Source organism: Caretta caretta, chromosome 7 (assembly GCF_965140235.1).
Source record: "Caretta caretta isolate rCarCar2 chromosome 7, rCarCar1.hap1, whole genome shotgun sequence".
In the NCBI taxonomy this organism is placed as follows: domain Eukaryota; kingdom Metazoa; phylum Chordata; order Testudines; family Cheloniidae; genus Caretta; species Caretta caretta.
This window is the reverse complement of record NC_134212.1, coordinates 102,685,168-103,743,613: the sequence shown is the minus strand read 5'-3', so window position 1 is coordinate 103,743,613 and position 1,058,446 is coordinate 102,685,168. Positions and strand designations below refer to the sequence as shown.

The window sequence follows — 1,058,446 nt, the reverse complement described above, 5'->3', positions numbered from 1 at the left end:
TTTCCAGTTTCTCTACATCCTTTCTGTACATTAGTGACCAAAATTGGACACAGTACTCCAGCTGAGGCCTAACGGGTGCTGAATAGAGCAGTACTATCACCTCCCGTGACTTGCATGCAATGCCTCTGTTAATGCAACCTAAAATTGCATTTGCTTTTTTTGCAACAGCATTGCTTTGCTGACTCATGTTGAGGCTGTGATCCACCACAACTCCCAGATCCTTCTCAGCAGTGCTGCTGCCAAGCCAGTTTTCCACCATTCTGTATTTGTGCATTTGGTTTTTCTTCCTTAAGTGTAGCTCCTTACATTTGTCTTTGTTGAATTTAATTTTGTTGTCTATAGCCCAGTTCTCCAATTTATCAAGATTCCTCTAAATTTTAGCTCTATTCTCCACAGTATTGGCAACCCTACCCTAGTTTTATCTCATTTGAAAACTTGATCAGTATCCTCTCTATACCTATATCCAGGTCATTAATAAAGATGTTAAACAACACCAGACATAGAACAGCTCCCTGTGGAACCCCACTTGAGACCTCCCTCCAATCCGACATCATTCCATTAATAGTTACTCTTTGTTTGCAGTTGTTTAACCAATTATGTATCCGCTCATTGGTAGCTCTGTCAAGCCCGCATTTCTCCAGCTTACTTATCAGAATGGCCAATGGGACTGTGTCAAAAGCCTTGGTGAAGTCCAGGTATACTATGTCTACTGCATTCCCCCATCCACCAAATCAGTTACCCCATCAAAGAAGGAAATCAAGCTGGTTTGGCATGATTTGTTCTTGGTAAATCCATGCTGGCTGCTAGCAATCACCCCTTCATCCTCCAGGTATTCACAAATTGAATGTTTTATTCATTGCTCTAGTAGCTTTCCAGGTATGGAAGTCAGGCTGACTAGTCTATAGTTCCCCAGCTCCTCCTTTCCCCCCTTTTTAAAGATGGGCACTATGGTAGCTCTTTTCCAGTCTTTTGGGACCTCTCATATCATCCATGAGTTTGTAAATATTATTGCCAGAGTCTCTGAGATTTCTTCAGCTAATTCCTTCAGTACCCTTAGGGGAATAGCATCCAGTCCCGCTGATTTGAATTCATTCAAATTGGTCAGAAGATCTCTGACATGTTTTTTACTTATCCCAATCTGCATCCCTTCCCCTTTATTGTCGATGGTAACTTCACTAGTCATCCAGTTATATGTTATTTTTTGTGAGAAGACTGAAACAAAGAAGAATTGAGCAGTTCTGCTTTCCTACCATCCTCTGTTACCAGTTCACCTTCTCCCTTGAGCAGCAGACCCACAACATCCTTGATCTTTCTTTTTGTCTGACATATTTGAAGAACCTAGGGTTGCCAACCTCGTTTTGCCGGGAGTCTCCCGGAATCAGCCTTATTTCCTGGAGGCTACTGCAGCCAAACCAGGAGATTTTGGGCGCTAACAGTCTAGCAGCCCAGCGGAGCTAAGGCAGACTTCCTGCCTGCCCTTGCCCGTGCCACTCCCATAAGTAGCCGGCACCATCCCTGCAGCCCCTGTGGGGGGACCAAGGAATCTCCGTGTGCTTCCCCCGCCCCGAGCGCCACCTCCACAGCTCCCATTAGCCAGGAACTGCAGCCAATGGGAGCTGCGAAGGCTGTGCCTGCGGGCAGGGGCAATGTGCGGCGCTCCCTCGCCCCTCCCGCCCACCTAGGAACCGGTGCCAGTCGCTTTTGGGAGCCACCCAAGGTAAGCACCACCCACCCTCACCCTCTTCTGCACCCCAACCCCCTGCACCCAAACTCCCTCCCAGATCCCACACCCCCTCCTGCACTCCAACCACCTGCCCCAGGCTCAACCCGGAGCCCCCTCCCACATTCAAACTCCATCCCAAAGCCCAGAGCCCCTCCTGAACCCCAACCCCCTTCCCTGGGCTTATTCCAGAGCCACCTTCTACACTCCGAATCCCTCAGCCCCACCCTCCAGCCCACACCGCAACCTCCTACCCCAGTCTGGTTAAAGTGTATGAGGGTAGGGGAGAGCGAGAGGTGGAGGGAGGGGAACTGGAGTGAGCGGAGACAGGGCCTGGGAGAAGGGGCAGGGCAGGGGCAGGGCTAGGGTGTTTGGGTTTGTGCCATTAGAAAGTTGGCAACCCTAGAGGAACCCCTTCATCTTGTCTCTAACATTTCTTGCCAGCTGTAACTCATTCCATGCCATGGCTTTCCTGATTTTGTCCCCACACACTCACGCTATTCCCATGTATACTTCCTTGGTGACATACTCCTCCTTTCATTTCCTGTATGTATCCCTTTTGTTTTTTAGATAGCTAAAAAGCTCTTTGTGCAGACACATTGGCCTCCTGTGGCTCTTCTTATCTTTCCTCTATGTCGAAATAGCATGATTTAGAGCCTATAGCATTACATCTTTTAAGAACTGCCAGTCCCCTTCTACGCCTTTTTTCCCTAATTGGTCTTTCCGTGGGCCGTTGCCTACTATTTCTCTGAGCCATTTGAAATCTGCCTTTCTGAAGTGAGGTGTCCTTGTTTTGCTGTTCTCATGTCCTCCTTTCCATTGGATCTTTAATTCTATCATATTATGATGATTTCCTCCCAAGTTCCCAACTACCTTTATATTTGCAACTAATTCATCCCTGTTGATCAAAGCCAGATCCAAAATGGATGACCCTATAGTTGTTTCCTCAACTTTCTCAATCAGCTCCCAGTAATTTTAATGATAGTTGCATATTTATGTCAAAGGGCAGAATTTGGCTTCTTAGTTTTTGCTTGTCCATAAATAGGAATATAGCTGACAGAGTTTGCATGTCTAATTTTATGTTGATTTTTTCCCTTGTACCAAACACTAAAGCATAGCTCTTGCATCTTATTTTGTCAGTTTTCAAACTGAAGAATGCCAAATGTGACAATAGCATTTAATATTTAAACCAATCACTTCTAAGGGTGGCTGCTATCTGAGAAACCTCCTGGTCTGTTTATCAATCACAAACAAGTCAAGACAGAGAGCAACAGAGGAAAAAACCCACCTCAAAAGCATTCAATCTGCCTGAAGAGAAGTCAACAAAAAGCTTATTGAGTAGTGAACGATGCAGGCTTATTTGCAGTGTTGTTGTAGCCGTGTTGGTCGCAGGATATGAGAGGGACAAGGTGAATGAGGCAATATCTTTTAACGGACCAATCTTGTCTCTCTCATATAGACTCATGTCACATAACTTGATACATTACATGAGAAATGACGTATTGTACATTGAGATACGTGTGTAACTATCTATTCTACCAGTGAACAAGTAGGTGGGAAATCCCTTTGAACACACGATTACCCACTCTATCAGAATAAGTGGAAGGTTTTATTTGTTATTGAAGTCATAGAGGTCAAACATCTTTATGCAAGCTTGCTGATCTTCAGCCCTGGTGTTCCTGTGACTACTGATGATGTAGCATGGAACAGCTTGCTATGAACAGAGTCACCAGAAAGATTCTCCCCCTTTGCCATTTTGTTTTGCTTGTAAATTGATTCCATAGCAGAATTCATTAGACTAATGTAACCAAATCGCAGATACTCAAGTAAGCAACAAAATTAATAGCAAGTCCTTTTATGCAGAGAGTCTACTGGTATATCAGACCAGCTAAGTAAATTCTAGTAAGTAACTATTGTCTTGCACAGACACATACAAGAAATTATTAGTTTAAAATACATGCCCAGAATACCATAACCCTTGGTGTCCTGTGGTGTCATGATTTTGGCCCTTACTGATGTATTCTTTTCAGATAAAACTGTTGGTGCCAGCATCATTGAGAGCCTTTATATCCTGCAAACCTAAAACATTGTGCAGCCTTAATTTTGTCCCCTTTCTGAATAACGTGAAAATTAAAAACCAGTGGAAAGTGGTCTGTTAAGACTCTGAGCTTCCTATTGAATAGGTAAGACCTTACATGCCTGATGGACCACACGAGTGCATAGCATTCTCTTTCTATTGTAGAGTAATGTTGTTCAGTGGGAATCACTTTTTTTTACTTCAGAAAGCAATAGGATGCTTTTTATTGCCTTTGCCTGCTTGCATTAACATGGCCCCCAGGCCTGCTTTAGAGGCACTAGTACAGAGTTCAAATACCTTATCAAAGTTTGGACTGCCTAGGACCAGTTTCTCTGACAGAATTCTTTTCACTTTATTAAAGCCCCCCCAACAGGCTGTAGACCAAACCATCTGTCAGGATTCCCTTCCCACTCTGAACTCTAGGGTACAGATGTGGGGACCTGCATGAAAGACGCACTAAGCTTATTTCTACCAGATTAGGTTAAAAACTTCCCCAAGGCATAAATCCTTCCTTATCCTTGGATGGGTACTGTTGCCACCACCAAGTGAGTTAGACAAAGATTCAGGAAAAGGACCACTTGGAGTTCCTGTTCCCTAAAATATCCTCCCCCAAGCCCCTTCACCCCCTTTCCTGGGGAGGCTTGAGAATAATATACCAACCAGTTAGGTAAACCAGATTCTTAAAAAAAAACAGAACTTTATTATAAAGAAAAAAAATTAAAAGAAGCACCTCTGTAAAATCAGGATGGAAGGTAACTTTATAGGGTAATCAGATTCAAAACACAGAGGATTCCCCTCTAGACAAAACTTTAAAGTTACAAAAAACAGGGATAAACTTGCCTCTTAGCACAGGGAAAATTCACAAGCTAAAAACAAAAGATAATCTAACATGCCTTGCCTTATTTACTTACTCTTTTTGCAATATTCAGACTCATTTTAGAATGATTTTAGAAGAAGGAGTTTTCTGCTCTGATGCTTCTCTGCTTCCCCAGAGAACACACAAAGAGCACAAACAAAGCCTTCCCTCTGCCCAGATTTGAAAGTATCTTCTTTCCCCATTGGTCCTTTTGGTCAGGTGCCAACCAGGTTATTTGAGCTTCTTAACCCCTTACAGGTAAGAAGGAATTCTAGGCTACCCTTAGCTGTACAGTTATGACACCACCTTTGTCAGAAGATCTTTTTGAAGAGGGCTTCTAATGGTGTCTACAAACCCCAAACTGAGCATAGACAGAAGGGGGAGGAAAGCCTCTCCTGTTTACAGACCACACCTCCATACAGCTGCCAAGCAAGGAGGCAGGCACCCACAGCTGCAGCCAATAGAGGAAAGGAGGCCTGCTCTAAAGGAGAGAGTTCAGCAAAGGAAGAGAAGGCAGAAATGCTCAGGATAGCAAAGACTGGATTTGCACTTTGGTTGGGGGTACAGACTAGTTAACAGTGGATTCTACTTTCAGTGGATCTGGGCAAATCTAGCTTCTTCCTACCCAGTGACATAGATTAAGGAGTTTTCCCTCCTGTTTACACTTACTCTATTTCTGAGTCTCGTTGGTTCCATCTCCACATGATCCTTCTGATCTTGCCAGGCACTGCTAAAGATTACAATATCATCAATGCTGGCCTGAGCAAAGTCCTATAACCTGACTAATATTTGATTAACCAGCCTCTGAAATGTATCTCCTGCATTAATTAATCCAAAAGGTAACACTTTAAACTCAAAGCATTGAATTAGTAATGAAGGTGGATTATTTTTTTGTGCTTCACTGTCTAAGGGGATTTCTAATACCCTTTTATTAAATCCAGGGTGCTTAGGAACTTTGCCCTGCCTAAAGCATCTAGCACATAATTGATTCTGGACATAAGGTATGCATCAGGAACTGTGCCAATGTTAAGCTTTCTGTAATTAATACAAAATCTTATGGTCCTGTCCTTTTTGGGGACCACAGCTACTGGAGAAACCCTGGGATTGTTTTGACTCCGTAATTATTCTCATGTCCAGCATGCTTGCTATTTCCTTACAAACTTGCTGCATCATTTTATCAGTTGTTTGGTGTGCTTTTCTGCGTGCAAAGGCTGTAAGCCGGAAATGTTATGGACCATTTAGGATTATTTTGTGAGCCTGACCTGCTGGAAAATATCTAAGGGTGACTTTTCAGCACAGCCATCATCTCACTCCTCAGTCCAGGTTAACATTTCATATAAATCCATGCTCTCTACGGGGGTATCATTATGACATTCAGTCATCAAATCAATAGAAGGGGCTGACTCTGTCCTCTGCTCAGCATATCCTGTTTAAATGGCTTTCCCCTCTGCTTCAGTGCCACCCTCCCAGGAGTCCCTTAAGCAATTCAGGAGACTTCTGACCTTTCTCCCATAGAGGATGCGAAATGGGGCAAAACTGGTGGACTCTTGGAGCACCTCCCAGTAAGCAAACAACAGATAGGGTAACATTATATCCCAGTCACTTCCCCTCTTGCTTGCATGCATTCTCAGCAGAAATGTTAGGGTCCAATTGAACATCTCAACTAATCTATTTCTTTCTGGGTGATATAGGACAGATTTTACCCTCCACAACTCACCAAATAGCTGAAATGTGAAATTTGACCCACAATCCGATAAGATCTCCTTTGGAAAACCTACTGTGCTGAATATAGAAAAAGGTGCTTTAACAACTGTTTCTGCTTCCACGTTTGACAGAGAAACAGCCTCTGGATACCTGTTGGAAAAATCCACCACCTCTAATATAAATCTTTTTCCTCTTTGGGCTGGCCTGGGTAATGGCCTATGATATCCATAGCAACCCTGATAAATGCTTCCTTGACTAATAATAAAGGATGCAAAGGAGCCTTGCAGAGACCTATATACTTTTTTTGCTTTTGACATAAGTTACAAGGCTTGCAGTATTCCTTTACCTCATTTTGAATATTGGGCCAACATACATCTTTCTTTAGCCTTTCATATGCCCTCTTCATCCCCAAGTGACCAGCAAAAGGGCTAGCATCATTAACTCAGCATGAAGCTTCTGTTCTTCCAAACCAGGAGCTCCATGTAAATCCTTCCCTCATCTGTAAAGAATCTCCCCTTGTGGTATCTTTCTCCGAGGCATTGCTGGGGTAGCCTCCCTTATGCTCTCCAAGGAGGTGTCTGCACTTTGTTCTGAAGCAAACTCCATTTGGCTTTTGCTTGCGCTGAGAGCTGTCTCAAGTAAGGGGGCCACCGCCTCCTTCGTCTCTTATTGCCGCTTTCTGTTGATAAAGTTGCAGAGGACTCCTCTCCTCTTGCAGCTGCCTCTTTCTCCCCAGACCTTACTTCTGGGAAGTTTTGGACATATTCCCTCTTGCTATGGGTCACAATGCTAACAGCTCTGGGGACTGAAGTCATTTCCCATCAATATATCACATGATAAATTCTTAAGACTCTCCACATTCAAAGTACCCCTTAAATCTTCCGACTCTAATTCAATGCTGCCTGAAAGCACCATGGTTCAAAATTGCCCCACGCAAAGGAGTTTTACCTCTTCCCTTGGGAGCATATCAATCTCATTAATCACCTCTCTCGACTAGAGATCTGCGCATCAGTGTGTCTCCACCCCAGGCACACTTTACCATTTACCTTGGCTTCTTTGATAAATTCTACCTCCACGAGGTCAACTAAGCCCTCTCTGCCATCACTGAAGTCTTTGACTCAAGGTTAGCTACATTAACCTCAATGGATAGGGCATTGTATTTGCATACCCCATACCTAGGACATTGTTTCTTCATGTGGTCAAGGGACCCACATAATAAGCACTTTCTTGGGCCCTCCCCGGCGACTGCAGTCTGATAATTAGGGTTACCAGTAAGGAATTGGTATTGGAGTGGTGTGCTCTTAGTCCCCTCCCCTTCCTCCTTTTCCCCAAGAACAGACCAGGGACACCCTTTTCTGCCAAGGTTTTTCTCTTCCCTTTGGGACCTGCACTCTATGAATGGTCTCACTTGCAGGTATAAGTCAGTGGTATCAACTGCCTCTTCCACAGTTGTGAGGACTTTCCCTACACTGTTGTTCTCACCTCATCAGAGCAGACATCAAAGAACTGCTCCTGGAGCAAACAGATCGACCAACTTGTCAAAATTTTCTGCTTCTTTACTTTTTATCTCTTTTCTCAAATAATCCCCCATTTTATAAACCTATTTTCCTGTGACTAATCAAGTGGTTTTTTTAAGTTTCTAAATGTCAGGCAATATGTCTCTGAAATAATTTGAAACCTTTTTAACACAGACCCCTTAAACAGATCACACAACATAGCATAATTTATATCCATGTCATGAAACACTTGTAAAGTTTTACCAGTCAGTTTTGAAGTAAGACAGTCATTCTCTGGTCATCAGGGATTGTGTATATCCTGCATACGCTTTTAAAGGTGGTCAGATATTCATTGATGCAATACATCTCCCTTTCTTGGGCTTCTGCCACCACATTCACTCCTCTGATTCAAGATTTCATTTTTCTTCAGGCTTTGCGCTTTCAGTCTTCCAGTTCCACTAATCCTTGATAGGCCTCCTCTTGCACTGCTTTCTCTGCCTCCCACTTTTTACTTCTCCGCTAGCATCTCCCTTTTCTGGGCTTTCTCTTTTGCTTCCTGCTCTCTACCTCTCTCCACAATTTCCAGATTTTGGAGCTGAATTCTGCCCAACTCTAACCGCATGGCTGCAGCATTGGAATCTATACGAGGCTAGTTTCCTGAGCCTGCATCCTCTTCGGCCTCCAATACTATCAGTAGATTAAACAGGTTTTTTCCTGATGCTCATCATAGTCTATGAGTAATGCTCTGATCCCCTCTCCCATTTCCCCTGAAGTTTCCAAGCCACAGTCTATATAGTTTTTCCAAATGCAATTTGGTATATATTTAGCACAGGTCTCCAGCTTACTCATCCTGTCCTTTCCTTGTTTTATTTCCCTTACCCAAAATAAACAGAAAATAACAAATCATCATCTTTTTCTTTTCCTGTTTCCAGCCTTCTCACATTTGAATCTATATCTACCTTATTGGGTAGATAAGTTCCTGGAGCGTGACCCTTGGTTAACCGGCAAATGGGGTTCAGGTACTGCAAACGTCACCGTGACACTTCCTAGGGGTACCCACTCTTGTGAGGCACTGCACTACCACCTGCCCTTAGTGTGAGGAAGCCTTGTCCGTATCTCCTGGGGGTCAACTCCCCAACTCCACCAGCCATGGGCAACGCAAGCCCTTCCCTCTAGGTCTGTGCAGGCGCCACTGTCTCGCTACAGGTTAGCAATAGGTACACACCAACTCCCAAGCCCTCTGAGGGTCTCCCTGGAACGTCCAGCCCCTGGTCCACTGGACACTAACAGTATTGACAGATTCACTCTTTCCAAAGAAAAGGTACACCGTAGCTTACCAGTTCCACCTCAGCTCACCACTTCGCTTACCGCGCTGCACTTAATAAAATCAAACATAGGGTTATTTAACAAAGCATAGAGATTCAAGTAATAGCAAGCAGAAGTAATGGAAACAGTTACATATAAAATCATAACATGCATTCTGGACCCTTGACTTAATTAACAAGGTACAGTCATGTCAAATAAAGTAGTGCTCACCAGTGCTTTACAGCCACTGTGACCCTCTTTTCATGAGACAACCATGCTATCAGCATGCTTCCTCAGTAGAGTTGCCAGGTGTCCAGTGTTTGACCAGAACACCCAGTTGAAAACCAACCCTGGCGGCTCTAGTCAGCACCGCTGACAGGGCTGTTAAAGGTCCAGTCGGCGGTGCAGCGGGATTAAGGCAGGCTGTCTGCCTGCCATGGTTCCGCAAGGCTCCTGGAAGCAGCGGCATGTCGTCCCTCCAGTTCCTACGTGTGGGGCATCCAAAGGGGCTTCGCGCGCTGCTCCCACCCCAAGCACCAGCTCTGCAGCTCCCATTGCCCAAACCACAGCCAATGGGAGCTGCGGGGGTGGCGCCTGCGGACAAGGCAGCACACAGAACCGCCTGGACGTGCCTTCCTGTAGGAACAAGAGGGGGGACATGCCCCTACTTCCTGGAGCAGCCTGAGGTAAGCACTGCATGGAACCTGCACTCCTTACCCCCTGCCTCAGCCCTGATTTCCCCCTCCTGCCCTCCGAACACACCAGCCCAGAGCACCCTCCTTCACCCCAAACTCCCCATCCCAAACCCCCTCCTGAGCCCAAACCCCCAGCAGGAGCACTCTCACACCCCAGCACCCTAACCCCCTTCCCCAGCCCGGAGCCACCTCCCAGACTCCAAACCCCTCAATCCCAGCATGGAGCACCCTCCTAAACCCTCATCCCCAGCTGGCACCCTCATCCCTCCCCCACACCACAACCCCCTACCCCAGCCCGGAGCTCCCTCCTGCACTCCAAATCCCGCACCCACAGCTGGAGCCCACACCCCAACTCTCTGCCCCATCCCAGAACCTACACCCACTGCCCATACCCCTTGCCTCAGCCCAGAGCCCCCTCCCATGCTCCAAAATGCTTCAGATCCACCCTCCAGCCCAGAACCCCCTCCTACACCCCAAATTCTTCATTCTTGGCTGTGCCCCCAGCCGGAGCCCTCACCCCCCCACACACACCCCAAGCCCCTGAGTCAGCCCAGTGAAAATCAGTGAGTGAGGGTGGGGAGAGCAAGCGACAGAGGGAGGGGGGATAGAGTGAGCAGGGGTGGGGCCTCGGAGAAGAGGGGGGCAGATCCAGGACAAGGGTGTTCATTTTTGTGTGAGTAGGAAGTTGACAACCCTATTTAATCCTCAGTGAAGGATAAAATCTTGTCCTCCCTCTTTTTTAAAAATAAAAAATAAAAAAAAAAATGCAGTTACATACTATTGTTTCTTACCTCAGGAGGTCCGCTCTTCAAAGACTTACCCTTGTGGTTCCTTTGTCTCTGTAAATCCTCTGGCCCATACTTGTCCCAGCCTATAAGCATAGCCTGTCTCCACAGATGTCCATTGTTCTGTGTGCTGACTGAGTTAGCCCTCATGCTTGCCTCAATTTAGGTGACAAACTTTACTTCAACAGTTTTGGAACATAATATTTTGCATATCTCAAACTATTTCTTGTACAAACATCTTGCAATAATTATGATGACCAGTGGAACTCTGGCTTGTGGTAGGAACATCACATGCCACCCTTTGGTGAACTATTAGGTAGATATCAGACCCTGGGGATCCCTGTAAAACTCTATGCATCAACTGTGAACCAGGGACTTCTATCTGCCAACTGGCAGAGGGCACAATATTGTTCTGCTGGAGCTCACATATTAGGACTAAAAAGATGGATTAAGTTATACACAGAAATTGGTCTGGCCTAGTCAAAACTGAGGAACAAATCGTAATATCTAATATTCAGCGATAAAATGAGTGTCCTTACTTAAGTTATAAGGGTTTGGGCATACAGACTTAGGCACCGGTGTGACTGAGTTAATTCTATTTAAGTCAGTGGAACTATAGTAGTATAGAACTACTGAAATCAGAATCAGGCCTGTGAATTTTCCATGTTGAATAATATCAAATGGCAAAATTTCTCTTTTATTGTAAAGCAGGTGCAAATTTAAAATGGAATTGTGCAAACTTTGGCAGTAATTCTAAACTTTATTCTTTGGTTACAAAGACTCTAAACCTATACAGCTTTTTCAGGTGGTTTGAAATTTTATCAAGTAGCATTTTTCCATGAAGGCCTATGACTTATTACAATAACCTGACTGTAAAACTGAAATGAGTGTCAGAACTGTTTGGATATAATGTAGGATATTCTGTTCTCACAAGATTAGAATGAGAAATTAGGTCTGCCACAGAGAGAATTTTTGTTGTCTTAAAGCACGGCTTCATATCATAGAATCATAGAATATCAGGGTTGGAAGGGACCTCAGGAGGTCATCTCGTCCAACCCCCTGCTCAAAGCAGGACCAATCCCCAACTAAATCATCCCAGCCAGGGCTTTGTCAAGCCTGACCTTAAAAATATCTAAGGAAGGAGATTCCACCACCTCCTTAGGTAACACATTCCAGTGTTTCACCACCCTCCTAGTGAAAAGTTTTTCCTAATATCCAACCTAAACCTCCCCCACTGCAACTTGAGACCATTACTCCTTGTTCTGTCATCAGCTACCACTGAGAACAGTCTAGATCCATCCTCTTTGGAACCCCCTTTCAGGTAGTTGAAAGCAGCTATCAAATCCCCCCTCATTCTTCTCTTCCGCAGACTAAAAAATCCCAGTTCCCTCAGCCTCCCCTCATAAGTCATGTGTTCCAGTCCCCTAATCATTTTTGTTGCCCTCCACTGGACTCTTTCCAATTTTTCCACATCCTTCTTGTAGTGTGGGGCCCAAAACTGGACACAGTACTCCAGATGAGGCCTCACCAATGACGAATAGAGGGGAATGATCAAGTCCCTCGATCTGCTGGCAATGCCCCTACTTATACACCCCAAAATGCCATTGGCCTTCTTGGCAACAAGGGCACACTGTTGACTCATATCCAGCTTCTCGTCCACTGTCACCCCTAGGTCCTTCTCTGCAGAACTGCTGCCGAGCCATTCAGTCCCTAGTCTGTAGCGGTGCATAGGATTCTTCCGTCCTAAGTACAGGACTCTGCACTTGTCCTTGTTGAACCTCATCAGATTTCTTTTGGCCCAATCCTCTAATTTGTCTAGGCCCTCTGCATCCTATCCCTACCCTCCAGCGTATCTATCTCTCCTCCCAGTTTAGTGTCATCTGCAAACTTGCTGAGGCTGCAATCCACACCATCCTCCAAATCATTTATGAAGATATTGAACAAAACGGGCCCGAGGACCGACCCTTGGGCACTCCACTTGATACCGGCTGCCAACTAGACATGGAGCCATTGATCACTACCCGTTGAGTCCGACAATCTAGCCAACTTTCTACCCACCTTATCGTCCATTCATCCAGCCCATACTTCTTTAACTTGCTGGCAAGAATACTGTGGGAGACCGTGTCAAAAACTTTGCTAAAGTCAAGGAACAACACGTCCACTGCTTTCCCCTCATCCACAGAGCCAGTTATCTCATCATAGAAGGTAATTAGATTAGTCAGGTATGACTTGCCCTTGGTGAATCCATGCTGACTGTTCCTGATCACTTTCCTCTCCTCTAAGTGCTTCAGAATTGATTCCTTGAGGACCTGCTCCATGATTTTTCTAGGGACTGAGATGAGGCTGACTGGCCTGTAATTCCCAGGATCCTCCTTCTTCCCTTTTTTAAAGATGGGCACTACATTAGCCTTTTTCCAGTCGTCCGGAACTTCCCCCGATCGCCATGAGTTTTCAGAGATAATGGCCAATGGCTCTGCAATCACATCCTCCAACTCCTTTAGCACTCTCGGCAGCATCCTTTAGCACACTGCAGCGCATCCGGCCCCATGGACTTGTGCTCGTCCAGCTTTTCTAAATAGTCCCGAACCACTTCTTTCTCCACAGAGGGCTGGTCACCTCCTCCCTATGCTGTGCTGCCGAGTGCAGTAGTCTGGGAGCTGACCTTGTTCGTGAAGACAGAGGCAAAAAAAGCATTGAGTACATTAGCTTTTTCCACATCCTCTGTCACTAAGTTGCCTCCCTCATTCAGTAAGGGGCCCACACTTTCCTTGGCTTTCTTCTTGTTGCTAACATACCTGAAGAAACCCTTCTTGTTACTCTTAAGATATCTTGCTAGCTGCAACTCCAGGTGTGATTTGGCCTTCCTGATTTCACTCCTGCATGCCCGAGCAATATTTTTATACTCTTCCCTGGTCATTTGTCCAATCTTCCACTTCTTGTAAGCTTCTTTTTTGAGTTCAAGATCAGCAAGGATTTCACTGTTAAGCCAAGCTGGTCGCCTGCCATATTTACTATTCTTTCTACACATCGGGATGGTTTGTCCCTGTAACCTCAATAAGGATTCTTTAAAATACAGCCAGCTCTCCTGGACTCCTTTCCCCCTCATGTTATTCTCCCAGGGGATCCTGCCCATCAGTTCCCTGAGGGAGTCAAAGTCTGCTTTTCTGAAGTCCAGGGTCTGTATTCTGCTGCTCTCCTTTCTTCCCTGTGTCAGGATCCTGAACTCGACCATCTCATGGTCACTGCCTCCCAGGTTCCCATCCACTTTAGCTTCCCCTACTAATTCTTCCCTGTTTGGGAGCAGCAGGGCGAGAACAGCTCTGCCCCTAGTTGGTTCCTCCAGCACTTGCACCAGGAAATTGTCCCCTAAACTTTCCAAAAACTTCCTGGATTGTCTGTGCACCGCTGTATTGCTCTCCCAGCGGATATCAGGGTGATAGAAGTCTCCCATGAGAACCAGGGCAAATATAACTCCATGGTGGGGGGGCACAAAGTCAAACCAAGAAATCACAGAGCAGTGTATTTAAGACTGTATGATCATAAGGGTGAAAAATAATAGGATCGGAATTTCAAACCTAAAAAGTTAATGGAAATTTTGCCATTGACTTCAATACGATTAGGATTTCATCCTTGGAAACTCCCTGAATGGAATTGACCTGAGAAAACTAGGAAAGAACAATTTTGAAAGATATTTTATGTGGGATTCAGTCAGTGGGAGACCAAGCACATGGGTGCATTGAAGACTAGATTCCTTTACCCTTTCTCACAATGAGTAGTAACTTACTTCAGTTAGTTCCATAGATTGCAATGAGACTGCTTGTGAACTAAGTTACTATTGTTCCACATGAGCAAGGCTGGAGGATATCTAAATGGCCTATACAAATAAATGCTCTTGCGAAAAGGGAGGATGCTTTTTAAAAAAATCTAGTCCTAAATCTCAATCTAAATTAGGAGTTTAGAAGCTAAGGGTCAAATTCTGATCTCCTTCACATGAATACAAATCAGCAATTTACTCCACTGAGGTTAATGGAGTTACTTCTGATTTACATTGGTATACATAAAATGAGAATTTTGCCCAATGTATAATAATCCTATTATATAGTTTGTTCTCACAGTAGAATTTATGGCACAATGAAGACTTCTTTATTAATACTAAGCCATGATTTTATAAATGCTCTGAAATAAGAATATAAAAATCGCATTTGGATTATTATATTTGTTTATTCCATTTGATTTGAAAATTGGTAGATTTGACTTCCAAAATGTACAAATAAAGATTTAAATATTGTTGGAGGAAACATTACAGATGTTTTTAATTATGTAATCTTTACACACACTTATTTCTTGGTGGAAAACATTGCCTGGGTCTGCGCCACTTCTTAATATGCTATTTCTTTAAATACTTTATGCTCATATAAGCAAGCAGAATTATATGTAATAGTGAAGAACATGTAAAAAGTATTATTACTGAGGTTCTAAATATTGCTTTCTACAAGGTAACCCTGCTATTTGGGTTCACTACATAAACAGGAATGAACTCCCTTCAGAGCACTAAAATATTGGTCCCTTTTGGTATGTTAACCATTAATTTAAAACTGCTGCTCATATGACTGTGGTAACGCCATTTCAGCTAGTTTCTACGCATAACAAATAATGATATTCATTTTTCTAGGATTTTACTCCCAGAAAATCAATGAGTAGAATACTTTGGAAACATAATTTTCCTAGGTCTTGTAAACCCAGTTCTATTGCTAAAAGGGGGTATATATATTTAAAAGGTGAAAATAAATACCATTGTAATCCAATGTTTGCATAAAAGTTTCTTAAAATTATTTTCCCTGGGTAAACCAACTATAAGATGATAGTCCTAAAGCAGTTTTCTCATTTATAGGTTCTCTCTTGGTTATTTGGAACTTTCATTCAAATCCTACTGAAGAACAAATTATCTTCCTTTACATAGAGAGTTAAAGGTAAGAAAGATGTTTCCAGGTAATTAAGATAATGCTAAATTTTATGTCTTATCTAATAGTCAAAGACATTCAAGATCCAATGGCCTCCTTTGTCACTCCGTATTTCTTTGAAGAAGCTGGTCCAGTAGTTGCTAGAGGGTAAAAATAAGAACAAACCCTTAGGTCACAATTTGGATGCATGGTTGGGACGCATAGCAGAAGCCACAGTCACCACTATAATTAAGGGTTGCATTAACAGTTTCCATTCTAACCTACTGACCTCAGTCACTCAAAACTTTCTGAAACTTTCACCCTTCAGCCACATATGTTCCTGGTTTGGTCTCTCCTCAACAGGGGTGTGTGTGTGTGTGTGTGTAAAACTGTTGATATTTGAGTATGACAGCAGTGAATAAACAATACCTTCCTATTATAAAAAAAATTATTGTGACTCCATGTTTGAAAAGTTCTAGTGTCAAAATAGTTAGGGGTAGAGAACTGAAAGATACAACTGTGCACATCATCTGTACGAACCATCTCATCTCTGGTTCTCCCATTGCACCATGTCCACATGCAGCAGTGCTCACAAACATTTTAGGGCTTTCGGAGTGTTGCATCTATCTATCCCACAGTTCCCAGCAAAGCTCCCTGGAACAGGTTGGGATGTCTATGGCATATAATCTCTATTTGCACCTGCTGATATTTTTTCATTTCTTCCATTGGATACTTGATCTCTCTGCAGGACAGAGGCATCACACGAACCATGAGGCTATACCCTGCTAAATCCTTGGTTTTGCAAATTCATGGCAGAGAGTCACCAGTTTCCCCATAAACACCTGCCAGAGCAACTCTGGATCTGGAGGTTTGGGGATCATGAACTCTGACATCTTTGACTAGTGGCTCTTGAGGAGGTAAGGAATTTGGATTCATTATTTCATAAATTTACTCATTTTATTATCATTTAACATGTATATTGCACTGTTTTAGTTTTGTTTTTTCTTCCTCTTTTTCTTTGTTTTGTAACCTCACTAATTTTTCCTCCTCTCTTGCATTTCCTTCTACTAGCCAGAGATGGGAGCCAGATGCTCTGGACCTGGGTGTAGAGACAGGGTTTCCCTTTGAGCCCACCATCCAGGGGAGAAAAGGGTGTGACCAGTAGTATTGGAATACAATGGTGAAATGGAATGGTCCAGTGGTTAGGGAACTGGCATGGGACTCAGACCCAGATTCACGTCCATGTGTGACCTTGGGCAAGTCACTTAAACCCAGGTCTTCAAAATGTATTTAGAAGCCTAACTCCCATTGATTTCTCCTTTGAGGATCTGGGTCTTAGTCTCTCTGGCAATGTTTACCTACACTGCAATAAAACACCTGTGACTGTCCTTTGTCAGCTGACTCGGGTTTGGGCTGCAAGGTTATAAAACCACAATGTAAATGTTCAGGCTCAGGGTGGAGCCTGGGCTCCTGGACTCACCCCTCACAGAGTCCCTGAGCCCAAACGTCTACACTACAATTTTATAGGCCTGTAGCCTGAGCCGTACAAGCCTGAGGCAAGTGACATGGTCCTGCCATGTGTGTTTTGTTGCAGTGTCGACATAACCACTGTGCTTCCATTCCCTGTCCATATAATGGAAATAATAGCACTTCCCTACCTCACAAAGGTGTTATGAGGATAAATACATTAAAGACTGTGAGGTGCTTACTATAGAAATGCAGAAGATAGATAGGTGAGTGGGGTTTCTTGGAGGTTATGGGACCATTTTAATGCAGTAGGGCACATTTATAACCAAATTATGCCTATTCACAATGGAACCATTACCTTTTTGAAGACCTCCACACGTAGTCTGTTGCTTTGTATGATTATTCGTTTCTGTTTTTCTTCTTCTTTCTTTTTCACTTCAGGCAAGTTGTTATAAATCCTGGCATAAATTCAGAATATAAAGTTATAATCATTCTACAGTGTCACCACTAACTTAATTTTTCAAAGTGGAAAAAATTCTTCTAGGTGATCACTGGTGGTATTATGCATTTGTAAATATCTGAATTTGATTTCATACAGGTATATGTTAGCAATAACACTGGTATCACAATGAAAGATTTTGAACTGAGAAACTTGAGAAATGGTCTTTATTCTGAAATGATTAACCGTAAGTAGAGGGCTAGGTTATCTCAGTTATGTCTGTGCAATTCTGGAGTAATTTCACTGAGCTCAGTGGAGATAATCTAGATTTATAGCAGTGTAACTGAGACAAGAATCTGTCCCATAAGCTTCTTGTAAGTATATCACAATACAGATTCCAAGCAATAACCTTCAGTGATTGCTCAAAAATGTGTAAGAAAAATAAAATGATAATTATATTAACTGATAAGATTTTTCTCACTGTCACTGTGACCCTTTCACCAGAAAACAAAATAGTCAATTCTTAATGTAATTGCAGTTCTTGGTTACAATCATAAAAGTAACTTTGGGTCTGATCTTTTTACCATTGCAGTCAATAGCAAAATTCCCACTGACTCAAGTGGGAGCAGGATTAGGCTCTCTGTAACAAATATCTTCCTACTCAACAGTTCTGCTCTTTGTGTATATTCTGATCTAAATCACAAGTATTCAGACTTAATTAGTTTAGTGGACTATAAAACTTTCCTTTCCCCCCAACCTATTTTGCACTACAGAGTCCATATAGCAGTCTATTCTGACTTATACATTATGAGAAGTGTTTTATTTTTAAGGACAGTGGGACAGATTCTGATCTCTGTGACATTAGGTTACATTCAGAAAAACTCCTTGACATAACTTTTTGCATTTTTTGTAGTTGTAAATGACTATATAAGGTGCAAGGCAATGGAGGATCAGACCCCGAAGTATCTAATAAATTGCAGTCTTTGCTGGGATATGTGCTGTGGTCAAGATTTTAAAAAATTAGTGACTCTGCCTTCAACTTTTGGGTGCACAACTTAATACACCTTAAAGAGGCCTAGTTTTCACAGGATGAATAAGTGAAAATCAGGTACTTCTAAGGTGCCTCAAATTGGGCCTCCAAAATCACTAGTCACTATTAAATCTTGACCTATACTCCTCTGCAGAAAGACAGTTCTCACTACTGGAGAAAAAAGATTCCTTATTCACATTCAATGCTTATCTAAGAAGTTAACTTCTGCTGTTAACAAGAAAATGCACTGGATTTTTTATGGTAGATGAATAACAACAAGTATGGCAGAAGATGGAGAAAACAGCCTGCAGAATAAGAGCCCTCAAAGGAATATTCGGAAGGATGTGGTGCAAACTTCATTGTGATTTTGGACTTTCCACATAGGTGGGATTGTGAGAAGTGAAATTATGTATTACAGAGCTGAAACTTCTGGTATATTTTGAGAGCTACAATTAATGCACAATATTATCACAAATCTCTAAAATGTTGTTAATGAATAGATTTGAAGAAATAACATTTAGTAAATTACTAAAGATCGATACATGTAAGAGCAAGTGGAGCATTATGGGCCACAAAACGAAGACAGAAGCCTCCCAAATTATACCCCTCCACAGAGGCCAGCCATAAATGCACCCCCTGTGCTCTCTGAGTGCAGGGATGCTCCCTGCCATCACCCCCAGGGCACTAGATACCCCAAAAAGGGGTGTGAGGAGGCAGAACCAAGACCTACACACACTGGGCAGAAGAACTGGTGTCCATCCAAGGCAATGTAAGCTGCACTCCATAAAGGGGGCTAGTAGGGGGTGTGTTCTCTCTTCCCTCTCCCTCAGTGCTCATAACAGCCCCCAGAAGCATTGTTTCTCCCTGCAGGGGAGAGCCTCCTGTTGCTTCTGCTAGGACAGTACAGCTCCAGACCATTCACTAAGTAGGGCTACAGCCCCTATTCACTCAAGTCATTTTAGGGGGAAGAACATTGTCCATGTTTGTGCATATTGCACAAGGCATGATGTACCACAAACTCAATATTATGATGCTAATTAGGAAGTGCAAAGTCTTGGCACTGGATCCCAGGGAATCAGTGAATTCTAAACTGAAATGTGTTGTACCTTTTAGATCTCATGTGCATCTCCTTCTCCGAAATGAACCTTTCCTTTGGTTTGAACAGGTTATCTCAATAAAAGAAACATATAGTTAATTTCTGAGGAATCTTTATTTAGCATGTTTTAATGAAACAATAACAGCACTGCTTTCCCTAAATTAATTCACATGGTGGTATTTCTGATTAAATCATTGCTGACCTACTGCCTGATCCAGCTTGCATTGAAGTCTAAGGAAAGACTCCTGATGACTTCACCTGGAGTTGAATCAGACCCTTAAGCTGCCCTTTAGAGTGGGAAGGATGGATAAGACCTCTTGCCACCAGTCTCATTACATGGTTCATTTATTTTAAATGCATATAACTTTTGTCACTGTCACAAGCAGCAGTGCATACCTCCAATTCAAGCCATGAACCAGCTGATGATTACTCTGGCATAAGATGACCTATTTTTCTGTCATTCTTTCCTGCCATTGGAGAGCACAAGTGACTGATTCTCCACTGCCTTGCATCTTCTGTAGTAAATAACTTTTTTGCAAAGTGGGTGAGATCCTCTGCCAGTGTCAACTGATTTACACCTGCAGAAACTTGGCCCAGTGGGTGCAATTCTGATTTGAGAGAATTTTACACCCACTTTGCACAGATGTAAATAACTGCACAAGGCAGTGGAGAATCAGGCTCAGTAGTCTTTGCCGACAAGATATGAAGACACTCTCACAACAACCTCAGCCAGCACTTCCTTGGCCAAGGGGAAATAATTATGGATCAAAATGGTTAGTTTGATTCCTAAGATAGGTAATTTTTATATTCTTCTTTCATAAACTCTTATTAATGCAAAGTAAAGGTAGACAATTTAACCCAGACACCTTCCCTGCTCCTGAGTCCTGCCGGTTGACAGCAACTTTAAATTCTGCCCTGTTGTACATATGTGTTACAATTTTATAATAACTCTGCTATCACCTAGGCTTTTAGTAGCAGGGTGGATGAGTAGTCATCCCACTTGTATCAGGAATTGGTTCATGATTTGAGGGTGAAGACCTTACACCTGTTGCAGGAGTGTGAATGTGTTTACAGGGGAATGAGAGGAAGGACTGCAGTGGGAATGCATTTTAAGGATTGTATTGGAAGAGTGGATGGGTCAGGAGAAAAGGCAAACATTACACAAGACTATTATAAAAGTACAGGACACAGTAAACAAAGCAGAGTATAATCCAAATAATTGGTTAAAATTGAAAACCCAATATTTTACAAATTATCATCAGAAAACATTGCTACATATCACTGAAAAGCTGGGTCCTCATATCATGAGTTTCTAGATCCTCACTGGGCCTTAGACCTATGTATTTTTTTGTTTGTTTTTTTAAAAAAAGACCATCACAGGGTATTTACTAGCAAGGTCATGGCAGGTGGATTTGATTTAAATCACTAGTCAGGAAGACTCAATTAATCATGGTTTTCTACACAAAAGTGCATTCTTGTTGGTTGTTATAGCCTTTAATACATATTCTTCACAACTCAGAGACAGATGTAGGTTTCATTTTTAGAAGGTGTACACTATACATTTTTAAACAGTGATTCATTTTGAAAACTTTTTTCAGATTAGTTTTACAGCTATATCAGAAAATGAATGATTGTTTGGTTATTTCATTTACCAAAGGTAATTGAAGCAGATATTTATGAAGTCATTGGGAAGTGAACTATCTCCCTCCAATTAAACAGGTTAAAAATTAATATTTGGAGGATTTTCTTGCCATGCTGTATTAGAAGGAGAACATCAGCAGACATTTAAATTGTTTTATTTAACTAAAACAACAGTGTTAAGTATTCTGGATTTTTTTTCTTCAACAGCAAACATATAATATTTTAACAAAACAAGCATATGTCCCTCGCTTCTCACATTTATCTCCAGATTTCTTCTCCTTGTCCAGATCTATTCCATCCCCAACAATCTTCTACTCATTTAACTTTTTGAAACTTTGCATTTTTAGAGAGAGGTAAGGGATTGACTCTCTGTACACAAATTTGCAGAGGGACAATAGAGTTGAGGTCTGTTATTTCTCACCGCTCTATTATTTTAAAACATTTTTGCTGTTAACAAGCACGTTACCTCTGGAGCCACACATCCACAGTCTGACAACTGCAAAACTAAGCATCTCTGATGGTATCTTCTTGACTGAGCACTGAGTCCCAGTGGTTAGATAGAAAGATTAACCTAAATAATCTATACAGAAGCCTGTGGACCCCCATAAGATTGAGTCCCTAATCCATGAACTATTGGAACTCATTTACAAAACTTTTCTTAAACATTACATGAATATATTGTCTCATACTGTAGAATTGGAATTTATAATCCATATTCCATGATGAGATATCTTTGAGCAATAATGTATCTTAATTAAAACTATCTTTAGGTTTTTTCCTCAAAAAGCATTTTATCAAAAAAATCCAATATAAATAAAAAAAATCACTGATTTTTATCCACCCTGGGTCAGAGTGGTTTCAGTAATGCAAGTTTACTGGACCACTTAGAGGGATACGGATCAAGGGCCCTATGTTCTCAGTGTTTTGTCATCAAAGCTAGCTTTATTTTTTATGATAAACACATGCATATTACTTAATACCACTGCATATCAAAGGAATGTAGAAGACATTATATTTCACAGTAAGTGACAAATGTGCCTCTCTTTTGTCTCACTACAAATAAGAGAAAATAATATTGAAGATGAAGAAATAAATATTAAGTTCCAGAACTACTTGACACACAGGTCAGCTCAGAGCTGAGCCTGTATCCACTGCCCGGAGTACAGACCTTCCCCCTTCACATTCTGCTCCTAGCTTTTTAAGACACCACATATGTTTCACTGGTATTTATGGAGGTTGCCCCTGGCAACCAAACAGCCTAGAGCCATTTAAAGGGGCCACACCCAGCATCTCAATTACACTCAGTTTACTGAGGAAAAAAGGAACTTGTCTTTAAGAACACTGTCATTCACATATTTGAGTTACAATGGATGGAACCGTTCAGCAATTTCCCTCCTGAGCTGATACAGTTTTCAGAATGAAAGCTGTGCAAAAAGAAACTCCTCTATGCTTGAGGATTAACCCTTTTTCAAATGCTTTATAACTGGCAAAGAAACCTATAATTTAGCCAAATTTTAACTAAACTTAATCATATTGTATTACAAATTTTAAACAAACAATATCCCCCCATACATATGAGGACACATTGTCTGGTATGACCAAGCAAAGCTTGGCACAGGATGGAGGCTGCAAAGTTAAGTGGGGCCACTTCGGCTCCTCATGTACCTTAGAGCTGCCTCACTGATGCTCTAAAATGCATCCAGCTGCCTAAAGTCACAAGAGGCCAGTTCTGGCAGCCAGGGATCCCTAAAGCTGCCTCTCCTCCTTTCCCTAAGCCACATCCTCTAACCTGCAGAAGGTCACATGAATCCTCTGGGGTCTTGTTAAGTCAGCTTAACAGCCCCTTTGCAATGGAAGGGTGCAAAGGAACACAGCAGAACTAAGAATTTGGCTGATCAGATATTTAAAAATAAAGGACAAACTCCCCTCCTCTGTGGTTGCACAGAACTAAGATGTGGGGATCCAGTATATAGGAATCATACCCCTGCCCAGCACAGAGTCCAGCTCCAGGAGTATTCCTTCCACATTCCTGTGCAGAGCAGGAGACAGCCGGGGAGGAGTGAGGGTGAGCCAGTAGCCCCTGCAGTGGCCTTGATTGTCCTACACTGAGCCTTCCTGAACTCAAATTCGGCTTGGGGCAAGCAGTGGATTTGGACGGATAAGATGAATAATGTAATTTGTGTGCACAGAGCATTTGCTCACATAACTCCCTATACATCAAGATTAACATTTGCGGAAACCTCTAATTTTTTGTCTGGAGAGCAGTGATTTTTTCACAGCTGGGACAAAAATAATCTCTTAAAAGGTTTTACTTTTTTAATAAAAAGCTATGTTGGTGACATTTCCAGCCAGCAAGCTGGAAGGGCTTCCCTCCAGATTCCCACTCATGGAACACAGTGAAGAAACGTCAACTGGCTTCAGACTAATCAGACTCCTGCCACAAGCTTTGGGCTCCCCGCCCTGGAGTGCAGTGAAGACAACAGCAGCTGGCTTCATCTCTTCCGAAAGCAGTTAATCTCCAGGTAGGTTTCACTTGAGGACTAGCTAATTTCCAAGGGGTGGTTGGTCAATAATTGCAAGAAGAGGAAGGAGAATTTCCTGCAGCTGGGAAATGGGGTTAGGCTGGGACTCATATTTATGTGTCTAGTCCAGCCACACATGTCCCCCAGCCTACATAAGATTTCTCCGCAAATGCTATTTACATACTATTCCCTCCGGTTATGAAATGGCAGAAGAGCTGCAGCTTGAACTGGGAGGTCAAGCCAGCACCAAGCTGCTTCTTTGCAGAGAAGCAGGGCCACCAGCAGGGCAGAGATGGACATGGAGAATAAGGCTGCCCACCTGCTCAAGTAGTGGGGGATAAGACATCTTCTTCAGGGACTCTTGAGGAAAGGAGTAAACTGTTCCTCAGTGCCTCAGCACATAATGCTGGGAATAAACAGGGTACAAGAGGGTGTGCTCTGAAATGCAGGGCCATGACTTTTCTGTGACTTCTTAATAATAGGTTGAGACTATTCTCTAATTTTACCACAAGTCAATGTGACAAAATGGCCTCCATGTTTGAATTACAGAGAATTACCACAGAGGCAGGAAGCAGGACGCATATGCCTTCTATTGCTCTAGAGCAATAATTCCAGCTGACCTAGGAGCTGTCTTGAAGGGCACTGGAACAAGACACAGCCAGCACACCTTGGCAGGAAAGAGAGGTTGCCATGGTAGAGGCTTCTAGAGGAAAAATAAAAGGGTGAATCCTGAAAAATCTTCCCTGGAAATTAAAAAAAAAAATATCTTGCTTATAAAAAATATCTGCTGTATAAGACAACAGCCGTAAGACTTATAATTCAATGTCATAGGCAAACCATGCAATACCCAGTCACATAGCATCTCTCAACTAACTCTCAGGGCAATACTCAAGATAAAACAATAACTTAAAATATGGCTTTACAAAAAGGTGAAACCTTGGGGGATTGCACCAGGAGAAAATCTTAAAATCGTTTAAAAAGGAAATGAAAAGCCAATGCAAATTATAGAGTAAAAATAATATGTGCATAGTACTTAATTATTGTTAACATCCAAGCAGCAAAATACAGTTCCAAGTGGAAGTCTGCCATGCTGGCTCTTCAAAAGGGCCACCATGCTAAGAATTATAATAGCGGACCAAATGCATAATCAAAACCTGAATTAACATCCCTATTGAGCGAAGATCAGACTAAGGCATAAAGTAGACAATGCACCAAGATGACAATAGCCCAACTTCTAAATTACATTTGTTAGATTATTACAATTCAGCATCAAATTCATAGCTTTGATTTTTAATGTGAAAAATATTCGAAGCAGGGAAAAGTACTGAGTTCTAAGATTGACAGCTACTCAGGGTTTTTGCTGAGAAATTCCACAGAAAAAAAAGTTACTATGAGATGTTTCATCCATGTTTTATTCAAATCCTGTAAGGCTGCTGAGATACTGGTATTTATAACAATACCATGCATAGCAGTGATTTATTTGTGACATTCCTTTAATGGGGTGAGGAAGCCACACCAAGGTCTTGAAGTTGCTAACCAAGATAAATAGCTCATCATCATCAATATATTTTTAACACATGCTAATGCTAACCCCAGAGATGGTTTAGAAGAAAAATACATTTCCTGGCTGGAAAGCTATTAAATGTTTAGACAGAGGACAGATAGCTTAGGAATGAGAAGAGAAGGAATAGGTTCCTTGGCTTCCGACGTAGAAATAAATCACGGAGCCACTGAAATAAAGAGAGACAAAATGTACGGTGGGCTAGTTTCTGCCAACTGGTACATGGATGTGCCTTCCACTTATGAGTGGGAGCCCTAAAAATGGGAACACAGCTAGAACGTGACCCTGCATTGTATCTTGCCAGCCACGAGAAAGAGAAGCACTTGCACTTTTGGTGTTGCACTTGCAGGTAGTTATACTCATGGGCTTCTCTCCCGTTCAACTAAAACAGGAATCCACCAAAAGCACAAACTGACTGACAAATTAGCCAATTACTTCCCCCAGTTCAGTGGTTTGACTTTCTTTAAAACTTCAGCAGCAAACATGCACTGCAGAATATTTGTTTTAATGTCTGGCACTGCACTATGCTGTCTATTGCAGAGATGCCGTTGAGTACATACAGACTTCATGGCTACTGCATTTTTAAATCATTAGTCTGTGTGTCCATTTTAAAAAGAAAATTAACCCTGAACATAAACTGAATACATGGGCCAAATTCTGCTTAGTGACACCCATGCCACGCTGCTAACTGAGGGAAGAATTTTTCCCTGTGGTGTTTTCAGAGTAGCCAAATTCAGATGTGCTGTATGTTATATGCCGGTCAGCTGTACAAGGGAGTTAAAGGGTTTTTTCTTGACCAGGATTTAAAGGAGTGTTGTTAGTTAATGCATGCTAACTAACACATTCTAAAGGTCTAGTGTGGACAACATGGTGGATACATTAACACGAGCTCCTGCTTAAGTTTCAACTCAACCAGCTACCTCATGTTTAAGTCTACACTGCCTAGTGTATACTACACCCTTAGAACACATTCTACCAGCACACTTTTTATCCTAGTCAAAACAAACCCTAAAGAAGTAGAAGAGAGTCTAAGGGCCTGATTATCCTCTGTTGTGCAGCCTGTGTGGTCATTTACATCAGTGCAGAATGGATGAAGTGTAGGAGTAACATGCTACCATTTTGATCTGGTGACAGTGGAGAATCTGTCCTAAATTGGTGTAACTTATATGGCAAAGGGCCAGAAGAAGGTGTAAGTTAAAGTGTGTAAGCCTGATTCTCTGCTTCTTCACCCCTTGTTAATCATTTCCCCCTGTACAAATTTGATCTGTGCTCTGGATATCCATCCTCACGGGCCTTTCTTAACATGACAGGTCCAACAATGGGAGACTTCACCAGTTATCCCATAAAACCTAAAAAGAAAAGGAGTACTAGTGGCACCTTAGCGACTAACCAATTTATTTGAGCATAAGCTTTCGTGATGCATCCGATAAAGTGAGCTGTAGCTCATGAAACCTTATGCTCAAATAAATTGGTTAGTCTCTAAGGTGCCACTTGTACTCCTTTTCTTTTTGCGAATACAGACTAACGCGGCTGCTACTCTGAAACCTATAAAACCTGACAAGTTTGTTTATGAAATCCAGATAGTGCCAGTGTAAGGCTAAAAGCTTCTGGACCAAATTCATCCCTAGTGTAACTTCAGTGAAGTCACACCAGGGATGAATTCAGTCCCTTGTCCAAATTTACTTTTCTGTCATTCAAGATCTTCTGGAGGGCTTAGCCCATAGGTCAGAAAACTTTGGAATAACAATTGTCTTGTACAGTATAGCACTCTGGGGCACTAGGACCCAAGCATGTCTCTCTCCTCCTCCCCCCATGTGGGGCTGAGGAGAAACTGCAGAGAGGAACAAGCCAGAAGGAGCCAAAGCAGGGATCTTTGGACATTCAGAGAACTTTCTACAGTTTTGACTGGACTTTCTCTGACCTGTGCTGATTGGCTGTTTGCTCCAACCCTCTCCCTTCCCCTCCCTCACAGCCTTTTCACCTTAGCCCATCTGCCCCTCTTACTCTCATCTCCCCTGCCCTGTCCCTCTCACCCACTCCCTTCAATCCCCTCTACCTTCACTTGTCTTTTCATGTAGCTTATCCCCTCTTCCCTCCCCTAAATGTGGAACTAACGTGTGTCACCATCCCATTGTTCACTCTGCTTGTGTGTTCTACCCCCTCCCGTACTCTGTGTCTGCCTTGTCTATTTACATTGTTAGCTCTTGGGGGCTGTGTTTGTACAGTGCCTAGCACAATGGAGCCCTAGTCTTGCTTGGCCCACAGGCATTACCATAATAAACATGGTTAATAAAATAATAACAGAAATAGGTGGCTGCTGTTCTCAATTAGATTTTCCTGAGCATACCCTCATCTGTATTCATCACTTTTGGCTCCAAACTACTAGCAAGGTGCCAACAGTGTGAGTGATGCTGTTGCTAGCAATGAATAATGTCTGGGGGGAAAAAATCAGAGTCTTGTCAAAATGAGAGTAATATACAACTTGCAATGGAAATGTGGCTGCAAACATTTAATCAACCACCAAGGCCACCTGAAGGCAGGCAGACTGCATTATAACAGCTGTGTAATTGCTTGGTTGTGGGTTTGTTTGTTTTTTGGTCCATATTCTCTGATTGCCATTGTCCACATTCCCTATTAAACCTATAATCTAAACGAGAATCAGGTCTACACAGTTCTTCTCAGGACAGCCCAAAGGAAAAAGCCTGTTTTCTACAGTCACTTTGAGCACAGTTCAGGAGGTGTTCCATGCATTTGCTTCCAAAATACTTTTGAAGATAGAGAATTTGAGGCTGACTGCTGGATATTAATATACATCAGGAGAAATCAGCAGACATCTATTGAGGGGGTGGATGGTAACTTTATGATTTCCTATATTGCTGTTTCCAGTAAACAGTCTCCCAAAAGGAAAGGAAAATAGAGGGTATACAAATATGTTCTTGTGAATTAAAAAAAAAAAACCTCTAAAAGTGCTTATGTACACTATGATCACAAAGCTGTTCATTAGGAGGATTTAAAGGCCTATAAACAGCTGGTCGTCTAGTCACTAAAGTAATTACATCATGGTTTTTGAGATTTAAATCCAGTTATTTGAACATTGTTTCCATTCAGTTCGTCACAGTGGGATCTCTAATTTGTTTGACATAGTCAACAGCAGAATAGTGTTTCTTGGAATAATTAGCACTCTAGAAATTTAACAGTACACAGTGCACAGTACAAAGGCTAGTAAAAGAGTTGTAGGTTGTTTGCCTCAGAAATGTGCTTGTAATGATAAAATCTTCTGATGGATAAACAGTCACATTTTTGTAACATTACTTCGGGCATTTTGTGAAATTCTGTTCATGAATTACAATTCGAAATCGGAAACAACTTGTTTTTGAAGATGAGAAGGTACAGGGAAGCTGCACAGATGTTAGTATTTATATGGAAATGATATTGGATACCAATTATCTTTCTCCTTTGCGAGAAACAGTAAAGTTATAACAACATGGGCAAAATGGTTTGAAGATTATGTGGGATCTAACAATCCGATATTCTCAATAAACACACTTCATTCTGTTAAAGTGATGTTAAAGAGCGGTCTCTAAATGCCCATGTTTCTTTTTCACAGTAACATTAAGATAAAAAGTATGTGTTCTTCATGATGAAATAGGTGTAGACCCTGCTTATCTAGGAGCAATTTCAGTGCAACAGCATACAGATTTGTTCAAGCCAACAGGACAAACAGCATCTCAATCACAGTTTTTAAAACCTTTCTGATAAAATCATCTGTCAAATTACTAGAAGCTAGATGTGAATTAGAAGGAGAAAAAAAGATTGATGAAGTAGTGGCTGCTGGGATTTGCAGTGGATAGACTAAAGAGACTCACAGACTTTAGGGACAGAATGGACCATCATGATCATCTAGTCTGACCTCCAGTAACACAGTATTCCACACAAGGTCTCACTAGTGCCTTGTATAATATTACTAACCCTGGAAATATCTCTCCTGATGCACCCTACGTTTGCATTAGCCTTTTTCATGGCGCCTCACCTTGGCAGCTCGTAGTTATCCTGTGATCAGCCAATACACCCAGGTCTTTTTCCTCCTCTGTCACTTCCGACTGATAAGTTCCCAGCTTAGAGCAAAAATTCTTGTTGTTGGTCCTTAAGTGCAAGACTTTGCACTATTACATTTCATCCCATTTCTATTACTCCAGTTTACAAGGTCACCCAGATCTTCTTCTATGATATTCCAGTCCTCCTCTGTACTGGCTATACCTCCCAACTTTGTGCCATCCTCAAATTTTATTAGCACACTCCCACTTTTTGTGCCAAGGTCATTAATAAAAATGTTAAATAAGGTTGATCCCAAGACAAATCCTTGTGGAATTCTACTACAGCATGACAGTTCACCTCTCAGTATGACCTGTTGTAGTCCCCCCTTTAACCAGTTCCTTATCCACCTTTCAATTCTCCTATTAATCCCCATCTTCTCCAATTTCACTAATAATTTCCCATGCAGAACTGTATCAAATGCCTTACTGAAATCCAGGTAGATTAGACCTACTGCATTTCCTTTGTCTAAAAAAAAATCAGTTATCTCAAAGGAGGTGGTTAGGTTGGTCTGGCATCATCTACCTTTTGTAAAACGATGATGTATTTTTTCCCAATTACCTCTATGTCCTTAACTACTTTCTCTTTCAAAATTTGTTCCAAAACCTTGCATACAACCGAGAGCAAACTAACAGGCCTGTAATTTCCCGCATCACTTTTCCCCCTTTCTTAAAAATAGGAACTATGCTAACAATTCTCCAGTCATAGGGTAACACCTGCAAGTTTACTCACTGTAAGTAGCCCAGGAGTATAATAAGGATGCTGTGCTGCCCAGCCAGAGAGAGTTTCAGAACCTATCCCCGGGGTCACTTATGTCCTGGCCAGTGGAAGTCATGCCTGGTAGTCAAGTTGCCCTTACAAAAACTGTTGCTGGCAAATGCATGAATTACCATTGATGATATGCTGAAAAGGAGCTGTGTGTTTGACATGGTTACAAAGACCCCAGGAAAGGAGGAAAGAGTGTAAATCATCATTCTCAGACTAAAGAGGCAATCAAAAGACCATACTCTGAAGCCTATGGACCCTATTAAAAAAATACAGTATATGCTTTAACCTGGTTTCCATCTCATCATTCTATTCTCTAGGGTTCTCTGTTTTTCTAATGCTGTTTTTATGTCTATTGTTTTGAAAGAACATACTGTTCCCCAGAGACCAAGAAACGTGCGGACAAGCTGGATTTGGCAGAGTCCCTGCAGTTTTCCCTCAGCTGTTGCGAAAATGGCCCCAGAAGATGCTAGTTTAGAGGTTAAGAATTAGCTGTTTAACCCTTGCCATGTTATTTTCTTTATTCCAATAGTTCTTAGTGTTTGATAATGGCACTGCCCTTGCTAAGTGCCCTGTGGACTTCAGGGTAATGAACACTTGCATGGATACTAATTTAACCTGTTTCACAGTTCAGGTATATCAAGGTATGGAATTTTTGCAGCAGGATATTCATTCTCATCTCCGGTGATACGGGGAGAAGAAGCTTAAAGGCTGTAGCATTCCTTTTAGATCAGCAGAGAGAATGGAAGTGAGGTTACAAGGCTACTGGCCTTTGCTAACCTAATGGAGCAGCCAGTGCTAATATAAAAGAACGGAGCAGCCGTCCAAAGGACTTGTGCACTAAAAAGGAAATTCAGTGCATTTGTTAAAAAAAAAAAAAAAAAAAAGACAAACAAAAAAACACTTTAACGTCCCAGCTTTTTAACAGAATATATCGGATTAGACTAAGAAATTTTTGAAGTCAAAATCTCAGTTAAGTGCACAATTCTCATTAACTTTTAATGACCATTGGGCACATAATTGTCATTTTTGCCTTTTAAAATCTCTCCCACAGAATCAGACTTTCAAAGAACTTAGCACTTTTGAAAATATGGCCCATAAATAACAAGTAATAATAATAAATAATAAACTAACAGTTATATTGTGATAGTGCAGAGAGGCCTCAAAGCAGGTTAGGTTCCTATGGTGACGGGGGCCATACAAAGATGCAACAACGAGGAGTCCTTGTGGCACCGAATGAAGTGGGTTCTAGCCCACGAAAGCTTATGCCCAAATAAATTTGTTAGTCTCTAAGGTACCACAAGGACTCCTCATTGTTTTTGCTGATACAGACTAACAGAGCTACCACTCTGAAACCATACAAAGATATAGTAAATGACCATCCTTGCCCCCAATGAGCTTACAACCCTAAAATGAGTTTACAATCTGAAACAAGCACACTTACATTTTAATACAAAATAATTGGAAAATTTTTCTTCCCTTACTTACCTGTCAAGACCTAAGTTCACAATAAATATTCCCATTGCTAGGGTATATTATTCTTTACGTAGGATCAGATTTCTGCATGATGCTTTGCAGGTAACTAAGATGACTTAGTGTTATCTGAGCAGCTTGCATTTTGGGTTGGCCTCAGGCTCATGAGCACGTAAAGGGGAAAGCCAGCTTTATGTATTAGTCATACGATGTCACCTTTTCTGAACTGACTGACTTCCAGGCATTCTGTTGCAAAGTGACATCATTTGAGCACACTGTACTAGTAGCATGAGAGAACTGTGTTGGAGACTACAGCTGGGATTTCTGAAGCTACCTAGGGGATACAGATGCCATTTCCCACTAAAATGAATGTGAATTGGTTGAAATCCCCAAAGCAGCCTATGGATCCATCTCCATTCTATTTTAATATTCTATTAAATATCTTTAAAAAGCCTCAAATTGTTTTAAAAGCAAACCTTTAAACTTTCATATACATCTGCTAGATTATATAGTATTAATGCAGGACAATAACTCTTCCACAACCTTCTAAATAAGGATCCTGCACTCAAAGGCTACTCAAGACAAGCTGATGCACTATGCAAAACTTCAGTGTGCTGCTCCTCTGCCTACCGCAGACTATCAAATCTTATTGCAGCACAGCCATGGAACAGAAGTGTGGAATGGAACCAGGCATGCACGCGTGCGCACACACACACACAAATGCACTCCGACAGGCTGCTGGAATCTGGGGCCATTTGTTACCAATGCAGCCTGCACTCCGTAGTCATTTGTTACCAATGCGGTCTCACTGAGAGGCTCCTCCCTCATGCTCGGGAGTGTACAGCTGGCTTAGCCCTTCAGCACAAGTGTACTTAATTCTGAGTCAAGTTGTTCTATAATTTATCAGCAGGGATACGCACCGCAGGCTGCTCCCACATAGAACAATTGGCCCATGCTCCTGTGCGGGGTACAAAGAGGCAGCCATTTTTGCCCAACACTGGACCTAGGACTGAGTGGAGGGCTGGAGCGATCAGAATTTGGGGGCTCTGCCAAATGACAGTGGAGCTGAAGACTTTGAGCCAGGCTGACCCCCTTATTGCCTGCTTTGAGGAACAGTTCACCAGCAGGGATCACACTCCCGCCCTCTGGTGGTTTAGGCTCAGTGCGGTCAGGATTCAGCACTGGGGACGCACTGCCCTGCACAGCCCCTCCACCCAACTCCTGGACCACCCGCCTTCCCCTGGTAGCCCTAGGTCTTTCCCTCCCAACCCCCCAGATAGCCTGCTTTGCCCTGCCCTTTGTCTCTGCCAGCTATATATACCCTGTGTAGTTGGGCAGGTCCTGGAGATGCCTTACCTGCCCCAGTCACCCACTCCAGTCAGCTCAGCTGGTCACCAATTCACACTCGGGCTGAGGGCAGGGACAGACTAGCCCTCAACACACTGGTGGCCATGCCCACACTTCCAGGCTCTGATGACAGGCATGCATCAGCCTTAACTTTCTGCTTGTTCCACAGTTGGCCCTTGGCAGCCTGGGCTCCATGCCTTGGGAACACTGGCCTGCCTGGTTGGCAGTACGTTTGATTCTAGGGGGTATGAGGTGCTGTGCAAGCATTTGCCTGCTGCGGAGCTGGCAGCACCAGCCAACTGGGATGAATGGGTGAGCAAGGAATGATCACAAGGTGAGGAACGAGGGGCTGGAGGTGACAGGAGAGAGGCAGGGGAAGAAAGAGAAGTATAGGGAAGTTGCAAGGCAAAAGGGGTAGGTGGAAAAGCTGGAAGGGGAGCTGGCGGGTTCCTAGCTGGCGGGCTCTGTCTCATGCAGCATTCAGTGCTCAGCCATAGTCACCAGGAATTAAAATATTTATTTTTAAATAAAATATTCATTGGTGGGGCCCTGGCAGTATGGAGTCAGCAAGAGTCCCAAGTCCACATGGGGGACAGTTCCCCACCTCCCCTGGCCACCTGCCCAGGGCATTTGCCTTTGGATGGATTTGGTGCTACCATTTCAATTTACTTTTACACACACACACACGTGCCTGAACACAAACAAACTTGCACACACATTCATCTTCATTTTCAGACACACATCCCACTACCCTCCAGGCAATGAATCACTCCTGAGTAACAGGTGTCACCACCTCAGGGTTTAGTCTTTTGCATCTGCGGCCATTGGTGGGAACCCTGCTCCCTGTTACTCCCCTCCACTGGGACCCGCTGTCCCTCCCAGCCAGTGGTATGAGGAGCTTGGTGCTTACAAACAGGTAGCAAACTGTGGAGCTTAAACTGAGCTCAGGGGTTTCAGAGTAGCAGCCGTGTTAGTCTGTATCCGCAAAAAGAAAAGGAGGACTTGTGGCACCTTAGAGACTAACCAATTTATTTGAGCATAAGCTTTCGTGAGCTACAGCTCACTTCATCGAAAGCTTACAAGTACTCCTTTTCTTTTTGAGCTAAGGGGGTTAGTCAGCAGCTCTCTCCTCTCCTGCCAATAGGAGCAAGATTGGGTCTCCTATGATATCCCAGAGTCAGACTGCTGCAGGACTCCCCTTTTCCTCTCTGCTCCAGGTCACCCCAGCTCCGGGGGGGCATGTTTTGTCATTTTAGCCTATCATTTAAAGGCCTGGTCCCAGGCTCCCCCGTTTGACTCGAGCACATCAGAACCTCCCTTTCTTCCCATCCCCAGATGGATGGTAATTTACAGCTCCAGACAGCTGCCTGCTTTTTTCAACATTTGAGTACAGAACAGTACTCAGATTTGTGTCCAGAAGCAAAAAGGGGAAAGGGGAGATGATAGGATCAGGGAGAGGTGAGAGACACAGTGCCACACTGGCCGCTTTGTGCTACAGTTCTCCAGCCCCTGTACTTCTCACCCAGAGGCCCCTCTTGCTATAGGCAAACTAAGTAGCTATTTCCTAAGGAGGCAACTGCCTAGAGGCAGGGTCTGTGGGGGTGTGAATTGCAAAGCACTCTAATGTGTAGTGCTCTAACTGGCCTATGTGTACCCTGCTGCAGTGAACTAAAAGGTATCTAGTACACATTGATATAGTCCTGTGGACTATATGAGCAGGCAGTAGGTACCTTTTAGTTAGTGCCAGCCAGGTCCACACAGACCAGTTAGATCGTTCTGCAATTCACTCCACCCTAATCTATCTCCTCCAATAAACCAGTCTGCTGTGCTGCTTCTACCAGAAATCTGCTGCCCCTGGACAGCTGCAAAGTTTGCCTGTTACTAGAAAGGCCTCTGCCTGCACTGCTAATACTATTAACGACAGGAGGCTCTGCCTAATAGCCGCCATCAGTAGAAGGTTCAAAATGCCTATGGTCACAACTCAGTACAGATTAAGTATGCTCAGTGTATTTGTATACTTCCCAATTTCTCTTTTTTGTTGTGGCTGTGTTTAATTGAATAAGTAAACAGAGTCATTTTTTAAAAGTTTTACTTAGTCATTACCAATTTAGTAAACCATTTCTTATCTGTAGCCTACATATTTATGCTTAGTCAGACACCTAAAATTTACTATTTATCCATACGCTAATTTACTATGGTAGATATGTGACTATTTCTGTCATGATAAGAATGACAAGATATCACAAATAGAAAATCCAATGAGACTTTCTATGAGTAACAAGTTGTGGCAGATGAGTTATGGGAACAAAAGCTCCTCTTTAGACACATTTATCTTTAATAACTAACCAATAAGAGATGGAAACAGCCATTTACTTGAGCCATTAATGAATGTTTTTCAATATTCCGTTTTTCTCATTGAACAAGCATATAAATTAATATTTAATAATCATTCAAGGAGAAAGAGGTTAAATTTTTCATTTTTATTTCAGAAAATCTTTGTATAGTTGGACTTGGGGACCTTTAACATGACCTAAAAAAAGGAAAAAAAGTTGTGTCTTTTTTTTTTTTTTGCTTATTCTCCAAGATGTATGACAAAAACCTGATATCCCACATCCTATGTTCCCCTCCAATACCATCCAAATACTGCCTCCCCAAACAAATACAACCAACCAAACAAAAACCCATACAGCCACAACCATGTAATTGATTCTTGTTTTTTACATTACAAATCCAGGTCTTGCCTTCCTGCCTTCCTTGGACTGGGAAACCAGTAGGTTTATGGCATAACAATCTCCAAGGGTGAATTTCTGGGAGTTTTGCCATTGACTTCAATGGGGTCAGGATTTTGCAACAAGTAAATACATGAACCTGATTAATTGGATCGGGGAATTAATTTTATTCACCTTTTTAAAGTATTCTTTGGCTTTTGTTTTTACATCTATTGAACTGTGAAGCAATAATCTATATACCAGTTTTACAGCCAAGGTAGAATGGACTGTATTATACTATACATTAAATAGCACCAGGAATTAGGATTCCCCAAAGCAATGATCCAAAATGCATTAGCACTAACAATGTCACTTGGGGTTGAGGATAGAATAGCTGTAACCTTGAAAACTACAGACACCCTAAATTTTGTTTTAAAGCTTTATTGTTGTGCATTTAAGGCATCAGGAGTCTGAGAACAGGTTCAATACTCCAACTACCAAGAGACGGCGGGAGAAGAGGAGAAAAAGCTGAGCCATGGAAATCTACTAATTTCTACTTGGCCTGCAAAGTGAAAACTTTAGTGGCAGCTGTGTTCAGATGAAAGTCAACTCCCCCTAAGGCTTCTGCCAATCTGGGACTGAACGAGTGAGCACCTTGCAACTATCTTTCTGGGAATTTCATCTCGCCACTACTCCATCAAAACTTGAATTAAACCTCCTGCTAATTCTCAGTGCAGGATTTTGCCTCTTTTTGGAGAACCAGAACTTGCCATCTCTTCCAAGGCCTCTCATTCATAAGCAATTGGGAGGAAACATCTAATTTCCTCCCTGTCACACCATTTGAGTATCAAGCATGTCATTCCTGGAATGAGTTTGGTATTCAGTAGCTGGGGAGCAGAGGACTGGAGGTTACATACCTGAGCCTCTGCTGGCCCAGCGCAGAGCACTGCTGCCAACATACTGGTCCAACTATAACTTTAAAAGAAAACAGAGTCCCTTTCAAAACAGTGGCATGAACACTACAGTAAGAGATCATTCAAGCATGTGGTCTACTAGCTAATTTAGCATGTAAGAAAAACAACTGCATTTTTGCTTTTTAATGCTTTGTCAGCAGAATAGCTGAGGACAAGCTTCTTATGGTGTACTTGTTTAATGAGGCCTTCCATTGTTTTGGTTTTTTGGTACAAACCTGTGGTTTCAGAAGCCTGCAGATTTAACTGAACTTAAAAATGTAAAGAGGAATGCTATCCATGTAAATAAATCTGAAATTTAAGCACACACTTTTCTTTTGTGAATGGTATTAATAAAGAAAAACATGGATGATGAAGCTAAGAAAGTCCAAAAGTAAAAGTTTTACGTAATGTGGTTTGGTGTCATTTATCTGGACACCTCTGTGATCTGAGCAATGAGGTCTATCAGGCGTACAGCTACTGCACACACCAAAACAATTCAGTATGTTACTCACTAGGGCTAAGAACCTCTCCACTTCTCTTGCATATCCAGGTTTATTCTTAGGAAAGTGGCCAGTTTTAAGGTGTATTGATCCACCAGTCTGTCTCCCATGTGCTCATCTCTGTAGCATCTGAGTAGCACCATGGTATAACCTCATAACTGGTTAATTTCCAAGGTTTTGATAAGGCCACGGGTGATTTCAATGGGAGTCAGGTGCCTAAATAATCTGTGTAACTGTCCCTAAAACTGTTCTCTCTCTCCCTCTGCATCCTAGCACAGCTTCTGATTAGAACATTAGAATAGAGGTTGGCGTGTTGACAGTTGTGTCTGATTCTCACCAAAGTAAATGTAGAAATACTGCATTCATGCTGAGATTTCAAATCCAGTTACAAACCTGATGTTGATGCAACAATCACAATTCATCTTACCACTGAGAGGGTGAGGAACGGTATATTGCTTCTTTTTGTTAGAAATGGATGCTGAGGAAAGTTTGCGAGGAAGAAGAGCTCCTTCTTGCTTTTCTGGAGTGTCACTCTGCTGGGTTTTCCTCAGTTGTGCCATGTGTTCAAGTTTTTTCAACCGTTCTTGTGAACGAGAAATAAACTGAGGTTTATGGACTTCCAGAGCCTCCTAAATAAAACAGTCAAAACATTTCATTTTAGAATATGGAATACAAAACATTGAGATGCTCATCAAATATGATTTAGTAAAGGATTATCATGGAGAAGTCAATGCATCTCAACAGTTAAGGTAACAACATTGTATTTGCTCCCCTCTAACTTTAGTTTGGAAAACTGATTTGGCTTGAATATTGCCAGATTTATTCTAAAGGCAAAGGGGAATATTGCTGCCAAATTTGAAGTAAGTGTATTAAACTGTTTTTGAGTTTCAGATTTTTATGAAATTATCCTGATTTAAGATTCTGACTTTTTGTTCAATATTTCTCAAAAAAAACAACAGCTCAGAAACAGCTTGTCACTAGCAGCTCACAAACTTTCCTTATATTTAAATCTTCTTGAAAACTCATTCACAGATGGAAAAGGAGTACTTCCTTTTCTTTTTGCGAATACAGACTAACACGGCTGTTACTCTGAAACCATTCACAGATGATACACGAAGAAAATAAACTGCTGTCAGTGACATGTTTAGGAAGCACCATAGCCTAAGCAGCCCTGCTCAACCAATAAGACTGAGTCATGGGGGAGAAAGGGGGCTGGTGTAGCTTATTGCAATAGATGAGACAGTTTTCAGGGCCTGGTGGGAGTCTGGGCAGGAGTTCACTCCCTGTTACCCTTCCTGACATGGCTGCTGCCTCTGCCCAAGCACTGCATCTTCCTGAATGCCAATAAGAATTTACATTACAGCTAGCATGTACTAATAATTACTGCTAAGAGTTGTGCTTGAGTAGTGTCATTATAGGATTTGTGTAAATTATGCCCAGGCTCATTGAGGGTTGAGGAGCAGATCTAGAGCATATGGAAACTGTCTCTTTATGAACACTGAGCTCCCAGCTCTTATCATCACTCCATTGGCTTCTGAAGCAGTGGAGATGGCATTTGTTCTAGATGCAAACAGTTGTACTGCGTATCTTTTGCAGTCAGACAAGATGGTCCTGTGAATAATTCAACAGCAGATGCAAGTGACAAACACTTGAGTGAAAAAGGAACACAGAACAAATGGTGAACTTCTGCCCTTGGTGAGTTCCCAGGAAGGAACCAGCATTCATGAAAAATCAGTCCCAGAATTAACAGTAGAGAAACATTTGATATTTTACCCTTAGAGACAGTAGGCTGGATGGAATTTTCTCAGGCACAGCACAGATTTCTGGCTGTGTGAATGCTTCTTGTTTCTCATGAGTAACATCTGGTGAGTGAGCTGCAGAGGTTGTTACCCTGCTGGCCGTCTCTTGTTTGTCGCTCTTCTTACAATCCTTTATTTTGTCAACTGAACCACAGAATTTGTAATCACCTTAGAGAGATTTAAAAGTTCATTAAGGGTGCGTGGTTAATTTTTGATTGGATTCCGTACATCATTAGAAATGGAGGACAATTTCTGAAATAAGAATGCCAAGGTGTTAATAATAGGCCTCATTAATCATAGGTGCTAGTCACTGCCCTGTGACACAGAAGTATCTTTCATATTAAGCAAGTCTTCACAATTAAGTGTAAATATACCATTTTGATATTTAGATCCGTTTGGTGTTTGCTTCCTGAAAAGCAAGATACCTCCATAACACACTGACTTTATATGAAGCAATATTATTGCACTGCAATTCACAGACTTTGAGATCGTTTAAAATTATTGCACTGACAATGGAAAATAATAAACTGCTATGGAACTTAATCACATATCACTTCTCTCTGACCAAACTGAGGTTTTAATGAGAATTGGTATTGTTTTTTAATTTCGAATATATTGGTTTTCCTTCTTTGTATTGTTCCTGGGCATTCATTAGGCCTATTTTGGTGTGATTATATGAAATGCTAATAAAGAAAAGGTAAAACACATTACAGCAATTCATTATAACTGGACTTAATCCAATAGGTCATGTAATCAGACTTTTAAAAAGATTTTCCTCATTTATGATCATGCTCTATTGCTCTTTTATAATCAATATTTCCTGCATAATGTAGATCCAAAAGAAGACCTGTGCCCAAAATGTAAAAGACACCTTTTCAAAATAGTTCACATGCCTCTGATTTAAAATGTAAATTAGTCCAGACTAACAAATTAACTTCTGAACAATCCCCATATGCACTGCTCTAAAACAGCAACACTAACTGCATCTCTCATGCCAAACAGTACGATTTCTGAGATTTTTATATCTGGAAATAAAGTCCATTGCTGTTTGCTTCAATTGGGCTATTACCAGCAGGAGAGTGAGTTTGTGTGTTGGGGGGCGGAGGGTGAGAAAACCTGGATTTGTGCTGGAAATGGCCCAACTTGATGATCACTTTAGATAAGCTATTACCAGCAGGAGAGTGGGGTGGGAGGAGGTATTGTTTCATGGTCTCTGTGTATATAATGTCTTCTGCCGTTTCCACAGTATGCATCCGATGAAGTGAGCTGTAGCTCACGAAAGCTCATGCTCAAATAAATTGGTTAGTCTTTAAGGTGCCACAAGTACTCCTTTTCTTTTTGCAAATTCAACTCTGGTGTCTCTCCCAGGGTGATTTTGGCCCCTTGGGGTAATCTCAGTTATAGATATATGAATGTGTATGGAGGTAAAACCTTTGTGCGGGAACTGAACCCTAAGAAAATATGTGTTTTAATATAATGACATGAAAAGGATGTATTTACATTTTGAAAAACAGAAAATACATAGATATATTCTGTAAGATGGCAGTATTTTAGGCATGGCATGTAGTGCTGCATATCGTTAAGGTTGCCCATCACTTCCCACTATAAAACCCTGTTTTCAGTTTCTTATACCTTTTGCCAGACTTAGAAACATAGAATATTAGGACTGGAAGAGTCTCAGGAGGTCATCTTGTCCAATCCCCTGCTCAAAGCAGGACCAACACCAACTAAATCATCCCAGCCTGGGCCTTAAAAACCTCTAAGGATGGAGATTCCACCACCTCCTTAGGTAACCCATTCCAGTGCTTTACCTCCCTCCCAGCGAAATAGTGCTTCCTAATATCCAACCTAGACCTCCCCCACAGCAACGTGAGACCATTGCTCCTTGTTCTGTCATCTGCCACCACTGTGAACAGCCGAGCTCCATCCTCTTTGGAACCCCCGCTTCAGGTAGTTGAAGGCTGCTATCAAATCCCCCCTCACTCTTCTCTTCTGCAGACTAAATAACCCCAGTTCCCTCAACCTCGTCTTGTAAGTCATATGCCCAGCCCCCTAATCATTTTCGTTGCCCTCCGCTAGACTCTCTCCAGTTTGTCCACATCCTTTCTGTAGCGGGGGGTCCAAAACTGGATGCAATACACCAGATGTGGCCTCACCAGTGCCGAATAGAGGGGACTAATCACTTCCCTCGATCTCCTGGCAATGCTCCTACTAATGCAGCCCAATATGCCATTAGCCTTCTTGGCAACAAGGGCACATCCCTGACTCATATCCAGCTTCTGGTCCACTGTAATCCCCAGGTCCTTTTCTGCAGAACTGCTGCTTAGCCAGTCGGTCCCCAGCCTGTAGCGGTGCATGGGATTCTTCTGTCCTAAGTGCAGGACTTTGCACTCGTCCTTGTTGAACCTCATCAGATTTCTTTTGGCCCAATCCTCCAATTTGTCTAGGTCACTCTGGACCCTATCCCTACCCTCCAGCATATCTATCTCTTCCACCAGCTTAGTGTCATCTGTGAACTTGCTGAGGGTGCAATCCATCGCATCATCCAGATCATTAAAAAAAGATGTTGAACAAAAGTGGCCCCAGGACTGACCCTTGTGGCACTCCGCTTGATACCGGCCTAGCTTGAGAACAGTCTAGCTCCATCCTCTTTGGAACCCCCCTTCAGGTAGTTGAAGGTGGCTATCAAATCCCCCCCTCACTCTTCTCTTCTGCAGACTAAATAACCCAAGTTCCCTCAGCCTCTCCTCCTAAATCGTGTGCCCCAGCCCCCTAATCATTTTCGTTGCCCTCCGCTGGACTCTCTCCAATTTGTCCACATCTCTTCTGTACTGTGGGGACCAAACTGGACACAGTACTCCAGGTATGGCCTCACCAGTGCCAAATGCAGGGAAATAATCACTTCCCTTGATCTGCTGGCAATGTTCCTACTTCAGCTACTTGGGCTGAAATTTTCTAGGCAGTGTTTCCATGCTGAGATTGCATACTGAATGAGGCCAGGGTCCTGTGGAAAAAACAGTATGTGACCATGTAATTAAAACAAGGGGGCCAAATCAAGATTGCAAGGACAACCTGAATTCTGGCATTTCCTTTTCAGTGCTTGACTCTACGATTGTAACATTTTTAAGGTAGTTATTTGTGTGTGTAATCTATTTATAAAGGCACTGGCTTTTCCTTTTCCTTTTTGGTCTCTGTAGACCTCAGCAATGTACAGTGTTTATACAGATCAATTATGTGAAGTGACCTGTCACCAAATAACTCTTATACAGTTTTGAAAACTAGACAACTATGGATAGACTTTGTATTATTTCACTTATACCTTTAAGTCTCACCTGGTTTGAACACTGAAATTGCATTCCTAAGATCCAAGACGAGATTTACAGCTTACCTTTTGGGAACTGATTTTTCCTGTGGATATCATTTTCTTCCAGTGCAGTTTTTGATAAGGCCTTTATATCACATACACAATCAGACACAGAGATTTTTGGTTTCAGAAAGCTTTGTGCTCGACTCTCTTTGGACTTTGAAGTGCCTTTGGATGGATCTCTGTCTTTCAAAGAGCCATCAACATCAGCCCTGAATTCATCTTTGGGAGCTCGCTCCATAAGGGAAGCAGGAGCAGTTGCATTGTACTTGTCTTTAGTGTACTGCCTCCTGTGGTTTCCAGAAAAAGTTTGCATTCCTATAAAAAAATGAAATAAAAGCAAATGGAAGAAGCACCTGGGGAAAAGAGCCCATTTCACACTAACAGCTACTGAAAACAATATTTTTGCGAGCTTCTTTTTAATGCAGTTTGCTGCTTCACAAGTAATGTTTTCATCAAATTAATAATTCATTAATTAATAATATAATAATTAACATCACCATATAACTTTGCAACAGGGATGATGTACCATGGCCATAAGAAAGCAGTGTGTAAGATCATTAGCTTCCTCAGTTCCCTGTTCCATAAATTGCATTTCAGCATGTTATCCTTATTCCTAATACAACTGCCTGCAATTATAAATTAGAAACTTCAGATCTGATACAAATACCAATGCATTACTGCCACTGGGATGCAGATTGTTTGGAATGCAATGTTATCTGTGTCTTAAAAAAAACTGTGAAGAAAAATTATTGCAAAGGCTATTCTCCATAACAGATAGACTGTTGATCTAAATCACACATATATTCTACTGAGATATTTTGGAAGGGGTCAGTGTAAGGCTACTCCACACACACAGCTGCTATTTGACTTTTTCCTGCTTCTTTCTCTCACTGCTAATGGATTTTTGGGCTGGGCAGAACTGTTCAAGAGAGATTGTTGAATGCATAGTCATAGTAAGGACCACAGCAGCAATGGTAGTGATAATGAGATGTGAGATCCATGATGACTGGCATAGCCTAAGTAGTTAGGAGTTTAGGACCAGAACTTTAATTGCCTCAGTACTGCCCTATATAGTTGGGCTATTACCTTGGAAGTCCCAGAATTAAAGGGAAATTGCCATGTTCCATCACCACACAAAGCTGCAGCAGGACCAGTAGCAGAGAGCGTAACTTGTATACGGTGCATTTTCCATTTTGACGCTCTCCAACCTCAAACTGCTGCTGCCAGAAGCACAGCCATTGCAGTAGCAGAAGCCTGTTGCAGCAGCAGTAGAAGCATGAGTCAGTCCAGCATTATTATTTATTGACTACTAACAATGTGTTCTGTCTTGTACAAAATTGCAGGGATGTAATGGTCCCTGACACCGAGATCTTACAGTATAAGCAGACAAACAATATATGTGTATAGAAACACACACTTTACAGAACAACAGTGTAAATCTCACATGAGAAGAGTGCTCTGAGGAGAAATTTGAATGAGGAGAGAGAAGAATTCCAAGCATTAGCAGCAGCATGGAAAAAGGGCATCAAGATCAGAGGGAGAGAGAGAAAGAAAGATATAAAGGGGATCAGTTAGGTGAGATTTATTTTAAGTCCCCATGAACCGGTCCCTATATTCCTGTGAGGTGTGCAGTTGCACCGCCGTGCACCCATCAGCATGGTTCTGGCCTTATATTGTTAGTGATGTGCATATATTGCCTGCTGGTGATCCGTAACAGGAAGTTGGCCCAGGACCTGAGGATTTGAGGGGGATGAAAATTACCTGGATTCATCTAGTATTTGGAGAACAAATCTGAGAGAGAAGGAAGACTGGAGACTTAGGTGGTGTGGGGGCAGGAACGGGAGAGAAAAACCTGACTCAGGCCAAAAGTAAGAGACAGGAATTTTATTGTCTTCTATCTGCAACAAATAGAAGTACATTTAACAAGCTACTGATGTGTCATGGAAATCACATTTAGAAATACTGGCCATGTGACCCTCTGTCTTTCCAGCCCCAATACTTCCCTGAAGAGGAGACACAAATGACAGGATTAATTTTCCCCCTCCACTCCATCCCTGAATAAAATCTGCCACGAAGTAAGAGATGACTGATCAGGGACATGTTTGGCTCTCCCCCACCTCTGACAGATTACGGATAAGTGAAGGTTTGGGGTGAGGTGGTAGTCTTAGGTTTCCAAACCACGCACTGCCCCGGCCCAGCCCCCACTCCACCCCCATTCCAACCCCCTCCCTGCCCCTATTCCAACTCCTTCCCCAAATCCCCGCCCCAGCCTCACCTCTTCCCTGCCTCTTCCCCTGAGCGTGCCACGTTCCCGGTCCTACCCCCCGCCTCCCTGGAGCATGCTAACCCTGCCAAACAGCTGTTTGGTGGCAGCCAGGCGGGAAACGCTGGAAGGTAGGCGGAGGAGCGGGGATGTGGCGCTCTCAGAGGAGGAGAAGGTGGAGCTAGCGGTGAGGGGAGCTTGGCTGCCGGTGGGTACAGCGCACCCACTAATTTTTCCAACCCCAGAGCACCCACATGCTGCAAACTCCCCTTCCCTCTGCTTTCTGAACCCACTGCTTCTCAGCTGCATGGGGAGGGATCCCTGTACAGGGAGCTGCACCTCCATTTGCTCAACCCCCATGCATCCAGACATCCTGATATCCAGACCCTTCTGCCGAGCCTCACCCCCCCACACTCGGAACCCCCTGATAAGCCCCACTCCCCCTGCATCTGGACCACCCTAGTGAGCCCCCCACTCAGACCCCCCTGCCGAGCTCTATCTCCCCTAGACCCCCCCCAAACTGAGCCCCAACCACCTTCACCTGGACCCCCCTGCAGAGTCCCATTACCGTTGCACCCAGAACCCCCAACAGCCCCTGTAAATCCATATTCCCTTGCACCCAGATTTTTTCTCAGTACTTGTATAAATGTAAATATCTAAATATGATAACTCACAGTGAGACTCACAGTGGGCATTTCTGTAATTCAGGACAATGGACCTTGATGTACCTTGTTCTTGGCTCACACATAAAGCCAAGGTTAAGAACAGAGCCAATCTGGCAAATCCCTCTCCCCACCTTATGAATTAGCTAGTCTTTCAATTCAAAAGATGCAGCCAAACCCAGCCCTTCCCTAGAAAAAAAGCAGACACAGACTCAGAAGTTGGAAAAAAAAACTCAAACAAGCTGTCAATAATTTTAGCTAATGTATGCAGATGAAATAATGCATTAAAAAAAGAAAAAGGCAAAGATGCTTAAAACTGAAATCACAGAGTCTCACTCTTCACATTCTGGGTACATTTTCCACGTACTGTGTGGGGAATTAAGCATGTAACTCTCATTAAGTCTATCTGGAGTTGTATATCTAACTCCCCAAGCAACAAACTGGAGATATATATACCCCTCTGAGAACAGCTAGAATCGCCACTGGCTGAGTAGAGGGATGTTTTTTCTATTATCCCAGCTGAAGAAAGACTTTAAAACCAATGAACAAAGACATGAAAGTGTAATGCTTTGGGAAACACAGGAGAACAAAGCCCACAGAAAGAGAAAGCAGAATGACTGCCGTTAATAAAATTTGCTAAAAATATTTATCCTAGTTGTAAAAAGTTGAACTAAAAAAGAAAAAGCAAGAGCAATTAATTAAACTGGAAGAAAAGTTATTTCTGCCTCCTGATGCACGAAGCAGAATACAGCAGATCATTTTCCAAATAAGCACTTGATGAAAGTACCACTCCAAAACCCAGCCTTGTAACAAAAAGAGGGAAAAGGTTAGAACAGTTCTGTAAAATTGATGGTAGGTTTTCAAATGTGACTAGTTTCTTGATGACAGCAAAATGCAAATATTTTTCACTGTCATGTGTGCTTTTTAATTTTATTTGCTGAGTATTTGCTTGGAACTAAAAGAAAGTGACTTTGTCCTGCACTAGAATAGATTAAACTGCATCATCCCAAAAATATTGTCCAGTCTATGCAAAAATATACTTCTTTTGCCATTGTCTCTAAATATTCCTCCTTGCTTTACTGCATTATAAGGAGGCTTTTAGGCTGCTTCCTCTTATTTCATTTCAGGGATTTTTACAACTCATGACAAAATAACTCTGAAATTGATCAAAGATCATTTTAACAGCTGTATGGAACTATGAATTAGCAATGATCAGCAAACAAGCTTGACAGGATAAGATCAGAGAAAGAGATGCATAGGTTGTTTCTCTCTGTGTCATCACTGAAGTCAGACGATCACACCACTGATCTTCTTTCTAGGCCACCGGCCATTTTATATAATGGTCCAATCCAGCTAGGTGCTGAACACTTCCTGCAAGATAGTGGGAACTGATGGTGCTCAACAACTCAAGCTCTGACAGAACCATAGGGGTAGCAATTAAAAACTTACGTTTTGAGAAATATTACTGGTTCCAATAGTTTGTCCCATTTTAAGTAGAGGCACTCTCAGGCTGTGTCTACACTATGAGTGCTTTACTAGTACAGGAGTACCAATATACTACAAAGGCAAATCTCTCCTAGGGCAGATCTACACTTAACATGCTGCAGCTGGGTTGCTGTAGCACTTCAGTGAAGATGCTACTACGCTAACGGGAAAGTTTCTCTCATCGGCATAGTTAATCCTCTTTCTCCATCGCTGGGAAGAGTCTTGCTAGAATCTTACTGAATTACCTGCTCCCTCTTGCAAAGGAATACTTCCAGAGGCCCAGTGCGGCTTCAGACCATCACAAGGCACCACCGACATGATTTTCGCAGCCAGGCAGATCCAGCAAAAATGTCAAGAACAACATCAGGAGCTCTATATGGTCTTTATCAATCTGACCAAAGCCTTCGACTCTGTCAACCATGAGGCTCTGTGGAAAATCATGTTAAAGTTTGGCTGCCCAAGCAAATTTATCACCATTGTAAGACTCCGCCACGACCAGATGACTGCCTCCATCCTGGGCAGTGGCTCTACCGGTGAGCCCTTTGTCATCCCAACTGGCGTAAAACAAGGTTCTGTGCTGGCACCCAGCCTTTTCTCCATTTTCTTAGCAGCTATGAAAACATTAACCCAAGACTGTCTCCCACAGGGCATTGGCATCCAATATCGGACTGACAGCCACCTCTTCAACCTTTCTCGTCTCCATGCCAGAACTAAAGTAATATTGGCAACAATAACCAAACTCCAGTACGCAGATGATTGTGCTGTAGTTGCACACTCAAAGGAGGATCTACAAACAGCCCTTCATTGCTTCTCTGAAGATAACAAAAGCCTACGGCTAACTCTGAACTTCAGCAGAACAAAAAATTCTCCACCAGCCAGTGCCCGGTCATTCAGCAGATCCAGCAAGGAAGATCTACATCGACAAAGAAGAGCTGGAAAATGTAGAATACTTTGCCTATCTTGGCAGCCATCTTTCACAGAGGGCAGACACAGACGTCGAGATTCAGCACAGACTCTGCTGTGCCAGCCTTGCCTTTGGCAGACTGTCTTGCCAGGTGTTCAACAATCACAACATCAGACCACATACTAGACTTTTAGTTTATAAAGCAGTGGTCATCCCAACTCTCCTCTACAGCTGTGAGACTTGGGTGACCTATAGAAAACACCCAAAAAACCTGGAACGCCAGCACCAGCATGTTCTTCGGAAGATTCTCAACATACAGTGGGAGGATCGTTGCACTAATGTCAGTGTCCTCACAGAGGCCAACATCTTCAGTGTAGAGGCCCTGATAATCCAGCACCAGCAGAGCTGGAGCGATCACTGTGTGCGCATGCCTGATGTACACTTACCAAAACAACTGCCGTATGCCCAACCCCACAAAGGAGAAAGGAAACGGGGAGGCCAAAAGAAACTCTTTAAAGACACCCTCAAGGTAAACATCAAGACATGTGGCATCGAAACCACACACTGGGAGACAGCAGCCCAGGATAGGGATAACTGGCAAAGACTTGTCAGAGAGGGAACGTCCACTTTTGAGGAAAATCACTTTGCCCTGGTCGCAGAAAAACACCAGAAAAGAAAGGAAAGACAACTGTCATGCAGCAATCGGGGCCCAACCCTGACTTCCAACACCACCTGCAACATATGCCAATGAGCCTGTGGCTCAAGGATTGGACTCCTCAGTCACCAAAGGACCCATACAAAATAAAACCTGTGACAAAGATCATCCTCAACCTCGAGGGATCGCCGACAAATCCACCTTTGTGAGAGGCAGTAGCTATGTCAATGGGAGAAATCCTTTTGTCAATATAGTGCTGTCTACCCCAGGGATTAGGTCGATATCACTGTGTCACTCAGGGGTGTGGATTTTTCACACCCCTGTGCGCCAGTTATATCCATGTACGTTTGTAGTATAGACCTGACCCTAGCGTGGACACAGGTATACCAGCAAAGCTCCTCTTTGTACCAGTATAGTAAAACCACCAATGCCTGTCCCCTGAAATGAAGCAAGCTAGACTGGTAAAAAGACAGCTTTGCTCACATAGCTGCATCTACACTAGGGACTTCTTCCAATTAGGGATCACACCTCTTCATGTACCTGACCAACATAGCTATGGTGGCAGAAGTCTACTGTAGACATAGTCTCTTTCTCAAACCCACATGGTCTCTCAAACTGGAAAGGAACCATTTAAGTGCAGTCACTGTATATAATAACACAGTGTTTTAAAAATCCTAAAACATTCTGGATAGTTTATATTTTGTACAAAGCTCAAATTGGGGCCATATGCGCTTATATGCTGTATAACCTCTTCCCCCAAGCTGGCAACTTCTGCTCCAGAATCAAAGCTTTCATTTAAAGCAAAAACATAAGTCTCAAACTCTTATGATTGAAAACAAAACCTTCAAAACATGAATCTAGCAGTACACAAAGAGCTTGAAACAATAGTTCTGAAAGGTGGGAACTGCCCCAGAGGTGATCTTAATGGGGTGTTAATTCAGATGCCCAGTTATGTTACTATAAATGTCAATATTGTTAACTATTTCACTGTTATTCAAAGCATGTAAAAGAATAGTGGCAAACATATTGTGAAGATCTGTACAATCTACTGCGGGTGATCCTTGGAACAATATCATCACTTTTTTTTACCCAGTCAAGAAGAAATCAAGCCCAAGTTGTTTAGCAGAGACTAGCCGGACATTTGAGTCCCACTGCCTGGCACTCAAGCCAAAATATCTCGTTAGCTGCCTTTCAGAGTTAATTTTTCAATATAAATGAATGAATGGGTTGTGGGGTGGCAGGGTATGCCATTTAGAATTTTCACCTCTGGAAACCTACTACAGATTCAACAAAGCCTCGTTTGACTTCCAGTCAAAGATGTATTTTGTGACCCCCATCCATCTCACTCCTCATTTATACACATCAAAAACCACCACAAAATTCATCCAAACTGGCCAGTTTTGCTCAAGGCCTAGAACAAGTTTAATAAGAGCATTTTAGGTCACAAATAAAGAGGAATACTTGAGAGGCATCATGGTCCAGTGGGCAGAGCACTGGATAGAGTGTCAGGAAACCTCTGTTCTGTTCCCAGCTTTCTGACCTGCTGTGACATCTTGGCCAAGTCACTACAGCCCTGTCTGTCTTTGTTTCCTCTCTCACATTTTTCTGGCTTGTTTAATTAGAGTTTAGCTCTTCAGGCAAGGGACTGACTCTTACTACATGTACATATAATGCTTAGTACAATGGGACCCAGATCTTGGTTGGGCTCTCTAGACACTACTATAATACCAATAATAAATAATAGCAACAATAATAAAAGGCACGAGTAGAACTCTGCATAAAGCTTGTGGCACATCTGCCTGAACTATTAGCTTACAAATAATCACACCACTTTGTGTGGGTGTACACGATCCTTCTTACTCTGAAAATAAATGGTTTTTCAAAAAATGCTTTAGAAGCTGAATCTATTGCATTGCTTATTTTGTAGTTAAAATGGAAAAATGACAGTGGTGCTCTAGGAATCACATATTTTCAGTTTCTAGGATAAAAATGGCTTGCTTTTGTGAAAACTAACATTTGATTATGAAAAGCTGTATTTGCGAAACAGCAAAACAAAGGTTGACGTAGGCATTGTCCCTTGAGGTTCCAGCCCTGAAACTGGAGCTGAATGGATGGAGGCCCATTGATTTCAGTGCACAGCAGAGGTAGAGGGCTCCACCTGCAAACAGCTTATTGCAGGTTTGGGGTTTAAGCAATACCTGATGTTTCATAGGAAGGTGAAAATAATCCCATAATGTATCTAAACAACTGGCTAATAATGCTTCACATAGTAATAAGCACTCCATAGTGCCTTCCAATTTAAGATTTCAAAAGCACTTAATTAATGAAGCCTCTCATCACTATTTTGTGATAGATAAAGGAATCACACTCAACACTAGTGTAATTATACAGATACTATATAAGAGCACTGCAGTTTAGGAAGGACATGATGTACTGATCTAGCCCAATGCTGCTCAATTGAGAGATTTGATGAAATAAGAGCACAATGTGGAACAACTGCATCAGAATGAAGGGGAATAAATTCTGCCTAACACCTGCACCTGCTGGAGATCATCTTATGCCTTTAATCATTAGATTTGACCATAAGGTATCTTATGTTGAACAGCTACAGAATATTTTAGTGGCTATGAAGTAATCCACTAATATTATTTGATTCATCCTCTTGCATCAATGAGTTCTGCAATTAATTCTCACTGCATAAACCAGATTTCTTTAATTTAGTCTATATTTACTGTGGTTATAGTTTTGAGTCCTCCCCCTTCTTCTTGTAATTAGGGGCAGGATAAAAGGGGAAACTGTTCAGTTTTCATTAACCCCTTCATAATTCTAAATACCTCAATCAAGCCCCTGTTAATTATTCTTCTTTCCATCATAATTAATCCTAAAACCATACCTCCACCCATCTTTGTTGCCTTTCTTGTGGTGTCCTTTTGGTCATGCTGTAGCAAAGCAATATCTTTTACAAACCAAACATTTCCAGGTAGCTGGTCCTTAGGCTGAGTGGGTCTCTGTTGATATTTTTAAGAAGAATTATGAAAATTGTTATTATTAAGAAAATTATTCAAATTGGCTGATGCATTTGTGAGCCTTTTTCATAACATTTTAATATGCTCTCTAGATTAGACATTCATATTCACATCATAATGATGTCCTACTAAAAGATGTTACACTATATCGTAGTGGCTGAGAAGGTATTTTTTGTGCTAATTTTTATTAAAAAAATGTCAGTGTGACTCAATACAGTGAAATGGCTCTTGGGATTTTAAAGTGACAAGAGAGATACCCTTAATATGCTTTGATTAGAATACCATGTGGCCAGTGTATCTTGTTATTCATCAACTATTTTTGGTAACTTGCTATAGACAGACTGAGTCAGATTCTCATCTCATTTCCAATAGTGTGGCTCTGTTAGGGAGATTTTGACAGCCCAACAAAATTCCTAGGTCAGTACAGGAATATTGATTATTATGCTTATTGACAAACACATCTAAGTTAGTAGGCCTTTGTAGCAGCCTTAGCATAACTAGGCAAGCCAGAGGGGAGCAGTTTGAGTGACCATGAGAAGTGAGCATGACCCTGCTGCCTTCCTAGTTAGGCTCTCTTTTGAAATTGCTGAAGTCTGTCTCTTTAAAAAAACCAGGAAGTCTAGTTATATCTTTGGACTGTTCTTGTATGGAAATACAGTTGCTGGACTAACAGATTAAAAGTGCTTGCTTAATGGTTTTTGTTTTGTTTTGTTTTGTTTTTGATTGACATGTTGTTGATGTAATTTTAGCAGTTACTAACATAAAAGGGGTAGACAGGTCTGAGGAATTTGGATTTGACCTTCGGGACAGCTCTTGGAATCCCCAGTGACAGGCGGATAGCTGGCCACTTGAATCTTGTCGTTTGACCACTCAAGACCCTTCCAGACCATGGGTAACTATTGCTTGGGGGCACTCTAACACTTTTGCATATGTGTGTGTGTTGAAGAGCTAATAAAACAGTAATTTTGGATAAAAGCAATTTGGGTTTGTGCCAATCTTTAACCAGATGGACAGGCTGTGTCCCCAGTGATTTATCTCCTGACACCATCTCACAAAAAGTAAAGTTACCAAGAGCTTTGGTTAGAGAGAACCCCAGGTAACAGCTCCATTGACTTCAGTGAAGTTACTATTGATTTACACTAGTGTAAGTGAGAGGAGAATTGGGTCCACTGACTCCATCAAAGAAGCATACAGTTAGCGATGCCACATAGCTCACTTCAAAACATTATTCTAATTACCTAAAAATGCTATCTTGTCCTCCACTATTTGTCCTGAAAGTGTCAATGAATGCCTGAGGTTACCTTAGCATCATCCACAGCTTTGCATAGCATTTTACATCTGTACAAAGTGTAGGCAGATCAGAACCATGGTATTTTTCACACACTTTGAACAAGTGCAAATGAATGAAAAAGTAGGAAGACAGGAAACAATCAGGCCCTCGATTTTCACATGCCAAAATGAGAACAGTCTATATTTTAACTTTTGTCCCTACCAGACAAGTTGTTCTCCTTTTGAATAAAAGATCAATTAGCACAAGCAGTTTCATTTATGGAAAATTAAAAGAGGCTCCTTGGAAAATTCCAGGAACTTAGAATACAATCTTGTACTGGATTAATGCCTAGAATAGCATAAATGGGGCAGAAAGGAATTCCAGACACAAATGAATGTGATTTTTCTTTCATCATCAAGAGAAAATAATGGAGCCTGCATCATGCATGTTAATGGGAGTTTTTTCATTCACTCCAGTGAGTGTAGGACTGGGCCTAATGTTTGTTGCAGGATAAAAGCTTGATAGTACAAGGTGCTTCCCAGTCAATTTACAAGTTACTGCAGGATTGGGCCCTAAAATGAGTGGGATGAGAGGGACTCCATGGCTAATGTGAAGGGCTCTGTATAGTCTTATACAGTGGAGAAATTGTTTGTGAACAATTAGTTCCATGTGAAAATATTATGGTTGTGATTACAGCCAAGGTCACAGAAGCATCTAATGACCTGCTGCTGAAGTACCAATCATGTAACTGAAAGCAGGTCTAGGGGCTGCTTTGGTTTATGCAATTGAGAGTATATTCTCCCCTTCATGTATATGTTTATCTCCCATGACCTCTAATGTGAGCTATATATCAACAAGGAATGGGGTTGGGGCAAGACAAGATGTTCTTTGATTCCCACATTTTCTCCAAATAAATAATTAACCAAATTAAATTCATGCAAGTTCTGTTAAAAAAAAACAACTTGAGCTATTCCCTCATTTTCCTTTTAGACATGATGAGCCTCATCCTCTCACTTCACCCCACCAGATTCTGGGATGACAGGGAAATTGATAATCATAGTTTCAATGAGAGAGCAAAACTATAGGGTTTAATACTCTGGCTATTTAAAGCAATTAAAAGGATTGCCCTGAGATTAGGGGACATTCTATATTGAAAAGCATAAGGGGAGAGAAGAGGGAACCAAGAATAAGGGATTTCTTGACCTTGCTGACTACAAGTTATACAGCTAGGCCTCCATCTTGCAAGTGGTAAGTGACTCCTAGAGTCAATGGAAATTGAGGGTGCTTAGTACTTACAAAAGTTACTCAGTAGATTACAGGATTAGGACATTTTCCTAAAATTGTTAAACTAAAATAATCTAATGTGAAATATACACAATGACACGAAACATTTAGATCTAGAGAAAACTGACAAGCTCCCTCTTTTTAAATGTATAATGGCTGAAGTAAAACATCAAAGTACTCCTTTTAATATGTTTTTGGGCATGTGATCCTCAGCTCTGAACAAGTCAGCACCAGTCACTACTTCCATAAAGCCCCATTATGAACATTTTGGGCCAGATCCTCAGCTCGGATAAATCAGCATAGCTCCACTGAAGTCAACAGATATATGCTGATTTGCACCATGTGGGGATCTGGTCCCTCATGTTTAGCAAGTGTACACTAAAGTGAAATCTTCTGCATCATACTTCACATTCTGCTGTCTTCACCGCCACTACCGCTACACTCATAGTAATACTTGAGAACAAATTGGCACCAGCTGCAGCTACTCGAGTAGCTGAACAATAAATTCCATATTGTAATTAATGGTTCTCATGTAATATTTTAAACACCAAATCATTTTTTCTTCTAATCTTAAATTCTAGGCCTTTGTGTGGTGACTTCCTCAAGGGCAGATGATCAAAAAAACCTTCAGAAGCTCACTTTTTTTTTTTCACTGTAACCTTTCCAACGTATTCAGTAACTGAAAATAAATACAATGCGAACAGTACTTTCCACTCCTATGCCTTAGTAACAGACTAGGTTAGCCTGCTAACCATGAGCTCCCTTTAGTTTAAAGGTGACAAATACATATTTCAATAAAAATGAAGAAATTTTATCTTTATGTGCTGAATGCTCCAATATCCAGGAGAGTTCAATGTATAACTATTTTTAAACAGACTTTTTTTGCATTTCAGGTACCCCAAAGATACGTCAGCTCAGCATTTTTACCACACTCACCGAATGTGGTAGTTGAGTGCACATAACATCCCAGAATTATGCATTCTGGGATGTCACAGGTGTTTGTCCTTTAATGGTCTATGAGACCAGGACACGGGAGTTCAGGCAAATGACAAGCTTTTTTTTTGTTATACGGTGAAGTTTTAAATAACATTTTAATAATTATTTTATAGCCCAAATACAAATATTAAATTTTTTTAAACAAATAACAAGACACATACTTAAGTATGGGATCTTGAAATAAAATAATTGAAAACCAGTTCTCTTCCCCTTTAACTAAGAAGACTTGTGATCCGATATCTATGTTGTCCACGCAAGAGCTGTTGGAACTCTTCAAGTTCAAGTACTAGTTGATAGGACTCTTTTTGCTCCAGCATTTGCTGAAGGAACTCTTTTGCTCAAGAATGAAGCAAGTTTACAGTGTGTTGGGAGACATTTAGCTTTCCACAAGATCAGCTCCTTTCCTAGCTTTCCTCATCCAGTTTCTTAGGCTGCCTTGATCAAGTAAACTTGTGCTTTCATTTCAACAGTCCTTCAACTAAATGACTGACAGTCAGAAACACTCCTCTTAGGTCTATGACACCATCTCTCTGCTCTGTACCCTTCATTAATTCACACCTTCCATTTACTATCTCCATGTGTAACATGGGTGTCATCCTTGATCCTGAACACTCCTCTCCCAACCCTTGTCTGCCTATCCCCAATTCTGCAGAGTTGTTTATGCATGTGCCACCTCACTTGACTTAGCTCTATTGAAGCTTCATCTGCAGAATGCCTTTGCCACATCCCGTCTCCATTATCGCTGCTTCCTTCTCTGTGCTCTTCACCAGTCTCAACTCCCTAGATTCCAGCATGTACAGAATTCTGATGCCTACCTTTTTGCCCACACTAATAAGGGTGACCATAACACCTCCATCTTCAAACATCACCAATGGCTCCCTATTCATTCCATAACCCTATTCAAAATTGCTTCTCCTGTTTCAAGTGTCTTTCATGGATTAGTTCCAACCTTCATCACAACAGAACTTGCCCATCTCCACTTTCCTCTCTGCTCTCCTCACTTATCTAGCACTGGCTCTTTCTCTGGCTTCACTTAGCCTCATGACTGGGGTTGCCAACCCTCCAGGATTGTCCTGGAGTCTCCAGGAATTAAATATTAATCTTTAATTAAAGATTATGTTATGTGATGAAACCTCCAGGAGTATGTCCAGCCAAAATTGGTAACCCTACTCACCACTCTTAGTGTGAGAGCATTCTCTGCTGCTTCTACCATCTGAATTAGATTTCCTGTATCCCTGTGTCTTATTGAACTTACATTGCATATCACAGTTTGCGCTCTGTATTCCTTTCCCACACCTCAGTTTCTGTTCTGCTCAAATTAACCCAGTTTAAATTATAGATGTGACCACCAGAGACTCATGAAGTCACCCTACAGGACCAAGATTGATATATCAGTATTAATAATCTGCATTAGTTTAAAAAAGACTTTTATTTAATTCAAAGGTTAAAAAGAACTTTTAAAACAGTTTAATTTATTTCTCTTTGCTCCTTTTAAAGATTCAGTCTGCACAACCAAATAGGACATGTAAAATTTATATATTATTGTGAGCCAAGGATGACAACTGACAGAGGGCACAAGGGGCATACAGGTTACAGGAATCCTGGGGGTGTGGTATTTACATTCTAGTTCACCAAAGAGAGTCATGTAGGGTTTCTACTGAAAGCCTGTGTGACACTGATCATCATAGTCTTTGCGAAATATGTGTGTAGACAATATACAGTGAGATATACGTATTGGAAAATACGTTCTTAAGGCCTTGACGTTAAAGGTGGGTCACTCAGAAGTAGCACCTTGAAACAGACTTCTCCATTCAGGAGATGGGAGAAACTCAACTCCCTGGCTGACCACTGTGTTATGTGTCTTACCTCAGAAGTCTATTCACATACTGAGTCCAATGCTAATTAAGAGCTCCAAGGGACTTCAGAAGGAAATTACCAGGAAAGGGTAAACAGCTGGGGGAGAGGGGAAAGGTGGGAGCGGGGGCACCCTGTTTTAGAGGTGAACACCAAAGGACTAGTCTGGTATATCTGGAGGTGAAGAGAGACACTCTGGCATCCTTCACCTAGGTAAGGCAATCTGCCAGCAGTCTTGACCTCATGAAAGAAGGATCTCAGCAATCCTGGTTGACAAATGCTGTGAGAAAGACTTTGGGGTATGTAGTGTCTTATCAGATAAGAGTGCATCTTTTTAGTTGAGTGTAGATTCTACAATGCATGTTATGATTTTATTGTATACATAGCAAACAGAAATATTGGAAACAAAGGGTTATCATACAAATCCCTATGCTTTGCTAAACTTAGATTGGTTTATAGTGAAAGCAAGTATAAGTGCTATCTGTTAAGTGGAGCTGTGTACCAAAGTGTGACTAGTAAGCTGCCATGTACTGTTCCTTTGGGAACAGGAGGCCTGGAAATTCTGTGAGTATCTAGTGGATAAGGGGAGAGATATTGGATACTAGATATGACATGGACACTCAGGGGACTTGAGGATTGGAGCACCTGTTGCTAGCCTGCAAGAGGGGCAATAAAGCCCACATGGGCTGAGAGGGGAACGCTTGTGTGGCTTGTGGCAGGTGGCGCAGGGACCTGACACCTAGCAGGCACAGACAAGGCTCCCTCATGTTAAGGGCACGTGGTAGTGAGATGGCTCATAACCATGTGTAAACCCCGGAAGCGTCAGAATTACACACACACACACAACCTGCAAGATCCCATGTTATTCTTCTTGCAAGCTAGGGTATGAAATTAAGACTTAAAAAGATCTTTATACTCCTGTCTTGAGTTGAAATAAGACAAATTATTTTTGTATTTTTAAACTTACCTTGTATTTATGAGACATCAGGTAAGATACATGATACCACACAGCTTGCAATGAAAAAGGTTAAGGCAATATCTCATTAAAAGTTATGACGAGACTCAGACTAGCAAACATTTAATTGCTGAGGGCTCAGATTATGACCTCAAATGGTCCTGATGTCAACATGATCACTATGAGAATGAAGCTGACGTGGTTTGTGATATCATCAGGAACTTGAGGTGTGTATGTAGCGTCAGTTAGGCTTAGTCTGTGTTGTAGTTTATGTATGGGGATGGAGTCTACCGATTTTAACAAGAAAACTATTTTGTATTAAATGCACATACAGACTGAGACTTTGAAAGCTGCCTAAAAGATTTAGATGTCCAATTCTCATTAAAATTAATAAGAATTAGGTGCCCAAAGGCCTTTAGGAAGCTTCAGAAATCCCACCTCTGATGTTCTAGCTTGTTTTTACATGTAACACATGGATTTGAGGCACTTACAGTACAGCTCTTTGATGGATACAGGAGCTGCAGCTTCAGAAGTGACTAAGCCCCTATAGACACCATTTATTTTCATTTATTTAAATTCTACAATGCGATTAATTAAAATACAAAGTCAACTGAGGTGAAACCACAGCTCTAAAACAAGGCTTTTGAATGTCACAACCATGAAACATGTCTTTGTGCACTAGCTGATAATGAGCTTTGGTTTACTAGGGAGAATTAGCATCTATAAACATATTCCAGATTTTCACCCCAAAATATGCTATAGAAAAAATACATTCATGGTATGATATACACAAAAAAATTCAATAACTTGAGATCAGTCATTTCACATTTACATCAAAAGCAAACAGGCCTATTGCTAGCTGACAGTTCTTTAGATGCCACCCACTATTAAACTCAGCTGTTGAAATCCAAGTCAAACTCTATTTGCAACATGAACAACTTACTGTCAGGAAGCCTGACAATAAAATTTAAATGTAAAACACTGAATGAGATGAAGCTGTGTGAATACTGGGCTAGATCCTCTCTGTTGCCCTGCATCTTCTATAGTCACCTGTGCCATTGCAAAGTGAGTGTAACACATTACCAATTCAGAATGTTAATGATTTACCCCATTTCAAGCACTTTGCACTGGTGTAAATTTTAATACACAAGGCAAGGAACAGTGGATCAGGATCAGGTCACCTGCCTATGGAAAAGGAAGATACCTTCCCATTCCACAAGATGGATGTTCCTGATGCACAATTCACTTGCCCAATCCAAACTGTGATCTAGGCACCCTGGGTGGTCCATGGAGACCTGTCTGGTGATGTGGTACTGGCTCTCCTGCTGGTTTACAGCTTCCAAATTGCATTACAAGGCAGCTAAACACACATCAAATAATTTTCTAATTTTTTTTCCCATGTAAGCAATTGCTGTAGTTGAACAGGTGACTGTGATATGTGATCACAAATTGGAAGAGGCTCACCAGACATTTTATTAACATGAGGCCCACACTAACATAAACATTTTAGCACTTCTGAATTAGATTATGTTTTTAGAATGATTTAAACATAAAAAGTGCTAAGGGGGTTGTTAACTATTGCTTGATGAATATACGCGATCAGGTCACATGAAAACTGAATTTGTTTTAATATGCCAAAATTTTAGAAGCCAAAATAAAAGTTCACTTATTGACTTTCTCTTTCCTTTTCCTGGTAAGGATATTATCCACCTACTGCCCTTCCCACATTCCCCAGAAAGCTATTGGCTAACTATGTAGTGCTCCAAATTGATATAAGTTCAAATGTTTTAAGTTGCTGTGAACTCAGCTGGCAAGCCAGCTAATGTTGTAATGCACTGTATGGTGGCATGGGTTGCTTGTCAAATGGTTTGATCCTACATTCCTTGCACAGCCCTAACTGAAGCATGGGATGAAATGCAGTTTGACATGGCCATCTTCAAACCAAACCAGTCAATATTATAAGAGGGGACGAAGAAAATGAGTGTTGGCCTTGGAAATTTTAACTCTGTAATTTAGGTATTTTAGTGGGTGCAGTTAAAAAGGCTTTCCATTTTAATCAGGAAGGGCAAAAATAAATAAAACTTTATCTACTGTATAGAGTATCAGTCACTGTAATAGATAGGCACTACATATGGTAGAATAAAAGTGGTATACGAGTATAAAACGAAGGAACTCCACTTGTATTTCTTGGGCTCAGTCATTTATACTGGGAATATTACTAATTCTTCCTCTTCATCATTCCTTTTCTTTCTTTGTTTCTCTCATCCTCCTCTTCTCTTGTTCCTTCCTTCTACATATTACCCTCATACTCAAATGTTATTCTCAGCTACCATAATGTGAGTAGGCTTGTTACATACCCCATGACCCAACACTGAAGAAACACTGACACCAGCTCTCAGTAGTTTCACCCCAGGCTTAGATAGTTTCTATCTCTCCAATGGTCTCAGAGCGTCAAGACAGAAAGGCTATCATTAAGGTAGCCCAGTTCAAGCCCATTAAAAGTTGTAGAAATCAGGATCAGGTTCCTGATTTGGACCCAGTAACATATCAATAATAACATATCATATCATAACATAATGGATACTGCATTTGGAAGACTGTGAATAAAATGGAAACTAATAGTTCTGAATGACATCAAGCACCTCAACATAAAATGGGAAGATTTGGAGAGAAGGGCAGTTGACAGGCCAGGATGGCAAATGTGGGTAGCCCAATGTGCAACAAAGCACAGGATGGACTAAGGTCTAAGGTAAGTATATGGTGAGCCAATGGAAAACTGGGTATGGGACAATATGCTTCCTGCAGCTAGTCATCCTCAAGAGGCAGGCTGCCACATATTACACCACCTGGAGTCTCTTGTTAACCTTGACTGATAGCACTAGATAAAGAAAGTTGTCATAGTCTAGGCCTGAAATGAAGAATGTATGAATCACAGTTGCTAGTCCTCTTCAGACGTATAGGCAGAATCTTCTAGTTAGCGTTAGCTGTAAGAAGACATTTCTTGTAACTGGATCTATCTGGGTCTAGGAGACACATCTAGTAGTACTCAGACTCCAACATAGACAAATTCAAGCTAGTACATTTTGGGAGAAAGACACTTGGAAAGAAGTAATTGTGAAAAATACTTAGAGATGACAGTGGATAGTTGATTAGTTTTACTTACAACGTGATATGGCATCTAAAAAGGCTCCTGCAATTTTGGCTACATACACAGAGGTGTCACATCATGAAACAGGAAGGTATGGCTTCATCACTTGAGATATTTAAAACTAGTTTAGACAAAAGCCTAGATAAATGGCACGAACATACTGCACTTGCGGTGGAATGGACTAGTCAACCTAATAGATCTTCTCCATCTCTCATTGTGATGATTCTATGAACTCAAAAGAGCTCTATTTTTCATTTTCTCACAAGTGAAAAAAATCAAACCAATTTCCTTTCATTTTAATGAGCAGTTTACATGACTCATGACTTTTGCTAGGTTTCCTAAGATTTGTCACAGTTAAAGTCTGACAATATTTGAGTGCTCATTAATTTTTGGATCCTAACAAGAAAGACCATGCCCTTTTGGAGGCATTATATCAGTTGTATTTAAAAATCTCACATAGGAAAGCTGTAGTAAGGTGATAAAACATCTTGTTATGTATTATACAGAAACATATACATTTGCATATTACATTGTCATGTGTATAAACAGTGTAAGCTATTTAAAAAGACAACACTTCCCACCTGGTTACCACAGTTATTTCCTCTTAAAGTATAGGTGGATAAATTGTGATAATCTCACACCTCATTTTCTAATAACTTCTGGCAAATGCTGACTTTTTTAATGGAAACCACTGTTTCTCTTGACCCCTGAGTAGTCTCAAAAAGTATTCTAGATAACCACTTCTAGCGTAAATCACATGCAGCATCTAAACTATGTGCAGCAGAGCCTTGCATGCATAGCATTTGCCTGTCAAAATACCAACAGAACATTTGTTCTTCAAAGTAAACTTGCAAATGCCTCAGATATACAGGTATCACGGCTAAGCAGAGAAGTGAAAGAGTCAATAGCATCAGTCAGAGAGGATGCTCCTCCTATGTTCTTCTTGCCCCTCCCCATTTCCCTTATCCTCCTTACTATGGTTTGTCATTTCTGTGACTTCCAATGGCAAGAGGTTTGTGTCTAATAACTATTCGTGTTCACATTGTGTTAAACACTCTGCCACTGGGAACCTAGCACCTTTGCAAATCCAGCTACTGATTTAGTGCCTAAATATGGATTTAGAAACCAAACCTTGTCCTCTGTTTTGAAAATCTTGTCCTCACTGATCCATCGTGCAGAAAGTTCCCATTGATAAATTACCTGGGATGTACAGCAGCAGCTTTTCTGTATAGAATATCTGCTATTTAATCATTTTGCCTTAATAAATAAAATGAAATAAATAATAAATAATAATACTAATTATAACAGTAAAGGTTACTGTTACACATTTCAGAGATGGGCAGCTACTGAGTCTAGTGGCAATGACAGGGGACGAGGAAACATGTCCACCGGGATTCTATGCCTTGCTCTGCCACTGAGCCAGTGTGTGACTTTGAACAAAATCCTTTTGTGTCTCATTTTTCCCCTCATCCGTAAATGGAAAAAACGCAATGGTTGCTGTGAGGTTTAATTAATTAATGTTCATACTGTGATCAAAGGCAAAGTACTTCAGATGGGATGTAATCAAGGTTCTGCACACCTACGATCACTACTACATCGGATGGTATTGTTCACAAGAGAAAGTGTGCTAGCTTTGGTGGCTTTGCCAAATTCCAACTCATCTGAATATGTTTGCCTCTCTGCATTCTCTCCCTGCATGGTCAATATTTTTCTTGCCCTAAACTGATCCATAGCTTTTGCTTGTGCACTGTAAAACAGCTGCTGTGTTCCACTCCAGTGGAGGTTACGCTTCAGCGGTGACTAAAGCAATCCCTACAACATCTACTTCTCACCTAACTCACAGATGTGAGGATTAATTTTATATTTGTCAAATGCTTTGAGATATTTGGAAGAAATATTTTAAAGCCTTGCAAAACATTGCTGGGGATGAAGCCGCAGCCTTTACACATGGAAAATTGCCATCTATTTTAGTTGCCAGATCACTGGTCTTATTATTTTATTTTATTATGGCCTTCCAAATTAAAGCTAGAAACAATCTTTTTTTTAATCATAAAGAGCACAAACCAGGCTGAATCCATTCATTTCTTATTTTCCACAATCTCTATTTTAAAAGTGAATCCTTAAGAACAAAGACTTTGTTGAAATTCTCTTTTGGGCTTAGAGCTTATATGGTATTTGGAACAAATATATCAGAGTTACAGACGCTTAAAGATAGGGGCTTTATGCTGTAAACATAGGTACCACTTTATCTTATATTATGGCAGGTGGCATCCATCACTGGTATGGTAAACATTATATCCACAGCAATCCTAGAATTTAAAATGTCCAGTTTGCACTCAGACTCATCATGGATTTATTCTTGCAGAAGCAAAGATTTGTATTACCTGCTTACATAATAATGCTATGATGGGTCTGTTCCAGTCTGAATCTCTGAAACAGACTCAAGTTTATGCAAATTACTCACCTGCCTCATAACTCCACTTAGGAACTTGAATGGACAATTTGATGTCATTGCCAGTACACTGTTTATCAGAATTATCTTCTTTTTGCTTTGTGACTATTAAAGTATTAATTCCTTTGGCTGTATCCACAAATGCTGGACATTCAGAGGGAGATGTACCTTTCCAAGGGCATGTGGTACCCAAATATTCCTTTTCTGCTGTCTGTTTTTTATCTACATTATTTTCTTTTAAATCTGCATTTGAATTTGCTCTGAGTGGAGTCTTGTTTTCTCCTGGGAGCTTTGTTTTAAGTATCTCTGCTATTGACTCTCCATTAGCTATGCCATCTGCTCCATCTGGTGTTAATCTGGGTGAACTGCAATTTATATTGAAGGACAATATTGATCTATGAATTTTTTGGCTTTTAATTTGAAGTTGGTCAATACATACAGAAAGTGACTTGTTGAAGTAATAGATTGTATTTGGACAATCCTGGGAAATTTTGAAGTGAACAGATGAAGTGAATGAAACTGGTGCTTTTTTCCTGTGATTGCTGCCTGGAGGAAATATTCTGTTTTCTTTGTTTTCAATGTTAAAAATCCAGTCTCCGTGCCCTTCACATACTTGTGAATAAGATTCAGAAACCTTTAATCTGGTGGCATATCGGTTTATATAAGATTCTTGATTATGCAAAGGTTTGCAGTGCTGAGCTCGTCCTGCATTGTTTGAAGTAGCAGTAGTGTTCATTAGTACATCACCTCCCCAGCATTTCAAATACAGAGAATCAGTAACAGCTATTTGCACTGGGTTGTTAAAAGGTGGAACAACCCGTCTAGTGGTAACTGTTATGGATGTGAATCCTTTTTTACGAGAGTTTGTTCTAGATACGTTGTCATCGAAAGATGCCTGAATTCCTAATCTGCTGGAAAGTAACATGAATGCTCTATTAATGTTGACTGAACTATGATTAGCCAGAGATTGCTTCGTATGATAAGCATTAGGCTGAGTGATCACAGACTGCATCGGCAAAGCAGACCCATTTTCTTTTGATTTAGTCTCATCAATCAACTGTGAAATGACTATGGATGAAATCATTTTTGTGTTTTGTGATGCCACAGACTCCTGCAAATGAAAAAGACCCATATTATTAAAATATTCTATTGTCAAACATACAACTATTTCTCCTTCAGAGTCTATAATAGGGTTTGGTCAAGGTTTCTTGTTAAATTTCTTTTTAACAAAATTTCAGTTTGCTTTCTGTCATTTCAAAGACATGTTCGTAAAATCAATTCAGAATTGTCTAGAAAAGTTCAGCAAAAATTGGATCCATTTTACGCAAAAATTAAACATTCGGAAACCATTAGTGTGAATGATTAACTAATTCTCTCAGTTGGAGTATCTGGTCCTATGTTTGTCTAACAATATATGTGTCAATGGTGATTGTCAATTTCAGATAATAACCTGCTCTTTCATGCTGATCTACTGAAATATTAAAAGTGCTTTAAGCACTTACTACCTGTACAAAATGAACAACGTAGGTGTATTGTGATTTTCTGTGGAGTGTTTATGTGGGAGTTGGGTCAGTGCTGCTGCACAAAAGCATCAAATATGACCAAGGGGGAAACTCCTCCATGTTCTCTCCAATAAAAGATATGCACAGATTTCTGTAAGTGCTTTGGATACCATTTAATTCACGAGCTTAACATTTGCTGGATGCACAAAATGACAGGGTAAGGAGGCATTTGCCCAAGATTGATTGACAGCAGTCCAGACTCATTTTTCTAACCACAACAATCACCATCTATCTTAACATAATGTACCTGATGTCCTTAGATGTGACAAAGAGTGTGGTATTGTATTAAGATTTATCTGATAAATGTAAGCATGAAGTTTAACTCTACCTACAATTATTATCTAGATGACTGGTTACACAATGTTTATTTCATGCAGCGTATATGGCCCAAATTCTCTGCTGCTGTGAATTGTTACATCTCCACTGAGGTCAATATTAGCTGCATCAATTTATACCAGCAGGGAATTTGGCCGTATGATCTGAGCATCCTCAGTCCTCACTTAGTCAAAGTTCACACTGAGTCACAAAGTAAATTCTACATGATTGGGACCATGGTGAATTCTCATCTGAATGACTCATTTTTTTATTTAAGTGGTTTATGGGAGATATTTTATTGCTCATGAAGTTAGCCAGATTGATAGCCCTGGAAACTCAACTGAAAGTGATACCACTGTCAACCACCATCCAAACTTCTCTAAAACAGTTTCACTAGTACACCTCAACCTTGTTCTTGAGGGACAATCTTTTGGGGTAAGCAGGATTTCTTTATTTCCCTTCTGTCCTTAATTTTTCTGCGGTGTGTGCTATTCAGGCAGCCAACTGAGGTGATGGGTTGTGTGATGTAAACACATGTCTACCAGGAACTATGCTGAAGTATAAATCCATGGCATGTATGGCACCAAACAATTGGTCAAAATCACTGATCATTACAAATATGGCTAACGGCAATCCTGTGACCATTAAGTCAAAGGCTCCATAGCCCATTACCCAATCCCCTCATCTTACCCAAGCCAGCCATCATCTCAGAGTTACAAACACCAGAGTTTTACAAACTGACCGGTCAACCACACACCTCATTTGGAACCAGAAATATACAAACAGGCAACAGCTGAGATGCCCCCCACCAAAAAAGGCAAATACAGTCAGGTACTGTGTTCAAGTTAAACTACTAAAGAAATGAAGGGAAATATTAAGAAAAAATATTTGACAAGGTTTGACAGAAAACTATTTCTGTGCTTGTTTAATTTAAATTAAGAGGGTTAAAAGCAGCATTTTTTTCTTCTGCATAGTAAAGTTTCAAAGCTGTATTAAGTCAATGTTCAGTTATAAACTTTTGAAAGAACAACCATTACATTTTGTTCAGAGTTATGAACAACCTCCATTCCTGAGGTGTTCATAACTCTGAAGCTCTACTGCAATTGTATATTCAGAGACACACAGCTATTATCTGACTTGAACATGAGAGTATTCAGGATGTACATTTGCACATAGTTAGATAAATATATATTCAGATATACACACCAAAATGTTCAATTTAGATAACCACAGTTATGAATATCTGGAGTAAAGTACAGGACATCTTTATATATTAGAAAATGCACAGTCGTTTAATACACATTTTGTTTATATTACAAAAATAAAACACCCATATAGTTTGACTTCATAGCCACAAAATGCTACTCTAATTTCCCTCAATTTATGAGAACCATCCCTGTGTATTTGTAATTGTACCAGGTATTAGATGACACATTACACACAGAAGGTCACAAGGTTCTGCTAAATCATAAGTAGGGACAGGACTATGGCAGAAATTTATGGCCTTCTTAAAGTCTTTGCTGAGGCTACTTGCTCTTATCAGATTGGTCATAACAAGAAAGGGGAAAGGTGGCTTGCTCACCTGCTTACAAAGATCATCTGCCCCCATCCCTCCCATCATAGCCAAGCTGCAAGTAACAACAAGTGTAGTAAGCTTTGGTATCCAGTTAATTATGCAAAGCTTTGGAATTTGTTAGGTAGATGAGGAGAATATGAATATAAAGGGGATGATGAAAGATGGAAGAATGTTTTATTTTTTTAGAAGGACTGTGTGTTTGCATGAGTTTAGGTGGTATTCAATACTCTATTCTTATACCACACCTGTCACAATGGTATTTGAGCACCCAAGACTTCAATGATAAAACAATCATTTTATATAAATATTGACTAATTTGGACAGCAACCACTGTAAAATATAGCCTGAGAGGGAGAAAATATTCTCCTGAGGTTTAATATTTTTCTTGAAGGCTGACAGCAATCTATTCCATCCAAGTGAACTATGTTCACTTCAGAAATTTGTTTATTTCTCTTGTTTCTGGCCCTGGAGTCAAGTTGTACTTGCTTTGCTATTTCTGTTGAAATTTTCCCTGTGTCATCTCAGACCCTCCACACTTCTAAACTCTTTCTCTCCTGTCTCTCTCCCTCCACACTTCTAAACTCCTTCTCTTGACATTATTATTTATTTCTACGACAGTAGCACCAGCTCCAGAGCCTCATACCAGAGCACTGAAATCTCAGGTGATCACAGGGCCTCCTGCTGTTAGTGTTCTGAGATGGGAGGCTCAGAGTGATAAGTCTGAGGTCCATGGGGTATCTCCTGTGGAGGAATCCATGTTGAAGACCATCACACTCTGTGCAAACTACTCCCCTGTTTACTCTGGTATTGCCATAACAGGAAAATAGCACAGAATACTGTCTTTTAAATAATCCTCAGATTAAGGTTTCAGGAAAGTAGATTTTTGGGACTTAAACAGCAGATCAAATCCAGAGAAATTTTCCCTGTCTTCTAAACTAACTGTTTGTGACTCTGACAATTCAATATCTTCCCAGCTCCAGGGAATGTGTTTTTTCCCTTCCCTAATTTTTTTCCATGGCTTGAATAATATTTTCTTCATATTGTATTGTACTACATTTACCTCAACCTGCATCTTTAAGACCTTTGCATGGCTTCCAATCTTCTCAATCTCCCTTCGATTTTTACAGATCAATAAGGATAAATGTTCTTTGAAATGCATTATTTTGTATATCTCTCATGTGCTCCAGCAATTAACATGAAAATTACTTAATTTCTTTTGTTAAGTACAAAACTGATGGAAATCGCACATAATGGTCCAAATGCAAGTCAGAAATGCTTCTGATTAGTTTCAGCTCATGTAACAGTATTTTGAATGAGTAAATTATAAAAATAAATAGCAAATAATGTCTCCTCCCAATGTTCTGAAATGGTAATGAGTCTCTCTGAGCTGGCCCTACATTCTTTTGGGAGTTTCCAAGCTTCATAGTCTTAATGCAAAAGGAAAGAGAATTCTGGTGAATTGCAAATCCATGGCTTTATTTTCAGGGGATCAGAGGATGGGAGTATCCCACACATTGCTTAGCTCACTTGTATCGTTGGTTGAGCCTGCCTGGGATATTTCTCAAAAACTTACTTTTCTCCAAAATATGCCTTTTATTTTTCTTCAGCAAGAATATAGATAAAAAGATGAATTACATCTACTGCAAACAGAATCATGACCACTTAGCCATCACTTTATTTGGTGTTTCTGTTGCCTAAGTTGAGTGTGACTAAAAAAAAACAACTGTAAACACACTATATGGAGACAGGGTGATCATTTTTTAAACCTGAATGAATTCTGCTGACTACTATGAAAGCTCAATGGTGGGATTTTTTTTGTTTTTACCTTAGTGGAGTCCGAATCTCTCTCTGCAGCATTGTCGTGCTGATGGCTTTTGAATTCTTTTGGATCGTTAGCACCACACTGTTTTTCTCTGATTCCTGGGGGGAGGAAAGAAGGTAGAAACGTTACTGTCAACTACATGATGGTAGAGCTAAAATGGGGTATAAAACCGAGTATAAATATAAGGCAAAAGGGTATTACTAACTGATTCTGAATGGTCTGGGATCCACTTATCTGAGAGATCACATTTCCCTGTTTCCAGTGGTTGCACTTTAAACCACACTGTGAGGCTGCTCCCAGGATTGGTTCCAGGACAGTCTCACACTGTACTGAGGCCTGATCAAAAGTCCATGGAAGACAATGGAAGGTTTCCCATTGTTTTGGAGTACAGGCCTTCACAAATTGACTGTCTTTTGCAGCCTACAGAGTCTGAGACTAGTGTCTGATACAAGACATTATGGACCTTGTTTTTATTTCAACTAAGAACATTATAAACTACCCTGGCAGTGCAAAGGGGCCTTAAACTGGTCATAAATCACATTAGTAAATATCAGTATATTTATCTGGTCTAACTTTTGTTTATTTTGTTTGGTTGTTGGTTTGAGGGGTTTTTTAGTTTTCTGGGTAGCATGGTGTCTGGGATTGCTGTAACTGGGCATTCTTTAACACCACACCTTGTGATTCATTTTACATAAATTACGTTTCTTTGCTTCTCAGTGCTCATTTGAAAATGTAATCTGTAAAGTAATAAAATAAGTATTTAAATGGCATAAAATTCCTTCACTCCTCTGCCCAACCAACTCTACAGTAAAAATTTGTCGGAACATAGACTTTAGTTTTCGCAACACACTGCACAAGGCTGCAGTTTTTACTACATGTAATTTCATTTTACATACATTGTTGTATTAGCAGAGGAATAGAAGTCAGATCCTCTTACTGTAGAAACTGCTTATTAAACCTCATCTGCAATAGCAGGTTTGATTCCTTCCCACTGGTGCAGAGTTCAGGGGTGGGGGTACTGTTTGACTCCATCTGCTTCAGTGAGACCTGCTCTTCTGAGAGTTCCATTGTGGAAAGGCAGCTGCAAGTTGCAGCTGGGGCTCTAGGCCCTAGGAGGCCTGCTAGCAGAGGGATTCAGTGATAAAGAATATCTCTTGGAGTGCCCCTAGTTCACTTTGAGAGCAGTGCTGACTGGCTGCAGACCTCTTCGCACTGCTTCTTATGGGCACAGTTTCCACCACGGGGGCTCGGCTGACATCACTCTGTGGTGGATCAATCTCACTATGTACAGAACTAGTCACCATATTAAAAGAAGTCTGTTGTTGCCATGGAAAGTGCACAGTCATGGAGCCACAGAGAAGATACCAAGGCTGAAGAATCCAGCAATGAGGAGGGGGATGAAGGGAGTCAGGAAGGAGTGGGTTTGATGGGAGCCAACGGAAGTTCTTGCAAAGGTGAAAGACAGAGGTCATGGAGTCATGTTTTACACCAGTAAAAGCTCCAAGAAGTAGGGTATAAATAGGCAGAGAACTGAGGATTGATGTTTGGAATAAGATTCTTTCAGAATTACTTAGCAACACAGGATTCCTGGTGACAAATTAACCCTTCTCAGGTGCCACATAAATAGTAATAACGGCTTCATTCCACCACTAATGAATGCTCTGGAGCTGCCACTTCCTTGGTGTAAAACACCCAGAGCTGCTGGCGCGGAAGTGACTAGGAGGGGTCCTCAGCTTTGAAACTCCCCTTTGTCTGAAAGAGGCCAAACAAATCTGCTGACCTGCAGAGGAAGCTGCAAAACCTACAGATGTCCACAACTGTTTGGGAAAGGGGTAGTACAATGTGGGTTGGTGTTTATAGGGAGAAAGGGGTGCTTCCAGTGATAAATTAAATGTGGATATTTCAATGAAGAGAGACTGTTGCATGTGTTCATTTACTTGTATTATTTGTCAAATGTGACTCTCCTCTGTGCTTTTTAAATATTAATTTTAATAAATAAATGTGGGATAAGTGGCCAAGGTAGGTCATGAAAGCAAAATGTAAGAATTAGTTCAGGAGAAAATCAGAGGTTTGCCAAATGCAATGGTAGTAACTGAAAAGTCATTAACCTACAGTTTTCAGTTGTTTCCTATTATAAGTAAAGTGGGAAAACTGCAGTTCTCTCAGATAGCTCTGTGAGGCAACTGTGGGTAAATACTGACTTTTTAATGCTAATCACAGCGTATAAGGAAAGCTGGAAGGCTGGATAAAGATAAACCAAAACTGAGCAAGCATGCTGTACCAGATGTTTTTTTTCCCCTGTGTTTCTCTCAGATGACTTGTATTCAAAGTCCAAGAGAAAGAAGAAACACTACAAGGTCAAACAAGGATAAGATGTCAAAGTCTACAGAGAAATATGTAAGATGTAAATTACTGCTTTCAAGGTAACCTCTCCTAGCGTATGTTTTCACAGCAAAAAAACATGTGTCCTCAACTTAACTTAGCTAATTCAAGTCCAGCCCTAGGCTCACTTGCAGGCTTTAACTTGAGCTGCTAACCCAAGTTCCCATGTCTTCCCTGATATTTTAACTTGAGTCAGCTAACCTGAATTAAATACACCCCTTTTTTTCCACAGTGAAAACATATCCATAGACAGCTGTGGCTACAGTCCACAGATTCAACCTCTTCACTCCACACAGATCTCCTTGGTGTAAGTTTGTTCAGCCATTTTGTAGTCGGAGAAAGTTAGAAGAGAAGTGGGAAGTGAATGTTTCTCCTGTCTGCTAAAACATTCAGTTTGTTTTTTTGCATAGTATCCTGGGTAATGACAGTCATATGCTACCATGGAAATCCCAGTGTTGGCAGATATTTTTGGCAAACAATTTAACAATTGCTGTAATGGATTAATAAAAGTAGTGAATAAACCTCCACCAACTTCCCTGCTATTATTCAAATACCTATTCTTGGAAGCCTCACGTTTGTTAATTCATGTGAACAGTAAAAACACCAATACTGACCTTATGAAAAGAGCTTGAAGCTCCTCATTTAAAATGAGGACACTGCATGAAATAATAGCAGCTTAGATTAGAAGTAAATGTCAGGCTCAGAGCACCCATACAGGTTCTTGTTGCTGACAAAGTGCTTTGTGCTATAACAATTATCTTTCAACAAAATATAAAGTTCAATATTTCCCTGACACACAGCTATGGGAGTCATGGCATTTCAAGTACTTCCTATCAGTGTGGGGAGAAAAGAAAGCTTGTTCCTGCCTGATATGAAGTCCTGAGGAGTTCTGTTTTATCCTATTCCATTTGTAACCCATTTTCACAGACCCTGTCTTTAAGGCTGAGGAAGACTTTTCTGGTCCCTCAGTACTTCCAACAGTATCCTCAGGCTCTGTAGATGGCTGCATGCTGAATGTACAGTCCAGTTCGTGAAAATGGGGGAGGCAGCTGTTGGCATCCTATCCCTTGCTATCTAAATTGCACCTTTAGCCCTTTTATTTTCTCACAGCCCTGTTTGTGGGCCAAATGATACACTCCTTGGTATCTGGACACCAGAGCACACACAGCCTGTGGTGTTCATAATTACAGAGTGGAGCTGGAACTGAATCTTCAACTCACAAATGCCTGGATATCTGCCTTGGGCCAACTGGCAGCACACTCAGGTGATGTCTGAAACTGGCTTGTTAAAACACAGAGATTACAAAGATGGGTATGCTGGTGAGAAACAGTATGTTATGAACCTAAGGTGTACACAGCACAATTTGTATAGGAAGGGACTCTGTAGAAAGCTTGATAGAAACTCAACCAGACAGGCCACCGTTGCAACTATGCCACCAGAACTTCTGGTCTTGGCTCGCACTACACTTGTGTAAATGGGCATGCTGCAGAATGACATGGTGTCATAAATATAAAGGGAAGGGTAACCACCTTTCTGTATACAGTGCATAAAATCCCTCCTGGCCAGAGGCAAAATCCTTTCACCTGTAAAGGGTTAAGAAGCTAAGGTAACCCTTCTGGCACCTGACCCAAAATGGTTAATGAGAAGACAAGATTCTTTCAAATCTGGATGGGGGGTGGGGGACAAAGGGTTTGGTCTGTCTGTGTGACGCTTTTGCCAGGAACAGATCAGGAATGCAGCCTTACAACTCCTGTAAAGTTAGTAAGTAATCTAGCTAGAAAATGCGTTAGATTTTCTTTTGTTTAATGGCTGGTAAAATAAGCTGTGCTGGATGGAATGTATATTCCTGTTTTTGTGTCTTTTGTAACTGAAGGTTTTGCCTAGACGGATTCTCTATATTTTGAATCTGATTATCCTGTAAGGTATTTACCATCCTGATTTTACAGAGGTGATTCTTTTACCTTTTCTTTAATTAAAATTCTTCTTTTAGGAACTTGATTGATTTTTCATTGTTCTTAGGATCCAAGGGTTTGGGTCTGTGTTCACCTGTACAAATTGGTGAGGATTCTTATCAAGCCTTTCCCAGGAAAAGGGGTGTAGGGCTTGGGGGGATATTTTGGGGGAAGACGTCTCCAAGTGGGCTCTTTCCCTGTTCTTTGTTTAAAACGCTTGGTGGTGGCAGCATACAGTTCAAGGACAAGGCAAAGTTTGTACCTTGGGGAAGTTTTTAACCTAAGCTGGTAAGAATAAGCTTAGGGGGTCTTTCATGCAGGTCCCCACATCTGTACCCTAGAATTCAGAGTGGAGAAGGAACCTTGACACATGGTATACCTCGCTCAGAGCAAGTGCAGTCAAAGCAGTGGGGTGAATGCCTGTCATTGGAAGAAATTGTGTGTGGGGGCACCAAAAGGCATTTAGCACCCTATTTTTAGTAGTGCAAGTTGCACACTTTCATTCAGGTGACAACATTAATCTCTTTTGACAACTTTCAAACTTACTTCCCCACTACCCTCTGATCTCTTCCTCTCTCTTCAAACTCCCATCCATGCTATCACTCTGTGGGCACCTCTTCATGTCATGACACAGTGTTGCATGGGTTCTTCCTCTCTAGCTCCCCACTGTAGGTAGTTTGCCTTTACGTGCCACTCAGCCCTCCGGCTGACAAGCGATTAGTTAACAAAATGTTCAATGTAGTCCAAAGTCCCAGAGAATCAACCGGTCTTCTGAGCTTAATCCCCTCCTGGGATTAATCCACTGTATTTTCCTGCCTCTGGTACTGAGCACTGTGCTGCCCAGTCAAAGTATTTCTGAGGCCTCTAGCCTCCCACAGTCTTTGGCATTTCAGCTCTTCACAGAGGGAGCAAGTGAACAAGCAAGCAAGCAACCCTGCCTGCTCCCTGTGGCTCCTTCCCTCTTTACTGAACTCTCAGCCTATTTATAAGTCCCAGGGGTCTGCTGAGTTTTCACCTGATCCTTTCAGTCCCACCTTGTCTGGCTGACAAGTAACTACGTAATGACCACTGTGGTGAAGTGAATTTGTCTAACTGGGCCTTTAGCTCTTTCTTGCTTGTTCAGCCTATCCCATATACTTTATGCCCTGACTTGACCTGTGTTGCCTTCATCTGACCTCCATCTTTAAGTCTCTCCTCAGAACAAACTTCTCAGAGTCCTTCAACTGTAGTTCTCTCTTAAATAAGAGTTTAGTAGAGAAATGTTGGAACACACACAAGTTGGAACTAACAAGAAAGCTGATAAACATCTCCACTCAATCATCTACTTTTTGTTGATCCTCGAGCCTTATCCTATATCTCCAAATTGTCTGTTTAAAAGTAAGTATTCAAGGACAGGGACTTTTTTTTGGCTGTCTGTAAAATACTTAGCACTATACAAATAATTTCTAGCACTATATAAATAATATTAGAAAGAGAAAATTCACCTTCATTGATCATATTTAACTAAAGATTTAGAAACCATACAAGGTCTTTTATCAGCTGATAAATGTTATGTTCAAGTAGCACAAAACCGACAGTTTAAGATCCAAAAATATCTCAGAGGCAAGTCAGGCTCCCAGCATTCCACTTCTGTGGCTAAAGAGTTTCACAAAGTTCTAAATTGTACCCAAGTCACTGGAATGTTTATACTGTTTGTTACTAGGACAGTTATATTAGGATTCCATCTTCAAAACTTTTGTGGTAATTAACAGAAGTTGTTTTGATTTGACATTGATGTTTGAAGATGCTTGTAACTTATACATTAAAAACCAAAATGAGCTCAGGTATAATTTAAAACTTTTGTTTAAGGCATTTTATCTATAGATAAGAGAGCCATGCAACTCTCCCATCCCAAGCTATATGCATATATTTATATATAGCATCATTCAAAGACATGTAAGGAGTTTTATTTATACTGTTTAAAACAGTTTGGGTTTTTGTTGTTTTTCTTAATACTATTTAACTCAAAAACCTGAAAAATACTTGGGGGAAAAGATGCAATCATCAAAGATTCAGTACCCCAGCCTCCACAATGAAAGGCTAAGAAAGCTCCCAGTGCACATCTCAGATCTGCAGTGAGTCATCCAGCAAAACCAGGGAAGACCAGGGAAGACCAGATTTGACATTCCTGATATTTCTAAGCCCTGTTCTATGCTGAAAATTGTGAAGTTCTGCCAGCATAGCTATGTCAGTTAAGAATGTGAAACAAGTCAGTAACTAACCAACATTGCTGTGCCAGCAAAAGCCCTAGCATAAAGGCTGTTATACTGGCAAAAAGTTCTTTAGCGAGTACAGCTTATTTTATATGTTGAACTGGTATAAGCTATACCAGCCATCACCTGCAGGGGTCAAGAAGGGATTCCCTTCCTCCTCCTAGCTCAGCAAATCCCTTCTAATGTAGAAAAAGGCCGAAGGTAAAAGCCAAACTTACTCAGCACTTTTCAGGTTTCTTTATATTTCATTAAGAAGCAAATAAAATTGCATTTTTCTTCAATTGCAGGACATCTTTATTAACACAAAAATGTACAACCAAGCTGAGGTCAACATTTAAAATGGGAATAGAGGTAGGCAAATGGTGAATATTTTTGAAAATCCCATCCTGCATATATAAACCCTGTATTCCCCACCTGGGGTTTACCCCAAGCAACTACATTGAGTTGAAAACCACCTGTGCCGTATCTCCACTAAACAAAAAAAACACACCTATTTTTTACAGTTAGTCATAGTGTTAATGAGCATTAAGAGAGCTTTTCAATTGAATTAACAGGGCCAGAGAGAGAGAGAAGGCATCAGCACTGCTATTGTATCTCTTTCAGCATCTCTACACAGAGCAACAGACAAGTTTGTAATGTGGGTCAGAGTGAAGTATTGGTTTAACTGGGGAATATAATAACAGCCATCTCCTTCCTTTGATTCCTTTTTGCAAACTGATCCACTCTTTGCCGAGAAAAGAAATTAAAAATCAAAACCAAAACCCAACCACCCCAAAATGAAGTGCTTCAAGTCTGTGCTAAAGAAGTATCAACACTTTAATACAGCTTCATTGGGGAAGTTTTTCAAAACAGAGTAAACAAAACAAGCTGAAGTCAGTCCTCTCCACAAGAGGATTCATTGTGTAAACAACGTAGAAAATTATTTTCTTAAGATGTCAGGATAAATTTACTTTTATTACAAGGAGCATCATGAGATTTGTTAACTGAATTATCTTTCACTGCTTGCACATCTTGAAGCAGTAGTTGACTGCCTGCAGAGATGATTACAGGATCTGCCATGAAACGGACGAATGAGTTCTGGTCTGCTACCAGAAAGCCAAAAGTCGTAAATCTCTCATTATATGTGCTATTAGAAGCAAGGCTCTCATCAGGGGGCTAGCAAGAGTGCCATTGGCATAGGACCTATATTGTGAAGTCTGCTTTCATTCTACATTGCTATTATTTTGTATCCCTACTTAACAAAATAAAGTGCCCTCTTTATGGAATTACCTGCAGCTTATCAGCCATCCAGAGTTATTTTAACAAGGTAGTCCCTTTTTAAAAAATTTCTATTTGTGTAGGGAAGAACCCAAGCATGTGCTTCACTTTGCAGTACTGGGATATGCTAACAGATCTTCTCAGCTCCCTCAAGTAGTGACGAACTCTCCTCACCTGCTGAGCCCATCTACTCTCTGAGTATAATGCAGGACAATGATTCCAACCGAGGGATGCAAAGAAGATATTACAGCAAGATTTTAAATAGTATGGAAAAGATGTCTTTAGCTCTTATAACATTGTCCATCACAGCTCCCTCAGGCCGCTTTTCTGACATGCTTAATTTACAATCATGAAAGCTAGATAGGCATGCAGCAGAGGCTTGCTTAGGTCTAAAAGATAAAATACCTGAGACACATGCAGAGGTGGGAGGTTCAGTCTGGATAGTGTTATATAGTCAGTTCATTTGGCATTGTTATTTTTCCTCAGTGCTTGAATTGTAGGGCTCGGATAAAAGGTGATTATGTCACACACATCCAGTTCTGACTGCGGCTGTCAGAGAGCTGAGATAAAGTGGGAGCGCTTCACAACTACACTCTTACTTTTTTCTTCAGTTCAAGTTCCACCCATTGTCATCCATATACCCCCTTCCTTCCATCAGTTGAGCTGTACCCAGCCTACAGCAACAGTGAGGGGAACCAGAAGAATGGAGCATGCTAATCTCCACCCTTCTGAATGAAACATCCTACCCACCACAGTCTCTTCTGAGCCAAGGGGCTTAAAGCCACTCCGCTTTTCCCACTCAGTAACTCACAGACCTAAGTAACATGCAACTGATGTGTCTGGTCTTGGAAATCTATTTTTCCAATTCCACTGCAACAGGTTAAGAAACACAGATGATTGCCAAGATTAAAACAAAATGCAATCATATAAAAATAAAACAGAACATAAGCGGATTTTGTGCTTATCTCTAGTTTCAACAAAAGATAGCTGGTAATTGGTTTTTTTTTATCACTGAAACTTTAAATTTAAAAGTGGTAGTGAGTGTAGAAAAGCTTGATATTATGGCTTAAATATTAAGGCCCCAGCTCTTTAATTTTCTATTCTTTTAGAAAATACTAGTAGTTAAATAACCCCTGTAGAATTTAACTTAAAAAAAAATCACAAGCAGCAGAGGAAATCACAAAGAATGACATCTGAGTTACCAAAGAATTATATTTCATTTTGGAGCTGTTACCAGAATTAAAATGAGTAAAAGTTCTCAATTGTTAGCAGTTCTACCTGTTACCTCTATCTAAGCAGGGTAGTTCATACCAGGCAATGACTCTGTAGCATTTTCAAGAAGCAAGAAGCTAGTTGCCTAGCAACAAACCAAAATCTCATGCAAACCTAAAACCTCAGACCCCAAATTGACACGTTCAACAGCAAAATAAGCAGCAAAGAAAATGAGATTATACTTTTTATCTCCTAAAGGACTTTCCTATTCTGCAATGTGACATCTTCTCATGAGCATTAAAACATATGGATTTGAGGCCAATACTGCCAACATTTACATATGCAAGTAACTTGACTCACAACTGGCCAGAAGTCATTCCCATGCATAAGTATTTTCATGACTGGTCTTTTAAAGAGTGACTGTTGGGTTAAACATCACGGGCTACATTCTCTGCTGGCATCAGTGCACTGAAACCAGTAGAGTTATGCTAGCAGAGAATTTGTCACTGTGTATTTTAAAAAAAGATGATTTTTTCCTCCTTATTACCGATGCACTATTCAAACTGAAAGAATTTTACAAATCTAATTTACCATTTACACTGTGCTTTCTCCGTTGGCTTTTTGCATTTCTTTCTGCCTGGGTACATTTTTTCTTGTCAGCTTATTCTTCATCCTTTATGTTCTCATGTAATAATATTTTCATGCTAAGGCTGAAAACACTGCAATGCATACTTTTAAAAATATCTGTATCTATTAGGACATTAAAAATCATGGTAATATTTGTATTGATGTTACAAATGTCAAATTTTGTCTTGTACAATTTTAAGGGAGGATTTTCAAAACACAAAAGTGAGTTAGGTGCTTAAGTTTGACTCAATAGCATCTCTCTAGTAGTTTGCCCTCACTGTTGTTTTACCTTTGTTTTGATTAATTATGCTGAATTAGGGTGACCAGCTGTTCTTTTTAGGGGGGACTTTTTCTTATATAGGCGCCTATTACCCCCCACCCCCATCCCGTTTTTTCACAGTTGCTATCTTGTCACCCTATGCTGAATACATGTCACATGTACAATCACTTATTAAGTGACTACTGTAGTGGTCACTCTTAAAAACTTGTCAGCTATTCTTTACAATGCATTGGAGAATGAATTTTTTTTTACCTCAGGTTGCATTATTTTAAGTATTTCCTATAGCAACTAGTGCACAGTTTAGATAATGTTAATCCTGTAAGTGCTAAGGTAACCATATATATTCGTCTAAGAAAGCAAAAACAGAACGTTTTTAAGGGTGGCCATTGTACAGTTAGCCCACTGGTTCCTATTTTAAGTACATGTATTAATCAAAGCTTGGAAGTTTCACTGATTCTCTCTACGGAGAATTATGGACTAAGCACCCACAGAGCCTAAGTGTATCACAATCTGAAAAGTGATTTGTATTCTGTCAATCCCAACTTCCACTCAAAGTCAAATTCTGGTCCCATTCAATTCAATGACAGTTTTCCACTGGCTTCAATGGGACCAGAATTTAGCTGAGAGTCTCAAGCCATAACATAACTTTATGACAACTAGTTAAAGCAGGTATACTCTGCTTAGGAAATTTCTTAAGTCATTATGGTGGTTTTCTGAAATGATAACTAGTGGCAAACTCACTGATTAAGAACCATGGAAAGTCTTCAGGCCAATATACAGTATTTAAAAGATTGACATGGAGTACAAGTACTGTAGGCTGATGACCCAGTCTTGGAAATACTTACTGCTGAGTATAATGCTTACATGGGATTGTAATCATTAGCAGATATGCTGGAGAATCAGGCCCTCGGGTATTGGTGAGGGAGTGACTTCTGCAGCAGTTAAGCTGAGCCTAAAGGCTGGAATAATTTTAGAACATGAATAGTTTCTATGATCACAAGGTGAAGATTTTCAGGCTCATATGAGCCAAAGGGATAGCTGATTGATATGCTCCTTTATATGAAGCCTCTCAGATGTATTTAAAGATAAAAAAGAGAAAAGAGGAGAGAAAAAGGGTTCGTTCTGCCTACCATTTTTCAAAAAAAATTATTGCTGTGTGTGAAGTCAAGACCTATGAATTTTGCACTGTGGGAAAAAAAATCACCCCTGTTTAGAGAGCCAGCACAAGGTTTATGCACTGAATCCTACTTAAGTCTCTTTTCAACAGCCAAAATTTGATTTTGGTGCTATTTTCTGTCAGGAAAATCTGACTGCAACACTTCAGTTTGGCTTGGCATTAATCTCTACGTCTACTTGAGCTGTTGTGCTTCTCATGGGAGCTGTAGTTCTGGGTCCCTCATGTCCTCATTCTACATCCATGATGTATCACATTCGGTCCTTGTGGCTGAGCTGCCAGGTTTCCTCGTGGGAAACATGCGCCATGGGAGATCAAGCAGATGCAGAGATGAATGTCAACTTGAAACAAACCATTTCAAATGGGGAAGGTTGAAACATTTTGTTTTGATCCAAAATGTCAATACAAAGCATTGCAACATTTCCAAATAAAAATTCTTCTGAACTTTTTGTTTTGTGAAAAATTTCAATATTTTGACTTCTTGTCCCAATTCAGGAAGAAAATAAATGTCAAAATATCAGAATTTTGCACAGGATAGTATTCTGACTTTTGATCAGCTCTCGTGACTACATCTTGGATTTGTCCCCATAGACATGGGAGTATCACCCTATAGGCGGTGCACAGAGCCTCAGATCAATTGGGAATAACTGCAAGTGCCTTTACACAACGTCAGGTTACTTAGAAAACTAAACACCATCCTTGGGTTAACAGAGCATTTTGTTTGAGATATTATAAAAGCCTGAATGATTGATGGGCTTTGCTGCAGTTCAGTAACATTATATCAGAGGAAGAGAAAGTTTTAAAATGGAGAGTCTTCTAATGAGAGTGAAGTATATTTGAAAGACAAATCTACAACAATAATTTTGCAATGACAGTATTAATTGAGTACGGCATTGAAAATCTGTAACAAACAGAACACATGTAGAAGGTATTCATTACATTTTGTGTGTGTCATGTATGTATCAGCCTATGCTGCTGCATAACAAAACAATTATTTTTCATAATTTCAAAAACCTGGAAAGATCTGCTGTTCTTTCCATTAGTTTGCATAGTTGACATATTTTCCACACAGTCAAAAAGCTTATCTGTGGATAATCTCACAGACCTCCCATACAGCAGGAAAAAAATGGAGAACAACACGATCCCAGCTGGTGAAGTTATAAGCATGGGCTCAGAGCACCCTCTGATGGCCAGCCCATAGAGAAGATAAAATACATCAAGTGACAACCAACATTATTTTAGGTCAAAGTGACATGTAGAGGCCTGTTTTTTCCTTTTAGAGCTCAAAGTTCTTGTTTTCTTTTCTCCATGCCACAAGTCTGCTGTTTGGCTGGCAAGGATGGTGTTGGTACATATGCAGACTGTCATAAATATAAAGGGAAGGGTAAACCCCTTTGAAATCCCTCCTGGCCAGGGGAAAGCTCCTCTCACCTGTAAAGGGTTAAGAAGCTAAAGGTAACCTCGCTGGCACCTGACCAAAATGACCAATGAGGAGACAAGATACTTTCAAGAGCTGGGAGGAGGGAGACAAACAAAGGGTTTGTGTCTGTCTGTGTGCTGCTCTTTGCCAGGGACAGACCAGGAATGGAGTCTTAGAACTTTTAGTAAGTAATCTAGCTAGGTATGTGTTAGATTATGATTTCTTTAAATGGCTGAGAAAAGCATTGTGCTGAATAGAATAACTATTTCTGTCTGTGTATCTTTTTTGTAACTTAAGGTTTTGCCTAGAGGGGTTCTCTATGTTTTTGAATCTAATTACCCTGTAAGATATCTACCATCCTGATTTCACAGGGGGGATTTCTTTATTTCTATTTACTTCTATTTTTTATTAAGTCTTCTTGTAAAAACTGAATGCTTTTTCATTGTTCTCAGATCCAAGGGTTTGGGTCTGTGGTCACCTATGCAAATTGGTGAGGCTTTTTATCCAACATTTCCCAGGAAAGGGGGGGTGCAAGTGTTGGGAGGATTGTTCATTGTTCTTAAGATCCAAGGGTCTGGGTCTGTAGTCACCTAGGCAAATTGGTGAGGCTTTTTACCAAACCTTGTCCAGGAAGTGGGGTGCAAGGTTTTGGGAAGTATTTTGGGGGGACAGACGCGTCCAAACAGCTCTTCCCCAGTAACCAGTAATTGTTTGGTGGTGGTAGCGGCCATTCCAAGGATAACGGGTGTAATATTTTGTACCTTGGGGAAGTTTTGACCTAAGCTGGTAAAGATAAGCTTAGGAGGTTTTTTCATGCAGGTCCCCACATCTGTACCCTAGAGTTCAGAGTGGGGGAGGAACCTTGACACAGACACTGATTCATTACAAATTATTGCAATACTAGAAGAGCTGAGGATATAGTGCTGACTTTTACTATGGTAGAATTTATTGTAAATTAGAATTTTACTAATTAAAATAATCTTTAATAGATTAACCTGAGGTTCATACATTACTTTAACTTTAATTAATCACAAAGACTAAGTTCAAATAATGTCAAGGATCTGAGAAACCAAGGAGTATAAGAAAATACTCTCTTGCACAATTCTTTATACGTTCTGTTGTTCCCAGTCTTTACAGCACGTACTGAAGTTATGTAAGGTCACACACTGTTCAAAGCCAACTATAATAATAGACATAACTGGGTGAATTAAGTGCTGTATCTTAGTCATAATGGAATTGCTTGGTTTCTGGAGGTTGTTACCTCATTTAACAGATTGAAATATAGGGTTTTTATGGATCTGTTTCATTTTTTTAAAACAGTCTTATTTTACAACACCTGTGAAATAAGCGAAAATGTAATTAATGTGAATAAGTATTTGGTCAATTTTAAAATTGGGTATTATACATCTATCGTGTAAGGTCAAACCATTCTTAAGCACTTTGATTTTAAAGGGTTAATTTTTTGACACCCAAGTGCATAAATGCTTCTTTGGAGGAACAATATAGATCCGTAACTTGTTACCACATTTATTCAGTATCACATTACTGCATAGGATGCATTACTGCATTAGCGATAGTACGTTTGATACAGACACTTGACCAGTATTTTTAAAGCTGAATAGGCACCTAAACACAGACTAATCCACCTCGTTTGGTATATATGGACAATCTATGCACCTATGGCATTTTTAAATAGGTGACTGAGGACCAGGTGTGGCTGTGCCTTGGGAGTAGGTGCAGGTTTTTTAGATATGGTGTGTGGGTTTAGGAGCTTTACAGAGATTTTCAGACTATCAGTTTATTTCAAAGAGAATTGCCTTTTTTAGTTATGCCATTTCTTTTAAAAGGTAATGGCCCTGATCCTCAGCTAGGGTAAATCAGTACAGCTATATTAACTTCAGTGGAGCTACACTGATTTCAGCAGCTGAGGATAAGACCCAATATCATAAAATAATAATACCTAGCTCTCATAGAGCTCCTCTCATCTGTAGAGCTGAACATATTTTACAAATGAGGTCAGCATCATTATCCCCATTTTGCAGATGTGGAGACTGAGATACAGAAAGAAGAAGTGACTTATCTGAGGTCACCCAAAAGGCCAGTGGCAGAGTGGAGAATACAGCCCAGGTCTCCTGAGTGCCAGTCCAGTGCTCTACCTACGAGGCCATGCTTCCTTCTGAATTGTCCTACCTTATTACTGGAGCCCTTTTGAAAGTAATGGGAATTACTTGTATCATACTGACAGGGCTGGATTAAAGTAGAAACTAGGGCTGTCAAGCAATTAAAAAAATTTATTGTGATTAATTGCACTGTTAAGCAATAATAGAATACCATTTATTTAAATATTTTGGATGCTTTCTACAGTTTCAAATATATCGATTTCAATTACAACACAGAATACAAAGTATACAGTGTTCACTTTATATTTATTTTTATTACAAATATTTGCACTGTAAAAAACAAAAGAAATAGTATTTTTCAATTCATCTAATACAGGTACTTTAGTGCAACCTATTTATCATGAAAGTTGAAATTACAAATGTAGAATTATGTACAACCCTCCTCCCCCCGCATTCAAAAATAAAACAATGTAAAAATTTAGAGCCTACAAGTCCACTCAGTACTATTTCTTGTTCAGCAAACGCTAAGACAAACAAGTTTGGCTAGAATTTACAGGAGATCATGCTGATCACTTCTTATTTAAAATGTCACCTGAAAGTGAGAACAGGCGTTCGCATGGCACTGTTGTAGCCGGCGTCGCAAGATATTTATGTGCCAGATGCGCTAAAGAGATATGTTAAACATGTGTATGCCCCTTCATGCTTCCACCACCATTCCAGAGGACATGCATCCATGCTGATGATCTTAAAATCATATATTTTAAAATGTAGAAAAGCATCCAAAAATATTTAATACATTTCAATTGGCATTCTTTTGTTTAACAGTGCAATTAATCGTGATTAATTTTTTTGAGTTAATCGTGTGAGTTAACTGCGATTAATCAACAGCCCTAGTAGAAACGCTAGAGGCTAATGCTTACTTCCCAAGTTCCTAGAGCCAGATGATTACTTCTGAGTTTAATCAGAAATTAAAATTCATTTAAAAGAAAAAGTAAGTTCCTGCCCTCTGGCTAGGGAGAAGATCTTGGAAATGTGACCTGAATGTAACCGATACAGTATCAGACAGCCTGAAGAAACAGCCCTTAGATGTCTGTACTGCCCCAGGTATCTCAGTGAAGTGGTAAGGATCTGGAGGATGGGACCATGTGGAAGATGTCACAAAGGCAGGGCCGCAGTGCAGGAGTGGGACTCTGAAGGCACAGCAATTGTGAGGGAAGCATGTCACTGTGTGACTAGGGCAGTCGTGCCCAAACTTTTTCTCTCTCACTCCCCCACACCAGCAACAGAACATGTCCTCACCCCCTGGGCTGAGAGTGGAGTCGTGGCTGGGCCTGGGGCTGGGGCCAGAGCTGAGTCCAGGGAGACATGGACGGGGTGGGGGGTCAGAAGCAGAGCTATGGCCGGAGACCAGGAGTGGGGGCTGAGCCATGACCAGGAGCAGGGGCCAGGGGCCAAGAGTGGGGGGCCAAGGGCCAGCAGCTGAGCTACAGCCAGGAGAGGGAACAGGAGAGGAGCCGGGGCACAGCTGCGGCTGGGGGCTGAGGCTGGGGTAGAGCAGGGCTGGGTGGCGCTATCTGCCCACACCCTGTGGGAGCTGGCGTAGGCCCTGCTGAAGCCCCATAAAGTTCTTCCATGCCTCCCTAGGGAGTCATGCCCCACAGTTTGGGGACCACTGGCCTTGGGCCATGGATTGCTTTCAGTTCAGCTCTGGATGCTGAGGGGAAGAGGATGTTCCCTTAAATGAAATTGGGCCCAGCTCTCCTGTTCCAGTCCAGGTGCTCCCAAGGCTGGTGTAATGAGAATGTCGGAGCTTCCCCTGGGAGTTGTAAATGAGAGACAGCCCAAAAGCAAAGAAGTTCAAAACCCAAAAGAAAAGATGCCAGAGGGATCAGAGAGTTCAGCACCCAAAGCCCCAAAAGAAGTAGAGAGACTTCAGAAGAAGAGCAGAGGCTGGGGTCAGATCTTCATGGAGGGAACACTCCTCAGAGAGTGTTTATAATTCCCTAAAAAGAAAAGGAGTACTTGTGGCACCTTAGAGACTAACAAATTTATTTGAGCATAAGCTTTCGTGAGCTACAGCTCACTTCATTGGATGCATTCAGTGGAAAATACAGTGGGGAGATTTATATACATAGAGAACATTAAACAGTGGGTGTTACCATACACACTGTAACCAATTCCCTAGTGAGCAGTGGAGCCAGATCAGACTGCTGAAAGCTGAAGGCAGGGAGGCATTGGGGGTGGGGGGAGAGAGGGGGAAAGGGCTGGTCACCTACAAATTTCCCCAGGCCAGACAACCATGGCTAGAAAAGGCTGGAGAGAGCTGAAGGCTGAGAGGCTGGCTCTCTGAGCTGGAGAGCTGAAACCAGAGGTTCAGAAAGGACTGAAGGCTGGGGAATGATGGAACGGTGAGCCTGCTGATGTCTTCAAACAAGAGCTAGAACCATACATGTTAAGAAAAACAGGGCAGAGAAGCACCCCAGATACAAGGGCGGGTGGGGTATGGTGAGAGACACCAGAGCCATACTGGAATGCCAAGCCCTTGTGAGAGATGCCAAAACTGTACTTGGTGTGATGACTGATATAATATTTGAACTGTGCTGGGGAACTCTGGATTATGGTTTTTGGACTTTTGTTATGATTTTCATGCATGGCACTCTTGTAATAAATTTACCCAGCAAAGGGCTTTATATTTGGAAAGACTGTGTGAAGTTCTAAGGGGCTCTGAAGAGGGGAAACAGAGTGTAGCTAACTATATCATGTTAGCGATTTTGTAGGAGTAGGAGGTAGAGGAATACAGGCTTCAGGCCTGAAAGATACTTAGCTTAGCCAAACTGATCAAGGCCAAGGCCTGGATTTAGCTTGACATAAAAGGCTAATCTATAGTGACCCTGTGTCACAAGATAAAATTCTGCAGTGAACAAGTAGGCTAAAGTGGGCTGATGCGTGTTCTATCAGCAACCAGAAAGCACAGGTTTTTGATATTTGGGCAATTCTAAGAAATGGGTGTAATCCAAATTTGTAGATATTTAACCTCAGAAATGCCACAGCAAGTAATTGACATATATGCTGATAAGTAAAACAAAACTGATTAAGTAGCTTACAGGAGATGGGAACCCCAATATTAGTAGGGTACAGAAACTCAGATAAGGAAAAGGGGATGAATAAGCATGTATCAAAGGCTGGAATCAGCATAACTTATTATAGAAGTTGTCACTTGGCCTGCGTGCCATGTGAGATGCATTGGGACATTCCAGACTGATGTACACCTGATGATCACCCCACCTATTCTGGGTTTCTACCACCAGAAGACATAAGTGATGAATATACAAGTGCTGGACATGTTGTACTATCTCTCTCTCTATAGGGTACGTCTGCTGCTTGCCGGGGGCTAAGATTCGCGATGTGACGGAGAGACTGCCGAAACTCATCAAGCCCTCGGATCGCTACCCCTTCCTGCTTCTCCACGTGGGCACCAATGATACTGCCAAGAATGACCTTGAGCGGATCACTGCGGACTATGTGGCTCTAGGAAGAAGGATAAAGGAGTTGGAGGCGCAAGTGGTGCTCTCGTCCATCCTCCCCGTGGAAGGAAAAGGCCTAGGTAGGGAGCGTCGAATCGTGGAAGTCAACGAATGGCTACGCAGGTGGTGTCGGAGAGAAGGCTTTGGATTCTTCGACCATGGGATGGTGTTCCAAGAAGGAGTGCTAGGCAGAGACGGGCTCCACTTAACGAAGAGAGGGAAGAGCATCTTTGCGAGCAGGCTGGCTAACCTAGTGAGGAGGGCTTTAAACTAGGTTCACCGGGGGAAGGAGACCAAAGCCCTGAGGTAAGTGGGAAAGCGGGATACCGGGAGGAAGCACAGGCAGGAATGTCTGTGAGGGGAGGGCTCCTGCCTCATACTGGGAATGAGGGGCGATCAACAGGTTATCTCAAGTGCTTATATACAAATGCACAAAGCCTTGGAAACAAGCAGGGAGAACTGGAGGTCCTGGTGATGTCAAAGAACTATGACGTGATCGGAATAACAGAGACTTGGTGGGATAACTCACATGACTGGAGTACTGTCATGGATGGTTATAAACTGTTCAGGAAGGACAGGCAGGGCAGAAAAGGTGGGGGAGTAGCACTGTATGTAAGGGAGCAGTATGACTGCTCAGAGCTCCGGTACGAAACTGCAGAAAAACCTGAGTGTCTCTGGATTAAGTTTAGAAGTGTGTGCAACAAGAGTGATGTAGTGGTGGGAGTCTGCTATAGACCACCGGACCAGGGGGATGAGGTAGATGAGGCTTTCTTCCGGCAGCTCACGGAAGCTACTAGATCACATGCCCTGATTCTCATGGGTGACTTTAATTTTCCTGATATCTGCTGGGAGAGCAATACAGCGGTGCATAGACAATCCAGGAAGTTTTTGGAAAGCGTAGGGGACAATTTCCTGGCGCAAGTGCTAGAGGAGCCAACTAGGGGGGGCGCTTTTCTTGACCTGCTGCTCACAAACCGGGTAGAATTAGTGGGGGAAGCAAAAGTGGATAGGAATCTGGGAGGCAGTGACCATGAGTTGGTTGAGTTCAGGATCCTGACACAGGGAAGAAAGGTAAGCAGCACGATACGGACCCTGGACTTCAGGAAAGCAGACTTTGACTCCCTCAGGGAACGGATGGCCAGGATCCCCTGGGGGACTAACTTGAAGGGGAAAGGAGTCCAGGAGAGCTGGCTGTATTTCAAGGAATCCCTGTTGAGGTTACAGGGACAAACCATCCCAATGAGTCGAAAGAATAGTAAATATGGCAGGCGACCAGCTTGGCTTAATGGTGAAATCTTAGCGGATCTTAAACATAAAAAAGAAGCTTACAAGAAGTGGAAGGTTGGACATATGACCAGGGAAGAGTATAAAAATATTGCTCGGGCATGTAGGAATGTTATCAGGAGGGCCAAATCGCACCTGGAGCTGCAGCTAGCCAGAGATGTCATGAGTAACAAGAAGGGTTTCTTCAGGTATGTTGGCAACAAGAAGAAAGCCAAGGAAAGTGTGGGCCCCTTACTGAATGAGGGAGGCAAACTAGTGACAGAGGATGTGGAAAAAGCTAATGTACTCAATACTTTTTTTGCCTCTGTTTTCACTAACAAGGTCAGCTCCCAGACTGCTACGCTGGGCATCACAAAATGGGGAAGAGATGGACAGCCCTCTGTGGAGATAGAGGTGGTTAGGGACTATTTAGAAAAGCTGGACGTGCACAAGTCCATGGGGCCGGACGAGTTGCATCCGAGAGTGCTGAAGGAACTGGCGGCTGTGATTGCAGAGCCATTGGCCATTATCTTTGAAAACTCGTGGCGAACCGGGGAAGTCCCGGATGACTGGAAAAAGGCTAATGTAGTGCCAATCTTTAAAAAAGGGAAGAAGGAGGATCCTGGGAACTACAGGCCAGTCAGCCTCACCTCAGTCCCTGGAAAAATCATGGAGCAGGTCCTCAAAGAATCAATCCTGAAGCACTTGCATGAGAGGAAAGTGATCAGGAACAGCCAGCATGGCTTCACCAAGGGAAGGTCATGCCTGACTAATCTAATCGCCTTTTATGATGAGATTACTGGTTCTGTGGATGAAGGGAAAGCAGTGGATGTATTGTTTCTTGACTTTAGCAAAGCTTTTGACACGGTCTCCCACAGTATTCCTGTCAGCAAGTTAAGGAAGTATGGGCTGGATGAATGCACTATAAGGTGGGTAGAAAGCTGGCTAGATTGTCGGGCTCAACGGGTAGTTATCAATGGCTCCATGTCTAGTTGGCAGCCGGTATCAAGTGGAGTGCCCCAAGGGTCGGTCCTGGGGCCGGTTTTGTTCAATATCTTCATAAATGATCTGGAGGATGGTGTGGATTGCAGATTTAGTATCATCTCAGCAAATTTGCGGATGATACTAAACTGGGAGGAGTGGTAGATACGCTGGAGGGGAGGGATAGGATACAGAAGGACCTAGACAAATTGGAGGATTGGGCCAAAAGAAATCTGATGAGGTTCAATAAGGATAAGTGCAGGGTCCTGCACTTAGGACGGAAGAACCCAATGCACAGCTACAGACTAGGGACCGAATGGCTAGGCAGCAGTTCTGCGGAAAAGGACCTACGGGTGACAGTGGACGAGAAGCTGGATATGAGTCAGCAGTGTGCCCTTGTTGCCAAGAAGGCCAATGGCAATTTGGGATGTATAAGTAGGGGCATAGCGAGCAGATCGAGGGACGTGATCGTTCCCCTCTATTCGACATTGGTGAGGCCTCATCTGGAGTACTGTGTCCAGTTTTGGGCCCCACACTTCAAGAAGGATGTGGATAAATTGGAGAGAGTCCAGCGAAGGGCAACAAAAATGATTAGGGGTCTGGAACACATGACTTATGAGGAGAGGCTGAGGGAGCTGGGATTGTTTAGCCTGCAGAAGAGAAGAATGAGGGGGGATTTGATAGCTGCTTTCAACTACCTGAAAGGGGGTTCCAAAGAGGATGGCTCTAGACTGTTCTCAATGGTAGCAGATGACAGAACGAGGAGTAATGGTCTCAAGCTGCAGTGGGGGAGGTTTAGATTGGATATTAGGAAAAACTTTTTCACTAAGAGGGTAGTGAAACACTGGAATGCGTTACCTAGGGAGGTGGTAGAATCTCCTTCCTTAGAGGTTTTTAAGGTCAGGCTCGACAAAGCCCTGGCTGGGATGATTTAACTGGGAATTGGTCCTGCTTCGAGCAGGGGGTTGGACTAGATGACCTTCTGGGGTCCCTTCCAACCCTTATATTCTATGATTCTATGATTCTATGATCTCTTATATTATAGGGAGATGAAAAAACCAGTGGGCACTGAGTTTCAGGCTATGTCTACACTACATTATTTTCAGTGGCACAGCTGAACTGATGCAGCTATGCCGCTGTAGCGCTTCTGGTGAAGCCACTCTAAGCCGACAGGAGAGAGCTCTCCCACTGGCTTAATAACTCCTGCTTCCACGATAGGCAGTAGCTGTGTCAGCGGGAGAAACAGTGTAGACACAGCCTCAGAGCTCACTAGGCTCAGGCTTTGGGGCAAAAAACTGCAGTGTAGACATTCAGACTATAGCCCAGGCTCTGAGACCCTCCCCTGTCATGGAGCCTCAGAGCCCAGACTCCAGCCCAACCCTGAATGTCTACCTTCAGAGCCCCACAGCCCGAGCCCCACGAGCCTCAGTCAGCTGACCCAGGCTAGCCGCAGCCATGTGGTGGGTAGTTCGTAGCAGTGAAGACGTACCCAGAGTATTCTTGGCAGTAGCTATTTGGAAAATAAACATATTAATAAACACAAGTATAATTACTTCAAGTTATTTCTCTTGTGCTCATCAAGTCTCTCACTCTGATGATAATCAGAATACTGTAGCTGACTTAATGGCTGAACCCCTTGACATCACTGTGCTCTAAAAGGTTAATCAATAATATACCAATCACTCAATTAGGATATGAGGCAGACTGCTGCAGAGCCACCCCTGGCCACAGGGGGTGCTTGTGTGGCGTCCGCTCTTCCACAAGCCTCTATGGTAGCCTCAGTGTGGCTAAGTACTGATGAGCTAGAGAAAGAAAATTGGTGGAAGGGAAAGAAACCTACATAATATCAAGCAGTGTTATAATAAAATTGATTTCTGTCAACGAACAACCTGCCAGTAACTCAGCCTAGAGTGTTTCTGGTTAAGGCCATTTCTCTGTGTGAGGAAATAAATGGCTAATACTACTGACTTCCACCATGTATGGCACTGCAATCACAAATGTAGTTATTTGGTCCGTTTTAGATATTCACTCCTTCTCAGTGCTTGAAAGAGCTGACTCAACGGCGGGCTAATACTAGATTAGACTTCCAACACCTTCAGGAATTAAAGACTCCAAAATACAATATTCCTTTTGGGAGGGGAAAATGCTGAGTCATTCATTTTAAAGAACGATGAAGGTCATTGCACATGAAAGACAGAATGATGGTTCAAGCCAGGGCTAAATATAATGGAGCCAACCTACTGTTGTCACCTAACTCCCTGAGTAAAGGCTTGAGTCACTAAGAAATATTTACACTTCTGCTATGTCAATTTGCACTCACTCCGTTCTTTACTTACATCATTTTTACCAGACACACAATACCTGCTCATTTGATATAATAATGCAGATTAATAAAGACTCATCTGATGGAAATGTGAGCCAGAAATAATTATGATTTAAAATGCAAATGATTGGCAGAAAGGGCATGTCATTTGTAAAATTCAGTCCATTTTACGGTGAAGTGTCCTATATATTACAGTAGAGGATAATTTGGCAGCTACAAATTCATAAAATACAACCTCATCAATGAGTAAGACCATCACATAGGGGCTAATCTCTTCTAAAATCATCAGTTAAGCAGTAGACTCCATCTGGGAACATTTTGTAATGATGCCTCAGAGAGAGGTAGGATGGGACCTGTTTCTTGACTTTAGCAAAGCTTTTGACATGGTCTCCCACAGTATTCTTGTCAGCAAGTTAAGGAAGTATGGGCTGGATGAATGCACTATAAGGTGGGTAGAAAGCTGGCTAGATTGTCGGGCTCAACGGGTAGTGATCAATGGCTCCATGTCTAGTTGGCAGCCGGTATCAAGTGGAGTGCCCCAAGGGTCGGTCCTGGGGCAGGTTTTGTTCAATATCTTCATAAATGATCTGGAGGATGGTGTGGATTGCAGCCTCAGCAAATTTGCGGATGATACTAAACTGGGAGGAGTGGTAGATACACTGGAGGGGAGGGATAGGATACAGAAGGACCTAGACAAATTGGAGGATTGGGCCAAAAGAAATCTGATGAGGTTCAATAAGGATAAGTGCAGGGTCCTGCACTTAGGACGGAAGAACCCAATGCACCGCTACAGACTAGGGACCGAATGGCTAGGCAGCAGTTCTGCGGAAAAGGACCCAGGGGTGACAGTGGACGAGAAGCTGGATATGAGTCAGCAGTGTGCCCTTGTTGCCAAGAAGGCCAATGGCATTTTGGGATGTATAAGTAGGGGCATAGCGAGCAGATTGAGGGACGTGATCGTTCCCCTCTATTCGACATTGGTGAGGCCTCACCTGGAGTACTGTGTCCAGTTTTGGGCCCCACACTACAAGAAGGATGTGGATAAATTGGAGAGAATCCAGCGAAGGGCAACAAAAATGATTAGGGGTCTGGAACACATGACTTATGAGGAGAGGCTGAGGGAGCTGGGATTGTTTAGCCTGCAGAAGAGAAGAATGAGGGGGGATTTGATAGCTGCTTTCAACTACCTGAAAGGGGGTTCCAAAGAGGATGGCTCTAGACTGTTCTCAATGATAGCAGATGACAGAACGAGGAGTAATGGTCTCAAGTTGCAGTGGGGGAGGTTTAGATTGGATATTAGGAAAAACTTTTTCATTAAGAGGGTGGTGAAACACTGGAATGCGTTACCTAGGGAGGTGGTAGAATCTCCTTCCTTAGAAGTTTTTAAGGTCAGGCTTGACAAAGCCCTGGCTGGGATGATTTAGTTGGGGATTGGTCCTGCTTTGAGCAGGGGGTTGGACTAGATAACCTCCTGAGGTCCCTTCCAACCCTGATATTCTATGATTCTATGATTCTATGACCTTTAACTTATGTGATTTGGAAAGGACTAAGACATAATTAAATTTGAAAAGATGCAATAACTATTGTAAAAGAAATCTTAAATAAAGGACACATTTCTTTTTTCTAAACCAGGTGCATTACACTTCTGGAATAGTAAAATAATGTATGAAAATACAGTAAGGAAATGGCTACTCTAAAATGTATGGTTGCCAAATACCAGATGATAAAATTATCCAAGAATGTTAAGGAGTTTCTCTGGGACAAATTATTTTTCATGACTCAAATATGCAAAAGATGCCATCATTTTTCATCTTTTACAAAAGAGCTGATGTACTGCTGCCTGTGTAGATATTATAGCAGACACTAATTACCTTACAGAAAACAAATGCTAATTTTTTTGCCAAAAAGGTAATGTAAAATTTAGCTCCTTTCTCTTTAAATGTTATTCATTACAAAAAGCAGTCTGACAGCTCTTTGAAAGTGGAGCTTACAGAGCCATTACATTTTGCCATTTAATTCCAAAAAGTACTTCCCATATTTCAGCATCTTTAAAAGTGTTAGGGGCATTTCCCTTCATCATACATTTCTGTATTAGAGACAACACAATCTAAATAAATTACCTTCTCAGCAGTGATTTGTCTTGTTTACATTATTGCACCTTCCCACTAAATGACTTAAGAGGGAAATGATACCATATGGTCCAGTCTCTCTAATCTGCACTTCATTTCTTAACAGATAGTTTGACCTGAGGTTGACGAAATTTTGCAGGTGAAATGGAGCAGATTTTGAAGGCAAAAAATAAACAAAGCAATTTTCATTGACAGCAACATAAAGCTCAGAGAAAAACAGTACCAATGTAACATGTTTAAAATTACACATCTTCATCACAAAGTTTAAAAGAAGCTAATTAAACTGCACCAAACTCGTATTTAGGTCAGTGTGAAATGAAATTAGCATTAACCAGAAACGCAGATCTCTCTCTCTCTGTCTCACTCTGTCTCTCTCTCTCTCTCTACTTGAATAGTTAATAAGGTTTAGGAAGTTACCCAATCCTCATAAATATGAGAAACAAATAATTTTTTTCAATAAAGTTCATCTCCACCTGCGTCAATTTAACATATTAATCTATCATAAAAACTTGTGAAATATTTCTGAATGCCTGTAAAATTGTGAACTGAGTAATCCATATTATAGCCAGAACTGGTGAAGGGATGTCAAGATCACCCTATAGCCATAAATAAATATCTACTAATATTATATCCGTTGCAATATACCCACAACAAATTGTGCAGCAGCGAACGACACATTGCCAATATGGTGACCAAAGTGACCCAGACTTCTTACTTGCTCAAGTGCACAAACCAACCAATATACCATCACATTGTATTAATTGCAGTGTACAGATCAACCACAGTTAAAGTGACACCACATTACTTATCTTATATAGATAACTGCAAAGTATTCAGCATAAAGTCTATCAGAAACTGTCACTCAACTATTTCTTTTTATATACTTTTAATACATTATATTAATTAAGTTCTTCTGCGCATTAGTTCCCTACACTGTCTAGTCCAATCCATGAGCCATTTTTGTGGACATCTACCTGTACAAAATGCACCTGCAACAACATATAGCTATGATTCTCTCTTTACAGAGATAGGCAAATATAACCGCTTATTTTGTTTAGATTACACTCTCTTCTAATGAGCTTGTTCATTGATTTCAGATATGCAGTCAATATTAGCGGGCATCTAGATGCTCAAGTATTTCAAGCCTGCAGGTGACCTTTCAAAGAGATACAAAAGGACCCGAGGTGGGAAATCTATTAGGAAGAAAAGCTATGGATTTTGGTAATGCACCTTATATCTCAATACCTTGCTAAAATGAATCAATATGAAAGAGCATTACTAGGACAAGTATCAGGGGGTAGCTGTGTTAGTCTGTGTCCACAAAAACAATGAGGAGTCTGGTGGCACCTTAAAGACTAACAGATTTATTTGGGCATAAGCTTTTGTGGGTAAAAAACCCACTTTTTCAGATGCATGGAGTGAAAATTACAGATGCAGGCATTATGTAAGGTAACTCCCTTCTCTTCATGTGTCAGTATAATAATGCCTGCATCTGTAATTTTCACTCCATGCATCTCAAGAAGTGGGTTTTTTACACACAAAAGCTTATGCCCAAATAAATCTAATAGTCTTTAAGGTGCCACCTGACTCCTCGTTGTTATTACTAAGACAGTGGCCTGAAGATATGTGGATGCTAAGAAAATACCACATCCTATGTGCAATATACACTGTGGCCATTGTATAAATCTTCTTTGAGCTATGGGCTCGAAGACAAGAAAACATGAGAATATAACATGAAGGATTTATATATTAACTGACTGAGTAGCTGCTGTCAATGATACTATGCAAAGCCTGTATCCACTAATAAATTCCTCTTCAGAGGCAAGCACTACACTGCAAATATTTACTGTATAGGGAACCACAAACCTTTGTTCCTATTAGCCCTGGTCTACACTAGGACTTTAGGTCAAATTTAGCAGCATTAAATTGATGTAAACCTGCATCCATCCACACGATAAAGCCCTTTATTTCGACTTAAAGGGCTCTTAAAATCCATTTCCTTACTCCACCCCTGACAAGTGGATTAGCGCTTAAATCGGCCTTGCCAGCTCGAATTTGGGGTACTGTGGACACAATTCAATGGTATTGGCCTCCGGGAGCTATCCCAGAGTGCTCCATTGTGACCGCTCTGGACAGCACTCTCAACTCAGATGCACTGGCCAGGTAGACAGGAAAAGAACCGTGAACTTTCAAATCTCATTTCCTGTTAGGCCAGCGTGGCAAGCTGCAGGTGACCATGCAGAGCTCATCAGCAGAGGTGACCATGATGGAGTCCCAGAATCGCAAAAGAGCTCCAGCATGGACCGAACGGGAGGTACGGGATCTGATCGCTGTATGGGGAGAGGAATCCGTGCTATCAGAACTCCGTTCCAGTTTTCGAAATGCCAAAACCTTTGTCAAAATCTCCCAGGGCATGAAGGACAGAGGCCATAATAGGGACCCGAAGTAGTGCTGCGTGAAACTGAAGGAGCTGAGGCAAGCCTACCAGAAAACCAGAGAGGCGAACGGCCGCTCCGGGTCAGAGCCCCAAACATGCCGCTTCTATGATGAGCTGCATGCCATTTTAGGGGGTTCAGCCACCACTACCCCAGCCGTGTTGTTTGACTCCTTCAATGGAGATGGAGGCAATACGGAAGCAGGTTTTGGGGACGAAGAAGATGATGATGATAATGAGGTTGTAGATAGCTCACAGCAAGCAAGCGGAGAAACCGGTTTTCCCGACAGCCAGGAACTGTTTCTCACCCTGGACCTGGAGCCAGTACCCCCCGAACCCACCCAAGGCTGCCTCCTGGACCCAGCAGGTGGACAAGGGACCTCCGGTGAGTGTACCTTTTAAAATACTATACGTGGTTTAAAAGCAAGCATGTGAAAGGATTACTTTGCCCTGGTATTCGCGGCTCTCCTGGATATACTCCCAAAGCCTTTGCAAAAGGTTTCTGGGGAGGGCAGCCTTATTGCGTCCTTCATGGTAGGACACTTTACCACTCCAGGCCAGTAACATGTACTCGGGAATCATTGTACAACAAAGCATTGCAGTGTATGTTTGCTGGCATTCAAACAACATCCGTTCTTTATCTCTCTGTGTTATCCTCAGGAGAGTGAGATATAATTCATGGTCACCTGGTTGAAATAGAGTGCTTTTCTTCAGGGGACACTCAGAGGAGCCCATTCCTGCTTGGCTGTTTGCCTGTGGCTAAACAGAAATGTTCCCCGCTGTTCGCCACAGGGAGGCGGGAGGGTTGAGGGGGTAGCCACGCGGTGGGGGGAGGCAAAATGCGACCTTGTAACGAAAGCACATGTGCTATGTATGTAATGTTAACAGCAAGGTTTACCCTGAAAGAGTGTAGCCACTGTTTTATAAAATGTGTCTTTTTAAATACCGCTGTCCCTTTTTTTTTCTCCACCAGCTGCATGTGTTTCAATGATCACAGGATCTTCTCCTTCCCAGAGGCTAGTGAAGATTAGAAAGAAAAAAAAACGCACTCGAGATGAAATGTTCTCCGAGCTCATGCTGTCCTCCCACACTGACAGAGCACAGACGAATGCGTGGAGGCAAATAATGTCAGAGTGCAGGAAAGCACAAAATGACCGGGAGGAGAGGTGGCGGGCTGAAGAGAGTAAGTGGCGGGCTGAAGACAGGGCTGAAGCTCAAATGTGGCGGCAGCGTGATGAGAGGAGGCAGGATTCAATGCTGAGGCTGCTGGAGGACCAAACCAGTATGCTCCAGTGTATGGCTGAGCTGCAGCAAAGGCAGCTGGAGCACAGACTACCACTACAGCCCCTGTGTAACCAACCGCCCTCCTCCCCAAGTTCCATAGCCTCCACACCCAGACGCCCAAGAACGCAGTGGGGGGGCCACCGGCCAACCAGCCACTCCGCCACAGAGGATTGCCCAAAAAAAAGAAGGTTGGCATTCAATAAATTTTAAAGTTGTAAAGTTTTAAAGTGCTGTGTGGCATTTTCCTTCCCTCCTCCACCACCCCTCCTGGGCTACCTTGGTAGTCATCCCCCTATTTGTGTGATGAATGAATAAAGAATGCATGAATGTGAAGCAACAATGACTTTATTGCCTCTGCAAGCGGTGATCGAAGGGAGGAGGGGAGGATGGTTAGTTTACAGGGAAGTAGAGTGAACCAAGGGGCGGGGGGTTTCATCAAGGAGAAACAAACAGAACTTTCACACCGTAGCCTGGCCAGTCATGAAACCGGTTTTCAAAGCTTCTCTGATGCGTACCGCGCCCTCCTGTGCTCTTCTAACTGCCCTGGTGTCTGGCTGCGCGTAACCAGCAGCCAGGCGATTTGCCTCAACCTCCCACCCCGCCATAAATGTCTCCCCCTTACTCTTACAGATATTGTGGAGCACACAGCAAGCAGTAATAACAGTGGGAATATTGGTTTCGCTGAGGTCTAAGCGAGTCAGTAAACTGCGCCAGCGTGCCTTTAAACGTCCAAATGCACATTCTACCACCATTCTGCACTTGCTCAGCCTGTAGTTGAACAGCTCCTGACTACTGTCCAGGCTGCCTGTGTACGGCTTCATGAGCCATGGCATTAAGGGGTAGGCTGGGTCCCCAAGGATACATATAGGCATTTCAACATCCCCAACAGTTATTTTCTGGTCTGGGAATAAAGTCCCTTCCTGCAGCTTTTGAAACAGACCAGAGTTCCTGAAGATGAGAGCATCATGTACCTTTCCCGGCCATCCCACGTTGATGTTGGTGAAACGTCCCTTGTGATCGACCAGAGCTTGCAGCACTATCGAAAAGTACCCCTTGCGGTTTATGTACTCGGCAGCTTGGTGCTCCGGTGCCAAGATAGGGATAGGGGTTCCGTCTATGGCCCCACCACAGTTAGGGAATCCCATTGCAGCAAAGCCATCCACTATGATCTGCACATTTCCCAGGGTCACTACCCTTGATATCAGCAGATCTTTGATTGCGTGGGCTACTTGCATCACAGCAGCCCCAACAGTGGATTTACCCACTCCAAATTGATTCCCAACTGACCGGTAGCTGTCTGGCGTTGTAAGCTTCCACAGGGCTATCACCACTCGCTTCTCAACTGTGAGGGCTGGTCTCATCTTGGTATTCATGCGCTACACGGCAGGCGAAACCAAGTCACAAAGTTCATGAAAGTGCCCTTACGCATGCGAAAGTTTCGCAGCCACTGGGAATCGTCCCAGACCTGCAACACTATGCGGTCCCACCAGTCTGTGCTTGTTTCCCGAGCCCAGAATCGGCTTTCAACAGCATGAACCTGCCCCATTAGCACCATGATGCATGCATTGGCAGGGCCCATGCTTTCAGAGAAATCTGTGTCCATGTCCTGATCACTCACGTGACCGCGCTGACGTCGCCTCCTCGCCCGGTATCGCTTTGCCAGGTTCTGGTGCTGCATATACTGCTGGATAATGCGTGTGGTGTTTAATGTGCTCCTAATTGCCAAAGTGAACTGAGCGGCCTCCATGCTTGCCTTGGTATGGCGTCCGCACAGAAAAAAGGCGCGGAACGATTGTCTGCCGTTGCTCTGATGGAGGGAGGGGCGACTGACGACACGGCTTACAGGGTTGGCGAAGAAGGGACGAAGCTAACATCAGGGAGCTAAAATCAACAAAGGGGGTGGCTTTACATCAAGGAGTATTTCAGGCAGGACTTCAAGGAGGGTTCCAATAAGAAATGGTGCACCTAAGTTATCGTTCTTATTGGAACAAGGAGGTTAGTCTGGCCTCTGATTGATACATGGCTAGATTTACCTCACTGTACCTTCTCTGTGAGTGACTGCAGTGTGACCTAGAGGAATGAGTCCCCTAGACGGGGGAGGAGGCAAATGAGTATAAAACAAATCTGGTCTATTTCTTGTTTTGATCCACTCCATCTATCTTTTACATCTTTGGCTGGCAGCAGACGGTGCAGAAGGACTGCATGCCATCCAAATCTCATGGCTGCAGCAGAAGATGGTGCAGTAGGACTGCTAGCCATCCTCATCTCTTGTCTGCCCGGCAGAAGATGATGCAATAGGACGGCTAGCAATCCGTATCGCCTGCCTGCTCACCATAAGACAGTTCAATAGGACTGACTGCAGGACTAAAGAGAATGACCTGGTCAAGTCACTCCAAATTTAGTCCCTGCGCCCATGTCTGCCCAGGCGCTCCCAGCCGACGTGGCCAGGAGCACCTCGGACACGACAAGGACGGCTACCAGTCGTACTGTACCATCTGCTGCCACAAGGCAATGGGTTGCTGCTACTGTGTAGCAATGCCATACCGCGTCTGCCAGCACCCAGGAGACATACAGTGACGGTTACCTGAGCGGGCTCCATGCTTGCCGTGGTATGGCGTCTGCACCGGTAACTCAGGAAAAAAGGTGCAAACCGATTGTCTGCCCTTGCTTTCATGGAGGGAGGGAGGAAACGGGGGCCTGACAATATGTACCCAGAACCACCCGCGACAATGTTTTAGCCCCATCAGAGTGCTCCATTGTGACTGCTCTGGACAGCACTCTCAACTCAGATGCATGATTGTTTGCCGTTGCTCTGACGCAGGGAGGGGCAACTGAGGACACGGCTTACAGGGTTGGCTTCAGGGAGCTAAAATCAACAAAGGGGGTGGCTTTACATCAAGGAGTATTTCAGGCAGGACTTCATGGAGGGTTCCAATAAGAAATGGTGCACCTAAGTAATTGTTCTTATTGGAACAATGAGGTTAGCCTGGCCTCTGATTGATACATGGCTAGATTTACCTCGCTGCACCTTCTCTGTGAGTGACTGCAATGTGACCTAGAGGAATGAGTCCCCTAGACAGGGGAGGGGGGGGAGCAAATGAGTACAAAACAAATCTGGTCTACTTCTTGTTTTGATCCACTCCATCTATCTTTTACATCTTTGGCTGGCAGCAGACGGTGCAGAAGGACTGCATGCCATCCACATCTCATGGCTGCTCGGCAGAAGATGGTACAGTACGACTGCTAGCCATCCTCATCTCTTGCCTGCCCGGCAGAAGATGGTACAATACAACTGCTAGCCATCCTCATCTCTTGCCTGCCCGGCAGAAGATGGTACAGTACGACTGCTAGCAATCCGTATCGCCTGCCTGCTCACCATAAGACGGTTCAATAGGACTGACTGCAGGACTAAAGAGAATGACCTGGTCAAGTCACTCCAAATTTAGTCTCTGCGTCCATGTCTGCCCAGGCGCTCCCAGCTGACGTGGCCAGGAGCACCTCGGACACAACGAGGACGGCTACCAGTCGTACTGCACCGTCTGCTGCCACAAGGCAATGGGTTGCTGCTACTGTGTTGCAATGCCGTACTGCGTCTGCCAGCACCCAGGAGACATACGGTGACGGTTACCTGAGCGGGCTCCATGCTTGCCGTGGTATGGCGTCTGCACAGGTAACTCAGGAAAAAAGGCGCGAAATGATTGTCTGCCCTTGCTTTCACGGAGGGAGGGAGGGAAGGGGGGCCTGACGATATGTACCCAGAACCACCCGCGACAATGTTTTAGCCCCATCAGGCATTGGGATCTCAACCCAGAATTCCAATGGGCAGCGTAGACTGCTGGAACTGTGGGATAGCTATCCACAGTGCAACTCTCCGGAAGTTGACTCTAGCACTCCGCCGAGTTAATGCACTTAGAGCATTTTCTGTGGGGACACACACACTCGAATATATAAAACCGATTTCTAAAAAACTGACTTCTATAAATTCAACCTTATTCCGTAGTGTAGACATACCCTTAGAAATCTCTACAATGCCAAGTGGTTTACACCCATTATCCCCTGAAAGACACCTTGTAGGAAACCCCTATACAGTCTCAATATAGCTATTTCACAATTACACTGCCGAATTAAGAGCTTCATATTTTAGTTATTTTACTCTCCAACACACTGTAAAAGAAACAATTGATGTAATTTATAATAGCTATTCTCTTTTGTCTCTACTTGCTATAATATGAGCATTCAATAAATTCATATTAATTATGAAACAGATACTGGCTTGGAAATTCCACTTTCTTTTAGTATCAGCTAAATGCAGGTACATTGAGCCTACCAGGAGTTCCCTGTTTTATAAATAAGAGGTAAACTGCTTACTGTAAAGTGAAGGGATACTGAACCTATTCCCATGCCTTTGTCCGCCCTCATATTTATGGGATGACATTTTAGAAAATGTGGTCATAAATTATGTTTTCTGTACTGTGGTCAGAAATCCAGAGAGATTTATTGTAAACATAAAATGTGTGAATAATATCAATGAAATTAGTATGCACTGATACATAGCAAGTGACTACTTACATCCATTTATTACAATGGTGCAGGCTAGACATTTCCCTATCCAATTCTTTAGCTGGAAAAAGCACGTATTTACCTTGTAAATTTGTAAATCAGCATCAACATTCAGCTAATTGGAGGTTTACTGTCATTAATTTAGCTAATGTACTTCTTCGTACAAGAATAACTTCCAGTTGCCTCTCTAACTTAACCTTTCTTTCAGCCCTCTTTTTTTGCTGTCACACAACCAGCAATTCAGAGCTCACAAATGACCTTCAGTGCCCCAATCATGGCAGAGGCATCTGTGGTAGAAACTTCATAGACTAGATTAAATACTGCAGTGTTCTCTTTGATGAGTTTGCAGGATTCTCTGCTTTTAGTTACTGACAAGCTTAAGCTTTGTTTTTTAGCTTTATGCACTTTATGTTACTTTGTGTTACAGAAAGAATAAGCGACACACATGAAGATTAGTAGATTTCTTCATACATAGACATACAGTAGAAAGAGCCACACTGACAACTGTAGTAGGGCATACTGGCTTTTTAAGATTCAAGAGAGGAACTGTCTTGTGCCAGTGCTCCCCATTGTTTCATTAGTGAAGAGCAAAGCTGAATGCAGGTTAAGTTGAACAAGTGGAATTTTATTAAATCCTGTGGACTGCTCTGACCATGTGGCTGAGTTGCTTCCAGCCTAACTCCTATCTCCATCAGTTCCCAGAGTCCATAACACTCCCTTCAGGGAGCATGGGCCCTTTGACTCCAGTTCCACTACTCGCACAATCATAGAAATTGTAGGTATGGAAGGAACCTTGAGAAGCCATCACATCCAGTCCCCTGCACCCGGGCAGGACCAAGTAAAACAGGTTGGACAATCTCCAATTATGGAGATTCCACAACCTCCCTGGGAAGCCTGTTCCACAGCTTAAATACCTTTATAGTTTGAAGGTTTCTAACCTAAACCTCCTTTGTTGCAGATTAAGACCATTACTTCTTATGCTACCTTCAGTGGACATGGAGAATAACTGATTGCTGTCCTCTTTGTAACAACAGCCCTTAACATAGTTGAAGACGGTTAGTAGGTTCCCCGACAACCCCCACCCCCCGCTAGCTGTCTTCTCTCAAGACTAAACTTGCTCAGTTTTTTTAACCTTTCCTCATAGGTCAGGTTTTCTAAACCTTTTTTCATTTTTGTTGCTTTCCTCTGGACTCTCCAATTTTTCAACATCTTTCCTAACATGTGGCGACCAGAATTGTACACGGTACTCCAGCAGAAGCCTCATCAGTGATGACTACAGTAGGACAATTACCTCCTGTGTTTTACATACAATATTTTTGTTAATACACCCCAGAACGATATTAGCATTTTTGCAACTGCATCACATTGTTGACTCATATTCAATTTGTGATCCACTATAATCCCTAGATCCTTTTCAGCAGTACTATGACGTAGCCAGTTATTCCCCAGTTTGAGCTGTGCGTTCAACTTTTCCTTCCTAACTGAAGTACTTTGTACTTGTCTTCATTGAATTTCATCTTGTTGATTTCGGACCAATTTTCCAGTTTATCATGGTCATTTTGAATTCTAATCCTGTCCTCCAAGGTGCCTGCAACCCTTCCCAGTGTGGTATCATCCACAAATGTTATAAGCATATGCTACTACATTATCATGATACACCCATTACTTGAACAATATGGAGTGGCAGTGGGGCACTGAGATAGAGGACGTGGTCTTGGGGCAACAGTTCAGCTGTTGGGAAAAATCAAACTACTAACAGAGTTATTTGGGATTGAGACTGATCTGCTAAAAACAAAGTAGGCTCCCCTTTCTCCTGTCTGGTCAGAGATAAAGCGGACCCATTGTGGCTCCAGCCTGCACCTCTCTCCCACACCTCCCAAAGAGCAGGGCAGGCTTAGAATCGCAGTTCCCAAAACAGCAATTACTATCATTGCAAAGGGGCAAGGTTATGGGTCTTTAACCCTGCTCTCCTTTGCACCAACAAGCTCACATGGGCCAGCACAAGGTGGTGAACTCTCCGTGGTATCATGCTTTCTTCCGAGCCTCAAGAAGAATTCTGGAGGAGTCAGCTGGAGTTCCTCCTCAGGTTCCAGTTACAGTGTGGCTCCTTCTCCTCCAATTCAGGTTGTGGCTTAAAGTAATAATCCAGCCCAGAGCAAGAAATTTGCAAGTAAAGTTTAGGGTTGTTGCCTTTATGACAACATGATTATACCTGTGACAGAGTATATAAACCCCACACTGGAACTGAAGGGGTTAAAGAACAAGTCTGGCCACAGGAGACCCCGCCCAGCCACACCTGCAGAGCAAGCTGCAGCTGGAGGTGATGCTTAAAAAGGGAGCTAGGCAGTGCAGAAGGGCCTGACAGGACAGGGAGAGAGACCTTTCCTAAGAGCTCCTCGGGAAGGGTGCTGCAGAAACCTTTTACCAGAGATCAAGAACTTGCCTGCTGAGCTCATAGTTTGCTGAAGGTTCAGCTATTATCTTTTCCTTTACTACCGTGAGGCAAACTATAAGACTTTGGCAAGACAGTGGGTGGTAGGAAGAGGGCCAGGGAGGCAGCTACAAAGCTGGGTGCTGGACATTGGTACCTCTTACCTCTGGGCTTGAGCCTGGTGGAGTGGGATGAAAAGAGTGGCATGAAAACTCTTGATTCTAAACCAGGGATCAGCAACCTTTGGCCCGTTAGGGTAAGCCCCCTGGCAGGCTAGACTGGTTTGTTTACCTGCCGCGTCTGCAGGTTTGGCCAATCGTGGCTCTCACCACCTGCGGTTCGTCACTCCAGGCCAGTGGAGGCTGTGGGAAGTGGTGGCCAGCACATCCCTCGGTCCTCACCTCTTCCCGCAGCCCCTATTGGCCTGGAGCGGCGAACTGTGGCCAGTGGGAGCCACGATTGGCCGAACCTGCGGACGTGGCAGGTAAACAAATTGGCCTGCTCCGCCAGGGGGCTTACCCTGGCGGGCCATGTGCCAAAGGTTGCCAATTGCTGTTCTAAACTCTCCTTCCCTGCAGGAAGGAAGGGAAAGGTATAAACCCTTGGAAACCCCTGGCTTGAACTGGACACCCACATGGGTCAATAGATGAACCCATATCTTCTTGGGAACCCAATCATCGTGGGGAGAAATAAGACTGATTGATGACCTGACTGGAGGGTATGGTCATCTTCCATCAAAAGACAGACAACTACAGGGCAGGATGATAGCCTAGGGGAAAGATGAGAGTCATGGCAAACAGAGGCCTAACCTCTTAACCAGTATGCAATGCCACCAGCAAACACCGTCCATCACAACATCATGTTGCACTTCATTGACTTTGTGTTATACTATTATACTTTGCCAAGCCCAAAGAGATTTGGAGTCTGTTTTAAAATAAAAGGAGTACTTGTGGCACCTTAGAGACTAACCAATTTATTTGAGCATGAGCTTTCGTGGCTCACGAAAGCTCATGCTCAAATAAATTGGTTAGTCTCTAAGGTGCCACAAGTACTCCTTTTCTTTTTGCGAATACAGACTAACACGGCTGTTCCTCTGAAACCTGTTTTAAAATAGAGTTTGTAGGATGGCAGATACCCAGACAACAGTTCTGCCCAGGTACAAAGTGCAGAAAAATAGGCCGGGAAAATAAACACTGTAGACAAAACCCCAAGACATCCTGTTTAATTGTGTTTTTAGGAAGGGAAGGGAAAACTAATTTACCAAACTGAAACTACACTCTAAGAACTTTTAAACATATAGAACAGCAAGAATATTTGGAAACCTTGACAGTGTGTATGTTACATGATACTTTGCTAAACTTACACTATGTAAATCGTGTACGCATGGGTTGATGTCATCTTCCATGCATATCTGATTTCTCATCTTAAAGATCTCCACAGTGTTTTACAAACAAACAGATATAGAAATTATACAGAAGGGTCACATTATCCACCACCAAACGCCTCAAACATGGCAGCTGCAAATCTACCCTACACAACAATTTGTGGCCGAATATTATACCAAACGGAAAACACTGGAGGAATTCAAGAAAATAGACTGTAATGGCTTGAGTTGATCTTTGGCCAGGACAGCAGCATTAGCACTCTTATTTACTGCAAAATAAATAAATAAATAAATAAAAATTAAAGAAAAAAAACCAGATTCTTTAATTGTGTACATGTGGTCAGGACCTTAATTTTATATGTCCTCCAGAAACAGCACCTATAGCTTTAATGAGCACCCTGAATACAATGCTGAAGCAATGGCTCAGCTATGACTATGAGGAATAAGCACCAGCAACATGTCCTGAAGCACCCACTGCAAGTGCATTTTGGTGGTCTCCCCATCCATATATGAATCCAGCCCGACTGTGTTTAGTTTACCAGAGCTGAAGGAATCATATCACAAGGTATTGTGGCTGTAGGCCAAGCACGAATTTTTGACTTAGGTAGGCCCTGCAGGATAAGTCATTTAGGGTATGTGAGTCATTTTGAAAATGTATAATGCATATTAGGTTACAAGTTCTCCACAGATTTGGTTCTAGACTTTTTTTTAAAAAATCTTCAAAGCAACTGCTACTCTTGGGGAAGTCATCTGCCATCTGATCAGTATAAGAAACCAGATATAACTGGGGAAGTACCGGAAATTTCTGCCTTTTATAGAATAACAAATATATTTCAATTTTGTATCAAACCCACATGCTACAGTAATCGGTGCTCTAGAAAGGCATAAATACCAGAAGCTGCCATTGACTTCAGTGCAGCTGCTTAGGTGCTTAACACGTTTAAAAATCAGGCCAAATATTCAGGTGTGTAAATATGGATTTAGGAGCCTAACCTGAAGTACCTACTCTTGAAAATATTTAATGTACCCCTGATCACCATAGTATCTGAGCACCTTACAGTATTTAATGTATTTATTCTCACAACTCCCCAGTGAAGTAGGGAAGTTCTGTTTTCTCCAGACGTTGAAGAGAGGCACAGAGAGAACAAGTGACTTGCCCAAGGTCACAGAGGAAGTCTGCAATAGAGGAGGGAACTGAATCCAGGTCTTTTTATGCTCCAGTTAGCACCCTAACTATTGATCATCCTTCCCCTCCTTGTCTTGCCTAAGAAAACATAATACCAAAACCAGGTGACAATGTGTTTAGTATTCAATAGGTCATTGTTTGGTGGACCATTTCTTGTACAGGGGAATGGATTCTATCTCCTAACAGGTGTTTATCTCCAACTACTGTACTATTGTCCTTTCTGGTAAATCATAGGGAAAGTATTTGTGGTATGTGCTAATCAGGAGACTCCCTCTGTCAGGTCAAATATTTCAAATTACTTTGTAAAAGTAACCTGTTACAGCTGAATGCTGCATATCCCTCCAAGAATACCATCCCTGTACCCCACCAACTACAGTATAAAATCAAATTTCCCCAAACAGTTACATATGACAAATAATACTCTGATCATATTACCCCACTCTTTTCTGATGACAAAATCACAAGCTTGCAGGGTGAACAAAGCCACTGTCTGTCAGATCAGTACAGACTTTGACTGTCAGTGGGCTACCTTTTTAAGTCCACGGGACCACCAGCTCCTGCAGCTAGACTAGAAGAACTCTATTAGCACTGTACTCCTGGCGCCAGTAGATTCCTAGTCAGTTTCACTCTGCAGGTGGCTCTGATGGGAAAGCACTTGTTCTTAGAAGCCCAGCACTAACAGAATTCTGTTGCAGTTGCCAGCTGGTTCAAAGGCAAACTTAAAAGAAGCAACAGAGAGCTAAAAAAGAGAAATAAACAGAGGACAGTCATCAAAAAGTGAGTGAGGGGGAAACAAAGCAGAGGGTAGATGTAGAAATGAAAGGAAAAACAAATAAAGAGGAGGAAAAAGACAAACTTGGAGAACAGTAAGTAGATACAAATAAGGAGAAAAACTATAAATGGTCAGGTGAGAGGTATACAGAAGAAGGGTACAGGAGTAGACAATGGTACTTGGACAAGAACTTTTTTCTTCTTTACTTATCTTAGTACCCAACAAAATATTTATTCTGAAAATTATATGGGCTACCAAAGAATATTGGAGATCAACTAAATTTTCACTTTTGGCAGCCATTAGGCTCTCAAGTGCTGGTAACTTTACACAGAAAATTCTTCTGTGTAAGGGAGGGGAGAAAAATAAGAATGGAGGAAGGGGAATAGGCTGGTGAAAAGATAAAATAAAATAAAAACCAGGGGAAGGGAAATTTGGAAGGATGAAGGGCAACCAGAACTTGAATATTTTCTATTCATTCCCAAATTCTGGACTCTAAAAAATTATGAAAAAGAGGACAGGAGAAAAATATGGAGAGGAGGAAGTAGGGGACCCCGCCCCCCAACAATCAATTGAAATCCTGATAAATAAACAAGTAGGGTGGCCATGAATCTTTCACCTCTCTGGAATTCAAGTTCTTCCTTGACTGTGAACAAAGGGAAAATAATGACATGAGCAATCCACACAAACTAGAGCCAAGATTTTAACTCCAGGATTCTGAATAGCTTAGTAAGAATGAACCAAAGCTACCATGCCCCAACAGAAGCGTGATGACTCATTATGATTCATGCTGGCAGCATAAAACAACAAATAAAACAAAAAAGGATGAGGAAATAAAAGAGGAATGGTCTTTTAAAAGCCTCAAAATTATGGAGCAAATTTTTTGTTGACTTCAAGTATGCTGTCTTTTGATTGAAGTAGTTCTCCATTCATTATAGTTATCCTCACGACTTCTCTGACGTTTCCTTTTGGTTTGGCTGGCCAAATACATACAGAGATGTGGTGGCATGCTGCTTAGAGCTGGAACTAAGAATTTCAGATGACAATTTAAATTGATACCAGCTTGGTTTCCTGTGCTGTTTGCTGTTAATTTATAAACCCTTCAATACTGCTGCATAATCAATAAAAATATAACAAATGCAAAGTTGGATGCTTCATGCAGAACTGACCTGGTTATGAATTTGGTGCTATTAGCAGTGATCTTTCCATGATGCACAGTTTAAGTCTATCCTACTGGACACACAGATATTTTCAGGCTTTTGTTTTGTTTTTTGTATCTTTGACAACCAAGGGTGAAATCCTGGCCCCAGTGAAGACACTGGAAATGTTGCCACTGATTTCAAAGATGACAGTATTTCACTCAAAGTCTCGACAACACCTATCTACCAAGCCACAGTTTTATTATTTTTTTCTCCATCCAAAATTTATTCTGTACTTTGAAATTGTAGAACTATCCCATTCCCCAGCTCTGATCTCAAGCATCCATTTTGCTTTGGGATTTGTTTCCTTGCAGTTTCACTCTGTTTGAGCTTGCTAAAGGAGACTTCAGTTATAACAGCCCACAGTTACATTTTGTTCTGTTTTAACTGAGCATAAAAGAGAACCCAGGATGTTTCTTACAGACATATAGCTTTTTTTCTCTTCTCTGAACTTCCAGTACTTATATTTCCCTGCACCACTTTCTCCTATATACAAGCACTGCTTACAAAATGCATTCCATTTAAAAAGACTTTTTATACTGTCCATGAATGTTACACTTCCAACAATTAATGGAACCTGAATATTACAGATGGATCCAAACCTCAACATTTGGATCTGAAACTTCCTCAAAGTTTATAGGTGTTCAGAACGAGGGCTTTTGGTTCAGCAAGCAGAGATACAAGATCAATTTTTGATTTCAGCTCTGCTTGCATAACCAAACTGCTCCAAACTTTGGAATGGTATTAGAGTAGAGCAAGTCAGATGTGGGGAGAAAGAAAATTACATAATGAATGATGAAAAATAATCAGGTGTCAATGTAAACAGCTCAGTGGAAGACTTTGCTCAGGATGCAACAGCAGTAAAAAAAGCAAACCACATATTAGAGTGCATAAACAATGGGATGGAAAATGCTAAAAATGTAATCGTGTCTATATATAAACTGATAGTATGTTAGAATACTGTGTCCAGTCCTGGTCCTCTAGGTAAAATTTTCACAAGTGCCTAAAACACCTAGGTGCTTTTGAAATGTTTACCTTATATCTCTAAAGGGATTTCAATAGAGATAGTTCAGAGATGGACAGTTATTAGGAACATGGAAAGACGTCCATATGGAGAGAGAATGTAAAGAGTAGGCCTATTTACTTTAGAGAGATGGGGAACAATAAGGGGCATGACAGGGTTATACAAAACAATGAATTCAGGAGAGAAGGAGAATCATGTGCACCTCTTCACCCCTCCTAATAATCCAATAACAATAGGATAATCACTGAAACTGAAAGGTAGTAAATTTGATGAAAGGAGATGCTATTTTTTTACATAATGCAGCATTCTCCTATCAAACTCATTCCCACAAGATATCATTGAGGCCAAGAGCACAGTAGGATTCACAAAAGGATTAGACACTTCTATGGGTAATGGGAACATCCACAGTTACATAAGGAAAAGGAACACAAATAAACCCTTGTGCTTTAGGGCATAAGCCTACCTCTAACTTAGAAGAGATAGGAAGAAACTTCCCCTTCATTGTCTACTAAGAGTTTTCTTGCACTTTCCTCTTGAGCTTCTGACCGTGGTCACTGTCTGAGCAAAAACACTGGATTACGTGGATCACCATTCTAACCCACTATGTAAATTCCTCTATTCCTACGAATAACGGTGACGTTTGTTAAATAACATATTTGATAAAATCTCAACCAACTCCACATCTGAGCTTTGGGTTCTGTTCTATTTCTACTGTTATTAATCATTTTAAGTGTTAGCAGTTTGGATTTCCCCAGATCTTTTCCCTACTATATTAAGACGTGGACAAGAAACTAGGTTCCAAGTTCTATTAACAACAATGGTAGGTTTGGAAGAAGCACTTGAATTCAGGATTCCAATCACAAATAGAAGTGTAGGTGGCAGAGGTCTCATGTAAAACTCATTGTTCGAACTCCAGCTGATGCTCCATAGGCGGAGGTAAGATTCAGAATATTTGGATGATTGTCTATATTATACTTGAGGCCGCTGAGCCTCTTGAGATTTGCTGTCATAAATATAAAGGGAAGGGTAAACCCCTTTGAAATCCCTCCTGGCCAGGGGAAAGCTCCTCTCACCTGTAAAGGGTTAAGAAGCTAAAGGTAACCTTGCTGGCACCTGACCAAAATGACCAATGAGGAGTCAAGATACTTTCAAAAGCTGGGAGGAGGGAGAGAAACAAAGGGTCTGTGTCTGACTGTAGTTTTCTTTACCGGGGATAGACCAGGAATGGAGTCTTAGAACTTTTAGTAAGTAATCTAGCTAGGTATGTGTTAGATTATGATTTCTTTAAATGGCTGAGAAAAGAATTGTGCTGAATAGAATAACTATTTCTGTCTGTGTATCTTTTTTGTAACTTAAGGTTTTGCCTAGAGGGGTTCTCTATGTTTTTGAATCTAATTACCCTGTAAGATATCTACCATCCTGATTTTACAGGGGGGATTTCTTCATTTCTATTTACTTCTGTTTTTATTAAAAGTCTTCTTGTAAGAAACGGAATGCTTTTTCATTGTTCTCAGATCCAAGGGTTTGGGTCTGTGGTCACCTATGCAAATTGGTGAGGCTTTTTATCCAACATTTCCCAGGAAAGGGGGGGTGCAAGTGTTGGGAGGATTGTTCATTGTTCTTAAGATCCAAGGGTCTGGGTCTGTAGTCACCTAGGCAAATTGGTGAGGCTTTTTACCAAACCTTGTCCAGGAAGTGGGGTGCAAGGTTTTGGGAAGTATTTTGGGGGGAAGGACGCGTCCAAACAGCTCTTCCCCAGTAACCAGTATTAGTTTGGTGGTGGTAGCGGCCAGTCCAAGGACAACGGGTGGAATATTTTGTACCTTGGGGAAGTTTTGACCTAAGCTGGTAAAGATAAGCTTCGGAGGTTTTTCATGCAGGTCCCCACATCTGTACCCTAGAGTTCAGAGTGGGGGAGGAACCTTGACATGGAGGCATAGTGGTGGGATTAACCTGAAATCATTTTGAGATCCAGTTGAGATTTTTTGAACTAGAAATACAGATTTTAAAAAGGAAATTTTTTTTTCCTTTGGAAAGGAAGTCCAGAAAGCAGCTGAAACTGAAAGCAGCTTGTTTTTTCTCTGCTTTGTGGCTAAGCAGAGACAAAAGGGGATTATCTTTGTGAATTGCAGGTTTTCTTTGCCTGGAGGCAGGGTACTTAACTCCTGCAGGGAAATTCACAGTCTTCCAACCCAGAGTTTTTTTTTTCTCTCTTCTTCCTAAAAGTAAATAGGGGGTGTGTGTTCTACCCATTTGCTTTTTCTTTGGGCTGGATAAGCAGGTTTCCAAGTAGTTGGAGGTTTTTTGCTTTAATTTGGGCCCAGAGCAGAGACAAGGGAATTGTCTTTTTCTGTAGGCTGACAATCACTATCAGAGAATAGATATTCTATTCCAGCACAGCAAAATTTTTCAGCCAAGTTTTGTTTGTTTATTTCTAAACCTCGGGTGTAAAGTTAGTTAAAAACAGAGAGGTTAGAATGACCAAATCTGCAGCTCGACTACAGCTGGAATTAGCCAAATTTCAGGCTGAGGAAAAACAAAGGGAACATGAAAGACAGATAGAACTCATGCGGCTGGAGAAGGAGGTACAGGAGGCTGCCCACAAGAGGGAAATGGAGACAAGGAAGCATTTGGAGGAGGAGAAGGAAAAAGAGAGGAAGCATGTGGAGGAGGTGGAGAGGATAAAGGCCCGGCAGAATATACCAACAAACCCTAGCAATCCTTCTCCAGGTACCACTTCCCATCCCAGAAAGTTCCCCACCTACAAGGCAAGTGATGATACTGAGGCCTTCTTAGAAAACTTCGAAAGGGCCTGCCTTGGGTACAACATCTCTACTGACCAATACTTGGTAGAGCTGAGGCCGCAGCTCAGTGGACCCTTAGCTGAGGTGGCGGCTGAAATGCCTAAAGAACACATGAACAAGTATGAACTGTTTAAATCCAAGGCGAGAGTCAGAATGGGGATAACACCTGAGCAGTCTCGTCAGAGGTTCAGAGCCCTAAGGTGGAAACCAGACATGTCATTTACCCGACATGCCTACCACATTGTGAAACTTTGGGATGCCTGGATATCAGGAGCAAGTGTTGAATCTCCAGAAAATTTGCCCTTCCTAATGCAAATGGAACAATTCTTAGAGGGTGTTCCTGAGGAAATAGAAAGATACATCCTAGATGGGAAACCCAAAACTGTAATCGAGGCAGGAGAGATTGGAGCCAGATGGGTGGAGGTGGCAGAGAAGAAGAAAACTGGTCGCAGTTGGAGCTGAGACCAGAAGGGACCACCCCAGACCACACCCTATTACCGGGGGCCGCCCAAAGCCCCACCTACCTCCCAAAGAACCCTCCAGACCCCTTACCGTCCCACCACCCCGTTCTCCAGCAACCCTCCTCGCCCCAGTGACCCGTCAGCTGGATGATGTTTTAAATGTAACGAGCTGGGGCATGTAAAGGCCAACTGCCCCAAGAACCCCAACAGATTACAGTTCATTGCACCAGAATCACACCAGAGGTCCACAGGCCCAGATACCTCCCAGATACCCTTGGAGTGGAGGGAAACTGTGAGTGTGGGCGGGAAGAAGGTCACCGCGTGGAGGGACACCAGAGCACAAGTGTCAGCTATCCATGCTTCCTTAGTGGACCCCAATTTAATCAACCCAGAGATCCAAGTGACGATTCAACCCTTCAAGTCCAACTCTTTCGATTTGCCTACAGCCAAGTTGCCTGTCCAGTACAAGGGCTGGTCAGGAATGTGGACTTTTGCAGTCTATGATGATTATCCCATCCCCATGCTGTTGGGGGAAGATTTGGCCAATCATGTGAAGCAGGCCAAGAGGGTGGGAACGGTCACCCGCAGCCAGGCTAAATGCGCCGTGAGGCCTAGCTCTGTTCCGGAAACTTCTATCAGGACCCGGTCAGAGGTGATGGACCCGGACCCCAGGCCAATGTCTGCAACAGCAGTAGTGGATCCAGTCCCAGAGACCCAGACGGAACCAGTCCCAGAACCGGAACCAGCCGAACAACCAACACCAGACCCCGTGTCAGCACTGAATCCAGTACTTGCAACCTCAACACCAGAGGGCCCCACCGAACCTGAACTGGCAGCAGCCGATAACCCTACACAAGAGGCTCAGCCGGAGCCTGAATCCCAACATAGTGCACCAGCGGAAAGCGGTTCACAGTCAACAGAAACAGCTCCATCCCCTAAATCGCTTCCCGAGGGACCAAGCCTAGGTCCCCAATCCAATGAGGAACTGATGTCTCCAGCATCAAGGGAACTGTTCCAGACCGAACAGGAAGCAGATGAAAGCCTCCAGAGAGCTTGGACGGCGGCACGGAGCAACCCACCACCTCTCAGCTCTTCTAATCGATCCAGGTTTGTTGTAGAAAGAGGACTTTTATACAAGGAAACTCTTTCTGGGGGACACCAGGAAGACTGGCATCCTCAGAGACAGTTGGTAGTTCCAACTAAATACCGGGCCAAGCTCTTGAGCTTAGCCCACGATCACCCTAGTGGCCATGCTGGGGTGAACAGGACCAAAGACCATTTGGGGGGGTCATTCCACTGGGAGGGAATGGGCAAGGATGTTTCTACCTATGTCCAGTCTTGTGAGGTGTGCCAAAGAGTGGGAAAACCCCAAGACCAGGTCAAAGCCCCTCTCCAGCCACTCCCCATCATTGAAGTTCCATTTCAGTGAGTAGCTGTGGATATTCTGGGTCCTTTTCCGAAAAAGACACCCAGAGGAAAGCAGTACATACTGACTTTCATGGATTTTGCCACCCGATGGCCGGAAGCAGTAGCTCTAAGCAACACCAGGGCTAAAAGTGTGTGCCAGGCACTAGCAGACATTTTTGCCAGGGTAGGTTGGCCCTCCGACATCCTCACAGATGCAGGGACTAATTTCCTGGCAGGAACTATGAAAAACCTTTGGGAAGCTCATGGGGTAAATCACTTGGTTGCCACTCCTTACCACCATCAAACAAATGGCATGGTGGAGAAGTTTAATGGAACTTTGGGGGCCATGATACGTAAATTCGTAAATGAGCACTCCAATGATTGGGACCTAGTGTTGCAGCAGTTGCTCTTTGCCTACAGAGCTGTACCACATCCCAGTTTAGGGTTTTCCCCATTTGAATTTGTATATGGCCGTGAGGTTAAGGGGCCATTGCAGTTGGTGAAGCAGCAATGGGAGGGATTTACACCTTCTCCAGGAGCTAACATTCTGGACTTTGTAACCAACCTACAAAACACCCTCTGAACCTCTTTAGCCCTTGCTAGAGAAAACTTACAGGATGCTCAAAAAGAGCAAAAAGCCTGGTATGATAAACATGCCAGAGAGCGTTCCTTCAAAGTAGGAGACCAGGTCATGGTCTTAAAGGCGCTCCAGGCCCATAAAATGGAAGCATCGTGGGAAGGGCCATTCACGGTCCAGGAGTGCCTGGGAGCTGTTAATTATCTCATAGCATTCCCCACCTCCAACCAAAAGCCTAAGGTGTATCATATTAATTCTCTAAAGCCCTTTTATTCCAGAGAATTAAAGGTTTGTCAGTTTACAGCCCAGGGAGGAGACGACGCTGAGTGGCCTGAAGGTGTCTACTATGAAGGGAAATGTGCTGGTGGTGTGGAAGAGGTGAACCTCTCCATGACCCTTGGGCGTATGCAGCGACAGCAGATCCAGGAGCTGTGCACTAGCTACGCGCCAACGTTCTCAGCCACCCCAGGACTGACTGAACGGACATACCACTCCATTGACACAGGTAATGCTCACCCAATTAGGGTCCAACCTTACTGGGTGTCTCCTCAAGCTAAAACTGTTATAGAACGGGAGATCCAGGATATGTTACAGATGGGTGTAATCTGCCCCTCTGAAAGTGCATGGGCATCTCCAGTGGTTCTAGTTCCCAAACCAGATGGGGAAATACGTTTTTGCGTGGACTACCGTAAGCTAAATGCTGTAACTCGCCCAGACAACTATCCAATGCCACGCACAGATGAACTATTAGAGAAACTGGGACGGGCCCAGTTCATCTCTACCTTGGACTTAACCAAGGGGTACTGGCAGGTACCGCTAGATGAATCTGCCAAGGAAAGGTCAGCCTTCATCACACATCTTGGGCTGTATGAATTTAATGTACTCCCTTTCGGGCTGCGAAATGCACCCGCCACTTTCCAAAGACTTGTAGATGGTCTCCTAGCGGGATTAGGAGAATATGCAGTCGCCTACCTTGACGATGTGGCCATATTTTCGGATTCCTGGGCAGACCACCTGGAACATCTACAAAAAGTCCTTGAGCGCATAAGAGAGGCAGGACTAACTGTTAAGGCTAAGAAGTGTCAAATAGGCCTAAACAGAGTGACTTACCTTGGACACCAGGTGGGTCAAGGAACTATCAGCCCCCTACAGGCCAAAGTGGATGCTATCCAAAAGTGGCCTGTCCCAAAGTCAAAGAAACAGGTTCAATCCTTCTTAGGCTTGGCCGGTTATTACAGACGATTTGTACCGCACTACAGCCAAATCGATGCCCCAATGACAGACCTAACCAAAAAGAAACAGCCAAATGCTGTTCAGTGGACCGGAAAGTGTCAGAAGGCCTTTAACAAGCTTAAAGCGACACTCATGTCTGACCCTGTACTAAGGGCCCCAGACTTTGACAAACCGTTCCTAGTAACCACAGATGCGTCCGAGCGTGGTGTGGGAGCAGTTTTAATGCAGAAAGGCCCTGATCAAGAATTCCACCCTGTAGTGTTTCTCAGCAAAAAACTGTCTGAGAGGGAAAGCAACTGGTCAGTCACTGAAAAAGAATGTTATGCCATTGTCTACGCTCTGGAAAAGCTACGCCCATATGTTTGGGGACGGCGTTTCCACCTGCAAACCGACCATGCTGCACTGAAGTGGCTTCACACCGTCAAGGAAACTAACAAAATACTTCTTCGGTGGAGTTTAGCTCTCCAAGATTTTGATTTCGACATCCAACACATCTCAGGAGCTTCTAACAAAGGGGCTGATGCACTCTCCCGTGAAAGTTTCCCAGAATCAACTGGTTAAAATCGTCCTTGAGATGTGGAAAATATTGTTAGTCTTTATGTACTTGGTAGTATATTTAGAGATGCATGTGTCTTATTAACTCTGTTTTTCCTCGAGCTCCAGGAAGAAATCCCAGCCAGTGTTTCACCCTAGCTGAGATTTGGGGGGGCGTGTCATAAATATAAAGGGAAGGGTAAACCCCTTTGAAATCCCTCCTGGCCAGGGGAAAGCTCCTCTCACCTGTAAAGGGTTAAGAAGCTAAAGGTAACCTTGCTGGCACCTGACCAAAATGACCAATGAGGAGACAAGATACTTTCAAAAGCTGGGAGGAGGGAGAGAAACAAAGGGTCTGTGTCTGACTGTAGTTTTCTTTACCGGGGATAGACCAGGAATGGAGTCTTAGAACTTTTAGTAAGTAATCTAGCTAGGTATGTGTTAGATTATGATTTCTTTAAATGGCTGAGAAAAGAATTGTGCTGAATAGAATAACTATTTCTGTCTGTGTATCTTTTTTGTAACTTAAGGTTTTGCCTAGAGGGGTTCTCTATGTTTTTGAATCTAATTACCCTGTAAGATATCTACCATCCTGATTTTACAGGGGGGATTTCTTCATTTCTATTTACTTCTGTTTTTATTAAAAGTCTTCTTGTAAGAAACGGAATGCTTTTTCATTGTTCTCAGATCCAAGGGTTTGGGTCTGTGGTCACCTATGCAAATTGGTGAGGCTTTTTATCCAACATTTCCCAGGAAAGGGGGGGTGCAAGTGTTGGGAGGATTGTTCATTGTTCTTAAGATCCAAGGGTCTGGGTCTGTAGTCACCTAGGCAAATTGGTGAGGCTTTTTACCAAACCTTGTCCAGGAAGTGGGGTGCAAGGTTTTGGGAAGTATTTTGGGGGGAAGGACGCGTCCAAACAGCTCTTCCCCAGTAACCAGTATTAGTTTGGTGGTGGTAGCGGCCAGTCCAAGGACAACGGGTGGAATATTTTGTACCTTGGGGAAGTTTTGACCTAAGCTGGTAAAGATAAGCTTAGGAGGTTTTTCATGCAGGTCCCCACATCTGTACCCTAAAGTTCAGAGTGGGGGAGGAACCTTGACATTTGCAAATCACTATTTTTTTATCCTTCCATCTCTGTTACTCTAATAAACAGTAACAGAAGTGTTGCATAGCTAATTGCCCATGTCATGCTGAAAATTCATCCCACAATTTATATTCAAGGTATTAAAAAGTCTTGAATTCCTCAGCAAGTGAGTGATTCCATGGTGATGAAATTGTGAAAAGCTGAGGTTCCGGGAATTTTGTAGTCAACCAAGTATCCTGTGTGTGTGTGTGAAATTGTAGGCAATTATATTTGATCATGGCTGCAAAAGTTGTTGCTGAACATATTCGAATTTGCTGTAGAAATTGGCCTGAAGTATTACAAAATTCCAAGGGCCCTGATTAAAGCAAATTGTGTCTACAATCTGTAGCACTGCAGAAAGAGTCTTGAGTCCAGTGAGAGTTGTGCATGATTAGGAAACGTCAAACACCAGAACAACAAGCAACAACAAATTAAAGAAATAAAATGTCTCAGAAAATATTACTTTTGAATTCCAAAACAATCCAAAAGGGAGTAGCTAACAGGAGGGCAGAAAGGAAAAGAAAAACATTAGAACTAATAAAGCAGAACCCAATGTGACTAGCAGGCAAGCTAGCACATTCAAAATCCAGACAGGTAGAAAACATCCAGGATCAAACCTTAATGATTTTGCAATGTTGATAACCTGCCAAGCTCAACTGCAATCTACCTGGAACAGGGTTCCCATCCTTTCCTAGCACAGCACACACATGATAAGCTTTTGTCCAAACTCCCTCCTTTTCCTTTGAGACAAATCTTGAGTAGTGAAGCGCTGAGGCAGTACTGTATTTACAGACAGCTCAACCTAGACTGCAACATGAACTTTGTCCCACGTTAGTTATTCCTTGGCTTTCTCCCTGCAGGAATTCACTCTGGCTCTTTCTTACCTACTTCTCTCTCTGAGTTGGAGGTCTCTTCCTTACCTTTTTAATCTCCCTGAGCTGGAGATAATGAGACCTACTCTGGTTTAACTGCCAGGATAAGTCAGCAAAATAGTTCTTCACTTCCACAAAGGTGCCAAAAGCTTGACATTCGCAGTACTCTTTCCATAGACTGTATTTGCCTGAATACTCTATGCACACACACTTATTGAAGAGGAGTTTCTTGTGGCATAGAGTAATTTATATGTTGTAGCCTTGCCAATAAATCCAGAATCAGCCAAATTCTGGAATCTGGAGTCACAGAGAACAGAGTACCTCTCACAGGATCATTCCAAGCAGAGTGGATAGAGTGCAGCAAAAGAACAGGGGATATGGGAGCTTCTGGGTCCTCTTTCACATGAAGATGAGAAGGAGCGCAACATAGACTCTCCCTACAACTGACAGAGCCTATGAAAGATATATGGGAAGGAAAGAGTGATGATGATGACTAAATCTTCCTTTGTGGTATCATGTTGCTAGTATAGGTGTGACTATGGTATTGATAAGATGATGTAATCATAGAGGCACCAGTCATAAATCCATATTAAGGTTGAGTTTTGCCCTTGAAGAAAGGATTCAACCTCTCTGTTATGGATGAAGAATATAGTGTCTTCTCCCCAAATATACACGACTTACTCTTTGAGTAGAGAATTAATTTTCTAAGATTTTACAGGTAAATCTGTTTCTGAGTTAAAATGACCGGTTTCAGAGTAACAGCCGTGTTAGTCTGTATTCGCAAAAAGAAAAGGAGTACTTGTGGCACCGTAGAGACTAACCAATTTATTTGAGCATAAGCTTTCGTGAGCTACAGCTAGAGTTGCATCCGATGAAGTGAGCTGTAGCTCACGAAAGCTTATGCTCAAATAAATTGGTTAGTCTCTAAGGTGCCACAAGTACTCCTTTTCTTTTTGAGTTAAAATGAAAATTTAAATGGATCCTGTAAGAAATTTAGCACTTCTTGGGGCTTTTACTGTCCCTAATAATCTCAGTAATTGAAGTTATGGTACCCAGATGATTTTACCTCTCTTCTGTGATGGTGCCATGAAGTAAATAATAAACTAGTCTAATCAGTTTAGCCTAATCTGGATCAACAAACACTGAACTATTGTACTTGTATAGTTATTACAGAGTGTCTCCAATGAAGTGAGTTGTAGCTCACAAAAGCTTATGCTCAAATAAATTTGTTAGTATCTAAGGTGCCACAAGTCCTCCTTTTCTTTTTGCGGATACAGACTAACACGGTTGCTACTCTGAAATCTACAGGGTAGAGTTAAGTTTGTTTGGATGCCCTAACTGTGCATTTCCATATGTTTACATAAGTTTAACCTTAACTTTGAATGATCTGTTGTAGAAATGCTTATAGCTGGAATAATTAAAACATTACTGTGATTTTTTTAACCCTTAAATTGCTTATATGTACTCTCAACTTTAACTCCAGTTTACTGTAGGGTTTGGTTTCGGGTTTTTTTGGTCTGACATATTAGCATGAGAGTATCTGTATTAAGTTTATATGGCCTCTTCCCTGTATTACTAGAGTACCTTTAGCCCACCATGCTATGAGATCATTTCTCTAGGTATATTATTTCAGTATTTACCCATCCTGGAACAAAATGGCATTTTATTTACTAACAAAATACAACTGGATAGTACACCAAATCTGACTTTGATAAAATAAGACAGTGGTAATATGACTACTCTGCGAATAACATGTGGCACTATCTACAGTAAATTTAATGAAGGATAATAAATAACATTTTTAAGTATGTACATATCTCTTGCCTTTTCTCCCAAAGGCTTAAAAGTGCTTTACAAACTGTGTACACACAGCACCTCTGAAGTGCATCCCCCTTTGGGGTGACTGGAGGCAACCACAAAAGTAACCAGCCCATTTCACCATGGGGAGCAAGGGGTGGGGGAGATATTAGTTTAGGAGAACAAGACAAACCTCTGCTCATAGGAGAAGTCCTGTGGGATAGTTAGAACACATTGCTTGCAGGCAGACTGGTTTGTAAGCAGAAAGCTGCTGAAGAGAATGTTTTGGTTCAGATTACATTTTCTGTTTGGAGCCCATCTCTGTATTTAAGGTCCCATCTGATAGGCCAGCGTGTCAAACTGCACAATACAGTACTTACCATATCTATCTGGGGAAGATGAAGTGCTGTTTATAATGCCAGAGTCTGAACTTGTGACTCCAAGAAATATCTCACATAATCCAAACCTGATGCCTTGATTACTAAGCTACAATCTCCACCTAGTGCACACATGCCTATAGGTGCTGAGTATCTTCAACTCCTGTTGACTCCAATGGGAATTGCATACATTATTTAATATTCTTTCTGTGGTAGTAGCTAGAGGACAAAGCCAGGTTTTAGGCACTGTACAAATTTATAGTAAATTGCAGTTCCTACCCCAAAGAGCTCACCGCTGAGAGGACAAACAAGAAATAAAGGATGGATGAGACAAACAAGCAGAAGAGGACAGAGTACCAAAACAATAGGGGTTTAGCACAGAGGAGTTGTGTGCTCAACTCTTAACCAGTCAGTAGCAATAATCTCAGCTCACCACCTGCCTATTTATAATCAGATGGCAGTTTTCTGTATGTGCTAATGGCAGAGTTGAGTTTTAAGGCAGGATTTGAAGGAGGGGAAGACGATGGCTGCATCAAACTTAGGACATGCAGCACATAGCAGGAGTGCTCAGCACCTCATAGGATCAGCCTCAACATAAAAGCCTCACACACACCCACCAACTTATGCTGTATGTGTTAAATACTTCCATACACCTACATATGTAAACTGTCTGCAGGAGGCCAGAAACTGGAGGCATTTCTAAGGCTGGAGGAGTTTCATAAAAGAAACTATAGCAACCCTCCTAAGTCTACTGGAGAAGCAGTCAGCAGTCTGATGTATCCACTCTGGCACTTAGTTTTTCCTTTTTCCTTGCTTTGTTCTGCCTCATGCTAACCATTTGATTTCATATGGAAGGAGATGTATGAGAGAGATACCCCCATACCCTCCACCAAATACCAAATTAAATACTATAGTGCATGTTGCATTGTGCTGATTCAGTTCTGACTGTAGGAAGGTAAAGCGAGCTGCCTTGCCAGCGGTTTCCCTAATTTTTTATTCCTTTTAAACAATTTTGCACTCAGAAAACATGTACTTTTTGTCCTGTTGTCAGTAAATTATTGCTATGTATTTTCAGTGAAGACTGCTCTCTGGGGCACATTTTAAATATTACATTAGGTTAATAAGTAACAGTATAGTAGGTCAGAAACCATTTGCCAATACTTAATTATTGTTTGCTTAAAGGTGTATAGTGCTTATAGGTGCTCAATTTCCTGGGTGCATCATGAGAATAAAAACAAATCAATAACTGTGGCCGTCATGAACAACAAGTCAGTCTAATCCTGCCTACCTTTACCTGACAACAGAACTAATAGCCCCAGCTACATGCCCCAAACAAGGAAATCCATCAGACACACCTATGGCACTATACACAACTATTATATAATATTGTAATAAAGTAGAGCTGTCAAGCTATTAAAAAATTAATCGTGATTAATCACGCGATCAAAAAAAATAATCATGATTAATCGCACTGTTAAACATAATAGAATGCCATTTATTTAAATATTTTTGGGTGTGTCAAGGTTCCTTTCCCACTCTGAATGCTAGGGCACAGATGTGGGGACCTTCATGAAAACCTCCTAAGCTTATCTTTACCAGCTTAGGTCAAAACTTCCCCAAGGTACAAAATATTCCACCCTTTGTCCTTGGATTGGCCGCTACCACCACCAAACAAATACTGGTTACTGGGGAAGAGCTGTTTGGAAACGTCTTTCCCCCCAAATACTTCCCAAAATCTTGCACCCCACTTCCTGGACAAGGTTTGGTAAAAAGCCTCACCAATTTGCCTAGGTGACTACAGACCCAGACCCTTGGATCTTAAGAACAATGAACAATCCTCCCAACACTTGCACCCCCCCTTTCCTGGGAAATGTTGGATAAAAAGCCTCACCAATTTGCATAGGTGACCACAGACCCAAACCCTTGGATCTGAGAACAATGAAAAAGCATTCCGTTTCTTACAAGAAGACTTTTAATAAAAACAGAAGTAAATAGAAATGAAGAAATCCCCCCTGTAAAATCAGGATGGTAGATATCTTACAGGGTAATTAGATTCAAAAACATAGAGAACCCCTCTAGGCAAAACCTTAAGTTACAAAAAAGATACACAGACAGAAATAGTTATTCTATTCAGCACAATTCTTTTCTCAGCCATTTAAAGAAATCATAATCTAACACGTACCTAGCTAGATTACTTACTAAAAGTTCTAAGACTCCATTCCTGGTCTATCCCCAGCAAAGGCAGCATAAAGACAGACCCACAGACCTTTTGTTTCTCTCCCTCCTCCCAGCTTTTGAAAGTATCTTGTCTCCTCATTGGTCATTTTGGTCAGGTGCCAGCGAGGTTACCTTTAGCTTCTTAACCCTTTACAGGTGAGAGGAGTTTTCCTCTGGCCAGGAGGGATTTTAAAGGGGTTTACCCTTCCCTTTATATTTATGACAGGGTGCTTTCTACATTTTCAAATATATTGATTTAAATTACAACACAGAATACAAAGTGCACAGTGCTCACGTTATATTTATTTTTATTACAAATATTTGTGCTGTAAAAAACAAAAGAAATAGTATTTTTCAATTCACCTCATACAAGTACTATAATTCAATCTCTTTATTATGAAAGTTGAACTTACAAATGTAGAATTATGTACAAAAAATAACTGCATTCAAAAATAAAAAAATATAAAACTTTAGAGCCCAAGTCCACTCAGTCCTACTTCTTGTTCAGCCAGTCACTCAGACAAACAAGCTTGTTTACATTTGCAGGAGATAACGCTGCCTGCTTTTTCTTTACAATGTCACCTGAAAGTGAGAACAGGCGTTCACACGGCCCTGTTGTAGCCAACATTGCAAGATAATTATGTGCCAGATGCACTAAAGAGTCATATGTCCCTTCGTCTTCAACCATCATTCCAGAGGACATGCATCCATGCTGACGACTGGTTCTGCTCAATAATGATCCAAAGCAGTGCAGACCGACGCATGTTCATTTTCATCATCTGAGTCAGATGCCAAGCAAAAAAGTCAGATGCCAAGCAAAAGGTTGATTTTCTTTTCTTTTTTTTTTTTTTTTTTTTTGTGGTTTAGGTTCTGTAGTTCCTGCATCAGAGTGTTGCTCTCTTAAGATTTCTGAAAGGATGCTCCACACCTCGTTCCTCTCAGATTTTGGAAGGCATTTCAGATTCTTAAACCTTGGTTCAAGTGCTGTAGCTATCTTTAGAAATTTCATATTGATACCTGCTTTGTGTTTTGTCAAATCTGCAGCGAAAGTGTTCTTAAAGCGAACAACAACATTTGCTGGGTCATCATCCGAGACCGCTATAATATGAAATACATGGCAGAATTCGAGCAAAACAGAGCAAGAGACATACTATTCTCCCCCAAGGAGTTCAGTCAAAATTTAATTAATGCATTTTTTTTAACTAGCATCATCAGCATGGAAGCATGTCCTTTGGAATGGTGGCTGAAGCATGAAGGAGCATATGAATGTTTAGCATATCTAGCATGTAAATACCTTGCAACGCCAGCTACAAAAGTGCCATGCGAACACGTGTTCTCACTTTCAGGTGTCCCTGTAAATAAGAAGCGGGCAGCATTATCTCCCATAAATGTAAGCAAACTTGTTTGTCTTAGCGATTGGCTGAATAAGAAATAGGACTGAGTGGACTTGTAGGCTCTAAAGTTTTACATTGTTTTGTTTTTGAATGCAGTTATGTAACAAAAAAAACTACATTTGTAAGTTGCACTTTCACGATAAAGAGATTGCACTACAGTACTTGTATGAGGTGAACTGAAAAATACTATTTCTTTTATCATTTTTACAGTGCAAATATTTGTAATAAAAATATAAAGTGAGCACTGTATACTTTGTACTTTGTTTTGTAATTGAAATCAATATATTTGAAAATATAGAAAAACATCCAAAATATTTAATAAATTTCAATTGGTATTCTATTGTTTAACAGTACGATTAAAACTGCAATTGATTATGATTTGTTAATCGCAGTTAATTTTTTTGAATTAATCGAGTGAGTTAACTGCGATTAATCAACAACCCTATAATAAAGTCTAAGCATCCAATTCCCATTCAAGTACCTGTCTTGGTCAGGGAGTGAAAGGAGACTAAAGAATCCTCCATAAAATGGATATACTGTAGTGAGAATCATCAGCAGCATACTAATTATAGGTATACTATGGGGTATTCTGGGCTATCATACACAATTAAATCTCCACAAGCATAGTTCTTGATGCAAGATGAGCAACTGGCACTGCACCTCTCTGAGCGAGCAGAGACTTTCTAGAGCAGCCTCATTCTCTTTTGCCTGGTCCCATAGGCATTTAAATAAAACCTCATGTTCAGTCATATCAAAGACTACTGAAATGGCTAATAAAATCAGCATGGATACTTGATACTGTCTATCACCAGAAGGAGACCAGTAAACAAAGATCTGAATGAAATCTCTCTGTTTCAACTAAAAATAGGATGAACCCCACAGGTTCAGAGCTGTGGATTCTACACATAATTCTGGTGACCTATAGTGGGAGAGCTGCAGGATTGAACTACAGCAGGATTGAACCCTATAGCAATTGAGGAAATATTTGATATCAAATTCCCCTGATAAACTTCTTTAGTCACATTATTATCCTTACTGAGTTATTGCAAAAATTTAAAACTATTGATTTGTTTTATTTTAAAAATTTTAAACAAACAGAAGCAAAGAGAAATGAGGAACACTAGAAGACAAGGATGCAACAAATCTGCATGAGTGGGTAAAAATAATATAACAAAACTCAGCACTTAGCAAACAAGAGAATTATTTTCATGTAACAGATCAAAAATTAGAGAATTAGTCAAGCTGTTGTTTTCTATCTAATGCAAACACCATTACAAAAGGCAACAGGTGTTTCATATCATCTGCAAATGATACATTATCATCCAGAACTATGATTTTATGATATTCATAGTATTGCTCTTCCATTTTGTTCTTGTCCTTCCAAAGTACACAGGAGAATGTTTCCACAACGTGAATGTTTTATCACTGCAGCTATTGGCATGTTTACATTTCAACAGCAACAGCTCTATTATCACAGCTACCATATAGGTTGAGGGTACCAAGAGCGTCTAAGGACTGTTTGTTCTTATTGTTATCATCATACAGAGTTTCTCAATGATGAATTTTCACAATCTCCCACTGTAATGTTTACTGGTTAATGCACAGAGGGTGTATGTGTTCCCTGCCCTCTGCTGGATGGAATGGCACACCTCCTCGAGTGTATGTGATCACATCTGCTCAAGTTACCTACCTGCAGTGTATATAAGCACCAATACACCATGCGATAGGTTACAAGTGCATATGGAAACTTGCATTTCTTTGCGCATCCAGGTCTGAGAGACAGAACAATCTTAGCACCAGTCTACACCTAAAACTTACGTTGACTTAGCTATATTGCTCAGTGGGGTATGAAAAATTCACACCCCATGAGACGTAGCTAAGCCAGCCTCAGCTCTCATCTAGACACTGCTAGGCTGACAGAAGAATTCTTCCATTGACCTAGCTACCACTTCTGGAGTGAGCAGATCTACTACAGTGAGAGAAAAACCTCTTCCATCGCTATAGCAAGAGTCTACGCTACAGCAGCAAAGCTGCAGGTGTGCCGCTGTAGTGCAACTATACCCTTAGTCACCATGCACCCCTGGGGGGCTTATTCACCCCCAAAGGGAAGGCTGTAGGCCTCCTCTCTGTATTGTTTCATGGACAAAGAAGCAAGTTTGTTTCAGAGGGAAGGTGCAGTGTTACCACACCTCTGGGACCCGGGAGAGATCAGTGAGCGGCTGCGCCCCCAAAGGCACCACTTTTCCCTGAGCTCCCCACGGGTCAACATGGTTCCACATCATCACTAAGGCAGGCCAACAGCTCCAGTTCACAATTTGATGTAAGCCCTAGTACTAATACAGCTAATAGACCCTTTCCTTTAGCCCAAGCGATAGGAACTTCGGTGCCAGAAACACAGGTTCCAGAGTTCTATTTCCACTAATAACTATGAAGTCTTGGCAGGCATGGAGTCATTACATTTCACGAGGGAGAGACACCAATTCTACTTGTGTTATAGTCCAGTGCTTAAAGTAGCTTGAGATGGTGTCATTGTGTTCTCTATGCTAAATGATGCACCCTCACCAGTGTAAAGCAAGGTAAAGTTTGCATGCTTCATGTACTGAAAATTAATCTCTTTTACAAATAAAATAAATTGAGGTGAGTAGTGCTGTTCCACTGGTAGTACATCTCTCCAATAAATCATGTGCTTCTTGTATTTTGTTACTGACACATCTAATATATGGTTCCATTTTTATTTTTTGTACTTTTAAAAACAAAAAAAGACATTCTGTAAACTCTAATTTAATCATAATACTTTAAGGCATTTAAACACATCACTAAAAAACCATGCCGCTCAAATTACATTGCACAACAGCCACATAAGACAGTCAGTTATTTCCTGGTAAAACATGGGCCCTCTGCTACAATCCTTACTGATGTGAGTAACTCTGTTGAAGACAATAGTGTCTACTTATTTGCATACTCCTGTGAGTAAGAGTTGCAAGGTCACACCCCATATTTGTGTAGCCCTGTCTACATATCCTTATTTTCCCCACTTTTTGCATAAAATTTACCTAGCAATTTGCCTTAGTACATTGCCTTAATACATGCTCTTTTCAACTCTTATAAATATGATTCTTCTGGACATGAAATAAAAAGATTGTTTTCTTCACTTTGACAGTTATCGCAATGTACATCAAAAGCAGAATATACACCAAAACAATCAATATTTTCACAAGACAGTTAACAACATTTTGGCCTCATATCTTAGACACTGATTATTTATTTCCAATTCTTTTTATGATGAAAAATTCTACTTAGTCAGTTGACTTGTGAATTCTATTGGAATCGTGTAAATACTAAGATTTTTTTCATTGCTCAATCAAGACTATGGAAAATTTTACAGTTGTAGTGGTGTTGACTAACAAATAAAAACTTTCAGATGCTTTTCTTCCTTACGCTAATGGAAACAGACACCAAACACTGCTTCCCCACTGTTATGTGTTTTACATGCACAGCATCTGTCATTTCTTTATTTAGAAAAATAAGATTCATTACTAACTTTGCTTTCAACTAATTTATGCTACATCAGTATAGTTTATGTAACCTATAAGAATGTTACACTGTTCTCTATTTCTATGCCCAGATCAATCAAAAATGTGTTTTACTGCACAAAGCAGCAACAATACAAAGTGTACATAAATATGCAACTTAAAGCAGAGAACCAAAATACCTTCTGCAGAGTACTATTCAGATTCCTTTTGGCCTCTCTAGTTTGATACTATGTTGCATTAGTCTTTCTTTTGCTTGCAAGAAACCAGATATTGGATCAAAGATTTATTTCTTTGTTTAAATCTTATTAGGATTTGATTGTCAGGGAATATTTATTTAATAATGCAGACCAATTTTTAGAAGTTTTGATTTTAACTTTTAAAGGCAATTGCTGTTACATCTTTTCTAGGGTTAAAACAATGTGCAGAATTGTGTCATCACTATTATCATTTGTATGCTTTTTAAAATCTATTTTGAAATTTAAAAAAGGCAAGCTATTCAATATTCCTTTGCAAGACACAGAAAAACATTGCACGTTACATTTGCCATGAAATATAAAACAGTTTCCAACTAATTTGGAAAAGCTCAACTTGTACAAACTTACCAAAGCAACATTCTTTCTCCAAAGAAGAGTTGTTTATGGTAAAGTAAATTTGAGACACAAAAGGCTTCATTTCCTGGGTCCATTTTGCATAAGGTTTAGCTTTTAAATCCATCTGAATGTGTTCTGTACAGTTCAGGAACATGGGTTTCCTTTCTCCAGAAGGCATACTTGGGATCTCTAGTCTGTTTCAGTTGAAATGTTTTATGGCCTTGTTCTGACTAGGCCAGCGGCCACTTGTTGCAATGGCAACAGGAAAAGCCAGGATCTGCCTTCTCAGTCCTGACAGGCATGAATAATTAATGTATTTTCACCTCCCATCATTAGCATTCCATTCAAGCAACACAAATGAAGCGATTCATTTCTTCTTTTGTCTTCAGAGAAAGCTCACTGGATTAATGAGGGTTATCTGTGAAGATAAAACCTGGATCTGCTGATTTATTTAGTCTGATTAGTTCGTATTTGTGTCTCTAAATGCAGGCTTTATTGACAATAATACATTGTCAATGCTTTTCCAACCTTATTCAGGAAGGCACTGTTACATGCAGCTACAGCAACAATATCTGGCTGCAGCACATGAATGTTTCATTTTCTTGATGTTAATATTTAAACTGGTGTTCTTTGTTTCTGAGTGCCTTCTTGAGCAAAATTAAGAACAGATCTAGAGGCATAATGCTTGCACATGTTTCTCTAATGATCTCTTGGTTTGTTAGATAACACTTCTTTTCAAAATCTTCCCGTTATCAATAGAAATGAGTGAAAAAAATTGCAAAGAAAAAATATCAGCTTTCAACAAGTGATGTTTTGGAGGTCATTTATTCCATTTTGACAATTTCATTTTCATCTAAAATTTCAATGATAAAATAATACTAACATTGATGTTTGTCAATCATTCCAGTAAACAAGAGAAGTTACCTATCACTGCTCTCTGGGTCCTGTTCAAGAGATTGATTAGGGAAATTGCAATGTAATCCATCTACTTCACCTATATAATATTTGTGGGTCAGCAGCAGCTTCTGCATTATTGTGTTTGAAAGCTGCAGAGATGCTGAGTAGCATCAGCATTAAGATATGACCCCTATACCCATTGCTGTGAGGACGTCATCTTTTACGGCCACTAGTGCTGTTGACAGTTCAATAGCTAATTCTTTACATTGCAACTATTGTATTATTGTCAATACATTATTCATTCAGACTGGTACCTTCTCTACAAAATCAAAGCAAAACACACACATAGCCTTCCTGATACTTTAAACAACAAGGATGACACAGGATTAACCTATGGTATATTCACAAATGTTTTCCTTCCTATCAGACGTATTGGAGCATGAGCTTTCGTGGGTGGATACCCACTTCGTCGGATGCATGTAGCCTACATGCATCCGACAAAGTGGGTATTCACCCACGAAAGCTCATGCTCCAATTCGTCTGTTAGTCTATAAGGTGCCACAGGACTCTTTGCCGCTTTTACAGATCCAGACAAACACAGCTACCCCTCTGAAGCTTCCTTCCTATCAGAAATCATATTAGCAATCTAAAGGAGTTTGTAGGTAAAATCTCATGGGAAGCAAGTCTAAGGGGGAAAACAGTTCAAGAGAGTTAGCAGTTTTTCAAAGAGACATTATTAAGGGCACAAGAGCAAACTATCCCACTGTGTAGGAAAGATGGACAGTATGGCAAGAGACCACCCTGTCTTAGCAAGGAGATCTTCAATGGTCTGAAACTCAAAAAGGAGCTCTACAAAAAGTGGAAACTAGGTCAAATTTCACAGGATGAATATACACAATTAACATAAGTACGTAGGAATAAAATTTGAAAGGCCAAGGCAAAAAATGAGATTCAACTAGAGACATAAAGGGTAACAAGAAAATATTCTATAATTACACTGGAAACAAGAGGAAGACCAAGGACAGAGCGGGCCCATTATTTAATGAGGGGGAACAATAACAGAAAATGTGGAAATGGCAGAAGTGGTAAATGACTTTTTGTTCTAGTTTTCACCAAAAAGGTGAATAGCAATTGGACATCTAACATAGTGAATGCTAGTGAAAATGAGGTCTGATCAGCGGCTAAAATAGGGAAAGAACAAATTAAAAATTACTTAGACAAGTTAGATGTCTTCAAGGCACCAGTGCCTGATGGAATACATCCTAGAATACTCCAGGAGCTGACTGAGGAGGTATCTGAGCCATTAGCGATTATCTTCGAAAAGTTATGGAAGATGGGAGAGATTCCATAGGACTGGAAATGGGCAAATATAGTGCCCGTCTATAAAAAGGAAAATAAGGACAATGTAGGGAATTACAGACCAATCAGTTTAACTTCAGAACCCGGAAAGATAATGGAGTAAATAATTAAGCAATCAATTTGCAAACTCTTAGAAAATAATAAGGTGATAAGTAACAGTCAGCATGGATTTGTCATGAACAAATCACATCAAACCAACTTAATAGCTTTCTTCAACAGGATAACAAGCCTTATGGATAGGTATGAAGGTTTGGTAGATTTGGTATATCTTGACTTGAGTGAGGCTTTTGATACTATCTCAGATGACCTGGTCATAAACAAACTAGAGAAATACAACCTACATGGAGCTACTATAAGGTGGGTGCATAAATGAGTGGAAAACCATTCCCAGAGAGTAGTTATCAGTGGTTCACAGTCATGCTGGAAGGGCATTACGAGTGGGGTCCCACAGGGATCAGTTCTGGGTCTGATTCGGTTCAATATCTTCATCAGCGATTTAGAAAATGGCAGAAAGAGTACAATTATAAAGTGTGCGGACAATACCAAGCTGGGAGGGGTTGGAGGTGCTATGGAGGATAGAATTAAAATTCAAAATGATCTGGACAAACTGGAGAAATGGTCTGAAGTAAATAGGATGAAATTCAATATGGACAAATGCAAAGTACTCCACTTAGGAAGGAACAATCAGTTGCACACATACAAAATGGGAAATGACTGCCTAGGAAGGAGTACTGCGGAAAGGGATCTGGGGGTCAATAGTGGATCACAAGCTAAATATGAGTGAACAGTGTAACACTATTGCAAAAAAAGCAAACATCATTCTGGGATATATTGTGTTGTAAGCAAGACATGAGATGTAATTCTTCTGCTCTACTCCGTGTTGATTAGGCCGCAACTGGAATATTGTTTCCAGTTCTGGGTGCCACGTTTCAGGAAAGATGTGGACAAACCGGAGAAAGTCCAGAGAAGAACAACAAAAATGATTAAAGGTCTAGAAAACATGACCTATGAGGGAAGATTGAAAAAACTGGATTTGTTTAGTCTGGAGAAGAGAAGACTGAGGGGCGACATGATAACAGTTTTCAAGTACATAAAAGATTGTTACACGGAGGAGAGAGAAAAATGATTCTCCTTATCCTCTGAAGACAGGACAAGAAGCAATGGACTTAAATTTCAGCAAGACCGTTTAGGTTGGACATTAGGAAAAACTTCTTAACTGTCAGGGTGGTTAAGCACTGGAATAAATTGCCTAGGAGGTTGTGGAATCTCCATGACTGGAGATTTTTAAAAGCAGGTTAGACAAACATCTGTCAGGCATGATCTAGATCCCCTACCACGAGTGCAGGGGACTGGACTGGATGACCTCTCGGGGTCCCTGCCAGTCCTACAGTTCTACGATTCTATACTGAAAAGATCACAAAAATGCTACCCCCTCCAAGGATTTCGCTAAGATCAAAGAGATAGTATTCAGTACAAAACAAAGATATGTACTGTTATACTGTATAGTTCATAAATTGTATTTGTACAAATGTATCAATCACCAAAATTCACATACTTCAGTTTTACCATATTAAAATTGTAACCCATATAGATATTTATTTCTAGAGTATATCTAGAACATATTAAGTGTGACGGGGCAAGGCCAGATGGCTACAGAAAAGTAGTGGGAGATAGAATATTAGCTCCAGGCTAAACAAATCCCTGGGACCAGGATAAGTGAAATGGCAGCTGCTCCAGGTCAATTAAGACACCTAGGGCCAATTACGAACTTTCCAGAAGGCAGGGAGAATGCTAGGTTGATTGGGACACCTGAAGCCAATCAGGGGCTGGCTGAAACTAGTTAAAAGCCTCTCAGTTAGTGAGGTGGGTGTGCATGTCAGGAGCTGTGGGAGGAAGTTGCGCTGTTGGAGAGACTGAGTAGTACACACCATATCAGGCACAAGGAAGGAGGCCCTGAGGTCAGGGTGAAGAGGAGCTTGAGGAAGTGAGGGCTGCTGTGGGGGAAGTAGCCCAGGGAATTGTACATGTCATGTTTCTAAAAGGTCAGCTACCACAGCTGATACTATTAGGGTCCCTGGGCTGGAGCCCGGAGTAGGGGGTGGGCCCAGGTTCCCTCCCACTTTGCCCCCTGATTAATCACTGAGACTGGGAGACAATAGAGACTGTGCAAGGAAGGATAACTTCTCCTCACCTCCCTTACTGGCTTATGATGAAAATGGCTCAGTAGACTGTGACCCTTGTCTCTAGAGAGAGAAGGGTTACGTGGAGGGTCACAGCGAGCCTCTGAGGCTAGTGAAATCTGCCAGGAAACGTGGGACCCACGGAGGCGAGGATGGAGCTTTGTCACATAAGTTATAGCATAGAATTTGAAATGGTTTGTACATGTTCCAGATTTTTCATAGTTGAATATATATTTTATATAATAGTACCTAGAGAAAATATATTTTGTGTTTATGGAGAGAAAGGGTGATCATTTAACTACAGAACAGGTTTGGGAGTGAGGAGATCTGGGACCAAATGTCTACTGGTATCTCCAAAGTAGCTATCACTATAGTATCTAGTTGCTGCAGTTCAATTGCAGAAAATCAGTGAGTCAGTCAGTCAATCAATCAATTCTCCATCCTACCCTCTGGTTTACCCATCATTGCTATCTGTCTTTCAACGTGTGGCCTGTTTTTTATCCCTTCCTTCGCTGGTTCTGTGACAAAGCCATAGACTTCATTGTTGAAAAAGCCCTACCAACAGTTCCCTCAGGTCTCTGACTAAGTGAGCTTCAGCATAACAAACTAGCTGATTATAGATATTGCGATGAGTTGTGGTAGTGAGATAGTACAGGCGTATCCCTTTAAGGCTTTGTCGATCAGTAGCAGTGCAAAGCCTTGATTTACAATGGAGTTATTCATTCTACTCGGAAAGCAACCGATGAAGTGAGCTGTAGCTCACGAAAGCTCATGCTCAAATAAATTGGTTAGTCTCTAAGGTGCCACAAGTCCTCCTTTCCTTTTTGCGAATACAGACTAATACGGTTGCTACTCTGAAACCTGTCATTCTACTGTGACACTGTTTCCCCTTTGTATTTTTAAAATTCCAGAAAAAACAAAGTATTTTTAAAGTGTCAAGCTGTGGAACAAATGACAAAAGCTAGAAAATTCAAAGATAATGCTGATTCCTTAACTCGAGCCATTAACTCAGGAGCAGGTCTTAAGCCTAGAATGGCAGCATTTAATGGAACTTCCAAGCTTTTGTTGGTTTGTATCTTGCCTAAACATTCTGAACATTTAGGAGGCACACATCGATACATTATTTTGTAAGCTGGTGGGCACATACACCACCCAAGGAAGGTAAAATAAAGCCCAAACTGTAGTTCAGGCCAAGGCTCTTTGCTCAGATCTGGTTTACTACAAAAGGATTCAAAGAAAGAGCAAAGAAACTCAGAATACTTGATTCTAGCCAGCAGAGGTATTTCCATCTTTTTCCAGACTAGGAAAGGAGAGGACACACCCTCCCGGGGTGTCCTACCTGGTCCCCATGGAGGGGCTTCCTTCAGGGTCTTACCTGAACACTCAACTTCACAAGACCGAGTCAACAGTATTCCTTTATAGAGTTTCCATCAGGCAGACACATGACTCAGTCAGCTCACTGCCATCATCCTGTGCCTATTCTGGAGACTACAGTTCCCACTGACCCCCATGCTTAAAGGGGCTGTTTTCCCACAACAAACTCACTGACTGTGCCTAGACTTACATATATAGATACACAAATTTTGCAGCAACAAGTTATTTACCCCTTAGAGTGAAAAGCCTCTTTTGGTTAGATGATAGATGGGTTTAGTAGCATCACCTTGGGGACTTGTACGATACTTCCTATTATAAGACTCTGTTTTCAATTGCTTCTAACTTTGCCAAACTTTAAGCCTTTGAGCTGAAGTTTTCCATGTCACGTGGCTGCCTCAGGTTGAATTTTTTGGGGGGAAATTTCAGCAAAACTGGCTCAGCTGTTTCTAAGAATGAGTTTAACAAAAGATCCATCATTATGCCCAAGTTAAAAAATTCTGGAAACTATTTCCTTCAGAAGCTCTAGCGCCCCCCATGCTCTGGAGCAAGTACTTGAAATTGGCATGGAGTCACTGTTGTGCCAGGTATGTGCCTTTTGCTCTCCATGGCAAAAGTCAGCCAAACTTTAGCCAAGTCATAAGCCTTTGAAAAAGTCAGTTCACATGTAGCCAGTAGAAACTTGCTGCAGATTTACAGCTAAAGTCCCTGAAGATTCCATCTGCAGAAGCAACCTTAATTCTGGAATTTCTTAACTTTTCAGTGATTGATTTTACAGACTTAATAATGTTCTTTTAACATGTGTTTTTCTGTGTAATATGTTTATAGGCACTTTCAAAAGAGCCATGAAGCAAGTAGCTTTGCCTACACATTAATACAATAAAACCCTTTGCATAGTAGTTTTTTGTGAAGAAAAAGATCGTATGAATACACAAAATGCATTTGTCTTATTTCTGCTCCATTGTTTGAGACATATAATCACTGCATTGTATAAATCAGTACAATGAGAAAAAAATAACCTTAAGATAGGTTGCAAAGACAGACACAGATAGTTGCAGCAGTATAGATATTTGGGCTACAGATATAGTATGCTGGCTTATTTCTTCTATGCATTAAATAAAGCAACTAAATATTCACTTGGAGTATAATTAACCTTCTATCTTTCCTTTTTAGGAGAAGATTTTACAAGGTGCTGAGCATTTTCAGTTGCAATAGAAGTCAATGGGAGATGAGAGGACCCAGCACTTTCTACGCCACACTCATTTAGGCCACAGTCTGGTAACTGACTTTATGAGCACAGAGCCCTGCATCCATATCAAACCTCTTCGATTTCAGATGGTCTCTGCATGGATCCAGACTCGCTGTTTGTGGATCTGATTGTAGGAGTGGGGCACAAATTTCCATTTCCTATAAGTATCTAAAAGATGGTGCAGTTTCTCAAGTTGTCAACAGTTGAGCCAAAATTTTAGTAATTTTTCTGGCTTTACAATTTGGCATTTCTTTTGCTGAAAAGTCATCAGCAACAATTTTACAGTAAAACATAAGTGGAAAGCTTTCACACACAAAAAGGGAGTTGAACCAAATGCCATTTGCCCTCAACAATTTAACTGCTATTGTCCCACAATATTCTCTCTGATTCTCCATGAAAACTACTTTTCTAAACTTCATTTAGATGTTTTCCCCCAAATTTCTTGGCTTTTTTCCCATTAGAGGAGTGCAAAAAAATCTGAAATTACAAAATATCTTTCTTTCATAATCTTGTAATTTAAAAATTGGCAGATTAGTTCATTTCAGTTTTGACTACCAATGATGTTCCCCTAGATCTTGCATAATACCGGTGAAATCCTGGCCCTACTGAAATCAGTCAGCATTTTGCCATTGACGTCATTGAGGACAGGATTTCACTCTAAATCTTTCTTGTTTGTTTCACCCACTTATTGCATCTGGTCTGTCATTTAGATTTTGAGGCCTCTGGGACAGGGACTGTCTCTCTGTTACATATATCTACAGTGCGTAGCTAGTACTATGGGGCGCTGATCCTTGTTTGAGGTTCCTAGATGCTACCTTAATACAAATAAATAATCATCTTAGCTGACAGACTTCACTGGAAAAAATAATATAACCTTAAGTATACTGCAGCATGAATGCTAATGTTATAACACAGCATTTGATATTAAAGGTTTGCAACCAGATTCACCAACATAGATCCCTATGGTCATGGAAAGTCCCATTGTTTCAATTGCAGGACTGGGACCTAAAAAGACATAAAAGCACCCTGGAAAGGTTCATATCAAAATTACAATAAATTATGTTAACAGAGAATCTCTTTATTCAGGCAGGGCCCTGGTGCAAAGGGTATTTAAAACTTAGACCTGTATCCTTCCTAATTTTGAGGAATTAAAAATAGATGCAGTCTGTAAATTCTTCACCTTAATTTAGCAGAAAAGGGTATTTATGAATCATTTTCTGTATTACCAGGAATCTGTGACATAGAGATCAAGCTAAACAGAACAACTATTTCTATAAACAGACACGCCTACTGCTTAATGATTATGTTCAAGAGCAATTTGTACAAAGGAGAAGCATTTGCTTTTTGCATCATCTTAGTTCCCATAATAAACAGAAAAATACATTGAGTCAATTTTATTGTTTAAACTGACAATGCACTTGAAATGGCCTGTACTTATTAAATTAGTTCTCTCCTGAAGACCTTACAATTTAACACGAGCTATTTCATTGCCTAGTAAATATTTGTTTTTAATTGTGCTCATAGCACTTAAATAAATATATACGGTAGCTGACAACACTGTACACCTAGCATAAATACTACAACCTCTGGACATGGGACACAGGTTGATCTTTGCAGCATCCCTGTGTTTATTAACAAACAATATTTGTTTACCCTCAACTTAAATTTTTTAGTTTGCATTTACAGTGGAAACATGTCAACCAAGGAATGTTACCATAAAAAATCTTAAACATGTAAATGAAAATTATGGGAATGGATATAAATGTACAATCTCTTCAATAAATGATCTTGTCTAATATATTGCCTGCCAAAGACCCCTGCTTCACAGTAACACTAAGAGCAGAGTTTGTGAAGAGAGGGGCCATGTCATCAAATGGCATAATTTGGTGTAGCTCCATAGAATTTAGTCCATAATCTTGCTCCTTCTTCCTGCACATCTCCTCTAAGATAGATCTCATCTTTCCTCTCCATCCACACAGCTAAAACCCTTGCCAGGCCCTCATAATCTTTTGTCTTGGCTACCACAACCTCCTCCTCTCTGACCTTGAGAAATCTCTTCCTGCCCCATTTATATCCTTGCGGCTACAATGGTTGTTTTTCTAGCTCCTCACTTAAACCACATCACTTCTCCATTGGTTCCCCCTTGTCTGCAGCATCAAACAAACTACTGGTCTTCACTTTAAAGGCCCTTCATGGACTATTTCCATCTTTTCTATCATCTCTCCTATGCTACTGAAGTGTTGATTCCTCCATCCAGTCTGCCAACAGTGCCAGCGTTCATTGCCATATTTTCTAACAAACACCTTTGTTCTGTGTCTGAGGCCAGCCATTATGGCTGCATGGAACATTTGGCAAAGCCACCTAATTTTCTTCTTTCAAATCCTTCCTTAAAACTCACCTCTGCCATGACTCCTAAAATACACTTGACAATGGTAAGGCAACTAGTATCCTGTGACTGTTGCTTATCCCACTCATAGACTTTAAGGTCAGAAGGGACCATCGTGATCATCTAGTCTGACCTCCTGCATAGTGTTAAACACTGATCATCATAGTCTCACTGTTATCTTGTGCTCTCCTTGTCATATGGTTGTAGTCACCTGTTGTCTCCGTATTTACTTAGATTGTAAATTCTTTGGGTCAGGCACCATCTTATTATGCGTTTGTACAGTACCTAGCACAACAAAGCTGCTAAGTGCTACTACAATACAAAGAATATTAATCATCTGTCCCAGGAACTTCACAGAACCACAAGTAGTAGCATTAGCAAGCTGTCTTTTAGTAATGTTCATACACTGTTCAATAAAACCAATTAGCTCTGGAGTACTAGGTCATCTCCTTGTCACTGCGTAACAAGGAGAGTGTATAATTTGATGCTGAAATGTGAAGTTTTTCCATTTAAAATCCACCTTTGGCATAATTCCACTCTAAAGCAGAGTTGGCTATTTTGGATGTCCCTGTTGAAATGCTGTGTGGCCAATACATCTAGTGTATATTCCAGGATATACGACGAGTGAGTGAGAGAGAGAAGCCATTCATGGCCTATTTCAAATACCTGGAATAGAGCCTCATTAAGGTTCTCTTCTTTATTTATAATTTCCCATGACATAGCACCACAGTCAAGAATGAGACAATAGGAATCCTCTATGAGAGACCCTCAGGTTTAGAACTCACTGCTAGGCCCCTGGTCTGTCAGAGCCCAGTATGCCTTCTAGGAATGGTGAAAAGCACATCTTCCCCCACCCGACCAGCCCTATCTTTTTTATAAAGCTATTGTTTATGGACCATTTTTCTGAATTATTGTGATTTAGTTTATAGACTAAGCACCCAGATCACGAGGTGGTCATCTCTAGTTACATTTTAGAAATCGGAAGAAATAAATATGATTTGTGTTAAAGAACTCAGAAAATGAAAGTGTGCTAATAGAGTAGATCACTGAAATGTGATGCCACATTTTTAGGGCTAGATTCAGTTCTCATATATCAATATAAGTCAAGAGTAACTGACATCAGTGGAATTAAACTGGTGTATTTGAGATCAGAATCAGGTCTTAAAATGTTTGTAAAATTTGCCAGTTGATTCTAAGGAAACTGGCCTTTCCACAGCACTGATCAATAAATCTAGCTCATTCATTCAGAAACAGATGTACGTACACACACACCAACACGCAACTCCTCAGCCTGTGAAAGTCTGCCATTACTTCTGAAAAAATAACTATGTGGCAGCAAGCAAGACAGAGCAAGAGGAAAGTACCATGGGTGTCTTTTAAAATTTTCAATTGTCTTTGATAATTAAATAACCTTACCTCAGCATTTTCAGTTCTTCCTGTTCTTAGTTAATCATTAGATCTTCTAATAAATTTAAAAGAACAAAAAACAAAAACAAAAACTCAGTAAGCTAACATGATGTGCCTGAGCAACCTATTATGTTATTCTGTGGTTCTCAACTGGTTTACCATTGTGGGCCGCATCCAATACTACCTGTATGGCCCTGAGGATGTCACATGGGCTGCAGCTCTGTGCTGACTGGGCCGCAAGCGGCCAACGGGCCACAGGTTGAGAATCACTGTTCCATTTATCTTTCTCTGTTGCATTTCCCCCAGTCAGTTTGGATTGTAAACTCTTCAAGATCCTGGAAGAAATCTTGGCCACATTGAAGCCAATGGCAAAATTCCCACAGACTTTAATGGGACCAGTATTTCATCCTGTCTTTGCTTGCCTTGTAAAGTACTATACATCTCTTTGGTGCATACTTAGATTGCTTTGTTATTTGCTGATATTGTGCTTTATGTTAAGTGAAATGTACAGGCATGACAACCTATATGACCAAGAACAATTGGCTACAAGGAGTAACTCCATCATTCACTGTATGAAGTTTCACAGTTCCCTTTGGCCATGATCCTATTTCCTAACTCTACTAATTACATTATTACCCTGATGCAAACTTATGAAAACTAATCTTCACTAAAAATGTATAGCCCTTTTGTCTGGTCAGCTGAGAAACCACTGACCTCTTCAAATAATTCAAAGGGGGGAATGCAACTAGGAGATAAAGGTTTGTCTGGTATTTCAAAGGATGCTAGGCAGGATGTAGCTTCCCAGGGAGTTCAAATGAATGAGAGGTCTGAGGTAAATTAAAACCTAAAACAGGTCACTTAGGCTGACTGACAAGATTATGTGCTAAGATTTAGGAAAACAATTAGAGGATAATGCAAATGCTATTCCCACTCCTATATGACTAATTTAGATGTCTGCATGGAGTGTGAGTGGAGGGTTCCACGTAATAAAAATAAAGCATGTGCAAATAATGCGGACGTCTCTCTATATTTTTCAAAGTCAAAGAAATTAGAGGTGCAAAAGACAGTTAGATCAAGCAGCCCCATCACCCAATACATATTACAATTTCAGTAGGTGTAATCAAGAACAGAATTTTGTCCCAGGTCAGAAAATTAGATGTGATTGAACTGAATTTCTTGCCTGAACAATAATGGGGAGTGCGAATGGGGTACATTAGGCTTTCATCTCGTAGTGGGATGATAAGTGGCAGCAGTGACAGTGTGCCAAGTGTAAGATGTGAGCTGCTGCCCATAATAGGAGAGCAAGGAGTGGAAGGGTCTCTAGTCACTAAGTAGTAGGCGCAGTAACAAGCAAATTTTTTCTGTGGGATAGAGGTGATTTATGGTAGATGGGGCTATGTGGTTAAGGATAGTGAGGCAGACTTAAGGAGGATGTAGGAAAGTTAGAAGAAGTTCATTGGGGGTGGCTGAACTATACAGAGCACAGGTCAGAAAATTGTGTACAAAGGTGGATGTATAATTATACTATGAAATATTAACATGTGGCTCAGGAGTGGTCATACTTAAACTTAGTAGACTGGTGGTTATATTACAAAGCTTAGAAGCTTTGTTGCACTGCATTGGAGATTAATAACACCATAGTGCTGAATACAGAATTTAGGAGCTCTGTAACTTCTAATGGCTGCATCTTTGTCCACAGTCATTAAACTCTACAGTAGTCAACATAGAGCTCATAAAGCCCACAGACTGCACTTGTGGGCCGTGCAAATTCAGCAGGAATAAACACAGAATTAATGATCTACACAAACACTGACTAGAATTTAAAATATTGGTGGAAAATTAAGAAAGCAACAAATGAAAAAGGAACTCCAAAAAATAGTAAAATTAGGTATAGGCACTGGTTTACTTTGAGAATAAAAGTGTAAAATATGTTTGAAGTCTTTTGACCAATCTCTTCATGAGTTGTGCTGGGACACACACACACACACACACACACACACAGACCTAGACCAGTCATCAAAAAGTTAAAAACTTGAGGCCTGATTCCCCTTTCACATTACTTTTGTCCCAGTGTAATTCCATTATGTTCAATGGTGTTACTCTTGATTTACACCAAAGAAAGTGAGAGGAGAATTGAGCCCTTTCATTTTTTTCTAAAAACAAGCAATCTAAAAACATCCTTCTTAACTAACCTGACATTTCCCACTCCCACTGTCAAAACAAATTTCTATTGGAACATGACTAAGGCCCTAATCTTGTAAACAGATAAACACACGATTAAGTTTACACATATGGGCAATCCCTAACTGTTTGCAAAATTAGGACCTAGAGTATGTAAATATTAAGGATGAACCAATATTTTTGCGAAAATTAAAGGTGTGATCAAGTTTGGGCGAGAACAGAATCTGTTTTACAACCTTAACTATTGAATCACAGCCATGCTCCTTAAAATATATAAGTGAAAAACCCCTTCGTTTTATTATTTTTAAAAATATCATCAGGAATGTTACACATTTTGCCATTGCCTGCTTTTATAACAGTTATTTAATTAAGTGGTTCTTTTCAGTGTGCTGTTTCAGTTGCTGTTGGCATGTGACCAAGTCCCTCAAAAGGAAGCAATCATAAACTTTTAGATGGGTTTATTCAGCTGTGGCATTTCTAAGCTGATTTAAGCAGTATGTCAAAATTGAGTAAAATTAATTAGCTTACTAGAGCTTTACCATTCCCGATATTCAGTAAAAAGTAATACAAACTAGTGGGAATCAGATCTACATCATTCAATTTTTTTTAAGACAAACTACAGAGGAATTACATAAAAACAAAACCAAACTATTGTTACTTATCACCATTTTAGAATATTGAAAATCATCTGCTGATGTAAATTGTCATAGACCCATTGATGAGCTGCTCCCAGTATATTATATTCATGCATGCATTTGTGTATTGATAGATATACATGTATATCTAATATAATCTATAACTAAAAACAAAAAAGAGAATATGCTTTTTGCCGGAAAAAATACACACCTGCTTAATTTGTGCCTGATTCTGTTCCCATTGGAGCAAAACTCCCATTGGCCTCAATGGTACAAGAGAAGGCCCTTACACTCCAATTTCAGCTGTCTCCTTGTAAGAGCTCCCACAAAAACTATACAGTGGATTTTATGAGCCTTAGTAGCTAGCCAAATTATCACGTTTTGGAAGTCAAAATTATAAGATTGTCAAGTTGTCCAAGGGATGGAAGAAATATTGGAAGGAAAGAGTAAGAGACAGCAGTTGGATTATGTCCACATCCACTCCTCTGAGATGCTAGAGCAGACAATTGCCTTCTGGTTCTTACTAAAGCTTTTTAAGGTTTAAGTGCTTCAGTGGTAGCTTGGTACACAATTATAGGTGGATTAGAGAAACTGGTAATAGGAGATTTTTGCTATAATCTTTCAATTGTTAATATTAATTACTGTACTTTTTTCTTGTCATTATGCAATAAACATGAACCACATCTTTAAAGGAGCATTTTATCTTACTAGCTAACTTGTGCTGCCTTTTTCTTTATAAGAGTTATACAGAATACAGATTTCAGAGTAGCAGCCGTGTTAGTCTATATCCGCAAAAAAAAAAGGAGGACTTGTGGCACCTTAGAGACTAACAAATTTATTTGAGCATAAGCTTTCGTGAGCTAAAGTGAGCTGTAGCTCACGGAAGTTAATGCTCAAATAAATTTGTTAGTCTCTAAGGTGCCACAAGTCCTCCTTTTCTTTTTACAGAATACAGAGAGGCTTGTGAGCGCAGGAGACAAAACACCGACAGGAACTGCACTAAGACAACAAAACTCAGTACCAGAACAGATAAGAATGACCAATGACCTAATCACATTAATAATTTAATGCAAAACCCATCTCTGATGTAGCTTTCCCCCAATAAATTTGTCAAACTCACACATGACAGACAGAAAACACACCCACACACAAAAACTGCAAACTGATCAGGCTACTTTGCCCAGGCTGGAAAGATGGGAGAGATTGTTATTTGTCCTTCTATTTTTAAACACTTTGGGAAGTGCTCAAATACTCTCTGATGGAGGCCATAAGTACCTAGAGGAGTCAGAGAAAGTTAAGTATTATTGTGGATACAGTGTGTATTGATAAAAACCAATTAGCTTTCACCACCAAAATTTTCCAACCACTTTGCATAATAACAGATCTGATTATTTATTATGTGAAACAAAGTTTTGACTATGCTTTCTAAGTTCTTGGCACAGAGTAGGTAACTTCAGTAAATTCTTTCAAAGATATGCTTGTGTTGGGGGGGGAAGTACAAACAGATAATATCCAGAATCACCTATCTACTCATACTGGCTGAGAAAAACATAAAGTAACTCCAGCAACAAGCAAACAAGAATCTTTTTAGATCATATTAGTAAAATAAAACATCTTATTGCATTTATAAAGAAGGCACTTATCTTTATGCCGGATCCTACAAACACTTATTACTGAGCATGAGCTTGCTACCAGAAGTAATTCCATTGGAAGCACTGAACTCTGATATGAGAATTTGTAGGACAAGGCCCTTCAGCAGCTAATTTTTAATCAAATAATTATATTTGTACACTCTTATATGTGGGTCTATGTTATGTCCATGGCATATATAGAGACAAGTGAGATAAAAATCATGCTGGAAGGTTACAGAGAAACTCTATTTTATTCTTGGACTCCAGAACAATAATACACAGTAATCAAAAACAGAAAGACACAAAGCAGGCTGCTCCTGAAGGCATCTTTAGGCTGATTCTTTCCAGAGTCCAGACTAACTGCTGATCACACACTTCACTACAGAGTCCCCTAGCCTGCAAGCAGGACAAGGACCTTCCCTTCTCTCCTTCCGCAAACAAACCCTGTTGAAGTGATAGCTTGCAATTCCAACAAAGTCTTCAGTATTTCACTGTCTATGTGCCAGGGAATGTGTAGAGGCCAACTATAGTGCATGGCTGGGGATACAAAACTATGCAACTAATACAACTGCTAGCATTCCATTTGAAGCATCAGTCTTCCATATTCGTTTCTTTTTCTGCTATTCAAGTACCACCAGAGATTTTTAAATCATTAATTCCTTCTCATCTGATCATAAATTGTTGCTGTCTTTTAGCAGGAAGATATGTTGCACTCTGTTACACCACTATCCGCAGGGGCCCAACATTCTGAGGAGTGAGTATTGTTATAAGGAGCTTAATTATAACAGGATTTATCGAGAATTAAAGTACTGTAGTTAGATAACAGGAAACTTATCCTGAGCACGTGAAGTATATTTGCAATGGATTCCCTTCCAACAGTAACATTTTTGGTTCATGTTGCGACAAATTAACTGTAGAAGATTCATGTCCCTCCAAACATGGACTCAGGACCACTCTTAAATTTAATCATTTATATATGCCCCAGGAGAGACCATCTATGTAATACCTGTAAAAACTGTAATTTGTATAAAGCTAGAGCCACAGTTTTCACCGGCAGCTAGGCAACAGTGTCAAGTCTACAGGGTTTGATGATCCATGATGAGTTTCTTCTGATGATATATTGCTTTAATAGACAGATGCAGCAGTTTTAGTGGATGGAGCTTTTATGGAACCAGAAGAAACTAGAAATTTCCCTCTTTAGCCTGCTTGTGAAGTTTCATTTAAATTAATGTCTTCCTCTTAATAAAATCAGTTATTTTCCAAAATAGCCATTAGGAAATTTTGCTTCTTTAACAGCTGTTACTCCAAATTTTTTCAGCTCTGCCCAAATAATCATCCCATCATCACAGGAATAGTCCTTCTGATGAAAGTCAGGGGTATTGCATCGCATTATGTTCTCTGGCCTTCCTTTTCCAGTATTACTGCATAGGAATTCCCATAGAGCATATATTGCTGCATGAATAAGTCACAGCAAATAATTTTCTTAATGAATTCAGCCTCTTTCTGCTTCCAGACATTCTCTGAGTAGATCGCTATTTACTCCTAGTTATTTATTATTCAAATGCACTTGATAGATTGATTCATGGATATTTGTGTATGTGGAGGTAGGGGTTGTGCTTTGTTTGTGTTTTTACAAACTTGCCTCTCCACAGGCAAGTGCTGAGAGGCTAACCTTCATTAAAACAAAACACACCTGCATCCATGCAATTACAGAACATTCTTGCCAGCTGTTTCATTTTGGCCTGGACTGCCCAGGGTTTTCAAATACACTCCTGAATCTCTTCAGTCCCAGTCCAATTCCAGACAGCTGTCACAGCAAGTAAGTATATTTCCCTGCCACTAGAAGGTGCAGTGCAAAGCAGAAGCAAAGCATCCTGCAGCAATGTTCCTTCCACCTCAGCTTCTCTGGGCACTTAGACATCAGCTAGCAAAGGCTCAAGCAGGTACCAGAGGAGCACTCAGCTCTCAGCCTTCACCTCACTGCTGCTCAAGGCCATGAAAGCATCAGCTCCCTTTTCCGTATGCTGTAGTGAAGGGAAGGAAGGAAAGAGACACAGAAAGGGCAAAGGCACATACAAGGGGGCCAAAACAGAGAGAACACAAAGAAAGGGAGAACTCAGAAAAGGAAACGGGAGACAAATATGAGATAGGCAAAGTAAGGGAAGACAAGGGGCACAAATGAGAGGAAGGACTGACAAATAACATGCAGGGGACAGAGACAGATACAGCCATAGACATAGATAGTTGGAAAAAATAGGATTGTATGGTGGGGGGAATGAGGAAGAGAGGCACATAAGTTCTCCCCTCCAAGGTGGGAGGAAGAGAGCAGAAAATGTCAGGAGATAGAGAGTGAATTGAGCCCTATAGCTCATTCCAAACAGAAAGACTGAGTGGGGGGAAGAGAACAGCTCAGTCATTCAGAAGTTGTCAAACCCAATGATTTCTAAAATATATAGGATGTGGCTATCCCCTGTCTATGAAGGTGAGGAGCAGAGACAGTCCTGGAGTACAAGACAGGGATCAGAATATGGATCCTGGATACCATATCTCTTTATTTCTGGGGGTTTTGAGCAGACTTAAATGAGTTATTAGTAAAGCAGAATCTGAACTTTCTCAAAGTGAAAGGTGTCTGGTCCTGGCCTGGCTCCATTTTATAAAGTTGGGATTGTACCATGCAGGTTATGTTAGTCCCAAAATTTCCCCACATTCATCCACTGTTAGGGTTTGGGCTCTCTCTACAGTTAGGAAAGTCTCAAAGGATTTTAGAGTGGTAGCCATGTTAATCTGTATCAGCAAAAACAACGAGGAGTCCTTGTGGCACCTTAGAGACTAACAAATGTATTTAGTCTCTAAGGTGTCACAAGGACTCCTCGTTGTTTTTTCAAAGGATTTTGCCTATTAAAAGGTTATCTACCAAATTGGAATATTTATCTTTAGAGAGTAAACATCCATCTCCTCTTCCTCATCCTCCTTTTCTCTTCACTCATCTTCATTGTCTCTGCAGTTCAGTGTCAATCCCACCTCTAATCTCCTATCCTTTTTGTACATCTTAATTTCTGAAGGCCTCTAACCTTGCCCATTAGGTTCCATCTGTCTGCAGCATGACCTCATTTTACTGCTGGCCTGCCACAAGATCATCTAATATTGCCTGTATGCTGTCCAAACACCTGATGTGTGTTCCCATTCCACTGAATCTGCATTTTGCTTCCCTTCTGTTATTCTCTGCCGCTCCAGCCTTATGTGCTAACACTTTCTTCCTAATTTTTTTAATTCCCTCTGCTCTATTTCCACTCTCCCTCACCCCCACCTTAATGAAGGCACTCTGCCACTGATTCCCAGGCTCAAACTCATTTAAATTTGTGTGTCTGGATTTTGCATCAGTGCCCATTTGTGCACGCCAGTTGGGTAGTTAGATATATTACCTGATTTGTGTATGTTAATGCTTCTTTGTATAGCCAGAGGTGGGTGTTGCAATTTCAGTTAAACGCAGAATTATCCATTCCTGAAAAACTGGCAGTTGAGAAGGAAACAGATCTTGAGAAAACAAAGAAGTTAATGAAATTGAGTCATGTGAGCCTATGCTTCACAAAAACCATATAGAAAAAAATCAGTGTCTGCCAAACCAAGAGGCTACTTGGGTGTTTTGACTTGCTCAGGTATTAGATGTAGACTTGGCAATGGGGTGTGAGGGAGGGAGAGTCACACATTGTTCCATTTCCAGCCACAAGGAAACTACTTCCAGACACATGGAAATTAGTCAGGAAAGACAGCCTTGCCTAGGGCTGTATTATCTTTTCTGTGGACCTCCATTTAAGGGGAAAGGGAGGTACTAGGAAATTTGCTGCCAGGAAGCTAGGGCTGGTGTTGAGGCACAGGGCATCCATGAGTTTCCCAGGATATTTGTCAAATTTGGGGTTAGATTATTTTCTTTAGGGGGCACAAATCTCAATTCTCTGACAAGTGTGTGTGTGTTTCTGTCCATTTTCATGAAGGGATACTCAGAGGTTTCCAAGCCTCTTCTATGGAATATTTGAGAGCAAGACCTTGTGGGCTGAATATTTAAAGCTCTAGAAAAAATACTGTAGAGCAATGCCTACGGTAGCAGGCATTTTGACAAGATGGCTTAATTGGTCTTTGCCAAATCCAGTTCCTGTTATGTCTTTCAAAAGATGTAGCACAGTTTTGTGATGACATGTTCATTCTCTTTCATCTTCAATTCCAGCTGAATACTAGAAGGGCTTTAAAAATAAAAAAGCTTAAGTTCAAATCAGACCTATAATTACAAACGTTCCAGAATCCATCAGCACACTGGGTCACCCCTGAATGTCAAAACAAAGAGTTTGAGTCTGCGCTTAATAATTTTCCTAGAGTTCCATTGTCCAGGAGAGAAAGCTGCCTTCCATATTTCAAATACTTCTAAGTGAAAGGTGAAGTATTTACTGAATGGCTTGGTGTAATAGCTTAAACTAAGCTCAGCATCACTGGCTGCTTAATTTCAAGTCAGATCTTAGGTTTAGATTTTCCTTTAGATCTGCATATCAGAGTCTTACTGCTTTTATCATATAATTTTGCCCTGGCTTTAAAGATATCTTCTAACCTAAGTAAGGATTACTCCATCTTTGATATCAGAATTAAAATGGATCAGGAGGGAGAAATAATGACTGATCATGAACCATTAACTGATCCGTTAAACGTGCTGACTTATGCCTCTGAGCAAAAATACTGAATCACAAGGATCAATGATCAGAGCTAAAGTGGTACAACTCCTGCAGGCTGCACGGTTAGACGGCACTGGCAATTAAAGAAACGGGGCTGAGTTGACAACCACTTCAAGAGAAGCCCTGTAACCTTGGTTCTTCTTATGTGAAAGCGTAACTGTCCTTGGCATTGCAAAAAGAGGCGAAACTAGTCTGTGGCCATCTGCAAGCATAGGGCAAAAATACCTTTTATGTTTAGTAACTGCTTAGATCTGTGACATATGCACCTTCACTTTAATTTAATGTATGTAAAGAAACTTCTCTCTGAATTTAACAGCTTATATCTATTGTTTAGAGGTGGTTTTACTACCACTGAGAAATTACTCTGCATGTTTGATGTAGCATGTCAACAATTTAAAATACATATGAATCTAATAGTTCTGGTAGTTCAAAAGATGTGAGTGTGCCTATTAGCAATCACAACAGATTTTGTGAGAACTTCCTAAGTCTCCTCTTCTGCACTAGCCTGTGCCCTAAATAATGCTGATTTTGGGTTACCATATATGGTAAATGCTTAGTTTTTTGTTTATTTTGGTTTTTTTTTAACTCAGTGCTCACCCACTTGGAGTTCTTGAAGTACAATTAAATGCTTGGCTGACCTACTACTAAAAAGACTAGTCATGATCTAAAGAGACTCATCCTAGAGAGATTAAAGAAACCTACTACTAAAGAGACTAAAGAGAGTAGTCATGGCTAAAAGGAAGCAACTGAGGAGAGAGGGGGCAAATGCATTTCAATGGAGGGAGTTACACATGCAAAACTAGTCAGAAAAGTCTGGTGTGCTGACCCCAACCAGATTATCTTGCATGACTAGCATTACAGAGAAGAAGTTCAGAGTTCCCATGAGTCAGACCAAGTGCTTTTCAGTCATTTCTGATACAGTTCAATATTTAATTGCAGCTCTATTTAATTGACTTGACAGTTCTGCTAACCTAGCTTTCCTATGAAGAAAATTATTAGTTTAGACTTATCATCTCAGAACTAGTTATTCCTTTCCATAGATAGGGCAATAACCAGAGTCCTCTTGGAAGACCTTTAATAAGACTTACTTTACAAATGAATATAAAGGCAAAGTATCTGCAACTCAAATAGCTCTGGCTGGACTTTACCTTAGGGCTAAAGCACAGAGCTAGGAGTCAGGGGATGTGGATTCTGTGGTTGGATATGCCATGGATATATATACTCTGTGATGCAGAGCAAGCTGCCTAACTTCTCTTTGATTCATTTCTCCCCTATGAAACATGAGAACACCACTTCCCTACTGGACATGGACATTAATATTTGTACAGCTCTCTGAGACCCTTGTGTAGCAATATGAAAGCGCACGGTATTTGTATTATATTGAAAATGGCCATTCAGGATAATACAGTATTTTATCCCTTTTCAAAATGTACTTAGTAGAAGCCTAGTAAAAGCCAGTGGGTTTTAGCATCTGCTGGTTGTGGGTTGAGTTGCTGCCTTCCTCTCAGAATTTCTATTGGATGGAGTTTCTATCTCTCTGCTTATATATCATCTTACTGGTGATTATAATAATAATTGGTTTTAAATCTGTTTTGTATCTGAAATGAAGATTTCCCCCAAACAATCCATCATTTAAAAAATAAAGACTTCCAATTTTCTGCTAATACAGTGAACTATTTATCATGGTAGTTGAAGATGCTGTATATAAATGTACATCTGTAAGGCTATGTCTACACTGAAAACACTACAGTGATACAATTGCAGCCTTCCTCTTCAGTGTACACATTTAAATCAATGGGAGAACCTCTCCCATCTCTCTAATAGGTAAATCACCTCCCCGAGAGACAGTAACTAGGTTGAGAGATTTCTTCTGTCAACATAGCGCTGTCTATATGGGTGGTTAGGTCCATTTAACTATGTCTCCTAGTGTGTGAATTTTTCGCACCCCTGATATGTGAGGCTACGCTAATGTAACTTTTTCAAAAAGATCAGCCCTAACCCATTAGTTCTCTCTCATTGGTATTTTTGCATGATTACCCATTCTGCATGTCAGAATTTATTTCATTATAATAGCTGGAAAACAGATCATCCTTCTGGCTGTGACATAGAGCTATGTGTTCCTGGAGAAGCGCACCAATTTCAGGGCACAGACTCATCTGATTCAATAATCATAATTCCATTAAGTTCAACTGAGTTATGACATTTTAAACCAGCTGAGGCTTTGTGCCCAATCCCCTTTGTGCCCAATCCTACTCTCATTACCGTCAATGGAAAGAGTCTCATTGACTTCAATAGAAGTTGGACCAGGACCTTACATTTTACTGTCTCATTCTCTGGCCCAGCGTCAGTTGAGAATACAGCTTAAAAATTTTGGGGCTGATTCTGCTACAACAGCAACCCCAAACCCACTCAAGAGCGTATCATTAAAAGCATGGGTCTGGCAAAAGCTGCCTTTCCTTGTCCTGTATCTGGAAGAGATAGGGAAATTCTGGGAAAGGTGAAACTGTCTTGGGTGAAGGGCAAATACTCTGATCCATTAATGGGTGTAAGAAAGAAAACGGAACTCCTTTATATGGAGTTTGGTGAGAACCCAGTGACTGCCCCAATCTGAGCCTATTTATTGCCTCAGTTAGTAGTAGGAAATATAACCATGTGCAGCTGGACTTTGTCAGGCACAGGGAAAACTGAACCCGGGGCATCAGAAGCCAGTTCTAACTCATTGCATTTGAAAGGCTGGTCCTTAAGAATTTTAAGATTTCCAGGCATGGATGACAGAGTCCACGGTTCACTGCCAATGAGAGAAATCTTTTAGAGGAATATTAAAACCACTTCATTTAATCTGGGCTCAGATGGTTTTCAGTCCTGATTTTAGACTCTATTTAATCTGAGGCTGTGTGGGTGGAGCTGCTCAGGGGAAACTAGCAGATGAGTTTGCAACTGTCAAACCAGCCATTATGATGAGGGGTGTGGATTCCTAGGTAGCAGTAGCAGCAAGGGTACAAGGGGCTACCAGGACTCCCCTCCCCTCTACCAGAGGTGAAATCAGTCTTGGGAGCCCACAGACTGAGTGGGCAGCATGAGTTGAGAAGTACGAAAGGCCCCAAACACCTCTGACATGAGCGGTGAACTACTACTATTTCCCATCTATCTTTTTAGGTGATCTAAAAAGGGACAGGGACTGTGTCTTCCTCAGTTTTTGCAAAGCACCTGTGAATTTGAACACTGCCACAATCTACATAATAGATGCAATCCCTTACAGTTTTTTATTTGAAAAAGCCATTCATTGTCACTGAGACACATTTTCAAAATGACAGGTTTCAGAGGAACAGCCGTGTTAGTCTGTATTCGCAAAAAGAAAAGGAGTACTTGTGGCACCTTAGAGACTAACCAATTTATTTGAGCATGAGCTTTCGGAGTGAGCTGTAGCTCACGAAAGCTCATGCTCAAATAAATTGGTTAGTCTCTAAGGTGCCACAAGTACTCCTTTTCTATTTTCAAAATGGGCTCCAAATGGCACATAAAATTCTACAAACTTGTCCCTTATTGCATGTTTCTGCAAATTCACAGCTGGGGTTTGCACAAGTAAATTGATTTGTCAGGTATTTCCCTATTTTGCATGTGCAAATCACTTTTACCCATCCAAAATTCAAGCCTGTCAAAAATGTAGGTGTGAGAGACTGTGTGTTCAACATTACATGCTGCTTTTGAACTTTTCTCCCATTATAGCCTTCATAAAGACTTTAAATAATATAACAAAAATGATTCTATAGATCCTTCATATTACCAAAGGTTTTATACAGTTCATTACTATTACAGATATATTAATTGCTAAGCAGAACCTGTTGCTACTAAGCATTAACTATTCTGAAATGGGAACATATACAACTCCTCGTAATAGAATGGATATTTTAATATTGTAGATTCATCTGAGGAAAACATTTTCCAGCTGACCCAAGAGCCAATTCAGTTTAGTGGCTTCTATCATATTACCCTTGGCAGGCTTTCCTTTTTGTATCAGGAGGACAATATAGAATTGTTGGTGCGTTAAATAAAAACAAATAGCTGATGAATAATTATCATCTATCACCACAAGTTAACATATCGTTTTGTTCCATGGTTGTTTCAATCCACACACTATTTATTTTAAAATAATAATATGCTAAATGATCATTTTGGCATAAGTGTCACAAAAATACACAAACATTACCTCGTTATCAACTCTTTCCATCCACTGCTGTATTAATAACATTTCACTAAGACAAGCAATCAAGCAGCAAACAGCAGGATTTGGTAATGACTCATGTACAGTAATTGCCTGAAAATTTTTTTGTATGAATGAATCAGTTACTTTTGAAGCTTAGTCACCATAAATATTTTTTTCCAGAGCATTCTTCACATATACGCAGTATTAAACCAGATAGGGGAACCCAGGGGAATTGTATTTTTCACCCACAGATATCAGAATTATGCTTAAAATTAAATGGTACCTTTCATCCAAGGATTTCAAGTCACTTTACGAACACTAATGTTTGCAATAGCCCTTGGTAAGCCATGGCAGAGTTTGGAAATTCTACAGAAGGGTAAACTGAGCTACATAGTAATTGGGATACTTGGTTAATAGCAGAGCTGGGAACAGATCTCAAGAGTTCAAATGACCAGACCCCTACTCAAACCAAACAGACAAATCTGCCAACAGGAAGTCTATCATTAGCAAAAAAAAAAAAAAACGAACAAAAAATACTCTGAGGATGACTTACTGCTTTGGAAGAGTAACAGATGATGCAGTGCATGGGGATAGCCTAGAAGAGGAAGATTATTTCACCTTCAAAACTACTGCCCTCAATCCTGCAAATCCAATGCCTACAATGCTGCTTTGGCTCACAAAAGTGAGAAAAAGGACCCCAAATGATCAGAATTCTTCCTTATACTTATTCTGTTTGGAGCACCACTATGGACTGTAGTCTATGGAAAATATAGCGTCATTTCTATGTAACATAACACAGTAAGTTTGCAGATCACAGAAAGATTGGGGGAGTGATGAAAAATGAAGAGAAGAGGTCACTGATATAGAATGATCTGGATCGTTTGGTAAGCTGGATGCAAACAAGCAATGTGTTTTTATATGGCTAAATGTGAATATATACATCTAGGAACAAAATGCAGGCCATACTTTTAGGATGGGGGGATTATCTTGGGAAGCAGTTAATCCAAAAGAGATTTGGGGGTCAGGGTGAATATATCATCAGCCCCAGTGTGATGTACATGAGCTCCCAGTGTGATGCGGTGACTAAAAAGGCTAATATAATCCTTGGATGCATAAAAAGGAGACTCTCAAGTAGGAATAGAGAGATTATTTTACCTCTGTATTTAGCACTGGTGCCACTGCTGCCATCCAGTTCTGGTGTCTACAATTCAAGAAGGGTGTTGAGAAACAGGAGAGGGTTCAGAGCCACGAAAATGATTGAAGGATTTAAAAACTTGCCTCATAGTGGTAGATTCAAGGAGCAAAATCTATTTAAATGATCAAAAAGAAAGTTAAGGGGTGATTTGATTACATCCTTTAAGTACCTACATGGGAATAAATATTTAATAGTGGGCTCTTCAGGCTAGCAGAGAAAGGGATAACATGATCCAATGGCTGGAAATTGAAACTAGACACATTGAGACTGCGAATAAGGAATACAAAAAAATAACCCCTAAGAGTAAGTGTAATTAATCAAGGGTTTCAATGCATTCTCCATCAATGGCAATTTTTCAATTGAGATTGGATGTTCTTCTAGAAGATATGCTTTAGGAATTTTTTCATGTAGGTTCTATGGCCTATGCTATACAGGAGGCCAGACTACATGATCACTCTTCCCATAAAGAGTTGTCTACTTGGGGCTGCAAGGGAAACTTGTCAAGAGTTTGAGCGCTGCATCTAATTTGCATTAATTTTGGAGTAAATTTACATCAGTTTTGAAGTAATAAGGCAAAACAACAGAAGCCCTTGAATATTCGTTGCTGTCTGAAAAATTGCTTGTCTAGCTGTCAAATAAAAAGCTGAAACTGATCAGCATTAGCATCAGCCAGTACCAGTGTTAGACTACATTTTGGGCCATAGCAAATCACTAGACACAAGTATATGATAAAATGGAATACCATTCCTTAGCTCATCGCCACAGACACAACCTCCTCCTAAAAACACAGTCAAGGGGAGAAACCCAACCATCCAAAATCTTAACCTCTGGCTTTGGAAAAAAGTAGAAGAAACAAGAAGCTAAACAGATACATGAATTACTGAGGAAAGCATGATGTTTATACAGTACATTATTTCATGATACACTGTTTACAATATGTAACACCTCTCTTGGTATTTGAATGTCCTTGCATGATTAGTTTGAGACAAACCAAGAAGACGGCAAGGAAAAATTCTTTTTCACCTAAGCTGAGAGTATGACACACAGGGAATTGTACATGTATCTCCCATTATTGCTAAGGGAAACTAATGGCATAAACCTCTCCCAAATCCTCCACACACAACTCACGTACCTGGGCAGATGCAATAGGAGGAAAACTAATCTTCCGAGCAGGCCACAAAGCAACAATAAAGCAGATGCAGATTTCAGCTCAAAGACTGAAGCAGCACTTCTTGGACCCTTCTTTCCTTCCCTCCAGTGGGAGACTGGCCATATCATCCCCTCAGTAACACCTCTCTTTGGGAAGCAGAACTGCACCAGGTCTACTGACAAGGGATCTTTTGAGGCACCAAAGAAGAGGGCAGGATTTGCTTCCAAGTGAACAGAACTCTGGGTTTTCCTTGAAGGTCCTATTTCCAGCTACTAGCCAGTCCCTTTGTTAATGAGACCCTAACCCAAGATGATCACACAAAGTTGTTTATATTGGAGATTCTACAAAAACAAGGTGCCAGGTATATATGTCCAGATAGACAAGAGAAACTGGAGGTTCCGTGAACAGCGCCAACTAATAAGCTATAATTTAGATACCTTCAAAGGCCATTCTAGCATGAGAAAAATGGTTTTAGAATATGTTTATTGATATTGCCATTAAACTATATAAGTGAAGGAGACAGGCAGCCAATCTATATGAGCAGTCTGCACAGCTGAGTCAGGCAGCATATGTATTAAAAAGCACCACACCCCTGATCCTACTCTCTGGCATCAGGAGGCACATGCAATGAGAACTCTGCTGGTTGATAGCTGTGTCCCACAGTTCTCCTTCCATTCAACTCATTTCTTACATATACAGAAGAGGCAGCCTGAAATTGGTCCATAGTGTGTTTTTTTTCACCCCAACTCTGTGGATGGAATGCCCTTTTCATCCTGGTTTGCCAAGCCACTAATGGCCGAGAACTCTTGGGAATTCACTAGGCTTTGGTTTGCTTTCCCTTCAGATGGCAGTTGGAATTCAGTGACTAAGGGAATTTCTGACATCCTCCAAGACTATTATTTGGATGTTGTTCATTCCTGCCCTCAACCTCAGATATTTTGCATCAGACTTTTGGAATTCTGAGCTTGGATCCCCCTCACAGCAATCCTACCTGATAGTAGCAGACAGCCTTTGCTAAGTTCTGTGACAACTGGACATGGAGAACATGGAATTGGTCACTTTCCACTTCTAACAGCACTTACCATATCTGATTTTTCCCCTAGCAGCACCCATCGAGTTGGCTCTGGAGGCTTCCCCTGGAGTTGCACCTTCATGGCGGTGTATATAGGTCCATGCTGACCCACCGCGTCTGAAATTTCTTCTTGCCAGAATACTCTGACAGAAGGACAGGTGGGTGGGTCTTGGAATGGACATGAAAAATATATCTCAAAGAACAAAGGTTAAGAGGAGGTAGATAACCGGTTTTTCTTCTTTGAAATGCTGCATCATCTTTGGCCTGCTGTGTAATGGAGTAGTGTGATGTAAACGTATGAATTGATACCCATGTTGCTGCCCTGCAGATGTCTTGGATGAGACTTGTGCCAGAAACACCGTCAAGGACGTCTGCACCCTTGTGGAGTGTGCTGTCAGTGTGGGGGCAGGTAAATTTGCCAGGTCGTAGCATGTCCTAATACAGGCCATGATCCAGGAGGAGATTCTTTGGGATGACACGGGGAGTCCCTTCATTCATTCCACAACTGAAACAAAGAGTTGAGTTGATTTCCAAAATGACTTTGTTCATTTAATGTAAAAACCAATGCTCATCTGACATCCAGGGGGTGGAGCATTTGTTCCCAGTTGCTAGCGTGCAGCTTAGGGCAGAACACTGAAAGAAATATGTCCTGGTTCGCATGGAATTGCGAAACTACCTTTGGGAGAAAAGCCAGGTGTGGCCACAACTGTATCTTCTCCTTATAAAAAATGGTATGGAGGCCTCAGAAGTCAAGGCCACAAGCTCAGACACCCTCCTGGCTGAAGTTATAGCCACCAAAAACGTTACTTTCCAGGAGAGGTAGAGGAGAGAGCATGTTGCTAGGGGCTCAAAGGGAGGGTCCATCAGCCTTGAGAGCACCAGGTTGAGATCCCGTGCGGGGATTGGTTGTCTTATTTGAGGGTACAGTCTATCTAGTCCTTTGAGGAATCGGCCAATCATGGGGATAGCGAAAACTGACTGGCTAGCTGACCCTGGATGGAAAGCTGAGATGGCAGCCAGGTGCACCTTTATTGATGACACTGACAAGCCTTGCTGTTTCAGGTGTAATAGATAGTCCAGGATAAGAGGAATTGACGTCTGTAAAGGCTGAGTGACCTTTTGTAATGACCAAATTGAGAATCTCTTCCACTTAGCCAAATAAGTGGCCCTGGTAGATGGTTTCCTGCTGCCAAGGAGAACCTCCCTAACAGAATTTGAGCATGAGAGCTCTGAAGTGTTTAGCCATGGAGCTTCCATGCTGTGAGATGGTGAGACTCCAGATTGGGGTGCTAGAGGCTGCCGTGGTCCTGAGTGATCAAGTCTGGGACCAGCGGCAGTGTTATAGGCATGTCCACCGAAAGGTCAAAAAGTGTGGTGAACCAGTGTTGACATGGCCACTCTGGTGCTATTAAGATCATTGATACTCCCTCTCTTCTGACCTTCAGCAGGACCTTGTGTATGAGCAGGAAGGACAGGAATGCATACACCAGGTGCCCCTTCCAAGGGAGGAGAAAGGGATCTGCGAGCGAACCCGGGCTGTGATTCAGGAAGGAACAGAACTGGTGACACTTCCTGTTGTTCCATGTTGCAAAGAAGTCTATCTGGGAAATCCTCCACCTTTGGAAGAGGTTGATCACGACATCCAGGTGGAGGGACCATTCATGGTTGTGAAAGGACCTGCTGAGATGATCAGCCAGCTCGTTTCGAGAGCCTGGAAGGTATGATGCCTCTAGATGTATTGAGTGGGCAATGCAGAAGTCCCACAGCTTGAGGGCTTCCCAGACTAGGGGAGAGGAGCAAGCACCACCCTGTCTGTTTATACAGAACATCACTGTTGTGTTGTCGGTCAATACCAATAAACATCTGCCCTCCAGATGGGCTTGAAACATCTGCCAAACGAGGCGAATCGCTCTCAGCTCCCAGACGCTGATGTGCAGCGAAAGTTCTGTCTGGGACCAGAGACCCTGAGTCTGCTTAGGTGCACTTGCAGTAGCAAGAGAAGAGAGCAGCTCCTACTGTCCTTGGCGGTAAGAAGAGGTGGCGGGTTGGCAGGGAACTATATACACCGCCATGAAGGCGTGACGCCAGGGGGCTCCACAGTCAACCCAACAGGTACCGCTAGGGGAAAACCTTCCGACGACTGTGCACATGGAGCGCGCACACCTACTTGGAATCAACATGAGCAAGCATTCCAAAAAGAAGAAACTTTCTCAGCTGAGAGTGGGGTACAAAAGTCTCATCTGAAATACCAACTTTGATCCCACGCCCCAGTTGATCATAGGTATCATTTTTATGCATGAAAGAGAAATTCCTTTTCTGAGCTAGGCCACCAATCTGTTACTTAGGAGAATTGGAAATGAAACTGGGACTGCTATTTTAATAAATCCTACTTTCCTGCCCTACAGTATTCTTTCTGTATTTATTCTTGCTGCAGTCTCTGAACTGAAACATTCCATTAACCTAACAGCAATAAGTGAATACACATTAGACAGTTTGGCCCCCACATAGAGAACAGATCTCATCAAAGAAATAAAGCTTGATTTGCAAACAATTTACATTGACACACTCACTTGTGTGGTTGCAATTTAGTGATCACCACATTAGGGGTACCATTATTACATTAAACATGATTTATAAAAAAGGGGTTTTTATCTACATTTAAAATGCATCATGCATGAAAAAATGTGCTGTATGTTCCATTAATCATGCTATACGGCATACTGCAATATGGCTGGTACAAACCTGGCCTAATGAGCAATCTTCTCATAATCCCAAAAGTCAAATCAACAAGTTTTCTTTTGCATTTCTTTTCCTTTCAGTGGCTTTTATTCTGAAAGCTTTTGTTTTTATTTAGAAATTCAAATCTGCCTCACATCTTGTCCTTACCATTGCACTGTATTTTTATATTTGTGGCTAGCCTGTACTTCAAAGATAATGTATCACTATTTATTACTAGTTAGTAAATGAAGTGGTAAATAAATGCTCCACCGAATATTCCTATAGCCTGAAAACAGTTTTCTTTGTCTGTATAAGAAAGACTTTAATTTCTGATCCATAGACAGTGATCTTTTTGAGATGAGAACAATCTGTACTGATCAAATAAAAACAAAACTCTCACTCTTGCACATACTTGTGTTACAAGATATATAATCTTAAAATCGTTAATACCAGTATAAAAATAAGCAAAAACAGTATCCTAGAGCATTTTAGCATTTTCGGACTAAGGGTAGGAATTTTGCTTGATTAAGGACTCCAAAGAGGCAGTTAGCTGTGGAATCATACTCATGTATTTCTTCTTTTCCCCCTGAGCTAATTCTAACAGAAAACGAAGCTGGGATATGGATGACTTCAAAGAAACAGCAAAGACTAAACAACAAGCCATGATCAACCTACACACTTAAATACCCTCTGATGAAGATTATGCTATGTTATAGAGGAGAGAAAAACATATTTTAAGTCTCTGGTATTTTTCTATAGGGTATAATGAGTTAGTAATGGTGTGTACATATATAATACTGAAGACAACAACGTTGGAGAGGTGGGGCCATGTTATTTCCATTTTTCTTGATGTAATTATCAGCTATTTAGAAGATGTTCTGTTTAATTTAGAATCCAGTTCACTGTGGGTGGTGGCTGCAGGATTGTCAGAGTGAACTATTGACTTAAACAGCCCCCAGTGGTTACCGGACTTCTGTTTATTATTTGTATTACAGTAGCACCTAGAGGGCCCCAGCCATGAATTGTTCTCTTGTGCTATGGCTGTACAAACATGTAGTAAGATACCTTTTATCAGACTGAATTCCCTTATGCCATTTGCATCAATTCAGTAATATTTAATTAATATATTTTATGAGGATCTGTCTATTATCTAGTTAGAAATTAAATGGAAAGATCTAATCAAATGATAAATTCTATTTAGTGACTCTGTAACTGTTCCCTTAAAGAAGTTTAACACCAGCAGGTGTCTGAAACCACAGGACATTTGCTTAGCTGTGTGTCTTTATATGAATTGTATGCAATTTTGTTTTCTACTTAATTAAGAACATCTTCAAAGGAATCCTTTAAAAAAGAAAGTAGGGTTATCTGGTTAGGAATATAAAATGGAACAGTGTTTTGAGCAATACAATTGAACTGGAGAGATCTGAAGCCCACTCCAAGCTGTGTTCTTTTTCCCAGACATTTACAAACCATGTGTGAGGAGAGATTGAGCCCTGCTATAGCCACACAACATTCTATCGCCATTCAGCCAGTCAGTGTTAGAATGGGGCCAAAACTCCTAAAATAATCTTCAGACTCCCTCACTGTTGTTGTAAGTGAGGCCGAACTGCTTTGGGATGTCATGGAAGAGCTGGCAGCTCATCTAGAAGAAGGGGTCATGTGGATGACAATACATCATCTCTTGTGGCATCAGCCTGACAGATGTTCTGGGATTGGGTTTCTCAAACTTTTTTTCCTGGACAACTTACCCTCGTATTCCGAAGGAGGCAACTAGTTGCCCTCCCATTGACCATCTGTGGCAACTGTAGCAATTGCTCACCAGAAAAAGTAATTAGGTATGAAGTGTAATTAGGTATTGATGGTGCCAATTGTCACCATCAATATATACAGTAAGTTAATGAACCAAGGATAATCTTAAATAGGTCATTACAAGGCAACTGTTTCAATCTTTTCCTGTCGTAAATGATGTGTGATATATGTAAGTAAGTTAATATCAACTATAGAAGTAACTCACATTTGAGATTAGCACTTGATGTACATCTAGAGACAAGCACCAAATATAAATTGCCTGTTTTGCTCCCACTGTAAAGACAGAGTGAGTTGTGTTGCACAAACATGAAATACAAAATATTCTAGCCACTGCATCTGATTTTTAATAAAACATTATCACTAAAAATGTAAGTATATTAAATATATGGAGAAAGTGCCCCAAGACACTACCAGATGAGAGGAAGCAACGTTTTTTGCCTCACCAACTATATTCCCAAGTGAATTTCTTACAGATAAACTGCAACATGGTAAGCCCCACTCTATCAACAATACACTCTCTTGTCCTGGAAAAGAAGTCACTTTCTATCAACATTGGCTGCTCCTAGTTATGCCCACTGTGACCAGTGGACTGTTGGTTGTTGTGAGGTTCTCCTCAGGCTGCCCAGAACCAGGAACCACTGTGTTACCCCTCTCCCTCAGCAAGACAGAGCTTTGCAGGAGCTTAAATTGTGTCTCAACTGCCTACCACACGAGGTTCTGACTCCCTGGGTAGGGCAGAGCAACAAGCAATCTTTAGCCTGAGCCTTCCCGCTGAGGCAGGCAGTAACTACAGTCTGGGCTCTAACCCTCTGGGCAAGGCAGAGCAGTAAGCAATTAAGCAGTCTTTAGCCTAGCCTCTTGGCTAAGGCAGACACCAAACATAGTCTAAGGGCCTGCAGTCTTCTGGTTGAGGCAAGCCACAAGCAAAGCACAGGCCTTCTGCTTACAGTGAGTAGACTGCCACCCCAGGGTTGGGGTTGGTGGCAGGGGAATAGGGAGACCCAGGCCCATCCTACACTACTGGGTCCCAGCCCAGGGCCCTAAGAGTGGCAGGGAGTCCTGCCACTGGGTCAGCAGGATCCTGCTGAAACACACTGGCTTGTATTGCAACTGCACAACATGACTAATGTCTGGTTCCCCTGAGCTACTTCCTACCCCAGTCCATTGGTGCGACTCCATAGTCTTCAGGTCCTCGGTCTCCTTGGGGGTAAGTGGCAGACAGTGCCTAGGGAGGTGGTGGAATCTCCTTCCTTAGAAGTTTTTAAGGTCAGGCTTGACAAAGCCCTGGCTGGGATGATTTAATTGGGTATGGGTCCTGCTTTTGAGCAGGGGGTTGGACTAGATGACCTCCTGAGGTCCCTTCCAACCCTGATATTCTATGCTTCTATGGTTCTATGACAGCAGCTCTTCCCCACTCTCAGTCTCCCCTGGGAGCAGAGTGTCACATGGCTCAGAGGCTAGTCCAGAGTCCTGCAGCAGGCTGGATACATCTGCCTCCTTCACTGGCTCCAGCTTCCACTGAGCTGAAGGGCCCACCTCTTATACTTCCTGTCCCGCCCCTCTGCTTCCGGCACAGGGGGCAAGGCTGGCTTGGCTCCACCCACCAGGGAGAGCATAGTGGTCCCTCTGCCTCACGTCCAGAGGGAGGCCACTCTGCCTCACTACAAGACCACAGACTTAAATGATTATAAGCAGAGGTAACAGAAACGGGTATGGGTACAAACAAAACACACTTTCTAGTGCCAAAACTTAACTTTAGCAAGCTACAATCTTAACCTAAACAGCTTTCTCATTTACATCAAGCTACAAGCATCTCCAGTCTTTCTGGCAGGAGGATTCAACATTCACAGCATCGGAGGGTGCTGTCCTCTTTAGCCCTTAAGAGATGAATAATTAAGGGGTTCTCTTCTCTTATTTTTAAAGTCCAGTAAACCTTAGAAATGTATTCTTTTGAATTGTATGCCCCAGATAAAGTTTTTCCTCCCTTGTTGTTTGTCTTTTTCCACTGACTTCCCATCTCCCTGCTGACTTGTATGTCTGGCATCAACTTGCTCAATTTACACTGGAGACACACATAACCAGGAAAAACCACATACCTTTGTCTAGGATAAATGTTTATCAGGAATGCCCCCAAAAACATATTTTAGGAACATATTTCCAGCACACACACATAACTCTTTACATACTAACTGTATATACATCACACAATAATATTAATGACCAGAGGGTCACCATCTTTCATAAAAAACCTTACTAATGCACTTTTATAATACAATAATGTTGTATAGAATCAGTTGATTCAATTACTTAGTCTTTGGGGTTCAGACCCTATATTCTCCTATACGGTGTATGGATGCTCTTTAACACAGTTGTCCAGAGAGAAATGGCTGGTTATAGGGAGTTGGTTTTTCCTTTCCTTAGCTGCCGAATTGCAGCTAAAAACACACTACTTATCTAATCACTTTTTCGTGTGCCTCTCATTCATTTCAACACGATATGCAAACATGCACAGATGAAGACAGAATTGGGTGTTCTTAAGCACATACTGCCTGCATTACCAAGCTCTGTGGGTGAAGTTTACCCATTTGTCATACATCCATCTATGGGTGTAAGTGGTTCTGATGGCTCTTTGTGGACAGCCTGCATAGAACTGAATTTTTTGTTCCATCACAATAGTCATTTCACCCTTCTGCTGATAGCATAAATCTTTGATGGTTAACCTAGACCAAACTGATCTATGTTAGCATATCATGTTGACAATTGATCTCTTACATTTTCTTCTGCAGCAGTAATTAAGTATTGGAGAAGCTTATGGATCAACTTATTTTAGTTAATGCAAATCTGAACCTATACCATGAAACAGAAATTTATCACTCTGCAGTTATTCTCTTTTCATGCTTCATCAATTCATGTTTACAGCTGGTTTAACTTTTTCTAATCTAAAATAAATCAGCATGAAAAAGCATTAGATTTTTCATTTAGATTCTCAATTGCCTTTTATTACAGAGATAATATCCCTTGTCTGATTTTAAATGGTAGATTATTCCCTTGTTTGGATATGAATAAAAATGCTATGGTTCCACAATCCAAATGAGCCTCATTTTTATTTTGCCCTAAAAAATGTTGTACTAGACTGAGATGAATTGGCTTAGTTGTGCACGGACATCTCTGAACCTACCCCAAATTGACACAGAATACTCATTTATTATAGGTGAGTGCTTTTATAACAATAAACTAACAATGGTTTGACATCTTTTATGAACAAAATTCACCTTGGTGTAGACACCCTATGGATCACGTAAGCCATTTAAATAGGATTTTACTGCATAGGCGCTTTTATGGGATGTATACAGTGGGCTGAATTTCACCCAGCATGGCTGTACTCATGTTTAATTTCCCTGTTGGCCTAACACCACTGACTTCTGTAGAGTTAGGCCAGCAGAGAATTGGGACGTAGGAATTTAAAAGGCGTAGTAAAAAACTTTTGATATGACTTTAGAGGTCTGTACTTCCCCTACAAATGTGATAACGTTACCAACACCTGCAGCAGAGCAGGGAGCTGCATTCTGTATACTACTTCAGGACTTTGCAACATCTTCAACAGTAGATGGAGAAACACTGTGCTGGGTCTAACCAAGTTAATAAATGTGGTACCAATTTTCAAATATTTTGTTTTAAAAATTAGAAATCAATGTGTTTTCAGTCTGCACAGATTCCATTAATGAATTTCTACCTTAAATAGTTTTGTGAATTTAAAAAATATTTGTATAAATAGATTACTTAAATTCATCTGTATCAACCTGATCTGGCAATAAACTACCCCTGTGCTTGTGTTTTGCAGGTGTGATCTGTGGCTACTCACAATTGTTCTGTTGTGTTAGTGGGTGTCTCATTGCAATTACACTCTTTTTCATATAAACTAATTTACAATATTCCCCTGCATGGTAGGCAGTCCAAAATGCTCATTGTATGATGCACCAACCTCTTTACAGAGGAATTGTTTCCTGCCACTGCCTTCTTTTCCTTGGTTGTGTTTCTGAGCAGTCTGAAATATATCCAGATCTAATATGGTTGCCATGACTTTGAGCATGGAAGTATTCAGAATGCATTCATTCACTAGACCACTATGACTAAAGATAAGATTCTGTCATGGATATCACAGATTCCGGGACTTTTTGGGACCTCTGGGACTTCTTCTGGGGCCGCCGGAGCAGCTGTTATCCCTGGCGTGCCAAATATAGAGGTAAAATAATCTCTCTATTCCTACTCAAGGTTCCCCTGTTTATGCATCCCAGGATTGCATTAGCCCTTTTGGCCACAGCATTGCATTGGAAGCTCATGTTCAGTTGATTATCCACCAAAACCACATTTTTTTCCAGAGTCATTGCTTCCCAAGATGATGTTCCCATCGTATAAGTATGGCCTACATTATTTGTTCCCAGATGTATACAATTAGAATCATAGAAGATTAGGGATGGAAGAGATCTCAGGAGGTCATCACGTCCAACCCCCTGCTCAAAGCAGGACCAACTCCAACTAAATCATCCTAGTCAGGGCTTTTCAAGCTGGGCCTTAAAAACCTCTAAGGATGTAGATTCTGCCACATCCCCAGGTAACCCATTCCAGTGCTTCACCACCCTCCTAGTGAAATAGCTTTTCCTAAAATCCAATCTAGACCTCCCACACTGTAAATTGAGACCATTGCTCCTTGTTCTGTCATCTGCCACCCCTGAGAGCAGCCAAGCAACATCCTCTTTGGAACCCCCCTTCAGGTAGCTGAAGGCTGCTAACAAATCCCCCCTCACTCTTCTCTTTTGCAGACTAAATAAGCCACGTTCCCTCGGCCTCTCCTCATAAGTCATATGCCCCAGCTCCCTAATCATTTTCATTGCCCTCCGCTGTACTCTCTCCAATTTGTTCACATCCAAATATTGGCGGGCCCAAAACCGGATGCAGTATTCCATATTTGGCCTCACCAGTGCCGAATAGAGGGGAATAATCACTTCCCATCGATCTGCTGGCAATGCTTCTGATAATGCAGCCCAATACGGTGTTAGCCTTCTTGGCAACAAGGGCACACTGTTGACTCATATCCAGTTTCTGGTCTACTGTGATCCCCAAGTCCTTTTCTGCAGAACTGCTGCTTAGCCAGTCGGTCCCCAACCTGCAGCAATGCATGGGCTTCTTCTGTCCTAAGTGCAAGACTCTGCACTTGTCCTTGTTGAACCTCATCAAATTTCTTTTGGCCCAATCCTCCAATTTGTCTAGGTCACTCTGGACCTTATCCCTACCCTCCAGCATATCTACCTCTCCCCCCAGCTTAGTGTCATCTGCAAACTTGCTGAGTGTGCAATCCATCCCATCATCCAGATCATTAATGGAGATCTTTAGCCACATTAAATCTCCCCCCTAAAAGTTGCTGTTTGATGGTGAAGGACCTCTCTATTTGATTTTGGAGAGGCCTACTTTTTGGTGCTGGGCCAGTATGATGTTGACAAAGAGTCTGTGAAGTTCTTTAAGATTATTTGTGGCACACATTACTTTATAAGCATTATTTTGCAGTACTGAGTTTTCAGTGTGGGAGGCTGCATTCTAGCATACAGGGTGGTTTTATAAAATATTTCACATACACATGTGAAAAATAAGCTGATCTAGGTATACTTAATTCTCCCTCAGTACGGGGGGTGAGGGATAGATTAGATGACATCTTAAGTTCCCTTCCAGCCCTAAATTATATGAAATCAGAATTTTCTCCAAATATGTCATTTTTGGCACAACTCTAAGGGCTGGATTCTAATTTCCAGTGTTCAGCAAGGATCATGGAGCATCTCTCCAAGAGGCAGGGCAGTCAAGCAGATTGCATAATGTCACCAGGTGCCAAGAAAACCGAAGTCTAATCTGAGAGCTGCCTCTGACTCACTGTGTGGGCCTACGCAAACCACTTCACCTCTGAGTGTCTCAGCCTTTCCACCCATAAAGTGACAATAATTCTCAGTTCCCTCTTCTCCTGGGACTGGTATGAAACTTGTTTTGTATAGAATTTTGGAAAAATGAAGTTCTACATAAGTGGTAAATGCTATTATCTAGAATATCCTGCACCTTTGCATACTGAATACACAGATCTCAACCTGAAATTTCTGTATTCCTAGTCAATACTGCAGTCACCAGGTAAATATAAAGACATGAAGAGCATTCTCCTATGGAAACTGGTGAATTTGCTATTTGAGTCCTTTCTTTCCTTTGACCTTATCTGAACAGTTTGTAGGGTTTTTTTTATAACCTATTCATCCAAAACCCAGTGTAAATCCTACATTGTATTGATTTTATTCTTTTCAGAAAGTGCTGACTGAAGAGACAGAATAAAACTCTTCTCCCATGTGATTTTTTTTTGGTTTCTGAAGGTTCATAAAGGTCAGATTAAAATGCTGGTTCACATTCTTCAAGTGCATGATTGCTTGGGAGCTATGTGAATGATTTTTAGATTGTTTGGTACATCAACAACTACAGTTTAAGTAGTTTAAAGATTTTTAAAGGAGAGAGAATGGCAGGACTAGTGAATGCAGGTCTTGGTCTTTGATTTTACCGTTTTCCCGTGAAATATTTTTATCCCAATTCAATAGCACATCCTCTGCATCAGTCTTCACTACTACTACCTCCTGATCTATGCAGGTCAATTTCCAAGAGGAAATTTTAATTTAAGACCATCTACTGGATGACATATGCAGTGTGCATAACCACAATGAAATCAATGAGAGTTTTGTAAGTAGAAGAACTGTAGGAATGGGTGAGACGGTAGGGTATACTATGAAGTACTAATTATTGTGTACATAAATAATTATATAACTACCATAATGACATTATCGTAATCAAAGTTTGGGCTGTAAGTTAGCACATTCTGGGGTGCAGTCCAAACTAGTGAGGACTTGCATCCCCACCTGCCCTGCAATCTTGGGTGCCTCGCAATGCTTTGCTGCTGTATCTCCCAACTTGGGCCCCTCACAAACAATCAAACAGCATGCAGGTCACACCCTGATTGCCTGTGTATAGCTGCAGCCTGCCAGCAACATTCCAGTCACACTCCAGTTTCCAACAGTTTTGGATGACACTTGCAGGGCAACCCCAACACACTGCCAAGCCTTCAAATTTCCCCCCAAAAACTTGTGTTCTGCACTGTCCACCCCTCTCCTGGACAGTTGAGATATTATAGGCCTGTTGCCCATGTAAGGGGTCAGTATCCAACAGTTTGCCACTTCAACTGGAGTTACCCAAACAGTACAGTTTAAACACAACAGTGGATTAGTTTTGATTAAAAATAAGATAAATGTATAACTACAAAGTGCTATACTTGCACTCACTTAAAATCTAAGGTATTAAAGTCAGAAATGGTTACAAGAGAAATAAATATAAAATGCATTCTAGTAACTAAAACTTAAAAAGACAGAGTTGGTTCAAGGTAAAATCCTTACCATCCATTCTCAGAAATAGGGCTGACCAAATTCTCAGGTCATAACCCTTCACAAAGTCCAAAGACTGGTTCCTTTGTCATCTTAGGTGAAAGAGAAAGAAAAAAGAGGGAGAGAAAGAAAGAGAACCTGAGGTGTTTTGCCCCTCACTTTTATAGTCCAGTCCCCCTGTGAAATGCATTTTCCCGAGGTAGATAAAGTTTTCCTAGATAAAGTTCCTTCCTGCTGTGAGGATGGAGACAGTCTCATGGTGAAAGAGGTTCTATGTTGTTGTTTGTTAAAATGCAGATTGACCTGTTCCTGCCCCCCCCCCCCCGATGCCAAAGAATGGCCACCTGACTGGTAATTGCCAATCAATTTTGATGACACATAGCTAGAAGCATCAGCTTGTCCTTTGTCTTTGAGAAACATGTTTACCTGCTCCTCAGACTTATATGGGCAACACATTTCAGTCAATTTCAGCTTATGTTCAGAACTTTACATATAACGTTGCTACACACATTTAACCAAGATATTATTGACCGGCAACTTATTTTTTTTCAAATGATACCTCACAAGGCATATTTTGTATAAACATTATTATAATGGTGTGTAGGGTGTGAATACAGGGAAGCATTCAGTCACAGTTGTATTCTGAGAGTTATCCTAGACCAAGGCACATTAATGACAATTCCTTATTTATTTCAGTACACTTACCAATCTCAAAAATGGACTATTAAAATCACAAGAGAACTGAAAACAGAAACTTCATCTCAGCTTCCTCCAGCTAAAAATCTAAGACAAGAGCCACTTTGGGGGAAAGAGAGCTTTCTCAATACAGTTCTGAGAACCATACTGTGCCATTTAAGCACTATCCACTGGAGCTCAGTTGCTCCCTATTGTGTGGCGGGAACATGCACAATGTACCATTGTTTCAATCCCGTTGCATATCCAACCAATCCCAATGTACTGTACAGAGGAAACAAGGGCCTGTGTTCCTGTCTGTTCTCCACATCTTGGGGATGATCTGCTCCTCCCCAGAACCTGCTGTTGTAAATGACCCTTTCTTCCTTGCCTATATCTTCTAACTCCTCTTGATTTGTTAAACTCTAGAGTGCTACTGGTTAACTCTACAAAGTGTACTGACTTACATTTTTCATGGAAGAAGCTATAAAATTTATTCTATTCTATTTTTTTCATAAATCAATACATGCTGACAATTTTAGTCTGGAGGCAAGGGCTAAATTTAGAGACACCTTTAAAAGTTGTGGAAAACTGACAGCCCATTCTGCTTTAGTTTACTCAATTTCTGTAGTACTGAATAATTTCTAATGAAGTAGGCCACAGATTTACAGAGCTGTGCAAGTACATGATCTGACTTCCTTTTTTTTAAATATGAAGTTGTTCATACTGATTTGATGGGTTTTTGACCCCCCTCCCAAAATGGCTTAAGGAACACATTTGCTATTATACCACATTTACAATGTTAATATTCGCAAAAAGAAAAGGAGGACTTGTGGCACCTTAGAGACTAACTAATTTATTTGAGCATAAGCTTTCGTGAGCTACAGCTTCGTAGCTCACGAAAGCTTATGCTCAAATAAATTGGTTAGTCTCTAAGGTGCCACAAGTCCTCCTTTTCTTTTTGCGAATACAGACGAACACAGCTGCTACTCTGAAAAATGTTAATATTGTGGGTGAAGCCAACTCACACAGGTTCTCTAACTGCATGCCTGATTTTCACATCCTGACAGTCATTGCTGACATTCATGTTCTTCAAGAGTTTTGATGATCAGAATTGTAGTGATAGCTGCCGTGGAGGAGGCAGTAAGTTCCTGTAAGTCAGATTGGACTGATGACCCAGAAGAACCTGCAGAGCCTATGAGAGCTCTGCCAATTACGATCCTTCTTTTTGATTTCACTATGTTGATTTTGTTTGAGATTATCTGAAACTTGATTTCATTAAAACTAGTAGCCTTTGGCTTGTGGGAGATTTCAGAGTCGTGAGCTCTGGAGAGGAAGGATGGTCCAGTGCTTAGAGCACTACCATGAGACTCTAAAAGATCTGGATTCAGCTTCTTGTTCTGCCAGTTTCCCTGGACAAGTCACGTGGTGCCTAAAGATGCAGACAGGTGGTTAGTGTGGAATGTTAAAAAGCACATAAGTCCCACTGAAATATATTTAAAACTCTGAGCCCGTCTTTCTGTGCCTCAGTTCCCCATCTGTAAAATGGACTAATAGCACTTCCCCAACTCACAGGAGTGTTGCAAGGATAAACACACTAGACAGATTATGAAGGTCTCAGATACTTTGATAACCAGGACCGTATAAGTACCGCAGACAGACAATGGGCTCAGCAGCTGACACTTCATGCCCAAGGTAGGGAAACACAGAGACACTTTTCCATCCCAGCAGCCAGCAAATAATTTCACTAATGAGCAATTTTTCACTATCACACAAGTCCTAAACCCATCAAATAAACTGTAAATTTAACTGAAAATATTTAGTTTTCAAATGTTTTACCAAGTCAAGGGTTTATTAGGATGATTTTGCTAATTAGTCTAAAATTTGGCACAAAGATTCCAGAAAAATAGCAAGTCTGTTTAATTGTTCTTTACTCTCAGATCCCTTTTTGGCCCAACTTCTTGCATGGATAATAAAATTCTTTAAAAATTTCTCAGACAGAGATTGACAGACACCAGGAATTAATCCCGCTGGCTGCAATCTTTTGGCACTATTAAACAGCGTTGCCATGTCTCACCAGTTTATAGGTTTTTCTTAAAGCCCTAGCTCCTAGAGGTAAAGACTTATGGATCATATTTTAAAAGTGAAAGTATGTTCCTCAGTCTCCGAGTTTGCAAAAAAGCCAGAAAATGTCAACTAAATCTACCTTACATGTTCAAAAATCAGAAGGCAAATAAAATTCCATTTTTTTAAAAGTCTCATGTTTTGAATGTTTAGTTTGACAATACTGCTATTAGCCTGCACACTGAGCATACAGTCCACTAACTACAATTGTACTGTGATGTGAGGGAAGTGAGAGAACAACCTTTCATCATTAATCCAATGCTCTGGAGCAGATGATGCCTGTCACGCAATCACTGACCATCAGGTATGCCTGAAAAATGAGAACAAGAATTTTATGTGGGCAGTAGCTTACAAGACCTTTCAGCAATCATATGTGCTGAATTATTTCTATTCCAGTTTGGGCACAGAGGCACTGAGCAGCTCACCTGGATGGGGTTTACCCTTGCTGCTGTCTCAGTTTCCCCTCTTGGGCTCCTCAGTAACTCATAAAGGCTTTCATGTGGCCTTTTAGAACACCTTTTCTTGGGGGCTGTTTTTGAACTTTAAAAAAACAACTCTCTGGCTGAAGCTTTTCATTCAGCTCACATGTTCCCGTTCTCCAGCCCTGCTGCTGGTACTACCTCCTGTCCAGGACCCTAGGAGCTAAGAATAATCTGTGTGGGGGACTGATCATGCCAACTTTCTCCCTATCAAGGAGCAACTCCCAAACTTCTTATCTGGAGTCTCCTTTTCAAAAGGACACAGGACATTCTCTGTCTTATAGTCTCCACAGGCCTCTCTTATCTATCCCCAGAGACCTGATTTATCTACATGACTCACATGTCACATGACATTACTCATTCTCTCCACCTTGGCAAGGGAGTTGGGTGTACCACAGGCTGGGCTGGGACCCATCTTCCCTTGAAGAGGCCAGCCACCTTGCAAAAGGTAGCCAGGTGGAAAGTATACCAGAGTGGTGGCAGGTAAGATGGTGCTCTCTCTTTCACAAATTATAGAGAAATGCACAGACCTTCAAATCTAAAGTATTTGTTATTTAGACTGGAAGGTCTCTGGGGGCAGGGATTCTCTCTTACTATGTGTGTACATTGCTTAGCCCAGTCATCATCATCAAATATGCATAGTTTACTGAGGACCATTGGACCAGCCAGAATGTCCACAGTTGATGGTGTCACACCAGGCATTGTGGAGTGAAGTTCCCAGATCTGGCTCAATCCTGCAACTCTATGAATCTCTTGGGCAGCTCCACAGGCAATGCCAGGAAGGGTCAGGTCAGGTACCCTTTGGGCATCAGTGAAGCATCTGAGTGCATGGTGTGCTGGGGTGTGGTGGGGTCTGCGTGAAAGAGAATCCAGGTTCTGAACCATATAGCAATACAGGTAATACACAGGTTTGGCAGATCCTGAGCTTTGTCTGAGTGAAGATGTTTTTGTGTCCATAAACAAGACATGACCTTTATGCAGGGAGTGAGGAGACTTATTTATCAAAGAATGTCTGGTTTGCCGCAACCATTTGGACTCTGCTTGCAGCCCAGGTTGACAACCTGTCAACACTGCATTGTACTTGACCCCACCTCTTGGCTGCCTCTTGGCCTTAAAATATGATTTCTTTCACTTTTTCCTTAGTATTTCTCTAGTAAGGATTTTGAACTTACCAAAATAAAAAACCTATAATATGCCTCTGATGCAGTTTCCTGGCTCTTTTTTCTCTTTGCAGGAAAAAATAACTTTTGCAAACTTATTTCCACAATCAGACCATCACACAAAATGTAGAAATTCACTGTCATTTATCAGCAAGCTTTCTATAACCATTTCTCAAAGTTCTCGAGACACAGCTGCATAGGTCCTCTAATATATCAAACCAAGGGTTTTAAAAGAAACAACCTATGGTTACATACTCTCTTGTAGGACACATATGTAACAATCACTTTTGACAAGATCTTCAAAAGTGACTACTGATTTTAGTTGTTTGAGTTTTTGAGTGCCTAACTTGAGAGACACTTGAAGGGAACTGATTTTCTGAGAGTGGGCTCATCACTTTCTCAAATGTCAGGCTCATTTAAGGTGTCTCAAATGGGGCATCCAAAAATTGGGGCATCCAAAATCACTAGTCACTCTTGAAGATCTTGACCATTCTCTCAATCAGATCTGAATGAACTGTATTATCTTGCAACACCAAAAGAACTATTAAATGGTTCCTGTTAATTACTGGTGAATAAGCAGTACCTTCCCATCAAGCACCAATTGGTTGTATTCTAATTGCCCATCTTCCACACTGGATAATTGCAAAATTGTGAATAACACTTTGCTGTGTTACTATTATTGCAATTATTTGATCTCCTTAAATCTTTGATATTTAGATGGGAATTCACATAAGACACTGGACTCTGAAGAAACTACATTTGTAGAATACTGAGCAAGTCGTTCCTGTGTAGGAGACTTGCTTTCTTCCACAGGGTGAAAGAAAGGTCTTTGACTGCCCGTCAGATTTCAGAACAGCAGCATCAATATGCAAGAAGGTTAATGTCTCACAAAGTACTGGGAAGCTGCATATTACATTTATCAAAAGATGTGTAAATGAGCTATATAGGAGTCTATTACAATGTCTTGCCTAATTTATTCCATGTACAATAAAAAGCTGATCAGATTTCATGCATGTTTACTTTCTGAAAGATAAATTGCCTGCGTGTTTGAACTAGCTGGAGAATACAAATATGTTTCAAAGTAATGTGTTTATCTCCCTGACATTTTAATCTTTAAAACTTTCTTATCCTTGTTATTTTCACATAGCAGTTCTCTTTTATAAGAGAATAATCTCTCCCGAACATGAGATGAGTTATATTGTTTGAAACATTCAGTATATATAAAGACCATTCAGGTGTATTACATATGCCTAAATTAAACAATAGAAACATATCAAAAAAACTAACCAGATTTTTTTCCCCTAGAATTTTAAAGGCTAAGAAAATAAATTACTTTCAACAGACTCTTAAATTGATACTATTATAAGTTTGTGTAATTTAGAGTTGGTCATCTTATATCTAAATTTATAATGTAAAAGACCTGATGGTACAATCACTTACTCGAGCAAGTAATTCTTACTTGAACAAGCAATCCGATTGCAAGATCAGACCCTTATTCATCAGCCTTTTCTGTATTAAGAACATTTTAATAGCCAGTAATGCACATTGTAAGGGCATATGTATGGCTTCTGTTCTAAACTGAAAAATCAGATAAATAAATTAAACATGTAGTTTAATGTATACATCCATTTTTGGCATTTCCATGACATCCATCACCATATTATCTTAAAAGTTTTTATTACTATGTAATAATTTCCACTAAATATACAGATGGACATTTTCCTATAGTTAAGTAGTCTTGTACAAACCTCGTGCTCTCTATTTTGTCAGAAAGTGTAGATGAAACACATTTGAGCTTTGCTTTGTCTGGAAAACCAGTTACTTTCACCAAAATCCATTGTTATTGCATTTTTTTTTTTAGTTTTGTACATTAGGTTTTTATTGGACATTTCCTGGCCACACTTTCTATGTCCCTTGAAGAATATTTCTTGCAACAGTTGTGAATACAGATTCCAGAATACTGCATGTTATTGACAATATTGTTGCTGTTGTTAAGAAGTCTGGTAGATGAACGGGACTTTTTGTTTAGAGTTCAGGTACTGAAAATCTCTTGAAAAGGCACTGCTATTAAACTAACTTGTTACACTTCCAAAAAATGTACAAACTGAGTAGTTAAATTTTCAAGCTTGTTATTTCCAAAGATCAAGAAAGAGAATTTGAATGCAGAAGTCTCACCTGTGGCCTTACACTGTTCTAGTAAGCCCCTTCACACCATTTGATATTTTATATTTCATCTGCTTGCTTGCAGGGTAGCTCCACTGCTCCATGATTATCACTTAACTTCAAGTTCTTCTCTGATTTCAAAGGAGCAGTTTTATTTCACATTATGGTAAAGTATTCTGAACCAATGATTTTATCCACTTGCAAAGCAAGATGCTGTATTTTTCAGACCAAAACCCCTGGATCCAAATAATTTTAAAAGGCCTTCATAAGAGAGTCTCCAGCAATTATATGAATTCTGCAAAAGCTTTTTTTTTTTTAAATGTGACTGGTAATTGAGCATATACTATATAATAGGTATAGTGAATGTCCTCGGTAAGGAAAGAGACAAAATACACGTTTGAGTAGGAAACAAAACTTCCTACATAGAGAAAATAATTCCAGCAATCATTCTGTAATGAAAGAACTTCATTTATAATGAAGCTGCAGTGACAAATTATGCACTGATTTGCACAAAATTAGGCCAGTTATGTCTTTACAAATCTACAACTCTAGATTATTAGATATATTTTGCAAACTCCTTACTTTAAAAAAACCTCTTATATTATGTTTATTATGGTATTTCCTAGCGGCCCCACTCCCATTGTGCAAGGCACTGTATAAACACATAACAAAGGGATGGTCCCAGTATGGAAGAGTTTACTTAAAATGAACCCATTACCAAAGTCTATTGGCCCCAGTACAGAATGGAAAGCTGTAAGTAAGTCGGTGGAGCTTTTTACAATCGTCTTCCAGCAACTTTTTGTCTAGGATGAAATTAAAAAAGCCATGCACTTCATCAGATTCTGCCACATATAGAGACCCATTGACCTGAACCATAATTCCATCATAAACAAATTATTGATTGGAAGGAGATCATGGGACTTTGCTCTAGCTCATCAGGGAACTGAGGTTCTAAAGCTCCCTCTACAAGGGCAGCCTAAGGCTACAGTGTTATGTACCAACGAAAGGGAGGGACACAACAAAAAGGAAAAACAAAACATTGGGTGAAATCCGGCCCCTATTGATGTCAATGACAAAAAACTCTCTAACGTCAGTGGGGCCAGAATTTCACCCATTGTCTCTTTGGGTGAGTCTACACTTCAAGTTATTCCCAGCTCAAGGAGACCTACTTGCACTAACTCTCATTGAGCTAGTGTGCTAAAAATAGCATACATGTGCCTAGGATCTCAGATAATGTGTGTAGGCATGGGGCAGCTAGCTGCAGCTACATTCTATTTTTAGCACACTAGCTGGCTTTAAGCATGGAGCCCCTCTGCCCTGGACAACTTCCACAGTGAGGCCAAGGCTTTCCTCAGCTTGGCCCAAAGGGGAGAGTCCATTGTCTAATGTAGGCAGCCTTGCTTCAGCCAGGGGAAACCAAAATAAAGATGAAATAAACAGCCATACCTTAAATTGTCTGGCAAAAAATGCAGTCCCCCTACTGTGAATAAGTTAGTCAGTTTCTCAAGTTCTCCTTGCTTTGTGGCTAGGGCTTGGTCTGGAATCTCCTGACCCAATTACATCCCCGAACTAGGAGTTGTGACAAAGTTCCTCCTCTACCTCGGTGGGTCTTGTGCTTATTGGCGGACTTGCTCGCCTTGGAGCTTCACGGTAGCCCGCAGTTTGGCCGTTTTCGTGAACCCACAGCAGCCAAACCCGTTTTCGTGAACCCACAGCAGCCAAATGGTAATGGTTGGGGGGGAGGCTAGCACAGCCAAAATAGAAATATGAAAACTCATATACCCCCAGGGGAAGTGGAGGTGAGAACAGGACCCAGAGGGGCTGAAGCAGCCATAGCAGCAACCAGGATACGATGGGGGAGCAGGGAATGGGAACCAGAGGGGCTGAAATGGGCCTAGGACCAGATAGAATCCCCAGACTCTCTTTTGCAGCCAGCTCTACTCCCCCTTCCATTGAGTCTTCGTGCCTCCCCTCACTCGCCCCTCTACCCTCCCATTTGCAGAGAACTTCCATCCCTCCTTTGACTCTGTAGCCTCATGTGTAGAGCACTCACTTGAGAGATGGCAGATCCCTGTTCAAATTCCTTCTCCTCAGGCAGAGTGGGGACTTGAACCAGTGGTCTCCCACATCCTGGTTCAGTGCTCTAATCGTTGGACTAAACATTATGAGGGAGATCCTCTTTCCCCAGCTGTTTTGTGCTGAGCTAGGCAGCCTCTGACCTCTACATTTGGTTTGTTTAGGATTTCTGAGGGGAAAAAATTAAAAACCCCACAAAATATTTCACAACATTGCAACAAGTAAAAATACAATATTTTATCCATCTCTGATTAGGGAGCCATTCATGGCTGGTGTTTCCAGGGTGAGTCCTCTTCTCTCTAGTCTCTGAAGAAACCAGCCAAGTCCTAATACCAAATAAAAGCCAGGTGTATAAATCAAACTATGAATTTCTTCAGCTTCCTACACTAGGGGACAGATTGTGCCTTTAAGACACAGCCCTATGCCAGAAGGCTATCAAGGGAGTGACACTGTAGTGGCAGTCCTAGGAGGAGGACTCCACCAGCATTCCTCCTGGAGCTCAGCAGGACCATGGTGTAGACAGGAGATAGCTGTCCTTTGCTGGGTATAGTATGCATTCCTCTCTGTGCTCACCAAGCTCTAAGTAAGGTATAGAAGGGGATAGGAACATGCCTCAGCCTTTCCTCTGACCTTTTCTCTTTGGGAGGCTGCTGTTACCAATGATGCTAGTGCAGGGACTACACTCCTTTGCTACATAATGGCTGCCAACTGTACAGAGATAGAGGTGATAGGGAAGCCTCATTGTACTAACCCCTACTCCTGCATTTGCACAAGACCAAAGTCACCCTACTCCTAAATTTCTTCTAAACTGAATCCTTAGTGCTATCTGTAAAAGAATAGCAGTGCTACCAATTGTATTTCATTGGCAGGACAAATGGAAAGTACTCTACTCAGGAAGGAACAGTTGTACACATACAAAATGAGAAATGACTGCCTAGAAAGGAGTATTGAGGAAAGAGATATGGGGGTCATAGTGGACAACAAGCTAAATATGAGTCAAGAGTGTAACACTGTTGCAAAAAAAGTGAACATCATTCAGGATGTATTAGCGGGAGTGTGGTAAGCAAGACACGAGAAAAGAAAAGGAGTACTTGTGGCACCTTAGAGACTTACCAATTTACTTGAGCATAAGCTCATACGAAAGCTTATGCTCAAATAAATTGGTTAGTCTCTAAGGTGCCACAAGTACTCCTTTTCTTTTTGCGAATACAGACTAACACGGCTGTTACTCTGAGACACGAGAAGTAATTCTTACACTCTAATCTGTGCTGATTAGGTCTCAACTAGAGTATTGTATCCAGCTCTGGGTGCCACATTTCAGGAAAGATGTGGACAAATTGGAGAATGTCCAGAGAAGAACAACAAAAATGATTAAAGGTCTAGAAAACATGACCTATGAGGGAAGATTGAAAAAATTGGGTTTGTTTAGTCTGGAAAAGAGAAGACTGAGAGGAGACATGATAACAGTTTTCAAGTACATAAAAGGTTGTTACAAGGAGGAGGGAGAAAAATTGTTCTTCTTAACCGCTGAGGATAGGGCTAGAAGCAATGGGCTTAAATTGCAGCAAGGGAGGTTTAGGTTGGACATTAGGAAAACCTTCCTAACTGTCAGGGTGTGTAAGCACTGGAATAAATTGCCTAGGGAGGTTATGGAATCTCTAGGGAGATTTTTAAGAGCAGGTTAGACAAACACCTGTCAGGGATGGTCTAGATAATACTTAGTCCTGCCATGAGTGCAGGGGATTGGACTACATGACCTCTCGAGATCCCTTCCAGTCCTATGATTCTATGATAAATGAGCTCCAATGACTGTTTTAACACATATGGGATTAATCTGTTCTTCCTTGCTTGTAATGAAAAGGGATATGCAGAATCTGACACGAATTTAAGTATTTTAAAATTCTTCAAAAAGAAAAGAAACCACAGGTATAGCATGCCAGAAATTCATGTCTGTGGATTCTTAATATGTTTTACAGTGAGATCAGCATTTACAGCTATGAAAGATGTTCCAATGTAGGTAGCATTTCTGAGCTTATCTGGAGAGGGCTGAACAGATCCAACAAGCCATTAAGTAGCAATAAAAACAGATTACCATGAATTCATGAATGGGTAATTTAGTTTCTTTTGAGGGGATATGGTGTTATTTTTTTACTTCTGGGCATTTCATTGACTACTCAGCTCAGTGGATTCATGTTCCTGCCTTCTTCATGAAACAAGAGCCCTTATTAAAAGAATTCAAACAAATGCCCTCTTTACATTGAGCCCATATACCATGGATGGTCTCCACCCATCATAGTTAGTTTGGTGTTGCATCAAGTAAAAGTAAATCAGGTTCAGAACAATTATTCAGTTTATTTAAAATAGTCACAACATGAATGCCTTGCACCAACATGCCACATCCCTAGACTATATAGTGACTGGTACAGAGAGAGAAAATATATCCAGGCAGAGGACATGACAAAATTCTTCCTTACCTGATGAGACTTATGCATGAATGAAATCCCCATGCAGCATGTAAATAATGGATCCTTGTCAGATAGCAGAAGTATGAACATCATAGTGTATGGTGACTGTAAAATGAGAACCAGTTCTATGTTTACTGGTGTGCACTTTCCTCTTAAGGAAACAAATATTTCTATACTTTTGATGCCCTTGGCATTTTGAATAAAACATGTGGGGATTTTATTCTCCAGAGAAGATCAGTTGTAAACATTCAAGCTACTTATCAATTTTTTTTTAAAGGAACATCACTCTTGCTTATCTATCACTAACTCTTCAGTGAATTCAGTGAAAATAATTATTATATTTAAGAGCTTTTCTGTCTTCTTGTAATTGAAAACTTTTTGTAACCCTGATCGGTGTTTTGCCTGAAAAGCTTTGTAAAACTATTTGCCTGATTTAGATCCCGTCACAATGTTTACCCTTTTCTAAAAGAATTTACAGAATATTATTAACCCTAATATGAACAGTGACTGTGTTCTTCCTTCAGCGAACAAAGGACAGCTCTGTTGCAGTGTAAGAGAGAGCTGTGCAGATGGAATTAGCAGAGGACTATTGTTTCTTTACCAAAACAAAAAAGTGCTGATATCATTAGTATCTTGTTCTATTTTTGATCTTTGGGGAAAACACTGGATACAGAAATTCAAATACAACTTCTCCCACTTACGTTAGCTTGCTCTGAACTAATGTGGTTTCTTCTTGATTTTAAAATTGAATTTAGTGCTCATGAAATGTACCAAATTGCGCAGCCTTGGAGATTCAAGTCAAGTCAATTCACAGAACAAGCAACAATTGGATTTAATGATGCAAATTGCCCTGAAAAAATGTTTTAACCTAATTCACTTAACTTTATGAAGGATGTCAGAGTTCAGTTGTCATCACCCCATTCAGTCTTTAGCCTCTTTACTAATAAGGGTGCAAATTACTCTGATAATTTTAGTGGTGTGGACACCTACCCAGTAGAAACTGTATTGCTTGTGCATAATCCAAGTAATTATCAAAGGATAATAAGTGGTGGTGTATAGAAACAGATAAACCTCTGACCTGTAGAGGTGAAAGACTCCAAATCCCATAACTTGTGATACCAGCTCACTGAGTCACATCACATTAAATACGGATAATTAAAAGAGCACTGTTCAAATATTTACATCCCCAAATTTTATTAATCATTAAAGGTATGTCGAGTATTGTACAGTAACTGAAAGTGTGCATCTCAATTAAAAAATCCAGCATCTAAACCAAGAAGTTATAACATAAGAACATGCATGTTTTCAACAGATGGAATGAAATTCACTCCATGCAGCGGACCAGTACATGTCCTAGACTTCATTTTAGTCTTACGTAAACCCACAAAATGGCACTTAAGTGGTACCTATGCCTTCTTCTAGCCCCTGCATATGACAGACTGCACCTAGGCAAATTTCTTACATGTAAGAGGATTTATCTCAAATTCCATGTTTAAACACATCAAACCGGCAACAATTTGTTTACTGTAATAAAACACTAGTATAGAACATGTAACACATCTTTATACTAAACTAATCATTTTAAATGTGGGGCAAGTGGTTCATTCTGTTGAAAATATATACTCATGACACCATATTTTGACTTAAACTAGAGTCCTGCGTGACACCATCTTTTTAATCCTGCTCCCATCCTGCCCCCCAATATGCACTCCCTCATTGTTATCCGACTCCCACCTGCAAAAACCTTAGTTTTGTATTGTCCCACAAGTCCTGCAAGAGAGACAGATTCCCCTAGATTACTAAAAAAAAAAAAGCTGTTATATATAAAATTTTATATATACAAAATATAACAAATATATATACACACATACACACAAACTGGAATTCAGACTTTAGATCAGGTGCACTGGTCATATGTATTCTAGGACTGGATGGGGAGGGTTGGGATTGGGAGGAGTCTTGGCTCCAGCTATCAGTGCACCAGACCATGCAGACCCACCAACACAGGGGTGGGTTGTAATTTGCTGCTTGTGTAGACTAGCCACCCGCAAAGCAAAGGGGAAGAAGGATGGGAATGATGCCTCAGCCTCTTCTGGGGCTACTCTAGGGATGGCTCAGTTTCCGCTTCATCTCTACATATGAACTGTGCATAATGGTATAAATTAGCCCTTAGCATGTTGAAAGTAATGGCGATTCTATCAGCAGCAAACCAGATCCCAAGTTTTTCATTACTCATTAATTTAATTTTGTAAATTTCTTTAAATGTTACTGGATTTCTGACTTTATTATGAAATAGAAATGTTCACTGAGTCAAAGACTTGCTGCAGTGAACAACAATGTATATTATTATAGGTGAAAAGTAAGTAATATAGGTTTTGCTGGAGGCCTAGGCTTAACTAGCAGTGTGAACCAAAGGCTGTGAACCAAAAAGGCCTGGCTTGGCAGAACAGTAACACACTGGTTATCAGCTAACCAGGTAAGCACATTCCTGACCAGAGAGTTATGGTACAAAAACACACAGATCTCTCAAGTAACTACATAAACGCATTCCTAAGAGATGGTACAAGACCATACCAACCCCTCACAAAGACAAGGAGGGCATGACAGGATAATGGATAAGGATGTTTTGTTTGAACTAGCAGGTATGAGGACTAGGGTGGTAACTAACAACATCTGGAGCGTAATACCTAACTTGTTGGTATCAATGTATTAAAGGAGAAGTCATAGGAGAGGCATCTTTGAGCTGGTCTAGTGCAGTGATTCTCAACCAGGGGTCGGGGGTCCCCTGGCAGGCCACGAGCAGGTTTCAAGGGGGCTGCAAAGCAGGGCCAGTGTTAGCCTTGCTGGGGCCCAGGGCAGAAAGCAAAGTCCCATCGCATGGGACTGAAGCCTGGGGCTCTGAGTCCCACCACCCAGAGCTGAAGCCGAAGCCTGGGCAATGTAGCTTCGCCGGGGCCCCTATGGCGTGGGGCCACAGGCAATTGCCCTGCTTGCTACCCCATAACACTGGCCCTGCCTTTTATAAGCAGAAAACCAATTGTTGTGGCACAGGTGGGCTGTGGAGTTTTTATAGCATGTCGGGGGCGGGGCCTCAGAAAGAAAAAGGTTGAGAACCCCTGCTATAGGGTACTAGTATCATGCTTTGTCAGCAATAAACCTGGCCAAGCACCTTCGCCGCCAAACCAAACCTGTGGTCTGGCTTTATGAATAATATTGAGGTCTGTTGAATCAGCATGCTGCACTCCCTGCTCAAGCAGCTAACACCAGAGATCCAAGAAAAGCAGCATGAGCAGCATTAACAACTTAGCAGCCTTAACAACACTCCTCAGCACTAAAAAGTTCCAGCAAGCAAGGGTCAAAAAGGCTGGATTCTTCCCCTTCCCCTTCCCCTCCTCCCCGACTTTATATATGTTGTTCAGTCTTTGCACTAAATGTGCACTGCCTTCTCCAATCAGTCTGGGGGAAGAGGGTCATGTATCTTGCCTACCTCAAGAGCAAGGAATAGTTATTAAAGTTAACAACTGGTGATAGTCCTATAATTAAAACATAGAAAATAATAGCTCTCACGATAGAAGAGGAACGCAGAACAAAATCAGAGATGTAAAGACTGTGGGGCAGGTGCATAAAGCACGTCTGCATACTTAGCTGCCACTTTCAGAATGGTTTGAGCATGTTAGTCTAAGGGCCAGTGAACAACTGCATGATAAAAGAGGGTAGGAAGTAATCAGCAATATTGTGTAGGAGGATGAGGGACTGCACATTAATCCTAATCTATTTCTGGTGTAAATCAGGACCTACCTAAAGACTGCACTTTTCTCCTTTTACAAATATTTTTAATAGGTACATGAGTGGGATCACTTGACTTAGGGAATCTTTTTTCCCCACCAAAAATGACAAACAAATGCCTCAGAATGTTCTGTGGTAATAAAATAGGACATTGCAAACTGGGTTGAGTTTCAGGTTCATAAACCAAAAAACCCAGCTCATGACAGTTTTGTCTGATTTCAAGTTCTGTTACAAATGCTATGCACAGCTATACCACAGATCTGCATTTAGCTTGTACCCTATGTTATTTGTGGTCTCATATGTCTCTAACACTGCAACACAACAATGTTTTGGCTCAGAAAGAATCTTTCTAAGCTGAAGTTATCATTGAACAAAGTAAGCCCTGTCATGTTCATCTCCGTTCAGAACAGGCCCAGAAAAGTCAATGGGCCGTCACTTTTTAAGTGAAACTCTCTATTGGTCCAATGACATTGACTAAACATTAAAAGGCAAAAGTGGCCAGGAAAAAAAATGTTCCTTTTTCTAGGATCCAAAGGAAGAGTTACAATGGTTAAAAAAAAACAGAAAACAAATACATTAAGCACTGGCTACACAAACATAAAAGGTGGATCATAGAATCATAGAATATCAGGGTTGGAAGGGACCTCAGGAGGTTATCTAGTCCAACCCCCTGCTCAAAGCAGGACCAATCCCCAACTAAATCATCCCAGCCAGGGCTTTGTCAAGCCTGACCTTAAAAACTTCTAAGGAAGGAGATTCCACCACCTCCCTAGGTAACGCATTCCAGTGTTTCACCACGCTCCTAGTGAAAAAGCTTTTCCTAATATCCAACTTAAACCTCCCCCACTGCAACTTGAGACCATTACTCCTTGTTCTGTCATCTGCTACCACTGAGAACAGTCTAGATCCATGCTCTTTGGAACCCCCTTTCAGGTAGTTGAAAGCAGCTATCAAATCCCCCCTCATTCTTCTCTTCCGCAGACTAAACAATCCCAGCTCCCTCAGCCTCTCCTCATAAGTCATGTGCTCCAGCCCCCTAATGATTTTTGTTGCCCTCCGCTGGACGTTTTCCAATTTTTCCACATCCTTCTTGTAGTGTGGGGCCCAAAACTGGACACAGTACTCCAGATGAGGCCTCACCAATGTCAAATAGAGGGGAACGATCACGTCCCTCGATCTGCTGGCAATGCCCCTACTGATACATCCCAAAATGCCATTGGCCTTCTTGGCAACAATGGCACACTGTTGACTCATATCCAGCTTCTCGTCCACTGTAACCCCTAGGTCCTTTTCTGTAGAAATGCTGCCTAGCCATTCGGTCCCTAGTCTGTAGCGGTGCATGGGATTCTTCCATCCTAAGTGCAGGACTCTGCACTTGTCCTTGTTGAACCTCATCAGATTTCTTTTGGCCCAATCCTCTAATTTGTCTAGGGCCCTCTGTATCCTATCCCTACCCTCTAGCGTATCTACCTCTCCTCCCAGTTTAGTGTCATCTGAAAACTTGCTGAGGGTGCAATCCACACCATCCTCCAGATCATTTATGAAGATATTGAACAAAACCGGCCTGAAGACCGACCCTTGGGGCACTCCACTTGATACTGGCTGCCAACTAGACATGGACACATTGATCACTACCCGCTGAGCCCGACAATCTAGCCAGCTTTCTATCCACCTTATAGTCCATTCATCCAGCCCACACTTCTTTAACTTGCTGGCAAGAATACTGTGGAAGACCGTGTCAAAAGCTTTGCTAAAGTCAAGGAACAACACGTCCACTGCTTTCCCCTCATCCACAGAGCCAGTTATCTCATCACAGAAGGCAATTAGATTAGTCAGGCATGACTTGCCCTTGGTGAATCCATGCTGACTGTTCCTGATCACTTTCCTCTCCTCTAAGTGCTTCAGAATTGATTCCTTGAGGACCTGCTCCATGATTTTTCCAGGGACTGAGGTGAGGCTGACTAGCCTGTAGTTCCCAGGATCCTCCTTCTTCCCTTTTTAAAAGATGGGCACTACATTAGCCTTTTTCCAGTCATCCGGGACTTCCCATAATTGCCATGAGTTTTCAAAGATAATGGTCAATGGCTCTGCAATCACAGCCGCCAACTCCTTTAGCACTCTCGGATGCAGTGCATCCGGCCCCATGGACTTGTGCTCGCCCAGCTTCTAAATAGTCCCGAACCACTTCTTTCTCCACAGAGGGCTGGTCACCTCCTCCCCATGCTGTGCTGCCCAGTGCAGTAGTCTGGGAGCTGACCTTGTTCGTGAAGACAGAGGCAAAAAAAGTATTGAGTACATTAGCTTTTCCACATCCTCTGTCACTAGGTTGCCTCCCTCATTCAGTAAGGGGCCCACACTTTCCTTGACTTTCTTCTTGTTGCTAACATACCTAAAGAAACCCTTCTTGTTACTCTTAACATCTCTTGCTAGCTGCAACTCCAGGTGTGATTTGGCCTTTCTGATTTCACTTCTGCATGCCCGAGCAATATTTTTATACTCTTCCCTGGTCATTTGTCCAATCTTCCACTTCTTGTAAGCTTCTTTTTTGTGTTTAAGATCAGCAAGGATTTCACTGTTAAGCCAAGCTGGTCGCCTGCCATATTTACTATTCTTTCTACACATCGGGATGGTTTGTCCCTGTAACCTCAATAAGGATTCTTTAAAATACAGCCAGCTCTCCTGGACTCCTTTCCCCCTCATGTTATTCTCCCAGGGGATCCTGCCCATCAGTTACCTGAGGGAGTCAAAGTCTGCTTTTCTGAAGTCCAGGGTCCGTATTCTGCTGCTCTCCTTTCTTCCTTGTGTCAGGATCCTGAACTCGACCATCTCATGGTCACTGCCTCCCAGGTTCCCATCCACTTTAGCTTCCCCTACTGATTCTTCCCAGTTTGTGAGCAGCAGGTCAAGAAGAGCTCTGCCCCTAGTTGGTTCCTCCAGCACTTGCACCAGGAAATTGTCCCCTAAACTTTCCAAGAACTTCCTGGATTGTCTGTGCACCGCTGTATTGCTCTCCCAGCAGATATCAGGGTGATTGAAGTCTCCCATGAGAACTAGGGCCTGCGATCTGGTAACTTCCATGAGTTGCTGGAAGAAAGCCTCATCCACCTCATCCCCCTGGCCCGGTGGTCTATAGCAGACTCACACCACGACATCACCATACATTATCTCTTATGTATGACAAATTATAAACACAGTGTAATAAAAACATAAGAGGTTAAGTAAAAGATAGATTACCTTAGTCTCAGGTCTGCAATGACGCCCTTGTGCCACTCTGTATATTCCAGGGGCTGTAAAGCTGGTTTAAATAGCCAAATGATGATTGTCCTGATGTGGGGGAACCGCAGGTGTCCATTAAGCCAGGTGTACTGGCTCTGTACCAACTCCACCTCCTAATCCCCAGCATATTATTGCCTTAATTATTATTAATTATTTATATTGTGTTTGCCCCTAGAAGGCAGGACACCATTGTGCTAGGTGCTGTACACACATAATGAAAAGATGGTCCCTGCCTCAAAGAAGTTGCAGTCTCTGGCTGGAATGCAGCTATAATCCAACTATTCCCCAGCTGACAGAATGACCTGTTAGGGTTGTTGCCAGGCAGATGCAATTTAGAACCACTGTAAACTGCTCTAAAATGTGGGGGGAGCCCAGCTGGCCCCCAGCCAATCCCAGAATTGAGGGAATGAGAAGGTAAGAGGGCATAAAACTACCTTTATTCCTCCTCTTCCTCAGGTCCTGCACCAAGTACAGATCAATGGAATCTGAGAATTGGTCCCAGAGTGTGTAAGTGGTGACAAAGAAAAGGGGACGCGATACCAAGAAGGGCTTAAAAAATATCTACCCCTGCAGCTGAACAGGGAGAATGTTCTGTATTACTGAAAAATGAATGGCTGGTGTAATCTATATTAAATATAATATAGGATGAACTTTTAGTTGGCATATTGAACTAGAAAGGGCTGCCAGGTCTGGTTATAGACATTTAGCTTGATCTTGCAAGAGCAATTTAATTAAAAATTAATTTGGTTTTTCTTGTCGTAACATTAATCATGACAACTTTATTTAGTATAAAGCTGGATGTGAATATTAAATCCATTTTAGTTTCATTGTAATTTAACAATGAAATAAAACACCAATATTTAAAACTTTTTTGTATTTATGATTGTGCATTAATATAAAATTATACATGACATATTTAAATAAAGAGAAAATGAAACATACAACCTGTCAAGGTTCCTTCCTCACTCTGAACTCTAGGGTACAGATGTGGGGACCTGCATGAAAGACCCCCAAGCTCATTCTTACTAGCTTAGGTTAGAAACTTCCCCAAGGTACAAACTGTGCCTTGTCCTTGAACTGTATACTGCCACCACCAAGCTTTTTAAACAAAGAATAGGGAAAGAGCCCACTTGGAGATGTCTTCCCCCAAAATATCCCCCCCAATCTCTATACCCCCTTTCCTGGAGAAGGCTTGATAATAATCCTCACCAATTTGTACAGGTGAACACAGACCCAAACCCTTGGATCTTAAGAACAATGAAAAATCAATCAGGTTCTTAAAAGAAGAATATTAATTAAAGAAAAGGTAAAAGAATCACCTCTGTAAAATCAGGATGTTAAATACCTCACAGGGTAATCAGATTCAAAACATAGAGAATCCCTCTAGGCAAAACCTTCAGTTAAAAAAGACACAAAAACAGGAATATACATTCCATCCAGCACAGCTTATTTTACCAGCCATTAAACAAAAGGAAATCTAATGCATTTCTGGCTAGATTACTTACTAACTTAACAGGAGTTGGAAGGCTGCATTCCTGATGTATTCCCGGCAAAAGCATCACACAGACAGACGAACCCTTTGTTCCCCCCGCTCCAGATTTGAAAGTATCTTGTCCCCTCTTTGGTCATTTTGGGTCAGGTGCCAGTGAAATTATTTTAGCTTCTTAACCCTTTACAGGTGTTTTGCCTCTGGCCAGGAAGGATTTTATAGCACTGTATACAGAAAGGTGGTTACCCCTCTCTTATTTTTATGACACAGCCATTAGAGCATGCACCCTGATTTGACATCTCCAATGTATATTTTACCATCATAAGACACTATTTAAAGTTATGATTTAACCATTGTCATCTAAGACCCAGTTTATGCTTCTGTGTGTCCATTTTATACTAAGAAAGCTTGATACAAATGCTTCTACAAAAAGCTTTTATACTCTTCATTGACAAGACTCAAATTTTCTGTCATGTCTACTATAGGACACATAGTTGGCCTAAGTGTGCATTATGGAGCAACTGCATTTGCACATATGGGGTTACTCAGACACAAATGAAGGGAGAATTAGCCCACTGTGTTTATGAATGTATTTTTGAAATATGCTGCTGATATCTTGTTTAAATAGTTTTAAAAACATTTGGATATCCACTTAATCCTTAAAAGAAAATAAGATGCAAAGAGGAGTCGGAATAACAAATGACAGAAGGAAGTAATGTGGAGAGGGATAAGCTATTGTATGTTAAGCTATCTTACTTTAAGTTACTCAATTGATAGAAGGAAAGCAGGAGTTAGACAAGATAATATAAATGTGATGCTTGAACCCATTAATCAGTTTAAATAACATGAGGAGCACCAAAGACCCTAAGGCTGAAAGAGTAAAACATCAAACATGTAGCTGGAAATTGGACTACAACAGTGGGTAGTTATGGGGGGGGCAGAATCAATGATTCAAGAACATATTGTAGAAATCACATAAGGCACTGGCAGTGGCAGCTTTAGAGACCCAAGAGAGCAATGACCCTAGGGGTAAACATGCTTCACCCCTTCAGAACATATGGTACTTGTTCAAAATTCAAGCTGCATTTCCCAACTGATAGGCAGTGAATAACCCCACTTTCCATTCAGGTTTGTGATGCCGGGGGCACCACACCCCACTTTGGAGACACGCAGGTTCAAAGTGTGCTATCCATGCTTACATTGGCATTTTGTGTGATGCAACAGGTTAGATCTCAATCCTTTAGTTGATAGATGATGAGATTACTGCTGAGCCTGCACAGGATCCCACTGAGTTCAGGGTGGCTCCCCGCAGGACCAGCAGTCTGCTCAACACACTCTCAGTTACAGGATTGGGACATTAGTATGCCTCACTCCAGGAAACACATTTAGCTGCTGGGGTAAGTCCTGCACCATGACTAACTTAAACAAGCATCAGAAAGGATTTTTCTATTTGAACACAATAATAAAAGTAGCCTCTGTAGAGATGGATCCAAGTCACACACTTGGCTTCTAGATCCCAAATGCCCAAAATCTAGGGGGGCATTTGGAACCATTATTGTAGTTCAGGCCCATCTCCAATTGTCTGGGGAGTCGCACACTTGCAAACAACCTCTTTTTAAAAAATTTGATTTCATTCACTGCTGGGTTGCATTATACTATTATTAGCTCACAGCTAAGGATGTGCTTATGTCATAATATATTTTACAATGTAATTCATATACTGCATGTAGGTTTTTTTAAATCTCTAAAGACATTTACAGTTGGAGTTTGTGTGTGGGTGGGTAACTGGCTGAGGAAATAAGAATGATTAGACTTCACCTATCTCTGAGACAAAACCCAATTCATATGTTTAACAGTTTGAAAATTAGGTTAATATTTTTGGTTTTAATGTTCAGCTCCTGCACGTGTTTCTGCTTTTTTACTTCTACCTCTGAGTGAGCCAGAACTCTGAAGTGTTTGGAATGGGTTGAAATGATGATGAAGATAAAATTATTTTCTATCATTTTTAAAAACAGTGGCACTCATTGCCACATGATATCATCTTGAAGCCAAGAGTTTTCTAAAATCTAGATTATAGCTGATACCTTGATTAGCTCTATATCAAATTATTAAGAATAATGGGGGATATTTAAAAAGGCACAAAGGGGAGTTAATTTCCTATTATGCCTTTTGCTCTTTATACAAACATAATATTAGGAACCATATTGGCATGCTGGGGTTCAAACAACTGTGTTTACTGAATATAAACAACACTGCTGCTCTGGTTGGGTTCACTTCTAGCAATGAGCTAAACACAGAACACAGTGAACACCGCTAGCAGACTCAACTATTTAAAGGGATACTACCCTATTCCTATACAGTATATTCAACTCCCCTTTAGGGTATGTCTACACTACAGCTGCCTGAGCTAGTGTGCTAAAAACAGCAGTGCTGCTCTGGTGGTATGGACAGTGGTTTGTGCTAGATGATGGAGTATAATCTTGCCTGGCTGGGTACGTACTTAGGTGGCTAGCCTGAGCTGCAGTGGCCATACTGCTATTTTGCTATTTTTAGTGCTCGAACTCAGTTAGCACATGTCTGTCTACCCATGCTGGGAATCATCATCACAGCTGCAGTGTCAACATACCCTGAATTAATGTAAAGGACAAAAAAGTTACAAATGCCTCACTCTCAAAATTACTATTACTAACCATACAACATGCTACAAATTAAGCCTGAGAAGTGCTTTACTACCCTATACACTACACTACAGCACCTGACTCCCACTGGCATACAGTTAGGCACCTAACTTCCATTGACATCACTCTCCTTCGAGCCCTTGAAAATCTCCCCCATATCAAAATCACATATCTGAAATACTGCACAGTAGTAAGGCTCCAGTCCCGCAACTTGATCCACACAGACAGATCTGTGCACATGCAGGGAGCCCCATTGACTTCAATGCAGGCAGAATTGGAGCCTAAATTTGTACTAGGAAAAATAAAAGGGAAGGTAAGCATGAGCTGGTCATTATCATTGGTATGTTTCAAATGCCAAACTGTTTTTTACTGTCCTGGATCCCAAGTGGCTTGTTATTATAGATATTATTGTCCACAGATTTCATTTTCATACAAAATTCATTCTTTATCTACAGCACAGCGATATGACTCCACCACCAAACTAGTGCTAGCTAATGAGGACCATCCAGCAGAGCTCATATATACGGGGCAGAAGAGAGGCCTATGATAGCGGCAGTGAGCACTTCACTCCCAGAGCAATGCTGCACATGTGTAAACAGCCCTGACAGAATAATGTTCATAAGAAGATCTGTGATATAAATCATTTCCACTTTTGAAATGTATGTTCCACACTCTGGAAGGAATCATAAAAACTCATTATGAAAAATTCACCCACTTAATTACATGCATTCCCAAATTAAGCTACACACTGTCAGGGAAAATACACACATACTAACATTACAGCTTTGCAGTATTATTGTGAAGAATCCACAATCAAAAAGATCAAGCAGCAATGGGATAAATATTTGCTATCTCTTTTTAAGAAGTGAAATGCAAAAAATTAAAAACAAAAAATAAAATCAAGAAGTGATCTGACTTATAAAACAGAAGCCCTTAAATATGCATGACAGTTTTGTCCTATTTCCTTGAAGCTGCATTAGAAAGGTGGAATGTACATATAACTGCAATCAGTATTTCCACTTAACTGTAACATGCTAATGTTTTAATTGGAAAGACTATGATTATACATCTAATTTTCTTCTATAGAATGAGCAAAGTAATTACCTCTGCCAACATCACTTCCGTCATACCCTCTGAGAACGAGCTCTCCATGCGACCTTCAAGTGCCAAAAATGGCCTTTAGCCACAATCCAGTTATTCCACTTCTCTTAACATTTTTAGAGCAGTCTCATTTCTGCATAGTGTCTCTTAAAAGTATATCTTACATAAAATTGACCTACTGTCTTCCTTGTCCTGGAAAAAAAATTAAAGTAAATTATTTTCGTTCAGAAGAAGAGCAGCTCAGGTTATCTAAATAAACTCAAAAAGGAAATACGGTTAATCAGATTAATGCACAAAAGCCAGTCATGCAGCCAAAATGTTCATGAGTTGTTTAATAATTAACTGGATTTTTAAAAGCTGGCTGATGTTTTTAGATCAAGAGCTTGTGCTTATTATGAGGAGTACAGTTTAGTCAGTTAGTTTATTTAGAAGTGTTTTACCAGATGGAAAGCAAACAAGGATACAATCTTTCACTATTTCATTTTATTCTTCTCTCAAAACTAAGTATTCAAATACTTCATGGTCCTATAGTGCTTCACAATTAAATACAGAAATAAAGACTCTGTGCCTCATTCTCCATTGTCTTGTACTTTGTGTAGTCATTTCCACCTGGACAAAGGGAGGGTAAAATGGCTGTAAAATCATTCTGGTTTGGTGACGTCTCATGTTGCACTCACATTGCACTGGTGTAAACAATGACAGCACAAGTGAAGAATCAGGATCAAAGGGTTAAGTTTTGAAACCATAGGGACATCTTACTGATTACCCAGAACAATACTATTACTTCACCCTACCGACCTCCTTACTCCATCACCACAACTTCCCTCTCCAACTAAAAACAAACGAGCCTCATATATTACATTCTCTCTCTCTCTCTCTCTCTCTCTCTGTCACACACACACACACACACACACGGACAATGCAGTAGTTTACTATAACTGAAATTAACTTCTTTAGGTTTCAGAGTAGCAGCTGTGTTAGTCTGTATCCGCAAAAAGAAAAGGAGTACTTGTGGCACCTTAGAGACTAACAAATTTATTTGAGCATAAGCTTTTGTGAGCTACAGCTCACTTAATCGGATGCATACAGTGGAAAATATAGTGGGGAGATTTTATATACACAGAGAACATGAAACAATGGGTGTTACCATACAGACTGTAACAAGAGTGATCAGGAAAGGTGAGCTATTAACTTCTTTAGCTCAAGGATGTACTCTACGGAGATTACCATTGACATTAAGGCAAGCAGCATTTGGACTATGTACTTGTTTAAAAGTTTCAGTGTTACTGGTTAATCTGAAATTCTGATTATAGAATATCGGATTTCCTTTCAATTCCCCATTTTAACTAGGATTTATTTCCTTGAAATCTTTTTAACCTTCTGTGAGCTTCTAGCACTTCAAGAAAAGTGCAGTACTCAACCTAACCTCCTGACTGGATTCCAGTGCTCTGAGAGTGAAATTCACCCATATGCAGATGGCCAGCAAGACGACTGTATACCATTTAAAGTAAGGCTTAAGTGGGATTTAAGAATTTAAGTAGGATTTATGAAGACTTGCAATTAAAGCTGGTCAAAAAAATTCTTTTTAAACTATTTTTGGATGGAAAATTGAGTTTCCAACTAAATGAATTTTTCATGAAGAAGTATCTGCTTTTTGGCAAAAACCAAAAACACTCTGATGCCTTCAGCCAAAATATTTTGATTTGGAAATGCTGCCATGGTGCCTCATGGGAGTTGTGGTTTAGTTGCCTCATGTCCTCTATGAGCTGAAGTCCCTGGCTAGATCACGCTCTCCTTCAAATCTCTTCTTAAAATTCTATTCTTCCACAAAGACTACCAATGCTAGTCCTTCATTTCAAGATGATTCACTCATTTATATATTTATGCAAATATGTATAAAAATTAATAGAGTAACTAGAGAAAAAAATCTGTGATGCAACTTTTATTTGTCCATGGGGAAATGTGCTTCTTAAACACCCAGTTTTTTTCTCTCACCTTTCTGTGTCGGTTTGCCTTTCATTGTGTTTTCAGTTTAACTTTAGCTGTTGGGTCAGGGATTTGGGTCTTGATTATTCCATAGCCTGTATCTCTCCCTGTGGGATACTTCAGTAACTGAGATCAGCTGGGGTGCCTGAATTAACAGCCCCCTGATTTAATTACCAGGGACTGGAGGCAGGTGGTTTTCAGTGAAAAGTCTTGGAATGTAGAATTTATTTCTCTCATTAGCTACCAGACGCTGAACTTGATTCACTTTCAGGTCATCTTCCAAGACCCATATGTTGTCCTGGGCTTTTGCAGGCTGGGCAACAAGTAGATAACCAGGGTGGTGAGAAAGAGTGAGGTTTTCATTAGAAGAAGAGTTCAAGCCAAGACTGGGTGTTTCTGAAAATCCACCTTTAAGTTTTAAATTATGGAGACCTAACAGGGTGTTGGTTTCTGGGAAACTGGATCCTTTTTGTTATCTGTATTTTTATAAAGATTTTACATGTTTTCTGAGCATTGGATGAGGACATTTTCAGAAGCTGAGATAAATGAACAAGCATTTGCCAATTTAGCAGCATGCACACCTGTGGTGCTATTTAAAAAATTAAAAATAAATGATGAGAAAAACAACATTCCATGCTCTGATGGCATTGGCCTCATGCTAACAGAAAGCAGATTCATTATAATGGAGTTTTACCCACTTATGCCATTAGCAAAGTTGGCCCAAATCTCTACCCAGAGCTTTATCCATCTTCCCAATTATATTTTTAATATATGAAAACAAAAATACACTTTGAATTAAGAACCATACAAATGAAAATAAGAGCCATGTTGATCTAGATTAATATGAACATTTTAAAAACTGAACAGCTAGAAGGAGGTCTTATTTTTTTTAAATTAAGAATGTTCTTGGTGGAATAATTCATTCATAAAACACCTTAAAGGAAGCAAAGAAACTAAAGAAAATGTTTCGCTAACTGTTGAATGAGATTTCAAAAGCTTAATTCAGAGTGAATTGTACTTATGATCAGTGTGACTCATTAAACCTTTGACAGGGAAGGTTTCCATCTTCTGTAAAAAATATTGTTAGAGATGAAAAGAGAGTGTTGAATGTTCATACACAAAGACACTATTCAAAAAGTGTCTGAGCACTGAGCCTTATCCTTAGAAGTGCAACTGATGTGGGACATCAGAATGCTGACATCTGCAAAAAGGAATGGATTCACAGCCACTCTGATATATTTAGGACAGCTGCTATGTGTAGGGAAATTAGCATGCTCTTGTGGATAGGGCACTGGACTGAGTCAGGAGACCTGAAGTGAAATACTGGTCCCATTGAAGTCAATGGCAATGCTTCCACTGACTTCGGTGGGGCCAGGATTTCACGCCTAGTTTTTATTTCTGGCTTTCCAACTGACCTGCCATCCTTCATCTGCTGCCCTTGATCTTGGAGTAATCACTTCACTTCTCCATGTCTTAGATTTCTGTCTGTAAAATGAGTCTAATGATACTTTGTAAAGTGCTTTGAAATGTCTGGATGAAAGTTATTATAGAAGATTATCATATCTTATAGAGTTCCTTATTGGGATTCTAATTTCTAAAAGGAAATACCTCCAAATTTCAACACTGTTTTACGGAATAAGAAGTTGGAGTTGAATTATTCCAGTCATAACAGCCTTGCTTATCTCAGGTCCTTTTTAAACAGGTTTGGCAGAATTCAATTTTAATTTTTTTTATAGTTTTGACAGATAAAAAAGTATTTTAAAATAAACATTAATATTGATTTAAGTTTTCACAGTCCTGGGAAATTATGGAGTAGGGTGGTGTTTCAGGCAATTATTTAATGATAGCGGACTGAGATTCAGGAAGTTAAAACCTTAACTGTTAAAACATGAATACTCTTCATCTCATGTCCAAATATACAAAGTATCCTTAAGCTCTAAAGTTCTCAAGCAGCATTTTTCGTACTTTATCTGTCTGTAAACTTCTATTATCATCAATGGAAATATTTTTTCATTGGTTTTTGTGTGGGTATGGTGAAATAGATGTTTACTGACAATAAAAATCTAATCCTTCCAAGCATCTTTTTAAATTTTTTGCTATTTTTCCTTTATTTAACCATCTAAAATTTTTATAAATCTCAATAACTGTGTTTAATCAAGATAGTAGACTTGATTTAATAAAGTAACATTATATTTATATATAGGGCCAATACTTTACAATGGCAAAAGAAATAAAGCTTGTGAGAAGAAAGATTATTTTATTACTCTAAAGAGGAAGTGATTTGTAGGATTTGATAGAGATGGCCCAAACTGGAACCTCACCCAAACTCAATCATACTTTGGAGGAATTTGAATCTAAATCTGGTCAGAATTTTGCAGCTTACCTACATATCTATTTGAGGAAACATTTTCTTACAGATCAATCAGAGGAGGTGGAAGAATGTCAATACTTGTAGAGACAATGACCATTTGCAAAATTATGAACTGAATCTGGATTTTAATCACTTAAAAGTTCAGGAATATTCAGGTCAAGGACTGTAGTTTGGATCCAACCTTGATTTTCAGCTCACCTGATAATGCTGTTTGCAGTCAATGACAAGTATCCCAGTTTGAATCTTGGCTCCAGTCAGCTAATGGGGACTACACCAACTGATTAACTAGTCTCTAGTGTTGGAGACCATTTGACTCAATTTTAGCCTAACTGGAGCTGGCAAAAGTTAAACTATCACGTCATAAAGCTATTTTCTGAAAGTCTTCCCAAAACTTGGATGGAGGCTGAAAACCAGACAAACACTGTGCTATTAAGTCATTCCAGGACTTCTTGGGTGATAGGACAAAGTCTGCCAATCCATGACAATGTGTGATATCAGTGTGACTGTGACTTTTTCATCTGTTGTGGCTGTAATGTTTGATATTGACTGTTTGTTGAAAGAAGGAAGGAAATAAATTGCTGTCAAAACTAGTCTGGAATGTGTTATTCTGAAATGCACAGAGTGAAGTGTGATTTGAAAGTGTCAGGGGTGATATGAAATGATAGAATGAATGTGTGTTCTTTCAAGAGAGTGTGCCATGGGGACAGAGAGGAAAATTATGAATCTGCTGCTTCAAGAATTTTCTTGAATACCACTTTGCATTTACAAAAGAATCCATGTGGAGGGGGGCAAAGGCAAGTGGAATTTTTGTCCTGGCAGTACTTTTTCTTTTAGTTTAAACAAGGAGAGAACGGTGCAATGTGTATCCTGCAGAAATTATATAAGTATTTTTCATAATGAAAAAGATGCCTTCAAAAGCTCAAAATTGAATCTCACACATAATTGCATGCTCACTGAACCTCATACTTATGTACTGTTGACACACATCTGCATAAGAATTCAATTTCTTACTCACATGTGGGAGATCCACAGCAACAATGTACTCAACTTACATACATACAAATGTAAAAACCTCTGTGAAACTGCAAACAAAACCATTGCCAAATGATCTGTAGCATTACTCAGGTTCCTCACCTTCTCTCAAGGGTGTCATGGCAGCTTCTCATGCCAGCTGCGAAATTCATTGCAGCTGTCCTTTTTTAATTTCATTTACAGTACATTGTGCATATGAGGAAGAGTTGAAAATATAAACTATGTGTGAAAAGCTATGGACTCTACAATAAATGATGGGAATGGCAGCTAATTGAACTGTGATTTTTAAAGTACTGTAATGGGAGTTTCTGAAACATTGGAATATTCATCTCCGGAAAAAAAAGAAAAGGCTTTAGCTAAATAAATTAGACCTAGAAACAGATTTGGGACTAGTGGTGTTCAAGAATTCAGTGGGTCATACAGGCATACATGCTGATCCACTGAGTCACTTCCTCTCTTCGTGTGCCTCGTTGCCAAGAAGGCTAACAGCATATTGGGCTGCATTAGTAGAAGCATTGCCAGAAGATTGAGGGGAGTGATTATTCCCCTCTATTCAGCACTGGTAAGGCCACATCTGGAGTATTGCATCCAGTTTTGGGCCCCCCACTATAGAAAAAATGTGGACAAATTGGAGAGAGTCCAACGGAGGGCAACAAAAATGATTAGGGGGCTGTGGCACATGATGTACAAGGAGCGGCTGAGGGAACTGGGGTTATTTAGTCTGCAGACGAGAAGAGTGAGGGGGGATTTGATAGCAGCCTTCAACTACCTGAAGCTGGGGTTCCAAAGAAGATGGAGCTCATCTGTTCTCAGTGGTGGCAGATGACAGAACAAGGAGCAATAGTCTCAAGTTGCAGTGGGGGAGGTTTAGGTTGGATATTAGGAAAAACTATTTCACTAGGAGGGAGGTGAAGCACTGGAATGGGTTCCCTAGGGAGGTGGTGGAATGTCCATCCTTAGAGATTTTTAAGGCCCGGCTTGACAATGCCCTGGCTGGGATGATTTAGTTGGGGTTGGTCCTGCTTTGGGCAGGAGGTTGGACTAGATGACCTCCTGAGGTCTCTTCCAATCCTAATCTTCTATGATTCTATGTCTCACCTTAAAGCTATCCTGTTCAGTTTAGCCTATGTCCGATACTAAATTTCCCTCATATTTCCCTTCCTCCAGCAATACCTACTTCTATTCTCCTGTCTCTGTAGCTTGCCTCCAGAAATAATTACAGCTGCTGTGTTTCTCCACCTACATGCCAGACACAATGCCCCCTGGAGCACTTGCTGGGGCAATCCTTTTCTGCACCACAGCCAACATGCAGAAGTGCCTGTGAGGCACAATCCATCTCTTAAAAGTAAACTCTCTCTCTCCCTTCTTTATATAACTATTTCACATCTCTTTCTGCTTGTACAAGTTACTTTATCCTGGTCTGAAAGATACCCAGCCTGATTCTGTAAAACATTTCTAAATACTTTAGGTGAAGGACATTATATAAAAATAAATTGTGTTGTTATATTATTATATTCTGACTCTTTTCTTTTCAAAGAAAGAAAGCTCAGTTAAAAAGACAGAGTCCCCATCTTCAGACTTGAAAAGAAGAATAATTTTTAAAGTAAGGTAAATGAATACTAGGGCCTTACAACTTGACCATGTCCTTTTAAACCTCGGATAGTCTTGCAGTGAAGTATTTTAAATGTCAAAAGGGTAGAATGTTTGGCAAAGACTTGACACTCCATGTACAAGAGACCCCTAATCAGAGGCTCCATAATGGAATACAACAAATAGCACATTATGAAACTGCTCATGTTTGCTGTCCTTTTAAAAAAAAAATTATCTGCTGCATTTTAAGCCCAGGTGAACAAGATCTGGGTTTTACCTGAGCTGTACAATTAACACTTGTTCAGTGGTCATCTTCTATATTATTTAAATCTCCTGAACTTATTATACCACTGCTTTGCCTTCACTGATTGCTAGTGCAGGTAAGCAAAGGTTCTCTATAAGTTAACTAGCCTCCAGTCTTGATTATTATTAGATAGTCAGTAACTTAGCACTAATTATACCCAATGGGTAAAGCATTGCCTGCGTTATTCTAATATTTATCCCCATTTCACAAGGCATTCTTAAGACAGCAATTGAGTATACCATGGAAAAACATGCACTCCTCTGTATGCTCATCCATCATGGATGAATGAATGCGCCTTAGGCCTACCTCTTTTTCCTTTGAGGTACAATACTCCAGCAAAGCATGTAAGAATCCTGTAAAATTAAGTGACTAATGGTTCTGAATTTTATTCAGCAGGCTTTTGCCTTCATGACAGAGCATATAAGTGTCTTGACACAAGTCACTGCTCAGGAACAGTATTAAAAACATACTCTATGGTGCCAATTGCCCATCAGCTTTTGTTCATTAAGATGTTAGTGCCCTCTGGTGGTAGTTATTTTTCTGCATTTAGATCATTTTAAGATCAGCTGTTTTACCCCAAGAAGGGTTTATTGCTACAAATTCTTGTAATTTATCAAAAAAGCTGTTTACACAAAGTTTTTGCCATGCACTTATAAGAGCATTTTCTATTACAAATGAAAATAATGCAACCACCAGAAAAAAAAAGAAAAATCACAGATCAGATCTGAGAGTCTGAATACTAACATATAACAACTTAATAGTAGAAAAAAACAGGTTTTTAGTGTCCCTATTTTCTTTTCTTCCTCTCAGATCTGGAAAAATATTATGGTGTTTTACTGCAAATGTAGGTGAGATTCAACTAGGAAAAAATTTGTATTGATATGTTATGTTTCTCCAGTTAGAGACATTACATGACAGAAAATACTTTTTTTGAAAACAAATTTGTGGATCTGATTTACCAAAATATTTTGTACCATTTGCTTTAAAAATAAATACATAAATGAAAGAAATGTGTACCCAGAGATGTTCTGCAACTTTCCTGCTTCTGATTTTTTACTGTAGATCAGCTGTGTCCTCTAAAATGTAAGGGGTCTAAACTTATATGTAGCCTGCTTTAATGAGTGGTTTAGACTTTTGAAAAAGCAAAAGCTCTAGAATGTTCTCCCACTGCAGAAATTTCAGGAGTGTTGGCTGACTAAACATTTGACAAACAACTAAGGTCTTCCTCTCCTAATCCTTTAAAGTGAGAAGAAATCTTCACAGTAAAGGGAGACATTGCTCACAATGTGATACTTGGAAACATCTGCCATCTCCTGAGGGCTTGAGAAGAAATAGAAAAGAAGCTTATGAAATACAAAATCACCATGGAATACATATTAATGAATACAGCTTGTTTTGCAGTAGAGTCCACTGTGTTGCTTCACAGATACACTGCTGCTTGCTCCTCTTCTTTGGACTCAGAAAGCGAAGAAAAGCCAAGAAAACATGGAGTAGCACAATTGCTTGTCTTTTACAAGAGTAAGGTCAGTAGCCTGGGAACCTCTGAAAAAAATATTGAGTTTATTGCATGGAGTTTGTATAGCACATGGCAGCCTCTGACCGCTATATAAACATCACTATGTAAATATCACAATGCAAAATACTAAAGAGAGCAAAGATAGGAAGACCCTGGTTGTTTTCAAATACTTAGACTATATCTGTCCCCTAGCAACTTTCACATCTGAAGCTTTCCAGTGGGAGTGCACTGTCAGTGTTTCTCAAGCTGGAGGCTCATTTTCTCATATTGCGTGGCATCTTTGGGAGAGTTCCTACCTCTCTCACAGGAGACTCAAAGAAGCTCAGGAGAAATGAAAAAGCTAATACATTTTCTTCTTGTTTTATCTTTTTTCTTGAAAGAATCCACAGAAATGGAGCGGTATGTCCTAGACAGAACATCTAGGATTCTGCTTTTCCTAGGCCAAATTCTTCCCCAGGAGATGTCTGTGCAACCCTAGTTAAAGTTGTATAAATGCAAAGGAGGTAGAAACTGGCCTTTGAGCCATAAGTGAAAATGAGTGATAAAAATCAGCAGGCTATCCCAATTTATTTGTTCAAATGATGACTAAATTTAGGAACAGATTTTAGGTCCAGCTATACTTGGTGAAACTCAGAATAGAGAAGATGCAAAAGGTGGGATACAGCTCACTTTTACACTCCCCCAAACTTGAGCCTGTGTTGCTGCTTGTCTAGACCCCAGACATAAATCAGAACAGCCTTATGGTGGCTGTCAAAATCTCGGTCACAGGATGAGCTGGCCATTTTAAGAGGGCCCTGGGCCCAACTGCATCTGTAACAGACCTGGCAAGCCTTCCCCCAGGTGCAGGAGATGCTGAATAGTCTGGTGACTAAATCAGGTAATAGGCTGAGGCGCACCTGTGCTCATAAAAAGTCATGAAGAGCTTAAATGAGTGGAAGAACTCAGCTAGCTTTTCACAGAAACCCCTGGGTTAGGGGAGAGGATTGGGGGTGGGCTCAAGAACAGCTGTAAGAGTCAGTGCTCTATTAAAGAGTGGGAGAAACTGAGTCGAGCCCTTATAATATGTGTGTTTGTTCAGACTCTAATGCCCTAGAAGGTTAGGACTTGTACATAACTCTGCTGGAGGACTAAGTCACTTCAGCAACTGAAAGCTGGTAATTGAATGTGCTGAAAGCTGAGAGAGTTGGTGGTGAAGATTCAGGAAAGAAATTGAGGTAGGGTGGCTCTGGTAGCATGCCATACCACACGGGGATGTGTTCATAGCAGCCTGCTACATGCTCTAATGGCTGATCAGTGGATTAGGAATCCACCCATACCCCCTTCACGCTGGCTAAACCACCTACACTAGTAGCAAGGAAGGTGGTGATGTAGGTGCTGCTATGCTGGCTGAATGCCGTCAGTAGCTTCCCCTGTACTGGGGTAACACTCCTGCAGCTGGTTATGCCAGCTCCACAGCCAGGTTTTGTCAGTGGGTGATGCAGAGTGATTGCATGGCACTTTGGGATCCAGCCCACTATTTCCTTCTATCCTAGCCCCTCTTCTCCAAAAGTGAAAAGCATTCTGGGAAGAAGATATTCCCATCAACCAGTTTTCAGTTTACAGATTAAGTTTTTGTGATTGAGGCACTAGAGTGGGTCCCAGGAGACCGATGTTAAATTCTTAGCACTCAGACTTCCTGTGCGACTTGGGGCAAGTCACTTTAGACCAGGATTTTCAGAAATAGCTAAAGATATGTGGGTGCTCAAATTGAAATACCATAAAATAACTTGATTTGCAGAGGGTGCTTACCATCTGCCCTATGAGAATCAGGACCCTTAAAGGTGTTGTAAGGTGAGCACTCAAACAACCCCTCCCGCAAAAAAAATACAAAGCATCCAAAAATGACTGGGCATTTTTGCCAGTCTTTTCCTCTCTTTCTGGCTCAATTCCTCATCTGCAAAATGGGGATGATAGTGTTCGTCTCACATTCCTTGTAATCCAGAAGAGGCTCAGCTTCCTAAACTAGATGAACCGAATCCCAAATCAAAACTTTATCAGCACCGCAATGATGGAATGACTGGGGTAAGAGAGAGGTTGGCAAAGGAAAATTCCTCCTGCTTCCCATTCTCCAGGGCCAGACTCAAGAAACACTTGGCTGTCAGCCAGTGCTTGGCATCTGTACTCCAGCTGAGACCCTGCTATATGTGTTTGGCCCTGCATAGTCTAGTTCAAACAGGAATTAATTCAGGGAAGCGTTATTGCCTGTGTTATATAGGAGGACAGACTAAATTATCACAATGGTCCCTTCTGCCTTTATAATTATGACTTAAAAATTTCTCATTCAAATAAACTGCAGAACACACTTAGTTTCATTCAATTAGGGGCAAATCCTATCACTGCTTGCAAGTCACAGAATGCCCCAAGTAGTAAAACCAGTTCCCCTCTGTGTGAGGTGTATTAACTTGGATGCCATGCCCTGGCATACTCAATCACTGCTCTCTACGCTGTTGTATACAGAGTTAGCGCAGAGACACTTTTGCTGGTGGCTCTCCTGTGCATCACCACTGTAAGGCTTAAGTGGTGAGGAGACCCTCGCACTGGCCTGTGCACCATGGGAGAATCCTAAAAGAATTTTGGCTCCTGAATCTAACATCAAAGTTGCCCTGCATCATTTTTTCCTCTATAAACTACTAACTATTTATTTTAGAATGAACAGCAATAAAGAGCTTACTCACATCAAAATTAGCAAAAATTCATTTTGGAAAATTATCCCCATATGCCAATGCACTATGGGTTTACTTGGAGAATACAAATTCCCTTATTTCACATCTCATCAATAATTGACAAGTGTTCTATTTCCCTGGTAAAGACTGGGAAAGCATGAAATCCACCAGCTTCTTTAAAAAAAAAAAATCCCATGGGGGGAGTCCAAATTATTTTTTCTGTGACTTTAGTGTGAAAACTCTGCAGTAAAATTCAAAAAACACTCTTCTAGATCCTTTCGCTTGGCTTAAGTACCTAGCTGACTGATGGGAGATGTGATTTTCATGTTTTAAAATGGCTGCTGAAGACTCAGTTATAGGATAATTGAAACAGAATGTTAAACTAATAGATTCTTTCCAAAAGCAATGGCTGCACGAAGAGAAACTATCATGTAATAATCATAAATTATCAGACAAATAAATATAATTTACTCATTGCTGTACTAATTATGTAGTATTCCCTCCCTATCACCACCAGTTTTTAGCTATCTTTTCTTTGGTTTCCTGGATCCAGACTAATCAACAGAACCCCCTCAATAAATTGGCACCTCCTGCCCTGAAGCAAAAGGGCAAGTGACTCATGCAAATCCTAGCTGATTCTGGATGTAAGCTCTCTTATACTTCACTGAAGACTAAAAAATTATTCCTTTAAAAAAGTGTCCTGGGACACGGCAGTTTAAAACAAAATTATTTTTCATTTTCAGACAAACCAGTCCTCACAACATATTGCACACAAACATGGGACCAGCGTGCAAACCTTTGGATGTTGTTATACCCAAGTTAAAGCTGTGATGGAGTCACTTTCAAATTCTTCTGCTGTATTTTTTTCAATGGTCAATGAATAAATCCTTTACTTAAATCCTATTTCTGTATGAATATCTCATAGTAGGTGATTGGGAAGAAAGTTTCAACAACTTGTGCGTTTGCACAAGCGAATAGCTAAAAGTGCACATAGAGTAAAACTCTAAAGCTAATCACAGGCTATATCTACACTACATGCGACTGCCAGTGGTGGGTAGGGTACATGTAGCTACACAAGCAGGGAAACACAGGCTGCATCTACGCATGTCAGTGACAGGCTCTGGCATGGGGGGAGGCAGCAGGAAAAGGCTTCGGCTGCTCCCTTCTGCCTAAGTCTTTCCCTGAGGGAGGAAAGGGCTCCAGCAGTGGGGAGCTGGGAGAGTTTTTCCCCTGCCAGAGTCTTTCCCTACGGGGAGTTGTGTGAGGTGGAGAAGGGATCTATCAGCATAAATGGGGAGGCACAGCTTGGGCTAGTAGAAAGCCATGTAGGGTATGTATTGGCATATAAACCTACACTCTCCAGGTATGTCTTCACTCTAGTCTCTATTTATACCTATGCTATGGAGGACTACCTGTGTATGCACTCCACCAAAAGAAGCATGTGATGTAGACATATACATAGTGGTAAGTGATATTAGTTCCTTCTTTCTGTATTCTGTAGCAGCAATATCACCCACAAAATCATTGAAATGTTTTTCAGCTGAAGCTGGAAACCACAAGTTAAAGGAAAGTGGTCACTGGTTGTGGGTTGGGTTTTGATTTTAAAGAATCTTAAGTTGAGTAACCTTTCTGATTGGACCAAGTCAGTGGCTTTCTGCTCTCTTTTGATGTGGGAAGCCATTAGTTACCACATCCCGCTGAAAATCTTATGGAGCCTGATTCAATCATCTGCGATTTCAGTGAGGTTCCACGGGTATTACAGAGGGCAAAGGGTGTCACAGAGGGTACTGTTTTAGGCTAACTCATGTTCTGCCTCTATCTTCAATGTCTGCATGGCATATCTTTGTGTGAAGGACTGGTGTGGCAGATTGTAAGGAACCTGAGCTCAAAATGAAACTGCGTAGCTGTTTGGTAACATTTGTAATAGTAACTTGCCATTCCTTAAACTCTGAAAAACATCCAGATATATTTGACTGTTGAAACCCACACTTCTGCAGGGAGTCTCAGGTGCTCATATTGAGAGTTAAGATAGGTAAAAGGAGCCTGTGATCTGAAAGAGAAGACTACAACTTGAGAAGCTGTACATTTTTAAAAAGCAGGGGCAAACATTTTTGCAGTTTTGTTTTCTAACTAACTCTAGTTTTGACAAAAGAAAAGGAGTACGTGTGGCACCTTAGAGACTAACCAATTTATTTGAGAATAAGCTATAACTCACGAAAGCTTATGCTCAAATAAATTGGTTAGTCTCTAAGGTGCCACAAGTACTCCTTTTCTTTTTGCGAATACAGACTAACACGGCTGTTACTCTGAAATCTAGTTTTGACATTACTGTTAACATCATATTCTTACAAAAAGGGTGCTAGGACTAAAGCCATTGCACATCATTTTTACACAACTTTCATAAGAGGAAAAATACATTTTTTTTTGTTTGCAACAGTGTTGCAGGGTAGAATTTTGTGTGAGTGCCCAGCAGGAGAAGAGACTGTTAAACATCACAATGCAATCACAAAGAAGGATGGCTAATAGATCATTAAAATAATTCCACTGCCTCCCACACCTCACACTCAGACTTTTTTCAACTCTCTCTCATCCCTTTGGGAAATTATTCCTGCTTCATTGCCCTCCCCCTCTCAATGCCTGAAGGCCCTTCTATTAGACTTTGTGAATTGATGGGGCCAGATGGATCTTAATTCACTGTGTTAATATTAAAAATCTTTATCATCCTTTTCCCTGGATGAAACATCAGATTCATGAACATGAGGAAGACTGAAAAGTAGTTAAGCTGTTCCTAACTATTGGAAGCCTTGTTTATAAAGAGACCTTCAGATGATGAGGGAGGAGGGGAGTACAAAAGAGGGTTAACAAGGTTCACACTTATGAGGATAAACTTCAGGAGCTAAAACATGTTCATTCTAACTGAAATCTGATGGACAAGTAGACCACAATTAGGTCACAAGTATCTAAGAAGCTTATCAAGGCAAGACTTAATCCCACTGCAAGGAAGAAGAACAATACATTGTCACAGTTTGAATAGAAGAAGAAAGTAATAAATAGTTAGGGCATCCCTGAGAAACCTTTCACCGAGGTTATCGATATGTGGCATAAAGCTTTAGTGCAGCTTGATAGAGTCAAATGACCATGGCAAGTAGCATGGAGGGATTTAAAGACATTTTAGGAAGATACGATAACTGGAATCACATCCAGAGAAGCAGACCGCAAATGTTGGAGAGCAGCGGAATGGACTGGGTAGGTCTTTTGGTTTCACCAATCAAAAAAAAAAAATCTTTATTCTGAAAAGCATCTTCATTTTTGGATAACTTGTGATTGTTTTGTACATCATTCCAAACATATTTCTGATTCATACAAGTGTCAGAAAAACCAGAGGAAAATCTAGCCATTGACTCAGATTTATCTGATCTCAAAACTTAAGTTACCCTTTCACTGATAAAAGATAAAAGGAAGTTTGCTGTTTCTTGAACACAGCCCTATATAAAGGCATTATTAATTATTTAAAAATACATTAAGTTGAAGCACTTCTCCATGCCCCTTCATAGGTCATTTCTGTTATGTTAGAGAGAGAGTACACAGAACAAGATACATTGAAATTTCTCCATTGAAATTGCTTCCTTTCTAGTTGAAGTAGCTTTCTTTTTCTAAAATATAAATCGCCAGTTCTCACATCCACTCACTCTTTCTATTTTGGGAAATCCTCTTTTGATTAAAGACTTAAAATGCAAGCAAAAAAGTCACATGGACCACTTTGTTTTTTGTTTAGATTTCAGCAAACACAAATCTTTAAACTTCTTGAAAAGATAAGCAACCAATTTATATGGAATAATAATATTAGAGAATTTATTCTACTGCTGAACTTAAAACTTAACCCAGAATACCAGAGGGAACAGATGTAGTATTTTGGAAATACCTAGGGAGCAAGGCCAGGCCTTGAACATCTGCTGATGGTTTCCAACAAACCACACATCACACTTCACTTCATAGCTCTTTTGCTTATGTTCCCCCACACAGCACAGCCTATACCAGCAGGTTAAGGTATTTCCTACATCCAGTGTTCAAATTATATATCTCAGTTAGGAGTATGGCTGGTTATTGGGTTTGACAGTGTTTAGTGAGTTGGATGAGAATGCAATAGAGATGGAAATCACCACCATACTGAAAAGACCAGAACCAGTGACTCTTTGCAAACCTACCTACTGGCCCCATGTACACCTTGAAAAAGATGAAACCACATATAACAACACAAGTGTCCTCATTTGTATTCCTCAGTCCTTTGGAATTCCCAAGTACTTTGGTACATCTTTATGAATCTTCACATACCATTGGAGCTACATTGTTGAAAGCTAATTTATGCATCCGTAGTTAGGTTCAGTTATAGAAGATGAGTTATTTAGGATAGCAAGAAGGGATGTGATGAGGAGTAACTGGATTTAATGAAGAAAGGGAACATTTAGGCTGCATATCAGGACAAACTTCCCGACAATGGGATTCATTAGGATGTCTCTCGGGGAAATGCTGGGTGCTGTGTTGTATGGACATAGACAGTTAAATTAAACATTTATTTAAGGAAATTGAATGGATAATCTAGTAGAGATTTTCCGTTTCTAAATTCTATAATTCTGAAGCAACAGTCACTGGTCAGTTCAGATACCAGACAAATCTTAATAGTTATTATCTCGAAACTAATTATGGGCCTGATTCTGAAAAGCACTTAAATACATGAATAACCATATCCCTTACTTAAACTTTGCTTTAAATTCAACAGGACTTATGCATATACAGTTAAACATGTGCTGAAGTGCTTTCTAAACAAGCAAGTGCTTAAATTGGGGGGCATAATTAGTTTCTGCTATCTTGAATATAGATGCTTTCATTAATTGAGCATCTGAATTCGATGGGCATTGTATTGGACCCCATTTGAGGAAGGATTCTAGTTCACAAGCCAGAACAAATACATATCCAAAACATGGTAGTGACGGCAGAATTTAACTACCTAGACAAAATATGGCAAACACACAAAATGTTGAATAAGTTCTTGGAATGTGCTAGGAACAAGTTCTTGTTTCAGATAGTGAAGGAAGTAACCAGAGTGGCAGATTTTAGACTTGATTCTGACAATCAGGGAAGAATTAGTTGTGAACCTAAGGCAACTTGGTCAAAGTGATCATGAAATGATGACTTCATGATTCCAAGGAAAGCCAGTATTGAAAGCAGCAGAATAAGGATGATGGATTTCAAAAAAAGCAGACTTCAACAGACTTAGAGAACTGGCAGGTAAGATCCCATGGGAAGAAATATCTAAGGGGAAAACTTGTTCAGGAGAGCTGGCAGTTTCTCAGAGAAACAATATTAAAGGTAAAACAGCAAACTTCCATCCCTACATTTCTAAAATTTTATGATAAGATCCTCCCTTTTTAACCTGATCCCCCAAAAGAAACAGCAAATATAGAATTAGGAAAAAACAACTGTATATCAGATTGAGAAACGACAAGGATGACTTAAAATATTAAAACTCAAAGTAAGTGTTTTTCCCCTCTTCCAAAGAATTTACATTAATGTGCCAATTACTCATTCCTCTCCACTGAGATTAATATAGGTGACATTAGCTTAGGTTAAGATGTTGCTTCCTTACAAGTAAAAAAACAAACCAACCAAAAACTAGAGTGAGTTCACAGAGGGAAAAAAAAGATTAAAATTCTATAGATCCTTTGACTAGAAGCTGGTCACTAATATCCCCATTAATTGTCAATGCCCCAACAGTCTGTTCCAATCTGGTGGCCCTTTCTAGGAGTCTATTGCATTCAGTACCTTTAGTAGTAGCCAGCAGTTCTGTTCCTTTAGAGGACTTGAATTTAGTGGGAAAATCATTCATATTTCATCAGAACTTAATCTTAGAACTAGTTCATATTTGAACAATTCCCTCTCCCAGCACTATTCTACTTTTTTGTCATCTTGTCTCTTATTTCAAGACATTTAAGAAAGAAAATGCCAGAATATGGCTTTCTTCCTATCTTTTCTCCTTTTGGGTCAACTTTCTCATATGGAATCGTTGTAATTCCATTTCTGCTAGAGTCTGGCCACTTCTCCCTTCAGTGGATCAGGACAAACCTCTGTGCTTCAAAGAAATTCTCTCCTATTGTGCTGAACATGTGACTTCCATCCAGAAAGGAGAGTTTTAGGGAGGAGCTCTAAGAGGAGACAATCAGGCCTAAAAAATATTGGGGGATTTAAGTCTTCTCCTGTTCTTTCATATTAGACTTGTCTATGTAAGTAGACTCCAGATTTGTCTGATTAAGGGAGAAAGAAATGTATTAGCCTGATTTATTGACTGTCCAGCAGACTATACATTCGATTTCCTTTTGTCTCATTCACATCAAGTAATTGTGAGTACATGCACAGTCCTAGTTAGAGTCAGGAGTTTAAGGCCAGAAAGGACCATTAGATCATCTCCTGTATATCACAGACCACCAACACCCCCTAGCACTTGCACACTAAATGCAGCAATGGAAATGAGACCAAAGTAAATGACACCCACAGGAGACTAGAGTATTATATGCCAGAGGGAGAGATTAGGGCGTTCCGAGATGCACTAATGTTTGAAGCCCCTGCAATGGAAAGGAAATGATTAAGTGAGATATAATCAGATAATCCTGGCACATGACTTGCACCAACACACTGAAGAGAAAGGCGAAACCCCCAACAGTCACTGCCAATCTGACCTAGGGGAAAATTCCTTCCTTACCCCACATATGGCAAATCAGTTAAACCCAGAACATGTGAGCAAGAACCAGCCAGTCAAACACCTGAGAGAGAGAGAGAGAGAAAGAGAGAGAGAAAGCTCAGTGCCACCTCAGAGCCCTGGATCAACTTGCCTCGTGTCCCATCTCCAGTCCAGGCCATCCTGATGCTTCAGAGGAAGGAGATTAAAAATAACCCCATAATATATTGAGGGAAAAATAATCCCTTCCTGACGCCTGCCAGTGACTGAAAATATAATTGTGTTTATACATTTGAAAAGTCTATCTAGAACTGAACATTGACCCAAAAAACTGAATATTTAATTTGAAAATATTCATGAAATTCACCAGAGAAGTTATATTATGACTATATTGATTAATTATTCACTTCCATTCCCAACTACATACCTCTTGCCCTAGTTACATGAGCTGGGTGAATATGGGAAGGGGGAAGGGGAACTAATGGAATAAGTTATGGCAAAAAACATCAAAACACATATCCAGTCAGTTTTAGTCCTGGTAAAAAATATATTTAACAGACGAAAGGCAAGAGTGTGAGAAGAATGGAGGGCGTGTTGTGATCGAGTCAGTCTTAACGACAGCTGAAGACTGATCAATCCAGGTGATCCATATAAGAGTAGTAGTGGAACTTATACCTGTTCAAAAACATGTCAAATATACAGGATAAAAACTTTCCTTTATAACAAGAAAAAATGCGGACACAAATAGTACATAAGTAGTAAATGATTTTTTTAGCAGGCAAGGATCACTGTTTAAGGAAATACAGGGATTTATGACCAAGTTGAGACAATGATAAATTAATACAATATAACCCTGGGTGGGCTTCCTAGTGGCTCACAGGATACACAAGCCACAGAGTTCTGCCCTTTGCTGGGTTTAACTTTGTTCCTCCTGTGCAGGTTGGAAACAGTCAGGACAGTGCACTTGCACTCTCCCTCTCCCCTCAGATTAGGACCAGGATCACCACCAACTGCTCCTTTCCTACTCCTCAGAACAGGGTCTTCTAGTTTAAAGAGCCCCTACTGAATCGGCCTTCAGCCATTTAACTCTTGCTGGCCTTGTTCGCTCTCCCAAAGACTGCCAGGAAAATTGCTTTGTAGGTTTTGGCCCCAGCTGCACAACTCTAGTAAAACTGTCTGGGGGTTTCTTGGGACCTGGATGTATTCCCATCACATATCCTTTTTACCTGTAATACACAGTTCTATAATTGTTTTGCAGGCTGAATCAAAAGACATTAAAAAATCCCTACTCAAAGACAAAGTACTGTTTGCATGTATTTGTAATGGTTAGTGGGACATATGATAACAGACAAGAAGTGCAGTATTTAAATGTACTTTTGTGCCTGATCTTGCCTTACCCAAGCACAAGAGTCAACTGAAGTCAACGGGAGTCTTTGCCTGATGATTGGATCCTTTATGTGTGTTCATGGATGCATTGTATTAATATCCCTTTTGTACAATATATATATTCAGTACAATTAGTGCAATTGTATTGTGTCTCAATTTCTTATGCTGTAATTACCTTTAACTTCTCTCTACCTTTGAGTGTTTTCAATGCACTGTACCATTAAAATGTTGTATTCTGTTAGTTTTATTATTAGTGGACTGCCAACAGTGTGCTTTGCACCATGCACCAAAGAGTTTTCAATGCAAACAACACTTGCATGACATTGCCGTAGGGAAAATTTTTCACAGTCACTCTATAATCCCTGATGATGGATGTTTTAGTAGGAACAATGACACAGATCCTTAGCTACAGTGCTGAAAACAGCACCACTGTATATTAAAAATAAAAGCAGAATGGGGTTCTTGCCAGAAAGGTTTTGATTTTCTGTGAGCATTCTTCCCTCAAATATGCTTGAATTTACACCCGGCAGGGTTTAAACAAAGAAGATAATTAAATAGATCCTTCAAAGCAAAGACCAACTGGTGTGATAGAAACTGATAGTTAGCACATGTTTTTATTTGAAAACTTCCACTTCCCACACAAATAGTTTTCTATTATTTTTTTTGCCCATCCTTTATGCTTGTGGAGTTATGATGTGCTGATGGCTGCTAATTTAATTTTGAACATGAAATAAGATGTATACTATAATATAAAAGACATTATTAATGATAACAAGGTTTGCAGTCCCAACATATAAACTACCCTAACAATATAAAAAAAACCTTCCTGATCCTGAAAACCTTTTATCACAGCTCTCTACTAAAATGAGAGTGCTGCAGCTGTGTTTAAACTCCAGCTTCTCTGCTGGGTGATATACCAATAACAAACCCAATGCAAATACTCAATGCTGCTTGTGGAGATGAATCTTGATGAATATACTAATCTAGCCCATCCAACTACTTCCTATCTATGAACAACCAGGCTTCCAAAATTTGCACCAGTTCTGATGCAGGGTTATTGAACAAAAAACAAAAGAAAGGAATAGCTAAATACAAGGTAATTTAGCATAAGTAGTAATCAAATGATATACCTGAGATCCATCGATGATATTTTCATCCTCTGGACAAACGACTTAAACTCCCTCAGATTTCCACCACAACTTCAACTACCACCATTCATACATTAAACTATCTCTGGAACACTCCCACACTAGCATGAATTTCCTGGACACCACGATAAGCTTCAACAATGGAACCCTACAAACAACAATATACAAGAAACCAAATGCCAAAAAAATTAAAAATCAAAAGTTACTTAATGTAGCCCATCAATTTATGCATAAAAATAATAATAATAAAAAGCTAAAGAAAGTAGCAAAATAAAAGTATATAAAAAATGTTAAAACATAGGTCCGAAATCGTGTATGCTGCGTTCAGGACAAGGCTCGTCTCCCGCACTGGCAACCTGTAATGCACCAACAAAGGCTTGGGCCATAGCACAGGGTTCAAATTAATTGTATTAATAAATTGCCAAAAAAATTAAAAAATCAAATATTAATTGGTAATAATTACAGGTAATTCCTTTTCAAAATGTGTGGAAGTATTTCCTACTAAAAATAATAGCACCAGGGTAGTAGCCAAAAAGTTCTTTAATAAGGTAGTATGCAAATATGGCACCCCTAAAATAATTAATTCTAACAATAAAAAAGCCTTTATAAAAAAAAACCTTTATAACAATAAATTCTAACAATAATACAAGCCTTAAAAATTAAACAAAAGCTCCATATACCATACCGGCCTCAGTCCTCAGGCCAAGTAAAGCGCATAAATCACACTATTAAAAAAGCACTCCAAAAAGTAGTAAATCACACCAAAAAAACCTGGCCAAATAAACTGCCTCTAATTTTGGCTGCCATCCGCAGCAATAATAAACTAAAGACAAAAATTCAACCCTTTCAAATTCCGTTTGAACATTCAGTGCACCTAATAATCCTAATTACCTGATAGAAAATTTTAAAAAGGGCTCTAATATAACCCAGCATAATTATTTTCAATGGCTCAAACAATTACAAAAAAATAAAACCACCCTCCAGTATAGGGTTATCAGGCCATCAAACACATAATCAATAAAATTCAAAAACAAAGGCCCACAAAGGCAACCCTATAAAAAACAAAAAACCAAATCATATACCTTAAAATAAAAAAAAAATCACTCACTAAAATAAAAATAAATAGGCCCTTACTCCATAAAAAAAACGCCTTAACCCATTAATATGCCATATTAAAAAAAACTAAAATAAGTATATATTTCACAAATTAAATTGTTTACATGAATAATAATGATAAAATTCTTTGCAAAAAAAAATCCCAAAACCTAAGCACAAAGCGCTACTTAACCACTACAATTTTAATCCACAAAAAATAAAACTCCAGTGTAAATTCTAGCTTTACCTGCTACTAAAAACTTTTAGTGACCAAATAATTAAAGAAATCATGGAAAAAAAATTCAGCCCTCCTTAAGCCAATATTTAAAAGATAATTCACTCCCTGCCAACCAATCATAAATTTCTACCCATAATCCAGTAATCGACATAAAATGGTACAATAAAAATATTAGCCAAATCTTAAAACCTTTAAAAAATACCAATGTGTATGCCTTTAAAAAATAAAACAAAACAAAAAACTTAAAATTCACCTTATAAACACCAAAAAAATACCAAGCCACTAAAAAATAAAAGTTAAGCCTGTTAAAACAAAAACAATACTAACAATTATTGTGGGGTACTATCCAATAGTCCATAATAAATTAAACCTATGGTTCCCAAACACATGCACCAAAACCTAAACCAAAACTATGCATTCAAAAAAACAAACAAACCTCAATTAAAATAAAAAAACAAAATTGTTTATAACTCACAATAATCCAATAATTTTTTTATTAAATCCACTATTAATAAAAATAAAAATTAGTATAAAATTAAACTTAATTAAACATGTCTAAATTAAAACCCAAATGGTCACCCTACTCCCTTCCTATTATAACAGCCTAAATAAAAACACATCAACACTACAAAAGCCAAACAAAACAAAATATAATAAACACCATATTAAAAAAAATCAGTTTTAAAGTAAAAATGATAAATAGTATAAATCTAAAAATAATTTAAAATAAATTAAGTTCCTTATCACAACTGCAAAATAGTCTCATTCACAAGCAAGCAAATACTACTATAAACTTAATACAAATAAAACTGCCTTAGCCATAAAATGTACTAAAATGCAAATTCTTGGTTTAGCTTCACTTAATCACAAAATGTTCTGGGTAAAAATATTCAGGTATTAACGCATCTTTTAAAACAACAAAAAAGGTCTTTGTTTAACACTTACAAACATAAATACATGCAATATGTTTCCATCATGGTTAATCCTAATTTGTTATTAAGTAAAATGATTATTAAAGTTGCTCACCAACAATCTATAAAAACAAAAATATAAAAAATAAGCCCGCTCCCAAAATTAACCATAAAATCCTTTTGGGTTACCCCGGGTTATGAGTCAGTGGGCTAAAAAAAATAAATTATTAAACACCCAAAGGTATACAGAGTAAAGCCCTCAAAAATGGGTGTGCTTGTCCCTACCTATCACCACAAAACCATGCAGCAAAAACACATAATTAAAAACATATATATAAAATAAACTAAAAAATGTAACGTGTTTTGTACAACAAACAATATGTATGTGTTACATCCTAAAAAACAATATTTAAAAAAAATGCAAGTATTAGCCAATCCCCAGTAAATAAATGTAAATATACTGCCCATATATTATATACTAGCAATCACACATACTATTTATCAAAAATTAAAAAAGCACAAAGCACTATACCTGCCACCCCGGTTAATTTCTCTGTTACTCTTGACCTAAATTGGCACACTCACTAATCACGTGTCAAAAACAAAAATGTTTTTACAACAAAGACAAAAAAAATATAAAAAGTGTGTCATTCAAAGATTACATGCAAATAAAAACATGCTAAAATTGCTAGATCTAAAAAAAAAAAAATCAGTCTATCACTGTTTGTTTGTTTTTTTACAGGCTCATCCCCAACCTCTAAGGGCATATTATCTATTATGTTTCACCCATTACTAGTTATGTTAGTATTGTCCTGTGTTTGCTTGCTAAAAATGTGTTGCATGTGCTATTAAACAAAAAAAAAAGTTTGTTAAATTACAATCACAAGCTTAAATTGCCTATGAGTATATTGCTATGAAACAGTTGTATAAAATATGACCCACTCAAGAATTGTTCTTGAGGGGTCAAAAGGGGGACATGTAGTAGTAGGATTTTATGTTTGTATTTTGTTTAATTTAGAATTAAGAATAAAAAATAATAAAATAATAATGTAGCATGTATTAAATGTGTTAATGTATGATTTGACCATATCCTGCCAGCCACACTTTTTAGACAGCAGAAAGAAATGGCCTAATGTGCCACTGGTAGAGTTGCATCAACCAGAATCTGTGTCTGGGCTGATTTCAAGGCAATAACAGACCTTTTAGAGTCACCACTTTGTTGTAGGTTTAGCATTTTAAAATAAGTAAAAGAATGCCATGATTGTTTTTCTTTTGCATTGCAACTTGATGTCCCTGTTCAAAATGTTTTGTGTAAATCAGTTCTATTTTGTGTGTGAATGAGGAATGTGTGTGTTAAGAGATAAGTGTGAAGGCCATCACTGAACCAGATGTTCTTGGGAGGAACCAAAAACAAACGCAAGGGCGCCAGGAGGCTGCAATATGCCCCTTTTGAAATGTCAAAGGAGGGCAGATTAACAACTCTAAAAATAAGACAGGCGCCTGTCAATGGGGACAAAATAGCTGTGATCAAAACCACCATGTGATAACTCTCTAAAAAACTTAATAAAAAAACAAGCACTTGTTAAACAACAATTAATTACAGCATAACAATGCAAAATTCATTGGTCCCAATGAAGGAAAATCTCTATATAAACAGGCTGCCTTACCATGAAACTTTGGGTTCGTCCTGCCAAGACTTCCCCAGAGCATTTTGTCATGACCGACAGACTCCGGCTCCTCCCTACTCCTCCCTGGCCACTAGATTGATCTGGACTCTGGACTGGTAACTATAACATCGACTGGTGGGACAACTGTGTGTGTGTGTGATTGAATGCATATGCTAATTGTTGTATTTTCAATAAACATGGCATATTGCCTTCTCCCCTGAAAAAGATCCAGTTTGCGTCTTATAAGCATAACAGCCTCTCAGACACCACCAAGTATGAATGGTTGGAAGGGGCCCCCAGTACCGGGGAAAGCCCCCGGAGGTTCCAGTACTGCCACTGCATTTGCTAGTGGCTCAGTGGCCAAGCGCTGGCTGCAGGGCTGGTATCGAAGTCCGGTGCGTAGGTCGGGTGCCAATACTTCTTCAACAGGGTGAAGGATTCCCCTTTGCACCATGAAGAGGATTCTTCCCACAGAGACCTAGTGGTGTAGTACCTGCTTCTACCTCCAGGGGGTGCCAGGGAACTGGTGACTTATGACAGGTTGGAGACCATTGCAATGGGACCAAGGAGGGCTTTCCTCTTGACAGTGCTGGGATGGTCGGTGCTGTGATGGAGCTCACTGCCCCTTGATCCCTTCTATCCCTGGTAACCCTCTGGAGCTGAAGGGGGCTGCAGGCGTGAGGTCCCATGACCACTCCTGGGAGTCAGAGGTAGGTCCCGGACTGTACTCGGTGCTCTCAGCGGAGTCACCAGAGCCAACAGTGGCTCTGGGGAGGATGAGTGGCTCGGCACGGATTTCACTGCACTAGTCTTTCCCTGCTTGTCCCTCTTCAGCACCAGAGAGTGCCCTCTCTTGGCTCGTTGTTTCTTATGCTTCTTCCTTGGTACCATGGAGGGAAAACAGTGCAGGGAAGAGCATGGTGCTCGTGGAGCACTTCGCATGTAAGCCAAAGTGCTCGGTACTGATTCAGAGCAACTCAGCTTCAAGGCCAGTCTGAGCACTGCCTCCATGAGCAAGGCCCTCAGAAAAATGTCTTTTTGAGTGGGTGGTCTATAGTCCCTGCAGATCTGGCACTTCTCTCTATACTTGAGTTTCCCCAAGGCACTTTAGACAGAGTGCAGGTCACTCACTGGCCTGGGCTTGCGGCAGGAAATTGTGTATCAGGAACATGATTAAATATAGCGTAGAGATCCTTTCGAATGTATATTGACATCTTAGCCCTGGTCTACGCTACAAACTTATGGCAGTAAACTGCATTGCTCAGGGGTATGGTAAATTCACACCCCTGAGCAACGCAGTTATAATGACCTAACTCCTGGTGTAGACAGTGCTATGACGACGGAGAGCTTCTCCCATCAACACAGCTATCACCTCTTGGGGGGTGGGGCAGGGGGTGAGTACCTATGGCAATGGGAGATACTTCCTCAACTGCATAGGTAACGTCTTCACTAAGCGCGACAGCACCATAGCTGCATTGGTGCTGCAGCGCCATAAGTGTAGACAAGCCCCTAGGTAACAGATGAAGGAAATCTCCAAACATGCTGAAATTGGTTATTTATTTATACTGTTGTATTCAGGATAAACTCTGACTGATGATCCAGAGAGAAGCCATGACCTCAGATCTTAGACGAGGCAGAGTCAGGAGTGAGGTTTTAGCCTAGATACTCCATCAGAGGTGCAAGAATTATTGGGCCTATTCCAAAAAGGTGCTGTCCTGAGGCTGGCTGCACTCAGTTTGAGCATTGGGAGAGTTTAAAGACTTTGAGGTTGTTAGATACAGACACAACATTCAAACAGCAAGGGCCACATTTTTAAAAAGGAAGCCTGAAGTCTGTGTGTAATTGCACTCTCACATGGGCAGCGGGTATCATAGGCTGGGGGAGGAGGAGCCTCCCCAAACAGCCAGACATGGCCCCGCCCACAGTCCACTCCCAGGACCCAGGCCCCCTCCAGCTTCCCATTGTCTGCAGCTCTTCCCCTGTGCCATTGCCTGGGCTGGAGCTGAGGCCACGGGTGCTCCGGGACTGGGACCATGCCACCCACCCAGCACTCTGGGGCTGAGGCTGTGGGGGCTAGGGCCATGCCACCCAGTGCTCTGCGGTGGGAGGCAGGTGGCTGCAGTGGGGGATTCTGGGCTCTGGTAGTGGGGGACAGAAGATGTGGGACTCAGGGCTAGCCTCTCCCAACCAGCGGTTCACACGCCACCCATGCACTCTCAGGTTTACATGCATAAATACTGTGACTATGTATTTGGACTGGGAAAGTGCACACATAAATACTGAGCTAGGTACTTTATTATATACTCTCATGATCCCATTTTAAACAAAAATATTTCCAAGAAACAGTACCCCTTAAAATACTTCTTGTATTTTGGTCTTTTATAAAACATGCGAGGAGTAATGGTCTCAAGTTGTAGTGGGGGAGGTTTAGATTGGATATTAGGAAAAACTTTTTCACTATGAGGGTGGTGAAACACTGGAATGTGTTACCTAGGGAGGTGGTAGAATCTCCTTCCTTAGAGGTTTTTAAGGTCAGGCTTGACAAAGCCCTGGCTGGGATGATTTAACTGGGAATTGGTCCTGCTTCGAGCAGGGGGTTGGACTAGATGACCTTCTGGGGTCCCTTCCAACCCTGATATTCTATGATTCTATGCACAAATATTCCGCATAGAACATTTCTTTGAGTGCTAGAGAAGCAGAGAGACAAGGTGGGTGAGGTAACAGTTTATATTGGACCAACTTTTAGTGGTGAGAAACAAGCTTTTGAGGTTACAGAGAGCTCTTCTTCAGGTCTAGGAAATGTACTTTCGGGGGGGGGAAGGGGATCCCAGAGCTCAGGTTCCAGCCCAAGCCCAAATGTCTACATTGCAATTAAACATCTCCTTAGCCTGAGTCCTGCGAGCCTCAGTCAGCTAGCACAGGCCAGATGCCAGTGTGGCCAGATGTCAGTGTTTAGGTGCAGTATAAACATACACTGTGGAACATACTGTTTAGCATAAGTAGTTAACACATATTTCAGGGAACCATTCAAGGTGAAATGGCCATCTTTCCAGTCACAGCGGGGAAAGGAGGGGGAAAAGCTGAGGGAGGGAGGGATAGTGGGTTACAGATTGTTGTAATAAGCCATAAATCCAGTGTGTCTATTCAGTCCAGGAATTTTAGTGTCTAGCAAAGAGCAGCAGAGAACCACTCTGTTCCCATTGTCACTCTTTTTTATATTCTTGTTCACTTTTTTTTTTTTTAAACAAAGCTGGTAAATTATGCACTTCAAGACAGTCATGGAGACCAAGTGTAGAAGACTGGCTGACTAGTGATTATGTCTTGAAGATGAAAGATTATTTTTCAATAATGATTTATCCAGCTGATCTTTTGTATTTGGGAACTCCTGCCATGAGAAGAAAGCTAGGCCTCATTACTCCCTTGTGAGGATTATGTAGTAAAAAGTACTGCCATCTTGTTCTCTGTAAAATCTCATCAGAAGAGTCATTTCTGAGCAATTTTAGTAAAGACAGCGCTTGAGAATAAGTTCTCAATAATAGAATTTTTTTCATTTTAAATAAAAACAGCTATGCAGCAGTTTTTGACCACTTTGAAATGGGAAACCTCACTGTTTGCTGGTGTCACAAGTATTTAAGAACCAACTCCAGTGATTCTTTCCGAGCTTTCTGTGTACAAAAGAAATACTGTATAAGAATCTCAGCTTCCACTTCCAAAAGGTTCCCTTTGAACTCTGACATGATAACTCTTGCATTTCCAAATGAATTCTAAAGTCTTTTTATTAAGCATTTTTGGATGTACCCTATTAGAAGGGAGTCTCCTAATGGGATATGGGAATGTTATAGAAAGTCTGAAAAAAAATGAGAGAATCCATCAAATGTGAAATAGATTGAGGAAAAATAGAATAAGGCTGTGCAGTCTCTGGAAGCTATCAAGGAGGTTTCCCAAACACACAATCCACTGTACGATTTTGAAGATAAAGGCTAAAATGTTACTTTAATTTTTACACGTGAACAAAAAATGCCATATTTTGCAAGGAGACTTATGAGTTTTCTTAGGTTACCAGTGGCTCTGGAACATTTATATGTATGTTATGCATACTCATGAAGATGTGCTGAACACATCACTGTACATGATTAAAAAACACTATTTTTTTTTATCTTGAGTCAGAAATTTTGCAAAAATGACCTATTCATTCACATCATCTCACATTTTGACAGAATTCAAGTCAACTTAGTCATATAATTGCAATAGAAGGGAAAAAAACATGAAAATTATAGAAAAGTTAAAGAAAAGCAAACGCAGAAATATATATGTAAAACATATACAATAGGAAGAGGAACTGATATTTGAAGAGACATGGGAAGTAACATGAAGAAAGAAATATCAAAGTAAAAAGTGAAAAGAAAAAATAATGAAGTAAAGAACTTAAGAAAGGAGACAATGAAAACACGATATAAAGAAAAGGGAATTGCAAAAGGAAAAGAACATTGAGTGAACAAGGTATCAAATAAATGCAAACATGTAAAAGCACATTATGTTATTTAGGATGCTAATTCCTGACTGTGATTGGCTTTGGATCATTTTTTTATTACACATAACTATTTGATTTTTTGAAAAAACAAAAAGGACATCATTGGTGATGGGGTATTCACTCCACACCAGCCTGGAAAGGTTTAAGGAAGGCGAGTAAGAGCCAATTAGTGTGATAGGCCACACATGAAGGGTTTAGGTTGGAGAAGTAACCCCTGAATGGAGGATGAAGCTCAGATAAGCAGGTGTGGGCTGGGCTAATATAAAGCCAGGAAGCTGGCAACAGAAATGGAGACAGTGCACCTACCCTCTGTGTATTATAGAGGGATGGAGGCAGTGCTTCATTTGTAATGAAAGAGATGCAGAACTCAAGCAATTTTTTTACTTTTATAACTGATGTGGCAAGCCAAGAGGTGCTGGAGCTATGGATTGCCAAGCCCAGAGTGCTGGGGCTCAGCCCTGGCACAAATCAAGTACTGGAAGGAGGGAACCTCTGAAACGAGTAGAATCCCTAGGAGCCTGCCCCTGAGGAAAGGGTATACCCTGAACAGACCACAGTGGAGAAGAGAACCTGTGGGAGGTAGTGTAGGAAGCAGCCCAGGAGATAGCAGCAAGGATGGGGACTAAGCAGACCTTGGCTGTGTGTTGTAGGATCCCTAGGCAGGAACCTGGAGTAGTGGGTGGGCCTGGGTTCCTTCCTACTAGGCAATGATGGAGTTGCATTGCCTGGACAGAGTGTCCAGTGATACTCTCTACCCCAGAAGGAGAAACCACACCATCACCTGACCGGAGGGCTAACTTACACAGTGGAAGCTGTAGCTCCTGGAGTGAGAGAAGGGCTGCGGAGTGAGAAAGAGGACAATGGTGGGAAAGACCACAAGGGGAGGTGTTGGACCTGAAAGAGCTAATTCTCCAAACAGCCAGGAGGCAGCGCTACCTATGGTGAGAGAGAGCACCCTGTGACAGGGATATATCCTTCCCTGATGTAAAAGGGCATAGTTTCATGAAGCCAGTCGAGCTGTATCAATTTTCGCCATCTGAAGACTGGGCCCTCACAATGAACAGTATAACAAGACACTGATTAACTGTAATACAATGGCAACTGACTTATAATGGATTTAATAAATCAGAATTGTGCTAATTATGATCCATAGTCATGGAAATTATGGTAGCACAAAACCCAAAGAAATGCCAGCTGTGACAAAAGAGAATTATATCCCATCCAATTATTTCTCCCACCTATTTTCATTTTCCCCCTTTAGTTCCACATTTAACTAATCATGGTAAATGGGTGGGCATTGATCAGTTTTTCAAAAAGAAAGAAGTTACCTCTGATCATAAAATTTGAATCCTTTGTTTTTTCTAAGAAGCTATTTAAGGGACCAAGTCTATAGGATGAAAAATCTCAGGAGAAGGTCTTATTCTAGATAACACTTAGTCTTGCCACGAGTGCAGGGCACTGGACTAGATAACCTTTCGAGGTCCCCGCCAATCCTATGATTCTGCTTTAAGGCAAAAAAAAAAAAAAAAAAAGGAGGGGGGGCGGGGAAATTATTTGTGGTGCGAAAGCATAAATCAGTCTATCACATAAAAATACCAGAATGTGTTACTATGCAAGAAGCAGCAGTATTCTGTAGAGACTTCTGCTGGTGTTAATAAATTCAGGTAAAATTCTGCTTTGAGAAATGACCATGGACTTCATACAAGTATATGATGTTTGGCGAACTTGAGGTCCAAAAACAGACTATTTCAAAATCATTTTGTAGTCATAATCCTCCCTGCTGCAACAAGGATCAATTCAAATCGCTGCATGCCCTCCATGTTTGTACTGTCTCATACCCAAAAGAGGCAAAGAGAGTTCCAAGTTTGTCCAGTGTGATTCTTTAAGTGCTACTGGAACTGTGGGCTTTGGCGTGAAAGTAGGCCTAATGAGTCATGACCCTCTCGGCTAGTGACGGTAAACAGAGAGATACTGGGACCATTGCTGTGGTTGATTGCTAATGCTTTCTTCAGGCGGGAAAGATCCCAGCTGCTTAAAAAGAAACAATTATTAGAGCATTCCTAAAAACATCTCTTGATATTGACGTTTGATATTGAAGTTTTATAGATTGTAACATTGTATTGAGTTGTCTCTTGTTTGGTGAAGATTGGGAGCGGGGATGGAAATTGATTTGGGACAGCTCCATGCTATCCAGAATCTTCAGGTCTCCTTGACTGATTATGTTTTTGGCACAGACCTACCTCCTCTTGGTAAAGGATGAAGTCAGGGAACCTTGGTATTTTCTGTAGGGAGCACACTTCATCTGGTCTCCATGAACTTCACTGGCTAAAAAATTATTTCAGGGTGAAGTTTACGGTCTTTTTTTGACCTATTAGACATTGCATTGAAAACCCTCATGGAAGGCTAACTAATAAATGTAGGAAGAAAACCTGGATCACCTTTTGAGGAAAATCCAGAACGGAAACAAAACTGCTTTGGATATAAGTCCACACTACAAACCTGTGTACCACATATGCCCACTGTTTTAGACCTTGTTCAAAACATCTTATTTTGGTTAACTTTCCATCATTGATCTCCCCCTGGCCTTCATTCCAGACACGGTCCCCAATATTTAATAAATGAAAAAGGTACTAACAAGACAAGAATCTAACAATGAGCATAATTCATGAAGTATCATTACTGTATAACCCTCACACTTCTACACCTCCTCCTGTTTCCTATGATCTCCATAAAGATCTTGCTGTGTTAAGTATCTTAGACTGTGAATCCCTTGTATAGTACCATGAACACCTATGGAGTTGTATAAATAAGACTATAATGCAATCAAATGCTTAAGGCTTCAGACTCATTTAGTCCTAAATTATTTGTTAGTATGACCAGAGAGATTTAAATGCAAGACTAATTCTTACGAAGTCTGTTAATAGTATCTATTAACTAAAGTGTATATTATTAATTGTAGATATTAACCCTGCGGATGCTAAAAAAAGAAAAACCTAATTGGACACAGGAGATTCATTTCTTGAAAGAGAGCAGAAAGATTTAACATCTTGTTGGACTGCTCTGGACGACAGGAAGACTGGCATACACAATGAATTGAAAATACTAAACATGTATCAGACTCCAATATATATTTTGCAGATTCCTGTTAGTACAAGTGATCGGTGCATATTTAACTTTTCCATTAATTTTTAATATGCTATATTGTTTTTAAAATGCATGTAAGTAATGCATAAAAACTCCATGAGTGCTCCTCTGGAGAGTCCAATTTATCAAAAAGGCTAAAGACAAATAACTAGAGAGGAAAAGGCTCTAATCAGCAGGAAGAGATGCGTACTACTCCAAACGTGCAAAAAACAGTTATAAAACATGTTCTATCAATGAGGAAATTTCTCATCAAAAGTCAACAGCAATACCCTGGACAAATATAGGCTCTTTATATTCCAAACACTTTCTGTCTATTTGAATAGAATCTCTCAGAAATATATTCTGTTTTTCCCAGATTAAGAACTGACCTTCTCTTGAAGGACTAACTGAAAACTACTCTCCAAGTCCCAATTTAAGGCCTTTTACTTTCCCTATTTTGTCACTGCAACTCTGCGATTCATGTCTGTTATTCTCTCTTGCGTGCTATGAGTATACCATACATAAATGAGGATTAAGCACCAAACATTAAAAAGTTTCAGTACTAGTTAAATTGTAACTTTCACCAGATGTACCTTAATCATACACAACATCTCATTATGGTATTTAATGATTCAAGGGAAACATGGAATTCTTTAGAAGAGGTGCACAATCTCCATTTTTTAGCAAATACTGAATACAGCTCCCCAGACCTAATTACCCATGGCTGTAACAATGCATTGCTCAGTATTGGTGTTCATTCACTCAGGAGCTAAGAACTCAAGATATGCATCTCTAAGAACACTTATACCACTTCAGTATCAAACACCGAGGCAATTACATTAGGTATTTAAAAAGATATCATAAAAAAGATATCTTAAAAAGATATCCAATGACAAACTGCTGAGCTTGAATTAATACGCAAACTAGATACCATTAACTTGGGTTTGAATAGAGACTGGGAGTGGCTGGGTCATTACACATATTGCATCTATTTCCTTAAGTTAACTGTCCTCACACCTTCTTGTCAACTGTCTAAATGGGCCATCTTGATTATCACTACAAAAGTTTTTTTCTCCTGCTGATAATAGCTCATCTTAACTAATTCGCCTCTCACAGTTTGTATGGTAACTTCCAACTTATCTGTATGTGTGTGTGTGTGTATATGTTCCATTCTATGCATCCGATGAAGTGGGCTGTAGCCCACAAAAGCTTATGCTCTAATAAATTTGTTAGTCTCTAAGGTGCCACAAGTACTCCTTATTCTTTTTGCGGATACAGACTAACATGGCTGCTACTCTGAAACCTATCATGTAAACTAATCAGTTGGGGGACCTAATTTTTGGATCTGGCTGAGTGGGTACCTCCCATCCTAAGGGCAGACAAGACCGGTTTGGACTCCAGAGTAGTTAAAAGAGGCGTAAAGCTGCTCTAATTTGAGGAAGCAGTAGCGGCTCCCTTAAGTTGATCCTCCATCCTATAACTGCTGGTATGCAGTCTGCTCTGGCCAAGCTCTCTTCTCCTCTCTTTGTTGCTCTGCTCTCCACAGGAACAGGTGATGTAGAGCCAGTTTCATGTTACTCAAGGGATTCACCTTTGTCACTCAAGGTTATCCCCTTTGTTCCACCAGCCTGGTGCAAATGGCACACAGTGATGTCCAGGGTCTGGCCCTTGGGATGTAAATACTGAGAAGATGTAAGTTGCATGGTACAAGCGTTCAGAAGCATGAGAGTCTGAAATCTACCTAGACACCTAAATGTAGGGTGAGGGAGTAAATCTGGAGTTTGCAGATGGAAAATAAGGTATGGTAAATTTAAATAAGTATGTAGCTAAGGGCACATGGCTATGGCTGATTGAACCTGCATGAAGTGAAGTGTCTAACTACCCCAATATCTGCTTTAACAGTGTCAGAAACAGACAAAGTAGAGTTCCCCGTCCAAATCTATCCTGCCAAGTATAGGTTACTGCTGGATTATAACTTCCCCCAAACTTGGATAAAGTCCTAGTGAGGCAACCATTCAGACCTTTTAGAAGAATACACATCTTTCTAGGGGCCTACAGCCCAGGTTCCATCTTGTACTGGTTACTGCATTTTTTTTTGATCCATCATTTCTGCCACATTGAGAGGATTTAGTGGGAAATGTTTAGAGCCCTCTATCACCAGATTGCTCCCCTCTGTGGTGCTGTACTCTGAGCAATTAGAACGAACCAGCTTTCATTCCTGCCCATTAACATGTTCCAGTTATCAAGCAGCTGACTTGGGGAATAATTGGCTAGGCAGTCATATTTCTGAAAAGGATCTGTGGCTTACAGTGGATCATCAAGTGAATGAGTCAACAATGCGATGCAGCTGAAAAAAGGCTACTATCATTCTGGAGTGCGTTAACAGGAGTGTCCTATGTAAGACACAGGAGGTTATTGTCCCACTCTACTTGGCACTGGTGAGGCCCCACCTGGAGTAGTGTGTCCAGTTGTGGGCACCAAGCTTGAGAAAAGATGTAGACAAATTGGAGAGATCCCTGCGTACAGCTACAAAAATGATAAAAGAGTTAGAAAACCTGACTTACAGGGTAAGTTTACAAATATTGGGCATGTTTAGTCCTGAGAAAAGATTGAGTGGAGACCTGATAACAGTCTTCAAATGTGTTAAGGTCTGTTATAGAGAGGATTGTGATTGTTTTCCTTGATTACTGAAGTGCCACTTAATCTGCAGCAAGGGAAATTTAGGTTAGCTATAATTAGAAAGTTTTCCACAATAAGGTCAGCTAAGCACTGGAATAGGTTTCACAGATGGAATCCCCATCAGTGGAAGTTCTTAAGAACAGGTTAGACAAACACCTGTCAGACATGGGTCCTGCCTCAGCACAATGGGCTGAACTAGATGATCTCTTAAGGTTCCTGCCAGCCCTTCATCTCTATGATTATTTAATTAGTGTTTTCTTGGAGTGAATTGTGAGGAAACAGTGAGACGTGCTTTTACTTCAGAAAAAGCCAAAGGCGTTGAAAAGATGAAAGAGCAGGCAGAAAATCTTATTTAGTGTGGAGATGTGGAAGTCTGAGTCCAATCTTTTTTACAGCAGTGTAAATCAAGAGTAATACCACTGAAATTAAGTTACACCAATTAACACAAGTGCATGCAGGATCAGAATCAGGGTCATGATCTATGGTGCCTACCACTGAATTGAATTAGTTAGAAATTGTAGAAATAATTATAGAACTATAGACAGCATATTTATGAACAAGGCTAGTAATATTTAAAAGAATTTCCAAGACTATCTACTCACTTTGAGTCCTAATCCCTGCCAAGATCACAAGCAATAGATTAATTTAAATTGCTTCCAACTATGTCTCCAAAGCTCCTATTTTTTTATATAATGTTCCCTGTCTTCGGAAGGAAGAGAGAGAGGTTTAAAGTCAGACTGGGATAAGCCTTGAGTAAGTGGGTGGAATTCCCATGAAAGTCTCTTGGCCAAGTTCAGTGGTGATATAAATGATGATGCAAGTTACGTGTTATGTGCAAGTTGGTCAGAAAATGTGAAAAGGAACTATAAAAATGGTGCAATTTGGCAGTAGATGGAAGGGTATGGAAGGAAAGGCAAAGAGCAGATGGATGAAAATAAAATATGGGGACCCAACTTTCTTCTTTCTGAGTGCGAGGTCTGTACAAATTATACGGTTTTACCACATTCACACAGTTTTGGACCAACTTTTAGTATACTTGACATGGAGCTGACAGGGCTGTTTCTGTATGCTGAATTTGGCCCAGAGCATGTAAGGTTGGGAAGAGAGTTGTATGTAAAGGATTTGGCTGTATTTGATTTTCTTCCAGTGTGTGAATCTAAATTGAACTAATCTGTTTTCACTTTATTTATGAAGTTCTCTGTTATAATTGATGGTTACAGATACATGTTTAATATGAGGTTGTTGTCCCTAACACAAAATGATTACATCCACTGTCCAAATGGACAACCAGTGCGATGTCATGGAGCTGCACCCACTAATGCCACTGGGGAAGTTAGCCGATGAAAATTTACTTTTCATAATAAGCATAAAGATAGGGTACACCTTAAAATTCCAAGCAAGATTTGACTTTTGTACACTAACTCAACGTTATTTAATGGAATTCCCATGGAGGATGGGTGGAGTTTTATAGTTCTCCAAGACTGTGGGTACAAACACAGCATAATGCTAAATCCATTCCCACATGTCGCTTTCAAGCTATCGTCTTACAATAAAAAATTCATGTGTATGATAAAACATTAATTTCCCATTTTATATTTGAAAATCCTAGTTCTCTGTGAGTGCACCAAAATCTCCACCCCTCACCCACAAAGCAGTATGCAATACAAAGGGCAGAACATGTCAGTCTTCATTAGCAGTCTTCAGGATCGGTGCTGATACAGCTATCTGTAAACACTAAGTGCAGCCATAAAAGGTAAGTATCAGTGAATGAAAACTATGTTCTGTTTTCATATACTCATTCAGTTGGGAAAAATCACACCTAGATAAATCATGGAAAGTAGGTCTTTTGCAACATCATAATTTCCAGCACTGATAAAGAAGACAATGCATAATTGATTTTAGTTGGATTTTACTGAGTCCCAAAAGTATATTGTTTATACAGAATTACGGTGGGCAGATCTCCCAGTTGCTTCTGAAATGCTGCATCTTTAAGATCTTGAATTTGAGAAAGACAGATAATGATGTAGTGGTGGGAGTCTGCTATAGACCACCGGACCAGGGGGATGAGATAGATGAGGCTTTCTTCCGGCAGCTCACGGAAGCTACTAGATCGCATGCCCTGATTCTCATGGGTGACTTTAATTTTCCTGATATCTGCTGGGAGAGCAATACAGCGGTGCATAGACAATCCAGGAAGTTTTTGGAAAGCGTAGGGGACAATTTCCTGGCGCAAGTGCTAGAGGAGCCAACTAGGGGGGGCGCTTTTCTTGACCTGCTGCTCACAAACCGGGTACAATTAGTGGGGGAAGCAAAAGTGGATGGGAATCTGGGAGGCAGTGACCATGAGTTGGTTGAGTTCAGGATCCTGACGCAGGGAAGAAAGGTAAGCAGCAGGATACGAACCCTGGACTTCAGGAAAGCAGACTTCGACTCCCTCAGGGAACAGATGGCCAGGATCCCCTGGGGGACTAACTTGAAGGGGAAAGGAGTCCAGGAGAGCTGGCTGTATTTCAAGGAATCCCTGTTGAGGTTACAGGGACAAACCATCCCGATGAGTCGAAAGAATAGTAAATATGGCAGGCGACCAGCTTGGCTTAATGGTGAAATCCTAGCGGATCTTAAACATAAAAAAGAGGCTTACAAGAAGTGGAAGGTTGGACATATGACCAGGGAAGAGTATAAAAATATTGCTCGGGCATGTAGGAATGATATCAGGAGGGCCAAATCGCACCTGGAGCTGCAGCTAGCCAGAGATGTCAAGAGTAACAAGAAGGGTTTCTTCAGGTATGCTGGCAACAAGAAGAAAGCCAAGGAAAGTGTGGGCCCCTTACTGAATGAGGGAGGCAACCTAGTGACAGAGGATGTGGAAAAAGCTAATGTACTCAATGCTTTTTTTGCCTCTGTTTTCACTAACAAGGTCAGCTCCCAGACTGCTGCGCTGGGCATCGCAAAATGGGGAAGAGATGGCCAGCCCTCTGTGGAGATAGAGGTGGTTAGGGACTATTTAGAAAAGCTGGACGTGCACAAGTCCATGGGGCCGGACGAGTTGCATCCGAGAGTGCTGAAGGAATTGGCGGCTGTGATTGCAGAGCCATTGGCCATTATCTTTGAAAACTCGTGGCGAACGGGGGAAGTCCCGGATGACTGGAAAAAGGCTAATGTAGTGCCAATCTTTAAAAAAGGGAAGAAGGAGGATCCTGGGAACTACAGGCCAGTCAGCCTCACCTCCGTCCCTGGAAAAATCATGGAGCAGGTCCTCAAAGAATCAATCCTGAAGCACTTGCATGAGAGGAAAGTGATCAGGAACAGCCAGCATGGATTCACCAAGGGAAGGTCATGCCTGACTAATCTAATCGCCTTTTATGATGAGATTACTGGTTCTGTGGATGAAGGGAAAGCAGTGGATGTATTGTTTCTTGACTTTAGCAAAGCTTTTGACACGGTCTCCCACAGTATTCTTGTCAGCAAGTTAAGGAAGTATGCCATAGGCTGGAAGAATGCACTATAAGGTGGGTAGAAAGCTGGCTAGATTGTCGGGCTCAATGGGTAGTTATCAATGGCTCCATGTCTAGTTGGCAGCCGGTATCAAGTGGAGTGCCCCAAGGGTCGGTCCTGGGGCCGGTTTTGTTCAATATCTTCATAAATGATCTGGAAGATGGTGTGGATTGCACTCTCAGCAAATTTGCGGATGATACTAAACTGGGAGGAGTGGTAGATACGCTGGAGGGGAAGGATAGGATACAGAAGGACCTAGACAAATTGGAGGATTGGGCCAAAAGAAATCTGATGAGGTTCAATAAGGATAAGTGCAGGGTCCTGCACTTAGGACGGAAGAACCCAATGCACAGCTACAGACTAGGGACCGAATGGCTAGGCAGCAGTTCTGCGGAAAAGGACCTAGGGGTTACAGTGGATGAGAAGCTGGATATGAGTCAGCAGTGTGCCTTGTTGCCAAGAAGGCCAATGGCATTTTGGGATGTATAAGTAGGGGCATAGCGAGCAGATCGAGGGACGTGATCGTTCCCCTCTATTCGACATTGGTGAGGCCTCATCTGGAGTACTGTGTCCAGTTTTGGGCCCCACACTTCAAGAAGGATGTGGATAAATTGGAGAGAGTCCAGCAAAGGGCAACAAAAATGATTAGGGGTCTGGAACACATGACTTATGAGGAGAGGCTGAGGGAGCTGGGATTGTTTAGCCTGCAGAAGAGAAGAATGAGGGGGGATTTGATAGCTGCTTTCAACTACCTGAAAGGGGGTTCCAAAGAGGATGGCTCTAGACTGTTCTCAATGGTAGCAGATGACAGAACGAGGAGTAATGGTCTCAAGCTGCAGTGGGGGAGGTTTAGATTGGATATTAGGAAAAACTTTTTCACTAAGAGGGTGGTGAAACACTGGTATGCGTTACCTAGGGAGGTGGTAGAATCTCCTTCCTTAGAGGTTTTTAAGGTCAGGCTTGACAAAGCCCTGGCTGGGATGATTTAACTGGGAATTGGTCCTGCTTCGAGCAGGGGGTTGGACTAGATGACCTTCTGGGGTCCCTTCCAACCCTTATATTCTATGATTCTATGAATTTTAAGGAGTGTTTCTTTACAGATCGATGACTGGGAAGATATGCACTAAACTTATTTTTATCAGGACACCTAAATACACTTATCTTCTAATATTTCACAATTGTAATTTAACTTTGCAAAGGGTTTACCTAATAAACCAAAACTAATTATCAAAATTCTCCAACTTTTATGAACTCTGATAATTCCAATTGCATACTGTGGGAAGTATAATATCAGACCTTTCACTGCAATGCTAGCTGCAATAAAAATGAACTGAAACAGAAAATAATGCTACTTATGTTGTCTTTGTAAGGTGTTACCATTTCAAATACTTTTGTCAGATAACGTGGATTATCTTTAAGAGACAATCCATTAAGAAGTTAAGTCACTTCTATTTCTTGAGGTGACAAGTTCAAGAAACAAGACTTAATAGTTACATGGCTGGTTTTAAATATCTCCATGAATAAGGAAGATATAGAAAGGATTTTTTTAAAATGGGATCTTAGGGTAGGTCTAAATAGCAAAAACCAAAACCAAAAAAACCCCCACCAACAGCAGTGATTCTCAGAGCCAGACTTGGGATCGCAGGGCTTGAGCTAAAAATAGCAGTGTAGATGTTTGGGCTAAAAATAGCAGTGTAGATGTTTGGTCTCAGGCTGGGGCCCAGGCTCTGAGACCCTTCCTCATCACCAGGTTTCAGAGCCTGGACTCCAGCCTGAGCCTGAAGAGCGAAATTGCTCTTTTAGGTCCACAGTAAAAGCCCAAGTCAGTTGAGTCAGGCTCTGAGGCTCACTGCTGACGGTGTAGATGTGCCGTTAGTTAAACAAATATTGCAAAGTGCTAAGCTTCTTAGGAAAGCTGAGGATGTGCTATCACCCTTTGAACTCAATCCTGCAAAGAGTTAAAGTGAGTGGATTTCTACCAAACTGAAGGAAGCAAGTTTTCATGTTTGGTAATATCAGAGCAATATCATAGATTCCTGGGGTTAAGTAGAGCGTTTTTTCAACATGTTTTTTCCCCTTGTTTTAAAAAGCTAATATTTACCAAGTTTTCCATTTTACAGATTTTGTGCTCAACATGTCACAATACATTTTTCAACAAATTGACCATTTCATTAACTATTTGTTTTGGGGGTGTTTATATTTGTTTCTTATTGTCACTGAAAAAGGAAAAGGTTACTCACCTTTCGTAACTGTTGTTCTTCGAGACGTGTTGCTCATGTCTGTTCCATTGGAGGTCTGTGTGCTTGCCACATGCACGCGTGCTGGAAGTGTTTCCTGCCGTGGTATCCATTGGGGACCGGCTCTGACACACTCTGGAGTGGCGTGCATATGCGCCAGAATAAGGGATGCCATCGCCCCACCCCATTCAATTCCCTGTTGCCAGAACTCCAACAGAGGGGAAGAAGAGTGGGTCATGGAATGGACATGAGCAACACATCTCGAAGAACAGCTTAAAAAGGTGAGTAACCATTTTTTCTTCTTCAAGTTGTTTTCTTCTTCAAGCTTGCTCATGTCCATTCCATTGTAGGTGACTCCCAAGAAGTATCTCTGGAGGCAGGTAGGAGTTAATGGACGTGTCGATTGCAACACAGCTCTGCTAAAGCCAGCATCATCTCTGGCCTGCTGGGTGATGGCATAGTGTGTCATGAAGGTATGTACTGATGACCACATCGCGACTCTGCAGATGTCCTGGATTGGGAGCTGAGCCAGGAAGTCAGCCGACAATGCCTGAGCTCTTGTGGAATGAGCCGTCACTATCGGTGAAGGCACACCCTGTGCTATCTCATAGCACGAATGGATGCAGGTGTGGATCCAGGACAAAATCCTCTAGGAGGACACCAGGAGGTGCGTCACCCTGTCAGCCACCACAACGAAGAGTTGAGTAGAGCTGCGGAAGGGCTTCGTGCGCTCCAAGTTGGCACACCTGACATCTAGTGTCTGCAGATGCCTCTCCTTGTTGGAGGTGTGTGGCTTTGGATAGAACACTGGGAGGAAGATATCCTGGTTGACATGGAATCGTGACTACCTGTGGCAGGAAGGCCGGATGGGAACTCAGTTGGACCTTGTCCTTGTAGAACACTGTCTATGGGGGCTCTGATGTCAGGGCTTTAATTTCGGAGACTCACCTCGCCATGGTAATAGGTACATGGAATGTGACCTTCCACGACAGGTGGGAAAGAGAGCAGGAAGCCAGAGGCTCGAAGGGAAGGCCAAAATTGTCAGACACATAGATAAACATAATTTATTGGGGGAAGAGTCAAAATGTTTTTTGAAAAGGGAAATCATGCCCCACCAATCTACTAGAATTCTTTGAGGGAATCAGCAAGCATGTGGACAAGGGGGATCCGGTGGATACAGTGTATTTAGATTTTCAGAAAGCCTGTGACAAGGTCTCTCACCAGAGGCTCTTAAGCAAAGTAAGCAGTCATGGAATAAGAGGGAAGGTTCTCTCATGGATTGGTAACTGGTTAAAAGATAGGAAACAAAGGGTAGGAATAAGTGGTCAGTTTTCAGAATGGAGAGAGGTAAATAGTGGTGTCTCCCAGGGGTTCGTACTGGGACCAGTCCTATTCAACTTATTCATAAATTATCTGGAAAAAGGGGTTAACAGTGAGATGGCAACATTTGCAGATGATACAAAACTGCTCAAGATAGTGAAGTCCCAGGCAGACTGGGAAGAGCTACAAAAGGATCTCTCAAAACTGTGTGACTGGGCAACAAAATGGCAGATGAAATTCAATGTTGATAAATGCAAAGTAATGCACAATGGAAAATATAATCCCAACTATACATATAAAATGATGGGGTCTAAATTAGCTGTTACCAGTCAAGAAAGAGATCTTGGAGTCATTGTGGATAGTTCTCTGAAAACATCCACTCAATGTGCAGCTGCAGTCAAAAAAGCAAACAGAATGTTGGGAATCATTAAAAAAGGATAGATAATAAGACAGAAAATATCATATTGCCTCTATATAACTCTATGGTATGCCCACATTTTGAATACTGCATGCAGATGTGGTTGCTCCATCTCAAAAAAGATATATTGGACTTGGAAAAGGTTCAGAAAAGTGCAAAGAAAATGATTAGGGGTATGGAATGGCTCCCATATACAGAAAGATTAATAAGACGGATTTTTTAGTTTGGGAAACAGACAATTAAGAGGGGAGACGATAGAAATCGATAAAATCATGACGGTATGGAGAAAGTAAATAACACTTCCTTATTTACTCCTTCTCATAGCACAAGTACTAGGGGCCACCAAATTAAAATTAATAGGCAGCAGGTTTAAAAACAAACAAAAGGAAGTATTTCTTCATACAATGCACAGTCAACCTGTGAAATTCTTTGCCAGAGGATGTTGTGAAGGCCAAGACTAAAAGAGGGTTCAAAAAAGAACTAGATAAATTCATGGAGGATAGGTCCATCAGTGACTATTAGCCAGGATGGGCAGCGATGTTTCTTTAGCCTCTGTTTGCCAGAAACTGGGAATGGGCAACAGGGGATGGATCACTTGATGATTACCTGTTCTGTTCACTCCTTCTGGGGAACCTGGCATTGGCCACTGTCAGAGGACAAGATACTGGGGCTTTGATCTGACCCAGTATGGCCGTTCTTATGAGGGCCAGTGAGCCTGGAGAGGACTAAGTTGAGATCCTATTGGTGAATCGGATTCCAAACTGGTGGCAAAAAAGTCTTTCAAGGCCTTCCAGGAACCCGATTGTCATCCCACGCAAGAATAGAGATTTACCCTGGACATGAGGGTGGAAGGCTGTTATGTCTGCCAAGTGTACTTTGATTGATGAAAAGGCAAGGCCCTGGTGCTTTAAGTGAGGCAGGTAATCCAGGATGGATTGTAGAGATGACTGGATTGGAGAGATATTGCTCTCTGATGCCCAGCAGGAGAAGCACTTCCACTTTGCCAGGTAAGCCGCACTGGTAGAGGGCTTTCTGCTTTCTAGGAGGACCTGCTGGACCTGACTAGAGCAGGCCTGCTCCTCGGGATTCAGCCTCCACACTGTGGAGTGGAGAGAAGCGAGGTTAGGGTGCAGTAATTGTCTGTGTTCCTGAGAGAGCAGGTTTGGACAGCTGGGAAGCGTCCATGGGCTGCCACCGCTAAGTCCACGAGTGTGCCGAACCAATGCTGGTGCGGCCATGCCGAGGTGATCATAATGACTCAAGCCTTTCCCTCTTGATCTTCAAGAGGACTTCTTTGATCAGTGGGACTTGCAGGAAGGCATACATCAGGTTGCCTGACCATGAGAGGAGGAAGGCATCAGATAGCGAGCTGTTGTTGAGACCCTGCAGAACTGGTGACATTTTCTGTTCTGTCCGGTGGCAAACAGGTCCACTTGGGGAGCTTCCCACTTCTGGAAGAGCATCCTGATGACCTCCAAATGGAGGGACCACTCATGTGAGAGAAAAAGGACCTGCCGAAGTGATCCACCAGCGTGTTCTGGATGCCAGGGAGGTGCAAGACTTCCAGGTGGATAGCATGCTGGATGCAGAAGTCCCACAGGTGAAGGGCTTCCTGATAAAGGGCTGCTGATCGAGCTTGGCCCTGTCTGTTGACACAGAACACGAAGGCAATGTTGTCTGTCAACACCTGCAGCACACGACCAGACAGATGGTAAAGAAACTCTTTACAAGCCAGGTGGATGGAGTGACAGCTCCTCTCGAGACCATAGCCCCGAGTTCTGACTGTGCACTCCCCGAGGTGCACTCCCCAACCGAGGTCAGACGCATCTCACTCCAGGGACACTGAGTCATGAATTCATAAATGGAACACCTTCCAACACTGGGTCCAGGTGGATCCACCACTGCCTGGAGTTGAGTACCCGTGGCGGGATCGTGAGAAATATGTCCAGGTGATGTCTGGCTGGGGACTAGACTGATGCCAGCCACATTTGGAGGGGTCTGAGCTGCAGTCTTGCATGCAGGACAACGTAAATGCATACCGACAAGTGCCCTAATACAGTGCTTCCCAAAGCCGGTCTGCCGCTTGTTCAAGGAAAGCCCCTGGCAGGCTGAGCAGGTTTGTTTACCTGCCGCATCCGCAGATTTGGCCGATCACGGCTCCCACTGGCCATGGTTCGCGGCTCCAGGCCAATGGGAGCTGCGGGAAGTGGCGCGGGCCGAGGGATGTGCTGGCTTCCCTTCCTGCAGCCCCCATTGGTCTGGAGTGGTGAACCGCGGCCAGTGGGAGCTGCGATCAGACAAACCTGCAGATGTGGCAGGTAAACAAACTGGCTCGGTCCACCAGGGGCTTTCCTTGAACAAACGGCGGACTGGCTTTGAGAACCACTGTCCAAATAGCCTGAGGCAGACCTGGGCTGTGGTGAGCAGGTGGGCAGCAACTTGGGCCATCAGATCTGACATTGCACTGTGAACTGGTAGTGGGTGTTCCTATGAATCATAGAAACCTTCTGTGGCCGTGAAATATCGAAATATGAAAGTAAGTGTTTTCAGATGAAGGGCAGCATACCAGTCTCCTGCATCCAGGGAGGGGATGATAGAGGCAAGACAGACCATGAGGCACTTCAACTTCTTGGGATATTTGTAGAGGTTCCGCAGGTCAAGGATGGGGCGTAGACCCCTCCTTGGCCTTCGGAATAAAAAAAAAATAGAAGGAATAAAACCCTTTTCCTCTCAAATGCTGTAAAACTTCCTCTACGGCTCCCACCCGCAGGAGGCCTTGCAACTCATGAGCGAGCAGAAGCTCATGAGAAGGGTCCCTGAGAGGAATGGGGTGGGAGGGAGCGAGGGAGGGACAGAAAGGAATTGGAGGATATGCCTCCCTACCACAGTGCTGAGCACTCACTGGTCTGATGTTACTGAAGTCCAAGCCCGGCTTGGGCAATAAACTGTTGGAAAACAAAAGGGGTGTCGGATCTAGGATTCAGGCTGGGAGGGGGTCGGACCTGATTGCACCTGTCTGTCACGCTCATTGGCCACAGATACGACCAGAGAGCTTGGGGCGGTACGGGTATAAAGATTTTCAAAGCCCATGGCCAGGACATAGTATTTCATCTCCGCCCACTTGGAGATGGGAGGCAGGGAGGAGGGAGTTGCCAAAGGCCTTGATTAGCTTTACCACTCCCCCGTGGATGGGTAAGGCCACCTTAGAAGAGGGGGGCCACACTCAAAATGTCAAATAGGGTGCTAGATGGTTGTGACAACTTCTCGGCCTCTAGCCCCAGGTTTGCTGCCACCCTTTTAAGTACCTCCCAGTAAGCTTTCACCTTGTCCTGGGAAACTGCATGGGAAGGCTCTGCTACTGCCTCATAAGGTGAAGAGGATGAGGAGGTGGGCACAGGTGGTCAGTCAACTCCATTTCCCCTGCTGGGGGAGCCTTGGCTGAGGCTGGCTACCCTGAGGCACCCTGCTCCAACTCCTCCTCTCAGTCAGGAGGCAGGTGGGAGACCGTCGCTGACCATTTCTCAGATGTCCCAAGACTGACCAGTGCACATGCTCCAACATCTGAGGGACCCCCCAGGGTTCCAGAACTGCCAAGAAGCCAGCTACTGGCTCTGTGGCCAGGTACTTCCTATCAGTGCTAGGGGAAATCCCAATGCCACAGGCAGGTGACCTTGGCCTGCAGGCAATGCGTCCTCGGCCCACAGGCAATGGTCCTCCTCGCTTTCCAAGCCTGAGGAGGAAGAAACTTGTCTCGGGGACCAGGGCAGTACCACAGCCTTCTCCTTGCCATTTCCAGGCCGACTGTCCCTGTATTCTTCTCTTGGGGACCGGGACCAGGATGGTGGAGCTCAGTGCCTCATCTCTGGTGACAGTGCTTAGCAGATCGGCAATGGTAACCTGGCGATTGATGCCTCGCGCTTTGAGAACAGTGCCGCTCTGTTGACTGGGAGCATGGAGACCTTTGTCTCGACTCTGGAGACCGGTACAGATGATCCAGAGACTGGTGATGTGACTCCAGGGACCGGTATCATGACTCAAGTGATTGATGCTATGAGTCCGGAGAGCAACGCAGATGCTCAGGGGACTGGTGCCTGATCTCTGGGCACTGGTGATATCTGCGCCAAGACAGCTGATGATTGATGCTGGCATCCCGGAGAAGGATGCCTAGAGTCTGGGAAGCGGAGCTGGGAACTCTGGCAGGCAAACTGGCTTGTATCAGAGGGCCGGTGGCACTGCTCTGGAGACCACTGTCGGGATGCCACCTGCCGCAGTGCCCAGATGGGGAGTGCTGGAAGGGCCCCAGGCCGGTTTGCCTCCAAAACTGGCAACCTCTCTGGTAGGTGTCAGCAGCATGGAAGGGACAATATGTCTTTAGCAGCCTGGAAGGCCTGCGGTGTGGATGGCACTGCCAGGTGCTCCTGCCGCTTCGTGGGGTGGCAGGCAGATCTCAGAGGAGGCTCGACAGCTCTGTGGATGCTGAAGCCTGGCTATAATCCAGAGAGGATGAGCTGCCCCATGCGGGTCTTTGCTCACCTCCACCTTTCTCCTTCCCCTTTATGGGACACAGAGGTCCGCAGAGCGGAGTCCAATCTTGCCGGCTTGGAGGCCGGTGTGAGGGCCAACTCCATAAGGAGCGCTCAAAGCCAAATGTCCCACTCCTTTTTGGTGTGAGGCTTGAAACTTCTACAGATGTGACACTTGTCACTTATGAAGGGTTTCCCCCAAGCACTTCAGACAGCTTTGGTGAGGATCACTGATGGGCACAGGTTTTTTGCAGCGGTCACAAGACTTAAAGGCCGGGGACCAGCCATGCCCCAACCCTGTGCTAAGTCTGATAGGCACTAACAAACTATTTCTACACTTAACACTAACGGAACTAGGAAGAACTATACAAAAATTACTCTAACAACTATATACAGTAGAAATGTCAAGAACACTGGAAAAAGCTAAAGCTTGCTGAGGCAAGGGAATGTTTCAGCACTGTCACTGGCAGTAAGAAGGAACTGAAACGGGGGGGCATCAGCGTCCCTTATACCGGCACATATGCACGTCACTCCAGAGGGCGCCAGAGCTGGTCCCCTACAGATACCACTGAGGGAAAAACTTCTGGCACAAGTGCATGTGGTGAGCACACACACCTCCAGTGGAATGGACATGAGCAAGCATTCAAAGAAGAACAATATATCTCACTTGGTGTCATATGGTAATTCTGCTTAATTTGCTGCATATATGATGAATGACCTTCATCACTATTCACAATATCTAGTTAAAATACTAATGAGGCTGATTCAAAGGAGTTGCTCCTGATGTAAATCCAGCAATAATGAGATCAAAAGTAGATCTGTCTAAGATGTGCAGTATCTTCCCATCTCATGATGCAACATCATCAGAAGTTTTGTGTTATTTTTGCAGCATGACTCATTACCAGACATACATAGTAAGAGGAACACAAGATGCAAATTCTATATGGTCTCAGAAGCTTTAGAAACTATGCAATTTTGAAGAAGGAAAGTGAACATTCAACACATGAGGTCCGATTCCCCATCAGGTGTTGATCCTATTCTGAGACACAGTGTAGTGACTTAGTCATATTAGAAAAAGAAAATTAGTGGAAAACTAGTAGGTGCTTCCCTGGTACATCCCACAGAGATTAATTTATGTGGTCACTATGTCAAATGCAGAGTGAATAGCCCTTGTCCAGGCCTGGATCATAAAGTTATATTTCACCCAGCATGAATGTCATATAATCAAAACAAAGCAAGGTTTGACTGTTGTTGCATTCTACTAGAAACCTACCCAAACTCCTTTCTTGGGACAAAATCCTTCAGTGGGGCCAGGATTTCACCCTCGTTGCTTATTACATTATTTAAATCATTTACTAATCCTTGTAATAGTGTTTGTATCCAATCCATTTTGAAGTCATTTGTCAAGCAAGATTTTGTGAAACACCATGTCAAATGCTTTACTGAAGTGCAGATACTTTACATGCAGTCCATTCCCTTCATCCACTAATTGCATAATTCATTTAAAAAAAACAGTTTTGTCTGGTAGGATTTCTTCTTTATAAATCAATGTAAAATTAGTTTTTTAAGTTAAATAAAATGTTGAGATGTACCCCTTTTGGCCACTTCTGTCAGTTATATGACCTTATAGAGCTATATTTACTGAGGCAGCATGACATTTCAGCACTTAGCTTTTCTCCTACAAGTAAGAAGCATTTTATAATATTTTTACTGGCATGCTCTCCTTGTGCTTCTTTATCATGCAGTTTGTTTTTGTACTTGACAGGATAAGCTGACACTAACAAAACAGCATAATTACATTTTAAAAAATGTTTTAACGTAAATTTAGTATTGCTATAAAGTGCAAATGTTTAATTCTACACCTTATTATAGAAATAAACATAGAATCTGATCTAAAACAGTTGTTTCTGCATGAGTAAACATTTTCCTAAATTAAACATAATTAATACTGCACATGTTGGTTACGATTCAAAATTATTTGTCACACACACACACTCTTCCTAGCAGATGTACATCATTGATTTGGAAGGATTTCTCTTAAATGGTACATTCCTGTCACCATGTACACATTGCCTTGTTAATTTAATTTATAAATTAGCTTTGCTGAACTGGCAGATGCAGCCCACAAACTGAGTGGGATTGACCCAGGAAAGGGTCAGGGTAGGCTATTCAAAAGATGTGCACTTCTCAAGGGCAGCCTCCTCTGACAGGGTTCCAGATGTCATTAGAGCAGCTTTTCTTGGTCGAATCTACCAAAGAAGGTACAGCAGTGATTGACTTTCAAGAGTAAATTCCTGCCCAGTACAGCTGTCTTCAGGTGAAAGTGTGGGAGCAGTTTTCACCCCGAGCCCACGGGTGTGAATCTGGCCCATTAGTTTACATATATAGTGCCTTCCAATGGCAAAGAATCCCAAGGTGCTGCTTTAAGTTGTGACAGAACCTACCGTATGTATACACAGATAACTACATCTACCACTGTAGTGCACATCAGTCTGGATCTGAAACAAAATTCCAGATCCAAATGTCCCTCAGCTCTGGGGATGTTATAAATCCAGACCCAGATTCAAAGGTTAAGTACTGGCACAATGGGCCAAATCAAACCTTTAGAGCCAAACACTTCAGATTTTCCAGAACCAGATCTAACTTTTGCAGTTGGAGCTTCTCACTCTGTAACAAGTACCAATTTTCAATATACAAGAAACATAACGGCCATCCTGGGTCAGACCAAAGGTCCATCTAGCCCAGTATCCTGTATTCTGGCAGCGGCCAATGCCAGGTGCCCCAGAGGGAATGAACAGAAGAGGTAATCAAGTGATCCATTCCCTGTCGCTCATTCCCAGCTTCTGGCAAACAGAGGCTAGGGACACCATCCCTGCCCATCCTGGCTAATAGTCACTGATGGACCTATCCTCCATGAACTTATCTAGTTCTTTATTGAACCCTCTTACAGTCTTGGCCTTCACAACATACTCTGGCAAAGAGGTCCACAGGTTGACTGTGAATTGTATGAAGAAATACTTCCTTTTGTTTGTTTTAAACCTGCAGCCTATTAATTTTCATTTGGTGACCCCTAGTTCTTGTGTTATGTGAAGAAGTAAATAACACTTCCTTATTTACTTTCTCCACACCAGTCATGATTTTATAGATTTCTATCATATCCCGTCTTAGTCATCTCTTTTCCAAGCTGAAAAGTCCCAGTTTTATTAATCTCTCCGCATATGGGAGCCATTCCATACCTCTAATCATTTTTGTTGCCCTTTTCTGAACCTTTTCCAAGTCCAATATATCTTTTTTGAGATGGGGCAACCACATCTGCACACAGTATTCAAGATGTGACCATATCATGGATTTGTATAGTGGCAATATGATATTTTCTGTCTTATTTTAAACCTGCTGCCTATTAATTTCATTTGGTGACCCCTAGTTCTTGTGTTATGAGAAGGAGTAAATAACACTTTCTTATTTACTTTCTCCACACCAGTCATGATTGTATAGACCTCAATCATATCCCCCCTTAATTGTCTCTTTTCAAACCTGAAAAGTCCCACTCTTACTAATCTCTTCCCATATGGAAGCCTGATTTATAGCAGACATACCTTAACTCTTCAGAATACAGTATTTTAATGTAAATGATAAAACACTTAGACTTCAGTGGGGCCAGGACTTCAATCCAAAACTCTCATTAACCTCAAGATGGTCAGGATTTTACTCTTTGTGTGAGAACCTCTGTGGAACCTCCTGATTTATAAGTGAGAGAGGAGAATTAGATTATTTTCAACCTCTGTTACATCTATGCAATGCCACTGACTTTTCAGGGCAGAATTTGGCCACTTGAGTTTACCCTGAAAGATAAGCAGTAACAAAATTTATGCCAGTGAAAGAATATAATGAAACTGTTTTACAATAAATAAACTGTTTCCTAAGAATAAATTTCCTTTTAAATTCTCTTTTTCAGAGCTCATATATCTCTATGATGCAGGAGAATAGAATCAATATTACAGAGAAGCAGAAGTTCTAGTAAGTTATTTTGAACATATCAGTTCATATGTACTTATAATTAGAATTCACAGGAGCACATTCCTGCAATCAAGAGACAGGGATGCACAGCATGAAAAAACATTTAGCACAGAACAGCCTCCATGAATAATTGCCTGTCAATGTGGCTTGTTAAAGAGAAACTACAATTTTACAAGACAATTCTTGTGTCTGCTTGTCTACCCCAAAGACAGATAGGTATAACACACAAATACGTTACCAGCTTTTAGGGGGGAAAACTCTTACTCTGTTGAACTGAAATTTAAATTTGTACAGTATTGAGAGAGCTATCACACAACGATAAACTCGCACACCCAAGTATAGACCTCTCAAATTCTAAAGTTTAATTAATTGTATTATAAAGTGACATTGGCATTGACAAGCAGTGTGGTCAGCAGCTAGGAAGAATTGAGGAGGCAACGGGGCTTTGGAAACCCTCCTATCCTCCATGCACTGACAATCAGAGCTGGCTAGGCATACCCCTCTGTAATACGCTGTACTCCTTTGGCATGTGGATCACTAGGTGCACTCTGTGTGTTGGGGAACTCTGTAAAGCCCTTCAAGGCAGGATGGTCCCTTTCAGCCATAACTGGACCTTCTCATAGCAGATATTGTGAAGTCACTACAGATCATGAGTAGCCTTGACTCGAGAAGCCATTTTAAGAACCATCTTTCTTTCTGATCCAAACTTGACAATCTTCATCTTAAAAAGAAAAGGAGTACTTGTGGCACCTTAGAGACTAACCAATTTATTTGAGCATGAGCTTTCGTGAGCTACAGCTCACTTCATCAGATGTATACTGTGGAAACTGCAGCAGACTTTATATACACACAGAGAATATGAAACAATACCTCCTCCCACCCCACTGTCCTGCTGGTAATAGCTTATCTAAAGCTATTATTATTTATATAATTACCAGCAGGACAGTGGGGTGGGAGGAGGTATTGTTTCATATTCTCTGTGTGTATATAAAGTCTGCTGCAGTTTCCACGGTATACATCTGATGAAGTGAGCTGTAGCTCACGAAAGCTCATGCTCAAATAAATTGGTTAGTCTCTAAGGTGCCACAAGTACTCCTTTTCTTTTTGCGAATACAGACTAACACGGCTGTTCCTCTGAAACCAATCTTCATCTTCTGTTACAATTCCATCTAAGGCATTAATATTTGTTTCAATTCAGTGAGCTCAGCATCTAATCTGTGCTGTATGCAGGGGAATTGAGTTTGGATCATGAACTTGATCTTTTATTCCTACTCCAGCAGGACATGGCAGCTCTGCAAAGGCAATAAACTCAACCTGCTGAGAAGACTGACTCTAGTTTACTCATCTAGGTAATATTAAATGACAGGCACCAAAGTGAGTGTGAGTCACACCCTCAATGACAAGTAGACAGGTTGCTAAGAAGTGAGGACTGAAAGCAAAGATAATAAAGGGAAAAGGAACGAAGAGAAATCCCTCAAAAAGGAAATGATGGCACAGATGCACACCAGGCTTAGATGTAAAGCTCAGCACCATGCAACTATTCAATCTTTTTAAAACTGCCTTACCATTTTTTTGTCTTTGCTTTGAAGAGATTGAAAAGGTACATCCATATATTTATAATTTGATAATTTTCCTTTTAAAATTTTTAAGAATATAAGAACAGGAATGAATAAAAACATAATATTATAGAGCGAACATAGCCTATGGCAATTTTTACACCTGGCAATATTTGTAAAAAAGTGAGTTTAGTGCTTATGAAAGGTACGAGACAGAGTGAAGTGCTCAGTTGATTTATGCAGGGTGTCATCCAAAGCATACTAAAGTCAATGATAGTCTTTCCACGGACTTCTGTTTGCTTTGGGCCTTGACCCAAAGCACACTGAACAACGGTATGAATTACCCCACAATAAAAATGCCTTAACCTTTTCCTAGAAGGGTCACCACAAATGCTGAAATAGCTGAGCCTTCATGGTTATCCAAGTTCTTGGCCTCTGCCCTCAGACTGTCCAAAACAATACTATTTCTGATGGTGGCTTTTATAATGTGTGCTCTCCACCATGCAATGGACAGAGATCATGACTCCTTTCGCATACAATAGGGCAATAGGTCATCATAACAGCCATCAGATAGTAACACCTTAATCAGCCTCAACAAGAAAGCTTCCAGAAACTTCAAATTACCATACTTTCTGCCTGAAAGAAACTAACGGACTGTGCATGCAACATATAGGTTTAGAACTAAAGAACTACAAATATAGACCATACTGAAGGAATGTAGTATTCAAATTTAGTACAGTTAAGTATCAACTCCCCATGATGTTTGAAATAGTTTCCAGGTGAACTTGTGAACAAATTACAGAGACTCCTTCATAGTTCAGGAAGCACTTTAAAAATAGCCAAAAGTAAAAAAAACAAAAACAAAGTTACTCAATGACAGAGTTGAAACTATTAAGATCTATTGTTTAAGCAAAGCTACCATTGTTTAAATCCAGAAAGCTGAATAAATGCTGTTTTAGAAAAATCTGGGTTCCTGGACATATCCATAATATATGGCCTTCGTAACAGCCCATGGCCTCACAAATATAATGGTCAGCCAACTCATGCGACAGTAAAAGAGTAAGGAGAACATGTTCTACAGAACTGAGGATAGAATTAGGGAGTTCTTAAAGTCTAACTTTGCCTTTGCTAATGATGTATTCTGTGGCCTTCTGAAAGTCACTTCGGCAAAAGTATTCAAAAAGTGGTCTCTGACTTTGGATTCTTCAGCATTTGGGTGCCTGCCTGTTTTGAAAATGCTGTGTCTCAGCTGTAAATGGAGATGATACTTTTCTCTCTCTTGAAGGAAAGTTAATATTTTTATAGTGCTTTGAGAATGTAAAGTGCTACATAAGTGCAAAGTATTATTAACAGGATAATGCATGTTTTCCTCTTGAGCTTGTCAGTCTCTAACTCATCATTATGTAGCTTGTAATCAGTAATGACTTTACTCGCATACATTATAGTTCAAGTAATCTTTTTTCACCTATTCTCTTTAAATGTTTTTCAGTTTTGATGCTAAAGTTTGAAACATTTAGCTCATTCTTTTTAAAAATATTGAGTCAATTGGAATTTACACAGTAAAACAGATGGTCCTCTGAAAACAAAATACTTGTTTTTACCTGCATGGTACTTCTCTAACTTTTATAAAAAGAAAAGGAGTACTTGTGGCACCTTAGAGTATAACCAATTTATTTGAGCATAAGCTTTCGTGAGCTACAGCTCATCTTCTACACTTTCCACAGTATGCATCCGATGAAGTGAGCTGTAGCTCACGAAAGCTTATGCTCAAATAAATTGGTTAGTCTCTAAGGTGCCACAAGTACTCTTTTTCTTTTTGTGAATACAGACTGACACAGCTGTTACTCTGAAACTTTTATAAAGATTTTTTTGTTCTGCTTGTTCTTGTCTGCGAGTTCCACTCAAACTATGCACATGGGATTTATTATTTGATTTTGAACGAGAATGTCCAATGCTTGTAAATATTTCAACAATAACTTAAAACAGGTAATATTATGTCTCTTAAAATAAGAGAATATAAAATACTATTCTGTTGGCTCATTAATGTTTGTGCAAAGAGAATCAGGTTGCAAATAAAAGACTGACTGTTAAGATGAGTTCCTTTACCTTTTGAGGTATATTATACTAGAAATTTATGTCACTGTTTTGAGCCTGATTGTAGCATCCTTACTCACGTGAGTAGTTCCACTGATTTCAAGTAAAGGTTAAAGTCCACTTGACATGAGTAAGCTTTGAACAATTAAGTTTCCTATGATTTAGAATCCAGAACACTTTATTCACATACTCATTAAACATCTCTGCCTGAAATATTAAGATTACTCCCAGAATTTGGTGAACTATTAACTTGTATCCTTAAGTGTGAGAAGTTGTTAGTGTAATTTTCTATATAGCACAGCTCCCACAATCCTGACCAATTCAACTTTTTTCCACCACAAGTTGACATTAAGGTAAATACACTTTCCACTTAACATTCCACTCCTGGATAAAATTATTAAGGATTTAAAAAGTGGCCTGCCATTCTGATTACACTTATTGACAAAGTTAACATCATTAAGGTGACAGTTCTTTCCAAAATTAACTACTTTTTGTCACTACCCCAGTTACTCTACATAATAAAATAATAATAATAATAAAAATCTCCAATATAATCCCTTTTATGGAGCAAAAAAAAAAAAAAAAAAAATCCCCACATATATCTGTAACAGGGCCTGGCTCTGCTCCTGGCTTCTCCCCTACAGAAGCTGCAGCAACCCCACCAGGTATGTAGTTACTGACCTTTCATTCAAGTTCCCTCCACCAATATCACTACAGTCCCTGTGCAACTGTCTATTTACAATATCTACAGTGCTTTTAGCCCTCTCCTCAGGACCTGACAGGACCAGAGGTCTCTCTTCTCTAAAGCCTCTATGTGATTAGGCTCAGCTAGCCCTGCTCGGTTTTTTCTTTTTCTTCCTTTCTTTCTCTAGCCCTTCCTTCCTGTGCCTCTTTATCAGGCTTGGGTGGGTGGGCTATTTGGCTCTTTATCTCATCCAGTCCGCCAGCCTGATTAGATAACTACCCCAATCAGCTTCTCCTGGGGAACTACTTAGCAGTGCAGGATCACCTGTTCACCCCCTGCACAGTTATACCAGACCGAACACCTCTGACCTTGGAAGGTGAACCATCCTGCTGGGCCTGGCTAGTGCTTGGATCACTCCCTGCACTCTGTTACAATACCCTAAAAAGGTAATGAGAGTTGTGCAGCTGAGAGGGGGCATGGCCCTTCATAATTTTCTACTTTACTTTCTTATAGCACAACTGCAACATCTCACATCCTGGCATGCTCAAGTGTACACCTCTTCCACAAGTAGAAACAGAGAGACTCTCACTAATTGTCTGCCATTAAATAACACTTTCAAAGTCCAGTGGAAAAACCTGTATCCTAGAACACATGAGAAGACACTAGAGTCATGTAATCTGGGCTATGGCTCTGGTGCACACACTCTTCCAAAGACCCCTCCATTTGGAAGCTCTTACAGAAACCCTAATTACTAGTTTCAGAGTAACAGCCGTGTCAGTCTGTATTCGCAAAAAGAAAAGGAGTACTTGTGGCACCTTAGAGACTAACCAATTTATTTGAGCATGAGCTTTCGTGAGCTACAGCTCACTTCATCGGATGCATACCGTGGAAACTGCAGCAGACATTATATACACACAGAGATCATGAAACAATACCTCCTCCCACCCCACTGTCCTGCTGGTAATAGCTTATCTAAAGTGATCATCAAGTTGGGCCATTTCCAGCACAAATCCAGCAGGAGAGTGAGTTTGTGTGTGTGTGTGGGGGGGGGAGGGGGAGGTAGAGGGTGAGAAAACCTGGATTTGTGCTGGAAATGGCCCAACTTGATGATCACTTTAGATAAGCTATTACCAGCAGGACAGTGGGGTGGGAGGAGGTATTGCTTCATGATCTCTGTGTGTATATAATGTCTGCTGCAGTTTCCACGGTATGCATCCGATGAAGTGAGCTGTAGCTCACGAAAGCTCATGCTCAAATAAATTGGTTAGTCTCTAAGGTGCCACAAATACTCCTTTTCTTTTTGCGAATACAGACTAACACGGCTGTTACTCTGAAACCTGTTGGAGTGATGTTTTATATTACTGCTAGAGAGTTGAACCTTAATTTACGTGGTGCATTTACACAGAACCTGCAGATCCAAACAGCTGATGCAGTGATATTATAAAATTTGCAGACATTGTTTGTTATTGATTCCCTGATTTGAGTTTTATTTTTTAACTCATTTTAATTTCACTTTTTAATGATAATTTTTAATTTTGCATATGATGTGCTGTTTAGCAGTGGGATGGAGCTTTAGATTGGTAAGTAATGTATACCATATACGCAGTATGTAGAAACATGTTATGTACATGTATGGAAAATCTGTCAACTAGAACATTTCAAACTTTGATGGAAAATTATTGTTTTTCTTCCCAAGAACACATAATATTATTTGACTACTGAAAAAAAAATAACAGTTTTCATACTTTCAGTCTCATAGTCTTGTCACACTACATACTTTTCCCTTGTTGTAGAAAGTACCAGAGGAATATTTGTGCACTATGAATCAGCAGGAATCTTATTTGCTGGCTATCATAGTTTAAACTGGGTTTTTCCTGTTTTTTACAGGCTTTCACTAAAATGAAAGTTTTGAAAGTACTCAATGCAATATAGACCTCACTTGAAGTTAACAGGGCTCAATATATGTGTATGGGTTCACCTGTGCTGATCCTGTTGTAGGATTTGGATCATAATTAGTACTTGATTTTATTAATCCTCATGTGAGTCTATAAAATATATATTTTTAATTATGTGAATTTTGTGTTTACAGAGGTAAAGAATGGACAGTTTTAGCTGTATAACTAGACAATGAACCAGATCCTGCTCTCAGTGAAGATAAAGATAATTTTGACACTGGCTTCAATAGAACAAGGATTTAGCTTATTGTGCAGGTAGGAGTTGCACAAGCGTCCTTCGTTTTTCCAGTTCTCTTGAATTCTGATTCCTCCTATTTTAGGCCTAAATTCTGCCTCTGATAGGTATCTGCAGTTAGTCAATACATACATACATACATATACATATGCCAATTAAGTTGTATGTGCCAGTCTGAAGGCATAATCTGGCCCTTACTTGCCACCTGAACAAACACTGCCAATGCTGCTGTCATCATGTAGACAGCTGTGCAGTTATAGCCTGATTTGAGGCCACCAAATTTAATTTCAGATTTGAACATGGGACCCGAGATGTGAAACAATAGTGCATACAAAAAGGCTAGACCACCAAACCACAGTTAACTAAACTTCATCTAAGGGCACTATTCTGTGCTCCACATTCATTCCTTATGCCTTTAGTGACTTCAGTGGAGTAGTTCCTGATTTACCCCAAGATAAGAGAGAAGCAAATCGGATCCCAGACTAGCATTTATTCTGTAAATGCTAGAAAAGACTACTACATCAGTAGTTTTGAAGATCTGTGAGCCAACATGTGACAGTGGCTTCAGATGCCAACCTCTTCTGGAGCTTCCCTTCACAAATAGAGAAGCACCAGAGGAACTGTATAGACTGTATAGCATTGCAAAATATTTATCCATAGACATAAATACTTGTGCTGCATTTCTGTTTTATTTGTTCTTTCATTTGCATGGAAAAACAAAGATAAGAAGCAGTAAATGGAACAAGAACACTTGTTTCAATATTTCAGTTTGATTTCATTCATCTTACTAAATATAAACTCTTTAAATCAAAGTTACACAATACTGCAGGATAAAGATAATGAGCCGAGACTGCTGTTGAAACACTTTTGATCTCCTCACCCCACGGAATAATGCCTAAGGGTACAGTGGTTCAACACATTGCAATGGCCTTTGAATTCTAAAGGCTTGCTTTAGTTAAAAGAGCAATGAGATTCAGGGTCTCAGTCTAGTCCTTGGCAGACAATGTTCTAGGTGGTGGAATCTATATTATGGTGCAGCATACCTCTGAATTGGGAAACAAAACACAAAGAAGGTGGGAGGGAGGGTGTATGGAAAGACTAGGTAGGAATGGGTTGCTGTGTGGATCAGATACTGGAACAATGCCCCAACAATAGGCAATAATGCTTCAGGAGGTGGCTCAACACAAAATGCACTGAATGTAAAGATTTTTTCCTGACCCCTGCAAGGGATTAGTTTTCACCCTAAAAATACTAGGTTTAATTATCCTTAGTGTAGTTTTATGATTATGATTATTATTATTATTAGTAGTAGTATTATCATAGCCCCTAGGAGCTGGACTCTGTTGTGCTAGGTACTGTACAAACACAGAACAAAAAGATGGTCCCTGTCTCCAGGATATAATCTATGTATAGGACAAGAGACAACAGGTAAATACAGAGGGATAGACAGGGGAGTACAAGGAAGTAATGAGGCAGGACTGGTCAGCATGAGAAGAAGTGGCATCAGCGCACAAAGGTCCTACGGTTGTCAGTTTTTTTTGTAGCAGAATATAGCCACTCAGATTTTCCATAGCTATTTTGCCCCTCCCCTCTCTATTTCTTTCCAAATTTTATCCGTTTAACTTTCTCCACTACTTTTCCCCCATTTTCTTCTTAATAAAGCAAAACAATAAGAACGTTTTGCTTTACTTCAAAAGATATACTGCCTTTCAGGTTTTTTGAGGGAACTAGGACTTGGGGAAGAAGGTGGAGAAGGTCAGCTCCTTTGTTCACCTGTCCCCCTCATAACTGAAACACCCCACACATGGAATAGCCGCTAGACATACTCTAATTTTGAGAGAATCCCCAGAACTTTGGGTTTGGGAGTGATAATCTCCAGTCTTTATAGTCATAGAATAGATCCATACAGAGAGATAACTCCAGGGAAACTCTCACAGACAGCCTGCTGGCAAAGACATTGCCAGTCTCAGATACTAGACTATCTTCTTATCACCTCTTTTCTCTGTGAAGAAAAGAGAAAGAAGAACTTAGGGCCAGGAGAAACAGGATAGCAGTTGCTTTGGAGGACGCTATGGCAGAGGAAAATTGGTTTTTGGAGGGAAAAGAGATGAATTTTAGTTGCTTTGAATAGAGAATGAGAGGCAAACAGGCTGGTTGCTTGTTGCCAATTGTGCCCACATATCTATTCAGGGGACACCATCACAGGGCCTAATAACATCAGCCACACTATCAGAGGCTCGTTCACCTGCACATCCACCAATGTGATATATGCCATCATGTGCCAGCAATGCCCCTCTGCCATGTACATTGGTCAAACTGGACAGTCTCTACGTAAAAGAATAAATGGACACAAATCAGATGTCAAGAATTATAACATTCATAAACCAGTCGGAGAACACTTCAATCTCTCTGGTCACGCAATCACAGACATGAAGGTCGCTATCTTAAAACAAAAAAACTTCAAATCCAGACTCCAGCGAGAAACTGCTGAATTGGAATTCATTTGCAAATTGGATACTATTAATTTAGGCTTAAATAGAGACTGGGAGTGGCTAAGTCATTATGCAAGGTAGCCTGTTTCCTCTTGTTTTTTCCTACCCCCCCCCCAGATGTTCTGGTTTAACTTGGATTTAAACTTGGAGAGTGGTCAGTTTAGATGAGCTATTACCAGCAGGAGAGTGAGTTTGTGTGTGTATGGGGGTGAGGGGGTTGTGAGAAAACCTGGATCTATGCAGGAAATAGCCCGACTTGATTATGTAAAGAGTTGTCACTTTGGATGGGCTAGCACCAGCAGGAGAGTGAATTTGTGGGGGGGTGGAGGGTGAGAAAACCTGGATTTGTGCTGGAAATGGCCCACCTGTTGATCACTTTAGATAAGCTATTACCAGCAGGACAGTGGGGTGGGAGGAGGTATTGTTTCATATTCTCTGTGTGTATATAAAGTCTGCTGCAGTTTCCACGGTATGCATCTGATGAAGTGAGCTGTAGCTCACGAAAGCTCATGCTCAAATAAATTGGTTAGTCTCTAAGGTGCCACAAGTACTCCTTTTCTTTTTGCGAGTACAGACTAACACGGCTGTTCCTCTGAAACCTGTCATAGGAATAGGGTGTAGGCTCATTGTCTACTCACCCACCTTGTCTCAGGAGAACGAGGGTATGTCTACACTGCAACTGGGAGCAAGCCTCCCAAGTGCATAGACAGACTCAGGTTAGCTTGGCTCAAACCAGCACACTAAAAATAGCAGTGTAGATGTTGCAGCTTGAGCAGCAGCTCTGGATCTCAAGCCCACCTGAACCTGTGGGTCTGAGATCAGGTGGCTAGCCTGAGCTGCCACCTGAACTGCAATTCTACACTGCTATTTTTAGTGTATTAGCTTGAGCTGAGCAAGCACAAGTCTGTCTCACTCCCAGCTGCAGTGCCTTAAAAGGGCTCAGTTTCTCTGCCGATGGGACGGACGGAGGTAGCTTGATTTCCTAGGAAGGACAAATATGACAAGTTATTTACCAAACTCTAAAATAGAGAAGTCTAGCCATTCTTACTGCACCAAAAGCAGTTTGGACCCCAACACATTCTGGAGCATGAGTACTGTAAAAAAACAGATCCCACATAAGTAGAAATGAAGAAAACCTGTCTCCTAGAATGCTTAAATAGAGACGAAATCTAGCTTTTCCAGCTGCACCAAAACATTTTGGTGCCTGAGCAAACCAAAAACCAAGATCCATCCAGTGTTCATCCCTCATCACTCAAATGACATGACACCAATAGGGAACCAGTGTGACTGCTTTTGCTCACCATAAATTTCTGAATCCTGTTGCATCCTTGTGCACAAGCACACTCCTTCAACTTTGTGACACATGTACACAAGGATACATCAGTGCCCAGAATTATTTAGTGCAGCAGGAGTGGCCATACTTATTCTCTATCCATGTCATAGAATATGAAGGGCTAAGACCAAGAATTGATCCATGTGTCGGATCTGGAATTCATAGATTCCAAAGCCAGAAGGGACCACTATGATCATCTAGTCTGACCTCCTATATAAACCACGGGCTGGAGAAGTTCTCCAAAATAATTCCTGTTTGTGGCTCTCATGCACTTGGATATGCCAGGGTCCAGAATGTATTGGTGTAACAGGAGTAGCTAGACTTGTTCTTTATTTAGGCTTATAATTTGGGGGATTCAGGCCAAAATTTGTCTGGAACCAGCATACACCTGTGGTGAACTTATGCTGTGCTCATCCTCCAAGCGAAATGGGAACTCAGATTTTTTTTTTTTTGGTACAGTAGCTAGGCTTGTTCCGTTTCTGATGGTACTAATGGGGGGGAGAGGGCAAAAATTGGAAAGATTGAGGTAGATCTGGTTTCTCTTTTTTCTGGTTTCTTGGTGACAGTGTTGTTTGGGCAGGGGCAGCAAGTTGGTTTCTTGGAGCAGGTGCATTTGGGCAGGGGCAGGCAGGCTGGTTGTCTGAAAACAGATTGCTTTGGTTTTGGGCAGGGGCATCAATGCAGGGCTGGTTTCTTGGGGGAGGCTGGTTTGGGCCGGGGCAGCAGTGGGAGGCTGGTTTCTTGGGGCAGGGGCAGCAGTGGGAAGCTGGTTTCTTGGGGAAGGGGCAGCAGCGGGAAGCTGGTTTTTAGGGCAGGCTGGTTGGGGCTGGGGCAGCAGTGGGAGGCTGGTTTCTTGGGGTAGAGACAGCAGTGGGAGGCTGGTTTCTTGGGGCAGGCTGGTTTGGGCAGGGGCAGCAGTTGGAGGCTGGTTTCTTGGGGCAGGGGCAGCAGTGGGAGGCTGGTTTTTTGGGGCAGGCTGGTTTGGGCAGGGGCAGCAGTGGGAGGCTGGTTTCTTGGGGCAGGGGCAGCAGTGGGAGGCTGGTTTCTTGGGGCAGGCTGGTTTGGGCAGGGGCAGCAGTGGGAGGCTGGTTTCTTGGGGCAGGGGCAGCAGTGGGAGGCTGGTTTCTTGGGGCAGGCTGGTTTCTTGGGGCAGGGGCAGCAGTGGGAGGCTGTTTTTTTGGGACTGGGACAGGGACAGGCTGGTTTGTGGTGGCCTGGGCGATCGTGCTGCCAGGCCCTTGGGGAGCCGCACACCCCGCTCTCACCCTTGCTGGGGCAATCTCCGCGGCCGCCTAGCAGGCAGTGGCTGCTCCAGCCGGGCTTGCAGGGGGCTGGGACTCCCAGTGCTGACTCCGCCCGCACCACATGACTTCTCCATCCGCAGGAGCAAACTTTTCCCGTCCCGCGGCTGGAAAATGGCGGCTTAGGAGCAGAGTCCCCGCATCCCATCCCGGTTCAGCGGCTGCCGTCGCGGCTCCCCAGCGCCTGACTGGCTGAGAGCCTCCCCCAGCGCCATGACTCGCTGGGTGCCCACCAAGAGGGAGGAGAAATACGGCGTGGGTGAGGCCCTCTCCTCCGCTCCCCCGGGGTCCCGCTTGTTGCGCTTTATTTGCGAGGCTCAAACTTTGCACAAGTTTGTTCCTTTCCTGGGAAAGCCCAGAGTCGGCGCCGCCTCCACCCCGCACAGCTCCTCTGCTGGAGCATTTCCTGCTCCCGGCCTCTCCCCGGGGGCTGCAGCCTTTTCTCCTTTTATTTCCTTGCCGGGGGCTTATTGTCCGCATTGGCGCCGGGGCGAGCTCTGCCGGTGGGATTGCCCTGCGCCGGAGCTCGTGGCTGCTTCAGCCCTTGGCACTAAATCGGCAGGAGGTGGCGGGCGGGCGCGCCTATTCCCTCGGCAAAGGCCTTGCGTAGCGGGGGTGGGAATGGGGAGCCGCCGCCGCCGCCGCTGCTGCCTCTCTGAAACTCACATTGGAAACCGCATTTTCTCCTCGGGATTGGCTTGCACTGCCGTGCTGGCAAGTTGCTGGCTGGGCATTATTACCACCCTCCTTAAAAAAAATCTGTAAAGTTCTGTCCCTCCACGGGACAAGCCTGGTTTTGATTTTGTCGTCTTTGACCTAGGATGAGCCTCTCTGTAGCCGATTCTCTGTAGCCGAGTCAATTTTTCCTTTATTTAGGCAGCCTAGTTGCAGTGGGTTTTGACTCCTGCACTGTGAGTGCAGGTGTGGTTATCGGTGTATTATGGGTTTGTTACCCCCTTTGGATTTGCTGCTTTGAATTTCTTAAATGCCTGGTTGGGAAACCTGGGAGAGGGTATATTTCAGTGGTCACGGCAAACAAGGCTGTTAGGGGTTATTGCCCTGTCACTTTTTTTTGGCTCCATTTTAGATGGGACACAATTGTTACACAGTTTATTTCAGATTTATTAAAATAGCTGTCTACTGCTCATAGCTGAATAAAATGTAAAATTCCAGAACTGATTCCAGACATTTTAGAGGGTGTTTACTTGACTCAGTTCCTCTCCCTTGGGAGACCATTCATGAATATTCAGTAAGTGAATTGTAGTGCCTACCCTGCACAAATGAACGTTTTGACAACACTGAGCGCTAGCTAACTTTGCTGTTCCACATAAAGAGAAGCAAGGTTCGGGGTTAGAGGGAGAAAAGGGCACCCTATTCTGCAGAAAACACTTTTAGATATTTCTCAATTTCTGTCTCTCTTAAATGAGAGAGGAACTACAGCTGGCTTTTAATTAAAAAGTCTCCATAATAAAGTCAGTGTCTTGGCAGAATGTTTAGATGACCAGAAACTTCCTGAATTTCAAGGTGGACCATTTCATCAAAAACATTTGCTATGAGTAGAAGGGAGCAGACTATATCTTACCTGCATACGTAAGAGTGTTTCTCATGAGGAAGGAAATATAAAATATGGTATTCCATTTGGAAATGTTAATGTGAGAGCCATTTTTTTCAATTTGTGGATTCTCTTAGCAATATTGCTTGCAAATATGAAAATGAATTTTATTTCATCTGGTTCAGTGCCTAAACCTTTTTTTTTTTTACTTGAAGAACCACTGTACGTAATGGAGAAGAAAGTTCTGAGACTGGGAGGAGTATAGTGAACTTTAGGGGTTTGTTTTTGGTAGTGCATAGCTTTTAAAATTTCACGTCTTTGTGTTAGACCCTTACTAACTAGATAGTAAATGGAGCAATGTTTTATGTGTAAGACACAACTTCAATTGTAAGGAAAGAAAAAAGGAAATTCAAAAATTAAGACTACTAGTGGATCATTAACTCATCCCAAATGTATCTAAATACAGTATTTCAGATCACATTTTATACAGATTCACCTCTGTATATTCTGTAACTTTTTTAGGCATGATGGGATGAATTAAAGGGGATGCTATAAAGCTACTTGTTTATATTCACGTATGGATTTTATGTAAGGTCTTTCACAAGTACAGCAATGTGTAGTTCTGTTTTTCTGTCTCTTCTCCAGTATCACCAAGGTGCAGCTGGGAAGTTTAATGGTAAAGAACAGACAGTTAATTCAATTGTTGCTAATATATAGTGAAATCCAGTTAACTGAAAGTTTAAAAGACAGATGCTTGTCTGTTTAACTGGAAAAGTCATAATGGTTGAGTATATGTAAAATCTAGTAAATATGGAGGTGTTTAGTGATCTAGTGGGCTACTTGGGAAGTGGATTAAAGTTTGAACTGCAAGCTTCATATCTTGGCTTTTGGAATACTAAGATCTAGGACCACTGCTAAGAGGCTAAAAATTGGAAGAGGAATCTGGAGAGCTTGCTTTCCAGGAGCCAAAGTGATGTCTCTTACTTTGGGGATGCGGTGGAATAGAGGGTAAAGATTAGAGGAGTAAATTAAGTTCTTTCACTAAATCTGGGTATCCATTGTGGGGAAACTATCACATTTTAGAGATCTAGACTTCCCTGAATTAAAATTGAAATACTGCTTTTGATGTTTATAAGAGACAGAAGTATTTTGGAACTGGCTGCCGTACTAGTGTTGAATCAGTGTTTTCTCTCTTTAAAAATAGGTTCAGAGTCTGTAGCAGAATGGTGCAGTATCTATATATTTCTTAATTCTAAATATAAGTTTCTAAATTCTAAATATAAGATCTTAGAAAAACCTCATTCTTTTATTTGGTATAACAGCTTCCTGGGGCTCCCCCCCATATTAGCTGTGAGTGGTGATCACTAGCTACATTATGGAAATTCTCTAATGAATTTCAAGGGTGTAGGAGTTGAAAAGAGATGTATTGTTGCTGTGAAGGAAAATTAGATTTGATGCTAAGTGAACATAGACATTTACATTTGCTTGCACTGTACTGTTAAAATCTGGCTCTCAAAACAGATTTAGGATGAATATCCTTTTTTCTGCATCACTGAATTTCCTTCTAAGGATGATTAATATATTCAATTTGGTTACATGTGTTTTTCATGTCTTTGTATATTAAACTAGGAGACTTCTGTGTCTTGCCAGATTTAATGTTTTTGGGAAACCTAAAACTTCTGAAATGGTTTAAAAAGTGTTTGTGCATATCAATTCTGTATCAGTAAGAAATATGCTTGATTCATGGGAGTATGCTATTTAAATGAACATTTTCATAAAGAGAGGAGAGAGCTTCCCATTTAAATATGCATGTGTTTATTGAAAAATCAATGTGATGTAAATGAACATCCTATTTTTTTTACCAAAATTATGTGCAAAGAAAAGGTAGTTAAAAGGTTCGTAATAAAGTGTTCCCACTGAGATTTCTTTGATGAAAGTGGCTCGACTGACTGGCATTAAGTACATTAAAAATCTAAGATGTAAAAAGAGTCTTGAAACATCTTTCTTCTCACAGCTTCCCTTTGCTTCTTTGCCTCTTTTCCATCTCTTCTAACTCTCTCTCTCTCCCTCTCCCTCTCCCTCTCGCTCTCTTTTTCCTTTCTAAACTTAGTTGAGTGTTCTTTATTTCTACCCGTATGGTGTAGCCTCTGACATCTGGGAGATCTTGATGGAATTATTGTGGAAAATGATGGATGAAGTGTAGTTGTTCTGAGTTTTCTAATTCAGTTGCCTCTTTCCATCAAAGAAGCAAAAATTCCTTTTAACAGCCTAACTACTTGCCATGCTCTGTTTTGGAAAATGCTGTTAATAACATTGACTGTGGAACAATATGATCTGACGATTTGAGAGTAAAACAGGAACATCTATCGCTTCATCAGTGGGATTGTTAATCCAACTGCAGTTGACTCTTAGTGATGTATATTAAATTAATGTTTAACCCTCTCACCCTTATCTCATATGTGCTACCCTTAAGCAGGAGTAGCCATCAATAGTGGTAGGATTATAATGCTCCTTACATTTTGTTGTTGTTTGTTACTTCTGTTGCAGTCATAGGAGCTCAGGAAAGTATTTTCTTTCCTTTGAGCTGTATGCTTCTGTACGTGACTAGTGTTTTTAATATATCAAGTTCAAAAAATTTACTGGTATGTTGATATGTATCTCAATAATTTATTCTCCGTATCTGTACTCATGGGTAGTGGTGTCCGTATGATACTATAGTATGATATAATGTCCCAGAAATGGTGTTTCCTCACTACTAACTTAATCTTTTGATGTGGGATTTATAAACCATCCTGAATATCCCATGCATGTACAAACTAAAATTGCTCCCTCTAAATGAAAGGCGTTGTAATGCAGTTTATAAATATTATCACAGAATGCAGTTGTAAGTGTGACTCAGCTTCATTTTCTGCAGGAATACAGCACTTCATACTGGGGGAGGTCAGCCCAGGAATGGGTGTGGGGGAATGTGTTGTCTCTTAGCAGACTGAACATCATTATTGGATTAACACAGAGCATAATTTAAGCCCCTGTTATGATCAGTAATCCTACAGTTTAATGAGGTTATCTTCCCTCACTCTCACTCCACATGTAATAACTTAATTTTATATTTTGGCACTCATCTCAAAACATTTCACAAAGATTATACATATAACACTACTGAAATACAGCAAACCCTGCGGGGCCAGCAAGAGGCAGATAGGCAGGCCAGCCAGGTGGATATACAGCATTCTGCACACAGTAGTGGAAGTGGTTTACAGGGGTCCAGAGATTCCATGTCTATCTTATCCGCTGTGGTATTGTCACAAGTGATCATGAGACACACCTACACAGTCCACCACAGACTTGCCTTAAGTAGGCACTGTAATTTTTGTGCTCTTTTGTCCTGGTCTGAGCTCGCCCTCATGCATGTCAAGAAGAGGAGCTAAGTGTGGTGAGCTGTCTTAGAAGACTCAAGATAAGTCTACAAAATATAGTAAATCTGAATCTGCAGGCGTGAGTCACACAGACTCAGTGTTTCCAAGCCTGTGCTTCAGCATCCACTATGTGTTAAAACCTGAGCCTCAGAACTATGCTGGTGTGTCCCTTCTGGACTACACAGACCTGAGTCAGTACTTCATCTTCTTTGGGCATATACTGTCATATCCCAGGCTTCCTAGTGCCCTCATCTGCTGTAGTGTTGATTCATTGGGTTGTGGGAGAACTTGTCTGAATGTCCTGCTGGAGTTGACCAGAAGTGTTGTGGGTGGTTTTAACCACCCATTACATCCAGCTGAGACTTTTTGTGACCATATGCTCGCAGCAGCTGGAGCTACTAACATGGATCCCAACCTGGTGGAAGAATTGCATCTCATACTGTTAATCCTATTTCCGGAACCACGTGGAGCATCTGCAAGATGCTGGTGGACATTTTGTTGGTAGTTTTTGACTTGCTGAAGGCACCTCTCAGCAGGACGTACTGACATGCCAGCTATGACCAAGCTGATGCTGCCCATGCCCATTGCCTTAGCTGCAGACTCCCACTATGTAGATCGGTGTTTCTAGAGCAGGGCTCCAGACTGATGGGTTCACATCACTATGTGGACCTGGGATGACCAGAACTTTTGCATGAAGAAGCAGATGTTCTTGGAGGTTTGTGATCAGTTTGCCCCTACCCTCCAGTGCCACGATACCTATATGAGAGAGGCCATGCCAGTCCAGAAATGTATCACTATAGCCATATGGAAGCTGACCACCCCCATCTGCTGCAGGTACAGGGCTAACCAGTTTGGAGTTGGCAAATCAACTGTGGGGCTTGTTGTGGCAGAGGTTTGTGATCAGGATTCTATGTACCCAAAGGTAGTGGGCATTACAATGTTCTTGAAATAATCGCTGGCTTTGAGAGAACAGGCGTTGCAAACTGGGCCTGGGCCTTTGGTGGAACTCCTGCGCCTGTAGTTTGCTCACTGCAAGGAGCACAGGAGTACCTAAACTGTAAAGGGCTCCAACATGCAGGGCCTGGTTGACCACAGGGCCAGATTCATGGACACTAAATGTGGGATACACTGGTAAGGAACATGATGTCAGGGTGTTCCAGAGATCAGGACTTCGGTATTATGGGTAAGCAGGAATATTATCCCTACCGAATGGCATTGTTATAAATGGACTCACTGTCCCCACTGTTGTTATAGGGGACGCTTCTTATTCCCTGCTGTCATCCTTATGAGTACCCTGATTTCAGAGGACCTGGCGAAAGAAGGTTCATCTACTCACTCAGTGGCTGTAGGATGATGGTAGAATGTGCATTTGGCAGAGTGAAATCCTGTTGATGCTGCCTTCAAAGCCATTTGGAAACCATGTTGTCAATATAGTCTGCATTACTGTGTCCTGCACAATGTCTGTAAGGAGAAGAGTGAATCTTTTTGCCAGGAGTGGATTCAAGATATTTCTGGATTTCTGAATGGGTAAACACAGCCAAACAATGCACTTGTCATGAATGGTGCTGGATCCAGACACTTAACAGAAATCAGGGATGCTTTATGCACCCTCATAATGGGTTTGTGCAGTCCCATGCCTGAGGGGGAATTAAATGGTATTTGAAGTTGTGCTGTGTATGGGTGTGAGGCAGCTTTGGGGTTTTTAAAAACATATTGGTATTATGAATTTTGTAAACCCTTTCATGAAATGTAAAGGTATGTTATGCATTTTGTAAATATTGGCCATGTACTTAAAGTTACTGTTTATGGATTACTGTGATAACAGTTTTAAAACTTCTATTATGAAATTTCTTGAGAATGGGCTGATAACATTTGTTAAAGTTTGTGCCATTTTTAACATTAGATATAATGTTTAATGTATAATGCTTATTTTAGTCTTGTATGCAAATTCAACACTTTATTTTACACATGTATTTACATGGCAATGTAAAAAACCAGCAAAGCAGGCCAGCTGACATCAAAACATACAACACAATAACCAAACTCAGTGCCAATCAGTAAAAGATGCATATGAACAGATGACACGGCAAACTATTTCTAGATGTCCTTTGTCCCTCTATTTTCCTTGGGCTTTTTGGTACATTTTACATGTGCCATCTCTGGTCATCAGATTGCTGTGCACTATTGTGGGCTCAGAGGTGCTGTTAGAGTCTTTCAATTTGCAGTAGTATGTTTTCAGCCTCTTTATTTGCTCTCTGCTTCGCTCGGCTGTCAGCCGCTCAGATATAGCTTTGTAGATATGATCATTTCTTTTGTTCTCGCTAAAGTCAAACATCGCACCAGAGTTTAAACTGAATCTGGTTGCATTCCTCTGGCCATCTAGCCACGTGCTTGATGCTGGATAACTTGTTAGTGCTGGCCTGTGTTTCCAGTTGAGCGGTCCACGTAGAAATGAAGGGTTAAACGTCAAGCAGCTGCATTTGAACAAAGAGGTTCCTTCTGGTTCCTGGAAAGTATCTAGATGGAAGGAGTGGGAAACACGGCCTCAGGGGATCATGGGATAGTATTGGTGGACTCTCCACTAGATCTGTGTGTGACTCAGACTGGAGTTGTACCCACAGTGCAGAATACCTGGGCTTTGATCCACATCACAGTGGGACTTGGATTCTGATGCATCCCCTAGCATGGTCCATGGGTCTTGAGTCCAGAGGGGTTCCTGACCTGAGTCAGGCCAGTTTCTGTGTGGACGAATGGGGGGTGGTGTTGGTCTTAAATCTGAGTCAGAGCTCGGAGGTAGTGTGCTGTGTAGACATGTCATTATGGTCCCAACTTATACTTCATAGAAAAGCTAGTGAAGAGACTCTCCAGGTACACTGGACCTCTGCTAATATTCTGGACCCTTTCCGGCTGGACTTTAAACTGGGGTAAGGTGCAGAGACAGTGCCAGTCATGCTGGTGATTTATTTTGCCTTAGCCATGGTTAAATGTAATACTGAGCATTTGTGTAATGGTTGTGTGTTCAAAGCACCGTACAGATATTCAGGGCTGGTGTTAGGGGCTGATGAGCAGGGCAGCTGTCCTGGGTGCCTTCATTTGGGAGTGCCAAATCCTCATGTTTAGTTTTTTGTGTGTGCACTTTTGTGGGTGTGTGTGGGGGAACTGAAAACATTTTCTGCTTTGGGCTACAAAACACCTAGGATGGCCCTGCAGATATTTAATCCTGACAATATTGAGATAGGTGGATCATTATCTCCATTTTACAAATGGGGGGAAAACAGGTGGAAAGACTAAGTATCTTGATCAAGGCACAGGGCCTCCTACCTCCCAATCCTGTGCTTATACCTTCAAATTGCACTACCTTTCATGTCTCTGGTTGTTCTTTGGCATGCTGCTCTGAATGGCTAACAGTTTAAAGGCATGGATAGTTCTGCTGCTGCTGTGGTTCCATAAAATCTCACCCTTATTGCTCTGCTCTTGGCTTTGGATAAATTGGCCATTTTCTTAATTCAAGGAGCAAGAGGATGATGAAGGAAGGTTCTCTAATTGTGGCAAGCCATATTCCAAATACTGGTGTGAGCATATAGCTAGGTAGGGTTTCACCAGGTGGTATCCGTTAGCTCTGTAATTGTTGGACTAATAAATTATGCCAAATCATTTTCTTGGCATGGTATTTTTGATCTAAGTTTGTGGCCAGATGTGTACAAGCACTAGCCTTTTCTGCTATACCATGTTTATGTGACCTGGGTAAAAGAACTCTCTCTCTTTGGCCCTAAAAATACAGGGCATTGCTTTTACTTGAGGTAAGGGATACTAGCTGTTAGCTCTGAGCAGCATATTGGCTTATGCCTTGTGCACATACATGACTAGGTCTCATTTTATCCAACAAAAGCTACAAGTGTGACTTCCTGCAAACCTCTGATATGAGCATCTCTTCAAGTTGCCAGTCATTGGTGACATCTTGTTAAACTTGCTGATGGGGCTGGTCTTAGGTTTTACAAGGTTCCGCAGGAAATAAGACAGTATGGGCCTCGGGCAGATTTCAGGGGTGGTAAATTGTAGCAGCTAACTGGGTCAGGGATGTGTGTGGTGAGGAGTATTTGGGAACATTTTAGTAACAGAGGGAGGGAGCTAACTATGAGGCAGTTGATTGTGTGAGTGATCAAAAGGTTTTAATTGCCTACTTTGATCACAATACAGAAGCTTTTGGCAACTGGGAGAATGGTTGGGTGTTTGCATTAGTTCTACAAAATAGGTGTAAGGATATGGCATGGGAGTGGGTGGTGACAAAGCAGGACTCCCCAAAAGCATGGGAACCTCTGCAGGCCAGCTCACTTCACTGAGTCAAACCTTCCCATTAGAGACAGAAGGAGAAAGATTGTTAGTATAAGGTTTGGGGCTTTGACTGACACCTAGGATAGTATATGGAGGGCTTTGACTGGCAGCATATGGGGACTCTCCTCATAGTTTTGAGTTGTAGAGCTGTTGATTTTACATTCATGGGTTCTGAGAATTACGCCAAGAAGAAAAGGTTCATAATGTATTACAGTGAATCCCTCCTCCCAGAAAGGCAGGTTAGTTCTCTGACAGGTCATATAGGATAGTTAAACTTCTGCTGGTGGGGAACCTGGCCACAAGCCATGAAAGATATTAAAATACACAATATTCAGTATTAAAGTATTCAGTGTTAAAAATGCAATATGGATAGAAGCCTAGGTATCTTAAGGCTGACATTTTCCTTCTCATGCTACTGTGTCTGTGTGTGCTAGTAATGTCTGAGGTGAGTCAAGGACATTGTGCCAGGCTTAATTTGGAGTTTCCTGGTTTAAATAACTTATTGAAATTACAACTGCTCACTGTGCTTTTTGTTAGATTATCTTGAGTCGCCTGCTTTTTATTGTTTGTGCTGTGCTAAAGCAACACTGCATTACTGCTGTTCTCTTGGGACTCTCAAGAAAATGAGATGTGTATCTTAAGAGATGCTCCTAGAGAAATTTTAAAAATAATTATTGTAAACTTGGCTTGTGATATTAGTCTAAACCTGTTTACTGTTTAAATAATAATAATAAAGAAGACTTGGTTTTTTTAAGTCCTTTCATATATGTAATTATTTTGTGAGACTGCAGTAGGAAAAAGTACTAATAGTTTAATTCCTGATAGCTTTATGCAAAATTGTGCACTACATTTCAACAAGTAAATAAGCCTCCTGAAGCCAATGAGGATCTTTCCGTTGATGTAAATGTGTTATGGACCAGGTGATCATGATTACATTTCAGAATTTCCTCTGCTTGGGACAAGTCATGAAAGGAGCTGAGCTGTTGAGAATCACATTGAAGGGGAGTGCTCAGCCCGTCTCAGGAGTTACAGTTACAGTATAATTCACTCTTAAATTAAAAAAGAGAAACAAAAAAGACAAATGTACTTACAAACTTAGTTTCATAAAAGATGTGACTGGAATTTTAAAGGAAGCAATCTGATTTCTTCTGATATTTTGATTTGTGTCTGGTGTAGCTGTTCCCTGAGAGCTGAGAGAGGGGAATTTCCATTGTAATACAGTGATATATTTTTCATAAATATTAATGTCAATAGCTTCTGATTCTCCAGTGCCAAGGTGTCAGTTATGTATGTCCTCCCCTTTATTATAGTATACAACTTATCTGAGTGTCTCTTAGATGGAGTTAGATCTGATATGTTTCAGAGGAACAGCCGTGTTAGTCTGTATTCGCAAAAAGAAAAGGAGTACTTGTGGCACCTTAGAGACTAACCAATTTATCTGAGCATGAGCTTTCGTGAGCTACAGCTCACTTCATCAGATGTTTACCGTGGAAACTGCAGCAGACTTTATATACACACAGAGAATATGAAACAATACCTCCTCCCACCCCACTGTCCTGCTGGTAATAGCTTATCTAAAGTGATCAACAGGTGGGCCATTTCCAGCACAAATCCAGGTTTTCTCACCCTCCACCCCCCACACAGATTCACTCTCCTGCTGGTGCTAGCCCATCCAAAGTGACAACTCTTTACATAATCAAGTAGGGCTATTTCCTGCATAGATCAAGGTTTTCTCACATTCCCCCCACCCCCATACACACACAAACTCACTCTCCTGCTGGTAATAGCTCATCTAAACTGACCACTCTCCAAGTTTAAATCCAAGTTAAACCAGAACATCTGGGGGGGGGGGGTAGGAAAAAACAAGAAGAAACAGGCTACCTTGCATAATGACTTAGCCACTCCCAGTCTCTATTTAAGCCTAAATTAATAGTATCCAATTTGCAAATGAATTCCAATTCAGCAGTTTCTCGCTGGAGTCTGGATTTGAAGTTTTTTTGTTTTAAGATAGCGACCTTCATGTCTGTGATTGCGTGACCAGAGAGATTGAAGTGTTCTCCGACTGGTTTATGAATGTTACAATTCTTGACATCTGATTTGTGTCCATTTATTCTTTTACGTAGAGACTGTCCAGTTTGACCAATGTACATGGCAGAGGGGCATTGCTGGCACATGATGGCATATATCACATTGGTGGATGTGCAGGTGAACGAGCCTCTGATAGTGTGGCTGATGTTATTAGGCCCTGTGATGGTGTCCCCTGAATAGATATGTGGGCACAATTGGCAACGGGCTTTGTTGCAAGGATAAGTTCCTGGGTTAGTGGTTCTGTTGTGTGGTATGTGGTTGTTGGTGAGTATTTGCTTCAGGTTGTGGGGCTGTCTGTAGGCAAGGACTGGCCTGTCTCCCAAGACTTGTGAGAGTGTTGGGTCATCCTTTAGGATAGGTTGTAGATCCATATGTTTGAGAGAGTTTTAAGGAATGTTTTAAAATATCTATTAAATTAGCTTTCATAAAATGCTTTCTTGGTGGTTGAACTACATTGTGTGACCTAGGGGTGACAGTGGACGAGAAGCTGGATATGAGTCAGCAGTGTGCCCTTGTTGCCAAGAAGGCCAATGGCATTTTGGGATGTATAAGTAGGGGCATTGCCAGCAGATCGAGGGACGTGATCGTTCCCCTCTATTCGACATTGGTGAGGCCTCATCTGGAGTACTGTGTCCAGTTTTGGGCCCCACACTACAAGAAGGATGTGGATAAATTGGAAAGAGTCCAGCGAAGGGCAACAAAAATGATTAGGGGTCTGGAGCACATGACTTATGAGGAGAGGCTGAGGGAACTGGGCTTGTTTAGTCTGCAGAAGAGAAGAATGAGGGGGGATTTGATAGCTGCCTTCAACTACTTGAGAGGTGGTTCCATGGAGGATGGTTCTAGACTATTCTCAGTGGTAGAAGAGGACAGGACAAGGAGTAATGGTCTCAAGTTGCAGTGGGGGAGGTTTAGGTTGGATATTAGGAAAAACTTTTTCGCTAGGAGGGTGGTGAAACACTGGAATGCGTTGCCTAGGGAGGAGGTGGAATCTCCTTCCTTAGAAGTTTTTAAGGTCAGGCTTGACAAAGCCCTGGCTGGGATGATTTAATTGGGGATTGGTCCTGCTTTTGAGCAGGGGGTTGGACGAGATGACCTCCTGAGGTCCCTTCCAACCCTGATATTCTATGATTCTATCTTTCCTGGGGCTTCTATGGAGGATTTTGTTTGGTCTAGGGGTGACAGTGGCAACTAGTTTCTCTGAATATAGGAAATACCGTCCTATGCAGGCAACTTACAATGCTGACCATCCCTCTGTCTAATCTGACCCCATTCCGGACTGTGTGGCTTGTTTTCTTGGTGTAAATTATTTGACATGTAAAGCGCTTCATATCATGGTAGATAAAAATCGTGACTTAAGAATTTATTTTTCTATTTAAATCGCGTTTTTATTTCCATGTTGCTAGTTCTTTACTTTGTCCCCATTTTATAGTCTTAAATAGCTGAAGTGGACCTTTTATTTTTATGTATATATAATATTTTTTTTTAAGTTTCGCAATTGTTAGTATAATTTCAGATTTTATGGTTTGTTTTTAATCAAGAATTTTCACACTTATTATGCTTATTTGTGTTAGAAAAAAGCAAGGCCAGGCTCTCATTAACGTCCTTTCTGTGAGAACAAAACACACAAAATTGAAAAGCAAATAGTCTGTGCCGTATTTGTGACCAACACCATTTTCAACATTTGAACTTCTACAAGTTGAGAAAGATTAAGTACTTGAGCCAAACTATACTCCTCCATTGGTGTTCGCATTCGCTGGGACTTAGGCTCATTGCCTGTGTCTTCACTAGAAAAAAAGGTGCGTTTTTCAAACTGAGTTAGCTAACTCAAGGTAAAAATCCTAAGGACAACAAGGCAGTTTCTAATTTTCATGTGAGTTAGCAAGTTGATCTACTCTTCAATTTGAAAACTATAAACTGCCTTGTCTTCCTTAGGATTTTACCTTGAGTTAAGAACATACCTTCTTTCTTAGTAAAGACAAGGACTAAGATTTTTTTAATAAAAAATATCATGTTAGCCCCTGATGCTGTAGTGCTTGCTTAACTTCAGGAACATGCGTATATGCTTAAAGTTATATATCTGCTTCAGTGTTTGCGGGATTAGGGCCTGAATTTTCAATATTTTATTTTTTGCCTCTAGAATTTTTGTAAAAACTGTAGAGTATCTAATGCCAGTAGTTGCACTTAAAAAATAATATTTGTAATTTAATTCACTATAAACTTTAATCTAAAGTTGCAGTAGCAGAGATTTTCAAATTAATTTTACAAAGCCTCAGTCTGATTTAAATCAGTGATTAAAAAAAGGTTTAAATCAATTATTAAAACTGTTGTGGTTTAAAAAAATGCTGTCCTAGTTCATGCTGAAAAGGTCTTTTCCATTCTGGGTACTAGGTATGTAAATATTAGTTAAAAAAGTTAACCAGTTAAAGGATTAAAATTATATTGTTTAACTGGTTAACTGTTAACCGAGGTCCCTTTGGCTGGCCTGGTGCAGGGCGGCAGGGGGCTGGGGTCCCTCTGGCTGGCATGGGGTGGCGGGGGGCTGGGGTTCTATGGGCCGGCCTGGTGTGGCGGGGCTGGGGTCCTGCTGGGGCGGCCGGGGCTGTTCTGGCTCTGGTCCTGGTGCAGGACCGCCAGGGTAATGGTTAAGGTCGGTTAACAGTAAGCCTAATGCTTACTGGTTAACCGGTTAACATTTTGCATCCCTAATGGGTACCATCCAGTAGTCCTTTGCTTTTGTTCCATGCCTCAGAGGTAGAGGGGGAAAAATTCTCCTGACCATATCTTTAAAGGTTGATTGTCTGCTAGCACACTTTTGTGTTATAGCCACATGAAGCTCAGTAACCTGTGCAAGACAGTCTTCTTTTCCCTTTTTCAGGGCTTTCTTCATGGATCCTCATTTCAAGAAAGATGTTTTTGCCTTTTCTTCTCCAGCTTAGCAGCAGTACTGCTAGCGAGAGGGTCAGTCTATAGGATTTCAAGGGAACTTAAGAATTTTCTGCTTTAGCACTGTTGGTGGTTGAATTGGGACCAAGTGCTCCAATTAAACGGTCCTGCATGGCCACTGAGCTCCAAGCACCTAGACTCCCTCCCCCACTGAGCAACAGCAGTGGTCACAGATGTCTGAGGAGCTTTTTGGACAGTTTAAAGCAGGGCCTGGATTTGTAGGTATTCCCAACATCCACTTGAGCTCCTTTCAAATGAGACTGAGCTTAGCTACAAGATAATGCAACAGGCCAGTTAAAAGGAAAGGAAATGCCCAGGATGGTACTTTTCTCTCAACCCTCTCTAGACTTCTTCTGTGGCTGGCTCCATGTGTCCGACATGCTGGGGAGGGAGACAGCTTCTGGTTCTCAATCCCTTCTTCTGCTCCTGATTGCTCTTCTAAGGGATCAGCCAGGCATTCTGTCTCCAGTGGCAGCACCACCTCTCACCTGGCTTGAAACTTCCGGTGACTTTACATGTGAGCAGCCTTTTGACTCTGAAGATCCTGGCCCCCCCCACCTGTTTTGGCCCAAAGCTTCAGGCCTAAGTCCTCAGAGGAGATCCAGACTGCACTCATTCCTCTTCTCTCACCCTGTCTCCTGCCGTAGGATCATAGCGGCCCCTGGTCTGGTGGTTGCAAGTTGTCCTGGGTCCTTCACGTTTCCTGAATAGCACTCAGTCTCCTCAAAACCTTCTTGGTTCCCACACACAACTTATCACAAGAAATGAAGTCCTATTACCAGCAGAGAGGTCCAACAGCCTTCCTCATTTGAAGAGTTGATCAGCAGCTACAACCCTTTTCCAGTCATCAGCAGAGGCCTAAAAATAAGGTTGATGAGTTAGCATATCTTTCTACTGTTGCCAGAACTCTTCTTCATGGCTGTCCTTAACTCAGGGCCTTCTCAAGATTAAACAAAGGAAGAAAGGCAACCAGTCCTCATTATGCTAGAATTTCTGGAGACAATGGTGGATTTGAATTACCCCATCCCAGAAGCAGGGGTCTATCAGCACAGTTATTCAAAAGCTATACCAGGTGCAAATGAACACCTCAGTTCTTTTCCACCCCCAAGATTGACTCTTCTTTCTTCATCTTGGCCAGGACTGCTTCCTGTACAGGTAGATCCTAAACTGAATGGCTAGAGCAGAGGCTTTAAGGATTTTGTAGACTGAAAGATCAAGAGTTTGCAAAAGAGGAGCTTCAGATTTCCTACCGTTACCTTTCTAAATTGCAGAAAGCCCATCTGTACTCGACTGATGGAGCGTTAGGTTCCCACATGGGAGAAGATAAAATTTAGGGAGGTAAAATTAATTTAGGTATCTTTAGCTATTCTGTCTGTACGGTTTGCAATTTTGCAATTGTGTAATGTTAGACAGTTGGAGCCTTTTGCCAGAATTAATGCAGAATTTCATTCCCATTGAATTGCTAGTCCTCTGATAAGACTTGCAAATTATTTTAGAATTACTTAAAGTTCATGGTAGAGTTGTTTTAGTTATGAGGACAGTTTGATTTTCATATAATAGGATGTTTGTTCACTTGTAGAATTAGATTTAAAAAATGTTCCAGTAATAATTACATCATGCAGAACTTAAAAAGTTTGAAGAGTACAATTAATTCTTAAACACACCTTTTTTCTATCCAGTGAAAGAAATCCTGTATTGCACTACTGAGCGTTGTGTAATAAACAATAGCCGATATCAGCATTTTCAGCTGTAGAATTTATCAACTTTTCTTCTCTAAAGACAGTAAAGAAATATATACTGTCTTGAAGACATTAATTGTATTATTGATTTTACACTTTAACCTATATGTTCTGATGGAGTCCTGTTTTCAGAGTCTGAAAATGATCGTTTTCTTTAGTACTTGCTCTGGGGGCCCATTATAGTACTACAATCTTATTGGCAACATGTGACTGGAAGGTAAGGTATCACAAGCTGAAAATATGAATTATATGTCAACACTTCTTGTTCCTAAATGTATAAAAACACATGATTGATTATGCTCAGCTTACTAAGCAGTCCAGATCTTTCTCTCTCTCTCTCAGTAAATTGCCCTCAACATTGTTTACCACCTTGCCAACCTTTGTGCCATATGCAAACTTGATCAATGGTTTTATATATAATAAAAATTTTTTTTCCCAGTCACTGATAAAATTACTGAGTAGCATTGAACTGAGAACTGATCCATAATGAATATCCCTAAAATCACTCTTGCTTACTGAGATTCCCCCTTAACAACTACATTCTGAGATCTATTAATTAGCTAGTTTTAATCCGTTTAATGTGTCATATCAATTTGAATAGTGCTAATTTCTTAATCAAAATATTTTGGCTACTTAGCTCCAGTATTGAGAGCTTAGAGAGGTCTTGACCATTCACCTTTCTTGTGCCGGCCTTGTGCTAGAGGCTCCTGAGGCTAATAAATCATCATTGATAATTCTAACGGGACTACATCACCTATTTCTCCTTATCGAAGCCATTCCTGTGTAGTTTCAATTTGGTGATGATTGCAAATCTCAGTGAGGTTGTCCTGCAGTGTAAATAATTGCATTGTGACTATGCTATGCTATTTCAGCAAAAGACCCTGTTCCATATCTGAATTGCAAATGCATCATTAGCCTAAAAGGTTCTTATAAAGTTTTATGCAATACTGTACATTTTTATTTAAAGCCTTTCAGGATCAAGGATCCCATGTAGCTTTACAAACTATCTAGGTGGATCACTTTATCTACTACTGATATTCATCTGCCTGTGGAAGTGAAACATGACATCTTTTTAACAGCATTTAGCAACTCCACAGAATAGTTTAGGACTTGGAATTTGACTGGGTTACCTGGTTTAACACAGCTGTTCCTGCAAAAAGTTCCATGTATCTTTAGTAAGCAGAATTTCAGGTTTATATCTCATACAAAAGACCAAACCTGTAGCAAAATAGTGTTCTCATCTAGGATTTTGATTTGGTATTGCCTCAGAGGGAAGAGTACTGACTTGCCAATACCACTTACTGTAACATCTTTCTGTTTTCTATTCAAATATTGATCTTGCCCAAACTTGCTTAATTTAGAACTGCTGATTCAGTAATGGTTCAAGGTGGTATGGCTATATGCTATATATATTTAACAGTTTTGTGGTATAATACTGTGCCGTGGAGCATCTGCTTTGGTGTGTGGAAAAGCTGGTAGGAAAAGGGAAGTGAATGCAATTCAAAGTCAAATGAATGCATTCTGTTAGGCAGGACTATTGTTCTGCTTCCTACCTTAAATGCAACAAACGTTGTAAGATTTATTCACTGAAGTAAATGTGTTTATGGATCCTATTGTCCGATATCAGCTGTGGACCATTAGATGCACGTTTCCTAATCATAACATTGAGTCTGTTACCGGATCGATACTGTAAATACCTGTATATATGTGTTTAAATTTATCTAAAGGATCAACGATAGATGATTTATAGCAGTGAATGGAAATGAAAATGAGGAACTAGTTCTTATCCATATTTAAAGGATTTATTATGTTAAAGATGTCTATCAGTTTTATCTATGTACTTCTACATGTTATAATGTTGACGCTTTGAATAAGGCAACAATGGCAGCTAGTCATAGTCTGTACAGGATTTATGGGCTGCTGTTTGTCAGAATACTCTTTCTTTGGCAGGAAGATGGACTGGATAATCTAATAGGGCTCTTTTGTCTTCATCTTTATTCCATCAATGTTTACAGCATAAAAGCTAAGGATTTTTTTTTAATTTGAAGATATTTTTTGGCTCTAGTTCTTACTTTGCTGTTTGTGCAAAGGTTATTTTTTTAAATATCGCAATAAAAATGTTGCTTTTTTCAAGACTAATGACCACCTAAAATAACTATAGAGATATTAGAATCACATCGGCTTGGAGGGATGTATAAATTCAAGTATATTGTACCTGAACCAGTGCTTGTTCAAAATTTGGTGAATCTGGAACCTGTAAGTAGTAATAATTTTTAAACTAGGATCGTAAAAACAAAGTCTAATGTATTTTCCTTTGGACTAATATAATTTTTGCCATGTTTATATAATTAGTGCATTAAGTAAACTCTTGTTTTAGCATAGAAACTTGGGTAATATAAAAAGTAGTCATTGCAGAATTTCAATTTTAGCAGTAACATTTAAAATATCTTGTTGAAGTGCATTGCCACTATGTATTTTTGTAACAAAGCCAAGATAATGCTGTTGAGAGCTATTATGTGTAATGTATCTGTATCTATATGAAAAAGTAAACAGATGGATCAACAACCAAAATAATTATCAGCTGTGATACTTACCTTCAGGGTCCTGCTGCTTTGTTGTAATCTACTGGTCATATTGTTGCAGCATGGACTTCACAAAATGTGTTTCAGTGGCTTGTATTGTTTAATATGACCAGAGGGCATTGGAACAGCAAAGATGTCTGAGAATCTGTTTTGACTCTCATTTTTTTTCTTTTATTAAGTGGAAAATGTAGAAAAAGGGGATTGTATGGTTTTTTTTTTTTTTTTAAAAAAAGGTTTCTATTAAATTAGCTAAAAGCCTAAATGCGTCTTAAAAGCAATGATTAAAGAATCGTGTGAAATACAGCAGTTAATAGGTTGGTACGGGTATAAATATGTACCAAAATAAAACTGCAAGCTTCTGGAGCATTTTACACCATTCTTGACTAACACCTATCTATTACTCACTCTAGCACAAGTTAGATGCAAAATACATAGGGATTGGTGGGATTTTACTCCTTGGCCTTATTTTCTGTGGCTGTTTGTACCAGATATCACTACGTCTGCTGCCATATCAGGTTGAAATTTTCTGCTTAACCACTTTGTAATTTTATGCTGTGCAAATCAAGGAACTTCTGATTTTTGAAGACATACTTGATCAGAATCCAGGTTAGGCTGCTGGTGTGGAGGTGCTCATTCACTTGTGATAAACTCTATCTCCTAGTACAGTGACTGTGACCCAGGTGCATCTTTTAGCCTCTCTGTGACGGAGGTCATATTATCAGTCTAAGGGGACTGCAAAAGAACTAGCAGTAAGGAGTGAATCTGTTGGGTATTGTAGTTGTGTATTATCAGTTAAAGAATTGTTTAGTTGCTTCATTGGGATTTTGTTTAAAGTAATGTGGGGAGAAGGCAGTGTATTAGAAATAAACTGAAATGGAAATTGCTGGTAATATAAGAAATATTCCTCCAGTGGCCTTTGAAACAGAAACATGTCTAAACACTGGGCCAGATGGAAGTAGCTCATGATATTTGAGTTTATAGGATCTTAAACAGACAGATGGTGAACAACTCAAAAGGTTGCACACTTTCAAAAATCTATTGGACAGAAAGAAAGAGAAATCTGTCATGCGTGTGAATCCAGTAGACTAATCATACCAAACAAATATAAATCTTCAAGGTGATTATTTGAAATGTTCAGGGAATACTGTAATCCGCACTAAAAGCTACAAAAATATTCTATTAAATAAAGTTTTGTTAGAACAGTAAGGCTGTGTGGTTAGTCATCTGTAAGTTAGGAAATATTATAGTGTAGGGTGTCTGCAACCTTAAACAGTACTCCCTTGTGAGTATTCATTACAATACCATTTTTAATTAGGTTGTCACATTTCAGGCCAAAAACACAGATCAGCAGAGGCAAAGAGTGGGATTTTGAAACAGTGGAAAGTGGAACAAAAGATGTTCCTTCAGTGAAGCCCTGAGATTAGGCAGTGGTGATCTCCCTAACAAAGGAGGGTAGTCCTTGAAATGGGGGCTGTTGTCTTGCTGGGTTGTGATTCTGTCTCTCTGACCCCATCGTGCAGTAAGGGCTGACTGAAGGACTGGACCTTTGTTTATTTTTTCAGCTTTAGAATAATATTTGGGCATTTTGTTTCATGTGACTGTTCTCTGTGTGCCAGATAATCCATGCATAATAAAAATCTAAAGGAAACAGTACTTACATACTACAAATTTAAGCATACAACACAAAATAATTGGAGAAGTTATTGTGTATGTGTGTATGTATGCACACCTCTTTGGAGTTTGCAACTAATGGTATACTGGATTTTTCAAGCACTGTATCCAACCTTACAGGTGAAAAACAGTATGTTGTATCTGGTAAGCAGTGTGTGATCATGTAATTAAAGGTGGCTTTTGTAATTAGGTTTGGAAGGATTAGATTTGTAATGGGAAATGTAGATAAATGCAATTTCACCAAACACATATAAACCAATGAAATAAAAATTCCATCAATGATGATCAAAATGTACAGCTTGGCAATGTAAGAAAATATTGCTTGAGAAATTATCAGAGTTTGATTTAAAGATACGTACAAAAATTTATCAAGAAACTTTCTGCCGACGGGCTTTGCTTGCAAATAGAGCAGTCTGTGTTAACCTCTGTAAAATGGGTTGTGAGACACGACTAAGCATTAAAAGGGATTAAAACAGAAGAAGATGATAAGGATCTGTAGTTCGGAATGTACAGCTCTGGGAATGTTCTAATGGGAAAATGGGGAAGCTGCTGCTCAGATACCAGTTCAACAACTAAGGTGGCAACAAAGTTTATTTAAAGGCATTTCTAATGTGGTCATCTCCATATAGTGTGAGTGGGGGGAAAGAAACCCCAAAACCTTCTGATGGAACCAAAGATTTCTTCATTTTACTGTATTGTTATAAACTGTTCATCTTAGGTGAATTTGTCAGTTTGTGCTTATAACAAGTCATTGGGAGCAAGAATATAGAAGGATTCAAAACAGGATTAGACACTTACATGATCTACAGTTACATAAGGTAGGATTAAAAACATCTAAAGGGACATAAATCCTGTTTCAGGGCATGAGACAATCACTAACAGACAGAGGGTTTTCCCTGTGTGGAGACTACTCCATAGTTTTTGGGGGGGTGGTGGGGAGAAAACCTAGATTTGTGCTGGAAATGGCCCACCTTGATTATCATACACATTGTAAGGAGAGTGATCACTTTAGATAAGCTATTACCAGCAGGAGAGTAGGGTGGGGGGAGAGAAAACCTTTTGTAGTGATAAACACCCATTTTTTTCATGGTTTGTGTGTATAAAAACATCTTCTGTATTTTCCACAGTATGCATCTGATGAAGTGAGCTGTAGCTCACGAAAGTTTATGCTCAAATAAATTGGTTAGCCTCTAAGGTGCCACAAGTACTCATTTTCTTTTTTTGCGAATACAGACTAACACCGCTGTTAGTCTGAATACTCCATAGTTGTCCACCAGGGCTTTCTTGCATCTTCTTCTGAAACATCCGGTACTGGCCACTGTTGGAGACTGACAGGATTTTAAACTTGATGAAATGGTCTGGTCCTATCGGGCAGTTCCTGTATGTTACTCTTAGGAGTAGCAGCATTCCTGCAGTTAATATGCATGCAAGTCCTAAAAGAGTGATGACAGATTATGAATATTTGGCCATAGTCATGCATAAAATGTTGATAATGTAATACAGTAGTTATTTGTTTAGGCTACAGACAATGACTTTGCTTGGCAGTGAATTCTGAGTATACCTGATACTATTTTCTTCTTTGCTGTGTTAGATTAGTTCTTTGAGATACTATTAGGTCTTCATAATGACCTAATGTTTTCAATAGGTTTCTGTTTAAAGCATGTCTTCGAGGCACAAACTCACCCTCGCTAACTTTGTCCAAACTCACTTTCAGCTTGTGCTAAACTTCATGTGTCTGTATGGTGTTCTGCCAGAAACAGAGTCTCTTGAAAGTAATGAGATGAAGAAATTAGGCATATTGGAAAGAAAATTATTTAATTACAAGGGGCCTGTTCAATTTCTCAATAATTTGGGATTTGTGTTGTGGGGACGTGAGGTGTGTTTTCTTTTTGGCCACCTCATCTCAAAAAACAAGTTGAACTTTCTAGAACAGATAAGTTGTGGCCTCAGTAAAAGCTGATGCCTTTGACTGTTTTGCAAAGTGTGAGTTTTTAATGTCTGAATTATTTATTAATTATTTAAACCCATGACAACAATGAGTATGTAAAGTCCGCACAATGTCACTGCATGAGGCTTACGACTTTACATTCCATATTTGATCAGGCCAGGACACATGGAGTTGAAGATGGCCTCATGTGAAGAAGCTTTTCTGCCACTGAGACCCTTGATTATCTAAAATATTGCAGGGAATTTGTAAATTCTTTAAGTCCAGTCCTTATGCAATCCAAGACAGCATGCAAGGGCTATAAAAAGTTTTTGCACATCAAAGTGTAAACTGTTTTGGTCAGGGACTGCCTGTTACATGTTTTCCTGTGTCTACCACAACAGGGCGCTGGCCTCCCGGTGCTCTCATAATACAATTGAAGAAAAAATAGGAAAACAAAGTTATAAAAATAACTTTTTGGGTAAAAATTAGTTAAATCTCAGATTAAAAGAATAAAATACTGTAGTATTAGTATTAAGAGAGAGCAAATTACTAAAACATAACTTATTAAAATTTAGGGGAAGTTTGTGATGTCTTAGCTCTACCTCTTTGTGTCCCTGACCATCCCATCCCATCCTGTATTCCATCTGTACACCTCATAGCTTCTTCTATAATTTTATTTCCATTCCCAACTATACCGTCCTACATCTGACACATTAATATGCAAGCAAAATTCATAACATTGAAGGCATATGCTCTGATACTGTCTTTATGAGCTACACCAATAACATAAGAATGGCCATACTGGGTCAGACCAAAGATCCAACTAGCCCAGTATGCTGTCTTCCGACAGTGGCCAAAGCAAGGTGCCCCATAGGGAGTGAACAGAATAGGTAATCATCAAGTGATCCATTCCCAGCCACCCATTCCCAGCTTCTGTCAAACAGAGGCTAGGAATGGTGTCCATCCTGGCTAATAGCCATTGATGGACCTATCCTCCATGAATTTATCTAGTTCTTTTTTTGAACCCTCTTATAGTCTTGTCCTTCACAACATCCTCTGGCAAGGAGTTCCATAGGTTGACTGTGCATTGTGTGAAGAAATACTTCCTTTTGTTTGTTTTAAACCTGCTGCCTATTAATTTTCACTTGGTGACTCCTAGTTCTTGTGTTATGAGAAGGAGTAAATAACACTTCCTTATTTACTTTCTCCGCACCAGTCGTGATTTTATAGATTTCTATCATATCCCGTCTTAGTCATCTCTTTTCCAAGCTGAAAAGTCCCAGTCTTTCTAATCTCTCCTCATATGGCAGCCGTTCCATATCCCTAATAATTTTTGTTGCCCTTTTCTGAACCTTTTCCAATTCTAATATATCTTTTTTGAGATGGGGCTACCACATCTGCACTCGGTATTCCGGGTGTGGGTGTACCATGGATTTATATAGAGGCAATATGACACTTTCTGTCTTATCTATCCCTTTCTTAATGATTCCCAGCATTCTGTTCACTTTTTTGACTGCCGCTGCACATTGAGTGGATGTTTTCAGAGAACTGTCCACAATGACTCCAAGATCTTTCTTCAGTGGTAACAGCTAATTTAGATCCCATCATTTTATATGTATAGTTAGGATTATGATTTCCAATGTGCATTTCTTTGCATTTATCAATATTGAATTTCATCTGCCATTTTGTTGCCCCGTCACTCAGTTTTGAGAGATCCCTTTGTAGCTCTTCGCAGTCTGCCTGGGACTTCACTGTCTTGAGTAGTTTTGTATTATCTGCAAATTTTGCCACCTCACTGTTTTACCCCTTTTTCGAGATCATTTATGAATATGTTGAATAGGACTGGTCCCTGTACAGACCCCTGGGGGACACCACTGTTTACCTCTCTCCATTTTGAAAACTGACCGTTTATTCCAACCCTTTGTTTCCTGTCTTTTAACCAGTTACTAATCCATGAGAGGACTTTCCCTCTTATCCCATGATAGCTTACTTTGCTTAAGAGCCTTTGGTGAGGGACCTTGTCAAAGGCTTTCTGAAAATCTGAGTACTCTATATCCACTGGATTCCCCCTTGTCTGCATGCTTGTTGACCCCCTCAAAGAATTCTAGCATGATTTCCCTTTACAAAAGCTATGTTGACTCTTCCCCAACAAATTATGTCCATGTATGTGTCTGACAATTTTGTTCTTTATTACAGTTTCAACCAATTTGCCTGGTACTGAAGTCAGGCTTACCGGCCTGTAATTGCTGGAATCACCTCTTGAGCTCTTTTTCAAAATTGGCATCACATTAGCTATCCTCCAGTCATTTGGTACAGAAGCTGATTTAAATGATAGGTTACATACTACAGTTAATAGTTCTGAAATTTCATATCTGAGTTCCTTCAGAACTCTTGGGTGAATACCATGGGGTCCTTGTGACTTATTACTGGTTAGTTTATCAATTTGTTTCAACACCTTCTTTAATGACCCCTCAATCTGGGACAGTTCCTCAGATTTGTCACCTAATATTATTAATTTGTCACCTAATATCCTGCTTATCTGCTGTATTCTAACTCAAGACCTGTACCTGATCCATCTGACATTCTAGCTACAGGTAAAAGACCACAATTTGTTCACATATTATGTCTGTTATTTCCCCAGCAGCCGCTATCTTGCATTGAACCTCTTTGATACTGTCAAGTCAGAAGAAGAACAACAGACAAATGTTCCCCTTCTCTGGTCACAATAGAAAGACCACTAGAACTCTTATTCTTCCTACTGCTTTCTGTGTATCTGAGGAAGAATACCTATTTACTACCAGATTTCCACTTGTACCTCACCCACTGGATAGATAATGGTAGCTAGCAATACAATGCCTGGTTGTCTACAACAAATTAGAGAGGGTACAACCTTACGTGTTGCACACAGTAGGTAAAGAAAAGATGATGGAAAAATTACCATATGGCCAATGTGCAGTGTGTTGGAGACAGACTTAAGGTTATTTGTAGAAGGTACAGGTCTTTTAAACTTAACATCTCTAGTTTTCTAACTTTTTCTGAAATATCTGATTTTTTTTCTGCTGTAAGTCTTATCAATTTTTGTTTAATCTGGGAATCTGAATTGGGGTGGGGAGGGTGATTGGAGGGCATTTGGGGCTAATTAGCATATAAATAGACAGGAGGGAAGACATTGGTTTGCCAGGTTTAAAAAAAAAAAAAAAAAAAAAATGCCGGAAGTAAGAACTGAATTTCATTCTTGGATACATTTTGTTAGTTTCCATCTATTTCTGCCTGCTCTATTTAGGTTGTAAACTTTCTGGAGCATGGACTCTCTCTCTTACTATGCAATATCTAATGTGAGGGAGACCCCAGTTGTATTGCCATTGACCTCTTTAGGTGCTCCCTTAATATAAAAAAAAACAAGAGTGTGCCAGTTGTTATTGTAGAAGGACAGTATAGCACTTAAGTTTCTTAAACTTTTAATTTTTAGTTTCGTATTGGCTGGCTTCTGTGGCTTTTAAGACTCCTTTTTCATAAGCGTTTTGAAAATTTAAATAATATACAGTTGCAAAATCACTTTTTGCATTTGACGATAACACATTATTTTATTTTTCTCAGCACTGGATGCAAAGTATAAAACCGAAGGCGGAATGAAAAGGAAAATGAGGTCCCTGAAGTTAAGTAATGATTCATCATTAATCATTACATGAAATAAGCTCGCTGATTTATGTATTAAAAGTAAGCTGATTTTTCAGGACACAGAAACTTTGATTATCAACAGTAGATGTCTGTCTTATCATTGCCTTTTGATTCCTTAATAGTCTTGTCTTGAGATGGACGTTCACAAACTGAAGATGAAGAATGAATTAAGTGTTTAACAGATTGAGTACCGTACTATGTCAAGCTCTATGTGTAATGCATAGAATGTGAGTGAGGTTTTCTTGACACAGAAAAGAATTGAAAAGAAAAGGTGACTTGTGAAAGTTAGAACTAGTCCAGCACAAGATTTGTTCACAGTTCCAGTGAAAGAGCTTGACATTCTCCTTCAAGCATGTTTGCAATTTTCTGTACTGGATGTGAAAATTAGTGGGGGCACAATGGCTATCTTCAAGTCAGCATTTACTAAGAGTTACTACACAGCTGTATCAGAGATACCAGTTATCTACTCTTAGGAAAATGTTCTTGGAATAGGAAATAGCAGTATCTGAGATACAATTGTGTATTAACTGTTGCTAAGCATCGACCAGTCTTTGTAAGACACACATGCAGGAAATACTCTCCTCTGCCCCCCAGCATTTATTAGGCCATCAGTGGGACGATACCACACTGAGAAGGATGGAAAGAAGGATCAGGAGTATGGTATAGAAATATAAAGGGACAACCAACCACCCAGCATTTGCAGTTTCACAATACATTGATGCTGATTGTGAAGAAACAAACAGTGACCCATTAAATAGATTTAATTCCCCATGCCCTAGTTTGGTGGCTCGAAGATACATTTGGATGCTCTATTTTCTAAAATACAGCCATATCCATAATGGGATAGTGTTAAAATCTGTGGTCTGTATGGCTGAATGCTATGGGTCTGACCTGATGCCCACTGAAGTTAATCTATTAATGGGAGGCCTTGAATGGGCATTTGACCAGGTCCTATGTCTCAGTATGTTACTAGAAAGCTATAGCAGCCACCTGAGTTCTGACATTGCCTTCTAGAAAGGGAGAAAATCTAAAATGTTTCTTTTGCTGGTGGAATGTTTAAAGTTTCTTCCTGCTGCCTTACAACCCTCAGAGGCTTTAGAAGGAGTTAACAGAACAAGAGTGCTGTCTCCTATTCAGCAAGGAGAGGAAGCTTGTGGTGGTGGTGGTTTACATTGGCCTTGTTTACATGGGTCTTATTTACATGGGGAAAATTGCACTGGTTTAGCTAAGGTGTGAGGTTAAACTGGTGCAGCCCCCTTTTATTGACTGGGAAAAGGTTTAAGCTAAATTGAATTGTGGCCACACACTGGTGTGTATGTGCTCATATTTAATAAAAACTAGTGCAAGTTTCCAATGAAGAGAAAACATCAGACCCCTCCTAGCCACTTTTGTTATGAAAGATGGAGCCTCAGGGACATCAACCTCATAGAGAGTCCAACAGCTTGCATCAGGTTGCACCAATTCTCACTGCTGAAATCCCTCTCCATCCAACCTTTTCTTCTTTATCTTTCTGTGGTTAATATGTTAGTTCTGTGGTTGGTTAGTCTGGTAACTTTTTTTTTTTTTTTAAATTAGCACAGATGTGGTTACTGGTATACAAATAGCATGTTATTACTGAACGTGCTATCTGATCTGTTATGTAAAGGTAGAAAGTAGTTAGCAAATCACTGTTTGGCTAGTGACAGTTTAAATATCATATTAACATTAATATTTATGAACTTCAACAGCATTCTAAGTACTCTGTTCAGATTATTATGTTTACCAAGTAATAATTTGTAGTACAGAATGTTTGAGCTAATCTGATTTAATAGGGATGTTTTACATCTTCAGGGTGCAAGGACAGCACTTCTGATGGGTCTTTGACCTATTAAGTACGTTAAAATATGTCTAACAGCAGAGAGCAAAGTGTAGGATTCAGTTTACTGGTAATATAGCATTCAGTAAATATTTATAGGAAAATTATAATATTTGTATTCATCATCATAGAGTTATCATTTTTGACAAAGCCCCGTATTAAATGTATTTAGATTAGACTAGAAAGGGCTTAGAACGATCAATTAGAAATCATATGTCGAATAAGTTAATTTGTATTAAATTATCAAATGGGTGCTACAACTGTAAGTGTAGGTTAACCTTGCAGTAAAGTGTTGCGGATGCTGGAAATAGTTATATTTGATTGAGTTACTAAACATACTGTACCAATTTCCCTTCTCCATTTCCTTCAGAATGGACATATCATTTTATATTGGTTCAAAGGCCTTCCTTAAATGGGGAAGAGGCAGTTTTTTAGCCCTGAAAAATTGTAACATCACCGTAGGGAAACGCCTTTGTAAGAAAAAAAAGATTGATTACCAGAGTGTGGGGCTTTGAAGCCTTGACTAAGGCATACAGTAGCTCTTTGTTTGGGTTTGCTTCCAAGCTGAGTCTGTTCTGTTGCTGTTCTGAAAGCTACATAAGTCATGTGACTTCTTATTGATTCGAGTAAAACAATTTTCCTCCTGTTTCCCCCCCCACTCTCCCCAAAATGCTGCTTTTCTCTTTTATGCCTGCAATACTGTTTGGCTTGCTTACATATTTGAATCTTATATTAATTTCTGTGTATAGAAAACCTCAGAAACAAAACACATAGTTCATATTTATGCAGCTGGCTGACTGTAGTGTAGGAGAGAAAATATTGGTGGGACAAGCTATAGTTGTTTGCAGTAATTTTTCTCTTTGGCAATTGTTCTTAACAGGGGAGAGTAAGTTCCTGGGGGACTATTTGACTTCTGCATGTATCTCTGCTCTTTCTCTGCAGTTCTTGCTGCAGGAGCGTGGGAGCCTCAGGGACTGGGGCCTGTATGTAAGGTAATTGAAAGTAAAGATAAATGTAATAAGGTTTGATCTCTGAAGAACTTAAACAAAAATGAATACACTATGGCCTCCTGAAAAAATCAATGTAGGACTTGGTTGATTTTCTGTCTGTGGAAAAAGACTGACAGAAGGAAAATGCAAATTTCTTGCTGCCACCACCCCTTTTTTCCCCTCTTGCTCTGGGCTTTTTGCCCTGCCCTATTGCAGTGAGTAGCATCTTGCAGGGGCCATTTTTTTGCTAAGTATTTCTGCAGTAGTGCAACAGCAGCTTTATTATGCAGAGCTGTATTTTTATAGTCAATTGAAATGACTATTAAAATATAGCTAGCACATTAAACTCACTACTGCACTGCTATAGAAATACTTAGCAAAAGCCATGCTTCTTGCAAAATTGTATTCACTTCAATAGAGACCTGCTGCAATGGGGAGAGAAAAACTTGTAGGGGGTTGGTGTTTCAGGCATCTCCCATCATCTAAAGGAGCTAAAATTGTCTTTTTTACAAAGACCTTACACTGATGTAGTCAGATTTTCTTGGCACTGGATTTTGTGCAGCCACATAAAGGGAAGACTGCAAAGTGTACTGGTGTTAGAACTACAGTTACCTAGCTTGCCAAGCTTCTGTGTCAGAGAGGAAGAGTTCAGTTGTTTCATCCCCTGAATGGCATGTAAAGAGGGGCTAGCTGGGGCTAAGTGGGGCTTAGTTGCACCCAGTGTGTGTATGAGTGGGGGAAATTGACACTTTCAGCTAATTGGCAAGTGGTTGGATCCCCGTCCTTCCAAATCAGGCTGCAGTCCAGCCCCAGAGTCCGTGCAGTCTGGCTTTTCTGGAGTGTCAAGAGTTGGCACTGTGCTAGCCTAGAGTTTTCAGATGAGTGCTTTTACTAAATAGAAATTTAAAAAATGGTTTCCGCAAGTCCTTCTATCACATACATTAAGAGGTATTGTCAGAATAGTGCATCCTCAAACCCTGCCCTTCCAGCCTCTGTGAGGTTAATGTCAGATATATCTGCAGCAGTGGAGATGAGCTACTATTAGGGCTGTCTCCTGCCTCCACCATGTTGTTACAAGGAGGTGGAGAAAGCGACAGACTGCCAGCATAGGAGCTTTTGAAACCTGGTGGGTTCCTTTATACACCTGAAGATAAGAGTTAGGGGAGGAGACAGATTCTTGTAGCCAAGAGAAGGAGGAAGGCAGGAGCAGATAAGTTGCTGATGTTGAGTATAAAACCCTTAGAGGCAGGATTGAGTAGGGAAATGGAAGCTGCAGCCTGCCCTTGACATTGTGAACACTGCAGCCAGGGTCATGGTCCCAGCGGTAACTATGAGGTAGTTGTAAAACTCTGGTATTGCTATAGATGTGCAGCAAGCCAGTGAGGACTTCCCCCTTGATGGCTGAGTCTTGTTCTTGGACAAGATGGATAACACCTTCAAGGATTCCAGAGCCTGGAGGTCCTTCGGAGTGTATATGCCATCTGCGCAAAGACGCCACTGTGAGGCACAACAGCAGCGATAATATTGCCTGCAGCATATTGCCTGCAGCCCCCCCCCCCCCCCCCCCCCCCGAATTGATGGGATTACGTTAGAAAGAGGGATAGATCCCACATGAGGAAGCAGTCAGGCTCGAGCTTGGGACAGTCCTCACATCTTTCCTTGGCGCAGACCAAGTGTCCATTTTTACTCCTTTGTCCAGAGCACTGTTCCAGTCATTTCTCCCCCTTCTCTGTCCCCCCCATCCTTTTGGAGACAGGCTGGCCTGCTTTTACGATACATGGGACTTGATTACCTCTGACAGCTAGTTCCTAGACTCAGATCGGGCTATGCAGTCCAGTTCCTATCCACACCCCCTTTCCGTTCTCCTTCCCGTCCCTCTTCAAGGACTCCTCTCACAAGACACTGCTTATCGAGCAGGTCAGCTCTCTCTGTTGAAGTTGTGAGTGGTGGAGGATGTTCCACCAGAATACCAGGGCCACGGCTTTTATTCCCGGTACTTCCTGATACCAAAATCCAAGGATGGGATGAGACCTATTCTCAACCTTCGCAGCCTCAACAAATTTATCAAGTACATGAGATTGAGTGGTCACTCTCTTGGCTATCTCCCTCCTTCTCCCCTGATGTCTCAGAACAACTCATTTGCTGCTCTGGACGTTCAGGACACTTTACTTTCACGTGGCCATTGTGCTGAGCCAATAGAAAGCTTCTATATTTTGTGGTAGGGGAACGCCACTTTCAGTATATTGTTCTCCCATCTGGCTTCTCTTCAGCCCGCCAAAGCTTCACCAGATGCATGGTGGTGGTCATGCATATCTCAGGAGGAAGGTAATTCACATCTTCGCATACCTGGATGACTTGTTGCTGATGGGTGCTCCAGAGAGAAGGTTCTTGACCATGTCTACCCCACATGGCATTTGTTTGACCATCTGAGACTGAGGTTAAACATAGCAAAGCAACCTTGGCCCCCACTCAAAAAATTGAGTTCACTGGGATCCTGCTAGACTCCACAAGGTCAAGAGCGCTCCTGTTGATTGACCGCTCCCAGGCAATTCATCAGCTCTGCCTCAGTCTGCAATCCCAGCTGTCCATGACACTTCTTATGTGTCTGAGCCTTTTGAGCCACATGTCTGTATGTGTGCAGGTGGTCTAGTTGGCCAGGTTGCACTTCATCCCCTTCAGATGTGGCTCAGGACAGTTTATTGCCCTGCCCTACGTCCTCTGGATGGGTTGTTTCATCTTCCTCCACCAGTCCTAGATTCCCTAGGTGGGAGTCCCCATGCAAGTGTGCCAAGGGTTCCCTTTCGCTCAGTCCTCTCCTACCAAGACAGTGGTTATGACACTTCCCCTCTGGGTTGGGGGGTGCATCTGGACTCGTTGAGAGTGCAGAGCCTGTGGTTGGAACAGGAAGCCTCACTCCATATCAGCGTGTTGGAACTTTGGGCCATCAACAATGCATGTTGTGCCTTCCAAGACCACATCAGACACACAATAGTTTGCATACTCACTGGTAATACCACCATGTTTATTATGTGGACAAGCAAGAGGGGGTGCTTTCCAGGTTACTCTACCTGCAGGCAGTCAACCAGTGGCAATTTTGCATCGAAGAAGACTTCACTCCAATAGCAATCAATTTGCTGGGGGTGCAAAATCATCTTGTGGATCATTTCAGCAGGGTTTTCTCTCTAAGCCACAAATGATCCTTGAAGGAGAGTGTTCTCTGGCTTGTCTTTGCAATGTGGGGCATCCCCGCGATCAACTTATTTGTGATAAGGGAAAACAGGAAGTCTCTACTATTCTGCTCTCGAGGGCCCTCAGCCTGGGCTCTCTCTCCAACGCCTTCTACTATAGCTGGCAGTTGGCCCTTCTCTACACCTTCCCCCCCATTCCAGTCATTCCACAGGTCAGCCTCTAGCTCAAGGCAGATAGGGCCAAACTCATCCTCATTGCTGCAGCATGGCTGAGGCAGTGTTGGTTCCCAGACCTCCTTGCTCTGTTGGCTCAACCTCCCATACCACTTCCTCTCCATCCTGATCTGGTCACTCAGGATCAGGGCCTCACCCTCCATCCTGTGATCAGTTCCTTGCACCTTACAGTGTGACAGTTTCATGGCTTAATGAAGAGGAGGAGCAGTGCTCAGTGGCTGTCTGAGTCCTACTCAACGGTAGGAAGTTCTCCACTAGGTCAGCCTACTTACCAAAGTATGGTTTTTGGCCCACAGGATCCAACCAACAGGGGCTTCCATCCATCTTGGAGTACCTGCTACATCTTCAGAAATTGGGCCTTGCACTCAGTTTGCTGAGAGTGCATTTGGCAGTGATACCAGCATTCCATCCCCCGACTCATGGAAAGTTAGTTTTTTCCAATGCCATGGTGATGAGATTTCTGAAGGAGCTTCTCCATTTATATTCTCCAGTCCGAGAACTGGTTCCCTTGTGGGATCTAAACATGCTTCTGGCAGTTCTGATGGGCCCTCCATTTGAGCCTATGCCCTCCTTTCTCAGAAAACTAGGCTTCTGATGGCCATCACTTCAGGAAGAAGGAGATATGAGTTGCAGGCCCTTATAGCTGGGCCGCCTTACACTCAGTTCTCCCAGGACAGGGTAATGCTGTGACTACATCCCAAGTTTTTATTCAAAGTGGTCTCTCTGTTTCATCTGAATCAGGTGGTGTATTTACCTGTGTTTGTCCCTAAGCTGCACTCTTCCCTGGAATAACAGTGCATTAATATTGTGGATGTCCGGGAATGTCTTGCTTTTTATCTAGATGGACTAAACAGTTTTGTGTTTCGCTTCGCCTATTCGTGTCACATGTGGCCTGCCCATCATGACTGTTCTGGTAAGCAGTTTCTACTCTTCTCCTATGCAGCCAAGTACACAGGCATGTGCCCCATCCCCTTTAAAACCCTGGGAATTTTTGAAATTCCACTTCCTGTTTGCTTGGTGTGGACACCTAATATCACATCTTCCCAGCTGACCATGTTGGCTTTCGTACACCGGAGTTGATGGATCTGTTGGGTCTGTGGGGAGAGGAGGGTGTGGAGACACAGCTCTGATTCAGCCATAGGGACGTTGACCTCTACGAGCAGATTGCTCGTGGCATGGATGAGAAGAGGCATGAAAGGAACATTCAGCAGTGCCGTGCTAAGATAAAGGAGCTGAGGCAGCTGTACCAGAATGCAAGGGTCGCCAATTGTTGCTCTGGTGTGGCACCAAAAACATGCTGTTTCTACAAGGACCTGCACACCATCCTTGGTGGCAACCCCACCTCTACTGCCAAGAGCCCCATGGATACTTTGGGGGGATTGGAGGCAACGGCCAGCAGGGTAAACCCCGAGGACGAAGTGGTGGATGAGGAGGTCGAGTTGGAGGAGGATGTGGGACAGGAGACAGGCTTGTTTGGTGGCGTGGCGAGCCAGGACAACTTTTTGACTTAGGAGTCCCAGAAGTCTGGCTCTGGTGTGCCGGAAGCAGGAGAGGGGAACTCTGGTAAGTACTCATTTTTCTTTGATAGCGCATGGTTACGTGAGGTAGAGGTGTCCTTTATTTTGCTACATGGTGCATGTGGGAGAAGGAATCGAAATTAATAACACTAGGTACTGTTTGCATGTACTTTGTATTCTGCGGTGCAGCTATGCAGTGGGGCCCTGTGTAAGAGTTCGTTAATGCACACCGAGATCTCCCAGGGATTTTCTACAGAGATCTCTAGGAAACGTTCCTGCAGATACTCTGCAATCCTCTGCCGAAGGTTCCTTGGCTGAGCTGCTTTGTTTCTTGCCTCATTGTAGGAAACTTTGCTGCATCAATTGGTAAGTACTTCTGGAGGAACCAAAGCAGGACACAGGCGAGCAGCATACGGACCTGGTCTAAAGCTGCACGCATACAGGAGATGCACCCTTGCATCTCCAGTTATCCACAGTTGTGTGATTTCAGCTTCAGTCGCCCGCTACTTGTGGAAAATGGTCCATCGCAATGCTCTACCCCTTGGGAAACTTTCCCCTTTGGTTTCACCAATGTTACGCAGAGCACAGCAGGCTGCTATGACCATGGGAATTTTTTCCTCATTGAGGTCTCACCTGCCAAAAAGGCAGCACCAGTGACCCTTTTAATCTGCCAAACACACATTCTACAGTCATTCTGCACCTGTTGACGTGCTCCTTGCTGCAGTGAAGATTTCCGCTGTATGACTTCATGAGCCACAGGAGTAAGGGATAGGCTGGGTCTCCCAGGATCATTATGGGCATTTCCACATCCCCTATTGGAATCTTCTGGTCTGGAGAGAAAGTCCCTGCATGCAGGTTTCTATACAGGCCAGTATTCCTGAAGATGCATGTGTCATGGACCTTCTCTGACTACCCCGCGTTGGTGTCAGTGAAACAACCCTGGTGATCCACCAGCACCTGCAATACCATAGAGAAGCAGTCCTGTATGTTAATGTGCTCCATCGCAAGATGGTCTGGGGCCAAAATTGGGATATACATGCAAGCTATTGCCCCGCACATTGTTCAGAGTTACAGTCCTTCATACCAGGAGACGATTAATGGTCACCACAACCCCCATCGTGGACTTCCCAACTCCAGACTGATTTGTGACTGACTGGTAGCAGTCTGGAGTTACCAGCTTCCTCACAGTGGTCACCACTTGCTTTTCCACCATTAGGGCAGCTCTCATTTTGGTGTCTTTGCACTGCAGGGCAGGGGCGAGCTCCACACAGATTTCAAGGAAGGTGGCTTTGTGCATATGCATTTTTGTGCAGCCGCTGCTCATCATCCCCCGTACCCGCATCACAATGCGATCTCAGCACTTGGTGCTTGTTTCCTGAGCCCAATAGCGACAGTCTAATGTGTGCAGCTGCTCTTGAATGCCAGCATCAATCTTGAATGGTTTCTTTCCATGGCACACAACAGGGCAGGCAGCACAGATTCCTGTTCAGATTTACATCTCATGAAATACTGAAGGATCGGCCGCATTTGTGTCCATAACACTTATCACAAGACTGGTGAGCAGTTCAGGATCCATGCTTTCAGATAGAGATGGCGGGCACAAAGGGCACATTACAGGGGCTGTTGAAAACCAGTGTGAAATGCAGTTGGAAGCCCTTGGAATTATTGGATGGAGAAAACTGCGTCATGAGGGCTGGATCCCGCCCCCATGATACATTGTGATCCATTCCCAGAACTCATAGTGGGAGAAGATGATGATTTAAACAGTGGGATAGCTACCCACGGGGAACTGCTCTCTCTGTCAATGTTAGAACACCAACTGTGGATGGTCTCCACCGACACAAGGAGTGTTGTGTGAACATGCACAAGGGATGTAATTTCAGCAGTTTATGATGGTCAATGTAACTTTTTAATGTTGACATGGACTTATTAATGTAGTAAATACAGAGAGAACAAGAAAGCAGCTTGACTAGAAAATAAGTATCCTCCCTTTTTTCTGCCTCTTTTCTGGTTTATTTTTTAAGGCTTAAATTTTGAAAAGAACCTAATGGAATTAACTGCCCTAATTCTATTGGATTTCAATGTGATTTAGGTGCCTAACTCCCTTAAGCTCCTTTTGGAAATCCCAGCCCAAACCTGGAATGAAGAAATGTGCCAAATTGTCTGACTTCAGTTATTGAAAGGCAGCTGCTGAGGATCATGGATATCTGCAGAGTCTACTTGACCACAGGATAATGAGTAGGATCACTTTATTGGATGTACTGTAGAAGTAACTTTTTTCTATTCCAGGGCATATTTTATCACTAGACTTTATTTTGAAGCTTGTCTAGTGGTAGTGGTGTAAGTGAACACTAATTTTAAGAGAATGATGAGTAGAATGGTGGGTGTACAAATGGGTGTATGAAAGCCATCAACTGTAGTAGTAAGTTCTTGCCTGCTTTCAGTTGTATTTGACTTTTATGGAAAGATAAATTTACAATCTCCATGGGTATGTCTACATAGCAGCCTGAATCCCATGAGCTCGAGTGGGCTGGACCAGGCCAGCTGTGGGTTTTTCTTTGCTGTGTAGACATACCCTTTGTACCTTGTCTTTAAGATGTGAAGGAAGGGTGGTGGCGATTAAATATATTTGTGTCTTCCTGAAGCTAAAAAACAAATGGGTGTTGGTTTTTAAGTGTAAAGCTAACGTGGGAACATATAGTACCCTAACATCTTGAGGTATCTTAGGATACCTTTGCATTCAACCATTGGGAGAAATGTCCTTTCAGTATATACTGAGATTCTCACTGGTTACTTTTGTTTTTTGTTCCTTTCCCCATATATACCTTGCTCCAATTCTTCCATGTTGCACTTCTCATTTTTCTATTATGCACGGATTAATGAATGTGATTTTTAAGGTGTTTTTTAACAAAGAATTGATTTGTGTGTGTGTGTGTGTGTGTGTGTAATTACAGTATCACCCAATTTGTTGTTCATACCTTTTTCTCCTCCCAGAGTTGAGAAAATAGTCTCTTTATGCCCATGCTAATCTTTTGGTTCTAACACTTGAGTACTTATTCAAGCCTCGTTTCTGGTGGTGTGGGGGAAAAGGTGGGGTTTGCTGGAATAGGGTCACTGTGTCATTATTTCTGAAAACAGGCACTGATGAAGAAAAGGAAGTGCCATTTCAATTGAAATGCATATTTAAAAACAGATATTTTTTACCCATTCACACACAATAATATAAGAGATGCTTGGAGGGCATTCTCTGTCCTTTTGACTTTAGTTCATTTTGTTTACTGTTCCCTTACCATAGTTGCGTGGTTCATTAAATCATATAACTGAAGCTCTCAGATCCACTGGGGTAGTTTGTCATATTCACTGAATGCTCTTCAGCCCACAGGCAGATCCATATCGACTAGGTAATGGAAAATTACTAAATCCATCTGGAACTGTTCTTGTTAATGCAGATCTCAAGAACAGGAGCAGTTCTTATTCATCATTGTGTCCTCTAAAATTGTGACGTGCTGTTCCTATTTTGATAAGGTTTGCTGTCTTCAGTTTCAGCAGTGGATACATTTAGTAGTACACTGGAAATGGGCTATGAGCTATCTGCTGCAAGTCAGTATTTGAGAATATTCGTAATATGGTCATTCTAGAAAACACAGGCCTTATTTGCAAAGGTGCTGAGCACCTGCAACTCCAGATGACATCAATAAAAGCTATGGGTGCTCAGTACCTTTGAAAACAAGGTGTATGTTTCTGCATGTTAACTTTGTTTATAGACACAATTATAAAAGACATTTTTAGCCTTCTAGATAGTTATAGCTCAGGCCACAGACTTCAAATAATAATTGTCTCTCTTTATCCTTGTCATGAATACAAAGGCTAATAGTCCTCTCTGCCTGGAACTGTACAGGATCCAGCTTGTATTCCTTCCAAAAAGGCTTCCCTGCTCAGGCAAGATTGGTGTCCGTCCATTGTTGGTCCAAGTGAGGATTGTACATTTCAAATGCTGTCCCCCCAGCTTTTTGGGGGAAGCTTAGGGGGTAACTAACTGGTTTTTAGTTCAAGTTTCTTCCTATGAGTTAAGCTCTGTTTCCCTCACATCATCAATATGATGCCATGTGCTCTTGTACCTAGAGCTAGAGGCCACAAATTGCTCGTTTTCTTGTTTCCTCTCACCTGAACACTGGATTTCTAACGTCACTCCTGACTCCTTTTGTATGTTTTTCCCAGCCAAGTCCTTTGGATGGCCTTGACCCAAAGTGACTTTCAAATATCCTGGGCTCGTATCTTGTTAATCAGAAGAGTTTTTTGTCTTTTCTCATAATAAATAACTTTAGTGCGATGGATAAAATGTTAATGAGTATAGTAAATAGAACAGCGTTGTTTCTCTTACTGTACATAAAAATCTGTCCTCAGACTGTGTCCAGCCACTCAGATCAGTGGTTCTCAACCTTTCCAGAGTACTGTACCCCTTGCAGGAGTCTTATTTGTCTTTTATATCCCCAAGTTTCACCGCACTTAAAAACTACTTGCTTACAAAATCAGACACAAAAATACAAGTGTCATAGCACACTATTACTTTCTCATTTTTACCATATAATTATAAAATAAATCAATTGGGATATAAATATTGTGCTTCTATTTCAGTGTATAGTATATAGAGCACTATAAACAAGTCATTGTATGAAATTTTAGTTTGTACTGACTTCACTAGTGCTTTTTATGTAGCCTGTGTAAAACTAGGCACATAACTAGATGAGTTGATGTACCCCCTGGAAGACCTCTTAAGTACTCCAGGGGTACAGATACCCCTGGTTGAGAACCACTGACTTAGATTAAGTATCTGTTCTGCAGGGGAATCTTTTGACGCTTGGCAGCTTTTCGAATGTACATTTTAAAATCCTTTTGTAGTGTGTTTTAGATCCCTTATGTGGAGTGCTTTTTACCAAATCTTGCTTTGTAACCATAGTGCTTGGTAAATGTTCTTTTCAGTTATTTTAGATGTTTATCTTACTCCCTGTTAGCGCTACTGCAAGTAGAAAACCTGGCTGAATTGCATGCTACAGGTACATTTTCACATGCTTGTTTTAAAGTGATTTTTAATTTAATCCTTTTTGTACAATACTCATAGGTCATTGCTCCTTATTCAGCCCGCATCAATGATGATGTGACGGACAGTTACTATCTGATGACTCTTCAGTGTCCTCTGTGAAAGTAGTTGGTCATCACAGGAGGTTGCCTATTAGATGAGTGTTCAAATCAATCAGCACTAATTATTACTCTCATTCTGCATCTCAGAGAGATGAAGAACTGAATCAGGATCTAGGCAGAGCTGTGTTCAGGCCTGGAGGTGGTCCTGTCAGGTTGAGTTGAGCATATTGGCAGGGAAGGATGGGATGGATTGCAGTGCTTCTTCCTCTGTAATATCAGTAGCTAAACAGAATAATTCATTTTACAGGACTGCCAGTTGACACTTTTCATGAGCAGAGAATTCACTTGCATGAGAGAGAAGATGTGGTTTTAATGTCTTTCATTCCTATCCACATGTGGTTTATGTCCTATTAACATTGTTTAGTTGAGATGCCTGAGAAATGGGTAGTCAGGATGTGTCTAATTTAGATGGGTAAAGGAAAACATTTGATCCAAAGGTTTTAGACTTGGGTGCCTATGGTTAAGCCCAAGGGAAAAATATCAAGACAAAAATTTTCCAAAGGGAAAAATATCAGGACATCTTTATCTTAGAGATGCTGAGCACCCACAAATCCTTTTGATTTCAGTCAGAGCTACACGAGTGCTCAGCAGATCTGAAAAGCAGGTCACTTTAATTTAGGAGTTTTAAATGTTAGACACCTAAGCCTTAAAAATATGCTATTGGGCTGTACAAATCTGGGAACACAGGTGAACTGGAAAATTTCTGATGGTTCATAATCAAATAGTGTCCCTTGTTCTGCTGTTTAGGAAACAAGATGTGTACTCATTGTTAACATTTCACTGTTCAGTACCGTTCAAAAAATTAGTGTTAATGTTTTTTCTTGGAATACTTTTGCTGAATTGCAATTATGTTTTTAAAGTGCTCCACTTCAAATATTTAGCAGAGGTTTCTGTTTTTAATGAAAAAGTGAAAATTTTATTTAAGGTTAAATTAAATTGTCTGGTTTTTGGGGTTAGTAGAACCATACTGTTCCCTAAAGTTTACATTAAATACTGCTGAAGTGCTTAGTTTCCAGTAAAAGTCTGCAATTTATTTTTGTGACAGTTCTATTGAAACATTTTATTTTGTTACCTTAAACAATCTCTTGTATTCCTTCAGAGTCCTCTAATAGGTGTCATGTCTGCTGTTCCTTATTTGCTCGGTTTTATATTTTATGTTGTTGATTTATATGTTGTTAGCATTTCATTTGCTAACTCTAAAGTCCGCCTTTCACAGAACAAAAGGTGTCCAATGGGACAGTTGAGAAAGCAACCCGTTATTGGGCTCCTCTGAATGTATCAAAGTGGAACTTAAAAAAAAAAAAAAAAGAAGAATATATCAAAATCTCAAAGGGTAATTAAGAACTTTATTGTCAACAGTTAGACTTGTTTCTTGAAACAGTGTATCTGGAAGCTAACAGAGACAGGGTGATAAATGGCTGACTGCTGTGAAAAACATGTTTTGATTCTTTCAGAAATGATTAAGGAAAACAGTCGGAGCAATAAGATTCATGCCAATGGGATACTCATATTAAAAATTAAAAAAAGGGGGAATAAGGGCAGGGGGAATAAGGGCTTTGATGCTGGCAAGCTCTGAAGGGCTCTAAAAAGGTAGTTTAAACAGATTGTCCCCTTGGGGAGCACACACTCTTTTCATATTTGGAGTCTAGGGCTGTGAAGCCATATGAGGAGCCTGGCCTTTGTCATTTTATCATGATTATCAAATTCCTTACATTTGCTGGTTTTGTTGAAGGGAATCTTAGCTATAATAGAGCAATGAGAAAGCTTGAGCATTCAGTCTTGAATAAAGTTCTGTATTTTAACAGCTTAATCAAGAATTTGGCACAGGTTTTCAGGCATTTTCTTAAAAGCATGATCTCGGCAGTGTGTGAAATAAAGCCCTGAGGCATGAAGTTCAATGTTTTGGATCTGTGTGACCAGGCTTTATTCTTACCTGTCTTGGTTATGGCACAATCCATGTGATTGCAGAAAAGTAATCCTGGCACATACTGAAATTTTTACCTCCTGAAATGTCTTAAATGAACTTTCCCCTGTTGTGTGTGTCCCAGCACAGCTTTATAAAATAGTAAGCCTTCCTGAAGGGAACTATTGGATACAGAATTCTCATACCGTAGACTCTGTTCTTCACCAATGATGTAGGTTGCTTCTTCACTTTGTATTGCTAAGTAGGGAATTTTTAACATGAGTTTTGAAAGCAATTGTTCTTGAAATATCCTCAGTCATGACGCTACCATGTTGAGCAACAGTGTTGTTTGATAAAGCTGCTGTATTCACTTTGGTAGCTATTGGGCCTCCTACAACTTTTGAAACCATATCTGTTGCATGGGATGCATTGTTCTACAAGATCGCTCTATTGTGGAATTCACAGAGATGCCAGATGTCTGAAATGTATTCTTGTTGGAATCCCTAGTTTAACGCAAAACAACAACGGTTCAACTATTTTATTTCAAGTTTTGCTAAGAAAAAACAAAACAAAAACGGGGGGCGATCTTATTTCAGAAAATCACAGCTTCAAAGACTTCACTCGTTTTGTCAGCTAGCACTTCAAAAAATCTACTATAATTTCTAAATAATTGATGTAAAGTCATGTTTTACTTTATTGTGTTTCTGAATTTTTTTCTTTGAGTTGTCATTGGAACATCTTGCCACTGTACATCTGATCAAAACAATTAATCTTTCTGAAATTACTCGTCAGACAGGAATGAGGTCCAGCAGATAATGAACAATGTATTCATGCAGTCATGTGAAGCTCAGCAGTGCCCTTGGGCCTTAGCAATGTACAGCAGTTAACTTCCAGTGTTCATTTTAGGGACATTTTTTATCAGGGTCTGTAGGTGCATAGCTTGTACAATTTTTTGTAAGATAAATCTGGGTATACACTTGCACAGGTACAGGGTTCATTGGTGTTTTACTGGGCAGAGACTTTAGAATCCTACAGCCCACCTATGTATCCTGCAACTGTTTATAGTAAACTACTAGCTGGAGTTCACAAATTATAATAAAATGACATTAAATTGACATTGATGCATTTACATGGCTTGTGTATCTTTATCACTTCATATTTATGGAATTTCTTTGCAAACATTTATAATTTTTTGCATAATTTTCTGTACTGCTGGTATTCATAGGTTTGAAGGCCAGAAGGGACCATTGTGACCCTCTTGTCTGACCTCCTATATGACACAGGCCATAGAACTTCCCCAAAATAATTCCTAGAGCATAGTTTTTAGAAGAACGTTCAATCTTACCCAGACATCACTTGTAGACCAATGACCTAGAGCTCTTCTCTTTTCCCCTGAGATTCACTCTGTCCAATGCACTGTGAGGCTTGAATCTGGATAAAATTGTGGGTTATGTTTAATATAATTGCTTGGATTCTTGGTTTAGAGTTTTAATTAGTCCACCCAAGAATCAGATAGACCTAAGAATGCAGTTACAATAGGCTTATCCTATGCTAATGAATTGTATAGGTTTATGATGCCATTTTGTTAATTTTTAAATGCAGACAGTAAAATACGAAATTCATTTGAGAAACTACTGATTTATATGGAGGGGGGAGAGATTCTTGACTTGTCAGAGTGATTACAGTACACAAGGAGGTCCAATAAATGAAAGTATTACCAGAATATATTTAGATGTATTTGTAGTCTAATATGATTTGAGAGAACTTCTGCACTAGCAATCCCTTTTTTTTTTCTTGTATCAATTATTTTTATACTACTGTCAACTGTTTACACTGAATATAGCATGGACATCTCTACTAATTTAGTGCATGGCAAGTCGTGGTGTGAATATACAGCGCTGTAGTGGCTGTGTTGCCTTGCTTCCATGTAATAAAAGTTCCATGAGTGCATTATGGAACTTTTAGTGTATGGTAGCAGGATCCACGTGGCCATTTAGTGTGTGGCAAAGTAGAACGCGGTAGATTCACACTTCAGTTTGCCGAGCACTAAGTCTCCATTCAGCTAGTCCCTTATTGCTTATGGTGAATTGTGTGACCAAAGACGCTGTCAATTGAACATTGAGGGCAAGTGAATACTTGGATACTGCACTTCACCATTTACTGTAATCTGCCATGTTAGGTACAATTATCTGGGACTGTTGGAAATTTCTGTGAAAACAAACACTCCTGGTAATTTTTTTTTTTTAAGTCCAAGTCGGGCTTACATGAGCAGATTTTAAAAAAACCCAACACTTCACTGTATGCACATACATGATTCCTTTTTATTGTTTGACAAATCTTCTGGATTAGTGGTAATTATAGGGCAACATTGGTCTGCTGTCAGACAATCTGATACCAGTGATGGCTGAAGTGTAAGAACCTGAATAGAATCAGGGATACTGGCTTTTTCTCGCAAATCAGGTGAGGGTTAAGGTATTTAACTCAAAATTTCATCCCTCTGCTTTTCATAACTAACCTTTTGCTAATAATGAATGTGCCTAATTTGTATGCACAATTATTTAATCCTGGTTTTTGTTTTTAGGATATAGTATTGATGCAATAAAAGCGTAGTTTGCTAGTGTGTGGCCTGAGACACGGATTGTCCATTAGTATTTTAGTGATATTAAGGTGCTTTGTTTTAAAATTCATAAATCAAGCTTTCTAAACAGTTTACAAGTGTATCTAAATAAAGCTGTTATAAAGATGACAATGAAGGACAAAATAATATACTGTATATACTCATTCATAAGCTGAATATTTTTGGTAAAAAAGTGACACATCAAAGAGCGGGGGTCAGCTTATAAACAGGTCTACACCAAAATTTGGTGATTTTAAACTCTATGAAATCATTGAATATCTAATACTTCCCGCAGCTCCCATTGGCTGGGAACAGCAAACTGTGGCCAGAGGGAGCTGAGGGGCTCTGTGCCTGCGAATGCTCCAGGTAAACAAAATGTCCTGACCCACCAGCGGCTTATCGTGATGGGCCAGGAGCCGAAGTTTGCCAACCCCTGAAATATAGGGTCGGCTTATGAAAGTTTTTACCATTTTTACTTATCCATCTTGGGGGGGGGTGTCGGTTTATAAACGAACCAGCTTATGATCGAGTATATATGGTAGTTACCATAATTACAAAACCTCATGAGGCTAACACAAAGTATTTTACATATTTTGTTAGGATGTACATATTTTTATGAAAAAAAGCAAATCGGAAATTATATTTACAGTAATGTATTGCTTCAAATAACAAATCTGAGACATAATTGCAAAAATATTTGTGATGTTTCGAATTTGTGATGTTAGAAACTGGGTGAAATGTTACAGTTCTACAAAGATGACTTGTGGCTTTTTTTTTTCGGCCTGTCTTATGATTTGAAGAAGTAGTAGATTAGAATAGTACTGAAGATATATAAAGCCAGTATAAAATATTGGGTCAAGAGGCTGACTGTGGTGTAAAGTCACTTTCATAGATTCATAGATATTTAGGTCAGAAGGGACCATTATGATCATCTAGTCTGACCTCCTGCAGAACGCAGGCCACAGAATTTCACCCACCACTCCTGCAAAAAACCTCACACCTATATCTGTGCTACTGAAGTCCTCAAATCGTAGTTTAAAGACTTCAAGGAGCAGAGAATCCTCCAGCAAGTGACCCGTGACCCATGCTACAGAGGAAGGCGAAAAACCTCCAGGGCCTCTTCCAATCTGCCCTGGAGGAAAATTCCTTGTAGAAGTAAAAATCAGTAGCTTGAAAATTATGCTGTTTTTCTGTGTGCTAATAACAGTATTCTCTCTTTCTAGCTTTCTATAATTATGATGCAAGGGGAGCAGATGAACTTTCCTTACAAATAGGTGACACCGTACATATATTAGAAACATATGAAGGTAAGTAAAACCTTTATTTGATTCAGAACCATTGTTCATACAGTCACACTGCTCTTGTGTGTGTGATTTTAACATATTCTGTTTTAGCAGACGGTGGACTACTGTTTTTTCCTGACTAATAAAATATTGCATTGGGGACAGAATTAACAAGCACTACATGTAAATGAACAGGCAGGTGATAAAATACCTAATTAATACCTTTTTCTGAATGCACAATTTCTCTTTCTATGCAAGATAAATGTTCTCGTACCTTCAATTTGTATGGATCAATGGTAACATCTGTTGAGTGGTTAGCAAAATGATAGACTTTCTCTAGATATCCTCAGATAATGCACAAGACCTGTTTGCTTCTTAATGGTGTTAATTTCAATTTGAAAATTATTTGCCCTCTAAATTATTCATATCTCTTTGTAAAAGATACATTTGCTACTATGCTACTTATTCAGTCAACATTTAAAAAGTAATATACCGCGTTTTATTTATTTTGATGAGAAGCAGTAGCAATATTGCATACAACATAAATTTCAATTAGTACTTCTCCCTGATTCCCATAAAATAGTAATTTATCGTGAAAAATATTTAATTTGAGAATGAGGGAAAATTCTTAGTTAGTTTTGCTGCTGCTGAGTGATCAAATAGTAATGGTTAAGTACAACCCTCTTTTTTGGGGTCACGTATCCTTGATTTCTCATTCATTCAGTCAGTTGTATGATGTGGCTTAGAAGAGAAGCAGTGATCTAGATGGCTTTTGTGTTAGAAAATTAGAAATCATCACAGTAATAGGATAACTTTCTGCATTTTGGATATGTGATTTGCCTTTGTACATGGGTTTAAAATTTCTGCTTGTCACTGCCAAAGAATCTGTTAGGAAAGAAAGATTAATACTGGCGGTAAGTTGGTTTTAGAAATTGGATTCAACGTGATTTTTATTACGTAGATCTACTAAAATAGGAAAGTTGCTAATTAGATCAACTAACCTTAATTTGGTTAACAAAAACAATAAATATACTAACTTTTCATTAGCTAGCAATTTGTTAATGAATTCAGTTTGCACTAGCAGTAAATGACCCCTGATACTGTCAAAGCTGCAGAGGAAATTTGTCCACTGAAAATTAATCTGCATACTCTGTACTTTAAATATTTGCAGTTTTATTATATATTTCTTTTAAATACACATGTAAACAGGAATATTTGAATGCTGTACAATTAGACATAATTATAACACATAATGCCCATCGATAAAAAGGGAAATAAGGACAACCCAGGGAATTACAGACCAGTTAGCTTAACTTCTGTACCCGGAAAGATAATGGAGCAAATAATTAAGCGATCCATTTCCATCACCTAGAAGATAATAAGGTGATAAGTAACAGGCAGCATGGATTTGTCAAGAACAAATTGTGTCAAACCAACCTGATAGCTTTCTTTGACAGGGTAACAAGCATTGTGGATGGGGGGGGAAGCGGTAGATGTGGTATATCTTGACTTCTTAGTAAAGCTTTTGATACTGTCTAGCCTGACTTTCTCATAAACAAACTAGGGAAGTACAACTTAGATGGAGCTACTATAAGGTGGTTCATAACTGGTTGGAAAATCCTTCCCAGAGAGTAGTTCTCAGTGGTTCACAGTCATGCTGGAAGGGCGTAACGAGTAGGGTCCTGCAGGGATCGGTTCTGGGTGTGCTTCTGTTCAATGTCTTCATCAGTGATTTAGATAATGACATAGAGAGTACACTTATAAAGTTTTGTGGACGATACCAAGCTGGGAGGGGTTGGAAGTGCTTTGGAGGATAGAATTAAAATACAAAATGATCTGGACAAACTGGAGAAATGGTCTGAAGTACATAGGATGAAATTCAATGAGGACAAATGCAAAGTACTCCACTTAGGAAGGAACAATCAGTTGCACACATACAGAACGGGAAAGACTGCCTAGGAAGGAGTACTGCGGGAAGGGATCTGGGGGTCCTAGTGGATCACAAGCTAAATGAGTCAACAGTGTAATGCTGTTGCAAAAAAAGGCAAATATTCTGGGATGTATTAGCAGGAGTATTGTTAGCAAAACATGAGAAGTAATTCTTCTGCTCTACTCTGTGCTGATTAGGCCTCAGTAGGAGTATTGTGTCCAGTTCTGGGCACCACATTTCAGGAAAGATGTGGACAGATTGGAGAAAGTCCAGAGAAGAGAAACAAAAATGATTAAAGGTCTAAAATACATGACCTATGAGGGAAGATTGAAAAAACTGGGTTTTTTTTAGTCTGCAGAAGAGAAGACTAAGAGGGGACATAACGCTTTTTTCAAATACATAAAAGGTTGTTACAAGGAGGAGGGAGAAAAATTATTGTTCTAAACTTCTGAGGATAGGACAAGAAGCAATGGGCTTAAATTGCAGCAAGGGCTGTTTAGGTTGGATATTAGGAAAAACTTCCTAACTGTTAGAGTGGTTAAGCACTGGAGTAAATTGCCTAGGAAGGTGGTGGAATCTCCATCATTGGGGATTTTTAAGAGCAGGTTGGACAAACACCTGTGAGGGATGGTCTAGATAATACTTAGTCCTGCCTTGAGTGCAGGGGACTGGGCTAGATGGCCTCTTGTGGTCCCTTCCAGTTCTCTGATGCTATGATTTCCATGAAAACGGGTGCATTTTCCTAATATGTGAGCAACACTGATGCTTGGACAGCATGTTTAAAGCTTGCCTGTGACACAGATAATATCTGTCTATCATAACTGTACAATTTTATACTTTTTGAACCCCCTGCATGCTTCAAATGAAATGGGACAATGCAGATGACTCACTTTTCCCTAGACCGGCTAATGGAATGAACTTCACACACACTCTAATGGTTATTAGGCCTCAACAGTGCTGGCTGGGTTTATTTAAAAAGAAGTTCAAATAAAATAAGGTTCCTCCAAAGGCTGATATGCTTTCTGCCATGCTTGATCATTACTCATCCTCTATATTGGGAGGCTATAATCCTTAGTTCTTTCCTTGGAAGGAGCAGCCACTTCCAGGTAGTATTTCCACCTGTTTGATCTGCTGGCCACTCCTTTAAAACAATATGCAGACTGTACCTTTCTAGACTTTCTCAGCATTTGCACTAATCTTGTTTCCCAGATACCCTAAACAGAAACTTGTTAAATCACTGGCATCCTATAATTAACCTGTCTCCTGTCGGTTTCCTTGCAGCGTGTCAGAAAAATTCTTTGACTATCTGGGTGCATGTTTTGCTTCCCAGGTTTGTGCACAAATTTCTTAACTAAATGAATTAGTGATTTTGTCTTAAACTGTTGCCTAATCTCAAACTTCATTGCTGCTTTATTATGACAGTAGAAATAAAACCATCTAATTTAATGTGTTTATTGCTGTCAGGAACAGAGAGAAACAATGCAAAAGTTTTGGTTTCCTGACCTTTTTCTGAGAGTTATTTTTACTGTCACTACCAAGCATAATCTTAAAAAAAAAAGACATTGATGTCAGTTGCACAAGAGTAATGGTATCCCGTTTAAGTGTTCTACAAATGCCTTTATATAATAGTCCTTTTTGAATTCTGTGATGACCTGCATGGGCAGCTTTTTTTTCATCTCTGCACTAGGTGCTCCTAAACTCTTAATAAATAGCACACGTAAAGGTAGATGTGTAGTGGTTTGCTATTTCTGTCTGGTGTCTTTTTTTTTTTTTTTTTTGACTAATCCTCCAGACTAAATTACACTATTCTGGAATCCTACTGTATGCTTAAAAACATTAATATCTTGTGTACTTAACTCCTTGGGGCCCCACTCCTACCCCCCCTTAGAACATGTGAATGTTACAACTTGCTGTTGCTGTCTTGAAGTTTGCACCCTTAATAAACATTATTGCATGGATCCCTCTATATCTAATTTATTATTATAATAAAATACTATATACATTCATAAGGTGTCAGCCATTTGGGTGTCTAGGCCGCACTTAAGTATATGCTTAAGGGCTTTCCTAGGCTTGGGTTTTATTTTTCTGTTTTCTAATATACGTGCTTGCATTCTTTCTCCAGCTTCTGTCTCCATGATCCTTTTCAATCTAGCAATACAGATGCAGAGCAAGGGAGGGAAAAAATAATTAAAAGGGTTCAGTTGCACCATCTGTAATGACACTTTGCAGTCATCCATTGGAGGATCACTATCATCCTCATATGCCTCAGTCCGTACTATATTTTGATCATGTGAGCCAGGATATGCTTTACAATTTGTTGGTCTGAAGTTTTTGTTTTGTTAGTCCTGCAGAGTTACCATAATGGCATATGCAAATCAGATAATTGTGCATGCCAAAGGAACTGGTCATTTGAATACAAATCAGTAATTGCACACAAAATAGCTATGCAGTTGCTTACAGACCTTGTTTTAAAACAGAGGTAGGCAAATTATGGCCAGATGTGGCCCTCCGCACATTTTAATCTGACCCTCAAGCTCCTGCCGGGAAGTGGGGGTCTGGGGCTTGCCCCGCTCTAGCTTGGTCTTGCCCCACTCCACACGTCTCTCAGAAGCAACGATATATCCCCACTCTGGCTCCTACGCATAGGGGGAGCCAGGGGGCTCTGCACACTGCCCTCGCCCCAAGTGCTGCTCCCGCAGCTCCCATTGGCCGGGAGCTGCAGAGGCGGTGCCTGCGGACAGGACAGCGCGCAGAGCCGCCTGGCCGCACCTCCGCGTAGGAACTGGAAGGAGGACATGCCGCTGTTTCTGGGAGCTGCTTGAGGTAAGCACTGCCCAGAACCTGACCCCCTCCCGCCCTCCAACCCCTGCCCGAGCCCTGATCCTCCTCCCACCCTCTGAACCCCTCGATCTGAGAGCGGAGTACCCTCTTGCATCCCCAACTTCTCATCCTCATCCCTAGCCCCACCCCAGAGCCCGCGCCCTTAGCCGGAGCCCTCCCGCACCCCAGCTCCCAATTTTGTGAGCATTCATGGCTCGCGATACAATTTCCATACCCAGATGTGGCCCTCGGGCCAAAAAGTTTCCCACCCGTGTTTTAAAACCATGTCCAGCATTTCTTCCTCTTCTCCTTTGATATGGTGGGTGAAGGTGCTGAGGATAGTCAAATGAAGAACTTGGAGCAAGCACAAGAAATTATAATCCCATTTACTACCATTAATATGCTTCATTTTGAGTTGCAATGATCCCATTTGTAAACAAGGTTTTGTGGAGGTAGTGGGGGCTCCATGGCCAAATTTGCTCTATCAGAAGCAAATCTTTCTCATGACCAGATACATTAACCATTTAAGGACTAGATTTTTGTTGTTGTTGTTTTAAGATGAAGCCTCCCTTGATTTGCTTTTCATTGATCTGACAAAACAGCCGCTTTTTCTATTTAACCACATTCTCATTGCCACAAGATTGATCACTGGGTATTCACTATGGGACGGAAGATTCTACCTCTGTCTCATGTGATTTCATCTAGAAAGTACAGAGAAGAAGACATGTCTAACATTGTTAAACAAGTTGTGAATGTTGCCATTTTCCTGTCTACTGGTCCATGCTTTGGAATATTTTTCCTCTGTTTCCTTTCCAGACCAGGGCTGACAAAATCATACTGTATCTTTCCTACTGTGAAAAATTAATTAATTTTTTATAGTAAATAACTTGCCAGGAAGAGTTCATTTCAACAGCCATCAGCAAACATTTACAAGTATCCTAATTTTGAATCTGAGGTTTGGACAAGTAGCTCTAAAACTGGCTTATCTTTAAAAAGAAAAGGAGTACTTGTGGCACCTTAGAGACTAACGAATTTATTTGAGCATAAGCTTTCGTGAGCTACAGCACGGAATGCATCCGATGAAGTGAGCTGTAGCTCACGAAAGCTTATGCTCAAATAAATTGGTTAGTCTCTAAGGTGCCACTAGTCCTCCTTTTCTTTTTGTGAATACAGACTAACACGGCTGTTACTCTGAAACCTGACTTATCTTTGTCTCTGTTCTCCACCACAATAAGATGATCATCCATCTGTTTTGGAGTTTTATCTGTGCAACGCTTTCCACTCAATAGTCTAGGGAAAGGGAGGAGGGAAGATAAAATGGGCTTACTAGTCAGATAGAGACGTTATAAAAAGCTAACGTGAAGGACAGAACTGATGAATGCTATTTTATATTAGCCACTTGTCAGATAAAACCTTTGTATATATCTAATTTAAATCAATTTGCTAGGCTATATTAGGGTGGATTGCTAGGGTTGCTTTTTGTTCCTGTACAGTATTTAAAATGTTAACAACTTTTCCCAACTACATTTTAAATAATATTTGACTTTTTCTTTATCGCTTAAAATGAATTTTGTTCTTGGATAAGTAGTTTATAGCAAGATATAAATGTTCCTTTGGAATGCAAAAAAAATATGTCTTCAAGTCAACCTACACTTAATTTTCTATGTGCATCCTCTCAAGGCTATTAAGTTTGCTGCAAACAGCATGTATCCTGCTATAATTTTTAGAAAAGCTCTGTGGTTTAGAGCATGAAACACAAATTCACCATCAAAATTGAAGTTAATTTCTCTTCCCTTCAAGGAAGCCATGCTCTTCAAGAGTGTACTAGACTAAATTTTAAAAATAATCAGAGGGAATAACTAATCTTCTGAAATTACAAAAGTCAAGTTTAATGCTTTCTTATTTAGGCAGAAGCATAGTGACATTTTTTCAACTAGAAAATTCCCTCCCACATTTGTAATTTAGAGTGTTAATGGAATAATAAAAAAAAGCAAACCTTTGCAATTACATGAATTTTTTCTGGTACAAGAGAAAAGGAAGGGCTGTAGTTTGAAGAAAGATTTCCTAGAACAAAATAGCTGACACTTTTCTAATCTATATTTTATCTGGTTCTAGTCCTGTTAACCTAATCTCACTCAGGTGTAATGGGCAAACCAAACAAATGGCCAGTGGAAATTATCCAGTAAATCCAATGACTGTTGAAAAGAAATGTGTAAAAATCCTTTAACTTTCATAACCTAATATTTTCCAAAGGTTATTTAGGCCCCAAAAGGAACTGGTTTAGGTGAGGGAGGAATTCCAAAACCAATTATTTCGAGGAATTTATTCCTGATATCTTTTTCATTGAGTATGTTGTTGTTGTAAAATTCTGGAAGGCAACCCTATAAAAGGGACATCCTGGTAGTAGATACAGGATATTTTCATGTCTCCTTATTCTAGCTTTAGAAGTATTTTCTTAAATCCCATGTTACAGTACCTGCATTTTCTTTTTCAGGATTCAACTGGAATATCAGCTTTTCAAAACAAAGCTCTTAATCAGTTTAATCTGAGTTGCGGGCCTTGCCTCATGTTCACCTGTAATGGTGATGGCCATTTCAAGTTTTTAGGGGATGTTTATCCTGCTTCATTTAGATGACTGTGTAACAAAGAGAAGGCACTGTTTAGGACAAAGTACAGTACTGGGATTGTGTATCATTTAATGTTCTGCAGAGTGGGTTAGTGAAATATAGTGTGTGCGCACATTAGGTTTTTCTCACTTGGGATTCTTTTGGATGCCCACCTCAAAATAAATTAAATCTCACAACATTGGTCATGGGACATTCTAAAAAGTTTAGGCATAGTTCACAACATAATTAAAAGATTTTCAAAATCCAGGTCACCTCGGGAATGATTTGAGGCTTGGGCCAGTTTTTCCATTACTGATATTTGCCTAAAACAAACTGCCAATAAAGGGGTCCATTGAAGAAATTTTGTAATTTCTCTAGTATGGTCTTCATTTAGCCACTTGAGGGTAAATATATTTGCCATCACTGCTTTAGAGAAAAAACAAACCAGATTTCTAAATTGAATAAAGTATCATCTTAAATTAAATTTAATTGCACACTAAACTACATTAAAAATATTAAGGTTACAAAATCAAGCACTCAAAAGTTAGGAAATGCCTGAGTTTATGTTGCCAGTGCAAGCTTAATCTGGCCCTTTGCGTATGCAATATTAGTCTTAAATTACACGATCATATGCTATTTTTTTCCATAGAATCCCTGCCTCATTCAGAGCTCAGGATGGACAATGATCACTAAATGGGCAGCCATTAAATATTCTGTTTTACCATCAGTCAGCATGTGGCCCCATGTTTTATACTAATCAATCCCTGCTCTGGAGACAGAATTCTTAATTTCCTTATGAATTTTTATCTGGTGCTCATCACTATAGCATCAGTGTGTTTCACAAATATTAATATTGACAACAGTCCTGTGAGGTGAGAGGACGGTATTATCCCCATTTTACAGAACAGGAGTTGAGGCACAAAGATAGCATGGTCAAAAGTGTCCACTTACTTAGGATGCTCAATTTGAGATTACAAGGACCTGAAAATGAGGAATACAGAGTTAGTGACCCCTCTGTGAAATGTTCGGTTTATGTGACTTGCCCAGCATCACATGAGAACTCGGTGGCAGAAGTAGAGATCAAATCAAGTTATCCAGGGCAGCATTAAATTGCGTTATCCATGAGACCATCCTTTCCCTTCCTACAATCATCTGCCTCATTCACTACATATCTTAAAAGTTCTGTAACAAATGAAGCAGGGGTCCTATAGACAACAATCTCCTTTACTACAGAACCTGGATTCATTCCCCTGAGCAAGTCCTTCCTGTGCACTTAATGAGGCAGGGGTCTTGTGGAAAACAATAGCATCTGATCAAGTAATTAAAGATTATCCTGCATACAGGTAAAGGGGCACAAATTAAGGCTGCCTAGATAAAAATCTGGCCAGTGAATTATCTACCCACTGCTCTGTTTGGAAAAGGAGATTCTGGTATGCATTTCAGGTCACAGGAGTATCTTACATTCTACTTAGGGTTGCCAGTTTTGGTTGGATGTATTCCCGGAGGTTTCACCACATGGCAAAATCTTGAATTAAAGGTTAATCTTTAATTCCTGAGACTCCAGGACCATCCTAGTTGGCAACCCTAGTTCTACTTCAATACACCTTTGAACTATATTGCTTGTTTGCACTCACCTCTACACCATGTCACCCTCTACTGAGCACTTCCAAATAGACTGTGAACTGTAGTAAACAAATCCTGTTGTTTAGGAATAGTTCTTTGCCTAAATAAGGCCTGGAAGAGTTAACAGATCAGTAAGTCCCTTCATAGAATCATAGAATATCAGGGTTGGAAGGGACCCCAGAAGGTCATCTAGTCCAACCCCCTGCTCGAAGCAGGACCAATTCCCAGTTAAATCATCCCAGCCAGGGCTTTGTCAAGCCTGACCTTAAAAGCCTCTAAGGAAGGAGATTCTACCACCTCCCTAGGTAACGCATTCCAGTGTTTCACCACCCTCTTAGTGAAAAAGTTTTTCCTAATATCCAATCTAAACCTCCCCCACTGCAACTTGAGACCATTACTCCTCCTTCTGTCATCTGCTACCATTGAGAACAGTCTAGAGCCATCCTCTTTGGAACCCCCTTTCAGGTAGTTGAAAGCAGCTATCAAATCCCCCCTCATTCTTCTCTTCTGCAGGCTAAACAATCCCAGCTCCCTCAGCCTCTCCTCATAACTCATGTGTTCCAGACCCCTAATCATTTTTGTTGCCCTTCGCTGGACTCTCTCCAATTTATCCACATCCTTCTTGAAGTGTGGGGCCCAAAACTGGACACAGTACTCCAGATGAGGCCTCACCAATGTCGAATAGAGGGGAACGATCACGTCCCTCGATCTGCTCGCTATGCCCCTACTTATACATCCCAAAATGCCATTGGCCTTCTTGGCAACAAGGGCACACTGCTGACTCATATCCAGCTTCTCGTCCACTGTCACCCCTAGGTCCTTTTCCGCAGAACTGCTGCCTAGCCATTCGGTCCCTAGTCTGTAGCTGTGCATTGGGTTCTTCCGTCCTAAGTGCAGGACCCTGCACTTATCCTTCGTTTTCAGTTTAAACCAATTTTCTCCCATTTTCATTCTACTTTTGTATCATTCAAATATATAAAAATTATTTTGTTTTATTAGGAAAATACAATACGTTGCATGAGATCTATGTATTACGATAATACATTAGTCTGTATGTATATGCAAAGCTGACTGTTGAAGTAAGGCTACGTATTAGTCTGGAATATACGTGCAATAAACTAGCAGGCACAATGGCAAGCTCTGATGTGCATGCGCATCCGAACATACTGATGAATTTCATGCTCACCATGTACACATTTCAAGCTGTTAGCAGATAACTGTTTAAAGATCTGACACACTAAAATTGGAAGAAAACAAAAATATGTATCCGAATATGTTTCAGAACACAAGGAAGTATTCAAAAGTTAAGAAAAAAAACAGGAGAAAAGGATGAAGTTGAGTGTATGCGCTGCAAACGGTGTGGTCCAATTATTAAATGTAAATATAGGCTAATAGTTCTAAGTCTACAACAATCAACTGTTTGTTCAAATGAAAAGTTTTACTTGGGGATTAGAGAGAGATTGTTTTATTAAACTCAGAGGTGGCATTGTGTTTTCAGTTCTGTTTTAATTTTGCAGCAAACCCCATTGAATTCCATTCATGAAAGCATTAATCTACTGAATACTTTTTCCTCCTGTCCTTCTGTCCACCAAAGTAAACCCTGATATTTACCCAGAAAAAATTAATGGTTTTTTCCACCGATTTTCACCTATTTTTGTTGTTTTAGTAATAAACACAGATAAAATTCCAGGAAAAATTAAATAAAATAAAAACTGAAAACAAAGGGCTCCACAAATCAGTTACTCATCTACACTCTCCGCAACTGGGGGTGGGTACGTTGGTGGTTTTCTGCCACGTTCCCTTCCTCTCTCCACTTTAGTTCTGGTAACAGCTGGGACCCATTTTGGCCCTGGTGCAAGTTAGAACAGCATCAGGACTGTTCAAACTTGTCCCCACTTCAGCAGGCTCTAGGAGCTATTCCATTGGCTCAGACTTGTCAGAGCACAGCATGCTTGAGAATTGCCAGAGCACAGCCTGCTAGGAATGGGTTGCGAAGCCATCTCTGAATCACCGATGCATTCTTGCCCACGCTTGGTGCTTTGACAATTCTCTGCCAATGGAAAGGGGATGGAGTGGGAAGCCAGGATCTGACCCAGAGTGTGTGTATATAACATAAATATAAAATCAATGTGATACCAGGAGTGTTGCTTCAATCTTTAATATTCTGGAGAAGCAAATATTTCCATAGTTGTTTGTATAAGCAAACATTTCATGTAATTCTTATTTGTATCATTACCATTGTGCAGAGGACCCCCTAGTCATGGACCAGAACCACATTGTGCTATGGGCTGTACAAATCATTTTAACAGTCACATACCAGAACTGAGTAGTCATGTCCTGGTCTCTTCCCCCAACACCTAGTAGTCTGCGGTCTAAGCCTGCTAGCCAGAGTGGAAAGATGCTTATGGTACATCTCTGTACTATACTTTTCATCTAATATATCCCATTTCTCTTCTCCCTTCTGCCCTCCCCCCTTCACAAACCCACCCCGTAGGGTTAGGAAATATTAGTAGACCCCAAATAGCTAGAGTGTGACACTTACTAGCCACAGACATTATGAGAGAGGGGAGTAGGAGGCAATACTTCAGTGAGAAGTCAACATCTTCTGCAAACTGGTGAGAAAGGGGAGGGCACTGAGTTTTCTTCTAGCATGCTGTTTCTTCATTCTAATTTCTGCCCCAGGCTAATATGTGTCTGAATTTTGAAGCTCCTCTGAATCTCTCTGCAAGGTAGAAAAAGTATTTCCTCATTTCTGTTCCTTCCCTTCATGCTCCCATGCAGAGCCTTCAGGCTCTTACATGAATGACTGGGGAGGGGGATTGACTGGTGGTGGTGGTCTGTTTCTCTACCCTTCTATCTTCCATGTGTTAAACTGTGGGGAAGGTAGGTTTAGAAGTGGAACAACTGTGCCTAGTACTTGCAGACAGGCTGCTATGCAAGCATGAGCTCCCTGACTTATTGGAACAGTCCGTGAGGTAGATTTGTACCAAATCCAAAGAAAATCTTTTGCTGAACTCCACTGTCTTTATAAAACTGTGGAGAGCAGCACCATTTTACTCTGGGTTCTCTAAGGCAGTAGTGAGAGCGTGCGAGAGAACCAATATGGACACAAACTGAAATACAGAATAGTCATAAAGCAGGTTTGCAAGCCAGTTTGTACTGAATTGGGGATAGTGTGCACGAGAGATGCCTGCTGATCTGCCTGGCACAGCACCTTCTTTGGGAGTGAATGCCTGTATTGTGGGATTTTTTAATTAAACGGTCACAAAGAAACAGAATGGTCTCAGAAACAATAAAAGCTGTAATGCTGATTGCTTGCAGATGTGTAGTGAACTGGGGGCACAATAAATGAGAGATTACCTCCATATTTTCCTGGCATGCCACCTGCCTCTGTGAGTGTGAGAAATGTCTTACTGGATTGGAATGATTGCACTACAATAGAATTGTCGGGGGAAAAGCTGGAATGCTAGATTCCTTGCTGGCTGGCATTGAACTAGGCCTTCAGGCCCCTTAACATTGAGAACTCTGGAGAACCAACATACATTTTACTTTTGAAAGATAAAACACAAATCCCCCAAAGCATCACCATTTAAATATCCATTCAGTCATTACAGAACTTGTCATCACAGGTTTTGTATTTTGCGTTGCTGTTGGACCTCTGAGCAGTTATTGTTAATATGCTGCTCTGTAGTTTCTGTCTTGCTGAGTCCATGGTTTAACTAACAGTAGGTGGGACTCTTCCTTCTGACACTCTACTGCACCAATGCCCCAGCAGGGTGCTCAAGGGGCACCCTTTGAATAATTTAACAAACACATGTAACCCTTTTTTCAGTTCATGAATAATTCATGCACTTTGATTTTTCTGATTGTTTGCTTGAAGTTGTTCAGATGCTTTATGAAAACACATTTCAGCCAGTAGTTTGTTCACAAAATATCTGCTTCATCTAGGTCTTCACCTATTTATTGTTAGTGGTGTGTGAATAGCATCCTAAATTGCATGCTGCTGTTCCCTGATGTGATGACAAAGGACTGATCTAAATGAAAGAATTAGCGTTGGTTTGTTTAGCTAAATCAATTTTAAAGCAAACTAGTTAAACTAGTGCAAACTTCTAATGTTCGTGCAAAATGGCTTAGCTTGATTCCGGAAATACCAGTTTAACCAAAACTGATTTAAGTAAAGATGAACATTAAGCTATCAGTTTTATGGAGATTTGAAATTCAGCTACAATGAGAAAATCTTTGTGGACAGAAAGAAAGCTAAGATATTATCCAACTGCAAAGGAGATTCTGTTGCAGTGTGTTAATAAACTTTTCATAACTTTATTCTAGGCTGGTACAGAGGTTACACATTAAGAAAAAAATCTAAAAAGGTAAGTGTTCTAGTCCCATAGTTACAATTTCATTTTCTCTTGTAACAAATATTTGTAAAGATTCATTTGTGTATTAGAACTTTGTTAAAAAGTCAACTAAGAACTTTTATAAAACTTAAAATCTAGTTGATCTGTTACGCTAATGTTAGCTTCATGTTCTGTTAAATACAGAATTACTCATAAAATGCAATTGCATCTTGCAAAGTGATAGCATTGTGATTTTCAGCCTTTGTCTGAGAAAGATGGAGTAATCTTGCTTTCTGCAATGCAATTTTGTCGTCTTGTTGACTTGAATTGAGCATCAAATGTCTGTTGACAGCAGATATTCCAAAACAAAAAAGGGAACAGCTGAACTATTGCCTATAATGTTGCATTTAAAAAAAAAATCGGTGGGGGGTTATTTTATAATAGTACTTAACCAGAATTAAAGATTTATAGTCTTGATTTTTGCCTTTTTAAAATAAAAATGTTTAGAAATACATATTTGTATTCAGAAATGAACTTTGAGCTCCTTTCATTTGCATAGCCTTCTGCATGTCTAAAAGTAACCAAAGGAATTACATATTGAATTCTGTGGTAGGCCTCTCCGATTTCCTTAACTTTTGGTTTTCTATTCCTTTTTGTTGTTTTTCTTTTGGGGTATGTTAAATTCTTTTGAAGTAAAACTTCAAGAATGTGTCTCACTAAATTCTAAGTAGTGGGTATTTGTGTTGACTGAAATTAATTCTAGGTGCTGCTGTATTAATCTGACTGCCGCTAAATATAGCAAGTCCTAAAAAACTTCTTTTGTTTTGAAAGATCTTACTGGTTTGAGAGAGATTTCCTATATTGAAAATGGGGAATTCCTGTACAATCTTTTTATAATTGGGTGTAGGTGTGGGGGAGACTCACCTGTTCTAAATTAATGCTAGTGCATCTTGATGGATTGTATTTGTATTGCTCCCTATAGAAAAGCTCCTGAATGCTGACAGTGTTAATACCTGTGTATTCTTACTCTTTCTCATTCCATTTCCACCCCTCTGCTTTCTTAAGGATTGGAGCTAAGTAGAGAGAACTTCTTCCTTTTACAATACCCTGGTCTTTCTGCTTCCTTTCCTTTCTTGGCTTATGTCTAGATTTTGCAGCTGACCCTTTTCTTGCACATCCCATCCTTGACCTCCTGATACTGTCTCTTCTCTGACCAGTGTCTCTTGGTTGTTCCTCTGGCACTTGGCATTTTCTCCTGCTTTCTGAGTCTGTTCCTCAACTATGTTATTCACTCCTTTCCTCCCATCCCTCTTGTGTATCTAATGTGTTTTGTATTCAAAGGATTGGGATGGAGGTTAAAAAGAAAGTTAACCACTCAAGGGCTGTAACTTGGCTCCCTCAGTTAAATTAACTTATGTGGGGGTTATGTTAAAGTGGCACCAACCTATGAAAAGTTAATGTTAATGTGTGCATGAATACAGAATTTTACAGCTTTTGCACAAAATTAGGTTCAGTTGTGCTTCTCTACCTTTGAGAGCTAGTCTAGGTGACTGGAAAATTTGCTGAGGTAAAATAAAATCTATCCATCTTTATTAGTGTTGGTACTGAGTAAGATCTGAAACATAGCTTAGATGTTTGTGTGTTTATAATCTCAAAATGTCTAATTTTTGGGTGTGAGTGTCAAGGCAAGATACTTGACCACTAGTTTTAAAAGCTGAGGTATGGGAAAGGTATCATCTTATCCTGGTTTAGGGGCATTTGTTAACTTTCAAATTAGATTTTAAAAGTTATGCCCTAATTCTAGGCTCTATAATTGGGGAGGGAGGCAACAACTCACTTTTAAAGTGTATTCGTTTCAGGCAAGCAGCCAGCTTCCAGCAGAAATCTTTTAAGAAATCCCTCATTGAAATGTGTATGCCTTGCGATGGTAGAATAGGTTGGGGGTGTGTGTCTGTGTGTGTGTGTGCACGCGTGCGTGTATGTGTGTGTTACTGTGTGGCCAAGTCAGGTAACCAAAGGTGGTAGTTCCTATAACAGGGAGTCTGTTGCTGCAGACAGGGAAGACCAGGGTCAGGAGGACAGCAGGAGATACCTTTAGAGAGCAGGAGTAGAAACCTCTTCTGGGAGAGGCTTAAAAACAGGATAGGCAGCAGGGCCTGGGTTTGGGAAGGAACCATAAAGTCTGTGAGGGAAGAATTGAGTTGAACTGTTTTTGTTAATGAACCAGACCTAGAGAGGGGATGTGATTTAGCCCACGAGTCTACATGCATTCTTCTGGGGAACCTGAGGCAGTAAATGCATGAGCAGAGGGGGAAGTGCATCTCCTTACAGGCCACTGTACTTTAACTAAGGAGCTACCTCTGCTGTATAATGCAGTTTTATAAAGATAATATATAAAGTTAGGGACATAATAACAGTTTTAAAATACACATGCAAAATCAAATTCAGATCTGAGACATTCATAAAATAGCCTTTCTATTTAATGCTATTGAATAGAATATGAAAAATTCTGTGCAGAACAGAGTGTGGCTATTTGTTAGATAATGAATCTGAATGTATGTCTGGTTACCTATATATATAAAAAACCTAACTCTCTTTCCCCCCCCCAAAGGGCATATTTCCTGCTTCCTATATTCAGCTTAAAGAAGCAATAGTTGAAGGAAAAGGGTGAGTTGAGACTTGAAGTTTAACAAAAATAAAATACTTATTTGTGGAAATATAATTTCTGTGCTTTTATGACGAGGCTAATACCTCATTTTCTATTGGCTAATGAAAGGATGTGCTGAACACTTCAAAATTGATTCATAGATCTAAAGGCAAGAGGGAACCATTATGAGCAAATGTCTGACCTCCTGTGTACCACAGGCCATAGAATTTCATCCATTGATTACTGCATTGAGCATGATAGCTTTTAGTCTTGATTGAAACGCTCCAGATGATGGAGAGTTTATCACATTCCTTGACAAACTACTCCCCTGGTTAGTAATTACCCTGACTATTGAGCAGTTGAGTCGCATTTTCAGTTTCATTGTTTCTGACTTCAATTTCCTGCCATTGGATCTTATGCTTTGCTCTAGTAGGCTAAGGATGTCTCTAAGAGCAGATACATTCTCATTATGTTGGAACTTGTAGATGATGATGTTCAAGTCAGTTATTGACCTTTTCTTGAATAAGCTAAGTAAACTTAGCTCTTCGTGGTAAGGTATCTGTCGTTTGTTGTCTTGCTGAGAAGCATTTCTACAAAAGATTATCCCAGTGCCAAGTGTTGTTGTGTTATGTATATTCCACTGTCCTGAGTTTACTTGCCTGCAGACGTTTTGAGCTGTTATATAAAAGCAATTTATACTAATGAAACAGTGCTACATTGATGTGTATGAATTTGAACTCTGTTATCCATTTACTATACATGTGTATTAAAAGTCATAATACTGTTACAGAAGATCATTTTAAAAAGATATTTGTGAAACAAAAATAATGTTGAATGGAATTGACAAATGACTAGCCAGATATGAACGTTGGTGCAAAGAATTAAAATATTTCCTCCTTTTTGCCTGATCTTTTTTTAACCCTCTTAAATATGTAAATGCTAAAACTACTTACTAATCATATGATTACTGCATAATGGCATCTTCCTGGCTGATTACAAAACTGCCTCTATGTGCTGCACTTTTGACATGCTAAAAGAGCTAACTATTGTTCCATACTCAGGTGATGCACTATTTTAAAATAGTCATCTAGAGACACCAATGGTGAAGACCTACAAAACAGGTTTTTCCTGTGTAAAAACGGTATTTTGCTAAAGGATCAATCATAATGGCATGATGTCATACATGCCACATAACTGGCTTTCCCCCAATCGGTTCCTACAAAATTAGTACATTAGTACTTTACAAAAGAAGTAAATAGTGTGATACACATGAAATGTTAATATTTGTGGAAATAATACTTAACTCTCACATAGTGCTTTTCATCAGTAGATCAGTATTGTTATCCCCATTTTTTAGATGGGGAAACTGATGGACAGAAGTGAAATGAGATTTGTGCAAGGTCACACATCAGGCCAGTGGCAGAGTCAAGAATGGAACCCCAGTCTCCTGAATCCCAGTCCAGTGCTCTGTGCAATAGGCCACATTTCTTCTGGCATATAGATATACTATATAACTTGTAATATGTTTATATTTTCTTTTGAATCCTGTTGTTATGGAATTGGATTTGAAACTTAGCAATACCAATCGCTTCTACAAATTGAACTATATTAACCATTTTACTATTCTACCAAAAATTGTTTTTGCAAACTTTAGACAGCATGAAACAGTCATACCCAGTGAGCTCCCACTGATTCAGGAAGTTACCACAACACTACGAGAGTGGTCCATAATATGGCGGCAGCTATATGTGGTAAGTAAAGTGCGCTAATTTTTTTCCTCTGTTTACAGTATTCTGGGCTTTATGAGTTGGGTGGAAAGAAGGAGAAAAGATGACATATTTAAAAAATTAGGAATAGTAGAATGTAAGATATAGAGAGTCTATTTAACCAAGAAAAACAACAAGGAGTCCGGTGGCACCTTAAAGACTAACAGATTTATTTGGGCATAAGCTTTCGTGGGTAAAAAACCACTTCTTCAGATGCACTATTTAACCAAGGTCACTCTTTCCTTACTCTTACTCTCCCAAAGTAGCTCTGAAACTCATTTTGCAACGCTATTTTGGAGCTTCTGTGGCAAGGCAACCTGGCATACCTTTCCATACCGTGCCATGCTCTGAAAACTGTGGGTATGATATGCAGGATCAGGGACTTGGAGAGCAGGTCTTGGTATAGCAGTATCTTATGTTCTTACGAGACCATGGCATGTACTAAGAGCTGAGGAATGATGCAACATGATTTAGTAACATGCCTGCCTGTGATTTCAGTCACCGCACCAAGAGGTAGTGACGTGAGCATGTCACCCTGGAGGGCTGGCTTTTTATCTGTTGTAGATTTTTGTAGACCAGATCAGATTTTTTTTAAAGTCAAAGAAATTTTTGGGCCTACGAAACTTTTCATTGTTATTCTGTGCCAATTAACATCAACTCATGTTTTATTATTATTTATTATTATTATTATGTACAGATGAGTAGTGTTTACTGACTAGATCTTCATCCAGATTAGGCTCTTATTTAAAGTTTGCAGATGAATCAGGGCTAGGGTTTGATTTAGGATTTGATCATACCAAAGTCTCCAAACTGCATCTCATGAGACTTCAAATGAAATTTCAGCTATGTCCAAAAAGGAATCAGAAAATAGTCTCCATTCTGGGTTGGGATCTGACTCGGACCCTGTAAAATAGGGACAGATTTGGAATCAGGGATTCAAATTTGAAATCTCTTTTTCCTAAATTTAAAAATGGTTTGGATTTGGGTTCCAGTTTTGGCCCAGATAGCTTTGGAACAGTGGGGGTAATATAATATGACATATTTTGAAACTTAACACCATAGCTACCTCATCCTGGACAGTATTACTATGACACTGGAATAATGGAAAGGAACTGTGCTGTTATCTATTGGTGCCGTAGTTAGATATCTCATAATGGATGTTTCAAGGCTAAATCATTGTTAAATTATTTGCAATCTTCAGACTGAAGGGACTATAGAACTATAAAGTAGTACAGGATCTAGCTGTTCCTTACATACATGTTGTGTGATCAGGTAATGAAAGATCCCTATTGCAATATTTATCTTTAAGGCAGAGAGATTCAAGGTTATGAGAAATTCAGAAAACTGAGATTAACTTTTGTGGGGGTTAAAATAGCCTTAAAATTAATCAATATAGGCCTTTTTGGCATATAAAGTATTAATCGACAAATTACATTGCTTTGTTTGGTTAGCACAAATTTTAAATTCTCAGTCCAGATTATTTTCATATGCATAAATTCTGAGTGAAAAGTTAGTACTCATTAATTAAACCAATATGGTAATATCTGTCTGACACGTACAGAACTTCTTAAAATTCAACAGCTGTGTTCTATGCGTGTTTGTTTTTGATTACACAGAAGCATTTCACAAATGTACAGCAATAAGCATTAATTGTCTGTCAGATTAACTGAAAAACTACAAGCTTGGAAAAAGGAAAGGAATACTTGTGGCACCTTAGAGACTAACCAATTTATTTGAGCATAAGCTTTCGTGAGCTACAGCTCACTTCATCGGATGCATACTGTGGAAAATACAGAAGATGTTTTTATACGCACAAACCATGAAAAAATGGGTGTTTATCACAACAAAAGGTTTTCTCTCCCCCCACCCCACTCTCCTGCTGGTAATAGCTTCTGTAAAGTGATCACTCTCCTTACAATGTGTATGATAATCAAGGTGGGCCATTTCCAGCACAAATCCAGGTTTTCTCCCTCCCCCCCCCCGCCCCCCACAAACCCACTCTTCTGTTGGTAATAGCTTATCCAAAGCAATCGCTCTCCTTACAATGTGCACAATAACCAAGGTGGGCCACTTCCAGCACAAATCCAGGGTTTAACAAGAATGTCTGAGGAAGGGGGGGGGGGTAGGAAAAAACAAGGGGAAATAGGTTACCTTGCATAATGACTTAGCCACTCCCAGTCTCTATTCAAGCCTAAGTTAATTGTATCCAATTTGCAAATGAATTCCAATTCAGCAGTTTCTCGCTGGAGTCTGGTTTTGAAATTTTTCTGTTGTAGTATCGCAACTTTCATGTCTGTAATTGCGTGACCAGAGAGATTGAAGTGTTCTCCAACGGTTTATGAATGTTATAATTTTTGACATCTGATTTGTGTCCATTTATTCTTTTACGTAGAGACTGTCCAGTTTGACCAATGTACATGGCAGAGGGGCATTGCTGGCACATGATGGCATATATCACATTGGTAGATGTGCAGGTGAACGAGCCTCTGATAGTGTGGCTGATGTTATTAGGCCCTGTGATGGTGTCCCCTGAATAGATATGTGGGCACAGTTGGCAACGGGCTTTGTTGCAAGGATAGGTTCCTGGGTTAGTGGTTCTGTTGTGTGGTATGTGGTTGCTGGTGAGTATTTGCTTCAGGTTGGGGAGCTGTCTGTAGGCAAGGACTGGCCTGTCTCCCAAGATTTGTGAGAGTGTTGGGTCATCCTTCAGGATAGGTTGTAGATCCTTGATAATGCGTTGGAGGGGTTTTAGTTGGGGACTGAAGGTGATGGCTAGTGGCGTTCTGTTATTTTCTTTGTTGGGCCTGTCCTGTAGTAGTTGACTTCTGGGAACTCTTCTGGCTCTATCAATCTGTTTCTTCACTTCTGCAGGTGGGTATTGTAGTTGTAAGAAAGCTTGACAGAGATCTTGTAGGTGTTTGTCTGTATGTGAGGGGTTGGAGCAAATGCGGTTGTATCGCAGAGCTTGGCTGTAGATGATGGATCATGTGATGTGGTCAGGGTGAAAGCTGGAGGCATGTAGGTAGGAAAAGAGGTCAGTAGGTTTCCGGTATAGGGTGGTGTTTATGTGACCATCGTTTATTAGCACTGTAGTGTCCAGGAAGTGGATCTCTTGTGTAGACTGGACCAGGCTGAGGTTGATGGTGGGATGGAAATTGTTGAAATCATGATGGAATTCCTCAAGGGCTTCTTTTCCATGGGTCCAGATGATGAAGATGTCATCAATATAGCGCAAGTAGAGTAGGGGCTTTAGGGGACGAGAGCTGAGGAAGCGTTGTTCTAAGTCAGTCATAAAAATGTTGGCATACTGTGGGGCCATGCGGGTACCCATAGCAGTGCCGCTGATCTGAAGGTATACATTGTCCCCAAATGTAAAATAGTTATGGGTAAGGACAAAGTCACAAAGTTCAGCCACCAGGTTAGCCGTGACATTATCGGGGATAGTGTTCTTGACGGCTTGTAGTCCATCTTTGTGTGGAATGTTGGTGTAGAGGGCTTCTACATCCATAGTGGCCAGGATGGTGTTATCAGGAAGATCACTGATGGATTGTAGTTTCCTCAGGAAGTCAGTGGTGTCTCGAAGGTAGCTTGGAGTTAGTTATGAATATTTTGTGATGATCTGGGCAGTTTCAGATAGTCTGTTTCTGTTTAAATACAGTGATTTTAAAAAATTATGGCTGAAATGCAAATAGTATTATTATAGTCTAATACCACATTAGAGGAGATGCAGCATCCCGGTGCTCTTAGTTTGACGAATGTAAGATTAGCAAACCCATCTTCTTTAAAGAAAATGGGAATTTCCACTTCAAAGTATGTTCTGTGCTATTTGATGCAAAATTTCTAGATGTCACGAACAGCTGTATGAAATGTATATTATGTGACTTCTTTTTTTATGGCAAAAGTAAAGTGAATATCCTCCAAAAATAAGAATTTGAGAACGTAACTTGGGAAAATTGAAGATAACAAGGAAATAAATTACTACTTGAGTGTGGTACTGAGCATGTCTCACATAAAGGGACACTTAAAAGAAGCTAGAAACTTTGACTGTTACAGGGTCTGATGCAAAATCCACTGAAGTCAATGGAAATGTTCTGACACACTTCTATGGGCTTTGGATGAGGCCCACAAAGGAGAAGGAAGGAGAGACAAAATGAATTATGTTGGAAGTGAATCAGAGGATGAGATGTAATATGGTACAGTTGAGGCGAGAGAGAGAATATCAGATGCAAATGAATATAAAGTAGAAATTTGACTACTAATTTAATTGACTACTAATTTAATACTAGAGCAGTAATGCTTTTCTGGTGCAAGAGAAGGATGTGTGGGGCAGGACCTGGAAGGGACAAAATATGAAAGGGGCAGAATTGGGAAGAATAACTAGGAAGAACAGAATGAGAAATGACTCTGGCTGTCGGGGAGAATGGTTTCTCTGGTTGCCTGCTGTGCACTATCCTCCTCATCTTCCTTGTCCCCCAAATCCTCATCCCTGTTGCATGAGACTCCTCGCTTGCAGGTGTCCATGGACAGGGGTGGAGTAGTGGTTGGGGCCCCCCCTAGAACTGTATGCAGCTCATCATAGAAGCTGCATGTCTGGGGCTCTGACCCGGAGTGGCCATTTGCCTCTTTGTTTTTTTGGTCGGCTTGCCTGAGCTCCTTAATTTTCATGCGGCACTGCTGTGGGTCCCTGTTGTAGCCTCTGTCCATCATGCCCTTGGAGATTTTTGCAAATATTTTGGCATTTCATCTTTTGGAACGGAGTTCTCATAGCACGGATTCGTCACCCCATACAGCGATCAGATCCAGTACCTCCCATTCAATCCATGCTGGAGCTCTTTTGCGATTCTGGGACTGCATGGTCACCTGTGCTGATGAGCTCGCCACGCTGTTCCAAACAGGAAATGAAATTCAAAAGTTCCCAGTGCTTTTCCTGTGTATCTGGCTAGTGCATCTGAGTTGAAAGTGCTGTCCAGAGCGGTCACAATGGAGCACTCTGGGATAGCTCCCGGTGGCCAGTACCGTTGAATTGCGTCCACACTAACCCAAATTCGACCTGGCGATGTCAATTTCTGCGGTGATCTTGTCGGGGAGGAGTACAGAAGTCGATTTTAAGAACCCTTTAAGTTGACAAAAATGGGTTCGTCATGTGGACGGGTGCAGGGTTAAATTGATCTAACGCTGCTAAATTAGACCTAAACTTGTAGTGTAGACCAGGGCTTAGTTATCCCTGCTAGTCCTTGTGGGACTGATAAATAGCATTGAGCCTGATCATGGCCTGCATGGGAGACCTCAGTGAAATATCATGACTGCAGGAAGATGTTGGCAATTCCCTTTTGGATCAGTACTGAATCGGTGGCCTAGCATGTACTGCATGACATTATGATGTTGGAAGTGCTATCTTTCTGATCAGATATAACTGAGGTTCTGACTAGGGTTGTCACCCCCTGAGGTACAAAAAAACCAAGACATCCAGGATGAGCCTGAGTGCAAAAAGCTAAAATTGGACAGCTGGCAGTGTGTACTAAACGCCCTTACAGATTTCCCAGGACAGCTGTATCAAAAAAGGACAATCCTGGGAAAACCTGGGCAGGTGGCGACCCTAGATCTGACTACTTCTCATTTCTTTAAATACATCACAGTCTCTTTTTTAAGAATAGGGAGATTAACCCTGGTTTGCTGGCAAATGCCAACTGAGGTAAGTAATCTGTCTGCTTAATAGCCATTGTAGTTTCTCTGCTGGATATAACTAGGGCCCTACCAATTTCACGGCCATGAAAAATGTGTCACGGACTGTGAAATCTTGTCGGTCGCCCACCCCCCCCACCCCCCCCAATAAAATCTGGTCTTTTGTGTGCTTTTACTCTATAGTATACAGATTTCACAGGGGAGACCAACGTTTCTCAAATTGGGGGTCCTGATGCAAAAAGGAGTTGCAGGGGGGTTGCAAGGTTATTTTAGGGGGGGTCGCGGTACTGCCACCCTTAGTTCTGTGCTGCCTTCAGAGGTGGGTGGCTGGAGAGCAGCAGCTGTTGGCCGGGCGCCCAGCTCTGAAGGCGGCGCCCAGCCAGCAGCAGCGCAGAAGTAAGGGTGACAATACCATACCATGCCACCCTTACTTCTGCGCTGCTGCCTTCAGAGCTGGGTGGCCGGAGAGCGGCAGCTGCTGACTGAGGGCCCAGCTCTGCAGGCAGCAGTGCAGAAGTAAGGGTGACAATACCGTACTGTGCCATCCTTACTTCTGCGCTGCTGCTGGTGGCGGCTCTGCCTTCAAAGCTGGGCTCCCGGTCAGCAGCCGCCGCTCTCCAGCTGCCAGCTCTGAAGGCAGCGCCACCGCCAGCAGCAGCGCAGAAGTAAGGGTAACAGTACTGCAACCCCCCACCCCCTTGGAAAAACCCTGCGACAGCCGCCCCCCCCAACTCCTTTTTGGGTCACGACCCCTACAATTGCAACACCATGAAATTTCAGATTTAAATAGATGACATCATGAAATTTATGATTTTTAAAATCCCGTGACTGTGGAAATTGACTGAAATGGGCCATAAATTTGGTAGGGCCCTAGATATAACATTCACTTGCTGCCCTAAACTGTTGTGTAGCATTGCTGTGCACTGTTAAGCAACCACTGCATCTCACTCCAGAGGTGGCCCTGTTTCATGGTTGCTAAAGTTTAATCCTGAGTGTATTTATAAAAATACTATCAGAGAAATTATTTCTTCCGTCTCAAATATGGAATTCCATCTCCCTGTCCCCTGCTTTCTACCTTATTTTCTCCTCCTCCAAAATATTCTACTGCTCTGATGTGCTAGAGAGCCTGTATTCAATTCTGAGCTAGACAGGGTAAGATCTGATCTCTTGCAACCCCAGAGCTCTGTAAACAGGTATTCAGTATCATCATAGATCCAGAAACACCTCTTCTTTTAAAGGCAGAACAAGTCCATCACCTCCACCCCAGTAAATTATACAGTATTACATTAGTCTTTAAAGCCAAGGTATTCTTTCCCATATTATTCCTATAATGTTCCTGCTGTCTGTCTGTCCTTCTGAATTCTGTGTAATGCCTGGTCCGTGGAAAGATACCATATAAACAAAAAGGATGCCTTAATCCTGAATCATTCACTGTATTGAGTAAATCATGGTCAATGTTTTAAAGGGACTTAGGTTCCTAAATCAGTATTTAGGCACCTAAATAGGAGACAAGACTTTGAAAAGTGCTGAGAACCCAACAGTTGCCATTGAGAGGACAGCTACATGCTCAGCATTATTGGAAACCAGGCCTCTAATTTTGGAGCCTAGCTTTAGACACCTAATTTTGAATCTCATGGCCCATATTTTTAATATGTCATATAAAAACTCTAAAATGTGCTTAGTTATTTACCTTTTTAGAATAACATTTACAGTCTTGTTTATTTTATTTTCAAACAGCAAGATAACAGAGATATGTTCCACAGTGTACGACATATGATATATGATCTTATTGAATGGAGATCACAGATACTTTCTGGAACTCTACCCCAAGATGAGCTCAAGGAAATGAAAAAGAAAGTGACTGCCAAAATAGATTATGGAAACAGGTTTGTGATGACTACTTCATAGGGTGTGCTTCTTGAGAGAGTGGGGGGAATCAGCCTTGTTGTATTATATAGCAGTTCGAAGGCACCGGATATACATGAAGAAAGTATTTCTGTAAGGAGTAGTACTTGTAGTTTAAGTAGCAATCTTTTTAGAGTACGGTAAAGTGGGAAAAATTGCAATATAAAAGCATTTTTGATACAGTTCAAATTATAATTTGTGTACTAGACTCCTTCTGTTAAACTGTCACTCATAAACTTTGTGACACTATCAGTTTGATGTCAGATTAAAGCTATGATTTTTCTGAGGTCAGATGAAAGATATAAATTGTTCCTGTCTTTCAAAACCCTTTGCCAATTCACATAAACGGTAGCTGCCTCTCTAGCACCATCAGCTGTTTGCACTCTGAACTTGTTAATGCTCTCATGCAGTGCTAGAGGATTTGTCTGGGAAACGTGGGGTATCTCATTGTGCTGCTGCTTGTGTAGTATCTAGCTTGTATTAATGGTTATACTGTTGATTAGATTTCATAAGCATTTATATTCATCCAGAAGACGAGGATAAAAACCAGGAATGGCACCTAATCAACGACAAATGTTACAATGGGGCATGCATCAGATATGTCAGCAACTTAGATGAGGTGACTTTTGATTTAAGGCTAAGCCTTCTGAAAACTATTCGGATAGAGGAAATGTTGTGTTTGAAAATTGAACTGGTTAATGGTAGATTTAAATCATCCCATGGTAAGGAGGAATGCCGTACTATTCAGTTGTGACATTATTTTTTAATTGAAAGCGAGGAATCTTACCTTGCTTATACACAAAATTGGAACCTGGTCAACATAGCAGTCTGAATAACGAGAAGGTGGGGTAATATAAGGTTATTGAACTCCTGGGGATGGAAGATTGATCAGCCAAACTTTCTTTAAGTGCCACTGTAGTATGATTAGCTCATGAGGATTCATCAGTTTGTGCTTTGCTACTTAAATATTGCAGGTTTTTCAGTTCTTGTGCCCATGTACTTTATCAGCAAAATTAGTGATAAAAAAATCGCTAACTCCATTCAGTAAGTAATTTAGCATTTATAATCCAAGATATGGTCTGTTGTACCCCAGTAGACAGTTAACCAGATGTTGTTGATATTATTTGTTTGGCTACTGTATTTTACCATCTGGCTAAGGAGTTGGTTAAAGTTACTCTGAATAACGTCCAGATGCTCAGTGTTCAACACAATAGAACATCTTGTACTGTGTTTTTTATTCATAATGTTCTGATGGACTAATTAAGTGATTAAAACATTCCCTGTAGAATAGGGGAGAGAATTGAATTTGAACTTTTGAGTAAATATGCACATTTTAAAGGGTGCAGTATCTTTTTAGTACAGCCATATATCGTGTTTTGCGTAAAATGAAATAAAATGACAATTTTTAATATCCAGACATAAGAAATATTCATTATGCATTAAATATATACTGTCTGGATTTCATGTATGTGCTTGCTTTTCCCATTGTTTACTGAAAGTAATTGGTTTTTACATAAATAAAGGCAGGATACTAATTTTATTGTGCTGCAATAATCAAAAACGTAATCATTGTGGATTTATGGACTTTCGTTTTTTAAATGGGTAGATATGAGATTATGAGACTGGATCAGTTTATTGTGTGTCAATGACAGGTGTCTTTTTGGGGTTGAAAAGCTGATTGTAAACAAAATGAAACACTTGGGAACAACTCCTTAGTCATCAACATGTTTTTACAAATGTCACGTGTAAGTTAAAGAGAAATGAAAAGATAAAATCAACGTAGTTTCTGCTCCTGTTCATTTGACAATCTGCGCCAGTGGGTTTCCACTCTGTTGTTCATAGTTGCAAGGTGGAATGATCAGTCACTGAGTATTAGATTATTTCCCCCCCCGTGCCTGTCTACATTCTTCTAGACACAGGATGGCTCCTGTGCTTTTCTTAGCTCCAGGCAGATGCATTTGGCTTCTCACAGAGTGGACAACTGGCTGGATGGGTGTGCCAGATATCTCCAGTGGCAGGCTCCTGTAGCCACAGTTGTTGTAAATCCTCTCGTTCAGCTTCCCAACCTAGGCTAGGAGTGTCTCTGCCTTCTCACGACAGGCAGGAGAGGGTGTCATGTCCACACCTGTGGTAGCAGTGGCAGATGAGGATGCCGTGCCTGCTCTTTATCTCAGGCTTCAGTCGGAGAGTCCAGCTCCTCACCAGGTAGCCCTCCGTAGGAGCTGAAGCTAGTCAATGTATATTGCAAGGTTTCCTGAACTGTCCTCTGGCAATCCCACTCTCTCTTTAGCACTCATGTTCCACTCCAGAGCAAACAGTATTTCAAAGAACCCACTGTCACAGATCCAGTTGGGCACCCTCTTGCAGAGGGAATCCAAACCTCTGTGTCCCTGGATGGCTTAAGCCCCTCAAGGCTGAACGGAATCCGGCCACCCCTCTAATCTCTGGGTCCTTCGGCACATGCTCTGGGTGTAGACCTCCTGTCTGCACCTCATCCTGAGAGCTGGAAACTGCTGTCCAGCTGCCTAGCCCCTCTGGGCTCAATGCTGACCCTTCAGACTCCCTCATACTTAAACACATCTTCTCCCAGAACTGCACCCCAAAGGTGTGAACTTTCTGGTTTGCAGTAGAATTCTCTCCTGGGGCATGCAGTAGTTGTAAAGCATTTTAAACACAGGAGAGGTACAGATCTAACACATTTGCCCTTTTTGTCGTCTGCACAAACTTTCCCCCAGCACTGTGCTATTGTGCATGCTTCGAGGACAGATGCAGCCTTTGGTGCAGCTGTTCTTTGATCTGTACTAGATCGGTGATCCTGGCACCCACCCCCAGAAGTTTGTATGCTGCTTGGAACTCATCTACAGTGAAGGACCCATAGAGACAACTACTCTAACAAGGAGCGATTACTTACCTGTACAGTAACTGCAGTTCTTCGAGATTTTCTGTTCCTATTAATGCCCTACTACCTGCCCTTCTTCCCCTCTACTTTGAAGTCCTTGCCTTGGCTGATTGCCTAGTTGAGAAGGCACCGGAGCGGCGACTGGTCCACCCTAACCTATATGCCCTTGAATCAGAACATAAGAATGTATAAGGCACAGATGCAGATCTTGCAGACACTGCAACCAAAACTCTCGGGTCAAAAGCCTGAGGGTTTGCACACGTCTGAAGTGTAGCACACATAGGGCTAAAACATCTCAAAGAACTCCAGTTATTGTATGGGTAAGTAACCCCTCCTTCCCTTGGGAACCCTTCTGGGCTCAGGAAAGCAGGGAGGGCTTCCTGCATTATGCAGCCTCTGAATGCTAAGTTGCTGGAGACACAGCTGGAGACAAGAGACTCTGACCCATCAGCTCTTCACTATTGATAACTTTCAGCCCCTTCTGTCAGGTGACATCCAGCTCCGCCTTCCCAGTTGACCAGAAAAGCCTGCCAGGTGACTGTCCCCTGCTAAACCTGTTCTGCTGGTTGGGAGCCCATCTTTTGTAAAGAGCTGCTCTCCTTCACTGGAAGAGCAGTTAACTGTGAGAACTCTTTTGTTATTCTTTTGCCCCAAACCTTTGGAATTTTGGCCCTACATAGAGGCAAACGGACAGCAGAGAAGGGAAAAGGATGCACGTTCAAAATTGAGTTTGCAGCCTGGTAAAGACACAGAATTTGTAATCTAACTTTGTTCATGACTTCTACAGACAGATTCCCAAATCATTACATCCTCTGCCCCAGCTTTTCTGAGCAGCAGACCAATAAACTTTAGCACTCCAATCCTTTCTCCTAACGTAGGGACAGATGATCGTTCTGTACAAAGACCCTGGAACACCACAGCACTTGGCACTCCCTTCCTCCTTCAACTCAAGGCAAATCATTGAAGAGTTTCTTGCACTGAGACTGGAGGATGCTCAACTTCTTAACAGTCCCGTGTTTCCTCCTCTCATGGGAATGATACTCTCAGGCCATTAATTTAAGGTCCTCACATGGTAGTGTTTTATTTCAGGTAATCTGGAACATTATCTAGAGGGGATTTTCCCTGGGATCCTGTCCTTGGTGTGTCACGCTGTCAAAGACTCCATGGCTCCATATGCTCATGAGGCTTCTCCTTTACCTTTATGGGTGGCTCCTCCAGCTTCTGCACCCAGCTAGAAATGGTCCAGAGTCTTCCCTGCAGAAGAGAGGAAGGAGAAACTGCTACCTCCTGTCTATGTGCTTCCTGCTCAGAAGAGTCAGGCTTTGTATGACACATTTCCATGCTGGATTGGGATTCACCCAGTTGAGATTTCTTGGACTCTAAGTTTTAGCAAACTCCTGATGAAAGGACTGCCAAAACAAGAATTCACAGGAGAACAGGAAAGAGTAATTCCCTGAGGATATTTGGAAGATTAAGACCTTGGCCAAGATTGTTAGAGAGACTTGGAGCTATATAAACTGTATGTTCTTTATGCCTTGGTTTTATGACAAGTTCTGGAGCTGGCACGGTGGAAAACAGGTGATCCTCCCAAAAGATAGACTGTGTGTATGGGGAAAAAAAAATCTTTCTGAACAGGCTAACCCTTGAAACTTGAATCCTACTGACAGAAAATTGTACTCTTCCTGAAGGAATGATAAAGGTCTTAGTATCTCCTTTGCTGGGTCTCATAGCTTTTGCTTCTATAGATTTGTGGATTTCTAAAGGAACATGGAACTGCCTGCCAAGGAAGATTTTTAAAAAAGAAGCTAGAACTCATTTTTTTGACAGCCAATTTGTATGTGATACTACTTACTTTGTTGTCCAGAATGTCAAATGAGACAGATCAGAAAAAGAGATTTTTCTTTTCATATAAATCAGGTATCTGTGATTACATATTCAACATTCTGCAACTCTTGCAGGCCTTTTATGCGTAATGATAAGTAATCTGTAACTTTTTACATAGGATTCTCGATTTGGATCTGGTTGTAAGGGATGAAGATGGCAACATTTTAGATCCAGAACAAACCAGCACAATCAGCCTTTTCAGAGCTCATGAAATAGCTTCCAAGCAAGTTGAGGAAAGACTACTAGAAGAAAAGGTAAGATACACTATCCCCAACTGTTATCTTTTTAAATTAAGAATCATGTAAATTAATGTAAAAAATAATGATAAAATATAATTAAAGCAGGAATTTGGCTTAGTCTTCTGTTTTAGTCCATGAAGCATTCTCAAGATTAAAAGTATCAAAAATACATTGTGTAGCTCATCTTATTTGGGCTGCATAACTTACCCACCTTTTAAAAAATGATTCCTATACTTCAGAAGTGTCAATGTTGATATAATATTCTACCAATAAATTAATTAATTGATGGATTACTATGAGAGAGAACTACGAAGATGACGTGAGAGAGGAGATGCATATTTAATTAAATTGTATATATTAATGGTGGTTTTTCTTGAGGCTTAATTTGGGATACAGTGCTCTAGTTCAGATCAGTTAATATTTTCATTAGGATTGTATATGGCATCCGTATCCTGAGTTTAAAAATGCACTTGCTGAATCATCTGTGGCAAGTAAAAAGGTTCCCTGGTAAATGTGCGGGCAAAGCAAAAATTTTGCAGAATTTAAACTTCGCTTAAAAAATAAAATTCTCTCTCCTAAAGACCCATCCAAATGTGAACTTTGAAATCTGCTCTTCTTGAGCTTTATGTAGATGGCTTTATTGTCTCTGATGCTACTCACTGGTTTGCCAAGCAAGAGCAGAGCATAATTAACAAGGGTCTGGATAGGTTGTGGTGATGTTTACTGTCGTCGTCTTGTTGCTCTTGGGAAAGCTTGAAGCAGCAACAACAGAGGTAGGCCCCAAAGTCATCCATTGTGGAGAAAGACTAAAGAACTAGGGAAAGGGCAGAGTAGCGATCCTGTCTTCTCCCCCTTCTTTCCTTGCAGCCTGTAGGAGGCTAGGGAAAAAGTAGAAGAGTGGAGACAGAAGGAAAGCTCTTCTGTTCTAGCAGACAAATTTGAAGCTCAATCCTTTGCTCCATTCTGTCCATTCCCCCTTGGTAGCTAGAAACTATACAAAACAGAACTCCAAGGAGGATCCAGGTAGAGTAGCCTGCCAGAAATCTCAGCACCCTTCCCGTTCCCACTATAGAAAATGGCAAGGAGCTTCTTCCCCCTGGAGGGGACACACACTTCTTTTGCCCTAAATGTTTCAGGTAAACGTTTTGTAGTGGAAGGGTAAGATTTAAGGATATGATTTAAGGGCGTGATTCTAGTTGTTAGTGCTGTTTAAATTTGACTGTTTTGTCTCTCTTAAATTACAGTCTCAAAAGCAGAACATTGATATTAACAGACAAGCCAAATTTGCTGCCACACCTTCATTTGCTTTATTTGTAAATTTGAAAAATGTAGTCTGCAAAATAGGAGAAGATGCTGAAGTCCTGATGTCTCTGTACGACCCACTAGAATCAAAGTTTATCAGGTTAGTGTCGTCTGTCTGTTGCATTATGTATACCTGTTTATCTTGTGCCTCTCTGGATTTGGTCAAGGAGTCACAGCAGATTGGAGAGGGCTTTTGGAAGGTCAGTTTGCTGAGTAAACTGTAGCGGAAAGTTAGCTGGGAAGCCTGCATTATACAGCACTTCATCTGCTTTATTCAACACAGCAACAGATTAGTCTTCCTTGCTTCAGCACGTTAGAAATTTGTAGTGTTCCTTATCTCATTGTCTTTAGTTCCACCTATGTAGAGGTAAATGACACATGAACAAGGCTTGGCTCATTCACTGTTCAGCTGCCTTGGCAGTCATCAGAGAGAGTGAGTGTTCTGGATCCCCTGCTTCCTTACAGGGACTGCATTCTACTAGGCTGAAGAAGAATTGCTCTTCTATTCATATTACATGCACAAAGCACAATGATAGCTGCTCACCGAGTAAATGTTCCTGTGATTGTAATAAAAGAGAAGCACACCTGTTGTGATATCAGGTTTAAAGAGACAAAAGAGTATATTACTTTTTGACCCCTGTAAAACTTCATCATTAGTATCCATATGTGGCTATATGAATTATAAAATTACTTCTGTAGGCATCTTAAAGTTAATGTTGATACATTTTTGGTTTAGATTTTGAAGTGTGGTTCTACTCTAAAAAGTGACTTTAAAAATGCAATTATGTGGTACCATATTTGTGACTCACTAAACAGATTAGGTGTGGAAATCAGATGGTTGGTTTGTGTTTTTTTCAAATTGCCTGCCATGCAGACTCAAACTGAGAACTGAAAGTCAAGCTGGGTTCTTTTGGCTCATGCATCACCAATGACAGAACTCAGTTAATTGTCCTACTGTTTCATGAGCTGAGTAAGAATCCAGCTCATTGTCCCAGAGCTGCACTGTCACTCCTGTATTAACAGGTGTAAAACACTGAAACTAAACCCTCCCCCTCCCAAAATAATAAGAAAACCCAAAAATATAATTTAGTCTGTGAAATGGCAATGTTTACACACAAGGAACAAGCAATTGGGTAAGAAGGTGCTATTTAGTATAATCACTTTACTGAGCAGAACCTCGCTTATAGTGCTGAAAAATAGGTTGTTTAATGTGAACTTAACCAAATTTTGTAACATCTGAGCTCATATGTGTATCTAAATACATACATATATATATATATATTTTAAAAACCTTGTTCTTACAGTGAAAACTATCTAGTTCGATGGTCAAGTTCTGGGCTGCCTAAAGACATAGACAGATTACATAATCTTCGAGCTGTGTTCACTGTAAGTGTGCTTTTGTTTTTGCAGTGTTTAAAATGCTTTGTTTCCTATCTTGAAAAATGCTAAAGAGTTTTAACAGGTAGTAGACTACCTCTGCAGACTTGAATTTAGGTCTTGGAGAAACTTGTAAGTCACTCCTTGTTAATTACTCTAATGCAATTTCTGACAACTGTGGTTCATGTGGGTAAAGGCCAAGTTGAACCTCTGACAATTGTGAAAAAGATTTAAACTGTTCAAAAATAGTTGGACTCTTTGGCTTCTGTGTAAATTAATGGCTTAAGTATTGTTATGAAAATTCTATTGTCATGAGAATAACTTATTCTAATGCTAAAAGATGAAAAGACTAAATTCTGAACAACAACTTGTCTTTCTGCTGGCTATTAAAGTAGAACCTGAAATGAACAGGATTCTTATAATGTATGGAAATTAATATTTCTAGGACCTTGGCAGCAAAGACCTGAAAAGAGAGAAAATCAGTTTTGTCTGTCAGATTGTAAGAGTAGGCAGAATGGAACTAAGAGACAACAATACAAGAAAACTAACCTCTGGGCTAAGACGACCTTTTGGAGTAGCAGGTAATCTATTCTTCTTAGCTTTTACATAGTCAGAATTCACTGTAAATAAGAGCTGCTTTTAGTATTGAATAATTGTTCCATGTTTTTGTCAGCATTTTGGTAAGGGGGAAAAACAAGCTACTAAATCTTTTGTGTGTATCTTAGATACATATGTTACACTGGATGTAATTTCACTTAGGAAGGAAAAATCAAATGCACAACTACAAAATGGCGAATAACTGGCTAGGTGATAGTACTATGGAGGGTATGGTGGATCACAATTGAATATGAATCAATAATGTGATGCATTTTTTAAAAAAGGCTAATATCGTTCTGGGCAGTGATAAACAGGAGTGTTGTATGTAAGACACTGGTGAGGCCTCTGCTGGAGTACTGTGTCCAGTTCTGGGCGCCACATTTTAAGAGAGATGTGGACAAGATGGGAGAGTCCAGAGGAGAGCTACAAAAATAATTAAAGGTTTAGAAAATCTGGCCTATAAGAGAAGGGTTTAAAAATCTGGACGTGTTTAGTCTTGAGAAAAGAAGACTTGAGGGAAGACCTGATAAGTCAAATATGTTAACAGCTGTTAGAAAGCGGACAGTGATCAGTTGTTACCAATGTCTACTGAAGGTAGGACAACAAGTAATTTAATCTTGCAAGAGAGATTTAAGTTAGATATTAGAAAAAAATTTCTAATTATAAGAGTAGTTAAGTTCTGGAATAAGCTTCCAAAGGAGGTTGTGGAATCCCTATCATTGGAGGTTTTTAAGAGTATGTTGGACAAACATCTGCCAGGGATGGTCTAGGTTTATTTGGTCCTGTTTCAGCATAGGGGGATGGACTTGATGATCTCTTGAGGTCCTTTTCAGCCCTACAGTTTTATGATTCTGTGTATAGCATCAGGTATTTTAAAACCTGAATGGAAATGTCCAAATGCACTGTAGCTTAGAGTTTAAATCAGATTAATTCTCTTCCTGTGGAATATACTACCTTTTAAAATGTTTGAAATGGCAGAGCATCAACTGGGCTAGAGATTATGAAGTCACTCAGGAATAAGTGATTTAGCTGGTTATGAACAAAAGGCAGATACTCAGAATTATTAAGGAGAAGGTGCAGAGAGATGAAAGGTCAAAGAAATCACATAATGAAATTGCTCAAATAAAGTGGAGAACACAAATAACTTAATTGTTGACTGCATAGTTACATGAATTCATCATATGCCCTGTTTCTGCTACCCTTTGTAATTACTTTCAGAAACAAACTACTTTGCCCTTAATAAAAACACAAGCAAAAGGAAGGCATTTTTTATTAACACACACAGTTGTGCGAGAACGATGTATGTTAAGATAATATTTTCCAAAATATAAGTAATAAGTAGGCTTCTAGCTCACATGGCGTACACAGTGAGAAGATTTAAGCATTGATTAGTTTAGGTTTTAATGGGCTCTTATTGACATTAAAACATGCACCAGGGAGGTCATTTAAAAAAAATTCTCAAGGCTTTTGACAACTAAGGGCTTGTCTACGTGGGGAAGTTAGTGTGCAATAAGCTCGGGTGTGAATGTAAAGCACACTGGCTACTCTGTGCCAACTCCCTGTGTGGACACTTTTTCTGTGCACTAAGAGTGCCTTTGTGTGCAATAGCTTAAGGCACCTTGGGGGTGTCTTAAGAGGGCCCTTGGGCTGTTTAGCTTAGTCCACAGAAAGTGTGTCCACGTGGGAAGCTAGTCCATAGTAGCAAGTGGGGTCCTCTTCCTTATATAGACGAGCCCCCAAAGTTCCTTACTATTCTCTACCTATTCCTTATAGTAAAGGGAATTCTGCACATGCTGAGGTAACCATATGTTGAAATTCAAATAAGCTCTACCTTTCCCTGTTGTACTCTTAAATACAGTACAGCAGTTTACAGCAAATTAAGAGAAATGTTCAGATATACAATATTTCATCATGTTCATTTAGACTAATATGGAATTCCCCCCCTTCTAATTAAAGTAAATTTATATCCCTTCAGTGGTCTAGCCACTACAGAGCAACATAATCACAAAAACTTGAGGAGGTATAAACTTCCCAGGAGGGCGTAATGGTAATAATGCACATAGAATCTGAAGACCATGACTGCTCTGTGTGTTCGTGTTCTTTTCAAGGGTGGTATTTCATGGCTGGTTGTGTCTGAATGGCTCTGTTCATCAGTATTATGCCAATGATCTCCTAGTTCCTATATAAATCAAACAATATCTTGATATAAAGGCCATGTAACTTTTGTTTGACACAACAAAGAAGAACGTTGGTGGGCTACTATCTTTCATTTTATAGTACTATTCAAGGAACATATGGCAGTGTTACTAGCCAACCTAATGTCATTTTCTGCAGATATAATTTGTAAAGCAGTGACATGATTTGTTGCTATATACCCACAAAATATTATATGAACACTGTCATAGAAGGATCCTGAGGTGAATTATTTCAAAGAAGGTTTATGACCACAAACTCACTCTCCTGCTGGTAATAGCCCATCCAAAGTGACCACTCTCTTTAAAATGTGTATGATAATCAAGGTGGGCCATTTCCAGCACAAATCCAGGTTTTCTCACCCCCCCACCCCCCTCCAAAAACCACACACACAAACTCACTCTCCTGCTGGTAATAGCTTATCCAAAGTGACCACTCTCCTTACAATGCGCATGATAATCAAGGTGGGCCATTTCCAGCATAAATCCAAGTTTAACCAGAATGTTGGGGGGGGGGGGGGGGGGGAGGTAAGAAAAAAACAAGGGGAAATAGGCTACCTTGCATAATGACTTAGCCACTCCCAGTCTCTGTTTAAGCCTAAATTAATAGTATCCAATTTGCAAATGAATTCCAATTCAGCAGTTTCTCGCTGGAGTCTGGATTTGAAGTTTTTGTTTGTTGTAAGATAGCGACCTTCATGTCTGTGATTGCTTGACCAGAGAGATTGTAGTGTTCTCTGACTGGTTTATGAATGTTATAATTGGTTGTTCATGTAAGCAGAAGTTTAAAATAATGTCACATGATGGTACATGTGACAAAACAAAAGCTTGTATCCACATCTACTAGTAGCTTCAGAGGATGCCATTTATTTCACTGATGTGAAAATTGAGTCTGTATTTGAAACATGAACCTATGCTGCAAAAGAACTATACTGGTTTTATGCCATTGTTAATTTCTTTCATTAGAGATGAAGTGACCGTAGTACATTGTTTGTTTGTCTCTCCCCTAGCCTGCCTTTGTTGATCAATTTATTGCAGTAGCTTTGTTTTTTATTTCAGTAATGGATGTAACTGACATAATTACTGGGAAAGTTGATGATGAGGACAAACAACACTTTATACCATTTCAGCCGTAAGTATATGGAATAATGTAAGCATTGTCAGAGGATTTAAGGCAGATTAAATGTAAAACTCTTTTCAATGTCAACTTTTGAAATTGATCTTACAGTCCACTAATGTTATGTAGATATTTTGAAGTGGGTAAATTTGCTACAGATTGGAATTTTAACACATGAGTCTTAAATGTATTTTTCCCCCCTTCTTAGTTCTTCACTTATTTATTTGGAATGTATAGTGGTGCCAAAAAAAAAAAAAGTTCACCCATTTCTAAGTGCTTTCTTAGCTTCAACTTTAAACATGTCTTTTCCATTTTTGTGTGTGAAGGAGCCTGGAACTAACTAGATGGGCCCAGGATTTTTGAGATAGATGTTTTAAGCTTCTTTCCTTTATATGTTACTGGTTCCAGTCTAGTCAAGGTTGGTAATGACCAAAAGCTATTACTGTCTGATGGATGTTAAGTGTCCTGTATGAAATGAGTTGGTTGTATCACATGACTGTCCATGTCACTAAATCACCACCATAATTGGCAGATAATTAAAGATAGAGAAACCAAAGAATGAATGGGCATGGGAACTGAAATAACTCCTCATACGTATAACTAGTTTTCCAGTAAAATAAAAGGAACCACTATGCCATGTGAAACTTCATAGTGTTATCAGATATTTTTAAGATTAAAAGAAAGCACTGAAATGTACTGTCAAAGGTCAGATGTAGATTTTACTTTGGATTTCTTAATTTGTTTTTGTGGTTTGAGTAAGTCTGAATGTTTGTATTTGTGTGTATGTGGATAGGCTTTCTTCCTTTTTTAACGAAAAAATAGTAGAAGTGTGTGCTTTTTAGAAGTGTGTGCTTACTATTAACAAAGGAATTAAAATGTGTGGGGATTTTAAAGATTCCAACTTTAATATCATAAAATGAGGAAGGGGTAGTGGGGATAAAAAAAGTACATCCCCATTAAAATATGAATACTCAGCTTTACCATTGTTGAATGCAGTGTTTTTGTATTGTGTTGGTCCCAGGATATGAGAGACAGAAGGTGGGTGAGGTGATATCTTTTATTGGACCACCTTCAGTTGATGAGAGAGACAAGTTTTGTCCAATAAAATATATTACCTCTCCCATCTTGTCTCAGCTTTACCATTGTAAGAAATGTAGACCACAATGCTGTTATATAACTGAGTTCCCTTTTGACTTAATCTACTCCTAGATTTCGTGAGTGTTTTTTTATAAATCTAGAGAGCAATAGACTGACATAATGTAATATCAAATAACTTCAGTATGGAAACTAGGTCTAATTAAAAAGTACAAGAGTTAGCAGGGATGTTTGGGGAGCTTAACAGAAAATTTGAGATTGCAGAATCTATAGAAAGAAATCAGGTGACTAGCACTATGTGCCGAATGGCTCTAGTCCTGGACACTTCATATTTGTATTTCATGATAACAGTGGAATTTGTGTATAAGACATAATAGTCTGTAGAACAGTAACACAGTTCTGTAGTTCAAGGAAAGTAGAAGCTTTTAAAGAAGAGTGTCCTTGTGAGATTTATTTATTGTATTTAAACAATGACAGTGTGGAAGTATGCACAGAAAATGAATCGTTGTGGATCAAAAAGTGGATGCTAATGGAATGTTTAGCTTTTTGCTCCATTAAAACTGATTTATAGTGTGTTTATATACAAACCAGCTTTTGAAAAGGGTGTGCAATATGTTTTTGTTGTGTTTTTTTCTTCAGTAAATTAAAATATTCTTCAAAGTATACACCAAGAATATGAGTAATGTGCAAACACACAAAGAATAGCTTTGTCGTTGTTTCCAATGTTGACTTAAACACTGTGTATAAGAGGCATATTTTCTTACTCATTTCATGCTGTGCTTCTGTTGTGCTACATGCAATTCTGTTTTCATATGTGTGTTTGTTTGTATTCATTCACTGGCCACCAACACAACAGCTGTCAGAAGCACTTGGCAAGACTGGTGTGGTACTTAAGTGACATTTGTAAATGTTGTATTTCATTTATAATTTTCACATTTTCTTTTCTTCACCTAGTATAACAAAATGATGGATTATCTGTTTTTCTTCCACTAAGCCATTTCAGTTAAATTTAGAAGTTTTCTCTTCTGTAAAATCCATCAAACCATATACACTACCTCTTAATATATTCAATTTGTAGAAGCTGTCCTGAAGGTTGCACAGAATTAACATACTGTACATTTTTGCAAAATCATCCCAATTGGATTCCAGTATTTAACATGGGTCTCTCAGGAGATCAGTGTTCTTCTTTACTACTATACATGCTATTTATTGGAAGTGGGATTGGGACCTGACACATGCATGTTTCTGTTGGGAAGGGTAACATAGGATTGCTTGACTTCTCTTTAGCAGGTCAGCATTTTCCTGATTAATGATCTTCCTATGTCTTTCTTGTTACCTTTCCTGTCTTTTGTCTTGCGTTGACTAATAAATACTCTTCGTCACAACTATGATATGATCTTTTGTGTTCCCTTGTTACTGTGACTTCTGGTTTTCTGTGACCCTTTGTTTCCTGGTGTTGGTCGTCATGTGCATCCTCCAGGCTAGCATTGGATGACGCCATTCGACACAAGCAGCTGAACATATCATCCCGTTTTTCACCCAGGGTGGCAGGGGAGAATGATTTCCTTCAGACTGTTATAAACAAAGTGATTGCTGCTAAAGAAGTTAACCACAAGGGTCAGGGTAGGTACTGTTCTTTATGTAAACTGGAATACAAAATATATCCTTGCTTCACACCATCAGACTATTTTAATTTGGACTGGAGGATTCATTTTTTTTGTTTGCTTGCTATTGTTTGGTACCAGAAAAGACACCTGTCCTGTTTTCCCCCCGCCCCTGCTTCTTCCTCCTTCCCTCCCTCCCTCCCTCCCTCTCTCTCCGTGCCCCCTTTCCCCCCGCTTCCGTTTTTGGGAGTATTGTTATCCTACAGATTGTCTTCTGTCCTTCTTATGCAGTGGTTGGCCACTTTTACATGCGTCTGTATTTCTGCCCTATCCACTCTTGTATGTTTGTGTATTGAAAGCAATGACTTCAAGAACTGGCTTTCATGCCTTTGAACCCTGGCACGCCCTGGGCCCATCAAAGGGATGGGGGGAGTGTTCCTCTCCCCCCATTTTTCTCATTTTTTCCTATTAGCAATTGTAGTCAAAGCAGTTGGTCTGCTGTCAATACGACAAGGCAGTTACTCTCCTCAGAACTGATACCAACTTGTGTTTTGAGTTTGTAAAGGAGGGCTGCAAAATAAACAACACTGTTAATTACTGTCTATAGGTTGAACAGATAATTCAGTGTATTCTCTACTGACATAAATATAAATATAAAAGATATATACTAGTTAAAAAAAAATTAAATGCATTCCAGCCCTATTGCTATATACTTGATTTGTTCTTTTTCTGGGTCTTGGATTAACTCATCATTGTGTAAATAAATGCAGAATCTCAGTTTACCAATTTTCTCTTGGCACTGTTTTTCTTCTATTTATAAAGTGTCTGAGCAAAGGGTTTAAAGAAAATACACTTCGATCACTCATATACTTTAAATATGAGAGAAGTGTGCATAACATAACTTTTTCTATACAATCGCAATATAAAGAGGAGAATGGGTTTTGTTTAAGAAGTTTTTCTGCTATTTTGAACTGCCACTCCAGCCAATATTTGTAGGGAGGTATATTATTACAAGTTACTAAATTGTAACTTTCTTAAATTTACTTTTGGATTCTTCATCTGTAAAAATAAAAAATTAGTGGATGGGAGAGTACTTGCTGCGAGTGCACAAGTTGCTGATTGTGTTCTTATCCTGTTACAAACATTATGCATTCGTTTTTTTTATAAAACTTGCTTAATAGATATACCGTTTTATTGTATTGCTTCTTTTTCTTTCACTTCTGTAGTTGCCTTTGTTATTATTTAACTCTTATACTTCATTGCAATGACCTCCATTAAGGAGTCTGTTTACCAAGTTATCGCTCATTGGTATCTGAGATTCCACAGTTCTCATCTGTGCCATAGCACAGGAAGTAATTGCATGGTGTCTGTTGGCAAATGCTGACGTTTTAAAGGCATCGTTGAAGTTTTCAGAACGGTACATACAGTACAAGTTATACTTTCCTAGGTTATCCCCATAGATGAAATGCAAAAATGACCTCACCGCACATGAAGCGGTGGGGCCGTTTGTTCGGCTTGTTGGAGGAAGCATGTTGCTCCTTGCAGGGTTAGAGAACCAGAGATACTTGCTACACAGGCAGGCGGCTCCATGCCTGGTTAGTGTTGGGAACACTGATCCATCCTTCCCACCAGGTGACCAGTGTGTGTCTGGGGGAAGCTATTTATGCCCTCATGTACAATAAAAGCCTATTCAAAAACAAAAACCTCAACCAGGCTTAGCAGCACCCACCCTTCCTCTCATGGAAGTACTTGAAATACCAGGTTTTGTCATGATCTGCTGTGGGCATTAGGACAGTTACTCCTTTCTTGCGGGACTGGGAAGGAATATGTCCTGATGGCCAGATTGGCCAAGTCGAGGTGGGTTTTTTGCCTTCTCTACAGTGGGTTGGGAGCTGAGGGGGAAGGGGGAGGGGGTTAGGCTATGATGATGCAATTCATTGTTAGCTTGTGGCGGATGTCCAGTGCAGGCACTCCTTAGGGAGTGGATACAGTGATCAGATCAAATGGGAAAGTATTTAAAGGAGGTATCCTTTAAAGGAGTGGAAATGAGAGCTGTTCGGGTCTCCTGTGACTGTTACGACAGGGAGTCAACCCCCATCCCCCAGTAGTCACCCTTAACCCTCATTTGATGGAGGAAGAGGTGTGCTGAGGTCCCAGAAGCAGGTTGCCTGGTGACCAGGCTGGGTAAGGGGGTGGACTGACAGCAGCCCGACCTCACCCCTCCGAGGTATGTAAACGGTTATGGAATTACCTGTACTGTAAAATTTTACCTGCTGGGTACTTCCAGACTTTTAGGGCTAAAGTTGTAGCCTGATTAAAATGCATCCAGAGTCTCCTGTCCTCCTCCTGGCATAGCCAGATAATGTGCACTGGGGAAGAGTATCAGAGTTGGGGACATCTTCCTCAGTTACTTGATACTTTCTTCTCAGATCTTCCATTCTAACTAATGCTGCCCCTTGTACTTTTCCTATGAAAAGAATCAAACCCTTTACTGTCTCATTTGGAAGATTTATGAAAAATCAGAGGGCAGGCGTAAGTTGCAGACCGATGCTATTGATGGTTTAATAACCATTTTCTGAATTCAACTAGCTCTTCAGTTACTGAGGACAGCTTGGATACTCAGTGACACCTATTTTATCTTGTTCAGTGCAAAATTTATGTAAAAGGTGCTATAGCAGCTCCACAGTGCAAACTTCACTGCGCCCAATTAAGCACTGAAGATTCCAACATCTTCCTGCCTATCCATACTCATGTTGTATGGTACTGCAAAAACTGTTTCTACGCTGGACTTAAGTTTTGTTTTACTGAAGCCCTTCTTCAAATTCTGTTTTCTTAGATTTGAAAAAGATGATCCCATCCCACCCAATCAGCCATCATGCTTACCAAAATATATTCTCCTGTGTGAAAAGAGGAAATTCCTTCCTATCATTGCCATCTATTAACATGCAATAGACAACAAACTGCTAATGGATTGCATTATGCTCTCCAGAGAAAAAATAAACTAGGGCCCTAATTCTGGTACTGTGTGTGTCTGCATGTGTGAGAGTGTGCAGAGCTGCACCTACGTAGAACCCCATTGACTTTGTGTGTGGGCACAGGGGTCTGCCTGCCCTTGCGCACGCAGTTGTGGAATTGTGGAATCTGCTACAAGGCATTGTGTCGGCTACATGAGCCACATCCATTATGTCTCCAACACACTCACACACACACGATTTCCAGCTTTTCTATCGGTTTGTATTGTTTGCCTTAAAATCTGTTCTAATCAGATGTACCCTGTGCATTCTAGCTGTAGTTCTGTTTCAAAGTTTTTCTTAAATAATTATTTCTAATCTAGTGTTGCAAAATGTAAATGCTTTGCGGGCAAGGCTTAGTAACTTTTATGTGCATTGTCTTTTGAAGTTGATAAGACTCTTTTTTTTTCTGTGTTTGTTTAAAAAAAATAGAAAATATGTCTAATAATTACATTTTATGCTTCAGGTTTATGGGTGACTTTGAAACTTCTTCCAGGAGATATTCATCAGATTAGGAAAGAGTTTCCTCACTTGGTGGATAGGTCCACAGCTGTGGCTCGGAAAATGGGGTTTCCTGAGATTATTATGCCTGGTAGGTGTCAATAGTTGCATTAGGATACTAAGAGCAAAATTGGACCTGCTGCTAAAGTTCATGCTTTTTAGGGGGCTTATTCCTTCACCCACTTACTTCCCTGGTCCTTCTTGCATGAGCAGAGAGCAACAATACCCGAAGTCCAAAGGTGCAAACAATTCGATGTTTATTGGGGTGAACTTCCAGCAAGCATGATTCCAGTTTCTTCCTTAGTGTCCCCCTTCCCAGCTCTGACACCACAGAGCCTTACACCTGTGTCCCTGTTCCCATTCCTGCCCTTAGCCAAACATGATTCCAATTTCCTTACCCCTATTCCCTGTTCCCATTTCCCCTCCCCACACCCACCCACACACCCACTCACTTCCTGATTGACTGCAGACTATATAGTAAAACTTGAGTTCTGCTTAGCTATACCTTAACCAATCATTTTCCTGAAATTTAACTAACCCATCCTAACATATTGTAACATGATTATGTAACCAATTATATCCCACCACCTTAATTAGTTTACACCCAGCAAAATTAATTATACAGCAGACAGGAACAATCACAGAACCAGACAGAGATTATACAGACAAACAACAGCAAAGTGGGAACTATAATGACAAAACAATACAGAAGTGAGGATTTCACATCCCAGCTATTGATAAGTGAGTTCTTGCCAGACAGGATACTATCAAACTAAGTTTTCTTTTACATATTCTAGGCACTTCCCTGTCTCTGGAGGTGATAGGCACTATCAGCACAGGATTGTATTCCTAATGGCCCAATCGCACCTTATTTCAGTGTGACTAGTTTGGAATGTGAGGATGTGACCGTTCACTTCCCAGCTTATGGCTGCCTCTGCTGCTTAGTCAAAGGCCTTAGCCTAAGAACAGGGCCTCAGACTGTCACAGTAAGAGTAGGACCTTACACTGGCAGACAGTGATTTTGATTTTTTCTTTTATACCTCTAACTAGCCAAGTGATAAGAATACACCTAAATTCATAAAGTACAGGCCTTTGCAGACAGGCCTGAATATCTATATCCTAACAGGTTTCAGAGTAACAGCCGTGTTAGTCTGTCTTCGCAAAAAGAAAAGGAGTACTTGTGGCACCTTAGAGACTAACCAATTTATTTGAGCATGAGCTTTCGTGAGCTACAGCTCACTTCATCGGATGCATACCGTGGAAACTGCAGAAGACATTATATACACACAGAGACCATGAAACAATACCTCCTCCCACCCCACTGTCCTGCTGGTAATAGCTTATCTAAAGTGATCATCAAGTTGGGCCATTTCCAGCACAAATCCAGGTTTTCTCACCCCCCCCACCCCCATACACACACACACTCACTCTCCTGCTGGTAATAGCTTATCTAAAGTGATCATCAAGTTGGGCCATTTCCAGCACAAATCCAGGTTTTCTCACCCTCTGCCCCCCCCCCCCCCCCCCCACACACACACAAACTCACTCTCCTGCTGGTAGTAGCCCATCCAAAGTGACCACTCTCTTCACAATGTGTATGATAATCAAGGTGGGCCATTTCCTGCACAAATCCAGGTTCTCTCACCCCCTCACCCCCCTCCAAAAACCACACACACAAACTCACTCTTCTGCTGGTAATAGCTTATCCAAAGTGACCACTCTCCCTACAATGTGCATGATAATCAAGGTGGGCCATTTCCAGCACAAATCCAGGTTTTCTCACCCCCATACACACACAAGCTCACTCTCCTGCTGGTAATAGCTCATCCAAAGTGACCACTCTCCCTACAATGTGCATGGTAATCAAGGTGGGCCATGTCTAGCACAAATCCAGGCTTTCTCACCCCCCCTGGAAACACACACACACAAACTCACTGTCCTGCTGGCAATAGCTCATCCAAACTGACCACTCTCCAAGTTTAAATCCAAGTTTAACCAGAACGTCTGGGGGGGTGGGGTAGGAAAAAACAAGGGGAAATAGGCTACCTTGCATAATGACTTAGCCACTCCCAGTCTCTATTTAAGCCTAAATTAATAGTATCCAATTTGCAAATGAATTCCAATTCAGCAGTTTCTCGCTGGAGTCTGGATTTGAAGTTTTTTTGTTGTAAGATAGCGACCTTCATGTCTGTGATTGCGTGACCAGAGAGATTGAAGTGTTCTCCGACTGGTTTATGAATGTTATAATTCTTGACATCTGATTTGTGTCCATTTATTCTTTTACGTAGAGACTGTCCAGTTTGACCAATGTACATGGCAGAGGGGCATTGCTGGCACATGATGGCATATATCACATTGGTGGATGTGCAGGTGAACGAGCCTCTGATAGTGTGGCTGATGTTATTAGGCCCTGTGATGGTGTCCCCTGAATAGATATGTGGGCACAGTTGGCAACGGGCTTCGTTGCAAGGATAGGTTCCTGGGTTAGTGGTTCTGTTGTGTGGTATGTGGTTGTTGGTGAGTATTTGCTTCAGGTTGCGGGGCTGTCTGTAGGCAAGGACTGGCCTGTTTCCCAAGATTTGTGAGAGTGTTGGGTCATCCTTCAGGATAGGTTGTAGATCCTTAATAATGCGTTGGAGGGGTTTTAGTTGGGGGCTGAAGGTGACGGCTAGTGGCGTTCTGTTATTTTCTTTGTTGGGCCTGTCCTGTAGTAGGTGACTTCTGGGAACTCTTCTGGCTCTATCAATCTGTTTCTTCACTTCTGCAGGTGGGTATTGTAGTTGTAAGAAAGCTTGACAGAGATCTTGTAGGTGTTTGTCTCTGTGTGAGGGGTTGGAGCAAATGCGGTTGTATCGCAGAGCTTGGCTGTAGATGATGGATCGTGTGGTGTGGTCAGGGTGAAAGCTGGAGGCATGTAGGTAGGAAAAGCGGTCAGTAGGTTTCTGGTATAGGGTGGTGTTTATGTGACCATCATTTATTAGCACTGTAGTGTCCAGGAAGTGGATCTCTTGTGTAGACTGGACCAGGCTGAGGTTGATGGTGGGATGGAAATTGTTGAAATCATGATGGAATTCCTCAAGGGCTTCTTTTCCATGGGTCCAGATGATGATGATGTCATCAATATAGCGCAAGTAGAGTAGGGGCTTTAGGGGACGAGAGCTGAGGAAGCATTGTTCTAAATCAGCCATAAAAACGTTGGCATACTGTGGGGCCATGCGGGTACCCATAGCAGTGCCGCTGATCTGAAGGTATACATTGTCCCCAAATGTAAAATAGTTATGGGTAAGGACAAAGTCACAAAGTTCAGCCACCAGGTTAGCCGTGACATTATCGGGGATAGTGTTCTTGACGGCTTGTAGTCCATCTTTGTGTGGAATGTTGGTGTAGAGGGCTTCTACATCCATAGTGGCCACGATGGTGTTATCAGGAAGATCACCGATGGATTGTAGTTTCCTCAGGAAGTCAGTGGTGTCTCAAAGGTAGCTGGGAGTGCTGGTAGCGTATCCTAACAATTACCACAGATAATACAATATAACTATCTGAATCAAATCCAGAAAATAACTAATATTTTGGTACATAATTATTTTTTTCAGTTTATATTAAGTGCCTCAAAAAATTATATTGATAATTTAGTTGCAAAGTGAGAGACATTATGGAGTAGCTGTACTCAGACAGTAGAGCATCTAGTTTTAGTTTCAAGTCACATACAACTGAGTGGTGTTGACTTCTGTGTTACCACTGAATCTGTGAAGCAATTTATACAGTTTCAAAAGGGGCAGCTTAATCTACATGTACAAATGGACTACATGTTTAGTTCATGTGCTTGAATGCAATAATGGGTAATTGTATTCACACGGTTCGGGTGACTGTTATATGTACCAAATATTTGCTTTATTTCTTAAGTCACCTGTTAAATGTGTCTGTATATCTGGAAGTTTTGAAATATGATTTTAAAAAAAAGACCAATTTGAGGAAAAAACATTACTTGATTGTTTTGTTTTATAAAAGATGCCCTCCTCTTCATGTGTCTTGGGGCATGTTTAGAAAATTTTGAAAACAGACATTTGCTGCTTGTTTATGAAGGAAAAAGAACACTCCCTAAAATAAGAGGACTGTCGCTGCCCTTTCTTAAGCAAATGACCGAGGAAAAGATTTAGCTTGTACTGTTCCGCCTAAGATCCACAGGCTCTATGTTCTGCTGGACATCTTGAATGAGAATTTCAGAGTTCAGCGCCCTCCACTGAGTCATTGGCTGTCAGTAGCTTCCAGATGTTTGCACATAAGGTGTATATAGCTTAAGTGCCTCAGTCGACCACACCTATTGTGATCATGAGACAGAGACCCTGAGTCTCAGGCAGTCAGCCAGAGTTACCTGTCTCTATGCATGTGTGTTTCCCTTGTTTCATTTTCATGATACCTTTTAAATAGGAATATTTGTAAGACAGTGTACTGTATATAAGGCATCAAATTAAACACACTTTCATCCGTGGAAAATTTAAATTAAAAAACTTTACGTCACCTGCAGTTCTACCTTTCTAGACCACACAAACTGAATTAAAATTAGGTTTGGAAAAGGGAAAACCAAGGAAATAAAAGCATGTTGAAACATTTCACGTTATGGTAATATGTCATCTTAAATAACTACAGTTATTGGATTTATTTTCTGTTCTGTTTAGTTTCTTGCACCACTCTCACCTCCACTACTGTGGTAGATTGGGGTTTTAAAAAATCTTGCTCACAAAGATTTGGGGGTATGTTTTCTCAGGGTATGTCTTCACTACCCGCCGGATTGGCGGGCAGCAATTGATGCAGCGGGGATTGATTTGTCGCGTCTAGTCTAGACGCGATAAATCGATCCCCGAGTGCTCTCCCATCGACTCCTGTACTCCAGCGCCATGAGAGGCACAGGCAGAGTCGACTGGGGAGTGGCAACAGTCGACTCACTGTGGCGGAGACACCACAGTAAGTCGATTTAAGTACATCTACTTCAGCTACGTTATTTATGTACCTGAAGTTGCGTAACTTAGATCGATTTCCTTCCCCTTCTTCTGCCCTCCCCTCTGGCCCCCCCCAGTGTAGACCAGGGCTTAGCCTCAACCCAGACATGTTCTGTTAACAATACCACTGGTCATGCTTTGTTAATACAGTGCCTTCAGTATGAGTTGTAGGTGAACATATTGTTGTAAGACACTAGTCAGTGGTACTTCTCAATACTGTGTGTTTAAAATTTAAGGATGTAGATTATTTTGCCTAACAAGTGTTCCTTTAAAGTCTTTTATTATGGTTTTATACTTCACTGTTTTATGCAGAACTGCACACTGTGAAAATTACTATGAACATTGTGAGTGTAATGTTTTTTTTTTGTCCTACCAGGTGATGTTCGCAATGATATCTATGTAACATTAGTTCAAGGAGATTTTGACAAAGGCAGCAAAACAACAGCAAAGAATGTAGAAGTTACAATATCTGTTTATGACGAAGATGGCAAAAGATTGGAGGTATTTCTTTTGGAAAATGTAATCTCTGAAATTATTTGCCCAAATTTTTCCATCATCATCTTTGTTATTTGTAAAAATTTGAGGGCACTTTTTTTTTTTTTTTAAAGAATGCCTTGCCCAAGTTCTCACACCAAAGGATAAAGACTTAGTTTGTCATTTGTGACAAGCAAATAAATATTGTGGTATCATTGCATACAATTTGGTTGAAATTAACTAGGGATAAACTTAGAGCATAAGACCTCTGTTATTCTAACCTACCTACTGGATCCTCTCTTTCACTATTGAATGACAGTGCTGGTTAGTTTGTTCTCTGTTAGATGGGTATGTATGTGTGGGTAAATGTTTTTATTCCTTGTCTTTCAAGAGTGTGATTTTTCCTGGGGCTGGTGATGACGCTATCTCGGAATATAAATCAGTGATCTATTACCAAGTGAAACAGCCTCGCTGGTTTGAAACTGTCAAGGTACAGATGATGATAAAATAATTTTCCTCATAATAGGTTAATTTAAAATAAAATGAGAATAGTTTTTAATAAGAAATCTTTAAGAACAAAATTGAAGGGAATTAATGTGGTCAATTGTAGGAAGGGTAAAAGGATCAGCTAAGCAAAAGCCTTTCAAGGTTGCTAAGGAACATTGGCATTGAATAGAATGTAAATTACTCTTCCATCTTTGTGGTCAAAATAGATTTTTCACAGGGATATTCCACCATCTATTTAGGATAACTTTCTTTTGTAAACAACAGTACAAAGAAATCATGGTAAACATATATTATAGTGACTTACTCATGAGTAAGTATATTGGGATGCTGAGTTTACTGATGCATTATGCTAATGATGCTAAATTAGCACCATAGTAACAACTCCCCAAGCTAGGTACCAAAGATTTAATATTAAAAATGAGGCTAGGGGTAGCCTTCTGAAAGACACACATTGGCTGTTATTGCTGGAAAGAATTTAATTGAAAGGAGAGTTGGCTAATATTTTTTCATTCTCGATATTCTTTCCAAAAAAGAAGGCTTTCTCATTGCAGTTGCAGCCAGGAGTTAGCTGCTGTGGGAATTAAGTGCATCTACAGTGCAACCCCTCCCCACCCACTGCTTGTTTTTTTTTGTTTTTGTTTTTTTTTTTGTATAGACATACCCACAGAAAATGGTTGTGGTGAGGCAGAATGAATTGCAGACATGTAGATCAGCAGCATGCAGTCCAAATTTCAATATGCTGAAGAAAATAGGACTACTCTAATTGAATACCGAGGGGAGAAATATATAGACTTGTGATTTTGTTTAAAAATTTATTTATTTATTTAATGCATCACCCTAGGTGTGTGTGGCCTTTTACAGGGGAAAAAAGTGAATGGATGGGGTAAGGGAATGTAAGACAGTCATAAGATCATATTGTTGGTTAGGTTTGTGTATCTTGGTGTGACTTACTTGAACAGTTTTTAAGCTGAAGTTTTTAATGATATAACTTTGTGTCTGTACAAATGAGGTGGTTGAGGGTATGTTATTAATAATAATAATAATTATAAACAGGTTAGGGTACACTGGATATTTAGATAGTGGAGAGAAGACGACATTGTGAGAGTGAAGGTGGGGGCGGGGTGAGGTCAAGAAAAGGGCTACCAGTACAGGTGGTACGGTGAGACCTAGTCAGTTAAACTGAATTGACAGTAGTGACAGTTGTTGACAACAGCAGTAGCAACCACCTGGATCAGAGAGAGAGACTGGTCTAGAAAGTTATGTAGTTATAGTGTAAATGTCAGGGGTCTTATTAGTTGAGGTGAGAGGAACTGACAACATCTGAGAGGTAAAGAATACAATGTCTGTTGATGATGATGTGAATATGTCCATAGAACTGAAGGGCTCTACGTAAGCTCTGTGTAAAGGCTCTGCCCTGAAGAGCAGTGTAGAAGAGGCTGCTTCAGATATTGGTGGGGGATGAGGGCTGCTGGGTTTTGGGGTCCCTGGTGTAGCTTGCCTGCTAGTCCCGTAAGGTCATGTGATGGGGAATTTAGTAGGCGTGGCTCTCTCCCAATCTGCTAATGGCTGAGGGAGTGGAGATTTCTTCCAAGGGAGCTAGGGCCTTTAAAGGTCTTTCATGCGAAAGTCATGCTGGTCTTTAAATACCTCGTTTGGAAAGAGCCAAGCAAATTATAAGAAATGCAAGAAAGCTAAAATGCAGAAAATACATTTGAAGAACCTCTGTGAAAGTCTGGTATTGGTAAAAACTATCTGAAGTCATGGGTCTTATTTCTCTCTCCTGTCTTAATTTGTGAAGGTGGCAATTCCTATTGAAGATGTGAACCGCAGTCATTTAAGGTTTACATTCCGTCACAGATCATCACAGGACTGTGAGTACTTCAGTTTTTCCCCTGGTGCGCCTGTCAATTCCTGGTGCCTGCATCTGCTGTAATGGAGAGATTGTTTCTGGCTTTTCGTGTGGGGATGAGGTGCTTCTACTACTACTACTATTTATTTATTATCCTAGCACCTAGGAGCTCCATTGTACTAGGTGCTGTACAATTGTCCTTTTTTCTCTGTTTCCTCTCCCTCTCCTGATAGCCCTCATGCCTTCTTTCCTATATACTTTCTGCCCAAGTCACCAAATGAGAGACCCAGTAAATAAATCAAGTGCCAGCTTTGCCTTAAGCAAGAGGACCATGGGTGGGTGGGTAGGTAGGTAAGTAGTAGGTGAGGATCCTCCTGTTTCAGATGGGGAAAATGGAGACAGCGAATTTGACTTGGTTGGGAGACACTGTGGTCTTGTGTACGTAAGGCAGTTTAGACCTGCGTTCTAATCCTGGTTCTGATACGGACCTGCTGTTTGTTTTCAAATTATGGTTTGGATATGCAAGCTATTTGCCTTCCTGTAGCTCCCACTGATTTTCCTTTAAAATCATTAGCAGTTTAGCCATACTCTGAGCCCTCCAGAATGATGCCTTGTGACTAAGCATTTTCCATATGTTAGCAATTGCTGTTCTAGTAATAGAAGGAGGATTTACTTTGACTGTGATAGTATTCATTTGATATAGGTATTATATATGATTGTCTTGGATAATATGTCACACTCCATGCAGCATACCTCCCGGGGGTGCAGAACTCCCTGGCAGACGTGCTTAGCTGGACCTGGTACCTCAATCACGAGTGGGAGTTCCACAACCCCACTTTCTGTTTCATCTTCCAGGCTTGGGGCACCCCTCGCTGGGACCTTTTTCACCCCTTGTGAAAACTGCAAGTTACTCCTTTACTGCTCAAAGGGTGCCAGGGGCTACGATTCCCAGGGCGATGCTTGTCTCCTTCTGTGTCAAAGTGCTCTCTGATATGAATTTCCTTCCATTCCCCTTCTCCTCCAAATTCTGTGTAAGATCTGTTGCGACCGAGCCAGGGTCCTCCTAGTATCTACTCAGACTCTCAGCCTGCCCCTGCAATCTGTCTCCCTGATCTGCCAGACATTCTTACCTAGGACCAGGGCAGAGTCCAACATCGCAGCCCATCCCCGCTTTGACTGACAGCCTGGTTTTTGGATGGGGATCGCATGTAGACAATGCCTGCTTGGCACATACTTAAGCACATACTTATGCACAGCAGACGATATTCCACACGGGCTTGCTACACAGTAAAGTGGAAGTGTTTCACATCTTGAGTGCAATGCCACTGTCTCCCCCTCAAAGATGTCTCTGTCCCCCTTATCCTGGACTACCTCTTAAAACTTAAGACCTCAGGCTTCGGCCTTAGCTCTGTCTGGGACCACCTGGCAGCTCTTAGTGCTTTCCTCTCACCGGTGGAAAGCTACTTGGTGTTGACTCACCTTATCATTGCCTGATCTCATGAAGGGCTGACTAACAGCTTTCTACGGGTCCTTAAACCTACCCCTCCCTGGGACCTCCATCTTGTACTCTCTGCCTTCACCAGACCTCCCTTCGTGCCCCTGGCCATGTGCTCCCCCTCACACTTACCCATGAAGGTCATCTTCCTCGTGGCCATCACTTCCGCTTAGTGGGTCAGAGACTTGGCGGCCATGATGGCTGACATCTCCCCATCCCCGCCCCCATATATGGTCTTTCGTAAGGACAAAATCTCATTACACCTTCACCCTAAGTTTTTCTTGAAAGTCGTCTCTGAGTTCTGCCTCAGCCAGTCTATCCATCTTCCGGTCTTCCATCCTAAACTGCATGCCACTCCCGCTCACAGGACTCTGCGCTCCTTGATCATGTGCTGTGCACTCGCGTTCTACCTAGACCGAAACCTGTGCCTTCATCTCCACACCTTCTCATAGCCACTGCTGAGCGGTTGAGGAGCCTGGCCTTCTCCTCAGAGCGTATATCCAAGTGGATCACAGAGTGCTATGCACAGTCCAATGCCACACCGCCTGGCAGAATTATGGCCCACTCCACGAGGGCATAAGCAACCATCTCTGCCCCCCAGCGGACGTCCCCTAGCACAATATCTGCTGAGTGGCAACCTGGCCGCTCTCTACATACCTTCACCGCCCGCTGTGCCATCGGCCAAGGGGCAGCCGAAGATGTGACTGTGGGCCTTGCCATCCTGCAGATGGGCAATAACTCTCACATCCTGGCACCCACCTCCAAGCTGATCACTGCTTGATACTCAAACGTGTTTGGAATACATTTAGGGACCTTCACTCAAAGAAGAAGAGGTTACTTACCTGTAACTGTAGGTTCTTCGAGATGTGTGGTCTCTATTTGTATTCCAATACCCATCCACCATCCCCTGTGCTTTGCACAGCCCTATTCAGCAATAAGAGGGTGACTGAGTGTGCGTCGGCTCGCATGGCTTCTTACAACCTCTCCTGGAACACGAGGCAACGGATGCTGCTGCAGAAAACCTTCTGGCTTCAGCGAATGGTGCACATGCACACCTGTGTTGGGAATACAAATAGGGACCGTGCATCTCGAAGAATCTCCAGTTGCAAGTAAGTAACCTCCTCATCTCTGCTGCAGTGAAATTATGTGGCAGGCGTTCATTAAAGATGCTTATGTGTGGGCTGCTTTGGGGCAAGGACCATCTTTTTGTTCTTTGTTGGTATAGGGGCTAGCATAATGGGTCCTGGGTCATAAGCAGGGCTTCTGGGTGCTCCGGTAATACAAATAATAAGTAGTAGTAATAAACTAACTGACAAAATATCATCATTCCAGGTATAAGAGATACCGACTTGTTGCTTTGTCAAACAGTAATTTTGGGATTTGTATAAAACCGTAGGTCAAGATTTTAAAACATTGGTGCCTTAACTTAGCCTTTTAAATCCATAAGCAGCCTGACTTTCAGAAGTACTGAGCGCCCAGCAGCTACCAAAGATGTCAGTTTTAGGCACCTGTGTTTGAAAATCTTTATTTTACTATCTAGTTTGTCTCATATGTATCGAGGACTGCATCCTTATTAAGTTTCTTAGCCCTTTTCCTGCATATGGGAACCCTTATCACTGTCAGGCCATTTCTAAATGATCTTTCCTTGAGATATTGGAGTAGTGTCTCCGTCAATATCAATTACTTAAACTACTCTGTGTCTTATTTTTTTAACAGCCAAAGATAAGTCCGAGAAAATATTTGCGTTAGCATTTGTGAAGCTGATGAGATACGATGGAACAACTTTAAGGGATGGAGAGCATGATCTTATAGTGTACAAGGTATAATTTTGATTCAGTCCTTGCACAGATTTGGTTACTGTGAAACCTTCACTTTATGGAATCTATTACACATCAGTCTAGTTGTAAGTACATGCAAAATTCTGTATTAAAAGAACGTTGTTAGCAGATTCAAGCAGTAGAAACGCAAAAGGTATGGTGGTAATGGAGGTTCATTTCTGTATGGCTCCTTCAGAATGATGACCAGAGGGCTCAGCAGAACCCAATAACGTGTACCGTACAATTGGGATATTCAGAAAATTGAGGGACAGGTCTTGAACAAGTTGTACTGTGTATGTGGAAATGGTGATTTTGTAGGGCTTGTAAGTTGGCTGCATATGGATGGATTTTCATGGGAGAGCAAAAAAAGCACGCCTTTGGCCATGTGAAATTTCACATTCCTGCTCCAAACCATGTAGGTGCTAGATCTGGTTAGGGCTTTTTAAAAAAACAAACAAACTTGAACCTGAAATTTCTCTAAAACTGCAACAAACGTTAAGTACACCGACTGTAAATAGTTACATAGAGATTTAGGATAAATATCTTTATTCCTGTTTGAGAATATACTATATAACTTTGTTCTTTATTATTTTAATTATTTATCATGTTGTATTTTGATTAAAAAAAAAATCTTGCAGGCAGAAGCAAAGAAGTTGGAGGATGCCTCAACGTATTTAAGCTTGCCATCAACTAAAATAGAATTGGAAGAAAAAGGGCACGCCACAACTGGGAAGAGCATGCAAAGCCTTGGAAGTTGCACCATCAGCAAAGATTCTTTCCAGATTTCTACTCTTGTTTGTTCAACAAAACTCACTCAGAATGGTGAGTTAATAGAAAAAATGTCTTTCCACCTCATGTATCCCCACCCCACGTATTCCCCCCATTTATCAGAGGGGAGGGAATGTAGTATTGTTTTATTTTATTAAGGGAATTCTATACTGCTTGTGAAGGGTTTTGATTGACAGTTCTGTCTAAACACAGCACAAGTACAGTATAAGAATTGGCAGTATAGCATCCAAACCTTGCTCAGCCTATATGCTTTAGTCCAGCTGTGCCTAGGGATGAGAAAACACTTCCACACCCATTTAGGCCAAGGTCCTTCTGAGTGTAAAACAGGGCACCACAGGCTTTATTTAAAACTTTACAGTTTCTAGCATGGGTGCAAACAGGTGTGTGGGAGAGGATGATGGAACACATACCTAGTATCCCTTCAAAGTGTCTCTTTGTATAGAAGAGCTGGTAAGGAGGGTGGTGGAATGGCTGTGGTCCCCAATGGGCTGCCTTATATGATTTTCATTGTGTGTGCAGGGTTCTCCAAGTAACAAGTTCCACCCTCTTTGTGTCTGGTACAGAGACCAGAGCAGGGATAGATAGAAGGGTCTGGGAGGGAGGAGGAAGTTGCCAAGCCTCACCTTCTCTGTAGAATGTGCCCCATGGCTGGAGTTTAAGGATTGGGCATGGAGTGGCAGGAATGTGGTTAGTATCATAGTATCTCCTCTAAACCCTTCAGCCTCAGACCTGCTTTTCATGCTCCTTTGGCAGCCTCTGGTATAGTCACTGATACAGCTCACAGGTCATTGGAGCAGCTGACCCTCTTCTCCAGCCAGCTCTTTTGTTTTCACTCTGTTCCCATGGAGTGATCAGCGTCCTTCCTTGCTTCTAGACTAGTGGATAGGTTTCAGGATATGGGGTAGAGGAGGTCATCTGGGGGTGATGAAGTCATCTTGGGAAAGGAGATAGTCATTATAGGAGTCACCACGGGGAGAGGGATCAGGTAGTACTTGGAGGCTGGCTATTTTAGTGGTGTATGGTGGGACCCCAGACTTTGGAGCCCAGAAAGAACCTATCCTAGAGGGTTCTAGCCTAATGAACACAAGTCCTCTGCGGTATGTAATTTCTCTGTCCTCTCTTTCAAAAATTAGGTTGCATCTGTGCCTTTGAGATAGTTTAACTTAATTGACAGTTCATACGCATAGTATTTTGGAATACTTCAATATCGAATTGACACAGGTTAATTAAAACTTTCAGTGGATTTACTACCATGAATGATTGTGTTGATCTGTACCCCTCTTTCACTAGTATTTTACATAAGTGGTTATAAATACACATATTATGTAAAGCGTACAATACTGAGTGATGTGTTACTGCCAGCAACCATTAAGATTGTCCTGTAAATATATTCTTTATTCAGTTTCCTATCCAAATAGAAAAATAACAGGTCTGATATGACTTCATAGTCACCTCACAATTATACTGCAGTACTTTTTGACATCTCTGAAACACATTCCTGTTGTTTTATATTCAAAGCACATAAGATTCACTGCAGTCAACCAATTTTATGGTATAAGGAGATACTTAGCAATAATTCTAATTGCAACCCAAATATATGATACCATCCTAATGATAACTCAGTAATTTTATAGTTTCATAAAACATAGCTCACAGAATCCAATATAGAGGGTCGCACTGCTGGACACATTATTGTAGTTTGTGATTAATGATGTTTGTTGTTACAGTTTTTCTTATGTGTTTACTAATTAATACTAGTAATATTCAGAAGTTTGGCCAATAAGTTAATGGGACTTTCATGGAGTAAATATAGTGAATACTAAGACTGAGAGAACAGTTTTGAAATTCAGCTTTTATACCTCCCATATGTCCGTTAATGATGATATGTCTGGTTTTGTTTTTGCAATGCATTCTGTATTGCATATTGGTGTATTCTGATACATGTTTGACAACATGCTCTTTTGGAATTCCATTCCTTCAGCGACAGTGCCTCTCAGATGTAGTTTGTCTATCAACTCTTGAATGTTGTCCTCAACATCTGATCATTATCTCTAAGTAGCAAATGTTGGGCACTGAAATTATGAATTTTGTTCGTTTCTCTGAGCAGACATGGCCATTTTCTATTTTTTCATAGTTAACATTTGAATAGGCATGAGAGACGAGTGCAATAGCAGGATATTGAAACATGGTCTGATGGAGTCCCTTTCCTTCTCTTGCCAAGACACACTCGGCCATTGTGTGCAGTTGTCTCTGAGGCTTCTAACCTTGTTGGTCTCTTGTCCCCTTCAACTTCATCTGATGTAGACAGCTGACAAGCTTATGATGCAGGCAGATGTCTAGGATGCTAAAACAGGGTCCTCCCTTGGGGAGTGGACTCGTCCTCCTTTATGCCAATCTAATTATTTCAAGATAAGAATCAGTAAAGATAAGGCATTGAGGCCAGATTGTTGTCCAGCATTTAGCTGGAGAATCCATCCCGTACTCCTGACAAGTCTAACAAAGAACCTGCAATTAAGAGAGACATCCAGGATTAAAGTGACCAGTTTTCTCATGTTTTACATTTCCTGAAAAAAACTCCAGAATGATTGATTGTCCTCCCTCCTTTGGGGGAGTTCGTTGGATGCTGAACCTACTTGAATCTCAAGAAGGAAGTGAGATGGGAGATAGCTTATAAGCAAGCTCTTACTGAGTCTGATAAAACTTGTCTATTTCTGAAAAAATATTAATCCAGTGGCTAAAGTAAGTCCCCTAAAACCCCATTCTTGGTTTTTTTGGAATTATATTTTATTTCCAGTTGAATTAATAATACTTTTCACTTACTACTGTCCTACTTGTATCTCTTAAGGGGCAGTCTTTTTTAGCTTGCACTTCCCACATGAAAGGTTTTTTCCCCCCATTCCTCTCCTTCACCATCACTTTAATCTGTTTCAGCCAAACCAGTGTCTCTTTCACCTTCAACTTATAAATGTTTCTCTTTACGTAGTGTTATGGCATTCACTTTAGAGAGGGTAATAGCCTTGAAACATTTGTTGGTGCTCAAAAATTATACTACTCCACGTGTTGCTATTGATTATTTAAGTATTCTGTAAACAAAACCCTATCTAGTAAGAGCTTGACCTTTTCCTTTGGAGGAATACTACTCAGAGGTACCGTTTTTTTTCATAGTAAATTGCCATACTGTTGTATGGTTTAAAGAACTGATGCATTTATTATGTACATTAGTTAGTTATGTACTTTATTTTTTTCCATGGGATATCTAACATATACATTTGCTGCATTCTCAAAATACATTGCTAGATCATCTCTTCAGCTATTAGCCTTAAAAATATTTTCTGCAGGTTTTCTTATTTTAAAAGCACAGAAGAATGCACCCTCAGCAACTTCAAAGGCATGAGATCTGGATTGGTTGGAGGGGTAAGGAGTAAGGGTATAGCTCCTTTAAGGGTTTCCCTTTCCCTTGTGATTGAGAGAGGGATGGGGCTGTGGTGGAGTGGGGGAAGCAATTGGTGGGCTGGCTAGCAGGGCTAAGCTAAGCCACTGACCCTTGTTCACCCTGGCGAGAGTATATGAGCCCCACTCACTGCTGGGTTAGAATAGAACCGAGTTGTTTTTTTGGTCTGCTGTGGGCATTGTGCTTGTCACCTTTATTGGGACTGGGAAGGAGTTTTGTTTTCACTGCTAGATTGGCCAGGGCAGGAAGGGCTTTTACCTTACCCACTGCAGCTCAGGGACCTGGTGGAATGGGTCAGAAGGTCCTGTTCGGGTTGTTGCTATTTAGCAGGTGACAGGTGTATAGTGGCATGATAAACCGGAGTTGAAAGTGGACTGAGGGGAAGGCATCCCATAAAGAAACTGGGAAATGGGGTTGGGAATCTTAGTGTGAGGCACAGCAAGGAGATAACCTCCTTCCCCAGCTCCTTAACCCTCATACCAGGCTGGGGCAGTGAGGCTCCAGCAATGGGCTGAAGACCTGAAGGGAACTCTCAAACTTGTAGAAATGATTGTGGAAGAAAACCTGACCTGCACTGTATGAGTTATTGTTTGATAGCTCCTGGGTGAACCAAAGTGTTGAGATTTGAGAAACCAGCACTTGCTTAGCCTTCTTTCTAAAAGTACCTTTAGTAAATGTAATCCACTTTTTTGAAAACGGCAGTGCTTTCATAATAGAAATCATAGTCTGTATGCTATAGTGCAAAGTTTTCCTTAGCATAATTACTATTGATTTTGAATGTAAGTAAGTTTCCATGGATGACATTCTCAGAGTAAATGCACTTGAAAGTAGGAATATAGTTGTACCAGATTTCAGCAATGCAGATATACAGTAGTGAAATATGTAAACAGCCAATAAAAATGGCTAACTTGGAAGTGAAGTTTTTATTTATTGTGAATATAGTCATGGTATGTGAATAACTCCTGCAGCACATCATAATTGAATGTTTTTCTCACGTACAGTGGATCTCTTGGGGCTTTTGAAATGGCGATCTAACACAAACTTGCTGCAGCAGAATTTGAGACAGCTGATGAAAGTTGATGGTGGTGAAGTGGTTAAGGTAAGAAACAAGTTAAATTTTTTTAATGAATTTGATATTTAAATTTTTCCGTCCCTCTAGCTTAGGTATTTATATGGCCCCCATTAATGTAGTATATGAGTGCCTCACAATCTTTAATGTCTGAGTCCTCACAACACCCCTGTAAAGTAAGGAACTACTTTTAAATACAGATGTGTAATGCACAGGTTTTTAAAATATTGATATTTTGAATACTGCAGTAAACTTGCTTTTATATGCACATTTAAATGCCAAAAGGGATTTTTATTTAAACAGTACAATCAAAACTTCTTGAAATTATTGCTGAGGGAGAGTCCCTCAATTATTGTGAGGTAATAAAATGCATAGCAAAAGTTCAATTCTCTAAATAAATATTAAGTGCATTTTATTATGTTTGAATGTGGAGTGCAAGTGCCACATTTCAGCAAGTGGTGCTAATATTTTTTTTAATTATGTTTCCTGCTGAAGATGTAGCTGGGCCAAGTAATTTACATTTGCCAAGGCCATAAGGGCATTGAGTGACTGTAGAGACCAACATAAAGACAGGTTTATTTGTGGAAAACAGTAGGCTTAGACTTTATTGAATACATTGTACTAAATCGAATCCAATAATGTCAGCAGAAGTAATATATCAAGAGTAGATGAACCTTAAGGGCCTTTATGCTTCTATTAACCAAATTAAAATTCAAATAAAGTAAAAAAGCACTAATGAATGCTTCATCTTAAGGAAACTTCGCACAGCTGAGACCACAGTTATTGTTCTTTACTGAGTAAGGAAAGAATAGCCTCTTAAATAGAACTTTGCAGAGTGGCCTTGTTTATTACCATTTTTGGCTTATATTACTTGAGAGCCATAGCTCAGTGCTGATGCTCACTGCCAACTAACGTTATTATGGGTAATTTTCGTTGTTCTCCAAATTACCTTGGAGAGTATACACCAGGCAAATACTTGCGTGCCCAGTGATTACAGAAAGATAACAGAATGTCACACAACGGAAAGTTAAAACAATATTTAGGTGAACCTCCCTTCCCCTTCCCACCACACTGCTGTTCCCCCACCTCTCCGCACACACTTTTGTAGACAGAGCAGGTGAAATTTTAGCCTCACTGAAGTCCATTAAAAAGCTCCCATTATTAATAGGGACATGCATCAATTAAATTTTTGCCCATGACTGAAGAGTTCTTATTTGATATGCTGGTCTTTTTCTTAGTTCTTTGTTTAAAGGACCATTGCCTACTGTTTCTACAGTGCAAGAAAAATATCTTAGTAGTTTAGTCTGTATAATATTGCATATTTATTATTCATTTTTAGTTTAACTATTCCTTTTCCTTCCCCTCATTTGTTTCCTTTAAACTACTTCCAATTTTCAATAACATAATTTTTAATAATGTCTTCTTGATCAAGAATATTCAAATTTTCTGTGAATAAATGATCAATGATTCATAAATCTCCATCAAAATATCATTATATTCTGTGCTAGTATTGACACATCAATAGTGAACATATAAGAGACTTGTTGGTTGTTTGACTCTCATTCTACATCAGTAGTAGTAGAATTAATGCTATCTTCTTTCAATGGAGATTCTCATTGTAATGGAGTTCTCCATATATGTTATATGGACACAATAGTACAGAGCAGTAGTCCTTATTCATGACATCCCTCCCTGATGAATGTATCCTCCTGCAAGTCTCCAAAGCCCTGCCACAATCTGCAGCAAGATGCTATTAGTAATTTTCTTGGGGTATTCCTACCCTCTATGGCCTGGACAGCCTGGAATCTTTCTAGTCATCATTGTAAGTCCTCATTGCATGTGTTCAAAACTGATCATACAACATGAGTTCTACAAATGCAAGAAAATGTGTGTGATGCCCACATGTGCAGAAAACATCCAGTCATGGCACCTTTTCATCTCTCTGTTTTCTTTTTAATGGAGTTTAGCCATGCTATCAAACCATCGTATGTTCGGGAAAACTTTACTCACTCCCACTGAAAAGTGAATGTTTAAATGCATAGCAGTGTGAACTGCCATGTTGTTTCCCCTAATTAAATGAATATGACTGCAAGACACACGTTGTTCTACTAAAAATTAAAATGTGAAGTCAAAAGCTGATTTCTGCCCCAAGCTGCGTGCCCATATGGAAATGATGTTGTAAGCTCTTTCTCTTCGCTGTTTGCCTCCAGATTTTAGTAGCATCATATTGTGGTTACAGATTCCTTGGGATGGAAATTGGTGGCCAAAAGAGGATTACAGTGGGTTACTAAATAAAAGTTAGCTTGTGATCATTAACAATGAGTCTCTTGTTGAGCATTGTTGAGTCTGCTGAACAGCCCAAGAAGCAACCTGAGTGTGATCTCATAAGCTGTTACACATCTTCATTGTTGTGGCAGATCCAATCCCAAAAGAGTCACTCTACTCCTCTGGTTGATGGAAGATTGCCCCCCCCCCCCCCGGATAAAATCTCTTGACAAAACATAGCTTACTCCATCCCTAAACTGGAGTCCCGCTACAGGAGAAGACTGCCTACCTGTTCAACAGAGACAAAAGGCATTTGCTGCATAAAACTACATTTTCCCCCAAAATCTGAATCTGAGCGGTGATACATTCACATGTTAATCTGCCTGGGAGGAGCTGATGTTTTTTCTGTCCATCTAGTAACACAAATTGCCCAGACACAGACTTATTGGTTGGTAAAACTAAATGCATCATGCAACCTGAAGAACTCCAACCCTATGTGCTATTAGCCCATGGTAGGAAGGAATATTACATTATATGGTTATAGAGTACTTTTTTCCATTGTGCTTACATCAAGTCCCCTTTGCTAATCTGCTTTTACTTTCATGTTGTGCAGATCAGGGTGTCCTGCCAACTGTCTAGTGAAGATTCTTCTTCAGTTACAGTGATAGAGGCCTGTAGGTTTTATTGGTGGGGGTGGGGAAAGAAGGTTGTGTGTGGTATTTCCCATGCCTGCATGTATGCTATTAGTTAACTGCTGTGGGTCTGAGAGTTTATGGAGCCATAAATAGCTATGTAGTATTTTCTGTTAATGTCAAGATAATTTCAAAGCATCTGAGTACTACTTGATTTATTTAGCATGAGTCTGACTTGCTTGTTTGTGTTTTGTATTGTGATAGATGATCATTTCTCAAAAATTGCATGATTCTTTTTAATAACAGTATGTTAAGATTGAATCCTGAAACACTTTATTGGTATATTCACTATAAAAAGTAAAGGTTTCTGTTCAAGTACTCGTGTGTGTGTGTGTTTGGGGGGAGGGGAGATAATGCATTTTCTGGCCAACTCTGATATATAAATACTAAATTTTATAAAAATTCACTGAAAAACAAAATGTGGGAAAAAATTCTTGTTCTATTTTCCAACTAACGCTTTTATTTTTATATTCTATATAATGTAAAAATAAAAATTAGTATGTAGATCCATGTAAAATATCAATTTGGGAAATTTAATCTCAAATTTCCTGTAAAATATAGTGACCTGAATATTTATCTGCAGTTCCTACAAGATACACTAGATGCACTTTTTAACATAATGATGGAGAATTCCGAGAGTGAGACGTTTGACACCCTGGTGTTCGATGCTTTGGTAAGTTGACTTGTTTGTGTATAGGTATTTGGCTAAAATGTAATTTATTGATGTATAGATTTAATTATGGTCTTTTTCATAAATAATATTCATCCTATCACCTGCAAATCACACCTTTTGAAATTTGTTTTATTTGAAGTGGGTTTTTTTAAAACTCCCAGTAGGGCTTTAATTCAAAAGGGATGAAGGTTTCTGACACGTTGCATCACAGTGATTGAGGGTTCTGACACACTGCATCATAGTGATTGAAGACAAGTGTAAGGGGGGCGCTCTGCTGACAGTGTCAGAGACAGAAGAAATGGTGAAGCATATAGTGGACCAACTGCTGTGCTGGGACACCGGTAGAAGTAGAAGAGTGGTAGTGGGGCAGAGAGAGAACCATTCCTATGTTAGGAACAGAAAGCTGGTAAAATAAATAGAACAGTAGGATTGTTGTTTTTAACTAAGGTCAGTCTGTGACTGTGTCTGTCCCCTGTATGTTAGTGTGGCTCGTTTGAAATGATTCGACTGGTTAGCTCATGAGAACATAGAAATTCAAAGATTTTGTGGATAATGGAATAATTATACTAATTTAACAGGTATTTATCATTGGACTGATTGCTGACAGAAAATTTCAGCATTTTAATCCTGTCTTGGAAACCTACATTAAGAAACATTTCAGTGCTACTTTAGCCTACACGTAAGTATATTTTTGGTTTTTTTAAAATATTTTTCTAATGAAAACATTGTTGTACAGAGTATCCAGATGGTATTCACATTTTCTTTTGCATAATTTAAATAGGTGTTCACCTATAAACATGAAGAAACATGGGTTTTTTTGTTTTTTGAGTAGGAGATATTCCTGCTTTCCTTTTTCAAATCTGAATTAATAGTAACTGTGCTGTCAATCCTGAGGCATGAAGCCCATAGTTCCTCCTTTTTAATGAGATGGTGATTTGAACTATTTCAGACATGTTTATGGAGAAAAGTATCATAAACAAAACATGACAATTGCCAATTATACTTGTGCAAGGAATAATAAATATTGAAAAAATTAAAATCCATCTTGCTTACAGTGTAAAATTGGTGTTCTGCTTATCTTCTATTATGTGTACACCGTTGTCATCTTTAAGCAAAAACAAAAACCCACAAAACAAAAACAGAACCCTTCAATTTTCTTTTGCTATTTGCTACTTCAGACTGTTATTGTTGGATACAAAAACAGTAATGGATAGCTTTGCTTGGCAACTTTCTCTTCCTCGGAATGGAGTTTGGTAGCCAAATTACTTTTATGATCTATGCGGGAAGAAAATGTGTGAAGTGTGTTCACTTAAGTAATAAGGACAAAATTAGGTCTTCACTAGCTTCAGTGGGTTATATGTGTTTTAAAAATATCACTCGTATATTTAAAATAAAACTAAAGATGGTGATTTTAAAACTGGGAGTTGTCTATATTCTAGTTTAAAAAGTGATTTCTAGTCGAGAAAACTGAGGCTATAGAAGTGGTAATTTTGTTAGTCTGTAGAAACAAAATGTAGAAAATCCCGAAGTTGGAGACGAAGTCATTTTTTAATGTCAACTGCTACTGTCTATAATTTTGAAACGGCAAGTTTTACAGGATCTATTTTTTCACTGCTCCAAAGTAAAGCCATATGCAAGGATACTAGATACAACCCAGAGGGGCTATTGATTTAAATAGAATTACATTTAGAAATCTGTTCACAAATATTTATGATAATTCTTTGCACTTGCATAGCGCCTTTCACCTGAACATCTCAAGATTCAAAGGACTTTGTAAATATTAAGTCTGCTAATTCTCTTATGAAATACATGATGCTGTGGTCATTTTGGAGGTAGGTAAAGTGTGCAACACAGAGGTTAAGGGAATTCCCCAAAGTCACAGTTAGTCACTGGTAAGGATTGAATTGAATGAAGAGTCCTTACTCTCACATAATAAAATGCTTTAATGTTATCTGCACTAGCTGTGGCTAATATTGTTAAATTCTTCAGGAAACAAAATTCTTAATTGGAAAAAGTACAAGTAACCTGTATTATTTTTTAATAGAAAGCTGACTAAAGTTTTAAAAAATTACGTGGATAATGCTGAGAAACCTGGTGTAACTGATCAACTTTTTAAAGCTATGAAAGCTCTGGAATATATCTTCAAATTTATAGTACGGTCCAGAATATTGTTCAATCAGTAAGTATTAACAGTTTTTTTAAAAAAACAACCTTGGGGTTCATATTTTTTCCTTTCTTAAATATGATTTTTCTCTTTTTATTTAAAAATTACAATTAGAGACGCTTGTGATGAGTTCTGGCTTTTTTTTGTATTTACTGTAAATGTTGTGCCTACTAGTAGACTGGTATGAAACAAAGCATTTTTCATAAGGGCACTGGCTGTTTAAAGGTAAGTACTGTGCAGTAAATAGAATATTATTTATTTCTTCATAAAGCACTTGTTTACTCTGCACAAATTTGGTTTATTCCCAAAGTATAAGAAAATGTAACATAGGCATTAGACAGAAGGAATAAGATTGACCGTGCTAAGACCTTGTGAGGTGTGATGGTTTTGTGGACACATTGCTACTGTTTATTTTTTGGCCACACTGCTACTGGTTTTATAGCTTGTAGTAATCCCTTTCCAGCTACCAAACCCTAACTACTCCAATGATTAGTTCAACGTCCTTCTCTCAGCTGCCTTGTGCCAAGCCTTGCAAATGTAAATAGTGAATATACGTGGGTATATTTAAGCATGGACCTCACAGTGGGAGTGACACCTCAGTTTAGAAAGAGCACATAAGCGCTTCCATTGTTGCTCATAGCTTTCTGAATGTTGTAAGGGTCTGAAAACAGAAGGTTCCCATAATTTCAAATAGGTTTTTTGAAAAGACAATGTATTTATTTTAATTTTTTAAAATAATTCTTTATAAATTCATTGATTTTAGTCAATCCTTAATGATGTGGCCCAGAGAAAAGCTTCCTTCTGCCTCCCTGCAAAAGGTTGAATATCTTCCAACCAGGTGAAAAAGTTACAGTAATCTGAGGCGAGGAACTAGCAAAAGTCAGCCCTGGACCAGTGACGGTTACTGAGCTGCATCCCATTAGTAGCATTAATATTTGGATAATTACCATCTTGATGCCAATGCGAGTTTCACAGATTTCCAGTGGCATGCACAATATTTGTTTTGAGCTATTGGATCACAAAACCATGACACTATTATATATCTCTGTGCTACCTGAGGTGATTGTTAGGTTTAACTTTTCTCTCCCCTCTGTTTGTATAGGTTGATTAAAAACTAAGGAATCCTAGCCATGAGAATGAAAGAATTTAAATATGAATAAATTTAAGACACTCAAAACATTTCTAAAATAGTGTTCCTGGTAACATATGCAGAATTCATACTAACGTAGTATGGTTTATAAGTTTGACTGGAATTGTTTGAGATGACCAGCATAACTCATTGGTTTGCCACTTGTAAGTAACATAGCCGTTCAAAACCCATGCTAATAAAGTTGTTACACCTCACTACAGCATCCAATACTCTAATTACGGCAAGAGTAACTGCCACAGTTAAGGCTGCCTTCCCATGCTAATCTTTGTTAAGGCCTCAACTTACTATAATCTTTTAAAATCATTTAAATAAAATAAAAACAATAATATTCAAGCAGTATGTTTAGTGCTGAAGTTTTAAAGAAAGTCAAACCAATGAACTGGGGGAAGTCACCGGCTAAGCACCTGGAACCAGAGTTTGTTGACATGCCACTCTTGACAGCACTGGCTTTTTCTCCAAATGCAGAAAGAGAATTTTTTTCATTTCAGTTCAATGACGAGTTCATTCAAAGTTGAGAAACTGATTGATTGATTGGTAGTTGAAAACGCAGAAAAGCTTGATTTCCTCTTCCAATCTATGAATAAAAATAAGGTGTAAGGAGATGAGATCTACTTTTTCTAAAATCTTGAGGGACATGGTGATCAGAAGCAATCAAGTCAATTCCCTAGCAGATAATACTTGATTTGTTTAAAAAGTTAACTTTTGTATTACAAACTAATTTTGATAAACTTTTCTCCTTGTGCATCTAGCACATTTAAGGTAGTTTTATTTAACTAATCAAAAAAAAATTCAATGGCTGTTTCTGTGCATTTTAATTGAATTCCAATTTCTAACCAAATGTCGCTTGAGGAGTAAATCATGATTAAAAAGTTAATTTAGTCAATAAAAATGCATCATTCGCCATTTCTAACACAATAAAAAAGTAAGAATTAAGATTCTGAATAAATGTACTTAAAACGCTCTAATTACTTAAATATGTTCGTGTAGATATAGTGTATCCTCATGGCTAGCAAAAAGTTGTACCAAATTATACCAACCAATGAGAATGAACCTTTATTTAGGAAAATAACTTAAAAGTACAAACAAACCACAAGGTTAAAATTCTTAATTTCAATCAAGGTTTCCTGTTTGTTGATTTTAAATCATGATGTAAATCACTTTGATATCAGAATGATCTGCATGCAACTCTGGGGCCTCTGCAGGACAGTCCCCTTCCCTGGGACCCTGCAGATGGCTTTATGCTCATTCCAAGTCCTGCACAGAGGGGGAGAGCGTGGAGGGAGGGAAGAGAGGATTCAAAATGTTCCCCTCTCAAATCTAATGCAATTTATGACAAAATGTTAGCATTTTCACAGAGAACCCCTTATCCGAGAGATTCTCATAAGCTCCCATGGCCAAAGAAGTAGGAGGGAGCATGGCTGAGCATGGCCTCCTGCAGATACTGAGGGTATCTGTGAGGTTTGGGGCTGGATTTTTCTGTAGGGAGTAGCAAACCCTCTCACTCTCTTCCTCCAATAGAATAATGTGGAGCTTCTCCATGAGAAAATCCTTGAGGAGATTTCTTTGCAAAAACTCCTGTGGCTTTAATATGGGAGGGGAGAATCTCAACATTTCTAGCATGCTGTTTTTCAGTTTGTTTAATTTTCTGTGACTTGAATAGGTAACTTTGTTGCCATGCCTGAAGTCAATATTCACCAATAAAGCTAAGTACAGGAATTTTCCAGCAAGTTAAAAATTATCATGGAATTGCTTACATCAAATATACAAACCTATAAAAGCAAGTTTATTATGTATTTGTCTTAATTTAACCTTTAATGTAACCCTTTTGCTATTTCTTATAGGATATAACAAGGTTATTACAAGGGATTTATGTAGAGTTCTGAAGTTAACAACGTCACCAAGGTGTTTTTTTTTTTTTTTTTTTTTTATAAATTAGGCAATGTAATTGCTTTCAATAATAATCTTGCTGTGAGATTTATAAGGTACTGATTGTCACTTATTCTGTTTCTGGTCTTACAAATCATTTTACAAGAAAAAAAATAATTATCTCTCACTGCAGATGAGATTTACAGAAAAAAATGATCCCTTAGTGTTTGCCGTTGGATTTCCTGGTGCTAAGCACTAATTCAAAATGCATTAGCACTGGGAAATCACAAGTCTGAATGATAAGGGTTTAATCAGAGAAGCTACTAAATTGGAATGATGCAACAGTTGGTTCTCAGTTGTAAAGCTGAAACCCTGGCTAATATGTGGTGATTATTTAGAACTATTAAAACTGTGGCATTAAGGGGCTGTCCTTAAAAGAAGTGGTCTCAGTGCTAGTGTTTTAGTGTGAAACACTTAACAAGCAAGTGTAGTTCCTGTTTTAGGAAAAAGCTTTTTAAAAAGGCGTTATTACCAATAATAACTTTTTAAATAAATTTATTATTCAACACGCTGACTGTGTTTGGTACTGCACAACAAACATACGCACATGCCCTCCGCATGCCAAGTTTACTACAGTCTCAGATAAATGTACAGGCCCTGCTCCAGCTGATGTCATTGAGAGTTGCAGGTGCTCTGGATTTACTAAAGCACAAAGATTTTTTTTTTTCTTGTCTTGACCAGCTTCATGTATCTATAAAATGTATTGATGGATACGGTCTTTTAAGCTTTACAGTTCCTTTTGTTAGGGGAACATTGCAATTTCTTAGTTTATTCCTAAAATATAATTTTAATAATCTGTGCTGTACGGCCTACAATTCTAGTTGGGAAGCAAAGTTTTCAGAGCAAAATGGTACAGTATAATAACTTTTTTTTTTCATTTTCCCTAGTGTACTACTTTAATAGCTGCTTTATGGCTCCCAAGGAATATGCATTTTATGCTAGAAATAATAGACATGAATTTTTAGTGTAATGTAGCATGCACCACTTTTAAAAAAAAAAAAAAAGTATCCCTGTTCCTCGTTTGGAATTTGTAATATAGATTCTCCATCGTGAGTTTTAAGTAAATCTTATGTGATGTTTTCAAATATGAAGAAATCAGACTAAGGTTTAAATATGTAAAATGCCTACCTATAATGCTCCCATTGCCCTAGAAAGGCGGAACCATATGCTGAAGTTAGAAGTCTCTCTTCTGATGCAGTTTAATCAGTGGGTAAAGTAGAAGATAAAAAAAGGGAAGTGAACAAATATTGATAGGCAGCAAGTTTAAAACAAACAAAAGGAAGTATTTCTTCACACAACCACAGTCAACCTGTGGAACTCTTTGCCAGAGGATGTTGTGAAGGCCAAGACTCTAACATAGTTCAAAAGAGAACTACATAAGTTCATGGAGGATAGGTGCATCAATGGCTATTAGCCAGGATGGGCAGGAATGGTGTCCCTAGCCTCTGTTTGCCGGAAGCTGGGAATGGACGACAGGGCATGGATCTCTTGATGATTACCTGTTCTGTTCATTCCCTCTGGGGCACCTGGCATTGGCCACTGTTGAAAGACATGATACTGGGCTAGGTGGACCTTTGAACTGAACAGTATGGCCGTTCTTATGTTTTTTTGATAGCTACTGTGACAGATCATGATGACATACAACAAAGGGGCATTTGAGCACCTGATGTAAATAGAACGTAGCTTGATGGAGAAAGAGGCCTGGGACTAAATGTCTCGAATAGGCCCATAGCCAATCAAAAACTGAATGTATAGTGCATGGGAAACATTTCTGGTGCTTCCCACAACCATTTTTATAAATACCACAATTTAAACTTGACAAGGATGTCATGCTTCGCTGGCCTTCTGCCGTTCTGTCTCCTATATACCATGCACCCTTAACTGTTGTTTCCCTCTGTGGCATATGTTAAACCTGTCTAGTCATACTTTCTTTAATTGAAGCTCTTTAAATGGGAAGAGCTCTCAGAAGTCTATTGACTGCATCCCTGCTAAATGTGAGCTATGGAGATTGTCACAGAACAAACAGTATGTTTTAAGTTTCTACAGGAAATTTGTTCATGGTAATGGTGCTTTCCTTTTGTTAGACATAGAAGCATTCCTCATCTCACCCTTCTCCCTTCATTCTAGGCAAAATCCATGTTGCATTTAAAATAGAAAGGAGGTTTGGGAATTGAGTCACTTTTTTGCCATATTTAGAGATTGGACCAAATTCTCTAGCTGGGTTACATCCTTTTTGCATCACTGTGGTGGCACAAAGGAGTTGTGATCTGGCCTTAAGCACCAACAGAGATCCTCTGGCATTGGAGGAACTCCCTGCTAGTGTATTTGGTCTGCAGAGTGGCCCCTGTGAATTAGTTCTGTTTCAATAGTTAAGCCTACACATTTACCCTAATTATATACTCATCTATAAACAGAACGAAGAAGTTAATAAACTATCACAAAAATCTATAATAACAAATGTTGTTAAAAAAGCACAAAAATAAAAACAAAAAAACCTGAATTAGTCTAAACCAAAAAGTCTACTAATATAACTCAAAAACTATGTTAAAATCATGCTGGTTAAACAAAAAGCAAGTCCAAATATTAATAAACCAAAATTAGTGTGTCAGATATTAACCCTAATTAATAGACAAAATAAGAAGGGGATGGACTATTCCCCATCACTTCCTTTTTAAGTCCTTAAAAAAAAACATTTTTTATAAAAACCAAGAGGGGGGCTGTTGGATCAAGCCTCACCATCATGGCTACTACTCCCACCATCTCCTAAGACCCCAGACCTTCTTTTTCCTAATCCTGAAAAATGTCCTGACCAAACTGGGCCCCTCCCCCCCCAAAAAAAGAGAGAGAGAGACCCAAATAACATCTGTCAGCTCCTGCTGAATCCCAAATACCACCTAAAATAAAATGAAATCAAGATTTATCAGCAGCACAACAGCTCCAGCCCATTTCAACTAACATTTTTTTTTCCTTCCAAAAAACAATTACTACCATCTTTAATACCATCTAAAAGGCTGTTCACAAGGAGTTCTAAAAACTCTCTCCAGTTAAAAAAAGAAAAGGAACCAGGAATATTGTGAAAATAAATGCTTTATTTAATACTTTACGTGTCAAATATTGTAACTGTTTTTCTTTATCTTTAATAAAAAGGCTGTTTAATGGTGTGTTTGCCATGTCCTAAGAAGGCTAAATTGCATGTATAGCAAATCTTGTTTAACACTGTTGAATTTTAGACAGTAACTGAGTTATGTTAACACCTTTAGCCTATATATTCCATATCAATGAATGCAAACTCCCCTCTTCCCACTCAGGGTGTTCGCTGGTGGTGGAAAGGGGGTTGCCACATTAATTCTCCTTGCATAGCGCCTATTAAGAACCTTACAACAGTGGCAGGATTTAAAGATGACTAGCACCACTTGTAAGTTAGGCTGGGTCTGGTCCTGAGAATCAGGGAGCTGGAACTGGCTTCCTGGCATGCTCTTCCCACCTCCTTGCTTACTTCTGTGCTGAGTGAAGAGGTGAATCTAGCCCATTATTTTGCAGCTATGTGGAGTTGGGTGATAATGAGAGGGATTGATAGTGTCTCAGTGATTTAGGAGTCAGTGTTAAATCTCCATCTATTTGATGTTTTACCAGGGGAAGCTTTAAATTAGTAATAATCCATTTTAGGTCTGTGACTTGAACGGATTTCCTTTTGGTTAACTATTTGTTCTATACCATTCTATACCAAACACTCCTGCCTGATTGATAAAAGTTGTAGAATTTAAGAACCCCTTTTATTTTAAATATCATGAGTAATACAAGGCATTGTCAGTTGTCATTTGAACAAAAAATGACTGCTTTGGGAACAATTTTCATTGTTATATACAATATTGCCAGGGTTTTTTTTTCCCCTTATGGTTTATGCTTCTATTACACAAGCAATTATTTGTTTCTCAGACTTTATGAAAACAAAGGAGAAGCAGACTTCATGGAATCCTTGCTGCAGCTATTTAAGTCTATCAATGAGATGATGAGTAGTGTCTCTGATCAAACTGTGATGGTGAAGGTAGGTGTTTCAAAGAAAAATGTCTTGGCTTTGTATTTGTATAATATGATAGCATGACTTAAATACATTTTCATTGCATTGAGAAGCAATAATTATGCAATTGATGCAGCATGAAATTGTATAGTGTGCCAGTGGTGTATTTTACTTTGAACATAGTTAATACTTAATGCATTCTAGTAAAAGGTGTGTCTGGCTGTATACTTAAATATACCTGATGTAGGTATGCAAGCCCCATCTTATACTAGTGCAGCACATATGCCCCAGGAGAAAGTGTAAGAACTCCACAGTAGGCAGATGTGGGATCATGTGCTCCTCATGTAGGTCTCCTCCTGATCTCTAAAAGAGTACTTAATAAAATAACTTTTTATATTGTGAGGAACAGTGATGCTCAACAGAGGACAGTCCGGTGAATTTGCTACAGGTGATTTTGTTGCTGCTCCTTTTCTCTTACACATATGAGTGATGGGTCGCCAACAGGAAGATTCCGTGGTAGTTGGGAATGGCCGAGACATCCCTGCCACACAGCATTCCATATTTGTTTGAATGGCCCCTTAGAGTCAGGTGCCTCAGTTATCCCTTTTTTTGTTTTTCTTTCTGTGTTTGTATGTGTGGTTAATTTATTTTTCTGATTAGTTCAGGAAAGTCTTTTTCTGTCATTATAAAAGTCTCTAGTTTTCCTCTCCATGTAAAATATTACATATTTTTATGTAGCTATGTTTGTAATCAACATTTAATTATTTTATTTGGTGATCTTATCAGTGTTTTCAACTGGTAAACTAGTATTTTTATTGTATTTCAAATGTTATAATCAGGGGTACAACTCCTCAACACAGCGCATCCACAAAAAGAATGGAACCAGGCCAAAAATGTCACCAACTAAAATATCCTTAACAAAAGGAGTGAGGCAGAGACTTCCAATTCATTTGACCAATCCAGACTCTTTTTACCACCCTTTTGCCCTCTCCCAACAAGTGCTGGAGCACCAGTTGTCTCTCAGAACCAGCTTTCCGAACCTAATCAGCATTTAATTTCCTGTGGTATCTTTCCTCAAAACTGTAGGATACAACTAACTTTCAGTTCATCCTTGCACTGTCCAGTGAAGGGCAGGAATATGTATTAGGTATTTATGGCAATGTTGTTCTGCATTGGCAGCATGGTTTACACTGGTGCAACTCAGAGCATAATTATATCCCTGATCATCTTATCTGAGAATGAGGAAACTATGCTACTGAAAATTAGTAAGTTGCAGGACAAATTAACAGGTTTTTTTGGAATGGACGTGATCTCCTTCCTCAGGTGCCAATCCTGTAATGAGCTTCAAGCAGGAAAACCCCTGCACTGAGCCCTGTTTGGAGTCATTGGGCACAGGTGTATCCACCCATGTAGTGGTCACTGTAGCATTCTAGTCTCAGAGGATGCTGTAAAATTTTGAAAAGTGGCCAGGTCCCACGTTGAAAAGAGAATTTGCCATTTAGGAGCCTGCATCTCATTGAAAGTTAGTGAGATGTAGGCTACTAAGTCACTTAGGTGCTTTAGAACAATTTACCTGGATTGTTTAAAGATTTAGAAAATAAAAATGATTCCTGAGTGTAACTTCTCAAATAGATAGTCCTCAGATGTGCCAACCTCACGCTGTGCATACTTGGGGGATGCTTTAAGTTTAAGCAATCTTTACTCCTTCCCCAATCCTGCGGTTGGCAAGCGGTTGAACTAGCATCCAGTAGAAATTTCTCTGAGAATCATTCTGTTAGCCAGGGATCAGCAAAGCACATTTCGCATCAGCTTTCAGTGCTTTCCCAAACCCAGCTGGCCCCTGACATACACACTTTGCTGAGGGGGAATGGTTGGCATAAAGCTTTGCGCCATCTCTTAACTTGCCTGTTCTGGGGTTATCCTGAGCTGCCTTGTTCCAGGCTTGCCAATTTATACCTCTCTAGGGTCAAGGATCTGGCCCAGAATATTTAAAATTAACTTTTGTATTTGTTGGTACAAAAATTATACTTGAGAAAGATATTTATCATGAGAGGACATGCGTGGATTTTTGGAGTTGTTTTGGTTACCTTTCTGGAGCTCTTTGGAGTTAATTTTACAAAAAGCGATTTTTCAAGCTGCATATATTTTTAAATTTTGATTTTTAACAATTAATGCATATGATTTAAAAACAGGTAATTCTGATCAAGATTGATTAGTTGAGTTTGTACAACTATTGACTTAATAGGATATATTTGAAAACTTTGGTTTGACTTAACTAAATATAACTAATTAAGAAATGAGTGAAAATGCTTTCTCCTAGGCACCAAATAATTTTAAGTGATGTAACCTTGATTTCCTGAGTTAGTATAATACAAATTATATTTAGATGCAGTCACTTTGTTAATACATATCAAAGCTTGTTTTGCAATCCATTGCCTGAAAAAAATTAATTTCTCTCCATATATTTTTTGTGGATCTGTGACAGGGAATGTTAGGTTTCCTTTTGCACTTTCAAGTTAGCTTCCTTTAATACGGTAAATTAAAAACTATGGTTCATCCCACAAGAAACATTTTCTTTAGTTTTAAGGCGGGAAACAAAATCTGAATGCTGTAATTTTGAGCCACTGCAGCATGTTTGTGTCCTTGGTGGTAGTCTGTACAAATGCTGACTAGGGCTGATCTTGCTAAGCTTGAGGGTTTGACAGGATCACAGCCCAAGGTAATACTCATGTAGCTGTATTGTATTTTCTGTTGAATACATGGGAGATAGAAGTAACCTTGAAATCACATTATGAATAAATCTAGTAAAAGCAGCTTTACTACTTCATCATATAAATAGCTTTCCTAATTGTACATGCTGGATGTTCAGTAACAATATACTCAATTTCTTGACTACACGACTAGGGATGCAATTTCAAATGAATGATTTAGAAAAACAGACACATATTAAATTAGGTGTTTTGTTCTATAGGATACCAAACTAGTTTCTGTTAATCTGTACAGATTTAATTGTGTTTTTTCTCTTGTATTTATGCAAAATACACTTAGTTTGTTGTTTCTTCAAATACTGTTTATTCAAAACACTAAGCAGAATACTGTAGTTGAACTAGTAGTATAAAATCACTTTTTAAAAACAGCTGCTTTGACAGGTATTTGGGTTTTTTGCTTCTGCTGTTCCTTGTTGGTATAAATCCAAGAATGGATTGGAAATTGGGATTTTCTTCTGTTGTAAGATTTTGTTTTTGTTTACATAGAACTATCATTTGGTTTTTACAGTGGTTTGCTACTGACTCTTTTTTGACTCTTTTATTCTTAAGTTCCATTTTTGTGTTTCCGAAAGGATGGCTCAGTCTTCACAAGAGGCCTACATTATGAGCAAAAATAAAATCAATAAATAAAGTCCCCCATCTTTCATGTACTGCATTATTTAAAAGCTGTCAGAAGTGGTTTTAAACCACTTAGCGGGGCTATTCCATCTCATTTTCTATTTGCTCTAATATGGTAAAGAAATGCTTGTGCATTATAGACATTGGCTTTGCAGTTTAATATTAGTCTAATATCGAGAGGCAGAAGAGTGCCATGATGCAACATAATGCTCTAATGTGTATGTGTCCTTTAACGTAGCTTTATGCTAACGTGACAGAATATTAGTTTGTTAAATTCTGGGGTTTCAGCATAACATTTTCATAGTGGATTGTCCTCTGTGTGTCGTACATTCCCCAAATCTGGAAACATAAATTCATGATAAATCCGCTGAGTAGAGCAACATTTCATTATATTATTTTTAAGAAAAAAAGATGATTATTGCAACTATACAAATATAAAACATGCTTCAGTTCTACTACATTGTTAAGGTTTTTTCTTCCACACCTTGTTACATTTGGTGATCTAGTGTGTTGAAAAGGTCATTTACCAATGTGGTCTAGATTTCTTTGGGGACTGGTGATAGAATATATACAAAGGATTAATGCTGGTTGTGACAAAGTAAACTGTCACAAGGAAAAAGGAAAAACTCAAGGTCTTTCAGGGGTCGAATGTACAAGGAAGGAAGATATAGAAAGTATTCATCTAAATCAGGTTTAGAACTATGCCGTGGTGCAGGTGGCATCACCCAGTGATAGAGGGAAGAGGGGAGCCTGGGATAGTAGTGAGCTTTAGGAAAATATGCTGTCGGTGAGATGATTCTGGAACCTATAAAAATCTCTTTTAAGACAGTACATAGAAGGAGAGGCAGCACCAGGGAAGGGTGTACTGCTACAGGAATGCTAGGGGAAACAACACCAGAGAATGGCATGCTAAAGGTAGCACCAGCTCAAAGTGAAACATCCATCCAAGATACTAATCTGATCCCCATCACCCTTGTATCTGAGCCCCTGACAGTCTGTGTGTACTTATCCTCTCAACACTTCTGTGGGGTAGGGAAGTCCTATTTATCTCCATTTTTAACAGGTGGGGAGCTGAGGTGCAGAGAGCTATGCGACTTGCCCAAAGTCACACAGCCTTGGTCTCCCAAGATCTAGGCTAGTCCCATAATCACTGGACCATTCTGCATCTTATTTTAGGTTGCTAAATGACAATTGCATGTCCTTTAAACAAAAGCCGAGCACTTATAGAACTTAATAGTTAAAATTAATCTTCTTGTAAGTATCACGCTGCTCTCAAAAAAACCCATCAACATAGTAGGCCTGATTTTCAGTTACATTGATGGCAGTTGTGTGTATTCAGTGCCTTAAAGTGAGGCCAACTCTTCTTATCAAACGTTACTGATGAAAGAGGTAGTACTTACTGTGGGGTATGAGTTAAGACTGTAGTACTGAAATAAATATAAATATATATTTCAATATATACATATATGATGAGAATTCTTTTTTCATGTGGGCAAAATAAGTCAGATGTCCCCATGGAAGGACAAACACCAAAAATTATAAGTTTGCTTAATTGCATCCAGTTTTCTTCAAACATATTTTATGTCTGAGTTTTCAAGGAGGTTTAATTACACTGTATTTAGAGGAGTCGTAACAAGACAAATTCCTCCTCAGGGCCTGTCTTTTGAAGTGACATATGCAAGATATAGGCCAACCAGTAATGAGTAGGTGTGTCATACCAGGGTACAACCCAACAAGTGGGGGGGCTTTGTCACCCCTGCCCTGCAGCCACTGCTCACAAACAGCCTTCCAGCACATAAGCCACCCTGAGTGTCTGTGTGTAACTGCAGCCTGCCAGTTACACCAGGACTGTCACAAGCCTTGGTTATACAGCAGGGTGTATTTGCCACCAGTCCCGGATCTTACCCCAGAAATGTATGCCCTGTACTGCCCAGCTCTCTCCTGGACAGTACAAATATATTCAGTCCATTGTTCCTCTAAGAGAATAAGATGCCAGTTTATTATATTAAATAGAGTTACCCTGCCACTTCATCTTAAACACACTGGATTAGGTAAAACAGTTAAACACATTTATTAACTACAAAGAGAGAGATTTTAAGTGAATACAGGTAACGAGGCGTAAAAGTCAGAAATGCCTACAAGAAAAATAAAGATAAAATGCTTAATAGTGTCTAACTTAACGAACTATATTAGATTCAAACAAAATTTCTCACCACATACTTCCAGCAAGTTTACTGACCAGACTCTTCAGGTCAGGACCACCCTTCATCCTGAGAGTCCACTGGCTCTTTTCCTTTGTCATCTTAGATGCAATGCCGGGGGGGAGGGGGGTCTGCTCCTTTTTTTTTTTTTTTTTTTAGTTTCAGTCCCTCTCTTGAAAAACCATTTCCAGCTGGAAACTAGGAGACAAAGAGTCTGTGTGGAAGGATCTTCCTTGCTGTTTTTTTTTTCCACCTGTTTGAGCTTCCTTTGTTTTCCTTCCTGCTTGAAGCCTCTGTTTACTGCTTAAATGCAAATTAAGGCAAGCACAGGTTCCATTGTTTAGGACAGACCTGATTGCCAACTTTTGCTTGGTCAGGGCTGTGGGGTTTGTATTATAAGATTCCCCTTCAGATATAGTGTTGCCACACACATTTTATCAGGACAATACTGAGCAGCAAACTTCGTTTTCAAACGATACCTTATAAAGCATACATTGCACAAAGGTTATTACAGTAGAGTGTGAATACAGGAGTATATTCTGTCACACTAGGTTCTTGGCAAAAGTCTTCCCAGTACTTCTAAATGGTTCCTAACCATCAAATATGGCAATTTTCATGATAAACACAATTTTCTAATGGAGAAGGGGCTGAAATAGGAAACTTAAGAATTAAGAGGCTAGTGCTTACTTTCATCATGGAAATTTAAAAATTAAGACTAGTTTTGTCTTTGCCACTAATAGTTTCAGGTAGGCTACTACTGAAATAATTGTTTGGCATTATAAAAAATCTTGTAAATTTTTAAAATGTTTGGAGAAATGATTTAATGATTATTCAAATTATTTTATTTTTAAATGCCTTAAAAGGCCTCAAAGGATGACATGCAGAGATGTTCGTGATGATTGTAGAAATAACCTGCAATTTCCTGGTGCAACTATACAATATAAGAAATTCAGCCTGCATATTGCATGTACTAAGAACTGTGACTACCAATTACTGGTTACTTTAAACTATTTAAAGCAAACATTGGACTTTTTTTGAACCATATTCTCTCGGGATGGACTTCATCTGAGTAGGGAAGGAAATAGACTTCTAGGATGGAGGTTGGCACAACTGATTAAGAGAGCTTTAAACTAGGAATTTGGGGGAGATGGTTGGGAGATGTCCAGGTAATCTCCACGCCAGAATTTAGCATAGAGTGGAAAGAAAATGAAGTAAGAGTGGATACAGCTGTAGGTAGGAGGAAGGGCAGTGTAGATACAAGTCTAATAGGTTATACTGGTAGTAAAATAACCGTGCCTAATAGGGTACAGAATGTGAGTGAGGCCAAACAGCAAAAATTAAGATGTTTGTACACCAATGCAAGGAGCCTAGGTAATAAAATGGAGGAACTAGAGTTACTGGTGCAGGAAGTGAAACCAGATATTATAGGTATAACAGAGACCTGGTGGAATAGTAGTCATGACTGGGCTACAGGTATTGAAGGGTATGTGCTCTTTAGGAAAGACCGAAATAAAGGTAAAGGTGGTGGAGTAGCACTGTATATCAATGATGAGATAGAATGTAAAGAAATAAGAAGCGATGAAATGGATATGACCGAGTCTGTCTGGGCAACAATTAAATTGGGGAAGAAAACTATTAGAGCCTCCCCTGGGATAGTGCTTGGGGTGTGCTATAGACCGCCGGGATCTAATTTGGATATGGATAGAGCCCTTTTTAATGTTTTTAATAAAGTAAATACTAATGGAAACTGTGTGATCATGGGAGACTTTAACTTCCCAGATATAGACTGGAGGACGAGTGCTAGTAATAATAATAGGGCTCAGATTTTCCTAGATGCGATAGCTGATGGATTCCTTCAGCAAGTAGTTGCTGAACCGACTAGAGGGGATGCCATTTTAGATTTGGTCTTGGTGAGTAATGAGGACCTCATAGAGGAAATGGTTGTAGGGGATAATCTTGGCTCAAGTGATCATGAGCTAATTCAGTTCAAACTGAATGGAAGGATTAACAAAAATAAATCTGCAACTAGGGTTTTTGATTTCAAAAGGGCTGACTTTCAAAAATTAAGGAAATTAGTTAGGGAAGTGGATTGGACTGAAGAATTTATGGGTTTAAAGGTAGAGGAGGCCTGGGATTATTTTAAATTAAAGCTGCAGAAGCTATCGGAAGCCTGCATCCCAAGAAAGGGGAAAAAATTCATAGGCAGGAGTTGTAGACCAAGCTGGATGAGCAAGCATCTTAGAGAGGTAATTAAGAAAAAGCAGAAAGCATATAGGGAGTGGAAGAAGGGAGGGATCAGTAAGGAAAGCTACCTTATTGAGGTCAGAATATGTAGGGATAAAGTGAGACAGGCTAAAAGTCAAGTAGAGTTGGACCTTGCAAAGGGAATTAAAACCAATAGTAAAAGGTTCTATAGTCATATAAATAGGAAGAAAACAAAGAAAGAAGAAGTGGGACCGCTAAAAACTGAGGATGGAGTGGAGGTCAAGGATAATCTAGGCATGGCCCAATATCTAAACAAATACTTTGCCTCAGTCTTTAATAAGACTAAAGAGGATCTTAGGGATAATGGTAGCATGATAAATGGGAATGAGGATATGGAGGTAGACATCACCATATCTGAGGTAGAAGCGAAACTCAAACAGCTTAATGGGACTAAATCGGGGGGCCCAGATAATCTTCATCCAAGAATATTAAAAGAATTGGCACAAGAAATTGCAAGCCCATTAGCAAGAATTTTTAATGAATCTGTAAACTCAGGGGTTGTACCGTATGATTGGAGAATTGCTAACATAGTTCCTATTTTTAAGAAAGGGAAAAAAAGTGATCCAAGTAATTATAGGCCTGTTAGTTTGACATCTGTAGTATGCAAGGTCTTGGAAAAAATTTTGAAGGAGAAGGTAGTTAAGGACATTGAAGTCAATGGTAAATGGGACAAATTACAACATGGTTTTACAAAAGGTAGATCGTGCCAAACCAACCTGATCTCCTTCTTTGAGAGAGTAACAGATTTTTTAGATAAAGGAAACGCAGTGGATCTAATTTACTTAGATTTTAGTAAGGCGTTTGATACTGTGCCACATGGGGAATTATTAGTTAAATTGGATAAGATGGGCATCAATAGGAAAATTGAAAGGTGGATAGGGAATTGGTTAAAGGGGAGACTACAACGGGTCCTACTGAAAGGTGAACTGTCAAGTTGGAGGGAGGTTACCAGTGGAGTTCCTCAAGGATCGGTTTTGGGACCAATCTTATTTAATCTTTTTATTACTGACCTGGGCACAAAAAGTGGGAATGTGCTAATAAAGTTTGCAGATGATACAAAGCTGGGAGGTATTGCTAATTTAGAGAAGGACAGGGATACCCTACAGGAGGATCTGGATGACCTTGTAAACTGGAGTAATAGGAATAGGATGAAATTTAATAGTGAGAAGTGTAAGGTCATGCATTTAGGGATTAATAACAAGAATTTTAGTTATAAGCTAGGGACGCATCAACTAGAAGTAACGGAGGAGGAAAAGGACCTTGGAGTATTGGTTGATCATAGGATGACTATGAGCTGCCAATGTGATATGGCTGTGAAAAAAGCTAATGTCATCTTGGGATGCATCAGGAGAGGTATTTCCAGTAGGGATAAGGAGGTTTTAGTACCATTATATAAGGCACTGGTGAGACCTCACCTGGAATACTGTGTGCAGTTCTGGTCTCCCATGTTTAGGAAGGATGAATTCAAACTGGAACAGGTACAGAGAAGGGCTACTAGGATGATCCGAGGAATGGAAAACTTGTCTTATGAAAGGAGACTCAGGGAGCTTGGCTTGTTTAGCCTAACTAAAAGAAGGTTGAGGGGAGATATGATTGCTCTCTATAAATATATCAGAGGGATAAATACCAGAGAGGGAGAGGAATTATTTAAACTCAGTACCAATGTGGACACAAGAACAAATGGATATAAACTGGCCACTAGGAAATTTAGATTAGAAATTAGACGAAGGTTTCTAACCATCAGAGGAGTGAAGTTTTGGAATAGCCTTCCGAGGGAAGTAGTGGGGACAAAAGATCTATCTTGCTTTAAGATTAAACTCGATAAGTTTATGGAGGAGATGGTATGATGGGATAACATGGTTTTGGTAATTAAATATTCATGGTAAATAGGCCCAATGGCCTGTGATGGGTTTTTAGATGGGGTAAGATCCAAGTTACCCGGGAAGGAATTTTCTGTAGTATCTGGCTGATGAATCTTGCCCATATGCTCAGGGTTTAGCTGATCGCCATATTTGGGGTCGGGAAGGAATTTTCCTCCAGGGCAGATTGGAAGGCCCTGGAGGTTTTTCGCCTTCCTCTGTAGCATGGGGCACGGGTCACTTGCTGGAGGATTCTCTGCTCCTTGAGGTCTTCAAACTACAATTTGGGGACTTCAATAGCACAGATATAGATGTGAGGTCTTTTTTAGGAGTGGTGGGTGAAATTCTGTGGCCTGCATTGTGCAGGAGGTCAGACTAGATGATCATAATGGTCCCTTCTGGCCTAAATATCTATGAATCTATGAATCTATGAATATTATTTTCCTTTACTTGTCTTTATTTCCTGGCATAGTTAATTACCCTTTGCCATAGTTTACAAGTGTTTCAACAGGGTCATGCCATCAGTTTTTTCATTAAGAAGAAGTAATTCCTCTTCTTCATCTTTGTTTACAGTCTGATGAAAAGCCCACTAAAGTTTTTACTGACCATGGATCAGTCACTTAATCACATCCCCTTAAAAATATCACATCTGTGATACGCTTTGCGAGCTACCAAGATGTGCAAATGCTTTAAACTGAATAACCACATAAGCACATGTCTGTTATTCTTCTCCTTTCCTACCCCATTCCCTCTCTACTACTTTGTCTCCCTCATTTGTTGTGTTATATCTAAAATTTAGCTTGCAAGCAATTTAGGGTAAGTACTTTATTTATTTTCTGTGAAGTACTCATCCATTTCTTGTGTGGTATAAAATAATCGTTTATGACAATGTAGTTGTTTGAAATTATCCAAATCAAATAGATATACAGTAATAGTGCAGATATACGAGAGATGGGTATTCTAATTCTGTATGCTAGTGCTTACTTCCTAATGAGATCACTTAATGATTGTTAGTTTCTAAGGTGCCACAAGTACTCCTTTTATTTTTGCGGATACAGACTCACATGGCTGCTACTCTGAAACCTGGTAAAATCCTATTCAGTGTTAAAAATTCTGGAATTGAAGCATTTTGTTTTTGTGCTTCCTAGTGCTCTTTTTCGTATGTGTTTAGGTTTTTTTTATATGGAAATAGGTCTTTTCTTTAGCCTAATTAAAACCTGTAGTTTCTGTGAGTATGAGAACAGGGATCTGAACTTTGGCTCCGTGCTGCACAAGTGTGTTAGTAATTCTAATTTAAAATGTTAATTTTAAGAATTTAATAAACTACTTAATTGTTTGGAGTTGTTCCTGATGTTGTATCAGTATCTGAAGACTATTTGTCATTTTATGAAATTAATATGCATTCTTTATTTCAGCATCTGGGAATAATTTAGATTGTAATGATGTTTCTGGTATTGTTGGGATCTATTTTCAGCTGCACCTTTTTAACAGAGTAAAAGTTAGGTTCACAGCTTAGCTTTTATAAAAGTTAGTATTTAGATAGAGTAACTTAAATGGGATTTTTTTTTTAAACTAATTTAGATTCACTTTTTCTGTGGCTATGTTGCCTAACCATATCATTCCTGCCAGTAAATTCGTTCATCAGATTATTTATGGAAAGAAAACACCAAAATGACATGCACACAATGAAAGCAGATTTAATATTTTATTTGAACAAATTTATTTTTTATTAGTACAAATGTTTTGAAGTATTTACCCAACTCTAGTTCAGTGCTGAAATTGAGAATTGTTTTGAGAACCCCTTTCTATTTAACTAGTGATAAATATTTTTTATTGTTTGTTCCATCTTTGTATCAGTCATAATATTTTAAGAGTCATGAATGTATATCATTGTGTAGTTCAGTGTAAAACAAAATTGTGCATTTGCATTTCAGAAGAGTACATGAATTGATTTTATTCTAAGATTAGTTTCTTGTGCATGCTGTTTGACTTTCTCTTTGCACTAAAGTTCATATCTTTTCAAATTAATTGTCCTTTTTGTCAATACTGCTCCCTCTTGATTTCTGCTGGTTTTCTACTGTTAAGAACATTTCTACGCTCATTTGCAGCCGTGCATTGCTACTGGGGGCGCAAAGTTGAAGTAATTGATCATAAATTGGCCCAACGGAGGGAGGAACTCTGCCAACCCTGACTCAGCTCAGCAGTCTGAAATTTCAGATGATAAATATTTCTCACATGAATACATTCTTACATATACTTGAAATTGGTTCTAAATGTCAGTTGTCAATAAAAACTTATTTTCAAAATCATTTTACAGTTTAGTCATCCTGGGAAGTGCTTACCTTTTGAACTTTCAGATTACAGGGCTGAGAAATGAGTTTATTTTTTCCCCAGGTAATTTGAAAGCATCATATGGGATGAATTTGACAGAAATCACAGTGAAAATGTTGCACTATGCAGTGGTCAGCCAGTTCTAGGTTTTGGGTAGCCCTGTGTGAAATAACATTTGGAGCCCGATCAACAGTTCCCACGTACTACTGTGGAAATATGAGACACAGTTTTCCTATTCAAACTGGAACAGGTGCAAAGGAGGACTACTAGGGTGATGGGGAAAGGAAATTATCTTACCTGAGGAAGCTAAGGAAGTTTGGCTTGTTTAGTCTACCAAAACAAAAGCTGTGAGTTGGTAGGATTGCTCTCGCGAGACACATCAGAGAGGGAGAAACGCTTTTTAAACAAAAATGTTGGCTCAAGAACAGATGGGTATAAACTAGCCATGATTAAATTTGGGCTGGAAATTAAAAGAAGATTTCTAAACATCTATGGAGTGAGGTTCTGGAACAGCTTCCCACTAGGAGCAGTACAGGCAAGCAATCTAACTAGTTTTAAGATGGAGTTTGATAAATTTATGAATGGAATTATATGATGGGATTTCTTGTGATAGTAGGAGACTGGATTTGATGAACCAGGTGGTCCCTTTCAATCCTATGTTCTGATTTTTTTTTTTCTTCTTCTCCAGCCTGGCTTAGACTTCCCTGAGTCTGTGATGAACCAACTGCTGCTTATTTGTAAGGCTCTTTGGACTTAGGTGGACCCCAGATAGCAACTGGGAAGACTGGAGATGAAGGCAAAATTAACCTTTCTATGCACTACATGAGAGGGCAGTTGGGAAATTCAGTACAGAGAAGAGATGGGAGGAAGAAGTGGGGATGAAAACACACCCTTTTTAGTGGTTGAATGTAGGGTTGGCAGTAGCAGACTCTAGTCTGGGCTATCCTTATGCAATTTTTAATATCATTTTAATGTCTAAACACTACAGTGATAAATGCTCCATATATTTTTAAGATAAACTATCTGCCACAGCTCTCTGTCACAAGCTTCGTAATGGCAGCCTGGGAATTGAGAATAGTGTTCTCTCTCTTCAGGCTTTTCTGTGCATGTAGTGTATACACCAAAATGACTCTCCCTCTTTGTTTTGTTTATTTCTCATAAATTTGTAGAATTTATGAGAAATAAACAGTGGTGATTGATCTATTCGTGTTAGGTTTATATAAAGAATGGAGTCTTCTAGTTCTTCAAAAAGATGCAGTAAAAGATGGCTTTGGAATTTTAAAATTATTTGATCTGAAATCAGTCTAATTGTCCTTTAGTTATTTAATTTCCAAATTGTGTTTCCACATGGTCTTTGATTTTTTGTCAGTAATGGATAGAACACCAGGAGAAAAATCATTAAATCTTTTTTGCTTCTTCTGATGTTAAGACAATAACTCAGTGCCTGTGTTTAATAGTCATTGAAATGGTTGTCCTTGTGCATTTCTCATTGGTTTTCCATGGAACAAATTAAAGTCTATTTAATTAAAGCTGGAACACTGATAGTAGCTTGCTTCAGGGCAGTGACAGCTATCAAAATGTGCCAGGCAGCAAGTTGATGCTCATTATATACTCTTTTTAAGATTACTGCTTTGATACAATGTTACAAGGATGATCTTGAGTCAGCCAGTATGAGGTCAGGCCAGTATTGCTGGTCCCTGCCTGAACTTTCAGTTCTCCCAGTTTTCTATGAAGGGATTTTCTATATATTTTTTTCTATATCTCTGTCACTAGTTACTTAATTTATTTGTTTTAGTGGAAATATCACTATTTAAAACAGTGAAGTATTCTGATGCCGTGTATGTGTCTCCCGCTTCCTTCCTCCACTGAAAAGACCTTCTCTTTTTGTTAAAGGGAAGATTTTTATATTATGTAGATTACTTGATCGCTAGACAACCTCTGCCTGAGAGCCTAGAAGTTCCATGATAGATAAATGTATGAGCCAAAAAGGAACTTACTTTGGAGCCATTCTGGTTTGACTAATTGGTGGACCACAAGATAAGAAACCTCTAGCTAGCCATAAACAAGACGTATTAGGCCCAAAGGGATATTGAGACTGAATTATTTTCCTTTCCCTAGCGAAAAATTAGTGTGACATGTTATGTAACTCCAGGCATATGCAAAAAATATATAATACACTAACCTTGTAATTGAGTTAGATATGTTCAGACATGACCATATTTTCTGTGGTGATTTGAGGAATCTATGTACATCATCTTATAAATTCTGGTTGATATGAAATTGTGGAATCATAGAATGACTCTGTATGTGGGGGGTGGGATAGCTCAGTGGTTTGAGCATTGGCCTGCTAAACCCAGGGTTGTGAGTTCAATCCTTGAGGGGGCCATTTAGGGATCTGGGGCAAAAATTGGGGATTGGTCCTGCTTTGAGCAGGGGGTTGGACTAGAAGACCTCCTGAGGTCCCTTCCAATCCTGATATTCTATGAATCTTCCATTTGGTCACAGCAGCTGTGTCACATATTTACTGGACCAGGGATAATAGTCAATTGTTAGCCTTAATGGTTGCCTATTGAGTTTAAAAACCTTGGGGACAACTGGTTGATCAAAGCCAGGGCAGCCAGTTTTCTCCAACTTCCCTGGAGGGTGCTCAGTTTTAGCAAGTGGAAAATTCCTAGCTGCAGAACAAAGAAACCAGGTATTTCTGGTGGGACATATACCTTCAAGAGACACACAGGATGCTTTGTGCTAGAGAAGAAAAGAAGAAGCTGGTGTACTTTCATAGTGGTGGCGGGGTGTCCTGTTTAAGTGCAGGATCAGCTGAGGAACAAGGAAGCTAGCTGACCTAGAGAGGGAGAGAAACTCCATGATTAAGGGAAGAAGCCATGAGCTGCAGGAGAAGGATCCTAGCCACCCCAGAGAATTCTCCAGAGTGGTGAGGAAACTGAGGCAGGGAAACAAATAAAAGTGTATATTATTTTATTTTGTACAGATCTGTGTCTTTCTTGTGCAGTCTACTAAGTAATGAGTAATTTCTTTTAGAATTCTGTGCAGAGTCTGTCTGTTTGCTTTCAGTATCACATGCCCCAGAAGAGTTAAACTGGAAACCTGGAGTGCCCACACAGTTGGAGTTTTGGGGAGGGTTTACTTAAGTTTCTGGAGAGTATGAGGGGTCAGCACAGGTTCTGGGGCCTTGGCATCTGGGCCACCTGGTCCCATTTCTGTGAAGGGATAACAAACTGACAGCCTGTGTCCTGGAAATGTTCTGGAGAAGCCAAGGAAAGAGACAGTGCTGGAGCCTGCTCAGATCAAGGGAAGCTTCAAGCACATGGGTCCAGTGGATTGAGATGCAACAGAGCAGCCTGGGGATTGTCCTGTGGATGGAGCTTTGAGTGCGATACTGTTCTCATTTTCTTCATTAGCACATTAGACAACCTGCTATGAAAAGTGAAGGTAGATGCCTTTACCTGTATATCAGAGTTGATATGCCTGCTCTTTTATCTGGAATGATTTTTTTCCCACTGTAACAAAATACTTTCCCCGTTTCATAGCTCGTGGGAGACTTTTTTCTGTGAGATGGTGAAGTCCAGGGATCAAATAGGATTGTTTTAGAGACCTCCTAATCTGAAGTCTTTCTATCCTACTGTCCCCTCTGAGACTCTGAATCACTTCTTCAGTCAAAACTTAAAGGGAAAGGAGGGTTTTGAATCTAATCTTTAAAGCAGCATACGTTTTGTGACTGTTGGAAAACAGGGTGGGGTTCATGTTCTGTTACTCTCAGAAAACCTCAGCCCAGAGTTCCTTGCTAATTGCCCCTCGAGGAAGAGAAAATTTTGAATCCTTAGCAAGCAGTTGTCAGGAACCCCTGGTATTCCATATGGTTCCCACACTGGGAATTATGAGGCGTCTCTGTATCTGGCTTGGGAGAAAGTCTGCTAGCAGGAAAAAGTGAGTGCTCTCAGGAGTGGGCACTCCTTACGGTCCTGTTGCTCTGTGGCATGGGCAGAGTGTTCCTGCCCCACTCCTGTGTGGGAAGATTTTTTAAGGATAGGACTGCTTTTGCCACACCCCAGAAGAAGATGCTGGAACCCTCTCATGACCTGGAAGATGATGTAGCTAACCACAAGTCCCCTTGAAATCACTGAGGCATCAGGAAGAAATGGCCTACCACATGCATGGCCCCCTAAACTCTTCATTATTTTGGAAAAAAATCTGCCATTGTTTCTATCTTGTCCCATTTATATTACAGCGTATCAGAAATATGCAAACGTCCTTTCCAATATGTAGAACCGTTGGTTGTTAAAATATAAAAACATTGCCAAACTCATACATCGTTGCTTATTTCTTTACTTTTAGGATTCCATCCCACAAAGCTATTCACTTGCGGTCTGACCTAAAACCCATTTCTTCAGTAGGTGTCTTTTTATTGTCTGATGGGGATGTGGATCAGACCATTACTAGCCAGATGGTGGCCTTTTTCACAATCTAGGCCTCAGGAATTTTTTTGTCCTTGATATAGTGATCCGGATTTGGATGCCAGATGTGCCATTAGACACCAATGCCAGTGTTTCTTGAGTGGAGGTGGAAGAAGACTAAAAGGCATTCCTACACTGGATCTATCTTGTCATGTTCAGTTCTGTTGCCAAGACCACAAAACTAATAACCTTAGTAGATGGCTTTTAACTATTTGGAGAAGGGAACATCTCCTTTTTGAAGTTGTTTTTCTCAGTGGTGTGTATTTCTGGTTCAGCCATCTAACTGAAATCAGTTTAATATGCGTTTTCTTAAGAAATATGTAAATTAATAATTGCTTCATACATTATTCAAGAAAAAGCTTATTTTGTATCACTGATAGCTCTTCTAATCTTATATAAAGATATGCTAATGGATTTAATTAAAATAATTATACTGAATAATGTACCCTGAACTTTACCCTAAAATAGTACATATTAATTATCATCAGTAGTCATATTTCTAGCTACAAAGACAATTACAATATTCGATTGATATTAGATAAGAAACCAAATATTTTTCCCTTTTTTTGTTTAAAGATTAGGCTTGAGTATGAGTAGTGTAATTTATCTGTGACATCATGACACTTGGTGTTGCAAGGAGTTGTGATCATAAATAAATATGAGGACTTCTCTGTCTAGTAATTTATGGTCTATTCTGATTTGATTTTGAGAGCCTGCAACTGCTGTTGACTTAAATGGGAGCTGCAGGTGCTCATCATTTCTCAGAATGATGCCCTGATGTAGGGCTCTGATTCTTTTTTGCCTTTCTGAAATTTTTTTAAGGGGCTAAAGTTATTCAGTAATGCAGATCTTTTTTCATATAAATAGTAAGACCCAAGACAAAGGGAGATAATTCTCCTTTTCTGAATGGCTGTGTTACATCTGCATCTGGAATATTATGTTCCTTCCTGGTCGCTACATCGGTAGAAATATACTGGCAAAATGGTGGGAGATTGAAGAAAAGCAGCCAAAATGATTAGGGATTATCACAGTTGACTTACTAAGAAAGATTTAAAAATAACTCTGTATCAATAATTATTGGAGTTTTACAAAATTAATAAATTACTATACTTTCACATTACGATTGTCACATTTTCAATAACTGGGGTGAGGCAAGAACCAAGAGATCTTGGCCAAATTATTCCAGAAACAATACTATAATAGGAAAGCACATGTTATAAGCACATAATCATAGAAGTTAGATACAGAAAAAAGCCTATTAAGTCATCCAAGTCCATCACCCTGTCAATTCAGGTCATAACTCTACAATGCATTTTCTAGTATTTTATCCAATTGATTTTCAGAGTCCCAATCAACAAGGCTTTTATCATCTCTGTGGAGGCATTATTCCACATCTCACTAATAACTTGGATTGTCTATTATTAATATCTACTTAGTCTTAGTTACACCCTCATGTACATAATAAATAATTGTTTTTCCTTCTTGGTTTTTACACCATTCAGATATTTATAGGTATGCCCCTAAGAAAGCATTTTGAATTTTAACTTTAAAATTGCATGTGTGTGTGCACACATTACAAATATGTGTATATATACACACATATACACTCATTATAAATACACACACACACACACAACCAACCCTATACACAAACCTATCTTAAAGAAAATTTAGGTTGTAAATTCAAGCATTTGGTTAGGTAGTGCCACAATTAAGGTTGTCTGTGCAATCTTAATTCAGCCCATTTGTGCATATGCGTGTATTATCATATACTTTTTTCCCCCCAAAGAACCTGCCTCATTCAGTGCACAGGATGGATGTTGCTCATTGGTGTTCATTTCTTCTTATTCTCATCATTCATTGTGTGTGGCCCTTTGCATTATTTGCTCCACACCATACCAAACCTTTCACTTAATACAGAATTAATTTCCTCATTGGCTAGTGATCTCATTGTAGTATCTTAATTCTTAATGGATTTATCTTTACAACGTTGTGAGATCTGGTGGTATTATCCACATTTTACAGATGGAGCACTGTGGCACAGAGATCAATGCCTAAATTATCAAGTGCCAAGTAATTTTAGGTGCTCAATTTGATAAGCCATGGGCCTCATTTTTCGGAGTACCTAACATTTTATTGCACTTTATATGTTCAGAGCAGAGGTCCCATTGATGTCAGTAGGAGCGATGAGTGCTTCTGCAAATTGAACCCCCAGATGTCTCAAATTGGGTACCCAGAAAATGAGGAAGACACAGTGGCCACCTGTGAAGTTTTGGTTTAAGTGACTTGCCACGCATCATGTCGGAATTCTGGCAGAAGCAGGAATTGAGTCCAGTTCTCCAGAGTGGCATTCAGCTGCCTTAACTATGAGCTCATTCTTTCTCTTCCTGTAGTTCTTTGGTTTATTCACCACAGGTTTATTCAACACACACCTTCCAACATTTTCAATAAATGCGGCAGTGGTCCTACAGAACACAGCCTTATTCTCTGTACTGTCCTTATTCATTCCCAGAGCACTGTCCATCCTGTGCACCGAATGAAACATGGGCCCTGAGGAAAAAATGTGATCATGTAATTAAAGACTGTCTCATGGTTAAGACCCTTAGTTTTCGGTTTTTAATTTTCTGGGAATTTATCTGTGTTTATTACAGAAATTTTAAAAATGGGTGAAAATTGCTGCAAAAATTAATGTTATAATTTTCTGGGTAAATATCAGTGTTAATATCAATCATCCTATTTTTTAACTCTTAAAAGACTGATAATCTGAAATGTAGATGATACAGTTTTTCATTTTCAACCCATTTTAGCATGAAAAGTAATTCACTTTTATTGTTTTTGAATGCTGATAGCGTGGAAAGTTACCTGTAAAACTGGTAATCATAGATTCATTGAAATCTAAGACTGGAGAGGACCTCGATAGGTCATCTTGTCCAGTCCCCTTCACTGAGACAGGATCAAGTATTATCCAGACCAGTGGTTCTCAAACTTCATTGCACCACGACCCCCTTCTGACAACAAAAATTACTACATGACCCTAGGATGGAGGACTAAAGCCTGAGCCCGTCCTAGCCCTGCTGCCCCAGGCTGGGCGGGGGAAGGTGGGGGATGTGGAGCCAAAGCCCAAGGGCTTCAACCCCTAGCAGGGGGCCTATAACCTGAGCCCCGCTGCGGAAGTCAAAGCCTGAGCCCTGCCACCCAGGGCTGAAGACCTCTGGCTCGGGCTTGGGGCCCCCTTTGGCCCTGGGCCCCAGCAAGTTTAACATCAGCCTTGGCAAACCCGTTAAAACGGGGTCATGACCCACTTTAGGGTCTGACCTACAGTTTGAGAGCCACTGATTGAGACCATGCCTGACAGATGTTTGTCTAAACTGTTATTAAAACCTCCAATGACAGGGATTTCTCAATCATCCTAAGTATGTTGTTCCAGTGCTTAACTACCCTTACAGTTAGGAAGTTTTTTCTAATGTATAACCTAAATCTTCCTTGCTGCAATTAAAGCCCATTACTACTTGTCTGTCCTCAGTGAATAAGGAAAACAATATATCACCCTTCTCTTTATAGCAACCTTTTATTTACTTGAAGACTGTTACCATGTCCCCACTCAGTCTTCTCTTCTCCAGATTAAACGAACGCAATTTTTTCAGTCTTGCCTTGCATGTCATGTTTTCTAGACGTTTGATGGGTGCAGAATTGACAACAGTACATATGCCAGTGTTTGACGTATTACAGTACTTCTGACCTGACCTGGTTCTCTGCTCTGGAAGAAGAGAGAGAGGCTTGGCAACGTGGGGTCTGGGAAGTTCCACTGTACTGAGCGTGACCCCCCCACAGAATCCTGACCAGCTTCCCGCTCTGTAAAGAGAGATGGCAGTTACAGAACTGCCTCTCCTTCCAGAGTGGAGAGCTGGGTCCGGGAAGTTCCAGCACTTTCAAAATAAGGGTGAAAATCGGTAAAACCCACATCATAGCTTCTGTAAAACATGGGGAATTTTTGGCTAAAATTGATAAAAACCTAAAATGAAGGTCCTCATTCATAGTGTATATGCACAAGGAGGCAGTATTAAAGTTCCACATGAAACCTTGAGACTGGCATCTTCTAACTTTTGAGTGCTTGATTTTGTAATCGTAAGGTTCTTTTAATATAGTTTTTTGGATCTCTCTCTCTCTCTCTCTGTATATTTTATATATATATACACACACACACACACACATAATGTGTGTGAGAAAACTCTGACTAGTACCTTGGAAACTGACATGTTGAAATGATTGACATTTCACTGCTTGATAAATTCAAAAAATGAGCTATTGAGTCTTCAGTCAATCTAACAATCTAATTCGATGAATAGTTTTGATACTATATGATGCAAATATTTCATATTTATGTGTATATAATTAGGCTTGAATATTATTTTAGAGATGCAGCGTAATTTGAAGAATTCACCCCTGTGCTTCCTCTTCCTGTCACACTTTTTCTCTCCCTCCACTCTCTCTCTTTATCTGGTTGACACCCGATTTGTTACATTATGTTGAATTTAAATGCCTACACTTTCTGGAGCAAGGACCTATAGCTACACTTGTTTTGTGAGGCATTTGTCATCTTTTGGGGCACTTTAAAATATGTCAGCAGAGGGGATTGAGAACTCCTGATACCTATTCCTGACTCTGCACTCACCTAACTTCTTTTAGTTCCTTCTGTAAATATTTGTTATTTATCTACCTTAAAAGTTAGAAGGGGATCAATGAAAATAAAGGTAGGAAGAGGGAGGAAACCCTTTGTCCTGTGATAAGAAAGGTCTTGGTTTGAGAAAAGCAGAACTTGCCTGATCTGAGCCTAACTTTTTCAGTGAGCTTCTGTGCTTTTCTGATTAGTTTCACTTGACTTAACAGTTGTGTTTAATTCTTATTTGAACTGTGCAAATTTTTTTTGCTATAATTAGATTTTGCAATGACAGTGGAACTAACTAGTGTCACTTGTACACAGTATTAAGCTATGATGTGTACATAAATATTACAAGACACTTATCTGATGTCATACTATGTTTAATCTGTGTGTGTGGTCAAGAGTAAAAGACGGAAGCTGCAATAACCTTAAATTAAGATTTATGTAGAGTTAGTGGCTGTCAGTTTTGGCGCCATGAAAAAGATTTGAACCATAATAAAATTCATTAACTGAGGATTTATTAGCTAATATATTGTGAGCCAGAAAGGGAAGCTGAATACTTTAAATAATTCAGTGACTAAAGGGGTAAGGGAAAGAATGTCAGTTTACCTTCTTCGAGTAGTGTCCCTATGGGTGCTCCACTGTAGATGTTTGTGCACCTCTGTGCTGTCCATGGGAGAATTTCAATAGTAGTCCATCCCTCCCGTGGGGCTTTCCTCCACCCGTGAGGCCAGCTGGCATGCACGGGTATTCCCTCCTCAGTTCCTTCTCAACCGCCCTAGGCTAGAGACCGAGCTAGGAGCTCTCCATTCACAGATCATTAGCTCCTTTAGTTTTGCAAATTTTTGCTTCTCTTTAATAGTCTTTTCTTTTAGTATTTATTTCTGTTTCATTGGCCATGCCAAAAGAAAAAAGGGGGAGGAGGGAGAAAAGAAAGGAAGAAAAAGTAGAAAAGGTTGCCTCCTTCCGACTCTGGTGGGGAGCGATCCCCCTGCAGTGCACAATGATTTGCCTGGCTCCCCAGGCTTCAAAAAATGTCTTAGCTGGAAGGATTCCATCCCGGTAATGGTTGGACTTTTGCAGTGTATTCACTGCGTGGGGAGAAGCACAATCTACAAAATTGTGGCTGGTGCCAGCTGCTGTAATCCAAGTCCAGGAAGGACAGAGTTAAAACTCCTGCTCACGGAGTCGGCCCTCCGTTCCCCAGAGTTCTGGTGAGAACTATCACCGCAACCTTCTACGTCAAAAGCAGGTGATCCCAAAGAAATGAGCCACTTGTTAAAGACATCTAAGAAAAGGTCTGTGAGTCTCCATAATGAGCCCAGATAGAGCAGGAAATGACCTCCAGCTCCATCAGTATCTTCGGTACCTACGGCGCCGAAGCTGCCTTGAGCTGGTACCCAGGGCACGCATGGTACCAAGCCGACAGAGCCAGCTGGACTGTCCAAAAACCCAGTGGGCATGGGCAAAGAAGTTCTGGTACCACTGGTGAATGAGAAACATAGCTGTTCCGCACCAGGGAAGGCTACGTCAACTAGGTTGTCGGCACCGGCACCAACAGCCATCGGAACTGATACTAGTACCCCCCGCACCGACTGACTACAGGTGCACATTGGACCTCTTGCTCTCTGATGCACCGCACTCGCCCCTTCTCAGTACCAGGGCTCCGGTACCAGGGCTCCAGTACCAAGTTCACCAGGAGTAGTGGACACAATGGCATATCCACACCCTGCACTGTGTCTCTCCTCTTCAGACTCAGATAGTGAATGAGAGGACTTGAGTTTCTGTTGCATGTCCTAGCCACCATACTGGTCCACAGTTCCAGCCACCAGCTCCCTACACGCAGTGGCCATACTGAGACCTCTGGCAAACCCAGAGGCAACAAGCCTCACAGATCCCTAGTCTGGAGTACCAGCAGGCAAGGTTTAAATTGTTCATCTCATAATATTGTACAACTCCCTTATTTTTAATTTCTCTCCCTTTCAGTGAACTCTGCGTTGTAACTTTAGATTGTGGTAACTGTCAAACTGGTGTTTACACTGAGGTCATTGCTGTGTTTTTAATTTTTAGGGGGCTGCACTTAAATACTTGCCAACTATTGTCAATGATGTGAAATTGGTATTTGATCCAAAAGAACTTAGGTAAGTAATGTTAATAAAGTAATGTACTGTGTACTTCCTATTGTCTAGATCTTGTGTATAATTATTTAATGCACAATATTTTATATGAATTTTTATTGCTATCTTGGTAACTTAAATCCCTCGGACAAGAAATTATAATCATTTATGTTACTGCACTTTGATCAGAATTCTTTGCTCGAGCCATCTTCAGGAGTATACATACATATTTTTATTCTAAAGTAAAATGTGTGGTAGGGAAGCCTGTCTAGTAAAGATCATCTAATGAGATGCCAAAAATTGTAAATCATGTGAGTGATATCAGAATTATAGTTCATGTGTTTCGTGCATCACTCAGCACCTCAATTGATTTGAATAATGATAAGCTTTGTTTTAGTTCAATGCACACTAGTTGTGTGTGAAAATTTTACTAGAGCAAAAACAGTTATCTCTCCATGGACCCCTTTTACAAAAAAGGAAAAAGGGAAACATTTGTTTAAAAACAAACAAATAACTAAGATTTGGTAGCACTGCTAATGTGTAAAAAGAAGAAAAAAAAATAGTAATTTATTTTAGATGTTTTGATTACAGACTCTATATTGTCTTCAATTGTATATTCTGTGATTTTATTGAGGTAGTTAAGAGAACATTCAAGTGTTAATAAAATAAATGTGGAAATTCAGAGTTAATTTAAAAAAAAATGCTTGGAGGCTTGAAAATGAGAAGGCTATCATTCAAAAGCTGAATTTCAGTTTGGAAATACTCCGTACAAAAAATTATAATTATTGCTGAAACTTTTCATTGCACCCAGAAGCTAACGTATAACTTTTCATTTACCTATTTTGCATCCCACTGTATATCCTTTTCTATTAAGTCTCCTTGGGCCATGAGTATAGAGTTCCAAGACTAAGCCATTTTTGAAAGATGTATGGCAGCAAAAAGGATTGAAAAATGTGTCCAAAAGTGAAATACTGGCCATTGGACCATCTTACTGAAGTATGTTGTAAATTTTCCATCACTTTACGTCTTAATCAAGATTGGATGTCTTTCTAAGAGATATGCTTAGCTCAACCACAAGTTATAGGGCTTAATGCAGGAACTACTGGGTCAAGTTCAATGACCTCTGTTATGCAGGTTGTCAACCAGGTCCCTTCTGGTCCCAAAGCCTATGGTTTTTTCTGCTTCAGTCTCAGTTCTGCCCCTACCCCAATCAAAGCTGTTCACATAAAGGATCCTTACTATTGTGCTTCTTCCCCTACCTAAGTAGCAGGCTTCTGCATTTACAATAACTCATATTTATTTGTCTTATGTGCATTGCCTTTGCGCTTCAGTTAGACTTTGAAATACATAAGCCGAAATGAAAAATGGAGAGGTGTATGCTGCTACATGAGTAGAGCCTTGTTCATCTGTAATGGAGTGAGGGACAAAAATGAAGAGTAGAAATAAATATATTGGCCAAAGAAATTTAAACTAATTCTGAACACTTAATTGCCGTTCTATAACTCCTCACTATGTAGAAAAGGACCTGGTTCTCCTCTTCTCTCCCCGCCCCCAAGTGTTTACTGAACTGACTCATCAATTTCTTCTCTAGCCACAGACATTTGTTTTCATTTACTTTTGAGAAATTAATATATTCCTTTTCTTAATTGCCCATTTTTATATAGCAAGCTGTTTACAGATTTCATCCTAAATGTTCCAATGGGCCGGCTCACAATTCAGAAGTTGTACTGTTTGATCGAAATAGTTCACAGTGACCTCTTCACGCAACATGGTAAGCAAAACCCTGGAAATCATTACGTTGTCACATTATTCATTGTCTCTAGACCTCCGTCAGTGTTAGTTTTGTCCTCACTGCAGAAGGTAGTCGAGATTGCAACCAATTAAAGTTGTTCCACTACAAGGACAAGCAGATTTAGACTGTGTAAGAAAATGCTAATTCACAATTAGTGTAGGTGGTAGATCATGGAGAAATGAAGGCAAAAACTTGTAATTTGTAATTTAAAAGAGCATTAACACTTAGTGTAATTGGCATGGATTGTAATTTTTAAAATATGAAATTGTCACTTTTGCATTTCTGTAATGGACTCTTGTGTCAAGGAAACTGAGAGAGAGAACTCGACCTTTTTGATGTTTTATATTTTAAATACTTCCCACAAATTCCAAATTAAATACATTGACACTATACCAGGCACCCATGTTTTCATTCCACTTTGCAGCTAGTGGCCCAATGAAGGAGAAGTTAAAATGGTTATTTTATGGATTATCTAGGTTTTCATTTGAGGTACAGCATTGCCTTTCTTTCTAGATGGCTATAGTGTAGCCAGAAGTGTTGTTTCCTGGTGAGATAAGTTAACATAGTGATCAACTAACTGTTGCCCTCTCCTCCCTTCCTAGTAATCTCTTCAATTTTGTCAGAGTTCTAAAGGCCTGAGGAGAGAGAGGCAAAGTCCTTCTCTTCATTTAGATGTTTTGTAGTGATCAAGTAGGGTGAATGAATTTAACCAGGATAGCTTAAAAGGAAGCTGCTCAAACCATTTGGACCCCAAATTTAGATTTGATGGGTTCTTTTTTAAAAGCATTACAAATCTTGATAGTAATAAATGCTGTATTTATGAAACTGTGACTGAGCAGTGAAAAATTATTTTTGGATTTAAACGTCCCCCTGAAGGGTTCACAAGCAGGCAGACTTATATTGGCGTGTGTGTGTGTGTATATATATATATATATATGTGTGTGTATATATATATATATATATATATATATGGACCATAAAGTAAAATGGGCTATAAAAGAGAGCAGTCTAATTTTGCTGCCCAATTTATATGAAACTACTGCAGCATAGATGAAGAAAAGTAAATTTTTAATTTTAGAAATATGGTCAATCTTGATTATTTAAGGGAATTTTAGTAATACTGATAAAGATTTTAAAGAAGATTAAACCTGAAAGTATCTATTTAATTCTTTTAATGTATCTGTTTTCTGGGTAACAATGTTACAGATTTAACAAACATAATTCCTTTGTTTTGTCTGATATGATTATAAAAAGATGCCACTTAGGTGAGAGAAGTAACAAGTAACAGGGACTTGAAACTTTCTAGAAGGCTGTGGTCCTTTTTTATCGATTGTCAGTTTTACTTGTAGGTAAAGATGACACACGGAAAAAATAAATGAAGTCTGACCTTAGTGATTGGAACATAGAGTAGTAGGACTTTGATAAATAGGCTTCCTCAGCATTGCAAGGTGTGCAAGGCAAACCTTGCCCCCCCGCCCACCCCCAAAAAAAACAAAAACCAAAAAAACCCAAAAGAAACCCAAAGTCAATTAAAAAGTTTGTCCTATTGACAAAAAAATGCATTGACGCTTTTATTTAAGATTATACTGTACATTTCATGGGCTATATGTCTTTCCATTCTTAACCTATATTTCTCAGGAATTTAGTGGTTATGTTGGAAAAATTCCTTTTGTTGCTAAAATATTGGGGAAAGGAGCTAGATAAAAAATTGCTGGGGAAACAGTTCTTAGAATTATTCATAAGAGGAGTATGAAACTGATTTTTCAGAGTGCATTAGTCCTTAACACCCAACATTTTGAAAGGGCTGTGCAATAGGTGCTGCTCCTTAAAATGCACAAGTACCCTCTGCACCGGTAGTGTTCTGTAGTTATCTGAATTATATGTACCCTCATAGCACCGAACTGTGAAAATGTAGTCCTAAATGTACGGAGTAATTGCTTTTCCTGTTTTGAATTTTTTTAAGTAAATTGATTGGTTAAACCCAGTGTACACACATACACAGATATTCTGAAGCAGTATATATGCCTTCACATGCAGAGTGCCTGCCTGAGAGTAACTGCTCCCAATGGTTCACAGATCATTTAGTGTATTAGGAGGCAAATTTAGCAGATTGCTAATAAAATAAATTCCATGAATCTTTCATAATAAGGTGACTCTAGCACATAAATGCAGGAATGTATATAGTAAAGATAAGAAACCAGGAAGAAGGATCAAAATGGAACAACATGAATGTAAAATATACCACCATGTATAAAGGAAATTAAAGGGTAAAAACTTATTCTAAGGTTACTTTGTGGGCTAAAATAATTTTGTAAAAGCAAGGAAGCATGATAATATATGCATAAAACTTCTTATAGTCACATTGTACTTGTATCTGAAGAAGTGGGTTTTTTACCCATGAAAGCTTATGCCCAAATAAATCTGTTAGTCCTTAAGGTGCCACCAGACTCCCTGTTGTTTTTATGGATACAGACTAACACGGCTACCCCCTGATATTGTACTTGCATGTCCCTAATACTGAAATAAGTATACCCTCTAGGACCCATAATCTATGTTAAAGGTACTTCGACTTAAGCCTCACACTTCAGGAGAGACTGGATGGTTAATGAGACTGATAATGAGAGTCAGAAACTACACCAGCAGCATCCAAAACAGCTGTACCAGCAGAGCTGCATGGAACGAGGTCCAGTAGAGCCATCCTCTGTTTACATACCTGGAACACACCTGGAACATTAAATGCTTAGTAACCTCAGTAGATGAGGTTGAAAGAACAAGTTACAGTAAAAGCTGTTTTATCTGGCATATTGGGAGAATGAGGGGTGCCGGTAAGTGAAAAATACCAGATAACTAAGAGGGAGGGAGTTTGGGTGCAGGAGGGGACACGTGAGGGGGTGTGGGATGCCGGATCCGTGGGGCGTTCACCTTGGGCAGCTCCCCGCAAGCAGTGACCTGTCCTGGCTGCTCTTAGGCAGAGGTGCGGCAGGCGACTCTGCGTGCTGTCTCCGCCCACAGGCCCTGCCCCCACAGCTCCAGTTGGCCACGGTTCCCAGCCAATGGGAGCTGAAGAGCTAGTGCTCGGGGCAGGAGCAGCACACGGAGCCACCTGCTGTGCCTCCACCTAGGAGCAGCCAAGACAGGTTGCTGCTTGTGGGGAGCCTCCCAAGGTGAGCACCGCCCAGAACCGGCACCCCACACCCACTCTTGTGCCCCAAGCCGCTACCCTGAGCCCTCTCCCGAACCCAGATTCCCTCCCAGAGCCTGTGCTCCACACCTCCTCCCGCACCAACCAGACTATAAACCGGAATTTCAATGAAGATCAGAAATGCCGGTTTATAGAACTTTATGGTTGGTGAAGTGTCTGATAAAACAGCTTTTACTGTACCATGAACAAGCCAGAAAACTGCACCAGCAAAAGCCCTATCACACGAGTAGAGCAGTTCAGCAGGATCTTAATGCTCTCTAGGCCTCTCAGAAATAACTGTAAGTGAACGTTTCCTGTTAGGTTTCTGGACATCTGTGATAACCTCCTCATGTTGGTGTCTAACAGCAAGAGGAATAAAGCAGACTCCTTAGCCAATGGTAGATGGGGAGAACTAGAAACAGCTTTCAAAGCCCTTGAGGTTTCTGATGGTCAGAAATGGTGTGGAGGAGATGTAAAATATTCACCACATAATTGACTTACTCTGACATTCAAGTGAAGAGTGAGGACAAGACAGTATTTGGGTGGTGATGGAGGACAGGATATGAAATGTGAGGGGATTGATTGAATGGTGAAGAAAGGTGAGGGTGACTTACTGAACAGATGGTGAGAGAGGATGTGGTGATGGGAGACGTGAGTAAGAGGGCACTCTTCTCTAGAAGACCATTTTAATGGTTTGCGGTGCATGTATGTTTAGTGTTAGACATAGAGACATATAACCATAAAATCTGGTTATAAAATGTGTATAACTACTAAATAACAGCATGACCTTATTTCTGTAATTCTCATCTTCCATTTTCCCTTCCCTTTCTCACCAGCCCCGCACCCGCAACATGTAGTAGCTTTCACTTGTCATGTCTGCTGTTGTACTGTGGACTCTTTGGAGCAGGGACTGTTTTCTTATATGTGTTTGTTTGGAAAATGCCTAGCACATTTTGGATTATAATTTAATATAAACAATTAGGCCTTTTGATCTTAGCCCAGTTTTGGTGACAATGTTTGATGGCTTTCAGGGGGTATTAGTGAAATGAGCCTCTGATCTCAGTACAGTTTTTAGAAGATGGGTCACAAATGTAAATCGAAGTGGACAAGGCCAAACACTGAATGGGAATGGAGTCTCAAACATTCCGTGCTCCAGATCACGGTTGAAGTAGGTTACCAAGGCATTAGGTTTGCTACCAGTTTTTGTGGCTAGAGAGCTGACTGCCCTGGGGACTTTTCACAAACATTAACATTTGTTTGAAAATAAATTAAGCCAATAGCTCTGTCCACAGCCAATCTCCCCTAACCCTTGCCTTTTGCGATTAGTGAGTCCTTATTACATCGTTCCCCAGCCCCAGTCTCTCTCCATTTATTCAAGACGCTAATTTTAAAATGATAGGCTATTAATATGAAAATATTGTTATGCGTTAGCCCAGTATCTTAGATTCATAGAATATCAGGGTTGGAAGGGACCTCAGGAGGTCATCTCGTCCAACCCCCTGCTCAAAGCAGGACCAATCTCCCAACTAAATCATCCCAGCCAGGGCTTTGTCAAGCCTGACCTTAAAAACTTCTAAGGAAGTAGATTCCACCACCTCCCGAGGTCACTCATTCCAGTGCTTCACCACCCTCCTAGTGAAAAAGTTTTTCCTAATATCCAACCTAAACCTCCCCCACTGCAACTTGAGACCATTACTCCTTGTTCTGTCATCTGCTACCGCTGAGAACAGTCTAGATCCATCCTCTCTGGAACGCCCTTTCAGATAGTTGAAAGCAGGTATCAAATCCTCTCTCATTCTTCTCTTTCGCAGACTAAACAATCCCAGTTCCCTCAGCCTCTCCTAATAAATCATGTGCTCCAGCCCCCTAATCATTTTTGTTGCCCTCTGCTGGACGTTTTCCAATTTTTCCACATCCTTCTTATAGTGTGGGGCCCAAAACTGGACACAGTACTCCAGATGAGGCCTCACCAATGTCGAATAGAGGGGAACGATCACGTCCCTCAATCTGCTGGCAATGCCCCTACTTATACATCCCAAAATGCCATGGGCCTTCTTGGCAACAAGGGCACACTGTTAACTCATATCCAGCTTCTCGTCCACTGTAACCCCTAGGTCCTTTTCTGCAGAACTGCTGCCTAGCCATTCGGTCTCTATCTGTAGCAGCACATGGGATTCTTCCGTCCTAAGTGCAGGACTCCGCACTTGTCCTTGTTGAACCTCATCAGGTTTCTTTTGGCCCAATCCTCTAATTTGCCTAGGTCGCTCTGTATCCTATCCCTACCCTCCAGCGTATCTACCTCTCCTCCCAGTTTAGTGTCATCTGCAAACTTGCTGAGGGTGCAATCCACACCATCTTCCAGATCGTTAATGAAGATATTGAACAAAACTGGCCCGAGGACTGACCCTTGGGGCACTCCACTTGATACCGGCTGCCAACTAGACATGGAGCCATTGATCACTACCCGTTGAGCCCAACAATCTAGCCAGCTTTCTCTCCACCTTATAGTCCATTCATCCAGCCCATACTTCTTTAACTTGCTGGCAAGAATACTGTGGGAGACCATGTCAAAAGTCAAGGAACAACATGTCCACTGCTTTTCCCTCATCCACAGAGCCAGTTATCTCGTCATAGAAGGCAATTCGATTGGTCAGGCATGACTTGCCCTTGGTGAATCCACGCTGACTGTTCCCGATCACTTTCCTCTCCTCTAAGTGCTTCAGAATTGATTCCTTGAGGACATGCTCCATGATTTTTCCAGGGACTGAGGTGAGGCTGACTGTCCTGTAGTTCCCAGGATCCTCCTTTTTTAGAGATGGGCACTACATTAGCCTTTTTCCAGTCGTCTGGGACCTCCCCCATCGCCACGAGTTTTCAAAGATAATGGCCAATGGCTCTGCAATCACATCCGCCAACTCCTCTAGCACTCTCGGATGCAGAGCATCCGGCCCCATGGACTTGTGCTCATCCAGCTTTTCTAAATAGTCCCTAACCACTTCTTTCTCCACAGAGGTCTGGTCACCTCCTCCCCATGCTGTGCTGCCCAGCGCAGTAGTCTGGGAGCTGACCTTGTTCGTGAAGACAGAGGCAAAAAAAGCATTGAGTACATTAGCTTTTTTCACATCCTCTGTCACTAGGTTGCCTCCCTCATTCAGTAAGGGGCCCACACTTTCCTTGACTTTCTTCTTGTTGCTAACATACCTGAAGAAACCCTTCTTGTTACTTTTAACATCTCTTGCTAGCTACAACTCCAGGTGTGATTTGGCCTTCCTGATATCACTCCTGCATGCCCGAGCAATATTTTTATACTCATCCCTGGTCATTTGTCCAATTTTCCACTTCTTGTAAGCCTTTTTTTTTTGTGTTCAAGATCAGGAAGGATTTCACTGTTAAGCCAAGCTGGTCGCCTGCCATATTTACTATTCTTTCTACACATTGGGATGGTTTGTCCCCATAACCTCAATAAGGATGCTTTAAAATACAGCCAACTCTCCTGGACTCCTTTCCCCCTCATGTTATTCTCCCAGGGGATCCTGCCCATCAGTTCCCTGAGGTTGTGAAAGTCTGCTTTTCTGAAGTCCAGGGACCGTTCTGCTGCTCTCCTTTCTTCCTTGTGTCAGGATCCTGAACTCGACTGTCTCATGGTCACTGCCTCCCAGGTTCCCATCCACTTTAGCTTCCACTACTAATTCTTCCTGGTTTGTGAGCAGCAGGTCAAGAAGAGCTCTGCCCCTAGTTGTTCCTCCAGCACTTGCACCAGGAAAATGTCCCCTAAACTTTCCAAAAACTTCTTGGATTGTCTGTGCACTGCTGTATTGCTCTCCCAGCAGATATCAGAGAGATTGAAGTCTCCCATGAGAACCAGGGCCTGCGATCTAGTAACTTCCGTGAGTTGCTGGAAGAAAGCCTCATCCACCTTATCCCCCTGGTCCGGTGGTCTATAGCAGACTCCCACTACAACATCACCCTTCTAAACTTAATCCAGAGACTCTCAGGTTTTTCTGCAGTTTCATACCAGAGCTCTGAGCAGTCATACTGCTCTCTTACATACAGTGCAACTCCCCCACCTTTTCTGCCCTGCCTGTCCTTCCTGAACAGTTTATATCCATCCATGACAGTACTCCAGTCATCCCACCAAGTCTCTGTTGTTCCAATCACATCATAATTCCTTGACTGTGCCAGGACTTCCAGTTCTCCCTGCTTGTTTCCCAGGCTTCTTGCATTTGTATATAGGCACTTGAGATAACTTGCTGTTTGTCCTGCTTTCTTAGTATGAGGCAGGAGCCCTCCTGTCTCGCGCTCTCCTGTTCGTGCTTCCTCCTGGTATCCCACGTCCCCACTAACTCAGGGATTTGGTCTCCTTCCCCGTGTGAACCTAGTTTAAAGCCCTCCTCACTAGGTTAGCCAGCCTGCTTGCGAAGATGCTCTTCCCTCTCTTTGTTAGGTGGAGCCTGTCTCTGCCTAGCACTCCTCCTTCTTGGAACACCATTCCATGGTCAAAGAATCCAGAGAGTTCTCTCCGACACCACCTGCGTAGCCATTTGTTGACTTCCATGATTCGACGGTCTCTACCCAGGCCTTTTCCTTCCATGGGGAGGATGGATGAGAACACCACTTGCGCCTCAAACTCCTTTATCCTTCTTCCCAGAGCCACGTAGTCTGCAGTGATCCACTCAAGGTCATTCTTGTCAGTATCATTGGTGCCCACGGGTATATATTATACAAGTGTATTTTCTAAAAAGCCAAAGACGGTACAGGCTATTGGAATACATAAAAAGCTTTAAGACGTGTAGAAAATCAAGAAGCACTTAACCCAAAAATCTTTCCCCATCAGGAAAAAATATGCTATCAAAGTACATGCCACTAGAGAACAGGACAGCTTTTATTTGTGGTATTTCCTGCTAACTTCATAAATCAGAATGCCTGGAATACATGGATTTCAGAAGACTTTGGGATATTTTCTCCACACATTTCCCCCTTCTCCCCAAGCAGCTGAAGTATCAGTTATTGACAATGCTGGAGGAACCATACTGAACCATAACCAGTGGTCTTTATTCTTTATGGAAACCTTGGGTTCCTTACTAAACATGAATGGTTCTTTGGTAGTCCAAATTATCTGCATGATTACACTGATACTGAATATCCAAGTAAGATGTAGGATTTTGCATTTGTATTGCAGCCCCTGTTTCTTCAGAATAGATGATATAGGACATACTGGAGCACTGAATTTATTTACTTATTTTATCCACTGTTGTGCCATATTCTCTGTGTAAGGAATTTTGTTCTCTCTCAGGGTCCTAGATTACTCCTTTCCCTTTATAGAACCTACATTACATTTAGCAGGATTCCTGTTGCTCTGGAGGGAAACTCCTGTACGATACTTAAATTTTGTTGCTTGTTCTGTTTCTGCAGTGATTCAAAATGGAGAACTTGTACCAAAAAGTACAGAGATTGATTAGTGTTTAAAATTAGCCAATCTGTCAAAGGAACATCAAGCAGGAAAATTTTGCTGGTGAGAAATTACCAGTTGACTTCCAAGACCCACACTTTTCCAGGCCTGTGACCATTTCCAAATTTTCTACTTTAACTTCCAAGTATAACATAGAACTCTGTACAGACTGATTCTGCTTTGGGTATTCATCACATTCCTAGCTTTAAGACAATGAATATTCACTACTGTTTGAAGGAAAACGTTTTCTTTTTCTGCTGGAAATTATTCCCCTGCGAATAGAACCAAACCAATTTATGTAAGCTTGTGAGGGTCATAGTCATTGAGTTCCATCCAAAGGCTACTTTATACTTCTACTTTAGTCTGTTAGATGTCCAGCTAGTTTTATATCCTCACTTACATACTCATTTTTCTGAAGCTTGGTAGATAAATTAGATTTGTGTTTGTATTTCCCTTGTGGGGGAAACAAACAGCTAATTATCTTGGTCTTTCTTTGGCGTGGACAAAGCTCTTGGAAAATGATACCCAAACTTCTCTGTCCTCTCCCAAAAGAACTATATTAAATTGCTTCTACCTTCATTTGTCCTCAATCTGATTTGACAGAACAGTTACTGTAAGAGCATTGAAAAGATCATTTAGTCACAGTTATGTTGTTAGAGAAGTTCATTAGAGTCTTTGACAAAACATTATTGCCTTGGAATTGTATCATAAAGATGATCCAAGTGTGTCCTGTTTGATTTGCAAGAGTTATTCAAAGTCTAGAGGCTGATGCTCTTTCACCCCTTTTTATGGTTTTTTGGAGGATTTCTGTTTTTGGTTTATGCAATTTGTAGATATACTAATATTGGAAGCAGTGTGGTCAATAGGAATAAAGTGTGGGACTGAGAATGAGGATATGTGGAGTCAGTATCTTGAATAAGATACTTAACATTTCTGTGAATTTGTAGAGATTTTCAAGGAAAGTTAAGCGGGTTAGATGCCAAAATCCCTTTGGAATTCAAGGGAATTAAGTGCCCAGCTCCTTTGAAAATCCCAGCTTTCATTTCTAAAAATTGGGATGCTACTTTCTTATTTTGTAAAGCATTTTGAAGTCTAATTCTGCACAGTACTGAATATGTTGATATTCAGAAGTTAAAATCCTGATTCAGCCAGGTAGTTGGGTACATGCCTAACTCCAAGAATGCAAGCAGTACAACTGAAAGAGACAAGGTGGGTGAGAAAATATCTTTATTGGACCGACTTCTTTGTTGGTGGAAAGGGCAAGCTTTCAAGCTTCACAGAGCTCTTCTTCGGGTCTGGGGAAGGTAACCAGAGTGTCCAAGCTAAACGCAAGGTGGTACAGATGGTTAAGCATAAGGGGTTTATGCATTTTGTAGGAGACCACTTAAAATTAAGTGTGCAATTAACATCTTTGCAGTCGTAGGATAAAGGAGGCTTAGTCAGCAGCAGGATTTGTTACAAATTGTTGTAATAAGCCATAAAAGCAGTGTCTCCGTTAAGTACATGTTTTTTAGTGTCCAGGAGAGTTATGAATTTAAGCTCCTAGGCTTGTCTTTTGAAAGTGTTGTGTAGGTTTCCTTTGAGGATGAGGAATGAGAGGTCAGATATAGAGTGATCACTTTGTGAAAAGTGTTCACCCACAGGTGATAGGATGTTTTTGTGTTTTATCATTTTTCTCTGAGAGTTCATTCAAGAGCATAGTGCTTATCTTGTTTCACCCACATATTTGTTGAGGCTTTTGATGCACTGGATGACGTTCACCACATGTTGTGATAGCATATGTAGGACCTTGGATCTTGAAAAGGTATATTTTGGGGGTTACTGATCGTCATAGCAGTAGTGATAAGTCTGTAGGATTTGCATCTGTTCTGGCACGGTCTGGTGCTGCATTAAGTTACATAGGGAGTGTGTGTATGTGTATACAGTGTTTTGCAATAACCTAAAGGATGTTTTAAACTATAAATGTATTTAATTTTTGTTATGGATTTTGTTAATGACATAAAATATACAACTCAAACTCCAAGATTTGGTTTTATACTAATGATTTATCTGCTTTGTCATGGTATAACTATTTTCAGCTATTTTTCTGTAGCTTGAACTCTTTTGTAAAACAAAGCCAAGTGTCAACTGAATTATGTGAATTCTAGGTTTTTAGCTGAAAAATCAGGTGATTTCTCTATTAGAAAATTGCTTGCCAATAGAAGTTTAATAGAAAGTATACACCATTTATATGAGCTCTTACTCTTTAACTCTCATAAAAAAATGTTAATCTTTATCTCAGTGCTATATAATGGGAGCAAAGTTATTTAACATCACTTTATGGATCATTTTGTTTAATGTGTCCAAACAAAAAATTAAAAAACACACTACTTGGTGTTCATAAAAATAAATGTTTTAAACTGACAATTCGTTCATGTTCATGCAGTTTGCTGTAACAAAGTTCCCCTATGTGTTGTGGTGAGAGATTTTTGCTTGGATATTCATAAGCTGATGATGCCTGTTCAGTGCCCTCTTATAAAGATTAATACTTTATTCTCAGTGGATGTTACCCTGACATGAATCATTGTGGGATAGACCACTGCACCAGGGGAAGAACAGATGTCGAATTATTGTTTCCTGTAATCGTGTTTCATACTTGTGAGCTACCTTCAGAGCTGGCTTTTGAACAGGAGAGTTGTGATATACACTATAGATTTATTAAGGTTGCTCATTAATCAGTGTTGGGAGGTCCATGTGACAGGCAGTTTGATAAAGATTAACCTTTGCTGTTCTGTACTTTTTGATAATTTAAATGTGGATGATAAAATATTGAGAAGAATAATCAGGTTTGTAGGAAGGATGCATTTAAAGCACCACCTGCTTTGTACACCATATTATTGGAGCGCGGGTTGTGAAATAATTTGCCTGAAATGATTTCTGGATTGGTAAATCTGGGTCATACTGCCTGAAATTAGGGCTGGCTAGAAAACGTCAATTTGATTTTGTGGGAAAAATTTTAGGTTTTGAAAATGGTTTTCATTCTAATGCAGAATGAAGCGGAGACCTTTCAAAATGTTTAGTTCCATCGCGGAACTGAGAAACGTTCCTGACAAATTGGCTTTTTTTTCAATATACAGGAAAAAGCGTTGTCAACATTTTTTCAACCTCCTCTAGCTGTGATGCATGCTATGAGCAGAGGTGAAATTGTAGTCCAAAGGTAAAGAATTTTGCCTCCCAGCACAAATATTAGGTCTGCTCCTTGAATGCTGGAAGGGGAAGTGTTTATTGATACAAAAATCACTCACCCTCTAAACACTACGACTGTCAAATGCTTTTTATGTATACATTTCCCAGTGTATCCTAATCACAGTTTCCGTTTTCTTACTTTCTGATATTTATTACTTTCAGACTGCTGGAAAATAAGCTTTAGAGTGTAGAGTTATTTCTGTACAGTGTTCCCCCCCCACCCCCCCATAATTAGGTATAGGGTACCAGCAGGTCCCAGAAAGATCACATGGTGATGACCGTGATTGTAATGTACTTTTATTTGCCTATGAAAGCTATCATGTCTGGGTAGGAAATCTCCAAGTAGTATAACTAATGTTACTGTCCCAAACAAGTACAAGTATGGGAGTGAATAACTTTTTTCAGTGAAGCCTTTGAAACAAAGCTAAGGCCAAATCCAATAGCAGAGTTATCTTCTGTGAAAATTTTTGTGTGTGTGAGACTGATATTGATTGATGGTGCACCTTAGACATCTTTGACTCATTGTTTTATCTTCATGTTATATAACCTGCAAGATTTACATACTACACAGTTCATTTACTCACAGCTTGGTTCTTGGGAATGCAGAGATCCACTGAAATGATGACTGAGAAATTTTGTCAAGTCCTCTTCGCTACTTGAAAGGAGCCAGCCCTCAGAATAGAGGTTTATAATTTCAAATGGAAGTAATATGACAAATCAATTAGGTAGTTTTCCTTGTCTCTCAAAGTCAGCTTGCTTACCTTCTCTATTGATCAGTCTCAGCTCCAGGCAACGCACTCAAAGCTGATGTAACTGCAATTTTAGCTTTCCACATGCTTTCCAGATACTACATTGATCTGTGACCATTCTCTAGTAGTAGGATTTAAAAGGGACATGAAATGTGCAATCTCTAATTAAGGGCTTTTGTAATGGTACTGATTGATGCACTCAGAGGCTTCACAAAGATAAGTTAGCAGAGGCGCTGCTACCTGATTGGGGACCCTAAGCCGGAATATTCCCCTCCCCCGACCACATACTAATAATTAATAGGAGGGCCCCTTGAGCTGCTTGGGGCCCTAAAGCAATTGCTTAGTCTGCTTATGCCTAGCGCCAGTTCAGGAAGTTAGTACAGTTACTTCTCCATAGTGCCTGCCAACCGTGTGTCAGAATCCCCCTTTTACTCATTTCATTAAAAGCAGTATTCCACAACTAGTTATTATAAAAAAAAAAAAAAAAAAAAGATGCCTATTTTGAGTCTGAGGTAAATGAAGTCCTCACAATTTAATCTTATTGAATTACTTATGAATACATTACAGCAGCTAGTGTTCAAGAAGCTATTTGTTTTGCTCCTTATTAGGAGTTAAACATATTAAAGCATACTTAATCAGACCTATGACCTTATGTATAACCTCCTCCATAACAGATTTGAAAGGCTGCAACGTGTGATAGATTTTCGAAAAATCTGCAATGTATTACCTCAAAACATCTTCACAGGAAAATAAAAGTTTGGATTAATATTTATAAGAGTATTTCTTAGCAACATTTCTAATACTCTTCTTATTTAGCTGATGGCAAGATATTCTTCTGTGTCCCATATCCCTATTTTTTCATTGCCATAATCTTTAGTGAATATGTTTTAGGATCATGTATCTTAAAAACTCACAGCAGACTATTAGGTTAAATACTTATAATTCATTACCTGCCATGTAGGAGTGTTGTCCAACTTCATATTACATAAACTGTTTTCAGATACAATAAAAGATTCTGTCAATGTGCTGTTTTATTAATGTTTGTTATGCATGTATACATTTTCCTGTCTGTTAGGTAAAACAAAATCTTATTAATTTATTATAGACCCCTAAAGGTTTTGTTTGTACTTTTAAAAACTGAAATGCCGTTTTGGCCACTGGTACAGTATGTTAACTTTTTAGGCTATGTCTACACTTAAAATGCTACCGTAGCACAGCTGCAACTGTGCCACTGTAGAGCTTCAGTGTGGACATTCACTACAGCAATGGGAGGGGTTCTGCCTTCACTGCCCTGAAAGGTGGTAGCTAAGTCGACAGAAGAATTCTTTCGTTGGCCTAGTGCTGTCAATACCAGGGATTAGGTTGGCATTGCTTCGTCTCCTAAGGTGTGTGGATTTTTCACACTCTTGAGAGATGTAGCTATGCTGATGAATGTTTCAAGTGTAGACCATCCCCCTGAGCTTTCTAGTCTCTCAAAATGTGAATCTATAGGTAATACTTACCTGTAAGGTACGTAGAACCCTATAACGACAATATTTATCTGAAGCTAATTGGAAGTACTTGCTAATAATGAATGCATTATTTGAGAGACTGTAAAATATTAGCCATGCTGTTATTTAAAACAGTATTAAAACATAACCATAATACTTACCCTTTTTCATGTGAATGTGACATTTTCAGAAAAATATGCTGCCTATCTTTTTTTTTTTTAACCTAGTCCCTTGTGTAACATATGGGTATTGTGCTCAACCATTCAGGTGGAGCTCATGCTTCTGCGCATGTGTAGTTCCTCAGGGTGACCAAGGTGTGACACAAATGAGCTTTGTTGAGAGATCTCGCCACTGTTTGGCCAGAAAGATGGTGAATGTAATATTGTTTAAATTTTGGGTGTGTGAGTGGGAGAGGGCTTTGGAAAGAGATGGTTGGAAACTGTATTTGTGGCTAAAGCAGAGTAAAACGTTTCACAGAACTATCTGGATTTTCAGACATCCTATAAAATTAATATGCAGGAAGTATTGTTTGGGAAAAAAAATCCCATGCATTTCAGTACCAGGTTGCTTGCATGCATCATCAAATAGTTGAGTGATGTTGTGATACATTAGGACTTGATGTTGCCTCGTGTTGCAGTGATATCATTTTGTATGGCCAATATCATTACTTGTCCTGGAAGGAAATTCAGAAAAAGTGACAACAAATTAGTGTCAAGTATCAGGGGGTAGCCGTGTTAGTCTGTATCCATAAAAACAACAAGGACTCTGGTGGCACCTTAAAGACTAACAGATTTATTTGGGCATAAGCCTTTGTGGGTAAAAAAACACTTCTTTAGATGCATGGAGTGAAAATTACAGATGCAGGCATTATCATTCTGACACATGAAGAGAAGGGAATTACCTCGCAAGTGGAGAACTGGTGTTGACAGGGCCAATTCAATCGGGGTGAATGTAGTCCACTCCCAATAATCAGTGAGGAGGTGTCAATAGGTGAGGAGGCAAAGCTGCTTTTGTAATGAGCCAGCCATGAAAACTTATGCCTAAATAAACCAAGTAGTGTGAAGCAGCATTCTCCTCAAGGAATGTGGTGTCCTCTTTATCTGTTTTTTTTTTTTTCCATCTCTGTCCTCAGTTGAGTACCTCGAGGGCGGCCCATGTTGCTCTTTCAGCTCTGACAAGAAACATTTAGCTTTGCTACTTTTTGAGGCGGAAGGAACTGTTTCTCTCCACCACCATCTCTGCTTCTCAGTTGGGGTGGGGACACCCACAAAAATCACTGCATTGCTCCAACTCATCATTAAGGGTTCTATGTCAAGTCAGGACAGTTCCTTACTTCTTGAATACATCCTCCTTCCCCTTAAAACAAAAACATAATGAAACAACTTTCGACTCTTTTTGCAGCCTAATTTGCAGAGCACATGTTCACTGGATTGTGTCAATGCTAACTTGATAATTCTTCCTTTTGCTTGAGTGTTAAGGGAAGTTGAACAGTCCTATCCATTCAGAATGTAAAGGTGCTGTACAGTTACACATGCAAAACGGCATAACTTTTTCTTCAGTTATGCAGTGCTTTGTGCTCAGTTGTGGATGTGTCATTTGCATGATCACAATGCTTAAATACATGTACTTATAAGTAGGAGTAGTCATGTGTTTAAAGTTATGCATATGCTTAAGTTCCTTGCTGAATTGGAGGCTGGGGACAAAGCTTGTACCAATCTTTATACTTCAGGTTGTCTAAGGGAATGTCTACACTGCAATAAAAGACATGCGGCAGCAAGTCTCAAAGCCTGAGCCAACTGACTCAGTTGACCTGGGCTCTGAGACTCACTGTTGCAGGGATTTTTTTGCTGTGCTATTGACTGTCTGGTTTTTTTGTTCTTTTTTAAACTTTTGCCCAAAATTTGGTCTGGCCTTCTGTCTGCCAGGAAGTTAACTTTTTTCCTGAAAGTTTTGTTTAAAATATTCGCTCTGTTTGCAATATGATGTGTGTATACTATGAAATTATGTAAGACATACTTGTAACATTGTATCTTCATGTGCAGACTGCAGGGAGATCTTGCTGCCAATGATGACAGATCAGTTGAAGTATCATTTGGAAAGGCAGGAAGACTTGGAGGCTTGCTGCCAACTGCTTAGTAACATCCTGGAAGTCCTTTACAAGAAAGATGTGGTTAGTAACTGACGTTTATACCGATTAGCCCTTAAGAATACTACGTCTTGTGAGTGATAAGGGTGATCATGAAGTAAAGCTGGCAATGACTTCGTTTTTGTCATTTATTTTTGTTCTGAGTTTTAGCTTTCTTTTTCTTCTCCTCCTCTCTTGTGGTGTTCGGTGGTGAGGTGGTGTTTCTGATGTTTACTCTTTCACCATGTTGCTCTCTGGCTCCAAGGTTTCTCACTTATGACAACCTTTATTCTGGCCAAGAGGAAATACGGCTCCCTCTGGAGCTCATCCCATAACACCACTCCAGATATTGGTCAGATACTCACAGGAGTTGAGTATCCTTCCTCCACAGCACTTGCACCTCCTGCCAGTTGGGGAGTGTTGGATGAGTTTGGAATATGAATTCTTTAGCCTCTTCATTGCATTGATGCTTGTTTATTGGGCCTGCTTTTGGTTCTTTGGTGGTTGTTCATCAACTAAAGAGGATAAAAACTGAGTGTGCTGTTTGAAATTTGTAGCAGAAAATTTCACTAGAGGAAAAAATAGTATCTTACAAGACTCTCACTGTGAAAGAGTAGCCTTAAATGACTTGTTCAAGTTATGGGGAAAATCCAAAATGCTGGTTTGATGGTGTGAATGAACAATTTGTCAGGAATTTAAAATGTACAGAAATATTCCCACGTGATCTATGACATTTAAAAACAATCTGCGGGAAGTAGGCTGCTCTTCAGACAGCTCAGTAAATCAAAACAGTCCCCCTCTAGCCAGTTCTCTCAAGATATAACTAAATAACTTGATAGTGCTTCCTTCTGCTTGAGTATTATAGGGAAGTTAAACAGTCCTATCCATTCAGAATGTAAAGATGCTGTACAATTACACATGCAAAACTGCACAACTTTTTTGTGTTAGGCAGTGCCCTGTGCTCAGTTGTGGGTGTGTCATTTGCATGATCCCAGTTTTTTATTGACTAGACCAGGGGTTCTCAAACTGGGGGTCGGGACCCCTCAGGGAGTCAGGAGGTTATTACATGGGGGGTTGCGAGCTGTCAGCCTCCACTCCAAACCCTGCTTTGCCTCCAGCATTTATAATGGTGTTAAATATATAAAAAAGTGTTTTTAATTTATAAGTGGGGGGGGGTCGCCCTCAGAGGTGTGTTATGTGAAAGGGGTCACCAGCACAAAAGTTGGAGAACCACTAGACTAGACAGTGACTATACAAATCTCTCTCCTTTGATGGGGAGCTATACTCCATTCCGGCTATTTGCCAGCGTTAAAGGTTTTTGGACCAGAGGGTTCTGAGTCTGGATTCCTGTACATGAGCGGCATAGCTACCTACACTTTGGCCAGGGCAAGTTCCAACTTTTTAAAAAAACGTCCTTGGTAACTGCATTCTTCCAGTGATCCCGGATTCTGTGGCATCAGGAAGCAGATTACGTTAAGAAAATGAGCTTCTGTCCTGACACCACAGGAGTCCCTCCCCATTTTTTGCTGTCTGCATTTCTCTAAGCAAGCTGTACTTACTGGGTTGCAGCTCCACCACCTGCTGAGCTGAACACAGTTGAGAAGGTCTGCATGAGGGGTGGGTGCAGAGTTAGGAGCTGGCTTCTGTTATTGAGAGAGAAACAACCAACAACTGGGTGAGAGAGGGCTGCTGAGCTGCCAGATGATTGAAGCCTGTATGCAGGCAGAAAAGGGAGATGGAGGAGCTGTGGGGAAAGGAAGCAGTCCCTGGAGGTGAGAGTAGGAAAGTCCCTGCTTGTCACCAGCAGGGAGCTTGAGTGCTGCGGAACAGTAGCTGCACATACATGTACTGGAGATGAGGGATACTTTTTCACATATGCCAGCTGGAGCCTCTGGAAGTTAAATGCAACCTGGTGAACCATGGGTTATTTTTCTCACTCATTTAATAATAATAATAAAAATGCATTTCACTAGCAGGGTTGCACAGCTGTCCAACAACAGCCTACAGCATATCCTATTCGGAGAATTGTCTGGCAAAACATTTTAAATGTTGACAACCATAGAGTAGTCCCTAAAGAAAGCTGCATTAGGGCAAGGCAGGCAAGTAACTTTTAAGGAGCACGTTTACATTGTGGGAGGGGAAGCAAGTTCCCTATATTAGTATGATGCTTCCCTACCCCCAAACTTTGTGGGACTTCCTCCCCCTACGGGGTTGGGACATAGATCCCTAACATGTTCACAAAGGGCATTCACTGTCAACACCACACTTTTAATGTTTTTTAAAAAAAATCCTAGCAGATCACCTCTTAAAACCAGAATATATAAAAAACAATTGAGAATTAGTTTGAAAGGCCTTAGCTAAATTGTTTAATTTATTGGATGCACTGTTATTAAGTGTGCCATGTTTACCTTGGTCAGAGACATTTGATTTTAAATGGTGAAAAAATGTCGTTGGAAAACTAAATTGTGACCTAACCAAATGCCATAAACACTGCGTTTTTTTCCCCTAAGGATTTGCTTTTTTTTTTTTAAAGTACTCTCTGTAATTGACTTTCAGTAGCAGCAGTAATAAAAAGTCTATTTTCTTTGTGCAGTCTTTGCTTTTAACAAAGACTGTTTTTCATCTTGTTGAGCAGTAGTTGTGAGGAGTTATAATTGATTTGGTTCCAACAGGATAGATGGATTTAATAACAAGCATCAATATTTGAGTTGTATTGATTGTCTTTTGGTGATAGTTTCCACTAGATTATCCTTTCTCTCCAGGGACCAACACAGCGCCATGTCCAGATAATCATGGAAAAGCTACTGAGGACAGTCAATAGAACAGTCATTTCCATGGGACGCGATTCAGAGCTCATTGTAAGTTTCTCTTGACATAAACTTAAGTATTTTTATCACAACCTCTTGCACCTCACATAATACAGGATTTAAATCCCAGGTGGTAAAAAGCAATCAAAACCTCCTGTAACTCTCTTGTGTGTTCAGTAAACTGTAAAGTTTTGGATTATAATTTTTGTGTGGCTTATAATAGGAGGAGAAAGGTCCTATTTAAATTGTCAGTGATCAAATGATGAATTTAATTGGGTTTGTTTAACCAAAACTAATTTTATTTTTTGCAATTACAAGATTTTAACTTGCTAAAAATGTTGTGTAAATTAAAAAAAAACTTTGGTTGTTGACATGTAAATTGGACTGGAGGCTTTATTCTGCCAACATTTACTCACATTGTGGTTGTTCAGTTGGGGTAATGACTCCCATAGGCATACTGATTTTAAATAAGTGAAGGATTGCAGAATATGGCCCTGGCAATTACAACTTTCATAATGAAACAGAGGCTTTGATGTGTGCCCATGCAAGTCCTGAGAAATAATATGGTTATTCCAAGATTATCCATTTAAGAATACACTGACATAACTTAATATTAGAAGAGATTAACTCTTGTTGAGTTTTGCTCAACTTTATATTTAACAAAGTTTGTTACCTTTTAAAATATTTTGTTTATTGGACCACTTAAATATTCTGCATCAGAAATTTGGCTTCAGTGGAGCTACACTGGTTTGTATCAGCTGAAGATATGGGCCTTTATTAACTTTTTTTTAAAAAATCTGTAAATGTGTGTCACTATTTGCAGCATATATGCACACAATGTACTTAATTGGTGTAAAAGCTTGCATTTTAGGTGAACGTTATTCATTTAAAGTTCTGTATCATTCTGAAAAAAATATTTTGGTGGAAACCTGGAAAGAGAGATCATGAAATGTTTCCTGCCAATCTGCACACTTTAATGGCTTTGACTCTCTTCTTAAAACTTCTTCCCTTACCTCTTCCTTCTCTGTACTGTATTACATCATTTATAAAAAATCAAAATTGAGAAAGTTCTGAATTAACTCTCTCCTCTCTTCCTCTAATTCCATATTATTCCTTTACCCTCTCACTGTGATCTCTCTCTTCGTCCTTCTAGGCTCTCAGTCCGTCCCCTGGACACCATCCTCTCTCATTCTCTGTCCTCCACTCTTCATCATCTGTAATGGTGTTTGTATCCCTAAGAATGATAAAAACCTTCTCTTACTCCTAATTCTCTCTCCAGCTATCATCTTGGCACTTGCTTTCCCACTTCCAACAACATACTGTCGGTTAATGATTTTGTACCCCTCCCACCCCAAAATGACAAGGATTAATCCTTGAGTAAGTAAAGTAGCTATGATTCTTATGGAAGAAAAACTTAACATTGAGAAAGCAGACAAAAGTAATTAGGTTTGAATTGTGTGTGTTTGTATATAATAAAATATATAGACAGTAGAATGCAGACAAAATATTGTGATTGTTTCTGTAGGTTAAATTGTTTGTAGAAATATAGCTTGATGTATTTATCAAAATTCCTTAATTTTATTTCCCCTCTGCTAAACTGTGATGATGTCTGTATATTTGAAATGATACAAAACCACAACAGGATATTTTCTGAAGCATTACGTTAGTAGACCCATAGTTAGTTTTCCCCCTTTTTAACTGCAGCATAATGTATTTGAAAGTTTAAGTCTTGCACATATATATTTTTAACTAAGTGCAATTGTATTAAAAATGCACACTGTGAACATGAATGTAGCCTGAAAGCATTACATCTGAACACACTGTAATTATTTAATGAATACTGACAGCATCAGGAATTTTTAAGAGGGCACTTACTATTTAAAATTCAGTGCATTTCTAAAAGCATCTCTTGGTAATCAACCAATAATGATTCACTTTTGTGGTGTCAATAAAGTAGTAAGATGGAAATGAAACTGATACTTAGTATGCATAACCTTACCCTTCTTGGATCAGCATCAGATTGAGATTTATGCATTACATTTTTTTGACTTGAAAGTTGCACCTAGAATTTAGATTAGAGAATAGATCATAGCAGAACAAATAGAAGGAAAAACAGTTTCTGGACAAAGAACTATAAAGGAGGATAGTTTAGGTAATGGCTTTTTTTTAAAGTAATGTATCACAAATCATATATATTCATTTCTTACATAAAATTGCTATACAGGTGTTACAGTAGTTGAATCTAAATCATTTTTTCACCTTGAAAAAATGACTATATATTTCACCTCTTATTTAAAATGTATTGCACTGATAATAATATGGAATTTGCATATTATGTATTTGCAAAGATATTGGAAGTTTTTTGGTGATGCTTGCTTCTTCTTTAAAAGAAGGAAATATGTTCATTATGATACAAATTTACATCTTGATTCTGTAAATATTCGCTCCTGAGTGGTTCTGCTTGAGTAGCCCCAATGAATACAATGGAACTAGATGTCTGAACAAGGATTTGTAGGGTTGGGCCCAATACGACAAAAGTTAATCAAATAACATTGGTTTCGCATTATGCATTCTTTTCATAATTTGGTTTAAAGATCAGTGGGATTTTTATTTGGTATTCTTTATGCACTGTAATGGGTGCTTTTTATGTATAAATATCCAACACGGTGTTCTTTTGTTGGTGCTTTTAATTTGCATAGATTATACTCTTTACACACATTTCCAACTTCTGAACTGTGCACAAGTATGCAGTATGCCTCAAAGTGTGTGTGTGTCTGTACTTGAGAGCCTAGCATTTTGGACGTCAACAGGGGATTTTAACAGAATTCACATATTCAAGGTAGAATGGAGTTGCCTTGAAACAGAGGGAGTAAAGGTATATTGATGGTTATTTTGTTAAATACAGTGTGTTTTCTGATCACAGGATAAAGATCATCAGTAGGACATGAAATTCATAGATAAGCACTAATATAACGTGCAAAATATTCGCTGTTGCAAGAGGATATATAATTCAAGAGTCTAGTTATGAAACTATAAATAATTTAATACTTCAATAGTCAGCTTTTTTGACTATTCAAAAAGATTGATTTTTCTCTGTTTTATAACTTATGGATGTGATTTAAAACCTTTATTACTGTTATGACAATTGTTAAATTGATTCAACAAAAGTATTGATAATAGATGGTTCTGTTGTATATAATGGGCCCAGATACCTATGTCTAACATGGGATACGCTGTCACGTACAATATGTCACAAACTTGCATTCCACATGTGAGCACAGTAACAAATTTTAGAGATCAGAACATTTTAATTTTTTGTGTGTGAAATTTAAAATTTGCAAAGATTCCTGGAAACCTCAGGACCCCCAAAACCCTCCCTTCAATTATTGTTTTTTACCATTTTTATCCTAAATGTGTTTTTGCTATAAAAGCTAAATCTATTTTTGATCATTTAGTTTTCTCTCTAGGATTTTTTTTTTCTCCCCCAGCCTTCACCAGGGTTTGAAAACCTTCAGACACCTAGTGAGAATGAAGCTCACTAGCCGGATGCTAGTATGAAAGGCAAGGTGGTTCCTTGCCAGTGAAGTGAACAGTAATGACGTCATGAGGACGTCTGCCTTCCCTCACCACTCTTGGCTACTAGGAAGGAGATACAGAGTTTGGGCTCATAGGAATTCTAAGGATTCTCCATACTCTTCAAGGCCATGTGTCACCACCATTGCAAACCTTCTGGCTAATGCTTGTAAAGAGTTCCCTTTAATTAGCTAGATGGTAACTTCATGAATGATATGAGGCACTCTTCCTCTCTTAGTATTTGAATAGGCTGAAAGGGCTACTTCCATCAAAGAATTTGCTTATATAATTAAAATCTCTTTACTTTATTTTTGAATACTCTGTTGTTCAAGATTAGGAACATAAATATTCTTTATTAGATAGAAATACTTTTAATTCCTAAAAGACAAATATCTCTTTAAATAAGATTGGGGAAAATTTAGCTCTAAAAAAACAAAAGAAAAAAAGAAAAAAAACCCCACAAAAACAAACAAAACTTGGAAGCAATAGATGAAGGTCAGGTTTAGAATAGTTATTTCTGGCCAAGTCACTATTAATGCTAGCACTATATTTTATTCTACCCCAGATGATTTATAAGAACCCGACATGCTGTTTAACATGCAGAAGAATATGCTGGTTTGGGCTCTATTAGCTTGGATTTAAACACAGTCTGTTCATTTAATCAGCTCTTTTCATTGGGAGTTGCGAAGTTATATACTTAATGATGAGCCTAAATTCTGACTCTACGATGTTAAATATGGTTTATAATTTACAGGAGGGGAATTACTTTCACCATTTTGATACTGGTGGTTTTTGAATATTTTCCCCTTGAAATTAAATCTTTTTATACAATATTTTTTTAAAAGGCATTTGGTAAATATGTGTGTATTGATATGGGCATGTTAGTTGCAGTGTTGGTAAAACTAATAACAGTTTGTATCAGTTTATCTCCTTGATACTCAGGTGAAGAGAATCATGCATAGTTACTGGAATATGATATGGACCATGATTTTTGCAAGATAACCATGGCCTTTTTTGTTGTTATAAGTGACTGTATACTTACACCCAGTCTCCAGTGTCTGTCTTCTTCAAGTCTGTGTTCTTCCAGTCTCCTCTCACTTTCCTTTTTTGTTTGTTCTCCTATCTGTAGTCACTCTGTCCACACTAGATTATTTGTTTATCTCTTTTATTATGGAAGACCCAATAAAGGCTTAATGTGTACAGCTGCAGCAAGATTTTGCTTTGACAGAACCAGGATCTTTAAGCTTCTCTGGTGCTGAAAAATGGGTTGCTTTAAAAAAATGATAAATGGAAAGAGTCCTGTAAACACATTTTAGAAGTTCTGATGCACTCTTCTAGGCACTTTTGATAAGTGTTATAAGTCCACAAATCACAAAGACCCCCCACGTTACTCAAAAACACCAACTCAATATGTTTCCCCCACAAACACAGCAATGAAAATAAATAAATGGACTTTTCAGTGTGTGCTAACGGTCAAACAATTTTGGCTATTTTGTATCTTTGCTTATAAAATTTGAGGAAGTAATTTAAAATCATTGCTGATAAAATTTGCCGATGACATAAAGATTGCTGGAGTGGTAAATAATGATGACAACACAGACATACAGAGCAATCGGAATGTCTTGATAATCTGGGCCCATTAAAACAAAATATATTTTAATACCATCAAATGCAAGGTCACATATTTAGCAACAACGAATGCAGGCCATATCTAAGAATGGGAGACACTATCCTGGAAATTAGGACCCTGAAAAAAGATTTATTGGTCACAGTGGACAATTAATTGAACATCGCTCCCAGCAAGATGTTGTGGCTAAAAGGGCTAATCTGATCCTTGAATGTAAAAAAAGAGAATAATAGGGAGGTGATTTTAATTTTGGAAATGGCACTTGGATGGAATATTGCATCCAGTTCTGGCATCTAAATTTTTAAAGTGATGTGGAAAAATTGGAGTGGGTGCCATAAAAGAGCCATAAAATGATATGAGGGCTGGAAAAAATTCCCTGCAGTGAGAGACTTGAGGAGCTCAATCTCTTTACCAAAAAGATGATCAAGAGGTAATTTGATTATGGTGTAGAAGTATTTTCATGGGGAGAAAATATCAGACATTAAAGGGTTTTTTTAATCTAGAGGAGAAGGACATAACAGGAAGCAATGGCTGGAAGTTAAAGCCAGACAAATTCAAATTAGAAATAAGCACAGATTTTTAACAGTGGGGGCACTGAACCACTTGAACAAATGAACAAGGGAAATGGTGGATTATCCAAGTCTTCAAATCAAGAATGAGGCCTTTCTGGAAGATGTGCTTTAATGAAACACAAGTTTTTGGGCTCAGAACAGGGATGACTGAATGAAATTCAGTGACCTCTGTTATACCCGGAGATCAGCCTAGATGATATAATGGTCCTTTCTGGTCTCAAACTGTATGAATCATGGGGTACCGTGAGTGCCAAAGTCTTGGGCAGAAGGTTTGCAATGTTTGCATTTTCTTCATTGGCTACTGCAAAGTAAAAAAAGTATTTACTTGTGGCGCAATGTAAAATTTTTTTTTCTTATACACACATTTCAAATTACTCATTACAAGCTATTATTGCAAAAATTAAGACTTTTCCCCCTCACTATTATCTAGCTTTTTGTGCACTGAAGTATGAATTGAATATTATAATGAATGGAGCTAATGGACATGGCATATACAAATAATATACCAAGTTTTACCTTGAGACTGCATTCAGTTAAATAAATTGGCAGCATATTTCCAGCAGCTACAGTTGTATTTTACTGATACTGAAATAATGCTAAGAAATGTTTCAGGCCTTCTGCTTCATCCTAGTACAGCAGAGCTGTAAACATACTGCCATTATATTATTGGTGGCAATCACAGCCACAAAATTAAGAGTAGTGCATACTGTGTGCTGTTACACATACGCAATTAGACTAATGAAATGTTAACAGCTTGATTTCAAAATGCTTATGAAAAAATAATCTATTAGGTTTTTTAAATGTAATATACCATTAAAACATTGAGTGAAAGTAAAGAATGCATAGCCAGTTATTGTTTGTTCATTGCATAGCATCTTGTCTGAAGCAAGAAAAACCAAACACTTTGTACTTATTGTGGGTTTTTTCAGTTTTAATCATGATTTTTTTCATTTTACCCTGATTATAAAGTATTTTACACTGATTAATTTTAAGAAAACAAGTGGTACTTACACAAATTGTTTCCTAATAATAATTTCAAAACATAGGAATGTCATTGTTGCTTAATGGGAATTATGCAGACTTAGAAAACATTGTCCATGTAGTATGAAAACAGTAAGTAATGCAAAATTACTGCAGCATTTATTGATTAGAAAGTAATTTAAGCATGTTATGGGAGCAGTGCAAATAGTAAATTTAGTGTCTGAGAATGCATGATATTGCCAATGAATTTAGCAGCAAAATTACATAATATGCTACACTAATAGTGGTGATGTTTTCTTTGTCATAATTTTGTTCCTGCTTTTTATCACATGTATCACATTAGGGTGGAAACAGTTCTATGTCAGTCACATACCATGTGTAGCTAAAAGTTGTAAGAAGTAAATATTCCTCTCAAGATCTAAATCAAGCCTGTGTGATCCTAAATGTAACACAATATGATGCGTTTAACACACTTGCAAAAACATTTTATTACAAATTACATAGTATGGTATGGTATTTTACTATGCATGTTAGCTTTTTCTTTTTAAAAAAAATGTAAAAAATTAAAAATCTGCAATTTGTTTAAGAAAATAGTCTGGACATGTAGAAAACACTCAGTGATAACTTCCATTTTTTAGCTCTTAAATATTTCACCGAGGAATCCTTCTTTTTCATTCTGAATGCCTGTAATAATACTAGTTTTGGGTATGACTCAATAACCAAGCATAAAAACATTTAAGACTTTTGCATCAGAGTCCCTGCACACAAGAATATTTAGAATGGATTTTTAAGAAGTCTGTTTTATTAGTTGACATTAACCATCTGTAAAGAATCCCATTTGTGAGATGCTTGACTCAGTGTTTTAAAAAATATACTTGGCTTGTAGGATATTTTCTTTGTATGTGTGACACTATACTTTGAGGTGTAGCACTGTTTTAAAAGACTGAATGTGTGTGTTTTTTCTACTTATGCCCATATTTGAGACTTTGTCCTGTTTAGGAAAAATAAGTAAATAAATTATATATATATTTAATGCTTTGAAATAGTTGGGATTGTTAAAACAAGATGGGATATCTTGTAAACAGTTTTATAACTTTAATTAAAAACAGTATAAAATACATGAAACATTTTTTTCCACATGAAACAATTGCACTTCCTTCATGGCACACCTTTTCTCATCCTTTATCGCTCACAAAAATATTTTAGAATACCGTTTACTTATGTACAAGGATTTGTAGCCCTCTTGACATTTACTACAAAGGTGAGTTTTTTCATTAAAGCATCCAGTTGAAATAGTTTTGAAGTGGACATAAACAGTTTCACATATACTCTATGTACTCACATTAACTTCCTATTACTTCGAAGACAAAGACCACATTGCTTGCTTCAGGATCCTTGTAGAATTAATAGTACTTAACAATGGATTTGATGTTGAGGTAAGTGGCAGGGGGGGAAGAGTTGAGCATAAACATCTCCAGGTTTATTTAGTAGGTGCAGACTCTTCTGTTAGGGATTCATTTCTTCCACCTGTTTGCTGCATCTAAAGACTGAAAAATTCACATCTTAATGCTGTCTTGGGATATGAAATTGCAGAGCCAGTACCTTGTATCCCAGTTTCTGTCACATGAGTGTACACTATTCAAATTATTTAACTAAAAGAAAAAAGAAACAAGATTCCCAATCCCTATCATTACAAGAGTTTTCCAGACAGTCACCTAGATTAGGGTTTTTTAATGACAGCGCTTAATATGGAAAGGGAAAAGATTGCAGTGTATAACTGATTGTGGATTTAAAGTGTTTCTGTTTTTAAAAATCTAAGAAGAAGTTTGATTCACAGCTTTTCCCCCTAAGTGTGATTGATTAATACAGTTAATATATTATTTTAATACAAGTGATATTATGTTGGTCTGGAAATTGATCTTAGAAGCTCAGCTAAATAAATAACTATTAAAGTTGCCAGGCCCTTCTGAACTCTTGTAATAAAGCATAATGCATACTATGAAATTTCTAGCACCCTCTACAATAGTGTACAGTTTTTCTGAAGATTGAATTACAAAAAGGATTTAAATTGTGGCAACTCCCAACAATCTATCATTTTAATATTATCCATCTTATTTTTTTTCATATTCTGTGACAGAATATAGCATTTGGCCTTTGGGTACCAAAATATAAAAATGAGATCTAAGAAAGCTTAGCTTCGACCCTATCAACTTTTAGTGATTAAAGGTGTGTCCTGACTTCTGGTGGTTTCTGGCTGCTTATCCTTTGAAATGAGCAGTAAACATGTCATAAGTCTGGTAATAATGATGACGCTAAATTAGAGGTGTCAATATGTAAGATGTAATAACTTGGTTTAACTCTACAGCACATGAAGGCAAATACACATATATAGTCACATCATAGATATTATTCATGGTCTTGGACCATTTGAAAAGTTGTGCTTTCTCCAGGATATTATGTGCTAAAAATTGCACTTCTCATGACCCCCACTTATTTGCAAAATTAAATGTAAAACTGAAGATCTTTGCAAACATAAGGCTTGCTTTTTTTCCTCATTAATGTTTAAAACGAAACAGAACATAAAAAAGCTTAAAAATAATGATTTTAGCTGTGTACAGGATGAAACGTGACACTTGCAGATCTAAGGGGGCCAGAGGGTAGCGGGAAAATAGTTTTACTTCTCATCTTTGTGTATAAAGATTTCAATTCTGATTTTACATCCCACATTGGTAACTGCAAATAAAAGTTGGCAAGGTATGATTTAATGCCTTGCTCATGAACATTAGTTTATAGGTACAAAGGCCTTTTGGTACATATGGTGAGAACTGAATGCTGCCCATAATAACCAGAGTAACAGTGGCTGATAACACTGATCAATTTACCAAGATCCCTTTTTAGATGATTAATTGAATTCCAAATATATTTCAAAGAAGGCCTTAAACTCCATAGCTAATAGACTTAATTAAAGAAACCAGAGTTTCCATCGTCCATGCTTTTTTGATTCAGTTTTGGATTTTTGTTTTGGAGTTGAGGAGTAACTCTCCTGAGAATAAGGCAAAGGTGCAACCTGAGTTTCCTCAATAGGGTGAAGTTTTCTCAGAACTGGCTGTAGTTTGTCTTCCTGCTGTTTAAAATCCAACTCCACACTAAAAAAAAAAAATTAAAAAAAAATGCAATTAAGTGCTAAATTATTATGATATAATAATTTAAATTAAGACAGCATCCAACACTGATATCCAAGTGCAAAGATATTAACAGTATATACAAAAGAAATGTTAAACTAGATCTCTGTAACTCCAACAAATGTGAATTTGAAAAAAAATTTCCTTGTACCACAAAGAAAAACATGAATTCTGGCCACATTCAGAGATGATTCCATAGTAACTTGCTATGTGGCAGATCACAGAACTAGAAGGGACCTTGAGAGGTCATCTAGTCGAGTTCCCTGCACTCATGGCAGGACTAAGTATTATCTAGACCATCCCTGACAGGTGTCTGTCTAACCTGCTCTTAAAAATCTCCAGTGATGGAGATTCTGCAACCTCCTTAGGCAATTTCATCCTTGGAGTCTGGAAACACGTCTCTATGGGTCTGCATCTATATTGAGGAAGGGGTATGCCCTGCCCCCCTAATTCCCAGTCGTGTGGAGATTACCCTCACAGGGATCTCAGACTCAGCTACCAGTAGGGCTCAACCCCCTGGTGGCATAGTTCTGGTGGGGCCAAAGCTGGTGGAGAGAGACAGACTTCCTCTTTGATATTTTGGGATCTGTGTAGATCTCTTGGGATTTGTAAGGTTTGGGAGCAGGTCCTTACATCTTTTTCCACAGGTGGGTAATACGCATTGGTCCACACAGGATGATATGAGGTACATGTACAAGGGGATCCTAGACCCTTCTTCTTGGTTTTACTGTGAGGGAGGGGTAGAGGAGAGAATGATCTTGCCCTCAGACTGCCCGGAGATTCATTTATACTACAGCAAATTAGGCTCCCTTAGGTTCATGTGCATCTAGTGATGCATAGCACCCCTTTATACATCACTTCTGAATCTGGCCCAGGGGCTGGAAGAGAGGAACATAGCAAGAAAAACGACTAAGAGGAGGCTGTTAGGTCATGTCAGTCTTCCTTCATAAACTTATGTCATGTTCGTGTTATCTATCTGCACATTACAGTGCCTTAAGGCTCCTTAATGCTCAAGCTCCCTAGCATACACTAATTGCCTCTGAACTTGGCCATATTTCTGGCAGCATAATCTAAAGCACACTTAACCTACTGCAAATAATAACCCTTCCAAGTCCAAAACATTCTTGAGTCTTTATTTTGATTTCAAGACAAAACATCTGTTGTAGATCCACATTTTTAGCAAAAAAAAAGAAAAGTTCTTTTTAGCTAAAAGAAGAAAAGTCTCTAGGGCGTACTTTCTGATAGCCCCATATTATAGTAACAAAATGCATAATAAAATGTATTATTCATTCAACAATCTAAAACTAACACATGAAAGTAAACTTAAACTCGTAAAATATGCATCCTAAATTGTAAGCAGTTTGAGGAGTGGAACACCTTGCAGGCTGCCCTGTAGTTAAGAAAAAAGATGCAATGAATTTATAGCCCTAGGATCAACATACAGCACTAAGTACATTTCAAATTTAATTTGTAAAAACAAAGAAATGCAATCTCAAAATGCAGCAAAAGGGTGAATAAAAATGGGAATTCGGCACAGTAATCCAAGCCAAATAAGAGCCACAAAAGCACTGAGTGAAGCAGAAATGATCTTGTTCCAATGCATGTGGTATAGCTGGATGTGGAGGAAGTTGACAGTGGGCCTTTTCATCACACTCTGTGTGTTAGGGAGCACAGTAGGATTTTGGAAAGAGTATTAGGGGACAGGCTCAGGGAGGAATTTGAGAGATAGCAAGCAGCTTATTGATGGCTGGGACAAGTCATCTGTCCCCATTCAGCAGCTGCTCTGCTACCTGCTGCTTTAATAATATTTGATTAACGTGAAAAAACAATTGTGTATCATAATGCATATGCTCAAGGGGCAGAGATAAGCCTGCCCATTCAAGCTTTACTTTTGGTATTTCCGGGCTTTTCAGCACTTAACTGTGCAACAGTAATATTACACAAATGTATTTTTTCCTCTTTGTTTTCTAGGTGTTTGTAGGGCTTTTTTGCATTTAATATAGTTTTGGTTTGAGTCCTTTTTGACCCGGGTGTCAGCTTAGCATTTTTAATTTTGTAGGCCCTCATATTCTCAGTGTAATTAACTCCATGCATAGGGTTCATCTTAATGATTTTGATGTGGGTTAGGGGAGAGATTCTTTAAGCCATCACCAAATTAACTGGCTACATGTATACTAAAATGGGAGACCTTTGATTCCTCCTTTCCCAACCTCAGACTGCATGAGATGTGAAGCCTTGTTGCTTCATGCCTAACGTTACATTTTAAAGAGTTTCAAGGGAAATTTTTCTAGATATGCTGGACATTGGGGAGCCATTATGCCTCCAGGAATTAGAAGGTTTTGGTGTATTTTAACCCCAATGTAGCATTTTGCAGATACTGAGTGCTTCTCACTACAATCCTGTGGGGTAGCTAAATGTTATCCTCATTTTACAGAAGGGAAAAGAAAACCAGAGAAGTTAAGACTTAACTAAGAGGAACTGATGTCAGAGCTCACAAGAATCTACCTGCAGGACATCCCTGTGAAGTCAGTGGGGCTCTGCACTAGTGTGAGGATCCATTTATGTGGCTCATAAAGGCAGGAGTAGGGCCTAGTTTGTTAAATTGTGGAGAATGGCTAAATGTGTTCCAGGCTTCAATATAAGTATGGACATTCCTGTAAGTTTGAAATCTTTACATATCCTTTCTGATTGCCAGTATAAGAGAAAAGTAAATACACTTCTAAGAATGGAGACACTTCAAAGTGGATATTGAGTATTAAGCTAACAGTATGAAAGATATGTTAAAAATTGTAACGTAAAAAAAAAATTCTGTTGCTTCAGACTGACTGAAGATTTTAATTTTGTATGTTACGGTGCACATTTGGTATTGTACCTGTGAATACTGAATTTCTATTAAGCAGCTACATTGGGTATCTTGTTGTTAAGCAATTAATCTCACTACAGAACCATGTAATTACAGAGTAATATAATCCAGCTCCTTGTTAACAAAATGGCAAGACTATGTGGATGACAAATTGTTATTTGCAGTTTAGCTGCACTGCTAGCAAAAAAAAAAGGCTAGCAAGAAAGCTGCTGTTTGGTTAACAGGCTGGGATACCATTAGAGTGTGTGTGTGCATGCTGTGTGCATATTTCCAAAAATAAAACTGGAAAAATCAGCCTGGCTATTAAAATATCTTACATCGAAAAGGACAGATTTCGCTTTACAGATCCGTTCATTATGGTGGGGAGCAAACCTGGGCAGAATTTGGCTTGCAATGTTAGCATCGGCTTGTTTACCTGAATAAACATATAAAATATGCAGTTCAGCTCTAACTGGGGAAACGCATTTGTTTTCACCTAGTCCAGTATGTTTTTATCATGTACTGTAATGTTCACCAATATAAAGCTGTTTTAAATTAAGGTCTATTTTAGACTTCAAAGATAATTGTTAAAAATTTGTTTAACAGGTTATAAATTATTTTATAATCCATTTTTATTACAAAATGTTTACTGATTGCAAGATAAAAGCTTATGCAGTTTTAATTCCTGTGAGGAAAAGCATATTTGGGTTAGAAACTATTGTTATTCTGTACTGCATAAAACCATCTGTACTGCATCTCAGGCTGTTTTTATCACTTGGCATCAGAATAACAATGTGTTACTTTGAAGAGAGTGAGAGAATACTAACACTTACATCCTGTCACCTTTTATAACTGTATTGGTTTTACAGGAGAATGGCTTGTTGGCTCAGAAGATAAATGCATTTAAATTGGAATTTTCTTATATTCCTGTAACCTTTGATGCAAATAACTTGTTTGATGGCAAATTAATGACTTAATACATATTTGCTTTTGTTTCACAATGATAAAATATGCGAAGTCTTCCTTTTATAATGCAGACAAAAGGGAGCTGGTCATGTGTCCGTCTGTCTGTCTGTCTAGATAATTATAGATTTCTATATCTATGTTTATGGATAGCTACACACTCACTTATATGACCAGCTGTATTTTTATCGAATATGTATTTTGGTGATGGTAGAATTAGGATGCTGTTCTTAGAAGACTGAAAATGAGAATTTGAAAGCCATGAGTATTGATGAATTTATACAAGTATTTTAACAGAATATTTCTGAACTAGTCTAATGACTAGTTTTTAAGAAATGCAAGACTTCAAGTAATGGGAACTGGTCTGAATACTGAGGTTTACTTACAGTGTACGCTGCTTTGTCATTACACTTTGCTCAGCTGTTACTAGCATTATGCTGCTGATACAGACATTTCAGTGTACTTTTAAAAGAAGCCTCACTAAAATGTAAGCTCTGTTTACAGTTGAGCTCTAAATGTTTGGCTGTGTATACACGTACTACTTTAAAAATAAATAAATAACAGTTTGGAAACCTTACAAACAGAAACGGCATATACATTGTTTTTGTTTGTCTTGTCCTGTTACCTTGACTTCCGTGCTGCTGACTCTGTCCATGACTCTACAGTCTTACTTGGTCTCTCGCTCCACTGAGCCTGCACTTACATCCTCTTTCTGGCCAAGTCCAACAACTTTTTCTTAATCTTCTTTTTCTGTGACCTGTCCATCATGTTCAACATAGCTGACGTACTATTATTTGTAGTTTTCTCCTGCTTTGCCTTTCAAAATTCTGGGCTTGGTTGGCTTTGGTACATCTAGGCTATTGCTAAAAAAGTGTCATTTCCTCCTCTACAATATATCCAAAATGTATCCCTCCTCCTTTATCTCTACTTCCAAACACTTATCTCATGCCTAGACTATTACAACCTTCTTTCTGATCTGCCTGATTCCAACATAGCACCCTTATAGAGTAACCAAAGTACCATTGCCAAAGTTGTCATCTGCTGCTCTGACCAGGTCATCCCCACTCGAGTCCCTGCATTTTCCTCATCTACATCGATATCAAATTGAAACCCCTTGCCCTTGTCTTCAGGGAGCTGCAGATCTTTGACCACTTAGATGTTACCTCTTACCACTCTTCTGCTTGAACTCTACACTCTGATAATCTTGCATACCTTCATGTCAGCCACACAGTCTCATTCACCTTCAGAATCTTCCCCACTTTTTCCTCAGTCTCTCCCACAATGACCCACACAAGCTTAATAAAAGTGATGGCTGCATCACACTTACTTGTGTGTTTTATTGTTGGCATCAGTGCTCTGAGTGAGGTATTACTGAACATGTGAAAGGGAAGCAGAATAAGTAGCTTTAGCTTTTATTAGACTGGCCTAAAAATTAATGAATAACAAACCTCACCAGAAACAAGAGACAATGCTAAATATGATATACGGGGATGGTAGCACTGCCTAAATATTAAGTTTGCCCGAGATAACCTACAGTCGCTTCTATCTTTGACAGTTTTTAACCAGTTGGGCTGAAATTTTCCATGCCAGGTGCCTAACTCTGGCTGAATTTGTATTTGTGTGTAAATTTCAACCCAAGCAGTTCAACTGTTTCCAACAACTTGCAATTTCGTGGGTAAGGGGAGCAACTTTTGTGTCAAGAATGTGCCTTTTGTCATCCCTGTGAAAATCCACCCAAATGTGCCCAAATTATTAGTCTTTAAGAACTGCGCACTCTCAGTAGAAAGAAAAGGAGTACTTGTGGCACCTTAGAGACTAACCAATTTATTTGAGCATGAGCTTTCGTGAGCTACAGCTCACTTCATCAGATGTTTACCGTGGAAACTGCAGCAGACTTTATATACACACAGAGAATATGAAACAATACCTCCTCCCACCCCACTGTCCTGGTATTGTTTCATATTCTCTGTGTGTATATAAAGTCTGCTGCAGTTTCCACGGTAAACATCTGATGAAGTGAGCTGTAGCTCACGAAAGCTCATGCTCAAATAAATTGGTTAGTCTCTAAGGTGCCACAAGTACTCCTTTTCTTTTTGCGAATACAGACTAACACGGCTGTTCCTCTGAAACTCTCAGTAGAGACATGCTAGAGTGTCCTAGGGAAGCAGTGGGGGCAAAAGACCTATCTGGCTTTAAGATTAAACTCAATAAGTTTATGGAGGAGATGGTATGATGGGATAACATGATTTTGGTAATTAATTGATCTTTAACTATTCATGGTAAATAGGCCCAATGGCCTGTGATGGGATGTAAGATGGGGTGGGATCTGAGTTACTACAGAAATTCTTTCCTGGGTATCTGGCTGGTGAATCTTGCCCATATGCTCAGAGTTTAGCTGATCGCCATATTTGGGGTCGGGAAGGAATTTTCCTCCAGGGCAGATTGGAAGAGGCCCTGGAGGTTTTTCGCCTTCCTCTGTAGCATGGGGCACGGGTCACTTGCTGGAGGATTCTCTGCTCCTTGAAGTCTTTAAACCACAATTTGAGGACTTCAGTAGCTCAGACATAGGTGAGAGGTTTTTCGCAGGAGTGGGTGGGTGAGATTCTATGGCCTGCGTTGTGCAGGAGGTTGGACTAGATGATCATAATGGTCCCTTCTGACCTTAGTATATATGAACACAGAACACTTCATTTTCAAAAAAACATGATTCAGTCTGCAGCTGAGCAGGACTTTGCTTTGAATTAAAGCTCTGTGCTACTACGGGTTGTGCTGGGGCTAGGCACCGGAACTAAGGGGAAGGAGTCTGTCTCTTCCGTGTTCTCGGTACTCCCCTCTGCTGATGCCCAGGCAACACGGGAAAGGAAAGTGGATAATTCCAATGCAGAGGAGACAAGAGCCAGAGGAGGGGGCATAGACTGGGACAGGGGCCTGGACGGGAGTGCAATACTAGGACTGTAGGCTGGTGGGAGGGCGAGGGCGGAGGGGCTAGAGAACCTGGGGATTGGGGTGGAAAGAGGCTGGGACTTCCTGGTTGAGAAGACCAGGAGTGGGAACCAGTGGAGACAGGGAATGTAGGTAGGGGGCAGGCAATTGGAGGTGGGGGAGCGGAGGGGGAAGAGAAAGATTGGATGAGGAGCTGGGAGGGGAGAAATTGGACAAGGGAGTGGGGGGGGGGGGAGGTGATTGGGGAATGAGCAGAAGGTTGAGAGTAGGGAGAGGGAAGGAAAGGCAGAACGGTCTGTGCCCACTAGAGCACACTCCTCTCTGGAGCCTGGAACGGAACTTGTGATTTTTGAATCTCATCATTCATCTGTGAAACCCTTTGGCAGTGTATATCATCCCCTTCTAGTGCTGGTCCACACTGGATGAAAACCTGTTACTGCTATCAGCTACTCTTTCAGCTCAAATGGCAGAATGACCCATGTGGGGGTCAATATGATGTGACATGATGGCATTTCTGATTTTTCAGCTTATTTTTAAAAAAAACCTAGTAAATTCTGCCTACGCCCTTATCCCTCTGTTAGAACATTATTAAAGGTGCATAATCAAGTAGGAAACCCCAAAATGAAGGTTCCCCCTCCCTTCTGCGTGTGCATTGAGACCGTCTTGAATTACATGAGCACATGCTCTTTTTTTCCCCATAGGACACCTGCCTCATTAAGTACACAGGATGGACCTGCTCTGGGAGTTAATCAAGGCTGTGTAGTGAAGAAGGCTGTTGTGTGTAGATCCTCTGCTACATTTATTGCAAAAGTTGGAAGGTGTGCAGTGATTGAGGCAGGGGATTGAAGGGAAAGAAAGGATGGTTTCATGGTTAAGGCAGTTGAATGCTGCCCTGGAAAACTGGATTCTATCCCTGACTTTGTCACAGAGTTCCTGTGTAATGCTGGGCAAGTAACACCAAACTTTTCACAGGCAGCCACTAATTCTTATTTTATGGGCACTTGACTTGAGACCTCAGGGTCTGATTTGCAGAAGTGCTGGGCACTAACAGTGCAACTGAGGTCAATGGGAGCTGTGCTTTGTACACAAGCAGTTGTTCAGGAGAGCTCACAGTTTCTCTGACAATATTAAAGGCAAACCAGCAAACTATCCTGATGGAAAGGAAAGATAAGAACAGTAAGAGGCCAGTATGGCTCCATGAGAATGGTGTAATGACCTGAAAATTAAAAAGGAATCCTACAAAAAGTAGAAACATGGACAAATCACTAAAGATGAGTACAAAAGAACAGCACCAAGCATGTAGGGAAAAAGCAAAAGGGCTAAGGCACAAAATGAGGTATACCTAGCAAGAGACATAAAGGGCAATAAGAAGAGGTTCTATAAATACATTTGGAGCAAGAGAAATACAAAGGAAAGCGTAGGTCCTTTCTTAGCAGGGAGGGAGAGATGATAATGGATGACACCAAGAAGACTGAGATGTTTAATGCCTATTTTGCTTTTTTACACTGAAAAGGAAAAATTGTGACCAGATGCTTAACATAGATAATTATAATTAATATTAACAACAAAAGGGAAGTATTACAAGCCAAAATAGGGAAAGAACAGGTTAAAGAATATTTAGAAATGTTAGATGTATTAAAGTTGCAGTTCATCCTAGGGTACTTAAGGAACTAACTGAAATGATTTCAGAACCGCTAGCTGATTATCTTTGAGAAATCATGGAGATGGGTAAGGTCTCAGAGGACTGGAGAGGGGCAAACATAGCGTCTCTCTTTAAAAAGGGGAAAAAGAGGACCTGAGGAATTATAGATCAGTCAGCTTAACGTTGATACCTGGAAAAATACTGGGACAAATTATTAAGAAATCAATTTGTAAGCACCCAGAAGATAATAGGATTATAACTAATTGCCAGCATGGATTTGTCAAGAACAAATGCCAATTTGCCAAGAACAAACTAATCTTCTTCTTTGCCAGGGTTACTGGCCTACTGGATAGAAGGAAGCAGTAGACATGATATATCTTGATTTTTAGTAAGGCCTTTGACACAGTCCCACATGACTTTCTCATATGCAAACTAGAGAAGTAAGGTCTAGATGTAATTACCATTTGGTGGGTGCAAAACTGGTTGAAAGACCATGCTCAAAGAGGAGTTCTCAGTGGTTTGCTGTCAAATTTGGGATATGTATCTGATGGGGTCGTGCAGGGGTCAGTCCTAGGTAGTACTATTCTCTGTTTTCATTTATGACTTGGATAAGGAAATGAAGAGTCCGCTTGTAAAATTTGTGGAAGACAACAAGCAGGGAAGGGTTGCAAGTCTTTTGGAAGAGAGGATTAAAAGAATTCAAAATATCTGTGAAAAATCGGAGAATTGGCCTGAAATCAACAGGATGGAACTCAGTAGAGACAAGTGCAAAGTACTACACTTAAGCAGAACAAAAATCAAATGAACAACAACAAAATGAGGAATAACTGGCTAGGTAATCGTATTGCAGAAAAGGAAGTGGGGGTTATGGTGGATCACAAATTGACTGAGTCAACAATGTGATGTAGTTGCTAAAAAGGCTATTATCCTCTGGGGTGTATTACAGGAGTCTTGTCTGGAGGACTTGGAAGGTAATTGTCCCACTCTACTCAGCACTGATGAGGCCCCAACTAGAGTACTGTGTCCAGTTCTGGGCACCACACTGTAAGAAAGTCCAGTGAAGGTAGGAGAAGTAATCAGCTGTATCTGCAGCAAGGGAGATTTAGGCTATATATTAGGAAAATATTTCTAACTACAAGGGTAGCTGAGATCTGGAACAGGCTCCCAATGGAGGCTGTGGAATCCCCATCGCTGGAGATTTTTAAGAACAGGTTGAACAAACCTCTGTCAGGGATGGTATACTTGGTCATGCCGCAGTGCTTGAGGTCTCTTCCACCTCTATATTTCTGTGATTTTATATAAAGTGCTGTATAATGCTAGGCACTGTGAAAAATCAGGTCCTAGGCGTCTCAAATTGGGTATCCAAAATTAGTAGCTACTTTTGACTTTATAATCTGTCTGTGCTTCACTTCCCCATCTATAAAATGGGGATAATAATACCCACTCTTCTCACAGGTGTTTTGTGAAGATCAATTGTTGTGAAGCACTCAGATTTTATAGTGATGGGTGCCAGAGAAAAGCCCATGAGGAAATTAATAATACTGTCTTCAGAGCAGGGTTTGAAGAATGTGCAGTAAAGAAGGGATTGGGCCCCACATTGAACCATGAAGATAAGATATGAATCCAGTGCCCTGAATTAGGCAAAATTCTGTGGAAAAACAGTTATATGATCATGCAATTAAAGACTGTCTCATAATGCATCTGCTCGGAGGGCCAAATGAAGGATCTACAGGCATTAGCATTACGAGAGGTAGTTGCTTTAATAATTTGCATTATATCATAACAACTTCATACAACCTCCCCTCCCCCCCAAAAAAAATATTAAAAGAACATTATTTAAGTTGAAAAGTCAGGCTCTCAAAAGTTAGGAAATGCTGGCATTTGCTAACTTTTGAGTGCTTTGCAAGGTCGACAATGTCCTTTAATTTTGTATGCATATGTACGTGCACGCTCATGCGTTTGTAAGTGGCACAATATAATGCATACTTTGTGAAAGCATACATCTGTCATAATCGTAGTTTGTGTAAATTAGCGTTCCTCTCTCTCGCTTGACACGTCCCCCCCATCCACCCCCGTTTCATGTCGTATCTAATTTAGATTATAAACTCTTTAGGCAAGGAGCTTGTCTTTGTCTCTGTAAAATGCTACCCACGCCAATAGAACTACATACAAATGTTAAATATAAAGAAATATAAGGCAGCAGTCCCTTTAACCAATAACATTTATCTTTAATAGTAGATGTATAGCTACATATTTATACCAAAATTGCAATGAACAATCAGCAGGGATAGCAGCATGATTTGTAACTCCCCAGCAAGGTTACTCTAGGAATTGCCTCCATTCTAGCCTTTCATTTATCACTTCACGTCAAACTAGTTTCCCTCCTTCCTGATCCCCTTTTTTCTCCTTTCTCTTCACTCTTTTCAAGTAGGATTCTTGTCTTGTTTCTGATGAGGAGGAGTTCAAGCAACATAATAAGCGCCTTTAACTTTTAAAAGAAACTGTGGGTGAGTGTACAAACGCATTTTAACCTACATCTGCAGTAAAATGAAACCAATATATTACCTAAAGCATAGCTGGATCTTTTTTCTTTAGTAATCATTTTTTCCTCCTTTGGTTTCCTTTTGCTAATTTGGCTAAGCTTTTTAAGATAACATATGCTTGTAGCAGTCCTTTATTAAAACAACAAAAAAGCATTCAACAGTAATAACCCCGAACACCGCAGGATCAAATATTGGAAACTGTAGTGTTTTTGATTATTACTGTAGAATACTTTTTTCATGAGTGAATATATTTAAAAATGCTGGGAACAGAACAAGTTTTAAAATTACTGTTGATCGTGTGTATGGTTTTGAGCAGAGAGTCTGCTGAGTCATAAACACTAGTTTCCCCCATATGGTATATGGGATGAGATCTAGCAACAAACTTGGAAATTCTGTTGGATTTACTCCTTATCTAAGAATCTTACATAATTAATACACATTGCTGAAAGAAATAAAATAGTAACAAACTGAAACATGTTGGTTGTTTACAAGGTAACAATTGAGAAATCATGTCTTAAAAACAAATAATATTACAACAGTTTTGCAAAGCCCTCACTGACATTCTGATTTATTAAAAATGCTATGCCAATAGATTCCTCTGGTCTCTGCGATACTGTCTGTGAGGTTGCATTCTGATGCAGTGTGCTGGAGGAAAGCATGGCAGTATCATGGGTAATTTGTGAGAGATACCAGAGGATGGCTTTGGGTGATGGCTTTTTCAGATTGGGGTACTGTATGGGTCTAATTTCTCATCCCTCCTATTCATTGTGTATTTAAGGCCATTAAGAGGGTTAGTGGAGCGACATGAGTGGCAATGTCCTTGTTCAGCAGTCAACTAATTCTGTGACTAGGTTTCCTGGCATGGTTGATGCATTGGCAAAGGTTATCTGTGTATCCTTCTTACACTTTTAAAACTAATATTAGTGAGATCAGAATCACGCCTACTTTTAGGCTTGGAAAGATTTGGTTTTTTACTGGTAAGTAAAGATCGATAAATGTCGTATTATCCTATATCCACAAACTGATGAAAAAATATTTCCACTGATGATGACTGAAATTTACAGATAGGTAAGATGAGAAAATGCTGCTTGAGAACTTACTAGCATTTGATTTTACGACTATTTACTTTGTATATTTTAAAATACAACATTAAAAATTTGTGTTAATGGTTATAAAGCTTAAACTTTTTGAATCTGTGTCTACTGTCATTAAATAATTGTCTGACCCCTCTCCATAATTTTTCACATCTGTGAAAATTTAAATAACCAAAAATAGAAAAACTGGTTAAAAATAAGTATTGGTAGTATCCACAAAATAACAAAAAAATTGAATTCTGCCAAGCCTGCCTACTTTACAGCTTCATGTAGTCATTGTTCTGTAGTCTGCACTGGCTGTTAATTTCTGGATAGAGTTTAAGGGCCCTCCCTATTCTACAGATTGTCTCTGTTATTTGGTACAGTACCATAGGAATTACAATCAGCAGACATGCTTAATTTAGCAGCATCTCTGATTAAGTAAGAATGGGGCTGAAGAGGAAGGTATTTTTCTGATGGGCTCTGAATTCGGGATCTTGTCCCTTCCTTCATGTCCCAGAACCCAGATTTGTTAACCTGTGGACATGATGACAATGTGGAGAAGTTAGATGCGTGGTTACTATTAAGGGCAACTATTATGGCATTGTGAGTATATTGTTATATATTTTAGTATTACTCATTTTAATTATTGTAAGGTGTCTAGAGCAGGGTATGGGTGCTATCAAAAGTTGAAATAATTTATTTTTGTTTGTTTCTCAATAGCCTGAATATGAAATGGGCTTACTTTACAACAAAAAGAGATTTTAAAAAATTGTTATAAACTATTAATCCTGCAAATTTAGGATCAGAAAACCAAGCAGATTTGTTTCCTTCTAGCATATCACTGTTAATAAAGGTTCTGCGGCATTCCGTTACATCTGGGGCATCCCATTGCTGTCAGTGGGGTTGCACAGGTGCAAGTGGTTCTGTAATTGGGATTATTCTGCTAATGCACTAGAAGAATTAGCATACTACTCACCCATAGCTATGCTAGCTCTGCCGGACTAATGGGTAAGAGTAGCAAAAATGTACTTTTCTCATTCACGTGAATGAATATGACTTAGTGTGTAGAGGGAGCAGATCTGTTCAATAAGAAGGTACCATTTTCAAATGGTTTTTTCTCAGATCAGAACTACACTTCAGAGGTGATCTGTGTAACTAAAGTTACTAAACTTCAGTGGCCTTAACAGTATATTGAATGCTCCAATAGCCAGACTGAGAGGCATTTGAAACCTGCTTTCCCATGTCACTTCCTAAGCAGTTTTTCTGCTTTTTTTTGGTTATCTCTCTTTTTGGTTCATAGCTCAAGAGAACGTGGGGTTTTGCCACTGACTTCATCTCTGGAAGTAAATATGATGTATCCTGAATTTTTGGAAGTGATAAGCCTCTGTAGCCTCCCTTTCAGTGGGAGATGAAGGTGCTCAACTCTTCTGTAAATCAGAATATAAATTTATATAATGATGTTCAATAGAATATTCCCAAAATACTTCCTAAAACACTTACATTTTGTGTGTGTGTGTGTGTATAAAAGAAAACCTTAAAACTAAATATTGAAGACATTAATATAAATTGACCAAAAGAATTTAGTATTGTTATTTGCTCTAGATCCAATTAAAAAAAAGCACTCACACTTGCTTAAAACTAAGCCTGTGTTTAACCACTCTTCTGAATAGGGGTGTTTTCCTTTCCTACTTTACTTTACCATATAAAATAGCTATGTTTATGCACTGATCAGGAAACTGTAGAATACTGAGCCACAACTGTCAACATTTATCTCAAGTATTTTTTGGTTTTGTTGGCTTAAGTCCAGAGTTGAATTATTTTAGAATGTATAGCTCTTAATTTCATCTATTTGACTAAATTAAAAAAATAAAAACCCAAGCATCCCCCTGATGTGGAGAACTATTGAACTGGTGGATCATTCCAATGATTGGCACTGAATTTCAAAGATTTTTATTTGTATGCCTTGTTAAAATTATTTACAAGTAAAGGTGTCTGATGACAGTTTGGAGGATGAGGCTAGGAGACATTGTGTATATTAAGGAGTTTGGCACTCTCTTACACATTTAATAAAATCACTACACAATTTGGCCTGTTGTACTGTAGTTGGTGTAAGAGTGGGGCATAACTAGGAGAGCCAGGACTTCAGTGCAATCATGATCAAGCTGCATTGACAACACTGTTTGGAGAATCTTTTTGTTCCTAACTCTATCTATTAGCCAGTACTATTTATCTTTTTAATCAGCCCTATGAATTTAAACATATATACTTGGCAAGGTAAAAACAAGGATGTGTGTGTACACACAGGAGCATGCAGTGGAACTGTAGGTATATTTGCAGTTACTGAAACATTTATTGAGAATACCTCATGTGGCTTGGTTACAGTCAGTTCCTAAAATACTTAAGGCCTAATGTAGTGCCTTTTGTATGTTCACTTGATTACCTAATATGTGACATGAGTACACATTAAGGCCTGGATCCTGCAAGTGTTTACATGCTTGCTTAACTGATGTGCACAAGTAGTCCGATTGGAATGGGAAGAGAAGAATATCTGAAATACCATTACACTTTATTCACCACCCCACCCCCGCCATTTCTAACTTACCAAAAATATATTTTTTAATTAATTGGACTCATTGGGGCTACTCATGTGTAAGTTCTTTGAAGCTTTGGAGCCAAAGTGACTAGTTGCTTTTGAAAATACAGGCCAACAGATTTATATCAAAATTTTAAAATTACACAGTTTTAAATTGAATATTACTACAAGTATGTTTGATACTTCACAAACAAGCGATGCACATGCAGTTGGTTATGCATATATATTGGCAGTTTTTCAGTCTATCTACTTACTTTTTTCTTCTTTTCTTTATCCCATATTGACTTTAATTTAATAGACCTTTTCATAGACTTCTGACATTGATAGGTAAGGGAAACTTAGTTCTGTGAGGATTTTCTGCTATCTAATTAGCTTTTTTGTGATTTTTAACCTATGAACTTGTTTCATTTGCTGCTGTTGTACTGAGAGGATTAAATTTCATAGACTTGAATAATCTATTTTCAATTCAGTTGTCAGAACTCAACATCAGAAGAACTTTAATACCAAGGACAAAACTTGTTTAAAATAGCAAATACAATTTAAAAATTTTGTAGGAGTAGAAAATGTCTGCATTATTGGTTGATGTGGCTTTCAGTAATATTTCTCAATAACTACAGGTCTATAGTCTGGTTTAATCAGGTTTTTTTTCTCTGCAGAAATTGACTACTAATCTGGTTAATAAAAGAATCTTTCCAGAAGCTAAAATAACCTTGAATGGACTATATAGAATACTTCTGACCTATGTGAAATCTATTGTGAATTCTGTAGGATGTTCCCAGTTTCATATTATTCATGATAAATGCCTAAGAGTAATGCACAAAATATTAAACAGAAGGCTAATTTGCCCCACATTGATTCATGTTGTTAAAGAATTTAAATTCACAAGTGATAATAATTTAAGCAGGAATGGAAAGGGCACTAAGAGATAATGACACAGGCTGCAAAGATTTTATTCCAAGCGGGCATTGGACATGATTGAATTGGCACAATTTCTGCTTACCAATACCATTACCTCCCTTAACGATAAGATTTCATTAGACTTTAGTTTTGAGTTGTCTTGATAGTGCACCATTTAATTTTTTTCTTGTTTTTATAATCTAATTCAGTGGTATACCTCCTTTTGTAAAAGATAGCCAATTCTGAAAGGATGTATTTGTGATCTCATATTTTGTGATCTTAATACTAATGGAAGAGATTTTCTATACTTGAACATTTGATAAAGCAAAATGAACACTTGAATTGTTAAGTTTATTTTACTACTTAAAATTGGGATTTTTGACTATTTTCATTATCCTATATGTGGTCTAGAACTTAGTGTCATTCCATAGTATGCTGAATATTTTTATGTTAACTAAATGTTAGTCTATTGCTATGTAATAAGGGCTTCATATTGATTCTTTAAGGGTTATGGTGGTGGAGCTCTCTGTTAATAGAAGTTTGACTTTGAACTTAAAGCATAAAGTAGGCTAACCTCTGTAGGTTAGTAGTTTGCATCACAAAACCTCTGTATGATTTAGCACAATTGAATCATGAGAAGTGTAGTGACAGAATAGTGGTACTACACTGACAGAACCCGTTGTTATATTTACACAACCATCTACCTACACTCTCCAGGTCTAACAAGATAATTTTTCACTTGCATTAAAGATAATGAAGAATTGACATGTGCTATAAATAGGGAGATGTAGTTAAGTTTGCTTATCTTGTAAAATGGGAGAAAGTAAACAGTAGTATGTCAGTGTTTTTAATCCCTGTCAAACTGTTTAGTTTACTTCTAATACCAAAAATAATTGGGGCTTGGAGAAAAGAAGATCTTAAATGTGTATTATTGCCCTACCGATTTCTATAGAGACTTCAATTTTGGGCCCTCCCAATCTCTTTTTAGTAACTAGTGGGAATGTATGTGCCTGTACGATACAGTACAGTCTGAGTATCCAGTGAACACCTGTTTCACTGTCTATTTTTGCATGGCATTTTTGAAGGAAAAGAGACCTCTGTTTCCCCTCTCATTGTTATATAGTTGACTTTCACTGGAATTTGGCATAGAGAGTAATAGCAGGATATGGCCTGTTTTATCCAGCTGATGCTTATAATAAAAACCTGTATGTACAAAAGACTACATATCTAAGTGTTGTCAGGTAAACTTTGCTATAAAAATTTGGTCTAAGTCCACATTATAATGTTAGAATTTCAAGAAAACTGCTATTACCTTTACTCAAAAGGTAAAAATCAAATATATTCTCTTTTAAAAAGTGTTTAACTTTTCAATACACAGTAGAGCTTTCCCTCATATGATTTATCAGTTATCCATTTATTTAAAAGGGGGAAAGTGACTTAAAAGTTTTTTCTCTTTTACTTTTTCCTCTTCAAAAGTATTAGTGATTCACTCTTATCAGTGTGAAAAAAAAATCTAAAAAGTTACAAAAGTAATAGCAATCTCTGTGGAAAATGTAAATTACATATTGGCAAATATCGTATTAGTAACGCAAACTTAAAACGTTTGCTAAAATACTCGGTATATTTTGACAATCTAAAAATTCAAGAAAAAGATAAAAACTTAAAGTACTGAATCATTTTTAATCTTCTTCCATGTCATGATGGTCTTTAATTAGACTTCAGCTGTTAAGCTAGATCACATTAATATTTTTAAAATGTCATCTTCAGAAAAAAGTTAATTACATTAATCAGTTCTACATTCCAGTTTCTCAGTTCTGCTGCACTTGACATTACTGGATGCAGTTGGATAGTCAGCAGGGCAATTGATTCATTGCTGTAAAAGTGCTGTTCTGCTTCACTTAAACCAGTTTAAAAAATAAAGAGGGGATTGCTTATTTGAGAAACTCACACATTTTCTACTCTTATCCTGTTTAAACTTGAACATGCTCTTATATTACACACAAAAACTATGTTAAAAGAACATAAAGGTTGCCAAGTCAAGTACTCTAAATTTAGGGACTGCCAGATTTAAGGTTCTTTGTACAACGTTATTTGTCCCCCTGGTGCCTATGCATTATGAGGTTATCTTTAATTATGAGATCATATACTATTTTTTCCATTCAGTACACTGGATGTGTGGTACTCATTGCATGAGCAGCTTTTTAATATTTTGTTTTATCCCCTTTATTCTATACATAGCCCTATGCTTTACTTACTGCACACTGTGCAAACCAGACATGCCAAACCCGCGAAAAGAAATGCAGAAATTGGGCTTGTTTTTGGCTTAATTGGCTTGTGAGTTGCTTGTTGGCTAATTTTTGGCTTGTCGCTTGTTTGGCTTGTAGCTTCTTATTTTTGATCAGCTCCTGGTAAGCGGGGGAGAGAGTCAGGGTGTACAGTGGGGCCACTACAGTCCAGACTGCACGCCAGGGGGAACTAGTCACATAGAGTTTTGGGGTTCTGAGGGATTGGCTTGTTTTGGCCTTGTTTTGAAATGGGATTAGCTTGATTTTTGGCTTATTGTGAAAGTCGGGGTGCTTATTTACCGCGTGAAAGTTGGCAACTATGATGCAAACCCTTCTCTGAAGACCGAATTATTAATTTTCTTAATTTTTTTTATAGCACGTATCAGTGTAACATCGGAGTGCTTCACAAATATTAATTAATTTATTTTCACAACACTGTCTGAAATGAGGGACTATTATCCTCATTTCACAATTGGAGGAACAGAAGAATTATGGTCAAAAGTGTACATGAATTTTGGGTGCCCAATTTGAGACACCTAAGGCCTGATTTTTCAGAGTACTTAGCATTTTACATGTTCAAAGCACAGCTTTCATTAATGTCAGTTGAAGCTGTGAATGCTCATCACCTCTACAAATTGGATCCCAGGGGCTCAAGTCAGGCACCAAGAAAATGAACACTCAGTTAGTGACCACCCGTGAAATGTTTGGACATTTTGTTCCAGCAACACACAGTAACTCTGTGGCAGAGGCAGGAATTTCTTACTGCATTCCCGTTTCAGTCACTAAACTTCAAACTTCTACAACAAATGAGGTAGACGTCCCACAGACAACAGTCTCCTTCACTACATAACCCATCCCCAGAACATCCTGTACACTGAATGAGGCAAGAGTCCTGTGGGGGGAAAAAATTGTGTTTGTGTAATTAAAGACTATCATAATGCAGACACTGAAGGGGCAAATTAATGTTACACACACATACTTAATTCTGCCATTTCCTGTCTTCTGAGTGCCTGCCTTTACCTTGTGTGCAACCTTAATGTTCTTTGAACATACTTTCTTGTGTATAATTTTCTAGATTTAAAAAAACCAAACTCATTATCTGGAATCATATTGCCCCCTAGAAGGTTCATAAGCAGAGTTGGAAACTTTCAATCCACCACACAGACCCCTGCCACTTGAGCTAACCAAGTAACTGATAGCAGTAGTAGGTTTTCATCCTTTCTGTGGACCAGCACTAGAGGGGGATGAGACATTTTGCTAATGGATTTCACTTATTTTGCTGACAGAGGAATGGTGAGACTCAGGAATACTGGTTTCCATTCCAGATTCAGGAAGGTGAAGTGTTCTCTATTGGTCACAGACTCTCCTGCTCCTGTTTTTCTCAACCCAGTCCTGACCCCTTCTTTCCCATTCCCCTGTAGCCTGTCTATATCTCAGTCCTTTCCCCCCTATCAGCTCATTTTGGGATGTATAAGTAGGGGCATAGCGAGCAGATCGAGGGACGTGATCGTCCCCCTCTATTCTACATTGGTGAGGCCTCATTTGGAGTACTGTGTCCAGTTTTGGGCCCCACACTACAAGAAGGATGTGGATAAATTGGAAAGAGTCCAGCGAAGGGCAACAAAAATGATTAGGGGTCTGGAACACATGACTTATGAGGAGAGGCTGAGGGAACTGGGCTTGTTTAGTCTGCAGAAGAGAAGAATGAGGGGGGATTTGATAGCTGCTTTCAACTACCTGCGAGGTGGTTCCAGAGAGGATGGTTCTAGACTATTCTCAGTGGTAGAAGAGGACAGGACAAGGAGTAATGGTCTCAAGTTGCAGTGGGGGAGGTTTAGGTTGGATATTAGGAAAAACTTTTTCACTAGGAGGGTGGTGAAACACTGGAATGCGTTGCCTAAGGAGGTGGTTGAATCTCCTTCCTTAGAAGTTTTTAAGGTCAGGCTTGACAAAGCCCTGGCTGGGATGATTTAATTGGGGATTGGTCCTGCTTTTGAGCAGGGGGTTGGACTAGATGACCTCCTGAGGTCCCTTCCAACCCTGATATTCTATGATTCTTTGTCTAAGTACCTGTTTTTCCCTCCTCTCAACAGATCCAAATCTCAATCTCCTTGCCTAGCCACTCTGCTTCCCCTTTCTTTTCCCCTGGGCTATTCATTTGATCTCAGTCTTACCCTCCCAGTCTTCTTGCACAGCCGGCATATTTTTCCCTAATCTTGATCTCTGAAACAGGTGAAGCATTTTTGCTAAAACTTTTAATCTCAGACACTGCCTGTCATTGAAAATTTCAGCCCAAATGATTGAAATTAGGCAAAGTTATAAGCAACTGAAACCAGGGTCTTGTAATGGGAAGCATCAAGCCACTTTAGATGGAGTTACCAGAACCACCTATAGTGAACCATTTTAAAGTAAATTTCTCTATTAATTTCCTATAAATTATAATAAATATAATGGGTGTAAAGTTAAAGGGAGGGGCTGTGTGATTTAGCTAACTTCAATGGTAGAACTATTACGGTATATTGTACAGCAGGCATATAGGATACTTACAATAGATTGCAAGTTCATCCTTCTACATTGCACCATCTAGTCCTGATCCAGCTCCCACTGAAGTTAGCAGAATGATATCCATTTATTTTAATGGGAGCTGGACAGGCCCTTACATATAGAGACTAATTATAGGGTAATTAACCTGTCATTTTGTTCTTCAAATCCTTGCTCCATAAACATCTTAATGTCCCATATTTTTTGTATCAGAGATGCTTATCTACAACCTTTCTGCCTGAAGGGTTGTAGGCTTAATTGTTAATTCTAGTAGATGTACACTGACTAGACTATTGTGTGCAATACTATTACTGGTATACTGCACTACTGCATTATGTATGTGATTATGGTTCTTAGTTGCATGTGAAATGGAAGTACTGAGTGGTTGGAACTGTCTATTGGAAATAAACATAGTATCTGTTTTCTTAATTTTTCTTCTTTTTAAAACAGATGAAACAAAATCAGCGCTCTTTATCGTTTAAGGCTAGATTTTAATTTTGCAGTCTGCTTTGAGAAAGGGGTGGTGCACAGCTGCCCAGCCTCCACAGCTGATCTGAGAGCAAATTGTGGCTGTGTTAGTTATACTTTTTCTTCTTCTCTCCCCCCTTGCTTAGAGGAAGAATACCTAATTTGCTCTGCCCCACTTCATACAGCAGCATCCTCACCACCCTCCTGTCTCCAAGTCCGTGATCATAGGTAGCTGCTGAGCAGAGAAGATGGAACTGGGGACTTCTGCTCTTTGTCCACTCTTCATTCACTTGTTTGCAGGGAGGGAAAATTGGGTAGATAGCCCCAGTTCCTCCCCCTCGTTGTGGGTCACAGTCTGAACAGGACTACGTAGAGAAATGAGGTGTGCAAGTCATTATTTCCCTGCATGACTGAGTAAGGGGTGTAAAAACTAGCTCATAATTAATAGGCTTGTTGCACATTTTCTTGTGAACACAGTTCCCTGAATCCCTGAAATAACTTTCATAAGCATCTCCTGGACAGGAGACAGAAAAGGAGTTCTTGATAGGATGATAATTTAATTCTGAGACACACTGTTTTTAATGACAGGTTTCAGAGGAACAGCCGTGTTAGTCTGTATTCGCAAAAAGAAAAGGAGGACTTGTGGCACCTTAGAGACTAACCAATTTATTTGAGCATGAACTTTCGTGAGTTCACGAAAGTTCATGCTCAAATAAATTGGTTAGTCTCTAAGGTGCCACAAGTACTCCTTTTCTTTTTACTGTTTTTAATGTTACCTGCAATACATGAAGACATCCAATGGTTTTATGTAGCCTTCACTACAATGGGATGATAATAACTGTGTGGTCAGTATAAAACACCTTATAAAAGTCATGACATAGCCCTGTCACACTCATTGATTGTTGGAGCACTTCATTACAGAGTAGACTGGATTTAAGCTGTTCAGCAAAGCGATACGATAGTCTGCAGAAATTAAGCTATGTATGCAGTAAATCCAAACTGTCTTCCACAATTTTATATTTAGCGTCATAAGACTTGTTTTTGAGGTAGTATGAAATGCATGTTTACAACTTGTGCACGCTGATTTCTCTCTAGTGATTAAAACATCCAGTGTTACAATAAATTTTGAAACTTTCTTGCTGTTGCAGAACTCTCATCTCATGTTAAAGGTTCTGGTAAAGAAATCTGTTAATTTCATAGCCAAATTTGTTGCTGTCCATCAGTTGCTCTGATGGTACAAAATACTGCTTACTTTATTCTAATTGGTTGTGATCTTGAAAACAACCCAGTGCTTAACTTGAAGCATGTGAGCGGCAACGTTATTAAACATGCACATGTGTATGCAGAAGGCAGTGGTTCATCCTAATGAAGTTAGTGGTGCTATTCAAGTTAGGCAAGCAAGGTATGTCCTGTATACTTTAATTTGGACTTCTCTGTATTTGATCTACAGTACAGAATGCGTGGCAATGAAGTGTCATTTTTCCACGTCTAGTGCATGCCTGTCTGATTATGATCTGTGCTATAAGGTCTGGCCAATACTACTTCCTCAATCCTAATGCAGGATTGCTATGAAAAGCTATTCTGAAATATTTTGCTGCAAATCACATAGTACAGAAAATGCTATATACCCTCAGCAATATTAAAATGAAACCCACTAGTATTAATGCTTGGTACAGTTTGGCATCAGAGGGGGGTACATTGTTAATCCAGTTTTACTTGTAAATCATAAACCTGAGAAATAAATGATGAATCTTATGATGGTTAAGAATGATCTTAACACTTACACAAAAGGTTCATAAATGGTGTGTTAAATATAGAATTATTCATTTTAGAAGTCAATCTGAAGTGGCAACAACTAGAGGTGCAGGATTTTTTTTCTGAGAAACTTTACATAAAACATGCATTGCAGTGCAAATGTAATGGATTTTGTGCAGAAACCTGTAGACTTTCATATATCCTTCTCTGCAGAAAGTTTGCTTGTGAACGGTCTCCATGGAACAATAACTATTACTGTTTGGTGATGGCAATCCTGATAAATAATATGATGTTTGCATTAATTCATTAAGGGCTTCAGTTTGGGAAAAAAAGTATTTCAAGTGATTGCTACGAGGTAAAGTTTTTGTTTGCTTTGTTTAATTTTAGGTGATGCTTAGGTTGAGATCTGGGAGCAGTGGAAACTCCTTTCTTTTTGCACTGGTTTGACTTTAAGATCTGAAGTAATTTTGTATGTAGAAGATAGGCTTACAGCCTGTGTAAATGGAGTGGGTTAGGGATGCAGAGCTGCTCTGCAGCCTCTCCCTACTTCAGAGGGGTAATGGTCACTAGTATAGGTACATGCATATCCAATGGCCAGATCCCATTCTCTCTGCTGCCACAACTCGTTCTATGGCAGTTCCAGAGAAGCCTCCCATGAAGATCAGCTGTGTGGCACATAGGTGCCAGAAACCCCTCCTGCTCCCTCCTCAAGTGCAGTGCAATTGCACCTGTTCCACCACATTCAGGGTCTTCTCTAGGACCTTTGGGTATTTTTTCTGAATAAGAGTAGTGCTGTAAGATTGTATAAGTTTTCTTTACAATGGTGAAAGATGCAAAATTACGCTAAAACCCTCCAGGTCATAGCGTGTTGCTTAAAACAGCCAGTTAAACTTGCAAAGCAGAGGTGAAAAGAATCTGCTTCATTCATGGATTATATGCATGTCCTATATTTTAGTTTTAATATTAAAAATATTTTATTCATTGAATTTTATAGTGAAATAAAGATTAATTTTCTGGTCTTTTATTTCTCCTTTCTTCTCGTTGAAATAGCAATTTATAATAGTGAATAACATTTGATCTTGCATTGGTGGATAAAATCATTACTTTCACTCAATAAAAAGTGGGAATATTAGAATTTTTAACCTACCTATAGATAATACATGCACTGTTCCTGCATGTGTCACAATTAGCTGTGTCTTGACCAGTCCGATATGAAAGCCTACAAAGATAAGAACATGACATCATTACAAGTGGTTGTTTTATCCTTTTTTTGTCCTCTATCATTGCTGTTCATTGTAACCAAAGCTTTAGATTTGTTTTTTCCATTTTAATGTTGCTTATAAAACTTTAATTGTCTATAGGAAATAACACTATCTAAAATTAGTGTTCTTCAACTTTGTTTGCAACATGAAGATGAGGGAATTTTGGAAGTTATGAAGAAGTTTTATTTAATCATTAAGGGAGGGAATGTAATGATTCAGTTCAGGTATACTTCTATGAACATTTCTATAGAAAACGCTGAGCAAACCAAATTATGTAAAAGCCAGCTTTTACCTGACTTTTTTTGTGCACCAAAATGCTGAGTTATCATTTTAATTGCCTCATTACTGTGCAATTACAAGACATAGCAATGGTGTTTTAACTACTTTTCTGTACAGCCGCCTTAGAAATTCCAGTAAACCACAGAGGTTTCACTAGCAAGCATTGCACATGTATAATCTTTTATAATAATTGTGTAAGCTATCAATTTGTACTATTTAGATGGTAGCATTTTGGGGGGTGCGGGGGATTCTGCCTGTAAGGGGAGAAGGGCGCTGAAGGTGTTTTACAGTGATGATCTCAAAAATCAGCAAAAGGTAGCTTTCTTAGTATTTCTCTTACCTACCTCCCCTGTGTGTAACTTCCATCTAATATTGTTGTGAAATGCATCAGAGACTTCTCTGAATGTCCCTTTCACACCAGGAATCAAACATATTATGGGAGGATCTGTTAAATTTATGGAAAAAGTAGAATATCTGTCTGTTAGTGTTTGTTTGTTTGTTATAATTGCCTTCTGCTTTATGGGAAATTTTCTTACATGCATAATGGATTTTTAAATGGAAAAAAAGTTTTTATTCAGTGCCTATTTATGTTTCTTGTGCGACATAAAAACTCTACATTTTATGTATATATACAGAAAGTGAAATAAAATAGTTCAAACTGTCAGTGGATAAATATTAGTGGATATGGAATTCATACTACAGTAAAAGCTGTGTTATCCGGCACTTTACCAGCTGGAAAGATCTATAAACCGGCATTTCTGATCTTCATTGAAAGTCTGGTTTATAGTCTGTTTGGCAGGGCCGGCAGGTTACCTACCTGGCTCCGCGTGGCTCCCCAGAAGTGGTGACATGTCCCTGCTGCTCCTAGGTGGAGGAACAGCCACGAGGGAGTGTGAGAGCGGGTGTGGGACGTTGACTCTAGGAGGGAGTGTGGGAGGGGCCTCAGGGCAGGGTGTTGGGGCGCAGCAGGGAGTGTGGGGTGCCGGATCCAGTCAGTGCTCACCTCGGGCCATTCCCCGTAAGCAGCGACATGTCCCTGCTGCTGCTAGGCAAAGGCTAGGCTAGGCGGCTCTGCACGCTGCCCCCAACCCACCCTACCCCGAGCACTGGTTCCACAGCTCCCATTGGCCAGGAACTGCGTGGCCAATGGGAGTTGCGGGGGTGGTGCCTGCGGGCGGACAGAGTACACAGAGCTGCCTAGCCACGCCTCCGCCTCGGAGCAGCAGGGACATGTCGCCGCTTGCAGGGAGCCACCTGAGGTCCAGCACCCCACACCCTCCTCCAATGCCCCAGTCCCCTGCCCTGTGCCCCCTCCTGGACCCAAACTCCCTCCCTCTTAGTTAACCAGAATTTTTGATTCATCAGCACTCCCCATTCCCCCAACATACCCGATAACAAAGCTTTTACTGTATAACACTTTTACAAAGAAAAACCATTAATTATTGATACAGTCAACCTAACTTGAGAAAATTACAATGTAACACACAGGCTGTTTACCCGCAAAATTCCTTTCTGGTTATACTAAATGGGAAAATATTTAGTCAGTGAATGGAAGTGTTTATTTCTTATAGGTAATCATTTGAAGTACTTAGAATTTATTTAAAAGAATGCTGTCATTTTGGTGGTTGCATTATGTGCCCCCCATCCTCCCAAAAATATTTTTAAAGACCAGTATTAATGGAACTCCATTAAATTATTTTAATGTTAATCTTTATTCTTTTATAACCTCTGTGTACCTTCCAGTGTTCTATTTACGCCCATTGTGGATAGAGACCTCCTTTCCTCTACTTCCCTGACAGACAAATTAAAAACAACACTCCCCCTCAAAACACTCCCCCATAACTACAGAAATCACTTTTGGTTTTCTTAAATTAGAGCTTTAATGTCAAATAGATTATTAAAGAGAAAATCTGAAGGACATTAAATACTCACCTGTAGCCATATCACTCAAACTACTCTACAGGTCTAATTCTAACATGAAGAATAAATGTTACTTAAGGAATTCACAACTTGAATTCATGGTGCTCCGTAAGAGACATACACACAGCATGTAGTCTCAAAACGGATATTTGCTTTTTCCTCTCTAAGCCTGTTCAACTGTTCCATTCCTTTCAAAATAGCTTATCCAATCTGTCACTCTTCCCCTTGTCAAGATTCCTTCCCCACTCTGAACTCTAGGGTACAGATGTGGGGACCTGCATGAAAGACCCCCTAAGCTTAATCTTACCAGCTTAGGTTTAAAGCTGCCACCACCAAAGTGTTACACAAAGAACAGGGGAAGTGCCCACTTGGAAACGTCTCCCCACCCCCAAAATATCCCCCCAAGCACTACACCCCCTCTCCTGGGGAAGGCTTGATAAAAATCCTCACCAATTTGCATAGGTGAACCCAGACCCAAACCCTTGGATCTTAAGAACAATGAAAAAAGCAATCAGGTTCTTAAAAGAAGAATTTTAATAAAAGAAAAAGTAAAAGAATCACTTCTGTAAAATCAGAATGGTAAATACCTTACAGGGTAATCAGATTCAAAACATAGAAAATCCCTCTAGGCAAAACCTTAAGTTACAAAAAGACACAAAAACAGGAATATACATTCCATTCAGCACAACTTATTTTATCAGCCATTTAAACAAAACAGAATCTAATGCATATCTAACTAGATTGTTTACTAACTCTTTACAGGAGTTCTGACCTGCATTCCTGCTCTGGTCCCGGCAAAAGCATCACCCAGACAGAGAGGACCCTTTGTTTCTCCCCCTCCAGCTTTGAAAGTATCTTGTCTCCTCATTGGTCATCTTGGTCAGGTGCCAGCGAGGTTATCCCAGCTTCTTAACCCTTTACAGGTGAAAGGGTTTTTCCTCTGGCCAGGAGGGATTTAAAGGTGTTTACCCTTCCCTTTATATTTATGACACCCCTTCTTCTCTGTAGCCTCTGAGCTTGTCCACTGGATTGACTGAAGTACTTAAAAGATACTTTTCCCAGTCCAAAAGAAATTAACCATGTTTTTATTTAATTTTTGCTAATCAATCAGTGTGATCTAGAAAGCGGAGACTAGACCTGAGAGTCCGGAGACGTCCATTCTCTGCCATTATTACTTAAAGTAGAACTATTTAGAATCTAATCTTTTGGGTGCAGGGATGGTCTTTCTGTTTTGTGTTCGTACAGTGCCTAGCATAATGGGGTCCTGGTCCATGAACAAGGCTCCTAGGCACTATGCTAATACAAATAATAATCATATAGCAAGTTGGAACCTCTTTGTGGCTCAGTTTCTTTATTAGTAAACTGGGACAATTGGTCTTAACGCATCCTCCTTTCTGAAGGACTTTTGAAATCTGCGAATGAAAAGAACTATCTTAAGTGTTAACTAAATTGCATCAGTAATGCTTCCAAGAACCTGTTCAAGTTAACTTTTAATCCACGAGGTTCAAAATTTAGTAACAAAATCACTCATTTCATAAAATTCTCTTTTATGCATGTGGTAGTTATATGTACTATGCCAGCATTACTTTCTAGGGAACCACTGTGTTTTATTAATTGCTTGTGTTGTCTGTCAGTCTGATGGCCTCGTATCTTTCTCTGATGACATGTAAATTTTCCTTTCAAAGAGAATTTTAGAAACCACTGACTTTCAAATTGTCCCATAACACTTAAAAGTCAGCATGAAACACGATTTTTCCAGCATTATTGAAGAATTCAGATTTAATCTTCCACTCTAGAGATTACATATTTAACATTCTTCTTATAGATTTGACATTTAAAAATATGTACTGATGAATCAATAAAGACCATAAAGGATACAGCACATAAGTGCCAGCTGTTGTAATCTAGTTCAGAAGGCATGAGGCATTGCTGTCTGAATATGGATTTAAATGCGAGATGGAGCTTTTACAATAAAATGCTAACATTTTAACTGGACATGTGCATTAATCTGATGGTTATTCCACATGCTGAATACACAAGCTACCATCTTAATATATGACCTGAGTGTAAACATCAAGTGCTCCCATCTGTGTGCAACTTGAGAAAAGAAATCTAAAGTAGGACAACCAAAGCATCTGTCTGTCTTGAGTTTGTTATATGCACTCAGTGTTGGATTATAGATTAACTAAAAAAATCAAAGAATAATTTTCATAGACATAGCATGTACTGTTTCTGGCCTAGTGATTAAGGATTTGCTGTGGGGCAAAGGGCAGGGAAGACGGGGAAGAGTAGCATGTAATAGAAATCTGTTTCAAGCTGCCAAATACCTGGCCAAAACTTAGCACCATGTTTTGAACACATTTTTACTTAATATGGCTGAAGGACAATTAAATCAGTTGTGTGGCTTTTTAAGTTGTACTGTATTTCTGCTATATAACTGCTATATATTTAGATCAGTTGCTTTCCAAAATTCAGCTGTTTCTAACACCATATTTGGCAGGCAATATTCTCTCTACCCTATATCCATGCCTCCCAAGCCCCACAGTAAGCTATAGGTAGAGTCACTAGAAATCCATGCTAAAATAAAGCTTTGTATTGAGCTAGCTTTATTTTCTCAACATTGTAGCATGTGCAGTTTTCTTAAGATTTCAGAAGTATGGAGAGAACGCTCATGAGACTTTTAGCGTGGATTTCTAGTGACTATCTAAATATAGCTTGCTGTGCGGGTTGGGAATCAGAAAAAATGTGATTGAGAGTTAGGAATTATTTAAGAACACTTTATTAAACGACCAAAAAGCCACAACTGAGGAAGAAGGCTAAATTGATTAAAAAGCCAACCTGGTTTGGAGGGGAAGTGAAGGCAGCTATAAAAAAAAACCCTAACAAATGGAAAAAAAGGGACATTGAAAATAAATATAAATCAGAAGCTAAAGATTGTAGAAAATTGATTGGGGAAACAAAAAGACACAGGGAGAAATCTGTGGCCAGCAGAGTTAAGGACAATAAGAAGGAGTTTTTAAAAGTGATTTAGGAACAAAAAGAATCCTAACACTGGTACTGGTCCATTACTAGATGGAAAAGGTAGAATTATCAAAAGGCAGAAGTGTTCAATAAATGTTTTTTGTGTTTGGGGAAAACACAGATATAGTCATATAATATAACACTCTTTCCACTGCACTATCATTAAGGTTAAGATTTTGTTATGGTTCTTTTTAGTGAAAGTCATGGACAGGTCACGAGCAATAAACAAAAATTCATGAAAGCCTGTGACCTGTCCCTCACTTTTACTAAAAATAACTGTGACAAAATGGGGGTGGGGGAGGAGGGAAGAGGGTCCAGCACCCACCGCTTCTGGAGCTCTGGGGTCCCCACCTGCTGCCCAATGTAGCTGGGATCTGTAGGGGGCCCCCTCTTGCTGACAGCTCCAGCCCCAATACCTCAGTGCAGAAGCAGAAAATGTCTCGGAGGTCTCTGGAAGTTATGGCTTCTGTGACTTCCGTGACACAATCTTAACCTTAACTATATCTCAGGAGGATGTTAAACAGCAGGTCTGGATACCTTGCACCCAAGCTTTTAAAAAAGCTATATGAAGAGCTTGTTGGACCATTAATGTTGATTTTTTTCAATAAGTCTTGGAACAGCAAGGAAGTTCCAGAAGACAGGAAGAAAGCTAAAGATGAGCCAATAGTTATAAAGGGTAAATGGGATGACCCGGGTAATAGTAGGTTGGTCCATCTGATATTGATCCCAGGAAGTATATTGGAGTGGCTGATATGGGACTTGATGAATAAAGAATTAAAGGAGGGTAATATAATGAATACTAATCAACATGGGTTTATGGAAAATAGATCCTGTCAAAGTAACGTCTCATCTTTTTTTGTAAGATTATAAATTTAGTTTATAAAGGCAACAATGCTGAAGTAATAAACTTCTGTAAGGTTTTTGGCTTGGAACCACATGGCATTTTCATTTAAAAAAAATAGAATGATATAAAAATTAGCATGGCACACACTCAGTGGCTTAAAAGCTGACTGATAGGTCTCAAAATGTAGCTGTAAACAGGGAATCATCATCAAATGTGTGTGTGCCTAGTGGGGTCTTGCAGGGATCAGTTCTTGGCACTACACTATTTAACATTTTTATTAATGACCTGGAAAGAAACATATAATCATAAAGTTTGCTGATGACATAAAACTTGGGGAAGCAATAAATAGTGAAGAGTATAGGTAACAGATACAAAGCAATGTGGATTGCTGGGTAAGCTGGGCTCAAGCAAACAACATACATTTTAATATGGGTAAATGTATACATCTAGGAACAAAGAACGTACGTACAGGATGGAGGACTCTATCCTGGAAAGCAGAGACTCTGAAAAAGATTTGGGGGTTGTGAATAATCAGCTGTACATGAGTTCCCAGTGTGACACTATGGCCAAAAGGGATATTGGAAGTTTTGGGTGTGTAAATGGGACTTCTGAGTTGGAGTAGAGAGGTTATGTTACCCCTGTATTTGATGCTGGTGCCACTGCTTCTGGAATACTGTGTCCAGTTCTGGTATCCTCAGTTCAAGAAAGAGGTTGATCAATTACAGAGGGTTCAGAGAAGAGCCAAGAGAAAGACTAAAGGATTAGAAAACATGCCTTATAGTGATAGACTCAAGGACCTCATTCTATTTAGCTTAACAAAGAGAAAGTTAAAGGGTGACTTGATTACAATCTATGGGTATATCTACACAATAAAGAAAAACCTGCGGCTGGCCTATGCCAGCTGACTCGGGCTTGTGGAGCCTGGGCTGTGGAGCTGTTTCATTGCTGTGTAGATCTCTGGGCTTGGGCTGGGACCTGAACTCTGGGACTGTCTCCAGCCCGAGCCAGAGCCCAGAAGTCTACACAGCAGTGAAACAGCCTGAGCCCTGTGAGCCTGACTCGGCTGGCACAGGTGAGCCGCAGGTTTTACTTTGCTGTGTAGACATACCAGTTAAGTGCTTACATGGGGAACACTTATTTAATATTAGGCTCTTCAGTCTCACAGAGAAAGGTATAGCATGATTCAATGGCTGGAAGTTGAATCTAGACCAAATCAAATGGGATATAAGGTGTAAAATTTTAACAGAGAGAATAATTAACCATTGGAATAACTTCCCGAGGTTGTGATGGACTCTCCATCACAGACTGTTTTAAAATCAAGATTGGATGTTCTATAAAAGATGCTCTAGGAATAATTTGCGGGAAAGTTCTATGGCCAGAATTATACAGGAGATCAGACTAGATAATCATAGTGGTCCGTTCTGGCCTTGGAATCTATTAATGTAATTACACTCTGTGCACTCAAATCTATAAGGAAAATAGTACATACACAGTTGATTATTTTCTTTGTAACTAACTTTATTTACCAACCAATTTTTTTCTCACATAGCAAAGCAATGTTCTTTAATGAGGATCATATTTTTGAGACGTTTGAATTGTTAAATTAAAAATAGTTCGTTTATTCTTCATTAGCTACGGAAAATACAAACTTAGAATGGAAGTGCCATTTGATTCGTAACTACAGCAGGATGCTAAAATTCACATGCTTTTTCTTATATTGGAGTGACCTAGGTATTTCTTAGGTAGTTTGTTAGCTGGCTAAGACAGGATTCTGGAATGGTTGAAACAATGTAAGTTCAATTATTTCTTCTAAGTTAGATATCCTTGACAGAAAGATTTTATCTTGTTCACCTTGAAGCACTGGGATCACACTTTCTCATTTCCATATAATCATCTACTTAACAGAAAATTGCATGGAATTCATCTTGTTGCTATTCTCCTTCAGGCTGGAAAAGATGATGTTGTGCTTAACTGACAATTTCCTTGTAAAATCATATGCAATGAGGTCCTTTTAAAATATAAATCTCTTAAGAAATAGAGCTGTTAAAGATGACCTTTTCTTCCTTTCCAAACATACATGGAAATAGAAGTTTATGAACATGTTCTGTGTGCAGTGGGCATGTATACAAACGACTGTACTTTCAGTGTGTGTGTGGGGGGTGGGGAATGTTAAATTCAGCTGTTTTTTAAAAAATTTTAATGGGGGGAAACGTTGCTTGAGATACCAAGACCCAAATTCACAAGAGACCTGGTTATAAACCTAGTAGCATCCATCCTTCAGTAATTATTAGAGCTGGTTGGAAATTTTCTATTGCAATGATTTTCCAACAGAAAATGCAGTTCTGCAAAATTGAAGTTTTTAAAGGAAAAAGTTTGATTTTTTTTCTTGTCAAATAGAAATTAAATATTCGATTTAGGATCTGTTCGACCTGAATCAGAATATTTCATTTTGTCCAAAAGACATGAAAGAAAGGGTCTTAAACTACAACTCCCAGGAGGCAATGTACTCCAGTGGGAAAATGTGGTTTAATGCTAAAATGATTCTAAGCATTTCAAATCATTTCAACAACCCAAAATTTGATTGAGAATGTTGACATGGGTGATGGGGGGAGTTTGAGCAAACTCTGTAAATGAAATATTTCAACATTTCCAAATTAAAATTTTTTGGCATTTTCATTCAACAATTTTTTTTTTTTTTGGAAACGTCAACTTTCTGTCTGATTTTGAGATGAAAAGAAATGTTTTCCATGGGAAAGAAATTCTGAATTTCACTCAGTTCTACTAATTATTCTCAAGTGTTGGTTTCTGCTTGATGTCACTTGGCTTTTAGGAGTCCCATTGTCTCATCTTACATAAGAACATGGACAAGGCATCATATTTTTGCTGTAGTGGGGCATGGAATTCTCTTGCCTTTGGTGCAACAAGTTGCCTTGCTCAACTACTTCAATGAACATAGTTCACATACTCAGTGGAGTCCAGTCTCTTTCCCTTCCAAGAGCTAAAGTTTAGCTGAAGCCCCTCACCTTAGGCTTAGCTGCTCCTTAGTTTCTTTTTCAGAGTTGCTCAGCCCACATCATAGATCTTTTTTCCTCCTATCTCCGTTATATTCCTTGGTAAGAAAATCAGCTACCTCCTCTAGTTAGCATGACCCACCTAGCTGTTTCCAAGTGGAATCAACATCTGATTATAGAGTGGGGTGATTGAGGTGAACATTGCTAGCTTGTCACACTCCACTCATTCCCTTCCATTTTAAGACATTTCCAAAGATGGCTTTGATTTAATCAGTGTTGGGGCTTTATTTATATTTTTTCTTTTCTGTTTCTTTGTCAGAGCCTCTCTCTTTTCAAAATTGTCTGCAGATGGTTTTTAAGTGTACACTGTTCAAATTCTTCTGTACAGCACACTGACTGAGCACTTTGACAAATAAACCTGCCAGCTAATTCGAGGTTTGGATGGGTTGCTGTTTATCACGGATTACGATTTATTAGAACTGGGAAACCTTTTTATGAATGAAATGGAGCTTTTGTACAAAATTTATCCTATTTTGATGGAAAAATGGAGAAAAATCTGGTTTTGACAATAAAAAAATCTTCATTTTTTCTTTTCCCCATTCCACACCCCCCTCCCCCCGGTTTTCCTTTTTAACCTTTTAAAGGAAGAGGGCAAGTAGGAGGGGGGCAAATTCTTTTCATTTAGTCAAAAGTGAAAAATTGTTTGGGAAAAATTTTGAACAAAACATTTTCATTTTAATAAATTTCCTTTTGTAGGAATAAAGAATATAGATATTGTAAAATAACTTCGATAAACTTTGGGCTCAAACCATGAAAGTGGTGGTACGCTCTACTTTTCTCATTTCAGTATCTATCAAAGCACATCAGAATGAAGTGATTAAGTGTGCTTTGATAGAATGCCTATAGACATTACAGTGAAACTAAAATTGAATTGTTTTCAATTATAGAAATGTGGATCGCGAAGCGTTTTGACTGGTGAACATCAGCTTCCTGACTTTGCCTCTGTGACTCTCTCTCTCTCCCTCCGTCCCACTTTGTACTTCTTTCATAAACTTATTTGGTACCCTGCAGGCCTTTTGATGTGCACCTTGATAACCTATGCAACATACTGTTTGTGCTGTAATGTAGTGGAATCAGAGCATTCTAAATCCCATAATGTCTCATACAGGGATATTTGGAATGTACAACACTCTGCTGTATCTTAGCATGTGCACAGTTCTGTGGAAAGACAGGCAAGTAAGTTGTGCAGCATTGTCTATCAAAGAGGTTCCTGGATGCATATGCATTTGAAATGGAAGGGAAGGAAGAACTTGCTCAGAAGACAGACTGGATGGAAAGGCTGGAAGGAATGGTTGGGGGCGGGATATAAGGAGGGAACAGGCAGAGAGAAACATTTGCCATCACCTCCTCCCCTGCCTGTATTTCATTCTGATTCCTTCAGTTGCAAAAAAATCTCTTCTGTATTTACTTTCCTTCCTCCCAGTGACATTATTAAGAAAGATGTGCTGGTTTTTAGTTGGAAATAAAAATTGTTCACCATGTATACACTGAAGTAAAACTCTGTTTAAATTTTCTTCTGGGTAATTGGACAGAATCCCTGCTACTTGATGGCTTTCCTTAAGAAGCCATCAGAAAAGTAGTGATTTGCGTGTTAGTAAATATGATATATTACACACTGTGAGGTAAATATGAAAACATACAGTACTGAGACAGAGACATGTTCTGCAAGAATGAACATGAAAGTTCTGATCAGCGAGTATTCTAGAAGACCGCTGTGTGTACATTATCATTGTCGGCTATCACTTGATACGAGGATGATGTCTGCGGGGGGGAGTGTCGGTGGTGAGACGTCAGATGGCTGTGGAATCCAATCTGTGTTCTACAGACTTTTCCACACATATAATGCATGATTGCTTGGAGAGAGTAGAACTGCTGGCTGGGATGCTGTACAATTTCTTTCTTTCTTTGCCGTTTTTCTCAGCCTCTTGAGCAAGGCAATCCTCTTCGAAATGGGATGAGGCTTGATGTACGATGCAACACCATTTCAGTCTGTTGCCAGCCAGCTCTTCCAAATTCGTGGAGTCAATGCCTCCCTTCATAAGATAGACTTTCAGGTGTCCTTTTAGCGTTTCCTCTGTCCCCCGTGGGTCTTCTTACCATGACTAAGCTGAGAAAAGAGGACTTGCTTTGGAAGATGAGAATCAGCCATCCGCACACAATGGCCAGCCCAGCACAGCTGATGTTTCATAATCTTCACCTCAGCAGCGTGGATATTAGCTGCAGAGAGAACGCTGGCATTAGTGTGACAATCTTCCCTTCTCATACGGAGACTCTTCCTAAGGCAGCGCTGGTGCTACCATTCCAGAGCCTGAAGATGGTTTCAGTATGTCACTCATGTCTCGCAACATAAAGAAGAGTGGGGATGACTACTCCATTGTAGACCAGGATCTTTGTTTCCATCTGAAGATCTCTGTCCATAAAGACACGATGAAGCAACTTTCCAAAGGATGTGCTGGCACAAAGGATCCTATGTTCGATCTCCACATCAAGATTGGCTGTCTGGGGGAGGTGGCTACCAAGGTAAGGGAAATTTTCAGTGCTTTCCAGGAGTTCATTACCACTGACAATTAGATGGGAGAACAGGGACAACTTGTTCTGGGACTGGCTGGTGGAGCACCTTAGTCGTCCCAATATTGAGGGAAAGTCCTGGGCTATGAAAGGCGCCTAAGAAAAGATCTAGGGTGGATTGTAAGTCAGCCTCGCTGTACATGAGGATAGCAAAGTCGTTAGCATCATGAAGGTCAGTAATAACAGCCTGGTGACCTTAGTTTCAGAATGAAGACGCCGCAGGTTGAAGAGCTGGCTATCCATGTGATAACGCAATCCCAATTCCAGAAGAAAGGCGGTCATGAATAAGAATCAAGATCACAGCAAAATATATGGAAGAAATGGTCGGGGCACTAACACAGCCCTGCTTAACACCAGTACGGATGGTGAACAAGTCCATCTCCAACCCATTACAGAGGACGGTGGTGGTCATCCCATCATGAAACAGCCTGAGAACATGAATGCACTTCAATGGACAACCAAACCTAGACAGCACCTTCTATAATGCTGCATGATTAATGGAATCAAAGGCCTTAGGTCAATAAATGCCATAAACAATACCTGGTGTTGTTCTCTACACTGCTCTTGCATCTGTTGGGCAACGAAAATCATGTCGGAGAGGAAGACGGTGCCTCAGTAATTCCTGCACATTGATTTGTCCTCTTGCCATTATTGTGACCATTTTTAGGAATTCTTTAGGTCGGATTAAATTTCTTCATTAACCCAAATTCTAACAAGAAGTTGAAGTTTTTTCACAAGTGCTGTTACACCAGCTTTGAAGGTTTCCAAAGGAATGCCATCTAGGCCTGGTGCCTTGTTGTTTCTAGTCTGAGTGATGGCATGCCAAACTTCCTCAGAAAATGGGGGGCTAGCAAGAGATTCTATTACAGAATGCTGAGGAATGGACTCGATGGTGGCAGCTGAGACTTCAGATTCATGGTTAAGTAGGGTCTTGAAGTGCTTCATCCAACAGAGCTTGAGGGCTACATTGTTCTTTAGAAGGACTGAGCTGTCCTGAGATCGCAGAGGGGTTGTGCCGCTTGAGCTTGGCCCATAGATGGCTTTCGTTGCTTTTAAAAAAAACAAACAAAAAACTTCTTATATCAGGTTGATTGGCAAAGCTCTGGATCTCCACAGCCTTTGTTTGTCCCCACTGGTTCTTGATGTCATGCAGCCTTCTTTGAACAACAACTTTAAGTCTCATTTTTGCTGGTTAGAGAGTTCATTTTGCCAAGTGAAAAATGTGCTTCTCTTCTTATGAATAAGTGCTAGGATTTCCTTGTTGTTCTCATCAAATCAATCCTGATGGCGGTGAATGGAGTATCCAGTCAACTCTCATATGCCTTGTGAATAATGGTCTTGAACTCTTCCCAATGTATTTGGACATCATTGATGATGTCAGGTAGGTCAAATAGACTCTCGATGAGGTGTTGTGAGAGGTCTCAGGACTAGCGTGATTTTGATATTAAATCTCTTCCTCATTCCTTTAGGTTGTTTACAGTGTTTTGGTGCAAGCCACATGTTCATGATGATCTGACCAAATGATGGTCTGTCCAGCAGTCATCTGTACTTCTCATGACTCGTGTAATATGGACATCAGTACGATCATGGGCTCTGACGATGACGTAATCAGGAAGATGCCAGTGTCTGGAACCTGGGTGTTTTCAAGTGGTTTTATATTTGTCCCTTTGTCTAAAGATGGTATTTGTGATAAGCAAATCATGCTCCACACATTTGCTGATGAGGAGAATGCCATTAGACTTGACTTTCCCTACCCTTCTTTCCCAATGGTACCTCTCCAGAGTGTTGTGCAGCTCTTGCACTGAAGTCATCCATGAAGATGAGCTGGTCTTCCTTGGCTGTGTCAGTGAAGATTGAATCAAGAGCACTGTAAAACTGCTCCTTGTTGTCTTCATCATCGTCAAGTGTGGGAGCATATGCACTGATGACCATGGCATACTGGTTGTTACTAAGCTTAAGACAAAAAGTCATGAGACATTTGTGAATACCCATAGTGAGTTTTAAAAGCTGGCTAGAAATATTGTTCTTTATGGCAAAACCATCCCCATGCATATGCCTGTCTTTAGATGACTTTCCTTTCCAAAAGAAGGTATAGCCTGGACTGGGAATTGAGAGAGACCGAGCTGGCAACAGAATTCAAAAAGTGGGAGTGTGCTAATAAAGTCTGCGGATGATACAAAGCTGGGAGGTATTGCCAATTTAGAGAAGGACTGGGAAATCATACAGGAAGATTTGGATGACCTTGTAAACTGGAGTAATAGTAATAGGATGTAATTTAATAGTGAGAAGTGTAAGGTTATGCATTTAGGGATTAATAACAAGAATTTTAGTTATAAGCTGGAGACACATCAATTAGAAGTAACGGAGGAGGAGAAGGACCTTGGAGTATTGGTTGATCATAGGATGACTATGAGCCGCCAATGTGATATGGCCGTGAAAAAAGCTAATGCGGTCTTGGGATGCATCAGGCGAGGTATTTCCAGTAGAGATAAGGAGAGTTTTAGTATCGTTATACAAGAATATTGAGACCTCACCTGGAATATTGTGTGCAGTTCTGGTCTCCCATGTTTAAGAAGGATGAATTCAAACTGGAACAGGTACAGAGAAGGGCTGCTAGGATGATCCGAGGAATGGAAAACCTGTCTTATGAAAGGAGACTCAAGGAGCTTGGCTTGTTTAGCCTAACTAAAAGAAGGTTGAGGGGAGATATGATTGCTCTCTATACATATATCAGAGGGATAGATACCGGAGAGGGAGAGGAATTATTTAAGCTCAGTACCAATGTAGACACAAGAACAAATGGATATAAACTGGTCATTGGGATGTTTAGACTTGAAATTAGACTGAGGTTTCTAACCATCAGAGGAGTGAAGTTTTGGAATAGCCTTCCAAGGGAAGCAGTGGGGGCAAAAGACCTATCTGGCTTTAAGATTAAACTCGATAAGTTTATGGAGGAGATGGTATGATGGGATAACATGATTTTGGTAATTAATTGATCTTTAACTATTCATGGTAAATAGGCCCAATGGCCTGTGATGGGATGTTAGATGAGGTGGGATCTGAGTTACTACAAAAAATTCTTTCCTGGGTATCTGGCTGGTGAATCTTGCCCATATGCTCAGGGTTTAGCTGATCGCCATATTTGGGGTCGGGAAGGAATTTTCTTCCAGGGCAGATTGGAAGAGGCCCTGGAGGTTTTTCGCCTTCCTCTGTAGCATGGGGCACGGGTCACTTGCTGGAGGATTCTCTGCTCCTTGAAGTCTTTAAACCACGATTTGAGGACTTCAATAGCTTAGACATAGGTGAGAGGTTTTTCGCAGGAGTGGGTGGGTGAGATTCTGTGGCCTGCATTGTGCAGGAGGTCGGACTAGATGATCGTAATGGTCCCTTCTGACCTTAGTATCTGTGAATCGGTCTAACTTCCTGTTTGGCCTTGGGCAAGTCACTTGACTTCTCTGCCTCTTTCCGCTCCCATCCTTTGTCTAGTTTGTATGTTCTTTGGGAGCAGGAACTATCTCAATATGCTTGTACAGCACCTAGCACAATGGGGTCTTGATCTTAGAGTGGGCATCTAAACACTAATATGATACAAATAATAACAATAATAATAAATAAATGGATGACATGGACAGACATCTTTGTGACTTTTAGACTAGTGACAAAAAAGAGGCTGTAATTTTTTTTTTTTAAGGAGCCTAAGGAAGTTTAAGCTCCAAAATCCCACTGAAATTCATTTGGAGCTGAGCTACCAACTGCCTTAGGCTTTTTTTGAAAAGCTTCGTCTTAATGCATAATGGAATCTTCCTTGCATTTGAGTTGTCATTTGCTGATTAATTTGATTGGGAGACTATGGAGCTAAGAAACTGAAGCGCAGATGCTCTCTCTAATGTCTTCAATAGCTGTTTGGATGATATGTGCTGGAGTCTAATTCTGTGCATCCTTGTATATGTGTAAAAAGAGTTCAAATAGCCTTCCTGTTTTTTTAATATTCTTTTAGTGAAGAGATCACAAACTAGGGGATCCTTCATATTTATCCTTACTTGGTGGCATGATTTTCATAGACATGACTATACTGCACATTAATGCAGTGAGTGTTCTCTTCAGATAGTACTGATGTAATACATCAAGAGTGATGAACTAAACACAGCCACCTGCAAGGGGGCTAAATAGAGAATTTTTTTCTAAAGATTTAAATTTAAAATAAACTAGTTAAATTTGTTTCTGAGGAGGGCAATGGGATTTTGAAATCCTTTTGATGCGACTGTTTTGGCTGCTCACCACTATTGAGGAAGTTTGTAGCACTTAAACTTACTGTACAAATGTATAGTAAAAATTTAGGCCCTGATCCTGCAAAGACTTTAAATATGTGCTTGTAATTCCACACTGTGACTAGTTTCACTCACAGTCGACTACTCACGATGTGTATAATTAAGCATATGAATAAGTCTTTGCAGGCTTGGGTCCTTAAAATGGAAATCCTGGTTGCAACTCGGTAACTTACCAAGTTCATGCATTTTCTTGCTACTGGAAAAGCATTAAACAGTTAACCTTGTATTTTAGTTCAGCATATGATTTAAGTTATTTCCTCTACTCTCCTTACTGGAGAAAAATTAAATATGTAAATTTGTCAGATTACTGGTTTAGCAAATCCTCCTAGTGTAGACACAGCTCCTGCTGACTAAAAATTTGCTTTTTGGGGGGTGTAGTTTATACTAGTTTCCCAAATGAAATAAGCTACCAGCAAAAAAGTGTTTTTGTAAGTGTATAATTGTGTCTGTGCTAGGGCTTTTGCTGGTATAAAAGTGTCAAAAATCATAGTCTAACATGATTGTACTGACAAAAGATTCTTGGGAGGACCTAGCCTTAATGGTGCTGTACTTGCATTATATTCGTAGGTACAAGCACAGGCTTTTCATTTCCAGACACTACTGTTGCTTTGCTAGTACAGTAATAACTGAGAACATATTGTTAACAATTTTTTCATGCTCTATAATTTTATTCTAAAAATTCTCTTGAGACTTTGGTCTTCACCTAAATGTAGATTTGAAATTGTTTTCCTGCTTGACAACATTTGTTTCTACCTCGCTTTTTTTTTTCCTGGATGAAATTTTGTAGGTGATTTGTCTGCAGTAATGCTAGGTCTATCTGATACTCTGCGGGAAATTCTGTGCCACTGCACAATTTGTGCAGAATTGGTGCTGCAGAGCTGCTGGCCACCACTAGTGGCTGCTGGAACCAGCAGAGCCTGGCTCTCCAACTCGCACATACAGGACACTGGGGTGGAGGGGAGAACTGGAGGGTTCTGGGCAGCTGCTGTTCCCAGCATGTCCTGAAGGAAGGAGGCAGCATGCAGGAAACTCTGTACAAGCCTGGCACCCAGCATTAGGCTGTTTCTCTCTCTGGATCCCTGAGCTCTGGGGGTTAGAGTGAGCAGGTGTCTGGGCTGGGGGGGTGGCCCACGGCTGGGCTCTGGAAGATAGAGGTGCAGGTATCTGAGTTGGGGGTAAGGAGTGTGGGTTTGTGGGCCATGGGTGCCCCATGGCTGGGCTCTAGGGGAAGGGATGTATCTCTCCCCTTCCCCAAGATGTGCCCAGCTGACACGTGACCCACCGAGACTGAGGTGCCCAACAAAAGCATAACAGAGAAACAGAAACTGGGCTGTCATAGTGGTTTCTTAACTCTCTACTCCTGGGGGAATCTTTTTTGTTGTCTGTATTGTTACAGACATACTTGCTGACAGGTATTTTGAAATAAAAGTACCCAAATGAAACTAGTATGCTTATATCGTGTTATTTTGACAAATAAAATATGCAGAATTTTAAAATAGTGTGCAGAATTTTTATTTTTTGGCACAAATTTCCCCCAGGAGTAATCTGACCATGTGGTTAACCTCTAGCATGACCCTTAAATACCTAAAAGAAAAGGAGTACTTGTGGCACCTTAGAGACTAACACATTTATTTGAGCATAAGCTTTCATGACCTACAGCTCTCTTCATCGGATACATTCCTTAAATACCTGTGTCCAACAGAACACTATCATATGTAAGTCAAGGTAAAATTTGGAGCAGTAAGTCTAGGCTGTGGCCTAGGGTTGGCTCCAAGTAAGGCTAAAGTGTATTGAGTGTCAGCTGTGTTCATGCCAACAGGAATGTTTTACAACCATCAGTGGAAGCTAATTATTTAATACTATCCCGTAATGCCTTGTAGAGACCACAGAATGGCCTTAGATAACTAGTGTCAATAGGTCAACCCAACCAGAACCCGCTTCCCAATATATGTTGCCAGTCACAGTCGCATGCCTTCTAGTGCTTTCATGGTGACCAATATCTTCATCATACTGATTCCTGAAGTATTTGATGAACCTAGATCTATAATGGATGCTAAGAACATATCACAGAGGGCTTCCATCTGGCCAGAGGCCACCATCAGAACTTTGGGCTAATGCATCAACATTTCACAAATTTGGCTGGCACAATTCATACCAACATATGTACAATGTAATGCATGCCCAGAAATAATTTCAACCAACATAATTCAACTGTAGAGCTATTGTGGATATTGTATACAACAGCAAATACACTGAATGCATGTGAAAGGTCTGTGTGCAGATGCCATGACTTCCATTAGTATGCATAAAGCTGATCATTCTAGTTAAGCACCTTGATGTAATCTAATGTAGAGAAAGCCATAGTATCTCTGACCTTGGCTGGCTTGAAGATGACCTAACATTATCCCTTTCCTTTTATGATAGTGACTGACATCCTTAAAGGACAATGTGTGTTGGGGGATGGTTTTTCCCTGATTCTGGTCACCAAGTGGCAGAGAGCCCACACTTGGATTAACTGAACCCTGAGTAAGGCAACTCCCTTTTTCAGGGGAAAAGTGATGGCTGGAAGGTGCAGTGACGGTGGGAGGCAGTCCGCAGCCTGACCAAGTTTGTTGCTGCATTGTTGGCAGAGGATCAGGGGCTGCCCGTTAACTGGCACTATGGCCGTTTTCATTTGCAGGCACTAAAAGGGGAAGGGGAAAGTCCTGGAATAGTCACCATAGCAAATTCTGTACACAACTGGTTAAATCACTACTAGCAGCAACATGATAGTAAAAAGTAACACGTTAAAAGGAATAATGTTTTTTTAACAGAATGTATTTGATGTTTTAAATGAAAAATGCAAAAATACCACACACTTCCAAAACAATTTGGGAATGATGAGAATGCAGATTTTGCACTCCTACTTACTGGGGCCTTCATATCAAACTTGAAACTACATTGATTTTAACCTTGAAATTACTTACTTGGCTAATGATGAAGTGTGGGTCCAAAAATATTGAATTATGTGATGGCTCAATGATGAGCTTTTTCAAACTGTTCCCAGGTCAGTAGTCTGTGATGCTGTTTAAACTTCATTTTGACAATTGGATGACTAATGGATGACAATTGGATGACTAATCTTCTTTTTGAGGTTTGTGTTTGTATGGAATAAATCCAGGACAACAATTTCAAGTGTATTTTTTCCCACTGTAACTATATTTTGTAGTTTACTCTAGATTAGTCAGGAATTTAAATTTTTTCTTAATTTCCACATGGCATTTTTTTAAAAAGGCAGCATATCTAGTGGTTAGAGACCAGAAGTGAGAATCAGGGGTCTTGAGTTTTATCCCTGACTGAAGAGTCATGGAATCCATCTGTCAAGAACCATATGATGTTTAGTAAATCACTTTGTGCCTTGATTTTCCCATAAGTAAAATCAAAGAAGGTAATAAAAGTGCCAGGTTATTTTAATAAATATTTAAATTGTAGATGAAGCATACTTTTTTACTGGAACATAATGTAATAACTGTATCCTGCACTAATAAATTCTGGGGCAAAGCACTTACACCACGTTATTGGAGCGTATACTCAAAGCTGTTACACTAAAATGAACTCTGTCTTTTCAGCACCTACAGTCTGTCATAAATCTCTCTCCTCCGATTTGCCACTGAACCTCATCACTACATATGCTCCCAACCAACATCTGACTCTGTAACCCATCCCCCTTACAAAGCCATTCTTTAATATCTCTGTGTCTCCACACTGCTGCTGCTTGCCATTTAGGAATATTTGTGTTCCTTCTTCCTGTTTCCGCTTACCCCCCTACCCCCAGTAAAACCCCACCTAAATTTTAAATGATTTCTTTTGTGTGTAATATCTTGGATTACCTGAGATCACATGTTTGATACAAGCATTATGCAAATCCGCCCTTGTGGACTATTGCCTTCATAACTCCCTATAACTTATGACCCCCAGTTGAATTGTTTCTCAACTGTACAGTGATTTTTCAGCTCTCTGCATTGTGACTAATAGCCCTTAGTCAGAGTACTGGGATTTATAACCATACAGTTATTATGCAAAATAAAACTCTCAACCAATCAGACTGTAGTGAATTTCATAACAGAGGACTAACCGCATATTTATGGGTCAGTAACTGTATAGAAAACCTTGGACTCTGGACGCCTGAGATGGTTCCACTTTCAATACATTATCAATAAGTATAACATTTTTAAATGCTTATTTCCTGACAGCTGTCAAGGAAACAGGTAAACACTAAAACAAAAGTGAAATTGCCAACCATCTATATACTGTATAATAATTTCAGATAGATGTACTTTATACTGAAACATCATTCAAATACTCCTTTTCTGTGTGTGTGATTCATACATGATCACATGTTGGCTTACAATAATAAAGTATTGTATGGTCCAATAGTCACTATGCAAAAAAAAACCCTGGTTTCAAATCCTAAACCTTAAGAGTAGAATGAAATAAAGGAGATATAATAGGAAGAGTAACCTGCAACATTACTAAATGTATAGCATCTGTAGTTAGGGCCAAAAATCTATGGAAGAAAAAAAACAATTAAAAAAAATAACATGCCATCGCAAAGGGTAGAACTTTTTATTAGTGTGTCCAATGTGTTCAACTTGAATACCTCTTCTCAGGTCTTAATAATTTTGTTTTCCCATTTGTGTGAACTCAATTTATGGTTGAATTTGTGAGACTTTCTGTAGTGCACGTCTGGTTCTCTGGTGACTTGTGACAGATAAAGTGGAAGGAAGAAAACTTTGAGCATCTTGGTGGAAAGCAGAAGCAGATACAGATAGGCTCTGGCACAAGGAATTACGGTGAGACTGGGATCTGGAGGTGATGGTGAACGATGGCATCTCTTCCACCAAAGCAGCTGCTGAATCATGCCATGCTGAACTATTATGGAATGCAAATTGCCTTGTTATATGTCTGTTCATTTCTAGAACCTGGCATTTTTTATGAAGAATTATTATCCTACTTTTTGTGGAAAATCACTTGCATCCAAGATATCCTTTCAGAATGCTAGGAACCAATGGACATACATATATCCAATAAAGTGCTATCAACCTAATTCATTCATGAAACAAGAGGCACTGCAGAAAACCCACCTGTAACTCTGATCCTTGACTGCCTTGATTCTCTTTCACAAGCCAAGAGTATGAGACCTATTAGATGAGACTGTTGGCAACTCTCTTGAGAAGGAAAATTTGCCATCCTAAAGTAACCATTCGTCCAACCAGCAATTAAACCACTGCTCGAGCCAACTGTTCTCTTTAACTAGCACCCAGTATGCAACCTCTTAAGTAGTTTGCTTAGAAATAGGAAGCTCAACAAGGGTTGCCTCCATCTTGCTTGAATACTGGACCTCTCCCAATCAGTTTTCAGGCTAGGACACGGAACAGAGATGGTGCTGGTGGCAATGAGAGATGATCTAGTTTTGGTTATGGACAAAGTCTGCATAGCTATATTTGTGTTGTTCGACTGCTTTTCCAGTTTTGATACAGTTGACCATAGGCATCGGCTCCTCTGCCTCTTAGGGTCTTATCTGTGGAGTCCTGCAAAGATCCATTGGGAAGCTACTAGGGGAAATTGTGCAACAATATTGATTATGCCAGCAATTTACAAATGAAGCCCAGCTCTTATATCATATCAAACACAAATAGCACCATCTCCCGCTTGTCAAAGTGCCTGACCGAGATTAGTAACTAGTTGAAGTGCAGCTAGCTCTAAAACTGAACCTTGGAAAGACAGTGTGATGCTGTGATGGATGTGGAGGAAGAGGAGGGAGAGACAGACACATCCAGTACACTACTGATTCCATACAGAGCCATCAGACTGCTCAAACTGTGCAAAGGTTTTGTGCCCAACTCCGTGTTGCTCCTGGATACTCAGATAGCCACAGCTGTCTAAGACACACTATTCCATCTGCATCATATAAGTAGACTGCATAGTGTTCCACACATTTTTGATGATTCTCTGGACCTAGATATTAAACTGCTGAAGTCAACAGTTGATTCAGAACACAGCAGCCTGTCTACTCAGCAACGCAAACCACTGACAACACATCACAACCATGCTTTCCGCTTCTTATTAGGATCTCCACTGAATATCAGGTCAAAGTAAAGGTTTTGGTCTTCATCTTCAAAGCTCTCCATGGAACTGGACTGAGTTTATATAAGAACCACTTCACCCAATGACCTCCCACAATAGTTATGGCCCACTCCAATGGTCAGCCTCAAAAGTAAGACTCATGTGGAGAACTTTTGTTGTGGGCTGACTCGCAGATCTGGAACTTTGCTCCAGAATCAGTGCTATCATGAACCCTCAGCAGTTTCAAAACAAAACTGACCTATTCAGTCTAGCCATTGCACAATAACTGCCCACACTCTTGAAGTCTATTTTTTTCTGATAATGGTGAAAGAGTTGAATGTATCTCTGTGAACTTCATAGTTTTGGGAGGTGCTCAGACACAACTGTCATGGTTATCCTATAGGATAGATTAATCTATCTCAGAACAATACCAGTTCAAATGTGGATACCTTTTAAGCTTTGTGTGTCATTTTAGCTTGTTTGGATAGATATCTGACTCACTGCCCTATCTCTCTGGCTTCCACCACTGACAGTCAAAATGAATTTATTATAGGATTACTTTATTAATTTAAAGTGAAAATTGGTAATATTTACTGCCTAAATAGTATCCTTTGTAAATGATTGATTAGTAGAAAAGCTGTCCTTGCAGGTACATAATTTGGAGGGCTGTGTGAGGAATGGAGGGTCAACTTGACACATCTGGAAAAACATCTTTGGCAACTAATATGAATGGATCTATCAGGAAGGCTAGTTAACATTTTACAGCATTACAAAGGAATGTGGGAACTTTTGAGGACTAACACCCTGGAAATGTAGTTAGTCATGAATAGCAGAGAATTCAGATCACAGTTACTTCCATACCACTATGGTCCTCCTAGCTTCAAAGTTTCATCGTGCTGAAGGACCCTACTCTCAGACATATTTCAGAATTCCTGCTGAAGGGAAGGTAAAATATGATGAGACTTCAAATTGTCTTTAAAATCAGTCACATTAAATAGCCGCTAGAAGTACATCAGAATCTTCTTTGAATGCCTCAAATCTTGGCTCATCTGAAAGGCCAGACAGGAAGTTTGATTCCAATTAAATGGCCATTTTTGACAGAAGATATTCTAATTGTGCTTCTATGGTACGTGTAGCCAAGCTATTAGTGAATTAGTAAAATGAGATGTGTTTTCTGGGATCCTAACGTCATTTTTTGAGGAAAAAGGCTAAGTATTAAGATTCTGAAACTCACTCAGTTACTAAAATTTTTCCCACTCTTGTTTTTTTCTGCAAGTTGGCCGTTACTGAAGTTTCCTTTTTCAGCAGTTTTGTATGGCTGCACCACTTTAATGGCCTCCTTATTCTGTATTCATTCCTTTTTTTTTTCCAGCTTGATTTTTCTGTTTAGACACATGGCAGGGCAGTTATTGTATTTCTCAAACCTTAACTGTCGTAATATCTGGGTTCTTTGAAAAGATATTATAAGGAATACTCTATGAATAGAGAAAGGTTGTCCTCCCTTTTCTCCACTTTCTAGACATTTAATCCAAGAGGAATAGAATGATCACATCCAATTGCTATGAGAACACCTGCCCAAAAAATACAGAATGCACATCATGTTCTCAAAGTCACAAGACGTGGGTTCCGTTCACATCTAGTGGAAATCTGTTTCACTGCTACAGGTCCTTCAGAGAGAAAGCTCTGCCCTCTGGCTCCCCCTACATGGATAATACTTTACTTGCACTTGAAGTTAGGTGAAAAAATAGGCTGCTCATCGGAACACAGGATAACCATCTGGAGCTAGCTGTGTCCTCACAGGTCTAGTTGAGACATCTAGCCCGGTTTTGGAGATTCAGGCCAGAAGTGGGGGTGACTCTGTGATTAAAACTTGAACGGTATTGGATCTGTTGATGACCAATCTTGAGTTTAACAGCAAGACCTTCAGTTTGGGGCCCACTGATCCCTCTTGTTCAGAATTCTCAGGCAGTATTGAGGGAAGATGCCTGACCCTGGGTTTTAACCTGGGAGCAGGGGACGTTTGAACAGGTGTGTCTGTGCCAACACAACCCGTACAGGGGAGGTCATGAGGTCTGTATCCCAAGCATGTAGTGTATCCTAAGCCTTCCCAGTAACCAGTGTGAAGCACTTGTGCTCTATGTCCACTAGGTTTTTATTATGGAAGAGGTGTAAAGGGTAACGGGTGGTAGCTATGCTGTGACCTAGCACCTACCAAGAGGCACCTATATGAACGTTTAATGTTCTCATAGGGCCTAGAGGTGATAGCTTGAGGGCCACTGAAGACATTGTGAAGCTGGAATGAGGAAAACAGGATCACACAGAGAAGAGAAAGTAGTGGACCTTCTCTCTCCCTTCCTATTCCCACAAAAAGTATTAGCTACAGAAGTGCTACAGGGGAGTAAAGCTATGGAAGTGTCACATGTAAGAATATGACCCCATGCAAGAAGGCATGCAGTGTTTGTCCCAATATTACTACCGCTTCAAGGAATGGGAGAAGCCATCTGACAATTCAGACACTGACAATTTTCAAAATCGGAGTTCAATGAATTTCAGATATTGGATGTTCCCAAAAGAGGGGTGTTTGTGTGGAGGGTAAGAGGAATAAAGTCGGAGATGCTGGGTTTTTTTGAGAGAGAATCTAGAAAATTAAAACACAACTGCTGCTGCTACTAGAATAGCTGTGTGAAGAAGACGTGAGAAATGTTTGATGGGCAGATGTGGTGGTGACAGTGAAAAGGGGCAGTGTAAGTGAAAAAAACATTCAAGGAAGTGGCAGGCCACTCTGAGCAAGCCTCAACAGTGCACTAACTTGTGTGGAATGATTTGCTTTGACCAGGAAGACACATCCAAGGACCTTTGCTGTCTTTGCTTCAGAAGGGTGAGCCACCACGGTTTCCAAGCCACCTTAATACGTCTCCACTCAGGAATAATCTATAAACAATGCATCCACTGCGATATGGCAGTACTAGTTTGAAAATTTAGGAGACAGTCTCAGTAAGTCACTAATTCCATCAGCAAACAAACCAAAATGTAGAGACTACAGAGCAGAAAGCGAAGTTCAGTCACTATCTTCTTGTCTTCCAAAGGACTGTTGCTACAGAAGTTAAAATTTAAATACATTCAGCATATAATGTAATTATGTGATCTCTCTGTTTCTAGTTATCATAAAAATCTGTTGATATTGCAGAAAACTGCAAATGTGCAGCTGCCTTCTATTCTTGAGCTTCTCCGTCCACCATATTGCCTTCCTCCCTGGTCTCACCCACAGTAATTTTATTGAACTTCCCATTCCTGTTTCTGTGCTATGACTTCCCTTAAAAGAGAAGAGCAGGCGGCAGGCAGAAGCAGCTCCTTCCAGAATGAGAACAGGCCACTGTGAGCACCCGATTCCCCCTAGAACTTCTTTCATAGAGTGTATTTATATGGGCTCTTTGATCTTTGCTTTTCCATTTGTGTGTAAGGAGGAAACACTTTGCTTCTAAGTTGTTTAGCTTTTGTGGTTCTTAGGAACTTCCCAAGCGTGGAGACTGTGACTCTCTTGGAGGAAATGCGAGAGTAGGGGCAACGAGCATCAATAGTAGCTGCAGTATTTGTGAGGACAGGAAGAGGCTGCTACTACAAATAGCTTAGAACTGTATGGGACCTGCCTCTTGCCCCCTGTCTGTCTCCCACACACATGCTCTCTCTATACTGCCTTCCAGTCAGACACGAAAATACTATTCCAAAAAATAGCAGTAACGAATATGGGCACCCATATTCATTTGAATTAAATGTGAATCCTGAATTTTAAACTTTAAGACTCAGTTAGCTCTACGAGCTCCAGACAGCCGAAGTTAGCCTAGGAGCTGCTTCAGATCTTTTCAGTGCAAATAACAGTTATATAGTCTCACTATGGTGCATTTTAAGTTTATTGAAAAATACTCTGAAAAGGGCAACACATTTTCAAATGTTAAGTGACTTAAGAACATAAGATTGGCCCTACTGAGTCAGAACCAATGGTCCACCAAGTCCAGTATCCTGGCTTCGACAGTGGCTGATGCCAGAGGTTTCAGAGGGAATGAACACAACAGGTCAATTTGAGTGATTCATCCCCTGTCATCCAGTCCCAGCCTGTAAGTCAATGGGACTTAAGGTCTTAAGTCGCTTAGAATCTTCTGAAAATTTTACCTTGATGGATTTTTAATTGACATTGTCATATAATCCCATACAGCTCTGCCACATAAATCAGATCCTTTCTACAGAATTTCAATGTACTTTGCTATATAGTACAAAGGGCTTAGCTTATAGCCATTAGTCATACTTCAGAGTTTCAAAGGACTCTTGTTCTACAATTTAACAGATCACTTAAGTATGTTGCAATCCTCCTAATGCTCAAGCAGTGCATATTCAACATAAATTCCATGTACAGTACTGTAGTTAACCAATTTTTAAGACAGTGGTTCAAATTCTGCTTTCAGTGGCTCCTGTGTAACCTCACTGGCATAACTAAGGTTGCACAGATGAAACAGAGAATTTGGCTCAAAAAATGTGTATCCATTGCATTTAAATGAGAAATACCTGACTACATGATTATGACAGCTCACTGGAAGGTATTCCAAATATCTGCCCTCAATTGCCAGCAGGGAGTTTGTGGTTTGTTGGTTGGTTTTTGAATCTGCATCTTTAGTTTTGATAAAGATTACACAATATCTAATACATACTCAGCTTTAACTTACCCTGTAAGTCTAAACCTAAGTTTTAGCTCACTGTATCCCCATCACCATTTCCCATAATCTAAATAAATAATACTGTAAATGGCTTTTTTCCACAATCATATACCAGTTTTTTTCCACGTCACTTTTGTAGCAGTTTGCTATGCTACAAAGAAAGTTAGACTTTTCTCTGTTGAAATGTATAGCTAACCAAATAGTAAATAGTGATTATATAATAGATACTTTACATATGTCACTTGTGCAATTTAAGCTTTTATTTTCTATAGACTGCCTAAAATGTCCACACACAAAAAGCCCTACAAAGTTGTGTTTGTTTTTTAAACAATTCCCTCTTTGATTCCCTCTTTGATCACAGGTTAGACATACAAAATTTTGGCTTCCCCTAGAAAATCCTACAAAACATTCAGACATTTAATATGTCAAAACTTTCTTTAATTTTTTTTAGAAAAATAAAACCTCAGACTTTCAGTATGGCTCGTAGTGTTTCTTTATGACCTAATTTTAATGTTCTGTTAAAAGCATACAGGGATCTGAACCCAGTCCAGAGGCAAAAGAGACATCAGATTTTATTTCTCTAAATGTCAGGACTGGGGGAGGAACTGTGACCAATGTATGATTTCTGCATGTAAACCAGAAAGAGCCAAACAGAGCCCTCTACTTGCTGTCAAGTATTACAGCTTCTCTCTTTGCAGCACTTGTTCAGAATGCATCTTCAGTGTAGTCGAGTATTACTGCGTGTTATTACTGTATGAACAAATATGAGTAGAGAGAATGTAGAAATGACAGTCTTAAAAAGTAAACGGGGATGCATGTCACCCAGAGCGTGATGCCACTAGCACTGGAGATGTTGAAATAGCTGTTGCTGGCACAGATATATTTAGCGATGAGTGGTACATAATAGCAGTTCAAGACCTATAAAATATTAGTGAAAATTACTGCACTGAGCACTAATTCCACGGCACTACCACAGTACTTAAGACCCCCTGACTTTCTTGAATGGAGGAAAGTCTGATTAAATGTTAAACCTTTTTATTCTACCAAATATTAAGCTGTTTGTGCTTATCTTCTAATGATAAATTATTTTTGTAAGCTATATTTACTTCAGAAGTGTATGTACATTATTCAAGAAGTGAAAAAGTATGAAGTGGTAGAAATGCTGAGTATATTTGATATTTTGGCAGAAGAGATGGTTGAGCCTGCTATGATAGGCATGGAACTAGAGGAATATTTTTTGTTTTCATAAAACCATGTGACCAAGGACAGAGTCAGTTCAGAACAAGATATTGAATAAAAGTCAGTATTCTAGCATTGTAAAAAAGGACTGATGGACTGTCTGAACAACTTTGTGCATTTCTGGTCACTGTAGAAAAAAAAGTTGCAGAAATGAACAAGTTATGGAAGAAAATTCCTAGAACAATGCAAGGTTTATTTATTCATGAGTTGTGTATTTTGGGGAAAAGTGTGATTAAGATACAATTGGTCTTCATGAGGTAGACATTTTCTAAGGGATCAGAATGCTCTTCTAGCTAGTCTTATGGAATCTAATCAATGAAGCATGGATTTACTCTATGCATAGGGTCAGGTTCTTTTTTGTGTTTTGATCTCTTTGTGTTGCTCAGTTGATGCAAGCAGTCTGGCAAGCAGATAGATCTGGCATTCTGAGAATTCCCTTGGCAATGGGGTAAACTAGGCTGGCATAGAGATGGTGTATCCAGCTCCTGCACAAGACTCCTCATTTCTAAGTAGGTAGAGATTATGACTCTAAGAACCACTTAGTGCTAATTGGCAGAGGGTTCACTGTTCTATAACAGTAGCCCCAACTGGCCTTATAAACTCATGACACCCAACACATTGCTGACATAGTATTTATCTATAAGGAATGTCATGTGGGATTTTAAATGAATCCAGGACCATACTGATCTTCCTAATTGTTGTGTGATGTATGTACAGATGTTATTTAAGAAGTTGTGTATATGTACTAAATAGATGTCTAAATCAAGGCAGGGTTGACAAACAGGCTCTGAGTCAGACAAAGGAAGTTGTCTCAGTATTGGCTATGTAAATTAAGCATTGTAAGTCAACACAATGAAAGCTACATCTGCATACGGAGTATATGGGGTTGGGAGAACATTGGAGACTAAGGGCTTGTCTCCACTTACCGGTGGATCGCGCTGTGGTGATCGAGCCACTGGGGGTTGATTTTAGCGGGTCTAGTGAAGACCCGCTAAATCGACCGCAGATCGCTCTACTGTCAACTCCGTTATTCCATTGGAATGAGAAGAGTAAGGGGAGTCGATGGGAGAGCATCTCCCATCAACATAGCGTAGTGTGGAGCTCACGGTAAGTAAATCTAAGCTGTGTCGACTTGAGTTATGCTACTAATTGCGTAGCTTAGATTGACTTTCCTCCATAGCATAGACCTGCCCTAAATCACCGGGGGGTTATTCCGACTCTGGAGGCAAAACAATGAGCTTTGGGAATATAAGAGGGAGCAGCAAAATGGACAGCACTTTTTACACTCATGAAAAGTGGATGCTGGGAGATTGCTTTAGGTGAGAGTCTGTTAAAGTTAAGTTTAGACTCTTAGGAAGCGTGTTCAACTTGTTTTATATGTGACCATTGATGTTTCCATTATCCTTACTCAGTTTCTCTTAAATACTTATCTCCAGTACTAAACTTATGATTCTTTTCATGATAACTATATCTCAGGGCTGTGATGTTATAAAGGAGCTGATCCTGAGATGTTTTAGTCAGGCTGTGTGTATGTTGTTCCTTTGGGGACAGCGAACCTGGTAACTTTTGAGAGCGTCCAGTGATAGCAGCTGAATACTACAGGGGATACTTTCAGAGAGGCTCTGGGGTTAGCGTATACTTATGTTTACCTGCGAGGCAGCGTAAGCGCTGGCGGAGCCCTGACGAGATTGGTTGGGTGGCTAACAGACGAGTGGTGTCAGGTTGCTGACTAGAGTGACCAGATGTACTGATTTTATAGGGACAGTCCCAAAATTTGGGGATTTGTCTTACATAGGTACCTATTACCCCCAATCCTGTCCCAATTTTTCACACTTGCTATCTACATCCAGAGTTGACATCCAGGTAAGCACAAGCAAGTCTCTCTCTTGCTGAGGCAGTGGGGTAACAAGGTGACTCACAGTCCTGGGTACCCTGAGAAACCGTCACAGGGATATGTCAAGAGTGTGCCTGGTGCACAAGGACTATTGCCAGCTGGTGTAAGTTAGAGCAGCCCTACACTCCATCTTGCCATCCTAATAAAGATTACACTACATGTTACAATAAAGATTTTACATTCTCTGATCTGTATCCAATTATTTTTCATATTGTAAGGGATCTGTCTTATGACTCCTTGATATATCATTATAATAGCATGTCTGTAGTAAGCAATATAAACACAATAGGTCTTTTTCAAAATTAAACTCTTCAACTATTATAAACAATGACAAACATTAGAGAACAGTCCACATGTTGGATTAAGTATCCCGATCTTTAAAAATTGAGGCCATTTTGTAAATTCAGATTAATACAAAAATATTGATCAACAAAAAAGAGTGCATTCAGACTGACAAGCTGTGTGCTATCTTATATCCATATGTAATGGCCAGCATACAAGTATATACCAAGGGGGTTTAGAATGTAAATGCTAATGGCATGTCAACAATAGTCAGTGTTGAATAGTTGACTCGTCCAGAAATATTACATTTTTCCTTGCCTGCAAGTGCATATTGTTTGAACTTGTTGCAGTTCACCTATTTTAAACAATCTGAGCACAGATGAGGGGTGTTGAAAGTAGTGGGGGAGGGCAGGAAATAATCCCAGTACAAAATGGAGTTCTAATACCTCTTATCTTGGTGATCAGAGTGAGAAAAGGGCTTGCTTTCTGATCAGTTTGCAAGATATGGGGATGTTGTAGATGTATTTGTTCTAGGATACAAGAGAAACAAGGTGGGTGAGATAATACATTGTATTGGACCAACTTCAGTTGTTGAAAGAGACAAGCTTTTGAGCTACATAGAGCTCTGTGTATCTCGAAAGCTTGTCTCTTTCACCAAGAGAAGTTGGTTGAACAAAATATATTACCTCATCCATCTTGTGTCTTTCAGTGCTAATATCGTTAGGTTTGGGTATTATTTTGAAGGTAGACGTTTACTGTTATAAATTAGGGGAAATACAGGACAAGGGCTTTGTCATGTTGAAAAACTTTATAGAGGATCATTCATTGATTAAGGTAGGAGTTGTGGTTTTGGGAAAGCGATTCATCAGTGCTATAGGACTGGGTGCATTGAACGGACCCATCTATGTGAGGAGAAATACGGGGCAGAATTGATGGTAGTGAGGAGTTGCCCTTTTTATTTAAAGAGTATCTTTGAGTTCATTATTTTGGTTATTGCTTGAGAGAGTAGATCCTTAGTCTGAAAGGCCAAATACTATCAGTCTATCCTGAACATACTATAACCATCTGTAAGCAAATTAAAACAAAGGTTATGTGTTCAGAAAACTGGTTGACATTTAAATTATTTATAAGCATTATATTTAGAGATTTAAGGATTGACAAAACATTCTCTAGTGCCTTAATAATCAACAAATTAAAGTGCAAGTCTTAAGTCTACTGTTTTGGTGACTAATACAATCTACTCCAAACACGATGAAAAGGTCTAATGTTTCTTTGAGAGGGAAAAACTGAGTGTGTGTGTGTGTTGTTAAATTTAAAACCTTGTATAGTATAGAAGGGTTTAAAAATGTGTGAGTAACTGTTAGAAAAGGGTTTCTTCTGAAATGCAGCCATTGAGTAAAAACTAACAAATGACGACAATGAATCCTTATAGTATTAAATGAAGATAATGTACATGGGACACCAAAAGCACCCAAGGGTTGCAATTATCAGATACAGACTAATTTATCTGTATCTGGTTAAATAACTATCACTTGCACTCATGCAAAAGTAATACTACTTGTAGAAAATGTGTAAGCTTATGGAAGAAAAGAAATAATTACAAAATAATTTTTCCTTTGGCTGTGATGAAAGATTTTGCATATTTTGGACAGTATCAGCATTGTGTAGAAGACTTGCTATTCAAATTTTTCCTTTATATTAAATATCTGAAGTAATACAAATAAGGTTAAAAACTCTGAAGTTTAAAGAATAAAACAATCAAGATTCTCATGCAGTTAATGAGATTGTTCAGAGTTGTATTAATATCCCTTAATCTTAAAAGATAAATCTATTATAGAATGAGGCTTTTCTTCTAATTTTTAGTGCCATACAGAGAATTATTGTTCATACAAATTGTTGATATAAAAAGCATACTGAATAATGCATATTCTGAAAGGTAGTTTGTTATGTGCATATTAGAAAAAGTGAAATAGCTTCATTGTCATTTCAAGCACTAATCCTCAGACTAATAGATTCAATTCCTTCACAAAAATACATATAGCGAGAAAGATGAATCAACTAAATATTCAACTTAAGGAATATAAATAAATAAGACCCATTTTTAAAGGCGGCTATGTAGTTAACCTAGGACATATTTCTAAAGCAAAAACATTTAGTACGTATGAAAGATATGACACTAGTTTAGTTCAGTACTGGAATTCACTTAAGATTTATGCTTCTTGTGTAGATTAAATTAGCAAATTTAAATGACAGTACATATTAAGAAAGCTTTTAAAAACAGTTTGGTTTATACTTACCCTTCTCTATGAGCTTCTCCTTTTTCTAACTCCTGAATGACACCCAAGAGCACTTTTATGGTTTCCTGGCTTGAGCTGATCAAATTCTCCATCATCTGAAGCTGTGCTTTCAAGTCTACCACGTCTGTGTGAGGCACAATTTGTTGGCATTCTTCACTCACAGCAACTGCTGTCTGACAAGGCTGGTGGTCTTCCATAGGTGAAACATTTATCTGAAGGGTCTGTTCGTTACATTCGGCTGATTGGCACTGTGCCTGTGTTGAGCAGGCCTGAGCGTTTACTGACTGGGATTGCAGACCATTAAGATGCACAGTTCTCTTTCTTTCCTCATCTGTTGCTGGGCATAGTGACCATTCAGTCCCTGCTGCAGAGTTTTGCGGGTCAGGCTGTGTGGCATGTGAACTGGATGCAGGTAAATAAATTGTACCTACTTCCGTCTTAAACACTTTCCCATGTGCTGATTGATTAGATTCTTCATTATCCGGTGGCACTGTATCATGTTTTGCATTATCATGCAGCTGGTAATCAGGCTCTTGTGAAGTAGAGTCTGCTGAGTTTTGAAGAGAAGGAGGTTCTTTAGTACAGCTGTGCAAATCAGTGCTTTTACATGCCTCTGAACAGTTGTCACTAGAAGGCTGATCTACCGCATTCATGCGTTCATTAATATGGGAAATAAACTCTGCTGTCTTTAGGTCACTGACCTTGCTACAATGAGCAGCCTCCCCTGAGTTTTTACTATCTTCATCCTTAATATCTATTAAAAATCCATTGTTTTGACTCTTAAAGGTGTCAACAGCTGAGACGCTTTTAATAATATTCCCTTTTTTGCGGTCCAAAGGGAATGTCTGGTAACACTTTTTAAGATCTGGTGAGGTCTGAACTCCTGTGCTCTTAGTAACATTAGGTATTGACCTTCGTGCAGGCACTGTCATATATTTACGATAAGCTGCTTTATAAGAGATGGGCTTTGTTTCTCTTGTGTCTGCATGCTGTACTGAAGATAGTTGTTTGTCCCTTTGTTCATTCTGGGCCTCGCAGATATCTTTAAATCTCACCTGAAGGGCTTTGTTTCTTTTCTTAATCTGTCGGTTGGGATCCAATGCATATTTAATCTCCAAAGCAAGTGAAGCGGCTGGCTCAACTTCACTTTCAGAGGTCGTGAGTAAGCATTTGCTGGGTTCCTTACTCACCATGATGCCTGTATTTAAAAACAGTTTAAGAAGTCTTTTATTAAAACAGAAATGTTTCCTTAATTCAAATATTATAAACTTCTAGAAAATATCCTGTATTTTTAAGTAGTCCCCTTTTATGTTTGTGAAAAACAGTCTGTGTGGGGAAAACTAGATCCTCATGGTCGCTTGCGAAGTTTTACTTCCTTTGTTCTATACCTTACTGCTTTTAGGATAATTATGTATTTCTCTATAATAAACGTTTTATTTTCATCAGCATTTCACACAATCCAAAAGTTGAAAACACTTACGGGCAGGGTGACTGTCAATGAACAGCGCTGGGTTTCTGTGAAAGACACTTCTTTCTTGCAAAAGACCTGAAATTTTAAAGTTCTAAGAATACTATGTAGTCCTCCCATTATTATAATTGAGTTCAGTTTTGGCTCTACTAATTTTTTGAACATTGCATAATTAATTTCTGATTAGACTTAAAGAACAATTGTCTTTAGATCCCTGGCTATAAAATCCAGCTTTTGTAGTTCAAGGGTAGAAGTGTATCTAAGATCAGAACATTTGAAAGGATTAGTAATTGTGCAGTGGGTATAGAGCTTAATAGGTTTTGTTTGTATGTTAGATCATATGGGCAGATTAAATATTTGGAACATGTTGCTCTGCTTGAGAAGACATCCAGATTTTTAAAACATATTGATAGTTTTTTTTCAAGCAAGTACAATGATTATGGTGAAGGGCATTCTTGTTATTACTTCTATGTTAATGGATTCATCTGAACTTTTTTAGTCTTAAAGACAGAAAACCAGTTATCACCATTTAAAAAAAAATCTTTTCTGTAGTAACTTTTTTGTTCAGTAAGCCTGTTATTGTTTACAGTATCCGACAGTTAAAACCGAAAAATTCTGTCTTAAAGAAATAGTAAAATATGGAGCTCTGTTTTGAGCATTCAGTTTTCATCCTATGCTCAATTATTAAGTCTAGCTAAGATACAAGGGGCTGATTATTTCACACTAGGAATGCCATTGGGGAATACCTGGATTTATTATGCTGCTTCACGGCAGTTTTATGTGCGTGCAAAAATTTACATGATTGCTGAAGTAAGAAAATATATTTGGGCCAAATTCTCTGTTGGCATAAATTCACAGAGTCAATTGAAGTCAGTGAATTTGTGTATATTTACACCAGCAAACAGTTAGTGTCTTTCATTGATGGTGTGTCCCTCCCATCCGTCACCCCCGCATTCAGTAAGAATCTGTTATGATAAATGAGCTGAAGTTTTTTAGGCTTCATAAAAAGTATTAAAAAAAAGTCTAGGTATTGCAGCAAGACTTGCATGCTGAGGCAAACATGGGGAAAATAGTATTTTATGTAAAAAGCTGTTTACATGGCTAATCCTTTTTCATTGTATTCCCTGCCATTTTTAAGCATTTATACTTGAATGAGATTTCTATCCCTCGCAATCTTTTTTGCTAGATCCTGCAATGAAGTCATAATCCTTCATTTCAGTCTGTTGCCATGGAAAGATTTCTACTTATAGTGTCTTTTATCTGTAATCTCAACATGCTTTACAAACATCATTAAAGCCTCCTTACACTCCGAGGAAGATAATATTATTATTCCCATTGTATAGATGGGGAAACGGAGGCACGCAGGTAGTGATGTCCCCAAGGTCACAAAGCAAGCCAATGATAAAGTTAAGAAGTGAATCCAAGAGTCCTTATGGCAGGCTGGAATAGCACCCAGGAGTCCGTATTCCCATCCACCTTCTCAAACCACCAGAAATGTTGTCATTACATGATTACGATGGTACTAATTCAGCATTATGAAAGCCTTTGAAATATAAACATATATAATTAGGATAAAATGTAAAGAAAATCCAGCTAAAACTTTATATTAGGTTCGTACAGTAATCAAAGAATAGTAGTATCTTATATTTAGATTTCATAAAGAAAAAAACAGTGTTTAAGTATGATATCCTTCAATGCAAACCCTTACTACCCAGGAATGCCAAGTTATGTCACACTTCTTAAATGTACCCGAATGCCCACAACACACATTTCCACTTATCATAATGGATGATGTCTTCATGAGTTCTTTCGGAGACATGGGTCCATCACACTTGCAAAGAGGTATTATGCAATACACCACTTAACACTGATTTAATACTCTTGCATTGCCAAGCCAACAGAAGGAAATGTGACATTGACTGACAATTTCAGCCTTAACTTGAAATTGTCTTTGTCATCTGTAATATTTAGTATTTCCTCAACTGTTAACTGCTGGAATTCAGGTAACGTATTGAACGTGCAGAAATATCTATTTTCGGGGCATATTCCTTTTTAAACCCTTGTTTGTTTGTTTTTTGCTTGTGTTAGTTGTTGGATCACTGCTGTTCACCCCTTACCACTTTGAAGCCATTTTTGTGAGCTGCCTATGAACAGGGCAGAATACAGATTCTTCTTTCTCCTCTCTAAGATATGATGTCTCCAGAGCATATGAAGGTATGATTGCAGCTCTGGTGGGCATGCCTCCAGTAGCTTTAATCTAGCTAGCCCCTGTAATAATATCAGTGAAGATGTAGCGGCATGGACTTCAGAATGGGCTAGCACCACCTTTTGTTGGTTAGATGTTCCCTAAATCCTATCATCTCTCTCTCTCTTTCTCTCCCTGTGGGGATAAAGCCTGACACCAAGAGGCAGCAAAATTTAACAGTTCAATGAGCTCGGTGCAATACTAGAACATTAGTTGGATTTGAATATCCTACTAAGGTTGATTTTTTTCAGAGCCACTGAGGATATTTAGATTTAGGATGGAATTTTCAAAAACAGCAAAGTGGTTTAGGAGCACAAATCCCATTGAAATTCAATAACTTGTGCTTCTTAACCATTTAGCTGCTTCTGAAAATCTCGTGCACACCTGCCATTAATTGTAGTGAACTGTGTTCCTAAGTTCTGTAGATCTCATCAATCATTAGCGAACACCTGAAATAAGACTTTCTAGAAGCCAAAGCATATTATGTCTAGTCTAATCTATATTTATTACCATTGCCTCCAGGTGGCTGTGGGTGAAGTAGAGTTACTGTAAAAAGGGAAATATTTTCTGCATGAGCCTGCAAGGAAAATGTTCAAACTGAGTGTGGGGGAGAGACACAGAAGCAGAATCAAAACATTAAAATGATCACAAAAGATTTTACTGCCCATGTATTAGTTTTTCAGGCTCAATATTAAAATAATGAGGCCTTGTAATACAATTAAAATAATAAGAGGCTCATCTGTTGACACATCACTTTGAAAGATACTAGTATGCTGCATAAAGCTGCTGAATTTCTGCTGATCCACTGTGAAAGGTGCACTTCTTAACTCAACACTAAATATAAAAAGATAGCAGTAGCCCTCTATGCAGTGCTAACAGGGATCTAGGGTAGAGGAACTCCTGGAAGAAAACACTAGCCTAGAGAAGAAACATAGGTGAGTTTCATGCAGTGAGTGATCAATAAAGCCAAACCGTAGGAAAGGGGTAAGTTAGGAGAATTAGGGCTCTGAGTTATTACAGAGAATATTTTCCCACGTCTCTGGCTGCTGGGTCTTTCCCCCGGGCTCAGGATCTAACTGATCGCCATATTTGGGATCAGGAAGGAATTTTTCTAGGGGTCAGATTGGCAGAGACCTTGGGGACCTTGGGTCATTTGCAGATTTAAACTAGTGTAAATGGTGGATTCTCTGTAAGTTGAAGTTTTTAAATCATGATTTGAGGACTTCAGCAATTCAGCCAGAGGTTAGAGGTCTATTACAGGAGTGGGTGGGTGAGGTTCTGTGGCCAACAACGTGCAGGAGGTCAGACTAGATGATCATGATGGTCCCTTCTGGCCTTAAAGTCTATGAGTCTAACTGGGATTTGGGTGAAATCTCACCTCACTGATGTCAATGGGAAAAACTCCCATTCATTTCACCTTGTGCATTCTACTGAGGACCAGGTAGGGACTCAGAGCAAATAGTTTATTAATGAGGCACACATGACTGTCAGTCTTGTAGCAGTAAAGAATATCAAAAAATGTCAGCCATGTTTGTTATGCGAGAAAATGTTAGTATACTATACTTGCTATTTTCAGTTTTATTTTAATTCATATTCATCTATAACTGTTGCATTGGATTGGTGCCTATTTCTGTTACATGGGTTCTGTATACTGAATGCCATCTGTTTCATAGCTACCAAAAATAAAAATTTGAGCTAAAGATGGGTTTTCAGAATGCTGGTAGTTAAGTTATGTAAAGCTGGGTAAAATACAACATGGAGACCAGCCAACTTGGAGAGAACAGACAAACCTGAAATAGACTTCATTGAAGTAGGTCAAAAATGTAGGCTAGTATAATCAATTACATTTTTATCCTCCTATTGCTTATTCATAGATTATAAAACCAAGGGGGACAATTGTAATCATCCACTCTGACCACCTGTTTGACACAGGCCATAGAACTTCCCTGAGTTAATTCCTATTTGAACTAGAGCATATCTTTTTAGAAAAACAACCAATCTTGATTTTAAAATTTCCAGTGATGGAAAATCCAGCATAACGGAATAGTTTTACCTTCACTTTTTAAAATGTATGCCATATTTCCAGTTTGAATTTGTCTAGCTTCAATTTCCAGCCATTGGATCTTGTCATCCCCTTTGTCTTCTTGACTGAAGAGCCCATTATCAAATTTTTGTACCTAGATACTTATACACTATTATCAAGTCATGCCTTAACTTTCTCTTAGTTAAGCCAAATGGATTGAGATCCTTGAGTCTATTGCTATAAGGGATGTCTTCCAATCCTTTAATCATTCTAGTGGCTCTTCTGACTTGCACCAATTTATCAACATCCTTTTTGAATTGAGAAACGCAAAACTGAACACAGTATTCCTGAACTAGTCACACCAGTGCCAAACAGAAAAATAATCACCTCCCTAGTCCTACTTGAGATTCCCGTTTATACATCCAAATACTGTATTAGCCCGTCTGGTCCCAATGTCTCACTAGGAGCTCATGTTCAACTGGTTATCTACCATGATCCATGTGTGCTTCTCAGAGTCACTGCTTCCCAGTGATGTTTTATTCGTAGATATGACTTTTTATCTGACTGCATGGAAAATGTATAGTTTGTTTGCATCCAGCTTACCAAGTGATCCACATTGCTCTGTATCACTGACCTGTCCTCTTATTAGTTACCATTCCCCCAGTCATTGTGTCATTTTCAAACTTTACCAGTAATGATTTTGTTTTCTTTCAGTCATGGATTGAAAATGTTAAATAGTGTAAGCCAAGAATTTATCCTTCTGGGATTCCACTGGAAACACACTTGCTTGATGATGATTCCCCATTTATGATTACATTTTGAAACCTGTCGGGTAGCCAGTTATTGAGATGTTCAAAACTATGGGAAATCAGTTTTCCATGGCAATCTGTTAAACCCGTGACCCTAACAGTAAATTCAAGTGAATACACTTATGAAATAAATCCTTTGTCTGTGGGCTTTCAATTCTGTAACCTGCTGCACCACTGGACAAAAACTAAACAATGAAATTTAATCAGCTATGGAATATGCTGCATTTACTAAGTTGTCAAACACTGAATGATTATGCCTTAAAGAAGGGCACAGGCATCCAGGATAAAAACAATTTTAACAAAACAAAACTCAGTGTTCAGCGTTCAGCCCTGAAAGTCTCAGAATGAAAAGTTATTAGAAAAGGTACTAGAAACTGAAGTATATGAATGCTGAGTTTTTCAGTGACTTTGCTATTTAGCATTAGAATATGCTAGCAACTGATAGATTTAACAGAATTGGCGTGAGGTTTTGTTAGTACACCTCTGGATTGAAAATCCTGGCTCAGTTTTCAGATTAATTGAGCCACTGCTTTGTCCCATATGCTTTAGGAATGCCAGAACGTTAGGTTATTTTGGAATGAGGTAATCGACAGAATTAATACTGTTCTTAATACAGATGTACCCAGGAATCTGATAATACTCTACAAAATGGAGATAAGATAAATGATGTAGTATATTCTGTGATGCAGTTAATTTTAAGTGTGGCTTTAATAGCCAGTAAATTGATACTTCAAAAATGGCTGTCTCCCTTTTCCAATTGCATTAGCCTGAGTAATTCAGCTAGAGAGACTTTTATTTCCAGTAGTAGCTTGAACTAATAATTTTCTAGATATCTGTGATCGGGGTGATTGCAACGAAAAAGGGTAACTGCAAATTCTTGGCCTTACTTAATTTCTGTTGTGTTCAGTGAGAATTGCACATGCATATCTGCTGACAGACTGCTCAATAAAACAGTTGATGCACAGTAAAATTATTAAGGATTTAAACTGTACTTTTGTGTGTGTGTGTGTGTGTGTACTGTTTTCACCAAGGGACTGGAAACATATGCTCTACTTAGCCAGGCACTACTATGAAGACTAAAACCTAATGCAAAGTTGTGGGTAAACAGTTCATCTGTACTTGAAAACCTGAATGAGCAGTTTTGCAGAAGACTTTCCTTACTTATTATGAGAGGAGGCCCACAGGCCTGCTCTGCTCCCACAGAAGTCAATGTCAAAACTCACATTGATGTAAGTGGGAGCAGGTGCCTTGCCAGATTGTGCCCCTAAATCTGTGCCCCTGGACAGGCCAATTGAATATGGGAAACTGTAATATATCTAGGGCCCTACCAAATTCACGGCCATGAAAAATGCGTCACGGACCATGAAATATGGTCTTTTGTGGGCTTTTGCTCTGTACTATACAGATTTCACAGGGGAGGCCACTATTTCTCAGACTGGGTGTCCTGACCCAAAAGGGGATTGTGGGGGGTTGCAAGTTTATTTTAGGAAAGTTGCCGTATTGCCACCATTACTTCTGTGCTGCCTTCAGAGCTGGGTGGCCGCAGAGCGGCAGCTGTTGGCTGGGCACCCAGCTCTGAAGGCAGCGCCCTGCCAGCAGCAGCGCAGAAGGGTGGCAATTCCATACCATGCCACCTTACTTCTGTGCTGCTGCCTTGAGAGGTGGGTGGCCAGAGAGTGGCGGCTGCTGACCGACGGCCCAGCTCTGAAGGCAGCAGCACAGACGTAAGGGTGACAATACCATCTCCTGCCATCCTTACGTCTGTGCTGCTGCTGGTGGTGGCTCTGCCTTCGGTGTTGGGCTCCCGGCCAGCAGCCACTACTCTCGGGCCACCCAGCTCTGAAGGCAGCGCAGCCACCAGCGGAAGTAAGGGCAGCAGTACTGCAACCCCGCTACAATAACCTTGCGGGACCCCCCCCCCCCAACAACTCCTTTTTGGGTCAGGACCCCTACAATTACAACACCCTGAAATTTCAGATTTAAATAGCTGACATTAAATTTAGGATTTTTTAAATTCTATGACTGTGAAATTGACCAAAATGGACCATGAATTTGGTAGAGCCCTAAATACAACTTAACTCCCTTGCCTATGTTATTTCTCTGTAATTCTGCTAACATTACTTAACTCTGTAGAGTTTTTTGAGATACAAGACAAAAGGTGAAATAAACATTCAATTATATAAAATAAGTGACTGTACCACGTAGAATGAACTGATCCCTCTTCCAGAAACTTAAAAAAACTACTGAGATGGAGTTCAGCAATATGCATAAATACTGCAGAAGTTCAGTTTGCAGACGTCCATGTTAGATACTGCATTATAGCATCTTGTGCTCTAGCTACATTTGAAGAGATTAACTGATTGAATGACATGATTTGCCAAGTTAAATATTAAAGGGATCAGAGAGCTTATTTTTCTAGATGCTAAACCCTAATCCTTGATTTCTTTGTTTTTGTTGTTTAAGGTTGATTATGACTAAAAGGCTTCACTTTCTGTCTGAATCTGGAAGTATTCTATCAAAATGTGATGTCAAAAGTACTGAGAGTCTTTATGGAAAGTCACAGTAGCTGTTAACTTTTACATTGTTTCAGGTGTTCTGTGGCATGTTTTATTAAACTGGATACTTCTCTCCCCCTACTATTCTTCATCCCCAGATAACAATCCAGATTTCTCACCATCCAGTTTTCAGTACTGGCATTTACAAATCCAGCAAAGGTTCCTATCCGATATGATTTGAGCCCCAGTCCTGCAAAAATAGATGCATGCTGATGAGTCCCATTAAAATCAATATGTAAAGTTAAACATGTGTATAAGTCTTTTCAGGATCAGGGCCTTGATCCAAAGATTAGGGAAGTCACCATCTATGTTACAACATACATTACATTACTGCAGTTTTATAAAGTATTGATTTGTTAGTGAAGAGAAAAAACAATCTTGTAGTCTGAAAGTGACACCAAACTCTAATTTAAAATTGAATTATATTCTGTAGAAACATATATGTAAAGTAAAACTTTGTTACAAAAAGTATGTTTAATGAAAGATATTTTAACTTCATCTTGTATTTCAATAACAGCTTAAGATGTAAATTCACAGATGAATTTGTGCTGGAAATGGCCCAACTTGATGATCACTTTAGATAAGCTATTACCAGCAGGACAGTGGGGTGGGAGGGGGTATTGTTTCATGGTCTCTATGTGTATATAATGTCTACTGCAGTTTCCACGGTATGCATCCGATGAAGTGAGCTGTAGCTCACGAAAGCTCATGCTCAAATAAATTGGTTAGTCTCTAAGGTGCCACAAGTACTCCTTTTCTTTTTGCACAGATGGTATAGTTTCACACAACATAGAAAGACAACATGAATAACAACTCTAACGTTATATGCACATACCAAGGGATTCTGATTATATTTGATACCCTAGGGTGAAATTCACCACTATGCACAAGATTTGCTTTCTTGTGGTGAAAGCAAAGACGGAGTCAGTGGTATGTGATCCCTTTAGACTAATATACCATAGGTTTACCTTTCGCAAGAAATCTCCTGTGCGGCGTTTGATAAATCTAAGTAATATCACATGGTTTAATGAGAAAAGCATGTTTTACTTCAAAATGTATGAATATCCATGTGTCCTGTCTCCTCCTCCAGGAGTTTTCATGTAAGAACAGGGAGTGTACAATAGGCTTCTTCAGTTGAAACAAAGCTTCTGAAGCAACCCATGGATTTACTTTCTATGAACGAATCCAACATGGCAGCCAAAATCTCTCTTCATTCTAAATACCACACGGCTACTACACTTACTAAAGTGCCTTGAATTTGTGCTTACAAAATACTATATAACTTTTTCTACCAATTTCATGCATTATGGTCTTCCAGTAAACATATTTAGATTTTTTTTTCAGTCCTGATATAGGTACTTAATTGTTAGTAAACTGTCTGAATTAGTATCAGAAAAACTTTAAAAATCAGGAGACTCATCTCCTGAATATGGAACTGAGGGTTACTGGTATGCAAGCAAAACTGTTCTGGACAATTTTCCTTGCTGATACTAATTATCTTTGCCAATTATTTGTGGAACCTTTTCCTGTGTAAGAGGCCTTTTTCATTGAGTTTTAAAATGCACGCACACTACTAGAGTTTGATTTCCAATCATAATCAAGTGCTTTTAGATGTTTAGATTTTGTGGTTAAAAAGTAAAAAAACACAGCTGATGTTACACAGAGTTTAAAAAGGTGTCAGTTGTGTACACCGCTCACTTAACTCTTGATTATAGTTCTCACCTAGAATAATGGAGCTAACAATGACAGTAACTGCCAAATTAAACTTTTTAAGAAATCTGTTTTGGAGACCTCATGCATTTGATTTTAGACTCCTACTTTGCTCAGTGTGTTGGACTTCCTTATTCATCTTTTATCAAAGTTATTTCTTCTTCTTAATCTTTTATGGATCCCTCTTTTCACCAATGTAAATGCAAACTGCTCTAGCCATGTACCTCTCCTCTCTTGATGCATGTGTATTACTGCAAGAAGTCAGAGCAATGCCACTGTGAGCCTAAGGTGATACTTTGTTTTTTAAAGTTGCTATTGTCCTTTTGTAGACAATAGCTGCAGCGTATATTGTTTTGAATGTGTTCTAAACTACTGTAGATTCAGCACTGTTGTGACAGTTACTAGTAAAATCACTAAATTTGATGTGTTCAGAGTTTAGACCTAGCACCACCATAGTTACTATGATAATTTATGACAACTCATGTGAACATACTGCTTCTTCACTGGCTGAAAAATGTGAAGGTTTCTGCCTGAGGCTATGGCTTCTGGTTGCCTTCTCTTCTTATAGGTAGAGTAGCAAAGCATGTACAATTGCATCACATACAAAAAAGAACAAGTGTTGTTACTGTAAGTGTTTCTCTTGTTTTTATTAAACTGTGCTTTTTTAGATAGTTAAGATTAGCTCTAGGGGTGAATGCACACAAAAAATTCATGATATATGTATACTTTGATAGAACAGTGCTGGAGCAAAAACAGCAGTATATTGAAAAATAAAAGTTTGCAAATATTCCTTAAAATAATCCACTGGATAAACACGTTGTCAAACTTATCTTCTGGAAGACTGAAAAAGAGATATTCTGCATGCTGCCACAGTCTCTAATGGTATTTCTTCATTACATCCTATATACTGCATTATATGCACAAGATTAAATATAATCCTATTTATTTTCACCAAATTCTGTATAGTATGGGTTTATTTTCCCTTAATGGTTGTGTAACCAATGTTAACACTAGGAGTTAGGCATTTGCATCAAGAGGTGAATAGACCCCCTGACGTCCAAATTAATAACTATATACTTGACACTGGAACAAATACAATGTCAAAGGAAGTTCCATGTCAATTTATATTATTCATGGAGTAGTTATTACTGTCAAACATTGCTGGGATTAAGGATACTGGTGGAAAAAATAATAAAAGTTTTGCGTATTTTTCTACTGTGCACTGTACCTTATTGATAGCATGGAAATTATCAGTTAAATTTTACCAGAATTGTCTGCAGTGTAATCCATGTAGCTATTCAGTCTGTCAAGGTTATATCTAATACTCATATTATAGGTTTCAGAGTAGCAGCTGTCTTAGTCTGTATCCGCAAAAAGAAAAAGAGGACTTGTGGCACCTTAGAAACAAATTTATTTGAGCATAAGCTTTCGTGAGCTACGGTGTAATGATAATGATAATCATTATGAGCTACGGTGTAATGATAATGATAATCATTATCCAAACAGAATGAGGTGATGATATTTGGATGCCTTAACTCCGGCACTGACCTCAGGACAGTCATCAATGCCTTTGTCACCTCCTACTTGCAGTGGGCTCTAATGAAGGTGACAAATTCAGTGAGTCTTGAATCTGACTTTGACAATTTGTCAAAGGCTACCCGTGAAGGACAGTTCGAAGCTTCAGTAGCATGAGATGATCTGCTTGTTTAATAGAAAACTTTGGCCTTAATGCATTACACATGTGCTCAGTGTATTGGAGGGGCTTCCCATCAACTCCAAGGTGAAATTCAGGTTTTGGTTTTTGTCTATGTAGATCTGGTTATCTTACTGTCTACCTACAATAACAGCTAAGATCAAACATAAGATGAGCTGTTCTTGCTGACAGACCCTCAATACAAAGTCCCCATATCTCGCTCTTTCTAGGGTTTCTCAGATCTGGAGTCCGCAGGCCTTTAGCACCTGGTATGGACTCATATTTACCAATAAGCTTTTGCTGTGTCTAAACAAAAGCATTGTCTTGTGGTAGTAGTTTGATGTTTTCATGATGCGTCCCGATACTGAGAGTATTGCTGCCTACTATGAACAATTTTAAATTCATACTAAACAACAATGTAACTTACAGGAGAGGAACTGACATAACTCAGCATTTACAGCTTACAATTTGAATTTTTTAACTAGTAGTCAAATAAAAAAAATGAAAAACCATTCCAGTTACTGGACACTCAAATTTGAGGTTCTTTTGACCCATCAAACATAAATGGAGCCATTTGAGTTTCTAATGGCAACATGTTAATCAGAATTTTTATAATATGAGTGGCACCTTAGAGACGAACAAATTTATTTGAGCATAAGCTTTCATGAACTACACCGCTTATGCTACTGAAGCTTCGAACTGTCCTTCACGGGTAGCCTTTGACAAATTGTCAAAGTCAGATTCAAGACTCACTGAATTTGTCACCTTCATTAGAGCCCACTGCAAGTAGGAGGTGACAAAGGCATTGATGACTGTCCTGAGGTCAGTGCCAGAGTTAAGGCATCCAAATATCATCACCTCATTCTGTTTGGATAATGATTATCATTATGTATTGTATGATATGATGCTGTTCAAAAGCCATTTGTAATAACAGACATAAGGTCATGAGATAAGCATGTGTAGATGTAGTGCTAAATAATGCAGGCAGGTAATTTAGGTCCCGAATCTAACATGTCTTTAATAGAATATTATTTGATGAATGACTTCAGGATTGTAGATATCTCTGTCTGCGCTCCAAACTTTACCAGTCACCAGAAAATAAAAGGAAAGCAATATTCACTTAAGAAAGAAAGAACTTGTATGTAAGCAGTTTTTGTCCTCAGTTGTTTCCTGTGCTGGCTCTGCAGTAGCTGTTAACTAACAAAAAGTATTGTAAGTCCTGTGCATATTTGTGCTTAGTGATGCTACTGCAAGAAAAAGAGAAGTAAGCAAAACTAGCTTCTGCAACACACTGGAGAGACAGTACAAAAAATCAATGTTAGCTAAATGGAAAAAAACAAAATCGGTAGAGAAAATACTTTTTAGCTGTTGTACCAAAGTGTATTACAATACAGTAAAATGTTACGGGACATCTTTGTTGTGAAGCATCTTTGATAAAAGCTGTTTCTCAAGATGCTTCTTAGGTAAATAATAGCAAAGGGAGAGCACGACTCACATGTATAGACAAGAGGAATACAATATTGTCATATCAAATTTGAAATAAGATGGGCAGTTAATGGGACACACAGATACACGAAGATTTGTTCCAGCTCACATGATTTGCAGAGGAGAAGGTTCTCGAACCAAGATTGGGAAGGATTGTGTGGAGAGTAAAAGAAGAGGCCAGAGTTAAACTGGCAGATAGAGTGCAGAGGTGAGTAGACATACAGTAGGAATTGCTTGCAGGTTTTATAAAAAGAAAAGGAGTACTAGTGACACCTTAGAGACTAACCGATTTATTTGAGCATAAGCTTTCGTGAGCTACAGCTCACTTCATCGGATGCATTTAGTCGAAAATACAGTGAGGAGATTTATATACACACAGAACATGAAAAAATGGGAGTTATCATACACACTGTAAGGAGAGTGATCACTTAAGATGAGCTATTACCAGCAGGAGAGCGGGGGGGGGGGGGGGGAGGGGGGGAAGGAAACCTTTTGTAGTGATAATCAATGTGGGCCATTTCCAGCAGTTAACAGGAACGTCCGTACAGATACAGACAGACATCATCTTCCTTTCCAAAACTCGGACGTTCCTGTTAACTGCTGGAAATGGCCCACTTTGATTATCACTACAAAAGGTTTCCTCTCCCCCCCCCCCCCCCGCTCTCCTGCTGGTAATAGCTCATCTTAAGTGATCACTCTCCTTACAGTGTGTATGATAACTCCCATTTTTTCATGTTCTGTGTGTATATAAATCTCCTCACTGTATTTTCGACTAAATGCATCCGATGAAGTGAGCTGTAGCTCATGAAAGCTTATGCTCAAATAAATCGGTTAGTCTCTAAGGTGTCACTAGTACTCCTTTTCTTTTTGCGAATACAGACTAACACGGCTGCTACTCTGAAACTTGCAGGTTTTATGAACATGGAAGAAGACCATGTAAAATAGGAGGTTGAAATGAATGAGCTAATGGCTATATTAAGATGGGGTATATGCGATTTGGATAACAAAAAATGTATTAAAATTAATTAAAGGTCTTAGAACTTGGAATTTCCTCCTTTTGTTGGCTTGAATTGTGCTCTGCTTATGTAACTGTGTAGGACTTTAGCTGAGAACTCCCATATGCATTAATAGGAATGGCCTGAATAAAGCCCTAGGTATCAAGGTCAGACATTAGATAGACAGTTGGTGTCATTTTTAATAAGGCTTTTTGAGTTTAAACAGCACTGGTAGATAGGAAGCTAGGAATGTTACTGAAGTCTTGAACACCTCTTTGTCACTAAGTTGTATAGTTATAAAAAGCTATGTAAAGTTTACAGGTTTCACTTAAAATGCAGGGAATTTAGCCTTAGTCTATGCTCAGAATGGAGCAGTGTGTGTTAATCATATTGAATTCACGCATAGTTCCTGCTGATCTCCTGTCTTCTGCATTTTGCTGTCATGATTCCAGTCTTGTCTGTCCATTTGTCAGCTTCTCGCAGACACATCTTTGTACTTTCTTTGATGCTGGCTTTTATGCACAGAAAATTTCTAGAACTGATTCATAAGATCACTACCCTCTTCTGCACATAATCTTTTAACTCACATGTGGTGGGATGTCAGGAAGAAAATAACCAATGGGTTAGTTGGCACTTTATTTACAGAAACAAAAATTGCAAACGTTGATATTGTATTTATTTGACTGCCTTCTTTCTCATACCTTTCCCCCATACAACCCACACCTTTCATGTAATTTGTCTCCTTAGATTCTTTAGTTGTTTGGGTAGAGCTCATGCCCAGATTTCTAAAGATATTTAGGCACTGCTTCACTTAGTGTTGCAAGACCTAAGTGACGCAAGACCTAAGTGACTTAAATGGCTAAGTCCCATTTTCAAAAGAGCAGAGCAATGTCTAAATACCTCTAAAATCTGGGCCAATATGTTTGTATCATGGCTAACATAATGGTGCTTCAGCCCTGACTGAGGCTCTTGGGGGTGACTAATACAAATATTAATAATCCAGCCATTATAGAATGTCCCAAACCATGATAAAAGGTGTGGATTTTTTTTGTTTTTTTTATAAAGTGCTCAAGGTTAGCTAAAAACCTAATCCCAAATAGTTTTTTCTTAACATTATTTGGCCCTTCCCATGATGCCTAACCAAACCATGTTAGAAAGCAATTCAATGGGAGTTCTGCTTCGACTGTTACATTAACATGGTTCTCAATGCAGACGGGACATACTGGTATTAAGAGCTATCTTGTGTGATTTTCATGGAATTAAATAAAATAAGTGCATTTCTATTTAATAGCTCAATAAAGATGGATCTACGTTTGGACATTTTAATATCTGATCATTCTAATGTGGAGCATCTGGTTTGCTTCTGCAATTCTCTATCTTGAAGTTAGAGATAAAAGATTAATTAAATCATACAGTTTGCAGAATTATTTCTAGGGTATGATTTTCTGTTTAAATACTTGTCTGGTCTGGGTGATGATGAGACAGTGAGGGACTTGAGAGACAGTGCTGAATGGCAACGTTTAGATTCATATTGATATTGCTCCAAAGTTGGGGTTAGTTGAGAATCCAGCGTTTTGGTGCAACCTATTTTACAGTTAAGTGTCAATCACAAGATTTGGATCTGATTTCTAGAGTTTTTATTAAGGGCCTATCTCTGTATTGGGTTAGAAAAAGTATAACTTTTTTTAAAAAAAATATCAAAAGGTTTTACTTCTTTAAAATATACAATTAGGATTTGTTTCAATGCAGATGTCTCACATGATTGAACTACTGATTAGTTTTGATTTTGAAGCCTGCTGTCAAAGACTTTTAACATCAGAAGTGCCTGCTTGTTGAGTGAAACTGTGCAGATGTCATTACCTCTGTAATATTTTTTCTTTTTTCAGAAATGAAAAAGTTTGTTCTTATTTAAAATGATCAATTTGTCATCAGACTGAAAGATGCTTGAGACACACTTTGAAGTTTTGAGACACCAAAATAATGTGTTACATCTTTGAACATTAATTTTTATATACACATATTGGAAAAATAGCATTTTAGTTTCTATGTGCTTGCTTAAGGCTTTAACTGTCATATATCTTAGCAATATCTGTTTTGAATCTTTGGTCACACTTTTTCTCGTTAGTGATTTATAAGCTCTGTTGGCTTCCTGAAAGTTATAAGAAAATGAAAAGGAGAGGAGGAGAAAGTATAATACAAACAGTATGATGTCAACTGCTTGTTCAGTGATGCATGTCTTTCTGTAAGAGTCCTACAAATTGGTACACTTAATTGTCATAAATGTGGAAGGATGGAGGAGCAAACAAATAGCCATGAAATTTGGATAGCCCACATCCTTTATTTTTTGACATTTCCCCTCCTCATCTTTCAGATCATGAAAGTGGATCTCACTTAGGTTATCTTTTTAAAATCAGTTTTTAGGATCTGGTTTTGTAGCTTGACCACTGATATTTATCAGTACATTATACTGATAGTGCAGAAGGAAAAATAATCAAAATCAGCCTCCTCCTCCCCTTTCCTCTTTTCCTTCCAAAACAACAACAATAATACCTAGCTCTTTTCATCAGTAGATCTCAAAAAGCTTTACAAAGGGAGGTACGTATCACCATCCCCATTTCACAGATGTGGACATTGATGTAAAAATCAAGGTAGGAGTGGGGTCCTCTAGGTGCTACCACAATACAACTAATAAATAATAATAATGGATAAATGAAAGATAAAGTGGATAAAGAAAAAGTTAAACACAGACAATTAGAGACGGAAAAGCCATCTTGTGATGGGATACACTGCAGAAGGGATTGATGGAATAAAGTTATCCCCACCCCATAACACCAACCAGCAACATCAAACCTAAAGAAAAGGCTATCCAGACGGAAGGCAATTAAAAAGGGAGGAAGTAGACCTCAGAGCAAGTGCTCCCATGAGAAGAGGAATCATGGGTCTGACACAGAAAAGACTTAGGGGTCAGGCTAGGTAGATCTAAAGTAGAAACCTTAGGGAGAGCCAAGCTTGTGGAGAAGGTTTGGGCTGGTCTTTATGTTAATTTGTAAATAATGTCAAACTCCAGGAAGGGGTTTTATCTTGACACTACACAGGTTGCGTGGACTTTTTCTTACCAGGTGGGAAAGTCGCCTAGACTTTTGGTTGGGTCCGCTGTGTAAGTGCAGATCTTTAGATTGCTTAATGAAGGCTCATTTTAGGGAGAGAGGTATGAAATGGTAAACTGATTTGGTAATGTTTGTGCAGAAAATCTAAGGAATTATTTGTCTGGGAGTATCACAGCCCTCACTTAGAATGTTTTATGATGTCTGGCTGGAATGGCAGCTCTCCTGGACATGAAATACAAAAGAATGGGTGCATATTTTTGGTTGAGGTTTATTTCTTAGCCATCTCATTGGCTATTTATTTTACCAAATACGTTCTTGGTCTAATGCATTAACTTAGGAGTAAATGATTAAAGAGTCTAATAATTTTTCCCATAGAAACTTCCCTATAAAAGTGTATCTGCATTTAGCCAAGCAAGTAAATACATTCAAAATTAATGACTGTATTATTTCAGAGCGCACATTAGGGTCTGTGATCCTTTACTGAGTTTCGGTAACTTCAACAGGACTACTCATGTTAATAAGTATTTGCAGGATCAGGTCCTTAAATAGTACACTGTATGTGCATATATATTCACAGCATTGATGAGACATTTCATACAGCTTTTGGTCTCATTCGTGGTGGGTTTGGAGACCAGTTAATATAGGATGCCATTGGAATTGGCATACACTATAGCTTAAAGTTAGGAATTGGTGTTGTATTTATTAGTTTAGCAATTCCCAATGAGAATGCATACTCCTCTCCCACTTCCTCTGCTCACTCTAAACAATCATAACAAAGTCTATATTATAACTAGAAAGGGACTCACACCACAGATCTGGGATCTAAATTTCCCAAAACGTGGGAATATTCAGACCTGGGGTTTTGGTTCTGTCCATCTCTGACTGATTAAATGATCCCAACTCCCCTTTAACTTACACTGGGTGTAAACAAGGACTAATTGCATTGAAGTCTGTGGGCCTAGTTTTAAAATTGGTATGAGAGCAAAATCAGGCCCAATATCTCTCCTCAGCTCAAGGAGAGAAGTAGGCACAAGGAAGGACATCAAAATGAGCTTTTAGGGCTTTGTATTGTCTTTTACAACCAGTTATCTTTGCCTGTAAGATTTGTGCTCGTATGCATAACTGAAAAGTAGCTGATTTTAAGCCAGTGATCCATCCCCATGATTTTGTGCTGTGCATATGCATAAAGTAGTAATACTGTTTTTGAAAGCATTAAGGGATCAGTAGAGATTCTATTCTCTTTCTGAGTAAAATGTGCAGTAAATTGACTTCAATGTAGAGATGTTCCACTATAATAAAAATGCATCTGATCATATTCTCAAAAAGAAAAGGAGTACTTGTGGCACCTTAGAGACTAACCAATTTATTTGAGCATGAGCTTTCGTGAGCTACAGCTCACTTCATCAGATGCATACCGTGGAAACTGCAGCAGACTTTATATATACACAGAGAATATGAAACAATACCTCCTCCCACCCCACTGTCCTGCTGGTAATAGCTTATCTAAAGTGATCATCAGGTGGGCCATTTCCAGCACAAATCCAGGTTTTCTCACCCTCCACCCTCCCACACAAATTCACTCTCCTGCTGGTGCTAGCCCATCCAAAGTGACAACTCTTTACATAAATCAAGTCGATATAGGGTGTAAACCTCTATTTCCTGCATAAATCCAGGTTTTCTCACATCCCCCCCATTCATAATGAATCTAAAGACTTCACAAAAATATTTGTATTTGAATTTCGTATTAGTTCTAGCTTTGTATGTTGCCATGTTGTCCTGTATTTATCCAATTACAAAAATACTGAAGGACCAGTTCCTGAGAGATTAATATCTTCAACTCCCATTGAATTCATCACTTCAGGATTTCACTTCTAAAATATGCTTGTGATCGCAATCTCTAAAAGAAATAACAGTACTAAGTTTAAAAGGTAGATGTAATAAAATGTAAAGGACTTATGTGCTAAAAAACAAGTTTGTTGCATCCATGTTTTTGTTTAGGGTCTCAATGGGATTTCAGCTGGTTAACTAAATTGTGGTTATCAGAAGGCATGAAATACATAATGCAGTCTTAACAAATAATTAAGCAAGTTTTGTCTGGGGAGTCTTTACGTTCTAAATTTTTTTAGATTTACTATGATTTGCCTCAGGTCTGTAAAATTCGTATGATTACCCAAGCTAACTGGTCCCTACAAGGAATTGCCTTGAGATTTCACAGCTCAATTGCTTTGCAGAGCTCTGCTTATGTTTTAGCATAGATTTTTGGCAAGCTAATCGATTTCATTGACTTTCATTACCACAGTGGTCACTACAGTGGTACTATCAGAGCTTTATGTTACTATTGTGTAACTTTGCTCTTACCTTATGCTAAGAATAATACCTTTTATACAAAAAATTATTGGTGTCTCAACATAAAATGCATAAAGTCTGTTGCTGAGTTTGGATTTCCGAGTGACGTGACCATGTGTTTTAGTGACCAATAGAATTCTGTCCACTATGGTGAGTGTTATGAGGAGTACACATGCTTTGTGATTCATCTCTTGTGCAGAGGCTTGTGGTTCTGTAGGCCATGGTTTCATTGTACATAATTTCAGTGAGAATTTAATCTCCTTATTTTCTCCAAATGTGTTAGATATTTATATTATTCTGTTATGAAAGGTGCCTCTGTCAGTGAAATAGTTAAATTGCAAACCACAAAGATGATCCTGTGAAGTACTTGCTTAATGAGCAGACCTGTGCATTGACTGTCAATTGATGAACAGTTTAAATGTTGTTCCCATAGATTAGTAACTAATACTTTCTTTATCAGGTGGCTTCTTGCCACCTGGCTACTCTTCTATGTGTTGGGGAGGGGCGTGGAGATGGGGAGTGGGTCCTGTTTTATTAAAAGTTAGAATTATTTTGTTAATCATGTTAAAATTAAACAGCAGTGATAACCGAGTCTTTTTTTCCCATGAAGGACATAATGATGTCATTACTAAAATAAAAATATTTTCTGTACTGTAAGCTTTCAGTAGCCCTGAGTCTTCCTTAGATGATTTAATATCCTTTAAAGGCAGAAGCACATTAAAACTGCATCTGATAATTGTTTAAGAAACTGTTCAGTGTGAGTAGTTGCATTAGAAATGTTCATAATCTGCTTTTAATAGAACCAGTATGACTAAAAATGTCATCGATATAGGGTGTAAACCTCTAGATGTTAACTTAGTAATATCTAGTTAAAATTCAGATGACCGTGTTTCCATTATTTGAACTGCTTGCATATATTTGTAACAGATATACTAAAATAAACAACAGCTTTTAATTTCAAACTCTAATTGCCAATCTGGCCAGAGACTAATATTGTTGTAGTGAAGAAACTGAACCATTAGCAGATTGGTGGAATATAATCTGTGTAACACCAAGAGTAGGAATAAGGTTTAGGATTCTTCATGCTGAGAATTTTTACAGACATATTTTTGTGGTTTTGAAATTAATGTTCCATTAATTTTAATGTGTACAATACAAATTGGAATGGTCACGGCATGAAATTTACTGGTTAGTTTTTCACCCAGCATCTAAGTTTTAACCTTCATAGGTACAGCATCCCTGACACTGATAGTATATATGAAAAGTAACCACAGTGAAACACTTGAAAGAAATAAATCTGCAATACTGATGTGATCCTTTACTGTTGTCTGTTTTGTTGCTGCCTTCCAGTGTTCAGATGTAAAATAATATAATCATGGAGATTTAAAAAATGGATCTTTTTCAAACTTCCAGATCTCAGAGCCTAATGAGTTAAATTTCTCTCTGTTATGCTTACACAGAATTTAAGCTGTTTAGACATACAAGGTCGAATTAAACTGCTTCACTGCCTATTCTGGCTCCTCTGGCAGAGAGTGGATCCGCAGTTCTACTGGGACAGACCTCTTGGGAGACATTGACACAAGCTGAGAATTTGTTTCTTGCTTTGCAGAATGCAAAGATGCTCTATTTTGTCATGGTTCTCCACCCCCTGCAAATCCAGGCTAACCACAATCCGAGTTCCCCCTTTATTATTGGAGTTCTCTGTAGTATTATATTAAATAGAGACGCTGAGGTCACAGAAGAGGATTTTTATTTGAGTGATACAGACGCAAGACGGAAACCCCACTGCATGAAGCAGCAAGATGCAAGGTCCAAGGCAGTCTCTTTGACTTTGGTGCTTGATGTGTATTATCCTTTGTCCTATTTGTCTGCTACATTTTCTTGCCGTCTCCAATTGAAATGTGTCAAGTGGTAGGGGTTTGGGAATATTAAATGGTGAGAGCCACTGTTTGCCAACTATAATAATAGTTCACAAAATGCTAAGAGCTTCAAAGCCGGAGCAAGGTGTGTGTTCCCCTACCTCCAGTACTTTACAGCAAGTTACTGGGAAGGAAATCTGCTTGGTAATAATCTCATTACCATGTTTTATAGGTAGGTATAATTATAATCTCTTTGTTGGGACTATATTTGGGCTGTATAATAGAAAAGTTAACAAGCCGTGGTAGTTGTAAGCAATCCTGTAAGGCTGAAGCACCTTGTGCATCTTCTGAAAATTCTTTAACTACTAATCCCTGGCAAGGTGTTTTATTAGCTGAAGCTGTGGTATTTTTCTAGAACAAAGAAATGGTTTGGACACAGTGATATTTCTTCAACCCTTTTCTCCCCTTATCTGTCATGAAAGTTATAGGACGCAATACCTATCCCCAGGCAGCCAAATACTATTGCATAACAGTCCCTCCCCAAACATTTAGGCTCAGCGGCTTTACACTATTCACTATGAAGTTTTAATTAGGAAAACCTGGAAACTCACTATTTGCATGAATCCTCTCTCAGGGAGGTGGGAAAGCAGGCTCTCTGATCCCTCCAGATCTGTGGGTAGCATTACAGTTCAGGGTAACATGTCTAATTGCAGTGGAAAGCTTACCTTACGCTGCCTTAAAAATAACTAAAAGTCTGTGCAATTCCTTTGCGATGCATTTCTCTCCGTTCACTTCTGCAAGCTTGCAGTGAAACGATCCACGGATGTAGAGCATCTGCTGCAAGATATACCGGCTGGAAATGTTCTTTTGCTTTCCGGAGACTTGATCACCATCACCCCTTTAGCTATCACACTGAGACATTTATTCAGCTGTGACCAAGAGAGCGTTCGCCTCTAGGCAGCGGCGGCGGCGGCAGCCACGCACTCCTGAAATGTCCTCATTTACTGCAATTGTCTTCACTGAGATCTGGAATCCAACAGGGGGAAGGGGGCGGAGGGGGAGTCGTTTCAGCAGACACCGTTTCCAGTCTGGGTTCCGGATCTGGTCAGGATGAAGCAATCTCTGTAATGCTCCTGTCTTGCAGGCAGATGATTTGATGAAGCTGGATTCCCTGCTACTTTTGGAAATGCATGAGCAATGGGGGAGAGCGTGGCGTGTGATGTGGTGCTAGGGAGAGCTCCGTGTGTGTATCTCGCAGGCAGGCAGTGGGAAGAAGGAGGCAGCAGCAGCCGCCACTGGCGCCGGCTCCCCACTAGGGAGAGTTCTCGTGTTCGCTCACTCTGATGTGGACGGACTGTGACAAGGAACTTGTTGAGTTTAACGTGCAGATCTTAAAATAATGGTTGATGATTATTCTGGGTCCAGTGACGGAGGAGGGGGGCGGAGCCGTGACTCTGGCTTCTGATTCACACAAGGGGGGAAATCATCGTCTGACAGAGGAAGAATTTTTTCACGTATTTTCGAATTTTATGTACATTTTCTTTATTACTAGGCTACCTCTGAGCCATGAGTCTGTCTGTCTTTCAGTGTGTAAACAAAGCTGCAAGACAACACCGGAGACTGTACTAGTGTGTTGAGTTGAATTAGCATCTTTTTGGCTTTTGTGTGAGTGTGTACACAAGTATAGTGTAACACAGCGGTTGTCAAGCGGGGGACCGTGAGTTGGTTTCAGGGGGTCTGCAAAGCAGGGCCCCCGAGTGCTGATACTCCACAGCTAAAGCTTGGAGCCCCCGCTCTGCTGGGCTAAAGACTGGAGCCCCAAGGCCCCCCGCCCCGCAGAGGCAGAAGCCCCATGGGGCTAGAAGCCCTGAGCCACCCCCACCCCCAGGCTCCACGGGGCTACCTATAGGGCTAATGCCTGCAGCTCTGAGCCCACTTACCTCCTGGGGCTAAAGCCTGGAGCTCCCCTGCCCCACGGGGTTAAAGCCCCAAGACCCGAATCTCGCACCCCATGGGGCTGGTGCCCGGAGCACTGAGCCCCAAGCCCCTGGTGCAGAAACCCTGAGTGCCCTCACTTGTGGGGCAGAAACCCTGGTGCTCCACAAGACAGAATTCCTGAGTCTCCATGACTCATGGGGATAAAGCCCAGAGCACCAAGCTACCCCACCCTGCAGGTCAGAAGCTCCTAGTTCCAGCCTCTGCGTGGTTAAAGCCCAGAGTCCTCCTGCCCCATATGGCTAATGCTCAGAGCCCCGAATCCCCCATCCCACCAAGCTAAAGCCAAGAGTAGAGAGCCCCCTCACCGCATGGGGCTAAAGCCTGGAGCCCCTGCAGCTGAAGCCCTGACACCCTCACCCCCCAGCGGCTGAAGCCTTGAGCCCGAGGCTGCCCCACTCTGTAGCTGAAGCCCCAAGGCCTCCCTGCTGGGTCCTGGAGTTTTTAATAGCATGTTGGGGGGCCTCAGAAAGAGAGAGGTTGAGAATCCCTTGGTATAACCTATATAATAGCAGCTTGTGGTTCTGGGGATACAAGCAAGGAAAACAACAAAATATACAAGTGAAATATAACTAAAGACCTACAACCTTGGAAAGCTTCCCATGACCAAACAAGCATAGCAAATTTAAAAGTGCAGAGAAATGAAATGAAAACAAACAAAATGTGGCTTGGATATTTTGATCTTTTAAATTGATGAGAAAATACAGTGAAAATCATAGAAAATTTGCAGTTATGTATTATATTATTTTTATTTAGATACTTTAAATTCATCTATAATTTTTGGTATCTATTTAACCAGTTTTTGTTAAAGCATAGGCATGCAGTGATATACTGAATAAAAATGGATAATTTACATGCAAGCATTGCAACAGTATGTGGAACTATTGAGAAATTACTGAATCACTAGGATCAAATCACAGCCATTCTTCCTTTATGTTTTTTCTTGTATGTACTGCAGAGTAGGTGATGTTGGTGCATTTGGGAATTCAGTGGAGTGTTTGTCTCAAAGCTGTTAGTTGGGAAAGGATGTTCAAGATGTAGAATAAACACACAGGTTTTTACTTGCTTCTGATCCCTAAGGAGCAAGGGTCTAGGTTGAAACTGAGGTAGTTTGACAAAGCAATGTGGAAAACCCCACCTTGTGCTGCTTTTCCTAGAATTTCCATCACTGTCACCTCCTCTCCCCTGGGCCCCCAACAGCATTTCAAAGAAGAGGACAGAGATTTTGTGATTGTCTGCGCCCCAGCCATTGGAATGTACTAATGTTTAACTAAATCTGTCTGGCAGGCAGGACAGAGCTCTTGAGAATGTATCTGATCTGAGTGTTGGCTGCTGGGAACCCAGATCCTTGGGCTGAGTTTTCCAGTATTTAACAATTATGTTTAAAGTGATCTGAAAGTGGGTGGGGTGAGGGGGGTTGGGCAGTTCATCATCCCTACAACTGCCTACCCTTGCCCAGCAATTAATTCTGCCCCCTCCAGACCCTGATCAGTTCTGCCCTGTCACCTGTTCTGCCTCCTCCAACCTCTGCTGCACCTCCTGAGCTCTTCATTCTCCTCTCCCAGGAATGGGGGGGGGGTGGTTTCAGTGGGGTACCCTATGTCCCTTCACAGGTTGGGTGTTAAAGGGGGCAGGGAGAGCAGCAGAAGAACCAACCCTTACTCACAGGAGGAAAGGGGGAGTGGGGAGCTGGGCTGTCCTGAGATGCTGGGTTCCTTCTGCTCCCCCCTCTCCCTGCATCTCCCCTCCTGTGAGAATGATGTCAGGGAAGGGGGGGAAGAGCTCTGTCTCTTTCTTGCAGCAACCCTGATTAACTGCTCTTCAGGATGCAGGCAAGTGGGGAAAGCAGCCAATGAGAGGTAGATTCCCCTAGGTGATACTAAAAATGTGCACCCCTCAGCAACCTGTCTTGTTTTTTAGAAATGGTATTTCCTGTGTCTGTGGCTTGTTCTGGTGAAGCACACTTTAAGCACCGTCCCCTATATAGCCTCCTGTTTTAGGACACATCTTCTCCACAATGGAATATTTGCATCTCACAATTGGAGCCTGTCTGCAGGATTCCCCACCTCCTCAGTGACACTGTAGTATCTCATTTCTTGATATTACTGGCTCATTCCCTCACCACTTTTCATGCCTTCTGCTGCACCAAAAAAATAATTCAACACCATCAAACTATTGATCCTTAAACTAAATGTAAATGGACCCCCAGTTAAGGTGGAGAAACATTTTGATAGTTTGAATTGTGCTGGAAAAGCCCCTGTAGAAAAATCCCTCCTGATCAGGTGCATGTACTTCTGTTGTACCGGGATAGTGGCTGGAAATGCTATTGTGCATTTTCTGTCCACTGCTGCGGCATCTTTTCACATTTAGTGTTTTGATGACATTGTTAAGAGATGGCAACACTAAGAAAGCTTGTGGTCTGACAGTGTTTTTCACAGTTTAATTTCCAAAGAAATGGGTGGGAAGAATTTCCATTGTCCAAAATGTCTTCTAATTTTTCTTTTTCAGCGATGGCAGTCTGTTTCCCCAGCAGGATCTCTCCTCATTGTTTCTGTGTGTACCAAAGCAAAGTTGTGCCCAGATGTGCTCTACATGCAACATTATGTAATATGATGATCAAATCTTTATCTATAAGTTAAGGCCCATGAATTAAATTATAGAACTTTGTGACAGCAGCAGCTGCACCAACAATAATAGAAGCAAAGCCCTCTTCACACACATAAGATGTGAACTGCACAGACAACATCACAGAAACATAATTTTTGGTGCTGAAGGAAAATATTATTGTCATATAACCTAAAGCCCTCAAAATAAATTATAGAACCGTCGAACAAAAGTAGCAGTTGGAAACCGCATACTTGTCTTCCTCTCAATCACATTTAGCGGCTGTTCCCCCAGTGTTGAGTACTCTTAAGAAGTATTACTCATTACTAGCCTGTGGAGCAACTGCCCTTTTCTGAAGAAGTTCATGGGAATAAGAAGGGATTTCCCACTACAGATCATGGACCAGATTCTCTGTTGCCCTGGACATTGCGTCGTCATTAGCACCAGTATAAAGTAGGTATAAAATGCTACTAAATAAAAATAGGAGCATTTTTAATCTCCCTTTGCAAGTGTAAGTGACAACAAGTAAATGACAACAGAGTAAGCAATCCTCATTGCTGCAAAATACATGTTAAAATAAAAATGTTGCTCCCATCATTCAGTTTGCAAATATTTTGTCCTGGGAGAGACATTAATGAGTATAACTGTTGTGTAATGATATGCAACAACAACAAAAAAAAATCACAATGACATTTGAGAGCGATAAATACAAATAGTTCTGATATTAACTTAGAAAGCAGATAGGACAATAAAACTTTGTGAACCTTGACTCTGTCCTGAGGAGTCTCACAGGAAAATCAGTCTTGCCCCTTCCCTTTCTTTTTTTTCTTTTTCATATATCTGCACGCATGTTGATGGATCATGTATGGATATCAGTCTTCATTAGAGATGGGGGAAATTTTTTGTGCAAAAATGTTTTTTGGGTTTTTTTTTTTCTTTGTGGGGGGCAGATTTGGGCTCATTGGTCAAATTTGCTGAACTCTTTCAGTTGGGAAACCCCACCAGAAACCATTATAATTTTTTATTTGAAATGCATTTTTTGTGTAGAATGTTACTGCAATTTAATATTTTGAAGAGATTTAAAAACATGTAAATAAAATGTTTAGTTTCAGGTCAAACAGTTTCACTTGAAATTATTTTTTTCTAAATAAAACCTTCAGTTACCAAAACAAAAAATCAATTATTTACATAGCTCTGGTTCTGATTTAGAGTTCAGAATACACAGACAAAATAGCAGCTTTTGTTAGGGATGCATAAGGTACCATGATATTCCCAGTTGTTCTTTTAGAGTAGCAACCGTGTTAGTCTGTATCCGCAAAAGGAGTACTTGTGGCACCTTAGAGACTTAGAGTCTCTAAGGTGCCACAAGTACTCCTTTTCTTTTTCCAGTTGTTTTTGGCATCCCGTGGTTGTGTTGTGAGAGATGTCATCTTAACTCCCCATTTCCTGATTTTCTAATGTTTGTGTTGTTTTATTTGTAATGCTAACGTTCTTATGAGAACATTTCAAATCAGCATTTCCTGATTTGCAAGTTTGTTTTTTGGAAATTGAACTTGTGTTCTGGAATGTAATGGGGGGCACAGAGTACTGATGAGTGCCTGCAACCATAACTCCATGTTAACAAAACTTTTTGCTTGTGAATTTCCCTTGTTCTTTGAGTTACATTGGATCCCACTTTAAGTGCACATGTGCTTTTGAACAAGGCCAGTTTTGTTTTTAATTGCAGTATCCTTTAGGGTTATGCAGGCATCCTGTGTCTCCTTGTGCTCCTATATTAGGACACAAAGTACAGGGCAGCTGCGAGCCTTCCTAGTTTCTCTCCTACCAGCAGCAAGACAGAACCTGGCAAGCATCCAACCTACTAGTTTTTTGCTCAGCAAACTTCTTTGAAGCATTCCAAAGTCTTCAGAGCAACTCCTATCTATTATATTCAACTACCACAAACTGATCCAACCCATCTGGACTGAATTCTCCTTGTCAGACCCTCCTCCTATGCCCCTCCCCCCCATACAGATTCCCTGTACAGGGCTAATTATTATGGCAGATGTTAGGCTTGTCCATCCTGCAATCCCCCTGAAGGATTGACACAGGTGTCTCTTGGCCTCAGAGAACTGAATATACTGAGCAGATGCTTGGTATACTTGTTCTTCTACACTAGAACATGCGAGCTATGAACCATGAGGCCAAAACGTCGTCATCTAGAGTATTCCGTCAGTGAGGGATTCCTCTCATAGACTTGTTTGTTGCAGATGACAACACGAAGTGTTCGAATGTCTGCGCCAGGGAGGCGTGAGCTTGGGCTCCCTGCCAGGTGTCTTTCTCCTTTGGTGGTCTTGCAGGCTCCTATATGCTTTCCCACTGATTCCCCTAATCCACAGAATAGTATCCAAGATCAGATGAGACATGGCTTCCATGATTATAATAGCCCTGTATGGCCAGTTTTGGATGTTAGACTTATTACTGACGTCCTTCTGTAGGTGCCATGTCTTGCCTGGATATATCATCTCAGAACCAAGGTCAGATACTACACCCAGATCAACAATCATTGCCACTGAGGATCTGGATCATAGAATCATAGAATATCAGGGTTGGAAGAGACCTCAGGAGGTCATCTAGTCCAACCCCCTGCTCAAAGGCGGGACCAATCCCCAATTAAATCATCCCAGCCAGGGCTTTGTCAAGCCTGACCTTAAAAACTTCTAAGGAAGGAGATTCCACCACCTCCCTAGGCAACGCATTCCAGTGTTTCACCACCCTCCTAGTGAAAAAGTTTTTCCTAATATCCAACCTAAACCTCCCCCACTGCAACTTGAGACCATTACTCCTTGTCCTGTCTTCTTCTACCACTGAGAATAGTCTAGAACCATCCTCTCTGGAACCACCTCTCAGGTAGTTGAAAGTAGCTATCAAATCCCCCCTCATTCTTCTCTTCTGCAGAATAAACAATCCCAGTTCCCTCAGCCTCTCCTCATAAGTCGTGTTCCAGACCCCTAATCATTTTTGTTCCCCTTCGCTGGACTCTTTCCAATTTATCCACATCCTTCTTGTAGTGTGAAGCCCAAAACTGGACACAGTACTCCAGATGAGGCCTCACCTATGTCGAATAGAGGAGGACGATCATGTCCCTCGATCTGCTCGCTATGCCCCTACTTATACATCCCAAAATGCCATTGGCCTTCTTGGCAACAAGGGCACACTGCTGACTCATATCCAGCTTCTCGTCCACTGTCACCCCTAGGTCCTTTTCCGCAGAACTGCTGCCTAGCCATTCGGTCCCTAGTCTGTAGCTGTGTATTGGGTTCTTCCGTCCTAAGTGCAGGACCCTGCACTTATCCTTATTGAACCTCATCAGATTTCTTTTGGCCCAATCCTCCAATTTGTCTAGGTCCCTCTGTATCCTATCCCTGCCCTCCAGCGTATCTACCACTCCTCCCAGTTTAGTATCATCTGCAAATTTGCTGAGTGCAATCCACACCATCCTCCAGATCATTTATGAAGATATTGAACAAAACCGGCCCCAGGACCGACCCCTGGGGCACTCCACTTGACACCGGCTGCCAACTAGACATGGAGCCATTGATCACTACCTGTTGAGCCCGACAATCTAGCCAACTTTCTACCCACCTTATAGTGCATTCATCCAGCCCATACTTCTTTAACTTGCTGACAAGAATACTGTGGGAGACCGTGTCAAAAGCTTTGCTAAAGTCAAGAAACAATACATCCATTGCTTTCCCTTCATCCACAGAACCAGTAATCTCATCATAGAAGGCGATTAGATTAGTCAGGCATGACCTTCCCTTGGTGAATCCATGCTGACTGTTCCTGATCACTTTCCTCTCATGTAAGTGCTTCAGGATTGATTCTTTGAGGACCTGCTCCATGATTTTTCCGGGGACTGAAGTGAGGCTGACTGGCCTGTAGGATCCTCCTTCTTCCCTTTTTTAAAGATTGGCACTACATTAGCCTTTTTCCAGTCATCTGGGACTTCCCCCGTTCGCCACGAGTTTTCAAAGATAATGGCCAATGGCTCTGCAATCACAGCCGCCAGTTCCTTTAGCACTCTCGGATGCAACTCGTCCGGCCCCATGGACTTGTGCATGTCCAGCTTTTCTAAATAGTCCCTAACCACCTCTTTCTCCACAGAGGGCTGGCCATCTATTCCCCATGTTGTGATGCCCAGCGCAGCAGTCTGGGAGCTGACCTTGTTAGTGAAGACAGAGGCAAAAAAAGCATTGAGTACATTAGCTTTTTCCACATCCTCTGTCACTAGGTTGCCTCCCTCATTCATTAAGGGGCCCACACTTTCCTTGACTTTCTTCTTGTTGCCAACATACCTGAAGAAACCCTTCTTGTTACTCTTAACATCTCTCACTAGCTGCAGCTCCAGGTGCGATTTGGCCCTCCTGATTTCATTCCTACATGCCCGAGCAATATTTTTATACTCTTCCCTGGTCATATGTCCAACCTTCCACTTCTTGTAAGCTTCTTTTTTTATGTTTAAGATCCGCTAGGATTTCACCTTTAAGCCAAGCTGGTTGCCTGCCATATTTACTATTCTTTCGACACATCGGGATGGTTTGTCCTTGAAACCTCAACAGGGATTCCTTGAAATACAGCCAGCTCTCCTGGACTCCTTTCCCCTTCATGTTAGTCCCCCAGGGGATCCTACCCATCCGTTCCCTGAGGGAGTCGACGTCTGCTTTCCTGAAGTCCAAGGTCCGTATCCTGCTGCTTACCTTTCTTCCCTGTGTCAGGATCCTGAACTCAACCAACTCATGGTCACTGCCTCCCAGATTCCCATCCACTTTTGCTTCCCCCACTAATTCTACCCGGTTTGTGAGCAGCAGGTCAAGAAAAGCTCCCCCCCTAATTGGCTCCTCTAGCACTTGCACCAGGAAATTGTCCCCTACGCTTTCCAAAAACTTCCTGGATTGTCTATGCACCGCTGTATTGCTCTCCCAGCAGATATCAGGAAAATTAAAGTCACCCATGAGAACCAGGGCGTGCGATCTAGTAGTTTCCGCGAGCTGCCGAAAGAAAGCCTCATCCACCTCATCCCCCTGGTCCGGTGGTCTATAGCAGACTCCCACCACCACATCACTCTTGTTGCTCACACTTCTGAACTTAATCCAGAGACACTCAGGTTTTTCTGCAGTTTCGTACCGGAGCTCTGAGCAGTCATACTGCTCCCTTACATACAGTGCTACTCCCCCACCTTTTCTGCCCTGCCTGTCCTTCCTGAACAGTTTATAACCATCCATGACAGTACTCCAGTCATGTGAGTTATCCCACCAAGTCTCTGTTATTCCAATCACGTCATAATTCCTTGACATCACCAGGACCTCCAGTTCTCCCTGCTTGTTTCCAAGGCTTTGTGCATTCGTATATAAGCACTTGAGATAACCTGCTGATCGCCCCTCATTCTCAGTATGAAGCAGGAGCCCTCCCCTCACAGAGATTTCTGCCTGTGCTTCCTCCCGGTATCCCGCTTTCCCACTTACCTCAGGGCTTTGGTCTCCTTCCCCCGGTGAACCTAGTTTAAAGCCCTCCTCACTAGGTTAGCCAGCCTGCTCGCAAAGATGCTCTTCCCTCTCTTCGTAAGGTGGAGCCCGTCTCTGCCTAGCACTGCTCCTTCATGGAACACCATCCCATGGTCAAAGAATCCAAAGCCTTCTCTCCGACCCCACCTGCGTAGCCATTCGTTGACTTCCACGATTCGACGGTCCCTACCCAGGCCTTTTCCTTCCACGGGGAGGATGGACGAGAACACCACTTGCGCCTCAAACTCCTTTATCCTTCTTCCCAGAGCCACGTAGTCCGCAGTGATCCGCTCAAGGTCATTCTTGGCAGTATCATTGGTGCCCACGTGGAGAAGCAGGAAGGGGTAGCGATCCGAGGGCTTTATGAGTCTCGGCAGTCTCTCCGTCACATTGCGAATCTTAGCCCCCGGCAAGCAGCAGACTTCTCAGTTTTCCCAGTCAGGGCGGCAGATAGATGACTCAGTCCCCTGGAGTAGAGAGTCCCTGACCACCACCACCCACCTCCTTCTTTTGGGAGTGGTGGTCGCGGAACCCCCCATCTCAGGACAGTGCATCTCATGCCTTCCAACCAGCGGAGTCTCCTTCTGCTTTCTCCCCCCAGACATATCATCTGGTCCACTCTCCGCAACGGTACCTGTGGAGAGAACATGAAAGCGGTTAGTTACCTGTGTCTGCGTTGCTGGAACCCGGACATTCCCCCTTCTTCTTCTGGAGGTCACATGTTGCCAAGCTTCTTCACTGGCCTCTTGGCTCCGCTGTGCAACCTGCTCTAAATCTTTAGAGCTTTGTGCCCGTAGAAGCATATCCTGACTTTTGTCCAGAAAATCCTCCGTTTCTCGTATGCAACGCAGGGTCGTTATCTGTTGCTCCAGACCTTCAATCTTCTCTTCCAATATGGAGACCAGCTTGCACTTTGTACAGACAAAGTCGCTTCTGTCCTGTGGAAGAAAGACAAACATGGCACATCCAGTGCACGTCACAACAGCTGAACCCCCCCCCCTTCCATATCACCTTCTTACTATGAGCTTCCTCAGAGAAGTTGGCAAGATGTAAGCGTCACTGGGCTCACTCCAGGCGAACTCCCAGGCAAACTCCTGCTGTGTGCTGCTCTGCTGTCCCCCGCTGCTCAGCTGGTTCGCGAAGCTCTGGCTATTTTTAAACAGCCAGACTTCCCTGAAACAAACAGACAGCCCCAGTGCCCGCCCCCTGCAGGCTACCAGCCAATCAGGCACTCGCTCAGGCTCTCACACTGCCCTCCCAGCAAACACACACTCGGATGCTTACTCAGCAAACACGCACTCGGATACTCACCAATCCCAGGCAAACTCCTGCTGTGTGCTGCTCTGCTGTCCCCTGCTGCTCAGCTGGTTCGCCACCGCTCAGCTGGTTCGGGAAGCTCTGGCTATTTTTAAACAGCCAGGCTTCCCTGAAACAAACAAACAGACAGCCCCAGTGCCCGCCCCCTGCAGGATGTTGGCTAGCTATGCATTACAGACAGAGACTGTTTCCTAAAAGTTCAGGAATTTCTCATACAAAGCAGGAAACCTTCCACCAGAAAAACTTATTCATTGAAATGGAAGATTCTCCATATAGACAGCTCAACATTATATTGACCCTGTGCAGGTCCTAATACAGAAGATCTTAGACTATATGCTGCTCCTGAAACATGTAGCGCTAACATTTAACACCTGATATGTGTATGGCATGCTCCAGTAGAGGTGTAGTTGGTCTTCTTAAGACCTTGTGTTTTCCACATTCTTTAAGGGCCTCCTTCATATTTGCTTTCCAGTCAGAGGCCTGACTCCCATGTGGGGCCTGAACACTATCTTTCTAAAGGAAAGCCTCATGGAGCCTCCCTGTGAACCATGGTCAGAGTGCTCAATGCAGCACTTTTCCATCAAGATGGTCTTCTTTGTGGCCATTACATCAGCACAGAGAGTAGGTGCACTGCAAGCCCTCATGCCTGTTCTGTCTTACATGTTTGTCCTTAGGGACAACATAGTTCTCAGATCACATTCCAAGTTCATTCATAAGGTAGTCTTAGAATTCCACTTAAACCTTACCAGTCTTCTTCTCAAAACCACATTTAACACCAGGAGAAAAAAAAGTTTCATACTTTGGAAACCCCCCAAACTTCAACAGCACCAAGTCATTTAGGCCATCTCCCTGCATCTTTTGTGGCCAAATTCAGCATATCAACAGGCCAACCTGTTGCAGAAAATCTTTAAGTGGATCACATAGCATATTTCCATCTTCTATCAAATGGCTGGCAAGCCTCTCACTCTGAACAGGGAGGTGCTTTCCACAAGGGTACAGGCATCCTCTTCTGCCTGCTTCAGGAATATGCCAGTTTCTGAGGTCTGCAAGGTAGCTATGTGAAGCAACCCATTACTTTTGTTTATTATTATTGTGCTTGTGACAATGACTGTAACAGATAGTGGTGATAAGTTATAGAAAATTGAAAACCATTTAGTTGAGTACATGCATTTTCTAGATCCATTAAATATTGCTGTATATAGGATTGGGTACAGTGTAGTGGTTCTCAAACTTTTGTATTGGTGACCCATTTCTTATATAAGGGGTGCATCCCCCCCTTATAAATGACCAACTTTTTTTATATTTAATGCTATTCTAAATGCTGGAGGTGAAGGGGCGTTTGGGGGTGGAGGCTGACAGTTTGTGATTCCCCAATATAATAACCTCATGACCCCCTGTGGGATCACGATCCCCAGTTTGAGAACTCCTGGTATAGTGGTTACAAATGACGCAGTATGATGTGACAATTGTATTGCCAAAATCTTGAAGTGAATTAATGTTTCTGGTACTAAAAGAGCTAAATGAGACTGACGAGTAGGTAACTGCACACTTTGCAACCATAAGTGCCCCAAAACCCTGACTAGAGCCTTGGAAAATGATCTTCAAAGCTCGGACCATGGATGCACATCCCACATGCAATTATGTTATGACTGTATAAAGAGAAAATTACCTCTTACCTAATCCAACCAATAATGTTACAATAAGACAGATTTTTGGGGGTGTGATGTCTGTGGCCAGACCTAACTCAAGTGGCGCCCAAAGGGAAAATTTATGATGATCTAATTCTTTAATCCTGATAGCATAGCTATGTATAATTCCAAAAATGGCCCCATCTCCTCTCTGAGAGAATCTAATTCTCAGCGATTTGATTACATTACATATTCATCCAATCAAAAAAAAAAATACTGTGAGACTATGGTGATCAGTCAGAGTAGGCATAATAAATAGCAAATATATAGTGTAAACTTAGTTCCTGCATAATTCAAAATCCTTTCAAAATTACACTGCAAACAAAATTTCAAGTTGATATAAATCAAAGTTCCTGAACAGTTTGTGAGGGGGGAAATTTGTCAAATTTTGTCAACATTTTTTATGAAGTATGTGTCAAGCTCTCCTCATAATGCAAATTGTGGAGACACCAAAAATTAATTTCACAAGTCTATATTCAGTTTGTCTAACACATGTTCTTGTCATGTTTTATGCCTTAAACATTTGTCATACTTGCCTTGTGTTTTATGATTGAAATTGCTAGTCTTGTGTTCCAATTTATATCTCAATTAAATTGCAACATATCAAATGACAATGTGCAGAGGACTTATCCTTTATTTCTAACAGTTAATAAAACTTAGTGGTTCTTTTTCTAATCTTAAAATTTTGTGCTTGCCATTTGATACAATTTAATTGATTTTTATTAAGCAAATTTAATTACTAGTATTAAATGTGCAATCTAGATTACTGTGACTACATAATTGTTTAGGACTAGCCTGATTTGGTATCAGAATCTTAGCTGCTCCTTATTTAGTTGAAAAGAAGAGTGAGTTTGTTTAATTTGAAACATGCAGATGTGAACTGTGAGCTGATCATTTATGTAATCATTTGGGACCAACGCCATCATTAGATGTTCTGCTAAAAGCAATTATTTTCATATTGCTGAATCTTCACTGAAATTAAGTAGGTCATTACTTTAGTTTCTGCACTGTGATAGTTGCTTAGCTTTCCTTCTAAATCGGCTCAATTTACCTATAATTGGAATCAAGAAGAAGAAATGTTACATGTGCAGTTCTTGAACTTCGTCATCATGTGTTTTGACTAGCTAAGGTGACTCTAAACTTTGCTTGCCTCTTGTATCAGCCATGATTCTACACGGTAGTTAAGCATATTCCTTGTTTCAAAAAACATGTGAAGTCCCATTAACCTCAATAGAGAGGAAGGATGGTCCAGTGGTTAGAGTACTGCTCTGGAATGTGGGAGACCTGGATTTGGTTCTCTGCTCAATCACAGACTTCCTTTTGTGACCTTGGGCAAGTCATTTACTCTCTCCATTCTCCAGTTCCCCATCTCTAAAATAGGGATAACAGCACTTCCTCACAGTGAAGATAAAGATAAAATTGTGAGGCACTCAGATACTGTGGTTATGGGGGCTATAAAAGTACCACAGATAAATATACTTCAAAATAAGCACTTGCTTCAGTATCTTACTGAACTGGAGCTAGTCACTAAGCTCCCATTTCTGAAGTAGATGTCCTGGTGTAGATCCTAACTCTGCATAGAGTTGCAGTGGCTTAATTGAAATCTGCACTGCACATCTTATTTGCAGGACCAGGAATTAAGATTGATTTAACATATGTCTTATTGTTAAGAATATAAGATTAAATTATATAATGAAAAATGGAAAACTATAGTACATAAAATGTTCAGTAAAATATATAAATAAAATAACTGAGTTAAGGCTATCAGTTTATTTAGGACCAAATTCTGCTGTGTACTGTCAGTGTAAACATGGAAAACTATAGTACATAAAATGTTCAGTAAAATATATAAATAAAATAGCTGAGTTAAGGCTATCAGTTTATTTAGGACCAAATTCTGCTGTGTACTGTCAGTGTAAACATGGAGTAACTTTATGAACTCCAGTAGGTATTTACACGGGTGTAACGGAGTAGAATTTGGTCCTTAACGTTAATTTTGCTTTGCACAGAGCATTGAAAAAACAATAAAACAACAAATCCCATCAGTAAAACTGGTTGTGTTCAGCTGCATACTATCACATTAGGAATCCAAACCACTGTAAAGGTTAATGTTTTAGTTACTGATACGGATTGAGCAATCCTTATCTTCTCAGTGTGAAGGGCAGGTTTTTTTTTCATATTATCACTAGTTTTCTATGTGGCACCAACGCTGCAAAAAATCATTTTAAATGTGCAAATATGGTTGTGAAGGAAATAATCCTCTTGATTGGAAAGGTTTATGCACAGATTTATTTATTTCAATTTCAAATGGCTGAGATCCTGAAAGAATTTTCTATTCTGTGTACAAGTTCAAGAAACACTTATCTAACAAAGAGATTCTTAACAGATGTGAAATACAGCACCAGTTAAATTATCAGGCAGTCTCTATGGTTAGAAAATAAATGAGGGTCTGTGAGACCATGATATATGATACTCTAAATGGTTGCATTTTGTTCATATTTGAAAGGCAGTTTAGCTTGTCATCATTACTGATGATTTGTGCCTTTATAGTCCTGCTCTTTGTATTTCTGAAATCTTTTGTGCCTATCTGAATAATAAATCACCTTGTTCAATTTGTTCAGTACAAGCAACTATAAAACATACTTTATTAAGATATCTTGAAAAGCTGTAAGTATTGTGAAACTTACATTTTAGGGTGGTGGTTAGTGAACTTAGTTGATATTTTTTTTGGTCTCGTCTGTTTCATCATCCTCTAGAATCATAGGAATATATCTCAAGCTATCCTAAGGATAAAGGAAGAAATAGTGTCTTGTAAGAAAATCTCTGATTATGGTTCTGACTGCACTTAGACAAGTGGTGGGCAACCTGCAGGCTGCAAGCAGCCCATCAGGGTAATCTGATTGCGGGCTGTGAGGCATTTTGCTGGGGTTGACTGTCTGCAGTCATGGCCCCCCTAGCTCCCAATGGCCAAAGTTTGCCATTCCCGGCCAATGGGTGCCGCAGGAAGCGGTAGCCAGCACATCCCTGAGTTAGTGAAACAGTAAAAGTAAACAATATAAATGGTGGAAGGTGAATAAACTTATTTCTGTTGATGTGCTGATTTTGAACAATATAGAAAAATCACTATTAACCATGATATTTGGTCAAAATTCTTGGACTTGAGTTCCTGAGATTAGATTCCAAAATCATCTGTAGGCACATAAATAGAATTGGCCTGATTTTCAGACATGCTGAGTAACCTCACCTTGTATTATAGTCAGTGGAATTTGCGGGTTGTCAGCATCTTTAAAATCAGGACCGTTCTATTTAGGAGCCTAACCTCCTCCTCCTAATAGTGTCCCTATGAGTGCTGCACTGTAGGTGTGCCTGCATTCCTGCGCTGCTGATCAGAGAATTTTGGTAGCAGTTTCTGTTGGGCCCACACATGTGCTCCCCCTCCTCATGCTGTGCCATGAGGCTAGCCAGCGTGCGAGGGCTAACCGTCCTTAGTTCCTTCTCAGCAGTCCCTGGCTAGAGACAGAGATTTTAGCTGTCTGCTAGCTGATCGTTAACTCTCCCTTTCATTTGTTAAATTTTAGCTTTTAGAAACCTTCTAGCTTTTCTTCTGACTCCTATGGCCGTGCCTTAAAAAAAATAAAATAAAAGAAAGACTTCCTTCTTGCATTGACCCCGGTGAGGGGGTGACTCCTCCTGGAGAAGGATACGGCTCTCTGGGCTTCAAGAAGTGTCACACTTGCAGCGAAGTGATCCTGGTCGCGGACAAGCAATCCCAGTGCATCTGCTACCTTGGTGAGGGCCACATCCAACAAAAGTGTTCCCTCTGCCAGTAGCTCCAACCGAGATCCCGCAAGGACAGAGAACTCCACCAGAAAATCATCTTTATGGAGGTGAGTCTCCGACCCCAGCCCTCTGGTGTGCAAGAGTCTTCCACTCAACCTTCGACTTCCAAGGATAGTGGGTCGAAGAAATGGACTGGGGATTTTTCTCACAAGTTGCAAAAGAGAGTGGGAAGTGCCCTCAGTGAGCCCAGGGATAGTCGAAAGCGAACATCATCTCACTCAGTGTTCTCGGCACCACCAGCACTGAGGTAATCCGGCATCCACCCCTCATGGCGATCGTTGGTGTCTGGTACTGTCGACAGGCCCATGGACCCTTTGGGCACAGGCACTGAATCTTTGGTACAGAGAGGTAAGGTTAAACGCCCTAAGATGCTCCCGGTATATGAGTTGACATTGACCCACTCTGCACCAAAGAGATCAGTACAAGCAAGGTCCCCACTTATCACGGCACCACCACTGATGCCGGGACGCTCGGTACCAGCTGAATTCCACAAGGTGACCTTAGTATGTTGGTACCACCTGACTCTCCGCCCCTTGGTACTGAGATCACAGCACCTAGCCATGGCTAACCACAATCATGCCATACCCCTCCGATGTCAAGCGAGGGATCAGTTAACAAGCCGGAACTAATTTCACAGTACTCCTCCCAAGCTCCATATGGGACTCACTAACAACAGGATACAGGAACATACCACAAGATGACACCACCACCATCTTGGTACAGCCACCTGTGGGCACCTCCACCAAGCCCTATGCCACTGTAGTGGCCATACTGGGACCCCTGAGAAGTGCACTACCAGTCTACCTCAAGGGCACCAAGCATTGTCCAAGAGCTTCCCAGGCAGGCCCCCTCGGCTACAGCATCGTGGGCCTCAGATCCTCAAGAAACAGAGGACCAGGAGAAAGAGCCAGAGGAGGAGGTAACAGCTAAGAAAAGAGTGGCAGACACCTTCCACATGCCATAAAAAGACACATCACAAGCTCATCTATATCCTCCATGCTTCATCTGTTTCCAAAATTGCCCTCCCAATCAACGAGGCTTTCATAGACCCAGGTGTACTCCTCAGTCACCTTACAGGTTTCAAATTGCCAACTACCAGGCACTCACGGCAAAGTACGACTACACAAATTATAATACGTTGAATGACTTGGCTGATTCACTGCCGGAGAGCTCCTGGGACTCCTTCAAGGCCATCATCCAGAAGGGCCAACTGATGAGACAGGCATTGTGGCTTCACGCCTTGGGATTCCCGAAGGAGGTGCAGACCACAGTGGAGGACCTCCCCTTTGAGGGTGTGAAGCTCTTAACTGAGAAGAACGACACACCTCTCCACTCGTAGAAGGATTCCAGGGCCACCCATGGGTCACTGGGAATCTACACACCAGGACAAAAGAAACATTTTAACCCTCAGTACCAACAAAGGCCATATTTGTTCCAATTCCTGTCACAACGACACTATGAGCCCTTAAAAAATAAAAAAGGAAATTCTCAAAATGGAAGCCTTCTGGCTCCCAATACTTGAACCAACCACCTGCCCCTAAGCACGACTTTTTACTGGTAGGTTTAGGCACCGTGAAACCTCTCCCCACTACTAGCTTTGCCTATACACCCATTTGACCAATGTTTGGTAGTATTCCACAGTGCCTGGGAGCACATAACATCATACAGATTGGTCCTAGAGATTGTCAGATCCGGTTTGTCCATCCACTTCACCTCCATATGCCCTCTACAACACTCTTCCGTGTCCCTCTTCAGGGACCCTTCTCAGAAGAGTCTACTACAGCAGGAGATAGATCAGTTCCTGCAGTTAGGAGCCAAAGAACCAATATCTCAACATCTACATGGCAAGGAGCTCTACTCTCATTATTTCCTAATACCCAAAAGAAAGAGAGGTTGGAGACCCATTCTGGACCTCAGAGCTCTCAACAAGTTTGTCAAAGCTTAGAAGTTCAAGATGGTCACACTGTCAACAATCATTCCATCACTGGAACAGGGAGACTGTTTTTTGGCCATCCACCTACATGACGCTACTTTCACATTTCGGTATTACCAGCTCACAGATGTTTTCTCCTGTTCACTTTGGGACATGACCACTACCAATACTGAGTGTCGTCCCCCCTTCAGATTTTCGTCAACCCCAAGAGTATTTCCCAAAGTTCTCTCAGTGGTGGCTACCCATAGGATCATAGAATCATAGAATATCAGGGTTGGAAGGGACCTCAGGAGGTCATCTCATCCAGCCCCGTGCTCAAAGCAGGACCAGTCCCCAACTAAATCATCCCAGCCAGGGCTTCGTCAAGCCTGACCTTGAAAACCTCTAAGGAAGGAGATTCCATCACCTCCCTAGGTAACCCATTCCATTGCTTCACCATCCTCCTCGTAAAAAAGTTTTTCCTAACATCCAACCTAAACCTCCCCAACTGCAACTTGAGACCATTACTTCTTGTCTGTCATCTGCTACCACTGAGAACATCCATCTAGATCTAGATCCATCATCTTTGGAACCCCCGTTCAGGTAGTTGAAAACAGCTATCAAATCCCCCCTCATTCTTCTCTTCTGCAGACTAAACAATCCCAGTTCCCTCAGCCTTTACTCATAAGTCATGCACTCCAGCCCCCTAATCATTTTTGTTGCTCTCTGCTGGACTCTCCAATTTTTCCACATCCTTCTTGTAGTGTGGGGCCCAAAACTGGACACAGTACTCCAGATGAGGCCTCACCAGTGCCGAATAGAAGGGAATGATAACGTCTCTCAATCTGCTGGCAATGCCCTTACTTATACAGCCCAAAATGCCGTAGCCTTCTTGGTAACAAGGACACACTGTTGACCCATATTCAGCTTCTCATGCACTGTAACCTGTAGGTCCTTTTCTGCAAAACTGCTGCCTAGCCTAGCGATTTGGTCCCTAGTCTGTAGTAGTGCATGAGATTCTTCTGTCCTAAGTGCAGGACTCTGCACTTGTCTTTGTTGAACCTCATCAGATTTCTTTTGGCCCAATCCTCTAATTTGTCTAGGTCCCTCTGTATCTTATCCCTACCCTCCAGCGTATCTACCTCTCCTCCCAGTTTAGCGTCATCTGCAAACTTGCTGAGGGTGCAGTCCACGCCATCCTCCAGATCATTAATGAAGATATGGACACAAAACCGGCCCCAGGATCAACCCTTGGGGCACTCCACTTGATACCGGCTGCCAACTCGACATGGAGCCATTGATCACTACCTGTTGAGTCCGACAATCTAGCCAGCGTTTTATCAACCTTGTAGTCCATTCATCCAGCCCATACTTCTTTAACTTGCTGGCAAGAATACAGTGGGAGACCATATCAAAAGCTTTGCTAAAGTCAAGGAATAACACATCTACTGCTTTCCCCTCATCCACAGAGCCAGCTATCTCATCATGGAAGGCAATTAGGTTGGTCAGGCATGATTTGCCCTTGGTGAATCCATGCTGAATCCATGTTCCCAATCACTTTCCTCTCCACTAAGTGCTTCAGAATTGATTCCTTGAGGACCTGCTCCATGATTTTTCCAGGGACTGAGGTGGGGCTGACTGGCCTGTAGTTCCCTGGATCCTGCTCCTTCCTTTTCTAAAGATGGGCACTACATTAGCCTTTTTCCAGTCATCTGGGACCTCCCCCGATCGCCATGAGTTTTCAAAGATAATGACCAAAGACTCTGCAATCACATCCGCCAACTCGTTTAGCACTCTCGGATGCAGTGCATCCGGTCCCATGGACTTGTGCTCGTCCAATTTTTCTAAATAGTCCCGAACGACTTCTTTCTCCACAGAGGTGACCACAGAGGGCTGGTCACCACCTCCCCATGCTGTGCTGCCCAGTGCAGCAGTCGGGGAGCTGACCTTGTTCGTGAAGACAGAGGCAAAAAAAGCATTGAGTACATTAGCTTTTTCCACATCCTCTGTCATCTAGGTTGCCTCCCTCATTCAGTAAGAGGCCCACACTTTCCTTGGCTTTCTTCTTGTTGCTCACATACCTGAAGAAACCCTTCTTGTTACTCTTAACATATCTTGCTAGCTGCAACTCCAAGTGTGATTTGGCCTTCCTGATTTCACTCCTGCACGCCTGAGCAATATTTTACGATCTTACAATATTCTGCAATCACAAGGTATAATGATCTAGCCTTAACTGGACGATTGTCTCCTCAGAGCCCGATCGCTTCAGGAGGCTCATCTTGCCACCCAGGCCATGAAACTCTTGTTCATGGAACTGGGCTTACAGATCAATTCCCAGAAGTTGACCCTCACATCAGTGCAATGCCTGGAATTCATGTGGGCCGACCTAGACACGCTACAAGCAAAAGCCGTCCTACCTCAAGACAGGTTTCTATCCCTGGTCTCACTTATAGACACAGCCCAGTGCAGCCCTGGCAAGTAGTCACCTGCAGAGATATCCCGGCACGTCAATTTCCTTGAGTTGAGAGCAGTCAGGAATGCTTGTGCCAATTTCCTTCTGTTGATAACAGGATCACATACAAAAATCCTAACAGACAACTTAGCCTGCATGTATTATATCAATCGTCAAGGAGGAGCCAGATCATCCTCCTTGAGCACGGAGGTGATGAACCTATGGAACTGGTGCATCTCTCACGATAGCACCTAGTTGTGGCTTACCTCCTGGACACGCAAAATTTCAAGTACGGAACACTGTACACAGATCTGGTCACCAATTACCAGAACAAGAAGTGTCCACAACACTGTTCAAGGGTGGAGATCAGACAGCATCCTCTGACTGATGCCCTCCACCACTCTTGGGACAAGGACCTTCTTTACATCTTTCCTCAATTTCCTCTTCTGCTGAAGGTCCTGCTAAAGATAAGGATGGACAGAGCTTACTTAATTTTGATTGCTCCCACGTGGCCGCGACCGACCTGGTACCCTTACCTGATGCAACTCACGATGTGCCCACCAATCTCCCTTCTGACTACTCCACACCTTCTCTCTCAGGACAAAGGGTGTACCATACATCCTAACTTGGTGATCCTCCATCTCAAAGCATGGCTTCTACATGGTTCCAGCATCTAGACAGCTCCTGCTCAAAGGAAGTGCAAAGGTTCTACTGCACAGTAGAAAGTCCTCACACGATGCACTTAACCTGCAGAAATGGTCCAGGTTCCAGATTTGGTGCACGTCCCAACAAATCTCTCTAGTGTCAGCAACTCTTCCACATGTTCTTGACTATATCCTGACCCTGAAAAAATTGAGGTTCTCTCAGCTCTCTCAGGATCCACCTTGCAGCTATCACAGCATTTCACCAACCTGTAGAGGGGTACTCCGTACTATTGCACCCCACCACTAAACGATTCCTTAATGGAATAACAAACGTCTTCCCTCAACCTCTGCTTCCTACCCTGTCGTTGGATCTAAATATAGTGCCCTCCCCTCTACTTTAGAGTTCTCGCTTATGACTCTGCGGTGAAGAAGGAACTGAGGACTGTTAATTCGCACACGCTGGCACAGCACGAGGAGAGACAGCGCATTTGTGGTCCCCATGGACTCTGCTACCGAAGTTCTCTGATCAGCAGCGCGGGCACGCAGACACACCTACAGTGGAGCACCCATAGGAATACAACTTGATGCACAGGAAAATAACCAGGTAAGTCTTAGGTGTGCTGGTGCTCTAGGTGAAAATTTTTTCGTACCTCCACAATACTGAAGAGGAAAAAGAGTTCACATGTAGATATAAAATATGCCAAAACCAAAATCATGCAAAGTTAGGCATTCACAGATCACAAAATACCAAAGCTATGTTTAAACACACAGCCTTAACTCTCCCCACTTTTGCTATGTGTTATAATATACACAATTACATATTAGTTCTCAAATAATATAACAGTTATTTTCTACAGCAAAAAAATCAGTCTGGAAATTATAAAGCACAAAATATTAAAATAAGGCAGGTAATATAGGACAACAGTCTAACAGTATATATAACTAGATAACACGGACTTAATGAAAGGCAGTAATATCCCAAGTAAATGTGCTGTAGCCATTATTAGTCTGGGAATATTTATTGCTTAAAATATAGTACAATAGAAAATGTCTGTCTTTTAGAAGTTATTTACAGGACACTTTATAAAAACTATTTAAAATATGATCACATTTTGGTTTATTTAAATTTTTAAACTGGGAGCAATTCAGCATTTTAAATATTAATTGTCAGCAGATTCTTCATTTGTACAAATGGTTGAAATCAGAGTTGCAGTGGGGGAGGTTTAGGTTGGATATTAGGAAAATCTTTTTCACTAGGAGGGTGATGAAGCTCTGGAATGGGTTACCTAGGGAGGTGATGGAATCTCCTTCCTTGGAGATTTTTAAGGTCAGGCTTGACAAAGTCCTGCTTTGAGCAGGGGTTGGACTAGATGACCTCCTGAGGTCCCTTCCAACCCTGATATTCTATGATTCTATAAAAAAGTCTTCAGTCAGCATTGTGGAAAAGAAGTCTGAATACTGATGTAAGTGGGGGAAGAGTCCGGCTATTGTGGGGAACTTTCCTGGCTTTTACACTACCTCGCTGAAGTGGGCTAGCGAAAGGATCTGAGTCCTTGCTCCCACTTCCTTTACCCAGTGGCCTCCCTGCCTTTGAGGACTCCCCTTCCACTCTCCTGTCTGGCAGAGTCCTCGTAACCCCAACAAGGCTGGGCCCAGAATTAGCTGGGGGGCTCGACCCGCAACCCTGCTGTGGTCACCTAGGAGAGGGGCTAGGGTGTCCCCACTCCGGGGTACTCTCTCTGCCCTGGGCACTTCTCTGACCCACTGACCATTACATACAAGTTAAAGCAAATGCAAGTTATTTAATCAACAATTAATTTTAAAGAGAATAAGGAAAAATGGGAAAGATTAAAGGAAACACATCACCCCGCCCTGTGGCAGGGAACATCACAAACAGTGTCTCTGGAATGTCAGGGCAATTCACAGTCTGTTCCTTGTAAGTCCCAGGCCTCCTTCTCAGGCCCTGGCAGTGCTGCAGGGATGCTGTGGGTCGGACACTTGCTCTGGTGGTGGCCACACGCTCTCAGGCTCTAAGTGGTAGGACCTTCTTCCCAGTGTTGCCCCCGCCCTGTCGGGGTTACGATCCAAGCCTGGCCTGCAGAGCCTCTTGCCTGAGGCGTCTCCCTGTGCTGGGCCTGCTGCCCAGGGTCCCCCTCGCTCTCCCCAGCTGCTCACTGCACCCAGCTCCAGACTGCTCCAGCCCCTGCTCCACCACTCAGCGCTGCTGCTGCTCTGCCTCCAGTTCCCTGAGCTGCTTCTTTGGCCCCTCTGGCTCTGGTTGCTGCAGCTCTGCTCCCAGGACAGGTCTGCTCTGCGGGCTGCTTCTGTGACTCTGCTCCCAGCACTGACCCACTTCGTGGGCTGCTTTTCTGGACCCTTTGGCTCTGGTTGCTGCAGCTTTCTTCCCAAGGCAAGTCTGCTCTCTCTGGGCTGGGCCTATGTCTTTGGGGCTGCAGCTCTGCTCCCAGGACAGGGTCTGCTCTCTCTGGATCTGGCACAGCTCTACTCCCCAGCTCAGCTTGGGCCCCAACTTTCTCCTTAGCTCGGCCCCACTCTGTCTGACCCAGGCAATTCCAGCTTACATGGAGGACGGGACCTCCCTGGCCTCCTGACTCCCTGATTAGCATGCCCGCCCTGTCATTCAGGCTGACCTGGAGCACTGGCCTCTCCCCATTGTTCCTGGAGGCTGTCAGTCTCTGGGTCCTGATTCACCATCGACCCTTCCCCCTTTTTAGTACTGGGAGCTAGCAACTAAAACACCCCCACTGAATGTTAGTAAGGGGGCAACAGTCCCCTTACACTGACACTAGTTTATTTCCCCAAATGGGATGAGAAATAAATGTGATATGGTCAGAAAGGTAGAGGGGGGCCTTAGCAAACACTGTGAACTTAAAATCAATACAGTATTTTACTGGGAGTCAGTGACGGGAACTGCTACATACTGGGAGAAAAATTGGATCCGCTGAGAATTCAGAGTGCTGTTTTTGTATATTACTTGGAGGCCTTTCGCTAGAACCCTCTGGGATTTCTGCAGATACTATAGTGAGTAATCAAGTGAAGCTGGGAGTTGCGTACAGAAGTTCTCATTAAAGGCAACATTTCCTAACAGCTACAACACAGTAGTAATCACAGTTTTTTCCAATATATAACATAGGAAATAGCTAAAATATTTTACATACCACTGTGTGAGATCTGTGGCAATTATATCTCATGTTATATAATATAATTTTAACATGATAAAAAGATTTATCTATTTTTAGTAATATTGAGCAGAAAGAACGTGTACTTTAGTGTCATATTACTAACATTTTATTTATTTTTATTATATTTATACAACACCATACAGATCAATGACAAGTCACTTAAAAATCTATCTTCAAATGTTCGAGTTATGGTTGAGAAAACTCCTTAATTTTAAGTCTTTGTTATCAGTGGATCAAGTCCAGGCTCATATGTTCCCTGATGTATCCAAGAATGCTCAGATTGCCACAGTTGGGCCCAAGAATACAGAGGTGGAGAACAGAGATTTTGTTGCATATAGACAAGTTTTGTTTTCCGTAGTCAACTGTGAATATAATGGAGGATGGGTATAGAGAGGATTTAATCATCGCATGGATAACTCTGTGTTCTGTTAATTCCGGGATGTTTATAAAAATCATATACCCTAAAAGATAGCAGATATGGATTCAGCATTGACAATGGTTTATATAACACAGTACTGAATTGCTCTCAGAAAGGATCTGTGTTTCCTGGCTTGTTTATAAAGTTTTATAATTGTCTTTTAATGCTTCATCTCTGTCCACACCCATTGTTAGAGTTATCCTGATGTATCACTGTGCTATGGGAATATTACCATTTATTGTAAGATAAACATTTCACTTTCACTGTTTGAATTAGCTGTCATAATATCTGTTCATGAACAGCTATGTCAAGATTCACTTCTAAGACTTGAGGGTTGTATAGTACTTGAAGGGTCTTGGCCTTTGGCACTCTAAGCTTCGAAAGTAGAGTACGCTGTTCCCATGCTTGGGTCAGAAGGTAGGGAACAGTCTAACTATTCAACATTTTTGTAATATTGAGTTTAATTATTGAGACCAAAGTTATGTAGTAGCATTTTTAATTGAATTGGAGAAGTATGTTTGGAATTTTCTTTGTACTTTTTACTTCCTTGAGAGAATATCTTATTAGTCAAGATGTCAATAAAAAGACAACACTAGACAAATAACACTGGGTTTTTATTTCAAAACTATTTAAGTGTACGGTGAGAAGGAGTAGAATATTTGCAATTTTTCTGGTATCACAAGCATACAGTATTTGTTTTTTGTTTTTCATACCAGTTAAAGTATGAGATATGGTGTTTATTGTAACTGTGTTTTGCAGTTATTTAAAAAAGTAAATAAATATAAAAAAGTTTTTTTCTATATACAAAACATCTTCATTAATTCAGTAAGGACCACAAAAGGACCTATTGAAAAACAGTATTCTTGGTGCACGTTTGGTCTGGTTTAAGACATTTAACATTTGCAGAACAAGAGTGCTTGTGCCTTTCACCTACAGGTAATTTTTTCAAATCTAACCCAGATAAATAGTGAATGGAATTTATAATCCAATAGGTATTTGATGTCTTATGGGAAAGGTGCTGATGGACTTAGTCCAGTATCTAGTAGACAGGAACTGACCTCACAAAAGGTGCCACATAAATGTCACTAAATATCCTTGTTGACGGGTCCAGTACACAAACCAATGACTGACTAAACTGGCCTCTCCCCCTAGAAGTGGTTCCTTTAGAAAAAGATTATGCATGTAATTTTGAAAATATAGGGAAACTTGCTCTACAGGAAACTATACTGTACCTGCTCTGAAGATCAGCTGAGAACTTGCTTTTTAAGGCTGTGAGTGTATCAATTCATTGCCTTCTATGGGTGTAAAAATACACTTTAAAACAAGCAAATTAAAAAAAAAAAATCCAGGGGCTTAATTGTGTCCCCAGGATCAACACCTGGCAGGAACCATCCCCACATTAATCACCCCCTGCTGCTGAGAAGAGGGGCTTCCACAGCAGTATTTTCCATTCTCCCCCACTCTCCCAGTTAACTGTACAAGAGGCTAAAAGCATGCCCAATGGCAGTTCCCTGGAAATGTAGTACAGCAATAGGCTGTATTACCTTGCTGCTGCCTTCCTGAGGTTAGCAGTGGACAGGGGAGCCATTCAGTCAGAAGCAGACACAGAGCTGCTGTGGACCCACAGAGCCTTTGTATAGAGATGCCTGGCTCCTGTCTGAGGGTTCTCTCATCTTGTGACTGGGTCCTGCTTTGAGGGGACAGATCTGCGTGCCTCCCTCTGACAGAACAATTGTCTTAATCTTTGTGATGAGACCTCACATAGGTTTCACCCATTTAAGCCCTGCCCTTATATTGTGTTCAGGGAAGGACAGTTGGGCCCGAACTCATTAGTAGAGAAAGCTGATTTCTCTCTAAATATACATATTTAATTTACTCTTAATTCTAGATGTGTCTGGCAAATATTGGGTGAGGATTGCTGGCTTGAAAAGCTGAACTAGCAGTGGTGGGAAAGAAAGAGGGTAATTGTACACATTCATTTTCCCATTTAAAAGAGGACTGAAAATGTTTTAATAATTCAGGTGGATGCAATGACTTTTTTGCTTTTATTTATATATATTTATCCGTTTGCTTGCATTATAAAAGTATTAGTTCCCGCTGAAAGTTAATGGCTTGGTGGGTAATATTTGGGCTGTCTTTGTGCAGAAATTGTCTATATTCCTGACAATTATTTATCAAGGGAAAGATAATGAAGACCTGGTGGGTTTATTTGTTTCTCTAACACTGCAAACAACTTTATATCTTCACCTAAGTAGTGTTTTCTGAGGTATTATTTTAAGAAAATCTCTGTAAATTTATCTGCTCAATAGTTAACTCTCAGTCTGCTGTATATACCAATACAGAGTGATTTACTGCTTTATTTTGGCTATTAAATTGAGGGACTATTGGCATTCTGAGGATTATGTTTAATTTTCCTGTATGCTGAGACCGAAGTCCTGATGTTTGGGTCTGGGCAATCTGTTCTCCTCTCAGTATTTGTGGGTGCTAAAGGGAGGGGGGACGGAAGGGAAAGGTGCCTTTATGCTCCTCTGATCTGGGGACTAGCTGGAGTACCAGTTTGGATTTCAGTGCAATTTTGAGTATCTTCAGGGCTGAGTTTTGGTAGCTGGCAATAACTGGGGCCGTTCTGCAACCAGGGAATCGCCACAGGTGAACAGCACTCTAGCACACCCCTTTCTTCCCAGCCACCTCTCCAACATATTCCCTCCACTAGGGGGCTACTTGGGGTTGGCGTATAGCTGGCTAATAAGGGAAAATATTTTCAAACTAATGGGAGGTTATTAAAGTCAGCAGACTTTAAAAAAAATCTTGACTGTATCTTTGTAATGCTCATAACAAGAGTGTATTTGAAATGGTTCCTTACCCTTTTCATGGGTGGTTACTTGTATTCTTCTGTGGATTTTTACTTTCCTTACTTTTCATTCTTAAAGTGCCATATTCGGAGTACATCTCTTTGGTTTTGTATAGGAATCAAGTATATTGGCAATTTGGTTTCTCCATGGTATTATTATTGCGTAGCTATTTTTTGAGACTATTATATGCTGAGAATGGGTCATTTTAATATTTTTAGTTTGGTGAAAGCATAGATGTGATATGGCCTAGTAGATAGAGTGCTAAACTGGGACTCAGGACACCAGTTCCGCCAGGTGACCATGGGTAAGGCATGTTACCTCTCTGTGCCTCGGTTTCCCCATCTTAAAATGGGCAAAAGTTTTTTGAGATGTACTAATGAAAAGTGCTCTATAAGAGCTAGGTATTATTGTTATTAAACCTGCATTTTGTTAACACTCCTGTTGGTAAGAATGCAAATGTTCACACCTAGAAGAAACTGGGTTCATGGGAAAGGCTTTATAAATCGTCTTGAAGTGTTTTTTTCAGGAGAGACTTAAAGGAAGAGGAGGTGGAGGTTTATTGTTTTAATAATTTAAAATTTTTAAAAATCTACTTTTAAATACAAAATCCGACTATCTGAGAAAATAAACAAACACACTTTCCTTTACCCTTCTATATTTTTAGTTTGTCCAGATGCATAATCCATGAAATTCAAACATATGATTAAAAATCTGGCAAAAGAAACAGCAACAAAAATACCTTTTTATATCCATTTGAATTTTCTGCATTGTTTTCCTTACAGAGGCTTGTGAATTTGTTTCAAGAATGGTCTTAGCATTATCCAAACAATAAAATAATTAAAGCTTTTCTAAATAACCCAGGGTTTGGCTAGGTATAAAATAAGCACATCTGCTGTGATTTGAGAACAGAGTGTTTTCAGTATAACAAGCCTTCTCCACATGCCCATACTTGCAAGGGATAGATCTGGTGACACTACATGCCATTTATTTTTCTCGATTATTTTTTTTTGTTTGATTCTCAAAATGAATGAAGCCTCTTTCTCTGCTAAGATAACAACGAAAGTTTATAACAGTCCTTTCACATGAGCCTGAGGTATAAAAATGTGGAAGTGTGTGGAATTTGCCTTTAATTCTTTTTATGCATGCTCTGGAGATTTCTATGGTAATGAGAAATGCATTTTCTACTTACGCTTTTCCTTTAATGGAGAATCAAATGTTCTAAACCAAGGGTCAGTTCTGCCATTGGACACATGTGGGGATCTGACAGACTTCAGTGTGAACTGTGCGCATGCATTTGAACATAAAATGTGTCTCCTCACTTCCAACAGTTTACATATTGCAGCAATGAAACCCTTTAATTCAGGTCCTTCAGAACCCTTCCATTTTGACTTTAAGCCTTGTTTTCCAGTGTCTCCATTTGGCAGCAGAGAAAGTATTTTCTTACATTTAAAGCCCCAGAGATATTCTTTAAACTTTCCATTTCAGCATTTACAAGTTGAGTGCTTTTATTCACAGTTTTAGTGTTTTTTTTTTTCCCCTCCAGAACATCTAATCTGTCTTCATTTCTACTTATCCTTTGGTACAAATGCATCAGTTTTTGCTTTTAGTTTTTCCTCCAGGGGCTTAGTAGCTAAAAACACTGGGCCTTATTCACCCGACATGTATGTATTTGTAAACTGGGAGTAACTCCATTGAAGTTCAGTGGAGTTATTTAGGTTTGAGACAGAGAGAGGAGAATCAGTCCCACAGTTTTCAATGCAATCTCAGGGGTATATTCGAGAAGAAAAATTTTGAGCTATAAGTAACACAAGTCCAAGAATAGAAGTGTCTATCCTGTCTCCACCACTTCTTTCATTCCACATGTCCTGAGAGAAATAGATTCTCAGCTCGTGTAAATTATCATAGCGCCATTAACTTCAGTTAAACTATGAAAATGTACACAAGTTAAAGATCTGATGCACAAAATTAATTTAAGTTTAATTTTTATCTGCCCTCACCTTTGTTGTCATCTTAACATCTGGTGAAAAGGTTTCATATGGGTAAATATGTGGGTTACCATGAAAATTAGATTAAACAAATGTGTGATTGGCCATCAGAGAGAGCAGCAAATATACTCCTATATGAAAACTAATTCTAGATAAACTATATATTAGGATGTTTTCCTTTTCTTTCTTTTTAAAAAGAATACAGATGGGGAATAAATGTTAATGTGAGGAATGTTACAAAAACCCCTGCGTGTGAATGACTGCTTCTACCCACGCTGGTGAGTCAGGCTCCCTGGGACACTAAGTAGTGCAGCCTGCAAGCCCAATTCCTTTCTCTTACCTTGAGGCAGGACTCCCTGATGAGAGACCTCAGTACAAACAATTGTTTTACTGGATTTGAGACGAACAAATTACTTTAATAATGCCTTTGCTTTGATGGGCACAGAACATACCCCAAAGTTATACCGGTCTTTAAAAACATAGATCTTATTTTATGTGTACTACTACTATCTCATTAAACAGGAAGTTATGAAGAAATAAATTAATATGAAAAAACTGCATATACAATATAAAGAGCCTAATTCTTAATACATAGAGATACATAAAATAAATCATAAAGGCTCCTCATAGAAAGGGAAAGGCTCCTTAAAATAATGTCTCATAATAATAGTAATAAGCTTGCTTTTTGAAGCCCGACAAAATATGTGTACAAAACATAGTCATCCCTTTGTCCAGGTAAGGTACATGAAAGTGAATTGGAGATAGGGGATGTGACCTGCCAGTGGCATTGGGACCAGAAAGTCACCGGGAACACCTGGCTAGATTTTATAAATCTGTAAACTTTTGCATGTTTCTTGCCCACTCCTCTGCCTGCTTATCAGCCTTCACAGCTATTTTCTACCATGCTGTACTACCACTGGCTGGGTTACCACTTGCTGTGTGTTCTTACCTTGAAGGCCATGAAAAAAGTATGAAGAAACCATGAAGCAATTGTCTGCATTATTCTATTTGTCCATTTACAGAATAAGTTACAGGTTATCATGGGAGCATGCTGCTTGAGTCATTACTTTCCACATCCTCCTCCTAACTAAGCCGAGTCATGCTCCCTTTACCTTGTGGTGCAGCAACAGTGAAAATGTTTGTTGCTATTGTCTGAGCAGTGCACATTTGTTGAGAAGTTTATGTTGCTCAAGGCTTGTCTACGTGGCACCAGCAAAATGCAGTAGTGGGGTGTGATTTGTAGACAGGGCCGGCCCACAACATTTTGGCACCCGAGGCAGGGAGCTCAAATGACGCCCCCATACCCCCTCGCTTGGGCCAAAACTTTGAAAGGTCTCAATTCTGCCTTCTTCCTGTTCTGCTCCTCTCATGGTATTGCTCTGCTACCTACCCCAATAAAGGAGAACTAACAACTTTAAATGCCTTCTTCAAAAATTTTAAGTAACACTTAACTTTCAAACGCCTGAACAGCAAATGTAACTTTTCTTGTCTGCATAGTAAACACTGGCATTTTTATCTGTTTGAATACTCAAAGTGGTGCTTTCCGTGACTTCTTGGTTGCAAAGATTTGAACTGCTTCCTGCTGAAGGTCCACAGTCTGGACCAGCTCATGCTCTATTGAGATGGTTGCAAGGCCAACCAACCTCTCGTGTGTCATTGTGGAGCGTAGATGTGTTTTTATTAACTTCAGCTTGGAGAAGCTGCGTTCTCCACTGGCAACTGTTACAGGAAGTGTTAGAAGTATGCGCAGAGCAACAAAAGCATTTAGAAAGAGGGTGGTCATCTTATTTGTGCACATATATTCCAGAACAGCCTTTGGAGTTGATCCTGCTGAAATGTATCTTGAAAGGGCTTTCAGTTCATCACCTAAATCACTCAATATCACGCATGTCATCATGTGTCAACACTGTCTCTAGTGCCCTGCATTGTTGGTGTAGGTCTTCTTCAGGTATAATGAGGAGTTTTGGAATATCATACAACATCCCAAATATACTGCCGTGTTCCTTGAGCTGCATGAAATGTTCTTCAACTGACTGTATTGCACAATCTAGCACCTGGTTAAAGAATTCAACTTTGAATTGTTGTTTGGGGTCTCTTGTGGGATTATCCCGTGCCTTGTAATCAAACTATCATCATCGTCGGTGACTCTTGTATTCTTGAATGGGTGGGAAAATAGCTTCAGTGTGAAGTTCCTCTGCCAACTTCTGTGTACTCTTCAGAATGTTTTGAAATCCCTCATCTGACCGGTAAGACTGTAGGTCTGACTTTGCTTTGTCCAGTTGTTCCATTGCTCCAGATATATCAAGGTCAACGCCTTTGAGTCTCTTGCTTACAACATTTATTTCAAACAGTATGTCATGCCACACAGAAATTTGAAGTTATATATGTTTCTGGTGATTCCATTTCCCTCTGCCACTGTTCTTCCACGAACAGTTCCTGTCATAGCATTATCCTCCATAATGGCAACTATGGCATCATCTATCTTCCCAATTTGGTGTTTGATGGGCTTTATCGCCTCCACTCGACTTTCCCATCGTATGGCACTCAGTGGTTTCAATGTCAGAGAGGATGTTCCCAGATGTTGCTTCAAAATTTGGCGTTGTTGAGTTGATGCAGAGAAAAATACATAGATGCTTTGAATTACATTAAAAAATTCAGCAGCCTCACTAGAAGCTGATGCTGCATCACTGACCACCAAGTTCAATGAATGAGAACTGCATGGGATAAAAAAAGCTTGAAGGTTTAACTCTCGGATCCGTGTCTGCACTCCTCTGTTCTTTCCTCTCATGTCGGCTATCACAATTCCCGTATCTTTCAGCTTTTTAAGAAGCACATTTGTCATACCAGCTCCTGTAGTATCATCAGTGTCAATAAATTCTAGAAAATGCTCTCTGACAGTCACCATTGCAGGGACATTTTCACTAGGTTCTGTTGTTATAAAACGCACCATTAAAATCATTGTTCCATATGGCTGATGTCAGATGTGCAGTCCAGAATAACAGAGTAATATCTTGCTGACTTCAGATCTGCCACAATCTTCTGTTTGACTTTTGTTGTCAGTAACTGTATGATCTCATTTTGAATCGTTTTTCCAAGGTAGTGGTGTGTGTACATTTCTTGGGTGCTGACTCTTCTTAGATGCTCCTGGAGTACAGCATCAAACTCAGCCATCAGCGCCACAGTTTTGAGGAAATTTCCTTAGTTTGGCACATACAGCTGATCTGAAGAGCCATGCAGTGCTAGGTTTTGGGTAGCAAGCATTCTTACAATGGCAGTGAGCCTTTTCCGAACATTTTGCCAGTAAAGAGACTCTGATGCAATCTTCTCTTGATGCTGATCATCTATGGTGGCTTTTAACCTTAGTCTCATCTCAAGCTCTTTCCACCTGTGGAATGCTCTCTCGTGATTTGCTGCCTTCTCATGGCATGCCTGATTTCTAGCCAGATTTTTCCAGTCCTTTGTTCCTGTAGAACTCAGTGTGGCTGGAACATTAGACTGGAAGAGTTTACAACAAAAACACTATGCAGCATTCTGTGTTTTTGAGTACATAAGCCGTGGCCTCTCCATTTTGTCACCATTGGGGATTTCACGCCAGTAATATGTTGGATGGAAACTTCTATTTTCATTGTCTTTAGGGAACATGAAGTTTTTCACTTGCTGTGGCCCATGCAGTACAAGGAAGTCCCTCAGGCTACTGCTCAAGTGGGTCCACAGTCCTGGATCATCTAGACTTAAGGAACTAAACTCAGCAGCAGCTGTTTCTTGCAGCTCCACCACACTCTTCTCTGATCTACACTTTTCTTCAGGAATGTGCATGGTTACATCCATTTGAGATGGAGATATGGATGCTGCAATAGCTGCCAGGTCACCTGCACTCTGACTAACTGGAAGATCAGGCATCTCCTCACCACTCACATCCACACTGAGGCTGGAAGGCTCACTATGAACATTTGTGTCTAGGTATCTCAGGAGAAGTCTTTCCTGCTTAGATAGAAAAGCTTCCTTTGCTTGCTTGCTTTTTCTGGATGCTGCCCCAGAGGGGTGTTTTCTTCTTTCACTCATGATTGCTATTCTGTGCCCACTATAGTGGCTCTCAACACTCAGTTGAAGGGGACAAATAAGCAGGATGGTAGCAGGGCCTGAGTGAGGGAAGATAGCATCTTAAAGGCCTAACTGGCACCTACTACTTCAGTTGACTGCCTGTTCTCCTCAAGTGGGTTCAGGGAAGCAGCAGGAAACAGGAAGCTCCCTGAGAAGCTGGTGTTAATCAGTCCAGCTCCTGGGGGTGCTAGAGGGGTACATAAGAGGCTCCTCTTCCTCTCTCTCCCTGCAGCTCCTGCTGCTTTCTGTTATTCCCTCTCACCTTTTCTCCTGCCTGCCTGTTATGTCTCTTGTGCCCTCCTTCCTCCAGCACAGCACTCCACCATCTCTGTGCATATAGAGCAGAGAGAATCCATCTGCATCAGCAGCAGACACAATTTTCTACACTCTGGGTCCTATTGGTGCCCCCGCCCCCTCAGTCTAGCACCTGAGGTGGCTGCCTCAGTTTCCCTCATGGTAAGGCCAGCCCTGTAGAGCTCTAACCTGCTGCACTCTAACCGCGCTGTGTAGACCCTACTGGTGTGAACTAAAAGGTATCAAGTTCATGCCAACAGGGTCTACATGGGGCAAAGTGCTGCATGTTTGAGTGCTCTACAAATCAGACCCCTCTAGTGTGCTTTGCTGTGCCATGTAGACAAGCCCTCAGACTTTGCTTTCTAAGGCACTATTTCAAAGATGACATGGAATGAAGCATGAGGTTCAAATTGAGCAAAAATTCCCAGCTTACTACTAAATGGTCTGGCTCACTATCTGTCCTATGGGGAGTAATTTTACTCTTTTATTTGAGCCACACCTTACTTCTGCCAAGTCCAGTTACGCTAGCTGTTCTCTTTAGTCTGGAATGTGAAAACTTTAAAAGAAATTACTTCACCTAGAAGAGTTTGTGTCAGGAAATACTGTATTGAAATATTTGATCATCTGATTTCTTAACCTACTTGGAAAAGGTTTAATGAAGTTATTTTTCCAGTGTATAAAGTTCAGCTATTTTTGTCCATATTTATTACTGTAGATTTATCTTGTATTCTTTTCATTGAAATGCACTGTGAGTTTTTGAAGATCTTCCTGTAGCTATGCCTTGTTCAATAATAGGCTGTCTGAAGTAATCCCTATTAGTATTCTGCGTAGTTCTGTGTTTAATAAGAAATAAAATTCAAATGTAATTGATACCATTATAGGAAAGGAGTATATCGTTCTTGTAGAAACCACCAAATGTCACCACAAATAAATCATTGGGCCAAATCCATCCTGGTTTCAACTGCAAAGAACTAATTCAATAAATTACTACTCTCTAGGACACTTTCCATTTAGTTGTATCAGGACTCAATTATTTGGTCCAGTGTCAAGATAAGGTAACTATAGACAGAGAGCAGTTTAAAATAAAATAAAAATGTAAGTAGTTTCCAGTACTGTCCTCAGGAAAACATTTAAGTAGGAACGTTGTTGTGTTAATTGTCCAAATGGAAATTCCACAGACATGTATCTATAAAATTTTAAGCTCTACTTTGTCACCAAATTCAGCCACATGTGTCACCTTTTGGAAAGTAAACCAGGCTGCAGATTCAGTATATAAAAATTCACACCTCGTGCCAAATGCAAAAACAAATAGTAATATAATTACTTGCCAGTTCAAAATTCCCCTAAGAGAGTCATTGAGCCCTTGGTGATCTCTCTGCTCCTCTTGCTGCTACAAACATCCATAGGATGTTGTCAGGTTATGTTGTCAGATTTGTTGTCAGGTTACGTTGGTCCAATCAATGCAGTCAGCATGCTGCAGCACATAGGGCACCAGACTGCAGATCTGGATTCTGATTCCAACTCTGTGACTGACTTACTAAGTGACCTTGAGCAAGTCACCTTCCTTCTCTGTGCCTCTGTTTCTCTGTTACTGAAATGGAGATTAGGCTTATCCACTGATGTTTGTAAAGCACTTTGTAATTGCGGATGAAAATTGCTAGAGAAATGTTGTTACTAATACTAGCCTCCTCCCAACCATTAGTTTTAGATATGTCTGAGCATCTGAGTAAAATGATCACATGGGAGATGAAATACAGTATGGCTAAGGAAACTACTGGGAAGAGGAGAATAGATCTGCCACATGAATGCTGCTCTCCTCTCAGATCCTCTGCTGAAATCTACTAGAAGCTAATATTCCAGTTTTTTCTCATTGTCTTTTTTGCCATCCTTTGTTATGGGAAATCTAATTTAAATTATAAGATCCTTGATATATGGATTTGTAATGCTATCAGTCTCTAAAGTACCATGATCACCTGCAGTTCTGTATAAATAAAATTCATTTACTAACATACTGTGAAATATTATCACAGTAAATTAAAATTAAATTATAATAAATAATTGAACAAAGTACTTTCTATAATGTCTGAATTTTGTATTGGAATAATTTATACAAAATAAATGAACAAAGTACTTTCTATAATGTCTGAATTTTGTATTGGAAAAATTTTCTTACCCATTGATTTGAAAAAAATATTGTTTATCTATAATGGGATTCCAAAATATTGTTTGTTTTGTTTTTGATATAAAAATATGAAATAGCTGCTCTTTTTTGTACTGTAGGAACCTTTCACAGAATTTTTGAAATAGCAATCCAAGTTGTAACTAGCAGCCAACCCCTAACAAAACTGAATCTCAGTCTACAATGAAAAAGAACTTTCCTTTCCAGAGACTGACTTCCCTCACAAAATTCACCACCTCAGGTTTCTCCTGATAAGTCTATGTAAAAAGATGGTGCTAACAGCATGCCCTGAAGGTATGTAATCTATGCTTATTTCACCTGCCAAATTTCAGTTAGGGCAGGGAACACCAGCACTTTCCTCCCAGTGCATGCGTTTTGTGGCCGGTGCACCTACTGGCCATATTCTTGTCACTAAGTGGCCTACTCACAAAATGCCTCTTCTCCTTCATGCCCTCCTGGATGCTTTGTGGTGCATAATGTTGTAATCCTATGTAATGCAGAGAAGTATTACAAATCTGTATTTTGAAATGCTATATGAATGAATAGTTGGAATTATTTTGCTATGTTTTCTGATAAACTATTGATGGTATTAAACCACATAATACGAGCAGATTAAAACCCTTGCAAGGTTTATTTTAGTTTTATGATACTCTGTAGCTAATTACTAAAATCCGTTAACACATTTCATTCCTGAAGCTGCAGGAGAAGTTTTTTATATACTCTGTATGCTGTATGTTTTGTGAAATGTATTCCACTTCTAGAAATGCTAGATTATAAATATAATTTACATTTTCATCCTAGAGAAAAAGATTTTGCTTTATATTTCTAGTTTTCAAATATTTAATCGTCCTTGACATATTTCCATATCTGCCAGGAGAGGAACTCTGAAATAATGGTAAGATCACTTTTGAAAGGTGTATCTGTGATCATGTTTGGAGGTCCAAGTAGGCTACAACATTTGCAGGATACAGTATTCATATGCCTTTGTAGTTGTTCATCTGATCAGCTACTATTTAGACAGCATTTCCCTGAAAAGTAAAAATTTCCAAAGATAATTACTTGGTCTTCATTAAGAAGGATCTACATGTTTCATTTGAAGATGTGGTTCATTTAAAAAAAACATAACATCCCTATGACTTATCATGCTGATATCTTACTGCAGCATATTAGAACATAATATAGTTACAACAGAAACAATACTTATAACATGTGAAGGCCATCACAAACATTGGAGCTACTGAAATGTAACCCTTCTTAATACAGTTGTCACAGATCAAAACTTGCTAGTTTTGTGTACAATAAGTAATTATATCTTAGTGTTTGTGGTATTCTGTAAATTTTAGATCGAGGCAAATTCTTTATCTGATTTGAGAAGAGTTTAATCTAGTTAATTGACACAATGCTCAGCACTGATCTACACTGATGGTTAAACTGTGTTGAGGATTATGTCAGCTAACATTGCTGTTCACAAGTGTGTTCAGCCACAGGTAGAATTTTGCCACGTAGGACTAGACCACAGAGGTTTCACTTTCCCTGTCTTGTTTACAGCCATTGATTGTCATTATTTAATCATGATGCCAGGTTCCTGTACAGAGTTTGACAATCCATTAGTGCGGTAGACATATCTTTTTTGTAAACTTACGGCAAGTCTCAAATAAGCTTGAAGCCCCAGACTGATGTTCATTTCAAACACACACACACAAAAGTACTATCATGTAGTTAATTAACAATACAAGTGCATTACTGTGCTACTCTACTTTCTGCTTTCACACTGACACTCGCATCCCTGAAAAAAACTGTCTTACTGAAGGGCAAAGTTCTACCTCTGAGATCTTATCTTGTTTCTCTTTTTTGTTTTGTTTTTCTTTTGTGATAATCATGCAACAAATCTTATTCTCAGAGGAAAACAACATGCAAAATTACTGCTAAATCTAGTCTTCTGTTTTCAGAGCCAGTGGTCAGTTTACCAGCATCTCAGTGGAGGTGACAGAGAGAGAGAGAGAGTTAAAAACAAAACCCACTATGCCTTTTAGTTCAAACAGACTCTCCTACTTGTTAAAGTCTCAGATGAGGTGCCAACAATAAAGTTGTATTTTTAGCAGGTATTTTAAAGACACAATAAGAACATCCAGTACCTGTATTAATGAAAAGCAATGTAAAGAGAGTAGTATTTATGTATGTGTCTGTCCCCCAGCTGCATTGAATATTTTATTCCATTTAGATGAGTTTTCAGTATCTTTGTAAATTCTCTGTAGTCGTTCAGGGGGTTCTGTATGCTCTACCTACATTATTTGCTTTAGAGAAAGTTCAAATTCGTTTTCCATACAATTCATTTACAGATTGAGTGCTAAAATTGAGTGACGTTGTGACTTTCATATTCAAAGCACGTCAGATACATGCTCAAATATAATTAATTAATCCTCCTAATGTGAGGTAGGTACAGACGCTCCCCAGGTTATCCGCAAGACCCGATTTACTCAAATTCGCACTTATGGAAAAAGTTCCATAAGCCAGAAATAGGATTTTTGAGTTGCAGAAATTTTTCATAACGTACGGGTATACATTTCCAACTTACGCAAAATTCAAGTTACGCAAGGCTTTCTGGAATGGAACGATTGCGTAAGTCAGGGGGCATCTGTGTTATCATCTGTATTTAGCAACAGGGAATCTGAGGCAAAGAGGGTAAGATACTTTGCCAGGTCTGTATCATAAGTTTAGAATTTAGGAATTCCTGCTTCCAAGTCTTATATTCAGACCACCATGAGTCTGTTTCTCACTTCCTGTCCTGTTTGTTTCTTTGCACCCAAACCCAAGGTCTTCTGTTTACCAACATGTGACTGAAAATGTATAAAATTTATAAAATCTCCTTAGCATTCTTCTAAGAACATCCTTCATGAATGTACAGTGAGCTGTAAATGGCAGACAACCTGTTTGATGGAGAGAATTTATTTATGCAAAGTCTTCTAGAGAAAGTAACTGCTTTGGTAAAATTTTGTGTGATAAAGACAACCTCAAGTCTCAGTTCATGTGAGTTTCGTTACTGTTTGCTAATCATTTCTAGATTTAAACTGTAGCAGCGAATCTAGGGTCAGATTGTCATCCCTGACTCCACTAGATTTGTGCTGCCTTAGCAATGCAATGCAAACAGTAAACTGACCTGAAGGCAGGGGCGGCTCTACCAATTTTGCCACCCCAAGCAGTCGCCGCCGAATTGCTGCCCTGAGACACAGACTGCCGTCCCATTCTGAATGCTGCTCCAAGCACCTGCTGGGAAAGCTGGTGCCTGGAGCTGGCGCTGCCTGAAGGGGCAGCTGAGGATTCCCTGCCAGGATACTTCAGGAAATGTAGAGCTGGCAAAACTAGCTGTATGCCACCCGCTCTTCCTCCTGCTCCCTACACAGGTGAAGCAGAGAAGCGGTGTGGCAAAGTACTCAACATTTCCTTGGGCTTGTCAAGGTTCCTTCCCCACTCTGAACTCTAGGGTACAGATGTGGGGACCTGCATGAAAAAACCCCTACGCTTATTTCTACCAGCTTAGGTTAAAACTTCCCCAAGGTACAAACTATTTTACCTTTTGTCCCTGGACCTTATTGCTGCCACCACCAAGCGTCTAACAAAAATAACAGGGAAAGAGCCCACTTGGAAACGTCTTTCCCCCCCAAAAGCCCTACGTCCCCTTTCCTGGGGAAGGCTTGATAAAAATCCTCACCAATTTGCATAGGTGAACACAGACCCAAACCCTTGGATCTTCAGAACAATGAAAAAGCAATCAGGTTTTTAAAAGAAGAATTTTAATTGCCGAAAAAGTAAAAAAATCACCTCTGTAAAATCAGGATTGTAAATACCTTACAGGGTAGTCAGATTAAAAACATAGAGAATCCCTCTAGGCAAAACCTTAAGTTACAAAAAGACACAAAACCAGGAATATTCATTCCATTCAGCACAACTTATTTTATCAGCCATGTAAACAAAACAGAATCTAACACATATCTAACTAGATTGCTTATTAACTCTTTACAGGAGTTCTGACCTGCATTCCTGCTCTGGTCCCGGCAAAAAACAACACAGACAGAGAGGACCCTTTGTTTCCCACCCCCCTCCAGCATTGAAAGTATCTTGTCTCCTCATTGGTCATTTTGGTCAGGTGCCAGCAAGGTTGTCTTAGCTTCTTAACCCTTTACAGGTGAAAGGGTTTTTCCTCTGGCTAGGAGGGATTTAAAGGTGTTTACCCTTCCCTTTATATTTATGACAGGGCTACTCTAAATTAGCTCCAAGGCAGCCCAGAATCAGAGCCACCTTCCTCCCCCCTGCCCTCACTTTCTCTTCAGATGTAATGAATTTACACTCCTTTGGCCTCTAACATCTATCTGTAGAGACACTGCCAGTATGTAATGGCTCTGACCTGGGCTAGTCTCAGGATTAGGGCCCTGATTCAGCAAAGCGCCTAAGCCCATGCTTAAATCCAGTTGTAGTCCATGGAATTTGAGCATATGTTTGAGTACTTTGCTGAACTGGGGCCTAAATCAGTATCTTAGCTGTCTGGAGAATGACAATTCCATTTTGAGGTTTTAAAATAGTTTTTGTTCCATATTGGATTGAATGGAATAATTTAGTTTGATAGTATTTATTTTCCGTAAACCCATACTGCTTGGCATTAATTGTATTACCTACCTTTAATTCTATATTAATTGAGTCCCATATCAGCTGTTCCATTATTTTGCTCAGGATTGACATTAGGCTGCCAGACCTATAATTACCCAGGTCATGCTGTTAACTCCTTTTAAATATTGGCACAACAGTAGCGTTCTTCCAGTTTTCTAGAACCTCTCTGGTGTTCCAGGAGTTATTGAAAATCAGCATTAATGGTCTAGAGAGCCATTTGGCCACCTTTTTTAAAATTCTTGGGTGCAAATGATGTGGACCTGCTGATTTAAAAGTGTCAAGCTTTACAAGCTGCTGTTTAACATCCTCTTGTGTTACTGTTGGAAGTGAAAGGGTTTCATTATCATATGACATGACATCATTTTTTTTTTTTTTCACAAATATGGAATAGAAATATTTATTTGACATTTCTACCTTTTCTGCATTGTAATTGACAATTCTACTATTTCTATCTAGTAATAAACCAACAACATTGTCAGGATTATTTTTGTTCCTCATATACTTAAAAAATCCACCAGAGTCAGGGACAATAGGATTTCTCCTTGTGTACTTTTGCCTCCCTTATCAATTTTCTGTAATTCTGAGCTTCTGATTTATATTCATTATTATCAACCTCCCCTTTCTTCCATTTGGCCTTTTTTCTGTTTTCAATCAAAAGTTAAGATAATTTCTGACTAAAAACTGGTCTCTTCTCATAAGAACATAATATAAGAACGGCCATACTGGGTCAGACCAAAGGTCCATCTAGCCCAGTATCCTGTCTTCCATACAGTAGCCAATGCCAGGTGCCCCAGAGGGAATGAACAGAACAGGTAATCATCAAGTGATCCGTCCCTTGTCTCCCATTGCCAGCTTCTGGCAGAGGCCTTTTTGATCCTGCCTTGGAGTAAAACCACAAATATTTCTCAATCTGAAATTTTTGTGCAGTTGATTAATTTTTATTTGACAATATGCAGAACATTTTCATTTCTACGTATTAGAGAGTAAAGTCATCCATTTCTTGGAAATGATAACAAAAAGTGAAATGGGTTGTAATGAAATTTAATTTGTGGATTTTTTAGCAATTTTTTTTTAAATTATCTATTACTGTTTTTCATTACAGTGAAAAGTTCAGAGTCTGCAAGGTGCTGCACACTTGCTGAGGGTCTTCCACTCCAAGCTGGGAGCACCAAGCACCACTCTGGGAGCACTCAGAGCCTTGCAGAATTAGGCCCAAAATGATGAACTGTAGCTATTTGGGAAAAGATATATTGTCATCTTCAAATAGGATTGTTCAGCTTTCTGTGAGGAAAATTACTATAATGTAACGATTCTATATTCTATAAGATACAAACAAAATTATTTTAAACATTATACAGACTCTGTTGTTTTATGAGAAAGCGCTATTATAACTATTATATTTTGCAAACGGGCCACTTTAGTTTAATGGATGTGCCATCAGGAAAATAGTTTTCATAACAACATCCATTACTTTTTTTGGTGTCATTTGTAATTTGTACCACAAAAGTCCATGCTGTTAAACTACATGTTGCAGTGCTGTAGGGTTACATATCTTAAGTTTTATAAGAGTGGAATGTGGCAACCCATATTCAGAATCATATTTTATATTTTAGAGGACTAGGACTTACTAATGAAATGACAAGAATTGTGAATGTACTATCACTTTTACTGTAGTCAATATGTTTTACCCACCACAACTCTGAAAACATTTTTCACTGCCAATAACATAACTCTGTCATTAATATTTTAAATCTGTATTTAAAGCAAAAAAAAAAAAAATCATAGGGAGAGCACTAGCATCCCCAGAGGACATTGCTTGTAAAAATGCTCTGTCTTTTGTAAGTACCTGTTACCCGTTCTTGGAACCAGCCAAGAAATAACCACAAACAAAAGTCAAACTAGAGGAGCACTGAGGGTTGATTTTATTGGCATTCCTTACTTGCAAAATTATACTCTCACACCCAACACAATTCATGCTGGCAGGCTACAGGCACAGATGTTGATTTCAGTTTTGCAGGTGGCTGAGGCTGGCCAGGCGACAGCTGCCTGGAGATTGGACATGAGGTGACGAGAGTCCCCAAAGTCCCTTTGGATCCGCAGGAGAGCTCTGTTGCTCCCAGTCCTGTCCCAAGTTTAGTGCGCTGTTACATTTCCTTGTTGGTAACCACCTGGCTGTCCGTCTTGAGATTTATGCTTTCACCAAAATAATATCATGGTTCCATAAAAAGTGATATTTGCTGCTTTGTTTTGTCATTGGCTGTTACTCACCTCTCTCACTCATTGCTTACATTAATTGATTCCGTATTCATAAGCATGAATACAATTGGTAATATAGAGCAATGCAGCTTTAAGCAAGCATCTAACATCGTTGGGGAGCTTCCACTGCTTGTGGCTTTGTAACAGCATAACAGGAAATTGTGCAGACTGCACTCGAAAGACCAATTTTGGGGGTGCGGGTCGTCTGGCTACAGTACCTAACACTATACCTAACACTGTATTTTTATGTATAACTCATTCATGTATAACAAATTTTATATGTACGTTTTGTGAAATCTTTTTTATAGTTCCTTGTTGTCAATCCTGTAATAAAATTAGTGGCAGCTTTGTTTGTCTACCATCTATTTTCAAGGATTTATGTGAATTTTGGTTAAAAAGTTTGAAACTCACTTTAATAGGAGTGATTTTAATTATTTGTAATCTTCTTATTTGTAGTTTCTGATGTATATTTACTCTCATTTACCAAACAACAAAGTAAAATTGTTAAATGCAGTTGGTAGCAGGTTGAAGTAGCTGCTCTTTGATCTGGTGAATATAATAGTAGAAATAAAGGAAGTGTGGTCAGAATTTTAACAACTCGCTTACATAGAGTAGTTTTTTTTTTTTCATAATACATTTCAGATTTAACTGCTGATCTGAGAGCTTGAATCACAGTCATTAAAATCAGTCAAAAGACACTCATTGATGTCGATGGGCTTTGATCAAGCACTGGATTGGATTCCAGTTTAACTGTAAGAGACTACAAGATACAGTAAATTTTAGTGGATGTCTAAGCAGTACCTTTTTATGAAGATCTCAAAGAATTTTTTCTCTTTGAGTGAAAGCATAAACAGTAGGTAGTAGTTGTTTTAGATACCTTTGTTTTCCTGTGGTGAAAACTGTGTGTGTGGTTCTCCCACGAGAATGTATCAAGCTATAATCAAAGGTTGATCTTCCTGCTATATGGGGTTGTGTGGAGACCCTTTCTGTGACTTGTTGGAAGCACATGGTACCTGCTGTTCTTGCCACTCTGACCATGACTCACTGCATGTCCAGATGTGAGACTTGAGTGGCATGAAGGCCTTGTATTTCAACGGTTTTATAATAATCCTAAATACTGAAAAAAAGAATGCTGGAGTTCATCCCAGTTTGATGGAGTTCATAGTTCATATCAAGGTTTACGTGGATGCAAAATTTCATGGCAGTAATCTGATTTTCTATTTCGTTCCTTTAACAAAAATTTGAAAAGAGTTTTCCTATGTTTGTTACGGCCTTATTCATCAATATGTATGTGATATTAGAGTGATAAGATTGTGTAAAAACACCAACAACAAACCCTGAAGCTCCAACAGGAGGCTTTGTCAGGGCTGTTCTCTGGGTTGCCCATTAAGTAGTAAATACTTCCTCCAAGATTTTTTGAAAATGGGTACTTCAGGTTAGTCCCCTGAGGTCCGTATTTACTTACCTAAATAAATGGCCTGATTGTCAAAGGTGCTGAGGACTGTAATTTCAACAGGAACAGCAAGCTGCTCAGCACTAGTTCATAGCATAGGATAGCATAGCATATCAGGGTTGGAAGGGACCTCAGAAGGTCATCTAGTCCAACCCCCTGCTCAAAGCAGGACCAATCCCCAATTTTTGCCCCGATCCCTAAATGGCCCCCTCAAGGATTGAACTCACAATCCTGGGTTTAGCAGGCCAAGGCTCAAACCACTGAGCTATCCCTCCACCCCAAAGGACACGCAGAAGGATGCCAAAGTGATAGACTTTTATAATCTTGGGAAATAGCTCATTGCCTGACCAGGGACTTGAACCCTGGACCCTCAGATTAAAAGTCTGATGCTCTACCAACTGAGCTAGCCAGGCTCAGTTGGAATTTTTCATATGAAAAGTGTTTTTGCTGTAATAGGCTTTTTGCAACAATGAAACTTTTCATGAAAAAATGTTGACAAAAAATTTCCACAACATTTGTTGTTTAAACTTTATGGACACTTTCAGCAAAATCATTTTTGAGACTATTAGCAAAAATTTTATTCTTCAAAAACCTGGTTTTCATTGAGAGCAGTGTTTTTTGGTAAATGAACAATGTAAGTAGTGATTTTAATCAAAAATTTCAATTAAAATATCACCAAAAATGTAAAATTATTCCATTGTGATCCCTGTGAAAAAGGAAACAACTTTGAAATTTCATTTTCCCCCACAAAATTATTTTTCTATTTTCCACCACTCTACTCAATAGATGTGAAAATTAGGCCACATATTTAGGTGCATAAATGTACATTTAGGACCTGACGTTATGCACTCATTTATTTTTTTAAAAAATTGGCCTATTTAGTTAGTAACTATGGTGCCTGCTGTTTAATAAGGCTCAAGATTGGGCCGAAAGAAATGTGATGAGGTTTAAGAAGGACAAGTGCAGAGTCCTGCACTTAGGACCGAAGAATCGCATGCACCGCTACAGACTAGGGACCGAATGGCTAGGCAGCAGTTCTGCAGAAAAGGACCTATGGGTTACAGTGGACAAGAAGCTTGAATATGAGTCAGCAGTGTGCCCTTGTTGCCAAGAAGGCCAATGGCATTTTGGGATGTATAAGTAGGGGCATAGCGAGCAGATCGAGGGACGTGATCGTTCCCCTCTATTCGACATTGGTGAGGCCTCATCTGGAGTACTGTGTCCAGTTTTGGGCCCAACACTACAAGAAGGATGTGGAAAAATTGGAAAGAGTCCAGCGGAAGGCAACAAAAATGATTAGGAGGCTGAAACACATGACTTATGAGGAGAGGCTGAGGGAACTGGGATTGTTTAGTCTGCAGAAGAAAAGAAGAATGAGAGGGGATTTGATAGCTGCTTTCAACTATCTGAAAGGGCGTTCCAAAGAGGATGGCTCTAGTCTGTTCTCAGTGGTAGCAGATGACGGAACAAGGAGTAATGGTCTCAAGTTGCAGTGGGGGAGGTTTAGGTTGGATATTAGGAAAAACTTTTTCACTAAGAGGGTGGTGAAGCACTGGAATGCGTTACCTAGGGAGGTGGTGGAATCTCCTTCCTTAGAGGTTTTTAAGGTCAGGCTTGATAAAGGCCTGGTGGGATGATTTAGTTGAGGATTGGTCCTGCTTTGAGCCAGGGTTTGGGCTAGATGACCTCCTGAGGTCCCTTCCAACCCTGATATTCTGTGATTCTATGAAGTCACTACTGGGACTCAGTTTTGTACTATAATTTAAGATGGGTGCTGTGTTATGCAATTCATAAGGGTCAAATGGTGCAACCCAACTATTATTCATCCCATAAACAAAAAACAAGTTAATGGACTTATAAAAAGGATTTGGGGAAAGGAATTATTTTCTCTGTTCCAGTAGCTGTGCATGGAGCAGAAGTGAAGTTATTGTACTTCACTATACTATACCAGTACTATAACCAATGAGCCGCTGCACATTGACTTTCCAAGGCAGGTATTTCAGGTTTCTAGATCTGTATAATGGCTGATCTCCTGGCCTCTAAATAGCCTACCCTCACAACATCACGCCATACTATGGGGATGGCCTTCTGTGGACTGCTGTCCCCTCCCAATACAGAACAAGAGGTTCCTGTGCATTTAGGATTTTCTGTGTCTACCTGGGCAAGGTGGGATGTGTCCCTAAAAGTAAATGGACCAGTTGTATTGTTTACTGGTCCTTTATAATGCTTTTATACCAATATAAATACTAATCAGCTTTTAACTTGAATGTGTTATATCTGATTTCAAAATAAATATTTATTCAATCTGTAAATTATATATAATGGGCCTGAATCTCAGTGGAGTAAATGTGCTTCAGAAGAGCTATGCTGATTTACAGCAATGGAAGATCTGACTCACTGTATTTGTTTCTCATATGCTTTGCATAGTGCACACTCCTCTTGTCTATGTAGAGTGGGTCTGAAGACACATTCTTTCTATTTATATCACACACCTATCCATCTCTCAACACACTTATAAATAAATAAATAATCAGCCAGGTCGTTAACATGAGAATAATTTATCAGTTTATGTAAAAATAATAAACTGCCTTTTCTCTCAAATATTGTCAGTTTGATGATATGATGATATGAATCTATGATGATAGATTTAAAAAAAGATGTCTTTCACATGACTAACAGTGCACTTCCCCAGCACTCACTGCTAATTCTCCTAATGTGACACTTCAAAGTTTTGGCATCTGTCTGACCCTAGAAGTTCCATGCTTTATGGTCAGCATTACTTCAATGGAGTTAAAGCAGTAAATGTGTGTTCTTTAGTTTTTGCAACGAGTAGAATGTTCACTAAATATACTTGCATCAAGATGCAGGATTAATAGTAAACTGTTGAAACAAGATAGAAAAATATTCATGTTACACTCAAATCAGAGACATGTTAGTTCAAAATAATTCTCAGTCTCTTAGAAGGGAAAATAATGTTTGCCGCTTGCAGTCCAAGAAGGCAGAAGTGTGCCTGAAGCTTGTACTGGAAATGTGATCTCAGTGGGTAAAGGGGAGGGATCAGAGCCAGTCAAAGATCTTGTACATCAGTAAGCAGATGAGAGTGGAACTGGTTGAGCTTCCTTACCTTTATCTGACTTGTTGGGGAGGGGTTGGAATCTGTCAGTTTCTCTCTGCCCAGACAGACTAAATGGGAGCAGACTGTCAGGGAAATGAGGTGGAAAGTGATCATAGATTTTGGTTCTTGCCAGCAGAAATGACCTCTGAATAATAAGTCTTCTCCTGTGAAATGCAGTAGAAGCTGCAGTTTCTTTTAGTAGGCTATGTGCTTTTATTCAGATTATCAGTACATTAGCAATTGAAACACCTGATTATTGTTTTACCATTGTAAATTACTTTTGTAAAACAATTCTTTCAACTAATAACAATATACAGAAATTGAATACTATTTTGACATGATGACCCTAAAATACTATAAGCAGCCCTCTTTCATGTGTTGGATATGCCTAATCTCATGCACGTAAACTTGGAATAGTTGGTAATTGCGACAGCTGCATGACAAACCATGGAGTCAAGCAATGTAGGTGTTGCAACTGCTCAAGCTGTATGGGCAGCTAACACTCAGATGGTTCATCCATGAACAGAACACCTGTGAGGTCATAACAAATTAATGAAGCTTTACTCTGTGTCTGCTAGAAATAAAGTTGGTTAGGAATGTATTTTAGCAAGACTTACATTAAACACCTTTGAGATTGATCCCTGGCAAAATAGTGGAACAGCTGTTGCAGTCCTCGATTAATAAAAAAATTAAAGGAGGGTAAAACCCATCAACATGCATTTATGAAAAATAGATCCTGTCAAACTACCTTGTATGTTTTTCGATGAGATTACAAGTTTGGTGGAGAAATGTAATAGTGTTGATGTAATAGACTTCTTTATGGCATTTGGCTGGGTACCACATGGCATTTTGATTAAGAAACTAGAACAATACAAATGTAATATTTTACACGCACGCACGCGCGCGCACACACACACACAGAGGATTAAAAACTGCCTAACTAATTGGTCTCAAAATGAAAAGGAGTACTTGTGGCACCTTAGAGACTAACCAATTTATTTGAGCATGAGCTTTCGTGAGCTACAGCTCACTTCATCGGATGCATACTGTGGAAACTGCAGAAGACATTATATACACAGAGACCATGAAACAATACCTCCTCCCACCCCACTCTCCTGCTGGTAATAGCTTATCTAAAGTGATCACTCTCCTTACAATATGTTTGATAATCAAGTTGGGCCATTTCCAGCACAAATCCAGGTTTTCTCACCCTCCGCCCCCCCCCCCCCCCCCCACACACACACACAAACTCACTCTCCTGCTGGTAATAGCCCATCCAAAGTGACCACTCTCTTTACAATGTGTATGATAATCAAGGTGGGCCATTTCAAGCACAAATCCAGGTTTTCTCCCCCCCCCCCTTTTTTTTTCCCAAAAACCACACACACAAACTCACTCTCCTGCTGGTAATAGCTTATCCAAAGTGACCACTCTCCTTACAATGTGTATGAAAATCAAGGTGGGCCATTTCCAGCACAAATCCAGGTTTTCTCACCCTCTGCCCCCCCCCCCCCACACACACACACACAAACTCACTCTCCTGCTGGTAATAGCCCATCCAAAGTGACCACTCTCTTTACAATGTGCATGATAATCAAGGTGGGCCATTTCCAGCACAAATCCAGGTTTTCTCACCCCCCCCCTCCTTTTTCCAAAAATCACACACACAAACTCACTCTCCTGCTGGTAATAGCTTATCCAAAGTGACCACTCTCCTTACAATGTGTATGAAAATCAAGGTGGGCCATTTCCAGCACAAATCCAGGTTTTCTCACCCTCTGCTCCCCCCCCCCCCCCCCACACACACACACAAACTCACTCTCCTGCTGGTAATAGCCCATCCAAAGTGACCACTCTCTTTACAATGTGCATGATAATCAAGGTGGGCCATTTCCAGTACAAATCCAGGTTTTCTCACCCCCCCCTCCTTTTTCCAAAAATCACACACACAAACTCACTCTCCTGCTGGTAATAGTTCATCCAAAGTGACCACTCTCCCTACAATGTGCATGATAATCAAGGTGGGCCATTTCCAGCACAAATCCAAGTTTAACCAGAACGTCTGGGGGGGGGGGGGGTTAGGAAAAAACAAGGGGAAATAGGCTACCTTGCATAATGACTTAGCCACTCCCAGTCTCTATTTAAGCCTAAATTAATAGTATCCAATTTGCAAATGAATTCCAATTCAGCAGTTTCTCGCTGGAGTCTGGATTTGAAGTTTTTTTGTTTTAAGATATCGACCTTCATGTCTGTAATTGCATGACCAGAGAGAGTGAAGTGTTCTCCGACTGGTTTATGAATGTTATAATTCTTGACATCTGATTTGTGTCCATTTATTCTTTTACGTAGAGACTGTCCAGTTTGACCAATGTACATGGCAGAGGGGCATTGCTGGCACATGATGGCATATATCACATTGGTGGATGTGCAGGTGAACGAGTCTCTGATAGTGTGGCTGATGTTATTAGGCCCTGTGATGGTGTCCCCTGAATAGATATGTGGGCGCAGTTGGTAATGGGCTTTGTTGCAAGGATAGGTTCCTGGGTTAGTGGTTCTGTTGTGTGGTATGTGGTTGTTGGTGAGTTGGTGAAGCAAATACTTGGGAGGAGGTATTGTTTCATGGTTTCTGTGTATATAATGTCTTCTGCAGTTTCCACAGTATGCATCTGATGAAGTGAGCTGTAGCTCACGAAAGCTTATGCTCAAATAAATTGGTTAGTCTCTAAGGTGCCACAAGTACTCCTTTTCTTTTTGCGAATACAGACTAACACGGCTGTTACTCTGAAACTGGTCTCAAAATATAACTGTAAATGGGAATCGTAGAGAAAGCCACTTTATTTCTAGTGGAGTCTCAGAAGGATTGGTTCTTGGCCCTGTGCTATTTCACATTTTCACCAATTAATATATAACATTATTACTGATAAAGTTTGTGGATGACACAGAAATTGGGAGAGTGGTAAACAATAAAGAGGATAGGTTGGTGATACAGGTACAAAGCAATCTGGATTACTTGGCAAACTGCCCTTTAGCAAACAGCAAGCATTTTACTAAGGCCAAACGTAAAGTCATACGTTTAGGAACAAAGAAGGTAGACTATATTTACAGGATGGCGGACTCTATCCTGGGAAGCAATGGCTCTGAAAACAACTTGGGGGGTGGTGGTGGATAATCAGCTGAACATGAGCTTCCTGTGTGAAGCTTTGGCCAAAAGGGCTAATGCAACCATTGGATGTATAAATAGGGGAATTTTGAGTAGTAGTAAGAAGTTTATACTCCCCCTGTATTTGGCAGTGGTGTGACCAATACAGAAATACTGTGTTCCCATTCTGGGGTTCACAATTCAAGAAGGATGTTAATAAATTGGAGAGGTTCAGAGAAGAGCTTTGAGAATGAATTAAAGGATTGGAAAACATGCTTTATAGTGATAGTCTCCCAAAGCTCAATCTGTTTAGTTTAACCAAGAGCAAGGTAAGGGTTGACTTGATCACAACCTATAAGAACATATATGGGGAACAAAAGTTTAATTATGAGCTCTTCAATCTTGCAGACCAAGGTATATCAAGATCTAATAGCTGAAAGCTGAAGCTGGACAAATTGGGTATGGCTACACTGCAGCTGGGAGTGTCTCCCAGCTCGAGTAGACAGATCTGTGCTATAAATAGCAGTGTGAATGATGTGGCACGAGCAGTGGCTCCGGCTAGCCTCCAGAGTACGGACTTGGGGTCAGGTGGCTAGCCCGAGCCACTACCTATGTCTGTGTCCAAACTAGTTTTGCATGCTGGCTTGAGCAGAGCTAGCGTGTGTCTGTCTAACAAGCTGGAAGGCGTACTCTAAGCCGCAGTGTAGGCATACACGTTCAGATTAGAAATAAGGGGGCAAATTTTTAACAGTCAGAGTAATTAACTGTTGGAACAATTTACCAGGGTTCGTGGTGGACTCTTTATCACTGGCAATTTTTAAATTTTTAAATTTATTTTTAAAGATAGGCTGTAGTTCAAACAGGAATTAAGGAAAGTCCAATGATCTGTGCTGTATGGAAGGTCAGACTAGATGACTACAATGATGTCTTCTGGGCTTATAAACTAAGATTCTGTCAATAACATTAAGACAGAACATAATTATAGTAGTTCTAATAAATAGTTCATAATAGTGCTATGTTTTCATGGAGACTAGTTTGAAAACATGTTGGCCCAGACACACCTTAAAAGAGAATACACATGGATAATTAAAATCTTTCCCCATTATGGATTCAGTTTTTTCTCTAACAATAGTACTTAACTCCTGTATAGCACTTTTTATTTGTGGATCTCAAAACATTCTACAAAAGATGGTAAGTATCACTATACACAGAATACAGATGAGGAAACTGAGAAGTATATATGTGATATGTCTTTCAACCATTTTTTTTAGTTTTGATCCATGTAAATTTTCTTGTTACTAGTGATGCTTCAATTTACCATAAATGCTGCTTATTATGATCGTTTTAAATTCTTTTATTCAGTTAGGGAGATCTTCCCAGATTGGCACTGCTGATCTGCCTTATTTAAGAGCCACAGTGAATAGTTCCCCACAAAGGTCCAGTTTGGAAGTATACCTTCCATTTTAACTTTGAACAAAACATTTAATTTAACATTTGTTTAAATGTCTTTCTAGGATATAAATGTCATTATAGTGTACATAGTCAGACACCAAAACCAAAAATATAGTCTCATTCTTCTACAGCACAACATATGGAAATGAAAATATATTTAGGACTTCATTAATTTATTGTTATATCAGATGATATATTTGTCTTTTTAAAAGATCAGCAGACTTTGTTTCACAAAACGTAAAATACTGCACTATTGTCTACTGGTCAGAGGATAGGGCTAGATGTATGAAGACCAGGGTACATAGGAGCTTTCTTTCTAAGCATATTTCTACTAGCTCAGAGATCCAGCACTCACAGACCAAATGTGGATTTTTGAGTCATCTTTGCAAAATGGAGTCTATACATCACTGAATCAATGAATTACTCATCTATAAATTCCTTCCTCACCAGTCTTCAGAAACCTGACTGCTTCATATGCTTTTTCTAGTTGAGGCAGACAGGGTTGTTACCTTAGAACCAATGGTGAGACATCTGCTTCAGGTTAATATACAAAAGAAAGAAAACATATATTGTCCAGGGAAAGTGTAAAGGAGAACAATACGTAAATTCAAACAATGTTGGAACACTTAGGATTATTGGATCTGGATGGGCAATCTCACAAGGGGAAGAAGTGTTCTCATAATTATGTCTGCAGCCACAGAAAAAACAAACATTTGTCATTTAAATCTTATAAATGTTGCTACCTTTATTTCATAGAGATAAACTCAAACGTTGTATTGGTTCTATTTGTTTTTATTCAGGATGGCAGGATTGGGCCCTACAAATATCAGAGCAGCATATAACCAGTAAAAAGATTACAAATATTAACATTTTGTTCTTGTTTAAATTCTGCTGCCGTTTCCCTAAAATACTTTATCTTTTGAAGATGCTGTTGAATTTTACTCTCAGATTTCATATTTTGGGGATAGCTATCTGTGTTTTAATACTGAGAGCATATATGTATTTTTACCTCAATCCCCCTTTATATTATAATATAGATTGATGTCTTGCTACTAGAAGCTGAGGGAAGTTCTGTCAAAAACATTTTAAATGCTGCACAGACACTGATATGACAAAATAATAGCATTGATTCTAATCTACTGCGCACTGACCAGTGGAGAGTACTTGAGCATAATGTTCTCTCAAATGCTATGAAAAGCCTGTTAGCAGAAATGAGTTTTTATGCTTCTAGGGACCTGACTACGTGCATGCAGATTGATTTCAGTGCCTGCTTTTTGGCATATTTTGCAGTTTTGTCTTAACCTTTGCAACCTACTTTGATTGATGATTACAGGAATCTGTTATTATTTGAAATCCACGCTAATGTATTTTTACCATGAGTTAGTGATAAATACCATATATGAATTTATTAGATTAACCAGAATAGTGCATGCTAACCAAAAATAGCATTATTTGTCTTACAAAAAACTGCATGCTATTTCTTAGTATGTGTTTTAGCACATACTTTGCACCAGTGGTTCTCAAACAGCAGACCCCTTTGTGGGAATATACAAAGTGAAGCACTTTGAGGCCGAGCAGGAGAAGGGTTGCAGACAGGAAGATGAAAGATAATTTCTCTTAGAAAGTAGTCCACAGAATGCAAAATGCTGGAGATCCTCTGCTTTATACCATATTAGATTGTCACTTTGTTTGCTTAAGTAAAATGACGTGTAAACTTATGTATCAGCATTACATTGAATAGACAAATTGTCTTTTAATTCAGGTTTACATACTGGCCAGGTTTTCAAAAGTGGCTAGTGATTATTGGTGCTGAATGTGATACTTGAACACTGAACTTTAAAGGGGATTTGCAGTGCGTGCAAATCAGTCCCCTTTCAGGTATCTCAACTAGGATGCCAAAAATTGAGAGACACACTTTCACTCCTAAGAAAAGGAGTACTTGTGGCACCTTAGAGACTAACCAATTTATTTGAGCATGAGCTTTCGTGAGCTACAGCTCACTTCATCGGATGCATACCGTGGAAACTGCCACTTACACTTAAACTGCCACTGGCAGTTTCCACTGAATGCATCCGATGAAGTGAGCTGTAGCTCACGAAAGCTCATGCTCAAATAAATTGGTTAGTCTCTAAGGTGCCACAAGTACTCCTTTTCTTTTTGCGAATACAGACTAACACGGCTGTTACTCTGAAAACTTTCACTACTTACTTTCCAAAAGTAGGGTCATTGCTTTCTAATATATGGATTTATTATTTAGAAGCATCTTATATCTATTTTTCACTCGTTTTGCACAGATGTAAATAAAGGCATCAATTAGAAAATAATATCATAGGAACAACACTATAATTAAAACTTAAATGGCCCTTTAATTCTAGTTTCATGTTTTAATTTGTTTATAGATTTCTGCCCAAATGATAACTTACAGAGAAACTTATCATAGTGGTTTGAGTCCAGTGGTAAATTTTTGGGAGAGTCTGAGGAAAATTAGATGTGTCTTTAAAACCTAATTAGGGCCTTTGGTTGCTACGGTAATACAAGTAGTAATAATAATAATGGAACATCCCTCCATTCTGTTCCATTTCTTTCAAAGAGGTTTTCTCATTGTAGATAAATAGTTTAATGATTCCAGCTTGAGTTTTTTCTGGGAACTACTAGAGGCTATTTAAAGCAGAGTATCTTGGCACAAGAAACAAAATAAAAAAGCATATGCTGCTTCTCTCTCTTTGGGTGGGACCCCGTTCAGCAGCTGATTTGGTAGCTGTTCCAGACTGATGGATAAACTTCATGTGAGACACCAGTTTACAGGTGCAATACACATAATGGCTTATTTGTTTCCCACTTTGTATGTTTTTCCTGGTACTCAAGGCAAAGAAAACTCTTGGTGTCCTTTGGGAAATTGCCAGCAGATCGAGGGACATGATCGTTCCCCTCTATTTGACATTGACAAGGCCTCATCTGGAATACTGTGTCCAGTTTTGGTCCCCACACTACAAGAAGGACATGGAAAAATTGGAAAGCATCCAGCGGAGGGCAACAAAAATGATTAGGGGACTGAAACACATAACTTATGAGGAGGGAACTAGGATTGTTTAGTCTGCAGAAGAGAAGAATGAAGGGGGATTTGATAGCTGCTTTCAACTACCTGAAAGGGGGTTCCAAAGAGGCTGTTTTCAGTGGTGGTAGATGACAGAACAAGGAGTAATGGTCTCAAGTTGCAGTGGGGGAGGCTTGGGTTGAATATTAGGAAAAACTTTTTCACTAGGAGGGTGGTGAAGTACTGGAATGCGTTACCTAGGGAGGTGGTGGAATCTCCTTCCTTTGAGGTTTTTAAGGTCAGGTTTAACAAAGCCCTGGCTGGGATTGGTCCTGCTTTGAGGAGGGGGTTGGACTAGATGACCTCCTGAGGTCCCTTCCAACCCTGATATTCTATGATTCTATGAAATTGGCTTTCATATTGCAATCTTCTAGTGCAGTGGTTCCCAAACTTGTTCCGCCACTTGTGCAGGGAAAGCCCCTGACGGGCTGGGCCAGTTTGTTTACCTGCTACGTCTGCAGGTTTGGCCAATCATGGCTTCCAATGGAAGCTGCTGGAAGCGGCGGCCCGTATGTCCCTTGGCCCACGCCGCTTCCAGCAGCTCCCGTTGGCCTACAGCGGCAAACCACAGCCACTGGGAGCCACGATTGGCCAAACCTGTGGACGCAACAGGTAAACAAACCGGCCCGGCCCGCCAGGGACTTTCCCTGCACAAGCGGCGGAACAAGTCTGGGAACAACTGTTCTTGTGACATTGGTGAAGGGAAAAGTTTTTTAAATTAAAATGGAATTTACACTTTTAACAATAGTTTTAATATTGAGTTCTTAAAGAAAATGTAATATTTGCTTCATTCTGTTGATTTGTTAAGTCCATATGCAATTTCCACCTTTTTTCATTTAAAAAAGTAGAAATTTTAACAAGTTATGAATTAGGTACAGGAATTGCATTCTAAAAAAAGAAGACGACAATCACTCTCAAATAAAATATGTAATCCAAGTAATAACAGAATCCTTTATCAAAAGAAGTCAACAGTATTTTTTTTTAAATGGGCTGAGTTATTGATCCTTCGCCACTGAGAGCTTATTAAGAGTGAATTATTCTGGCTTATATTAAGATGTGGTTGCAGACACAGCACATCACAAAATACTGTTTTGGGAATCATAAACTCTCTCTTGCCTCAGTGTACCTGGTTTATTGATAAGAAAAAAAGGATTAAGTTAGCAGCTGTGCTGGCTGGTGATTTTTGTGCTAGAAATAAATTTAATTATATTAAAAAACATACAAAAATACATGAAGTGCTCTGTTGTTATAGTGTATGGAGTGATCATATTAGTCATTTGTGAGTATTTCATTTATAGTATTTGTTTTCCTGCTTTGTAAATATGAAAGTGTGTGAAGGGCTTGCAATGAAAACCTTGACACTGAATGAATAGCTAATAATTGCAAAAGGCAACAGTAAGTCCCATATGTTGCCCTTTGCTGTACTTGTTACATAAATATAGGTCTGCAATTACTGCTACAGTAAAATTGAAATTGATTTTTTAGAAAATTAGATTTTTTGCTTTGTATTGCCTGGAGTGATCTGCTATATGAGATTATAGTATTTTCTGAATCCAACTAAACATTAAAAAATCAACTTAAGACAAGTGTTTAATATTACTAGTTATTGCTAAATAGCTAATAGGCCATATGAAATAAGCTTAACCATTAGAAAATTTTGTTTGTAGTATTGTAGCCATGTTGGTCCCAGGATATTAGAGAGACAATTTGGTCCAATAAAAGATATTACCTCACCCACCTTGTGTCTGTTATAAAATTACAATTTTAGACAGCTTTGTAATTAATAACACACTGTGCTGGCTGCAAATGGAAGAAAATCTTAAAATTACTAAATCTAAAGACACATGAAAAGCAAAAATAAGTTTAATGAGGTTTTTTCAATTCAAAGCATCTTATAGGGATGGGTTTCAGAGGAACAGCCGTGTTAGTCTGTATTCGCAAAAAGAAAAGGAGTACTTGTGGCACCTTAGAGACTAACGAATTTATTTGAGCATGAGCTTTCGTGAGCTACAGCTCACTTCAATGAAGTGAGCTGTAGCTCACGAAAGCTCATGCTCAAATAAATTCGTTAGTCTCTAAGGTGCCACAAGTACTCCTTTTCTTATAGGGATGGTCATTTAAATTAATACAGCATAGTCAAATATAGTTCATAGAATCATAGAATATAAGGGTTGGAAGGGACCCCAGAAGGTCATCTAGTCCAACCCCCTGCTCGAAGCAGGACCAATTCCCAGTTAAATCATCCCAGCCAGGGCTTTGTCAAGCCTGACCTTAAAAACCTCTAAGGAAGGAGATTCTACCACCTCCCTAGGTAACGCATTCCAGTGTTTCACCACCCTCTTAGTGAAAAAGTTTTTCCTAATATCCAATCTAAACCTCCCCCACTGCAGCTTGAGACCATTACTCCTCGTTCTGTCATCTGCTACCATTGAGAACAGTCTAGAGCCATCCTCTTTGGAACCCCCTTTCAGGTAGTTGAAAGCAGCTATCAAATCCCCCCTCATTCTTCTCTTCTGCAGGCTAAACAATCCCAGCTCCCTCAGCCTCTCCTCATAACTCATGTGTTCCAGTCCCCTAATCATTTTTGTTGCCCTTCGCTGGACTCTCCAATTTATCCACATCCTTCTTGAAGTGTGGGGCCCAAAACTGGACACAGTACTCCAGATGAGGCCTCACCAATGTCGAATAGAGGGGAACGATCACGTCCCTCGATCTGCTCGCTATGCCCCTACTTATACATCCCAAAATGCCATTGGCCTTCTTGGCAACAAGGGCACACTGCTGACTCATATCCAGCTACTCGTCCACTGTCACCCCTAGGTCCTTTTCCGCAGAACTGCTGCCTAGCCATTCGGTCCCTAGTCTGTAGCTGTGTATTGGGTTCTTCCGTCCTAAGTGCAGGACCCTGCACTTATCCTTATTGAACCTCATCAGATTTCTTTTGGCCCAATCCTCCAATTTGTCTAGGTCCTTCTGTATCCTATCCGTCCCCTCCAGCGTATCTACCACTCCTCCCAGTTTAGTATCATCCGCAAATTTGCTGAGAGTGCAATCCACACCATCCTCCAGATCATTTATGAAGATATTGAACAAAACCGGCCCCAGGACCGACCCTTGGGGCACTCCACTTGATACCGGCTGCCAACTAGACATGGAGCCATTGATAACTACCCGTTGAGCCCGACAATCTAGCCAGCTTTCTACCCACCTTATAGTGCATTCTTCCAGCCCATACTTCCTTAACTTGCTGACAAGAATACTGTGGGAGACCGTGTCAAAAGCTTTGCTAAAGTCAAGAAACAATACATCCACTGCTTTCCCTTCATCCACAGAACCAGTAATCTCATCATAAAAGGCGATTAGATTAGTCAGGCATGACCTTCCCGTGGTGAATCCATGCTGGCTGTTCCTGATCACTTTCCTCTCATGCAAGTGCTTCAGGATTGATTCTTTGAGGACCTGCTCCATGATTTTTCCAGGGACTGAGGTGAGGCTGACTGGCCTGTAGTTCCCAGGATCCTCCTCCTTCCCTTTTTTAAAGATTGGCACTACATTAGCCTTTTTCCAGTCATCCGGGACTTCCCCCGTTCGCCACGAGTTTTCAAAGATAATGGCCAATGGCTCTGCAATCACAGCCACCAATTCCTTCAGCACTCTCGGATGCAACTCGTCCGGCCCCATGGACTTGTGCACGTCCATGGGGCCGGACGTTGGAACACACATGCTCCTTGAGTTTTAAAATAAATGGAAATGGTTGAAGCTTTATAGTGTACTTTTAACTGTTGTATGGTTTTCTTCTTTATATATATTTTAAGATGGCGTTAATGGACTTAAGATGAAATAGTGCAAAGGCCCCATTCCTCCTCCAGCCCTCCCCCCAAAACTCCCACTCCCTCAGAATTAGGATAAAGATGATCTCCTCTGTCTCTTTTTGACCCTGCATTCAGGAGGAAGTGGGGTAATGGAAACACATACTGGTCAGATGGTATGACACGGCGAGTATCATTCAGATGATTTGATTACTGTCCCTTGTATTCATTTTATGAGCATCTAGTTTTTGCCCTACACAGATTCTTTATGGATGAACAGATTTTTATATGGCTAAGGGACTCTGTGTTTCTCTTAGTGTTGCCAATTTTGGTTGCACACGTTCTTGGAGGTTTCATCACGTGACCATCTTTAATTCCTGGGGACTCCATAACAATCCTGGAGGGTTGGCAACCCTAGTTCCTCTCCTAGTGGAAATGTAGTCCCATCTAACATTGTTAGCTGTTACCAAGCATCCATCTCCTTTTTTTTACTTTGAGGTTTTGTGTTTTCAAAATATTTTGTGGGGCTTTTGTTCTTTTCATTTTGGATATATTGTTTGTGTGTTCTTTGTGTATACTGTGGATGAGTTACTTTAATTCCTTGAAGGAGACATTTACTTACTTCCATGGACTTATCTGTATTACTACTTAAATTGTGCTTAGTTGGATAAAGGCCTATACCCTAGTCTTATGGGTTGTTGCTGACCTGGATGTACTCTTTGATATATTTCATTCTTTACTTTGCTTTATGGTGAGTTCATATGTAGTGTGTTTGTTCCTGTGTTTTTCTTTCACTAATAAACATTAGTTTAAAAAAAGAAAAATATTTTATGGTTTATATGGAAACACAACATTTAAGTATAAAGTATTTACCTTACATGTATCTTGTGTGACTCTTAGCATGCTAATTAATAAGATATTTTTATGTAATTATCTTTCTCTCCATTGACTCATCTTCTTTTCTTGCTTATCAGCATGATCGTAGTAATTCCCACAGACAAACACTGTGCTGTTACAAAGAGAGGATTATGATCTCAAGGCAAGAGCTAGAGGTATTGGAATATGAAGGAGAGGGCTCATGTTTGCAAACATTAATCTTCAATAATTAGCCATTTAATGGGGCAGTGGCCACAAATTTACATACAAGATAAATTAATATAAGATAAACTTCATTTCTAAATGTTGATGCATCTGAACAGTGAATGTTTAAATCCATAAGGTTTGACCATTTTCCCAAGTTAGTTCTCCATTCAAATACAAAGTTAGCATTATCTGTTCCCTTGGTACAAAATTCATCTCTCAGTTGTTGCCATTGTTCATAATAATTTAAATTGCTAAACAAACAGAATGAGATTATCATAACTATGTGAACAAAGCTATTAACCAGGTACAGAAAATATGCTATGTTTAAAAAAAAATAAATCAGCTGTGTACTGATGAATTAACCATTAAGGTCCTGATTCAGTAGAGAAATAATATACATGCTTAACTTTAATTACATGAGTAAAATTAATCATGTACATAAATGTTTGAAGGACTAAGGCCAAAAAGAGTGGAGTTTTAAAAGATTAGATATTTAAATGGTCAAATACAGAAGATAGATTTAAGAAAATCTGTCTAATCTCCTTTCTCTTTTTCACCTTTCCTGAATGTATATGAACCAGGAATTCATGGGGGTGGTAAGACCTAATGTTATCTTGAATCTAGCCCTAATTGGCCAGTTTAAAAAAAAACAAAATACTCCCCTTCCCTCCCCCGCAAACTCTGGCCTTTGTGGCTCAGAACCACCACATTGATTATTATATCGGATCCTTAAGGGAGATGGACTGAATATTATTTAGATTTGGCCTCTAAGTAGCAAACCCTTTTTCTGCGTCTTTATGTACATATTATACAGTCTCTTTTGGCAATTAATATTTTTCCTTTTCTGTTTCCCATGAGAGGGTCCCCTATTATGTAAATTTCCTATTAGCTAACATCATTTTATATCCCCATCTCTTGCTATGGATAAGAGAGAGTAACCGTAAAGGTCTTTGACATACCAAAATGCCCAGTGAGCTGACCGCTCCCTTTTCTTATTTACACCTTTTGCACCTCTTAATATTTCTAATCTATATCTGTGTAGTATAGAAAAATTAGTAAGGGAAAAGGCATTCCTTCCAACACAAACAAAGTCAGCTAAGCAGCAGAACAAGTATGAGGTCTGCTGCCCTGGAGGAAGGGTATGCAGAAACCCAATGCAAGGAATCTGTCAGGAAGTTTGGGGACAGGGTGAGTGTGTGGTGGATCAACAATTACACAGATGCACAAGTCAAGCCTCTTCCATGGCCTGATATTTGACCTCAGGTACTTGAGATTTGTGTAGCAAAGAGATTGAAGTGCTAACTATTGAAGGCCTTAAATGGCAAAAATTTATCAATATCCTGCTTTAGAAAGAAAGTGTTCAATCAAAAAAATACTTTCTCAAGTGTTGTGTTACCACTCAAATTGACTTTATATCACACTATGCATGAAATAGAATAATCTTCAAAGTAGAAAAAAAAGATTAATTTGAAATGTTATGTAAGGGAGTATGGAAATCAAAGAGAATTACCTATTTATTCTCTAACTTTCCTTTGAATTTTGAGAATTTCCTAAAAATCAGACGTATTTGTTAATTTATTAAGAATCATTCCAAAGATTTATGTTCTATTTGATTATGGGCAGTCCACTTAACATATTCTTAACAGGGGATATTAGAATAAATTTACTAAACTAGTAGAACTGTCATTGATGATAGCCTAGATATGCTAGTACCAATAGGGCTTTTTCTTAACAGAATGTAGTTTGGGGTTAAGACTTTTCAGTGCAGAAAAATTTAAATATTGGGATTAAAAAAATAACGCAAAACCTTTTTCATGGGTTTAGAGAGACAGTGTGGCAGATGGTATTTTTGATGACAGTATAGTGTTTTTTCATAAAGCTGGTCATTCTTACAATATCCATTGTAATGATTTTTAATGCAATGTCTTCATTGCAGACTATACTGACTTACCCACATGTGGATACTAGAACTGGTAATGTGTTTGTTAGATTTTAAAGTCTGTAATGCAGAAAAGGTTTATATCTCCAGATAGATTTTGTATCAAAATATAGTCCAAAATCAGGACTGAAATGCCTGATCAAGTATGAAACAAATAAATTTAAATTTTATATTTTCATGCACTTGTATGTGTTTGAATGCCTATTAACTAGCAGCAGACTATGCATGGACCCTTGGATTTCTTTCTATTAATGACATGTTAATGATAAAGTTTTACTTTGACTAGTCCATTTTATTGACATACCAAAAGAAATTGTTGGAGCCTAGTGACACAATGTTTTGATAGCAGGTACTATTTAGCCCCATCGGTTAAACTATTATTATCATTATTTTAATAGGGAAACTTCGTTGCAAGCATGACAGCCATTTTAAGGCAAATGGAAGACTATCATTATGCTCATTTAATCAAGACTTTTGGAAAGATGAGGTCAGATGTTGTGGTAAGTTTAACTTTGGCATCTTTACCCTATGTAGCATTTGTCTTACTTTCTGTTTCTGTTAGTATTTGATAAATGCAGTTACAGATTTGAAAAAAAGGTATTTGATTCATATAACCTAACATTTTAAGTTTAAAGGTGCACTCATTTAATAATCAGCAATAATGATTGAAGCTCATCATATATTTTTTTTGTAATCATTCTTTAACTCCACCTATAATACAACATAATTAGAGCATAACAGGAATTTATTGCTAAGCAGATAACTCTAATGACCTGGAACTATCATTGCCATATGGCAAATGCATAAGGCAGAGTAGCAACCAAACTTGTTGGCCGAGATCCATCAAGCAGCAGACAAGCTGAGATCTGATCTGCTTTACATTACACATTCTGTTACTTAGGAACAATGGGTTTTCATGTTAGAGCATTTTAAGCAGTTTTTGGATATATTTTAATTTCAGAACCACCTTCATTCGCTGTATGCAGTGGCTACAGAGGTGTTAACAGGCCACTCTACCTTGAATGATACCTTACAATTTGTGCTAACTCCTTATGCTAAACCATCTGTTCCACCTTCATGTTGCTTCATGGGTTTACCTTTCCCAGACCTGAAGAGTAGCTTTGTATGTCTGGAAAGTTTCTCTCTCTCACCAACAGAAGCTGGGTCCAATAAAAGATATTACTTCACCCACCTTGTCTCTTTATTCACTGTAGTGAGTTAGATACAAAAAGAGAAAAACAGGTTTCTTGATTTCTGGCAACCTCAACGTTGTGTAATTTAATATTCTTGCCTGAAGTTTTATTGTAGGAAAAATATTGGTGCTTTTCTTGATACAACAATTCACTCATCCCTGCTGCAATATGTCATTTTAGTGTGTTTTAAATTTTTATTTTTGAAAAAAGGAAAAAAGAGGAGTAAAGGAAATAGCTCAGCATAACAACATGCTACTCTATAGTTACATGTGTCTGATTCTTCTTTGAGCATTTTCCCTCTGGGTGATCCATGTCAGGGTGTGTGCTCGCCTGTGCTCACTTGATTGGAGATGTTCATCATCAGTGTCTAGGCACCCTCATGCTGTGATAGGAGGGTATATAGCAGGGGTGGCCATACTTACTGGCCCTCCGAGCTGCATACAACAATCTTCAGAAGTTTGAGAGCTGGGGCACACCTGCCAGGGGCTGGGACTCGGGGCTTCAGCCCCGCAGAAGGCACCTGCCGGGGCTTAGGGTTTCAGCCCTGCTCCTGCTGAAATCTGTATAGTAAAGGGTAAAAGCACACAAAAGACCAGATTTCACAGGGGGAGACCAGATTTCACAGAGTAGGAACTAGTGGAACAGGAAGAAACACTACCCTCCCAGAAGTCCTCTTTACTAGATGAGACTGACATGCCTCTCCCCACCATCTTATCCCTGATGATTTTAAGGCCTTTCAAGACTTTATAAAAAGAGTAGCAGGCACCTTACAAATCCTGTTGGAGGAGCCCCAACATTCCTTATTTGATAACCTTCATACACTTACTCGCCCATCAGCGATGCTCTGCTTACCCAAGTATGCACAGTGTGGCAAACTCCAGCTGCTATCCCATCCACATGTAAATGAGCCAGCCAAAAAATACTGCATTCCAACCAGAGATTTGGAGCAGTTTTTCTCCTACCCTGCTCCCCACTCTCTGGTTGTTCAGGCTGTTAAGGAATGAAACATGCAACATCAGTGTCCCATTCAACACCATCCAACAAGAAGCTAAAACGATTGGACTCCTCAGACTTTTTGCAGTTCAGAATAGCCAGTTCTCAAGTGATTTCACAGTTAGAGAGAAAAAATGTAGGGCTTCATTTCAGAAGGTTAGTCAGTTGCCAAAGCATCTCTCTAGGCTTTGCTTGGTGCTGATGACACAGCTGCACCTATTCCCCTACCCTTCCAACCTTATGGGGATCATCTCTCCCCTTTCCCACCTTTCTAGAACACACAACCTCAGACAGATGGATTCTAGAAGCGATTTCTACAAGCTATTCCATCCAGTTCAGCTTCTTACCACCACCCCTACTGTCCCTCTTCAGGGACCCTTCTCATGAAGACCTCTTAAGTCAGCAGGCACAATTCCCCTTAGCTCTGGGAGCGATCAAACATGTTCCACTAGACTAGTCGGAAAAGGCTTCTATTCTTGGTAGAATCCCTGAGAAAAATGGGGATTGGATGCCAATTCTGGACCTCAGGACTTTAAACACCATTATCCGTTCCACATGGTTCAAAATGGGGACCCTTGCAATGATTTTTCCCCTCCTCCCCCGTGGATCCCAAAGACTGGTTTGTGTCCCTCAACTTTAGGATGCCTATTTTCATGCCACCATTCATCCCTTGCACAAACAATTCCGATGTTTTGGGATAGGCAGGGACCACTACCACTATCCTGTCTTAACCTTTGGCTTTTACACTGCCCCAAGGTATTCACTAAAGTTCTATCAGCCTCAGCAACCTATCTTCAAAAGATGGGCATAATTGTCTTCCCCTCACTGGATGATTGGCTCCTGAAAGTTTGCTCACAGACAACAACCAGAAAAAGCCTGTCTCCGTTCCACTTACTGGACCTCCGCCTCAATGTGGAAAAGTCTACCCTCATACCCATTCAACATACAGACTTAATCAGAGCCACTCTGGACTCTACTTCTGAGAGAGCATATCTACCCAAGGACAGGTTCACCATAATCTCCAATCTTGTTTCAACAATTCAACGGAGCCCGTAAACCACAGGTTGCCAACAACTTCTGGGCCATATAGTAGCCTCTACATTCATGACTTCCTTAGCAAGACTACATTCTCAGTGTCTTCAGGCTTGGTTGAGAACTGTCTACACCCCTAACAAACACAGTCTATCCAACGTCCTCAATTCTCTACCTTGGTGGAAGAACCCACAAAAGTTGTGTGTGGGAGTTCTATTCCTACAGCCTCCTCCCACGAGGATTATCACCACAGACACTTCCCTGATAGGTTAGGGCGCACACTCCCACAACCTCACAGCTCAGGGTGAATGGAGAATGGACCCTTCTTGTGGTGACCCTCCATATCAACATAATGGAGCTCAGAGCAGTTCCTTTTTCTTGCCAACACTTTGCAACCCATATCAAGGACCATCCAATCAGAATAAATGCTGGACAACAAGGCAGCAATTTGTTATATCAATTGACAAGAAGGAGCAAGATCCCAGTCCTTATGTGTTGACTCCATAAAACTATAGAACAGGTGCATATCACACCGCATACACATTTCTGTGATTTATCTGCCAGGTCTAGAGAACACTGTGGTGAACTCCCTCAGCAGAAATTTCAGCATCGACCATGAATGGGAACTGAACAGTGAGGTATTCTGGAAGATAAGTCTGTCTTGGGTCATTGGGACACAAATCTCATCACAATGCCATCCAGTGCAAAGTGCGAACATTTCTGTTCAAGGGAGGGTGCAGCCACTACTCAACTTGAGATGCCCTAGTCACTCCTTGGCCTTAGGTCCTGCTATATGCTTATCCCCAATGCCTCTATTACTCAAATTCCCAAAAAAATTGGGTTCCTAAACAAAGGGTTCTCAGTGTTCACCCACCCCATTACTGCAAAATTTATCAAGGGTTTGTTCAATCTCTTCCCTCCTGTCCAAGAGCCAGCTCCACCATGGACTTCAACTTTGTTCTCAGTGCTCTACGGAAACCCCCATTTGAACCTATAGAGAGTTGTTTCCTCTTGTCATTTTTCCTTCAATACCTTGTTCTTCAGCCAGCTTCCTATATATCCTTACACCAGAGTATGGGAATACGTAGGATGCAGGCACGGACCTGCAAACACTGCTAACTAAAAATCTCCCATCAAGAGTGCATGAGCATGTGCACATCCCAGAGATGGAGCAACATAGGGACAAAACATTTCAGTGAATTCCCGTTACTGTACAGGTGTGTAACCCCTATCTAATTTATACAATTTTAGCTCTTAAGGGCTTGCCAATTTTACCTATGATACGTAGGTACAGTTAGCTCAGGATCCACCTATAAACACAAAGTGCTTTCTAAAGCAAGATTAACACCGTCAGTTACATCCGAAAACATAACACTTCCTGTCAGGAGCTTTGTTGAGTTACTTGTTCTATGCTACCTAGAATTTCTGAGTGGCCTTCAGATGTAGTTCCAAATAAAGTGTATTAATAATCCAAATTCCATCTCTGAAAGAAAATAGAAAATCACAGCCTCTTAGCCAAACAATTATGGGAAAACATTCTAGTCTGCTGCTGCAACACGACACAAGAAAGCAATCTAGGATACAACAGGATCTCCAAATTGCAATTCTGAGCAACAAAAAGCAGATAGCTTGAATCAGAGGAGTAAGTATTACATCCCTTTGATTATTCTAGTGCATTAATGAGGGTTTGTCAAAGTTTGATATGACTATTCGCCCATTGTTTTTTTTTTTTTTCACTTCCTCAGCAGGTCTGAAAATCAGTTTAGTTGACCAGTTTGATCTCCTTATGGGGAAAAAGAGAGCATTTATGGTTTTGAAGTTTACAACGTGATGATTTAACAATTGTTAGTTAGAAGAATTAGTGAGTTGTCTGCTTTTACCACTGCTCTGTTGTTCACTAACAATCCCCTTTTCCCCCCTTGTGTCTTTACCTTGTGTCTTTATTCATAGTTCCTATTGAATATGATCTTGGATTTTATATCAGAAATTATTCTCTGTTCTAAATTTTTTTATCTTAGATCATTATTTGGAAGAGAGCTTCATCTCTGTATTATGAGTCTACTTCATATAGACAGTTTTTCTCCCACATTTATAGCTTTCCAAAATTTCTTATAAACTAGCAAACATGCTAATACAAATGTTTCTGTCATCAGTTTTGGCACACTTTTTTTTTTGCCTTGAACTAAAATGTTGCTTCTTAAGAAATGATGTGATATAATTGTTGATCTGTAAATGATAATTTGTTACATGGGAGTAATATATATGATAATATAATAACAAATGTTAAATGTATAAGATGTTAATGGTAAATAATTATATGTTAAATTAATGTTAGAACATAAATTATATGATTGGATGTGTAATGGTAATGGATCATAATTCTCTGGTGAAAAGAAAAAATAGCAAATTCATGGCATGGTAATGACAATGAATAAACTGATTAGTATTTTAATGTGCACAGTACCTAATAGAGTTATCAGTTCAAAATACAAACATGAAATTACAGTATGTAACTCAGTGTGTAATAATAAATCAGTACTTTTCCTTTTTGACATAGCTAGTAGTATTTTATTATTTAAATTGTGTAGTTTCCTGTTCAAAGGAAAACATTCATGTTGCTTGTTAGTAAGAGGGAAAAGTTAAGTTGCTGTGTTAAAATGGTATTTGTATTGGTTATGTTCAGAACGGACTCTTGAGTACCTCTTGACATTTAACTCTGAGATACCATTATTCTTTTAAAACAGTGTCATTTAAAAATATATCATACAATAATGAATATTGAAATCAAGGCTTAGATTTCATATAAAGAATTGCCTACCATGGCATCATCAGCGTTGAGTGCTCTTTTGCCTTTCCCATGTTCCAAATTCGTAGAACTCCTAGTTCTTTTCCTTCCTTTTTGGTTAGTATAGGACCGTCAGTGCAACTACTGGAGCATATAGATATTCCCCTGAGCATGTACCCTTCTGATGAAGGCTTATAGAGTCCTGCCCTGAGGCTCTTTAACCCAAGGTTTTGGCAGCCTTTCTGCCAGGGCCTTTGGGCTCACCCCTTGGAGTGTGGGGGTCACAAAAGATGAAGAGGTGACTTAATCACAGTCCATAAGTTTCTACATACAGAGATAATTTCTGATAGTACATGGCACTTTAATCGAACATAGAGGCATAATGAAGTTTATAGCTGGAAGTTAAAGGTAGACAAATTCAGACAAGAAATAATGAACAACTTTTTAAATGAGGGTGATTTATCATTAGAACAGCTTACCTCAGGCTATGATTGAGGCTCCATCATTTGAAGTCTTTAAATTAAAATCAGATATCTTTGTAAAATATATATTCTACCTCAGTCCATCTTGATGTTGATTTAAATTTTATGGCCTGTGTTATGCAAAAGGTCAGAGTTAGATGATCATAGTGCTCCCTTATGAAAATCTATGAAAAGATGATCTAGGAAAGTCAAGGTCCATTTTTAGACCTGCCCAAAGGATGTCCTTCAGTGGAGTGCTACTGAACTCTGCTTACTGTAAGGAGCTGAGATGATTTGGGCTGCATGGCCCTTTTATAATGTCAACTTTGAGTGTCCCAAGAGGGTTTTTGTGCAGCCCTAGTGGGCATAACTTTCTAGAATGTACTGGAAGCTCCTCAGAGCTGGGGCACACCTCCAAGTATGAACATAGAAAGGTAACACTGCCAAAGAACCATAGATACTGTGGTAACTGTTTTTTTCTCCACTGTTGGGATATCTCAAATACCCCAATATTCTTAGAGATTTGTGGTCATTTCATTTGAATGACAAAGTAAAACTACATAGAATCATGACAGCTTATCTGAATATGGCATCAACCAGTCATCCTGTCATAAATTGGACTGTGCTCAGTATTTGATTTCTCATCGTCTGGGCAATACAAAATAGGGTGATATTTAGCAATGGGTGATGCTAGCACTTTCACCTGCTTCCTGAAAATCTGGTTTATAGAGTTGATTTTTCTGGTGACCAAACATAGGTAGAGAGTATGTACAGGTCAGTAGCCCTGAGCCCAAAACGGGAATGTAACTGGAACAAAGATTAACTTGATGCTGTAGAATGTGTGCATTTTCAAAAGATAAGAACTATCTATGGATTGACACTTCCCAGTCGTGTGGGGGCATCACTGAAGTATATTCACAGCTCTATGAATTTTAACTTTTTCTTAAGAAGAACTCCCCAAGGATATTTGGCCATATACTATATCATGTCACTTTCTCCTTCAGCATAAGTGAGATTTTTACATCATAGAATCATAGAAATGTAGGGCTGGAAGCGACCATGAGAAATCATCAAGTTCCCCCACTGTGCTGAGGCAGGACAAAATTTACCTAGGTCCTCCCTGACAAGTGTTTGTATAATCAGTTCTTAAAAACCTCCAATGATGGGGATTCCACAGCCTCGCTTGGAGCCCTATTCCAGAGCTTACCTACTCTAATAGTTACAAAGTTTTTACTAATATCTTGCTGCTTCAGTGAAGACAGAGAACAATTGATCCCTATACTCTTTATAATAGTCCTAAATGTATTTGAAGACTGTTATCAGGTCCCCCCTCAGTCTTCTTTTCTCAAGACTAAACATACCCTGGTTTTTTAATTTTTCCTCATGTCAGGTCATGTCTACACCTTTTTTCATTTTTGTTGCTGTCCTCTGGACTCTCCAGTTTGTCCATATATCTCCTAAAGTTTGGCATCCAGTACTCCAGCTGAAGTCTCACCAGTGCCAAATAGAGGAAGACTATTATCCCTCATGTCTTACATGTGACACTCCAGTTAATACAACCCAGAATATTATCCTGTTTTGCAACTGCATCACATTGTTGACTTGGATTCATTTTGTGATCCACTATAACCTCCCAGATCTTTTTTCAGCAGTACTACCACCTAGCCACTTATTCCACATTTTGTAGCTGTACGTTTGATTTTTCCTTCCTAAGGGAAGTACTTTGCACTTTCCTTTATTGGATTTCATCTTGTTGATTTCAGACCATGGTTTCATTTTACTTCATCACCGTAATTTGTAAATCTGACTATAATTTAAGAAGTGTTACTCTTATTATGCCATGGAATCTATTTTACAGTTTTTATTGCTTCTTTAAAAAAAGATTAAACTTGTTTTGTTTTATACTGAATATGTATTGTTATAATAAGGGCTTTTTTTAATAGATGGCATTTTGGATTTTGCTCTTTGCACTGAAACTATTTTTGTTCCTTGAGGCTATTCAGGGTCTTGGGAAGAGGCAGTACGTTGGCTTAGGACTGCCTTGTAGGCATGAAGGATTTGACCATAACAAACTATACTATTCTGATTTAGGAATAACAAGTGATGCCAAATTTGCTATGTGATATCTTGAGTTATCTGCTCTTTGTAAAAAATGGCTAAATTCATAAACTTAACTCTCTGGTACAAGCTTCTCTCTCCTTATCAGTTTGAGATTAGTCTACACTACTGCAGTGTGGTTTAAAATTCTTTCATTTCAAAACAGCTTCAATCTGAGGTTATCACTCTTTGCTTGTTCAGGAAGGTCATCATATGATTAGTTAAAATCGTCTGCTAGGGCCCTACCAAATTGAAAAACATGTCATGGACTGTGAAATCTGGTCTCCCCCTGTGAAATCTAGTCTTTTGTGTGCTTTTACCCTATACTATACAGATTTCATGAGGCAGACCAGCGTTTCTCAAATTGGAGGTCCTGACGCAAAAAGAAGTTGCTGGGAGGTGGCAAGGTTATTTTAGGGGGTTGCGGTATTGCCAGCCTTATTTCTGCACTGCCCTCAGAGGTGGGTGGCTAGAGAGTGGCAGCTGTTGGTCGGGCACCCAGTTTTGAAGGTGGCACCCTGCCAGTAGCAGCGCAGAAGTAAGGGTGGCAATAATGTGAGAACCATGCCACCCTTACTTTTGCGCTGCTGCCTCCAGAACTGGGCAGCCAGAGAATGGTGGCTGCTGACTAAGGAGCTAGGTCTGCAGGCTGCAGCACAGAAGTAAGGGTGGCAATTGGGCCATCCTTACTTCTGCATTGCTGCTGGCAGCGACTCTGCCTTCAGAGTTAGGCTCCCAGCCAGCAGCTGGTGCTCTCCAGCTGCACAGCTCCGAAGGGAGTGCCGCCTCCAGCAGCAGTGAGGAAGTAAAAGTAGCATTACCTCAACCCCCTCTGCAATAACCTTGTGACCCCTCCTCACAACTACTTTTTGGGTCAGGACCCCTACAAATACAACACCATGAAATTTCAGGTTTAAATTGCTGAAATCATGAAGTTTACAATTTTTAAAATACTATGACCATGAAATTGACTAAAATGGACCGTGAATTTGGTAGGGCCCTAATTATTGGTGTTCAGTCTCATCTTTGCATATTACTCCACTCAATCCATGGTTTAGGATGCTGACTGAATCGCTCTGAAACTTGTTTTGCCTTTTTCACAGTATGTCTCAAACTATTGCAATAGTAAATACATAGAAGGCATCAGAACCAATTTACATTTCTTTAGGAACAAGTCAGTCGTCTTACATTTTGGATTTGTAAAATGAATGTTTTCCTGTTCTAGAGTATAGTGATCTGACTCACAAAGATGCTTTCAAGCATACACTATAGATATAAGAAAAGGAGTACTTGTGGCACCTTAGAGACTAACCAATTTATTTGAGCATAAGCTTTCATGAGCTACAGCTCACTTCATCGGATGCATTCAGTGTATTTTCCACTGAATGCATCCGATGAAGTGAGCTGTAGCTCACGAAAGCTTATGCTCAAATAAATTGGTTAGTCTCTAAGGTGCCACAAGTACTCCTTTTCTTTTTGCGAATACAGACTAACACGGCTGCTACTCTGAAACCTGTCACTATAGATATAGATTGCCCTAGGGTTTATACAACAGATGTATACATGTGGCAGAGCCTGTGATAATGGAAGACGATTCGAAAATGAATCCTATAATCTACCATTCTAGAGATCTTCATATATTGGGCTTGCTGGATAGTCAGCTGAAAAAAGGAAAATTGCCACCTTCTTTTTTTCACACCAATCCCAGCTAAACAGTGTTTAAAGGACACAGAACTAAATTGCTCTCCATTCCCTTTCCTCACCCTGATCTGTTTGTAAGTCCTGTTCGTCTGTCTACACACTGTCCGTAATCCTCTTCCTGTCCCTTTGTTAAAAAAAAACGAAAGATTGCAAATGGGACCCATCGTCTCAGAGATGCCCCTTCACTGTCACCAGTGTGAAGCTCACTGGTGCAGCAGCCAAGAGGGCTTCAGACCTTTCTTGTACCCAGTGACATATCAGGTGGGCAGAAGTTAGAAGCTGGGCTATAATGAAGAAAGAGTTGCATGGTTTGCTCCTACAATTTGATTCTGTATCCTTGCTTTACAGTTAGAGCAGTTTGTATTGGCTCAAACTACCACTAAAAGTCTCTTACCTTAAAGGTTGCTGAGGAAACATAGCATGAGCGGATGATTAAAAATAAAATCCAGATTTTTGCTCATAATGCAAGCCATGCTGGCACAAAATCAACTACTTTTCATAGAGGAAGGATAAAATCTAAACTGCCAAGAGAGCACTGATAAAAATACATGATGAATAAGTAAACTTCAGAGGGTATAAATTCTATTCAATAAACTTTACATGCTGATGATTAAAGTACCTTTGCGAAAATGGGATTATTAAAGTGTAAATGTCAATAGATTAAATATGTGGCTGAATCAGCAAATTAGCACAAATCAAACATTACATCACCTTCATGGTCAGTAAAGTATGCAAGTCGATCAGCAAAATGCATGAAAAATTCATCTGCCACCACATGCAGCTTGATCAGCAAAGTGTGCAAAAACTCCACAGCTGAAGCATCTAGCAGAACTAATAAAGTACAAAATGAAATCTGCTATAAGAAACCAGGAAAGTATGTATCTGCATTCATAAAATATTCAAAAAGATAAACTCTATGGGCCCAAATTTCCCCTCATTCACATGAGTACAACTCCCACTGAAATCTCAGTTATTAAGCCATGAAGCAGGATCAACAAGGAAATCAACCATTTCATGTCGTAAAAACATAGTTTAATGAAAGAAATACTGCATGATTCCAGTCAACAAAATATGCAATATGATCATTAAAAATTTGTAACTTATATCTGAAAAACTAGCTGTGAAGTATGCAGTTTGATCACTAAACTGAGGACACATTTACTGAGCTAGTGAAGTATTTACCTGAAATGAATTTTGGCTTGTGCAGCAGTAGCATCTCATATTAACGATTAGCAGTTGAAAACTCTGGAAGTCTGGAAAGTCAATTCTTTTAATGTCAGAATGTCTTCTTTTACTGATGTGTTATGGAGAGTAATTTTACCATTAGCTGTTTTACTCACCTAGTGGTGTTTCTTTAAAATTCATATTCTCTGCCATCTGATGTTTTGTGGGCCTCTTTGGCTGTATAGACATTGCACCTAATTATGATTCATCAGATAAAAATACGTGAAATATTTCCTCCTTTGGTTGCTGCAGAATGCTGCACAAGACATTCTAAATCAGTCATCCTTCTCTCACTCCCACCACGCTGTACAGCTGCTGAGCATACTTAGGAACTCCTTGGTTCTTGGAGGTGAGAAATTCCCTGGCTGGTCAATGGCAGTATTTCTAATATTGACCAGGGAGAGCTGTATATCCTGGAAACATGAACCTCTTCTAATATTCTAGGGAAAGCAATAACACATTCCCAGGGTATATTCAATACCAGGACTCATACCAGTGTTAAAATGTTTAAAAGGACAATGAGCAAGAAAGATTAACTCAAACAAGGATGGAGTTCCATTAAGACTTTGAATGGACAGACAAATGGGAGAACACTGTCTTGCATGAAAAGACAGACAGTTGTCATTTTTCTATGTTGGAGAAATCTGGAGAAGCATTTTGAAGAGATGGTGTTGAACAAGGTTCCATGTAAGCTCCAGCACAGGAAATAGGCTTGGACTAGAAAACTGAGACAATTGTATCAAGAATAAAAAGTTCAGTGGGACTAGGTGGTACATTCTGTGGGATGAGGAGCTGTTGCATAAGCTCTTTCCGGCTGTCTGCATATTTTCTGCAGTTTTGATGTTACATGTTAATACGCATTATTATTTTTACAGCACCGCAAATTGTGCTAGGTGCTTCACAGCACATATAAATTGCATAACTTTCTTTCTCCAGAGAGTTTTTTCTTCTTCATGTCTATACAAAAATCAACTGGCCAATGCCACCAAGCATATATTGTGCAGAATCAGTTTCTCTCTTGCAGAACCAAATTCGTGTCTCTTTTTAGGGGGAGCCTAAAATTATCGTCTACTCTGATCTCTCATATAACACAGCCATAGGACTTCCCTGAATTAATTCTAATTCGAACCAGAGCATAACTTTTAAAACAAGTCTACACTGGAGAATGCACCTGCTCACCAGTGAATACTTTTGAATAATTGGACCCTTTTTGGGTTAACATAAGAAATATTTTTAAAACCATCTTCCTCCCTCTTTTTACATATACAGATAGTTGGTTTCAACATTTATATTCAAAACAGGATTGGCAGATCCCAATTCTATACATCTATTCTTCTTTGACTGGTGTGATACGTTGAAATGTACTACGAAGTCCATTTTGTAAGACTTCATGCTTATCCTTAACCACATGCTTATCAATGAGAGCTGGAACCACCTTCAACAAAGAATTTCAATTTGATTAATTTTGTCATTTGTTCTTTTTCATGGAATTATATAATGAATTGGTTTATTACAATATAGAACTATTTTAGTTTAAAAAAAGAAAAAAAACCTATACTTGTTACAGCTATCTTCTGAAAGGGATAAATAATATAATTATCATAGAATTAATATACAGTTTACCTTAACAGTAGTTTGTATTTTTTTCATTCAACAAAGCAAGAGATACCTTTTTGAATTTAGTCATTAATCAAGTGAGTTTTCATCAGCCATATGGTATCACATTTGATCTGAAAGAGTGGCCTTTTTCAAATGTTTTCCCTCTTATTTTAGGACTTTCTGATGGAAACATTCATCATGTTCAAGAATCTCATTGGGAAGAATGTCTATCCCTTCGACTGGGTTATAATGAACATGATGCAGAATAAGTAAGTACAGAGAAAAAGTGCTGAACCTTTACTGAGATGACTATTTCATGTTTGATCTGAAACAACAGTGTTGCTTAGAAACAGTCTCACACACAATGCAGCAGAGATTTTTTTTTCTGTGATGCAAATAATTATTTGAAAAATTGGCTCTAGAGATTGCAGTAGACCTGTTATTGAAACAGAAGCAGTAAAGCATTGCTCTTCAGGTCTATCACAAATCAAGGGAGGGTGTCATTTTAAAAAAAAATGTACACCAACAATTTTAGAACAGATTGTGGAGGAAGAAAATTAAACCAACATTTTTAATATTATTATTAGTTAATTGAATTTCCAATACTACTCCAGTCAGGATACATGTGTTTGTACATCACATATTTCAGAAATAAATGGCTACTGTGCAGGGTTGAGCATCTGCCGTGAGAGTGTTTTGATGTTGTTAACATGTAGATAATGCATTTTCATACATCCTAATTGAAAGAGCAGGGATTTAAAACCTGTCCCCATCAGCTTGATAATGAAGTGACAGGTTGCTAATCTTTCAAATCATGGTGTTTTTGCTTTGTCACTGCTTCTCTGTTTTTCGTTATTTAATTATTATTTAACAGGATTCAGTGGAATATTTTGCATTTGCCATTTTAGTAAATATCTCCCACACATTTTTGTTCACTTTGATGCAAGTTTTTAAAAAAGCATCTTGTTTCCATGTTGCTTGGAGAAATATTTTGTGCTTACTGTTAGCTATCATGGCTTAAACGTTGTCAGTTTTTACCCTATTAACCCATAAAATTGGGGTTATACTTTTGCCATAAAAATCCACTGAAACTTGAAACTTGGCATATGAGAACTCCCCTCAAGAATGAATTTTATTATGGGTAATAAATTGGATTAAAATGAATTCAGCCATACTTGAATTTATGTTTAGTGGCTATGGTCAAACATGTTTGTCCTGCTGTAACTCAAAAAACACTGTGTTTTGAGTAAAGAACTTTTTCAAATAGTTGATAATGTGGACTTAAACCTACTAGATTTTTTGTTCAGGTCTTAAATGTGGCTTCCTGTTCATAAACTCCAGCTACTTTGAGGATTTTACTGCAGATTTATAATATGCAGAGATCACCATAGGAGCCTTCACAGCATATGTTATCCCACAGCCCTTGCTGAAATCCTGAAAATATCTTCCCCCCCCCCCGCCCTTTTCTCTGTGCACCATCATTTTAAGAAGAATTGAGGCAGCACTGGAAAGGGTTCTATTTACAGCCTGTTGGCCCCACTTACTAGTCATGCAGCAGTTACTGTTAAGAGACTGATATGCTTCTTTCCCCAAACTTGACAATGTTTTCCCAGGATTCTGCCAGTGCTGAGAATGAAATATTTGTCCTGGAATTGAACCCAAATTTCCCAAGTGGCAGGGCCAAATGCCTTGTGAATGTTTGTTTGGAGTTTTGTTTTGTTTGGGGTTTTTTTGTCTGTGTGTTACCAATTTGAAATTATAGTAGCAAAAAAATTACTTTTTTTTTAACATATAGTTCAGCAAATTTAGCAGTATTTTCAAGCATGGTGTTTGTAGTCTCGGACTATGGCAAGTAACTTTAATACAGTACAACTGAATAAAGGTCTGCAACAACTTAGTATAGAGGTGGAATGAAGACAGTGTCTGAACTAGAATAACTCTGGAGACAGGAGTGTGCAGAGGCCTGCAGGAAGCTGATTCTTGCCTGGTCTTCTGGTACCTACAATGTGCGGCTTATGTGTATTTTTCTATACTGGACATTACTTCCTGAAAAAGCAGAAAAGCCAGCTGTACTGTCACAATGTTAGGGTTGTCTCTGCTATTATTCCCATACTTTTAGAGACAGTATTTGAAGAAGGTACAGGCTAAAAGAATGTTGTATTCACAAGCTTGTTTGTGTTGACAGTTCTCCAGAGAGATGTATAGAGGCTTGTTCATCTCTAAGTTTAACTTCTTTACCTAAATTTAATGATAATGTGAGCATTTTAATTAAATGCATCTTTGTGTATGTTTCTGAAATGGATTAAACTCTTTAACTTCTAAAATAGGGTGGGGATTCCAAAAATATAAAACTACATTTTGAAAATATCTTCCTGTCTAGCTTTTGTTTTCAACCTACTATTGGAAAAGAGTCACTAAAACATCCAGTAACATATAGCAGATCTGTCAGGCAGAAATAGCTTCCTGTCTTCAGTAGATATTGAATCTGAGTACACAGTGCCACACCACTATTAAAAAAAATAATTAAAAAGTGTGTACTAGTTCATTAATTTATTTCAGTAGTTTTAATACTGTTGTGATCTGGCAGTATGGGGCAGCCTTTCAAAGGACACCTTTTAATTGTGCCCAGAAAATCTTACAGTTAGAGACACAGTTACGCAGTTTGCACATTGGAATACTCTTGGGTACAGATGAATATTGAATAGATGAAGAAGAACCCTTGCAAATATTTGGGTAAAATTAAGGAGAACTTTTGAAAATTTGTATCTACAAATTTAGTAATGTACCTACTTCAAAATCATTTTACTTGTATAATTCTGTATACAAAACTACATGCAGAACTCAAGAATTAATCTCTTATCTGCTAGTAGCTTCTTGGCTATTGGTAGCCTCTCAATGGAAAAAGAAAAATAGCCCAACCATTGAGGAATGGTTCAAAAATATGGGAGATTGTGGTTGTAGAAAAATTAACATGCTAATTATGTACCCAGCAAAACAGAGAGAGAAAAGGTAGATACTTGATATTTGGTTACCTTTTATTCCTTACTCAGAAAAGGACATTCACCTGGAGAAAAAAATAGCACCCCATCTAATGTTTTTGAATATTAACATTTGATAGATGATACATGGTCTGTTAAATATGTGGATATAGAGGTTTCACTCAATTTAATAAAATCACTGGAAATGTCATAGGTGTTGTAATGATGCTCACTCTGTAATATGGTGACACCCTGTTAAATGGAAAGATCTGATGGCTATATTCCTGTATAATGTCTCTTTAAACAAAAGAGAACTGTTGTAATGATTGTTTTGTTCCTGATATTTACATGGCAAGATTTAGTAAACTTGTTAAAACTTCCTAAATAGTTAAAGAAAAGAAAAAAAGAAAGATATACGTGCATACCCATCCCTTAGTATTAATATTTTCTCTTGGTGCCCAGGCACATGGGATCCCTTCTGTTCCTTTGTACTGTCATTGTTCGGAGTGTGCTGGCAGTTCTTACTCTGTGAACATGCAGCTAGTGATTTTTGCTGGTTAGTGGCACTTGTCTTTCGCCAAGGCTTCATGAACCAAGAAGGAAAGAGACGAATGCCTTTGCCCCTCATCCTTGATCAGTTAGAGGGAGTTCCTCTTAATCCAGGATTGCTCCCTGTCCTTACCAGAAAGCAGAGAAAGGAGTTCCTCTTTGTCAGAGTTCTCCTTGAAGATGCTTAGAGCCCTCTCAGCCTTCAAAACCAAAGAAAGGAAGTTGTTGAAGTCCTTGGAGAGGAACTCTTTGGCTGCAGAGGCTAACTACTCCAGTACTGAAGGTAGAGCATACCCTTCGGCTGCTACTCCTCAATATCACTCACTAGTGGCTTGATCAGGACAGAGCTGTTGACTCTGGTTCCTGAGCTGGGACAGTTGCGGCTGGCTGCTTCCTTAGAGCAGACACTGGAGTCATCACCCTTGATCATAATGGAGCAAAGGTCTATTTTGGTACCAACCACCCTGGAGACCTATGAAGCTGCAAAAGATCTCCTAAGCCTCTTAGTACCACCCTAGCAGATTACTCAGACTGATAGTGTCTTGCCATAGTACATACCTTGCCTTCCATGTTGCTGACCCATTGATCATGAAGCCAGTTCCAAGACCAATGGTAACCACTTTGCCTCAGCACACGGTACTGATAGCTAGGAAGCCCCCAAAGTCAGTACCGCAGTCCAGCCATCGTGTTCCCAATCTCTGATGAGTACCATCGGGTACTGCATCTCCCCAGCTCTATGGTAAATTAAGATTGTCCTCTCCCAAATAGCTGCTGCAATTGGCCCTGACATCAACCCCTCAACAGTCTGTAGTAGAGGAGGAACAAAGAGTCAGTGGGCATGATTTCTCCCTGAACACCAATAGCCACTGCCCCTTTCCACCTTGTCCCCAGATAAAATGACCAACCCTCCATCCACACCCCTTTCAGATGAGTTGAAAGTCTCAGGACTGGATGAGGCAGTTAATGGACAGTCTAGACTTTTCACTTGGCATCAGACAAGAAAAGCTGCACAATGTGCTGGGTGTTCTCCGGCTCTCAATCAGGTAGAATGGTCCTACCAATCAATGAGGTACTGCTAGAAACAGCTAAAGCTGTATGGCATGCTTCTGCAACGATCCCTGCCAACTTCCAGGTATGCAGATAGGAGATATAAGGCACTGGGGAAAGGATTTGAGTACTCCTTCCAGCTCCCCACCTTGAGGTCTCTTATCATCCAAGCTCCACAAGAAAGGTCTGAACAACAAACTAGGTCGATTCCTACAGAAAAGGATCCTAAAAAACTGGACCTTTTCAGACATAAAGAGTACACCTTAGTGAGTCTTCAGGCTGGGATAACTAATTATCAGGCACTCTTCACAAAGTACCATTTTCTGCTATGGAATCAACTCTCCTCTTTAATGGACAAGCTTCCCAACGAATATCAGAAGGAGTTATCCACCATGTCCAAAGGGCAGGTCACTTCTAGAATGGCACTCGAGACAGCACAGGACTTGTCACATAGCTGCCAGGACCATGATGAGATTCCTTAAAGGACTGACCCATGCCTTTCCACCAGCTAGGAAACACTCTCCTGCTTGGGATCTCAGCATAGTGCTGCCTGGATTAATGGGGCCTCAGTTCAAGCCCATGACTACCGGCTCAATCCAGCAACTTTCTAAAAAGACAGCCTTCCGAGTGGCCATAACATCGGCCAGGACAAATTGGGAAATTCAGGTCCTCGTGGTAGATCCCCTCTCTATTATCTTCCACAAGGACAAGGTCACCCTGAGACCTCACCCTAAGTTCCTGCCTATAATTATTTTGGGTAGTAATAATAATCTATTCATCCCGTGGTTGTCTTTTCTAAACCTCATTCTTCACCAGTTGAAGTAAAGCTTCACACCCCAGAAATGGGTAGGACATTTGTCCTTTTACCTGGATAGAACCAGAATGGTTAGAACCTCTCTGAGACTATTCATGGTGTTTGCAGGATGGATAAGAAGACAGTCAATATCCTAACAAAAACTATCCAAGTGGGTTTCGGACTGCATACATACTGGCAATATTCTTGCAAAGAAGATTCATCGGGACGTTAGATCCCATTCAACTCAAACTCAGGCAACCTCCACAGACTCTTTGAACAGTATCCCTTTGCCTGAGATTTGTAGGGCAGCAAGGTGGAGTTCAGCCCCACACATTCAGTACTCATCTATGCATTGGGGCAGGCCTTTAGGTCAGATGCAAGCTTTGGCAGAGTGGTACTCCAGTCATTATTCCAGTAGGAGGACTCCTACCCAGATTTAAAATCAGGATACTGCTTACTAGATACCAAGTGTCAAATCTGTCAACAACCTCAAGAATAAAGTTTAGTTACTTCTAGTTTAGTTTAGTTAATAAAGTTTAGTTAAATTCCAGACACTGGGTCTTGTTACACCTTTGTCTGCTTGATTGAAGAGCCCATTATCAAAATGTTGTTCCCCATAATATAGGTACTTATACAGACTGTGATCAAATAGCCCCTCAACTTTCTCTTTGTTTAGCTAAACAGATTGAGCTCCTGGAGTCTATTCAGTATAAGACATGTTTTACAAACTTTATCATTCGTGTGGCTCTTCTCTGAAGCCTCTTCATCTTTCTTGAATTGTGGACACCAGATTGGGGCACAGTATTCCAATAGTAGTCACTCCAGTGCCAAATATGGAAGTCATATAACCTCTTTCCTCCTACTTGCCATTCCCCTATTGATGCATCCAAGGATCATTTTCGCTCTTTTGGCTACAGCGTTGCACTGGGAGCTCATGTTAAGCTGATTACTCACCATGACCACAAGTCCATTTAAGAGTCCCTGCTCCCAAGGATAGTGTCCCCAGTCCTGTAAGTATGGCCCACATTCTTTGTTTCTAGAGGTACAAGTTAAAATGCATATTGTTTGCTTGAGCCCTGCTTACCACGTGATCCAGATCGCACTGTATTAGTATCTGTATTGGTGATCTGTCCTCTTCATTGTTTACCACTTCCCCAACCTGTGTATCATCTGCAAAGTTTACCAGTAATGACACACTATCTGTAATGAAATGCTACCCATTTGGAATCTGGTAAGGACACCAGAGTAAATGTTTTACTTCTGTGTGGGATTTCTAACGACCAAGTTGTCCAGACTTTCTTTTAGCCAAAAAGCAGAACACCCAACAGCATGATGCTTACCTATACCATGCTTAGAGCAAAGTTGGTTGTTTACTAAGAAGAATATTACAATAGTACCTTTTGTTTTCCTTGAAGGGGTCTCATCCAGTCAGTTACCAGAGGCAAACGTTCCTAGCATGTGAGTCTGATGCAATCATGCTCTGAGATGGAATGGTTGCAGATAGCAGAAGACTGCAGGTTTTTTAAACCATTTAGGCTACAGTCCTTCAAAGATTTATTTTTATGCACTCTTACAAGTCACTCAGTATGTGTTAAGCAAATGCATAAGTCCGTGCAGGATCAGGACCTTACCATTTTTTTCTTTAGCATATGTCTTCATAGTACTTTTATTAGATATCTTCCAGTTTAAAACTATTTCTTGATCTTGTACTGAATTAGAATTGTATCTAGCTAAATTACATTAGTCAACTTTTCACCTGAGGAAGTTTCTGTGTAAGACACTTGCTTTATATGACAGCTAATTCTGCACTTGGCACTGAACATTTGTTACTAAATATGTTTTTTTTAATTGCTTAGGAAATAAAGATGAACCAAAATAACTTTAAAGAAAACTTTTCTTGGAATTCTGCCATTGTTATCAGTTGATTTGGAATTATGCTATTTAAGATATTCTAGCTACTTTTAAGTTATGTTTATTTTAAGGTTTATGTATGTGGATGTTTTGACAGAATTTAGTAGTCATGCAAGGGAGGATCTAATATTACTAGTCTGAGCCCAAGTGTAGGCATAGTGTTAATTATAGAGCAATTGTAATACTAGCTTCCTTCCAGTACACTATCAGTGAATTCTAGGTTTCAGACACGAGACTCCCTGAGATAGACTGCCAATTATATTGAATAAGGCCCAATTGTTGGGTCGCTTTCCTGTGATGATCAGAAATGGGGAGTAAGAGATAAGAACATAAGTGGCTATACTGAGACAGACCAATGGTCCTTCTCACCCACTGTCCTGTCTTATGACAGTCACCAATACCTGGTGTTTCAGAGGGAGTGAAAAGAACAGGGCAATTGTCTAGTGATCCATCCCCCTGTCGTCCGTTCCCTGCTTCTGGCAATCAGAGGCTAGGGGCACCTAGAGCATGGGGTTGCATCACTGGCCATTCTTGGGTAATAGCCGCTGATGAACCTATCCTCCATGAACTTACCTAATTCTTTTTTGAACCCAGTTTTAGTTTTGGCTTCACAACATCCCTTGGCAATGAGTTCCAGGTGGACTGTGTTATGTTAAGAAGTGTGTCCTTTTGTTTGTTTTAAACAAGTGCTGCCTATTAAACTTCCTTTTATTCCTTGATCACCATAGTCACTTGTGATCTGGGACAGATTTGAACTTCGATTTTTCACTCCAGAAGTCAGAGGCTAGTGATCTAATCTAGTGTGTTTGTGATAAGTGCACAGTTGATAGCCCTAAAAATGGAAGTCCATTTTCCATAAAGCAGGCACTGTATTGTCATTTCTAGTGCCAGTTTCCTCACATGATTCTACACACAAGTCACAACCCTGACTGTGAGGGACCATTTCTGTAGCTGAAAGGATAGTTCAATCTCAACACTCATTTAATCCTTGAATTTTCTGTTGGCAGCACTGGTGCCCAGTTGTGATGGCAGATCTTGTGATAAATTAATCTCTACTAAGAATTTGGTCCACACCAATAGTCATGGACGTTTAGTTGCCCATACTGATACTTCATTTTTTTGTTAAATGGTACTTCATCTGTATAAGAAATGTAATCCGATGTCCTCTATATTTTACACGCAAAACCAAAAATCTATAAACATTCTCCAAAATGAAAGAATTAATTACCTCCAAGATCATTGTGCAGTCTGCTTTTTATCCTGTGTTCTTCCTATCCTCTTTTCCTCTTCCTCATCAAAAAGAAATCAAATTAGGGAAAGAAATACCCTTGAAAAATACAGTTCAACAGTAATGTACCATCAGCAAATGCACCCATTTCAGAAATTAATTTTGTTCTCTGGTATTTTTTAGTAGCAGGCATAGTTTGTACATACTGTTTTATTTTGGTTGTTTATAACTGTCAGTGAAATAAAGGGGGTGTGTTACTACATGGTTGTCATATCAGCATATGTCAAACTGTAGTGTAATTTGAAAGCAATGTCTACTGTGTGTGTATCTGTCATCATTGTGGAAACTTTGCAACAAATGTCTCATTCTGAACAAAACAAGCTTATCTTAACCTTAAAGCTTATAGTGCAGTATTAACTTAAATTGCTTTAGTGAATTATGCCTGTTGACACCCAAAGCCAAAAGAAAATGACTTTTTAAACATTAAACATTTGCTTTATTGGTAAATATTTGCTCTGCAATGTTTTGAACACATCTGGTTTTCTATGAATAAAGGAAAACAACCTTCTGAAATTATAAAATAGTTACAAATTCTAATATAGGGTCTGAAATTGGTTTTCAGTGTAAAGTTCATTTCTAGCTCTCATCTTTTGGGAGATCTGCTTTGTCTGTTTCACTTAGATTACTAGATCTCAGCTATCATATCCTGTAATCATATAGGAAGAATCAAGAAAGACTGTCTGAGTCATGAACTGGTTAATGATGCATCAGTAGTTGTCAGAATAGTGGAAATTCATGCAGGTTGTGTAGACATTTTTGGAAAGGAAACTGCCAGAAATTCAGAGTCAACAAGTAATTTCTGATTTATTTATTTATGTTATAAAAAGGAGAGACTTCAAAATTAGGAGCCACTTTACCAAAGAGCTTTTGGTAATGCACTATTCAGGGAGATAGCTGGGTGTAAAGACAACATGAAAGCTTAAATAGATAATTGGGGTAGAGTTCATTTACAACATATAGTCTACTTGTTGATGTGAAGTAGTAACACTTTGACATTTCTAAACAAGATATTGTGATATATAGACAATTATTATATGCAATAATGTTTTGAGTGTGGACAGTAGAGGAGCTTTGGCTAAAGGAAAGTGACATCAGTATTGCTGTCTTGTTATATGTCTTACACCATACTACTTTTAGTCCTTTGCTAAGGCTGTCCTGTTAAGAGACTGCATACTGAAAGGTATAGGATCATTCTGAGTTGAGAATGAGATAGGACATACCAATGTTAGCCATTCCATATTTTTCCTGAATATTATTTTTTTTGCCATATACTCAAAAGGGGAAACTGTAATTATTTACAGATCAGGATATAATTTTCAGAAGAGTGTAAGTGAGTTGGGAGCCGCTTTTCAAAAATGACTGAGGCACTTTGAACCTTAATCTTCTCTTATTATACAAAGCATAAGTGGATATTGATAAGCTACATTAAGTATCACAGGGCTACATTTCTGTAAATGGAAGGGAGTTCTGTTGTCCTTTGAAGCTAGTTGTATAGTGCATTGACCTTTTCAATAAAGGCTTTGCAGGATGTTTTTACTTGATATAGTACCTGTCAAATTAACTAGAACTTAAATTAAATTGAACATTCCAGTTATGTTTTAAAATACAATTATTTTTCTTACTCTGTATCTGTACCTCACAGGACAATACTTTGACAGAATGCTCTTTTCAGTTGGATGTATTTCTGCAGTAAGGGAGAAACAGTAGATCTTACACAGTGGGTTATTTTGTCTGAACCATTCTGTATTAGAACTGTTTTGTGCTTGACATTGGTATCATTTTGATCATGACATTGTATGAGCGTATTTAGGGATAAGTGTTTTTCTTGGCACCCTAGCAGACCATTAGGTGTAATGGATCTGTTTTCCATCTTATCTATGTCCTAGATCTCTGATTTGCTACAGAAGTTCTACAGTGATCTTTTGAATCAATGAAGTTGAGCTTGCCAGTACCGATGAGTTTTTTTTTTTAAAAAAAGAGTATTATTGCTTTACTGATTAATCTTGACCATCTTACTTTGTTTCCTGATTCATTGCTTCCAGTGGGTAAACATAAAGGTGATAACTAATTTTGTAAGACTTGCAGTTGTCAAACTTAATTATTATACAGTACTGGTGCCACTGTGTATTTTGGAAAGCTTTGGGGGTTTTTTTAATGGCGGGGGCTTGGGGACACATAGAGAAAGAGGCTGGGCCCACTGACTCCCATCTGAGTAGGTAGGAAGGTCTCAGAAATTTAATGTGTGCCTCAGAGATATCAGTGTAGAGCATTATCATTAGACTAATATGCATAGCTTCACCATTGATTAGTAATTAATGCTTTCTGAATGTGCATGCATTGTTTTTAGCTATTTCAACCTATTGTATGCCATGGGATTACTTTTATTTGATAAATTGGATATTATTTTGAAATCAGAATTTAAAAAGAATATTCGACATTGAGAAGCGTCTCTCTTCTTTTCTGGTAGTAAAGACGGGGTGCTGGAACAATTTGTATTGTGGGGGTCCTGAGAGCGATTGAACCCAGTATATAATGGAAACCACTTAAAACGAGGGTGTATGGCAGCACCCTTAGTTCCAGCACCTATGAGTAAAGGCATAACAAGGATCCAACTTGCTATCCTTTATAAAAGTTTCCAAAATTTTTGAAAGCAAGTAATTAACATAAAATAAATAAATAAAAATCAGATTGTATTTCTAATCCACACAGGCTGGTGGTTTTGCTTTCTTGCAAAGCATTAACTAACAAGGACAATCTCAGAGTTGAAGCTGGAAATATCCTTGTTCGTTCATTAGCTGGTTATCTTCCTCCATAAGCGATGGAAGATCTAATCTCTTCAATATATTTTTAATACTAAATGCATTGTATGAAGCATGAGAATTGTAAAGAGATTTATAAGATTATAGCATGGTTTAGTCCAGTGAACTTCCCATGCAACCCCCCTCCTTTCTTAATTCACATGGTAGTTCTTGTGACTTCACCGTTGGGAGAGCTGCAGTGCTAACAGTTTGCACTGTAGTTCGCCTTCTTCAATACATTTTACTTGATCTGTAATGCTTATTCTGCCAAAATGGTAATGAGGAAATTAAGATCCAGCTCACAGTTTATAAATTGAAGAGCAAGAAGAATCTTCAAGGAAATATTTGCCCTCCATTCTTAACATTTTTTTTGTAGTTCAGAAATTATTTTTAAGAGAAAAATATGACACACTGGTTATGCAGAGTCAACTTAAAAATACATATCAACCTCACTCAGCACAGATATATTCAGCAAAAGTAAGATTAGATCACATTATTATACAAGTCTGTTATTTTTACTTTGAGTTTTTCTCCAAGGTGACTTTTTGAGTCGTCATCCAGAGAGTCTTGTGTTCATTGATTCTTTTAATCCTAAATAGAATAAAACTAAATACAGCATTTTGTATATTTCTCACTGTTTTTTTTTCAAAATTCCATATATATATAGGGGTGCTGGGGGTGCTGCTGCACCCCCCAGCTTGAAGTAGTAATAAGAAACATCATAAGTACCCCCACTATAAAAATTGTTTCAGGACCCCTGCATTGAGTTGAGAACATAACTATTTTTAGAAAGAAAATTCAGAAATGTCTCTTAAAGCTATAGGACAAATCTGAAATGTTATTTGAGTATCCAGTAAGCGTTCCATATGCTATTACGTTATATGGATAAAGCTAATTAAGTGACATCAGATTGGTTACTGAAAAATGAAATTAAATTAATTTTTTTGAAGACGTTATTTTTTCCAGTACCAAAATATTAATATTAATAAAATAATATGTGACTAGTTGAACCGGAGGAAGCAGCACAAGACAAACCAACACATTTGTTATTAGTTCATCTTTATGCAATTTTTTTTGGTTGACACATGTTCTAATTGAAAAAGAAGCCCAGATATTCTATATAGAGTAGAAGGATTGGAATAATTTTATTTATTTTTGTCCCTCTTTGATTCACTCTATAATTAATATTATTATAGGTGATAGGAACCCTTAGAATATGACATTGAGATAAAAATGGATTCTTTAGTGGAAGATTCACTTCCAACTTTATGTACTCTAATTCTTAGAGCTCCCTCTGTTTCCTAGTTTCAGAACTAGATTGTGCAGCCCTAATATGTGCTTTGGATGTTACACAACAGAATACCAGGTCTTCTGCAGGGGTCTCTCTTCCTGTGATCTGACTAGCCATGAGTTTCAGTGAAAATCCATCAGCTGAGTTAGCTGTATTTTATTTCAGTTTTATTAAAACACAAAATGTTGGGTGTGTTTAAGAGTCTGGTCTACCATTTCTTCTTAAGTGAAAGTTTTAAGCTTCATAGCTGTGTGTAAAATCGAGACAGGCCCAAACTGTAACAATGTGAATGCACATTTTTTTAACGGTATATGTATTGGAGATGAAGCAAAGTGTGTATATTTCATTAAGGCACTTCAGGGCGTGTGTCATCCATACGATGCTGTCCTACCTCTGGCAGCTTAAAGGCACTCATGCTCCATAATGCACCCGATGTGTGGTGATATCCTGCTGTGACATAGACCCTGTTATGCCTTATTGCTTAATTTCACTTTGCTTGGCTCTTCATATCCAATTTTTGTGCCAGACCAATTGCTCTGCCTGGACCACCGCATTCCCTGAGACTGTCCTGAAGAGCTTTTGCTCTCTTCCAGCAGCTGCTGAAATGGTGAAACAAGTGTATTACAGAAGAACAGAGAGCTCCCTGTTATGCTGCCAGCAAATAAAAATGACTAATAGCACAATCTTCATAAGAATTGGCAGACTGGCTTGTAGAGATTACTGTCTTAAATTTTGAAGGATTCCCAAATTAGCAGTATGCATGCTTGTCTGTTTATACTACACTCAATGTCAGAGTAGGTGGTAATATGTAACATGTACACAACCAATCTCATAAATTTTATCAGGAAAAATAAATGATGCCTACAGTACTTTACACAGCACTCTTCTCCAGTGAGTATTTTAACAGATCTTTCTTTTACACTCTTGCTCCTGTTTTTCACCATCAGATCCATGTATTTCCAGAATACCTTTTTCAAACTTGTTGCCTTTCTTATGTCCTTGTTGGAGTATACCCAGGAGTTCATTGTTTCTTCTGTGTACTGTTTTGGTGACCTCTAGTCCTGACTTAGAAAGCACTTTAAGTAATTACAAATGAAGATGAACATTTCTTTAGTATTTAGGAGGTATTCATGCTTTTAAGTCTGCTGCCACTTAAGTCGTAGTCCACTTAGTCCATTACTAATAAATAACATGATTTGGTATGTACATATACTCCATTTTTAAAAAGACCTAAAGCAGTAAGATAAGACTAAGCACTCAGAAGTCAGGCGAAGCCAAAGTTAGGGTTGTGTATTGCTTTACAATTATTATTTATATTATGGGAGTGCCCAAAAGACCCAGATAGAATTGGGGCTTGTGCTAAATGCTGTACAACCAGGCTTTGCCTGAAGCGCAGACAATCTTGCTATGTGGAAAAAACGAGGGTAATAGTTGAACCGTCATGTAGTGACATGAGCTAGCTATGTGCAAAATTGGATCAGCTTACTGTAAGCACTTTTTTAAATTTTAATTTCAGATACTCTCTGTGTAACTATATAACCCTTCATGCTCACTAACACTTTCCATTGGCCTCAGCCCATCCCCAAAGTGATCCTGAACTCACTGCCTGTTTTCCCCTAATTCTGTTTAAATAATCCCCAATGATCCCTCTTCCTAGTAGTGTTAGTTCCCTTAAAAAACAAACCAAAAAACCCCTTGTATCTCCAATGATTCCTCTTCCCCACCGCCCCACATAGAGATGGGAGTCTCCCAGAACCCATTCGGAAATCCTTTGTTCAAATAAAGACTTGAATGCCCTGATGTTACAGTGTTTTGCAGTTGTAAAGGAGACTGCAGACCATTTCTTGCTCAGATGTGGGATGCTCATAGTGTATTGCCCCATATGTGTGGCTCCCTCCTCTCTCTACTGCACATATTTCACAAGCGAACATGTTGTGAAAATATTAATGCAAATAAAGTTGGTGTTTTGTGAGTGGAAGGAACACAAATGTGGTGGTGGTAGTTAACACTGTGAGTTTGCTGTGGAGAAAGCTGTAGCTGACTGAGGTGTTTTGAATGGTGACTTGTTGTGTGCCTGGAGGTCTCTTATCTTGCAGTACTTAACTGTTAATTTCCTTACAGTTATGGGTTTGTGCCAGAAGGCATAGCTTGGAAACAAACTTAACCTTTTTGACAGTGTTTTATGTGGCAGTTCAAAATTGTATACAGAAATAACTGGGGACAAGCAATAGGAAAAAAAAAACAAAAAACATTGAACAAAGACAAAGCCCTTGACTTCTGCATCACTTGAACTTGGCAACAACTATCCCTAGCAATCTCACATTTCTCACTTGCATGTCTGTGTTTTCCATTAGATGGGAGAAATCCACTCCTGTGTCATATGAAGTTATCGGGTGCTGTCATTAATCTTACAAATAAGGGGCCAGACCTAGGCCACCACTCAATTCAAAGTAAAGAGGTTGGGAAGCTATCTTAACAGGACAGCTGACAATTCGTTGGCATGGTAATCAACTCTGTCCCAACCTTCAGGTTAACAACTGACAACAAGTTTCACCCAATGTGATTTTTTTTTTTAAAGCTAAGTGTAGAAAGGAGTTCACTCTGAAAACACTGGGAAGCTCCAAATGATAGTTGTTGTCTAAGTAAGTATATATTCCCTTCTTGATTTATATTCAATTTGAACTGTTCTTACTCTTTACTCTTATATTTCTGCAGATGAAATAATTGTGTGATGCAGGGTGGTCTAGCATCCTTGAAGTAAAAAGTAGCAAATATAAATGTATCTGGTAGGTAAAATTTAAATGGGCTACAGAGTTGACTATCTTAACATTCTTAGTATGGGCACCCTTAGGGGCTGTTCCCATCCTTACACAAAGGCCAAGGGCAATTGAAATCCCAGTGCTGGCAGGAGAGGGGGGACTGGTCCCTTCATACATTTCTTGGAATGCAAATCTCTCCAGATGGCTTGAGTAGAACCAAGTACTTGGCCCAGTACCTTTCTCACCGATTCACCTAGCTGGTAGAATGCAGAGAGGGGATAGTACTCTACCATGTGTGCTGCCCCTACACCAGGAGGTATTTTGCATCCTGAAGCAAAGTCAGTCCCAGAGATCTCCTAGGGGTGTGTAGCTCAAACAGTGTCCACTTCTAAGGACTAGCTACATACCAAAATCTAGCTCCAAATAAATATCGATATGAAAATTTTTTGCACAAAACTTGTTTCAAAAAATATGAATGTTACACAGAAAGTTGACATTATAAATGTTTCCAGCGACATTGTAAAAACAAAATGATTGGGGGGAAAATACCCTGCCCTACACAAATACGTCGTTTCATGTAATGATTACAATTTTGGTGCCGCATAGTGCAAGTACTCAGGTGACTTGTCCCATTTTGTTACTTGTGAGAGTAAGACTTGCAGGATCAGGCTCTTTATTAAAAGCAATACAAGAAATGTTGTTAGCATCATATATCAAAATACCAAGTTTCATTATTTTCTCTTTGACGCAGTATGTGTTAGGAACAAGAATGTGTGGATATTTGTTTCTTATAAAAGCAAGAGTGTGAAGTAGGTAATTAAACAAGTCGGAGGTGCTAAATTAAAAAGAATACTTTAGCAGGATTCCTTTTTATTACCATAAAAAGCTGTTATATCATGTGATAGCTATTTTTGAACAGAGGATATTTAATTTTATTTAAAATGGTGGTTTTTTTCCTTTGGCAATTTAATTTAAAATAATGCTCTTACCTCTGTTTATACTTAGTGGATGACAGATATTTTGCTTTTTCACATTTGTAAATGTAGCCTTATTCATCTCTCCTATTTTTCACTTTGTAAAAGAATCTGATTACCCTTTTCCACATTCGTTAATACCAGAAATTCTGCAGTGTACTACATAAGTGGTAGTTCAGACTTCACTGCAGATTACAGGCTGAGAAAAGCATTTAAGATTTCTGTAAGAAGCTTTGAAACTGGACTGTAGATTCTTTGGCTTTGGCCATCAAGGGCTTTAGTGCCTCTTTATTCGTCTCCCTTTCTTGTATCTTCAAACATGAAAAATGGTGATTTAGGCTGCTCGCTGTTTTGAGGAAACATTTTACTTAGTGTTTCTGCAAAATGTTGTCTGCGGACTATATTTCTATCTCTGTGCTTGAAAAAAGCTTCTAGATTTGCTATTACTGAATTTCAGGTAAGAGGAAAGTATTGTTATTTAGAGGGACTCATATAAGACACTTGAATGAAAGAGCCCCGACACAGGGGAGTTTTGTATATTTGAGTTCTGCTCTGTGATGGAATACCCTAGGATATCCTTCCCTCTCAAAAAACCCACATAACCAGCAACAAAGTGAAACAAAAAACCTTGGCACTTCCCCTAAAGTTAGGTTTTTCTCTGAAGGAAAGTAGTCGTAGTATATTGGCGAATGTAAATGAATATGTGAAGCCTGTCTGTCATGACCCACGGGCCTAAAACCCGGATCTACAAGTGCAGCCACACTTCAATCCTGCACTTGGCAGTCTGCTGACAACTGCTGATCCAGGGCCCATGAAGCCCAGCCCCAACTTGAGGCTCCTCCCCTGAATCCTATTGGTGGAGTCCCAGAGCAGCTGATTGGCCCACTGGCCCTACTTAAGCCAGCACCAGGAACAGAAAACTATCAACAACTGGAAACCACTCTGCTCTGGACTATGTGCCTTGTGCATCCTGCTCCTGCTCCCCTGGCTTAACTTCCTGGCGTCCTGACCTGGCTTGGTGCCTGACCTTTGATTTGTGGTTCTGATCTCTGGTTAGTCTCCTGCCTCTGGCCTCGTGGAATACTAGCCCAGCCTGACTCTGGTTACCGAGCTGTGATTCTGGTCTCCAGTTTATCTCCTTCTTCTGATCTCCCGGTATCCTAACCCAGGTGACTCTCAATTCCTGACTGTGGGGTCTGGCTCTGACCACTAGGTCTGGCTGCCTACGACTCGGCCTTGGTATGGTCATGAAAAATAAAAGATAATTCTTCTCATTTTCCTTATGTCCGTGTGACCACTATAGGAAATATAATTATTTCTGTTGATATTCCCATGTCTATATCTTCCAGCCACAAAGTGATGTCCTTGATCCTTCAATGCTATACTTTTGGCAAACCACCATGCTGAGTACTTTTTGCTGATTAGGGAACGAAAACGATGGGGAAATATTTTTTAAAAAGTATCATCCTTTTTGCATACTGTCATAAATATAAAGGGAAGGGTAAACCCCTTTAAAATCCCTCCTGGCCAGAAAAAAAAAATCCTCTCACCTGTAAAGGGTTAAGAAGCTAAAGGTAACCTCACTGGCACCTGACCAAAATGACCAATGAGGAGACAAGATACTTTCAAAAGCTGGGAGGAGGGAGAGAAACAAAGGGTCTGTGTGTCTGTCTTTATGCTGCCTTTGTCGGGGATAGACCAGGAATGGAGTCTTAGAACTTTAGTAAGTAAGCTAGCTAGGTATGTGTTAGATTATGATTTCTTTAAATGGCTGAGAAAAGAATTTTGCTGAATAGAATAACTATTTCTGTCTGTGTATCTTTTTTGTAACTTAAGGTTTTGCCTAGAGGGGTTCTCTATGTTTTGAATCTTATTACCCTGTAAGGTATCTACCATCCTGATTTTACAGGGGGGATTTCTTTATTTCTATTTACTTCTATTTTTATTAAAAGTCTTCTTGTAAGAAAACTGAATCCTTTTTCATTGTTCTCAGATCCAAGGGTTTGGGTCTGTGGTCACCTATGCAAATTGGTGAGGCTTTTTATCCAACATTTCCCAGGAAAGGGGGGGTGCAAGTGTTGGGAGGATTGTTCATTGTTCTTAAGATCCAAGGGTCTGGGTCTGTAGTCACCTAGGCAAATTGGTGAGGCTTTTTACCAAACCTTCTCCAGAAAGTGGGTGCAAGGTTTTGGGAAGTATTTTGCGGGGGAAGACATGTCCAAACAGCTCTTCCCCAGGAACCAGTATTAGTTTGGTGGTGGTAGCGGCCAATCCAAGGACAAAGGGTGGAATATTTTGTACCTTGGGGAAGTTTTGACCTAAGCTGGTAAAGATAAGCTTAGGAGGTTTTTCATGCAGGTCCCCACATCTGTACCCTAGCGTTCAGAGTGGGGAAGGAACCTTGACACATATCAATACAAAAGAACCAGCACCAGGGAAGACCAAAATGGTTTTCCTGAGGCTGGTACTAAGTCAGGAGGTTTTAAACCTATTTTATGCCTTAAGTAGCTGGGGAGAAAAGAAAAGTCAGAATACTCTTGTTGATGTTTATCCTTCCCACACTAAATCAGAGAGGCTGGTTGTGTATGTCTAGATCTCTGGAATACATCAGGTTATCAGACAGTCTCTGATTACCGAATGTTGTACTTCTTGTCTGGAATGTGGCCTTTACAACTGGCATTACTCCCATTACTATATCATCTTGTTTTTATTGTATCCTGGAGCAGGGTTTTAGAAACAACAAAATGTGATTATTTTAGCCAGGTATTGGGTGAAACCTGGCAGCTGATTAACACATGAAGAAATATTACACAACAGTCTAGGGCTGAGTTATGGTCCTTTAAAAGTTTGTGTTGGAATTACCAATACAACATTGCAACAATTTGGGGAATCTATGGCCTGGGCTACACTAGGAATTTACTTCAGTATAGCTATGTCTTTCAGGGATGTGAAAGAGAGACATTCCATAATTTGGAGGAGAATCCAGAAGCTTCAGGAGTAGGACTCTGGACGCCCTAGAGGAGTCTGACCAAATCCCAAAGAATGCTCAAGAGTGATGGGAAGGGAATGGTGTATAGGTTTTATTGTTTTACCCAGATCTACATATCTCTTTTGCAATTTAAAGTACAGAGTACTTGTTTTAGAAATACCTTTAGAAAAGCCTAGGTCCGTTTGCTTCAATTATCTTGTGTCCTTGAAGAGGCAAAACTGTAAACAAGAGTACCCTCAAGATTGTAACTCTGGGAAGGGGAGTCGGCACTAGTCTTAGGATCTAGGCAGTTAGACTACAAAGTCTCAGTTCTCAGAAGGGGGTACTAGAAAGAAAATTTGCACCCTGAGAGTGTGCCTAGAAACCCAGAGCTGAAGGCAGGGCCTGGACTCTGCTCAGACTCAGGAAAACTTGTGGGACCCAAACACAATGGCCTGGTGAGTCTAGCAAGGGAGCTAGAGTAGGACTGTGACTTACTAGGGGTACTCCTGGGGGAATTCTGCATCACTGCGCTTGCGCAGAATTCATGCCTCCCGCCGATTTCTTTGCTTCCCCACAGAAAAATAAGTTCTGATGGGGAAGCAAAGGGAAGCCGCAAGAGCGGTCATGCGCCCCCCCACCCCGGTGGTGCAGGTAGGTTGGTTTGGGCACCCATAGCAGCTGGTAGAAACATAAATCACTGCCGGGGGTCGGGGGGCTGGGCAGTCGTGCGTGTGAGAGAGAGAGAGACACTCTGTCCCTCTCGCTTGCTGTTGCAGCACACTCAGCGTGGAGGGGCAGGACTTTGGGATGATTCTGAAGAGGTAGGTGTGGGGCAGGCTCTGTCCCCTCAGGCAGAGCAGAATGTAGCAGCCTGCCTGCTTAGTGAATTGTTCCTGTTGTTCTTAGTGAATTCCCCCGGGAGCATAAAAGAGGTGTAAAAATTTTAAGGCTCCTTTATATTGCCAGAGTGGTGTAAAGGAGCCTTACTGTAAAGGGCAGTATGGCCTTATAAATGCTTATTGTGCTTTAGTGATTAGAACTGGTCTAAATGTTTGGCCTGAAAAAATTTCCTATCAAAATGTGCTCCATGAACTGTTTGCTACTGACCTTTTCGGAGATGGTCAGTAGCCAGTATAAATTGTGAGTTTGAGTCCCTTGCCCTCACTTGCTCTTCAGTTGCCTATGAGGTAACACTGAGCATATGGCTGCATATATTTGTTGACTAATAACTAAAAGTAAAGGGTCAATACTAGCTGCATTACTGTTAGACAAACGGAATTTGGTGATTTCCTCCAATGCTCCCCACTCCCATTCTCCATCCATTGTATTGTAGTTTAAATAAATTCCCAAAATAATTGAAACCAGCTTGATTATATTGTGTTATTTTGACAAAAATATGCAGAATTTTAAAATATTGTGCTCAGAATTTTTAATTTTTGGTGCAGAATTCCCCCAGGAGTATAGGGCTAGTCTACCCTAGAAGCACTACATCAGCTACAGGTTCACTTATAAAGCTGTTGTGCTCAGCCAAACTACAAAATATTTCATGTTACCCATAATCTGTTGAACTCTTACTTATGTATTTCCTTTCCTATCAGAACTGATTATTAAAATGTTTTTGTGTTAATAGCAGCTTTCTCTTATACAACCAGCCTCTTCTTAATTGCCTCCATTCATTTAATGTCACAATTTAATCCAAGTGACAAGTCATCATTTTAAGGGACAGAAAAGCTTATCTGAACCTATTTGGCTTAAAAATCAACTTGGAAATCTCATAAGAATAGACTTTCTCATGTGGTTTTCTATACTGTGTGATTCCTACTAGGTCAGAAACCCCATAAGAATAACCTTTTCCATTATATTTCCTTCTGCTTCCAGTGACAGCCCAATTTAGGGAGCACATAGGGGCACAGGAATTAAAATAAAAACAAAAGTTTTGACAGAATATTTTTAATCTTATGTGAACTGGTTAGCTCACTACAAATCCCTCTTCATTTCTATGGATGTGATTTTGCTGTCATAAACACTGGAGCGCAATATTACAGACCAAGTCTGGCATAAGGAGGAGGCTGATTATAAAGAAGGTATAGGAAAAAGCTTCCATTTATACATGAATAGTTGCATAATCAGCAATAACAACAATCATGTCATTTTGTTCTTCATTTTATCAATGTAATGGCATTTTGATAGAAAGTACTAATGTTTTGCCAAATGTGGCAGTATTATTTTTATTTTTTTATGCCTAATATTGCATTAGGTTTAGCCATTTTCTATAGTTCTGGGGCTTTTGTCTTTTTGAGGAGCTTCTGAGACCCTTTGGACATTGAACTGTATAGATAAAGGGTACACCTACCCTGCCACCCTCCCATTCCTCATCCCCCGCAGCAATGAGTCTGAGTCTGGGTCAACTGGCTCCAGTCCAAGTGGGAAATATACACTGCTATTTTTAGCCCTGTAGTGCAAGCCCCGTGAACCCAAGTCAGTTGATCCAGGTTCTGAGACTCACGGCCACAGGGTTTTTTGGCAGTGTAGATGTATGCAAACTAAACAGAGAAGCAGATTCCTTGGACACTTTTAAGCTATTCTAGGTGATGGTACCTCGTGGCTCACAAACATCATATTGCTTTTAAAAACATGGCAGCTGGCTCTCCTATCAACCTGAAGCTAAACAAAACTCTCTTAGAGAGCCGCTAGAAATTTTGAACCTGAAAATTGACAGGGTGCTGTTAAGCCTAGGAAGAGGATTAAGTTATAGGGAACTAACGCCACTTTACTTTGGAATGAGAGCATCCACAAAGGTGTTTAATGCATTTTAATTTACACACATTGACTTCACACCTTAGGTAATTTGCCTTCACTTTCCTGAGTGTCCTTTTGTAGACATGACCTAAAGATGCTGTCATGTAATTTTCTGAGTTAAGTCCAGTCATGCAGGGGAGATTAAAGGAATTTGTCCCCCTATGTCGCATATTGGTAGAAGAGGGCAACCTAGAAGTAAATGAAGACTCTTGTAAAATCCATTGTCTAAGTCTAGTAAGTGCAAAAACTCTCCTTGATAGCTATGCCAGCTTTTAACTTAATGACAGAATTCTTTTTCTGGGCTGTGTCTGCTTTTTTAAATAGCTGTCAATTTTATAAATATGTAGCACTTCTTTGCTTTGTGAGGGAGAGTATTCTTTATGCACAGAGTGAAAAGAAAGCCCCTTGTTGGGGTATCAAAAGCAGGCTTCAGTCCTTGCCATTTAAACTGTAGTGTACTTCCAATATTCTGAAAAGAATTTTCCTTAAAGTTTTAAACATCAGAAAGTACTGCCAGAGCAATAATAAACAAAGAAAAAAAATCAGAAATAAGGTAGGTCCTGACATTAATAGATTCATAGATTTTAAGGCCAGAAGGGACCTTTGGGATCTTTAATCTGACCTCCTGCATAACATAGACGATGGGACTTCCCTGTATTGATTCCTGCTTCAGGTCCAGAAGTTGTGCTTGAACTACAACATATCTTTTTTGAGAACCATCCATTCTTGATTAAAAGTTTTATAGAAATGGAGAATCCACCAGACACCTTGGTAAATTGGTCCAATGGCTAATTCCTCACTCTGTTAAAAATGTTCCTTACTTCTAGACTAAATTTGTCTAGCTTCAACTTCCAGACACGGGATCTTATTTTTTGTCTGCTAGACTGAAGAGCCCCCCGTTATGAAATTTTTGTTTCTCATCTAGGCACATATAATCTATGATCAAATCACCCCATGACCTTCTCTTTGATAAGCGAATGAATAGATTGAGCTCCTTAAGTCTTTCACTATAAGGCATATTTTCCAATCCTTCATTTATTCTGGTGGCTCTTTTCTGAACCCTCTCCAATTTGTAGACACCAGAACTGGACACAGTATTCTGGTAGCAGTTCACTGGTGCCCAATATAAGTGGCTTCCTACTCCTACTTGATATTTCCCTGTTTATACATCCAAGGATTGCATTAGTCCTTGTCACAGGGTGAGACTGGCTCTGTAAGACGGAAGAGGCCAGTGCACCTGTGACTGGCTCGCTGATCCCCAGCTGGGCTTGAAAGGGGGCAGTTGGGCCCTGGAGGGGAAAAGAGAGGGAGAGTCAGAGCCTGAGAGGAGCCAGACACAGGAAGGCAGGTGAGAACTGCCTGAGGAGGAAAAGAGTAACCCAGGGACAATAGAGCAGCAGAGAGTTGGCATGAGGTGCTTGGAAGAAAGCTACTGGGGACCTGGGAGAGTGAGCTGAGTTCTGATAAGAGCTGGAAGAGAACTGTTGGTTGGAACTGTCCAAAGTTAGGAACACTCCGTGGTCTGAGAAGGCTCAGGTTTTTAGTAAAAGGGAAAGATCCAGCTTGGTCAGGGCCCAGCCCAGAAACAAGAGAGTTGTTGCTGGAGGGTGGATCCACAGGTGTAGAACCCTCAGGCGGGAGGATGCCTGGGGCGTGGGACCCTGCAGAAAGGGAAGCCCTCTGGGCAAGGATCATGGCTGCAGTAGAACCAGGAACCAAGGGATTGATCCCAAAGAGACATTCCTTGAGCAGGGGTTGGACTCACAGGCAGGAAGGCCTTGGTAATGGAACATTGTGGGGTGCTCTGTTACAGGAGACTTGACTTGGGGCCTGTGGTAGATGAGTCATAAGACCGGTCACTCTCATGTGCAGGCCTGGAGAGTGGGCCCTGGAACAGGGGCAAAAGGAGCAGGGGACAGAGTGCAGGTGCGCTCTGCAGTGGATGAAGAGGAAGTGCTGTCCCTGGAGAGAGGAATGGGAAACCGCTGTATTATTTGTGTGTGTTACTGTGATAACTTGAGAATGGCTTTCCTATAATAGTTTTGAGGAATTACTGCAATGGTTTATATGAATAAATTATGCCTGAAGGTGGGACTTTGTACTGGACACTGAGATTGTCCATGCTCCTTTTTATGGATGAATGAAGGGGAAACTGAGACGAGTTGTCGTCAGACATGCCACAAGACCAGCCTCCTGCAGCTCTTTTGGTGACAGCATCGCACTGGGAGCTCACGTTCACCTGCTTATCTACCAGGAGCCCAAATTTTTCGAAGTCAATGCTTTCCAGGATAGAGTTCTCCATCTTGTAAGTGTGGCCTAAGTTCTTTGTTCCTAGATTTATGATCTTATACTTGGTACCCAGTGATCCAGATCACTCTGTATCAGTGGCCAGTCCTGTTCACTATTTACCACTCTCCCAATCTTTGTGTCCTCTGCAAACTTCATCAGAAATTATTTTCATTTTTTGCCAAGTTATTAATAAAAATGCCAAATAGTGCAGAAGCAAGAAGCGATCCCTGTGGGACCCCACTAGAATCACATCTTGACAATCCTCCATTTATAATTACATTTTGAGACACATCATTTAACCAGTTTTGATTCCTTTTAATGAATGCTATGTTGATTTTGTATCATTCTAGTTTATTAATCAAGATATCATGCAGTACCAAGTCAAATGCCTTACAGAAGTCTAAGTATATTACATCAAAACTACTACCGTTATCAACCCAACTTGAAATCTTATCAAAAAATTATATCAAGTTAGTTTAAAAAGACATATTGTCGAGAAACACATACTGATTGATGTTAATTATATTAAGTATCAGGTGATAGCCGTGTTAGTCTGTATCCACAAAAACAACAAGGAGTCTGGTGGCACCTTAAAGACTAACAGATTTATTTGGGCATAAGCTTTTGTGGGTAAAAAAACACTTCTTCAGATGCATGGAGTAAAAATTACAGATGCAGGCATTATTATTATACTGACACATTAAGAGAGGAGAGTTACCTCACAAATAGAGAACTAGTGTTGACAGGGCCAATTCGATCAGGGTTGATGTAGTCCACTCCCAATAATAGATGAGGAGGTGTCAATTCCAGGAGAGGCAAAGCTCCTTTTGTAATGAGCCAGCCACTCCCAGGCCCAAATTAATGGTGTTAAATTTGCAAATGAATTTTTGTTCTGCTGTTTCTCTTTGAAGTCTGTCTGTGAAGTTTTTTTTGTTCAAGTATAGCTACTTGTAAATCTGTTGTAGAATGTCCAGGAAGATTGAAGTGTTCTTCTACTGGCTTTTGTATGTTGCCATTCCTGATGTCCATTTATTCTTTTACGTAGGGACTGTCCGGTTTGGCCAGCATACATGGCAGAGGGGCACTGCTGGCACATGATGGCATATATAACATTACTAAACAGATGAATGAGCCTCTGATGGTGTGGCTGGTGTGGTTGGGTCCTCCGATGGTGTCGCTAGAGTAGATATGGGGACAGAGTAGGCAACGAGGTTTGCTACAGGGATTGTTTCTTGAGTTAGTGTTTTTGTGGTGTGGTGTGTAGTTGCTGGTGAGTATTTACTTCAGGTTGGGGGGCTGTCCGTAAGTGAGGACTGGCCTGCCTCCCAAGGTCTGTGAGAGTGAGTGATCGTTTTCCAGGGTAGGTTTGATGATGTGCTGGAGAGGTTTTAGCTGGGGGCTGTACATGATGGCCAGTGGTGTTCTGTTGTTTTCCTTGTTGGGCCTGTCCTGTAGCAGGTGACTTCTGGGTACCCGTCTCGCTCTGTCAATCTGTTTCCTCACTTCCCCAGGTGGGTATTGTAGTTTTAAGAATGATTGATAAAGATCTTGTAGGTGTTTGTCTCTGTCTAAGGGATTGGAGCAAATGCGGTTGTATCTTAGGGCATGGCTGTAGACAATGGATCGTGTGATGTGTCCTGGATGGAAGCTGGAGACATGTAGGTAAGTATAGCAGTCAGTAGGTTTCCGGTATAGGGTGGTGTTTATGTGACCATCACTTATTTGCACTGTAGTGTCCAGGAAGTGGATCTCTTGTGTGGACTGGTCCAGGCTGAGGTTGATGGTGGGGTGGAAGTTGTTGAAATCCAGGTGGAATTCTTCAAGGGCCTCCTTCCCATGGGTCCATATGATGAAGATGTCATCAGTGTAGCGCAAGTAGAGGAAGGGCGGTAGGGGATGAGAGCTGAGGAAGCGTTGTTCTAAGTCAGCCATAAAAATGTTGGCATATTGTGGGGCCATGCGGGTACCCATAGCAGTGCCACTGACTTGAAGGTATACATTGTCCCCAAATCTGAAATGGTTGTGGGTGAGGACAAAGTCACAAAGCTCAGCCACCAGGTGTGCCGTGGCCTCATCAGGGATACTGTTCTTGATAGCTTGTAGTCCATCCTCATGTGGAATATTGGTGAAAAGAGCTTCTACATCCATGGTGGTCGGGATGGTGTTTTTAGGAAGATCACCAATGCACTGTAGTTTCCTCAGGAAGTCGGTGGTGTCTCGAAGATAGCTAGGAGTGCTGGTAGCGTAGGGTCTGAGGAGAGAGTCCAAATAGCCAGATAATCCTTCTGTAAGAGTGCCGTTGCCTGAGATGATGGAGCGCCCAGGGTTTCCAGGTTTATGGATCTTGGGTAGAAGATAGAATGCCCCTGGCCGGGACTCTAGGGGTATGTCGGTGTAGATTTGTTCCCATGCAGTAGCAGGGAGTTTCTTGAGCAGCTGGTGTAGTTTCTTTTGATACTCCTCAGTGGGATCAGAGAATAGTGGCCTGTAGAATGTGGTATTGGAGAGTTGCCTGGCAGCCTTCTTTTCGTAATCTGATCTGTTCATGATGACTACAGCACTTCCTTTGTCAGCCCCTTTGATTATAAAGTCAGAGTTATTTCTGAGTTGTTAATTATATTACCTTCTCTTTAATCTTTGTTAATCAAGTGCTATATCATCCGTTCCATTATTTTGCCCTAAATCTTCACAGAATGTTACGTTTAAAAAAAAGTAGCATTTAAATTGCTGTCACCATTGACATTTTTAGAAGTTGATATTTACAGTGTTACATGAACACATTTAATAGCTCCAAATCAGCCATTATGGATGGTAAAGAGATCATTTTAATAACCCAGTAACTAGAGAATTCCATTATGTCAGGTAAATATTGGAACAAACGTTTTTTAAAACTCTTATCAAAATTACAGCAACTTGTTTGTGTTTTGATTTTTAATGTTGTCAGATATTCATAAGGAGCCACTCACTGTCCTCATATACTTTAATACAGCTCCCAGTGAAGTTGACAGGAGTTGGATACCTGTACTTGAGGGAAGAATTGGACCCCAACGTTAATTTTCTCTGGAATTTTAATCGTTATTTATATGCACCATGATAAAATGCCATTGTTTTTCTTCATGCTATAATTTAATTATTTGTGTGTTAAATTTGTATAATAAAGTGCCAACCTGGGCCTCCAGGTTCTAGTACAAATACTAACAATATATGCACCAAAGGATAAGCATCCCTAATATAGACCCTCACCTTCATTCTGCTAGTAACACTGGCTTCAATCATCCACTTGTCCACTTTTGCTACAAACACCTTTGCATCTCTCATGTAATGCCTTCACCTGGGAAGAATGTTTCATCAAAATTTACAAAGTCAGCACCATATCCCCTTTTAAATTGCTGTATGAAGGCTATCTTTGCTGTGCTACCTACAAATCACAGCCATCTGGCAGTGATTAAGCTAGTGACCGCTATTCTGACCACTGAGAGTAGTAGCCCATACAAACATCTTTACTGTTACCTTGTCTGACCCTACTCTATTCCTATTTGTCTGTCTGCACTTTGCATCTTTTCAAAATCCCAGACTTTGAGCCGTGGGGCAGCGTTACAATCCATCCATGTGGGTGTTGTGTTTTGATTGTTCAAAATTTCAGTAACCTATTGAAATGCAGTTAAATAAGTGATTTCTCTAGAACAGTGATCTAAAGCAGCGTTTCTCAATTGCGGTCACTGTGGCTGCATGCGGCCACCAGCGGCTTTTCTTGCAGCCATGACAGCCCTCCTGGGTGGTGTTTTCGGTGGGTGGGAAGCAGCAGCCCCTCCCTTCCCTATTGATCCTGGATGTGCCACCTTGGTGTTGGTTGGTGGGGCCGCCACCACGAGTCAGCTCCTTGCACATGGGCACAATGATGGAGGAGCAGGCAGCTGGTGAGTTCCTGACCCACTTTCCTGGGGACGGTGGGGCTTGGGCTCTGGCCATGGGATGGGGACTCTTTGGGCTTTGGCCACGGGGCAGGGAGGCTTCAGGCTCCGGCCCCGACTGTGGGGTGGCGAGGCTTCAGGCTCTGGCCCCGAGTTCTGGCCGCGGGGCAGTGAGGTTTCAGGCGCCACTCCGTGGTCTTCGCTCTGAGGCCACCAAAAAATTTGTCGTGAGAACCCCAATCTAAAGAGCCACTATCAAGTTTTGTTTCTCCACTGCCCCCCAAAAGCTTTAGATCATCTAGATCAGAAGGGTCAAGTCTTAGCTTCTGAATTTGGGAGCCTATAATCTCAGGAAAGCTGATGGTAGGAAGGGTCTTTCTTGTTGCTTCTCAGCCTTAATGCTGTAACCCTAAATTGAGGTACTTTTTAAAGCCAATATGATCAATGACAATCCAAAGTCATTTGACATCATAATCAAAAAGGCTGACAAAGGAGGTGCTGTCGTCATCATGAATAGGTCGGAATATGAACAAGAGGCTGCTAGGCAGCTCTCCAACACCACATTCTACAAGCCATTACCCTATGATCCCACTGAGGATTACCAGAAGAAACTACACCATCTGCTCAAGAAATGCCCTGAAAAAGCACAAGAACAAATCCACACAGACACACGCCTAGAACCTCGGCCAGATAAATTTGTTATCTCAGATAAATTTGTTAGTCTCTAAGGTGCCACAAGTACTCTTTTTCTTAATCCAAAGTAGGTGCTCACACACTACAATGAGGAGGGTGAGGTAAGAAACAATATAGACTAGAATAGAATGTGTCTCAGAAAATCTGGACTCACAATTCTTCCTTAATTGATGACATTGTACTTCAATATTATTTGTAGTCCACAAGGGACACACATCATGTTCTGAGACTGCAGTACGTAAATGCATAGCATGCATCTACACAAGCTGGGAATCACAATCCCCTGCTCCAGTGTAGACGTACTCTATGCATCTACACACTGTGCATATACATCCACGCTTCCTCTGCTCAAGCTATTGCCCTGAAAATAAGCAGTGTAGCCAGGGTAGCTCAGGCAGTGGGCTGGGCTCCCTGCCCGAGTATGTACCAAGGGGGTCCAGCAAGTGCATACCTGTCAGCTCAGATTTTTGACTTAATTTAGTTTTTTGCTCTTATGGGTCCTGACCAAATCCTTAACTTTGTTGTAAAATACTTTTCAAAAAAATTTAAATCACTAACCAATTTAATTCTGTTGAGACACTTGGATTCAAGGTACAGTTACAAGAGAATGTATAGGGCCATGAAAAGTTCCGTGATAATGCTTGTACATTAGCATGCACGACAGTATGCTGCGAGTTAACTTATTCTCAGAAACATTCAGAATTTAGTCCACCAGATGGTGTTATGCATAGTGATGAAGGCCTATCATACTCTTCACTTGCAAAGATGAATTAAATGTAGATTAGATGGAGTAGTGTTCACAAGATAAATGTGGGAGGCTATAACAATCCTACCCACTCTCCCTTCTCTTTACTTACCTGCTCCCTTTGTCTCCATTCCCTCCTGGTTGTGTGTGTCTCTGTCTCTTTGCTACTGTTTTTGTAAGTATGTAAGACTTCCTACATTATCCCTATGCAAAACTACTTCACCTGCTGTCTCACATGACAGGTAATCCTGTTCTCACTGGGGTCATTCCAGGATACCTCTTTGGTAGTAGCAGGAGGGTCTGGTGGTAGCAGCAGAAAATAAAAACAATTTCTATCTGGTATAATTTATATCCTGTCAGATTCAAAGTACCCCTACAGTCAGTCAGGTATTTTGTCAGCAGTATGTCTACTCCCTCCCCACATCATGTTCAAGTGATCAAAAGTATTGTAATCATTATTTTATTATTTGTATTCCCAGTGTTGTCCACAATGTATTAAGCATAGAAAAAGTATTAATAATGTTAATTTAAAGACTTATGAGGTATAAAAAAAGGTAGTGAATGATGTTCCGACACTTTGTTTACAAAGATAATAAAAAAAAAAAAAACCCAAGCATTGCTGGGTGTTTATTTTACACAGAGAAGCAACAAATTGCTAATAAATATTCTTCTCATGGACACATATGAAAGAAGTGCTTCACTCTTACAAATAATCCTCTCGTCATGGCTTTTCCCACATGATCTGTGTTGGGTTTCCTTGTAGTTTTTCAGCCAGAGGCAGCAGCAGTGAGGCAGAATCAGATTTAAACAAAAGAGGAAAAAAGTGAAGAGTATCCGAACTCACAAAAATGTTAGACATCGTTCCTCCTTGCCCATCAAACATGTTCTCGCTCTTCAATGAAATCACTCTGTACAGTATAGTTCTTCCACAAACCCCTACAATGACCACTCCTCCAAAAAAGAAGCAGTTCTTTGGCTATTACTGATTTGACACCTCTGTATATGCAGTGATGCAGACCAAAATTCATTGCTGATTTTTCCCCCCATAACTTGTTTTTGTTGTGTTTAGAATGATGTGAAAGGAAACAGTTGGGCTCTAGTTTAAATGAGAGTTCTTATTCTCATCACTAATTTAATGTCTCTTCAAGGATTGCAAATCAGCATTTTCTGCTCAGCTCAACCACAGAAGCTTCAGTTAGGCTTTTTCACAAAAAGGCTAGGGAAATTGAGACAGCATGAATCTTTCCCGTCTTGCATGGCTCTCTGCCTGGTTTTTCTAGGCTTGAGAGAGCCCCAGTGCATCATGGATGAATTTAAGATAGTAGCAACTAAAGCTGTGTCTACACTGCCACTTTCAGCGCTAAAACTTTAGTCGTTCAGGGGTGTGAAAAAACACCCCCCTGAGTGACAAAAGTTTTAGCGCTGAAAAATGCCACTAGAGACAGCGCTTTATCGCCGAGAGCCCCGCTCCCAAGGATAAAGCTACCACTGCTTGGGGTGGTTATTTTTTATCACCAGGAGAGCTCTCCCCCAGCAATAAAACGTGACTACACTGCCCACTTCACAGTGCGGCCGGGCTGTAACGTGGGCAGTGCAGACATACCCTAAGTAAAAATGAAATGTCATTTCTCATAATGGTCAGATTCATCTTGCAAAATCCTTCGTGACAAGAATTTAGTCTCAATCTCCCGGCCGTTCCCCCTCAAAATGAAAGCATCCTCTGATCTCCGCCCACACTCAGAAAAATCCACCTTTTGCTCCATTTGCTGCTTCAGCTTCCACTCTATTTCTCATCTTCCTTTCATCTCTAGCCTTACTGAATACACTGTTCATATCTGTTGTCTCAAGTTTGTCTCCAACTCCGTCCCTGTAGTTGTTTCTGCACGTTTTCCACTCCATTGAAAGTATTCTCACCAAGGTTTCTAATGACCATTTTCTTAAGGCTTCTACTCAGTCTTCATCCTCCTTGACCTCTGCTCTTGACACTGTAAATCATAGCCACTATTAGTTAAGTCTTATCCTTCCTTGCTTTGGATGACTCAGTCTTCTCCTGCTTTTTCTACTATTTCTGTAATAAATCATTTAGTGTCTTGTTCAGTGGGTCTTTCCTTCATAGAGTTGAAGTAGTAATGGATCTTCAAAGGTGGGGCAATAGATGGCTGGCATATCTTGGCTGGATGACAGCACCTAGGACACTGTTGGGGAGGAGAACAGTTAGCAAATTGGAAGATGGAGAGTTTTAGGACTGGGAATGAGGCCTATGGGAATGAAAATTAAGCCTGGTTCACTTGTGGGTGGAGCAAGAAGATGGTATCGCTTACCTTTAAAAATACTTGATTTCAGTATAAGGCAGAATTTCAGATTGTTTTTTTTTATGTTAAAAGAAGCATTTGCCTTTTTCCAATAATATAATTTATTTACTAGATAAATTTAAGAGGGTGGAAAGCTCAAATATTTCTCATTCTGTGCAGAAGTGAAACAAAACACAGCTCATAAATAGGTCTGAGTTTATAAACAGATAGATATAGAATATGAAGACCTAAAGGAATCATGAGATGAAAATGAGTGATGGAAAGAACAGTGCTCAGAGTGTGAAGAAAAGAAAATTGGTAAGTGGCAATTCACAGTGGTGATTCTGAAATTTGAAGTACCCTTATTTACAAAAGCATTGTTACATACTTCTTTGTATGACTACACATGCATATGGGTGATAAACCCATGTCATATCTGTTTGTCTAAGTATTATTGAATGCAGACTTTTTTTAAAATCAGATCCAGATGTTATTGGTCCCTGCCAAGAAGAGAGTGTACAATGTGAAATGACGCTGTACCGCAGAAGAGTTTGTACCAGCATGTATGATTAACTTATCCAATTGGAAAATAAAATTCCATCTTCTCAAATTCATAGCTGGTAATACGAACTGCTAGAAGGGAAAAAGCAGGACTATTGGCTATGTGGGTTAGCATAAACATTGGACACTAGGTTGAGATCCTGCAAGGTGCTGTACCCTTAATTCACAATAACATGAGTGGCAGTTTAGGGCACTCTGCCCCTCTCAGGAGATTCTTAGTGCCTTGTTGAAACAGGCATTAACCAAAGAGGGACAGTGACATTTGTAGCAGAAAACTAAAATGCCACCAGTGACACATTTCAACAAAATCATTCTGTATCCAGCTCTCGGAAAAAGGAATAATCTAGAATGTGTCTCAGAAACGTAAGTGTTGCTTTTATATCACATGGAACCATGTGTCTTAGGAGGAAAGAGTGAACTTTAGATATGCCTGGAACAATATAATCCAAAGAGATACAAATGTAATTCATATTCAGCCCTTGTGTCTCAGATCTTGATCTCAGGATACAGTGAGCAGGAAAACAATATGAATCCAGGAATGCTGGACCAATTTTTATAGTGGGGGTGCTGAGCCATTGAACCAAACTATAAACCCTGTATATAATGGAAACTTCTTCAAGCCAGGTGGTGCGGCTGCAATTGCACCCCAAGCATCCCTAGTTCCAGCACCTATGTGTGAATCTCTAAAAGAGAACAGAAGTTCTTAGAATCATAGAATATCAGGGTTGGAAGGGACCTCAGGAGGTCATCTAGTCCAACCCCCTATTCAAAGCAGGGCCAATCCCCAACTAAATCATCCCAGCCAGGGCTTTGTCAAGCCTGACCTTAAAAACCTCAAAGGAAGGAGATTCCACCACCTCCCTAGGTAACCCTTTCCAGGGCTTCACCACTCTCCTAGTGAAATAGTGTTTCCTAATATCAAACCTAGACCTCCCCCACTGCAACTTGAGACCATTGCCTCTTGTTCTGTCACCTGCCACCACTGAGAACAGCAGAGCTCCATCCTCTTTGGAACCCTCTTTCAGATAGTTGAAAGCAGCTGTCAAATCCCCCCTCATTCTTCTCTTCTGCAGACTAAATAAGCCCAGTTGCCTCAGCCTCTCCTCATAAATCATGCTACAGCCCCCCCAATCATTTTTGTTGCCCTCTGCTGGACTCTTTCCAATTTTTCCACATCCATCTTGTAGTGTGGGGCCCAAAACTGGACACAGTACTCCAGATGAAGCCTCACCAATGCTGAATAGAGGGGACTGATCACGTCCCTCGATCTGCTGGCAATGCTCCTACTTATACAGCCCAAAATGCCGTTAGTCTTCTTGGCAACAAGGGCACACTGTTGACTCATATCCAGCTTCTCGTCCACTGTAACCCCTAGGTCCTTTTCTGCTGAACTGCTGCCTAGCCACTCGGTCCCTAGTCTGTAGCAGTGCATGGGATTCTTCCGTCCTAAGTGCAGGACTCTGCACTTGTCCTTGTTGAACTTCATCAGATTTCTTTTGGCCCAATCCTCTAATTTGTCTAGGTCCCTCTGTATCCTATCCCTACCCATCAGGGTATCTACCACTCCTCCCAGTTTAGTGTCATCTGCAAACTTGCCAAGGGTTCAATCCATACCGTCCCCCAGATCATTAATGAATATATTGAATGATGCTTCTCAGGGCACCTTGTTGCCACCTGCTTCCAGCATAAGGGAGTCTTGTTTGTGCCAGCTCCATAACACAACCAGCCTGTCAGCCACTTAAGTACTCTCCTCTGGGCCATTCCAGCCCTGCCTTTGCTCTTCTGCTTAACAGATGCACCACAACACCCAAAGAGTTCCCCTGGGTATTCAGTCCCTGATCACCAGACACCCACAGAAATCCCAGATCCTCAGTTCTCCAATGAACATTGTACCAAAGTTTTCAAGTTTTTCCTTACATCACCACTCCTGTATCACATACAGCACGTGAGTTTGAGTACAGTAAAACAAAAGGAAATTTATTTAAGAAATAAGTGTGAGTGATTGAAACAAATGGTTATGTATAAAATAAAATCCAAATGTGAACTAGTGCCTACACTTATGAATAGTTACCTTTCCTATCTAATAAAGTGGATTCTCACTCCAAAGTTGAAGTCTTCTGCGGTGCTCACTACCTCTATGGAATAAAGACCCAGTCTTTCATTAAGTTGTCCTGCTCATCAAGATGCCTCCTCTGTGACTAGATCTAGAGCATCTTTCTCTCTGAAGTACTGAATTAGTTGTGTTCATTCACAGATAGGGCGATCCTCTCACTGTCCTGTCATTCCTTTTCACTGCCAGCTGGTTTCAATATTAATAGTTTGAGAGTTTTCTGTTGACTTTCCTGTTTTGATTTTTTTTTTTTTTTTTGGCCTGGTAGACTGTTGAGCAATACATTACATAATTGACTAGTCATAGAGTGGTGACAACTCCCTCCCACTTGAATGGGCCATCACCGAGTCGTATTTTCCTCTTGTGACTCACTTTCATGCCAAAAGCATATGGTCATAATTTTCAATATAGTTACATTACTCCTTAAGTATTACCTGTACACACATCTCACAGTGATTACAGGTATTGATAAGTTACAAGCTGTCAGCAGAGATGTCACGTGCTATCCTTTACGGATAAATACCATGAAAGTAGTGTATTAAGAGTAGTGAGTTTGTCAGGTCTGAGACAGGAGTTATTTATAAAGAACAGCGAACCCTTTGCCAGTTGGCACCAATGGGCCTCTGTGTCACTAGTGTTAAAAAGAAATTAGAGTATATACTGGAAGATCTGTGAATATCATGCACACAAAACAGAAATACATACTGGACAGAATCCATGGAATCATGAATCAAGAGAAAAAAACACATTTGCTTGTTTGAATTCCATTTTCTGGTTAAATTACCACATTAAATTGTCTTCATGTCTTATGGTACCTGCAGTTTTGTTTAATTTGTTTACTCTGAATGTTAGGGGTGAAAACCTTGCCTCATTATAGTCAGTGACAAAACTCCCGTTTACTTCAGTGGAGCAAGGATTTCACCTTAGGTCTTCCCTCCACCATCTCCACTTCCCATTCATTTTTTTCCTTTACAAATTCTTAATCAAATCCAGGCTAAAGTTCACAATGCTATGCTTGCAGTTTTGGATAGAGCATGCTGTTCTCTCCCATGTAAAATATGTAATCCTATCTTATTTATATGGTTTTGCTAAGATGGTCCTCTTGTTCTGGCATAAAAATTTTATCTGGACATAGCTCGCCTTCTGACAAAGGAATTGTTGATGAACTTCATCTTAATGGAGTTTACTAAAACATGGTGAAATACATGGTTTACTAAAACAGGTGAAATACAATGGTTGTCTTTCTTTAATATAGGTATTGTAATAGGTTTGTCAAACAAAGTAAACAGTTGGAAGTATTCATACTATGTATGCTACACAATTATGATTCCATACAGAGTATGGGCAGTGTGTATAGAGTACTGTAGGGTACTGAAAAAAGATATGATGTACAGTATAGCACTATGAAAGACTAGATGATTATAAGGTCCCTTCTGGCTTTAAAATCTATGAATTTATGAAAGTGGTGTTTTACCAACTGATAGTGGAGTGGTGAGAGATATCTCCCTCAAAAAGCTTTTATATTTTTATATATGATATTTATAGCAATATATTGGCAATCATAACCAACCTAAATTATTTTATTTATTGTAAGGCTAGATTTTTGTAATATGCTATTCTTCTATTTTTTAAGATGGATGAAATGTAAACATTAAAAATATTTGATTACACTGAGGTGTTTGAAATTACTCATTTTTCTTAAAGAAAAGATTATTTGGAAATGATGTTCCTGAAATGGAGTTTAGGGAAATCCAGCTTCCTGCAATGTAATTCATGAAGGTCTGTTTCCAGTATAATAAGGAGTTTTAAGGTCAAATTGCCTCAAGGAGCACCCTGGCTCTCTGCGCTTGGATACACTTGGAAACATGACATGAATTAAAACACAGATGCATGGAAGCAAAATGTGGCATATGATATTGTGATGGGGTGTCCATCCCACACAAGGTCTGAAGGGATTAGGTTGCCTGAAGGGGTTAAGGGCCAGTTAACTGCCTAGGCTGCACCTGGAGGAGGAGCCAGGGAGCAAGGATTTAGTGCTCAGCTAGACAGGAACAGGAGGGGCTTCCATAAAGCCCAGTAGCTTAGAGTAGAAGGGGGCTGCAGAAAGAGGGACTACAGTCACATTCAGAGTGACAGAAGGTAAGGTAGGAATTAGCCCAAGGATACAGCAGTAATTTAGGTCTGTGAAGATTTTGGACTGCTTGTTGTCGGGTCCCTGGGCTTAGAGCTTAATTTGTAATGAAAGAAGTGCTGGGGCTCAAGCAATTTTTTTACTGTCATCACTGACATGGCAAGCCCAGAGGTGCCAGGGCTATGAACTGCCAAGCCTACGGGTGCTGGGGCTCAGTCCTGGCAAGCCCTGGCACAAATTAAGCACTGCCTGGGCTGGAATCCAGTGTAGAGGGTGGGTCTGGGTTCCCCTACCAGCTATTGGAGAAGTGTCACCAATTAAGGGGCAGAGAAAGAGAAGACTTCCTGGGACAGTGGGTCTGGCGGGACTTATGTGCACATGATTTCCCTGGAAGGGGAAGTCCACATGACCTTGCTGAAGGACCAAGCCATGAAGTGGCAGCAGTTGAGTCCTGAGAGAGTGAGACAGAGAGAGTAAGGAGACAACCCCCTCTTCCGCACCCTCTTAAACCTCATTTGAGGGGAGGCTGATGGGGCTAGGGAATACCAACAGCTCTCCACCAGCTGTAATGGGGAGTTGGGGGCTCTCCACCAGGGGGTAAAGATTACAAAGGAAGAATGACATACACTACATGAGTTATTGCCAGATTGTTCCCAGATGCATTCCTTAATAAAGTTGTGGCCTAGTTAAACCACAGTCTTGATGTCTTGTCTTTGTTCCTGGAACAATGAATAATCTCATTTTGTCCATATATATAGTAACTCACCCTGTTTGTGAAGGTAGGTATTGCAGCACACGCAGCGTGCAATATCATAGGCTTTGGAGACTCTCCAAAATACATCGGGACTGTAGGGTAGGTAAAGAACAAAAATTTTAAAAAGCTGCTTTTTGTATTTTATTTTATTGATTCTCACACAAGCACCATCTAGAGGCCAGACCTTACCTTATTTTCTAACGCTGTTTTAGTAAATACACTGCATTAACTGGAAACTTGAAGCTTTAATATGAAAAAACCTTTGCATTGAAATTCACATCTGTAGCAGAAAATATGTTGTGTAAAATTTGTGTACAAAAATATATGTTTAATAGAGTGCTAGGTGCCACTCTCTTAATTATGAAGCACTGCATCTGAAACTACAGTCTAGTTCAGTGGCTTGTAACAGTAAACTGCACAAACTTTACTCAGCATCAAATTATTGAATAATTTCTGCATCCTCTGTATAGAATCTGCCACTAAGGCATTTTGGGGTCTTGGCAAAAAGAAAAAGAAACATCAGGAAAAAATCCTTCTAAGTGTATCATTGATGTGCACCCTACCTGTAGCTTAATGTTTTAACTATTCTGAAAGAACTGATTTGAATATCACACATTAGGCCTGATCCTGCTCCCTCTGTAGACAAAGGCAAAATTGACTTCAGTAAAAGCAGGAGTTGGGCAAATTGTGAATTGTAGTTTAATTTCTTTTTAACAGTTCAAAGCACTATATGTTGTAGAATACATGAGCCATATTACTAGTTATACATTATTCTTAGTCTTTTGTGTATTCACAGTAATATCAATAAGGTACGCACTGATTTTCCTGGAACTGTAAAATACAGAAACCTGTCAGAAGTTAAAAATTAATCAATCTGTTCTTTGTTCTTTTTAAGCTCTTTGTTAGTTGGTCGCGTGCTTAAAATTCAAATGTTAATTTGTTAAGGACTCTTATCCATATCTGTGGGTTCATTGTTTTGTAAAAACTCATGTTTACTAAAATGACAAATTTTTTTAGATGGTACATTTTGTAATTCAATTACTATGAGTTTCCCTTGGTTTCTCAATGTACTGTGGTATCCTTCAGTTCTCCTTGACTGCACCAAGCAATTACTTTGACCATTGTCAACCTATAAAGCAGTTCCCTTAAGCATTTCCTTTTTTCACTGAAACATAAATTGTCGGGCTGCTAAGATTGCTGTCTAGGACCAGGAAATGGAAAGGTTGATGATCTGCCTCAGAGCTGAGCACTGTTAAACTGTATGAAGAATCATAGAAAGCGTTACCCATTGATTTAAAGGGAAAAATATTGGGCGTAGGTATTTTTATTTATACTTTATCTAGGATTGTTCATGTGTTTAAAAACACAAAACAGAAAAACCAGAACCCCCAATCAAGAGAAGGCCTACACTATCAAAAGTGCACAATTACTGTGCACAGGCATTTTTGCACACCTATTGACACAGTGGCTCATAAATGTCCTTTATTTTAGCTTCCTCCTTACAGGTCACTCTGATATTCAGACCATTTGGGAGGGAAGAGGGCCAGACCCTCATGTGGTAGAAGTCCTGTCCAAATCAGAGAAGTTGCAGCATAGAGTTTTTGAAGTTTTGTGGTCTTAGAGCTTTTTAGTGCACTACAGAAAATGTATCAATTACCATCTATTTTATTCTATTCTATTTAGAGGATATAAATGTATAGGATATAAAAAAAGAGAGAGAGAATCGGCCTCTAGTTAATTTGTTTGTTTCCCCATACTGTGCACAACTTTGCTGGTGTAAATATTTATCTCCTCTTTTTTATAACTAATTTTGTATGACTTATATACAACATGTGAAAGTAGGAGAGTTGCCAAAGTAATAAATATTTCAAAGGTAGGGAGAAAACCCAAGGAAACAATTTTTATACAACTTTTATCCAACTATTTAACTTAAGGCATTCTGAGTTGCCCCACTGAAGTATAATATAACATGTAAAACAATGGGACTACTCAGAATGTATTAAATTAACCACATGTGTTTCCCATCTGAAGCCAGTGGGCCTACTCTATTTGGTGTGTGACCCAAGAAACTCTGGATGCCAACTGGCAGAGGGCACAGGAATACAAAGGGGCACAAGGGTCCCCTGGGTTCACCAAAAGAATATCATGTGAGGTGCTGCTACTCTGAAATGTATCACACTGGTCATCATAATAATCATTGCAAAACGTGTGTACGAACGTTGTACAAGATGTTATATACTGAAAATTACATTAACTTCTGTGATTAGTGGCTGGTCACCAGAAAGGTGAAAAACAGGTTTTCTTTCAGGCAAGAAATGTTTATCCATCTGTCTGTTTACATGTAAATTAAGTGTTGTGTGGCTCTCCATAGGCATCCATTGACAGTCTGAGCTGAATGCTAATGAAAGATTGGGAAAGCTTTAAAGAGAGAACATTTACAGGAAGAAGTGAACCAGCAGTAGGGGAGGACAAGCTGCCAGCAGGCTTGATCTTATGAGAAGGAATCTCGGCCAAACTGATAGAAAATACTGGGGAAAGGACTTGGGGCAAGCCATCTTGCAGAAGATAGAGGAATGCTTTGTTAGATAAGTTTAGGCTTTAGAAAACATGTTATGATTTTGTTTTATATGTAACCACTTGTTTCCAATATTCTCACTACCACTTGAATCTCTGTTCTGTGATAAGTATATTCTTTTTTTCACCTGTATATATGTAAGTGCTGTGTTCTAAGTTAAGTGGTGATCCTGAGTTGAATCATGCAAGTTGGGTTGTGCTATTCCTTTGGGAGTAGCGTATCTGAGATTTTTGTGAGTGCTCAGTGGAGCAGGAACTGGGCACTCCAGAGGGATGGTCAGAGGCATTGGCAGTTGGTGTGTACCTATTGTTAACCTGTACAGAGAGAGTGAGACTTGCAGAGGCCTGGAAGGCTGTGTATGTGTTGCCAGAGGCTGGCAATTTAAGAGTTGATCCACAGCAGGCATAGGCAAGACTTAGAGGCAGGTAGTGAGGAGGTCCACAACTCTGGGTCCTGGAAAGTGTCAGAATGTGCTAAGTTACGCATAGCGCACTAAATGTGTGTACATTTTTTCAGGATCAGGGTCTAAGTCTATATTGGCATAGTGGGGTTTGAATACATAGTAAAAAAAAAAAAAAGAGAGAGAGAGAGATCTACAGTAGAAGCAACAAATATCAAGACATCAATTATTTAAAAAATTAATTGAAATTGAATGGTGAACATGTATGTGGGCAATAGAGTATTTTACATAAAGGAGACAGACTGCTTTTCTAAATGAAGTGCAATTCATTTCTGGAAGTGCTGATATGCTTCAAAATAATGTGCGTAAATTGAAGGGACAGTGGCCTTTGGGCACAGGTGTTGGTATAATATCGTGTACTGTATGATACATCAAACAGGCGTAGTGTTGTAGAATACTTTGAAAGGATCTGTCCAATAGGGCGACTGGATAATTATTCTTAACATGTTTGTAACCGATTCACATTGTTTTTTGTAGTTAAATAACAGCACAGAATTTTGTAATGTACAAAACTGCAATTTGGTTCAAATCTCCACAAAACCTTGGCCTTCACAGAGGTAAAATTGTGTCTGTTATTATATATCGATGATAGTGGAAAATAATATATTCATAAACGCAAAAAATTAACTAATCCAATAAATTCAAAGTTAAAATATACTTTCCATCTTTCATTCACCAAAACACAAAACTGTTGACCTAAAACCAAGAATCAACCTTAACTTTGCATTTATTTGAGTCTGGTTTAATCATCTTGATATAGCTATATTGAGTTTCCTTTATTTGTTTTCAAGAAAAGGAATAAAATAACTCCTCTGTGACAAGTACACTGTGATATTTGCATAATTTGCCTGATATAGTAAAATTATTCTCAGATACACTAAGTAGTAATAAAGGTATATATTTATCTGCTAAATCATAATAATTTACAAAACATATTCAGATCTCTCATGTGAACACTTGGGCATTGCTTATGGTAAGAAAATTGCCCATTGTTGACAATTGATGTCTGCAATAGGTGCAAGTGAACTGTTGCTAAAATGCTGCCTTTATTAAATGGGCTATAACTTTATTCTCTTTTTTGCAGGGTGGAAAATTCACATGTAATAAGAATAATAACAATGCTTTGTACTTAGTCTTTCATCCACAGATCTCAAAGCACTTTAGGAAGATGGGTAGCATTATGCCCTTTTACAGATGGATAAAGCACAGGGAAGTGAAGTAATTTCCTTATGACAGGTTTCAGAGGAACAGCCGTGTTAGTCTGTATTCGCAAAAAGAAAAGGAGTACTTGTGGCACCTTAGAGACTAACCAATTTATTTGAGCATGAGCTTTCGTGAGCTACAGCTCACTTCATCAGATGTATACCGTGGAAACTGCAGCAGACTTTATATACACACAGAGAATATGAAACAATACCTCCTCCCACCCCACTGTCCTGCTGGTAATAGCTTATCTAAAGTGATCAACAGGTGGGCCATTTCCAGCACAAATCCAGGTTTTCTCACCCTCCACCCCCCCCCCCCACAAATTCACTCTCCTGCTGGTGCTAGCCCATCCAAAGTGACAACTCTTTACATAATCAAGTTGGGCTATTTCCTGCATAGATCCAGGTTTTCTCACATCCCCCCCACCCCCATACACACACAAACTCACTCTCCTGCTGGTAATAGCTCATCTAAACTGACCACTCTCCAAGTTTAAATCCAAGTTAAACCAGAACATCTGGGGGGGAAGGGGGGTAGGAAAAAACAAGAGGAAACAGGCTACAAGAGGAAACAGACAGCCCCGCAACCTGAAGCAAATACTCACCAACAACCACATACCACACAACAGAACCACTAACCCAGGAACTTATCCTTGCAACAAAGCCCGTTGCCAATTGTGCCCACATATCTATTCAGGGGACACCATCACAGGGCCTAATAACATCAGCCACACTATCAAAGGCTCGTTCACCTGCACATCCACCAATGTGATATATGCCATCATGTGCCAGCAATGCCCCTCTGCCATGTACATTGGTCAAACTGGACAGTCTCTACGTAAAAGAATAAATGGACACAAATCAGATGTCAAGAATTATAACATTCATAAACCAGTCGGAGAACACTTCAATCTCTCTGGTCACGCAATCACAGACATGAAGGTTGCTATCTTAAAACAAAAAAACTTCAAATCCAGACTCCAGCGAGAAACTGCTGAATTGGAATTCATTTGCAAATTGGATACTATTAATTTAGGCTTAAATAGAGACTGGGAGTGGCTAAGTCATTATGCAAGGTAGCCTGTTTCCTCTTGTTTTTTCCTACCCCCCCCCCCCAGATGTTCTGGTTTAACTTGGATTTAAACTTGGAGAGTGGTCAGTTTAGATGAGCTATTACCAGCAGGAGAGTGAGTTTGTGTGTGTATGGGGGTGGGGGGGATGTGAGAAAACCTGGATCTATGCAGGAAATAGCCCAACTTGATTATGTAAAGAGTTGTCACTTTGGATGGGCTAGCACCAGCAGGAGAGTGAATTTGTGGGGGGGGGGGTGGAGGGTGAGAAAACCTGGATTTGTGCTGGAAATGGCCCACCTGTTGATCACTTTAGATAAGCTATTACCAGCAGGACAGTGGGGTGGGAGGAGGTATTGTTTCATATTCTCTGTGTGTATATAAAGTCTGCTGCAGTTTCCACGGTATACATCTGATGAAGTGAGCTGTAGCTCACGAAAGCTCATGCTCAAATAAATTGGTTAGTCTCTAAGGTGCCACAAGTACTCCTTTTCTAATTTCCTTATGTTCACACAGTGAGTCAGTGATCGTCCAGAATAGAGCTCAGGTTTATAGTCTTCTTCCTTAATCAGTGCCACTTCCCTGTGTAGTGGTTGTGCATATGAATAACAGACCCTAACTGTAGTTGAAAAAAGCATACATCTTATTTTCACTGAATAACTGGAGAAATTATTCAAGGTTATAAAGCAAACAAATGGCTTTCGTGTAGTGAAGTACTTGAGTTTTATTCTGAAATTTAGTTTTATTCAGCTCAGTTTTAAAACCGTGACTGTTTGTTATGAAAATTAGTTATAATTTGTATGAAAATGTTATAATTATGTCTAATTTATAGGTTTATAGGGACTCTTAAGAGCAAATTAACTTAATATTAACTAATGGCATTTTAGCAGCTTACAGCTTTTCGATCATGGAGTATAGAGAAGGTGCATAATGTGCCAAAATATCTTAAATGTCAAGTTTATTCAGACTTTTATTAATAACAATTATAATTGGAACAGAAATACTTTGATCAGAGTTGAATAATAATTTTTGATGTTAGCAAGGATGTTTGTTCCACCTTTTTAATAGAAAAAGATGGATTAGGCAACACGTACTGAATTAGCAAATTACACTGAAAGATTTGAGTGAATTGCATTTAAAGCTTCATCTCTAATAACATTGGGCCAAATTAGCAGGAATGAATAGATGCTGAATAAATACTCCTGTTATGTTGCTAGTTGATAGGAAACAACTTTTCTATCCGTTTACATCATGGTAATTTGATAACCCATTTGTATTACTTAAACAGCATATTTTGTAACTGTTGTCAACACAAAGTAATTTGTAACAGAAGCAGTATGTAGAAACTGCTCTGGTAAAAATGTTCTCTAAATTGCTTTGCTTGGAGCTACAGAAGTTGCCATAAAGAATGATTTCTCATATTGAATTTTCAAAGCCATAGGAGTAGCCACAGAGCAGAAAAGGGGACAGCCTTTTGATTTAAGACTATTTAATGCCCCAGTTGTTGTGAAACAAAACGATATAAACTCCAGTGGGTGAGCAGAACATATCACTACAATCTCCTAATGCTCAAAACTTGGAAACTGATTTATCACCTATTAGGTCTGTCATAAATATAAAGGGAAGGGTAACCACCTTTCTGTATACAGTTCTATAAAATCCTTCCTGGCCAAGAGGCAACATCCTGTTACCTGTAAAGGGTTAAGAAGCTCAGCTATCTTGGCTGGCACCTGACCCAAAGGACCAATAAGGGAACAAGATTCTTTCAAATCTTGGGGGTGGAGAGGAAAGGCTTTTGTTTGTGCTCTTTGTTTACATGTTTGTTCTCTCTTGGGACTGAGAGAGGCCAGACAGAAATCCGTCTTCTCCAACCCATCCTAATCCAAGTCTCCAGTATTGCAACCGGTATAGGTAAGCCAGGCATGGTGGATTAGTTTATCTTTTGTTTTATGTGACTTTTCCCTGTGTTAAGAGGGAGGTTTATTCCTGTTTTCTGTAACTTTAAGGTTTTGCCCAGAGGGGGATCCTCTGTGTTTTGAATCTGAATACCCTGTAAAGTATTTTCCATTCTGATTTTACAGAAGTGATTCTTTTACCTTTTCTTTAATTAAAATTCTTCTTTTAAGAACCTGATTGATTTTTCATTGTTCTTAAGATCCAAGGGTTTGGGTCTATGTTCACCTGTACAAATTGGTGAGGATTATTATCAAGCCTACCCCAGGAACGGGGGTGTAGGGCTTGGGGGGATATTTTGGGGAAAGACCTCTCCAAGTGGTTTCTTTCCCTGGTCATGTTTAAAACACTTGGTGGTGGCAGTATACCGTTCAAGGCCAAGGCAAAGTTTGTACCTTGGGGAAGTTTTTAACCTAAGTTGGTAAGAATAAGCTTAGGGGGTCTTTCATGCGGGTCCCCACCCTAGAGTTCAGAGTGGGGAAGGAACCCTGACAAGGTCTTCTTCATAGGAGGGGAAAATAAGAACTACTAAAGCTGGATGGCAGAAAATTAATTTGAAATAAAATAATATAGGTCAAGCATCTTCTGTTCTTTTATCCAAGTCCATTTTTTAGCTTTAAAGCTTGTTTTATTGTTTTGATTGGGTTTATTATAGTGAGATATACTGGACATGTAGACTGGTATACAGAGATTATATAAAATTATCTATTCAAAAGAGATGGAATTCTGATGTGATTGCTTCACATATTTAATATCTAGAACAAATAAACACATCACTTACTGTGTCACAATAACTTTATCTTACTCTTTCCCTATTATGAATACTGTGTTTAGGGTGACCAGATCACAAGAGTGAAATATCAGGACACATTGGGCGAGCTGGGGGGAGAAGAGACAGACACAGGTGAACAGCCCCGACCGGAGCCAGAGGCACACTGGTCTGCCTGGCCCTGTGCTACCAGCGTGCCCCTTCCTGTTGGGGGTGGAACCATGCTGCGACACACAGCTCCCCTGCCCAGCACCCCCTGAATCCACTATGCCCAGAGCCCCCCTACAACCCTCCCACCACAAATGCACAGTGCTGTGCACACACACACCCTGCCCAGAGCCCCACCACAGCTGCCCAGCACCCCACGCAGAACCCCCCACTCGCGAGTTTCTCAATACACACAGATTTCCTCTCCCTCCCTTCCTCCCTCCCAGGGCCCTTCCCCACAGTCCCACCATCACAACTACACAATGCCCCACATAGACCCCCCACTTCCCAGTGCCCTGACACACACAGCTCTCCTCCACTTCCCAGCACCCCTGAACAGGCCCCACTGTCTAGCCCCCCAAAACACACAAACCTCCCCCACTTCCCAGCACCCTGCCAGAGACCTCCCAGACAGTCATTCCATCGCGCCCTGCCCCCTTCCCTGGCCGCACTCTCCGGCCCTGCTAGGAGGTCTCTGGCTCCTAGGGTGAGAGTGGCGAGAGGAGTCTCCAGACTCTCCACGTGCTGCGCCCGCCACAAGCGTGAGCTCCGTGGCTTCTGTTGGCTGGGAAAAGCACTAATGGGAGCTGCTGGAGCCGCGGAGTGGGGCTTGCAGGTGCTGGGTGCGGGCAGAGCCCCACTACCCTAAGAGTCAGAGGGACCTGCCGGTGGGGAGTCCCGGCGGAGCTTACCTGGGGCTGCTCCTGTCCCGGGAAACATCCGGCAGGCAGGTCCCTCTGGCTCCTAGGGTCCGTGGGTTGGGTCGGGTGTGGGGGAGCAGAGGGCTCTCTGCCCGCTCCTGGTGCCTGCAAGCCCCGCCCCTGCAGCACACAGTTCTCCTAGCAGCGCTCGAGCGCCAGGAGCTGCCCCAGGAAGCAGTGAGCGGGGGCGCTGCGGCTGCGGTCCAGACGGTCCCGATATTGGGACAAAGGGCGTCCCAACCGATGTAAGGTCGGGACGCAGGACAAGTCCCTTAAAATCTGGACATCTGGTCCCCCTAACGGTGTTACAGAGGAGTAGTTGGCCAGGAAAGGGATAGCTCTCAAGCTGTCATGTTCTATTTAGGATATCTCATCATGTGGGTTTTTCTCTCAAGTGTATATTTTTATTCCAGTAGATTGCATTCACATGTGCTCCGAAAAGAACATTTTAAGGAAGAAAGGTAGATGTTAATTTTGTTAAAAAAAAATGTTTAGAAGCAGCGATTGTTCGGCAGCACATAGATCAATATGTTTTTCTTTGAAAGAATTTCATTATTTTATGAAATAGTGTTTACACACTCCAACTTACTATTATTTTACTAGCATCATCATTCACACACGATGCTTTACAGATAGTTCCAATGTACAGCAAAAGTGTGAATGATAGACCACTTTTCTAACAGCTGCTGAAGGTTATTTGCAGCCAATCAGTCTTTGTTTAACAATTCTGAGTCAATATTACTGCCAGCAGAAGTGCCTTGTTGTTAGAGGGTGTGTTTTCACTAGGAAAAAAGATGTGCTCTGACCTGGTAATAACACAAAAGTAAAATCCTACTGTAGACAAGCCAGTCTGTTGGGTTTTTTACATGTTCGCAGGTCAAGGGAGCCTAGGGTTTTACTTTGACATACTAACTTGTGTTAAAACTATATGTGGAAAGACCAACTTAATATATTGAGACGATGGCCACAGATTCCTTGAAAAAATGGGCTTTTGAATATTTTTAATTAAAAATAAAATAAAAAGGGATATGGGGGTGAGAAGCACTCTTTCCACTCTCCTTTCTTCCTTGCTCCTCTTTCTCCTACCCCTTTCTTTTCTCCGTTCTACCCTTTTCTTTTTACCACTATTACTTCCAATGAAAACAGAGACATCCTTGAATGCAATATAAGGGGATGTGTCTCAAGTTAAAAAAAAAAAAATTGCGAATAACATCTAGGGTTACCGCGCAGTATCTGCCTTTAAAAAAAAAGTGCATTGCTGTTGGCAACCTCAGCTAACGAGCCAGTACAGAATATCTGAGCCCTCCAGGATCTCTGATGACTTTTGAATTTAGGGCTGGTGAAAGTACCAAAATGCCAGTCCTAGAAAGTGTCTCCATCTACAAAAAAGATCCAGCACAAGTGCAGCCCACACTGCCCTGCCAGTCACATTCCCTCCTAACTAGAGGCATCACATCTCGCAGTCAGAAGGATTTTTAAAAATTTCCCTCTAATTTGGAGTTCATGTATGTTGTCAAGATAGCGTAGGCTGTGCTTGTTCTGTAGATGGGGGATGTTGCTAGGATTGTCACTTTGGTATTTTTCACTAGACCTAAATTCAAGAACGATCAGGAACCACCTGGAAGGCAGGTGTTGTATTTTGTATCTGTACCTGCCTCGACCCTGCCAGATTTGAGCAGTCCACCATACAATAAAGTTATTATTAAATACCCATAAACCCCTATTGAAATAAAAGAAGGAAACACTGAGTTCAATTGAGGAGGAAGAAACATGCTTTGCTTAATTATTCAAACAGATCCCCATGTTTTGGGCACGGACTTGTTCAAAAAACAGACCTGTGTTATTTTCAGTGGCAGTACCAAAGATTAGGTTTTCATTTAGCTGTGGGTAAATGGAGATTATCATGTGTTCTGTATTACTAAACAAAGGATAAAAAGCTTAAACATTTTCTCTTTCAGATGTACATCATCATATTTCATATACAGCTGAATGAATTTATGCTATGGTTGTTTGCCAGGTTTCAGTTTCTGTGATCTACAAGTTTCACCTAAGGGCAGATTGTCTTTATCAAGTAGTGAAGCCAAACTTTTGACTCAGATAGAGTAAAACTCAGGTTTCTTTAAGATGGAAAGTCATTTGATTCTCAGCTGGGTCCCTGATGAGCAAATGAGCTCTCTGATACAATGTTTTATGTTGCAAAGAAATGCAGCATGGTATTTCCACAGCCGCAAATCATCATCCTCACTCACTTAGCCGATATCCTGAATTGTGACAAACCTGCATAGGAGTGGGACCTAACATCTATATTGGGAAACTTTGCTCATAAAGAAAATGGTTTCTGCAAACACCTGGTTTTTCAGTTTTAGTTGACAAGACCATTCGTGACATGAACTCCCAAATGTCTTGAGGTTATCATAGCAGTGATGTCTACTTATGGTATAGCCTTGCAATGTAAAGGGCAAAATATGTAAATTACTGTTCTTTAGAATGTAGACTGGTTAATGTTGACTAATGTATTTTTTAGTATTTTTTATGTAATATTTTTCTTCACAAACAAACTGAAACAAGCAAATAGGGATCAAGAAAACACAAACAATAATTGTCAAGGACTTTTTTATTTATATGAGTTGCTGGAGCAGACATATACTGTGTACACAGTGTGATCTTCTCTCACGTAACCAACACATTGATATTATTAGAGGGAACAAATAGTAAGGCATCTGAAGGTGAACTTACCAGTCATGTTGTCATTTTTTTTTGGTATTGTAACTTATGTTTCCTTAGTCTTATATATGCTCCCTCATACATCAGTAGCAAATCTAAAGGAGACACATTGATGTAATGTACATGAAGAGGACCTAGAAGAATATATATGTCAAAGTAGGGGTGACCTTTAACTTTCTGTTTATGTTGTTCCACTTCTGGCTACATTCATCTCATCTGCCCTTGTATACTAATTTAGATTAGTTCGTGCCTTTAAGGTGCAACGCTGGATTGCAGCAATGAAGTGCTGCACTGCTTGGGGAAAATTCAGAAAGGGTGTTTATCTCAGGACACACACAAATCCTCCTTAAGGTCACTGGTATGTAAGAAGGTTCCCTGAAATATCCAGGCATCTATCCTGGCTCCTCTATTTACATCAGTCCGGGAAAGGAAAAAAGTGCCAGATGAGTAGTCCAATGGGGTTATAGTGAAGAGACCAAAGAAAGGAACTCTGTGATTGTAATAACTGGCGTGGTATCACACTTTTATCTGTGCCACACAAGGTATTGTGTAAAATCATAGTCCAGCGTATATCAGATGCAGTTGATAGCGTTCTCAGAAATGAGCAAGCTGGTTTTCGGAAAGGTCATAGATACACACACCAGATCTTCACTCTACGAAACGTAATAGAACAATGTTTAGAATGGCAACGACAACTCTACATAAACTTCATAGACTTGGAGAAGGCTTTTGATAGCATTCACAGGACCAGCCTATGGTGCAGTCTGCGGGCATATGGAATCCCTCTCCATATAATCAACATAATCAAAAGCTTCTCTTCCAACTTTACATGCAGTATTGATCACAGTGAGCTCAGTTTTGAAGTCAAAACAGGAGTACCTCAGGGGTGTGTCATGTCTGCAATCCTCTTCAACGTTGCCATTGACTGGGTAATTCAGCATACAAAAGAAGACATGCCAACAGGCATTAAATGGTCATCCTTCTTATCCGTTGAAGACCTGGACTTTGCAGATGATCTTGCTCTCCTATCACATACCCAGCACCATACAGAAGAAAAAACAACTCGACTCCAGCAAATTGGACTGAAAATCAACTGCAATAAGACAGATATCATGACTTTAATATTGCCTCACCATCACCAGTATGGATAGAGGATCATGTTCTCACCAATGTAGAAACATTCATATACTTGGGCAGCACCGACAGCCAGGATGGTGGAACAAGCCAGAACATCCGGAACAGAATCAATAGAGCCAGAACACCTTCATGGGCTTAAATAGTCTGGAAATCATCAAAATACAACACCAAAACCAAACTCAAGATTTAACAGAGCTGTGTACTTTCAACACTACTTTATAGTGCACAATGCTGTGGAATGAGAAAGTATAACATGTCCAAACTGTCTTCATTGCATACAACCTGCCCCAGAAAAATCCTCCATATCTTTTGGCCCAGAACAATCTCAGACCAAGATCTCTTGACACACTGCAGCCAAGAAGATACGAGCGCCCTCATTACCAGAAGGAGTGAGAGATGGATTGACCATGTGCTTCGGATGGAAACTGATTCCGTCACCAGAATAGCAATAAGATGGACATCTGAAAACACACAAAAACGAGGCCACCTGAAAACAACATGGTGAAGAACTGTGGAAGCCGAGCTGAAAAACCTGGAGCACAGCTGGGGAACCATTGAAAGACTTTCCAGAAATAGACAAGAGTGGAGGAGCTTCATCGCTGCCCTAAACACCAGTGGAGTAATGGGAACATGATGATGCAAGAAGAGTATGCACCTTCCTTTTTGTAGGTTTGATCTGGTCATTCCTCTTTTCCACCCCTCCCTCCACCCTTGATGGCACTGTGCTCCCCAAAGGCAGAAGGAGGGAGCAGACCAACACTGCTCTGAATACAGAGAGTGAAATTAATTGTAGCTGGCCCTTGTGCAAGCCACACATGAAAGCCACCATAACCACCAGTTCTCCCAGGAAAGGGCCAAGTATAATATGGCTGCTGTTACACTTCTTACACTTAAAAAGAAAAGGGCTACTTGTGGCACCTTAGAGACTAACCAATTTATTTGAGCATAAGCTTTCGTGAGCTACAGCTCACTTGAAAGCTTATGCTCAAATAAATTGGTTAGTCTCTAAGGGGCCACAAGTACTCCTTTTCTTTTTGCGAATACAGACTAACACGGCTGTTACTCTGAAACCTGTTCTTACACTTAGATTCAGCAGACCAAATTCAAAGTCTATGTGTCAGTGAAATCGGGTTACACTTTCCTGAATGTCTAAATAAGTAATCCTGAATTAAGCAAACTGAAGTCCTATCAACTGTGTGTAATACAATGCAACCTTTTTTTGAACATGAACACACAGCTATACTGAAAACAAATTAGAAATTAACACATTTATTTATACAGCTAAATGATCTCCCAGTAATAACTTGTCACAGAATAATGTTCACTTTTTTGACTAATTTAAGGGACTTACTCACTACGTTGCATACAAATTAATAGCAAAGTACTTGTATACAAATTAACAACAAACTTCTGTATTGCTATTTGAATGCTTATTGCACTCAAGATACTGTATTTCAGAGGTGATATGTGTAGGTTTGATTTGGACTCAGGTTTTTTGTTCTGTTTTGTGCAGTTAAATTACTTTTCTGTGCCATGGAAAAATAATTGTGCGCAATAAATTGACTTTTTACTGGGTTGTCACTTAATATTTTTAATGGAATGGAAAAAGTACCCTCAGGAAAACTTGGGCATTGTTACAAAAACAGTCCGTATTTATGCTATGCAGATATTTGGAATTTCTAGTGGTTGAGGGATTATATATATATATATATATATATATATATATATATATATATATATATATATATATATATATATTATATAAATGCCCCTAGAAATATACTTTCATTTTGTGCTTTAGGGATATAGCTGGCATGCAGCTCCGTGTACATCACTCTCAGACTTGTAAAAATGTTGTATGTATTGACTCTATGGATAATATATTATGCTAAAGTTTGTACATGTCTTACTCTTCATGTATTGTATGTCACATTTCTTTCCCCTGGTTGCCATGCATGCTATTACTTTAGTCAGTGTAATTTGCATCCTTCAAGAATCTGTAAACATTCTATGAAATTCAGTGACTAGTTCAAACTTTCACATGCATACATAAATTTTAGTATGCAGTAAGAATTGGGTGATTAATTTTTCATAATTTTAATCAGTTTTATAAGTTCACTGTCTTGCAAACAGTGCGTTAGCATGGACCTCGCTTCAGTCCCATGCCACTCCCAGCTTCAGCCCTGCCAGGTGAAACCGACACTTGCAGCACCAGGTTTTGGCCACGGGGTCCCTTTGAAATGGGGGGCTGCGGACCCCCAGTTGAGAACCGCTGAACTAGTAGACCTGGTCAATCCTGCCCTCCTTTTCTACACTGTCAAAAACTGTCTAATAAAAATATCTGGATGTATAATACACTATCAAAATATCCTTTTACAAGGTGCCTAATAGGGCTAGTTAAAATTTGTCCCTCAAAACTGGTTTTCAATGGATAATTGGGTTTTCAACTGAACTATTTTTTGTATCTGCTTTCTGTGGCTATTTTTTATTTTTTGTCAAGAAACTAAGCACCTAAACCACCAATATTTTTAGTTTTATCAGAAAAATGAAGTGTTTTGATTTCTGATATACTACCCAGGGTGTCTCATTGGAGTTGCTTCTTGTCCCCATTCTCCTGCGATCGGGGCATCCCAGCTGGACTCTCTGATGCCTTGTATCCCATCACCAAGAGAGGAAACTAGGGTGCACCCTGGTCGATATAACTGAAATTTTTCACAAAGGGAAAAAAATATTTTCTGACTAGCATTAGTGGCAAGACTCTTCTGTTGACGCATCCTGTTAATAAGTGTTGAAACCCTGCAGTGAGATGCTGCTTGTTTTCTGAAGACTTGCGGCAGGTATGTGGCTTATTAATTCCACCCTGCATATAAGGGAGGTGGGAGTAGGTCTTTGTCAGGTGGAAGTGGACTCTATGATAGAGAAGTTTGTGGCCCCAATTGTCAGTGCTCAGCCCTTCTGAAATAAGGAGTTCTCTGAGGAGAGGTTCAGTGAATTCTTAACACTTTCAAAACTGTAATTACTTGAGGTCCCTACTGAATCCTGTGTCATCTTTTTGTGACATATGAGGGTGTCCTAAGTACTTAATTTTTTGTTTAATCAGACTATTACCATTTGTTTATAATCGCATACAAATCTGAAGACATGTTGCATTAATGTAAGTATACGCCAATTACAGCAGTAATATTTGAGTGGCATGATTGCTGTTTAAGGCTTACTATTCATTTAATTGCTTCATAACCTGTTAGGCTCATTGTCACCTTAACTTTTTTTGTATGGAACATAAGAAATGCATAGGTAGACTTTTGTTGTTAGCTTCACAGTTGTAATGTAGTATATTAAGTATTAAGGTAAGTAGATTTAAAAAAACTTGACTGTTTGCCCTAGGTAACATTTAAATTAACTGACCTAAATAACAACGTGTTTGATACTTTTTAAAATAAAGCTAGAACATAGGAAAAGATCCTGAAAGTGTGAAGAAATGTTTATCTTCAAGTTCAGATTTTGTAAAGATAGCACTGTTGTGAGTTGTTGCAAAAATAATGCAAGTATCAAAGACATTTTAAAAACGTTTAGTTCTTAAAAGCATTATTTTTCCAAGTTAGACAGGTATAAAGTCAGGGAAGCTATAACAGTACATGTATTCAGTTTTAGCATCCCCAAACCCATTATGGCATTCAGTGCAGCATTTTATAGAGCATATTTAAAAACATGAAAACTGAAGTTATTTAAAATGTTAACAACTACATGTGCCATTCTTTTTGTAACTTTTTATTTGCTAATCTTGTACCTAGTGACACCAAATATGTTGTGTTATCTAGCTCATAGAAAACCTTGGTCAGGGTCTGGTGTTGCATTGTGTGATCCTCCCTATAGCCTCTTATTTTCATCATACTTTCCATAACATCCAATGCATATGAGTTTGGGCATGCTGGCAAGTCCTCTCTATTTAAGCATAAATATCCTTTCCAAGAGAAGTGTTTTCACTGCTTTTCATAAACTACTCAGCAATATCAGGATCTCACTGTTCACCAAGAGGCTCCTATTGTTAGTCACTGCAAAATTCTTGAATTCTTTGTAGTGTATTGGTCCTGGCACTTGAGTAGGGTTGTAACAGTAGCTTAATTACTGAGTCAGAAAAAATCCAGCTGCTTCAAATCAGTTCTTGATGCTCACATGATGTATCTGACTCTCTCCAGTCTTGAACCTCCTACATCAGCTGTTTATAATTGCTATAAGCTTGGAATGTTCAAAACAAGGCCACTAGAGTCAGAAATGTATCTTCTGACATGAAATTGATACTTAAGCTTTGATGCAGTGGTTGGATGAGATAAATTGTTTGGGTTGCTTGTGAAGTTATGATACAGTTGTCTAGGAGCAATAACATTTATATTACTTTGGTTCTCATCTGGCTAATTGTGTGGGCCCCCTGTTGCTGGAACCCTGCCAGGGCCCCACTGGCTGTCAATTCCAGAGTCCTTCAGCCCCTGGGGCTGAAGCAGAGAATGTCATGGAGGTCTCTGGAAGTCGCTGATTCTGTGACTTCCACGACCTCCGTGACATAAACGTAGACTTAACCATTCCCACCGCTCAGCTTTTGCTTCCTAAGGCAAGAAGTTAGTTTCCTTTCTTTGGGAACGTTCCCGTACCCCACCCACCCCCCATACTCCCCATTAGCAAACACCATAATCAAAATTTATTGTATTATAAATTAAAAACAGTTTCATATGAGGAAATCAGTGAGAATATAATAAAATAAAAGGTTTTAAAAAAAACCCAAACACACATCAGGCTGATTAGTGAAGAATATCTTTAAGTGAGTTAGAAACTTTCCTAGAAATATGGTTGTACCTTGAGCAACTGCAACAACTCATCTCTCACCCCCTTGGAGTCTAAAAATTGCCTCCTTTTCAGTGATCCTTCACAGCCTCATTGGGTATGTCTACACCCCATCTGGGAATAAGCCTCCGAGCCCAGGTCCACAGGCTCGCACTACTGTGCTAAAAATAGCTATGTAGATGTTGCCTCATCTCCACCTTCCAGCTTGGGTGCCTGAACTCCAGCCTTAGCTGCCACGCCAAAGCCGTGTCTACATGGCTATTTTTAGCATGCTATCTTCAGCCCTGCTAACACCAATCTGTCAACCAAGGCTGTGAGGCTCGTTCCCAGATGCACTGTAGACATACCCTATGAGTCCTAGCATGGTTCAGCAAGTGTCTCCTTGGATAGACAAGGTCACCTCTTTTCTGGATTGCACTTTCCTTTCTTACCCCAGAGCAAATTTCTTTTCCTGATTGTCTAGTTTTCTACTCCAGTTTTCAATAAGCATTTGAACCTTGCAAGCCATGGGATGGTTTTACTGTAGTTTAAGTGGTTGGTTTGCTTTGTCCTTTCCAACCCTAAGAGCCAGAGTGTGAAATGTCCCTTGCAGAATAATCTAAATAAGCAGTGTGGATTGTTTTTTCTTCCTGATAGCAGATGGTTCAGACATATGGAAATTACATAAAGGTTTATATCATGGGTTCCTAAAATCAGTACAGATATTCCTACAGAAGCTACCTACAGTGTAACTTGGCATTATAAACCAACTGTCTAGATGTAGCCATGAAGGGTGAAATTCAGGTCACAAAGGCTCAAATGGGACTTCAGTGGTGCATACTCTTTGTGCAGGCCCTTTTCCCAGGGCAAATGTCATCCTAAGCAAAGTATCAGAGCGGTAGCCGTGTTACTCTGTATCCACAAAAACAACGAGGAATCTGGTGGCAATTTAAAGACTAACAGATTTATTTGGGCATAGGCTTTCATGGGTAAAAAAACCCCACTTCTTCAGATGCATGGAGTGAAAGTTACAGATACAGGCATAAATATATTGGCACATGAAGAGAAGGAAGTTACCTTACAAGTGGACAACCAGTCTTGACAAGGCCAATTCAGTCAGGGTGGATGTGGTCCACTCTCTTTAATTGATGAAGAGGTGTCAATACCAAGAGAGGGAAAATTGCTTTTGTAGTAAGCCAGCCACTCCCAGTCCCTAGTCAAGCCCAAATTAATGGTGTTAAGTTTGCAAATGAATTGTAGCTCTGCAGTTTCTCTTTGAAGTCTGTTTTTGAAGTTTTTTTGTTGAAGGATGGCTACTTTTAAATCTGTTGTTGAATGTCCAGGGGGATTGAAGTGTTATCCTACTGGCTTTTGTACGTTACCATTCCTGATGTCCGATTTGTGTCTATTTATTCTTTTACCTAGGGACTGTCCGGTTTGGCCAGTGTACATGGCAGAGGGGCATTGCTGGCACATGATGGCATATATAACATTAGTAGACATGCAGATGAATGAGCCTCTGATGGTGTGGCTGATGTGGTTGGCTCCTCCGATGGTGTCGCTAGAGTCAGGGCCGGCTCTACAGTTTTTGTTGCCCCAAGCAGTGAAAAAAACTGCCACTGTGGATGGCAAAAGGAAGAAGCTGACGCCGATTTGCCGCCGCAGCGGGCAGAACAGAGAAGCTGCTGCCGAATTGCCGCTGCGGCCGGAGGAACTGCCGCCCCTTTCTAACTGCTGCCCCAAGCACCTGCTTGGAACGCTGGTGCCTGGAGCTGGCCCTGGCTAGAGTAGATATGGGGACAGAGTAGGCAACGGGTTTGTTACATGGATTGGTTTCTGGGTTAGTGGTTCTGTGGTGTGGTGTGGTGTGTAGTTGCTGGTGAGTATTTGCTTCAGGTTGGGGGGCTGTCTGTAAGCGAGGACTGGCCTGCCTCCCAAGGTCTGTGAGAGTGATGGATCATTTTCCAGAATAGGTTGTAGATCTTTGAGGATGTGCTGGAGAGGTTTTAGCTGGGGGCTGTACGTGATGGTCAGTGATGTTCTGTTATTTTCCTTGTTGGACCTGTCCTGTGGTAGGTGACTTCTGGGTACCCGTCTCGCTCTGTCAATCTGTTTCCTCACTTCCCCAGGTGGGTGTTGTAGTTTTAAGAATGCTTGATAAAGATCTTGTAGGTGTTTGTCTCTGTCTAAGGGATTGGAGCAAATGCAGTGTATGGCTGTAGACAGTGGATCATGTGATATGTCCTGGATGGTATGTAGGTAAGTGTAGTGGTCAGTAGGTTTCCGGTATATGGTGGTGTTTCTGCATGTACTCCTCCTGACGGTCGAAATGACAGACTGGACTTCTACATAAGGTACTTCCGCAGACATGCACAGGCTGAAATTGTGAACAAACAGCATCACTTGTCCCATTACCTCAGCCGCACAGAACGCAATGCCATCCACAGCCTCAGGAACAACTTTAACATTATAATCAAAGGGGCTGACAAAGGAGGTGCTGTAGTCATCGTGAACAGGTCAGATTATGAACAGGAGGCTGCCAGGCAACTCTCCAACACCACATTCTCCAGGCCATTATCCTCTGATCCCACTGAGGAGTACCAAAAGAAACTACACCAGCTGCTCAAGAAACTCCCTGCTATAGCACAGGAACAAATCTACACAGACACACCCCTAGAGCCCCGACCAGGGGTATTCTATCTGCTACCTAAGATCCATAAACCTGGAAATCCTGGACTCCCCATCATCTCAGACATTGGCACTCTTACAGCAGAATTATCTGGCTATTTGACTCTCTCCTCAGACCCTACTCTACCAGCACTCCTAGCTATCTTCAAGACACCATCGACTTCCTGAGGAAACTACAATGCATTGGAAAAGGAGTACTTCTGGCACCTTAGACACTAACAAATTTATTTGAGCATAAGCTTTCATGAGCTGTAACTCACTTCATCGGATGCATTGGTGATCTTCCTGAAAACACCATCCCGGCCACCATGGATGTAAAAGCTCTTTACACCAATATTCCACATGAGGATGGACTACAAGCTGTCAAGAACAGTATCCCTGATGAGGCCATGGCACACCTGGTGGCTGAGCTTTGTGACTTTGTCCTCACCCACAATCATTTCAGATGTGGGGACAACTTATACCTTCAAGTCAGTGGCACTGCTATGGGTACCTGCATGGCCCCACAGTATGCCAACATTTTTATGGCTGACTTAGAACAACGCTTTCTCAGCTTTCGTCCCCTAGCGCCCCTCCTCTACTTGTGCTACATTGATGACATCTTCATCATATGGACCCACAGGAAGGAGGCCCTTGAAGAATTCCATCTGGATTTCAACAATTTCCACCCCACCATCAACCTCAGCCTGGACGAGTCCATACAAGAGATCTACTTCCTGGACACTACAGTGCAAATAAGTGATGGTCACATAAACACCACCCTATACCGGAAAGCTGGGCTCTGGGAGGGTGGAAGTGGAGCAGGTATCTGGGCAAGGAGGGCCTCCATGGCTGGCCCCTGGGGGGAAAAGAGTGTGAGTGTCTGGCTCCCCAGCCGGGCTCTGCGGGGAAGCGGGCAGAGAAGCAGGAACTGGGTTGTCATAGGAGTTTCTTTAACTCTCTACTTCTGGGGGAATTTGTGTGTGTCTGTATTGTTACAGACATACTTCCTGACAGGTATTTTGAAATAAATTACCAGAGTAATTGAAACTGGCGTGATTATGTAGTGTTGTTTTGACAAAATTTGCAGTATTTTAAAATATTGTGCACAGAATTTTTAATTTTTTGGTGCAGAATTCCCCCAGGAGTAATTCACAGAGCAGAACTGTTTCTGGTACAACATTTTTGTCACTTCCTCTTAGTGTGTCTTTCATCTTCTATGCCAGTGCATTGTGGGATTTATGAAATCCCAATCCTACAGTTCCTGGCACTGTTGGAGTTTTTGTGTAACTTCCAAATGCACAGTGCTGAAGGGTGGATGGCAGCTGACATGCTCATTTCCTAGTGTCCACATTTAACAGAAAACATTGTAGATGGCTCTGGTTCAGTCGGACCTATGGTTAAGACTTATTCCAAGATGTTGCAGCCACCCATTACAACTATTTATAATAGTCTTACAAGCTCAGCCACCTGGAGCACAATTTCAAGCTCAAGGTGTTCCAAGAAATGGTTTCTTGCAATCATATCTACACTGAAGAAGAAAGGTAATTTCCAATACTTTTCCAAATGTTTTTATCACTTTTTATATCATATTTGGGGGGCAGCAATAAACAATAAAAGGAGAGACATTAAGAGTGTTGTATATGCATGAGAGATTTTACAGAACCAGATTTCATGCTACTGGATTTAGCAGTAAGATTTATCAATCCAAGTAACTTGCTTAAAGAAATTGCCCATCACACCCATTTGGAGACAATATTTTCTCAACTTTAACAAAGAAACTCATAGTCCACTACAAAACGACTGTGTTACCAGCTGGCACTTTGTAGCTTTGCACTTCAGAAGACTCTGAAGAGAGATTAGAAAGCTTTGGGGATAAATCTTTTTTGCATGTGTTTCTTCTTTTGTAGAACAGTTCTTATGTGCCGTATACATTTTCAGATATGACAGTCAAAATCTGGAAAGAGAGTGGAATTTAATATCTTCCGGCATAAATGACTAGAAAATTAATTTAAACCTCTTAACCAAATGAAAGTCAGATGTGACATACCCATAATCAAATTTTCACAACTCTATTGGGGACACTCATATAGTGACATCTAAATTCCCCCTCCAATTATTTCCCTTTCAAAATATATTACATTACCCCGAGGGCTTGTCTTCACTTAGAACAAAGGTGTGTTTATAATTCAAGTTAGCTAATATGTGGAAACATGAGGTAAAATCCTAGTGAAGGACAAGGCAGCTCATAGTTTTCACATGAGTTAGCAGGTCAAGATAAATGCTAAGCTCCCCTATAGTCTTTATCTCAACCTACTAATAAATTAAAACTACAGACTGCTTTGCCTTCACTAGGATTTTACCTTGAGTTAGCTAATTGACGAACCCACCTTTTTTAATAGGGAAGATGTTCTTTCTAAATCTAAAACCTCAGAAACATGTCTAAACTTTTGGGAATTCCATTTAAATATAGAATGGTCTCTGAAATAACAAACACATATTCTCATTTAATCAGCTTTGTTACACTCTCCTATAACTATGGGACAGATCATTTTTATCTGGGATACCATTTAGCCTTTCTAAACTAAGTAAACAAATATCAGCAATTGAAATGATTGCTCAAGGAATTTGCCTGTCAAAGGAACGTTGATTTATTTTCTGGGACTTTCTCAAATTAAGGGAGCAGTAACAAAGTTATATGGAGTATCTGAGATACTAGGAGAAAATGTAAGAGAGAGAACTTTGTTGTAGCACTTGGTAATTACTCGCCTGAAATATCTAGTGATTAACTGGTAGTAGGATTCAGTTCAAATCTTATACAAGGAGATGAAAAATCTGAAGCCTCTCTTCGTTTCCTCATGGGAGGAGATGATTCTTCCAAATGTCAAGACTTCAGCGATCATTTTACCACACGATATGTGGCATGAACTCAACTGGCAAACACCTTCTTGAAAAGGGAATTTTCGATCAAAACAGCACTATTACATTGGGCAGTCTTAGGATACATGTACACTGCAATATAATACCAGCAGCTGGTGCTGGTCAGCTGACTCAGGCTTGCGAGGTTTGGGCTGTAAGGCTATAATATTGCAGTGAAAAGGTTCAGGCTCAGACTGGAGCCCGGTCTCTGAGATGCCATAAAGGGGGAGGATCCCTGAGCCTGGGCTCCAGTCTGAGCCCGAACCTCTACACTACAATTTTGTAGTCCTGCCACCTGGGCCAACCATGGGTGTTTCATTACAGTGTAGACATAATGTAGTAGACAGTGTAGACATAGGGTCCAAATATGCAAATACTCATTGCCATGGCCCAAAGACTCAGGGCCCAAAGACTTGCTACTAAACATTAGGTATATTGAACTACTCATGGTAGTAAACAAGTCCGCTTGGTGGTATGCGTTTGCCGGGTCAGGACCATAATTAGAATGCAACCTTGAGCTTTTTTTTCCCTTTAAAATAGTTTTTCCTTCTATTCCAAGGTTAACATCCAGCAAAGAAAAACAATAACCACTGGACACAAATTGGATCATGCTACTAACAAAATCAGTGACAAGTGTTTCTTTTCCTTGACATACAGTTTCATTCTGTTTTCTCCATGTTGTAATACTGTAAGTGATTATTGCTAATATGATAATAAAACCAAACATTTTTTTTAAAAACTGTTCTTTAAATTGGAATATTAGCGATTACTTATCTTTTATGCTCCTTTCAAACTAATTTTTAAAAGAAAAATATATTACTTATAGAAAAAAAAACACCCAAAATGTAGATTCATCACAATTTGTATGTTTCTGATAGGGTATAGCTTCAGAATCCTTAGCACGGAGGCCAATTGGTACATTTGTCTTTGGTGAATGCTTCTCAGTTTCTCAACCTGCTCTTTCTACCTTCCATCATCCCCACCGTCGAAGGCGCTCTGAGCCCTTGCAGATCTCTGATTCCCCCTACTCAAACATTTCCTTCTCCCTAATGTTGCCACAACTACCTCCTGCCCACAAGACAGGACCTTTCCTTTACCCTGCTCTTCCCCCACCCCCGATCCCCTATTACTTGATGTCCTTTGCCCCCAAGAGTTTGTACCAGGACCAGTGCTGTTCAGCATATTCATAAATGATCTGGAAAAAGGGGTAAACAGTGAAGTGGCAAAGTTTGCAGATGATGCTAAATTTCTCAAGGTAGTTAAGTCCAAAACTGACTGTGAAGAATCACAAGGGGCTCTCACAAAACTGAGTGACTGGGCAGCAAAATGGCAAATGAAATTCATCATTGATAAATGTAAAGTAATGTACAGTGGAAAACATAATTCCAGCTATACATATAAAAAGATGGGGTCTAAATTAGCTCTTACCTCTCAAGAAAGAGATCTTGAAGTCATCATGGATCGTTCTCTAAAAACATTGGTTCAATGTGCAGTGACAGAAAAAAAAGCTAACAGAATGCTAGGAACTATTAGGAAAGGGATAGATAATAAGGGAGAAAATATAATGCCACTATATAAGTCACTGCTACACCTTGAATACTGCATGCAGTTCTGATTGTCCCTTCTCAAAAAAGCTATGTTTGAATTGGAAAAAGTAGAGAGAAGGGCAACTAAAATTATTAGGGGCATGGAACAGCTTTCACATGAGGAGAGATTAAAAGGACTGGGACTGTTGAGCTTGGAAAAGACACAGCTGAGGGGAGATATGATGGAGGTCTGTAAAATCATAAATGGTGTGGAGAAAGTGGGCAAGGAAGTGTTATTTACTCCTTCACATCACACAAGAACCAGAGGTCATCCAATGAAAATAATAGGCAGCAGGTTTAAAACAAACATAAGGAAGTACTTCTTCATAGGATACACAGTCAACCTGTGAAACTTATTGCCATGAGATGTTCTGAAGGCCAAAAGTGTAACTGGATTGAAAAAAGAATTAGATCAATTCATGCAGTATATTAACCAAGATGGTCAGGGATGCAACCCCATACTCTGGGTGTCTCTAAACCTGTGACTGCCAGAAGCTTTGACTAGATGACACTTATTCTTGCCAAGAAATATAGCCTGCTCTGTCTCTTTGCTACAGGCGAGCACCAGCACCAACACTGGTGTTTAGCCAAGGGTTAACAGTGCAAATTAAATCAAGTGCAACCAATGCTCTCTGCATGCTCACCAGTATTTCTTCCTCCCCGATGTCTCCTCTTCCTCTCTCTGCACGCACCATGTAATGTTTCGTGTTAAAATATGACAACCAGCCATTGTTTAGAGCAAAATAAGCTTATCTAAAGCTGCAGTAAGGTTTTCCACTTTACCAGCATTAGTGATCTATTTAAAGAACAAGCATTCTCAGGCCAACAAAGTAGAACAGCTGAACAATTGTATCATTTTCTTCCATGACATTGGGGGTTGAATTTGTATACCACTTGGGGGGATTTCTTTGTGTATGTACATGTCTCTCTGCCTGTTTGTCTGTCACAATTGGCCTGAATTTTTCTACGTTTCTTGGATGGAGACACTGACATACAGCTACGGAAAGTGAAGGAATGAATGGGGCAGGAGTTGTGATACCAGGCAGCATTGCTGAGCGGGGTGTGGCCAAGCGCATCGCTGGTGCCCCCTGTGGCTGCTTTCCAGTGTGGTTAAAAGTATAAAATGAATGGTACTCAGCGGTAAAAGTCCTGGGACTTTGCTGGTGGGCCTTGGGCCCATGGGATATGATGAGACCTTGTGGGCTGAGGTCCCTACCCTTGTGCACCCTCTGTCCCCCTCCTCCAGCCTGAGTCTTGGGAGGTAGGCTGAGGAGAGCCTATCCCACATTATGGGTTGTCTGGTAGGAGCCCTGGAACCACCTAAATGCCTGGTATAGGAGAGTCTGGGTGATGGGCCGGTAGCTCTCCTCCCCTGAGTTTAAGTTTAGTAAACTCTGTCCTCATTTCCCTGCTGTTTGCATCAAAGATCTGGGGCTGAGAACAAAATTCTTTTTAGCTAGCTTTCACTGCGAAACTTTTTGCCCATCTGGCTTCATGATTAGCTTTACTGTCTTGCTAACAGAGAGAGAAAGAGACCTTTCCAGGGAATTAAACTGCTGCTGAGGCATACCTAATTTATCTCTAACAACATTGAAGAGGTGTTAAACTGACCTTTTGACGCCTCCTTCATCTGCAGATTATTCTGTTGCACCTTATTAGCACTTTATGGTGGACATTGGACAAGGTATTTGAATGCCTGAAAGAATAAAGGATGATTTTTTCTAGTTATATTACATTTATTCAGTCATCAGCAATTGCCTTAACAGCTGATTGTAACATTGATGGAAATATCAAATAATTTGGGACATGGAGAAATGAGTTCATTAAACGTGTTGTTTTTATCCGTAATTATCTTGAGTAAGCTTTACATATATTCAGGTCTACATATTGTCAGAAATTTTAAAGTTACAAAATACTGTGCTGTCAGCAAAAAAACAAGGGGATAGTCTGTGAGGTATGGCAACGTATTTGAAAACTTTTTGCCAAGTTCCTAGTTAGAACTCTTATGCGTTGTTGAGAAATTTGCCTACAGTTCACATTCCCACAATGTGCATGAGTTCATTCATTTTTTTCAGTTATGTCTCTTTTTAGAACTTAATGTTTCCTCCCAAAGCAGTGCATTAGTAAAAAGCATCTTTTGCCTTACTGATTCTAACATTGCAATAACTGTTAGTTGAATTGTACTTTAATATGCAACCTTTGGAATGGTAGTAATTTCTAACAGGTATGATAGAACACATGTCCAGCAACTCTTAGTATCTTCTTGAAATATAGCTACCTGAACATACAGCAGACTTTTGCATTTTGATGTAGCTCAGCACATTGTACACAACCTTTTCCTTACATTTATTTTACTGTTGCTATGAAATATAAGACAGCTGAACTGAATTCCACTACATTTGACAATTTTGTGGTGATAAATTTTACTAACAAATAATAAAATCTGTATCAATAAGCTGAGATAGAAGGGACTGGTGGTGGGATTTTTGTTTTGTATGACAGAGCACCACATCGTACTTTTCTTCTTTAAAATTTCTTTTTATAGCATCCGTCTTTATTTAAAAAACTGGGTACAGTGTAATCACAAACTGTTAATAAATTGCTGCTAAATTCTGTACCTCTGTTAAAGTCAAGGCTTGGTCTACACTACAGAGTTAGGTTGATGTAAGGCAGCTTATGTCGCCTTAATTATGTCAGCGTCTACACTGCAGTGCTGCTTCTGCCAAAATAAGACTATGTCTCCACTGCACTTTTGTCGGTAAAACTTTTGTCAGTCAGGAGTGTAAAAAACCACACCCCTGACTGACAAAATTTGACCGATGAAAAGCTCTGGTGTGGACAGCCCATTGTCAACGGGACAGCATCTACTGCTGACAAAGCTACGGCCCCTCATTGGGGGCGGTTTTATTTTGTTGGCAGCTGTGCCGCTGTAAGGTACACAGTGCAGACATAGCCTGAATGGCCCACTACACCAACATAATAACTCCACCTCCATGAGAGAGACCTAGTGCTTATGTCAGCGTAGTTACTTACATTGGCTTTTGGTTGTCAGCGCTACAGGGGCTAACAGCTGGAGCCCTTCTCCCCCTTATCCTGGCACTGACAACCCAGAGCCCCATTGCTGCCTCCCAGTGAGGGACTTAGGGGAGAAGAGAGTCCAAGCCTGACTCTCCTTCCCCCCCTGCCATCTCTCACCAGAAGGCGACAGTGGGGCTCCTGACTGTCAGCTCTGGCAGTGGGGCTCGCAGTGGGAGCGCTTCTTTCCCCCAGAACTGACAGCCTAAACTGTGAACCCGGTGCAGGGCTCCCAACTGGGAGCCCCACATCAGGACAAGAGGCAGAGGGCTCCAGTTCTGAGCCCCCCCTGGGCTGACAGCCAGAACCTGAACTGAAATGTGAAATAACAGTAGCCAGGAAACTGACAAGAATGTCAGTTTCGCTGCTGGTAGGCTCCCAGCTGTGAAATTGAGCCCCATGTGGGCTCAGAGCATGGCTGTCAGTGTGGGGTTAGGAGAGGGGGTCACAGCTGTGAGCCCAGCACCTGGTTGACAGTTGGGCTGTCAGGTTGGGGGAGGGGGGCAGCTGTGAGCTGGCGACCACCTGACAGCTGGAGGGGTTCTGCTTTGAGCCCTGTACCTACAAGCTTAGGTTTGTTTTATAGAATATGAATTTGTTGAAAAAATGTTGGAAAGCCAAATTTACAGTATCACCTTAAAGTGAGCCCCAGTTTCCTAATATCATGGCCTTGGCTAACAATTCTTTAAAAGTCGCATTTCCATTATAAAACCCTATTTCTAAGCTTTTATGACTCAGTCAGAAAAATTCTCTCTGGAGTGAAATTTTGCATGTCATGTCACAGTCCATGATTGAATGTTGGTTAAAAATTTGAGGAGAAAACAAGGTTTTGTCTTTTCCCCTTATGCTTTCAAAAAGAGCAAAGATACAGATGTCAGACTTCTTCATTTATTTATTTATTTAAATCCCAGAAGTCATCAGAAAGGGACCTCTGGGACACTTACCCTCAATAAGGAAGTGAGGACAAGGTCATTAAAAGAGAAACATTATCCAAAGATTAAGTGTTAAATTGGAATTTTTAAAAAGACAACCAGACTAGAGGTTTTTAAAACTGGCAAAGTTGTTTGGGAGCAAAAAAATCCTTAATACTCATACTTTGCTCTTGTTATTTCAGGGATGTAAAGCACAGTCTGTGGAGAGGGTCAAATTGCATTTTTATTTGTGATTTGTGGGTCAGGGATATAGAGTTAGATCCATATACTGCCAACTCTTGTGATATTTGGTGTTTTACTTAATGCTTCAGCTCCTATACATATGAGATCAGATGAGAATCTGTTTTTGTTTCTAGCCTCATGGTTGTGGAGAAAAGCTTGAAAAGACAGATTGCAAACACAAAAATCCAAAATTTATTTAAAAACTCATGATTTTTAAGACCGCATGATGTGCTCTAGGGCCTCACTCATGATTTTTAACATTTGTTCTTGGCAGTATTATCCAGGACAATCCACAGACAATCTTCCACTGGCAACAGTGGGAGGTTTGTACATAGATCAAGGACAGGACATAATCCTAACGTAAAAATAGGACTAACTTTGTAGGCAATCATAAGTAAAAATGTATGGATTTATGGCTTATTACAACAATCTGTAGCCCAGTAATCCCCTCTTTTATGACTGCAGAGGTGTTAATGGGCCACTTCACCTTGAATGGTCTCTTACAATGTGCGTATTACTTATGCTAAACAATATGTTCCACATTATATTTAGTTGTGACACTTTTAAGTACCTTTCCCAAATCTGAAGAAGAGCTCTGTGTAAACTCAAAAACTTGTCTCTTTCACCAGAATAAGTTGGTTCAATAAAAGATATTACCTCATTCACTTTATCTCTCTAATAAGTAAAAAATGATAGAAAAATAGGGAGAAGTCAAGGAGGCAAGAAGGAAAAACAAAGATAGGGGCAGGAGCAGAACAGAATTGATGATGGGGATGGAATTACATATGAGAAAATATAGTGGTTTATCAGAAGTGTAGTCACCAAACTACTACATATTTAGGTAATGATCTTCAGAAATCAGATTGGCAATACAATGCATGCTAAATAAAACCATACAGAAATATTAGGAAATGGTGTGTTTGTGGTGGTTTCAATATGGCTATGGCTGTTGATAATTTATAAGGCGTTGCATAAGAAAGTAACAAACTGATAGATTGGGTGTAGGTTGTGGTGTACATTTTCATTCTTTTGTTATGTGTATTGAGGGTGATCATCTTGTTGAAAGTGTGTTTGTTAAAAAGGGCATTCGTGTATGATGTGGTTGAGTATCTTGATGCTTATAGGTTAACATAACCCGTTTCCTTAAATTGCTATTTCCTGGCTTTTTTAAGATGGTTATTTTATGAGGAAAAGTATTTGAGAATCCTTAATTCTAAATCAACAAAACTATGTGGGGATTCCATAGGGCTTTTAAAATTAATACATATAAATATAGGTGGAACTGAGAAGAGACCCATGTCTAATGAGGGGCTGCAAGGGAGTGGTGGTGTAGAACTGATTAAAATATCTTATCTCATAGACCAGGGGTGGCCAAACCATGGCTCACGAGCTGCATGCAGATCTTTTACATTTAAATTGCGGCTTGCGGAGCCACCCATGCCCCCACCCCATTCTCCACCTGCCAGCCTGAGGCTGGGGGAGCTCAAGGCTTCTTCCCTGCAGGGAGTGGCTTCTCAGAGTTTCAGCCCTGCGGGAGGCACCTACTGAGGCTCAGGGCTTCAGCAGTAGTGGGGTTGAAGCCCCAAGCCCCAGCAGGCATGCTCTGCAGAGCTGAAGCCCCGAGTCCCAGCCAGCACGCCCAGATCTCAAACTTCTGAAGATTATCATACGCTGCCTGGAGGGTCAGTAAGTGTGACCACCCCATCATAAACTCATAGACTTTAAGGTCAGAAGGGACCATCAAGGTCATCTAGTCTGTCCTCCTGCACATTGCATGCTACAGAACTTCACCCATTTAAAACTCTTTACACCTGCCTTTAACTCATGCTCAAGCTTCTTCTGTCTACACACTAAGCTTTTCATATGAAGCTGCAGGAATCTTGCAGTCTGAGAATCTTTGAATGCTGAAGGCCTTATTTGAAGCTCATTTAAGTTAATAACAGGCTTTCCATTGACTTCATTGGGCTTTGGATCAGCCCTATGTAGGGACAGCTTGAGATGCCGTGTGACAAGATTGCCGACGTTCGTATGGTGGGTCCTGGGCTTTTCTTGTGGCGGGGGGGGGGGCGGCTAAGACGCCACCCTTTGCCCCTGCTCTTGGGTGCCGAAGGCCCTGCTAGTGGCCTAGGCAAGTGGTAGAGGAGGGAAGTGGGGGAGGGGTCTGGGTTTGCTCCTCGCTCTGAGTCCCAGCCTCTCTCAATCCCTGTGGGTTTCCTACCCCCTTCCCCCTTGGGTGGGATTACCCTTGGTCCTTAGACACTGAGGGAGGGAGTCTCCCTGCCCTGCCAGCATAGGGTCTCTCTTACTTCGGTTCTCTGGACTTTCAGCTCTCACAACACACCGCCAACCTCCAGTCCTCTCTCCTTCCTCCTCTTCCCCTGACTGCCTGAAGCAGGGGGTTTTATTAGGTTCCTGACAGGGCTTAATTGACTACAGGTGCTCCAATTAACCTGTAGTAACCCTCCCTAGTCTACAGGGAACCATGCCTTAATCAGCCTAGTGTTTATATATTTCACTCTACCACTGCTCCCTGGCCCTCCTGTATCACGTCAGTTAAAGCATTCTCTTCCTGGAGTGTAGTTTTAAACAGAAGAGATATGTATAATTTTTATAGATTCCTAGATATTTAGGTCAGAAGGGACCATTATGATCATCTAGTCTGACCTCCTGCACAATGCATGCCACAGAATTTCGCTCACCACTCCTGCAAAAAACCTCTCACCTATGTCTGAGCTATTGAAGTCCTCAAATCGTGGTTTAAAGACTTCAAGGAGCAGAGAATCCTCCAGCCCCATGCTACAGAGGAAGGCGAAAAACCTCCAGGGCCTCTTCCAATCTGCCCTGGAGAAAAAATTCCTTCCCGACCCCAAATATGGCGATCAGCTAAACCCTGAGCATATGGGCAAGATTCACCAGCCAGATACTACAGAAAATTCTTTCCTGGGTAACTCAGATCCCACCCCATCTAATATCCCATCACAGGCCATTGAGCCTATTTACCATGAATATTTAATTACCAAAACCATGTTATCCCATCATACCATCTCCTCCATAAACTTATCGAGTTTAATCTTAAAGCCAGATAGATCTTTTGCCCCCACTGCTTCCCTTGGAAGGCTATTCCAAAACTTCACTCCTCTCATGGTTAGAAACCTTCGTCTAATTTCAAGTCTAAACTTCCTGGTGGCCAGTTTATATCCATTTGTTCTTGTGTCCACACTGGTACTGAGCTTAAATTATTCCTCTCTCTCTCCAGTATTTATCCCTCTGATATATTTATAGAGAGCAATCATATCTCCCCTCAACCTTCTTTTAGTTAGCTCAGCTCCACAGACAGGTTCTGAAACCTGTTTTAGATTTTAAGCAAGCAAATTCTGCCTTTGAACTTATGTCCCTTGACGACTCCCTTGTCCAGTCGTCTTTGTGTAAAAATTATAAGAGTTGACATTTTTAATTAGTGTCCACTTGCATATGTTACAACTGGCATATTTGCAAATTGCTGGAGGTGATTTTCTGCTGATAAATGCATGGGAATAAGCTATACCATTGTAAACACCCGTATACTGGGATAACTGCATCCGCACTATGGGGTTGTACTATGTTTGAATCGATTTCTAAACTGGTACAGTTAAAGCGGTACAAAAACCTTATGTGGAAAAGCCCTTTCGCTTGGTGCCTAGGCTGGGTCCTTCTGAGCTGGTGGGAGGAAAGTCAGGGGGAATTGGAAATTCCTATCTCCTTTGCTGCTCTTATTCAGGTGGTGGGGGAGAGAGCAGAGTGATAGCTATGATGGTCCCTCTGGCTCTGGGGAATGCTGGGGGCTGACACAAGCCTCTTGTGATTACTTCCACAACAGCAGCGATACCTCCATGTGGTTTCCCACTTTCCATGGTTTCCCATTCTCCAACCTATGACAATAAAGATATCAGTGAGCAACTTTTTATCATAAAACTTGGATACTGCTAATACATGTAAATATTTAATACCGCATCAGATCACTATATCTTTTTGAATCAATGTAATGTGTACATTTCCATGAATAAAACCATTATACGGTAGTATATTAAAATATGGGTTTTAATAGAGCTTTTTATATGTGAAGTAAAAAGTTGTTGAAAATTAAGTGTGCTTCATAAAGCCGATTAGTTATTCACACTTTGATTCTTAGAATTTCTAAGCTTACTGAAAAGCAAGATTTTATTTAAATTAAAAACAATAGTTTTTACTTGTATTTATATGTGATTGTAGCCTTTCAAGGAAAAGAGTATGTTATGCTTTTGTGAGGTTCTGGTCACTCTTATTTCTTGTGCTCTCGTTTCATCTCAAATGTACCGAGAAAGGAGGTATCTGAATCTTACCTATTGAATCATCTGACTTCCAGAGCTCAACAGGCAAAGGTTGATGATGTACTGGAAGGTTGATCAGCTGAAATAAAGCATTCATTATCCTTCCATCTAACTTAATTGGTGACCTCACAATAGTGCCTTTTGTAACCTGATTTTAAACTCCCTCTCATTCACAGAATTCTCAAGTAGACTCAAATAATAAAAAGGCTGAGTCCATGTATGGTTATTTGGATAAATGTTCTGTGATGATTGAATCTGTCACTCTTTTTTTTTCTCTGTCTAGAAGAGGTGTTGTCATTTTGAGTAAAGCATTTCTTGAGAGAGGAGTATTTGCAGCTTGAATTGTTTTAATATCAGAAGTACTGCAATGTATTGGGCTTTACAGTTTAATTGTGAATCCCAAACTATATCTAACTAAATAATCTGCAGTGACTAATGTCCTCTGTGAATTAGCTTTGTCCTTTTTATGAAATGTCTGTATGAGGATTATGATTTGTTTACATACATCCTTTCTTCACCGTTACTTGTTGGATTTTTGTTGGGTTTTTATATGTGTGTGACAGTGTTGCTCTGTGAATTAGATGTTTTACACTCTTAAGGCATTATGTGACTTACACTCTTTCCCCTACGCTTGTGAAAACCCCCATGGGACAAAGGGGACTGAGTGAAGAGAAGGCAGAGCACAAGGACTTTTTAAAACCTTGGTGATTAAGCAAGTCAGGGCACCCTGGATGAATGTAAAAGAGAATGGAAGAAGAGAAGGATGACATTACTAAATAAAGAAAAAAACCCACACAGAGATGAATTGTGTGCCAGACCTCCAATTGCTTTGCTTGTAAGCTGCATCTTTTTACCCATCCTTCATCTATATTTTTGTCTTTTAAAAGCAGATTTTGCATTCTGATTCATGTAGATGTCCGCTTGGGATCAATGGAACTACGTGTGGGTGCAAGGATCTTTCCACATGCATCAAGTGGCAAATTCATTTTTAAGTTCTTTGGAGCTAGGACCTCTCTTAGTTTATATCCATAAACCGCCTAAAGCACTTTGGACACAATAAATAATGAATAACTACATACAAATATAAGAGCTCCCGTACTGGGTCTGAGCGTGGTCCATCTTCCCCAGTATCCTGTCTCTGACAGTGGCCCATATCAGACCTTTAAGGAGAATATACAGAACAGGGCAATTATGGAGTGATCTACCCTGTCTTCCATTCCCGGCTTCTGGTAGCGAAAGATTTAGGCTTGCATCCCTGGTCACCTTGGCTACCAGCCATTTCATGGGATCTATCTGCCGTAAACTTATGCAGTTCTTTTTTTAGCTCAATTATACTTTTGCCCGTCACAGCATTCTATGGCTATGAGTTCCACAGGTTAGCTTTGCATGAAAAAGTGCTTCCTCTTGTTTGTATTAAACCTGCTGCCTATTAATTTCAGTGGGTGACCTGATGAAACGTTTCTCTATTCACTTGATCCCCACCATTAATGATTTTATAGACCTCTATCAGGTCCCCACTTAATCATATCTTTTCTAAGCTGAAGAGTCCTATCTTTTTAGTCTGTCCTCATATGGAAGGTGGTTCATACTGTTAATCAGCTTTTTAGCCCTTCTCTGAACTTCTTCCACTTCCGTTATATCCTTTCTGAAATGGGATGACCACAACTTAACCCAGTATCCAAGGTATGGGCCCATCATGGGTTTGTATAGTGATATCATTATATTTTCTGTCTTATATTTTATCCCTTTCCTAATTGTTCCTAACATATGGTTAGCCTTTTTAAGAGCAGAAGTTTTCCAAAACTGTCCACGGTGACTGCATGATCTTTTTCTTTTTAATAACAGATTGATTGCAAACATTTTGTATGTATTTGGAGCTCAATATTCAAAATTCAAGTTGTTGGTTACTTGAAATTGGTCACATAAATCACATAATTATTTGTATTGTTTCTGATTCCTCTCAGGGAGCTGTAGCAGTCCATGGAGAAGAGAACAGACAAGCAGAATTAGGGATTATTGTTTGAAAATTGTGAACTTTTTCCTTTCTAGCTGACACAGACTCTACCTGAGAATCAGTCCTAGAAGAATTAGAATATTTTTTAAAAAGCACTGTCTTGATGCAGAATTACAAGTTAATTTTCCATATCACATTCACACAAAATAATCGCAGGTGTATTCATGGTCCTAGCTGTGATGTCTGTGGTCGGATCCTTGCTTGGCTTATTCAATTGCCTCTCTACTAAGACTGCCTTCATGGGTTTTGGAGAATACAGTCCTAATACACCATTGCATCAGTCCAATTTTATGACCTGTATTTATGTAAGTCTATTGGAAAATTGATTTACACCTAGGTAAAACAGAAGTAATGCAGTGGTGAATCAGGCCCCCGGTGACCCTGCTGTACCAAATAGTATTCCATCCTATGCAGTGGACCGCTTCTGTTGTGAACACTTTCACTTTCTGTGTGCATTCATGCGAGTATCACATGCATTGATGAATGCATTGTGAAAAACAAACACACATGTGAGTATGCCTGAAGCAAATTCATTTTATGGTCAGCCAAAATACACCTGGAAATATTTGGCAGAATTCAACTATCCTCTGCCCCAAACCAAGTTTAATAAGAAACAAAATTTACCTTTGGTTTTAGTATTTCTACTCAAAGTTAGATCATTTCCTCCTTTTATCAGATACTGTATCATCAAAAAATTTGTGTTTTATTGGCACCAAACAGTCAGTAACAGACATGCTAGAAAGTGCTGTGGGCTTGATTGTAACAAATGTCATTTTAGTAACTTTAATTGTGCCAGGAGGCTAGAGCAGTTAAATTGGTTTCTGATTATTCCCCTTTCTAACTTCCCCTTTCCTCAATTAACTTGTAATTATTCAGGGTGGATGTTGCTTTTATTGCAATGCAGATATTGCTTTTCATTATGCGGTACTGTATTCTGGAATAGTTTTATGCTAAATATCTGACACCATCATCCTTCAACTATACCACAACAAAGGTTCAGTCAGTATTTCCGTCTTGAATCGAAAAGCTCCAGTTTTGATCCAAAACCAGACATTTTGACACAATTCCATTTAATGTATGAATGCTCTAGAAGTTTAGGTTTTGTTCCAATGGGGAACAAAAACAAATTATGAAATCTGGAAAGTTGCCTTGAAATGGAATTGTCATTTTCCAGACAGCTCTAGTCCTTTAATAGTTGCTGCAGCAGCTCTCTTTTGCAGCTCAATGGCAGACATCCTAAGATTTCTGGGCTTTGTCTGAAGAAATCCTACTCCCAAAAAGGGTGTTAGGATAGCAAAAAATGGCAACATTTTAATAAATAAATAAGGAGGTGGCTGAGGAGAAAGAAGTTAAGATGGTAACAGGATCAAAGGCTAAAACAATCAAATTGAGACACGACTGCAAGAAGATTAGTCAATTTTGAACTGGTCAATGGGATGGGACACAAAACAAAATGCCAGATACAAGGGCAGTAGGTCTCAATTATGTGCTTGCTTACATGCAACTTGTTTCAGTTAATTACACAGACCCCTGGGTGGACACAGTTGCCGTTTTACAACTGGTTGCCAATATAAACCAAGTTTAAATAGACTCAAGTGTGTCTAAACACAAAGTTGTACCAATTTAACTAAATTGATTAAAAATAAAACTGGTGTAACTCTGTGGGTAGACCAGGTCTAAAGTTACTTCTCTCCCTCCCTCCCTCTCATTTGGCTGGTATGTTGGCCAGGATGATTTTATACATGTATAGAGTCTGTGTATACCCACATTTGATAAAGATACACATTTACGTATAGTATGAAACTTAACTTTCACATTTTATGTCTCTTCTTTTAAATTTGCTACCTTAATGGAAAAAGTAACCTTAAATTTCCTATTTTTAACTTAAAACTTAATGTTTTTGTTTACTGCCAGCCATTTTTGTGTTTGTGTACAAAACACATTTGTCAGCAAACGAAAGCAAACTCATTTACAATTTTACAGAAAAGCAGAGTGGTATCTAAGAGAGAGGCTGGAGCAAGCAACATGGCTATGGTTGGAACTTGACTTCATTTTAGCCACTATTTTCATTTGCTTCTAAGTTTTTTTTAAAAATTTCCTTTTTTTTTTTTTCTCAGTCCAAAGGCTGATTTATTTTTGAAAAGTGTGAAATAAATCCATTCTGTTATTTGTGAACAGGAGAAGCTTTAATGTCCTGCAGAAGAAAAGTTGGAGCCAATGAAAAGAATCAGTAACTGGGAGACATGGGATGCAGTCCTGGTCCATTAAAGCTAATGGAAAAACTCTAGTTGATTTCTGAGGGGCCAGAAAGTCAGTCAGGGTCATAAAGAAAGGTCTTTTGTACGTGCTTTGGATCAGCTGAAATGGGAAAGGAATGAGAAAAGCCAGAGGGGAGTGGTTTGCATTAATCTCAATTGCAGATTACCAGAGTTTTGTCCGTAGTGATAAGGGAGAGGCAGGGTTAATAGTTTTGTTGTTTCTTTTTTTAAAAGTCACAAAAAAAAATCCTTTCACATTCTGAAGGTAAGAGTCAAAGCCACAAAAGCAAGGAAATATTCAAGTTCTTGCCTTGTCTTCCTTTGGTCCCTTTATTAGCGTCCCATCACCTACCACCACAAGTTTACACTGCTATACTACCTTGCCACTTCACCCCACACACACGTAGACCTGCTTCCATCCTGGACCATTCTCTCTGACCAGGCCACCTGGTGAACTCCCCCTTTGTGTCCTCACTTCACTCACGTCTTCTGGCCTGTTTCTATGATGATCCTCCCTGATCCTCTGTGCCGTGCCACCATCCTTTTCTTCTAGTCCCTCTTGAAACACACTTCTTCCAGGACAGCTTTACTCTATGTGATGGAACTACCAGGAGTGTGCCCCATTCCACCGATGAGTCACATTAATTTGTGTTGTTCCCCTCTTTGTCTGCACGTTGTAATGTGCCCAGAAGGACCTAGCCTTATTTTTCTGTCTAAAATGCCTAATGCATTTTGAGCTCTATACAAATCAGAAATAAGAAGTTAAGAGCAAAGCTTGAACTCCTGGTTATCACAAGGATGTCTTTAACTTTAGAGAGCAGAATTTCGGGCCTTTGTTGTTTTTGTAACATTATCGTTAGAGACAAGCCTGAATAAAGAATCCAGATCCACATACTCCATGTTCAGCTCATGCAAGTGATCTTGTTTCTATAAAGGAGTGAATTAAATACCAAGGTACGAACTCAACCCCACTGCATCCTTCCACTCAACACAGCATTAATCACAATCCAGATCTGAATTGTGGAGCTTGGACTCACGTAACTGACGGTCACGTAACTCACTCTGATAATGTCCAGACCATTGATTTGTGTAGCAAAGGTGTTTTAACATTTCTTTGCAACCTCATACAGAGCTCTACAAAAGCTTTACCTCTAAAGTGTTTCCTTTCATTTTTTTTTTTCTGGTTTCACATCTGTTGGAAACTAAAGTGTGAATTATAACTTATAATAAAAATAGTTTTACCAAAAAGGCTGTGTCTACACATGTTGCACCTTCCAAACAGAGAGAGCTTTTTTTTCTAGTAGGATTACTGATTAACGTTAAATAGTTGGACACCATAAGTGAATATTTACTCTGGTATGAATGAACTGTAGGAAGTAATTTGTGTGTATTGTGCTTTGCAAACAGACCTGTTTGCTACATAGATTATGCTGTTCTTTTGAGCCCTGATTCTGCAAGTTATGTTGAACTCAGTGAGGCTCTGCATGAGTATATGGGTTCATTTGCACATTGTAACTTGTAGGATCAGGGACTTGATCTTTCTCATCACCTAATTCATTTGGTAGTTTACTCATAAATATATTTTTTATAGACAATATTTGTTATCCTTTCAGCTCCAATACACAAACAATAATACAAAATGCACAACTTTCTAATTTAAAGTTTATATACAGTCAAGTGTGTATGTGTGTGTATGTGTATATATATATATATTATATATATATAAAACTGGTTGCTTTTCAATAGTCAATTTGTTCATTATTGTTATGTATTAGAATCAGCATAGAGTAAAATATGAACCTTAAATTTTTAAGAAAATATTTGTCTGTAAAATCCTGAAATTCTTCCAAGCTTAATTAGATGGATCACATTGAATCTATTATGGCAATATCTTGAGGCAACATAATTCAATTATTTGGAAAGGTAATCAGTCTTTGCATATATCAAAGCAGAGTAATTGAATCACTGTAAGATCTAAATATATATTATGTGTCTCTGGTTTTCTTTTCAGTGTATACTAAATTCATCCCACTTGTAAAATCCATTAAATAAATTGATCCCAAAATGTATATGCTGACAAACATAGCTAATGCAAACATACGTGTTTGTGCAAACCCTCCAGTGCATATGTACGTGGAAGGGATGCACATACATATATTTGTGTGGTTTTTGAGAAGTGCTAGGGTCGTACTGAAAAATGTGTACATATAAAAAGGGGAGAAGAAGAGTTTAGTGTAAGACCAAAGAAAAATAACATTAAAGTAATTTTGTACTTTATTCTACTATTAAAGATTATTAGGGAAATGAAATATCACTCTAGTTTTTAGGCATAATTGACTCCATAATAAGATTCCCTCCCATGCACCGTCATACATTTTCTTTAATTTCTAAGTGACAGTGTTACGGTAGGTATCTGGTCTGTCTATCAGGTATAGGTATTTGTACCATGCTCATCACAATGGTATCAGAATGTCTTAAGAAATTAAGTAAATGCAAGCAGGTAGTCTATATATAGAAACTCCTTTCCTATCTTGCTGTGTACGTGCAAATAGGGGATTGTTTCACTTGATTGTGAGAGAGATGTGGCAAAGACAGGAGGTCTTTCATTTAGTTCAAATGTGGATAAGACTCTTAATTCCTGTGAAAGAGATTTCCAGCTGCCAATACATCATGTGTCCCTAACTTTAGTTTCTTAAATTTTCTGTTGCTTGCTGTTGAAATATAGCAAAAGTAAATAAGTTTATTATCTGTATCCTAATGTGGATTCTCCTTTACAGATTGCTATTGTGCAAAAAGAGAGAGGCCATTAGAAAAAGGCATTGTGACTGGTCTTTATTATTGCACATGCCTTGAAAAATAATTAAATCTACAGTATCTACAGTCTGCTCAAAGGACATGTTCCTTTACCCAGGGTTTAGCTTGACAGTCTAATAGCATCTATTAAGCAATTTACAGCTGGAATATAATGCTTGTCTCAAAAGTAGAAACCAGGAGGCTAAAGAATAATATGTGTTATTCTTTGACACCATGACACCAAGTAGAGACCTCCTTATCCTCATTAAACACTTCTTATTTTTAAAGCTTCTCAAAACAACACCTAATACTATTTGAGAAGTTTCTTGTTTAGAAAAGTAGTAAACTGCTACAGGTCCTAATTTATCATTTTAAAGCAGAGCATTGGACTAGAAAACTTCAAAACATTTTTCTCAGGCACCACATGCGTACTTTGGGCCACTGGACCAAAAGTAAGATGGTGAATGGTTGATAATTAGTTCAAAAATGTGTCTTGCCTGAACTAATACTCCAAGTAAGCGGCACCAGGCCAGAGCCCGCACCACAAACCCCTCCTGCACCCCAACTCCCTGCCCTGAGCCCCCTGCCGTACCCAGCACCCCTCCTGCACCCCAACCCCCTTCCCTGAGCCCCCTCATGTACCCGCACCCTTTCTCTGTTCCAACCCCTTGCCCTGAGCCCCTTTAATGCTAAATATATAACATTAAGACACTGGGACTTTATAAAGTAATTAATTTGCACTTTTTGTTAATGAAATGAATTTTTAATGTTCACTTGATTATCTTGTGGTATTTTAGAGAGAAGTGATTTTATCCAAAACATTGCTTCTGTTTCTTTTATTCTGCATCTGCTAATTTACATGATTAATTTTGAGAACATCTGCATATAATTCTGTATGCTTAACAGTAGAGAGATCACACTGCTTTTCAAATAACCACTACAGCTTTCACTTTCCAGATAGTCTCAGATTTGTATCTAATTGCGATGCCAAACTTACAAAGGTGCCAAAGTATAAGTGTGTAATTATGTAATTTTCTCTTGATCTTTCAGAGTCTTCCTGCGAGCAATTAATCAGTATGCAGATATGCTAAACAAAAAATTTCTTGACCAAGCCAACTTTGAGTTACAGGTAAGAGAAGATATAAACAGTATATTTGGTACTAATGTTAATGTTTTAATAAATTTCAGGTACAAACCAATAGTTTTGATATATTTATTTGTTGTTATGCATCTCTTCCTTGGAGTGCGAATGCTGAATTTATACAATGTGTTCTGTGACATGCTAAACTAAACATATAACCCAAACACCTCTGTACTTTGAGGAAACTGGCATCCAGATCCAAATGTCATGGCCTGTCCCCCCTCTCTCAGGAGCCAAGTTGAACCAAAAACCTGGATTTGAATAGCAATGATTTTTGAGATTAAGAGCCAGATTAAGGCATTCCAGGGCTCTAAGAGCGGGAACAAGGGAGGTAGGTTCCCTCTCCCCTTAGAAGAAGCAAGGGTGGCAGCAGATTCCTCTCACCCCCGGAGAAGGAGGGGTGGCAGCACAGAGGGCTTCTTGCTACTTACCCCAGCAGCTGAGGTGTATCTGCTTGGGCAGCTGGGCCAAACCATAGCACTCCCTTTCCTCCTGCCATGTACAGCATTCTCTGCTTGTGTTGTGTTGGTGGGGTACCCCAGAACAGTCAGTCTTGGAGTTAACACTCCATTAAAGTGCATGGAGTGGGTCCCTGTTTTAGAGCCACTGTTTCAGGCTGTCTGCAGACTCAGATAGACATATCTGCACTAGTCACACAAATTTCAAGTTTTTCTTCCCAATCATGAGGACAACAAACTTACTTGCAAAAATAAAAGATGTGATTTTGATCTAATCACATGATTCCAGGAGTTGGGGAATTAGGCACAAACCTATAACGCCTATACCATAACCACCGGTCCTGTTTGAGAATGTTTAAACATCCAGATGCAAGGCAGGCCCATCTGAAATCTAAACTACAACAGGATCCCATTAAATTTAAAAATAATTCAGTTTTTGAAATGATTATACAAAATTTTAATGAGTCAAACTGTCAGGTCAGTGTGAGAAGCACGGGACAGGGGCACAAAAACTGGGGATGTAGTTTCATTCCTTAATTAAGGATGGAAGCATTGTAGGCTATATTCTCATTTAGAGGTGTCCTGTTGGGTCTCCAAAATGTCATCTGAGGGCTGCAAACTTTCAGATTTAGGTGGCTTTCTGACTTCGGCACTAGGCTGCATCTTCCTTTCCATTTAGATGTGTATTTGTGGAAACAATGACTGATTTAGAAATGGGATCATACATCATTCATAGATTCGTTGACTAAGGCCAGAAGGGATCATTGTGATCATCTAGTCCAGGGGTGGGCAAACTATGGCCCGTAGGCCGAATCTGGCCTGTGGAATTGCCACCCCTGGGGCTCCGCGGGCCCCACTCCACTCCAGGAAGCAGCCGGCACCACATCCCTGCAGCCTCTGGGGGAGGGTGGGCAGAGGGCTGAGCGCGCTGCTCTTGCCTCTGGGTACCTCCCCCGAAGCACCCATTGGCCGGGAACAGGGAACCATGGCCAATGGGAGCTTTAGGGGAGGTACCCACAGGTGACAGCAGCCCGCAGAGCTCTCTGCTCCCCCTCCCCCCGGGGCTGCAGGGACGTGGTGCCGGACGCTTCCCGGAGCAGCACAGGGCCAGGGCAGGCAGGCAGGGAGCCTGCCCTGGCCCCAGTGTGCACCGCTGCCGCCCTGGAGTCACTCCAAGTAAGCGGCACCAGGCCAGAGCCCGCACCACAAACCCCTCCTGCACCCCAACTCCCTGCCCTGAGCCCCCTGCCGTACCCAGCACCCCTCCTGCACCCCAACCCCCTTCCCTGAGCCCCCTCATGTACCCGCACCCTTTCTCTGTTCCAACCCCTTGCCCTGAGCCCCTTCCTGCACACCGCACTCCCTCCTGCACCCCAACCCACTACCCCAGACCTACATTCATGGCCCTGCATGCAATTTCCCCACCCAGATGTGGCCCTCGGGCCAAAAAGTTTGCCCACCCCGATCAAGTCCGACCTCCTGTACAACACAGGCCATATGACTTAATTGAATTACTTTGTGTTTGAACTGGAACATATGTGTTTAGAAAAACATCTCATCGTGATTTAAAAATTGCAAGTGATGGAAAATCCACCACAGTTCTTGGTAAGTCGTTCCAATGGTTAATTACCCTCACTTAAAAAATTGCTCTTTATTTCCAATCTGGATTTGTCTAGCTTCAACTTCCTGCAAGTAGATCTTGTACTTTTGTCGGCTAGACTGAAGAGTCCATTATCAAATTATTGTTTCCCATGAAGGTACAGTACTTATAAGCTGTGTCTGTCACAACTTAACCTTCTCTTTGTTAAAATAAACAGACTCAAAAGACCTCAATCATTAAAATACATGATTTCCAATCCTTTAATTGTTCTCATGGTTCTTCTTTGAACCATTTCCAATTTATCAACATACTTCTTGAATCGTGGACACCAGAACGGGACACAGTATTCCATTAGTGGTTGCCCCAGTGCCAAATACGATAGGTAATATATATCCTTTCAACTCCTAATTTATATTACCTATTCATATAATCCAAGGATTGCATTAGCCCTTTTTGGCCATCGTGTTGCACTGTGAGCTCATGTTCAGCTGATTATGTACCATGACCCCCAAATCTGTTTGAGTCACTGCTTCCCAGGATTGAGTCCCCCAAACTGCAAGGATGGCCTGCCTTCTTGATCCTAGATTATGACTTTACATTTCACCATGTTAAAACATACTTTGTTTGCTTGAGCCTAGCTTACTCAGTGATCCAGATCATTCTTTGTCAGTGACATGTCCTCTTCATTGTTTAGTATCTCCCTCCCCCCGATATTTGTGTCATCTGCAGACTTTGTCAGTGATGATTATGTGTTTTCTTTCAGGCCATTGATAAAAATGTGAAATAGCATAGGGTGAAGGACTGATCCCTGTTGGACCTCACTAGAAATATAGCCACTTGAGGTTGATTCTCCATTTATAATTACATTTTGAGACATATAATTTAACCAGTTTTGAATCCATGTAATATGTGCTGCATTGATTTTGTATCATGTAGTTTATTAATCAAGAAGTCATGTAGTTCTATTCAGTTTCTGTATTTCTTTCATCTTTTCTTTTCCAAGATGTTTTACTTTCTGATTCTTTCTGTTTTGCCCCCAGCTTATTTCCTCCTCTTCAGTCTATCTTGTTCTTCCCTAAGGTTGTCTGAGTATCTCTTTCTCATATACATACAATACATACACACACACAAACACACATGCTCACCTTTGATATTTCTTTATAATCCTTTTTATTAATTCATTAGTTTTCTTCTATTTTTGAATTGTAAATTCTTTTCTTGTCTTGTTAACTCTGTTCTGCCAAATCCCTTCTCAGTGGTCTACTCTTCCCCACAACAAGAATGGCTCAAATGCTGAAATTGTCTTTTTTTCTTCTCAAAGTGAAGGGCCCCAGAACACTTCCCCATATCTTATTCCTCAAAATCATCACAAAGCCTTAAAGGCCTGAGTATTTCCCACTCCCTTTCTTATTAGCACTAGTTGTATTGAACTCTCTTGTGTCAGTACTTCCAGGTGGTCCTAGTCAGTTTCACTCCGCTGCCTTTCTCCTTCCCTGGAAAACTGCTGTGTGAGCACATGAAGCAGTGCAACTGACAGACTGCTTCTTGTTTCCAGTAACAGGAAAAATCCTGTTCAGTGTTGGAAATGTCATGGCCTGCCATTTTGGACACTAATTTTCATTTAGTTAATTTTGGTAGGTTTAGTTGCAAGGAGCTAAGTCACAAATGGCATTTCAGCAGATGAAAGGTGAAAGGAGGAGACTAACATGTCCGTAGTGGAAATCATACTTTTATTCTGATTTATCACATTATATTCTTAGGCCATTGTCATAATGTATGCAAAGAAAAATTCCCTCTTCTCCACCCTAGCGTCTACGAAGTCTCAGTCAGTGGAACAGTTCTGGGTGGTAAACAGCAAGGTAAAACTAGGTTGTCTGCACTAGAATTCAGAGTTAAGTGTTTCTTGCTCTGAGCAGTTTTCTACCTAATTTGTGGCTAATGCTCATATATGGGCCAAATTTGCTGCTTCTGCAGTTGGCAGTTCAACATGTGTGAGGTGTGAGAGAATGCACAACTGCAACATAGAGTTTCAGTCAACCTGACCTACTGAATTTCCAGAGCTATTTAAAGAACTTCAAGTGAAATCTACTCATTGGAGCCATGCACCTTTCAGGTATTAAAAACAGCGGATCTGTTATTAGAGAAAGGAGGTCAACAAATTCTGAGGGCAAGATTCCAGTATATCTCAAAGAAGTGATTATTGGGGTCATCAAGCCATGTCTTGATGCTGATAATCATCCTCATTACAGCCCTGCTCTCACGTTCCTTTTTGATGGAAAGTTAGGCCTTGCCTAGATGAGAAAGTTGCGCCTATTTAACTTAAAGTATAATTTAAACCAATTTAGTTAAACTGGTGTAAAGGGCTGTGTGAATGCCCCTATTTTGGTTTAAATCAACCTCATTTCAGTTCATTTAAAATTTTATAGGAATCTGTTTAAGATAAACCATTCAGAATACAATCAACGTGTCCACGCACTGTTTTGTCCCAGTTTAATTAAATTAGTGTAAAATCACACGAGGTTAAATCAGTGCAACTTTCTCATGTAAACAAGCTGTTGTTCAGAATGTTGTGGTGCAGTAGCTCTGGTATTATCTGGTGATCTCAGATTTCCTGGACGTATTTCAATTTGATGTATGACATGACTGTAACGCCTAGACAGTCCTGGTCTGGTTGGTAAATGATCTCTGGGTAAAGAACAATAGAAAAATGTCCTTGCTGATTATTTTAAATCTCTCATCTGCCTATGACTGTTCTCCACAAGGAATTGTTTTAGTTGTGAGCCCGTGTAGGTATAGATGGGAGTGGCACATTGGGGTGTCTCTGTTAGTTTCTCTGAGGTGATCCAACTCTTCTCCAAGAATTCTCCTTTGAGGAATACTGCAGGATTCTGTTCATTCATCCCACCTGCTACTGTGAAGTTACTAAGAGAGATGGTGAGGTGGTTTGGTTTACTCTACCATCAATATGCTGAAGATACTCAACTCTAAGTTACCTTTTCATCAGACTCGGGCAGTGCAGTCTCTCAATTTTAGTAAAAGGAAAAGGAGTACCTGTAGCACCTTAGAGACTAACCAATTTATTTGCGCATAAGCTTTTGTGAGCTACAGCTCACTTCATCGGATGCATACTGTGGAAAATACAGAAGATGTTTTTATACACACAAACCATGAAAAAATGGGTGATTATCACTACAAAAGGTTTTCTCTCCCCCCACCCCACTCTCCTGTTGGTAATAGCTTATGTAAAGTGATCACTCTCCTTACAATGTGTATGATAATCAAGGTGGGCCATTTCCAGCACATATCCAGGTTTTCTCTCCCCCCACCCCCTCCAGCACAAACCCACTCTCCTGTTGGTAATAGCTAAACTTCTACATGCCACAAGGGGCCACAGCAATGGTTCCCTCAACCCACCCAGCAATATTGTTAACCTATCCAACTATACTCTTAGCCCAGCAGAAGCAGCTGTCCTCTCCTTCTGCCCCTCCACCCCCACAAACATGGTACAGTTCTGTGGTGACCTAGAATCCTATTTTCGACGTCTCCGACTCAAGGAATATTTCCAACACACCTCTGAACAACATACTAATCCACAGAGACCTCCCTACCAACACTACAAAAAGAACGATTCAAGGTGGACTCCTCCTGAAGGTCAAGACAGCAGACTGGACTTCTACATAGAGTGCTTCCGCCGATGTGCATGGGCTAAAATTGTGGAAAAGCAGCATCACTTGCCCCACAACCTCAGCCGTGCAGAACACAATGCCATCCACAGCCTCAGAAACAACTCTGACATCATAATCAAAAAGGCTGACAAAGGAGGTGCTGTTGTCATCATGAATAGGTCGGAATATGAACAAGAGGCTTCTCGGCAGCTCTCCAACACCACTTTCTACAAGCCATTACCCTCTGATCCCACTGAGAGTTACCAAAAGAAACTACAGCATTTGCTCAAGAAACTCCCTGAAAAAGCACAAGATCAAATCCGCACAGACACACCCCTGGACCTCGACCTGGGATATTCTATCTACTACCCAAGATGCATAAACCTGGAAATCCTGGGCGCCCCATCACCTCAGGCATTGGCACCCTGACAGCGGGATTGTCTGGCTATGTAGACTCCCTCCTCAGGCCCTACGCTACCAGCACTCCCAGCTACCTTCGAGACACCACTGACTTCCTGAGGAAACTACAATCCATCGGTGATCTTCCTGATAACACCATCCTGGCCACCATGGTGTAGAAGCCCTCTACACCAACATTCCACTCAAAGATGGACTACAAGCCGTCAAGAACACTATCCCCGATAATGTCACGGCTAACCTGGTGGCTGAACTTTGTGACTTTGTCCTTACGCATAACTATTTTACATTTTGGGACAATGTAGACCTTCAAATCAGCGGCACTGCTATGGGTACCCGCATGGCCCCACATTTTTATGGCTGACTTAGAACAACGCTTCCTCAGCTCTCGTCCCCTAACGTCCCTATTCTGCTTGCATTATATTGATGACATCTTCATCATCTGGACCCGTGGAAAAGAAGCCCTTGAGGAATTCCACCATGTTTCCATCCCACCATCAACCTCAGCCTGGTCCAGTCCACACAAGAGATCCACTTCCTGGACACTACAGTGCTAATAAACGATGGTCACATAAACACCACCCTATACTGGAAACCTACTGACCACTATTCCTACCTATATGCCTCCAGCTTTCACCCTGACCACACCACAAGATCCATTGTCTACAGCCAAGCTCTGTGATACAACCGCATTTGCTCCAACCCCTCAGACAGAGACAAACACCTAGAAGATCTCTATCAAGCATTCTTACAACTACAATACCCACCTGCAGAAGTGAAGAAACAGATTGATAGAGCCAGAAGAGTTCCCCAGAAGTCACCTACTACAGGACAGGCCTAACTAAGAAAATAACAGAACGCCACTAGCCATCACCTTCAGTCCCCAACTAAAACCCCTCCAACGCATTATCAAGGATCTACAACCTATCCTGAAGGATGACCCAACACTCTCACAAATCTTGGGAGACAGGCCAGTCCTTGCCTACAGACAGCCCCCCAACCTGAAGCAAATACTCACCAGCAACCACATACCACACAACAGAACCACTAACCCAGGAACCTATCCTTGCAACAAAGCCCGTTGCCAACTGTGCCCACATATCTATTCAGGAGACACCATCACAGGGCCTAATAACATCAGCCACACTATCAGAGGCTCGTTCACCTGCACATCCACCAATGTGATATATGCCATCATGTGCCAGCAATGCCCCTCTGCCATGTACATTGGTCAAACTGGACAGTCTCTACGTAAACGAATAAATGGACACAAATCAGATGTCAAGAATTATAACATTCATAAACCAGTCGGAGAACACTTCAATCTCTCTGGTCATGCGATTACAGACATGAAAGTTGCGATATTACAACAGAAAAACTTCAATAATAGACTCCCAGCGAGAGACTGCTGAATTGGAATTTATTTGCAAATTGGATACAATTAACTTAGGCTTGAATAGAGACTGGGAGTGGCTAAGTCATTATGCAAGGTAACCTATTTCCCCTTGTTTTTTCCTACCCCCGCCTCCCCAGATGTTCTTGTTAAACCCTGGATTTGTGCTGGAAATGGCCCACCTTGATTATCATACACACTGTAAGGAGAGTGATCACTTTACATAAGCTATTACCAACAGGAGAGTGGACTTGTGTGTGTGTGTGGGGGGGGGGGGGGGAGAACCTAGATTTGTGCTGGAAATGGCCCACCTTGATTATCATATACATTGTAAGGAGAGTGATCACTTTACATAAGCTATTACCAGCAGGAGAGTGGGGTGGGGGGAGAGAAAACCTTTTGTAGTGATAATCACCCATTTTTTCATGGTTTGTGTGTATAAAAACATCTTCTGTATTTTCCACAGTATGCATCCAATGAAGTGAGCTGTAGCTAACGAAAGCTTATGCTCAAATAAATTGGTTAGTCTCTAAGGTGCCACAAGTACTCCTTTTCTTTTTGCGAATACAGACTAACACGGCTGGTTACTCTGAAACCTGTCAATTTTACTAATGTCTGCCTGAGTGTGAGGTTTGGATGAAGACGCACGGGGAAGTTAGTGCTCAGTAAGCTAAGGTGTGAATTTAAAGTGCACAAGCTAGTCAGCAATAAATCCCTATGTGGACACACTTACTGTGCACAAAGGGTGCCCTGAGGTGGTTTAGCTTAGTACATTTCCAAAGTGTATTAAGCTAATGCGCACAAAGGAACTTTTAGTGCACAATAGAAGTGTCCACACAGACAGTTTGTGCGGAGTAACTAGTGCTCTCTTAATTCAGTATCAGTATAACTATTAATATCAACATAATTCAGTATCAATATAACTATTGATCTGAAGAACTCTGCACTGATTTGGGACCTGACTGCTGTAAAGACTGCATCTCTGCTTTTGTTCTGTCTTGACAATTGAGATCAGCTAACACTGCCAGATTTAAATATTTGAAGATCCAGTGCAGGGTTTCTCAGTGTGGAACCGTCATTTCCACTGTTCAGTCAGCCTGAATAATATGGTGGGCCAGATTCTCTTTACAGCAATAGTGCAAAAGGGCCATAATCTGTTTACCAATGTGCAGCTGTCTGCTGTCAGAGAACTCCCTGCTGGCACAGACATGCCACAACTGGGTGCTCCACCCGTAGCACTCCTCCCTTCCTGGTCTGGGGAAGGCAGGTAGAGGATGTCACAGAGCAGAGTTCATCTTAGAAAAGCTGGACGTGCACAAGTCCATGGGGCCGGACGAGTTGCATCCGAGAGTGCTGAAGGAATTGGCGGCTGTGATTGCAGAGCCATTGGCCATTATCTTTGAAAACTCGTGGCGAATGGGGGAAGTTCCGGATGACTGGAAAAAGGCTAATGTAGTGCCAATCTTTAAAAAAGGGAAGAAGGAGGATCCTGGGAACTACAGGCCAGTCAGCCTCACCTCAGTCCCTGGAAAAATCATGGAGCAGGTCGTCAAAGAATCAATCCTGAAGCACTTGCATGAGAGGAAAGTGATCAGGAACAGCCAGCATGGATTCACCAAGGGAAGGTCATGCCTGACTAATCTGATCGCCTTTTATGATGAGATTACTGGTTCTGTGGATGAAGGGAAAGCAGTGGATGTATTGTTTCTTGACTTTAGCAAAGCTTTTGACACGGTCTCCCACAGTATTCTTGTCAGCAAGTTAAGGAAGTATGGGCTGGATGAATGCACTACAAGGTGGGTAGAAAGCTGGCTAGATTGTCGGGCTCAACGGGTAGTGATCAATGGCTCCATGTCTAGTTGGCAGCCGGTATCAAGTGGAGTGCCCCAAGGGTCGGTCCTGGGGCCGGTTTTGTTCAATATCTTCATAAATGATCTGGAGGATGGTGTGGATTGCACTCTCAGCAAATTTGCGGATGATACTAAACTGGGAGGAGTGGTAGATACGCTGGAGGGGAGGGATAGGATACAGAAGGACCTAGACAAATTGGAGGATTGGGCCAAAAGAAATCTGATGAGGTTCAATAAGGATAAGTGCAGGGTCCTGCACTTAGGACGGAAGAACCCAATGCACAGCTACAGACTAGGGACCGAATGGCTAGGCAGCAGTTCTGCGGAAAAGGACCTAGGGGTGACAGTGGACGAGAAGCTGGATATGAGTCAGCAGTGTGCCCTTGTTGCCAAGAAGGCCAATGGCATTTTGGGATGTATAAGTAAGGGCATAGCGAGCAGATCGAGGGACGTGATCGTTCCCCTCTATTCGACATTGGTGAGGCCTCATCTGGAGTACTGTGTCCAGTTTTGGGCCCCACACTACAAGAAGGATGTGGATAAATTGGAGAGAGTCCAGCGAAGGGCAACAAAAATGATTAGGGGTCTAGAACACATGACTTATGAGGAGAGGCTGAGGGAGCTGGGATTGTTTAGCCTGCAGAAGAGAAGAATGAGGGGGGATTTGATAGCTGCTTTCAACTACCTGAAAGGGGGTTCCAAAGAGGATGGCTCTAGACTGTTCTCAATGGTAGCAGATGACAGAACGAGGAGTAATGGTCTCAAGTTGCAGTGGGGGAGGTTTAGATTGGATATTAGGAAAAACTTTTTCACTAAGAGGGTGGTGAAACACTGGAATGCGTTACCTAGGGAGGTGGTAGAATCTCCTTCCTTAGAGGTTTTTAAGGTCAGGCTTGACAAAGCCCTGGCTGGGATGATTTAACTGGGAATTGGTCCTGCTTCAAGCAGGGGGTTGGACTAGATGACCTTCTGGGGTCTCTTCCAACCCTGATATTCTATGATTCTATGATCTATGCCTATCCTCCACTAGCACAGGACCCATTAAAAACCCTATGCCAGTGGCATCACTTAGAGCACCTTGGGAGCTGCTGAATGTCGTGTTGAATCTGGGGCTAGCCCAGAGAACTGGTGAGCCATAACCAGACTCCTTCCCTCCTCTCCCTTGCTCTGAATGTTGCTCTGGTTTAGGAGATAGTATAAGAGATACCAGACTAAACTAATTTATTTTGTTTGTGTCACCCAGAGATTTCTTTATAGTAGTAGACTTTTAAAAATCGATTATATATTTTAATAGAGTATTGAAAAAATTATATTTCCAATAAGTAAACTGTACATTATGTCTGCCACTGCAAAAATAAATACATTGATCTTGCACAACCTTTACAGCACTGGGAGACCTGTTGGCAACTTCTCGAGAGCTTGAGGGCCATACCTAATTTGCATATAAATTTAGTTTTTAATCAGATAAATGGACACACTTTTTTTCTTTATTTATAGAGCCCTGTAAGTATGCAGAGTGCTTCAGAAAATACATAGGAAAATGCTTTGAGGTCTGAGTGGATAGTGTGTCAACAGGAGCGAACACTGGCAATGGTTCTCTGAAACCAAATTCTGAGGTAGCCACGCACAGTGGAATGCGGGCTGGAGACTGTTAACAAATCACAGTACCTTAATAATGTTGAGATTTATTATAGGAAACTTCCTTTGATAGTTACTAGTGGAGTTCCTCAAGGATCGGTCTTGGGACTGATTTTATTTCATACTTTCATTAATGACCTTGGCACAAAAAGGAGGAGTGTGCTAATGAAACTTGCTGATGACATGAAGTGGGGAGGCATAATCAATACAGGGAAGGATTGGAATATTACACAGGAAGAACTGCCTGACTTAGAGGATTGGAGTAATAGAAATGGGATGAAATTTAATAGTACAAAATGCAAGTTTGTGCATTTAGGGACTGATAACAAGAAATTCTACTATAAGCTGGAGGCTCATCAGTTAGAAACAACAGAGGAGGAGAAGAACCTGGGTGTATTAGTCGATCATCAGATAACTATGAGCCACCAATGTGATGTAGCCATGGAAAAGGCAAATGTGATCATAGGATGTATGAGGTAGGGTTTTTCCAGTAAAAATAGGGGAGTGTTAATGCCATTATACAAGGTATTGATAAGATCTCATTTGGAATACTGTGTACTGTTCTGGTCACCCAAGTTCAAGAAAGGTGACTTCAAAGTGGAACAGTGGCATAGAAGGATGAACTATAAGGGCTGTTAGGTTCTCCATTCATCTGTTCATCCTATCTTAGGACAGGAGCTAAAAGAGCTTGGCTTGTTTAGACTAGCAAAATTAAGGTTGAGAGGGGATATGATTGCTCTTTATAAGTTCGTCAGGGCAGCGGGGGGGCACCCCAGAGAGAGAAAAGAATTATTTAAAATTAAGGAAAATCTTAGCACAAGAACAAATGGGTATAAACTGATCATGAATAAGTTTAAGCTGTAAATTAGAAGAAGCTTTCTAACCATTAGAGGAGTGAGGTTCTGGAACAGCTTTCCATGGGAGTGATCGGAGCAAACAACCTAATTAATTTTGAGATGGAGTTTGATACATTTATGAATGGGATGATAGGATGGGATTGCCTGTGATAGCAGGGGACCAGACTTGATGACCTAGGAGGTCCCTTCCAGACTTATGTTCCTGTAAGCATTTCTAAAGATAATTGCACAAGGAGTAGCCAGCCCTATCTGTCCTTCAGCATGCTTTAATAGACATTCAGTAAACTTAAATCTCTCTCTCTCTCTCTCTCTCACACACACACACACACACACACACACACACAGTCTCATATATGCATGATATTATGGGTGTGTAAAATATATATAAAACATACACACTCGTATTCATATCTCATGTGTTTGAATAATCAAAGTGCCTTTGATTTTGTGTAAATGGACCATTGTGTTTCATTAAACATACGAACAGCATGGAGATGGACTAAGATCTCTTCAAGAAGACAATGTCTATTTTTTCTATTAATATTTATATGCATAAATTATGTATTTTAAGATGTTTTGTAGGTGTGCAGAAGAACACTTCAGCGATTTAATAGTATTTATTCTTGTCCTCTCTCTGATTTTCAGCTTTGGAACAACTACTTCCACCTGGCTGTTGCTTTTCTTACACAAGAATCTTTACAACTGGAGAATTTTTCAAGTGCCAAAAGAGCCAAAATACTTAACAAGTAAGTCCTATTCCCAATATAAAATCATGGGTAAGAATTTAAGGGACTGTTAACATAATTTTACTTTGGTTCCTTAGATAAATTCATACAAATTTATATGTAATCATGATGTAATGAAAATGTTGGTTTTAAAACTATGAATCAAATATAGCATATATTCCTACCATGCTGCAGTCTGTTCATAGTCAAGACTTTCAGAAGTATGAACAAATTCTAAAAGTAAGGATTTTTTTTAAAGCCGCTGTAGGTTTGTGCTTATTCTAGTCTTATTTCACTTGTATTCTTTATTGCCTAATTCCTAAATGCCTTTTACAGTGAAATTTCATAACTACAGTCAGTGTCACTGTGATATCCCTGAAGAATGTTTTGTTGCATAGCTGCAGACTTGTATGGTTTCCTGGTCAAAAGGGATTACATTGCCTACCTCTGGACAGGGAATTTGAACTGTCTGGATTAAGTTCTAAATTTCACAGCAAATAAAACCTGTCAAAAGGAGAAGACACACAGATTTGGGAACACAGAGGATTTGCCCACTGTATTACTGCCTTCATTTCTTTAAATTCAGGCATAGTGTGCCCTTTCTTCACTGAGCAAATAAGCTAGAGACAATAAAAATCAATGTAGTGGTTTTAAACAATGTGTGTGGGCTCTTTCAAAATCGAAATATTTTTAATAAATTAGTGCAAAAAATCTGTATTTAAATTTCCAACCAAAACACTGCATTAATGGCACACGTGTTAGGAAGTTCAATATTATGGTTCCCTCACCACGTGTGTATCAGCACCCCTGTGCTTATGTAGTCTTTTGTATCACTGTTAGTTTTGCCTGACAGTACAAAAGTGCAGTATGTCTGGGTTATGGTAAGAGGCAGCATAGCTCAGTGTAGTGCTACTCAACCTATGGGGCATTTCTTTAACTGGTTCATGAAGAACCCCCTTGTGGGTTGGGCCGTCTCGGTGAGGGGAGGTAAAGTCCCAGCAAAACTCCAGTGAGAGTATTCAGTGAGAGACCTGGGAGGGGGAAGGAAGGAGCAATTTACACCAGATCCCCTATACTTTCTGCTACCTTTCCTCCTGTTCTACCCCAACCCAGCCAAACTAGAGGTCCTCCCTTTCCTAATTCTCTGTCCTCCTGCCCACACAGCACTCAGCTGAAGCAAGGAAACCTTTGTTGCTAGGACCTGTAGAGCCATCTTCACAGCCTTTGAAACCAACTCTGCCCAGAGTTGAATGCTTTGCTGTTGAGAGACCCTCCTACCCTACAGTCCCCCTCTTGGCACCAGCTCTCACCCCACAAAATGTCCAAGAAATCATGTCATGGCCCAAATCTCAGAGCCCTTTTAGGCTACAACCAGATGGCAACCATAAGTGGTATGGGAGGCAACAGGTAAGATTCATCATTAGGATTAAATGCGATCACATTTTTAACGCTGAATCTTTATTTTAACCAAAGGAAAGATCAATTACTCCTCCATGGAATCTAAATCATAGAATCATAAAAGTGTAGGACTGGAAGGGTCCTCAGTAGGTCATCTAATCCAGTCCCTTGTACTCAAGGTAGGACTACATTGTAACTAGACCATTCCAGACAGATATTTGTCTAACCTGTTCTTACAAGCCACCAATGACGGAGATTCTACAACCTCCCTAGGCAATTTGTTCCAGAACTTAACGACTCTGACAGGAAGTTTTTCCTAATGTCCAACCTAAACCTCCCTTGCCGCAATTTAAGCCCATTGCTTCTTGTCCTATCCTCAGAGTTTAAGGAGAACAATTTTTCATCCTCCTCCTTGTACCAATGTTTGATGTCCTTAAAAACTGTTATAATGTCCCCCCTCAGTCTTCTCCTCTCCAGATGAAACAGACCCAGTTTTTTCAATCTGTCTTCATAGGTCATGTTTTCTTGACCTTTAATCATTTTTGTTGCTCCCCAATTTGTCCACATCTTTCCTGAAATGTGATGCCCAGAACTGGATACAGTGAAATGAGCTGGATACACTATTCCAAATGAGACCATATCAGCAAGGAGCAGAGCAGAAGAATTACTTCTTGTGTCTTGCTTACAACGCTACTGCTGATATATCCCAGAATGATGTTTGCTTTTTTTTCAACAGTGTTGACTCATATTTAGCTTGTGATCTACTATGCCCCCCAGATCCCACAGTACTCCATCTGAGGCAGTCCTTTCCCATTTTGTATGTGTGCAACTGATTGTTCCTTCCTAAGTGGAGTACTTTATATGTCCTTATAGAATTTCATTCTGTTTACCTCAGACCATTTCTCCAATTTATCATCTTGAATTTCAATCCTATCCACCAAAGCACTTGCAACCCCTCCCAGCTTGGTATTGTCTGCAAACTTTATAAGTGTACTCTCTATGCCATTATCTAAACCATTGATGAAGATATTGATCAGAACTAGATGCAGGACCTATCCATGTGGGACCCCACTCAATATGCCTTACCAGCTCAACCAGTTATGAACTCACGTTATAGTAGCTTCATCTAGGCTATATTTCCCTAGTTTATTTATGAGAAGATCATCAAAAACAGTATCAAAAGTCTTACTGAAGTCAAGATATACCACATCTACCACTTCCCTCCCATCCAGAAGGCTTGTTGCCCTGTCAAAGAAAGCTGTTAGGTTGATCTGACATAATTTGTTGTTGACAAATCCATGTGACTGTTACTTATCACCGTATTATCTTCTAGGGGGTTGCAAATTGATTGTTTGATTATTTGCTCCATTTTCTTTCTGTGTACTGCAGTTAAGATGACTTGTCTGTAATTCCCTGGGTTGTCTTTATTCCCCTTTTTATGGACTGGCACTCTTATTTGCCCTCTTCCAGTCCTCTGAAATCTCTCCCATCTTCCATGAACTTTCTAAGATAATCACCAATGGCTCAGATATCTCCTCAGTCAGCTCCTTGAGTATTTTAGGATGTATTTCATCAGGTCCTGCCAACTTGAAGACATCTAACTTGTCTAAGTAATTTTTTACTTGTTCTTTCCCTATTTTAGCCTCAGATCCTACCCCATTTACACTGACATTCACTATATTAGCTGTCTGATTGCTAATAACCTTTTTGGTGAAAACTGAAGCGAAAAAAGCATTTAGCACTTCTGCCATTTCCACATTTTCTGTTCTTGTCTTGTTACCCTTATGTCTCTAGCTAGTTTAATCTCATTTTGTGCCTTGGCCATTCTAATTTTGTCCCTACATGCTTGTCTTGCTTTTTATATTCATCCTTTGTAATTTGACCTAGTTTCTACTTTTTATAGGACACTTATTTGAGTTTCAGATCATTGAAGATCTCCTGATTAAGCCAGGGTGGTCTCGTCATACTTCTTATCTTTCCTACGCAGTGGAACAGTTTGCTCTTATACCCTTAATTATGTCTCTTTGAAAAACTGCCAGCTCTCTCAAACTGTTTTTCCCCTTAGACTTGCTTCCCATGGGATCTTATCTACCAGCTCGCTACTAAAGTCTGCCCTCTTGAAATCCATTGTCTTTATACTGCTCTTTTTCCTCCTACCATTCCTTAGAATCATGAACTGTCATAAATATAAAGGGAAGGGTAAACGCCTTTAAAATCCCTCCTGGCCAGAGGAAAAATCCTTTCACCTGTAAAGGGTTAAGAAGCTAGGATAACCTTGCTGGCACCTGACCAAAATGACCAATGAGGAAACAAGATACTTTCAAAAGCTGGGAGGAGGAAGAAAAACAAAGGGTCTGTGTCTGTCTGTGTGATGCTTTTGCCGGGGACAGAACAGGAATGGAGTCTTAGAACTCAGTAAGTAATCTAGCTAGATATCCGCAAAAAGAAAAGGAGTACTTGTGGCACCTTAGAGACTAACCAATTTATTTGAGCATGAGCTTTCGGACGAAGTGAGTGGCAGTGGCAGTGAAAGTCCAAGGGCAAAGGGTAAAATAGTTTGTACCTTGGGGAAGTTTTAACCTAAGTTGGTAAAAGTAAGCTTAGGAGGTTTTCATGCAGGTCTCCACATCTGTACCCTAGAGTTCAGAGTGGGGAAGGAACCGTGACATGAACACTATCATTTCATGATCACTTTCACCCAAGCTGCCTGCCACCTTGAAATTCTCAACCAGTTCCTCCCTATTTGTCAAAATAAAATCTAGAACAACCTCTCCCCTAGTTATTTTCTCCATCTTCTGAAATAAAAAGTTGTCTCAATGCATTCCAAGAACTTGTTGGATAATCTGTGCCCTGTTGTATTATTTTCCCAACAAATAACTGGGTAGTTGAAGTCCCCCATCACCACCAAGACCTATGCTTTGGATAATTTTGTTAATTGTTTAAAAAAGAGCCTCATCAACCTCTTCTTCCTGGTTAGGTGATCCCTGCCATGACATCACCCTTGGTTTTTTATATTTACCGAGAGACTTTCAACAAGTCTCTTCCTGTTTCCATCTCAACTTCAATACAAGTGTATACATCTTTAATACACAAGGCAACACCTACTCCCTTTTTTCCCCTCAGACTGTTCTTCCTGAGCAAGATGTACCCTTCTACACCAGTATTCCATCCATATGCATTATCCCACCAAGTCTCTGTGATACCAACTATGTCATAGTTTTTCTTCGCGTGCTTGTTCACGTCCATTCCAAATTAGGTGTGCATGCATTGCGTGCACGAGCGTCGAAAACTTTTTCCCTTAGTGGCTCCCATCAGGCCGGGGGAGCCCCCCGAGTGGCGCCACTGCGCCGTGCATATATACCCCTGCCGCCCGACCCCCTCCAGTTCCTTCTTACCCTCCGTGATGGGGTTGGAACAACCTCTCTCTCTTGTATGAGAGCAGTCCCTTAGCCTTTCTCTTATAGATAGCTGTTATCCGTTAGTTAGCATACCTTTGTTGTGGACACTTAAGTGATTAGGTGCTTGGAGGCTTCCAGCACCCACCCCGGGCTCTGGGGCATGCCGCAGGCCCACGGGTTTAAGGCTTGTGCCATGTGCCGCAAGCATATGCCAGTTAGTGACCCCCACGGCTCGTGTCTACGTTGCCTGGGGGAAGAACATCAAACTGAGCGATGTAAGATGTGCAAGGCGTTCAAGCCAAGAACAAAGAAAGAAAGAGACTTTCGTTTAAAGCAGTTGTTGATGGAAGCCACATTGCAGCCACCAAGCCCGGAGCGCCCGACGCCTGCTCCGGCATCCTCGGTGTGTAGTGCCCCAGAGCCGTCGGGAGACCCGGCACCGGCTAAATACCGAAAGCTGTCCACCCCACAGTGCCAGACTAGGCCCCGGCACCGCTCGTCCTCCCCGGTGCGGCCCACGGCACAGCCAAAAGGAAGGTGCAGACATTCCCCGCATAGGAGGCCGGTGCCTTCCAAAGCCCTGAGCACCGATAAGAGTGGGAAGGCCTCTGTACCGGCGCTGGCAATGGTGGCTTCGGCACCACAAGTCCCGCTGAGCCCAGGCTTAAGTGAGCTCAGTGCGGACGATGGGCTCAAGAACTTAATGGATCAGCCCTCCACGCCTGGCACCTTTGAGGCGGCAAAGGACCTCATTGAGCTGTCAGTGACGAGCCCCCTCCCATACAGGGAGAATCCTCCGACACCCATGCCACGGGTGTTGTCGAGGGGCAAGCCGGCAATGGTGTGCCGTTCGAGGACACCGTCCCGGCACTGCTCCCAGAGTTGGTCCCAGTCGAGCTCCAGCAAGTCTTTGGCCCTTTTGGACTCCTTGGGTCTATCAACAGCGCCAAGGGGCCCCGTCCAGGGTGAGCTACTCGGTGCCACGGTCCCGGTCCCCGCACCGACGCCCGACGGCGCCGGAAGCTACAGTATCCAGGCCTCCAGCATCCTCCCTGGGTAAACTGGAGAGACCAGCACCGAGTCTGGTGCCACCCCAATGTCTCCCGCCCTGGCCCGAGCCGGAGGCCCCTCCCGCGGGAGAAGGGGAGCAGGAGGACCAGCCAGAGGGGGTTGAGCAGCTGCTAACCTCTTTATCATCCCCGGATGAGGCAGTGGCGGGAACAGCAGTGTCCGGCCCTCCACCCATAGACTACAGAGCCCACCAGGAGCTACTGCGTAGGGTCGCCCAGAACTTGGGGCTGCAGGCCAAGGAGACAGTTGAGCAGGAGGACCTCATCATGGACATTTTGAGCCCTGAAGGTCCATCTAGAATAGCACTCCCGCTCATTAAGACCATCCAATCGAATTATAAGACTATATGGCAGACCCCGGCCTCCAGCGCTCCAACGGCCAAGGATGTGGAGCACAAATACTTTGCCCCATCAAAGGGCTACGAATTCTTATTTTGCCACCCAAGTCCGGGCTCCCTGGTGGTCTCGGCGGTGAACTAAAGGGAACTCCATGGTCAACAGACCCCGACACCTATGGCCAAGGAGGCAAAACGCCTGGACCTTTTTGGCAGAAAGGTGTACTTGTCAGGGGGCCTTCAGTTGAGGATTGCTAACCAGCAGGCCATTCTCAACAGGCATAATTTTAACTCCTGGGCAGCGGTGGGGAAGTTTAAGGACAGCCTCCCACAAGGTTCCCAAGGAGTTTACGGCCCTGGTGGACGAGGGCAAGGCAGTGGCTAAGACCTCTCTCCAGGCCTTCCTAGATTCAGCAGACATGGCTGCCAGAACAATCGTGTCGGAGGTGATCATGAGGCGCTCAGCATGGCTGCAGGAGTCAGGTCTGCCGCCTGAGGTCCAGAGTACACTTCTGGACCTCCCCTTTGAAAGGCCCGGGCTCTTTTCGGACCAGACAGACGCAAGGCTGCGTAACCTCAAGGACTCGAGGGCTACACTTAAGTCACTAGGTATGCACACCCCGGTGATGCAGAGGAAGCCCTTTAAGCCACAGCCTCTCCCTCAGCATCAGTACCAGCCTCGTCATAGGCATGAGCCTTACCATAGGCGAGGCAGGGATAACAGGCAACAACAATAATAACAATAATGTGCCGGGCCAGAACCAGGGTCAGCACAAATCCCAGCCGGGCTCTAAGCCAGGCTTTTGAAGGTGCGCTCGAGAACAGTGTACCAGACCAGCCACTGGATCCATCCCCTTGTTCCCTAAACCGCCTGACCCGTTTCTCCCATGCATGGTCCATCATTACATCGGACCGTTGGGTCTTATGCACGGTACGGAACAGGTACTCGCTGCAATTCTCTTCCCTCCCTCCCTCCCACCCCCCTTCCCCGTCCCTCTTCAGGGACCCCTCTCATGAGCATCTCCTAGAGAAGGAGGTTCGCTCGCTGCTACGGGGGGGGGGGGGGCGGTAGAGGTGGTGCCACGCGGCCTAAGGGGGATAGGTTTCTACTCCCGGTACTTCCTCATCCCCAAGGCAAAGGGGACCTTCGTCCCATTTTAGACCTGCGAAAGCTCAACAAGTTCCTAGTCAAGGCCGGGTTCCACATGGTTCTCTCTGGGCACCGTCATCCCTTCCCTGGATCCGGGAGGCTGGTACGCTGCCCTTGACATGAAGGACGTGTACTTTCATATCGCCATCCAGCCATCTCATCGGCAGTTCCTGAGCTTCACCGTGGACCAAGAGCATTACCAATTTGCGGTTCTCCCGTTCGGTCTAGCTGTGGCCCCGCGGGTGTTCACGAAATGTATGGTGGTGGTGGCGGCCTTCTCACGGAGGCAGAAGTTTTGGGTTTACCCGTACCTTGACGTTTGGCTCCTGACGAGTCGATCCGAAGCGGAAGTGCGGGGCCACGTGGAGGTGGCCCTGAGATTGTTCCGCGAGCTGGGGCTCCTTGTCAATGTCTCCAACTCCACTCTCGTGCCCACGCAGAGAGTGGAATTCATAGGGGCGGTCCTGGTCTCGGCGCAGGCCAGGGCAAGCCTTCTAGAATCCCACTTCCGAGCTATCCAGCAAGCGGTGGCCTCACTGCACCAGTTTCCAACGACAACGGCCAGGTGCTGCCTGCGGCTGCTGGGCCACATGGCAGCATGCATGCACGTGGTCAGTCATGCCAGACTGAGACTCAGGACTCTGCAGGCGTGGCTTGCTCAGGTGTACTGCCCAGGCAGGGACCCCCTGGACTTGGTAGTGACAGCCCCAAGGGATGTGCTGGATTTCCTGCGGTGGTGGCAGTCCCAGCCTCTGGTTTGCGAAGGCATCCCCTTTGTCGCCCTATAGCCGGACCTGATGCTGGTGACGGACACGTCAGACCACGGAGGGGGGCTCACCTGGGGGACCTTAGGACTCAAGGCTTGTGGTCTGGAGCAGAGCGGTCACTCCATATCAATGTGAAGGAGCTCTGGGCTGTTCATCTAGCCTGCCAGACCTTTCACGCCACTCTGAGTGGTCACAGCGTGACAGTTCTGACAAACAGCACTACTGCCATGTTTTATATAAACAAGCAGGGTGGGGCCCGTTCCTCACCGCTGTGTCACAGGGCTCTCTTCCTCTGGGACTTTTGTATAGCCCATGCCATTCTCCTCGAGGCGTTCTATCTCCCAGGGGTGCAAAACGAGCGGGCGGACTACCTCAGCAGGTTGTATCACATGCACGAGTGGACGCTCAGAGCGGATGTTGTGCTTTCGCTCTTCCACAGGTGGGGTTTCCCCAGGTAGACCTGTTTGCCACCAGGGACAACGCCCAGTGTCCGCAGTTCTGCTCAATCCAGGGCCACAGCCCAGGCTCAGTCGCAGACGCGTTTGCGATCCCGTGGGGAGATGGCTTGATGTATGCGTTTCCCCCGCTTCCCTTGGTACACAAGGTTCTGCTCAAGGTACGCAGGGACAGGGCGGCGGTGGTCCTCAACGCCCCAGCGTTGGCCCCACCAGTACTGGTACACAATGCTCCTAGAGCTGTCAGTGGAGGCCCCAGTAGTCTTGCCCCTATACCGGGCCCTCATCACGCAGGACGGTGGGCGGCTTCTCCACCCTGACCTGCAATCACTACACCTGATGGCATGGAAGCTCTGTGGCTAAACGCCTTGGAGAGCCAGTGCTTCCTTCCTGTGCAGCAGATTCTGCTTGGCAGTAGGAAACCCTTTACCAGGGCTACCTATACGGCCAAGTGGCAAAGGTTCTCCTGTTGGTGTGAGCCCCGACAGGTGCAGCTGTGCCAAGCCCCGGTGCAAGCCATTCTTGAGTACCTCCTGCACCTCAAGCAGCAGGGGCTGGTCCCCGTCCTCACTTAGAGTGCACCTGGCAGCCATTTCCGCCTTCCATCTGGGGTTTTCGGCGGGTTCGGTGTTTTCCCACGACGGTTCCTTAAAGGAAGTGGAGAGGATGTTTCCGTACTCACGCCCCCCAGTCCCTCCTTGGAACCTTAACTTGGTCCTCTCTAAACTCATGGGACCCCTGTTTGAGCCCCTCGCTACCTGCTCCCTCCTCCACCTTTCCTGGAAGGTGGCATTTCTGGTGCCCATTACCTTGGCCAGAAGGGTGTCCGAGCTGAGGGCTCTCACCTCTGAGCCACCGTATACAGTGTTTCACAAGGATAAGGTGCAGCTCCGACAGCACCCCAAGTTCCTCCCTAAGGTGATCTCGCAATTCCATTTGAGCCAGGACATTTGTCTGCCCGTGTTTTTTCCAAAACCCCGTACGGACCCGAGTCACCGCAGCCTACACACCCTGGATGTCTGTCAAGCGCTGGCGTTCTATTTGGAGCGCACCAAACCCTTTCATAAATCTGTGCAGCTGTTCGTGGCCGTAGCCGAGAGGATGAAAGGCCTCCCCATGTCGGCTCAGGAGATCTCGTCTTGGATAACAAGCTGCATCCGGGTGTGCTATGAGCTCGCAGGTGTTCCGGCCCGGCGGTCACGGCCCACTTGACCAGGGCACAAGCGACTTCCACAGCTTTCCTGGCACAGAGCAGCCACCTGGTCCTTGGTGCACACTTTCACGACCCACTGCGCAGTCAACCAGCAAGCCAGAGAGGATGCGGCGGTTGGCAGAGCGGTCCTCCAGTCAGTTGTTCCGTGAGTCCTACCCTCCTCCAGAAGTAAGCTTATGATTCACCTAATGTGGAATGGACGTGAACAAGCACTCAAAGAAGAAAAAATGGTTCCTTACCTTCTTGTAACTGTTGTTCTTCGAGATGTGTTGTTCACGTCCATTCCACCACCCACCCTCCTACCCCTCTGTCAGAGTCGCCGGCAAGAAGGAACCGGAGGGAGTCAGGTAGCAGGGGTATATATGCACGGCGCAGTGGCGCCACTCGGGGGGCCCTGCCAGCCCGACAGGAGCCGCTAAGGGAAAAAGTTTCCGAAGCTTGTGCACACGATGCACGCACACCTAATGTGGAATGGACATGAACAACACATCTTGAAGAACAACAGTTATGAGAAGTAACTGTTTTTTGTGATTATTCACTTGTATTTCTAGTTCTTTCTGTTTATTCCCCATACTTCTTCCATTTGTATACAGACATCTAAGATACCGATTTGATTTCCCCTCTGTGTTCCCTGTTGTCTCTCCTTTGTCCCTGCTATAATTGCCCGTGATCTCCCTGATTTCCCACCCATCACCCAGGTCTCAGTGTTTTTGATTTACCTATGGGCTTTTGTTTCCTGCCCTCATAGAACCTAGTTTAAAGTTTGGCTCAGCAGGTTAGCCAATCTGTATCCAAAGATACTTTCCTCCTTCCTCAATAGGTGTACCCTATCTACACTCAGCAGTCCTTTTTTCCTGAACAAGATCCTGTGGTCAAGGAAGGCAAAATCCTCCTCACAACAAAATTTGCGCAGCCATCCATTCACTTCCAGGACGCATCTCTCTCTGCCTGGGCCCTTACCCTTGATATTGCTGTTCAAGCTGTAATTCACCCCACCATGATGTTTGAGACATTTGCTTTGGAACCTTTGCTTTATTTGACCATTAAAACATTATTTGTAATCACTGTGTGTATACAGACATCTAAGATACTGATTTGATTTCCCCTCTATGTTCCCTGTTGTCTTTCCTTTGTCCCTGCGATAGCTGTGCAGGAAGAAGCCTTGTCGCGTAAACCTGGCCTTATAGTGACAGCCATCTCCTGAATGTTGTAAAATCATTTCCTCTCTATAGGATCTCTGACAAGACCACAAGTTAGGATTAGTTGAGCACATTGCCTAAAGACTGAAAGCTGGATATGTGGTAGATGTTTGAGGCCATTTTCAGAAGGCAAATCCTTTGGGTCATAATACAGTAAAGCCCTCCTAAATGAGGTTTGTTTTCTTAATCTGTCATATTATACAGCCTTGGACTGGGGCATGAAAACTGTGTGGCCACTGCAAGAATGTAGCTGTAGCAATTAGGTATCTAAATAATTATGTCCAACCACCTACCAGTCAGAGGCACATAAAATCCCCGCCAATCCCTCTCTCCACCCAAAATCTCTCAAAACCCAAAGAGTTCACAAACCACTCACAGAACACAATGAGATCAGCTTTAGCTGCATAGGCAAGCATATCACAACAGAGAGATGCTGTAACTTCCTGGAGTGTGGTGTCTCATACCACCAGCACCATTTCAACATTATTTATTCCAAGTCTGATAATTATGCTTAGATAACCATGCCTCAAGACTTGCCTTACTGCAGTCTGAAAAAAATCTGGGTAGTTTGCATTTTTTATATAGGTTGAGGTTTTCAAAGGTTCCTAAGGGATTTGGATACCCAATTTGCAGTAAAATCAATGGAAATCGATCCCCATGTGATAGCTTTGAAATCTGAGCCATTGTGTGTGTATAATTATGTATACACACATACACTACAGAGAAAGAATATATGATGGGATGGTATTTTATAGACACGAGTTTGGGATGCTGATATTACTTATGAGAGGTGGAGTCACAGTTGAGTTATGTAGATGACCCACAAACTCATTTTAATAAAACCTTCATACCGCACTATTGTGTATTCTCTATGTGCCACATAAATTACAGCTATTTTACTGTAGTAAACTCAGAGAGTTTTCATTTGTTTTTATTGGGACTGTTTGTCATATCTCTGTGTTAGAAAAGCAAGGTTATTAACCTGGAGTCCAACTGTACAGGGCTATAAAAACCTCCAGAGGTTTATTTAAAAACTTGTATACAGCCTTAAAATCCATAATCCCATACCCTTCCAGAGCTAGATGGGAGTGTTGGACCCCACTGAGGAGGCTGGGTACCTTCCTGTGTCTTGCCCCACAGGGTTGTAAGATAAGAGACTTCAAATCATGACATTTTTATATATAGAAAGGCAATTACTTGCGTAGGACTGAATATTACACATCCCAAGCCTCAGGCAAGGGTAACTTTAAGAGGAGGAAATGCTTCTCTGGCAGGCTGAGGATTTTGTATTTTTATTTTTGTTTTTTACTTTTAATATATGTGTCTGAAGCTGTTTGGGAGAGTAGGGATTGAATGTTAGAATAAATCCCAGGCAGCTAGATTAGCAGGTAGATAATGTGGTCATAGACATCTAGTAAATTATGTTTGAAATTGCATGGGTATGTGAGAATTACAGACCTTTCCAAGTTGTTGTATGGGTATCACCTCCACAGTATATATTTGTCCCTCTGTGTCTTTATTTATTTATTTAAATTGTGAATGTGTGTGTGTGTGTATATATATGTCTATTTGTGTAATATAAGGTACATATGCATCATGTATGTAGAGGTAATACTGGCATGATAAATTGTGTATGTATATAATGTTTCATACATACACAAAATTAACTCTGTGTTGTGCATATAGACATGCACATCTCCTGTATACAGCCATGAAACAGTAGGAGATTCAAGGAGTAAAGATCAGGGAGAATTTGGGAGGTGGCCGGACTGGAAATGCCTTATATTTTAATCTCGGAGCAAGAGATTGTGAATGAGATTGTTCACACACCCATATAAGGTGAGAACCTTATAAGGGTTTCTTTTTCCACCAACATGTGCATAAAACTGTGGTATGATCTGCACTATGGAGGAAATGTAAGAGATCAACAGACTTTCACCATATTCTTCATGTCTGATAATAAAAGTAAATAGACCAGGTCTTGGACAAGTCTAGTTATTAAAATTTGCTGTGATAATGGTTTTACGAATTATAATTTTAATAGAATTAGATTTGTCTAGGCAGTAAAACGAAAAAGGAAATTGCTCAGCAACCAATAAAGTCATGGGTCTTGAAACGTAAGATTTTATTTACTTGTGTAACAAATATCACTCCTACTCAGCTGGGATTTTATGTGAGTGTTAAATAGCAGCAAACTTTGTAAAAATACAGTAGAATCTCTTTAATCCACACTAATATCAGGTCAACCCTTTGCCAATTACTAAATGTTGTGATTTTGCTAATATGAGAAAAGCAATGTTTTTAAAAAATATATACACCATCAAGCAAATATATTCTAGGAACTCACTAAGACCCTGATCCAGCCCCGATCAAAATCAATGGGGAGCTTTACATTGATTTCTGAGAGCTGGATTGGGCCCCAATCTTCATTACTGTGGAGAGGCTCCATGATAGTTTGCTAAGTAGTGAGTATTGGCATGGGAAGTGAAGCATTAGTGCCATCAGCCCCATTTCAGGACATCCCTGCATCCCAGCATAAACTTCAAATCCAAAAATCCTGAATCATTGTGGCTTTGTGCTGCTGACTTTAGTGTATAAGATGATGTGATGTGTTTCTCATTTCATTTTCTAGGACAATCTAGAAATGCTAAAAATATGTATAAAAATAAAATATCCTTTAGGCTGTAAAGCTGTGCAGTATGCTTTCTCCCATCATTGGAGACTGAAAAACGGAAAATACTCTCATTAATCTACACAACCACCCCCATGCTCCTAAAGGACAGTTATGTAATACGCAGATATGGCAAAGAGAGATTCCCACAGGTGATTCGTTTCTGTGCTCTCTTTTGTAGAAATTGCAATATATTTCTTTAAAGGAGAGCTAGTACTGTAGAGATTAGAACATAGGCCTGGGAGCCAGAGCTCCTGACTATGCTACCATCTTCTGGGTGGCTTAAACCATGGTATATTTTAGAGTACTAAATGAATGGTGCTAATTGTATTAGTAGTATAAGTTGGTATTTAGGAATTTTAGGGATCTTAAAAGTTCAAGTAGAATTTTAAATGCTACTCAAATTGTCATATCCAGTTCATTTTGCCTACTGCCATTTATAAAGAAATGTGTTCCTTTTTAGGTATGGTGACATGAGGAGGCAAATTGGGTTTGAGATCAGAGACATGTGGTATAACCTAGGTGAGTAGCCAGAGCACTTCTTGTTTTGATCACTCATTTTGTGTGGATATTCATTTAAAACTAAATAGCATTTAAAAAAAAAATTTCCTCAAATAACAGAATAGTTGCAAAGTCAAGCATTCAGATTTCAGGTAATGCCAGAGTTGAAGTTTCCCTTGCAAGCTTAATTAAGATAGTCTTTTATTACACGATTACACAGTATTTTTTCCACAGTACTCTCACCTCATACAAGATAGTTGATGCTCAGTTAATGGCAACTGTTCGATTATTTTCTTATCCTCATCTGTGTACATGATCCTATCACTGGAGACTGTATCATGATTCATATGCACAAGGGACAGAATGAAAGTTGACAACTAACAATTCTGGTTGATGGTGGCGGTTCAGTTCTCTGTGGCTGTGACCAACAATAAGGTTGAGTTTCATGTGTCCTCTACTGGCTCATGCTGCTGTGTGATGATATAAAGGGTGAAGCTGCCCTGACCAGCCTCAGTTCCTTCTTGCCTCCCATGATCGGTAGTGGTATTGTGTTGACTTGCTTTCCAAGTGTTCTCCCTTTCAGATTTTTTGTATATAGTTATAGTGCGCTTGGCATAATTAATAGAGCTTTTCAATATGTTTCATTTATTTATTTATTTTAGATATTTAATGTTACTTAGAGCACTGGTTCTCAACCAGAGTTATTTAGCAGTCTTCTAGACACAGGCACCGGCTTCCTTCTTGCCCCGGTGGTGCTCAATCCCCACTCAGACCCAGACCTCGCCCCCACTCCACCCCTTCCCCCCCAAAATCCCCCACTCCCACCTCGCCTCTCCAGCTGATGTGCGGCAGGCGGGAGATGCTGGGAGGGAGGGGGAGGAGTTGATTGGTGGGGTCGCCAGCAGGCAGGAAACACTTGGAGAGAGGAACTGGCTGCTGATGGGTGCTAAGCATCTGCCAATTTTTTTTCTGTGGGTGCTCCAGCCCTGGAGCACCCACAAAGTCAGTGTCTATGCTTCTAGAGGGTACATCAACTCATCTAGATATTTGCCTAGTTTTACAATAGGCTACATAAAAAGCCCCAGCCAAGTCAGTACAAACTAAAATTTCATATGGACATGATTTGTTTATACCACTCTATATACTGTGCACTGAGATACAAGTCTATTATTTATATTCCAATTGATTTACTTTATAATTACATGGTAAAAATGAGAAAGTAAGCAATTTTTCAGTAATCGTGTGCTGTGACACTTTTGTATTTTTATGTCTGATTTTATAAGTAAGTTGTTTTTAAGTGAGGTGAAATTTGGGGGTACACAAGATGAATCAGACTCCTGAAAGGGGTACAGTAGTCTGAAAAAGTTGAGAGCCACTGACTTAGAGTGTTGGTTCCCATGTATCTGGCCACTGGCTTCCATTACTGGGGCATGCCTCTGTCTTTGAGCTTTAAGCCTTGCATCCACGGCAAGAAGTCAGTGCTGGTGTGTGACCTCACTTCACGTGTCCGAAGTGCCTTGGGGAGGGTCCCGATCTGGGACAGGTGTAAAATATGTAGAGACTACAAGTCCCAGACTAAGAAGGACAAAGAGGTGAGACTGTGTTACCTCCTCATGAAGGCAGCCTTCAGCCCACCATCAGAGCCTTCCCACTCAGGACGGGAGCCAAAAGCTTCTGTTTCTATCAGAAGTGGCTATACAAATATTGTGGAGAGTCAGTGCTGCTCTCCTTCCCCACTACTGAGGAAGAAACACAGACAAAATGCTTCAAAGGAGCCACCCTCCACCAGGAGATCAAGGTCCCCAGTTCCATCTGCCAGGAAGCAGGCTGGAGGGCAGGGTAGAGTGTCCCTGGAGAAGAGATGCTCCCTGGTACCGACTTCATCTTGCATGGGGTCGTTGACCCTGGTGCCTTTGTGGTCGAGGCCTACCCACTCTGTGGTACCAACCCCTTTGATGCAACATTAGCAGCATTTGGAGAACAGTTGAGTATCCACAACACCAGAGGCATATGCTGCAGTGCAGGATCTCCTATGCCTCTCAGTACCAGATTCTTCAGCTGTTCTGGAGACAAATCTTCTGGTACTGATGAATCTGCAGTCTTTGTTCGGCTCCTCTGCGAGTAGCAGTATCCAACTCCCAATATAAGGGCCCACTTCAGACTGTCCAGTGCCTCCTTGTCCAGTGCCATCTAGAGGCAAGCCCAACAAGCTGTATCTGGTACCTACATCTCCAGAGACATACTTCCAGTCCTCAGTACTGCATGGTTCTACACCTTCCTGGTCAGGCAACTTAGGCTCTTCCTCAGAGTTGGAAGTAGACTCCTGTGCCCCTCGCATCTGGAATAGAAGGCATCACTCACCCTCAACAAGAGGTACCAGGCAGAGGTCCCACAGTGGTCCAAGGACCCAGATCTATGGGCTGATAGAGGTTGGGGTCCCCTATCCTACCAATGGCTGTTCTGGAACCCATGAAAGTTCCCTCCCAGCACCAGAGCCTCCCTGCTTCCTCCTCCCTCCAGATCCCTGAACAGACATTAGGATAGCTGTCATGCAGAGAATCATGAGGTTACTCCCCCGATCCAAGGTTGGTACTGAACCTGACCATCCTTCCTGACAGAGCCTCCCACAGAGGAGGTACAAGAGACTCCATCTCAACTCCCTTTTTATCTCCTTGTCATCATCATCGTATGAGGCAGCAATATCTGTGGTGGCTTCCTCTCTTTAGGATTACTATAGGGCCTACTAGGTCCTGCTAAAGATGGTTGCTTCCTCTCTAGACATCCAGGAGGAGGTAGTGCAAGAGAGCTCCCATAGACTGGTGGACATGTTGGAGTCAGTGGGACAATCTTGTATGCTCTGCCTATAAACAAAGCTGTATTTGGAAGCCCACAAGGCTATTGTGGCAGATGCCATCATCTCTGCCAATGATAACTAAGAGGACTGAATGGAGATTCTGGTGACACTGTAAATAAGAGGGCCGCATTATCTCCTGTAAATGTAAACAAACTTATTTGTCTTAGTGATTGGCTGAACAAGAAGTAAGACTGAGTGGACTTTGTAGGCTATGAAGTTTACATTGTTTTGTTTTTGAGTTCATTTGTAATAAAAAAATACATTTGTAAGTTGCACTTTCACGACAAAGAGATTGCAGTGCAGTACAGTAGTTGTATGAGGTGTATTGAAAAATACTATTTATTTTGTTTATCATTTTACAGTGTAAATATTTGTAATAAAATATATACTTTGATTTCAGTTACAACATAATACAATATATATGAAAATGTAGAAAAACTTCCAAAATATTTAATAAATTTCAGTTCCGGGAACAGTGCAATTAAAACTCCGATTAATGATGATTCATTTTTTTAATCATGATTAACTTTTTGAGTTAATCGCATGAGTTAACTGCGATTAATTGACAGCCCTAGTAGAAAGATTTATTCTACTGCTGGTCTGCAGTTTCGTATCTCAAATCAACAAGCCTTGCTCCGCAGCAATGCTCTTAAATTCATGGACAAATTACCAGAAGGTATCAGGTGGGAGTTTCAGACTGTATTGGAGGATGGCAGGCTGGTGGCTAGGATCACTCTTCAAGCTGTGTTGGATGTGATGGATACAGCAGCCAGAGCCAGGGCACCTGCAGTAATAGTGCGCAAATGTTCATGGCTTCCATCATCAGTTCTTCCTCATGAGGTCCAGCAGACTATACAGAATTTCTCCTTTGAGGGTCCAACCCTCTTATCTCAGCAGGCTGACAAGAAACTTCACAGTCTTTGGGGATTTATATGCTTTCTGCCTAAAGAAATACAATTCCGCCCTCAAACATACCAGTAATGTTAGTCATTCATGTCTAGGCACCCTGACCAGTCTAGGAAGAAGGGGAAGAATCATAGGAGGAGACCTCTATCTCCTCATTGTCCTTCTTTGTTTCTAGGCAGTCCAATAATGCTGAGCAGTCGGTTTGACAGCCTGGTTGAGGGCAGTTTACATCACACCAGTTTCTCCTACCCCTGTGTTTTCCAACAGATTATCCTACTTCCTATGTGCTTGGACCCATATTATCACAGATCAATGGGTTCTAAGCACTGTAGAATTGGGGATACATCCTTCTGTTTATTTCAGTCCTTCCCTCCCATCCCTCCTTCCTCATCTCTCTTCAGACACGACTCTCATGAGGCTGTCCTCCTCCCAGAGATGCAGTCTGTTCTCCATTTGGGAGCTGTAGCGGACATTCCTGCCCTCCACCAAAGAAAAGGATTTTATTCACTTTACTTCCTGATCTCAAAGGCAAATGAAGGCCTAAGACCCATTCTAGACCTGTGAAGAACTGAACAAATATATAAACAAAATAAGTGTGTATGGTCACCCTAACCTATAGTATCCCCTTCCTGAATCCCAGCAACATTGCCCTCAGCTTGAAGGAATGCGTATTTCCATGTGGCTATCCATCAAACCCCCAGGAGATCCCTAAGATTTCTGCTCAACTACCTCCCTTATCAATTTACAGTCCTGCCATTTGGCCTATCCATGGCCTCATGAGTATTTTAAAAATGCATAGCAGTGGTGGCTGTGTTCTTCAGAAAAAGAGGAGTACACATATTCCCGTAGCTGAACAACAGGTTGGTGAGAGGTTGGTTCAAGAGCCAGGTAGACTGCAAGGTGATTGAGTTCCGGTTCTTAACAGGTCTGGACAGATTATGTCCCCAAGTGGTGGATCCTATCCCTCCCTGGGATTTAAATCTTGTGTTATCAAGGATGATGGGTCCACCCTTTGAATCAATGGCTATTTGCTCTTTCCTTCATATATCTGTGAAAGTGGTGGTTTTGGTAGCAATTACCCCTGCGAGAAGAGTGGGGAGTTACAAGCTTTGGTAGCTGACCCTCCCTACACAGTCTTTTATAAGGACAATGTATACTTGTGCCTGAATCCAAAAATTTTTACTTAAGTACTGTTGGACTTCCTCCTCAATCAAGTGATATACTTGCCTGCTTTCTTTTGTAAGCCTCATTCTCATAAGGACAAAGAGAAATTCCATACCTTAGATGTCAGAAGGGTGTTAGCTTTTTACTTGGTCAGGCCTTAGTTTGGGCCTCATCTCAACTGTTCATGGCAGTTGCAGACAAGATGAAGGGCCTCCCGTCTCCACTCAGAGGATTTTGTTATGGATTTCCTCCTGTAATCATGTGTGCTGTGACACTGCCAACATAACCCCACCAAGCAGAGTGCTAGCACACTCCACAAGATCTCCAGCAACTTCTGTAGCTTATCTGGCTCAAGCGCCTACATTAGACCTTTGGAGGGCTGCAACTTGGTCATCGGTACGTACCTTTGTGACTCATTGTGCCATTTCTCAGCATTCCTAAAAAGACAGAAAATTTGGACAGATAGTCCTTCAGTCATTGTTCAGGTAGACTCCAGTCCCACCTCCAGATTGAACTACTTGTGAGTTACTTGAAGTGGAATGGACATGTGCAATGAAAATGACCCATGAACCACCTTCCTTTCCTTCAATATCAGTGTCTCTGGTAAGAAGGAACTGAGAGTAGCTCCACCCCTTATACCATCGTGCAGCAGTGTGAGGCAGCAGAGGGTGCATGCTCCACCCCAACAGATACCACTAAGGGAAAAATCTCCAACTCCGATGCTCTGTGCCCACACTCAGCTGAAGTGGAATGGACATGTGCAACACTTATCAAACAACAACAGTTCCAGAACAGGTCAGTAACTGTTTTTTCTGTGTGGCTACTTCAGAATGATGATGGAGAATCAGCAGGGGCCTGGGAGCATGCACAACACATTTGGAATTTTCAGAAAATTAAGGCACATTGTACAAGTTCTGCTGTGCACATACAAATGGCAATATTCCTTTGGTATAACGTTAGCCATACCTGGATGGAACTTCACGGGAAAAACAGACGATGTCACTGTGACTCTAGGACTCTGCATCTGCCAAATTACGAGTTCCTGGCCCAAACTTTGGAGGCACTAGAGCTGTTCATAAAATTATCAGATTTTTTAAAATTAGCAAAATACACCTATTTTGCAGTAACTTCATTCTCAGAAATAGCGAAACCATTTTTGATGAAACTTTAAAAAATAGTGCAGCATATATAAAGAGAGAAACCGTGCATATTTATGTGACGTGGAGGAAGTGTTCCCATTCACTCTGTTGCAGGGCTATGTCGTGATGAAAAAAGAGGCCTTTTTGAGAACAGCGGAATTCTCTTTTTGTTAAAGGTGTAGTGAATTAGTGGCTGGAGACCAAAATAAAGCAGAGTACACAATAATATATGACTTGACAGACAGATAGCAAAATCAATATTACGTTCCCTTATGTCAGGTCAGCAAAGCTCAGTCTCTGTGAATTTTCACCGAAATCTTCTTTCACTGTTCCAACTTAAGGCTATTTATTTATCTGTTATTTATTTTACTAATTTCTACAGCATCTATTGCCAAGGCAATATTTAAACCTCCGCGCCTCCCCAGAAATTTACAAAAGTAAAAGGTAAAATCTACATCTTTATATACACACATCATTCACTGTGTGTAGCCTGTGGGCACCCAGATTCTCCATCCATCAGATTGTTATTTCAAGGCAGAATGAAATGTTCCCTTTGAAATACGTTTACACCAAGCATGTACTGCCCCTTTAAAATGTTCAAATTAGTGCAGGCCAGTAGTTCTGTGACTCATTTCCTTCCTTCCTTTTAAATAAAGATAATGGGACTATGAATTGGGACTCTTAGTATCTACTCCTGTCACTGACTCTGGGTGACCTTTGACATGTCACCCAATTGCTTTGTGCCTCCTGTAAAATGGGTATTATGGTACTTACCTGCCTCACAGAGGTATTGTGAGGCTCTGATTATTTATTATTTGTGCTTGATCCTTAGCTGCAACATACTGTAGATGAGCACAGTATTATTATTAATTTATGCTGGAGTTTCACATGTTAGGGGACTTGGTAAACTGTTGGTTTTTTCCCCCAACAAAAGGGGAAAGAGTAAGTTAACTATCAGGTTAGAAACTCGATCCCATTCCAACTAGCACTTTGCACCTTCCATTGAAGAGAAATCTTTCCTCATTCCACCTCCCTCTTATTACTGGTGGAAGAAGTATGCTGGTATTGCTTATTCCCTGGCTCTGCATTACTTCCATATATTTCAGAGCAAAGATTAAGAATACTGAATTACCATTGGTAATAAATAGATTCCTATTATTACCGACATTTTTATGTCTGACAGTGTTTATTACACTGAGTAGTCAAATCACTGTTGCATATGGCTCCGAAACAAAATCAAAAGTGAAAAGTTATTATTTCTGTATGTCCTTGAACATGTTTATAACGTTATTCTATCATTGTACAAAAAATATGATGAAACCAAGTAACTGTGACTTTTGATATCCAAAATAAATGACAAAGTTCAGACTGGAAATTTCCCATTTTATCTTGTCAGTTTATGACTGCAAATATTGTGATTAAGGCTTCATATCTGGTGGTTTGGAGCTCTGTAGCCCAGAGCAGGTGCAAAGCAACTGTGGCATACTTTATATGCGTCAGTGAAGACTAGTACAAGGCAAAGTAATGGGCTTATTTGAAATTATTTAAAGAATACCAGAAATATCCATCTTTTCACCATATATTTCTATTGTGGTGTCCGTGCCAATACACAGATAGCAAAAAAACCTCTTGTACTAGAAAGCAGCAATGCATAAGTTTCAACACATTTAAAATATCTGTAATACTCTAGGAGTATAATCTTTGTTGAAGCCTGTTTGGTTGTTTAAGAGCCTATATAAAAAAGAACTCCATACAGACAATTTAATTATACACTACTCAGGTCCTGGCTATCTGAGGGAGAACTTCTCTCCCTGTGTGACACAGTGACAGCTTTGATCACTGAGACTCATGAGCTAACAGCACCCTAACTTAAAGGCTGGGGGCTTTAATCAAAAAGTTTGAAGTAGTAAAAAAAAAATGAGAGAAGAAACAAAAAAATAATAAGTTGTAATTAATCGAGGGTGTCAACAGTTTTCTGTTGTGTGTAGGTCTGGGCTTGATCCAAGTCCCACTGATTTCAGTGGTAGTTACAGACCCTCTTTTGTTCCCATCATTCACATCAGTGAGAGGTTTTGCCATTGATTTTAGTAGGAGCAGGTTTAGGCACCATATGTATGTCAGAGCAAACTGTCCCCGACACACAAGGAAAATGACAAGATGTGAGAGGTGCTGTTTAATTGGGCCACAACTTCATTAACTTGGGGATTGGGCCTGCTTTGAGCAGGGGGTTGGACTAGATGACCTCCTGAGGTCCCTTCCAACCCTGATATTCTATGATTCTAACTTAGCTCATTAGGGAACTATCCAGCAATAACTTGTACAGCACAGGTCATCACTCCTTCTTCACTCATCCAAACCTGGTCCCAGCCCATTGCTGGGACCCCACCTCCCTCCACTTGCATAAGGGTTAAGTTCCTGGCAAAGAAGGGTGTCTCCTCGCTGTATCAGATACTAGATTCCCCAGCTTCTTACCTTCCCCTAAGTTCATTTTCAGCTCCAGTTTATTTTGGAATGTCCCCCCTGTGGAATGAGTATCTGCACTGGATACCTATCACCTGCCAAGCTGTGATAGCTTATACTGAACCTCGTGACCTGCTCAGCCATGTCTGAAGCTGTTGTGGGGAAGGCAAAGAAAACCACTGTTCTCAGGCCAGTCTGGCAGGGAGGGGGAAATTCCTTCCCTGTCCCAAAAAAAGGCAACTAGGGCAATACCCACAGGAGACCCAAAAATAAAAAGGATCCAACTCTGATTCACTGGATGCTGCTGCTCCAGATGTGAGAAAGAGCTCCTCCCTCTTGTCTGCAAGGGGCAATGACTTATCTGAGCCCCTCTGGCCAGCCTTAGCCCAGGTGATGATTCCCTTCCAATCTGAAGGAGATGGGAACCCTTAAAGGGGCCACAACACCTTCCCACATGACCAGAGAAAGCCACACTGCCTTTGAGGTTGCATTCTATTGTGTAGTTGCTGCTTTGAAAGAACTTAAATGGGTCTTTTTTTTAGTGCTGGCAAATATGTTCCTTTGGCTTTAGTGACAGAGGCCTTACAGTATGCTGAATCTGCCTGCCCAAGGCTCTAACTCCAGCTCTGCAGCTATGTGTTTGTCTTCTTATGGCCTTTCCATTATTAATGTTGTAATATTATTCAATTTATGAGGCTCATTTTGAACCCCTGGTCATTTTTAAAAGTGTCAAACCTTCAGAATTTTTTTAGGGCTCACTTTTACTGACAACTAGAATGTTCGTTGTCTGAACATTTTTAAATAAATTAAGTGCTTTTTGATATATAAAGGGTTTTTAAACGTCCCCTTTTTCAAATTTTTGCAAAGTATCTATTGTGCCTCTTGATCTGCAGTTTTGGGGGTCAAGAATAGTGAAATGTTAAAGAAAGTGTAATTATTTGAAAACTAGACCTTGATCCCATTCTCAATAAAGCTGATGGAGGGAAAAAATAATGAAAATATTTTTAATGCTGACATCTGAACTAACCAGGTCTACTTTTCAAACGTGAAACTCCCCAGAATATAGCAAAATTACTGCTATTTCTGCATTCCCCATCAGTGTGCTAGTCACATATAGGTCCAGCATTTCACCCCAATACTTGATGTCAAGAAAGGTATCTTGACAGAGATGTTAATTTTGTTGGAGGGAAAGTCAAGGTCAAAAATAGACCTGAACTTTGAGTCTAACACAAATAGAAGTAATTATATTTACCATTTTCTGAATTAGTCATACATGCTCAGATCTGACCCCAAGTGAGGTATGAAATTACTAGAATATTATTCAATGATTTTGTGACCCAAATTAAAATGTAGGGTAAGTGGGGGAGATGAGGAAAAACACATAACTATCTAACGTCTTCCATATCTTATTTTTTGATACAATTAATTTATTATCTATCATAAGGCACGATGCTGAAAGCACTCTAAAAGAGGCAGTGCGCACCACAGCAAAGCAGAGACCAAAATAAAGCAAAAATGTACATGCTGTTTAACAGCAAGTGTTGTTTCATCTATAGTTTTAAAGCAGCTGCACATTATATTACCTTGCCAAAGACAAGAGTACTACATTTTCTTCTAAACCTGTCACATATTGAATCTGTACATGGGAGCTCTCATGCTTCGGGGGAAAAAAACCTGCTCACTTGTTTATCTCAGGATATGCTTTGTATGTGACAGACAGCTGGAGTAGATGCTGTTAGGTCCCAGAATAAGATTGTTTCCTTGTGTATTTTATCTGTAACATTTTATATTGTGGCACAACATTGCATTGGATCATGTTGTCATGGCAAATACACGTGTATTTCTGTACCTGACTGATTTACTGAAATACATCATATAGTGTATAATTTTAGTTATGGTTAGAAGGGTGTCAGTGAGAGGCTTATACCTGCTTCCATTTGAATGGTTTGCTCACATCTTGCTGAACAAGCCAAAATATTTATTATTCCTTGTGTAATGTAAATTTGGGATAATGAGGAGGATTATTTAGAATTTTCATTTGCTCTACCCTGATTTTTTGTGGTCCTCTTCAACTCCCTTATATTTAAGAATGTACTTTGTGTCTTAAATCTCAGGTGGCTACAGTAGGTCTGATTCATGAGGCAATATGCTTAGCATCCAAAACAGGGAGAGTGCTGACTCCACAGTTCTTACAGATTATTGTACTTGTTTTTCCATGTAGCATAGAGTGTAAATCCTGGTGGAAGCCACCTACATACTCTGCAGATGAGGTGAAGTGCTAAATGGGCTTCAAAAAGCAGATTAAATTAGACAAAATTATACAAATAATTTTAATATTTTTGCTAATCACTTTTACTCCCCTTTTCCCCCATGTTCTTCTCTTGTATTTCACTTGCTGAAAACCTCCCCTGTCCTCATTGATTTAAAAACTCTGTTGATTATTATCTGTGAGAGAGGATTGCTGTGAATATAATGCACTCTAAATAACAAAAGGACTGAATACTTACAGCAGCAATTTCCCTAGATTCTGCTGATACCTGTAAAGGACCTGAACGTATGAGGTCTGGAGCAAGTCCTGAGTGTGCCCACAGCTCCCATAAATGTCAGTACTTTCTATGAGGAGCTCAGCACCTCACAGGATTGGACTCAAAGCTGCATAGTCAAGATATGTAGCTGTTAGTCACTCAGCTGAGATACTGTGTAACTTTCTGTTTGGACAGAAACAATATATTCTGTTACAAAAAAGGAAGAGTAATCAAAGATTTAAAATGCATTATTTTTGAAATTTGCTGTTTTTCACATCTAGTCCTCAAAAGATACTCATTGTTTGCTATGTATCTTTAAGCTTGGAGCAGTGAAAAACTCATTGTGACAGATAGAGAACTTCATGACACTGATGTTGCGCCTGACAAATAACTTTGTCACTATCATTTGTTCTCTGAAATATTGGCTCTGACACTTTTCAGGCATAATACAAGAAAACTGTCACCTGAGAGGCTGAAGGTAATAACATTAAAAAAAAAAAAAGAAAGGAATAGAAAGCTTTACAACTTTTACTTGCATGCTCCTCAAAAGCATTCAACATTGGCAGGGTCACGTTATCAAACACTAACCAATCTCTTACAAACATGCTAATAAGATCTTAGGTATATCATAGAATCATAGGGTTAGAACGGACTGCAAGAGTCATCTACTCTAACCCACTGCCAAGATGCAGGATTTGTTGTGTCTTAACCATTCAAGTCAGATGGCTATCCATCCTCTTTTTGAAAACTTCCAGTGAAGGAGCTTGCATTACTTCCTTAGGCAGTTTATTCTGCTGTTCTTACAGTTAGAAAGTTTTCCTGAGATATAATCTAAATCTGCTATGCTATAATTTGAACCCATTCCTCTTGTCCTGCCCTTTGTTGAAAGAGAGAAGAATTTTTCTCTGTCTTTTTTATGGCAGTCTTTCAAGAATTTGAAGACTGTTAACATGTTCACACACCTCCCCCGATCCCCCCCCCCCACTTAATCTCCTCTTTTCCAAACTAAACATACCCAGTTCCTTCAGCCTTTGCTCATATGGCTTGCATTCCATCCCTTTCATCATCTTTGTCGCTCACCTCTGAATCCTTTCCATTTTCTCTACATCCTTTCTATACAGTGGTGACCAAAATTGGACCCAGTACTCCAGCTGAGGCCTAACCAGTGCCAAATACAAAGGTCCTATCACCTCTTGTGACTTTCTATGTCTCTGTTAATGCAACCCAAAATTGCATTTCCTTTCTCTGCGACAGCACATTGCATTGTTGACTCATGTTGAGGCTGTGATCCACCACAACTCCCAGATCCTTCTCAGCAGTGCTGCTGTCACACCAATTATCCCCCATTCTGTATTTGTGCATTTGGTATGTCTTCCCTAAGTGTAGCTCCTCACATTTGTCTTTGTTGAATTTCATTTTGTTGTCTATAGCCAGTTCTCCAATTTATCAAGATCGCTTTACATTTTGGCTCTGTCCTCCAAAGTGTTTGCAACCCCTGGCCCCCCCCCCAGCTTTGCGTCATGTGCAAATTTGATCAGTATGCTCTCTATTCCTATATCCAGGTCATTAATAAAGATGTTAAATAATACCAGACCCAGAACAGATCCCTGTGGGAACCCTACTTGAAACCTCCTTCCAATCTGACATAATTCCTTTAATAGTTACTCGTTGTTTGTGTTAACCAATTATGTATTCAGTTAATGGTATTTCTACTGAGCCTGCATTTCTCCAGCTTGCTTATGAGAATGTAATGTGGGATTGTGTCAAAAGCCTTGCTAAAGTCCAGGTATATTACATCCACTACATTCTCCCTGTCCACCAAACCAGTTGCCTTGTCAAAAAAGTAAATCAAATTGGTTTGGCACGATTTGTTTTTAAGTAAATCCATGCTGGCTGCTAGTGATCATCCCTTCATCCTCCTGGTATATCTAAAGTTCTGCCATTGCTGCTTTCAATTTAAATTCTCAATCAAGAAAGCAAATAAAGCAACTTATTTGTTGAAAAAAATAAAATGATTATAATGTTGCTATTTTGTTACTAAGGATCTTCTTCTTGATCACCTCATGTATTAAATGATCTAATGTTAATGTTAATTGCAATCACAACTAAAATTGATAATGAATATGAATACTGTCTCAGCGATTACTACAGTAATCTTATGAGGACAAGCGTGTTAATGAACACACTGTATTACATACTGCTCCATGGTTGTATGTGTTTGAAATTTCAGATTATGTGAATTCATGCTATAATGTGCATTTTTCTTCCATATAGATATTACATTTAATTTAAAAATCAATATGATATACTGATTTTTTTTTAGCGTTCCATGCAGTGTACAGTATTATAATAGACTGGGTCTCTATAGCAACTTCCATACAGGGATCTCACAGCACTTTACAAATATTAAGAGATTAAGTGTCACAACACTCCTCTAAATTAGGTAATCATTATTTACCCTGTAGCGGGGCAGTCACCCCACTCCAGCCCTGAAGGGATTAAAAACAGCCCTAGGAAAGGGCAGCCCCAGGGAGCTAATCAGGGCCAGAAGGCAGAGGAGTTTCTCTCCAGCCCTGGAGGGAGAGGGCTTAGCTGCTGGGGAACATACGGTTCCTGAAGTAGGCAGTGCTGGGGAAAAGGGCAAGAGGAGCTGGGAAGCTCCAACCTGGCAACTCCCCAGGCTGAGGCCTTGGTCAACACCTAAACAGATACTGGGGCTGCAGAGGTGCAACCCCGGGGACAGGTAGAGGCAGCCGATCCAACCCCATTGCCAGTGATGAGTGTCCATTACCGACTGTAGTCTGCCCCAGGGAAAGGGGGCTGGATGACGACTGGCAGTAGCCACTGAGGCAAGGTGGGTTTGGAGGGTCGGGGGTTCCCCTGGGAGGGAAGACCCAGAGCGTGGAGGTACTGCTGGGGTAGAACCCTGAGGTAAAGGGCACCGGGGTCCGGCAGGGACGCGGGGCCAGCGGCAGGCAAGACACCAGCCTGCAGAGGGTGCTCCGTGTGCTGGAAAAAGCTAATTCCCAGACGACAGGCAGGAGGTGCCAGGCCGGTGAGTCTTCACTTCGCTACATACCCCAGTTCACAGATGTGAAAACTGAGGCCTAGAGAGGTTAAGTGATTTTTTTCAGAGTCACACCAGGAAGTTTATTGCTGCGATTGGAATACAATCATATTTCTAAGATTTCTATATATTCGCCTACCCAGCGCCCCCAAATCTGTCTTACATTTCATTTACTGTGCATGATATCCATTCTTCCTTCCTTAATATCATAGAATATTGAATATGAGTGCTGCTTGCAGTAACTAGATGTTTTTCGTTAAATGGTCTAATTTTTATAAGTATTCAAGTTGCTGTTAAGAACTTACTTTCTGAATCTGTGAGGGGGAAGAATTTGGGGAGGCACAGTTTCCATTTGGGAAGAAAAAAGTAAAATAAAATTAGCCAGTCAAACCAACTCTGGAAGAAAGAAGACATAATCTAGACCTGTCTTAGATGACGTTTCATGTCTTGAGGCTGTAAGTATGCAGTCATAATGACATTTTGATAGAGTGTCACATTTTGTAACACTGGGAAATGTATGGAATTTTAAATAATTTAAAATCGGCTTTTTCCCCCTCTTCCATCCTATTTGCATGATGTAACTCAAATACTTAATGTGTAATATGGATGTGTGTGAATTTGTTTGGTTTAGGGAAGTATAGCAAGCTCTGGTGTGGTTTTCTCTTGAACAGTTCTTTAATAGTTTTACTCAGCCTTAAGAACAGAGTTCACTTCTCTTTCTGAAGGTTAGTGACTTACATTAAGACATAAATTGCAATTAAGAAATTGAGCCCAAAATCAAGAAATGCATTCTTACGCTCAGGATATTCAAAGCTTATTCACTGTAGCATTTTTTAAGGTAATCTTGTAGCACTGTTGGTGGCTTTTCATTAATTCTGAAGTACATTTTCCCCCCAAAAGGTCAACATAAGATCAAATTCATCCCAGAAATGGTTGGACCTATGTTGGAAATGACACTGATTCCTGAAACTGAGCTTCGAAAAGCTACAATCCCAATATTCTTTGACATGATGCAGTGCGAGTTTCATTCTACCAGAAGCTTCCAAATGGTAAGCATTGTTTAGCTACAAATATTTTAAGTTTGTGAGTGTTATGCAAGGACATTTTGATGCCCACTGGTAAAAGGCACAGAGATACACATAGGGTTACAGTGATCCTCAGGGTTCACCAAAAGGGGTCATGTAAGCTCTCTAAGAAAGCATGCGTTCTGGTCATCATGGCCATTACGAAATATATGTGGAGATAATGTGTAAGGAGTGATGTGTGTATACTGAAAACTATGTTCTTAAGTCCTTCTTGATAAACATAGATTGCTGAGAGGTAGCATACATTGAGACAGACTTCTCCAGACAGGAGGTGGGAGACGCTTATCGCTGTGGTTGATGATTGTGTATTGTGTATCTTACAATGGAAGTCTATTGTTATACTGAGTTAAAGCTAATGTATACATTGCAGGAAAAAACAAAAACAATAGGGATTATCCTGTCTGAATAAAGACAATGAATTTTAGAAGAATAATTAAGGGTATGGAGGTACACCTGGCATCCTTCAATCTAAGAAGACAAGCTACTAGTGGACTTGATTTTAAGAAAGGAGGATCTCTGCTATCTTGGTTGAAAACTCTAGGAAAAGAACTTTGAGGTGTGCTAACCTGTAGGAGATGGGATAATGTCGTGTGAGTTAAGTTTAGGCTCTAAAAAGTTTCTTATAATTTTGTTTTGCATGTAACCATTTGTTTCCAGTGTTGGTTCTTGCTATCATTTGAATCTCTCTTTGATAATAAACATATTCCTGTTTTCACAATAAATATATCTTGAATACTGCATGTTAAGCAGTGTGATGCTCTTGAGCTGAATCTAGTCATCAGGTGAATACTAATCCTTTCGGAGCAGAGAATATGAGAGTTCTGTGAGTGTTCAGTGGATAAGAGGCTAGGTGCTTCAGAGGGACACTTGGGATCAGGAAGGAATTTCCCCCCAGGTCAGATTGGCAGAGACCCTGGGGGGTTTTCGCCTTCCTCTGCAGCATGCGGCACAAGTCACACAGGTTTAACCTAGTGTAAATGGGGGATTTTCTGTAACTTTAAGTCTTTAAATCAGGATTTGAGGACTTCAGTAACTCAAGCAGAGGTTAGGGGGTCTATTAAAGGAGTGGGTGAGTGAGTGTGCAGGTCAGAAAGATGATTATGATGGTTCCTCTGACCTTAGAGCAGGAGTGGATAAACCTTTTGGCCCGAGGGCCACATCGGGGTGCAAAACTGTATGGAGGGCCGGGTAGGGAAGGCTGTGCCCCCCAAACAGCCTGGTCCCCTCCCCCTCCCACTTCCCGCCCCCTGACTGCCCCCCTCAGAACCCTCAACCCATCCACCCCCTCCCTGCTCCTTGTCCCCTGACTGCCCACCCCGTATCCCCTCCCCAACAGGCCCCCCGGGACTCTCACACCCTACCCAACCTCCCCTGTTCCTCGACCCCTGACCGCCCCGCCCCCCAGAACCTCGGCCCCATCCAACCGCTCCCTGTCCCCTGACTTCCCTCCGGGGCCCCCTACCCAACCTCCACCGCCGTGCATGCCACCGCCCCCTTACCATGCCGTTCAGAGCGGCAGGAGCTTGCAGCCCCACTGCCCATGCAGCGGCGTAGCTGCGCGGGAGGGGGAACAGTGGGGGAGGGGCTGGGGGCTAGCCTCAAGGGCCAAACAGGATCGTCCCACGGGCCATAGTTTGCCCACCTCTGCCTTAGAGTCTATGAGGACTCAGGAGTTGGTGTGTGTCTATCACTCATCCATACAGAGATAGCAAGGCCTGAAAGATGCCCCTCCATAAAGCACTGTTCCCTTCACTTGGCCAGCCAGCCAAATATGCTCCCTACCCACTGCTTAAAGGTGCAGGGTAGTTATTGGATGGGGACTAATCTAATTCTGTGCTGGACTTATTTTTCATAAGTTAATATTCATAACAAGCTTCTAAGATATCTATAACCAAAATAAATGAATGTCTACAAGGAATCAGTTAAACATATAAAACATGACTAGCTGTATTAATTTTCAGTTGCATTGCAATGAACGAGGAACTTTTGATCAGTATTTTGATTCAATTCAATTTCAATAATCAGTTTTTATATTTATCTCTGATGTTATTGCAGTAATAAGTAACGTACTGTGTAGTATGTTAACATTGTGTGTAACTATGCCATAATGAAAAGTAACAAAACAAAAATCTGAAGTGCTCAATGAGATACCATTTACACATTCTCATGTCAGAGGCTTACTTTTGTTACTTGTTGTTTGTTTTATTTGTGTAACTGTATGGATCATGAACTATATAAGGATGCGTTATTGTTTAATTTATGGCTCTATATTTCTTTGCATAGAATAATCTGGTGATTTTAATAGATGAACAACTTAAATATTTAATGTAAACTTTCTTCCCTTTTCGAGAAGAAATATGCCTCATGCTTAAACCACAGATGTTTTGGATTTTAGATAGAAATATTCCATATATTTATATCCTCGTGTCACAACAGCTTGCTTCATTATGAATACAATATTAGCATAATATATATAGACTCCTTGTACAATACATTCAGAATGCATATTTATATCTAACAGAAAATATCCAATCTGTCCGTTCATAGTTTCATGTATAAGTGCAAGAGATCTATACTTTGCAAGGCACATCACTGTGTTCACATCTGTGTGCTGGTGTTAAACTCCAGCATTTATGCAAGACCTTAGACTATATTTGGCATAGAATGTGACATAGCCACATTGTTTAATCAGTGCGTATGTGTTTTAAAATACCCCTGTCTAACTTCAACTTTCGATACATGTGTGCCACTTTATACCTCACCAAAAAGATTTTTAATTTCAACATCCAACTCAGTGGGTTGGTCCTCTAATTAGATTGTACCCCAAAGGGGCTGAAAGGCAATTGTATATGGCCAGTAGAGAATTACCTCGAGGTAGAGGAAGTTTTCACTGGTATAGCTAAACAGCAGCCAGACCCTTTGCCTCTTTTCCCCTTCACGAAGCTGTCTGGGTGTTGCAGAGCCCTGCGCTACCTTGGCAATATTCCACTAGCGCAGAGTGGATTCAGGGCCTTAAGCCAGTGTTGGGGCTGACTCTAGCCTGGAGAAGAAGGTAGCCAGCTCCTGCTCCCTGATGCTTTCTTATGCTGAGCAGACAGAGGTTTTCCTGTCTTGTCATGCAGGCCATTGCTGGTTTGCTGTTTACAGGTTATGGTGAGTGGCCTGCTCCCAATAACAAAAATAGATTTATGCATTGTGAGAAAGGTATTCATACTTTCTTCAAGAAATATTACCAGTACCTAGGTAGGCTTTCATACTTTGTGTGTGTGTGTGTCCTGCGTTATATTATGTACATGCAACTGCCAGTTATTGTTCTGGTTTGCTTGCAAAGAGAACTTAGAATTGAATAGTTCGCTGCTGTTTAACTAATCTGCCAGAAATACAATTATCTAACCTTATTAGTCACATCAGCAAGGGTTTAAATTGGCTCCACTTCCCCAGCAGATGTGTAAACCTATAATGTGTGGGAAGAATATAGATTTTTCACAGAATTGTAATACTAGAACATGTGGCCTATATTATTAACAGTCAACTCTCACCAAAACTACTTTTATTTCAGTATTTATTGTTCTTTTCTGGTGAAAACAGTCTTAGACAGCATGACTGTATTTACCCTTACTGTACTTGCAGCCTTGAGAAAGAACAGAAGATCAGTAAAATTGTGTACTGTCTTTAAGTTATACATTCCCAAATCATGATATGTGGAGATCTGGGCAGACAAGTAATGCTGCCCACTTCCCCTCTCTCACCTTTTGTATGCAGCTCCAGCTAGGACACACCACAAAACAAGGAGCATGGGCTTGCCACTAAGGTCCACTGAGGCTTCCCCATAGAAGAAGCTGTCTCCTTTTCTCTTCTGCTTCCCTCCTTGCCTCCCTTCCATCAGTGCACTCCACAATTCAAAGACTGGAGGGAATGTCAGAGTCAGAGAAAGATAGTGAGGAGAATCACTTTGACTATTACAGTCCCAATCCTAGTCAGGTAGTGGTGATAGGTCACGTGTAGCAGCAGGATGGAAGGTGGTCCATGAGATGACCATATTACAAAAGGTGGCCCATACCATAACAAGTTTAGGCACCACTGATCTACAACCTTGACTGTACCACCTGATTTCTCTCTGTCTCTCATTCTTTGGACCCACTTCCCATTCATTTTCTTGTCCGACTTTGCACACTCAAAGCTTTAGCTCTCGTTCCCTGGACCCATCCCATTGCTTTCCACTCTCACTTCACTTCTGCTCGTCTCCTTGTTCTGCCTTCTCTAACTCCAGCCTTATCTCTGAAGTTGAGAGTGAGAGTCATATTGGGAATGGGGGATGAGAGGTGGGAGAAGGAACACTGAAGAGTGCATTCCGAAGATCAGTGAGGGTTTCCATCAGCAGAGGGGTGAGGTAGGCTGGCACCATGTGCAAGACAGGACTCACATCCAGACCTGCTGCTAGAAATCCTCTCTTAAATTGCATGTAAACACCCCAAAGTGACCTACAAACAATTGAGAAAAAAGCCAATTAGAATTGTTTCATTGGGGAGCTAGCTAGTTCCTAGGGGTTAAAATAGTGTAATTAATGTTAGATGAACCAGTCTGGATTAAAATAAAAACAGACTTGTAACTTCATTCAAAACATGAACCAAACAAAAGAGAACTTTTTTGAGGTGCTAGTTCAATTTTTTTTATATGTCTTTGCACCTTTCTGTGCTACCTGGTGTGGGACAGAACAGAAGCAAACATAATATATTGATGTGCGTGGACTTTCCATCTAGGTTTACACCAAGGAGAATTCTGTAGAAAAAGCTTAATCATGTGAGATTTCCAAACCAGACCTCAGCAAGTAGAATCCTTGGGTACTTAGCTGAACCAGTATTCTGAACCTTTTGTGGTTCACCCATTGCTAATGATGATTAATTTTCCAATTCCTGTTAAAAGTTAAAAACTCATGTTAAAAGTTTGACATGAAAATAATAGTGTTATAGTAAAGCTATATCCTCTTATTGACTTTCCATTTTAAGATTATATAAATTATCCAATGTATGGTGTACAAAATCAATATACACACAAGGAGCCCACAGTTGCCAACATTCACGTTGTAAATAAGCACCCCGATTTTCACAATAAGCCAAAAATCAAGCTAATCCCATTTCAAAACAAGGCCAAAACAAGCCAATCCCTAAGAACCCGATCATGCTATGTGACTAGAGCCCCCTGGGACTGTGGTGGGCCTGCTGTGAACCCCTGACTCTCTCCCTTGCCCCTGCTTGCCAGGAGTCAATCAAAAAAAAAGAAGCTACAAGCCAAACAAGCTACAGGCAAAAAACTAGCCAACAAGCAACTCACAAGCCAGTTAAGCCAAAAACAAGCCCAGTTTTTACGTTTTTTTCCGCAGCTTTGGCATGTCTGAAGGAGCCTTGCTAAGTTAATAGGAATGAAATCAGATTTTACATTTATTAGTAAGCTATCTGAATTTCAATTTAACAGTCTGATCTTCCTAGCTAAGGAAACAAAGTTGTATAAATGCAGCAGTAAATTTGTATAGCACCTTTCATGAAGCCACATCTCAAGGCATTTTACAACGTCATGAGCAAAATATTAAACTTAGATTCACCGCAGGCTCCACATCAATAAATCACAGGTGCATAGAAGGATCACCATGTCATTTAATTGACTTGGACAGTTTGATCATGTTAAGAGGTTAAAGAGTGATTTGATAATCAATATAAGCTTCAGCAACAAATTAGTGTAAAGTTTTCAAAATAATGAAGAATATTGGAATAAGACTCTGTGGTACAGGTAAGAACTTGGTAGCAGAATTTTATTCCATTCTGAGTACCTAAATAACTTTGGCCAGATCCAAAAAAACCCCAGAGTATTATAGTGATGTCCCTGGGCATACCACAAAAGATTCAGTTTCGGTCCAAGTGAGAACAGAATATCACACAAAATGTAAACGTTTATCTAAAGCACAGGGCCAATCCTTCAGCCCCAAGTTGTGAATAAAGGCAGTAGGAATGGAACCTGCAAAAAATCCACAAAAATGACCTAGAAATCTCAGTCAAACAGGCTTTTTAATTCCCAAGCTGGCCCAAAATACCACAAAATAGCCTTTCTTAGGACACTGCTTCCTCTCTTCGCTTGAGACATGAAGAATAGAGTCAAATCCAGATATTACCACCACCTCTTTTTATAAATAATTAACGGAACTTTTTGCAATTACTGTGTTGTTTTGGATGAAGGCCCCAATGAGGCTTTCATTTTATCACAACTACAAATGGGCACTAGCTGAATAGTTTGGCTCAGGATCTCAGCATTTCCCCAGATTTAATGGGTGTTTGGATAAGACTCATCTTTAATCCATGCTGGTTCAAATGACCCTTACTAAAATCCAAATTTGGAATTATAATAGTGTAAAAGATCATTTTAACCTTGAAAAGGTAATAGGTAGAATTAGCATATTCACCAAGAGAGAAAAGAATTGTTAACAAAAAATATAAGAAATTAGTCAAAAATAACTATTACCTTTTTTTTTTCAAAATAGTTGCCATACTCCTTATGAAATAATATAGAAAGAAGGTTCCTTATTTGTAAAATAATACACCACAGAATTTCTTCACTCTCCCCACAAAAATACCCCAAAGTGCTGAGCATAAAGAAATTAGACGTCCATGTCTGCACTTTAAGGCTGAACAACAGAAATAAGAAGGACCAACATAGTATCCAATAGCTGAGTGTCATTGGTGTAATCATGAAAGTTCCAACAAGTTTCTTATGATATTAAAGCTAAGAGGTGCACATAAATACTGAAAAGTAATGGCCTAAGAAAAGAGCCCCACGGGACACCACAGCACATCTGTCCTATATCCATAGAAATTGGAATATACGTTGATATAATGTAGTTATAACCCAACAGATAGGCAGACATCACATAAGAATGGCCAGACTGTGTCATACCAATGGTTCATCTAGCCCAATATCCTGTCTTCCGACAGTGGCCAATGCCAGATGCTTCAAAGGGAATGAACAGAACAGGGCAATTTCAAGTGACGTCACATCCGTGTATATGGAAGTTTTAATATACCTATCTTATAGATGGGCAAACAGAGGCACAAGTTTGTGCCTTCTCCAAGATCTTACAATGCTGCAGTGACATGGGCGATTACACTCCCCCTAACCCCACAAACTCAACCCTCTTCCCAGAAGGGTCTAGGACTTTGTTCTGTAGCTTATCATAGGGGTTTTCTAGGGATGAAGTATCAGTGGCATTTAACATTCTCCTGACTTCTGATTTCTTTGAAAGACAGCTGATTGGCCTACACAGTGACATCGAGAAAAGGGGTAAGGTAGTAAAGGTCCCTGAACAACAAAATCACCTTGTGGTAAGTAATTGGTCCTAGGTCCATCTTTGGAGATGGATGTTGTAGAGGTATAATGAAAGAAGGGGCTGAAGCCACTTGAAGTTTTCATTAAGGTTCATGCTAACCTTGGTACAAACTTAATGTGAAATCTTGTTTGTTTCTTTATTTGAACTTATTTCCTAGTTGCAGCTCTGAGATTCTCATTTGGCAAATGTGAGTTCACAAAGTTAGTGATATTTAAGGCAGCTTGAGTGTACTAAAAAATACTAGCTTGGGCATCTGATCTTCATCCTTTGGCAGAAGGAAGCCATAAACCAGAGCTACCTGAGTAGTCTCTCCATACTGTTCTTAGGCCAAAAAACAAATTGATTCATGGTGTTAAAAAAGACCTGAGAATGCCACATATTGTGGGCATATCATCCCTTCAGATGTCATGGTAGTCTTTCTCAAAAATGGCAGACTAAGCAGGGAAATAATTGGGTAGATAGTCTACATCAAGGGATGGTTTCTTGACTCAGAGATCTAGCAACCATTTTAAAATGAAGCTGACATCTTCACTACCTCTAAGAAAGAGTTAACAATAATCTCCAGTAGTGGTCCCAACACCACCCTGCTGGCTTTCACAAACCAGGGGAAGGATATGGATTCTAACTCTTAGGTCCTGACAAGTACATTCCCTAAACTTCCAGATACAACCTCCATGAGTATCACCAACTGGAACTTAAACACCACGGACTTAGCACTTGTTCCCTTAAGAATTAGTTCCACCACTGTAGAGGCAGACTGCTCAGTCTGAATCTGAGCAATTTTAATGCAAAATAATGTGAAAAATCTTAATTGCAAGTAACACTTGACTAACATCAGATGCAGTCTCCCTGAATAGTTAATATAGGCAATGCTGGGGCATCATCCTTAATCAACAATTTTATAAGCCGTGAATTTATCAACATGAACCTAGGGCCACTATTGACACCTTAATCTTCTGTGAAAAGACCCTGAAAATAATATTCAGTAGTGTACTCTCAGCCTGTGCCTGCTATTTGATCTAAACCAGTCAGTTTCCTTCCAAATACCATAGCAAGGATCCAGGAAACAAGCCTTTCCACGATCATTCCCTTCCGTCACTCCCCACAGCGATTGCCATAACCTTAGCATACACCAGCATTGTTCAGCCCGTTCAGCCCACTCATCCAACCTAAAGCAAGCATCAGAGGGATGTGCCACCATAGCTGGGTACCCAGACCATAGTGTTAGGGTCTACAGAAGGAGCTAGAATTTATAGGAATTTGCATTTAGGTGAAATGTGATTTGAGTAATCCTGATGTCAACAAAATGTTGGAGATCCTGTATGTGAAGTGTAATCCTCCTCGTCTTATGAGTGATGGCAAACAAATAGGTAAAGCACACAGAGAGCTGATGCTGGCAGCAAATGTCATTTCTTCAGATAGGTGAGGAAAGACCATTCTTTTTTGTTCCTCATTAGAGAACATGAAATTTGTGACTTTTGTTTTACTTAGTGGTTTAAATATTATTGAACTTGTCCTTGTACTACAGGGTTGGGCTTCATAGTTTGTATTTGCTTTTTAGAAGTGGTAGATTCCTTTTCTCAATTTCATTTAATTTCTGGAATAATACGTGTAATGTATTAAGAGTCACTTTTTTCAGCTGGGGCACAGAAGGGGAAATTCAAAATTCTCCACAACTTGTGTTTTAATTGGTTTTTATGGGCCTTTCATTTTTTAATATCAGGCCAAACAGAGCATTTAAAATGGTTGTAGTATGAACTATATCTTGGATACTCAGATGATTTTTAATACCGTAAATATTGTATATTTATAGGCGGTGCTAACCGCGCTACCTATAGTTAAAGTTGCTTGAGACATCTAATTATAAACCCCTGTTTTCAGTTGCTTATAACTTTACCAAACTTTAAACATTTGGGCTGAAGTTTTCCAGATCTGCCTATCTACCTCAGGGGTGGGTGGGTGTGGGGGTGTGTGTGTGTGTGTGTGTTACAGCTTCAGCAAAAATGATTCAGCCAATTTCAGAGAGTGATATTAGGGAAACATACACTATTTTTGCCCATGTTTTTAAAAATAAATCCTAGAATCACTTTATTGAGAAGCGCTAGAGCAGGGGTTCTCAAACTGGGGGGTCAGGACCCCCCAGCGGGCGCGAGGTTATTTCATGGGGGGTCACGAGCTGTCAGCCTCCACCCCAAACCCCACTTTGCCTCCAGCATTTATAATGGTGTTAAATATATAAAAAAGGATTTTTAATTTATTGGGGGGGGGAGTCACACCAGAGGCTTGCTAAGTGAAAGGGGTTACCAGTACAAAACTTTGAGAACTACTGCACTAGAGCCTCTGTGCTTTGAAACATGGGTTTGATATTTGGCTGAGGGGTTTCCCTGGGACCCTGGAGTCAGGGATGTGCCTTTTGCTGTTCCCTAAAAAGTTGCCTAAATTTGTCCAAGTTATAAGCTTTTGGAAAATCTCAGTTCACACATGCTCAATGGAGACCTGTTGGGAGTTTGGCAGCTAAATGATCATTAAGATTCAGTCTGCACTGAGCATGTTCCATTCTAGGGGTTCAGGGGTTGAGAAGGACTTTCCTGCAATTGCTGTTTCTGGTTGTTGCTGCTCGCCACATGGCAGCATCAGCCACCAAACTCAGAGCAGGAAGACTGGCTCTTCTCTGCTCTCAGTGCTCCCCCTGCTTGTTCCCAGGCAGTATGGAGGAGGAAGCCACCTGACTTGAAAGCAGAGGGGACAGAACCCAGACTGGGGAAGGAAAATTGGGTCAAGGAACCTGGGAGAGCGAGCCTGGGACTGGGAGTTGAAGGGGGACTGGGCCTCTTATGGGGAGATGCAAACAATGCTAGGGATCTTTTGGAAGAGTTACTGCAGGCACATCAAGATGTTAAGAGATTGAATCAAATAATTTGACTCTAAAGAGTGGATGTTTAGACTTCCTTTGTTGCTACTAAGCTGTTCACAGAAACAGATTCCTGCCATCTGTAGGACTGCTAAGAGCAAGACAGATTCTCCCACACATTCTATTCAGCCAAATGGCCAGGATTTGTATGTGAATTCTGCTAGCCTGAGACTGGTGTGTTTCCAAACTTCTCTTGATTATGGTTGCTTCAGGTGTGTGAGGGGCCATGAACGGCTGCTAATGGGAGGCAGTCATACATATCCACTTTCTTGCCCACTTGCAGGATGCTTCTTCTCGCCAACTTTTCCCGTAGGTTTTTCTCGGTAAGCACTGACATCATTTGGCCCTTCCCATATTGGTCTCTGACAGATCATGTGCATATTGCAGTTATTTAACTACCGAATGATTACTGTTGATGTGAGTTGATCTTTGTCCTTATGCAAATAGTTATCCTGATTGCTATATGTGGGAGTAGGAAGGAATTTTTCTTCGTGGCAGTTTCACTATGTTTTGGGTATAGGACATTTGATGAGAAACATATGTCCAGAGCTTAGACTTCATCTAAATCTTTTGCAATTGGTCTCTATTTTACACTTGTTTAAAGTCGTACTTGTTTTTGTCCTGTTTTTATTGTCCCTTGTGGTAAAGGCATCTGTGTTTGCTTAGTTATTTGTAATATGTATGGCATTGTAATAGTAGTCTTAGGACTGAATTTTCGATTACGGTAAGGCCCCTGTACTCTGCTCTGCCAGTATAAACAGGCCATAAAGTAGGTGCAAATGTAATTTAATCCCACTTTAAGGCCCCTGCTGGGTACAAGAGTGGCATAAATGACCCATGGTTTAACTGAGAATTAAGTTATTGGTGAATGGATAGTTTGTTAGACTAAGAATCTCAGGCTGAAGACAATTCTTTTTCATAGAAATATATTATTGTCTACTCTACTATTAAAGAGAGGCAAAGTACAGGGGGAAAATACACCTCTTTATATTTAAAGCAATTGAGTACATTTTAATTCTTGTGAAAGATATTGGATGGAGAGTCTTGGAGACTGAAGCCTTGCATTGCGCCACAGAATAGGTACAACATGAGCAAGTGGCAGTGAAAGTTTCAAGACACTGCTCTACCAATGTGCTCCCACTCTGACCTAATGGGACTACCTCCAGCTGTGATAGGGTAGTTCAGTTTCATTGGCCCATTCAGTTCTGGCCCCTCCGCCAACTGATACTAAATAGAATATATATTTGTGATGTGTATACCTGTACCCTTGATATTATAAGATAATATCACTCATTCCATGTATGGTAGGCTGCCAGTCACCAATCCTGTGGTAACAACTTTAGTTTACTACCAACCTGGACCAGATTCATGGCAACTAGAGGCAAAAGGCTTTGTACTACTTAAAAATCCATGGAATTATCCAATCCGCTATTAAAATAGTTAATATCCCTTTAAATATGTACTTGTATTACTTCTTAAATACAAATACAGATCTTAACCCATTCAAAAGAACTCTCTTCCCTTCAGGAATGATATTGAAACTGTCTATTAGGCGTGTTACAGTGTGTTACAAAAAGAGATGTTAGGATGTTCATTCAGTTGAGTTGTCTTTGTTGCTATTGTAATCATTGCAGGTGACATTGTGTGTCCTGCTCTGTATGCTCTTTCCTGCTCTGTATGCTCTTATCCCCCCCCCCCTTCCTGTCATCAGCTACCTTATTTAGATTTCCCTAATGCATATATTTAAGCTTCATTTAATAACATGACCAGTGGTTTCCTCAAATGAAAATCCTTATAGGGCAGCAGATCATAATGGATATCTGAGATTGCAGACTTTTAAAGTCAATCAGGCTTAAAAATAGTGGTTAAACATATCATAGAGATATCCAACCAATCTATCAGCCATTAATGCTACAGTAATAAAATGAAATATTTGCCATACTGGTTATTTATGCTTGCTCTGTTTATTCTAGTTTGAAAACGAGATCATCACAAAACTGGATCATGAAGTAGAAGGAGGCAGAGGAGATGAACAGTACAAAGTGTTGTTTGACAAAATGTAAGCGTTGATTAGCAGTGGCATTTATGTCAGAATATATTTGGACTACAATGAATTTTGTAGCCCAGAAATAATTAAAATCTGTTAATGGTGCAAAATATTTAAAATTGAACCTTAGTTTAGTACCTCTTCTTGAGTGTGATTAACAAGCAGTGTGCAATTATTTTTCAGTCTCTTGGAGCACTGCAGAAAACACAAATATCTTGCTAAAAATGGAGAAACTTTTGTCAGACTTGTTGTCCGTCTCATGGAAAGACTGCTGGATTACAGAACTATAATGCATGATGAAAATAAAGAAAATCGCATGAGCTGCACTGTCAATGTACTGGTGAGTGAGAAGAAATTAGTTGGCTAAATTTAGAATGGGTACTGAATTTTTAATTTTAACAGCAAGCTTCTGTTTGTTCTAAATGAAAGATCTTATGATTTTCACCCAGCTGTTAAAAATAAGGCTGATGAATCTGATTTAAAGAGGGGATTTCTTGACAAATATTGTTCATCACATTTAGTTTTTCATTTTTTTTTTTTAAATTTAGAAAGGGAGTAATGTAGTCATCCTCAGCTCCTGTCGGTACAACCCATATACCACATCATCATCTGTATAGTCAGTTACCAGGATTGTCACCTGTGTGTTACTTTGAAGCCTAAAATATCTGTTGAGTCAGTGTGAAGTGATGGAAGCAGCTATAAGAATGGTTGAGAGCTCTTTTGGTTCAGAATATCACCAGGTTCTTCTTCGGGTGCTTGTTCATGTCGATTCCATTGCAGGTGTATGCGTGCCCACGTGTGTGGCCAGGGAAGATTTTTGCCTTAGTGGTATCTGTAGGACTGGTTATGGCACCCCCTGGAGTGCCGCGGTCATGCTGCAGTATATCAGGGACCGTCGGCCCTGTGCCCTCTCAATTCCTTCTTACCACCCGTGGTGGTCAGTCGGAGTGCCGCTGCCCCTTGCTTCACAAGTGGCCAGTGGTTTCTTTCCGTGACATCAGAGGTAACTGAACTGATTACCAGATTTACTCTGAAGCTAATTTGCATGCAACAGTTTCATTGGTTGAATGAGGGAGTCTGCACAGGTGGTGGATTACTTGGCCCAATTGCCACACCCATGTGACAGAATGGCACAGCATACAGATCTGTCAATTTAGAAATGAGCATTTGCATTAGAGTTTGCTTTTCTCGTGTCTGTATAGCAGAGACTGAGGACTTTATAATCTGAGGAGGAGAGAACTCTTGAAGTTGCCACTGATCAGTGATCCAAGGAATGAGATTGCTTATGGAAGAGGCAATTTGCCATTCTGACTAGAATTAGAGTGACAAGATGCTGCCTGTTGGTAACTGACAAAGAAGTTACAAAAATAAAGAGGCATTTGCGGTGATTTTAAGAAGATATAAAACAAGTTATAGTAATTTATAAAACTGGAAAAGTCTAGTGTGAAAGAGGTTTATTCTTCATACCCTGTGCTTGTTGTTTTTCCTTTAATGTCAACTCAGAGAATCCTGCTAAGTAAAACTTGTCATATCAGCTAGGTGGGATTCTAAATGTGCACTTGGGTGTCACTCTAACCATATCTTGTCTTTCAGTTAATACACTCCTCTTTCTTCATCTATCTAGAGACAAATTTTTGTAATAGTGTCTTCTGATGCTGAATTTTTGTTATACTGGATGTGATCTCAATATTTCAAATATTTGCATACGGTAAATTTTGTGGGGGATTTATTGTCATGGAGCCAAATTGCCCTGAGATACTCCTACACAACACTCCCATTGAAGTCTTTGGGAGATGCATGCAAACATCTCAGGGCAGTGCTTGGCTCATAGATTTTAAATAATATTTGATGACATGGTCTCATTTTAAATATGTATTCAGCCTTTGGGTTTAACATAATCTTTTCATCCTTAGTGTGCCTATGGCGTAATTCATCCCTGTACAGAGGGCCAGCCTAACGTCAATTCACCATTTAATTCCTTCTTAAAACCTCAAAGTAGGGCTTAAATGGGACGTAGGCCTTGCACTTGCCCTTTGCCACAGGGATGAATTTAGTTCATACTTACTAGAGCAGGGGTGGGCAAACTGCAGGCCGGATCCGGCCCATGAGCCGTTTTAAGCTGGCCCACTAGCTTCCGCTGGGGAGTGGGGTCGGTGGCCACAGCACACAACTCGGCCCCGTTACGGCGCTCTAGCCGGAGCACTGGGTCAGGGGCCACACAACACAGCTTCCATGGCATGGCCCCACTCTGGCACTCTAGCCGGGACACAGGGTCGGGGGCTGCTGCACCCAGTTCCTGGAAACCATGGAATGGCCGCACTCCAGTGGCCCCCTCCGGCACTTCGACGGGAGCTGCAGGAGTGGTGCCTGCAGATGAGGCAGCGTGCAAAGCCACCTGGCCGCACCTCCACATTGGAGCCGAAGAAGGGACATGCCACTGCTTCCGGGAGCCGCTTGAGGTAAGCGCCGCTCTGAGCTCTGCATCCCTGAACCTCTCCCCATGCCCCACACCCCTGCCCCAGCCCTCATCCCCCTCTTGCTCTCCAAACCCCTTGATCCCAGCCTGAAGCACCCTCCTGCACCCCAAACCTCTCATCCCAAACCCCACCCCAGAGCCTGCACCCCCAACCAGAGCCCTCACCCCCTCCCACACCCCAACCCCAATTATGAGCATTCATGGCCCGCCATACAATTTATATTCCCTGATATGGCCCTCCAGCCAAAAAGTTTGCCCAGCCCTGTACTAGAGCTAGGAACCAGCTCCTATATGCTAATTATGTAATACTTCGGTGCTTTCTGAGATCCCGGAGCTCAGGGTAAAGAGCAGAGCAGCTGGCAACAGCTTGGTTTAGTGGTTTCACATGATTTTCCTTGGGAATTCAGCAATTTTGTAGAGTTTTGAACCCAAACAGGGCTAACTACAGAAAACACAATTGAATTTTGTGTGACTGGGGGGTTTATTTGAATACAGAGCTCAAAGCAAAAGATGTGGGATACACAACCTTGGAAATGGAAACTGAAAAATTTCTCTCAATAACCCACCCATCCTGCAAAGCATGGAGTTTCCAGTAGGTCTCGAGCTTTCTTCAAACACAGCTTTTCTGTGTTGCATCTGTGCAGACATGAGTGGTCATCTGGCTTTTTTCAGTGTTTCTTTTTATGAGTGCAGCCATAGTCCATTTCTCACACCTGGTGTGATAGTCCTTAAAACCTCACATCCAGTGCTTAATTTGGGCTAGGGCTTGCCAGGGCTGAGGCCCGACACCTCTAGACTTGGCAGTTCATAACCTCGGCACCTCTGGGCTAGCCGTGTCAGTTACGAAAGTAAAAAAGCTTGCTTGAGCCCCAGCCCCAATTTCATTACAAATTAAGCACTGCCTACATCCTCTAGTCTGTCCACGTAGCACATACCACACGTTGGCATCTTCCACCACACATGGGCTCTTCTTCATCCCTCTCCAGTCCTTTTACTAGGACAGCCACTCCAGCTCTCCCAGCTGAATTGCACACTGCTCTGCAGGAAGTTCATCCTCACTAGGGTCGTATCTATCACTGCCTCAAGCCTCTCACTGTTCTCCTGGGTCCAACTATCTAGTGTAGAGATGTTGAATAGGTAAACCCCTGCTGTCAGTCCTCAGCATTGGCTCTCTCGCTTAAAAGTCAACAGGAAAATCCCTCTGTTGCCCTCTGGCCTTCAGCCCTCTCCAGTCCTTTGGCCCTGGTTCTCTGATTTCTCGAGGTCAGCCAGCAAACCCTCTTGCTTGTCTCCTGCTTTCAGCCTTCCCCAGGAACCACCTGCAGCTTCTGTTAGGGACCTTTAAGAGCAAGGATGGGCAAACTTTGTGGCCCAAAGGCCACGTTGGGGAATAGAAATTGTATGGTGGGCCATGAACACTCACAAAATTGGGGTTGGGGTGCAGGAGGGGTGAGGGCTCTGGTTGGGGGGTTTGGAGGGCAGGAGGGGGATGAGGGCTGGGGCAGAGGTGCGGGAAGGGATGCAGGTTCCGGCTGGGAGTGCGGGCTCTGGGGTGGGGCTAGGGATGAGAGGTTTGGGGTGCAGGAGGGTGCTCCAGGCTGGGATCGAGGGGTTTGGAGAGCGGGAGGGGGATGAGGGCTGGGGCAGAGGGTTGGAGCATGGGGAGAGACTCGGGGGTGCAGGCACCAAACAGTGCTTACCTCAAGCAGCTCCCAGAAGCAGTGGCATGTCCCTTCTCTGGCTCCTATGTGGAGGCACAGCCAGGTGGCTCTGCACGCTGCCCCATCCACAGGCACCACCCCTACAGCTCCCATTGGACTGCTGGAGGGGGCCATTGGAGCATGTAGGAGCTGGAGCAGGGCCATGCTGCGGCTTCTGGGAGGTGCATGGTGAGGCCTCCAACCCAGCCCCTGGCTGGAGCAGGGCCAAGCTTGTGGTGTGGCCTCAGACCCAGCGCCCTGGTCGGAGCGCTGGAGCGGGGCCGAGCCGCGTGGTGCAGCCCCTGACCCAGCACCCTGGCCAGAGCACCAGAGCAGGGCTGAACCGCGTGGTGCAGCCGCCGACCCAGCATCCCGGCCGAAATGGGGCCAAGCTACGTGGTCCAGCCCCCGGCCGAAACGGGGCCAAGCTGCGTGGTCTGGACCCCGACCCAGTGCCCTGACGGAAGTGAGGCCAAGCCGCGTGGTCTGCCTCCCGACCCAGCGCTGTGGCCAGAGCGCCGGACCTGGGCCGAGCCGCATGGTCCGGCCCCCACACAGCGCCCTTAGTGGGCCTGCTTAAAATGGCTTGTGGGCCAGATCCAGCCCACGGGCCATAATTTGCTCACCCCTGTTCTACAGTCTCCTAGTCTCTGGCAGATTTTACCTGTCAATCTTTCACTCCCAGACAGCCTTACCTTACCTGTCCTTTTTCTGATGACTCCTTTTCAGTCTCTCCCCACTTATATGGGCTAGGTGCCTTCTTTTAAACCCAGTTTAAACCCAGATTAGTCACAGGTGCACTAGCCTTTTTCCTCCTAAAGGACCAGTGTCTCCTTGTGACAGTTGGGGGAAAATTGGTAAATTGGTAAATTTGGTAAATCCTAGCATCTTTAATATCTTTTCTAATGTTTCATATCATACATTTTCAGTATTTGCAGTACTTTATCTCTGTCTGTCTCAAGGCCAGAGGCATTCATAGATTTCGTACAGTAGGATGAGATGTGGTATATAAAAACCGAAAAAGGAACAATTTTAACTTTCTATTTTTTAAGAAAATGTTAGAATTCAAGAGTGAATGACTTATTACTCAAGGTTTAGAGTTTAAAAACCATAGTTCAACAATTACTTTAAAATTATGTTTTTGTAGATTACCAAATTTTAACTGAAAGCAGTTAATGCTGTGTGACTTGCAAATGTCTGAAGAATATTTTTCCCACCAATGTGATTCTGATTCAGAACCTTTGCAGTGGAACGTAAGCCCTAAAATGTTACACAATGAAACATCATCATGGTTTTAGATTTTATAGTTAAAGAACTTACAGGCTTCTGTACCAGAGGCAAATTTCATTTTGCAATTTTTGAGGTTGATATTATGACTTTGACTTACGACTTTGAATTTAGTATGTATTCTGTGTACATGACACACTGCAAAATCAAAGTCTTTAAAACCAAATTATAATTTTACATTTCAGAATTTCTACAAAGAAATTGAAAGAGAAGAAATGTACATAAGGTGTGTAAGCATGTCCTTTGACATATTTTTGCAGCTCACTTTACTGTAATTGGAGAAAATGAATTGTCTACTAAGCTACTGATTTGGAGAGGGGGAAATGGCAGTAATGAAAGGCACATACTTGTACCGAGGCGTAAACAGATTGAGTTTACAGAGACTAATAAGCATCAGTAATTAGGCTCATAAACTTTTTTAACCCTGCTGCATCACCTTCACTTTCATTATTGTAACCATTGAAATACTTAAAGGTATTATGACATACAGAAGAAAATTAAGACAAAAGAAAAGCAAGGAACTAATTGAATTTTATTTTCTGCCAAGAACTAAATTTGTGCCTAACAACAGAAGGATGGATTACTGACTATGAAAGTGCATTCAAGAGCATTATTCTTGCGTATGTCTGATACAACATCTGTATGAGGCCAATCCAGAACCCATTGAAGTCAATGGGAACAGGATCAAACCCTATTTCTGTAAACAGAAACTGTTGGCTCAGTTTAATATGGGCACCGAAGCCTGTATTTAAATTGATTTTTAAAGTACGCGATTAATCTATATTTTGTTAATTGCTACAAAAAACAAAACGGAATTCTTCTCAGGACATAGGCTGGTCTTGAGGTTCTGGCAAAAGACTAGAAGTCAGAATACTTTTGTTCTTTGCTGGCTCTGCCACAGACGTCATGTATGGTTGTTCTCTTGTGTCTATTTCCCCATCTATAAGATTAGGATAATAATACCTACCACACAGGAGTGATGTGAGGTTAAATTCCTTAATATTCGCAAGGCATTTTCAGCTCTGTGGAAGAAAGGCATTATGAAAGTGCAAAGTTATTGTTCTTTATCATATAATTAGTATTTTATATTTATTTTCCTATCATTCTGTCGGAATTTTTTATCTGAGAGGAATGGTTTGGGAAAATGAAGTGAGGACTGCAAGTGTTGCTCTTTAAAAAGAATTGCATTTTTATATCAAACTCTTTACTTGTCTTTTTTTTTTTTTTTGGTCATCTCAAAAAAAAAAAAAAGCAGGACATCAGAGCAAGTTACAGTTTTATAGCTATTCTTGAACATACCAGTACATTTTGTTGATGTTGCTGTTGATTTTCTTGGCATGCTGTATCCTAAAAATTTGTCTGAAATAGTGAAATATGAGTTTTAAAAAATCCCAGTTTTTTTTTTACTGTTGTAGTCTTCAACACAAATTATTTTGTGACATTTTAAGAACTGACTCTCTTTTATTACCGTAGGTATTTGTACAAGCTATGTGACCTGCACAAAGAGTGTGATAACTACACTGAAGCTGCCTACACATTACTTCTGCATGCAAAGCTTCTTAAGGTAGAGTACTTGAAATATATTTAGCATTTTGAAGATCTTGCTGTTGCAGATTACTATGTAGCTTTGTGTTTATTTTTTCATATGAGCTTTAGGACATCCACATTTACAAATTACGATTATTAACTTATTCAAAATAAAAAAAGAAGTAATTCAAAGTTGTATTGTGATTTACTATATGTTCCATAATTAGATATTATTGTAAACTTAATACATAGCCTAGAGAACGAAAATTGAATCCATGTTCTCTGTCTCATAGAAGAGCAATATGACTTACTGATGGTGATCTAAAATATCAGCAGTAAAAGTGCAATAAAATCAAGAGTAAATAGCATAAATTATCAATAAAAAAGCTAACAAACAGGTAAAATGCATAGGAATGCTAGTAACCTTTGGAAGAATCTCAGCAGTTGTTCTTGCAAATCAGCTTTCCATAGAAAACTGTGCTAAAGTAATAAATGGGTCAGCCCATGAGCCTAGTGGAAGCTCAGTGCACTGTTATGCAGGATCTTAAATTTAGTCCTTTGCTTCAGGACATGGGGGAAAAATCAACAGTAGTCATCCTTCCAAGATCATATCTTTTTAAAGGAGTGTCTATGATAATTCAATGGTATGATGTACCGAATGCATCTAAATTAATATAACGATATCAATGTACTTTAAGGAGTGTCTGAAATAGGTCAATAAATAGACCAGTAGTATAAATTAAATTAATTATAAAACATGCAGAATTTTAATATTACCAGGTAATAATACCTAACTTTTTATAGCTTTGATTGACAGTGTAATAAAGCTATAATATAATGTCACTTAAAAGCTTTACTTTATACATATTATCTAAAATGAGTGGCTTAATTATGTCATTACATCATAAATATTGCTGCATATATTAACAGTTTCCCTTATTCCCTGAAGTGTCATCTAGAAGATTCCAGTTGCACTTCAGCAGTAAGCGTGCCATTTTGAAATCACATTTTTATTTTATTACTCCACCCATGTTAAGGAGTGACAATGAGTTTTTATTTTTAGCTTTAAAAGAGAGAGGGGGAGAAGTAGAAATCTAAACTTCATGCCCTTTGCTTTTCTCTTTATGGCCCTGATTGTGCAAAAACTTACATTTGTACTTAACTTTGTGCATATGAAGTCTTTGGGGCTACCCACAAATCATAAAATTGAGCATGGGCATAAGTCTTTGCAGGGTTTGGTCCTATGTCACTGGAGGGGAGCTCAAAGAATGAGACATGGAAAGGTAGCAGAAAGAATTAAATTTGGGGCTTGAGTTTGGATAGTGCATATACTTCAGTGTGTCAAGATCTTTACTCTTTTGATCATTCTTCCCATAGACTTTAGTGAGAATTTCATATGTGTATGGAGAGCAGAATTTGGTCTTCAGTGTGTGAGAGCTGCATAAGTGAACCGATGTTCATGCAGCGCATGTACTAGGAAGCACGTTCTTCTATAAACTTTAATTTTATTCTGATAATTAACGCATGTAAAAATAGGGAAATGATTTGGTGAAAAATGTTGAAATTCTTTGTTATTTCTGTTTAGCAGAGTTTGAAATTATCCATTTTCTGTGAAATCTTCCATGATATTTTTATGAAAATGTGTACTGCGTTCATTTTCATAACACTTTGTTTATTGAAAACTCTAAGAAAAGACAGTTATTGGTAAACTAAATTTTCCCATAACAATTTTGATAAGCATTTCAATAAAAATTTGGTGAAAATTATAATAAAAATATTATGAAAGTTTTTGCAAAAAATTGAAAATGTCAATAATTTTGACCGTTTTTCATGAAAAGTTTCAGTTTTGAACAAAGGTCATTTGTCTACAATGAAAAAAGTTTTCATGCAAAATATTTTGTCCAGCCCTGAAGATTTTTTTTAGAATGAGGATTCTGAAAAGGTAACTGATGGAAAACAATGTTTATGGTAAAATAGGTATGTATATTGAAATCACAGTTTCTGTGAGAACTAGAATGATAACCCTGAATTCCATAAAGAATTGACTGATAGTCAAAGTAACAGAAGGTCACATTTTGCAAGGTTAAGGCTTAAGTTTTGCGTGCAAAATTTGTGTGTGCACTTCATATGTAAAATCCAAATTTGCACTCTCAAGCAGACAACTGTGAGTACAAAGTAGTTTCATTCTTGTAATTTGTCACTATAATATTTCATTGTTGTGTTAGCAATAATTCAAAATAATTCATCAATTTAAAGTGTGTGCATTTATGTAAATATGTATGTGTAGAGATATAAACAATATGTAGCTCAGTATTTGTACCTAGAGCTTTAACAGACGTATAAACTAAAAGCTTTTACAATTTTTGTATTTTGTAGTGCAGTATCCGGTAGTAAAAAGCACTAAAAAAATCCCCACATCAACAGCTGTTTGCCAAAGGACAAAAACCTATCAGTTAGAGCAGTGTTTCCCAAACTTGGGACGCAGCTTGTTCAGGGAAAGCCCCTAGCGGGCCCGGCCGGTTTGTTTACCTGCTGCGTCCGCAGGTTCGGCCGATCACGGCTCCCACTGGCTGCGGTTCACTGTGCCCGGCCAATGGGGGCTGCGGGAAGCAGCGGCCAGTACGTCCCTCGGCCCGCGCCACTTACCACAGCCCCCATTGGCCTGGAGCAGCGAACTGCAACCAGTGGGAGCCATGATCGGCCGAACCTGCAGACGCGGCAGGTAAACAAACCTGCCGGGCCCGCCAGGGGCTTTCCCTGAACAAGCAGCATCCCAAGTTTGGGACATACTAAGTTAGAGGATATATGAAAGATAGGGTGGTCCTTCATAAGAAAGAAATCAGCCCTTCTAACCACAACTAATTTCGTAAGGATTTTTAGCTGGTAATGTGCAGCAAAGTAGTTTTAGTAGTTTTAATCTGGGGAACTCAGATAAATATGTTTGGAATAAAGAATAAATAAACTCACATTTAGAAAGATATAATTGAAAGTGTTGACTAAAGGCTACCCTGGGTGCCTTCTTATTTTTCTCTCAGGATTATGAATACATTGTGCCAAAATTGTAGTTGTAAGGTTGAATGTGGTTCAGAGCACTTTTTTGTGGAACTGTGTGAAGACATTTTCAAAGGTATAAACTCAACTTTACTTTAAACTCGATTGGTGATTATAGAAAAATGAAAATGTCAATGATATTCAACTGGCACTTAAAGGATAAAGCTATTGCTAAAGTGCTTTTATAAGTTATTGCTTTTATAATGAAATCTACTACACAGAGACATAACTTATGAAGATAAAGGTTTGAGAAGATGACTCTGACATCTTCAGTCATACTGAATTTTCCAGAGGGTTTTGATTACAAATTTGAATGAATAACTAGCTGATTTTGTGGACACAAAGATTTCTGTTGTTCCCATTAGGGAAATTAAATGGATTGACAGTCTGGATAATATTTTCTTACTGGAGTTATTAAATGACGTCTCGATTGTCATAACATGCTTGATCATATGTTCCACAACCAAGTCTGATAGACCAGATAAAACATTTCCCTCTACTGAGGTGCTGCATCTTCCAGGAAGATGATGGAGTTCAGAGTGCAAGATAATTTCACTGTCTTTTACTCATTAGATTTTGCAATTTTTTAATCAATATGTTTTTATGTGGCCCCAATTTAGAGTTTAAACTATTTCCATTAACTACACTTTGGAGTATATTTTTATTCTCCTTTATAAAATATTTTCAGATACCAGATGAGTATTTTAATTTACTACTGTTAATTAATGGAAATGAAATATCCATCATATAATCAATTTTTTACTTACAATGTAAGACAGTAGAAAATGGCAAAAATAAAAGTAGCATTTGCTTTGGCTTACAAATAAATCAGATCTGTTGTGATTTTCACATCCTAAAGAGCATACAGTCTCTTTACTTTCCATTGGAAAATACTTGATGAGACCAGTGGTCCATTTAGTTTGATAGCTTGTCTCTAATAGTAGTCAAGACCAGATACTTCAGAAGAAGGTGCAAGAAACCCTTCAATAGGCATTATGGGATAACCTGCCCTGAGAAATGTTTTCTTCTAAGTCCTTCAGTGAATGGTTAGATTATGTCAACATTTCTAAAGTTTATTTACTGGTTTTTCAGTTCATGTGGTGTCTCTTCATTACTGTGGAGCATGTAACTTTAAACTTCAAAGCCTCAGGTTCTTTTCCACAGGACCTTGAGGATGGGATTTTCAATGGCACTCAGCACTGGAATAAATGTCATCAGATTGAAGTCAATGGTAAAACACAAATCGGTTTTAATGGGATGAGACTTAGGTCAGCCCTGAGTGCTTTAGAAAATCCCACCTTTAAATTTGTAAGAACTATGCCACTGTGCAGAGAGAGCAGCTATTTAGTTCTTAGAATTACTACACTCCATATATAGGTCAGCTGGACGGAGACACACACACACACACACACACACTCTCTCTCTCTCTCGGAGATGTTCTTTCTTGTTTTCATTTGGTTTAAATTAAGTTGTTCAAGCTAATAGTACACAGTAGCTCTTTGTGTGTAGAAAAATGTAATTGTATTTTAGACTCCTGTGGAATTTGTGTAGTTTAGCAATATGGCTTTTGCATACAAAAAAGTGGCTACTTATAGAAATGTGACTGGTAGCTCAGCAGTGGAGACTTGAAAATTGACATCATCACTGGGTCTTTGGAAGCACATTTGTTCTTCCTTCCAGATGCAACTTGTTTCTGATTAAACTCATTCTACTGAGTATATACTAAAATCGTTCTAGCCCAGACAAACAGATTGTCATACAGAGTGGTCTGGATCGCTTGGTAATCAGGGCCCAGTCAGACAAAATGTGTTTTAATAAAGTCAAATGCAAAGCTATAAATCTAGAAGCAGTGACACACTTAAATAGCTAAATCTGTTTGTTTATCAAAAAGAAGATTGAGAGGTGACTTGATTGCAGTGCATAAGTACCTTCCAGGGGAGAAAATACTGGGTATCAAAGAGCTCTTTAATCTAGCGGAGGAAGGCATAACAAGAACCAATGGCTGGAAACTGAATCCAGACAAATTCATATTCGAAATAAAGCACGCAGTTTTAACAGTGAGGGTGATTAACCACTGGAACAAATTATCAAGGGAAGTCATGGATTCTCCATCTGTTGATTCTTTCCAATCAAGACTGGATTTCTTTCTAAAACATATGCTTTAGTCAAACACAAGTTATTAAGCTCAGTGCAGGAGTAACTGGGTGAAATTTCATAATATGCAGGAGGTCTGACTAGATGACCTGATAGTCCCTTCTGGCTTTAAACTCTGTGAATTAATCTATGAATTGCTGTTTTTGCAGGGACTGCTTTTCATCCCAAAGTTGTACCTTTTACTTTTGGGGACAAGGAAAGAATAATTTTACATTCTGTAGGAAACAATGAGCAGTTCTTTGAATTTTATTTTTCTAATCTACTTGAAGTCTCACTTTACCCCTCCACCTCACCATTTTCCAGATGGCTATTTTAGATAAAAGACTCTACCCTTAATGTTCTTATTGAAAACACACATGTATATAAATTACATATTTTAAAAGACCGTGTTTGTAACAGCAAAAAGAAAAGGAGGACTTGTGGCACCTTAGAGACTAACACAGTTATTTGAGCATGAGCTTTCGTGAGCTACAGCTCACTTCATTGGATGCAAGTGAGCTTTAGCTCACGAAAGCTTATGCTCAAATAAATGTGTTAGTGTCTAAGGTGCCACTAGTACTCCTTTTCTTTTTGTGGATACAGACTAACACGGCTGTTACTCTGAAACCTGTTTGTAACAGGGCATTTCAGGTTGTGGGTGATGCAGGGTTATCATCATATCTCTGATAGTTGGCACTGTTTTTTTGTTCTATGGAAGTATCATGCCTAGGCATGGCAGTATCAAAGTGTGAGACTATCCCTTGTTCATTGAGACAGCAATTGGGGGGAAAGACCCTATTAACCTTAATGAAGATAGTCATGGAGTCAAATTGTTTACAAAGTTATAAAAAGCAAGGCCTCCCTCCCCTTCTCCCCCCCAATTTCAGGCAGCCTCTATATTTTTGTTTGCTATTTTTCCTTTTTCTCCAGTCATTTTTCTCCAAGAATTTTACCTCTTTACCTTCTATATATACAGTTCTGTCCACTCATATTGACATAACCCAGTTTTGTAGGCTTTCTCTCAGTGTAAACCTACTAATAATGGCTATTTATCCAGCCAGCTGTGTTGATCAAGACTGCCAGGTCACTCTAATGCCTTCTATCAAGGAGAAAAGGAAACCTCCTCAAAGACCTGTCCCTTAGCTGATGCTGAGATATATAAACCATTCTCAAAAAGAAAAGGAGTACTTGTGGCACCTTAGAGACTAATCAATTTATTTGAGCATAAGCTTTCGTGAGCTACAGCTCACTTCATCGGATGCGTACTGTGGAAAATACAGAAGATGTTCTTATACATACAAACCATGAAAAAATGGGTGTTTACCACTACAAAAGGTTTTCTGTCCCCTTACCCCACTCTCCTGCTGGTAATAGCTTATCTAAAGTGATCACTCTCCTTACAATGTGTATGATAATCAAGTTGGGCCATTCCATAATTACTATATTTCAGGTAAGTAACTCCACTGCCCTGGAAATCAAAATACAGTATCATAGGTGCTGTAAAATCTTTTAGATATCGGGCCAGCCCTGATGGCACTTTTAAAAATAAACCAAGATTGAATGTTTGCATTAGCCCAATGTCATTGATATGTTACATCATCTTTTATTGCCTTCCATTTTTTCACTCTTCATGTCTGGTTTAGTGGTCAGAAGAGGCATGTGCAGCACATCTTACTCAGCGAGATGGATACCAAGCAACTACTCAAGGACAACTTAAAGATCAGCTGTATCAAGAAATTATCCATTACTTTGACAAGGGCAAGGTAAAAAAAGAAAAAGAAAAAAAAAAAAGCATGTTGCACTGCTCTTCTCTCTTATACTCGCTCTCTCTCTTTCTTGCTAAATGAATGCCAAATAGTAAACTTGCATCAAGTGACCTTCAAGGAGCTTTAAACTTGTTATAAATTGTAATTTGGAATGTTTTATGTAAACAATCTGCCAGCTAGCACTTACAGATAATAATACTTTAAAAAAAATCAATGGTACTTTTATAAATGCTGTGTTAAGTGTAAATAGGAAAAGGGTAAATAAATGTAAATGCTGTGGGGGGGGGGGCGTGGGGAAAAGTGAAGCATCTTATTTTGAGAGGGTTCATTGGCAATTGTGGTTAATGCAGACTGTTAGCTATCTTTGTTTTTTTCCCCCTTTGTAACAATCAGATTAATTATCTAGAAGAATGAATGAATCTCAGGTTGGTATCTTAAAGAGGCAGGGAGGGAAGAGGTCAGAAGGGAATATTTCATTGGAATTGCTACTTTACTCTGGATGAATATGGATGGGTTTGACATGGGTTCGTTTTTTTGTGTGTGTCTGTCAGTTTGTCTAAGTTGGGGAGGGGGAAGGAGAGGGGAGATACAGTTGGTGACACACCATTCGTTGGGCCTATCTGGCACAAAATGTTTAAAAGGATGTATGGTAGAGATGTATGGTAGAGATGGCAGACTCATCATCAGAATGTTCCAGGTACAGATGTCTGTGTTGTCACAGTTTATTGTACAGAAACGGGGCAAAAAATAATTGTCAGTTTTTACAGGAATGAATTGTTCTGCCAGCTCAGCGTGATGCAAGCGTGTTTTTAATGGCTTCATATTGGCTTGGATGAAACTCCATAATATTCTATGCACTGAAAAAGCCAAATATGGTCACTTTATATTAATGTTATCTTTATAAATAGTTAATAAATGATAATATATATTCTAATAAAAGATTAATCTTTTAGATTGTTATATAAGCCTCCGGGTGTGCTTATAACCATTGATAACGTATGTTAGTCATGTATGTAACATACTTGTAACCTCTATTAAATATTATTAATAAATTAAACCTTACTACAAAACATGACCAAAAATATATTTTAATTTTCTTTGCAGTATACATTTTTTGGGGCAGCAGGTTGAATGCTTTTTTGTTGTTGTTGTTGCATGTTATAGTTTCACCCTTGTTCCTAAATAAATTACACTTTTTTGTTTTCAGTGGCCTAATTTCCTCAGTAACTGAACACCTGCAATTCCTCTAGACTCAATGGGAGCCGTACTTCTGAAAATCAGGCCACTGGATTTTAATTTTAAATTAAATCAATAATGTCCTTTCTCCTCAGCTGCATGTGAAACAGCCAAGCTACTTTAAAGTTGTACTTGCCCATTTCTGCTACTTTTAGAACTAATGAGCTGTTTATGAACAGCAGGCAAAAATACCTGCTGTTTACAAACGTTCATCCTGTGCGGCATTACACAGGCAGGCATCTAAAGCTTGAGAGAACACGGTTGGATTGAATAACCCCACATAATTTGAACATATTGTACTATCTGTTGTATAGTTCAGCCGAGAGAGAGGGAAGTAAATGTCCGCTTGTTTAAGAACTGATGAACAGCCTGTATTTTGCCCCTTTCACTTATTTTTGGATAGTTGAACAATATCAGTGTGCCATGAGGTTAATAAACTCATGCAATCTTGGACTAATGGGTAAGGCAAATTCCAAAGCCAAAGCTACCCCGCAGTAGAGAATGTACTGCTTTTAGACCTTCAGAGTTAGGATCCAAGACCAGAAAAATTCAGAGATATTAAAATTTCGGAATTTAGTTTTTAAATTCCCCAATACATTTGCCTTTTTCTTGTATTTGACCTTCTGTCTTGCAAACATTTTCTTTTTTCTGACTGGTTGATGTTCTCCTTTATTCTTTAGCATGCTTACCATTTTTCCAAAATAATTATAGTATTTTGCTCCCTGTCTCTTCTTTCTAAGCTGTTGTTTCTTAACCTTCCCATTACTCTTCTAATCTCTGTCCTTTCCAAAGTAAAATGCAATTTCCTCCAGGTTTCCTAGGAGCCTTCATATCATTTTCTTCCTCTCCTAGATAATTACCCTTCGTCTGTTTCGTATTTTTTGCTATCATCTTTTAGTTTTCCCCCTAAATGGCCTTGTGTTCAGTTTTATCATGTCAGTCTAACCAATCCACTGTAACTGCCCCAAATTGTCTGGAATTACGATGTTTGTCTTAAGGTCTTAAAATTTTCCATAAAGCCCTTAATCCAAGGACTTTCCTGGGAATGTAGGCTGCTGTGTAGCGTGATGAGAGTAGAAAATAGAATGGCGGTAAAAAAAGAAAAATGTCGTCCATGTGGAGAAGTTGATGTTAGTCAATGTTAAAGAACCACTGAGGCCAAGAAACAGGCTAGAGGCACTAGTAAAAATAATATAGTATAACCCAATTTATGTGGTCTCTCCAGCTGTTGTCAACAGAAGCTGTGGAATACCGGGTTCCTATTCCTTTTTAGTAAAATGTACAACTTCTTTAACATGTTTTAAGGTTAGAGCTGGACACTGTGGTATACAAACCAATAAATATTTTTCCCAACTATTAAATTAAAAATGTTGGCCTCAGAAGTGAGCAATAAATAAATAAATAAATTCCCGTTGCTGATTGATTTAAAAGTCACGCTTTTGCTGGATGCACAATAATTAAAGCATAAGTGCTATTTTACACTAAATATCTTGTGATGGCGAAAAGCTCAAATGTCTGTTGCATCTCACTTGATAGCCTTTCTCTATGAAATGTATACCTGTGCAGAGGGCCAGTGCAAGGCCTGTACACTGCTTAAGTTGCACTTAAGGCTTTAAATAGGAATTAAGTGGTGCCTAGGCCTTGTATGAATTTTAGCCTATGAAAGTATATTCAAGAAAATGAGGGATACAACTGCTGTCCATCCCCCTAAACATTTTATATTCTTCATACCATAAGCAATAGGGAAAGATGTGGTTACTGTGAACGATGACTAGATCGATACATCCACCTTTCACTGCCTCATCCCCATTATTTTTCATTTCTTCAAGACTAGATTACTTCCCTTACTACCTGTCTGTCCCAGGCCCCTATATTCCTCTGCCAAAAGGCTATTACTTACATATAGTGTAGTATCTAGTGAGCTACGTCTGCTTCAGTCAGCAGTAAATAACCTTCAGGTCCTTGCCAGGTTCCAACAACTGCTCCCAGGGTGGGCAACAGGAGAATTCTGCCACCCTGTTTCAAGGGTGCTCAGGAAGCAGGTTTGTGTTGACAAAGGCATGTGGGGAGGCCAGCAAGAAGAAGTGAGAGGAACTATATACATTAGGGAAGAGTTAAATAATATGATGTGTTACAAAGAATTAAACATGATGCAAAAGGTAAGAGAAACCATTGAACAAATTCAAACAGGAGATTTAAATGGTCAAAGCAGCTGGAGGAGGACATTAATTTTAGGAGTAGCTTTTTGATGAAACTGGGGTATGGAATGAAATGAGATGCATGGAGGCCAGACAGGAGGAAGTTGCAAGACAGAAGGATTTTAGAGGTGATGAAGAGGAGGAAGCAACAGTATTTGAGAACCTGGAATAGTCTAAGGTTATGGAGAAGAAAAAGAGAGCAGAAAGCTTTTGCAGGAAAGTTGAGAAGTTCAGTTTTCACTCTTTTGAGGTTGTCATAGTTGAAGGAAAATCTGGGAGGAGACATCAGAAGGGCAGTCAGCAATCCAAAACTGCACAAAGATAGTTTGGGTAGACAGAGATATGTAGTGTTCAAGATAATCATTCATAGGAGAGCCATATTAACTTTCTGTTGAGTAAAAGGAACTGCAGATAATCTCTAATCACTGAATAGAGCATATTCCTGTGTACTCTATTGAAATAGCATGCGTTAAATGTTTCTTTACAATAATATAATAAAATGTCCTTTACGTAATTTGCTAAATTGCAATTTTACAAAGATTGATTCAGCATAAGCAGATGAAACCTTTTTAAAGCATATGAAAGCATATGAAACTAGACCCATAGCTCTTTTCAGGCTGTGACTATTTCACGTGAACTTTAAAATTAATTTAATTATAGGATATTCGATAAAAAGAATATCCTTTCAGATTCTCAAAGGCTTTCCCATAAAAGGATGCAGTCAGAGTCCTGTGTATCCCACACAACTGAATTCAGGAGGACACTTTTTTTCTCATTCTTTCAGCAGAAGAGAGGCATTTTCCCTATAAAATCAGAACCCATTCTCACTTGTACGCTATCCAGATCAATTGTTTCCTGCATTAAGGAATCATTCATCAAACAAGTACTATGTACTAGCTCCCTTTCCCATTACAGTTCATTTCTCTAAAAGACTTGCCATGTCCTAGGCAAAGCTGGGAAAAGTTCCAAAGCAAGAAGTCTGTGAGGCAGCAGATTGGGCATTACTGACCTTCAAGAATATTTATAGATTTCAGTTAACAGAATCCTTTGCCACAGCCATACTGCCCTCACCCAATATACATTAGGTGTAGTATACACAAGGGAATTTTTTTGAGAGGTTGCAGTGAGAGGTGCACACTTTACTTGAAGATGGATATCTAAAACCACTGGAATTAAGGGCACTCAGCAACACACACATTGATTCATGTGGTAAAAACCTCTTCTTACTCCCTCACTATATGACAATTGAATTTCCTCATTGGGTCAAAGTTGAGCATGTAGGGTATCGTGGAAGTTGTAGGAAGGTCCCAATGACCAGCAGTAAGTCCTTTTCTTTTGGTCAAATTACTTCCGCAGAATGATACCAGTGAAGACACAGGAAGGAAGTTAAAAGAATTTTGTCTCACAGTTGCAGTTTTAACAAGAAAACTAAGCAAAACTTATTTTTAGTATTACAAAAAATGATTAGAGAGACAAGGTGGGTGAGGTAATACCTTTTATTGGACCAACTTCTGTTAGATTTAGAGACAAGCTTTCAAACTTATACAGAGCTCTTGTTCAAGTCTGGGAAATGTACAAGGTGGAAAAAGTTGTTTATTATAAGTAGTTAACATATTTTAAGGGACCATTCAAGGTAAAGTGGCCCATTAACACCTCTCCAGTGGGGACTGATGGAAGGGGGAGTTAGGGATGCTATTAAAGGTAGTTTTAGCATTTCAAATCAGAAAATGAGGTTGTGTCTGAGATCCACCCCCCCACTCCCCATTCAGGTACAATTTTAGTTACGTGAATTGTTTCTTCAGCAGAATGGAAGAAGGCTGAGGTTGTTTGACTGCAGATATAAAGGAGAGTCTCTGTTATAGTCTATATCATATTGAATTTTGGGATTCATGTGTAAGCTCTCCATGCTGGAAACAATAATTTATTAATCAAAGTGTATTCTTAATATGATTTGGATTAAAGTTGCTTCTGCGGGCCCCAACTGAGATTTTTCATATTTGTATTTATTTTGTATAAGTTGCCCATCGTAGTCGCATCTAGGTTCATCAAATCCCTAAATCAAGCATTTATAATTAAGAGTATTCTCTAACATCAAATATACTGCTACTGTCTGGTCTTAATAGGGACATCCATCTGTCAGTGATCACTTCATAATTGCTATGTAATTATTTTTCCAAAAGCCTGGTTAATTAAATAGGCCTATCTCTGCGCCCAAAAGGCCACCAGACTCTAGCTCTAGTGAGCTGCCAGAGAAAGAGCAAATTCTCCAGGCAAAGACCCTCCACTAAGAATGACTTGTTTCCAGTCCTAGAGAGTTTTATCCCAGGAACTGACAGAAGTAGCACCACAGTCAAAGGAGCTGTGCCAGTTTACACTAGCTGAGGATATGGCCAAATTAGTTTATCTTAAATGACACCATGCATTTATACTGAAGCAACACTTATAGTTACTGAAGGTAGATTGGGAATGTGCTGCTAGAATTGTTGTACTGAGGCAGAGTCCAATAAAAAGACTGAATGTGCTTCTTTACAGTGTTGGTGTGATTCCAAAATTACTTAGAATTACATTTATTTTAAACCTGAAGTTTTTTGAAAACTATTTGATACAGATCATCTGTCACTTTAGATCTGTCACTAAAATATTTTCACAAAAGCAGAAGCTAGTGATACTCCATTTTTGGAGGCTGACTAGTTAAGTCTAGAGCAACCAAACAGAAAACTGTGGGATGAAAATTAAGGTAAGAGTATTTTCTTTGAAACAGAATTGTGCAAAAGATAAGGATGACTGAATCTGTAAAGAAGCATTAAACGTTAAGAAAGTTTCATTGCCTTAAAAAGAATTCTACACTTGCTGACTTACCACACGACAATAAATAATAGTTTTGGTTTATATACATTTGCAGGATATTTTGCTATGAGCCAGAAGAAACTTAGTTTAAAACATAAAAAGTGCAAGACTATATTAGATTTTTTTCTAATTGTTCCTCAACAATTTTTTCTAATTGTTCCTTCATTTAAAGTTAGAACATTTTTCTTTCACTATTCTAGATTAAACCTTTTGTTTCATATATGTAGTTTGTACTGGAAAATAAAGCCTTACATTTGCAAAAAAATCTGTTTCCTACTGTAGCAATTATCATATAATTTCCATCAGGCCTACATGCGTTGTTTTCAAAACAGAATTAGTAATTCCATTGAACATAAGAGCTGCTCATGAGTCAGACCATGGTCCATCTTGCTCAATATCCTGTCTCCAACAGTGGCACATACCAGAGCTTCCGGGGTAGTGTACAGAACAGGCCAATTATGGAGTGAACCATCCCGTCTTCCACTCCTGGCTTCTGGTAGTCAAAGGTTTTGAGTCACCCCAAGCGTGGGGTTGTGTCCTAGTCATTGATGGACCTATCCCCCATGAACTTGTCCAGCTTTTTTTAACCCAGTTATACTTTTGGCCATCACAACAGCCCATGGCAATGAGTTCCACGGGTTAATTGTGCATTGTGTGAAAAAGTATTTCCTCTTGTTTGTATTAAATCTGATACCTATTAATTTCATTGGGTGACCCTTGGTTTTTGTATTATGTGATGTGCCAATAACGCTTCTCTAGTCACTTTTTCTACACCATTTATGATTCTATAGAGCTCTGTCATTTTCCCCTGAGTCAGTGGTGAGCTGGAGCCGGTTCGCACTGGTTCGCTGGAACCGGTTGTTAACTTTAGAGGCCCTTTTAGAACCGGTTGTCCCACGAGGGATAACCGGTTCTAAAAAGGCTCTAAATTTAACAACCGGCCAAAAGTGGTACCTTCGACACCAACTCCATGGTTGCTCTAGGGCTGGAGCACCCACGGGGAAAAATTGGGTGAGTGCAGAGCACCCACGGGCAGCTCCCCTCCCTGTCCCCATCCCTAGTTCACCTCCGCTCTGCCTCCGCCCCTGAGTTACGCTCCGCCTCGCTCTGCTTCTCCGCCCCCCGGCTTCCCATGAATCAGCTGTTCGCACGGGAAGCTGTGAGGGGGGGCTGAGAAGCAAGCGGCGGCTTCGCGCTCAGGCCCAAGGAGGCTTAGCAGAGGGTAGCTGGGGCGGGGGAGGAGGGCGCGAGGAGGGCCGCCTGTGCTGCAGCAGGTAACCCGGGGGTGGGTGGGGGAGCACAGGGGAACTGCTCCCCGCCCCAGCTCACCTCCACCTCCCTGGGCCTGAGCATGAAGCCACCGCTTGCTTCTCAGCCCTCCCAGGCTTCCCGCGTGGACAGCTGATTCACAGGAAGCGGGAGTGGGGGCTGGAAAAGCAGAGCGGGGTGGAGTGTTCAGGGGCGGAGGTGGAGAGGAGGTGAGCTGGGGCCGGGCGCGGAGCTGCCGGTGGGGGCTCTGCTCCCACCCAATTTTCCCCGTGGGTGCTCCAGCCCCGGAGCACTCACAGAGTCAGCGCCTAAGGCGCCACTTTTGATGTGATCAGTGGGGGGAGTGGCCGCTCTCCCTGCTCCCCCCCTAGCTTCGCTACCCCACCCCTCGGAGCCAGAGGGACCTGCCGGATGCTTCCTGGGAAGCCGCCCCAGGAAAGCACCACCGGCAGGTCCCTCTGGCTCTTAGGGGCGGGGCGGAGTGGGCACCCACTACGGTGGCCCACGAGACCCTCCTGCCCAGTTCCGAGGGCAGTCAGGGGAGGGGGGTGGATGGGGCAGGGATCTGGGGAGGAGGGGGCTACGACCCCCTCGTGGGGTGAGGAGGGAACCAGTTGTTAAGATTTTGGCAGCTCATCACTGCCCTTAGTTGTCTCTTTTCTAAACTGAACAGCCCTAATCTTTTAGTCTCTCCTCATATGGAAGCCATTCTATTCCCTTGATCACTTTTTTTACCCTTGTCTGAACCTTTTCCAGTTCCACTGTATCCACTTTGAGATGGGGCGACTGGAACTGGACACAATATTCGAGGTGTGGGCACAGCATGGATTTATATTGCACTTTCCATCTTCAAAGCACTTTAAAAACATTAACTAATATTCATTCCATCCCTGTGCAGTAGGTGAATATGTTGTGATCCCCATTTTGCAGAGACAGAAACTTTGGCAAAGGGGTTAAGTGATTTCTTCTAAAATTACAAAGAGAACTGAATGTACCAAATTTTAGACCTCATGAATTTCTGGCTCCCATTAATCCCAGACTAGGCAGCTGGCAGCAGACGTTAGATTGGTGACAGTCTGTTTTACATAATAGTGCTAGAGTCCTGAAAAAAGAAATGCTGGAACTCTCTTATAAGTGATAGAACCAGAAGTACTGGAACAGCCTTTTGGCTCCCCCAAACAGTGCCAGAACATCATTTCAACTCTCCAAAAAAGTGCCAGAATGACGTTCCAGGACATTCCAGCACAACTCAGGCCCTGCTGCTTTCTAGCTGTCCAGAGCCTGTCTTTGGGGCTCTAGACCCCTTGTTCCCTATCCCACACAAACCAGCAACAGCAACTGCTTTTCAAGGCTTCAGATCCCCACCGCCCCCCCCCCCCCCCCGCCCATCCAGCGGCAGTTTTGGAGGATTCTGGGTTATTCTTTCATCCATTCCACCTCTGCAAATCTGACAGCAGCTTCTCTCTGGGACTCCAGGCTCACTGTATCCTTTCCGCCTGCAACTAGTCCCCAACCTACTTACCTGCAGTCAGCAATGGCTTCCCTTTGGAGTGTAGACATACTATTTCCCTTCCCCCACAACAGACAGCAACTTCTCTCTCCAGCTTCTGGCTCCCTCTTTCCTTTCTTCCCTCTCCCCTCCCCCCAGCTCAGGGGTGGCCAACATGTGGCTCATCAGAGGTTAATATGCGGCTCATAGGTGCTGACTCTGGGGCTGGAGCTACAGATGCCAACTTTCCAGTGTGCCGGGGAGTGCTCACTGCTCAACCCCCTGCTCTGCCCCAGGCCCTGCCCCCGCTCCGCCCCTTCCCCCAAATGTGCTGTGCACTCCATCCTCCTCCCTACTCCTCAGAGCCTCCTGTGCATGCAAAACAGATGATCACGGCAGGCGGGGGGCATGGGAGGGAGGGGGAAGTGCTGGAGGGGGGAGGTTGATGGGGGGCTGCTGACGTATTACTGTGGCTCTTTGGCAATGTACATCGGTAAATTCTGGGTCCTTCTCAGGCTCAGGTTGGCCATCCCTGCCCCAGCTGCTAGGGTGGCTCTTCTTCCAGGCTATGGGCTGTTGATTGCTGCCCTCTGTTCCAAGCTCCAGCAGCCACTAAGCTGCGCAGGCTTCTCTTCAGGGTTCTGAAATGTGGTTGGGTGGATGACAAACAGGGGGTGAGAGGTACTTACTCCAGGGCTTTGTACAAGGACGAGACCTAGGGGGCATCCATTTGCCTTCCAGCTGCCTGGCTCACCACCATACCAGCTTGGAAGCAGTCTTGTTTATCATGCAGCCCGCCTGCCTACTCCAAATTGCCATGCCCCACACAAATAAAGGAGCATGGTAGAGAGAAGACAGGATGGGTTTGTTTTTGGGGGGAGGTGGGTAGGGAGCAAAGGAATTGTTTTTTGTGGTGAGGGGAGAAGACCAAGAATGGAGGCTAAGGAGAGAGACGGAAGGATTGATGGATGGATGCCAGGAGGTGAGAAGGAATAGATTTGATTTGTGGGAAGAGAAGGAATGGATTTGGATGGACACATGCATGCAGAGAGTGTTTGTCAAATAATTTTGTCTGATAGAATTGTATGGGCTGCCTGAGCCCACTGACTCCCAGCCTGGTGCTCATATCACTAGGTCACGGGTCTCTCGTTTTGGCCTAAAAAGCCTCTGGGATAATAGGTAGAAAAACTCAGTTTTGCCAATTCTCATGATTTTATTGTAAGTCCTGTAACATTTTGGTGCTGTTCTTAAAGCCCCAGGTCCCGGGATACCGTGATTACCTGAGTACCTCAGCTTTTATCTGGGAAAAAAAAAATAATAATAATTTTGAGCGCTTATGATTGTGGAGAAAAGCTTGAAAATGTGACCTAAGTGTACCCTGGCAAACCAGAAGGCAAACAAAATGTACTTAACATTTATTATTTTTTAAAATCTCATCATTTTTAAGCCAATCTCGTGACTTTTGGGTGGCTTGGCTCACTTTTGAATGTGTTTTGCAAAACTGTTCAGTTAGACTTGCCTGTTGGCTTTGTTCCGTGAAATCCATAGCCCACTGAAACCTCCCACTTCCCCTCAGAACCACCTGCTTCTCCTCTAGATGAAGCTTGTTGGATGAATACATTTCACCAGCTTTTCTCCTGTCCCTCAGCCCTTTCCACTGCTGCTCTCATGTGGGGAAGAAAAGAGGCAGATCTCTCCCTCAGAAAGGTTCTGCGAGAAGGGGGAAGGGCTGGCAAGATTCAGTTAGCACTATTAAGAGTTCAGAGTAACAGCCGTGTTAGTCTGTATTCGCAAAAGGAAAAGGAGTACTTGTGGCACCTTAGAGACTAATTGGTTAGTCTCTAAGGTGCCACAAGTACTCCTTTTCTTTTCACTATTAGAGTTGAGTCTCGAGGTGAGCAGGTGTCCATGTAGGAGAGGTCTGTGAATCGGTTTCACTGCATGCGGATATCCCCAGGAGTGCTCTTTCTTCTTACGCCTTCTGAGCAGCCAGCTCAGGAAGCTTGTGTTGCCGCATCTCACATTCTTTCCTTGCAAGGCAGATGTCTTTGGGGAGTGACGGGGAAGCAAGTGCTTACCCCTTCGCTTGCTGTTTGAAGCAGTAGCCATGTGTCTTTCAGCATGGCAAGGAGGGGAGTGGCACTGTGTCGAGAAGGAAATTAGGTGTCTCGGCGAGGGGTGTAACTATGATTTAAAATTTAAGATAAAGGGTAATATAGAACAAATTGGCTTCTAACTCATTCTGATGCTCATATTTTATTAAGTGAGTTGCCAGCCAAGTTTCAGGCGTAAAGACAGATAGTAAGGCTTGATTCTTGGAGTTCTTGGTATGGGAATTTAAACATGATTCTTTGCATGTACGTTAGTAAAAATGAAAAATACACATTTAAAAACGTTCTTGCTATTCCTCTTTAAGATTCTCTGTATTTTGAGTAGATGAAGGATATTGCTAGTTATTGCTAAATTATTTTGTGTCAATTCATATGACTCTTGAATCTCATGCTTGAAGGAGACAAAAAAGAGACAATAGAAATATAATGGATGTTTTCACGAAGCAAAAGAAGTATCTCTCAAGTGTAGCCTGCTTTATCTAATATGGATTTGTAGATTATAAACAGTTACCAGAATCTATCAGAAACCCTGAGTTTTAGGATTTCCAAGTAGACTGTAAGGGTTGGTCGCACATTGGGTACCTGGCCTGGCTGGTAGGAAGAGTGTTTATTTTTATTTAATCTTCAGTATATAAAAAGATGGGCTCATGAAAGAAGCTGCCACAAATATTTATTTTGTCACATTTTATGCATAGTGCTTTTCAGGCATATCGGAAAGTATTTTGCTATGTTTTGTTTAAATTTATTTTAATCCAATTTCATTATTTGACTAAGGTATATAATTCAGTTGCATTTTTTTTTAAACAGATGTGGGAAGAGGCCATTGCCTTGGGCAAAGAACTGGCAGAACAGTATGAAAATGAAATGTTTGATTATGAACAACTCAGTGAACTGCTGGTAGGTTTCTTTTACATTCAGTTTAAATTAACATCGACATTATCAACCAGTTTCTGTGGAATTTCACTTTTTAAGTTTTTTAAATAATATTGAAAATGCCTCTTACCTTGTTTATACTAGCCCAGTGGGGGAAGAATGATTTACTTGGCCGCTTGGGGCAGATGTAGGCTGGCAGATTAATTAACCATCTTTGGAAGTGACTTAAGTGGAAAATGTTTGGTTTTTTATGTTGGAACGAAGATATTCTGATTACAGTTTGCTTGTGCGCAGAAGGAAATTTGGGGTTTTTAAAAAAATAGATGGATGTATCTTAGCAAGATGTGTACACGAAAATTCCTTATCATTCCTGGAGCAATTAAAGATAGAGAGAACTCAGACTTTGATAAAATTATTTTAAAAATTGTAAACTGTATGTAAAGACAGTTATTTCAAAGGGCATCTGTATAATAACTTTACCAATAACTGTGGCGCTTGGAGCTTGTTAGTAGTAATGAGGTGTACTGAACAGAATATGGGACTGGAAACCAGGAAATTGAATTTTTTTCATCTCTGTCACTGACCTACTATTTAGCCTTCAGAAAGTCACTTAAAGTGTTTTTTTACTTTCAAAATTGACTAAGTATGCCAGGCATTTTAATTATTACTGGGCACACTAAGGCATGACTTGAAAAGATACTGGGGAGGAGAAGGCAGACACTGATCCATTACAAAAAGTTGTGAATCACTATTGTTCTAGAGGTATATGTTGATTTCTCCTTAGCACCAACAGTACCTAAATTCTGCTTCAGGAAACCTGAATTGTGAATATGCACTTTCCAATTCAGCTTCTCATCAATCCCATTTTTAAAAAAATCTTCTTTGTAATTACAGAAACAGAGGATCAAAATAATTTCCTCTCCTGAAAACTGGCTGGTCTGCGGCAATAACTGCGGGAGATAAATTAAGTGTTCCAGACTGTAGCCATGCTCTGAATTCTTGATCTCATTGTGAATCCCAACAAAAACTCGGGGATTCCTTCTTGGAATCTCATCCGTCAGGGAATCCATTTATGTATAGACTTCAGGAATAGTTCATATCCATAAAGAGACTGATCAATGTAAAATCATCTCTCCAGATGTTACACTCTCTTCCTGGGGAATGCAGTTTCTTGGCTTTGTTGCTTGCCTTGAGATTATATCCTTGGCCTGCTTCTGAGTTGATGTTCCTTCTGTGCATCACATCCAGCAAAGAATCAAGCATGGTCCAAGTGATATGTAGTCCCTTGCATATATAACTTTTTTTAACCATTCCACAGATGATTTTCTCTCATATGGTGATCCCACAACTCAACACTGGTTAAGAGAACTTGTATGTCTGATGTCCATTTAACTGTTCTAACTACACTTGTGAGTCTGTCTGATTAGAAGATGCATGTGGAGATGGTAGGATGGCTCCACCATCATATCAAGTGATAAAGCTCTATTGAAAAGTTCTAGACTCAAGAGCTATATGAAGGACACTTCTACTGCTACTTACATTTATGATATGTGGAACAGGTTCTAGCAGCAAACCAGTTCTAGTCTAGTCTGACAGTTGAGCAGCAGTTGTCTATGTGAATGTGAAGGGGTTCCACTCACTGCAGGAGTCCCTCCTTGTGGCTAGGTCTGAGAATTAGCTCTCGCCCTGTCTGGCACCCCATTCTGTTGGTGCTTGCTCTGTGGTTCCTCTCTCTTTGGGACTTGGGGTACTCCATCTTTACGACTTGACCCTTGGATCAGATCACTATACAGTCCCCTCTCACTGGAAGACTGTTTTCAAGTGGCCGCCTGTTCCAATTATCCAGGTCCTGTGCCACTTCCCCTCTGGCTATTAGGGGAACCTGGGTCCACCAGCTACTCTGGATTCCAGAGCAGAGACCCTATGACCAGCAACCTAGGTCTGCTCAGTCTCAGTCCCTATTGCTGTTTCCCTGGACTCCTTCCTAATCCCACCTCTCTACCTTCTGGCCTATCTCTGGGTTTACCTACAGTCTCTGTGGTTACTTTACCACTCTTGGCCTCTTCTCAAATTCCCTAGTCCAAAGCAAGATCCCAGGACTTACTTTCCACTTGGATCTTCTCCTTGTACCTAGCCAACTCCCTTTCCCCCTGGGGAGTGACTGCAGACCTCCTCTTTTCAGTCTTTTCTTTTGTCTTTGTTTTTTGGCTCAGCAGCCTGATCAGGCAGGGCTATGACTGCCATGTTCTTCATTCATTTTTAGCCATGTTTTGGGTTCTTATAAAACAATTATTTGACTCAATCTAGTATCCTTAAGGAAACATAACAAGACTTTTTTTTTTTTGCTCTATTCCATTTCCCTGACATTTTTACTGGCCTTTAGGGAAAAATCTTTGATTTTTAAGCAGATGAAATTTTCTTTCCATAGAATATTGCCCACAATGCCATAAAACATGATAAACAGTTTCTTTGGTTTAGCACATTACCCAGCGCATCTTTGTCTTTTTAATAAGTTTAACTTATCATTTAGGGCACAATAAGAGCCCTAAATAACATTCTAAAAAAGACTACTTTACTTTATCATAATTGTGGAGTATAGTATTTTCTTTGATTTGTGAACATACATCGTAAAACCTTTGTCCTTTTGTTTCCTTAGTTCTTGCCATTTCTTTGTAAGCTGTTTTGTGACCACACTTTTAAATTCTTTTCTACTTAAGGGTATCTTAATACCGACCTCCTCACTTTTTAGAGCTTGATTTGCTTCTTTGTCATCTCATTTCCAGGTATTCGGATCTGTGCCAGATTCCATGCTATTGTCAGGCAGATACCTGCTTGCATTATATCTGTAGTTAGGAATGTTATTTCACTTATTATGTAATTTCTGCTTTCTGAAGTCTCTGTTTTGATTGTCATAATGCCATACAAGGAATCAGATAAAATTACAGCTGCAGCCAGTCACACATCTTTTATGCAGGTTCGTACCAACACTGCCCGCATTAGTTCAGCCATCAGAACAGTCACATAATTCAATAGCTGCTTTGATTTCTGGATTTCAAGACTAGGAACACAGAAGGCTGTTTCCATTCAACCTGTACTGTTAGCTTTTGATCTGTCTATGTAGTCTTGGCAAAGCTGGACCCACTTTTCATAAATAAATTCAGAAATTTCATTTGTCTTAATGTGTTTTTTTCTCCTCTTCCCTTAGTTTTTTTCATACAATTCCAAGTTCACCAATGAGGTAGTAACTGTTCAGCTGTAATTTGATTTCCCACACCTAAAAATTTTAGTGTCCTCAATTTTTCTTTTTTACATATCTCCTTTATCCATTTTTGACCCTGATAGCATGAAGAAGCCTGTGGCAATCCATATAATTTTGTTTACTTAACTCTCAGCAATACTCATCAAACTCTTCCTGCTCTCAGTTCCTGGTCTTTTACACCTATCCTAGCTCCTCCCCCAGCTGAGCTTCATCTGCAATTAGGCCTTATCAAGCCCTGTTTTCCCTCCAGGTACAGCATGTAAAGTTAATTGGCCCCTTCTGATCCATATTAACCTATTCAGGGCATCACAGTGAGACATCAACCAGAAATCCTAGGTTTCTCTCTGAGTCAATCCTACTACTCTTCTGGGCAGAGAAAACTTCATTGCTCTAAGAATGGCGTATCTCACAAGCAAGGTAAGTCTTCTTACTAAACAGAAAGGGAATGAGCTCCCTTCATCCAGTCATTTAGTCTTCCCTTAAACAACTAGGAACTCCCCAGCATAGATCACTTCAGCTTACCACAGAAAAAAAAGTTCTTCCTGCCTGGGATCCTTGTCTTCTTTGTCAGGAGCCTGTCCTTTGCTAAACACTGAGCCATGAGTAGTATAAGAGAGGTTAATGCTCCAATAGGAGGGAGTCTGACAGTAATTAAGTCCTCTTAAAATCCAGTTTCACTTTTTCTTTCCTAGTACAGAATCTCAAAGAAATTATCTTAAGTCACTTTTTTCTAGTGGCAGCTGTGGCATAACACACCTCCCTACTTGGCTTTTCATAAGGATTTTCCTCCATGAGCACTTAGCTGATTTCTGTCAGAATTGGGAGATTGTACTTCTTTCCCTGTGTCCTTTTCTCTCGATCAAAACTGAGAGGTGTGGCAATACCTCTAGATGTTAAAAGGGGTATGAAGTTCTTCATAAGCCACACACAACATTGTGAGTTTGTGAGAGTTTGTTGAAAGAAAGGGCATAAAGTCCATAAGAATTTGTATCTAAGTGGATCAGAATGTGATCCACTTGGGTGCTCATAAAGCTCAGAAGCAATCCAGTAGGGGATGAAATCCACTCCAGAAAGGCAACATCACCAATTGGGCTAAGGCAGGACGTGCTCCCCTATAAAAGTTCTGCAAAGCTGCCTTGTACTCCACACCACATACTTTTACTATATGTAGGGTGTAGAATGGTCTAGCAGGTAAAGCAGTAGACTGGCATTCAGGAGTCGTATTCCCAGAAATGCCATTGACCTACTATGTGACTGGCCTTGACCTTGGGCAAGTCATTTCACCTTTCTGTGCTGTTGTTTTCCTTTTCTTTGTTTTCTTTCAAATGTAAACAAGGACTTTCTTTCACTGTGTTTTTGTATAGAATAGCGGGCCCTAGTCTCAGCCCCGATGATATTGTAATACAAATAATAGATACCTCTGCTTCTGCAGATGCAACTTTGGAAAGAGCTCCTTGCTTCTTTCCTTGAGAAATAGTTCTGCCCTTTTGTATGGAAGGAATCTGGTTATAGGCTGATCTTGTTTACTTAGAGAAGAGACCATTTTTCATAAGTCTGAATGATAATTCTTCAGTGGATAAGGTCACTCTCTAAGCACCGTCCCTGAATCTTTACTTCTTTTCCATGTTACTTGTATTTTTGTGCTTTTCTTTTTTTCTTTCTTGACAAATATTCCTCACTGAGCTAGTCACTGTTATTTAATGGATAAGCTTTGTTCAGTTTGGGTATATTTGAATAAGACTCATTTCTTTCTCCAATCAATGTCTCGCCAACCGGGTGACGCTCACTTAACAACTTGTGAGTGTGAGCCAACTGCAGTCTGGAGACAACCTGGATTTGTATTAAAAATTCTGAAATGTCACTGGTGGCTCATGCCTGTTCAAGTGTGGCATAAGCAAAACACATCTATTTAAACCTGTTTTTAATAATATTAATATCTTTGATTTTTTTTCCTTTCTAAGCATAGTACTTTGTGCTTGTCTTTATTGAATTCCATCTTTTTGATTAAAGACAAGTGCAAAGTACTCTGCTTAGAAAGGAAAAATCAAATGCACTGGCTAAGCAATAGTACTACAGAAAAGATCTGGGGTTATAGTGGATCACAGATTGAATATGATACAACAATTTGATTCAGTTGTGAAAAAGCCTAATATTCTGGGTTGTATTGGCAGGAGTCTCATTCTAAGACATGAGAGGTGGTAGTTCTGTTTTACTAGGCACTGGTGGGGCCTCAATTAAAAAAAATGATCATGTTTAGTCTCGAGAAAAGAAGACTATGGGGGACATGATAACAGTCTTCTAAAAAGCACAGTGATCTATTGTTCTCCATATCAACCAAAAGTAAAACAAGAAATAATGGGCTTAATCTGCAAGGAACTAAGGAAATTCATGTTAGATATTAGGAAAAACTGTCTAACTGTAAGGATAGTTAAGCACTGGAATAGGCTTCCAAGGGAGGTAGTGAAATCCCCATCATTGAAGGTTTTTAAGAATAGGTTAGATCGGTAACCATTGGCATGCGGCCTGCCAGGGTAAGCCCCCTGGGTAAGCCCCTTTGGCCAGGTGCCAAAGGTTGCCGATCCCTGGGTTAGATTGTCAGGGATGGTGCAGACATACTTGGTCCTACGTCAGTTCAGGGGGGTGGACTAGATGAACTCTCGAGGTCTGTCCCAGCCTATGATGCTGTATATAGATTCTGTCATCCTTTGGATGGCTAATTATTGTCCATCTTTAAATTGGATCATACAGATGAAACGAGAGAATAATTTTTAAATAATAGCTTAGTATTTATAAGTATTCATAGATAAAAATTATTCATCAAGGGAAACATGCATATAACTTTAACCGGAAAAGTTATTACATAAGATTTTCATCTCCAGTTTAAAGGTCAAATACAAACTTTTTAGAAATTACAAAATCATTTGAATCAGTGAATCAGCTGCAAGTTGTCTGCTGTCTCTCTAGATTTCAAAGAGAGACTTGGAAAAATCCACTTCAGTAGGAGGCATGCTAGATCTCATTCAGTACAACAATACCCATAACATAGACTCTGATAGGCTGCATATTTCTGCTCTCCAATTCTTGTAGCTAATGTCTCTTTGCCCTCTTCTTGGCAAGGCAGGTTTAGATTTAGCTGGTCTCTCTTGTTTATACCAATCCAATTGTGTATCTCACGGTATCTAAAATTGATTTTAGTGGTAGCTGACCATCTGTGAAAACTCTCGGGCTAATTCTCCGCCCTGTTACGTTTGTTCTGTGATGCTTTGGTGGCGCTAAGCAGACTTAAGGGATGGATGGTCCACAGGTTAGAACACTACCCTATGACTTGGGAGTCCTGGGTTCAAGTCTTTGCTCCACCACAGACTTACTTTGTAATCTTGGGCAGGTCACTTAGCCTCTCTCTGCCTCAGTTTCCCCTCTCTACAATGGGGATAAAGCACTTCCTTCCTCACAGCGGTGTGAGGATAAATGTACATTAAAAGGTTATGAGATGCTCAAATACTAAGGTAATGGGGACCACAGAAGTACCTTAGATAGATATATATAGAAAGATACAGGTTGCCTAAGTGGGCAGCTAAGGATCCCTCCAGTGGCATTGAGGCAGCATACCCAGCCCCACAAGCTTGCTGCCCTCAGAGAAGAGGGCATGCCTACTGTACTTCAAGAATCCCCAGCTCCCAGTCCAGTTCCATGAGCTTATTCGCCTTAGGCAGCTCTAATTTATGGCAGGGTTCACAGAGGAATAAAGGTAACATACAGCCACTTTTGCCCACCTGCCCCCCACAGAGCATAGTTTGGTTGTGCACCAAGCACAGCACGGCAGTCCTGAGGTTTAGATTCCTAATGTTTAATTAAGGAAGAGATAAGACAATGAAAGTAGCATCCCTACCATGTTCATCTCCTGGGAGCCTTTTTAAAGATGGATGCTGCAGCACTTCTGAATACTTTTTATATAGAAGCAGTTGTTCAAATGTTAAACATTGGACTTTAAGACATTAGCAAAATGATATTTTTACAGCCAGTTGCAAAATTCACTTTTCCAAAGATGAACTGAGATGTATTTGGTAAGTTGATGTCTTATGGCAATTGCTCTCTGCCATATGGTTGCAGTAATAAAGCTACCACAAAATCACACTACATCCACATTCAAAATCTTGTAGACTGAAATTATGTTAATGAGCACATATTGTAAAGTTATAAATTCTGTTCTCTTACCTCACAGCTCATTCTTATCATTTGAGCTTAACGCTGATTTTAAAAGAAATAAGGATCTGAGTTCAACTACAGATCAGTGGAGAGGCCTACTAGTCCCTGGCACATTTGTCTATGTCATGGGGTTCACGAATTTTCAATTTTATGGATGGCATCTTAAAATAGAGTCCCGTTGACCACCTTCACTCCCATTCACAATTGCATAACATTCCAGTTGCAGCTACAGCAATTGTTCACATGAAGAGTAATGCTAGGAACATATTTATATACTGTTAGCATATTTTAATGCAATTTAGCAGCTGGAAAAAAGGAGGTGAGCCAGTACCATGAGACCAGCTAGCTTCATCAGCAAGTGCTTACAGGATTCAACTTTGAAGCCTTTAATCTATATCACCGAATCCAATATGGAATTTCGTACCTTTGGTCATGTCTACTCAAGAAATTTCCAGAGAGTAGGACAACAGGGTTGTTGCAAGTCAGAATTCAAGTGCTTTGGAAAATTCCTTTGGGGAAGTATGCATTTATTCTGTCCATATTCTGTATCCATTACCACAAAAGTTCACTCTAACCGAAAAGAATATGTAGGATAAATAGTATGGCATTTTCAGATATCAGTAGATGACTGGTCAAAAGATGAATAAAGACAAAAACACTTTATAGAGAATGTTTTGAACAGAAAAACTCTTACACTGGATTCTCATCTTCAGGGGAAATCTAGAAGGAAACTTTCAAGTAAAGTGTTGTTGCTGTTTATTTTACAGAAAAAGCAAGCACAGTTCTATGAAAACATCGTGAAAGTGATAAGACCTAAACCAGATTACTTTGCTGTTGGATACTATGGCCAAGGATTCCCTACATTTCTACGGGTAAATATTCTTTTTTTTTTCCATGAGTTACAGGTAGATCACTTGGTTTGAACAAATTTTCCTTTCATGCTGGAGAGGATTTGTAAATAGGAATCTTTTTGTAGTTATACGAAAAAGATGTCAATTTTCTTTTCAGTTATGACTTAGCAGAATTGTAGTCAAAGGAGCTATTCTTTACAGCACATCCAGTGTTTTATAAATCTTAAGTTTTCATATAATTGGAAATGAACGTGTGTAACCCGTATGTTTTAAATCTAAATGATTGTCTTGCTTTTGACTGTTCCTTTAATACAGAGCGCAAATAATGATTGTCAGAGAGAACAGTTTTTCACTAGTATAATATTAGAAGGTTGTGAAGGGCCAATAAGTTTAATAAATTATTTTTGTCTGAACTATAGTTACAATTTAAAATGATATCTAATAAAAGTATTTTTCTAATTGTTTGTGATACTTACATTTTGTCATAGTTCATTTACAGATTAAAGATATTCTTAACAAAAATGTGTAGAAGATTTAGGAATAGAAAGTAGCTGCATTGTAATTATTGTAGTAAAATATAATACTTAGCTAATTGGAGTTTACAACAGGCAAGATATTTCCTATTCTATTGTTAGAATCATAAAGTATGAAAATGAAAAGCTCTCATGAGGGTATGTGATCCTTACAGCTGGTAAGTGCAGGATTTGTATTTATCCTATATTTTCTAGTGCTTTATCTACATAGTTGTAAATGCTAGTTTTGATTATTCTGTTCTTGTGAGACATCAGCTGATCTGCAATTCTGAAACTTGACTGCTTCCCCAGAAAATAATTGGATAAACATTTTATAAAATTCCTGAAAAACAAACCACAGGGAATGGTGAGAATAACAGTAATCTTCAAAACTAGAAAATAGAAGGTACCATAAAGTTACTGGTAACTTCTCAGAGAGTGATTTACTATTAATTTTGCCACATGCGCATTAACGTACAACAGAGTGCATATTTCCCATTATGGACAGAGTTATCTGTCAATGATTTAGAGCTGTTAAATACAACTTCGTGGAAATTATTCTACTGGGATCACAAGAGAGGCAGCAAACTGTCTTGAATATCTGAGTGCAATAGTAGTATATTCGCACGTTCCAGCATCTGAGCCAGTAATACATTTGCATTCAGGAAATGTGCAGAGAGTACAACTCACAATTTTCCAGTTGAAGCATTGTGTTATCTGTATATTGAAAGGGATATAATGGAAAGTAAGAATAGAGTTAACCAGGTTTACTAATATTGGACTGATCTTTTTCTTCACAATTGAATAATTTTTTGTTATTGCAGCAACATGTTTATTATGCTTCAAAAATTGTCAAGGGTCAGTGTGTCATATATATATATTAGCAATAAAAAATATATATTAGCAATAAAAACTGTAATGTTTGGCTATTATGTGGATTGCTGACAGAGAAGGTTCTCAATACAAGATTTTCCCTGTATTTCAGTTTTTATTTTGAGTTATAAGAATGATTCACTTTTAATGTATCTATCTTCATATTTCTATTCTCAAATAGAGATAAATATTTTTCAGCTCTTGTCAATTTCAAGGAGCAGCATTGCAGAACCAAACTTAAGTGACTGTTATAGAAATTATTAGCATTATGCTCCACAAATCATTGTTTTTCTATTAGGTTGGTAATAATTTTTTTACAAGTCTTACTTCTAAGAACTTCTGAGATGAATAATAAGATAAAACATTTTCAGATTAGGTTGTTACTTTCATATCAAAATTCATTTTAATGTGTCTTGATCGCTTTAGTGCTATAAACTTATGTGCCTCCTATTATACAACATACTTATCTTTAAGAATTAAGCATATTTCTTGAACGTATAACTCAGATTTATCTTATCGGTTTATCTTAATTTTCATCATTCAGTGACACAAAGCAATAAGCAGAAATGACCTAGCATTAAAATAATCATATAGAAGCTATTCTTTTCAGACAACTGTAAAATATTAATAGAAACCTGTTTGAGAGAGCTAAAATGAAATCCACAGTATCTCGATCTTTTTAGAAAAGCTAAATTAGATATATCATCTTTGGATGTATATGAAGTGCTCTGCACTAGAGTTGAGATACTATGTAATAAGATGTCATTTTATAACTACAGACTATATGGAACTGTCCTGCTAGATGTAGCAAGAATCTCTGATACTCCTTGCATACTCATTTCATCGGAACTGGTTTTGTAAATGTTTAGACATAATAGCTAAATTCTGCTCTGATACACCATGCAAACACCATTCACTTCAGAGGATGATTTGTGGGTGCAATGGAGAGGATTATTTTGGCCAATATTTTTTCAGATATTCAGGGAGGTGGCTTATGCACTTAAAGTTAAGAGGTGCTCGAGAGCTATCCTAAATTGAGGCCTTTATTATTTGCCATAAGCCCTTATTTAAACACATACTAAAATTCCGTTAACTTCAATAAGATTTAAGCCTGTGCTTGAAGTTCAGTATGTGCTTAATGGCTTTACTGAATATGGATTAATTAATGCTTCAGTGCTTTGCAAAATTTTCACCATAATATCTGTGTTGTGTGTCATTCTGTTGTAAACTAGATGTTTTATATTTCTACAGCTAGTAGGAGCATTTGAAGAATCCTCCAGATACGCTTTCAGCGGACTAGGATACTATTTTATAGTGAATGTACTGTGAATGTAACTATATGAATTTCACTGCTTAATTTGTTTCCAGAACAAAGTGTTCATTTACCGGGGGAAGGAATATGAACGTCGTGAAGACTTTGAAGCAAGGTTATTAACCCAATTTCCAAATGCCGAAAAAATGAAGACAACATCTCCACCAGGCGATGATATTAAAAACTCCCCTGGTCAGTGTATCCTTGAAAATTGCTACATGCATATGCTCATGTAATCTAATCAGACTGAGAATTTTATTGTTGCTAAAATTGCACAGTAGTTCACTGCACTTTTTATGTTTTTATTGAAATATTACTGTCTTTATGCCAATTTTCAAGAGACATTTCTCAGTTGAACCATCTCTCCTGCATAATTTAAACTCTGTCTCTTTTCAATTCTTAACCTGTCAATTCAGATATTCAGTGTTTTACTGTAAAACCAAAACTTGATTTACCACCCAAATTTCACAAGCCGGTATCAGAGCAAATTGTAAGGTGAGTTTTCCATTAATTCTACCTTCTTACCAATCTGGGTGAATGGCCTGCATACAACATTGAAATTAAGTAAACCCTTGTAAACTGTAATTCTTCTTCTTTGTTGTTATAGCGTGTGTTTGATTTTAAAAATAAGTTTCTATAAGCAGCCACTGAAGATAACACAGACACATGCTTGAGGAGGTGAACCCAAGTTCATATCACAATGGGGTCCTGATCTATAATTGGGACTGTTAGGCAGTACCACAAACCAAAATATAAATAATAATAAAAGTTACAGTAGAACCTCAGAGTTTTGAACACCTCGGGAATGGAGGTTGTTCGTAACTCTGAAATGTTCGTAATTCTGAACAAAATGCTATGGTTCTTCCAAAAGTTTACAACTGAACATTGACTTAATACAGCTTTGAAACTTTACTGTACTGTAGAAAAATGCTGCTTTCCCTTTATTTTTTTAGTAGGTTATGTTTAACACAGTACTGTACTGTTTTTTGTTTTGTTTGGGGGGTTTTTTTGGTCTCTGGTGCTGCCTGATTGCATACTTCTTGTTCCAAATGAGATGTTTGGTTGACTGGTCAGTTCGTAACTCTGAGGTTCTACTCCAGTTACTTCACTTCTTTGGACTGGCTCCATGCCTAAGTAAAGGACTGTGTTAGTTGCAACATCACAGTACAGTGAATGATGTGATACTGTAGCCAAGCAGGAACCAAGCAACCATTACGTTCACAGGCATGACAAGAGCTGAAAGGAGAAAAGTAAAGTGTGAATTTTAAACAATATCATGCTGAATTTTCCTTTTTACCTGGCTGCTTATAGCTCTTCAACCCATACTGATAAAGTTTCCAGGACCTGGCACTTAATCTTTGCAGACTTCCTTTAGCCCCTGAGTAGAGAACCCTTGTAGTTACTAAAAACAACAGCACACCTCTGCAGTTGTAAGATAAAAAGGGGGTTGGTGGATTACAGATGGTTGCAGTTAGCAATAAATCCAGTGTTTCTGTTCAGTCCATTATTTTTGGTGTCTAAATCCATTCATTATGGATTTACAGCTTATTACAATATTTTGTAACCCACTCTAACGGGTGGGCGCTCACCACTCCAGCACCTCCTGCTGCCTGTCTTGAGAATTAGTTTTGCGCCCTCTTCAGGTGGTGTCTTGCCACCATCACTCCTGCTCTAGGACCCATGTCTTTCCAAGGTCCGCAGCGTCCTCTTCAATGACACAGCCCTCTGGTCGTGCCACACACTGTGCTCCCCCCTTCCGGGGGACCAGCAGTCCGCTGTTCAGCCACTTCCCTTAATGGCTACTGCAGCGAATTGTCAGGCCACTGCCTCATGGCCCCAGCATCCTCTTTCCCTTGGCCCCAGGGCCTCAGCCTGCAAACCCCAGCAGCCAGCCAGGAGCTGTCTCTCGCTCCCCCGGTTCCTGCTCATAGCACTGCTCTGCCAGCACCCTGGACAATTCTCTAAGCCCTCCAGAGAGACAGTCCTTCCTCGCTGGGCTCCCAGCAGAGAACTGAACTCTGCGCTGCAGCTCCCTTTTTATATGGGCCTGGTTGGCCCTGATTGGCTGCCTCCAGTGCAGTCTCCTTAGGGCTCCTTTTAACCCCTTTTCTGCCAGTGAGGAGCAGGTGCCCCATCACACCCACTGACCTCCTCTTTTTGTCCTATGACTGCAGAAGTGTTAACGGGCCTGTCAAGGTTCCTTCCCCACTCTGAACTCTAGGGTACAGATGTGGGGACCTGCATGAAAGACCCCCTAAGCTTATTCTTACCAGCTTAGGTTAAAAACTTCCTCAAGGTACAAACTTTGCCTTGTGCTTGAACCCTATGCTGCCACCACCAAGCGTGTTAAACAAAGAACAGGGAAAGAGCCCACTTGGAGATGTCATCCCCCCAAAAGATCCCCCCAAACCCTACACCCCCTTTCCTGGGGAAGGCTTGATAAAAATCCTCACCAATTTGCATAGGTAAAGACAGATCCAAACCCTTGGATCTTAAGAACAATGAAAAAGCAATCAGGTTCTTAAAAGAAGAATTTTAATTAAAGAAAAGGTAAAAGAATCACCTCTGTAAAATCAGGATGATAAATACCTTACAGGGTAATCAGATTCAAAACACAGAGAATCCCTCTAGGCAAAACCTTAAGTTATAAAAAGACACAAAAACAGGAATATACATTCTATTCAGCACAACCTATTTTACCAGACATTTAACAAAAGGAAATCTAACGCATTTCTAGCTAGATTACTTACTAACTTAACAGAAGTTCTTAACTGCATTCCTGATCTGTTCCCGGCAAAAGCATCACACAGACAGACAGACCCTTTGTCTCTCCTTTCCCCCCCAGCTTTGAAAGTATCTTGTCTCCTCATTGGTCATTTTGTGTCAGGTGCCAGCGAGGTTATCTTAGCTTCTTAACCCTTTACAGGTGAAAGGGTTTTGCCTCTGGCCAGGAGGGACTTTATAGTTCTGTATACAGAAAGGTGGTTACCCTTCCCTTTATATTTATGACAGGGCCACTCTACTTTGAATGGTCCCTTACAATATGTGCCAACTTCTTATAATAAACAGTCTGCTCCACCTTGTATTTTGCTGTGATGCTGGGAGTTCCTTTCCCAGACCTGAGAAGAGCTCTGTGTGGCTTGAAACCTTATCTCTCTCACCAGCAGAGGTTGGTCCAATAAAAGATAAGACCATGAGAGACACATAATGTTCTTATCTTTTATTGGACCAACGTCTGCTGATCTAATTACCTCACCTACCTTGTCTCTCTAATATCTTGGGACCAACACGGCTACAACTACACTGCATCAGTACATGCCGGCAGACTCAGAGCTATGGGGCAAACTGTGACTCCTTTTCCCTGTTAACAGAGAAGTTCAGCAGTATTTTATTTAAATGTTCTAACGACTAAACATGTTGTTAATACAAAATACATTTACAGTTATGCTATCTGTTCTTTGGTTTTTCTTAATTCAGTTTCTATAGGGTGAATGAGGTCCAACGATTTGAGTATTCACGGCCTGTCCGAAAAGGAGAGAAAAACCCAGATAATGAATTTGCGGTATTTTTTTTTTCTCTTTTGTGAATGCAGGATAGCTGTTATGTTTTGGTTTGTTGGAGGTTGATAGATTGATTTCGTAACTGCAATAAAATGGGACTGAATTTATTATGAGTGCAATAAAAACTATATGTATCACGAATTCTGTTTTATAGCACTAAGCAAAATGAACAAAGCTTCTCTTTAGTCTGTTGAACATTTGACCACTTTGCAGGAGAAATACAAAACCGTCAGGCCTTAAAATGTAACCATCCTTCACTGAACGCTGTCTTACCTTAAGGGTCCCAGCCAGGCATCCTTCAAAATCAGTCTTTGCTACAGCAATACATATTTTACAAAGCCAGATGGTTCACCATATGGTCAATAAAGCTCTCTCTCTTATCACAGCCTGTGTCCACCAAGTTGGTTACAACAAGCCACAAAAATCAAGTGCTTTTCTCCCCTCCCTCTCCACACCCAACTTATTCCTGGCATAAGAAGAGGAATAATACTAACAGTACTTTGTAGTTTATATATAATTTTTCAATTGTAGATCTCAATTTTCTTTAGAATAGGAGGCTCCTTGTGCCTTTGAATAGACTGGAATTGGTTTACTAGAGCAGAGAACAGTGAACAGCTTCCCCAGGTTCATTGTCCACTTCACCATTTGCTCTGAATAGAGAGCTGCAGTCTTACACCTCCATACAAGCTAGCCAATTTTAATCTGCTGTGCTTTGAGGGGCTGGTGTGTTGCGGAACTCCACCCTATCATTGCAGGCAGAAGATACTCAGCCAGTCTATCCTGATTCACTTGACAAGCCCTGTGCCACAGCTGGTTGTTCTGCTACTCAAAGTAAACTTGGCTGCTAATAAAAGTGATCCCAGATGAGATGGAAGAAAATGCTCCCATCATCAATGGATGATTCTGGTGCAAAAACCAACAAAGATGTTTTGGTGAAATAAAGTGCTACAATGTACCTTGATTTCCAATTAAAAAAAATTAAAGTAACTAAAACACATAGGAGCTTCGGGCCAGATTTTTAAAGGCATGTAGGCATCTATGGCAATTTTCAAAAGCACCTAGGTGCTTAACTCTAGGCATCTGGTTGCTTTTGAAAATCTCACTAGGCACCTGAATACCTTTAAAACTCTAGCCCTTGGGTCCTATTGACTTTCAATGGGACTTAGGCTCCTAAGTGAGTTAGGAGCTAATAAAAGACAGCCATGCCAATATATTCCCCATTTAAAATGGGGAGGCAGGGCTAAAGAAAACAAAATTAGATAAAGAAACATGTTCATCATGACTTTAACATTTACAGACATGAGAGAGCAATAATTAAAACAATAATTTCTTTTAAAATAGAAGACAAAGAAGTTTTAAGATTAGGCTGCTTCTCCTTGCACTTAAACTCACTGAGATTTTTGATGAAAGATACAATCTGTAAGAACACTTTTTAGGGCATTAATGTGAGAACCCTAAAGGTTACACGTGGGAAACTTGTTTTCAGCTTTATTTAAAATTGTCCACTCAGAGAATGGAGTGGAGGATTTCTGTAGACAGATAAATTTGTTCCTGAAGTCTGTCATCCCACTTTGTCTAATGTGATTTTCACATGAGAGACAGGTTAGTTGGAAAATGACAGTTCAACAGAAGCAGGTGCAGCTTTTACATAATGTTACCCTTTAGTTAAAAGACCAATGTTTGGCTGTTAAATAGCACATTAGCTAACATGTTGAGACCAATCTCACCACAGACATAGCCCTGAAATATACATACAGATTCCATTTGCAATTTTTTTTTAGCTTTGTAATGTCTATACTGCTACAGTTCTTCTTTCTGATAATGAAGTTGTAAATCTTTGGTTAGGATAAAAGCTATCAATCTGCTAACATGCTATTTCTAACCTTTTTTATGTTATATTTGCAGAATATGTGGATTGAGAGAACCATCTATGTGACAGCATATAAATTACCAGGGATTTTAAGATGGTTTGAAGTCAAATCAGTTTTCATGGTAAGGACAAATCATGATGAATTTACTAAGACTACTTAGAACTTTTTTCTTTCAGTTACTGAATATATGTAGTGTATATAACTCTGCTTAACCTCAAAGTCTAATCAATGGAACCATATGTAACCTGCTAAAGGAATGTGGACTTACATACTGTCAAGGTTCCTCCCCCACTCTGAACTCTAGGGTACAGATGTGGGGACCTGCATGAAAACCTCCTAAGCTTACTTTTACCAGCTTAGGTTAAAACTTCCCCAAGGTACAAATTAATTTTATCCTTTGTCCTTGGAATATCCATTGCCACCACCAAACTCTAACTGGGTTTACTGGGAAACATAGTTTGGACACATCTTACCCCCCAAAATCCTCCCAACCCTTACACCCCACTTCCTGGGAAAGGTTTGGTAAAAATCCTCACCAATTTACATAGGTGACCACAGACCCAAATCCTTGGATCTGAGAACAATGAAAAAGCATTCAGTTTTCTTACAAGAAGACTTTTAATAGAAATAGAAGTAAATAAAAGTAAAGGAATCACCTCTGTAAAATCAGGATGGTAGATACCTTACAGGGTAATTAGATTCAAAACATAGAGAATCCCTCTAGACAAAACCTTAAGTTACAAAAAAGACACACAGACAGAAATAGTCATTCTATTCAGCACAATTCTTTTCTCAGCCTTTTAAAGAAATCATAATCTAACACATACCTAGCTAGATTACTTACTAAAGTTCTAAGACTCCATTCCTGGTCTATCCCCAGTAAAAGCAGCATATAGACAGACCCAGATCCTTTGTTTCTCTCCCTCCTCCCAGCTTTTGAAAGTATCTTGTCTCCTCATTGGTCATTTTGGTCAGGTGCCAGTGAGGTTACCTTTAGCTTCTTAACCCTTTACAGGTGAGAGGATTTTTCCTCTGGCCAGGAGGGATTTTAAAGGGGTTTACCCTTCCCTTTATATTTATGACACATACCCACTCTTCTCATCAAAGAATACTGTTGTTTATTGACTAAGGTGAAGGCTCAGATAGCAAAAGTAGTATTCTTCTGTCACTGGTACAAAAATATGAATGGTGAATCATATAAAACCTCTAGGCCCTGATTCAGCAAGATTTTTCAGCACTTCTTACCTTTAAGCACGGGAGTAGCCACATTAAAATCAAATGGACTACTCGTTCATTGCTGTATGAGTAGGCTTGGAAGGATTAGATTTTTATCATTAAGTGTCAATTTCACCATAAACACAGAAATCAGTGAAAAAGTATTTCCAGCTATAATAAAAATATGCAGATAGGCAAAGAAAGAAAAATGATACTTGAGAACTTACGTGAGTTTGATTTACGGATATTTCCTTTGTACATTTTGACGTGAAGCTCACAATTTGTGTTTTAGCAGTTATAAAGTTTTAACTTATTGATTCTCAACATCTGCTGTTGTTAAATATTGTCTGATTCCTCCTGTTGTCTGACCTCCCCATAATTTCCCACAACTGTGAAAATTTAAATAAATAAAAACTGAAAAATGATTAAAACAAATGATTTTTGCACAATTATGAAAATGTTAACTGATAAGAATTTTAAAAATACTTTAAAATAAAAATATTATCTGTCAAAATTATTTAAAAAAAAAAGAGAGAGAGAATTCTGCCAAGGGCTCTAATTTGTAAAGACCACAAAAGTATTGCTTTTTAAAAGTGGGAATTGGATCATTTAACTGTAATTTATCTAAGGGAAGACTTTAACTATATTAAATTACTTGTGCTGACTAAATTTCTTTTGTAAATATCATTAGTGATTAAATGTTTGAGTTCTCGCTATAGTTTTTAAAGTTAGCTAAAATATGCCCTAAAAACTTCACCAAGAATTTTAACAAATGTGTATCTCCTTTTATCTAAGTTTCAGAGTAGCAGCCGTGTTAGTCTGTATTCGCAAAAAGAAAAGGAGGACTTGTGGCACCTTAGAGACTAACCAATTTATTTGAGCATAAGCTTTCGTGAGCTACAGCTCACAGCATCGGATGCATAAAGTGTACTTCCCACTTTATGCATCCGATGAAGTGAGCTGTAGCTTATGAAAGCTTATGCTCAAATAAATTGGTTAGTCTCTAAGGTGCCACAAGTAATCCTTTCCTTTTTTCTAGTTCATAACTAAAACTGTTTACATAAAATATATCCATAAAATATCTTACATACTAAATTAGCTGTAATTTTTAAGTTGCAGTGAAAACGTTGTTACTTGCTGCAGTTTTTAAATCTTCCTTATGAGGCTTTATTTTATTTTTTTAAAGGGAAAGAACAATTTGCATATGATTAATTAAAAACATTTTATTGCTCCATTGAGATTTGGTTGGACATTTGTATTTAGATGAACAAAAGTAATGCAGAAAATGCCTATGGTATCTATAGTAACAGAATATGAATGTGATATTTGACAGTATTAGGCAACTGAATAAAACATTTTGATTTATTTTTGTATTTTTATATTTTCAACATAATCCTGATAGAGATGATAGCATTTACCCTCCCTGTTGCAAGAATTGTTTTCTGTAAAACCTGGCATATCTGATGAAAACTCCTTCACCTTCTGAGTCAAGAACACAGTCTGACAGGCCACTTCATCCAGTTTATACATGTGCACTTTTAATGCTGTGCACCTGATAGAAATGTGCATGAATCTGTTTAATGGAGCTCTTTCTATAAGCCTTTTGTAAGTAAGGATTATATTAGTCACAGTTGAAAAAAGGAAACAGAAACAAAAGTAAGGAGAGCAAAGGATGACTTTTGACCTACTATGTAAGTCTATTTACTACAAAAGCAGTTATTAACTGTACATAAACATTCGTATCAGGTAAAACTCTAGCAGCATAATTGCAAATCTTGCACCTCTATAACACAACATTTTAATTCCTGATATAAATACTCTGGGTACATTGCAGAGCACAATGAATGAAACTCCTTTGAATATTTTATAAGTTGTTGATAGAACTTGAAAATTCCATTTTAAATAAAGGGTTGATGCCACATCAAATCATTGACTAGAGAGGATTAAATAATTTAATAGATGAATTAATTTATTTTTTTTCTTTTTGTAAATAACTAATAGCAGTTTATGATTTCCTTTAATTTGTTGTTTGAAATTATTTGCTTCACTTTTACTAATACTTCTTGGTCTGTAGATTGTTTGCAAACAGGTTGTTGTGAGTATTTGAATATGTTAAATTTGAGCTCTGAAATTTTAATTGGACTCACAGATAATATACTGGTGTTTCTCTGTAATGAATGGATGAGAATAACTTCTAAAATCAGGTTTCTGGTTTGAAACCAGATTTACAGGTTCAGTATTGATTTTAAAAGTTTGTGTGCACAAACTTAGCAGACAGAGTCATTTGTCATGAAACCTTGAATTCTAAAATAATGCTCAAAACACACTTTAAAAAATTATAATTAAAACAGACTTGATTTAATCAGATAGCAGGTGTAAGAGTGACAACTAAAGAAATTTGATTATAAGTGGCTCTCAGAAGCATGCTAAGCAACTGATAGCTAGCTAGAAGTGCTTCATTTATGTAGAGTTTATGTAAATTAGAGTGTAATCAGCTACACACTTGCATTTTCCTAACAGGCCCCAATTAACCCCCATCACACACGTTTTCCATTTCTACCACAACATTTTTTGTATAAATAGGCTAGAACTTTAACACTCTTTAATTGAGAGACTTCCAAAATTTGGTGAGTGGATAACTAAGGGTATTCAGAGTACTTGCTGGTGGTCTGTAGAGAGCTTGCTCTCCTCATACAGGGTGTTTAGTCACATTAATATGTATTTTAGCTATATTTTAAATATTTTCCAGATATTACTTTTAGGCATAATCAACTGCTGTAGTTGCCAGAAGGATGTATCTGATCACAAATGATGGGAGGTGATCTGTATGATTTCAAATGGGAGGGAGGTGCATACAATGCAATCTCTCTATTAAGAACCGATTCACCTTATTAAAGAGTTTGAGGACCCCTACTTTAAACAATGTAATAACTTTAGACCATGGAATAGAATCATAGAACTGGAAGGGACCTTCAGAGGTCATCTAGTCCAGAGTCCCCTGCACTCATGGCAGGACTAAGTATTATCTAAACCATCCCTGATAGGTGTTTTGTCCAACCTGCTCTTAGAAATGGCCAGTGATGAAGATTCCACAACCTCCCTACGGAATTTTTCCAGTGCTTAACCACTCTGACAGGAAGTTTTTCCTAATGTCCAATCTGCTAATACATCCCAGAATTATGTTTGCTCTTTTTGGAACAGCATTACACTGTTGACTCATATTTAGCTTGTGATCCGTTATGACCCCCAGATCCCTTTCCGCAGTACTCCTTCCCATTTTGGCAGTCATTTCCCATTTTGTATGGGAAGAAAGCATCTTTTTGGTTTAATTATCCAAAATAGAATGAAGACAGTGGTACCTACTGTACAAATATGATCGCCTTTTATACAACATATTTAATACAACTTCCTGAGAGGCTACCAGTTACTGCAAAAGCCACGCAGAAGTACCTTCTTCCTTTTTAATATTTAAGTATCTGAAGAGTACATCTTTAAAGTCCATCAGACAATCCAGTCCAAGATGCTGGCTGTGCTGTTACCATAATGGGGTCTGGATCACTCTTCTGTACCCACTAAGAGCTGCTTGTCCATAAGTCTTCGTATGCATAATTTTCCTCAGTATCTCACAAGAAGCTCACTTGGGCTCTGTCAAAGCAATTCTAATGTTTTAGACCTGCTTGATCTTTCTGAGAGCCTTGGTCTATGCAGTAATTATGCTGTAAGAGTGAAAAACAGTAAACCTTTTATCTGTTTATCTCATATCAGTTATCGCAGTATTGACACTATATATCTTGCCTAGTAGAAACAGCACCTTCCTGTAGCTATTGACTAAAATTCCTCTTTCACTCTAAAATCTATTAGTTATCATTGGGATGGTTTTGTGGGGAGCAAACTATTCAACTGTGACCTGCTACATGACTACTGGACCAGGAATTAAAACTTATTTTTGTGCTGTTCTTTTAGGTTGAAATCAGTCCACTGGAAAATGCAATAGAAACTATGCAGTTAACAAATGATAAGATCAATAATATGATTCAACAACATTTGAATGATGCAGATCTACCTATTAACCCCCTCTCTATGCTACTTAATGGCATTGTGGATCCTGCAGTCATGGGAGGATTCACGAACTATGAAAAGGTATGTTCAAAATTAGCTTTGTTTGGTCAGGGAATCTAATTAAGTGTGTGTGGTGTGTACACGTGCATGAGTAAACTTATGCATTATAGGTCAGTTTTGGAGAGCTAAAATTTTCCACGTCTTGAGAATATTATAAATGGGTGATATTTATAAAGGAATTCTGTGGGTTGAAAAAAGAGAAACAGTGAGGGTTATTAACCATTGGACCAATTTCCCAAGAGGTGTGGTAGATTTCATCATTTGAAATCTTTAAATGAAGATTTGATAACTTTATAAAATTTATGCTTGTAGTTCAACTGAAATGTATTGGAGCTCGTGCAGGTATTACTGGGTGAAATTCTGTGGCCTGTGTTATACTACTTGATCATCTAGTATGACCAGTTGTCTCTTCCTGCCTTAACATCTATGAATTAAAAGTAATTGGGATTAATTTAGTGAAAGTGCATTATTATTATTTATTAGTTAATATACAGTCCATCCAAATATATTTGAATGACTTCAGCTGCTTATCACAGACCTAGTCTGATAAATATATACACATGAGAGCTTAGTATAAAAATGGTGAAAATGTAAAAACTATATTAGTGCCTATTCAAACTGCTGTTACATAGGCAATAAGTTTTTGTAAGATAACTAAGGGAGACATGTGATATGCACTCTTTGACCTGTTATCGGAAGAACTCTTCCAGTCTCCAATATCCCTGGCCTACTTTACCTACATAGGACGCCTAAACCACTGGACACTGATATATAGTATTGTGGAATGTAAATCATGTTGTTATGCTGCAAGACGTATTGTAGGCTTCAAAATTTAACTAATCTTCCTGGTGACCCCCAAAATTGCACTTGGGCACAATACCCATAATTGTCGATGAGGCGGACTAAGCAGAACCCTTCAGCAGTACTTCTTGCTTGACCAGAGGGTTCAGTGATGAGCAACATATGATGATATTCCTCCCCCTACTTTACTGCCCCCAAAGGATGGATATCATGCTCTCAGGCACTATTAAATTGTCATTCATTGCTTTTAATTATGTATTTATAGACATGTTATTACTGATATTTTTAGCAAAATCTTTTGGTTTGATTCATTTTCCTTTGCTATAACTAAAAGCCTTCCTAGATAGTAAATGTTCAATCATTTTCTGAAATAACTGGTACTTTTCTGTTTTCATTAGGCTTTTTTTACTGAAAAATACATGCATGAGCATCCAGAAGATCACGAAAAGATAGAAAAACTAAAGGACCTCATAGCATGGCAGGTAAACTGTCTAATTCAAATCATGCCTGGGCCAAGTGGCCTGCTGTCACTTGTGACAAAATTCAGCCATCAAACCATTCACCCTAGTGTATACATTTCCATGGCATTTAGACTGTCTTGGAACATGAGCTAAAGTTCATCTTTTCAAATCTGACATAGTTTGTCATTTGATAATCTCACAAGTGACTAACATTATTAACCCATTTTTTATTACATAGTCTCTCCTGTTACCAGTTTAGAGATATAAATACACTCTCTCACTTTCAAATGACTCAATACCTTATGATTGTGTTGGCCAATTCTGTTGTAAATTTAGTTCTAATTTTTTCCAGTATAGTGCTAAATTAATAAAGAATTACAATAAAAACTAAATTAAGAGTATTCAAGTCTTACAGTTTAAGAACTCAGAATTTAAATCCCTAGGTTACATGTTCGACCATAAGTCTTTCTCCTTGTGCAAATGCTTTATAATGTTGTCTGTTTACATGATCACTTATTGTCTCTCCAGACAATATATATATAAAACACATTTTTTCTACAACCACAGATATGCATATGTAGCATCTTGTAGTACTGTATACTGTGTATGACAGATAGTCAATTAAAGTCACGTATACACGAAATGTATAGTAAATGGGCAAGAGTTTCTGCGACGCCTTTGTGTCATTCCCAGCGCACCTTACAAAATTGTAATGTGTGTATGGATGTGTGTAGATAACTAAATATACACATACAGACACACAGATGATACATTATATATTATGATATTTATATATATATAGTGGAACTCTACAGTGCCATTTTTACAATCACTGTTCATAGAAGAAACATACTTTAAATAACTTAAGAGGTGTCACAGGTATTTGTAGTGAAGCAGAAATAGGACCCAGATCTCCAAGTCCTGTGCCTTAAACATAGTATCATCCTTCCTCTGTGAAGAGCTACATTTCTGTCTTCCAAAGAATACATTTCAGGAAAAACAGGAAACCCTATTCTAGCTTTGTTGGAAGGCTGTACTCTGATATTTTTTCGTTGGCCTCAGAATAATTTTATGATAAAAATCCACAGATGTGACTAGAAATGTTTTTACCCAGAAAAAAGTATATTATAGTGTTTTATATTCAATTCTGTCTTTATTATAAATGAAATAATTTAATATCTAGAGGATTCAATTTTAGATGTAGTAGAGACCATAGAGATAAAATTCAAAAATCCTCAAAAGGCCATAAAACTATTGCAGAACAAACACTAGTTTGTTCTGCAAAAGTTTTATTGATTTTTTTAATTGTTGTTGTTCCCCTGTAAGGTTTACTGTAGATTGGATTTTAGGGACTTCAGATTCAAGAGAGGAAAATAATTTGATCCCAAGAGAGTAACTTCATGTCAGCACTGTCATTGCCCCTAATGACCATATTAAAAATGAATTGTATTGGTGCTCATGAACACATTTTACCCCAAAAGAGGATCATCCTGCTGGAAACATGTATTCATTAAAATAAGAATAAACACTGGCAAATGCATTATTTAAAATCTGCAAGTTTTGTTTTGTCAACATGTTTAAAAATACACACAACTTTCTTGTCACCAGTTTAGTTCCAAGTATGATAGAAGCAAAGCAATTTAAAGACAAGAGATTAATACAAACAAATATTTTTCTGAAGCTGTCACCAATAAGTGATAAAATTCAAAAACCAAAAGAAATAATTTTGAAACTACCTGATATAAAATTAGAGTGGTCATGATTCCTAAAACATTTCTGAAAACTTTTTCAAATAGCATAACTTCATAGAAAAGGTGGCAGGTTAAAGAAAACTTTTAAACACTATTTCACATAAGGAACAAGATGGCTCAAGGGACTGGAGAGAGATACAGTATAGAGTCTTTTTCCATTAAATCACTAGTTTGACTTCATCTCCAGCTCAGCAGTAGGTATGTGTTGGCCAATATGAAACACAATAAGTTGGCAGTCTCAGTCCAATTCCTAATAAATAGGTTTCTGTATCTTAACTGAGCATATTATAGGTGCTCAGAGATTTGATATCTCAATATAGATCATTGTGTTAATAAAACGTTATGATATCGAATGTTGACAGTTACCTCCGTGACTATTTTGTTTGTATTGTTGCACCCCTTCACCTTCCTTTTGTCTCATTTGTCTTTTGGAAAACAACCTCTTCAGGGTAGGGATGGTGCCTTCTATTTGGAAAGTGAAAAATAAAACATGTATTTGGAACAGAATACAGTTTTTTTCATTGTATAGTCTTATTTTTAAATATAAGTGTTGGCAGTAAGATGATCATCTTATGCAGTAACTTGTGTGCATGGGCACCACCGGAACAAGTAATTGGTAATAATCTTTAATTGATACTCTTTAGTTGAAAGGTAATCTTTGTTGAGAGAGAGCGTGAGAGAGAGAGGCCAAAGATTAAGACCTCATTCCTGGATACCTTCGAGGTCAGTGGTCTCCAACCTGTTTACACACAAGATCACTTTTTGAATTTAAGTGCAAACTAGGATCTACCCCGCCCCTTCCCCGAGGCTCCACCCCACTCACTCCTTCTCCCCTTCCTTCGTTGCTTGCTCTCCCCACCCTCACTCACGTTCACTGGGCTGGGGCAGGGGGTTTGGTTTTGGGAGGGGGTGTGGGCTCTGGGCTGAGCCTGGGGCAGAGGGTTTGGGCGCAGGAGGGGGTGAGGGGAACAAGTTCTGGGAGGTAATTTGGGTGCAAGAGGGGGCTCTGGGCTGGGACAGTGTTGGGGTGTAGGAGTACGGAGTATAGGAGGAGTTATGGGGTGCATGCTCTGGAGGGGGCTTAGGGCTTGGGATTGGGGTGCGGGCTCCTGCCGGGTGGCACTTACCTCAGGTCACTCCCTGGCGGCGGTGCAGCGGGGCTAAGGCAGGCTCTCTGCCTTCCCCAGACCCACGCCACTCCCGGAAGGGGCCAACACGCCCCTGCAGCCCCTGTGGGGGAGCACGTGGCTCTGTGCACTACCTCTCTCTAAAGGCACCACCCCTGCAGCTCCCATTGGCCACAGTTCCCCGTTCCTGGCCAATGGGAGCTGCAGGGGTGGTGCTGGCAGGCAGGAGCAGTGCACGGAGACCCCTGCCCCCCTCCCCGCTATACCACCAGACTTTTAGTGGCCAGAGATCGCTATCTCAATGCTTTTTTTGCCTCTGTCTTCACTAACAAGGTCAGCTCCCAGACTGCTGCGCTGGGCATCACAACATGGGGAGTAGATGGCCAGCCCTCTGTGGAGAAAGAGGTGGTTAGGGACTATTTAGAAAAGCTGGACGTGCACAAGTCCATGGGGCTGGACGAGTTGCATCCAAGAGTGCTAAAGGAATTGGCGGCTGTGATTGCAGAGCCATTGACCATTATCTTTGAAAACTCGTGGTGAACGGGGGAAGTCCCAGATGACTGGAAAAAGGCTAATGTAGTGCCAATCTTTAAAAAAGGGAAGAAGGAGGATCCTGGGAACTACAGGCCAGTCAGCCTCACCTCAGTCCCCAGAAAAATCATGGAGCAGGTCCTCAAAGAATCAATCCTGAAGCACTTACATGAGAGGAAAGTGATCAGGAACAGTCAGCATGGATTCACCAAGGGAAGGTCATGCCTGACTAATCTAATCACCTTCTATGATGAGATTACTGGTTCTGTGGATGAAGGGAAAGCAGTGGATGTATTGTTTCTTGACTTTAGCAAAGCTTTTGACACGGTCTCCCACAGGATTCTTGTCAGCAAGTTAAAGAAGTATGGGCTGGATGAATGCACTATAAGGTGGGTAGAAAGTTGGCTAGATTGTCAGGCTCAACGGGTAGTGATCAATGGCTCCATGTCTAGTTGGCAGCCGGTGTCAAGTGGAGTGCCCCAGGGTTTGGTCCTGGGGCCGGTTTTGTTCAATATCTTCATAAATGATCTGGAGGATGGTGTGGATTGCACTCTCAGCAAATTTGCGGATGATACTAAACTAGGAGGAGTGGTAGATACGCTGGAGGGCAGGGATAGGATACAGAGGGACCTAGACAAATTGGAGGATTGGGCCAAAAGAAATCTGATGAGGTTCAATAAGGATAAGTGCAGGGTCCTGCACTTAGGACGGAAGAACCCAATGCACAGCTACAGACTAGGGACCGAATGGCTAGGCAGCAGTTCTGTGAAAAAGGACCTAGGGGTGACAGTGGACGAGAAGCTGGATATGAGTCAGCAGTGTGCCCTTGTTGCCAAGAAGGCCAATGGCATTTTGGGATGCATAAGTAGGGGCATAGCGAGCAGATCGAGGGACGTGATCGTTCCCCTCTATTCGACATTGGTGAGGCCTCATCTGGAGTACTGTGTCCAGTTTTGGGCCCCACACTACAAGAAGGATGTGGATAAATTGGAGAGAGTCCAGCGAAGGGCAACAAAAATGATTAGGGGACTGGAACACATGAGTTATGAGGAGAGGCTGAGGGAACTGGGATTGTTTAGTCTGCAGAAGAGAAGAATGAGGGGGGATTTGATAGCTGCTTTCAACTACCTGAGAGGTGGTTCCAGAGAGGATGGTTCTAGACTATTTTCAGTGGTAGAAGAGGACAGGACAAGGAGTAATGGTCTCAAGTTGCAGTGGGGGAGGTTTAGGTTGGATATTAGGAAAAACTGTTTCACTAGGAGGGTGGTGAAACACTGGAATGCGTTACCTAGGGAGATGGTAGAATCTCCTTCCTTAGAAGTTTTTAAGGTCAGGCTTGACAAAGCCCTGGCTGGGATGATTTAATTGGGGATTGGTCCTGCTTTGAGCAGGGGGTTGGACTAGATGACCTCCTGAGGTCCCTTCCAACCCTGATACTCTATGATATTCTATGATCGACTGGGAGAGTCTCCAGGATCGACCAGTCAGTCATGATCTACAGGTTGGTGACCACTGTTCTCAGTCTCAAAATTGGCACTACTCTCTGGAGAGGCCCCTACAGAACAGGGTGGAAGTACAGAGAGATGGAGCAATGTGTGGGGAAAATTCAGTGGCTTTACTTAAATTGTGGATGAGAACTTCATTTTTCAGTGCTTCCATGTAGTCTGGTGCCTTCTGTTAATGTGTACTTCAAGCTACTACCCTAAATTAGTACCGTGTAAAACAGTCACAGCAAAAACATCCAAACTTCGGGTGTTTGAACATTATTTCAAATTCATGAAAATCCTATGAAATGCCATGGTATTTATCTCATGGGAAATGACTGTGCTGCTCAACCATTAATATTCTAGTTTTTGTATCTATTGTATTTTTATATCTACAATATTCATTTTAGATGTTTATTTTTGTCTAATTTTGTGCCTTTTCACTTCCTAGAAAAATTAGATCCTGTCGTTTTATTTGACAGTATCATTTAGATCTGAAATAGGCTGTTTCATCACCACATGACAGTAATGAAGTTCATCTCAGTGCAATAGTCACTCAACTTCTAGCCATTATACTTAGAGCATACCAAGACTAGTACACAGCACAAAGAATTATTTCTGTACCCTTCCCATACCGGTGAAAGGAATTACAGCATACAACATGCACAGTTAAAAAAAATCCCTTTCTTGTAAAATTTTCATAGAATTGGTGTGATTTTATTGATAGCTTTCTGTTTAAACCAAAACCCAGAACCCCTATCTGTAGTACATTATGGAATGATATTAAGAAGTCATGGCAGCTAGAGCCATGATAAACTTTTAAAAAGAGAGGATAAGGAAAAATATATTATGGCATAAATAATATATGGATACATTATGGTTTTTTTTTTTGTTTGTTTTTTGTTTGTTCCCCCCTCCCCCCATCTTTAATGTTTAGATATGTGCTTATTTTTTCATTTATTACATTACAATAAGACCACTTATCTAAAGCTCTGGCACCCTTCACAATCCTTTAAAATATGTCAATAAATAAACTGATCATTTCTCTAAGGTCAAATAACTTGGCAACAACATAACATTCAATTAACCCCCGCCCCCTTGCCTTACACACACATACCCCTTATCAAAATTCTATACCACTGCTAACCAGACCTACCTGTCTCCTTTTGGGCAAGAGAGAAAAGATGGTCCTTGCAGCATTAGGATTTGAGGCACTGTAGTAGGTCAGTTTCTCTTGGAAGAGCAATTGAAGACAAAATGTACACAAGTGCTGGTTACCTTGAAAAGAGGTGGTCAAAACTGCACAAAACAATTCTACTTTCAGAAACCCAAACTAAGACACCATCAAGTTCTTAAATTCAGCCCTGTTCATATTGGGCTCTGTCTTCCTTGTTTCCTTGCTCTCAGGCATATCTGGTCTTCTCTGCGAATTTTGCTTAGCAAACCCTTTAATCCAATGTCATTAAGCTCTGGATGCAAGGTGCTCATGTTCTCAAAACTAGCCTGGACTTGTTCAGACAGGCTTGGCTGCTAATCTTCCTTGTTCAGCTGCTCTTGAACATCAAGGAACTTCACACAGGTTTGACTATATCCATTGGCATCTGCTAGTCTCCATCATAACTAAAGAGAATGCTTAACCCATACTCTCCCCCCACCAACATATGCACTGCAAACTAAAGTAGGCTGCTGCAAAAATATATTTATACATTTTAAGATATGTTGCCCAAGTCGTCCCATTCTCTTATAGCGAAGAAAAACAAATGAGCCAATGCACTCCTTAGTTGGCCCGCGGGGAACTGAGATTCATTTATTGTAGACAGAAAATTAGGAACAAGACCATTCTAAAGTTTTTTTTTTTTTTGCTACTGAGTACAAATCCATATGGATTATAAATAAAAGTGGATAGAGTAGAAATATTGTATTTGTGTTGTAGAAATATTGTATTTTTTTGAAGAGTGCCAAGAGAAGCAACAGCTGTGTGCCGTTAAATAGCACAAAATGCATTTATTCATGGATTCATCTTGATAAGATTTCTTAAATTTGTTCACATGTAATTTAATTGTGTACTTCTTATCCTCCTTACTAATAAGTCTGCTCATTTAGATTGCTGATCCGTCATATTAGAAAAATCTGTTTTTAATCAGTATTACAGTTTAATTATGAATTATTAAGAGGAAACCTCTTAGCTTGATTGCTGCAAAGAATATCTGACTCAGAACCAGAGCACTGTGTATCTGGAAAAGGAAATATTTTTCTTAAACATGAGAAAGACCTACTATTAGATTCTTCTGTGTTGCTGTGGGAATGAAAATGTCTCTCTTTAAACATTTTAAAAGGTCAGCTATACCTCCACACTATGAACTAATTATATAACCTTGTGTTGGCATGGATATTTTGTGACACAGCCTTGCAGATAAATTATTATTTTCAGTTATAAAAGAGAATTAATTTATTCTCACCGCCACCCCTCACCTCACTCTCTACTAAAAATCATTGAAAACTCAATTTACGATGAAAAATATTGTCATTTTTGGTATGTAAATCTGTATGTTTTCTTAACAAATATGTGGTGTACAATATCTTAAGATTTTTTTTCATGGTAACACAGGGTTTCCAAAATAGCATGTGTTAATCAGAAATAGATGTGAAGATTGTTTTTCTCTGCTATTTATTCCCATGAAACCTGGTGGGGCTGATATTAATAGTGTAGCTCAGTGATACTCAGGCTCGCAAGTGGCTCTTTAATGTGTCTCCTGCAGCTCTTTGCAGCACGTGATATTAAAACACTGTGATTTAATTATTAACCAATCAGGACGCTTTTAATATGTTATTGACCAATTGTAGTTGATAAAATTATAATACTTGGTCAGTCATTTTGCTGTGAGAATTATATATATATATATATATATATATATATATATATATAAACTACATATTTCCCATCTTACTGTTTAAATATGAATATGTAGTACTATAGTAAATGAAACAGTGAATTCACACAACTGTGGCTCTTTTGAGTAATATGGATTGCTAATTTGGCCCCTGAACCACTGAGGTCTGAGTATCATTGGTCTAGCTTTTGAGTCAAATTTAAAGTACAGTATGTATGAGGGGTTTTTAAACATAAAATAAAGGGGTATTTGTTCAACCTGATAAATTTAGCTGTACCTTATAATTGCTTGGCAGAATTATTCGTACATTCATTTTAAATGACTATGCGCAACACAGAGTGAAAATGAAATCAAATATAGTACCAAAAATCACCATGTTCTGCTTTAGTTGCTATTAGTGTTCCATAAAAATCTCATATTCCTCTTAGAAGCCTACTTCTAAGTATATTTAAAGTCCCCCTTGCTCTACTTCCTTTTATGAGAGAAGACCAGAAAATTCATCATCATCTAATTGTATTCTTTAGATTCCATTCCTGGCAGAAGGTATCCGAATTCATGGAGAGAAAGTAACTGAAGCGCTAAGGCCATTTCATGAGAGAATGGAGGCCTGTTTTAAGCAGCTTAAAGAAAAAGTGGAAAAGCAATACGGTATCAGAACAATTGTAAGTTGTCTCCAAACCTGACATTTAAAAAAGTATCTGTCTTTGGAATTGCTGTAATTCACATTTCAGTCATTAAATGAATATATAGAAAAAACAGTTTTAATAGAGTGTGATTAAGAATCTTAAGGGATATATGGTTTTTCATTTTGTTTTGGTGGTGTGGTGCTGGTGTATTTAAACTCATTTTTAGACAGAGGTTTATTTCTCTTAACGTCCCTAAAATTGTCCACGTCGGTAGTCGCATGAAAGTGTAGTGACTTGCCTTGTGTTGCACATCAAATGAGTATCTCTTCTAAGATTAGAATATAATATCTTTCTGGTTTCTAGGTTTTTGTCCTGTACTATATGCCCATCCAGAAGGTTGTCTTCTGAAGCATAGTTATATATCAGTGGCTTCAACAGGTACCTTTGTCTGTAACTATGCTAGATGAATAGGTCTTCTTGGTTAATTTACCTCTGGACTAGCAATTGTAGCTTAGAGCATTGGGCCCAGCTAAAGACTTCACTTAAATTGTCAGTGCTTAGGAGAAGTGGACAAATGTCCCAAAAAACATTCAAAAACTCTTATCAACACGACTCCTCAGCATAAAAGACTTACCCTAAAATACCAGGATCTGTCCATTGGAAATCAACATAGTCCTTCAAAGTGTTCAGGTTTTAAGGATCTTTTACATAGGTTACAATCTCTAGGAGTTTCTGATATCTTTGAAGCTTTTGTTCTTTGAAGTCAGAGGTTCATATCAAGGAATATCACAGAGTGTCACTTCCAAAGCTAGTTCTAAGGCTTTTTAAAATGTTTTTTCAATAAGTCAGGGCCCTGTATCTGCAGATTCTCAGCAATGACTTGTTGCTATTAAGTACACTGCATCCTTGACCTTACTTGTAAATCTCAGGCTACAAGGAGGAGGGATAGCTCAGTGGTTTGAGTATTGGCCTGCTAAACCCAGGCTTGTGAGTTCAATCCTTGAGGGGGCCATTTAGGGATCTGGGGCAAAAATTGGGGATTGGTCCTGCTTTGAGCAGGGGGTTGGACTAGATGACCTCCTGAGGTCCCTTCCAACCCTGATATTCTATGATTCTACTATGACTCCAAACTGTATTTCAGGAGAGCGGGGGGGGATGTAGATTGTTCGCAGTGGATGGTCCTCAGTACTGTAGTTTGCACTCTCCCAACATGAGCAAATCATTTTTGGCCACCCTTCTGTCTCAGCTTCAAGATGCAGCCAGAAATTTTGAAAGTCCCCTTACACTTTGAACCTTGTTGATTAAAGGGGGTTAGTTAGTAGAGAGGTTTTGTTTTTGTTTAAGACTGGGTGTTGCTGCTTAGTGCAGAGAGTGTTTCAAGTGCTGGCTCTTGCAGCCTGCATGTAGGTTCTTAATCGAGAATGTATTTTGAAAGCCGTAAGTGCACTTGGAGATTATGCAAAGCGGGCACATGTTTTATAAATAAATTTTAAAAATTCAGTAACATACAAGTAAAGAGTTAGAGTTAACCTTAGGACTGACTGTGCTGGGATTTGTGTTCTGAAAGTATGTTGAAGGCTTCTGTTCCAACTCTTATGCCTTGTATATGAGTAGCATTGACAGACTCAGAATCAAAACCTCCGTCAATGTTATAAATATTCGTTAACCTTGTTGTAGGTCTTGGTTAGATTTGTAATGAAAAAGAAAGACTTATATGAAACTTACATCCACTGTACACTCTTTTCCCCTTGTTATGGTTTAAAAAGACAAACAAAATAAATACATGAATGTGTTCAGTATTTATCAGAAATATAAGTGAATCTATACCAGTGAGTGAATAAACTCAGATTTTGTCTACTTCTTTATGTTGACATGCATTGTTCATCTTGGTCCCAAATGGCTAACTAGATTTCAAGCTGTAGTAACCACACAAATAGCTCATGAAAAAAGAAATTAAGGGAGAATCTACTCAACAATTTGATAAGATGTGACCTTGTAGCGAAATATGATTTGTCTCCAAGAAAGCAAATATCAGAAATTGCTTAAGAAAGTAAATATTTTCCCAGAAATTGTAAAGAATAATTTCAAGCAAGAGAAAATGTACACTAATAATTGAACCTTTCAGAAACTCCCCCACAAGAAACAATTAATATATTTGTAAGATTGCGCAAATGCATTTCCTATCAACAAGACCATTAAAAATAAGGAAAATCGCCAGTTGAAGAAACATTAACTACTACATTGTTCTGCAGGCAGCCCAGCTTGCCAGTGTATGCTTCTGGTTCCCAAGCTGCCTGGCTGCAATCTGTACTCCAACTCTGGCTTCCTGCCTAGTTCTGTGGCATACTGTAGGGAGCATGAATGGTAATCCAGCTAACTCCCCATTAGAAGGAAAGCTGATGAGTAAGACACAGTAGCAGGCAGATCCCAGCAGGGCAAGGAGACAAAACAAAATATTGAATGCATGGCTGCAGCAGAATGATGAATTCCATGGTGAAATGTTGATGTTTGTGGAGCTTGGAAAAAGCCAGATTCCACAGTCACCCCACTTGGGATGATTGGGGACAGTTCATGCCCTTAGAGTTATTATATCAGGTAGTCTGCATACTTAGGCAGAAGTCACTGCAGTGGTTTACATTCGGTTCATGTTTTGAAGGTTATCTCTGCAACCATAAGGGCTAGAGCCATAATTATTTAAAAATGGAAATTCTGAATTTGGAGCATTATTCTGCAGTATTGGGTGAATTTCACAGCTGCAGAATAAACAGGACTCCCTCTATTCCATTTTTGAACTTTGTATGGACCTGTAAAGAGGATTAATCAGACAGGAGCTCCCAACAGGTCTGAGATTTTGGGTAGCCCTTACCAGAGGCAGCACAAGATGTGGTTCATTAATCCCACCCCACCGCACAGTGCACACCCATGAAAGAGCTAGCCACAGCCTAGTCCTTAGTGAATAACGATTGAAACACTAATAGGAAAATTTTGCAAAGAAGTCTGTTAAAGGTTAATTCTAGGGTGATTCCACCACTAGAAAGCGCAGCTTGACATTATGTCCCTTGTATGAAAAAGGCAAACTGTAATTCATGGAATGTGTAACCTAAACATATTATATCCAAGATTCAGTGCACCAAATTCTGATCGTCGTTACGATGGATTTACAGCACTGTATGTCCAGTGATGGTGCTACTCCAGATTGACACTTGTGGAATTGGGATCAGGATCTGGCCCTGAATTTCTTTTATTACTGGGGATCACACAGGTGTTTAGATTGTGTATTTTAAACACACTAAGTCAGAATTCTTGCTGTGCCAGATTTCCACTGGGCATAGTAGAGTGGGACAACAGGGATCTGGTCATAGCTCTCGGATTCTTTGATCAGTGCCAGTGTAGCTTAGCACATCCTGGGCTAGGTGCCAACAGTCCCCAAGAGAACAAATGCCAGCTGAAGATAGCAAGAACACAGCACACGCTAGCCACACCAACTCTCTGTCCTGACTAAACATCCTACTCTGGGAGTCTGTGGGATGAGTGGCATGAGAGCCTGTGCACCAGGGGAATCCCCAGAAGCACAAGGGGAGCAGAATGGGCCGATGAATTTGACTATGACAGCCCTGACTTCAGAAACTCATTTTCAGATCCTTCTATAGTGGTGATATTTTTAAGGTAATGACATATTTAGAGGAGAGAGAAATCCTATCTGAAGCTTACCAGCCTTGATAGTATCCTTGTAAATGTTGTTCCCTTTATGGTCCTTAAATCCCTGCTTGATATGTTTGATGCACTGTGCCTCTAAATAGTAATTTATTCCCAAGGAGAAACGAGATATTGACATAAATTATACTTATGTGTCACTTGCTTCAGTCATACACATTAACATTGTCAAAGAGATGACTGGAAAGTCAGACCCAGTTGGTGTTATCTTCCCAGTGTCACTCTGATCCACTACTAAGAATTGATGGAATTTTATCACTTCTGTCTTTCTTGTACAATGCCAGCTTAGCAGTAGTTGACAGTGTGGAAAAGCTACCTGTGACTAAACAGCAGGAGATTCTTATTTTTGTCTGAAAGTTCAATTATTTTATGCATATATCAGTTATTAATGACTAGCAAAGCTTGTATAAATATTTAGAACTATAAAAGAGCATCTGCATAAAAAACGACATTTAAATATTTTCTTCTCAACCTAGATGTCACTCCGTGAAAGTGGCTCTGTTAACAGCAATACCATATTTGTGGTTTTTTAAAAACTTTGGTTCATTATTGCTGTTACTCAGTGCTGGAATACACTAGGGTACCAGTAGCATGCCACATGCACCACAACTTGGAGGAAACTGTAGGCGGTTCAACATCTAGGCGTTGTCGGTGCTGGTAGCCCTGGTGAGTCCCAGTAACCATTCAGACACATAGAATCATAGAATATCAGGGTTGGAAGGGACCCCTGAAGGTCATCTAGTCCAACCCCCTGCTCGAAGCAGGACCAATTCCCAGTTAAATCATCCCAGCCAGGGCTTTGTCAAGCCTGACCTTAAAAACCTCTAAGGAAGGAGATTCTACCACCTCCCTAGGTAACGCATTCCAGTGTTTCACCACTCTCTTAGTGAAAAAGTTTTTCCTAATATCCAATCTAAACCTCCCCCACTGCAACTTGAGACCATTACTCCTCGTTCTGTCATCTGCTACCATTGAGAACAGTCTAGAGCCATCCTCTTTGGAACCCCCTTTCAGGTAGTTGAAAGCAGCTATCAAATCCCCCCTCATTCTTCTCTTCTGCAGGCTAAATAATCCCAGCTCCATCAGCCTCTCCTCATAAGTCATGTGTTCTAGACCCCTAATCATTTTTGTTGCCCTTCGCTGGACTCTCTCCAATTTATCCACATCCTTCTTGTAGTGTGGGGCCCAAAACTGGACACAGTACTCCAGATGAGGCCTCACCAATGTCGAATAGAGGGGAACGATCACGTCCCTCAATCTGCTCGCTATGCCCCTACTTATACATCCCAAAATGCCATTGGCCTTCTTGGCAACAAGGGCACACTGCTGACTCATATCCAGCTTCTCGTCCACTGTCACCCCTAGGTCCTTTTCCGCAGAACTGCTGCCTAGCCATTCGGTCCCTAGTCTGTAGCGGTGCATTGGATTCTTCCATCCTAAGTGCAGGACCCTGCACTTATCCTTATTGAACCTCATCAGATTTCTTTTGGCCCAATCCTCCAATTTGTCTAGGTCCTTCTGTATCCTATCCCTCCCCTCCAGCGTATCTACCTCTCCTCCCAGTTTAGTATCATCCGCAAATTTGCTGAGAGTGCAATCGACACCATCCTCCAGATCATTTATGAAGATATTGAACAAAACCGGCCCCAGGACCGACCCTTGGGGCACTCCACTTGATACCGGCTGCCAACTAGACATGGAGCCATTGATCACTACCCGTTGAGCCCGACAATCTAGCCAGCTTTCTACCCACCTTATAGTGCATTCATCCAGCCCATACTTCCTTAACTTGCTGACAAGAATACTGTGGGAGACCGTGTCAAAAGCTTTGCTAAAGTCAAGAAACAATACATCCACTGCTTTCCCTTCATCCACAGAACCAGTAATCTCATCATAAAAGGTGATTAGATTAGTCAGGCATGACCTTCCCTTGGTGAATCCATGCTGGCTGTTCCTGATCACTTTCCTCTCATGCAAGTGCTTCAGGATTGATTCTTTGAGGACCTGCTCCATGATTTTTCCAGGGACTGAGGTGAGGCAAACTGGCCTGTAGTTCCCTGGATCCTCCTTCTTCCCTTTTTTAAAGATTGGCACTACATTAGCCTTTTTCCAGTCATCCGGGACTTCCCCCGTTCGCCACGAGTTTTCAAAGATAATGGCCAATGGTTCTGCAATCACAGCCGCCAATTCCTTCAGCACTCTCGGATGCAACTCGTCCGGCCCCATGGACTTGTGCACGTCCAGCTTTTCTAAATAGTCCCTAACCACCTCTATCTCCACAGAGGGCTGGCCATCTCTTCCCCATTTTGTGATGCCCAGCGCAGCAGTCTGGGAGCTGACCTTGTTAGTGAAAACAGAGGCAAAAAAAGCATTGAGTACATTAGCTTTTTCCACATCCTCTGTCACTAGGTTGCCTCCCTCATTCAGTAAGGGGCCCACACTTTCCTTGGCTTTCTTCTTGTTGCCAACATACCTGAAGAAACCCTTCTTGTTACTCTTGACATCTCTTGCTAGCTGCAGCTCCAGGTGCGATTTGGCCCTCCTGATATCATTCCTATATGCCCGAGCAATATTTTTATACTCTTCCCTGGTCATATGTCCAACCTTCCACTTCTTGTAAGCTTCTTTTTTATGTTTAAGATCCGCTAGGATTTCACCATTAAGCCAAGCTGGTCGCCTGCCATATTTACTATTCTTTCGACTGATCGGGATGGTTTGTCCCTGTAACCTCAACAGGGATTCCTTGAAATACAGCCAGCTCTCCTGGACTCCTTTCCCCTTCAAGTTAGTCCCCCAGGGGATCCTGGCCGTCCGTTCCCTGAGGGAGTCGAAGTCTGCTTTCCTGAAGTCCAGGGTCCGTATCCTGCTGCTTACCTTTCTTCCCTGCGTCAGGATCCTGAACTCAACCAACTCATGGTCACTGCCTCCCAGATTCCCATCCACTTTTGCTTCCCCCACTAATTCTACCCGGTTTGTGAGCAGCAGGTCAAGAAAAGCGCCCCCCCTAGTTGGCTCCTCTAGCACTTGCGCCAGGAAATTGTCCCCTACGCTTTCCAAAAACTTCCTGGATTGTCTATGCACCGCTGTATTGCTCTCCCAGCAGATATCAGGAAAATTAAAGTCACCCATGAGAATCAGGGCATGCGATCTAGTAGCTTCCGTGAGCTGCTGGAAGAAAGCCTCATCTACCTCATCCCCCTGGTCCGGTGGTCTATAGCAGACTCCCACCACTACATCACTCTTGTTGCACACACTTCTAAACTTAATCCAGAGACACTCAGGTTTTTCTACAGTTTCGTACCGGAGCTCTGAGCGGTCATACTGCTCCCTTACATACAGTGCTACTCCCCCACCTTTTCTGCCCTGCCTGTCCTTCCTGAACAGTTTATAACCATCCATGACAGTACTCCAGTCATGTGAGTTATCCCACCAAGTCTCGGTTATTCCAATCACGTCATAGTTCCTTGACATCACCAGGACCTCCAGTTCTCCCTGCTTGTTTCCAAGGCTTTGTGCATTCGTTTATAAGCACTTGAGATAACCTGTTGATCATGGCTAAGGGAAAGGTTATTTTTTGTGGAACTGACAGGAAAGGGAAAGATTGCAAATACCCTAGGTACAGAGGCTTAATAGTTATAGTAAAAAGTGTATTAAGTGTAATAATGGTAAATGTTTCAGTCCCTAGGGGGCAGTCCAATTGAGAATTGGGGCTCTTTAGGCCTGCTAGTGCCTCTCCAGTCCAATCTCTGCTCAATGCAAATAGGACCTTGCAGGTCTCCAAGCCAGGCTCAGTTAGAGTCTATCATTGGGGCCCCTCTGCAATGGCTTCCTGCCTAGCCACTGCTGCTCCCCCATAAATCCCACACAAGCCTGCACCCAGGTGTAATGTCTGGCAGTCACAGCCTGTTCCACAGATGGCTCTCCATATTGTTCCTGTTTTCAACTTCTCTCCAACTTCCTGTTTCCAGGTGGCCACTGCTTCAGTTGACCTCAGCTCCTGGCTTCCTTGCGGCCACTGCTTCCAACCACAGCCCAGCCACTTCCTGGTTCTCAGGGCCTTTCCCCTTACCTGGCCAGAAGAGTGGGAAGTGCAAGGGGTGAGGAGGAGCTGTTGGGCGTTGTAGTCCCCTGCCTTGCAGAGCCATACCTGTGTTTAAAATTAAGCATATGCTTAAGTTCTTTCCTGAATCAGGGCCTGTTTGCATTTTTTCTTAAATATATCTAGTAACAGTATCTGTGTGATTATAAATTTCTTGTAACTGAAATAGCATAAAATTCTAGGTGGAAAAAAAGCATTTAACCATTCAGCATTACATGATAATGACTCACAAATTTCAGGTTGTGTTCTAAAAAGAATAAGATCATATTTTTCTTTGTTGTAGCCCTCAAGTTTGGATGACAGACGAGGCAGTCGGCCAAGGTCTATGGTTCGATCATTCACAATGCCTTCATCTTCAAGACCTTTATCTGTTGCATCAGTATCATCTGTCTCGTCAGATAGTACCCCTTCCAGACCTGGCTCTGATGGGTAAGTAAGGTATAACAATTAAGAGCTTGTAATTGTGGAGAAAGATTCAGCATGCAAATCCTTACTGGGTTGTGAGAAGCTGTCAGCACCTAATTACACTTTAATTACAAACATATAGTATATTGCATGTGTTATCTTAGTTCTTTGTTTTATAAAGTTACCAATATGAGCAAATAAAACTCAAGTACATTTATTTTGAGCAAATTGTTTCTATACTGAAAGCAGTTTCGGGTATGCATGTCGGGAGACCTGGGTCTTATTAGAAATTTGGCATTTTAGAAAATTCTTTCCCTCCCTCCTCAGCAGTGATACTTCCATCTCTCTAAAACGGACTACCACTGAGAAGAAAAGCATTGTTTTTTTAACAAATATGATCATTTCTTAAAAGAATCTTGTTTTTCCTCAATGCTGATTTCAAGATACACTATTTGACTTTAATTGGGGCTGTCGATTAATTGCAGTTTAAATTGCACTGTTAAACAATAGAATACCAATTGAAATTTGTTCAATATTTTTGATGTTTTTCAACATTTTCAAATATATTGATTTCAGTTACAACACAGAATACAAATTGTACCATCACTTTGTTATTTTATTACAAATATTTGCACTATAAATATGATAAAAATAGTATTTTTCAATTCACCTCATACAAGTACTGTGGTGCAATCTCTTTATCGTGAAAGCACAACTTAAAAATGTAACTACGCTCAAAAATAAAACAATGTAAAACTTTAGAGCCTACAAGTCCACTCAGTCCTACTTCTTGTAGAGCCAATCACTAAGAGAAACAAGTTTGTTTACATTTATGGGAGATAATGCTGCCCACTTCTTATTTACAATGTCACCTGAAAGTGAGAACAGACATTCACATGGCACTTTTATAGCCAGCATTGCAAGGTATTTACATGCCAGATGTCCTAAACATTCATATGCCCCTTCATGCTTTGTCTACCAGGTGCAGATTGGGGTAAGGCAGGGTTTAGCTGCCAAAAAGTGAAGCTTTGTGGTAGGATTGCTCTTCATCACCAGAAAATGACTTAAAAGAAAACTATATCTATAGCAGGCTCGGGGGAAAACTGGCTGTGTGCTGCCACCATAAAAGTGTCATTCTCTTTGTTTCTCACTCCTCACATTACTCTTTCCATATCTGCATATTTGGCTCTTCTCTCCTCATTTAAGCCTTTTACATTTTTGCCTCTTTCAGCTTTTTCCATTCTGCACCTCTACCCCAGCTCTGCCGTTGTACATACCATTTGGCAGGCTGCATGTTTGTGGCGGGGGGCACACATGTTGAGGACAGTTTGTCTGGGATTATTCCACTGGAATCCGTTTTCCTTTGTTCTCCTTCTCCACTCCGTTTCCTTTTTAATCCTGCTTCATAGAGGTTGTGCAATTCAGAAGAAAGCTCTATAATGCAAGTCATCTTCTTTATGTAAGCTTTTTACACGTGGAACTATTACAAAGAATTACAGGTACAATTTTCTTTTATAGCCATGTAGGTTGGTCCCTCCCCTTCCCCTGAAGTCAGCTGTGCGTGCGAACTCAGTAGAGCCTGAACAGAAAAGTGAAACTAACAAGGCTCATTTTGCAGCTCAGCTGACACAGTGAACCGAGCAGCAAGGCAGTTTAATAAATATCACGACAACCTACTGGATACACTTCATCACCAGAAAAAAAAACACTTAGTTTTGAAGCTCACTGTGAAATAGGGCCTGATCCAAGGCTCATTGAAATTAATGGGAGTTTTTCAATTTATTTTAATGTACTTTGGCTCAGGCACATAGTGCCTTGGAAAGTTGAACATACCTATAGTTTAATATGCACAAAGACCTTTGTCTGACTTTTGCCAGGCTGTACATCTGTCATGTTCTGGGTTGCAATTCAGACCAGTGAGAGGTTGTGTCACCACTTGTCCTGTAATCCTGAGTGCCTTAAATGCTGTAGCTCCTTGTCTGGATGCTCCCAGTAAGCATACAAGAATGCACTGAGTGTCTGTGTGCTGGGCAACCGTGGTTCATTACTCTGACCCCAGCAGCCTGCCTACAACACAACAGCCCCATCCTGGTCTTAACCAGCCTTGGTTACTAATTGCAGGGTGACCCCAACATGCCCTCTGTCCCTAATTTCCCCAAAACCATCTGTCCTGAACTGTCCAGCCCTCTCCTAGAACACTGAGATTTAATAATGTCTGTTGCTCCTTTAAAGAGACAAAATCACAGCAACTTGTTGCCTTAACTGAACTTAACATTCACTTCAATACAAGCATAACACTGGGTTGGTTTAGATTAAAAGTAAAACAAGTTTATTAACAAAGAGAGGTTTTAAGTGAGTTCAAGTACAAGGGATAAAGACAAAATGGTTACAAGCAAATAAAAGAAAATATGCTGTCTAGTGGCTAAGACTTAACTAAATAAGCTACAGCCTTGGTTGGTACAAGGTAGATTTCTTACCGATCTTTCTTCTTTCCATGATGGACCTTGGGCTTGTGCATTTTAGGAACATAATTCTAGCACATACCCTTAACTTTTTGTACACACCCTGTACATATGTCATGCAAGACTATTAATGATCAGTGAGGAGTTAGTTTTCAGTGATATCTTACATGACGCCTTTTAGTTACAGATTGACAAGAGTGTGTTAAGTTTAATGAGTATGTCAGGCCTGATGAGAGCTGCTGATACAGAATAGTGAACCGCAAATGGGTCTTTGTGTCACAACCTCACATTTAATCCAAATATCTGTAAGGGTGGTGAGGTGGGTGAAGTTATGTGAACACCTTTCAGAGTTTAACTGCAAACGCCTTATGTATTTCTGTCTTCATTTTGGTGCCATTTCCTTACTACATTCAGCTGCTAAATGGTCATATGGGTAAACTGGGAGGTCTAGAAAGGTCTTAATTTGTTTAATTACACAGTTAATACAGGTTTTTACTTGTAATAAAAGGGAAATAGGGGTTTTTTTGGGGAGAAGTTGCTCATTACACTCCTAAAAGGGTATTCAGTATAGGCGCCCTGCTGACTTCAAGTAAACCTAGAGCTAGCTGTTACACTCCTCCATGGGGAGAACAAGTGAATATGATTTTGCTGGGTCTGCAATCTCATGAAAAATTACTTGAGGTTAAGTAGTAAAACTCACATAACTTCTCCAAACAGAGACTGGGGAATATTATGTCACCACCTACACCAATGCAATTTAATCAAAGTCATAAAGGTGGCACAGATGTTAATGCCTAATTCCCATTAAAATCAATTGAAAGATTCCTATGGACTTCAATGGGAGTTGGATCTTTATTTGTGTGAGAAGTCCAGCTAGGCCCATTAATCCACCAATGAACTGAGCGTCAGAAGTTTGGCCTTTCAGGAGACATGCTACTACAAACAGTTCTACCCATGGCTTGGAGATCAAAACGTTTGAAGATTCTTTGACTTGGGAAAAAATGGGTCTTTTCAGAAGTCACTATTTTAGAAAAATGCTTTTAATTGGAACAGTATTTTGGACATTTAATACAGAACCGATCGGAAACAAAATCAATATGTAGTTATAAAAACATGCTTGAAAGGACACTTTTTTCTTTCAAACAGTAGTGACACCTAAAATTGCCTGATGTCTAAGAAGGTGAAAGTGTATGGTTTCCTGTAAGGTCCACACCAAACTTTGTTATTTTGGGCTCTTAAATTGTTTATAGGTATCGATATTGATACATGTAAATGTTGGTACTCACCAATAATTATACATGTGTGTATTTTAAGCTGAATGTGAATAGGAAGTACCAGGTAATGGTAGGAAGCATGGATATGGTGAGAGGAGCATATTAAGGACCAGGACCATGGGAATGTGGAACAGGGCGGGGGGGCATGGAGCAAGTATGGTGACAGTCTGGTCTGTTCATTGACGGCATTGAGTGGAACAGGGCTCTGCAGAGGGATGTGGGAGTGGATGATACCTCTATGTGGGGGGCCATTAAGTGAAATCGAGGTGGTGGGCATGAAATATAATAGGGCTTTTCATTGTTTGAGAGGTGGAGGGGGCATATCAGTGTTGATAGCTAACCATGCTTATTAAAGCCCTTGAAAATTCAACTAAACAAAAAACTTTAACTTAGAGGTAAGGTTGTTGAAGTGCAAAGCCCATCTGTTCATTCTCTTTAAAAAAAAAAAACAAATAAATAAATAAAATAAAATAAATAAATAATAATCAAGGAAATCACCAGTTAAGCTAACATTCATATTCACACCAATCTCAATCACACCCAAACATCATAACACCAAAATGCACCCACAGTCCATAAGTACAATATCAAACTTACTTGTAATTCTAATGTACAACCAGGCACAATACAAACATCATCTGAGTTCTCAAAATGATACTCAAATGCAAAACCTTATCTCTGACTGCATGCTTCCTCTTGGACAAATAACACATTCTATAGACTTAAAATTGTATGTATATCTATCAATAAAGTATCTGAATCTGACTGAGGTTCGAGCAAAGTTTTCCATGTGCGTGATTTCAGGGAATTAGATACGATTTTGTCAGTAGTTAAGGAATTATATATTAATTTGATATATAAGGTTTGATCGCATCCTGAAAGAAAAATAAGAAAGACATTCAGAATTGTACTTTAAGGCACTAGAAGCAACATTTTTTTATTAAATATTTAATGTTTCCCATTGGAAAGTGAGATTCCCAAAGAATGCTTTAATGTACAAACACTAACCAGTGCTTGTTTTGCAGAAGTATTTTTCTTTAAGAATCATCTACATTGTAAACTGTTCTCCATTTTAATCATAAATAGAGTTGTAGAGAAATAGGTTACATTAGAGTATACAATGCTGGATTAACATTAGTGGAGAAAGTTTTTGACTAAACAAATTAGACGATGGAAGACCTAAAGAAATTAGTAGAGCTGGCCAGGACATGGAAATCCCTTCCCATGGAAAATTTTGTGTTTTTGAAAAAAAAAATTGTCCTGAATTGGGAAGTCAAAAGCATGACATTTCTCATGGGAAGGGATTTCCAGAAAAATTCCATTTTGGGAGCCCAAAACAGAATTTTTCCGCTTGCTGGCTGCCTCAGTACAGCTCCCAGCACAAGTGGTGCCCTGATTCTAGAAATGGCCTCTGATTTTCTGTTGCGGTATTATTAATAATGTGCTCAGTAGAGAAGCAGTTAAATCACTACCTAAATGGTAGTAATCACTCCTGGGTTAGAACACAAAGACCAGGAGACCTATGTTCTATTCAAGCTCTGACATTAGCCTGCTTTGTAACCTCGGGGAAGTCATTTCACCCTTTTGTGAGTCAGTTCCTGATCATAAGGTTAATTAGTAAGGGCCCTGTAACGGGGTGCACTCACCTCTCATGAGTGCCTCCTTGGCCGAGGGTGTGTGCCTGCACCTCTCAGTTTGTCCCTGCTCCAGGACTCCTTCCCTGGAGGTAATAAGTTTGCCCTTTCAGGGCCTTTCTGGCCCCAGCTCTTCAGCTAGGCCACTAAAAGAGTTGAGTTCCCCCTTCTGTGGTGTCTCAATGTCCAGTCCACTTCCCCCAGTGACTAATGGGAGGCTCAAGGGGACCTGGGCCCACCCACTCCTCCAGGTCCCAGCCCAGGGATCCTGTAGATAGCAGCTGTCGTTGTGTCCCTTTATCTAAGTTGCGCTGCTCCCTGGGCCACTTCCCCGCAGCTCTGTACTTCCCTGGGCCACTTCCCCGCAGCTCTGTACTGTCTTCACCCTTACCTCAGGGCCTTGTCTGGATGGAATCCCTGCAACCAGGTCAGGGCTCCTTCTCGCTCTTCCTGGCTTCTGGCAGCACTACCTTGTCTGAGGTCTTGCAGCTCCCTCAGCCAGCCACACACCATCTGCACTCCCCTAGCTCTAGCAAGGCACTGAACTCACTCTGGCCCTGCAACTCTTCTTTTCTAGCCTGCTGGACCCTGATTGGCTGCTTCCCAAACAGCCACTGGAAGCAGCTTGGAGGCCCTCTCTACTGCCCTTTTCTGTGATAGGGTGTGGCAGGGCCACAGGCCTCCAGCAGGGGACCTCAGGGCCTAGTCCACCTCATCACAGACCCACTTCTTCAAGGTGCTGATATGAATGTCTTTTGTCAGACGTCTGATGAATAAACTTAAGTTCTAAGAGGGGCTGGTCAGAAAGTGGAATTTCAATTCTGTGGGAAATTCCAAAATTAAAAAAAAAATTGTCCTCACATAGTACAAAAAGTGAAATTTCAAAATTTTCCAGAGAACAGGAATTCCAAAATTTCATTTAGAAAAAGCAACATTTCATTTCAACCTTTTCAAAATGTTTTCAATGCTCCAACGGCTTCCCAGAGCTGTGGGAACCCTCCAGATGGGGAGCTGGGCAGCCTCAGCCCTGGAAGTCCTGGCTCTGGGGCAGTCAAACTGGTAGTCTGGCTGGAAGCTGGTGCTGCCAAGGAGCTTGGAGTCTGGAATCCTGGAACTCCAGGCTGTCAAGGAGCCAGGAGCCTGGAAGCCCATGCTCCCCAGCAGACTGCCAGGCAGGAAACCAGATTTCCAGTAGCAGGTGGTGTCCATGTTTCCACTGGAATTTCATCTTAATCATCACATTCCCATTGAACATTTCGATTTTAGCAAATTGTTATTTTCCAGTGGAAAAATATTACATCTGAAGATTTCCAACCAGTTCTTCTTTTTTAAAATCACGTCAGTGTTTTACATAATTATTTAGCAACGTTTTTGTAAGAAGTCTGATATGAGTTTGAATGGGTCAGCATATTGCAGAAGGTTCATTATAGTCTTAGTTTAGATTTAAAACATAGCTTTAAAAATTCACACCGCTGCTGATAAAAGTTACAGATTAACAACGGAGGCAGTAGCTCTGATTTCAGGATTGCCAAAATGTACTTGAAAGAGGATTGTAAAAACAAAACAGAACCCAAAAATTAATTAACAAGAATCAGTAATTTTGGAACTAGGCTCTGAAGAAGATAAACGCCAAGGAGAGTCTGTTGTCATCGATGCAAATGAATGTTACTAGCATAAATTCCCTACGCGTTTTCTTCAATATAGACCTTCATGTATAAAATACTGTATAAAATATTTGAATAGTGGGCACTAGCTCATTTATAAATACATATTATCATATGTTAGTATTCTGAGTTTCGATTCTTTGGAAATACTGTAATTTAGTAAATATGAATAATCCTGCCTGTAATACTTACTGCATATTTCTTTGTGTCTGTAAAAATGTAGACTGCAGGTGCCTTCTTCTAGCCAGGCACATGCCTGTACTCTTTTTTTGTGGCACCCTCCACCAGCAGTTTCTCTTTTCAGATGTTTTTTCAGTGACTCAGCCTATATGTGAAACAAATAGAAAATAAACCCCGACCAGGGTAACACAGTCCAACAAATGGTTGGCCCCTCCCCGAGGTCCTCAGTCCCATCTCTGGGCCTGTTTGAGCACTTTCCACCTTCTTGGGCTCCACACAAAACTTGTTGCCTCCTCAGCCCTTTGCCACTCAGCCTGTGTCTGGTGGAGGGATCCGGCCCTACCCACTACTCTGGGTCGTAACCCAGAGATCCTAAAACTAGTAGTCACCCGTTGCTTCCTTCGCTAGTGTCTATTCCTGCATTCCTTGGGCTGCTTCCCACTCTGTCCCATCAGCTTCTTGGGTGCTTGGCCTGTTCCCTGTTTAAGCAGGGTCTCTCCCAAGCCTCCTTGCCTAGAGAGTCTGAAACAGTCTCTTCCCTGTTCTCTCAGGGTTCTTTCTCACAGGCCCTTTACCTCGTCAGCTTTTAACAGTCTTTGGCCCTTCTTGTCAAGTCTCTCTCTCCCTCTGTGCTTGGAGAGCTTCACAGTCCTATCCCTGCTTAGGCAGGGTTTCTCCTCATTCTCCATACCTGTGGAATCTTCCAGCCTTCCACTTCTTCTGGTCCCAGCCAACAACTGCTCTGTCCAGCTGCTGCTGCAGCTTCCTCAGCCAGCCAGCAACATTGCACTTCCTCCTTTGGCTCCAGCCAGCAACTGAGCTGTCCAGGCCCTGCAACTCCTTTTATATGAGCCTTCTAGGCTCTGATTGGCTGCCTCCCTTCAGCCTCTCTAGGCCACTTAGAGGACCCCACTCTATTGCCTTCTTTCTGTGGCGGGGTGTGGTAGGACTGCAGGGTCTTCCCGAGGGCCTCAAAGGGCCTGGTACACCCCATCACAGTCACCATGTTGAAATATATATGTATACTATATATGTTATGCAAATATAATCCTTGATTCTACACTGGAAACCTCTAGTACACAACCCTGAGCCTTTGAACCTCAGATAACTTCAGGGGATTTCTCAAGGTCAGTGGGAGGTCCGCACTAGTGGATCCCAGTGCAGGATCAGACCCTAGAGATGCAGGCATTATAGCTCAGTATATACTTTTCTTCCTTATGAAGAAAGCTTTCTCATAAAGAAGATTGACTTTGTATCACACAGTTTGTCTTTCTGCCATGTGATAATTTTAATTTGTTTTTATAAATTCTTTAGTATAATGTTTAACCTAGGTTGTGTTCTCTTCATCTTTCATAAGATCAAATACATATCAAAATAATTTTTAGTCTGAAATTTATCTTTTTTAAGCTAATTTTATAGAAAAATTTACCTTTTACGCTGCCCATTATACCTGAAAAATTAGCCCGAAAGGAGTCATAGTATGTTTAGGTCTTTAATTTGCTGGAAATTTAAGCCAATGGACTCAAAACAGAAAAATATCATTCAAATATTCCTTAGAGTTTTCCTTGGCGTATTTAAATAATAAAATTTAAAAACATGTTTAAATATTGAACTGTTTATTATTTTCTTTTAAAAGTTCATTAAAACCCTAAAGGCTTCTGCTGTACAGTTGGAGCAAAAAATAGTCAACTGTGAAGGGTAAAAATTTAATCTTTTCAAAGAGAGGTTATGATAGGGTACCAGCCTTGCATATATTCACACACTCAAAATACATGTATGTTTACCAAATGCCTGAGGTTTGTACTGTTCCAGTTATGAAAATTCATCTACTATTCAGAAATCAACCTTGCCCTTAGTTATTGGCAATAAATAACCGAACCTAAAGACTTTCACTGACTTGTCATCCTTTGATCTTTTTGATAGCATCAGAAGCTTGGAATTGCTCTTTTACCCTAACAGTACAGTGTATGCACAAACATCATGGTCTGTAAATATATGCATACACATACACATCTAATCACATATTATGCATTATGTTGTTATACATGCAGTTGGTAGCACGGTTTATAATTAAGGTTGCCTGACACTTCCCATTATAAACCCTGTTTTCAGTTGCTTATAACTTTGCCAATCTTTAACCCATGTGGGTTGAATTTTCCATGCCAGATGTCTGCCTCAGGTTGAATTTTCTTTGGAAGATTTCAGCTGAAACAGTTCAGATTCCTGAAAACAAAACTAGGAAAAAATACATTGTTATGCCCAGGTAAAAAAAATTCCGGGAACCTTTTCTTTGACAATCTCTAATGCATCCATGCTTTGGAGCAGGGACTAAAAATTTGGCAAGGAGGTGAGTCTTTTGCTGTGCCTGTGAAGATCCACCCATCCCAAGCCGGCCAAGCTATAAGCCTCTGAAAAATCGCATTTTGCACACATGTAGTAGACACTTGCTAAACTGCAGCTAAATTTCCCAATGATTCCGTCTGTACTGGGCATGGTCTAGCCTTGGGCAGAGCAGGAATTTCCCTGCAATTGCAGCAGCTCTGAGCTATTGTGGGTTGTCCTGGGTCCAGATTTGGGCACCTGAACTAAGAGCAGGCATTTTGGGTTCAAGGCAAGACAACAGGGAACCAGTTAGTTCAACCTCAAAACCGTTAAACTGGAAAATTTTCTACCAGCTCTAGTCACTATACGCCTTCCAACTTCTGCAACAAATGAAGCAGGGGGCCAGCAGACAATAGCCTCCTTCTCTGCATAACCATGGTTCATACTCAGAGCATGTCTGTCCTGAGTAATGAATGAGGCAGGAGTCCTGCAGAGAAAATAGTATGTGATTGTGTAATTAGAGTCTTTATCATAATGCATATGCACAAGATTTAAGGTTTAAGGTTGCCGAATTAAGGTTGCGGAGGCAACATCAGTTCTGGCATTTCCTAACTTTTCAGTGCTTGACTTTGCAACCTTAATAATAATCTTTTAATGTACTTTTTTGTGTACATGTATACACAGTATGCATATGTATATGATCCTGTAAAGTGTATGTACAAGTACTGCCTATATTCATGAAGTAGAACTTCATCAATTTGCATTATGATCATTTGTGAATTACTAAGATTTGCAGTGAATGAAGCAGGCTGTACATGTGCAGTGGATGATGGTGTGATCTATAAATGTGATGATATATAAACACACAGAGAGATGCTTATCAGTGTGTGTAACCATCTAACAGTAAATTTACCTCAGAACTGGGAGGTACACAGTACTGTTCATTAACAGTTCTGCATTAAATTTTAGCATGAAACAATTACAGTTACCTTCTTTCCCCGTCATGATAATGAGCCTTACTTGGTTAACAAAAGATCTCTGGACTAAAATTATACTGTTGTTGGGAACTGGGGAAATATAAAATTTGTTGTTTGACAGTAATATTTCATTGGTCTAAATAAACCAAATTTTCCTTCAGGTTTGTGCTTGAACCTCTTCTGCCAAAAAAGATGCATTCTAGGTCTCAAGATAAATTGGACAAGGATGACCTAGATAAGAAGGAAAAGAAGAAGGAAAAAAGGAACAGCAAACACCAGGAGATATTTGATAAAGAGTTGAAATCTACCGATATTTCTCTGCAACAGTCTGAAGCAGTGATCCTTTCAGAAACGGTAATGTTAACAAACAGAGTTTTATTTAATTGTGGGCTATAACTCTAACATTTTTTACAATACAGAAGGGTCATTTTGACAGTTCATTTTGTTTTTAGACTTAAAATAACTCTTAGAAAAAATTCCATACTCTTTAAAACATTCATTAGTGTACCAAAAGTAGATACTTTACTAAACAAAAAGAGCAGACTAATGGTATTTTGTATAGACTTTCTGTAAGATTTTTATATATGGCCTTTTGAAAAATACAATAGTTGATATAATTGAAGAAAATTCAATTGCACCATTCATAGCATGGATTCTTCTAGTAGCTGGTCATGTGAGATTCTGATGGTTCTTCTATGTGGTTTCAGTTATCTTCTGCAAGATATAGTTCGTGCAGTCATTTTGTGTATGACAATTACATATTCTTTATTCCTGGGAGAATTCTGCACCAAAAAATTAAAAATTCTGTGTACCATATTTTAAAATTCTGCATATTTAATTTGTCAGAATAACACTACATATAATCACCCCAGTTTGAATTGTTTTGTTAATTTACTTCAAAGTACCTTTCAGAACTCTGTCTGTAACAATGCAGACACACAAAAAATTCCCCCAGGAGTAGAGAGTTAAAGAAACCCCTACGACAATCCAGTTCCTGTTTCTCTGCCCCATCTCTATCCAGAACCCAGCCAGGAGGCCAGACACCCACAACCCCTTTCCCAGAGCCCAACCATGGGGACCCCCCCCCACAGCCCAGACACCCACACTCTTATGCCCCCCAGCTGTGGAGGCCTCCCCAGCCCAGACATTCCCAGAGCCCAGGGATACAGACAGAGAAACAGCCTGATGCTGGGTCCTGGGCTTGTGTGGAGTTTCCTGCACTCTGCCTCCTTCTTTCAGGGCATGCCGGGACCTGAAGCTGCCCGGAGCCCTCCAGCTCCATCCCCCTCCCACCAACAGTGTCTTCTGTTTGTGAGCTGGGCTCTGACAGGTCCAGCAGCCCCTAGTGGCAACCCCCATTCTGCATTGCACAGTGGCACAGAATTCCCCCAGAAGTAATTTTTGGAAAGCCATTTTTAACAAAAACATGTATACATTTTCATCAATTCACTGGTGGCAGTATGTAAAGATATTCATTATAGTGTATCTCTTAGTTGAACCCCACCCTTCTTTGCAAATATTCCAATTTACCAGGGCCACCCCACTGGTTTATTTAAACACTGAAGTTTTATTTTTAAATTGAAAATTAATCTGTTTTTTGCTAGAGTAGTCACCATAGCCTTGGAAGCTCAGGAGGGGCATCTATTTTGATGTTATTGGTTTAAAACTTTGTCCTCAAGAAATACATGTAATGGTCTCTTCTCTGTGTTAGTCTGTGTCATGACTACTAGAGCAAACTTCCCTGTTAGCAGGAGTTTTGTTGTGTGTGCTCTGAACAGACCTCAGCAAAAACTTAAATCAGAATCCTTGTGCTCTCCATGGGTGTGGCACAAAGACTATTGAAATTAGAGTTTTTCCATTGTCTTCAGTTGGTTTTGGGTCAAGCCCTAGGTTTGTTAAAAGGGAGATTCTCTCTACCAGATCAAGCAGGAGAAGTTTTCGTAGCCTCTTCTCAACCAGAAGACACATTTTGCATAAATTTCCAATGTGCCTCATCTGTTTGGCACAGTGCAGTCAACTGTGTGAATATTAGGGTCTTTTCATAGTCATATTTTGACTGAATCTAAGCACTGCATTTGACATATCTCAGATAGATCACAATTGCACTGACATATGTTAGCTGTTGGAATCAGCAGCCTGTCTTGGCCGTTGCTATTGATTTCAATTTGGAATCCTTAGAGTGGATTTTTTCATTTTTAAACTAGTACATACCAAAGGTCCTTATCATCTAGTCATGGAGATGCTCAGTGATGAACATTGTATAATTATTAGATAAATAATAATTGTCAGTATATAACAGCAATTTACTTTATTTTACTTGCTGTTTTCTGGGTGACAACAACATGGGTTAAGTGACTGCTGCAAATTTTGGAATATCTTTTTTCATTCTTTATGCGTGATTATGCATGATTTATGAGTTCATTTCACAGCTGCAGACACCATCAAACATTGATGGCCTAGTCTCAGCTCTTAGGATGGAGCATGTGTCAACACACATCTGATATATTTCGTAGGTAGAATTCACCAGCATTCACAGTCTGCTGGTCTGTACATTGAGTGAATTCAGGGGCCCCACACCTTGATAGCTCAGAGGGTGTATATGTTCACATCTACACATGAGGAGCTCTGCTGGCAGCTGCAGAGGAAGAGTCTGATCCCCTGGTGTCTGCACAGTTGCTCTGCATTGGCTACAGCAATGGATGAGGCATCATGCATCCTGCCGAGAAGGGATAAGGAAAGGTTGATAGGGGCAAAGGTAAGTCTCAATGAAGTGTGGAAACAGGTGATGGGCACCTTAGAAATGCTTACAGGGGATAGATAGGAAGTTCGATTAGCGCACACAGTTCAATGATAGGCACAGGGATGGATTTAAATGGCAGTCTGCACATTTATTAAGTTAACAGTGAGGGAAATAGATTTTTTTATGTCTTCCTTTTATGGCCTCTCATCCCAAGAGCACTGCCGAATATTGGAGAGGACGGATCCAGGTTGGTTATACTTGCGCTGGTCTAGATATTGCAGTCCTCATTCTCAGAGCTTCTGGTCCTTTTCATAGATCAAGATTCACCATCAATGGAAATCTTTAAATCAAGATAGAATATTTTTCTAAAAGATATGCTTTAGTTCAAACATAAATTAATTCAGGGAAGCCAGCCTGTACTATACAAGAGGTCAGACTAGATAATCGTAATTGTTCCTTCTGATCTACGAATCTCTTCCCCAAGTCAAGAACTCTAATCCCATCAGATAATCTCACCTGGTAGCATGGCTGCTGTGCTTCTAAGGCACTTCCTGTGCTTGTCTACAGAGATTGAGGCAGTCCTGTTGGAGTCCAGAATGCCTTTCAACAGGAGGTGATATGCTGTCAAATGGAACTCGAAAAGGTTTCTGCTGGAGAGAGGCACCTTGGCCTTGTTTCTTGTCTAATTCCAATTATGTTGGACTTTCTTTTGACTCTGAAATCACAGCTATCCCTAGCAACTACTAACTTTTACTTCTCTGCTTTTTCTATCTACCTTGTCTCTGAGAAAAGGATCAGAATGTAATTTAAAAGTTCTTAAAAACAGATGCCCTCTACGTGAGAGTCTGTTGGACCTTGGGATTTGAATTTAACCAAACTTCTGAACTCATAAAAACCTGTATGCACTCTCTCAGAATGTTTCATTCTTAGTTGTCATCATCTCTGCCAGAAAGGTCTCAGACGTACAGTGCTTTAAGGCCAACCTAACTTTTACCTTTTTCCACAAAGATAAGGCGGTACTTAGATTTACTCCAAATGTCTCATTCTCAGAGTGATTGTGTATGCCTTCTTAGGGCTTCTCTACACTTCAAAAGCTACAGCAGCACAGCTGCACCATTGGGGGCTAGGTCAGTTTAACTATGCCACTGAGGGGGTATGGATTTGAGGTATGTCGACTTAATTTTCTAGTGTAGACCAGGCCTAAGTGCCCACTACTGTAAAAAAATATTTTGAGGCTAGGCACACAACTCCTACTATGTCTGTGGAGGCAGCAAGTGCAGAAAACAGAATTACTCCTGGCAAATAACCTCCATTTTCCCCCTTATATAGTATATTGTTTACATTTTTCTTTTCTTAGCTTCAGGCTACTACTCCATGTTCTACCATCTACTGAGAGTGAAAAATTCCCTTTTTTTATTATGATTGGTATATGGAAGGTATTTTTAACAATGGATGGGGCTGAAACATTAGAACTCAAAATTAAAGATAGCAAAGGGAGTAAACTGCAGAAAGGAGTTGGCTGTTTTTCTGTCTGATTAGGAGTATCTCATTGAAGAGATTATGACAGAGAATTGAAAGAGGATTATGGAGTGGGCAGACCAGCTCTGTTGGGACATTTCAATTACCAAACAAACACAAGCACACAACATCAAGTAAAGAGGTTATGGACCCAATAGAGAGCTCCTTCCTAACACAATATGTAAAAGACAAACTGAGAATGGGAGCAATTATTGAGAGAGAAGAAAGATTAGAAAGGGAAAGCGATGAGAAGAATAAAAAACCTTAGGTCAATATGAGAAGAGGGAAAAAAAACTTTATATATGATGCAGTCTTGCATGAGAATACAGGCATTTACACTTTTAATTAGGGTACATAATGGAGACAAGTGGCCTAGGTCTTAGCTCACTTTTGCAGAGAAATAGCCAGAAGTCTCTCAAAGTGAGCACAGCCTGAGCAAAATAGTAGTAGTCTTCATTTGGCTACATGTTGGTGTTGCCATTTAGGACTCTTGACAACTAAATTATTCATATTAAGATACTTCCAAGCAGAATTTTCCGTCTTCAGATAGCAGATCTCCATTTAGCTAATTGAATCAACCTATCCATCTTCTAAAAGGGTGGGCTTAACTTCACCGTATTTGCTTTCCTTACACTGGTGAAAGGGAAATCAGTTTTCATTTAAAATGACATTAACCTGCTCTGTCTTAAAAGAAAAGGTCAGTTATTTTGCAAGGACGTATGGTTTCTCCTTTGTCAAATCATATTTTCCAGATATATTTGCCAGTACGGAGCTGAGCCATTGTATACACTGAATGATATTTGCAAATAGCCAAATATAGCCGTCACTGTCATTTATCTGCCTTAATCATTCTTTCTGAATCCTGAGCTGTCCTGCACATTGACACAATTGGACTGCACCTCTCTACTCAGAAATATTTGAGGCAGTTCAGACTTGTCCAGGTGGCTCCAGCACTTACCCCACACCCCTCCTATCTTTGTACCAGTTTCTCTGTCTCCAGGGGTACAAGCAGAGCTGCAACCACACCTTTTAAGGCTGGTTTTGGGACATCAGCAAGGAAAAAAATTCTCCCTTCTCTCTCCTAAGGGCAAAATCATTCTCTCTATCACCTATCAGGACAAGCAGGCCAAATGGAGAAAGCTGAAGACCAAGAGGGGCTCCCTAGATATGTTACTTGCTTACCTGGCTCTCATTATTGTAGTATCTGAGTACCTCACATCTTTAATATACTTATCCTCACAACACTCCTGCAAGGTACTATTTCCTGCCATTTTACAGATAGGGAACTGAGGCACAGAGAGACTAGCCCACAGTGGAAGCTTGTAGCAGAACAGGAAATTGAATACTGGTCTCCTTAATCCCAGGCTAGCACCCTAGCCACTGAACTATCTTTTGTCTGTAGAAGCAGACCCTTTCAGGAGCCACAGAAAGGGAGCTCTACCACGATTGCTCCCAGCCTGTGGACCCTCACAATGTCAGAGAAAAAGGCCTGGAGTTTGGGACCTCTGCTTCCTCCACATCAGCTGCGTCTCTTCCAGAGACACCTCTACAAGGTTGGAAGGGAAAAGTTTCAAGGTTCCATCACTGGTTCTTAAGCTGTAATTTGGCAAGGACGTTTTATCTTTGAAACTATTCTTCCCAAGAGGAAGAACTGGGCTGTTTTAAAGATGTTGTCCTCCACTTCCTTTCCAGCTGTAGTTTGGAAGAATTAAAGGGATGAATAGCACAAAAGTGATAAAGATCCTCATATCCTTCCATGAATGTCATCATCCTTCAAAGAAGGGGAGCTTGGCTTTGGATCATGAAAAACTTGAACCAGAGAAGCAGGAGAGATTCTCCCCCTCTGACATGTTTGAAACCATGGGGAAGAAGGTGTTAGCCACCATCAAGATCCAGTCAGAGAAAGAGGATAATTAGGCCATATTGCAAAAATAGGCCACAGTTATAGTGAAATAAGAGTGTCAACAAAACTGTCTCACTGTTTTAACTAAATCAGTTTAAATCATGCTTTTATTTAAACCTGTGTGACTTTCTCACATAGACATGGGCTAAGAGCTCAAAAGAATAACATTACTCACATATGAGATGATTTGCTCTATTCTCAGACCCTCATATAGGCAAAAAAGACCAAGATAAAGTTTGAGACAACAGTTCAGATAAGAGAGACATGGTGAGATTATTGGCAAGAAGTCTCAAAACCATAATTCGGGGATGTCAGTAACTCAGCCAGAGGTTATGGGGTCTATTACAGGAATGGATGAGTGAGGTTCTGTGGCCTGCAGTTATGGCAGGAGATCAGACTAGATCAGGGGTTCTCAAACTCCATTGCATCGCGATCCCCTTCTGACAACAAAAATTACTTCACGACCCCAGGACGGGGGACCGAAGCCTGAGCCCGCCCGAGCCCCGCCAAAGCCAGAGCCCCACCACCTCAGGTGGTGGGGCCAAAGCCCAAGGGCTCCAGCCTGTAACCTATACCCCACCACCCAGGGTTGAAGCCCTTGGGCTTTGGCTTCAACCCTTGGTGGTGGAGCTCGGGCTTTGGCCCCAGGCGGTGGGGCACAGGCTTCGGCTTCCACCCCAGCAAGTCTAATGCCACCCCGGCAACCCCATTTAAATGGCGTCACCACCCACTTTGGAGTCCCAACCCACAGTTTGAGAACCACTGGACTAGATGATCATGATGGCTCCTTCTGACCTTAAAGTCTATGAGTCTAAGAACAAGAAAGTCCTTTGCAGCTGAGGCCTGACCTGATAGGAGTAATTAACACCTGGAAGGAGGCATCATTCCTTGAAAGATAGAATTAGGGAGATCCTAATAGGGCGGCACCCACCTCTCACGAGCACACACTGGTTGAGTGCATGTGCCTGCAGTCTCTGATTTGTGGTGACCCCTGTTGGTGGGTTTCTCGGATGGGTTTTCAGTGACTCAGCCTCGGGCCAAGTTTCACACATGTATGTGAAACAGAACAAATCTCTTCTGGGGTATACAGTCTTTAACTTGTCCCAGCCCAGCTATGGCCTGTACCCCCAGGTTTCCTCCCTAAAGACACTTTTTTTCTGCAGCCTAACCTGGCCTCAGTCCTTACTCAGCCCCAACAACCAACCAGGAGCTCTCTCTTGCTCCCCCAGTCCCTGCCAACACTGAACTGTCCATGGTCGTGCTGCTCTTTCAGCCAGCCAGGAACACAGTTGTCTCTCCTCCAGCTCCAGGCAGCAACAGATGACTCCAGCCCTGCAACTCTTTTTATGTGAGCCTGCTGGGCCCCGATTGGCTGCTCCCTTCAGCTTCCCTCATTGGCTGTTTCCGCACAACCACAGAGGCTGCTTGGAGGACTTCTCTTCTGCTCCTCTCTGGGACAGGGTGTGGTAGGACCCTCAGACCTCCAGCAGGGGGCCTCTGGGCCTAGTCCACCCCATCAGAGAGGTAAATAGATTATGAGGTTGAAAAAAACAGAATGTCCAAGCAAGCTAAGAAGGAGAGCTCCCAGGGAACCATTTACTTTGAAGAAGAATAACAATGGACAGTTAGGACTGTAGAGATCAGCTAAGGAATAGGTCAAATGTGGACAATGCATAGACAGAGCATGCTGTATAAGTAGGGCCCTACAAAATTCACAGTCCATTTTGGTCAATTTCACGGTCAGAGGATTTTAAAAATCATAAATTTCATTAGTTCAGCTATTTAAGTCTGAAATGTTGTAATTGTAGGGGTCCTGATCGAAAAAGGAGTTTGGGGGTACTAGCAGTACTGCTACCCTTACTTCTCAACTGCTGCAGGTGGTGGTGCTGCCTTCAGAGCTGGGCAGGTGGAGAGTGGGGGCTGCTGGCCGGGAACCCAGCTCTGAAGGCAGAGCCACTGCCAGCAGCAGCGCAGAAGAAACGGTGGCATGGTATGGAATTGCCACCCTTACTTCTGTGCTACTTCTGGCAGGGCGCTGCCTTCAGAGCTGGGTGTCCAGCCAACAGCCGCCATTCTCCGGCCACCCAGCTCTGAGGGCAGTGCAGAAGTAAGGATGGCAATACTTCAATCCCCCTAAAATAACCTTGTGACCCCCCTGCAACTCCTTTTTGGGCCAGGACCCCCAATTTGAGAAACACTGGTCTCTCCCATGAAATCCGTAGGGTAAAAGCACACAAAAGACCAGATTTCACAGGGGGAGACCAGATTTCACAGTCCGTGGCGTGTTTTTCATGGCTGTGAATTTGGTAGGTCCCTATGCATAGGAATTGTTTCCTGCAAAATAACCAAGCTAATTCAAAAATATGTGATGTAATGTGTAGGAAATGCAATGACGTGTAAATATATGCAAAGGGAGAGGGTTTCTGTGTAACTTTGGAGCTGTGATTTACTCTGCATCCACAACCCTGCATTTGAGGCTTATCAACTTAGCTTAGTGTTGCTGTATGCCAAATAAAGGAAACCTGAGTGACACAATCTGGAGTCAAGCTGAGTGTTTTGGATCCCAGAGAACTGTGCTTCCAGAACTGGACAAGTTGTTCTGGATAAGCAGAGTGGAAAAGGTCTTGGAGGGAATCCCTAATTCTGCAAGACACAAGTTGTAAGGAGAGATTTGTAGGTTATGGAACTGAAAGTAGTATGCCAATGTATCAGTCTGGGGCTACTGTGTATATCTGATCACCCTGGATGCATTCAATTTTGAGTGATTTTGGGGGTTTTGGAGAAAGAGGACTAATTTAACATCTAAGACAGTGGATGGACGGAAGAAACATTTTCAAAGAAAAAATTATTTGCAAGAAACTGAGCTTAACTGTGCTTCGTCGTGGCAACTAGGCTGTCTCAGTGCATTTGTTGCTAGTATCGAGGACTTCAGGCTATTTTTTTACTGTAATTTCATTTAAAAGTATACGTTAAATAAAACAATACATGTTTGACTGCTAGAGTGAGGAAAAGGCAATGTGTTTAACAACCTATTCTGCATCCCTGACTTTTGATTTTTAAGTGTTCTTTAGTTTATAACAGATTTTTTACTATGATGGAAGTTGTTGAATATCAGAGTATAGTCACCAAAGACCAGGAAGAACTCCAAACATTGAACAAAAAATTAAACATTGCCAGACTACATGCTCTAGTTCATAAAAACCTGTGCAGGAAAGGGAAACCCACGATTTTGCTCAGTACAATACTCATTAAATCTAAAACATGTATCTTATCATTGCAATATTACATTCTAGATCTAAGGAAATGTCTTACTTATCACAAGATAACAGCTCAATAAGAAGTGTTTTTCTTTAAAATGTAACCTGCTGTGCTGTAATAATGTGTGTTTCTGCTCAGGCTATGTGACACATTATGGTGAAACCATCACATTTTTGTCCTAATGCAGATCAGTCCACTGAGACCACAAAGACCAAAGAGCCAAGTTATCAATGTCATTGCAAGTGAAAGACGTTTTTCTGTCTCTCCATCATCTCCAGCTTCTCAGTCAACACCACCTCCAATCACTCCAAGGACCAAACTTCCTTTCAATTTACCGTCCAGTAAGTTTTTTTTTTTAATGAAACTTTGTTCCTAAAATATTTTGTGCAGAATGAATTACATTTCAGCCCCCTTACTCTGAAATGTTTCAGAATCAACTGAACCACTTAAGTCAGATCAACAAGAGGATAATCCAATGTGTACATTCACATCATGAGGTATAAGTGTATTTTTGGGAGTTAACAGATGTATGGTTGTTTAAGCTATATTATTACAGATGATGATTTCTGTGACTTGATCACTTGGTCATGTTTACATTTCTTACACGTTTTAATATAAGAATTAATTTAAAATAATGGGAATATTGTGAACTGACTCTCTCTCTCTCGTGACTGTATTTCTCAAATCTTTTTAGAGATTTGGTGTAAAAAGTTCAGTGGCTGGAGTTTTGATTACTTTCATTTAATACCATCTTCTCTACCTCTGTGTACATGTTTAAAAAAAAAAGTGGTATTTTTCCTAACACACACACAGGCAGGCCTTAATCTTGCAAAGCATTTCAGGCAATTTATAAGTGTTACAGTCAAATATTTCATCAACATGTGTTCCCAAAGATTCTCACCAGCATGCTCCAAGTTCTCTCTGTGAGTTTTACTGCCACTGACCATAAGATGTAGCTTGCAGATACATACTATAGTAAGGAATTTGCTCCTTAGGCCTGTGCTATGGTACACCTCTTGTGTTTGTCAAGTGACAAAAACTATTTTTGACTTTTTACTAAAACAAGAAAAATTGCTTAAAGAAATAAGTTTTCTGCTCCATTTCACAGTGTCATTTTTTAAAAATATTGTTGTTTTATAAGTGCCTAAAGATTCATGCTGTGCTGGCTTCTGTAGAGTACAAAGGTTGAAGGAACAATCTCCAGCTACTGTAGTTAGTACCTGAGATGGACTTTCCTTGTGTGTGTAGTAGCTACAAGACAGAATAGCTTGTCTTTTCCCTGCATTTCTCAGTGAATTCTTCTGTAAACTTTCATAGGTTGGATTCAGTCTTCAAGAACTCGTATTACATAACTGAATGGAGTACAACTCCCATTTTGTGTACAAAGTTAGCTTCCACAAATTGCCTTGCAAAGTTTCCAGTTGTTGACACTTAGCTAAAAATCTCACTGGGCACTAAACTAATAAAGAAACAACATTTAGGAAATAAGTCCTTTTTTATGCATGTGCCTAACTTCTATTACAGATAACAAAAATTACAGATCTGGCAAGTTCACATTTGCTTTATTTGTTTTCTTTGATATTTTATTTTTAAATAAGCAAAACTTTTTGGAAAGAATGTTGACACACAGCAAATTTATAAACCATAATCCAAGATTCCTGTATTCCACATAATTGTATCAACAGAATTCACTGTGTGTAGCAGAAGTGTGTTACAGAATCTGAGGGAGAGGGAGGCTTGTTTGTTTGGGTTGTTTCTACACATCCTGGTTGGAAAGATAACTTCAAAAAGGTGAATCAAGTGTAAATCAAGTGTTGCCTTCCTCAGTTTCCAGAGAGGCTGAAACAATAATTCTGACTAATATAAATTAATTTTCAGCAATCCAAAAATGACAGTCTTGCACATTGAAAACTGAAAATTTGGAAACATAACATAATCTGAATTACATTTCACAGGGGCTACTATGCTAATTATTTATTTGTTTTCATATTTAATAAAAACCTCCATTTTAAAAATGTTTCTGAAGCTATCACATAGTTTTGAGAATATTTCTACCAGATTGCTGTGGACTCTAGGACTTTGCTGCATTATTTAGGTGCAGCTTGCTACAGAGTACACAGAGCCTTGACCTTAATCATTCAAAGAATTATAGCTCTAACATTTTTAAAGAATTCCAGGATAATAGATAATTTTTTGTGAAGCAAGCTGGCTAAAAAGAGTTAATCTTATATTGAGCTATGAGAATAGTGCTTGCTTCTTGACTATCTAGGAGAATGAAAAGTACAATTTGATAATCTGCTCCACAGAATCAAAGAAGGTAGAGATGAAAAAGACTTAAGTCATCTTGTTGATCCCTGCCAGTTGAGAATTATTCCCAATGGCATATAGTAAATAAAATTACGGGATACACAGACAACATTGGATGATGGTCATCTCAGATGACCTGCACCAGTACCCTGCACAATTGTAGCAAAAAGAAATTTAAATTAGCCTTATTTACACTTAAATGTTCAGAAATCAAGATGAATTTAGGCTTTGGGAGAGGAGATTGGTAGGGGGTACATTGTCTTTGGGATATCACAAATAGACATACAATATTGAGGCAAACAGTTCCTCCCCAAATCGTAGCAGTGAAATGATGTGGTTTTGTTTAAATAACTTTTTGCTGCAGTAAGGTGACTTTTGGACATACTTGTGACTGCCATTCAGGCCAGATACTTATTTTATATATGTTAATGGTCTGCTAAGTGAAGTGCTGGGTTTGGTCCACAGCTAAATTTGAACTTTGATTTTAAATGAAAAATAGAGTGTGTTGCAAATACTGTATGTATCAAAGCCCTTCACTTTGGGACGTATCCTGCTCCTTCTCTGTAAGTATGCAAAGCTATCTGGCAATGGAACTGGTGCGTCCAGGCTTTGGGGAGGCCAGGTAAGAGGTGCATACCCCCTACACAGTGGTAACTCAGGTACTACAGGGGGAAAGTGTTATTTGGAAGAGGAGCAGGGATGTGGCTGGAATAAAATCTATTATGCAATTCCAGCCATGGTTGGGGGCCACTAGGAATTGTCAAGGCTATTCCATCTATTAAAATGAAGTTGTCTCCACAGGTCATCTCCTCTGCTGCTCCTTTGTTTGAGGAAAAGATTCCTTTTCTACCTCTTCCATGGATCTCCCCAGTGCCTATCTGAGATTCACAGGCTGAGCATGGGGAAGTAGATTTGGCCCTAAAGAAACAGAGAGCCAGGTCTTCTCATACTCTTAGCAAATACACTAAAATGTTTTACCAGTAATTCCTGTATAAATAACTTGACCAGAAATTAAAGTCAAATGAATTAAGAGTTTGAAATACAATTATAGCTACTAAAAATAATGTAAACATCAAAGGCATCTATTTTATTGAGGGGTACATGTGTGCTCTGTTTACGCAAAAGTTTCATTTTCTAATCAAAGTAAATTTGGTATTTAATTTAATTGATTGTTTTCCTCACCTTTAAGAATTAGCTCTTCTGTGAGAGCACTGAAACGATAAACTGCTATTTTTATGTTAATCTAAGTAAAAATATGTGTGTGCTTCATTAAGCAAGGTGTTTCTTAAACTTAAATTGTATGAATATGTTAGTTTTGTGTCTCCCTAACTCAGGGATTACAGTTGTGTACATTGACATTTTATAAGTAAAATTCTGCTCTCAGTTACAATGGTTGAGTTCTGTTATAGTCACTGGAATTTCACCATTCTCACTGACCTCAAAATTTTGACCTTTTATCTTCTATCCACAATAGCATACAATGATTTAATATTTAACATGTTCTATGCTATCATTTAATATACCTAGGAGAAGTCTTTAGTACACTTATATTTCTCTGTTAAAAGGCATAAATCTCCCACTTTAAGATGTTTATTTAGACATAATAAAATACTATGTAACTCTCTCTAGAATGTATGATTAAATGTGAAGGTTTTGAAATGTTCCTCTCAAAAACTACAGTTAGGGTTAAACATGTACATGTAGCTAGTTTAAGTTAAATATGGAAGAACATCAACCAAAGGAAAAACAGACACATCAAAACTGCATACACACACAAATCTTACTTCTGCCAAAGTTCTCCAAATGTTTCATTAAATCACTGTAGAAGTATCATTTTATTTAATTTATTACTGTTTTTTTGTATTAAATGTTGTTAAGAAGACACATGGAGTATGAATGTTATGGAACTTGATTTTTACCATGAAGAGACCGTCTTTCCCGTCAGGAGCTCAAATGTCTAAATAGACACACAAGACCAAGCACCCTGGGCAATCTGAGAAACCTGTTTGAAGCATTAATTTTTTTGGTAATGAGTGGGTAATGCTATAGTCTGATGATGTGTTTAAGTATGTGTGGGCTTTGTAGAAAGTGGGTTTTGAGGGGTTTGTAAGAAGAGGTGGTGGGATGCCTGCTACTTTTGGATGTGGGAAGGCGTTCCAAGTGTAGGGAACAGAATGAAAGGAAGGATAAGAATGAGAGAAAAGGAAACAATGGGAGAAGTGAGGCAGAATTCATTCAGGAAGAAGTAGACAGATATGGGAACAGTGAAGCAGGCAGCCATAGAATTGCTCAGGTCCTTGAAGGAAATGACAAGTTTCGAGTTGAAGAGGCCATTGGAAGAATTTGAAAGTGATGGATGAGGGATATTTTTTTAGCTGATGTAGACTGAACGGACTAAATAGAGATGAAATGACAAAGAGATTTCAGTGATAAATGAATACAACTGTGTTGAAGCTAAAGTTGTACTAGTGAAGAAAATAGTAAGGTAAGCCATTTGGGAAAACCAGAAAAGAGAGACAGTGAGAATATTGCCAAATATTCTGCATTAAAAAAGAATCTGTGTAAACAAACCCTCCACTTACTCAAGAAAAATCAGCCTTTAAGTGAAAACGGTTTCCGCAATTTATAAACAAAATGATGTATTATAAGAAGGGCTTTATCAGTGCTCATTCCTCTGGCAGAGCTCTCGCTTAAACCAGTGGAAGATTTGCCTGTAGAAGAATGGCTGAATATGTTCCTGTGGGTGAAATTTACCTGTGAGAAGGGCCAGCACAAGACCTATACACCACTTAGGCCTTCAAAACAAGACTTAAATAGAAGTTAATTCCTGCTTAGGCCTAGTTCTGATCATCTTCACTAGGGTAAATTTCACCCTGTTAATGTTTGTTCTCTACCTTCTGTGAGTAAATTAAAAAAAAATTTGTTGTATATACTCTAGGTTTATAATGTTGGTTATTTAAACAACTAATGACTCATAATTTAATATAATATATAATATAATATTATATAATTTTGCCAGAAGCTGGGAATAAGCGACAATGGGATGGATCGCTTGATGATTACCTGTTCTGTTCATTCCCTCTGGGGCACCTGGCATTGGTCACTGTCGGAAGACAGGATACTGGGCTAGATGGACATTTAGTCTGACCCAGTATGGCCATTTTTATGTTCTTATGGTGCTCTGGATTTTGAAAGTTTTCAATAGAGATTTGTGGTTATTTATGGATTTCTTTAGTGCATTTAATTTTTAAAAGTCTAAATTTCTAAAAGTAGAAAAGTAAATAAAGCTCTGCTCTGTTATATTCTGTGTATACTTTGGAAAATTACTCACATCACATTTTCAATACTGTACAACCCATAGACACAGATGTTACAGCTGAGAAAATTTTATTTGTTTTAAATGATCTGTGAATATCAGCGAGTGAAATCTGAGACAAGGGACAATGTTGTACAATTTCCTTTTTTATTAAACAGTGAGAGACCTTGTAGTGTTGATACAGACGGTACACTTAAAAGTTGACCTACCCTGACACAGTGATCCTTACTTTCATGATTCCAGCAGTTTCTTTTTCTTTCTTTTTTTTTAATTTAAAAGCTATTGTTCCATGAGCAGCAAATAATTATACAGTCTATGAAATGAAGAGTGAACAAATGGATGCATGGGCACTATCTCTATCATAGCATTAATGCCTGAAGAAACATTCTGCATCTTAAGATTGATTTAAATGATCCAGAGGCTTAAAGAAATGTTAATTTTTACAGATCTGGACCTGAATGGGGTGTCTAGTTTGGAAATGGCAGACATTCCTCCTCCTTTGCCTCTCAAAGGTAGCATTGCAGATTATGGAAATCTCATGGAAAATCAAGAATTGATTAGCCCTACAACACCCCCCGCTGCACATCAAAGGGTAAGTCTTAGAGGTACAAATGATTTTCTGCTAGTTTATTTGCAACATTATACTGGCCAAGAACATGAAGTTCTATGTAATGCTGATAGCAGACATGTATGCTTCCAAATGATTTCTACTACTACAGAACAGTGTCTTAATCAGGGCGTGAAGGAATGTAGTGGCTCATTCTAAATGACTTGTAATAAAGTTAGATTCATTCTGGAGAAAACTAAATATAAAGCAAAACACTGTTAAATGTGTTAGCAAGGGAGCTTAAAGTGACAGGATGTAGTCTCAGCAGCAAATTAGTTTTTATACTCTTATACAATTCTATTTCAGGAGAAGAAATTAAGTATATTTCTGACAGCTTTACATTTTTGAGTTCTCTGTCATTTCCTATATAGGCAACCACAGTTGCCCCCTGAAAGGAGCAGATCCCTGAAACATTTTTCATCATAAACATATTTTTCAGATTCAGGCAGGGGAAGATACTTTTTCAGCTTTCTTATTTTCCAAAAGTCACTAGAATATAGTGCAGCTATTAAAAATATTTTGATTTTCAAAAAATCTTCAGCACTTTTGGAGAAGGCTATCATTTGGCCTTTTAAATGTGTAACTTTTTAGAAAAGAGATATACAGTTTTATGCAGGAATGTTTCCCTGTTCAAATTCCTAATAAGAATGATAATTTTTCAGTTTGCTTATCAGAGATATGCACAGATTTGTCTGAGTTAAAAAAATAATTCTGAAATTTATCCTTCAAATAATTTGTTTTTAAAAAAGTTAAGTGAAACTTGATCAAGTCTGGAAGAAAAGTTAGGTGGAAAGTTCCCTATTTTTATAGATGAAGAATGTGGTTTACAAGTCACTACAGGCCAGATTTTTGAGACGGGCTGAGCAACTGGAGTTGTACATACTCTCCACTTCTGAAAATCAGGCCCTGAGTGACTTCCCAGAGGTCATGCATGAAGTCTGTGGTAATTCTGGAAATAGAACCCAGATTTTCTGATTCCCTGTCTTGTGCCTCAACCGCAAAGCTAATTTAATATGATCATCAATTCTGTGGACTTGGACTTTATTCAAGTACAAACAGGAAAGAAACATGCCAAAATAGCTAAAGCACAGGTCTGAGAGTAATAAGATAAGGGTTCTATTCTGAGACTTTGCCACTGACTTGCTGAGTGATCTAGGACAATTCACTTAACATTTTGCCTCAGTTTTTTATCTTTAAAATGGGTATCATAACACTGTGCTTCATTGAGACTTTGTGGTTTTACACATTTTTTACAGTCCTCCAGAATGTTTTCTGTCTTTTACTCTAGTTTGCCAAAATGTCCAGATCCCTAACCACCAGTTTCTGAGGGAGCTCAGGATTTGAACACAACCTGAAAAGTTAATCAAAAATATGTTCTAAATCCTTAGATAATAAGCTCCTGAAATTTTATAAGACAACAACTGAGTGTTTGGCTCTTCATCTAGACTTCATAAACTCTTCAAGAGCCAAGAATCCGGGTGAATGAACAGTGACAAAGTCTGTGAGGTAGATTTGAAAACAGATTTGACACAAAACTAGCGGGATTATATTTCATATAATTTAAGAAATTCATACAATGTAATTTAATGTAATTCATACAATTTTATAGCAATGATTGCATTTATTACACTTTGTACTTGGACCCCAGTGAAATTATCAAAAGCAAAATGTGAAGACTGATGTAGAGCATGAAGATGATCAGTCAGGTATGCTCTTATAACTTTTATGACTGAACCCCCACAATTTATGGTTACAGGCTATGGTATTTCATAAATAAATAACAGTCTTGATTATCTGTCTCGTAAATGGATTAGTTTTAAATTATCTATTCTTAGCATCAATAAGGACAAACCATTGAAAAGTTCTGGAGATAATATTATCCCAATTGCTTTAAAAATGATACTACAGAATGGGAAAGATCTCACTGTGTTAGAATTAAGTACTTGGCTCAATACTGGTTGCCTTGAAGTCAAACATGAAAAAGCTTCAGCGAACAGAAAAAGGTACATTGACAAATGTATCAAGAAATGGGCATATCGTTCTGAGTACTTTAGGTCTAACTGCTGCCAATAATCATTTATGGTGCTTGAGATTTTTATTTTTTTATGTTTAGATTATTTGGAATCCATTGTTAACCTACCTTGCTTAAGTCTTTTTATTCCAATAATCTTCTAACTATAATGTTTTGATTGTTATCTTGTTCGTTGTAATTTTTAAAATATTAACTAGAATATCTATATACATATTCGTTCTTGCATTGTGTGATTTGTTCTGCTACAAAAATTCTGAATAATATACATGAACATGAAAAAGAATCCTTGGACTCTTGCAAGGATTATTATTACATCAAGGCATTCCTCTAGGCTGTTGTCCTCCTTCACAGGTTTGTGTACATCTTCGCATACAAAATAACTGCCTCTTTAGCATTCACAGTCAAAAGGGAAACTCAAATTAAATAGACAAAGGAGCACTTACATTTATAAATATTGGCTATAATACTTACTATTCACAGGATAATAGTTTTTATGAGAAGATTTCCATCAATCCAGCAGCAGATACAGAACTTGACAAAGAGTATGGCAAAGAAGGAAGTGGCGGTGCATAATAAAAGAATGAAAACAAAACATTTGTTAATGATGACGATAACATTTATTTTGACTTTTTGAGATTCTGATGCATCAGTAACATTTGGACTGGAATCCGTTTTGTATATAGTTAAAATCTGTTTATAGTGAAGTAATCCAGTGTTTGCATGTTTGTATGTTGCATTGCAGATTATTTTATTCCTTGTATGTGAAGAAAATGATTATAAGAAGGTTTTACTGTGTGCTGTCCTCATTTAGCCATAGAAAACCACGTGAGATTAGCTGGAAGCTGAGTTAAGTATTAGGGGCAGATCCTCAGTTGATGTAGGTTGTCATAGCTTTATTGACTTCAGTGGAGCTATGACAATTTACATCAGCCGAGGATCTGACTCTAGGAGTTCATTTTCACCTGTAAAGCCCTAAATGGCCTGCATTAGCTTACCTGAGAGATTCTTTCTCTCTGAGATTCACTGCAGGGGCCCTGATGCTACATCCCTTTCAACAGAATGGGCTGCTGGCAGAGCAGTCTCCATAATAGCCCTGGAGTTTTGAAATGTCCTCCTACCCCTGGCCTGAAATAGCTCAGAATAGCTGACTTTCAGGGCACGCTACAGGGTCTGTTTGTTTCACCAGGCTTTTGAAAAGAACTAGGGGAAAGTGAAGAACTAGCACACGTGCTCATACCTTGTGTATGGCAAAGGAATACTTGCCTCCAATTTCAGGGCTGTCTATAGCATAGGCTTTCCTTGTAGCAAAGGACCTTCTGTGTTGCTCTCTGCCAGACTCTCTTATACATCATCATCTGGCACTGACTGCATTAACCTTGAGTGCATCAGCATCATCAACATCACTTGCTTCATTGTCCCCTTGGTTCTTCCTGCATCTTCCATGCAGCCCTCAACAGCAGCTCTTGCCTTCTGCCTTCCAAACACCTTTAGGACCCCACCAAAACCTCCACTAACACCATCTGGAGCTGCTCTTCCATTCACTAGGAGAGCTACATCTTCTCCTCTTCAGACTCTGACCACGACAGACCTATGTTTCCTCCATGGTCCTTCAGCTCTCCATACAGGTCACGTTCTAGGGACACCTGGACCAGGGAACTTGAACAGTATCCTTACAAAAGAGTCTCCAGTAAGGTACCCACTACCATGGGCAGTACAAAGATTGGAATACCCTCCTGAGCCTTATTGGGCATCTTGAACTGTTCCAAGAGCATCTAGATCTGCCTCAGAATCTCAATCTAGGAGGAGTCACCTTCTCCTATACCAGCCTCATCCATGTATATGACAGCATGCCAGGTTTCACCTCAGAAGTCTGTAGGCCTGGCTTCACTCAGTACATCTTCCAAGCAGATGTTCTCTGGACATGCTGATTTGCGTACTTCCACAGCTGCTTCAATCCCCGGATTGGTTGTTGGATCCTGAGACTATATGCAAAGGGGTTCCTTTTCTGCTGGAATCAACTATGACTGTTGTAACAGACATGTTCACCAAAGCCTGGGGGGGCTTATCTGGGTCAATTTAAGGCTTAAGCACTTCAGAATCCTCAGGATGTTTCACTCTATATAAATGTGCTAGAGCTTTGAGCTATTCATTGGGCCTGAGAGATCAACCACAGGGAATCGAGTGGTTCAAGTTCTCGCAGACAATACCATAGTTTTGTTTTAGCTGAACAAGCAGGGAGGTGTAAGGTCATATCAGCTGTGCCAGGTAGCAATCCATTTGTTGAGCTTTTGTATAAAGAACAATATCTCACTAAAAGCTTTTAACCTTCTAGGAGTGAGGAACGCTATTGTGGATTCCCTCAGCAGGAACTTCATAGACCTTCTGAATAGTCAATAAGAAGAAACATTCTGCACCAGATCTTCCAACTGTGGGGATACCTGGTAAAAGACCTCTTTTGCAACCAATCTGAACGGCAGATGCAAGAGATTCTGCTCCAGGGCAGGTCACAGCCCACGTTCCATGACAAATGCTTTTCTCCTCTCATAATGGAGAAATCTGCTGTATGCATTTCCTCCAGTCACTTTCATTCTGAGGGTGAATGACAAGACAAGCTTAATCTTTGTAGTGCCTGCCTGGCCAAGACAGTATAGGTTATGGACCTAAATCAACTCTCCATTTAGCCACCTGTTGTTTTACCCTTGGTTGAGGATTTCCTGTCTCGAGACCAAGTCATGTCTCTACATTCCAACTCAGTCTCCCACCTTACAGCCATAAACCTCACCTTCCTGTTGGACCAATGAAGAGACACTCTGCTCCCAAGATATCCAGGCCATTTTGGTGAACAGCAGAAAGGATTCCTCTAGAGCCACATATGCAATGAAATGGAAAAGGTTTTCGGACTGGGTGGAATCTCACCATTTATTTCCAGACTGTACAGAGATGAGACATATACTTTACTAGCTACTACCCCTATGCATATAAAATCCTCTGGTCTCTCTGCCAGGTCAGTGTGCATCCACCTTGCATCCTCTCTGCCATACACCTTTCATTGGATAGGTTTTCTATCTTTTTGCATCCCTTGGTTTCCAGATTTTTAAAGAGACTTATTAACATGTGCCCTCCTGTGTCCAATCCAGTACCTTCATGGGACCTGAATTTAGTATTGACCTGCTTGATCGATAGTACTGTCCTCCCTTTTAAACCTTTAATGACAACATCTCTGTTGCTGTTGTCAATGAAAACAGAATTCTTAGTAGTGATTATCCCTGTGAGGAGATTCCCAGAGGCTCAGGCACTTTGTGCAGGAGGATCAGCTAACTTTTTCACAAAAACAAGGTCTGTTTTAGGCCACGTCTTAAGGTGGCATCAGCATTGCACCTAAATGAGACAATTCACCCTCCCAGTATTCTCTTCCAAGGCTGAAGAAAAACCTCAAACTTTGGATGTTTGCAGGGCTTTGGCATTTTACCTGGACCACACAGATTCTCTCCTAGACTCTTTGTAATCTATGCTGAAAGGATCAAATGACAACCTGTTACAGTGCAGCATATTTCACATTGGATGTCAGACTTCCTCAAGCTTTGCTACAATCTTGCTAAGGTCTCTCCTCCATCAAAGATAATGGCTCACTTTATTTGGGCTCACTCCTCTTCAGCTTTTTTGAGCAACATTCCTGTATTGGACGTTTCCAAAACAACAACATGGACATCAGTGCCTTTTCCAGACACTACGCTATCACTCAAGTTTCCTAAAATGATGCCCACTTCATCAAGACAGTGTTGCAGTCTCCAAATAATTCAACGTTCCACTACCTGTTAGGAAACTGCTGGCAAGTCACCTGCAGTGGAATGTATATCTGCACAATCACTCAAAGGAAAAAAAACAAACCGCAATAACCTTCAAGATGTGTTATGCATATTCTATGACCCTCCCACTTTCCCCACTATTTTGAGTATTAGCTTCTGGCAGTACGAAGGAATGGAGAGGAAAGCAGTGATCATGCCCCTTTATACTCGTGGCTCAGCATATGAGGCTAGTGAAGGCACATGCTGGCAAAAGTCTCCCACTTGAGTGCGTGATTGGGTGCACGTACACCTGCAGTAGACTGTATATGTGTATGATGCATCTCAAAGAACAACAATAACTGTACAGGTAAGTAACCATTTTTTGTGTGTTTTCACCTAGCTGAGACAATATAATCTTCTTAATGACTTAATGGCCAAATCAGCACTATACAGTACAGTATTTTAAACGTAACAGACTTACAGATATTAGGCCAAATATTCAACTGGTGTAAATTGGTGTAGCTCAATTGAAATCAGTGGAGCTATACAGACTTATACCAGCTGAAGATTTGGCACATTGTCACATTTTAATTATGTGAGTATTATATCCTGATGAATTTTTGCTATGTGTCACTTGTTTCTATAGATAAATAAGAAACATGCTGCTGTTTATGGATTGTGTGACTCAGCACCACTGTAAAAATAATAGTAAAAGAAGATAATGAATTTTTGACAACAGTGCTGGAAAATTGTTGCACAACACTATGTAGCTTATGTCCTGATTACTTTTCATTCACACAATTTATGGTTTATTAAGTGAAATCAGTTAATTCTGAAAAGTGAAGTATTCCTGATCAGATCTTAGAAGCTAACCATATATCTTGCTATTCAACTCCAATAAAATAAGAATACAGGAACTCTTCTCTTTTACGGTTCCACAAGGTTTCGTTGCAGAATTCAGTTTGTTTGTTTTATACTGCTTTCTGAGCGACAAAAACCCTTCACTCATCATATTCTTCTTTTCTGTAGATTAAGAATTTTTTTTGTCTTTTTTAATTCTTATTTTCTGTGTATACGATGTTTTGTGCTCTATTTCTACAAGAGAGTGAGGAGAAAGGAGAGATTTTTAAATTTGATTACTCCTTTTTGCACAGGGGAAAACCAAACAAATGGGAGCAATTTAATATTTGAAATGGAAAGGACAAAATGCTTGTATTTTCCAGATGTGCCTTTTTATAAGGTTCCAGTTTCTCCTGAGGTACACGTGAGTCAGGGAATCTGCCGAAAATAGGTTCTAATGTGCACTGGCAGACTCTATCTTTATCTCAGAAAGAAAAGCAATCTCCAAGAATTGAAGGACTCACTATTACCACTGAAACATAAACATGAACTCGGTAGAGCACCTTTAATTAAATGTAAATACAGGGAAATTTGATCTTGTATTTCAGAAATGTTCTATGTGGAATTGTTTTGAGTACGGGTGATATCACTGTTGTGAGTGTAGTGATCATTTTCCCAGTTTCATTTTGCCATCATTTATACTGTAGCTGAGTAAAAGAAAAGACTGGTAAGCTCTTAGAGTAGTGACCAAATTTGTTTTTGTACCAATTCATATTGGCTGTTAAGTTTTGTCTGTCTGATTTGAATTCTTAATAGTGCTGCCTTGGCATCATTCAGTGTTCTACTAATATATTCAATGGTAGCTTATATAAATGAATGAGTGCTAAATTTAGCCCACATTATAATGGAATTTGTAAATTCAATTATATTAATTATCCACCTATCTCTGTTGTTTCTTTTCTGGCTAATTTACTTGCAGGATGTGACCGCTTTCACATAATATGCATGTTTTTTATGGCTAGTATATTTAGCCCATCCTCATTGTGTTTTCAATATATGCTCTTCCCTATTATGTCTTCAACTCTATTTTATGATAATTGATCATTTGATTTCTATGAGTGATGATAATACAAAAAAACCCACTGGTTTGATTAAGGACTTTGATCTGTAAAATTGCCAATTACTGCCAGTTTAAAGTTAATTTAATTCAAAATGGCTCTTTGTAAGTTATGTGATCAATAAAGTTAAAGTAGTTTTCCTTTATGACAAATATGAAGATAAAATGCCTGTGAGGAAAATATACTAAGAAATATTAAGTCATTTTTTGTGACGTTCCATAAAGTTTTTCAGAAAGGATATACAGTTTATTTTGTTAGTAGGAAATTAAAATCTTTTGGTTTGGGATTTTTTTTAATGTTTTACTCGTGATCTGCAGTTTCTGTGTCTGATGGTCTGGGCCATTAAGTGTTCATTTTATAGCTATAGAGTAATGTTGCCAAAATTTTCAAAACTGGATCTCTAACATCAGGTTCTTAAATCCATATTTAAGTACTTCAATAGAACTGCCCTGTTTTTCAAAAGTGCTAAGATCTGCAGATCCCAGTGGAATTTGAGTCCTTCTAATAATCAAGCCACTTTTATTCAAGTGCCTAGGTATGGCTTCAGGAGCCTAACTTTAGACACCTACGTTCAAAAATTTTGGCCGGATAGGAGTGAATAAACTTAAAGCTTCAGACCATCAGACCTGGAAACTGAAAGTTACTAGCAAAACAAAAAAATCCCAATTTTAAAAAAAAAGCTTCATGTTTAACCAAAAATTAATTCTAATTGAACCTGTGTGTTCTTCGTATTAAATAGTATGTTGACTTGATCTTCTGATACAGAGGTCACTGAGAACTGTATTTGAATGTAAATCAGGAGCAAATTATACATCATTTGTGAGACAAATACTGAAAATGAATGTTGCTCCGAGCATTATTTTAATTAATCATATAACTAATGCAGCAATGCTGTTTATAGAAAAAGCTTTACTGAACAATCTAGCTATTCCCTGGAAAGACATATTGTAAATTTTAACTGGACTGTGCATATGAAATTCCTCATATGTGTAGGGGAGAAATGCCATCTACCTCCTTTTGCGGCAGCCAGGAGGCTCGGGCAGGACTATAGGAACAAAGACTTTGTATGCCAAATCACCACTGAATACCTGAGAGAGAGCTCCACTCTTCCAGCAGCCAGAAAGAGGAGATGAGGCTTCAGATTTGACACCTAACAGGCAGAGACTGATATGAAAGACATTTCTCTTGAGTTAGGATCCAAGAACGGTGCTTCAGCAGGAATCCAGTACCCTTCCTAGCTTGTGTAGGGAGCTAGGTTTCACAACCAGTCATTCCTTGTTTCTGGGTTTCAGCCAGTATGTAGACCCTCCCTCATCTTTTGTATCTGCCTATGGCTAATAGAGGGCTGGTAAATACTTCAAGCCCTGTGTTTAACTCTGTTTGCTGCTGTCTTAAAATATAGCCATGAAATGGACCTTAAATTACCTTAAAAGTACTTTTCCTCTACTCCCTGACATTTCTGCTGGCTCTCAATAAGTAAATTGAATGTTTCAATATGAGCAGACATATCAAGCATAGCTCTAGGGCTTACCCTGCCCCAAATGAATGGAGGGAATTATGTGAAATGGCAGGGAGTCATCCAGAACCACTAGGTTTTTGTATCTCAACATACGGCTTCTTTTCAAATAATGTAATTTCACATGGTCTATCCATGATGTTCTCATAATAGCATGAGTGTGTAACTATGATTTAGAAATAATGAACTGCCTTCTAATAAAAATAAGGTCTTATTTACAATGAATTCTAGTAACTAAACCAATCTATAAATGGAGCCATGTGAAGTAGAAATGAAACCCCAATATCAAGATTCCATGTACAGTATATGCAATAAAAGGCTAAGCTATTTCAAACATTTGAATTGTTCCCATGGCAGTGATCAAGAAACTTGGCAAACTCACAGTGTGTATTGTAATTTAAAGTATTAGTATGTGGCTAACGTTTTTATAACCATTTGTTTGGAAGCGTGTCGGATAGCAATCTAATAAAGTATAACAAGAATGGGTTAAGGAAACGGGGGGCATATAAAATGAGTGTAAACGGCAAAAAGAATAGGAAATAGCTGAGAAACCAAAAAAGCAAAGGTGGGTCTTGTCTTCACCAGCAGGGGAAGGATGATTTGAACCGAAAAACAATACTTAGTGGGTGTAACACTGCAGTATAACTTCCAATGCAGTGATTGAAAAGCTGTAATGATTTCATAGCCAATATGCTGTTTAAATCTAGCCTGAAAACGGTGTATGAACAAGCCTGCAATGTCCTTGTATTCTTTCAGCAAGATGAATTTTTGTCATCATACATCTTGAATTTTATGAAAATAAATCATTTGACTTCCATGATCAGTTGGAATACTTGTTTGTATTTGTCCTTTCATTCACTTCTGAAGCAAACAGACAGCCCTGTTGTATAATTTCCTATAATGTAGGGGGATAATTTTTTGTAATGTTTTTCATCAACTCAGAATGTTATTTTGAATAATGTTGAAGATTATCGAGATCTGATAATAACATGAAAGCCATTTATAATCTGTTTAATCTATTCCTTTTTCTTTTTTAGCATGGTGCTTTTTCTAAAAATATAAAATATAAAAAGAAAAAAGACGAGACAAGAAGTAGAGCTGTAATTCAATGTACTTTTTAAACCATGTAGTAGTTGGGGCGACAGCAGTTAGTACAGGCTGATAATCAATATGATATAAAGTATAGGGATATAAAATTTGACAAGTTCTTTCAGTAGACTTTTTCTGAAATATTGAGATAGTTAATCAATAACTCTTGAGAGACTTGTTATTGTCAGCAGTAAAAATTAGGTTATAAGTGAAAAGCTAGAAGCAAAACTGTATTCATAATGGCAAAGTTTGAGAGGAAGGTTTCAGGAATAAAACAGATAAAGTTTCACTCCCCTATCTGTCACAGCAGTATATGAAATCATACATGAACAACCACTTCATCAAAATCAGTTCATCAGTAACATATTCTATTCAAAATTCATTTTTTCTAGCACCTGCCACCTCCATTACCCAGCAAAACTCCACCACCGCCTCCTCCAAAGACTACTCGAAAGCAAACATCTGTTGACTCTGGGATTGTCCAGTGAACAAGAAAGCATTTCTCCAAAGAAAAAGCTGTAATATTTCATTTCCCTAAATATTTTAAGGTATATAACGGTTACCTCATTCACGCCTGTAGTGTCTAATGTTTAGTGAAATGATTCTAACTCTGAATGGAACTCATTTGTAACAGTAAATTAGTTTTCTAAACAGATCATGCCACTGGAATAAAGCTGTCACAGGATAATGGTGACCAATTGTTTGGGAGGAGCTTGCGACCTATTTTCAAAGCAAGGGGGCATTTGTCAACTGACAATACACTATTCCCTATTCCAGAACATTTTGCTTTGTCATACCAAACTACTTAACAGAAAACAGAAATGGATACTGGTGTGTAAAAATGACAGTTGGGCATTATGGGCCTGATGCCAACGCCTATGGAAGTCCGTGAGACAGGGCCGGCTCCAGGCACCAGCTTTCCAAGCAGGTGCTTGGGGCGGCATTCAGAATGGGGCGGTCGTCTGTGTCCCGCGGCGGCAATTCGGCGGCAGCGGCAATTCGGCAGCGACTGCTTGGGGCAGCAAAATTGGTAGAGCCGCCCCTGCCGTGAGAATACTCACATGGATTTCAGTGGGCATTGTATTGGGCCTAATAACAATACTAAGAAGCAGCATTATGATGGCTTCAAATAACAAACGTGTTCAGCGCATCACACATTCAGAAACCTGATTTTCCGGTAGCCTTTTTAATTGCTCTGTGTTATAAATAAGCTGATTTCTGATGATTTCTGATTTCTTTTTTAAAACTTTCATTATTGGTTAGCTGCTCCTCCTTCTGTCTGATACCATTTTAAACTAAGATAACTTTAGCTACTGAACAGGCACTAATTTATAGGAAAAGAAACCAAGTATATGAATATGGGACCTGATGTGATTCTACAACTAAACAGTTGAACATAAGAACGGGAAGAGCTTTTTTTTTTTTAATGTGTAATATTTTAGGTGGATTAGGACAAATTGAATGTTATCTTTTTGTCCTTGTGTCATCACTTTGTACAGAAGTTTGTATATATGACGGTTCTTAGAATGTTTTTAATTTTTGCTGCCTGCTTTTCATATAATAATGATTTAATGTATCTGCAAATGATTCCTTATATGTTTTTAATTTTAACTGCTGGAAGTGTATAAATCGCTAACTTTTTATTTTTTTCAAAAATTGGCATCTGAAAATATTGGACAATGATAAGGGAAAAGAAAAGGAAAGTCACTTTTTTTTTTAATTCTTCTGTGGTTTTTATTGCCCTCAAACTATATATTTTTTACTATATACAATCTTTATAATCTTATAGTGGATTGTTTTAAATACATCACTGACTCAAAAAATTAAGGATTATTTTTTAAAAAAAGGTTTGTCAAAGAAAATAAATGTATTTACTTGATATATTTTTCATCCTTTTTACAGAAGTGTTATTAATTTCAGGAGCTGCTTTATTAAATGTCTGTACTTTTAATTTTCTGAAATGCAGATTTATAACAAGAATAATTTGAACCCACCTCTGATAAATCCTACATTCTTACCCTATTACTTTATAATAGTTACATAACTTGTTTATGATGCATATATGTAGTGTTGAAATAAATAAGAATTTCAACACTATGAAGGTGCATCTTTTATATGCCATTCACATTGCGTTTGACAGCCTATTTCAATTTTAAAGCCATTGTTGTATAAACAGCACATAAAATAGCTCAGTTTTACGTGGCGCTTTAATGCTTGCTTGGTGCCAACCAGACAAAATAAAAGGCAGAGACACGACTTATGGAGCAGTAAAGCAACAACTTCATTAAATATACAGATAGTCCTTGTCACTCTAACAGCTCAACTGGTCAGATAAATATGCAAATTATTTTTCCTTTAAGCACCATGTAGCTTTGGATCACCACCAAGCACTTTTTGTTACAACAGAGAGAACATGCCATCTGACCAGAATTTCTCCATACAACTGAACTACTTATATGCAAGTTACAAGTTGTCCTCAAATTCCAGTTCACTATTTTTTTATTAATATGACCTTTGATTCAAAGTGGAGGTGGCCAACCTGTGGCTCTGGAGCCACATCCGGCTCTTCAGAAGTTAATATGCAGATCCTTGTACAGGCACCGACTCTGGGGCTGGAGCTACAGGTGCCAACTTTCCAATGTGCTGTGGGGGTGCTCACTGCTCAACCCCTGCCTCTGCCACAGGCCCTGCCCCCACTCCACCCGTTCTGCACCCTCCCCTGAGTCTGCCATGCCCTTGCTCCTATCCCTCCCCCCCCCACCCCAGAGCCTCCTGCATGCCACAAAACAGCTGATCAGGAGGTGCAGGGAGGGAAGGGGAGGCACTGATCGGTGGGGCTGTCAGTGGGCGGGAGGCTCTGGTAAGCGGGGGGGGGGGGGGAGCTGATGGAGGGCTGCTGACGTATTACTGTGGGTCTTTGGCAATGTACACTGGTAAACTCTGGGTTAGGTTGGCCACCTTTGATCCAAAGGGTTGAAGCAGAAAAGGATTCTAGGCTACAGTCAGTCAGAAAAGTTTTTTTTTTTTTTTGGTCCTGCTCTTGTTTTAAGTAACTGCTGAAATCTCCTAAATGTCATTGTGTGTGGTAATTTTTCTGGTCATGTTAATTCCACTTAATTTCAGTTAAGAACTGGCCTCAGAGGGCCAAATTTTCATCTGGACCTTAACACAGTCTCTACTTTTGCACACATGAAATTGCATACATGTGCCTTTGCATCCTTTTTGCAGGGACAAACACTTGCACGTGCCTTTTGCAAATTCTAACTTTTGTGCGAATGTTAGAATTTGGTCCTGCAAGACTGTTTAGGACAAGTAAAATTTGCAATCATACATGGATCTTACAGTGCAAATTCTAACACTTGCATGTGTACTTACATGTGTACACACGGTTTTGCAGACACACTGGTGAAGCCTGAAAATCAGGCTCTTAGATTCACTTTGAGACTCAGATTGTTCACTGCGTTTAGTATCCAACAGTTTCTAGTAACTTGTACAAAACCCAGCCACCAAGAATCCCTCCCTTCACCACAGCTGTTGCTTGCAAGCCACATTTCACCGAGCCCAGGAACTAATCCAACAACGACCTTCTTACCCATTGATCACGCTGGTAGGCTTGCCATTTTTCCAGCAGGATAAACTCTTGCTCCACACTCTAGTGATGTTGCATCAGAACATCCAGATGCAATGTGAGGATGCCTCCAAGACTGCAAAATCAGTCGTTGGTGTACACTCAATAAAAAAGAGTCATAAGACAGTAATTGATTTGTTACACAAATCTTCAAAAGCAAAGAAATATTCATGTAGCAGTCCAAAATATAGGGAATCCAAGCATGGCCTTCATAATGTTGAATTAATAGCTCGCAGTCTCTAGTTATTGAATGTTTTTTCAAGGATTTCCTGTGTAGGAAGGAAATTGAAGTTGTTATATTTTTGTCATTTACCTTGAGCTATAAAGGGCAGTTTTCACATATATATTTTTGTCATGTTGAATCCAGACCAGTCATTGTACCTGAGAGTTTGGATGTTGGGTGGTTGAGCAATACCAACAGAGACTGCTCCCTTCAAGTTCAAAAAGTAGTGACCCTGAAAAAGATTTTTTTTGATGGAGGGTTGGATAATCAGCTGAACATGAGCTCCCAGTACAACACTGTGGCCAAAAAGAGTAATACAATCCTTAGACACATAAACAGGGGAATCTCAAGTAGGAGTGGAGTGGGTATTTTATCGCTGCGGTTGACATTGGTAGTTCCGCTGCTGGAATACTGGATCCAGTTCTGATGTCCACTATTCAAGAAGGATGTTGATAAATTGAAGAGGGTTCCAAGAAGAGCTACGAGAATGATTAATGGATTAGAAAATTTGCCATATATTAATTGATTCAAGAAGCTCAATCTATTTAATTTAACAAAGAGAAGCTTATTGGGTGACTTGAGTCTATAAGTACCTACTTGGGGATCAAATATTTCAATCTAGCTTTTCAATCTAGCAGAGAAAGGTACAACACAATGGTTGTAAATTGAAGCTAGACAAATTCAGTTTGGGGAAAAAAGGCATAATTTTTTAACATGGAGGCATAGTAACTGTTGGAACAATTTGCCACAGGTCATGGTGGATTTTTCATCACTTGCAATTTTTAAATCAAGAATAGATATTTAAAAAAAAAAACATTCTAAGAATTAAAATATATGGCCTGTGTTATACAGAAGATCCGACTAAATGATCACAATGGTCCCGTCTGGCCTTTGAATCTCTGAACAATAGGCCTGAAATATTTTTTAATCAAATTTGTTTCAAAGAGATACTCCAAGCCAATTTTCAGCCATAATAACCAATTTTTTATGCTTGAGTTATAACTACTGTAAATGCCTCTGATGAGGTCACAAATGCTATGTATAAGAATAATAAAGTAAGAAAAATCTGTGTTGCATTAATGCATGAAATGTTCTTCATAATGTACAATGTAAGCACACAAAAAGAAAAGGAGTACTTGTGGCACCTTAGAGACTAACAAATTTATTTGAGCATAAGCTTTCGTGAGCTACAGCTCACTTCATCAGATGCATCCGATGAAGTGAGCTGTAGCTCACGAAAGCTTATGCTCAAATAAATTTGTTAGTCTCTAAGGTGTCACAAGTCCTCCTTTTCTTTTTGCGGATACAGACTAACACGGCTGCTACTCTGAAATGTAAGTACACAGTATGTCTGTGTTGACCATTTGTGTAGAGAGAGCCAAAGGAGGAGCTTTTAGTAGATGATGTTAGTGAGAAACTTAGGGGTCCTGATCCTGTTCCCATTAAAGGTAATGATTAAACACTGATTCCCTTCAATAGGAGCAAGATTGAAAACAAAATCTAGGTTGGGGGCAAAAAGTTTCATTTCTGTTTTTCCATCTTCACCTATTTCAGTATCAGGTTAAAGAAGACTCCACCACAGTTTGCTTCGTACAAAGTTTGTTTCCCAAGAACTTTATGGCCTTGTGTGGGATTGTACTTCCCAAGAAACTTGGTGCAGTTTTGAAGGAAGCTGTCTGTTATGATGAATATACATGATCAACTATTTTTAACCCAAGTTCCCATGGTTACATTAGTCATTCTTAATATAAGTGTTTGATGCAATCAGATGAAATAACTATAAATAAAAGGTTTTATAAAGATTACAATTCAGTATTTAAATCTGCTTGGACAAGTTTTAATAAACATATGCTTTCTGGGAGTCATGCTCTTATGTTTGAAGTGCTGCAGTGCTTAAACACCAGTGTGTTGGGTGCTATTAAACAAGACAAAACAAAACGTTTTATTCCAGGCAGAGATCTTGGGACATAATTGTTTTTTCTTCATCTACTGTATTATGTACTATGTGTGTGTTCTGCAGCATTTCATATTGCTGTTATTGTTTATCTCTTATATAGCACCAAAAATTCATTCAATTTATAAATATAGAGTAAGAAGCATTTGCTTTTTCCCAAGTTTTCCTTGGCTTCCCTCTTCTATTACAAACACTGCACCTGCAGTGTTGTCACTGATGAAACTCCCTCTGCCCTGATTTTGTATTTTGGGATTTTTTTTTCTCTTGTAAAATTCCCTGTTCCCCCAACTTACTAGATAGTAGATTAATTTTCTTTTTGTGTAGTTTACCCATTTTTATTGTGCCATTTGATATACACCTCCGATAATTTAGCTGTACTCTGTTCTTTACCTTTAAATTACATGAAAGGTGTTACACATGTAACAACCACACATTCTATGGGTCAGTTTGGGAGTGGGACCCTCAGAGAGTAGCTCTGAAGGGGGTGGTTTCTCAGGAGGCTCCATCCTACCCCCAGTTCACAGGGAGAATGGACAACTTACATTGACATTTCTTTGCAGTAAGGCAGACCTAAGACTTTGGAAGGTGCAGCTTTCTTGCTCCTGTTGCAGATGGCCAGCTTTGTTCTAGGAAAAGATAGTGTCTGGTCCTGTATATGTAGAATTAGAAAAATAAGGCATTTTTCAATTTACATCCAGACCATATTCTGCTGATAGGTGCTACAAATTGTACTCCATTCAGAACATACACAAAGAGAGAGCTTGCTAGATGTGAATGTGTATGTGTGTGTTGAAAAGCCTATTTTAAGGTGTGTTTTTTCTTTATCTTCAGCTTTCAGCATGAATACAGTACATTATAGCTGCAAGGTCCAGTTGCTCTGACCTTTCAATTTCCTTTCATTCCAGTTTTGTATTTTTCATGGATTTAAACTTAATTTCAGGCTTACAATTGCCATTTTTTCTGGTGATACAGAGTAGTGTGGTTTGGGGAATAAATAACCTCTTAGTCAATGGGAAGTAGCTACAGTAATACAGTAGCTATTTTGCAGTAGTACCATTGATTATGGTTTTAATTCTTTCCTGGTTTTGTTAAAAGCTCCTCGTGAACATACTGCAGACTTGAATAATTACTGTAAATGAGATATGTCCATCAGAAAGGCAATGCTTTTTGTGGAGATTTCTTTTCCAATTTCTAAAATGAAAATATAACTTCCTTTGTATTGTAGCATACATGTGCTACAGTATTTAAATCCTGAATTAATGAACTTGCCCAAATTTAGTCAGAGTGGGTTTTGAAGGACATGGCTGAACTGATGGGTTACTCAGGCTCCAGTCATTAAGAGATCACTCAGTGGGACCCAGCATGGCCAGGGACTACACAAAACTCTGTTCTGCCAACCTGCTTCCAGTTGTTTATTCACTTATGCTATATAGTTGTTGGAGTCTAAGCAGATTGTCTGGAGTCACCTCTAAGCCCCAATCTCCAACCCCAAGTTTACAGAGATGGTGTGGCAGATGATATTAGAAGGGCTTAACTTCACAGTGTATATACCCATTATGTTTGTCTGGGGAACTGGATGGGGGTTATTCTGGCCATGATGTGGTGGTGTTACGCAATCAGTGATGATGCTTTGTTTTCTTGCAGTATAACTTTTTTATTATTGTATCAAGTATCAGGGGGTAGCTGTGTTAGTCTGTATCCACAAACACAGCAAGGCGTCCAGTGGCACCTTAAAGACTAACCGATTTATTTGGGCATAAGCTTTCATGGGTAAAAAACCCTCTTCAAAGTGGGTTTTTTACCCATGAAAGCTTATGCCCAAATAAATCAGTTAGTCTTTAAGGTGCCACCTGACTCCTTGTTGTTTTTTATTATTTGCATTCTAAGTTTTTTTTAATGGCGTTTCCTGTAAGGTATGTCTTTCCCCACTGGGTGGCTTCAGGCAGATTTCTCAATGCATCAACACACTCTGCTCATAAATCCCTGACAGTGCTTTCTCATTCCTATACTTACTTACATAAAACATATGTTAACAAAAATGCAAACACTACAAATGAAATAAACAAATATTCAAGCATCATTCAAAATGACTACAAAATACATCATCTCAAATCATTTCTGTATTCTAGGGTCCTCACAGTGGCAGTTGCCTTTTGTGTAGTTTGAGAAAATGTTCTGTTCATTCTGCCATCCTCCTATTGTTGGAGACTCCCAGTTTCTTTCTTTTTTTTTCATTACCAAAGTAAACATGCTTTTTGGAAGAGTTGATATCTAAAACTGCAGTGAGGCCCCAAAAGCCTCAGCTTTTCAGTGAGTCACCATGAATGGTGTTGCATGTTCTAAACAAAGGAAGATTCTGCTATTGTGTTGATAATTTTGACTAACAAACTCCTCTGGAAAAAGAAAAGGAGGACTTGTGGCACCTTAGAGACTAACAAATTTATTTGAGCATAAGCTTTCGTGAGCTACAACCCCGTTGGCTTTATTGTACTTGCCCCCCATACTGGTACTTCTGGGCCATGTTTCTTAGTGTGCATTTTCTCCCTCTCACTGTTAGAGTACTAAACACCAGCTGGACCTTCAGTTATTCACTGCATATATTTCACGTGCCCAGCATCTTCTCATTTGCCAAATGACTCCTTACAACCTACTGTATAAAACACACTTAGCCATGAAAGGTATCACAGTGCAGCTTCTGCAAGGCACCAGAAATGCTTTGCTATCTTTGCTACATTAAGCTGTACAGTCACCCAGTGTATTGTATGTATCTAAACTGTTCTCTGTTTGGCTGGATTACATTAAAAACTCCTTGAAATAGGGACCATGACCCAGGTTCTTGTCTTTCTTACACTGACTTTATTAGTCTAGTGTAATCCAATGGATTTCAGTGGAGTTACTCATGATTTAGAACAGTGTAGGTAAGATCAGTTTCAGGCCCCAAATCCCCTGATATGTTCATTATAGCACAGAGAAAACTGTTAGTGCTCAATAAGCAGCAAAAACCTACAGTAATTACTCTTGGATAATTCTCTGGTGGATCCATACTCACTGACAAATAGGCACGTGATTAGTTTTTACCAAATCCAGGTGAAGGGTTACAGTAAAGGGGAAACCATTCTTCTTCTTCAAACTCCAGCTATAGATAAATAAATAGGCTTCTTTATCAGGACCACCAAGTTTCCTGCCACCCATTTTCTCTGTGGGTGGTTGGCATAAATAAAGTGGGTCTTGTGTGGGAGAGCTTTGGGTCTGAAGTCTACAGTCACAATTACACGATCAGTAATGGTCATGTGGATTTCTTATAAATTTCCAGACTGCAAGGATTATTTACCAGATGCTTGAGGAAATGCCATAGTTAATTTGCTTGCTTTGCTACAGTTAAAAAGTTATGGCTTTTTGCCAATTTTCATCATAGGACAAGGAGGTGTCATCATTGTGACTCCTCCTCAAAGAGCAGGTAAGCAATATCTTTATTTTTCCTACAAGTAGAAAGAGAATTACTACAGGGTTGACTTTCGGAGGTCATTTCTCTTGATCTATCTGCTTGGCCTGTCAACAGTATTTATGATTTTTTTTTAAAATGTACATTGATTCCATGGGGGCTTATCATCTTGTGACTATTCTTATGTTTATTCAAAACGATAATCACAACGTAATTTGAGTTTTCTTTCTCTATCATTCCTGCAGACAATGACAGATCAAAGTCTCAATGTTGTAGAACTGAGTAAATTGAGCAGTGAAATACTTAGGCAAGAACATAAAAATATAAAACAACCAATGGAAATGAATGGATATCAAAAAACCATTACAAAGCAGTATGACTTGCATGCTGCAATGCGTCAAAAACTCCTATGTAAGAGTGAAACAATTTATAAGGTAAAAAAAATCATCAGCTTCAGTATATTGCATAAATTATGCTATTTTTACACTATTTAAAAATGCTTATTAACAGTTAAATTAACATTATGAACACTGGTTTGAGGAGTGTACTCTTCTACGGAGGAAAGAAGTCACTGCAGAATATGGAAAGTTCATTTAAGCTGTAATTAATGTGTCTGAGAAAAGTGTGTGTGTGTTATATATTCACTTGACTTTTGATTACATGTGCTCAAAATGGGGGAAAATCAACAACAAAAAACAAAAAACCCCTCAGTAACTATATTCTACATTAAAAAGCAGCCTGTCTTGAAATGTATCTATACCCAGGTGGATTTCTGTTTTTCATAAAGGTCTTAGAATGTTTCTTCATGACCTTTACTTGCATTTATTACTGAGTGGTAGTATTTAAGTGTGTGTTTGTTACAGTTTCTCTTCCTTTCAGTATCCTATTGATGAATCCATCTTAAGAGGAAATAACTAGAAAAATGTAAATAAGAGATTCAAAGGTCAGCTTTTCATAAATAACTTCATCATCCTTTCAGAGATGAGAGGATTTGTGGAGGATTGTTGAGTGCTTTCATTTGGGTCTTCCTAGAACTCAAATCACTCAAGAAGACACACAGGGTCAAGTATGTTAGCGAAAATATTAACTAGGCAAAAAAGCCAATCCACTTTTGAACCTTGTATCAAAAAAAGTAACACTAGACGGGGGAAAAAATCTTCATTCTTGCCATACCTATTCCGTGGGGAATTCTGGAAATGAACAGTGGTGAAAGCTGACAGTCTTTGAAAAACTGGTTATGGTATAACTTAGGGCCAACTGCAGCCTCCTGTTCTTAAGATTTACTCAGTGTAAATGTATCCATTCAATTATATAACAACCTCTTCAGTGTAATGAAACTGTAAGGACAGTAGTAAGTTTATGCCCATAGCACTTACACACATAATATCTACATTGCATTATTCTTTTTCCGAGTACAGGTGTAACGCTTTTGCTGTAGGGGATGTGACTGCTATTCTAAACTTTGGTAATATTAGGATATAGAACACTTGCTATAAAAGCTTATTTTGTTCCTTCTGTGGTATGTCAAAAATAGTTTTACAATATCATTTACTTTCCATTTTTTTAAAAAGAAATCACCATTCTGCTCATTAGTTATAGAAAACATAGGGCAAATTGTGCAGTCTTTATTCAAGTCTTATGTGTAATTTCCATTGATGTCAAGGTCTGCAAGATACCGTCTACTAACTTCATTTTTGGCTTTATTTTAAATAAAACTTTGTTTATATACAAAGTAAGAAAACTCTAGAGCAAATTACAAGGGGACATAATAAATTAGTACAAATTACAAGTCTACCTTAAAAGTCAATAATGAATGCAGATTGGCCAAGACTGATGCCAAACAGTATTACTTCCTTTTATATATATGACGATGGTTGAGTAGCAAAAATGTTCTTATTTTCTCATTATTATGTATACTTGCTTCCAAAGTGAATTTTAGGATTGTTCCAGCTTTTGTTTGACCTTTTCCAAAGGCCAATAGACTAGACTTTGAACCCCCTTTAAAATATTTCATTCTAAATCACAGTTATTTTTTAAATATCAATAAAATACCTAGTCCTGCAATGCTTGAAGTCAGCAAGAGTTTTGTCTGCTTCAGGGCTGCTGAATTGTACCCTAAATCAGTAAGCACTGCTGGACATGGAAATGTGTCTCTTAACTGGAGGACAGCTAATGTGATGCCAATTTTTAAAAAGAGATCCAGAGGTGATCCCAGCAGTTACAGGCTAGTAAGCCTGACTTCAGTACAGGGCAACCTGGTTGAAACTATAGTAAAGAAAAAAATTGTGGGACACATAGATGGACATAATTTGTTGGGGAAGAGTCAACATGGTTTTTGTAAAGGGAAATCATGCCTCACCAATCTACTAGAATTCTTTGAAGGGAATCGACAGGCATGTGGACAAGGGGGATCCAGTGGATATAGTGTACTTAGATTTTCAGAAAGCCTTTGACAAGGTCCCTCACCAAAGGCTCTTAAGCAAAGTAAGCTGTCATGGGATAAGAGGGAAGGTCCTCTCATGGATCGGTAACTGGTTAAAAGATGGGAAACAAAGAGTTGGAATAAATTGTTAGTTTTCAGAATGGAGAGAACTAAATAGTCTGCGGAAGAGAAGAATGAGGGGGGATTTGATAGCTGCTTTCAACTTCCTGAAAGGAGGTTCCAAAGAGGATGGATCTGGACTGTTCTCAGTGGTACCAGATGATAGAACAAGGAGTAATGGTCTCAAGTTGCAGTGGGGGAGGTTTAGGTTGGCTATTAGGAAAAACTTTTGCAGTAGGAAGGTGGTGAAGCATTGGAATGGGTTACCTAGGGAGGTGGTGGAATCTCCTTCTTTAGAGGTTTTTAAGGTCAGGCTTGACATAGCCCGGGCTGGGATGTTTTAGTTGGGGATTGGTCCTGCTTTGAGCAGGGGGTTGGACTAGATGACCTCCTGAGGTCCCGTCCAACTCTGATATTCTCTGATTCTATGATAGTGGTGTCCCTCAGAGCTCTGTACTGGGACCAGTCTTATTCAATATATTCATAAATGATCAGGGGAAAAGGAGTAAACAATGAGGTGGCAACATTTGCAGATGATACAAAACTGCTTAAGATAGTTAAGCCCCAGGCAGATTGTGAAGCGCTACAAAAGGATCTCTCAAAACTGGGTGACTGGCAGATGAAATTCAATGTTGATAAATGCAAAGTAATTCACACTGGAAAACAGAATCCCAACTATACATATAAAACAATGGGGTCTAAATTAGCTGTTACCACTCAAGAAAAAGATCTTGGAGTCATTGTGGATATGTGCAGCGGCAGTCAAAAAAGCAAACAGAATGTTGGGAATCATTAAGAAAGGGATAGAGACAGAAAATATCATACTGCCTCTATATAAATCGATGGTATGCATCTTGAATACTGCGTGAAGATGTAGTTATCCGCTCTCAAAAAAAAAATATTGGAATTGGAAAAGGTTCAGAACAGAGCAACAAAATAATTAGGGGTATGGAACAGCTTCTGTCTGAGGAGAGATTAATAAGACTGGGACTTTTCAGCTTGGAAAAGAGATGACTAAGGGGAGACATGATTGAGGTCTATAAAATCATGACTGGTGTGGAGAAAGTATGTAAAGAAGTGTTATTTGCTCCTCATAATACAAGAACTAGGGGTCACCAAATAAAAATAATAGGCAGCAGGTTTAAAACAAACAAAAGGAATTATTTCTTCACAGAACGCACAGTCAACCTGTGGAACTCCTTGCCAGAGGACGTTGTGAAGGCCAAGACATAACATGGTTCATAAAAAGAAAAGGAGTACTTGTGGCACCTTAGAGACTAACCAATTTATTTGAGCATGAGCTTTCGTGAGCTACAGCTCACTTCATCGGATGAAGCTGTATGTATGTATGGATGAAGCTGGATGAAGTGAGCTGTAGCTCACGAAAGCTCATGCTCAAATAAATTGGTTAGTCTCTAAGGTGCCACAAGTACTCCTTTTCTTTTTGCGAATACAGACTAACACGGCTGTTACTCTGAAACCTGTCATGGTTCATAAAAGAACTAGATAAATTCATGGAGGATAGGTCCATCAATGGCTATTAGCTAGGATGGACAGGGAACTACAGGCCAGTCAGCCTCACTTCAGTCCCTGGAAAAATCATGGAGCAAGTCCTCAAAGAATCAATCCTGAAGCACTTGCATGAGAGGAAAGTGATCAGGAACAGCCAGCGTGGATTCACCAAGGGAAGGTCATGCCTGACTAATCTAATTGCCTTTTATGATGAGATTACTGGTTCTGTGGATGAAGGGAAAGCAGTGGATGTATTGTTTCTTGACTTTAGCAAAGCTTTTGACATGGTCTCCCACAGGATTCTTGTCAGCAAGTTAAGGAAGTATGGGCTGGATGAATGCACTACAAGGTGGGTAGAAAGCTGGCTAGATTGTCGGGCTCAACGGGTAGTGATCAATGGCTCCATATCTAGTTGGCAGCTGGTATCAAGTGGAGTACCCCAAGGGTCGGTCCTGGGGCCGGTTTTGTTCAATATCTTCATAAATGATCTGGAGGATGGTGTGGATTGCACTCTCAGCAAATTTGCGGATGATACTAAACTGGGAGGAGTGGTAGATACGCTGGAGGGGAGGGATAGGATACAGAAAGACCTAGACAAATTGGAGGATTGGGCCAAAAGAAATCTGATGAGGTTCAATAAGGATAAGTGCAGGGTCCTGCACTTAGGACGGAAGAACCCAATGCACAGCTACAGACTAGGGACCGAATGGCTAGGCAGCAGTTCTGCGGAAAAGGACCTAGGGGTGACAGTGGACGAGAAGCTGGATATGAGTCAGCAGTGTGCCCTTGTTGCCAAGAAGGCCAATGGCATTTTGGGATGTATAAGTAGGGGCATAGCGAGCAGATCGAGGGACGTGATCGTTCCCCTCTATTCGACATTGGTGAGGCCTCATCTGGAGTACTGTGTCCAGTTTTGGGCCCCACACTTCAAGAAGGATGTGGATAAATTGGAGAGAGTCCAGCGAAGGGCAACAAAAATTATTAGGGGACTGGAACACATGAGTTATGAGGAGAGGCTGAGGGAGCTGGGATTGTTTAGCCTGCAGAAGAGAAGAATGAGGGGGGATTTGATAGCTGCTTTCAACTACCTGAAAGGGGGTTCCAAAGAGGATGGCTCTAGACTGTTCTCAATGGTAGCAGATGACAGAACGAGGAGTAATGGTCTCAAGTTGCAGTGGGGGAGGTTTAGATTGGATATTAGGAAAAACTTTTTCACTAAGAGGGTGGTGAAACACTGGAATGCGTTACCTAGGGAGGTGGTAGAATCTCCTTCCTTAGAGGTTTTTAAGGTCAGGCTTGACAAAGCCCTGGCTGGGATGATTTAACTGGGAATTGGTCCTGCTTTGAGCAGGAGGTTGGACTAGATGACCTTCTGGGGTCCCTTCCAACCCTGATATTCTATGATTCTATGGTGTCCCTATCCTCTGTTTGCCAGAAGCTGGGATTGAGCTACAGGGAATGGATCACTTGATGATTACCTCTTCTGTTCATTCCCTCTGGGGCAACTGGCATCGGCCACTGTCAGAAGACAAGATACTGGGCTAGGTGGACTTTTGGTCTGACCCAGTATGGCCTTTCTTATGTTCTTAACTTTTCTCTTTCCTCCTCCTTGTTTCTTAGGTAGGTACTCAAATTCCTCCACTCACGCTATAGTCAGGACATTCATTTCTAGTACCTCTCTCATCTCATTTACCATAAAAGTGAACAAGATGGCTGTCAACTTGGTTGCATGGGGCACTGATGTAAATACAAGCAAAATGACTGCAGGGTGTTTATACAGTCCTTCACATAGTGGCCACAAAAAAAGGCCCATTAGTTGTGATAACCTTAAACTTGTTGGTCTGAGGGAAAGGCATGGGCTCACATAAAAGTGACTGATGCACTTTTGAGTAAAACTTCAGTTTTGAGTAAAACAAATGAAGTGTTTATTAACAAAACAGAGAGGTTTTCTACATCAGATTCTTTATGTAACATTCCATCCCTAGCCTCTGCTCCTGAGGTTATCCTGGACCCTTTCTCTGCCAAATTAAATGTAAAAATATAATAAGAAAAGCCAAAAAGGAATTTGAAGAACAGCTAGCCAAAAACTCAAAAGGTAATAAAAAATGTTTTTAAGTACATCAGAAGCAGGAATCCTGCTAAACAACCAGTGGGGCCCCTGGACAATCGAGATACAAAAGGAGCACTTAAAGACGATAAAGTCATTGCAGAGAAACTAAATGAATTACTTGCTTCAGTCTTCACGGCTGAGGATGTTTGGGAGATTTCCCAACCTGAGCCGTAGGTGACAGATCTGAGGAATTGTCACAGATTGAAGTGACACTAGAGGAGGTTTTGGAATTAATTGAGAAACTTAACAGTAACAAGTCACTGGGACCAGATGGCATTCACCCAAGAGTTCTGAAAGAACTCAAATGGGAAAATGCGGAACTATTAACTATGATTTGTAACTTGTCCTTTAAATCAGCTACTGTACCCAATGACTGGAAGATAGCTAATGTAAAGCCACTATTTAAGAACAGCTCTAGAGGTGATCCTGGCAATTACAGACTGGTAAGTCTAACGTCAGTACCGAGCAAATTAGTTGAAACAATAGTAAAGAATAAAATAGTCAGACACAGAAGAACATAAATTGTTGCGCAAAAGTCGACATGGTTTCTGTCTTACTAATCTATTAGAGTTCTTTGACGGGGTCAACAAACATGTGGACAAGGGGGATCCAGTGGACATAGTGTAATTAGATTTCCAGAAAGCCTTTGACAAGGTCCCTCACCAAAGGCTCTTAAGTAAATTAAGTTGTCATGGGATAAGAGGGAAGATCCTTTCATGGGTTGAGAACTGGTTAAAAGACAGGGAACAAAGGATAGCAATAAATGGTAAATTTTGAGAAAGGAGAGGGGTAACTACTGGTGTTCCCCAAGGGTCAGTCCTAGGACCACTCCTATTCAACCTATTCATAAATGATCTGGAGAAAGGGGTAAACAGCGAGGTGGCAAAGTTTGCAGATGATACTAAACTGCTCAAGATAGTTAAGACCAAAGCAGACTGTGAAGAACTTCAAAAAGATCTCACAAAACTAAGTGATTGGGCAACGAAATGACAAATCAAATTTAATGTGGATAAATGTAAAGTAATGCACATTGGAAAAAATAACCCCAACTATACATACAATATGATAGGGACTAATTTAGCTGCAACTAATCAGGAGAAAGATCTTGGAGTCATCGTGGATAGTTCTCTGAAGACGTCCACTCAGGATGCAGCGGCAGTCAAAAAAGCAAACGGGATGTTAGGAATCATCAAAAAAGCAAACGGGATGTCAGGAATCATTAAAAAAGGGATAGAGAATAAGACAGAGAATATCTTATTGCTCTTATATAAATCCCTGGTATGCCCACATCTTGAATACTGTGTACAGATATGGTCCCCTCATCTCAAAAAGATATACTGGCATTAGAAAAGGTTCAGAAAAGGGCAATTCAAATTATTAGGAGTTTGGAACGGGTCCCATATGAGAAGAGATTAAAGAGGCTAGGACTTTTTAGCTTGGAAAAGAGGAGACTAAGGGGGGATTTTATATAAAATGTACACACACACACCAGCAGACTTTTGGCAGACCTGTGTTGGGTGGAAGGGTGCAATAGGTATGGTGAGGATGGGATTTAGCACATCTTCCTTTGAGTAGGGACCCACAGTATCATAGACTGGCCTGTCCCACTAAAATTCTAGCAGCTACATTTTGGGAATGAGAAGTTTCCCACTCAGTCACAGGCTTATCCTCCAAAGGCTGTCAGTTTTTGAAGGTTACAGAATGTGCTACCATTACTTTGCTGTAACCTTTCTTCATTTCTTCTCACCTCCCAGCAGTTTATGGTTTGGGACCTTTACCAGAAAGGTCAGGTTCAGATAATTATTGTTAGGGTGCCTCAGAAAGGTCCATTCCATGATGCAGAATTTCCCCCTGCTGGTTTTGAACGTTTTGTGATGTAAAGATGGGCCCAAAGCAAAACCTCAGACAAAGTAAGTTCCGAGCCAAATGCGGAGTTCATGGCGGATACCTCTATAAAGGGTAAAAGCAAATCCCTATAGAATTCTGGATGTTTTTGGATCAATATCTGAACTTCGAGGATGAGGCCTGTTGTTATGCCAAAAGCAACCTATACCCAGGATTCACTGCTCTGTAAATGGGCCTCCAGAAAATCATCTAATTATAAGCTTGATGGCATGATTTTGCCTTTTGTTTTCTCACCATCTAAAAATGAGAACCCTGCAAATTATTTTAAACCAGTTTCCATTGAGTTTCTTATCCTTTAAAATTGCATTTATAGTGATCAGAATTACAAAAGATAGTATTATCAGCCTGAGATGCAGAATGCCTTTGTGATTCAAAAATAGCAGAGTCTTTCTAACCAATGTGCATCTTGATGTTATATGTGTGCTCAATTACATTTAGTTAAAATGATTTTGTCTCCTGTGTTCACTAGTCATAGAATATTATTTTAAAGGAACTACAGTACAAATGTTTGCTCCATTTTAGTACAGGAAAAGTATATCCCCAGAGCAGTGTGACCTCAAGTTGGCAGGTAATTGACAGTAGGGCACTGATCTTTAATGGGAATAAAGCAGCACTGCCATGCTTTCACTGAGTTTCTGACAGGGTTATCTAACATATAATTATGTAACTTCAGCAGAAATGTTTTCTTTTTCTGTAGGCCGTTATAGTACTGAAGAAACAATTTCTCTGCTTTGAACTTATTTTTCTACATTGCTCTTTGTTTCTGGCTGACAACAAACGTTAGCTGATGGTGCAACATAATTGGAAGTGACCAGTGACCACAAAATCTTGTGTGGGTGTTCTTCCTTTAAAAAAATGTTTGCACTGAAGATACTTGTTTCCCTCTATTCTTCCCCCTCTCTCCAATCTGTGGAGGAATAGTGCATTGAATGCACGGTAAACACCAGATTACAGTGCAACATACAAACGTTGGGCAAACATTTTAAAGCAGTACAGAATCTCCATTTATTCAGCATATCACACCTTACTTAATCAGGGGAATGTTGTAAAAATATATTTCTGGGTGAAATTTTTGCTCATGCAACTGAGGCTTTAAAAGCACTGTCTGTGGGAGAGAGAGAGGCTCTTAAAATGGTTAGAACCCTAGCCTTGGACTCCGGAGAGCCGGGTTCAATTCACTGCTCTGCCGCAGACTTCTGGTGTGACGTTGGCAATTCACTTACCCTCTCTGTGCCTCAGTTCTTCATCTACAACATGTGGATAGTGGAACTCCCATACCTCGTAGAGGTGTTATGAGGATAAATACGTTGACAGATTGTGAGTTGCTTAGATACTGTGGTGCTGGGGCCATATAAGTACCTAAGATAGATGGTATCAGGCTGGCTTTATGCATGCTTTCGATCACAGCTCTGCCAATAAACCATTATCTTCCCTTTAAATTAAAATAGTATAATATTCCATAGTAATCATCTAAAATACTACAGTTTGCAGTAATGCTGTTGTAATGTTATGGCTTAATACCCTAGAATATTTTACAAGGTCTGATATACAGCCTTCTCTACTACTGTTAAATCTTAGGGATCCATTTAGCACCAAACTGGCCACCGCATCAAACTGCCTAGTGTTTTGTTTTTTTTTATTTCAACAAATATCTACTAGAGGAAAAATTACATGGAGACTGACACCATCCTAGCTTCTCTCTATTTCTGGTTTATGGTGTAATGGTGAGTACTCACTCTGGGGCATATTGATGAATATTTTGAAAATTGTGAGCAATAGAGTGAACAAGTAAGGAAGCTTATACAATTCACTGCAGTATATTTAGACTAAGCATTTACTCCAAAGCTCAATATTTTAGCTTCTAATGAGCCATTCTTGCATAACACCTGCATAGTTTCACCTTCGTGGACTGCCTTGCTTCCCTAAAAATCTATGTCCATGTGTTCCGTTTATCATACTCTCTCGCAAAGCAGAATTGCACTGATTCCACTGTGTCCAGGACTTCTGTGGTGGGAAGGGGGCAGAGTAGGATGTGCCCCCAGGTCTGTGCATAGAGACCAACGCTTCCATTAATTTATAGGCAAATAAATTCACATTTTTCCAAGTATAACATTTCATTCATAAACACCATTGCTGGCAAAAAGGTGCATGAAATCCCAAAATTGTGGGGTAGGCCTTTTTCTTTCTTTTCTTTCTTTTTATTTTTTTAAGTGGGTATCTTTGCAACTTCCCTGATGTTCACAGTTCCACATGTGACATGTCATTAGACTGTGTTAAGAGAAGGAATCATCAGGGAACAGACATTAGAGGATTACTCCCTCTTTTCTAGCAACAAAAAAATCTTCAGGGGACAAAGGAAATTCCCCAATTCCTCTGAAGTCCCATCTAGTGACTGACAACCCACCTCCCCTCTCAGCTTCCGAAGTTTCCCACCTTTCTTCAGAAGCCCAAATCACCCTCCATCTTGTTTGACAATAGCAAAAACAAATGTTTTGTCTTGTATTTTAAAAGAAGCCTGATCACCCTACTGGTGGTCAAGCAAGACCTAATGGGCCTTCCTATATCCACCCCATTTCTTTCAAAAACTGTCTCTTGGAATCCTACCTGCTATCCAGAAGCAACTTAAAGTTTCTTCATGGTCTAGTTGCAGGAATTATGGGATCCATCTATCCACTGGCTTCTTGAAGATTGCTGAGTACAACAACTATGAAGTCAGATCTGCCTGGAAATCAAAGCAAGCTCAGTTGCAAACTGACAATGGACAGATAAATACCACACTAAGCCAACATGGAACTTCAGGTGCCATTTGAACAACAGCTAAATCTCCCTGCCCTCCAACCTGCCCTGCAGGCTATGGGGTGGGGTGGATTTCTTAGACCTCACTAAGCAATTAGTATATATGGAAAATGAAGCCTCTGGTAACACCCAGAACCTGATGGTAGTCTAATGCCCCACCTTGCAAGGGTTTTGGGGGGGTAGGGTTCTTAGTGTCACACACAGTGTCACTTTATATTTGATCCTGAAATTAATCAAAATCTTAATGTAATTGAATTGTAATTTAAAAGTCAAGTTCTTACTCCCGCTGAAGAACTAATATTCATTTCCATGATTTTCCCAAAAACTTGCCATATTTGGGCCATTCATCTTTGCTTTCCAGTATGATTAAGCACCTTCAAACACAGACCTGGGGAATTATTTGGTGGTTCTGTGGGCCACCAAGTTTATTTCCATTATGGTCTAAACTAAAATTCTAGAGAGGAGAAGCTCATCATTTAACCCCCGCAAAATCACTCTTTTTTTTCTTCTTATGTTGCATGGGCTTTTGATTTAAACAGCATAGCAAAACCTATAGTAAATATAATTATTAATAATAATTATGCTTTGAGAATGGAAAACATTGCTTCAGCCAATTTAGCTACTGTAAAACTAATAAATCTATTGTGCTTTATTTCTATCATAAGAAAAACTGAGGAGAGTAAAGCCAAGCTCTCACCTATTTCTAGATAATTTACCTGTATTTGAGCTATAAAATAAATGTCTCCTGGATTTCTCTCTTCCATTGTAAAAGAGAATGATGGAGCAGCTGAAGGCACCTTCAGGCAAGAGCAGAACAGGCTAAGAACAAAACAGAACACATGCTAGCATTCTGGTTCCTGGAAAATTATGAAAGCATTCTGCAATTCCCAGTAACATATTGTGACATCTGTATATTCTAAACAGGGGGCTGTTAAGTAACAGTGGGTAGCAAAAAAACAACAACAACGGACTAGGAATTACTGTTTGCTGATCACATGAATTATTTTCCAGTAGGGAAATTGCATCTGTTATATATCTCAGGTTAAGATTTTATTTATTTTGCAGTATGTGCCCTCAAAGTCCTTCTCTCTTTTTTTTAATTAGCTGAAAAAAGGGCATACTTACCTCACCTGAATCATTTAATCAGCGCACTGTGATACTTCAGACATTTGGATGTATTGTTATGAACACAGATTAGAAAATTGCTATAAGATGAATATATCAATGCAGTACATTTTAAAAGAGATGGTACTTTACTTGTACCATGCAAAGAGGGACTTTTGCAATGTGATCAATTTTCATGTGTGGTGCAGTACTTAAAGAGTGCCGTCTTTGTTTTGTTGCCCGTTTTTTCAAATGCCTGAATCTTGCACACTGTGAAAGGAGCCATCATTTCCTAAAAGAGTGTTTCTTTCTAGAAGTTTCAATGTCTGCCCAGAAAGAGAGAGAAATCCTGGACTTATTGAAGTCAATGGGAGTTTTACCATTGACTAAATGGGGCCAAGATTTCATCTTTAGGAATGCCTTTCTGGTTCAGATGATTGCCATTTTGACTGTAGCAGATCCCTGATGATCATACATACAACTAGCTTCAGATAGCGGTCACCATTAAAAAGCCAATATTTACATGCAGGTACTTCACGGTAATATATTTGATACCAAAGTATTTCTGGAAATATTGCGACTGTGATACCTCAAATGTAAAAGTTGACTTTTTAATGGTAACTATTGCATACATATAAATATGAAAAAAATAAGCTCTAGGGTTACAGAAGATTTAGGCAGGAAATATTTTCCTTTAATCAGATCTTTCTTTTATTCCGATAGTGTTAAGGAAGCCATCATTTGAGCTCCCAGGAGATATGTTCCTGCAAGCTACTAGTGTTTCTAATAGCCTTTATGGTTGTTGTTTATCCTCCTAAATCTTTATTTAGGCATCTTAATACAGGGCCTGATTTTCAAAAGCACTGATCAACCAGGAGATCCTATTGAAATCAATGACTCTCCTGGATCTCAGAACCTGAAAAATCAGGCAACATATTTCATTGTTTTCCTGTTGGCTGCTAAGCAATCTTTTTTTTTTTTTTTAAATAAGGGTAATTTTTAATTTACAAAATATAGAAACTCTTTAAGAAATATGTTTTTTCTTTGAAGTAATTCTCACTTCCAGGCCACACCAGAGGGTCACGCATGCTTGTTGTAAGTCTACTATTTAGCAAATGTGTTTTATTCAAGGTGCTGATCTTGAGCTTACTCGCTGTTAAGGTTTGTGCAATCAGTAGCCAACAAGCAAATATGAAATAAATAATGAGATTAATGTTTGGTGTTTAAATGGTAGGAGAAAATTGCTAAAACCATGGCTCTGTGTATAAATGGGGAAATGATAGTAATTTTTAAAAGTTTCTGAAATCACTTTGATGTGAACTGAATTTTATGTTTTTTATTTGTGTGATGGAATAATATTCCTGATTGATTAATATACAGGTATTCTTTGTATATTGTATAAATGAATCCATCCAGATGAAAGCTAAACAAACAGCTGCAACTACAGAATGCCTAATACGGCCATCAAGAATCCAGTAGCAATATATATCTCTTTTTCCTAGCAGAGAAAATACAGGGCACAATACTGCAGTCTTTCCAACATGACCGGTCCCATTGTCTTCAATGAGACTAAGCATATGAATAAGGGTTACATGATTAAGTCCAAATATTTTAGCACTGAAACAATGATGGCACACAGGTAATATTTATTCATTTTCTGATTTCTCGGATGCAAGTGCATCCAGATGTTAGTACCTTACCTTTCATATCTGACATCACATAATCCATTGTTGAAAATAATGTTGTTGTGGTTGTGTTTGTCCCAGGATATGACATAATCTAGTTTCATCCAAAGAGCAAATACTTAAATTTGGCCCTTGAACCCCACTTTCAACCCTGCTGGACATAGCAGAGCACAGCTGGGCCTAAGAACCACTGGGTGAGATCCTGGCCTCATTGAAGTCAATGAGAGTTTGCCATTGACCTCACTGGAGCTAGTATTTTACCTGTTATGCTTACATTATGCTTTAATTAGCTGTTGTCCTCTTTTTAACTATATCATTTTCTTAAATATTTAATTTATGTGAATGGGTTTACGACAAAGCATAAAGTCTGACTATTCTATGTGTAAAGGATACATTTTTACACTGTTAATGGAGCTGCTGGATATTCAGCACTTTTGAAAACCAGACCTCTTATTTAAGTACCTAAACATGGATTTAGGAGCCTATTTTGAAGCACCCATTTTTGAAAAAGTGGCTTAGATTTTTCACAACAAAGGGAATAAAAATCTGATGAAAACAGACCTCAGGAATGTCATGCATGAAACCTCAGTTGATGGCATTTCTGTACCATACATTGACCATAACAACTCTATAAAGCCTCGAACTGACTTCGTCATCTCAGCCAACTGTGCTGGCATTTGTTCTTTAAAATGTACCACTATTACTACCACTCATGCAGTGTAGCTGGTGGTGGAAATATTGGGGAAAATAAGGCATCTTCGGCATTTTAAGCTCACTTTGAACTGCTCTGCTCAGAGCAGATCTGTATAGCACAGTGGCTAAAACACTGGTGTCTGCAGATGCCTTGCGTACCCTAGAACTCCCATTGTTGCTATCCTCAGCAGAACTGCAACAGTGGAAAATTTTAGGGTGGAAGAGTTTAGTGTAGACTGCCAAAAAATCTGGCAATATTCCCTAATTAACTGCTCTCGTGCTCCTGTGCTCAGGTTCCTCATCCTTGCTATGGTCTCAAGATTATCTATCCTATGACAGAGCATGTTATGTATCATTATAGGGAAAATTAATAACATAACTGAAAGAAGCATTTTCAGTTTCCTTAACATGGGCGTCCAAATCTTTGATCTTGACATGCTCTCTAGATTCTGTACAAATTCACCGTTTTTTTTTCTGTGCCTTTTCTCATCTCTCTTAGTCATAAAAAACCTTCAAATTCTGCATATAGGTCTCCCTTCTGCCTCTCTGCGTGGGAGCAGAGGCTCACAGTAACAGCAACAAGCCTGCAAAAGGAAAGTGTATTTTAGATTTAAAAGGGTTTTCTTTTAAGTGGATTAGATTGTTTTCATTGTAGATGACCAAACTCTTCCCAATGCATCAAACTCTTATCAGCAGCACTGTAGCTGCTAGTAAAAATGGGAAAAAAACTGGCAGAGTTGTAGGAAAAATACAGGAGTCTAGACACCGCATCTCTTATCTAACCACTAGAAAACACTCCCTCCATACTTTAACTCCAAGTTTTAAAGGCAAATATTGTAATAATATGCCAATACAAGTATAATGCTTACTTAATGTTGAAATTCAGAACCTGAGGTGGATCAATTTTACAATTTCTCTTTTAACTTTAGACTTGTCAGGTGCCATTATTCTCAATACAGTCTGACAGTTCTAGGTTAAAAAGACATCAATTACCTTTTGAAATCACCGTCTTTGCTATAGGATTAGCTGAATTTCTGCTGACGTAGAAAATTCATTGTGCACAGTAGACTTTGAAAAAATTCTTAAAGTACTGTATATAACCCTTTAACGGGCACTTTACCGTCTGCTTGAGCTGCAGTTGTGGAACCATTCCTGAAAGTATACCCTGCTCATGCTTGAATGCATTATGCAGGCATTCCACTCATTAACAAAAACTATTCTGTTGAGGTGTGTGGTGCCATTTCACTAAACTTCATCTAATATATGAAACCTGTACATTTTATATTTAAATATTGGATTATTCTACTAAATATGCAAATATCTGTGGAATCAGCATCTTGGAAGACTATGGGTATTGTATGAACCTATGCATTTTCATTAGTTATGCAATGTGCTGTTTTTACAATCTGGGTAGCTATACAATTGCACATACACCCCTTTCATTCAGAGACTGTGTCTAACAATATATGCTGCTATTACTTTTGTATTTCATCCCCATCATCCCCTTTCATTGCTAGTCAAAGCTTATGTGCTGTATTAGGAACTGTAGACCATTTTAGCAATAGTGGGTGAGTTGATAATAGAAATGTTGTAATTTAATGTCGAATTAAAAGCCAGAGAGTATAACTAGGAAGATATGGTGACCAACAGACTGTCCTAGATTCTCACATCTCATTTTGAAATTCTGTGATAGTCAGAATGCCCAAGGGTATCATATAATCATCTTGCAGTTCACTGATACATTTTCTTTTAGCAGCTTGTAATTGATGTGTTTCTACCCTCTGCTGAATGTCAGAGGTGGGTTTTTCCAGTTGCAAAAAAAAAACTTAATTAAGATATATAATGGTTAAAAATAATTTTTACTCGAAGTTGGAGAGTAAAGATTTTTTTTAAAAAAACAACAACCCACCCCCAGAATTTTCCCCCTTAATTATTTTTATTTGGCCACATCATTTTTTTTTCACTTTCATAGGTCAATAGGCATGAATAACATCACAATAGCTTATTTTACTTTATGACCTATTAAGATGACTTCTAAATGCTTTAAATACATCCACTACACTGAAAACTCTTATTGTTGTTATCAGATTCAGAGGAGTACATTTGGTCTCATAGGAACTGTTTTGGGGTGTACTCTGCAAAAAAAAAAAATTCTTTGAACAATTTTTTCAAGTACTTGCACCAAAAGATGTTGTTACTTTAGCTGAGGTTAAAATCATTCATAAATTTGTTACAAATCCTCTCAACAGTGAAAATAATCCCTTTCAGATGAGAGGATAGGTGGAAAAACTAACTAAAAAGTATGCGTCTCTGTGCTCTCTCTTAATTTTTCTTGCTAAGTTGATTGGCATTACTTACCAGGATGGCTTTACGTTTTTCTGTTTCTTTACGTACATCAAACTGAAATCAATTAAAACTAATAATAAAACCAATTAAATTAAATGGAAAAACTGTTAATTATATTTGTATTTAAATAAAAAATTCCAAGTGAGAAGAACCCTCCTTATTTCTATGAAGGCTGTTAGACTCAATTGTTTCTATTAATATCTTAAAATGTTAATCATCCGTTTTAGGAGTTTCCACTGATCAGCCTGGCAATCAGGTTGCATGTCTGGTGGTAAAATTGGGGCCCATAACTTTCCACTGGTGCAACTCCACCAGTGATGATAGAAGCTGTGGGCACTGTTTCTCCATCACAGTTTCCATCATTGCTGTCACTGAGGGAGCTGCAGCAATGGTGAATTATGGGTCAGAGTCTTTGAAGATGCTGATCTCTCATCTTCCTGGAGTTCCCGTCTGTGGACGTTACAAATAAACCTTGTCTCATGGTTGCTTTAACACTGCAAGGTCATGTGATGATGTCACCTGGTACAGAGTACCACCTTGGACACTGCTGGTATTTTTCCACTGGAAACAAAGGATTCCCGCCTTATGTAAATCCTATTTAAGGCTGGGAAGTGAAGTAATCTAGGCTCTTCTCCATTGCCTCCCTGCCTAAGAAGGAAGATTGCTGAAAATACCTGAAGAAACAAAGGAACTAAAGTGGGAAAAGGCAAGGGCTGAGTCCAGGCTGAGAGAGGGTCTAGCCTGTGAAGAGAAATAACTGGAACTCTCAGCTGCAGAAACTCTGCAACCTGCCTAAAACAAGATTTAGGGTGACAAGGCATTAGAAATAGAACCCTGGGCATTTTCCAATTTCAGGCTGGAAGTTTAGTCCCAAATTCTGAGGACGACTGAAAAATATCAAAGCTGTGTAATTTGACAACTGACATGCAATTCATATTTTCTGAAACTCTAAAGTGAAAGTGTTAATGCTGCAACAAATCAATTAAAGTAATGATATTCAAACTGATCAATCATAATCTGTCCTAGGCCTTGTTCTGCAATCCTGGCTCATGCTGAATAGCACTTATACAAGTAGTTCTATTGATATCAATGGACCACTAGATAAATGCTGCTCAACCTAAGGCTTGAGACTGAATTTAGTTCTCTCATTTCTGTGCTCCAGACATTAAAAGTCCTGCACATCTGGTGTTACAGGCATAGTATATGAGAAAGATAATGAGTTTCAGAAGAAAAGCAAAGGGGAAAGAAAGGTGATGTTTGTTATAATTTACAAAAACATCTACATACATATCTATAGCCAAGTAATATACACACAATGTTTTTCTTTTTTATTAAGCAAGCAAGTGGTTTAACAGATGTACATACATATGCCACCCCCCAAAAAAGGTATGCCATTAAGATACATTATTAATACAGAATAGACTTAATATAAAAAAGGTGAACCAGACACAGTATTCCAGTAGCAATCACATCATTAACATATACAAAGTGATATAACCACCTTACTCATACTTAAGGCCCTACCAAATTCAAGGCAAAGAAAAACGCATCATGGACCACGAAATCTGGTCTTTTGTGTGCTTTTAACCTATACTATACAGATTTCATGGGGGAGACCAGCGTTTCTCAAACTGGGAGTCCTGACCCAAAAGGGAGTTGCTGGGGGGGAGGGGTTACAAGGTTATTTTAGGGGGGGTCACGGCATTGCTACTGTTACTTCTGCGCTGCTGCCTTCAGAGCTGGGCAGACGGAGAGTGGGGGCTGTTGACCAAGCGCCCAGCTCTGAAGGCGGCACCCTGCCAGCAGCACTGCACAGAAGGAAGGGTAACAATACCATACCATGCCACCCTTCCTTCTGCGCTGCTGCCTTCAGAGCTGGGCGGACGGAGAGCGGGGGCTGCTGACTGAGGGCCCAGCTCCGCAGGCAGCAGTGCAGAAGTACAGGTGTCAATACCATACCAGGCCATCCTTACTCTGCGCTGCTGCTGGCAGTGGCTCTGCCTGTAGAGCTTGGCTCCCGGCCAGCAGCCACCACTCTCCAGCTGCCAGCTCTGAAGGCAGCGCCGCTGCCAGCAGCAGTGCAGAAGTAAGGGTAGCAGTACTGCAACCCCCCTCCTACAAAAACCTTGTGACCACCCCCACAACTCCTTTTTGGGTCAGCATCCCTACAATTATAACACTGTGTAATTTCAGATTTAAATAGCTGAAATCATGAAATTTACAATTTTAAAAATCCTATGACTGTGAAATTGACCTAAATGGACAGTCAATTTGGTAAGACTCTACTCATACTTGATATTCCCCTATTTATACATGCAAGGATCAAATTTGATGTTTTGGCCACAGTGTCACACTTGGAGCTCATGTTCAACTGATTACACACCTTGAGCTCCAAGTCCTTTTCACAGGCACAGCTTCCAAGGATAGAATTCCCCGCTCTGTAAATATAGCCTACATTCTTTGTTCCTAAAAGTATAACTTTACACTTAGCCATTTAAAGCACATACTGTTTGCCTGCACCCAGCTTATCAAGTGAACCAGACCGCTCTCTAACACTCACCTGTCCTCTTTATTTACCACTCCTTCAATCTTTCTACCATCTGCAAACTTTATCAGTGATGATACCGTGTTCTCTTCCAGATCATTGAAAAAAATGTTAAATACCATAGGGCAAAGAACCAATCTCCATGGAACTCCACTAGAAATATACTCACTCAGTGATGATTCTCCCTTTACAGTTGCATTTTTGAGACCTATCTGTTAGCCAGATTTTAATCCATTTAATGCTATATTCTAGTTGCTTACTATGTTGTGTGGTAGTCAAGTGTCTTATGAAAGTCTATTACATCAACACTATTACTGTTTATCAACCAAATTTGTAATCTCATAAAAAATCATGTTAGACATGATCTGGTGTCTACAAACCCATGTTGATTGGCATTAATGATATTACCCTCCTTTAATTTTTTATTAATTGAGTCCTGTCTCAATATTTTGCCCAGGATCAATGTCCGACTGACAAGCCTATAATTACCTGGGTTGTCCCATTTACCTTTTTAAAATATTGGCAAACATTAGCTTTCTTCTAGTTCTCTGGTACTTCCCCAGTAATCCAAGTTTTATTGAAAATCCAAGTTTTTATTGAAAAAGGAGCTCCTTGGGCTCTTTTTAAAAAACTGTCAGATACAAATCCCGGGACATGCTGATTTTAAAATGTCTAGATTTAGTAGTTACTGTTCGAATGGAAAGTGTTTCATTTTCCTCATATGCTATAACTACATTATCTAACTTCATCCCAAATACAAAACAGAAATATTTATTGAATACTTCTACCTTTTCTGCATTATTATTGACAATTCTACCATTTCTACTTAGTAATGGACCAATAACATTGTTAGGATTACTTTTATTCCTAATCTATTTAAAATAATTCCTTATCAGCTTTAACAATCCTGGCAACAGATTTCTACTTGTGTGCTTTTGCTTCCCTTATACATTTTCTACAATTTCTAGTTTCTAACTTATATTCAATACTATCAACTTCCCCTTTCTTCTGTTTTTAATATAAGGTGGTGGTGGCAGGATATTATTATTTTTTTATATCTGCCTTCACTTTACTTCTAAGTCAGGTTTGTTTTTTTAGTCAGTGCTGCCTTCTTTTTGGACATCTAATAAACAGTTCCCAATTACCATTCATCTTTTTTTACCCAACTGATATGACCTATAATTGTTTTCCACTTTGTGAAGCTGGCCCCTTTAAAGCACCAACTGTGTGTGTCTGTGTGTGTCTGTATGTATGTATGTATTACTGGTTTGGACTTTATTCTGTTTGTACATAACAAATATAATCAAATCATGATCTCTTCCGCATACACTACCACTAATTTTTATTTCTGCAATCAATTCTTTATCTGTCAAGATGAGGACTAATATAGAATCCTCCCATGTTGGATGCAACACTTTTTGAGTTAGGAAATAGTCATCTATACATTTTAGAAATTCCAAAGACAATGTACTCCTGGCAGCATGAGACTTTCTTGAATATATCACTCAAACTGAAATCCCCCATGATAACAGCTTTTATACGGAAATGGAGCAATCCAAACTGTAAAATCCACTTTCCCTATAGAAGACGGGCCAGTGTTTCACCAAACCAAAACCTTCTACCTTGTATCGTTTACCTAGTCAGCAGTCCACTTCAAGGATGGATGGAATGAAATGATGCAATGAGGTAACTTAACAGGAAGACATCTTCCTCATTTGCCTCAGCCAGACCTATGGAACGAGCCTCTTTCACTTTGCAGAGCCAATCTTTCCTTGGATCTTTGTAAGTTTCCCAACATGCTGTTCCAAATCCTAATAGTGCTTCAAATAACTATGCTCTGTGCTGCTCTTTATTGGACAAATCATTATGAATCAGCTGTATGCCCTGAATCAGTTGACCTAGTTATTACTGCATGGTTGCTGAGTCTATCATCCAAGAGACAACACATTTCCCCTATTGCTTTAGATAAAAACAGATCCTTCCCATTCCCATGACTAGAGGAGCATTCTCCACCAGCTTCTCTTTGTGATGTGATTTGCTGCATAAAATCAATAAGAAAAGATAAATTATGTAGGCTTACATGCACATAAACACAGGTTTTCTTTGCTGTTACTATAGATAATTTTATTCTCCTAAACCCAGAAAAAACAAAAAAACAGGCAATGCAATACATCAAGGGCAGAATGGAAGCAGCTGCTGATAAAAACAGATAGCTGTAGCATTGGATTCACAATGCAAAGGGAAAGATAAGTTTAAAACTCCCTTCCCTTATTCCCATAAAAGCTTTTAATAAGGCATGCTAATTAACACGTCAGCTTTGGACTGCCCCTGCACAGCACCACTCTCCAACCCCAGCCATGGTGAGTATGGCCTGCCAGGGGCAGGAGCAAGGGGGGGAAAGGAATTTCAGTTGCATGAAACAATAAAATGTTTGTCCTTATTGGGTAATGGCACTGAATATTGGCACTATTGGTGATTTTAGCTGATATCTCACTCCTGAGGGTTACAAGTGCACAGAGCACTCAGCTGCTCCTGGCATTCCAAAGCCTCTGGGGCTTATGTGCCACTAGTCTGTTTACTGCAATGGTGACAGTTGAATTCATCGTGGAGTGTCATGGAGGAAGAAATCAGGCAGCCATCCCTAGCAACCTTTGGGAAAGTCACAGGATTGGGAAAGGATTGCAAAGTATCTCCATGAAAGTTTCATCAAGATCTCTCAGGAGGATACAAGGGATATCCCTATGTAGATAAACAAGCTACTCTGCGTGGGCTCACCCCCATCTCTTTGCCCCCGTCTAATCCTACAGAGGATTGAAAAGTAGATACCAACTCTACCTCTGTTTGTTGTACTGCTACCTCTTCTCATATGAGTAAAACAATGAAAAGTTGATTCCTGTGTCATGCTAACCTGGGATGGACCAGGTACCATCTTTAAATTTAAATGTGGGAAAGGAGAGTGCATGCTCACACTTACCCGAGGTCCCTTCCCCTTCATCGGGTTCATCCATGGTCGGCTGGCAGGACTGGCTAGACTGTGGTGGCTTCTCAGATAGCTGCTACCTTGTAGCATGACTGGACTCCTGCACAGTGTCTCCCTTCTCCTCCTTGTTGTTGGCAGCAAGAGCCTTTGTCTCAGGGCTCCTCCAAGGTATTCATGGTGGTTTGCAGGGTGCTGGAGGGGCCTTCACCAAGTATGCCATGCAGCTTGTTGTAAAAGCAGCAGGTCGGCAGCTCAGAACCAGGTCAATTGTTGGTCTCCCTGGCCTTATGGTATGACTGTCACAGTTCCTTCATATGGCATTGCTGCTGATCACATCTGTACCCCTTTGCCTGTCTCCTTCATGCAACCTTTTCATAGATGTCCATAGTTTATTCTCCCCACAGGCCGAGGAAATCCAATACTCCTGTCTATTCCAGGCAGCAGTGTCTTGTGCATGGGGCCAGCATGGTCAGTTGAGCAGTTACACATAACAAAGGAGAGCTGCTAGGTATTCTTGCCAAGGTGGACAATCAGGAAAACACATTTCAACAATATGCTGAGGGTTTTAAACAGGAAACGGGGGTGGCTTCCACTCCCTAGGCAGTGGAGTTTACAATTGTGACCAGAATGGTCACCCGTCGCTTGGAATGGGGCATTGTGGGGCCATTGCTGGCAATCTGTTAGACCAACACAGGTCACACAGTGTCTACACTTGCACTGTGTTGACCTCAGTAGGTTAACCATGGCTCAACACTGTTCAGAGAGGTGGTTTTACTGTATCGCCATAACAGGGCACTTATGCTTGTTGGAGATAAATTTGAGTGTAGAAACATACACAAATAGGTTGACACAAGGAAGTTACATCACCACAACTTTGTAATGTACACCAGGCCTTAGCAATGCTTGATGCAGTATAGACTGAGTGTGATGATTTGGAGAGTGTGTCTGCACAACTAATGAATTCTGGCTGATGCTATAAAGGTGGTCTTATGAAATTGCTCTTTAAAAAGGATGGGGGAAGATTCTCAGAGTCATGCAAGAAGCTGTGAACGGGAGAGGGCAAGAGATGGGCATGCTTTTGTAGTGAGGGTGTAGAGGCAGATCAACTGCAGGACCAACCAAGGTCAAAGCAAACTAATCTGGAGAGAGAGGCTCTGTGGCAAGCTATGCACTGAGAAGGATTGTGGATGCCCCAAAACACCCTAACTTTACCCCAAAGAATGTTCCAGAGTTGTGAGGAAACTAAGACAGAGAAATACATGTAGAGTTTATTATTTTTGTCAAGATCTGTGCATTTCTCATTTTGCTAAGTAAAGAGCAATGATGTTTTAGAATTCTGAGCGAAGTCCATGTGTGTGGTGTGTGTTTCCTAGCACCTTCTCCTGAAGAAGTAAACTATAAACCCAGAGCACCCACAAAGACGGAATTCTGGGAAAGGAGGTGAATAAGCTCTGGGGGTGGGAAGACTGAGGGGTCAGCAGTTGAATTGCATTGTCACTGCTGTCAGAAGGGGTGTGCAACGGGGTGTGCATACCCAACACTAGGCAGGAAAGGGTTAATCCCACACTATGGGCAGTGGAAGTCCTGCTTCTTAGACCAGACTGGGCATGCTCCAAATGCTGCACTAGCATAAAGGAGAGCAGCCCAGCTCATTCCAGACTGACTGCCAGGGAAGAAGGATGCTCGGTGGAGGCTTCAGCCCGGAAGCTGCTTCAGCCCCTGACTGCAGAAACCAGAGAGCCTGAGGCCCAGACCAGAGACTGGTTGCCCACAGCCAGGCGATGGGAGTCAAAGTCCCAACAAGCTACTTGTGCCAAGGAGCTTGGAGACCCTGATGATGAATGGACCCCAGCTCCAGGACTCATGGTAGGAAGTGGCCCGGGGGGATGTAGTGAGTGGTACCTCGCACCCGAGGAAAGTCAGTGTTTTGCGGTAGGATCCCGGCTGACTGGGTGGTGATCATGCTCACTACTGACAGGGCCCTGGGCTGGGACCCGGTGGAGAGAGAGCGGCCCCTACGCCCTCTGCCACCACCCACCCCTAGGTGGTGGCCCACTTCTCTGAATCTGGTCACTAGGCTGCACAGACCCGGTCCCAAGGGCCGTTTTATTGACCTTGGCCACTAGGCTGCACAACCCCGACTCCCAGGGCCGTTGTACTGACCCTGGCCACTAGGCCTCACAACCCTGACCCCAAGAGCAGCAGTACTGAGGCTGGCCACTGGGCCTCACTTCCCTAAACCCAAGGGCCACTCTTTTGAATCTGACCATTGTCCCTTATCGTGGTGATGCATGTGACAGTTGGGTAGACTGTTACTAGGGTTGCCAACTTTCTAATCACACAAAACTGAATGCCTCTGCCCCTCCCCTTCCACGAGACCCTGCCCCTCCCTCCATCGCTTGCTTTCTCTCACCCTCACTCACTTTCACCAGGCTGGGGCAGAGGGTGGGGGGGTGAAGGCTCTGGCTGGAGGTGCAGGCTTTGGGGTGGTGCCAGAAATGAGTTCAGGGTGCAGGAGAGGACTCTGGGCTGGGGCTGGGGGTTGGCGTGTGTGGGGGTGAGGACTTTGGTTGGCGGTGTAGGCTCTGAGGTGGGGCTGGGAATGAGGGGTTTGGGGTAGGGGAGGGGGGTCTGGGCTGGGGCTGAGAGTTTCAGAGTGCAGGAGGGGTTGCAGGCTCCGGCTGGGGATGTGGGCTCTGAGGTGGGGCTGGGGATGAAGGGTTTGGGTGCAGAAGGGGGCTCAGGGCAGGGGGTTGGAGTGTTGGGGGTGCAGGCTCTGGGAGGGAGTTTGGGTGCGGGAGGGGATTCTGAACTGGGGCAGGATGTTGGGGTTTGGGGGAGGATTTGGGGTCCCGGCGGCATTTACCACAGCTCCCAGGAAGTGGCCACCAGGTCCCTGCAGCCCCTAGGCACATGGACAGCCAGGGAGGCTCCACACACTGTGATTTAGTTGGGGGTTGGTCCTGCTTTGAGCAGGGGGTTGGACTAGATGACCTCCTGAGGTCCCTTCCAACCCTGATATTCTATGATTCTATGAGATGTGGCACTGCCTCCACATCTCCCATTGGTCATGGTTCCTAGCCAATGAGAATGGTGGAGCCAGCACTTTGGGTGGGGGCAGCACACGGAGCCTCCCTGGCTGCCCCAGCACCTAGGGGTCGCAAGGACCTGGCGGCCACTTCCGGCAACTGCGTGGAACTAGGGCAGGCAAGGAGCCTGCCTTAGACCTGGGCCCTCATGGCGCCGCCCGGTGGGCGGTGCCGACCAGAGCCACCAGGGTCCCTTTTCAACCAGGTGTTCCGGTCGAAAACCGGATGCCTGGCAACCCTAACTATAACCACAGAGTCAGCACACCCATCGTCTGCTTCAGCAGGAGATGAGGCATGCATACACCCCACAGGGTGCTAGACAGAGAAGATCTGCACCTGAGGGTGTGCCTAGAGACCCCAAACTAGGGGCAATGCCTGGCTTCTGTTCAGACTCTGGAGGCTAAAGCACACATGGATTCAGTATGTTGATCCCCTCACAGCAGTCTGGTGAGTGTCCATGAGGGAGATCTTGACTAGATCTTTGACACTGAGGCATTCAATGACGCAGCAATTACATACAATCAACCGGAATTTGTACCTTCTACATTAGGAAATCTGTCAAACTTCTCACAGAGAGGTTTTTCCCCTAGAAATCAGTTTGGGGTTTATTTTACTTCAATTTTCTTCATTTTGTATGTCATGTAATTAGCTTTAAACTCTGCTTTCACTGCACTGTGTATTTATTAATGCCATATGGGCCACTTATCCTACTTATTAATGAGATCTGAAACTTATGGTATATCACTTGATTCACACTTTATATTTACTGTTCCTCTGATCTTGATCCATGGCAAGTTTTACTTAGTCCTCTACATAGATAAATAACATCTGTTTTATGTAATGAACCAGCTCTTTATCAGTTTTGAAGTTCCAAGCTGCATCCCCCAAGCTCATTTCTTACGCAAGACGCTGTCATGAGGAACAGTCTATTAATGTCTTTCTGAAAATCAAAATAAATGATTATGTATGCACTGTCATTATCAATATCTTAAACCCTCTTAAAAATTCAAGGACATTAATTAGGTTCTCCATGCTGATCATGCCCTCCTGGATTATTAGTATACATGAACTATTCTCATTTTGCTTTCAGTGTACTTTGCATTGTTTTTAATGGCACAGCCTTGCAAGCTGCTGGCCCTGTAAATTCCTGGCATAATTTAGCACACAATTTTTAACACAGTTAGTAAATATGCATGTGTACTCTCTCATTTATATACTGAATAAATAACATTTGCATACTTTTGCAGACTAAAACAATTCTGCACCATTGAAATCAAAGGGAATTTTGACATTGACCTTACAGGAAGAAAGATCTGGTCCCAAAATATACACATACCCTGCCTGTGAGTACAGGTGAAAGGAAGGATGGTCTATTGGTTAGCCTTGGACTCTGGAGACCTGGGTTCATTTTCTGCTCTGCTACAGATTTTCTGTGTGATCTTGGACAAGCCACTTAGGGTATGTCTACACTACAGTTAAACACCCAGAGATGGCCTGTGCCATTTGACTCAGCCTGAGCCCTGCAAAACTAAGGGGATGGTTAATTGATATGTAGATGTTTGGGATCAGGCTGTAGCCTGTGCTCTGGGACCCTCCCCACTCACGGGTTTCTAGAGCCCAGGCTCCAGCCCAGGCTGGAATGTCTACATCGCAAATAAACAGCTCCTTAGCCCGAACGAGCTGGCATGGGCCAGCAATGGGTGTGTAATTACAGTGTAGACATACCTTCAGTGTCTCTATGCCTCAGTTCCCCGTCTGTAAAATGAAGCTAATAGTACTTGCCCACTTCACATGAAAGTTGTGAGGATAAATTCATTACCGATTGCGAGGTACTTAGCTACAGTAATGGAGACCACATAAATATCTTAGATCGATAGACCTGCTTACGGGCCTTACAGTATTAGTGTACAACAATATTGCAACAAATACCTGTACAATAACACCACACTTCACATCTGAAAACCTGTGTATTTTACTTCCTTATTTCTCGTAATTTTTTCTGTTATATAAGGAAAAAAGCAAGTGCATGCATGTATTTTAACTTGATTTCCGTAGTGATTGGCATTGTTCTCTAAATTCTGCTCCTTTTGACACCTTGAAATGAATCTGATTTGATTGAAGAGAGTTGTTACTTTTAAATTGCCTTACCTGCCTCACTGGTCCGATGAAGTGAGCTGTGGCTCACGAAAGCTCATGCTCAAATAAATGTGTTAGTCCCTAAGGTGCCACAAGTCCTCCTGTTCTTTTTGCGAATACAGACTAACACGGCTGCTACTCTGAAAACTGGTCCTAGAGTTATCCACAGTACTGGCTATGTTCATTGCATTCAGGTGAGTATATAGAAAAAAAGAAAATAGTTCAGATGAGAAGATATGCGTTTACTCTGTCTAAACACACATATTTAAAAGGTTCTATTTGAATTCCTGGTCCTGTGGTGTGGCAGTTACACAATATAATGGCAAAGCTATACAAAACCAATATCTCTTTCAAGGCTGACCTTGTTGTGGAGGTTTGTACTTAGACCATCTGTCCTTTCAATAATCCATGAAATACATAACAAGAACACACTTGTGACATCCTGAGATAAGATGCTATGTTGGCGCTGTTATCGCTGAGCAGCTGGGTGGATAGGAAAGGGAGGATGAGCGCTCCAAATGAAGGGAACTGAAACTTTTGAACTGTACCCATTTCTAGTGGTGGTGAAACTGAATGTTACCTTGGTGACGGTGGGTAGCTATAACGGGGAGGGGAGGGAAGAGGAGCTGTGGAGGTGGTATGGCAAAGTTGCTCCAACAGCAGAAACCTATTTTGGCAGTAAAAGAGGTGGTAGGAGAAACTCCTAGAGTTAAAATAAGAAGGAGGGAGCCCTCTGACTAAGCTTGGGGGGCAGGAACCTGTACAGGACATGAAACTATGACTCAGATCCATGTATTTATATAAAATAAATGGGCAGTTTTGAATTACTGTTGTAATGTGTTATCTGCAGAAACATCTCCTCCCCCATCCCCCCCGCAAAGGAATTACCTATGCTAGTCACTTAGAAAGCACCTATCACTGCAATATATATGAGAGACACAAAATAAAAAAATAACACCTGCATTTTATCCACAAAGGACCTCAGTTTTCCCACTGCTCCTAGGTTTCACCATCTGTTCCTTATAGGGGGGATTTTATTTTTCTTCCTTCCCTTCTTCATGTATGTAGTTCAGTAGCACTTCAGCCATTGTTACTGGGGAAAGCTTGCCCACAAAGATGGGCTTTGCAGTGTACTTTACAATTGATGCACCTTGAGTTCATCCTGACCTCTTTGACCAAGAGTTCCATAAGTAGGGGCATCAGTCATGTTTGCTTGTTGTTTACTCTTATTTTAAAGCAGAACAGTTCTAACCTTAATTCTGAACAGTGCTACTACAATACTGTAATCCTTGGAGACATCCCCTTGCAGAGGCACCGGATACTCCCTTTTTTCCAGCCTCCCCGGCCAACAGAAGCAGAATAGGAGCTCCCAGGATGGAACTTCCAAGGCCCTGGGAATAGATTCCCTCATCAACCACTAGGTGCAGAAGCAGTGGGTCAGCAGAACCAGCGGGTCAGCAGAACCAGCTGGGGCACCATGTTCTCCTCAAGCCTTCATAGGCTCTCAGCATGACTGATAGCAAGATGACAGCATTTTATATTTTGAATGCTTGACTACTGCCTGGGGCTTTGCCCCAAACTCCTGTCCCTCACAGTCACCCCACTGTCAGTACCACTTTTCCTGACCTCTGTGCTCCTCTCCATCCTTCCATCAACTCCATCCCCTTCTGTCTTTCTTCCATTCTCCTGCTCCTATTTACTCACTCTCAACAGACACTTACCATCAAATAAATGGTACCAACAAACTTATGTCCTATTCATCCCCTCAATCCCTTTGGTTTGTGTTGGATCCTTCATCCCTTGTCTGTTTTCGTAAGCTCTGTTGGGCATGGGTTCATACCTTCCTTTTTTCATACAGCACCTAATATAGTGAAGCCCCACTTTTGTTTGGGGGCCTCTGTGCAGCAGGGTAATACAAACAACAATAAATAGTGATAATTGGCTGAATTACCTTTGATATCACAACCTGACAATGAACTGGTCATAGCTATTTTGGAATTAAGTTTAAGTTTGCAAGGCAACATCTTAAAATGCTTTTTTCTTGAGTTTCTCTAACAAGGAAAATTCTACAAACAAGAACTGTGCAGGAAAGCAGAATGTAGTTTGTGAAGAGTTTTTTAAACTCTTTCCTTGTTATGTATTTGTATAGTGCATAGTATAATGGGCCCAATCCATGACTGGGCTCCACGGGCATTACTGAAATACAAATAATTAATAACAAAATCTTGACAAGCCTTCATCACAAAACACAGAAAACCTGTCATTTCTGTGTTCCACAGTGTCATCCACTAAGTGTCTCCAGTCAATGGGCTAATGTTCCACTCATATTCCTGCTGCCTGCTCACATCGCGCTTTTTAAGTTTTGGCACTAGTTGTTTATGATTTCTCTGCTGCATCATTTTCATCTCAGTGCAGTTTCATGGCCTCTGTGTCGCAGCTCTTTCTAATTTCCTAAAACTGTCTTGGTCATTAACTGGAACATGAGCTAGACAGTAACAATTCCTGAGAATGCCTCTGACACGTACTCTTTTGTTGCATCCATCATTTCCACCGTTGTTATACTACGTGTCTCAGAACTTCCTCAGTTAATATTAGAAAGGTTCAAATAAGGAGTTATAATCACTGACTTGTTGTCTTTACAGTTCTTTCTTTTCTTGTGTATGAATGGACACAGAAGATGTCTACAGATAGCAATAAATCTCTGTGGTGCTTCAGGGCTGTTGGTGCTGCAGTGGAAATGGGTGGTAGTTTTCTTTCCATGAAAAGCTGCATGGTAGCAGCCCATAGCTCTCACTCTGTGAATTAGCTACAAACCTCCATGACATTTGGCATTTCACATATCTGTAAACACAGAGTGACTTACTGACTATGGAATTTATTCACCCCTTTGAGGAGTGCATGGCTAAAGCACAAGCATGTGTTATCCAGAATGTTTGAGGTAAGAGACTGAAAAACTGTTATGGTTTTTCCACTAAGTATGGAGCAAAAGAACCGAAATTGTACCTAAATCTAATTCTTTATGCATGGTGGATTTTTTCTGTGCTCCGGCAGACCTACAAGCAAAGCGCATTCCAGAGTCATGTGTCCTCATACTGGTGAGGAGGCTCCAGCCTGAGCACCTCTGCTGATCACAACTATAGTAGTGTGGAACAGGGAGATATGTGGTCTGAGGTGACCATTTAGAGCTTTGAAGATCAAAGGCAACACTTTGAATTCGATCTGGAAACTAACAGTGGTTTTGCACCCATAATGCCAGCTGTGGTGGTGGTGAAGTGGTTAAAGTACACATGGGTTATTGTATTACAGTTCATTCCATCTGTGTAGGTGACAGCTTGCGTACAAATCTTATGGTTTTTTTGGACTGCGAATAAGAAGTTTTGCAAAGAGAATGACTGACTGTAAAGCAGTGGAGTGGGTCACCCTATCCAACAGCAAGAAAAAGGTCTCTTGCCAAGAAAATTGCCTCCCAGGGATTTTATTCACTGGTTTAAACACAAGAAGCGTTTCTCATAAGTAGAAATTCAAAGGAAAAAGGCCCAGCTCTGGTTCCAAGACAATCTAGCCCTTCAAACTAGTGGATGTGGCTTTCTGCCTCCTTAGACAAGCACTTACACTCTCTTGTGTATCACAGACATGTTATGATGGCAATTCCTGATTTAACGCTGAACTCCTGAGCCTGACTGACTACCTCACCCTTTGCCTGAAGGGGAGCAAGGCAGAGAGTTAGGCTGCCAGAGCTCAGGTAGAGCTACTTCACCCTGTCACAATGCTATTGCTAAATTTTAAAATTGCATATGAAATACTGTAGTTGCTCTTCCGTTTCTTCCACCCACTCCAGCTATTTTGACTGTGAGCAATAGTCATAGTAATAGTAAATCATTAAAATGAGGTCAAACAATATAAAATATAACACAAAATATAAAAGCCTGCTAAAGAGCAATGATGGCATTCTTGTCTCATGGTACTGTCTTGGCATTTTGTTTCTATTTAAAACAAACTTTGCAGAGAGGGACTGGATGTCTCCAGAAATTGGTAATTGGATATTGATTCATTCACCTCTAGGTGGCTAGTTTGAATCCAGCCCACGCTGATAGCGGCTCTTTGATAGCCTATATGAAATAGGTTTGCTGACCTACATGAGAGGCGTCCACATCACAAAAACACCACCTCACTAAACACTATTTTGACAGCCTTATTGGCAGTCTCTGCTGAAAGGCCAAAGATTTGACTGAGCATGGGGATTGAATTACCCTATCAACCCCAAGAGGTCATACTTTCAAGCCAACTTTGAGGCAGATGGTGGAGATTGGGGCAACTTCATTTGTCTCTGCTGATTGGTCTGTCTGTCTGGCATCTTTTGTGAGCGCTAAACTACCAGCTTTCATGTTCAAACCAGTAAAAAAAATGAAAATGTAATTTAATTTAATTTTATTTGTATCCCAAAGAGCTAGCCTGACAGTGATTAGGACAATGTGTTTGGTCTACGCAACATCATCTCTCATGCTCGCATCAGATGTCAACTGAAATAAGATAACATTTTATTCCTAAAGTGGCTAATCTGGTAATGAATTTCTAAGCACCTTACCTGAACCTTAGAATAATTAAAACCACAATTAAATCAAACCAGAGTAAAAATCCTTTTAAGAGGCTACATTTTAAAAGGACCAAAAAGTTGATGAGAGTCATAGGACCAAATTTAACACTAGCAGCAACGGGCACAACGGCCACTGAATTCCACTTACCCCAGCTCTGAATTTGGCCGACTGTGACCTAAGCAAAAAAGATTTCAGCAATATTCGAATTCTACATTCTTCAAAATATATAGATGCTTTTCTTATTGAATGAAATTGATTTATTTAAACTTTATCAATAAAAGGTCAGCGTTAGAAATAGAAGACCTTGTCTCCATTTGTTTATAATACTTTCACAAAGAAGAATTGCTATACATTTATGTTGTACACGAACAAACTATACTAAACATGTAATGAAAACTAATGATGTTCTCCAATAGGTGGAATTTATAGCCTGCTGTAAAGTAATTATGTTTACGCGTAGTATGAACATAATAAACTGTGGAAATTCACACTACAATGAATGACATGATAAAAGGGTATGTATAATTTTTATCCATGAACCACATCTGAAATACTGAAAATTACCTTGTCGGGTGTGTACCATATGCAGCAGTAGATCTTATTGGTGAAACCCTGGAATATCTACCAAAGTGCCTCAAATTAAAAAAAAGTATCCCAGTTAGCTATATATGCACCTGAGCCTCCACTTTCCATGTGTGCTAACAGCATGATCCCCGTAATTCCTTTAACACTGATATTGAGCCCTGTTTACAACAGACAAAAACGTGCTAGTGGAGCACTCCTGAGTGCTGCCTTACAGCTCCGAGGTATGTGTATGCTTTTATGCTCCAGCTAAGCTGCTTATAGAGTGCAAAGTATTCTCAGCTAAGGTTATCATGGATTCTTTGCTGGCTGTACGAGTAGAGCAGCCCTGTCCATTAGAATCAGAACTCTAGAAAGACCTAGTAACATGGTTTTTACTCACACTACTCCTTCTCCCCCTACTTAATTTCTTGGATGAAGGAGTTGGGCCTTCTAGAGAAAAAGACTGTTTCTAGCAATGGATACGCTGGGATCTTGAAGTACAAAATGGAATTTAGTGTCCATGGCTAGGTTTTGGTATTTGGTATTCCGGAAACACAGCTTTGGGTCCCAGTTTGTGAGCTAGAGTGTAGATGATATAAGGATGTATTTCAGTCTACGAGCCCTGTATCACACTGTTGTAATAACTAGGGCTGCAATTTAACCAAATTCTGAGCTCAACTGTAATAAGTGAGTGAAAGTTCTTAAATTGCACAACAGCTTATCATAAATTATGGGAAAAGATGCAAAGGGGAGACAGATTGTATTAGTATAAACAAAAAGGTCAATTGGTATAATTCAAGGACTGTGTTAAGACCATGCCTGATAAACAAGAGAAGTGTGAGACTAGAAATCAATTAATCAAAAGTGGTGTGTCAGAAATTAGGCCTAATTGGTGGACAAAATAATAAGGGGATGGGTTATTCCACCATTACTCCCTTTTTCGGGCCCTAAAAATATTTTGGGGGGAAAATTAGGAGGGAAGGGAATACAAAAATTGCTCACTGAAAGGGAAAGAGTGAGCTTTACAATCATGGCTGCCACCCTCAGCATCTTCTAGGATCTGGGATGTATTGTGATTCTATTAGGCCTTCATCATCCTGATCAACCAGGCAAGAGAGAGGTACCCAGGTGACATCACCACCTTCACCTGATTTGGCTGAACCCTACCTCCCCCCACACACACCTGGTTTCTTCACTTTCCTATCCTTCTACTTTTTCCTTCTATCTAATAAGAGTTTGACTTAGTTGGCCAAGACCATATATTTCACAACACTGCTGTGTTACCAGAGAGTCAGATAAAAGCAACAGCTGAAGCAACCTGATGCTGGTACAAGTTTGCCAGGTCTCAAAGTAGTAGATAAGACCATGTGCTGGTCCTATGTTTCTCCAGCAGTGAGGTTGCAAGTGAGAGTCCACACCGGAGAGAGAAGTTGCATTTCTATCTTTGCTGTTCTTTTCTCTTCCCTCTTGTGTGTGTTTTGTTTTGTTTTCTGGGAAATGGGATCGGATTCTAACAGTAACAAAAACTGCTCCAATCCAGCTCAACTAACTTCTTCTCTTCCTCCACTCCCACTGACAGTTATTACCATCTTTAATACCATCTAAACGACTACCAAATGGGGTTGGGTACGAGAAGAGGAGGATGCTTTATAAAAACTCTTTCCATCTTAAGGGAAATGAAAGAAGGGAAGTCATTAAAATGAAAGTCTTCCTTACTACTTCTCATTTCAAATGCTTCAACATTCCCCCCCCCCTTCTTTTCTATACCTTTAATAAAAGGTTAAAAAAAATTTAATGGTGTGTTTGCCATGGCACTAAGCAAGCTGAGGTCTCCATATACGAAACCCCAACCTTTGTTTAACACTATTTTATGTTGGACAGTGACAGGGTCATATTAACACCTTTTCCTCTTTGGGTCCATTTAGTCCATTGAAATTAATACAACCCTCAGAGAAAATTTGAAAGCACAGTGTTGTCTTGTGATCTGAGTAAGCAGGCAGTAGGATTGTACTGAATTATTTATTTAAGATAACTCCAGAGATCTAAAGAGTTTTCTAGCATCACATTATTATATTTCCTTCCCCTTTCTTCTCTAAACCTCCTTTCATATTCTCCTTGGATTTAGACACAATACCCAGAGCTGACATGTTCCCAAGGATGAAGTTTGTGTAATCCCCACTGAAGTCAATTGAATGTGAAAACACAGGTACAAGTGCAGAATATGGCTCATTGTATTTTAATAAAACCCCATCTAACTTTATTTCCTTACTTCTTATTGCTTACTATCATATATTTTTATCTGGCCAGTAGTATTATTCTCTGCCTGCTGCTCCTATCTCTAAACTATTTAGAGGTCCTTCATTTGAGACTTGGTAATGGGATATGTGTGTGATGCCATGAATATTGCATTATGACACCACGGAAAGTCTCAGGAGAAGTGAACAAGATGATCATGCTGCAGAGATCTAAACTTTCAGTTAGGTGCAAATGCTCTTGTGCTTGTTGTTATGGGAAACAATATGTAGACAAAAGGCCTGACTGTTCAGTGATGGTTTCTAATTTTTCTTTTTTCTTTTGTTTTTAATAGGATCCTGTTGGTAACTTGGCTGATATTAAAAGTGGCTTGTATAGTTCCTTTAAAAAAAAAAAAGAATCCCCAACAAACAATATTCCTATCTTCCTTCACAACCAGCCAAACAAAATAAATTATCCCAATCCTCAAATAACCCTGTCTCACTGTGATTACAGATTATCTGCCTCACCTGATCCAGAGCTCACTGAACTGCTAATAATATACCAGATGGTTTAAGAACTGTTTTTCTTTCTAGCACTAGTTAAACCTGGAATGTGAAGGGCTCTAAGAATACAGCAGAAGATGAGATTTGTTGATATTGGACACTGAACGGTTTGTATTGCATTTAACATTAGAAAAATGCCTCTAACACTCAAAACACATAATCGATTTTAGCAGGTTGCAATCTAAGTTTTATCCAATGTCAGGTTTTTCTCCTGACACAGCATATAGACAAGGTGATAAACTCAGATCTAAAGATAAACATATAGAATATATTTAGTGATCTCATGTATACTAAGAGAATGGTTTCCCAGGCAACAATAATATTTTCAGACATAATAGGGTCCAGGAGCTCAGCTTTGCCCATATTCCTTTCTTGGTGGTACAGAATGCTTTCCCATTTTTGTTGACATTGGGAGAGCAAATCTGGTGAGCTGGCTCGGAACTTTCCCCTCAGAGGTTTGGGTGATTTGATGGGTGAAATGCAGTGAATGAAGGATATAGGATTGCTCAGGTTCAAAGGAATTAGGCAAACACCGAGAGATAAAGGCTGTGCCCCCATTATAGAATGCTCCTCATGCAGCTAAGAGGACATTAGAAGTGAGGGCAGCATCTGTAAACCAAATGAGACAGGCAGGCAAGCATATAACCAATTAGTACCAAGTGCACTGTATCCACAGATAGGATATATCCAGTTCTCAATATAAATTGTAATAATACTACATAATAAGTAAAAAAATGGCTGGTGAGGCTAAGGGATTTAGCCATCTGGTGCATACCTCTAGACCACTTCTGTCTTATTGCCATTGATTAATTTTCGGGGGGGGGGGAGGGGAAGGAGCACTTTTCTGTGCTGGGAACTTGCTATGAAGTTTGGAAGGACTCTGGGCTGGACACCTGTGTAGCCTCCGGAAGCGCATAGACTTCATCAGCAGGATGTACATGGAGATGGGACGGAGGACATTAGCCTGATGACTGCAGTGGCACCAGAGGAAGGAGGAGAACTGGCTGCTGGGCACTTTGGGCAGTAGACAGTGCTCCAGCCCCCACCCAGGCCCCCTGTCCATTGAGGTCAAGAACCAGTATGCTGTTCTAGCAGCAGGAGGTGTGAGGAGCAGACCCCGACATCTGAGGAGGAGGAGCCACCTTCTCCAAAGACTGAGAGGCTCACAACCATCACACCAAAAAGGAGGAGACATAGAGTGCTATGCTCGGGACTCCCTTCTGAGGGAGACTGAAACATCCATCTGACAACCTGACATGATGTCCCAGGAAGTGTGCTGCATGCCTGGAGCCTGCATCCAAGATGTTATGGAAAGGCTGCTGAGGCTCATTCATCTCTCTGGCCACTACCCTATGCTGCTTATCTACTTGGGAACTAATGATACTACCAGGTAGGACCCTAAACAGATAAGCAATGATTACTGGGCTCTGGGAGCAAGGGTGAAGGAGTCAGGGGGGTGCAGGTTTTGTTTTCACCCATCTTCCCAGTCAAAGGTAAGAGCCCAGGGAGGGGCACAAGCATCATGGAGATGGCTGAATGGATGGCTTTGGCTTTCTGTACCAGGGTGTTCGGGGAAGGAGGACTGCTGGGAAGAGATGGGCTCCACCTAACCAAGAAAGGGGAGAAGGATTACACTTTATTCTTTGCAATGTCTGCTTCCCATTATCGAGGAACATAGACACACCATATTTGTTCAGAACAATGGTCCATTGACTATTCTGTCTTCAAAATGGTCAGTATCAGCTGTCTCTGTGGAACATAAAAGGAAACCCTGCTGTAGGCAGTTATAGGATAGTCTGCTCACAGGGAAAATGTCTTCCTCTTAGTATTGGTAATCCTTATTACTGATTAAAGAGTGTCATTAATAGACTCGAAAATGAGTCCTGTCTAGTCCTCCTCAGCCAGATTAATAGGGACCTTAAAGTTAAAATGGGAATTCAGAAGGCCAAAAAGGCAATGAAACAAGTAGACACATTAAATACTAATGTAAGTGACAAAACAATAATGGTTACAGAGGAAACACCCTAAGGACATACTCATGTCAGTGTGCTAAATTAGCATTATTAACTGTGGAGGGATGCATGATAGCATCCACTCATCTTAGACAGCTTTTAAGGGAGAAAGCTGAAAACTCTGATGTCCCTTGGTATGTGATATTCTTGGATGAACCGTTTTATTGGGGGTGAAATCACGTTCAATAGCTTACATTCAGACAAAAGGCATGTCAGGCTGGGCACTCAGTTGTACGACAGCAACATTAGCTTTATTCTACATGAGGACCTTTATGCCAGCAATGATAGTCATCAAATAATGATCTGGGGCTGACATTTGCAGTAGTAGTAAAGCTCCTTGCTGTCAGTCATAAACTTAACAAAGAGTACCATCTGATAACTGATGACTAGAGCTGTGTAGGTATTGAGCTACCTGCTCTCACCCTCTCCCTCCAACTTATGGGCTTTTTGTCTCCTGGCTGAATGCTGTAGCAAGGCAGAATAATGGTTTGATTTTATCTTTTTTACCAGTGGTAATTTAAAAATATTTGTGTATACACACCGTGAAACTTGCTCGAGTGTGAAGTGGCCACTTTAAAACATCCCCAGGTTTTCTGTAGTTTAGTAAGACACTCATGTAAAGACCTTCTAGGCAAAAAGTTTTTGATGGGTTGGGTGATCCCTTAGAGCAGGTTGTAGTGTGAAAGAGTATCTGCTGTGGACACGGTAGAAAGAAAATAAATACTAATTAAAGGGACATATTGGCCAGGCATAATGGAAACTAGTTCTTACAAGCTGAGTTTTGGAGAAGGGACTTACCCAAACTCCCTCCTCACTCTCAAATGATGCACCAGTTGCTAGAGTCCATGTTGCCAGTCACTTATGCAGGCAGGTCTGTCTCTTGTATGGAAAATATGGACCAGCCTCCATTAATCCCAAATCAATCTCTAATTTGTAGGAGGGCTGAATTCCACTTTATCCCAAATGATCAAATTTATGAGGCCACGAACCTTCATTTATGTGTGGTCTAAATAATTTGTTTAATCATTTTGCAAGGACTATGGGCATCAAGATACAGCTTACATACTGCTTAGCCGGCATTGCCTGCATCATCACCCCTAGTCCTAAGTGGCTCTACCTGGGGCATTGAGGGGACCTCCAGTTAATGGGCCTGCTGATCTGCATTTCACTTTCAGGGATACACTGCTGTAATTAAAAACTTGCCAAACTGTCAGTACCTTATCCCTTCCTAGTTATAAAGCCCTATTTATCCAGTGTGTAAAAGGTGGTGACATGCAGTGTAAATTTCTTGGCTTTTTCCTCTAGTTTCCTCCTCTTGCTTACTGCTCTAAGTACTGGCTCTAAGGCCTGATCTACACTTAAAAATTAGATCTACCTAGCTACATCACTCAGGGCTGTCAAAAATTTTGCACTCAGAGCACTGTAGTTAGATTGACATCACCCACGGTGTAGGTTGAAATTCTTCCATCAACCTAGCTATCACCTCTTGGAGAAGTGTTTAACTACATATATGGAAAACCCCTTTTTGTCAATATAGGAAGCATCTACACTATGGTGATACAGCAACACAGCTGCAACACCATAAATGAGCCACTGTAGTGTAGACATACCCTAACTAACCCTCCCAGTAGCCAAAGATCTGCAGATTTCTGTTGCATTGATTGTCTCCCAACGTGGTGGTTGACTGCCTGGCTATCACAATGATTGGTCTGTGTCCCACCCTTCTTTTCCTTTCCCTTACTATGTTACATAACACTATGGTAGCTGAGTACCTTAAAGAGTAGAGCAATTGAAGTTTGGTAGCTTTATGCTAGGTGAGCTTCCTTAGATCTGATGACTCTTTAGCCAGAAGATTTAACTTATGCCTTAGAAAAATGGTCACCATTACAACCTCCACCCCCAAAAGCCACCCAGTCGTTGATTCCCACTCATTGATTATTTCCTTGGCAAACGCCCTCAGCATGTCGCTGAAGGAACAGGATGCTGGGACAGGTATAGCAAGGTTTTAGAAACCCTACTGGAAAATTGCTCCTGGCCACACTCTGGTGGTTTGGTTTGTGGATAAGCTGTAGTAAGTGGCTGTAGAGAAGTGTACTGCACTGGAGGTTTCAGGGTAGAGGGAGGGCCACAGTGGAAGTCACCCGAGCATTAGAACAAGACAGCTAAGCTGAGAAGCAAGAGTGAGACCCAGCACCCAAAGGAGAAACTACATCCCAATAGGAAAATCGATTCCCCACTGGCAGATGATGAGTGGTGGATTGGTTGGTTCTAGGGCTGAGCAACTGTTGGGGAGTAAGACCAGAAGAGAATAATGCCTCTCTGGTGGCAAGGAATACATTGTGAGGAGACATCTGCTAGAGATCATAGATCTTGGTTTTGACATCCATAGTTCAAAGTCAAATGGGAGACGGAAGAAACAGACTGGACCCTTGCCGAATACTTGCTCTTGTGGCCACTTGATGTCAGAGTAGCAAATAGAAATGACAGGCACTATCTGGGGGCTGCAGGCCATAACCATCAGTCATAAATCCCAGCTTCGCTCACTCTCCCAGCAGCCATGGAGACACATTGGCTTGGGGAGGTCAGAATTCTAATCTTCACATTGACTGACAAGTAAAACTCATGCTGCTCACCTGTCCACCTGCCCAAGAGAGCTGTTGGAGTGTGGGGATTAAGAGAGCTGCTGGTCTACTTTTATATCCTCCTACTGCCCATAAAAGCCTGTACAAACTGAAATGTGACTATATGTTAAGAAACTGAAATATATTTACTATACATAAAAATGGATAGGGCTAGACAGTGATGATGAAGTTACAGGTGAATCACCTATTAAGACAGTGTATCCTGTACATAATAGGCCTAATTATCTTCCATTACCTTGATGTAAATCCATTGAAGTCAAAGAAATTTGTCTGGCTTTGCACTAGGGCAACTGAGAGCATGGTTCAATCCTCCCTAATAAACATGGTGCCAACTAAAATACTTAGAGCAAAATAGTGATCTGCTAAGTTTCAGAAACCATGTTCTAGTAATGCTAGATAAAGGTTTGATAGATCGATTAAAGTTAATAGGAACTTCCCATCAGGGCCAGTCCACAACATTTTGGCACCTGAAGCGGGGAGCTCAAATGACGCCCTCATATCCATAGGCGCTGACTCCTTGGGTGCTCCGGGGCTGGAGCACCTACGGGGAAAAATTGGTGGGTGCTCTGCACCCACCGGCAGCTCCCTGCCCTGCCCCAGCTCACCTCCACCTCCGCTCCGCCTCTGCCCCTGAGCATGCTGCCGCGTCCTGCTTCTCCCCCCTCACTCCCAGCGCTTGCGCCGTGGAACAGCTGTTTTGCACGGCAAGCCTGGGAGGGAGGGGGGGAAAGCGGTGTGCTTAGGGGAGGAGGCAGGGCTGGGGTGGGGATTGGGGAGGGATCCAATAGGGGCAGAGAGGGGCGGGGACTTTGGGCAGGGGTGGAGTAGGGGTGGGACCAGGGGCAGGAAGGGCGTGAGCACCCACCGGTGCAGAAAAAAGTTGTCACCTGTGCCCATACCCCCTTGCTTGGGCCAAAACTTTGAAAGGTCTCAATTCTCACTTCTTCCTCTTCTACTCCTCTCATGGTATTGCTCTGCTACCTACCCCAATAAAGGAGAACTAACTTTAAATGCCTTGTTCAAAAATTTTAAGTAACACTTAACTTTCATATGCCTGAACAGCTGATGTAACTTTTCTTGTCTGCATAGTAAACACTGGCATTTTTATCTGTTTGAATAATCAAAGTGGTGCTTTCCGTGCCTTCTTGGGTGCAAAGATTTGAACTGCTTCCTGAAGATCCACAGTCTGGGCCAGCTCATGGTCTATTGAGTTGGTTGCAAGGCCAACCAACCTCTCCTGTGTCATTGTGGAGCGTCGATGTGTTTTTATTAACTTCAGCTTGGAGAAGCTGCGTTCTCCACTGGCAACTGTTACAGGAAGTGTTAGAAGTATGCGTAGAGCAACAAAAGCATTTGGAAAGAGGGTGGTCATCTTATTTGTGCACATATATTCCAGAACAGCCTTTGGAGTTGATCCTGCTGAAATGTATCTTGAAAGGGCTTTCAGTTCATCACCTAAATCACTCAAATCAGTATCATGCATGTCATCATGTGTCAACACTGTCTCTAGTGCCCTGCATTGTTGGTGTAGGTCTTCTTCAGGTATAATGAGGAGTTTTGGAATATCATACAACATCCCAAATATACTGCCGTGTTCCTTGAGCTGCATGAAATGTTCTTCAACTGACTGTATTGCACAATCTAGCACCTGGTTAAAGAATTCAACTTTGAATTGTTGTTGGGGTCTCTTATGGGATTATCCTGTGCCTTGTAATCAAAATATCATCTTCTTCGGTGACTCTTGTATTCTTGAATGGGTGGGAAAATAGCTTCAGTGTGAAGTTTCTCTGCCAACTTCTGTGCACTCTTCAGCACATTTTGAAATGCCTCATCTGACCGGTAAGACTGTAGGTCTGACTTTGCTTTGTCCAATTGTTCCATTGCTCCAGATATATCAAGGTCAACACCTTTGAGTCTCTTGCTTACAACATTTATTTCAAACAGTATGTCATGTCACAACACTAAGCCACACAGAAATTGGAAGTTATGTATGTTTCTGGTGATTCCATTTCTCTCTGCCACTGTTCTCCCACAAACAGTTCCTGTCATAGCATTATCCTCCATAATGGCAACTATGGCATCATCTATCTTCCCAATTTGGTGTTTGATAGGCTTTATCGCCTCCATTTGACTTTCCCATCATGTGGCACTCAATGGTTTCAGTGTTATAGAGGATGTTCCCAGATGTTGCTTCAAAATTTGCCATTGATGAGTTGAGGCAGAGAAAAATACATAGATGCTTTGAATTACATTAAAAAATTCAGCAGCCTCACTAGAAGCTGATCCTGCATCACTGACCACCAAGTGCAATGAATGAGAACTGCATGGGACAAAAAAAGCTCGAGGGATTAACTCTCGGATCTGTGTCTGCACACTTCTGTTCTTTCCTCTCATGTTGGCACCTGACCTCTCATGTCAGCTATCACAATTCCTGTATCTTCCAGCTTTTTAAGAAGCACATTTGTCATACCAGCTCCTGTAGTATCATCAATGTCAATAAATTCTAGAAAATGCTCTCTGACAGTCACCATTGCAGGGACATTTTCACTAGGTTCTGTTGTTGTTACAAAACGCACTCTTAAAGTAATTTGTTCCGTATGGCTGATGTCAAGTGTGCAGTCCAGAATAACAGAGTAATATCTTGCTGACTTCAGATCTGCTACAATCTTGTGTTTGACTTTTGTTGTCAGTAACTGTATGATCTCATTTTGAATTGTTTTTCCAAGGTAGTGGTGTGTGTACATTTCTTGGGTGCTGACTCGTCTTAGATGCTCCTGGAGTACAGCATCAACTCAGCCATCAGCTCCACAATTTTAAGGAAGTTTCCATTGTTTGGCACATACAGCTGATCTGAAGTGCCATGCAGTGCTACGTTTTGGGTAGCAAGCATTCTCACAATGGCAGTGAGCCTTCTCAGAACATTTTGCCAGTAAAGAGACTCTGACACAATCTTCTCTTGATGCTGATCATCTATGGTGGCCTATAACCTTCTTCTCATCTCAAGCTCTTTCCACCTGTGGAATGCTCTCTGGTGATTTGCTGCCACCTCATGGCATGCCTGATTTCTAGCCAGATTTTTCCAGTCCTTTGTTCCTGTAGAACCCAATGTGGCTGGAACATTAGACTGGAAGAGTTTGCAACAAAAACAGTATGCAGCATTCTGTGTTTTTGAGTACATAAGCCTCTCCACTTTGTCACCATTGGGGATTTCACACCAGTAATGTGTTGGATGGAAACTTCTATTTTCATTGTCTTTAGGGAACATGAAGTTTTTCACTTGCTTTGGCCCATGCAGTACAAGGAAGTCCCTCAGGCTACTGCTCAAGTGGGTCCGCAGTCCTGGATCATCTAGACTTAAGGAACTAAACTCAGCAGCAGCTGTTTCTTGCAGCTCCACCACACTCTTCTCTGATCTACACTTTTCTTCAGGAATGTGCATGGTTACATCCATTTGAGATGGAGATATGGATGCTGCAGTAGCTGCCAGGTCACCTGCACTCTGACTAACTGGAAGATCAGGCATCTCCTCATCACTCACATCCTCACTGGGACCAGAAGGCTCACTGTGAACATTTGTGTCTAGGTATCTCAGGAGAGCTCCTTCCTGCTTATATAGAAAAGCTTCCTTTGCTTGCTTTCTTTTTCTGAATGCTGCCCCAGGGAGGGTGTTTTCTTCTTTCGCTCATGACTGCTGTTCTCTGCCAGCTATAGTGGCTCTCAACACTCAGTTGAAGTTCAGGGACAAATAAGCAGGCTGGTAGCAGGGCCTGAGTGAGGGAAGATATCAGCGTCTTAAGGGCCTAACTGGCATCTACTACTTCAGTTGACTGCCTGTTCTCCTCAGGTGGGTTCAGGGAAGCAGCAGGAAACAGGAAGCTCCCTGAGAAGCTGGTGTTAATCAGTCCAGGCTCCTGGGGGTGCTGGAGGGGTACATAAGAGGCTCCTCCTCCTCTCTCTCCCTGCAGCTCCTGGTGCTTTCTGTTATTCCCTCTCACCTTTTCTCCTGCTTGCCTGTTATGTCTCTTGTGCTCTCCTTCCTCCAGCACCCAACACCATCTCTGTGCATCTAGAGCAGAGAGAATCCATCTGCACCAGCAGCAGACACAATTTTCTACACTCTGGGTCCTCATGGCTCCCCTCTTGTCCCCCACAGTCTGGCACCTGAGGCGGCCGCCTCAGTTCACCTCATGGTAAGGCCAGCCCTGCTTCCCATCAATAAACAAACAATAACATCAGCAGGTACTGCATGCACAGGCCGATAGATTGATTTAATTATTGAAGCTGGGGTGGAGTAAGATAGTGTCTGCAAGAGAAGAAATTAAAGTCCAGATGATAATTCCAAGAAGTCCAGACAAAGAGTAAATTAAATGTTATACTGACACAGACACTAGCATCCCGGTGCACTTAGGTTAGGCTCATGGTTTCTGAATATGAATCTAGTTCCATTTGGACCTTGTCAAACTGAACAATCAAACCATTTTAGCTGGAATTGTATTAAATGGAAGTTTAAACATCATTAAAAACTCAGTACAGATGAGACCTAAACAATATTCATAGTAAGGTCTGCAAAATGGTGGGACTTCCATGGTGCAATGTGTGGGTTTTCTAAAAGGACCAGATCATGCATGTGAGTAGGGCATTGGCCCCAACATCTTGCTCTAGCTGTAAGAAAGTCAGTTCATTTCAAGAGTCTTATAAATATTGTCTATCTGCTTAGTCTGGTAATAAACGACAAATAGTGGAATGTACCGTATAAAACAAAAATACAATTCATGACAGAAGTTAAACAGATTTTTGCTGAGATAAAAAAAGTCCTTGGAAATATTTATTGTTTCTGATCTCAAAGAATTATAATCTGCTTTGAGGAACTGGCAGTTGAAAATACATTTTGACTACTTTTTGTATGCTACTAGGTGTGCATGACACATGTATAGGGTTAATATAGTATACAGTAATTGATGAAACTCTTGTTAAAATAAATTTTTGTGGAACCTTGAGACCTTTTACCATTTGTGCCATGATAAAGGGTCGGAAGTAAAGTCACTTGAAGGACATTTTAATGGCAACACTTTTAATGAAGTCAATTGGTAGTTTTATAATGGCAGCTGTGTGTGTGTTCTTGCCATTTTCCCATTTAAAAAGAATAAAAGGCCAACCAAGGACCAGTCAGTCAAACTGAAATAGGATTTGATGACATTTTCACTCCTGAACTCTTGGTATAAAATGGTCATCTAAGAAAGAACTGATAGGAAATGTGAGAAATTTGGCAATAAAACTGCGTAATTGCACGTAAGTGCTGAAAGAAAAAAATGATCAGCTAAAGATATTGCACTTTATATTATATCTTTGGAAAGTTTGTATTGGTGTATATGTATGTATATATTAAGTTTTCCTTTTAAAAAAAGTTAAACTAATTTGAGTTTTTCCTTGCAGTCTGTTCAGGTTAAACTTCATTTTAATTATTTGGATCTCAACAATGCACCTGTGGGGGTGTTACCCAACTGTCCCTTCTACGGTAAGCTACAATCCTTGAACATCATCTACTTCATCTATTTTAAATAGATATTTTAGTTAAATTTAGGTGGATTACTTTTAAACACTATTTGATCAAACTTGTTTTTATGTTAAAAGTGTAGAATAAATATGACTATCAAATGTTGCTTGTTGTGAAGAATTTTTGCTTTAGTTGCTAGCAAGGTAGACAGGATTCTCGCTAAAAGAATCTATTCAGCATGAAGTGTTTATGCTTTTGTGCATGGGATGCAGCTTTTGCAGTGGTTCAGCCATGGGACTGAGAATGGGAAGCACTGAATTCTGACACTGACTTCCACTCCATTTCATCTCTCTATATGAGCTTCCCCATCTGTAAAATAGAAATAACACGTATTTACTTCATACTGTTATTAGTTATTATTTGTAAAGTACTGTAACTGTTAGGGATTCTTAATAGGTTTGTATGCTGAAGGATAACTCCCAAGCAGTATTGTAGTTGTCTTATTCAAAGGAGCCTATGGGGGAAAAAAATCAGCCTATAGAATGAACAGTAGTATTTTCTCCATATTATGTATCTATGTATTTTAATGAAGTTCTGTAAAGTAGAAGTAAACAGGATATTTTAAAAGCAGTGCATACCAATATTTGATGTCTGGGATGGGGGAAATTACAATAGTAGAATATTAAACTTTATGTGAAGTGCCCCATGAAAGATTATGCAAACATGTTCTGATTTAGATGTCTTGCTCCAAATAGTAATTAAGTGTGTTCAATTTCCATGTTGGGATGTAGTTTTATTTAAACTATTTTGCTGTATTTCTTTGTAACTAGAATATTATTTCTTGGAATCTTAGTTGGGATTCCCTTTTTTTCCTTTGAGGCATATATTTTGTATCACCAGATTTTCATTAATGAACTCTATCTCCACTACAAATAGTATCTACTTGAGAGATTGTTTTCTTTTTATATTGATGTGGAGTTCAAAGTAATCTTCATCAATCAGTCTTGTGATTTTTGTGTGTATGTTTTATTTGTGTCACTATTTAATACTGTTTCATCTTTGATCATATATTGTTTAGACCTATTTTGAGCCATTTGACTAGCCATATTTAATTTCAGCTCTCATTATGGCAATGATATAGTTTGTCAAATGCTTTTTTATTGTTTAATATATGCCCAATGCCTTTCACTTTCAAATAAGATTAACAGAATGATGACCTTGTTATCCATTAGTACAAATCCTTATATGGGTTGCAATGATGTCTCTAGAATCTTGAGATGGAATTTGCTTGCTTTATGCTTCTTGAAGATTTTATTTTTTTTTTATAAAAATGGAGAATATCAATTTGTAAGAAAGCCATAAACAGAGAGATTTTGTAATCCAGTGGATGGGGTGTGCTACTGGGAATTTGCCTCAAACTCTCTGGGTGACCTTAGACAAATCATAATAATAATACCCATCTTTTGTAAAGTGTTTAGAGATCTATTAATGAGAATATTATTAAGTAGTAGATGGTATTATTATAAATAATTAAGTACCAGATCAATACTAATATTCCATGGGAATTTTGCCATTGACTTCAGTGGAGCCAGATTTTTACCTCATTGCTTTATATTTAGTGACTTCTCAAACATTAAGCTGAAGATATGTACACATAGACATATACGGTATGTATATTGTACAATATATACCTCCTATTGACTGCTACTGTAATAGGATGAAAGGCTTTACATAACTACTGTATGAGAGGATAGAAAATATAGCTAATTATGGCTCCCTTGGTATGTATTTTATACATTTTTATAATTGTAAAATACAGTAAAAGCTCGATGTGTATGTGTGTGAGAGAAAGAAAGAGAAAGGGGGAGAGAGAGAGAGAGAAAGATACCAGACTACTTAAATGCAAATCAAAAATATTTCTGTCATTATTAAGAAACATAATCATTACTGTAACTATAATAGCGAAAGAGAAACCCCAAAAGCTGCTGTGCATTACAGATGTTTCCATTTCCGGTGTTATCTATCTTTTAAACTAAATAGATTCCACATAAATCGTAGTGAAATTGCTGTTACATTATTAATAGAAAAATCTTATTTTATAATGGCAAATGGGTACTGTATTCTAGAGGAAAGTGACTGTCACCTGCCACAACAGATAACATCATTCGTGCTACATTGAAAATAACATGTTTCGGATAATAAAAATAACTAGACATATCAGAATTTTATACAGGTAAAACACCACTTACATTTTCAGAAAAGCTATAAAAACATCCGATTTGGATACTTTTAAACCAAAGCAAATAATAGTTAATCCTTGTCATTTTAAGCGTAAATTACTTTTTTGTCTTTCGGCTTTGCTTTTTACAGTGGGCAAGTCCCAGCAAATGTGCAAATCCATAATTATGGCTTTTCTGATCTGTGATATATATTTTTAAAATCTTCTGAGCAATAATCCTTTTTATTTGAATTGCCAGCTGTCCAGGAAATCTGATTACTGTCTCATCCTGCTGAATAGCTGCTTAGCCAAGCTGGACAGGAGTGAAGAATTGACTTTTCTAAAACCTTTCGTGGAGAAGTCTTTCATTAAAAGGTCCTTTTGCAATGGAGTTGGATCAGGAATTTAAAAAAACTTCCTTTCAAAGAGCAAAGTAATAAATAACTGTTCAAGAAAGTATCCTCAACTTTAGCATCTAACATTTAACTGTGAAGTTAAAATAATTTGCAATGTATTTCTGTGATAAAACCAAAAGAGACAAATGTATCAGCACGTTCATAATGTAAACAGATGTTTATTTCAAATAGTGCAAGCCAAGTGAAGCAGATCAAATTGTTCAGTACAGGCATTGTTTTCAAAGTTACAATATCATATAGTTTTGTATTGATATAAATATGTTTTCAGCTGGTTAATTCCCCGTTTGTAAGACTGCAGATTTAATCAAATTGCTCTTGATTAACACAAAAATAGTTTTCAGAGTAACAGCCGTGTTAGTCTGTATTCGCAAAAAGAAAAGGAGTACTTGTGGCACCTTAGAGACTAACCAATTTATTTGAGCATGAGAAAGCTCATGCTCAAATAAATTGGTTAGTCTCTAAGGTGCCACAAGTACTCCTTTTCTTTTTACAAAAATAGTTCTGTGCTTTGAAAGCATGCACACATGCAACCAACCTTTCGGATGGCAGCATTGTATCCTACATATGCTCATCTTTGGTCTAAAAGATACCCTCATGGTTAATGCAGGGCATAGCTGCACTTTATTGGCCTGATTCTCATTTCCATGAAGACCACTTTACACCACTCTGGTAATATGAAGAGGGTCTTAAAATGTAATTTAAGACATCTTTACACTGCTCTAGAGGTGTAAAGGGCCATTCCTGAAAAAAAGAATCAGGCACTATGTTTAAACTCTAATTTATTTTTAATATAGTTATTTAAAATGACTTCAGCAGGAAGTAATCTCTTGAGATGTCATTCATTTTCAGGAGTGTCCTGGGAAATCATTCAAAGTCACTGTAGCAGCGCATGTCCCTTTGCTTCAATTAATCAATTAATGTAGGCAACAAACATCTGATGATATCTGCCAAATGTAGGGCTTGCCAATTTTCTGCTGTTATGGTTGTTCTCTAATGAATAGTGGTCCATTTTTGTTTTTTCTTTGCTGTAAAGTAACTGGTTAGATGTTTGTTCTCAAAATATTGTAGATTTTGTCAGCTGGAAAGGTCATCTGCTGAGTTACATTATTTGTGTGAATTTTACCTTGTGGCCATTTCCTTCAAAAAGTGATGTAACAAACTCTGAATGTTGGCTTAAAAATGTAGCAATGTGTATTTGTTCAGATGCATTTTGAATTCTAAAAAAACTATTAATAAATCAATGTATGGATCATTTCACATATCTCATTTGTAACATTATGAAGAATGAAGTGGTGTTATTAGACTGGAATAGTGTTTATTTGTCTGAAGTGTCACAAAAGGAACATTGTCATTAATCACTGTTTTCATTTTAAGGAAATATTGGGTACAAGTGCTCTGCTCAGCAGTGCCCATTGCCTACTGGTTGCAGCTGAGTGTGGGGGCAGGAGAAGTTCAAAGTAAGGGGTTGCTGCTCCCTTATTCTGGGGACAATTCTATATTGATCCTAGTGTACTTTAGAACAGCTATGGGACATGTCTGGAGAGATCTCCAGAGGCCATTAGGGATATGTCTACACAGCAAAGAAAAACCTGCAGCTGGCCCATGCCAACTGGGCTCAAAGGGCTCAGGCTGCTGGGTTGTTGCATTTCTGTGTAGACTTCTAGGCTCGGGCTGGAGCCTGGGCTCTAGGATCCTGCAAGGTGGGAGGGTCCCAGAGCTTGGGCTCCAGTTTGAACCCAGAAGTCAACACAGAAATGAAACAGCCGCAACCCGAGCCCTGCAAGCCCAGTCAGTTGGCATGGGACAGCTGCAGGTATTTTTTTGCTGGGTAGGACTACCCCGATACATGCACAGATTTTTAAAGGTGTTGCCCTATTCAGCATTATAAGTAGGGTTGGCAGAATTTGATTTTAATCATTTATTTTTCAATTTTTATTGCTTTAAATGTTCACAGTTGTGGGAAATTAAAGGGGTGGGTTAGATAATTATTTAATGTCAGTAAACATTGAGATTTATAAAGTTAAAGCTTTATAACCATTAAAACACAAATTATCAACATGTCAAAATATACAAAGCAAATATCCTTAAACCATAATAAGTTCTCAAGCAGCGTTTTTCTTACTTTGCCTACTTGTAAATTTCAATGATTAGCATTAGAAATTTTTTTTCATTGGGTTGTGTGTGTATGGTGAAATTGACGTTTACCAGCATTTAACATAGCTATCTAAGGCACTTAGATTTTGTGATTAGGCTTGGACAGACTAGATTTTTAAGTCCCACTTTCAGAAGTCACTTAGGAGCTTGTGTCTCATTAAAAGTCAATGAAACTTAGGCTCCAAAGTGCCTAAATCACTTTTAAGTGGCATTCTACCCAGTATTCACCTAAATGACAATATGAAGCCTGAGCGATATAAAGCCTGAAAAATGCCCGGTATCCAACTGAATTACACAAGTGGCTCTGCCATCTGTTGTCTGATCTTGCATTCACTGCACACTCGATTCTCTCATTGCTGATGCTGTCTTTTATAGGAATGCTAAAATCCTTTCTATGCTTTAAAGGTAGATTTTTTTTTTTGAAGGAACATAGAGTAACCATAGTGATCTCTGTCAGAAAATAAGGATGTAAGATTGTGGTGGTGATATTGCTAAGCACATTAATGTTTGCTCCATTTGCCTATACAGTCACAGTCCACTTGATAAAGAGATTTGTTATCCTGAAAATATGATATATAGGGCTACGTTTTCAATGCACAAATACCCATAATGAAGGATGCAGAAATTTTGGCCTATAGCATTATTAAACTATAACAACAAATTACATTGCCATCAATACTTTTTCATTATTCTGTGACAAAACATTTCATTCACTTGCACTGTTTATTAGTTATTCTTGCAAAAACGAGAGCAAGAGGACAACCAGATTTAGAGAGAGAGAGAGGTGTGATCTAGGGATTGGAGCACAATAGAATCAGCCAGGAATGCCTGAGATCAATCCCAGCTCTTAACAGTGACTCGTTCTGTAGCCTCAGATAAGTCCCTTCACTTCTGCTCGGTTTCCCCATCTGTAAAATAAGTAATTACATTTATCCAGCTATCTCAAATCTGCAGTCAGGATTAATTGATTTTTTCAGTACTTTGAAGACGAAAAGTGATTCATGGGTGCTAAGCAAGAGAAAGGATAGTCTTCTTCTAAGATAAAGCACCGGACTGGGATTCAGAGGATGTGAGTTCTATTCCCAGCTCTGCTACAGATGTCTAGTGTCACCTTGGGCAAACAGTATCACTGACTTCTGTTGTGTGCCTGTTTACACACCTGTAGAATGGGAACAATAATATTGACCTACATCCTCGGTGTGGGGAAGATAAATTTATAAAGACATTCAGACCTTATGGTGATGGATCTGAAAAGCCTTTAAATAAATATTATTATTCTTTTCTCTTTACTGGATGCCATAATCCATTCTTTTAAAAAGACACTGTCAGTTCAAATTTACTCTCTTTAAACAGTGTATGCAGAATCTCTGTCCTATGAGGGTATTTAATTTATTTTGCTCCAAAATAATTTTTGGGCAGATAAACAGCCGTATTTTTAAATTCTTGTAAATCTGAACCTGCAAATGGAATATGGCTTGTGGAAGTACTCCTCATGTGTAATTATTATTATTACTTTTTAATGTTTATATTGCATTAGTACTTTAAGACCACAACTACATTTGGGCCCATTATGCTAGGAGTTGTATAAACAGCTAGGAAATGGTGGTGCTGACCCCAAAGAGCTAGGAAATTTTATAGGTTAGATTTGCAAACAAAAATGCACTTCAGCTAATAGTAAAAAAATGTACAATCACGAGCGAACTATATATAAGTGCCTCTGAGCCACAGTGCATAAGAGGCATGTACAGAATTGGTCCAATAACAGATATTACCTTACCCACCTTGTCTCTCAAAGTAACCCAAGAATTCTGGACTAATATGTGGTTTCTCAGGCTACAATAATACATGGGAGTCAGTCTGTGCATTCGCCGGGGGGCTGTTCTGTGGACACTGCATCAACATCATGGTAATCAAAGATTTCATCAAGATTTCCCCAGGAGGACAAGAAAAACCATTCTGAGATGTGTCATAAAGATAAGACCACCTTTTAAGACCCACCTATTGTGTGAGTCTTGAGCCCCATGAAGGAGAATTTCAGCCTTTCTAATTCTTTTCCTTGAGAAGTTAGCCCGGAAAACATACATTGATATAAGCAGATATAATAGATCACTACGTTTGAAAGGAACAAGCAGCTGGGTACCATTTATATAGCAGGAGGCTCGCGGGTGAGAGGAGCACAAAGAGATTCCCCATTCCCCACTTTCCCCTTGCCTCCAGACACACATTCTTTGAATGCAGAAGGAGTCGGTTAGATTTGCAGTGTATCCCAAAGACTCTTCTCACTAACTGCCCCCAAAACATGTAAGCAGGCCTCGTGAACAATCATGTGGTCAGGGTGGACAGGGAAAGGTTGTGTTTATGAAGAGAAGTGTTTCAAAGGCCTGTCCAAAAATACTACCAACCACTCTGCTTGGTACTGTTTTCAGTCCTCTTTGAGGATGGGACCTAGGTCGCTGCTGGTCACTCAGGCATCTGCTGAGCTGTAGGTAGCATCTGCTATGGCTTCAGCCAGAGCCGAAGACACAAGGAAAACTGCTTTGCCACCCGTGCTGCTAGGTGTACGTGAATGTAGGAAGGAATGAGGGAAACCCACAATGTAGTCCCTGAATTCCACCCTTTGGTTGCACCAACATCATATGAGAGGGCTTTGGAGAGGAGACAAGGCTAAGATACTGCAGCCTACCACAGCCTGTCTCTCCCCTAGCTGAGGCCTACCTGGTGAAACCCAGCCCAGGGTTTAAAGTGCTGGCATCATAGTATCCCTGTACCCTCCATCCACTACGCCCAGGTAAGACCTTTCCCCTTTCTTACTAGCTAGAAAAGACCATAGGAGAAGATCTATCCACCTCAAGAACCAAAGGAGGTCCATTTCCCAATCTGCCTATACTGGAGGTTCATGCTACATATGTGACCATAGAATATCAGGGTTGGAAGGGACCCCAGAAGGTCATCTAGTCCAACCCCCTGCTCGAAGCAGGACCAATTCCCAGTTAAATCATCCCAGCCAGGGCTTTGTCAAGCCTGACCTTAAAAACCTCTAAGGAAGGAGATTCTACCACCTCCCTAGGTAACGCATTCCAGTGTTTCACCACCCTCTTAGTGAAAAAGTTTTTCCTAATATCCAATCTAAACCTCCCCCACTGCAGCTTGAGACCATTACTCCTCGTTCTGTCATCTGATACCATTGAGAACAGTCTAGAGCCATCCTCTTTGGAACCCCCTTTCAGGTAGTTGAAAGCAGCTATCAAATCCCCCCTCATTCTTCTCTTCTGCAGGCTAAACAATCCCAGCTCCCTCAGCCTCTCCTCATAACTCATGTGTTCCAGACCCCTAATCATTTTTGTTGCCCTTCGCTGGACTCTCTCCAATTTATCCACATCCTTCTTCAAGTGTGGGGCCCAAAACTGGACACAGTACTCCAGATGAGGCCTCACCAATGTCGAATAGAGGGGAACGATCACGTCCCTCGATCTGCTCGCTATGCCCCTACTTATACATCCCAAAATGCCATTGGCCTTCTTGGCAACAAGGCACACTGCTGACTCATATCCAGCTTCTCGTCCACTGTCACCCCTAGGTCCTTTTCTGCAGAACTGCTGCCTAGCCATTCGGTCCCTAGTCTGTAGCTGTGCATTGGGTTCTTCCGTCCTAAGTGCAGGACCCTGCACTTATCCTTATTGAACCTCATCAGATTTCTTTTGGCCCAATCCTCCAATTTGTCTAGGTCCTTCTGTATCCTATCCCTCCCCTCCAGCGTATCTACCACTCCTCCCAGTTTAGTATCATCCGCAAATTTGCTGAGAGTGCAATCCACACCATCCTCCAGATCATTTATGAAGATATTGAACAAAACCGGCCCCAGGACCGACCCTTGGGGTACTCCACTTGATACCGGCTGCCAACTAGACATGGAGCCATTGATCACTACCCGTTGAGCCCGACAATCTAGCCAGCTTTCTACTCACCTTATAGTGCATTCATCCAGCCCATACTTCCTTAACTTGCTGACAAGAATACTGTGGGAGACCGTGTCAAAAGCTTTGCTAAAGTCAAGAAACAATACATCCACTGCTTTCCCTTCATCCACAGAACCAGTAATCTCATCATAAAAGGCGATTAGATTAGTCAGGCATGATCTTCCCTTGGTGAATCCATGCTGGCTGTTCCTGATCACTTTCCTCTCATGCAAGTGCTTCAGGATTGATTCTTTGAGGACCTGCTCCATGATTTTTCCAGGGACTGAGGTGAGGCTGACTGGCCTGTAGTTCCCAGGATCATCCTCCTTCCCTTTTTTAAAGATTGGCACTACATTAGCCTTTTTCCAGTCATCCGGAACTTCCCCCGTTCGCCACGAGTTTTCAAAGATAATGGCCAATGGCTCTGCAATCACAGCCGCCAATTCCTTCAGCACTCTCGGATGCAACTCGTCCGGCCCCATGGACTTGTGCACGTCCAGCTTTTCTAAATAGTCCCTAACCACCTCTATCTCCACAGAGGGCTGGCCATCTCTTCCCCATTTTGCGATGCCCAGCGCAGCAGTCTGGGAGCTGACCTTGTTAGTGAAAACAGAGGCAAAAAAAGCATTGAGTACATTAGCTTTTTCCACATCCTCTGTCACTAGGTTGCCTCCCTTATTCAGTAAGGGGCCCACACTTTCCTTGGCTTTCTTCTTGTTGCCAACATACCTGAAGAAACCCTTCTTGTTACTCTTGACATCTCTGGCTAGCTGCAGCTCTAGGTGCGATTTGGCCCTCCTGATATCATTCCTACATGCCCGAGCAATATTTTTATACTCTTCCCTGGTCATATGTCCAACCTTCCACTTCTTGTAAGCTTCTTTTTTATGTTTAAGATCTGCTAGGATTTCACCATTAAGCCAAGCTGGTCGCCTGCCATATTTACTATTCTTACTGTTTACCAGCCACCACACAGCCACAGGACAACTCAGCTTCCATCATCACTGCCAGTAGAGGCTAAAGGTTGCCCGCCAACCTGCCACCATTGCTGCTGTGAGAACAGCTGCCAGATAAGATAGATAACTAGGGAAGTTTCCAGGAGGTGGTGGGATGGGGAAAGCGTGGTGGAATTTGGGGTGGAGATGAAAGGATTAATGAAATGGGCAGGATAAGTGTAAGAAATTAACTGAAGGAATAAATAAATGGAATTGATGGGTTTATGGAGGGAGGAGGGAAGAGGCTGGAATTGATGAATTTTTCTGACAAGTGGCTGGAAGAGTCTGGGATTTATGGTTTTTTTCAAAGGGGTGAGGTTAAAGTCTGAAACTCACAGCCTGTGAGCTGGGGTAAGGAAAACAGGGCTGTTACTTAACGGTATTTTGACCAGTCTGGCTAGTTTTTCTACTCTGGTCAATTGCTGATCAAGTGTGTTGTTTGTCAGGGGTTTTGCTGCACACGCATGCAGCTTCTTGTGCTGCAATCTTGTAACTAGCAACCACTCACACCTTGGCCAAGAGCATGCTGCAGCCAGCGCCTGGGTCCTGCTCTGCTTGCACAGTGTCTGCATCCTCACCTGCTGACAGCTGAAACTGTGGCAGCTCTGCTCAGTGCTGCAGACTGGCTGGGAAGAGGGCAGAGTAAGGTAAGGAGTGGGGCTGGGCAAGGCAGGAGCTTCCGGGAGAGGACAGTAGGTCTGAGGCTCCTGGGAGATCCTGGGCCAGGGGGTCAGGTTGCTATTAGGAGGACACCTGAGAAGGGAAGAGGAGGCTCAGATGCACTGTGTGTGGGAATCTGTTGCCCCCCACACACACACGTATGGTAAATGATGCTCTGCACACTCTGCTGGAACAGATGGATTTTATGGCAGGTGGAGTAGAAGAGTAGGGGATTGATGTTTTTTCTGAGGGATGGGGTGGAAGAGTTTGGAACTGACAGCTATTAATATGGAATGGAAGGTGAAAGACTGTTTTACCTATGGAATGTCACACAAATCCCTATCTCAGGAAAAGGGCTGCTCAAAAAATTTCTGTCCAAGCTGCTTTTCGACAGAAATTTTTTGTGAGGTGTTTGCTCTCCATGAAAAATTTGAACTTTTTGTCACCACTATAAAACCAAAAATGTTCAGTTTAGAAACAGCACTGTTGTGCTTCGTGTGAATGGCAGCGTGGATGCCTACTGTCTCCATTCTTCTCTGTAGGCTGGGTTCCCCAGCAGGACACACTCTCCCAGGATGCACTGCGGTCAGGCTACTCCCAGGGTGCACTGTGATGACTCAGCAAAGCAGAGGCTGGTGCATCATGCAGGATGTAATCTGACCAGAGAACCCAACCCACAAAGAAGAATGGGAAGATGAGGCAGACATTTTCAATGGGGAAAAAGCTGCACTTTCCAACCAGCTTTACTGAAGAAAAATATTTTTGAGGAAACGTCTTGTAAAATTTTGGCTGCCCATCAGTGTAATAATCTCTTTGCAAAGAACTATGCATATTATTAAATGTTGTCTGGTGTTACAGGGTCCCCTAATAAAGACATCTAAGCAGAGCAATGCCGTGGTACAAGGAGGCTGATGTCTACATGAAAAGAATAAATCCAATAAAACATAAACAAGTGACATCTGCCAGATGCCAGTTGATGGAATTAATATTTTTTTCTTCATACTTTATTGGCATAAAGGCAATTAGATAACCTGATGTAATGGCACATAATTTTCAGTCTCACAGGTAAATAATTTATTGTAATGACATACTGATACAGAGTTTTATGATTACCAAGCATATATTAAAGACATGACTTTTTTCCTGTTTAGACCTCCTAATTTGCTATTATTTGCAGATGCTCCCACGAGGCCTTGGGGCAGCCCTACAAGTAGCCCCTTACCTCATTTTCCCTCTAACTCTATGCCATCTTTTCCTTTAGTCTATTAACATAGTTTATGAACAAAAAAAATAGTGCAGTCAATAATAAAAGTCCAAATCGCCCCCAGTGCATGTGGTCCTTAAAATCCAGTTTCGTCCTCACCATATCCTGGAGTCTTCTGCCACACCTCTGTACCTCTTCCAGGACAGCTACCTCAGCCCTTCCAGCTGGGGTACAACCCCACTCTTTCAAGTGGGAACTCTTATAGTCTCTCTTCTGGGAGTATTCTTGCCAGGAGAGCATCCCTCCCTCCCCATGGCTCTCTCACTGTTCCTCAGGGTACTCTCTAGCAAGAGTACATAAGCTCCTCCGCTGCTCTCCCTTCCTTCAGCCATCTCTGGCCCTTAGTGCTGGTGCTCCAGCTTACAGCCAGCAGCCATCCCTCTCTGTGGCTGCTCTTCCTGCCTTCAGCCCTATGGCTCTGTTTCTCTAGCTTGGGGATGCCAGCCAGCAAACCCTTCTTGCTGCTCTCCTTCCTTCAACCTTCTCCCAGGAGCCACCGTCTGCTTCTAGCAGTTCTCATTCCCTGCTTTCTCCTGAGTGACTCAGACTTCTCTGACTTTCCCAGGCACTAAGCCTTTTATAACCCCCAGGTGCTGCCCACCCCCTTTACTCGACCTACTAGGAGCACCTAGACTGGAACACGAACGCTGAGCCCAGTTGCATTTAATGGGCCAGCTACCCTGTTACATGCATATAGATGGTTAATTTAGTACAATAAAACACTGTAAGCCTAATAAGGAAAAGTCTCTTGCCACATTTAGCTCTAAATATCATTTTGACCTCAGGAAAGAACAAGACAGATGTGAGAGAGTATATTAGTTGTTGTCATTACCATAATAAAATACAGATAAAAATCATAGTGCAGAAAGAAGCCAACACAACTATTAAGAGTCTGAATTATAAAGTAAATCAAAATTGAACTTACTGTGAGTTCTAGCCCTTAAATGATTCACTGTGAAAAATATTTTTAATTGTGAAGTGTTTATATGATGTGTCATTGATGAGTTGTGTAATTACACATTTAAATAGTGTTGGGAAAGAAAAAAGTTTTAAAGATACACTTTTAATAGGCCTGACAAAATACTTCACTATATTTAGAGTTTATGTCTAATACATTAAAGGTTAGGCATTGCATTATTTTCTAAAACAGGAGAGGTTTTTGTCCTACTATAAGAGGGTGTGCTTAAATGAGGATGAATAAACTGATAATATATTTTGCTGACAGAGAAAATATAATATATTGAACAAATTAAAATTCTGCTATCTAATATTTGCCGTCTTTTGACACTGGAGTGCCTGTGACCCCTTGGTGCCAACTGGCAGAGGGCTCAGGGTGTGTACAAGGTTTACAAGGATCCCCTTACATGAATGCTTAAGTCTGATTGACTTCAGTAGCCCCTAAGCATGTGTTTAAGTGCAATCCTGAATGGAAATGCTTTTCTGAATCAGGGTTTTCATAATCCATTGATGAACTTGATTGCTTGAAGGTTCACTTTCAATGCACCAGTAGCCTATAATGTAAACCCTGGAGTGGCTTATTTCTTTGTTGGTTTATATGATCCAATATATCATTATATCAATATATTATTATTATTATATGATCCAATAATGTACACTCATCTTGCAGTTTATCAATGTATATATAAAATAAGGAGAAAATAGTAGCAGTTATGGCACCTTTGCCAAGTGTCGATAAATGTATGGCCACATCACCAGTGTAATTGGGTCCAATCCCAAATCATCACATATTCCCCATTTGAAGGTATGTGAAGCTTTTTAGGGATGCGCCCTACATTTCTGAACACAAATGAGTGTCCTCTGCCAGAAATAATGCCTGAAGGCCATGATGAAATAATCACCCCACTGGAACTGGCTGCCCTGTGAGGATCTCTCTGGTTAAGGCTGCCTTCCAGCTCCCCAGCATTATGACAAGTCATGTATTTCATTTAGCTGCTTATTTTTAACATTTTAGTTTTAGCCAGGTCTGCAAATTATTCCTTTCTGCTGGCAGTGTGAAGCTTGTTAACTTCCTGGATATTAGGAGCAGCGCAGTCACAAGCATATTTTTATTGCTCAGTGATGCCTAGCAAAGTGTACCCTGTGCAATGCCACTTCCATTTCATGTTTCACAGTTTTAAATTCATTTTCACATTCAAAATGTGGTAAAATTAGTGTTGTGCTAGACACCATGGCATGTTAGTTTGGGTGTTAAGTCATTCGCACGATTAGACAGCAATTGGAACTGGCTGGAATTCAGTACAACACAAAGAACGAACATGTCAATCAAAGAGACAAGCTATCCAATTGCTTATTATTGACTGGACTTCATCTCTTGGCATCAAAAGATGTGCCAACTGTTGGCTATCGCAATATGTTGTAGCCAATGTCTGCAGAACAATATTGGATTGTGACTGCCACCCTTAAGTTGTGAAGCAGAATTATAGGTGCTCTAGTTTTATCATAGAATCACAGAAATGTAGGACTCAAAGGGACCTCAAGAAGTCATCTACTCCATCCCTCTGCACTGAGGCAGGACCAAGTAAACCTAGACCATCCCTCCCAGATAGTTGTCTAACTTCTACTTCAAAATTTCCAGTGATGGGGATGCCAACCTCCCTTGGAATTTTGTTTGAGAGCTTAGCTACCTTTATTGTTAGGTTAGTTATTAGGAAAAAAATATTCTAACTCTCTCTTGCTGCAGGTTAAGCCCATTCTTACCCTACCTCCAGTGGACAGGGAGAACAATAGATCATCTTCTGTATAAGAGGCCTTAACATATTTGAAGGTTTTCTTCAAGACTAAACATGTCCAGTTTTTTTAACCTTTCCTCATAGGTCTGTTTATCATTTTGTTGCTATCCTCTGGTCTATCTCTAATTTGTTCTAAAGTGTGACACCCAGAACTGGACAAAGTACTCAATCTGAGGCTTCATCAGTGTTGAGCAAAGTGGGACAATTACTTCTTGTGTCTTCTATACGACATTCCTGTTAATACACCCAAGAAAGATAGTAGCCTCTTTTATAACTGCATGACATTGTTGAAACTCATTCAGTTGTGATCTACTATAACCCCCAGATCCTTTTTTAGCAGTACTGTCACCTAGCCAGTTATTCTCCATTTTGTATTTGTGCTATTGATTTTTTCCTTCCTAAGTGAAATACTTTGCACTTGTTTTTTTTAAATTTCATCTCGTTGATTTCAGACCAGTTCACCAATTTATCACGGTCATTTTGAATTCTCATCCTGTCCTCTAAAGTGCTTGCAACCCTACCCAGTTTGGTGTCAACTTCAAATTTTATAAGCATACTCTCTTCTCCAATATCAAAGTAATTAATAAAAAATATTGAATAGTACCTGACCCGGGACTGAAGCTTATGGAACCCCACTAGACGCGCCCTCCCAGTCTGATGGTGAACTAATGGTAACTACTCTTTGTTTAAGGTCTTTCAACCAATTTTGCACTCACCTTTTAGTAATTCTATCTATCCACTTTTCCGTAGTTTGTTTATGAGAATGTCATGTGGGACTGTGCCAAAAAGCCTTACTAAAATGAAGATATATCACACCTACTGCTTTACCACATCCATTAGGCCAGCAATCCCATTAAAGAAGGAAATTAGGTTGTTTGGCATGATTTTTTCTTGACAAAGCCATGCTGGCTATTCGTAATAACCCTCTTATCCTCTAAGTGCTTACAGCTTGTTTGTTCAATAATTGGTTCCAGTATCTTTCAAAACATTGAAGTTAGCCTGACTGGTCTATAATATAATAGGTACTAGTATAGCTCTTTTCCAGTCCTCTGGAACCTCACCTGTCCTCCATGAGTTCTCAAAGATAATTGCTAACAGTTTTGAGATTGCTGCAGCTAGATCCATAAGTACCCTATGGTGAATTTCATCATGTCCTGACAACTTGAATATGTCTAACTTATCTAAATATTCTTTAACCTGTTCTTTCCCTATTTTGGCTTGCATTCCTTCTCTCTTGATGTTAACATTAATTGTGTTGATAGCATTAATTGGTCATCATTAACCTTTTTAGTGGGGACTGAAGCAAAATAGGCCTTAAACATCGGCGCCGTCTTGATGTCATCCCTTATTAGCTCTCCTTCCCCACTAAGTAGAGGACCTACACTTTCCTTCATTTTTCGTTTGCTCCTACTGTATTTAAATAACTTCTTATTATTGCCTTTTATGTACCTTGCTAGTTGTAACTGATTTTATGTCTTAGCCTTTCTGATTTTGTCACTTCATGCTTGGTGCTATTCTTTGGTATTCCTCTTTAGCAATTCATCCATGTTTCCCCATTTTGTAAGATTCCTTTTTAATTTTAAGTTAATTAAAGTGCTCCTAATGGAGCTGTATTGGCCTCTTACTACTATTCCCATCTTTCCTTTGCATCAGCATAGTTTGCAGTTATGCCTTTAGTATTGTCTCCATGAGAAATGGACAACTCTCCTGAACTTTTTTATCCCTTAGATATTTTCTCATGGGACCTTATCTACTAGTTCTCTGAGTTTGTCCAAGTCTGATTTTTCAAAGTCCTTTGTCTTTATTCTGCTGTGCTCATTTTTTTCTTTCCTTGGAATAATTAAATCTATCATTTCATGATCACTTTCACCCAAATTCCTTACACCTTCAGATTCGCAAGTTCCAACCAATTCCTCCCTGTTGGTCAGAATCAAGTCTAAAATTGCTGTCCCCATGGTTACTTCTTCCATTTTCTGAAACAAAAATTTGTTCCCAATAAATTCAAAGAACTAACTGGAAATTCTATGTTTTGGATATTGTTTTTCCAACAGTTAAAGTCCCCCATTACTACTAGATCTTGTGTTTTGGATATTTCTGTTATTTGTTCTAGCAATGGATTTGATGGTCTATAGTAGACCCCCTAATGTAATGTCACCCCCATTTTTCCTCTCTTGTCTTTACCTAGAAACTTTTAACTGTTTCTCACCTCCTTCTGGACCTCAGAACAAGTATATATATTCTTGATGTGTCATGCAACACCTCCTCCCTTTTTTCCGTTTTTTCTAGTTCAAAAAAGAACTACATAAATTCATGGAGCATAGGTCCATCAATGGCTATTAGCCAGGATGGTGTCCCTAGCCTCTATTTGTCAGAACCTGGGAACGGGTGACAGGGGATGGATTACTTGATGATTACCTGTTCTGTACATTCTCTCTGGGAGACCTGGCATTGGCCACTGTCAGAAGACAGGAAACTGGGCTAAACGGACCTTTGGTCTGACCCAGTATGGCCGTTCTTATGTTCCTGTCTGTCTTCCCTGAACAAGCTATATTTCTCTATGCCAATATTCCAGTCATGAGATTTATCCCACCAAGTCTCAGAGATATGAATTAAGTCATAATTTAATTAATATACTAATACTTCCAGTTTTGCTTAGTTATTCCTCCTACTCCTTGCATTTGTGTATAGACATCTAAGAAGTTGAACAAATTCTCCCACTGTTTGCCTTCTTGTTGCTTCTATGTCCCTATTGTAATATTCCAAGTTCCCCCAAAAATGTTAAAGTCACCTTTTTCATGCTTACCAGTGGGTTTTTTTCACCTGCCCCCGGTGAACATCATTTAAAGCCCTCCTCACTAGGTTGGTGAGCCAGTGCATTTCCCCTTCTTGATCAGATGGACCCTATCTCTTTCCAGCAGACTTCCTTCTCAGAGCAGCAGCCCATTCTGCAGAAAGCTGAAGCCCTCCTGTTAACACCATCTGCACTGCCATACATTCATCTACAGGATACACATGTTCCTGCCTGGGACCTTTCCCTCAACCAGGAGGACAAATAAGAACACACATCTGAGCCCAAATAGCTACACAGCAATTTTTAGCCCCATAGCCTGAATTCAAGTCAGATGACTTGGGCCAGCCACATCAGTGCCACGGGTCTTTTATTACACTGCAGATGCAAGTGCCTTCACAGCACAATTCCCATTGGAGTTTGTATTCCCAAGTCACTTATGCACTTTTAAAAATTCCAGCCAGGGTCTCTCTTTTTGTAACAATCTCTCTCTCTCTCACCTCTGCTGCAAAGCTGTGGCTTTGAGCTCAGGATGCTGTGTGATGTGCTATTGTCAGATCATTGCGCAATGCATTATTCAAATCCAAGAAAAGAAACATGTGGAAGTACTGCAGGATGAGTATTTCTCAGCTACCATTAGGAATAGCTTGTGTTTTGCTCTTTTGTCTGCAGTGTGCTATGTCGGTTTGTATATGTTAGTATTCAAACTGTGCAAATCACTGCTCCTGATCAGTAATTAAGACGTTGTTTATATACTTTTGTTATGAAGTGACCTGCATTTATCTCCACTAAGTTGTCAGAATTAAATCAAGTGTATAACACAGTACAAGTTATCTCTCTCCTCACAGCACATTCTTCAAATATTGTATCTCTTTCCACTCAGTACAGATCAGTGGACAACAGCCATATGGGATTAGACACACTAAAAGGAAAAACAAGGTTTTTTTAAAATCAGTGTTTACCTCCCTGAATATTTTACCCTAATATATACCCTAATTTTGACTCTTTTCTTCATGGTTTGAATATCTTGGCAATAATCCCATAGTGCATTTATAGCTACTGCAATCTGTACTACATGTAGCGCTGTATGGTTGAGGGCTATTATCCTTGACATGATTAAATGCTACTAGGAAAATATTTATTTCATTGATATGCGGACTTTATGCATTAATAGGTATTGCTCAGTATGATTATATATATTACAAGGATGCTGCTTGTCCTACTGTATTATAATTTTTTTTTATTCTATGATAGGCAATATCTTATGGGTGAAATCCTGGGCCCACTGAAGTCAGTGGGAGTTTTGCCATTGTCTTCAATAAGCCAGAATTTCAGTCTCTCTCTTTAATGTTATAGATGCTAATACTCTTCAGATCACCCTTGCTCATGTTGAGTTGTATCTTGCTCCTTGAACAGTCACAATGAACTCAACGGAACCATTCCAGGAGTAAAATGCTACTCTGTGTGAGTAAGGATATCAGAATCTGACCCTTCAACAGCACATCTTTACTGTACTTTAGAAGTTCCATTCCAAGAGTCTATTTCCTTCTGACTCACACAAGAATTATACATTATACAAAGCATAAAGGGAAAAAATGCAGTCTTCCTCATTAGGACTATACAAGACTCATATGTTGGTTACCATTAAAAAGTCAGTATTTACCAACATTTAAAATAATAGTATTTCAGAAACTTGGTAAATGCTGACTTTTTAATGGTGATCCCTGTGTAAATTTATATTTTACTTTATGCCTCATTAAAGACAAAAGTGGACAGTTGCACTGGTTCCTAAAGATAAATGCTTTTGGGAGGGACTAGGTAAGCAAAACTATTAAAGGTAAATAGAATCAATTGTTGTTTGGGGGTACCCCTATGTTAGAATGTTTAGAAAGCTGTTTTGTCAGGGCTGCATTTAAAATCTCAGACCTCAGAAAACCGTCTAGTTTAATATAACAAATAAAAAGTGACTCTCGCCCAACATGGAAAACAAATCAAGTCATATGCTGGAGACAGAGGGTCTGATTCTGTCTTCTGTGACAGCAGTTTTATACCATGGCGTTGTAATGGCATAAAAGCAGTGCTACAGAGCTATAGAATCAAGCTACAAATCTATTCTATGCAAATAGAATGAAGTAAAAAAAGAAATGGGGTCACTTTTCCTGCATGATAGAAGTAACAGCAGAGAATCAAAGCATTGTATCTCTGAAATAAAGACGAAAAGTTGCAGTTCTTAGGGCATGTTCTGAATAAATACTGAGCCAAATGCAGCACAGGTATAAAGCACTTCACCTCTGTGGATTCCAATTAATTGGGCTTACTTCCTTTCTATTAAAATGACATTGATATTCATACAAATTACAGGACAGTAACACCTGACAGTGAGATTTAAGTGTCTCTTGACCAAGTGAGATACCACTCCTAAACCAAACAACATTCATTAATTTAGCGTAGAGTCCCTGGAAGTATCGTCTTGTGGTTAGGACACTGCACTGGGACTCAGGATGTCCAATTCCTAGTACTATCACAAGCTTCTTGTGTGGCCTTAGGCAAATCACTTAATAGCTCTGTGCTCCAGTTTCTTATTTGTAAAATAGAGCTTATCCTTTGCTTGGCTATTTAGTTGTAGGCTATTCAGAATAGGGCCTGTCTTTTAGTGGGAGGGTGCATCTACACTTGTGACTGTACACAGTTCTATGTCCATTGTTGTGCCATACCCCTCCTAGTGTCCACATCTGAAGCACTGAAGCATGTTCCTGAAGGACAATCTTGTGCATGAGAGTTAGCATGCATGAAAGGTGTGAGGCATGGTCCATACCCATTCTATAGTGAAGTGCGGACCTGGGCAAGGGGCATGTACCAGATCATGGGTATCAATTGTCCTTCAAGGCCATTTCCACAGTGCATTGATCCCTTTGCTGCTTGATCCTTACCCAAAGGTATAAAGATCCCTGACCACCATCCTCTTTCCAGAAATTATAGCAACCTGCTCCAAGCACTTCTGTTCCAAGCTAGGAGCACATGAAGCACCTCTGGGTGAAGGACTCCAACAATTACTCCAGGGTGATGAGTATGGAGCCTGAAGTGTCTCGTGACCCGCTCCCAAAACCCGCTGGCCTCATCATATGAAGGGGTGCCAAGGAGGGGCAAGGCAAGGAGAGGCAGAAGGGACCTTGGAAGAAATCCTGGAGAAAGCCCTAGGAGACACATAGGAGGAAGAGCATGTGATTCTGCACCTGTACCCTGCTGGTCTGGTAGAGAAAGCCCTCCTTCCCTCCTTCCATTCCCCCCCCCTCCCCCGAGGGCCCAGAGCCACTGCAGGAACCAGAATCTGACACTGGTGAGTTTTACAATGGACCACCACTGTCCCTTATAATATCCCCTCTTGCTCTGGTGCTACATGCCTCAGCCTGCCACCTCCACCCCAACCGCACAACGCCACTCCACGCCGACATGGTCCTGGAGGAACACACAGTTGTAAATTGATGGTTTTATTGAAATCCCCTGAGATGCTGTAAAGTATTTAGAGGAAGCTATAACAGGTTATTAACGAGCAGTCACTGTGCCTTTGTGGCTATGGGTTTCTTGGCCAGCACTGACAGCGCTAGTCCCTGGGCTGCATGAAACGGGGGGGTGGGGGGGAAATGGAAGGAGGGAAGGAGCAGTTTTTAAAAGGCCTGTGCTGGGAAAGAACAATTTCATGACGCTTTGTGTAAAGCCTTTCTCCTCCAGCCCTCTCCCATCTTTTCTGCCCTTTCTGAATGGGAGTTGTACAGAAGGCAGGTGGGGTGTTTGGTGGCTTGTGTGCAAGCCTGCCTAGGCATGGGAATAAGAAGGGAACTGTTTGGTTGTCTGAGAAAAGTCAGAGCGTTTCATTCTCCCTGTGATCATTTAAAATGCTTTGTACCATTCCCATTCTCTGGTGTCTATCCTCTCCCTGCACGGAGCCATTCTGCAGAAGCCAGGACAAGTGGGGATAGGTGAAGCTTCCTGTAGCCCATAGAACTAGCTTAGCCTTTTATTTTAATTAGCACTAATGCAAAGAACCTACAGACCTATATTCTGTAAGACATTGGCTTAAGCAGTTAGCATACATGGCTCAAAGGCCTATGACCCTTAGCTTAGATAAAATGGCCTAACAGTTATCCTAGAGTTCAGGGAACTCAAAATAGCTTCTTAAGAGGAGAGTTGATATAGAATGAGACTAGGCAACTTCAGGAATATAGAACTGATACTAAGCTTGGATATTTTAGGATAAAATCATTGGCAGATGTTGCTTTTGCAACAGTAGGTATATATGGTAATGAGATAAAGGCACCCCAATATTATGAGAGTGAGGAAGTTAGATATGGAAATGGAAGGCTGGGCATCTGAATGAATATTAATAATGGTTCCTATAATAGGCCAGGCCACCATGTAAGTAGTGTGGTAAGTCTTCCATCATTGACCCTTCAGCTCTTCGTTGTCATTATCATTGATTTAGAAAATGGCATAGAAAGTACACATATAAAGTTTAAGGACAATATCAAGCTGAGAGCGGATGCAAGAGTTTTGGGGGATAGGATTAGAATTCAAAATGATCTGGAAAAACTGGAGAAATGGTCTGAAGTAAATAGGATGAAATTCAATGAGGACAAATGCAAAGTACTCCACTTAGGAAAGAACAATCAGTTGCACACATACAAAATGGGAAATGACTGCCTAGGAAGGACTACTGTGAAAAGGGATCTGGGGGTCATAGTGGATCACAAGCTAAATATGAGTCAACGGTGTAACACTGTTGCAAAAAAAGCAATCATCATTTTGGGATTTATTAGCAGGAGAGTTGTAAGCAAGACACAAGAAGTAATTTTTCCACTCTACCCTGCACTGATTAGGCCTCAACTGGAGTATTGTGTCCAGTTCTGGGTGCCACATTTCAGGAAAGATGTGGACAAATTTGAGAAAGTCCAGAGAAGAGCAACAAAAATGATTGAAGGTCTAGAAAACATGAATTATGAGGGAAGACTGAAAAAATTGGGTTTGTTTAGTCTGGAAAAGAGAAGACTGAGAGGGGACAGGATGACAGTTTTCAAGTACATAAAAGGTAGTTACAAGGAGGAGGGAGAAAAAATGTTCTTAACCACTGAGAATAGGACAAGAAGCAATGGACTTAAATTGCCAAAAGGGAGGTTTAGGTTGGACATCAGGAAAAACTTCCTAACTATCAGGGTGGTTAAGCACTGGAATAAATTGTCTAGGGAGGTTGTGGAATCTCCATCATAGGAGATTTTTAAAAGCAGGTTGGACAAACCTGTCCAGGATGGTCTAGATAATACTTAGTGCTGCCATGAGTGCAGGGGACTGGACTAGATGAGCTCTTGAAGTCCATTCCAATCCTATGATTCTATGATTATCTACCACTGACCTTCAGGCATTGGGGTTTAGACCCTAGGACTCATTTGACATGCCAGGGACAGGACTGATCCTTTGTCTTTACCACCAGATCCCCAAGGAAGGGTGTGAATTTATAAGTATATGAGCATATGCAAGGAATGATACCAAAGATATCCCCAATTCTATATTACTGATATTTGTTTCTGTGGTTTGGAGCTTTCTTGTCTTTACTGATTGTGTTAATAAAAGTGGCTAAGGCTTTGCTTTGCCCTCAGTGTGAATGTCTTTGCCGGACACCCCAAGGTTCCCTACAAGATATTGAACTTGTTCATTTTAATTCTGTTGTGTCTGATTCTGGGACTATTTCTCTAAGCTCATTAAATTAGTGTCAAATGGCACCAATACAATTATTAATCATTAAAGAATCAGGCTACTGGTGGTTGTGCACAAACTTGTGGCTCACTACTGGTCCATGATGTATGAGCACAGAGCATGAGGAAATGTTCTGGCCTGCCAGGACCCAGGAGCTGCATGCACATGGGTGGGATCCATTTGCCTGCACAGGCTTTGGAAAACCAGATCTGGCCTGTACTTACTCACTGTGGAAGTATTCTCATTTAGCCTCACATACATTGTGCAAACCACAGCATGCCACAATAATCCAAACTGCATTGGCCACGTTGGTATCCACATGGGTCCGGAGGGATCACCGATGGGCTTTCAACAAGCTCAAAGGTGCAGTCCACTACCATTCCACAACTACTCAGTCTGTAGTTTAATCCGCTTTTTCCGTGGGTCAGTGATGTTGGGGTATGGCTTCATAAGCCCTGGTAGGAGTGGGTGTGCGAGGTCCACCAAAATCAATGTTGGCACAGAACCCGTACATAATCATGTCATTTCACTTCTTCCCCTCTGTGGTACAACCAGTACCTCCTTAGCACTCTGGCATCATGGACCTCTACCACGTTTCCAGTGTTCATGAACTGACCCCTGTGTCCACTGAGCAGTAAAAAACCAGTGAATAGTAACCTTTCCAGTTCATATATTCACTGGCCCCTTTAGGTGGGCAAAGTAAAGGTAAATATGTTCCATTGAGGGCCCCCACACAGTTGAGAAACCTCATCCTCTGAAATCCCACAATAATTTTAGGGACTTGGGTTGTGACAACCACCACTGGGGAGATCACAGTATTGATAGCTTGGAAAACTTGTACACCACCGCCCCGCCTCGATGGCTGACTTCCTAACCCAAAACTGTTAGCAAATGACCAGTAGCTGTTAGACATTGCCAGCTTCCAAAGGGCAATAGCCACCCATTTCTGCACTGGTATGGGTTTCCAGAATCAAGTGGTCTAGTGCTAGAAGCTCCTTGCACAAGTCAAAAAAGATCTGCTTCCTCATTCTGAAGTTCTGTAGCCACTGATCATCATGACAGAGTTCCAAGATGATGTGGTCCCACTACACCATAATGATTCTCTGGGACCAGATGCAGCAGTCCACTCATGGGCATATCATTTTGATCCTGACACTCAACACATCAGTTCCATAGGACCCAAGTGGATTTTCATTCCCTCTCTGGGTTATATGTCTTCATTATCTTAAATCTCTCGGGACTGATTCTGTATCTGATACTGCATGAACATCTGTCCAACGAGCAGGAGCAGAACCTCTTCTTCCTGGCCCAGCTCCATGTCTCCCTTGCAGTTTGGCAGAAGGAACAGATAAGCAGGAGCTGCCATCATCAAATGCATGAAGGCAGCATACAGTACTGGCAACGTGGTTCCAGAGTGTCTCCTGGATTCTGGGATACTCCCACTGAAATAGTAGCATTACTGTCACATACTGAAAAGGGGTAGTGTGGATGTGGGTATACTTGTGTGCACAGCAATTATCTGTTCCCTGCTCGGCATATATAGATACTTGGCACAGGCATGGGGTACATGCTGCAGTACATGGACAAGTACCCAGGGAAGTGAGAAAATGTGGACATAGCCTGAGTTTGTATGGTGCCTAACACAATGGGGCACCATACAAACTCAGCTGGGACACCTAAGTGCCTCAGTAGTGCAAATAATAATGGAAAGGGATTCATGTCTGGAATGTGGTGAGAGAGAAGGTTTATAGAGAAGAAAACAGAGGAGAGAGAAAAAGCTGAAGTGGGAACCCTGAGCAATGTCTATGTTTTGTAAACTGTTTTGTACTGAATACTTACAACTAAAAATTTTATCAGAGACTTAAAACCTGTATTGCTCACATATTTTATCCTTTTTTTATTTTCATGAATGAGAGCTTAGCTTATTAAATTATGAAGACCATTGAGTAAGGTTGAAATTGATGCAGGTTAGTATTCCATAATTATTTTTGACATAAAGATGAATGCCATCCTAAAAAAGTTGGAAGCTAATACCACCTCAGCCTTGATATATGAATATTACCCCTTTGAATGCTGAAATGGCATTATGGATGGCTTATGGCTTTATGACTATGAGACACTCTAAGTCTCTGACTAGAAATACACTTTCTGCACATTTTGAGGCAACTTTGTTCATTTTTGGTCTCTGACACTTTCTCCCCCCCCCCTTTTCCCCTTAGATTTGAAAACATTTCTTGAAGTGGGTATTGAAAAAAGGCATCACAAAAATCATAGCTGTAGACCAGTCACCTTTAGCCACCTCTAGCTTAATACCCTGCAATGTCAGGAAAGAACTGCATTGCATTAACTCACTCCATTTCCTGCTGGGAAATCATGCAGCCTTTAGAGTTGGCTATTGAAATGTGAATAGTTAACATGTTTTACATTTTTTTAAATTGTATGCCCTTCTGGCTATACAAAGATTATGCAAATGTGATATTTCAGAGAATATACTTGCAGAATTGTGGTGGGTTTTATTAAAAAAAAAAAAGCATAATTTTATTTAGAAAGCATTTTGCTCCTCTTCCCTAGCCTGGCAAAGTGCTCAAGGTGCTTCACATCATAATAAAGACAAGTTAAAATGTATTTGAAAAAGCAATAGCATAAAAGATTGCCCTGTAAAATCAATATATAAAGCCAGTAAAAGGGGGCTGGAAAAAGGGAGAGAGGCAGTGAAAGGGCATGAAAGGCAACAAATAGGAGCCAATAGTCATCTGACTAAAATGCATTTTTGGCTAAGGGAGTTCAGGGCATAAGTCTCATTGGAATCCAATGAGAGTTGTGCTTCTAACTGTTCAAAGCATTTTTGAAAATCTCCCCTAAATGGGTATGAGGCCATATCCTAATTCCCATTTAAGATGTGATGGGATTCTTAAGCAGTGGGTGACTCTGAGTACCCTTTAGGCAGAGGTTCGTTGAGGAGGACTTCAGCATACATAGGTCCTATGCCATTAAAGGGGTGTGAAAGTCAAATGTAGCATTGAAAAGTCAAGCTGAAATTTAATGGCCAGAGTGTAGGGCAAGAGTGACATGATCATAATAGCTCTGGCTTGAGACTGAGTCTGCTGCTGCATTCTGAACAAACTGCATGAGGTGGAAAAGCTTTTCTAATGGAAAATTGCAGTAACCAGACGTCATGCTGTTTCAAGGTCACCATGGGATGAAACACTCTTGAATCCAGCACTTGGATTTCCATAGAAACAGTGAGGTCAGAATGATGCCAAAATTATTAAACCGACTTACTGTCTTTGAATGAGCACTCTCCGGTAAGTGGGATGTGAAGGAAGAGAGAGAATCTTCTCATACTTATGCTGTCTACTCATGTACATGACCCTTCTTCTTCCCAAGGCTGAGTATGCATCAAGCCAGCAATATCATCCAGATATTTTACTAGAGTAGAGACTGAACCTGAAGGAGGAGCAAAAGATGCATCGTTGTGTGTCATCTCATACTGATAACATGTAGCAATGATGTCACAAAGTATGCTCATGTATACGATGAACTACATGACAGTATTCGTCCTTAAGGAATGCCTCACTTCAAATCCTCAGCAATGACAGAATCTCTAACTTTAATAAAAGCGGACAGCCACTCATTCACAGTGAAGGTCAGCAACTACTTTTCAGAAGTCTTCAATTACAGAATAAAAGTAATTATGGTAAGGATAATTTAAGTTCACCATTAGATTGCTGTCAGCCCATATATTTATTTGTATTTCTCTTACAGTAGGTGCTTCAGGAGAGAAAAGCAGATGTGAATTTGTGGACTTTTGTTTGCAATTTAGATGAAAAAGTGTACCCTAAATAGAAGCCATTGTGTATTCTGTTGCAGATGGTTAAAGGGTATGGACTAAGAAAGACATATTTATTGTAAAAGCCAAAAGATGTACTGGATCTGCTCCATCTTTATAATGCAGTAAGACTACGCAAGGAGTGTTACAGCCATAGAGAAAACAAGGAGATTTATCAGTACTGAAATTAATACAGAGTAGTGAATAATTCACAATGAATAACAAATGCAACAAATCCGATCTTGTTTCCTGTTCACTGAATATTTGCAAGCAGATCACCATTACATCAAATGCATTTGTTTATTCAAAAGTATTCTACCAATTATTTACAGTTTTTACAACCTTTACTGATTAATTGGCACACAGCTCTGCAAATTGCAAGCTGGGTTGGTTAGCTGTGATTGGTCAGATAACTCATGTGATGTGATTTTCGTTCCGTGACTGGATTCATGGCCACAGAATCCACACAGAAATACTTTTATGGTGAATTTGAAATTTGGTTTTGTGACGGGGTATATCAGACCCTCTGAGGTCCTCTGCTAGAGTCCTCGTGGCCCTGCCACACCAGCCCCAAAAAAGGGGCAATCGACAGGGTCCTCCAAGCTGCCTAGAGTGTCTGTGTGGGACAGAGCCAATCAGAGCCCAGCAGCCTCGTATAAGAAGAGCTGCAGGGCCAGAGGGAGTTCAGTTCCTTGCTGGAGCTGCAGGAACATGGATGGTGTGCAGCTGGCTGACAGAACTACAGAATCCTGGACAGGGCAGTGCTGCCAGAAGCCAGGAAGAACGAGAAGGAGCCCTGAGCTGGTTGCTGGGACTCCATTTTGACACGGCCCTGAGGTAAAGGTGAAGATGGTGAGGCTGTGGGGAAGTGGCCCAGGGAATTAGAGAAGCCATGTGATATAGTTTAAGGGACACAGCAGATGGCTGCTATCTAAAGGGTCCTTGGGCTGGGACATGGAACAGTGGGTGGGACATGGTCCCACTCCTCCCGTTAGCTACTGTATGGAAGTGGCCTGGATATTAAGGCACTGCTCTATCCTGGAGCAGGGACAAACTGAGAAAGAGAGAGTGAGTGCAGGCACATGCACTTGGCCAATGGGGCGCTCATGAGAGGTGAGTGTGGCCTGTTACAGGTTTCCACAAATGCTCCTGCATGTGACTTTAACACTTATGCTCATCCAACTGGATTATAGGAATATACATAGGAAGAGAACATAAAAGGGAAACGAGGGTGGCTGAAACAAATTTATGTAAAAACTAGAGCATACAGTCATTGAAAACTATTTAAAGTATTTTCTTTGCTCTAGAAATGAATAATGAAATGAAGTTCATGACATAATTTGATTTTGTAGGCAGATTATTATTATAAGTGCTTGTACTTTACTCAGAGGTTATCCACTTATCCAGCATTGGAAATGGCCAAAAGAAATCAAATAGAATTGGTCATAAAATATCTGTGGTTTGTTCATCAGAAAACCTTTCTGGTTTCCTACCAGCTCACTCGTCTTATTCCTTGGCAGCCAGCCTGGTGGTCTGTAAGAGATCTGGGAGCCTGAAGCCCAAGGAATCCTAGCTCTCAAGCCCATGACTCCTTGGCACCTTGGAAGCCCAGACTCCCCAAGCTGCCTGACTCCTTGCCTGGGTGGCTTGGAGAACCTCAGACATACTTTGAAAAGGTCAATATGAAATACTGTTTTGACTTTTTCAAAATGGAATGTTGGAATTCCTGGTCTGCAAGAAATTTCAAAATTTCATTTTTCTGTTTCAGAACTTTATTTATTTTGTACATTTCAGAAGTTCCCATGGAACAGGAATTTCAGTTTCTGGTGAATTCTAGCATGAAAGCCAAATCAAATGTAAAACCAGCACAAGAACTAATGACCATCTCCTCATTGGAAGAAGACGTAGACTCCCCTCCAACAAAGCATTTAAGCACCTATCTAACTTTAAGCATGCAAGTAGGTCTCCAAAAGTCAATGAAAATATTTATTTATTGTATTACAGTAACACCTAAAGGATCTAGCGGAGATCAAGGTCCCATTGTGTTAAGTGCTGTACATACACATCGTAAAAGGCAGTCTCAAACCTGAATAACTTCCATCTAAACAGACAGGGCAGACAAAGAGCGGAAGGGGAAATGGAGGTACAGAGAGGTGAAGTTTTACTTTGCCAAGTTCACAAAGCAGATCAGTGGCAGAGCTAGGCATAGAAGTTAGGTATCCTGAACGCTGGTGCAGTAACCTATGCATTAGACCACATTGCCTCCCCACTCTTCATGTGTTTATATATACATGTGTTTAAGAACTTTGCTGGATCAAAGCTCAAGTCACTATATACAATTTAATAGTGATGGTGCATGTGCCTTTTTAATTCTTCCTTATAATGTGATCTTATTCCCAGACATAGAGGTCTGTGTGTCTGACATACATAGAGATCAATGTTGGGTACATTTGTGAAGAAATCAGATGCTATTACCAGGTGGAGATAGTGCAGATGGCATGGCTATCATATATTTGATACTTCACAGTAGGAGTACAATGCTTTTCTCAAATAGAGAGGTCAGCATATCTTTCACCTATCACTTAGTATTTTTGGGAGTTGTCAGCAGGAGTGCAGTGTAATTCCAGGATGGAAAGTCAATACATATGTCATGGTTATCTTGGTATTATTGGTACCTTAGAGCAGGTCTGGCATTTTGATGCCCTTTCCAGACAGAATTGTCTGTATTTTGTGTGTGATTTGCTGAGTAATTGTATAGCTTTTTAGTATATGGCATAAATATAGCTCACGTTTCTCCCCCTCTCCTTTCTGCCCCCCAGCTATTGCTATGGATCTGGTTGTATTTAAGAGGCAGGATGGTGATAGGAACATGCCATTGTTAAATGTTTGGTGATGGGAAGAGAATGTTACAATGCTCTCTTTTTCAAGAAGCGCTCACTCTCTCTCTCTCTCATGCACGTGCTCTCAAAACACAATGCACAGTACTGGATAGAAAACAATATTATATCTGTCATACTTTTACCATGTTCTTAGCATCTCTGTTCAAAATCTAAACTCATGTACACAGGAAAAGAGAGGCTCCTTCTAACAAACCAGCATTCAGTCTGCATAAACACCCTAGCTTGAAGAGAAACAAAGCCATGTCTGTCCTTTCCTCGCATTATGTAACTATTAAAAGCAGATGGTTCCTCAGCAATGAATGAGTACTTTTATTTTTCATAAGGATGTTCTTAGAATTTCCATGGGAGAAAACCTAGCAACTAAGATGCTTCCACTTTAATGTCTGATAGAGTGGATTTTGAGAAAAAATGAAAGTAATATCTTTTATCTTTTTCTAATGAAAACACTGCCACCAGCTGGTTAAGAAATGGCTTTGAATTTCACACAAAAGGGAGTACAACCAGGGTAATGTTTTAAAACCACAACTCATCTGAAAGTGATATTTTCGTGAAATGAATATCTTTTCAGACTATATGGCACTGTACATTTGCATCCATTCATTACTGTTCTAAACAAAAGAACATGAAAAAATGTGATGGATGCATTTTATGTTGCACACTTCGCTGTTAAAGAGCAGCTGTTGGCTAGCTTCTTGAGGCCAGCTGAGCTCCACTCTCCTAAGGGGACAAAGGTGCTCCTATGCAATTTTTACAATCTCCCACCTCCAGCAAAGGCTGAAGCCAAATCAGCCTCTGGCGCAACTCAGAGCAGCATCAGGGTTCATAAATGATTAAATATACTGTGACTAGTATAACCAGTACAGTGGTGCTATGTCATTTTTGATATATTAAATTTAATTTGTTATGCTTTTGATTGTGTCACAGATTTTTGTTCTGAGTTCATTATTGCATCATAGATGTTATAAGGTGGGATGGGGTTGACAGCTGGATGTTCTGGAAGCTGAATAGGGTAAATCTGTGGCTTTTGGCAGCAGGGGAGTCCTGGGAGGCCATTTAGGATAGTGGACTAAATGCTATTAGCTGTCTAATATTCTGCTAATATGACCAGTAGGGACAAAGTTCAGTCAGTGTTTGAGTTGTGATACTGAGCTTTCAGTATTAATAATCCATTGAGATGAATGGAGCAATTGACACTTCTTGGAACGATTCTTTCAGGCTATCTGCAGACTTGAGAAGACAGCAATACTGGTTTTTAAAGTTCCCTTCATGAGGAATAAAAACACAATTTTTTTCAGAAAATGAAAATTGAGATTCGGGAGCACAATTCTGCTACCAAGGCAGGGTTCTCTGCCACATCATGTGGCTGAGGAATAGTGGAATGCAAGGGGTCCTGCTTATATATGTCCTCAATCCCTACCAGTCTGGTTTTAGGTATGGTTTAGTCTGGCAACAAATTCAGACAATATTCATGCTGGTTTCATTAGATCTCTCAGCAGGCTTTAATATCATTGACCTTAAGGTTTTTTGAGTCATCTGGAGTATTTTGTGGGAATGGATGAGGCTCCTTTCAGGAGGTTTGTTTCCACTGGTTCAAGAGGTGCCAGTCTCAGAAAAAAGAAAAGGAGTACTTGTGGCACCTTAGAGACTAACCAATTTATTTGAGCATGAGCTTTCGTGAGCCACAGCTCACTTCATCTGATGAAGTGAGCTGTGGCTCACGAAAGCTCATGCTTAAATAAATTGGTTAGTCTCTAAGGTGCCACAAGTACTCCTTTTCTTTTTGCGAATACAGACTAACACGGCTGTTCCTCTGAAACCAGTCTCAGAAAGTTACTCTTCCTCCTTGAACATCTTCACATGAACATTTCCCCTTTTGTTCACTACATAAGTTTGACAATGCTGCATGACATGTTAGGAACTCTCATTGCACAAAACAGTCTACAGCAGAAATCACCGTCATTAATTCCATGCTGTCTGAGGAACAGAAATATTTTCACCGTCAAAACAGTTTATTTTTGCACAGACCAAATATTTCTCTCCTAAAAGAGAAAATAAAAGCTATGAGGAATATATCCCCAGAAACATGGTCTGATCCAGTGCTTTCTAGGGAAGTCATTAACATATGCTGAGAGTTCACCAGCCCATTCTCATAATATACTCTCCTTTTGCTCAGGCCTAAGGTTTTTCTATTTTGAATTTATCTGGCAAGAAGTTGCTTATTGTGCATTATGGTAGCAACTAGGAGCCCCAACCCAGTTCTAGGTCCCATTGTGCTAGGTACTGTACAAACACAAAGTGAAAGACCAGTCCCTGCCTTGAATAGCTTGCAATCTAAATAGACCTGACAAGGTGTAAGGGAAACAGAGGCACAGAGAAGGAAGTGACTTGCTCAGGGTCAGTGGCAGACCTCAAAACAACTCAGCTCTCTGGAATCCCACCCTAGTGCCCCAGCCACTGTCCCATTTTGCTGCTCAAAAAAACATGCCTTTACCATAGGAGCAAAATGTCCTAGTGTGAATCTCCATACTTAGATACTCACTCTATAATTTGGTGGGTCGGGAGTTGTGTCTTCCCCTAAGAAACTGCATATTTTTCAATGTCCTGATTTTAATTTTTCCTCTTCAATTTGTCTGTTATCTCTTATAATGTCTAAGTTATTACCTACAATTGCATTTCCCACCCCACCTTTTTAGAGTCTTACTCAGAGGTGCTATAGCATTCCCACTAAACTCCACAGGAGATTTTAGTTTATGAAAATGAGTCATGTAAATTGTCCACTTTTAAAGTATAAAGAAAAATTGCATCTTCCATATTGTACAATATGTTTTAATTGGTTTACAACATTTATCCAGGAAAGCCTACCTTTAATTTACAATAGAGACTTTACTTGTTGCTTGAGATCTGAGCTGGTTGACAAACATCACTGTTGTCAATCCCACTGCGCTCAGATACTGTATTTGAGAAGTCAGAAATCGCATTTGACAGGGCATCCCTAAGGTATGTACCATCACTGGATAAGTTCAAAGGAGCTTTCCCTTACCCGTCTTTCCCTCTTCCCTTCACCACACCTTAAGACCTTCCAAAATATAATAAGAAACATCCAAAGACGCAATGGATAAATACATTACTTCTTTATAAGAGTCCGTTTTCCTTGCCAGAGAATTGAACTGAACATCTGATGAGTCCATCCTCTTATTCCCCACTACTTCCTAAAGAGACATTGGAAGCAACTCTATAGTTAACATTGTGTTAAGATTCCCACTTAAACTAGGTCTAAAAGTCATCTGTTTCACACTTTAAAAGCTGAAGTTAGCTTCCAGATTTGGCTCACCAAATCTTCAGAGGAAATTTTAATATTATATATACATTTTCAGAGTAACCTTTACTGACATTTCCAGTAGAAACATTTGAAGATGTTTCCCATTTTGAAATTTTTTCCCTGTTTTCTTCACATTCCTTTGGGTTCCTCTAGCTAAACAACCACAGATCCTACAAACTTCAGACTTCACTCCCTCCTACCATCTTTCTCACATACACACAGACATTCGGATCACATCTCAGACATAGGCTGTTTGAACTTTTAAAATTAAAACACACAGTTGTTCCTGGGGCAGCGGAGAGCTCTGTTGCATGGGTGGCCTGATTGGGGGAACCAAGTGGCACTCTATTTCTCCCCAGGCACCACCAGCTACCATTTTCCCCATGTTGCCCACAGACAACCCTGATGTTCCTTATCTCCACATCCCTCAAAAGAGTGCAGCTTTCTTCCATGCCCCCACAACACTGCTCAGGCTCAGTCCCTTACATGTTGCTATATATCCTGCCCCACAGCACCACCCCTCATTAAACTCCCATCACCAACATCCCTACCCCCAACTCTGCTTCTCTACGCCACTACCACATTCACCATTTAGACATGGGTATGTAACAATGTAGTGGAGTGTAGCTGAGGTATTGAATGCTTAACTGCTGATTTCCTGGTTTTATACAGTTTGCGTTGATGGGATAGCAGGTCTATCATACTTAACTCAAAGTTAATGACTTCTGCGGGAGGAATATATATTAAGCTAATGTCTCTATTTATACATTTCAATAAGAAAATGCATTTCCCTCCTCTCTCTCAATTTGACTCCTGCTTACAGGTACATGATTTGTATTTTAAACCACTTATATCATTAGTCATTTAAGCAAACAGAAAAACATACGTTTCTAGCAGAATTGCTTTTTTCCCAGATGCCGTCATGGGCACAATACAATCTAGCCCAAACTGTTTGGGAGGGAAGCAAGTCAACATGTCAGTAAACTGCAATGTCATATACTAGTTACATAGGATCTGCTCCAAAGCCCCTGAAGTCAATGGAAACTGTCCTTTGGATAAAACCCATTGAGAGTAAAACCCAATACCATTGACATGAGGGATTACAATAATTTGGTGTCTTGCTTGTAAAAGTGCTTTGGAGCAAGTGCATAAGAATCGGAATGCCCCTTGGTCAATGGCAGGTTATGCAACTCTAAGAAAATAACAACCTCTCTGTATATCAGACTCAATTTACCAGTCCTTAATGTAAATAAATACAATGATGTCCATTTTATCATCATTCTCCTTCCCCCTGGGCACTGGGGGTTTAGTTAGGACCATATTCTTCCCTTTGATATCCATGAGCAAATTGATGGGAGCTGTGTATTTTATAGAAGAGCAGATTTTGTTCTTAATATTTGAGAAATACAAGTTAATTAGGCCTAATCCAATGTCCATTGTAGTCAACGGAAAAACTTCCACTGAATTCAGTGGACATTGGATCAAACCCTTGCACTGGTGTAAATCAAGAGGAACTCCACTAAAGGTAATGGAATTACACTGGTATAAAACTGGTGTACAAGAGAGAAGAATCAGGCCCAGTATAAGTATATTTAAGGATTGAGCTTTCCTTGAGTCAGTACATGAGGAGTGAATCCTGTCCTATATGGAGTTCAACTTGAAAGTAATTTCAGTTTGTGCCAAAATGTGTTTGATTATTAATACTGAAAGACTGTGATCTATAAACTTTACATTATACTTTAACTAGACTCAAAGGTATATACAGTATCATACTAATTACCTACTAGAGAAGATATCTGTGAAAAAGCAAAACTCATCAAATTCTTCAAGCAAAGAAATTCTTACCTAGGGAAAAATGGTCAAACTGCTTTTCTTCCCCCTCTGTGGGCTACCAGGTTTCTTCTAACTTTTTCCTCTTAACACCAAATCAATTTGACACTTTAACATTACCAAAACTTAAAATAATTCATTATATTGGTTTTAGCAAGAGATCATGATAAATTATTAAATGAGTCCAACTACTCTGCCAGCTTCCTAGTTTCAGAGCAGCAGACCACAAATGCTGCTTTGGGCTTCTCTTGATTTATTATTCCACACAAATAAACATGTGCTGCAACCTTCTCTTGTCCCTATGATATGAGATTAAATGAATTGTTCTGTTGATCCTTGGGACATAATATTTCTCAAATGATCCAATATCTCATTAAGAAATACTAAAATGCTCCCTTCCCTAAAGAGCAGTTTGCACAAACTGGACCTCCTTGGTAGCTGATTTGTCATAAGGTAACATCGGGCACAATAGTTTAAACATAAGACAATTACAGCCATTTTTTTCACTGACCTTACCAACTCCTGGTATGTTCTGTTCTTCAGATTCATTACAGCAAAGTGTTGCTGTTCAACATTCCCACTAAAAATCCATAGGTTTAGCTCAGCTATAAAAATTTTGCTCTGGGCTGCAACTTAGGGTGTACAAGGTTTCATGTTAATGGGATTTTAAAGTATTTAGGTCCACGTTCTGCCAACGTTTTTGAACAATCCCATTAATTTCAATAAAGCTACTGAAGAAGTAAGGTACTACTAAAGGAGGCAGGAAGCTGGAAGGTTCAAATGTGCAACATATTGAACTTTATGGTAAATATTTTCAAGCTTTTCTGATCATGCTAAGAGTTTGTGAGGTCCGTGGGAAAAAATTGCTGCACAGCTGGTGCACTGGGCTACTGTGAAAAACCATCACTGAAGACTAACTGATGATAGAGTGAGAGAGACGTAAAAGCACGCTCTACAAATGGAATGCAGTAATATGGGACAAGCATTGGGAGAGGAAAGATGGTGTACATGATAAGTTTTTATATAAATATTTATATAGGTATAAAATCTATATATATATATTCTTTGTAATTTCATATATGTGTATATATTTTAAAATGTGAGTGATTTGGCCTTCGCAGCCTACAATATCATTTGGTTGATTAAATGCTATTTTTACCATGCCTCTTATATTACTAATAAGGACTAATTGTCCCTTGTTTCAGTTCACATTTACCTCCATACCACGTACACGTTGGGTGTTATCTCGCTTTCATGATTGAGTTCAGTGTTAATTTTGTTAGAGAAATCCTACATCATTTGAAGTTGAAGGTACTGAAGGTTTTATTGTGTCCCTTATTGAGGTTCCCACATTTGGACCTTGGTCTGATATTTTTGATGTCCAGAAACATAATAATACTTAACATTTATATAGCATTATATTTTACATAATTAGGACCCAGTCATGTGAACATTTATTCATGATTAATTTACTCATGTAAATAGTCCAATTTACTTCATTGTGGCTGCTCACATAAAGATACTGATGTGGATAACTGTTTACAAGATCTGTCTCTTACATATCAGCTATGGTACACGTGGCTTTAGCTTCAGCGATCCAGTTCAGAGTCTCATCTATAAAATCACACCTAGCGTAAGCTAAAGTTTCAAGTGTTTGTGAAGCGATTTACATTTTTAAAAAGCATTTAGAAATCTGCCTTTTTCTGTGGTACAAGTGGTCATTTGAGATCCTGAATTTATTACTCAACTAGAGATTTTCTTATCAACAAAAATGTAATGGAATATTCGAATTCAATTAGTTTAACTCTAATAGAGATATTAAATGGCTCAAAACTAAATTGAAAATGTAAATGTGTGTGACTAGCTTATTATATATATATATATATATATATATATACATATATATATATATATATATATGTATGCATTGTGCACATATGTATATTGCTATATTAAATTGCTTTATTTTGGTGGATGCTAGCGGGCAGATTGTGACACTTCCGTAGTACCACTATAACTCAAAACAGAGTGCTTATCTTTTTTGCAATCTTCTGAACTACAGCTTTAGTAACAAATTTTAAAGCGCTGTATTCTACGATAATTTATTTTGAGTTACATTCTAATACTAAATTTCGTTTATAATTTTCATGCAGTCTGAAGGAAGAAGCAATGTATTTATGGGATTGATTGCAATCTCTGTAGAAAAGTAGCTGGCTGGACAAAATTGGCCAGATCCTCCATAAGAGCAACTCTGTGGCACGCCACAGCAGCAGATTTGCCCTAAAGCTGGTCTAACTGACCAGAGGAAGGGGAACCTCCTTTGTTTCAGGGAACTTTGGGCAGCATAGCACCACCATAGCAGTTCCTGTTCCATCCTTAACCTCCTATGGCTAGAACAGGTGTTGTGACTGGGGGAAGAAGTGTTCACACATCCTTGTACTCCAGTGTTTCCCAGGAGCAGTAACAGCCCTTTGGGCTGGGTGGCAGTCAGCACTTGCTAGAGTAGACTAAAGGCTGCTCTGTGTTGTGCTGGTAGTCTAGCCATCTCTGCACCTCCTCCAACCCCTTCCAGATGCACAGACCAATCATTGGCTGCAGCTACGGATCTGGCCCATTAAGTATATTCACTGCGCTCTTTGGGCCTGAACCAAAGCCCATTGAAGTCAATAGGAGTCCTTCCATTGATTTTATTAAGTTTTGGATCAGGTCCTTTAAAGGCAATACAACTTACACAATATTTTCCATGTCTGACATGCAGTTTTGCTTACAGAACTCTTTAACTTCCTTTCAACCCAAGTGATTGTGTGTTTTTAATTTTACACACAGTATGATATGTTTACACTGAGCGAAATGCAGATACTTGAGGGTAAAATTTAGAACCACCATCTTATGCAAATTAAAATTGTACTGAGTCAGGAATTATATATTTCCTTATTTGTCTCTCACGGATGGTCTCTTTCAGTAGTGTCACTTCTCATACAGCACCTTAGCACCTTCAGGAAAACCTGTTACCCTAATATAGCGATCAGAATTTTCATCCGGATTACTTTTGATTGGGATGTTTTGTTTGAGTTGGTGTAAGTAAACTCTCAGTTCCTATTCCCCTTTGATAAATCAATTAATGGAATAAAAGATGAACCAGTTTCTTTTAAAAATGTTTAGATATATCACACAGTTATGAAGCTTTTGTGAAGGTTACTCATGCAAAAATATAACTAAGCTGGCATGTTATAGATTTATAAGAAGCTTTAAGCAAGGCCATCAGTAGTTGTCAATTACATAGCAAGTTGGGTTTTTGCTGAAATACTAGTTAACTTTTTAAAAAGGAGACAAAGAATTTCTCAATAGTTAGGAAAGATTAATAACCACAAACAAATTTCAACTAAGTGTAAGCAGTAAAAGTGGTGATAGTGTTTAGCAAGTCCTGCAGAACAAAGCCTTCTTCAAATAAAGGACCACTATTAATTTTACAATGGATTTCTCTCAATTCCAAAATAAATATTCTGACAGTCAATTGACTTTTCACTGAATTGTGTGAGCCAAATACTTTGAAAAATGCCATTATATTGACTCAATTACAAACCCACTTCTTCCAGTATTCCCACTACAAAATAGCTAGAATCCCTTATCTGTTTTTCAGTATACTCTCTCTATTTTTGTTGAAGGTATTTGTAAATGAAAACTGTAGCCTCCTTTAATATAATTAGTTGTTGTACATTTTGCTAGAAATGTCTTGTAGGGTATAATATCTCCCTTGGCACCTTTTTGCTAAGGAGAGATCAGAAAAATAATGTAAAATCTATTAAATCCAAAGGTTAATTTTTCTTGATAGCATTCACAAATAACTCTACCTCTATTAGTCCAATCTTGTTTTAGAAAATATGCTACTCTCGTTAATCAAAGTCCATAGATTCTCCGTTAGCTGAAGTGGTACCAAATCTGTATTTCTGGAATCAATGCCAGACCCTGAGCCGCTGTATACTGGCAGAAGTCCTTTGAAGTCAATGGACCTACCCCCTTGTTATAAGAGCTGGGGATCTGGCCCTTTACTGTTCCTGTGTTCTATCCCTGGTGCCACATGTGTGACATACCCAGTAAATTAGCTTCTGTTCTTTATGACCACAGATTGGTTACAGAACCTGTTCATTGGGTGTAGGAGAGAGAATCTAGGGCCTTTGGCTCTAATAGTCTTGTTGAGCTTGAAGAAAGGAAAGTCAGTGGATGAACAAACTTTCCAAATGAGTGAGTCTACTCAGACCCACACATAGGAAAACAGCAAATATTCAAATAGACTGAAAGACCCTCACTGACCTCAGCGGTTGGATGAGCTCCTGAAAGGTACATATGAGTGATTAAGAAGTTTTTACACAGGAAATTACACCAAACTAAGACCAAATCCTGGTTTCCCCTCAAACCTTGCTTTTCCCTCTAACCCCACTTGTGTCAATGATGTCTGTGACATTTTGGGGATCACCCAGACTAGTAAGGGGTTCTGTCATCACCTGCCTTGGAACTTTAGGTGCCTTAATGTTATGCTGCTATGACTCAGATCCCTGACACCAGTAGCCAGACCATAAGCATAAAATTCTCACCCTGGCTTCTACCAGCCTAATTACTCCTTGTAGCCCTTCTGCTCCCGAGTCTCCACAAATCCATCTTCCCAAGTTCTTAATTACCAGACACTTAGACTTTTCCACTTTGGTTCATCACCCCCCAAAATGTGAAAACAGTTCTCTGTTATCAAGTCACTTTGGCACACACAGTCCACACACCAGAGACCTGCTTGTGTTAAAAATAAACAAAGTTTATTCAGTTGTGTAACCACAGCTTCAAAGATGAAACAGTAAGGAAAAGCAAACACCTACAAGTTACGCAGAAAATAAACATAATGGGGGGACTCAGTGTTCACAGACTGCACCCCACCCTCAAGATTGTCCCTCTGTACTGGATAGCCTTCATTTCAAACCCCTTCTCTCAAGGGTTTGCAGGGTTTTCTTCCCCCCTCTCTCACTCTCTTAAATATGGTATTCATGTTTACTCAGAGTGGGAGAAGCTCCTGCTCAACTTGGTAGCCAGGGTGTCTCAATGTCTTCCCATTAACTGTAATAGTCTGTCATTTTGCTTTTCCTGGATTGTACCAGGGATCCTTATATGCATCTGGCTTTGTGTAAACACCTGACTTGGAAGGAGCCCTTCCCTGGTGTGAGGTGCATTTGAAATTGTTGTAAAGGTCATGGGCATAGTATTCTATATACATAAATACAGAGATTCATAATCACAGTCTGTATGCATATCCAATAATGACCATCAAGTTCAGAACATTACAAACTTTCATAAAAGGTCTTACTCAAGACATTTTATACGCAATAACATTGTATACCACCAGTTGATTCAGCTGCTTATTCTTTGGGGTTCAGGGCCCCTGTTCTCCTCTTGGGAGGTGTCTGGACCCTGATTGTCACAATGGATTAGTTCCTCAAGACAGGAGTGGAGCATCCCAAGAGCTCACTAGTTCTCCTCAGGAGGGTCCATTGCCTCTCATGGAGAAACAGAGCAATATAAATAAACAAATAACTTATTTCTGATGTCAGGCTCCTGAAGAAATTGAGTATAAGTAAACAGTCTGTGAGGAGGGTAAAGTTATGAATGTCCTGAATTCTCACTTTTAGGTATTATTGCACTTGCCCTGCATGGGTATGAGGGAAAAGGCTGTGCAAAGCCATGAGTCTCTGCACAGGTATAATCACGTCCCTTGTGCTCAGGGAGAACAAGGGCTGTGTCCGAAGGGTTCCTATTGTAGAAGGCATAGTGTCTCCAAAGGGGTGCCAGTCTCACTTGGAGCACTCCCGTTTCCTTTTAGAGGGTGTAGCAGAGGCACAGTACGACACACCTCAAATGCAATGTTTCTAGAAGTTCTGACTGGGTAGTACACCTTTACACTTTCCCCTATGGAGGACTATGGCTTAACGCCACAGTTTAGCCCTTAGGGGAATTTAAGGAAATATAGACAGGTAGATTTGTACCAGAGTTGCTCATTATTCTTTGGTTGTTTTATCACCTAAACGTGAGGTACCATTGGTTCCAGGTGACGAATGCAAGTCTGGCATGATGTATTCTTGTCACTTCTGTGAATATTTAAAAAAATATGTGAAAATGTTATGCTGATCATAGCACTTTAATAAATTTGTGCTGGTACTGCATATAATTGTACAAATGTCACAGATTTATATTCGCTTAAAATCTGTATAAAAAATTTTACTGAAAATTTGCAATTTGAGTATATGTCAGGAAAATGAATGAGCTGACCTGATATGGCTTTTCCAATTCTGGCTTCAAAAGCTCAGTTAGCTGTAGCATGTGAGGTTCATATACTTGGTCATCCACCAGTTGAGGGTGACATAGTACCAACCAGCTGAACAGGTCTGACATTCTATCCCAGACAGGATACACATACTAATTTAGGAACTTATTCTGCATTCCTCACACCTACTCAACCATTGCAATAAGATGAACAGGGCTGTTAGCCAGTACATTATATACTTTATAGTATTTGCTCATTGTCTGATGGACAACCATTTGTACCTTCATTTTATTATAAAGCTTATTATAAAGTTCAATAAATGACACTGAAAAACAGACCTCTTCCAAATTTCTGTGATGTTTCAAAACAAGATGTGAGCCATGCCATTAGCATAATATTTTTGTATTCTTTTCTTCCTATGACTGTTAAAGCTTTGCACATAAGCTAACTAGAATCACTACCATATTTTGAAGCAGGTGACATTTGTTTTTCAGGCATGCTAGACAGTTGATGCCTCTAGTAATGCTCTAATTATGTGTGGTGAATTGTCTCTGAGTGCTGTATGAAAATGCTTACTGCATCATTAGCTACCTTGTTGTTTGCTAAATGTCTTTTATAATACTGTAGGGGCCCAAATGAAGGTTGTGTCAGTGATTGTATTTTGAATTCCTATTTTTAGGGCTTTATAACTCAGCCATTTATTTTCACTTGAAGCTGAAACCTGGCGCACACTGACTCTCAGCTGAGATTTAACTTAATTACCAAATATGAAAAAATGCTATTGACTCTTTTATTGAAATATTTTTAAATTATAAAAGTGAGTGGTTTTCAGATGCTTTGATTTTCATTACTGGAAAAGAGTTACTTTTGTAAAAAGAAACTTGAACTATAAGGTACAGTTAGTGGTCCAGATCTGTGGCTATGACTGAAGAGAACAGTGCTCCGGACGGAAGATGCAAAGGGGGCCTTTGCTCTATAATGAACACTTTTGAGGACATGGCTTCAGTTCAGGTCCCAATCCTTGGGCCCAGCTAAGCTGCACTGGTTCAGAATCCTGGGGAGAGAAGGCAGGCAAAGGTGATTCTCAGCTAATCTTATTCCCCCTTCCTAACCAATTCTGAGGGCCTTTCAGCCCCTGGCATAAGGTAGAACAACCTCAGGGTGACCTATCTGGTAATAGCACCTTGCTGCCAGGGACTGCCAAAATACAGCAGTGCTCTAGTCATACTCTCCCCACCTCTGCAATACTTCTGTCATGCCTACAAAGCCAGGTGCTACAAGGCAGTGGTGTAAGGCCTGTTATGTCATTAGTATACCACCCAAGGATTCCTCAGCTGCCCAGATTTATTGCCCATTTTTATTAGAGTGGTGAATTGAGTGGCAGGATCCGGCCCAAACAGCCCAAGCTATAGCAGGGGTGGTCTTTGTGTTTCTATAATGTAGCATTTGGTTTATCATGCTCATGATAGTGTAATATATTTAAACTACTAAAGCCAAGTGAAAATCATTTTCTTTTCAGATTTCTGGCTCTCACAGCCCTTCTGGAACTTTGTCTCTTGTAGTCAGTCCCTCAGAGAGTAAATTGCTTTGGGCCATAAGGAGGCAGCATGCATGCTCGTGTAACCTTTGGGTGGGCTAGAGTTTACTTAACTGCCCTTCTCCTGGTGCCTAAAAACAACTCCCACAGAAAAGGCACATGGAAACGCAGAATTCAGTCATTGAGGCTTTTCAGCAAGGATTGCACAGGGTCAATCTCCCTACAATCAAGTCCAAAAGAACAAAAGGAATTAACTTAATTCTTAAGTACCAACTTTATTAATAGTTTTTTTATTATAAGATTTTATAATTTAGTTTTTACAACATAACAGGACTACTTTATAAGCCACATACCTTATCTTCAAAGTTATGCATAAGCATAAACACAGAAAAAAAATTAAATCTAAACAGGTAAGGCCCAACAGAAACACAGTGAGAAGTAACTCAGAGTTCCCAAAAGCTTAGGTTGAGTTCACCTGAGTTTTTGATCACCAGTCTGCTGAGTCAAAAGCACTGCAACATCATCATCCCTACACTTGCTTGGAGAAATCTTCAGCTGGAATCCAGACAGACTCTTCCTCCTCCTCTGCTGAAATCACTCAGTTAGCTAGTCAGCTAACTAAGTAACCAACCACTCAGTTAATTATACAGATTTAAAAAAACCTGTTACAAGAAAAATGGAAACTGAGAATAGCAAAATATAAGTGATTCTTTCCCCATCATCACATTCAAATAAGAGAAAAGTTGGTGAATCATACTAGTTGACAGGTTTCAGAGTAGCAGCCGTGTTAGTCTGTATTCGCAAAAAGAAAAGGAGTACTTGTGGCACCTTAGAGACTAACCAATTTATTTGAGCATAAGCTTTCGTGAGCTATAGCTCACTTCTAGAACAGTTTGGCTAAAATCAAACATTCCAAGTATACAATTGAAATAAAAAATTAGTTTTCCCTTGCAATTTCCCCTTTCTATAGATAAGGAAGAGTTAAGGACAAGGGTGAAAGTAACTTAAAAAGCTTACAGTACCCCAGAGTCCTGAGTGAGGCCTCAACCGGAAGAGGTGGGGCCTTTGAATCCCCGAGCCCTTTAAATTGAGATTTAAAGGGCCCGGGGCTCCCGCTGCCAGCCGCCTTTACCCTGGGGCTCCGGCAGCAGGGCTCTTTGGCGATTTAAAGGGCCTGGGGCTCCAGCCGCTGCCGGGAGCCCTGAGACTTTTAAATCTCCGGCCTGGGGAAGCTGCCCCCTGCCGGTACAGTCGGCAGCGTACCGGCTCTTGCCAGTATACTGTACTGAACCATACCAGCTTACTTTCACCTCTGGTTAAGGATATCACTGAGTCCTGCTGCAAAATGCTTCAGAGTTAAGGGAAAACCACCTGCTTTCTGCTCCTGGGCTCAGCTTCTCCCAACCCACATAGGGCACATGGCCTTTTGTAAGGCAGCTTCCCTCACGGAGTCTGAGTCCAGCTACTGGGAACCTATTGAGAATACTCAAAACTACCACACCCAATTTCAAAAACTTCTGAGTGTAGAGTGCTAATTGTGCATCTGCCTAGCAACAATGACCCAGACACAACTCATTCCTACCTTCCCCCAATACAGCTCTTAAAGAGAGATCTCCCTATTAGGCACTTGTGGGTTACACAAGCTTCCTTAATGATGTACCACATATACACATTTTCATCATAGAGTTTGTCATTGTGGACCATATTGAAGCTGTTATGTCATATCGTAGGAGGACTTTTGGCATGATAGAAAGGGAGACTGAGTAAGTCTTAATACAGATCACGCCATAACAATCAAAGTACAGATTTACAATATAACCCCTGAAAAGTAATTGTACTTTTTACAGGTTATTATAATAGGCTACAGAGGTATTATTCTGAGTTTTACAATGTTAGAAAATATGTGGCATGGCTATAATAGCTCTTACATAGCCTCTATTAGATTAATATTCTTGCTTTTAAAATTCTCTTTGTAGGCTATATTCAACCCTGATGTAAGCAGACACGCTAATTTATTGGGATTTTGCAACGTTACACCAGGGCTGAACTTCACACTATATGTATTTTATAGTAATGTCATATATTTAGTGAGTTCTAGTGCTTAAGAAAGGGGCTGGAAATAAGTATGGTTTAGGCATAGCAATGCTAGCTTTCCTCCACAACTCTATTTTTGTACCTCAAACTCTATTCTGGAGAAACTCTGTTCCAGGAGCCATTTAATTTTTGTGCATAGTGACTCCTTGCAAAAATCATCTCCCAAGATTACCCAAGACTGATGCCAATTAGCAAAAATTATAAGAGTGTTCTTTAAAATGTGGATGTTTGTCCTTTTCTAATATACACTCATGGCCAGATTGTGAACACTTTGATCCCATTAGTGTGTAGTTAGTCTCACTGGAGTCATAGAGCTACTCAGGAAAATAACTGCTCATCAGTAGAAGTAAAAAGTTCGCCACTGGGCCCTTTTAAAGAAAAATCAGCAAATGTGTCCAGTATAATAACCTTTGTTATCCAAACATCTTGGGAGACATTAAATAAGTTTATATGGTCAAAGTTTTGGATAACTGAGTGAATTTTAAATATAGTGAGTGTATGGGTGGGCATGAACTTGGTTTGGATGATAGCTTTTCAGATATTTGTATAATCAAAGTTATTCTGTTTTACATGTTGGATCATTCTGCCAACTCTTGTCTCTAAGGGATTGTTTTTCATCGTCAAAAGATTGCCAACCAGCAAATTAGCCTACGGAATTATGTTTACATAGCATTAACGCGGTCCTGACACCAACAGACAAAGTGGAATTCAAAATTAAGACTGATACCTCCTCTTCCTTTTTTTGCCATAAGCTATTAGCCATGTCCCTTTAGATAAGGCAAGGGTTTTTTCCCACAGGAATAACACTTCAGAATATATTGATGATGAACTTTTGTGAAAAGCCAAGTTTTTCTGAACTGTCGAATGATGTCAAAATGGAAAGGGATGGTGGTCAAAAGAAGGTAATTTGACCTTGGAAACTGGAATTAATTAAGGGGCATCACAGGGGTAGTGGAACAATTTTAAAGTTGGGCTGTTGCTGATGGAATCCCTGTGTTTGGTGTTTGTTATGACTACTTCCAGTCAGGGGGTGTGACAGCACCCCTAATTCTAGCACCACTGGGGCTTCAAGAACTAGAGCTAATAAGGAAATAATTGATATACACCCATGCCACCTTATTGTCAATGCTCAATTTAGAATCATATTAATTAAAATACATAATTATAAGCACGCCATATCAGGATATGATCACACTTATCATATGTGCTACAATATCTATGCAAAATGCTGCTTGCTTTTGATGATTTGCATCACAGCCCTAAAGTTACTTAAACACAGCTTTTGTGTATGAATTATCTAGATCCTGCAGTATTCCTGCTGAAAGCAAAGAATTGAATGTATTGTTTATGACGAAAAACCAGCTGCTGCTATTGTACTACAGATATTAATTCAAATTATTTAGCTTCATTATCTGTTTGACATGAGAATCTTATAACTAGAGTACATTAAGAAAGTAATAAATTGCCATAAGTCTTGAGATCCCATTAATGGTGAGTAATGGTTCCAATATTCATTCATTATTTTTTCATAATTTCAAAGGTAATAAAGCAGGGCTTGTATGGATCCTTTGAAGTTATTTCATTTGTGGTACGTTACTGTTTATTGCACAGCATTAACCATTTGAAAATATCAAAGGCTTTTGTTGCTCAAAGTGATGTTTCCCTTTACTGTCTCCCAGAAAGGTACACAAATGAAATTTCTCAAAAATAGTATTGTTTTCATGCTGTGCATTCTAAACACAGATAGCCAGTTATACTGTAAGCCAAAATGAGTTTTTCACTGTAAAGGTACTCGACTTCCTGATTTTTTTTAAAAAAGTTATTAGAAAATGCCCCTATCGCTGGAAATATGAGTTATATGTGTGCTTTAAGAGAGAGTACAAATTGCATGATGCCAGTATTACATGTGCAAGTGAATCTAAAATGAAATTATGACAATTTAATAATACACCAAATTTATTGAATTGCTGCAAATATAGCCAAATGTGTCCTACTGCATAAGGGTTTGTGTTGGTGGTGTGGTAACTAGATTGGCAATTTGACACATTGTTTGGCAATATCCTAATATTAGTAATATTTACCCTAGTGTTGTAAATGATCTAGAAATCATATGAAATGATCAGTTGCTGGCTGAGTCAGAATGATGTTTACTCCATGATTTTTCATGCATATATGACCACAATTAGCGGGATAACCAAAACTATGAATGAGGTGCTGAGAAGGATGAATGTAAAAAGAGCACAATTACTGGAGACTCTAGGTAAAAGAATAACATCTGTCCACAGACACATTGCACGCTGATTTCAGAGTGACTAGAACAGTACTCGCAAAAAGAAAAGGAGTACTTGTGGCACCTTAGAGACTAACCAATTTATTTGAGCATAAGCTTTCATGAGCTCCAGCATCCGATGAAGTGAGCTGTAGCTCACGAAAGCTTATGCTCAAATAAATTGGTTAGTCTCTAAGGTGCCACAAGTACTCCTTTTCTTTTTGCGAATACAGATTAACACGGCTGTTACTCTAGAACAGTACTCATACTTTCTGGTAAGGTCACAGGCAAACCAGAAAGAGCCAGTTATTCAGAAATATTGTCAAATGGACTGATGTCCAAAGGAGAGTGGAAGCTTTACAGATCTGTTGCAACTGTGAAAAATGGAAGGTGCTGGTTGACAACCTCCATATCAGAGCTAACACTTGATGACAGAGAGATGTGACTACAAAGTCCTTTTAAAAAATTTACTATAATTGGCCTTAGTTTTGCAAAAAGATTAATCCTTAGAAAGTGGGAGAGCTCCCGCTGGAATGTTGACATGCCTGAAATTATTCCACATAAACATCTTATTTGTAAGAATAATGGCATCTTAAAGCATGGCATGTGATATGGGGAAAATGTGTTCCTCATCTGACGGAATTCACAGATCATAGAATCATAGATGATCAAGCATGAGCTACGGAGAGAATACAGTGGGTGAGACAATGAAATCTTGGTTATTTTGTAAAGCATTTTGAGATTTACTGACAAAAAATGCTATAACAGAGCTAGGTATTAATTATGGACTCTTTGTGATTGATATGCTACACAGCCTGAGACACATGAGGGGCTGCCTTGTATGGATCTCTTATTTGGAAAGTAGAAGTGCTATGCTGCTGAATAAATAGCTGTGATGTGCAGTGTGGTCCAGTGGATAGAAGACTTGTGTTCTATTCTTGGTTCTATTGTTGACCTGTTCTGTGACTTTGGTTAGATCACTTCTCTCTTTCTCTCTGTGGCTCCCATCACTGTAGCATCTGAGCATCTCACAATCTTTCATATATTAATCCTTACAACAATTACTCCTTTGTGAGATGTTCTTCTTTGCCTATTTTTCTCCTTCTGCCCTTTGTTCTGTCTTGTCTATTTAGACGGCAAGCTATTTGGGGTAGGGACTTTCTTTCACTATGTGTTTGTACAGCACCTTGCACACTGAGTCTACAATCTCATGTGGGGCTGCTGGTGCTATGGTAATACAACTAATAAAAAGGAATAATGATGAGGATGAGTAGTGTAGTGCACTGAGATGAAGATCAATTTATTTTACTTTGATCTTATTTTTCAGAGTGGAATACTTCCCCAAGGCAGCTCCCAATGCTGTCACCTTCTGTGGGATTTGTGGAGGGGGAGAGTAAAGTGCTAAACATGGCCAGCAGTGGCTCCCCTTTATCTGGAATTCAAGGAAGAGGAATTATGGTGACCCTTTAGTAGCATCTCTAAGCATGGGCAGCAGGTGATAGGACTTAATTCTGTTTCTCCAGATATTTTACATTATTTTTAATACTTAGTCTTCTCAGTATGTGTATATTAACTAACTAAATATAATGGTCAAAGAGGCACATCCAGAATGCATCTACATGTTGGCAAACTTTGTCTTGGCAACCTCTGGTGGCTTGTGTACACATAGAATAATAGCGTACTACTGCTACCAATAGTGTGTAATAGTGGTGTTTGATGCTCTACATCCTTGCCCATGTAAGCCTGGGATATGACTGGCTCCAGTCAGTAGCACTCGACAAGGCCTCTGCTCAGGGTGACAAGCAAAGGCCAACGATGGACCCAGCAGATGAGGGTCACGTTAACTAATGGTGGTGAAGGTGGATGAGCTATGACAATGGATTAAACACTCATCAAACCACACAGGTAGGAAGAGGAGCTAGATCTTTGAAATAGTTGTCCATGCCCTCAGGAACCAATGGCCTCTGGCAGAAGAGTTCCTGGAAATGGGGATGGTTTGCCCCTCAAAAAGAAACTCTTTCCCAGCTCCCAAGGAGGCAGAGCAAAATGAACAGGCAGCCAGCCATGATAGACTATGATAAAAGCACAAGGGTTAAATCCCCAGTTATTACCAACCTCAGGAGGATGGGCATTTTTTCTCAGGCATATGATGGGTACGAACCAAATCCTGCTCAGTGAAGGTGCAGCTCAGATGGCCCTAACTCCCCAGAAGTCCAAATCAGACCTCCGAGGCACATTCCATGTTGCCACATAGAATGTGTTGACACTGAATAGTACGGGGTACAAGACAGGCCTTGTCAAAGAGCTCACCCACTACAGATTCATAATTACTGGCATCACAGAGGCCCACCTGCCAGAAAGTGATCAAGTCACTGAAGAAGGAGCAGCCTTTCTCCACTCCAGTGGTCCACAGTGTACTCAAGGTGTGGCACTTGTTGTTAGACAGCCTCTGGCACAGACCTTAATCCTCATGCTTACTTTATGCTCAGCTTCAACACCATCATGGACGTTTATCTGTCCTTGTGGCCTACACACCAAAAGGAGATGTATCACCTGTGGAAAAGGACACATTTTACCACCACCTAACTGCAAAAATCCAGTCTGTTCCACCATGTGACACACTGCTAGTGCTCAGAGACTTCAGTGCTATGACTGGCTGTGATCGAACTGGGTATGAAACTGTAATAGACCCCTGCGGTTTGGCCTTCCCAAATGGCAACACCGCTCAACTTCTGACATTGTGTATGGCTGAGGGCTTGTCTGTCATGGGTTCCTGGTTTAGACAGTGCAATAACCATCATTGGACCTGGTTTTCAAACAATGAACGTGCCATGAAAGAAACTGACCACATCCTCATCAGAAATTGCTCCATAGTGATATTTAAGTGGGTCGTCGGCAATGCAGAAGCACCAGCAAACACGAACCATAAACTAGCTGCCCCTCAGCTCTCGCTGCATCTTCCATCTGCTCACAAGCCAGACATCCGCCACCAGTACAACATCCAGCATATTTCCGAGGATCCTGCTAAAGCCATGAGATGCATGCAGGCCACTGAAGATCACATACATAATCTTAGAACCCTCTTGGACAACACAGAGATTATCTGGAGTGGTATATGTAGTGCTATATCATGCTGCAGAAAGCTGAAACAATCAGCTTCAGATGATTGCACAAGAAACTTTGGCTTTCTAAAGAGGCATTTGGATGCTTCTGCCTTTTCACTAATATATCAAGCAGAGAGATGTCCATGAATATAAACAATTGAAAGGCATTTTCCAGGTCATGGAAAATTCCCTACATCAATTACATCAATACTACATCAATTCCCTAGCCAGCAAAGCAGAGGACAGCCTAAAGCACAGCAATCTGCATTCTGCCTACAGAGCTATCATATGCTTAGCTGGTGTCATAAACTGTCTTCTAATATTCCTATCACAAAACCAAATGGTTCTCCCTGTTCATCAGCAAAGTCTTGGACATATGCAAAACACATTCTGAAGGTGTGCGGAGCCACACACCTGCTGATGACCATCCAGAGCTATGTAACCTAGCAAACTATAGGGCTGCAGACCCAGGGATGAATTCTGATCGACACTCAAGGAAGTATGAAAGACCATCTGAAAGTTACAGAATGGATGTGCTGATGAACCTGCTGATATTCCACCTGAACTTCCAAAGGTGTCTTGAAACCAGTGAACATAGGCATGCCTCAACTGTTCGTAAAATTGTGGGCATCAGGCAGAGTACCAGCAGAATGGAAACACTATCATAGTGTACTTGTACAATGGTAAAGGATCTTATATTGAGTGTGGAAACTACACAGGCTGATCTCATTGTTATTGGTCCAAGGAAAGGTCTTCATTCATGTTCTCCTTGACATCGTCGTCCCCAGCAATCAGGTTTCACTGACAGGTGGACGATGATGGATGCTGCCCTTACTCTCTGGCTTCTGGCTGAGCTACATTGAGAATTTAACTGCCCACTTCACATGAAGTATATTGATATCAAAGTGGCTTTTGATTTGGGCAACATGTCCACACTTTGGCTCACACTGAAAAGAGATGGCATTCAAGATGTTCTGCTAACCTTGGTATGTGATCTTCACACTGGTACTGGTGTGAGAGTGCACATTGGTTCACGGCTTTCATTGCGTTTCTTCCAACCTGAGGTATGTGTCAGGGATGTACTCTCACTATTCCATCAAGCTACCAACTGGATATTAGGACTTGCCTCTCCACATGTCAGAATCAAAGCTGGTCAAGAAGAGTTCACTGACCAAGGCTATGCCAGTGACATTACTTTTCTTGTGGAGGAGCAAGAGAATTTCAGCCCTGCCCTTCAAGGTTTTCAAGATGCTGGCTGCACTATGAGGTTGAATGTCTCATGGGCAAAGTCCAGAACCTTGGAGCTGAGCTTCCAGAACCAGCAGTGTAGGTTAGTTCAAGCACTGTGCAAAACATTGGTGAGTTTGTCTACCTCAGTTGCAAGCAGAGTGCTAATGATTTCAGTAAACCACACATCCTCTGAATAGGTCTTGCTGCTTCCTGCATGAAGTCTGTGCCTCTCATATGGATGCAAATACATCTCTGTGTTTAGTCAAAGTTCAGGATCTATCAAACCTGTGTACTGCTTGTATTGCTATATGGGTCAGAAACGTGGATCCTCTTACAGGCAGTGCCAAATCCTGAACATAAAGTGGTCTGACTTTATGCAAAACACTATGATCTGGCCTGTATGTTTGTAGCTGCAACAGCTGTGTGTAATCTTAACAAGATATCAGATGAAATAATAGCTTTGGATTCCACATGCGTGCGCGCATACACATACACATGCTAGTGTCTAATCTCTGCTTTTAAATAGTGAATAAGATGCTTTTACTAATGCCTCATGGCGAATTTTTCCCAGAATGGCTGTGAGACAGATGTGCAATGGAGCACTACATAATGTGGGTATCGAGGCATTTTTATTGGGAAAATATCCACTTATATTGGATAACTGTGATAAGCAACTGATTGCAAGATTAGTCCTGTTCCCTTAGCAGATCCTTCTCAGACATCATTTTTCTTCAGTGCAGACACTGGTATGGTGGTGGTGCTGGTAATTTTTATCATTTACCTCTAACAGTCTTTGAGAGCAAGCACGGTTAGTATCACAGACAGCAGAAATAAAGTGCCACTCCCCAGTGGCAATTCCTTTAGCATCATGCCTACAAAGGAAGCAAGTGCACTAATGCTTTATACCAGGACAATAATGCCATGCTATTCAATATATGTCTTGTGCTTTACTCACTGCTCCGTCTGAGGGAGTATTGAACAGATTTGGCATTAGTAAAATTCACTGTATTCTATAAGAATATAATGTGAATAAGGATGTCTGTCCTTCCTGCAGCAATCCCATAGTACTGTATTTGGCTACATATGAATGAATTAGGTGTACAGTATAATCTGAGACAGGGTTTTCATTAGTTTGGGTGTGACTTTTGATAAGTGAGAGGGAAGGGGGAAGGTAGACGTCATAACTTATGCCAAGGGCTCACAATTCATCTATGTTTTGTAAAAGGCTTGCTATTCCACCACATTTTGACATGCTAAGGTCACTTCATTGTCCTTATTTGGGCATTTTACAAAACTATTTTAAGATTTCGGGCATTTTACAAACCTTTTTTAAGATTTAGTTTTTCTAAAGTGGCTTCCCAAGTTGTGCAGGAAAATGGGTAACTGATGTACATCAGAGGGGTAGCCATGTAGGTCTGTATCCACAAAAATGAGGAGTGTGGTGGCACTTTAAAGAAGAACAGATTTATTTGGGCATAAGCTTTCGTGCATACAAAACCATTTCTTCAGATGTCACACTCTCATGCAGGCACTTATGTGTGCAAGTTCACATTTTGCACGTGTTCATCTGTTTTTCTTTTCTTCCCCAATGTGTACATGAAACTGTATGGGTTCTAAAGAAGTACATCAGCAGCATCTTAGACTAATTCAAAATATTATATATCACATATATCAATAGAACATTTCCATAACTCTCAAACATAATGTTCCTAAGATTATAACTAAATCACCTGGTACACTTAGTCCTTGCTCTGTTTTTTTAAATTTTGCTATTTTTTTCAATGCTGTAACAATAGAATGCCCCAAAATATACCACTAAAAAAAGGTGTTTGTATGTGTGGATAGGTGGGGGTGTTAGTAAAAAAGTAAATACAAGATTGACAGAGCAGTGGCAGGATATTATTTCAATTTTGTTGTTTTCCCCCTAAAACTGGCAATGCCAAATGAAAATGGAAACAAAATGTGGCTTCATTTGTCCTAAGGTATAAGCTATACCTATTGTATGGCAGCCAATAAAATTGCACTGAGCTGCTTAAAACAGCCTTCACTAATTCAGGGTTGAATTTATTGATGAGTAAGACAGTTTGTCGTTCCCAGAAAAAGTGGGATTGAGAGTACTGCTTAAGCTGTAGCAAGAATGGAAAGGCCCCTGTTCCCCTTAAATGATGTCTAATTGAACACTGTGCCAAGGAGAGCTATTCCAAACAAACCTATTAGGAGATCATGACTGAAGGCCCCCTGACTTGGCTGGAACCCCAGAGACAGAAGGGAAGATTCAGAAGCAATATGTATGACAGACCATGTGGTGGGAAGACTGGAGGATTGGGCCAAAAGAAATCTGATGAGGTTCAACAAGGACAAGTGCAGAGTCCTGCACTTAGGACAGAAGAATCCCATGCACCGCTACAGGCTGGGGACCGACTAGCTACGCAGCAGTTCTGCAGAAAAGGACCTGGGGATTACAGTGGATGAGAAGCTGGATGTGAGTCAGCAGCATACCCTTGTTGCCAAGAAGGTTAATGGCATATTGGGCTGCATTAGTAGGAGCATTGCTAGCAGATTGAGGGAAGTGATTATCTCCCTCTATTCAGCATTGGTGAGGCCACATCAAGAGTATTGAGTCCAGTTTTGGGGTCCCCACTACAGAAAGGATGTGGACAAATTGGAGAGTCCAGCAGAAGGCAATGAAAATGATCAGGGGACTGGGGCACATGACTTACAAGGAGAGGCTGAGGGAACTGGGCTTGTTTAGTCTGCGGAAGAGAAGAGTGAGGGGGGTCTTGATAGCAGTCTTCAACTCCCTGAAGGGGGTGTTCCAGAGAGGATGGAGCTCGGCTGTTCTCAGTGGTGGCCAATGACAGAACGAGGAGCAATGGTCTCAAGTGGCAGTGCGGGAGGTCTAGGTTGGATATTAGGAAACACTGTTTCACTAGGAGGGAGGTAAAGCACTGAAATGGGTTACCTAGGGAGGTGGTTGGAATCTCCATCCTGAGAGGTTTTTAAGGCCTGGCTTGACAAAACCCTGGCTGGGATGATTTAGTTGGTGTTAGTCCTGCTTTGAGCAGGGGGGTTGGACTAGATGACCTCCTGAGGTCTCTTCCAACCCTGATATTCTATGATTCTATGGGCTTTCTTTCCCATCATGCAGATCCATGACCTCTCAGAGATCTCTCAGGTGTGATTTTCCATCCCCAGAAGCACTTGTCTTTCTGGGGTAAATTATCTGTTGAGAAGTACTCAGTGCAGCAAACAGGAGGGCTCAGCTGCACCCTAGCCTTTGTTTAGGTTTAGAGCAGTCTAGAGTGAGCTGCTTTAATGTATATCAGCCTGCAATGGTTCCCAAATGACTTGTCTGTCAGTTGGAGATAGTTAAAGCATCATATTCTAATGTCATGCCCTCCCTATATCCTCTACACGAGGCTGAAGAAGGAAGTGGCATAGGAGCCAGGTATGCTAGCTCTATGCCAGTTAGGAGATATGGATAGTTTGCACCACCCCAGACAGCACAAATGGAGTGGAGCAGGGCAGTGTATCTGCACCACCCATTATAATCTGTGTACAACCTGATTTTAGAGTCCTGGGACCTGATTCTCCAGGGCATTGCACCATGTGTGCACCTGTGAAAAGTGGATGTAAAATTCTGTCAGTCTGAGTTGGTTGCACTTAACACACATGATTCACTTACTCTTGCATGGGTATAAATGGTGGCACAAGGTGCCAGGCATTAGAGACTCAGGCTCCATGTTTGTAGCCAAGGTGATTCTGTGGTTAGTTTGCCACCTTTCTCTTCCTTTTAAGTTTGGTGCCAAGCTTCTTGTGTCTCATCCGGAGAGTCAAGATCAGTTCTTGAAAGCCTTCCGTCTCTCACATTAATTTCAAAAAACTTCTGCAACGTTGGCTCACCCTTGTTAGTAGCTGATAGCCCTGAGCCCTGCTTCTCTAGGTGGGAAGGTATTAAAAATTGAAAGTTTGTTTCAAAAGAGCTTATTTGCCCTGAAGCATTTTCCCAAAATATCCCAAGGCAATCAGCACACCTACAGCTGTTCATCAAATTGGCAAGCCTCACTGTACTACAGTCAGAGAAATTATTCCACTGACCTTCATTCCTAATGATGTCTTTGTCATTTTGCATTAGCAGATTATACAACCTTTTGCCTTTCACATTCATCAGGCTTCTGCTCTTTTCAGTGTGGTGCAGCTTTGCTGTTGCTTTGAACAGCCATGCTTACAAAATTCAGCTTTTCTTAAGGTGACCTCTGTTTATTCATAGCATGCAGTTTTCAAAACTTTATGTTAGCATTAAAAGGAGTGTAAATAATGGGCCTGATTCTGGCACCCTTACTGAGTAGTTCCTTAGTCTCTGCCTAGGCCCATGGGCTCCAGTCAGTATATTCCATGATATAAGAAACTACCCATCACAAGTTAGGGTATAAAATTGGGCCCCAGATGACCCAGGCAAAACATGAATAGTTCCAAACAATACAAAAAACAAGTAATAAATAGAGCAATGCAAGGTTCAGAAGCCTGTCTGATTTCGTCAGTTGCTCACCGGTGCCTGCTCCCCCCATTTCACTTTCCTACAATAGAGAGAGAGCTGTTTCAACAGTATTTAAAATGTGCTGAATATAAATGTGGGAACATCACAAGACACATCTAAATAAATAAAGTTGCACCGAGGGCATTAAACTTATTAAAAAATCTTTCACTTGCTTGCAGGCAGTGGCTATTGTATTAAAGCACAGCCTAGTGGCATTAGCACTAAAGTTCCCCACACAGCACAATCAGAAGTGTGTCTGCCCATCGACCCTCTGTGGATTTCCCCCTATTTCATATTTACAGAAACATTTGCACTAAAAACGCTCATGCTAGCTTGACGTGAAAATACATGGAGTTCTAAAAATGCCTCAATTTAGGGTGGCCTATTTGTTGTTCCTTGGACTGCAATATAAATCATGGCGAGAGAATGCTTCACCTTCCCTCCAAAAGCCTCCTTTCTTTATAGCCCCCATGTTTCTATCTTTTTGTGACATATTTCTACTTGGCATTCACGCAGAACACATTAAAGCGAGGAAAGTAGAGACGGTTTATTCTACTTACAGGTAGAATTTTAGTAGCACTTAAAAGCTACTATTCCACACACCTGGAAATGCTCTTTTTAACCGCCTGCTGATAAGCATATATTCTGAATTCATCATTTTCAGTGTGAATGGTAACATTCTGTGGACTACAGATACAGAGCACTTCCTCAGAATGCTGAATCCAGTGTAGCCTTGAAAGCCTTCCCCGACTCATATGCCCTATTTCCCCCCAAATAGTTTTATTGCATATAAGCTCTTGCTGACCATTCAAAACAATACACACTGTAAAGACTATGATTATTCTGGATTATGTTCAGGATGATTATGTATTGTATGCAAAGTTGTTATAGAAAGTACATTGTCTGTTTACATTAAACATAACTGGGCCAGATTCTCTCCAGCTTAGTGTGCTCTGCACAAGACCTGGGCAAGTGGGAAGCACAAAGGTGGTAATAAGCCAATTTTCACTTTCTCCAAATCCAGGTGGCTCCCAAATGCTGGCTTGGGCCCCAGAATAAATTGTACGTCAGCTGCAATGACTCCCAGGAAGTGTTCCAACGGCTGTGTATCCCCCAGATGCAGGGGTACATTGGCCATGCCCAGGTGCTAGTAACTAGGAGTGAGGGAGGATGTAGCCTTAAGACACTGGAGGATTCACCCATGCTGGAAGAATCCTCAGGTGGCTGGATCTGCCAGGCTGAAGTCTGCTTTGAGTTGAGGTACCACCACAAAAGCAGAATTGGGCCTAGTTATTTGTAAATGTAAGATCATTGATTGATACAGAGCCACTCAAATACTACTACAGATTGCATATAAAATGAGCATTGAGCAGTAAGACTTCTTTTTAAAGTTACTTTGCATGCACAGTTGCCTATTTTTAAAATTTAATAATTTACCTATTTATTTAAATACCATAGGTACCTAGTTTGCCTTACTGTCAATGGCCCGTAAGATTTTATTTAACGTTTGTTTCGACAAGCAAAATAAAATGATCAACACTGAACCTACAACAGTTTCCCTTTATTATCCTGCAGATAAGATTTAAAAAAAAATCAGATAAGAATTACATTTTGTAAAGAAAATAAAATCACGTCTAGACTCGGACTGTAGTCCAAGGCTAAGAGTGATGTGATTTATAGGAGCAAGTTGTAAACCCCTAATTATTTAAATTTATACTCTACACAGTCATAGCTAAACCAGCAAGACTGCTGGCGCTCCATTGCCATAGGTGACTACTGTACTACGTATTAGTGCTGCAGGGTGTGGCAGTGAATAGTGTTTTCCAAGAAGGCCATCGGTCAGGATTTTGCCAGTGCACTTTTGAAAAACCATTAACTGTATCTCACAATTGTCTACTCTGCTATAGTTTGGAAAAATATTGTAGAGCTGACTGTGTACTTAAATTTTGAAGTTTATTGAATCCTCAAAATCAATATTGTCACCTCCTTTAGGGAAAATAAACATTACTATTCAGATATCACTAGGACCACTCATGGTAATAAACACTATGTTTATGAAACACACTTGTAAATTATTTGTCTTATCCCCCTTCTAGTGATTAGTACACCTAGAAGATGGCAGGCAACTGCTGCAACTTAAAGGGAATTACTCTTTTAGCTCAAGGGCTAGTGGTGTGTGCTTTGGTGCTAAATGCCCTAATTTTAAACCCTGCTGATGATGCGTAGTGGAAGCAACTGTATTTTTAAGATGCAATTTTGAATGTTTAACAATAATATTTGCAGACAGAGAATGACAGAGGCCTTGCAATGTGTTGATTTTTTTTTTCATTCCTCACTGAGAATAACCTATCTTTAAAACAATACATTGGGCTCAGTCCTCACCGTGCTGAAAGAAGGTGAATCTAAACCACCTTTCTGGTCCTCGGCTAGTTGAGGGCAAAACCAGCCCCTTACATAATTTAAAGAAGCTAACAGTTTGCTATAAGTGGTTGAGGATGTGACAAAGGGCTGTTTTCTGTCAACTCACTGTACTCCAAGTTGGGAGGGGGATACTCAGCTCCATGGACTTTGTACCACCTGAGGATTCCCCTGTGTTCCTCTTCTGTCCCTCTAGGGCAGCTTTCCAGCTTCTTTGTACTCCCTGACCAGCACAAAGCTGCTGGAGCTGAAGCCCAGGGCTGAACCCGCTGTAGCTATATCTGTTCATGAATCAGAACGGAATCCTATGGAAGTCATGTAGTAGCTGTAAGTCGCAAACACAAAGAGTTCATAGTCCAGCAAAGACATCACACGGGACAGTAGTTCAGGTGAGGGAGGGCACTGAGAGGACACTGTTGTGTAGACTGTTCTATTAAGCCATCTCAGTCTGCCAGATCTGATAATCTTACCTTCAGTGTATGCAGCAAGGCCTGCTTTTCCAGGCTTTTTCTGGAATACCACTGGATGCAGTCTTCTTCTTAGCGTACGTGCACCATACCTCAGGTGACACGTGACCAGTATTCATCACCAAATTTGGTCCGCTGGTTGGATCATTAGCTTCCCCACGCTGGGTACTGATGGGTAGTGCGACATAAATGCTGATCCATGCCCCTCACCGGATGTAGTGTAGGGACAGGTGATGAGCCAGGTATGGGTTAGATGGCTGGGATCATTCTTTTGTTGGCACGGAGCTGATTGGCAAAGTGATAAGACGTTCCATGCCAATGCAAGCCCCAGTTACTCTTGGATGCTCTCCTTCCTGCATAGCACCTAAATGCACTAGTTCCCGTGTCTCCCTGACCGCTGTCAGACATGCACTTCCTGATGCTGAAAATTCTTCCTTGTTAGATTTTTCCTGTGTATGGTGCCTCCAAAAGCGTCTATGCCTGGGAAAGCGGGGCTGAAATTAGCCCATTATCTCTAAAAGGGTTTTTGGATCTATTCCATGAAAGATGCTGTAAAATAGTAAGTTGTTGTTATTAAAAACCATTTTGACTTGAAATCCCTTACTCTGCTTTAAGCACTTACACTTGAAGTATTATGCTGGTGTAAATGTAATTTTTAGATGTTTATCTTGCTCTGGAAGAGTTTGCTTTCTTTTAGCTTGAGGGTATTTTTCCTAGTAAGTAGAGGAGAGGGGATCGTTATGTTCTCACTGTGATGTTTACTTTATTGATTGTAATTTGTAACTTAACTTGCTGCTGAATTGAGAGACTGGCGGTTGCACTAGGATTCTCTGTGAGTTATTCATTTTTATAGCAATAAGAAGCTGTGGAAGAAGTTCAAAGATTAATAGGGCACAATTTCTAATAACTACAGAATATCAGGAAAAAATAGGAGAATGATTACTCTAGTGCATACACAACATAGCTCAATCTTATTATCCTGCATTAGTCAAATCCATAATTTATAACTTTAATAAACTCCCAACCTCTTTTAGCCAAAATATACATCCTAGTTGTTTTTATTAGCTACATAATAAGATTTATTATGCAAAATAATTACACTGTATAAACTAAGTTCTAATCACTGCTAAGAAACTATTTATAAGACTATAACAGGGACAAAACTGACAAAACGCAATCCTGAGATTACATTAACCTCCTTCATCAAGAGCTTGTTGGAAACTTTTGGACAAAACATTTTTTTCATTGGAAAATGTTCATCAAAACTAAAACTTTTCACTAGAATATATCTATTTTGATGAAACTTTATCATCAGAAAAAGTTCTCTTCTTTGGGCTTGGGTAGAATTTCTGATCAAAATGAGAGAAACACAGAGACCCCATAATAGCCAGGTGGTTAGGGTGCTTATGTAGCTTGGGGAAATCCAGGTTCTATTCCGCTGCTTTGAATCAGATCAAGTCCCTGCTCTGCCTGATTCAGAGCAAGAATTTGAACCCATATCTTCCCCCATTCTGGGTGAGTGCCATAACACCTGGCTATTCTTGGTTAAATGTCATGGTTTCATCCACATGTGGAACTGGAAAAGAATCTGAAACCTCAAACATTTTAGCAGGATGGGAAAACTGCTTCCTGCCCAGCTCTACCTTCATCCTCCAGCTTTTCATTGCCATGGCACATCGCTAACAAGTAAACAATACAAGTCCCTGTGTCCCTCTGTGTAGGAGCAGAGGTCAAGGAGAAGAAAAGCTCTTTGTATACTTCCCTTGTGAAACTCTATGTTTTCCAAAGCACAAAGTTTTGGTCCTGCAAATTATATTAACCAAAAGTTTGTCTAAAATCTTCTATGTAAAAACTCCTGTAGAATTTATTGGAAAAAAGAATGTGATCCTTAAACTGGATACATGACTTCCATATCTAGCTCTGGTTCCCTTCTCAAATTGCCCGTGTCTATTTAGACTATAAGTTCTTTGGACAGGAACTTAACTATGTGTTGGTACAGGGCCTAGAATACTGGGGCCCCGGTCTTGAATGAAGCTTCTGGGCACCCCTGTAATACAAATACCAAATAATTAACAAACATTTTTCTATAGTTTATGGGACCATTCTATAGCTTTTAATAGAAAATGATACCCTTAGGATATAGTGTTATAGAATGGTAAAAAAAATAAACCCACAGAAAGGATGGCATTCTCTGTTACGTTACATGACAGAGGTTTCTAAATAGTTTATGATGAACGCTATTACAGGTTTGATCCATATTCAATTCAATAAGACTTTTCAATTAGAGTTATTTTCTCTACATCATCTATCTTTCTAGTTACTCAGTTCTTAAAGCTGCAGTTGTTTCCACATTGAGGCAAATTTTTGTCTAGGCTGTGGCCCAGCTTCCCTATTTACAGATGTAATTTTTAATGTGAAAAATGCAACTTCAAAACTGGTGGATGTAAAGTGCCCACCTGCACTTTTTGCACCCACAAATTGAGTGCATATATTTCAATAGGTACATGTCTGATTACCCAGTTTGTTCGATATATAACTACAAAGATTTGTGTCTGCAATTCAGATGAAGGCAGTCAGATTTCCAGGCACATATTTTGTAGGCACAGACTAAACCCATAAACTACACTGTCTTCTGAAAATTTCGGTCTAGATAAACTCCCACTAACTGATATTTGGTAAAGCCATGAAATAGCCACTATATCCTATTGCTATTACTGTCTATTTTAATAATTCTTCCACGACCTTGAATTTTGAGGATTGTTTATTTTTGGTATTTTGAATTACGGTAGCACTTAGGAACCCTAATCAAGAGGCTGGATGTGCTTACTTGCTCTTTTGTCCTTTGACCCTTATCAATTTACTTTGTGTAGAGGTCTTTAACCCCGGTTATTTTTTGTGGGGAAGGGAGGGTCACAGGTGTTTAACCTGTAGCTAGTTTCCCCTTTTTGGTAGAAAAAATTCAAGCCCAATACAATCTCCTTTCTTGTGGTTCTTTAATAAAGCACCTATTCCTCCTTCTCCCATTCACTGCACTCTGTTCCCTGCAAATACACTGGCCTACATGTTGACAGCTACATCATACACTAAATGATTTTTTTAAAACGCAGATAATCCCAACACTCCCAAGTGTCTAAAATTCTCTTCTCACGCCAGGCAGCAAAGTGCATCTGCTCCTTCTCTCCCTTCACCCCGGAGGTGAGCGGGGCAGGTCTTTTAGTTCAGGGTGTTGTGGTTTCTGCCTGCCCCAGGCAGCAAACAGCAACAGTGCCTTCTCTCTCTCTCTCCCAGTTAGAGGAATCTGGGACAGGATAGGGGACTAAGGTTATTTTAAATACTTAGACTAAACAACAATCATCCTCAGGACTAGAGTCAATACTTGGCATGAGTTGCAGCATTGAGAGCAGAGTTTAGTTTAAGTGGTAGCCTCAGGCACCGGAACCAAACGAGCAGAAGGAATTATGCTGCAGGAATTACAGCTGGCCAGGCCAGGAGTAGCAGCAAGCACAACCAGCCAAACTGGAGGGTGACTGACAGCAAAAGGCATGAAACAGAGGAGCCAAATAAACAAAAGGGCAGCAAGCAATAGTGCAAACTAATCGTTCAGGAAGGCAGAGACGAAACAGTGAGGCTTGAGGGAGGGGCCACTGAGCACCTTCAGCAGGGATTGCAGTGTTGGTCTGTGAAAGAAAGGTAATGTAACTGAGTATTAACTTGTCACGTCTCAGTATTTCAGAGACCAAAACATTCCCATTTGTATCAGAGTGGTAGCCATGTTAGTCTGTATCAGCAAAAACAATGAGGAGTCCTTGTGGCACCTTAGAGACTAAGAAATTTATTTGGGCATAAGCTTTCATGGGCTAAAACCCACTTCATCAGATGCGTGGACTAAAAAATACAGTAAGCAGTATATATATGAAAAGATGGGAGTTGCCTTACCAAGTGGGGGTCAGTGCTAACAAGGCCAATTCAATCGGCCACTTCCACCTTAGTTGAATTGGCCTCGTTAGCACTGACCCCCCACTTGGTAAGGCAACTCCCATCTTTTCATATATATACTGCTTACTGTATTTTTTAGTCCACGCATCTGATGAAGTGGGTTTTAGCCCACGAAAGCGTATGCCCAAATAAATTTGTTAGTCTTTAAGGTGCCACAAGGACGCCCCGTTGTTATTCCCATTTGTAGAGGACTTATATTTTAAAGTATAGGGAGTTGTTTGCTGGTTAGCTCACAGCCTTTAGAGCCCTTCAGGGAAAATATTGGCTGACTACCCTGGTCAGATTTGTAAACTTAAGTGTCACTAACAAGGCTCAGGAGAGATTATAGGAAGATATACAGCTGCAGACAGTCACACTTTACATTCTGCCACTGAGGAGTGGATTCTCATGCTGAGATCTGCCTGAAATGTACATGAAGTGGACTATGTCTGAGGGTGCCAAATACTGTATAAACAAATTATAGTTTTGTGTCATGAGGGTTTCCAGTGGTGTGTGTGTGTGTGTGTGTAACAAGCACATGCACACAGTACTATACGTAAATATTTTGTGGGGGGAAATTCTCACATAAATTTTACCTCGGGGGAGTGGAAAGGAGAAACACCCACACATGATAGATGCTAGTCATATCACTTAATGTTGTACCTCTGTAATGCGTTCAGATAACACAATGATCAGTGCAGCATAACCTCAACAGAACAGATGAAAGTAGAATAGGCATAACATGTTTATTTCTACACACATTTAACTTAGTAAATTTTCTTCACTTTCCTATCAACCAGTCAATTTGAATATCACCCATGTGATGCATACAGTACTAGCATCTGAGGACAGCAGGAAGACTATGGAGAGGTTGAGTGGGCTTCTGGAAAACAAAAAATCAAAAATAGATGATGATCATTGCTTAATTTACTGTTTTTTGTGTCATTTTGTTTTGGTACAGAAAGAGCTTTTGAAGGAGACGTTTTAAAATGGTGTTTTCATTTTGTTGGAGGAACAAGGAGGAAGTGGACCCTAATGGAGGTAAGGGGTCCTTGTAACATGGTGCAGTCTCTTGGTAGCAAGCGCTGTAGCTAAAGTTGTAAAATGGTTTCATTTAAACTCATTTTTGCTCAGCCATAACTTTCACAAACAATTCTCCTTCAGGTTTGAAATTACATGTGCTCTGCCCAAAGGTGTTTTTTTGTATTTTCTCTCTTTTTTTAGGTTTATGGGTTTGGGGTTTTTTTTGCAAGCTTCGAGGAAAATCGTTTTTGCCATCTTTGGCTGTGTGCCTATGTGCAAAAATACACTTTCCCATTTTAACAAATAACTAGGAAATGGCAGAACCTTGAGTACATCCAGGATCGCATTACAAAAAAATGAGTTGTTAGTTATAAATTTGTGTTAATTGTATGCTGGGGTTACATGGTAGAACAATAAGTCTTAGAGTTCACCGTGTGTGGATGAGAGGAGCAGATTTGTGTCATGGTTTGGCTGGCCAACATATGTACAGCCAGAAAGGTAAAAATATTAGGAGTTTCTACAGGGTTTGAACATGGCTTGGCCTTGTTCACACTAGGACTCTTCCCACATTACAAAAAAAATTCCTAAAATCCAAAACCAACTCTAAAAAAATATTTTTCAAAGTTTCATTTAGCACCAATTTGTTCCCAGAATGTATTGTCAGTGTTTGGACACAGCACAAATTTTTTTTGAAAATGGGTTCAAGAGTGCTTGGTGGCTTCCTTGACTGTTGTCTCTGCCTTTCTTAGCGCCTATTCCAATTTCTTTTGCTTCTCCCTCACCTGTCTCAGAGCATCCAAGAGGTCACTCAGCTCTGCCCTATTCTCTTCAAAACTCTTGGCTGACCCAAGAGGAACAAAGGCATCACTATGCTGGTCTTAGCTCTTTGTAACATACAGTGAATAAAAGCTTGGACTAGGGTTGCCAACCCTCCCAGATTTGCCGGGAGTCTCCTGGAATCAGGCCCTATCTCTCAGAGGCTACTGACACCAAACTGGGAGATTTTAGGTGCTAAAAGTCCGGCAGCGCAGCAGGGCTAAGGCAGGCTCCCAGGCCCCGTGCCGCTCCCAGGCCCCGCGCCACTCCCGGAAGCGGCCGGTACATACCTGCAGTCCCTAGGGGTGGGGAGGGGAGAGGTTCTCCCCGCGCTGCTCCTGCCTCGAGTGCTGACTTTGCAGCTCCTATTGGCTGGTAACTGCGGCCAATGGGAGCTGCGGGAGCGGATCCTGCAGGCAGGGGCAGTGCACGGAGACCCCTGGCCCCCCGCCTAGGAGCCCCTGATAGAGGGATGTGCCAGTCGCGTTCGGGAGCCATCTGAGGTAAGCGTCACTCTCTGCCCCAGCCCAAGTTCCCTCCCACGTTCAAACTCCCTCCCAGAGCTCGCACCCCGTCCTGTACCCCCACCGCCTTCCCCAGGCTCAGCTCGGAGCCCCCCCGCACTCTGAACCCTCAGCCCCACCCCCTAAGCCCAGAGCCTGCACCCCCTTTTGCACCCCAACCCTCTGCCCCACCCCGGTCAAAGTGAGTGAGGGTGGGGGAGAGCGAGTGACGGAGGGAGGGAGGGGGGCTGGAGTGAGTGGGGGTAGGGGCTCGGAGAAGGGGCAGGGGCAGGGGCATGGCCTTCGGAAAGGGGTGGAGAAGGGGACAGGGCAATGGTGTTTGGGTTTGTGCGATTAGACAGTTGGCAACCCTAGCCTGGACACAAGGTAGTAAAACTAAACTAAACTTAACAACCTTAACAACATAAACAGTTCAACAATTTGTAAAACCAGAACAAATGCTGGCCAGGCTTTCTCCACTCCTGTGAAGATACAGACAGGGATTTAAGCCATTACAGGATTTTACATTTTTAAACAGTTTTCATATTTGTGAGGCCTATATTGCTAAACTCTTGTATGTATTCTAGTCTGCCATATGGCAGCCTCAGCCTCCAGTAGCGGCAGAGAACAATTTCTGAGATGTTGGAGTAAAAATGTAATGAAGACTTTAGAGGATCTAAAAACCACTGAAAATGCAGCTATACACAAATATCCACTATGTTAGGCTTCATTGTCCCCCTGCCCAGCACCCACACATACACTTTGAAATGGGAAAACTCCAATTTACTGTGCCATAAATGTCTAAGACCCATTCTTCTTACCCCCACCCCTTGCCTCCATAGGGCCATAAAAGTTCCAGCAGTACCACTGCTAAACATGTGTCAGGGAAAAGGAGTATATATGAGTTATCAATCAACACCTTCCCACCTTAGATCTGGATCCTAGGCAGGAACACAGGAGAGAATAAAGAACATCAGTTCATCTCATAAATAGGGCCCAATGAGACAGCTCCTATTCACTAACACTTTAGCCTGAGTTCACTCTGCAAGCTAAAAAGGATGAAACATCTCAAAAGTAAAAATGGAGCATTTACTACCTTGCTCTGAAATTTCCTCTGAATTTTGTTTTCTAGGTCACACTTCCTTCAGGGCAGGTTATCTGACCTCATGGTTTAGTTACAACTACTGAATTTTCTATTTATATCAAGTTTCATGATATTAGGGTCTCTTGACAGGGATGGAAATTATATTTTGATGTGGTTCCAAACACTGGTTGCTAAGAAACACCCTATCATAAACTCCTGGGCCTGTTCTTCCTTAGGCTGCTCCACTTTCTGAGGAATATATCACCAGAGTGGCACATTTTGATGTACTGTATTATATTTATACATCCGAATGAGAGCATAGTACATTATCCAAGTGAGCACTAGTTCTCAAGCTGCATTATACTAATCCATCACAAAAGCAAGCTGTTCTCCTAAGGATATATTAGTGTAATAATCTGAGCAAGGCACACTGATGATATATAACTCAAAAGATGGCACCATTTATGGAAGTAAGGTTCCAGGAAGATATTCAGTATAATTACAAGATGTTGGGTGACTTTTATTGGAAATAGTTAGCCAATGCACAGAGTATAATGGAAGCTACTTTCTTAGTCCTACTCAGGAATGAAGGTATTAAAATAGGTTTTCTGCCAATATGGTGACAAACTTGCAATCCTGTTTAACGTCAGTGACTTGGCTGTTTTTAATCTGCCTTGAGTCATTGGTTAGAAAAAGAACTAGTTACAAAGAAGCAAATCTCGTTTACATCCATCATTTCTGTTTCCACTCCATTATATATAGTACCTCAACATTTTCCAATTAATGTCAGCAGAATTATTATTACCTGTAACCTGTCCTATTACGAACATCAACTATAACTGACTGATTCATGTGGTGTTTTATTTTCATGTCATATCAACACATTGCAACATTTCTGGTCTAACTCCATTGAATTCTGTGAAGTTACACAAGGGATTAATTTGGCCCTCTGTTTTTCATTGGTTAAAATATATTACATTATGAGAAGAAGATTGCTTGTGAAATACTTTATATTTACAGTGAATGTTATTTTGTATGTGAAAGTTTACACTGCTATGCCCTGTTCTCTGGCCACATAGACAACTTTATTCTCTAGGGATGTGAATCAAAGCTTATTCATGAGCATTATTTTTTTTTTCCTTTTGGGAAGAGGTGAGGAGTGAAATATTGAAAAGCAGAAATTCTAAATTAAACTGTTTGTTTTATACATCTCTAACCTGTGTTAGTCTGGGTGCAAAAACATGTGACATGGAAAGTGGAACTCTACTTAGTTAAAATGTTGAGATCTGAAATTATGAGAAACTGGTGTAGGAGACATTTCCCTCAAAATGAAGGCCAAAGGAAATACTCTAATAGTTTTGGGGGCATTTAAAGTTCATTTCAGTTCCAAGGTTTTTTCCTCAAAGAAATGTATGTGCTTAGATTTTTGCTTAATATTATAATAAGTATGACAATAATAACAATAACACAGTGATCTTCTATAAGCATTTTCCATTCAAGACCTTGAAGTGACTTTAAATCAAGAATTAAGCCTATTAAACCACTGATGTAGGTTAAAAAGCTCACGAAAGCTCATGCTCAAATAAATTGGTTAGTCTCTAAGGTGCCACAAGTACTCCTTTTCTTTTTGCGAATACAGACTAACACAGCTGTTACTCTGAAACCTGATGTAGGTTAGTATACCATCATTTTATAGATGGGGAAACTGAAGTATAAGGAAGTTAAAGGCCTGATGCAAAGCCCATTGGCCTTTGAATCAGGCCCTAAGACTTGCAAAAGGTCACATAGCACGTGTGTGGCAGAACCAGGAATAGAACTTTGATCTCCTGAATCACAGTGCTGCTCTGCTTCTGTTTTCGGTACCCAGCACTTGCTTCTGACAGCTTCCCTGTGAGGGCAATATGATTTGGTGATGCAGCATAACAATTTTCTTTTACATGTACTAGGAGTATGGAATTGATGGAAATAATTTAACTTTGTCCCTAGGAGGAAAATGAAGTGGTACCCTCCTAAAACAAAAGGCCTGTGGAGAGCTAGGGAGCAAGAAGCAGGGCTTTTTGTAATATGAGGAATGTATTTTGCTTCATGTTAAAACATTTTTCCGGGCAGTTACATCCTTGACTCTCTTTTTTTCCCCCTGAAAAAATGCCTCAATGCACAATCAATCTTGTAGTTTGCTACCAGCTATCTCCTTGTACTGTAAAATATATTCTAAAAGGAATAATTCTAAAATACACTACCTTTAAGATCTAATCTTTTTCACAGTGAATGCATGTGTTCATTGAACAAATGAAGACAGTTTCAAGTTGATTTTTGTATCACAGGAATCTTAGAAGGCATTGCAAATTACAAAAGGCATCAAATTAGAGTGCCATCTTAAATTGGATTATATTTTCTTAGTGCTGAAATATCTAATGAGATGCCTAGAGACAAAGTTGGAAATCATTTAGATTAATTTTATTCCCTTTATAGGGAAATTGGAAGCTATGAAATACTTAGTGTAATGAACAGTTAAAGGACAAGACATTAGTCTGAACAATGTATTACTGTGTTTACCCTAGTACAGTGCAGTTTGCAAGACCAATATCTGGCAGAGAAGTCTATAGCTGTGGAAATGCAAAATATTGACTTGGGCTTTGTATTATATCTGATTATTTTTCTAAAATAGGATTTTCTTTTTTAAAAAATTCTAAAGCTATATACAGTAGTGGTACCATTTCCCACCTGTAGCTTATCAGTTATATTTGCTATAATCCACTGATTAGTATAATTGTGTCTACATTCTTGCCCATATTCTCCTGTTCAATCAAGCTGCACTTGGTACAGCACTAGGGAGTGGGGCAAAGATGGCTTTATGCTACTTTTGCATTTCCTTAATCCTGATGCCAGCCAGGAAACCATCTGGACCCTGGTGCAAGTTAGAGCACCCTCAGAGCTGCTCTAATTTACACCTGGCTTCACACAGCTCAGGGGGATCAGCATCTAGGGATTTTAAAGTCATAGGAATGCACATCATGCTCTTCCTTTTCCTGGAAACTGCAAAAGTTTATCTGGGTTGCCATACCAAGGATGATTGCGTTATCTCTTATACACCATTCAGCATATTTCAACTTCAGGTGCCCCAGGGTATGTCTACACTGCAATTAAAAACCCACAGCTGGCCCATGCCAGCTGGCTCACACTCATGGGGCTCGGGCTAAGGGGCTGTTTAATTGTAGTGTACGCATTCAAAGTCAGGCTGGAGCCCTGGCTCTAGGATCCTGAGAAGTGATAGGGTCCCAGAGCTCAGGTTGCAGCCTGAGCCTGAAGTCTACACTGCAATTAAACAGCTCTTTAACCCAAGCCTCATCAGCCCACGTCAGCTGGCATGGGCCAGCCACAGGTGTCTAATTGCCATGTAGACATACCCTCATTCTCCATTACCTTGTATAGCCGTTTACACTTGTGCAAAGCAGGTTCAGAATGCTACCCTATCAGAACTCTCCTTTCACTTTGCTCCGGAATAAATGACTATGTAAGTTGCAAGGCAGAGATGTCTGTTCCCTAAGAAATCAAATCCCACTTCCCTACCAGACTTTTAGACAGAGGCAGAATGTAGCAGCAACAACTGGAAGAGAGTGAAACAATAATACTGTGCATGTTGAGGTACTGAAGATTTTTTACCCAGTTTGTTTTTCAAATGATAATACCTAGCCCTTATATAGTGCTATTTCATCAGTAGATCTCAAAGTATTTCACAGTCTTTATTGTATGTAGCCTCACAACACTTCTGTGAGGTAGGGAAGCATTATACCCATTTTTACATATGGGAAACTGAGGCACAGAGAGTCTAAGTGACTTGCCCAAGGTTACGAAGGAAGTCAGAAAGATTACTTTAAGGTTAATGGGTTGGATGGACATACCTGCTATACTGGGAGATAGGAATGGGGATGCCACAGAAGTCACTAGAGTGGCCCTTCACCACAGGAAGATTCCCCTATGCAAGAAGAATCCTCCACTGGCCAGTTAAGCTGGCTTTGTATCACCAGATCATCTTAAAGCAACATTAACATACCAGAGAATCTGGCTTGATGTGTTTGGATTCAGATGGGCTTGAATTTCTGTGTACTTCTAAAATAGAACTGGTCGTCAAAAGGGAATTTCTATTTTGTAGGAAATTTCAGGCTGTTGATATTTTTTGCTCTTATCCTCAGCAGCCACCTAGCTGTGTGCCCAGGAAGGTGGCACGAGCCATTTAGATCATAAGGTGGGGAGCATGGGGAGCTGGGCAGTCTGCCTGTCCACTGGCCAAGCCAACCATCCTACCTGCCTGCTTTCCATTGAAACTTTCAATGGAATGGACGTGTTCCCACAGAACATGTCAAATCAGCATATTTTGGACAGACAACTGTTGGCAAAATTTTTTGTCCCATTCTATTGTAAAAGAACTGGCACCTGAAAACCATCTCTGTTGAACATACATTTTAATTATCTCCCTCTAGTTGTAATTTGCAGTGAAAACCGTTGAAAATTGAAACTTGTCCCTGCAGGTCCTAGTACAGATTCCCTTGAGCCCCTGTAAACCCTCCCTATAGGCCTTGCAGCAAAATCATGCTTTCTAACGTTCTTCACAGATCAAAGTGTTTAAGTTCCATCACTTTTAATCATAATAGTCTGCATTTTACACTACAGTCTGCAAAGGTCCAGATCTTTTGGTACATTGAGGCCACTGCATCTTCACAAAGCTGCCCTTAAGCAATTTCCTCAGCCACTGATTCCTCCAGAGTGGGGAAAATACTGGCTTGGTGTATAACTGTAGTTGTTTTTTTGCCATCCTCATCTCTACAGCCAGTGCAGGGAGTGTAGCCAGAGCTCCATTAAATAGCTGGAGCCGTCTAGGTTCCATGGACTTTAATGCATTTCTTCCTTTCCCTTGTGAGCCATGCCAGGTATTCCTCAGCTGCAGCCCAAAATCTGGCTGACAGTCTGTGTATTCTTATCTACTATAATACAGAGTAAGTGATTACACAGAAACTAAATGTAAATGGGCTGTCAAGATTAAAAATCATAGACCACAGTGCAGGTTTTGTCTACATAACTATGAGCAGTGTTTATCACTCTCTCTATAAAAAGGTACTTAGGTTCATAGATATGTAGGACTGGAAGGGACCTTGAGAGTCATCTAGCCCAGCCCCCACACCCTGAGGAAGGACCAAGTATACCTAGACCATCTTTGACAGGTGTTTGTTTAACCTGTTCTAATCTCCCGTGACAGGCTTTCCAAGGCCTCCTCTGGAAGCCTATTGCAGTGCTTCACTATCCTTACAGTTAGAAAGTTTCTTCTCATATCTAACCTATATCTTCCTTGCTGCAGATTAAGCCAATTACTACTTATCCTACCTTCAGTGGACATAGAGAACAATTAATCACCATCCTCTTTATAACAGCCCTTAACATATTTGAAGACTGTTATCAGGTCCCCCACTCAGTCTTCTTTCCTCAAGACTAAATATGTACCAGTTTTTTTAACCTTTCCTCATAGGTCAGGTTTTTTAAACCTTTCATAATTTGTTAGTCCAGAGGAGAACATCTCTGTCATAAATGTAAAGGGAAGGGTAAACCCCTGTAAAATCCCTCCTGGCCAGAGGAAAAATCCTCTCACCTGTAAAGGGTTAAGAAGCTAAAGGTAACCTCACTGGCACCTGACCAAAATGACCAATGAGGAGACAAGATACTTTCAAAAGCTGGGAGGAGGGAGAGAAACAAAAGGGTCTGTGGTCATCTATGCAAATTGGTGAGAATTTTACCAAACCTTTCCCAGGAAGTGGAGTGCAAGGGTTGGGAGGATTTTGGGGGGAAAGACGTGTCCAAACTACGTTTCCCAGTAAACCCAGTTAGAGTTTGGTGGTGGCAGTGGTTATTCCAAGGATAAAGGATAAAATTAATTTGTACCTTGGGGAAGTTTTAACCTAAGCTGGTAAAAGTAAGCTTAGGAGGTTTTCATGCAGGTCCCCACATCTGTACCCTAGAGTTCAGAGTGGGGGAGGAACCTTGACAATCTCCAATTTTTCCACATCTCTCCTAAAGTGTGGCTCCCGGAACTGAACACAGTACACCAGTTGAGGCCTCAACAAGTAGAGCTGAACAATTATCTCCCATGTCATATATACCATACTCCTATTAATACACACTGAAATATTAGCCTTTTTTGCAGCTGCATCACTTTGTTGGCTCATATTCAATTTGTGGTACTCTATAACTCCTGATGACATTTTAAAACAAACAAAAGGAAGTATTTCTTCACACAATGCACAGTCAACCTGTGGAACTTGTTGCCATGGGATGTTGTGAGGCCAAAAGTATAACTGGATTCAATAAAGACTTAGATAAGTTCATGGAGGACAGTCAATTAATGGCTATTAGGCAAGGTAGTCAGGGATGCAACCCCATGCACCTGGAGTCCCTAAACCTCCAACTGCCAGAAGCTGGGACTGGACAACTGCTGATGGATCACTCAAAATTGCCTTGTTCTGTTCATTCCCTCTGAACCATCTGGCACTAGCAGTTGTCAGAGACAGTATACTGGGCTAAATGGACCATTGGTCTGACCCAGTATGGCCATTCTTATGGAAAAGGAAGTTTAACACACTAAGTACATTCAGGAGTCCATTGCTGCTTCTTGCCCACTTGATCATAGATCCTGGACCAGGCTCAACAGGCTGCGTTCTGCTACAATCATAAACTAGGGTGGCATGGTTTCTTCCCCATCCTGTGACTGTGGAGCAGTGTTGTAGCTAATAACTGATGTGGTGGCAGAGTGCTCAACCTGACATTTGGAGGGTGGTCTATTACACCTAGCCTCCCATTGTTCTCTGGTTACAGAGCCTGGAGGTCAAGCTCTGACATCTGCATATGGAGGAGAGAAAGAGGAAAAACAACAAAAGCTTATATGCTCTCTCCCTAACTTGAGAGTCCCACGTCAGTCAGTGTGTCAGATGGATTGGCCCCTCTGCTTCCTGTTCTTAGGCAGTGGTCAGCCATTGTGTGTATGTGTACACACTTTCACATAGTGAGTCTGTTTATATGTATAAACTTTCATTATATATATATATATAAACAGAATCATTTAATGAAAGTTTAGAGAGAATCATTTATATGAAAGTCTTTGGTAAATATCAGGAATATTGTTTAAAAAATAGATTAAACCCACAAACATTTTTAATGAAACATTTATGTCCTGGTTTTCTTGAGCAAAGATTAAACCTTTAACATTTAGAAATGAGAATGTTATTTACTGAAGCATTAACAACACTAATTTAAGTGGATAGGCATTTTTATGCACGGTTCAATATGTTTGCTGCTACAGGCATTGTTGTCCCTAATGCCTACTATAGAGTTATGTTTTATATTGTAACTAATTCATTGTTCTTGCAGCTAAATCCAAGATCTACTGGCCTTAGGTATAAGATTATCTGATAAATTTCACAGTTTTAAAATAAGATCTTATTTAAGGAGGAGAAATAAAATCCCTTAAGGCAAACAGCGCTATGAACAAAGAGGTAACTTACCAGTATGTTGAAAGAATTATGAATCTTTGTCACCTACATTTTAATGAAGGTTCTGGATTCCTAGCCTCTGTCTGTGATTAATAGTTGAAAAGTGGTGCCTTGTAGTCCAAGAAGTGACACAAATCCATACCCCATCACTGGGTAACAGTAACACAGAATGGCTGAGTGTTTGAACTATGCAAAGTGTTTAAAACCTCTCAGTCTCAAGAGCTAATGTTTCATCAATTATAGTGACATATGGAAGATAGAGTTACATTTTGTTGGAGACACTATCTGCATCACTATAGCTGCATCCCTTTGTGAAAGATGTCCATTGCTCTTCGTGTGAGTCTCCAACAGGTTAGTAAAGTGCTCAGTAAGTTGTTTCACCTGATCCCTTGAGGCAGAGAGGTGTCAATTCATTTGCTCTCTTTCTTTGCCCTGAAGCAGCATTATCCAAGTAAGCTTTTCCAAAAAGCTCTTTGCCTCGCTAGAGGGATTATTTTTCTTCTCATTTCCTCCTCTGATAACACTCTAGTGTCTAAGAATTATGGCATCTTCTAGCAGTCTGTCACAGATACTTGGCTGAACACATATTTTGCTCTTACGCAAATTATTCCCTTGTTATTTAACCTTGTAAAACAATCTTTGAATCTGTTGACTTTAGGAGGTCTTGCTTTAATGTTGAGACCTGATAAACTACAAGGGGCTATCCATAGGTCAGAAGATCCTAGTTACTCATATTGCCTCATAAAAAAACTTTAATCACTTACATGTGTAGAAATAATGTGATTCATTCTACTGAGCTTTGTCATTTGTTGGCTGCTCATAGTTAAACTTTCTAAAATTAGGAACCTTGGATTAGACAAGTTTTGGTAAAACCAAGAAACAAATCTAATGCTTTCTTCACCTTAACTTGATGTTAATTATCGAGCGACCACAGTATTCTGGAGAAACAAATTATCCCCCAAATTCCTATTTATTATGGTTTTAGGGTAATGTAATGATGTATTGAAGTTAAACAGACACCTGTTTAAAAACCTTCAGCTAATAAATGTATGTCAGTGCTATGATTGCAAAAATAAATGCTCACTCTAGAAATGTGGATGACAAAAATGGAAGGATTAAGAAACACGGAACAACTTACTGCGTGTGTTAGATTAACAATTGAACTAATTGAAGAAAGATGGACCAAGTCAGATGAACTGATGGAAAAAATAACCATGGATACAAGCTTTATAGTAATGATAGCCAGATAGCTTTGTGCACCTTGCCTGCATCTTACATCCTCCACACAAGGACTGCTCCCTCTGTGAACTCTCAGGGGTGAACCACACCCCCCAAAAGAGCTGGCAGGAACAGGGAGGAGCTGAGCCTTCACCTTACCTCTGGCCCCCCTCAGCCTGCCACTCTACACCATCCCTAACATGAGACAGTACAAAGTACAGGCAGACCCACTGTGTATAATTACAATAACCACTCAGTTCTACAACCTTGACTCAGCCTTTATATCTGGCATGCTCTGTCTTACTGCTTACCAGGGTGTAAGAAAATGGGTATGGTCAACAATCCAATTTATAGTTCATAAAAGATATTAATAACTAAAAGAGGTATAAATAAAATGTTTAAAACAAATGACCCATTCTCCGATCCTTTATGGCTACTTTGCATCAGCCCTACAAACCACCTTGCCCAATACCTTTCATATATGTGAACTCTACTAATACAGCTCCTTAAAGCAGATACAACAAAGCACATACAAGTTATAGGAAATGGAGAAATATTGAAGGCACTGAAGAAGCTCATTTCCAAACATAAGCTTTCATAAATTAAAGCAATATAATTTTTAGGGAGAGGGAGACAAAAGTAGATGTTAATAGTCTATTATCCAAACACCTGATCCTGAACTCCACTCTCTATGACCAAATCTGTAACGTAATTGGAGATGTATTCTGTTTTCCTGCTATATGGTATAGTAGCTTCTAACGAAGTTCTGTTTCATCACATTTACAAATATTAAGCTTGGTAACAATAGGAACAGATGGTACCGTTTGGCAAAAGTTGCAGGGCAAATACTTCTTGTTTCTATTCCATAACTCTCCCTGTCAATAATATACCACATATATATAACTGTGTCTTAACTGTTCCTGTATATTTAGAAATGCTGGAAAATGTGTGATTCTAGCTATTGAAGTGGGCTATTTTCAGCTGGTACAATTTCCACTAGATGGCATTACAGTCACACAATTAAGAAAACAAAAATTATTTTAAGTGGGAGGGGCACACATTTACACTACTTGAACTGGATTTAGAAACACTGTGATCTGTCTGAGTTCAGATTTCAGCACGTGCAGTGAAATAGAGATGCTGCAGTGGTAAACTACTATTGTAAAACTACACATGCACTATTTGCCGCTTCTTAGTTGTGGGTTTACTTGTGCATATGCACATCTCGGTCAGCTCTCTGGCATTTGATCATTAAACACATGATGTAGAGTCAGAAACTATATTCTTGAGTTGCCTTGACACTTTAACCACTTTGAGCAGAGAGCTGCCAACATTACAACAACCAGGATAAGATTACTATTCTGTGATCATATTACTGACACCTTTTTTTTTTTTTTTTTCAGTTTGTGATCCCTTGATGTGGAGCCTCATATAAGAAAACATGAAAAGGGGAAGAATGGGCCAAGTTCCATAATAGCAGCATTGAGTATTTTTTCTGGTGGATTAGAGACTAATTAGAAAAGTAGAGATGAGCCAAGGAAACAGAATTTAATTACATTTAGAATAAGGTGTGTGGTTCAGATTAAAGGCCTATGACTGAGTTTGATGGTCAGAGTTGACAATGCTAAAATGTGAGTGGTTCCCTAGAGATTTGAGCTCCAAATACCACAACTAAAGATCTGCTGGTATTGTGTGATTTCTATTTAAACCCTAGCCCAGGCCATGGGGAGCTTCTCTTTGCTCGGTTTCTGGAGTTCCACCATCTAATGGGAGCATCAGAGCTATTGTGGCTATTGTGGGTCTGACTGATCACCTGTTCTGGGGTGGGTCAGGAAGGAATTTTTCCTCCCATAGGGGCCAAATTGGCATTGAGCCCCAGAGTTTTTACCTGCCTCGCAGCATTTTGGAGGCTCAGTTTGGGTAGTACCTGATAAGGGTGTTAGTTTGTCGCAACTCACACCTGGTTTCCAGTCCAGTTAAAAGGATTGGTTCCCACAGGTAAAAGACCTTGCATTTTGCTGGTGGGCCTTGTACTCATGGGATAGGGGAAGACTTTGTGGCCTTCGTGGATCAAGGTGCTCCCCTTTCCCCGACATCCTTTAGTCCCTTCTGTTGCCCTTGTGGGATTCAGATGATGAAGTTAAGTCCCAGGAGCGGGCTGAAAAGGGTCTACCCTTACTTATAGGTTATATGATGGGAGCCCTGTAACCCCTTCATAGGAGCCAATTAAAATGGCTGGTATGTAGGAGTCTGCATGATAGGGCAGGTAACCCCACTCCCCTATGTTAAGTTTAAGAAAGTTCCGGACTGCTACTTAAAATCCACCCTTGTGTTTATCCTCATTGCGGCTGTGTCCAGATCAACTGTCGTCAGTGCTTGTTTGCCTGATGCTGACTGGCTGCTCTCTGAATCACATGCAGTGAGAGTTGAACACTCCCAGTAGCAAAAGGCATGTCTCCCAAACAGCACAAATCCCCCTAACTTAAATTACCTGCTTTTTGCTACTGGATGGGGAGTATGAACTATTCCAACTGCACTGCAGTATATTAAAAGAAATTCTAAACAACAACATCACTTCAAACTTCAATATCACGTCTTTTCCCACAAGGAATTTATGCTTGAAAATCTATAGTATGTTCAGTGCCCCTCTGTCCCCCCTGAGTCTGGCTTTGAAAATATGCAATGAGTCAGAACTCCAGCAGGTGGCAGCAATCTTCTTTCCCTGCACTTTAGTGACTAATCTGCCTCTAGGTCTGATATCATGCATGTACCCATGTTCACATCTGGAAATTACATTTTCTATCCCTTGCACTTTTAGTTGACACCCATCTGTCTTTTGTAGCACAAAATAAAACACCCAACCTTTCAACCAAATTATATAATCTATCAACACATTCACTGCTACTTAGAAAAAGACAACCGTTCAGGTTTGGTTACCTCTAGCCCAGTGATGAGCACAAGGTAATGAAATATTTATTAAATATCTTATAATTTAATCGTTTTACATTTGGAGCCAATTTTCTTTCCAGAATAACTCCTCTGAAGTGGGGAGGACATAGCTCTTGCTACTTTTCTGTTGTGAATACAATTGGTTTTAAAATGTGACAAAAATTTTATGGGCATATATTGCCTTCAGTGTCCACTCACCTTCTCACTGACATGAATTAATCCATTTATAGTTTTAAAATGTGTCTGTCCAGGTACTCTTGGTGCCCCTCCAGTAAAATAATTTCACAAGAAGTGAACCATCACAGAGTCACCCTGACTTCACCTAGCTTCACCCCACAAACTAGCCACCACAAAATCCTATCAAGTCTTACCCCCAAAACCTATATATAGTCTCCTAAACCCTAATGCTTTCTCAAAAGTTTAGGAAAACAGGTGGACCTTGCAGCGTATCTTGAAGGTCAACAGATCTAGGCTCTTCTACCAAACCAAGATAAGGAAGCAAGTTTGAGGGTGGAGAGCCCCTCAGTGAAAACTGATGAGGCATAACCCAGGAGTGGGTCATGAGCACTGTTCCCTCTAAGCTGTACACGTGTGCACATGCACACAGATCCTAAACCCTGCGCACATGGCAAAACACTGCACACACAAAAATTTGCACAGAAGAACAACAATTTTCACAGAAGAAATTTTTTGCGTACACGGCCTGTCAAAAATTAGAGGGAACATTGGTCATGAGGTATCTGCTGGTGAATCACCCTCCAGAGGCTGATAGAAGCAAAATCTTTGGGTTTCTAGGATGCAGCAGGAACCTAGGGAGTGAATGAAATAAAAACTCCCTCCTTGCTGCCTCAGCCTCTGCCTTTCTTCCCTCAGCCACTACCCAGTCCCAGGGTAGCTCCCAGTCCTCAGCCTGTCTCCCACCTCCACCCCCATTCCTCCTGCTCCACAGCCAAGTCCTGTGTGGGCAATCCAAGCAACACTTCAAGAAGCTGTGGTGCCATCTTCACAGCATCTTGGATCACCATTGCCCCAGAGCCGGGCAGTGTGCAGGTGGAGGAAAGAGAGCAAGGACAAGTCCCAATCCACCCATGCCCCCCATATACACAACATTATGCCAGGTCCAATGAACATGTGACTATTAGTGATACCTCCTATTGATCTTAATAGATATTGTTCCTATCAAAGGCAGCACATGACACACATTGCATTCACCAAAAAAAAAAGAGACTACATTTTGCCTTCTGAGACACCCCATCTTTCAGAGGTGAGAGCATAATTTCAGCTGACATAGTTGTGTGGGCAAGGGGGCATTTGGGGAAAATGTATGATTTCTCATGGAGAACATCCACATTTTCATTAGATAGAATAAAAATATATAATAGATATAAACCCTCATGCTTCAGGACATAAACCATCCACTTCCTATCTTCCACTAGAAAGAAACCAGTCCCCTAAAGCTTCAGAATCAGGCTGCAAAATTCAGAGGTTCATGTGAGCTGTATATAATATCACATCTTTTGATGGGATGTGCATACCCTGCACTAGAGCACGCTCCAACTGCTCTGCTAGTATAAAGGAGAGCAGCCCAGCTCAGTCTGGGCTGACTGCCAAGGAGGAAGGATGCTTCGTGGAGGCTCCAGCCTGGGAGCTGTTACAGCCACTGACGGCGGGAGCCCAAGACCCAGACCAGAGACCTGTTGCCTAGAGCTGACTGGCTGGAGTAAGAGTCCCAGGGAGTTATCTGTGCCAAGGAGCCCGGAGACCCCAACATCATATGGACTACAGTTTCAAGAAGCATGGTAGGAAGTAGCCCAAGGAGGTGGAATGAGTGGTATCCCCCACACGTGTAAGGTGAGCCTGTTGTAACTGGATTCCCCATTGACCCAGTGGTGGACCACTCTGCCGCTGTTAGGGCCCTGGGCTGGGATTCGGTGAAGTAGGGTGGGCCTTTTGTGGTGGCCCCTGGATTTGGCCACTAGGCCATGCAGCCCAGCACCTGAGGACTCCTGTGTTGACTCTGGCCAGTGAACCTCACTGTCTTGAGTCCCAGGACAGTCTGGTAGACTGTAACTGTGGTGTCCACACATCCATGCTCCACCCCAAAGGGGGATGGGTGTGCATACACCGCCACACACCTGTATTCTCTGATCTAAAACACTGATTACATATATTAGCACGCTAAAGCGTTTTTATTGATTTGAGACACCCTCTGAAGTACTTTAGCTCCCTAACCCAATGTAGCCTCTTAGGCTAAAATCATGTCTTCATATGTTCCATGTTATGTAAGAAGGAACTGTAGCCATTTTTCTAAGACCAATGCTCTAAAATTTAAAAGGATAAGACATTTCCACAGTGAGGATAGTCACAGAAATAAAGCTGAAAATCCATTGGGCATTAAATTCTGAAATATCTCATATCCAGGATGACTAGTTTATGGATGGAGAGTTTTCTTTTCACTGTTTTAGAACACCAGATAGGAGAAAACACAACAGAATAAAAATGTTTGTCCAAAGCAGAAGAGAAAGTTTCTGCATTTTGTGGTATGTTGTTTGTATGACTCAGTGATGTGCAAGGTGTGTCACATACACATGTTTTTTGGTTGTGACATACCACTAGTAGTTTAGGAGGCCTGCCATAGCCAAAAAGCAAACTGTGAGACATGCTTATCATTTCACTGATGTGCACAGCTAATGATACCAAAAGGAGAAATCTGTTTTATTCTTTTGAAACCAAATCTATTGGTAAGAGGAAGCATAACTTATCTCAGGGCCAGCATGCTAAATTACATGGTACTTGGTCTGTTTAAAGTTGGATATGGAGGGCTTGCAATAAGTTGAACCTAGGCCATGTGTTTGGCTGGTGAGCTTTAGGTAATGTCTCCCACAGCTTTTCCACAGACAGATGTGCACATGGGGAACTGGATTTGAAAATGACTAGCAACTAGCATGTGGGAAGAGATACACACAGCTTATGGTGTAAAAGGCCATGAGTTCATATATATTCCTGAATATTTCATAAATGGTAGGTTTCAGTTCCAAATGTCAATAAATTCTATTGGGAGGAGTGGAAAAGAACATATGTGATTTCTTGCAAATTTATTTGTTTGCTGGAAATCAAATGTTGTCATAGCAAACATTCATTCAATGGTTTCAGTGTCAATAATTCATACAATAGACAGGCACACTGAGCTGGTTATTTTCACAGGAAGGCCCTGATGTTTAACAAAGCATCAACCCAGCCTCCAATACTGTAGGTAAAGTTTAGCACCCCCGATTAAATATGTACATATTTGCTCCCATTTAGAATCCTAACTTCCTGATTTGAGAATGTAATCACACAGCCAGGCTTCTAAATGGGCTCACCTTTAATGGTCCCCACATTATAGGAGGCAATTTTTGAAAATTTAGGCTGAAATCTCTAAAGATCCATGCCTACATACCTGCAAACAAGGGCAGAGGTTTTTCAGGTTTTTGTAGCCTTGGCCACTGGGTGAGCCCTTCCATTGCCAGGCCCTTGTATCTCCCCTGAACATAAGAACGGCCATATTGGATCAGACCAAAGGTCCATCTAGCCCAGTATCCTGTCTTCTGACAGTGGCCAATGCCAGGTGCCCCAGAGGGAATGAACAGAACAGATAATCATCAAGTGATCCATCCCCTGTCACCCATTCCCAGCTTCTGGCAAACAGAGGCTAGGGACACCATCCCTATCCAGCCTGGCTAATAGTCATTGATGGACCTAGCGTCCATGAACTTATCTAGTTCTTTTTTGGATCCTGTTATAGTCTTGGCCTTCACAACATCCTCTGCAGAGCAATCCCTTGGATAGGGTGAATTGGGGCAACCGTTCCTGGCCCTTCACTTTGGGGACCCCCACGGGCTGGTGTGATTGGCCAGCGCAGTCAGTCCCAGAAGAGACAAATCCGTCACTTCTGTCCTGGGACCCGCACCCCACTAGGGATGGCCCTGATCCTCTGGCAAGGAGTTCCACAGGTTGACTGTGCATTGTGTGAAAAAATACTTCCTTTTGTTTGTTTTAAATCTGCTGCCTATTAATTTCATTTGGTGCCCCCTAGTTCTTGTGCTATGAGAAGGAGTAAATAACAAAATCTCATAGGAGGAGAAGATAATAAGACCGGGAGTTTTCAGCTTGCAAAAGAGACAACTAAGAGGGGATATGATAGAGGTCTATAAAATCATGACTGGTGTGGAGAAAGTAAATAAGAAAGTATTATTTACTCCTTCACATAACACAAGAACTAGAGGTCACCAAATGAAATTAATAGGCAGCAGATTTAAAACAAACAAAAGGAAGTATTTTTTCACACAATGCACAGTCAGCCTGTGGTACTCCTTGCCAGAGGATGTTGTGAAGGCCAAGACTATAACAGGGTTCAGAAAAGAATTAGATAAGTTCATGGAGGATAGGTCAATCAATGGGTATTAGCCAGGATGAACAGGGATAGTGTCCCTAGCCTCTGTTTGCCAGAAGGTGGAAATGGGTGACAGGGGATGGATCACTTAATGACCTGTTCTGTTCATTCCCTCTGGGGCACCTGGCATTGGCCACTGTCAGAAGACAGGATACTGGGCTAGATGGACCTTTGGTCTGACCCAGTATGGCCATTCTTATGTTCTTACAGCAGCCATTCCGTACCCCTAATCATTTTTGTTGCCCTTTTCTGAACGTTTTCCAATTCCAATATATCTTTTTTGAGACGGGGCAACCACATCTGCGTGCAGTATTCAAGATGCGGGCATACCATAGATTTATATAGAGGCAGTATGATATTTTTTCTATCTTCTTATCTATCCCTTTCTTAATGATTCCCAACATTCTGTTTGCTTTTTTGACTGCTGCTGCACATTGAGTGGGTGTTTTCAGAGAACTATCCACAGTGATTCCAAGATCTGTTTCTTGAGTGGTAACAGCTACTTTAGACCCCATCATTTTATATGTATACTTGGGATTACATTTTCCAATGTGCATTACTTTGCATTTATCAACATTGAATTTCATCTGCCATTTTGTTGCCCAATTTTGAGAGATCCTTTTGTAGCTCTTCCCAGTCTGCTTGGGACTTAACTATCTTTAATAATTTTGTATCATCTGCAAATGTTGCCACCTCACTGTTTACCCCTTTTTCCAGATCATTTATGAATATGTTGAATAGGACTGGGCCCAGTACACCACTATTTACCTCTCTCCATTCTAAAACCTGACCATTTATTCCTACCCATTGTTTCCTATCTTTTAACCAGTTACCAATCAATGAGAGGACCTTCCCTCTTATCCCATGAACGCTTACTTTGCTTAAGAGCCTGGTGAGGGACATTGTCAAAAGCTTTCTGAAAATCTAAGTACCTTATACCACTGGATCCCCCTTGTCCACATGCTTGCTGACCCCCTCAAAGAATTCTAGTAGACTGAGGCATGATTTCCCTTTTCAAAAACCATGTTGATTCTTCCCCAACAAACTACGTTCATCTATGTGTCTGACAATTTTGTTCTTTACTATAGTTTCAACCAGTTTATCCGGTACTGAAGTCAGGCTTACTGGCCTGTAATTGCCAGGATCACCCCTGGAGCCCTTTTTAAAAATCTGCATCACATTAGCTATCCTCCAGTCTTTTGGAACAGAAGCTGATTTAAATGATAGGTTACAGACTACAGTGAGTAGTTCTCCAATTTTGCATTTGAGTACAGGTTGCACCAGGAAGGTGTAGGGCTGTAATAGCCTCCTTGGTCTGTGCACACAGCTTAGAACAAGGTCAAGATCAGCTGAAGTAGGCTAGGAAGTGTGGGAAACTCATGTATATTGGCACTGTCCCCTTGTGGACCTTTGTGACAAATAGCTGTTCAGCCTCTTCATACCCCTGTGATCTGAGCATCTTCAGAGTTCCTAGGAAGTTCCTATCTGCAGGACTAATGTCCTCAGGGTTTGGTGCAATAGGAAGTTTGGCTGCACAAGGAGAGTAGGATCAGGCCAGCAGAGGCACACATGTCTCTAGCTCGCACCTGCCCCTCCCCTGGTCTCCCATGTATGTGGGCACCTGTACAGGTGAAGTCAGTTTGCATTCTTGGACCTGAGGTGTATACAAAAGTTGTGTGCCTGACTTTGCAACTCTGACCTTGGAGCTATATTGCACCTGCCCACACTGTATTTCCTTTGAAGGTTTGTTTCTCCTCTGCTTGCCTGAAAACCACAGGGTGGTGGCAGTGTCCTTCCTACTTCGTTTAGAAAACATGATTAGGAAATATGTGGACATTTAATATTTTGGCTTAAATCCACATATTGTTGGAAATGTTCGGTTGAACTGAGAATAAGCAAGAGTTGCGCTCGAGCAGCTCTTGCAGGCAACAGCACACGGGTGGGATAGCAATGGCACGGAACCTTCCAGTCCCGCTGTTTCGGTTTTGATGCGGGGGAGGGAAGCGGGCAGGAAAAGCACGGATTGTTTGCAGGAACCCTGATCTCCGCCTCCTGAGCGCTGAACTTGAGCAGCGTGGGCTGCCAGCTTCTTCGCATTTGCTCCCGGGCGATAAAGTGATTCCCCTGCTGCTGTTGCCCAAGGAGAGAGGGAGGATTTCTGAGGTACAAACGGGATCTCGTTTGCCCTCTTTCCCCTCCTCGGCCACCCGCTTGTTTGCTCGGTGAGCATGGCCATTCTGCACACCCGGCTCCGCGCTGCCAGCCTCCGGCTGGGACCGAGCCGCCCCGGGAAGGGGAAGAGCTCTGCGCGCGTTCCCAGGCTGGGTATCCGGCAGGCTCTGGGGCAGGAGAGGCGGGTACGCGGCATCCCTTCGGCTCGGGGGCGCCGGTGAGTGGCTTGCCCTGGGGGTAGCAGTCTGTGGCGGGCATCGCTGGCGGGCGCGGCTGTTTTGCACAGTGTGTGTGTGTGTGTGTGTGTGTCGCGCAGGCCCTGGGGTGCCAGCGGGCAGTGCAGAGAACGGGCGGACGGGGCTGGGGGGAGCAGCGGGGGGCAAGGGACCGGGGCGCGCTGCGTGGGGCTGGGGCGGTGCAAGGCGGGTTGTGTAGAGGATGGGTGACTGGCGGGTGGGTTGTTGTGAGCACGGTGGGGGGGAGGGTGCTGCACGGGGGAGAAGGTGACGTCGTGTACGGGAGGGAGTGGGGTGTCGGGGTAGTGCAGAGGGCTGCTCAGTTCAGGGGTCTCTTTAGAGGGTGGGGTCGTGCAGAAGCTGGGGTCATATCTGATCGTGAAGAAGAGGGTGCAGGATGGAGGTATGGAGGGGTGCTGCGGAGGGTTGGGCGGCATGTGGGGCGGTAGGAGGAATCTGTGCAGTGGATGGGGCATTATGTGAGTTGGTCAGAGGGTGCGGGAGGGGACGGGGCAGAGGATGGGGTGTGCAGAGAGCGGGGGAGGGTGGTATATAGGCTGTGAAGGGGGCGATGCAGAGGATGGGGTGTGCAGAGAGCGGGGGAGGGTGGTATATAGGCTGTGAAGGGGGCGATGCAGAGGATGGGTGGTGCAGAGGGCGGGGTGGTCTGTGGGGGGTGCAGGAGGAAGTGGAGGTAGGGTGGGTTGGGCAGAGGGTGCGGAGAGGCTGTGCCCAGGGTAGGTGGGGCAGCCCGTTGGTTGAGTGGAGGTGGAGTGGCGAATGGGCGGTGCTGCCCCCTGCTCCAGCCTGTTTCTGCTATTTGCTCTCTGGTTTGAGGTCGCCTGCAGCCTGAGTCTACCCCAGGCCATTATTTAAATGCCTTTCCCTAGTGCCTGGGAGCTCAGTAGTCCGAGACATCCAGGGCTGATGATCTGTGCTCCAGTCCTTCAAACTCCACCGATCACAGGGGATTATGAACTCTTTTGGGCAGCAGCCCGCAAATCCACAGTCGGCCCCCCTCCAGCATCCCAATGCACAGGATTTACTGGACATGGCGGTGTACTGTGATAACCTAATGTACCCGCAAAACCTGCACCACCATCACCACCCACAGAGGCCATCAGCTCATCCAGCAGGCTATGGGCTGAGCGAATATAGCCCCCCAGCAGCGAACCCCTACCTCTGGATCAATGGACCTGCCATCAACGCGTCTCCTTATCTCTCTGGGAATAATGGGGCTTCTTTCATCCCCTCAGGTTATGGGACCAGTCAGAGACAGTTCCTGGCCCCTGCCTCAGGCTTTGCAGGGGCAGATCTCAGCTGGTTGTCTCTCTCCAGCCAGCAGGAGTTTTTTAAAATGGTGAGGCCCCCCTACTCCTACTCGGCTCTGATAGCGATGGCCATCCAAAACGCTCCGGAGAAGAAGTTGACCTTGAGTCAGATTTACCAGTACGTGGCCGAAAACTTCCCTTTTTACAAGAAGAGCAAAGCTGGCTGGCAGAACTCCATCAGGCACAACCTGTCCCTCAACGACTGCTTTAAGAAAGTGCCCAGGGATGAAGACGATCCAGGTAAGGAAACCCCCATTCTTCTCCTGAGTGGGAGCACGTTGCATACAGGTACCGCGTCGCCAAGGGACTAAGGTCACACCCACGCTGGCATTTGCGGGGGACCAGCTCCCAGGCCCCCAGTGTAAAATGCGAGTATTATTTATCAAGGGTTGAAATAACAGCGGAGCTCACTGAAGGGTGAGTAGAGACGCTTTTGGATGCTAAACTTTGGGCCTGTTTAACATTATTAGCACGCTGGCTGTAAACGCAAATAGCAGCTTGTGTTGGGAGGCGGGGGGCTAGTTACACGTCGGTTAACCATTGCAAAGGTCGCTGTCGCCAGGGGGCAGGGGACTGGCGACTGCCCCGGCAGTATTCTGCTCTTCTGCCCTGTGAAGCTTTGACCAGTCAGGTATTGACTAACGGGACAAAGCCCTGGCCCAGCTGTACCCCCATCCCCTGAGCCCATGTGCTGTTCATTTATTCACAGGGAAAGGCAATTACTGGACCCTAGACCCGAACTGCGAGAAAATGTTCGACAACGGCAATTTTCGAAGGAAGAGGAAAAGGCGGTCGGAGGCTCATGGGTCCAGCGCCCCGGGAGCGCCCGACAAAGCGGAAGACAAGAGCGGCGGTGCCTTGAAGTCTCCAGACTCCTCCGGCCTGGTGGGCCTGGGCTCCCCTGCACCGCAGCACTCTCCCGCCGCCGGGAGCCGGCCCAAATCCTCCCCCACGCCGGCGCTCCAGCGGAGCCCGTGTTTCTCCAGCTTTGCCTCCAACATGCAAGCCATTGTCCATGGGAACCAGGCCTTCGCGAGGCAGCTCTCGGGAGGGCTGGCGGGCGAGTTTTCAGCCGGGAGGCAAGATGTGCCTGCTCCGAATTCCTGCTCCGCTTCCAGCAGCGGCACTGAGAACTCCGAACTGAGTCCCCTGGCCCACTCGAGAATGAACGGCTGTGCCAGCGGCCAGCCAAGTGGGCTCATTAACAGCTTCAGCGTCAATCATCGGATTTACAGCAGGGACGGGACAGAAGTTTGAACTGACTGTGGAATAACTTCGGTGCAAATCACAGAAGCCATGTTCTGTGCCTAGAAGTTTGTACATACCATGGTACCCAAAATAGTTTCTTGTTAGTTTTGGACACTGTGTTATTGTGCCTTAGAACGAACACACACACACCCACACAGAGACACACCCACACACGAATTAAATGTCTATAGACTCCATTTGACTGAGGTGTCCCCACACCCAGAATCCCATCCAGTAGTTTGTTTACAGTATTGATGCTATGCATACAGATCAAGACGACTGACCTTAACAAAATGCACTAATACACAAGATAGGAATATTTTTGTAATATATACATTATATATAATGGCTCTGTACAGCTGTTAGAATAAAGTAACCCTTTTTTGAAAATCGAGGTGAGAGCGCCTAGAGGTGACATTCCCATGTAATGTGCTGCTGATCTCTGCAATCTAGGTAACAAAAAGCTTCCCAATCGTGTGTTTGTTTTTTTTTTTAATTCTAACGCGATGCAAAACTATTTTCTTCTTTTCTACGTTTTATGGAATTATAACATTTTTCCATCTAATACTTAAAATTAAAATGGCTTTTCCTGACAGACGACAATGAGGTTTATTTGTTCTTTCAGGTTTTTCCGTTTAGAAAATGACTTCGGGGTTTCAAACTGTCATTGTTCTGTATACACGGTATATTTTTCAGTCTGAGGGGCACCAGTCCCGGAATGCTAATGTTGGCAATACCAAAAAGAGGCTCTTTCAGCTTGGTATAATTGAGATATTGGACACACTATATGCATGGTATCCATTTTATTCTTCTCCAGACTTTAACAGCATAACACGAGTTTGGTTTAAACAAACGGGTGCCTTCTTAAACTAAAATAATGACTACAAATAATTCTCACTGGGAATTTAACACAGAATTGAAGCCAGTTAACTGCAAAGTTGTTTTTCGGTGTTTTAATACCGTCAAGTAAAACGCAGTATTGCCCGATACTGATTTTGGAAACCTGGTGTCTGTCATCGAAGTTAACATTTGTCCTGAAACCTGGGAGCTGATAAGGGCTTTCGAGCAGATAGGATGGAGGGTGAATGGAGTGGAGTACAGCAGGTTTGCTAACAGACAAACTCTCCTGAGAATAAGAGCTGGGAAAGACTTTCCGGTCTGGTGGGAAGGTCATTCGGAATCGAAACGTCAAATACCTGAGATTAAACCGATTTTTCGACAAGACAAAATGGAGCTTAAGGCCCCCCAAAAGGAGAAAAATATCACCTTAAGGCTGCTATTGGAAACGCCATTTCTAATTCAGTCTTTTCTGAGGGGTTTTGCTTCGGATTGGGCCTTTATTCAGGGAACCGGCCATGAAATTGATTTCTCAAACATATAAATGATTTGTAAATACATCTGAACTGGGGAGATCCTCAGCCAGTTTATACCAGCTGAGGATCCGGCCTTCTGACTATACTATAGTCATTAAATGTTTGCTATATTTAAAAACAAACGAACAAAACAATCCGATCGCAGTCATGTTCCTTCCACTTAAATCTCTCTCAAGGCGCCGGTGGACTTTAAGGAGCACAGAGCCAAGGAACCATTCTTGATCCTATGCGAGTCTAACTGCCAAATGGTTTACCATGGCTGCAAGCGCTAGGAAGATAGTTTCAGCTGTGCGGAGTTCTCCTGCAGCCAGGAAAACGTACCACCTCCTGCAATGTGTGTCGAAAGGAGACTTCGCTAGTGGAAGGATCTGTGTTAAGTAAATCGAGTATCTCTTAATACCTAGCTTATTTTAGGACGACAACCGACTGCTCCAGGTGTGCCAAAGGGGGAGAAAGGGAATCGTATCTTCCGCTGTGGAAATATTTTTGATACTTTAGCACCAGGTGTTTTTCTTCATTCTACTTGTGGTTCATTCTCCTCTACCGTAATAACCCATAAATATACTGTGAGCACTGGCTTACAACGAACTGGCATTTAAAATATTAGCCTTCAAACAATTGGACCCAGCTAGGATTTCAGCCGGTTAAAAGTGAGTCTTGTCTTTCTGCCTTGCAGAGGTTTAAATGGAGGCTCCAAATATACAAACGGTTTCAGAGCTGAACTTGTAATTTGGTGTCGGTTAGGACGCGTTTTAAGTGACTGCTTAACTTCAAATAGAGCCTGGCTGACTGAGGCAAAACCTGTGCCTACATTGTTGAAATAAACCCAGCCATGAGCAGATCCCAGCAGTCCTTATTTTGTTTTACAGGGCGTAAAATCCGTTCCCCTGTTTTCACACTGTGGTACTATCAGCAGGTTCGCGTGTTGAGCGTCCAATCTTCAGGACCGTTTGTAAATAAACTCTTTTATTTTTTCCAACACAAAAGATCATCTTTGTGTCAGCCCATGGAGCTGACAATAATTTATATGAAGAATTTCAGATTTAATCGAGCGTCCAAAATTAATCCGGATCCCCGCTGAGGAGCTCTTTAATTACTAGTTTCCTGAATGCTAACCTCTTCAACGATCTTTTTTTTTTCCTGGGGCGGAGGGTAGAAATTTAGAGGACAAACCCTGTTCTCCCACCCCAACTATGGAGACTTCCAAAATTCGGTCCGAGAACTTGTATCACGCTTTTTCCTGTGAGTCATTGCTTAAGAAGGATAGATTTTTGAAAATTAATTGCCAGTTGGGGGGGGGGGGAGCTTTATTTCTCAATATTAAAATTAAATAAATGGAAGAGAGTTATCTGAGGCAGGGAAGCTTGCAGGATATTAATTTACCATTCGGGATAGTCTTATAAAAAACTAACGCCAACAAACTTTTCTCCTTGGTGTGCCTGGTGCTGCAACATGTCTGATGTGGGATAGTACTTGCGGGAGAGTTATTAAAAGAGAATGAACATTATTGCTTCAAAAGGCCATGTTCTAATTTGTCCTTTTCTAAGTGCTAACTGGAGAAAAGACTCCGAAGTTATATATTTTTTATAATGTAATATAAGAAGCTTTAAACAACTAGAAAGCTAAATCTGACATTGCAGATTTTAGCTAGCAAAGTTCAAACTTCTAAATCACTTGGTTGCTTGTCAATTACATAAAGCTGGCTCAGAGCAATGGCTCTAATTAGCGAGAGGGGAGTGTTTGGGCAAAAGTTCAGGTTAAGTTTGTACTTTTTATTAAATATTTGATAGGAATCAAGATCGGTTTGGCTAATACTACTCACTTAACTTCTTATTGCCTGGTGCCTTTTTCCTCTTGGTTTTAGATCGTGCTTTGAAGGTCCGTGAGTTTGAATAACAAACAATATGATGTATTACACAATCTGTTAAAATGAGTTTGGAGGCTCCACCTCTTGCACATGATAAAAATATAGGTCTGCTAAAAAGAAAAAGCTGGATAAATGACTGATGTACCTTGGATTCACTTGTTGAAAGATATGCTGGAAAATGTTTTGGTTTTTAAAGCAGCAAGCTTAAACAGCCCTACAACTAAACTTAAGAGTTTAAAACTATGTTGGATTGCGTGCTTCCAGAAAAGAGGAGTTAAAATATGCAAGATTTATGTATGTGTAAGGGTTTTTCTAGCTAGGCAGATGTCTTAAAAGAGAATCCAACTCTAAAACAGGCCTAGAATGAGACTTCACTGTAACCATAGCATTTGACCAGTGTCGAACTGCAGTCTTGTAAATAACATATTTATTTAATGGAGCAGTTGCGAATGCTGCATATGAGAAAAATTGCTATTTCCAAGCCTGGCCATTAAAATAGAGTAAATATAATCCCTGTATTTTTACTTATATTTTTATTTCTAAAACTGTCCATTAAAAACAATATTTCACGTCTAGTCGGTTAGTTTATTTTACAGCTGGTCAGAATAAAAAACAATGTTTCAAGGTATTGTTTCATAGCGTTTCAAAACAGTAACAACTGGCTGTAACACTGACGTTATTTGTTTGCAGTACGTTTAATTTTAGTTGCTTCCTTATAAAATGCTGGTGAATACGGTAAGTAAATTACTAATTTGCAGAATAATGTGAAGAGCCAAACCTGTAGCTTGACAAATTCCTGTTGCTAAATTTCTTGCAGCAGACGGATAAAGAGAGAGACATTAAGCTATAAAATCTGCTTTTAGGTTCTGAAACACACTGATGAAAGTAAACTGCGTTTTATTCGGAAGAACAAAGAAACAATACCTAATTTATAATTAAACACAGATAATAAAAGGCAGGAGATGGGAAGGGGTTTGGGGAACACAGCCCTACCCCAGATAAATGTGTGTTTTTCTTTTAATAAGAGACATGACGTGCTGAAATCAAAGCAAGTAAATAAAGTAAAACACCTTATAATTGGTTTATAACTGAACGCATTCTTTCCATCTGCGGTCAGGAGTAAAGTGAAATTGACATGAGTCCCACAAACAAGTTCCGTGCTAGCAGCCGCTAGACAATACGTGTTGGCAGAGCCAAAGAACTCCCCCTGAGACAGACTGAAGACACTGTGACCTCAGAGCTGGGAAACAAATTATATCACTCAAACCACATTTTCTTTTGCTGCAGGATTACAGTGATCCGGATCCAGCTATATTGACCGAGTGAAGTATTTTTAGCTTGGGGCAATTTACATCAGGGTAAAGAGTAACATTTACAGCTCCCCTGAAAACACGCAGCAAAACTGGAACAGGAGATTCCACTTCGCTATAGGTGTCTAGCCATTTTCGACCATGGACATTCTCTGTCACTTTATCGTAGACAGTGCGTCTGATCCTTCATCCACTAAAATCCGGAGGAGTTTGGCCATTGACTTCAGCGAGAGCAGAATCTGGATCCCTTTTCCTGATCTTGCTCCCACGGGCTCCGTGTATGTCAAATGTCTAGGAAAGCCAGCCGTCTGTCTATTTATAAGCTGTGGTCTAATTCTGTTTGTGCATCGTTTCAGATCGGAAGAAAACTTTATTTGTAAATACAGATCAGTCTAAACTACGCGGTGAAGTTGTAATTCCTTTACGTAAAAGCATCTGTTCCGGGAAGAATTGTGTCAGCAGGGGGGCAAACGGTATAATTGCTGATTTTAGTGAAAACGTATACATATAGGCTGTTGTATATAAGCAACCCACGGGTTTCCCCCCTTCCTAGTTGAGTGAAGCATTGCCTTGCTGTTTGTCAGGCTCCAACTTGAAAGAGCTTAGGGCTGTACAAAAGACTTTTGCATCCCGGCCAACGGTGGTTAGAGACCTGAGCCTGTCGCTGCCTTCTTTGCTCAGGCCAAAAGCCCATTGGAGCCCAGAAGTAGTCTTCGTTGCAGAGTTATTTCTTGGAGATTTTCAGGATTGCCAAACTATACATATTTTGTTGAGCTTCAGCATCTCACGACATCTGCAGGCAATGAGCCAGAACTCCAAGCCGAGACAAGCTGCACTTGGGGCAGGATTAGGGGGATGGCAACGGTGGGTTTAGGACCTCTTGATGTTTCCCCCTGATCCGGGGCAGTGCAGGAGCTGGCTGACTGCTCAGAGAAAATTAGAGCAATCTGAGGGCTGTTTTATCTTGTGCTAGCTGTCCATGTAGGGAACAGTTGGATATAGGCATACCCCATAACACTTCCTTTCATTCAAGCATAGAATGGGTAGGGAAGGCTCTGTACACTACTACCAAGGCGTCTCTTACATAGGGAGAATATTCAAGAAGCTAGTTAAAACAGGTTTATGGTTGATTTGAGCCAGGGCATACTGGTAAATCTGGACCAGTTATACTAACATTGAGATTACAATATACCAAAGCTACCACTATCTATCTGGAGCAGTGCACTGCTTTTGTATACAAGCAGATGATAATCAAAATGCTTCTTTTTTGGAAGCAAAATGTGATCAACCATTTGCAGTGCTAAGTGGTACTGTAGCTGGTGGATTAGTGGCTAACCTGCTTTAACATTTACCTCTGGAACTGTGGTTTGAACCCAGCCGCAGATCCTAAACCAAGGGAATCTGGAAGTCTCTCTAAGCAAACACTGGTCCTCCTTACAAAAACAGCCAGGCATAAATTGGTTACTATTCCTCCCCACGAAATGGCATAGAGTGAGCTTGGGGAGTGCATAATGAATGACCTCTGGCTCATAAGGATAAACTTAATTTCAGCTGCATGTAAACCAGACCTGTAAGGTGCCGGGTGGATTATATTAAAGAAATGGAAAAGTCGGATGATGAATTCCAAATAATATATTTGGTTTTGCCACAGAATACTTATCTCTTAAAGAATCTATAATACGCTGAAAACCAGGGAATTACTTTTCTTCAGAAAAACAAACCAACAAAACAGCACCACAAAACACCTTAGTCTGTAAATGGATTGAATTTGAGCCCAAACATTTTAGTCTTAGCTCTAGAGGGTATAGTAAATGCAATAATTCTCTATGCTACACTGGATTTTTGGATAAACAGAAGATGTTTACTATAAATTCAAACAGGCAGTGGCAAATGAAATTTGTTTGCTCACTTTATTTTCTGTTTTCACACACAGAGTAGACAGAGCAAATTAAGAACATAAGAATGGCCATACTGGGTCAGACCAATGGTCCATGTAGTCCAGTATCCTGACTCTGACAGCAGTCAGTGTCGAATGCTTCAGCGGGATTGAACAGAACAGGGCAATTACTGAATGACTCATCACTGTCATACAGTCTCAGCTTCTGGCAGGTGGAGGTTTAGGGACACCAGGAGCATGGGGTTGCATCCCTGCCCATGTTGCCTAATAGCCATTGATGGACCTATCCTCCATGAATTTATCTAATTCTTTTTCAAATTCAGTTATACTTTTGGCCTTCACAACATCTCTGGCAATGAGTTCCATTGTGGATTGACTGTGCATTGTGTGAAGAAGTACTTCCTTTTGTTTGTTTTAAACCAGCTGCCTATTAGTTTCATCAGGTGACCACCTAGTTCTTGTGTTTTGTGTATGTTCACTTTCTCCACAGCATTAATGATTTTATAGATCTCTATCATATCCCCTCCTAGTCATCTCTTTTCTAAAATGAACAGTCCCAGTCTTTCAAATTTCTTCTTGTATGGACGCTGTTCCATATCCCTAATCTCTGCCCTTTCTCTGCACCCTTTTCAATTCTAAGATACTGTGTTTGATATGAGACACCCAGAACTGCACGCAGTATTCAAGGTGTGGGCATACCATGGATGTATATAGTGGCATTATGATATTTTCTGTTTTATTGTCTATCCCTTTCCTAATGGTTCCTAACATTCTGTTAGATTTTTTGAGCAGATGTTTTTGAGAGAACTATCCACGAATACTCCAAGATCTCTTTCTTGAGTGGAAACAGCTAATGTAGACCCCATAATTTTGTATGTATAGTTGGGATTATTTCTTCACGTGTGCATTATACAATGCACATAAACTATGTGCATAAACAAACTAGAGAAATGCAACCTAGATGGAGCTTCCATAAGGTAGGTGCAAAATGGTTGGAAAACCATTCCCAGAGAGTAGTTATCAGTGGTTCACAGTCATGCTGCAACGACATAATGAGTGGGGTCCCACAGGGATCAGATATGGGTCCAGTTCTGTTCAATATCACCATCAATGATTGAGATAATGGCAGAGAGAGTACACTTATAAAGTTTGTGGATGATACCAAGCTGGGAGGGGTTGCAAGTGCTTTGGAGGATAGGATTAAAATTCAAAATGATCTGGACAAACTGGAGAAATGGTCTGAAGTGAATAGGATGAAATTCAATAAGGACAAATGCAATCAGTTGCACACATACAAAATGGGAAATGACTGCCAAGGAAGGAGTACTGCGGAAAGGGATCTGTGGGTCATAGTGGACCACAAGCTAAATATGATTCAACAGTGTAACACTGTGCAAAAAAAGTGAACATCATTCTGAGATGTATTAGCAGGAGTGTTGTAAGCAAGACACAAGAAGTAATTCTTCCCTCTACTCCATGCTGATTAGGCCTCAGCTGGAGTATTGTGACCAGTTCTGGGTACCACATTTCAGGAAAGATGTGGATAAATTAGAGAAAGTCCAGAGAAGATCAACAAAAATGATTAAAGGTCTAGAAGACATGACCTATGAGGAAAGATTGAAAAAATTGGGTTTGTTTAGTCTGAAAAAGAGATGACTCAGAGGGCACATAACACTTTTTTCAAGTACATAAAAGGTTGTTACAAGGAGGAGGGAGAAAAATTGTTCTTCTTAACCTCTGAGGATAGGACAAGAAGCAGTGGTCTTAAATTGCAGCAAGGTCAGTTTAGGTTGGACATTAGGAAAAACTTCCTAACTGTAAGGGTGGCTAAGTACTGGAATAAATTGCTTAGGGAGGTTGTGCAATCTCCATCATTGGAGATTTTTAAGAGTAGGTTAGACAAACACCTGTCAGGATTGGTTTAGATAATACTTAGTCCTGCCATGAATTCAGGGGACTGGACTAGATGACCTCTCGAGGTTCCTTCCAGTCCTATGATTCTATGATTACGTTGCACTTATTAACATTGAATTTCATCTGCCATTTTGTTGCCCAGTCATCCAGGTTAGGGAGATCCCTTTGTAACTCTTCGCAGTCAGTTTTGGACTTAACTATCTTGAGTAATTTTGTATTCAACTGCAAATTTTGGCACCTCACCATTCACCCTCTTTTCCAGATCATTTATGAATATGTCACCAGTCCCAGTACAGATCCTTGCAGAAACCCCTCTATTTATGTCTCTCCATGGTGAAAACAGACCATTTATTCCTACCCTTTGTTTCCTATCTTTTAACCAGTTGCTGATCCATGAGAAGAACTTCCCTCTTATCCCATGACTCCTTACTTTGTTTAAGAGCCTTTGGTGAGAGACTTTGTCAAAGCCTTTCTGAAAGTCCAAATCCAATATATTGACTGGATCACCCTTGTCCAAATGCTTGTTGACTCCCTCAAAAAATTCTAATAGATTGGTGAGCATGATTTCCCTTTACAAAAGCCATGTTGACTCTTCCCCAACATACTGTGTTCATCTATGTGTCTTTGATCATTCTGTTCTTTACTATAGTTTCAACCAATCTGCCTGGTACTAAAGTTAGACTTACTGGCAATTGCCAGGATTTCCCCTGGAACCTTTTTTTAAAATTGGTGTCACATTAGCTACCCTCCAGTCGTGTGGCACACAGGCTGATTGCAGCTATAGGTTACATACCATAGTTAGCGGTTCTGCAATTTCATGATTGTATTTTAACACAAACTGGTTGAGGTGAAGCCTAAGGGCAAGCCTACTGTTCACATTGACCAACTAACACATGTTAAAATACAATTTGCCTTGTCTACATTAGTTTTAGTTAAAACATGTTAGCCAAAGTGTTTTAAAAATACATCTCCTATATATTGTTAAGACTGAAACCTAAAGATGTCAGTTTAAATGTCAACATTAACTACTTCACTGCTGATCATTTAGCAGATGCATCCAACTAATCTGTTAATTCCACAATCCTAAACCACTTCATATTACATCTGCCACCTACCGAGTGTCATAATCCTCAACTTCCCCTGACAACTTCTATGATGTAGTTCTGCATTTTCAATTTGGCATAATTAAACATGGAAAATGTGTGAATAATTTCAAATAGGCTGGATTTAATATCAAAATAAATAACACTGTGGCATCTGTAATGACTGTACTATCTCATTTTCTCATTTAGTTCATTAAAACCTCAATTTCTAAAATTTAAATGAAGATGCCACAAAATTCCTAGCTTGCCACATCAGAATGCTGCTGAATCCAGGTACACAGAGCCTGATATATAAGGCTCACATCTGCATTGCTTGTGCAAATTAAGGTGCCTTATGAAAGTTCAATACAGTGTTTCTAGATTGTTATGAAATTTGCTATAATAATAACAACATATCCTGGACCTTCTTATCATTCACATGAAGGGTACTTTCCAATACGGTGAATATAATTTGCATCCACTTTTAGGTCTCCTCAAACTTCCTAAGCAGTATAAAGAGGCATTAATGTATATAGGATTTGGCTGCCTGTCTCTGAGCCTGATAACAAAGTTCATTTTTCTTTGTAACACTTACATTGTTTTTGTCTCCAGAACTACTGACAATTTCATCCCGTTCCCTTGTTCATCTGTGCAGTCTCTGACAAACCTTTATCAAGAATAGTCATTATATGAACGTAAGGGGGGGAGGGAGGCAGGCAATCACAAGAGAAAAGTTAGAAAAAAGAAATATTTGATAAGGTATGTGCGTATTACAATAATTGGGCAATATGTGCGCACACAGATATATACAATATAAAGATATTACATTTATAATATAAATGTATACACAGCAATATTTTGTAATTGATTATTGAGCACAACTCTCCATTAGCTTCAATGAGAATTCTCTTTAGCAGCTTATTGCACAATGTGTTCCATACGTATTACTCTTTTTGCCACAGTGTGTAGGCTTTGACTTGTATTTGATTGCAATACATGGTAATTTATCACATGCACTTCGATGTTTCATTGCTGTATGGGCTAATGCCCTTCATCTGCCTGAGGCACACATTAACTTTAGCACCTGACACAAAGTAACTCTGGCCGGTTTGATGTAACCTTGGTTTTTCGGTCCGAAACCTCTTTGCTATGATAAGCCTTGGGGCAGATTTGTTTGGATTGCAATTGAGATGGAAATGACTTTAAGAATGAGTAGATTTAATACTTTAATTAAAGGTTTCAGATTCAAACAAGCAATTTTAAACTCTGGACTTCTTTAAATGACATGGCCTTTGTGTTCCCAGTGTAATCTTAAGGGAGTCAGTACCTTTCCTTAAATTCCCTTTTCACTGTTCTCTTTCTGTAATAATAATTAAACATCTCATGAGGGTTAAGATAGCAGATCAAGAAAACATGTTTTAAAACTATCGTTTCAGGAAAGTGAGCTTAGCACAGCTATCACTGCCTTTAAACATTTGTCATGTAATCTTAGGGGTCAAACTCTGCCTCCTGGTGTTAAGCTTCTGTTCAGGAAAGCATCCCTATTAAGGACAGCATGTACTTAATTTAAGTCCCACTGAGTCACTTGGACTTGAGTACATGTTTAGAATTGCACTACAATTCTAATTAAATGCAGACCTGAGTCAGGACCTTATTCTGCAAGTTGGGGGTGGGCAAAATTTTTGGTTCGAGGGCCACATCTGGGTGGGGAAATTATATACAAGGCCATGAATGTAGGGCTGGGGCAGGGGGTGTGGTGTGTGGGAGGGGGCTCAGGGCAGGGGTTTGGGGTGCAGGAGGAGGTTGGAGTGCAAAAGGGGGCTCAGGGCATGTGGTTGAGGTACAGGAGGGGTCCCAGGGACCACAGGGATGTTGTGCTGGTCGCTTCCAGGAGCGGAGTGGGGCCAGGGCAGGCAGGAAGCCTGCCTTAGCCCCACTGCGCCATGGGGCTGGCAATCCCACAGGCTGGATCGAAAGCCCTGATGGGTTGGATTTGTAGTTTGCCCTCCCCTGCTGTAAGTAGATACATTGGACTCGTCCCAAAACTGGAACCAATGGGAATACTCATACAGTAAGGCCTGGTCTATGCCTAAAACTTAGGTCGACCTAGCTACATTGCTGAGGGGTGTGAAAAAGTCACATCCATCCCTGAGAAATGTAGTTAAGTGAGCATTGTAGTTGTGCTGTTGTAGCATAGACACACCCGAAGTCACTGTACAACCTAAGTAAAGGCAGCAGAGCTAGGCCCTAAGTGAATATTGATGTCAATCATCTCCCTAGTCTATTTTATGAATTATTCCTAACATGGGCCAAACACTGCTCACCTTACTCACACCTGTAGTTTTATTGTATGACTTGATTCTGATCCCACACTAATCTAAATCAGGAGTAACATTCACTTAAGTTGCTGGAACGTAAAGCTACTTAAAGGAAGATCAGAATCAGATCCAATGAGACTGTAAGGGGAGTGAGACTTGGATTTACCTGGTTGAGAATAATTATACAATCTACTGTAGGATCTATCTAGAACAGAACATGAAATTAGACTAGTGTTTTTATGTACAAAAATAAGGCCCCAGTCTACAATTCATGGTACATGGGCACACTGTACAGCCCTGTTAACTTACCTGGGGTTCTGGATGGATGGAGAAACTTGCAGGATTGGAGTCCGGGATTATTTCATGCTCTTCTTTTTGCTTTCAGCATCAGTAATTTTACTTTTAAAATTTTATGCCCATCTTTATTTTTTGCTAAAACACAAAGTAGAAAAAATACATTTATAACAAGAATTCTATTTTATTCCCAGGCTACATCAGTTCTAGCCAACTACTGGCCAGTGTCAAATCTTCTGTTCCTGAGAGAGCAACGCAATATACATGCCCATGAAGCCATCAGCACTTAGGAAACTCCAGCTGGTACACAACACTACAGCAGGTATCCTCAGCAATCGTGGCTACCGTGAGTACATCAAATTTGTCCTCCACTCTCTACATTGGATTTCCATACAATATTGGATGAAGTTCAAGGTCTCAGTCCTTATTGTAAAAGTGCTCCATGGCCTGGGCCCAGGATATCTAAAATATTGACTAAAACTCTGGGATGCAAACCATATCTGATGACTTCACTCCTTTAGAACAACGGAACTTTCTACCATAATGGTAAAGCTCAGCTGTGCTGCAGATGGAAGTTTCTCAGGGCCAGCCCAAGACTCTGGAATGCCCTCCCCAGGAATTAAGGACCATTGCAAATCTCATCACCTTCTTTCCATCCTAACAGCAAGGCACATTTATTGACTTTGCCTTCTCCAATCAACATAGAGCAATGTGTGTGTGTGTGTGTGTGTGTAAAAATCCAAAAAAAACCTACCTCACTGCTCACATTTCTCCAACTTGGGAGATGATGAGAGAAAAAACATGTGACAAACATTAGCCATGTTGCTTAATGCACTATTGGAAGGTCTCAGATCTATGGTGATGCCCTTATTTAAACTAAACTTTTTGATAAGGTCAAAACAGAATGTCATTCTGTGAGAAATTTGTTTTTGTTTTTTTCGTTCTGATTTGAAATGAAAAAAAAATCAAACTTTTGGAATTTCCCAGGGAATAAGAATTCTGGGTTCTGACCAGGTCTAGTTATAATATTTTAGTAATGGTAATAAAACATGAATTAATCTCTTCTAATAATATAGCATTTAGAGCCATAATCAGATCTTGTGTAAGTGGCTTGCAACTCCACTAAAATAAAAAAAGGTTGTCCCTCCTTACAACAGGAATGAATTTGGCCCTGTTTGGTTAAAAGCACATTTCTTATTGCTTCCATATTTTCAATATTATATTAACTCATGAAAATCAGAGACTTTTCTCAGCACTAGTTTGTTCGTTCTCTGTTAAAATGATCCGCGTAAATTTTATTCTGTTTCCCCTCATCCCCATAAAACTTGCCATGCAGATAAGATCATCCAAAATTAAACTTCAAGATTTCATGCCCAAGTTGCTCACCTTTGGATGTGGCAAAAGAATTATTTCTGATTTACTACTCAGTTCTTTAAGGTGCTCAGCACCTTCAACTCTTATTAAAGTCTGTGGGAGTTGAGGGTGCTCAGCATCTCACAAAAGTCCTCAGTACCTTGCATAATCAGGGCCTTTTTGAACATTGGCCTGTTATGTTCTCATTTTCTTTAAGGCAAGGCAGGGTTCCAGACCACATTGGAAGGTCTGATTTGGTTTTGCAATTTCTCTTTCTTTTAAAGAAATGCTACATTCCAGGGTAAAATTTGATCCTGTGCAGTAGAGAATTACTAGTAGATGTCATTCCTAGCAGCTATCTGCTCAATACCCAATGTACTGTACCATGGTAAAGAAATAGCAATCAGAAAAATAAGCTTGGATACCTTTTGTAACCATGCCCCTTCTTGGACCACAACTGAGAATGCCGAATTCAGGACAAACTGCTGAGACATAGGGCAGATACACCCCGAGACTGGTGGCTAATCCCCCATACGATATACCAAACCAGCAACAAAAGTAAACTTTTGTTTCACCACACTGGTTAACAAGAAGTCATAAAAGCAGTTTCCTTAGGCATTCCAGTCCTTGTATTACCACCAAAAACACTAGACTTAAAACCGATCTCTTCAAATAATAGGTTCTTCTGATCCGAAGGACCAGTCACACATCCAAGTCAATCTATAACTTAGATCTTATCCAAAAATCACACTGATGCCAACCCTTTAGTATCTAAAATCTAAAGATTTATTCATAGAATGAAAGGTGAGCATTAAAATTGGTTAACGGAATCAAATACCTACAATAATTGCAAAGTTCTTGGTTCAGGCTTGTAGCAGTGATGGAACAAATGCTGGCTTAAGTCAAGACTCTGGCTGCTTCCAAATCATTGGAAGGTCCTCAACTCTTTGGTTAGAATGCTCCCATTAGTATAAGTTCATAGTCCAGAGGCTGGAGCAGGATAGAGGCAAAATGGAGGGGTTTCTAGGGCCTTTTATATCTTCTGCCACATGGAGGGAATCCAATTGTTCTTACCATGTAAAAGTACAGTAACAAGATGGTGGCTGGAGTCACATGAACAAGTCACATGTCTATGCATTTTGCCTAGTCATTGCAGGAAGCCATTACCTATACTTCAGACAGTACGTTTTCAGGACAGTCCATTCAGTGTAGATGGGCATCTCCCATGGTCCATTGTCAATTAAGTGTTTCTTGATGAGCCACTTAATTTGAATAGTCCCTCCAAGATGTGCAGGCTAACTACTTTGTGGGCGTTACCGCAGGAGCACATATTTGAAATACAGGTATAGAGCCAATACTCATCACTTCAAATACAAAAATGATACATGCATACAAATAGCATAATCCTAACCATCAAATCATAACCTTGTCATAGACATCTTACATGCCACATTTTGTACAAGATTTGTTGCACATATATAACAGTGGTTGCAAAATTGATCTATATGGTCATATTTTAATCAGATAATGTTACACCTTTTAATTTACATTTTAATGTTTTTGTGCTCCTCACTTATGATAGCAGAGATTCATAGATTTAAATTAATAAGGGACTAATCATTTCTAGCTCTGGGTCTACATGACACACTCCCAAGCTCTGACTCGTTAGCTGAACCTTTTCTTAGGATGCTGGACTCTGCAGTCTAGCTGCTCTAGCCCTGAAACCAGGGCTTCAGACTTCCTGAACCGCCCCCTCTCCCACCCACTTGCATATATATGCTCCTCCAAAACACCATGGAGATTGTGTGAACGTTGGGCTACTGTTTTAACCCCTGTGGGGACAATGTGGCAAGAAAGCAAGGAACAATAGATTTATCAACAGAATTTTCTAACTGCATAGATCTTCAAAAAATAACAAAAATCCTGAGACACACCCTCCCTATATCTAATCTCACCCCTTCTGTGAGTCTGAGGTTTGTCAGTGTTTCAGATTGGGTCACAGAATCCCTCCTGCGCACTTGCTTTGTCAGTGTTTCAGATTAGGTCACAGAATCCCTCCTGCGCACTTGCTCTCCCTCCCTCCCTCCCTCCCTCCTGCCACTCCTGATTATATGTGGTGATGGTCTGCCACTGTACAGACCAGATCCCTGGTCTTAAATAGGGTCTCTGTCTCTGAGCCATGTCCTCCACTGGGTCACTCCAACTCCTCCCCCAGTCACACAGCCCCCACCTGTGGGCCCCTGTCTAGTAAAGCCATTGTTCCAGGGAGGTGGGCCAGTAGTTGAGTCATTCAAAGTGGATAGCTCCAGACTGCAGTTTTGATGGCTTCTCAGTGATTGTCCTTCAACAGGGTGTCAAGCACCTTTCCTGGGCAGGGCACTGGCTGGAATGCAGTACAATACACTGTCCTCAGGCAGTCTTAGACATGTGTTCAACCCATAATACAAAATGGAGTTCATAATTTGATACAGACTTATCCCACTCTGTCACTCCGAGTTCTATTCCTATCTCTGCCACAGGCTTCCTGAACGTTTTCTCAAACCAACATGACTAGGCATCTGATGTTATTGCTGGGGTCATATTATTTGTTGTTGGTAAGTATTCATACAGCTGGCAGTTTATTCAGGAGAGTATGTGCAACTCCCAGAATGTTCATACATATTACCATGAATGATTATTTCCCTGAAAATTCTACTTATTATTCTCAAAAGGCAAATATTGGTGGGAGAAGCCTCACAATCCAGATAACTTGCTTGATCCCCAAAGAAGGAGCTTCCCTTTGCCTGACTCCATTGGAACACCTCAGTAGTCCAGCTTCTGTAGGAGTCATTGGCAAGGTTACTCCTGCGAATACTTTGGTCTGGCCTACACAACACAGTTTTATTGGGAAACTTGCCTTCTGTCGGCATAGCCTTGCACATGTCCCCACTCAGTTCTGAGTCCTGCCAACAAAACCATGAACTTTTACTGGGGAAGTTAAACCAGGTTCCCTCTACCGGTACAGTCTAGTGTCACAATGCCCTCATGAATGAAGAAGTTCCTCTACCACGACAAGGATTCCTCCAGCAACGAGCCCACAATGTCCACATAGCAGTGACTGCTCTGGTCTAATTTTTAAACTCTCTGTTGCCCAGGGGTCACGGTGACCAGAAACCCATTTAAACCACCCAGCTTGTTTTGGAAATATACCTCTTTACCTCCATGCCACCCTGGAAGCACACCTGTACCAGCATGGCTCCAGGTAAAGCTCCAGCTAAACTTCTTGCTGCTGCCTGGTCTAGGAGAAAGGGCCTGGATTTTCTCAGTCTGTGGACGAAGGAACTGAGCTGGCACAGCTTTGGAATTTCCACTGGAATTAATATATATGCAATGATCTTGTAAAGGAGATGCAGAAGCTGGGGTACAGCAGGGATGTGAGTGTCCATGCTGGACAAAGAGGAAGGAGTTGTGGTGGGCTTATAAAAGAACAAAGAAGGGCAAAAAAGTCTGGTGCTGCCCCCCCAGAGTTGCTGCTAGTATGTGGCGCTCAATGCCATGCTAGGCAAAACCAACAGAAGGGAAATTTGACAAAGATGTCAAAAAGCATTCCCATTTTCAGGCATTGTATTTCATTTTATTTGGTTACACTTGAAAAAAACCCACTGGCAGCGATTGTATGCTACACACGCCAAGAAGTGAACATTCAATACAAGAATGGCCCTACTGGGTCAGACCAAAGGTCCATCTAGCCCAGTATCCTGTCTTCCGACAGTGGCCAGTGTCAGGTGCCCCAGAGGGAATGAACAGAACAGGTAATCATCAAATGATCCATTCCCTGTCGCTCATTCCCAGCTTCTGGCAAACAGAGGCTAGGAACATCATCCCTGCCCATCCTGGCTAATACCCATTGATGGACTTATCCTCCATGAATTTATCTAGTTCTTTTTGAACTGTGTTATGGTCTTGGCCTTCACAACATCCTCTGGCAAGGAGTTCCACAGGTTGATTGTGCGTCATGTGAAGAAGTACTTCCTTTTATTTGCTTTAAACCTGCTGCCTATTAATTTCATTTGGTGACCCCCTAGTTCTTGTGTTATGAGAAGTAGTAAACAACACTTCCTTATCTACTTTCTCTACACCAGTCATGATTGTATAGACCTCAATCATATCTACCCTTAGCTGTCTCTTTTCCAAATTGAAAACTCCCAGTTTTATTAATCTCTCCTCATACGGAAGCTGTTCCATACCCCTATACTATGGATTTATATAGAGGCAACATGATATTTTCGGTCTTATGTTCTATCCCCTTCTTAATTATTCCTAGCATTCTGTTCACTTTTTTGACTGCCGCTGCACATTGAGTGTATGTTTTCAGAGAACTATCCACAATCACTCCAAGATCTCTTTCTTGAGTGGTAACAGCTATTTTAGCTAATAATTCAAGCTACATGATTTTGCAGAAAATGAATTGTAAACTGAAGAAAAGCAGGTTTTCTAGTCCAACACTTGCCTACTGTGTTTAGATTCAGGAAAGAGGTAGAAACACCATGCGGTTAGCATGATGAGGCTTAGTTTGGACAGGCTTACACCTGTATCCTGCAGTCACAGGGGCTGTCTGCCACTTGTGGAGGGACCCATTTATCTTGGCCTGAACAGCTTTCCAGTCCTCTGGAACAATTTCACCAAACTTTTCAAGCCAGTAGTGTTTTATCTTTGCCTGGCCATTTCTAGGCAGAGCAGCCTGGTTTCTCCTGCCATGGCAGGACATCTTCCAATGCCACTTTGGGGGAATCATCACTGTGCCAAGGTCAGCAGCATACGGGCCTCAATAATCACAAGCCCCCTCAAGCAGCTGCCTTTTGTGGGCCTTTGGTACCCTCATAAGCTGGAAATCTACCAGATCACCACTGAGTGTAATAATTTTAGTAGTCTTTACTACCCTATTCCTAAAGTTACCCGACACCTGGCCACCCACTGCTCATGACTAGAGGGTTTGAAAACTGTCCCCATATACTCGCCATGCTGCACGCTGTTAAATGGCCAGGCCCTTGTGTGCCTGGCATATTTTTATGCAGCTACATATGGGAAACAAATCTGGGGTTGTTATACTACTTGTTATTTATTTTTTGTATTACCATAGTACTAATGATGGACGAGGACTCCATTGTGCTAGGCACTGTACAAATACAGAAAACCGTTACCTGTTGCCTACACTCACTTCTGTCATCAACCACTGAATTTGTTGCTTTTGCTAATATGACATGATGAGACAGCAGCACTTTACAAGTCTGCTTTCAGCAATGCAAAAAGAGCTCTATCCTTCAGCCTATTCATGCGACTTGCCCCATTGCCCTTACATTGCACTGGGCTAGTTTTGTAACAGAATAGTATTGCGATATTGTGATAACTTGCTCTGAAACTAACACTTTCTTATGGGAGTTGTTATGGTAGTCCTAATCACTCTAGCACATTAGAAACGCTGTCTGTTTGAGGTATGTAAGAGGAATGCATGCTTAGCCATGTTTTTATATAAAGTATTATGCCCATGTCATATGGGAAGAATGTTCAATTATTTAATGGTTAGAAAATGGTATTTCCTGAAGCATTTAATTATTGCTTCTCTTCTGACTCTACAAATGACATTGTGCTGGGAATTTCCTTGAAGTGCTGTATCACAGATCAGGATTTCAGAAGTAAGGTGTTTAGGAGGTTTGGGAATAGATACACCTTTTGTGAAAGGTGTATCGTTTTACAGTTGTCAGACGTAGTTTCAATTTAGCTGAAAAAGTCAGCATTCAATTGTAAAAAAACCCAACAGTTAGTAATTGCACATCATATTATTTTTGTAAATACCTGAAGAAGACAAATACTATTCATTCAGGTGCATATGAATATAATTTTGTCTACAGCAAGAATCTGACGTTAACATTTCCTTCTCACAATCCACAAAGGACAGGATCAAATAAATGGGTTTGTTTGCTGCTGTTAGTGTCTGATTCGTTAGCATCACCAACAATGTCATCTTCTCACTATGATATAATTATTTATTTTGCAGCAATGTAGTAATGCTAAAATTTCATACTTCAGTGGCAAAGTGCAAAAGTTTACCAATTAATAGTTAGCACAATTAGTTTCCTCTGTGATAGACTACTGTGGGGTTTTTTCCTGCAGGTCATCTGTGAGTTTGAGACAATAAGCACAAAGTGAAATTACATTGTCTATGGTATTTACTTGCATTTTTGTTTCGAGGATGTTTTTATAGGGAAACAAGCCTTGAATTTTCATTTTTGGGGGTATATTCTACAATTGTTTTATTTAAAAAAAAAAACACTTTTTGTCTGGGAAAATGATGGAACAAATAGAATGTTGAATTTAGTCATATGAAACTTCTATTTGTTTGTGCAGCTCTAGTGAAACCAGGCATATCCCTAATCTCAGGGGGCAGTTAAATATTTAGTTCTACAGTATGATGACAGCTAGGGCAAATCCTTGCTGTTCAATGAAGAATGGCCTCTTCATTTCACACCACTGTAAAGGAGATGAAATGTATATCTGATATCTGAGTCTAATGGCTCTCTACAACCGTAAATCGGATCAGTTACATAATTTCACAAACTGCTCATAAAAACTTTCTATGGGAATCACGGCGTGATATGAGAGAATCATGCTGCCACCCTCTGGGAAATAGTGGCCAATAGCGGTCATCTCTTTGGTGGAAATGAAGGAAATATTGACTCCTGCTGAACTAGACACCTTCAGTAAGTCTATTTAGTTTAGTATAGATTTGTTTGTAATTTAAGTGCTTCACGCCTGCTTTCATTATATTTTCATTTCAGTGCTTTAAAATTTGCAGTACAGCTTAACATACCTTTCAGCTTTACCCAGCTGCTAGATTTGACTCTTATTTTAGGTTTTGTCCACAGACAAACTGATACTGGTTTAACTAAAGTTGTGCTTTCAAATGAAATTAAATTAATGAAATTTTGTGTGTTAACCCAAATGAAAGTAATCTGGTAAAAAAGGATTACATTAAACCCAGATAAAACCTCTTAAACCAAAATAAAAATGTCTAAGCAAAAAAAATTAAATTAAACCACTCCAGTGTCTGAGTGCAGATTAAGTTTTAGGCTTCAGTTAACTTCCATCCCACATATATGTAGTGTAAATTACTCACAGGGCAAATTCTGGTTTATGAATCAAAGTTTATAGAATACAGTACACATTGTCAATCTTTTCTCCTTGTTATACCACCATGTGCTATCTATATAGTTCCTCTCCTTCCTTGGTGTTTATAGCTTTCAGACATTTGTAGATTATCATGTCCTCATTTGGTCAAGCGACAGCAAAGTTATATTGTACATATTTAAATAAGAAAACATGGAAGGGGCTGTTGCATGGACTGGGGGATGGGCTTCTGGGTCAGCAGTTACACATCCAAAAAATGTGCAAAAGGAGCAACAGCCACTCTTTCAGCCTATGGGCTGGTGGAGCAGCTGGGGAGGGCTGATCTGAGTGCTGCAGTCTACTAGCAGAATGGGGAATTCTGCAGGAAAAGGAGGTGAAATTAATTCCCCCAACACTGTCAAAACCAAGGCTTGGTCTTTGGAGGGGTTAATTTCACTGTCCCTGAATGGGTGGTGAAGAAGCTGAATATGTTTTTAGTTGCTTCATTTTTAATAGAGTCCAATGTTTTTTTAAACTAAGATCTCCGCAATAAATCAGGGAAATCGCTTGCCTTGTAACTTAAATGAGAGAGAGAGAGAGAGAGCTTTAAAAAAAGCTTTTAGAAGAAAGTTTAACAAGTGCAAGAGCACATGCTTGTGATGGATGTTGATGTTAGTTGGGTCTTTAGCCAGTTTCATGAGAGAATTGTCAGCTTCCCCACTTGTGGATGAGTTTCTAATTAAATGGTTACAGCAGAAAATAATGAACTATTAAGGGGTCCCATCATTTTGATATGATTAAAAATGCAATACCCTCTCTATACTCAGTTAGATTAGCAGGTCAAGAGTACTAACCCAAAAGAAAAGGAAAGAAATTAAAACCATTTAAGTGAGTTCTAAGGCTTGTGTAAGGTGCCAGGTTGATTTTAATGGAGATTGAGACACCTTGTGTATTCTCAGAAGTTACGGAAGTAGCAGCGATATTCTCAATCCTCCTTAGAAGTAACAATGTAGTTCAATCTACATGTTAATTCTTCACAGCTCAACTGATCATCTTGTCCTTTTCCTTTTTGAAAGTTTTCCCACTCTCTGCTAATCATATAACAGTACATTATTTTAAAGATATTTTAGGAAACTAAACAGTGAAACCCACTCACTACATATTTATGGTGCTGGGAACTATCTGGGGCACTGAAGGGCTTTAAAGATAGCCACCACCAAATTAACTCCAAGCAACACACCCATGAGACAGTTTCAAGGAAGCCTCTGCTGGTCACATAGATGGGTTGCAAGGCTTTGGCTTCTCTATAATGGTAACCATCTTGGATTGTGAAGATAGCAGCTGCCACAGGTTGAATGCTGGAGATTGCAGCAAACACCATGATGAAGTCCCCTGGTGTGGTGGATTCTACCACTTCTAACATTATAAAGTTCAGGAATATCTCTGGAGTTGGTAGGACCTCTCAAATTGGTGGAATTTTTTAATGGTGCCCTCTGAAGTTAGTGTTCAGTATTGTGCTAGTATTGGACTGGGTGTCCAGACGTGTCATCTTGGCAAGAATCAGAAACTAGATTTCGGGGATTATCAGCCATCATCAATGCATTTGCAGCAGAAAAAATCAGGAGATAAGCCTATGTGTTTTCAGATTAAACAGCAAGCGAAGTATATCTGACTCAGGAAAAATATAGTAATTTGAAGTAGCATCTGTAAGGGGCTTGATTAGAGCAGCAAGTTGTTGGTGTAAGCAGAAGAGAAGAGACTGAGAGTGGGGTGCAATGTTCAGCATAAGACAACGGCTCTAGGAGACTTCACCGTAGACCTGTCCCAGAGAGAACAAACTGTCTCAGGTCCTTAAAGCAGGCAGTTAGTCTAAAAAGATGGTGGGAACATTACACTCTGAGCATACAAACGTTACACGTGCAAACTGGGGGCCTTGTCCCTTAAGTCAAACTGAAAAAGGAGGCAGGATCTGACCCTTCTCTGAGGAGATGACTGCCTTTTTGTAATCACTCACTGGAGGGCAGATGATCTCCCCATCTGTGATATATACAATGTTTGCATTCTGTTCATTTGTACAGTACTTGTCCACCTCTTGGTTCTTCAGCCATTTTAATGATTAACTTGAATTTATCAGACTCAGTGTTGGCGTAAGTATCCAGCTGAGGATTCCCTGGGTGTAAGGAAATCCTCCAAAGGCATAGAGCCAGGAAAGCTGCCCCTATGTTTGTCCGCAGCCACTCAGGGCTCCAGCATAGGAGGTGTGTTGATGGCATGAGCAGAGGAGTAGGAAGTCCTCCATTTGGGGGGTTATCATGAGTGTATGGTGTGCCCCTGAGATTAAAATGTTACTTGAAGAAAAGTTTGCTATAATTCCATATTTTTCATGGCATTTTTAAAAACATTATTTAGCTTTAGAAAGGTGCCCACCCAATACATTGGGAGAACTGTAATGTATTATGCAGTAGAGATATGAAGTAAACAGTAGAACTGTGGGTTTTCACATAAACTTTGCTTTCAGTAAAGTATGTTTAGAGAGTTCCAGAATTACTGCCCCAATATCTGGTGCTGTGTCTGTACTATAAGGGATGCCCCACTGAGTATCTGCACTTCTCATCATCAGTGTATAACCAGAGACATATAAGTTCTGAGTCAGAGGTTAGCTAAATATACTACATATCATTCAGTCTGACACTTACAACACTATATTCCGAGATACTTCAGAGCAAAGAGTACAATGATGACTTTTATAATTCAAAGTGACCCAAATCATTACTAGATCTTTTACCAGTAGTCATCAATTTTCAGAGTAAGTTACAAGAGTTTTCTCCTGCTGGCTGTAAAATAACCGAAAAAAAGGGTTTGCTAAGGGAGTGAGATATTTCATGCTTCTGATATTTTCTCACACTCCTGAGATCCTGAAAATAATACACACTCTCTGTATTTCTCACTGAAAATGACAGTAGAAGCTCATTAATTCATGTTATAAAGAAATACAGGTCATGATTATATTCATTCTTACTGCATTTTGCTTGGCAAGATTATATGATGTAAGAAATTGGAATCCATGATATATTCCATTGGCATTGCAATTATATTTTAGTGATAGCACTAAGGTTGCTTAAATGAATTTCCCTTGTTGCTGTGTCCCCAACAGATACATTGGCTGCAATAGAGATTTCAGCCCTCTGTGTCACAGCTCTAATGCCAAAGCAACTTTGTTAAGCAACCTTAATGTTAGTATTTCACCCAAAGGATATTTCTGGTAGTTATCAATGGATCTGAGAATTAGAGACCTGGGAGCAAAGAGAATAAAATGGGTGTCTGGAAACTGAAAGAATGAGAAAAATTGATCACTGGAAGCAGACATGAGGCAGAGAAACCATCTCTGTGATTTGGATCGTATATACATTTTGCTGAAGATCCAGCTCTGAAATATCCAATAAGCCAAGGTCTCTGCGATGTTAAAATTAGTAGCTAAAATACTAGGGTGACTCCATCATTAGGAGACTTAAAATGAAATTTTTCTATATTGGTATGGTTACTGTAAAAGAAAAAATATCCACCATCATTAATGATGTAAAGGAATAAGATCAGCTGATTTGGAAATAGAAAAGCAAACAGAGAAAAAAAAACCCTGTAGAGTACATAGATAAGACAGAATCCAGTCCTCCTGCCGGAGAAATTAATGGGAAGAGGAGTGGGACCTTTGTTGTCTCAAGAGGACGGTCAACTCCACTCCTGACTTAGATGAAGAAGTAATGAGTTTTACCAGCATCTCTAGGGGATTAGAAGTAGATTCTGAAGTTAATACAGTGTTAATTAACTTTTCCATTCCCCAGGGGCTCTTTATATTTCCAGATTGTTTTCAGAGCTATTTGAATACAAAATATTTCCAAAGGCCAAATTGTTCTTGACTCACTTTCCCAAGTCCATTATCTTAAATGGGACTGCGCAAGAGAGTAAGGGAAGCAAGATTTGACTCCAACAGTGTTGTTATTGAAAGTCCTAGGATACTTCTGAAATATACAGAGAACATTGAAGGAAATTGCCTCACCTATGTTTTTAAATTATGCAAACATGTTATCAAACATGTTACTCTTTCAGAAATATTTTAATATGGGATAAAATCGGTGTAGTCTGTTAAGAATCCTTTTGTAACTGTTTCATATCAAACATCTCTAATGGTTTTATGTATTTTACTTTCATTTGGGTGAAAGCTCCAAAATACTGAAAAATCTTTTTTTCATTTAACTCTGGTGACTATTTTCTACAGCATCCAGGACTGAATGAGTACGTGGCAATGTGCCCTGACTTTCTTAGGACATTCAGGGGAAATGTCTCCTAACAACTCCCTCTTTTTGGATTGGCATCTCCAAACTGCCCTCTGCACCTGGTAGAAGCAGAGTGACTTATGAGCCCTGGTGTGTCACTGATAGGTGCTAAGTTCCTTGTCACGCCTGCATCTAGGACTGCCCTTCCCCCTCACAGCTATGGGAGATCACAGAAGTTCAGCCGGACATTATAGTAGTCCTGTGGTGCCTGGTTAGTGTTTGGGAAGTTTGTGTCTGGGTCTTCTCCTATTCCTCCTGCTCTTTTTTCATCCTGTCAGAACTTAGTTTGGCCTGTCTATGAGCTGTGGGGATATTGGCAGTGATTTGGATAGTATATACATTTTGCTGAATAGCATATGGGAGAGATCTTCAGTGGTGTAAATTGTTTAGCTCCACTGAAGTAAGTGAAATCCACACAAAGCTGAGGATCTGCCTGTGTGTGTGTTTACAATGGCTGGTGTATTGAGAGAATACAGACAAATGGGTGAATGGCAGCTGCTGTGGGCCCATTTTGAGGTGTCACATGTTTGTCTCTGAGAGCATCTTCACAAATACAGTGGTGGGTGATTTTTCCTGGGAATGCCTCACCCAGGTACTGTATACAAACACACACAACTCCCAGCTGCATTGTCCTTTGAATTTGCTGGGTTGGCACAATTTCCATCTGTGGCCGTTTTTACAGGTCCAAAAGCCCTGTTTGGAGCCAAAACCCGTTTGAAAATTGAGTCCTTTTTTAGCAAGAGTTCAGGAGTGGGCCCTGAGAATTTAGAAGAATACTTAAAAAGAAAAGGAGTACTTGTGGCACCTTAGAGACTAACCAATTTATTTGAGCATAAGCTTTTGTGAGCTACAGCTCACTTCATCGGATGCATACTGTGGAAAGAATACTTAGTCCATGGCTCTATATTTGTTCTCAGTTGGTAACATCAATTTAATGCAAAACTGTACCCTCTCAATATCTGTTGGCTTTGCATAAACCTCTTCAGGAATTCTTTGCTTACACAAATTCAAAAGCAGCTAGGAAAAACAAACAGTCTTCTTAATACAACAAAGGTAATGAGAATGAGGTAATTGGTTGATCTGTTTTCTTTAACAAACAAGAGATTTCTGAGTTACTTTCTCTCTTTTTTTCTAATGACAGGAAATTTTAATTACATATTCTTGATAAAGGAACTTCCTACACATGGCTATTTAAGAAACTCCAATGTCCATTTTATCAGTAAGATTCGTCTCCGCAGGAGATTGTACCTACTGCTTAATCGGAGACAAGAGCCTTGACTGCACCTCATCCTATAAATGTCATGGCTCCTACAATTTAATACATCTTTATGATGGACAGCATCAGAGTGATCGGAATCTCAATTCCCCTTGTATGCAGCTGAAGATGACACAGATACTAACTGGATGACTAAATGATACCCTTTGAAAGGGCAGCCATTCTTTTATCATATTTTAGCGCATTCATTGCCAGGTCTTGACATTCAAGGTATTCTTTTTTTTTTTTTTATCAAGGCTGCTGCTTCTAGTTTTGAAAGAAATGTTGTTCTTGATAGTATTCTCTCTACATTTTTTGATGGAATGTTGCTCCATAGAGTTACCTCCGTTTACATGTGTCAGCAATTGCCATTGGTCTGATTGCATGCTATTTTTGTGGATAATACACATCAGAGAATTCAAAGGTCAGTTCATTCAGGACAATGAACTTTTTTGTGTTTATGGTGGTAATTAAACTAAATATCAGCCTTTCTTATAATGCTTTTTCCCCTATAAGTAGCTTACAGCATCTTTGGAAGAGTAACTCATTGTACACACCTTTGTAGACTTTGGCCATATTCCACACTATGTACTATTGAGTATATTAATATGTATGCATGTGTATTAAGAGACTTTTCAGATTGCACAGTTAAGCACTCAGATATTGGGAAATTAAGAAGTGAAGTTTTCATATGTAATCTGCCCATACATTATGATACAGTTGTTAGTTACATATGATTATATACTACTGCTCCAAACAATACAGAGTAGCAGCCTGTAGTGTTTTTTTTTATTATTCTTGAATACTTTACACTATTTTCATTGTCATGGTGGTACAGTATGTCCTTATTGATTTAAGCATCAATATAAGTTCTCTTCGCCATAAGGTTTGTATTTTAATAATTTAATCGCTAGCCCTGACGTAACTGAAGACAGGGAAAGAAAATTAAGCCCCAGCCTTCCACATCTTTGGTTGGAGATGTTATTGGAGCTGTTTGGATTCTGAGTTTGTGTCGTTTGTGAAACACAGTTGCTGTACTGTGGATGCTCCCCACAGACATCAGCTGGGAGGGAAAAGGGAAGAAGTAGAGTCTACAGCTATGTCTACACTAGAGACCTTACAGCGGCACAGCTGTACCAATGCAGCTGCGCTGCTGTAAGATCTCCTATATAGCCACTCTATGCCGATAGGAAAGAGGTCTCCCATCGACATAACTAAACCACCCACAACGAGCAGCTGTAGGTATGTGAGCAACTCCCACTGACATAGCACTGTCCACACCGGTGCTTCTTCTGGTGTAACTTATGTTGCTCAGGGGTGTGTTTTTTTCACAGCCCTGAGCGACACAAGTTATGCCGACGAAAGTGCTAGAGTAGACAGAGCCTAAAATTGCAGTGAAACCAATACAGAAAGAAATTGAGGAACAGAGACATTTTAAACCTGGAAAAATAAGTACTACATGCAGCATGATTTTTTTCACTCATAAAGTCAATGTGACTCCAAAACTCTTTTATGTAGTTAAATAACACGTGTGTTTAAAACAATCAGACCCTTTTTTTTCCTAGCCATTGGACCCCACTTCACATTGCATTCAGCTCATTTTCTTCTGATCGTTGAAAGCAATTCTATTCAATGAGCTGAAACACAAGTAGGCCTACAAAATGTATATGCAGCTTTACTACTATGTTTTTAGAGGAATGTCTAACCTGATCGGCTGCCTGAGGGCCAAATCTTGCTTAAACTAACATAAACACATAGGCCTACTGAAGACCGCTTCAAGCTGTATTTTGATATACAGTAGGATGATTATTCGAGTGTTGCTGCAGACACAGAGCAGGATTGATCTCCAGCTGGACCACAGCCATAGCTCTGCTGACCAAAATTTATCTCCATTCTTCACAAACCTGTTATCTCATTATTGTAAGTACCAGCATCAGAACTGCTGAATCATACAGCTAAGGTTTTAGGAAATGTTATATATGATACAGGATTTAATCTCACACTACTTCACGTACCACAACTATTTCTGTTGCATCCCTTATGTTGAATCTTTGGCTACAACTACAGTACGTATAAAACAGTACTAAGGGAGCCATTCACAATGACTGTCCCTTGACCCAGGTACACTGCTCCTCAAAGCTGCCAAGGGAGCCAGCGGATGTCGACCGGAGGAACTCTGGTAGGATGCGTGAGGCCAGGGAGGAATGGAAATAGGCCCCACAGAGCCAGAGCGGGAGGGACCACTCTCTCCACCCAGCTGGGTGGAGTCCGGCTAGGCTCAGCCCTCCCACTAGAAGTTGAGAAGCGGGGCAGGAAGTACAAAAGGCGGAGCCCCTAGCCCAGCTGGGGCCGAGTCAGGGAAGGAGACAGATATGGCCTGTTTGCTGCTGCACACCAACCCCACTGCTGAGCTGTAGGGGCACAGCTGTGCCACTGTAAGGTGCGCAGTGTAGACATAGCCTTAGTATCGAGCTATGTCTTCACTTCTAGTAAAGGTATATGGTATTTTACAATTATCTAACTAATGCGCATTCGTTTTCTTGCGGTAAAATCCTAGTGAGGAGAAGCTGCAGGGAGTTCTTACTACACAATGCCTACATGAGGTCAGCCACAGATGGGGTGGAGTATAGTGTTGACCTCTCTTAGCTACAGCTACATCATAGTAAAACCTACCTGTGCCTTGGCTCCACCAGGATTTTACAGCAAGATAGCTAATTCACATTATTTATCTCACTGTAAACCCCTTGATCTCCCCAGCATCTTTTTGGGCAGTGCAAACACTGCTACAGACAGACAAAGTGACTTGCACTAGATCATATAGGAATTCTGTCAGCAAAGCCAGGAATAGAACATTGATCTCTTGGATCCCAGTCCTGTGCCTCAACCTGCCCTCACTCCCAATCTTCCCTCTCCTTGGGCTCTTGTCTCTCTCTTGGCATCTTAAGCTCAACTTGCTCAGTGGGATCATGTTTGCTCCATCTCTGGTGAGCCCTCCATGACTCTTAGTGGCAGAGGAAGAGCAGGTAGGAGAAATAGGACAGTAATGCAAATGGCCCCTCCATTTTAAAATATACAATCTTCTGAGAATGTGAAAAACTGCCCCAATCTGGAAGGGAAATATGAATGTGAGGAAGGGAAGTGGCTGAGAACTCAAGGGCTATGAGTGTATGCAGTGCCCTTAACACCTAAACTTTAAAATAATCACATTTATGTAAGCTTGGCCAAAGACATTATTTTTACCCTGATTACTGACATTTTGGTGACAAAATGATCTGTGAGTTTTCCAGGACATAAAGTAAGGGAGCAGAGGGAGGGGGGATTCTGATGAGGGTACTATGTGTTAGCAGTGAGCCATTGATTTATGCCCCAGTCCTGCAAAAAAAGAATGGTGTGGGCAGACTTATGTGCATACATTAAGCCATGGTAGATACAGAATCTCATTATCATACTATTCAGGTAGTTCATAGAGACAAGCAGAAAGAGCAAAAGCTTAAGAAGATCAGAGATCAGCATTAAAACAGGTATGCTTTCATTCTCAGGATGTCCTGATGCCAACATCTAATAATAATCTCATCCTTTGTCTGCTGGAAAGCAGAAAGCAATAAAAAATCCATTACAGTGAAGATGTTTTAGGCATGTAAATAAGATTTTTTCTTTTGAGAATGGACAACGAACAGTGTATTACTATGTGACATGAACAAAGCCTTACAACTGATTGTGACTGGTTCCTAGAGTATGCATAAAATCGAACTGCATTCAAAAATCTGGCAGAATACTTTCCTTTAGATTACCCAGCAACCTTTATTAGTCCTTTCAGTTTATTTTCCATAAACACCTAAATATATATCTGTTACAGAATAAGTCCAAAGGCATTAGGAACAGTTCTTAGCCGCAAGATGGAGCTCTGGTTCTGACTGGGGCCTCTGGACGCTACTGTAATATCAATTAATCATCTGATTTCAAAACCACAATGTTCTGGCATACTGTATCCCAGTCATAAAGCCCACATTTTAGTAAATGCAAGGACACTACTCTCGTGTCATCTACTGACCTAGAGTATATCAACCATTTTATTTTTAAGGCATTTTAAGATTTGATATGAGTGCAACACTAATGAAGTAAACAGAGTCACCCCAGCTCATGTTGGGGCTGAACTGGACTCCTGGTCTAGAATTCTGGACAGTCCCTTGAGAATTAAAGGCTCAGAATCTGGTGGAAATAAATTCAGAAAGAGAAGCACAGGGATAGTCGATAGGCTGACCGTGAGCCAAATCTAGACTGCCAGAGGCTTTTGAACGGCCTGTGACATCTTTTTATTTACTTATTATTATCGTTTTTGTATTATTTTCTCTGCACTCTGGACCTTGACAATACATGGACTAAGAAATTTGGACCTTGACAAAAAATAATTGGTTACCCCTGCAGAAGTAGAACTCAAGAGCAGAAACTAGTCAACCTATTTTTTCATGCTTGTACTGATTGTTCAACATATAGCACAGGGACTGGACAAGGTACATCAGAGCAGGGTGTATACACTAAGCACAAAACAAAGAAGAGAAACACTTGCCCCAGTCAAGAATTTACAACCTGTTATCTTTATTCTGCGAACTTTTTCTCAAGGGACATTCAATGGGACTTTCTCTGCTGAAGTCAACATGACTAGCTGTGTAAGGGTTGTGTTCACTTTAGAGTTGACTCAGGTCATCTACACGCAACCTACTTCTCATGAGTTAGCCTAGCGCAAGTGAGAGGGGCTATGTAGTTGAAATAACACTTGAGCTGCTGTGTCCACCCTGGCGCTACACTCATCATTTTGGCACTAGGAATTTTGTAGGTGCATCCCTTGGTTCTTTGCCTCACAGTGACCTGAGCAACCCTGAGTTCTTTCCCAGGGAATTATGGCAGAACTGGTCTAGCCCTTCCTGCATGAGCCTGGGAATTGTGGGAAGGCACTGGGGGACTAGTGGCCTCAAGTGAAGCCAGCCTGCATTCATAATACAGAGTGGTCATGTGAGCAGCTAACAAATTGTGCTCAGTTGAGGTTTAGCCTTTATCTGGACAAGCTAGCCAACACAAGTTAAAAGCATCAGCACACTCAAGTTAAAGATTTTTGTGTGTGGATGGGACTTGAATTAAGAACAATACTCAAGTTATAACCTGATTTTAACTTTGCAGTGAAGACAAGCCCTAAGTAAGGACTACACCTGTGAGCTTGGTTTTGTGAGACTGGGCCAAAAGCACAAATGGGGACAAAGGGTCTGATCCCTCACTTTTTCTGCAGGCATATCTCCAAGTTGGGGGGCAGGAAGATCAGGCCCAAAGAGTAGCATGTAGATGTTATCATGATAGGCTTGGCAGAAGAGGTGGGGATTTGGGAAGAGATTTAGAGGAGATAGATAGGTCTCAGTGTACACTAATGGGAAAGCTGTTCCAAGTATAGGGAGTGGCATGAAAAAGCATGATTAGTGGGAAAGGAAGAAAAAGAGAGCAGAAGATATTGCCAAAGTTATGAAAACGAGCTGTTGAAAAGTATGACAAAGTGCAAGGAGAAGCATACTATAAACAGTGAGGGAAAGTGTACAAATACAATTTTTTCATAGCGGAAGTGTCATGTTTCTTTTCATTTGCCATTATGAACTCTTATTTCTGCCCTTCACTTCATTCTAACTTTAGATTATAAATAACTATGCCTCAAGGACAAAGGACTTTTTCCTACATCTGTTGTCAGTTGTGAGGAGTTCAGATTTTAGCACTGCTTGACTGCATTTTATTTGAAGTCTTGCATCGGTGCATTGAGCTTTCATTTTTCAAAGAGCATCATGTCAGATTAAGAACAGTTTCCTGAGCAAGCGAAGAAGTATCTGTCATTTCCTGAATGAAGAAAATAGGACCAACAATGGTTCATGTGTGGATAATACCAGGTAGCATGCAAGAGAAGATTGACTGTTTTACTCCATATGGGCACCAGGGTGGAAAAGTGATACATGGTAAACGAGAAATTAGATTGGGAGGGAAGAGGACAGTACAGAAAACTATCACTCAAAAGAATTTATTTCACATAAACACTTTTTTTTATTAAAGATGTCACACTGATTTACTGCTTTCTTGTTAACTGAACACATAATCACTTGCATTAAACAAGCTAAAACAGTTACATTAAATAAAGAAGCAGTCTTTTTAAGCATAATTAATACTCCTGTAAGAGTCTGACCCTTACAAACTGAAACTGTTACTACAGTCTAAAAGACATAATTAGGCCACATAACATTTCCCTTCCAATACTTGTAACTGGCTCTAAATCAAGGTGTCACTATGTGATTATATTAATAGCACCTGCGAGCAGTAATTTAAACAACAAAGAGACACAAACAGTGATTATCAACCTTGCCTTTATGTCATCTTAAAGTTCTCTAACAGGGGCCTCAATGCCTGCTGAGCACTGGTGCATATCATGCAGTTTTTTCACCTTACAGAGTTAAAGAGTCTGCAGAAGGCTTGCAAGTATTGAAGGACATGAGTGAATGCATCATGAAATACAGTACAGCAAAATCCATTAAATTGGCTTCTGGAAAGGCCATAAAACTGCAGCATATTAAAAATAACTGGGTAAAAAAAAGCAAATAAAAATAGAGAGAATTAGCAGGCAGCAGTAATAAGACTAATCCTGAGCAAATTAAAGCAGATTTGTATGATGTATTTATGGAAACAAAAACCATGCTTAATCCTTCTGGAGGAAGTGCCTAGACAAATTGTTATACAACATTCACCATAGCAGAAATTTACCATTAAAAAAAAACAACCTGAACTCCACAGTCATGTCTATTTAAACCATTTCCACAGGTTTGAGGCACACATTGCAAACTTAAAGTGACACTGACATGTTAATAATAATTAAAAAAAAGCACACATTTCTTCACTACAAATAATATCTTAAGTAATTTTAAATGAAAGTATGTTAAAAATCTAATTTTCTGTTTGTGTGGGGCATTGCTGTCAGCTTGGGCCATGAAGATGGACTACTCAATTTCTCTTTTGTTTCCAGTAGGTTTCTAATAATTTTCACTCTCTGGGTCTCAAGCACTGGCAGAATATGGCAATGTTTTGTCCAAAAACATTTAAGAGGAATGTTTATCTTTGATTCATTTTATAAAAATAAAATATTAGGCCAAACTTAGGCTGACAGTGTCCCTTTAAAGTCACAATAGCAATGAATTCACTGGTAGAGTGCATACTTATATAAAGAAAAGGAGTACTTGTGGCACCTTAGAGACTAACAAATTTATGTTTAAAGGTGCCACAAGTACTCCTTTTCTTTTTGCGAATACAGACAAACATGGCTGCTACTCTGAAACCTGTATACTTGTATGTTTCACATTTATTTAGGTGGAATGATCAACAAGAATCCTGATTCTAGGGTTTGGGTTTTTTGTTTGTTTTTGTTTTGTTTTTTAACTAATAGGTGGAACCCCAGGATCTACTTGTGGGTAAAATCTATCTCCTAGCCTGAAAAGCTACATTTTGCCCTGAATTCCCCCCCTCAACTTCATCCCTTCTGACCAATCATCATTGCAGCTTTTGTTACAGGCAAGCAGAGCACAGGAAACACATGTTCTCCTTCAAGTCTGGCATTATTAATCAATCAGGCAGAGGTACTGAGAATAAATGAGCTCAGCTGTGTTTCCTTCTTCACAATCAAATCTCCACCCAGAACACTGTCACCCACATAATGTCACTGATTTTCACCTGCCAAAGAACAGGGAGGCCTGAAGTATCACTTCAACCTTATTACTGTGTTTTAGGGCAGAGCACCCTACTGAGCTACTACTGTCTACACTGGAACTTTCCATCAAGCCAAAGCTAAGTGTGTTTCACCCTAGTCACTGAATATCTCTTCTCCTATGTGTAATGCTTTCTGGATTTATGGTAGTTAGAGATGGGAAATAGCTATTGGATCAGTGAGTCTGTCCTCCTAAAAATGCAAGATACCATTCCCAATAGAGGATAAGCAAGATTTTAAGTTATGTTAGGTCTTAGTTTAAAGATTGTGAATGTTTAACAGTGTCAGAAATAGAACTACAAACTCTTAGGATTTTATTGCAAGCTTCGTGATATTTGGTGATTTTCCTGAAGACCCAGCCCCTGGAGTTATGTGATTACATAAGACTCTGTGTTTTCATTTTTAAAAAAATGTATAAACCTCAGGCTTGTGGAGATAAGTTTGAAAATGTGAGCTGTAAAGGCCCCAATGACAAAACAACACAAAAGCTGTCTTCTTAAAATCTCATGGTTAAGTCAATCTTAGGACTCTGGGGAGTACGGCTTATGATTTTTGAACATTTGGGGTTGGCAATACCTCAGAAGTAGCATTAGAACCTACTTCTCCAAGTCCTGTGAACCTTGCTGTCTCAGCTTCCTGTTAAAACAGATGTACTGATACTGATTTAGGTATGGGATTGGATTGTTGGACTATATTGCCTCTTGTCCGGGAGTTCTTTATGTCTTGATCTGCACAGCTATGGTAAACAACAAAAATGGCATTGGATCTATGTAGTATTCATTTCTTTGTGAAAGGGGTCAAATTCTAATACTGTTGCATGGTGTATGAAATTGCCTTGGTGCTATTTTAAAACAGCAGCTTTGAAGACAAAGATAGAGCCCATATTTTACTTTTCTCTTACTTTAAAGTGTATTTTTGAGATGGTTCCCAATAAATTATATTTTTAAAGACCATTGTTCATTTGTTTTAACTATAATTGTAGAGTTTATTTAGCTTCATTTCGTTAGCACTTTGAATGCATAAGTAGTCAGTATTATGTGAAAGTGCAGCCAGAAATTATATTACTTTCCAGTGTCTATTTATTTATTCCTATTAGAAATTTGAATGAAATGAGGGAAATCAGCACTTGATATATGCAAATAATTATTAAGCCATCTTTTGATGGCTTCACTTCAATAAGCTTTGTGGGTGTGAGGAGGGTGGAGAGTTGCAAGAGGTCTCCACTTGGCTGTAGGGTTGAACAACGAAGTTTAGCTCCAAATTCAATCTTCTCCAAAATGTATGGGGTATTCAGATCTGGAGTTTGGGTTTGACCCCATCTCTGATTTCCTGTTCATGTGCAAGAAAAGGATTAGCTACTTATACCAACCAAAACATAAAATGAAGTGCTGCACACAAACTTCTGGTGCATTCTTCATTGTGCAATTTTGCATATTGTCAGGACAAGTTAGTTGCTGCCTTTTTAAGCTCATGCAAAGTAACCCACTATTTACTGATACATTTCAGTTGTAACATAATGCCCACAGGCTTTGATGCCAAAGGTGAGGTTTACTGAGCTTTTTGAAAGGCTCCAGATATCATTATGTAAATAAAGTTGCTTACTGGTTTCCAACTTTTGTCTTTCATAAATCATACTTTCACAGAAAAAGTCTTCAGGTGACAAATTTATTTTTATATATCAGCTTATTTTCCTTATTAACAATTGTTCTTCATGACTACTTCAAGTGGGATTGTAAAAGGTAGATATGAAATGTACTGTATTCAGATGTGGGGCGGGAGGGATACCTCAGTGGTTTGAGCATTGGCCTGCTAAATCCAGAGTTCAATCCTTGAGGGGGCCATTTAGGGATCTGGGGCAAAAATTGGGGATTGGTCCTGCTTTGAGCCGGGGGTTGGACTAGATGATCTCCTGAGGTCCCTTCCAACCCTGATATTCTATGTTGTCTTACTGCACCTTTGAAAGTAAATCACAGAATAATACAAGTCAGAATTCGAAAAGGCCTATTGGGTTATAGTGTCCATCTGCCCCTGCCATTGTAAGGCGATTCCCTACTATATATTCTCCAGTGCTTTGTCAACACTTAATGGGACATCCAGCAATTCCCTTCAGACACTCTTCCAAAGTTATTGCTTTAAATATCATATGGCATCATGAAGAAATTCAGTTGCACTCCTTGGGATTATGATGTGACCATTAATAAACAAATCTTGTGATACTGTATAATCTTGAAGTACTCTGAACATCTCTCATGTAAAGTGGTGTACATATTGAGCCAGTCATACAATGGGAAAGAGGCACTGTGTGGTACATATAAGAGAGTCTATTCTAAGTTTCATGCCTTTAATTTTAGTGGCTCTAAAGAAACTGGGTCCCAATATTTTGCTGACTGTTCCAGTGCCCTCTAAGATGGGAAAATGGGTGATTTTTGTCCTAAGTAGGTGCAAATTCCAAGTAGGTGCCGCCAAAATCTCTGCCTCTTCAGCTTTGTAGTTGAAATGAGCAGTTTCCATAGACATTACGATGCTTAAAGAGAGGTGAAAGATGCTTTTTGGGTTTGTATTTAAAAATAAAAACACTTTTGGCAAGGCACAGTGATATAGTTTCAAGTATTTATGTTACTCAAACTCATGTTTTCTGTTGTTTGTTTGTTTGTGGTGTCTAGAATGTTCTGGCAGATCAGCACTAGAAAATTACCTTATGATTTGGGATTGTTGTTATTTATTATCATAAAACCCTTTTTCAATCCTCATCCAAGAAAAGCAAATCTACAGTCGCACGGTCATGGCCACCAGGGTTTGATATTATTTTATAATAATTAGAGCTGGTTCAAATTTTGAATTATGGACAAATTGAATTTTTGATTAGAGGAGAACCCTGAAAATGTTTGCATTTTTTTTGACCAGCTCTAACAATAATACAAGGTGTTACAAGTGTTTTTTTAGGAACTAATTCTACAACTCACGGAAATCAGTATCAGTATCCTGAGAAAGTACTTCTGGGAGAAAAGTTGGAGCACCAACATCAGGAAAGTAAATGCATGGTTAGCAAAATATCTGCCAGACCTCTTCATGAGGATTCAGTACAACAATTACCATAGTGTTGGCTATTGACCCTTATAAGTGACTTCATTCATATCATATCAACACTAAACCCTCGAACTTTTTTTGTCCCATGCAGTTCTCATTCATTGAACTTGGTGATCAGTGGTTCAGCATCAGCTTCTAGTGAGGCTGCTGAACTTTTTAATGTAATTCAAAGCATCTATGTATTTTTCTCTGCATCAACTCATCGATGGCAAATTTTGAAGTAACATCTGGGAACATCCTTTCTGATACTGAAACCACTGAGTGCCACATGATGGGAAAGTCGAGTGGAGGCGATAAAGCCTATCAAACACCAAATTGGGAATACAGATGATGCCATCGTTGCCATTATGGAGGATAATGCTATGGCAGGAACTGTTCGTGGGAGAACAGTGGCAGAGAGAAATGCAATCACCAGAAACATACATAACTTCAAATTTCTGTATGGCTTAGTGTTGTGGCATGACATACTGTTTGAAATAAATGTTGTAAGCAAGAGACTCCAAGGTGTTGACCTTGATATATCTGGAGCAATGTGTTAGGATACAGATATTCAGGCCTGTCTGTAAAGGCCTATACTCTAAGAATTTAGATGTATTCTTATCACTGGGCTAGTTCTATAGGTATAAAAGAAAGAATCAAAATCACTGTCTGCTGGTGTAAGGGCCTTCTCTTACTGTGACAGTCTGAGGCCCTGTTCTTAGGCTAAGGCCTTTGGCTAAGCAGCAGAGGCAGCCATAAGCTGGGAAGCGACCGGTCACATCCTCACATTCCAACCTAGTCACATTGAAATAAGGTGCTATTGGGCTGTTAGGAATACAATCCTGTCCTGATAGTGCCTATCGCCTCCAAAGAAAGGGAAGTGCCTAGAAGATGTAAAAGGAAACTTAGTTTGATAGCATCCTGTCTGGCAAGAACTCACTTATCAATAGCTGGGATGTGAAATCCTCACTTCTGTATTGTTTTGTCATTATAGTTCCCACTTTGCTATTATTTGTCTATATAATCTCTGGTTCTGTGATTTTCTGTCTGCTGAATGAATAATTTTGCTAGGTGTAAACTAATTAAGGTGGTGGGATATAATTGGTTACATAATCATGTTACAATATGTTAGGATGGGTTAGTTAAATTTCAGGAAAATGATTGGTTAAGGTATAGCTAAGCGGAACTCAAGTTTTACTATATAGTCTGCAGTCAATCAGGAAGTGAGGGGGTGGGTGTGTGGGTGGGGGAGATGGGAACAGTGAATGGGGGTAAGGAAATTGGAATCATGTTTGGCTAAGGGCAGGAATGGGAACAGGGACACAGGTGTAAGGCTCTGTGGTGTCAGAGCTGGGAAGGGGGACACTAAGGAAGGAAACTGGAATCATGCTTGCTGGAAGTTCACCCCAATAAACATCGAATTGTTTGCACCTTTGGACTTCGGGTATTGTTGCTCTCTGTTCATGCGAGAAGGACCAGGGAAGTAAGTGGGTGAAGGAATAAGCCCCCTAACACAATGGAACAACTGGACAAAGCAAAGTCAGACCTACAGTCTTACCGGTCAGATGAGGCATTTCAAAATGTTCTGAAGAGTGCACAGAAGTTGGCAGAGGAACTTCACACTGAAGCTATTTTCCCACCCATTCAAGAATACAAGAGTCACCGAAGAAGACGACATTTTGATTACGAGGCACGGGATAATCCCATAAGAGACCCACAACAACAATTCAAAGTTGAATTCTTTAACCGGGTGCTAGATTGTGCAATACGGTCAGTTGAACGTTTCATGCAGCTCAAGGAACACGGCTGTATATTTGGGATGTTGTATGATATTCCAAAACTCCTCACTATACCTGAAGAAGACCTACACCGGCAATGCAGGGCACTAGAGACAGTGTTGACACATGATGACATGCGCGATATTGATTTGAGTGATTTGATGAACTGAAAGCCCTTTCAAGATGCATTTCAGCAGGATCCACTCCAAAGGCTGTTTTGGAATATATGTGCACAAATAAAATAACCACCCTCTTTCCAAATGCTTTTGTTGCCCTGTGCATACTTCTAGCACTTCATGTAACAGTTGCCAGTGGAGAACGCTGCTTCTCCAAGCTGAAGTTCATAAAAATGCATCTACGCTCCACAATGACAGGAGAGGCTGGTCGGCCTTGTAACCATCTCAATAGAGCACGAGCTGGCCCAGACTGTGGACCTACAGCAGGAAGCAGTTCCAATCTTTGCAACCAAGAAAGCATGGAAAGCACCGCTTTGATTATTCAAACAGATAAAAATGTCAGTGTTTACTCTGCTGAAAAGTTACATTTGCTGTTCAGGCATTTGAAAGTTAAGTGTTACTTAAAATTTTTGAACAAGGCATTTAAAGTTGTTAGTTCTCCTTTATTGGGGTAGGTAGCAGAGCAGTACCATGAGAGGAGTAGAACAGGAAGAAGGCAGAACTGAGACCTTTCAAAGTTTTGGACCAAGCGAGAGGGTATGGGGGGTGTCATTTGAGCTCCCCGTCTCAGGTGCCAAAATGTTGTGGGCCAGCCCTGGGTTTAATTGCCTACTTGCCAGGGCTCTGCAAAGGGTTTTAGAAGCCCCACACTGTGTCAATAATTATGCCTTATTTTATACTGCTTCTAGTATAAATATCCTGAGCATGCAAAGTTACAATTCACTTTCTGTGAGCAATTGTCTGAGTACAATTCATTTGTTCGGATTTTCACAGAAGACCGACAAAAGGGACTTAAGCATGTTTGAATGAAATCAATTTTCAAATGTGAGCAAATGTCCTTAGAAAACTCTATTTTGATGCTGCTAGGACATGGGCATTGCCCATTAGCTTCCCTGTATCTTCTCTTTCCCACAAACACAGATAGGAGATTGTATAGTGGAGTGTGGAGCATTTAAATGAACTGTTCCTGGAACTCCCTTGAGTTTAAACACAATCCTTCATACTGTGCAGCATCTCTGAGAGTAAAGGAAAAAATAGGGAACTCACACACGCTCTTGAACACCATGACTAAAGGTGGTTAAAAATTTTCTGACCGAACATTTTTTCCATTGGAAAATGCCATGTCAGCAAAAACAAAACTTTCTATGGGAAAATCTTGATTTTTTTTTAACCATTTTGTTCTTTTTAAAAAGGGGAGCCATTTTGATAGGTTGAAACATTCCATTTCCACTTTTAGAACATCAGATTTTTTTTTTTGTTTCAAAGCAACTTCTCATTTTTGAAATTTTATACTGTCAATTATAAATAGAACATGAAATTAAAAAAATCCGTTGTAGTGGAAAAATTTTGATTTCATTGAAACTGAACATTTTGATTGACCTGAAAGAATTTTTTTCCACAAATTTTCATTTTATGGGAAACTTTGAATTTTTTTATTTGTGTTCCAATTTGGAACAATAACAGATCTCAAAATGTCAGAATTTCCTGCAGAAATTGGAAATTCTAAGATTTGACTGGCTCTACCCATGGCCTTGTGACTCCATTCACTCAAACAGTGTCTTAGACTGACTGACACACATTTTTTATACTGGTTTAACAATTATAGTTTAAGGGCATGTTGATTTTTTATTGATATATCCCCTAGTATGGCCACAGTTAAACTGGTATAAAGATGTGTTATACCTGTATATAGTTTATTCCCTTTACTGTACAGGAATAAGCTGTACTGGTACAAGCACCTTTAGACAAGTATAACTGCATCCACAATACAGGGGGTGTATTGTTTTAACTACACAAATACAAAAATTGTATGGATTTAACTGTATGTAGAGAAGCCTTTATTTTATTCAAGTTGCTCAAACACAGTCTGAGAAAATGCTTTCACCCTGGGATACTAGTTAAGCAGCAAGTGTCAGCTTCCATGTCAGAGATGAGTTCTACAGTTCCTTGGGAACATCAGCAAGGGTGCCTACCACATACCTCCACCTGCCCACCTACCTTGACATGGAAGCCTTGTCGTGCTCAAAATCAACCTTGGTTTGAGGTTGACATGCGTAAAAACTAGCAGTTCATCCATGAACTTTTAACCATGCTAGATATGGATTTTTCTTCCACTGCATCAGGATATATATATAAACAGTCTGCAACTACTATTCACTGGTACATTTTGAGTTACCCCATATGACTTTTCACAGCAACAATGGGTAAGTAACTTGATACTATCCTACATGGCTGCTAATCCTGCATCATGTAAGATGGTGAACATTTCAGAAACTTGAACCTTACCTTTGGATTTGGAAAGGGATTTGAACACAAACTCAGGGCCAGAAAACTCATCTGAACTTTATACACACACACCCACAGTATGTGGTAATGCTGTAGGCATTTTTGTTTGTTGCCACCTGGTGGCCAATGCTAGAAGCCCTAAGGCTGTACTGAGCATGCTCCAGCAGTTTGGGCGTGCCTGTGATGAAGCTTTTCAAGATAGAGGCTAATTAATTGCCTATGTGAACCTGGACCCGAATAAAAGATCTCAATTTTTTTCAGTGTTAATCTGTTTTGAGTTTCCATATAATATATATGTCCATTGTGATCCACACTTGGAAAGCTTCACAGAGCACTGCCCAGCAATCAGTCAGTATTGCTGGAACAGCAAGCTTATAAAATTCTTGCTGTTTGAAACAGGCAACTTACACTAGAAACTCTGTTCACAAACACTTTCCCAATGAAAAAAAAACCAATGTTTATATGAAATTAGTCAGTGGCATATGGATGAATAGGGGGGCAGAAATAATAAAAATATGGGAGGATATATTGTCATATTTATCAAGAGCCTTCCTGATTTTTAGGCAAAGGTAAAATGGAGCCACTGTGGTCCTTATTGTTTCATCTTCTACCCACCCAGATTGCATTCCTGTATCATCTCTGGCTTTCACAGGGTGGCCATCCCCCTCAGCATGGAAGTGACACTTCAGCAAACAGCTATTTACTCCTGTGCTTCATGGGCTTCTTAAATACAATCCATGTGACAGGAAGTCAGTAGTTTGCAAACATAGTTTCAGCACACTGAAATTCAGTGCTTGCTTGGTAAATTGCTTTCCTGAATGCATTTGATATCTGGGTAGTAAGCTTTTACATCTCAAAAACCCTCATGTATCTTTGCTGAGCTTAAATCTGAAGTAATCACTTGCAGAAGCACAAGCATCTAGCTTTCTGAACGTCTCGTATGTGTTGCCTCATTTGGAATTTGCAAGTATAGTGTTTGCATAAGGAATGTAATATGCAAGCTGTTCGTATTATTTTTTTCTAGATACTTGGAACTCTCAATGTAGTTTAACTTTATTACAAATGTACTTTTTGGATAATTATTTGTATCCGTGTTTCATGGAGGCCCCAAGCCAAGATTCCACATAATAAGACAGCCTCTGCCCCCAAAAGTTTACAGACTAAATGAACAAGATGAGCTGGTGGGGGAGTAGAAGGGGAAACAGAGGCATAAACAGTTGCCAAGGTTCACTCTGTCAGTGTCACAGACAGAAGCAGAACCTAGTTCTTCTCAGTCCAAGTCCAGTGCCCTGTCCATTGGACCACACACCCTCTCCATTACCTCAAGTCTCAGTCACAAAGGAGCCATTTCTGACTTCCCATTTTACATGCCCAGCACCAATATGAGGCTTCTCTAATCTATGCCATGGTGGATTAGCCACTGGGCCAATTTGCGGGAGGCTGGAAAAATGGATGCTCCTGTGCCTCGACCCACCCCGACTTCCCTCCTGGCGCTCCTGCCAGGGAGCGGGTCGAAGCACGGGGTCTTGCCCTGCTCCACCCACCCAGTGCTACTGCTGGGGAGCAGGGGAAGCCTCTGCACCCAACCCTGCTCCCCGGCAGGAGCGTCGGGCGGGGTGGCACAAGCCCCTGTGCCCCAACCCCATTTCCCCAGCAGGGGGACGGGGGAAACTGCAGGCAGAAGGGGTGGGGAGGGACCCCCACTTCCTCTGGCCCCGGGCCTCACAAACCCCTAATCCACTTCTGAATCTATGCCTACTGGCTACAGCTTCCAAGATGCCACATGCAAGCTGGTGTACCCTAGAGCACAGAGCCACACCCCATCTTCTCCCTACCAACCCTCTGCTGCAGTGGGGTGGAGTAGGAGCTAGCTATATTGACTCTGCTCCAGATGGGATACTCCAACGCTGGGGGAAATCTCCAACTCTGCAGATTCCAACTACTTGTTTAGGTCCCTTTGCACCACCCTACTGATGTAATATGACCTGACCAAAAAGGGAATCTAGCCCAGTGGTTCTCAACCCACTGCCCGTGGGCTGCTTGCATTCCATGTGACATCCTCAGGGCCATACAAGTTGTGTATATATATATTGTCTGTGGGTGCAGCCAAGATAACACATAGAGAGCTGCATATGCCGCCCTCAATGGTAAATAGGTTGAGAACCACTGATCTAGCCTAGTATTTCTTTCTGGTTCCCAGACCTTCTAAAGTACAAAAACTGCATTTAGTACATTAGTAGTGAGACAGGATCAGTTGAAACTAAATATTTGTCACTTCATGACACTGCAAGAAGTGCTTGTAAGTCAGTATATTTAAACAGTAAATTCTGAACAAATGCCAACTTAATGTCACTGCGAATCTAATACCTCAGGATATACAACACCACATATTGTACTGTAAGGAAAAGAAAACCCTATCAAGATACAGTGCTCTATCTACTAGACAGCCTCCAGCAAAGCCCAGGCTCTTTTAAAAAATATATTATCAGGAATTTTCAGGTTGCCTCATTTCCAGGTTATATCAAAGGATTTAAAACTTCAAACCTGTTTTTCCTGATAAATGTTTGATTAAAATTATCCCCCAGCATTATTTCATGACTCTCATTGATAGTCATAGTAATATAAATAAGTATATCTTTTTTCCTTTGTCTAAATAATACTTAAATTTTACTGAAAACAACTTGAAGAAATATCAAAATTTGTCATTCTTGGCTGTAAAAAAAGGATTTTAAAAAAGCCCTTCTAAGCACTGCATATTATTATTGAATGGAAACTTGAATTCCAGATCATGCATAGAAAATGTTATTGAGGCCTCCACTTAGAGAACAGGCATTTTGTTTTGCTTTGTAAATAACTAGCCAGATGCTACTGGTGTTGTATGAGCTTGCTATAACATTGATTATTAAAATTAATTATTCTACTGAGTGGCATTTAATCTGTTGAACAATAAAATTTTTCTACTGACTTTTATAAGGCATCATTTACTATACAGAAAACGCTGTGCTTTATCCAAATTTGAATCATGGTATTTAGTTTGTAAAGGTTCTCCTCCATGCAAAAGCATATGAAATATTCAGTTCCTGAAATGATATGTTGGTTATTTTGTAATAATTTTTTTTTGCTAGTCGTGTAGTGTCATTGCATTCAAAATACTTAATTTTATTTTTTGAAAAATCTTAAGGAGATCCCAAATTAAATGTATTTGTCTATATGTCTTTCTTTCTTATGCCAGCCTAACAAATGTATACCTAGCTGGTTGCACCACTTTTTTGTTATCTTCGGGCGATTGTCAAGGATCCAGATGCCAATCCATGTTCGCTATGGTTATCTCAACCGTGTTGTTTAATTTCCTTGGAAGCTCATGTAATATAGTGTATTGGTGGCTTTGGAGATGCCTCTTAAGCTATGTATAGCCTTTGTTGAACTATGTTGTGTCCTAGACAGCACAGTTATTTGATTCCTCTCTGATTTGGTGTTTTTCTTCCCATTCTCTGCTTTAAAAGATATTCACGTGATCCTTTTTTTTTAATGTGGTCAGTGTTCTCTGTTCCCATCTGTATGTATTGTCTCAAACATTGAAAAGTGATACAGGAGTTGTATAGAGCACTAAAAAGTCAAGAAAACAACTACTCAATCAGGACTTGAATACAAATTTCTGTACATTATCAATGCACATTCACACCAGGAAAACATGATGGTCTGAGTTTGGGATGGCTTCATTTGGCATCATGGTAAGGCCCTAAGTGAGAGAAGCTGTATACCACACCATAATACCACATATTCTGTATCTGTCACTTGTAACAAAATATGTTTGAGGTTTCTTTTAAAAATAAAACTGTCTTGTACGATGAGGAACATGGAACAGCTTCCATATGAGGAAAGATTAAAAAGATTGGGATGGTTCATCTTAGAAAAGAGTTGAGCAAGGTGGGATAAGATAGAGGTCTATAAATCATGAATGGTGTGGAGAAAGTGGATAGGGAAGTGTTGTTTACCCTTTCACACAATACAAAAACTGGGGGTCACTCAATGAAATTAATAGGCAGCTGGTTTAAAAGAAACAAAAGGAAGTATTTCTTCATACCATACACAGTCAACCGGTGGAAATTGTTGCCGGGGATGTTGTGAATGCCAAATGTATAAGTGGCTTCAAAAATAACTTGATACGTTCATGGAGGATAGGGCCATCAATGGCAATTAGCCAAATGGTCAGGGGCACAACCTCATGCTTCTGGAGTCCCTAAACCTCCAACTCCCAGAAGCTGGGACTGGACGACAGGGGATGGATCACTCAATAATTGCCCTGTTCTGTTCACTCCCTCTGAAGCATCTAGCATTAACCACTGTCAGAAGACAGGACACTGGGCCAGACTGACCATTGGTCTAATCCAGTATGGCCATTCTTATGTTCTTATTCCTTCATCTGTAAATCTTAACCTTAGTTACAAAGAGTTTCAACAGTGAAGGACTCAGATGAAGAGAAAGATAAAAGACTATTTCAGTAAATGCTTACTCCTTACTGTAATGTTTACTGATGGGAGCACTCACATTGCTATCAAGGGGACTACTGTTGTGTTGAAGCCTATGATGTTCGGGTTCTTGAAGTGGGTCAAAGGTGGCAGTGAGTTGTCCTGACTTGTAAACTTGTCACACACAATTGTCTACGGAATTGCATGAAGTGAATTCGTTTAGGCTGAAATCTGAGACAAAGATGATCTATGCAGACTTCTGTGAAGACACAAGTTGGCCTAATGATGGGCTTAGAATACCTTTAAATGGAAATAAATGTTTGGGACACCAGAAACTGGCTTTGAGTGTCAGATGAGTGGGAAAATAATGGCTGAGTACTCTCATTCTGAATATTTTTGAGAGCGGCATAGGGGGCATCTTTCTGGGTCCTGCAATGTTCTCAAGTCCTCATGTTATGGCAGCTCAACATCTCCTCCAAAAGTCTGGGGAGATTCTCTGATACAAACAGGCCAGTGAGCACAGCAGGCCATTGCCATCAGATAAGCTGAATCCTAAAGCAACATCTCAGTAATAGGAGTCTTTTATATCTCCTAGCCAGTGTCTTGTGTGTCAGTTCACCTTCATTTTACATTGTCTTTCCTGTCCCTTATTTCTGGCTTCTGTTTAATTGATTCCAAGCTTGACCAGCTTTGGAATTAACTGAACTCCATGATGTCGTTGCCTTAACCTGCATGACAAGCTAAGATAGCATAAGCATTCTTGCTCTGGTGGGAAGAGACCAGAGCATACCAGCTAGATGTCATTCCCAGCTGGGGAAGTGAGATGGTCTAAAGGTTAAAGAACACCTGTTTCTGACAGACCTGTCTGTGTACCATAGCAAACATGAGTAAAGCAAGCATCAGTGAGACAAACTTTTTCCTTTCATTTCTGGCATTTCCCTTCCTCGCATGTGTATATTTGTACAAAGAGCAGGAATAAACAATAACTGTTGAACCACAGGTCTAACAGACTCTTGTTTATTCCCAAGAAATACTTTTGGTACCTGTGAAAAGGTGGTTGCAGCAAGAATGTATTATCTCAGTCCTCAGAGCCACAGCTGGTACAAGAAATTGTAACTGTTTTACTATATTGTGCTCTTGCTATCGCCAAGAAAACATACATTCCACCATTTGCATACGTTCTGAAGATATTTGTCCAGAACAGGTAATTTACTGTAAACGTTTGGACAATTAAATCTGTTTTGCTATTATTTCACAGTAGTAAGAATCAAACCAAGACACCTGTCTTCCCTGCCTACCTAACACCTGAAACAACTCCAGACTGTATTTACTGTCAATATAATTCAGACTAAATAATGTGATGGAACCCAAGGTCACCTTTTGTTAACTGTGATCAAGGCATCAGAATTCTGCAGATTTTATAAAATGGCGAAAAAGTTAATATGCCTGTTCTCTGGGGTGAAAAAAAAGTGCGTGTATTCTGCCATACTCAAAACTTTCTAAGGAAGAAAAACAGATCTCTGCTTTAGGATGAATAGTTCCGATTAAGGTACTTTGAATTTTTACCCTGAATGTTTCCTCCTATACCAACTACTGATGAAGCCTGAGCACTTACCAAGCTATCAGGGCTTTTACAAATAATAAACAGTATCAAAAGGATCAGAGTTTCAGCTTGACTAAGTATCCAGTACTTAAAAGCTTATTTGAATGTTCTGAGATGCTTCAGTCCACCTGAAGCTGTGTGACTTTCCCCTGTTGCTATGCAATTGCCTCCTTCCAACAGAAGTCATCTTCCTCCTACTTCATGGGAGGCCCTGAGGTCTGTCACCCATCCTCCCTGTTCTGATTCCCTTAGAGCCTGGACTCATTTTCATGGGGGCAATTTGACAGCCCACTGCCTACCTCCTCCAGTGTTTTAAAGATCTAGAAAGTAGGTTCACTGCCCCAGTCTAGCTTCTGGAAGCAGTTGAATGGCCTTTTCCCACCTCAGAGGGCAGTCAGTTAACCAATGGTCTCACTTTCAGGGGCCAGCTAGCAAGACAGCTCCTCCACCCACATCTCCTCCCCAGAGCTGTGAGCATCTCTGGTGACTGGCTGATCAGCTCTCCTGTTCTGGAACCGTGAGCCCTGAACCTAGAAATTCCTCAGCTAGGGTTCACTGTTCTGTTCCTTTCAATATTTGAAAGTGTTGTGCTCACATCATGCACACAGAGAAGTTAGAAAAAATTATAAAATACATTGCTGTCTTCCTGAAAGAGTAACATGACTCCATGTCTTAGAATCCAGAATCCTAACACACAAGAACCAAAAACAGAGAGACAAACCAGGCTGCTATATAAGGCAGAGAGATACAACTTATCCATCCTTGCTCCAGGCTGGCTTTTTACAGACTTCAAACTTGGGATCCAGCTCACATGGCTTCCTTCAGAATCCCCTAGCCTGCAAGTAAGGCTAGGAAATCCCTCACAGTTTAAAGTAATAGCTTCTAATTTTAACAGTTTTTCCTACACCACAGAAAGCACTATGCCGTTTATATTCAGAGTGCACTGGATTTCATGATCCTTGGTGGTAAGTGAGATCAAGAGATTTCAGAATTCGAGTGCTTTTAATAACGGAAGTGCTAGAGCAGTGAGATCCAGTGACTCCTGTTCCAGAATGGGAATTTTTCTTCCAAATTGCTTGAACCTGACTTTCAGGGGGAACAGGCTGGAATGGAATGCTAAACTGCATTATACAGTTCTGCCACTAGGTGGTGCAGTGTGAGACCTATATTACTTATTTCAGAGTAACAGCCCTGTTAGTCTGTATTCGCAAAAGGAAAAGGAGGACTTGTGGCACCTTAGAGACTAACCAATTTATTTGAGCATAAGCTTTCGTGAAGCTTATGCTCAAATAAGCTGGTTAGTCTCTAAGGTGCCACAAGCACTCCTTTTCTTTTTGCTATATTACTTATACTCACAACAGCCATTCATTCCGGGCAGCATAGAAAAAGGATCTTCTCATGAATGCAGCTGGTGTACCTCTCTAGGAAGGAATCTCTGTAGCCAGTCCAAATCAGTACAGAAGTCTGACCTGGTACAATTGTGGGCCATGTACAAAGTGTATATGACACCTTTCAGGCATACTGATAGAACACTAGGAACAGAAAAGGGAAGCAGATGTGCTAGCTGCCACTTACAGAAACCAAATATAAAGAAAAGGTCTCAGGGACTTACAATCAATACGGTTCAGACACAAAGCTCACAGAAGAAAGTTCTCTTTTAACTATTTATTTATTTATTCATTCATTCTGAATCAGTTCACTTATCCCTAGTACAACTGGAAAAGCTTCTGGTAAAGTGTAATAACTTTACATCCTGCCATGATCTGTCCTGGATCTCCAGACACTCAGATAATCAAACTTAATTTAAAACAAGAGTTTTTTTTAAAGAAATATTTCCAGCACAACTATAATTTATTTCTGTGTTGGAACAAGGGATGTCCATTGCTGTTCAATATACACCCTGAGCTTGTGTAAGTCTGTCTACCTGTGCTGGGATCACACCTCTCAGCTGCAGTGTAGTCATACGCTGAGTGCCTCCCAGATTCCTCTCCACAGTGCTAGGGGTTCTGTGTGCTCCCTTCCCATTCAATGGTAGGAGTTCTACGTGTGCCCCATTCCCATCTCTTCCACCTTCCAGCATCCCCTATTCTCCCATCTGTGCCAAAGGCTGTCCCCCATTCCTCTCTCCACCATATTCCAGGGGTTCCATGTATCCACTATTTCTCTTGTGACTTCTCCTGTCTTAGCCTACCCATGGCTAGAGGGTCACACACTGCATTTTTCAGAGTAACAGCCGTGTTAGTCTGTATTTGCAAAAAGAAAAGGAGTACTTGTGGCACCTTAGAGACTAACCAATTTATTTGAGCATGAGCTTTCGTGAGCTACAGCTCACTTCATCGGATGCATTGTTTCTGTTGGTCAACACTGCATTGTTTCTGTTGGTCAAGCTCATTGCACACACCTGAGGTTCTTTGCATCTCTTTGCTCACCCCACAATTTGTTAAAATATTTTCCCCTTTCTATATGGGAGATGAGTAATTCAGGGTATCAACATTTTAAACATTATTGGGAGGATGGACAGAGCTGAGATGGGAAGGAGCTATGCTGGAAGGTGTGAATGGCTGCCATCAACTGTCTTTTTTGATTTATAGACCATTACCAACTTATTTAAAGCTGATATGTGTACTAACAAGATGCCAGGGGCTCTGTCCCCCCTACTTCTTCCTTCCAATTTTTCCCCAAATCAATAGGGTTCTGCCCATTGATGACTAGAAAATTCCCTGAAACTTTGGAATTAATCAAAGGTGGTAGTCGAAAGTTATCCCATTGTGAACAGACAAGCAGAGAAAAGTCAAGTTGAGTGTAGGGCCTCACTTTGCTCTACCAAAAACTTGGAAACATTATTGATGAAATGTTTCCCTTTATGCTTTATTTTTTCCCCCTCATCTTTGCTTAACCATTAGAGAGTAGTCCAAAAATCAAATGCTGCCCATTGACTTCACACAGCGATCCTTAATCTTCTATTGATAGTTTGACAGTCTCATGCTCCCACAAATTAGTAAAGAAACATGTCATCGACCCAGGTTTTCCTCACTGAGAGATTGATATGAAAGTTTACCTTGTAACTGCTCAGAAGAAATTAAAACTTTTAGAAGAATTCCATAAAATAATGTAGAATCTGCAATATACTCTTTCATATATAAGACCTATGGCACCTAGGCCACAGCCTGCATGTTGTATGATGTACTATCAATGTTCCACTGATCAAGAATATGTAAATTAATTAGGGTGACTAGATAGCAAGTGTGAAAAATCGGGACAGAGGGTGGGGGGATAATAGGCACCTATGTAAGAAAAAGGCCCAAATATCTGGACTGTCTCTATAAAACTGGGACACCTGGTCACCCTAAAATTATGTTGCATATATCAGAAATTACAAGCCGCTTATAAATGGATGAATCTATTTGTTTCTAAAATAAATAACTTTCCTTACTCTGCAAATTATAATCTCATTTGTTTGAATTTTCCAGGAAATCAATATCCAAGCAGATTGTAAATATAATACAGTGCTTTAAAAACTATTTCATTACAATTTTTTTAACTAATCGTGGAAACCTTTTTAGGATTACTTTTAAAAACATTTTGGGGGCCAATTTGTCCAGAGAATGTCTGTCTAATTACCACTGTGTTATTTTCCAGACTGAAAATTGAGAATTTTGTTTCTGGGACTAATCTGCCATATCAGTTTACATATGCAGTGTTTACTTTGCATATACCAATATGACCTTTTTGTGCAAATTTAGCGACCCAGTCTTACCATTCATTCATGTACTGAGTAACATTTAAAACAAAATGACGAGAGACTGTATGAGTTGAAGTTAGACTTCATTTAAAAGTCTGCATCCAAACTTTCCCTCTATTTCCCCTTTATTGCAAAATTCTGCCTTTTATATACACAAGATAATTTAATTTAAATGCTGATGTCTCAAAAGTGCTATAAGTTGCCTTGCTTTGTCACTCAGACTAATGCTGTTCATAATAGACACAGCATGAATTGAAGCGTATTCGTCTGCGCCCGGACTTTCCAGCTCCCATATTCCACATTACCTGGTCTGGAAAACATGGCTTCCAGCAGGCACCAGGTTGAGGATTTCAAATGCATTAGAGATGAAATAATCTTCTTTTTTCCTCAGCTGGATTCACTTATGCACATGAAAGAAAAGAGAAAACACAAACATTGCTCGGTTAAAGTATTGTAAAACTAAGGTCATGGACAATGCAAAACTGTCCTTTAGCCCTAAACTATAACTACTGCATTGAGCCAGAACTGTTTCAGGGCAGCAAAACTTAGCTGACGTATGCTGCCTGTAAAAGATTCATTAGACACTGATGGTGGTACAATTCTACAGCTGCATAACTGTATCTGGTTTTCAACCTGCACACGGATTATAAAAATTATATTAAAAAAGCAATTAACAATATGCCAAGCTGCCAGGCCCATGTATAGTACTATGTACTATGGTCCTGCTTCGAGCAGGGGGTTGGACTAGATGACCTTCAGGGGTCCCTTCCAACCCTGATATTCTATGATTCTATGTCCGAGATGTGCAAAACTGTTTCAAGCTACAGGGGAGAGAGAAAGAATGACTTTAGAAAATAGATAAAGGTTATCTAAATCAAGAACAGATAGAAAAAATTACCTGGAAGCTGGGAGGGATAGAGAAAATCACTGTTATGGCCTAAGTCGGAAGTATGGTAGGATTTATGGATGTAGTATGAATTTGTACCACTAACATTAAACTTGTTGCTAAGGGCTATACCTCTATCTTGACATGTGTGGATTTTTTTTAATGTAACGTAAATCATGTGTGTAATCTCTCTGCATTGAGACGAAGATTTACTGGCGTTTAAATCAATCCCATAATTTACCTATATGTTGTCAGTTGGGTATGGTATCCTGAAGAGTAAGGTATTGACCCGCTTTGTGCACTACCTCATTATTGAAGTTGTAACTGCAGCATGAATGCTCGAGCTGCGAGGTAACTTGTACTTTACTGTGAAGGCTCCCACTGAGGGATAGTGAAAGACATCACAGCAGTTAATTTTATGCCCCTCTGTCTGTCAGACAATGAACACCTTGTACTCCTCTGTGTCATGCTGGTACAATATCGTCAGCAGTGAACTGCAGGCACTTTATTTCTTCAAACACTGAGCCAGCCCCCAGAAGCCCTAATAGTTCAGTCTGAATTTACAGGGGACAGGATGCTGGGTGTAAGCAGACTAAGCAATTCCTCAGGGCCCCCAGCAGCTCATGGGGCCCCTCTTTGTATTTTATTATAAAAACAACTCCCGGGGGGATTCTGCGCCCATGGGGGGGTGCAGAATTCATGTGGCCCGCCCGGCATCCGGCCCGGGCAGCGGGCCCGGAGCAGCCCCAGGGCCGAGGGGCCCGGGCCTGCGTGATCACCGCCGCGGGAGGGCTGAGCATACGCGCCTGCCAGTGACTTACTCCTGGGGGGACTGTGCGGGACTGCGCGCCCGGAGCAGAAAGCGCCCCCCAGCCGCGCACATTTCGTGCTTTTCCCTGCAGAAAAAGGCCGGGAAGCCGGTGCGGGGCGACCGTGTGTGCAGTTTTTTTTTTCGGGGGGGGGGGGGAATTGCCCCCCTAAAACAGAGGCGAGGTATGGGGGGGGCACACGGGGTTACGTGCCACTGCTCCCCTCCCTCCTCACTTCTGCAAACGCAGAGCTGCCCAGCTTGGAGGCTGCCTCTCCCCTCGGGCTCCGCGGACTCTGCAGCTGAACGCAGCCTCCTGGGTCCTAGTGCCAGTGGGGCTCCCGGTCTGCGTGCTGGGAGCCCGCTTGTTTTCTGTGCAGCAGTGAGTGCCCGCGGTGGGGCTGGGTAAGCGGGGGGAAGGAAGGAAGGGGTGGAATAGGGCAGGGGGAGGGGAATGTGGGAGTGAGGAGGGAGGGATGGAGAAAAAAGGGGAGTGGGGAATCATGGGGGGAAGCGGGATCCTGGCATGCAGTGTCCCCTTGGCAGCAGCTGGGGCTCCCCCATTAAGCAGGCCCATCGAACCCTCACCCTGACAAGTCCTGCCCCCCTACACCTGGATCCCTCCAACAAGCACCCCCACACCTAGATCCCCACCTCACTGAGCCCCAACCAGCCGCACCTGGACCCGCACCCCATCAAGCCCCATCTCCGCACATCCATCTTTCCACCCCCCCCCCCCCGTCCAACCACCATCACCTGGATCCCCTGCAGAGTCGGATTGCCCTGCACCCGGAACCCCTCAACGAGCCCCTGTGCATCCTGATCCCTCCATACATAGACCCCCCCACACTGAGCTGCCTGCACCCAGATTGCCCCACAGAGAAATCTCTCACCCCACACCTGGATCCCCCCACACTAAGCCCCTCCACACTTGGATATTGCTGGGCTGAGCCTGCCTACCCACACCTGGTGTGTCTGACACAGAGGGGCAGGACCCCGGGGTGTTTCTGGGGCAGGCCCAGCCCTTGCACTATCAGGGTCAGGTGCAGCCTCACTGCCAAGTCCTGGTACTGGGGGAGGTGCGGGCTTCAGGGTGATCTCCCACCTCAGTGCAGCCAGTGGCCTGTGTTCCCAACTGCCATGCTGGAGCCACATTTATTTATTGACAAATAACATTTGTATAATTTTTAATTTTTTGGAGCACAGTTCCCTCGCCTATTTTAGTATGCGGGGTGGCGGGGAGACTATTCCTGTTAAGGGCTCCCAATGGGCTAGCACCAGCTCTGATTCTTAAAGCAAGTATGTGTAATGGAGCTATTCCATGGCTAAGGAAGTATGCCATCAAAATTTATACTATTTTTACCGTATACTTTTTAGTCCTTCTAAAGAATTCAGGCATGTGCTACTGGAGAAATTAGGGAAAGGGAAGCAGTTTTGCACCACATTAATAGGTAGCAGGTTTAAAACAAACACAAGAAAGTAGTTTTTTACGCAATGCACTGCCAACCTCTGGAACTCCTTGCCAGAGTGTGTTGTGAAGGCCAGTACTATAACGGGGTTCAAAAGGGAGCTAATAGATTCATGAAAGATAGGTCCATCAATGGCTATTAGCCAGGATGGGTAGGAATGGTGTCCCTAGCCTCTGTTTGCCAGAAGCTGGGATTGGGTGACAGGGCATGGATCACTTGATGATGATCTGTCTGTTCGTTCCCTTTGGGGCACCTGCCATTGGCCATTGTCAGAGGACAGGATATTGGGCTCTATGGACCTTTGGTCTGACCCAGTATGGCCATTCTTATGTTCTGACTAGAGCAATGTTTGCATTATGGCAAATGTATCATGCCTCCTAGTTTAAGAGCATCAAATAGCCTTTATTTCAAAATATTTTTTCAAATGCCTTTAGAGTTTAGGAAATACTTTTTAATTGGAATGTTGCATAACAACTACATAACTAGGCCATTGGCTATTCCATCTATGGAAGCTCTATCTCACTGTTTTGAAAACCAATTTACAGCTAATTATCATAAAATAAGGCCTTTATGCTGGCCAGCTGTTGCTGAGGGGGAAAAAATCTCCAGCGCATGGCAGAAGCAGCCTACATTTAAAAATTACTCCCTAAGTAGTTATTAAAAGTTTCTGAACTTAATTTATAAAAGAGACAATTTAGGAGTTTGAATAAGGTCAGTGGCCCTGCATTTGTACTATAAACTAAGGTCTGGATTCTCTTCTGGGAGCCCCCTGGCATGTTTGAAAGGGTTCATAGGAGCTGCTTTGCAGCTATAGCTCTCAAGAATAAACCTGGCTGAGCAACATTCCCATTGATCTCACTGGGACCTCTACTGAAAACCAACACATTGAAACGTGCACTTTTATTTTTGTTTTCTTCCTCACTATGTGTAATGTTGTCATGACTGGCAGGTTTATGTCACCCTGAGCCTTTCCCATATCTCTCCAGTTTTATTGCACCATTATGGTATCGCTTTTCATATAACAAGAAATTTACAGCAGGCAAGTACCAGTGCTATTTTTCTCAATACTAACACTGAAAAGATTAGGACTACTGGGAATGGAATTGTGACTCGGGGTGTTTGAATTTATGGGGGCAGGGTTGTTGGAAAATGACTAAATTGACCACGGGGGGGAGGGGGGAATGGGGGAGTTCAGGGGGGATATAGGGAAATCTCTGATTGTGACCTCTGCTGGCAGCTTCTAAGGATGTTTGTAAATATATCAGGGAGAGTCGTGAAAGCACACTTTTTCTTTCCTTTGCATAATGTAGCATTTTGCACCAATGCCATTCTATGGTAATATAAATAATATAGGCCCTGATTTAGCCCTACTTACTTTAGTGAAATTATTCACATTCTTAAAGGTCTGCATTTTGCTTAATCAAGGCCTTAATCTGCAGAATAAAATTGCAGATTTATATCGATTTTTATTAAAATAAGCTGCAGTTTGTGATTTTTTCCTAGTTAATTTGAACTGTTTTACTCACTGAACTCCTACTGGATGAATAAACCAATATTTCTTTTTTCTTAATCATTTTTATTTGGCCATGACTCCATTGTCCAAATTATGATCTCAGGCACACACATGAAGCCCCAGCTGACTTCAGTTGGAGATCGTGTTCATATATCCAAGTATTTTACCTATTAAGAACTCTCTCATTTTTTAAATTATTTAAAAACATTTGTGTGACATAAGAAATTATTCCCATGCAATATTTTAAAGTGGTAAATGTCATCAATTTTTTGCTTATAAACTAGTGAAATATAATTCAGAATCTATAAGGTGAAATCCTGGCCATATTGAAGTCAATGGGATTTTTGTCACTGGCTTCAGTGGGGCCAGGATTTCTCCCATGGTATATATCTTTCACTCATTGCATGTAGACTTGCCAAGTAACTATCCTTAATTCCAAGGGCCACTTACTGACATTGACAGGGTGTTTTATGTTCCTAAAATTACACACACGCCCATGCATCGAAATGAGGCAGGGACAGTCTTTTTGTTCTGTTTTTCTACGACACGTAGTATAATGGGATCCTGCTATGGCTGGGGCTGCTAGGTGCTAACACAATAGAAATAATAAATAATAGTAATATACGGAGGTGAAATCCTGGTCCCTTTAAAGTCAATAGCAAAACTCCCATTGACTTCAGTGGGGCCAGAATATCACTGCAGGTATCTGTTTTAAATTATTTTTATTAAGAAAGAAAGGAAATAGTAACATGCATGCTCCTAGCTCACCTTATCCAGGGTTTCTATCAGCTGTTACAAGATCTTAGATGGGAGGCCACCAAGGAACACCTAAATGCCATAGAAAATAGGGATGTTTTTCCCTGTGAGTTGGTGCTGAACCAGTGCATTGAGTTGCTTAAAGATCCCATGGGACTTTTTGTAAGAGCGGTGTTGGGAGTTTAGCCATCATGTCCTCGTCAAATTTCAACTCAGGTAACTTATTTTCTGCCTACCTGACTTCCCTCAGCAGTTCCAATTAGATGTGGATTCTCCACTTCCTGTCCTAAACTGTGCTGAACTGTTGCTGTGCACTGTTAAACAGTCACTACGTTTCATCCCAGCTATGGATGAAATGATCCCTGGATATAGTTTATGAAGTGTTTTGAGATTAAATAGCCTAGGCCTCAGTCACCATGGTGTCACTTTATTGAAGTCAATTAAATATGCTGGCACAAGCATAGAATAGCACAGTGGTGAATCGGGCCCATTCTATTAACTTAAGTTATGATTATTCATTTGAGGCTATACTGTCTGCCCAGTTCACACATCAGTAAAAGGCAGTTTACCGATATGTGTTTCTTTTAAATTTGTAGCAGAAATCCAGGCAGGATGTGGCTGGAGAAGTTTGCAGGCAGAAACTATATAGTGAAGCAGAGAATAACAGTCCTTGGCTACATAGTGGGGTAATGTGGCCTACAGGTGTGTGAGTTCTAAAACACACTGACTGGCTTGTACTATATTAAAGCACAGTAAGGGATCATTAGTGTGCACCAGCAGAGTCTACATGGACCAAATAATGTTCATCGGGATAGTGCGTTATAAAAATCACACTACTGTAGCTTGCTTACCCCACCGTGTAGACAATCCCAAAGTAGCATTAGAGATAAGTGTTCTTCTTATTCTAATAAAAATTCCTTATTCAGTGTTAGAGGAAAGCAACTCTTTCTGTGATACTTGATCATTGTCAGATGTTCCATATGATTATGTAAACCAGCTGAAGACAGTGCCAGCCAATGAGCATGGCCAGTTCCAGCCAACTATTCAGTACCTATTTCAACTCTGACAGGGAAGTGCAGATGTCATGCAAATTAGCTCTCACCCCACGCTGCCCATTCAAGTTGTTGACCTACCTCCCTGAGGTCTAAGGGAGGCAAGGGCAGAGACAGTGGTCAGGATGTGATCCTAAACAGATTATACCTTTGATTTTGGCAGCAGAGCATTGGTGCTACTTCAGCTTCATTTCTGTCGTCTTCTCTCTCTGTCCAGCGTGCCCCCTCTTGGCTTCCTGGCTAACAGTTGTGTTTAGGGCTTGAGTTTTTGAAGCTCTTTGGAAGGAAAAGCTGCCTGCAGTGACTCAATAGCATGAGTACCAACCACAGGGCAGACTGTTTAAAAAGCAGGGAACACACCCCAAATTGGCTGGAAGTTTTATACTTAGATTTCACCAACAAATTAACAAGTATAATCCCCCTCAGACACTATAACAGCCAACTATATGCATTTGTCAGTGTTTCTTTGAGACATGGGGACCTTGGCACAAGCTGGCACCTGGTCTGCCAGTGTACCAAATGTATTTGTTTGTTTTGGACCATTACATCTCCCTATTCTATCTGCCTCTAGTGCATTTATATTACTGTCCTGTGTCCCAATGCATTTGCACTCTGCAGCCAGTACGTGACAGGAACTTTATTAGAAATAAAGTTGAGGTTCTTTGGAAAAAATATTTACTCAGGACAGATTCTGAAACTGTTTCTTCTACTGATGAGCTGATCATATGAAAAGTCCCATTTACTTCAGTTGGGCCTAGTTGTGTGGATAATTACTGCTCACTGATGGGATTATGGGATTCACAGTCGAGCCCCAGTACATTTCGCAATTAATTACACTGAATTACTTTTCTCTGATATTGATCTCCAGTATCCAACTGCATAGAGAATTCATGTACTCCACCTCTTCTAAAGAGGAGTTGAATAGCAGTAGAGGAAGATGCCATCACAACAGCTGTGATGCTCAGTGCACTTGGGAGTAGCTGTAGGCTGCATGTCATGGACCAGAATGTTTATTTGTCTAAGTACACCTCAGCTTTTTAATACACTTACTGTCACATGCTGCTTGAAAATGTACTTTCCTGCATATCTCAATACAGAATAAATCTGGAGACCATAGAATTTATTTAAAAAAAATTAAGCAAAGATTTGGCTGATGGTGTCACTAGGTTTACAAAAAGAAAAGGAGGACTTGTGGCACCTTAGCGACTAACCAATTTATTTGAGCATAAGCTTTCGTGAGCAACAGCTCACTTCTACACTTTCCACAGTATGCATCCAATGAAGATCTTTTTATATACACACAAAGCATTAAAAAATACCTCCTCCCACCCCACTCTCCTGCTGGTAATAGCTTATCTAAAGTGATCACTCTCCTTACAATGTGTATGATAATCAAGGTGGACCATTTCCAGCACAAATCCAGGGTTTAACAAGAACGTCTGAGGACGGGGGGGGGGGATAGGAAAAAACAAGGGGAAATAGGTTACCTTGCATAATGACTTAGCCACTCCCCGTCTCTATTCAAGCCTAAGTTAATTGTATCAAATTTGCAAATGAATTCCAATTCAACAGTTTCTCACTGGAGTCTGGATTTGAAGTTTTTTTGTTGTAAAATAGCAACTTTCATGTCTGTAATCGCGTGACCAGAGAGATTGAAGTGTTCTCCGACTGGTTTATGAATGTTATAATTCTTGACATCTGATTTGTGTCCACTTATTCTTTTACGTAGAGACGGCCCAGTTTGACCAATGTACATGGCAGAGGGGCATTGCTGGCACATGATGGCATATATCACATTGGTGGATGTGCAGGTGAACGAGCCTCTGATAGTGTGGCTGATGTTATTAGGCCCTGTGATGGTGTCCCCTGAATAGTGTTGGGTCATCCTTCAGGATAGGTTGTAGATCCTTAATAATGCGTTGGAGGGGTTTTAGTTGGGGGCTGAAGGTGACGGCTAGTGGCGTTCTGTTATTTTCTTTGTTAGGCCTGTCCTGTAGTAGGTGACTTCTGGGAACTCTTCTCGCTCTATCAATCTGTTTCTTCACTTCCGCAGGTGGGTATTGTAGTTGTAAGAATGCTTGATAGAGATCTTGTAGGTGTTTGTCTCTGTCTGAGGGGTTGGAGCAAACCTATCCTGAAGGATGACCCAACACTCTCACAAATCTTGGGAGACAGGCCAGTCCTTGCCTACAGACAGCCCCCCAACCTGAAGCAAATACTCGCCAGCAACCATATACCACACAACAGAACCACTAACCCAAGAACCTATCCTTGCAACAAAGCCCATTGCCAACTGCGCCTACATATCTATTCAGGGGACACCATCACAGGGCCTAATAACATCAGCCACACTATCAGAGGCTCGTTCACCTGCACATCCACCAATGTGATATATGCCATCATGTGCCAGCAATGCCCCCCTGCCATGTACATTGGTCAAACTGGGCCGTCTCTACGTAAAAGAATAAATGGACACAAATCAGATGTCAAGAATTATAACATTCATAAACCAGTCGGAGAACACTTCAATCTCTCTGGTCACGTGATTACAGACATGAAAGTTGCTATTTTACAACAAAAAAACTTCAAATCCAGACTCCAGCGAGAAACTGTTGAATTGGAATTCATTTGCAAATTGGATACAATTAACTTAGGCTTGAATAGAGACTGGGAGTGGCTAAGTCATTATGCAAGGTAACCTATTTCCCCTTGTTTTTTCCTACCCCCCCCCCCCCAGACGTTCTTGTTAAACCCTGGATTTGTGCTGGAAATGGCCCTCCTTGATTATCATACACATTGTAAGGAGAGTGATCACTTTAGATAAGCTATTACCAGCAGGAGAGTGGGGTGGGAGGAGGTACTTTTTCATGCTTTGTGTGTATATAAAAAGATCTTCTACACTTTCCACAGTATACATCCGATGAAGTGAGCTGTAGTTCACAAAAGCTTATGCTCAGACAAATTGGTTAGTCTCTAAGGTGCCACAAGTACTCCTTTTATTTTTGCGAATACAGACTAACACGGCTGTTATTCTGAAACTAGGTTTACAGATACTGGGTTTTTGTCAGTCTTTTTGTGTGTATGTGTTGGGGGAGGGTGAATGGGGGCAGGGGGTGGGGGAAGAGGTTGGTCCAGAAGGTGATGTCTTTGTTCAATCTCTTGTACACTCTTTCAATTGTCTGTTGGTCTGACAACAACAGGAGCAGCTTTTTCATTCTGAAGTCACATAATCATTGGAAAAATCTGTGAGCAGAAACTAAATACCTTGGGAATAGTCACTTTGGCCTCTTGTAGGGCTTAAAGTGCTCAAAAGTATCTGAGAGAGGTGTTGTCGTGAAGATTAAGAGCAAATTTCCTGAGGCAAAATTCTTGCAGGTCTTAAAATGTTTTCTTTTCAGTTAGGAAATACATTTGTCCCAATGTTTCCCACATGATTTGAAATACCAGTTTCTGTACAGACAACACAATTTTATACCTGGCACCAGAGGATAAGAAAATTTTCAGACACACATGGAGAAACAGAGAAACTAATCTTAGGTTCAGGTAGGCTATAAATCCTTAAAATGTAGCTTTTACAAAACTTTGTTTTTAAAACAAGATTTTGCTCTCTGCTGACCATGCCCCCCTCCCCCCCCCCCTTAATTTTCCTGATTTCTACTCCTTTTCTTTCTGGCTGCTTTGCACTCACTTCATCACCTGTAGTAATAACCAAGCAGACCTTGCAGAAATGAAGGAAGATATCTCCCATACAACCATCAGAACAAAACCGCTTCTTGGAAAATAGGGAATCATCTGCAGATTTGAAACAATTCCAAGCCACAAAGTTGTTGACAGTAGTACCCCCCCAACTGTTAAGCTCACCCACATGGAGCACTGGATCAAATTCAGCACTCTAAGTGTATGAATACCACTACTCTCTATTGGACAATGGTGTGTCATAGGCCTTGTGTTGCTCAAAGTTAATGGAGATTCTTCTATAGCTCAAGATAGGTCCCTGTACTTTTGGAGCAACAGGATCTGAAATTTCACTCCTTACACTCTTAACATCTCATGGCCAAGATGTGCAGAGTAATAGCAATTATGATGCCCCTACTTGGCCAGGGATTTCTTACAATATGTATTAATGTGGAACTTTTAAGGCGGTCTTGACACTGCATACTACTGCGCTGCCACAATGAAACAAATAGAGAAGAAAAGAGAGATATCTGAGAGTTATTAAACAATCTGTAAATTCTTAATTCCTCAAGACAATGGGCCCAAATTTAGAAAAAACAGGGGTAAAGAGATTCTTTCACCTGATCTCTCCACCTCCCCCATGCAATATTGCTTGTTTTATCCAGTTGGAGAGAGGCAAAATGACTACCAGCAGAGCTCAGAAGTGAAAGATCACCTCACAGAGAAAAAAATTCTGAGGCAAGGGGAAGCAATTACTGAAAAAACTAAACAGTTGTATGTTTGGTTCTGATAAGTAACATGCACTACCTGGACCTTTCCAGTGACATCTCCAGCATATCTGTTCCAGCTCCCATCTTCTGAGGCCTTGTTTCAACCATGCTGTAACTTTAACTCCCGAGTAGTCCCATTGATTGATAATGGGACTCACCACCACCTGCTTATCTTTAAGTATGAAGTGGGGCTGAATGTGTCTTATTTTTCATTCTGGATGTTGAAGCTGAAACTCCATAGAGCAAAAACAAAGAATTACTCATCTTTTGTCATGAAATCTTCCCCCTTCTTTTTCTTTTCTCAGTCATGGTTGATTATTTCACTCTTCTCCCTGTAACCTTAGTGTTGTCCTCCCCTACCCATTTCTCCTTCTCACTCACATTTAGGCAGGCGGTCGTGTATGTTCTTCCTGTACAACATCTCTACAGTCCATCCTTCCCTCTCCTTTCATACTGCCTTTGTCACCTCTCCAAATGTACCCTTCTCTCACTGTCCTCTATCTTCTATGTGTCTTCTATGCTGAACCCATAAACTTAGAATAGTACACTAACTAGCCAGACTCTCTTGTTCAAATCCACACTTCTCGCTACAAAGTTTTTCAACAATAATCCAAAGAAGAATACAATGTTTTTAAACCTACAAAATGTTGAGACAGGATCATATTTTACGTAACTGCATCTGGTTTGTATAATCAAGTTCAATCCAGATCTGAGGGAAATCAATGGAATTTTTTCCATTGACTTCAGTGTAGATTGTAGGTGGCTGGGGTAGAATCCCTGGGTGAAATCCTGGCTTCAATGAAGTCAATGGCAAAATTCCCATCGACTTCAGTGGGGCCAGGAGTTCACCCCAAATCTTCCTTACTCTATTATATAACACCGAGTACATTTTAAGCACTGAGTAATTAATAATAGCAATTTGAACATTAAGAGCAACTTTCTAAACCAAATATTTTCAAACATGCAACATACATATGCTTATTAACTGTGTGTGCCACATTTGAACTTCTAAAAGTAAGTTGGTTTTGAGTCATGCAAAAGCAAAAAATTTAAGCCCTTTTTAATGTCAGCACCAAAAAGTGTTGTTGTCTTCAGAATGGTAGCCTTGTTAGTCTGTATCAGCAAAAAAAAACGAGGAGTAATTGTGACACCTCAGAGACTAACAAATTTATTTGGGCATAAGTTTTCATGGGCTAAAACCCACTTCATCGGATGCATACAGTGGAAAATACAGTAGGAAGAGATATATATACACACAGAGAACATGAAAAAATGGGTGTTGCCATGCCAACTGTAACGCTTATGCCCATATAAATTTGTTAGTCTCTGAGGTGCCACTCCTTGTTTTTTTTTGTTATTGTCTTGTAATTGTTCAAAAATCAATTACATTTGGATGGAAACTGCAAATATAATCTGCGCAATCCTTGGCCCAAAAAAATATAATTTCTAAGTCCTTGCAGAAAAGAGATCTTAAGAATAAGATTTAGAATTAAATGGGTTTTGGAGCCTTAACTGGAGAAACAGGAGTAACAGCAGTGACATCCATAACTTTGTAATAACTGCAATGAAAGGTTTTTGGGAGTTTATTAATATGAGGTTATTAAATCAAATTTGCTTGGCTGATGGACTAAACAAAAGGACTAAAGTGTATTTCTTTTTGTACCTTCATCCTGCCCTGGCATATAATCCTGTACCAGACTGTAATTAACAAACAATGATAGATGTTAAGGGTGTAGCACTCCAGAAATTAGTACTTCGGTAGGGTCACTACAGGTCAAGGGGATAACCGGATCTATTTAGAATTCCATTAGCTTTCATCATTATTCTTTTCTGCAATAGATCTTGCATGCTTTCAGTCCTGTCTTGGTCTTTTACAGTTCCTAATGTGAGCTGTGTCTGACCTGTTTACAGTGGTGATCTTGGAAAAATCAAACATCTCTTTCAATGAGTGGACAGCTGAGAGCCATTCAGGCACTGGGTGTGACTATTAGTTGATGTTTTGTTTTGGGTTTCTTTTTGTGCATTTGGATTTCCATCTCCTCCAGAAATGTGTGATTTTTTTTTCTTTTAAAGGTGGAAAATGACTCATTAAATACGAAAGAGGTTGGAAAGATGATTAAAAAGCATGTCTTCATAATTAATGCACTTGACTAACAAATTGCTTCAGAGTCATTTCCAAAGTCAAGCTATTTATATGCTATGATACAGTGCTGATCAGAGTGGTAATTAAATTGTATCGTCTGTCTGCTGTTAAAAAATTGATTGTAAAAATGGATTCACCCATTCAAAATGTGCATCCAGAGTTTGTTTACATTGAGTTACTAATTAAATTCCAACATACTAAATCTTGCCAGTTTTTTTATGTCTTGACAGAAACCCAAGTGGATTAGTTGCCAAATAGCAGTAATTTACACTGAATCGTGATAGACTTGAGATCTTTCAAATTTTTGAGTGACATGGCTTCCTACATTATGGTCATATAACCTATTTGATTTTTCTGCAGCAATATGATCAGCTAATGAACCTTGCATTCTTCAGGCTACAACCTTGAAATAAATGCTTTGCAGGGCAGCAAACTATTTTTAAAATGCAAATTTGTCTCTTCAGGATAGTGAACTGTATTTGATTTCATCTAACAAATATTTAGTGATTTTAAAAAAACAGGTTTATGATGTAGTGCAAAATTTCAAAGTTGCTTCCATTTTGCAGAGTTTGAAATGGACCCAGTCTCTGTTTTTCAGTAACTTTTTTTGAAATCATTTTTAAATTATTTACTGAAACTGGGTTTTCAATAAGAAGATAGAGGAAATTTGTTTTTCACAAACTAACAATTTTGAAAATAATGTGCATCCATTTTCTGTCTAGCAGCATCCCCACAAATAACTCCCTGCACTGCAACAACTTTCAGCTATGCACACATGCAGGCCATTTCTGCCAGGAACACATGACTAAATCCTCTTCTGGCAAAGGGAGTTATATCAGCTGAGAATATGGCTATACATTATTTGCTTAAGAACTACTACTAGATCATAGTGGGAGAGGGTGTATGAACATATATATGCAGACCAACTCCCGGGCACAACCCTGTTGGCTCTTGTTGTGGAGGACCTACAGAACATACGTTGCTTCTCGATTGGTATGGGAGAGAAACAGAATAAGGGCAGATAACCTGTGATCAGTCACAGGAGCATGGAGAAGTTTTCTGATGGGCAACCATGTGCAGCGGATTTCAAATAGTTTGTTAGCGTAATCAGAAGATGATCACTATAATATGCTTGTTGGTAAAAGTACTGGAAACCTACCTAGCGATCCCTTAAGAAACATATAGTTATGGAACTAGCTTTGATTGATCAAATCTGCTTTGCAAGTAATTAACTCAAGTTATGAACAGGAGCATTACATACAAAAAAAATCCAAACCTATATGTGGTGAATTGTTTTTACAGAAAGTTTCATCTGAAAAGAAATGAGAATGAAAGTGTTTTTCTGCCTGTGAGCTCTCTGGCCTTTGTGACTGCCAGCCAGTGGCTGCAATTTTCAAGTAGACTTTGTCATGTAACAGAAACCCTCTTCCATTGGCTGAATTAATGGTGTGTGCAACATGCACCCTGCATCTCTGCTAAGATTCAAACCAGAGCTAGAACTGCCCATGCAAAACTTAGAGGCTTACTTTCCCAGGACTGATGTGGAAAACATGAGATTGTGGTATCTGTGAGTCTTTTGCAGTTTCCTCTAGACTAAAATTTTGCTGCTTTTTCCTCTTGGATACAGCTCATTGGATAGAATTTTGGGGGAGAGAGAGTTTGTTAAACCAAAGCAAAAAATGTGCACACATTAACAAAGCTTGGAATTCCTGCTGCAGCCTGTTGGCACACATAGCTAAAATGCTTCATTCATAATTTGCAAACAGTACTTCATCATTAAAAATGTCTTGCAATGACTCTTGAATCTTGACCTTATGACATTTTTTCCTTGCTGCTGGTCCCTTCTGTAATTTCCTTTGCCCTTTCTTCTCTTCCCCAGACCACATTGACCTCAGTATTTTTTTTTCTCTTTCACCCTCTATACTGGATGCATCAACGCTGTATGCCCACTGGTTAAAACTTAGCCTTTGAGGTAAAAACATCTTCACTCTCTGTCCTGAATTAACCCTTCCAGTTTTAAGCTTCTTGGGGCACACTATGCCCACTGGTATCTTCAGTGATTCAGCGGAGGAGTATAGGGCTCATAATCATACATGTGCACCTTTTTTGTAAAGGTGACTTCTAGCATAACAAAAACTCTACTTGTGAAAATTGTGCAAATGCCTTTAATGAACCAGGAATCTTCGGCCAGTGATCCACAGAATAATATCAACTGACAAAACCCAGGTCCACTGGATCCTAGCATTATAATTATTATGGGATAGTTCAAGACTTTGTAAGATAATGTATAAGCTAATTAATCCTTTGAGGCTAGATTTTAAAGGCATGTGTGCACCTAAAGATGCAGGCAGGGAGTTAAATGCCTAGCCACTTTTGAAAATCCTAACTCCCAAGGAGTTTTGAAAATCCTACCAGAGATGGGGATTTGGAGAGAAAAGCATAGACTGATCTGATCTTTAGACAACTTAATATATTTAAAAATCTTTTCCATAGCAACCAGCTTACAGGTCTTTCCCATCTCAGTTAATGTCTTACTTGAATTATGAACATGATTTTACTAATTATCTTTAGCTATTTTTCAAATACAGTAACTCATGTGGACTTTATTCCTGATTTATCTATCAGGTGCTATTCAATGAGGGGAAGAACTGGTATTTACTTAATTATAAGATTAAGTTCAAAATAACACTGTTTTGGTCAGAACTACAACTAGGGTTCAGAGTAGCTGCCATGTTGTCTGTATTCACAAAAAGAAAAGGAGTACTAGTGGCACCTTAGAGACTAACCAATTTATTTGAGCATAAGCTTTCGTGAGCTATAGCTCACTTCATCGGATGCACCGATGAAGTGAGCTGTAGCTCACGAAAGCTTATGCTCAAGTAAATTGGTTAGTCTCTAAGGTGCCACTAGTACTCCTTTTCTTTTTACAACTAGGGTTGGCAACTTGCTGTTTATAGTCTCTTCTTTCAGCAAGATTGCAAGTAGCATTGACTCGAGCCGTTCCTGCCAGACTGGGTCCTCCTTTGGTATATTCTTCTCCAGGTTTACTTCACTTAAGGATATGGACTATATGAGTCACATACTTCTTGGGTATGGTCCTGATGTTGTTGCTTTCTTTCTAAAGCACCATTTTAAAGGCCAAAGTTACAGGTCTTCCAAGGATCATTCCAGGAATCCAAGTGGTCTGAAAAACACTGAAATTCTGAGTAGAGGTCAGGTTTCGAGGACGCAACTCTCAGCCTTTGCTTACTTAACACTCCCTCGCGCCCCCCCCTTTTTTTAAACACAAACCCATAATTAACCCGTTGCCTCGAGAGATTGAGACCAACAGCTTAGTAGGATTCAGTGAGGAACTAGATATTTATATGGATAATGAGTGGATATTTGATAAGTTACATTAGATAAGATGAAAAAATTGTAAGGGATATAAACCCACATGCTTCAGGGCATAAGCCAATCTCTAACTGCCTGGAATTGTGAACAAATTTCCCGTAAGGGAAAATATATAGATGTCCCACACAATTTATTAGATCATAAAATTGTTGTATAAATTGCTATTTAAACTGCCTAAAGCACATTAGAGAGACAAGGTGACCTGAAGAAGAGCTCTGTGTAAGCTTGAAAGCTTTACTCTTTCACCAGCAGAAGTTGGTCCAATAAAAGAAATGACGTCAGCCACCTTAATCTCTCTAATATCCTGGAGCCAGTACAACTACAGTAACACTGCATAAGGCACATTATGTATAATAATTTTGTGATACACTATCATTAAAAATACCACTTTCTAGAAGACTTCTAGAATTTAAAAGAGAATATTTCCTGCATGCACAGTTTTAATATTCATTTCCATTAAGAGCTGGAAGGGTTCTTATTGCTAGATGAAGACAGACTATTGCCCTGCCCTGACACTGACAAATTGAGTTGTTGGATTTGTTGGATTTTCAAAATAGAACTTGCCTGCCATTTCTATGATGGAATGCATAAAAGTCTATGCTTTCCTCCAAAAAGAATTTAGAGGAAGCAAGATCCCTTCAGGCAAATTCTCCATCATTGGTTTGAAAAGCAGCTGTGATAGCTCAGTGGTTTGAGCATTGGCCTGCTAAACCCAGAGTTATGATTTCAATCCTTGAGGGGGCCATTTAAGGATCTGGAGCAAAAATTAGGGCTTGGTCCTGCTTTGAGCAGGGGGTTGGACTAGATGACCTCCTGAGGTCCCTTCCAACCCTGATATTCTATGACTATTGGGACCTGGCAAGGCCACCTCAGGGGCTGAAGAAAACCTGCTTGTTGGACTGAAGTGGATCCCCAAAGTTTGTTTATATCCGTTGCATGGCAACAGTTTGGCAAAATGATCACCGTCATCCTGGCGAAATAAAGTCACCCTTGCACATCATCTTGTATATAGATGAGACCAGGGGAAGGGAGATTATTTAATTTAATATTAAATAGTAGCTACCAATTACAAAATATCACTATAAGAAAAATTTAGTCTATATGGCATTCTTCATCTAACATTCTCAAAACGTTCTACAGACAAATTAACCCTCATAACACACCTTGTTGTGAAACTTTCTACACATGCAAAACAGATTTGCACATACAAAAGGTTCATTAGCTGCATAATTATCCAATTTGCATGTACAAATGTAGCGGGTTCAGAGTCCAGACTGGTGCACCAGCCAATTTTTCAGTGAATAATTTTAGAGTCACATTTGAAAACTTGGCCTTGACTTAAGTGATATAAATCATGTTGCATAATAAGCAATTATGGATATTTGACATTTAATATTATATTTCTCCCACAATTTTGTACTTAGTACAAAAGATGCTATTAAAAATCATCATTTACAGTGCCACATTATTTTGGGTTTATAGGAGCACCTGTAGATTTACAATGGAAAGGACTGCACATAACATAACAAATTTAGCTAGTGTAGCTGGTAAATATTAATTTTTAATGCTGTCCACTCTGTTGTATTCTTTCCATTGCATCACTCCCTCTTCCATTTGACATTTTTCTGATGTAACTGCTTTGGTCTATAATTACTTTTGGAAGACCACATTCCTTCTCCAGCAGATTGTATTATTAAAAATTGTTTCATGATGCAAGCATATTTATTTCAAGTCTAACGTCAAGGGACCAAAATGGTACAGCTTTCAGAATTCAGGGAAACCAGATAAAGAGACAAAGGGTGTAATTATGAAGATTTTAACCACATTATTATTAGAATGGTGAAATGGCAGCCCTAATTATTGCTCCCATCTCCTACATTTGTGAAAGACAAATTAAGATGGATGAGGGTGGGTTGTTGGGTTTCTTGTCCTCAAGTTGATATAAGGAATGGCTATATGGTTGTTAATGTGGCATGCCGCGTAAATCACAATACATCAGTAATTAATGATCTATGAAGTATACAATATTTTGTAATTTAAGACATTTGCTTACTTAGCTGATTTAACATTATACACATCCTCACAATCAATGCATCTAAAAACAGCAGGCACCAGATATATTAACATGCATGGTTTTTAAATGTAATTTATTTTATTCCCCCCTCTCCCCTCCATTTGTAGATTTCACAGTGAAGGCGTATACATATCAGTGCTCAGAATAGAGCAAATAATTACAGTACATAATATGACCCAATGAATTTAGCTTCTTTTTCTGTTTGCTGAATGTCCATGAACAGATTGTGGAAATCTTACAAACTAATAAATTCACTTTGATGTTTCTTTTGTTTTACTCTACAATAGCTTAATTTTTTGTAAGGGGACTTCTGCCAATCAATGCAGAGTAAAAAGAAAAGGAGTACTTGTGGCACCTTAGAGACTAACCAATTTATTTGAGCATAAGCTTTCGTGAGCTACAGCTCACTTCATCGGATTCATACTGTGGAAAGTACGGAAGATCTTTTTATACACACAAACCATGAAAAAATGGGTGTTTACCAATACAAAAGGTTTTCTCTCCCCCCACCCCACTCTCCTGCTGGTAATAGCTTTCTAAAGTGATCACTCTCCTTACAATGCGCATGATAATCAAGGTGGGCCATTTCCAGTACAAATCCAGGGTTTAACAAGAACGTCGGGTGGGAGGGGGTAGGAAAAAACAAGGGGAAATAGGTTACCTTGCATAATCATAACCATCATAAACACCACCCTATACCAGAAACCTACTGACCGCTATCCCTACCTACACGCCTCCAGCTTTCACCCTGACCACACCACACGATCCATTGTCTACAGCCAAACTCTGCGATACAACCGCATTTGCTCTCACCCCTCAGACAGAGACAAACACCTACAAGATCTCTATCAAGCATTCTTCCAACTACAATACCCACCTGCGGAAGTGAAGAAACAGATAGAACCAGAAGAGTTCCCAGAAGTCACCTACTACAGGACAGGCCTAACAAAGAAAATAACGGAACGCCACTAGCCGTCACCTTCAGCCCCCAACTAAAACCCCTCCAACACATTATTAAGGATCTACAACCTATCCTGAAGGATGACCCAACACTCTCACAAATCTTGGGAGACAGGCCAGTCTTTGCCTACAGGCAGCCCCCCAACCTGAAGCAAATACTCACCAGCAACCATATACCACACAACAGAACCACTAACCGAGAAACCTATCCTTGCAACAAAGCCCGTTGCCAACTGTGCCCACATATCTATTCAGGGGACACCATCACAGGGCCTAATAACATCAGCCACACTATCAGAGGCTCGTTCACCTGCACATCCACCAATGTGATATATGCCATCATGTGCCAGCAATGCCCCTCTGCCATGTCCATTGGTCAAACTGGACAGTCTCTACGTAAAAGAATAAATGGATACAAATCAGATGTCAAGAATTATAACATTCATAAACCAGTCGGAGAACACTTCAGTCTCTCTGGTCACATGATTACAGACATGAAAGTTGCGATATTACAACACAAAAACTTCAAAACCAGACTCCAGCGAGAGACTGTTGAATTGGAATTCATTTGCAAATTGGATACTATTAACTTAGGTTACCTTGCATAATGACTTAGCCACTCCCAGTCTCTATTCAAGCCTATTTCCCCTTGTTTCCCCCCACACACCTCCCCTCCCCCGATGTTCTTGTTAAACCCTGGATTTGTGCTGGAAATGGCCTACCTTGATTATCATACCCATTGTAAGGAAAGTGATCACTTTAGATAAGCTATTACCAGCAGGAGAGTGGGGTGGGGGGAGAGAAAACCTTTTGTAGTGGTAAACACCCATTTTTTCATGGTTTGTGTGTATAAAAAGATCTTCTGTACTTTCCACCGTATGCATCCGATGAAGTGAGCGGTAGCTCACGAAAGCTTATGCTCAAATAAATTGGTTAGTCTCTAAGTTGCCACAAGTACTCCTTTTCTTTTTTAGTAAATATACTAAGGCCATGATTAAGAGTCATAATAATTAAACATTGCTCACTCATACTTTAAAGAACTCTTTCTTTCCCTGGCTCTTTAAAGACTGTTACGATAGGTGCACTTTAAGAGCCATTGTTTCTTTAATAAATATTTAGATTCCTCTCACTTTTAGAAATGGTATCAGAAGAAAGGCAGCATAACTTAATTGAAAATATATTTATTCTGAATTCATTTGCATCTCACATGCTGACTGCTTTTATTCTTTCATTACTTTTCTGAAACAACTTCACTGTCAGTAAACATTCTTGATGAGGAGACTCATAGGTAAATGATCAGGGGGCTGGGGCACATGACTTACGAGGAGAGACTGAGGGAACTGGGTTTATTTAGTCTGCAGAAGAGAAGAGTAAGGGGGGATTTGAGAGCAGCCTTCAACTACCTGAAGGGGGGTTCCAAAGAGGATGGAGCTCGGCTGTTCTCAGTGATGGCAGATGACAGAACAAGGAGTGTGGGAGGTCTAGATTGGATATTAGAAAAAAACTATTTTACTATGAGGGTGTTGGACCATGTTATCTAGGGACTCCATCCTTAGAGGTTTTTAAGGCCCAGCTTGACAAAGCCCTGGATGGGATGATTTAGTTGGTGTTGGTCCTGCTTTGAGCAGGGGGTTGGACTAGATGACCTCCTGAGGTCTTTTCCAACCCTAATCTTCTATGATTCTTTGACTCTAAATTAGACTGTAAATGTCATCTGGTCAACAGAGTGTCATGTAACTACTAGATTAAAATGACCCCACAGGAGGCTGCCTGCAACCTGTATGTCTTAAGTGCCAGCAACCAGTGTATGCTTTGGTACAGCAGTTTACCATAGGGTAACCTGATATAGCGCTGTATAAGGCAACTTTTGATGTGACTACATGGTGCTAGAAGACCTCATTTAATGATATTGTTATGTATAAACAAGGGCAACAATTATTGTATTTGATTTTGATGAATTAATTCATTTGGAGCATAGGCAAAAATCATTTGGATTTTTCATATAGCTCTGTGCATGTGAGTAGTCTGGAGGAATTAGGCCTATGTCACCAATGTCAGAATTTGGCACAGCATCTGAGAGAAGATAATGTGTTTTAAAAAATGCATCTCATCAGTATATATTTACCCACCGGCGAAGTGGGGAACTCCATGTGTTCCTTACAGGATGGTAGTTAGAGGAGAAAATTCTGAATTAATCCTGTACTATATGGAACCTAAAATACAAAGGAATTGATCGGTATATATCAGCCATTTGTTTAGTATTTGGGGAGCTACATCATTATACTAGAAACTAAGTTTCTTGGTGCTCTGGTTTAAAACCTTAAAGATGGTAACTCCAATGTTCTGAATAATGCTTACTGCAGTTTTAGCACAGGAAAGCTCACATGCGGTGAGTTTAAGTGAAATTGCAAGATATTTTCTGTGGCTTGCACATATTTATGGAAATGTTTTCTGCTTTATTTGCTACCTGCCATCCTGTGCACTGCAATAGTGCTGTAACTCCATATCTAGAAACTGCAAGGCAGTAACTGCATGTCTAGGAAAGCACAGGGAAGAAAAGTATTTAGGCAAGTTTTGGCTTTGCTTACCATGCCCTGAATTGTATTTATTTTAAAACAGTCTGTCAGTCTCTTGCTACTCCAGGAGCAACACATCCATTTCTTTTCTATAAATGTTGTGAATGTGCTCCAAATCCGTCAAAGAAGATGCAAGAGGTCAGATGAAATTTTGGCTTGAGGTGTTGGTTTTTTTTCCTGTGATTACAACCATAAAAAAAAAAAAACAATTTGGTGTCTGAGTGATAAAATGTTTAGTTCAGCCACGTATTGGTTACATTGCACTAGATGAAAACTGTTAACATGATTGCATTTGAGATAATGTGCAATAACATAAAGACAGCAAGAACTCGCTGACACTGTTCAGTATTTACTTAGTGATGACAATGTACTTGATGCTGTACAATAGATGGACTAGGAAGAGACTCCCATCCCAAAGAGATTCGCTCTAAACAATTGAGACGTAGGAAACTGGATGCACTGGGAAATATGTTGCTACTATATTCTCTCCCAACTGTGTTGTGATAATAAACTGAAATTATAAAGAAAATTAGAGTAATACATTATCTAGATGGGAGAGATTCACTGAGCTCCGTTTACTCACCTCTACCTCTTGAGCTTGTGTTGCATCAATATTACATTTAGCTAAGGGAGCAATAGACTGTGTTCTCTCTAAAGCAGTGGTGGGCAACCTGCGGCCCGAGAGCTACACATGGCCCATCGTGGTAATCCGCTGGCGGGCCGCGAGACAGTGTTTACATTGGCCATCCGCAGGCACGGCCACCTGCAGCTCCCAGAGGCCGCAGTTCGTCCTTGCTGGCCAGTGGGAGCTGCGGGAAGTGATAGCCAGCTCATGTCGCTTCCCGCAGCTCCCATTGGCTGAGAATGGTGAGCCGCAGCCACTCGGAGCTGTGGACAGCTGTGCCTGCGGATGATCAATGTAAACACTGTCTCGCTGTCAGGCCATGGGCACACCAGTGCTCTAAAGCCTGGTATAACTGTTCTGAGTGCATCAGGGTGGACTCTAAAGGCTTGTCTATACTAGGAAATAAGTGAGTTAGAAAATAACTTTAAGGAGCTATGTTAACGAAAATGATGACCATGACTTTGCAGTTTTTGGACAAGGGGACAAGTCCTGTATTGCCAAGTCTTGCAATTTTATCACAACACCAGTGACTGTGATAAAAACATGTTGAAAGGATGCTTACTCATAAATTTCCCTTATTCAAAATGGCCATCATCTCTTAATACTGTCAATGGGGCTGAAGCCAGCAAGATGGCTACAATTTCCCTACCATCTACCTGCATGTGGAAGTGAGACTGCTTTTAATCAATTTGGCTGCCTCCTCCTGCTCTTTTCAATTATATCGAATGCATGCCTAACATAGAAGTTCCAAAAGTGTTGTTTTGAATTCATAGATTTTAACAGAGGTCATAGAATTTCACCAAGTAATTCCTGCATCAAGATCATAACTTCTGGTTGAGCTAGAGCATCTGTATCAGGAAGATATCCCAATTTGATATAAAGACTTCATGTGATGGCGAATCCGCCAATGGTCTGTGGAGAGTTGCTTGATCACATGATCCTGGCTCTCCTCATTGTTTCCATCTGCTAAATTATATTAAAAGAAGCTAAAAGTACACTAAATATTTCCCTAATACTACTTTTCCATGGAAGCAATTGCTGTGATTGCCAGAAGGCACAGATGAGAGAGAGGTGGCCCACACAATCAAGAATGGGGAAGAGGGTAGTCCTTTTCATGAAGATATGGTCCACATTGTGCAAAACTCTGAGAATCCTTTGTCTGGAATATATGTTTCTGTATTTATGCATCTCATTCAGAGATGGGCCCAAATCAAGATTCTGAAATTGGGAGATATTCAGGACTAGATCTCATGAGTCAGGATTCAACATCCAAACCTGTGGGTTAGATTCAATCTTCCACATTTGGAAGCTGTCCCATGTGCATTCTTCCCTTACCACACTGGTCTCTCTTGCGTCCCTTCTCCGCACAGGCTCTGAGCCCTCTCCCTGTTAGTGATACCACCTCCCAGCTGTGGTAGGAAACTGCAAAGGGCTTTTGTATTGTAGCTGGCATTAAAGGTTCCCTGTTGCCATGTGAGTGGTATTGTGTGACGATTACTATTCTTCAGAAACTGCATAGGATTTGTGTGGCAATAGTCTGACCTAGCAAACCTCAGAAGGTGGTTGGGAGAGGATAGCCAGAAACTCCCCCAGGAGCTCCACAAAAAAGGAGCATGTGGAGGATTGAAATCCCTACCCCCTTTTGCCTCCCTCAAAGGTTTTTATTTATGTATTAACATTGCCCACAAGTGTGGTAGCTACTTCATAGAAATACCTTACAATCACAACAATGGATTGGACAGACACGTTAATTATCACATCCACCCGGAAGGTGTGGGGCAAGAGTTACAGATCCTCAGGTTAAGCATAGATACATCTTGATTATTCAGATGACCTATTGACTACTGGGCAAGGCTAGGATCTCTGGGGGCTCTAGGAGCAGGCAGCAGAAATGTTACAGAACAGTTGTTCTCAGGAGACTTTTGATTCAACTGTCAAATTCAAATTTGAAGCCCAACAGCCATGAATGTTCTGCTAAGGAGCTGGTCATTGAGTTGTAACTTTGACGATAATTAGATCCAGATCCAAACATACATACCTAATCTCTTTGTACCTCTGCCATCTCTGTTTAATGATCTCTATAAACAAATCCAGTATTGTTTTAGCCAGTACTGAGGCAATTAAAATATAATATTTTTTAGCTTCAAAAATGGATAGGCAACTATATGAATAGATTTTGATTAATTAATTTGGCATTCTTGTTACATTATTTGCTAGCAATGTAGCAGTATGGTACAATTAGCTGGGAATTAAACAATTCATGTATCATTGTTTTAAATATCTATTTCACTTCACAGGTTTAACCTAACTGTCAAATGTTACAGTCTAGATGATGATGTTGTATACACTAAGGTTCCAGGTTTAGTTAAGCACTGGTAGATTATTCCTCCCTCCCTCCACCCCCCCCCCCCACCCCTTTTGTCCCCAAAGAGATGCAAAATGTGCTAGAGAACTTCATGGATAAAACAAAAATACCTTTCAGGTCCCTCTAATCCATGTTATCTTCTGTTTAAATGAAGGTGAGGAAAGGAAGAAGAGATTAGTGAGATATTTTGATCCCCTTCAGTTTTTGCTTACAGGGTAAACAAAGAAGAGATTCCCATCTTTGTCATGTTAATTCACTAAGAGCCTGATCCCCAAAGCCCATGCAAGTCTATGAGGGTTTTCCCTTTTTCTTCAATGGTTTTGGATCAGTCAGCAGTTCTTTTCCTCAACTCAGGAAGGTATTGAAGCTAATCTGTGAAGAAAGATAGGATGTTTTATCTTTTTACCTTCTCTGTTAGAAATGCTGACAGGTGGTAATATTTTAGAAATTCATTGAGTCTTGGGAAAAACACTCAGAAAAGCAGCTAGAAGTTGCTGCAATAATAAACTGGGTAGAAATCTGAGCTTCTAGATAGCTGTTCATTATATTGTGGCTTAGAGGGTCCTGTGTACGAGCATGCAGTTATTGACGTGTACCGTACCTATGCATGCATATACCCAATGTTCAGACACATCGGACAATTAATGTCAATGTACGCACGCCAGTCACTTCCCTGCATAATTAGGTATGAACTCATAACCATGTGTCTTATTTTGAAAACCTGGCCTTCTCATGCTTATTTGCTCTTTGTGGTAATTTCCACTGTGCACGTGCTATGAATTAATGCTGAGGCAACATATTGTCATCTATCAGCTACTCTGTTATCATTATTAGATACAGTAAGAGCATTTTCTATATGTTCAAAGAGGCTCTATTTATTTCATGCAGTTTGTAGTGTGGATGCATCAGGTCTCTCTCATTTGGAAGCCCTCTCATATTGGAAGTTTTAAAGCAACTCTTATGAAGAAAAATTGACAGTATATTTCAGGGAAATGTTTAAAAACTGTCTCCTATTTTTTTTAATTCCTCATTCCTTCCATCTGTGCCAGGGTAACAGTGCTGTTCCTGGGACTATAGAACTGATGGAAAGAAGCTGGTGTGTGTGTGTGTGTGTGTGTGTGTGTGTGTTTTAAGTTAGCTACTTGATTGTGTTTAATCCTACCACTGAGAGAAAAGGAAATTTGTTCCTGCAACTGCTGTTACTCTGGTCTCTGGAGGATCATTTCTTTAGAAATGGCTAACTTTTCGGTAGACTGTTTCATGGACATAGTAGTAGTGTGTACAAGAGCAGCAAAGCCTCCTTTTTCTAACAACCTCTTGCATTAACTTTTGTAACAGAATTATATGCTGAAACAGAATGAAAATATACAGAAAATTGTCTGTCGGGTTCTAATTAAAGGTGTATATGTAATGGAATATCATCTTTAGACTATACAGAGTGATTATTTTCTCAATAACTGCACATCTAACTAATTTAGGAATCTGCCTCATTTTAAAAAGTGATTTAGGCACTTTGAAACTTAAATCCTACTGACTGTAAATGGAATTTTGGCACATAAGTGCCTAAATCTCTTATAAAATGCAAATCGCTTGGTATTGCAATGCTGAATGCAGAAGTGCCTAAATACCTTTAAAAATCTGGGCCTAAACTCTCTTGCTCTAGAAATTAGTGTCTTGATACATAATAACATCAAACAATTGGGGAAAAAATACTTTCCAATGTTGTGTGGACTTTTTAAAAAAAAAAAAAAACTAGTGAGGATGGGGAGCTAATCATTATGCATGATATGCTTGCTTGAGATGGGCTGAATTCACAGATTCAAATTTTCCAGTGTGGCCTACCTCTAATTTTGTTTTAGGCACAATCCTGCAAGCTCATAAATGCGACTGGATCTTTTGGGATGCGGGGATGGGTTTGAGCTGCCCGTGGCAATGAACTTGCAAATTCAGGGCTATAAACTGTCTTCATGTGTAGAGTTATTCCAGTTCACAACCCACCCCCTTTATTTAACTACAGCTGGACGACTAGCTTGTAACTACTAATTCACGTGAGGCATTCCACCGATTATTCCTATTCCTGAATTATCAGCTAACTGTTCACAAGTTTCTCAACTGTATTCATTATTTAAAATTATTCACTGAATAATTCTTGGTCCATAGCTCATGCTGTAGCAGTCCACTGTAAGTATTCAGAATTTGAGCTTTTTGGATTAAACATCTATTTCTGTTTGGGAAGTTCCTGTTCCTTGATTGGATGGATGTGACTCATAGAATCCAGTTTCTCATACGTGTGATTTCAAATTTGAAATTCACTTCCCAGATGAACTGTACTTCAATCAACCCAGCTAAGATGCCTGATTTTTCCTGTAAATAGTCCTGTGGATATATATATATATATATATATATATATATATATCTCAATATGTGTGTACATTTATATATATACACACAAATTAATGTTGTTTCCACAATGCTGTTTTTATGTATATTCTGATGTACCCTGGGTTCTTCCACAATTACCACAACCAGATAACTCCTGCTCGTTGTAATTCAGGTATGGTTGGGTGCATAAAGACTGCAGGTGGATTGGAAATGGTTGAGTTCCTGCTAAAACCAGGGGACTTGGACCTCGCCTCATGGAAGACTGGAAGGTCAACTATGTGCACTGTCGCATATAAGTGATAGGGCCGCAACAGTTGGGCCCTGCAACTGGCTGGCTGTAGCTTTTGGGGCATATAACGTATGCGTAGGCCAAAGCCAGAAATTGTCCCAATATCTACTGTATTTAAAAAGAAAAGGAAACCTGTATTTAAAAACAATCCATTTCTTTAATCAATTCCCTTCTCTACTAGTCAAAACAGGTCAAGCTTTAGAGCATATTTAGGAAATCTGTGTGTTGGGTTTTCTTTGTGTGCGCTAGTGTTTAGTTGAATGGGAAAGCAGAGTTCTGTCAGAACCTGTCAACAAAAAACGAACCAGCCGCATTGTGGAGGCAAGCAGGGATACCTCACAGCTATCAAGTGTTTTGTCATACCATCCATGAAGCAACTTTTCCTGCCTCAATGGCAAATGTACAGGCTATTTGGTGAAGATATTGAAAGAAAAATCAGTTGCAATGGGTTACATTTCCCCCCCCCCCCGAACTTTCCAATGCCCTGAGAAGGCAAACAGGAGTTTCATTCCCAACCTCCATCCCCCACAGAAGATGATGATGATGATGAAGGACAAAGAAAGAAAATTTGAGTAGAGTAAAACATTTTTTTTAACTCTGTACATATCTATGCCTTATGTAATACAATACTGAATTTCTCTGTGAAAAGCCCTGCATTCACTAGTTGCTGAACTGCCTTAGTAAGGTTTTGCATTACAGAGGGCTTCAGTGGCCACTGCTGAGCAGCCATTCAGCTGCTCCATGGACTGGGGTAGGTGGGAAAGAATTCCTCCCCCCAGTTGTCCCAGCACCCAGATCAGCTATTTGATTTGGACAGTGGGCAGCAGATCTGTCCTTTGATCTGCAAGGAAGGATTGGTTTAGGGAATTCTGGGAATACCTCAGTCAAGTTAATTTACTTTGGTGTAAATGGGCATGGCTTCACTGAAGTCAAAGGAGTGAAGCTGATTTATACCAGTTGAGGAACTGGCTCTTTATTTTTATAGTTAGGCTTGTTTTTTATTCAGTCTTTGAATTGTGATCACTTTTACATTTATTTTCCTGTCTTGGCCTTGTTCTTCTGGAAGTAGAATTATTCCAGTTCCTCACCTTCTAGAATGTAGCCATCCACTCACTTTTCACAAAGAGACCACTTTATGTCTGACCTATCAATCCTCAGCCTCAAAGGAAACCAGCACAACACTTTCAAAAGATGAGCCTGAGTGGTTAAATTCATAACTTTGCTAGACACTAAAAATCATGGACTGAATAGAGACACCAGATTTATGGTTTATTACAATCTCTCGTCCCGTCCCGTCCCCCCCTTTCTTTCCTTCATGTGACTGGAGGGATGTTAATGACGCACTTCACCTTGAATGGTCCCTTGAAATATGTGTTAATTTGTTCCACCTTGTATTTAGCTGTGACACTCAGGGCTTGGCTATACTTACATTTTATAGTGCTCTAACTTGCTGGTTCAGGGGTGTGAAAAATCACCCCCCAGAGCGTTTTAAAGTGCTAGTGTAAACAGGCTCCGAGTGCTGGGAGCCGTGCTCTCGGCGCTTGGAGCTAATCCCCTCGTGGAGGTGGATTACCGGGAGCGCTGGGAGAGCTCTCTCCCAGCGCTCGCACGCGACCACACTCGCACTTCAAAGCGCTGCCATGGGAGTACTCCCACGGGAGCACTTTGAAGTTTCCAGTGTAGCCATGCCCTCTGATTAAGTTTCCCAGACCTGAAAAAGAGCTCTGTGTAAGCTTGAACGTTTGTCTCTCTCCCCATCAGAAGTTGGTCCAATACAAGATATTACGTCACCCACTTTGTCTCTCTAATATCCTGGGTCCGGCAAGGCTACAACAACACACCATCCACTCAGTTATTCTGAGATAACTAGCGGGTTGGACTAGATGACCTCCTGAGGTCCCTTCCAACCCTGATAGTCTATGATTCTGTGATGATTCTATGAAGCCAATGCAAGCAAGTTGCTCATCCTTCTAAAATTGTTCTCCATGATGCTGATGCATTCTTCTGTTTATCGTATTTCCTTCCAGTACGTCATAGCTGAATACTTCGGTTCTGATTTTCTGTTACTTTGCACCTTTGTGCAGCCATTTACTTGTTGGCAATGTGAGTGTAAAACACCACCAAATTAGTGTAGTGGTATTTTGCAAGCACTTTTCTCCCAGTTCTCACAGGTGTCAATGATTAGCCAAAGCTCAAGGCTGTGGAGAATCAGGCCCTACTTTTTTTTAAGAGTTCAAAATTGTTCTGATCTCATTAAGGGGTCAGCTTAGTGCTCTCCCTGCATCCAAAGGGAAAAGTGTTGTCAACTTTGTATCAATCGGCCTGGGATGCTGTCAGAGGATAATTCAGTTCTTCCCCCAGAGCCTCACTAGAAACATTGTGGACCATGTCATTGATTCTAAACTTGTGGGTGAAGCAATTGGTGCAAAAACAAAAGGCTCAAAAAATAAAGGCTAGCCCAGTCCTTCACATAAAAGGTATGTCTACAGAGCAAATGAAGGAGTGATTGTAGCATGGGTAGACTCTCCCTCTGCAGTGAGCCAGCCACAGCTGTATCCTTTACTATCACCAATGTATACCTTTTCTTCATTATCCCCTTCTATGCTGTCTGTTCTTGGGCCTGGTCTACACTATGAGTTTAGGTCAAATTTAGCAGCGTTATCTCGATTTAACCCTGCACCCGTCCACATAACAAAGCCCTTTTTTTGACTTAAAGGGCTCTTAAAATCGATTTCTTTACTCCACCCCCGATGGGGGGATTAGCGCTGAAATCGGCCTTGCTGGGTCGAATTTGGGGTATTGTGGACGCAATTCGATGGTATTGGCCTCTGGGAGTTATCCCAGAGTGCTCAGTTGTGACCACTCTGGACAGCTCTCTCAACTCAGATGCTCTGGCCAGGTATACAGGAAAAGGCCCGTGAACTTTTGAATCTCATTTCCTGTTTGGCCAGCGTGGCAAGCTCACCTGCACAGGTCACCATGCAGAGCTCGTCATCACAGGAAACCATGCAGTCCCAGAATCGCCGAAGAGCTCCAGTATGGACAGAACGGGAGGTATGGGATCTGATTGCTGAATGGGGAGATGAATCCATGCTGGCAGAACTCCGTTCGAAAAGATGAAATGCCAAAATATTTGGAAAAAATCTCCAGTGGCATGAAGGACAGAGGCTATAACAGGGATCCGCAGCAGTGCTGCATGAAAATTAAGGAGCTCAGGCAAGCCTACCAAAAAGCAGAGAGGCAAACGGCCGCTCTGGTTCAGAGCCCCAGACGTGCCGCTTCTGTGGTGAGCTGCATGCCATTCTAGGGGGTGCAGCCAGCACTACCCTAACCCTGTGCTTTGACTCTGTCCAAGGAGTGGGAGGCAACAGGGAAGCGGGTTTTGGGGGTGAGGAAGATGATGATGATGATGATGAAGAGGAGGTTGTAGCTAGCTCACAGCAAGGAAGCGGAGAAACTGGTTTCCCCAACAGCCAGGATCTGTTTATCACCCTGGACCTGGAGCCAGTACCCCCCGAACCCACCCAAGGCAGGCTCCCGGACCCTGAAGGCAGAGAAGGGACCTCTGGTGAGTGTACCTTTGTAAATATTATACATGGTTAAAAAGCAAGCATATTTAATGATTAATTTGCCCTGGCATTCGCGGGCAGTACAGCTACTGGAAAAGTCTGTTAATGTGTCTGGGGATGGAGCGGAAATCCTCCAGGGACATCTCCATAAAGCTCTCCTGGATGTACTCCCAAAGCCTTTGCAAAGGTTTCTGGGGAGGGCAGCCTTATTCTGTCCTCCATGGTAGGACATTTTACCATGCCAGGCCAGTAGCACGTAGTCGGGAATCATTGCTGAACAAAGCTTTGCAGTGTATGGTCCCGGAGTTTGCTGGCATTCAAACAACATCCGTTCTTTATCTCTCTTTGTTACCGTCAGGAGAGTGATCTCATTCATGGTCACCTGGTTGAAATAGGGTGGTTTTAGTAAGCAGACATTCAGAGGTGGCTGTTCCTGCTGGGCTGTTTGCCTGTGGCTGAACAGAAATCTTCCCTGCTGTTAGCTGTGTGGGGAGGGGTGAAGCCATCATCCCAGAGAATTGGGTGTTGTGGGGGAAGGGGAGGGTTAGTTGGGTTTCTGCTGCACATGAACACGGAAACCGCAGCCTCTCCTTTTAAATTGCCAACCCATTTTTAATGGCCAACCCAATGGCTACTTTGTATGGGAAATGAGGGCGCTGCTGTTTGAAACCATTCCCACGTGTTATGAAGGTTAAAGAAGCCAAAAGACTGTGGCTTACCATGGCTGCCTGCAAGCCAAATTCTGCTGCCCAGCCCTGCGTGTGTGATGTCTCACACCAAACCGGCATATCCTCAATAAAAGGCAAAATGCGACCTTGTAATGAAAGCATATGTGCTATGTAATGTTAACAGCAAGGTTTACCATGAAAGAGTGTACCCATTGTTCTATAAAATCTTCTATTGTCTTTTTAACTACCACTCTCCCTTTTTTTTCCCTCCACCAGCTGCATATGTTTCTCCTTCCCAGAGGCTAGCGAAGATTAGAAGATGAAAAAAACGCACTCGTGATGAAATGTTCTCTGACCTCATGCTGTCCTCCCACACTGACAGAGCACAGCAAAATACATGGAGGCAGACAATCTCAGAGTGCAGAAAAACACAATATGATCGCGAGGAGAGGTGGTGGGCTGAAGATGGTAGGTGGTGTCAGCTTGCTGAAAGAAGGCAGGAGTAAATGCTCAGGCTGCTGGAGGCTCAGACTCATATGTTCCAGTGTATGGCTGAGCTGCAGGAAAGGCAGCAGGAGCACAGAGCGCCGCTACAGCCCCTGTGTAACCAACCGCCCTCCTCCCCAAGTCCCATAGCCTCCTCACCCAGATGCCCAAGAACGCGGTGGGAGGGCCTCCAGCCACCCAGCCACTCCACCCCAGAGGACTACCCAAGCAATAGAAGGCTAGCATTCAATAAGTTTTAAAGTGCTGTGTGGCCTTGTCCTTCCCTCCTCCACCACCCAACCGGTGCTTCCCTCCTCCACGACCCATCCCGGGCTACCTTGGTCGTTATCCCCCTATTTGTGTGATGAATAAATAAAGAATGCATGAATGTGAAGCAACAATGACTTTATTGCCTCTGCAAGCAGCGATCAAAGGGGGAAGTGGAGGGGGCTTAGTTTACAGGAAAGTAGAGTGAAACCGGGATGGGGGGAGGGGGGGCTGTTCCATCAAGGAGAAACAAACAGAACTTTCACACCATAGCCTGGCCATTCTTGAAACTGGTTTTCAAAGCTTCTCTGATGCGCACCGCGCCCTCCTGTACTCTTCTAACCACCCTGGTGTCTGGCTGCGCGTAATCAGCGGCCAGGCGATTTGACTCAACCTCCCACCCCGCCATAAACATCTCCCCCTTACTCTCACAGATATTGTGGAGCGCGCAGCAAGCAGTAATAACAATGGGAATATTGGTTTCGCTGAGGTCTAACCGAGTCAATAAACTGCGCCAGCGTGCTTTTAAACACCCAAATGCACATTCTACCACCATTCTGCACTTGCTCAGCCTGTAGTTGAACAGCTCCTGACTACTGTCCAGGGTGCCTGTGTACGGCTTCATGAGCCATGGCATTAAGGGGTAGGCTGTGTCCCCAAGGATAACTATAGGAATTTCAGCTACCCCAACCGTTATTTTCTGGTCTGGTAAGTAAGTCCCTTGCTGCAGCTGTTGAAACAGACCAGAGTTCCTGAAGATGCGAGCGTCATGTACCTTTCCCAGCCATCCCACGTTGATGTTGGTGAAATGTCCCTTGTGATTCACCAGTGCTTGCAGCACCATTGAAAAGTACCCCTTTCGGTTTATGTACTCGCTGCCTTGGTGCTCTGATGCCAAGATAGGGATATGGGTTCCGTCTATCGCCCCACCACAGTTAGGGAATCCTATAGCAGCAAAGTCGTCCACTATGACCTGCACATTTCCTAGAGTCACTACCCTTGATATCAGCAGCTCAGTGATAGCGTTGGCTACTTGCATCACAGCAGCCCCCACAGTAAATTTGCCCACTCCAAATTGATTCCTGACTGACCGGTAGCTGTCTGGCATTGCAAGCTTCCACAGGGATATCGCCACTCGCTTCTCAACTGTGAGGGTTGCTCTCATCTTGGTATTCTTGCGCTTCAGGGCAGGGGAAAGCAAGTCACAAAGTTCCATGAAAGTGCCCTTACGCATGCGAAAGTTTCGCAGCCACTGGGAATCATCCCAGACCTGCAACACTATGCGGTCCCACCACTCTGTGCTTGTTTCCCGGGCCCAGAATTGGCGTTCCATTCCATGAACCTGCCCAATTGACACTATGATGTGCACATTGCAGGGGCCCGTACTTTGTCAGAAGTCTGTGTCCATGTCCTCATCGCTCTTGTCACCGCACTGCAGTTGCTGCCTCCTCGCCTGGTTTCGCTTTTCTTGCGGATTATGGTTCTGCATATCCTGCTGGATAACGTGCACGGTGTTTATAGTGCTCATAATTGCCACGGTGACCTGAGTGGGCTCCATGTTCCCAGTGCTATGGCATCTGCGCTGAAAAAAGACGCGAAATGATTGTCTGCTGGTGCTCTGACGGAGGGAGGGGTGACTGACAACATGACTTACAGGGTTGGCTTACAGGGAATTAAAATCAACAAAGGGGGTGGCTTTGCATCAAGGAGAAACAGAATGGCCCCCTCAAGGATAGAACTCAAAACCCTGGGTTTAGCAGGCTGTTGATTTCGCTGAGGGAGGGAGGAAGGGAGGAGAAAATTAATACAAAACAAATCTGGCCTATTTCTTGTTTTGATCCACTTCATCTATCTTTATACATCTTGCTGGCAGCAGACGGTACAGTACGACTGCTGGCCATTGTCATCTCCTGGGTGCTCATTAGAAGACGGTGCAGTAGGACTGCCAGACTGAATCGCCATGAGACGAAACTTAAAAGGGAAATGACCTGGCTGTGTCACTCCCATGTTTGCCCAGGCGCCCCTGACCAACCTCACCAAGGTCAGCTAAAAGAGCACTTTGGAGTATGGTGACAACGGCTACCAGTCATCTGTCTGCTGCCAAAAGGCAATGAGCTGCTGCTATGTAGCAATGCAGTACCGCGTCTACCAGCACCTGAGAGACATACGGTGACAGTGAGCTGAGCAGGCTCCATGCTTGCCGTGGTATGGCGTCTGCACGGGTAATCTAGGAAAAAAGGTGCAAAATGATTGCCTGCTGTTGCTTTCACAGAGGGAGGGAGGGAGGGAAGGGGGGGGGCGTGATGATATGTACTCAGAACCACCCACAACAATGTTTTTGCCCCATCAAGGATTGGGATTTCTACCCAGAATTCAAATGGGCAGCGGAGACTGTGGGAACTGTGGAATAGCTACCCACAGTGCAGCGCTCCGGAAGTCGATGGTTGCCTCGGTACTGTGGACACACTCCGCCGACTACATGAACTTAGAGCATTTGTGTGGGGACACACACAATTGACTGTATAAAAATGCTTTCTACAAAACAGACTTCTATAAATTCAACCTAATTTCGTAGTGTAGACATAGCCTTGGCTTCCCACATTTTCATCTCTCTCACCATGGCTAAAAGTTTCTCAAAGGACCTCCTTAGTCTCTCTGTCTCTCTGATGCAAAAGCTTCACATTTACAAGGTTCAACAAGGACTGTGAGATAGATGTTATCCTCTTTTAGCCCATGAATCCCATGGAGAGAGGCAGGCAGAAGTTGTTAAAGGCTAGCTAATCTAATTTGTACACAGCACTATGGTGGCAATGGTGCTTTTCTGCCTGACCCTTTGTATTTCCTGGGCCAAAAAGGGGATCACATGAATTCCAGGAAAAATAAGTGGCAATTAAATCAGTGAAAATTATCTCCGCAATGAAAATGGCTGGAGATTTTAGTCAGATTCTCTGCTCTGTTATGGCCCCTGTCCACTGTTCCAGGAGTTGAAAAAGTCTGTAGAACTGGCTAACTGGTCTCCTGAGGTTTTTCTCTTAAACCAGTTCCATGCCACCCCATCGTAGCATACGGGGCATAGCCAGGCAAAAAAGATGTGTGACCAGTGTGCCACTCTGCTCTGGCAATTCCCAGTTAGGTGCCATGACAGGTTAAACTGGCCCCCCATGTGCCCCAAGGTTCAGGGGAAAACAAAGGTGCCCTAAAGCCACCTGTGCCCTCACCTTGTTTGTTCCTACACAGAGAACAACTTATCCTATCCAAGAATCGGGCCCTTACATTTTTGTTCTAAATTTAATTGAAATTTTTTGGGTCCCAAAATCAGGGGGCTCACAACCGCAAGCTTTGTGGGTCCCATAGCCTGGCTAGTAGCTAGGCCTTTCTAGGTCAGAGTGCCTGGTCTCTAAATTCATAGCTTTTCACAAAGTTCAGTTACAATATCTCTAACAGCAAACAGTGCAGGAAAATAGATGAAAGCTAAATCCTCTCTGAGGCGATCTGAGCACAATGATTTGCATGATTAAGTGGCATGGAATTTGCAACTGAAACATATGTAAGTCATTTCAAAGGGGAATAGATCATTAATGGAGTGCATTTTACATTAAAAGCTCATTCAAATTTTACTGCTTATCAGTTGGCTGATAATGGAGAAATCATATCCAAATATTTAACGTACTCGTGTGCATTTTTGGTGGGGGGGGAAACTGTTATAAATTAAAACATTCAATTGCAGCAAGTATTTTTGACACTAGAATAAATGATTTTTGAGAGAGATTCTAGGTCAAATTGTTGTTACAAGAAGATTTATGCTTTCTACCTCCTCATCTAAGGGCTCTTCAATGGTATTATCAGAGCTGGTAGACATACAGGAAAATGATTTTCTTGAAAATTACCTGAATTTCAGAGTTGCTTTCACTTTGTTGGGTTCAAAAAAGACCATTTTTTAATCTATATTTTTTGCAAACCCCTAATATAGATGTGCTGCAGACTTGCAAAATAGGATTTACATAGCTTACTTCAGTGTGTCTCTAGCAGTATAAGCTCCACTTTGTACAGTGACACAAGTACATTAATGCAAACAGGGCCTAAGATTTTTTTAGGTCACCTTGCTCTCCAAACTTCTCCTGAGGCAGTGTGACTCCACTCTGCAGCTTACTCAGGGCTGTGGCTAAATGGCTTAATCTAGCTCCTCCTGGTGTTTAACTGATGAAAATCTATGTCAAGGGAAAGTTCCAAATTCTGAAGAGAGTGGCTGAATGGCAAATTGCACTCAGAAACATAGGTGCTAGAACTAGGAGTGCAGGGAGTGCTGCAGAATCCCCTGATTTGAAGTGGTTTCTGTTATATACAGGCTTTACAGTTTGGTTCAGTGGCTTTCAACACCCCACACTATAAAAATTGTTTCAGCACCCCTGCTCAGCAAGTAAATTTGATGTTTAGATACCTTTCTTGTAATGCATAATGACAGGTTTCAGAGAAGCAGCCGTGTTAGTCTGTACCCGCAAAAAGAAAAGGAGGACTTGTGGCACCTTAGAGACTAACGAATTTATTTGAGCATAAGCTCTCGAAAGCTTATACTCAAATAAATTTGTTAGTCTCTAAGGTGCCACAAGTCCTCCTTTTCTTTCTTGTAATGATTCACTTTCAACACCCTATTGCCCATGAGTATATTTGTCAGGTCTGACCTGACTCCTCTTGCATTTGTCATATGACACCACTGTCTTTAGAGCTGTGTGAAAAACTGATTTTTCAGCTCTCTGGCCATTCTGAAAAATGAGAAAAATAAATAAAATTGTTTTGGGTCAAACAAAATGTTTTGTTCAGCCCACAATGAAATATTTCATTTTTGAGATTTTTTTTTTATTAAAAGAAATTGAAGTAAATTCTGAAACAAAAAAGTCATTTTGGATGAAAAATTTGGATGTAAAAATGAAACATCTGGATTTTTTGGAATGTCTTTTAATATCACACACACACACACTGAAACAATTTGTTAAATTTGACACCAATTCAGAATGTGTTTCAGTCAACCCGAAGCTGCGTTTTTGTTTTTGTTTTTTGGGGGGGGGGGGAAGCTTCAGCTGAGAAATTTTGTCCAGCCCTAACTATCTTGTGGCCTGTTAGCATTGAAAGAATCTCTCTTCCTTTCACAGGCTGTCACTGATGCTCTCCAGGCTGAAGTCTCTTCCAGCTTGTTTGTGCTGAGACTGATGCCAAAGGCAGCTAGCATTTTGATCATTCAGGAATGTCAACAGGTCTTTTCCTGGTGGCTCTAGAAGGCACTGTATAAATATAAGATAATTATAATCTACTTCTATCACATTTGGAGGAGTTAGTAAGATTATGAAAGAGTTTGGGGTTATTCTTATTAAAGCTAACCTTTATGTTAGATCTTGCCAAGCTTTCCTCAACAGCTTACCCTTTTTACCCAATCTTTTTGAGACTTTCTTGTGTCCAGCGGATATATTCGTAAACCCTCTGTTAATATAGTGTTTCCATTGAAACATTTGGCAACAGAGCATCTAGGGATCTCACTAGATTTGCTAATTCTCTTTGGGTGTCTGAACCTGAAACCTTGATTTCCTGGCGCATTTAATGTAATGTTTTCTCTCTCTCTCTTTCTTTTTGCCATAGAATCTTTACTATAATATATTGGAATTCTCTATAGAGACCAGGAACTGTAGACTTGACTATATTTGTCTTTGTCTAAAATGAACCCCGAAGCCCTTAATAAACTAATGTTTGCATTTATATTATATGCATTGGAAGATACTCTTTGAACCTGCTATAATTAGGATATTATCTAAACATGTCAGCATCCTTTGGTGGTCTCATTAACACAAAAAATTACCTTGGGGCTATACGCAAACCAAACACCACTGCTTTGCACTGATGTGTTGTCCTGTTCTACTCAGCTCTTAAGCTTTTCCCATCACTTGGACACCGAATAATTATTGGAGTGACTGATTATTATATCTTACATAGTTCAGTAAATACCTAAAGCCAGATCCTGACACCATTACTCACACTGAGTAGTGCCTTATTCCTCAGGTAGTCCCACTGAGAAGAACACTTTTTAGACATGATGTATGTCACTATCTCCAGCACACTGGGAATGGTCTTGAGTGGAAGCTGTCATTGTACAGACATTTTCCAGCAGCAGCTCTAATCTGATGATGCAGAGTCAGACTGAGATAATTCAATACCCCCTTGAACTCATGGGAAAGCAAGGACTTTCAAAGATTTTTGTAAGAAAGTATTCTATTATTTTTAAGGGAAACTGCAGTGTTAAAATGCTCTGGTCAGTTAAACATCGGTTTGACCACTTCCCTTAAATAGATTGGGCCTGTTTTTGATAGTCTTACTGAAATTAGCAGTGTATTATTCTGAAAGTAGATTGATTTATTGATATTACTCCTAATTAAGGAGTAAGGCTAGGTCTATACTAGCACTTTTGTCAGTAAAACTTTTGTTGATCAGAGGTGTGACTAAAAACAGACCACTGACTGACATAAATTTCACCAACAGATGCTCTGGGTGGTGGGAGATGCTCTCCTGCTGACATAGCTACCATCGCTTGTTGGGGCTGGTTTAATTATGCCAATGGGAGAGTTCTGTTCTGTCGGCATAGAGTGGCTACTTGGGAAACCTTACAGCAGCATAGCTGTAAGATCTTTAGTGCAGACATAGCCTAAGGTTCTACATAAGGTGAGTAAATTTGGCCCTTAGTGCTGCAACCACTCAAATAAGAATAGAATGATTAAATCATTGTTAAATTAAGGAAAATAATAAAAGCCAATATTTGTTTAGGTAACCACTAGAACTGATCAGGAAAGAAATCCACAACAAACTTAAGGACTCTTTGACACAGTCTTAACCATTGTAAGAGGTAGTAGAGAGTAACAGATACTCTGCTTGGTTGAAACTGGACTCTGACCCAGTAGCGAGCCTTGTCTGGGTATGGCCTTTCAACATGAAAATCATATGTACTTTAAAATTCTGTGGGTTGGTGCAACAACCCAAGACATGGGTATGGATGTATCTCCTCTCCTTCCCACATTCTGCATATAGCATGGCCCCAGGAGGTAAGAAGAAACAACATTTGGGAAATGTTATCTCTTATGGAAAGTTTCTACTGTTGTTTGTAGAATCTTTGTTGTTACTTCATGAATCAAGCAGTTTATGTGGCATACAATTAAAACCTGCTATCCTACTGGCCTTATATTCTTCCCATACACTGAAAATTGGGACTGAAAATGAGATAGCTTGGAACTGAACCATTAAAATGTAAAGTTATCAATAAAGTTAATCACACCATAATCACATAATCACATCATGAACTTCCATTAAGTGGCTCTGTACTCTTTTTATTCTCCCCCCCCCCCCAATTTTTGTGTACATCAGCTTCCTCGTTGTTTTGTAATCATATTTTCTATATTAGGAACTGAAAAAAACCCATTTCCATAGGGTGTGTATAAATAATCTATCCTGGTGCTCCTGCAATACCTCTGAGTCTCTGCCTATGATGATCTAATGCAAGTAGAGTTAAAAAGCCAAAAGGCTCTTTCATTTGTTTTCCTTTATTCAGAGAAAGAAAGTTTACTATAAATGGTGAATGGACAGTACAGCAGCCTGTTTAATATCTTATCTTAATATCTGTAGTTTATACAGATCAAAGCAGTTTTCCTAAAGAGATGGTTAAGACGAAAAGGATTATGCTGCCCTCTTATGGTTTTCAATGCAAACAACAACTAGGAAGTTGTTTAAGAAGACATCAAGAGTTGAGTTTATCTTTCTAGAGAATGTAAGTCTGATAAAAGATAATATTAAATTGTGACCATAATGATTTTACAATAAAAATAATTCTAAATGCCTTAGAATCATTCAAATAAGCTGTTTTAATGGATTTTATTTTTCTTATTTTAATCACCTTTCCTCCTTAAAAATACATTTTGATGTTTGCAAATACCTTAAATGCAATATACTCCACATATGAGACTTAGAACAGTTATTTGTCTTATTCTGCTGGGCTCCAGCAGATCTGGAGATTTGAACATATTTCTGAGGCTTGAAAGGATTAATAAATAATATTAACAGAACCAAAATCTGTTCTGAATTTTGATATATTGTAATGCACCAACTCGTGTCTGTTAAATGTAAGATGTTTAGGAGAGAAAGACATAATTGTTCAGTGTGGTGTACATTTATGGTCCTGTATAAGAAATTGTCATAGCAATACACCACAGATGATTCCATCATACTATTTAATATCACTGACCTCCTGTTAATATACTATGTTGTATTCAAGACATTAGGTCACTCTCCACTTTGGATTCACAGAGAAGTGTTCAGTGACACTGATCTACATGAAGGGCCATCTTGAAAAGTACAAGTAAAGGATATCAACATCACCAGCTTCCAACCTACTATAGATAAGATGCATGTCTCTAGTAAATGGAATGTGGATAGGAAAGAGAATAAACACAGTATGTCTTGTTTGTATTGAGCTCTGTGACATTTTTAACTCCTGTTATTAATGTGTGTTTGAGTGTACATATGCACCTCCAGGAAAATTTCTAAAATATTTGTCTCTTAGGTGCTTTAGAATCTACTCAGTGATAAGAGTTACTGTGGTACGCTGAAGATCATTGCATTCTTTAGTCAGACAGAATGGAAAATTTCTGGTTCTAACTGTTCTTTAAGATGTACAGAATTAAAGGGCAAGCAGTAGTGCCTGACAAATACAAGTGAATGGTTGCTAAACAACTAGCCATCTGTGTACAAGAGAGTTAGAAAGTAGGGCCTAAAGGAATGAATGGGGGCAGGAGTCACACTATCTAACCAGCTAGTAGAGAGAGAGCTCACTAGTGGCCAGAATTCTTTTCCAAGACAATTAAGTGAAATTACAACATTTACATGAATATTTGTCACTATGACCTAAGTCCTTCTGCTCACAAAAGTAAATTCCTAGGTGTATCTAAAAGTTCAAGAACATACAGATGGAACATTCAAAGGTGTCAATGAAGTCTAGTCTCTAAGGCTGTGATACAGTAAAGTCTTAAGCATGCATGTAACGTGAAGCACATTAGTAGTTCCATTGACTTCAGTGTTAAATGACAAATGGCAATGTCAAATTGACTGTTGTGGAATCACAAGGTGGCACTGTTGCACAAAGACAGGTTTCAGAGGAACAGCCGTGTTAGTCTGTATTCGCAAAAAGAAAAGGAGGACTTGTGGCACCTTAGAGACTAACCAATTTATTTGAGCATGAGCTTTCGTGAGCTGTAAGGAGGACTTGTGGCACCTTAGAGACTAACCAATTTATTTGAGCATGAGCTTTCGTGAGCTACAGCTCACGAAAGCTCATGCTCAAATAAATTGGTTAGTCTCTAAGGTGCCACAAGTCCTCCTTTTCTTGTTGCACAAAGTTTTCCAAGGGTGTTTAAGCATGTGAGAAAATGTTTAGTCTTGAGAATACCTGCTGTGTTGTTTTTAGGCAGTATTTATTATGCAAGGTTATGTGTAAAGGCAGTGGCCCCAGGAAAGGGAACTGGGCAAGGAGGTGGGGAGTCTGCTTTCTACTCTGCTTCTGAAGTCAATTTTTGAGGCAGAGTTTCTCCCTGGCAATCAGGCATTGGGGTGATATTCCTAGAAAAAGGGATTGCCTGCATGCTGTTTGATCACCTCTGTTCCAGGACAGGAGCATATATGTAAATAAAGCAAGTTACATTTAGAATGCACTTGACTCCTGTGATGGGGTGTCCACCCTACATAGGATTGGAAGGGGTTAAGATGGCCAGGCAAGCCAATTAACTCCAGAGGGTACACCTGAAGGAGGAGTCAGGGAGCAGGGAACTATTTGGATGCACGATCAGCTGGACAGGAACAGTTGGGGTCTGTAAAAAGTCAGGCAGCTGGCAACAGAAGAAGCCTTCAGGGAAGTAGGCTGCAGTCACTCCCTGAGTGGAGGGAGTTTGGAGGCTGGCAAATCCAGAGAGGAAGGAAGCCAGGAAGGTAGGAGAAGGCTCAGGTATAGCAGCAAGGAATAGGAGTGCAGACCTTGGCTGCTGACTGGAGGGCCCCTAAGCTGGAACCCACACTATAGGGCAGACCCAGGTTCCTCTACCAGCCACTGGGGATGTGGCAGAGGACAGCAGACTACTTGGGAGTCCTGGAAAGACTTTGTTATATCTACCCTGGAAAGAGGGAACATGTATGGTGACCTGGCTGGAGGGCTGAATCATAAGAATGAATCTGTGGTTCCTGGAATAAGGGGGGGCCATACAGTGAGAAGATGACCAGAGAGGCTGCCAGGGGAGGGCGCAACACCTGGCAGAGCTGATCTCCAGGACTTCCAGGAGGAGGTGCCACTAGTGGTGAGTGAACCCCATGACAACTCCCCTTCACAGTTTTCTCCTCCCCTGGAAAGACAGCCTGCAAGGCTTTGGCTATTTGTTACTGCTCAGTAGAAGGGTGATGCTGGTGTCAGAGCAGGACACAAGTGTTGGTAGAAGGCACCTTCGGTGTTTTCTCGAAGAAAAAAATATTAAAATGCAAGATATAGTTCCAAGCTGGAACACTGCAGGAAGCTGTTCACTGTTCACCATCAATACTGTTCTGGGAATTACGAGAGTGAATGGGGAAAACATGAGGGCTAATGAGATAACTGGGTGCTTTTCCCCTTTATTTGGAAAACTGTTAGTCTGGGCAAGCCAATCCAATGGGGTTCAGGGCAAATCAAAATTAGCAAGAGTTCTGTATAGAGACAAGAACCCTGCCCAGGGAAGTTGTATGGACTAGGATAAATTAGTGTGAGAGTTTTTGTTATGGCAATAAAGCTTCCCAAGTGCCAGCATATTCCTCTCTTAATTCACTTCCAATCTGAAGGCAACACCGCAAATGTTGTGACATTCAAGCTGAAGACTGCAGACTTAACAGTCGGTCTGACTCTTTGGAAAGCATTCCTTGGGAGTGTTTTCACCAAAACGCACCCCAGTGATGCCATAAGGCATGTGGCAGATGCAGCAACTTTGACAGCAAGGGTGGGATTGTCACGATGTCGCCACAGAGCACTGTTGCCATCAGAACCAATGGAGAAGCCTCCTTATAACAAAGGTGCCATGGGGAGAGTAGTTGAAGGAGTTGCTTTAGGAGGCTTATTGCGCCAAAGAAACTTGCTTGCATAACTTACAGATCATGGTATGTTACATAGATGGGGGCCTCATCTGGGATTTGGACTTTTAGGGCCTCAGCTGCTTAAGATGAGATTTGTCTATCCAGAGGAAGTATGTAACCTACAGGTCAGTGCACATTACACATCCCGCTCCATGCCTTATTCTAGTGACAGCTTTCAGCTTGAGAACCTGGCTCTTTAGCTCAAGCTGGAGCAACTCATGAATCTAGCACTGGAGGTCCCTGGTGTTGCCCAGGATAGCAGGTACCATAAGCTAAGAGATCCCTTTCAGGGTTGTCCATCACTATTATATCAGTTAGCTTGGTAGAGTATCTCATCTCGAGGAATACTAGTATTCCTGCAGCATCAGATTGTAACAGTCTTGTATCAGAGTCTTGGGGTGTGTTTTTTTTTTTTTAAAGCTGTTCACAATGAAAATTACATAAAGTAATTTAAAAGTGATCTGTTAATGTTAACCCCTGGCATATTATGTCTTTTTGTTTGCATGAGCATATGTTTTCACCAGAACTTACAAGCTCAACTTTAAATATGACATGCAATTTTAAACATGAGTGATAAACATTAGGGAGGAGATGAGATGTGGGATGATGAATGGCAAAGGTAACTGCAATAAGATTGCAAGCTTACTCAATTTAAGGGAGAGTGACGTTTTGATGGATCTGATTGTCTGTCTTGTACAAAAGCGAGTCACAAGAGGAGACTGGTGAAAAGTGACATTGCTAAATAAAGGACCATAAGTTAGCAAATATGGGTCACCATAATTTATTAAAAGAGCAAACAGCTTGCTGCAGTAGTAGGTGAAGGCATTGCTGTAGATCTTTGCATAGAAGTTCTTTAGGCTGATCTATATTTAAGGGGCTATCCAAGTGATTTCACAATGTAAAGGGACATTTAGAGAAAGGGTTTTAAATTACTTACTTTGCCTCTGATCAACAGTACCCCAGCTGATCTTGTCATTAGCAAATGACTAAACTGTCTCCCTAAAGTCTCCACATTGCATACAAAGCTGCCCTGCTGTTTCTTCACCATTGAGAAAACTGTTGTGTACTTTTCTTTCTTTACAGTGCTGCAAGTGAGACAGCCCTGCCTCCAGCCCTCGTGTACTATGCTGTGTTGCAGGCGTGGCCAACCTGACCCTGAGGAGGAGCCAGAATTTACAAATGTACATTGCCAAAGAGCCACAGTAATACATCGGTAGCCCCACATCAGCTCCCCCAATCTGCTCCCAATGCCTCCCACCCACCGGCAGCTCTGCTGATCAGCGCCTCCCTGTCCCTCCCTGCACCACCCGATCAGCTGTTTTGTGGTGTGCAGGAGGCTCTGGAGGGAAGAGGGGAGGAGCCAGGGCATGGCAGGCTCAGGGGAGGGGGTGGGAACGGATGGAGTGGGGGCAGAGCCTGTGACAGAGCCAAGGGTTGAGCAGTGATCACCACCCCGGCACATTGGAAAGTTGGCACCTGTAACTCCAGCCCCGGAGTCGGTGTCTGTACAAGGAGCCACTTATTAACTTCTGAAGAGCCGCATGTGGCTCCGGAGCTACAGGTTGGCCACCCCTGCTGTATGGGATCTCTTTCTTCCAGCTCTACAGCTTCTAAAATCTGTAGCATGCTAGCACTATTACTAGTTATAAGAATTTATTTAACTTTTAAAATGGTTCATGAACAGCCATCATGTTAGTGAAACTGTGTTTATTTTGACAGGTTTCAGAGTAACAGCCGTGTTAGTCTGTATTCGCAAAAAGAAAAGGAGTACTTGTAGGACCTTAGAGACTAACCAATTGGTTAGTCTCTAAGGTGCTACAAGTACTCCTTTTCTTTTTGTGTTTATTTTGAGAATTGATTATTATACCTGGCTGTTTTCCAAGCAGCAGAGAATTTTAGGTAGTGAAGGCTGGCTCATTCTTTAGCGTGGTTGTCCTTGGGTAATAGGAATTGGTTTTATTGACTAAATACTACTGAGTCTCACTCTGTCTCTGGAAAACAGCAAAGCTATGGTAGAATCCTTTCCCTGTAATTATAAGATTAATGAGACCTTGTTATGCTGTGAAGTCGATGTCGCTATATTAAAAGTTGTTGTTCCCTATTGGAGTGTTTGTATATTTATACATTTTATAGTTGTTAATGCTTAAGAGAACTGAAAGTTTCATGAGGCATCTAAATTATGGAAATCTTCTTTGTCTCCGTAGATACAGATTCTGCAGTCATAGCATTTTCCGCACAATCCACCCAGGCTCACAGAACTGTTTAGAAGATTATAATAATTCATTTAACAAAATATTCATAGCCCTGTAGCGGGGTGGTTTTGGCAGTCAACAGGCCTATTGGTCTGAGCCTTCAACTCCAACCTTTCTGTTAGTTCACCCTCTGGATGTAGGTTTAGTTGGACTGGCCTCCTTGACGTAACCCCTAGCCCTACCCTCTTTAGGGCTGGGTAAAAGGGGACCCTGGTCCTTCCCCTCCCCCCCCCCAGGTCCCAGTTCAGGACCTGAATGTGAAACTGTGTGTACTGACTTACGTTAGGCTGGCCCACTTGCTCACTTCCCCTGAGCCATTTCCTACCACAACTGCATCTCAGTTTGGGTGTGGTCACAGTGGACTTAGCCTTTACTTCCAGACCTCCACAGCCTAGGCTGATGCTTGCAGTCTTCAAGCCTTTGCTGGTTCTCCCTCCCTCCCTCTTGGGGAGCATCTGTGTGGGAGGGGAGACTCAGTCAAGTACCCGCAGTACAAGCTTCCTCTCCTGTTGCTGCAGAGCAGTTCTCCTCCAGGAAATGGACTCCTTCTTCTCTCCCACCCAGGGCTGCAGAAGCTCCATTGATTCTGGTCTTTTCCCAGAAGCACACTCAGCGGTGGCTGAGAGACAAAGCCTCCTTGGCCCAGTACTGCGCCAGCCCTTCCTCTGTCTCTGCCTTAGTGTGGGGTTTGTAAAGCCTGTCACAAATCCTCATGGTTGTGAATAAAAATTTCCAAATGTGTGACAAATGGTGAAGCCCTGCTGCCTTCTTGAGTCTGCACAAAACATGAAGCAATAGCGCTGAGGGGTTGGAGCTGCCCCATTTATTACCGTGTAGTGATGAATCTGAAAGCCAATTACGTCAATTTTAATGTGTATTGTTAACTATTTCAATGCTGGTCATTTTAGTAGAAACATCCTGCTGACCTGTTTATCCATCTGTTTTGGATACAGAGGTGGATATTAGGCAGGAGAAAGAGGGTGGTTGGTGGTTGTTGTCAAGGGCAGGATACTAGGAGTTCCAGTCTCTACCCCTCAACAGTTCAAGTCACTCTGACTTAGCTCAGAAAGAAGAGAGGCATCTGTTCCCAGTGCAGAAAGTCTCAACAGTTTCCTGGGTGCCAAACCCACAAACTTGTCCTCTCAAGCTGGCCCTGACAACATCCATTATGCAATATTGTTACTGTCTAGAAAACATGACCTATGAGGGAAGATTGAAAAAATTGGGTTTGTTTAGTCTGGCTAAAGAAGACTGAGAGGGGACATAACAGTTTTCAAATACATAAAAGGTTGTTATAAAGAGGAGAGAGGAAAAATTGTTATCTTTAACCTCTGAGGATAGGACAAGAAGCAATGGCCTTAAATTGCAGCAAGGACAGTTTAGGTTGGACATTGGGAAAAACTTTCTAACTGTCAGGGTGGTTAAGCACTGGAGTAAATTGCCTAAGGATGTTGTAGAATCTCTGTCATTGGAGTTTTTTAAGAGCAGGTACACAAACACCTCTCAGGGATGGCCTAGATAATACTTAGTCCTGCCTTGAGTGCAGGGGACTGCATGCACATAATTTGTGTCTCCTGCAGATTTCTTTACTTCCCCACAGAAAAATGACTTTCTGACAGGGAAGCAAATGGAAGCCACAATAGTGGTCATGTGACCCTTTCCAGCCGTATGTTTCGGGTGCCCGGGGCAGCCGGCAGAGGGGTAAATTATTGTGGGGAAGGAGGTGGGACTGGGGAAGATCCAGCTGGTGGCTCTTACCCTGTGCCAGGCTCAGTTGCTAGTCCCAGCTGGGCTGGGGAGGACCCATCCCCAGATTTCTCCCTCAGCTGCAGGAAGCTCTGCAAACCCCTCTCCCCTCCACTTCCTGTATTCATTGCTCCTCAACTGCAGGGGGAGGGATCCCAGTACAGGAAACTGCTCCCCCATCTGCCCAACCCCTGTGCATTGAGACTCCCTCATACACAGACCCTCCTGTGAGCCTCACCCCCCCACACCTGCACTCAGAACCCCCTCAATAAGCCTCACTCCCCCTGTACCTGGACCACCCTGATGAGCCACCCGCACCTGGATCCCCAACCCACCGAGCCTCAACCAGCTGCACCTGGATCCCCACCACACTGAGCACCAATCCCCCAGCATCTGGACCCCACATCCAGACACCCCATTCCCTGCCCCACTGAGCCCCAACCACCTTCACCTGGACCCCCCTGCAGAGTCCCATTACCATTGCACCCAGAACCCCCCAACAAGGCCCTGTGCATCCAGATCCCCCCCGAAACCAAATCCCCCACTGAGCCGCCTGCACCCAGATTGCCCGACACAGAACCTTCTCAGCTCACAGCTGGATCCCCCCACACTAAGCCCTTCCACACTTGGAGCCTGCCTTTGCACACCTGGAGCACTTGACACAGAGGGGCAGGGCCCTTGGGTGTTTCTGGGGCAGGCCTGGTCCTTGCGCTGTGTCAGGGTTGGATGCAGCCTCACTGCTGAGTCTGTGTCCCAGGTATGGAGCTGCACAGTGATTTCCTACCGTTGTGCAGCTACTGGCCTGTGCTCCCCAATGGCATGCTGGAGCCTCTACTTTTATTTGACAAATACATTTTGCAGAATTTTAAAATATTATGTGCAGAATTTTTAATTTTCTAGTGCAGAACTTTTAATTTTCTGGTGCAGAATGCCCTCAGGAGTAACCAGAAGACCTCTTGATGCATGATTCTATGATTCTATGCATTGTTGATTCCACAGCAAGCTGCAAATTGAAAATGTTTGGCAGGCAAAAATTCAGTTTAATATGAGTAAATAACCCAAGGAAAACTGATTATTCATTTTTATGTGTAATTCAACAAAAACATCCCTCTGATGTGTGTGAAATCCACTTCACCCACATAAAGCCTATGGTAGTCATGCTCTACATAGGTGGAGTGCCAAGGGGCTGTGGTGATGGATGTGTTGGAATCTGCAGCCCTTCCACCCCAGTTGTGCAGGGAGTTATGGCCAGTGGATACACTTAAACATGGATCCCATCAGCCCTCCCCTTGCCTGCACTATCACATCTTTCCATGCTAGCCTGTAAAGGA

General features: G+C 40.6%; 6 protein-coding genes, 1 long non-coding RNA gene and 1 other non-coding gene across 13 annotated transcripts; 5 read left to right on the top strand and 3 right to left on the bottom strand.

Annotated features, from left to right (window-relative positions):
• The first annotated feature begins 15,484 nt into the window (after window positions 1-15,484).
• On the top strand, window positions 15,485-19,709 carry LOC125639367 (uncharacterized). Its single transcript, XR_012669415.1, has 3 exons — window positions 15,485-15,608; window positions 16,327-16,495; window positions 18,780-19,709. It is a non-coding gene; the product is annotated as an uncharacterized LOC125639367 (long non-coding RNA).
• On the bottom strand, window positions 15,602-191,984 carry C7H10orf90 (chromosome 7 C10orf90 homolog). 3 transcript variants are annotated; one of them, XM_048856243.2, is made up of 9 exons: window positions 191,743-191,984; window positions 68,571-68,665; window positions 63,305-64,403; window positions 42,360-42,653; window positions 38,946-39,139; window positions 37,600-37,801; window positions 19,621-19,684; window positions 17,404-17,503; window positions 15,602-15,739 (listed from the first exon to the last, which is right to left on the bottom strand). In XM_048856243.2, the coding sequence occupies exons 3-9, from the start codon at window positions 64,374-64,376 to the stop codon at window positions 15,701-15,703; spliced, it is 1,965 nt and encodes a 654-aa protein (XP_048712200.2). In that variant the 5' UTR covers window positions 64,377-64,403; window positions 68,571-68,665; window positions 191,743-191,984; the 3' UTR covers window positions 15,602-15,700. The 3 variants fall into 3 exon arrangements, 2 of the variants coding, with proteins under 2 accessions (XP_048712200.2, XP_048712199.2); XM_048856242.2 differs by lacking the exon at window positions 191,743-191,984 and adding an exon at window positions 128,667-128,925; XR_007357474.2 differs by lacking the exons at window positions 19,621-19,684; window positions 191,743-191,984 and adding an exon at window positions 128,667-128,928.
• On the top strand, window positions 81,080-94,618 carry LOC142072657 (uncharacterized). The gene is made up of 3 exons (XM_075130139.1): window positions 81,080-81,158; window positions 86,611-88,239; window positions 94,561-94,618. Exons 2-3 carry the CDS (start codon window positions 87,116-87,118, stop codon window positions 94,616-94,618), a joined length of 1,182 nt encoding a protein of 393 aa, XP_074986240.1. The 5' UTR covers window positions 81,080-81,158; window positions 86,611-87,115.
• Window positions 191,985-254,483: 62,499 nt separating the features above from the next.
• Window positions 254,484-817,969, top strand: DOCK1 (dedicator of cytokinesis 1). Of its 2 annotated transcripts, none has more exons than XM_048857028.2 (52): window positions 254,484-254,668; window positions 299,066-299,149; window positions 312,434-312,474; window positions 315,053-315,108; window positions 316,743-316,839; window positions 324,274-324,422; window positions 329,343-329,478; window positions 330,708-330,865; window positions 332,070-332,151; window positions 332,588-332,723; window positions 335,991-336,063; window positions 338,687-338,766; window positions 342,225-342,350; window positions 347,633-347,757; window positions 348,122-348,220; window positions 350,036-350,108; window positions 353,298-353,401; window positions 354,037-354,220; window positions 358,640-358,737; window positions 362,248-362,337; window positions 362,916-363,016; window positions 364,382-364,516; window positions 371,514-371,622; window positions 394,840-394,910; window positions 396,551-396,657; window positions 412,815-412,942; window positions 415,660-415,755; window positions 567,726-567,827; window positions 580,587-580,681; window positions 659,537-659,615; window positions 672,151-672,251; window positions 686,350-686,408; window positions 701,403-701,551; window positions 713,844-713,929; window positions 714,101-714,257; window positions 719,566-719,606; window positions 720,854-720,944; window positions 727,735-727,854; window positions 739,815-739,904; window positions 748,113-748,217; window positions 750,950-751,091; window positions 751,310-751,388; window positions 754,371-754,455; window positions 756,359-756,445; window positions 761,503-761,679; window positions 762,858-762,941; window positions 771,229-771,366; window positions 779,427-779,572; window positions 790,223-790,415; window positions 799,668-799,821; window positions 805,550-805,695; window positions 816,483-817,969. In XM_048857028.2, exons 1-52 carry the CDS (start codon window positions 254,623-254,625, stop codon window positions 816,576-816,578), a joined length of 5,586 nt encoding a protein of 1,861 aa, XP_048712985.1. In that variant the 5' UTR covers window positions 254,484-254,622; the 3' UTR covers window positions 816,579-817,969. The 2 variants fall into 2 exon arrangements, with proteins under 2 accessions (XP_048712985.1, XP_048712983.1); XM_048857026.2 differs by having other exon boundaries at window positions 338,624-338,766.
• Window positions 422,394-505,682, bottom strand: INSYN2A (inhibitory synaptic factor 2A). Of its 3 annotated transcripts, none has more exons than XM_048857030.2 (4): window positions 504,910-505,029; window positions 482,004-483,201; window positions 449,335-449,406; window positions 422,394-425,603 (listed from the first exon to the last, which is right to left on the bottom strand). In XM_048857030.2, exons 2-4 carry the CDS (start codon window positions 483,194-483,196, stop codon window positions 425,420-425,422), a joined length of 1,449 nt encoding a protein of 482 aa, XP_048712987.2. In that variant the 5' UTR covers window positions 483,197-483,201; window positions 504,910-505,029; the 3' UTR covers window positions 422,394-425,419. The 3 variants fall into 3 exon arrangements, with proteins under 3 accessions (XP_048712987.2, XP_048712988.2, XP_048712986.2); XM_048857029.2 differs by having other exon boundaries at window positions 422,395-425,603; window positions 505,024-505,682; XM_048857031.2 differs by lacking the exon at window positions 449,335-449,406 and having other exon boundaries at window positions 505,024-505,682.
• TRNAK-UUU (transfer RNA lysine (anticodon UUU)) lies at window positions 550,037-550,109 on the bottom strand. The gene has a single exon. It is a non-coding gene; the product is annotated as a tRNA-Lys (tRNA).
• A 44,697-nt stretch (window positions 817,970-862,666) lies between the features above and the next one.
• NPS (neuropeptide S) lies at window positions 862,667-873,941 on the top strand. The gene is given in 5 exon segments (XM_075131154.1): window positions 862,667-862,723; window positions 870,628-870,680; window positions 870,825-870,906; window positions 873,363-873,509; window positions 873,511-873,941. Coding segments are annotated over 5 exon segments (369 nt in total). The 3' UTR covers window positions 873,541-873,941.
• Window positions 873,942-956,582: 82,641 nt separating this feature from the next.
• Window positions 956,583-958,783, top strand: FOXI2 (forkhead box I2). The gene is made up of 2 exons (XM_048857722.2): window positions 956,583-957,180; window positions 957,650-958,783. Exons 1-2 carry the CDS (start codon window positions 956,583-956,585, stop codon window positions 958,195-958,197), a joined length of 1,146 nt encoding a protein of 381 aa, XP_048713679.2. The 3' UTR covers window positions 958,198-958,783.
• The last annotated feature ends 99,663 nt before the right edge of the window (window positions 958,784-1,058,446 follow it).

Excerpts from the sequence above, each read along its gene's own strand:
- LOC142072657 (XM_075130139.1), top strand. The coding sequence starts at position 87,116 with ATGTCTGTGAGGGGAGGGCTCCTGCCTCATACTGGGAATGAGGGGCGA. Across the intron at positions 88,240-94,560 it reads AACAAGAAGGGTTTCTTCAG|ATATGCAGTCAATATTAGCG; the intron begins GTATGTTGGCAA and ends CATTGATTTCAG.
- C7H10orf90 (XM_048856242.2), bottom strand. The coding sequence starts at position 128,832 with ATGCCTTCTGGAGAAAGGAAACCCATGTTCCTGAACTGTACAGAACAC. Across the intron at positions 68,666-128,666 it reads GGAGAAAGAATGTTGCTTTG|GAATCAGAGAAAAACAGTGT; the intron begins GTAAGTTTGTAC and ends TCCTCCCCCCAG. Across the intron at positions 37,802-38,945 it reads CCAGCCTACTGTCTCTAAGG|GAGGCTCTGGAAGTCCATAA; the intron begins GTAAAATATCAA and ends TGTTTTATTTAG.
- DOCK1 (XM_048857026.2), top strand. The coding sequence starts at position 254,623 with ATGACTCGCTGGGTGCCCACCAAGAGGGAGGAGAAATACGGCGTGG. Across the intron at positions 347,758-348,121 it reads AAGATGGCAAAAGATTGGAG|AGTGTGATTTTTCCTGGGGC; the intron begins GTATTTCTTTTG and ends TTGTCTTTCAAG. Across the intron at positions 353,402-354,036 it reads ATGATCTTATAGTGTACAAG|GCAGAAGCAAAGAAGTTGGA; the intron begins GTATAATTTTGA and ends AAAATCTTGCAG.
- INSYN2A (XM_048857029.2), bottom strand. The coding sequence starts at position 483,196 with ATGGTGAGTAAGGAACCCAGCAAATGCTTACTCACGACCTCTGAAAGT. Across the intron at positions 449,407-482,003 it reads GGAGAAGCTCATAGAGAAGG|GCTTTCATATCGGACTGGTC; the intron begins GTAAGTATAAAC and ends TTATCTTTGTAG. Across the intron at positions 425,604-449,334 it reads AGTGCATGTATTATCTATAG|TGTGGAGTTGGATTTTAAAC; the intron begins GTAGGTTAAAAA and ends TTTTTTTTTTAG.
- FOXI2 (XM_048857722.2), top strand. The coding sequence starts at position 956,583 with ATGAACTCTTTTGGGCAGCAGCCCGCAAATCCACAGTCGGCCCCCCTC. Across the intron at positions 957,181-957,649 it reads CAGGGATGAAGACGATCCAG|GGAAAGGCAATTACTGGACC; the intron begins GTAAGGAAACCC and ends ATTTATTCACAG.